Source organism: Lissotriton helveticus, chromosome 3_1, assembly GCF_964261635.1.
Source record: "Lissotriton helveticus chromosome 3_1, aLisHel1.1, whole genome shotgun sequence".
NCBI lineage: Eukaryota > Metazoa > Chordata > Amphibia > Caudata > Salamandridae > Lissotriton > Lissotriton helveticus.
In genome coordinates, this window is record NC_136061.1 from 1,653,690,758 (window position 1) to 1,654,638,499 (window position 947,742).

Here is a 947,742-nt window from a genome sequence, read left to right on the forward strand (position 1 = left end):
TGATATCTGACTTCAGATTACGTAAGGCCACCAGCCCTGCCCGGGTTCTCATTTTACAACATAAAGGTTTTAGCCATTTACGCCGGGGCGCTAGGTACGCCGGACAAACAAAAAATACATGACCAATTGTCTCTTTGTGATCAGTGCACCAAGGGCAAAACTCATTTGTCTGACCTCTCCAGTTACTAGTGAATGATCTAACTGGAAGCGACCCCACCCGAAACTGGTGATAAAGTTTCCTATCGCTACTCTTGGTGATGGTGTCCCAGTAATCTTCTAAAAAGGGGTCAAGTTTGTGTTCCAAAAACCTACCAGACAGGGATGTAATATCTGTCTTGACAATGAGTTGGTGTCTAACTGAAGCCCATTAGAGGTTTTTAAATTCCTTTTTGGATGGAAAAATGCTGGTATTTGGTTCAAACCACAAGTGAATTAGGCCCATACTGTCCAGCGTTGATCTTAATTTCCTAAACCAGGGAATATTCCCAGACCCCACTATTGATCTTAGATCCAATATTTCATTGGCAAAAGTTGCCAGTTCGGGGGTTGTCCATATTCTCCTCCATAGCGCTGCAGGTCTAAATCTGGCTACATCATCAATGGAATGGCACCCCAGGTCTAATAACAGAGGCTTCATGGGGGTAGATTGGGGAAGGCCAACAAGATTGCGGAGAAATTTATTTTGAACTCTAACCAGCAACGATAGGTCCGAGTGTGCCCATAAGTCCGCACCGTACAAAATCGCTGAACTTATTTTTGCATGATAGATTTTCAATGCTGGGCCTATCCTCTTGGTCAGAGCGGATCTCTGCTCTTTAATCAGGCATCCGGTCAGCTGGGCGAACTTTAGGGAGAATACATCGAGCTGGGGTTTCCAGCTAAGCCTGTTTTCCAGCACAACCCCCAGATAGGTCATGACTTTAACCTGCTCAAGCTCACATCCATTCATACTGACATGGCTCTGTATAAACTTATTTTTAGTTAGCACCATGAATTTTGTCTTGGTTACATTAACCTGTAAATCGTTGTTGTAACAAAATTCCTCAAACTTATTTAGAGCAGACTGGAGACCCATCCTGGTTTTAGATAGAATGAGGGTATCATCTGCAAAGATGAGGAGAGGGAACCTGGTACCACCTAAAACTGGGGCATCTGTTGGAAATGTATCAAAGTACTGCACTACTCTATTAATAAATAACAAGAACAACGTCCTTGCTAGCACACACCCCTGGCGTACGCCTCGGGAGACCGGGAACCTTTCTGTGACCTGCCCCTGTTTTCCCCATCTGACTTGTGCAAAGTTTTCCTCATGAAGTCTAATAACCACTTCTAGTATTTCCCGAGGCATCCCCATATTACCCAGAGCATCCCATAGCTTGGCTCTGGGAACCAAGTCAAAAGCAGACTTTAAGTCTACGAATGCTGCGTAAATGGTCCCACCGCCCAAAATAACAACCTTCCAATAAATTAAAATAAATCTAAACACCTGATCGATTGTGCTGACACAAGATCTAAAGCCTGCCTGAAGCGTGGATAGAGCATTTGCCTGGTCCATCCAGACCTGGATCTTGGCCAGCACCATCCTGGCTACAATTTTTTGGATGGCGTCTATTAAGCTAATTGGTCGGTAGTTCCCCGGGATTGACCGGTCACCTTTTTAGGTTTCGACCTGGCGAAAAGCTGCGCAAGCAGCGTTCGCGCAGGGCGAAAAACTTTTGTGAAGAGTATGTAGCTTGGTCACTGCCTCTCACTTCCATTTGCTAGCTCCATAAATGGAGGCTAGCCATTGGAAGTGAGATCTGTCCGTCACGGTCCGAGGCGATTCGTGGCCATTCCGGCGATCTTTTTCTCATCCTGCCCCTTTTCGCACGTCATGCGGCTGTGGGCGTGTTTTTTGTTTTTTTTCCCGGCATGTTTTGGCCATTTTGGACGTGTCTTTGGAAGGGGTGGGCTGCGCACTGAGGCCGCTGACCGATGTGAAACCCTAGGACACTGTGATGTGCGAGACCGAATCTCATGGTGAACCGTAAAAGAATATTTTTTATAAGAAATAGAGTGGGGTTCTGACTGTGTTATGAGTGTGTGTGTTGGGGGGAGGAGGGTTGATTTATTCGTATCCCCCTGCTTCGACGCAGCTGAGATTTAAGGCTTGTTTAATTGAGTTGTCAAAACAAAAGTTCTCCTCAGAGAGAAACAGTGATACACCGGTAGGTACCATTAGTATATTTTATAGCAGCAGAGCCGGCTTTTGGCATGTGCGAGCTGAGCCCGGGCACAGGGGCGCCAGTCTTCAGAGGGGTAGCGGAGCTGTCTGCATTAATGGCATGCAATCAGCAGCATCTGTCTGACTTGGCTGAGGCTCCAGTGATTCAGTTTGAAGTGTGTTTAATCATTTGCTAAACCTGTAGCAGGTGACCCCCCCTCCTCCTTTCCCCCCCCGCTTCCCTGTCCTTCCATCTCCCTTTCACATCCTGCCGCCACCCCCAGCAAACAGCTTGGTACCAGTGTGAAGAAAGCTGAGCTTTGGGTGATTTCGTGTGAACTCGAGGAGGTGCAGGGGTGTTTGTGTTTAGAGGCTAGAAACCACCGTGATCCCATCAGTTAGGAGCTAACCTGTGAATATTGCGAGGGTGACATAGGTCTTTCTGTATGGCCGGCTCTGCATAGCAGGCTAGGAAACCCCAGGTATTCCCATAACTGTGACTGCTCGAGCAAAACAGACAACCATGACCCACAGGAAACAAGAGCAAGCAGCAGGAGCTCTCTCTCTCACGCAAACAGCGTTCACTTGGGGTTGGACGGTATCTGCCGAGTGACTCCATCTTATGTGACATCATCAGCCAAACCTATCTTTTCAGCCAGATAGCTCAGTGAGCTAAGTGCTCACGGTTCACACCCTTTGTGACGTCCAGGTAGCAGGTTTGGATCACGGCAGGGCTGACTCAGCGTGTTATCCTTCAGAGGTAGAAAAGTGGGTAATATAGTACCTGTGATACACGAAACTGCAACATGGTGGATGGAATCCAGCACTATAAAAATAAGTTATTGGTATTTGTCCTTATTATTGGCATACTCTGCCTTTGTGCTCCTAAACAGATCTCATCCACCATCTCTCTCGAGACATAAAAAGGGAAATTTACAACAACACCTCCAGAAGTAAACACGTCCAGTCCAGCCGGGGGAGGAGGGGACTCCCGACCGAAGTTTGTTCGGAGCATGAACCGCGACCCCCGCGCCGCCGGCCGGGTGAGCTGCCCCGGGCACCCATGGGCGTTCCGCAGGGACCCCTGACTTCAGTTCGCAAAAGGCACAAGGGGGGGGGGGTCCTGGGGAGCCGACGGGTTGACCTTTTTAGCTCCCAGGTCGTCCTTGCTGTGGCCCACGGGGGCCTTTACCTCAGTCCCTCCTCGCCCTGGTCGTAGCCGATGAACCCAGCGTCAGTCCGCAGTCACCCGGGACCCGCTCCGGGGAAGGATCCGAGCTGCAACCGGGCCGTTGGGGGGCGGCTGGGACGAGGGCGCTGCGCTACACGTGTGTCTTCTCTGCAGTCCATAGATGCTAGCAGTAGCTTCAGTCCGCGGGGTGCCCTGGCTGTACTCCGCAGGGTGTTCCTGATGTCCTGACTACTCCGCAATGTACCGACATCACCCCTCAGGGTGTTACGACTGCTCACCGCAGGATGTCCCGACTTGCAATCTGTAATGTGACTGACTGCATAGCACTGAGTGGCTGCCTGGGGAATCATGTCTACTTTCTGTCTTTTGGGGGGTCCTGACTGCACTTTTCATGGGGTGCTGATTGCTGTCTGCTGGGGGCTCGCATTAACTGTACTCTACGGGGGAGGGGTCGACTGCACTAGACGAGGCGTCCTGACTACACTATGGGAATCTCGACTGCGCCCCAAGGGGGCTGACTGAACTCCGGGAGGGGGGCTACTAGCACTGCACCGCACACAGAGAGGCTTGCCACACTCCCGGGACTGACTGCAGCTCTCAGGGGGCCCTGACCTCAGTCCATGTGAGGGGGGCGGCGGTTGCCACAATCTACAGTGGTGTAGCCGCAGTCCAGAGTAGGCAGCCCTGCATTGGTGAAGCCAGTATGTGTCCGGGAGAGTAGGATGGAGGCAGGGGCGTAGCTTAGTCAAAGGTGTAGGGGGGTGCGAGTCTGAGATTTCTCAATTAGCAACATCCTGGACCCAACTGAAAAGAGTAGCAACCAGCTGAGGTCACTGAACGGCAATAATGGACAAGCTCAGGGGCATTACTCAGTAGCTTTAAGATATTTAGTAAAGCAAGCACATTCTTGGTAGCAATAATATAATCATAAACCACAACTTAATTAGCATAGAACTCAAAATGTCTATGTATTTGCAAACTGCAGTAAAATATAAATCATTTGTTTTAGTATGTGCTTAAAAGGCGCAATAGAACACTTATAATGGAACACCTATAGTTGGAAACAAACAGCTTTTTTTTTTCACAACCGTTGGAAACAAACGGCTTTTACCAGAAAAATTATTTTATTGATTCTTTTCCACGTGTCTGCAACTATCAAAACATTTGTACTCTGTTTATAAGCATTCAACTATATCATTCTATATTAGTTTGTGTCCATTGGAACTATTCAGTGGATCAGTTTCTCTTTACCATGATAAACCTTTAGGCCAGATAAACCCCAATTTACAAAAGAGCAGAGGAACAAAATCATAAAAGGTGGACTTTTACGAAAAAGAAAGCAAAATAAAGTTGGACCTTAAACTGAAACGTGTTTATCCTTTAAAATGATCCACTGTCAAGCAAATGATTTAAGCGCTCATCTATCATTGCGGATGTAAGGTAATTCTTTACCAGTTTGCACACTTGTTAATTGCAAAAGTATATAGAACGCACTTTAGCTCTGCCTCAGAGTAGTAATTCTCGCTTGGTTATTTTTCTGTGAACCACGTGTTAGCCTTCATTGACAGAGGCGTTGCTTGATTAGTAAGATTAGGGGGAGTGGGTGAGCTTCAGATTTCCCCATAATCACGCTGGCATATAATGTTAAAATATATTACATGATGGCAGGACTCAAAGAGGGGCATTAGGGGCAGTGGAAGGAGGGATGGATGCGGGTCTGTAGGAGGACTAAGTAAGGGGAAATAATATTTTGTAAAATAACCAAATCATTTTAGGGCTTTCAAAACTGAGATGAGAATTTGTGTTTTTGTCTGTGTATGCATGCAAAAATCCCAAGTGAAATCTGACAGACACCTTACCATAGCGGACTGAAAGCACCTGTACCCAACTGCTAGGGCGTGCTAGGGAGTGCTAGGGAGTGCAGAGTGACTGCAGAGTGCTAGGGAGTGCAGAGTGGCTAGGGAGTGCAGAGTGACCAGGGAGTGCTAGGGAGTGCAGAGTGACTAAGGAGTGCTAGGGAGTGCAGAGTGACTAGGGAGTGCAGAGAGACTAGGGACTGCTAGGGAGTGCAGAGTGCAAGGGAGTGCAGAGTGCAAGGGAGTGCAGACTGCAAGGGAGTGCAGAGTGCGAGGGAGTGCAGAGTGCGAGGGAGTGCAGAGTGCGGGGGAGTGCAGAGTGCAAGGGAGTGCAGAGTGCAAGGGAGTGCAGAGTGCAAGGGAGTGCGAGGGAGTACGAGGGAGTGCAGAGTGACTAGGGAGGGCTAGGGAGTGCTAGGGAGTGCAGAGTGACTAGGGAGGGCTAGGGAGTGCAGAGTGACTAGGGAGGGCTAGGGAGTGCTAGGGATTGCAGAGTGACTAGGGAGGGCTAGGGAGTGCTAGGGATTGCAGAGTGACTAGGGAGGGCTAGGGAGTGCTAGGGACTGCAGAGTGACTAGGGAGGGCTAGGGAGTGCTAGGGACTGCAGAGTGACTAGGGAGTGCTATGGAGTGCTAGGGACTGCAGAGTGACTGCAGAGATTAAGCTAATGGCAATGTAAATGACAATGCCATTTATTTATCTGTTTCAAAACCAACACATAAATACAAATTTTGTCATTTACAATGCCAATAGCTCTAACTTTTCCAAAGGCAAAACCATTGCATTGTAAATGCTTGTTTAAATATGGGGAGTATCTTGGCACCCCGCCAAGAGTCCGGGATGGGTGCGCCCTTCCCTATAGCAGTCGCTAGGAAGGTAATATAAGGCACCCAGTTATTAGAGTCAAATTTAAATAAGTCAGCAGGAATGCAATCCATGCCTGGTGCTTTACCACCTTGCACCGACATGAGAGCGGTCTCGGCGTCCCTACTAGTGAATACCAGGGGATTAGACTGGATCGATAACCTAAGTGCGGAATCGACACAAGCCGGAGCTGCATCAAATTCCAGACCCTGAAATTGCGACCCAAAATAGTCAACCCAGTGTCCAGCAGACACATGGTTTGCCGGAACTTGTGGATCCCCTGTATTTCCCCATTTGACTACCTGCCAAAATTTAGACTGATTACTTAGTTTACTGGCCTCAAATAAAGCCTGCCAATGCTGGTCATCCCAGTCCTTCTTGGCCAGTTTAAGGGTTTTCCTATAACCTAGCTTGCCTAACATCTTCAGTAATTCGAGTTTTAAGGGCTTTGACCAGGAACCCGTAGGCCAGCCTGCACGATTTATTATACCAGCGATTCCCTGGTTTATTAGGGGAGGGATTCCTGGGCTTACCACTCTTAAAAAAAAAGGATTTCAGGGCCCCAAAAAGCTGCTCATGTAGAGCACTAACAGATGCAATCTCATTGTCACTATCACCCAGAGCTTGAAGAGCACTCAATGTGTTCGAAACCTCCTGGGAGATCCTAACCAATATTGGAGGATCATCAATAACCCTATCCCAGCGAACCCTGCGCCTATCATTGGTGAGGAGGGCCTCAGTGGTACCAAACACCAGCGGACTGGCACTCACCGTACCTCCCTCTATACAGAGGCTAAGGATGAGCGGGTTGTGGTCGCTCTCCGGGCGGGAGGGTATTATCATATCCTCCATACTTGACCAAAGCTCCACCTTTAGTAGTATATAGTCAATACGACTAGAGTGAGTACCATTATCAAATGTCACCTGGCCAACTTTGTCGGAACTGGAACGGCCATTGACAGCTCTTAGGCCCCACTCAAGACACAGACCCAACCACTGGAGGACCTCCTCTGTCCACTTTTTTATGGGGTTTAGTTCGAGTTTGGGTATGTCCCATTGGGCGTCTTCTACTGCAAAAATGTCATCCCCCTCGAGACCTATAGGTTTGAAAGTGCAGTTCAGATCGCCTGCCACAATCACCATACCATCCGTCCCGGAAGAGTTGAAAATGAGATCCAGCTCATTAATTATGCCTGAGCTCCTCCCTCCTACCTGACCCCTGGCATAGATATTAATAATCGTAGTGATGTAATGTATGTATAGGCATTTATATAGCGCACTACTTACCCGTAGGGTCCCAAGGCGCTTCGACCGCTGCGAAACCCTTCCTGGCTTCCCTGAGAGATGGTCCCTTAATGGGTATCTCCAGGGTGAGACCAGGCATCCCCGGCGGTCTGGTGGGGCCGTTAGTGAAGATGAGGCAAGCTAATGCCCAGAGTTGCCGAGTGTGATCGCTGATCAGAGTGGGCACCGAGGCGAGAGAATTATCAAGTCCGCTGACCCTGGTCCAGAACCCTGCCGCGCCGGGAATCGAACCCTGGTCCCGGGCCGTCCTCTGCTCTCGGGTCTGCCGCCTCTAACCAGTGAGCCACACTACTTCACTAGTCACCAGTTGATTTGGACTGGTCAGCTTAATCACGAGTATATCTGGATTAACCATTATTACTTCGGACACCCTGTAACCGAGTGACTGCCTGACGCAGATGGTTAAACCACCCGATGGTCGACCTCTTATATTTCTCGTGGCAGGTTTGTAAAAGTTCAGGTATCCAAGGCGATGAATAGGGTCAGCGGCCCAACTTTCCTGAAAGATCAGAATATCCTGTTCCTCCACGAAAATGGACCACTCAGCTATATCGAGTTTATTCCTTAGCCCTGTGATATTCCACAAGACTATTTTCAGCAGGTTACCCCGGTTACTGAGCTTGCGCTGTTCTAATGCCAACTCATTAGGCCCAAGTGGGCTCCCATCCTCTATCAGCAGCCTTCTATCTGCAATATCTACTGCAGATGACCCAACCTTTCCAAAGTCTACAACCCGGCCACCCTTAGCAATCCCTGGGACAATCCCCCCATACGATGTTGAATCCATTCTAGGGGGAGCACAACCAGCTGAACCGCACCCATTGTCCCCCACTATATTTTCAACTGTTTGGCTAGGGGGGCTTACCTTAATCTCCCCTCCTATAGCCTGCAACCCAGTGCTGTCATGGGAGATGCTCGCGAGTCAGTCAACCCCTTCCAGACCCATTAGTGGCTCGTACCTATTGAACAGGGGGCAATGGTACTCATCCCTGAAGAACACACTAGGGCCCAAAGGTCTCCTCCTAAACGTATGTTTGGGGTGTTGGATTGGGCCAAGATTCATATTACTATAGAAGTAGTTAAGACACAGGGGTTGGATAGCGCCCTCTCCACCCGTCCTGGGCTCATTACAGATGTAATCTACCACCCACGGGTCTCTAAAATTAATGATAACACAGTCACCCACTATGTCTTTTGCTCTATGACCCACCCAACTCACCCGTCTCACATTCAAAATTTCCACTTTGGAAGAGGGGGGAAAAGATCTATTTGTATTCAACCAATGCATGACTTTATTTTTTAACTCCATGTACGATTCTGGTTTCTCCATACCAATCCTGGGAACTCCCGCCAGAACAACCGTATATGGAACAGATTCACGGGGAAGATTAATACAAGGCAACCTTTGGAATCTGTTTGCACCACCCTGTGATAAGGACCCATTGGGCTGACTACCCTCTGGCTGAACAGGTTGTGCGGGCTGTTGCCTTGACACCTCAGTTGTTCCCGACCCCTGTACCCTAGGAGGGCACAGAGGATTACTTCCTGCTGGGTACTTAGGAGCACTGGGCATAAGCTTCTGACTGGCGATCTTGGCCTTATCCACTTTCTGAGCTACCCTACCACTGTTAGCAACCCCAGTATTAATGGAAACAGGAGCATCAGCATATGTGTGCTTCAAACCCTTCACTAAAGTGTCTAGCGCGTCGGTATTCGCTCGCGCTATCTTTTCAAGTTGGTCAAGTTTACTATTCATCAATCTCGATCCCTCCAAGAGGGGTAGCATCAATGATTTAACTAGTATTTCGATTTTATCTAGCAATCCCTCATTACTACTGTCTCGGTCTAACTGTTGGTTAATAACCAGGGAAACTATAGACTCTCCAGGAGACGGGGGGGGTGAGGTGGAACCTGCTTAGACCCAAATAATTTTGAAATTTTTGCTAAGCCGCCCTTCTGTGGACCACCCCCTCTTTTCCTCTTACCTAAAAGAGGTTATCCTTAATGTTTTTTCTCCTCGCAGGTTCCGAATTATTAGGTTTGGGAGTAGTATTCGGGTCAGTAGTGGATTGGGAACCCTAAGCTGCGGGCTTCTTGAAATCGGGGACCCTCCTGATAGGCTTGTGGGTGAACAATCCACGGAGTTACCAGACCCCAGCAACAGAATGCTAGAGTTCGGGCTCTGCGCGGCTAGTTGCACACTTGGTACCAGGGGTTCGGGGGTCGATACAGACCAAATCGGGCATAACGATGAGCGTTTCCCTGTAATAAGATCCAGGGACAAATGCTTCTCGGTAAATGCGATTTCTTTTTCTAAGACCGCTGTTGCTCTAGTAATAAATTGGTCAAGAGTGCCAGTGGCCGCCCCCCCGGTGGTGGAAAGGGTCATCTTTCTACCCCTCCCTGAACGAAGAGCCGTAGAATAAAGCGTTTGGAACACAACCCCAGTGGAAAAACAGACTCTAAGAGCACAGGACAATAAAATAAGTTAAAATAACCTGCCGTGCTCTGGCTGGCAACAACTAACTTCCACACGTCCCCAGAACCAAGGGGGATAGCCCGGCCCGGCCTCAATCGACCTTGGACGGTCTCAGACGGGCCCGCCCTTGGCCCGGGCTTCGCCCGCGCGCGTCCTGCGAGACGCGTGAATGGGCGTAACTAAATAGAGGGAGGGGAGGTGATGGTAGGCGGGAAGAGGATCAGCTGCGCCCAATGTCGCGCACTGCCTACTGGTCCTCACAGTCCCGCGGCCTCCCGGTGGTGTAGACTAATTAGCCCCGGTCCGTGAGTCAAGCAATGGGGAGACAGAGTCACTTTCTCATGAAGCCCAGGTCAGCAGGTAAATGAAAAGGGGCCAAAGATGTTCCAAGCACGCAAAAAAGACACTCAGCACTTCCAGAAACGGCTGCGAGCGGCACCCCATATATATATATCCATAACAACTCCTTCCCCGAAGAGAAACAGCGGAGGCCTGAGGGGATTCCTGAAAGGCACTTTATTTCAAGAATGTACAAGTTAGTGGCGGCTTATGCGTTTCGGCATACTTCTTGCCTTCTTCAGCGCCCTGCACTAACATAAGTCCAGCAATTAATCCAACAGCTCTGCTTCACTGAATATAGTGCTGACGACACTGGGCTCCTCCCCAAGCAGAGTCTGCTCACCTGTTGGGGATCGTGGAAAATTAAAGGAACTCCAACTCCCAGCATGCATCTAGGTCATGCATCTGGGTCGGTGGTGAGGGGAGCAAAACCTTGATGGTACCGGCTACAGTGTCTCTGTACAGGCTGGGATGGCGTGACTCGTTCCCTCACACCCAGAAACCAAAGCGCCTCCTCGGGTCCCTTCGGACTGCTACAGCCGTGCAATGTGGTAGACCAATGTGCGGGGACACCCATGCAGCACACAACGTCCTAAAAAAAAAAAAAAATATATATATATATATATATATATATATATATATATATATATATATATATATATATATATATATATATATATATATATCGTTCACATCCTTTGAAAAAACCGGGACCCTCGTACTGCGGTGCACACCAGGGTCAAAGGCACCCTGTATGTATTGCGTTTCACCACACGCTCACAAGCGTGAAAATGCACTCGAAATCCAGAGTATATTCACCATTCAATTATACCATCCAGTAAAGTTCATGGGTGTAAATTCTTTATTCCAGCATGGAACACAGTTCATGGAACTAACCCCCTACTAACTGTGTTCCATGCTGGAATAAAGAATTTACACCCATGAACTTTACTGGATGGTATAATTGAATGGTGAATATACTCTGGATTTCGAGTGCATTTTCACGCTTGTGAGCGTGTGGTGAAACGCAATATATATATATATATATATATATATATATATATATATATATATATATATATATATATATATATATATATATATATATATATATATATATATATATATATATATATATATATATATATATATATATATATATATATATATATATATATATATATATATATATATATATACCCACAAGTCTGGAGAAAAGGTTTTGGAAAGGACTTACATTGAAGGAGAAGCAATTTTAGGCGGGGGCTTCTAAAATAAAGGAATGTATGGCTTACAAAATCGACAGTCTCCCGCCTGAATCGGGTCTGTTGGCATATGACCATTCCTGATACTCAAGACACAAGAGCTCCGCTATAAATCTCACTTTTCTTTGTCACATGTTGGCAAGCGTGCCTAATGGTTCCATAGTCGACAAAGACGCATGCATTTTTACATAAATTATACATAAAATATACGATGTAATGTCATACTCCACATCTTTGATAATATCTAGTAGCTGTGCTCTCTTTAGAATTCAACTTCCGTTGAAGTGACATAGCGTCCTTTGCTGGTTCACTTTCGCTTACTCCATAAACGGTTAGCATTCTAGTCTTTTGTATAATCGCTGGTCTCCACCCACTCCCTGCCCAGGATAGATTCAAGCTTTCCTTACGACCAATGAGGTCGTGATGACGTGCCTCCCACGGTCATCCCAGAGGCGAATGACGTTCTCTCCATGGAAACCGCCTCGGCGCCGCCGCAGAGCCGTCATGGCTGCCCGGCTTCTTGGCAGCCGCTTCTGGTCGTCTCCTGCTTGCTTCCTAGCCATGCTGGTAGCCCTGTTGTTCTTTCAGTGCCGCCAGGCCTATGGCACCTGCCGGCACCACGTGCCTAGCCCCGGGGAGGTAGGTCATCGCAGGGGAAGTGGTCTGCAAGAGAAGTTTTTAGTAGATACTGTACAGGTTTTGTGGTTGTGGAGCACGATTGGGGAGACAGTATGTGTAGAGAGAGGGCTTGTGTGGAAGGCACTCGTGCGGTCCTTTCTGTTGTCACCTGCGAAGTCTGATGCATCAAACTAGCGCATTTAGGGCAGTGTTTTTGAACGCTTTAGGCGTGACTGTCGGGTATCATAAACAAGAGTGTGTGGCACTTTGTCAGATTGTGTGTGGGAGGGTGTGAATTGGGCACATATTGGGGTAATAAATATGTATAGGGATGACACTGTTGAAATTTGACTGGGAGGTGACTAATGAAATAACGGTGTGGGCTGGAAATGATTTAAAAAACTAATCTCTGGGATCCCATACATTGATGGTCAGGGTGTGACTTTGCAAAAGGGGTGGAGTCACGAGGGCGGAGTCATAAAAATCAGTCTGATGGTTGTTATACATTTATGTTGTGTCAACAAGGATACATTTGACAGTAATTCTATTTTTGCTTAGTTAATTGGTCGCAAAGAACCAGGATTCTAGAATATCTTGTGGAGTTATTCTTCCTACGGCAAACATATTTGTGTGTTCAGCAGTTTTCAAGGGAGAATAATACGAACGATAATTAATACTCTTGCTGGAGAGATCTGTGTTTAGTCTTGTCAAAGTTTTGACTCGTAAAGTGGGATTGAGGGTTAACAGGCCTGCTGGAAAGCCCATTGCGTACGCAAATCACGGATTTGTATGTTTTGTCCACTGGTAAATGGATTATGGCTTTTGACACAGAGATCCTTTTGTTACTTAAAGTTCATTAGTTGCGATCCTTTTGAGCTACGAACCGCCAACAAGGAGCTGCGTGCAAACTGTAAGGCTTGGGTTTATAATATTACTGCTTTTTTCATCTGAATGTATCATTATCCCAATGTTGCTAAAAAAAAAAAAAGTTCCTTTTGGCAGTGATAGTTACATTTGAAATGCTGTCTTTGTGTTTCTCCTAACCAAGCACTCTTAGCATTTAATGCCTACCAGTACAGATTATATGTTTTGTAATTTCATTTATATAGCACTTAATATCCCTTATAAGGCGTCAAAGGGCTTTTTCGGCGAAGTGTGACTCCCACACCGTGTAACCTCCACATCGTGTAACCTTTTATTGACTTTTGTATTTCCTGTACATTCATTTATTTGACACACTTGTAAGATTTATTGTCTCTTTATAATGTGTGTGTGTTTGTGTGTTGTAACATTCTCTGACACCCTACATTTGAATGAGTTGCACTATAAAAGAAACAAGCATTGGAAATGCAATAGGTCTCGCATTAGAAAAGTTGGAGCTATTGGTCTTGTAAATGACAAATTTTTGATTTATGTTTTGTTTTTGAAAATAGCGAAATTAATAGCTTTGTCATTTACAATGCCAATAGTTATAACTTTCACAAATGTGATACCTATACCATTTGTAATGCAATATGTGTTGTATTTACGTGACTTACATGTATTGATATTACAAATGAAAATGGCTTTTAATTTTTTAAAATAATTAATACTTAAATAAAAGGTATTGTAATAATGGTAATAGCTTAAACTTTTGTAAATAACTTTTGTGAAGATTATGTTCAGTGTATTTTATTGTGACGAAAATACAAGAACAGAAGTGAAATATTAACATATTTGTTACATTTGCAATAAAGCTTGAAACATTGAGAGAACATATTTGAACCAGTTGTTGAATGGTTGCACAGATCGATGCTCTGGTGGCGCTGAGTGATGTTATGATGGCGAACGAGTGATGCTGTGGCGTTTAGTGATGCTGTGGTAGAGCATAGTGATGTTGTGGTGCCCCTGAGTGATGCTGTGGTGGTGGTGAGTGATGCTGTATGCTATGCTATGTTTTGTTTTGATATCCTATGTTTTGTTTTGCTATGCTACGTTTTGCTATCCTATGCTTTGATTTTTTATGCTATGCTGTTTTGTTATGCTATGTTATGCTATGATGCTATGTTTTGTTATGATAAGCTATGTTTTGTTGTGTTTTATTATGCTATGCTTTGTTTTGCTATGCTATGTTTTGGTATGCTATGCTATGTTTTGTTGTGTTTGGTATGCTTTGCTATGTTTTGCTATGCTATTATATGTTTTGTTTTGCTATGCTGTTTTGTTGTGTTTTGTAAAGCTCTGCTATGTTTTGTTGTGTTTTGCTATGTTTTGTTATGCTATGTATTTTTTAATGCTATGTTTTGTTATGTTATGCTGCTTTGTTATACTTTGCTATGTTTTGTTTTGCTATCCTATGCTTTGTTTTGCTATGCTACGTTTTGCTATCCTATGCTTTGATTTTTTTATGCTATGCTGTGTTTTGTTATGCTATGCTATGTTATGCTATGATGCTATGTTTTGTTGTGTTTGGTATGCTTTGCTATGTTTTGCTATGTTTTGGTATGCTATGCTATGTTTTGGTATGCTATGGTTTGTTGTGTTTGGTATGCTTTGCTATGTTTTGCTATGCTATTATATGTTTTGTTTTGCTATGCTGTTTTGTTGTGTTTTGTAAAGCTATGCTATGTTTTGTTGTGTTTTGCTATGTTTTGTTATGCTATGCTTTGTTTTGTTTTGTTTTGCTATGCTTTGTTATATTATGTTATGCTTTGTTTTGTTATGCTATGTTTTGTTATGCTATGCTATGTTTTGTTGTGTTTAGTTATGCTATGGTATGCTTTGTTGTGTTTTGCTATGCTGTTTTGTTTTGTTATGCTACGTTTTGTTTTGCTATCCTATGCTGTTTTGTTATGCTTTTGCTATGTTTTGCTATCCTATGCTTTTTTTTGTTATGCTATGCTGTGCTGTGCTGTGTTTTGTTATGCTATGTATTGTTATGCTATGCTGGTGAAGGTGTGAGGGTGTGTGTGAGGGTGTGTGTGAGGGTGAGTGAGTGAGGGTGAGTGTGTGAGGGTGAGGGGGTGTGAGGGGGTGAGGGTGAGTGAGGGTGTGTGAGTGTGAGGGTGTGTGAGGGTGAGGTGGTGTGAGGGTGAGGGGGTGTGAGGGTGAGGGGGTGTGTGAGGGTGAGTGAGGGTTGTGAGGGTGAGTGAGGGGGGAGGGGGGGGGAAAGAAAACAGAACTATCTCTCCGGAACCAAATCATTTTTACGAGACCAGACATAAGTAGCAAACATTTCGAAGCCCTCCCGCTCGTAGTTTGAATCATGAAATGAACATAGGGGCCAAAGTGAAAAGATAGAACAATAACACGTCCGTACTTGTGATTGAAGTTAAGGGACATGGACCCACGCTTCCCCCATTTAAACCCAAGGAACGGACGTTTTCAAAGATGGAGCAACACGTCCTTGGACCCCCACTAACAAAAGGAAGATATAAATGCGGCACGAATAAACAGGCCAGCGAAGATCCCATACCTTAACAACATCGCAATATCATCAAAAAGCCGATCCATCGCCGAGCAGTGATGCGTGGAAAACAGCAAACAAGGAAATACCTGGCGTGTATTAGAGCTGTTTTTTTTAATTAATATTATATATATACTTCCCGCGTTCGGCCCTGATCCAATCAGGGAGCAGGGCAGGATAGAGACTGCGGTAGGGAGAATCAAAATCCGAAATGGCACTAGGAGTCATCAGACCGGGTGCCTGACATCTCCGACAACTGGCGGCTCGGGCATTCAGACCCCTCCTGCCCCAGTTGTCAGCATTTGTCACATTTGTGCACTTTGCTGAGGATGAAAGTGTGCTGGTATCAAGTGACCCACAGTTTATACAGAGAGCAGTTGAAGAGGGACATTTATCTACTGAGCTAATTTTCGGACATATTGTGGGATCTACAGGTTTACACACACATCAGTATGTTCATTAACTGAAGAAGTTACTGTTTTGATAAAGGCCAATAATATGAAGGTTTGGATACAGGTCTCCCCAGTCAGCGTGTCGACCATTGAGCTATTTCAGAGCGAGTATAGCGGCTGTGCTGAGATACTAATGGAAATTGATACGATTGTTCCCGAATGAGTTATTAACAAAAATATTGTCACCATTAAGTAATTATTAGTATGAATTTTGCGGGAACGTCAATGAGATAAACGCGGAGAAAGCAAGGTGAAAGCAGCGGCAAAAATCAAGGAGAAGGCACTCAAATAATGAGAAAAAGCGAGGAGACACGGCCGGCCAGCCGTGAAAAAGCCTTTGATGCAGCAGGGGGTAATTAGGGGAGGAGAATGGCTGGGCTGAGGCAGAGCGCCAAGCCTTTGATGCAGCAGGGGGCGGAGCGGGAAGAGCTGCTGGCGGCACTAAGCTGACGATTTGATGCTGTGCACGCGCATTTTAACTAATTGCGCTTGCGCATTGAGTTAAAAGTGCACATGCACTTCATCAAATCGCCAGTGAATCGCCAGTGTAGGTAAGCTCTGTTTAAGCCCCCATAGTCTCGCTCTGCTCAATGCGCATGTGCATTGACAGGCGAGACCTAACAAAAAACGACTAAGTGCTAATGAAACTTATTTGTTTAAATACTCATACAGACAGATACATCAGTCGTTCTTACAGTGCAGACATCACTGATATACGGGGGTGGAACAAAGTAAAAAACCTGACTCCAAATCATAGTTTCTATTAACTACTTGCTAAGTCAGAACAAGCTGGGTGCTGTGGTTCTGAAATTCTGGACCCTACTGTTGTCCCGGTATCGAGGTCCGATACCCGTGTCCCGAAACATCAACGTACCATGACGAATTTGGTGTCGACGAACCGATAATGATTAGGACATCATTCCTATGCATTTGCGTCATGATCGAGACATGCTAACACCCCTGAATCGTAGTTTCCGTCCCGACCCCTCAGACTCCATTTTGTAAACGGTATCCATCTTGTGTCTTGCCCTCATGATAAGTCAATTAAAGGTCGAGCTTGATCTAAAAGGACACGTCCACCTTCCCTGACTCCCCCCTGACCTGTCCCAACTGACTCCCTTGCCTCCAGCCAAACCTGTTTGGGCAGCTCCTCGCCCAGTGGCCAAACACGATAGCATCAATGCACAACACACCACAAACCATTCACCGCGTACAGATCATGTTTTCTACACACATACACACCTGTCCACGCTCCCTGTTTATGGCCAGTTTTATGACTAGGAGGTGCCTTCTTTTATTGGGGCTTCACCGATATCTGATGGGAGTTCCGGGCCTGGCTAGGTAATCTATCACGACTTGGACATCTAAAATACGGGCTTGCCTACATGACTTCGCTCTTTTGTATTATTGTAGAAATATGTGTATACCCATATCATAAACTCAAGAATTCTTGCTTGCAGCTATTATTTCTGTATATAAGGAGAAGGCTGGTTCTGTAAAAACGAACAGTCTCCTGAGAACACATGACCCGTGTTTGTCGTGCTTCTAGGACACCTGTTATTTGGTAGCTATCAATAAAACTTGATCTCTGACTGTGACTAGAAGACTCCGTGTTTCTGTGGTCCGGAACAGGGAGAACTCAGAGGTCTTCGGGTGTTATCCCCTGGCACCAAACGGGTTCCTAAAAACCCGTTACCTCAGTGCCTTCCTTTCCTTTCCTTCCATTCCACGTCTAGGTGTTAGGCTCCAGAAGACTCCCAGCCAGGGAGGGGGTGGCGAGGGGGGGGGGGAGTTGTGGTAGGGGACCGTAGAGATGGGTCTATGGGAGGTAACAATAGTGGGAACTCTTTGTTTGTTGAGAAAGCTAATGGATGATAGTGTCTGTTTACAAGCGCTGTTTGGATGACACTCAGGGTTGGAGAAATGGTTGAGGTCATTCCTTAAGGGTTAAGCTGTTTGGTTGTATGTATGGACACAAAGTGTGTATGGGAGGTTCTTTTGGGAGGTGTTTATATGATATATATATTTGTTTTACATAGTCAAGCCAAACACAGTCAGATCTGCATATTTTCTGCTGCATATTGTAAGAAATTGGAATATTAGCTGAGGGGATGAAAACCGACATCAATTAATATATGGAGTCCTTGGGGTGAATCACCAAAGTCACTAAGTAAACCTGTAGCTTGGCACAAGGCAGTCGAGCTTGATTTAGAGGTAATGTGTAAAATATTTAAACAGCACTCACAGTAAGGAAGGGAGAACACAAGAAAGATCGTACAGCAATATCCAAAAATAGAGCACATTTTAATTCATGATATGACACCAAACAACAAAAATACAATAGATGGAATAGGAAGTATTTATTTTAAAAGTTTGAGTTAAAATAGTCGCAAAAAGCGCCAACCGTGAGTATCTGATTGTGCTAGACTGGGTAAAAAGCTAAGGCAGGTGGTGATGGAGCGCGGGTCATTTACAGGCACCAGGTTCGTCCCGGTGGGAAGTTTCCCTTCAGACTTAAAAACTTCTATGGCGAAAAAGTAGTAGTTGACAGGTCTTTGGCGGGGTAAGCTGCAAGTCGGATCTTAAGTGCGGCTTGGCAACGATGGGTTGCTGAAGCATTCGATCCCAGTGCAGTCATCGACTAAGGCTGGGCTGCTCAGAGAAGGCGAAGTCCAGAGTCTGTGCCCAGGAAGCCCTCGGCATCGGTCTGGTGAAGCCTTCTACTTTTAGACTTAACATTTTTTCTGGATGTCATATCTCCTACAGTTGGGCACACCAGCAAGCTGAGTCCCAGAGTGATTTAACCGTGACCCCCCCCCCCCCCCTCCCCCCGGTCTCCTTTGGTTCTGCAGGCATAAAGTTGGCAGATAGTTTTAAAGTCTCAGCTCTTACGGAACAGGGTAATGAGGCGTACAGTCTAACACCAGCCAAGGATCCAGGACCTGGTGGCACCACTTGAGGGGGTTAGGACTTACTCTAGCAGGGCCAGCAACAGGACCGACTGCAGTTCCAGTTGAAACAAATCTACTGGTCGGTTTCAGTGAGATAGGCCTCTGAAAGCTGGTTCTGTCCCAGTAGTTCAAACAGGTTAGTCAGCAGACGCTTGGAGTGTAAGAGCACTGCATCTCCTACACATTGGATCTTCCCTGAGACCCCACCTCAACATATTCAGAATGGCGTGGTTAATTCTGTGAAGATATCTAAAGTGAATGATTCTGCTTCACCGTCCCCCCCCCCCCCCTTTTCTATTTTGGACTGCTACTCAATGTTTATCCTGTCTTCTGGGGAGGTGGGGTTGGAGGTGGACATGCTTGATTATCCTGAATGTAGTATGGCCGCATACCTGACGCAGCTTATGAGCAGGCTTTATTGATAGTTCTCAGTCCATTATGCTCTGTTTATACATTGCTTATCCTTCCATTCTGTGCTGTAAGTCACCTGTTATTGTTTTCCGTTTTTCTTGTTTCTTCAATAAAAAGATTTATAAAAAAAATAAAGTGAATGATTCATTGTTTATTATTGGGCTAGAGAGCACTAGTTTGTGAACAGTATTTCCTTTCCTCTTCAGATACTTGGACCTGAAGCTCGGCATTCCATTTATCTCTGAAGTTGGGCATGAGAATTGCGGCTTCCTCTAGCACTGAGTTCTAACACATTTATTATTCAACAGTTGGCTGATTAGAAGCAAATATGAGCTCCAGAGTGTTAAAGCAAGAGTTCCTAAGAAATGAAGGAGCAGCCAATTTACTAGTTGATAATATAGAAAGACGTACAATGGCATGTACGTGTGTTTAGCAGTGATTGTTTTTAGTTCAGTGAAGCTGCCCTCACTGTACAGAATCACTCCATTTTGCAAGGTTACCATTTTCTTGCCAATCTTGGATAGGCATTGGTGGCCTTACAAGAGGAGGTCAGTAGATTGTAGCTTATCCCATGCTATCTCAGTGCATATTGTCATGTCTACTACATACGATAAGTGCAGAGGACATTGCAGACAAATGAATGCTGCCAGGGGAGTCAGATCCATGTTACCTTTTTGTACTGTGAATTAGGGCTTCTATTGCTGGGGGGTTGTGAGGCGTGGAACCAGTAACATGCATATTGTGCTTGCACACACAGATTCTGCAGTTGTAGACCTGGTGCCGAAAAGTCATGGTATGGGAGTGTTAATTTTTCCCTTTTACGATTTGGCTGTTTGCAAGCCTGTGCTAGTTTAATCATGAATGACCTCCGTGTCTGAGAGAAGATTTGCTAAATTGTACGGAGATGTTAACAAAATAATATAACTATTTCGGCAACACAGCCGTCTTTATCCGTGCAACAGGCCTTCCCATAGACAGTCCAAGCTTAATCCATCTTGTTATCTGATCTTCTAATTTGGAGATAGTAATCCATAGTTCTCTCTATTAATAGTGGCTATGTCTAGATTGATCCTTTTGGCCAGATATTTTGCAGATGTCTCATCATGCAAGGGGAAACACTGACACAAACCTTTTTATATTAGGAATGAGAGGGAATAGTGATGGGGCTTGTGTGAGGAAGACGCGATCCAGTCACCGCTAAGGGTTGGTGGCAGCACCCTGCTTTGCTTGCGGAGTCCGTCTGTACAGCTACTAAGAGCCTGACACGAGCGGAGAGCTCGCTATTATTTAGCACTGATTTTAAAACCAATTCAACATGTATTTTAAAAATTGAATGTGCGCATTTTAAACTGCGTTACTCTGTGTGACTAACGTTTTGGTTGTGCAGGTTCGCTTTCTCTGCCTCTCGTGGCCCACTCTCCCCGGCCATCAGGGTCTGGAGAGGGGAGTGCGAGGCGCCATCTTGGGTGGGTGTCTCCCGGGAGCCTGGACGCAGTCAGCGTTCTAGTGCTTCCCGAGGGAGATCATAAGAGGGCCAAGACGACGGGGCTCGCGGTGAAGCTAAGGGTTGGTGGCAGCACCCTGCTTTGCTTGCGGAGTCCGTCTGTACAGCTACTAAGAGCCTGACACGAGCGGAGAGCTCGCTATTATTTAGCACTGATTTTAAAACCAATTCAACATGTATTTTAAAAATTGAATGTGCGCATTTTAAACTGCGTTACTCTGTGTGACTAACGTTTTGGTTGTGCAGGTTCGCTTTTTCTGCCTCTCGTGGCCCACTCTCCCTGGCCATCAGGGTCTGGAGAGGGGAGTGCGAGGCGCCATCTTGGGTGGGTGTCTCCCGGGAGCCTGGATGCAGTCAGCGTTCTAGTGCTTCCCGAGGGAGATCATAAGAGGCAATGTGCCTCCGGGAGCGCAGCGGACGGGCGCAGCGGGCGCGACGGTGGCGCGCCGAAGGTGCGCCTAAGGTAAGCCCGTCTGTGCCTGTCCGTGACCGCACGGGACCCGGGCCATGTCACTCTGCCCGCTCTCCTATCTACACATACACTACCCAGGAACTACTATTCCTTAGACCTCCAGCGTCCCTTTGCCCCTCACTCCCCTGCTACACGCTTAAACGCCTGAGCGATCTTGGTATTTCCCAGGTCATTTTACCACCTGGACCGAATTATAAACGCAGTATGGTATCCATTAAACCCCCTATAAGCTCCAATCTACCTCTGCTCAATTTGGATTGTATTTACCTTAACACTAGATCTTTGGTGAAGCATCAACTGGACATTTTCCTGCTACTTACTTTGCAGAAGCCCGACCTATTACTACTCACTGAGACCTGGCTTACTGAGAATTCGCAGCCCGATATACTGGCCTCACTCCCATCAGACTACTATATATTGGCAGTAAATCGTGCCCCAGGTAAAGCTGGGGGGGGAGTGGCGGCCATTATTAATAAAAAACATAACTTTATCAGTCGCCCGTCCCTGCTGCTACCTGGCACTGAAAATCTAGTAATAAAAACTGATACTGAGAAAGGCGCCATAGCTCTGGTTTTACTTTACCGTCCCCCACAATCTATGCCTGCCTTTCCCTCAGGACTTGCCGAACAAATAGCGTCAATTACTATGAAATATCCCCATACTATCCTCATTGGAGATTTTAATCTGTGGTTCGACAGCCTGGACACTGATATCCAAGCGAGAGAATTGTTTGATTTACTTACTGACATCAACATGACCCAATTCATACAGTTCTCCACTCATGAGAAAGGCCACCATCTCGACCAACTATGGTCGCATAATCTCCCTCTGCTATCTATCTTGATTCAGCCCTGTATTTGGTCAGATCACCATTTTGTTTATTTTTCCCTTCAAGTAAGGAGACAACATCAGATTCCTTCTCAGCCTGGAGGGGAAACTCGCAAATGGGGGGCAATAGATCTTTCTGCTTTTCTGGACACTCTGGTTTCTACTCTGCCTCCACCTGACGACATGGGGGACGTAGATGATATCTATGGGGCGCTAGTCTCATGGATCCAAAGTGCTGCCAATATCCATGCACCTAATGTAAAATTCTCCCGCTCACGCGACAAAGAGGCTCATAAATGGTTCTCTGCGGACCTCAAACAACTCAAACTAGAGGTCAGGCAAAAAGAGAGAATCTGGCGCAGAAATTATCTCCCACAAGATAAAGAGGTCTACTGCCTGAGCCGTCGCCTCTACCAAAAAACCATCCTTAAGAGGAAGACTGACTATTTTTCAGGCATAATTCTGAAATCTCAGAATCAAACTAAAGACATCTTTAGAATAGTGAATGACCTCTGTAACGATGAGCGTACGTCCCTACCTATCGCACAATCTCAAGCTTTATGTGATGATTTGAATAATTTTTTTATTGAAAAAATCATCACAATTAAACAAAGTATACCATCACACCCTGCCAGTAACATCACTGAGGACACATACATGAATCCAGAGATCTTAGACCACATCCCCCCGATTGATTCCAAACAATTGTCGGAACTTCTTCAAAGGATCAAATCAGGGTCACCTAATGATATCTGTCCCCCTTCGATCTTTAGAGAAGTAGGCCTATCCCTTCCACAGGCATTCCTGCCTATCCTCAATGAATCCCTCAGACAAGGCAGAGTCCCCACAGATTTCAAAAAAGCTCTCCTTATACCTTTGGTAAAAAAACAAGGGAAGGATCCTTTGGATCTTACAAACTATAGACCTATCTCCCTGCTGCCCTACCTCTCAAAGGTGCTGGAGGCTCATGTCTCTAAGAGTGTCTCTAATTTCATCGAGACCACTAACTACTTGGAGCCTAATCAAGCGGGGTTTCGCCCGGGTCATTCAACAGAGGCGGTGATTCTGGCGGTTCAGGACAACCTTAGAGCCAATGCGGATATCGATACACACCAAGCCCTGGTGCTGCTTGACCTCTCAGCTGCGTTCGACACGGTTGACTATGACATCTTGCTCAACCGTGTCGAACAGGCCGGCCTTAGAGGACCAGCGTTGAGCTGGATTACATCCTTTATCGAGGGCCGGACTCAGGCAATTCAACTGGGCAGCTTTATAGGCACTAGGCACACGTCCACCTGTGGAGTTCCGCAGGGGTCGTCATTATCCCCCTTATTATTTAATCTTTATCTCCGCCCTCTTCTTTATTCCCTTAAGAAGTTTAATGTCACGGTGTTCAACTACGCGGACGATTTACAGCTAATATTTCATCTGAACATCCCTGATGCTGTGTCCGAATTTCAGAACACTATGAAACACATCCAATGCTGGATGAACGAAAATCATCTAAAACTCAACCCGGGCAAAACAGAACTACTTTTGCCCGGGAACAGTTTATCCAGCTGGAGTGATAACTTCTGGCCAGCAGACCTGGGCATTCCCCCTGTAAGGTCCACTGCTGTAAAGAGCTTAGGCATCACGCTCCACTCGGACCTGTCCTTAAAAACCCAGGTGGGCGCCGTGGTCTCAGCAAGCTTTTTCCAAATGAGGAAAATAAAAAAGATTGCTCATCTTCTCACCCAGTCTGCCTTAATCCAGGTTACTATTGCTCTGGTTATGTCCCGCCTGGACTATTCCAACAGCGTCTATTTGGGACTTCCAGTGGGCCTGTCGAAGAGACTTCAACTTGTCCAGAATCAGGCGGCGAGACTCATTCTACAACAGCCAAAATGGTCTTCTATTAAACCTGGATTAGAAAAGCTACACTGGCTTCCGATCTCCCAGCGCATAGCCTTTAAAGCAGGGTGTATCACCTTCAAGGTCATACAAGATAAAGGCCCTGCCTTTATTCGTTGCCTGATCTCTAAATATATACCCACCAGAAGCTTGCGCTCTGCGCAAAAATCCCTACTGGAGGTGTCTCGCTTCAAAAGGAAGCGACAGGGAGGCTGCTGTTTTCGCCATCTAGCAGCCTCACTTTGGAACTCTATCCCCTTACCGATTAGGCAGAGTAAGGATTTACTCACCTTTCGTAAGGGATTAAAAACTTGGTTGTTCTCTCAAGCCTACCATTAGCCATTGTTAGCTTAGTGTTATGTTGGACGGATTCTTCACTTTTCCTATAGCGCCATGAAGCCCACGGGCGTACGAGCGCTCTACAAATTGATTTTAACATAACATAACATAACATAACCGCGCCACTGATGCATGACGGGAGAATCTCGAGGATCGGCGATCATCTCTTTTCCAGCTGGTCTGCGGGAGAGCCGGCCACGGACACAAGAGCCGGAGCAGGGCTAACAAGTTTAGTCAAGATCGTTATCACTCTGGGGAAGAGAGTGAGAACGGGAGCAGGGGCCAGAAGAGCCGGCTTCCGAAAACGTACACAAAGATTAAATCAGTCGGCGTTTTCTGCTGTGTTTCGTCTGGCGGTGCACTCGGGGCTCATTGAGCGAGCACTTTGGCTGCTGTCAATCAAAGCGGACTTGTTTGCAGGAGTAAGGAAACGGCTGAAAAAAAGACCGGCACCGCCGCTTTTATTTACCTCGGAGAGCCGTCTGTGCACCCTGAAAATGACAACGAGGGGCCAGAAGATAAAGACGAAGGTACTCCCGGCCCAGACAGACGGCGATAAGGCAGGGGAAAGACCTGAGGCACCTACAAAAGGTAAAAGGGACTTGGGGGCTGTAAAAAAGAACATTGGTAAAATAAACACCACCCGGGAGGCAGCCTTAGTGAACCCTGGTGGTTCCCCCTCTATTAGTAAACACTTACCTGTCTTAAAATCAGGGGGGAAAACGGGCTCAGCAATTGCAATTGGCAATAATCTAAGCCCCAGCCTACATCCTAACTTTAGCCCCCAAGGGACCCCAACGAATGTAACGGAAGAGGCTGTAGTAGAGACGGAGGTAGCCGAGCAGAGCCAGCAGAGCCAGCAGGGTATAGACATAAACCCAGAGACCGGGTCAAACGAACTGAATGAGCTGACCGAGCAGACAGGCCAGGGTCAGAGCCAGAGCCAGAATGGGCAAAATGCAGCAGAAGGCCCTACGGTAGGCAATAGGGTGCCACAGACCCTTGGCAGCGCTGCTACGGTGGGGGAGCTAGCGGAACAGGAACAGGACACAAACCCACATGGGATCAACTCTCGCAGACCCTCGCGGCTACAATCTCCTGATCCCAACACCGAGAAATTTTACTCAGTCTCGGATGGTTCGTTGACAGGCTCCGGCTCAGGCTCAGGTACTGGAGAAGACCCTACTACATCAGAAGACTCTGGCTCAGCTGGGGAGCATAGTGAGGATGAACTTCCCCCCCCCAAGAAAACCGCCGGAACGGTTTTGAGGAAACGGAATCCTAGGCGGAGAAGGGGCCAACTGAAATGGGACTATTCAGATTCCCCAGGCTTACTTCTGCCCGGTGGACTGCCCTGTAATACACCTGGTGCACCTCAGCATGGAATCGGCTCACCAGCATCGGAAATGAACAGGTCTGCACCAGAAACTCCCTCTTTAGCGTCAATCTTTAATTCCATTAAACAGTTCCATGAAGAGGTACGTTCAGACAGTCTCTCTGCCAAAACAGCGGCAAAAAAACTGCAAAATGGAATGAGGAAGCTTAGTAAAGTCTGCACTGACATCGGAGATCGTGTGGTTATGGTAGAGGGTAGAACCGAGTCATTGGAAACAGAGGCAGCAAAAGTGAGAGAACAAGTGAGCTCACATGAGGGATGTCTAGTCGACTTAATGACAAAGATGGAGGAGCAAGAAAACAGGCAACGCCGTAATAACCTTCGTCTCTTGAGAATTCCAGAAGGAGTCGAAGGGGAGGATCCCAGAGGATATATTGTTAAACTACTGAGAACAGCTTTCCCTGCTGAGACTAACTGGAATTGGGACTTGGAAGTCCAAAGGGCCCATCGATTTCCCTTTAACATCAAACCTAGACGAGGAGAGGCTGATCCTAGTGGTAAACCCAGAGTCTTTTTGGTCTTCTTTGGAAACTTCCTATTGAGACATGATTTATGACAAAGCTAGACCAAAAACACAGAGGGAGGCGAATGGAGTCAAATTTTTCTCAAAACCTGACTTTTGCCATGCAACCGTCGAGCGCAGATGGCGGCTGCGTCAGCTAATCTCACCATTCCAACAGAGAGGGGCACAGGTTTTCTTGATGAACCCAGCCAAACTAAAGGTGCTGTACGAAGGGAAGACTCGAGTCTTCATATCCGAAGTTAAGGCCGGTGAATTTCTAAAAGAAATCACGGAACAAAGGCGATGAACACAATTAACTTTGGTCTGAACGGTTACATTTGAGACTCCCAAGATTCGGACACTTATTCACTGTTATTATAAAAGTGGCTCGATGGCTGGAACTCACACTTGACCACCATCATCCAAAGTCATCGTGACTGCTCAATAAGGGTGGGGGGTGGGCAGGGGGGGAACGGGGGCACCAAAAGGGGGCACTGACACAGGTACTTGGGGCACAAGGGGCACAAAGGGGCAGCTCGAACTCAATCACTGGAAAGAGAGGGGAAAAAGCGGAAGTAGGAGCTAAAGGTAAAAAAAAAAAATAGAGAAAAGGGGAAAAGAAGAAAAAAAAAAGAGAGGGAGAAGTTGGCAACCAGGGGAGGAAAATGTATTAATAAGGGATGTCTGACACAACTAAAATTAAAATATTGACTGTAAACATCTGTGGTCTCAACGATGTGGCAAAAAGACAGAAGATAGCACAAGGTCTGCGAACATTGAGCCCAGATTTGATTTGTCTGCAGGAGACACACGTGGCAGGGTGTCGGAAGCAAATCTTGAATTCACTTGGGTATAAGGTTATAGGGGCTACAACACAGGGGGCGAAAGTAAAAGGGGTAGGGGTGTTAGTTAATCACAGACTGGCCTAACAAATAGATAGTCAAATCTGACAACCTCGGCAGATGGGTGATAGTGGGGTGTTCATTGACAGCAAATAGTTCATTTACACTATGCTCCATATACGGGAGCAACCTGGATGATCCAGGAGTAATAGACTGGATCACAGGAGAGCTAGCACATTGGAAAACACCGATTATATTATGTGGGGATCTGAATTTGAACCTTCCTAGCAATTGGCGAACAGATAAAAACTGGAGATACACTGGAAGAAAACCAAAAGTGTTCTATGCTATGCTAAACCTAATTGAAACTCATGGGTTAGTTGACATCTGGGCCGAATTAAGACCTAAGGAAGACGGTTCTACGTTCTTTTCAGCACCACACAAATCACTGACCATAGCCCACTATCATTAACTATTAAAGGTATAGTGAAAAGAGAAACAAGTACAAGTTGGACATTTGAAAAGGCACTACTATTCGATGCTGAGTACATAAAGTATATGCAGAAGTGGATAGTAGAATTCCTTACAATAAACTTGGACTCTGCCCCACTCATGTTAGTATGGGACACGTTTAAAGCCGGTATCCGGGGTGAGACTCTTGGCTATTCTATCAGTAGAAACAAAAAGGAAAAGGAACAGGTACAGAAACTACAAAACAAATTGACAGCTGAAGAAGCCATTCTCACGCAAGCAAAAAAAACAGGGGGAGACATAGAGGCAATCAAGCATAAAATCGCAGCAACGAAGGCGGAGATAGGCTCGATATTCTCAGAAAGGATAGCTTCTAGATGGGCCGCAACACGAGGAAGAATTTATGAGTGTGGAGAACAGATAGGGCATCAGCTGGCACTTTCAATTAGACAACAGTCTACTATAAACACAATCACCGCAATTAACACCAATTCGGAAAAGCCCACTAAAGATCAGGAGAAGATACAGGAAGCCTTTGAAGGATTCTATAGGGAACTATATACTGAAGAGGATTTGAGACCAATTGAGGATAAAAAAAATAGACTGGGCAAACTATCTTGACCCTATACCCATGCCCGAACTCTCACAACAAGAGCAAGAACAGCTTGAGCACCTCCCAAATTGGGAGGAGATTTCGGGTGCAATCAAGGCCCTGCCGGATGGTAAAGCCACGGGCCTAGATGGCATACCAGCCAAATTCTATAAAGTATTTGAGCCACAGATTAAGGAAGTTTTCACTTTAGTTATCACTTCAATATTTGGCGGTACTGATCCTCCTCCTTCATGGTCACTGGCTAAGATTGTAATTTTTCCCAAAAAAGACAAATCTCCACTCGAAATGTCATCCTACAGGCCAATTACTCTTATAAATACAGATTCCAAGATTTTTTTCCAAAATCCTGGCCAATAGAATATCCCAAAAAATACAGAGCCTAGTTTCCCAATGGCAACACGGGTTCATCCCCAAAAAAAGGAACAACTGAGCATGTACGAAGAACGATCATGCTTCTCGATGCAGCAAAAGTAACAGGAGACCCGATAGCTCTAATTTTGCTGGATGCCGAAAAGGCTTTTGATCGGGTCTCCTGGTCCTTTCTCTGGGAAGTACTAAAACGGGCGGGATTCGGCTCCACCATGCTACAAGCAATTCAGGCACTGTATAAAACTCCAAGAGCCAAAATTATGGTGAACGGGAAGCTAACCGAATCTATAGAAATTTCCCGTGGAACCAGGCAGGGATGCCTATGCTCCCCCCTGCTGTTTGCCCTCTATATAAATCCTCTTATTACAAGAATAGAACTGAATCTTGAAATTCCCGCTGAAGTTAGACATGGCATAAGTACGAAAATTATGGCATATGCAGATGATTTGGCCATTATACCTCCTGACCCCAAAAGAGCCATAAACGCTTTGGAGTGGGAGGCCCAGGAGTTTGGGAAACTCTCAGGGTATGCTCTAAACAAAAATAAAACACAGATTGTTCTGAACAATAGTATAACCTGGGCAGACAGTCGAGTTACCATGAAAGCTAAATATTTAGGGGTAACCATCGGGGCCAACATTGACCTAATAGTGGAAGATAATCTGATTCCTTTGTCTATAGATACCAAGAAGGCACTTAGGAAAATTAATAATTTACATTTGACCATTGTAGGGCGGTGCAATGTAGTTAAAATGACATATTTTCCGAAGCTCCTATACTTTTTCAGAACGATCCCATTGGAATTTAATAGTAAAATACTCCATCTATTTGAACAAATCTGATGCCAATTTATTTGGTCTTATTCAAACACAAGAAGGTAATATAAACTGCTCTCGTTACCTAAAGAGAGAGGAGGATGGGCGCTGCCAAACCTTAAGTTATATTGCTGGGCTACATGGTTGCAGTATACCTCATTTTTACTTTTTGAGGATAGGGATCAAGACCAGGTAGGATTACCATCCCCCTACAAAGTCTTACTAGGAGAAAATAGCAAGGATTGCCTTTGGAGACAGCTTGAATATAGCTACTACAAGCGTGTCCGGCTAAGTCCTTAATAAATGCTTATCGTGTCTTCTCGAATTTGCGGAAACTCCTCGGCCTTGGTAGACTAAACTACTACACCCGACCAAGAATAATCCTCTACTACCTGCATTATTTGATAACACATACTTTCAGAAATGGCAGAATGCGGGGGTGGTGAAACTGGGGGACCTGGTAACCCCAAACGGGATTCGGCCCTTTTCGGAGCTTAAAAATCAATTCTTGCTTGAGGGAAATCAGGTTTTCAATTATATGGCAGTAAAAAGCTTCCTGGATCATAAAACTGGTGGCCTAGTGGGCTTTGACAAAATTGAACTGCTGGATAAAATCCAGGGAGTAAATCCTCTACGGATTGGGGCGATCTATACTACCCTGAACGATAAAACGCCCGACGATCTGGCAAAGATAGACACCAAATGGCAAACTAAGTTAAATACTGACCAAAATCTTTTTAGCAGGGCCTTGAATTCCGCTCACAAATATCTACTATCCACGAAGCTACAGGCTCAGTTTTATAAAACAGGTTTTTTTCTTTATATCACACCAGACAAAATAGCGAAGTGGGGCTCCGGTAATGGAACCCTTTGTCCTAGATGTCGGGAGTTTGCTGCAGACCAGATCCACATGTTTGCCACATGCCCAAATCTTGCACCACTGATAAACCAAATACAGATTTTTTTGGGTGTGATATTGGGAAAAAATATTCATTTAAACCCCTCACTAGTTCTACTAGGGCACGATGACACCACTCAGGCCGGGGGACCCCTAATATTTGTCGCTATGACTATATACCGGATCTGCATAGCCGCGCATTGGAAGTACCCAAACCCCCCGTCATTCTCACAATGACAGGCAAGATTATTGGCAACCTGTAAGTTGGAAATGGCGATTTATTCTAAAAAGGGGAAACGCGGCAAAAGAACGGGGTTGATAGTCTGGGAATCCCTGGGTAAATGGATAAATGGAGTATAGGAGTAACATATTACGTATTTAAGGCGGTCCTTCGTGTGGTGGCGGTCTCTACCACCTACCACACTGCTGCGATCGCGCTGCATTAGCGCTGTGTATTTTTAAGCTTCCCTCGTTTTGTATCTGGGTTACTTTTTTGTTTAAATTTACCCCTGCTTTTAACCTAGTTGTCTGCAGCTCGCGCCCCGCTCCCCACACCGCATTTAAAAAGTGCACCTTGTGCCTCTAAAGCACCACCATTCTGGTGGGTTCGGGTCCTAGGGGTCAACTTCGGGCGCCATCTTTGTTTGGGGCTTCTCATCCGGCGGCGGCCGCCATCTTGGAGCGGACTCGCGCGCCAAGGGCTCACTGGAGAGCCTATTTAAAGTCGCTCCCTACGCGCAGCGGGACGCGCAGGTGGACGCCTTCGCTTAGCCTGAGTCGTGCCGGAGTCCTGCCCGTCTGCGCCCGTCCGCGTTCCGGAGGCGGCGGGGCGGCGGAGAACGACGGTCCGGCCAGGCGTGGGTGACGATGATCCACTACACTTCGGCGACGCTACGCGCAATGCGTACTTCATCTTGCTCGTGTCGCTCAGTATTTCCGGGGCGCCACAAGGGCAAACGACGCTGTCCCGCCTGCGGCTGGTCGCCTACTGGGATTCCGGTCAGCGTCCATAGGCCAGCCGAGGCGCGTGTGAAACACCTTTGCCTGCTGCTCAATACGAGGTCAGTAGGATGCCATGCCCAGCACATTTACGACCTTCTTGTTAGGGAAAATCCTCTATGTCTTCTTTTGACCGAAACTTGGTTGGGAGAAGCGTCCAACCCGGACATCTTTACTGCCATCCCCTCTACATATAACATTTTTCGGCAGGATAGAGCTAAGGGAAGGGGGGGTGGAGTCGCTGTGGTGAAGAAGAACGTTTCTTGTTCAGTTCTTCCTGTGAATCCCATCGAGGGCTCTGAGTCCCTTGCCTTTCTGCTCAGACTATCTCCGGGTCAAGCGTTTAAGGGGCTGTTGGTTTACAGGCCACCCGGCCCGGTGGGTTCTTTTTGGGAGGACCTACAGACAGCCATTCTAGAGCTGGCGCTCTCTGCACAGCACTGCCTGCTGGCAGGCGGTTTTAATTTCCATCTTGATGACTCGGACAATCCGGATGTGATTAAATTGCTGGACATTACATCTCCGCTTGGCCTGACACCGTTTGTGTCAGGGCCTACACATGAGAAAGGGCATACCCTCGATCAAGTGTTCTCGTCAGTCCCAATTGCTGACATTGAAACGCTGCCGGTGCTCTGGACGGATCATAGTCTGATTAGATTTTCCGTGCTGGAGAATGGGCGGTTTGACAACTGCGCCCCCACGGTGCCTAGATCAGCCTCGAGAGCGTTGCACAGAGTGACGCCTGTTATGTTGGAACAGGCGCTCATGGAACATCCTTGTCATCTTTCGGGGGATCCGGAAAGAGACACTGAGGCTTTGCAGCGGTGGTTGACTGAGAGGCTGGACGATCTTGCCCCAAGGGCAACCCCCCGTTATACGGCAATCTGCGCCGTGGTTCACGGAGGCGCTGCGTGTGGCTCGCAGCCAATGTAAGGTTGCTGAGCGGGCCTGGCGCCTTCAATATGACGGGGAGGCTAAACATGCCTACAGGTCGGCTGTGAAGGCCTATCACCGTGACATTCTTGGTGCCAAGAGGGAATATCTTGCCAGGAGGATCGAGTTGTCGGCGAACTCCTGTAAGGAGATCTTCACGATCGTGAAGGAGTTCACGACCCCGAGCTCCTACTCACCCCCGCCAGTATCATCAGATGCGTGGGCGTGTGACCTTGCCACTTTTTTCGCCGACAAGATTAAGGCGATTCAGGCCTCCTTCTTGGAGAGCTCGGAGGAGGGTTGTTGCGGCCCCGGGGCAGGACATGGAACATCGTCCACGTCGACGGCAGTGCTGGCAGACTTTCCACCGGTCTCCAGTGATGCGTCCCGGGTGCTGCTGGCCAGTCTTAAATCTGGCTCGCCACTTGACCCTTGCCCTGCCAAATTTTTGGCTGGGATGGCGGCGGTGGTGAACCCTCTGGTCAACCCGATCCTCAATGCCTCCCTGAGGGAGGGGAGTGTCCCACGCACCTGGAAAAGGGCAATGGTGATCCCCTCCTGAAAAAGCCTGGCCTTGATGCCGAGGTTTTGGCCAATTACAGGCCAATTTCACTTCTCCCGGCTTTGGCTAAGATCACCGAGAAACATGTTCATGGCGTCTTGTCGAGCTTCCTAGAATCCAACAACTTGCTCCATCCATCCCAATCCGGTTTCCGTCCTAATTTTAGCACGGAAACGGCGTTGGTGGAGGTCTCAGAGATCATCAGGGAGACCTTGGATGTGGGTGGCAAGGCCATGTTAGTCATGCTGGACCTGTCGTCGGCCTTCGACACCGTCCCCCATGAGGCGCTCCTGGCCAGGCTTTATGACATCAGCCTAAGGGGGACGGTGCTCAAATGGTTTACATCTTTTTTGGATGGCCGCCGCCAGACGATCTGGGTTTCCCAGAGCTCCGCCGAGATGCCGCCATTGGGAGTCGGGGTTCCACAGGGTTCTGTGTTGAGCTCGTCGTTGTTTAACATCTTTATGTCCCCTCTGGCGGCTGCGGTGGAGGCTTACGGAGCCCAGATCGTGTCCTACGCCGACGACACGCAACTCCTCTTCACTTGTGGTAAAGATCAGTCATTTGATGGGGAGAGAATTTGGGACTGCCTGGGTATGGTTTTTGGATGGTTCCAGCGGAACAGTCTGAAGGCCAACTCCAGCAAGTCGGAGGTTTTATTCTTTGGCTGTGCCACCGATCCCGAGTGGCGGCAATGGTGGCCGGCCGCTATGTGTCCCCCGGCACAATCCTCTTTGGTTGCCAAGAACCTTGGCGTTAAGCTGGATAACAAGCTCTCATTGAGAGCGCACGTTCTCGGCCTGTCCGGCACCTGCTTTGGTATTATGAAGATGCTCCGCAAGTTTCTTCCTTTATTATCTGCGGAGCACAGGCGGATTACGGTGCAGGCGCTCATCGGATCCAGGTTAGATTATGCCAATGCCCTTTTCTTAGGCCTCCCGGATTACTTGGTCCAGCGCCTGCAGGTGGTACAAAACTCTGCAGCCCGTGCGATTTTTGGTCTGCATAGGCGAGCACGAGCCTCTGGGTTGCTGCAGACGCTCCACTGGTTGCCGATCCGGAAGCGGATTATGTTTAAATCCCTGACGCTGATGCACAAAGCATTGTTTGGCTCAGGTGCGGGATATTTGCAGAAGAGATTGGCTTTCTATCGCCCTGCCCGCTCACTGCGCTCTGAATCCCTCTTCACTGCTGTGGTTCCGCGTGTGAGGAAGGCCCGCATCGGGGGGCGTTCTTTTAGCCTCAAGGCCCCCCAGCTGTGGAATTCGCTTCCGTTGGCACTACGTAGTATCCCCAATCTGCTTCAATTCAGGAAAAATCTGAAGACCTGGCTTTTTAATCTTTCTGTTTAGTGGGTGTCTTTTTCTTTTGAGTCTGCTTTTTCTTGTTATGTTGTTCTACACTTGAGCTGCCTGTGGAAAGCGCCGGGACACTCTGTTAGAGTAGCCGAGCGCTATATAAACGCAATTTAACATAACATAACATAACATATTTCGGGGCTCGGAGTTAGGACAACCTCCAGGCAGGATATACTGACACGCTGGAAACAGCCAGTTGGCATCAATCAATCAATCAATCATAGCATTTGTATAGCGCACTACTCACCCGGAGGGTCTCAAGGCGCTTGGGGAGGGGGGGGGTCCGCTACTGCTCGAACAGCCAGGTCTTGAGCTGCTTCCTGAAGGCGAGGTGGTCTTGGGTCAGGCGGAGGTGGGTCGGGAGGGAGTTCCAATCTTGGCGGCCAGGTGGGAGAAGGATCTTCCTCCTGTTGTGGCTCTTCGGATGCGGGGGACGGCGGCGAGGGCGTGGCTGGTCGATCGAAGGTGGCGTGTGGGAGCGTAGAAGTTGAGGCGGCTGTTGAGGTAGCTCGGGCCTTGGTTGTGCAGGGCTTTGTGTGCGTGGGTGAGGAGGCGGAAGGTGATTCTCTTGTTGACCGGGAGCCAGTGCAGGTCTCTCAGGTGTCTGGAGATGTGGCTTCGTCTGGGGATGTCGAGGATGAGTCTTGCTGAGGCGTTCTGGATTCGCTGGAGTCTCTTCTGGAGCTTGGCGGTGGTTCCGGCGTAGAGGGCGTTGCCGTAGTCCAGACGGCTGGTGACGAGGGCCTGGGTGACCGTCTTCCTGGTCTCGGTGGGGATCCACCGGAAGATCTTACGTAGCATGCGCAGGATGTTGAAACAAGACGAGGAGACGGCGTTGACTTGTCTGGTCATGGAGAGGGAGGAGTCCAGGATGAAGCCCAGGTTGCGTGCGTGGTCTGTTGGTTTGGGTGCGGAGCCCAGGGCGGGTGGCCACCAGGAGTCGTCCCAGGCGGAGGGCGAGGAGCCCAGGATGAGAACTTCCGTCTTGTCTAAGTATGCATTTAATCTAAGTAGCTTATGTGGTATTTAAACGAAAATGTGTTGACATGTCTACTAGAACGGTCTTCCCTTCCTCTCTTCTCTTTTCTCTCATGTTTTATCAAGTTAGGTCTTTTTACTCTCCTCTCACGCTACACTCCGTCTATCTTTCTTCGTTTCTCTTATTCTCAAAATATCCTCGATTAGTATTGTATAAAGTCGTCGGAGTGGGGTAGACAGCTATGTGTATGTGTTTATGTATTTGTGTTTTCGACCTGAACAACAATGACTATTATTATTTTTAAGCAACCCTCTGCCTTACCTCAATTTCTAAATTAATGGTCGGTTTTTTGAGTTAATCCGATTCTTTTTCCGTATGGTGCCGGGGGGGCGGGGGGGGGGGGGCGCCGGTTAAAGTGGTCGTTGATTTGTATGGTGGTATATTGCATATTGGAAAACAAAATAAAAAAAATAAATAAATAAAAAAGGAATGAGAGGGAATATTATTGATTCACTCTACTTTATCATAATCCCTGAAAGAGAAAATATCAAATTTGTCTCCCTAAGTATCGGGAAAAGACTAATTAGCGACCTCCTCACCTAAAGCACACTTAGAATTCTTTGTGATATTTGTCTGAGGGCAAACCCTGAGTGATGATGTCTTAGTTTGGATGCTTGCGCTTCAAGAGCTCCTACAATTATTTGGGGGATAGTGGGCACACCTGCCGAGTACCTCCTAGAGATTACTCCATGAACTGTGACTTGTAAAAATCTGACCCAGTCTATAAATGACTGAGGAAATCATGCATTCTTAGTATGGGAAAGAGATATTTCCATTCAAGGCAGTCAGAACACTTTAGTAGCTTTAACGAAGATTGCAACAGCTTCTGTTTGTAGATGAAAGTAAACAACGTTAACAAATGATACCAAGTTGAGCACGCTGGAATAGACTCTGCCTGCTCTGATAGGACCAAGTCTTGGAGGATATGAATCAACTTATTTGCTATAATTTTAGGGAGTATTTTAGTGTTGCAGCTTATGAGCAACAGTGGTCTATACAAGTTGCAGTTATAATGTGATTTCCTTGTTTTGAATTGTGTAATTAGGAGTGTGTGGGAGCAGAGACTTCGTGCAAGCCTTTTCAAACATTGCCACTAAGTGTGGAGCCAGGATGTCAACCAACTCTTCATAAAATTCAGATGGGAGCCCGTATGAACATTAGACTTTACTAGCTGGCAACCCCTTTATTCCACAGTAAACAGTTGCTACAACTATTGACTATGAGCATCTCCTGCCCATGCCATAGAATGTCTTATACATTTTAGTTAATTTCGGCCTCTGTGTGACAGTATTTAGTGGCTTATAATTCAGAGTGTAGTAGCCTGTGAAACCAGCAATAATTTCGCTAGCTTCATAAAGAGGACCCACTTGGTGTTCTTGATGCGGAAAATATAATTTGCCACCTGTGGCTGTTTTAGCAAGGTAGCTAATGATTCGCCTTTGTATTCCCTATCTCCACATATTCATGCTGCGACAAGTTTTCCAAGACATTTGTCTACCCAGTCTGCAATTTCACCATACTTTTGAAACCTTGGTCCTAATATTTGCTAGTATCAAAATATCATTAGAGTTTGAGTTTTCAGCTCCTTCATTTTCTCTTTATAGTCTCCTCATGTGATCTCAAAAGTCTTTAGGCACTCTATTTTCTTTGGAATAGTCTGAGCCACAACGTTGAACACCTCCCATATAGCATGTTGTCTACTAAACCTATGTCCTTACTAAACTATTCTGTGATCTCATGCCTGTGCTTATCCCAGATTTCTCTATCCATGAGTGCGTGTGGTGGTGCCTCTGTTGCGGTTTGGTTCCAGGAACTGTATTCTGAGCAATACTGGGGTGTGGTCAGAGAGAGTCCTAGCTAATTGCTGTACATTCACCACACGGGAACATCCAACACCTAGGAATCATTTAGACAGTCGGTTATCTAGTCTTGAACATGTGGTATTCACAGATGGAGTGAATGCACCTTAACAAAAATCTTGTTGCATAACTCTGTCTCTTCCCCCCCCCCCCCCCCATATGATTATCTTAGGTGTCACAATGAAGTATTTGGCTCCACAGGTTGCTAAAAAGAAACGAGGGGCTTGCCTGTATTTGGGCCATAACTTTTTACAATAGTAATATGTTTACCTCTAGTGTACCCAGTACTAACATGACCTAGTTGATTATCTGACGATGTGTATAAGTGGCGAAAGAGGATTCTTTTTCTTATAAGAGTTGCTAGTCATCTACTACAGGAGGACTATGAAGACGTGCAACAATGCTCCTCCCACTTCTTAGCAAACTAATTTTACGATATGTTCGAAGTGTTTCTTGAAGGAGGGCGAATCAAAGTCTGTGTAATATACAATAACTTGACATACTCGCACTACTAATCATCCAGGTTATAAATGTAAAAGGGATTTCCTCTATGACAAAATATGAGTGATTTTAGGTCTGCAATACCAGGTATAAAGCAAAATGTTGCAACTTCTCAACTGATTTGACTAGTATGCCAAACCAATGTTAAGCCGGGCTTAACTATATGCAATCTCATAAGCCTAGCCCAACACTCAACTCCTATCCCTCCCACCACCTACACTGGCAACTCCAACCCACCAGCGAATAATGTACTCATTCACCACCCCAAGCTTTAAACGACCCCCCGCTTTGTAATTTTAACATTGCAGAGTGACATTCATGCCAGCCAGAACCCTCCACTGATGCCGGAGGTGACAAGAAGTAACTTCATCAGACGGGGTTGTGGATTTCCTATCTCCAGACGCCCTGGCCATATTGTTTGGAGTACAGGCCAGCAAGCTTTCACGTTTACTTTCAGATTAACAAGTAGGCCCAACTCCCTGAAGTGTAAATGAGGGTTTGTACTGTGCACTCCTTATTTTTAAAACCCCTATAATTCACAAGTATTCTTCGCTTGAACTGGGCGTGCTAGGAGGGAAGGGGGTAGCTAACCCCCACCAGCATCAAAAATGATGTGAACAAGTGACAGCCAATTGCAAAACTCTCTCGTTTTGCTCACTCTTATTTCTGAATTTTTGCTCCTTTGAATTTGCTTTGCATCCAATTAAACCTCTCTATTAAACAATAATTAATTGTAATCATTCATCATTTGTGTCATTTATTTTACATTTTTCAAAAATGCTCATATTTTCTTATACATAACTCAGGCTGTCAAAACAATAATCAATCATAACAATTTGTAACAATAATTCATTGTTAAAACAAAAATGATGACTTTAACGCTGTGTAGAGTCCCAATGCATTTCGGGATATGATCCCTTCAGGGAACTGTAAAATAGAGTAATATACATCACTTATAATCAAAATGTTCAAATACTAATGTACATCATGGGTGAATATCTGCAACAATCGCACTTATTTAATATTCAGGGTCAATTTCAACAAAAGGACACAGAAAATAACTTTCAAACCCGCATGACCTAACTTAGTCCACTGTCAGTGTGATTACTAAAAATAATCCCCTAGTTAAACCCCCCTGAAGCACAAACCCTTTGGTTTGCCAGTTTACATTACGGATCTGTGAAAGGATTCCCTGTCACCAAAGCAAGATTTACTTTTATCTGTCTAAATGGATCAAAATTGTTTATATGCAATTCATTAATGCAACACCTTTACTATTAGGGTCTGCTCTGTAAGTAAATGCAGTGAGCTGTGTGCTCAACTTTCATTACTGAAAGCGATTCTTGTACAAGAACATGTACATATGTTTTTAAAATGTAACAGTTTATGGCTGCTAATAATACTCCTTGATATGTATTATATACAGAAGTCTGGGCACAAGATTAGTGATTTTTGTTTATGCTTTAAAAATAAAACATATGCACAAAAAACTGCAACTTTAAAGAAGTGGTTTACTAAACTGTTGCAAAACATTAGATATACTTTCTCTGACGCTTCTTCTAGTAAAATGTGTTTGTTTGATGTATACCAATGTTTTTTTTAAATGAGGGAGAACCATTAAATGATATTGGTGCACAATTTTTAATTCAAGACACAAAAGTGCACCTACAGATATGTATTTGCATTGCTGCAAATTTACGACTTTCAGAATTTCGCAAAATGTAGATGCCTACAAAACTTGCACCTAGCAAAGTTTTGTAAATTCTGTTGTCGCATGACCAAATATATTTCAGGTGTGTAGATTTTTAAAAGGAATGTTTTTCAAATCGAAGCAATATACTGCTACATGTGCAATCATTGTTGGGGACACAGTTAGGGATTCTTGCACTTCTACTGTTCATGTCATTGACTTTCTGACTGTTAATGTAGCGTTGTAGATTTATTTATTTTATTTTATTTTATAGCACTTGTAAGGCGCACAGCTACCCACAAAGGGTTTCCCGGCGCCAGATTTCTTTTCAATCTACACAAGCTACAGCAAATTGCTTTGCCAATGCTTGTGTTGATATATTGCATGTCGTTGCCCTGCATTTTGAATCTAAAAGTATGTTGTTGTTTTACTTGTTACTTTTCTGGTGGCTCCTGTCCTGTCTGACAGTAATATGTCTTACTTATTGCAGTGCTGGGTCGCACACCACTTGTGCATCAAACGTATCTTTTTACCTCTGCTAGTCGAGTAAATACAACTTTGGTCATTTAAATATGTAACTCTTCTAAAGCCCCTTGTGCCGCGGTACTGGAGTGTGGGAAGGTCCTCAGGGAAAGTGTGTGTGTATGTGGAGAGGGGGGGGCGACATGTTAGCAGGGTCAAGCACTGCAGGCCTCGAGATCAGAGACTGCAACCAGGGTGTCACTGTGGATGGACAGAGGGTAAACCAGGCACCTGCGAGTTCACCACGAGACGTCTGCTTTGTGGCTTGGAATATACCCATAAATTACTGCCATTCCTTAATGACTGGTGTCCCAGGGTCACGAGAGCGCCTGGATCTGGCTGCAGCGTTTACTGCGGCGCGACATACTTAAAGCAAGTTGTAACGTGCAAAGAAGACTTCTCTGAGGTGGTATATTAAGCCATACGCGTCATGATTAGTTCTAAGATTTTCACCAGTCAGTGAGCGGGAAAATAAAGTAGCAGCGTGCAAATTGGTCCGATCACATCTCAGGCAATCCCGTTTCGCTGTAGTCGGGCTGGGGCAGAGTCAGTCAATTGCCAACAGGGCTGGACCTGACAAGGGAGGAGGTGGCGGCTGAAATGGGGCGAGTGAGTCACCATAGAGAGCACTGCAAGGAGGAATAGAACAGGTGACAGTCCGCCTTTGGTCTGGCAGTACGTATAGATTCATTTTACAAACACTGCCCCCTAAATAAATTGACAATAAGAAAAATGTGGTAGTAAAACTGTTCTGCTTTCCTTAATTTGTTAAAACCACATTTTAAGATTGCTTAGAGGGTTAAGGCACCTGCTGCAGGCATCTCTCGGCATCAGGCAAGTCGCATGATATGCCAGTAATACAGCTTAGGTGGTTAATACAGCTCAGGTGATTAATGCACTTGCTGGAGAGGTCTGTGTTCACTCTGATCATAGGTTTGAATTATAAAATAACTTAGAGGGTCAAAAGTACTTACTGCAGAATGTTGCATGTAAGTTGTAGGTCACTTATTTGAATTATCTGTAAGATTGCTCGGTGAGTTGTTGCATGTGTTCAGAGATGCATGTATAACCGGCAGATCAAGTGTTAAAGTAGCTGTATGAGGTATTCACCCACTGCAAAACCTTTAAGGCAACTGAAACTTTTATTATTTTAAGGTTGGTTAAAGTGGTTATTTTTGACAAGTATCAATCCTTATTATAAAGTGCCAAAAACCAATTCAGTGTGCAGTGGTACAATGAATGACTCAGTGAGATGAACACCTGCCGATTGAACCTTCCGTACCTTATAGCTCATGAGTGCAAATCTGAGTCTTCAAACTTCCACACACTTCAGTTGACAATTGGCTAAGTTGCTATAGATGATGTTTTGAACGCTCTGTGTGTTCATGCCATGTTTAGAGCACCTAGAGCGTGGCCATAGTCCTCCAAGCGCTGACTTGTTTACAGCCTAAGATGCCAATCCTAGGGAAAAGGGGATCCCATGTCCCAGACCTTTCCCTCCAGTGCCTGATCTTTCTACTGTTGCTCATTTAAAATTCCAGTCACAACCCGTGCTTTAATAAAGTTATTAAAGCAGTGGCAAAGCTATTACTAATTAAAGGGTTCAGTTTTTCAGGTGAGGAGGAAATTTAAAGAAAGGGCGCAAAACGAAGTGGCATGTCCAAGATCACACAGTTCTTGTCACCCAGGGGGGCGAAGGCTGAACGTTGGTTCCCTGGCTCTGCCGTCGTCGTTTTAGACCATTGTGTATATCAGGTACGACGATGAAGCACCGAGATACAATGCTATTTGTTGTTATGTGATGTAAAAGATTAATACCAGCAATAATACCATTCTCGTATGAAATTTACTGCTTCGATTTTAGACTCCCTGGTGTAAATTGTATTTTAACTGTGACAATTGTTCTTGCTGAGTCCAGCTACTGGCACATGGGTTCTGGGCTTACTAACAGATACCAAGAGCACCGCAGGCCATTTGTTGTGTCCCGGGTCACAAGCATTTGTCGTAGTGGGTAAATCACAGCAAGGGGAGATGTGTGGCTCGTCTACTCTCCAGGCTCCAAGTCCACTGCACGTGTGGCAAAGTCTTTTTATTCAACAGCACACTTCAGTAATGGACAATGAATGAAAAGGAAATACAAAGGTGTGTAGGTACTCGGTGACCAAGAGTGCCTTTGTGTTATTGAAAAGTGCTGGCACTCCCATCAAAGTATTGCACGTCCCTCACTCAGAGCAATCTCTCTTGGAAGCTGACTCATGTTTTCTACACATAGTGGGTAGCATGCTGCACATGGGGAAATGGTGATAGGCAGGGTGTATTGTTGGGATCTTGTGTGGGGGGAGTGTTTTTTTTTGTCGTTTGTGGCAAATCAGAGGGGCCTAAGGACGCGTCGCAGGACGTAGAGTGCCATGAAGGAGGTGGTTGAAGATGGAGTTCTGTGGGATATGGGTGCATTTTTGGCAGGTAGATATGGTTAGCAGCCGCTTAGTATGATAAGTTTATTTAAGTTTTCTGGAGAGGTGCATGAGTGCATAGGGAGAGGACGGAGACAAACAGATTATTATAAGGTCCCAAGTAGAGCAAGGGACAGAGCGATGGATACGAGATAAAGTTAAAGGCAAAAGTGAAACCGATAGGAGAAGGAAAGATACAGCGACTGATGCAGAAGGGGCACACGGAGCAAAGGATGAGATGATATGTAAGGACACGGACAAAGGAAAGACACACGAGTGATATGTAAGGGCACTGGGAGAGCAAAGACACAGAGGAGTGATATGTAAGGCACAGAGCAAATACACACATACTTAATAAGCAGCTACCTATGTTATATGACATCTCTTTATTAATGTAATAACTGCAATTTCACAATTGCTTTATTAACCTTCCTGCTTTCTCAAATTTGCTTGAAAATGCACCATTTGTCCACTCTTTTTTTCAAAAATGTCTCGGCGGGGGTGGGGGGGCGGTTTGGGGGGGGAATTCAACCCTCCGTAGGTTGTTCTGGCACGGTGCATTAGGACAATAATTTTACGCCTCACCACTTTCAAATGTCACCAGCCGCCCCGGCAGACAGTATGTCACAAATGTAGGTGGTAGGTTCACTTGGCCGCTGTAGTGTGGACGTCCCCGTGGCCTATTAAAGCTGCTTCCTCCCAACTGCTGCTGACCCACCGGCGCCCTGCCTACTTACACATACATATTCGGTGTGTGTGTCAGTCAGTCAGGCATGCAGTCATTGCACCCAGGTATATTTGATAGGTCCCGACCCATGAAATCGTGTATAAACATCCCATGCACGAGTGGGTATCGCCGGCTCCATTTGGTAAAGTCCCAGGGTGGGCGAGGTGTTCGAGAGTAACTCGACCCTTCACCCTTGTGGGACACACGCTTCCTTGCCTCAGACTCCAGGGAAGCGCCGGCCTGCACTAAAGTACTGCTCACTTGGCACTGTGTTTGTCTTAAGTCACTTTGTACTTGCCACGCTGTGTTTAATCCCACACATCAACCTTACAGTATAGATTGCTTTCTATGTATGGCGGTGGACACACAAGTATACGTGCATCTGTGCAGAGCGGCATGCAGCACTTGCATGCATGAGTGTATCATAAGTATGTATTCATTCTGCTATGGTGCACACAACTCCGGGGAACCAGCGCCTGTACATGGAACAACACAAGACATACATATGTACATATGTATACTAGTGTTTCTGAAGCTGCCACACACGCATCAGGGTTCTGCTTCGGGTTCATGGGTGAATACCTCATGTACTGATCTATCACAGCTAAATATTACATGCACACACCATGTGGGACAACATCTCATTAACCCAACCGATGGCCTTGATGTGGACTCTGACTCATAGCTCATAAAATGTCTTCAGACTTGTGTTCAAAAAGGGTTATGTGGTTTGCTGTGTCCTCACTAGATGATCAAAGTTAACTTCTATTGTCTTACGAGTGCATGTTCACTCTGTCAAATTATTGCTTCTGAAGGAGTCCATATTTATAACAAGCCACTCGGAATAAAGGCCATTGAATGAAATCACTTGTGACCAGACGAAAACAAGACTATAAAGAGTACTGTAAACTCAGGAGTGTGTTTTGGAATGTATGGACCGTGGGCACGTGGCAGAAAAAGTGAAAGCAGCTGCAGCGTCCCGCAAGTGGTGCGCGTGCACTCGTGTGAAATGTGCTATTTATTTATTCCCTTGATTAAATATTCATAAGACCATTGCGCGTCAGGGAGGGGGCAGAGCTGTGCGCGGACGGGGCTGGAGAAAGCTGCTGTAGTTGCTTCGGGTCGGGCAAGGGGGCGAACATGCCGGGGACACAAACGTAGAACCCCGCGACGGAGCTCTGCGAGTGCCAGGGTGAGGGCAGCGCCTCCTCGTCCTCCGAAAAGCTGTGCCCGGAGTCCGCTCTCAGAGGGGAGCTGTTCACCCTGTATGTGCAACTACATGGGGAGTCTGCCTGCCGTCTGCAGCCGCACAAGCAACCCCTGCACCTGCAGAGCCGCTACCTGCTGCGCCTGGGCGTCCGCCAGCGGAGCAGACTGCAGGACGAGGGACTGGAGCCCGACATCGCCTGCCTCATCCGCTTCTACGCAGGTACGTACTGGGTTGTAAGCTGGAGGAGGTGGGACTCTTAAGGTACGGTGTGGGAGTAATGCGAGAAGGGTAAAGGATTCTGTTGATGGCTCTTGCATACTCAAGTGTAGCTGAGAGGAGTTCAGCGTTCACCGTTGAAGGTGATGGGCCCTGAGTGAACATAAATAAGCCATGTACATAGTATGTTCTGAAATGCAATGCTTAATGCACTGGTGGAGTGTAAATTCTGTGGATGAGTTCGACATTGGACTCGACCTGTGTGTACTCTAAAGAATGCTGCAGGATATTGGTGGTGGCGAGGAGCATGCGACAGACGGAACAGCGAGAAGTCTACTGGGGTGCACACAGGTGCTGGAATGAATGGCGCCGTGCAATTGTTGGGCTTGGTTCCTTGTGGGAGGCTAAAAGTCACTTGTAGATGTGCATGCACAATGACTATAAAGAGTACTGTAAACTCAGGAGTGTGTTTTGGAAGTTATGGAGCACGGGCGTGTGGCGGCAAAAGTGAAAGCAGCTGCAGCGTCCCGCAATTGGTGCGCGCGCACTTGCACAGGCAAGAAGTCCAGAGCGAGACACTCAAAACAAGTGCGGACTCAAATGCAGCTGTAGCATCCAGCAAATGGTGTGCGTGCGCATTCGAGCCGCTGCTCGTAACTGCAAGCAATAGGCCGGAAGTCCAGCCAGAGCGATTCCAAGAGGTTTTTTTTCCTAGAGCAGAGCATGCGTAACTCGACCTAATAAAGCAGTTGTACAACACACAAACACAAAAAGACAAACCCACAAGTTATGCATACAATCTCATTCACAAAAAATGAATGCACTAGTCAATGACAATACAAACTAAATATTGGCCCTGATTACATCATAAATATAATTATCTGAGGAGAACTACATTCTGTAAGTGGGTAAAATTGTACTGGAAATGCTGTCTACTAGTTAAAGTGAGCACCTTGAACCAGGCTACATGACCCTTATGATGTATGAGGTCAAAGATAACCATTATTGAAAGCTATCCTAGTGGTAGCTATGGAGAGCAGCCTTCCTCCTTAATCTTGAAGGAATGTAAAGCAGCTTGTTTTACCAGAATATCACCTCCTAAATGACAAAATGAAAGGAGAACCACACAGTGTTTATATAAAATATGTATTTATTAATATAACACTCTCTAATAGTCTCTATTAGGGCATAAAGCACACAATACTGAATCAATAGCACAGTCGTAAATAGCACAATACACAGCAGGCTCCAGGGGGAGACCGAACCATATACTAAACAAATGGTATAACAACAACGACTTCAATAGACACAGTGCCTAGAGCACATAGAATCGCTGGGACCCCAAGGAACCACCCAGAGGAGTGACACAGGGAGCCCACGGAGGACGGGTGCAGTGAGTAAACACAGACGTGTGCTCCGTACAACTCTATGGGAAAGTCGCGGTTGGAAAATTACAAATTAAGGACACTTCTAAGAGGACTTTGAGCAAACCCTTTCGAACTTAGGAGGTTCTATAGCCAACCCACCAGTGAGTACTGAGGTACCTGTGTTGGGTATCCCAGAGGAGCCGGGTGCATAGGGGTCAAGTGGTATCGGAACCTTTGTCGTTTTCAGTGGAGAGCTGCCACGAAGTCCTGCTGCCAGGAGGGCGAAGAATGTCCGGTGGAATCCAAGCCTGGATTTGAGGTGAGAAGAACCTGAAAGCAGAGGGGACAGAATCTGGGTCACTTCAAGTGACATTGGGCTTGGTAGTATTATGCTCACCGATGTCGGGTGCTTCAGGGATGAAGAATGGTTGCTTGACTCTGTAGCCACGGGGACCAGGAGTCGTCGAGGATGACCAAAGTACGGGGATGAGTTGTCCCACAAAGGATGTCGAGAGCTGATGGGTTGATGTCTGGCTGGAGCACCAATAAGCCTTGGCAACTGCAACCCACGCGGTCAGAGGAAACAGGTTAAGGTGTGGACCAGCAAGGTCCAGGGGACTTTCCAAGCAATAGAGTATGACTGGAGCAATCAGGTAAGCCCGAGAATTAGCAAGGTGACCCTCGCCTGGACCCATAGGCCAGCGGACTAGTTATCGCGAGGAGACCTCAAGCAAGTCGCAAAGCCCCAGCCCACAAAACACTCGTGGAGTGGAGGCCGGAAATCTTCGGTGTAAATACTGCTCGGGGTCTGAACTACACGGGGTCCAAAGCACAGGCTCCGAAATCACTAATCACATGCACTTGCAAAAGTAGGCGGTGCACAGGGGTTCGGGTTGCACGGTCCCCACAATGGATACTGGTCTCAAAATCTCTGAAAGGGCAGATCGACCTCCAGGATCTTCGGGACCCTACCTCCTGTGTTGCTGAAATCTTTGGAGTCCTCAGGAGGTCTGGAGAAGCAAACCGGTCAGATGCGTTTAGGTGCCTACCTTTGCAGGGGAGTAACTCCTGTACTCCAAGGGCGATTCCTCATTCGTCCAGCGAATGCAGGCAGTCGAAGTACTTGGTTTCTTCTTAGCAGAATCTTGTCTAGGTAAAATCTAAAGTCATGGAGCCAGGTATCCCACTTTATACCCATGGGAAGCGGTTGGAAAGATTCTGTGGAGCCTCCTAGGGGAGGGGCAGGTTAGAGCGGTGGCTACACCCATGTCCTTTGTCCAGTTTCGCGCAGGAGCAAATGGCTCCCAGAACTGGTTTGAGCTGGACTATGCACATGGATGCCAAATGTGCCCCCAGTGCAGACTTTCTGGCACTCTCAAAGTGCACCCACCCAGCCCCAATACACTAAATCTTGTCCTGTGACAGGATGCCTATTTTCATGACTGCCCCCAGTGCGGGGCACCTCTCGGGAGGTAGCTGTGCGCTTTACAAATGCTGGTGTTTCATATTTCATGCCTTCCTCTGCGCAAGCTTGGCTCAGAAACAGGAGAGCAAAATAGTGTCTGTGGCTAGCAGCATCCATTTTGTGCTGCCCAGGTCGAGAAAGCTGGTACCGGGTATACCGGTGACCCACATATGCGGGTGGAATCATACCTCCCACGCCAGTTACTGGCGTTGGGGGTATGATTCCAAGGTGTTTGACACCAAATATGACATGTTTCTAAGCAGCCGTTTTAAAATTAGCATTTACCGCGAGGTTATAATACACTTAAACCTATATGTCTGGCTTCATCACAGACAACCCCGGAGAATGGTCTCCGAACGCTGCAGAGGGGCTCTGCTCATGCAGGGGCACCCTCTCACGTAAAACCCAGCACCCTGCCTTCAGGATTGTTAAGGCCTGCCATAGGGGTGACCGATAGGTATTTAAGTGTAGTGATTTAAATAGATATAGTGAACCTATATCTTAAGTAAGTGGTGCAAGCACCAGCGTATACAGTTTGCTGTAGCAGGCTGGTCATGTCAATTTGGATGGCCTCTCAGGGGTGGCACAATACATGCTTCAGCCCTTGGGAGGCCTCTGGGGTACAGATGTCCTGGGTACATGGTGTACCATATACTAAGGACTGATAAGGGTACCCCAGTGGAGAAGTGTGGCTCACTGGTTAGAGGAGGCAGACCTGGAAGCAGAGGTCAGCCCGGGACCAGGGTTCAATTCCCAGCTCGGCGGGGTCTTGAGTCCTAAAATGTCCATGGACTTGACAATTCTCGCTCCGGTGCCTACTCGATTCACGGGTTCACACTCTGCGACTCTGGGCAATAGCTTGCTTAATCTCCACAACGGCCCCTCGCGGCGGGATGCCTGGCTTTCACCTTGTGGATACCCTGCTGGGGTTATCTCACAGGGGAATACCAGGACGGGTTCCCTAAGCAAGCGCTTAGAAACCGCTTGGTGATTTGCGCTATATAAATTCCTGTACATTTACATTTACATTTACATTTACAGTGGAGTGTTCCTAAAGTACATGAATATCAATTTACAGGAGAAAGCAGAAAGACTGAGGTCCTGGAGAGCAGGATCACACTCGGACTAGGCCAAAAACAGTGTTACAACAGCAGAGAGTGGGGGTAACCAAAAGAAGCAGATACTACTTTCCTACAGTGATTGGCTCATTCAGAGACTGTAGATAGTGACACAGGAAACACTAGCAGACACTGGGGTACATGGACATGCTCTGGGGCAGGGAGAAACTGACAGCGGTGTTAGACAGGGACACCCTGAAATACGCACTCGGGTAGGGAGGATGGAGCAGGGACTCAGTGACAGCGCACAGTAATGGGAAGTACTGACATGAGCACTGGTATAGGGAACATGCTCGGTGACAGTTAAACACTGATGCACTTTGGGACTGAGTGTCAGGTTCTTCTGCCACAGGATATTCCAGTGCCATGGAGACACTAACGCACACTTAAGTAGAGGGCATTGAAATGCACGGAGAGCAGGCTGTAAGTGGGCCGGGTCTCACCGGTGCGGAGCACCGGCAGTTTATTAAAGGAGGCCTTGAAACAGGTCTCTGTCAGGCTCTGTATTGTGACCTGGCACCTGGGCCGTTTTTATCTGGACCGCAGTGACAGGAGGCACATTGATGTGCGCGTGCCCACACTGCTCACTTCTCACTCATGGAGAAGTTATGGCATGAGGTCATGCCAGGTGAGCGTTGTAGGGGAAGGGAAATCCTTTAACCCCTCCCACGCTTATGACGGAACCGCTCCGTCACGCCCCTCGGGTGGGCGGTGCTGGTGACGGAGAGGTTCCGTCATGGCCCGCTCGCCGCGCCTGCGCGGCGCGTTCTATTGAGCGGGCGGGGCCGGGATGGAACCGCTCCGTCACAAGCACAGCCCAACCGAGAGGCGTGACGGAGCGGTTCCGTCATAAGCGCCAGAGCTCCGCGCGGCCCCGCCCCCTAAGCGCTGCGGCGGAATTGCCGCCGCAGCGAAAGGGTTAAAGAGTAATTATCTATCTGGATTTCCCTTTTCTTTTTGAAACTCAGAAGCAGCAACATTGTCGTGGTGTCACCAGGACTTAAGTGGAAGCTTTCAATATTATATACAAGCCTCAATTGCTGCTTATTTATCTTATGCAACTAACAACCATTGACAAAGCCAATAGTCCTGACTTGTTGTGGGCATGATGTTACTTGTTGCATTATATATCTGGATGCAATGACAAAACAGAAAAATACAAGTCGGTGGGCACACTATGCTAAGCACAGATATTTAGCTTACGTGTTTTTGAGCCACATCCTCAATTACGTTGGCCACGCCCCTTTGAGAGGCATCCCCCCCCCACAGTTTTTTCATCCCACTTTAAGCCCTGACACAGAGACACAGAGACAGAGGGACCGGGACTGTGACGTGCAATGGCACAAGAAAGCATCTGTACGCGCACTGGAGAAAGGAGCCCCTTAAGTATACATTGACAGGGAGACACTGAAACAGGACTGACTGGGACAAGAGCCAGGCGTTCACAGCGGCAGGAATACACCTCTGCACACAGAGACAGGAGGTACTGAAACGCACACTGGGACAGGAGACACTGGCACTGCAATGTGATCAGGTAATATTAACACACACAGAGTTACACGAGACTAGGACACAGCATACAGCAATGGAGACACTGGGCAGGAGGTACTGGCAGGAAACTGTGTCAGGGAGTAACTGACCGCGCACTGTGACACATGCACACTGAGAAAGGACGCACTGACCGAGTACTCTGACAAAGACATGCAAACATGTTCACTGGAACAGGGTGGCACTGCAACATGCGGTGTACTGAGATTCCACTGATCACACTCAAACACGTTTGCAAGACCCAGTCCCATAAAGAATCTTCAGGATATCCAGCATGCAGTAGGCTGCTACCTACATCTCAGAAATACTCTGCTGCGCCCAACTGCCATGCAATAGGCAAATGCGGGGCTATAAATATTTGGTTAAGTAGAAGGGCTCACCATCTTTGCTCTGCTAAGACACGGAAGAAGACATTAGCTCCATACTAACACATATAAGAAGCTCAGAAGATGATGCTTTACTAAGGAATCTCTAAATCACCAGATTGGCCCGTGTGTAAAAACTTAGACAAACACATTTTGCATTTTACCTGCGTTCAGGTGCCTGATATTTGATCATTTTCGCTCTATGTTGCAAATGAAGCAGACCCAGCAACAGAAACGCTTTCTAACACATTGGTCTCTTGAAAATGTGAATATCTTTGGCTTCATAGGTTCGATGTGTGTCAAAAATTGGGAAGTCACACTTTTACCACATGTTAAACCATATTCAGACAAATATGGTTTCTGCTTAAAAAATAACACGGTTATGTAACTGTGTTTGGAACCAGAAAGGCAGACTCGCAGAGTTGAGGAAATGTGACAGGCACCAAGATTGAACAAGCATTGGCATAGCCAATAGGTCTTGCCGTTGGGACCTTATAAGTTTTAGCTATGCAGGATATTATCTTGGGTGCATGTTTTGCCAGGGATTGAAGAGCTATACAACAAATAAACACACGATGGACACATGCGTGCACTATTCAGAGCAAACAGATTGCCATTAGCACACGTAGGTAGACCGACATGCTTGCAAAGTTTCACAAACACAGGCAGAAAGAACATACACACACACACACACACACACACACACACACACACACATACCCATGATACACCTCCTCCCATGTACACACACACACACACACGCGCACGCACACACACACACACCGTTGGGACCTTCTAAGTCATCACAATTAAAATTGAAGCACTAGTATGATGGTGTTAAAATTCAATTTGGTAGCAAAGAGGGAGGCAAACTGGTCAGTGTGGAAAGGAACCTCTAAAGAGGTTAAGACAAGACAGCGTGCAGTGCAATGGAAGGGATTTCTAAGAGATTTGATTAAAGCCTGCATGTGAGATGGTATATTGTAACTTTTAGTCCCGTTTGCAGTTGTTAACTGCTTGTTAAATGTTTCCTTTTGTTAACTGAGCGTGTGCTCTGTGCTTACTGCACTCAGCAGATCATTAGTTTTCAAGTTCCGGGCTCTGCCGGAGGCACCGTGATCAGAGCTGCCTTAAAAACTTCCCAGAGGCAGACCGGCTGGCTGAGACACTCTTGGTTACACAGCGAGTCCCCTTCATTTTGCAACATTTGTTTTGTCAGCCTGATAATTCTTAAAGGCATTTATGAATTAACAGGCTGACAGAAGTAATGTTGCAAAATGAAACGGACACCCGAGTAACCAAGAGTGCCTCAGCCAGCCGGTCTGCCTCTGAAGCCTCTGGAAAGTTAATGAAGGGTTTAGCAAAGGAGATACAGAGACCCCGGCTCCACCTCTGCCCCCTCCTCCAATGGCCGCGCCACAGAGCCCGAGAGGCAGCAACAGAGGAGCAGAATATGTCTGCAGAGAAGTCTGGCCCTTAACCCCTTCCATGCTCATGACGGAACGGTTCCGTCATGAGCTACGGTTGAGCTGTGCTCATGACGGAACCGTTCCGTCATGACCACGCCCGTTTCTATTACGGCCCAGCACCGGAGGGGGAAACGCGGTCGCACGGAAAAGGTTAAACCTTTCACACAAACCACAAGTATTTGGCAGGGGAAAAACACGAAGGAGAGTGCAAGAAAACACAGCCCTACTAACTGCAATTGATCTTAAATAAAATAATCAGATGTTGCACAGTGTTGAAAAGGAAGAACATTTCTCTGCAAAATGACTGTGATAGACGCCCATACACCATACACATGAAAAATAAATTAAAGGAAATTCGTACTTAAAATAATATGAATTATTCAAGGTGTTAGAAATGGCGTAGCATGGTGCAGAGCGGGCGGGCCAAACTCCAGAGGACATGTGCAAAGCATCCGGACCACGCAGTACACACAGGCGACACACAAGGCGCACCACAAAAAGAGACCACACCAGGGTAGGTAAGAATAACGTTTGTATTGTGTCAAACATAGAGTAGTAATCCCAGTAATCTATACACTGCGCCAACTGGCGCCAAGGCAATATGTACAGGGGGATTATTTACACGGCTGGGCCAATCGAGCCGCTGCCAGAACCATTGCAAAGGACAAAGAAAAGAGAAAAAGAAGAAACCGGTAAGTCCAACAGTCTCAATCCCTCAATCAAAACATCAGGGTGTGAAGTTAAGCATTAGGCCGGAACACATGCAACGGAAACACCATTGCCTGGCAGTAATATTCGGCCTAGGAACCTGTGGCATCAACCACAGTGACATAACACATTAGGCAGAAACTCATTACCAGTGGGCATAACATTAGCATGGAAAGCATCATCCTAGGACATAATAATCCTGTCCTGCGACCTCAACGTGGGCCTTAGGCAGACTCCTCATTAGCATAAACCATGGGATAAACCAAATTAGCATGGGGCCCAAACATAGTAGGATTAGCATACCTTTTAGCGAGCCCAACAGTCGGGGGTATAACCTGTAGGCCTCAAATCATGAGCATGGGGTATCAACCTTGGGAAAAAAAACATTAGGCACAGGGTGCAGGAAACCAGCACTTGAAGCCTTGGGGAAGAGCATTGGGCACCATCAGGGGCATCAGGCGCATGGTACTTGGCATAGCACAGGGCCTAAAAACCTCATTAGCACAACGGCATTAGCAACAGCATCAGTGTTAGGCCTTAAACACACTAGGCGCGACTCCATCAGCGTACTGCACAATTACACTAGCACTGGGACCTAAACATAAGGCATCATCATTAGCATTAATCAACAAAGGAGGGAGGGTGATCAATTAGATCAGTAAGGCACTCATTACCACTACAAAGTGGAAGGTCCAATCTCAGCTGGTGCCCTAGACAAGCATAGGTAAACAAAGGGGGTTGCTGAAACGTTCCTTAGTGAGGGCATTGTGTGTATCTGGCGTGACCGAGGGTGTAGATGTGACACCTTAGGGCATCCATTTTGTTGGATGTGGTTGCCTCACACACCCAAATGGGTGTCATGCTTCATCATTGGCGTTTGCTCCTCGTCGGGGAGGCGGTGCAATCCCCGACGGGCTCACCTCTAGGAGGGGCTCTTTAGCGGAGATCTTTTCAATCTAACTGCCTTATGGTGAAGTGCGGGTGTGTGGGTAATAAGGCCGGTCGCCTAGGGGTGATTAAAATGTAGGGGGGGTACCGGAAACTACTTTATTCTGGGGGTCTCCCACTACAGTTAAAAGCGTGAATCTAACTCGCTAGGTGCCAACCAATTAGGTTTATTGGCCCTAGATGAGATTAGGAGAGGAATTGGTCAACATGTTTCTCGCATTGGGCTAATACCTGCGATTCATCAGGACCTATCAAGAAAAAATTAATAAAAATTGAAAAATGTTCATTAAACAGCATGCTAGTGTCATGTGTATCCTACCAATGGTATGGAAAGTATGTTACCTCTGTGGTGTTTTTCCTATGCCTCTAGGTCAGGAAAGGATTGCCACATGGGCGTTCGGCGGGTCACAGACAACGGGGATGGACCTCCAGATATGGCTCAAGCTTCCCGTGTCCTTGGCGATTCACCATTAGCATGCCCTTTAATCACAGTACCCCCCATGTGCTCTCTATAACGGCATGAGGCATTGATTCACATTAGGCATGACCACCATCATAAATACATCGGGCACAAACCTGCTAGCATGTTGCATGACACCTGCATTAGGCCTAGAGCCTCCCCCTGGGCTCAACACCAGTGGTAGCGGCCCAACCTTACAACTGCCCACTGTCCAGCGGGGCACTTGTGAACAGCACTGTTCAGTCTTGGTTACAATGGAGCCCCTCTTCGGGGACTTGGGTACTAGAAATATGCCCAAAGAGTCTGGCCTGTCGGAGTCTCCCCTGGGGGCTTGGAAGTTTCAGGGATGGCCAATCGTTGCAGCTGCCCGCCGCCGCGGTGCAGCTGGGATGCCAGAAACCAGTGGGCAAGTGGGGAGTCCTGCACTGGGACTCCAAAATGACAAATGCCTCAACACGTGGCAGCGACCCGCAACGGCGGCGCCGCTGTCGAAGGAGGCCAGAACTGGCACTGCTGGCTTCCCCCGGGGCCCTAGACACCGACAATGTGCCTCGGCCGGCCCCGACACTCACTCACACAGCCCCACTCACCAAGATCTTAGGGGGCTGATCCAGACTCCGGACGACGACTTCTCCTCCAGGCTGCAGGTCGCGGGGCTCTCTGAAGTGCATGAGAGCCCTGCCTGCAGCAGCGCTTCACCCGCCTTCACCCGGGCCCCCTCCTGGGACCCGGGCCGACAACGAAAGTCCCGCTTTCTCCCGGGGAAGCTCCTGCGGCACGGCAACCAATCCGGTCATGGCTTCCTCCGGCTTCCACCCCTGCAGGGCGGGACTTCTCTGGGCGCTCTCACCGGTACCAATCCCAGCGCGGCTCCCCGGCCGGACCTTGGCAAAGCTCCGCCCCCGTCCCGGCCGGGCTGCCTGACTTCCGCGCCGCGTCTGTGGCGCGGACTCTTCCCCGGGCCACAGCGGTGATCCTGGGAGTAGGGCGCGGGGTGGCACCCGCTCAGCTGAAATGCCGACGATTGTCCCGGGCCGCGGCGGTGACTCCAGGTGGCAATGAGGGGTAGGCTCCCTCTTACTCTGCAGTGGATGGCGGGGTGGGCACCCGCCGTAGATTTCACCAGCAGGCAGTCTCCACACGCGGGGGAGGCACCCGCGAAAGGGCATTAACATGCGGGGTAGGCACCCGCTTTCATTTAAATGAGCACAAGTGTGCAATCACGTGGGGTGGGCTACCACGGCGTTTTCAAATAAACAGTTCCTCCTGGCCACACAGCTCTGCTGGATCATGCAGTATAGCGCTTAACAGGCGCTAAGTAGCCTCGCCAACTTCAGGGGCAGAAGGCAGTGCTCCTCTTCTCCCGGCCACTCCGTACACAGCGCGTTGTGGCCACCATGCGGGGAGTAGAAATATAGCGCTTTCCCAGCCCAGTGCTGCAGAGTACAGACATTCCTCTTCTCCTGGCACTTTTAGATGTAGCGCTCGCGAGGCGCAAGGTCCCACCAGCAGCCTCAGGGACCTAAGATAGCACTCCTTCCTTGAGGGGCCAGGTAGCAGAGCAGCACGCACTACTGGGCAAGGTCAGCAGTCAGTGGGCACTCATCAGGACAGGGCGCTAGGTCTTAGAAACCATCCTCCTCTGTAGCTTGGCACTCCTCCTGTTACAGCCGCCTCTACTCCTGCAGTGGGGCTTTCACTAGTCCTGTGGACAGCAGAGGGGTTTCAGTTGGGTGCAGGGTCCAGCACACAGGCCTATGTGACGGTACCTCCTGGCAGCAGGTCCCCTCACGTTCATGTCCCTGCTCTGTTTGAGCACATGGTGGCACAGCCCCCTTATTTATATGCCCCTCACCCCACCTACCAGACAGTGCCAGAAGCTTCTAGAAGCGTCTGCGGAACTGGTTCTAACTGGCTCAGGGGGAGGAGTAGAGCACCCTGGGTGCCAGGCTTTCCCTCCAAAAGCTGGGATGGCTGGGAACCGAACATCTAGACTGCTAACCCACCACAGTCAGGTGGCACCACACACAGCCATGGCATCCATTTTAAAAGCGACATTTCACCACGGTGCATTCTTGCAATGGGGGAATTACAGGTGCGCACACCATTGCTTTACATTTAACATGGCATCTCACACCACACATGGCCTATACATTTCTCTACCATGGGGGAGACATCCTCAAGTAGGGGGGTGAAAAGCGAAACATTTCGGGGAAAAAGGGCCAAGTCCAACACAAGGTCATCAGGTCAAGACTGCGGAATGGAGCTGGCTCTAGCAGTCTCAACCCCCCTCCCCGGGAGACTGGGTCCCACTTTTCCCATGGCTTAAAACGTCTCTGCCAGGGTCATACATCTGAAGCCAGGCAGTGGCCTGTATAAGACCAGTCCACTCCCTCAGTGAGATGAAAGCAACTAGTGCCTTCCTCCCTGAAGTACATAACTCCGTAACAACCGTCTGTATAGCCCCCCAATGATTGATTCAATGAAAGGATTTGTAGAGTGCCTGGATACTACGAGTGTGTCCCGGCAATAGGCATAGCCAGGAGAGCGGGTAGGGGGCTTACCAGCAAACTTTTGGGAACTTTTGGGGATATTGACGCCAAACCTACCGGCTGCCAGCCTGTGTGGTTCCCCGCCGCCGCAGCTCAACGCGGCCGCCGAGTGGGAACTACACTACCCAGAATTCTCTGGGACGCCGCCTTCTTTCTTCCCCGGACTTCCGCGCCCGGAGGCGCTTAAATCCCCGCTGCCCCTCCGGTGGAGCGGGGCTTACCAGCAAACTTTTGGGAACTTTTGGGGATATTGACGCCAAACCTACCGGCTGCCAGCTTGTGTGGTTCCCCGCTGCCGCAGCTCAACGCGGCCGCCGAGTGGGAACTACACTACCCAGAATTCTCTGGGACGCCGCCTTCTTTCTTCCCCGGACTTCCGCGCCCGGAGGCGCTTAAATCCCATCTGCCCCTCCGGTGGAGCGGGGCTTACCAGCAAACTTTTGGGGATATTGACGCCAAACCTACCGGCTGCCAGCTTGTGTGGTTCCCCGCCGCCGCAGCTCAACCCGGCCGACGAGTGGGAACTACACTACCCAGAATTCTCTGGGACGCCGCCTTCTTTCTTCCCCGGACTTCCGCGCCCGGAGGCGCTTAAATCCCAGCTGCCCCTCCCGCGTCGCGGGGGCGCGCGGGGCCGCGCCGGGCTAAGCCCGGGCAAAGGGCGGGCCCTCTGTGGCCCTCAGAGGCACGAGGAGGACGGGGCCAATCCCTTAACACTTCCTCCTTAAGGTACTTGACTGCCACTAACTTATATGCCCGGGTAGTTATCCTGAGGATTATTGACAATATTGCTTTATATCTCTGCCGGGAGCACCAACATGCTGATATTTAGTCCTCTTGTTTTGTGTTTTGTGTGGTAACCCATTTCATTTCCCAGGCATTTGTTTTCCGCATTTGCTTTGCTCATTGCTCTGTCCAACAGTCTCCAGCTTACACTGTGATTTGTTCAGTATATGCTATTACCACTATGTCTCCATGGGGCAGCCGCAGTAAAACAGCTGCTGTGGGGGGTGGTCCAGTAACTGGCCCTATTGATAACTTTATAATTAAGGCTAATGATGCTATCAACCAGGGTATTTCTCTTTTAGAACGCAGGGTCTCACAAGATCTGGCCCATGCCAAACGTTCATCCCTTGGTCTTATTGCTTTAGCTACCACACCTACTCAGACAATGCCCAACAACATTATTAGACCTTTAGTAAATGTATGCGCCGACATTCACACCATCCCAAGTGAGGTAAATTTATCTGCCTCAATTCCTTTGATAGATTCGGAGACAGATATTAGCATGGATTTGGAGAAGACCCCAGACCTGCATATTAATCCCACTCCTAAAGTCTTATCAGTTGATAACACAAGGCAATTAAGAGCCAGACGTGATGGTGCTATTCAAAAACAAACACTATATGTATCGAAGTCCCGGTCTACAAAGGTCAGAAAACATGGTTCGACAAAAAGGAAAACTGGGAAAGGTACAAATTCTAATTCGAATCAAAATATGAGTAGGGCTACGGAGTCAATTCAGGAGGACGAAAGAGAGGAGGAGCAGCAGGGTGGGATATCAGACAAGGATGATATAATCAATGATAACACTGAGAATGGAAATGATCGCATGCTGGAAAGGTTGGGTGAACTATTAAGTATTTATTTGTCTCCCATTGAAAGCAGGCTTACTCGGATAGAAAAGCAAATAGCCGAATTGAGCATCCCCATTAAGAAGCTATACAAAGAAGGTGCTGTAAATGGTGCAACAAAGCCGAGTTCCACAAAACCACTATGCACCAATTCTAACACTTCTCAAGTACCAATTGCAAATACAAATAGTGTACATAAAGCCCCATTAGTTACACTAAAAGGTCCAACTATTAACCAGCCAATAGCTAACCCTAGTACTAATAATGTAGCCTTAGACAAAAGGAATGACCAGAATACCAAACAATTAAATGGGACTACCGCAGGACAACCCTTGAACCCCGCAAGCAGTTCCCTCACGGTCCAACCGCCACAAAAAACAACTAGGCAAGTCCCCTCTCGCATTAATCTTCCACCGGAATGCGGGGCGTATGTACTGGTCCTAGTAAATGTCTTCAAATTAAGGAAGGACCAGGACGAAACTCCCACATCTCTCAAAAACAAAACCCTACACTGGTTAATTGCAAATTGCAATTTTCCTATAGATGGTGCAAGGGAGATTATTAACACCCAGAGAGAGGGCTGGATAGGCCCACTCAGGAAAAAGTTTGAGGGTGATTGTGTTACAATAAATTTTAAAAACCCACAATGGGCAGAGAAAACACTAGCTAGCGCCCCACCACCCTCACCATGGGAATTCAATACTACACTCCTTCCACTTGGCTATTTTTATAGACATTTGATACCCCCCAAACAAGCTATGGCGAACTACCCTATAATTCCATATCAAGACTTGAATTTTGGAGCAAGGATCAAATCACCGCTTTTTATTCAGAACCAGGAGTCCAATTTTAATCACATGAACAGCCGCAATTGGCGAAATCAGGCCCCAATGTCAGTTCCCATCTCCCATCCCATGGACAATCCACAATTCTCAACCATGCACCAATATAATTATAGAGATAGGTCTTATCCAGTCCCCGACCCCTATCAGTTTACACCGATAACTGAAGCTAGGCAAACATTTAACATCCCTACTTACAATCGGTTTGAATACTTTTCCAATTTAGACTAACAGGACTGACTGGTTACATTGGCTAATAATGATATGCATAGCCAAGTAACAGTCCGCAAATCAGAGGGACAACCAGCACCAGTTGTAGTTTGTCAGGATCTGAATGGCCCTAATGAAATCATGTTTTCTAATAGCATTTTGCCCATTTTTGCCAATACAACCTATGACAAAATAGGGAATACTGGGAGTAGACCTGGCAAACGTTGCACTACTTATGGTTTATCAATTTTAAGCTGGAATGTTGCAGGACTGGAATCTAAGTTGTCGGACCCTGCATGGATTGAGATAATTAATAATGTGGATATTCTTATGTTTCAAGAAACATGGGCTGTAGGGAATCTATACATAGAGGGCTATCACTGTTTCAGCTTAACATCACCTAAACCCAGCTTCGGCCGAGCAGTGGGTGGCTTATTCATTGGGATTAGGATCCTGGCAGGTGGTACAATTAGAGACTTGCAGATTGATAACCTTGACAACCCCAATATCCAAATTCTTGAATACAAGTCAAAGTCAAAGACCACGATTTATTTAATCAATTTTTATAACAATGATTTTTATTGTGTACCGAACAAGAATTTTTTGGCATTATCTAAGGTTTTAAGCAAACTTGAATGGTCTTTATCAGTAGATACTGAGACTGGTATTCTAATAGGGGGTGACTTTAATGTGAAACTAACAGAGAATTATGGGTCTGAAGATCAGACCTACCTTGATTTAGTTGATCGCAGGGGTTCGGAACTATCTAAAATATTAACCGAATTTGACCTTGTTGACGCAATGAGAGTAGGGCATAATCCTAACTCCCCTTATGCCCCCACGTTTATCAGTAGGGACAGCAGTTCTACTATTGATTATGTATTTATGTCACCACTGTTAACAGATCGCATAGTAAAAACTTCTGTGGTACAAACATCCTTTAGTGATCATAATCCATTGATGGTAATTCTAAATTTTGCACCTAGCCAGATCTTTATGAATTTAAATGGTGCAAGGGATATTACACTGTCAATTGATGGCCTTCGATTAAAATGGAGGGGAATTGACTGTGGGGCCATTCTAGACAGTGTACAAATGTCACACTCACATTTGATTCTATCTTGTTTGTTCCCAAGTGGTAACCATGACAAATTAATTGCTGATTTTGAAGCATTGTGCTCAACCATTAAAACCCTCTTGTCAGTTCCACTACCCAAGGAATGCAAAGAGCCAAGGTGGTTTGATTCATCTTGCTCCTTGGCAAACAGAGAGTTAAGAAAGGCACTTTCTGCCAAACCTAGGTGCAAAGTTATTGTTCAAGCTGCCAGGAAAAATTATAAAGTAAAAATATTGGAAAGGAAGGCTAATCTACTCTCTGAACAGTGGGACTCTTTGGTTATTAGTGCAAATCTGGGTGGCAGTGGCCCATTTTGGTCCGCTGTAAGGAAAACGAGGGAAATGGGAAAGGAGCTCACCCAAATCAGTTGTAACATAACAAGTGCAGCATGGGAGACTCACTTTTCTAGAATTTATGCAGCCCCCTCTGATGAGCACTCTCTCTCAAATCTAGGTCAATTAAGCAGCCTAAAGATTTTGGACCATGAAGTTAAAATAGCCATAAATGAGAGTTCAGGAAATAAGGCGCCCGGACCCGATGGCCTCCCCATTGATATTATTAAATATAACGTCGATTTGTGGACACCAATACTTCTTAATATTTTTAATAGTCTCCCAAAAGTGGCCATGCCGGCTACATGTTGCTACCAGTATTATTGTCCCAATCTACAAAAAGGGAGATAGGTCGGATCCTGCGAATTATCGCCCTATCTCCCTTTTGGATAACACCCTTAAAGTTCTGGGCCGCATAATTTACAATAGAGTATTGGAATGGGCGGTTGACACTGACTTTTTAGACCCCTGTCAGATGGGGTTCCGGAGTGGGGTAGGAACAGTGGAGCAATGTTTAAATCTGAGATTAATAATTGATAAATATAGTGTTGCCCGATTATCTCCTACCTACTTTGCTTTTATGGATCTTTCATCCGCTTTTGACCTCGTGAATAGATCCAAACTCTGGTCAATTCTCTCATCCAACGGTCTTGATGATACTCTCGTAAGATTTTTAGCCTATCTCCATACTGACCTGAAAGCACGGGTACGTATTGGGATGGGTGGAGAGGTCTCAGGAGCCATTGAAATAGGGAGAGGGGTGAGACAGGGGTGCGTTTTAGCACCCCTGTTGTTCATCATTTACATCAATGGTTTATCCAACTGTTTGAAAAAAGTCACCTCAGATGTCCCTATGATTTTAGGTAAACCTTTACCGATGCGGTGCTTATTGCCCGCACTCCTAATGCTCTTCGTCTGCTTGCACATAGTTTTGTTAATTTTATGGAGGGTCTGGACTTGAGGGTAAATTTAAAAAAATCTTTTATCATGTCCTGTGGCCCGGGCAAAAGGAAACTCAATACTATCCAGATAGGTACAGATAAACTAGAATCTGTTCCTAAATTCCCATATTTAGGGTTGGTTTTCGCTGCGAACGGCTCGTGGAGTGGGCATTTGGCCCACGCCACGAGCAAGTTCTCGAAAGCCAACAACTCTGTTTTGAGCCTCCCTCGCCCAAAGAAAATTGGTGCCACTAAGGCTATTTTAAAGATTTTTAAATTGCAGTGCTCACCTGTTGCCACGTATGGAGCAGAGGTATGGGGGTCGGGAAGTAGTCTTTGTATACAAAGGGAGGAAAACCGCTTTTGTAGGAAAGTGTTGGGCACACCGATTTCCTCATCTGATTTTATCTGCCATAGTGAACTAAATCTTCCTTATATAAGTGATTTTATTAGAGTAAGACCAGTCCTCTTCTGGATTAGAATCTGGATGAATGATGCTGCTGTCCTTACACAAAATATTATTAAGGACTGCTTAAATTGTGAACATGGAATGAAGATTCCTTGGTTCACAGAAGTTTTTAAATCCCTTAACGAAGTTGACAGAGGTACTTTGTTCACTGATCCTACGACAATTGAATTAAAGGATAAAGTTGAGGTTCAAAATGCACTTTATGCACTTTACAGAAATGGTCGTACAGGAAGAGAATCCCAGAAATCAAGTGTTATGAAATATATAGGAAATGGACTGTGTAAACAAATCTTGCCGCCCTATCTTTCCCTCCCTATGTCCAGCTGGGAGCGATCATTGTTGTTTCGCTTAAGGGCAGGTACTGTAACATTTTTGCTGTCTTTTCATATGGGGTACCGACATAATGCTGATTTCACTCCATGCCCTTGTGATGGTGTGAGCACACAGGATGATCTGCACTTTTTATTTTTCTGTAAATTTTATCTGAGATTTATCAAATGGTTTTTAACTCCTTATTTTAAAAAATACAGACCTCTCATACTTAAAGAATCTTATATAATGTTGATTACCTTGGACACTGATGAATTGACTTTTCGCACCAGCACCTTTCTAAGATCGGCCATACGAGCGCGCAAGACGATGGAAAATCCCTGAACATAGAAACTGAATGTAGAAACTAGTCACCATGGTTTTATTAAGAAAATAATATAATGAAATGAAATTCATTGTACAGTTATTGTATGGAATTTAATGTTATTATGATATGTTTTTCTGTATAACATTCTTTCTATTTGTTTTATATTTAAATGAATTATTGCTGTAATCGGTACTTTTATGAATTTTAAGAAATTCGAATAAAGGTCTTTTGAACTTTAACTTGAGAGCGGGTAGGAGGCATCTAATCCCTTAGACAGGCGGCTTTTCAATTGTTTGAGGAATAATTTGTGATCCGGATTGTATCTGATGGCGAAGGGAAGCTCCTTCCAGAGTTTAGCTGCCATCGCGGAGCAGCAGACCCGCCCTTTTCTTTCTATTGGTGAATGGAATGGATAGGAAATGGGCCGACTGGGAGCATAGGGCTCTTTTGGGGAGGTTTGTGTTGGGGGGCGTCCTGTTCAGAAGGTAACTAGGGCTTGTCTTAGGCTGAGTGGGCAACTGTCAGTGCTTTAAAGGAGACTCGTGCCTTCACTGGCAGCCAGTGTAGCTGAATGAGTGTCACTGGCACCCCGGTGGCATGCTGGGACTGTGCTGCCAGACGGACTACTCAGCATCACAGCACTCACTGCTGCTGTGTGTATTTAGTCTCTAGGGTCTGTGGCAGGGATGTGAGCCACACACAGGCAGTGGGTACTGCAATTACGTGTCAGAGGGAGGATGGCACCAAACGAAGAAGGATGAAAGGCAGAAGGGGCCCTGCGGAGATGGGAACCTTCGATCTACAGAGAAAGATGCACACGCACATACACACACATACACATGAAATGAAATGAAAAGAAAATTTGTAAAGCGCGGTAGCTGCCCTGAGGCGTCCTAGGGCTGAGAAGAAAAAGAAAAGAAAAAGGTGCTTTCTGGTGAAGCTACTAGCCTAGAGAGTTTAGTGACACTTCTTAAAAAGAAAGGTTTTTAATTGTTTACGAAAGGAGAGTAGATTCGAGTCAGATCTCAGGGTAAGGGAGTTCCACAATTTGGCCGCATTGTCAGAAAATGAACGACCTCCAGATCTTGCCCTCTTAATTGTGGGAACTGTGGCAAGGAAAGCATGAGTAGAACGAAGCTGTTTAGTGGGGTGATAAGGAGTAATTAGGTAATGGTTAATGGCCGAGCCAGTTTTCCAGAAGGATTGGTGGGATATGCAAAGAGTTTTAAAATTGATTCTTTCCTTCACCGGAAGCCAATGCAGGCTTCTCAGGCCAGGTTTTGCCGAATGGCTACGGGGAAGCTGGAGCAACGTTCGGGCAGCACAGTTTTATATTATCTGGAGCTTCCGCAAAGTATATTCCGGGGCTCCCAGATAAAAGGAGTTGCCATAATCAAGGAGCGACTGGATCAAACCTTGGACCAAGATTTGTCTGGCTTCAAAGGGTAAGAGGGGAAGAATCTTCCGAAGAAGTCTAAGAAGGCCAAAACAGGTGGCTGATAGCTTGGTTGCCTGACTATTAAAGCTGAGAGAGATTTATCCAGCCAGACGCCGAGACTTTTTATAGTGTCTTTGGGCATTGGGGGAAGACCAAGACAAGGGGGCCAGATAGAGTTGATCGTGGGAGAGATGCACACATACACTCACGCAGACATGCACGCACAGATACGCAAACGCATACATACACTTCCTTTTGTTGCTCAACTCACTGAGATGCATCCTTGGCTTAGATATTAGAACAATATTACGATAAACAAACGTTTCTCAGTCACTCCCACCTTGGCCCAGTGCTAGGCGTGTTCACTGGCAACTCATACAGTTCCCCCCACCCCCTTCTGCACACTTTCCCATGCCCTTAAACATGGCCTGGGGGGCACGAGCCTGCTAACCCGGGAATGATGCAAAACACGCAATATGTCAGGTCTCGAAACAGAATTCAGGCTGTGGAGTTAGCCACGTGAATGAGGAATGGCATATATCACCCTGACCCCCACTGAGATACGAAAATATTACACAGATGTTCTGGGTGGTGCCAGAAACCCGTTTTTTTGGGGGTGAAAGTTCAGCCGCATTAACTCTGTGTTCTTTGGCGGGACTGTCCGTCCCCACACGATGCGGTGAGCAGTGAGGAGCCTCCTCTGATAAAGTCTTAAAGGACCAGCCGGGAATCCGTTTCGCCACCCAACTGCCGTTGCCGACCTATATAAAAAAAAAATCACCGGAAATATGCCGAATGTTAATTAAAGTATAGCGTCCTGTGAGTGGTGTGCATTCGCTTTAAGTGTGAGAAAAAAATGCGATCTGGGAGGGATGGTGGGGAGGGCAAACAAGGCACAGGAAACACGCCTAACTTAAATTAAAAAACAGCGTCCCGCTAGTGGTATGCAATGTGCGTGCTGTAAGGGAAACCAGACCCACTGTCTCGGTTACAGTCGTGCATTCTGGAGCTCCCACTGACGCCTCACACTTGCAAAAACACAGACACCAAAACGCACACCCCCAGCCGCGTGACGAGTGCTGCTTTTGCATCAGGTTGAAGACTCCCCGAGCAGCTGCTCGGCGAACTCTAAAATAGGGTAGTAAAGATGTAAGAGGAACAAAGAGAGGGACTTTCACAAAACCGCAACAAGCGGTCAGAAAAAGGCTGCTGGCGTGGGCTCTGGTGGTGCCGCGCTGCCACAACAAAGAGAACGCTAGCAGGTTTGCATTTGTGATTCTGCTGCAAACCACTCACGTTTATACAGTGTACCACCACAGATTCCCAGAAAAATCCATCCTAATGTAGGGGAAAACTGAGTGCTAGCTAGTCCAACGGCCATGCTCCTGCTGCGGGCGGGATGTCATATAACAAATAAACTAATCACAATCAAGTTTGAAGCAAATTGTGGCAGCTCCCGGGTCCCCTTTAACATCTTCCTTCCTCGGGGGAGGACAGTGCTAAAAAAAGATATGTGCGCTTCCAGGTGGAAGAAAACCGACTTCCGGTGGGGACTTCCTCCTGCTGGTCAGTTTGGTTCAGTCACTGCGGAGGTCCCGGCCGTAGCATGGATTTACATTCCTATATCACCCGGCCTTCGGTGAGGATAGAAGTTACCTACGACAACACAGCATTGGTAATAAAAACAAACAAGCTCAGCCTGACCCGAAACAGATGGTACACTGCTGCACACCGCAGCTAATTAAAAACACGTGGCCCCTGCGCGTTGCTGCTGGCTCCTGAGAGCAAAACGCTCTGGGAGTAACCATTTCCCAAGAAGGTGGGAAATCCTCACGCTTTTGGCCAATTGCATCCTAAAGCCAGACTCAAAGGCCAATGGCATGTGAGCACCACACGCACAAGCTTCTACAGAAGCTGAAGTCATTCCAAGAGGTCGATTTCCTATGCAACACATGCGCGCTGCCATAGGCTCGACCTAAAAAGGGAAGGATTATAGCAAAAAACAAAGTCCTATTACATTTGTTGATAGTTTAATTTCCAGAGGCCTGTGTTTAACTCTATTTCATTGCTTTAGGGCAGGTGTAAAACATATCAACCTATTACACAGCAAAGTAGATTGTCTGCTCATTCGGATGTGAGGGCCATCATGCTGTGTTGGGATGTGGTGAGAGTTCATGGGGGAAAGAGGCAAGGAGGCTACAGGAGACCGAGTAAGTGAAAAGCCATATATTTTAAACATTGCCCAAAGTTATATATAATTAAGCTGTCAATTCTGCACGAAGAACAAAGAAAATGAATAGCGGGGAACACGCTGCAATGGGGCGCTTGACAAAAGCGCCAAGAAAAAAAATAGTGCAGATAAGGAAAGAATATATACAGCAGGCAGATGGAGTGCAAGCCTGTTTTCAAAAATGTTGCAGAGCTCTGAGTGAGAATGATCTGCAGATGAAAAGGGAAGCTTTGCCTGACACGAGCAGGAAACTGAAAACAAATAGTGCCCCAAAACAAACAGATTAGCACCCAAGTGGAAAGATACCAGTTGTTAGGCATTGCACCGTGGGAGGAAACAAATGATAACAAGGAGGGATAAAGAGGAAAAATTAACTACTAGCATGGAAGTCTTTTTAAAGGATAATCATAATCACAAATAAAAAGGCATTAGGCAGGCTGTAAGCCCAAAAAGTGTATACAACCTGTCTCAAAGAGACCGTACAAGTGCTGCCTGAGCTCAACCTAAATATGGCTAAAGAAGCTTTGCAAACTGGCCATCAAGTAGATCAGTAGTTTAACAGTGGGTAACATAAAGAGCTATTTCAGATGTAGTTTAGAAATACTATTCTAGGCAAAACCCATCCACTCTTTTTTTTAAATAATACCTCATGACTACAAACTTTCTTGGATTTTTTTCCTTTGTGTATTTTTAGTAGGTCAGAACTGCCCTGTTATTCTAAAAATAAGATTCACCGCTCACACCATGCCAGGCTCGATTGCGTTCTAATTACTACTGTTATTGTCCTTCATAAGAAATTTATGGTGAAGGCTGGCTTTGAGTGGGCAGCCATTGGCTGAAGTTGAATTCATATAAAGCTGAAGTAATGAAGGATGACACTCTTGTATGCATCTGGGGCTCGGATTCTGACCAAAAATGTTTGTAAACTGGCGAATTCAGTTAAAAACTTGGGCTTTAAAACGGGCAACAGACGAAGTGGCATCATAGCTCTCTGCTATCGCCTCAACCTATTTTATTTAAAGTTGTTAAGATTTTGTGGGGCCTCGCTTTGAGGGAGACATTTTGGTGTCACTGTCATCATTGACTTGCGTATGTGGCAATGTGCTAGAACACACCGTTGATAAGGACAATTGTTGGTCCAGCAGGTGCTGTTAAACACTGCAGCTCCATTTGAGGTGGGTGTTTGCAAATGTGATCTTGGAACTCCTTTTGTGCACACACTCCACGACTTGCATTGTAGCTTAAATATGTGTTAATGAATTGCGGATTGCGCCAAAGGTTATTCAAAGTCAGACTAGAAGTTGTACCACCAGTCTATTACCAGGGGTATTGCTTGTTGTTGCATATTAAGAGTCCAAGGATGGGGTGGCATGTCTTTACTTTCCTGTCTGCAGTCCTGTTAAGTCTTCCTCCTCCGATTTAATTTTTTTTAATCATGTTATACATATACATCACATTGTATGAATGTTTCCGCAATTACATAACTGCTTGTACATTTGTAATTATCAATGCACATATTGCTAACATTCTATAATCCAAAACATGTTCCGTGACACTTGTAACACAACAACTAAATAACCCCCCTCCTTATGGAAGGTAAATAACTTGTACAAAAAATACAACATATTCGAAGTTTGGCCAAGCGGCAACTTCCTTGCATAGTAAATATCCCTTACATGTACAATTATCATGTCATGGACACCTCCTGCATAGTCTCAGTATATGATGGCAGGACCTGTAGCATCAAGAAGTCTGCTATATCTCCTTTACAATTCTTTCGCTATAAACTCTTCCAGTATCCTATAAACTCTTCCAGTACCGTGTTCCATTCTAGGGAGATAGGCTTTTTGCATAATCCTCTATTTTCTTCCCTTGTAAGCTCAGCGATCTCTGCTTTGCCCCATCTCACCACCTCACTATACCACTCCGCCACTAGCGGAGTCGTAGTGGCTTTCCAGCGTTTAGTTATTGTACGTTTGGTTAGAATTAGCGCTAGGTTGACAAATCTGTTGGTGGGATTGCAACTTTTGTGTTTTATACCCAATCCCAGTAGGGAATGCTCCGCTAATACACCCCTCCTCCCCGGGGCCATCTCCCGTAGGACTGCGTGCACTTGCACCCAGTAGTGTTGTAAGCGTATACCTGTCCAGAGCATATGCAGCAGGTCAACATTAGGGCTCTTGCATCTTGGGCATACATCTGACGTGTTCGGGAACATTGCGTGCAGCCTGCGGGGGGTCAAGTACGCTTTATGCACAATCATAAGTTGAATAAATTTAAACTTCGCATTGTGCGACAACTTTATCAGTAAATACCCTGTTTATGTCCGCAGACCACTTATCTCGGAGCGCCTGCAGTGGTACTTCCGCGTGTGACTGAATACCCAGGTATAGCCATCTAGTCAAATGGCTGCCATTCCCCATTAATTATTGTAAATGTACCATTGCATGTGTTGGGGGTTATTTACCAGTAGGAGCCCATGTGTTCCTGATATAGCGTGTTACGGTTGTGTGTAAGAGGAACAGGGTGTTCGGTACTCTTCTCTCTTCAACAAAGGTATCATAATTCATTAGCGTGTTGTCTACAAACAATATTCCAATAGTATCTACTCCCGTCTCTGCCCATACAGAAATCGGTTGGCTAAGATCCCCAAGATTCATCAAGCGAGAATTGAAGGCAGGTCTTTCTCCTATCTCGGCTCGGCTGCCTGGAATAAACTTCCTTTGGAGTTACGTACAACTGCTGAGACATCAATCTTCAAGAAAAAATGTAAAACCTGGATGTTCCAACAGGAATAGTGCCACTGTTTGCCTGTGCAGATAGCCTTGAAGCCAGCGCCGGGACACTTCTCTGAGTATCTGGGCACTTTATAAATCTCTAAATCAAATCGTAAATATACAAGGACATGTATCTACTTCAGTTGTCACTGAATCATAATTTTTTTGTAAAGATTCAGCACAATACCCTGAGACCTGTGCTGGAATGCTATCTGCAAGCTCTACAGATCCTTACAAGCACACCCACGCTACACTCTGGCCCAAGCCCGCTACCACCAAAACACTTAAACCGCAGGGGGTGCGGGGCGGGCCAGACGAGGGCCGAAGGGGTCTACCCATCCATACTTTGCACTATGATCCAACAGGAAGCCGAAATGTACCGCAGTGTGTGGAAGAGTCCCACGTCGCAAGAACAGTCTCTGGCATACAGTGTCCCCATGGGGTGCCCGAGAGGGTCCACTATGGTCGTGGCCCAGACAAGTCATAGACTCATGCCCTACAAGCAAAGTAGCGTCTGTAAGAGATCAGAGGCCCTGGCTGAGATCCACCATTTAGAGACAGCCACTAAGGGGCATACCAACGCCTGGAGTCTTGCTAACAACCATACACAAGCCGATCCGTGCGTCCCTGAGGACGTTTTGAATACCTAGTTGCCTCAGATAAAGAACACTCACCCCCCAAGTCATTGACCTCGGGGCATAGTGTAAAACCTGCTGTAGCTGGAGTACTAGCCCTCCCCTGTGTGCGTCAACAGAAGGGTTCGTCTCTTGGATAACCGCAGGAGTTGGGGGATACGGAACCCTCCAGGGCCTAGACCATGGCGGAGTCTAAGGGGAAAAAAGACCGATCAGTCAAAGACATGCTACTTAAAACAACCTGATCAAACAATGCAGAAACGCCGGAACCTGGGGACACAAGGCTCCACTTATCCGAAAATTCATTGAGACTCTATTCTCATCTCTGAGATAGGATCTTAGGCAAATGATGACCGGAGTAGCACTGGAGATTAGAGAGGTGAGGAAAGACTTGGATTCCTTGGGGCACAGAGTGGATACGCTGCAGACCCAAATCTTGAGTAGGGATGAAGAAATCAAACTTCTTCAGCAGGAGGTAATCCGCCTGAAGGACCAGCATGTAGACCTCCAAGCGCATGTGAAGGATCTAGAGAACCGCTCAAGGCGCAACAATAGTCCTACCCGTAACATTCTGCGGGGAGCAGAAGGTCAGAACATTGCAGTGTTTGTGGAGGGTTTCTTCCGATCGATCCTTGAAGCCCCTGAGGAAATGGAGATCAAATTGGACCGCATGCATAGGGTGTGCCCCAGGAGGCCCTCTCCAGCTCCTCCTCCAGAAATCCTTACCTGTGTGCATAGACTTGAAAGAGTGCATCCTCAAAGGGCCAGAGACAGTAACACAGTACAGTACCAGGGGCATGTGCCTCTCCTGTTACAAGACTTGGCAGCATCAACGCTACAGAAGAGGAGAGCTTTCCGGCCATCACGATGCAACTCCGGGATAGCAAAATCCCATACTCTTGGGGACACCCGCCTCATCTTCCGCCTCAACGGGAAAATTCAACAAGTTCACTCAGTTAGGGAGGCTCATCAACTGCTGAACATTCAGGAAGACTCTGCGGCAAGCCCGCCTTTGATTGCCGGGTCAGGTAGAGGGTGGGAAACGAGGAACTGGAAGACGACCAACACTGGTTCATCTAGACTGCCTCCTGACCCAGAGACTATAGCGAAAGAGGCAAGCTGTCCTAGCGTCCCTGGCAGAGGATTCCACTGGCCCGACATGTACCTTCCTGCGACAGCGCCTAAGTTTGTAAGCGCCCCTGTACAAGATGTCAAGACATACATTCATGTCTTTATACCCAGGTCGGGGAGCGGGGTGGGCAGAAGATCCCAAATTCTTCCACCCCAATCCTGTGGGAACGCACTCCCAGGACATTTTACATTCCGTTTTGTGTTATGTTGTTAAGTTTGTTGGGGGTATAATTAAGTATGGGGTCCCTCCCTCCAAAACATGTGTGCGACCCACCAACCTCCTATGTTACCCAGTCAAGGGCTAAACCAGACTGACAAAGAGATGCCGACAAACAGTTGCCACCCCAGGGATGCTTAACGCGACACATCAGCCTCCTTTAAGGATCATTGTAATGACCCAGACCCTTAAGATCCTGACCCTGAACGTTAAAAGTTTGAATAGCCCAATCAAACGCCGCACCATTCTGTCGTATTTAGAGCGCTCTGGAGCCCATACATGCCTGCTCCAAGAGACCCATCTTTTACCCGAGGACACACCGACTCCGATCTCAGGTGTTCCCAAATCGGCTCTTTTCCTCTCTTTCTACAAAGAAAGCAGGAGTAGCTATCCTCCTATCCAAGACTTTCCCTGGTAAGATAGGGCCTAAACTAGTGGAACTGAAAGGAAGGTTGCTGGCCTACTCCTTTTTTGCCGGCTCACAAACACTCACTATAGGGTCAATTGACGCTCCCATCGAAGTTCAAGAGGAATATCTATCGAAGGTAGTGCACAAAATTGGCACTACAAAATTGGGGCATGGCCGGCAGCCATGCTCCGTGAGATCTGGGTGCAGTGTATAGTCTGAACCCATGTTTATTATTACTTACGTTGCGAAAGCAATGAGCAAAGGGCAAAACCACTAGTAGCCCCACTTGCCACTGTGCTCTCTGAATGTGAAGACAGTTAAGAGATACTAGCCTTGATTTAGGTGAAAAACATTATTTCTATGTACTGTTATATACATTATCTAAAGTCCACTTCTTAGACATGCTCAAAATTGAACAATTGTCTGTTGTTTTTAAATAGTAGATTTCTCAAAACTCTAATTTGATTTTAGTCTGTTCCTCATTTTCATACCTGCTCATGCTTTTTTTATGGCCCTTCCAGATTGAAGGCTGATGTCACCACAATAGCAAGCCCACAATAACAAAAGAAGTGTAGCATAATTACTGTTATTACAACAATTACCTCCTATGCACAACTATCCCAATTTCCTCAAAATAGGTATCTCCGCAACGCCTCAAGACATTGTCATCCCACGGTATTTCCCTGCCCATAATCGTACACCATTGACTGCATGAGCTATATCAATGTCTGTCATTCCAACAAGAATGGCAAGCACTCTTGCGACAAGAGGGTCTCCATGTACTGGCATTGAAACAGTGCACATACTCACAGACCCATCCTAAAAGACTAGTTTGGGGTGTCCGAGAGCCAGCCTGCAAAATGGTTGGAGACTAGCAGGGCTCTGGCGGCAGGAAGCCATAAGACTGCAACATCTCTTTTTCTAGGCACATGGGATAATGCTGTAACGTGACCTAGATGCTTTAATGCAACAAAATGTCTGAGGTTGCTTTTGAGGTACCATAACTGGTGGCTGCTCTTGGTAACACTAAACTATACAAAAAGTGATGGATGGATTTTTTCTCAGCCACTGGTCATTACTTCAGCAGCATCCCAGTCCTTCGATTTTTTGCGCACCATCCACCTCAGCTTGGACCCAGCTATATGCGCATCGGTCTTGACCTTGCTCCAATGGGAATAGCCCAACCCTTGTAGTTCAAATGGCACATCATTCTCTGCCCCCCTAAGGCGCTCCCTAGTGCCCCTGCCAGGGCAATAATTGTTTTACAATTCAGGGACACAGTGCCTTGCTTTGCATGATAAAAGAGGAAGTTGAACTATAAAGGCAACAATACATCACTTTATTAGGAAAAAGACTAATGTAGCGTCCAGTGAAGAAATAACTGCAACAAGCTCGGATTAAGTATACTGTGCTCTACCCAGCATGCTTAAAAATAACTCCCCAAGGTAAACAGCATATTTTCTCCAACCCGCAACAACCTTTGTCATTTCTGAAAAACAGAAGCTCTCCAACACCGTCCTACTTAAGTGACATTGACCAACATGATTCCATTTGTTATGCATATTTATGATGCTATTGTGAAGTCATTCTGGTAGTGATTTCTACTATATTGGCTGAGACATGTACATCCAGATGATGATACATTATTAGGGGTCATTATTGTAAGTGGCCTTAGATACATAATTTGACTATCTGTTCTAAAATGGTGAATCTTATTGGGCTCGCTCTTTCTCTCTCTAAATGTAGAATTATACTCGAAATTTACAAACACTGGGGCAGGTTCAAACTGTAATCACAGCTCACATAATATCCTATACTGCTCCAGTACTGTAATCAATTAGATTATCAGGAAAAATAGTGCCTTTATCAGGTGATTAAAATTGTATCAAATATTTGCTTGTCCAAGGAACGCAATGCTTCAGAAATCTACCAGTCCTGTAAAAGACTCAAAAAAAATGTTGAAACACTTTATTTTCAAATAAAGAATATAATTCATAGCATCACAATCAGGCTTTTTTCAAACAGATAATGAAGCACCTGACAGTTCCATAACAGTAGTAGTTTTGGTAACAATCAATTATGCGGTTTCGTATGTTACTTCACCCCAACCCCCACCCATACTCCGCCCCTGATGCAAACCCCACTTTCATACTAATAGACATTACAACTAACTTTACATCACAAGGCGAGCTGCTCAAGTGTACATCCTCCTCAGTAGTGTATGTAAAAAAGGCTTCAGGGCCTAAGAACCGCCCCCTCAACCCACTCCCTCGAATGTCGGGAGCCTGCTGAGCGGCAGCTAAATAGTCCCTCAGTGGCACCCATATATCTCTGGGACGTGATGTCGATGGCATAAGACTGGCGTATCTCTCATCATTGATGTTGCAGTACACTAAACTGTTTAGCCAGTCTTGTAATTTAGGAGCGGTTTTCCTGCCCCAGTGGATAGCAATTTCTCTCTTAGGCAGAAGTAGCCCCAGCGATGCTAGCCTCCTGACTTTTTTGGGGATCTGTACCGTGTATCCTAACAATGCAATCTCTGGGAGAGGATCAAGTGGAAGGCCGATCATTTTCCCTAGCGTCCAGTGCACAGCTGACCAGTAGGCCTGTAAGCGGGGGCAGGACCACACCAAATGCAGAAAGTCGGCGTGCGGGGCAGTACATTTTAAATATGCATGAGGACTAGAGGCGTCTATCCTATGTGCCATGGCTGGTGTGAAGTAGGCGCTACGAAGAAATTTAAAATACAGCAGTTTGTGGCGGCTGTTAGGTGAAATTTCCTTAGTGGCTTCGCTACATTTTGCCCATTGATGGTCAGTTATAGGTCCGCCTATGTCTGCTTCCCAAGCTTGTCGGAGTTTAGCATCGTTCACAGGTTGCATATTGGCGCTAGTCTTGTACATTTTAGAAATGAGGCGCGCTCCTTTCGGGTTATCTATAACCAGAGTGAGCGGGGGAAAGAGTCTGGTTCGACGAATGTGGGGATCGCAGTCCGCAGCTCCGATCGCATGAGGGCCATAAGAAAACGGGTCATTAGGCTGCAGTCAGCGAACCTAGCGTCTTCGTCCAGTGAGAATATATGCCCACTGGAATCTCCTTTCAGTCTTTCCAAGACATATCTACAATGTGGTTGTGTACATAAAGAACAATCTGATGTTGAATAAAAACCTGTAAAACATGATATGCACAGTACACCACAAAGCCATTACAAATATGAGTTCTGCAGGTTTGCTCACTAGTGAGTCCGAATCAACGGGTATTCCATGAAGAACCTTCCACAGAGTCTACTTCATTATCCTTTTGGAACATGTGGAACAGAGCCTAATCCCATTTAGAATTGTTCTATCCGATGGGAGTTTAGACCAATGACTGCTAACTCATTCTAGCAAACGTAAAAATTGTCATTTTGAGGCACAGTAAATAAGGTGTCCTATTAGTAAACTCAAGTATTCATCTTTTTATCAACCTCTAAAGGATGAAATGCTGAGATACCCAATGCAGAGATACAATGTTGTTTCCAGCAGGTTACAGGTAGATCCCTGAAGAAGGCACAACACTGGCACATATACACATCCATATGAGCATTCATAATTTGAATGATTAATAGAATTTTTTTATTGAGCCAGATGGTAGGATAAAACATTTTTGTTAACTTCTAATTGAATTTGGTTTTCGTATATCACTACATGTTAAGAATGACCTTGAAGTACTAAGACAATAGAAAAAAAGCTTATATATGTTCTAATTTTATGCATATTTTTATTTACTTTTCTTAGTAAGCCAAAATAATTTTCAGGTTGTTTCTGTTACATTACTGTCTTTCTTTTTAATTATCTCATTATTGAAGCAATAACTCTTTTTAGCGTCTTTTTAGGTTTAGGCATAGACAGCTTTAAACTATCTGAGAGATCTCATGCCGTCCATTTCCCCAAAAAGTCAAACTGGATGCACAGATCGCGTGGGCTTATGGTTTTCTTTCTTTATCCATTGCCTTTCCTGTGTTTTCCATGATTTTCAATCGATTGCATGGGCTGTGGCATTTCGTGAATGGTTGCATTGTCCCATTTGTCTTCCCTTTGTGTTTTGGTGATGGGGCACAAGTAGTTCTTTTGTTAGTGGATTTGGCATGACATGTGGCTTGTAATTTCGTCTTCCCATTGCATGTTCATTTGTTTTACGTTTCTGTCATGATAAAATGTTGGGGTTTCAGCTCTTTTTGTTCACTAAGTAAAGATGTGCATGCACATCAGCTTTCTTAGAGATAACACGAAAATAATGGCCCTTTCTAATCAATATTTTGCAGTTTATGACTTAAGTTCACCTGTTATCATGGAGATGCCATCTTCTGGCTCCTTTTTTATCATTCCTTCCTTCGAGATACAACCTAACTCTGTTACTGCAGTTTGTTCAACCAAGGAGCCATAACTTCAGCTTGTATATTATGGTTGCCCAATATGTTGCTTTATGATGCCAACTAAGACAGCCAAGAGCAACACACACAAAGTTACCCAAATATTTCTCTAACAAAAAACAGGCCTATTAGCTTTGGCAATTCTTCTTTTGTCGTTGAAGTATTGGAGGATACCCCTGCTGTTCATTTGTTGATTGGTGAGGGATGTGTTCACATCAGCTTTTATCCCTGCTGACTACATTCTTATCCATAGTTCCAGCTCATGTGAAGTATTAAATGGCCCACTCTTTGAAACCAAATAATGTGTTCACATGACAATGCTTGAGGATAATTTTGTATGGAGGTAGGATAGCATTGTGATGAGGAAACTTTCAGGGTCCTGTCTCAATGCTATACAAAACAATGGTGAGATTGTAATGTTATCTAGTTTTCACATCAGTTTTTCTGGCGGAGAAATTCAGCGTCACCGTAAAATATTGGAAAACATTTTTTACTTCAATTTTTTTTTTCTTCAAGGCTAGTTTAAAGCGTCGTTGTAGTTGTGGGTGCGGATATTGGGGGTGCACAGAATTATTGGCTCTTTTTTGGCCTTTGAAATAGGCCCACTGTTCTTTCCACATGAGCAATATTCAGACATTAAGATTCACATAGAGGGGTATGAACATCTAAGGCAAATGATGAAGAATCTGCAGCAGCTATGCAATCTTGTTGTGTCCGGTGAATTTACAAATTTGGACTGCGAGAGGAATCCCCGTCCCATGTGGAAGAAGACAAGGTGGCAAGTGCAACCCAATGAGGCCCACTATCTCCAGTGAGAACGGTGCTAGTGGGAGGTCGATGGGCAGCACTACAAGGAACTGCATGGTACGTCTCCTCCAGATACCTTTCCGTGAACACCTGTTTCAGTTGGACCAGTCTTGAAACAGGTCCACCCACCTATGTGGGCGGGTAGTGATTAGCAGGGCAATACTTTACATCCAATAGATTTGATCTAATTGAAGCCAGGTTGTGTTTGACATGTCCGTAACTAGCAAGGAAGCACAGAGGTGAGAGTAGGAGCCCTACATGCCACAAACAGGGAGCAGGAGATACAATTAAGCGGACGATCACAGCGATACGATCTTTAGTGAATTGTGGGGACAGACCGCTATAAAGGGGACCCTGGACACTATTGTTAAAAAATAAACATGCTAAGGTTTAGTAGTCTGTCTCGGGGTAAAGTTGAGGTTGGGGATACAAGAAGCCCCGGTTGTTTATATGGAAGTTATGATGTTGGTGCTGGGACCTACACTAAAGGTGACAGTGGACCGTTTGGATGTGTCCTTCTGTTTCTTCAGGAAGTTTTCAAAGTTATTATCTTCGTGACTGAAGGCTGGAATTGTTAGAAAATAGAGAGGGTTCCGGTCCTTGATGCTGAGGGGAGTGTGACAATGGTGGTGTGCTTTTATTTTTCAACCCATCTGATTACTCTGGTGCATCGTTGGTATAGATGGCACATTTATTACCACGTACGGCTGTATAATCCTTTGGGTCCACAGAAGCTGTAACTATCTTGGTTGTCCTGCAGGGCCACAACTGGTGTTATCCCGTGCAATGAATGATGACTTAATTGAAGCAGGATTTAAAATAAGGAAACTAGATTCCTTCTTTTTCCTGTTGTTGGCACAGTAACTTAACAAAGAAGCAATAGATAATGTTTGTTATGGAGGTGCTCAGTCTCTAGGTCCAGTCATTTGTGTGATTTCTGGCCAAACTTAGTGTTATACAGTGGGAAACCCATATTTGTTCTCCACCGTCAAAGTAGTTTAGGCTTATGGGATAATATTGATCTTGGCATGTCTGATATGGAGGATGGAGGGTTCTGTTCTGATAGTTTAGGGGCTGTTAATTCTCTGCTGTGTTTACCCCTACTTGACCCTCTTGCCCTCCCCTCCATTTTTTTAAAAGCTCCCTATTTCCTGAATCCCCTATTATCTCTCTGTGGTGAAGCTTTTAGTGTCTGATGCTTATGGTACATCTTTTTGATAATGGATTGGAGATCTTTAATGGTAAATTTGGGAGGATCATTAAAGTTAGTGTTTTTTTATATACAGCTTGTGCTATTCTGCACCTTTCTACATGGTTTACTATATATTATGTAATACATCATTGAAGCTTATCTTTTCTAGTTGTGCTAGTTTTCAGGGCAAGTTTTGTTGCAGCCCACTCTAGAAAAGTTTGGAAATATGTGTTTGTTTCAAAGTAGAAAAATGGAATAATATACCTTCAAAAGCTTCCTCTATGATTTGTGTTTTGCGCAAATTATTTCAACAGGCGTAAGTTGCGAGGAATGGTGATTTTATTCATTGTTGAATCTTTGAGCAATCCTATAGTTTACATCTAGCGTACTCTCAATTTTGGAATACGGGCATGATGATTCTGTAGCAGGTTTCACAGTTCATTGCTGAAAGTATGTAACTGGGGTAAGTAGAGAAAGCATCCCTCTCCCCACATATATCGCTATTTTAAACTTGACAATTTGTAGTGACACAGGTGAAACAAATTGATTTTCTAAAATATTTCGTCAACAACACATTTCTTCTCTGTATGTCTTAAGTGCTTTTACATAAATGTATCTAGGAAATTTAATATAACGTTTTCTGTTGCTTTGATCCTTTCAACTGACAATTTCATGAGTGCTTCAACAAAGGCAGGGATTTTAAAAGGTAGCAAGTAAAGCTGATCCTGGTTACACGTTTTCGTTGGGCAAATGTTTAGATTATTATGCTGTAATTCAGCAGTGCAGATAATAGGAGTGTTTGATCTGGTGGTTCTCTATTCATTTAAGGAATTTCTCTTCTGGTGATGTAATGCAGGTCGAAATTGATGTGCCTCCGAAATGTTTGAGGGTCATTGGGTGGATGTAGAATTTGCTCTGTACTGCCTAACTTAGGTATCTGGTTGGCTGATAGGGCATCATTAGTTTGGTACTGGTGTGGGACTCCTACTCTTGTATTGTGTTTTAGACTAGACAAACTGTCTTGAGAGCAACCCATTCATTATTTGAGAACCACTGGACAACCATCAGATTTAGCTGTTCTTTTTCAAGTTCTATGATAAGTCAGGTCTTGAGTTTGTAAAAGTTAAGAAGTTGGTCTTTGTCATGAATTAATCCCTGTAGATGCCATTCTGTGGTAACCACTGTGAGGAAGAGTGATCCATTGCAGCAGGAGGAGTAGACACAGGGTCTCAATCTGAAGTTCGGTTGGTAAAACACATTCTTGATGAAGTTCTTGACTTTTGTGGCAAGAGACAAGTCTGCATCTAACCTGAGCCCCCAGGCTGCAGAATTTGTGGCAGGGACGTGTTGGGGTCAGGGGGGGTAAATGTGAGGCAGTGTGATGGGAATCATCTGTTACCAGCTGCTGTTTAATTCAATTTTGGAGTTTACTTTGGCAGTTGCAATTTCTAAGCGTCCAGTTTTGATATTTGCTAGGCTGTTCTTGAAGTGATGTTGGTTTGTTAAAAAGCATCTGACTACCGCCATCCTACACACTGAAGCTCAAATTGTGGCTGCTGTGCATGGTGCCAAAGTCATCAAAGATACACTGGGGTGAGTCTGACTCTGTACCAAGCCCTGGGAATCTCTCCAAGAGATAGGACTGCAGACATAACAGTGGGAAGCCAGTTTGACCTAGTGAGCTCTATCCGCCAGAAAGGAGGTGAGATGTTTTGGGGTTGTTCCACTAATTGGGCAGGCTGAAAAGAGCGGTTGACGAGTGTTGTGCGGTTTTGTTTCAAAGTTGCTGAGAGACAGAAAGGGTCAAATTGGAGCAGCTGCTCCTGGTTGTGAGATGCATGCAGCTCTTGCCTAATTAATGAGCTCTAACTGGAAGTTGCTTTGGCGGTGTTGTGCTGAAAAATGGAGAGTTGTGTGTTTACCACCATATACAATATGATTGCTAAGCCAGACGGGGCATGAAATGGCTGCTAATCAACATTGGTTAGGGGGTGGAAATTGATCAATCTACATTTGAGCTGTTGTGTGACATGCCCTTGATCAAGTGAATCACTGATTTTTTTAATGTTGTTTGAGGGCAAGTTGTCTCAATTTGATTATTTTAGCGCAGCAGATTGTATTTGTTGGGATTGTCTTTTAGTGAAATTACATCCTCCTTTGTTGGAATGGGGGTACGTTGTTCACAGGATGAACTACATCAGTGGTGGCACTTTTAGCATGTAGTGATTTTTGTCTCTAATGCAAGAAATTAGAAAATTACACAGTTGTTGGGTTAGACCCACCTTGGTAGATCAAGACATGACTGCTATGGTGTGGTGAAATCTATAGCGTTTTTAATAATTAGAAGCCTTTGCAATGGTCTGCAAATAAGCCTTTTTTTCTCAAAATGATTGGGATAGATAAGGTAGGTTGTGGCAGTCATATCGAGGTTGGTGAGATTTCTGGCTTAAAAGGTGATGGTCTTCCGAATTACGAAAATATCTTAGTTGTGAGCTTGTCCAGGATCGGAAGCTGATCATGCAAGAAGATCAGGCAAATGGGAATGCAAAGGTTGCAGCCTGCTAGACGATAAGGTCCAGGCTTTGATAAGAGTACGTTTGTTATCCAGTTGTATGAAGCTGTTGTTTTCCGTATTCCTCTGAATTGATTGATCCGCCATGAGCCCAGCTCTTCATGTTGTAATACAGGATGGTACACTTTAAGCGTTAAGTTAAACCTATCCTGGTGTCAGACTCTGTACAAATAGGAGGCATGCCGGTCCTGGGAATCCAGAGGTTTCAAGAGGCCAAACCAGTTGACAGGAATAAGGAGAATCCACCATGAAAGGAAATTTGGAATATGAGAGTGGACAGGGTCAGTTACCAGTTAAAACGATGGTCACTGTTAACTTCTGAAAAGATCTACACAAATCCCCATTAACGAAATGCTGTTTTACAGGAATACTTATTTTTTTGTTTTTCTCACGTGTTATTGTTTTTTCTCACAGTAATGTATTAACTTTCACTGATTACTACCTTCACCATAGGTAATGTGATATATTTATCTAAATTTAAGAGCAAAGCGAAAACATTTTTTTTTGGTTGTGCCATTGTATTACAAATAGTATATTTAGCTCTCAAGAAAATGACACTTCTCTGTCGGTGTATGCCATCATCAAAATGTCTTATACATGTTAACTCACTTCGTAGTTTTTTAAATGTTTCCGCCAATTATTTCCTTGTAGAATCTAGTCAGTTCTGCATAATAGATACACAAACATTGGCCCCTCACTCTGATTATAGCCAGATTCCAAAGTGTGCTTCACCGTGCACACAAAAAGGAAAGGTTGAGCCTTACCAGAACACAAGGAGTGAGCACATGTCGCCAATTCAACAAACACCTTTTCAAAGCCCCTGTACTGAGGACTTACCGATTCTACCAAAAGTCTTCTGATTCTCAAATGCGGCAGAAGAACAGGCCCACCAATATCCCAACCACTTGCCAGGAATTCCCAAAATTACAGGAAATTACTTGGTATTACACAAAATGAATGACTGGTGCCTCACCTCCAAAATGGATGTGAGGATGCATTTTTGCTTAAAAACTAGTGTGCAGTTGAGTGTAATGCGAATAACAGCCGCATTAGGATGTTTCCTTGAACATTATCTCATTTATGCAGTATGCTGTAATCTCTGGTATTAAGCATAACAATCGTACTAAGCGATCAGGACATTTCACCCAGTCTTATTTATAGCCTATCACATATCAGCTGATGCACTACAGACATCTTTGATGGTGTCTGCTACCTCTGGTTTGGGTAGATGGAAAGCTCCAGACAAAGCATCAGGTTGTGCATTGGACAGTGAAGCTTTCAGGACTGAGCACATATGAATTTCACTTCAAAAGGCAACCACATGAAGCACCCAGTGCAGAACCAAACGCAAACTCATAACTTCTCAGTGCATGTAAGGAAAGCCCTTTTCTTTTATGGCAGTGGCAAACAGCAGCTTCCAGAAACTTGTCACCCATACAGTATGAATGTACAATTGAGAAACTGCACTGATGTATGATCTCAAATAAAGAAAACTTTTTTTAGGATGTGCATGCATGACTGTCAAACACTGAACGACAGCTAATTTGTTTTTACTGCCAGATTTAAGTTTACATTGTGCTCTGTTTTTATGCTGGAGTCCTTGGTGCCTGCAAAGTTTTGTTGTATCTATGAACAAACAGTTTAAGTACATAGGGGAATATGCACACACAGCCGATCAAAAATATATATATATGTGCTGCAGTGAGAGGCCATGTACACAGAAATATATAATGCATAAGGTCTTTATCATGCTTTTTCAAGGGCCATTTTTGTATTCGTACTGTGCTCCACTAGTCTATAGCTTAGCATGTACCATACAAGTTGTTTTGCTATTTGCTTCACCCATATCCATATATCTTCCCAGCAATCGAAAATGCCATTGCTAATGTGAGGAAATTTACAAGGATAATGCTTTTAATCTTCTTTTGCTACACATAATAGGAGATAAAAAATCAAAAAACTGCAATACCTATAATGCCATGGCTTCAACTAGACATCACATGATGACAGTAAACCAGTCAACACATTATCTGTCCCCAAAAAAGACTCTTTGTCTTTCCATCCTATTTCTGTGCAGTGAGTACTATTGTTCCACCTTCCAATGGAAAAAAATAGAAAATTAGATGTCCTGAGCAAAGATTTAGATGAACCAATTAATGATGCATTTTTTAACAACCTCAAAATATGATATAACTAGTCATATTAACAGCCATAATATAACCACTCATATTAACAGCCAAGAAAATATAAAACATCATTAAGTAACACACGTTAGCAGACAGCCCTAACCAACTCATGGAATCAGTCATTCTCATCTGATAAAACAATGTGGAAGAGTTAATCCATGCCTCCGTGGCCTTAATAGAACTGTAACTGTTGGTATTTAGGAAATTCCCTCTCCACCCATCTACTGCAGCAGCTGGGCCAAGTTGATCAAATATCTTGTGGTTGCCCTAAACTTCCATGCCATTAGGGACAGAACTCTGTCTCAAATCTTAGGATGTAGGTCCCACATTGGGCCTAAAAGATGTTGGTTTCTGAGGTGGGCAATTGCATCAGACTTCTAGAATTACTGTGAACCATTTAGGTACCTGCATATCTAGACTTAATAGCATCTACTCTCCTCGTTGTCTACTTCTTACAGCCTTCACACAAGAAATTGTCAGAAATGCAATTGCATGAACATACCAGAAGTTCTGGGAACTATGCATGCCTTCACGCTGGGTGTACTAGAAGTGACTGCTCATTGTTTCCTGGTGTCAGCTACCACATGAGAATCTTCAGAAATAGGGTGGTGGGGGAGGTGGAGAAGGATGTTAATGCATAATTCAGACCCTCAATCCAACCCTTCAGGAATGCATCCACATGCGCTGCTTCTGGGCTCAGTCTCTAATTGAAGAAGAGTGGAATCTGCGTATTTAAGCTAGAAGCAAACAAGTCTGACTGAGAGAGGCTACATCTGGTGATCAGACATTTGAATACCAGAGAAGGCACACTCTAGTTCCTGGAATCCCAAAGGAAATGATGGTTTGAAATCTGCTTCTACATTTGTCCAATCTGGTAGGTGTTTATGTGACCAAAATAATTTTTTTAGGAAGTGTTAAAAATCTTTACCCAACCCTGATGACGTCCTAGATTTGGCACATTCTAGGCGGTTGACATGTCGGAATAGTGAGATATTGGCCATCCTCAGTCTGATATAACACCTTAACTTTCTCTCTCTACAGATCCTAAACAATCCTGCCAGCACCTCTAGACAATTGATAGGAATGTGTAATTCATCTTCTGTCCATCAACCTCCAGTAGAGATGTCCTTATAACGGTCTCTCCAGCCAAGCCATCTGTCGATTGACTCTATTACCAGTGTGGACCTAAAAATGTCTGACTGTTCCACACCTCTGGGTGGGCCAGCCACCTTGATATTTCCATCCTGGTGTCCTTTGAGATGTGCACTTTCTTTGGATAACCTAGACTTTTCTAAAAATGCTGAATCATTCATCTTTATGGGGTCCTATAATGCTGTGGCTCTGGGAAAATAGACTTAATTGACTGGTCAGCAAACCAGTGACTCTGAGGGTCACCTTGTTGGCCAACAAGACTTGCTTTAGTTGCTTCTTGATGGTCCTTGATTTATCCTTCTGTAGCTGCGACTTTGCAATCTCCAAGTTTATCATGAAACACAAGAATTCCATTTCCCCCTTGCCACTAGATCTGACTTCTCCAGGTTTAGCAGGGACCTCAAATCTTCCACTAGAATGATTCTCACCTACACGAATGACCTTCTCCTTAGCCATGATGATAATGTTGTCTAGGTAAATTATTAACCAGGCACCTCGAGCTCACAACCAGGTCACCACCTTATCATGCCGGTGATACACCATGATAGGAGTACCTTGAACTCCCACACATTTTCTTTCCAAAGGAATTGGAGGAGGTGCCACTGAATGCGGACAGGTATGCGTTCTTTAGGCCCAACTAGGTCATCCATTCAGTCTAACTCAGGATGCCCCACATTTTAAAGTTTTGAAGGGTAGAGAGTGTGTACTCCATGAGAAATCACAATTGTACTTGTTTGAATTAATATCCGTTCTTTCAAATCGTCATATAGAGGACAGAACTATTTCAGGTTGCAGTGTGACATCTTTATTATTTTATTATGAGACATAGAGAGCCGACACGTGTTTCGCCCCCTATTGGCGAATTGCGCCGGGGCTTTCTCAAGGCTAATTCCACATATATAGTATATATTATTACTGTTTCCAAATATAACAGGTTCCAATAGACCCGCAAATTTTAGAGCTGCGAGCAGGGACCGAACTGCTTTCGTCAGCCCTGAAAGCCTACAGAAGAATTTGCTTCTCGAGTGTTGAAATCATTGTCTTTTGGAACCTGTTATATTTGGAAACAGTAATAATATATACTATATATGTGGAATTAGCCTTGAGAAAGCCCCGGCGCAATTCGCCAATAGGGGGCGAAACACGGGTCGGCTGTCTATGTCTCATAATAAAATAATAAAGATGTCACACTGCAACCTGAAATAGTTCTGTCCTCTATATGACGATTTGAAAGAACGGATATTAATTCAAACAAGTACAATTGTGATTTCTCATGGAGTACACACTCTCTACCCTTCAAACCTATATTTCCCTATGAAGCTCAAGAGGTCCAGAGCTTCGAGTGTTCTCCATTCACCTACAAAAGTAGCTTATTCAAGCGTTGTTTAAAACCTTGGAATCCTTGGACCTTCCCTACTTGCTGGTAACCTACATTTTAAAGTGACTGCAAATAAGATACAGTTGAACTCCCTGAAGTTGATGACTGGTCTCAGGCCTTTCCCTTTCTTTGTGATGAGGAAACTCTACTGAGGAAAACTCGGGGTGTAGAAAGGACCTCTAGATCGTTCACTTCAACTCCAATTCCTTTATTTCTACAACCAATAATTCTGTCAGTTCCTGTGGGCAGGTGAGGGGATAGATCTCCGCCTTCGAGGCTGTGTGAAAGTGACCCTGGACTCTATACTGACATCACAGATACTGAAGAAAGCCAATAATTTGACATTGCTTTTCTTCACTTTTCAAGCCCTTGGATATACTGCTTCCCAGCCATAGTCGGTTGGAAGTTAGTGAGCTCACATGTATTGCTCACAGCCCCACTGCTGCCCCTTTCATTGAAGTATCTGCCTCTTGACCTGGGTAGACAGGAGGGGATGAAACCTATATGGTCTTGCCATTCCTGCTGCTTAATTGCTTGGATCTCTCGACGGCCAAGTAGTCACCCCCTGCTATGCCCAGCCCGTAGGAGAGAAAACATTTTTCACTGAATACTGCGCATTGTCTGGTGCTGTGAAGATCTTGACAAACTTGCCTAGATCTGGTACAAATGCCTCTCTGAATTGGGTTGCTATTGCCTTGGAACCCACCTCGAGGCTTATTCTGCCCAACTTCTGGTTTACTCTTAAAGGAAAGGATTGCTTGATCTCTCTAAATATTGTGCTTCTATAAAGCAAAATATTATCTGAGTCCACCTGACAAAGATTTCTGGTCAGTGTAGTCCTAAGTCTCTCTGGCTGTTTCAGCCATCTCCTGAATTTTCCGACAAGTGCCTCAGCAAATCCTACTGTTTGGCATGCAATGCAGGACCTGTCCATACCCATTTGGGAACTTTGCTATCCCTCCTAGAAAGGTTGCCATCTTGATATCTAACTCTAGATTGAATGCTACTCTATTAGTGGGGCATCAATTGTCTGTTTTTAGAGTTTACGTGCCTGACAGATCCTGGTCTGAGGGACGGTTCATCTGCTTACCCCCGAACTTATTTTTTTTGTTGTTGCTTTTTTTTGGTGCTCCTTGTTTGCATGTGTCTAATGTTGATTCATGACTCCAAGTGCACAGTTATCCATTAACTTTCCGGGGCTTACCATTTTTGGTGCTACCTCTTTGGTGTTATTTAAATAATCAAGAGACATTTCTGTTTAATACTATTCCTTCTGTTTATTGTGGTCAAGAAAATATGATAACTTTATGCTTCATTATGTTCTTTGGATGTTCCAATGTATTTCGAAGTATGCCCTTCATCGAGAGGCAAACTGTTGAAGAAATGTTAAATCATGAGCGTGTTTGCGCCTCAAAATGGAGAAAAAAAGACTTACAATTATAAATATTCAGCACACTTGTTTCATGAATATTACTGTACAGTTCAAATTCACTATTACAATTCATTTAGCACAAAACCAATTATTATTAAATAGTCTCATCTTACACAAGTTGGTCTTCGTGCCAAACTATATCTTTTTTAATGTGATCAATTTCCACAGGATAGGTAATTCATAATAAAGATACAACATAGTTGTTGGCAGCCTATTAAATAGGCTGTAACATGCGAGGAAGGCCCTGTTTTTCAGTTGACATACATGGAATGCAGAAGGAAAATGGTGGTTCCTCTTCATTAACAGGTGCTTATCAGTCATCATTTAAGTGCTCGGCTTTCTATGCAGTCGCAAATGCCAAAGGTCACACTTATTCTGTGGATCCGTGCTAGTGGTTGACTGTCACGAGAATGAGCTGCATCTAAAAACTTTTGAATATACTTCTCAGTGTACAGGGACTAGATTTCAGGCCTGGATAGATACGTCATGGCTTTTGTGTTGTGTTATGCAGATTTGTAGAGCACACTATCACCTAGGAGAGTATCCTGGTGCTGAGCAGGTGAGTCTAGCCCAACGTAGGACATAGTAGCACTATTTGAAAAAGGCAGGTCTTCAGCTTCTTGCGGAATTAATTAAAGGAATAAGGAGGAGGTTCTTATGTGTAGCAGCAGGTCATTCCAGGCATTGGGAGCAATGACGAAGGATCAACCACCTTATCTGGTTTTCTGTATGCATGGAATGTGTGCAAGGAGGAGTTCGGACGAGCACAGGTGTCTGGAAGCTTTGTGGAAGCAGATGCAATTGTTGAGGTCTGCTGGGCCAGTATTGTATTACCTTGAAAGTGTGGGTGAACAGTTTGAATTGTGCATGGGGAGCCAGTGGAGCTCTTTCATGTGTGGTGTGCTGTGATTGCAGCTGTTTATGAGCGTTGCTGCGCTCAGGGGCGTAACACAGGCTCCCGCATCCCTTGCGTTACGGTGGGGGGGAGAGGGGGTCCCTCGAGCTGCACGGGCCCCCTCATCACAGTACTCAGGCCTGAGAGCTCCGAATTAAATCCAGAACGGGGGCTCCTCTGTGTACCTTGCAGGGGGCCACTTTATTTTTTGTTACCCCACTGGCTGCACTTGCTTAAAATTACTGAGTGAAATCATTTTACAGAGGACAATTACAAAATGTAGCGTCTCCGCTTTAAATTGTTCATGTTGGTATACACAGTTGATTCTGGTAATGCTAAATTATTTCTTTATGGTTTATTCCTCTTAATTACGACATGCTCTTGTTCTCTGTAAGGTTTGAGTAATTGTACTGTTTTCCTTTTCACCAGGTAATCTACAAAGTTAATCTTAAAACAAATCGTATTACAAAGAGAAATGTTGATCAACAACTCAGAGTGAAGATTGTGTATGATCAGAGTGTTGAAGAGTGAGTATCTTCTTATGATTAGTTAAGAGTCATGTGCTTTAAAGTGGAGAAAAAAACATTTGTTTCTCTTTCTGTAGGTTACCCCAAGAAAGAAGAAATCTAGTGAAGGTATGTGTAGAATTTGCTTTATTTAATCTGATGAGCATACAAGTTAGCTAATATAATTTCAAAAAGTTTCATAATTTAGTATAAGTAATGCAGTGTGCCTCCCCTCTCTGCTTGCCAGGCATATTTGCTGTGTTTTATTTAAAGGACTATAATTAGTTTTCAGGCAAAATTAATTTAATCTGGATTCTCACTGGGTGAGTAGTTAGCAGAAACAAGAAGCCATTTTTGACTGAAAGAACAGTGCGCAGAGTTGGTGCTACTTCAGGAGACATACTTTCCTTATCTCAACAAAAGCTCTTAAGACCTAGTTAGGGGGAGAGGCAATGGCTGCCACACGAGATTGTAGTATTCAAGAGAATGTAAAATTAATAAGCAGTAGTAAGTAGCCTTATCCTCTACAAACAGGTTACATCGTAAAGGATGATTAGCTTGAGGGATCTTCTCACCACCTTTGCCAGATTTTATCGACCAGATACTGATGACCCTACTGCTTTATGTGAGGTTAGCCCTAGCCTGGGTGAACTACGCAGTCCCTGGTTGGTTGTTTGGGACTGGAATATGACCTTATTAGACTATGACATATCTGCAAGACAAGCAACCTAAGACTCTGGCTGCTTTGTGTCAAATACATTACTGGTTAGTGCCTGAGGATGTTTGTCAGAAGCAGCATTTGTTTTCTCTGGGTATCATTCTCAATCTCATTTAGATAAGTGTTTTGCCATTGGCATGTAACATGGAAGTGGTTGCTTGAGACCCTGATTCCAGAGTGCTTATGTTTGTTTCCAGCAACCACTCTTATTGGGAACGGAATCGATTTGAAAAAATAAACAAATGACCTGGGTCAGCAGAAGCTAGAATCATGTGGAACACAGGTACAACGTATATATTGGTGTGTATTTTCCGAGCTTAGCTTGAGAAGCTACACTGCCGAAAGACTCGGTCTCAGATGGCAAGAAACCTCGTAGCTCAGAGGGACTATGATTTCCAGTTGGTAGTCAAACCAAGATTAAGAAGTGACTTCTGATTAAAGTTCAGTCATGCCAGCTAAAGTTTTGGATTGTTGTTCATATCTCTCCTATGGGAATTGTAGTGGGTTGAGAGGGCCACCAGGACTGTCACTACTCTTTACTACATTTGCTTTTTTTTAAAAGTGATTTTGATTCATGATACATTGATGTAAATCTATGCCATCACTACCTGATTGATATGTGAATGCAGAAATGACAGCAAGCGCTCCTGTTCCTTACGTTTATTGTACTAAAATTGGTAAATAAAGTAAAAAAATAGTTCAGTCATGCCAGGGAGAGGTTTGTGCTGAATCAATAGGGAAAACTAATGTGTGTCTACATGCTAACCAAGTGAGGCTTAATGAATCCTTTGAGTGCTGTGGTCATATGATTGCCTTGCAGACAAACGGAATAGAGTCTAGAAATAGTATTATGAAATTCTGCATTGTCTGAGTTACAGTCTGTAGCAAGGAGCTACAAGTACAGTTTTTTCCCATATGTATATGAGGCTGTATGCAACAGAAATAACTATTTTTCAGCAGAGGTTTGTGGAGGTAAATGGAGATTCTTGATCTTCCATCATGGAAGAATTATCAGGTAAATTACAGGAGCAGAATTTAGAGTTACGGAGAGCGGAAAAATGGCTCACCCAGATGCTTTAACATATGATGTAAACCAAAAGAAGATAGTGGAGCCTTCCTGGTTATAGCACCTAACCTAAATAACTCAACATTATTACATTTCCCTAAGTATTAGTTTAAGGGATTTGTGTGCACACAGATTGGCACCCACCATCACAATGCTAGTTCAGAAAAGAACTTTTAAACAGTATATATGAACGCACAGGTGCACAACACAAGTTTAAACAATGAAAATATGGTTCAAAGTCCAATAACCACAGGAATAGTGTTCCTTAGTTTCGATTCCTTTTTATTCCAAAATACGTGAAGAAAAACGATTGTACAGCCGACGCGTTTTGTCCACTAGGGACTTCTTCAGGGCGATTTGTTCTAATATGCGTGGTCGTGAAGGTAGGTCCTAATTCTTGATGTGAACGTGTTTGGAAAGTGCCGGAACCAGGTGATGGATAGCTAGTGGTAGTATTTGATCAGAGGTCTTCACCAGGATAACCTGAAGAATATTAGCAGGTACGAGGCTCAGTGTAAGATGATGCTCTTCAATATCGATCCGGAATATAGGTCTTCCACAATATAGTGATCAAGGGTGGTCGTGCGGAGGTCAATGTCGATTAATCGATATGTGAAGCATGTGATAGTGGCCAATCTTAATACGAAAGGCAGAACAGGAAAAAGATATGGTTCAAAAGACTTATCAGCTTGAGGTGATTCTTGAGAAAGTGCATGTAATCTCATGCCAAGGAAAAAAATGAGCCCTCAAGTATTGAGGAGTGTTTAATGGCTCATAAAGAAGGACGGCACATTTCCCATCCACAAGAAACAAGGCAGTTTGTGATATGATCGTCACGGCCTGATATAACCTCCTCCGACACCGACCTGTGATCCCGGTCCCGTGCAGCACCAAGTGTTGTGCACCTGTGCGTTCATATATACTGCTTTAACATATGATGTTAGTATATTTTGGCCACTTTTTTTAAACCTTTATCTTTAATTCTGTTTGGGGGCCGGGAGAGACCCCTGAATATTGGTGAGCAGGCTATAATTCGTTTTCTCAAAAAGATGGATGAAGAGACCATGCACCCGGCTTAGTACTGTCCTATCTTCCTGTTGATACGCATTCCAAGATCTTTGTGAAGGTCTTGCCATCTAGGCTAAATACGATTTTGATAATCTAGTTCAACAAGGGGGTGAAAGATTTGGACAAAAATCTGACATTCATAGATATAGCCAAGGTTCATGGGACTCCAGTGATGTATTTGGTAGTCGACATGGAGAAAGGGCTAAGTTCTTATTTCTTAGGGAGTAAATTTCCTCTTTCTGATTTGCTATGTAACTGCTTCAACATTTAGAACTCCGCTTTCAGAGGCTGTTGTAGAATGCGTTACAATTGTCAAGTTTCAAGAATGTTAGCACTTGTATTATTTTGATTCAATGATCGGTTTTAAGCGGTAGGAACATCGTTTTCCTCTTGAGTTGGTGACTAATGCTTTGAACCATTGCTTTCATCTGTAGGGTAAAGCATACGTATGTTGCGGAGTATGATCACATGTCTATAGTGAAGAAAAAATAGGGGTAATTTTGTTTGTTGACCTCTATTTTAGTACTAATGAGGCACTTGCTGCTTTATTTATCCACTAGTGGATATGTTTCAAGCGTTTTTAGATTTTGTGATTCCCAGATCCTATCATCACTGTTGAGTGTGGGTCTGTTGCTTTTATACATCTGAAATTGTAGGTGATGTGGGTAGGCTAGAGGGCACAAGTATATATTGAAACAATTGTGCTCACTGTGCCTATCGCGTTTACTTGAGATTAAGGCCTGTGTGCTGTTCTAGACACCCCTGAACATTACAATTGCCAAATCAGCATAGCCTGGTAATTATTGAGTCCTTACAGTTTCCGGTCAGAACTGAACTTGGTCCCACGCTTCTTGTTTGAAGCTACATTAAATGAAGGGATTAATGTAAAAGCATTTCTAAAGGGTGGACAGCTGCTTTCAAGTAAGTGTTCCGGTGCCAAACGAACAGACATAAAACGGCAACCATTACACTCATTCAACCAAAAAAGCTCTTGCGATCTCTAAATAAAACCTTTTAAAAGTTCCTTAAACAACGGATTCTACTCCTACACCTCAAGCCTGATCAGACAGAGAGTTCCACAGGCGAGTGGCCTGAAAAGCAAAAGACCTTCCACTTGCTCTGGGCTTACGTATTCCAGGGACACAAAGAAGATTTTGATTTGCTTAGCGAAGTGCCTTGAGAGGTGTATATTTTTTTCCTGTCTCCTGGATATAGAGTTCACTTCTTTTATGTCTAGCCCGCTGGGTAATTATTAGTGTTTTAAACGTAATTCTTTGTTTGACTGGTAACCAGTGCAGTGACTCCAAACCTTTTCGGATAGACTGTCAATTGAATAATAAACAAGACCAGTGTAGCTGCTGTATTCTGCACTCTTTGCAATCTATGTAGTAGTTTTGTTGGTGCTCCCAGAAACAGTAAGTTTGCATAATCTAACCTGGATGTGTTATTAGGACATGTACAATGTTTTTTCAAGTAACAACGAGGAGAACTTTCTCAGTTTTTTGTTAGGGATTTTGGTAGGGCAAAACAAACCGCCGCAATAGACTGAACATGTGATTGTACCCCCACATTTCTGGCTACTGATGTTGGAGTAGGCGACTTCCCCAATTCCAGCCGACCATATTTCCTGTATGTCCAATGGTGATACATTCCCAAAGACTAAGCTTTCACATTTGTCTGGACTTAGCTGTAGTTTGCAATGGCTGAGAGTCATACCTGAAAATGTACAATTGAACTTTCATCCAGTTGTTGGAAGCCTAATATTAACTGAGTGTCATCTATATAGGAAGCTATATTAAAGCTCCAAGGCTGAACTTCTAGAACCTATGGAGATGATGTGAATTGCGTCGCTATTTTAGAACTGTGCGATGTAAAAGTATATGCTAAGATGGCTGCTACTGTTGTTGTTCAAACATAAGCTAGTGAAAAGTCAGTTTTTTATGTTGACATTTGCACTTGCACTTCAGCCTGGCCAAAAATCAGTTTTTTTTACCCGTTCTCAAGGCATGGACGCCGGAACGCGTTGGTCTAGTTTGGCCATAGAATAAAACCCAGTAAGAAACTTCGTTGAAGTTTGTAATTTCTTTCAGGACGGAGTGCGCGTTGCTCAGTGCTCTGCGACGCGCTGATTTATGAATTAATTGGGGTTTCCTCTAACTCTGGCACGCCCCGGCCTGCTGGTCGCCGGCTTTTTGAGGATGGTGAAATAGGTTATGAAAACCAATGGAGATATATATATACATTGAACAAGGTGGGGCTACGGGCCGACCCTTGAAGATGCCACATCTTATTTATCTGAAACTAGAGGTGTAGGGGCAAGAATAGAGCTTGTTGTCAATTTTCCGGAAAAAAAGAATCCAGTGCCAAGCTGTTTCCATAATACCCTCTTTGCAGTAAAATATTATGGGATGCCGTTTATAATGTGGCCTATAAATTAACGAAAATGACCTCTAATGTTTTTAATCTAGGTTACTTCTGATGAATTCTATAACCTCAAGAAGTGCTGATTCCGTACTAAATCCTGCTTGAAAACTTGATGGAGAGAAATGAAGGATACTCTTCTTTTAAAAATGCCTAGTAATCTGAGCGTTAACCAAAGTTCCCAGCATTTTTCCCATTGCTCGAAGTAACAAAATGTGTCTATAGTGGCTCAGGATTAACCGCTCCATATTAGCCTTTTTCAAAAGTGGTCAAACAAGTGTCTTTTTTTCCAGGCGGTTGGGCATTTTCCTTGGTTAAGGGACAGATTGAATAATGTTTTAATCAGCACATTAAGTAAAGAGGTTGCAAGCTTCAAGATTTAAGGAGACCCTGATTTGAGCTTTAAGATAATTTTTTCTGAGTCTACTAAAGATATTGGTTTAAACACTGTGAGGCAGGATCGAATGATATTAGTGGTGGTATCCAGAGTTGATACTGTTTGGGTGTTAATCCTCATTCCTTCCAAGCTTGAATAAATGTTTTTCAACTTGTCCTGGAAGAACAAAGAGTTGTTCTTGTGATGCAAAGATCTCTTGTTTAGCAGTCATTGGATTAAAAAAAAGATGTCACATCTGAAAGGTCGTTCTCGAGAAATTTTCTGCTTGTCCAATGTGTTTTGTAAACAAATCCGCTTTTGCTTTCTTGATATTTTTTCAAACTTTTATTTAGAGTCTGTGAGAACCAGGCTGATGGAGGGGAAATTCTCTTTCTAATGCCTTTATTAAAACCTTGAACAAGGGCTGAATTAAATGACTCAGCTGCTTCCTCAATTGCATCAGATGAATTAATATAAATATATGAACAAATTTGTTTTAGATTTGCATTAGTTTGTCTAGTAACCTTTCGCTGAATATCCAAGGTTGTCCATATAAAAGGAACTAAAAAGTGGTCCGACTAAGTTAATGAAAAGGTTTTTCCACAACGAAAGGGTGATTAGTAAGTATTAGATCAAGTTAAGGGTCACCTTTTGTGTGGGGCCTTCAACCATTTGTAGTTTGTTAAGGTCAGGCATGGCCTCCACTAATATTGCTGCAGCCTACAAATTGGGGCCGGTATTGTCTGGTTCTTTAGGATCAGTATAGTAGTGTTTATGCTTAATATGAAAGCTACTTGTTTTAGAGTTTGTCTGTGACTGAAGGTTGAAGTTGAGAAGGTGATAAGAAGTTTGGTGATGTCAGTAACGCTTAGTGGACTGAAAATAGTAAAGGAGGCTAGGGGCATAGGTGAGAGATTTTGCTGGAAAGCAAATGCTCTATTTGATGTTTACTTGAATCTTGGTGAAATTGGAGCTGAAATATGCTATGCCATGAGGTCTTAGCACTATTGGTTCAATGGTGGAAATATGTTCTTTATGATGCCTGGCAATTATGAACAGTATTTTAGTCTGTCCTTTTGACTTCAGAATTCTTCTAGGATATTGAGTCAATAGGTTTGTACTCTGGTTTCTTGTTAAGAGCATCTTGTTTGATGAGAATCGGACCTAGCCTTCTGGCACATGTGCTACTGCTGAGCCTTTTCAGAACTGTCTGTTCGCTGAATCTGAATCAGTTTTTTAAACTTTTGTTGGCCAGTTCAACTGTTTTGAGAGTCTTTTATGCTACGTGCAAACAGTATAACAGAATGGTAGGATGATTATGAGGCAGTGAAATGATCATAATAGTAGCCTACTTTCCAGGCTGCTTACCGACTGAAAGGTTTAAGTCCTGTGTGTGACCTGTGTTGTGCCTGAGCTTTGTTGTTTTGCGGTTCTGATGAATAAGGTTTAATATTCCTTTTTCTCCCTTGCGTTTTAATCTGTGCTTTTTGGTTTTCTCGTTTTCTTTGTTCTCTTCTTAGCGATGTTTCTTTCTACCAGTGTATCCCCGTTCAAATCTCTAAACCTAATAACATAGTTTTACTTATTTTTTCAAAACATGCGATCTCATTCTGAACTGGAAACTTTTAAATAGGAGAAAAGAAAAATGTGTTTACAGGGGAGACTGAGAGTGCTCTTGTGAAAAGAACATGCACTGTCTTCTATCTTTTTGATTGAATTATAAAAACTAAATGTATAACTGAAGCAACACATTTTTCTTTTAACTACCAGAATGAACTTTTTCCGCAAGCAATCTCTTATTTGGAGAAAACATTTCAAGTTCGTAAGCCAACTGGAGCTATATTGCTAAGCAGGTATGTTCACTATTTTTGTACGAATATTACTTCTGTTATGCATAGGTTTATTTGACTGACAAGGTATTTTAGATGTGCAGATGGAAAGGAAAGTATATGTTCTACTGTATATAGAAGACTTTGAGGATTGTTTCTGTTCATCTCGTCAAGTAGGTCTAAATCAATACCCATTTCTTGATATGAATACAACATTCTGTTGTAACTATTTTGATTTGTAGCTAAATCCAAATAGAAGCAATCCTATTTTTGCCAACCATCTGTTTTTATTATCTAATTTCTCTCTTGTGACTGAGTGAACCACTATACTACTTTCAACAGGATGTGCTTGCTTTTTACTGTCACTGAAATATTTGTGATATTAGAGGATTAACTCTGTAAAGACCAAAGTAATTGCTCAGGAAAAAGTCCCAGCTCTCTATTTTTAATGGGTGTGCTATCACTTGGGGCTAATTCAGAGGTGCATAAAAGGTGACTCAGGAGGAGGGACATGCCTCTAAAGTACTTTTAATGGATGCTACATATTTCTTCCTCCTGTCGTTTTTACTTTTACGTCATTTTTCATATACAGAAAATTGGACACTTCCCTGCTTTTTTATTTTTTTTTGTTTTACTGAATCTGATATCTGATAAATCTTAAATTGCCGAACATGGCACAGAGTCTTTCAGTTCTGTGCACTAAACGTAGAACATGGTTCTCTAACTATAGACTTTACTAATTTAAAGAGTTGGATCTGAAACAGCCTGGGCCAGTTAATCTATTCAAACACGAGGATGTACTTTGAGTTTGCAAAACAAAACTACGTTTTCAATTTAAAAAAAAAAGAAAAAATCAAAAGCCATCAACTTGTGTTATGATTGCTCCGTACTTCGCATTTTGCTGAGACTTGACTGTGTGTATCATACCGTGTTCAGAACTGCTTGTTGTTTAAAAAATACTGCAGATTTAAAATCTGAATAGGCCTCTTCTGTGCATCTCTTTAGAAACAAGCTTGTAATTTCTCCACTTTGTTGATCACATATTCTAGCTGCAAATCATTTGTTAGGTATTGCTGTGAAAGTGCATTAGCAAGTTTTTGGGCGATATGAGCAGGTTGGGTCGATCATTTTCCCCTCCAAATTTTCACTTTGCCTTTTGTAAAAGGAAACTGGGCATTCATTTATTGCCTCTGAAGTTCTCTGCATTTCTTCCAATCTTTTTTAACAAGAGCTACTTTTACTCAATTGAAATTATGCTGAGCTAGTGTGAAAATTTAACTATTCTGATCATGTGGATAGCTGTCGGAATTTGGGCTATTGTGAAATTGGGCCTGGGCTTGATGGGCAGCCAGGGAAATATAAAAAAAAAACCAGGCATTTATGAATGCTAGACAGCCAGGGAAGTCCAGAGTGCTATGACTTGCACGAATCCAGCTACTTTTTCTTGGACAGGATGTCATGCAAACATTAAACTTTTACTATATTCACATATTTTCCTCTAATTTCTTAGAGGAATTCCTACCACCCAGCATTCCCACACCTGTCCAAGTAAAATGGTACACCGCTTTTGCGGCTGGGCCTATTACCTGTGAAAGGAACCTGTCAAACCATGGACTATATGAAGGCAATGTGTTGTCAATGAAGTCTTCACATGGTTCTAGTTTTGTTAATTTTTGATAATGTGCGTTAGGTACACCCTCAAATGGAGAGCAGCATTTCAGTCGAGTGAACAGTGGAAATGCAAGGTGGCATGACTCTGGCCACTGCCTGGATGTGAGAAGAATGTGGAATACCTTTGTATGGCCTTTTTCGTTTGTTTTATTGACAAAACATTTGACATGAATTTAAAAGCAAACCTAAACACATTATTCTATTGTTGCAGTTCACGTGTCTGCCAGGCGTATGTTGTGTTTATTTAAAAGCTTTTAATGTCATGCTAAAATTCTTTATTCGTATAGTGGCATTTGCACTCTATGTAATACTGGCAGTGTTACAGCTGAACATTTGCAAATTGTTTCTTAAACATAACAAACACCACTAGTTATGTTGATTTGAGTATTTCTTGTTATGATTTTTGTCAGAGGTATTTCAGGTACGTTCCCCTATCAATTATATAGTTTGCAAGCAACACCCCTCTGGGTTACGGACTTGCTGGGAAGGTTGGAAAAAGTAAAGGTTTTGACAACTAGGACCTTATTGGGATTTCCAAGGTGGGAGAACTGTGGGTACCGAGAAAAATTATTACATTTACACAACTCCAAACGCAGTACAAAATGGCGTCAACAGAGCACTTCCGTTACCGGCAGATCAAACACGCTCTTGAAGCAGCAATTCCCCTTGACACCACCCTACTTGAGACCTTCCCACTAGAAGATAGGCTACTGACGCACCATATGGACAAAAAAGCAAGATCTCTGACATCGGAAAACTAATAATAACATGCCAGATCCGGTGAAGAAGCTAAAAGACAAATAGCAGGCAGACCTGGGAGAATTAGATAATACGGATTGGCAGGAGGCACTGGCGTCCCCTAGAGAGGTAGCGATCGCATCTATATTAAGTCTTGTACAACTCAAAATTTTCCATAGAATCTATTACACCAGAACTACTCTCTGTAAGATTGGGAAAGTGGACAACCTGCTCTGTCTGCAAAAATGTGGGGAGGTTGGCACATTTTTTCATACTATATGGACATGCCCTGCAATAGCGTCATACTGGGAATCCGTTATGTCCCTTATCACGATGGTAAGTGGGAACCTAGTCCCTACAGAGCCCAAATGCTGTTTACTCAATATTTGGAATGCGACAGATCAGAATTCAACATTACAGAATTGGGCTACCCTGAGTATTATGCTTTCTAAGAGGAATATTGCTAGACACTGGGGTGGGGCAACCGCCCCCACGCTCGCAGAATGGTGTAGGGCTATGGACTCAGCCATGGTGGCGGAAAAGTCTGTATATATTCACAGGGGATGTCCCAAAAAATGGATAAAAAAATGGGGGGGCTGGTACACACATAGAGGAGATATTTGCGATCTGCCCTTAATAGCTCAGAAATGCAAATAACCAAATGTAAATGACACTGAACGTTGCAACGCTGTGTATGTAACTGATCAAGTATAAATGTTCTTGTAATATACATAGAAGGTAACCAAGGATGTATACTATGTGGACTGTATAGGCTATATTGCTACCTGTAAATCAATAATGGCTATGCCTTCATTCTTATATAAATAAAAGTTTACATTTTTTAAAACATTTGTTTGAAGATTACCCCGCGAACAGACTTTGCACAGTTTCAGAATTTTGTACTGAAACTTTACATCAATGCTTGGATTTGTGAAGCTTTGTGAATGAGTTATAATTCTGGTTGTAAAGAACAGGTGGACATACCCATTACTTTTTTCAAGTTGATTGCCGTAACAGTAGTGACATTATAAATAAAGGTGGTGGCTTGCACTGAGTGGGCATTTGAAACTTGTTTTGTTGTGTTTGTGGAATAGACAGTGTGCCACAAATCAATACCTCAGGAAGAAAGATGACGCTCACAGATATTGTCGAGGAGCCTGTGCCGAATACACCCGTTGTGGCCCTGCCATTGTTCCTGAGGAACATCTTCAGGTAACTAACAATATATGCATCACTGACACTGTATTTACTTTTTCTTATTCATTTTTTTCTTTTCAGAAAACCTACGCCGACAGTTTTTGGTTTGTTTTAGTTTTTCTGTACACTTCTATCCTAGAGAGTTCAAAGCATTTATTAAAACATGTGCATTAGACCTGATCGGCTGCTGATATTTTTGCCTTGCTCTGAAACATCCCATGAGGGATTCCTGCCTTATGGTACCTAAACTCTCCAAAGTGCAGCAATGTGTATTTTAAAAAAAACTATACCCTGGCAAATGTTTGCTTTGTGCCATTTAAATAGTCTGCTGGGAAGCATTAATGAACTATTAGAGTTTTTGGGCAACATACTGACTTCATGGCCTGGGGAGGTGGTGAGAACGTATGCCATGTGGGTTTTGTGTTGAGTAATTCCCTTTAACCTCTTCTTCAACTCTCCTACCAAACGCTCACTGCATTATGGGGTAGATGACAAGTACGAACAAGAGAATGATACTCTGAGTCCTTAATGGGAAAAAAAGATGTTATTTTTTTTATTACAGTTTTGATCTATCTCGCCCATGTTTGATTGCTTTGTATTTGAAAGTGCAATATTTTGCTTCACCAAAACAAGTAAAAGTTAGTATGGGAAATTGTATTGTAGTGCATTTTTCGATGCAATTGCAGATTGCCAAGGAGGACATAAAAGAAAACTCCACAAAGAATGTTTGCCCCGCCATGGCTACCATATAACCCCTCCTCCTCCTACCAGAGCTGCTAGGCATTCCTGGACAATTGCCTTTTTATGTTTCGCCTGCACAGAGCTTGCTCTGTGCTTCTGAAATCTCTTGTATTTAATATATCTTAAGAGGGAGCTCTTATCAGTTCCCAGCTCCGATTTAGTGTTCATTTGCTTTTGTGTGGAACTTGTGTTTTGTTAACTTCCCCTGGCTGTAGGCATTTACAATATTTCTACAAAAGCTATTCGCACTGTTTAAGCCCCAGTCACTGTGAAGATAAGATATCTTCCCACGGAAAAGGCAGACCACTTCTAACGGTATGCTGGAATGCTTGCTTTTTATTACTTAGTTGTGTAAAGCAGATGCTTTGGCCTTAGAACATGTGTGGCATTTCCTTTTCATGCCTCTTAACTTTTCTTTGCACTTTGTAGGCATTATCAGATTGCTTTTTTTCAACTTAATCTATTTGGTCATTTTGATCAAATTCTAAATGTTGTAATAAACATTGCATGTTAAAAATAAAGTTAATGTACAAGATCGATGCTATATTTTTCTACTAAACAAGCAGCCACAAGTGCAGTTACCTTGCAGACATCAGGGATGTGATTTGAATGGCGCAGCAGGTGCCCAACATTTGTCAGAACTCCTGTAAACACCTAATGTTGCTATATTTTACTACAATACAGGCATTCACAATTGCAGTTACCTTGCAGTTAAATGGTGCAGTGGCACTGGGGCGGAAAGTTGTCATAACTCCACTAAACCCCAAATATTGCTACTACTATAAAAGCAGACACAATTGCAGTTATCCTGCAGTTAAAAGGGGCTTCATTGAATGGCGCAGCACAAAAGCTCTAGGGACCCCACTGCACGCAGAATATTGCTATATTTTAGTACTAAACAGGCTGTTACAAGTGCAGTTATCTAACAGGCAATAGGGTCCTGATTTTAATGGTGCAGCAGGTGCAATGGCACCATTGCCAAAAGTTGTCATTACTCCTCTAAGCACCAAATATTGCTATATTTTACGACTAAACAGGCAGTCACAAATGCAGTTGTCTTGCAGGCTCTAGGAGCATAATTTGAACGGTGCAGTGGCACCAGGCCCAAAAGTTATCAGAACGCCTCTAAACATATTATATTGCTACTACATCAATTAATTCTATTATTTCCCTCTTTCATTTAATTTTTCAAACTTTTACTATTACTAACCCGCACTATACCACTATAAACAGCACAAAATATTGTGCTTTTTGTACATAAGTGTGTAACAAAAAGGGGGAACCAGAACGGACAATATTTAAAGGGGTCCAGTGTACGTGTCCGAAAGATTAGCCACAATGTAAAGTACAAAGTTCCCCAGACTGGGTAGAGAGGAGGTAGAGTATGTACATAAGTCAGAACTATTTAACAGACTTTCTGTAACTTATATTGTACAACGACTCGTCAAGCTACAATTTACAACAAAAACCAGCTTATTATTAATTACATAAGTGAAACCTAATGCATTTACCAATGCTTGTTCAGTAGGTGAGCACACTTTCTTTTTCTTGAGACTTCAGAGACCGTGTTTTCTCATGCTTGGCAACTTGCTCAGTCACATTCCTGAGCTCTTGTCTAGTCCCCACTTTAATAGTCTTACACAATTCAATTCCTGCAGGCCTCAGTTTGCATTTAGTGGTAAGCTGCACCAGAGCTGGCAGCCTTTAATATCTAGCTGAGAAATTAACTACAGCTGATGTAGAGCACCACACCAGAACCCTGGACACCGCCAGAACAGCAACAAAAACAGCAACAAATGAATTGTAATTCAGAAAGGAGCTGAAGACACTGCTCTTCAGAGGATATTATTGACACACACTAGGGTTCAACACCCAAGAACATCCTGCTTCATTGTAAACGGTCCTGAATTATAACTCGAGGCTCACTCCCTTGTTCAGCGCTCCACTGCTGTCTAGCTAAGTTCACACTCTACAGAACACCTACACATGCATGTCTACAAACCTTGACCCTGTCTGATTTAATGTTTTCCCCTCCCAGTGCCTCGTATCTGCTCATCCCATCCATGCTTGTAGTGTTTTTCGGGAGTCCCTCACGGATTTTTAGAACTTTGTTGCAACAGAAAAAAGAAAGAAAGGAATACGTCAAGTAAATGTTACACGGAGCCCTATGGCCCTAGTTATTCTTTGTGTAATGCCACCCAGAAAGGACACACACGTATGGAGTTGTGAGACAGAGAACGACAAGTGCAGACTCCACCTTGGGTAACCCTGTGGTGCTGATTTGGCGTACCCTTACTGAGCTTCTCAGCTGATCCCGGTAGCATAAACGTGGTTGCCACTGAGTTATTTAGTGGCACCTGACACTAGACCGCATTTCAAGAAGTTCCTTATACATTAATTTGTTTCAGGTACTGCTTTTTACATCACCCTGGCTCATATTCGCCCTTCGCCCTTCTCGAGATGCTGCTGAACCTTGTAGGCCCATTGCCTCCAACCCAGTAGAGCATCCGAGCCAGTAACAATGTATACAGTGATGTGAAAAAGAAGGTATGTTTTTGCATATAAATACATATCTGACCCTCATCTAGTCTTTTTTAAATCCTGACAGCAGATAAACCTGATTTGACCAATAACAACCAGATCAATTTGACATTATGTATTAAACAAAAAATCATCTACCATTCAGTAATTTTGTGTAGAAATAGTACGGGCACTTATGATTAAGTAACATGTGGAGTTCCTTTTAGCAGCAATAACCTAAAGTAAACATTTCTGTAAGAGTTTATCAGCCGCTCGCATCGTCTGAGTAGTTGTGGACCGCTCCTCCTTACAAAACTGCTCAAGTTCATCGTCATTAATGTCAGTGGTGTTGGTACATCCCTGTGCAAACACCAGCTGAGAGCACAGACGGCTGAAAATGGACGGCCCCACTCGGGATTAACCTGAAAGAGTCGCTCAAAACCACTTAGCGCCTTTGTGTACCCGATAACAAAACATTTGGTTCCTGAAGTAACACAGCACCTACTGTTTCCAGGCCCCTTTAGACGGACATAAGTCCTGCTCTGGCCTCTTTAGGAGGATGGAATTGTTAATCAGCTTTAGAAATGGGAATACTTTACTAACCCACTTTGTATGTTCTGGATTATGAACTGGATGCAACTGCCTACAGTCCTTTCTCTGGAGTGCACCCTAAGAGATGTAGCTGTGGGTACAAGGCAATGAAGAAATACATTCACGAAGAAGTGATCAGAAAAATACATTATAAATAAAATGCATGGTATGTTGCAATATGTTGTAATTGGAACCCTAAAGAAACCATTATAAAGAATATCATAATGAAGGAATTCTGTGACGACAACCTTCACGTTTATGGATAATTATAAACATTATGGTACTCCCACCTGCATGATGTTGAGATCCCATAACATATCTAAGATATGTAAACCACATATCTACTTGGTGAAAGTCTGGTATTTTCAATAAATTTTCAATGGCCTTAACAAGGGAAACAATAAAACATAAAATACCCTCCTCACCTCACTTGCAACTATCACCCTGTTCGTTCTGTGCTTTAGCCCCCCGCCATTACTTTCTGCCTCATACAACTGCACGTGGCTGTTGCACTTCCCTGAATTTGAGTTGCCTTTCCTATCAAAGTCCATGCACACCTTACAACATTTAAAAGGTGTTGTGGCCAGGTGGTAGATATGTCAGGCAATATTTTATGGCGTTTTATGGAGTCTGCTCTCGCATAGTCTCTAGATGTGTTGAAAATCTGTTTTTTCGCATTTATTAATATAGTATACAACGTTGATAAGTATTTTCAGTTATCACTTCAATTTATCTCTTAGTATTCAGCCCACAATTTCAATGGTTTACGTTTTTTACAGTAAACAACTTCTGACATTGATTGTATACAAATGTTCCCCCTGAGGTGTGGTGCAGTGATTTCCATTGTAGGCAACGGGATTAATAATAGTGCCTGCATTTATGTCTTTGTCGTTGTCTGATCATGAAGGATATGTGTTCCTGTTCCTGCTGTGGCATGGCCGGGTGGGGAGCGTTGTAGTGTCTTGAAATGCTCTTATAATAGATTCTCAATAAACTGAGAACAGACAGTACAATTACTATCAAACGAAATAAGAAAAATCAGGGAGGGAAAAAAATAAACTCAAAAGGAAAAGTTTGAGACTAACAGCAGCCTAAGTTGGGGACAGTATGGGGGTCGCAGGGGTCAAGCAGATGCGAGGGGTCATTGCTCTGCTCAGATGCACCCGTTGCAAAGCGTGCCGAGCGCAGTCGCATGTTGACTTGTTGTTTCACCTTTTGGGGGGTTGAGGGGGGGGGTGTAGAGGTGGAATATCTATCAGTGCCTGGAGATTTCACGATCTTCGTCTGAGATGTTAACCTGGCTTGGGTGTTCCCAAATGTGTAGGGCGTCCTTCCAAAGATCTGCGATCGGGTGTTGACGCGGACTCCTCAACTCCTCTATTCAGGGCCCTACCTTCGTCCCCAGCCCATTTGGACACCTCCTGTACCCAAATATTGGTCTGTGGCCCCATAGGGTGTTTCCATGTCATTGCTATACGTCTCCATGCCAAGGCCAAGTCCAGGGGACGGAGGCACAGACCTAGTAAGCACGTTTCTGCTGTCCGTTCAATGGCCCGCCCCAGCACAACATTAATCTTTGTCGGTACTGCCTGCCAAAAGGCCTCCGTCCTCTCACAACTCCAGGTCATGTGCAGGAAGTCTACATCCAGCTGCCCACACCTCGGGCAACACCGCGGTCCCCCCCACACCCCCCACCCGAATGCACCAAAGAGTCTGTGTGGGGTCATATATGACATGTATAAAATTACATTTTGTATATTTAAGTCAGGTTTTGCGTGTGATTTTTTTGGGGAGATGCTAATACCCTATTCCACTCTGGGTCGGTAAAGTTTTTATCCAGTAGTCTGTCCCATCTATACCTTAAGTGCGAGAGTGGGGTCAAAGAAGCCTCCATCAGTGATCTATAAAACCATTTAATCTTGTTGTAGGAGAGTGGGGTCTGCAATCCTATGGTCACCCCAGATTTTTGCTTTTTGCTTCACTGGTTTACGACTTTCCCTGGCAGTGGGCCTGCTAATCAGACCCACAGCCTAGCTGTTCTCTCTCTAAATCGACATCCATGTACTTTAGGTGCATTTACCAATTGGTACGGGGCCACCTTATCAGTCCCTGTACAGTGTACCATAGGTACCCAGGGCATAGGTGTACCCAGGGCCTACCAGGGGCTGAAGCATGTATTATGCCACCACTGGCTGACCATCTAAACAGACACAACTGGCTGGTAAGACAGCTGGGGCAAGGCGGTGTAAACACCCTTTGCTATAGATATAGTATACCTATATCTAACCCTAAAATGGACACATATATTCCTATCAGTCACTCCTATGGCAGGCCTTATCAATCCTGAAGGCAGAGTGCTTGGAGTAATGTGAGATGGTGCTCTGGCATGAGCTGAGCCTGTATGCAGCTTGCGGAACCAAGTCCTTATAGCTGTTCCATGATAACGCTATACCATATACTCTTAAGTGCATTATAATCCTCGCGGTTAAATGCTAGTTTTGGTATAGCATTATCAAAACATGTCGAGTAAGGTGTCATACGAATTGGAATACTACCCCCTCGCCGATTCTGGCAGCGGGGGTAGCATTCCACCCTTCTAGAGGGACACGAAATGTATGCAACTGTGAACCCCGGTTAAAGTTAACTCGAGCCTCAGCATCACAAAATGGATGCTGCCACCACAGACACAAGTCTGACCTCCTGCTGCTGGGAGTCCTTCCAGCGAGGGAGGCTCAGACAAAGGGTTTCCTGCCTTGGGAGGTGCCAGCACCACCCCAGACAGGATTTTGTGTATTAGGTAGGCCAGGGCTGAAAGGAATGAGACATGCCTGGGGCACACAAGGTGCCCTGTGCATACACCGGTTCCAACCAGTTGCTGGGGCATCCCTGCCCCAGTTCTGGGGCGAAACCGGACAAAGGATAGGGGGTGTAACCACCCCCCCTTCCTGGTCCCACCCAGGGGAGGTAGGGACCTAGTCACCAGTACAGCCCCCTTTAGCAGGATAAAGGTAGGAGCTGGTCCCATTCCAAATTAGATTAATCCTGAACTACTCTACAAGAAGAAACTCTGGACTCCGACGTTCTGCTCCACAGAAGACTGAAGAAATCTCCCTTGTGGGCAAGGAGTGTCCACCCTGCAACTGCAGGCACCATCAAGCGTCCAGCGGCTTCACTTTGTCGTCTTCCCTCAAGGATCCAGACTTCAGAACCCGACGAGACCCGGATTCCCAGACCTCTCCGACCTCAACTCACATCTGCAGCACAGCTGAAACCCGTGGGTGCGACGAGACACGTGGGACCGGCCATCTTGAAAGAAACTGCACTTCGCTTCCAGCACGACTCCCGAGGTAAACTCGACCAAGTGCTTTGGGGATTGAGAAGCCCCAGCCCCGAGCAGCTCCTGCACCGAAGATCAGCTCTCCAGCTTCCACGAGATCTGCGTGGGGCCCTTCTGCCTGTTTGCTGCTCGACGCGTTGTCTGGTCACTTGCCGGCTGGCTAGTGGCCTCCTAGACGACTAACTTTGAAAACAACACTGCTGGTCTGGTTGCTCCAGACTGGCCCTTGCTCCCTTCCAAAAGAGGAGGACCCCGGACTCTCCTAGTCCGCACCAGACGCCTTTTCCACTCACCGCGTGGCTTGCCTTTGCCAAGGCCTGTTGACGCCGAATCCGGAACAGACACCGCCGACAGCGAGAGCCTACGTGGGACAGCTCGTGCCTCCATCCTGGTCGTCGAAGACACCTCCTGGTCCACGTGGCTCGGGAATCAAGCGTCCACTCTTCACCTGATCGCGACAACGACATCTGGTTCCTTCCTGGTTCCACTCCAGTCACTGGCTAGTGACTTTGAACATTGTCCCCTCTGCTTTCAGGTCTGCAGCATCTCTGATCCACCCTTGGATCACACCGGACATCTTCCTCCTGGTCGCCTGCAGCATCTTTTCTTCCAGGCTCCATAGACTTCAACGCAGAAACCCGACACGACTTCGCACCTATGCACCCGCAGCCCGTGGGTGAGGTAACGAGAGCATTTCGGTGCTCAAGGGTAGATTGACTCTCCTAGTGTCCAGATTCACAGTCGTTTTAGTCCTAACTAGTCAGGATTGTCCGTACTCACCTTTTTCTTGAACTGTACTGTCCATAGACATTGTTACGCATCTCGCGTGTGAGTTCACACTCTGCACACACGTCCCGTGGGCCTCCTATTACTTACCTAAAGTTAGGATAGTGTAGTCCCAGCGATCCTACAGCCTCTGGACAGCTCCATTCCCTCTATCGATTTCCTTATACCATTTACTTAGTATATGGTTTGCCGTGCCCCTAGGGCACCATTGTAATTTTGTGCAACTTATCGTATTTTTCCAAAGAGATTGTCATGTGCTTAGCCCTCTGACCTCATAAAGAGTACAGAGGTGTTTGTTATTAATAAATATATTGTTTATTTTCATAACAACCTATGTGGTGTCCTTTTATCTGGTATTCAAGGGGTTATATTGTGGTAAAACAGCTGGCTTCACATGCCAAAAGAGTTTAGCCTAAGACTGCTTTGTCCATGCTACCATTAGGATAGCTGGTCTATAAGGTTGACTTACAACCAATCACCATAAGGGTTGTTTGGACTGATACAAGGTGATCACTAGAACTAGTGAGCATCATATATCAGGCCAACTTCTCACACTTGTGTCCTGCCGTTCCGAGAGTGACCAATGAGTGCTGTACCGCGTGTGTCTCGCTCCTCCTGAGCCGCCCCCAACAGTTCCCAAATGCCTGAACCAGCACTTCATACAAAAGGAACTGCCCCGGCGGTAGTCCACTTCCCTCAACCAGCTCCGCAAAAGGGAGGAGGTTCCCATCTAGGTAACAGTCCCCCATGTTCTCGATCCCGGCCTCGGTCCTGGGCGCCATCTGTTCCTTTGTTAAAATCATCTGGGGGACTCTATGGGGTAGCCTGACCAGGGCAACGCCGTGAGTACCGCAGGGCGTCCGTGACTCTGGACATGCAGCGTTTCCAGCACTGCATGGCGGTTGTCTGTACGGTCGTGTTATATGGGACCTTGGTCGCCTGGCAGAGGAGCTTGCTAGCAGCAGGCGGGGGTGCTGCTCTGGCTCCATACGGAAGGTGTAGGAAACTAGTATCAGCTTCTTATGGTTACCCCCACTTTTTGTTTGGTGTTACACTGTTATTGACTAGTCTGACTGTGATCCTGCTAATCATGTCTATCTGCTTTCTCCTTTAAATTGGCATGAATGTACTTTGGTACACTCCAGATTGGATACTGGAGTACCCTTATAAGTCCCTAGTATATGGTACCCATGTACCCAGGGATTAGGTACCCCAGAGGCCTCCCCTGGACTGAAGCATGTATTATGCCACACAGAAGGGAACTACAGATCTGCTACTGCAACCTGTGTAAGCTGATGCTTACATCACTTACTTTAGATATAGGTACACTATATCTATAGGTCACTACACTTAAAACTTATGTCACCCCTACAACATGCCTTATCAATCCTGAAGGTAGGGTGCTGGGTTTTACGTGAGAGGGTACCCCTGGATGAGCAGTGCCCCTCTGCAGACATATAGGTAGAGTTACATTATGCCCTCTTGGTAAATGCTATCTCCAACGGCTGCATAGAAACATATTGTGTTTGGTATCAAACACTTTGAAATCATACCTCCACACCGGTAACCGGTGTGGGAGGTATGATTCCACCCTTCTGAAGCGAGCTTCGCGGGGTCACTGGTATAGCCGGTGCCAGCCTTCTCGACCGGGTCATCACAAAATCGATGCTGCCGACCATAGACACATTTCTGCCCTTCTGCTGCTGAGCCAAGCTTGAGCAGAAGAAGGCAGCACAATAGGCATCCTGTCACAGGGAGGAGTTACCACCTCCCAGACAGGATTTAGTGTATTGGGGCTGGTGTCCCTGTGCATAGTCCAGCTCAAACCACTTCTGGGAGCCATTGGTTCCTGATCTGGCGCGAAACTGGACAAAGGACATGGGTGAAACCACCCCTCTGTCCCTTAGGAGGGTACCCGGAATCTGTCCAACTCTCTCCAGTGGGTACAAAAGGGCTTACCTGGCTGTAAGACTTTAGATTTTATGAGGGCAAGATTCTACAGGAAGAAGCCACTGACCTTCGACCGCCTGGACACTCTGGACTTCGACTGGGACCGACTTCATCTCCCTCTCCGTCCAAAGCTTTGTCTGTGCTCTTGCTCCATACAGGCTCCGTGCTGGACCGGTGGTGCACTAAGGACAACTGAAGAATCTCTTTTGGGGTGAAGGAGTCACTACCCTGCATTCGCAAGCACCACAACGCAACTGACGGGTCTGCTGATCCTGAGTTCCTGCAGACTCAGAAGGCTCCAGCAACACAGGAGGTGGGTTCCGAAGGTACCTGTGGTTGATCTGCCCTCTCAGCAAGTTTGATGCCAGTATCCCTTGTGGGGACTGCATAACCCGAACCCCTGTGCACTGCGTCTGTTTGCAAGTGCATATGCTTGTTGGTGATTCCTGAGCTTGTACCCTAAATTCCATGTAGTCCTGACCCTGGGCAGTATTTCCACCAAAGAACTCCAGTTTCCTCGCACTGAGTGCTCCGTGGGCTGGCACTTTGTGATGTTGCTTGAGGTCCCCTCGTGACTCCTGGTTATTCGGCCTGTGGGTCCTCCTCAGGGTCATCTTGATTACTATTGGGCTTTCCTGGTTGCTCCAGATGTGCCCTGACTCTCCATTGCTTGTAGAGTGCCCAGGACCTTGCTGGTCCTCACTGTAACCTGCTTGACCTTCCTGCGTGGGTTGCTTTTGCCAAAGCTTGTTGGTGCTCCAGCCGGACACCGACCCCTCAGCACTCAACATCCTTCGTGGGACAGCTCACACCTGGCTCCTGGTCATCGTCGACCTCCCCTGGTCCTCGCGGCTGCAGAGTCCAGCATCCCTTCTTCGCACCTGAAGCACCCGACATCGGTGGGCATTCTTCTCCCGAGCCCCTGGTCACTCTGAAGTGACCCAGACTCTGTCCCCTCTGCTTTCAGATTCCCTTCTTCCAGAATCCCGGCTGGGATTCCATCGGACCCACTTAACCTTCATGGCAGCAGCACTTCTTCAAAGCCCTCTATTGAAAACAATAGCAGTTTCCGACACTACACCAGACCTATGCACCCGGCTCCTCTGGGCTAGGTAATTCGGGTACTATGATATCCACAAGTGCGGTGGCTCTCCAACCTCTTAAGTTCCAAAGGGTTTCCTCGAAGTCCTCCTAGAAGGGTCCTTAAACTGTAAAATTGCAACCGCGACTTCCCCATAGAATTGTCCGGAGCCCGCGGTCGTGTTAGCACACTGGACCCGTCCTTCGCGGGGTCCCTATCTACTCACCTTGGGTGGTTCTATGGGGTCCCAGCAATTCTGCGTGCTCCAGACCTTATCTTGACCTGAGTCGTGGCTGTTGTACCACTTTTTTAGAATATGGTTTGGTCTTCCCGTGGAGCTCACTGTGTATTGTGCTACTTACAACTGTTCTATTGGTCTAGTGCTTTGTGCTCTGTCCTCGGGTAGAGGATACTAGAGAGTGTTATAATAATAAATACATATTTTTATATAACTACTGCGTGGTTCTCCTTTCATTTAGTTAATATAGCAGGTGATATTCTTTAAAACAAGTTGCTTTACGTTGCTTCAAGATAAAGCCTGAAGGCTGCTCTCCACAGCTACCACTAGGATAGCTTTCTAAAGGTTATCTTTGACCTCATACATCATAAAGGTCGTTTGGACTGGTGCAAGGTGCCCGCTTTAATTAGTGGACAGCATATACCAGGCCAACTTCTCACAGAAGGCTCCCTCTGGATTTACGCCCTCCAGCCATTAGGCCACTCATTGCAACTGTGCAGCCAGCTGATATAGCTCGAAGTCTGGCACCCCCAGGCCCCCCTCACTCCTAGGGCACCGCAGAATTTGTAGCAACACCCTCCATCTCCAATCTCTCCAGTTAAGACCCCGCACCAATGCATTAAGTGGGCAAAACCAGGCCACAGGCATGAGTATTTATAAATTGGCAAATAAATAAAATAGGCAAGGCAGCATGACCATCTTGTTCAGCCTTATTCTAGCCATTATGGGAAGGCGCAATGTTCCCCAGAAGATCACATTGTACCGGAGCGCCCTCAATGTCGTTTCGAGGTTGCACTCTTTCAGGTCTTCCAGTGAATGATAGATTCCCAGATATTTAAACATGACCGGGGCCCAGTTAAGTTTCATAGGGAGGTCCCGTGGTCTGGGCAGTGGTCCCGCCATCAGGAACAAATGTATTTTGCGTTTTTTGACCTGCAGACGTGACAGGGTCCCAAAAGCCTCCAGAAGTTTACCAGCCTCCTCGGCTCCCCCTTGCGTTGTTTAAATAAATCAATAAATCATCCGCATATAGCGTGATAATGTGAGTCCTTCCGCCCACCGTCAGTCCAAGTCCATCTCCCCCTACGTGGAAGAGTGCTGCCCAGGTGTGGGGCCAGTTCTGTGCTATATTTGGCATAAAACTCCGTCGGGAGGCCCTCTGGGCCTGGCGTCTTGCCGTTGGCCAACAACGCGATAGCCTCTCGGACCACCTGGATGGTTATAGGGCCATCTAGCTCTTACACCAGCTGCTTGTCTTCAGTGTTGAGGGGCAGCGGGCCAGAAATTCAGAAATGTCTTCCTAGGAGGCCTCCTGCGGGGCTGAGTACAGTGAATCATAATAGCTCTGAAACATTTTTATTGATCCTGTCCGGGTCAAATTCGGATGTACCTGCGTCAGTCCGTATGGTTGTGATTGGGGCGCCCCTGATCTCTGGTCTAATTAACCATGCTAGCAGATGGGTTGCTTTCCCCTCTTCCACCTGCTCTCTATCCATGTATGCCCTGTAGTCATGCGATCGGAGTCTGTCAATTGCCTCGGTGTGCTGCTTAAGCGTAGGTAGCTAATAGATTTGTGTACACCTAGGCCCGGTCCCTTGCATATTGTCCAGTGTGCACAAATTTCCCTCAATGGTTAGGAGCTCTTGGTGTAGCTCCCTTTGGATACCGATTGTTTATCCAATACAGTGCCCTCTCACAACTACATTGAATGCCTCCCATTCTACTAGGGCTGACAAGGCTGTATGTGCATTTTCTGCAAAGTATGTATTCACAATTACCTTCAGGGATTCGCTGAACGGAACATTCTCCAGGGACGTGGGTGGGGGGGCAGGGGGGTCGGGATCAGGGGCCTTCGCATTTGGGGTTGGTTTGATATTAGAAAGGGGCTGTGGACCGAGAACGTACGACCTAAATATTCACGCATGCTCCGGGGGAGGGGTCTCGGTTCGGTATGCTTCGATCCATTCCCAGGCCTCCCCAGGGTCCTCACAGAAGTGAGTCTTGCCATCAAGAGTCACATGGAGATGTGCAGGAAACATGACGGAGTACTGCAGGCCCTACCCCCGTTGGGCCTTTTTAACTGCCAGGAACGAGGCCCCCTTCCTCTGCACCAAAGAGTATAGTCCGGGAACATCGAGACCCTGCTACTATTCACTGTGTAGGGGCCACTTGTGCGGGCCTTCTGTAGCAGGATGTCCCTGTCCTTGTAGTGCAGGAGGTGGACGACCACTGTCCGCACAGGCACGGCACTATCCAGATATTGTTACGCCAGCTACGGCCCTCTCCGTCCTTGGCGCTATATTCCAAGGTCTGAACCCTTTCGGTGAGGTCTGCCACCTGTTTGCTCAAGGCTGTCTGTGCGGGGGTCAGTTCCTTGAGGCCAGCCTCCACCACTTTCACCCTCTCGTTTAGCTTCTGGGGTTCTGCCCTGAGGAGTCCGAGGCCCACCGACACCGTGCTGATATCCTGGTGGAGTGTGGCCTTGGTGTCCGATACGGCCTCCAGGATCCTGGATAGATGCTGTTTGATGCGGTCTGCCTATAGATGAGCCTCCAGGCTGCTCTGCCCCTGGTTCTGCATAGGCTCATCCTGCTCCGTAGTCGCCCCGTCTGTTTCGTTTTTTAGTTTGCCCATCTCCGCAGGGGTACTAAGGCCTTCTGCACCCTCACGAGTTCTCCGGATCCCAGTCCGGGTCCCGAGAAATGCAATGCGCTGATCTGTGACCCTGACTCGACTTTGTTGTTCTTTTAGACCCCAGAGGGCCGGTTGGGCAGATCAAGTTGGTAATTTGCGCCCCTCACACCTCCGGGCTCCGGTCTGAGCCCCGACAAACCCGCTGCCCGAGGCAGGAGACCCAGCAACCCACCCGCCTCCACCGGGCCCCGTCCCAGGCCCGGAGAACCCTCCGGAGTGCTGGCTGGTGCTTCGTCAGGCTGCAAGGGCCTTCAGCATCCGGAGGTCTGTGCTCTGGATTTAGGCCCAGATCCTTGTACTGGGATGAATGTATGACATTGTTCTACGTTCTGTCCATCAACTGTGTTTTTTTTGCAATTTTCACCCCGAGTGGGCTGGGTATGCTCAGACGTGAGTCCCAGGCTCTCCACACCACTGGGGTCAAGCTATCCAGGCTGATGAAGGCTGATAGCCAGAAACCGGTCCTTGGATGCTTGATTCCGGTCTGGGTAAGACATGGCTTGGTAGTTCGGACTGGACTGTTCCCAGGAGGCACAGGGTCAGAGCTGATTTGCATATAGCCAGTGTCTAACCCAGGGTGGTGTGGAGTGCAAAACAACGATGGATTTAGGCCCAGATCCTTGTACTGGGGTGAATGTATGACATTGTTCTACATTCTGTCCATCAACTGTATTTTTTGCAATTTTCACCCCGAGTGGGCTGGGTATGCTCAGACGTGAGTCCCAGGCTCTCCACAGCACTGGAGTCAAGCTATCCAGGCTGATGAAGGCTGATAGCCAGAAACCGGTAGTTCGGACTGGACTGTTCCCATGAGGCACAGGGTCAGAGCTGATTTGCATATAGCCAGTGTCTAACCCAGGGTGGTGTGGAGTTCAAAAAACCAATGGATTTAGGCCCAGATCCTTGTACTGGGGTGAATGTATGGCATTTTTCTACATTCTGTCCATCAACTGTGTTTTTTGCAATTCTCTGCTCAGATCCTGCCTGTGCCCTGCTGGCGCGATGCCCGCCCTCTTCTCCTCTCAATCCCTGCTGGCTGAGTATCGCTGATTGCCATCTGCTTTCAGGGCTCCACGCCCCGGGGCCTGGTCTCAGGGTCGGCACCTCATGTAGGCCGCACCACCGCCCAAGACCCAGCCACCGCCCAAGCTCCTTCAGACAGTCGTTCCCATCTGGTTTGACCAGGCAGGGGCCCAGGAATTCACATTGCCACCTCAGGAGTCTCCGGGCCTCCAGGTACCAGCGGATGATCACCCCTCCGCCCGTAAGGGCAACGGCAGGCCAGCATTCCTCACACCAGTTCGGCTTTCACTTGGTCCCAATGCTGTCGGAGGCTGCCGATTGTAACCTCACTGCGTCCGCCCCTGTGGCCCCGACGGCCCCAGGAATCCGTCTCTGATATTGCCCGGGGGCAGGTAATCCATATCTGAAAGAGACACGTTAGTGGTAGATTCCTTACCTTAGAATATCCCCAGGCGTCAGACTGGATCGGGAACGTTTTTCGTCAGCAGTACCCCTGCGCGTCGGTAGGTGGCGTTGTGTGGCTCCGCGCCCGTCGCTGGCGTCATAAGCGCCGAGATAACGTCACGGAAACTACTTAGGCTCCACCCATGCGTGCTAACGTCAGTTGTTTCTTTTTCCATGCCAGCAAGCGCAGATCTGGTTAGAGCACGAAACCTAGTCACTTTTTGACTAACTTTTTTGAGACTTTTGTCTCTACTTCTTTTGAGTATTTGACTCCTGGTGCCACGTAGGGATGCCTGCGTTTAAATCCTCTGGGGCCTGTCTCCGTATGATGTTGGTGGCCGAGCCCCATGGCTTCTGTCTCTACTGTCTGGAACGCAACCATGACTCTCGGTCATGTTCTGACTGTCTGGCCGAAGGCTTTGCTGGAGCTGTCCCAAAAGCTGCTAGAGGCCAGGGGTTGCTCGAGGGACCGACCGTGGAGCCATCATCATCGCTCCTCGGGGTCGAAGTCTTTACCCTCGGAATCGGGTAAGAGACATCACAAGAAACAGTTGAAGAAGCGCGTTCGCTCTCTGACATCCCTGCGTCGGTCTCCGGACGAGGACAACGGTGCCAGGGGTCCTTCCCCTGCGGCTCCATTGGAGCCTGGGAGTCCCACGGCCTACCCACCTTAACCTGGCCCGTCGGCGACTCTGGCCCAGGTGCAAGAGTTTCTTGACGCCATGGACTGCCTGTTCAGACCTAAGGCTCCTGCCTCCGCGCCTTCGAGCCCGCGGTCCCTTTTGAGGGTCCTTGCTTGGCTCCGGCACCTCGGGGTCCTCCTCCGCCGGCGGCTCCGGTCCTGGCGCCGCCATGGGTTCCATTTGTGCCACCGCCGCCCTTGCCCGAATTTCCGGGCAATTTTGCTCTGGCTTGGGACCCTAATTGGGACATGGAGCCGGACCAGCGCTGGCCGGTGCCGTTGGAGCACATGTGTTCCTCTGTGCCTCCCCCACCTCTCCTGCCTGTACTACGGGCTGTGGAGGAGGGGGATGACTAGGAGGGGTCGGAAGACCCTCTTGCACGGCAGTGCGCGTCTGAACATTAGTGGGTGGATGACTCGGAGGACGCAGGTGGCCTTGACCTCTCCTCCGAGCCTGGGTTTATGTCTCCTCCTACCATTATGGAGGAAGGCGCCACGTATACCATGGTGCTCCGTAGAGCGGTTCAGGCTCTTTACCTTAATCTGCCTACTGTTACTCACAAGACCAACCTCCTTACTGAGGTTCTTCAGCCGGCGGCAAGTTCTGTGGAACCTCTGCTCTTATTTAATGAGGCCTTGACTGATGTGTTGATAGGCAACTGGGCTAGGCCAGCCACTGGGGTTCCTGTAGATAAAAACGTGACCAGGCGTCATCGCCCGGTGCCAGGTGACCCGACATTTTTGACAAATCATCCCACTCCGGTAGCCCTCCACGTCTCCGAGTACGTTCCCTACCGCCCCCCGGATAAGGAATCAAAAAAGCTGGAGCAGTTTGGTAAGAGGCTGTTTTCCTCTGCCAGCCTGGGGGTGCGGTCAGACAACACTGCATGCCTTTTGGGCCGCTACTCTCACGCTTTGTGGGACACAGTGGAGCAGACACTGCCCCAGTGTCCGGAAGAGGTTGGGCTGTACTTTTCCAAGCGGTGGCGGAGGAAGAGGATGCAACGAAGTTTGCCATTCAGTGTGACCGGGACACCGCGGCTTCTTTAGGGAGAGCACTATCCACAAAAGTGGCCCTACGTCTCCATTCCTAGCTGCGGTCCACTGGGTTTTCGCGTGATGTCCAGAGTTCTCTCACGGACATGCCTTTTGATGGTACTCACCGGTTTGGCAATAAGGCAGACTGTGCACTGGAGAGTTTCAAGGACTCTCGAGCTACCTTTGGTCTCTCCACCACACGCCCGGCCACGTCTACCTTTCGTTCTTTCGTGGCCATGGAAGGGGAGCCCCTGCCCGCTCATTCAGTCAGAAGCCTGCGCAGAACCAACCTCCGCATGGCCGTGGGTGTCGAGTCTGCTGTGGCGGTGCAGGGGGCCAGCGTGCGGGTCATTCCACCTCCGCTCCCGCAGCATCCGCCTCAAAGTCTTCCTAGTCCGAGCTTTGGGGTGCACCCCAAGCCAGTGGGCGGCAGTATTCGACATCAGCTCCCCCACTGGTGTTCTGTCACTTCCGACAGGTGGGTGCTGCAACTCATCCAGAGGGGTTACTCCCTCCCCTTCGAGTCTACCCCCCAGCCATGCCACCTCAGTTCCACTGCATGTCGGGGATCACTTTGCGTTTCTCCAACAGGAAGTCATGGCCCTCTTGGCCAAGAGGGCCATCAAGCAAATTCCTGGGCCAGAAGTAGGACATTGTTGTTATTCCCACTACTTTCTGGTCTCCAAAAAGGACAAAGGGGGCCTGCGCCACATCTTGGACCTCAGGAACGTCAATCGCTTCCTCCGGAAGGAGAAGTTCAAGATGTTGACTTTGGCTCAGGTCTTGGCTGCCCTCAACCCTGGAGACTGGATGGTAGCGTTGGACTTGCAGGACTCATATTTTCACATCCCTGTCCTGCCGGCCCACCGGCGTTACCTGCGGTTCACGGTAGGCCAGGAGCATTTTCAGTTTGCTCATTCTCCTTCCTCGCGGCCAAAGCCTGGAAAGCCCTTCCGCTCCACCTCAGACTGACAATATCGCTCCCCATCTTCGCAAGAAACCTCAAAATATCTTCGACAGACACCCTCCTTGATGGAATGGATCCTGCACCCCCTCCCAGCGCCTTGAGACCCTCACGGGTGAGTAGTCACGCTTAACAAACTCCTGATTGATTGATTGAATAAGGACTCCAATTGCTTCCTCTATAATTCAAGAGACCTACCACACAAAACCATCAATCAGTCCCTATTGTTGATCACTTTGGAATAAGGCTGACTCTGGGCAAACTGACCTCAACAGCAGATGCCAGTTTTACTTCTTCAGGAATGTGCTGCTGGGTTTGTGGGAAATGCATTTTAATCTCATGGTTAGGGCTCTTTGCTAATGATTTTCCTCCTCCACTTCCCCCTCCCCCAGACCCCTCCCCCTCCACTCCCCCTGAGACTGCTGAGCAAGATGAAAAGAGAGCCGTGCTGGCTGATTGCTGTTATGCCAGAATGTTCAAGGCAGTAGTGGTTCACAGATCTTCTTCACTATGCACATCTGACACCAACTCCAAGCCTTGTATATCACGGCAATAGCCAGATGTTACTTCTCAACCCAACATTTTTAAACATACACCATGACTTAGACATCCGTGAAGACTTTCGGTAGATCTTTTTTGTCAAACCAGGACACTGTATACAAATAATACTTTTTGAACAATGTGAAAGCGTTTTTGTGTGTGATGTGCTGATCTACTCTCTGCTGTACTGTGTAAAATCCTGCTGTACTTGCTGTATCTGAAAGAAACACATAGTGATGGATTCCTCACCTTAGAATTATCCCCAGGCGTCAGACTGAATCCGGAAAGTTTTCATCAGCAGTACCCCTGTGCGTCGGTAGGCGTTGTCGTGTGGCTCCGCATGCGTTGTTGGCATTGTTGGTGCTGGGATGACATCGCTGGAGCTACTTAGTCGCGCCCACGCGCGCTGACGTCAGTTCTCTCTTTTTTCGCGCCAGCAATCGCAGATCCGGGAAGAGTTAGTACCCCTAGTCACTTTTTGACTGAGTTTTTCGAGGTCTTTTGTCTCATTTTCTCGAGTCGATCGAGTCATGCTATCGTAGGGATGCCCGGCTTCAAGAACTGTGGGGACTGTCACCGCATGTTGTCGGTGACGGACCCACACCGCGTGGGTCTCTACTGCCTGGGGCGTTACCTTTGGGCCATGGGGCAAAGACTTTGTGTGAGCGTCGCGAAAGTTGCTGGAAGCCCGGCAGTCGGCTCCGCGCCGCTACAGAGCACGGTCCCGAGGGAGGTTGAGAGACTGGTCGTGGAGCCGTCACCATCATTCTTCTGGATCTCAGTCTTCGCACTCTGGGTCAGGTAATTTGAAGCATTCCAAAAAGAAGTCGAAGAAGCCTTGTCGCTCAATGACTTCCCCTCACCCGTCGCGGCTGAGGGTGCGGGTGGTGCCACCCCGCGGCTCCGGCGGAGCCTGCGACGTCGCCACCGGCCTACCCACCATTTCCGGGTCCGTCGGCGATGCCTGCTCGAGTGCAAGAGTTTCTTGCTGCCATGGCCTGACTCTTTGAGCCATCTGGCCCCTCGGGAATGCCTAAGGGCCCCGCGGGCCACACTCTGGGTCCTGTCTTTCCATTACCAGCGGCTCCGGCACCGGAGTCGCCTGTGGCTCCAGCTCCGCAGGACCCCCTGGTATCTGGGATCAGACCCCGGTCGACGTCGGTTGACATAATAACACCTCCACCGACGTCCACCTCCCCAGCACCACCACCAACATCACCCGCTCCTCGGGACGGCGCTGTCCCCCGGTTCAAACCTGAACCGGACACGGTGCCAGATCCGCGCCACCCGGCACCGATTCCGACGCTGATGGGGCCCTTTTTGCTGTATCTCCGTCCTCTGTATTTTCAGCCTGTTCCACAGACTTCGGAGGAAGGGGAGGACTAGGAGGGGTATGAGGACCCTCTTGCACAGGAGTGCACTTATGATCTGGACTTTGCAGAGGATTTGGGGGATGCCAGTGGTCTTGACACCTCACCTGACCTTGGCATGCTGTCTCCTCCTACCGTGGCTACAGAGGAGGGAGCCAGTTACGCAGAAGTGTTGCGTAGGGCAGCCGAGGCCCTCCATCTCGTACTTCCTATGGTGGCCATCAGGACTAACCTCCTGACAGTGCTCAAGCCGGCGTCAACCTCTTCAGAGCCCTTGCTGCCCTTTAATGAAGCACTGTCTGGTGTTTTTTTGGGCACCAGGCCTAACAACGTGGCCCGACGCCATCGCCCGGCTCCTGGCGACCCCCTCTTTCTCTCTCTCTCAACATCCCACCCCTGAGAGCTTGGTTGTCCAAGCCTCTACTTCCCAGAGCGCGTTCCCTTTCACCCCTCCGGATAGGGAATCCAAGAAGCTGGAGCAGCTTGGCAAGAAACTGTTTTCATCTGCCAGCTTAGGGCTGCGGTCGGTGAGCACAGCATGCCTCTTGGGCCGTTATTCCCACTCTCTGGGGGATACGGTTGCGCAGGTGCTGCCTAACTGTCTGTAGGAGGCCGAGCCAGTCCTCTCCCAAGCTATTGCAGCTGGGAGAGACGCAGCTAAGTTCACCATACGCTGTGGGCTAGACACTGCCGACTCACTAGGCAGATCCATTTCCACGACTGTGGCATGTAGGCACCACGCCTGGCTGAGGACCACTGGCTTCTCAGGATATGTCCAGAACACACTGATGGACATGCCCTTCGATGGCTTTCGCCTCTTTGGCAATAAAGCAGACAGTGCGTTGGAGCGCTTTAAAGACTCCTGGGCTACGGCCAAGGCCCTGGGCCTGTTTGCCACTCGGCCTCCTCTGCCTTCTGCTTTTTGCTCCTTTCGTGGCCACGGAACGGGTGCCTGCCACATTTGCAGAGCCACAGGCCACCACGACGACGACCGCCACCACTACTGCTGCCAACGCAACACCATCTCGGACAAGTGGGTGCTGCAAAATGTCCAAAGGGGCTACTTCCTCCCCTTCGAGACCACCTCTCCAGCCATGCCACCTCAGTACCATCGCATGTTGGGGGATCACTTGGCACTTCTCCAGCAGGAAATTGCGTCCCTCTTGGCAAAGGGGTCATCGAGCTCGTTCCGCCTCCAGAAGTAGGTTGTGGTTTCTACTCCCACTACTTTCAGGTTCCAAAGAAGGACAAGGGCCGGCGTCCTATCTTAGACCTTCGGAACATCAATCGCTTCCTCCGGAAGGAGATGTTCAAGATGCTCACACTTGCTCAGGTCTTGTCTGCCCTAGACCCGCAAGACTGGATGGTAGTGTTGGTCTTGCAGGATGCTTATTTTCATATCCCTGTCCTGCTGGCCCACCGGCGTTACCTGCGGTTCACCGTAGGCCACGAGCACTTTCAGTTCACTGTGCTCCCCTTTGGCCTTACTAGCGCCCCTCGGCTGTTCACGAAGGTGATGGCGATGGCCGCATCTCATCTGCGCATATCAGGGGTTTCGGTCTTCCACTATCTCGATGACTTATTGTTGTAGGCGAGCTCGCCCCAGATACTTGTCTCCCACCTCAACACTACGGCCGACCTCCTGCATTTGCAACGTGCCAAAGTCGCATCTGATTCCCTCACAGAAGCTCCTCTTCATCGGAGCGGTTCTGGACTCTGCACAGTTTCGGGTTTATACCCTGAACAGCGAGTCTGGGATATTTAGGCTATGATGCCGATCTTTCAGCCTCTATCCCGGGTTTCGGTCTGGATGACCCTCCGGCTACTGGGTCTGATAGCCTCCTGCATCCTGCTAGTGGATCATGCCATATGGCATATGCGGGCTCTGCAGTGGGACCTGAAGTTCCAGTGGGCACAGCATCAGGGCAACCTGTCCGATCACGTCCAGATCTCGGAGGGCACTGCATGACAATTGCAGTGGTGGCTTACGAATCGCGATTGGGTCAATGGCAGATCCCTCTCCCTTCCCTAACCGGAACACACAATTGTGACCTACGCGTCTCTTCTAGGATGGGGCGGTCACATGGGAGAGGTGTAGATCAGAGGCCTCTGGTCTCTGGCGGAGTCCCGGCTCCATATCAACCTTCTTGAGCTTCCGGCGATACGACTTGCACTGAAGGCATTCCTTCCCTCTGACATGGGGAGAGTAGTGCAGGTGTTCACAGACAACACCTCCGCCATGTGGTACTGCAACAAACAGGGCGGGTTGGGGTTGTGGACCCTATGTCAGGAGGCTCTGCACCTCTGGACTTGGCTGGAACATCAGGGCATGTCCCTGGTGGTTCAACACCTGGCAGGTTCTCTGAACACCAGGGTGTACGAACTCAGCCGTCGGTGCATGATGGATCAAGAATAGCGTCTGAACTCGGACGTGGCGCAAGGTCTCTTTCAGCAGTGGGGAGAGCCTAGGTTAGATCTATTTGCCACTGAAGAGAAAGCGCAATGTCATCAGTTCTGCTCTTTGGAATTTCCAAGTCTGCACTCGCTAGGCGATGCTTCTCGTCGCGAGTGGAGTTGCGGTCTATGTAGGAGAGTGGGTCTGCAATCCTATGGTCACCCCAGATTTTTGCTTTTTGCTTCACTGGTTTACGACTTTCCCTGGCTGTGGGCCTGCTAATCAGACCCACAGCCTAGCTGTTCTCTCTCTAAATTTACAACCATGTACTTTAGGTGCATTTACCAATTGGTACTGGGCCACCTTATCAGTCCCTGTACAGTATACATTAGGTATCCAGGGCATAGGTGTACCCAGGGCCTACCAGGGGCTGAAGCATGTATTATGCCACCCCTGGCTGGCCATCTAAAACTGACACAACTGGCTGCATGACAGCTGGGGCAAGGTGGTGTAATCACCCTTTGCTATAGATATAGTATACCTATATCTAACCCTAAAAATGGACACATATCCTCCTAAAAATGGACACATATCCTCCTATCAGTCACTCCTGTGGCAGGCCTTATCAATCCTGAAGGCAGAGTGCTTGGAATTATGTGAGATAGTGCTCTGGCATGAGCTGAGCCTGTCTACAGCTTTCGGAACCAAGTCCTTTAGCTGTTTCCATGATAACGCTATACCATATACTCTTAAGTGCATTATCAGCCTCGCGGTTAAATGCTAACTCTGGTATAACATTATCAAACCATGTCGAGTAAGGTGTCATACGAATTGGAATACTACCCCCTCACCAATTCTGGCGACGTGGGTAGCATTTCACCCTTCTAGAGGGACACAACATGTATGTAGCTGTAAACCCCGGTTAAAGTTAACTCGAGCCTTGGCATCACAAAATGGATGCTGCCACCACAGACACAAGTCTGACCTCCTGCTGCTGGGAGTCCTTCCAGCGAGGGAGGCTTGGACAAAGGGTTTCCTGCCTTGGGAGGTGCTAGCACCACCCCAGACAGGATTTTGTGTATTTGGTAGGACAGGCCTGAAAGGAATGAGACATGCCTGGGGCACACAAGGTGTCCTGTGCATACACCGGTTCAAACCAGTTGCTGGGGCATCCCTGCCCCAGTTCTGGGGCGAAACCGGACAAAGGATAGGGGGTGTAACCACCCCCCTTCCTGGTCCCGCCCAGGGGAGGGAACTAGTCAGTAGTGCAGCCCCCTTTAGCAGGATAAAGGTAGGAGCTGGTCCCATTCCAAATTAGATTATCCTGAACAATTCTACAAGAAGAAACTCTGGACTTCGACGTTCTGCTCCACAGAAGAATCTCCCTTGTGGACAAGGAGTGTCCACCCTGCAACTGCAGGCACCATCAAGCGTCCAGCAGCTTCACTTTGTCGTCTTCCCTCAAGGATCCAGACTTCAGAACCCGACGAGACCCGGATTCCCAGACCTCTCCGACCTCAACTCACCTCTACAGCAAAGCTGAGACCCGTGGGTGCGACGAGACACGTGGGACCGGCCATCTTGAACGAACCTGCACTTCGCTTCCAGCACGACTCCTGAGGTAAACTCTACCAAGTGCTTTGGGGATTGAGAAGCCCCAGCCCAGAGCAGCCCCTGCACCGAAGATCAGCCCTCCAGCTTCCACGAGATCTGCGTGGGGCCCTTCTGCTTGTTTGCTGCTAGACGCGTTGTCTGGTCACTTGCCGGCTGGCTAGTGGCCTCCTAGACTACGAACTTTGAAATCTTTGCTGCTGTTCTGGTTGCCCCAGACTGACCCTTGCTCCCTTCCAAAAGAGGGGCACCCGGACTCTCCTAGTCCGCACCAGACGTCTTTTCCCTTCACCGCGTGGGTTGCCTTTACCAAGGCCTGTTGACTCCAATTCCGGATCCGACACCGCCGACAGTGACGACAGCATCTGGTTCCTTCCTGGTTCCACACCGGTCACTGGCTAGTGACTTTGAACACTGTCCCCTCTGCTTTCAGGTCCTCTTCTTCACCGATCCACCCTTGGATCGCACCGGACATCTTCCTCCTGGTCGCCTGCAGCATCTTTTTTTTCAGGCTCCATAGACTCCAACGCGAGAACCCGACACACTTTGACACCTATGCACCCGCAGCCCGTGGGTGAGGTAACGAGAGCATTTCGGTGCTCAAGGGTAGTTTAACTGTCCTAGTGTCCAGCTCCACAGTCGTTTTAGTCCTACCTAGTCAGGATTGTCCGCACTTACCTTTAACTTGAACTGTACTGTCCATAGACGTTGTTACGCATCTCACGTGTGAGTTCACACTCTGCCCACGTGTTCCGTGGGCCTCCTATTACTTACCTAGAGTTAGTGTAGCGTGGTCCCATCGATCCTACAGCCTCTGGAGAGCTCCATTCCTTTTATCGACTTTCACATTCCCCTTACTTAGTATATGGTTTGTCGTGCCCCTAGGGCACCATTGTAATATTGTGCAACTTGCCGTATTTTTCGTAAGAGATTGTCATGTGCTTAGCCCTCTGACCTCATAAAGAGTTCAGAGGTGTTGTTATTAATAAATATACTGTTTATTTTCATAACAACCTGTGTGGTGTCCTTTCATCTGGTATTCAAGGGGTTATATTGTGGTAAAACAGCTGGCTTCACATGCCAAAAGAGTTTAGCCTAAGACTGCTTTGTCCATGCTACCATTAGGATAGCTGGTCTATAAGGTTGACTTACAACCAATCACCATAAGTGTTGTTTGGATTGATACAAGGTGATCACTAGAACTAGTGAGCATCATATATCAGGCCAATTTCTCACAGTCTACTATGCGCCTTTCCGCCTATACCACTTCTACCCAGAGTGCTGAAGAAGATTAAGCGCGACTGGGCCCAAGTTATTCTTGTTGCTCCAGACTGGGCTCGAAGAGTATGGTATCCCGAGCTACTCTGCATGGCGATCGATCCTCCGCTCCGCCTGCCTCTTCAGGAGGATTTTCTGTCGCAACAGCAGAGGAGGGTTCTCCACCCAACCCTGTCCAGGTTCCACCTCCTTGCGTGGAGATTGAGCGGCGGCAGTTGACTTCTTTCGACCTGCCGCCCGAAGTCTGTGATATTATCTTGGCATCCAGGCGTCCCTCCACTAAAACGGTATATGCCTGCAGGTGGAATACATTTGTGGCATGGTGCACAGCAAAGGCTGTGGATCCCCTTTCTGCCCCTCTTTCAGAGGTCCTTCCATTTCTTCTCTCTTCGGCCCAGCAGGGCTCTGCTCTGGGCACTATCAAGGGCTAACTCTCGGCCATTTCAGCCTTCTTAAGGCTTCCAGATCAGCCTTCCCTTTTCAAGTCCCCTGTTGTAAATAGATTATTTAAAGGCATTACTCATCTTTTCCCTCCTGCTCCTTTCGTAATGCTTCAGTGGGACTTGAACCTAGTTCTGATTTATCTGATGTGTTCTCCTTTTGAGCCACTTCACAACTGTCCTCTTCATCTTCTCACTTTAGAGACTGCTTCCCTGGTTGCCATCACTTCTGCTAGGCTCTTTCTTCTAAACCTCCTTTTCTCTCTGTCCATACAGACAAAGTTGTACTAAGAACAGGTTGTCACTGCCTTTCACATCGGGCAGACCATCACTTTGCCCACCTTCTTTCTGTCACCGCATCCCTCTAAAGAGGAAGAGAGGCTCTACTGTCTAGACCCAAAATGTGCTCTCTTCCTACCTTAACCGCACACAACAGTTCCGGGTGGATGACCAGCTATTTGTTGGCTACGTCAGCGCCAAGAAAGGTCGGGCCATGCAAAAGCGGACCATCTCTCCATGGGGCATTCTATGCATTAAGGCTTGTTATTCTTTGGCTACAAAGGAGCCTCCAGTTGGGCTGCGCGCCCATTCTACCAGGACGACGGCAGCCACTACTTCTTTGGGACGGGGAGTCCCCTTGCATGACGTCTGTCAGGCAGCTACGTGGGCCTCGCTGCATACGTTTACCAAGCATTACTGTCTGGACAGCCAAGTCCGGAGAGACTGCTTCTTTGGCCGTTCTGTTCTCCAGGACTTTCTGGTGTGATCTTGATTCGGAGACCCACCACCGGGGTTGGTATTGCTGGGGTATCTATTCTAAGGTAAGGATTCTATCACTACGTGTTTCTTTCAGATGCACAAGTTACTTACCTTTGGTAACAATATATCTGTAAGAAACATTAGTAGTGATGGATTCCTTACCGCCCCATCCATCCTCTCTGTTCTGCGAACTGATTTCAAGGGTTAAGATCATCCCTTCCAGAGCCCTGGTTTCATGGTACCAGTGGTCAGTTTCTTGCATGGCTTTGCATTCCTGGTGCGAAAAGTTGTGTACAGAACTGACGTCAGTGCTCGTGGGCGTGTCTAAGTAGCTCCAGCGACATCATCCCGGCGCCTACGACGCACGCCGAGCCTACCGACGCCGCCTACCGACGCACAGGGGTACTGCTGACAAAAATTTTCCGTATCCAGTCTGACGCCTGGGGGTAATTCTAAGGTAAGGAATCTATCACTACTGTTTCTTACAGATATATCATTACCGAAGGTAAGTAACTTGTGCATTTGGTGAGGTCTGTTCTGAAATATGCATATATAAAAGTACATTTAACAACTATTTCACTCTTTTTATTATTTGGCTTTTCCCTTTACTCTGTATTTAATTTGAACCGGTGGGTGCAGCTGGGCCCACCGGCACTCATTTTTGGGCATTGGCTCTTACTTTTCCACAACAGAATTTAATCCAGATCAAGGGAGGGGAAAACCACAAAAGGAAGAAGAGAAAGACGGAAAAACAGAAAGAACCTGCAAGAGGGTTATAAAGAGGAAGGGAATGTCTAAAGGTGGATTAAAGAGGCATGAGGTGGAATTAAGACAATGCAGCCTTGGTATTTGGCACCCCGATTTTCGTTTTCTGTTTGTCGTTTTTTGTTTGATAGCCTTGTCATATTGCAATAAAGGCAAGTTGATGGGTTTCCTATTAGCAGGTTTGTTCTAACTTCAGGTGGAGTCTGTGCATAAATGTAATTGGTGATACGTTTGAAGAATAGTTTTGTGATTGGTTCTTTCCAGGGCTGAGATGGTTCATGTAATTTGCTGGTAGAGATGTTTATGGGGCTGATCGCATGATCAGACCAAACAACTTCAAGTGGTTTATGAAAGGTTGTTTCAGCATTGTTAGTCAATAAGTTAATACCAGTTCTACTATTGCTTTAGACACACCTCTTACACATGATCACTATTCAATAACTGTGTGTAAAATAATTTGTCAAAGCCCTCTTTATGGTTTTCCCTCCACTGAGATATTCCCCATTCTCATAGCAACTAAAACGCTGTGTTCGCTTATTTGATAAGTTGCCTTGAGCCTATTTATAAAGCATACATAAAATATACTTCTTGGAAAGTTGTGCTGTTGTTGATGCTCAGGTTTGCAAGGAGATTCAGCAAAACTGAAGCTTTCTTCTTAAGAGCCTTATCTTCGATTTCACAATGACAGGGCCTGATTTAGATATCAGCGGATCGGTTACTCTGTCACAACAGTGTCAAATATCCCGTTCACCCAAATACAAATCCTATAGGATAGAATAGGATTTGTATTTCGGCAGATGGGATATCCAGCACCGTTGTGACGGACTAACCCACCCACCAAGATCTAAATCATGCCCATTGTCACTTTGCAGTCACTTCTTTCCCATGTACTGAGTAATTTTCCACCTACTAGGCCCTCTTTCTAGCCAGTAGTACCAACAAACATAGCTTATATAGGCAGGGATCTTGAGGATGCATGGATAAAGCCATCATGGGTTTGTGTCGACGATTAGGAGTGAACCCTATGATGAAGCTTGTCACCTTTTGTGAGTTTGCGCCCTTTAAATAAAAATAACCTACTCTGGTATTACTTACTGGTAATTCGAGATCTATTTCCACCACATCACGTCAAACGGTACAAAGATATCTATACATGGGAGGGCAACTCTGCACTCACTAAATAACCACATGTATCCTCTGTTTCCTGTGATTCACTAGGTCCTTTATAATAACATCTTCAATGACTCGACTTTGGTCAGAACAGGTCTAGCTGCAGCAACAGTCATGGGATCATTTCAGGGGTTCTCTTTGGCTAGTGATTTCACGCTTCTCTTTTGGCATGATACTTTTGTATTCTTTCGGCAATAAAGCAATGAAGTTCAAACCCTAACAGTCACTAGAGTGACTATTTTCAGTGCAGTTCTCAGATTTCCTCAGTCCTCTGCCTTGTCCACCGCTATATGCCAGGGCCATCCTTCACTATGCGGCAGTTTAAATTACCAGCAAAATGCTGGGCTCCGCTTCCCTCACCAATCTTGGTAGCATGTTTTCACAGTTCTCCTCAATCGCATCATTGTATCTGTTTGTGTGACGTACCCTCCAGGACTGGCTAAACTGGCCCAGTGTGCTCACTTTACCACTATCTACTCTCTAGTCAGACAGGTAGGGAATCCAAGCATGCAATGATATTTGGCCTCACACTGGGACACCGTTTTCAGAGGGCGTTCAACAGGAAGAAAGCTGCCTCTTTCAACCTAAATTCCTCACACTCTCACCCATATGTAGTAGCCCCAGAACGTCAGTGCAACCTCAGAGTGAATTGCGTTGGATCCCCAACAGGTTTTCCGCCATCTCTTTTTAAATAATTAATTGTCCGAGAGGTCTTTGTTGTAAAATAAAATGATCTTATTCTTTACAACCTTGGTGCTTGCATAAAGGAGTGCTGGTCAGGGTGAATAACACATGAGTGAAGGAGCCAGATATGATTGAATGAAGAGTAGATTACTTTTTAATTAGTTCAGTATTGTCAGTAGACTGCTAGCCCTCAAAAAAATACTTAATAACTGTTTGCTTTGGTTACTCATACCTACAAATTAATTGGTCATGAATGGCTAAATATGCACAGTAGGAAGTCTGCCTTTTCTGCGTTGTCCCTCTGGATTTGTTGTAATTTTGCTGGACCCTATATTTTTGCTGGCTTTAGGACTCTGTGCTCTTAACTGTTGCTAACTTGTAGTAAAGTTCCTCCTTAAACGTGGTTGAAATGGCATATTCCTAATTCTCATATTTCACTTGTCTATTTGTATGGTACAAAGTGTGCCTAGGGCAGTACAGTTAAATGCCACTAATGGATTTGAGCACCTACTATACCATCCACAACAGTGGCAGTGCAGGCATGGTTTCGGGCCTACCCTGTGTAGCCTGACAATAGATGTCTAAAAACTACAGTTCGACCCGTCAAAATAATCCCTTTGATAGATCAATGCCTCCCTTATAAATATTGTTGCTGTAGCCCAGAGGACAAAATGCATGGTAAAAGTAGGACATGTAGAAATGTAATGTTATCATGTCCTTAATGTGACTATCGCCCAAAAGCTATTTTTTACTGTACCAGGCCTATCTGTTATACAGAGAAAACTAGAATACAGATTAAAATCCTAATACTGGATCTCAGGAATGGGACTAGCTATAAAAATAATTAACTTATTTTAATAGTTATTGAAAATCCAATTCAATGGTGGTCATATTTTTAATAGATATTCAGGAAAAGTAACTTTTAGGACGTTATCTTTTTGCCAGCCAGAACTGTCTGAATGCTAATGAGCACAATCCTGTTCTAGCTCTGTCAGTAATTAGCCTTGAATGTGTGTGAATAGGTATGAAATGCCTCCCAAGACCAAACAGTAGGCTGACCTGAAGGGGCAGAGATGATTTTTGTGGACCTCCCAGAATACGCAGGGTTGGGGCTGTGGACCTCCTTTTGACAGCACAGTGTCAAATCCTGCTTGACAGGTGTGCTAAGCCACGTGTTACAAGCCACATATTACACTTAAAACAGATAGAATTGGATGTCAGGCTAAAACATTTTGTGTTCACTGTCTGGCTGCTGAAGAGTCCTGTTTTAATTCCTATGTTAGATGTCGGAGGACACTAGGATTACTATAGTAAACTATCCACACACACTCCTAGCACTCAAAACCTAAGTGTAGTGTAGCTAAAGATTTTTGCTTCAACGGAAAACCTGAAACAAAAACATTACAAATATTACCAATCCAATCTGATTGCTAAAATCAGTTTGTATAGAGCCACCATTTTGGAGAATGTCGGAAGGGTTGCTCTGAGGAGTTATTTTCTGTCTCTATAAGACTACTTGACCAACAAAACCTGTTTGACACCAAAATGAAGTTTGTAGGTCTCCTGGTTACTGAAATATGACATCATCACTGCAACACATCCGTCATTTTAAAAAATGTCGTCCAAAAAAATTCAGCCCAGATCGGCAAAGTCTACCTGAGCTCAGTTAATTCTCTAATGATCCAAAAACATATATATCAACAATGAAAATCTTTGAGCAACAATTTTTTTAAGGAAGTATATTGGGGCCAGGATTAAGTATGTAGAATGCATTTTGTGCCCCAGGCTAATTGTGATTGATCTCCTGTTTTTAATTGCCCTGTTTTAGCAATGTATGGTGTGCAGTGAAAACGAGTGGTCATGTGGACCTGCTGGTTTACCGGTCAGAGAAGGCATTCAAGATGCAGACTTTGTACTCTATGTCAGTGCACTAACTACTGAGAGGTGTGGCCAAGAAAATATTGTTGCTTATGCAGCATACTGCCAACTGGAAGCAGAAATGGACAGGTAAGATAAATTCAATTTTGCGTGCCTTCCTCGACTAAACCGGTTACGGTCCTACAATCAATTGTAATCATGTACTTAAATAGATGTAATTATTTTTGGGATTTTATTTCAAATTAAAATATAAATGTGTACATCAGATTTTCAGCAGAACATGTTATGACCAGTTTAACTATTTTTTTTATTAAACCTTTTATTTATGTTTTCAAACATAAGCAAGGAATCAACATATACAAAGTAATCTGTGTTATAGCAGATACATTTATAGCTCAGACATGTTGCCTCCTGATCCAGTAAAATACGGCTGGTCACTGCACTTCCAACCTCATGGCCTTGCACAAGGAAATGTGGACTCCGCTGCAAAATTCAGGCACTCTTCCCATACTGCCTCCAGCGGAACCAGATGTTCAATTGTTTTGCCAGGGAGCTTCTGGGCTTATATACAGAGTCTTCTGCCAGTGTACACCTGTAAATCCCCCACCACTCCTTTAGTGTGGAAGGGTCGAAGCACCCCACATTCCCTTGCAATATCTTGTTTTGTAACCTGGAAATCTATCTAACAAACAACCATGCCCTCCCCTTAGCCATCCATTATCTCCAGAAATACTATTTCATGGGCAAAGGAAAAATGTTGACCATCCTCCCTCTCCAAGCATCTGTGTACCGGTGTCCAGTACTGTGATATAATCGGACGGCTCCATGTAACATGTAGGACTGTATACCAGGCAATCTTGCACCTTAAATACATGGGGAAGGTAGCCTTACCCATCTGCCACAGTTTGAAGATGTGGTAATTAACTGTGCGGTGGGATTTCAATTGTATTAGTCTAAGGCGTGCTGAGATATCCAAGAGTCTAGGCACCCTTTTCCCTCAGGTCTATTCCTCCTCCTTGAGTTCTATCTCACACTTTGTCCTGAAGCTCAGGAAGGGGTCAGTGGTGTTGAGTAGCAATGACTCTTTCTGTCAAGTTGTTCCATAGTAATTGCTTACAGGAGATGAAATTCTGGGACCACCACAAGCATGTCTCCAAAACACTCTATGGCATGTCCAAATGGAAGGTAGCAGAATAATTGGGCATTGTGAAGGGCAAATTAGTCCACCAACTGCTAAATGATTTGACATGACTCATTGCCCACACATCTCCTAGCTTTAAGATACTAATGATGTCCGTGGGGTTAAACCCTTTTAGCCTGGTTACCTGAGCGAGGAGTGCCCTGTGCCACAAGGGAGTTACAGTGGATTCTTTAGCTTGCCATCTAATGTGTGTTAAGGCTGCTTTCCAACAGTCATTCAAGATTGTGTCATTTGGAGACCCCTTGTGAGGTACCAGGGCACTCTACAGCAGGGAGTACAGATGAAATAGCTTTAGTATGTCCAGATGAAGCAGCACTGCCATGTCTCCTCTGCCACAGAAGAGCTAGTCTTTAAGTGGACTCAGTTGGGACACCTAGTATTACAGATGAATATTGGGGAACCCCTATCCACCATCCATAGGGGCTTGCAAACACTTGGGGACAGATGTACGACTAAGCAATTTGCGACTTACAATTTGCGAGTCACAAATTGGGATGAGCGATTCCTAATGGGGTCGCAAATTGCATGCTTCATGCATATTACTGAAACACTCACAATTTGCGAACCCATTAGTAGTGGCTGGCCCTCCCAGGTATAGTGGCCAGCTGGGCTCATCAGACCGCCATGTCTGGGACTGCTTTTAAATAAAGCAGTTTTTGCTTGCCCTTACCTGTTGCTGCTGGTGTATTGCCGTAAGCCCTGCCACATCACCCTGAATTTACCGCCACTCTCGCCGCAAGAGACGGCCGCTTGAGGGGCATTGCAGGCGCCGAGAACTCCATCTCCCAGCACGCCATGTGCTGCGCTCCTTGAGGATGTCATTTTAAAGCGCCCAGAGGCGCTTGAATCAACGCTGCGCCTCCCGCGGCGTGGGACACATTGCTTTTGCTTGCCCTTACCTGTTGCTGCTGGGGTATTGCCGTAAGCCCTGCCACATCACCCTGAATTTACCGCCACTCTCGCCGCAAGAGACGGCCGCTTGAGGGGCATTGCAGGCGCCGAGAACTCCATCTCCCAGCACGCCCTATGCTGCGCTCATTGAGGACGTCATTGTAAAGCGCCCTGAGGCGCTTAAATCAACGCTGCGCTTCCGGCGGCGCGGGACGCCCGCTGGCGAAGCCCAGGCTCGTCCTTGCCCGTCTGTGACCGACTGAGGCTGAGCTGGGCCCCCCCCCCCCCAAAACTCTACGACTGGGAAGAGAATCCTAAGTAAGAACTCATCCTGCTGGTCATAATAACTGTTTAATATTTGTTTTATAACTGACTGGGACCTGATCTCTATAAAAATTACCTAATTTTATATAATCAGTATCGAATTTGCATGCCGGTTGAGCTGAGATATAAAGTTGTACTGTGACCAAACTGAATTTTGTGAAAAAAACAAGGGGGACCCTAAGGGTGGCCGTGGACCAAGGGTATAAGTCAATTTCTGGAAAACAATGGTCCAAAGCAATTTCAAAGGTATGCAATAATAACGAAACAAACCATAATCGGCTGCTCTATATTTGTCCAAGTCCAGCCGGACAAGGAGTTTATTATCATATTGATAGTTGAATTTAGTAAAATCTTAGTGCATAAGCAACATATCAAACATAAAGAACACAATCCTGTGTTTTAACTCGGAAAAGAAAACACTTAGGAGATAAAGGATAGTTTCGGAAAAAGAAAGGAAGATTTCAAGGCAGAGAAGAAGTGAGCAAGCTGGACACTTATTAAATTCAATTTTGCAAGTGTTTGCCAGAGTAGTACATACAGAACTTAATACAAATTGGCTTTACTGTATGGCTACTTAAAAGGTCGACGTTTCGATCCCGCGCTCTAAATTAGAATGGGATCATCATCAGGACTGTACAATTATGACTATGCCTGGTAAGAGCAATGGAGTGCCTGTATGAGGGAGGAACAGGAAAAGAGAAAAAAATATTTCGATTTTTAGAAAAAAGAAGATTTTTTGTTTTTACATTGAAAGAGAAAGACATCAGCGTGCCAGCCTTACAATTCCCTTCTGGGTCACAGTGAGTTTGGGCCAGTGAATAAGCTAAACACATTTAATACACATTTTCATCGGAATCGCAGTGTTTGTTTTGGCCAGTGATAACGAGGTCAGTGGGATCGGGATATCAACAGGTGGCAGTGGTGAGAATAGTGAGTAGTGAACGCCGAGTGCTCAGGCCGGACTTGCAGTGGAGTAAGGCAGAGTTGCACGACGTGGCGGGGGGGATGAAGAAACCGTAGGCGAGCGCTACATGCATTAAAAATGAACGGGTGGTGGAATATAACCAGTGCGGATCGGTCACGCCACCAACATTTATGTGGACATGACATGCATAAGAATAAAAAAGTAAGGATTAAAGCATTTACCCCGAGGTGCGAGTAAATCGTTCCTTAGGCGGGCGGAGTGCTTTTCAATCAAGGTTTGTTAGTTTTAGGATGGATGGAACTAATAGCACCGTCCGAGTAGAGCCGATGCTCCAGAGGCTCAGAACGTCAGGGTAATTACCGACGTCAAGATTTGGTGCGCTGGAGCTGAGGGAAAAAAAGGTAATCAGGAGGGATGCATTGGAGTGAGGGGTGAGCCAAGGGTAAAACGCTTAGATATGCAGGTACATACCAACGTATTTTCTGTAAAGGTTCAGCGCGTAAGAATAGTTACCGGCTTCCTTAGTAGGCGCGGTAGAGCTAAGGAAAAAAGGGGAAACCCGTAAACGGGAGGGAAACAGTGAAGTGAGCCAAGGGTGAAGCGCTTAAGAGCGTGGGTACATACCATTGTACTTCCATTGAATTGGCACATTAATTATTGTGCCCGGTGGGGAGGCGGTCCTTAAATAAGTTAATTCCGCTGTAAGGGAAGTATGGAAGACGGTAATTAGAGGAGAGCCATGGGGTAGTCGCTCTGGGCAGTGCGGCTGGGAGTGAGCTAAACTTACCGGCGGAACAGTGTCCAAGTAGTAGCTGACGACCTGATAGCCCGTGGTGTGCTGGCGAACGAGGGGGCCATGACAGTTAAGGCCCGTGGGGATTGGGACCATGTGACCGGAAGAGGGCGGGGAGAGTGAAGAGATGGAAGTGGTGCCCGGGGAGTCTCATTGCGGCGGCCATCTTAGAGTGGTAAAGGAAGCGAGCATATAAATTGTGGTTGTGTGTTTCAATAGTGAAAGTTGGTGACATGCAGTGCATCTTGGAGTGTAGTTGAAGCACAACATTGTAACACAATATTCTTAACACACGATGGGCACTCTGCATTATTTATATTTACATCCAGCAGGTGTGAGCTTAGTGTTCAGAATTCCAGTTTGTTGACAGTTCATTGTATGATGGATTCATAACAGAGTTGTCCAATCTTCGCTTCTGTTCAGCCCAGTACGTATGGTATCAAATTGAATTATACTTTTTAATTCCTCTCTGTTTAGTAACTGCGCTAGGTTGCCACCTCTTTGCGGTAGTTTGATCACTTTGAGAATAATCCATCTCAAATCATCTTCAGTGTGATTGGCTTCGGAGTAATGTTCCACCAGAGGCGCATTGGGGGTCCGGCATCTGATGCGACTCCGGTGTTGACAGATTCGTGTCTTGGCCTTTTGGGTAGTCTGACCAACATACATTTTGGAGCACGGACAGAGGATTGCATAAATAACATTGTTACTATTACAATTAGTGAGGAATTTCATGGAAACAGTAGTGCCATTATGAGTGAAATTACGTGCTTCAATAGTATACTCACAAACATTACAGGACCCACATTTTACGTGACCAATAACAGGTGGGAGGCCCCAATTTGATTCAATGGTAGATTTGGTGGGGGGGGGAAAGAGAGCAGCCCTGACCAAATGATCACTTAGATATTTGCTTTTGCGAAATGGCCAGTTGGGGGGTTGGGGGGTGGGGGGGAAGGCTCCTAGACCAGATGGCGTTCCAGTAGACCTCTTTAAACACAACCTGGACCTATGGACCCCTCTGCTGGCCAGGGTCATTCAAGCATCCTGTGCAGTGGGGCTCATTAAAATATGATCTGAGTTCATCCTGGTCCCGATTTTTAAAAAGGGTGATTGACAGTGCCCATCCTGCTACCGCCCAATATCTTTGCTAGACACTTTAGGCAAAAAAATGGGGTGGATTATTTTGGATCAATTACATCAATGGGCAGATGAAAACAATAAACTTTTCGACATCCAATTCGGGTTCAGACCAGGCCTGGGCACCACGGACCAAGCATTAAACCTGACTCTCCTAATCGGCAAATACGTTAATGCAAAGGGCGGGAACCTCCACATGGCATACTTAGACTTAACTGCAGCTTATGACTGCGTAATCCATTCTAAACTGTGGTCGATCTTATCAGTTATGGGAGTTGCTAAACTTTCTACGGGAACTTTATTCTAACGCTACAGCTAGGGTGAGATTCGGCACCAATGGTGATCTCACGGCCTCATTTGGAGTAGAGAGGGGGGTGAGGCAGGGATGTGTCCTGGCCCCCTTCCTGTTCACTCTTTACACTAATGGTTTGGAGTGCGCCATGTTAGAGGGGAGTCAGGACCTTCCTTCACGTAACAAACGCCAAATCCCTGCGCTACTCTACGCCGATGACGCCGTGATTTTAGCTAGAACCCCGTGAGAACTTCAACGCTCACTGATGAGATACCACAGCTTTATGGCAGATTTAGAACTCAGAATCAATATCAAGAAAACCTTTGTTATGCCAATAGGGCCCAGATCAAAGAAAACAAGGGAAATCTTTATTGAAAACATTAAAATAGAGATCACTAAAACCTATCCATACCTGGGCATCCTAATAGACGACAAATGCTCATGGAGGCAGGCTATTGAGGTCAGACAATTACTTTTTTATCAGAGCAACACTAGCATTAGTCAAGTTTGCCCAAAGGTAAGGAAAGAGACCGCCGGTGGAACTGATCAGTATTTATAGGGCAAAATGTTTAACCGTAGCAATCTATGGAGCTAGGGTATGGGGCTACAGCAGGGTGGACAACCTTCAAAAGGTAGAGAACAACTTTCTAAGATTCCTCCTTGCTGTACCTCAAAGTACCTCAACATATAGCTGCCACTTGGAACTTGGTGTCCCGTATATTACAGACGTAATCAAACTCCAACCAATCATGTTGTGGCACCGTATCTGGACGTCCACAAAATCCACTTTTTCCCAAGGAGTACTACAAGACAGTCTTTCCTTGGAAAACGGACACAGGATTGGCTGGTTAGTTTACATCAAAACATTTCTGAAAGACTTAGGGTTGACCAAGTATTACCATTCGTCCTTGTCAATTTCAGAGATTTCTAGAAAAGGGTTCAAAAAATGATGTATGACCCACTTGGAATATTTACGATTGCCATCCGAAGCAGCTAAAAGTACTGTCCAACATATGCTGACAATTCAAACCACCTTAAATATGCAGCCATATTTAGTTCTCGAAATGAGTGGTTCCGAAAAGTTTTTGTTAACCCGTTTTAGGTTGAACATATTCCACCGATTGATCTCTTTCCCGGAAATTAAGGACTGGTCAAGTAATTTGATACCTTACCCCTGCGATGAAGTTTCAAATCAATCAACGATTCACGCAGTTTTATTTTGTACGTTTTATAAGGAGCCGCACAATGAGATGGATAATTCCACTATTGAAAGCCCTGGGATTAAGAAGCTGTCGTCCCGCTTATCTTGTGCTGCAATTTTTGAAAGATCACCACCACGCAAAAAACGTTGCACAATTTCTGAAGTTCTGCGTGAGGCATAGATCAACACTTAGGTTTAGATATGCAATGTAGTCGTAGTATAATATCCTGCCTTTTAACTTTTAACTCTATTTATTTGTTTGTATTTTTTGTCTGTGTACTATTGTTCAGATTGCACTTTGGCACTTTATTGGTCCCGTCTGTTGTCGTGGAAACTTTTTATTGTTTTATGGGAATTGTATCTGTACTTTTATGGTGTTTCTAAATGATAAATACCGAATCAAGGACTATTTGATTTGATTTGAAATGCAACCTGTTTTCCTTAAAGCATTTAAAAAAAGAAAATTGAAACGTTTTTGTTTCATTTTTTAAGGGCAGATAGTGGTCCCTGGGTTGCCCGGGGGACATACCCTACTTACATAGGGATGCACTGATATTTACGTTTAAATACACTCTAGCTCAGAGAGTGATCCCTGGAGCACGGCACAGCTACACAACTATACCTACAACGTGGCAGTGCGCTCCCCCATTCCTCTGATTTTGCCATAAAAATATTTCCCCTTGCATTCACAAAGGGGAAGGGGTTCCCTGGGGACCCCTTGTTAGTTTGTGAGTGCTTTACCACACCTTCTGAGAAGGTTGGTGAACTCAGACAGTTTTGCGACCGCAATTGAGGTCGCAAAACAGTCTTACATAGGGCTCTGACTTGCTATTAGGAAGGGACGCCCGCTGAATTCCCCTTCCTAATGGCGAGTCGCAAATCCTATTTAGCGAGTTACAAAAGAATTGCGACTCACTAAACTTAGTGCATGGCCCATTTGTATTTTGCTTGTGCAAACGGATCGCAAATCTGTTCACGCATGCAAAATAGGGTCGTACATTTGGCCCTTAATGAAGAAAATCCTTGGGACTCCACCCTCCCAAAGAAGTTTCACACGCCATGATTGCATGGATTGGAAGAACTGTGGAGGAAGAGAAAACGGGTACTTCTGCATGATGTATAGGATTTGCAACAATGCAATACTCTTTAGGAGGGCATTCTGACCCATAACGGTAAATGGCAGTGTAACATATCCCTCCATTTATTAATACTAAGTGGTGGACGTAGTGGGGGCAGACGGTGTAGGAGGATCTGCGAGTCTCAAAAGTCTGAGGTATTTAGGGCAGGTGAGCTCCATGAATTCGGATGTCAGTAGTGCGAGGAAGGGCGCCCACAAATCATGAAAAGAAGCACTCCGGATTAGTCAAGGAAAGGTAAATATTCTCCATCCCCAAAATGGTCCATAGCCTATGAAGCCAGCCTAGTCGTGTAGGGACTGTCATGGTACCCCAGTGCGTCAGGACGTTTTGGACCGCTGCGCCCAAGGCCAATGCCAACTGTTTACCCTTCCTGGATGTAAGAGGGAAGGTGATGGCGTTGGGAAGGCCCAGAAGGACGTAGACCAGAAATCTAGGAATCTGGATATCAAAACGAGAGTCCACGTCGTCCAGTGTTTTGCTGTTTTTACTCGGGTTTCATGAGTTGGCGCCAAACTCAATGTGTGCTGTTAGTAAATCTGATGTTTTGGGTTCTATGTTCTGGAAACCATACTCATCTGTTACAAAACCTAGAGACTATATTTTTTTATTTAGGTTTCGTATAAAATGATGGTTGTCATCTTACAAGAACTTGAAAGTGTTTTGTAAAGAAATAAAGTAATATAACACAATATAAAGTCAATAGAGCGATATTATAGTGCAGCAAGATAAGGTGACAACCATCAACCTGCATTATTCAAGTGTGCTACTCGGTAGAGTGGATTCAGGCAAATTATTTATTGAAGAGTTCAATTTTAAGATCTTTTCTGAATAGGCGGTAACTTGGTTCTGCTTTCATTTGAGTGTGCAGTAAGTTCAACAGTTTGGGGCCTGAGATTCACCATTAACGTTCACTATGCCTCATGGAAGGGGCTTTGTGGATGGGTGTATTGTGGCTTGAGTGAAGGTTCCCAGTGGGAATAGGATGTATAGTTTAGTTTGTGTTGTTATATTGGGCTTTTATTCCATTAGGTATTATGGAAAATGTAGCGTTGCTTTAATTTAATCCTGGCCTATTCCAGGAGCCAGTAGAGTACTTACACGGTTGGCAAGGTATAATGTGCTTAATTTCAGGCACGTCTTGGTAGTTTCATTTAGGAGTATTTGAAGATTTCAGCACCAACAACTGTCATCACTTTTTTCAGGGTTATAATCTTCAAATGTTAGGTTAACTGATATTGTCTCATTCAAATTATTTAACCTAAACATAAAAAAAGAAAAGAAGAACAATACTAGCAGTTTACAGCATACCTTGGTTTGTTGGGCAGTGTGAATAAACAGTGGACATACTTTATAGTGCAACACAGTTTTATTTTCGTTGGGTATATATAATTTGGCAGATAGGGTGGAGCCATGGCGCATCAATTCTTATTCTTGTGGGTGTCGTAGTCTTCTAGGACTCAAGAAGAAGGTTACTTAGTTCCAGCTTCAGTCCTTTAGGAACCCATCAGAACAGATCCAGACCTCATTTCAACCATCAGGTACAACATGTTATAGGAAATGCCATTGTTAGTTGACCCGTCAAGTAGCAATGCATTCAGGCTCATGCTAGATCGTCTTGTGCCTTGAGCCCTAAGAAAACTGCACTTGCACCCGCAAACCTGCATACATCACCTTTCCGGTCTGTCACTATCAGAGCAGTGTTGGATTCCCAGAGCATGGCTATTCAACATTTAGAAAGCACTAAGCCCAGAGCTATAAACCTGCACTCCACTCGAGCTTTTTCTCTGTGCTCCATGATACCAAGCAAATCTCAGGACTATGCAAGCCCTGCTTCATCACCTTGGATATTTTTCGAGTTACTGTATGCCAAAAATTAGCTATTACCTGATGGCTCCGGACCATATGGTCGAAAATGTAGTTGATTCATGCCACTATTTAAAGAAAGTTAGTATTTTAAAATTAGTGTAAAATGGGCAATATGACAAGTAGGGGCTCTATTTTTAAAGAGAGTTACGAAAGTGCGCCCACTGGTTTCTGTCCTTGCATTGATAGGGATTTACAACTCTAAGTAATATATACGAGTTTACAGAAGCAAATGTGAAAACTGTATTCCTAGCAACTTGCGAATTAAATTTTTTGTGAGCAAATAAACACGGGTATATTTGCTCGTGAAAATCTGCTGAGCGATTGCAAATTCACTTGTTAAATATGTTTCCGTTTTTTTCTCCAGGAAGAAAATATTTTCTTCCACAAATAGACTACTTTTATCAAACAACCACCTTTTTCCCCACCCTACAAAAAGTTTAAGTCCTTCCCTTGCCAGGATTAAATGTTAAACTTTTCTAGGGTGGGAACAAATAGTATAGGAGTTGTGAATACCCTTAAGCTTGTAAATTTGTGGGTGTGCCTAAAGTCATGGGACATGCCAGCCCTGGACCTAACATTTCCAGGCTACTTCAAGCCCTTGTATGAAGATTTGCAATGAAATCATTAGATCCTTGTTTGAATCCAAACCATCCTGTAATACGAGCCTTTGCATTATCAGAGAGACTGTTATTAGAGCTCTGATATAATGAGATCGCTGACATAATTTCTCACATCACTGCTTGGCACCAGAAGGTACATGTGGATTTAGTTACAGGATAAGTAGATTTCTGAAGCATCCCGTTCATTGAACAAATAGATTCCCAGAATAATGTCGTATGTATGCCTAATATTCTCGGTTGTGAGGACAGAGCCATCCACAATCAAGTTCAGTTAGGACTCATGCGCCATACAAAATGAACTCATAAGTCTTTTGTCTCACTAATCTGAATGCTTGTGTCCCCCTCCCTTTAATACAATTCTTCTTCTCCATGAGTAAATCCCAGTGCGTACCAATCTGGTGAGTACTCGTGTTTTTTTGGCTTAAACCTCAGATGGGGACTGACAAAAAGGGTAGTGCTAGCGTCTTGTCTCCACCTGATCTCACTACTGTCGTCCTTAACCATCCACTATGCTGTCCCCTGCAATTGTGCTGACCGATAATGTTAGAAAGTCAGTAACTCCTACCCTGCCCTTGGAGAGTGACATTGTAAGCTTTCTAAAGCAGACACCTTTCTTTCCACCACTCCATATTCAATCTATCAGTGTACCTATGAATATCCGGAAGAAGCCCACGGGTGAGACTATGGTAAGATTAGGAAAATATTATGGCAATCATAGGAATACTTCCACCTTCAGGAGTGCTACACGTTCTGCTGTCAAGAGGGGCAGATACCTCAGAAGACTATGCATCTCAGCTGTGCTGATGTAGCTCTTCATAAATATGCTTCATAGATGTCCTCAATGGATTTATACATTTTAACATAGAAGTGTTTCATTTGATCCAGGGTTCAACTCATGTAGGCATTGGTAGGCAGGCAATGACACTGCTGAGTACCCTTTCTCAAAGGGCACCATGCACTATGTATTCTAGTTGACCTTAAGGCTTACAAGCTAGCAAAATCTTCAAATAAATTAATTGTTGGAGAAAAGTCTTGCAAGTATTCTTATGGATACTGGAGGACATCATCACATATACGAAAATAGTCTGTGACTGCCATGATGTGTCACACACTTCTGTCTGTTTTCACATTGTACTTGGCAAGTAAGGGGCTCTCTGTTCAGCAGGAGTATTAAGAGTGGCAGTGGTGATCCATGGCAGATGCCTAGATGCCTAGCTGGATCTGCCAGTGATCAGATGGTATTCAGCCTGTGCAGATTTTTATTATTGGTTTGGCATACTCTAATTTGAGCCACTGTAAAAACAGTGTCCCAAATTTCATGGCTTGCAATTCTAAAAAGTAATACAAGTTAGTTATTTTTCATTTCAATCTTTGTACCGCATGACCAGGCTTAATCAAGTGGGAATTTGAAGAAGAGTGATAATGCAGAGTTGCAAGTCAGCTTGTTAATTTTTGTTAATTTGTTAATTTTATTTTATATAGCGCGCGGCTACTCCAACGGAGTGTCCCGGCGCTTTGTAGTGGCAGCTCATGAAAAACATAACAAACACAGATATTCAGAAAACAACAAGACCGCACGACTAGAGAGTAAAAAGCCAGGTTTTTAAGCCTCTCCTAAAAGACAGCAGATTGGAGGTGCAACGTAAGGCCAATGGCAGAGTGTTCCAGAGCTGGGGCGCCCTCAAACCAAAGGAACGCCCACCCATCCGGGCCTTCCTGACTCGAGGCACCACCGCAAGAGACAAAGAGTTAGAGCGTAATGCTCTGGCAGGACAATAAAAAGCAAGCCTACGTTGGAGATATTTAGCTCCCAGACCAAAGAGCGCTTTATGGGCCAGGGTCAGTGCCTTAAAAATTATCCGCTTACGGATAGGCAGCCAATGGAGTGACTGTAAAAGGCCGGACGCTCTGGCCCGCCTGTGAAGGCCAAAAATGGCACGCGCCGCGGAATTCTGCACGACCTGTAGTCGCTGCAATAGATAATCCGGGAGACCCAGATAAAGCACGTTGGCATAATCCAATCTGGAACCAATCCGAGCTTGCACTTGGCCTTGATTACGAATAAGAAGTCTGAATAAAAGGGGAATCCCAGGTCTGTGGCGTTCGGGATTGTGAGAGGTGCAAACCCAAAACTAGCAGGCCACTTAAGGGAGTGGAAATGGGATAGTATTCTCCTAGGCCTAGAGTTTTGTTTGTTTCCCCGTTAAGACACTGGAAGCTTTTTCTCTTAGAGTTTGATATGGTTTAGGCAATTAGTGATGTGAGAAAATTAAACTATATTATTTTAGAGTGATATAAATATGAGTGTTAAGAGACCAAGTAACAGTTTAATAGTGAGAAAAATGCAGAACCTGTGATAAACGCATTTAAGTCAGCCAGAGGAGGATTCCAGGCGTACCTGTTGAGCTCTGTCATTGAGGAATAAACCGGTCCAATTAGAGTATTTGAGAAGTTGAGAAGAATCAAAGCAGCTTGCTGGCCCCTATCAAAGGTGATGAATTATTACCTAATGTCTTCCAAAGCTGACTTTATTACGTTAACATGCCCATACCATGATTGCAGGCCATCCAGGCACTGGTGTCATTTCACAGATTCTTATAATTGATATATGGTAGTTTTGTACAGATAAAAACGTTTGCTAGGCTATGAAAGACTGGAGATTGGATCGGAGTTTGCCACGACCTGGGAGGTTCTGCTGTGGGGTTCTTTAGATAAGGGAGGAAAATCACATGTATTAGTGATCTGTAGATTAAGCCTGATGATTAAGAGGGATTCATCATAGTGGCTACGTCAAAGATCAGGCAAGAGAAGACTTTTTCTATACAAGATGTGAAGCATGGTTCCAATGGCAGGTAGATTTTTGTTTATCCTTGAGGCTAGCTCAGATATTTCCTCTTCTGGAATTGGATTGAATTAGATGAGCAATGAATGTGGTGGATCAGTGTGCATTGGTGGGTGTGGAGATAGTTGACAATCATTTGCCACGGTGTCACAGATCTTCATGATTTTTTTTTAATTACAAAATATTAGCTGTGACTTTGATCTGCTGATGGATGGATATTCCGTTATGGATGTTCCTAGTTATATTTCATGTGACCCTCGGACACTTGCTAACAGCTAAAAAGAACAACTGGGACAAAAGGAATGAAAGATCCTCTGAGTGAGCCATCTGCAAGCAGGCTGCAAAAGAGATGTAAAAGAAGGACCTCATTTAACCCCTGCAGGCTTATTTTATACACAACACGTACAGTGAATGTTTGGGTGCCTCTTCACTATCCCCAGAACTGGATACACCTTGTATTATTTCTACCATTGGGATGCTGTGCGTCAGGCTGTCCTGTTGCTTTTTTCCTCCCTCTTCCAAAGACCTACCTTTCTTCTTCATCCAAGGAAGGCCTTAGCCAAATGCATCCTGCCCAGAACTCTGTCTTTTCCTTTTTCATCACTCTGTATTACTGTACCCTTCAGACCTCAGTCCCGCCTTTCTTTGTCTATAGCCCTACTGCAGGAATTCCAGACAGCCTTTTAAATTGGATGTCTCTTTCGAGTAGTATGTAGAACAAGCAAATCACATTGCTAAGTGGAAATTACTTTGTTCTCTGTATTGACGTCAGAGAGCTGTGCCAGCGGATCTACCTGCAAAGGAAAACCGTTGCGGGAGAATACCTTATGTTTTGTGGGTATCTTCGCTTCACAATGCATCATGTGGCACTTTTCACAATAAGTAGATTCTAGACCTGCTGCTGATATACATGTGTGTGTTTTAAACCTACTCCATGAAATGCTTCACAATTTTTTACTATTTGGTTTTTCATCTGTGGTAACTGAAAGCTACAAAAAAGTTTGTGAAAAACGAAGATATACAGCTGCTAGAGTGGTGCACTTATGTGCTGCATGTGACACTGGCATTATCACTGCCCTGCACTCATTGTTCTGTTGCTGGTAGGGTGAGGTCCTTGAACGAAGTCTCACCGCTGCCTTCTCCGCACTATTTACATCTGCCCTCTGTTGCAAGCCCTTGCTGTTCTTTAACTTCCTTTTTGTGTCCAAGTGCTGCAGGTGCAGGCATACATGTGTTTGAAAAATCAGTGGGAATAGGTAAAAACAGCTTTGACATTTTTTGACCAATGGGTTCCTATTGGGTATTATCAGATTTAAACTGAAATCCAGTACCCCTATATCCCACCCTCCAAAAGACATACATGATGTAGACCAGCTTGTTCAAAAAGTGTATTTTCAAAACAAGTTTATAGTAGAAAGAGTGCTCTGATCCCAAAAATGACAACGCTTTTTACACCTTTTACTTTGTTGAAAGAAAGAAGGTTCAAAAATAAGAAGTCGAAACCATTCTGAGCTTCTGAACCACAGAAAAATGGGTGTAGAAAAGTTCAGGGTGTTGGCTCTACATAAGATCTATTCACTCTGAAGTAAGTGGGATGGGTGTGCTTAATATACCTTCAAGGTTTACATCCCTACCTCAGTTAAACACATTACCTTCTTGAGTTTCACATAGAACAACTACAAAGACGATTTCAGCGGCAGGTTACCCTCGCTACAAATCTGCTTAACATAATATTGTTCTGTATTTTGGTGTAAAATTAATCTCCTCATCTTTTCCCCAAATGCATGGCAGTGATTGAGAATATTGAGATATTAATCTACCCATGCCTAGCTGGTTAGCTTCTAAATGTTAACTCTCTTCTGAAAGATTTGCTAAAATGTCAAGTGACAAATTGACATCCATGCCTGCACAGATCATCCAGTACTTTAGAGCAGTGTTGATGCAAGCACCACACATGTGTATCTCTTGGTGTATTCCCCATCAAACCATTCAATATTGTATAGCCAGACCAATCTCCCTTCTTCTGTGCATGTTTGCTTCCACAGTACCCTTATTGTACCTCCTATGTGATTCCACATGAGCAGTACATTAATGTATTGAAGATCCGTAGTGACAGACCACAGACAGGTCACTGAGAGGACAAGCTAAGTCTAACATAAAGAGCTCTACAAGCGGTACTATGATGGGTCCGGTGAAAGCATGAGTTGAAGGAGATGAACCTTTCAGAAGCAGTTACGCTCCAGCTAGTCTTAGCAGACTCTTTTTATGATATGAAGAGGTCACATAGATCACTTTACAAATCAAGGAGCAATTCACCGAGATTCTTATCACAGCAAGATATTTCAAGCCCTTCCTGATCTCAATGAAATCGAAAATTGACAAGGTTAGAATAGATACAGAGATTATTACTCTACTACTTCCACAGCAAGCAATGAGAATGAGAAAAGAGAACAAGGATTGTAAGGAAACCGGCGTTTTCTCAGATTCACCCCCACTTTTTGCCCCCATTTAGCCTACTACGCACTGGTGTATTGGCTCTGAAATGACCTGCACCCTGCTAATCAGGACTCGGTGCATGTGCTCTGTCCTTTAAAAAGTTTTCTATATCTGAAAGAAACAGGTTAGTATTAGATTCCTTACCTTAGAATATCCCCAGGCGTCAGACTGGATCCGGAAAATTTTGCGTAGCAGTACCCCTGCGCGTCGGTAGGCGTCGTCTGCGGCTCCGTGTCCGTCGTCGTTAGCGCCGGGATGACGTTGTCGGAGTACTTAGACGCCGCCCTCGCGCGCTGACGTCAGTTCTTCTTTTTTCTGTGCCAGCAAGCGCAGGTCTGGAGAAAGTGGTACCCTTTAGTCACTTTTTGACTAAGCTTTTTCGATCCTTTTTGGATCCGTTTCGAGTCTACGACTCCATCGGTGCCGGTAGGGATTCCTGGGTTCAAGCCCTGTGCCAACTGCAACCGACTGATGTCGGTTACCGACCCCTACCGCCGGTGCCTACATTGCCTGGGGCCCGACCACGATGACAAGTCGTGCCCCGACTGCCGGGCCTTGATGTCGAAGGCTAGGCGGGAGCGGTCCCGCAAGTTCCTCGAGCTCTGGCAGTCGGCCCCTCGCCGCTCGAGGTCCCGGTCCGGAAGGAGGTCGAGGGACCTGTCACGGGGCCGGAGTCATCACAGCTCGGCGAGTCAACACCACTCGTCGGGCTCCAAGTCCTCAGGTAAGAGGCAGAAGAAGTCGAAGAGGCGACATCGCTCTTCTGACTCCTCCCGACACTCCCGCAACACGGCCGGGGGTTCGGGTGACACCGCCCACGCGGCTCCGCCAGAGCCGCAGGCGTAGCGGCCTGCTCCATACCCGCTGGTCCCTGGGCAGAACGCGACGCCGGAGGAGATCGACGCCTTCCTCATGGCCATGAGGTCGCTCTGTCCTTCATCGTTTTCCGCGGTGCCTTTGGACCCAGCGGACCCGACTGGGAGCCCAAGCGGGCCGGGTGCTTCGGCCCCGGCGCCGTTGGGTGCTTCGGCCCCGGCGCCGTCGGCCCCACAGGATCTCGGTCGCCGCCGGTCGACCTTACGACCCCGCCGGCGTCGACCCCTAGGGTGTCACCCCCGGCGCCGTCCTCGGATGACGCCGTCCCTGGTCCGAACCTTGGTCCGGATCCGGCATCGGAGCGGCGTCGCTCTACGCCGCATTCGACGCCGGTCGAAGAGGAATTTTTCGAGCATCTGGGTCCATCCTTTATTCCTGAATTTCAGGACATGGACGACGAGGGTGACTGGGGGGGGTCTGAGGACCCCCTGGCAGGTGGGTGCCAGTCATATGAGGTCTGGACACAGGAACTAGGGGAAGCCAGTGGCCTGGATACCTCCCCAGACACTGGTTTTGTCTCCCCTCCTACCGTGGCTAAGGAGGAGGGGGCAGCTTATAGTGTGGTGCTGATGAGGGCAGCCAAGGCCTTGGCTCTTGAGCTCCCCGTCGCTACAGTGAGGTCCAACTTCCTCACAGAGGTCCTTAAACCGCAGGTAAGCTCACCAGAGCCTCTACTGCCGTTTAATGAGGCTCTCACGGACGTCCTGTTGGGCACTTGGTCCAGGCCCACTACAGGTCCGCCTGTAGATAGGAACGTCGCTAGGCGCCACCGCCCAGCTCCGGGCGACCCTAGTTTCTTGTCCACCCACCCCACTCCCGAGAGTCTGGTTATCCAGGCCTCTACCTCCCAATCCGCATTGCCGACGGCACCACCAGATCGGGAATCCAAGAGGTATGAACAGTTCGGAAAGAGGATGTTCTCCTCCCTTAGTTTGGGGTTGCGGTCAGTCAACACCGCGTGCCTCTTGGGCCGTTACAACCACTCTCTGTGGGATACGGTTGCGGCCGTGCTGCCTGAGTGCCCGGAGGGAGCCCGAGCAAAACTCGCTCAAGCTCTTGCGGAGGGAAGCCCTTGCGGAGGGAAGAGACGCAGCGCGGTACTCTATTAGATGTGGACTGGATACCACAGACTCACTAGGAAGAGCGATTTCCACGTCTGTGGCGGTTCGCTGCCACACCTGGCTGAGGTCCGCCAACTTTTCGTCCGATGTCCAAAACACCCTTAAGGACATGCCGTTCGATGGCAGCCACCTCTTCGGTGGCAAGGCAGACCATGCGATAGAACGCTTCAAGGACTCCAGGGCTACGGCCAAGTCCTTCGGCCTGTCGGCCCCGCGCCAGCAATCTTCTGCCCAGCGGTCCTTTCGTGGCCACGGAAGGGGTACTCCCACACGTCCTGCCAGCCACGGGCCGCAGACTAACATTCAGCACGGTGGCGGACGTGGTTACCGTCGCGGCGGTAACTGGGCACAACGGTGCTGCCAGTCCACATCCACCCCCGCAGCATCCGCCTCAAAGCCTTCTTAGTCAGAGCTTTCAGGCCCATTTGATGCCAGTGGGGGGCAGGGTTCGCCATCACCTCCATCACTTGGGACAGGTGGGTGCTGCTAATCGTCCGAAGGGGCTACTCCCTACCCTTCGAGGCGACCCCTCCAGCCATGCCACCGCAGTACCACTGCCTGTCGGGGATCACTTGCAACTTCTGCAAGAGGGAGTTACGGCCCTCTTGGCCAAGGGGTCCATCGAGCGCGTTCCTGGGCCAGAAGTAGGGTGTGGTTGTTACTTCCACTACTTTCTGGTTCCCAAGAAAGGCAAAGGGGGCCTACGCCCTATCTTGGACCTCCAGAACGTCAACGCCTTCCTCCGGAAGGAGAAGTTAAAGATGCTGTCTTTGGCTCAGGTCTTAGCTGCCCTAGACCCAGGAGACTGGATGGTAGCGTTGGACTTGCAGGACGTCTATGTCCACATCCCCGTCCTGCCGGCACAGCGGCGTTACCTGCGGTTCACGGTATGCCACGAGCACTTTCAGTTTACCGTGCTCACCTTTGGCCTTACCAGCGCCCCACGGGTGTTCACGAAAGTGATGGCGGTGGTCGCAGCTCATCTGTGCAGGTCGGAGGTGTCAGTCTTCCCCTAACTCGACGACTGGTTGTTAAAAGCAGGCTCGCCCCAGACAGTCGTCAGCCACCTCCAGACTACGGCCGACCTCCTGCACCTGCTGGGGTTCTCTATCAATGTGCCGAAGTCGCACCTGTGTCCCTCTCAGAAGCTCCTCTTCATCGGAGCGGTTCTAGACTCGGCACAGTTTCTGGTTTATCCTCCCGAACAGCGGGTTCGGGATATTCAGGCTCTGATTACTCCCACTACTTTCTGGTACCCAAGAAGGGCAAAGGGGGCCTATGCCCTATCAGACTACGGCCGACCTCCTGCACCTGCTGGGGTTCCCCATCAATGTGCCGAAGTCACACCTGTGTCCCTCTCAGAAGCTCCTCTTCATTGGAGCGGTTCTAGACTCGGCGCAGTTTAGGGTTTATCCTCCCGAATAGCGGTTTCGGGATATTCAGGCTCTGATTTCGATCTTTCAGCCTTTATCCCGAATCTCGGTCAGGTTGACGCTGCGGCTTCTGGGACTGATGGCCTCCTGCATCCTTCAGGTGCATCACGCCAGGTGGCGGATGCGGGCTCAGCAGTGGGACCTGAAGTTTCAGTGGGCCCAGCATCAGGGCAACTTGTCCGACCATGTCTTGATCTCGGAGGGCACTGCAAGACAGTTGCAGTGGTGGCTCACGGACCGCGATTGAGTCAGCGGCAGATCCCTCTCCCTACCCCACCCGGAGCACGTAGTTGTGACTGGCGCGTCCCTCCAGGGCTGGGGGGGGGGGCACATGGGAGAGGCGGAGATCAGAGGCCTCTGGTCTCCGGCGGAGTCCCGGCTCCACATAAACCTTCTGGAGCTACGGGCGATCCGGCTTGCACTGAAGGCATTCCTCCCCTCTGTCCGGGGGAGTTTAGTGCAGGTGTTCAAGGACAAAACCACCGCCATGTGGTACTGCAACAAACAGGGTGGGGTGGGGTCGTGGACCCTTTGCCAGGAGGCTCTGCGCCTCTGGCAGTGGCTGGAACATCAGGGCGTGACCCTGGTGGTTGAACACCTGGCAGGTTCCCTGAACGCCAGGGCGGACGAACTCAGCCGTCGGTGCATGATGGATCATGAAGGGCGTCTGAACTCGGACGTGGCGCAAGGCCTCTTTCAGCAGTGGGGAGAGCCTTGGTTAGATCTATTCGCCACAGAAGAGAACGTGCAATATCATCAGTTCTGCGTGTTGGAATTTCCAAGGCGGCACTCGCTCGGAGACGCTTTTCATCGCGGGCGGAGTTGCGGTTTGTTGTACGCCTTTCCGCCTATACCACTTTTGCCCAGAGTGCTGAAGAAGATCAGGCGCGACTGGGCCCAAGTCATCCTTGTGGCTCCGGACTGGGCTCGAAGATACTGGTATCCAGAGCTACTCAGCATGTCAGTCGATCCCCCGATTCGTCTGCCTCTTCAGGAGGACCTTCTGTCGCAGCAGTAGGGGACGGTCCTCCACCCGAACCTGTCCAGTCTCCACTTACATGCGTGGAGATTGAGCGGCGGCAGTTGAGGCCATTTGACTTGCCTCCTGAAGTCTGTAATGTGATTCTGGCAGCCAGGCGTCCCTCCACAAAATCGGTACACGCCTGCAGGTGGAACAAATTTGTGGTATGGTGCACAGCAAAGGCTGTGGATCCCCTTTTTGCCCCTCTTTCAGAGGTTCTCCTCTTTCTTCTTTCTCTTGCCCAGCAGGGCTCTGCTCTGGGCACTCTAAAGGGCTACCTCTCTGCCATTTCCGCCTTCTTAAGGCTCCCTGATCATCCCTCTTTGTTCAGGTCCCCGGTTGTAAATAGGTTTTTGAAGGGCAACACTCATATGTTTCCTCCTGTTCCTTTCGTGATGCCTCAGTGGGACTTAAACCTTGTTCTGACTTATCTGATGTGCGCTCCCTTCGAGCCACTTCATAACTGTCCTCTTCATCTCCTTACTCTCAAGACTGCATTCCTGGTTGCCATCACCTCTGCCAGGAGAGTGAGTGAGCTCCAGGCTCTTTCTTCTCAACCTCCCTTCCTTTCTGTCCATCGGGACAAAGTTGTGTTGCGAACGCGACCCTCTTTCCTGCCCAAGGTAGTCACAGCCTTCCACATCGGTCAGTCCATCCCCTTGCCCACCTTCTTTCCGCCACCGCATCCCTCGAAAGAGGAAGAGAGGCTCCACCGTCTGGACCCAAAACATGTGCTCTCATATTATCTGGATCGCACACGCCAGTTCCGGGTGAATGACCAACTCCTTTGTTGGTTACCTGGGCACTAAGAAGGGACGGGCGGTGCACAAACGGACCATTTCTCGATGGGTGGTCTTGTGCATCAAGGCTTGTTACTCTTTAGCTAAAAAGGAGCCTCCTGTGGGGCTACGTGCCCATTCCACTCGGGCCACGGCGGCTACTACTGCCCCGGGTTGGGGAGTCCCCTTGCAGGACATCTGTCAGGCAGCTACGTGGGCCTCACTGCACACGTTCGCAAGACACTACTGCCTGGACAGCCAAGTCCGGAGAGATGGCTTTTTCGTCCGTTCCGTTCTCCAGGACTTTCTGGTGTGATCATTGGTTCGCAGAACCACCACCGGGGTTGGTACTGCTGGGGTATCTATTCTAAGGTAAGCAATCTAATACTAACCCGTTTCTTTCAGATGCACAAGTTACTTACCTTCGGTAACAATATATCTGTAAGAAACAGTAGTTAGTATTAGATTCCTTACCGCCCCACCCATCCTCCCCGTTCTGCGAACCGATATCTAGGGTTAAGGTCATCCCCTTTCAGGGCCCTAGTTTTTATGGCACCAGTGTTGGTTTTTATCATGGCTCTGCGTTTCTGACGTCAGCGCGCGAGGGCAGCATCTAAGTACTACGATGACGTCATCCCAGCGACAACGGCGCCGAAGACGGACCCGGAGCCGCAGACGACGCCTACCGACGCGCAGGGGTACTGCTACGCAAAATTTTCCGGATCCAGTCTCACGCCTGGGGATATTCTAAGGTAAGGAATCTAATACTAACTACTGTTTCTTACAGATATATCCGTTACTGAAGGTAACTAACTTGTGCATTATGCAGTTTGTCCCGCAACAGAGGCTTACAAGAAAACACGTACTCTGAAATTCTGATGTGTGTTAGAGGCTAGGACAAATATAAAGACAAGTTCTGCATTCCCTGTCTGTACTATACAGTTGTACAGGGCAACTCTCCACAGACAACTGCCTTACCAGAGAGACTATTAAAGTAATTAGGAAATAAAATGCTAATCATCAGAGTACATCTGACTGACCCTGTGTTCCAGGCTAAGGCCTCTAGAGATGGCCCGAATGTCACTTGTTTATTATCTTTTACTCTGCTCTGTTTTTCAAGTTCTGCAGGGGTCTGTGTGGCCGTTTACACGGAAATGCCCTTGGCATTCTATTCCAGTTTTTGTAAGAATGATAGAGGCCTGTAATGGGGAAGGGAAGATTACCTGTGTGTATTCCTATCTCGTGGATGTGTACATTACATTAATAAACAAGCTGTAGGTCTCCCTAGTAATTTCAGAACAGTTAACAAGGGACTAGTACTTGAGGTTCTAACTCTGACATGACTGTGAAAATGGATGGCTGATTGACGCTACAGTAGTAGCGCTCTAGCAGCCTGGCGGGGCCAATTACTTCAGTGCGGGTACACGAGTCAGTGGCATTCAAATGCGTGACAATCGCATTTCAGTGCAGTGTTGCAATGCATTTCAGTGCAGTGTTGCGGAACACCACACTGAAATGCGTAAGTCACGCCTGATGCATGATACTTGGCAGGGCTGCAGTACATTGCGGAGTTCTGGAGCAGGGCTCCTGCCGTAAAGTGACACTTTGAGATTCCTCTGTACGGGCCTGCTAACTGTCGTTGTGTTTTCGTTCCTCTTTTGACACCATTTATTTTATATGAAACGGAAAATTGTGTCTTTAATAGGTATTTCCAATTTTTTAGGTTCTTTTTTTCAAAAACATTTTCCATAATCCCACAGATTTGCACAGCTTCAACAGAGTTTGATACCAATCATGGAGAATTGAGATTAAATGTAGGGTTTATTTTCTGATCTTAGTCATTGGTTGAATTAGGGCCTCGTCGGAGACAATACACCAAAAGTCTTAATTTCTGTGCTGACATAAACGAGGCCTGGGTGGTTGCTTATGCTAGTAGGGCTGTGACGCAGATTGAGAGATAGTTGGTCACATCAGATTTGCTTCATGGTGCAAAAGCAGCATAATGTGTGTGTGTATGGCAGTCTATTTTTGGAGGCCATTGGCACCTAAAAATAAACATCAGTAGCTGCTGCATTGTGTATCTCTGCTATAGAATTGTAAACCTCGCTCCTGAAAATCAGGTTTCACCTTCTTCAAGCGCTATATGTTAACTGTAACTTGGAGTTTCAAGTAATTTAATTTGTTGACTGCTGTTACCTTATGCTGTCTTTGCATTCGATGCTCCTCCCTTGGTATGGTTCTCTTACCATGAAAGTCTGTGTATAATTCCAACAAGGCTATTAAAGCTATTAAAAACGTGCTTACCCAAAATAATCTCTTTCCCGCATGAGTATCTTTCAAACTATCATTTTCCTTACATGATTTTGAGTGGTATGTCTTTTTCAAGCATTTCAATATCACAAAATAAAAAACACATTCTTCACACAGCAGCTGAAGAAGATGTAAGGTCTAGGGTGTAGAGAACATGTCCATACGCAATTGTAACAGGTAAGTAACATTTTGATACTTTTGCTTTGTCTCCGCATTAATGCAGATGTATTAAATGTGTAGGCTCCTTTGTGGCCAATGTTTTGAAATCAGTATTTATTTTTCTGTTTTTCAGACCAATAGCAGGATATGCTAATTTATGCCCAAACATGATCTCTACTCAACCTCAGGAGTTTGTCGGCATGTTGTCCACAGTGAAGCATGAAATTATTCATGCTTTGGTAAGTTTTCTGTTAAAAACGGTATTCCCTTTCTGTGCATCTCCTTTAATAATCACAAGCACCTTATTGTCCCACCCACGTGCAGGATCCCAGAGTACTTTATACAATAAGAATATCGTATTTTCTCTAGAAAAGCACTTTTCCCCCCTGTAAAGTTACACTAATTTAACAGCTTATTGAAGGCAATGTTGGTCTGTTGTTTATTTTTCTTTTAAAAAAAAAAAAAGCAAATTTAATTTAATATGTAATTGAATTAGGACTAGTGACAATAAGAACCCTCAGCATTTTTGTGAGCGCTAGATAGGATACAGTCTCAAGAGGCTAGAAAACCAATGCCGCACATACCACTAGTATCCCATCATGCCCTGTCAGTGACGGTTTCTCAAAAAAAAATTGTCTGCCTCTTGTTAACAAGATCTTGAAATACAGAGGCTTTTTTTGTAGAAAAATATTTCTAATCCTTTTGTTTTAGTTCTGCGCTTGACGTCTTTGGGCATCAGCAGTATTTATCTTCTGTTTTCTGGCAGTAAGTATTTTATTTTTCCAGAGAAATGTCATTTCGTGAGATAAGAAGGAGGTACACATTGAGCCATATAGCGTCCACATAGCCTGCATCTCTGATTACCATTGTCCGGACAAGTGTCCCCACCAAAGAGGACCCTCAAAGATGGAGGGGACTCATTAGGGAGGTCTGAAGGACATGGAGCGGGAACGATATCTAGCATAGTCCACTCTTTATTCTCTATGGATTTTCAGAGAGAGATCCAATTGAAAGTCCAGGTGTGGAAAACGCCATTGGTTTTGGATGAGTAAATACAAATGTTGTATTTGCAAATATCAAATGGTAAGTAACATTGCTAGCCAGGTGTTTACAAATCATAATTGTGAATCACAAATATTAGTATGAGACATTAATCAAGTAGCCATGTTCCGTCGGGGGTCATGGCAAATTCTTTCAAAGTTTTCCTTAATTTTAACTTATCCCGCGTCCACTCGAGTGACTTACCTTTACCAGCTGTGACCTTTTAATAGGCCCAGACTGGTGTTACGGAGCTACTCTGTGCTGTCCACCCCTTACACTATGTCATCTCTCTTTTTGGGGGTGACGCAGAGTGTGTATTTCAGGCTGACTTGTGTAGGAAAACCCCTTCAAATATTTTTTTGCTTCTCATTGTGTCAGAAACCTTGTAAGGAGACGCATGTTTCTTCTGGTCTTTGGGAGTGTTCCTTTTCTATTCTCTGTGGTTAGGGTTCCTTCTCTGTCTCTGAAATCAGTTAACCCTGAAAATGATGCAAGTCCCTTTCCTGACAGCTGGAGGAAGTTGGGCTTACTGTGTTCGTTTCTCAAAAGGGAACTTATTGTCAGGGATGGTCAGGTGGATTAAAGACTGGAGTTTCTGATGTCTAACTCAGTCTGTGGTGCTTGACTGACTTTGGATGGAAATTTGAGGCAGTTCGGCAGCTCTTTCACCGCACTAATGTCTACTGCAGACGTTTTAAACATTTTTCATCCAGGATTAGTGCTTTGGTTTCAAACCAGGTGTTCCCGACAGCCCTCTTGCTAGTGAATGCTGCTTAGTCTCCATCGTCTTTTCTTCTCTTGGCCTTCATACGACTTCAGGCCTGCCTTATATTAAAGAGGGCAGTTTCAAGCCAGCAGATTCAAACGAATATAAAAGTGCGTGGCCCCACTGGCATGATAACCACATAGCCACACTTAGGATTCAACTTGGGACTTTCTGACTGTTTCTGTAATTTTTTCACATTTCAGAGAGTACATACTTTGCCAAGTAGTTAAAAGGGTTAATTATGCAGTTACAAATGTTAGTTCTGCATGGCTATGAAAGCATTTCACATACTTTTCTGGTGAAACATATGAGGTATTCAATTTAAATTGTGTTTCTTGAGAGTAAAAAGCATGCCGTAACACTTTTCTAAATGCTTTCTTTTGAAGGGGTTTTCTGCAGGTCTTTTTGCTTTCTACTATGATGACAATGGAAACCCTTTGACAGCAAGACTTCCTAATGGATTGCCACCATTTAATGACAGGTATTTTAATTGAATGTACTGGCTACAGTGTTGTTCTGTTCCATTAGTTAGGAAAATGTATATTTGTTTTATTTCTGATGGATACTTCTACCTGCAGATTCCTCTCCTTTTGAATATTTCCAAGCAGAATACTGAGCCCGGAAACCTTTTACCGCACTCCTCCACAGGCAGGTGACACTGTCTCCATCTTGGGACCAGAAGCTGCGCCCCTCTCAAAGATCTGCCTAGGATGCTCTGGGGAAGCATCAACGTTGTGCAACAAATACGGCCGGGCCATTAAGGAGTGTAAGGCCAAACTTATTATGGCCCACTTATGCATCCATCATCTGGCTAGTTGCCAGGGCGAGGTTGGGATTGACCACGTAGATGGGTTTCTTGACGTCTTCTAAATTCTCTAAGGAAAAGAAGAGGAAACGCAAGAAGAGTAGGAAGGATAACTGCACCTCTCTACGTTGTTCGGGGTCTAGATGTAGGTCACTTTTGCACACTCAACCTCTGATGGAGTTCTCTTCTGAGCTGTTTGACATCATGCCGCCTGAACAGCGAACATCTCTGGTGCCCCCCACCAGGCCTGTGCCAGTCTTACATTCAACCTTTTCTTTTTTGATTCTAAATGATGCTGCTCAATTCCTCTACACCATGGTGACATTGGTTAGACAAACTATCGTCTCCTGAGGTGTGTCACTGGGCCAATTGGTCTTTTAGGGGCTCCGTGTGGATTATCACTGGTAGGTCTGCTCTCTGCATCATTTGACCCCAGGCTATCCCTCAAGAAATGCCTCTGGTGCCATCCTTATGACGAGGGCCTCACAGGTGGTGCCTCAGAGTGTACTGTTAATGTCGCTACTGCAGGCACAGATACCTTCTCAGGAATAGCCTTCAAAGACCAAAGTCATTCTTATGTGGTCTATGTGTGTGCCCCGAGAATACCGGAGGACAGTCGGTATAGAGAACAGGGGGCGTGGCCACAGAGGCGAGCGTGATGGCCGCTTCTGAGTGAAGCTCCTCCATGCGGGCGGCCTAAGGCGATCTCATCCATGTGACCCGTTGTCTCCCGACCCCACACTGCTGCCGCTCCGAATGTGTACATTGCCGTGACCAGCTGGGCGGCTCCATAGGCTGCGGGAGGGGCCCGCCGCGGTGCTACAGGCGGATGGGAATACGGGCCGATCGGGCCTTGCCGCCATCTTCCCTAACTGCGCAGGAGAGACGGGTAAGGGCGGCGCGGCGCTCGGCGGCCGAGCCTCCGTCCCGCCGCACGCGGGGTCAGGACGCACATGCTTGCCGCCGGTCCCTCGTGGGCTCTTGGGGGGGGGGGGGGGTGCCGGTCTCCGGGGCGTGGTTGTGGCGTTTGGGCCTGGCCGCGCGCTGGAGCCTGGGCCTCGATTTTCGGGCCTGCTGAGGGGCTAGGGTGGGGAGCGGGGCTGTCCGCCCGGTGGCGACTGGGGCTGGGGGTGGTGGCGGCTGGGACGCCGTGGCGCTCTGCCTCTCCCCATAGGCGGCCCCGCCTAGCACACGGGCGTGGCGGCCCGCGGCGTCCACCTGCTCTCCTACACTGCACTCGGAAGGGGGCACTTCCATACAGTTCTGGCCACAGCTTCCTTCACTGCGCAGCAAAACTTGGAACAGGAAGGCCCTGCTCTTTGATGAGACCGACGACTGGGGGGGGGGAGCTGATTTCACATGCGGCCACTCGAGTACTGCACCCCCCAGTCCATCGCGGTGCGCAGTGGTCGTGCCTTTATCTGAGGCCTGGTTCTGCCCTGGCACGTCCTACTGAGCCGTCTGCGCCTCCCCACTCTTATTTGGGCGCCGTCGCCGCACTAGCTGCCCTGACCATGGGGAAGAGAGACCCGAATCAACGCAAATTGAGCTTTGATAAAACGTCTCTCCTCGCCACGGATCCTCCGCCCGGCTCATCCAATGGGGCCTCTGGCTCTGCGGGCATGGGCGACACTGCCGCCATGGTTGCCACCATGATGAGCGAGATGCGCGCAGGCTTCAAGGCACTTGACACCCGCTTCGATGGCCTAGAAAAGAAAATTGCGGACATGGGCACCACAGTGCAGGCCCACGACAGGAGACTGGACTTGGCCGAATCCAGGATTTCTGATGGAGAGGACAGTGCCGCCAAAGCACTTAAACGTCTGGAAAGGGTAGAAAAAATTCTCAAAGATGTGGTCATAAAAAATGAGGACTTGGAAGCACGTGGTCGACGAAACAATCTACGAATTCTTGGTGTGGCGGAGACGACAGCGACGGGTCATTTTGACACTTTTGTTGAACACCTCCTTATAGAACTGTTCGGCAGAGACACCTTTACGTCTGGATTTGTCGTTGAGCGTGCACATCGGTCTTTAGGCCCTAAACCTCGCTCTGGTCAGCCTCCGCGACCTATAATCGCCAGAATCATGAATTTCCGGGATCGGGACGCTGCACTTCGCGCTGCCCGTGAAGCCGGCGAGGTGCGCTGGCAGGGTAGCGTCCTATCCTTCTAACCGGATTTCACACTTATGGTGCAAGAAGCCCGCCGCAAATATAATGGGGTCAAAGCAACACTGCGCAATCTTGGCTTGAAATATGGAATGTTGTATCCGGCCCGCTTGAAAGTTGAGGTGAACGGGAGATTCCGCATCTTTTACACCCCCACGGAGGCTCAAGAGTTCTGTCACGGTTACAAGCGGCAGGGCTCACCAACGGCTTCTGGATCCGCGACGCGTTCCCCGGCCCGGACTGATACGCAGTCCAGTGCAGATCTCTTTGCTGAGACTGGCCAGGGATGAACGATCTTTGTTGCTCGATCTTCACTGACCCATTGCTACGCCCGGCCCGGTGTCCTAGTGATTTGACATGGTTTCCTATTTCTCTGACGCCTGTTCAACTATACCTACGACTCTGGTCGCCTTGATTGGTGCGCCCGCATGGAGTGGTGTTGCCACCCCCTATGGCGTATGCCTTAATGTTTTCCTTCTTTGGGGTTTTGATCTGTGCTTTGCCTTATCGTTTGAGGTCATTGCTATTTCATGTTCGTTTTTGTACCTCGTGTCAGAGCTTGTTTGGGGTTTGCCTCTCTGGGGTCAGAGGGAGGCTGGGTGGTGGGTGGTGGGCGGGGATTGTGTTTTTTGTTTGGTCCTTTTTTATTGTGAATAATGATGGAGCTCCTGGGAGTGGATTGTTTGATGCTAGCGGGACTGCCTTTCTTTCAGATGCAGCGCTATGGCCAGGCTAGGTTTGCAGTCTGGCCCGTCTAGGCTCACGCTTATGTCATGGAATGTCCGTGGATTAAACAACACGCGTAAGCGCAAACAGGTATTGAACTATGCGGCACGTTACAAGGCGATGTGCTTTTTTTGCAAGAAACACATTTAGCGCAGACAGACGCCTCTTCGATGGCTCAGGGCTGGGGCAAGCATAGAATATTCTCGAATTACAGCAGCTATTCCAGGGGAGTTGCTGTCTTTGTGCACAAGCGTGTTCCCTTTGTGTTTACTAGTAGTGCGACAGATGCTGAAGGCCGCTATGTGCTGGTTTCTGGCGTGCTGTTTGGGTACAAGATTACGCTGGTTGGGGTATATGGTCCTAATGTGGATTCCCCCACTTTCTTCCATGACCTACAACTGCTGCTGCTTCACTCGGACATTGACCTGTTAGTGATGGGGGGTGATTTTAACTTTCTACTGACCCCGGGCAGAGACAGCACCTCCCCTTCCCCGGATTGCAAGAGTCAGGCCCGTTCAGTCCTCGCAGAGATTTGCACACACTTTTCCCTTATCGACATAGAAGCCCGACTGCATCCTGACGCCCCTGAGTATACACATCATTCTGGCTTCTACAATACTAGCACTAGAATTGATTAATGGCTTCTCTCCCCCGGTGTCGCTGGATGGGTGGAAGGTCTCTCCACTCTGCCGCGTATGCTGTCCGATCACTTTCCTGTCACTTTGACTCTGCTGATTCCTAGACTGGGTGGCTATGAAAGGCAGTGGCGGTTCCCGGGCAGAGCCCTGCAAGACCCAGTCTTTAAGGAAGAGATCCGCGGAGCCATTGACGAGTACTTTGACATCAACACGGGCTCTGTGAACTCCTGGGCTACACTCTGGGAGGGTTTCAAGGCCATCATTCGCGGGACATGCATTGCCAAACATGTGGGGGCCCTGCGGGATATACGTTCTACACTGTCCCGCATTGAGGGTGAGCTTTCTACAATAGAGAGAGACCTTATTGCTTCTCCATCGCAATCAAAAGAGGCCAGACGACTGACATTTCTGATGGAGTTCAGGGACGCTGCTGACAGGGAGCTGCAATTTTTGGGTAAACACTACACGGCACGTCAATATGGCGAGGGAGAGAGACCGGGCAGGCTACTTGCACAGATGCTCCGTCCTCCCCACCAAGCAGCCTATATCACAGAGATTGTGGACGCGCAGGGCACACGACACTACTCCACACCTGCTGTCTGAGACACTTTCTTGCATTACTACAAAACTTTATACACTTCCTAGTTGGCAGACGGACAGCGCGACCCCGGCCCTTACATAAATGAGATCGCCATGGTATACCTCGAAAAATATATGCAAGACTTTTTAGCCATGCCCATAACCCCTGACCGTATAGTCGAGGCCATTGATTCACTGCGCAGCTCCTCAGCCCCGGGTCTTGACGGATACTCGGCTGATTTCTATAAGGAATATAAAGAAGAGTTGGTGCCGAAACTGGTAGAGGTCTAAGCTGATGCCCTTGAATCTGGCGTTCTCCCTCCCACACTCAGGGAAGCGGTGATTGTTCTTCTTCCCAAGCCTGACCGCGACACCTCCCTATGCAGTTCCTACAGACCCTTATCTTTATTGAACTTAGACCACAAGATTTTAGCTAAAGTCCTGGCGATCCGACTGTCCCTACTGATGGGATCCATTATCTCCCCTGCCCAATCTGGTTTTGTTCCACACAGGTCCACCTCTCTAAATTTGCGCACACTGTACTCTGTTCTGCACAGAATTGACCCGGGCACCCCAGCTGCAGCGGTGTTCTCAGACACCAAAAAAGCATTCGACACTTTAGAATTGCCCTTCTTCTTATCGGTCATGCGTCGCATGGGCATGCCGGAACTGTTTGTGACAACGGTCGAACTGCTGTATACAGCACCGACTCCCCGGATCCGTTTAAACGGCACTATCACCGCGAACTTCTCTCTTTCCCGTGGCACCCGTCAGGGATGCCCATTGTCCCCTTTGTTGTTCATCCTGGCTATGGACCCTCTGGTGTGTCATCTTCAGGAGGAACACCTCCACAGAGTGCTCCAGGTTCGCACTGGCCCTCTCCTGGTCTCCCTGGAGACAACAACACGATATTGTATGTCCGTACTCCTCGAACGAATCTGGAGCCCTTATTGCTGGGAATAACCAGATTCGGCGAATTTTCGGGCCTTCGTGTCAACTGGCACAAGTCTGTAATTTTTCCGCTTACCCCAGCCACCTCACAGTGGTCGAGCACTTTTCCTCTTGAGTGGAACACAGACTCCGTGAAATACCTGGGAATCCATGTCCATTTAGACACGGTGTCCATTGTTCGTTTAAATTACGGCCGTGCACTAGACTTCCTGGAAGACAACACGGAGCGTTGGATCCGTCTTCCCTTGTCAATGGCTGGCCGGATTGCCATTCTTAAAATGATTGTCCTTCCTCGGTTTTTATATTTATATAACAATATCCCTATCCCACTCACGGGGGTCTTTTTTACTCAACTTCGATCTGCCTTACTACGCTTGGTGTGGGGCGGTAAAACCCCCCGGGTAGCTTGGCGTACATTGACGCTCCCTTATGAGCGCGGCGGATTCGGAGTGCCTGATTTCTTCCTTTATTATCTAGTTGCGCAATGCTCGTATGCCCATTCCTGGTTTCACCCGGACGCTAGAATTCATCTGCGGACAGAGGCAGACATGGCATTACCAGTGGCCCTTCAGTCTCTTCTTCCCCGTGGAATTCCCCGAGATCCTCAAGATATACAAACTGTCTCCACCACATGCTGGGCCTGGGAGAAGCTGAGACTGATGTTAAGTATCGATCAGTTGTATTCCCCTGCACTTCCGTTGCCTAACTCTCACTGGCTCCCCATCACTGGCGACCCGGTGGTTCGTCGCACCCTCTCCAAATTCCAACTGACCACAGTCGGGGATCTTTTCCCAGATGGCCATGCTTTCTCCTTGACTGAGGACCAGAGGTTCCAAGACCGAACTTTAATGGATTCTTTCACTTTGACTAGGATTAGATCCATGCTGCGTGCTGAGTTTCACACATTCCCGCTTCCCCCCGAGGACGCTGCCATGCTTACATACATAATCCAATCTGAGACGGGATCACATGTGGTCTCGAAACTCTACAAAATCTGCTTGGCCTCGCTTCCCACTTCGGATGCAGCGGTGCGAGCCGCGTGGGAAGGCGACCTTGGTACCCAGATTACTGATTATCAATGGGCGGCGTGCTGCGCTGCCACCAGAGAAGTGTCAATAAATAGCAGGCACAAACGCATACATTTTAAGTTTCTGAGACGGGTGTACCACACTCCGGCTCTTGCTCACAAAATTGATGCAAACAGACCACATTCCTGCCCCAAATGTAATGCTCTGCAGGCCGACTTTGCCCATCTGTCCTGAACCTGCCCACTTCTACAAGACTATTGGCTCCAGGTCCATAAGATCCTGGGAGACATTTTGGGATTGCCATTGGTGCCTACTCCAGAAATAGCGCTGCTTGGCTATGTGGTCAACTTTCGTCGCCCACTCCGTAAGCTTGCAGCCATTTGTTTTTTACTGGCCAAGCGGGAGATAGCATTGCACTGGTGTGCTAGACGACCCCCTACTGTGCATGCTTGGCTCCGCAGCCTGGCCCATTGCAATGTTAACAGTGCTGAATACTCTGGGCAGCTTCCCTCTGCATCCCGGCCATTGGACATTTGGGGACCATACCGCACATACATTGCGAAGCTAACTCAAGAGACACAGGCTCGATCGATTGCCTCCATTGTTCCGGAGGGTGTGGGCTAGGCTGCTCAGTGTTGGGTCGCTGTGCCCGCCTGCCTGGTCGCTCTCGGGTGCCCGATACTTGACCGCGTTTTTGGCTGGGCACGGGGGCGCTACGCTGGACCAGTCTGCGTGATGTATGTATGGATTTGATTAATGACCACTACACGCTTGAGGGCGACTCCCTCCTGAGTTGTTGCCTGCTGCGGCTGGTGCTGCTGCCATTTGCTATACTGATTGCCACCGCTTGCTCAATGTCCACTACGTTACATACTTCTTGTGCTTTTTGGTCCACCCCTCTGCTCTCACGTACTCACAATTACGATTTATTGTTTGATTTTAGGTTCTTTCAGAGATTTCATTTCCTCTCATGTCAAACTTATGTCTTCATTGCAAGCAATAAGGAAATTTTGTATTATGTCATGCTTCTTTGCCATTACCCTGTGTACGATTGTTGGTTTACTGATAACTGCTACAAATGGGACCTGTTAGGTGCCTATATCATTGCTCATTGTACACACGTGGATTGCTTCTTTTGCTCAATAAAGAGATTTAAAAAAAAAAAAAGTATAGAGAACAATGGAAAATTTCGTAGGTATCATAACGGAAAATGTTAATTCTATTATGGACAAGGAGGTGAGGATTGGGCTGTTCTCTCTTCACTTTTATTAACCACCAGCCATTACCCACATTGAAAAGTCAGACAACGACAACATCCAAACACTACAGTTCACATGACCCATAAGAAAATAGTCCATCAAATCCACGGCCAGAATTGCCCTTCAAGTTACCCTGCGGATGCTCCTTCTCCACAAGTGACCATAGCCAGAGGTTTAGGGAATCCATCTTGTTTACCAGAATCTGCCCCAAGAAAAGAAAAACGTCAGAGATCTACTATCTCAAATGCATTCATTTCCTACAAGAGAAAACGCAAGTCAGAAGATTGACAGATAACATGAAATATGTGAGAAGTTGGCCTAGCATATGATGTACACTAATTAAAGTGGGTACCTTGCAGCGGTCCAAACAACCCTTATGGTGATTTAAGAGGTCCAAGAAAACTATCCACATGGTAGCTAGGGAGAGCAGCCTTCAGGCTTCTTCTTGAAGGAATGTTAAGCAGCTTGTTTTACGAGAATGCAATCTTATTGTATTGGTTAAATGAAAGCAGGATCACACAGTAGTTATAAGAATATATATATTTTTTTAGAACACCTTACATACCTCGCAGTATCTGCTACACACAGATAAAGCCAAAGCACACAATACTGTAGAACAGAAACAATCGTAAGTAGCACTAATACACAGTGGGCTCCTGGGGAAGACCAAACCATATACTAAAATAGTAGTATAAGAACCACGACTCCAGTCAAGACAATGTTTAGAATGTGTAGAATCGCCAAGGTGAGTAACTAGGGACACCAAAGAGGATGGGTGCAGTGTGAAAACACGACCGCGCCATACGTACAATTTAATGGGAGAGTCGTGATTGCAAGTTTGAAGGTTAAGGACCCTTCCCAGTGGATTATGAGGAAACCATCTGGAACATAGAAGGTTGGAGAGCCACCCCACCCATGAATACCGAAGTACCAGAGTTACCGGTCCCCGAGGAGCCGGGTGCATAGGCCTGAAGTGGTGTTGGAAACCGCCGTCGTTCTCAATGGGAGTCTTCAAAGAAATGCCACTGCTGGAAAGAAGAAGTGTCCGGTGGAATTCACGGGTGGATTCTTGATGGAAGGAACCTGAAAGCAGAGAGTCTGGGTCACTCAGGAGTGACCAGGGGCTCGGTAGACAAATGCCCACTATGTCGGGTGCTTCAGGTGCGAAGAAGGAGACCTTGACTCTACAGCTGCAGGGACCAGAAGAAGATGAGGACAACCAGGAGCCGGATACGAGCTGTCCCACAAAGGATGTCGAGTGCTGAGGGGTCGTGTCCGGCGGCAGCACCAACAAGCCTTGGCAACAGCAACCCACGAAGGTGGTCAAGAAAGGTTACAGTCTGGCCCAGCAAGGACCAGAGGACTCACCACAGCAAGGGGAGTCAGAGCAGGCCTGGAGCAACCAGGGGAGCCCAAGAAAATCAGGACTGTCCCTCAAGTGGACCCACAGGCCGAAGGCACAGGAGTTGCGTGAGAACCTCTAGCAGTTTCACCAAACAACTGCTTGCAAGATACAGAGTGCGAGGAGGCCAAAGTCCTTGGTATGAAATCTGCGCAGGGGTTGGCCCAAACCACAAAGTTGGGGAACACCAACAAGCGTATGCACTTGCAAATCTACACTGTGCACAGGGATACTGGCCTCAAACTTGGTGAAAGGGCAGCTCAACCTCAAGGAACTTAGGAACCCACTTCCTGTGTTGCTGGAGACTTCGAAGTCCGCAGGAGCTCAGGATCAGGAGACCAGTCAGTTGCGTTACAGTGTCTGCGAATGCAGGGGAGTGACTCCTTCACCCCAAGGGAGATACTTCAGTTGTCCTTGATGCTCCACAGGTCCTGCATGGAGCCTGTATGGTGCACGGGCACAGACAATGCTTTGGACGGAGAGGGAGACTAAGTCAGGCCCAGTCGAAGTCCAGAGTGTCCAGACGGTCGAAGGTAAGTGGTTTCTTGTTCAGAATCTTGTCCACGTCGAATCTAGGGTCCTACAGCCAGGTAAGCCCTTTTGTCCTCACGGAAAAGGGTTGGACAGATTCAGGGCACCCTCTCAGGGGAGAGTCAGGACAGGGGGGTGGTTACACCCATGTCCTTTGTCCAGTTTCACACCAGTGCACGAGCCAACGGCTCCCGGAACTGGTTTGAGCTGGACTATGCACAGGGACACCAAATGTGCCCCTCGTGCAGACTTTAAGGCACTTTGGAAGTGCACCCACCCAGCTCAAATACACTAAATCCTGTCTTGGAGGTGGCCACACCTCCCTGTGACAGGATGCCGATTGTGCTGCCTTCCTCTGCTCGAGCTTGGCTCAGCAGCAGGAGGGCAGAAATGTGTCTCTAGTCAACAGCAACCATTTTGTGCTGTCCGGGTCGAGAAGACTGGTACCGGGAAGACCAGGGACCCCCACGAAGCTTGCTTCAGAAGGGTGGAATCCTACCTCCCACACCGGTTACCGGTGGGGATGTATGATTCCAAGGTGTTTGATATCAAACACAACATGTTTTGTTTCATTCGTTTTCTAGATGGCATTTACAGCGAGGATATAATGCAACTCTACCTAGATGTCTGGCTGTGTCACAGACAACCCCGGGAGAATGGTCTTCGAAGGCTGCAGAGGGGCTCTGCTCATGCGGGGGCACCCTCTCACGTAAAACCCAGAACCCTGCTTTCAGGATTGTTAAGGCCTGCTATAGGGGTGACTTATAATTTTTATGTGTAGTGACCTATAGATATAGTAGGGCTATATGTATTGTAAGTGGTACATGCATCAACTTACATAGGCTGCAATGGCAGACCTGCAGTTCCATTTTGCATGGCCTATCATGGGTGGCATAATACATGCTTGAGCCCATGGGAGGCCTCTGGGGTACTATGCCCTGGGTACATGTGTACCATATACTAGGGACTTCTAAGGGTACCCCAGTATCCAATCTGAAGTGAACTTAAGTACATTTAGGGAGAAATCAGATCGACTGGGGTCCTGATTGGCAGGATCCCAGTCAGACTAGTTAAAAACAGTGTAACATCATACAAAAAGTGGGGGTAACCATAAGAAGCAGATCCTACTGTTCCTACAAAATTTCATAATTACATGTCTTGTGAAATCTTTCTTTAAGAATGTACCAAACATCACCTAAAATTGGTTGGGTAGAAAAGATTACCAGAACCAGGGTGGGCTAATCCTCGCCTCCCTGTCTTTAATATAATTGAAGCTTTCTGATAGGATAGCTAGGAAATTTTTCATTCTGTCAGGACCCGGAGGTGAGGATTAGACTGGTTTAAAGCTTCTCCACCCCTAGAGATTCCAGGTTTTGGACTGGTTTGAAATACAACCTCTTAAATGTAGAATCTGAGGACAAGTCTCCTGCATTGAGCATATCCTCTAATTGGGCACCTAAAGAGAAAGCCCCAAACAATGCCCACCTGGCAATAGTAGGAGAGGAAACTGCTTTGTGAGGTTTAGTGAGGGCAATCAAAAGTTGCCTTTCGCCCGGAGGGCAGAGATCCTCCGTCATGGATTTGCACGCTTTTACAGCTCTGACAGCACAAATTTAGGTAATTGATATATCGGATTGTCGCTACATTGTCCATCCTGAGAAGGACACAACATTGAACTTTGACCTTAGTCCAGCATTCCACTGCAAAGGACCCTGTCATAAGCTCCAGGCAGTTTATATGGAGGGCTTGTTCAGTGGAGGACCATTTTCCTCCTGTGGAGAACTCCCCCAGTGGGCACCCCAGCCTGAACCTCTGGCATCGGATTTGATAACCAGATTTGGTTGGGAGCCAAACATGGCTTGCCTGTTCCAGGCATCAATGTGTGATAGCCACCATCGTAGTTTCTCTTTGGCCTCCCCCAAAAGGGGCACCGATTGAGAATTTGTGAGACCTTGTTGCAGGTGGAAGATCTTGAGGCGTTGAAGGGCCCAATAGTGTATGAGGCCAGGGAAGATGGCTTGTAACGATAAAGTTGAAACTACTTAACTGGAGGCTGCTCGAGCAGCGAAGAGAAAGGGAGCGTCCGCAGGGTAACTTGAAGGGCAATGCTGGCCGTGGATTGGATGGACTGTTTCTCTATGGTTCATGGGACCTGTCGTTTTTTAATGTTGTTGTTTTTTAATGTTGTTTTCTGATTTTACAATGATGTTAATGGCTGCTGGTTAATAAAAGTGAAGAGAGAACAGCCTAATCCTCGCCTCCGGGTCCTGCCATAGAATCTCAGCCAAAGCCTTCAAACAATGAAAGAAACAAAAGTTAACCCTTTCGGATAGTTACGAAAACATTATTTATTCTTTCTATACAAACCAACTGTAAGATACACAAACATTAAAAATTCTTCCATTATTTACCTTAAATTTATAATTTATGGACCACCTTTAAATATATATAACTTGCGCACCTCCATACAAGGTGTATTCAACTCGGTAGCCACACTACATTAACTATAACTCCCCACTCTACCATTTTTAAAAAAAAGATAGGATTTGCAAAGTGATAACTATTATTGTAAATAATATTATTTTTGATTGTATAAATTATATAATATAAAAGGGTATAAGCAGTGCATAGTGAAGTTGCAAGTTAGCCTTAATGCAGTGTGGTTTCCGAGGTGAAAACACTGTATGGAGGTGTGCACATGCTATATTAATTTGAAGGTTTTACTTAAATTCTGAATTAAAGTTATATGTATAAGTTTAGAAATGTAAAGTTTTGTATACTTTAACCTTTATTCGTTCGAGGCATGTGGGCTGCTGAATTCATATCTGTGCATAGATCGCCACCTAGTGTTGGGTCCGGATGATTGCACCTTGTTGTCCTGGAAGAGTCTTCGAAGTATCACGAGATAGGTGACTCCTCCCCTGGACTATAGTGCGCATGGGCATCTTCTCTATCTTCAGATTGTTTTTTTACCCCATTGGGTTCGGATGTTATTCCTATACTCCAACTTCGGAATCGAAACAAAACTTTTCTAGAGGCCAAAAGGCCTTCGACTTAGACGGTATTGTTCTCGCTCGGTACTTCTTGACTCGATCAAGCTTTCCATCTCGACTCGGTCGTCGACGCGGGCCGTTGGGCCTTTTCGACGCCACGTGGGCCTGCTGTCGATGGAAAGGAGCCCGTTCAAAAGGTGCCCACAATGCCACTCCAAGTTCCCGCATACTGACAGACACACAGTATGCAACAAGTGCCTATCACCAGACCACAAGGAAGAAACCTGCCCAGCCTGCGCCCAATTCCGTTAGAAGAAAACGATCCGGATTCGACGGGCCGCTAGGCAAGAGATGCAGCAACAGGCACCGGAACCAGACAACATCTTCGAGGATGAACAGGAACTTCTAGAAGGGGGAAGATTCGGATCTAGAGATCGTCACCGTCGAGGACCACTCTGACTCCGATGACGAAATCCCACCGGGGCAAACTGTGAGTACATTGCCCCCGACACCAATTACCCCGTTACCGAAGGCTCCGATCGAGGCATCGCCTAAAGGCCTTAGCCAAGATCCAAAACATCATTCGGCAGCCCCGCCATCCGGCTTCGAAAACAAAGACTAAGCCTTCAGACATCCCAGGTCCAAGTAACGTTACCCCAAAGAAGGTTCTAGAAACCTAAAAGGTCGTCGACCCAAAGGGCGTCGAGCCAAAGAAGGCCGTCTAGCCAAAGAAGGCCGCCGAACCGAATGGCGCCGACCCGAAGAAGGCCGTCGACCCAAAGAAGGCCGCTGCGCAAAAAGTCATCGAACTGAAGAAGGTCTCCGACACAGAGGGCGTCGTACCGAAGCCTGTGGCCCACCCGAAAAAGGTGATCGAGCCAAACAAAGGCACCGACCCAAAGACAAGTGCTCCTAAAAAAAGCGGTTCATCCGAGAAAAACCCTAGACTCTACAAAAGTCAGTCAACCTAAAAAACTGTCGAGCACAGAAAGCGCATCGTACCTGAAGATCCGGTCGATCCGCAATCAGTCGTCGAGCCGGACAAAGAGCCCGAGCCGAAGAAGAGCAATAAGGCATCGAAAGTCGTCGAACCAAAAAAGGTTGTCGACCCGAAGGCAACGGTAGATCCAAAAAAGACTGAGTTAAAAAAGTCAAAGACACAGCCACGGACAGTGGAAGAAGAACTCTTCCACCCAGAGCCATCAGAGGATCAGGCAAAAATATACATCAACCCTGAGACTGGTAAAGTCACTATTTTACACAGGAAAAAGAGGCCATTGGACACTGAGCCTCATTCCCCTATTCCTCTGAAGAAAAAGGACTTTGGGACTTCCCCCGCTAGACCCTTCATTCCTTTCTATCCCACTATGCCTACTACGCCTTTTGCTCCTTACTCTCCTACTCACTCTGGGGACAATGAGGGCGACACAGGGGAAGATCCTCAATATGATATTAACTGTCCAGAGGATACTAACGCTCAAAATGTACCATGGGTAGAGCCCACTGATCCATATGACACGCATCCCATCCCTGACACCTCCTCATACCCAACAAGGCCGTCACCTACTGACGACACCATTGTCTTCAACCAGCTAATAGATAGGGCAGCGCAGTACCACAACGTAGACGTGCACAATGAACCTATAGAAGAGGACTTCTTATTTGACACATTCCCTACTACTGAGAAAAATGTCAGAACACTTCCTATGCTGAAAGGGGTCCTAAAACACGCGCCAGACATATTTAAAGATACAGCCAGAGCACGTGTAATCAATCCCAGGATTGAAAAGAAATATAGAGCGGCCCCTACAGACCCTACTTATATCAGAGGTCAGTTGCCATTAGATTCACTAGTGGTGGCCAACGCACGCAAACGGGCCAACTCACAGACAACAGGAGAAGCTCCACCTCCTGATAAAGAGTCCAAAATACTAGAGGCCTCGGGTAAAATAGTAGCATCCCAGGCCTCCAATTCATGGAGAATTGCAAATGCACAAGCTCTACTAGCTCGTTACGACAGAGCACACTACGGCCAGCTTGAAAGTTTGATGCAACACCTGCCTGAGCCTTTCAAAGCACAAGCTACTAACCTCATACAGGAGGGAACATTTATTACAAACGCCTCCATTAAATGCCCGTTTGACGCAGCAGACACTGCAGCCAGGTCCATTAACACGAGCATCTTATTACGAAGACATGCATGGCTACGCATTTCTGGCTTTAAGAACTAGATGCAATCCACCATTCTTAACCAACCAGTCAATCAAGACTTCTTTTTCTGGCCTGCAGTCGACACCATTTTAGACAAAATGAAGAAGGATACGGAAACCACAAAATCTATGGGTGCATTGCCGTTTCAACAACACAGAGGTTCCTTTCGACGCTCCTCATACAGAGCAGCTACACGAGGCAATACTTCACAAACCTCATCTACATACAAAAGCAACACACAAGGTTCCTTTAACAAGAACTCCAACAGAGGAGGTTATAGGGGCAACAATAAGGGACGAGGACGTGAAGGCAATAACACCAGAGCCTCCACTGCCACAAAACAGTGACTTCATCACACTACCTCCAGACCATCTAACACCGGTCGGAGGCAGAATTCAACAGTTCCTACCTGTCTGGAACTCAATTACCACAGACAGGTGGGTGAGAAATTATCCAGTATGGCTATTGCCTAGAACTCACCTCTATTCCACCAAACATAACACCCAAGCACCGTCATATGTCCAAGGAACACATCACCCTGCTACAACAAGAGGTGAGATGCATGCTGGAAAAGGGGGCCATAGAGCCAGTCCCTTTCCAACACCAAGGGACAGGAGTATATTCACTATACTTCCTTATTCCCAAAAAGGACGGTTCACTCAGACCAGTATTGGACCTCAGACCCCTAAATCAATACATACTGTCGGAGCACTTCCATATGATCACACTACAGCAAGTGCTCCAGCAAGGAGACTTCCTAGCAACATTGGACCTCAAGGATGCATATTTTCACATACCCATCCATCCAGCTCACAGGAAATACCTCAGGTTCACAATAGAAGGTCAACACTTCCAATTCAAGGTTTTCCCCTTCGGGGTAACCGCGGCCCCAAGAGTGTTTACAAAACGCTTAGCGACAGTAGCTGCACATCTCAGGAGGCAACACATCCACGTGTTCCCATACCTAGACTATTGGCTAATACAAGCAAAATTGTACGAACAGTGTGCAAGAGACACGTCTCAAACACTTCAGCTGCTACACAGCCTAGGCTTTTCGATAAACTACCCAAAATCGCATCTACAACCATCCCACACACAACAATATCTGGGAGCTGCTATAGACACCTCAGTAGCAAAGGCATATCCAAACTCAGCACGGATAACCAGCATGCAGATGCTCATTCGCAAATTTCAGCCACAACACTCTTTGCCAGCTCAAGTCTTCATGCAGCTCATAGGCATGATGGCATCCTGCTTATTCATTGTCCCCCATGCCCGACTACAAATGCGTCCATTGCAAGAATGCCTAGCACGGCAATGGAACCAAGCTCAAGGACAACTAAAAGACCTAGTGTTGGTAGACAGTCGCGCTTACAACGCTCTGCAGTGGTGGAAACCACAAAACCTTTCCAAGGGGCGACTGTTCCAAGAGCAGGTTCCACAACTAGTACTAACAACGGACGCATCACTGATAGGTTGGGGAGCCCACCTACTTCAATACACAGTACAAGGGCTCTAGACAATCAAACAAAAGAAACTGCATATCAACCAACTAGAGTTGCTGGCAATATTCCTAGCTATAAAAGCATTCCAAAAATACCTGTACAGCAAGACTGTGTTGATCTGGACGGACAACATGTCAGCCTTGTACTATATCCAGAAGCAGGGAGAAACACACTCCCCACAGCTATCCCACTTAGCACAGAACATATGGAAGTGGGCAATTCCAAAAGACCTCTTTCTCCTGGCAGAACACCTCCCAGGGAAAGACAATCAAATAGCAGATCTGCTCAGCAGACACAGCCAACAACTTCACGAATGGGAGATTCACCCCCAAGTTCTCCAGCCATTCTTCGAACAGTGGGGGCACCCAGAAATAGACCTGTTTGCCACAAACAAAAACTCTAAATGCTGGTACTTTGCCGCCAGATTCCCACATCCGCTGTCACAGGGCAATGCGTTATGGATAAACTGGTCAGGCAGATTTGCGTACGCTTTTCCCCCAGCACCACTGATCCCCCTCACACTAATCCTAGTTACTCCCACATGGGCGAGACAGCCGTGGTACACAACGTTCTTGGAGCTTTCAGTAGTTCCTCATCAAAGGCTGCGCCTTGCACCCCATCTTCTAACTCAGAACCATGGAGAAATCAGACACCCAGATCCCAATCAGATGAACCTAGCGATCTGGCTCCTGAAGTCTTAGAATTTGGATACCTTAACTTGTCTCCAGACTGTATGAACATCATTAAGGAGGCAAGACGACCGACTACTAGAGCATTCTATGCAGCTAAATGGAAGAGATTTGTTATTTACTGCAACAATAACCAAATCATCCCATTAGATGCTTCCATTCAGAACATTATATGTTACCTACTGCATCTTCAAAGATGCAACCTAGCCTACTCTTCAATAAGACTACACCTTGCTGCTATAGCAGCATACCTTCAAAACAGGAAACACCTTTCACTGTTTAGAGTACCAGCAATCAAGGCTTTTATGGAGGGTCTTAAAAGGGTGATTCCTCCAAGGCACCCACCTTCCCCAGTCTGGAACCTAAATATAATACTAACCAAACTTATGGGGCCTCCTTTCGAACCTTTACACTCATGCGAATTGCAATTTCTAACATGGAAGGTGGCATTCTTTATTGCCATTACCTCACTCAGGTGAGTTAGTGAGCTGCAAGCATTAACAATTCAAGAACCATTCATGCAAATACACGCTAACAAGGTAGTTCTTAGAACAAACCCTAAATTTATGCCAAAAGTCGTTTCAACTTTCCATATTAATCAGTCAATAGAACTGCCAGTGTTCTTCCAAAATCCACAGTCAGTAGCGGAAAGAGCCCTACACACACACTGGACGTAAAGAGAGCTCTGCTTTATTATGTGGACAGAACGAAATCATTTAGGAAAACAAAGCAATTATGTGTTGCTTTTTCACCACAACATAAAGGGAATCCCATATCAAAGTCAGGAATAGCCAGATGGATAGTTAAATGCATTCAAATTTGTTATCAAAAAGCAAAACGCACTTTAACCGTACCCCCAAGAGCACACTCTACAAGAAAAATGGGGGCATCCATGGCTTTCCTAGGAAATATCCCTCTTGAGGACATATGTAGAGCAGCCACATGGACTACCATACACACTTTCACAAAACACTACTGTGTAGACGTGCAAGCAAAGCAGCAAGCTGCTGTAGGCCAGGCTGTCCTCAAAACTCTCTTTCAAACTGCTGCAGCTGGCACAGGTAACCACCGCTAGAGGAGATACTGCTATACAGTCTATGCACAGATATGAATTCAGCAGCCCACATGCCTCGAACGGAATATGCTACTTACCAGTATGCATCTGTTCTTGGCATGTAGGGCTGCTGACATTCATATCGCCCGCCCTCCTCCCCGGTGCCTGTCGCAGCTGCAGCATTATCTTTTGCATGGCCATCTCTTACTTTACTATCTCCATCTCTGCCACAATGGCGAAAAACAATCTGAAGATGGAGAAGATGCCCATGCGTACTATAGTCCAGGGGAGGAGTCACCTATCTCATGATACTTCGAAGACTCTTCCAGGACAACAAGGTGCAATCATCCGACCCAAGACTAGGCGGCGATCTATGCACAGATTTGAATGTCAGCAGCCTTTCATGTCAAGAACAGATGCATACTGGTAAGTAGCATATTCCTTTCTTTTTGTAACACATTTTATCATTTTGCATATGTTGAGTCCAGCATGGCAAACCTGGCCCATATAAATAACAATTCCTATGTGAAAATATACAGTAATCAAATAAGAAAATATTAAAGAACGAAAGAAAACTCGAAAGAAAAGACTATTCTGCCCAATCCGCTCACCCTCCTGCCCTAACATCAGTGACACATAGAGAAGCAAACTAAGTCTGCTGTAGCACAGGATGGATTTAGCATGCCCATCCCTAAACCTTTATTTATTCTCTGGTAACAAGCAAAGTTATATACATTTAAAGTTGGTCTATAAATTTAAGGTATAACTATACTGAAGAATTTCTAATGTTTGTGTATTTTAAGCTTGGTTTGTATTGAAAAATTAAGTTTTCTAACTGTAACACCGGTTTAAACTTTGCTTTTTTTCATTAAGTTTACATTTTTTATTTTTATTAACACTTTTTGGAATTAGTAGAGTTTTCTATCATCAAGTGGAATGTAATTAAGTGTAGTGTGGTACAGTATAGTAGAGGAGAGTGTTCTAATGTGTACTATCATAGGGTATAGTGTCATGGAGTAGAGTGGAATATGGTACAGTGGAGTGATGTACAGGGGAATAGCGTAGAGTGGAGTGGTGTAGATTTGAGTACAGTAGAATAGTGTACAGTGGAGTTGCATCAAGTGTAGTGCCGTAGAGTTGAGCGGCGTACAGTGGAGTGAGGGACAGTATTATCTTTAAGTACAGTAGTGTACAGTGTAGTGGCGTAGAGTGAAATAGAATACAGTGGAACTGTGTACAGTAAAATAGCATAGCGTGGAGTAGTGTAGAGGGTACTAGCATAAACAGGAGTAGGGTGGAGAGGCATAGAGTGGAGTGGGGTACTCTAGAGTGCAGTGGCGTACGGTGGAGTTGGTTAGAGTAGATTGGGGTGCAGTGGAATAGCGTACAGTGGAGGTGTGTATAGTGGAGTGTTCTAGAGTTGTCTGGTGTAGAGTGGAATGAGGCACAGTAGAATAGCGTAGAGTGGAATATCATGGAGTGGAGTGGCGTAGAGTTGCATACAGTTGTATAGTGTACACTGGAGTGGCTTTGAGTGTAGGGGTGTAGAGTGGAACAGCTTAGACTTGAATGGCATGGTGTGGCATACAGTGTTGTGCATAAAGTGAAATACTGTACTGTGGAGCGGGTTAGAGTGTAATGGGGTAGATTTTAGTGCCATACAATGTAATAGCTTGCTGTGGAGTGGCACAGAGTGGAGTGGTGCACTGTGGAATAACATTGAGTGGCATATAGTGGAATAGCATACACTAAAGTGGCGTACACCGGAGTGGAGTGGAGTGGAGTGTAGTAGGGTAGATTGAATTGGCGTTAGGTGTAGTTATTTACAATGAAGTTGAGTAGAGTGGCTTGATGTACAGTGTAATAGCATAAAGGGTGTTGATGTATAGGTGAGTGGCGCTCAGGGGAGTGATGTACAGTGGAGTTGCGTACAATGGAATAGCGTATACTAGAGTGGAATAGCATGGAGTAGAGTGTCGTACAGTGGAGTCGCGTATAGTGGAAAAGTGAAGAGTATTGGCATTTAGTGCAGTAGCTTATAGTGGAGTGTCGTAGACTGGAGTGTTATGCAGTTGAGCAGCATACAGTGAAAGCATACAGTGGATTGAGGTACAGTGTAGGCGCGTGGAGTGTTGTGGAGTCGGGTACAGTGTAGTGGGGTAGAGTACAGTGTAGTGGGGTTGACTAGTGGCATAGAGTGGAGTGGTGTAGAGTGGAATAACGTTGATTTACTGGTGTGTAGTGATATAGAGTGGACTGGCATAGAGAGGAGTGAGGTACAGTGTAGTGGGATACATTGGAGTAGCATACAATGGAGTGGGCAGAGTGGAGAGATGTAGAGTGCAATAGCGTAGAGTAGCGTACATTGGTGTAGAGTGAAGTAAGGTACAGTGTAGTGGTGTACAGGGGAATAGTGTAGACTGTATTACTTAAAAGGATCATCTGTGCACCATATTGCCAAATTTCATGTAAATCCGTTCAGTCTTTTTGCGCGATACGCAAGATATAAAATTCTATGGAGAATGCATTAGTGGAAAAACCTGTTTTGGGACTCCCTTTTGTGTTTGCACCCCCTTCATCAATCCATGAGTAACTTTGCATCATCTGCCAGTGCAGAAGTAAGAATAGGTCTGCAAAGTTTTGTGGAGATTCGTCAAACAAACACTAAGTTATTAGTGACCACATTTCCAAGGAATTCCTATACATGGAAATCCTAACTATAGTGTGGCTACCGCCACTCTATTAATAAATTATATATAATCCCCCCACCCCCTTTTACTGGCAATAAGTAGTTATAGTTAGGACCATGTTTCAATAGGAAAAGCGTTTTTTGACTTGCCTATATCTTTAGTGGCATTTGATTAATCTTTCCAAGATTTTTTTTTTTAAGTGCCCGGTGAATATTGCTGTGCATGGGAAGTTTCGGGGTGATCTGAAGTGGGGCTGAGAAAAAGGGCGGCTCAAAATGAGTATGTTCCCCATGTTAATTTCAATTAGTCGAACGAGCAGCCCGGAGCACTGGACGGAATTGCAACAAATTTGGCAGAAAGGTAGATGTGGTTACGCAGATTACTCTTTCAGTTATTTGGCGTAAATCTGTTCAGTAGTTGTTGAGAAATCTAAGAAAATAAAGATAATTACATCTGTGGCTCCTTTGCGACTATTTTGCGAATGTCGCGGTGACTTCACGAGTGTGCGTGTCAATAGGAATGCTGTGATTGACTGGCCGCAGCGTGAGCAGAAAGTTGCAGCCGCCATTTTAGGAAACGGGAAAATTCACCACAGAAGTAGTATAATGGGTCAAAGTAGAGGTACCCTGACCTCATGTTTGACATACAGGGGTGTTAATGAGACAAGCTACATGTCGAAATTGGATTAATTTTTTCGACATGCAATGATCGCAAAGTTATTGCGAGAGTCCGCATGGCCCTCGTGTAATGTCACAACAACTCCGTAAATAATAACAAACAAATAAAAAAAATACATTTATAGACTCTTTCAGACACTAATGCATTCACTCATACACTCAGAGACTCATGCAGACACTCAGACTCACTCAGAGACTCATACACCCATTCACAGACCCACACAGACTTGCACACCTACTCACAAGCGCAGTCAGAGACTGATGTCCCAATCACAGACCACTCAGACACTGATGCAGCTACTCACTCACTCACTCATATTTACATGCACTCACCCACACACCCACTTAGACACACATGCACCCATTCAGAGACCCACTCAGAGGCTCTTGCACCCAGTCACAGACCAATTCAGATGATCATGCACCCCATCACAGACCCATATATACTTATGCATCTACTCACAAACCCACTCAGAGATTCATGTCCTACTCACGGACCCTCATGCCCCACTTACAGACCCACTCAGACACTCATGCAGGCACTCACAGACTCACTCATAGTCACATACACCCACCCACAGACCCACTTAGAGAGCCGTACACCCACTCACATATTAACGCAGACACTCACACATGCTCGCATAGATGGAGTCAAACCTCACACACCCTCTGACTGAGGTTCTGAGGCAATTATGCACCCACTGACAGACCCAGTCAAACTGTCTTAGACACACTCACAGACACAGTTAGAAAGTCATACATGTGTTTATAGGATTATTTGGAAAGTGATATAGTTAGTGTGATGTACAGAATTCGTTTATGTAGTTATGAATTTGCAATGTACTGGTAGTAATTGAATGTCTGCTTTTTGTTTTGCATTTCCGTGACGTATTTGTGAATATTGTGATGTTATTGCGAATATTTTACAAAATTTGAAAAAGAGGTCTTTTATAAAGAAAAATCAATACAAGTTTTGGCAATAGGGTGTCTCTGTCAAAAGCCTTTGTATTCATTGTGAGTATGTGACATCTACACATAAGAGCGAATGCAGAGTTTCGGGTTTCTCATAAACACCCTGTTGCCTTTCTCCGTAAAGTGAACTCTGTCACTTCTATAAATTCCATGCACTCATTCAATCATCCATGCACCACTTTTGCACACATTCAATTATCCAATCACCACTCATGCACTCATTTTATTATCGATGCCCCACTCATGCACTCATCCAGCCACCTATGCATCACACATGCACTCAATCATCCATTCGCCACTCATGCACTCGTTCAATCATAAATGAACCACTCATTTATTCATCCATGCACCACTTTTGCACTAATTGTAACATCCATGCACCACTCATGCACTCATTCAGTCATCACATACATAATCATGCACTCATTCATTCATGCGTCTTATCTTTTTTTAATCATCAAAGGAGGTTCTGAAAAGAACCTTTTTTTAAACTGTGTTTCTAGTTTTGGGGGGATTTTTCAACATTTTACTTTTTTTAAAAATAAAATGGCAACTAGGATAACAAAATTGTGACGGAAAACACAGTGTGCTTTCTTACTGCTTCTAATATCTTATCAACACACTGCTCTCCAGCTGTAAACATTACATTACAGACCAGGCAGTAAGTGCCCACCTCCTTCAAGTCCGGATATGGTTCAGGCTTTTGCTTCTGAATGTCCACAGGAACTGGCTCTCCAAGCATAGATGGTGCAGCACTGGAGGCTGATGGTTTCTCCCCATCTGTCTCATGTTGCACTCTCTTTAACAGTTTTTTTTGTGGTATGTCTTTAGATGGTACAGCATAGATCTCCCTAGTTCCACAAGAAAATTTCTTACCACTCCCTCTAGAAAGAGTCTTAGTACACAAGGTGCACTTTACGAGCTTGGCTCCAGTTTTAGATTGGCCGGACGGGGTGGTAAAAGGTTTCTAAACAATACTCGCCTTTCTTGTTGGTAGCTCTTGGACTTCCCTCCTCCAGCTGCTTCCTCCTGCTCCTCATGCTGAAGATCCACCTCTTTACTTCTTCAGCAGTAGCCAATGCCATTTTAGGTTATAAAAAAGGCACAACAAACATGCCTTTATTATAAAGAACAGGACAGCTTCTGGAATACTGCTAAATGCAGCTAGAATATTTAAGAAGGAAGAAACGGGTGGAAACTTCCTTTGAAGTAAAATGAAGTGTCTCCTCCAATCACATCTCTTTGTTTCAAGTTCACATGATTTTCACGCACAGACAGACGTCATCGCAAACACCAACGTCATCGCGAACACTGACTTGGCGGCAAAAATGTAAAAACGGCATAAAAAGTGTTTTATAATATAATTACTTACAGAAATACAAGTTTCTATGGTATAATATTAAAATACTGACAATAGCTAATTAAAATACCTTCATACATGTGTATTATACTTGTTTTTTTTTATACCGTCATATGCACACTTAATCGGATCACTAGAAGCCATGGTTCACAGCGTTCAGCATAGTCGCAAACACAGGCGTCATCGCGGAGACAAAGGTTACAGGGACATTATAGTTAGGAAATAGAATTTTAAAGAACCTTAGACTTGCACACCTACTAACAACAGTTACAGGGACGTTATAGTTAGGCTCACATTTCACTTGTGCAAAACCAATGAAATTCAGCATTGCGGGAGCGCAAGTTATAGTTAGCTCATGTAACTATAACTGCTACATTCCACTGGTTTCGTGTGTGTGTATGTATATGTATGTATATATATATGTATGTATTTATGTGTATATATATATATATATATATATATAATATTATTTTAAGACTGCTGGCGTGAATGCATCTGTGGTTGCCATCTTTAAATGCCCTTTCAAAGACAGCAGCCATAGACTGGCTCGCATTCATGGCGGCCAACTTTCATTAAACAAAAGGCATCGGCCAAGCTAATAAACTTCACAGCCAAGACTTTTTAGCTTTGGCAATGATTGCAATTTTTATATTTTTATCCCTGGGACAAAAAAGTTAAGGCAAACTAACAAGCATTAACACGACGGATTTTGATGTGTCTTAAAGAAGCCATCCAGTGAATTGGAACGTTTCAGATCTCCTTTCTGAAGCCTGCATCAACAGAGAAGAAACTTCCAAATTTCTACAGGAGGGCAGTGCTGAAAGACTTCCTTTTAAACATATGACATAACCGTAAGTGACATCCATAGAAGTTCTTTTATATGTAGCACTGAGGAAGCCACTAGAACTTGAGAAAACAGGTGGTTGAAAACCTTGGGCATTACATCTCCTCAGCCATTCACAGTCAAAGTGACACAAAGGGGCCATTTCACAAAAGTATTTATGTGTTCTAAAGTGGTACTTTTGAAGTACTACTTCACATACTCACAAATGGCATTCACTTACCTTCTGACAGAGATCTCTGTCTGGAATTGGTAAGTGCCATCCAGTGTGAGATTTACACCTAGGTGTAGGTGGAAATCAACATGTGCAGAAATCTCCACACGTAGATTTCCCTTTGGGAATCTAGCTCAATGTCTTTTAGCTGAGCTAAGTGCTTAACTCATAGGAAGTGATCAGGAAGGCAGAAAACAAGCCCAATGGAATACTTTCATCCCTATCTACCTTCCCTGCCTGCTCGCTCTCAAAGCCTCTGCTTGCTCCTCCCCTCTGTCATTCCTTTCTTCTGTTTGCTTCCTTTTTCTTGCTTCCTTCTCTCACTCTTTGACCCACAAGCTTTATCACCATTTCCTGCTGATGTAGTTATCTGTCACATCCCCTATCCCCGGTCTTGCCGTTATTCTTTGCTTCTTTCTTTCCCTTCTTTTCGTTACAATGTTCTTTTCTTGTTCCCATACTCATGTACACTCTTTTCGTTGTGCCTCCATGTACTCCTATTCTTCAGTCTGCTACCCTCTTCCTGTACTAGAGCTCCACTTTAGATACAAATTGCCTTCATCTGTGCCACCTAGATAACCCAACTTAGTTACCATCGCATCTCCCGTGATCTGCAGGTCACATATCTGCATCATAGCAGCACCAATTTCCATCCTTCCCGGATAGGTTAAATGAGTACCATTACAATGGGTATTCAGAGCTTCTCTTATTTATAGCTAATGGAAATGTCAGCAGTACAGCACTAATCACTAAAGAAAAACAAGCTATGGTTTCTGGTGCTTAAATAAGACCGCAATGAGTACGTAGTAAAGCCAGGACAGGAATGGAGACAGTATGGCTATCAGCTTGGCCATCGCAGGGTTATTTAAACTCAAAGACATTTTATATATCAGAAAAATAAGAATAAATTGGGAAAGCAATTGCGTTTACCTAGCGCTAGAAACCTCAAAACCAATGCTTACATTTATATTTAGAGTTGCTGATTCTGTTCTCAGAATTTAGATGTTGCTTAAAGAGTAAAAGGTGCAACTGTGCTTTTGGACACAGCCCTTCTGTATTTAAAGCCTTACTAACATATATATTTTATTATTAAGAATAATGTTTTGCGAGTTTCCTCTTTCGATCACTGCAAATCCGGCTATAGGGGTCTCAATGGCCAGTTCGATTTCGAAAACCTAGTCATCCTACTTACAAATCCAGTGCTTCTGGGCTCTGTTATTTTCCATGGCCTGGGTGGTGAGGCAGGTAATTGTGCAGGAGCGTGAGAAAAAGTGTACATTATTTGTGTCAGTATGCAGACATTACAAATGAAGGGACAGATGCACAAAACACTGGTCGCAATTTGCGTCTAGTGAGATATTTTGTGAACTAGCCTATTTACTAATCAGTTGGTTCCCAAAATACCGAACTGTAGTGGGTCATAATTTTACCTACCTTATGTATATTAATGAAGTTGGTCACAAATTGCAACCCGCTACGATGTGTTGCCATCACTGGTATGGGGGCTTGGTAGGGTCAGCAGGCCACAATGTCTGTGATTGCTTTTAATGAAAGCAATCTGTCTTTTTTAATGTATATATTATTATTAAATGCAACCTGTTTTCCTTGAGGAAAACGGGATGCATTAAAAAGTGCTTGTAAATTCTTTTGAGTTTTTGTTTTAAACACTAGGCAGTAGTACATTGGATCGCTGCCTACTTTAAAAAATTGTTTGTGTCGACATTCAGAAAGCGGAAGAGGCGGCCCTTTTGAGTACCATTTCAGTTTACGAATGGGTTACCACTCCTTTTTTGTAGTTGCTAAAATTTTGGTAGCAAAACATTAATATGTCTCATTCCGGTTCACTATGTGGTAGAGACGACCTAAATACACCCCTTCCAAATACTTATCTGTATGTAGTTGCAAACCCAAATTGCGATTTAGTAACATTTGTGTATCGGAACATACTAAGAGGCCCTTTTGCGACTGCAGTAAGCTTTGGTAGATCTGGCATAAGTATTGTATGCTACAAGCATGCAGAAACCTAAGGACAGATCTGGACTACAGGACCCAACCAGACTATCGCTGGGGTGTCCAAGAACTTTTTCCCCGCATAAAGTCACGCCACTGTGCATCACCTAAAATCAGTAATTCTAAGGATTCCAAAAGGTCCTTTCATTTGAAGGCGTCTAGTTAGATTCTTAGACGTATTCTGACATCATTCTGCGACAAGAGTTTCCTCCGATTTGTTTTATGTTGTAGTTTTGCTAATCATTGTAGGCTTGAACTTGGATATGAGGACACATTCAACTCGATATACTCTTGCGGAAATTTCCCTCCCAATTTTTTGCAGCTTTGCTGTTGAGGCGATACTCTCGCTAGAGACTGTTTGATGTGTCTTGGTGGTTGTAAAAAGCTTTCTGAATCCAGTCTTTGACTGAATTAGTTCATAAAATGGTAAATCTGCAACAGGAGAGCCTTATCCACCAGAAAAAAGAAAATGTTGCTGAAGGTACATAATTAATCCTTTTTAAAGGTGGAAGTGCAGTTGTCAACTTGCAGCACATCCTACAAGGAATTGTTTGCATGTTTGTAATTCGAACCAACCCTTTTTTGAAGTCTCTTTCACCCACTGCTTAACACAGTTTGACATTCCTTTTTTTAAATTCCATATTGATCACTAATGCTGAAGGTTTTGCTGCTAGAGGTTCATTGGCTTGTGCTATTTTGTTGGCAGTGCAGTATTACTTAAACACTTCCGTTCAACTCTATATAATTGAGATTGTGTGTACCAAGTTTATGTTTTGTTTAATGTTGCAGCGCTTAATATATTACATTTTGTCCAGTGCATTTTGCGAAAATTCACGAAGGCCTGATCAATTTAAACCTTGCTTTCTTATTTACTCTCCCCCTAAAGCCTTGGCTTATACCAGTGGAGTGAAAAGGTTGTTCGCAGAGCAGTGAGGATGTGGGATGTGCGAGGTACTAAACTGCTACGCCATGAAGTGTTTCTTCTAGTCACCCCTCGAGTTGTGGTAAGTATTTCTTGAAGTCCCAGTATCTGTGTTTCTTTTGTATTCTTCAATTGCTCGGTAAAGGACGCATTTTCAGCTATCTGAGCAAATATGATCGAACCCTCAACCTCTGTAAAAAGCGGCTCTCAAAAAAGCCCTTGAGCAAAAAAGACCTAAACGGCTGTAAAAAGAATGAGTGTCCTTTTTCTGATGACCTGTTTTTCGAGTCTCCCTTTTGGAAGTTCCACTTAAATGGCTTGTCTAGCTTGACCATTTGTAGAACAGTTGATTTTAGCTTGGTGGGTGATACAGATTTCCAGAACACCAAGTCATTGGAAATGCATTTGACTTATGGTTCAAAGTGTCCGGAAATTGCTTTCTCAAATTGGGTATGAATTAAAGAGTTATTGAAGGTTGCTTTCCTTTTTGGTGCCGTAATGCTTTGTTATAATCACTAAGCTGATGTATTAATTCTGAACTGGAACTTAGGCGGATATCTGCTCAGCTCCTAGTTGCCCATGCCAGGTTGTTTGGGATCCAGTAGTAATATTCCTCTAGTAATCTGTCAGTTTTCAGAATTAGATAACTGGTGCCTAGCACTCAGTTATGGGTCCAGGAAAACCCCCAGGTATATAATGCCTCTTTTTCTAGATTTTGGCCTGCCTCTTCTGGTTTATGTGGAAAGATAAATAAGCCAGAGCTGGGCAATAGTATCACAATTAAAATGACAGAGTTTGGGAAGAATAAGAAGGCACCCGGCTGCAGTGGAGTCTTCTGCATCCACTGAAGGCTGGGGGAGCATGTGGTGCATTTTTTAGCTTTTGAACCCGACTTAAAAGTCTAGTGAATCCTCTAAATGAGTACTCCGTCCACTCCACTCTGACGAACACTATTTGATGCAAAGCATATATGGGGCTGTCTATTGTGGCACCCTTGTTGTCCATTGCCTGCATCTAGGGACTGGCAAGTAAGTATTAGCAGTATCTTGCATTATCCTGTCTTGTAATGCAGGGGCCTTGCAGGGGTGAATAAGTTTGACCATGCCTGCAGTCAAACTGAGTGCAGCCATGGTAGTGTCTGAGTGGTGAGGATTGCTGGAGGAGGAACGAGAAAATACTTGAAGTGGTGTTGGCTCCCACAACCAGTGGAAGCACTTGAAATCTGCCTCTCTCCAGTGCTCTCTCAAAACTCAGACCATGTTTGAGCTCACTGCATGGTCGCTTCCCCCATGTCCCCATGCCTGAGCCTGGGAGGTTGAAACCTACTTTTATTCACAGAGGACTGATGAGAGGTAGCAGGCTTTTTGTTCAGTAACTTACAGAGGGATTGGAACCAAGTTTAAAAAGGGATGTCATTTGTGGTCCAAACACCGGATTGTCCCAGGGGTATTGCAGATCCAGGTAGGGTGTTTAACTCCACGAATTGTACTTTCATTTGACATTATTTGTGCACGATGTGTCTGCGTGCGATTATAATGTGTACCGATGGCTTCATCGGTTCAGAAATAAAAACAAGTTGCCAAAAAAAAAAGTTTAAAAAGGGAAATGCAATGAGCACATTTTTTTTAAACCCACACACTCTGCTGTGAAAAATGGGTGCATGGTGCATGCTGACGATATGTAGGAGGAGTTTGAACTAATAATGTAACCAAGGATGTTACTGATTTTCCAATGAAAATGGGGTTTGTTGCCAACTGAAGATAAAGCTGGTCGGATTTAGTGAGCTCCATGGCCAATACCCATGTCACATTAAATGCAATATATAGTTCTCACCCCAGAAATACTGTGCATCTAAATCACATTGGAAGCAGCCCAACTACTGGTGACACACAAGGATTATTGGGGAAAAACGCCTCTTAGTGGTACTCAACCTGCTTGTTAAGATTGTTGCTGGTCTGGAAATGGACTGATGACCTCATTCTTCTGCCTATAACAGAGGACAGGAGGCTGGCCTATTATGCCCCTCTCCCCCAACTAACGCGTGTTCTCGGACAGCCATAGTTTGTGTGCACCAGAGGCTTATGCAACTGCTCTACAGATGGGCCTGAGTACATCACCCTAAACATAGAAACAAAATCCGGTCTTGGGACCTTGGGGCGAGAAGCAGGGGGCCAGGATTAAGAGAGGGTGCCAGTAGTGATGATCTTCTCCATGAAAGACTGCATCCGCCTTCTATAAGACAGCCATCCGATTTTCTGGAATGCATAGGTGGGCTTGAGCGCACAGCTTGCTGTAGACAGATAGGGTTGAGATGTCTCCTCCTCCACATAAGCTGTTGGAGCAGCCTGGGAATAGATAGAACTTCCAAACTATTTGAGCGTAGCAACATGGCGCCATCATGAGTACTTAATTAATTTAATTAGTGTGGCACTGAAAAGGTACCATCTACAGAATGAAAGCTGTGAAGTGGGTGAAAAGTTAATGTGTGCTCCCGCAGGGAGTTGGAACCCCTGGTGTCACTATGGAATTGCGTGACGCAAAGCGCATAAGAGAAGAGGCAACATGGTTAATTCCTAAAGTTCTCTGCATTCCGCTGTGTATGCTAGTAAACAGGAAAACCCGTAACATAGAAAAGTACCCCTTAGCTGTCAACCTATGCAAGGTGAAAGCTCCCACACTCAAAATGACAAATTAGACCCTATGTTATCATTAGATAGGAGAACCGAGAGAGGCCTTTGAGTGCAAACTGCGTACAGTCACACTGGACTTCAGCCATTTGAGGGCAGACCAGATTAAGTTATTAAGAGTATTCCAGAGTCCACACTATAATTGTTTCGGCCAACAATCAGAGCTTTAAGGTCCGATCACAGACCTGCAGGAGCATATCCAGTTACTAAAGGACAAGGCCAAATATCCTTAGGGGAGGGGAGTAATAACATTCAACTTATTGGCCTGTCAGAAAGAAAAAAGGGGCCAAGTATGGGACTGTAACGTAGAAGAATAGCTGCCAAACCAGGTAGCAACCAATGATCTGTGATAGTCCATATGCTAAATTGCAGAGTCCTAAACTGTTGACTTCAGATGGCGAGAAAGCACATCCCGTACACTGCGGATAACAAAATATTACTATTGTTCCCAAACTTCATAGCTGCAATCCAGCAGCAAAGGAGTAGTTTCTAGAAGTCAAACAAGTCCTGAGAGAGCTGAGGCTGAAATGCATGTTGCAGCACAACTGAGAATAACGGACGGATTAGACTGACCTTTCTTAGAGAACCCAAAGGTTGTGAGAAAATGGGCAGACGACTGGGCTGCAACCCATAAGAAAAGTGTTTGACTGGTATGGAATGGACAACACCTTATGAAGAAGCCCAGAAACAGAACTACGTCATCTAGGTCAGAATCCTTTATTCAAAAAGGAAAGGGTAGACCGGTTTCGTGCAGCTGGGACAAACTTGCTGTGAATCCTCAGGGAGTATGTTTGATTTGGCGGAATCGTGGGGAGTCCCTCCGATGTACTTGGCTGATCAAAGATTTTGTCCAGAGAGAACACCAAGGATTCTGATCAAGTAATATGAAAATCATGTGAAGGGCTGGAGTGATCCACCTGAACCATATCCAGTCTCCTAGAGGCGGGAGGCATGGCTAATTCCCAGTGCAGTTGAACGTCATTACATTTTGAGTATTAATGGGCAAAAAATTAGTTCCCACAGCCAAACTTCACATACAATTGGGAGGCACCATATTAGGCAACAGCTCTGAGGAGGGATAGCCAAAATGAGCAGCAGAAAGCCACAATCAGGCTCATTTTTTACTACCCCCATGGCCCCCGAAGAGACCCAGTGGTGATAGATTCCTGAGATTGGGTCTATTTCTGATTTGGATGTTGATCATTTGGAGCCACATCCTGGAGCGGGGGTGATTACTACTAATGGTAATATTGGAGTTAAAAGATGTTCTAAGTTGGTCACTAGGGTGCAAACGTGTACAGGAATTGTAGAACTATACACGGAGGTCCTTGTATGCATTCGCCTAGCAGGGGAAATAGTGCAAATGAAGGTAGTCATCCAAGAGTCAAACATAAGACACCACAGATCACAATGGAGACTACTATGCATGTGTGCCCATAACTATAACGTAATATCCTGGAATGAGGGAGGGACAACCAGCTAACCGATGCAAAGAAAATGGCTCCTTATGTTGACTGGGTGTAGATATGGCCTGCCTTTAAGAAACCCATTTAGCTAAATCAAAGTGGTCCAAGCTGCATAAAAATGAGAGCAACTCTTCTATACAACGTATTTCTTCTACGCTAGAGGAACAGTGATAAGGGTGAAACCTGGGGTGCCATATGTGGTGCAAAGTGTGCAAACAGATCCTGAAAGTAGATATGTGATGGTGAATGGGTTATTGGATGGGAAACCTATTGCCCTCATTTGCAGGTATGCACTGACTACAATCTAGATGGATTTTTCTGTACCTATTGGGTCATTTTCTTCAGCATTTACTGATCCTGTTGCTATTAGATTGGTTGACTTTGTGTGCACAGCACTTGGGCTCCAACTGTAGGGCTGGGGTCATTTTCCCCTGCTGATCTAGGGCCTTTCCTACTCAGGTTCTCAAAACTGGACAAGTACAATCTTTTCCGTATTTGACTCTTAGGGTCTCAAGGGCAAGTTCTCACAGACTTGACAGAAAGGTAATGTAGGATAGTGTATCTGGGTGCAGTTTGTCTTTGTGGCACTACGTTCTCCCTATGAATCCTTACCCGGATGGCCGCTATCTGCTTTGTCGCCCCTCTGGGATATTGGTACATAGCGTGACTCAAATGCAAATGCAGCCATTCCTTGCTTTCAGCCAAAGGCACACTCCATATTCAATTCTAAACACTTGGGGTACTAGGAGGAATTGTTCGGGTACCTCTGTCTTCCTGTATCGGCTTAGGCTGCACTTCAGTATGTCTACTGTGCGTGGAACAGTAAGCAATACGTTTGCTGGGCTACAGGTGGAAGTCGGGTGCAAGCTACATCCCTCTGCGCCTCATCCAGCCTCCGACCTTTGTTTCTAGCCCACAGGTGCAGACACAGCTGCAACAGTCTCTAATGGATGTGGGTAAAACAGCCCTGCCTGGGCCAAGGGCAGTCCCTGCCCGGATTGGGCCGTCAGTATTCAGGGCAGTTACGGTGCTGGTTAGACTGAAGGTAAGGTGAGAATCACAGCAGATGCAGCCCTCACAGGACCTTCGAAAATCACACAGTTGTAGCCTCCCTCCAGGCCTACGATGATCACCCCAGTTGCTACTTCTGCCAGGAACTGGTATACAATTCCTGGGGCCTCTGTACACATGGATATATTCCATCTTGCTCTTTTACGGTTAGCTCTCTCTGGATGACCGACAGCCACCTGCAACGTGCTGGGCCTCTCTTCTTTGGTCAGTCTGTCCTCATGCAGGACCAAGCAGCTTCTTTGCCTCTCTCAGGCAGGCCGGTTTCTGTATGCTTCAAGCATGCCCACAGCTCCTCCTGCCGAAAGTGTAGTTTTCAGGTGATGCCACCTCACCTCTGGGAGACTGGTTTTCAGGCAGACACCAACCCTGGCTGCACACCAGCCATTTGAGCACTCTGTGGAGCACTTCCTCCCATGGCCATAATTGACTTAGAACTGGAAGAAAGTGGAGTGGTTTGTGTTCCACTTTTATTCATAACTTCCAGACCAGGGGATATGGATCTACTGTCTCCAAGTGTAGAATAAGTTTGCAATGGTTCTCCAAGTGTCCTCATTGTTCTACCCAACAGACACAGCCATTGTGTAGAGAGATGCTTCTCACAGCATGCAGCACTGGGACTGTCTCCAATCGCGAACACCGACAACAGAGACACAAAGAGGTGTGTGCGTCTGATTATCAGCCCAACAGAAGGAGTAATCTGGAACAGACTCCCCACTCTATCCCTTCATAACCCTCGCCTCACGCCATATTATTCTATATGAATTCCACCATTGGGAACATACTGTTAACTTAGTCCCGCAAAATGGACAAAGTCTCACGGGCTCTGCGCTGTTCTGGGATCGAGTGGTCCTAGACAGCTCCCCATTTAATCTATCCACAGGTAACTGGGACCAGTCTGCGGTGTCCAGCCCAGGATCCTTGAGACAATCCACCCAAGGCTCCCAGCTTCGGGCTCTATCAATCAAATCATGCCCCTATTCACCTTTCAAAGTAATACTGCATTCTCAAATTCTGTCCACTTAACAAGGGCTTCCCTCCATTTAGCCAGACTTGGACCCCTAGTGGCCTTCCAATTCATTGTGATCTCCCAAAACGGATATCGGAGCCCGGTACGTTAAGCTAGTAGTAGTCTTACACTTACTTGGGCATGGGAACCCCCACAAACAGGCTGTAGGAGTACGAGGAATAATCTGTTCGGTAATCTCATTTATACAGTCCATCACTTCTTCCCAAAGCCCAGTCAGGGAGGGGCAGGCCTTCCCCGCAAGAAACATTTTACCTCCATGCCACCACATCTTCGACAGGGTGTCTCAGTCATGCAATAGAACCTATTTATTTTGCCAGATGTGAGAAGCTGTGTCTAAAAAATAGAAATGTATTAACTTGAACCTGGCATTTCTTGATACTGCACTGATGCTTTCAAGGATTTTTGCCCAGTCTGTGTCAGTAATCTGGAGTTCTAAATCTTTCTCCCACTACACCCATAGGTCCACTGGAGGGGTAATAATATTAGTCTGCAGGGCCCGATAGAGATACGTAGCCGCTTTAATGCGGGCAGTCGTGGTACAGAGCAGTTGGCAGCATTTATGGGTCGAGAGTTCAGTTGCTCCAGTCCCACAGTGACTTAAAATATTTGCAACTTCTGCCCAGTGAAACAAGACTTTCCCCCCCCACCCCCCCGGTAGCTCAAACTCACAGACTGGTCCTCAAACAGAAGAAGTTCTCCGTTTCTTGAAGAGATTCCCCACCCAAGTCACCCATAAACAGCCCACTCTGTGAGCACACACAAGACTCCGCCCGAGCCACCAGCCCCAGCCACTGCGACTGCAGGTCTGGTGAGTAAGGTGCTTGAGTCTGGGTGCGCTGAAAGCAGGGCTGCTATTGTTGATGGTACATTGGCTGGAGCAGTAGCAGTGGACCTCCCTATATGAGAGATCATCGCTGCTGGTGGAATCCTCTTTGTCAACAATTAAGGAAACTTAGGGCCTGATTTAGATCCCGGCAGACGATTTACCCTGTTACAACAGTGACGGATATCTCGTCTACTAAAATATAAATCCCATTCTATCCTATGGGATTTATATTTCGGTGGACGGATATCCATTACCGTTGTGATGGAGAAACCAGTCTGCCGAGATCTTCGACATTGGGACCTGTTTCTCAAGAGCTACATTTTTACAAACTTTTTCCCAGTGGCTAATCTTCATATTTTTTAATGTCTCTCTGAGGAGAATCTGACATGTCTTACGAGGAAATTGCTGCAGGAACTTGATTTAGTCAATTCTATCTCTGAAAGTACCAGATGCTTACGTTTTTGTGCCACCCTTATATAAGTTCCAGCTGGAGTGCTTTTTCTTAAGTTCTTTTTTTTAGTTTTTTAAACATTTCTTTGATTTGTTATTGCAAATATTTATAATTTTATGGATCACCTGTCATCTTTTCTCTGTTTAATCTATTAACCCCCCTCAATGCTTATGAGTTGACATTTATGTAGCATTATTCTATAATGTCCAGAAACCACAAAACTCAAACTTAACATCTTGGGAGGTCTGAACAGCAGCATTGCGTGTCTTTCCCGCTGGTTATAGTGAAAGGTACATGTCAAGTGTGTTAATTTGTTGGGCTTCCATCACAAGTGTAATTCCATTCGTAGACATACATTTGAACACACCCATAGCAATAAAGCTGCAAACAATATTGGGTGTTCACCACCCCAGTTCAATCATATCTGCTTCCTCTAAGTTACAAAATCATGCAGTATGTCATCCAATAGGGCTGGTGTTGGGCACTTTAATAATTTTTAGGCTTTTCCCCCCTTTAGCGCCACACTTTCCACTCGGGCCCCCTTCATAACTTAATTCGTTCATCTGGTAGTATAATGGACCTTCATCTTACTTCCAAGTAATTGCCATGACCCTATTAACCAGCACCGGGTGTTGAAACAGTGACACTAAAGAAGCCTTTGGTTTTGCAAATCCCTTCCTGCGTAAGGCAGGTTAAAGATGTAAGGTTACCCCCCTTCCGATAGCTAGAGGTTAAGGGACAGCTCGACAGAATAAAATAAAATCTGTGATTGGGGATTTGCATCAGCTGCACACCAGGGCTTCTAAGCCAGATATCTTATTTAATTTCTAGGTTAATTTATACTTTTGATGAAGATAATTAGACCAAGCATACTTAAATTGGATGTTCTAGAGACATTCCGTCTATACTGAACCTTTGTGCGCTCCTCATCTTCTAGTGGGAAACATCCATTAGAACACAGTCACTACATCGCACTGCTTTTACAACGCAACTGTTACATCGCAACTGTCTTTACATCGCAACTGTCTTTACATCGCAACTGCCTTTACATCGCAACTGCCTTTACATCGCAACTGCCTTTACATCGCAACTGCCTTTACATCGCAACTGTCTTTACATCACAACTGCCTTTACATCGCAACTGTCTTTACATCGCAACTGCCTTTACATCGCAACTGTCTTTACAACGCATGTCTTTACATCGCATGTCTTTGCAACGCATTATAAGGTAAGTAATTGAAATTTTTTGGTTTTAGGGCGGGTATGGGATTTGGGGTAGATGGGAATAGTAATTTTTACCCGTACACTATCCAACACTTACCCTACTGTTGCACTCACTGGAGTGGGAATAGTAATGTTTACCCGTACACTATCCAACACTTACCCTACTGTTGCACTCACTGGGTGAAAATAGTAATTTTAACCCCTACACCATCCAACACTTACCCTACTATTGCCGTAAAAGTAATATGCGTTGTGATGGTATGCGTTGTGATGGTATGCGTTGTGATGGTATGCGTTGTGATGGTATGCGGTGTGATGGTATGCGTTGTAATGGCATGCTTGTAATGGCATGCGTTGTAAAATCATGCGATGTAAAAACCGACTTGTAAAAGCATGGTTGTAACTGTTTGTGTTGTAACGTCATATATTCCTTCTAGTTCTCTTCCTACGTTTGTTCAGGTTTTTTCCATCATTTTATTTAAGGTTTTGTAAAGCCAAGTGGAAAGCTTGTTACCAGCTCCCACTGTGAATAAGCATTGTTCTAGTGCCCCATTTACTCTGTAAAGTGTATACCGATGCCCTACATGTTAAAAACTGACTAGAGGGCAACACATTTTCAGCCATCAGTTTCCAGGAGGCAGGAGTCTACCCAGTGATCAGTGAGCCTTTTTGATGACATAGCAGGAGAACCTGTCCTGCAGATTGAAGGTGCGAAGCCATTCATCAAGAAATGTCACCATGTCTGGGCCTTCAACCCCCTCGGGAATCCCACAAATCGAAGATTATTTAGGCGGGCCTGGTTTTCTGAGTCTAGCCTCCATATTATGTCCTGAGTGGAGGACTGGGTCTTCGCGACCTCCCTTCACAGAGAGGCAATGGTGTCCTCGAGTTCTGAGATCTGTGACTGCGCCATGGTTACTCGTTCTGCCACATTCCGGAGGTCCTGGTGCAGCCGGGTGATCTGACCCCACCTCACCCACCCTCTCCTTCAAGGCCACCCAGGAAGACTAAATGGCCAGGATTAGGGCTGCAATGTTGGGCATAGGCTGCACATCCTGTCTTGGGGTCGGGGAGTGGGCATTAACTACCCTTACGAAGTGTTCGAGCCTTCCTGCCGCTGGGGCATGGGGTCCTTATCCTCAGTCATTTCCTTAATGGTGGTGGGCTGCCAGAACCAGACCACTAGTTTGTGGGCACGCGCACCACTCTTTCACCAGCAGTGAGTCACCTGGGCTCTCTCAGTGCCCGATCCTCCCTTGTCACAACGATCCAGGGGGTCCCTCAGGAGGATAGGTCACCCACCAATCCCGAGGCTCAACAACACAATTAATTCCCCCTCACTGCACGGTCTGCGTAACCTCTACTGCCTCCGGGGCCAAAGCTTTCCCCACCCCATTTATTGGTACTGGAGGTTACTTGATCCAAGGGGGCAGTAGCCCACCACTCGAGACTCCGGTATTGTAGATTCAGATGTAGTTGACCAGGAGCAGCGAAGTGAGAGAGACAGGTCGAGGTCATCGAAGTCAAGCAGCAGGAAGTCAGAGGCCCCCCAATACCCAGGCGAGCCGCGCTTGCCTAATGGCAGCGGCTTCCGCCTGGTGTATGTGGGTGGTCCAGTGCCTAGTGTACCTGTGTCTCTGCTAGCAGTGCAATCCAAAAGACAGTCTGAGCCAGGTGCTGGCCCCCGCAAAGTCCATCTGTTCCCAGAGCACTACTTCCTGGTTTCACTAGGCAAGCCACGGGCCTGGGGTTCATGGTCTCAATGACATTCGCAGGAACGACCCAGTCAGCGGCACCAATATGATCACGATCTGCCGTCGCCACAAGGGGCCCGGGTGCCTGAACAAGCCCCTCGGAGCAACAGTCAGCAACAGTCAGCAAAGCTAAGCGCGCTTCTAAACTTGCTGGCTTAAACCACTGCTTAATCTCAGCATGAAGTCAGGAAAAAAAGGGTTCACATTGAGAACGAGCCAAAGACCAAGGCAAAAGCCAAAGCCAAGCAGAATGTTGTAGCAACTGCTAACACAAAGGGCAATGCAACTGGAGTCGGTGGTAGCTGGGATCTTTCCCTAGGAGAAAGTGATGCGGCTAGCGATCAAGTTCTACAGGACGCGAATCCTCGCCCCAACCTTCGGCAACCAAAAATCACATAAAAATTCTACTTTCTGAAAGATCCACTCTTCACTATCTTCTCGTCCAGTGGGAAAATCCTGGGTCTCCAGGACTCATTACTTCCACTATCTCCCTGTGAAGCTCAAAACGACCAATCCCCGGGCCAAGGAAGTGGTATTACGAACAGCTCTTCCACAGCTGGCGGTCAACCGGCATCGCGCTCATCTGTGGATGGGGAACCATGTCCCACAGGCAAAGACAATCTCACAGATACGGCCAACTGCAGCCCACCAGGCTCACGGTTGGACGATAGTGGGGTCACGTCTGACCCACAGTTATCTTCATCTCTTATGTGTATCAACTCCCGTCCGTCACCAACTACCTCACCTACACTAGGAACCAGTCAGAACTCAAACTATGTCCCGCACAACCTTACAACCTGTAGCGGTAAGGACTATTCCCAACGGCAAGAAGCCTTAAGCAGCAATAACCCACATAATCCAAACAATTCTCTGATCATCGACAAAAGTCTACTGGACCAACTGGTCCATCCGGACAGCTCAAAACCTCATTTAATGCCAAAGGAAGGCACTGGAAAAGATCAGATCTCGGAAGACCGCCTAAAAGAGGACAGGGGTAACTCAACAAATCCTGGGAGCGATGGCCCCGCTAACCTAACCTACCTGGGCTCTCCGGAGTGGGCCGAACTAGTTGCCTCATATATTCCGTCAACATTGGCGAACCCATCCTCGCCCACAGAGGATCCAATAAAAAAAAACAGTGAACAAAAAGGAGTCACGAATGTGGGGGCGTCCTCACGGATCTAACCACCTTACCGAATTCCTCTCTGTCGTCAACCCCCAACAAAAGGACAACCCAAAAAAGCCCTCTACCAAGGACTCAAGCATCAGATATGGAAAACACGTGGGACATTTTGCTAAACACCTTCCAACGAACCGTAGACACTCTTCATTTTCAATCCGATAAAATGGACTTGCAGCTGACCCTACTTGACACTTTGGCTGTTTTTGTTGGGCGAATAGATGAGAAACTTGTTCAACTCAATTCGCTAATCAGCAGAGCCCAGCAAGAGGCAAAGCTAGTGTGCAGCTGTGGGCCTATTATCGACAAACTGTCAGCCCTTCCCGAAATAGTATCATCTCTTATAGAAGGGTTGCCAAAAGGGCAAAATGCAAGGCCCCAGTAACATTAATCCCAGTGAAACTGCCTTCCCCGGACAATCAAACAGAGTGCCTATAGCAGCCAGTTCTGCCGACAAGGGGGCATTGACAGCGCCATCAGGTGACCAGGTTTCACCAGAGGGCCACCCGACAACAACTTTCACCCCTCCCCTAAAGAATAACACTGCCCCTGAACGCGAAAGGGCGACGGCAGCAAAGGAGGAAAGGCCGCAAAAAACTGACTACTACAAGCATGCCAGAAGTGTATCCGCTTTTTAAGCCAGGGAGAAAGCAGGAGCAGCAAGCCCCCGGCTCAACGCCAGGACCTGACACCAGCGGAAAACCTACCTCTACGGGGCATAGATCCTCCGTAAACTGACCACAGGCAGCAGCTCCCACCGGGGTTCCTTCACAGGAGGAGGGGCTGGCCCCGCCTGGCACCGACAAAGTCAACCAATGCACGCCGGAAAACCGCTGCCCGGACAATGAAAAAGATAATAGTCCCATCATACCACCTTTAACATCTAAAATTAGGGGGGTACAGTCTAAGCACAGCTCGGACTCGGCACAAGAAGGATCCCTCAGCACCTATCGTGAAGGACTCCGTGCTCAAGAACAGAGGACAACAGCACTCCCGTACCCCAAACTCAGCTATACTCCACCATAGCGAGTGCCCCTACAGCTCCATCTGCTCCCGTTTTTAAGAATTTTTCCTTTGGGGGTACTCGCCCAGGAAACTCACCTCAGCCTGACAATAGCGGATTAGGGACCCAAATCCTTCCCCACTTGCCAACTGTTCAGGTGAATGATCCAAGCAAGACCTCTACCATTGTTCTCTTCACCCCAGAGTACGATTCAAAAGGCTCATTTGATATTCTGAATAGAGGCAACCTATTATGATTACTTAGCACAATACCAGCATTAAATAACATATCCTCAGCCGACCTTCTTTCTATAGAATTTATCAAATCTGACAGACCACATGGTAAAGAAGCGACAAAAGCAACATGGATTTCATCCGAAATTGCTAGCAAAATCCTAGAAGAGCAAATTCTCCTCAAGAAATGGGGGATTAAATCTGCCTTTTATCACAACATCGGATACCCGCTGCCCCTGCTTGAGAGACCTAAGGAGGGAGTACTTACAACAACTTCGAAAACAAGGTCGGTGCTGAAAGGCACATTGGGTCGATCTCCAACAACCAGCCAGGCGTCAGGGACTAAAAACAGCTCATTGATGGTAAATCCCCACAGCACGGTAGAAGACCGACTTTTCAGAATATGCAATACATTATGTAACCGCCAATGACAAGGACACTTAACGGAGTCAGGCCTGTGCCCGGCTATACCACGTTTGGAGTTATGTTCATGGAACTTAAACGGCCTTAACAACAAAGCAGCGGACATTGACTTCTTACAATACGTGAAATCGTTTGACATCATTCTCCTCCAGGAGACATGGCTGGAGGAGCCGGTTCACCTAGAGGGCTATACCTGCCATCATTTCCCAGCCACAAGGAGAAGCAAGTTCGGTCGGTTGGCAGGTGGCCTAGCAACTTACATTAAAATCTCAACTGTTGGCAATGTACAGGCGCTCACTTCCAATTCTCCATCCATAAACACAGTTGGGATGGTATTAAACTTTGGGGGAAACAAGAAAGAGGTCCAGCTGATCAACACCTACATTAACCCAAAAAAGAAAAAAACAAGAGGCAAAGCGTTTAATGGACCATCATGTCTTGACAACGCAAACCTCACCCTACTTAATTCTTTCTGGTGACTTTAACCAATGTATTCTAGGGTCATCTTTGAACAGTGATATTCAGGCCCAATCTTACCATTGGAACATCCCAAATCAAACTTGGAGCTGCCAAGGTAAAACCGCCAAGTTGGCAAAGGACCTGTTGGAAGACTTGGAACATATGGGCTTGAGGGTCCTAAATGGAAGATTTCCTGAAGATTCTCCACCCATGGCCACGTTCAACTCAGGCAACGTAACCTCGACAATAGATTACACGTTGGTCTCTCTTCCTCTTTTTCACAACATCCGGGGCTTTAACCTAGGGGACAAGGGAGACAGTGACCATCGCCCTAAGGAAGTCTCTTTTTGCGCCCTCCCGGACCTAATACTTTTAAATCCAACAGGTCCTCATGCTAGCCACACCATAGACTTTAAACGTATCAAAACCTCAGTCGCTAACACGGCGGAGGTATTACAAGCAGCAAAACATCAATTAAACAGCTTAAACTATCCCTCAGGCAATCCAGTAGCAGGTTGGGAACAATTTACGGCTGATTTTGCAAATCAATACTCATCTATTGTACGGCACAGTCCATCTGCCGGCTCTGGTGCCCTAAGGAAGATCTCAAGCTCCCAGAAATCAGCCCTAAAAACCCACAAAAAAGGGATCAACAGACTGTTAAGACTGTTGAGAAAAAGCCCGGGGGACAGGGTCCTTCTTGCAAAACTTCAGAAGGATCGGACTGACCTAAAAAAACTGAAATGGACAGTTAAAAGATCCAATGAAGACGACCTCTGGGCAAAACTTCATTACGACTCAAAGGGTAACAGCGCCCAGTTTTGGTCTACAATAAACAAAATCATAAATCCAAAAAATAGCGGAATAATGTCTCACATTACAAAATCTTCTTGGGAATCTTTTTTAGACTCACACTTTAATCAGCAGGTCGCCACAATAAGTAAGCCCCAGGAAGCTCCAGAGGGCCAACTGTTACAAACAATAACAACTTGGTTAGAATTCGAACCTGGAATCTCCGCGGTTCTGCTTAAGAAACTCATTTCAAAGGGAAGGAAGGATGGTGCAGCAGGGCCAAACGGGATTCCGCTGGCCCTGTTCACACTTGAGCCAGAATACTGGGCAGAAACGCTGACTCCTCTTTACATGTCTGTGAGCCGATCCAGGATTCTTCCTGCCTCATGGAGGGGCTCAATTATTTCACCAATTTATAAGGCGGGGGACAGAACGCTGCCAAAAAATTACCGGCTAATAGCACTCCTAGACATTGAGGCTAAAACTTTGCGGGGCTCCTACTGACCCACCTGCGCGAATGGGCAACATACCACAACATAATTCCGCCGAGCCAAACTGGTTTCAGCAGAGAAACGGGAGCAACGTCAAACTTGCTGGCAATTTCGCTACTTATCGACAAAGCAAGGGTGACTAAACAGGCTCTCCACCTTTGCTTTGTCGACTTCAAGGCGGCGTTTGATAACGTCAACCGGGGCTACCTCTGGAGAAAATTGGCCTCCTGGGGGATCCCCGACCCCCTACTGCACCTTCTGATCGAACTGCACACCAACACGTGGGTCCAGGTAAAGCTCGGCAACGGCACACACCTTTCTAGGTGCATTCCGACCACCAACGGCCTAAAGCAAGGGTGCGTCTTAGCACCGACCCTTTTCAACCTATTTACAGCTGATTTACCACCTGCCCTAGAAACCTGTATCGCGCACGCTCCACGCCTGGGGGGCAAAGCGCTGCCTAGCATATCCTACGCAGACGACGTGGTCCTGGTCAGCCACACGAAAGTAGGTCTCCAAAATCTCATCAATGCACTGCATGGATATGCCGATGCGAACCTGCTAGAAATAAACATTGACAAGACCAAAGTTCTGTCTATAAATGGGAACAAAAAGCTGCACACTTGATTCCTTGGAACAAAGGTTGTCGCAAATTGCTTAGAATATAAATACCTCGGAATATTGTTCGATAAAGGAGGTCGCTTCTCGAACCAACTAGAGGCAATCAAGAGGAAAGTGATGCTGATAGCTACCACGCTTAAACAGCTAAAGTCTAATTTGAATGGTCCCACTCTTCTCCCACTGCTCCGTGTGGCACAAGTTAAGCTAGAGTCATCTATTACATATGGCAGTGAGGCTCTAAAAGGCATAGACGTGAAACTGCTGGACACAACCATTGCAAAGGCCTACCGACTTCTCTTTAACCTGCCAACCTACACCTCACAAGCCCAGATCCGGTTAGAGTTTGGACTGACCTGCCAAAAGCTTGCAAGAAGAGGATCATACATAAAGTGCTGGCAGAAAATAAAGAACTCGCCAGAAAATTCACTATACCATCTGCTATGGCTAGACTTAAGCAGCTCTCTTCAACTGCCGGCGAAAACTTTCTTAGAGGAATCCCTGACTGTCACAGGTCTAAAAGAACTATGGGAAACTACATTATCGCATGTGCAATTCAAGCGTGTTGTAAACAAGTGCATAAAAAGACAATCGCACTTGGAAGACAAAGCGACCTTTTCACAAAGGCGACACTCATGGATGACTTTGTCCACATATAAATCGCCTGGGTTACAAGCATACTTAGGTCTGGGGTATGGCAGGAAATCAAAAGAATCCTTCTTAAAACACAGGCTAGGAATTCTACCCTCTATTCCACATCTGCAACCATGGCTGAGAAGGGACTGTGGGACAAAATGCAGGCTGTGCGGGGCAGAGAATGAAGACTTCGAACACCTATTATGCACCTGCCCAAGACTGAAAGAGGAAAGAGTAGCCCTGTTAAAAACTGCCTTCAATGAACAAAAAATCCGCACACGCAGACAAGCAGTTCTTGCTTGTTTCGACCCAGGCCTTCCGCCATTAAATGGGAAGTTGGTTAAATTCCTGAAACTTCTGGAACTGAAACTAAAAAATCTGGAAGACGGCACCAGACCGGATTAGCTGAAAATTGGCCTAGACACCACACTACGATCACACACCCGTATCAAACTGTTTTTATCAAAGTCCTCTTGTTTTAAAAATAATATATTTTTCTTATAATCTTTTATCCGAAGATATGAGCTATCAATGTATTTTTGTAATGGTTTTAATTAACCTAAAACAATGAAAATTACTACTACTACTACACTGCTTTCTCCAGGCCTATAGAAAGCCTCTAGTGTGTAGGGTCACTACCCGAGAGTCCCTCAGTATGTAGATCTTTGAGTTCCAGCGCCCATGGCTCCAGCACAGGGAAAGGATTTGCTGAGGGCCGCGAGGTGCCTCTAATTGCAATGCCAGAGCACTGATTTGCCCCTCAGGAAGAGGACTGCTCCATAAATACCATACGGTCCCCCGCCAGTCTCATTCACACTAGCCGAGCTTCTGTGGAGGCCGCGGGTGAGTGCATATGTTTCACTGTGTTCACTCACCTCGCGGACCCTCCCCGCACCAATGTAGTCCCATCGGGCTGGGGCAATCGGGCCGATCCAGGCCTCTCACTCCTCGTCAGGCTCCGAATGCGTTGGGCCCCAGGCAGGCCGCTCTGTTGCACCAGATCAGCACCGCAGAGGGAAGGGAGATGCCCCACGGCAGACCGGCAGCTCATCCTGGACACAGCACTTCAGAGAGCGCCCGAGTTCAACGAGCAGATCCTCCGGGCGGGACTCCTCCCCTATTTCTCTCCATGGGTGGGAATCTGCGTCCCGGCGGTCGCTCCGTCTGCCTGGAGTCTAGCTCACAGTGGTGCAGAGGGTTGGGGTGGTAGGGCTGGTAGTCCGCTCCCACCAATGCTTCCAGCTCCAGCCGCCCACGGTTACTTATGTGCCCGGAGGGTGTTGGCTGTGATCCCCGCTCTGGCTGTCCTCCAGGTCATGGCCACACCAGGCTGCTGCTCTGCAGTTCGAATCGCCCTGGCAGGGCAAGGAAGGGCAAGCCCCCGGCGACCAGATAGTGCAGGGTAGAGGAAGAGTTACTCTCCAGCCTCAGGAGTTCCGCCATTTAGGACACAGGTAAGTGGTTTTCCCCCTCTAGTCCCTTCTTTTTGGATTGCCACCATGTTGTCTACGGAGCACCACTCCCTGTCAGGAAGATCTAGTCCTCTCATTGGCTGGCCACAGAGAAGCCAGCTTGCCAAGCCAATCCCCTACGCATCAGTGATGGGTCGCTGGCATTTATAGCAGTCAATATAGCCAGGGGGCACAGGATGGCTGCAGGCTTTCCGCGCCAGCCAGCACAGATCCAGAGAGAGCGGTACCTCCAGTCACGTTTTGACTGACTTTTTCGAGCGACTTTTGTCTATGTCTTTTTTTTGTCTGACTCCAGATGCACGAGGGATGCCCAGTTTCAAGGCATCCAGTTCCTATACCCGACTGATGTCCGTTATGGATCCGCACCGCGTGTGCCTCTTTTGCCTTGAGCGCGACCACGATCCGAAGTCGTGCTCCGACTGCTGGTCGATGGTGTTGAAGGCTTTGCGGGAGCGGTCCTGAAAGCTGCTTGAGCGCTGGTGGTCGGCTCCCCGCCGTTCGAGGTCGCGAGGGAGGTCGAGGGACCGGTCGCGGAGCCATCACCACTCGTCCAAGTCATCGAAGTCTTCGCACTCAGGGTCTGGTAAGTCGAAGTACAAAAAGAAGTCAGAGAAGCATCGTCGCTCTTCAACTTCTCCCCGTCAGTCGGCTGACGTGACAAGGGATGCTGACGTGCCCCTCCCGCGGCTCCACGCATGGAGCCCAAAGAGTCGACTCTGGGCTTCCCTCCCTTCCTGGGACTTGGAACTACTCCTACCCAACTTCGTACATTTTCGAGGTGATGCATGGTATCTTTGGGCAGCCGGGACCCACTGGCGCGCCTTCAGGCCCCGCAGACTCGATTGGGGGAGCCTAGGCCTTCTCAGCAGTCAGCTCCGGCCACAGCGCTGTAGGCCCCCCTTTGGATCCAGGCCTGGATCCGGAACGGCACCAGTTGACCTTATTACACCTCCACCGGCACCGCAACCAACACCAGTCGTGTCCCCGGCTGGCATCGGCCCCGGCCACCACCCCGATGTGGACCCGGAGTCGGACCGTTGTCCCCCAACGCCGGATTCGGTGCTGAATGGGGCTTTTATGTCCCTGTTCACTCCTGGGGTCCCTTTTCAACCTGAGGACGAGGAGGAGGACTGGGAGGGGTCAGGTGACCCTTTAATTGATCAGCTGGAATCTGAGCAGTACTGGAGAGAAGAAATGGGGGATGCTAGTGGTCTTGACTCCTCCCCTGACCTTGGATGTTGTCTCCTCCTACCGTGGCTACAGAGGAGGGAGCGTCGTATGCAATGGTGTTGCATAGGGCCGGCGAGACTCTCAACCTCGAGCTTCCTACGGTGGCGTTCAGGACTAACCCCTCCTGACTGGTGCTTCAACCGGCTGCGAGTTCTTTGGAGCCCTTGCTGCCGCTTAATGAGGCCTTCTGGGGAACATGGTCCAGGCCCGTGGACAGGATGATTGCCCGACGCCACCGCCTGGCTCCTGGTGACCCCACTTTCCTTACCGAACCCCCCCCCCATCCCCCGGAGAGCTTGGTGGTCCAAGCCTCCACTTCCAAAGGCGCATACCCTACCGCTCCACCGGAAAAGGAATCCAAGCAGCTGGACCACCTTGGAAAGAAAATGTTCTCTTCCGCCAGCTTGGGACTGCGGTCGGTAAACACTGCATGTCTATTGGGCCGTAATTCCCACTCTGTGTGGGATACGATTGAGTAGGTGCTGCCTCAGTGTCCGTAGGAGGCCCAGACAGTGTTCTCCCAGGCTGTTGCCGCTGGGAGGGATGCAGCAAAGTTTGCGATACATTATGGGCTGGGCACCGCCAACTCTCCGGGCAGAGCCATTTCAACGTCATTAGTGCTTCGTTGCTACGCCAGGATGAGGTCGACTGTTTTTTTAGGGGATGTCCAGAACACCTGGATGGACATGCCCTTTGATGGCCGTCACCTTTTTGGTGACTAAGCAGACAACGCTCTAGAGCATTTCAATGACTCACAGGCCATGGCCAAGTCCTTGGGCCTCTCCATCCGCCCTTAGCAGACTGCTTTTCGCCCCTTTCGTGGCTACGGAACGGGTGCCCAGCTACGTCCTGCCAAGAGCCACAGGCCGCAGCAGGTTACCCAGCCTTCGCACGGCCGGGGACGTGGAAACAACCATCATTGTTCCCTGGGCCAGCGGGCGGGCCAGTCCACCAACCCCCCCTCTGCAACAGCCTACAAACCCTCCAAGTCCGATCTTTCAGGCCCATCAAACGCCAGTGGGCGGCAGGACTGGCCATCACCTCCTGATTGGCGCATCATCATGTTGGACAGGTTGGTTTTGCAAATAGTCAGAAGGGGCTACTCCCTCCCCTTCGAGACTATCCCTCCAGCCATCCCACCAAGATTCCACCGCATGTCGGAGGATCAGCTGGCCCTTCTCCAGCAGGAAGTTACAGCTCTCTTGGCCAAGGGAGCCATCGAGCATGTGCCTGTCCCAGAAGTAGGTTTTGGTTGTTACTCCCACTACTTTCTGGTCCCCAAGAAGGAAAAGGGCCTGCGTCCTATCTTGGATCTATGGGACGTCAATCGCTTCCTCTGGAAGGAGAAGTTCAAGATGTTGACGCTTGCTCAGGTCTCGTCTGCCCTCGACCCGGAAGACTGGATGGTAGCGTTGGACTTGCAGGATGCTTATTTTCACATCCCCGTCCTGCCGACCCACCGGCGTTACCTACGGTTCACGGTAGGCCGCGAGCATTTTCAGTTCAACGTACTCCCCTTTGGCCTTACCAGCGCCCCTCGGTGTTCACGAAAGTGATAGCTGTGGTCGCAGCTCATCTGCGGAGATCAGGGGTTTCAGTCTTCCCCTATCTCGTCGACTGGCTGTTAAAGGCGGGCTCGCCCCAGGCAGCCGTCTCCCACCTTCAGACTACAGTCAACCTCCTGCATTCGCTGGGGTTCTCCATCAATGTACCGAAGTCACACCTAATTCCCTCTCAGAAACTCCTCTTCATCTGAGCGGTTCTGGACACAATGCGGTTTCAGATCTATCCTCCCGAAAAGCAAGTTCGGGATATTCGGGCTATGATTCTGATCTTTCAGCCTCTATCCCAGCTTTAAGTCCGAATGACCCTGAGGCTGCTGGGCCTCATGGCCTCCTGCATCCTGCTGGTCGATCATGGCAGGTGGCATTTGTGGGCTCTGCAGTGGGACCTGAAGTTCCAGTGGGCGCAGCATCAGGGGAATCTGTCTGATTGCGTCCAGATCTCAGAGGGCACTGCACGTCAATTGCAGTGGTAGATCACGAACCAGGATTGGGTCAACAACAGATCCCTCTCCCTTCCCCAACCAGACCACACAGTAGTGACCGATGCGTCCCTTCTGGGATGGGGCAGCCACAAGGGAGAGGCAGAGATCAGAGGCCTCTGGTCTCCGGCGGAGTCCGGGCTCCACATCAACCTTCTGGAGCTCCGAGCGATTTGTCTTGCACTGAAAGCATTCCTTTCTTCTGTCCGGGGGAAGAGTAGTGCGGGTGTTCACGCACATCACTGCCATGTGGTACTGCAACAAACAGGGCAGGGGGGTTGTGGACCCTATGTCAGAAGGCCCTCTGCCTCTGGACCGAGTTGGAACATCAGAGCATATCCCTGGTGGTTCAACACCTGGCAGGTTCCCTGAACGCCAGGGCGTACCAACTCAGCCGCAGGTGCATGATAGATCACGAATGGTGTCTTCACTCGGAGGTGATGCAAGGTCTCTTTCGACAATGGGGAGAGCCTTGGTTAGATCTATTCATCTCCGAAGAGAACGTGCAATGTCAGCAAATCTGCGGGTTGGAATTTCCAAGGCGGCACTCGCTCGGCGACGCTTTTCGTCACGAGTGAAGTTGCGGTCTTCTATACGTCTTTCTGCCTATACCACTTCTGCCTTGAGTGCTGAAAAAGATCATTGGGCACGAAGAGTCTGGTATCCCGAGCTGCTCAACATGGCCATCGATCCTCCGATCCAGCTACTTCTTCGGGAGGATCTTCTGTCGCAGCAACAGGGGATGGTCCTCCACCCAAATCTGCCCAGTCTCCACCTCCTTGCTTGGAGATTGAGCGGCGGCAGTTGACGTCTTTTGACCTGTCACCCGAAGTTTGTGACGTAATCTTGGCAGCCAGGCGTTCTTCCACAAAGACGGTATACGCCGGTATACGCCTGCTGGTGGAAGAAGTTTGTGGCATGGTGCACAGCAACGGCTGTGGATCCCCTTTCTGCCCCTCTTTCTGAGGTTCTCTTGTTTCTTCTCTCTTTGGCCCAGCAGGGCTCTGCTCTGGGCACTATCAGAGGCTATCTTTCGCCCATCTTTGCCTTCCTTTGGCTGCCAGATCAGCCTTCTCTATTCAAGTCCCTGGTAGTTAACCGTTTTTTGAAAGGCTTAACGCATCTCTTTCCTCCAATCCCCTTCGTGATGCCTCAGTGGGACTTGAACCTATTTAATGTGCGCTCCCTTTTAGCTGCTTTACAACTGCTCTTTAAGACTCTTGACTCTTAAAACTGCTTTCCTCATAGCCATCACTTGTGCTAGAAGGGTGAGTGAGCTCCAGGTTCTTTCCTCCAAACCTCCTTTCGTGTCTGTTCATCCGGACAAGGTGGTTCTCACGAACCGTGCATCCTTCCTTCATAAGGTGGTGACTGCCTTCCACATCGGGCAGACCATTACTTTGCCCTCCTTCTTGCCGCCTCCGCATCCTTCGAAAGAGGAAGAGCGGCTCCACCGTCTGGACCCAAAACATGCGCTTTCTTTCTGTCTGGGTTGCACAAAACAGTTCCGGGTGGATGACCAACTCTTTGTTGGCTAAGTGGGTGCCAAAAAAGGTTGGGCCGTACACAAGTGGACCATTTCCCGATGGGTCGTTTTGTGTACAAAGGCATGCTATTCTCTAGCTAAAAAGGAGCCCCCAGTGGGTCTACGTGACAATTCCACCAGGGCGATGGCAGCCACTAGTGACTTGGGAAGAGGAGTTTCTCTGAATAACATATGTCAGGCAACTACGTGGGCATCGCTGCACACGTTTACCAAACACTACTGCCTGGACAGTCCAGTCCGGAGAGACGGCTTCTTTGGCCTTTCTGTTCTCCAGGATTTTCTGGTGTGATCTTAGTTCGCAGAACCACCACCGGGTTGGAATTGCTGGGGTGTCGATTCGAAGGTTAGGAATCAATAACTAACGTGTTTCTTTCAGATGAACAAGTTACTTACCTTCGTCAGATGATTCCGAAAAGAACAGAGACTTGCCATCAGCCATCACTTTTAGCTTGGCAGGCAACAACAAAGAATAATGAAGTCTGACTTCTCACATGGCTTTCTTAACATTGTTGAATTATACCCTTTTAAATTGACGCTATATAGTCAAGGTGTTGTTGGCAGGGACCCTGTGCACCCTTTCTATGGCAGAGAACTTCGAGAGACCTAGTGGGGTGACCTTCATTCTCACCATGTCAGCCCCTTTAAGAGCTCTGTATTCAAGGAACTGGACTTTCTCCATGAGGTCTGATATTTGGTACGGAAGGTTATTGGTAGTGGGCAGATATAATTTCAGGCCTCTTCCATGTTTTTACCCCTGTTTGATAACTTGTGCTGGTCTTCACACAAGATGACAACTTCATCTGTCACCATGCCAGTGATGGTCTTCAGAGCTTTCTGGAAATTCGAAATTTCCCCTAGTATGTTGTCCAAATTATTTTGTTGCCCATTGTTTGGAGCAAGAAGCCCAACCTCTGAGGGAGCCGGGCTGCCCTTCCAAAGACCTGTGTTGCTAGGCCTCCCTGGGCGCTATGGTCCTAAGTTATTTTTGTTCTCCCCGTGCCAGCAGGACTTCTCACGAGGCAGACACTCACAGTAAATTAGGACCTTTTTTAACTCTTGCTATAGTGCTGTTGCTATCTAGCAGTAAATTCGACTTCACCTTATCTGCCCCTTTGGCGCTGTACCCTCACAAGCCAAACGCTGGGACTGTCTCACACCTCCTTTTTGGTGGAAGTTTGCTGCCATTCTGGTGGTCCAAGCTCCCGCACTGCAAAATGCCTCTTCCCTGGTCCCAGCCGTGAAGTCCATCCCGTTCCATCCCCACCTGTTACTGCAAATGCCTGGGATGGTAGTGCTCTGACATCAGCATGACAGACCCAGTGCACTCTGTCCCCCTTTATCAACAGCACGCTCTCTAGAATTCTTCCAGCTCTCATCACTTTTGCATGAGCCCAACTGGAAAGCTGAGGTGTCCCCTCTGGAGAATACCAACACCTGCACCTCCTATGGTCTCCTTTTTCCAGTACATCTAAGACCCTTGGGATGCTTTAGGAGAGATTTCCCCTCGCTCCACTGCTGGTTTCCCCCTGAAGTGCCTCAGCGCTTCATTGCCACAATCACTTGTGTGCCTCCACCAAGCCACCATTTTATAGCGTCTGACTCCTCGGCACGACTCGCCCTCTGCCACCTCTGTTCGGCTCCCAGATTTCCACCCTTCCACTCAGCACCTCAAATCTTCCACCTGCGGCTGGCCACACCGCTGCTGCCAATGTTTCCCGACCTGCCTCTCTCCAGGAGTGCCCCTACCCAGGCGTTGCCCATGTCCACCTGTCTCTATTTGGGAGGGGTCCTTTCTTGTCCTCAGAACCTAGCCAATTCCTTCTGCAATATCGCTGTCAAATTTCATCTCAATCAAAGACGCATGGACCCCTACATGACGTTGCTGCTCACTCCAGAACCGGGTGCCATTTGTGGGTCTCCAGATGTCCTGGATAACCAGGGGATTGAAAATTGTGACTGGTAACTCAGCACAAAACTGCTTACTCCATTAGCCGGCATCCGTGCCCCCTTTTTGGTGGAGTTCCCTGTCTGAACTTGCACCATCGTCAAGAAACCTCTTATCCGCCCACCTCATACAGATACGCGCATTCATTGATGCCGCATTGGAGGAAGTTTCTTCTCTCACCTCACCGCAAAACCCTGGAAATCTGCCCCTCCTCCCCCTCCAAACCGCACTTTCATTAACAGACTACAGGAAGTGACTCAAGACCTGGCTTTTCTACTTAAATCCCACAATACAGCGCCTGGATACCCTCACGGGTAATAAGCTGCACTATACATGAACTGTTTGATTGATTGATTGAGTGATACCAATGCAGGAAGCAATATGCCCGTTACCATGTTAAATAAATGTTTTGTTCCCGGAAAACGTCATAGAATCACAAAATTAATATTTTGAAAACCTGCTTTCATTTTCTCATACCACCTTCCTTTACACAGCTTATACTGAAGTTTAAAAATATCAGATAAACCAATTAATCTCGAGAGCAAATTTAACCAGCTGTAAAGATACCAGCTTCAGTTCAACATTTCCAAAGCACTGTATGTTTATTAACTTTCATTGTTGAATTTCTCGTGCATCATAGGATGTGTGTGTCTGTATCTTTATGACACCTCTACCACATGTTTCATACATAGGGGACCGTAGGCGGAACTAAACTATTCCGACAGTATTTATCCGTTGGTCCAAAGTGAGGGCAGCAGTACCAAGCCTACAGCCTCCTGTTCCAACCTAAAAGTACTCTAGACTCTTCCGCCATAGCATCATTTCACCAGAAATGCAAGGTTTTTAAGGCAAACCTGAGTGGTTAGGTTTTAAATTTGGGAACCACCATTTTGAGCCAGAGCAATAAGAAGCGAATGAATTGGGCAGTTTAGCCAACTATTCCACAAAATGTAAGATTTTGCAAGTTATTCATTTGTTTTATAGGCATGGCACACTACAAAATGGCAAAGACTTTTAGAGTTCTTGTTTAAAAGTGCATGCTGATGGACAGAATTAACGCTTTTAAAATTCATTAACTTCACTCATGTCTTACTAGTCCCAGTATCATCAAATATAACTAGTGTATTTGTATTGTGCACGTTCATAATAGGGGGTAACGTGGGACTTTTGGCTCGCAACAGATGTTTACTGTTGCCTATCTGGGTGGTACTCCATTTATTGATATCGGAAGGATGAAGGCTTAGTGGAGCTGATAGAGCGCGCAGGTCACCCGACTAATAATTTTACCATATGCACACTTGGGCCCATAAATTTTAATACACTATACAAAATATAATCGGGTAACCTACACACTACTACCAGCAACCCTGTTCCTTCCTATTTATTACCAATGTACCCGACTTACCAATCCTTGTCACGGGTACCTGTGATCACAATGGATCAGGGAGCTAGCTGTAAAAGATAAGCAGTCACAAAATACAATAACATTTATAATATTTGCACTCCTTATAATAACCACAGACTCCGGAAGTTTTGAAAAACCTTTATCTAGTCTTCATCAAACGTGGAAAGCAGGAAATTCACAATGAGCAAACTATCAATAACCAAGATCATGAAAATAGTGTAACTATGCAAGAACCAGATTAGGCCAACCATCTAGAACTGTAAAGGAAAGGTAAGAACAGGGAACATGCCAGTATGCAATTTAGACTTGATATGAAGTGACTAAAGGACGGGGAAAAATAAGGAACATACTAGAATGTCACAGTTTGAATACCCCGAGAAGGTGGGTAAGGCAAAAGAACTTTAATTTGTCTACAGGGAATTTGGAGGTAACATGTAGCTATAGGGAAGGTAAAAGTGGAACACGCTAATATTTCAGAGTAACCACATTAATTCAGCTAAAGGAGTGTAAAGAAAAGGAACATCTATATTTCATGTACTGTATGTCAGGATTTTCTTAAAGGATGAGGAAAAAGGGAACATGCTAGTAAACAAACTAAAATGTAGAACTTTATTATTGGTCAGCACAGGGAGGGTAAGAAAAGGACCAATTATGCACATAAGACTTTAGCAGTTTCAGAAAGCAAGAAAAGAACGTCAATGTATTTCCCTCACAGATTTATAGTTACCTAGAACGGTGTGGAGAGCAACCCTGGCCACGGGTCAGTTAAGGACAGGAGAAACCCCAAAGAAATGCAGTCGCCAGTAGGCCAGCAGGTGCAGAATGGAAACCCAGGACAGGAAAACCAGATTAGGATCATGACAGGACCACCAAGGTAAGACCAGCACCCGCAGTTCAGTTGCAACGCCTGCACTACACCCTCTCTGCAGCTATCAGTCAAAACCCCGATTGAGTTATCGAATTCCCAGCAAAGTGCTTCGCCAGCACTTAAGGTTCTCAAAACCCCGAATGGGTCTGTGAGTCGGTATGACAGAGTGCTCCGCAGCACCTCTGTTTCTCGTTCAGCTATTGAGTGCGATGGGTCAGTGACAGGTCAGCTATTCGAACAAGTCGGACAAATTCTCTAGCTACACTAGGCTAGTTATACTGTTTTCGGGTCAGTGTACCACCCCCCCAAATGTTGCAAGTGTAAGGATCCCCAATTTTGATTGGACAACAGAAAGGACAGGTTGTCACACCTCCCAGGATTTGACTTTCTCAAGCCCCTCATTTGAAGTCATGAGCAGAAAGGCAGTTCAATATGGAGTATTCCCGTCCCTCATGCCCAAGGTTTACGATACATGAAAAGTAAATAGAAACAGTTTTAAAACACAGAAAAATAAATGCACTGTATACTTATACTACTCCCATTACTTTATAATAACTATAGCATTAGGATTAATACAGAACGAGCAGCTTAGCAAAAGCAGCGATGCAAGCTTCAGGCATGTGAGAACATAAAGCAGCCATTTTAGCGCTAGTGCGCAAGTGCAAAAGGTTTCCCACCAGAACTGCGAGTACGTCACATCACATGGGTATAACCGACGCATGCGCAGAAGAAATTCCTGCGTAGCAGCAGCCATCTTAGTAGCAAGCGTATTAGGATTAGTAAACACATAAGCATGCATCACTGGGACACCCCAAATGTCAGACTAAAGGGTAAATTAGTAAGACAAACAGATTGATTTAGTTCATTAAGGTTATTCGAGGTTCATGATTACAAGCAAGTCGCTGTACGTGCGAATCCTTGCTCCATCAGAGCTGCTGGGATTTGAACCTGGGACCATACAATGGATGCTTCGTTCACCGAGGCACCATACCCAATGGGTATTGTGATTTCAGCAAGTCACCTTTTGACCTAGTGTGGTGTATTCATTCTCCTCATGGAGAGTGATTTTATTTTATTATACTAATATCTTTCATGTTGCTAGAGATGGCGGGTGGGAGGGACCCAGTGATTGCCAAGAGGGCACAGCATTCAGTATTCTGATTTTAGGGCTTGCCTTTGTAGGAACATTTAACTTCAGGACTTGCAGAGAATGTTCATAATGTTGGAGATAGTTCTCTGGGGCAAATTATCACACAGGACTGCTGGGTGGCATTAAAAAGGTTTAGCAATAGAGATCTTGTCCATTGTTATGGTTCAAGATAGTGGTATGTCTTCCCAAAAAATACTACAATTAATTGGTATTATGATGCCATTTCGGATGTAACTAGGTGAACAGTTTTGTGTTAATTGTCATAGGTTTGATAATGGGCATAGGGAGATAATTGTTAAATATTAGTAGAGAGAAATGTGGGGTCCCTAGTGTACAAAACTGTGGCAGGAAGAATAATTATTTGAGTGGCAAATTGCTCAATGATTCTAACAGGGTAGCACCTAATTATACAGGTGTTTATCAAATGTTACAATTGAGGTGTACCGCGTGTGGGTCCTTATCTGAATTATGTTTGATAATTCTACACTAATTTCTCTTTATTGTTAAAATACATTTTCAAAAATCCCTGCCCAAATAATAATAGTTTTTTTATAGGTACCTGCACAGTAGAATTATAGCCTTTCCCTGATTTTTTTTAACTTTCACTATTGACAAATTCAACCATCTCTTATATTTTGGATTACACATGCTTTTGCACACCTTTTCACACCAATTAATTACATATTTCGTATTCCTTTGTCCATGATGTCAAAATCTTAAACCGCTATGAGTGATTTCCCTACAGCTCCTTTGGTTTACCCACATATTGCCCGTTTAGAAGCATTAGCAAATTGTTTTTAGTACATTTCCATATACCAGTATTTCCATACACTTTATGTATTACCAGCTTCAGAACTGTGAACTATTGGCTAATTAGAATAATTGCAGATCTGTGGGCTATTTTGAAATTCATTTAACAGCGGTTTGTACTTTCAGGAAGAGGCCCGAAACCATTTTAATTGCCCAGTTCTTGAAGGAATGGAGCTTGAAAACCAGGGTGGTATGGGTACCGAGCTTAATCACTGGGAAAAAAGGTTATTGGAAGTAAGTATACTTTTAGTGTTATGCACCAATACGGTTAATGTCAATTTCATCTTGTAGTTGTTCATTAAAACGCAAAGTGCTTCCAATATTACTAAACCACAACTGTGTATTTTATCAGGAGAAATTATTTGCGAATCGCTAAGTAGGTTTTGAGACTCTCTATTAGGAAGGGGCGCTCCATTTCTAATAGCGACTGCAGAGCCATGTATGAATGTTTTGCAACTGCAATTGCGGTCACAAAACACTTGCAAATTATCCCTCTCTTAAAGAGGGTGGTAATGGAGTCGCAAATGGGAAGGGGTCCCCAGGGGACCCCTTCCCCTTTGAGATTGGCTCCAAAAATATTTTTTATGGGCAGGCAGTGGTCCGAGGGACCTCTGCCTGCCCTTAAAAAATTAAACAAAAGCGTTTCATTTTCTGTTTTTTTAAATGCAGCCCGTTTTCCTTTAAGGTAAACGGGCTGCATTTTTTAAAAATCTGCTTTATTTAAAAGCAGTCCCAGACATGGTGGTCTGCTGAGCCCAGCAGGCCACCATCCCTGGAAGGGCTGGTCATTCCCAGTGGGCTCGCAAATTGCGAGAGGTTCATTAATATTCATGAGCCTCGCAATTTGCAAATTCATTGGGAATCGCAAACCGTGTTAAACACACTGTTGTACATGCAAAAAAGCCCCTATTTCCTTCAATGGACTCTGTTTGTCAAGGTGTACTGTGAGAACTACTTTAAATGATGTCTGATATTTCACAGTATGCAAATGTTTATTTTTGACTGTTTGTTTTACACAGCTTTAACGTGCCACCTTGCAGCTTCAGAGAGCTAGGAGAGACTGTAGGAAAAGAGAAATGCCAAAGCATAATGGTATCCACAAAGGCACAGCAGAGGGACCCTCCTGCTGATCATAATATGAGAGAAAATGCTCTGTCCCTGGTGGGTCATCATCCATTCAGGTGTACGTCTACAGTCCATCCAGTCACCCTGCCCCACCCTTAAGCATCCAATCATTTCACATTCATGAACCATATTTAATCCATATCCAGTCATTTATATTGACTACCCATCCATTGATCGCACCAGGCACCATTTGAGACCCTTAAAACAATACTTCGGGTGAGCTCCAGACAAAACACTAGAGGTGATATCCAAAATTGGGCAAAATGGCTGACATTAATTTAACCCAATCTGGCACAAAGCTAGGAGCTTGCTTTTTAGGTCTTACCTAGCTACGCAGCGCATGCGCTTCTCGCCTTGGCGAGACCTATTGTTGTCGGTTTTGTGTCTGAAGGGAGACAGGAGATGTGCACTCCCGGACAGCAGATTGTGCACACGCACGTCGTCTTGCCGCGTCTCTTCCTCCTTGTTTCAGCTGTGACTGTGTGAAATCGGCAAGGCGCTTTGTGTCTTTTCCGGCAGCATGTCACTGTGATAAACGACCTCTTGAAGGCACCAGCTGCCTCGTGGGTCTCCTCCTCGAGCTGATACAAGCTTGCGTCCTAAAACAAATTTATCCAATGGAAATAATGCATTAACAATTGTCTGCTGCACGACGTTTAAGCAGTTTTTTCATCCCATTTAAATACCAAAACAGGTGACATCTTGGCAGGTCTCCTTGTGGTTGGTTTTATGGCTCCATTTATTGGCCTGAAGAATGTTCAAGAAAGATTCAAACATGTTTATGGTTGTTTTAAATAAAAATGATTTGTTTTAAATATTTTTGAAAAAATTATTTCTATTCAGCATCGCGTATTAAGACATGTATTGGATTGTGGTAGTTGATCAATTATTGTGGTGACTTTTTGACAAAGCCAATAGGTCTGCTTTATATATGTTGATGTGCTGACCCCTGATAAAATCAGTATGCCTGCCTTTTATATTTTGTTGTTCTGACCCTTTGACAAAGCCAGTGGGTCTGCCTTACTTAAATTGACCCCTTTTTATATTGTTACTTTTTTTTTTTAAACTCCGAAATTAACTGAAAAAACAAAGGTTAAAGTGAAGTCATACCTATGTCTGGTAATAATTTTTTACTTTACATTCAGAAAAACACATAAATTCAATGGAAAAGCACAGGTTAAAGTGATATCGTTAAAACATAACATTTTAAACTTAAAACATTCACTGATATTTACTAGTTATAGCGAACTGAAATAACTATAACTTGCTCCATCACCATGCACTGCTTATGACTGCACATATTGCATCACTCATGACTTTTTCTATAACCTCATTTATAGCATCAATGTGACATCTGACATAACATAATTGATGACCACACTGTGCTAGCCACAATGTGTTATAGTGTATTTTTACCTAAAATTGCCTTTGAGGGGTTCTAGTGACATCATAGATGTTTCCATTCCAGAATGCTGGAATGGTAATAAAAACCCACATAGCACATGTAATCAATTAAGTATTTTATGTGGGTTTTACAGGTGAATTTGGTCTGGATTGCTTGAAAAGGCGTTTTTATTTAAGAGGCACTAAATGGAATTTGAATGTTTAGGTTTACTATTCTTGAAAAAAATCATATTAAAACGATGGACAATGGGAAGGATCTGTGAATTTACCATATTTGACACATAATCTGCATAGTTTGCTGATTTCACATAAATATTTCTAGCTCAAAGGGATGAAAATAATTCCACCAGAGAATGTGCTGCGTAATTCGCTTTTTTCTGCATCATTTTGTTAACGTTGCTGCATAACCTTCCTGGCCCTGACAATGGCAAAGTTGTGCAGAGTGGTTTGGGGGCTTTCATCATAATGTTGTAATTCATATTTCACAAGAAACCGTAAAATATGGGATATGTTCTATGTAAGATAGATAGATAGGACAAGATTGATGTAAACAGACCAATATATCGAGATAGACAGATCGCGATGGATAGATAGGCAGATAGATATACATACATACAGGAGTTAAGATTGATATGAACAGAAATAGACATAGACATAGATATGTAGATAGATTATGAATATTTGAATAGCAAGGTAGAAATAGCAACATAAACCGATGTCTCTTCCTGTTTCTGTCTCCCAGGGTCCTGCCTTTCTCTCCCTGACTTCCTTTGTCCATATCTGTTTTTCTAACTCTTTTTATCTCACTTTCTGCGTCTTCCTCTCTTACTTTCTGCCTATTCATGTCTCACTCTCCCTGCCTATCCCGGTTTTCTCTCCATGTCTCTCTGCTTGCCGTTCTCTGTCTGTCTCTTTCTTTCTTTCGCGTGCCCCCTTTCTCCGGCTACACCTGTCTCTCGCCCTCTTTCTCCGTCTCTTTCTGTCTTCCTGACTTTTCTGCCTCTCACATATTAATCTCTCCCCGTGTGTGCATCTGCTTTGTCCTAGTCCCCATGTTGTAAGTAGAGAAGTTCACTCTGTGGGTTCATCTTTGTTGTGCTGTACAGGTTCAGCATTATAACTGAGGACATGCATAATGTCAGACAGTGTACCTCTGCTTTATAATCATTCATCCATTTGTTAGCTGGCCATTGCCCTAATGCAGCCACTCTCATGCATGTTTCCCTTCCTTTACACAGGTATTTGGGGAGGCTGCTCGAGACTGCTGCAACCTCGACAAATCAAATTGTCTTTCATGTTTCTGAGGATAATCATTTGACTTCATGTTATTATTGCTTTAGCCGAGGCCCTCAAAACAAATATTTCTGGCTACAGCCCCGTTTATGGTGATATATTTCAGTTCTGCTCAAGTTGAAGGACATGTACCGAGCAAACTTAATTTAAACATTTTTCTTTGTGACTTGGCACGACATCGTAATGTAATATGTAAAAGCTTTTCAGCGGTAGAAGTGAAGACTTAAATCCGCGCAAATGCCTCTTGGTGTATGCCTGTGTCCCAACAAATTCAGTTAATAAGCGTTGTTGGTATTCTCTCCTCCTGTTCATCTCTCAATAACTGAGTAAATCCAGCCAGCTACTCAGCACTCTCTATATTCCAAATCCCTGGAACACACTGTCCTGCTGGCTCCTAAACACCGAAGACAAAACAAGGTCCTCGGTGTCGAAACAGCCCTTCTTGCTTCTGTTGCTCAGATTCAACCCTTCCATAATGATGAAGACCCCTCTCCATCTTACTCTGGCATATAGGAGCCAAATAAATAGCCCGACAGGCGGTCAGGCCAAAAACACTTAACTACTTTACCTATTAAGTGCTGCACACATGCAGCAAAATACAGCAGCGAGTGGGGGTTTACAGCGAACAACTGCATTATGTGTACTCCATCCTATCCATTGGTCTTTACTTCTATTTCGTTAGTCTCTTAAAGTGCCTTATTTTGTCGTCTTTTTTCAGAATGAAGCTATGACAGGGTCTCATACACAGAATAGAGTGTTCTCTCGGATTACATTGGCATTAATGGAAGATACTGGGTAAGTTTTTGATGGACGAATTACTGGAGCATATGCGAAAATAATGGTATTACTTCGGAAAAATCATCGATATCTGTTTGCCTTGAGTGAAGGTGTCAGAAAGCACGCCTTTAAACTGATAAATAGACCATGGTCCTATGGATGAAAAGCCATACCATGACGTAGCAAGGATTCCATAGGCCCTAGTGCAAGCAAGATACATGTCCCTAAGCTCTGGTTGGGTAATAAAATACAGTGGGTCCCTCGAGGCTATTTTATGGAATAACGCATGCCTCAAAAATGCATGTCTTAACCACACGGTCTAAACCCCAACCGCGCCTTCACCAAGCGTGCCTTTACCACGCTTGCCTTTACCACGCAATTTCGTGGTAAAGCCAGGTTTGGTAAATGGGTATGTGTGGTAAAGATTACACTCCTGCCCCTCTGCCCTAAACCCTAAAAACACCCTGAACTGCCCCTATCTTGTCCCTGACCCTGAGTTCTACAACTCAGCCCCCTTAAAACTACTCCGACCCAGCCCCTTCCCTGAGCCCTAAAGCAAGCCCCACTACTAAAACCGAACCCCACCTACCCCCTCCCCAGACGCCCCCTCGGCCTTAAAACTGTCCCTTTCCTGTCTCCTGCCCCAAGCCCTAAAACTCCCAACACACCTAGCCCTGAAACCACCCGACCCCCACCCCCAAAACAACCCCTACCTAAATAATCTACCCCCACTTCCATTCCCTAAAACTCCAAGCTGCCCTGATCCTGTCCCCTGCCCTGATCCCTACAACTCAGCCCCCTACAAAGTACTCTGACCCCAGGCCCCCTCCCTGAGTCCTAAAACAAGCCCCACCCCTTATAACCTAACCCCGCCTACACCCGCCTCAGCCCAACTGCCCCCTCAGCCTTCAAACTGCCCCCTTCCTGTCCCCTGCCCTGAGCCCTAAAACTCCCGACCCTGCAGCCCTGAAAACGACTCCCCCCCTCCCAGCCCTGAAAACGACTCCACAACCCCTACAAACTAGCCCCCATCTCTTCAAAACCCGACTTACCTCTCCGCCTCTACCTGCTCTTCCGCCCAGCAGCAGCAGCAACTAGACCTTGCATATGCCTTAACCGCGCATATACGTAGTCCGGCCCGGCTCCAGGAATTTTTATTTGGGTTGGCCAAGGGTGCATTTGGGTGGGCCACTGGGACTCAATTTGTCACATATATTTCTGGGCAGGCCTGCTTCAGGGCCCTCATTTATCTCTTCTTACTCTTGCAAGGCCCAGTAAAACGCACTCTTTTCCAAATCTCTTTCTAAATGTTATTACTCTCAAAAAGTGCTTTTTCCTTGTAATGTTCCTTTGATGGGAAGAGGAGGTTTCTGAGGTGGGGGTATCAGGCAAATGACACTTCTCGGGCTCCCTCTGTGCGAGCCATCAGGGAGAATCCCTCTTCATTACTACCCCCATCTGACCCCAGACTCTGCAACACACTCCCTTACAGGCTTGAATATCCACTACTCCTCTCCAGTGCACCTTATGTCACAGCTGACCTTGGGCCCCAGCCCCATATCAGGCACCATCGGGCTCCACTTTCATTTTGCCCGGTAAAAACATTAGAAAAATCACTTTCAAACTTAAAACATTGAATATAGCAGTAAATGTAATTGGCACACACTTTAAAGTATGTTCCACAGTAGCCCTTATGACCCGACTGCTAATTAAATAAACAAAAACAGAAAGGCCATGACAGGGCCGGCTTTATCGCTGATGCGAAAGTCTTTTTTGGTGCCACACCAATAACCTCTTTCTCCGTAAATACCTTTACTACCACCTTCCAACAGTGCCCCTCATCCCTTCATGACCCCCCTATTGACCTCCTCCTCAGATTTTCTCTCTGCCTCACGCCACAAGTGCCCCTCATATCCCCATAGCCTCTCCCCCTCATGACCCCCTCCTTGGAGACCAGTACCCCTTATCTCTCTGTAGCCCCTCCCACTCAAGACCTCCTCGTCTGACTCCTTCACTACCACCCTACACCAGTGCCCCTCATCTCTCCCTAGCTCCCCCTCCACCCCATGACCTCTTCCTCGGATTCCCTCACTGTCATCCCCCACCAGTGCCCCTCATTGCTCCTTAGCCCCTCCCACTACCTCCTCCTCGGATTCCCTCACTGCAACCCTCCAACAGTGCCTCTCATCTTTACGTAGCCCCTCTCTCATATGCATTTCATTTGTTGTATAGCGCTACTCGTATCAATGTAGTGTGTGTCAGTACTTTACATCACACACACATTATACAGAGACCATGAATCATACGAGTATGTAAATCAGTCTATAGGGAATGTCACATAAGCCACTGAGGATTACAAGGTGTATGAATCACATGTCATCCATACTGGTGGGCAGTATATTTTAAAAGGGTTTGGTATAGGGAAACACAACCTTAGGATTTAAAGAGTATTCCATGGGGGTCAGCTTTACTGATAAAAATGTATATTTGTCCAAACATACTCATTTTAGCAACATTAGAATAATGAAAGACTGGGGAAGTTCTAACTATATCACAAAACGAAAAAAAGCGAAGTTCTAACTATACCATTCATGTTTGCAGGCAGCTCTTAGATGACAGTTCATAGGTCACTGTCCTACGATTGTAACTTCTGAACTCCAAGTAACACAAGGATCTCTGTGACAAAGGCAGTAACCCACTGAGCTATCCAGATACAATACAGTTCATCTGCATTTAAAAACTACTAACAAACAAATGATTGCTCTCCCGAAGGCTCATTAATCACCAGCGTTATCTGGGCATTTTGTATTGTCTTATTGCTGTCCTGCATCGGCCATGATAAAGATAAAAACTGTTTAAATGAAGCACACACGAAGTATGTGTCCTGCTGGGCCTGTGCAGATTTTAAAAAGAAAAAATGTAGTAACACATTCTCTTACCTACTCCATATGTCAAACTTTTTGTCACAGCCTGATGTGATAAGTGTTGAAATTGTAAATCTCCAGAGACCAGGTAAGTGAAACAGGTCTGTTTATTAATCATCCACTCTCCTCACTGGAGAACTTGTCAACATTCCATGGCAAGCTCTGGGCCGGCCATACCAACAGGGTACAGAAAGGAAGGGGTGATGGGACATACCAATGAGGGGAATAAATTACAACACATCTCCCTTCCTAGGGTGACACAGGATAAATTTAGTTCCACCGCGGTGGGATAGCAATATAATGTGAATAGGGGAAGGAAAAAGAGGGGAAGGAAAAAAATGAGTTAAGTACATTTACAAATCTTATCAAAACTCCACCATTGACCATTTTCAAGTTGAACCACATTCTTGAGCACCTTGGAAATTTTGCATGGCATGTAGTATTTACTTTGGGTGGCTCCCACCTTAGCGTTCTTTCTGACTTGTACCATGTCACCAATTTCCCACTTGGGATCCTTCACCCCGTGCTTATTATCGTACCACAGCTTGTACTTGTCTTGGTGGAGACGAACCTTCTCTGCCCTGGCTTGCTGATCCACTACTCTAGATTCACCCCCACTCAACCAATTGGGATTAAACTTGGTGCATGGTTCACGACCACGTAGTGCCACAAAAGGAGAGATGCCTGTGACCTTACTGGGGGAGGTGTGGTAGGCCCACAGACACTTCCTTATAGATTCTTCTACATCATGCCCATTGGTTGCGGCTAATTGGATGTGTTCCTTGATGATTCTGTTAGCTCGCTCTACCAGTCCATTGGCCTTAGGACAGTATAAAGCGGTGGCTTCATGTTTAATGTTCAAACTTTTGAGAAAAGTACACATTTCATCAGAGCAAAACTGAACACCATTATCCGTGACCAGGGTCACCGGTATGCCTTCTTCCACAAATACTCCTTTTAAAAACTCAATCACTGTCCTCGTGGTGACGGAGTGGACACATTTTTGTTTGATCCAATGGGTTGTGTAGTCAATTAAAACCAGCATGAATTTCCTCTTTTCTCCTAATTCAAGCATAGGGCCAATGATGTCCATAGCCAGCTTGCTCCATGGTTTACTTGGTACTTCTACTGGAGATAATGGAGCTTTTTGAATAGTTTTAGATTTATCACTTTTTGCACATGCTCCGCAATCTTTAACAGCTTGTTCGGTCATGGCATCCATCCTGGGAAACCAGTAGCTGGACCTAACTCTGGCTTTGGTAAGGCTACGCCCAAGATGGCCTTCATGCGCCAATTCAATGACCTTCTCCCTGAGGTTCTTGGGTGGAACCACTCTCTGGTTGCGATAGATTCTTCCCTTGATAAGGCTTAGTTCATTCCTCACTTCCCAATATCCCTCTACAATGGGTCGAAGTTCGCTCTTCCTGCTCGGCCATCCTTTCTCCATATATTCCCTCAGGGCATTTATTTCCTTGTCTTCTTTAGTCTCTATTTCCCACTCTTCTTTTGTGATGGCAGGCGTTTCCATCATAAGTACCGGACTGTCAAGAGCTTCTTCTTCCTCGCCCACTTCTGTTAGTGGTGATCTTGAAAGGAAATCGGCGATTTTATTTTCCTTCCCTGGCACATACTCCACCTTGAAATTATAGTGTTCCAGACCCAATATCCATCTACTGATGCGAGGAGTGCAATTTTCTAGTCCCTTCACAGAAAATATGAAGGTGAGGGGCTTATGATCTGTCCGGATGGTAAACCGTAAACCCCACAAAAAAAATCTGAAATGTCTGACTGCCCAGAAACAGGCCAGGGCCTCCCTTTTGATTACGGAGTAGTTCCTTTCTGGGTTAGTGAGACTCCTGGAGGCAAATGCGATGACTTTCTCCTCTTTTCCATCCTTTTGTATTAAAGTTGCTCCCAGGCCCTTGTTGGAAGCATCTGTTGCAAGGATGGTTTTCTTTGAGGCATCGAAAATTCCTAATGCTGGGGAGGTTAACAATTCCTCTTCAAACAATTTTACCGCAGCATCATGCTCCTTGTTCCACAGGAAATCCTTGTCCTTCTTCATCAACTCTCTCATAGGCTCACACTTAGCCGAAAAATTTTCCACATACTTTGACATATATTCCAAAAGCCCCAAAAAGGATTTAAGTTCTTCCTTGTTTTTTGGGGTGGGGTGCTTCCTTCACTGCACGGATTAAACTGCTTTTCGGCCTGAATCCTTCTTCTGTAATTTTGTGGCCCAAATACTCTACCTCCTTCACTTTTATTTTACACTTTTCTTTTTTTAGAGTCAGGCCTGCTTCCATAAGCCTGCTGAACACCTGTCTCACGACATCATCATGTTCTTCCTCAGTCTGGCCATATACTAGGATGTCGTCCTGGAAACACATGGTATTCCTCACTCCTTCTAGAATTTTCTGCATCGCCTTCTGGATAATAGCAGCTGCAGATGCCAGGCCAAAAGGCATCCGTTTGAACATGTACGCTCCTATTGGGGTGATGAATGCCGTGAGGGGCCGAGATTCTGGATGGAGTTCTATTTGGTGATATGCCATAGAGAGGTCGATCACACTGAAGTACTTAGCTGGACCCATGGTACTCAGCATTTCATTGATTACAGGCAAAGGATGTCTTTCTACCCATATACTGTCATTTAGGCTGCGCAAATCCACACAGAGACGAATACCCTCTCCGTTGGCCTTGGCCGCGATAACAATGGGAGCCAACCACTCTGTGCAGGTTACTGGTTGTATTATCTCTAACTCACACAGTTTGTGCAATTCCTCCTCTAGAGGGGTCTTCAACTTCAGGGGTACAGGGCGAAGTTTATGTACGACTGGTTTCGCATTATACTTCAATTTTATTCTATGCTGGAATATGTGCAAACACCCAAGCTCATCTCTGAATAGTTGTCCAAACTCCTCACAAATGTTACCACATCCCTGGTACTTGTCGGTAAGTAACACCTGTTCTGGACTGTTAGGATCTAGAATGATTCCCAGCTCTTTTTGGTGAACCCAACCCAACAAATTAGAACCTGATTCTACAACATACACAGGTCCAAAAGTTTCTCTATCTTTAAAACGTATTTGAACATTTTTCATGCCCACCAATGGTTTTTTTCCCTTGTTGTAACCTGAAGGAGAAATATCTGGCATATTCAATTGTTTCACATTGCAGTTTTCCATGCAGACAAAATCATCTTTGTTCTGTAACGTATAAGGAGAGCAAGAATCTGCATACATTTCTACGCATTGGCCATCAAGGAAAACATCACATTTTGGATAAATAGCATTTATAGTACCTTCTATATCTTTTACCTGCAAGATTATTTTCTCTGATCTTTGTCCAATGCACTTTACCTCTCTGGCTGTACCCTTCTCTGTACTCTTTCCCTCATTTCTAGAATATTGTTCGCCATCCCTACATACTCTTGCAAAATGCCCTCTTCTATTACATTTTTTGCATGTGACGGACCTGGCCGGGCACTGGTAAAAAGTTGCAAAATGATTACTACTACCGCACCTGTAGCACTTTGGTCCCCTCTCTTTGGTTTCTCCTCTAATGCTGTGATTATCTTTAGATTTTATTTTACATATTTCACTGCTCTCCTCTTCATCATTTATAGAAGCTACCTCCTCTCCATTGCTCTTCATCTCTCTAATACATCTGGCTGTGTGTTCTACAGACTTAGCTATTTCAATAGCTTCTTTTAAACCTGGATTCTTCGCTAGTAACTTCTCCTGGATACGAGGGTTATTGGTACATCTTACAAGTTGATCCCTAATAAGGGAATCTGTTAGACTGCCAAATTCACATAACTGCGTTAAACCCCACAAAGCAGCAATGAAATTCTGTACTGATTCCTGCTTCCCCCGACTCCTTTTGAAAAGCTTATGGCGTTCCAACACCACATTTACCTTGTCTCCAAAGTGTTCCTCTAACCTTTTTATGGTTTGCTCATACTCATCCACAACAGATTCATCCTGCCCTTCCTGGTCTAGCGTGGGTAGAGACTCATATACCTTGCGCCCATGCCTGCCCAAATTGTGTAGTAATATATGTTTTTCCTTTCAGATTTGTATTTTTCACCTCCTACTGCTATTAAGTAAGACTCGAAAAGCTTCACCCACTCCTTCCAACTTATTTCAGGTTCTCCTAACTCATTCAGGAAGGGCGGGGGTTGACTAATGCTCGCTGCTGCCATATTTATCCCTATGCACACCTAATACTTTGAGAAAAAAGGTTGAACTTTAGGGTAAATCACAACAGATTGAAAAGAAGAATAGCAGAATATGCTACATGCAATCCTTATGCAACCTAACACAAAACATGCCACTTTTTTTTTTTTTTTTTTTTAAGATTACTTCCAAAATATAGCCACTGTCTTGAAGTGTTTCGTAATTGTAACTGCCTTGTTTCCACAGGGTCTGCGTGTGGTGAAAACCTACCACACAACTAAGAGCAGTCACAGGGATCGTAAAATATTAGGAAGGAAAGAGTTAACCTTTTCTGAGAATTACCGGCTCTTAGCTGCATCCCAGCTATACAGATACCAGGAAATCCTGAGAAGCTGACAGGACTTCCAGATCACGCGGATATTTTGCTCCTAGTGCCTCAGGAAAACAGTCACGTACGGCTTGTAGCTACGAGGCGGCAGGCTGCTGGGGCTGAGACAACCGCTGTCAAGTTCCGACGAGGATCCCTCAGCACAGTACCTCACACGCACTTCAGCCATCCATCACCCGCTGGCATGATAAAACGAGGCAAAAATCACTTCAACGCAGCAAACAGCTCGGGGACAAAACGACTAGACAGATTCCTGGGTCGAGTCTTCAACGCCGCTCCTCTCACGCACTTGGAACCACAGCGCCCGGGATTACATAAATAGCACGGTGACTTGAGAGGGAACACAATCCTGCGCGACACCACACACACAATAAATTACAACAATAAGCCACTGCAGGGGTTAGGAAAGGTGACTAAGAATAAACAAACTTCTTTTTGCCTGAGCTGCATAGAAAAAGAAATGTCAACGCAGCAGGACAGTAGGCAAAGGTTACCAGTGTCAAAGAAAGGATTTGTCACCTTTCGCCATGCCGAGATGAAGGGGTGAAAAAAGAAAACAAATCCTCGTTAACATGTTAATGGTCTTTAAAGACCTGTGAAGCACTCGGGTGTGGGCTGCGATAATCTCTAAATCTGTCTGTGTGCGCGCGCCCGGGAAAGCTGTCTCGGCCCGCGCTGATACACACGACCGGCGCATTGGGCGCCTGCCTTCCAGCCCTCACTGCTGAGGGCCAAGGCTCCTGGTTGGGTGGGCCAGGCTCATGTTTGGGTGGGCCTGGCCCACCCGCTAGAACCGGGCCTGTGCGTAGGTAAGGCATATTCGTGGTTTAGACGTGCATTGTACCGCCTTTGCGGTTTAGCCCCGCATAGTTCACGCTGCATGGTTAAGGCTGTTTCCCATCCCTCGAGCCTTCTTGACCCAGTGCCACTACATCTGCAAAGCGCCATTGATAGGTACACCACTTACCTAAGTACTGTAAGTGTCCGCACCAACATTTTGTTAAGCAGAAAAATGATATGGTGAAGTGTATTGGGTATGGTTATCTACTCTTACAGGTCCTACTTCAGGCTGCAGCGCGGTTGTCAAGCAATCTATAGGAGCGCAGTTTGTGTGAACACACAGCAAATCCATAGTTACAAGGATATTTGTAGGCGCAAGTTTCACACATACAGTACAACCATGCACAAATCACACAACTTACACAGATCCACACTCGTCAAACATACACAAAATAGGCACAACACCCACCAGCCTCACTCCCCATCAAGAGGCTGCCTGTTTTCTGCTGACTACTAAGACATGAAACTTGTTTCACAGTTGCACAGTACATTTTATTCAATCTCTGCTTGTCATTCAGGCTGTTGATCAGATTTTCTTTTAGTGGGTTTTCTTTTTATCAAAGTTGTATTATCTTTCTTAATGTTGTGATCCTTTGCTGGACAGTTTCTGACTAATGTCTGTTTTAAGTTACTCTATGAATCGACTTTGGGCCTTCCATTTAGAGACTCGCAAAATTGAACTTTTAGTTGTGATGGCAAATCCCCCAATGCATTAAAGCATGCTTGCTTGTTCATAGAAAATAGATGGTAGATTAGACACTTCTAAAAGAGGTATATAAATGTACAAACTATTGTGCTTGTAATTTCTGTTGAATATCTGCACATATTTATGATATCATTAAGTAACAGTGAAGCAAATTTAACTTGCCCTTTGTTTTTTTCAGAAAAGTTAGATCTACTGTTGACATGCTTTTCTATTCCCTTGCTTTTTCTTTAATCACACTGCTCAGTCCTGTTACCTAGGCTGCCTTGTGCACTGCTGAAATATTCACTGTAAAGGTTGACTTACTATAGATACTCTGTATGTTAAGTGCCCTCCCGCCCCAAGAAAGGTGTCAACTTTTTTTGACAAATGTATTGATTTTGCAAAAAAGGACAATACATAACAAACAAAAATTAAAATTGGAAAAAAACAAGAAAAACAGTTAAGTGTACATACATGTTGTCCAGGTTAACATATCGGAAATCAGTATAAGGATCCGAAGGGTTATACATTCAGGGGAGCAATATGTTACTCCAGCAGAACATTAAATAACCCGTTCTAGACCAACTTTATTTCAAAATGCAAGGTATCTCATGGGAACGGCATAGTAGCAGTACTTCCAAGACTCTATTACCCTGAAAAAGCCCAGAGTGAAAACTGGGATGTGGTGCCTGAAATGCCCCGGCATCCTTCACAGTGCCCCTCCCCCCCCCCCCCCCCCCGGCCCCCACCCTACCCCCACAACAATGAGAAAGCGGAGTTTCAGAAAATATTCAATCTTTGCCAACCAGGTGGTTCTGATACAGGCTCCAAACATTTTTAGGGCGGCTCTGAGAGGGAAGCAGCTCACTGTATATTTCAGATTGCGAGCATATCGCTAGACCACTGTACTATCGTGGGAGGTGGCCCTCTGGCCCAGCGCCTAGCAACTTTGCGCTTAGCGATCAGCAAGCCTCATATCAACCAATCGTCGTATGTCTATCCGTACGTGTTTAGTATAGCCAAGGAGAGCTCGAAGGGGTCAGGCAACAGAGATTCTCCTGTAATATCGCCCATCTTTTGGAATATTAGTAACTAGCATTTAGCAATATCAGGACACCGCCAAGCTAAATGCATAAATCCTGCTTGTTACGCACTTCATCTCTCACATCTCATAGTGTCCCGAAGGCCGAATCTATGCGATAGAGTGGGAGTATAGTATACCCTATTGAGAAATTTAATATGAATAAGAATGCCGTCCATTTAGGGAGACATGCTGTGTGGCTTTGCATAAATAGTGCCATTTGTCATCTTCGAGTGTAACCTCCAAGTCAGCCTGCCACGCCAACATTGACTTAATAAAGAAATTCTTCCGGTAATCCTGCGCCATACCATATATCCTGGAGACCCTTTTACTGGGAGAGTCTACGTGCAACATCGAGGAGAAGGGGGCCACCACAGGAGGCTCCATAACCTCCTCACAGAGCATATCCCTTAGCGCATTTCTAACCCTATAGAAATGGAACATTGTGAGTCGGGTGATATCTTGCTTTTCTAAGATTATGTCCTCCCAATCTTTGACCTATTCCATCTTCAAATAGATCCCCTCTTTTAAGGATGTCTAGAGACGCCAGGGCTTGTAGAACTTCCAGATCATTAGTCACCGGCAACCAGTGACACCACTCCACCAGTGTAAGCGGGGAATACAGGATTGAGGCAGCTTGTCTTTTCATTAAATTTTGCCAAGCGGTGGCGTGTATGCAGTCCAAGAAACCCGCATACCCAGACGTCGCCTGGTGCAGGAAAGCAGCTAAGGGGGATGGCGCAGCCACAACCCTTTCTATATGCAAATGCGGAGGAGGGGATTGTTGGTGCATCCAGTAAAACGTGTGAGAACTTTTGCGCTACACTGTAATAGAGTTCTGAGTCCTGTTCTCCGACTCCACCCAGAGAGTAGGGTAAAGTCAAAATATCCCACTTGACACAAGGCCAGCCCACGCCAATCTGACCATTAAGGTCTTGATGCAGTTAAAAAAGTACCTGGGTAAGACCATAGGTATGTTTAAAACAGGAATCTGGGCATCACTACCATCTTCATTAAAGAAATATGGCCCAAGAGAGACCATGGCAACCGCACCCATCTGTTAACATCAAAAAATATACATACATTTATGTTGAGAATATTTGTATATATAGAGATGGTGATCATCATGGGTAGAGGATGAACATTGACAGTTGTAAGCCTCCATGATGTAACACTTTCAAAGTTAAGGCATGTTAAATGTTTAAAACCCCTGCACAGGAGAACCATGTCAGTATTGTATTGTATTGTATTGTATTGTATTGTATTTATTATTTATAACGCGCAACTATCACCCTACGGGTATCCTGGCGCCCAAACAGGAAAGTAGTCAGATGGAACAACAATACACTAGCTGTCATGTCATATAAAACAGCTGCCGGAACTATTAGATGGACTCAAGGGGATTAGACTTTGGTGAACAGCCATGTTTTCAGGCTCTTTCTGAATCCCAACAGGGTGTCAATTTGCCTGACTTTCTGGGGAAGCTCGTTCCACAGCCTAAATGCAGAAGTGCAGAAGGCTCTGCCTCCCATCCTCGATCTCCTGACCCTGGTAGTTACTGCCAAACCCAGGCTAGAGGAGCGCAGGGACCTGGTGGGCTTATACCAGGTGAGCCTTTCCTGTAAAGGAATATGTCCCGTGTTGTGCAGGGCTCTGTACACAATACATAGGGACTTAAAGGCAACTCTACTCCCGATTGGCAGCCAGTGTAGGTCTCTGAGCGCCAACGTAGTGGAGGAACTGCGAGGTCTTTTAAGTGCCAGCTTGGCCGCTATAGACTGGACCCTCTGGAGCCCTTGTAAGATGTATAAGGGTGCCCCTAAATATAGAGAGTTACAGTAGTCCAGTCTGGCCATGATCACACTCCTAACCACTAGCGGTCTAGATTCATCAGGCAGAAGGGGCAAAATCTGTCTGAGCGCTTTCAGCAGTCCAAAGCAGACACTGATGGTTTTATTGGTCTGAGAGGTCATTTGGAGATCCGCATCAAACAGTACCCCTAGATTGCGCACGGTCTTAACTGGGATGCAAGGATCAGCTCCCGGCGCAAGCCTGATCTCGTAGGAGGGTTGCTGACTCAGTTTAGCTGACGAGCAGTAGACTACCTCCGTCTTCCCCTCGTTAAATTGGAGGGAGTTTATTTTCAGCCACCTGGAGAGCCTGCTCATGCAGTTCTGAAAGGTCTCCATGGTCACCGCCTGTCTTCCTTCTAAGGAGAACACCAGTTGGGTGTTGTCGGCGTAATTTATCAAATCTATTCCATAGGATTTAATCATGGGGATCAGAGGCTGCAGATAAAGATTAAAAAGAATAGGGCAGATCGAGGAGCCCGAGGTACTCCATGACAGACCAGGGACTTGGGAGATGAAAAGGGTGCTAGGGTCACCACCTGTTGTCTGCCTGTCAGGTAGGATTGTATCCACCTCAGGGCCTTGCCCTTCACGGCCAGTTTTTCCAGCCTACTTAGCAGAACTGCATGGCAAACCGTGTCGAATGCGGCCGACATGTCCAACAGCACCAAGACTGAGGAGTTGCCATTGTCGGCTCGCATTCGAAGGGTGTCCAGCATGGTTGCCAATGCAGTTTCTGTTCCGTGGCCTGGGCGGAAGCCAAATTGGTCCCTGTCCAATAGGCAGTTGTCTTCCAGATATCCTGACAGGGACCTACTGACCACCTTTTCCACGATTTTTATCGGGTAGGGCAAGAGGGATATGAGCCTGAAGTGAGCCGGAATAGTAGGGTCCAGCGCAGGCTTTTTAAGCAGGGGGGTGACCACTGCCTGCTTCCATGCTTCCGGCACTATACCTTCCTCAAGGGATTGGCGCCAGATCTGATGCATCCAGGGAAACAGCTCTGGCCCATATTCCTTCCAGATCCTATGCGGAAGGGGGTCTAAAGGCGACCCTGTTGACACATTATGGGCCAGACTAAAAAAGAGCTCCTCTGTAAGAGGGGTGCATTTTTCCAATGATGACAGTATTGGTAGAGGTTCCTCTTCTTCTATCTGTGCCCCTGCATCTTTGCAGCTAGCCCTTTCCTCCTTCAGCCCCCCCACTATTTTAGCAATCTTTTCCTCAAAATAGATCGCAATCTCATCACATAGTTCTTGAGTTGCAACCACCTTATTACTCATACAGGTGAGAGATCCCTTATGATATTAAAAAGGGTTTTGGTACTGTTAGGGGACTGAAGAATAGTAGTGGCATAGAAGAGTGCCTTAGCTTTGGCAATAGCTCCTTAATATTTTGCCTGTTCCACTTTCAGCAGTTTATCCGGCTCTGAATAGCATCTACGCCATTTCCTTTCTGCCTGTCGGCATACATTGCGTAGGGATTTCAGCTCCTCATTAAACCAGGGAGCTGATGGTTTCCTCTTAATCTTTATTTTTTTCAAAGGGGCACATCTATCCAGGGTATTTATGATGTGATTGCAATACTTTTGATAGTTCAAGTCTACCGATTCCTCTGGATCATAAGATATGTTGCTTATAAAGATAGACTTTGTTTTATCCTTTGGTAATTTAGACCAAATCCGTCCCTTCCTATAAGTCACCGGGCACTCACTTCCATTCCCCTCCGTGAGTATGGAGATCTGGAAATGGATTAAAGAGTGGTCGGTCCAGCACTGAGGTAGGATATCAATCATCTTAGTCTCAGTCGGGTTGGCAAAAACCAGATCTAAGATATGTTCCCCTGAGTGAGTTGGTTTCTGTACCAGCTGATCAAAGCCCCAGTTTCCACAGATGTCCTTCAGATCCCTCAGATGGCTCCCCAGGGACCAATTGTCCCATAGATTAAAATCTCCCAGGATCAGCATTCTGGAGTGGGTCAGGGCAAGGGCAGCAATGGTGTCAAACAGCACCTGGTATTGTGTATCCGCACCAGGTGGTCTATAACATATCAATCCAGTCAGGATCCTGCCTTTTGGTTCTTGCAAGGAGAAGCCCAGTAGCTCCACCCCCACCATCCCATCAATCTGTAGGGGGGAAAAGTCCCACTTATCCTTATAAATCACTCCAAGCCCCCCTCCTCTTCCTAGTGGCCTAGGTTTATGGATTAGCTTATACCCTTCCGGGCACGAAAAACCCATCTCTACAGAGGTGTCCACACTAGTCCACGTCTCCGTGATGAATAGGGCATCTAGGTCCATGTCATTTAGCAAATCTGACACTTCCTGGTGATGTTTTACCAGGGATCTACTATTGATCAGCCCACAATCCAGCATTACAGAGGACTGTGGTAGAGCATTTTGAGATGTTCCCTCTACCCTCTTACCTATGGCTAATAGCTCGTCCTTGGAATACCTACAACCGACAGCGGTCTTGGCCCTAAGCCCGTCCGGGGCCCGGACGGGCACAGACGGGCTTTCCTCTGGCGCTCTACTAATCCTTAAATGAGGTGTGGCAGAGGGCACTTGCAAACACTAGAGCGCTAGCCCCTGGAGCGTTTCTAAGCCCACACCCAAAATGGCGGTCGGGAGTGAGGCGGTGCTAAATTCACCCGATTGGTGAGTACTGTAGGGTCTTTATTAATTTGTAGGCAATGCGAGCATAGGGGGAGCGTGGAATACAATTATGGATTACCACAGAATCAGTATTGTAAAATATATCACCACAACACAAACAATTTTTTAAAAAAACGAGCAAAGTACTCCTAAAAATATTATTGAGCAGCAGAAGTTCTAAAAGAGCAGCAACAGCGTGACAATCCTATTCGTTTAAACATTATGTTGGTGACAGATAGGCATCTCTTACCATGAAAATTGTGCAAAATCCCTGAAAAGTGTTGGAGGTAGGGCAAAGGCAGGGGTAGCGCAAAGCCCCCATACCCCAACTTTATTGTCTGTCTCCTCTGCTAGCTCTGTTTTCAACCAGACAAGTCCTATGAAATGAAAAAATGAAACCTATTTGGGCTTGGCATAAGCCCAGATTTTTATACCTGTAAGATGGTGTTCTTCCCAATTAAAGGCAGCCACCATAGAGAAGAGCCCAGAAAACACAATTTATCTCTAGAGGACTTCATGTCTGAGTACATTATCCTGTGGCCGTACTTTCTCTCGAGGTTGGAACAAACAGAAGAGAAAGGTGCTATGAGGAATGCTTGAAAGGTAAATATAACCCCCAGACCAAAATACTATTAAAGAGGAATAATAGAAAAGGATTCAGCAGCAATGCAAGCTTAATGTAATTTTTACATTTATTTCTATTTTCTCGTGGTTTTTTAAAAAGCATCACCTGATGTCAAAAGAAGTGCATTACAAACTAAGCATTTGAGCACAGCATAAAAAAACATTTCTAATGGATCCCTCGAACTGTAGATTCATCACCTTTTGAATACTCCCAAGGCATTAGATTGAGCTCAGAACTTTTCAGCAGGATTCTGGCATACTGACAGATGGCTAGTGCGCCTCTGCGCCAACATCATTCCACTTCAGAAGTAACGGTGAGGGTGGCATATAAGAGCCATCCATTTGCAGTGACATCATTTCCTTTATTTATGCGCCAACAGATGCAGATAGGGAGCCATCCCTAGTTTCTGCTTAAGACAATTCCTGATTTTAATGTCTTTTATTTATCACCAAAATGATACCAGGGTGAAAGGAAAATGCCAATAACTACAAATACAGGGTTTAAGTCGTGTAGGGACTGTCACAAGCAAATATCTGTGATAGATCCCCCTCAGGTATGTATTTGGTGCTTGGGGTCAGAACACACCTCCAAGGCCTGGGTAAATGAGCTCAGATCAACCTGAAGGCCAAACTAGGCCTAGAGTTGAAGCTTTACATAGCCAAATGTCAGAAGACTCCATGCTGTGACCACTCGACAAGACGGGGCTATTCCAGCTCCTGAAGTTGTTCTCATGGCAGATCATTGTCACGGTTGAAGTTATCGGTAAGCCAAAAAAGAAGCACAAGCCTTCCAAACAAGACTCGAGTCTTCCTCCCACTCTCCAACTCCTCCAAAGGCGTGGGGGCATGGACGTTCCTCTTAGTTTCATTCCCAGATTCAATCTTTTCAGAAATTATTCAGACTCTTGCCCGGAGGCAACTCGAATTTCTAAGGCCATTGGCAACACTGCAGCAGATGGAAGACTTTCGCTGGACCATTCTGCATCTCTTTGACAACCTACTGGCTTCCTCTGATGCACCTTCGGGCTCCAAGGAATTATGAGGACCGCCAACTGAAATGCCAGTGATGGATCTGCTGTTTGAGCCAGGTAGAACCTCTGAACCAGCTGCGGTTTCTGCAACATCTCTATTGTCAAATTATCTCCTGGTGCCACTCCCTGCTCTGGATCCCCATGCATCCCTGTCAGTCCAGGAGAAAGAGTGCTGGCTGACTCCGAGCTGAACTCACCTTGACCGAGGCTGGTAGCAGGCATTTGGCAACTCATCAGACTCTAATAAGTCACTTTTGCCTCAATGGAGAGCTCAGGTTCTCCACAACCGTTTTTTGGGCAGATTCAGGCAACAAACAATATGATGATGAAGATAATCTAGTAACTCACTATACTGACAATACCTGGTACAAGAAGCTAAATGATGCCAGTGGTTTGGACAGTTATCCATACACTGGCTTAGTTTCACCACCTGGGCCTGCCACTGAGGAAAGTGTCCCTCTTCTCTGTGGTGATGCGGAGAGCAGCAGATGCCCTTAACCTCCCAACTAATGACCATGTGGGTAAATACAAATGTTCGCCCCAAGGTCCTACAACCTAGGCAGACGCACACAAAGCCACTTCTGCCTTTTAATGAGGCTCTGAAGGATACTCAGCATGGGACATGTGCAATGCCATGTCCCAGGCCTCCAGTAAACAGACAAAGAGCCTAGTAACATTGCCCTACTATGGACGTCAGAGCCTTCTTGACACAACATACAACGCCTGAAAGTCTACTGGTTCTGGCATCCACAAGCAGTATAAACCCAAATGCTTTCCTTACCACTCCACAGGACCATGAATCCAAAAGTATTACAACCTTTATCAATCACATGTTCTCATCGGCTAGCCTGGGCCTGCACTCTGTCAACGCCAGTGCTTGCTTGGGAGCTACTGCCACGCGCTTAGGGACATGTTGCCCCTGTGTTACCTGCTGTTCCTGAATACTTATGCCCTTTTCTCACACAGGTCCTCCAAAACACCTGCAATGCAGCACAATATTAGTCATTAGAAGTAGTCTGGACACTGTTTAAGTTGAGCAATTGGTACCAGTGTGGCATTCAAATAACATGCCTGGAAAAGGTCTATGGGTTTCTCCGTAGATGTCCAATCGTGTCTCATAGACATGCCCTTCGATGGCGCTCGACTTTTCAGCGAAAAAGCATATTTAGACCTTGAGCGATTTAAAGATAGCAGGGCCACAGCTTGCTCTATGGGCCTGTCTGCTCCTGCATGACAATTCCAAAAACATTTTCGACACAACAGTGGCTGTCGCAGGGGCTACCAATTTGGTCAGCAAAGGCCTATGCAATCTGCTCAGCAGTCTCCACAGCGATTTTGTGTCCAAGGCTCTGGATCACACAGTCAGCATGGACAGCAGGGGCAGGGTGAAGCCCAGTCCCCCACCCTTCAGCTGTCACATCACTACTTCGGTGTGCCCTTCTACACAGACTGCCACCCTGTCGGAGGCAGGATCCAGCGTTTTCTTGCAGATTGGAAAACAATCACTTCAGCTTAATGGTTCCTGCTAATAGTCCATCAGGGCTAACCCCTACCATTTACTTGTATGCCCCTGCAACTTCCACCATCCTTAAGTTAGCTGCTAGAGGACCATCTCTCTGTTTTACAGCCGGAAGTACAGGCCTTGTTGGCCAAAAGAGCCAGAGAGAGGTTTCCTGCTTCAGAAATATTCACTGGCTGCTGTTTTGTGGTGCAGAAGGAGGGCTGAGGCATCTGTTATTTTTAAAATCTTGCCATCTTATTGCCTTCCTGTGAAAAGACAAATTCAGGATTCTCAAACTTGCCCAGGTCTTGTCAGCCCTTGATACTGGATGGTAGCACCGCCCTTGCAAGGTCTTGTCTGTCCTTGAACCTGGAGACTGGTTGACTAGCTTGATCGTTTCGCTACCACTCAGAACACGTAATGTCAGCAGTTTTGCTCATTGGAATTCTCAAGATAATTCTCTTTCTGAAGAGTGGAGCTCGGGATTCCTGTATGCCTTCCCGCTGCTACCTCTCCTGTCATGAGTTTTCAAGAAGATCAGGCACGACTGGGCCAAAATCATCCTAGTGGCACCAGTTTGGTCAGGAGAGTGTGATTCCCCCTTATCTCCTGGGCACCAGCATTTGTCCTCCAATCAGACTGCAGCACGGTGCAGTGGATTGAAATAGTTGGACGTGTACTTTTAACTTTTGCACGCCTTGGTGGTGAAAATCTCTAAGATTCGTTTTTTACCACTGCAAGGCTTACCTCTCCCCTAGGATAAGATTGGGTTAACTTATTACATTTAGTGATAACTTTCAATTGGGATTAGGTAGGAATGGAATTTAAAACCCTCGATTTGTAAAATTGGATTTTAAGTCATGATTCTGGAATACCACTTTTATTAAGTTGGCTTTTTCTTGTCCTAACCATTTGGTACAAGTAGCTTTTTTCCTGGGTCACATGACTAGGTGCAGCTGGCAGTTGGTCTTTGTGTGTTGCCACTGGACAGTAAGACAGAGGAGCATGTGTTGGCAGGAAGGGTCATTTCTGACTTGATGAGGGGGGAGCTGTCACCTACCACACTTGCACATCAAAAAGGGTTTGGCACCAGTCTCTTGTGACCCCAGCAAGTTGGGGTAGGGGCATAGAGGCAGGAAATTCCCCAAACTTCTGGGGTTAGAAACCTCCAGAACCTTCCCCTACTTCAAAGCGGGCACCAGAGATAAATATTGGGCCTTCATACCCAAAGCTTTAGTACACCTCTTGACCTGCAGAAGATGCGGAAGTACTGTTGTGCTGCTCTGCAAGAAGGACTCTGTTGACCTGCTGCCTGAGTGAAAGGACTGGACCGGTTTCTTGAACCCAGGCCGACCAAGGCTAGCCTCCTGATTGGGGCCTCAGGGACAGGAAAGGCTCTTCAACCACCTTGAACCCAGCAACTGGGCTCTGTCTGCTCAGAGTCCTACCCCCAAGTGATGCCATCCCAGCCCTGGACCCTTGGAAGTGGGCCTTAAGGTGCTCTGCCAGCCCAGCTGTGGTGCTGTGAAGCAGAACTAATGCGTGACGCATTTCCTCGACGCTGCATCGGAACAACAGCAGTGTGTCGCATCCCTGATCCTGGACCTCACATCACAGCTCGCATTCTCCCCGGAATCGCTGCTGCGTATCACATTAATAAGGCTTTGCAACCTTGCAGCATTTTGGAACCATTGTGTGCAACTCCCCTACAATGCAGGACTTCACATTGCAAGCCCCTCGTTGACACTATCCTCAAGAATGATGCAGGACTCCACATTGCAGCCCCTAGCTTCTCTGAACTGCCACTGTGCAATGCATTCTCTATGCAGGTTCTCGCAATGCTCCGCAAACCAGGATTTATCTAACTTCTCTTCAGCAGGCCTAACTTGCTTCCAGTTTCTGGACCACACTCCATCGCGGTCAGCCTGAACTTGTGACCTTATCCCTGTTTTGCGCGACCAGATAACCACAGTTGGCGCTTTGTGCTTTCAGGCAATATTTTTACTTAAAACTTTGAAATAGTAGATTCCTGTTTATACTGATAGAAATGTTTTGATTTTGGTGTCAAATAATGTATTAAATCTTAAGCTATTTTTTTTAGATTTGTGTGGGAATTTTCTTGCTTTGTGTTTTCACTTTTTTACTGTTTGAAATGTTCCATAAATACTTTACACATTGCCTCTAATTTAAGCCTGACTGCTTTTTGCCAAGCTACCAGAGAGTTTGAGCACATTTTAATTTGGGCTTTGCTTGTGTTTCACTCTGATGGGAGGGATGACAAGTCAGTAGTGTACCCCAATAAAGCCTCTGCTTTAATATGCCTAACATTTAGTTCCAGCTTTTAAGGAACTCTTGCCCAAGTTCACAGCCCTAACACAAGAATATACAAAATGGGGCAATCATGCTGGCTCTGATCTGAGTCACTTAATATCCTACGTGTAACTGTGTGTCAGGTACTTACCAGGTCTTCTAAATACCTCTTATTCCCTCCGAAATGGGCATAACATACGAAGCCTGTGTTTTGTTTTCCTGCTTTATTGCCACAGATATGGCCTGCCAGAATTGGTGTGGGGCAAACTGCGTGGGTATGGTTATTTATTGCAACCAGTAGTTTCTCTATGCAGAGAACAAGGCAGATTCAAAATTCCAATCACCCTGCAAACTGGTTTGCTCAAGGACCAATTTTGCCCATTATTCTTAATGGATGTCTAACTAGAGGATGAGGTAGAACTTGGGGAGAGGATGTAGCCTTATGTCTAGAGCAACGAACCTCGAAGCTGGGGAACCGGGTTCGAGTCTCGGCAGGGACGCTTAACATGCTGTGATTCTGGGCAAATCACTTAATATCCCCGTGCCTAACAAAAAACAAACTAATGAGTCCATCTGTAACGAAACTGGTGCTCATGTAAAGCTCTCTGATACCGGATATCTCCGGGTCAAGTTTGCGCTAGGCAAAACTCAAATATTAAAAAAAGAAATTTAAAAAAAAGATTTGACACAAACAGCAGACCTAAAGCAGGATAGGTTTTCAGTCTCCCAGTAGCAGATGTGTTGTAATGTAACCCATGTTTCTTGGAACATAACACTCAGTAAGGATTTCTAAACATGTGGCCATTTCTTGTTATGTCAACATTGCAGCAGGCAAAATGCATTTCATGCAGCAAATGTAACAGTTATCTGTTAGCAGCCTATTTGAAGAATGTGACACTGAAGAATCCATGCTTTAAGAGGAAATTGTGTTCTTTTAACTAGGTTTGTCTTGCTAGGGTATCTTTCATAACTGTGTGCAAAGGTTATGGCTTAAACCCTGGAGAAACACCTTTCCTTTGTGTATTTTCTAACTAAAATAGCACCTGAAAGCTACTACCTGCATCTAATCTTGGGCATGAGTGAAACCCAATCATGATGGTTGTCTCAAGATGTTCTTGTCACTCTCTAACTGTGGATTCTGTAGAGCATGTGTTGTAGGTAGTTATTTGCTCAGGGTGAATGTCTTATTTTAACTGTATTCAAGTAGCAATGTTTAAAAATATTGTTTCAGGTGGTACAAAGCCAATTATAGTATGGCGGAAAAACTTGATTGGGGAAGAGATAAGGGCTGTGACTTTGTGATGAAGAGCTGCAAATTCTGGATGGACAAACAGCGAGAGGGGTAAGGATTGTTTCATTCAATTCAAAAGCTAATGATTCTCATCCCTTGGAAAAGTGTCTTGGTGCTGGAAGCTAATATCTTTTTAGAACAATCACAAGAGAAATGATGGCAAACTGTTCTTATTGTGCTCTCCTTTTTCTTCTAGCCCGATTCCTAATGGCACATTTCTTAGTTAAACATTTGTCCATTTAAAGTACTGCAGATGTGAATTAGCACCCACAAACTTAGTATATAAAGATCAGTTGATAACAAACTTTAATCTTGTATTTCTTAGGAACATTTGCAGTCTGTAATGTAATCCATTTCAGAAGTTCAGAAGGGAAGGATAGTAGAACAGGATTTGAAGGAGTACAATTGTTGCTGAACAAGGTCAGCAAGGGCCCTGTCCTTACTAGAAATCATTAAGCCAATCTGTCTGGTTTGCACTTTGAGTTGCATTGTGAGTTATGAGCCTTTTTTTTTTTTACTTTGCCAATGCTTCTTAGAAGCGGTTCTGAAGAAGCTTGAGAAGGAGTGACCAGGATCACAAAACAGCAGCAGCTGCTCCCTGGGACACCGTAGGAAGAAGAATACATCCAGATAAACAAGAGCATATCAGTGAGACTAAATGCTCCTGTGAGCTGAGCCAAGATGGGATTGGCACTGTCTCAGGTCAGTGGCAGCCATTTAGGGCTGACTCAAAGTCATGCAGCCTCTGCTGAGGATTTGCTAAATCTCTAAGGAAATAAACATTTTGTTTCCTAACGTACAGTTCATCAGGAGCTGCTGGGTCTTCTCTCATTATTATATGGGTTTCCTGTCAAATTCCTTTTTTTTGTTGACATGTCCCTTCCCAAGCCTTCAGTCTTTCAGCCATGTAGAAAAATTGTCTGTATTGGTTATACATCCAGGTTACAGTTGTTGGTGATGCCTCCGATGAGGCCAAACTGGGGTGGTGTGGTGAGCAAAAGAACGATGGATTAAACCCAGATCCTTGTGACTGTGGGTGAATGTTTGCATTGTTCAGCATTCTGTCCATCATGTATTCCTTTTGCTTTTGTCACCCTAAGTGGAAAAGGTATGCCCAGATGTGCGCCACTGGGTTCAAGCTAGCGTGGCTGATGAGGGGTGATGCTCCGAAACCAGTCCTAGGATGCTTGTTTCCGCTCCAGGGAGGACCTGGCTTGGCAGTTCAGGGTGGACTGTTCCCATGGGGAACAGGGTCAAGACTGATTTGTGTACAGCTGGATCAAAACTGGGGTGGCGTGGTGAGAAAAAGAACGATGTATTAAACACAGATTCTTGTGACTGGGGGTGAATGTTTGCATTGGTCAGCATTCGTCCATCATGTGATCCTTTTGATTCAGATCAGACCACGTCATTAGCGGCTGCACTCAGTGCCCTTATTCTGGCAAAATACTTTCTGGTGTGGGACAGCATTGTTTCTGTCTTCTAAGGAAGAGTCTGGCTAAAATGCCACTCAAATAAGCACTTTGTTATTCTTGCTTCAGATCCGATCCCTCATAGTGAAGAAACTGAAGCTTGGCTGAACCTAAGCAAGCTACCTAGTTCTGCTGGGGCTTCAACAAAACAAATCCAGGCTTTCTGACAAGCCATACTGTCAGTCATTTCATCACACAGACCTGCTGCTGCCCCAATGGTGCAGCACTATCGAATTCGACCCCAAGCATGACTGTTCTGATAACTACAAGTTCGGCAGCACCCAGCTTAGTTATTAGAACACATTCAACACATGCAGCTCTTTTAGTAGCATGGTCCACTCAAAGTGTTTTTGGGAGGAGGGAAGACACTATCGGCATAGGTGTGGATCTCCAAGGACGCACCTGTTCTGACCTAATCTTAAAAACAGGAGGAAGAGGTAGGAAAAATTGAGATGTCAGAGATGAAGAAAGAAACAAAGCCACAGATGCACTCAAGGTTCATGTTTAGTGCTGACTCAAATGCCTTTGAAAGGAATTTCTTACTTCTAGCCCACCTGGAATGAGGATGACAACAATAAACTAAATAACTTACTGCTGCAGGAGCAGTCATAAGTAAGGCTCCTTGTTCATCACCATGAATCGGAGAGGACTTAATGCCTCCCCAGGGTGAGATTTTCCAGTTGCTTTGGGTCATATCACACAAGAACAAACTACTTTTTTGCTGTAATAAAAAGATCTGTGGAGCCTTAAGAGCTCTCTTTGTATTCTGAAAAGTAGAATTTTAATTTGTTCAATCAAATACTGACTTAGGAGCTTCAGAGGTAGTTATTTTATTCAGACAAGTGCTCCCTAACACAGCTTGGGAGAAATGTCAATCGATGCTTGCTGTGGCTTGACACGCTGAAAAGAAACCAGTCTGCATCCAGAGGTCTTGTGCTTCTTAGATATTCTAACAGCGAAAAAGCCTTGTTGGGTAGGCCTTTTCAGTAAAATTAAAGCAAAACACTGTGTCTTCTGTTCCTTAAGAGTGTGGGTGCTCTTGACAAAAAAGGTTGTTGAATCAGTACATTTGTCACTCTGCTTCCCACATCAAGCTCGGTCACACTGCTATCCCCTCCGACCAGCTCAAGGAAGAGGAGCTTCTTGTCCAACAGCATCCTCCTCCAAGACACCACCCCCAAAAAAATGAGCGGCTGCTTCCCCCTTCTCTGTTTCCCACACTGGTGGGGTGGGGGGAGGTGAGTATTGTCAAACACCTAGACAAGTGGGCAAGATGACAAGTGGGTCTTGTATATTCAAAATGGTTACTCACTCAGGATCAAATCCCCCCCCCCTCCTGCTGTCCCACCAAGGAAAGCATTCTGTCATCAACTAACCTTATTGCAAAAATAAAGTAGACACGCTGCTCCAAAAGGAAGACACAGAGGAGGTCCCATTCTCTATAAAAAAAAGGGGCTTGGAATATACTCCTGCTACTTCGTCGTCCAGAAAAAAGGCCCGAATGGAGAGTACAGGCCCATTTTAGACTTAAGGCTTCTGAACCCATTCATCTGCAACGGAAAATTCAGGATGCTTGCCCTTCACCAGATCTAACACCAACTCCATTAGGGGAACTGGATTGCACCATCGATCTTCAGGATGCCTACTTCCACATTCCGATCGGCAGGAAACATCTGACGTTTCTGCTCTTCAGAGCGGCATCCAAGCACTACCATTACAAATTACTGCCCTTAGTGCTCAAATCAACACCTCACACATTCTTGAAATGCATGACAGTAGTCACAGCATACCTGCGGAGGAAGACAATATTTGTCTACCCATACTTGGATAAATGGCTGATCAAAAGCTCCTCCCTATGGCTAATGCAGGAACATTTTCAGATCTGCCGCAAAACCCTACAAGATCTGGGCTTACAAGTCAACTTCAAAAAGTCTATGCAAGTACCGATTCAAAAGATACACTACCTGGGAGCGACTCTAAATACAAAAGACGCAAGAGTGTTTCCTTCGGAGGAGAGATTACCCTCAATAAATACGAAATGTTACACTCTCCTCCAATACCCTCATTCATTGACCAGACAAGTGGAGTCATTACTGGGGTCGATGGCCTTTTGCATCATCATAGTCCTCAATGCCAGGTTACACATAAGGTCACTACAGCAAGCTCAGGAAGATCAGTGGTCTCAGTTTTTGGACCTCTGGGAGGACAAACTGGTTCACATGGTGTCCCAGGGTGGCGAGGGTCGGAGAGGGAGGAGGGGAAGGTGTGGTAGAGATAGAGTCCGAGACTTTAAAGAAGGTTTTACGTGAAGGCTTTATTTTGATATAGGATTTTCTCCTTCTACTGGTAATTCTCTCTCGTGCAAAGGCTGCAGGATCGATGGCCGGTTTTCTTAAGGACTCCAGCTTGCTCTCTGGACAGGTATCTGCTCGTCCCGAAGAATCCCGATGTAGCCACCGTAATGAAAAGAGAAAGAGGACGGATTTAGTGGAAGGTTGTGGGATTCGTTAAAGTAAGGACCTGGAGTGAGGGTAACCTAGTGCACACAGTGAGTTTTTACACAGCCGTAGTGTAGGAGTGCTCGTGCAAGGTACAGGGGAGAGGGTATGAGGACTGTACACGGGGCTATACAATTTTACAGGCTACTCCGTAGGTTGGACCCGATGTCCCACCCAGCCCGCCACTCTGCCCCGTACCTGTTGTAGCCACGCTCCTCCCGTGGGAGCATGGCGGGGCGACTCGTGGGAACGGTGGCCTCCTGGCTTCTCCGACTTCCCTCTGGGCTTCAGGGCTTGGTCTGCACAGTCTTCCTCGTTCGTCCTCTCTTCTGCGATCTGGAATACTCCTTTCTCTTCCGGGAAAACGCAGTCCGTCGCTTCCGGGTCTCTCTCTCCTTTTGACGTCGGAACTCTTGTCCTGGGCAGGGCTTCAATCGTTGAATACTCCCACTTAAAGGGAACAGGTACCTCTAGCTTCTCTTCTTGCCACCAGTGGTCAGGGTCTCGGTCTGCCCACTCCTCCCGCGGGCTGGATTCGGGCTGCTGAATTGAGGGAAGGGAAGTAGGTAAAAGTGGGGTGGCTGACCACCAGTCCGTTTCCGGTGACTGTACCTCCACTGGGGGACCCGCCCCATCACACATGGGCTCTCTACAAACTCGAGGCCTGTGGTTGGACAGGGAGCATCTGTACCACAGCAACATGCTGGAGCTGAGGGCAGTCAATTTCGCCCTCAAGTCTTTTTACCCATCCATAGAAGACAAGCTCTCTCCTGATGCAAACAGACAACACAACCACAATGCATTACTGAACAAACAAGGAGAAACTCAGTACCGTCACCTATCACGGAAGCACAAGCCACCTACCTAGAAGTGACTAATTACAAGGATCCTCACAATCTCTGCCATCCACCTGCCAGGGACACTCAACATCTAAGCAGACTCTCTTAGTCGCAACTTCGCTGCATCTCACAACTAAATTCTAAAGGAAGTAGTTGCACAACACATCTTTCAGGAAAGGGGGCAACCGCAAATTGACCTGTTTGCAAATGAAAACAACAAAAAATACCAAGACTACGCATCCAGGGGCTCCTGACCAGGATTTAAGCGGAATGCCCTTTTGATAAACTAGCCAGAAAGATTTCTCTACGCGTTTCCTCCTATTCCATTGATTCCTTCATTGATCAACAAGCTCTACAGGTATCAGAAAGACCACCCAAGAGGTTGCCTTTAAAAGGTTGAAGGACCGATTTTCAATCCCAACCTGTCCTCGCTGAACTTGACAGCGTGGCTCCTGAGTTCCTCCAGTATGGACACATAGGCTTTATCACAGGACTGTATGGACATTTTGAGAGAGTCCAAGAGCCCTCGACCAGAAAATCATATGCATCCAAGTGGAAACTGTTCTATTTGAGGTGTGCCCAGAATGGTCATCGTCCGATTTTGGGCCAAGAAAGTGCAATCTTACATCATCTTCATCATTTAGCGAGGTGTGGCCTGCAGTTTCCATCTATAAAGGCAGTCCTTGCAGCTATTACTGTCTACAGAAAGTCTCCTTCTGTCAAAGAGCTCCTAGTGGGCCACCCTCTGGTAAGATCACCTTCCCCTCCATGGGAACTCAATTTGGTGCTCTCCAAACTAATGGATCCCTCGTTTGAATCGATACACAGAGCTTCCTTACAATACCTGACTAGGAAAGCACCTTTTCTAGTTGCTGTTACTTAATCACATGGAGCCAGTGAAATCCAGGCTCTATGTGGCTAAGAACCCTATCTGGTATTTAATGCAAATAGGGTGGTCATGAGAACACATCCAAGTTTTCTACCCAAGGTGATTTCCGATTTCCATGTTAATCAGACCAATTCTCTTCCAACATTTTTCCCTAACCCTTCCCCACCAGCGGAGAAGTCTTGCACTTGTTAGATCTTAGGAGAGTCTTTAAGTTTTATTTAGACAAATAAAAAGTTATCAGACAATCTGACCATCTGTTTATCAACTATGGTCCAATGAGAACTAGTATAGCTTCATCCAAGCAAACTATCTCTAGGTGGATAGTCTCTTGTGTAGTGCTTTCCTACCAGTTAGCCAATAAGCGCCTACCTTCTAGACCCAAAGCTCACTCTACGAGGGGTAAGGCAGCTACTGCTGCTCTGCTCAGAAATATACCCATCAAGGAAATTTGCAAGGTTGAAACATAGAGATGGTACATACTTTTACTAAGCATTATTGTCTTGACTCAGGCAGATGCTCAAGTAGGGCAGGCTTCTTTGCGAAACCTCTTTGAGTGATTTATTTTCTGCTGCTATTAAATGATTACATTCCGAAGGGGAGTGGGATGGGCTAGCTACTCAATTCAGTGCTTATGACTATTGATGAGTATTGCCTGAAAGAGAAGGATAGATTGCTTACCTGTAATCCTAGTTATCTTCCATGGGAATACTCATCGAAGTCTTAAGCAACCCTCCCTCCTCTCCCAATGAATATTTAAAGCAGCAGCGGTTATATTGTTAATACTCTAAAGAGACCTGACCTAACTGTCATTTGTGGGGCATAGTGGTCATTGTGGGCAGGAGGTCCTGTGGGGTCGTGAAGGCACATTGCCAGTTTCTTGTTATGTTTTTATTGCAGCCTAGCGGCTAACAATGCCTTCCAATCCATTGCTTGTTCCTTTCAAATAAAGGCTATGTTTTACACTTTAAAGTCTAATTTTTTGTATTACTCTAATGTTAAATTGTTTTTGGGCATTTTAAATGAACAACTGAGTGTAATTTGGGCATTTTTAGCCCTTTCTATAGGCTACGTGTGTTATATTTAATAAGTGCTCCAGGGTCCATGCGCATAGGTAGGCCTATTCAATGCTTATAACATTGATAAGTATTCCCCGGAAAGAGAACCACTAATAGTTGAATCTGTCTGATAGTGTATCACATGTTGCCTGTTGAAGTCAAGTCAAGTCAAGTCAAAGGATTTATATAGCGCACTACATACCCATAGGGTTTCAAGGCGCTTAGGAGGGGGAGGAGAATTACTTGTCAAAAATCCACGTTTTGAGTTGCTTTCTGAATGCTAGGTGGTTCTGGGTAAGGCGAAGGAAAGCGGGGAGAGAGTTCCAAGTTTTAGCAGCCAGGTATGAAAAGGATCTGCCTCCCATGGTGGTCTTGTTGATGCGAGGTACAGTGGCGAGGGCTTGGCTGGAGGAACGTAGTTGGCGGGAGGGGGTGTAGAAGGACAGTCGTGAGTTGAGGCAATCTGGGCCGATGTCGTAGAGTGATTTGTGTGCGTGGGTAAGCAGTCGGAAAGTGATTCTCTTATTGATGGGTAGCCAGTGGAGGTCTTTAAGGTGACCAGAGATGTGATCGTTGCGTGGGATGTCTAATATGAGTCTGGCTGAGGCGTTTTGGATTCGTTGGAGTTTCTTCTGGAGTTTTGCGGTAGTCCCTGCGTAGAGGGTGTTTCCGTAGTCCAGTCGGCTCGTGACCAGAGCGTGAGTGACTATTTTCCTTGTTTCGGAGGGGATCCAGCGAAATGTTTTTCTGAGCATGCGAAGAATGTTGAAGCAGGAAGAGGATACGGCGCTGACTTGTCTGTTCATTGAGAGTGAAGAGTCCAGGATGACGCCAAGGTTCCGTGCGTGGTCTGTCGGGGTGGGTGCTTTTCCGAGGGCTTCCGGCCACCAGGAGTCGTCCCATGCAGAGGGGGATGTACCTAAGATGAGGACTTCTGTTTTGTCTGAGTTCAGTTTCAGACGGCTTTGTTTCATCCATTCGGCAACTTCTTTCATTCCTTCGTGTAGGTTGGTTTTGGCGGTGCTGGGGTCATTGGTGAGGGAAAGGATCAGTTGAGTGTCATCCGCGTACGAGATGATGTTGAGGTTGTGATGGCGTGCGATGACCGCGAGGGGGCTCATGTATACGTTGAAGAGGGTAGGACTGAGTGAGGATCCTTGTGGTACGCCGCAGATGACTTCAGAGGCCTTGGATTTGAAGGGTGGAAGGCGGACTCTCTGGGTTCTTCCGGTGAGGAACGAGGTGATCCATTCAAGTGCTTTTCCTTGGATTCCGATGTTTCTGAGGCGCTGTAGAAGGGTGCTGTGGCAGACTGTGTCGAAGGCTGCGGAGAGGTCGAGGAGGATGAGGGCGACTGTGTCTCCATTGTCCAGTAGAGTTCGAATGTCGTCTGTTGCTGCGATGAGGGCGGTCTCGGTGCTGTGTTTTGCTCGGAAGCCAGATTGTGAGGGGTCGAGGGATTTGTTGGTTTCGAGGAAGGCGGCGAGCTGGTTGAAGGATTACTCTGAAGGATTACTCATGTTTGCCAGCATTTAAGAATTTCTCAGTGGGCGATATTTAAGTTTCCCAGTGATCTTTTTAGGATGAGTGGAGTCTTTATCATGGTACGTTAGAGTCATATAGCTTGTGGAACAGACAAGCAGCAATCGAAACGTAGAGAATATGGATTCTTGTTTTACAAAGATTTAGTTTTGGGGCCTAACAGGTAGAGTAGCAAATGGAGAAAATGCAAGGGAAAGGGGATTGCCTGACTGAGAGTATATGCAGCGTCTCACATATTATGGAGAACAAGTATTGTTATGCAGCCAAAGACCAATACTTCACATGCATGACCAGGTAAAGTGCTAGGCAGGAGAGAGTAGAGAAAGTAGTACAGTGATCAAAGGTTTTCTGATGAGAGAATAGGAAGGGGCTCTGGAAGGAAATTCAGTGTGAAAGGAATCCGGTCAAGAATGAGGTGAGGCAAGAAGGCAACAGATGTTAGTGTGAAGTGGGGGCAATGAGAAGCCAAAGAATGTTCCGCTGCATATACCATGCAATTGATGAAAAAGTAAAAGAAGCAGCCAATCAGGAGGACTCAATTTCCCATCATCCATGCTACACAGGAAGATAGATCACTGCAGTTCCCATCATCCATCCACACAGCACAGGAAGTGACGTCAATGGTTTTCCACCAAAACTGTCTTGAAAGTAAGAAGCCAAGCAAGAAGACTTAATTTTGCATCATCCATTTGCACACCACCCACCGCCTCATGTGCTACTACTCCCTCCCAGGACCTGATTAATGGCACGCTGCGCTAAAGGCAAGCCCATCTGCGCCTGTCTGGGCCTAGACCACACCCTGTGCTAGGAATGAAGGTCCTTCACCTACCTCCCTGCGACCTTGCCACGGTGCTGTGCGCTTTCAACCCTGGCCTCCATGCTCAGTGATGCAGCCACACCGTACCACACAACACAGAGGAAGCATTAACATGCACTCTCTGACAAATTCTAATGTACTCTCAGCAAGTTCTCTTGCACTCTAACTCACCACTCCCACACCAACAGCACCCCATTCACTCACTTCCACACAAAGCAGCCACCCACCAATGGTCACACAGACCATCAATGCAACACGCCAAATTCAAATGCATGCTTCTCAACACCTACTCAATTACCAAACATGCCACAGAGATATAAAGTCTACTGCACAACAGGGCTGCGAACCTACTGGTCCTCAAGGATACAAGGCTTAACCCAACCTCTTCACAGCCATCACTACAGTCCATCCGGGCTGGCTACAGGATTGCCAGGCAAGACCGCACAATTTCGGAGGCGATTTCGCTATCACATTAAAAGGCCACATTAATTACAGCACCTAATCGACACTCCTACAAGCTTCACAGAGTGCCTTATGTTCAAGATATGCAGCACAGCTAGCTTTTTCATGTGAGGAACCCTTGTATACAGACCAACAATGTCGCTGGTGACATCACTGACTTCATCCCTCATCTTCAATGGCAGCACCTTCATCCTTCTCCTAGAGTTTGTTTTACCTAGAAGATTGCACTGACCCAAACTAAATGGCTCTTCTAAAAAAAACTCAGTCTCTGTCTCACCCAGCATGTTACCGAAACCACTCACAACGCCAGACACCTTTTGGACAACATTTTCTCCTCAGTCAGCAACATCACAATCAACATGTCGGCAACTATGACCTGGACCGACCACGTTCTCTTCAGTTTCAGTACACACATCCAGCACTATCGGATCTGCCAGCAGCACACCAGCAACTTGCCAAAAGCCATCAAGAACCTCAACATCTGAATCACTGCATGCACCGACTCCCTGGCTCCTCTCAGTTGCAACCCAACTGCAAGAGTCCGACCACAGGCCAGCTGGTACACAGAAGAACGCAGGCAGACGAAACGCTACTTCAAGCAGCAGGAATGCACATGGAGAACAAGTCAAGACACCATGGATAAAGATGTCTTCAAATCTGCCCTAAGATGCTACAACTACCAGATATGGAACACCAAGCTCTTAGCTTTTGCAGATCATATCAACGCTGACACGAACACCAGCAAATAAATCTTCATCATCATCAAAGGTTTCACTGGGCATCCTGCCATCTCCGGTAACATTGCCCCCTCACAAGCCAGCTGTCACCACCATTGAAACTGCCGTTGGCATGAAGACCATCCACCAGGAGGGCTCCATCTCACCCTTGTCCCCACTAGGCTTCACCAAAGGACTCCTACCGATAAGCAAAGCACTAAATCCCATCCTCAATGCCCCCATCGACTCGCCCACGTACCTGGAAACATGCCACTGTCACGCCCCTGTTCAGGAAACCATCTGCTTAATCCGCCATGCTCTCCAACTACAGACTTCCCTCCTACCCTACCTAGCCAAAGTCCTGGAGAAACTAATCAACTGAGTCCTCATCGACCATAGCCACCACCCCACAGTCCGGATTACCCACAGTACAGAAACAACACTTGTCCCCGCCACAGGGGACATCTGCATGAATCTTGACAGAAAAGAAACCGGTCCAGGAGAATGAGGGAAGCTATCTGCAGCATTTGAAACTGTCTCTCACCCCATCCTCATTAGGCGGCTGCACAAGATTGTTATCCAAGGACCCACCCTCTGCTGGATCTGCTCATTCTTTACAGATAGAACACAAGCTGTCGGCATGACACCTTACTTCTCAGACAGAACACAAGCTGTCGGCATGACACCTTACTTCTCAGACGCTCATAAGCTCATCTATGGAGTATCTAATTTTTCATCGCTCGGCTCCATCCTCTTCAATGCAAACATGATCTTTCTGGCCAACGGCACCTGCTCATACAATATCAACATCCTCTCCTAGGCTGACAACACACAACTCATATTCTGCATGACCAGAGTCAGTAACTGGATGAAAGCAAACTGTGTCAAGCTCACTACCGACAAGACAGAAGTGTGGAAATGTTATCTTTTGCAAGAACATCTTGCCATTGGACTTAACTGTTGGCCAGCAGAACTTGGACCCGCCCCCAGCACCCACAAACCTTGGAATCATCATCAAATTGGACATGAACACACAAATTCAACGCCGTCCCTGCATCCTGCTTCCGCAGCCTGATGTGTTGGAGAGCTTCAAATGACTCCCAAGCAACACCAGAAAAACAGTCACTTACACCTTAGTCACCAGCAAGTTGGACTACAGGAGCACCCTCTACACCGGGATTACAAAGCAGTTCACTAGAAGTCTACAAACCATCGAGAACTCAGCAGCCAGACTCCTCCCAACCTCCAACCCAGAACTCTCATATCACTGCACCTCCAGAAGCTCATTGGCTCTCAATACACGAGCGTTCTCCTTTCAAACTCTTCACACACACGTTCAAGGCACCACACAACTCCGGCCCCACCTACCTGAACAGTTGCATTTCCTTTGACCAAACCAGCCGTTCACCTCCGCACCGCAGAATGTCTAGTCGCACACATACACAGAACCAGAACAGGAGGATGGGTGTTCTGGAATGACCTCTCATTCTTCATTAGAACCTCATCCTCTCTTCTTAAATTCCGCAAGAAGCTGAAGACCTGGCTTTTCAGATAACCTAACTACCCTAGGCATGGCTAGGCACACCAGCTCAGAGCCAGGAAAAATGTATGGGTGACAGTGCTCTTAACAACGACCCATAACATAAAATTCTCTGTGACTAGTAGTTCACTGGTAAGAATAAAGTGATGTAAACTGTTGAAAGAAATTGCCTCATCGTAAGCCAAAGACAGGAAAACAGCTTGGATTCTTTAAAAATCATTTACTGTAGACTTTTCGGTTAAAGCTAATATTATTTTGAAACCTCTTTCTTTACAGGAAGAAATTGGTGATTCCTTATTGTGACACATTGAGGAGCAATCCATTACAGTTAACTTGCAGACAGGACCAACGAGCAGTAGCTGTATGCAACTTGCAGAGGTTTTCCAAACATTTACCACAGGAATATCAGGTATTTAGATATGGTTGCTTGACAAAAATTTCTCCAAGTGGTTGTTTTTATTTTATTTTTCAAATGCCCAAGACCATACTTCTGAAATTAAAATGTTGAATATAAAATTTTGTTTGATTATTCTTCCACTAGCACAAAAAGTGCAGGAATATTATGTATATAAAAATGGTAAAACATATGTCGTGTGGTAGGTATTATACCCCATAGATTTCCCTAGCACTCTGAGGTGACTGCTAACTTTACGAAGAAAAGGAAAACTGGTTCCTTCCCATCTCCTTCTCTCAGTTGTATTTGCAGAAATTAAGGGATGCTTAGAGTCTTACAGACCTGTTAGATAATTAATGACTGTAAAATGGGTTCGTATAAATGGCCCTGACCTGGACGCCAGAGTCAGTACACAAACAGACATTGGTATTTTTTATAGTTATCATTGCTTATTATGTGCTAATATTATAAATCACATGAGAAAGATTTATCATAAATATGAATACCCTTGTGATAACTAATATTAGGGTGAATAAAAAATAAATAGCCCCAACATTGCTCATCTCACATTCCTAAACAATACGTTTAAATCTCCCTATTTGCCTTGTTGTATTACTTTATTTATAATTCCGTTTATTGCTGAGCCTTGCAATATACCTTCACATCTGCAGAACAGAAGGTCTTCATCGAGGTGCCCAACAGACCGTGTGCCTCACAGCAATCCGTTTCTTTCTCTGTCCCCTCACTATTTACGGAACTTTATACACATGCCTCTTCTTAGTAATTCAGTGGGGGAGGTAGGGACTTATTTGCTTGTAATTCTTTGTTTGCATCGTCATGCTGAAAGTATATTTTAATTTGAAATATTTTGTAAATATTTTTTCTTGTTACCTTTGCACCTCATTAGCAAGGAACGGAAGCCTAATTACAAGTGTATTTTAAAGCTAATGCTTCCCACATAGCCACAACGTCCATTCTCGTGCATAAATAAAGCAAGAAAACACCCATTTATTTTAATGCATGCTTTTCAGGCCTGGGGCTCTCATGCTAAGCGAACGCACTTAATACCGCATAATTTGCAGTAACGCATTCTATTGTATGCACGCCTTTAACGCATATTAACAACATGAAACAACATTTCTAGTGTTGCTGTAATTTATGTGGTCCTGTCAATTGCACTCTTGATTGTTCTAATGTAGTGTGCCTTTGTTTGAACTAATGAATTAGCATGAATTAGCAGCTGAGTCCAGAACTCTTCAAATGAGTGAACATATGCACTGACTCGTCAGTGTCCCTTTGTGTGCCGCTTTATAACCTCTGTGTTGTCAATATTCTGAAAAGTTATCTCTTGATCCCTCTATTAACTAAAACAATTGAACCTCTTTGATTTTATTGTTCAAATTCAGTTAATATATTTTCAATGTAGTATCAGTGAATCCCATTTTCAATTATCCGTTTAACGTACGTTTCCCATCCATGGTGCATTTTGGGATAAAATGGCACTTCATCAGGGGGCAGCTCTTGTTCTCGTAAATTTACGAAATGTATGAAAGAAAACATTTAAAATGTCTGTCCTTACAATTGCTACATTCCTTCTTGAAACAAATACTATGTTGGTGCTTAATAGATGATACATGAATCACTCAATGTGATCCCATACTTTAGTTTTCTAAGTTAGAGCATGAGCCAGTCCTTCACAACGGCTAAATGCGTTGTCATGGAGAGGTCCATTTTGGAAGTCCCTAAAAAAATTGAAGAACTAAATATTTTGTGAAGTCATTTTGTCTTTTCTATAAGTTGCTTCACTGCTTTTTGGCATACTTCATTAAAATAGTTTTTTCTTTTTCCTATGGTTGTCTGACATCTAAAGTGAGCGCAGCCTAATGGAGCCTGTGTCTAAATTCAAGAAAGACAGCTTAAGACTTGTCAGCAAAAGAAAATAGATAAACGAAAATAGAAAAAAAGTTGTCTGTAAGCATTAACAGGACATATAAAAAACCAGCAGTATGTGCTAACAAAACAAATCTGAAATTTATAGTGCCATTGATAGCCCAACAATAGGGTGAACGCCCAATAATAGCAGTTTAATGTGATCCTGATTCAAAAGTAGGAACATGTAATGATTCCAGGTGACACAGTGGCCAATCTGTTGATTGGCAGAACGAAATAGGCAAATATAAAAGGAGCATTGAATGATCTGCTCATCAACCAGAAAAGGTTTGGAGCTTAAAGAAAAATTGTATAGTCCACAACAATTGTTTTTTATACCCAGTTTTCCAGTGACTTCAGAAAAGTATTGCTTGAACCAGGGGTGCATTTTATATTTGCTGCATACCATTCTCTGATTTTATTTTGTGAATTAAGTGGATATGGCTATTTCTAATTAAGTTAGTTAATCAAAGTGGATAGATGACTGAAGACAGATTCTATTAATTGAATGTTGGAATGTGATTCTTGGCTTCTCTACAAAAGGTGTTGAATCGTCACGTGTTCAGGACAATTAGCCCTAAACATGTAAGTTGAACTTTTTAGTAGAAAGATTTGGGTACTAAGGGGTTGTATTCCCCTTTTGCTTCTCTACACCTTCAGTCTTATCCAACTGTAGTTAAACTTTCACAAAGTGATCAAAAAGCTAAATGTAATGGCAAGAAGAATGGAGGAGTTAAATGCACAGGAAAATACTTCCATTAGTTCATAAATAGATTAAGATATTCATTACAACAACTCGTAGTTCGTACCTTTATCGTGTCACACATTCAACCCATCACGATTAAGAAGGAATTTTCTGTAATTGACTTTATGTAATATAACAGTGAGTCTGGCAACAGACGTTTTATATGCATATTTTTACTGTAATTATTTTTCCAAATAAATATAATTTAGACATGAATATTATTTCTTCGATAGACGCAGATTTTATACAGTCCTATTTGTTATGCCCTGAATTGTATTCTTCTATGTTCATTTTTGAGAAGTGAATGAAAACATAGAAAGTTTGAGGCTATATTTGGATTGTCCATTTTCTTTAGTTAATTTGACCACAGTAGACATTAGTCTAAGTGAAATGCATTTTGAAAACTGATCAGTGCCTTTGTTGGGTTTTCATCAAGAATGGCATGGTACAATTCATCCCCTATAGCTTGTCCAGTTTTGGTGCCCCTAAAATGTAGTCATTCACAGTCTTTACCCTAAGGACACAATATCCCAAACTTCCTGTTAGAATGGAGATTATGTTCTACTTGGGAGTATGAGTATCTTCCGAACCTTGATATATTCTTTCTTGTTAGGGCTTTCATACTATCAGTCCAGTGGAGTAGCTCCTGGTTTCCCAAACCCTGGGTTATTCAGTTTCTAGCTTTCTTTTGCATGTGAAGAAATTATAGATGTTAATGCTTTAGTTATGTCTATTATGAATGGGTTACATATTCTGGGTGATGTGCTGTCTGTGATAGCTGCATTAGATGTCTAATATTCTTTCTTCAGTGCCGAAATTCCCCTTAATTTCATAGAGCTCGAAATTTGAAGTCATATTTACAACCTTACAGGACAGATGTTTAATGTGTGAACTTCTTATGGTGTGCAGAGTCAAGGAAGACCAAAAACATGTGAAGAAACGCAGGCAGTTACATGTGACGCAAATCAAAACTATACTCTTTGTCACAATGAGCATATAGCAGCAAATCAGCCCTATGCAGGATTATATGTACAGTACAGGGTCAGTGTGCAGGAGTCGATTAAATAAAAGTATCATTATCAGGACATTCAATATGCTAAATAATCATAATAGGGAAGTACCGGAGAGAAAGATGAAAAGAAAGAAATGGAGAGGATTAGTTGCAAACCAAATAATTGGTCATAATGCATTCAATAAGGGGCAAACATAACAGTTAAGGAGGGGAAGGCCTTGCAAGTAGGCATGTTTCAGAATACCACCTATAAGGTACAGGGCCATCGGGATGAATCTGTAAAGTACCGGGGGCAACAGTGTCTAGTAAGAGCCCAAAATATGCCTGTAAAAGAGATGACAAATGGGGCCATCTGGGAGATTGAGGTAACCAAAGTAATTCCAAAGTCCCAGGGGAATACACTGGGGCCAATCCCACCTAAAAGCAACGGCCAAAAATGAATAGGTGGAGATAATTGAACTAACCCAGGATATGATAACCCAAGTAGTTGTTGTGTTTGGAGGTGAAGGGTGGCTGTTGGTTGCTCTGAGTGCGTCCTGTAAGGAAGGAGGCAATCTGCTTGAGTGTGTTTTGTTGTATGCTGATGTTGTGGAGTCTGTTGTTGAGGGTGTGGTGGGAAACAGTGTTGAACTCAGCAGAAAGGTCAAGGAGGATCAGGGCCACGGTATCTCCGCAGTCCAGGTGGGTTCTGATGTGATCTGTGGCGGGGATCAGCACGGCCTCTGTGCTGTGGTTGGTACAGAATCCTGATTCGGAGAAGTCATTGTAGGTGTTTTTGTTCCAACTATTCAGAGAACGGATGGCCTTCTTGATTACCTTGGCCGGCTGTAGGGAGATCAGTTGATAATGTTTTAGTTCGCTGGGGTAGGAAGATGGATCCTCTAGGAAGGGACTGTCTTCTTCATGTTTCCAGCTGTCCGAGAAGTCCGCTGTGGAGATAGATGTATTGATGATGCTGGTGAGTTCCGTGCTGATTACGTTGCTTCCGAGGTTGAAGAGACGGTGGGGACAGGGGTTGGTGGGTGCCATGGAGTGGTCGGAAGACATGATGACTGAGGTTGTCTCCATGGTGCCTGGAGCCCGGGTGGTGATCGTTCCACTGGTGTGAGTTGGTTGAGGCTGTTGAGGTTGAGGGCAGTAGGTTGGAGGTCGAATGATGATGGGGGTCTTCCTGTAAGTAGTCTGAGAGATGTCGCAGAGTTCCCTGGAGGGCTGGATGGTGTTCTATGTGGCTTCTGGGTTGGAGAATTCCTTGCCTATCTTGATATCTGCATTCTTCGTGGCTCCATGCTTCTGGTGTGGAAGGTTGTGAGAAGAAAGTGGTGTTAGCACACTGGGGTTATGCCTTACAGGAGGCGCTGTAGCACGCATGCACTTTTTGCGCCAGCAGGCGCATATAATCGGATCCGGGAGCCCGCTAACGCTGTTTGCCGCCCTTCCCTGCCTGCCATCACCGGAGGACTTAATTCCCTAGACAGCCACACGCAAGGAGGCGCTGAAGCACGCATGCACTTTCCACGCCAGGAGGCGCATATAATCGGATCCGGGCCCCCGCAGTGCGGGAACCCGCTACCGCAGTTTGCCGACTTGGCTTGCCTGCCACCACTGGGGGACTTCATCCCCCAGACGGCTCGCGCCAGGAGGCGCTGAAGCATGCATGCACTTTTGTTGCCAGCAGGCTTATATAATCTGATCTGGGCCCCCGCAGCGCGGTAGCCCGCTAACGCAGTTTGCCGACTTTGCTTGCCTGCCACCACTCGGGGACTTCATCCCCAGACAGCCTCGTGCCAGGAGGTGCTGAAGCACGCATGCACTTTCCGCGCCAGGAGGCGCATATATTCGGATAAGGCCTCCTTCAGCGCTGGAGCCTGCTAATGCTGTTAGCCGCCCTTACCTGCCTGCCACCACCGGGGGACTTCATCCCCTAGACAGCCTCGCGCCAGGAGGCGCTGAAGCACACACACACTTTCCACGCCTGGAGGCAAATACAATCGGATCCAGGCCACCGCAGCATGGGACACGAGCGGGTGTGCCCGGGCAAGGGCGGGCCCGTCTGTGCCTGCCAGAGCCAGGAGGAGGCTTGGTTGGGCCACCCCCTAAGGCTGGTATTGCAGATCCTTGGAGTTAAGGTCAGAGTTTTTATTTCTTTTTATTTTTGTTTTGGTTCCAAAGAGCTCTGTTGTCATCGAAGTACCTATAAGCTCCTCCTGTCCCCTGGAAGTTACTCGCAATCCTGCCCAAGACCAGCTTTTTCACCTCTCCGATTTCTTTCTGGCTGAGGTTGGGCACTTAGGCCCACATGCATCAAGCATTTTTGGAGTCGCAAACGGTGCGATTCCTTAAAATCGGCCGTTTGCGTTTCCAAAAGTGCTTTTTGGCATGCATCATGATATTTTAGAAATCGTAACTTTTTTGCTATTTCTAAAATTGCGTTTGCTTTTAAGAAGTCGCAAATATGCGATTTCTTAAAAGCAATGCATGATTACTTTTAAAATTGCTAAATCGCAATTAGGGGGGCAAATTTACCGAGTGGTTGAACCACTCGGTAAATTTGCAAAAAGTGTTAAAACGCTGAAAATGCATTTTTTTCAACATTCATGTTACGGACACACATGTCCTTAGGACATGTGTGTGTGAAACATGATGCAAAAAATACATTTCAGGGGTGCAGGGGGGGGTCCTTTGAAATGCACCCATGAAATGCATTAACAAATTGCGATTTTCAAAGTGAAAATCGCAATTTGCTAATGCCTTCCCATTGCATCCTATGGGCCTTTTGGCCCATAGGAACCAATGGGAATAGCGAATTCGTAAATTGTATTTCGGTAATTTATGCGATTCGGTAAAAATTGCGATTTTTACCGAATTGCAAAAAAAATACGAAAATATTCATGCATAGGCTTTTGCGATTTCTAAATTGCGAATCGTTATTTTTCGCAATTTAGAAATCGCAAAAGCCGAGATTGATGCATGTGGGCCTTATAGTAGGGCCCAGTGAGTGGACCGATCATGGCTAAAAGTCTACAAGATTACTCAAAGTGCCACTTGTAAACATGGGAAAGCGCAACTGCGTAGGGAAAAATCAATCACAACCCCCACAAAATGCAATGCCCAGTCAGCAAACTTCAATTGATAGGATGCTTCAGAGGGCACTAGGAGTAGTGGCCACAGAAATTGAACTGACTGAAAGGCGCCTATCTCTGACCATAGATCTAGCGGTTCCCCTCCTTAGCCCGAATGCCCCAAGCTCCCCAGCTGTTTTGGCCACAGACTCGCCTATACCTCACCCAAGGACACACACATTGGATCACGAGTCACCCAGCATCAAGCAGCACCCTGAGGCTGCTCACCCTGGTCCAACTCGAAAACACAAACTAACAACAAACGCTAGGACCAAACGGAAGAAGTGTCTCGCAGAACATGTGGTGATTAATGACTGGAGAGTTTAAGACGGGAGCTTCCTCGGAAGGAAGCATTGAGCAACCAACTTGGATACATAAATTGTTGATGGATCTGCAGACCCAAGTGAGGGACATTGTAAAGGACGAACTTAATAACCTGATGGAGCGGGTAGACAAGCTTTCTTTATTGGTTTAAAGCAGGGTTGGAAAGACTGAGGCAATCTTAAGGGGGAATGAGTCTGCAAATCATTCGAAATCACAGACAGCCTCTTCCATCACCAGGCTGGAATCCGCAGTGGCAAGTAACACGCCCCCCAACTTAATTCAAAAACACAATAGCCAAGAGCTAATAAGTTATCGGCTGAGTAGCCTAGCTAGGCTAAGGATAGTTAAGAGTACTGACTGCCAGGGGCAAACTCAAGGGCCCGAGGCAGGGAGAAATCGTAGTTCACGCACAGCAAGGTCACCGGTTCGTGAATACTTCCCACTGGCGATTAGTCACAGAGGTGGTGCGAAATTTGCCCCGTGAGAAGACAGTAATGAAGATAGGCCAGTCTTACCATTCATCAATCTCCCATCGGCCTCAACACCATACGTAATCATTCTAACTGCTGTCCCAGAGCTAAATGAGGGTTCAAAGGAATCTCATTGGCACTCAAAAATAAATGCATATTTTGGTTGGCCAAGCACCGACAATTCTCCTATAAGAATGCAGACGAAATACTTATGACACGCAGGGTGGGATGGGTGGGCTGGAGACCGAAAGATGTCCCAGGGGACTGCGTTGTAATTAACTTCAGGACCCCAACGCTTGTACAAGCACTCCTAGACGGGAACCTTCGAAGGGTGGATGGGGGCATAGGGTCTCTCCCACTAGGCTATTTTTATCCCCAGGACTTAACCCATTTAATAGAAGACAGGCTGGCTAAGAGAGGGGAATGTTGAACCAGACTAAGCAACTCACTACTCTGGGACAGAACCGAGCCAGTCCACTACTCTGTAATCTACCACTCTCTAATAGATTCGACCCTTTAGAATCAGTAGATTGACTGGCATGTATGGGCCACCCATATGGGAGCTCTGACCTGCAAGGGGACTCCTTGGGTGGTTTAACACAATAGGGGAAGCCCACTCAGGGCATGGGTATCAAAATCAGAAAGGGGAAGAGGCTGTGGTCCAGGTGGTGGGAGAGAGTGGAGTAGAAGCCAGAGGATGGCATGGGGTCTCTGTCATCCAAATACTTCCCGACCAACCCTTGGAGAGCACACAGGCATCCAAACATCAAACGTGGGTGACTGCAAACCACCTAGCTAACATAGCTGGCCACCCGGTCGTCAGTAATGGCATACAGCCGGCAGGGTTGGAGGCGATTAACCCACTGACCCCAGGTTACACAGCGAGGCAGGGTGCCCAGCTCCTCATCCCAGAAATCTGCAGAGGTCCTCCCAGGCTACAGTTGCTTTCTTGGAACATAGCAGGATTCACCTCCAAACTGGACAACCCAGAATGGGGGTCGTTTATAGGACAACATGAGATCTGCATGTTCCAGGAAACCTGGGCCAGGGCGGAAAAACACATAGTGGGCTACGCCTCATTCAGTATAACAGCTACTAGTGTGGGTAGGGGGAGGGCCATCAGGGGGACCATGCACCTGGGTTGGTGCACATTTGGGTTGTGCCGTAAACCAGATAGAGACATCACGCGACATCCTTTGTATTTTTCTAAACTTCCCTATGAACATCAGAATTGCTCTGGTAAATGTCTATTCACGTCTGGTCCGCTATGGCCAAGAATCACCAACTGACCGCCCTTCTCCTAACAATCTGACAACTTCTAGGTAATTATAGGAGGGGACTTTAACTGCCAGTTTGAACCATTGAATGACCTGGTTACAGGTAACTCAAGTGATGAATTTGAGTTTAATTGTACAGTTAATTAAAACCTTTACAATCATGCATTTTATTTTTGGCATTTTGTAACAGAATAAAATGGATTGTCCTTAAAAAACAATAACATTTAGATAAAATATGACCCATGGATAAATTTGAACAGCAGGAAACAAAGTGCAGTGATATGCCGAGAAAAAGCAATGTGCAAGACCACCATATGACCTATGCAGAGATTGTGGTATGTACCATGCATGTTCCAAAGCATTCGTTGTAAACAAGCAATCACAAGAACTCCACCCTGTTCAGCAAGTCCTGGATGTGTTTATGCGACTGGTCCGCACGGGGTTGAAGTGTCTGTAGCGTGTCTTCCAAGGTGGTGGTGCGTTCCGCCAGCTTTTTGTGATCTGCTCTCAGGTGCGTGAGATCGATGACCACGCTGTCGATTTTGGTGGCCAAGGAGGTGCGGGTTAGGCTTAGCGACTCCTCAAGTCTTTCCATTGCTGCCAGCATAGTGTCCAGTTTGGCCGCCATCTGGTCCGGGTCGGTGTGCTTCCCGGTTTTGTCCATCTTGGCCTTCTGGTTAGCGTTGCTGGAGCCAGTTCTTGTTTTGGGCCCGTTAGACATCTGCGTCGCTCCCTCGGGCCTAGCCGAGCAGTCTACACGAACCAGCCTTCTGAGGGCGACGTGATCAGCAGTCCAACCGCCGGACAGGCTTGTGCAGTATAGTGTGTGCGGTCCCCGTGGTGGCACTTCCCCCGGTTGTGGTCTGTGGCGGCTTGTGCTTGGCGGGTCGGTATTATCTGGCCAGTGCGTGGTAGAGGGCAAGCGTGCGTCGCGTTGTGGAGGGTCAAACACCACTGCGGGTCATGGGGGATCTCAGCGGCACTCCCAAGGCGTATGTGGTCACGCAGTCGCTCCAGGGGTCGGGCCGGGGGTAATTTCACGGTCTTACCGGCACTCGCCGCCACGTGGGCGCGCCCCACAGAGCTCGTCGCTGGGTCGCCGTGGTTGTCCTGCCTCGTTGCCGGTGCCCACCCCACAGGGGAGCAAGGTGGCTGGGTTGCAGTGTGCCCCTGTGGCCGGTGAGTCGGGCCGCACCAGCCGCCGCTTGGTCGCGCGGGGCAAGGCGGCGTCGCTCTGCTCCGCGAGGCCGCACCGCCGGCGCGGTACCTTGGTGACTAACGGTCTGCTGGTATAGCCACTATGCAGATCAGGTCCGGTGTTGTAGGGCGATTTCACATCACACCCAGCGTCTCATGGCCTTCGCGCCTGCCGGGCCGACCTCTGGGCCTGCGTCCTCGACTGGAGCCCCGGTCTGTCCTGCGCGCCTCCCGAGTTCGGGAGCGAGGAAAGCGGCAGCAGTCCAACGAAACCTCCGGTGTGCCTCTGGTGTGTCGATTTTTGCCAAAGTTGGCCAGCAGGCCGGCGATGACGTCCGGTGGTGGCGCTGATGATTTTCGCCGTCCGCAGGCGGCGATTACACGGATAAATGCCCCGGGAAGGCAAGCCTGGCGCGGAGCTTCACTCCAAGGCGGCCATTCCCGTTGCGTGCGTAGCCACGCCCCCTTAATACACACCCACTCATGATGAATTGTGAGACTGCGACTTATTTCTGGGCACATAAATTCACAAAAAACACTCAATGGACTCTGTCACCAGGGAAGTATTTTAAAGTCTGTTCTGTTGACAGTGGTATTCCGGGCACCATCCCTCCTTTGCAGGGCCATTATTATTGAACCTACTCAGGCTAGACCAACTTTAAATCACTGGGGAAATTTATAAATTGAACATTCCTGTCATTTTCGGAACTGCACTCTGCATCTCAGTTGTTTCTCTAAGACACACCCTTCTTCCCCCCCTTTTGCTACTTTGAAGGTTCAGCCTGACAAAGTACATTGAGTGCATAGAACTGTTGCTCAAATGCTAGGCCTTGGGTGCAGTAACAGTGACTCTCATACAACAATATTGTTTTTTTCATATCGGTCTTTGCATCACTAAGATGCCACCGATTTAGGCGTCATCATGACTTCCATTTACACAATTTGTAAGAGATTCACATTGTTGGGAACTGGATATAGAGCTCAAGAATGAAGGATTACAGGTAAGTGTAAATACTTTATTACATTTTAGGTTCTGTTGGGGGATTCGTAATCCTTTTTTTGTTTGCTGCTTTTTTACAGTACTTTGACCATCTAAATGGAGTTGGGACTGAGGAGTTGGCATATTATGGCGGATCAGTAGAAATTGCTGACTATTGCCCTTTTAGTCAAGAGTTTAGTTGGCATTTAAGTGGAGAATTTCAACGTAGCTCAGACTGTAGAATACCAGAGAATCAACCAGGTGAGTTGGCTAGTTTTTTGTACTTTGACTTTTTATTCTGTTTTATTCTGTCACAATATATTAGTTTTTGAATAATCATACTTTTCTTTTTCTGCATTATACATAGTGAGTGTTCACTAAAAAACATCTTTACATACATGTGTTACTTATTTTAAATAATTCAAAATGTAAAACAGATTGTTTTAGAACTTTTCTGAATTTGAGAAATTGGATCTTGAGCATTCGGCACCATTTTAAATCTTTGCATTTTACAGATGAGTTCTTTGGTATTCCTTTTACTTTTCAGCATTTACCTGGCAGCCATGTCCGACTCAATTTCTTCTTATTGACCCTTTTTTTGTTTCTGCAGGTTACACCATGCATACTGGTGTAGCAATGTTTCACCACAGAGATTTATGCCTGGATGTCCTTTCAAACTAAAGCAAACAACTAAAGTTTCTGTAGCAGGAGCTTGTGTAGCATGGTCTTGGTATGTCTCTTACTGTGATGGGGTGGGGGGGAGGGGGGGACTCTAAAACAATGTGAGACTTTTGGTGAATAGTTAAGTACCAACAGGTGACAAATGTAAACTGTTCAGTTGTCATTGTCTGTTAATATAACGCATCTTTTGGTATTTCTTTAACACTGTCAAACAAGATTCTCTGACAAGATTTTATGAAAAACACTGTAAGAAATTATTGGGTATTTGTTAGGTTAGGTGCTCAGAACCTGAAGCATGCGCCACCTTGACAACTACTGTCAAGGTGGAATGTATAGTGTTGGTTAGCTTGTGACGGTTGCTGGTTGCTGCTTGCTCTGCTAGTAGTACCATTACTTCCTCTTCAATAAATTGTTAAAACTCACACTGTGAACTGTGGCCATTAAGGACTTTTTTAGTGGCGATGAGTGGAGACAAACCCGCTGACTTCCAGAGCAGGCATTTTTCAGCTGCCTGACAACCTCAGAAGCAAGTGTCCAGTATACAAGCTCCAGTGTCGAACTTCGTAAAGGAGCTACGCTTCACGTATCCGTGATACGCACTCCTCTTCAGGCCAACACTTATGCACAAGGTGCAAGTGTAGTCCTCGCAACGCTTGGCGTGTCAGTGAATGGCACACCTTTTTCAGGCCTGCATTTCTGCTCTGGCTGTGTCCGCAACAGTGCGCATCGGTGATATACACAACTTGGCATTGTTTGTACTTTTGGGCTTAATTGAAGTTTTTCTACCACTTCATAGCTGATACGAACAGTGCATATAGTTAATATAATGTTTTGCATATGGTGTGCACTTTTTGGTGACGTGCACACCTTTTAATGACTTGTTGTTTAAACCTTTGCTACTGGAGTGTTTTTATCATGCAGTTTGGGCTTCTTTTGGCCTAATGCAGTATCTAGAAAGTCATTTTCCCATCGCCACTTTTACTTTTGTCCTGTCTCATGTGATATTGCTATGAAATGCTGTACTGGTGATTGCATGTGTTAGTGTTACATGTTTTAATGTGCAATTTTAGTGTGCATTTAAGTTCAACATAGTATGACTGTCACTATAGTAAAAACATTCAGAAATGCAGCAATCTGTGCTACCACCTTCCGTATTTTCTCCCACTTCGGGTAACCCTCTAGTCAAATGGGAAGCCTTGGTTTTGAAGCATATTTGGAGGCCATAGAAGAAGTGTTAACCAAAAAGAAAATGTTGGCTCTGTTTCGCCATTATTTGGGAAATCAAAGGCAGAAAGGTTCTAAAGCACTTGACAGTAGCTGTGTTGATGGGTGAGTGGGATGCTGTTGACTATTATGCTTCAGCTATCAAAATGTTGGATTCTCAGGTTCAAGAAGAAGCGCAACATTATTACGGAAAGGCAATATGGGGGTTGGGAAGCACACTGCCTCACAGTCCCAGAGATCAGCACTATCTGCGCCACTTTAGCAATAATTTTAACGTCAGTATTCATAAGGGACAATGGTCTATACGACTCGCATTGATTACGTGGTTTGCCCGGCTTCGGTAGAGCCACCAGTAGAGCCTCCCTCATCGTGGCCGGCAATTGTCCCTGTTCTAAGGCCTCCTCAAGGACCAGTGCCAAATGTGGCAGCAGAAGGTCTACATACTCCTTATAAAACTCGGATTGCAATCCATCCGTACCTGCTGCTTTGCCATTTGGTAGAGCCGCGATGGCATCGCGGAGCTCCCCCTCTGTGATATGATGCATTAAAAAATCCTGCTGACCTTTCGATAGCCAGACCAGCGCTATGTCCTCCAAGTATTGTGCTGTCTCCTCCTCTCCAGCCGTCTCCCTATGCCCATACATTTGCTTATAATATTGCACAAAACAATCAAGGACACCGGTAGCAGTCGTCACATTCACGTCCCCATCCATGATCTCTTGTACACCAGTGTCTAGCCCATGGTTCCTTAATCCTATCTGCCAGCCCACGTCCTGGACGCCCTCCCTCACCATAATACCTTGCCCTAGTGCGTTTAGACAAAAATGTAACCTCCTGTTCTGCCAGATCATTGTACTCAGAAACCTTCAGCCGTATGTTAGCCAATAGTGAAGCCGCCGGCTGCACCTCATGCTGCCGTTCTAGGGAAAACAGTTTGCGCTCCAACTTGGTCATGGAGTCCCTCAGAGATTTAAGCACACCAGATTGCATACCGATACACACTCCTCGTACAGTCACCTTAAAGGCCTACCATACAGTTCCCATGTCATTCACAGATCCAACATTCTTAACAAAGAAGTCCTCAATAACTGTCCTTAGCTCCTCCCGGAGCACTAGATCTGATAAAGTACCAGGTGGGAGACGCCACGAGAATGGGGCAGGTGTATGAGATGGCAACGACATCTCCATCAGCACAGGGGCATGATCGGATAATGTTCGAGTGAGATGGCACACTTTCACCACCCATCCGCTAACATCCCTTGTCACCAACCAGTAGTCCAAACGCGACCAGGTATCATGTGCTGAAGTGTAATAGGTACCCTCACGTACTCCCGGATGGCCAAGCCTCCATACATCCACCAATCCAAGTCCATTCAAACCATCACACACTGCAATAGTTGCCCTTATAGCAGCATAGGGACGATCATCCTTCCTGTCCAGAGCATTATCCAGCGTCAAATTCAGATCCTCTCCACAGACAATTGCAGAGGGAGGTAAAGCATACACTTTGTTCCATAAGGTGATATAAAACTCTGGGTCATCAACATTCGGGCCATATATATTGACCATTGTGACCAGAGTGCCACACAATTTCCCATGCAATATAATATATCTACCCTCTTTGTCAATTTCCTCGTGTAACGAGACAAATGGCACATTTTTCTTAATCCAGATCATGACCCCACGAGCATATGAGGAGTAATTAGATGCCAGCCTAGTACCAGCCCATTGTCTAGCAACCGTTTCCGCCGCCCTCCCTTTAAGATGAGTCTCCTGAAGGAATACCACTTGCACTCCGTGTCTGTTTAAGTATGCCAATACCTGCCTTGTCTTTTGTGGTCTGTTCAATCCCCGCACATTCCATGTGATCCAAGTAATTCTGCCCCCCTTATCCATATGACCTGCCATGATGTAGCCTCGTAATTGGATCTGCTGCGCCCACTTCCCAGCACCAGTTGTTAAGCATAAAGTAACAAATCAGCCAATTGTCTGCAGGCTCCTTCTTAGAATGTAGATAGCATTGCAGCCAACCAATGCCTTTCCCATCCGCCAACCCTCCCGTCCACATACCCGCACCATCAATAGCCCCAACCATAGCATGGATTCTCTGGAACTCCCCCCCCCCCCACACTTCAGCTCCTCCAACCTGCCAAAGCCATTCCAGATGCCTGCCTGTCCCCCCTCCCACCTCTGCCCCCCAACCAGCCAATCAAACCCAACCTCCCTCCTCCCAACCAACTCGCAAACAGAATGTGGGGTATTCCCATATGTGGGGGCTAAGAGGCACAAAACTCCCGCCTTTAAGGAAAGCAGGAGGTGACTAAGCTGCCAGTATATGCAACCCAGCCCGTCGTCTCATGCCTATCCCGGCCATACCAACAGTAGCCAGTCCGTAAACCAAGAGATGGCTGATGCCCACCACCCAGCGATCAATAGGCGCCACTCCACAACTCTTCAGTCATACAACACAGTTTAGTCTACATAGATCACATCGGCGCTATGTTAGTGATAAGAGCCAGTGCTACAACTCAGTGTTACATGGCCTGGCGTATAAACTATAGGTCAGCATCTCAGATTGTCCATTGAACGGTCCCAAGTCCCATGACCTAGGAGAAGCACAATTATCCCAAACCACCTTGCCACATGCAACACTATTGTGCAATTTCCACAGAGCACATAGTTTTCTAACCTATGAAGAATTTGTAAAATTCGGAAACCAAGCAGCACGTGCAAGAGGAGAAGCCATTATTACAGAAAGAGCGAATCATTCTTAATAGGCACGTCACTAGAGGCCCGTTAGCAAACCGTTATGAACGCCCCAAATATAGGAGTGCAGTCATTGATCCTCAGGCATGTCGTCATCCCCATCTTGCGCCATGGCTGAGTCTTTCTTGCGCTTCTGCTGCTTCTTCGCATATTCCATGGCTACCTTCGGAGAGTTAAAGATTTTGTTATCAGAGGGTGCCCCTATACGTAGCCGCGCTGGGTACTTCTTAGCATATGGAATTTCCTCGGCCCGGAGAATCTGTTTTACTCCGGCAAATTCCTTACGCGCTGCCTGCACAGCCATAGTGAAGTCTGGGAAAAATTCCAATTTGTTACCCTGATAGTCTATGGTGCCTTTTTCCCTCGCCAATCGCAACAGCGTATCCCTGTCCCTGTAGTTCAAAATTCGAGCAATTATAGGACGTGGCGCTGCCCCCGGTACCGGACGCTTTGCCAAAGAGCGGTGTGCCCGCTCCACTTTAAACACTTTAGAGAGCTGGTCAGAACCAAATATCTCCACAAAGAGTCTCTCCATGAAATCTTCCATTTTGCCCACATTCGTTGATTCCGGCAGCCCCGTGACGCGGATGTTGTTGCGCCGGGACTGCCCTACCAACTCCTCATTCTTAGCCTGTATTACCGCCAACACTCTCTCCATACTGAAAACTTTATTAGTCACTGTCGTGAGGCCATCCTCCGTCGCAGACACCCTTTGCTCTACCTCACCCATCCGTTCATTTTGCCGCTCAAATTGCGTGGACATATGGTCCAATCGGTGATTAACTGCTTCCATAGTGCCTTCTATAGATTGCAGCGTTATCTGCATGGCTATTAGCGTGTCCTCCAAGTTCGGCGCACCCCCCGCGGCTCCTGACGGTTCAGTATCTGATAGACCCTGCGACAGGGGCACCCCAGTTCTACGTGTTTCAAAGTTTAGGTTGGGCTGATTTCTCTCAGGCCTGCCCATAGCGCCAGTTATAATTGTACACCCCTACCAGTAAGTCTCAAGACACTGATGAGCAACTTCGGTGCATCCCAAAATGGCGGCGCCAGCCCGGGTGGCGCACAAATGTCGCTAGGAGTTGGGCAATGACACAGCTATTCCCCAGCAGGTGTAAAGAAATGCAGTTTCCAGCAGAGTCAGGGCCAGCTTGATATCCAAAATACGCTCACTCAGACGCTATCCGCAACTCTAGCCCTGTCCTCCACCACGTTGTTCCCTAATTGTCGCTACAACACCACTGCCAAATCAGGCCGGTCAGCCGCTCCCGTGTGCACCGATCAGCAAGCAGCTGTCCACATGCAATCGAGGGTTCTCCACAGCCCAGCGCCTCCGGTCCCGATCAGCAGCCCACCCCCGCCAGTCACAGCTCGCGTGGCCAGACCCGGAGCTACCGAATCCCGCCTCTGGGGCAATCGTTGCCGCCAGGCCTCAGCCCCACTCACCGCAACCAGCGTAGGCAAGCGCTCAATTTCGCCACCGTCCACCAATTCCTCCACAGCATCAGGCAACTTCCTCCGTCGGATCTCTCGGCAGCAACGCCTCCGGGCCTCCCGGGCAGCGCCAGGTCCGATCTTCAGCTCCGTACGAGGCACAGGCCGCCAGCATCCAAGGCGCGCTCCGGTCTGACGGCGCCTGCACGGGGCTCCCGGAAGTCAGGACTCACTCCGCACTGACTCAGCCAACTACCGCACACAGGATTGCTATCCGCACCTCCCTCCAATCACTGCTACTCCGATCGGCAAGGCCCACCCCAGGTGCCGATGACGATCGGCTCCCAGCTCCAGCAGGCCTGTGTAAGTCAGGACTCACTCCGCACTGACTCAGCCAACTACCGCACACAGGATTGCTATCCGCACCTCCCTCCAATCACTGCTACTCCGATCGGCAAGGCCCACCCCAGGTGCCGATGACGATCGGCTCCCAGCTCCAGCAAGCCTGTGTACTCCCACGCGGCCGTGGCCGCGTCGGTTTCGTGAGGGCTGTAAGGATAGTCAAACCGGGGCCGCAGACCCCCGTACCAGGCTCAAACCACTCCACTGGTAGTCAGGCACAATATTCCGCCGGGGCAAAGAGCGACGGTATCTGGATTATGCGGATTACTAGCGGATATTCAGCTTAGTCTGGCAGAGCCTCACCGATGTGCGGCCATCTTGCCGTGCGCCCTCTAGCGCCCCCCCGACACAACTGCAAGTTACATGGATGAGATGGCATCGGAGGCACGTGTCCGTGCTGTATTTTTGACAATGCGGTGAAGAGGGGAGAGAAGAAAACGACTCTCAACAAAACAAAAAAACTTTTGAGTGTCAATGGTGTGGCAGCAAAAAACCTTTTAGGCAATGCTTCCTCATGTCCAGCTGTTGAAAAGACCCTTGCAAAATGTAAGAAGGGACACTTTGCAAAGGGTATGCAAATCTAAGGCAACAACTGTTAAACCAAAATCCAAACATGTCCTTTCTGCTGAGTGTACATCAGAAGGCAGTCCTGAGTCTGATATTGAAGAGGGAAATGTAATGCTGAAGTATAGGGACTTGAGCAAAACGAGGTGCTAAAGTTAGATACCATGCTTGCCAAGAGACCATTCTGTCAGATTGTTCATGCCGGTATTTTGGTTTCCATGATGGCAGATTCTGGGTCATTTTTTAGCTTCATTGGTCCTGAAGAGTGGCGCAAATTTTACAATATTATACTGAAGAAATCACAAGTTAAACCCATCACATATGGGGGTAAGCGAGTGTAAGTTCTGGGAGGATTTGATGGTGTCAAGAGTTTTAAAGGTCATAGTACACCTGCAACGGTCTACGTAGCAAAGGATGGATCTTGTTTAGTAGGGTTGTTCGAGCAAAGGAATTTAGGCATCATTCTAGACCCGAGCAGGTGTTGCTTAAGGGTGAGTGCAAATTGGTAGAGGTAAGGAGTTGGAAGGCATCCTTTCCTGAAGTTTTTAGCAAAAAGTCGGGTAGGATCAAGGGTTTTTTCTTCCCGCATAATTTTGAAGGAGGGGTCCAGCCTATAGTTAATAAACCCAGACGAGTACCTTTTTCTATGAGGAAGGAATTAAATCTGGAATCTTTGTCAACAAGGTTTCATTGAGCCTATTGAGAGTTCAGACTGGTTGTTTCCTGTGGTTTTGACCAGGGAAGCAAATGGCACTCTAATAATGTACACAATCTACTTGATCTCTGACTTTTGTACCACACGTTGTTATTTCAGCTTTCAGGATATGTAACCACCAAAAAGCTTATATTTGTTGGCCTATCACTCATTTTGTTCTGGAGCCCAAGAGCTATTTTCTTTGCACATAAATACATGCTCTTATCGGGAATGCCCTGCCGTGGGTCCCGTGCTCTCCATGCCACTGGAGACAAGCTATTCTGGCTGATGAGGGCTCAGAGCCCGAAACCGGTCCTAGGATGCTTTCTTCCAGTCCATGGAGGGCCTGGCCTGGCAGTTCGGGCTGGACTGTTCCCATTGGACGCAGGGTCAAGACGGAATTACATATTGCTGGGTCCAAACTGGAGTGGCACGGTGAGCAAAAAAACTATAGATTTAAGCCCAGATCTCTGTACTGGGGTGAATGTTTGACATTGTTCTGCTTTCTGTCCATCAACTGTTCTTTTTGCACTTACTGGGAAAGAGACCAAATATCTCAAAGAGTCCTTGGACAAAGACTATGCCAACGGTTCTATCGAACACGCACAGCCTCCTAAAGGATGATATGAGTGAGGATCACTTTCCACACCACATTTCAAGTTAAAACTGCACAGAAACATGACCATTAAAGACAAATGCTACTCACACCCTGCTCAGGGTGCATGTCACAGCAGCCTTATGATGGCCTACCGGGGGTGGAGGAAATGGAGATGAAACTGCGGACGATGGACCCCCTGCTCAGGACATGGGGCAAGCGGGGTGCCTGGATTTTCCTTGGTTCAAAGGAGCACAATCATCAGAGCAGCATTACTCTGTCCATGTTTTAACCGTTGGCTGTAGGCCCCAGATACTCTAGAACTCCAGGCCCTTGTAGGAGACGTCTGGGTTAAAGTGAAACCCACAGGAGAGTGTATTAATAGGTTGCAGGCCCGTGGCATCACTAAGGGGAGGTAAAGGCATTGTAGGTACAGACTATTGTAAGTGCCCCCCAAATGGGAGGTGGAGAGCGAGGATATGGGCCTATTTATGCCACTCGGAGTGAGGGACTGGCTTTATTGATGGTATTCTGTCAGATTAGTAGCCACACAGCCCTCCTTGTGCATAGGACCTGAGCTTTTCGAATCCATAAGGTTTATGTGCGTCAGTGCAGGCTTCAGATCCCATTGCCTAGTAGCACTGTGAAAACTGAAAGACAAGTGTTTGGTCTGCGACAACAGTGAAGTCGAGGACTAGTGGATGTGAGGGGAAATGTTTGCCTACTTTGTTGACCCCAGTGTGGGAAACGTAACAGTACAAAGAAGGCACTGCGACAGAGTAGCAGCAAGAGGCTAAACCACCCAGACCATATTAGAGTCTTCATTTTTACAGGCAATGGGGTCAAAGGGCTAAATGTTTAGAGCTGCAGTATGAGGAAGAGAACTGAGGTTTCAAGGCTGGATAAATGGTTGATGGGTTGACAGTGGCAGACACTCGAAGGACCCCTGGTCAAAGTGGGGGAGGTTGAAATTTAAGGTTGCCTCCCTCTCCTCCCTTTGATCTCCTCGCCTTTGTGTGTTTGAACATTGATCCCCAGAAAAGGTTAGGTCGATTTGAGACAGAGGTGTTGAAAAAGTATCATGGGTGGCAGTAGGAGTCCTAGGATTCCCCCAGTGGAAATTCATTATAATATCTTCAAGGCAATTTCTGTTTGGCAGTCCTGTGCAGGTCATTAACTCATGTTAAGTCACTTCCCAAACCCCCTCCCCACCCCATCCATGGAGCATCGTCCCAATCCATTCTCTCTCCCTCTTTAGGTATCCCTCAATGTCCCCACCTCCTTATTGACCCTCACCCATGTTTTCTTTGAAGTCCTTCCCTTTCCACGACTCCGTTGCACCCTTTCCTTCTAGTCTGGGTCACTCACAGTTCTCAGAATGGCATAAATATACTCCTCCCATATTGCGGAATGAGGGGGCACATGGGACTCAAGCCCCTCCAGTAAAAACTGAATAATTACAACTGTAGCGGCTACTACTGGATGGGGCTGGTGTGGCAGTGGGGAGGGGGTCGAGGGATAAAAAAGGACTTACCTGAAATGGCTGGCCGCCGCCTCTCCTTCGTCCTCTTTCTTCTTCCTGTCTCCAGTCCAAGCTGGCAGCAGGAAGCACTCTGGCACACTGGCTCCCCTCAGCCAATCACAGCACTGCAATGCAGCATTGTGATTGGTCTGAGTGCAGACAGGGACAGGCTATGAATGTTCCTCATCAAGCTGTGTAATGCAGCCTGGCTGGGAACATGAAAAGTGCGCATGACTGTTGCCAAACAGTCCTGCTCACTTAGGGAGTGCAAACCACTCTTCCCCTGCTCTGGCCAGCCCACCCGCCACTGACTAGAATAGGAAAAATAAAATGGTTATTATCATTTTATTTTTCCTTTTCAGCAGTGGAGCAACGCTACTCCACCTTAGCGAAAGAGCCACCACTCAGTTACAATGTGCGAACTGTACTGGACAAACTGAGAAAGCAGCCTGTTATTTCCTGCATTTGAGGTACATTTGAAAAGATAAGGGGCGCTACGATTTTTCTTATCAGAACAATGTGCTATTTTTTTGCCCTGGGATTTGTAAAAATGCTCATCTCAATATTTTAATGTGCTCAGGAAGGTACTTTGATATGCTAGAGCGACCCTTGTCTACTGTATTTTGTACAAATGGCAATAAAGATCAAATAAAACTGTGTGGACACTTATGGAATAAAATTGTTGCCTGCAAATATCTGAAAGAAACAGGTTAGTGTTAGATTCCTTACCTTAGAATATCCCCATGCGTCAGACTGGATCCGGAAAGTTTTTGTCAGCAGTACCCTTGTGCGTCACTAGGCGTCGTCTGCGGCTCCGCGTCCGTCGTCGGCGTCTTGATTGCCGGGATGACGTCGTCGGAGTACTTATACGACGCCCTCGCGCGCTGACGTCCGTTCTTCCTTTTTCCGCGCCAGCAAGTGCAGACCTGGGAAGAGCAGTACTCTAGTCAATTTTTGACTAACTTTTATGATCTCTTTTGAACACTTTTCGAGTTGACCTTCGACTCGCGGTGCCGATAGGGATGCCTGGTTTTAAACCTTGCGAGGCCTGTCACCGCCTGATCTCGGTGACCGACTCCCACCGTCGGTGCCTTTACTGCCTCGGGGCCGACCATGATGACCAGTCGTGCCCCGACTGCCGGGCCTTGACCTCGAAGGCTAGACTGGACGGTCCCGTAAGCTGCTCGAGCTCTGGCAGTCGGCTCTGTGTCGCTCGAGGTCCCGGTCGAGGAGGAAGTCGAGGGACTGGTCGTGGAGCCGCAGTCATCCCCGCTCGACGAGTCACCTCAACTCGTCGGGCTCCAAGTCCTCGGGTAAGTCGAGGCATTCGAAAAAGAAGTCGAAGAGGCGTCATCGCTCTTCTGACTCACCCCCCCCCCCGCTCGCGCGACGCGGCCGGGGGGGTTTGGGCGACACTGCCCACGCAGCTCCATACCCGCCGGTCCCTGGGCTGCACGAGACGCCGGAGGAGATCAGTGCTTTCCTCACAGCCATGGGGTCACACTTCCCTCCGTCGAAAACTGCAGGGGCACCTTTGGGCCCCGCGGGTACAAGTGGGAGCCCTAGCGGGCCGGCCCCGGCGCCGACTCTCGTCCCGACGCCGCAGGGCCCCAGGCCTGGATCCGGGTTGTCACCAGTCGACCTTACATCTCCTTCTCTGGGGCCAACCCCAAGGGTGTCGCTCCCGGCGCCGTCCCTGGACGACGTCGACCCCAGTACGGATCCGGCATCGGTCCGCGCCGTCTCTGGCGTCGATGGGTGAGGCCTACACCTACGACCCGGCTCCATCATTTTTGCCTGCTTATCAGGAGATGGATGACTAGGAGGATTGGGAGGGGTCTGAGGACACTCTGGCACACAGTTGAGCCAGGACTGGGCAGAAGAGCTGGGGGAGGCCAGTGGTCTGGACACTTCGCCTAACACTTGATTGGTCTCTCCTCCCTCCGTGGCTTCGGAGGAGGGGGCTGCTTACAGCGTGGTGTTGAACAGGACGGCCAAGGCCTTGACTCTTGAGTTCCCTGTTAAAGCCGTGAGGACTAACCTCGTCACTGAGGTGCTCAAACCGCAGGCAAGCTCCTGAGAGCCTCTACTGCCATTTAACAAAGCCCTCACCGACGTTCTGATGGGCACCTGGTCCAAGCCCTCCACAGGCCTCCCTATGGACGCCACCGCCCGGCTCCGGGCGACCCCTGCTTTCTGTCTGTTCACCCCACCCCCGAGATCCTGGTCATCCAGGCCTCTACGTCCCAGACCGCATTCCCCACCGCTCCTCTGCATCAGGAATCCAAAAGGTATGATCAGTTTGGGAAGAAACTGTTCTCCCTGAGTTTGCGGATGCAGTCTGTCAACGCCGCATGCCTTTTGGGCCGTTACACCCACTCTTGGTGGGATACGGTTGCGGAGGTGCTGCCACAGTGCCCTGAGGAGGCCCGAACCCTGGCGGAAGGGCGGGATGCAGCACGCTACTCGATCTGGTGTGGACTTGACACCACAGACTCGCTGGGTAGAGCGATTGCAACGACAGTGGCAGTTCGCCACCACGCCTGGCTTAGGTCCGCCAACTTTTATGGGGATGTCCAGGCCACGCTCATGGACATGCCCTTTGAAGGCCGTCGCCTCTTTGGCGACAAAGCGGACAGTGCTCTGGAGCGTTTCAAGGACTCCAGGGCTACTGCCAAGTCCTTGGACCTAGGCCAACGCCAGCAAACTTCCGCTTTTCCTCCTTTTCGTGGCCAAAGAAGGGGCGCCCCCACACGTCCAGCCAGCCACACTTTGCAGAACCAGTCTCAACGCGGTCGCGAACGTGGTTACGGCTGTGGCGGTGCTGGGGGACAGTGGCCGGGTCGGTCCACATCCACTCCCGCATCTGCCTCGAAGCCTTCCTACTCCGGCATTTCAGGCCCATTCGACGCCAGTGGGGGGCAGGGTTCGCCATCACCTCCTCCAATGGCGTACCATCACATCGGATAGGTGGGTGCTGCAAATCGTCCGAAGGAGCTACTCCCTCCCCTTCGAGGCGACCCCTCCAGCCATGCCACCGCAGTACCACCGCATGTCGGGGATCACTTGCAACTTCTGCAGGAGGAAGTTACGGGCCTCTTGGCCAAGGGGGCCTTTTAGCATGTTCCTGGGCCAGATGTAGGACGTAATAATAATAATAATAATAATAATAGGGGGTCTTGTAAAGCGCATGGTGACGCACAACGGCGTATCCCCGCGCTCCGATACGAGCGTGGTAAGAGGCGGTACTGAGGGGAGGCCGTTATTTCACATATAGGAGTGTTTTTAGCTTTGCTCTAAATATCGACTCTGTAGGTTCCAAACGCAGCGCAACCGGAAGTTTATTCCAGCTGGATGCGGCAAGATACCTGAAGGACCTGCCGCCCATCCTAGCTCTGGTCACTTTGGGAATGGTAAGGCGCCCTGATCCAGAGGATCTAAGTGCGCGTGTCGGCTCGTAATGAGTCAGGAGACCCTGAAGTGGAAAGGGTGCCCTGCCGTTAATAATCCGATGACAGGTGCAGAGGGCCTTGAATTCCACCCTGCTTCTGACCAGGAGCCAGTGTAAGGCCTGGAGAGCGGCTTTGGAGGCTGATCTTCTCGGCAGTTTGAGCACCAGCCGGGCAGCGGCATTTTGCAAAACCTGTAGACGGCTCAGGTTTTTCTCAAGGGTACCCAAATAGAGCAGGTTGCCGTAGTCCATTTTGGACGTGACTAAAGCGTGCACTAGTGTCCTGCGGGCTTCGGTGGGAAGGAGCTCCAATACCTTCCTGATGGTCTTAAGGATCCCGAAACAGGTGCCAACCACCCTGTTTACCTGGGGACCAAAGGTCAGATCGCAATCGAACCAAATACCTAAATTCCTCGTCTCCCGGCAGGGAGTAGGAGCTGGTCCCAAGCAAGGCGGCCACCACGCTGACGTCCACGCCGCCCGATCACCCCCTACCACCAGCACCTCAGTCTTGTCGCCGTTGAGTTTAAGGCAGTTGGCAGACATCCAGGCAGCAAGTTCTTGCATGCATGCTCTGAAGATGTCTGCCGCAAGACCGGGTGCGCGCGATAGGGAGATGACTAGCTGCGTGTCGTCAGCGTAGGACACCATGCGCAGGCCGTGTCTCTCAACTATGGAGGCGACCGGGGCGACATAAAGGTTAAAAAGCGTCGGGCTTAGGGACGAGCCCTGAGGTACCCCCTGGTCCAGTGCCACTCTCCTGGAGTAGCAGTCGCCCTGCCTGACTTGAAAACCTCGGCCCGACAGAAACGACTGAATCCATTTTAGCGCTGCGTTGCCTACCCCTGCTATGTTCAGACACTGTAGCAGGATGGAATGTGCTACAGTGTCGAACGCAGCGCTGAGATCCAGCAGGATCAGAGCCATGGTGTGGCCCTCGTCGGCCCCCTGTCGGATGGATTCAGATGCCATGAGGAGCGCCGACTCAGTCGAATGTCGAGGTCTGAATCCAAATTGGGTGGGGTGGAGGAGATTTGTCTCTTCCACAAACTGCATTAGCTGCAAATTTGCCACCTTCTCCGCCACTTTCGAAAAGTAGGGTAGGAGGGATATGGGTCGTAGATTTTCCAGCTTTTCGAAGCTGATGTTGGGCTTTTTACGGAGGGGGAGCACAACTGCCTGTTTCCACTCACGAGGCAGGGTGCTGGACCTGAAGGAGATGTCCAACAAATGCCTGATATATGGTTCTAGTGTCGTCAGGCTGTCGCCCAGCCGTTTAGGAGACGCTGGGTCCCGTGGGGAGCCTGACTTCACTGACCTGCATATTTTGATCAGGTCTTCTGCTGACGGGGTAGAAAAATTGAGCAGCAAGTTTTGTCCGTTCACCTCCCTATCAGGGGCTACGAACTCTCCTCCGACCATTGGTTGGACGGGAAAGGCGGAGTAAATTTTGGACACTTTGTCGGCGAAATACTCGGCAATGCGATTACAGGTGGCCGCAGAGCAGTCCTCTGGCCCCGCTGATGAGTTGGGGACAGCCAGAGACTTGTATACACTGAACAGTTCTTTCGCTGAGTTCTCGGCATCCATTATTCTACTGGTATAGTGGGCGGTTTTAATTCTCCTGATCAAATTGTGGTATACTCGTCTGTTGACGAGATATCTCTCTCTCGCCTGACTATCATAGGCTTCCCTCCACTGCCTTTCCGCTCGCTTGCACTCCCTCTTGGCACCGCGCAGCTCCTCATTGAACCATGGTGCCGATCTCTGTTTACGCCCGCCCTCCTTAGAATGACCCAGTGGGGCGGTGCGGTCCAATGCAGCCGTGATGCGGTCGTTGAGCAACTTATTTGCCGAATCCGCATCGTCGCCTCCAGGGGGGCCCTCAGCAGTGAGAGCTTCATGGAATTTCGGCAGGGAGAACCTAGCCCATTTGCGTCTAGGATAATTGAGAGGAGTGGGATCGGTCACCTTTTGCTTGGGGAGGTGGATGTCAAAAGGTACCAGAAAAAGATCAGTCCACGGGAGAGGCACTGGGGGCGCCACACTTACTTCCTCCCAGTTTGCGAATACTGGATCGAGTAGGTGGCCATGTTGGTGTGTAGGGAGTTGGCTTTTTAACTCTAATTGAAGTGATTGAAGATCCTGCAAGAACTCCCTCGCTCCTATGTCTGATAGATCTTCGAGATGCATGTTAAGATCTCCAAGTAGCAGAAACTTGTCTCTCCGCAGCGCTATCTCCGTGACACATTCTATGAGAGTGCCCTTAAACCTTGCCAGAGGGCCCGGCGGGCGATAAACTAAGTAACCCTTCACAGTGGTACCCCCATTAATTTTTATTGTGAACACCCCCACTTCACCTGCCGCCAGATGGACTGATTCCAGTTGACAGGCCAGGTGATGTTTAAATGCAAGCGCTATGCCTCCTCCTCTGCCCTCAGATCTATCCAATCTAACCATTCGATAATCTTCCGGCAGTGCTTGAATGATTTCCGGGTCGGAGTGCGCATCCAGCCATGTTTCTGTAAGGAACAGTAGGTCCAATTGTCTATCCATGAGTAAGTCATGGATGTCGAGCTTATGGCAGCGCAGCGATCTCACATTAAGTAGGCCACATGACAGGGAGGGGTTGTTCCCGATGTCTGAAATAGTAGTGCAGAACTGATATTGGCAGTGCTTGCAGTCTATGTCCACCCCTGTGTGCAAGATGTGAAGTCCAGGTCTGCATTTTGCGGAGGACAGATTTAAGAGCTCGTCCCTACTCCATATGATCCGATTCACAGGACCAGGGGTTGAGGCCCTGGGCCGTGTCCGGACGCGGACGGGCGCAGACGGGCTTGGCTTTGGCGCGGCTTCGGCGCGCGCCCGGCGCGCCCGCTGCGCTCGCCCGCTGCGCTCGTCCGCTGCGCTTCCTGGGCCAAGATGTCATTGTATGGAGTCAGGTGCGGGCGGGGCGGAGCACTAGAATGCTCGCTCAGCTCGTCCCCCTCACGCAAGATGGCGGGACCAGTGAGGTGGGAACGGGGGTTCGCGCCCTGCACTCTCCAATAAAGTTTAAAAACACATGGGCAGTCTTTATACACGCAATCTATATAAAAACAATAGCAGCAGTATTTTTAAAATATTAGCAGCAATTACAATTCATGAACAGTCCCGGCTTTCCGCCTCAGGACAGCGCTCTTTCCTCGTTAGCAATCAGCGAGGACGAGGGTTTTTGGGGCTTTTGTAGAGTCAGGGGCGGGCGGGGCAGAGCACTAGAATGCTCGCCCAGCTCGTCCCCCTCACGCAAGATGGCGGGACCAGTGAGGTGGGAACGGGGGTTCGCGCCCTGCACTCTCCAATAAAGTTTAAAAACACATGGGCAGTCTTTATACACGCAATCTATATAAAAACAATAGCTGCTGTATTTTTAAAATATTAGCAGCAATTACAATTCATGAACAGTCCCGGCTTTCCGCCTCAGGACAGCGCTCTCTCCTCGTTAGCAATCCGTGGTTGCTATTCCCACTACTTTCTGGTACCCAAGAAGGGCAATGGAAGCCTACGCCCTATCTTGGACCTACGGAGCGTCAACGGCTTCCTCCGGAAGGAGAAGTTCAAGATGCTGACTTTGGCTCAGTTCCTAACTGCCCTGGACCCAGGAGACTGGATGGTAGCGTTGGACTTGCAGGACACGTATTTCCACATCCCCGTCCTGCCCGCCCACCGGCGCTACCTGCGGTTCACGGTAGACCACAAGCACTTTCAGTTTTCCGTGCTCCCCTTCGGCCTTACCAGCGCCCCTCGGGTGTTCACAAAAGTGATGGCGGTGGTCGCAGCTCATCTGCGCAGATCAGGGGTTTCAGTCTTCCCCTATCTCGACGATTGTTTGTTGAAGGCGGGCTCGCCCCAAACAGTAGTCTCCCACCTCCAAACTACGGCCGACCTACACTCTCTGGGGTTCTCCATCAACGTGCCAAAGTCACACCTGTGCCCCTCTCAGAAGCTCCTTTTCATAGGAGCAGTTCTGGACTCTGTGCAGTTTCAGGGTTATTCCCCCGAGCGGCGGGTTCGGGATATTCAGGCTCTAATTCCGATTGTTCAGCCTTTATCCAGAGTCTCGGTCAGGTTGGCGCTGCGGCTCCTGGAGCTGATGGCCTCCCGCATCCTTCTGGTGCATCACGCAAGGCGGCGGATGCGGGCTCTGCTCTGGGACCTGAAGTTTCAGTGGGCACAGCATCAGGGCAACCTGTCCGACCACATCCTGATCTCAGAGGGCACTGCGAGTCAGTTGCAGTGGTGGCTCACGAACCGTGATTGGGTCAGCGGCAGATGTCCCTGCCTACCCCAACCGGAGCACGTAGTGGTGACGGATGCGTCCCTCCTGGGATGGGGGGCCACATGGGAGAGAGGGAGATCAGAGGCCTCTGGTCTCTGGCGGAGTCCCGGCTCCATTTCAACCTTCTGGAGCTGCGGGCGATCCGACTTGCACTGAAGGCATTCCTTCCCTCTGTCCAGGGAAGTGTAGTGCAGGTGTTTACGGACAACACCACTGCCATGTGGTACTGCAATAAACAGGGCTGGGTGAGGTCGTGGACCCTTTGCCTGGAGGCTCTGCACCTCTGGCAATGGCTGGAACCCCAGGGTGTCACCCTGGTGGTACAACACCTGGCAGGTTGCCTGAACACCAGGGCAGACAAACTCAGCTGCCGGTGCATGATGGATCACGAATGGCGTCTGAACTCTGACGTGGCGCAAGGTCTCTTTCAGCTGTGGGGAGAGCCTTGGTTAGATCTATTCGCCACCGAAGAGAACGCGCAATGTCATCAGTTCTGCGCCTTGGAAATTCCAAGGCGGCACTCGCTCGGCGACGTCTGTTGTACGCCTTTCCGCCTATACCACTTCTGCCCAGAGTGCTGAAGAAGATCAGGTGAGACCGGGCCCAAGTCATCCTTGTGGCTCCGGACTGGGCACGAAGATACTGGTATCCCGAGCTACTCAGCATGGCAGTCGATCCCCCAATTTGTCTGCCTCTTCAGGAGGACCCTCTGTCGCAGCAGGGGACGGTCCTTCACCCGAACCTGTCCAGTCTCCACCTACATGCGTGGAGATTGAGCGGCGGCATTTGAGGCCATTTGACTTGCCTCCTGAAGTTTGCGATGTGATTCTGGCAACCAGGTGTCCCTCCACAAAAATGGTATACGCCTGCAGGTGGAACAAATTTATGGCATTGTGCACAGCGAAGGCTGTGGATCCACTCTCTGCCCACCTTTCAGAGGTTCTCCTCTTCCTTCTTTCTCTTTCCCAGCAGGGCTCTGCTCTGGGCACTATAAAGGGCTACCTCGGGCCATTGCAGCCTTCTTAAGGCTTCCTGATCAGCCTTCTCTTTTCAAGTCCCCTGTTGTAAATAGATTCTTGAAAGGCATCACACACATGTTTCCTCCTGTTCCCTTCTTGATGCCTCAGTGGGACTTGAATCTTGTTCTAACGTATCTGATGTGCGCTCCTTTTGAGCCACTTCATAACTGTCCTCTTCGTCTTCTGACTCTTAAGACTGCATTCCTGGTTGCCATCACCTCTGCCAGGAGAGTGAGTGAGCTCCAGGCTCTATCTTCTAAACCTCCTTTCCTCTCTGTCCATCCGGACAAGGTTGTCCTAAGGACTCGTCCTTCTTTCCTGCCGAAGGTGGTCACATATCGGGCATTCCATCACCTTGCCCACCTTCAATCCCCCTCCAAATCCCTCGAAAGAGGAAGAGAGGCTCCACCGCCGCGAGCGTAGCGTAGTACTTCGCCCAGGGTTAACTTTTAGCAGTGGAGCAACTGTTATATCTACATCAAGCTGCATAAAGGAAGAACAAATGCTCCAAATGTTCTTTCTATTATTGTTCCTCAGTGTTAAGAATGGATCTTTTTTGTGAGACAATAAACAAAAACGTATTAAATGACATGGAATTCACAGACGTGCACACAAGAAGGTAAGGTCTGCTTGATTTGAAGTCCCACAACTGGAAGGCTTGTAGAGGGGGCCGGCTCTTTTCCCTCAATTTTCTTCCCTCCTTTTTTCATATTCGTGTTCTGTGAAACGTGTAAGTAAAAAGGAAGTAGACAAATGTGGAAGAATCATTGGGTGCTGGAATCCACTCAGAGTTTTTATTAACTACCTCCTATTGTCATATTACAACCTATACTTGTGTTTGTAGTTGCTACCTCACGACCTAGTTAGGACATAGTTCTAACAACATTTCAGTGATAGGCCCCTTTTATTCTTCACAAACATAAGATTGTAAAGGCATTGGGTAAAATTACCTCTCCCTCCATTTGTGTGCCTAAGACAATATTAGTGGTCTCCTGTTTTAGTTTATCACATAATGGTATCTGGATGAGTATGATAAAATTGCAAGCCATGCTTGACTGGCCTACAACAACTTCTGCTGGGAATATACTAGTTCTCATTAGATTCGTTCACTTTTATCAAAGTTTTTGGGGGGATTTTTACAAGGTGATTTTGCCAGTCACTATTTTGTAGAAGAATGGAATCCCGTTTCTCGAGCAAAGCAGGCATTCCAGAACTGAATACCACTCCTAACTTGCAACAACTAAACACAGAATATGTATTTCTCGTAGCTGGATGGAAGAAGTAGGAACCTAACCATCTGCATTTTTTAAAAGCATCCGATAATGGACTATAGGGAACCTTTCTTCAATACGGTTTGTGTGAACTGACAGTGACGGAAGTAATTACAAACTAGTAGATCAAGAGTTTTTTTTATCTTAAAGCAGTGTTTACCGAATGACATTATTATTTAATGGATACACAGCATACACAAATATTTACAGTTTCTAACATCTTCAGAGTGCTTACTTCCAGACAACTGAGGTGACCAATTGTATTGTTTGATTTAGATTTCATAATCACCTACTGCCGGCATCAACCAGAACAAGGTGGATGTCATTTTCCATATCCTGGATGACTTAAACAGAACACCTTCTGGTGATAGCATCCTCTCACTTAAAGTTTATTGATCATATTGATACACTGGAATTTGAGCTGTATGTGGTACGGCTGATCTCGCACCAGAAACTCAAATCACTAAAACAGAACGCAGTTCAATAGAAAAGAGACTGCTTGCCTTATGTTCATATTCAGGTTTTCCAGGAGACACAAATCGCAAAGAGACTGTCCTAATTTGATGTCACGATTTGAAAAGTGGTGGAGACATTGGATTTACATAATTGAATTTTGTTTGTGTGTCAGCAATGTCTACTGCAGGTACAAGCTCTCCTAAGAATGCGAAACGAGCTGAATAAAGGTTAACATCAAGCTCAAGTGCTCTTGGAGCCATTTCCCATCCCTTCACGGCTGTTGTACTTAGTGTGATTAAACTCATATCATTAGATGAGAAAGATAGGTGGATGCTGGATGGAGAAGTGACTGATGCTGTGGAGGCGAGATCTCTTGATCTTAACCCTGTCCACATCAGCACTGCCTTCTGGGGCCAGAGGATGATGGCAAGACCATGGATGGTCTTCTATAAGGGTGTCAGCCAGGTGAGTATGGTCAAATGGTGTCCTCTGCTTTAGTAAGTTTTACACAAAAAGTAGAATGGCTTTAAAAGGCATTGCTTTGGCGATCTACGTGCGCTCACTAGCCACATAATAGAGATGTCAGTGGCCCAAGGACATCAACCTATGATATTGTGTTGTTAATTAAATCAGTTTAGCCCAGTTTGCAGCCAGAGAAGCATTCTGTGAAGCCCAAGCCTTGACATTCACCCCTTGCTATCCTTCTCTCTCCTCCCTAGAGTCAGCTGCTTCCCATTCTCCTCACTGCAATAAGTAGCAGTCTGAGGCTGACATTTCTTGTGTTACTCAGAATGTAAATGTAAATGTGTTGGACTTGTAAAGCGCACAGCTGCCCGTAAGCGTCCCGGCGCTTGCTTAGGGAACCCGTCCTGGTATTCCCCTGTGAGAAACCCCGGCAGGGTGTCCACAAGGTGAAAGCCAGGCATCCCGCCGCGAGGGGCCGTAGTGGAGATTAAGCAAGCTATTGCCCAGAGTCGCAGAGTGTGACCCCGTGAGTTGAGTAGGCACCAGAGCGAGAATTGTCGAGTCCGTGGAATTTTGAGCCCGAGACCCGCCGAGCCGGGGAATCGAACCCTGGTCCACGGTCGATCTCAGCTTCCGGGTCTGCCACCTCTAACCACTGAGCCACGCTTCTCCACAGAATGCTTTTGAAACGCTTCAACACGGGAAGGTCACAGTTCACAGTACCCATTTCCTCTTGAATGAACATCCTGCTTCATACCCATTTACTCGGGATGGATTATTTGGCTACTTTAAACACAAAGTGATGACTCTTCACTTGCTGTGGCCCAGCCTCCAAAGCTAAGCTGTGCCTGGGCAGCTGCCTCTGCCAGCTTCCTCTAGATCCTTGTCCCAGGTAAGTGCAGCCTGGATTAGTGAGAAGAGGCAACAGAAATGCAGGTGTGAGCGATTGACCAGCTTCTCTTCCTTCAACTCCTTGTCCAGTAGTATGCTCTAAAGTCCCCAGTTCACTAAGTTTTGTGAGCACCTATGTGCATCCTTAAGTGTATTTGGGTGTATAAATAGGTATTTGTGAGTTCTAAATTTCATATTCTGGTTACATAGACTCTAGATAATCAGAATTTTAAGATGAGAAATTACCCTTCAACTGCTGAAAATGTAGAAGTGTGATGAATTCTCTGCTGTTGTACGTTTAGGGGTGGCGGCGGGTAAAGAGACGGGGTGTCAAAGGGGCAAAATGCAACTAACACCCATTGATACAATGGCGGCTCCTCCGCTAAGGCGGAGGTGCATCTGCCCACTGGTATTTGAGCAGCGCCAAAAAAGAAAAAGAAAATGATAATAAGAAGACGTTATTATCATTTTATTTTTCTGTGCGGGACTGGAGCCAGGTTGGGTGGGGCAGGGCTGAGCACAGTGATGAGTGGGTTGCACTCCCTAAGTGCGCATGAATGTTTGGCCGACCAAACATTCATTCATACTTACAATGTTCTCCACCTGGCTGTGTTGCACAGCTCGATGGAGAACATGCTGAAGGTTCCAAGGCACTGCATGAGCAGCCAAACAGGCCACTCAGACCATTCACAATGCTGCTCATGCAGCATCGGGATTGGCTGAGAGAGTCTGCTATCGGTGCTGCCAGTGCAGACGGAGGAGAGGAGTGCGGCGGCGGCGAGGGCAAGGTAAGTTATTTATTTCTTTTTATTCATTTCCCCCTCCCCCGTTCTGAGGCACCCGCTACTGCATAGATGTATAAGTTTGAGGGCATTCAGAAACATTCTAGATGGAGCTCCAGGAAAGACTTGTAAAATGAATCCCATTGGGGTTTGAGGGTAACCTTTTTTTTTTTTTTTTTTTTTTCTTTCTTTAAATAATTGGAACAGGACACCACAACATTTCAAGGTTGTAGAGTAAGGATGTTTTGCCACAGTGAGAAATTATTCAAAAGAAAAAAGAAACGTGCTCTTTTCCACAGTGCTAGTAAGCATTCCTCTTTAAGTGTAGGCGAGGAGGAGTAGTCCTTAACGTCCTGGATTTCCAGTACTCTTTGATTTGGATCAGTCTTATAAAAATGGTGCTGTCCCGGGGATGTTGAGAGGAGGGTTGTCACAGAGGGTTGCACGATTCTGATGCCGCTACTGCTGTGCGACTTGTGTGGGTTGCAGAGCTAAGAACATTGTTGGGTGTGCATTACGACCCTCTCTCTCTTCTAAGGTGTAAACTTGATTGCCGCAGTGGGCTCTACAATGGACTAAAAGTATTCCCTTGAGAGTGAATAATTAGGGAATGCCAAAGGGTCAAGGAAAAACAATAACACAATACGTATATATATAAAAAAAATTTTTTACAATTTATTGAAATGTACAAATGTTAAAAGAAAAGTGGTCCACAGTGGAACCCACTCAACAGAAATAAAACGATAAAAAAATATTTAGGACATTCAATTTCGGCCAGCAAGATTGAATCACGGGGACAGAAAGAGCTGTAAGACATGAAATTAGTGCAATACTTTTTGTATATTCGGACTCTATTGGGAACACCTAAGCTATATGTACTATACTACGATATATCAGCAAAGATGTCGAGATCCTGAATTATACTGGGTGAAGCGTCGACGCGTTTCGGTGGTTTTCCAGATTATTGTCCACCTTTATCAAGACACCTTTTAGTTTCTGTCGAGGTGTTGGGGTCAATGTGTTTGCCCTTAGAGTTCGTATATAGGAACTAAATTGGATTTTTATCTTATTCCATTGTTGAATGCCAGTTGTTAGAGCTGTATCTGTGGGTCGTGTTTCCGATGTGGTACTCCTGTTAATATAGGTACCTGGGCATGCAGTCAATTCTGAATTGTTGTGCCAGAAATGTATTGCTGGTCTTCTTATAATGTTAAAATCCAGAGGCGCCTAAGTCTTGTCCTTGCGGAGTTAGATTTTGTTTCTCTAATAATCCGCTAAGGACTGCTCCCTTCTCTGGTTGTGATAAATCTTTAAATAGTAGAACCTGAGGCATTAACGTTATATCATCATGTTATGTGGTTCTTTTTCTGTTTTTTCACGACGGACTGCCTGCTTCTCTGGTTCTGCGGGGCTCTACCACAGATCATTTTTATCAACTATGAAAAGAATACAACAAATTCAAAACTTTGCTGCAAGACTACTCCTACATGTAAAGCCACAAGCCCACATCCCCCTTGCCTTGAAGGCCCTACATTGGTTACTGGTTGCCAGAACACCCACCTTCAAGCTGCTTTATATCATCTACAAAAAATACATGGACCAGGACTTCATCAGAAATAAAATCGCCAAATACATACAACGAAGCAGCCTCCCTCCAGATTGGCACCTCGATTCAAAACCCCAGCATGCAAGAAAAAACCATGAGTGGTACATCTTTCTCTGTTCAAGCAGCCAAACTATGGACTTCATACATAAGATCCACAGATAACTACCTTATCTTTAGAAAACTACTCAAGATTTAGCTCTTTCCTACATGGCCACCTTTCTCAAAACACACATGTACAGCATATGTTTGTGCAAGTAAACATGTTTAATTTGATTATATGTATGTAATTGGATATGTACAGTTCTTTGTACAAATATGTATACTGCATATGGTTTACAAATATATATATATATTCTTATAGGTCTCCCTAACAAACATAGATATTACTTTTGGTTAAAATATATGTATTATTACACGTGTAACATGTATATAAGTCACTGCTGCATAGTTTACATATATACATTATTTGATTATATGTTAATGGATCTCTGTTTTATTTATTTTATCTATCGCAGTGTGTAAATATGATCATTAGAAATGTATCTATAGGTGCTTCACTATTGAAATATTGTAGAAAAATGAAAATAAATATAAATAAAACAAATGCATAGAAAAATTATTAAGAGTACATAAATACATCAGATTTATATACAGCAATTCCTGAAAGTAGGAGTTTCTCGGTTTCCATACATGTACACATGAGACTTTACCCGCTTCGTTGGCAGGCAATCCCATGGACCTCGCAAACCCCCCCCAACCCCATCCCCCCCCCCCCCCCCCCCCTGTGCCACGCCTTTTTTTGGCTAGTGGGGTATGTTTGCGCTTAGGCCCCGAAAACCTTTTGTCCACATAAGGTATCCATGCCAAATTTGCATCCTTTTTTCCAATATCCTAAGGATTGTACAGGTACCCAAGGTTTGTGATTCCCACAGAGGAGACCGAGGAATTAGCCAATGTACAGATACATTTTGGGTTTTCAGGGAAAAATTAGGAAAAAAAAGTCCTGCAGAATAAAGCGTCTTTTTTTCCCCCTTCAAATGGTATCAGCGAACGGTTCATGGTGCTAAAATCATCATCTTCACAGCTTTCAGGAACAGGCAGACTTTTGTCGGAAAACCAAAATGTTCTACACAGTTTTGGCATTTTACTGGGACATAGCTTATTTTTCCTATTTTTTGTGCTTTTACCCTCCTTCCGGTTAGTGGTAGAAATGGGTGTGAAACTAATAATGAGTCCCGGAAAGCTATAACATTTTTGAAAAGTAGGCAAAATTATGAACTCAGAAAGGGGTCATTTGTGTAGATCCTTCAAGGTTTCCCTATAGAAAGTATCAGTTGGAAGAAAAGAATATTGAAATTGAGTTGAAAAAAACAGCCATTTATTCCTACATTTTCACCTGCAACTTCTGCCATTGAGGCTAGAAGTTTGAAAGCAATATATAATTACGTCCACAGGACCCTTCTGATTGCGGGGATATATAGAGCTTGTAGGTTCACCAAAACCCAAGGTACCCAGAGCCAATAACTTAGTTGCACTTTGCAATGTTGTTTCATTGTGTACCGGGTATAGAGCATAACATTTGGTAAAATGCAAAAAGTGAAAAATGGGTATCAAGGAAACCTATGTATTTCTGAAATTTGAACAAGATATGGAGTTTAGAAGCAGTGGTTATTAGTGCATTTCTGAATTTGTGGGTAACCATATTAGCATGTGAATTAGAGGGTGTTTTTCAAAATGACTTCTTTTTTACACATTGTCTTACATTTGGAAGGCAGAAATGCAAAGAAAGATAAATGCTTATAACACTTGTGCTACTATACTGTGTTCCCCTAAGTCTCCCGATAAAAATGATTCCTCCCTTGTGTGAGTAGGCCTAGTGCCTGCGAGTGAAAACGGCTGAAAACGCAACGTGGACACATCACTTTTTTCCATTGAGAACTGACCCTTTTTTTCAGTTTGCTTTGCTGTGGATTTTGTGCCTTATCTCAGATGGCACCTAGAGAAACCAAGCGAACCTGTACATTTTTTTAAACTAGACACCCAAGAAAATCCTGGATGGTTGACTTATGTGGCTCTCACCAGGTTCTGTTACCCAGAATCCCTTGCAAATCTCAAACTTAGTCCAAAAATTAAATTTTCCTCACATTTCTGTGATGGAAGGGTCTGAAATCAGCATGGAGCCATAAACTTCCACCCACCCAGCATACCTCCAAGTCTCCCGATAAACATGGTACCTCACTGGTGTGGGTAGGCCTAGTGCAAGCAACAGGAAATGAGCCAAAATGCAACATGGACACATCACATTTTTAGTGAAAACTGACCCATTTTTGCAATGGGCCTAGCTGTGTATTTTGGGCCCTAGCTCAGCCGGCTCCTAGGGAAACCTGTACATTCGTGAAAACTAGACACCCATGGGAATCCAGGATGGGGTGACTTGTGTGACCCTCACCAGTTTCTGTTACCCAGAATCCTCTGCATACCTAAAAACTTTGTCAAAATAAAAACTAAATTTTCCTTATATTTCTGTGATGGAAAGTTATGGAATCTGTGGGAAGCCTCGAACTTCCACCCACCCAGCATTCACCCAAGTCTGCAGATAAAAATGGTACCTCACTTGTGTGGTAGGCCTAGTGCCCGCGACCGGAAACGACCCAAAACACAATGTGGACACATCAAATTTTTCTTGTGAAAACTGACCCTTTTATTGCAGTGTGCCTAGCTGTGCATTGTGGGCCCTAACTCAGCCGGCATTTAGGGAAACCTAGCAAACCTGTACATTTCTGAAAACTAGACCCCCAGGGGATTCAAGGGAGGTGTGACTTGCGTGGATCCCCCAATATTTTCTTGCTCGAATCCCCTGCAAATCTCATATTTTGCGAACAAAAAACAAATTTTCCTTACAGTTCTGTGATGGAAAGTTATGGGATCATTGGGCTGACACAAAGTTCCTACCACCCAGCATTCCCCCAGGTCTCCAGATACAAATGGTACCTCACTTTTGTGGGTGGGCCAAGTGCCTGTGATAGGAAAGGGCCCACAACCTATTGTGGAGACATCAAAATTAACTATCACAAAACGATCTGGTTTTGCAAGGGAGTAACCTGCGTTTTTGGTCCTGGGCTCGGCTGCCATCTAGTGAAACCTACCAAACCCAGACATTTCCGCAAACTAGACACCCGGGGCAGTCCAGGGAGGTGTGGCTTGTGTGGATCCCCCAATGTTTTCCTACCCAGAATCCCCTGTAAACCACAAATTTAGCTAAACACATCAAATTTTCCTTAAATGTTCCTTGCCTTTACCAAGTGTTAAGCAGCACAAGCGCAGTGGTTGGCATCATACCGTGTATTGATCACTAGGAGTGAACAGGCCCTTTTTACCTGCGTCACTAAAATGAGGCCCACAGGATCATTCATTTAAAGTTCCGCAGTGTAGTATTTAAAATTCTGGACCCGTGTTATAAACATAATCGTACAATGACGATTTTTATATCAGAAGACCGAGAATGACTAGTACACCATGTACAAGCATTTTCGTCATATTCAAGTGACGATTTCACCTTGAAATCGTAGTTTTCGTCCTGAACCCTTGGGTTCCATTTTGTGTACGGCAGCCATTTTGTGAGTTGCCCTCACATAGGCCAATGAACTAAGGCCAAACACTGTTCCTGAAGGACACGTACACCTTCTCTGACTTCTCTTTGACCTGGGCAAGCTGACTCCACTGCCCAATGCCAAACCTGTTCGGTCAGTTCCTCTCCCAGTAGCCGAACGAGATAGCATCAAGGCACAACATGCCATAAACCTTTCATCACACACAAACCACGCCTAATCTTGCACACACCTGTCCCTGTTTCCTACTTTATGACTTGCTTTACGAGGAGGAGGTGCCCGTTTTTATTGGGGGTCCACCGATATCTGATGAAAATGTTGGGCCTTGCCGGGTAATTTGTTGTGGGCTGGACGAACTGAAATATGGGCTTGTCATCATGACTCTGCTTTTTCTTTGTAGTGAAAATATGTGAATGGTCAACTGTAAACCTAAGAATGTTTGCCTGAAGCGTAATATTTTGTATAAAAAGAGAAGGCTGGCTTTGTAAGAGGGAGCAGTCTCCTGAGAATATACACCGTGTTGTACTTCTAGGATACCTTTTACTTGGTTGCAGCCAATAAACTCGATCTTTGACTTCACCTAGAAGACTCTGAGTTTCTGTGTCTGAATCAGGAAAGTACCCGAGGTCTTAGGGTGTACCCTAACACCGCTGGGTTACCGGTTCGGTACCGGTTCTGAAAAACCCAGTACTTCAGTTGGCGCCCAACGTGGGGCGATACCAGCGGTACCGGTCCAAGCCAGAGGTTCGTGAGGAGCTTCGTGTGAAAATTCTGGAGGAGGGCCGCCACTTCATCGACCCCTGCATGTCGACGTGGTCCGAAAGTCTTTGCTGCGAGGTTCCCCGCTTCCCGACGGCCACGAAGGACTGCTGCCCTGGCTATCGCCCTGATTTGGACCCTTGATGTTTGGTAGAGCGAAACGATAGACGAGTCTTCTGGTGACGTCATCGATACCTCAGTTAAGTATAAGTGGAGCGTCTCCCAGTCCTTAGTTTTGGGTATCCCCTTGGGATCTTTGATTTGGAACTTGCAAGTGCCAAAGCCGAAGGACTCGTGTATTCACGAGAATATCGTATTCGATAATCCTTTGAAGTTTGAAGCTAGACTAGTGAGCGAAGATGCCTCGCCTTAGCAGACTTGGAAATTTGTTTTGTCTTGGTTATAATAGGGATTCCCGATTGGAGGACTCGTGTCCGGTTCCTCCGATCGGAACTCCAACTTATGAACTGTATGTGAAACATGGCGTAGGCCCCATCACATATAATGAAGTATGGATTAAATACACCAGAAAAGATGGTGTTTTAAAATGGCCCCAATATGGTAGTTTTGACACAGAGATATTAGATAATCTAGAGGTTAGACTTTTCAAGAAGAAAGCCCGGCCGGCGATGTTTGACTCTTTCCGCCTATGGCGAAAGGAAGCCAAACAGAAAGAAATTAAATTAGCTAAAAAGAATAAAAGAGAAAAGGGTATTTCGATAATGCAAGCTGCTATGCAATATAAAGATGATGAGGAAGAACAAGCGAGTGAACAGTTGCAAAGGCAACGTAAAATGGCGATCGATAAATGCTATCCAGTTTTGCCGCCTCTTCAGCAGGATGCAGCAAAAGAACTTGAAAAAGATCCCCTAATGTTGCATTTATTGAGTTCGCCACCCCCTTATGCGCAGAATGCTACCGCACCTCCGCAACCTCTAGTCGTGCAACCCCAGATTGTTGTGCCTCAAGTTCTTCCACAGTCACCAGCTGCTCTTCAGTTGGCTCCTACTGTTCCGGTGCAGCCTCCTCAAGGGCCACCGGCTTTGACATCTGCTCTGCCTTTACTTCCTACAACTCTAACTACTATATCGACTCCCACTCCTGGTATTCCTTCTGACACTGCCTCTGCATCTGCCTTGCCTCCCCCTGCTTTTCCGCTTGTCGTTTCATCGAATTCTCCCTCTGTTCGACAAAGAGTGACTAGCGCGGTCATTAGTCTTCTATATCCCTTCTTTGGGGCAACAAGTACGACCCCTACCTCAGAGTGTACACAGTTGCGTAGTCAACTGCCTGATTCCAGGGAGAAGGAAACATTGAATTATTTGGCACATAAATGGATTACCGAACCGACGAGATACGAGCTAGAGTCTGTTATGGATGTCTTCCATCAGTGGGAAGCACCAAAACAGAGATACGTTTTTGATAAAATGTGTACTTTCCTGAGTGAGGATTTAGAGGAGAATGATTTGGAGCCCAATCCACCTGAGTTATGTCACATACGGTTCGAGTTTGGGAAAGGCGCAATTGTGGGTCAGATGTTAAGAAAGCAGTTGCAACGTTGTTGTCGTTGAGAAGTGAGGGTGTTTCTCGGTCATTGTTTGAGTCTGATTCCTCTGTTAAGAAGAAGGTGAGACAGTATCCGATGAGAGAAGTTCCTTCGGTATGGAAGGAAGCAGTGCAGGCTGATGCGGGTCGTAATATTGATGCTGTCCCAGCACATTTTCAGCGTGTCTGGGTACATGTTCCTTGGAAGCGAGCTGAAGTATTGGCCCTTAAGCAGACATTGCCTGATCCCCGTAAAAATCCTGCAGGGTATTACAAGGAATTGTCACAGACTGCAGGCTCTTGCATTATGAATTTAGCAGATATAGACATGTTGTTTGGAAATGTTGTTCCACAGCCTTTATGGGGAAAGATTCGTCATGCAGATCATGATCAAGAGTTAGGTGACTCATGGGCTAATATTGCTGCTACAGATGCCCGACAAGTTGGTGGTGCTAAACCAGAGTCTTTAGTAGCAGATCTCCCTGGTAGGATCATTACTTACATGAAGACTTTAATGCCTGCGATGCGAGTGAATTGGGACAAGTTGTCCGCGTGTAAGCACAAGAAAGATGAAACGGTGTCAGATTTCTTCACCAGGTTTGAGGAAACGTTTGTCGACCACAGTGGTCAAGATATGAGTACAGAAGGTGGTCAACGGTTGTTCGTTGACAAGTTTGTACATAATTTGCTTCCCGAATTGAGTAAGAAACTGAAAGATTCAGAAAGTTTGTGGGCTGTTTCCTCTTCAGCACAGATATTGGCTACTTCACAGTATTATGAAAATAGAGATAAAGATGAGAAAGATAGAGCAGACAAGAAAACGAAAGAATTAAAAACGAAGGTTCTTCTACAACAAGCGTATCCGCCACGTGGTGGTCAGAGTAACTATCAGCAACCTCAACAGGTTCAGAGAAACTCGCAAAGGTTCGAGTATCCCCAACAGCGTGTTCCTGTAGGCCCTAATCTGTGTTCATATTGTAAAGAAGATGGTCATTTTAAGTATAGTTGTCCTATTTTGTTACAGCGCATGAATGGTGCTTCTGGTGCAAGAGGTCGAGGTGTTTCACAAGCGCCTAGAGGTAGAGGACGTGGAAATTTCCCCCAGAGCGCGCGCTCATTTCCACCTCAAAATTCAATGAATAGGTTTGATCAGCAGAATAACGTGTCTAATAGGACAGCTCAGTACTATGCTGATGACTACTATACAGAAGATGAACATATGGAAGGTAATGATTGCTAGGACAGCCATAGACAAAGAGAGGGAGTTGTTTCAGTTCCGGTAGATCAGAGTGGACCTTATGTTGAGGTGATTACATCAGGTGTGTCAGAGCCTTTTCTGTTGGATACTGGTGCTACAAAGAGTTCTATCATGCACTCTAAACTCCCTGGCGCACCTTTGTCTGGCGAAATGAATGTTTCAGTAGGTTTTTCTGGCGCCCCAGTTAGGAACCCGATTTCTAGCCCTATGTCCCTTTCTGTTGGACCTTGTGAATTAGAAGCACCCCTTATTCTGACGACAGGTTGTGGTGAAAATTTGTTGGGATTGGACCTGTTAAAAAGATTGTATGCGACTCTGTATTGTTCTCCTTCGGGAGTACAACTTACACTAGGTAAAAAGGTGATCTCTCCAATGTATTTGTCGAAGGACAAACTTCCAACAGAATTGTCATTTCTTCCTGATATTCTTTGGGCTACTGGTCCTAATGATGTGGGTCTTCTGGAAATACCGCCATATGTTGTGACATTGAAAGCCAATGTTAAAATGCCACGAATTCCCCAATATAAGATTTCTAGTGAAGGTGAGAAAGCGTTGCTAGCGATCATTTATGATTTGATTGAAAAAGATGTAATTGAAGAGACAAGAGGCAACGTTTGCAATAGTCCTGTTCTGCCTATCTTGAAGCGTACTGATCCTTCCCAGCCACCTGTTTACAGATTCGTGATTTATCTTAGAGAGGTCAATAAAATAGTTGTGCCACAATTTCCAGTTGTTCCTGATATCACTGCCCTATTGACTATGATTCCAGCTTCCGCGACATGGTTTTCGGTGATTGACTTGAAGAATGCTTTCTTCAGCATCCCGATTGCCGAAGAGAGCAGGGATATTTTCGGCTTCTGTTTAGGAGGTCGAAGCTTCCGCTTTAAACGCGCTCCCCAGGGCTACTGTGAAAGTCCATCGATATATAGTCAAGCCTTAAAAACACAGCTTAATACGATTGTTTTACCTGATGGTGCTACCCTTGTCCAGTACCTCGACGATTTACTTGTCGCTGCAGATAATGAGGATATCTGTAAAGAAGCCACGTTGTCATTGTTGCGTCATTTGTGTGATTTGCATCACAAACTGTCTCTCTCAAAATTGCAATATTGTCGACAAGAAGTGACCTACTTAGGTCATCTCTTATCGAAGGAGGGAAGGAAACTGACCCCAGAAAGAATTCAGGCAATAGCGAAGTTGAGTGTGCCAAGAACGCAGAGAGAAGTGCGTGCTTTCCTAGGCATTACATCATATTGCAGGCAATGGATACCAAATTTTTCCTTGCTGGCCAAACCTTTGGTGGCATTAACTTGTAAAGATACACCGAATCCCCTCCCATGGTCTGAAGAGTGTCAGAAAAGCTTTTCCGAATTGCGTGATGCATTATGTTCGGCTCCTGTGTTGGGTACCCCCGACTACAGTAAGCCCTTTACATTGTATGTCCATGAGAAAGAAGGTTGTGCATTGTCAGTGTTGACACAGTTGTTCGGAGACAAGCAGCGTCCATGTGCGTATTTTTTGTCGACTTTGTACCCGGTAGCTAAAGCATTGCCAAGTTGTTTAAGAGCCACAGCAGCAGCAGCTGTTTCTATTCGACAGTCTGCTGGTTTAGTGATGAATAATACATTGATTGTGATGGTTCCACATGCAGTGGACACATTGTTAAACAGGACCAAGACACAGCACTTAACTAGTGCTCGATTGTCAGGTTATGAGTTGACACTGTTAGCGAGTCATGTACACATAAAAAGATGCAACACGCTTAATCCAGCTACGTTGTTGCCAATTGTAGCAGAGCTAGATGCTTCTGAAAAGCATGATTGTTTTCTCAGAACAGAAGAAGAAACGAAAGGGAGAATAGACCTCCAAGATACTCCTCTTGCAAAGTGTGATGGTACATTATGGGTGGATGGTTCGTGCTTCAAGCTTCCGAATGGAGATACGACTGCGGCATATGCTGTCACGACTTTGCATACGATTGTTGAAGCTGCACGTATGCAACATAATTCAGCTCAAGCAGCGGAGTTGATTGCACTTACACGAGCGTGTGTGTTGTCGAAAGGAATGAAAGTGACCATATATACCGACAGCCAGTATGCATTTGGTGTGGCTCACAGCTTTGGACAATTGTGGAAAGAACGTGGATTCCTGACTTTGCATGGAGCCAAGATTCAGCATGGTCAGTTGGTGAATGAGCTTCTTGAATCACTTACTTTGCCCTTGCAAGTTGCGATTGTGAAATGTAGCGCACACAAAAAGGTGACTGATGATGTTGGTCGTGGAAATGCATTTGCTGACGAAATCGCAAAAGAAACTGCAAGGGATGTGATGAGACGAATGTATGTTGCAGGCCCTGCAAAATGGATTGGTGATGTTGGAATGTGTGAAGACACGATAGAGAGTGTGAAGTCTATTCAAGCTGAAGCTACAGAGAAAGAATTAAGTGTGTGGAGAGAAAGTACGGGTAAATTGGATTCAAATGGTTGTTGGATTGAATTGTCAGAGCATCAGAGATGGTTGTTGCCTGATGCGTATGTGCTTGCAGTGGTTACAATGGCCCATGGAATGGCTCACATCAGTGTGAAAGGGATTTGTAAGATGTTGGCTCCAGTATGGCAAAATGCAGGAATTCCTAAGTGTGCGGAGAATGTGGTCAAGAATTGTATGGTGTGTCTGAAATACAACCTTGGTAGGGGAACCCCAACTCCAGCTGGTCATTTTGCGCCTCCAACGTATCCGTTCGAGGTTTTGCAGCTAGATTTCATCCACATGGAGAGGTGCAACAATTTAAAATACGTACTCGTTGTTGTTTGTGCCTTTTCAAGATGGGTGGAAGCATATCCCCTAAAGGACAACACTGCCTTATCCACAGCTAAAGCCCTTGTGAAAGAGTTTTTCCCTAGATTTGGAATGCCGAGAATGGTCTGGAGTGACAATGGAAGTGAATTTGTGGGACGAGTGATGAAGAAAGTATGTGAAGGGCTAGCCATCCAGCAGAAATTCCACGCTGCAAATCACCCCCAATCAGCTGGACTAGTAGAATGCTATAATGGCACGCTAAAGCTAAAACTGGCCAAAATTCAAGCGAGCTCTGGTCTTAAATGGCCTGACGCTCTGCCCTTAGCACTCCTATCAACAAGAATGACTGTGCATTCGCGAGTGGGACTTAGTCCATATGAGATAGTTTTCGGCCGCCCGGCCAACATATGGGGAGGGCCAAGGCCCACAAAATTTAGTGAAATCGAACACCCAGTTTTGCTTGACTATTTGTACGAATTGACGGCTAAATTGCGTGTTTTACACCAACAGGTTCACGATACTCTGCCTCAAGCCTCTGAAGCTCCAGGTCATCACATCGATCCTGGATCCTGGGTGCTGGTGAAAAATTTTCAGCGAACAAAGAATGACCAGCCCCGGTGGACCGGCCAATACCTAGTTCTTCTCTCAACGAGATCAGCCATTCGAGTGGAAGGGAAGAAGCACTGGATCCACGGCGTACATTGCAAGAGGGTGCCTTTGCCTCTACCGTACGACCGGTGGGTCCAGGAGGGTGTCGCTGACTCAGAGACTGCAACTGTGCCTCGTTTTTCACCTTTCAGTGATGCACGTATAAAAGGAACAATTTCCAAACAAGAAAGTGACAATCTCTTGCAAGCATCAGTGCCACCGTCAATTCGATTGGACACTACAGAACCTGAACTCCTTTTCCGGGACCAGACAATACCGGGAAAACAACAATATAATCTGAGGCCGAGAACCATGGACAAATAAAACAAATATTCCTTTTCTTTGCTATTTTTGAAAGTGCAGCTCTCATCTGAGAAACTTTTTTATTTTTGTTTTTCGAACCACCATCCGGGTTCCGCTGTAGGGTCGCGGTTGCCCAAAGTCTTTGGGGTGCAGCTGAAGACGTTAGGTTGACAGTTCTGGTTGGTCTAAGGGAGTTGCCCTGGACCGACAGAAGCATTCCTTAGCATAGAACACCCAACCATCGCGAGCAGCATATTAGAGAGGATGGAGTTTTTCGAGATGAAGAGACCTGCCAAGGAAATGAACCTTAAAAGCAGAATATATAAAATGATGACCAAGAAAAGCTTTTTGATATTGTGCATTTTAATGTTATTCAGTGTAATGATATTTTTAATAGGAAATGTTTTATCCTCTTTTCAAATGACATTTGCACCCACTACGTCGCCCATACCTCCTCCTCCTACTGTTTCCCCACACTCTTTTCAACCCCTTCCCGAACATGAATCCACTAGGAGATTAGAGTTTATTAATAACTCCTTCGTTCAGCTTTTGCACCAACACCAACTAGTAATGAACACGACTAACTGTTGGGTGTGTGGTCTTATGCCTCACACAACGGACAAAGGTATTCCCTATCTGGTCCTGCCATTCAGCCACAATGGTTCTGTGTGGGCATACAGAACGATGTTCATCTATGCACATGAAGTCTACCCCCTACGTTCTAAGAATAGTGCTCTAGTTAAGGGTATAGTAGACATGATTAAGGAAGATATCTCCTACGAGACTATCCCGAGAGATGAGACACTAGTATACATAGGATGGAACGTGACCGGATATGGGGCTACTCTGAGTGAGAAACAGCAAGCTAAGAGATCTTCCCCGATTTGGATTGTACCCCATCAGGGCCACCTGTGTCTGCAAGGTATTGGCAAGAATCCCAGAGCTCAGTTAGGGAAGAGTATCTGTACTGAAACGTATGTTTTTGCATCGCAGACTTCCCTTTCGTTTTTAGCAGCTAAGGGTACCTATTTCATCTGCCATGATAGAGCCTATACATGGTTGCCCCCTGACTTTTCGGGCACATGTTTTGTTTCGTTCCTGCTGCCTCCCACCTACACAGCTGCGGCAGATTACCATAAGACAAGGATAGTTAGAGGTGTCTTCAGTAAAGAGGACACTGCAGAACAAGAATTTGGAGACTTCGTGAGGGGTTTTCTGCCGTTCTGGGGACCCATGGTTAACAGCAGGAACATTAGGCAATTGACAAGGGTGGTTGAATCCACCGTAGTTGAAACTGCCGGTGCCCTTAGTAACTTGATTGCTGAGCTCCAGTCGGATCGTCTTATGACCCTTCAGAACAGGGTCGCGTTAGACGTCATACTTGCAGACCGAGGTGGGGTATGTAAATTGATCCAATCGAGTTGCTGTGTTTTTATTCCAGATAACGCTCCAACAGTGTACCAGGCCATCTCCAAACTGCATAAGATTTCCGAATCTATTCATGTGGATAAAGGAGATTGGTCATTGATGGGATGGTTCTGGGAACTGATATCCGCTTGGGGATGGAAAATTCTGATGGTCATTGGGATGATCTTAGCCATTCTTTTCCTGTTCTGTCTGTGCGTACAGTGTGCTCCTGCAATATGTGGCCTCTGTGCTACATCGTGTGTAAGGAAACCTGTATCAAGGGACGAGCTAAGTAATAGGATGATGCTACAGCAACATCTCAATGACTTTAGGAATATAGACCTGGACTCAGATTAGCATGAGTATAGGTTATTGCCTATATAAGGGCAAAAGGAGGGTTTGTAGTATTTAAAATTCTGGACCCGTGTTATAAACATAATCGTTCAGAAAAGGGGGTGGTGATGAACAGAGTGTCTGAATTAAGCAGACCACTCTTACCCAGTCCAAAGATCAGGGCTTGATCCATCACCGTTATTTAGCTCACTGCCCCATCCCAGCTCAGAACCTGGCTATATGCAAATTAGTCTGTCCCTGGCCCAGTGCATCATGGGAACAGGGCAGACCAAACTGCCAAGCCAATTCTTCACCAGAAAGGAGACAAGCTTCCGGGGACCGGTTTCTGGCATTTCAGCCGTCGTCGGCCCGGCTTGCTTGAATCCTGATGGAGCAGTGAGCAAGGGACTCATGTCTGAGTATACCCTGCCACACCTATAGTGGCCAAAAATGATTCAGAAAAGGGGATGGTGATGAACAGAGTGTCTGAATTAAGCAGACCACTCTTACCCAGTCCAAAGATCAGGGCTTGATCCATCACCGTTATTTAGCTCACTGCCCCATCCCAGCTCAGAACCTGGCTATATGCAAATTAGTCTGTCCCTGGCCCAGTGCATCATGGGAACAGGGCAGACCAAACTACCAAGCCAATTCTTCACCAGAAAGGAGACAAGCTTCCGGGGACCGGTTTCTGGCATTTCAGCCGTCGTCGGCCCGGCTTGCTTGAATCCTGATGGAGCAGTGAGCAAGGGACTCATGTCTGAGTATACCCTGCCACACCTATAGTGGCCAAAAATGATTCAGAAAAGGGGGTGGTGATGAACAGAGTGTCTGAATTAAGCAGACCACTCTTACCCAGTCCAAAGATCAGGGCTTGATCCATCACCGTTATTTAGCTCACTGCCCCATCCCAGTTCAGAACCTGGCTATATGCAAATTAGTCTGTCCCTGGCCCAGTGCATCATGGGAACAGGGCAGACCAAACTACCAAGCCAATTCTTCACCAGAAAGTAGACAAGCTTCCGGGGACCGGTTTCTGGCATTTCAGCCGTCGTCGGCCCGGCTTGCTTGAATCCTGATGGAGCAGTGAGCAAGGGACTCATGTCTGAGTATACCCTGCCACACCTATAATGGCCAAAAATGATTCAGAAAAGGGGGTGGTGATGAACAGAGTGTCTGAATTAAGCAGACCACTCTTACCCAGTCCAAAGATCAGGGCTTGATCCATCACCGTTATTTAGCTCACTGCCCCATCCCAGCTCAGAACCTGGCTATATGCAAATTAGTCTGTCCCTGGCCCAGTGCATCATGGGAACAGGGCAGACCAAACTACCAAGCCAATTCTTCCCCAGAAAGGAGACAAGCTTCCGGGGACCGGTTTCTGGCATTTCAGCCGTCGTCGGCCCGGCTTGCTTGAATCCTGATGGAGCAGTGAGCAAGGGACTCATGTCTGAGTATACCCTGCCACACCTATAGTGGCCAAAAATGATTCAGAAAAGGGGGTGGTGATGAACAGAGTGTCTGAATTAAGCAGACCACTCTTACCCAGTCCAAAGATCAGGGCTTGATCCATCACCGCAGAAACCGGTCCCCGGAAGCTTGTTTCCTTCCCAGTATAAGAATTGGCTTGGTAGTTTGGTTTGCCCTGTTCCCATCATGCACTGGGACAGGAACAGACTAATTTGCATATAGCCAAGTTCTGAGCTGGGATGGTGCAGTGAGCTAAAAAACGGTGATGGATCAAGCCCTGATCTTTGGACTGGGTAAGAGTGGTCTGCTTAATTCAGGCACTCTGTTCATCACCACCCCCTTTTCTGAATCATAAACATAATCGTACCATGACTATTTTTATATCAGAAGACCGAGAATGACTAGTACACCATGTGGAAGCATTTTCGTCATATTCAAGTGACGATTTCACCTTGAAATCGTAGTTTTCGTCCTGAACCCTTGGGTTCCATTTTGTGTACGGCAGCCATTTTGTGAGTTGCCCTCACATAGGCCAATGAACTAAGGCCAAACACTGTTCCTGAAGGACACGTACACCTTCTTTGACTTCTCTTTGACATGGGCAAGCTGACTCCACTGCCCAAGGTCAAACCTGTTCGGTCAGTTCCTCTCCCAGTGGCCGAACGAGATAGCATCAAGGCACAACATGCCATAAACCTTTCATCACACACAAACCACGCCTAATCTTGCACACACCTGTCCCTGTTTCCTACTTTATGACTTGCTTTACGAGGAGGAGGTGCCCGTTTTTATTGGGGGTCCACCGATATCTGATGAAAATGTTGGGCCTTGCCGGGTAATTTGTTGTGGGCTGGACGAACTGAAATATGGGCTTGTCATCATGACTCTGCTTTTTCTTTGTAGTGAAAATATGTGAATGGTCAACTGTAAACCTAAGAATGTTTGCCTGAAGCGTAATATTTTGTATAAAAAGAGAAGGCTGGCTTTGTAAGAGGGAGCAGTCTCCTGAGAATATACACCGTGTTGTACTTCTAGGATACCTGTTACTTGGTTGCAGCCAATAAACTCGATCTTTGACTTCACGTAGAAGACTCTGAGTTTCTATGTCTGAATCAGGAAAGTACCCGAGGTCTTAGGGTGTACCCTGACACCGCTGGGTTACCGGTTCGGTACTGGTTCTGAAAAACCCAGTACCTCAGTAGTTGTGTGCTTATCTCTCCTTTGGCCTTTGTGTGTAGTGCTGCACAGTGTATCTGTGGTACACATGTGCTTGGATGTATGTGTACCTGTGAATGGTATAATACAGGTATAATGCAGTGCTGTGCAGTATGTATAGTGTGTATAGTTTATGAATGTTCGGAGTGTATGTGTACCTGTGAATGGTAGAATACATAAAGAATGTATTGATGTGCATTGCATGTATGCTATGGACTTGTTCTGGGTGTATGTGTGCCTGTGAATGGTACAATACACAGAACATCGCTGCATTGGACCTGCTGATGATCATTTAGGGTGGAGACTTTAATGTGACTCTGGACAATGTACTTGATCCCAATATCTGCTCTTATCCAATGGCTGCACAACAACTACATGTGATTATGAAAAACAGAACCTCAGATCACTTCTGATGAACAAAAATTTCAACTCGCTCCACTGAACTTGCTACACCAACAAGGAACATTTGATACGGTCACCTCACCCAATGTAGCATTTTTAATCTATCATCAATACCCAAGATGGATAATATGTGTACTATGTGTTACTTTTTGATTTACTTATATAATGTTTCACTGTTTTCCCTTTTTTGTCCCTCTCCTTGCGGATTTATTATGTCAACCTTGAATCCGCCTATTACTTGTCTTGTAAAGCGTTCTGATATCTTCGGGTCTAGCTAGCGCTCCAGTTCAATAAGAGGATGACACGGCTGTAGTAGAATGAAGAACAAGGTATAGACTTTCAGTTGACCTGGCTTCCACAGTCAGTCCTCAGATCAGCCCTACTGTGTTGGACTAGTTAAATTAGATAAATGTTTGCCTCTTTGAGGCTAAGCCCACCGAGTTCTATGTGTCCTGCATGTTTAATGCGGTCAGAAACATCTGTGCTTTATTTGGTAGGCTCCAATCAATTTACCAGATCTCCCCACGACAAACTTCGTTCAGGATAAATTAAGATAATACAACTGTTGTTGTCTCAAAGAATAAAAGTAAATTGAGGTGGGTTTGAAACGGAAATTGACATCTCCTTATTAAGATCCCAGCCTTCTGGTCCTCCTTACCCATCTCTCTACAATCTGTTTCACCCACCACAGGAGGCTGGCATATTCTAACTTGTTTTCACTTTTGTTAGTTAATCTACTCAAGTACAAGTGCAATAATAAAACCCAACCTGTTTTCTAATCATTATTTATTTGTTTTAGCCCCATCTAGAAACTATGGTGCAGAAAAATATGGACCTAGTTCAGTGTGTCTCTTGCAGAAATCTGCTTTCATCATGGAACAGTGCACAAAGAAGTTGAGTTATCCTGATTGGGGCAGCGGATGTTATCAGGTAACTGGGGTAAATGTATTGTTTTATTGATTTGGACGTTTCTAATTGAGCTGGCAAGATTTTAGAGGCTAACCGAATTAAAGTGATAATTTTTTAAGCACCTATGTGTTTGTCATACAATCCTGTGTGCAAACAATTCTCTTTTCTTGCAGAGAATAGTCATTCCACTCCATTCTCTTTGTAACCTTGCCCATTCTCAAAAGGTATACTCTCTGTTCGCAAGATCTTTAAGCCCAGGGCTGGTAGTTGCAAATTTTCTTTGCCACAGTTGCATTATGAAACACTTTACCCCAGTTGCTCTGATGTTGATGAAATCCCCAAAGACGTGCTTATTTGCTAGCAAATCTTTAGGTTTAATTTGCGCTATTCCTTGTGGTTCCTGCTTAGTGCCAGGATGTCCGCGAGGGTAACAGTGTTTTACACAACCTATAAATAAATAAGGAAAAAGAGAAAGAAAGAAAAAAGGAAGGAAGGAAAGGAATATTTTATTACATTTCCTATAATCACACCCTTCTTTTCTGCCTTCTTCACTTGATGAAGGACTAATACAAGGTTGTTTTGTTTCTCTTAATGTCTTAGAGCTAATGATGACATTTTTAAATGCATGTTTTAACTATTTCTTGTAAGTATTTTAATTAAGGAAATAATTAACCTGTCCCTCTACAAAATTTTAAAGGCAGTTGACTATCTAGCTGTCCTTAGTGCAGTATGTCCGTATGTAAAATTTGTAAAAATATCGATTTGCTTTTTATGTTTTTCAAATACATGTGCATTTGAAAAGAAAATGTATTTGTGGCCATCGTAGATCTCAAGGCTGCTTTCAACATGGTCCCACTGGGTCTATTATGGAAGACACTAAGGAATATGCGAGGCCCACAGCACCTGGTATATATTCTGGATAGGCAGCTTAAACAGAAATATGCTCAGGTGCGTTGGATAGCCAATGACGATTTGACTGAGAGAATCCCAATTAAGGTAGTAGCCAGCCAAGGCGGTGTCCTAGCCTCGACGCTATTTTCAATATATATCAGCAATGTGATCTACTTTTTATTGGATTGTAAAAATGATTCTCCGGTCTTATTTGGTGATAGAATCCTGGTCCTTTTGTTTGCCAATGATTCTTTACTCCTATCTGAAACCCCTATGGGCCTCCAAACTCTCTTTAAAAAAAATCCTAGAATTTTGTATCCATGAGGCTTTGACTTGAACATATCAAGAACTAAATATATGGTGCTCAAAGCCTGCAAGAGCAGTGTAATTGAGGATGGTAATGTTCTCCAGTTTTGATTGCCTGGGTATTAGGGTAGCTTGGGGTCTGCAAGTAAAGTAGAGCAGTTTACCAAGACTATGGAAATTGTATGCATGTTTAAAGCTACAAGGTCAAGTTCGGTTTCATCTGATCTAGCTGTCTATAGGGCAAAAACACAAAATGTGGCACGTTATGAGGCTGATCTTTGGGGTTCATATGATACAAGTACATTAGGACTAGCAGAAAATAGATTTGCAAGATTGTTTCTCACGTCCAAAATAGTTTCCCACTCTTTCCTGTGGTCCTTGACATGGACCTAAAAAGAATATCCCATATTTCAGCCCTGAAGCCATTATTGTTCTGCCTCAGGGTTTGGTCTATTCCAGAATCGGAATATTATAGGAATGAACTTGGAGAACTGCTAGCCCTGGATGACACTTGTAAGACTCCCTGGCTCAAGAATGTGCACATGTTGCTTTGTAGATTGGATTTGAAAGTGATGTGGGACGACCCCGGTTATATTACTAGATGCATTGCAGCTCATTTGAAGATTGTATATTGGCATAGTGTTCACGATGGTTGTCAACTTCAAAAAGTGGGGAACTGACAAGGCAATTTTTGGACTTCAAGCCTGTACCGAGTTTCGAAGTATTTTAGATGCCATATACCCACCAACAGGAAGATGCCTGTACATTAAATTTAGGCTTGCAACCTTACATCTGAGGGGTTTCACGCAGAAGTGGGCCAAGGGTGGTTTGAGTACTGATCTTTGTCTAACTTGTCATGCTGCAACAAAATCAGAGGTACATTTCTTACTCTTTTGCGCAGTCTACTAAGGTGCCCAACAGAAGTGGCTGCGGCCACTGTGCAAGGCCCTGGGTATTCAACATTATTTAATTGCTTCTAGGATTTTTAAAATGGACACATCCACTTTTGTCGTCTTTGCAGTGAGTACATTTTTAAGTATTGCTTGGCGTGCACAGAAATCAAATGTGGATGCTGCACCTGGGATTTTAGATTAATGAACTGGACTTAAGTTCTATTTTCAACCTGGTATTTGAATGTATGTTTTGTTGGATGTATATATTACTTCTTTATCTTTATATACCTGACTGATGTTTTATTGAGTTATATCGGAAATAAACATTTATATGGAGTAAGGGTGAAAGAATAATTTGATTGTTAACTTGTTGAACTAAGGATCGAGAACTGTCAAAAACAGTTCACAATATTTACTTCAAAAACAGAGGTTAACAAGACATTAGGTCCGTTAAATTGCATTTGATTCTAGCTGCCAAGCCTGACAAGTGCATTGCCTAGGTTTCTAAGCCATTCTGTTAAAAAAAAGTAAGTTATGCATGTTAAAGGATTCGATTTTATCAAGGTCACTTATATATTTCTGTCTTGAAAAGGTCTCCTGTTCTGTGCATGGCTTGAAGGTTTGGGTCCAGAAAACTGCATATTTATGTAGCCGTGCAGGACAAGTGTTGGCCATCAGTATCCAGATGAATGGCTGGGTATATGGGGGGAACCTGATCTGTCCTTCCTGTCTGGACTTCTGTGAATCCTGCCCACCTGAACGGGATCCGCCTCCTATGAATGTAACAAAGAGCGTTCCAATTGGTAAGTCAAGTAAAGAACATTTATTTGCTGAACAGAATGATTTGTACTCTATCCTAATTACAAGTTGTGCGATTGATGATTACACGTGTTTTCTGGCGCTAACACAATTACAAATTTTACAGAGTGCAAAATTGCACCAGGCTATATCATATTCACTGACATTTCCCACCTGCTAAAAGTTACTGTCGATGTCATTAGCATTCAAACATATACACGGACAGTTGGGAAATGTCAGTGTCAGGGAAAGCTGCAGCACTGCAAAAGGGTTCAATTGAAGTTAAATATTGGTATCTACTCATGTTTTGTTTAATAAAAATTGTTTTGCTATTTTTTGTTAGACCAGTGACTCTTGGAAACAATTACAGGCACCATAATTTAAAAAACCACTGGCATAAAACATTTAATGTAATCTTTTACCTGGTTCTATAATGACATCATTTTTAATGCTGTCATTATAAATCTTCCTACTGCCCATGCCAGAGGAGGCTGCCAAACCATACAGGAAAGCACTAGCATCTACCTGTCCTCAAGACACTTTTCTTCAGAATTGGACACAATACACCTTCTCCATAAAGACAAATGCATTGTAATATTTCGATAAAAAAACATGGTCAAAATTATCTGCGCTTTTCAAGATACAAGTACACACGTTTGCACTTGCCTTTGAAGATTTCCAGTGAGGTTTAGTGTTTTTCAAAACTAAGTCCAAAAGCATCTTGACCAGTCAGGAACAAATTGTTGGGAGTGGGACGAATCTCCAATATTCAGATAAAGCCAAAGAGTTTTGCCTGACCACTGCTTATTTTTCTTTTAACATAATCTAACTATTCCATAAGATTAATTACTTTAGTTTTAGATTATTAATGACCAAATAGTCATTTATTATCACCAACGATTACGCACTTTTTGACTAGAAGTCAATTCTTTCCTTGACTACACTTTTTTTTGTAAACACATTTTATTGATATTTTCAGCTTGCATTATTAACCCCTTCGATGCTGGCCCGTTTCCGCCGCTGTGTGGTAAACAAACGAACTGGGCGGGGCCGTGACGAACCCCAGCCGTCATCCTCTCACGAGCACCGCGGAGCGTGATGGCTGGGGTTCGTCACCAGCATGCAAGGGGTTAATAAACAGTGATTCAGCATCTCAACGCTTATAATGGAACGAAGTGCTGCACTTTCCCACATCCCCGGATTGTTTACTTCGTACAGGTGTTAAAAAGAGCAGTACGCTGTGACGGATCAATTAATACAGTGATTTAGAGTTACAAAGGAGCAATGCCAAACCTACTATGAAAACATTCCCCATCCAAATGCTTGGTCCGGATAGTGTGTTGGTATTGTGGGTGTATCGCTATGATGTACTGTGCTCAGGTATGCCAATTTATGGGGAAAGAGCGAGGGAAGGCAGCCCATGATGTTGGTCGCTTTGCAGGTAGTCAGAACAGTCAAGTCAGAGGGCAGAAAGTGGTGGGTTAAGGTAAATGCGGCTCGTCCCGTCGGGGGGGTTGGTGGGGTTTAGTTGGTTGTCAAGTGGGCGTTCTCTGGACGGAGGTCATCCAGCAATGCATCCCAGGCCCGGGCCTCGTTTGGCGTCCCTAAATAGATTAGCACCTTTGCAATCCGCCTACTGCATCAACTCAATTTTCCATATGAAAACCTGCGGCCCAAAGTGTTTTTCCAATTGAGCGTGATTTGTTGCTTGGCCAGTATTCAGGAGCAGTCAGCAAATTTGTTAGTAACTCTACATTTAGCAGGTCTAGGGAACATCCCCAGTAGAAGGTGTACATTTCGGTCCGTAATAACGTTGATAAGGCAAACCACTTTGTCCCAGTACTCTGTGAGGTGCGGGCAGCTCCATACCATATGAAATAAATCGGCCCATATCACTCCACACCTTGGGCACTCTGAACAGGCGTTTGGGTACTATTTATTAATTCTTTTGGGAGTGAGGTACACCCTATCAATATAATTTAAATTGATTAGTTTAAAGCGAGCGTTCCTAAATATGCTGGGAATTACAGCCTGTATTTTTGACCAATCCACTGACACACACGGGTTCCCACATCTGCCGTCCATGTGTCCTTAATGTTATGGAGTGGGGTGAATGTGTGTACCCGAAATACAATATATATAGTCCCGCGATTGCCTTATGTTTGCCTTAGGAATATGGTATCCCTGTAATACTTTAGATTCGGCCTGCTAGTTGCGCCATTTCTGCCTCGGTGTTGCAGTCAACGGCCCAAAGAAGAGGAACTGACCTGCTTCCTTGACTACACTTGCCCACCTTAAACACCTGCCAATTCATTAATCAGTACAAGACTAAGTTGTATATTTTTCTTCCTTCTAATTCACAATATAATTTAACTATTGCCACTTCCATTATAATATTTGAGGCATGTGATACTAACTCTAATCTCATCTCTTCCATATTGGTACCCGAAGGCAATCCTAAAACTCGTTTCCAACACTTTCTTTCCAATTTTGTATATTTATACATTTTACGCAATCCTGGTACCAGGTACCATATAAAGCAATTGGATTCACTTTGCCAAGATAAGCTATTCTCAGCAGTTCAAAAGAGAGGCCACCATACTTTGAATTCCAGCTCTCATTGTGTTAAGTGCTGGGATTTTGGGACACATTCCAACCCATTGTGTTTTTTTTGCCTCTTGAGGCAATTCAATCACCACCTGAAAGGACACCATCTTTTAGATTTTTCCACACGTGTGTGAAGGTAGTCTCTTTGATCTCTGCTCAAATCCCCTTAGATAAGTTATTCTTTCAGATGTGTTCAGACTTATAATGAATCTTTTATCAGGGGGTTTTAGAAGCCCTTTTTCTTTAAAAAATACTACAGGATGTAGTTTGTGGCTCTTGTGGTAAAAAGAGGTTAAAATCAAATGACCTTAAAAAGGACTGTATTTATTGCCTTGTCCATCTCAAAAGCTTAAAGAGTGCATTATATGTAGACCGTTTTCCTATAAGACCGTAAAAGCTAGAGAAGCAAGACATATTCTATGACTTCAGAAATTAAAAGGGGACATTGCCTCTGAAAAAGACTCAAATTCAGCAGTAAAAGACCCACAAGGTTTCATTCAGTGGAATGAGCCTCTGTCACAATATAGTGACTTGTTCTTACGCCCCCTCGTCACTCAAACCACATCCTACATCAAGGACACTAAACATCTGCTGAACCTACTCAAAGAACTATAATCCCACAGTAGAAAGATACTGTGTCTCGACGTGGAGGCACTGCACACCAGCATCCCGCAGGAAGAGAGCTTACTTGTCAATACAGACCTACTTCTCTCGCAAGATTGGGAATAGGCTGCCCCTATCCATTGGCTAATGTAACTGGCTAAACTTACAGTTACAGAAAACGACTTCACCTTTAAGGATAACATCTACATGGGCGCCACAGAACATTGATGGGTAACTCATTTGTCCCAAGCATTGCCTGTCTCTATGTGCATTGGTTCGAGGAACAAAACATTTGCGCCAACAACCCCTTCACAGACGGAATTTGTCTTTGGCTTCACTACATTGATGACGTTTTGGTCATCTGGCATGGAGACGACATGACCATTGAGCATTTTTTTACGGATAAGAAGGAACTGTTCTGAGGTACAGAATTTTAAGAAGGAAGCAGAGACCCAGACACAAAACCTCCATTGCAAACAATACCCCAACAAGATCATCGCAAAGGCACGAAAAAGAGCACAGAACATTCTGAGACGCTCTTTTGGATTTCAACGGAAAGCAAAACACTGATATTCGCCAGTAATTATGACACCTCGTCAAATAATTTCAAAAAGATTGTTAACAAGCACTGGTGCATCCTTACATCTATTCAATTGACCCTTGCTAAACCCCTTTGCTCTTTCAGGAGGAACAAGAGTATTAGGGACCAGATTGTCCACACAATAATCATGGAAAAAGACTACAGAAAGACAGAATACACTATGGAATCTTCCTCAAGTGTCAGGCCACTTTCCCTGTGGCAACTGCTCTGTGCCCCCTAACAAGACACTCAAAAACACTGGACCTAGGTTTTCCTACTCCTTGGGAACAGAACGTGCACACCAAATGCAACAGTTGCAATGTGGCATATGTAATCAAATGCCCTTGTGGCCTTGGATATACTGGAATGACCTTGAGAAAAATCAAAGATAAGATAAGCAAACTCAGGAGCACCATTCGGTGCAAGAGAACGTCCACTAAACTTACCACATATTATTTAAAGAGGAATCACAGTGACAAAGATATGTGGTGGTCAGTAATGGAGAACCAACAGCACAAACAGGGGTTACTGACAGTCTCCTTGAGAAAGAACATAGATGGGTATACAGGCGTCAGACTAATAGGGCATGGCTCAATGATGGCATCCCATGGAACTAACTGAGCCTACGGTAACCACAGAAGCCCCACAATGTCATCCATCAGATATACAGAACGCTCATGTTCAACTAATTGTTGCGACTCTTTCAATATTACCTATCTCACTTCCTTGGTCTTACATGGAAGCGCATTCCCACCTCCTGGTCACACTCTCGAGGGGGAGGGGGGTTCAGGGCATTTATCAACAAGCGCTTTTTCAAGTATACTCTGCACTCACGATACATTTTATAAATATATGTGTCCGCGAATCACCTTAATTTCTTTACCATTAGGGGATGTCCTCAGTGTGCCCACTATTCGGTCCCTCTTCATAGGCCTCCTTAAGAATGGCGGTGATGACCACCTTACAGTTTATTATTCCATTTGGACATATACATTAACCCCCAGTTTATAGGGGGTGAACGTATTCCAAGTCGCTTCAGGGAGCACAACTAATTGACACCTTTTTGACACAGCACAATCAGCCACCATTTTACCATGTATAACAATTGTCATATCAGCAGAATCAGAAAAACAGCAGTGTATTCCAACTTTAAACCTCAGGAATTATGCCATTGATTATATTTGAAGCGCGCTTTCATCAGAGATAGGAGCATGGTAGGGAATTCATTTTCCAGTCCTGCACATTCATAGTTTTCAATAAAGGGGATTTTTCCACAGGATTGGGACACACTTATACATCCAACACGGGTGTCCAAGACCAAAAAGACTCCATTTCCCACCTACCCTGGGGCATGCCTTACATGCGCACGCTATGCATCACAAGCTTTCTTCACCACCTCTAACCCGTTCCAACTGAACTCTACATGGAGGATATAAACCCCTCCTCGGGCCGCACTCAGAGGTACCACAAGCCGGGCCTGAGCGGAGTCAAGTGGATAATAGATAGGGAGCGGATGAGGGATTTGTTATTTACACGTAGCTTCCCCCAGACACATTAATATACAAAGAGCTCCTTGGAATACAGTTAGGCCCATCCTGACCTTTAGGGGTCAGGGTGAACCCGATGATGAAGCATGCCACTACTAGACTGGGTGAGGCTTGCTTATAAAAAAGGATACATTTTCTTTTTTCCATCCTCATGCAAAGGTGGCGTCTAGTTGAGAAGTGCACCATTTCTCTCTTTAGGCAGGGGATACCCTTACACTATGGGTAATTTGAGTTCAGGGAGAACGTATCCTTTTCTTCCTTTGGTTCACATAAAGACCTCCCTTCCCTTCCGGGAGTTAGGGACTCTGACCTCCCTTACCATCGGTGTGCAGATAACACAAACATGCAAAAAAAAATTGAATGGGAAAAATTTTAAGTGCAGAAATATTTTCTGCAAAAATGTTTCAAATATGGAACATTTTTCTACACTTTAAATGTCTCCCACTTTAAAATATTGGCTGTATTGTTCATTAATAACTATGGGACTGTGTCTACCAGCCACAGGGAACAAGATGCCTGCTGTGCATGAATGCAACATTTTGAAATGGAGAATTAATATGGAGTTGACAATAACTTTTATGTACGAGTTAAATACCTCAATGCTTCTGTTCTTCACCTCCGTGCCCCAGTCTGGATCAAAAATCTTACTGAGCACTGCTCATTTTCAGGCACTGCTATCTGCAGCCTGATGATGATAATGAAAATTAAACACAGCCTTCCCTTAACTTTAATAAGAAAATGTGACCCAGAGTTTATTAAAACAAGAACTCAAGGTTGCTAGCTACTCTGAAGGTGTCTGCAAATCACTGGTAGCTTGCGATCAGCTGGTTAGGGACACCTGGTCTAGATGGGGCACTAGTAGTAGACATGGACCTGCTCTTTTGTAGGATTAAATGCCAAGTAATACAAAAAAAATAGTTAAACATGTTTATGACTCTTTCAAGGCACACAGCCCAACAACCCAAGTTAAATAGGCCACTGTATGGGTATATCCCCTTTCGTTTTCATTCTTCCGGGGTGGGGGGGGGGGGGGGCTGACTAGGCATCGTCAAGGCAAGTCCTCTTCCTCAGAATCCCTCAGTTGGCTGGCAGTAGGAGTCGCGCCCTTTGAGTCATGTTTCACGTTCTGTAAGTCAGTACATGGATGTCGCTTATCTGTATCAGTTGAGTCTGGGGAATAGGCCAGGCTCTCCCTCATTCTGTGGTTTCTTGATATGCCTCTGCCTCTCAGTTTGGGTCTGGTGCCCCCATTAGCAGTTGGTGTTTCCGTCCAGTAGGGTTTTGGTCTAGGAGACCTTTGTCCTTAAGCTTGTTCTTCTTTGCTACTCAGTCCCATGCATTCCCCAGAATCACAAGGAAGTGAGCTCGAGAGTTGTGGAGTACTTTGAGCTTGTCAGAAAAACTCAACATATGTTTGGGGTACATGGCCTGAGGTTCTGCTTAATGGCATCAAAGGACTTTGTTGTTATTGAACTAGTTTCAGATAATCCGGGAAGATCATGGTCCGAGTGGAAAGGAAAGTTAGGGTTGCGGCCCTTCTGCCATCCTAGAGAATCATATATCTGTTTCTGAAGTTGAGAATTTTTGCAATCATGAGGACTGGGGACACGCCAGAAAGTGGCTCCTGGTCTAGTGATCTGTGGGCCCTCTCCACCACAAACCATTGTGAGAGTGGTCATCTCGTCTTCTAATACTGGGACCCGACCTTCTGCACCCGATACCCTATCAGTCACATTTCTGAGATCTTGCTGGAGGGGGGTCACAACCACTTTCACTTTTCCTACTTCAGTTTCTAAGGCCATTCTGGAGGCTAGGATAGCCAAGTAGATGGCCGCAGTGTCTGTGGATTCAGTAGGTATCTGGCCCAAGGGTGCTTCAGAGGTTGAGCTGTAATGAAAGTCAGTGGAGTGGTAAACTTGTCAATCTTTGGGGGGAGGAAAAAGATGGACCCTGAGAGGATTACAGTATGTGCGTCAAATGAATATTGAGTTTGAATGGTATAGAGTGATTGTTGCTTTTTTTCAGAAAAGCAACAAGGAGAATGAAATGAATATTACAATATGGTATATTGAAACTGACATATTTCAATTAAATTCAGGTAATTCTGATATGAAATGTTTTTTGGTTTTCATTTAATGTCTAAGCAAAATTGTTCTCCATATAGTACTCTGTATAAATATACTCAGTTGGATAAAAAGAAAATTAGAGTCAAAATAAGTTATTATAGTAGCCAATGGCGATTTGTATTGTTTTCTTTACATACCTATAAGTAGATTGTATGGTGTGCCTTATTATTAATAGTTTTCAATGTGTACAAGAGAATGTCTTAAACATGCTGGAGACCCAGTGGGGGAGGGGCTCTGCTCTTCAAATGAGATGAACTTCCTAAACTCCTTACACTGCTAGAGAATGAGTACTGATGACCATAAAAAGTATCCTGAGGTATGTCATCCCAGAGACTTCAGGGGGCGTGGCTTGGCGCGCAATGGTGGAGGTCGCACCCGGGTAGAGCTCTGAGCCGAGCTCCCCTTCCCCGGGCCAATTCTCCGACATTTCTCATCAGAATCACCCGAAACCGTAGGCGGACCTGCAGATAACCGCTCTGGACACTCTGGCCGATTTTCGGATTGAAGGACCGAAGCTGCGACACCGGCCTCTCCTGAGACCTTCTGGCGGGGCTTGCTGCCATCCGGCCGGCAGGAACAGTTACGCGAGGCCGCGGCCCGGGCCTACCAACCAGGCCCGGACACACAGCCCGCGACTCGGCGGCCCCCACATCCATCGGGACAGCAACCGGAGGGCGGCCTGGACGGTCTGACCCCTGCTTCTCCCCCTCTGCACCGGGAGGATTGAGGAACCCTGCATAGGGGACTGAGGAGGCGCGGCCGATGTGCCCGAAACATTGAGCTGACGACGGCGCGGACCGAGGACGCAGCTGCGGGACTATCTACTCGCACGTATGTGGGCGACGGCATCCCGGGAAGCCTACAACTACCCGACCAGAGGAAAAACAACTGCGGCGAACCGAGGCTCTGGCCAACCGCCTGGGCCCCACAACGAGACCCAACGACCCGCCACGCGTGATCCCGACTTGAGACGAGACCGGGACCAGGAGACCGTCTGGGCGCGTCGGACATTACTCCTCTCCCCCACACCCCAGAGAGATAGTGGGGGACCAGGTCCAGGAATCGGAAGCGTCTCCAACGTGCCACAGCCTTGAAGTCGTGGATGCCGGACTATCCCAAAAGGTACGGCTGGCGTTTGCGGGCGGGACCGGGGGGTCGAGGTGAGTGGGCACCGCACCCCGATCATCGCGGAGAGGCTGCGACCTCCCCCCCCGCCGTGACGCCAATCTCCTGGCGGATGTGGTGAGGCGGGGAGAAGCTGTCGTCCACAGCACTACGACCCCGTCATCGCCTGATACCCGTCGCAGGACGAGTTCCACAGGAGGTGGCGACATCTATAACCGAACGCTGAGGCATCACTACCCCCCCCCCCCCCCGGGGCCCCACGAGGCGGACAGACCTGCGGGGCGTGGAGGCGGCTGCCACCTGCTATTCCCGGTGTGGATCTGACCCGTGGATACCGCGGGGGACACGGCGCAACAGTTACAGGCCATTAGTGGTGGGACAGCGCCGAGAACATACGAGGAGGCACTGCGACACGGATGCACATGCCTGCATAATCTCACCTTCCCAACACTTCCTGGGCACACGCAGCAGCTGAGAACTGGTTGCCCTGAGCCCTCCGGAGCCCACGCGGTGTAACCTGACACGCCCGGTCTACCCAGAGATGGGCTGGGACCCTTGCACCTATGTCTTGGCCGGGAGGAACGGACCACTACTGAAACCACAGAACCCCTAACATCGTGGTCTGCAATTTGCCAAGGCGCGCCACCACACAGACTTACCGCCAGCACGGAGGACACACAAGGGACCGACTAATCTGCCACGCGACGCCGAACATAGACGACAAAATACTGTGAGCCGCAGACGCTACCGGCACCGAGCGACGACTACCTCCTAGTCCCCCAGCCACACGAGACTACGCTACTGGCCAAGTCACCTTGCACATGTCCGGTGGGGTGAGAACCCGCACTGGAACTGGAGGGGCCCCGCCGAAGGGAAAATCTGACAAGTCTTTGCAAAAGATGGCTGCTGACCAAGTTACCGCGCGGCTGGACAGCGTGTTAGCCGCCATGGAACGAATGGAGCAGTCGCTCCAACTGACCAGGACTTCTCTAGAATCCAAAATAGACAGCGTTGCCATAGACCTCACCCACCTACGTGAGGATCACAAGAAGCTGGCTGATCGGACCAAGACACTGGAGGGTACAGTAGAGGAACTTGGCCCCAAAGTCACCCAAACGGATAAACAAGTACAGGATCTACTAAACAGAGTGGAGTTCCTAGAAGACCGCGCTGAGGATGCGGAAGGGAGAGCGAGACGCAACAACATCTGGCTCGTCGGGGTCCCGGAGAAATGGGAAGGCAACCGACCGACGCAACGAGTGGAGGACTGGCTGAGAGGTCTATTACCGGAAGGTACGCTATCACCATATTTTGTGGTGGAGAGAGCACACCGTGTGCCCACGAGGCCTCACACCACCGGCTCCAACCCGAGACCGCTCCTCTTCAAAGTCCTGAACTATCGAGACAGAGACACTATATTGAGGGAGACGAGACGGCTTGGGGAAATCCGCATTGACAATGCTGCTGTGATGTTTTTCCCGGACTACACCATTCAGGTGCAACGTCAAAGACACGATTTCTTGGAAGTGAAACGACGACTGCGTGAGGCTGGCCTGAAGTACTCCCTACTCTTTCCTGCAAAACTGAGAGTGGTGGCGCAGGACAAGACCTACTTCTTCAATGCTCCTGTGGAAGTAAGCGACTGGCTGGACAGCAGGACTGACACAGCACCTAGGCAACCACAATATCCTGAAGCGAGGCCGTGGGCCGCGACGCCGCAACAGAAACCGCAGGAACAGCCATCCGGAGGAGACAACGCGCCACTCCCCGTCGACGGACCAAATGATCCAAGAGCAACAAGAAGCGCTCCGGAGAGTCTCTCAGTTGAGCGCCTCACCGACCTCGGACAACGTTCAAGCCACCAGCCCACAGATACTTCCGAGTGATGATGAGGCTATTTATGGGATCCCAGACTCCCAACTTTCTGTGGAGCTGCCAGATGTCACACCGCAAACAGCCGATATGCCCCATTGAAGTACTACATACTTGATTATTGAATGCAACCAGGGCGGCGGAGGAAGGACCAGAACCCGGACAATAACTGAGATGCTGCGACTGGACACCTATGTCAGCGATGTCCCTCGCCGCCCTGGTGACAGAGGGAGTGGACTTAACGCAGTGAGTACTCAACTAGATGTATGGATGCTGTGCAGCTGATAAACTGGTAGAACCATACTGCGTGGTTTCTCCCCCCCCTCTCTCTGCCCCGTACCATCTGCCCCTGTCGCCCGGAAACATTCCCAACCCGGACACTTGGGGAGTGAACTCTGCCTCCCTCCCCTGCACGAGCGAGGTCCTACGCACGACCACATTACCAGAGTAGGCGCTGCCTACCTGACCACTGTCTCTGATTACGTGGTGTGTGTAACATATGGCCTGGGGAAGGGCCCCTAACCATCTTCTCTTAGTTGGTTTTGGAGATCTGCCAGAACCGCGCCTAGCTCTAGTTCCCCCTAATCTTAAATACTGCTCTTTGCCTTCTTGGCGCGTTTGGACGGCGACATGTTCCGTTGCCGACCTTTTGGTATTTCTTGCTGTTTAGCAATGTTAGCACACCCTGTTCCATTTCTCACCCTTACGTTCAGAGAGATGCCTATGTCCTTTATAGTTATGCTGTTGTCTGTGTCTGTAGTGGGTGGGGTGGGGGGACTGGGGGGCCGGTGGGGTTGTGCGCCTGGGAGGCGACTGGTGGGTGGAGTGGGTGCTCTTCACCATGACATTGAATATGGCTGAGATTAGGATATGCACGTGGAAATCTACTCTTACATACGACGACATAAGTTTCAAGTAGCATTGTTACAGGAAACCCACCTAAACAAAGCTGAGGTACACGCACGGCGCCGACGGTGGCGCGGACAGCTCTATGCCACGGAGTACTCCTATGCTCGAGGAGCGCTCATATGGGTACGACCGGGCACTCCCTGGGCGGTCATAGACACGCAGATAGATTCGGAGGGCCGATATGCGATGGTACGAGGCAGACTTGATGGACACCCTGTAATACTTGCCTCCCTATACTCCCCAAACACTGACCAAGGTGGCTTCTTTGAGTGCCTCTCCACGACACTGGCGCCTTGGCATGGGCTCCCATGGATCCTTGGAGGCGACTACAACTGTGTCTTGGATGTGAACTTAGACAGGTCTACCGCACCCCCAGCCGCTGCGCAGGTACACGTCACCACGAAAGCCCTCCTCAATTGGGCCCGACAATGGGACCTCTACGACGCATGGAGAACTCGCAACCCCATAACGCGCACATATTCCTACTGGTCGGGTGCGCACGCTTTACACGTACGCTTGGACAGATACATGGTTTCTTCTGATCTCCTTCCATTAATTCGGGACACACAATATATGGGCCGTACCCACTCAGATCATAATCCACACACGCTGGCCATCGCCTGGGACGATCCACATCCTCCCATACCCACCTGGCGCCTACAACCGGACCTATTACTTGACGCGACCTTCCGCGACTCCCTTCTTACACAGACGGCTCAATACTTTGATCTTAACACTGGCACAGCGTCCTCTTCCCAAACTGAATGGGATGCTTTCAAGGTAGTGATCCGGGGACTCTGCCTGGGAACACAGGGGCACATGCGACGCAAACTTGAGCAAGACCTGACACAACTAGAAACTGAATTACTGGATTTAGAACGCACCACAGGAGGAGAAGCGACAGCCCAACTGACTGAAGCCAAGGCGAAACACGGCCGCCTACTAGACCGGTTGCGAAACGTCAATTTCGCAGCACACTCCGCCCGGGTCCATAGACAGGGTGATAGACCAGGCAAACTATTGGCCTGGCTGATTGCACGAGAGGATCGCTCGGCCCCCATATCGGCCATACAGGCAAGAGACGGCGGAGTGCTCTACTCCCAACGCCAAATACAAGAGGCGTTCACGGGCCACTATTCGGGACTATATCGCTCCCGCTTACTCGTCCCGCTAGATGCCATTACTGAATACCTATCTGACATACAGCTGCCTACCCTGACGGCGGCGCAGCAGTATGACCTCGGAGCACCATTGGACTCTGAGGAACTTCGTGACACCATCTTTAACCTGTCAAATGGCAAATCTCGGGGGCCAGACGGCTTACCGGCCGAATTCTACAAGGCCGCCTCGGACATCTTAATCCCGCACCTGGCAAAGATGTACTCTGCGGCTATAGATGACTTTGCCCTGCCCCCAACGCTCAATGAGGCGACCCTCGTATCGTTACTCAAACCTGGCAGGGATGGCACACAGATGGGATCCTACCGCCCTCTAGCACTCCTCAACACTGATTACAAAATCCTCGCCTCCGCACTTGCTCGCCGACTAGCCCCTTTGGTTCCGGCACTGATACATCACGACCAAAACGGGTTCGTACCGACACGGCATACGTCCCACAACATCCGCCGCCTGTTCCGCTTGCAGGAATACGCCACGAGGCGGTGGCCACGAGCTGGGTGTCTGGTACTGGACCTGGAAAAGGCGTTCGATTCAGTGGAATGGCCCTACCTGAGAGCGGTCATGGAAAAATTCGAGCTGGGGGTCGACTACCAAACTATGGTCGGGCTATTGTACCGCGGACCCACAGTCTGAGTTCGTACAGGAACGTTGCTATCCAACCCTATTAATGTGCGGAGAGGCACCAGGCAGGGCTGCCCCCTATCTCCTCTGCTGTTCTCCTTAGCAGTGGAACCCCTGGCTGAGAAACTTCGGTCGCAAGGAATGGATTGGGGCATACCTATGGCGGATGGTCTACATGTGGTGTCCTTGTATGTAGATGACCTTCTCTTATACGTTAATGACCTAAGTAATGTCCCGGCGTCCCTCACTGCTATCTTTGGCGACTTTGAGGAAATGTCGGGATTGCGGGTGAACTGGGCCAAATCAGGGGTCTACTCCTTCAACCCGAATGTTCCGGAATGTGACATACGCATAGGGGGTGAGAGATTGCAGTGGTGCCCTACCACGTTCAGATACCTTGGGATACACATCTACAGAGACCCTACAGATATTTTGGAAGGAAATCTGCTGAGAGCAATTGCATCCATCCGGGCACAGGTTGGGTTCTGGAAGACACTGCCACTGAATGTCCCGAGCCGCATCGCCCTTGTAAAAATGATCGTCCTACCGAGACTGCTGTATTACTTTGCGAATATACCAACTTATGTCCCTGCCCGGGTGTTCAGAGACCTCGAAGTCCTGTTGCGTGACCTGATTTGGAATAAGGGTCGGCCACGGGTTGCTTTGACTAAACTCTACATGCCCACTGCAGAAGGCGGCCTAGCTGTTCCCAACATGGAACTATACTATTTAGCAGCACAAATGCAATGGGTGTCGGGCTGGCTTGGTGGTAAGAAACTGGGAGACACAGCCACGGACACCACAGTTTGGTCCCTATTACAAGTGCATGTATTGTTTCATCCACTGACACGGACTCCCCGACCATCACAGCTACTGCTCGCGGTAGCGCACAGATGCTTCCTCCGTTGCTTGCGCCTGACCCGAGCGATAACACCTTATGCGCCGATACTGCCATTACTGGGTACCCCGACAGCGGCAGGGACTCTGACCGCTGCACAGTTGGGTAACTGGACCACCGCAGAAGTGGAATCACTAGGTGACCTCTATTCTGATGGCGTCCTCCTATCCTTTGTGGATCTCGTAAGGGACACATCCCTCCCGGCTGGGCAGTTTCTATTACACGCCTCCCTCATTCACGCGATGGCTACTGCTTGGGGAGACATGTCTGACGAACCACCGACCCACCTCTTTATGCAATACCTTCATGTCATGAGCAACGGCACACACATAATACATTGGTTAGCGCAGGCGCTTCTCTTCCACACGCATCCGACAACTATACAACTGAGAGAGAAGTGGGCGGCAGACAGGGGGAGGGACTGGACGGACAAGGAGTGGGCTGTGATACTGGCTGGCCCGGTGAACATCCCCCGCAACCCACGCTTCAAAGTCATACAACTTTACATTTTACACCGCGCATATCTCACCCCGGCAAGATTAATAAGTATTTTTCGGTCGCAGATACCGCCTGCGGACGCTGCTCCCAAGTGGGCGCGGACCTCCTACACATGCTCTGGCTCTGTCCTGCCCTCCAACAGTATTGGGACGGGGTGACCATGATGCTCCGACATTGCACTCGGGAACAGGTGCCAAGCACGTGGGAGGCTTGCATACTGGGATTGTATAAGCGTACACGACTGAACAAAGTGCAGACCAGGTACTGGGATCTTGGACTAATCACGGCCAAGAGACTGCTAACCAAGCGGTGGAAGGCTGCCACACCCCCACACATCCGGCACTGGAGCCTGTCACTGACGAATTGGGCACGGGCGGAGAGCTCTGTACTGAGACGTGAGGAGACGGCAGGACTCAGAAGGTTTCCTATTGCACAACACTGGGATGGCATCCTACAGTCCTTTCTGCAGAAATGCATAGACCAAGGGATCACGTAAAGACCTGTATACTACGCCCCCCTCCACTCCCAATACCGGACCTACGAATCCCGCACACTGCACAAACTGTCTCACACTTGACCACTATGCCCTACTCACAATACGTCGCATACCTGGCTATGTCACACTGGCGATTGTCTAACCCCCCCAGTCATGCGCCGACACGCGAAGCACTGCAACATAGACCCGAATCCTGTGAGATCGCGCCGAACTAACGCGCCAGCAGACCCTACAAACCGCCCCTGTGCCCTTGTCACGCTTGGGACCTGACCCCCTCCGCCGTTCCCCCCCCCCCCCCGGTTTCCCACCTGCTCGCCTCATCGGACACGACTGACACACTAGCTCCGCACCTCCTCCTGCCGACAACATGGCTATCTCTGCCCCTATCCACCCCTACCTGCCTTTTATGTAATTTATGTTACTGTTTTATAGTTCATTAATGATCTAGTTATATTTTCTTTTAGACCTTGCCCATACCGATACCACTTTATATTTCACGCTTTATATGGCCTTCGGGCGTAACAGCTAGGGCCTAGGCGCATTATCTATGTGTCGCGATCAATGGCGGTCACTTTCGACAGGGTGGGCGAGCAAGGCGTCCACGAGCTCCCAACACGCTTGGATACTGTGCAGCCTGGTCACTCATCCATGTAAAACCCTACTCACTTGAAGGCCGACCCACATTGATGCCCTTCCAAATGACGCACGAAATATATGGTGGCATCACCCGTAACTGAAACAGTTGATGAGTGCCAGCCCAATATCACAAGTCTGACCTCATAGACTACATATGGAAAACTGAGTAGACCACACACTTTTGTAACACTGAATGGTTATATGAAAGCACAATGTCGTGAAATGTTAGCGTGCGCTGCCGAACCCCAGGGTTGTCGGCCTCAAAGCTGTGTTTACTTACCATTTCCAATGCAATGCTTCATTCCTCGCAGCTGGCCCGGCTGGGTTGTAAGCCAAATGCTGTGTACAATGTATGTTGGACAATGAAGGTCTATTTTAAAAATAAAAAATAAAAAATAAAATAAAAAAATCCCAGAGACTTCAGCCCTTGTAATCGTGGGTCTACGATGTATTGAGTTAGAAGCTGCGGGGAAAGTAGAATGGACCTGAAATCCCAATGACTGCTAACGTCCAAAATGGCAATTCCGAGATTGAGATTAGAATATAGTAACTATCTTTAGAAAACTTGTATCTACAAGTATGGGGAACCACGGCTATGGAGCAGGGGCATGGCTCAAATTAGTGGCAACATGGTGAAAACACTGAACTTTAGGAATCAATGATTATCTCCATTTGATTAAAGAGTCCAGTACTTGGTGTGGCCACACAGGAGTTCGAAGTAGTTAAGTGCTTGCTGGTGCTTTTGGTTGCCATGATAATATTTATTTTTTGTGTGGTTCAAATAGGTACTTTTGTTTTGGCATCCAAACGTTGCTGTTACAAAGCTTAAGCATCAAGCCCGTTTTGCTTTCATTTGTTGTATTAATACCTAAACAATATTTACAGGAAAAGCTGATTTTGAAAAAAACCTACACAATGGTGCTCCTTTATATACTTGATAACGGTGTGTAATATTGTCCTTTTTATTGTACAATTGATGATTTCTGTCATTCATTATGGTAATCGTGACTAACATTAAATATAGATATGATTAAAAAACGTAAGTAATTTGTGTTAATTCACAGACATGCCAGTTGCATATAAATCCATTACATATATTCACCCAAAAAATTAGAAAAAGGATTGCCATATTCCCTGAATACTGCCAATGTGACGACAAACTGATTCATTAACATGTTGCAATGATGTTGGCCCGTATGATTATTTGTGCAGAAGTCATGTTTGCACTGCATGATTAGTAGAGTGTGAGAGTAACTGTATGTTTTTAACCCTAGATCTATGCTCTCGCTCTTCAAGTCCTGTTGCAACTCTGTGGCTGCTCCTGGGGAACCTGCTACCTTTGCTTGCCGGATTTCTTCTTTGTGCACCCCGCTAAAGGAGAAGCAATGGTCTTGGGTAGTCTCCCTCCGCACACTCCATGAGCAGAAATGTACGTGGACGGCTGATGTGCTTGAACCTCTAGAGCCCTAATGTGGAGTTTTCAGCCTGTCATTTCACAGGGGAAAAAAGGATTTCTGACACAGAAGCCATGAAAATATACCAGCTCAGCAAATGCTGAAGGAAGCAACAACATTTTTAGATGAAGACGTGACTTGAGACGGTCAACAAAGTGCCAGTATTTTCTACATGATACCAGAGTTTCCATTAACAGTGGGGAAAGTTCAGCTCTCCTCTGGTATCTTCGAGTCTTCGACCGACTCGACTTTCGCAAAGACATACAATTGTGGGTCGCCACTGCCAGTAATGTATACTATGCGTATTTTCTTTGTGTACATCATATAAATGCAGTAAGAGATGGAAAGCTGGATGTACCCATTTAGAAGGAGCATACTTGATGCTCTGGTGACTCTGAGCAATCTTATGAGCCATGATTGAATCCTTCTCTGGATGCTTGGAACAGTGGCTTCTTATGGGAGTCCTTCATGCCCACAGGATGGAGATGGTCAGATCCGTTTTTGTCTTGACTGAACCCAGTTCTTCTTAAATTATTTGAGCTTTTATCATATTTTATTGACATACTTTAATGGGGCAGTCTTCCTTTGTGTGAGCTATAAATTTAGCTTTGTACACTACATTAATTTTGTAGGCAGGTCTTCTGGAGTGATATGGTGCTATTCTGCGCCATCCTCCCTGTTAAGTACACATTTAACCCATCCCCCTCGAAGTTGACCTGTGAAGAACTAACCTACTTTTCAATGAAGTCCTATTTTAGTATGTACAGGACGATTTCACAGTAATAGAGAAAGTTGACATGCCTTTGCCAGGCGAAGGCCAAGAATCTCGAAAGAAAAAGTGTGAGTGCACCATTTACAATGCTGCAATTTACACTTTTTAGCAAACTGCTTGGAGAAAAACTCCTGATATCCTAATAGTGTGTTCCATAGTTGATCTGGCTCAAAATCATAGAACTGAACTTGTTCATAAACACTAAGAAGTGAGAGCACTGAAAACATGTTGTGGTGATGCTTTTGACCTAGATGTCCTGTGTAGCTTTGGCAGTTCTGGGGAGATAATCTAATTGCCCCAACACTACCCAGGTATTGTCTGACTACAGACACATGTAGACAGGTGTGGGGCATACCAAGTGGAGAGCTCAACTTAACAACTACTTCATTGCAATATCCTTTCAAGTTCAAGTTGACTAATTTGCTACTTTTATTCAGTATTGAGAGCCTTCTCAACTATGCTCATAGATGGTACACCGTACCACCAAGGGATAGGTGGTCTGCATCCTTCCTGTCAAGGCCACCATTGATGCCTTTTAGGTTTCTAACCGGCTGCTAACCTGGCCTCTACCGAATCTATGGGTAATGGAAGGTGTCACTCCTGAAATGTGAAAAACAGGCTACTAGTACAATCCAGTGTGCAGATATGGAACTTGAACTAAAGGCATAACTCCTAACCTATGTGAAAGAAGTACAAGAGAGAAACAAAACTAAAATTGTCCGTTAACGGCTGTTAACCTTCTTTAGTCTTCACTATATTGTTACTGGATTGCATCCTCTCTGGAGACAGCACATCCGTCTTAGAAGGGATGATTGTATTTTGTGCACTTGCACGTCATCTGGCCACTGAACAGTTTTATACCATACCAGAGAGGGAACAGTGGTAGTTAAGTTCTTCAACGGGGAATATAAGATTTCCTAAAAGATTTACCAACCTGTGTTGGGCCTTTCCATTCGAGATGGCTGCATTTCTCCATTGCAATATCTTCCTTGGTTTTAATAAACCTAGAATATCTCAGCCCTTGTGCGTGATCATGTTTTTCCGAAAGAGAAATATCACTTTCCAAAACCCGTTTTAATTATTGTCTATATTTAAAAAAGCACACTGATTTGCATCACAAACTGTGTTTAAATATGTAAATGCGTTTGAAAGACTTGTTTATTTATCCTTGAAAACAAAAAGTGCAGGAAACAGATTTAACAGGACCTTTAAAGATGATTTTGACAATGGTATTCATTTTACACACTTCAAAAGAAAGTTTCCAGACCACCTAGTGTGACTTTTGACTTTGCATTACTTAAAACAAAATGTAAGTAGTCTTTTGGCTTCTTTGTACATCATTAGGTTTCTCTCCACAATCCTAAACATTTCTGTTGAAATAGCATGCAGTGATTTTAGCGTTTTCTTGCCTCAACCGTTTTCCTCAGCTGTATATTCTTTCACCATGCTGGGTCATTTTTGATGTATTCCTCCTGCGAAGTCAAAGTCATGAAATGATGAACGCACTTTATGTATTGTCTTATTAACATTCACCTTGTTGTGGATTGTAATATTTAATAGGTGCTTCACTTTAGAAGATTGAGGGACTGTTGAGAGGCTAAACTTGGCCTGCTAGAAAAGAGCATAAGTACTTCTGCCAGAAAATATGCTGCCTCCTTGAAATCTGGGTTCAACCCAGAAAGAGAGCCAAGTATCAATGCCTCCACCTTGGACGTAGTTGTAATCTATGGTCATGCTTCCAAGCAGTCCTCAGGGCCATGCAACCACCACTGCTTTTATATCACCTGGTTGACAATGAGATTTTTAGTGGTAATTTGCTTGCCAAGTACTGATATCGCCATTCAGTACTTGAACGATGAAGATTCACTCAACATTTAAAACAACCTCTGAAAGGCCAATCTGAAGAACAAGTGCCACATCTATCTAAGGAACCAGAAGAAAACCCAGGAATCTTGTGCACGTTTTATGTTCATTCCTAGTCTTTGCAGGTCAGAAACCAGTTCCGCCGAACCCTTGTGGTCACAACACGGAGATCTTCCATCAGAAGGAAAGCAAGTGCAAACCCAGACTTAGTTTGAGGCAGCTTTTCTCCAACATCTATAAGCTATTAATTTATGGATTTTGGCAGTTCTCTACAAAACAACCTTCAATAAAGTGGGGAGCTGAACTTCCAGGAGAGTGACCATTGAAGCAAAAGTGTTTGAGTGGCAAACATCTGTTGTGTTTGAAACTGTAGTTTTGAGCTCATTCTTACTTTTTGATGCACTTCTACAGGGGTCTTTAGGAACCATTCGTATTTTTTTCTTGCAACTGTTTCGGTGAAATCCTACAAACCGACAAGAGAAAAAAATATAGGACAGATGAGATGGATTCTCTATTCCAAAATATAACCACCATCCTACAAATTATATTATTGATTTGGCAGTTCAAAAGAGCTCCCTAGTATCTTTGACCTCTGTTGCTTCCTCTGCATGAAAAGAGCAAAAGGATGGATGCTGTGGGTAAGAAAGCTAGTAGAACTTCAGGGGCATCCGGAAGGGTAGTGAATACAAATGCCTGTCTAGGTTGATATGATATATCCCTTATGGGATTCAGTAGAATCACCGTTCTTCTGCTTAGTGGCTTAGGACCCGAGTTAATAAAGCCATGAAGGAGCAAATGATTGATGGAATAAATGATATTTCTGCCCAAATAGGTACCACAGATTAAACTGTTAAGTCATTCTGCCCACAGATAGTCCCACACAATCTCCATGAGACACATCCCATATCTCTGTCTTACGTTGTTGAAATCTGATGCCCAGCTGAAAGTCCTAATCCTATATTTTTCATGCTTTCTTGTTTTTACATCCCATGTTCATGTAGCGGTCCACAAAATGAAAGCTAGAATGGGTACATCATGATTATGCTAGTAATTGTGGCCACCCCTTTTACTTATATAGAAAAACGAATTGGTGTTAAAAACGTTAGCGGTTGATGAATAATTCGAACACAGATTCCTCACTATGTGAATATTCCCACAGGCTGCAGATCCGGAAACTCAAGAGCAGTACTCCTGCATGACTATAAGTTATGCTGAGCTGCTCCACACCGACATTGTCCACTCCATAAGTGATAACGATCATGACAAAATCAAAGACATAAGGAATAAAAAAACTGTTGTTCTAGTAGTCCGTTCCTCAAGGGGTAAATATAATGACTGCTGCCTTCATCGGAAACATTGCTAACAATGAAATTAACTGAGCATGCACTTGGAGATCAGTCTTTATTGACTTGTCAGACACACAAATTGGTCTGGTTTTTATTCAGAGATTTGTTTAGCTTGGTGTGTCAATTCCTTTTCAGTAAGTTTCTCTAGTCCCCTTTTCTGGGGATGACCGTGCTATTTTATACAGGATTAATGGATATTAATGATGATCCCACAATGAAAAAGGGAATGTTACATACTTGCAATCCTAATTAAGAAGGCAAATATTGTGACATGCAAGCAAATGAAGTTCACCAGAATGTGACCTTTCCTTTAAGCAAACAAACACATCAGCTTTATTAGAAACACTCAATGAGTTGGTACCCAATAAGCTGTTCCACAGACCTCCTGGCAATGGACCTTAATTGCCTTTTTGGTGGTTCATGATAGACCTGGTACAAGGCTCCCACTGCTCCTACAGGTCTGGCTGTAGGCATGTGATACAGTGTGCTCGAGGTCTGCTATGCAATTGATTTCCTGTTCTTCTGTGAAAAGCTTTGACCTTCCATATGCATTGTTTTTACGCAGTGCAAAACAGTTGCAATACCAAACCAAGTTATTATGATAAAACCTAGTTCCTTCATCAACATTCCGTTGTGGTTTGTGCTACTATTTTCTTTTCCAGATGTACTAGGGCTACCAGCAGTGCAGAAATGTGGTTCTGCACTGCTGGTAACCCTGGCACATCTGAAAAGCATTGCAGAGGAAGCCCATGAGATACCACTCAAAACGTGTGCTCTTGTAACTAGGGAATCCAAAATATCCAAGTGACATAGCAGAATCTTCTTTCATTGGTGAGCTTTAAATCAGTATCCTTTCTCTAGTTAGTACCAGGTTACCATTCTGAGATTATTGCTAATCCCTCATTTCACCTGCCATCATAAGACAAGCAGACTCCTCAGAACCTAACCTATCGATCTTCAAGCCATTGAGCTGCTCCCTTTGAAAGGAAGCGATCACAACGTATCCTTAAGGTGCTAAATTGTGGAAAAATGCACTGTAAGTTTTCACTTTCTTCTCCACTTTTTCAGGCTGACCAATATTTCCCTATTTTTAGGTTCAGGATGGTCACCCTGGCCTGGATTCCACCCTACATTCCGGATGAAGATAGACTGCACACACTAGACACTCTTTTCACCAAGGTGCTGGTAACATCGGCATCCTTTATAACGGACTAGCAGCCCGTCCCGACGTTGTCTGAGCATGAAAACAGAATGTCTTCAATGGTTCGGGTAGGTAATAATACTGTATTTCAAAACCTTAACACGCTCCAGAAGCGAACGTGTTTTTATATTAAAACCCTAACACGCTCCAGCGTGAATGTGTTAGTCCACTGTAGCCGACGCCACTGCAATATGTACCTTAACACGCTCCAGATGCGACCGTGTTTGTCCGCTGTAGCCGACGCCACTGCAATATGCGAACTGTGTCCGCTCCAGCCGCGAACGTTTTTTTCCGCTCCAGCCGATGCGTGTGTGTTCGTTCCATCCCCGAATGTGTTTGTCCGCTCCAGCCTACGCCACTTAGACGCACAACATCGCGTCAACGTCCAACGGACACAACAATGCTAAAGAACACGCCCACTCGTATTGGAACGCTAGTCCCACACAGAACGCTTCTCGCAAGCGGTATAATCCCGCAGTCTTTTGCCAAATGCCGCGCCCATCGCTTTACAGCACAATGCACACGCCCACAATGGACTACTTTGCACAAAACGTTCTTTTACCCTTCTAATGTATATTTTGGGCTGCTGTATAGCCTATGTCCATCTGCTGATACTGTCGTTTGCAATGCTGTATTGGGTGTTCCGATTGGCGCTGTGGTTCCGGGGTTTACCCGCCTCAAAGGTTTGGGCTCTCTCTCTATAATATTAGTATGGATGTATAAAATGCATCTTATGAAGTCTTTCATTGTTCAGAGATCTGGCCGTTTCTTGTCTTCTGCCACTCTATTTTGTCATTGTTGTAGTTTAAAGATCTGGCCACTGTAATGCTTAACAGGACAAAGAAGTTCTTTTTGTATTGATGTGTCCTTGCACCACCCATTATTTTTAGATATTACATATTAAAATTAGAAGCACAAGTATCAAATGTACTAGATCACACCATTCAAACAAATCTAGTGTTATATGTTGAGACCCTCATGGGTGAGTAGCAGCGTTGTACAGATACTGGTTGATTGATTGGCATCATTCTATTTGCCTGGCCAATGTTCGATGCTGCATTTCAACTTGATAACATTACAACATGGTTTACTCTTTCTTTTTATACTGCCTTTAAAACGTTGGACATAACTATTCGCTGCCCAACCCCCCAAAAGGCAGACTCCCACAGGTTAGGGGAACACCTAGAACTGTGTACCTTCAAACTTGTCCTAATTACAATCTCAAACAATTTAGGGGGAGTTCTTACAACTACATTCTTGCAATGAAAAACAGTAAACATGTGGCAAACAATGTGAATTTCAACAAGTGTTCTAGTGGGCATTATAGTCACAATGTACAATGTTTTCCAGGTATGATATTGTAATAAGCTCATAGGTCATCCTAAGGGCATTGTCAGAAGCATGTAAAATCCCCTATAAATATTAAGCTGGTATCCTCAGAGAATATTGATCTATTCAAAATTCAAATTTTAGTGAACTATTAATACAGGTATTCAATCGTTTCTTATTGAACAGCATTATGACAAAATAATTATGCCAGTAAATGTCTATTTACCTTATTTGAAGTACCTTCTTGCACTGTAGACCCCAAAATCACATCACCAGGTTAGCTGAAGGTGGACAGTACTTGAATTCCTATCTTTGAAGGACCTACCTCGATTTAAACTAAAACAGTAGGGGGCAGATTTACAAGCCCCTTGCGTAATTTTTGCACCGCTATTGCGTCACTTTTTGTGACGCAGCAGCGTAAAAAGGCGGCCCATTTACAACGTGACGCATCTAGGGAGATGTGTAACGTTGTACAGCCCTGCGTCACATTATACCTGCGTCAGATATAATGTATGCAGGGTGGGCGTTCCAACACAAAAAAGCCTCGTAAAAGTGACGCAGTGAAAACTACAAGATTTCACTGCGCCACTTCTAGGATGCCACTGCGTCAAACTCTTACGCCTGCTTGAAGCAGGTGTAAGGAGTGACACAGCACAATGAGGATAGGCCTCCCCCTGCATTGCTGGAGTTGCGTCGTATTGCGACACAACTCCAGCAATACGTGACTTTTGCATCAATAGATGCGTCAGAATTTCTGCGCATCTGTCAATCTTTGCGCCATGGTGCACCATATTGTAAATACGGCGCATCCATAGTGGCGCAAGGGTTTCTAATGGTGGCGCAGGGAAAGTGGTGCATCTATACAGATGCGTCACTTTCTTGTAAATCTGCCCACAGATTTTTAATTTGATTTGTCCCCAGGTTTTTATTCAAACAAACTAATTAGTAACAAAGAAATGTTTTTCTAAAATGTACTGTAGCATTTAATTTAAAAAATAATTTTAAAATGCATCTTCTAATTTACCTCTGAAGTTTTTAACAAATCTAAGAGCTTTTTTTGTTTTATGTGCCAAAGCCATGAACTATATGTGCTTGACTAGCAACCTAGATGTCGTGCCATCATTTCTGTGAACAGTTTCTTTGGGTAATAGATTTAGTGTGACCATTCTCCTACTTTTTGCTCAGCTGAGCAGTTGGAAGTGACCATTGCTGATAAGTGATACATTACACAATTCTGTACTAAGTAAAGGAAAGCTCAAAGTAGAGCATGAGCTAATGCTCAAAATCTTACTATGAAACATCCTGGAATATGATGCTGTAAATATTGTTAATGTGTTATAGTGCTTAATACTGTGATTTAAAGAACTTGGAATTGGATAGCAGCTGGAAAATGAGTTACCTATCAGTCATATAGGTTCTGATCATCCTTCAGATTAGTAGGCAAACTTGTCATGCTCAGTCTTGTTCTGTATCAGTCATTTCGTTTTGATTTAACTGTGCCATAGCTGCACATCCTATTATGTACAATGGGGGTAAAAACAAAAGGGTCCTAGTCTGCTTTACACACCTTTGGTACTGTGTAGGGCTGATCAAAACATTGTTTGGGTCTCTACACAGGAATCTTGGATACCAGTCAATTACTAAAAGAAGGTTACTTCTCAGGATAAGATGTGCTAAATGACAGCTAGCATGGCCCTATGAGTGTTTGTTTTGGGAATAATTTGTAAACAATAATTTAGTTATTGGATGCCTTCACTTGAAATTTCAGACTAGAATAGCCTTTCAGAACGTTACACTACATTATTAAAGATGCCTCTAATTTCGTGCTCTGTATAGGTGTTTTGGAAGAGTGTTCCATACTTTTTGCCTTTCGCCAAAAATAAAAAGCTGTTATGGTGCTATGATGCTTGCTAGTTGGTGTTTGTTATGGTATGTTAAAAGCTTGGACATATAGAAAATATTTATTTATTATTTACAAACCTAATGCCATCAGGGCACATGTATTTGTTGAGGGCATACTTCTGTATGTGCAGAGCAGTGGAAGCCTTAAACTGGATAAATACCTCAGCTAATAGCCATGGAAATTGTTAGGTGTCATCACTGGTAAAGCTGCCTTTTACATTTTACCTATTGCCATTTATTTCCACTGCAAACTAACATATGTATATGTATTTATACTACAAAAATTATTGGAGCTTATTTTGACCATGTTAGTTCCTTGGTAAAATAGACAGCATCTGTTAATGTCATGGTATTTGTTTATCGTACCTATGCATTCTTAATAAATGCACTGTCATTCTGTTTGTGTTTCTGTTACATTGCTTTTAACTTCACTGTTCCTGCTATCTTAGGGTCATGAAGCTTGTATTGTTAATCTTAAACCACAAGCCTGTCCCAATACAATGCCGCTCTATCACTTCTAGAGGTTTCATTCATGTATAGTGTTGGTTATCACTTCAAAAGAAGAAACCATTCTTTTTGTATGAGTTTATATACGAGTACACTTCAGGAAAATGCTGCATTTCAAGCGATTCATGGAACGGCTCATTACAGCTGCAGGAGCCACCATCATCATAACATCTTCCTCAGCATACAGGCAATCATGTCAGTCTCCAGTTGGGGAAATATATTGTACATAAAGGTCCTGTTCACGTTTGTTTGTTGTTAGTTTGGTCCATCTATCCTGTGCTGATGCCTTAGCTGGGTAAGTGTGAAAATACAGGATGCTGACTTCTCTTTTTGTCTTTCATAAATTTTAATATGCCACATATTCCCGACTCAAGCAGAATAGTTTTTTTCCTATTTTCATTTTTGTGTGCAGAAGGATCACTTTAATTTGGTTTTGATGAAATGTAAAACATTAAGAATGTTCATGCTGTCCCCTTTCTTACACTCTTTTCTAGCTTTAGATTGCTACCATCTGCAAGGCCAACTAAATCATGACTCAAGAAATATCATTAGTCATAAAAGTGCAACATTAATTTGAGGACAGCTGGTAGTGGGTGTCATGGGTGTTCGTTCTGATGTCCGTTTTACATTCAATTTGTTAGTGACTCTTTGATTTCTTCATTTACAATAATTAACTCTAATAAAGCTGAATAAATAGCCATATTGTTAGTCATATGGTATATTCTATTTCTCTACGTGATTTACAAAAAAAATGGATTAGTTGTTGTATCTACTGATGTCCTTAGTTATACTGCTGTATTCTAATCTAATAATATTGCCCCTTTGTTTTTAAGGTACTCTCATTAACAAATAATAATCAGTAGTTTGCAGTCAAAAATGTGAAATTATAATGGCTGATTGATACTAAAACATCTCAGTTGTAAATAACAAAGCAGCAAAAAGACTCTTAGGGGGAAAAACTTATCAGGCCAGCTGAACAAATTGCTGGCCCAAATCACCAAGCTTTATCTGTCAGTAGCTGTGACTTACTCCTGACTAATGTGCGATTTACGCCTACATTTCCATGAAGAAGACACATTTATTCAAGACAAAATAAGCTTTTTGAATAGGGCCCCTGGTCTGAGAAACAGATTGATTGTTTGACGAGCTTGAAATAAATAGTATCATGTTCTGATCCCTTTTTACTTGCAAATTAGGTAAAATTATATATTATATAAGCTATATGTTTGCACTCATGTTACCGATAATTGTCACATTGGTGTATGTGTAAATATGTGTGTGTGTGTGTCTGTGTGTGTGTGTGTATATATATATATCTATATATCTCAGAAGAGTTCTCGTGTTGGATACTAGCACCATAATTGTTCCAATCCAATTGTAAAACTCATTATTTACAAGAGTAAATCATATTTCCAAGTGTCCGCATCAGACCATCTACAATAAGATTTGTAGTAAATAATATCTTTGCATATGTCACGTATTCTAATATGAAATAGGTGTCATCGTGATCTGCACTGTGTTAAGAATTGTATCTCTCTGTACTAAAGTCTTCTATAACTGCCCATCAACTGGATTATAATAGGCTTGAGCCAAAATTTCCATTTACTTCCAAAATTAAAGGAAGCATCAACTAGCTACTATTTTAATACTGTTTGATTAGGGGATGGAGGGTATTTGTTTTCTCAATTAAAATGCATATTTATTGCATTACAGTACATTGTAAGTTTTCAATATCCGATTTCTGTCTCTTTACATGTAGGTATAACCTTCTTATATTTGACAATTGAAACAAAAATGGCTTTTGCCTGGTCATCAACTGATACCCATGATTATTTCAAGTTTTTATTAAAATAAAACATAGTTTTTTATACCAGTAGGCAGTACATATTTGTTGCTGAAATTATGTTGTGTGTTTCTTAATTCTTCATCACACTGAAAGATGAACGGGTATTTTCAGTCTACCTCAAAGATTTTTCCTACTTAATGTGTGAAAGAGCAATGTGTCTAATGAATAAAGTCTTAAAAGAAATGCTTCTCAGGTTTCATGGAGTACATTAATGTAGGTAGGATAAGCCATTTACAAACTTTCTACATAAAATTATAAGAAAAGTGACTTTTCAGGTGCTTTCAAATATTTCCCACATGTTGGTAACCTCTGCAGCACAGTTACAATTTATCTTGGGTTTTCACCCAATATACACTATAATCATGCAACATATTACATGTAATGTTGATTGATGCTGATATGCCAATTGCTAAATCTCACCTTCAGAGTAAAGTGTGGCTACATTTAGAAAATATAAAACCAACTGTACTACTTAGTTTTGTAAGCATGGAATACCACTTTTCTCGATTTGTTACTCTGAATTTTCTATCACCTTTTCATGTTTTGTTAGCACTAGATTTTGTGTATGTGTTTCAGACAGATAGTTTGGGTCACTTCAGTGTGCAAATGACAAGAGGCTGCTGGCAAAAGTTTTAGAGGCACAGGATATCTGCACCCTGTTTAATAAAGATCCAAATTAATCTGAATCGATGATTGCAGTGTATCTTTTCAACTGTGCCAGAACAGTTCATTTAGGCAAACATTGGTTTTTTTAAGGCATACAGTGTTGTTTGATATGAGAAAAAGATGCCCAAAGTACTCTAGATATATAGTGCTGCCTATAGCTATTGTCTAAAAGCTATTGATGACTGTTCATCATAGTTGTCTCATTACCATTTGTATATTTGCTAACATTTCTAAGACTAGCTAAATGCACAAGTATTTGTTTGTGTTTGGCTCAGTCCACGTGATCTACTGTGCAGGGTTTGTACTCACTCCAGGTCTGTTCAGTAGGTATTACTGTGAGCCAATTACCTGCCTATAAACTGAAAACAGATCTGTAAATGTGTAGGTGAAAGTATAAAATACAAAATGATTAGAAGTACCTGAGCAATGAATAAAAGTGTTTACTTCGCTCAAAAATGTACAGATATTTTATACAGGATAACATTTTGTGTTTATTGAACTGTTCTTTAAATAGTCTACTTGCATTATCTAACATTTAGAACCTTGCTTAATGAGTTTGGAGGAGTATATGTTCTTCAATAAAATTATTGAACAAAAATTCTTCCTTTTATTTTTCCCCAGATGACCACATTAAAGTAATCAAATACACAGGGCTGCATTGGTCCATGTTTATTTGTATGATGTTGTGATATACATCTGTTACATGACGTTAAAATACAAGCTTGTTCTTGCTGATTATTTATTAACAAAATAGTTAACTCTGCATGTTGTTCCCTTCAGTATAGCTTGATCTGTAAACGTAAGTCGTTATTAACCAGATGCCAAGCTTAACGCAGTTTAGAAAACAAAACATCATGAGTAAAGGTCACAATTTTCAATCAGAAATTGGCAAGTTGTATACTTTAACAATCTAATAATGTATCCCAAACTTGAAACAGCGCAATAACAGCGAAAAGTCTGCAGCCCGTTCATGTTTCACATGGTTTGATAGGAGCCATATAAACCACTCTCTAAACTTGAAGGACTGCCTCTTCTGCTCTGGGCTGCGGAACAGTAAAGACCAAGCACAAATACATTGGGATTTTGCTACTGCTATGAAATCAACATTCAGTTTCACTGTAAGTATTACTATACCTCAAGATTGTGAGATATAAATATAACATACAACAGTATTTAGTCTAGGTTATAATCTCTTGCATTAAATTGCTACATTTTCCCATGTACAAATGCACTAAAATACGGGGGAGGGGGGGGGGGGGGGGGGGTTAAGAGGAAAATTGGTTTATCACATTGTGTGTTTATTAATGTGAAATTGTTTCATTCTTTTGGGAGGAGAATAGCCTTATTGTGCGCAGTATATTCTATAAAGTGAAGATATTGCATAGGCACATGATTAGTGTTGTATCCTTCACTGAATCAACAACTGCTAAGGACCAGCAACTAATCCGTGAATATGGATTAGTTGCTGTTATGTAGCTATTTTGCACAAAGTGGGTTGTAAACGTATTTACTGCCCTCTGTTGAGTCACTCATTCATCTGCCTGATATTGTTTTTATAATAATAACAGCAGTTTCTGCTGCAATAGCAGCCACATATGATGAACAGATTCAAAATAAGAAAGTGGGCTTACAAAAATGTGCGTTTTCAGCAAGAGGTTTAAGTACCTGATTATAATTTATTTTTATTTAGTGAACAGTCTCCGTTTTAAGTTTCTTTCATATTACTATGTTTAAAACTGTGAATTTACCTCATTTCACAAGAAACAAAAAAAATTAAACTGTACAAAACTGCTAAAATGCCTACATCTTCAATGACTGGGATTTTCCAATGATCTTTTTTCCCATGTTAATTTCCAGATTAAATGTCAAACCAGTGGTGTTTGCCAAGTGAGAATGTTCTTTTCCTTTAATGCTTCTAGATCTTAGAAAAGTACTCGAATTAAAAATATGCACTATCAAAATATATTAACTGAATTGTTATAATGGTTTTATATTCATGCATTGGTAATTTAAATTAATGTAATGGTTTAGAGATTGCTTATTGGGAAAATCTAAATGTACCTGAGGTTAGTAATACAGTGGATTTGTGTTACTTCCCACTTAAGTGTTCCAGGTCTGATTGTTTACAGCAGCTACAGTGCGACGACACAGTTAACATACTGTTGGTTGACAGTCACCTAGCATATTGGAAAATGTTGAAAACCTTGCAGCCAAAATTAATCTCTCGACAGCCTAATAAATTCTCTATCGGATTCTCTGCACCCTGGCACTCGAGTGAAATATCACAAATGATTGGATCTGAAAATCAAACCAGGCCTTTACAATGTATGGATAGAACATAGCAGTTTGGCAAATCTATCCTTCTTGAAGGCCAGAACGTTTTAAATATTCTTGGAATGCCACGTATGATATAATGCTTTCTGAAAATTGAGAAACGGAGAAAAGTAGGTCTTGGTCCTTGTTACAAGTGTTCAGGATGGTTTTGTAGACAAGAGATGAATTCTTTGACTGGTGTTCCTTCATAGCAAATCTTGTATACTGCTATGAATAATGGAAACCTGAAAAGGGAAATTAATAATGAATTGTCAGCAGGGTTTAAATAAATGTCGATAATTATAGTTAAACAGTGACAGGTGACAACATATTTGATATGTGACTTGATCACTTCACATCAGGAGTGTGTAAAGCTGGGTCTATAACTTGAAAACAACTTAGCTGAAAATCACTGGTGCTATATTCTGAGTGGCTCCCTCAAACCAATAGGGAACTAAAGTGAACATTTGCATCCTAATTTTCACGTTTTAAAACGACAGCAAAGAGGAAAGGTTCAGTACATTTCTGTGTACATTTTCAAACTAAAAAGTATCTGGAGTATCCTTGATGCTCGCCACGTAGATGCTCTACTAACTGCTGTTACATTTTCTTTTTAACACCAGTAGAGGGCTAATTAACACTATATTCTTTATGTGAACCATTTTAGATAGCACCCATATGTTTTGTAAGTTCAGACTAAACATTCCTTATGATGACATTTTAACACAGCGATGTTTTTAATTTTTTTACCTGACACTAGATTAGGCGATGAGCAGTGTTACATGTTCTCTTCTGGAAGCCGCTCTGGCATTAGCCAGCACTTCTAACTTTATCATTTTGGGCGATTTCAACCTTCATTTTGATAACCCCAATGATATAGGAGCTTCAGAACTACAACTCGACCTCGCAGCCTACCAACTCCACCGTCTTAGCGACCAACCTACCCACAAAAAGGGCCACCTTCTTGACCCCCTATTCTCTAACATCCCCAATTTAAAATTGCAAAACCCCTTACCATGGACAGACCATTTCTTAATCTGCTTCCGTTGGCACCTGCCAGCCCCACTGGCCAAAACTACCCTCCCCCTTCTCGAACGTCGTTGGTCGAAATTGGATACAAAAGAATGGAGCCACCTCCTGGAATGCTCTGTGCCACCTCACGACCCCCTCACCCACGCAGCAGACATCAAGTTCTCTGCATGGATCGAAAACTCCCTTGATTCAATCCTCCCCAAGACCCCGGTCCAGATCTCCAGGGGTAAGCCGAAATCCCCATGGTTTAACCATGAGCTCCGCTTACTAAAAAAAACTCTGTAAAAAAAAAAAAAATGAGAGCCTGGAGGAAAGAATTCGCTCCCCAAAAAAAGAAAGACTACAGCTGCGCAACCCTCATCTACAAAAAAGCTCTCAAATCGGCTCAAGCAGCTTTCTTTGAGGAAAAAATTTGAACTTCCTCTAATCCGGCCAAAGAAACGTTTCGTATAATTAACAAACTTTTAAAAACACCAAACCACCCCCCCGCCTGTTGACCCTCTCAAGAACCGTTGCAATGAATTCGCAGAATTTTTCAACGTGAAAATTCAAAACTTTTTAAAATCTCTCTTCCCCCCTCACTGAAGACACTTCTCCCGATCCTCTGCCCCCCACTCAGTTGCAACCTGGCTTAGGTCTTAACGCTTTTTCCCTCGCTACGGAAGAAAACCTCCCTATTTTCTCATCCATCAAAAGTGGTTCTCCATGCGATCCAGCCCCTCCCCATATTTTCAAATCAGTCATACCAACTATCCTTCCACCTCTGGTCCAACTCATAAACCCTTCCCTTACCCAAGGCATTGTGCCACCAGGCTGGAAAAAGTCCATTGTGAAGCCCCTTCTGAAAAAGTCACATCTCGACCCAACAGACTTGGGCAACTACCGCCCCATCTCCCTTCTGCCTTTAGTGAGCAAAACGGCTGAAAAATTTGTTAACAAGCAGCTCTCAACCTATTTCGAACATAACAACCTCCTTCACCCTTCCCAAACTGGCTTCCGCCCAGGTCAGGGGACGGAGACCACCATAATGGCAGTCGTGGAAGAAGCGCGCAACATTTTAGACTCAGGAGGATCAGTGGCAGTGATCCTCCTGGATCTAAGCGCGGCGTTCGATACCGTCAACCACCACATTGTGATCCATAGGCTAAGGGCACTAGGTATCTCAGGGTCTGCTTTACCGTGGTTGGAATCCTTCCTCCACAACCGATCCTTCCAAATTTGGGAGGGATCCTCTAAATCACACTCCACTCCTTTACTCTGTGGCGTCCCTCAGGGCTCCTCTCTGAGCCCTACCCTTTTTAATGCCTATATGTCACCCTTCCGGGAAACAGTGTCCCCGTATGGACTCAAGCTAGTGACGTATGCCGACGACACACAGCTTGTAGTATCTCTCAGCCACCCTAACCGCTCCCCTGACAACCTCCATTCTTGCCTCTGTGACATCTCACGCTGGATGGACCGGTCCCATCTCAGGCTCAACGCCGAGAAAACGGAGATCATGTTACTAGGTAACCCAGCCCACTTTAAGTCAAACTCGCTGTGGCCTCCCTGCATGGGTGAAGCCCCGACCCCTAAATCCTCCATTAAGAGTTTGGTCATATGGCTGGACCAGGATCTTTCGTTCACAACCCAGGCTAGGAAATCAGCAGGCGCATGCTATGGCATCCTTAGGACTACCCGTAAAATCCTGCCTCTGCTTCCCCAAAACACTAGGAAACTCATCATCCAGAGCCTTTTAATATCCAGACTCGACTACGGTAATGCCTCGTATCTTGGCGCCTCTAAAAAAGTAATTGCCAAATTTCAGGGCGTACAAAACTCGGCAGCTAGGCTGTTAACAGGCACTACTCTGCAGGAGCTCGGCAAAACCAGCCCTTAGGCTACTTCATTGGCTCCCGGTGCAAGAACGGGTCAACTTTAAGACGCTCTGCCTGACCCATAAAATCCTCCACAACAACGGCCCTCCTATTCTTAAACACTGATCAGACATCATGAAACCAATAGAAATCTGCGCTCTGCTCATCTTCACCTGGCATATGTACCCAGGATCAAAGAGGCCCGCTCAGGAGGTCGCCATTTCTCCTTCATTGCTCCCAAACTGTGGAACTCTCTCCCCCTCACTCTGCGAGCGGAACCAAACCATCTCACTTTCCGCAAGAGTCTGAAAACCTGGCTCTTTCCCTGATCTTTTTTTTTTTCTTCCCCCTCTCTATTACCTGTCATCAGCGCTGGGACGCTCAAGGGCAGCCATGCGCTTTATAAATCACTTTTTCATTTCAATTTAAAGGCACTGTCCTCAGGAAAAAGCTCACATGGTCTTTCTCCATTCTCTTGAATTATTGTCTCCGGTCGACTCACTCACTAACTGTTCCCTGTAGACCCTAACTGAGCATACAAACAAGACCCTGATGTTATTGCACCTCTTAAGGTGAAGAAGGAGTCTCTGTATAAAAAACTGAGGATTTGTACTAAAGTTGCCACAAGTTATGCATCTATTGTGTAAATGGATGCTTCTCCCAGGAACCTGATCCTTCCTATATATCGATCATTAATTAACACAATGGTGCCGAAGCCTTGGTGTTCGCCTGTTAGGGCAGTACACAAACTTTCATCTGGAAGGGGTGGAGGCAGACATAGGCGGTCCAGCTTTCCCTTACCAGACCATAGCCTTTCAGGCTTTTTTCTTAATCCTCTATTTGCTTACAGCTGCTGGTAAAGTGAAGTAGAACATAAATGATGAAGGGGGAATGGCCAAGTCCCTATAAAGCCACCACCAATTGCTCCTCTCCTCTTGGTGTGCTTCTGTAATTCTGGAGGACCTTTAACTCTAGGCTCTATTCTGGATATTGAGGTGTTGGAATAGCTGTTACAGGTTCTGCTTTACCATCAGGATCTCTGTTTATATGTTAGCCAAGCTGACCATTTGTGCCCAGCTTTAGATTAATCAATTTAGAATCTTGCAGATCTTATTTGGGCACACCACTTTGCATAATGCAGAACACATTGTACACCAGGAAAGTATTACAAAATACATACTTGTTACTGAGAGATGCGAAAGTATTGCAAAATACATACATGTTACTGAGAGATGTTTCCTACTTCACAAACATTCACCCGTTTGGCCAGAGGGCTAAAGTTTTAACAAACTAATTTTGCTGTTTGATGAGAGCTTCAAACAACTGCTCCTACAGCTCAGAAGAAATCTGCTTTTGCCACATCATTTAGTCCTGCTTCTGAAAGCATGCTCAGATTAGCCCACGCACCATCCCAGACACTGTTGGCATCTCACAATTAACAGCAGTTTAGTTTACTTTCTTCTTCATGCTACACATAATTCAATAAATTGAATCTTTGTTTCAAGAAAATGTAAAATTGGGGCGTGGCCAGGCATCGAGGCAAGATGGCAGCGTAAAGCGTAGCTCCGCAACCGGCCCCGTTCACACGTCTATCCTGGAACAGATCCGGCCCATCCGACAGCAGTCCTACACATCAGAATAACAGCGGTCACGAACCCGCCTACCGCGGTCCGTCTCCGACATCGGAGACCGAAGATACAGCCTCTGTGAGGGAAATCTGCTTCTGCCACATCATTTGGTCCTGCTGCTGAAAGCATGCTCAGATTTGCCCACACACCATCCCAGACACTGATGGCATCTCACAATTAACAGCAGTGTAGTTTACTTTCTTCTTCATGCCACAAATAATTCAATTAATTGAATCTTTGTTTCAAGAAAATGTATAATTGGGGCATGGCCAGGTATCGAGGCAAGATGGCCGCGTAAAGTGTAGCTCCGCGACCGGCCCCGTTCACTCGTCTATCCTGGAACAGATCCGGCCTGTCCGACAGCAGTCCTACACATCAGAATATCAGCGGTCACGAACCCGCCTACCCCGGTCCGTCTCCAACATCGGAGACCGAAGATACAGCCTCTGCGAGGGTGGAGCCTACCCTCGGATCTCACGCCGGGTCCCACAGTGCGGCGAGCGGCCGGGGAGGAGATCCAAACGATCTAGCGTGTTCACGCGGTGGCGCTGCGTCTGGAGAGTGCCACCGCCGAGAGAGGAGGATCGCTGGTGTCTTGTGCTTTTCTGAAGCCATAACCTGACAGTCTCTTTCACTATTTTGATTCAATGGTACGAGGATCATAGTAAATAATGACTTTTCACCGAGAGTCCTTTTGAATTGAGTGATTTTATTCATTCTCCGCAGACATTTTGATCAGGAAATAGGACCCACTGAGGAATGCTACGTAAACTTTGCCCATGATGTAAGAGGCAGTGAAATCTCTGCATCGGGGAACTCGGGCTCGCCCGGCCCAACTGCGGATATTGCCTGCATAAAAGTGCCCAAGACGGTGCCAGGACCTGTGGCAAGCGCTCCATTGGCGCCTGGGGTACAACAATAGGCGCCATCACGCCGCTCAGTTCTGCCGTGCGCTGCCCTCCCCCGCGTTGCAGGCGGTGCTCAGCGGCCGCACTAGCTGAACGCGTCCTCCTGGGGACCCTCTGCTGCACTGGCACAGCGCCCTACAGTGCCCCGATATTTCGGAGGGTACAGGGGCGGGGCTGTAGACCCCCCACATTGCTATCAGAGGAGTGGAATGGCCCGCCGTAACAGAGGGGAAGAGGCCCACAACCTGGCACAGGAAACATTGCTAACACAGAGACCTGGAACAATCGTGGCAGTCCCCGGTCCACCGCAACAATCCATGCTGTTTGTTGTGGCGGGAGAAGAGAGCGCCTTCACTTCCTGGTTGTTCCACTGCGGGCGGCCATCTTTGTAGGGTGATGCTCTAGTCTCCACTCTTCCCCAATCTACTTAACCCCCAGCCCTCCCGCGCAGCGGTTCAGCGCAGCGGGAGCGCCGTAGATGTGCCGAAAAGGCGCCTAAGAGAAGCCAGTCTGCGCCAGTCCGCGTCCAGACGCGCCCAGATCCCTGTCTCTGCCTGGCACTATGGTAGGGACTCTCATTACATACAGTGTTTCCTCCCTGCATACATTAAGACCCACTGTCAACCCTTTATGTTTACACTCGGTCCTCCCTATAAAACCGACGGTACGTTGTAAAACGTGTAATTGGGATCTGCCCACCCTGAGTACAGAGAAACATCCCCCTACGTACAATTGGAGGATGTTCCTTCTTAACTGTCGGTCACTGCCGAAACATTGTGCTGAACTAGCCATGCTGATAGAGGAGCTCAATCCTGACGCCCTCTTTTTAACAGAGACATGGCTTCAGTTGGAAACTGATCCTACAATAGTATGGGCCACCCCCCAGGGCTACACTCTAAAGCGACTGGATCGCAAGTCACGTAGAGGCGGAGGGCTGGCCATCATACACAGAGACAACTATAGATGTCGCGTCACTCCCCCCGCCACACCAGCCTGCGAGAGTCTACATTTCACTCTCGAGTTCTCTCCCACCACTACTTTCTCAGGCATTCTAGTCTACCGACCGCCGGGTCCTCTTAGCGACTTTGTCACAAGGGTGACAGATGTCGCTGCCAATCTTGTGCTTACCTCGGCAAATCTTACTCTGTTGGGTGACCTGAATTTGCATCGGGACGATCCGCTGGATTCAGCAGCCAATAGTCTTCGACTGAATCTTCAAGCCATTTATCTGCTCCAGAAAGGTTTTCACCCGACGCACACTAAGGGGCATCTCCTAGACCACATTTTCAGCAATCTAGACAGCTTAAGGGTCGAAACACCTATACCACTGCCCTGGACCGACCACTACTTAGCACCCTTCATAATGGTCCACAAATACCCCCCCAATTTCACAAAACAATAACAGACATTGGGGAAGAAAATGGGCTTCGCTGCCCTTTTCCAAGTGGAAATTGGCTCTTACCGAACATCTACCTTCGAAGGTGACGAACCCCAGCATAGCCACCACCGATTTTGACAATTGGATTCTTAACACCCTTGATCAGGTTCTCCCGAAAGAATCCTTGCACTCCACAAACGACCTAAAGTAGCCCCGTGGTACTCCTCTGCCCTGAGAACTATGAAACAATCGTGCCGTAAACTGGAGAGAGCTTGGAGGCGAGAATACTCACAACCCAAGAAAGCAGAGTATAGAGCCGCTATCAAGTTATATAAAAATAAATTGAAAGCCGCACAAATCCAATTCTATGACTCTAAAATCAACCTAGCTGCAAACTCCCCCAAAGAAATTTTTAAAATTGCCAAGTCACTAATCTCTCCTCCCCCTGAGCGTCTGTCTTCGGTCGGTGCGCAGGCCCGATGTAACAACCTAGCCACCTTCTTCTCTCAGAAGATTCAGGCTATTTACTCCTCTTTTTCCACTGGTGGAAGCGATCTGGACACCACTGCCGTCATCAAGTTGGACCCCTTGGCTTCCTGTTCACTTGAGGAGTTCCCTCTCTTAGATTCCATCTCATTGGATAAAATAATCCCTAAAGTCATCTCGGGATCTCCCAATGACCCAGCACCCCCGCAGACCCTTTTCAAAGTCATTGATGCCATTCGCCCTGTCATCTTAGATGTTCTTAACTCCTCTATCACCTCCAGCTCTGTCCCAGCCCCGTGGAAATGTGCGATGGTTAAGGCCCTTTTAAAGAAGCCTACCTTAGACCAGAACAACTTGGCCAATTTTCGCCCAATCTCCTTACTCCCCTGGATGAGCAAGCTGTTGGAGAGGCACATTAACAACATCTTAGTAGATTATTTAGAATCTAACAATCTGCTATGTGCCTCCCAGACGGGATTCCGCCCTCAACACGGAACCGAAACTGCTTTACTAGCAGTAACGGAAGAAACAAGATCTGTGCTGGACCGGGGAGGGAAAGCAGCCATTATATTATTAGATCTCAGCGCCGCGTTCGACACGGTCAACCATGCCACATTATTACATCGTCTAAAGGGCATGGGCGTGTCGGGCGCGGCCCGGGAATGGCTGACCTCCTTCCTGGACGAGCGCTTCTTCCAGGTGTTTGAGGGCGAGGTAGTCTCCTCTAAGCAACCACTCAGCTGTGGGGTCCCTCAGGGCTCGGCCCTGAGCCCCACGCTCTTTAATGTCTACATGAGTCCTCTGGCAGGGATAGTCTATCCCTTTGGTGTGCGTATTGTCACCGACGCGGACGACACCCAACTGGTGGTCTCTTTGGACCACACGGAGGGATCATCGTCCAACACCTTGGGGCCCTGTCTAGAGGCTGTAGCCAAGTGGATGCAATCTTCTTGTCTCAGACTTAATGGGGAGAAGACAGAGATTATGCTGCTGGGCAACCTCGCACCGACCACTCTGGCTTCCATCTGGCCTGCCTGTCTTGGCTCTCCTCCTCCCCCTAAACCTCACATAAAGAGTCTTGGAGTCTGGCTCAACAAAGCATTAGACTTCTCTGTTCAGGCCACCAGAACGGCATCCACCTGTGTCGGACTAATGAGAATGCTCCAGAAGGTGCTCCCTCTGCTTCCTTTTCAGGCGAGGAGAATCCTGGTTCAGGCCTTGATACTCTCCCGCCTGGATTATGGAAATGCGTTATACCTAGGAGCCCCGGCAGCAGTGACCAACAGACTCCAAGTTACTCAAAACTGCGCTGCCCGACTACTGTTCAACATTCCTCGTTGGCAGTCAGCCAAGAAGGCCCTAAAAGAACTTAACTGGCTCCCAGTAGCTGCTAGAATACACTTTAAGGCTATGTGCATTGTACATAAAGCCTTTCATCGAACAGGTCCTGCCATCTTGCTCCCTTTGGTTGTACCCTATACTCCGAGAACCCTTCGCTCCAGTGCACTGCATCTAGCCACCACAACCAAAATCAATAAAGCTCGCTGGGGCGGCCGTTCATTCTCGCATATTGCGGCGAGAATGTGGAAGTCTCTTCCGCCGAATCTCAGGGAGAATAATAACCGGATGGCTTTCAGGAAAGCTTTGAAAACACACCTGTTTGCAAAAGCGTGTTAACCCACCCTGGCCCTCGCCATAGTAATCAGTTAAAGCGCTGCGAGGCCTCCGGGTAGGTACGCGCTATATAAATATAATTTTTCATTTCATTTCATCGCCCTTACATCCGGCGCGGAGGCTGATCACTCCCCAGCCGACAGTAGACCTGGAATGGACCCATTGAACACCCACAGGGGCGCATCGGCGTTCTCATGATCCAGCCAGTTCTCAACTTGCTATCGGTGACCGTGGCCACTCGGCCTGGGTGCCCTCGGACGAGCTGGTAGTGGACAGAGAGCGACGCGATGGAGTGCAATAAGGCCGCGGGGGCCCGTGGGTTGAAGGCCACGCAAAACAAACTGGACAGATATACTGTCTCTAAGCAACTGCAACAGCCCTGGTTGTCCAGAAACGCAATTTCAGGGGGCTTGGGTGAAGAGGAACAGGAAATCTCACTAAAAGATGTAATGGAAGCCATCACCTGTGTAAAGACCTCCCTGGACACAATGGCGATCGATGTTAGGGCTGACATGGCGAAACTGAACGAGAAGGTCAATCAAGTAGAACTTACCACCACTAGTCTCGTTGGTGATGTTGCCCAGCTTCAGGGGAAGATTCGCGACCTCCAGGACTTTCGCAAGCTTACTGACCTCAAGCTGGACAACTACGAGTGCCGCCTGCGACGCCTCTGCATCCTGGGTGTTCCGGAAAAATCGGAGGGGCAATCCCCTGATCTGTTTGTTGAGGACCTTATTCTGAAACATTTACAGCCCATAGGCCTCAGTAAGTTTTTTGTTATCGAACGTGCCCACAGGGTCTCGTGCGGTCGTCCCAAACTGGGATCGCCCCCGCGGCCCATGCTGGCTAGGGTCTTGAACTATTGTTATCCTTCAAAATTCCAGGGCGGAGATATTTCCTTTTCCCCAGATTTCACACAGAGGGTACAATGGCAGAGGAGGTCGTTCCTATTGGTCATACGTGACCTCAGAGAGCGGGGTCTGAAATATTCTATGTTCCCGGTACGTCTTCGGATTGAGGCGGAGGGGAGAGCATGGTTTCTCGAACATCCTGAAGCCGCAGCAGAATGGATCGAACGCCGAGGAGTAAGGAGTCCAATCGATCATGGCGGCGGGGGGAATGCGCACAGTCGACCAGCCTGAGGCGGTAACCTGTTTGGCAGTAGAGTTCGAACTGATTAAATGGGGCCTGTAATGGGGTGGGCCTGGGAGGGGGGTTTCTAGTTTTCTATTGTTGGGGTTCATGTACTCAATTGGACCTTAAGTATTTGCTCTCATATGGGTGTACATTTGACCTGCTCGGGGTCGTGAAATGGAGTGCTTTAACTCCCCCCCCGCACTCCCTCCTCCATTTCTCTTCTCTGTTCTATCATGAACCTTTTCTGGGGCGACAGGCACTCTGCAAGTTTTCGCTGGGCAGTTCTAGGCCCAGAGTGCAGGGCAGCGGGGTGGGGGGTTGTTGGGAGGGTGAGTTTTGTTATGATTTTGTGGCATTTATTACATCAGCGACTTCAATTGCAACTTTAGTTGGGGAAGTGGAAACATGTACTGCATGCTCCGCAACACATATGGAGAATTTTATAATTTACTATGGCAACATGTTGGGACGGAGGGATTAAACTGTTAAGTTGGAATGTCAATGGATTGAGGGACAAGATAAAACGTAGTGTGGTCCTTCAATATATAAAGCGCCAGGCCCCTGACGTTATCCTACTTCAGGAAACTCATCTAATTGGTAATGCATGTAAGGCACTGCACAGAGGAAGTTACGTGATGTTGGCCAACGCAGGATTCACCATGGTCTCCCGAGGGGTAGGCATACTGAAGAAGAATTCCTTCCCCCTTGTAGTGCATCAAACCTGGACAGACGACAGGGGGCAGTATGTTGGGGTCTCGGGCATCTGGAAGGGACATCCAATTACATGTTTATCAGTTTACGTGCCTATGGACCTCCAAGCCGTCACCTTTAGGGACCTGGGAACATTACTATTGAATATCCCAGAGGGTCTGTTACTGTTGGGGGAGATTTAAACTCAGTGGTCTCCGGCACACTAGATCGTCATCCTCCGCTTGAGATTGCTCGCTCATCAGGCTGGCTACCCGATTTCCTCGAGACTATGGGGTTGGTGGACGGTTGGCGGGCCTTTCACTCTGACACTGCAATACACCTTCCATTCCCGGGCACACGGGAGCCTATCCCGGATTGATTCTTTGTTGATTCCCGCATCTCAAATTGCCCATGTTCGGGAAATTAAACATCTCGCCAGAGGCATCTCTGATCATTCGCTGGTCTGGCTTCACGTGGCTTTTAATTACAAACATGTGGGACAGATGGCCCCCATTAACTCGTGGTATCTTCGGGATGCTCACATCCGTAGGGAACTCCTTGTAGCCCTAGACAACTACTTCATTGAGAATGAGAGCTCTGGGGAATCCCCGCAGACGCTGTGGTAGGCCTTCAATACGGTAATTCGGGGCCCGGCCCTCTCTTTGATTTCGGGGAAGAAGAAAGAGCACCGGAGGGAGATGGAGGCCATGGAGGCGGAAGTCAGGCATTTAGAACTAGACCTAGAATCAGATGTCACACCCGATAAACTCCACCTTCTCAAACTCAAACAGCAGGACTATCGGGCACTGGCGACTGACCAGGCTAAGGCCCTGGGGAGAGCAGCGCAAAGGCGGTTGTATGAGGTGGTTGACAAAGCTGGGAAACTACTAACAGGGTTGGACAAGCATTTGCAATGCAATAGTTCTCGTAGTAATTAAGTTTGAGCTTTTGGCATTGCTAAATATTGCAACACTAATTGCAACCCTGGCTGCCTGCTGGATTGGGAGGCTGGAGGACTTTTCCTTGCTCTCACAGCTGGTATTATTCACACAGCTCTACACAGCTCTGATGATGCAGCTCACGCACGGGGCTGACGCAGGTAATATTTACACAGCTCTGATGATGCACCTCAGGCACGGGCTCACAGCTGTTATTATTCACACAGCTCTGATGAAGCACCTCAGGCACGGTGGGCTGTGAGCCTCTCTGGGCTCTAAAATAACCAAATGCCACTACCACTTTAGCAGGAGGGGGGCGGGCACCGGCAATGTGCCCCGACGCACCCCCTCGTATAATGAGGGCCCCCGGAGCCCTCGTGGGCTAAAAAAGTGAACACAACTGCCCCCGTGATGCTGGAGTCCCGCTCGGGGGACTCAAAATGATAATGGCACCAGGAGCCCCTGGGGGGCTTTGAACCAATATGCCCCAAAGGTTGGAGTCCCCCTTCTGGGGACTCGAAATAACAGTGCCCGTAGAGCTGCTGGAATTAAAGCGGGGAGTGGCCCGCTGCCTTCCGGGGCCGCTCCAGGAGTATGCCCGGGGCCTCTAAAGAACACTGGGGCCTCCGCCTCGAGACGCCCGCACTCACCGGGCCTCTTGGGGACTTCACTCTGTCTCCGTGCTGCTCCGGGGCTCAGTCGGCGGCGTCTCCGCTCCCAGGGCAGCGGGACTCTGGCACCCGGTCCCGCTCCTGGGGGCTGGGCCTCCTTCGTGGGCAGCGGGCGGGGTAGAGAGTGTCGCCTGTGACGGGGCCGCATCCGGATCGGAAGAGGAGGCAGGCGGAGTAAATGCGTATCGCGGTCCGGGGCTCCTGTGAGCGGTGGAGAGCCCCGGGGCCGCCAGCAGGAGGTTGCGCAAGTGTTGCGGGGCTCCCTTGACCAAGAGGGAGCTACGGGAAAGGAGCTGGCAAGAGCCGCAGAGAGGGGGCACGAGGCACATGCCCGGTGCCTGCCCCTGCCGCGTGCTGAGAGCGGAGTCCCCCGAGATTGGCCTCGTAAGTTCAAAAGGGCTGGGGGGGGGTTCTCGGTGCACTTGTGTGTGTGCGTATGTGTGTGGGGGGGGTTGTCTGTATGTGCGTGCGTGGGCGCTCGTGTGTGTGTCTCTGTGTATGCGCATGCGTGTGTGGTGTTGGAGCTTCCCAGGAGACAGCAGCTGGCCACAGCGAGCGCGTGCGCGTGGCCCGCTCCGATCGCCTCCTCCGAGAGGAAATGCGCGCGGCCAGGTGCTGTCTCCTGGAAAGCTGTATCAGTAACAATAAATCTCTGGCGAGACAGCGCTGCACGCTGTAATCGCCACGAGACCTAATAAAAAGGATTGGGCAAGCAGACTAGTGCCGGAGCTCCATGGTCAAGGAGGTGGACCCATTATGGATCCACAAGACATAGTGGACCTGTTTCCGGCCCATTTTGATAGTCTACTCTTCGGTTGCTCCTTATTCTAAAGAAGATTCCCACCAAATGCTTGCTGACATAGTACTGCCCAGACTGTCGGTGGACGACCATGATTTCTAGGAGAGTAACATATCCAATGATGGAATATCAGCAGCGATAAGGTCCCTTACATCGGGCAAGGCCTAGGGCCCTAATGTGTTGCCGATTGAACTTTACAAACTCAAACCAGACAGACTGGCCCCATACCTAAAGGCTATGTATGAGGACTCTAGAGACTCAGGGCTCCTGCCCCTAGACCAAAGGACGGCCACCATTGTGACAATCCATAAGGAGGGGAAACCTAAAACCGATTGCAGATCATATAGACTGATTTCCCTACTAAACTCAGAACCCAAGATTCTGGCTAAACTTTTGGCCAACCGGCTTTTAATAGTGGTTGAGACCCTAGCTCATCCGGATCAGTCCAGTATTATTCCGCATCGCAACACTGCACTTAACTTGCGCAGGGTGCATGTTGTGTTGGGCAGAGCAGCCCCTATCCTGGAGCCAGCAGTAATAGTCTTCCAGAGGCCACCATGGCGTTTGACACCATTGAATGGCCATATCTGTGGGCAGTGTTGGAGAAAATGGGATTTGGCCCAAAATATATACAATGGGTGCAACTATTATATTCTAAACCTCTGGCCCAGGTTGTGGTCAACAATAAAAAATCGTCCACCTTTGAGCTGGAAACGGGGACCCAGCAGGGATGCCCCCATCCCCTCTTTTATTTGCCTTAGCATTGGAACTGTTGGCAGCTTGGGTACGCAGAGACCCGATGATTCGGGGCATGCACTGGTCACCGGAATGGGAAGACTGTATCTCCCTTTACGCTGACGATACCCTCCTTTATTTTACCTATCCAAGGCAATCCCTGATTGTGGTCTTAGATATCCTCACGATCTTTGGTAGATACTCCGCTTACTCCATAAACTTGAACTAGTCCCTCTTGTTTGTAGTGGCAGGAGAGCCGCCGATCCCACCAGGGGAGTGTCCTATACAAATATGCACAGATGTCTTTACATATCTGGGAATCTTTCTCTCCCTCCGCTATACTCATAACCTGCACTCAGGCTGCGTAAAGATATTGACAGATGGAAATCGCTCCCCCTTTCCCTGTTGGGGAAGGCGGCCCTTTTCAAAATGATGTCTCTACCCCGGTTTTAGTATGCCCTGCAGAACTCTTTAGACCAGATACCTTCGTTCTATTTTAGAGAAGTGGAAGGCCTCCAGCGAGATCTACTATGGAATGGCAAGCCGCGTATCGCTCTCAGTAAGCTTTCCTTGAACTGGTATGACGGAGGCATCAGCTTTCCCAATATCAAACCGTACTACTGGGCGGCCCACCTGTCCTCCATCAACCATTGCACTTATGCTCAACCAGGAGACCCGGGTTACAGTTTGGATAGATGGCTCCTTTCTGGGGGGGAACTTCAACAGAGCCCTCTATTCTAAGCCCCGGCGCTATACACTTACGAGCCCCACCAAAAATACTGTTCACTTCTGGCACACTGCCACTAAATGCCTTGGTTGGGGGCAGAGGCTTACACTTGCACACACCATTATGGGACTCTGAACAGCTGGGTAATTTGGGGAGGAGTAAAGGGTTCGACAAATGGGATCTCATAGGCATTTCCCATATAGGTGACCTGTGGGAAAAGTCAGACATTAAGTCGTTTACCGTATTGCAGCAACAATTCAAATTGGCCGACTCAGAACTCTTCTGTTATACACAGGTCAGATACGCATTACACACTTATTTGTAACCCGGGGCCACGCCACCTGAATCCTCCCCGCTAGAGGATAGAGTATTGGACAGCCATATCCCTGACAGCACCATTTCATTGATATACAAAAAACTGGTTAACAACTTGTCAGATCCTCTCCGGACCCTTCGAGAGAAGTGGTCTGGGGACGGGATTGAGATGGACGATGAGGAGTGGCAGAAGGATATTTCCTCGCCCAAAGTAGTGGCAATACCAGCTCGTCTCCGACTTGTCCAACTAAAATTCCTGCACAGGGTATATGTTACGGGGCCTGAATTGGTGCAGATGGGGAGGGCTGACGGGGGGGATCGGTGGGGGGGGGGGGGGTTTGTAGATGAGGATGTGGCCAGTTGGGTACTTTTATCCACATAAGTTTAAGTTTAAGTTTAAAATATTTGCAAAGCGCAACATACACCTAAACGGTTTCTTGGCGCTAAAGTGGCAAAAAACAGCCTAAGTGTCGGAATCAACAGCTCGGGCGTCAAACTGAGGCAGGGGGAAAGAGGATTTTAAGACAGAAAGGCCTGGGTGAACAAAAAAGTTTTAAGGGATTTGCGAAAGGTACAGTACTGAGTGAGGGATCTGAGGTGGAGGGGAAGGGAGTTCCAAAACGCCGGGGCAAGGGTGGAAAATTTAGAGACGCCCAGTTTTTTTTTCCTATAACGAGGGGCAACTAAGAGGTGTTGGGCGGAGGAACGGAGGTCTCTGCTGGGAACGTATATGTTTTGATGGCTGAAGATATGAAGAAGGGGGCAAGGCCGGATCTGGCCTGAAAAGCCATACAGCCTAGTTTGAACAAGGCGCGTTCCCGGACAGGGTGCCAGTGGAGGGTCTTCAGTAGGGGAGAGGTGTGGTGAAATTTAGGGAGACCAAAGGCAAGGCGAGCCGCCTGGTTCTGGACCAGTTGTAGCTTGCGCATGCAGTACTGGGGGATACCGTTGTACAGGGCGTTCCCATAATCCAGGCGGGACAGGACCAGTGCGGACACAATCAGTTTGAGTGCAGGAAAAGAAAAAAAGCGAGAAATAGAACGAATAGTGCGGAGAGTGAGAAAACAGGAAGAAACCACCGAGCCTATCTGGGAGTGAATGGTGAGTTTGTCGTTGAGCTTGATACCTAAGGTTTTAACAGAGGAGACTGGGGTGGGAGGAGAGCCAAAGGAAGGGGGCCAAAATAGGGAGTTCCAGGGACTGGAGCAACCACCCGTAAGCACAAGTTCCGTCTTATCGGGATTGAGCTTCAGGTGGTTGAAGTTCATCCAGTCCCTGATAAAAGATAGAATTGATTGAAAATTAGAGATAGAATCAGGTGAAGAGGACAGATTGAAAATGAGCTGGAGGTCATCGGCATAGTTGTATACCGTGACCTCCAGCTGCTGAAGTGCAAAGATGAGCGGAGAGATGTAGAGATTAAATAATAAAGGGGACAGAGAAGAACCCTGGGGCACCCCACACTGGACCTGACAGGGGGTAGCTGAAAACTCCCCAAGACTAACCGCCTGGGTCCGGTCCCTCAGGAAGGACGAGAGCCAGATGAGGGCCGAGCCTCCAATGCCCGCCGCCCTGACACGGGAGAGTAAGATGGAATGGTCCACCGTGTCAAAAGCGGCGGACAAATCAAGGAGGACCAGCGCCTGAGGTTGACCTATGTCCATACCTTCTCTAAGGGTGTCCGACACAGACACCACCACTGACTCTGTCGAGTGCCTAGGTCGAAACCCAGCCTGGCAAGGGGCCAACACCCCATTTTCCTCGACAAAGGAGCTGAGCGCAGAAGTGACGTGACGCTCCAGAACCTTGCCTAAGAAGGGTAACAGGGAAATGGGGCGATAGTTGGCCAAGGCAGAGGGGTCGGCTCCTGGTTTTTTTAAAATGGGAACGATAGAGGCAGCTTTCAGTGACGGAGTCACTACACCCCGGGCCAAGGAATCGTTGAGGAACCTAAGAGGAGGCAGAGTGCAGACAGAATAGATCTGCCGTAAGATATGTGCAGGGCAGATATCTGCTGGGGAGCCAGATTTGATTTTAGGGAGAAGGGAGAGGAAGATTTCCTCAGTAAGGAGCGGAAAAGAATTGAGAGAAGCTAGAACCGGGGGTAACTGGGGGTCTACGAAGAGGGGGGAAAGTGGGGGGGGATGTTAGTTTGGATTGTCGCGATTTTTTCCACGAAGTATGAATTCAATGAATCGCAAAGGTGCTGAGAGGGGAGAGGCTTCAATGAGGTCCTATCAGAGAAGGCCAGGTCATGGGTGATGGAAAAGATCTCCTTGGGTTGATTCTCTGCCGCCAGGATTTTGGCTGAGAAGTAAGCTTTCTTGGTCTCTATAATGTTTTTTTTATAAGTCCCTAAGAGAAGGACGTAGCGGGACTTGGAGGTGGGACAGTAGTCCAGTCTCCATCTACGTTCTGCTTGTCGGACCGTTAATTTCTGCTCTTTCAGTTCTTTGCTAAACCACCGATTGGCGTCTTTAGGGCGCCTGATCGAGGTGCGCCGAAGGGGAGCCAAGCTGTCGCTTCCGTTCTTAAGCCAGGAATCAATGGCCTTAGCTTGAGCTGCAGACGCCAAGCCCGACAGAGAAGGGGAGGAGGCCAGAAGTGAGGAGGTTAGGTCCGGCAGGTTGGCCTTGCCCCAGTTGCGAGCCCAAGAGTTTTTGGCATGGGCAGGTATCTTGGTCGGACGAAGATTAAGAGAGAAGGAGATTAAAAAGTGATCTGACCAAGTGCAAGGAGAGACCGTGAGTGAGGACAGGGGGCAGTTGAGAGACCAAACTTGGTCTAAGATGTGGCCGTGAATATGGGTAGGAGTGTGGACTAGGGAGGTAAAGTTAAGTGACAGAAGAATTTCAGAAAATTCCTTGGATGGGGCACATTCCTTAGGGTCCGAAGGCCAATAGTTGAAATCCCCAAGGACCAACACTGAAGCATAATTGACAGCCAGAGTGCCAAGTAAATCTTGAAAAGCGGGGAAAAAAGACGGGGTGGGTTGGGGTGGACGATAGACCAGCACAACGGCTAGGTGAGGGGAAAAAGAGGAGGAGCGAACCACGAGGTGGTCGATACCTCCCAAGGGGGGTGAGGGAAGAGTCTGAAACTGAAAATCAGTGCGGGCAATTAGAGCAACGCCGCCACCCGTTTTCCCAGCTGGACGGTCAGCCCGGATAGAATAATAGGTCGAAGGGAGGGCGGCCAGAAGAGACGGAAGAGAAGACTCACAGAACCAAGTCTCAGTTAAGAATAAAAGATCAGGTTTATCCGTGTCTAGAAGTATGAATAATTCCTGATGATGTCTGATGGCGGACCTTGTGTTTAATAAAAAGATAGACAGAGGAGGGAAGCGGATGTCAGGAGTGAGCGGTGAGTAAGAAGCTGGCGGGGAAGCAATAATAAGGGCACAGCCTTGAGGACAGGCCCTGCGAGGAGAATAACAGCCCATGTTAGTAATCCGTTGGATAGTGAGAGGGTCGAGGGGCCGATGACCTTGTAGGAGGGTGAGGTCAGCTGAAGAGTATCGGATGATAGGACCAGGGGTGGTAGCCCCTGGCCCCGGCCGGCCGCGGACGGGCGCAGACGGGCTTAACTCTGGCGCTACTCCGGCGCGCCACCGACGCGCCCGCTGCGCTCGTCCGCTGCGCTGACGCATGGGGGGACGTTTAAATAGGCTGATGACCAGGGTGGGCGGAGTCAGCAGGGCGGGTTGGGAGGGGTTTTTAAAAAAGAGAGTAGCGTCCAGCGCTCGTAATCAGCGGGACGGCGAGGCTGGGCTGGGCTGCTTGTAGTCAGCGAAGAAGTAAAGAAGGTATTTTAAAATTAGGAGTCAATTGCCACCCGCGAGCAAGTCCTCTGCCACAGGACTGCTCGAGTTTAGTGGCGAAAAAGGGGCGGAGCCTAAATAGGCTGATGACCAGGGTGGGCGGAGTCAGCAGGGCGGGTTGGGAGGGGTTTTTAAAAAAAGAGAGTAGCGTCCAGCGCTCGTAATCAGCGGGACGGCGAGGCTGGGCTGGGCTGCTTGTAGTCAGCGAAGAAGTAAAGAAGGTATTTTAAAATTAGGAGTCAATTGCCACCAGCGAGCAAGTCCTCTGCCACAGGACTGCTCGAGTTTAGTGGCGAAAAAGGGGCGGAGCCTAAATAGGCTGATGACCAGGGTGGGCGGAGTCAGCAGGGCGGGTTGGGAGGGATTTTTAAAAAAAGAGAGTAGCGTCCAGCGCTCGTAATCAGCGGGACGGCGAGGCTGGGCTGAGCTGCTTGTAGTCAGCGAAGAAGTAAAGAAGGTATTTTAAAATTAGGAGTCAATTGCCACCCGCGAGCAAGTCCTCTGCCACAGGACTGCTCGAGTTTGGGAATACGCACTGATACAACCATATTGGCGCAACATTCACAATATTATTAATACTGTTTTATCCGCACATCTCCGTATGGAAGCCCGCAGGTGTTTATTAAATATCTGGGAGCTAACAGATTTGAATGTCTGCTTGACATAGTGGGTCACTTTGGGACTAATGCTCGCCAAGAGAAACATTGCCCAGCGATGGGGAGCTCTGCTTCCTCCTGCGGTGTGGGACTGGGAAAAAGACTTGGATTGGGCAATGTTTTGGGAAAAAACGGTGTATGTGGCCCGTGGATGTCCCAAGAAATGGACCTGTGTTTGGGGCTTGTGGAATGCCTACCGAGGAGATATATGTCAACCTCCCCTTGTCCTCAGTAAAGAAGATCCCCCTTCACCCTAGACCTAAGGGTATCAAAGTATATTCTGTATAACGTGTATTACCTACTGTTCCCATGAAGCCTGATGTACTACTTCCTCTGAAATGTGATTGAAATGCTGATGTCTGTTTATCAATAAAAAGTTTTACAAAAAGAAAACGTATAATTTGCCATTGACCAAAAAAACTAGTAAGCTACCAAAAACGTAAAAATCATTTGTAATCCTCTCTATGCTTTGATAACTGCTTACTGGTTTTAAAATGCAGCTTGACACTATGCTATTAAAGACTGAGGTTGAAAGAGGCCTGAGATAATAGATAAATAGCTAAGTGAAGGCTTTTGGAGGATGGGTGTCAAAATGTGACATTCATTAGTCACTGGGTAGTATCCCTAGGCATTGCTCACTGTTGCAAAGCCCCCCCCTTTTGGGTGGTTAGCCCCCCCCCAGTTATGGGCGCCGCCATTCGGAGAACAATTTTGGATCAGTCCGCATATACTGCAAAGTTCCAGAGTTCTTACCCAAAAAGGACCACTTCGTAATATCCACATATCATCTTTACGCAGATATGCTCTACCAGGATACAAGATTCAAGTTTTTACAAAGCCACCGATAAGGTAATTTACAACCACGGAGAATGTATAATAAATAGAGATCCATCTTTAGAGAGAGGCGTTTTTCAGAGGATATAAATGGATACCTAGAACCACGATTCTGTATGCGAATATCAAAGCGCTATTTAAGTGACTTCTATCTACTAACTCTACACAGCCAACAAACAGAAATTGTACAGAATTTCCTGAGGAAGGCAATGCCGAAACGCGTTGATTTGGAAATATTTGGTTCTGTAAATAATCATGTTTAAATGTTAGCTCTGTATATAATATCTCACTATGGGTGTCTAATAGAACGTTCCATGTAAAATTGTACATAGATTATTATGTTGAATGAAAATATCAATGAATTCATTGTTTAAAGAAAACTAGATGTACAATTTTTGACTGTCATGGAGTAATAAATAACCGAAAAAAACATTAACTATATATTTAAAACAAATACATGAATAAAAATGTATACTTTTAATATGAAACACTGTTAGGTGGATTAATTAATAAGGATCAGCTGTCAGCTTTATGTTAATATTATGCACATAACCCGGTGCTTAGATTGTTTTTTCTAAAAATTACCCCCCCCCAGTTTTCCATTTATTTTGGGAGTCAATTGCTAGTTATCTTAAACGCCAACAATGGGTCACTATTATCCGGAGTATGTGCTCTGGCCCCTAAAACATTTCGAAATTGGCTTCAAAACTGATCTCTGTATTTAACTTTCCTGCAAGTATAATGGAAGAAGTACACCCATGGCATGGAAAGTTAAATGCTCCTTATTGTCGACAGCAATGTGCTATCAACCACTGTGGCAGTGAAAGTATGGCTTCAGACCTAAATTGTGAAGTCTGACAGCATCAGCTTGAATATGCTGATCGGACCTGTCACAGTCACCCTGTGGATAGGTAAGAAACCTTGTTAAATTTTAAATGTGTTACCCCAAAGCATACCCTGCTATCCACAAGGTAGGGTGCATAATATTTAATAATGGAACATGTGTAACAATGGAAATGACATATTCCCCCTGTGACTAGGCCCATAATAACATTGTCAGTGATCAGGCAGTATGTCACTGGTACATAGGAAAAGTCAAACTGTACACTTTAATCTATAACGTTTGAACGGAGTCTGTGGATAGTATAGATCAAAGACTTATTTCTCATTTAATCAAAACCAATCTAATGGTGAAGTCAGATTTATATTAAATATATAGGAAATTTAACTTTTAGCAAGTTATCTTTCCCCTTCCTTGAAGCTGTTGAGACTAACTTTCAAGCAACTGCCCAGCTGGTGCTTGGCCTGACTAAGGTGCGAAAACTGCTCACGGAGCAGAGACAATGGCTGGAAAGTGGGAAGGTGGTTTCTTTCCCTGACAGACCAGCAGTGGTGTGTCAAGGAACTTAATTTACTTCAAAGAGGCTTTCCTATTCACAAATAAATGTTCGGTGACACCTAGAAGGGGATCAGTTTTTGTCCCCCTAGTCAGACTAGTACGATACCTAGTGGGACGAGTGCTACCCCCAGAACTTGTTTTGAGTAGCCAGAGAGAAGCAGACTGCCCATTACCTTGACCACCCCTCCTCCCTGTTGTTGGGTCTCTTTCACATGTGCTCATGTGGTTGCTTGGAGACCAAGAAAAAGTGTGAAAACTTTTAAAAACATTGTTTCAGTGCAAAATTACACACCCCGCATCCTACTGATTTCCGAGTTGCCTCCTCTCAAAAGATCTAGCTTCTCTGGAAAAAAAGTAGTTGCTTTCTGTTTTGGGACGCAGAAACTTTTTCAAGTAAAACCTTAAAAGCTACAATTTCAGCTTTCTGCCGCAGGGAGACAACTTCTTTACACAAAAAAATACCAAAGTCCCTTTTTGGATTAGGACTTTGAAACATTTTAAAATGTTTTGCCTTCCAGACTTTTACCAAGACCAATCAACTTTGTGTATCTGATCATGGCTCCCTCGCTGTTCACCTCAAATTGCGCCTAGGTCCATGTCTATTGCTTTCATAGACTACTATTGGCACATGTTGCTTTTTAGAGCTATTTTCACTTAAATCTTCTGGAAAAAAAATCATATCTCTGGTTCCCTTTTTTAACTTTTGGGCATTTTGATCTGACTTTACTCATAAATCTTTTTGCTTTAATGTAAAATTGCTTCTGGAATGTTACTGTCTTGTGTGTTACCTTGTCAATTGTTTCCTCTGCTTAAATAGTTTACGCATTGCATTTGATTTAAGCCTAACTTCTTTTGTGTCATGTTACCAGAGATTGAGCCCAAGTTTATTTAATACATTTTTGTGACGTCTAGCAGGTAGTTACCTTGGACGTTTGTATATAATAATCTACTTTCCTACACTCCTCCTCAGAGCTGCCCGGTGCCAATACGATATCACTTCAGTTGGATAACTGAGTCGCTAAACATTTGGACCTACACTTGCTATTGGTAGCAAACACAAGCAGGTTAGTTTACTCTGATGTGCGGTAGGGGTTTAAATTTCATGTTTGAAAAGTTGCCTAAGCTGGTAACAAAAAATACTTGAAATTCATGGGGAAGAGAGCCGTAACAGTGCAGATTTTAGGTTCTGTTTAATCCCATAGTTGTTCTCAAATTGCATCCTAGCTTGGATGCTCATTTCTGGAGAAAAGGCTTGAAAATATACCCCCTTAATGGGCTTGCTCATAAAAACCCTCCCAGGGCATGATTTCATGAGGGATTGTGCCTCCCAGGAAGAGAATGAGGGTGTCCCTTCAGGGTTTTTCTATAACCTTCACCAGCCTTTTAGATGCTGCTCTTTGAAACATCACACTTTCAAGACAGAAAGTTTAGTTTTAGGACCTTCTGCGCTGATCCTGCTTTTCGTGAAGGTGTTTTTTTTATCTACTGGCTATTGTTTACGATATATTCCTCCTTCTATCTGGAAAAAGGCATCACCGAAGGACAAAGACAGGAAGGTTTACAAATCAGCTATTTGCAGGTGAGCAATCTAAGGAGACGCTATTCAGTTAATCACCCTGTTAATTGTGTTTTGCTTTTATATTGCTAGGAAGCCATTCTCTTAGAAATAGCACTACCACCATGCAGTTCGGGAGCTATATCCTAGTCTCCTCTCGTAAACAATCTTGAATTGAATCTCTGGATTCATGTACACTGTTCAGCACCCTGTTGCTCCCTTTTTAGGTTTGTGATGCATACATACTAATATGTACATATTGGGGTTTTCTTAATTAAAACCATGTACTCTCTTCAATGAACATATCCTTATAGTGGAAATGTGAGCTTCTCTAATTCCCTTCATAACTGTTATTAATACCAAGACTAATTCCAGTGGCTTAGCCACCCTTCGTAATCACATTATTGGGTGTTTTTGCCCCGCTGTTACTGCTGGAGCTGTAGCTTAATTTTCTGGTCAGAAGAGTAACAATGATCATGCTGAGCACAAATATACGAGATTGCATTTAACATAGGAAATAGTAAACATGAATTTCACCTGGTAGCATGCAGAGGCTTGATCTGCCAAAATTTGTTCCCAATCTTTACATCCTTAACATCAAGGCGTTGGTGTAATGAACAGGCATGGGAGCGCAGTGGTGTTTGCACATTTAGGGCCATATGTACAAGGAAGTGGCGGAGTGAGGCATTTACTGTCATGGCTTAACGCCTCAGTCTGCCAATTCAGAAATGCAGGGCTGTACCATATTTACAAGGATATGGTGCAGCCTTGCGTTTCCCCCTTTGCTGACGCTACACTTCGCAGTGAAGCACCAATGCAGGCACCCTTGCACCATAGTGCCAGGTTGTCTGTGTGCAGGGAAGGATTGTTTATGTGCAGGAGGGCGTCCCTTCCTACACAAACAATCCAAGGTATTTTGCTTTGCAGCACACATGGAAAAAGCAAAAACGAGGAGAAATAAAGCATTTCTACTCGTTTCGCCAAGTTAAGACCAGGTTTTCCTTGGTCTTAATTTTGTCTCTGCCTCCTATTTACGCTGCCCTGGTAAATAGGGGGCACTATGGCATGTCCCCCACAACACCTATTGCCCACCCCTTTCACTCTAAGCATAGTGTAAGGGGGCCTTATTTACAAGGCAGTGTTAAGCCACATTAAGTGGCTTAATGCTGCCTTGTAAATAAGGCGAGGCCCCTATTGCCACTACAAAGTCACTGAAAGTGTTGTTGTGATGGCAATAGGAGCTTGCACACATGCCCCTTGCTTTTCTCATATTCCCAATTTATTAAATGTTATTGTTTTTTGTGACAAAAGCAAGTCAGTACAATGCACACAGGGGTTTATAATAAATCCATCTAAGCTAACAACGGCAACATACATTCAAATTTTAACATCCAGTGTCCTCTAGCCCAGGCCATCATAAGACCCACATTCCCCCCAGATTGTGCCAGGCTTCTTAGGACATCCCTGTGCCAAGTAAATGTGCTCCTTCTGCTTCAAGCACCAGTCCATCCCTAATACTGTCCGGTTAGGGAGGGAGGACACATCCAGTTCCAGTGCCTAGCAATATTTCTTTTGGCAATCACAGCTCTAATCCCCTCTAGGGTGCAACTTCACGTGGGGCCCCGAGGTCCTCCAGGATCCCTAGTAGGGCGAGATGTGGTGAAGGGTCAATTTGACTCTTTGCCAGTACGTTAATATAATTGGGCAGCCCCACACCATATAAAAGAAATCCCTATTGACTCCCAGGCAGCGGAAACATTTAGGTTGAGGCTTGCCACAGCTGGTGGGGTGTGAGATATGTAAGATGGAGGTATATAAATTCAATGAAGGGCAGTCTTGCTGATATGACTAGCGTGCATGGGGGCCATACAGCCATCCCTCCAATCAGGATCATCCAACGTGCTCTAAGACCGGACATGAAATTGGGGAAATTAATAGCCAGTGATTTATAAATTTGGGATATCCCTTCTTTCCCAAATCAACAAGAGAGAAAGGGTTTGATGGGAGTATTCCCGATCCCCTTGAATCAATTGTACTAATCAAAAGAAGGAGTTATCCCAACATTTAGGCAAGGAATACGAAAGAACAGAAAAAGAGAAAGAAAAAAGATTTTTCTGTAAAAAGCACCCTCACTCACCAGCCTAGTTGGTGACATGCCCCATTTCTTTCACTATTGACACTTTTGTGGATGTCACAGGTCAATCTAACCTGTGAAGGCCTCCCCTTCCATTTTTAATCTTGTCTTATTGCTCCATTATAAAAATGTTAAGGAAAATTAAGACAATTTTATTAGCTTCTCTTTCACGCACTTACACTTTATCACCAAACATCAACCCTCTCCGCTGTAATCAGCCGTCGAAGCACACCAGAGTGGCATTCGGATGCTCGGGTGGGAACCCGATGATGAAGCATGTCACCAACTAGGTTGGTGAGTGAGGGTCCTTTTAAAAGAAAAATCTTTTTTCTTTCTCTTTTTCTCTTCTTTCGTATTCCTTGCCTAAATGTTGGGATAACTCCTTTTTTGATTAGTACAAATATCCTTTCTTTCCCCCAAGGACTAATAAGAAATTTAGTCTTGAGTGGACTATAATCTGAAAGAGAAAATGAGTTATAGTTTCCTTACCTTAGAATTAACCCCAGGCATCAGACCGGATCCGGAGAATTGTTTTCGTCGGCAATACCCCTGCGCTTCGATAGGTAGCTTTCGTCGTTGGCGTCATGGTCACCGTAATGATGTCGGCGTAACTACTTAGAAGCCGCCCTCTTGCGCTTTTGTCAGTTCTTTCTTTTTCCACCCCAGGCAGCGCAGATCCAGAGAGAGCGGTGCCTCCAGTCACTTTTTGACAGAATATTTTTGCAACTTTTGTCGACACATTTTTTTTTTTTTTGTCAATCTACTCGATTCCACCGGCACCATTTCAGCACCCGACACCAGTTGTGTCCCCTGCCAGCGTCAACTCTGGCCTCCACCCTGACTTGGACACGGACTGATGCCGGATCTGGCACCGAGCAGTACTTTTGTACCTCTGTTCTACCCTGGTGTTTCCCATAGGCCAGACTGGCAATCAGAGGAGAGTGAAGAGGACTGGGAGGGGTCTGTATACCCATTAGCTGACCAGTTGGATGAACAAGACTGGAGAGAGAAGCTGGGGGAAGCAAGTGGTCTGGATACCTCTCCAGACCTTGGCATGCTGTCTCCTCCTACCGTGGCTACGGAGGAGGGTGCTTCATACCCAGTGGTGTTGCGTAGGGCAGCAAAGGCCCTCAACCTCGAGCTACTACGGTGGCGGTCAGGATGAATCTCCTGACGGAGGTGCTTCAAGCGGCAGCGCCCTCTTTGGAGCCCCTGCTGCCTTTTAATGAAGCTCTTACTGACATCCTTTTGGGGACCTGGTCCAGGCCCAACACTGGCGCTCCTATGGATAGGATGATTGCCCGACGTCACTGCCCGGCTTTGGGTTACCCCCTTTCCTCTACCAATACCCCACCCCTGAGAGCTTGGTGGTCCAAGCGTCTATGTCCAAAGGTGCATTCCCTAACGCACCACCTGATAAGGAATCCAAAAAGCTAGACCATCTTGGGAAGAGCTTGGGACTGCGTCGGTAAACACTGCATGTCTGTTGGGCCGCTACACCCACTCTGTGTGGGCTACGGTAGCGCAGGTGCTGCCACAGTGCCCGGAGGAGGCCCAGGCCGTGCTCTACCATGCAGTCGCCGAGGGGAGAGACGCAGCCAAGTTTACCATAAGATGTGGACTGGACACTGCAGACTCGCTAGGCAGGACAATTTCAATGTTGGTAGCCCTTTAACGGTACGCGTGGCTGAGGTCGACTGGTTTTTTTCCAGGGATGTCCAGGCTACCTTGCTGGACATGCCTTATGATGGCGTCGCCTGTTCGGCGACAAAGCAGACAGCACGCTAGATCGCTTCAAGGACTCCTGGGCTACGACCAAGTTTTTGGGCCTCTCCATCCCCCACCCTGCGCAGTCTGCTTTTCACCCATTTCGTGGCTATGGATGGGGTGCCCCTGCCACAATCCACCCAGAGGCACAGGCCGGCGCAAGCTATCCAGCAACTGCACAGCCGGGGACGTGGGAACCACTGTTGTGGGTCTAGGGGCCAACGAGCGGGCCAGTCCACCAGCGCCCCCTCTGCAGCAGCCTCCAAACCCTCCTAGTCTGACCTTTCAGGGCCGCCAATCTCCAATGGGTGGCAGGATTCACCATCACGTGCCCCACTGGTGTACCATCACATCGGACAGGTGGATTTTGAAGAGAGTCCAAAGGGGCAACTCCCTCCCCTTCGAGACTACCCCTCCATCCATGCCACCTCAGCACCATCGCATGTCAGAGGATCATCTAGCCCTTCAAGAGCGAGTTCCTGCAGTTGTGTTTGCTATTTCCACTACTTTCTGGTGCCCAAGAAGGACAAAGGCCTGCGTCCTATCTTGGATCTCAGGCACGTCAACCGCTTCCTCCGGAAGGAGAAGTTTAAAATGTTGACACTAGCTCAGGTCCTGTCTGCCCTCGACCCTGGAGACAGGATGGTAGCGTTGGACTTGCAGGACGCTTACTTTCACATCCCCGTCCTGCCGGCCCACTGGCGTTATCTGCGGTTCACGGTAGGCCACAAGCACTCTGTTTACTGTGCTCCCCTTTGGCCTTACCAGCGCCCCTCAGGTGTTAATGAAAGTGATGGCAGCGTAGTGCAGGAAAGGACAACACCACCACCATGTGGTACTGCAACAAACTGGGTGGGGTTGTGGACTCTATTTCAAGAGGCTCTCTGTCTCTGGACATGGCTGGAACATCAGGTCATATCCCTGGTTGTTCAACACCTGGCAGGTTCTCTGAACACCAGCGCGTACAAACTCAGCCGCAGGTGCATGATGGATCACGAATGACGTCTTCACTCGGAGGTGGTGTAAAGGATCTTGAAGCATTGGGGAGACCCTTGGTTAGATCTATTCGCCACCGAAGAGAACGTGCAATGTAAGCATTGGAATTTCCAAGGCAACACTCGCTCGGCAACGCTTTTCTTTGCGAGTGGAGTTGCGGTCTTCTATATGCCTTGCCGCCTATACCGCTTCTGCCCAGAGTGCTGAAGAAGATCAAGCGCGAACGGGCCCAAGTCATTCTTGTGGCTCTGGATTGGGCAGGAAGAGTCTGGTATCCTGAGCAGTTGCACATGGCCATCGATCCTCCGAGCAGACTGCCTCTTCGAGAAGATCTTCCGTCACAGCAGCAGGGGACGGTCTTCCACCCGAACCGGTCTATTCTCCACCTCCTTGCGTGGAGATTGAGTGGTGATAGTTGACAGCCTTCGACCTTCCTCCCGAAGTCTGTGATGTTATCTGGGCAGCCAGGCGTCCCTCCACTAAGACGGTATACGCCTGTAGATGGAACAAATTTGTGGCATGGTGGACAGCAAAGGCTGTGGATCCCCTTTCTGACCCTCTTTCTGAGGTTCTCTTGTTCCTCCTTTCTTTGGCCTAGCAGGGCTCTGCTCTGGGCACTCTAAAGGGCTACCTCTCAGCCATTTCAGCCTTTCTTAGGCTTCCTGATCAGCCTTCCCTTTTCAAGTCCCCGGTTGTCAATTGCTTCCTTAAGGGTATTACTCCTCTTTTTCCTCCTGTTCCCTTAGTGATGCCACAGTGGGAATTAAACTTAGTTCTAACTTATTTTATGTGCGCTCCCTTTGAGCCGCTACATAACTGTCCTCTCAGACTTTTGACTTTAAAGACTGCCTTTCTGGTTTGTTGGCTACGTGGGTGCCAATAAAGGTCGGGCCGTGCACAAACGGACCATCTCTAGGTGGGTTGTTTTGTGCATAAAAGCTTGCTATTCTTTGGCAAAGAAGGAACGTTTAGTGGGACTGCGCGCCCATTCCACCAGGTCAATGGCAGCCACTACTGCTTTGGGACGTGGAGTCCCCCTCAAAGACATCTGTCAGGCAGCTACGTGGGCATCTCTGCTCACGTTCACAAAGCATTACTGCCTGGACAGCCCAGTCCGGAGAGACTGCTTCTTTGGCCATTCTGTTCTCCGGGAGTTTCTGGTGTAAACTTAGTTCGCAGACCCACCTCCGGCATTGGTATTGCTGGGGTATCTATTCTAAGGGAAGGGATCTATAACTAATTGTCTCTTTCAGATGAACAATTTACTTACCTTCGGTAATGATATAGCTGTAAGAAACATAGGGTAGTTATAGATTCATTACTGCCCCACCCATTCTCCCCGTTATGCGAACTGACTTCTAGGGTTACGGACTCCCTTACAGGGCCTTAGTTTTGTGCACCCAGTGGTCAGTGTCTTGCATGGCTCTGCGCTGCAGACGAAAAAATTCTCCGGATCCAATCTGACTCCTGGTGGTAATTCTAAGGTAAGGAATCTATAACTAATCTATGTCTCTTACAGATATATCGTTACAAAAAGGTAAGTAACTTGTACTTCAGGAACATCAGAGAGAGAGTCCTAGTGGCATGACAGGGCATTGTGTAGTTTTAGGTAGTAGTAGAACTGGGATTTATGTAAGTCAAATTTCACTTGTAGCTCAAGGAAATACTCCATATGTGCTATTCCCAACACATCCTCCAAACTTGTTATTCTGATAAAATCTCAACTATGAAGCCCCCCACCCATAAGTTGGTGTCAAGTGTAACCCTTAGGACGCAACCAGTCAACAAAAGCGCTGTGCTCCATGTCTGCAGGACCACCCTAGTAGCCTTTATAAGGGAGGTGTGCCATAAAAAAAGTCCTGTGTGTAATCCTGGCCAAGCAGTGCTACTTCCCCTCTTAACCAACAATTCAGCCAGTCATTAAGAACTAGGGTTTGCACTACCCAATAATAAAGGACATCTGCCATGGATAGCCCATCATCAAATGTAGAATGCACACATTTACAAAAGGCTGTGCAGCAGGAGTTTGTGCGACCACAAAAACTTTCATATTTTGGCCATCAGTTCGTGAAGCACCTATAGCATATGTGGGAGTACGATCATTTTGAACAGGATTATCCTGCGTAGAATGTTAAGAGGCCATTTATCTAGATAGTGGCAGATGGACGAGTCCGGAGCAAGAGTATATCATCCACATAGAGAGCAGATTATTCCTTCATTGCCATTTCCAGGTAGAAGCCCAAGACCTGGGCATCACAACATAACCATACTGCCAGTGGTTCGATGGCCAGAGTAAAGAGTGGTGAAAGAGGTTCACCTTGTCTAGTGCCTCTACAGATTGGAAACCTTGAACAGAGGGCCCCACTTACTCATACTTGAGCTTGACATATCCACCCACTGTCTTCACCACACCTCATCGCTCCACCCCATCAATCATGCTGCCCCAGGATATAGGTATCGCACGTCTCTCAAGCTGTGGTGGGGTTCGGTTTGTTTACTTCTATTTCTGCATTGAATCCCCTGTCAATGTTGGGTTTCATGGTTGCCCATAGATTGTGCAGCCAGAAAGGCTTGTAGGGGGTCCATATATCTTTTGGTCAGGAGGTTATCGGCAGCATCAATGTGTAGGTTTCTGTGGGGTCCTTGCAGATTGTGTGGTCTTTGATCCAGTCAAGTGCCTTAGGTGTACTGTAGTTACCCGAATAGATCGCAACCTGTGGCAAAAAGCTGAGCCAATACCGAGAAGAGTCTAACCTCTTGTGTATGTTGTTAACATACCCCAGCAGATGCAATAGGGGGTGGGGTGCTAGGTTGTGAGCAGTCATTCTAGCCAACCTTGTGATAATTTTCTTTCAGTAGGAATGGATCATAGGGCATTCCCATGCTAGGTGTAGGAAGCTTGCATGGTCCTCACCAAAGAACTTATAATTATAAGTGCGGGACAGGCCTATCCGGTGTTGCCGAGCTAGTCTTAATGTTATGTGTGTGTGTGCTACATTTCGGGGTAGTCGCCCCTGCAGCTCTTTATTTGCCGGCCTTTATCCCTTTCATGCGGTGTGCCTTTGACTTCTGTGCTTATACTGTGCTGCGATGTAGCATACTTGAGTACATTGGTCTCTTGGTGGGAGCTGGGGCATGGTTTGTCCGCAGATGTGCTCAACTCAATTGTACATGTATGCCATTGTGCCCATCTCTCCCCCCCATCCCCTCAGTCCCTGGTCTTTACTCACCCTGGTGCTGTTGTTTTCCGGTCATGTTGAGCAGAGTCTGATCCCCCAACTCCTGCCACCGTCTCCCCACTGATGACTGTGGACACCGTTTCCTCCATATTGTCCAGCTCCTCCTGTGGCGCTGGACTGCCACCTCCAGGCTGCATTCCTGCCTTCTGGTTGTTTGCGAGTGTCAGCTTAGTTTTGCGCGGAACATCATTGCAGGGCCTCTTGACCTCTTCCATTGTCCTCTTCCGCACTCCGACTGCATTCACCTTTTCAACGATGGACTGCCATAGTCCATTATTTGCTGCCAATGACACACTGGAGGTGACAAACTGTTGTTAATGGTGTTCTACATGCTCCGTTATCAGGATCCTGTTCTCCTGCAGACTGAGCCGCTTCTTCCTACTCTTCTTTTCCTTGGCCTTCCCTGGCCCAGAGGTCCCAGGCAGGTCCTCTGGGGGGCTTGTGGGGGGTTCTGGTTCTCCTACGTACTTGCTCCGGCAACATCCATTGTGCTTCCCTGTTGTTTGGCATTTGTTTGTATGTTTTATGGTGATTTTCCCCACCGGACGCGTGTGAATCGCAGGCCTGTGGCTGGTTTTCGCAGATGTTTGTTTTGTGATTGGCCTCATCGCAGCTTTTTTTGTGTTTGTGTTTCGCATTTTGCGGCATTGCGTTGGTTTTAAGTCGGTCATTTGACGCGTTATAATGAGACTATCGCATGGTACCGCCGTGTTGTAAATACTTAGTTAATCAACATATATAAGGGACCCCCTGTATTTTGGGCAGGGAAAAGAGAGGAACACAATACCATAACAAAGAATAATTCCCTCGTGGCCTAAATTTCTTTACCAATGTTATGTAATCTCTACTTTCAAAAATGTCCTTCAAAACATGGCAAACACACTTGTTTATTTCATATTTGTACTTTTTTTTAATTATTATTTATTCTTCTTTTACTTTTTTGCAAAATTACTTTTTATACTTTTTTTCTTTTCTTATATAAATTCATTATATTGGCATCTCATAAAAATTTGAATCAGCACATATATAATTAACAATGCATATGTGAACAATAAAAAAAATACACAAAATACCATACAGAGAACACATCTAAACAATCTCACAAATTTGTCATACATACACTATCATTCACCCAAAATACACTATTCTGTGTCTAAGGAGTCACAGGTCTTTATGTGAACTGTCACGCTAGGTTGACGCGTTTCGGTGGGCTCAGACCACCTTCCTCAGGACCTTTTGACAGAACAAAGCTCGTCACAACAGTTTGTGGACTCTGTATGGATATCTGTAATTACAAATAGAGTATAATGTATCTAAACCATTATCATTCAAGAAAAACAGACAGTTGCATAATGACTTAAAAGAACATCATTCATCTATGTCGGTATCACTTTATGAAGGACAACCAATTCTACATAGCACATTTCATTTACTTTTCTTCGTCATTGCAATGACGAAGAAAAAATAAATTAAAAATGAAATGTGCTATGTAGAATTGGTGTTCTTTTAAGTCATTATGTAACTGTTTAGATGTGTTCTCTGTATGGTATTTTGTGTATATTTTTTATTGTTCACATATGCATTGTTAATTATATATATGTGCTGATTCAAATTTTTATGAGATGCGAATATAATGAATTTATATATGAAAAGAAAAAAGTATAAAAAGTAATTTTGCAAAAAAGTAAAAGAAGAATAAATAATAAAAAAAGTACAAATATGAAATAAACAAGTGTGTTTGCCATGTTTTGAAGGACATTTTTGAAAGTAGAGATTACACAACATTGGTAAAGAAATTTAGGCCACGAGGGAATTATTCTTTGTTATGGTAAATACTTAGTTAACACTGCAAAATTTTCCAGACATAGACTGCGATGTTGAAAGTTGCTTTAAGCTAATTTTCCTATACTTATCACAGGTTCTTGAGAACATCCCCCGGAGAATAGTGAAAGGCGTATGAGAATGATATCGACGAGGGTACAGTGGATTGCGCACCAGGGGGAACCCGAAGGATGGTTTAGAACCGGAGTGCCGAAATTACCGTCTGAACCCGGTGGTGGAAAAAGTCTAACAATGGAGTCAATGCCCATGCGGAATATCACCGAAAGGAGGAGTCAACTTACCTCTTGACTGGAAAAGACTTCTTCGAAGAAAAACAACTTGCAAACATCTGGACCCATAACTAGATGGCAGGAGTATGCAAAGAATGTGTATCTACATCACACATGCCTCAAACTAAAATATTTAGGGGGATGGAAATATTTTAGAATAGGTAAAGGAACTTGGGTAGGACTACTATTTTGATCAGCGCCCCCCTGCCTGCCAAGTACAACGGAAGCTTAACTCATGTGGTCAGTTGACGCTGAAAAGTGTCTATGGCTGGGCCATAATTTAAATGAACTATAAACTCTACCTCTCTTTGGCTCACACTTGTAGCATTGGTAAGTATGAACTATTTGTCCCCATTAATGGTGACACCGGATTGTCTGCCAAACCTGATAGTTTCGCTAATCAGTGAGGACACAGTAACATCCGGGTGCCTTACAAAGAGCAGTATGTCATCCACTTACGTAGATAGCAAGTGTGCACCGTAGCAAAAACACAGTCCTCTCTGCATATGTCACTCTTGGAGAAGGCAGGCTGAAGGGTCCATGGCTGTTAGAATAAATAATAATGGAGACAGGAGTAACCCTGCTGCGTATCTGAAAGGGCACTGCTGGGAGGTCTTTGATTGTAACCTTGGCCGTAGGGTTAGCGTAAAGTAAACTGATAAGGACCTGAAAGCCTTTCGGGAGCCTGATATGCCAAAGCACCTCCATCAGGAATAGCCAGTCCAAGGAATCAAATCCCTTCTCAATATCCAATAATAATATGGCTACTTAAAGCTCAGTTTAAGTTGAGGTAAAACAGTAAACACTGCGTGTAGGTTAATGGAGGTGGTTCGATGCAGGACAAATCTGACCTGCACTGGAGATACCATCTTGTCAAGCATGAAAGATAACCTAATCGCTATTACTGTTGCAAAAATGTTATTATCGCAGTTTAAAAGTGAAAGGAGTCTATAGAAGGTGCAGCCAGCAGCATCCCGACCGGGTTTAAGAAGGACAGAGATGATGGCTTGGCGCAAGGCTGGGGTTAGGGTACTATCAATAAGCACTGCCATGCAGACTTCCACGGGGTACACTACTAATATATGTTTGAAAGCTTTGTAAAAATCAATAGACAAGCTGTCACTGTCCAGGGCTTTGCCTCCTGGAAAAGCATCTATGGCGGTAACTATTTACTCCACTGAGATCAATGGCTTAGAAATTGCTGCTGGCCCTGTTCTAATCAGATCAGGACTACCTCATCAAGGTAAGTTAGTATATCTGTATCGGTCAGTGAGTCACGTCACAGAGGCGCTCATAATCTGACACAAACTCGGCTAGGATTTTGTTGTCCACTAGCGACATGCCATTACTAGATGTAACAGTATGAATGTTCCCCCGTTGCAGTGTAGTAACCAAGACAATGTCTTACTGGGCCGCTCCTACTCGCCATATGGGGGGGGGGGGGGGGGGGGTTAATGGGGGTCCAGTGCATTTTTGCCCAAGAACATGAACCTCATGATCCGCTAGGTTTTTGAAGTCATGTAGCAACCAGTGCTGCAACTCCAAAGTGTCTTTAGTCGGGCAGATGTGGCCTGGGCCTCGATATCCTTGAGCTAATGCTCCAGCATGGTCAAATGTATTCATATGTCTTGGAGAATATGCTCATACTTTGCAATTGCTACCCTTCTAATGCAAGCCTTGAAAGCCTCCTAAAGCAGGGCATATTTCTCAACTCTGCTTTTATTGAGCTTAAAATATCCCAGAATGGCAGTACGCAATTCGTCCCGGAAGACCTGGTCTAAAAGTGAGTCTTTGGGTAAGCACCAGCGTGGACTAAACAGGCATGAGCACAGGAGAGACAGCTGTAATTTAACAGAAGAATGGTCAGAGAGAGTATGAGGTAGATATGCAATATCTGTGCCTGAAGCCCTCATGTCAGGTGTGGATAACCAATAGTATATTTAGGAAGAAGAATGGTGTGGATAAGACTGATGGGTATAGTCTCTATCAAAAGGGTGTAATTGACGCCACAGGTCCTAGAGTCAGTAGAGCTCAAAACCCAAAGCAAGGAGCTCAGGGGACGAGAGCATCGTACTCCTATACTATCCAGCTCTGTTTAGCATTATTCTCCTCCCCACAGTATGGTATCAATTTCGAGTGCCACAGAATAGCAAGGATTTCACACACAAAAAAAAAGAAATAAGGTGAATCAATATTCAATGCATATATATTGACAAGTGCCATCTTAATTTATCCAAGGGAACCTAACAGGACAAAAAAATTGACCCTCCGCATGTAAATGATGTAAGCGAAAGTCAACAAGTGGGCGAAACAAGATACAGACCCCTCTTGAGTATGAGCTATACAAAGAGAAAAAACGTTGAGAACCCCATTTGCAAGCAAAGTCATAATGGGTTGGAGGTGGGTGTCCTGTAGGAGTGCAGTGTCAAAAGAGTGACAATCTAGATAAGCGAGTATTTGGGGAGTCTTGTGTGATCATTCAGCCCCCAACGTTCCAAGATATAGAGACAAGTTCATTCTTTGGGACACCATCTTTGTGCATTGTGGCATTATTATGCAGCTTGTGTTTCTGATACGGTTGTCTAGTACTGCATTGCACCAACGGCTCATATACAATATACCTCAAAATATACAAAAATCCAGACTGAAAATATCCCAGTCACGATGACTACCAAACAGTCAGTTGCCCACCCCCACTACAACATAACCTTTATAGTCCTTAAGTAAGGTAAGCAACGAACCACTTCAGGAACATTGACGACAAGCTTTTGTGGCCCAACCGGTCATTTACAAGGGATCCGACAAACATGACCATCCTCCCCATGGTTGTGGACTCTGCTATACCAGCTATACGAAAATTATTTCTGTACAACCGGACCTCCCAATCCTAATTCTTCCCTGTCACGGCAAGGGTCCATTTCTCCTAAGGGCCACTTTGGATTTTGTTTCAGTAAGGTAGTCCTCTAGGTCGGAGATCCTCCTTTCTGCACCATCTGTCCTGGTTGGGTGGCGATCAATCCGATTCATCAGGCCATCTAATCGCTCTGGAAAGTTGTCAATCTTAGCATCACCTGATTTGAGGCTGGTCTTAAGTTCCTGGAGAAGCGCCATCGCGGAGTCAGCCCCCTCCATTTGTTCTGCCGTACCGGAGTGACCGCCATCCGCCGCCGAGTCTGTGCGGCAGGGTGTTCTCCTGGCATCAAACAAAACCTAGCCTGTCTGGCATCGGTTTTCCCCATCGCAGCAGAAAGTAGGGAGACAAGGCAATGTAGATGAGGTAACTAGGGGAGAGGACCAGCAGCGAGTCACCAGCAATCTAGAGGTAAGATAGTCTGTCAAGGGCCTCCGGTGATCTGGTGTGGGAGCAGTCATCTGGTATTGCAGGTGAAAAATTCCACTACGAATATGAAAGGAGCAGGGGAGATATGGTGGATCGATAGAATATAGGCCCCCATGGCCCCTGGAGGGCCATCATCAGCGGCAATATATCTACTCCCCGCTATCTGTAAGGGACTTTTAGGGAAACTTAACAGCAATGTGCCATAAAGCGTGGGGCCCCCAGCGATGCACAAACAATATTCAAGTTCCAAACCATGCAGAACAGCTCAGTGACAGCAGTTCTGAGCCCACAGTAGTCCACAGGCACCGCACTCACATCCTGCTCAGTCCTAGGGGCCTGTCCCCAGCAGCAGTGCAGGATCGGAGGACCTAGCTTGTGTCACCGCCACTCCTCAGTGCGAGCCCCAGGTGCAGAGGCCTCATAGCGAGGAATGGAGCACTGAGTTACGACTGCACAAGCCATCCACACATGTACCTGGGCCGGCTCCATCAGATAACCAGGGAGAAAAACCGGGAGGGGGAGACCCAGCAGGGCAGGGGGCCTCACGCCTAACAGAGGTCCCTGTCGCAGCTAGGCCTTTGAGGCTGCCCAACTCACAGCAGGTCACGCACCAATTACAGCGCTCACACCCCCTTCTGGCAGTACAAGCACTTACCCATGGCAGCAGCAGGCTCTAATATCATCGCCCGTGTCCTTCCAGGTATACTACAGCGGAGAGACATCACTGGCTGCAGTTTATCAGGTGCGGTCGCTGGAGATTTGTGCGAGGTGGCCATCTTGGCTGCTGGCGTGGCCATGCTCCCTCTCCCCCAAATGGACATTTAATCAGTAAGACAATCACTGTGAGCAAACTGAAACTGTGAAGAAACCAAACATTCATACAAACCCCTACACTCCCTGCTCCCCATATGTGTCTTTCACCCTAAAGAACTACACCTGAAAAAACTAGGCTGAAAGCCCAACACCACCCCTGCTCATCCTCAGATACTGAAGTCTGTGTGTCTTAAGCTTCCCCTCGCCTGTTTCAGGTCTTGCCACATCTGCAAGGCTTGCTAGATCTCTCATTTGGTCAGGTATACAATATACTGCCAGGTGAGGACCATCACAGAACCAGATAACGTTTAAGTGGACATTGTTCCATTAACCAGTCCCATGCTTCTTCAGGCGTATCGAAGAATTGATATTTGGAGTTGTGGATAATCCCCAGGTTCACTGGATATAGGAGCATATACTGGGGTTTTATGGCATGGAGCTTCTGTTTAACATGGTCGTCAGATTTCCGCTGTTGTTGTATCAAACGCGTATAGTCTGGAAAGACAATGATATAGCCTGAATGGTACGAGAGCTGCCCCCAGCTCTGGTTCCCATCTGGATAGCATCTCTACCCTTATAATTTAGCAGCTTGACCATCGTAGGGTGCTGTGAGGCGCCCAGTAGTGGCATCTGTTCAAGCTGTCTATGAACCCTTTCAGTTATAAAGCACAATGAGAGTTGGTCAACATCAATCTATGATCTAATGCACAGCGCCAGGAAAGTTTTGTGTGTCAGGCCCTGTTCTCCACATCTTCCACTCAATCAAGATCTTGGATATCGCCTGGCAACCTCAGATTAGAGCTCTCACACTGTGTCCTCCAGTTCCAAAATACAGCCCTCAGCCTCTGCCACCTTATCCACCGCATTTAAGAGGTTGAGCTGTAAAAGAGCAGAATTGCCCCCCCCCCCCCCCCCCCCCAAATTTAGATTCCAAATCCGACTTGGAATACTGAATGGCTTATTACCCCTTCTAGAGGGTGGGTTCCTTCCACCTGATGCTCCTTGCGGACCCATTTCAGGGACTGTGAATCTGTCTATTTTTGTTTGCGCCTAGGGAGCAGGGGTGGTTTTCTCGTCCCATGGTCCAAAGCCATCGCAATATCACCTGCAGAGGGCCAGCGAGCATCTTTGACAGCACTGGCTGCCCACCTTGGTCTACCTGTCTCCTGGTCTCCAAAAGGTACAGGAGCTGCCACAACAGTCAGTTCACATCCCAACCTGGTCCGAGCTGCTTGCTCCGCAGCTAATGGGTAGCACAAGCAGGTGTACCGGCTCTCAACCAGCTCCTCTAACAGGAGAGCAAAATGTATGGCACAATTGGCACCCCCTCACACCAGAATCTCCACTCTGGGGTCAACACTGCAGCAGAGGGGCCTGTCAATCGCTCCTAGGGTTGTCCCCACTGGCCCTCAGGTGCCACTCTGGAGTCAGTAACAAAGCAAAGTGCCTGTTGGAAGGACCAGCACCACCACAGGCTGGCTGACCCAGTACGTTCACACCACACCATTTATAACCCCAGTCACGGTCTCTCTCAGCTTTGCCTCAGGACCCTCAGATGCTGGCAGCAGTCCAGGCTCGAAGGCTGCTGAGTCAGTCGAGGCCCTGCCCTCTCTCCACCCCTGCCCTCCCACCCCCTTGGTGCCTGGGCAACACTCCTCCGTCAGCGAGAGATAGGGGGTGGCATATGGGCACCTCTGATGCTCCAGGGTATGTCCCACGAGGGACCTCAAGGCAATCTCTGCTAGGTACTCTCCAGCACCTCAGAATACAGTCAGTCCACCAAGACCCCTACTTCAGGTGGTGCTGCAGCACAGCCCCAGGACCGCACAACCCCTCCACCACCAGCATACGCAACCGGACCGCAGAGGACCCCTGAAGGTCAGCCCTGCTCTCTGGCTGTGCAATGAGGCCATCTGGTGTCGAGATGGCCACTGGTTCTCTCCTCACTGCATACCACTGGGCCAGGCGGCAGCTCATCCGGCCGGGAAATGGTCATCAGGCCACGGATGCCATCGTGGGGCTGCAGTGTGCCAGACACAAAACCTACAGCTGGATCAAATGCACCCAAATACAACAGCTAGCATCTCCAAAGTCTTCCATAACAGCTTGGGGAATTAGGGGTCGAGCAATTGGGTAAGCCAGCACCCAGGTGGATCGAAGAACTGGATGGTCTATCGGGAACTTAACTCTGAGCGTCTGCCATCTCTTATACTCACTTTTTAATGCTTGAATGGTGCTCTCCAGAGTGGGTAGGGTGAATGTGTGATACTGAAATGTTAAAGTGATGCCGATTACTAAGGACTTCCATTGTCTGTGCGTGACGCAAGACGTCGCAAGTCCTTAACTGGGACTTACTAACCCATGAAAAGCTACTTATGTGGTTCAGTAAATACAGAGTAGGGCAATGCAGAGCATAGTGCTGCCTTCCATTACTTTGCATTGGGTAGACGTTACATGGGTGGAGTATGGGTGTTCCCATGCATCCACAGATGTATTTTGAGAAAAACTATTGTGCACCTACCTGATAGTAGCATAACAAACAGATTATATTTATTTATCCATGTTAATTCCTCTTTCCATGTGTCCTGAATTTGCAGCACACAAAGAAAATATCCCTTCCTGCACAAAAATAATCCTACCTGTAAGGCAGATACTCTTGTACTATGGTGCAAGGATGCCTGCGTTGGCGCTAGGCAGCACACAGTGCACCAGCGCAAGGAGAGAGCAGAAATGCTCAATATGTTTGTAAATTTGGAGCATTTCTACACTCTTTCTTTAACGAAGCAAGTTACCTCAGTATATAGAACATTCTCAGACAACGTACCTTTAAAACGAAGCCAGAATCACGTTGTGCCTTTAACAGCACTGTCAATAGAACAAATGCAACCTTACCACGCATTTGTTTAGCACGTAAGTCGTTACGACGACTTGCTTTAGGGGGGGCGCATTGGTGGAGGGGTGATGGATTTTAAGTCCAACACCTTCCCTACTGTTGGGCAGAATAGAGTTAGAATAGTAAATGATACTGTTTCAAAGTCCAGCGCCCTCCTAAGGCAAGTCGTTGTAACGAATTGAGAGCAAAAGGAACGCGTCATAACGGCACTTTCGTTCTAATGCTGGCGGGATGAAGGCATGCGTATTAAAGGCATGCAGGATTCTGTCACACATTTGTTTCTGCAAACTCTTGCAAAAGGACATTTTGAGCTGCATCTGAGTAGTGCATCAGTAGCAGTGCAAAATAATGGCCTGGCCACCAAGCAATAAGTGAGCAAAAAACAACTGATTTGAGACAAGACCTTAGTACATCTGGCAGCAGGGGGCCTATGAAAACCGACCTCTCCAACGCTCGTCCTCATCACTCATTTAAAATAGGACACATTCACAAAGCAAACGTTTTAAAAACAGCTGACAGAATATAAATCATTCAAAAGTTAGAAAGGAAAATACTACTTACTTTTCAGACAGATTTTTCTGTTTTAGAATTTTATAGACTTCTGCCGAAGCTTGTGGACCTTGAAGCTTTTGTCCATTCAACATCTCTTTCTCTAGTTCCTCGATCGACTAAAATAAATGTTAAAAAATTGATTTATTCACACAAGTAGAAAAAAAAATTTTGGGGGGGTCTTATGCCACATCTCTGGCTATGAAATATACTCCACTGAACCTGCCTTTAGGTTACACGAAGGAGGTTGGTAAAGAGAGAAACATTCAATGGATTAGGATAAAGATACTTTTATGGAGACTCTGCTGCTCCGGGTGAGAAGACTCTTTCCAATTATCAACTTGTCGGTACCACACCATTTAATGGCATCACTAGACAATATTTCCAACGCTGTTAAACAGAGATCTGTGAGCTCAGCACCATCCATGTACTGGCTTGTGCCTTTCTTAAGAAGCCAATCGGTGTATGTTTTGGTTTCAGAGGGAGACTGGTAATAATGGGAACAGCCAATGGATCTGGAGCAAATTAGGCACGCTGAAGGTAACGTTTCCTATTCCTACATCCTGGCTCTGTCACATTCTCAACTTGTGGCTATATTAAACAGCATTGACCACAGAATACAGAGTAGAAAGCAACATGGGTCAGCAGTCTACATACACAAGTTAGGGAGAACTTCATGGCCAACTGATGCATTATTCTGGACGAAAGCCTTTAGAGCAGCGGTTCTTCACTTTTTGACTTCTCTGGACACCCACTGATTCATTGCAATCGAAAGACCCGTTTGAGGAATTATTGGTAGCTAGGGACCCCCAGCCTTCGCAATTTCTATGATTTGAACCTCAAAAAACTACACAAAAATATAAAAACAAGTACACCCCAAACAAAGTCAGAAAGTACTGAACAAACTAAAATGGAAATGATGTCACTCAGTTTCCATGTTGTAGCCCTTCAAAGTATTCCCTCATTACCATGCATTTCAGCACAAAGTTCACTCTGTACTAGCTTTCTGATGTCACATGACCCTCACTTAAATTAGTCAATCTAAAGAAGTACAGAACGTATTTTGGGAAGTGAGGTATGGTGTGCAGGGCGGGATGCATGCATTTGTTTATTTTGCATTATTGGTTCTTCTTAGCATGTCTTTGTACGTTGTTATAATCTGGGGCTGTGATTTTCTCCAAGGTATATTCCACAAGGTCGATGAGGATGAAAGAAGACAAGAGTGGTGATCACTGTGTCTTTTGGCAAAGCGACCACTGCAGCTGTTAGCAAGTAGCTGAAACCCTTTACTAGCAGTCAAGACGGTAACCTATTTCTTTTTTTCCCCGTGATTTTTTATTGGAAAAAGAAATATTTACATGGAGCATTACATAAACATGGGAACATGGGAAGAAGAAGAGAGAGGAAAGGAAGAAGAGAAGAAACTCCCGGAGGGCGGGGAACTGGGTGGGGGGGCGGGGGCGGGGGGGTTCCGGTGAGTTTTATTAGCCATAGTCCATGCGCCGTTCGTGCGCTCAGCTTCTCGTCGTTGACTCCTGGTAGTGTTCTCACGCCCCCTATTTTGCGTTGACTTCCTCTCGTTGGACCCTGCCCCGACCGTGGACAGAAAGGAGAGAGAGCAAGGAGAGAGGAGCAGCTCAGAATCGTTTTGCAGTTTGGGGCGGTAGCCTGCTTGGTGGAGGCATCTGTTGGGTTGAGTGCCTAGCTGTGCTTCTAAGGGGGTTTGTGCAAAGATAGGTAGTTGTCTAGAGACTCCCACATATTTGACTGTCTGTGCGTCTTGGGGATGTGTTTCGCCGTTATGATGTCCGCCCCTCTCAAGAAAGTGACCCAGTTGAGCCAAGCTCTGGACGTGGCTTTCCCTGTGTCCTTCCAATTGTTCAGCACTGTTTTGACTGCCGCTTTCAACAGCAGGTCGATCAGGTCACTGTCCTCTTTGGCTGTGATTGAGGGGGCCATGAACCCTAATGCTAGGCTGTGGAAGTCTAGTTGTAGAGCTGCCCCTGTCATTTCGTTTATCAATGTCTCAATTGTGTTCCAGAACTTCCTAACCTTGGTGTAGTGAAAGAGCAGGTGTGCTAGATCCCCCCTTTGTTTGTTGCAGTTCCAGCAGGAATTACTATCACGGATTCCTATGGATGCTAGGCGTGCGGGGGTCCAGTATGCCTTGTGTAGAAGCCAGAACTTGGTCTGGTCTAGAGTCGTTGTTACCTTTTTCCTTGATGTGGACTGCCAGAGGTCGGCTTTCTCTTCCTCGCTAAGCTCCCTCCCCACTAGTGATCCTCAGAAGGTCATGACTTTGTTGTTGTTGAGTTTGGTGGATTTGGGGCTCAGGGCCTTGTAGAGGTGTGCTACTTGGTGCCCTAGTTTGTTTAGGTTGTTGGCGTACTGCAGGATTGACGGTGTATGTTGGGTCAGGTCTGCCTTTCCTATTGCTACCTTGATCTTCAGGAAGTTGTACAGTTCTATGCTTTCCAGTTTGTGTTCTTCTTTGAGTGTGTCGAAGGTGGTATGCGCGCCTTGCTTTTGTAGGTCGCTTACTGTGGATATGCCGTGTTTGTACCATGAGTGCATATCCAGTGTTTTGTCTCTGTACTTGATTCTGGGGTTGTGCCATATGGATTCTAGCTGTGTTTTCTTTATGCTCGTCCCTAGTAGCCTATCTATACTTAGGAGGGCTGTCCTCGTGTTCCTTAAGATGGGGTTGTGTTTGTTTGCGGGGTGCCGGGTGGCGGTGAGTAGAGCGACGGGCTCCATCCCTCTGAGTAGCCCTCTTTCTAGTGTTAGCCAGGCTGGGGTGTAGTCTTGTTTGGGGGTAACCCAGTATAGCCCCTGTTTTGCTATGCATGCTGGTTGAAATGTCTTGAAATTTGTTATATTAAGGCCCCCTAGGTCTTTTGTCAGTCTGAGCTTCTGTAGGCTAAGTCTGGGTTTTTTCCCTTTCCACAGGAAGGCATTGAGCAGTTTGTCCAGTTGTTTGTGGAAGTCCTCCGTGTTAGTCAGCGGCAGCATGTTAAGCATGTAGTTCACCATTGGTGTAAGCATCATCTTGACCGTCTCCACCCTCCCCCACCATGTGGTGAATTTGGGAGACCATCCTTCCACTCTTTCTTTTATTTTGCGTAGTATGGCTTGCTCGTTCTGGTCTAGTGTGGACCTAAGGTCCCTCTCAAAAAGGAGGCCTAGGTACTTGATGTTTTTTTTTTGCCATGTCAGTCCTGAAGATCCAAGGACTGTCCTTGTGGTGTGGATGTTTAGGGGTTTGCACTCGGATTTGTCCCCGTTTAGTTTGTATCCCGAGACCTTGGCGTATTGTTCTATGGTGTCCATCAGGGCTCGGATTGATTTCTCTGGCCTTTCTGTGATGATTAGGACATCGTCCGCATAGGCCGCTAGTTTGAAAGTTTCCCCCTCCATTGGTATCCCTGCTATGTCGGTGTTTGTTCTGATCATGTTTAGCAGTGGTTCTATCGCTTGTAGGAACAGGGCTGGAGACAGCAGGCATCCTTGTTGGGTCCCCCGCTCCAAGTAGAGCAGGTCGGACATCCCGCCATTGACCACCACCCGTGCTCTCGGGTCGTTGTATAGGGCAAGGACCATCTTTCTGTAGTTGGGACCGAGCCCAAATTTCTGCATGCAGTTATCTAGGAATGGCCAGGATACCCTGTCAAAAGCTTTCTCAGCATCCAGGGCTATCATGACTGCTGCGTTGCTGCTCTTGGAACAATGGTTTATTATGTGGCATAGCAGTCTTGTATTGTCGTGGGACATGCGGTTTTTAAAATAGCCTACTTGCGAACAGTGTATGAGCTTGGGTAGGTGTGAGTTGAGCCTAGATGCGAGGATCTTTGCGTAGATCTTACAGTCTACGTTTATAAGTGAGATTGGTCTGTAGTTTTTGGCCTGCTGTGTGTCCTTTCCTTCTTTTGGTATTACTATTATGTTAGCCTCTGCCATGGACGGTGTCATGCGTCCCCCCTGGACGCAGGTCGTGAAGACTTCCGTTGGTGTTGGCTTGAGAATGTGCACGTATTGTTTGTAGAAACCGTCCGTGAAGCCGTCTGGTCCTGGTGCTTTATTATCTTTGAGGCTTGCTGTGGCTCTCCCTACCTCGTCCTCTGTGATTTTTTAAATCAAGTATCTCTCTCTCTTTGTCGCTTAGTGTTGGTGTCGATATTCGTTCTAGGAGTTCTTTGCCTCCGTCATCTAGTAGTGTGGTGTCCCTTGTGTAGAGTTGCTCATAGAACTCCTTGAATACTTTAAGTATCTCTTTGTTCACGGTCTGGGACTTGTTATTACTGTCTTTCATGGCCGCTATCGAGTGTTGTCTCTGCTTCCCCTTGAGGTAGGATGCCAGATTTTTCCCTGCTTTGTTCGCGGTACACAGGTTGATGGCCTTGTACTTGTTTATCCAAGTGCCCGCCCTTTCACTGAGGATTTTGTTCAGTTCGTATTTCCGTTTGGTTAGGGTCGCGAGGGTGTTCTTATCCTCTATGTTCGCTATGTGTCCGGTCGCTAGGTGTTTGATTTCCTTTTCTAGTTCTGCAATCTTCCTGTTCCTCTCCCTATTCAGCCTACCTTTGATGGCTAGGATTGTCTGCCTGATTGTGGCTTTCAGGGTGTCCCAGAGTAGGTTCCTGTCTGTTTCGGGTGTATCGTTAATTGCAAGATAGTCTATAATCGCGGTCTCTATCTCTGCCTTCGCTATCGTGTTATTAAGCAGTGTGTCGTCGAAGCTCCATCTGGGTGCTGGCTTCTCGTTGTGTTTCCCTGATAGCACTAGGCTTATATGTGAATGGTCTGAAATGCTTCGTGGTCCTATTTCAGCGCTATCTATGAGGTGGGTGTGTGTATCTGATATCAGGATGTGGTCTATTCTGCTGTAGGAGTTGTGTGGGTGTGAGTAAAAGGTGTACTCCCTGCCATCCGGGTTTTGTAGCCGCCATGGATCTTTTAGGCTTAGTTTGGCACACAGGTTCCCCAGGACATTGGCTCTTTGTGTTGTTTGGATTGTCTGTGCGGGTGTCTGTTGATGGCTGGGTCTAGGACCTGGTTCATATCTCCCGCCACTACTAGTAGTTCGCCTAGTGGTAGTGTTTTCAGTTGTTCTCCTACCTTGTCCCAGAATGGTCTGTCGTCAGTGTTGGGCCCGTAGATGTTAGCCACATGTATTGCTTCTTTTCCTCTTGTCAGGCTGGTAACTAGCTTTCTACCTTCTGTATCTGCCTGCAGGCCTCCCAGTACAAATTTTGATTTCTTACTTAGTATTGTTACAACACCGTTCTTTTTGTTTTGTGCGGGTGATCCTATTACTTCGCCTATCCAGCTAACTTTCAGACGCCCTATGTCTTCTGCCTATAGCCTAGTTTCCTGTAGTACATATATGTCACTTTTGAGCTTCCCTAGGTGTTCCAGGACTTTCCTTCTCTTCACAGGGTGGTTAAGGCCTTTAACGTTCAGGGACACTATCTTGATATCAGTGGTAATGTTGGTTAGGTTGTTGTGTGTCATTCTCTGTGTCGTGCATCTGGCGGATTGACTGGTTTCTCTCTGTGTGCCTCGCTGCACTGGCTCCTATGTACCACCCCTTCTTGTCGATGCCCTTTCTCCCTCCTGCGCTCGCCTCTCCTAAGGAACGATGTAGAAAAAGGAAAGATAGAAAGATAGAAGAGAAGAAGTATAGATACCCCATGTCCGTGCTTCCCGCTACCCTCTCCCCCCCATGCCCCCCTCCCCTCCCTCCCGCCTCCCCCCCTTACTTGCTGAGTGGGTGTGCGACGACAAAGTTCCCTCTGCTCCTTGTATTCCCAGAGATAGTGTTCTTGGTTGGAGTTATCAGGTAGGCTTCAGCGTGTCTGTCCCAATAGCGAGGTAGAATGTTGTCGTGCGCCCGGGTTCTCTTTGTGTCGATGTCCGTGTTTTGTCCATAGTTCCTGAGTGAGACTCCCGGGCGGCTCTTTATGTAGACTGTCTTGAGGTAGTGCTGTGTATTTTGGTTGTACGCTTCCTCCTGTGTACTCAGTCACATTTCGCAGCGTCATCAGGTGAAGCGCATCTTTTGGCCGCTCCAGGGCTTTTTGACTTTGTTTCCATCTCTTCTGCGGGAGGGCCCTGTAAGTACCGTCTCAGATCTTCCGGGTCCTCGAATATCATTGTCTTCCAGTTGTCTGAGACCTTAAAGCGTGCTGGGCCGGCGAAGCTGAAGTTGAGATTTCTTCTCCTTAGCGTGTCTCTTAGGGCCAGAAAGCCCTTTCTGATCTCTACCGTTGGTTTGGAGTAGTCTTGCGTCAGCACGATCTTGCTGCTTGCCCATGTGAGGTTTTGGTTCTTCCTCGCGAAGGCAAAAATGGCTTCGGTATGGCTCGTTCTCAGCGGGTTGCAGATTATCGGTCTTGGATTTTTCCCCGTTGCTGGCTTCCCTGCCGGTACTCGATATGCCTTTTGTACCTCGAACTGCCTATCAAATTTTAGGCTGGTGAGTTTAGGAATCATGTCCTCTAGCAAGGCCGTGCAAGAGCCCGCCTTGTCTTCTGCGCCCTCTGGAACGCCCAGAATCCTGACATTGCCTCTTCTGGCCCTGTCGTCCTGCTCCGCCAGTTGCCTTTGTATGGCTTTTGTGGCCCTTTGGCACTCTGTTATTGCTATTATATTATCTCTTGTTACATCCTCCACGCAGCTTATACGCCCCTCAGCGGCCTCCATTCGGGTGTTGGTGCTGTGCAGGTCAGCCCTTATTGCCGCAAGCTTCAGTTGCATGTTATCTATCGTTAGTTTCGTTTCTTTAGCTACTGCGTTGCCTTCATTAATTTTCCTGAGGATGGTTTCTAGAGTGATGGTCTCGTTTTTCTGTTTCATTGGTGATTCTGGGTTTTCTTTCCTCAGTTTCTTGAGGTCTGCGGGCGGTTTACCTTCGTTGCCTGACATGGTGCTGATGCCTCGTCTTATCAGGACACTGCCCAGTCGGCCCTCCTTCCGCACCGATGTCGCGTTCTTTGTTGGGCCCGTTTTCGTGGTCTGGGCACTTGTGTATGTTCTGTATCTGCTCGGCTCTCTGACGTTCCTGGTTCTGGTCTTGGCTTTTGGCCCCGCCAGCGCGTGCTTCATCTCGTTCACGACCAGGCTTGGCAGCTTGTTGCCTCGTGTACTGTGAGGTTGCCCGCCTTGTAGTTGCTCAAAGTGCAGACCGGTGTGGCACATACAGTCGCGACTGTGTGGACCCAGGGCACTCGTCTTTGGGCAGCTCTCCTTCAATCGGGCTGTGCGACCTGTACTGCCCCTTGTCAGCGTTGCCTCCTGGGTGCTTGCCTTGTTGGTCCGGGTAACGTTTCCCAGTCTTGGGTGGCCCCTTGCCCTTCCTCCAAGCGTGTCCAGGCTCTCTCGGCTCCCTTCCCTCTGCGCCCGTGTTCCGGTTTTGCTTCTGTTGTTTGTTGTGGCGACTTCCGGTAATGGCGGCGCCTGTGAGCACACTTACTTTCGCCTTGGCCGTTTCCCCTTCGGGGATCGCTGCCCGTTGTTTCCTGGCTTTTCCTGGCCCCTCTCGCAGCTCGCCCCCACCACGGTGTTCTCGCTCTCTCCCTGCCTCCCTTCTCGCAAGCTTGCGCTGTTCTGTCTGCGCTCGGTGTGCGCGTCTGCCGACAGGTCTGCGCCGGGGGGGCTCGCTTCTCTTGGGAGTGGTCGTGGATTGTGGGTCGCTGTGCTCACGCTGTTCTGTCCGCGCTCGGTGTGCGCGTCTGCCGACAGGTCTGCGCCGGGGGGGCTCGCCTGCCTCGGGAGTGGTCGGGGATTGTGGGTCGCTGTGCTCACCTCCTGAACTTCCTCTTGTCTGCCTGCCCTGTTTTCCTTTTACGGGCTTGAGGTACGAGGCTCCCCTTAGAGCTCTCTGGGCACCATTTTGTCCCTCGCTTGATAACGTTTCCCAGGGCGTGTGGGGAGCAAAGTCCAAAAAGCTCGGTGAGGCGCTGCTCTTTTCACACACTGCCGGGCTCCGATTGTCGTCTCGCTCTTCCCACGCTTGAATCTCGTTTCCGATGCAGGATCGGACCTGTTTGGCTGGTTTGTTTTCGCCTTAGTTGCCCTCAGGGATACGGAGCTGACGGACTCAGACGACCGTCCACATTGCCGTCCAAGCCACGCCCCGACGGTAACGTATTTCTAAATGATGGTTGGCATGTTCCTTTCCTCTTCTAATTTCCACACACGCTTAGGAAAGAAACAGTGCAGAAAGGGTGATTTAGCAATTTATCTATATAGATTTCTGTTTGAATAAAGATTTACTAAAAAATCGCACAAAGCAGTAGAAGAAATAAAGAAATAAAGTTGCTGTGGTGCACTGTGTGAGTAGGAAAGAACAGAACATTTCAAATCTACTAGGATGTGGAGCTGTTTTACTCCTGTGTAGTAAACTGTTGTCTGCCATGCTCCAATGCAGACTCCTTTATGCCATAGTGTAAGGGTGTCTGCATTGTAGTTGGTGTAGGTTTTGGACAGGAAGGGGTCCCTTGCAGTACAGAAACTATGCACTAAGGCGTTTCTGACTTTGCATGTGTGCTGTAGGATGCAACACACGTACAAAGAGGGAGAAATGAAAATATTTCTCCTCATTATGCCTGCTTGAAGGAAGCCCAGAATTTTGGCAAGAATTCCTGTTAACGAATCTCTGTAGATAGAGATTTGCATCAAAACCCATTGGTGGTTGCATGGAACTGTCCATGCACCATCCTTGGAACGCCCGATCAACACAAAGTAACGCAACAAAGTGCATTATGCAGCTCTGTGTTACTCTTGGTTACAATGCAGAACAAATTGTGACATGTTTTGGATTGTAAATTCCACCCAGATACTTAAAAAAAAGAACGCGAAGAGGTGGCTTACCAGGCGATGTGAGCAGACGTGCTCTGGTGGGGCTCCCACTGTCACCCGCCATCAATAGCAATTTAAGCGGAGCTGGGGGGCCCTGAAATCGCCCCCCGGGAATCACCGAGGGTGTCGGTGTGACAGGAGGCAGCGGACGAGTTGAAATCCCCTCGGGAGGCAGCTGGTCCACAAAGATCGGCGGAGCTGGGTGACAGGCCTGGTGCAGCGACCTGCCATCTTGGGAGCCCCTGGCGGAGCAGGACCCGCGCTTGGCGATCGGACGGCGAGACCTGGTGAGAGAGTGACAAGTGCGGGCCCCGGGGCGCATTAAGAAGATCTGGCTGTCGGGTGCCCGTGGATGCACCCTGGACCCCCCGAAGAGTCCCCGGTGAGCGGGGATTGCGGAGCCCGGTCGCGGGCCTGAGAAGGTGGCCCACCATTTTATACGCCTCGGAGGAGTGAGACCTGCAACGGAGGGCTGAGCGCCTGGGCCCTCCTATAACGGGAGCAGCGACCCTCTCTGAGGCAAGGCGAGGCAAGACAACGGCCCCGGATTGTGTGGCAGTGAGCCGACTGTGGCGAGACCAGCGGAGGAATCATTGCAGTGCCCTGCAATCCTCTACAGTGCAAAGCAGGGACCGCGACCTGCGGGCAGTTGGCGGGGGCGCTTGTAGTGCGTGCAGAATCCTCCTTTTAACGTGGAGAGGAGGGGGTTAAAATCCAGGGAAGCGACCCAGAACTTCGGAGAAGGCGACCCGGGCCTGGGACCCAGACACAGACGCGACCCGCCATTTTGAGGGCTAACGGGCGAGGAGCACGTGTGTCTGGGGGCACCCTATGGACAGGGGCCCTGAGGTGTGGCCCTGAAAGCGCGTGGTGGCTGGGCAGTCGGCCCCCTGCCACCGGGATACCTTGAGGCCTGGAATGCGGCGGGCCTCAAAGGGGCTGATGGTGCGGCCTGAAGGAGCTTTCTCTGGGCGGTGAGTGACTGGTCCGCCCCTGGGATATCGAAGGCCGCCTACAGGTCGCAGTGAAGAGACTCGGCGGCGCAACCAACGAAGCGGCCCTCGACAGGTCTGGGCCTGAGATTTGAGACGACAGGCATTGGCTGTGGGCGAAGCCCGGCTCTCCGGTGAGACACTGAAGCGGGGAACTGACTTGGGACAGCACCAGACACCAAGGTGAGCGGAACTGGTCCGGGGAGCAGGGCGGCAGTGGAAAGCGCAGCCCGCCATTTTTTGGATGTGAGGATTGCCTTGAGAGGCCCAGTGCCGTGAGCAACGGACCTTTGGGTGGGGAGGGTGTGGACAGCCTTTCACCCTTTATGTGGACTCCCTGCGCTTCGGGTGGCTAGCTGGACAGTAGGGTGCTTGGTGCGGTGTGGGGGCTTGCTGTAGGGGCCTGGAATACTTAGTCGGACAACTTCGCTTCTCCCAACATTTGAGATTTGCGCGCCAACAGTGGAGCTTGGCGTGACGGCTTGGGGAAATAGCGGCGTGGACTGCAGTTTGAAAGTAGGGGTGCGCTAACTGTCGACTGGGTGCCTTTGAAGGGGACACTGTTGGTGAAGCCAAGGAGGCCTTCTTTAGCAGTGTAGTGGCCGGTCTAAGCTCACACTTGCCCTTGAATACCCCTGGGTTAGACGGCAACAGGGAAGGGGAGTGTTCTTGTGCTCCAGGGCAGGCATTTACTTTCAGTGGATTAAAGCAGGGGGGATCCTGTTGCCCTGTTGTGTCCCTTGCCTTCATCGCCCCGGGTTGTGGAATCATCCGGGTGTTCTGTGCTATACCCCAGCCCCTGCCCTCACAGTGCTGATAGCCCGGGCTCCTGAAAGTGGGACTGGTGGTCCCAGCACGTAGCCTTGCGCCCCGAGGGTGGAGGGGAGGATCTGTTTGGGTACTATAGAGTGGAGGAACTAGGGAGCGAGTGCAGGCCTTCGCTTGGTTCTTTGACTGGCGTCCCGTGCCCTGGTCCACTCCCCGGGGTGTTGTGGAGACCACTCGTAACTCTTGGCTGGGAGTGACTGAAGCTGGCAATGACGCGCTCCAACAAAGCCGACCCGACTGCAGCTCCCAGGGACAATACTGTCGTGGCAATGTGGGGAAAGGCGGGGGCGCCTGCTGCCGGTGAAAGTTCATCCCAGACCGCTGGAGACTCCCCGCCGGTCACTCAGGCATTTATGACGACTTTCATGTCGGAACTGAAAATGGAAATAGGATCTCTGCGGACCGAGGTGCACACATGTGTGAAGGGACTGCGGAAGGAAGTCACGGACCTTGGGGACCGAGTGGACGTGCTGGAAAGGACGATGGACATGCGCACGGAGGACCAGGAACACCTATGGCAGCGTCTGGCGGCCCTTGAGGAGCAGAATATCGAGCTCCAAGTAAAGCAGGAGGACTTAGAGAACAGAAGCCGCCGCAATAACCTCCGTATCCGGGGGGTTCCTCTTGGAGAAGAAGGGGAGGACATCATGGGATATGTGGCACAGCTCCTGCACGAGGTTTGGGGAGATGAGAACGGCTCTCCGCCAGCTTTGGATCAGGCCCATCGTGTATCCGGACCCGCGGGTAGGCCGGGGCTCCTACCGGACATTCTGACTAGGGTCCATTTCTTCACTGAAAAGGAGGCAATCTGGAAAATAGCGCGAGATAACCCGGACCTGCAATACAAGGGGCACAAGATTCAGATTTTTCAAGATCTGGCGCCCAACACCCTGAAGAGGAGACGAGCGTTTCGGCCAGTGACCGAAAAACTGCGCAGTATGGGCATCGCCTACCAATGGGGTCATCCATTTGCGCTCATATTTCAGTGGGAATCCAAGCGCAGAATCATACAGTCCTATACGGAAGCGGCGCAACTCATCCACCTGTCAACAACACCGCCGGCGAGCCCATCTCAGCCCCCTAGGCAGGAAAGGATACCGGCTGGACCATCCTGGACTACAGTGCATCGGCAGCATCGTATATCTCCCAAGACTGAGCGTTCACCCTCTCAGACCAAACAGGACATCATAGCTCATATCCGATCCCTTGAAGGGGACAAAGAAGAGTCCGGCGGGCGATCCCCAACACCATGAAATGCGGGGTGTCTGCTTATTACCTCCTGGAGGGGAGGCTTCACACCTAAGCACACATGAACCTGTAGGAATGGACGCATTGCAGTTCCTCACACACTACCCTGGCTCCCGGATTGTGGGTTGGGGGGATAGCGGGGGCCCCTCAGTTGTTAGATCTTTAAGACCGCCACAAACCCTCTTTGGTCTGCCCCTGAGGGAGTGACATCCCAGAATGCGTTCAAACCTGCGGGTGCAGGATGCTCTGTAATCGGGACAGTGTACTATGGCCCTGTTGGCCGCTTTTGTTGTGCAAAGATGGGTGGCCCTATTGGCCTCTCTTTCTCTCTCTACTCCTTTCCTCCTTCTCTTGTTTCCTGCTATTCTACTTTCCCTTTCCTTTTCCTTCTCAGGGGAGTGCGTGCAGGGGGCACTGGGCAATGGATTGGTGTGGGACTGTGCGAGTGCATGCCTACTGTGAGTGTGGAGTGTGCGAGATGACTGTTAAGGGGGCGCGGATGACTCACGACAAGACCCTAGCATGGCAGTAAACACGCCTGGTCCTTTGAAGGTCCTAACGCTCAACGTGAAGGGCCTTAACTCACCCAATAAGCGTAAGCAGGCGTGGCACTATCTCCTTCGACAGAACCCAGACATCATATTCCTACAAGAGACGCATCTCTTGCAAGCTGACACCGCGCGCATGGCACACCCTAGGTACCCTCTTCAGTTCTGGGCTGCAGCAGACACAAAGACAGCAGGAGTGGCGATACTGTGTAGGGCTGGCATCAGGCGGGGAGGCGACAGGCCCTTTAGAGGTTGTGATGGGCGCTTCCTTAGAGTGGGTATGGAGGTTGGGCGCCGCCGCTTCACTCTGTGTAATATTTATGCCCCTAACCAGGTGCAAGACCGCTACCTTCGAGACCTTTTGAGGGAGCAGGTGCCGCAGGGAGACCCCTCGCTCATCCTAGGGGGTGACCTTAACCTGGTCTGGAGCCCTGAGATGGACCGGAGTGAGGGCTCCTTCAGTGGTGCGGGAGCAATGTCCTCGGCGCTGTGCCAGCAGATAACGGATATAGGGCTGTTTGATGCGTGGCGTTACTTCTCCCCAGACAGGAGGGAGTACTCGTTCTACTCACATGCACACCGATCCTATTCTCGCATCGATTATTTATTTATCTCTCATGATCTCTCCCGCGATGCCCTCTGGGTCACTATGTCCGATATCTCGCTCTCCGACCACGCCCATGTTGAGTTACTCCTGCAGGACCCGGCCGCTTGCCCTGCCCGGGAGCGGAGGTGGTGCCTGCCGCCGAGTATCCTTCGGGATGCGGCGGACGTGGAGGACATCAGGGGGGCCATTGTCTCCTATTTCCAGTGTAATGACCTGCCTGAGACGCCCTTTCCAGTGGTCTGGGACGCCTTCAAGGCCACGATACGGGGGCACATTACTTCCCTCTCGATCGCGCAGACACGCGAGGCACGAGCAATGGAGGACAAGCTGACGGGAGACATAAAGAAGGCGGAGCTGCAGGATCAGGGCTGTCCTACCCTGCGGTCGAGACGGCAGCTGGCTAATCTTAGAGGGCAGCTCCGGATGTTGCGCACAAATAGAGGGAGAAATCCCTCTTGACATTAAAGCAGAGGTACTTTGAGGGAGGGGAGAAGGTGGGGAGGCTACTGGCGAGGAGGCTGAGAGCCCGTGCCGCTAAAGGGCATATAGCCAATGTTCAATTGCCGAATGGGAATAGAGTCATGGCGGAGAAGGATAAATGTCAGGCTTTCAGGGACTATTATGCGGCACTGTATAAGGAGGAGAAACCGCCTCCGGAACTGCTGGAGGAAGTGTTAGGGAAGTATGGGGGGACGACGCTACATCCCCATTATGCGAGGCTAATGGATTAACCGATCACACAGGAGGAGGTAGCATCAGCCATCCGAGAGCTCCCCCTGGGGAAAACTCCGGGGCCTGATGGGCTCCCTCTATCCTTCTATCGCATGTTTCAGGCACAGCTCGGACCCCACCTTCTCCGGCTCTATAACTCCTTTACGGATGAGAAGGGACCGTCCCCTGATATGGGATTGGCGGAAATCGCCTTAATCCTGAAGCCTGGGAAAGACCCTACAATGTGCGCGTCGTACCGCCCGACTGACTTCAAAATATACACCAAGTTGCTGGCGAAACGATTGGATCCCCATATGCCGGGCTTGATAGACCCAGACCAGGTGGGTTTCATCCGCAACCGACAGGGGGCAGACAACGTGCGCAGGTTTGCACACCTTGTGGGGAAGGCTCACCACTGGAGGATCGGAGCCTGCCTTCTCTCGTTAGACGCGGAAAAGGCGTTCAACCGGGTGGACTGTTCCTTCCTAAGGGCGGTGCTACATAAGATAGGGCTCGGCCAGAAGATGATCACTAGGATCATGGCGCCGTACCTTGCGCCGCGGGCCAGGATCCGAGTCAACGGGCAGCTCACGGAGCCGTTCAACATCGGTAGGGGAACCAGACAGGGCTGCCTGCTCTCGCCTCTATTATTTGCCCTGGCAATAGAGCCTCTAGCGGATATGGTTCGCCGGACCCCTAACATCCATGGTATCCCTCTAGGCGGCCAAGACCACAAAGTAGCGCTCTTTGCGGATGACCTTATCCTTACACTCACAAAGCCACGAGAATCCCTGCCGGCAGTGCACTCAGCGCTGTGCCTCTTTGAGCGTGTCCCTGGCCTGAGAATCAACCACAATAAGTCCTGGGCCCTCAACCTTACCATCCCGAAGACAGAAATTCCTCATCTGGAGCAAATAGCCCCCTATCGGTGGACAGCCCAGCATATCCGATATCTTGGCCTCCAGCTAACCCCCTTGCTGGACGACTGGATGCAAGTCAACTGGAGGGAATACCGACGATCGGTCCTTGAAGATCTGCGGCGGTGGAAGCTGCTTGTGCCGTCATGGCTGGGCAGAATCAATGCAATTAAGATGTCCATTCTGCCCAAAATCTTATATTTATTCCAGTGTCTCCCCACTCCCATACCGCTGCATAACATAAGAGGTTTGCAGCGTGACCTTACCAACTTCATCTGGGGGGGGAGGAGGCCCCGCTTCTCCCAAGCTCTTCTATTGGCACCACGAGATCGGGGGGGACTGGCCTGTCCTAACCTGGTGGAGTACTATTGGGCAGCGCATCTTCGTTTTATAGTAGAATGGGGCGTAACTGAGAGCGAGAAGGGGTGGTTACACATGGACAGAGCTGTGACTGGGCGCACCATCTGGGATGTGGCGTGGAAATCTAAGACGGGGCGTTCTCCGAGTGCATACTTGGCGGTGCCCACGAAAACGGTGCTGGAGATCTGGGACAAAGTAGCTGTACGCAGGGGCCTCACGACCTTCCCCTCGCCACACACCCCAATTGAGGGGAATCCGAGCTTCCCTCCGGCCCATCGCACTAGGGCCTTCCATAAGTGGTCACAGGGCAACTGTAGAGTACTTACGGATTTATTTGATGGGGGCTCTCTTAAGACCTTCGCCCACTGCAGGGAGGAATTCCGAGTACCGCCCGAGGCTGGGATGTAATATGCTCAACTGAAGCATTGGGTGTTGGCAGATGACACATATCAGGCGGCCACGAGCGATTTCACTCCGTTCGAGCGGCTAGCTCGCTCCTTTACTGAATCGAAGGGCCTGATCTCAAAAATCTATCAGATCCTACAGCACCCTCACACGCCGCCCTCCCATCCGTACCAGCAGCGTTGGCACTCCATCTCAGACACAGACATCACCTCGGCACAGTTGTGCCGTCTGTGGCGAGACATACCCAAACTATATCATAGCATACCACAACAGGAGAATGCATATAAAATAATGACCCAGTGGTACTACACGCCACAGCGTCTACACAAAATGTTCCCGCCTCTTCCCCTGAGTGCTGGAGGTGTCGGTCTGCGACTGGAGATTTTCTACACATATGGTGGACCTGCTCTTCGCTGACCCTCTTCTGGAAGGAGGTCTTAAGCCACATCAGAGGGGTACTGAGGTTTCCTCTGCCTGAAGCCACTAGCACGCTACTACTGGGTGTCAAACCTGCTGACCTGAAGGCTCTAACCCGGAGCGACTGGACAGTGGCGCTTCAAATGCTAGGGGCAGCTAAGCAGCTCATTGCTTTATATTGGAAAAAGACGGAAGCGCCGCCCATTGCTGCGTGGTTTGTGCGACTCTGGTATGTCATAACAATAGAACTCTTCACAGCTAGATTACAGGCTCGTGACACGCGCTTTAAGGCGGTGTGGCAACCCCTGGTGAAATATTTATGTGCAGTAGAACATGCGCGACACATGCCTCCCAAGCTCCGGGCGCTACGGCTAGTAGAAGACGCTGTGAGCCCCCTGAACCAGGCAGGCTGCTACCATAGAAGCCCCAGTGTGTGAGGCCTAGAACAATGTAGGTGCTATAAGATGGCCTGCTGACCGGCGCGCTGGGCTCCCCCCTTCCCCCCACCCTCTTCGATGCACTCTGCGCCCCCTTTCTTTTCTAGTCTTATCTCCTTACTTATTCCTACTGTCTACTCTGATCTGCTGTCATCCCTTTTGACACTCTGTTGAAGTTCGGACCCCATTGGTCTACTTGTTCTAATCTTTCTGGTTTACTGGGTTTATTTGGTCCTAGGGACCGGGCTATCTCAGGCAGTACATTGGGTAACATATGACGCGGCCGGCCCGGTTGGGTTGTAGGCGAAACGCTGTGTACAATGTTGTTGAGTGCGAGAACTTTCAATGTTATTTATTGCATCATGTCCTGACGCGGCCGGCCCTGAGTGAGTTGTAGGCTTTACGCTGTGTAACAGTCAGTTTCTTGCTTACTTCCTGTTTCGGGGGTGAAATAAAAAAAAAGATTTGACTTTAAAAAAAAGAACGCAAACCAGACACAAAGGGGCGGATTTACAATAACTGGCGCACCCCTGCATATCAGCAGGGATGCGCCAGTTATTGTGCGTCACAGCTCCGCCACCATGGATGCTCCGCATTTACAATGCAAAAAACACAGTTGATGGACAGAATGTAGAACAATGTCATACATTCAACCCAGTACAAGGATCTGGGCCTAAATCCATCGTTTTTTTGCACTCCACACCACCCTGGGTTAGACACTGGCTATATGCAAATCAGCTCTGACCCTGTGCCTCATGGGAACAGTCCAGTCCGAACTACCAAGCCATGTCTTTCCCAGACCGGAATCAAGCATTCAAGGATCGGTTTCTGGCTATCAGCCTTCATTAGCCTGGATAGCTTGACTCCAGTGGTGTGGAGAGCCTGGGACTCACGTCTGAGCATCCCCAGCCCACTCTGGGTGAAAATTGCAAAAAACACAGTTGATGGACAGAATGTAGAACAATGTCATACATTCAACCCAGTACAAGGATCTGGGCCTAAATCCATCTTTTTTTGCACTCCACACCACCCTGGGTTAGACACCGGCTATATGCAAATCAGCTCTGACCCTGTGCCTCATGGGAACAGTCCAGTCCGAACTACCAAGCCATGTCTTTCCCAGACAATGCGGCGCACCATGGGGCAAAAACAGCACAGATGCGTGACGCATCGGTGCCATAAAGGTGACACAGCTCCAGCAATGCTCTAGGGTGCATCAATCCTTACGCCTGATTCAAGCAGGTTTTGACGCAGCATGTGCTCAAAAGTGACAGAGTGAAATCTTGTAGATTTCACTCAGCCACTTTTGGAATGCGTTCCTGTGCCAAAACGCCCCCCCCCTGCGCAGGAACGCCTACTTCTGGCGCAGGGCTTTACAACGTGACGCATCTCCCAGATGCGTCACGTTGTAAATACCCCGCAGCATGGTGCAAAAGTGACACAACGGTGGCGTAAAAGAGGTGCAAGGGGCTTGTAAATCTGCCCCAAAGTACCTGTAAATTTAAGCCACCTATTTTTATTGTCAAAAATTCATAACTTTACTCTAAGAGAAAAATAATGCTGCCTTGCTTCCGGACAAACTGTGTTACACTGGGTTTTTGGAATGCATATCCACGTCCCCCAACTCTCACCCACAATGCAGCTTCAATAGCCTGAACTAATGTGCATGTGGTAATGGACATCGGGCCTGCATCTGGTGGCTTTTGCACAGTCCCTGACCTTTGTCTTACACTGGTGAGCAGCTCCACGTCCACCAGATTTGTCCCTGCACCATGCTTTGTGACTACAAGAAATGTACATTTGCACTGTACTTTTTACATTTGTTTCCGCTCAATGAAACTAAAATACATGCACAATACTAACAATTTACACGTCATGAATACATAAATCAATTTTGTCAAATGTTGCTTTTTGCACAGGGTGGCTTGCAATTCTGTTCACAACCTGTTACCTACAGATGAAAACGATTTCTCACTTCCATCCACCTCAAGTAACCCCTAATGTAAGAAAACAAACAATATTCTTTGGAGAAGTGGGGGGACAGTTCTAAGATGCCAAGGCCCAGATTTACTCTGGTTTTGTGTTGGGCTGCATCACTTTGGTGGAACAGCCCGACACAACTTGATTTTTGGCATTAACAAAGCTGATTTATGTGGTTTAGTAAACACGAAGCAATGCAACGCAGCGCGCAGTGCTGCCATGCTTTGGGTAGACGTTGCCTGGGTGGAGTGTGGGCGTTCCCATGCATTCACACATGTATTTTGATGCAAACCCAGATTTACAAAGACTTGTACACCTGGGTATACACCAAAATGGTGTTCCAACCCAACAGACATAACGAGGAGAACTGTATTTATTTCTCCTTGTTATTTCCTCTTTCCATGTATGCTGCATTCTGCAACACACATTGAAAGAGGACTATGCCTCTCTGCATTTTTTTTTTTTAGGAAGATGTTTCTTTCTGCACAAAAACAATCCTGCCCATAAGTAAGGCACCCTTGCGCATGGTTCATGTGTGCACTAGGAAAGAGCAGGATTGCTCCATACATTTGTAAGTATGGAGTATTTCTGCTCTCTCTCTTTCACTCACACAGTGCAGCAAGTTCCCATTCTGGGACCCACATTGCTTGAAATAATAGTAAATAAACCCCCAAATGCATTGCTGTGCTAAATAGAGAACGACAGATTGCTAAAAAGGGCTGAGCACGTGGTGGGGTTGATTCACAAAGCTATTTGCACACCTATGTTTGCCTATGGGGCAGCATTTACAACAGCAAAATCTGTACTCACAAATAGATTTAAGTATACTTAAATTACAGCACTATTGCAGCACCTTCCAAATAACTCAATGTGCAACATGGGGTGGATTGTGGTTGTGCCTCTTAAAGGAGCTGAACATCAACACACTGTAGTTATTTACAAACTTTTGCAGTAAGTTTTCCACCCTGAAAATGGTCAGTCTACTGTGTAAGGCAGAAATAAAAACTGTTTTCATGGTGGAGAGGGAACTACCACAATATCAGAGGGTGTTAAGGGGAAAGGGTTTCTCCACTGGGAAAATACTTTCCCAGCAAGGAAAAACATTTTGCAAATGTAATAAACCATTACAATTACGCATACAGAAATGTAGACTAGCTGCATTAGTAAATAATTACACCCAACACTACGCCTGGAATTCTTTGTGAATTCCCAAAAGTTGGAAATACGCGTCAAATGTAGGTGTAAGCCTATGGCAACAATGTCTGACAGTCTGAGCATGCTTTTTGTCATGTGGACTATATGTATTTAAACTTTTCACCATCAACTGATTAGGCAGTACAGATCAAGAAGTGCTGATGTCTACTGCAAGTGACCTGCAATCACCATTTACCTTTCCAGTTTTTGCAAAGGCCTCTGCCACTTTTCTGTTACGTCCCCCGTAGCATGTGGTAATAAGGTCAGCAACTCCGCAGCTTTCCAGAAAGGTAGCAGTGGCGACTTCCCCTTTGCAGAAGAGTTTAGCGAAAGCCACCATCTCCATGAGGCCTAGCCGTATGACTGCCGCCTTAGTGTTGTCGCCGAATCCCAATCCGTCGCAGAAGCCGGCACCCACAGCGACAATATTCTGCAACCGAAGCAATGGAAGAGCGGACATTACCAAAACATGTCGGCAAAGTTCAAGGAACACAGACATAACTCACAACATTATAATATCACAATGCTGACACTTTATGAGGTGGTATATTTTATGTTTTTCTGTTTTCTGAAGTCTGCACCCAGTGGCTTAGCAGGGATGCCTTGTCCCATAATGCAAGCAGGGGAAATGTGTGTGAATCTGCACCTGTTAGCCATAATTCGGGTAAAGGGGGCACTTCACTTTCTGTGGCCCCAGTGCACTACACTTGCTACACTAAAGTCAGCGACACCCCTCTCTGCACTGCAACCTGTGCCCTGCAAATATGTCTTTTACACTCTCCATTTCAGCTTCTTGGGTACTATCACTGCTGATATAATCCGATAGGCAGCAGGTGAAAGCAACTACGGAAAAAACAGACTGCATGAAAATAGACTTAAAAACATCTACTGACGAAATACATTACCATATATAAATAGCTCCTAAAACAAGCACGGGCTAAGTCAATAGGTCTCACCTTTTTGACCTATTGGCTTTGCTGTGCAGCATCAGCAAAACAAATGAAAATGAACGCAAAATGTGTGATGACACAACTCATGCAAGAGTGACTGTGTGGTATGTGCTATCGCCAGCCGTAGCATTTAGTACGCATGCGCATACATGATTACGTATCCGTCACCACGCTTATGTGTGCCCACTGAATGATGCAGGCACAGTTTTCTTTTTTTTCCATTTACTAGCCCAAGATGGCAATGCCGCTTGCAGTAGTTAAAAAGAAAAAAAAAGAATTACAATGGTAGCTGCCGCCCCTCCCCAAGAAATGTTCATGGTTTTTGTGAAGGAGCGGATGAGGGTTGGAAGAATTAAAAAAACAGTTAAAAAGCAAGGAGGGGAAAGCAATACTCAGAGTGGGGATGGGTGGCAACAGAGCATGTGGGATAGTGGCAGATGTAGAATACAAAGTAGCACACAAGGGAGAGAGCAAGTGGGGAAGGAGGGAGCAACACAGAGGGCTCAAAATCAGGGGCGGCTCCTCCACTAAGGCAGAGCAGAGTCGCCCCACTTCTTTAGAGCAGTGCAAAGTAAAAATAAAATTATAAAAACCGCCGTCTATGATCATCTTTTTATTTTTACTATTGCAGTTGCACTGTAGAACATCCCCGTTGATAGGGTAGGGTGGGCTGGCCTCCCTAACGTCGAGGCCGGAGGAGGAGTGGTAGATGCACCTAAAGGGCGCATAAAGGTTTGGCCGGCCGTCTCGGGCAGGCAAAACCATTATGCGTACTGCACATGTTCTCCGCAGGCTGTATTATATAGCTTTAGTGAAGAACTTGCCCAGCCTCCAAGCCCCTGTCTGAGTGCCATACCACGGCGCTCAGTCACTGCACAAGGTGGTTATTTTGGGGATGTTGAAGAGGAGCAGAAGACGAGAAACAACAAGAAAACACTTGACCGTTCATGGCTTGCTTAAAGAAAAAGAAAAAAGTACCTCTCTCAATTTGAGCAGTAGACGAGTACAAGTCAGCCAGTCAAAACGATGGTAAACATGCTATGCTACAGGAGGAGGGATAAACATAAGTAGAGGAAGGCAAGCCATAAACAGAAAGCATGCAAATGAAAGTGACTAGAAAGTCAACCAATGGTTGGCACTGGGCAGGACTCTAAGCCTACTGTAAGTTTTTGGTATGGTCCTCAACAGATCTTTTGCAAATGGACAGCTAAAAGCTGATTGCAGGTGCGACCTAAAAATTAAAGAGGCACATACATACACAGGCATGACATCAACAATCATGCACTTCCACCAATATGGTAAGGCTGGAGTGAGAATAGCTAATGGCCCTAGTCGAACAACAAGTGAGATGTGAGTTTTACAAATGTAATGTAAGTCAATATTTTTGAAAGGGTGAGTTCCTTTCTGCTAGATATTTTGATAGTGGATGCTTCTGAATCTGTATTTTTGCACTGGGTGTTTTCACTCTATCTTTTGGCGATACCTGTCTGATGATTTAATAAGTCGGCAATTTGAGATAAGCATGTTTTCATATAAATGTATAATCCTTAAAAAATAATCTGGCAGTGTTTTGCAAACGCATTTTGCAATTTGTTGAGAAAGCACAGTTATCAGATCACCGCTGCTGCTTTAGATTCTAACAACTTTCAATTTTTTGCATAGGGGAGTGTGAGTCTTTTTCTGTGATTGAGTAATTGAGATAATTGTTTTTTATTACTCGCATGATGTGCCCTCGCTTACGACTCGTCATGACAGCTATGATGATGTGCTATAATGTCAAGATAATGCCCACTAGAAAATTCTTTAATGGAGCAGCAAGAGGTTATTAAACACTTCCTTTGATGCATGATGGGTATGATCATATTTTGGTTTGGAAATTGAGAATCTAGTCACATTAGCTAAATGCTTAATAACTCTTCCTATACCCTCCCAGTCTTTGGTATGGCCCCTTCCATGCTGCCCCTCCCACCTCTTCCTCAGAGAGGCATCCATCTCAAGTTGGACCTAGTATTTATGAATGTATACATTTGGACAAGAATGTAACAAAAAAGAAATAAACGACTCAGACCCCTGCACAATTAGCAGTTTAGTTCCAAAGTTTACATTTTATTTTATGGATCAAATCAACACTATTGTTTGGAATTGTTAAGGACTAGCAAGTATACTGCAGGGAAGTGGGATTTCGACTGCTCTCCCATTGTAAATTAGTCACTGAGCCCTGACTCCACACCCGGACTGCAATTTATTGACATTAAGATTATGGGCATGAAGAATCCATGTTAAAAATACTTCTAGTGTGGTACGTACAAGATCTTGAAAGTGAACATGATGATATTGGACAACACAACGGAGAAGTGTACATTTTTTAATGAATTATGAGATCTGTTATAATTTGACAATCAGCAAACTCCTGTGCCTTAAGAGAGGCCTACGACCCCTTTTTTTCATTTTCTTGTAGATTTTTTTTTCTCTTTCTCAGTGATCATACCCAGATTTAAGTCATCTGACCCTCATGTTTTAATATAGCTCAAAAGTGCTGTTAGATTTCTAACATACACAATCAGGGGCAGGGGTTTAGTGCAACTGGACTGCTGCGTACAGTGATGAGCCAGGTTAAAATGAGATGGACAGGTGAAATGTATGCATTTGACATTTTTGTACTGATGATGCGTTTTAGTGAATATGATCACTTGCACTCCTGGTCATTACTTCGGCTGTGATGGAGGTTGTGATGATACGTGTGGCTTCTTGTGTCACCTCCCTGCCTGAACATGCAGAGCTGATCAAGGATGCAGACTCTCTGCCAAAACGTTCACAGCTGTTGCTCATGAAGTGTTGAAGGCAATGCAGGGGGCACAGCAGAGAGAGAGTTGGGCTTGGGCCATCAAGCAGGTCCTAACAAACCAGCAAAACCAAGACTTCTGCTGCTGAGAATTCCAGCTACATCCATCCTGCCACAATGTGCTTGAGTAATCTGGACTAAGCCCCAGTAAAGGCAAAGGGGTTCTTGGCCACACCAGGGGGCTTGAAGCACAACACAGTTGCATTTCCTTATGGCATGTGGATGTTACAAGTTGTATCATTTGTTCAACTCTTGGGTTGGAGTATAAGTCATATGCAATGACAACCCTTTCTCTAGCACACCTGTGCTAAAAGGGGCATGGACCAAAAGGCATCTGGGCCCTTAAAGTTACCCTAAACCAACCAGAGAATGAGCATTTATGGAACCATTTGAAACGGGGAAAAGGGAAAGAAACAAAGAGGACAAAAGGGTATGGAAAGATGGCCATTATCAAGCAGATGGTAGCTCATGCTCCTACTAACTGCTCACTGGCAAACACAACACCATGCAGCCCAGATACCTGGGCCCATGAAAGAATTCTAGCAATATTTTTGAACCAGGTTCAGGTGGATATGAAATATGAACACCAGGGTATATGCCATCTAACTCTTTGCAATAGCCCCCCCCGTGTTCTCTAAACAGGAAGGTCTTTGGGGGTAACGGGCTGATAATTTAAGCACAATATAATCACCACAGAATACTGCTAATCCAAGTTCAATCCTTAATTGCTGATTCTCCTATCCCAAGGAGTCATAGCCAGCCCAAGAGACAATCAACGGCAAACACAATTACAATGGCAATATTTCTACCAAGATGGAAAGATTGTGAAGTACAAGGGAAAAAAGTCCACAACTTCAGACAACAAACTAAGAGAGGATCGAGGACAAAATGTCATCTTAAATATAGCCAAACATTCTCTCCAGAACCCTGCTTTTGAAAAACAAGGTAAATACCTTGTTACAGATCAAAATATGTCAATTCGCAATTGGATCTAAGGATTTCAAAATAACCCAAAGGTTCCAGCTAAAAAGAGACCTGCCCATAATCACAGCGTGCACTGTGGTGGATTGTGGGAAAGTAAATCTTACCATGGCACTCTTGAGGACGTTTGCCAATTTGAAGATTGTTTTTGACAGTCAATAAAAGAGACATCTGGCTACCACTAGTACAGTGGAAGTGCAGTTGAAGTCCCTAAAGGCCAACTGTACGGTGGTGACAAGTGCTCGATGAGACAATTCTAGCTCAAACTGGCATGTCCCATGAGTTGCAGAAGTCTAACTGGCATTCTGTACAAAAAGGACTGCAGTTTCAAAATTGGAAAAAAGTAACATTTTCTATGTTATTGAACCATGCCCTTTTTCATTCTCTTTTATGTTACGGTATGTCTTTTGTTGTTCTATGCCATGTTTTCCTTTTTCTTTGTCTGCCCTTTCCCATATATCGATCAAATATCTTCCCCTATGTTTTAATGTTGGCTTTGCTCTGAGCGGAAAGTGTTTAATTATAAACTTGGAAACTTGGATTAATCATGTACATGACCCTTACTTTATCGTACTGTGGTTGAATAATTTAACACGCAGGTGTTAATGTCACTTTTAGTAAGACAGAAAGAATACAGAACTTCTGCAGATAGAGAGTTGTGCCAATCACTCAGATGAGTAACGAAATGGACCCAGGTATTATTTCTGTGCCTAGATGGTTTGAAAGGAAATATGATCAGGGTATTGATGCTGTCACAGAAACAAGGGGCAAAGAAAAACATGATTCAGATATAACCACACAGTTACCACATAGGTCGTGCTAGTATATTCTTGACCAGCACATGCACAAGTGAGAATTGGCAAACCCAACAGGGCTGTCTTGCATCTTTGAGCCCTGAATAAAGCATACAAAACCCTGCTGCAGTGACAAAAAGAAATCATAACACAATTGTTTACAGTATACAAAGCATCTATGAGATAAATAATGTAACATGTGATGATTCGATGTACTGTTGGGGTGTAAAATAGTCCATCATGCATGTATTTCAAGCACACATTAGAAGTTAGAATGATAACCAAACATCCAATAACAAGTACCGTGAGAGAAATATTCCTCTGCATGAGCCCAAAGCCCACCCTACATATATTGTAAGGCATTGGTAACAACAGGTCAAGCCGGCAATACCGCTGTTAAGCCAGATCTGAAAACACAGATACACAGAAGATGGCCAGCACAGCAAAGGCACTTCTATAGAAGTCACAGAAGAAATCAGTGAAGTAAGGGGCATAAAAAATTTCAAATATGCTAGAAATTCACGGCAGAGGAGCTGGGTGACGCTCTGGGTCAGCTCAACACCGGGAAGGCACCCGGACCGAGCGGCTTCCCGAGTGAATTTTATAGGAAATTCCAGCTCCAGCTGGGATCCCACTATCGGAATGCATTGGAGAAGGCGCGTGCGCGGGGTAGTCTGCCCCCGACTGGCGACATGCTGAAGTGGTAGTTTTTCAGAAGCCGGGTAGACCTCCGGATCGCCATGATTCCTACCGACCGATCTCTCTGCTCAACATAGAGGCCAAATTACTAGCCAAGGCGTTGGCGAACCGCCTACTCCCGTACATATCGGATCTGGTGCACCCGGACCAGGCCGGCTTCATGCCACACAGGGCGACGAGACATAACATCCGACGGGCGCAGGCAGCAGTGGATGCTATGGGCGCCACGGGTAAACAGGCGGCTCTACTGCTAGCAGATATTGACAAAGCTTTCGACTCGGTTAGTTGGAACTACCTGTTCGCGCTTTTACCCCGCCTTAATCTGGGCCCAGTGTTTATATCCTACGTCAAGCTGCTTTACACTGATATCACTGCTTCGGTGCGGGTCTCCGGGGCAGTTTCGAAGGCGTTTTCGATTGGTCGGGGGACCAGACAGGGGTGTCCACTCTCCCCATACATTTTTGCGCTGGCTATGGAGCCTCTGGCCTCTTGGGTGCGCATTGATGCACAGATGCGAGGATTTGAGTGGGGTGGAAACCTCACAGACAGAATTGCGTCATACGCTGATGATGTCCAATTTTTCCTCACAGATTTGCATAGGTCGGGGCCCCGAGTATTGGACATCATGCGTATATTTGGGGAGGTGTCGGGTCTCTGTTTGAACCCTCGCAAGTCTACCCTGTGGATGTTAGGTGGTGGGGCTGCAGCGGGTCCCTGGGCATCGGCCTTACAGGTGGCAGTCGGGGGTATGAAATACCTGGGGGTGTTCCTCACGGACTCTGTAGATATCGCCTGGAAACGGAATATAGAGCCAATATGGGAGAGAGTCCAGATGGACGTGACAACGTGGTCACGGATGCCCCTGACGATCTTTGGCAGATCCGCAATATTCAAAATGGTTGCGTTCCCGCGCCTCCTTTATCAGCTGCAAAGCTACCCTTATTCAATCAACCCCCGGTGGTTTCGACAGGTCAACTCCGTGCTAGGCCGCTTTCTGTGGGCCGGAGGGGCGGCCAGAGTAGCACTGCGAACGTGCTTCCTATCTACGTACTGCGGTGGTTTAGCCACATCAGACCTATTATCCTATTATCAGGCCTCCCAGCTGTTGGTGCTCAATGACTGGTGGTATGGAAACAGGGATGACCCGGCATATGCCCTGGAGCGTTTGCTGATGGGGAATAACACCCTCCACACGATTCTGTACTCGGCTAGACTACGGCGGGCGCTACCGAGTGCTACGAGAGTTGTCTTTGTGGTTTGGAGACAGGCACTGCGCCGCATGGGTTGGTGGGGTAGATTAACGGCGGAGACGCCGTTATGGCACAATGGACGACTACCCGAGCTCGCAGCATTGTCAGGGTTTGATGGTTGGGACGCAATTGGTATCTCGTCGTTGGGCCATGTCATGACCGGGGTTACCCTCAAATCGTTCCAAGAGCTCAGTACAGAGTTCCACATGCCCAAGACCCAATTCTTCCGATACCTCCAATTGCGCCATGCATTGACACCCAGTCTCATGAACTTGGAGTCACTTCCCGACTTTAGCCCCATAGAAGCGAAGGTCTTCATGGGAGACTTGGGAGATAAGAAAGTATCCCGCATATATCAGACACTGGTTACTCACTGCTCAACCACCCTACTCTCACTTAAGGAGGTCTGGGAGACCGATGTTGGTCCCCTAGATGAGGATGACTGGAGGGAGGCCCTGGAGTCCCCGCGAGGGGCCGCCATTGCCATACGGCTCAGGCTTATTCAGTTCAAGTACTTGCACAGGGCATACTATACCCGTGAGAGGCTGTGGAAGGCGGGACTGATTGGATCTCCGGAATGTCTGCGCAGTGGGGCCGAGATGGGTAAGCTGCTGCATACAGTGTGGTCGTGTGCTAGATTGGTTAGATTTTGGAGAGGTGTTTGGAGCTGCTTGTCGGAGGTGTTGGGGTGGGATCTCCCTTGCACCCCTAGACTAGGGCTTCTCCATGTAATGGAGGGAGTCGGTGGAAATATATATAAATGTCATCTATTATTGTTAGGGCTTGTAGTTGCCAAAAGGGATCTAGCGCAAGCGTGGAAGGGAGAGCGCGCCCCCCCCCCCTGTGTGCGTGGAAGGTAGGTTTGGATTATTTCATGGGACTGGAACGCCCGGTGTTTGAGTCGAGAGGATGCCCCCGGAAGCACTTTAAGATCTGGAAGCGGTGGGCAGAATATAGGGGATTGACACTGGACCCCCCAAGGGAACAAGAGGAAGATTTATCGATGGCAGAGGCTGTGCAGGCCTAGGCAGAGCGTCATGCCTACCATAACACGACCGACTACGGATTGTCTGGTATATTCACGTGTAGGGGTTAGGGAGGGATAAGGGGTGGGTAGTGTTGGGGTTGGGTGGTTAAGGTTGGGGAGGGAGGGTTTCATCGTTCTTCTTTTCTTGTATGGAAAATGCATTGAAAAATGTGCCATGATATGTGGTGGTGATCTCCTGACTGTGGGGAGCCACGAATTTCTACTTTGCTTACCTGATCAATAAAAAGTCCGTTGTGAAAAAAAAAATATGCTAGAAATTCAAGAAATATCTGATTTGTCATTGCTAGATGAGAACCTTGTGACCAAAGCCAATGTTCCTGAATTGTTCCCTCATCTCTACTATGGACAGCACTCTGTTGCTTGCCACCTGTGTTTGTTCAATCTAAGTCCCAAGACACACACACACACACACACACACAGAAAAATTGTCTGTGCTTTTTCAGAATCTTAAGAAGAAGCACTGTAACACATTGATGAAGAGCACCGTAGAAGGATGGCAAGTGTTAAACCTATACTTTTGTTCCGAATTTAGGATAGAAATCGATGAGAATGGCCAAGAAGTGACAGACAAAGAAGCTAAATCGAATAGAGCACATACCAGACCATATGAATCTAATGAGGAGTTCCATCAAGAGTGGAAAGATACATTCAAATAGCTATCTTGGTGACACCTCTTCCCTGCACCACGTCAAGGAGCAAATTAGACCAACCCGGAGACAGTTAGGATACGGAACTAGAACTCGATGTAGGGTGGGCCGTAGTGCTTGCATTCCCTTCCAACGTTTTCAGACATACACGATTTGAATTAATACAATACAGTGTTTTGCAAAGAACTTACTTAACACCACATTGACTAAACAAAGTTAATCTAGATACTTAGGATACCTATCCAAGTTTTAAGGCATGGAATATTGGCCTCTTCCTCATGTTCTAGTTGTGCCAAAACATTACAACCTACTGGGCTGAGGCTCCTTCCATGAGCATGCTCATCAAAAAGCTCTGCCTAAAGGCTGCACTTATGTGTTAGTGCACTTTGTCTTGGTAACCTTGATTACAATTAGGGTTTAGGGTAATAATGAGTAACTGTTCACCATAAACCATTCTCTGAATGCATGATAACGCGCCTCCAAGCAAGTAAGTTCTATTTTTTCTCCAATTGTTTGTATTGTTATTTCCTGTTTTGGTCAACGTGGACGTGTGCCATTAGACAGAACACTTTATAACCATCACACAATGAGTCAACCAATAGTGTATCCTACTTATTTGTGAACTCACATCGCAAGATACACAATCACGTAGATGTTACATTTAGTTTAATTGGCAACAGAGCAATGTAGTAAGTTCTTTTTAAGGCCTATGCGAAATTGGTATCACATTTTCCCGACCACCACATGTATGGAGTTTTTCAATGCTTGTTGGAAACTAGAATGAAAAATGGCTTGTCTACCCTTCGCCTACGAGGGTCAATAATTAAACGTTTTAATTGGTATGCATGATTATAAGCAATTGAGAACACATTGTCGTAATATGCAGCAATGAGATTCATAGTATTTCATTAGGTGCGGTTAACACAGATGTCTATGATGCTATATGTGTAACTGCATTTTAGCTTTATATCTCTTGTATAGTAGATTACATTCCTTTCATAATTTTGTCATTGCCATTACCTGATGGGTTTTGGAAACCTGGGGCTGTATTACAGTAAAGGTGCATTTTCATTCTTTGGGCGGGCACCCCGCGCAAACAACGAAAATGTGCCGGATTACCATGAATTCACAATGCAGGCGGCATCCCGCCTGTACTGTGAAGGGAAATTAAAAATCCACTACCAGGAAGGTGCAGTCAGTGACTGCACCAGCTTGCAAGGGGATGTCTGGGGGGGTTTATAGGACCCTCTTTCCCCCCTCCAGAGGGCTGCTCTCAGGAGGTGCACTGACAGTGCGTCACATAAAGGGTGCGCACTGTCAGTGCGCCTCCTGAAAGTGTCTTTGACTCTGCGCCTGCATCTATAATATGGCGCAGGCACAAAGGCAAAGGTATCCCAATATTTGCATGGGCCACACCCCCATGCAAAGTAGGGAATGCTCTCTAAAGGTACCGCTGGCGCTTTAAGTGTGTCAGAGCTATCAGTATTACAGAAGGTGCAGTACAAGCGTCTGCGGCCCCTTCTGTAATACCAAAGTATACGGGAGTGCGAAAAAAGGGCGCAAAGGCTAGTTGCGCCCTCGGGACACTTTCATAATACGGCCCCAGCTGTCCTTGAGTTTATGATCAATGTGAATAGCAGCGCAGCGGGAACAAGAAAGTTTTCACATCATTTCACCTTAATTACCTATAAGCTTGTAATTGACATAAGTTGTAAATACCTTGCTGCTCATCACACCCACTCTCGTATAGACCTAGTCCTAATGCCCGCCATGGATTGCCAACTGGTGTCAGGGGAGGCTATCCTCCCTAGGGGAATCTCCGACCATTCCCACATCTCCCTCCGCATTGGGTCCCCTACGGTGGGCCCTCGGACGGTTTGGCGCCTGAACGCTTGGTTCCTGCAAGACTCCACACTGGTGGAGTCCCTGGGTCAGGAGCTGCGACATTATTTTTCCATCAACACAGGCTCGGTCCCCTCGCAGGGAACGCTCTGGGAGGCGGGTAAGGCGGTGGTTCGAGGGGTGGCCAGAGGACTGGTCCATGCCAAGCGCGCGGAACAGGTCGCCCAACTGGTGCACTTGGAATCCCGGGCTGTACAACTGGAGCGTGCCCAGCTGACTAACGACACTAGCGACACCTCCAGGCAACTGGCACTGGTCCAGGACGAGATTCGGCGGATCTCCTTGGAGTCGGCCAAAATGCTCTGGCGCTCCTCGGTGGCCCGTATCTACAGCTGGGGGGACAAAAATGGTAAACTCCTTCATAACCTGGTGTCCTACCCCAGAGCTAACCGGATTATCCCGGAGATTCCGACGGTCGCGGGGACCCGTCAGGTGATGTCGTCGGACATCGCACAAACCTTTGCACACTATTGTGCGACCTTATATGCCGCGCACCCTCCCGGTTTCTCCCTAGCTGGCCTGATGGAGGAATCCGGAACCCAACTGCCCTGTCTCTCCTGAGAGACCGCCGATGCTCTGGACGGCCCCCTCACCCCGGAAGAAATACACAGGGCCATCTCCCTGCTGCACTCTGGTAAGATGCCCTGTCCCGACGGGTTACCCGAAGAGTACTACGCAATTTTTCGGGACGACCTGGTTCCCCATTTGACGGAACTTTTCCGCCAGGTGGTTGAGGAGGGGTCCTTTCTGTCTGAATCCGATGTGGCTACTATCGTGGTCATTTCAAAAACACAGCTGCCCTCCTTGGAATGCTCAGACTACCGCCCGATATCATTGATTAACACTGAAATAAAAATCTATGCCACCGCGATAGCCCAACGACTTCGGCCTTTGCTGCAGGACCTGGTCCATTCCGACCAATGTGGCTTCATGCCTGCAGGAGCACTTGCCACTGCATTCGCCGCCTCCATCTGGCGCTGGCCCATCGTCACCGCCTGTCCCCATATCGGGCGTTGCTTCTCGTGGACTTCGAGAAAGCCTTTGACACGTTGGACTGGGGGTACCTGGGCGATGTCCTGCAGAGGATGGGATTCGGCCTTCCCTTCCGCCGCCTGATCAGGGTTCTTTATCATAGCCCTAGAGCCCGTGTACTCGTTAATGGTGAGCTGTCTGCACCATTCCCGATCCGAAGAGGCACCCGTCAGGGCTGCCCTCTTTCACCGCTCTTATTTGCTCTGGTGATGGAGCTCCTGGCGGCGTTGATCCGACAGACCTCCCTTATCCAAGGTTGGGCCTGGGATCTGAGCCAGGTGGATAAAATCGCTCTCTATGCGTACGACGTCCTGCTCTACCTGGCGGATCCAGAGCACTCCGGCACTAGAGCTCTAGAGGCCCTCGCGGCGTTTGAACAGGTCTCAGGGCTTCGCCTCAACCTGACGAAGTCCACCCTGGTCCCCCTGCACCCCTCCCGGGCGTGTTTTGACTGGCATCAGTTGATCCCCCTCCGGAGGCAATCCTTCTGTGGGTGACCCTCCTCCCGGAGCTGGAATGGGCCCTCAATATCACCCCCCTGGTCGCTTGGATGAAAACTGACTTCCGGAACTGCCAGTCCCTCCCCCTTAATATGCTGGGCAGGAGTGCCCTTTTTAAAATGATGGGCCTCCCCCGCTTCCTTTACATCCTGCAGAACACCATTGTTCACCTTTCCAGTCACTGGTTTTGGGAATTGGACAGCTCACTCACCCGATTCCTGCGGGGAGGTGGGCGGTCGCGACTGTCTCTGTCGCATTGCCGGGTCCCCCCCTTTGACGGAGGCATGGGGGTCACCAATCTCCACCTCTACTATTTGGCCACGAGGCTCATCGTGATCCACAACTGGTTTGCAGGCGGCTGGTCCGACCCTGCTTACCGGGTGGAACTCACCACCCTGGATTTTCAGCAGCTTCAGGGATTCCTTTAAGGCTCCCCGATGCCACAAGCCTTACCCCCAGTCACTAGGACGGTGCTCATGGCTTGGCGCGCGGCCCTTAGACTTGTGAGATGGGACCGGACGCTAACTCGGCAGACACTGCTGTGGCATGGAGCCTGGCTGAGGGAGGTCTTGTCCTTAGGAGGTTTCCGTCGCTGGGACCCGGTGGGGATTTCGCTCCTTGGGGATGTGTGGGTGGGGGATCATATGCGCTCCTTCTCAGACCTACAAAACAGACATGCCCTCTCCCGCTTCCAGTTCTACAAATACCTGCAACTCCATCACGCATTACACGTACATCTCCCAGCACCCACCACCCTCCCAGAACTCAGCCCTCTCGAGGCGCAGGTAATGATAGGGGACCTAGGGAGGGGGGGGTGTCCCGTATATACCGTGCCCTGGTAAACAATTGCCCTACATCCCTGGACCGGCTTCGGGAGCGCTGGGTGGAGTGGGTGGGTCCCTTGGATGATGCAGACTGGCGTGACGCCCTAATGGCCCCCAAAACCCTGACAACATTATCCAAGTTACGCCTGGTCCAACTTTATTACCTCCACACGGCCTACCTCACCCCGACACGTCTCTTCCGGGCTGGCTTGAGAACTTCTCCGGCTTGTGCGCGCTGCGACTCTGCCCCGGCAGATTTCTACCACATGGTGTGGCTGTGCCCGGCCCTGGAGCCGTTCTGGAGCGGGGTGGAACGTGAGCTGACGCATACTCTGGGGTGGGAGGTTCCCCACGGCCCGAGGCACCTGCTGCTGGGTATATTCGCTGGCTTAGATGGATCTAGGGCTGACAAGCGATTCCTGGGGACGGCCCTGGCAGTGGCGAAGTGGGACATAGCGGCCGCTTGGTCCCAAGCTGCATCCCCGACGCTGCGGAAATGGAGGAGGGGTGTGGACTGGTGTGGGGTGCAGGAGGAGTCCCTCTTTGAAGCCCAGGGCTGCCCGGAAATGTTCAGCAGGGTGTGGGGTAAATGGTTCGGCCTGTTGCCTCTATGAGGGTCCGAGCCTCATTATGCATGTATGTAATATGGAAGCTATTGTACCCACTCAGGAGGGTCTTATTATGTCAGTGTTGTCGCCATGGTGGGAAGGGTTTTTAATGCTGTACTATGATTTGCTGCCAATTAACTTGTTTGTTTCAGAAACTTCAATAAAAATTGATTATCAAAAGAAAAATACCTTGAGGATCGTGGTAAATGTGTATATCATTATTACACATTGGTTAGCCTGACAGTTTTTAATATTAAACTTTAGACAGGCTGCTACTGCATGATTGTTTTCTGGGTATGCTCACACCTTGTGGAAGTCATATCTATACTGGATAGCAGGATAGGGTGGATGGTTGAAGAGGGTTGGAGCGTCTAATGTGATTGTTTACTATTTACTTGCATGGCCTTTGTATTTTGATGCATATTTCAGTCTTCTGTATATTACTTTATATTTTGTCATCCCTGGGTGTCTTTGTGTTCTATTTCCATCTGCAACATTTTGTCCTGAGGAAGGGCGTATCTCCAAAATGCATTGGGGATTGTATTACCATTACATTTGGTTGTTAAGCTACAATGTTGAAAACTGATTATATGCTTGGCAGAAGAAAAAAAAATAAGATTGAAGAGATGCTTAATGGAATCAATTAGATCAATACAAATATGGTTTTATAACTGCTAAATGACTAATACAGTAGAGCAAACACAGTTTATTTTTCAGTGGTGCCCAGCATACCTTTTTTTCTGCACATTGCAACAGTACCCAGTCTATGGATGATCATGTGAAGGCTCACAAGACACTTTTCAACTTGCTATAAGTCTACTTATTAAATCACAACCTTCAGCAACTAATAAAATAGGGTATGCATGAAAAGAAGGTGGCCGTTTGTTTTGTGGTTGTAAAAAGAACATTTACGCAGATCTCTTTAGCTTATATCTCGAACAACAGAACTATCCCTCATGTTAGAGTAACATTATAGAAATCACACAGGGGAAGCCAACACATGTGGATTCAATCCTCAGACAGTGGAAAGCAAAGATAATATCATAAAACTATTGGAAAACATTGGATTATTATTTGGGGTGGTGACTACCCACATCAAGCAATAATCACAACGCTTTTCATGGTAAACTACTAAAGTCACTACATTAAGCTGAACTCCATTCCCAGGTAGCTATGGCACACAGCAACAGGCTTAATTTAGGAGAATATGGAAAGTAGTTATGCTGTACCAAAAGAGTAATAAAGACAAAATACAAAAACAACAAAAATCTCAAACCAAATCAGAAGTGAGTAAAATGTAATAAACAAAATGAAACCAAAATGACAAAAAATCCAATTAGGGCAAATGGAGATATGAATATTTAAAGTTGAAGTCGGAATAGAACCAAGAAGCAAAAAATGCTAATGATAGTCAATGGTCACAGTAGACCTAGACCTAGGCCAAATTTGAGACTGGTCACAATGGAGCGTGAGATTGATATGTCCTGGTCAAAGATTTTACTTTCTGATTTAGTCCTTTAACACCTTGGCTGCTTGACAGATCCTTCTGCTGTGCTGGGCCATAATGTTAATGGGTGTGGTCATGACGAGCTCAGCTCGTCATGAGCACCCTAGAGGTATACCTCATGACGAGCTGAGCTCGTCATGAGCATCGAAGGGGTTAACTCCCACTCCACCACAGGGGTACACTGTAACCTCCCGCCAGAACCTCAGAGGAGGCACTTAGAGACTCACATGGTGTCAGTCAGGCAGAGACTAACAGCACAGTTGAGGCCAGGTCCAGTTGGCACTGGTCAGTTGGGCAGGTGTTGGAAATGCCTCTTGCAGCTTGCTGTATTCCTTTAGCTTGAACAGGTCTGCCTTATGGCAATTGGAGTCCACTGCATTGTCCTGAGTACAAGAGGCAGCAGGTCCAGTCCTTCAGGCTTCCTTTCAGGTCACAGGTCCAGTCCCTTTCTGTTCTTCCTCATGTCTGCCAGGGTTCTGACGAGGGTGTTTGGAAGTGCTACACTTATGCCTGGCACTAGCTAGTGGGTGGGAATGACTCCTGGGCATGCCCTAACCAATCGGCTAAAAGTTCCTGGGGTCAGACCTACCCACTTTGGGTATTTTTAAGATGGTAAAAGTCTTCCATCACACTCAACTTTGAGTTGAGGCATGGGAGTAAGTGTGGGAGTTTACTTTGGTAATTAACCATAGTGTTCTACCAAATATAACACTACATCCAGTTTCAAACCTCCACTGTACCCACAAACAGCCCAGAGACAGAAGTCTGGTATGACAAAAGCTGGATTCTTCAGTAACAGTGATTGTGGATACGCAGGAATTTGGCATCCTGTTCCCTTCCTTTAAAGTACACCCCAAGTGTTAAGTGAGAATCCTGCAGATCTGTCAAGCAGGATTTGACCCCTAAGCCAGATTGGCAGTGTAATATCAAAAAGGATGCCCACAGCCCCCACCCTTCTACTGAACTCAAATAAGTCATCCCTGCTCTTTGAAGGTAACCTTTCAATCACAGTCACCTATTACAAAACTCCTGGTAGGAATTCCCAACCTCATTCATATCCTATTGAAGCTTGGGGGAAGCTGGAGAATTAATGCAAATAAGCCTCCAGGAGCTTCAGGGATGGAAAAGGTAACTTTTTAAAAGGTACTTTTCCTAAATATTTATTAAAGATCTGACTTCATTATAGAATTGAATTTTTAATAACTATTAAAAATTGTTGTTTAATTGTTTTTCTAGCTAGTCTCCTTCCCAAGCTGCAGTATTGGAATTTTAATAGGTACTCTGGTTGTCTAAATAGGACAGCTAGGCCTCCCACAGTGAAAAATAGTTTTTGGGTGCTAGTCATTATAAGGACATGTTAAGTTTACATTTCTACATGTCCTACTTTTAAATACCATGCACCATAACCATAAAGAAACCAGGTTTACAGTGACATTTTAGTTAAGTGTTGAAATGAGATAAGAAATAATGTTTAAAAACAAAACAAATACTGGAATTCATCAGTTATAGTTTAGTGAACTAACTATAACCTGCACCCGTCATGTCTTGCTCATACATAGTACATCATTCATGTCATGTTAAATGACATAATTGATCATTAGAAGATCAAGGGTAATCAGACATACGTAATGATGGCGGTGTTACGAACTGAAAGAACTACAGTCAACTTGTAGTCCTTCTCTGATGGCCATTGTGTATGGGGGGCGAAATCATCCATTTAAATACATGCATGATAATGATTGGCATCACTGGAAGCATTTGAAAAAGGCTTGGCAGCCGAAACGAGTCACGCTGGGTGAAGGAATTGCATTTTTAATAGTGCAAGGTGGAATAATTGCAGTTTTAATCCCGTAGACTGCTCCGGTTTGTTCCTGGTGGAAGGGACTTTGTTGGATAATTACTTCATGCAGGCCACATGCCCACCGGAGGCACCGGTCATTAAAGAATTCGGCAGGTATTGTGGCATTTGTTGGATTGTTGAAACAGAACCCGCTACAACCGCCGCAGCCCAATGAAAGAATGTGCCTGCTGATAGATAATCAGGACATGACTACATAGAAAGGTATCCGTAACTGAGACCGGCACCTTCAGGTACAGGATCGTGAAGGAACAACCGCTGATGAGGGGCGTATTATGTCATGTTACTTGCTCCCAATTTACAGTACATATTGCTATCAGCCTGTTAAGGGGATATGGAATAATCTTTCCCATATGTGAATGGATGGTAATGAAAACGGATTGTCATTATGGAGTTGGCACAGTATTAGAAGATCAAAGGTAACTAGACATACGTAATAATGGCGGTGTGTAAGGGGCGAAGTAATCCATTTAAATACATGCATGATAATGATTGGCGTAAGGCTTGGTAGCTGAAACGTGCCATGCTGAATAAATGCAGTTTTAACCCTCTGGAGTGCTCCGGTTTGTTCTCGGTAGAAGGGACTCTGCTGGTTGATTACTTTGTGCAGTCCACATGCACGCCGGAGGCACCCGTCATTAAAGAGTTCGGCAGCTATTGTGGCAATTGACCAAATAAAAAGTTTGAGAATCATTATTTTGGGACAACATGGTGTATTTTTCTTACACAAAGCCAAAACATCAAAAGAATGTATCGTAGCAAATATTCTTTTGTGTGATATTTGCATTCAGTTTTCCTTTACTACTTTTCTGGATCTCGTGACACTTCATTACCCTTATTCCTTTACTCAAACACATTTCGGTCATTTTCCAAAGGCGTTATTTTCTTCATGGTTTAACTGGTAGAGCTCTTTATTTCTACACCTATTGGTTTTAGATTATTTTTAAGCAAAGATGTGTTTCTTTTACAGTCCCTATCCAAGTGTGCAAGGTGTAAGTTAGGAACATTTTAATTTACTCTTTCAAATTTCAGTTGAAGGTCCATTGAAAAACAAACCAGGCCTACTCTCTTATTATTTTATTGCTCTACAGTATTACAGTTTCTGAATTATAGATGTTACAACATTTAAAAACAGTGACGGCAAAGAACGTTTACAAGTTGAACGCTGAATTTTTGCATGTGATTAGAGAAAGATATACCATATAACAAAACTATTCTAATATGTGCGTAAATGTTAGAAATATCAGTATAAAGTTTGCAAGAAATGTCCCAAGTATTCAAGTTTTTTTTACATTTGACAATGGACTAGCTTTGCAAGAAAGGAAGGGTACATCTTGTGAAGGAAGCTTACATGATATACAAAATTGCTTTGAAGATATCAGCTACATACGAAGGGTACCATCATGTAAAGGTGAACAATGGGTGGGGATGCTACCCAAAGCGATTTCTAGTGGTTAGACAAAATGCAAGCATTTCTCCCAACACTTTTTGAGTGTTGCAGGCGAAGAGCCATCACATGCATGCATGAAAATAGAGGAAATTACATCTCTTGGGGAAACAGATACATAACAAGCAGACAGAAGACACGTCCAATACATTGAAATGGAAGCTTGGCAGTTATCGAAAGTCAGTGGACAGTAAAATTCTATCTCAATTCATTTTAAAGTGTCCCATGGCAAATTGGTAGTATGAAATTCCACAACACTGGCAATGGTTATTAGAGCACTCTGGCTCTCTTCATGAATTTGGAGATTCAAGAATTGAAGGAGAAAAAACAACTGGAAATGTTATATATCAGAAACGGAATGAACATGAAAAAGTCACTTCCCTTTGGGAACAATATTTAAGAACATAAGATGGACCAGTGAAAAGGACCAACTTATCTGAGTAAAAAAAGGATAAACGAACCAAAAGGGCTAGTTTTACGGCCATACGAGCAGATGTAATATCCAACAACAGAACAGTAAGAAGTTGAACTGCATTATCTTGAATACAGATGCCATCTAAAAAGTCAAAATAAGGTTTACATCCCACTGAGGAACAATAAACAAAGAATGAGGCTACAAGTAAAGCAAATCTTTGATAAAATGTCCACTAGTGGCAATTTAAACAAGGATGGTTGTTCAGGAAGATGCATTAATTGAGATACAGTTTCCTGGTAGCCTCTAAATGAAGCCCAAGACCTGTGCAAAAAGAAAATGAAATGAAAACCCCAAGAGACTGAACAAAGGAGATGTAAAAGAATTACCCCCAGATGCATCAACAACCCATTTTGCGATTCCTTAATAGCGAAAAATACCGATTCGCTATTAACGAATAGCAAAGTGGAATGCATCAAGAAATCACTAAAAAAATAGCGATTTATTAGAATTCCTTAATTGTAACTCGCAAATAGCGAGTCGCAATTAAGGAATACCTCCCCATTCATTCCTATGGGCCTAGAGGCCCATAGGAATGAATGGGAAGACAATCTCAATTTGCGAATTGCAATTAGCGAATCGCAAATTGAGATTGCGATTTCAAGGGTGCAGGGGTGTCCAAAGGACACCCTGTTGCACCCCTGAAATTGATCTGTGCACATATGTTGCGCACACACATGCCCTTAGGGCATGTGTGTGCGCAACATGAAACTTTGAAAAATGCACTTTAGTGCATTTTTCAAAGTTTTTTGCAAATTACCATGAAGTTGTACTTCATGGTAATTTGCGTGCCCTATTAGCGAATTCGCTATTTTTCAGAAATCACTAAAAAAATAGCAATTTCTTAGAATTCCTTAATTGTAACTTGCAAATAGCGAGTCGCAATTAAGGAATACCTCCCCATCCATTCCTATGGGCCTAGAGGCCCATAGGAATGAATGGGAAGACAATCTCAATTTGCGAATTGCAATTAGCGAATCGCAAATTGAGATTGCGATTTCAAGGGTGCTGGGGTGTCCAAAGGACACCCTGTTGCACCCCTGAAATTGATCTGTGCACATATGTTGCACACACACATGCCCTCAGGGCATGTGTGTGCGCAACATGAAACTTTGAAAAATGCACTTTAGTGCATTTTTCAATGTTTTTGCAAATTACCATGAAGTTGTACTTCATGGTAATTTGCGTGCCCTATTAGCGAATTCGCTATTTTTTTAAACTTTAATGCATTGCATTTAAGGAATCCCAATTTGAGATTCCTTAAATGCAAATAATCGCAATTTAGCGATTTCTTAATTTGCGATTTTTGCATTTGGGGTGATGCATCCCAAATGCAAAAATACCGGTCGCAAAGGGGCAGATTCTGAGAATCTGCCCCTTTGCGAGCGGATTTTTGTTTGATGCATCTAGCTGTTAATGCCTTCCAAATCACAGAACTGCACAAATGTTATCCAGCAGCCTGCGTAAGATTGGGTGGCAGGTTTTTCTGGCCTCCATATTGTGTTTTAACCTCTGCTTCTACCGGACTAGGCATAGGCTGGATGAGATCAAGCCAAAATGACGCAGTGAAAAGCAGTGCTGGTTACGGACTGCTTTGCTGAACCATATCTAAGCACTGCATCATTCCTGATGGTTCCCACATCTACTGCCTTTGTTGGCCTAGGAAACAGGACATAGGGAATGAGCCGCTCCATATACGGGCTATGACACATGGAGGGTTGGACTAGGGTAGGATAGAAGAACTGAGGAAACCCCCAAACTGGGGCACTGAGTCCTCTACACCTGCAGCACTTCTATTTGTTTGAATAAACCCACTGAACGCGTTCGGAGTACGAACAGGCATTTAAAAACATTTTACTTTTGGTGTGTAAGTAATATTCACCATTATAAACAGAATTTAAGAAACATGGGTACTGATTTAGAGTTTAGAGGACAGAGTAGTGTCCATTAAGGCAACATGTTAAATTACTCAGTTGTCCTGATGGACATACCGTCCCCCAAATTTAGGGATGCCAAGCGGTCCAAAGGACACGTCTTAACATTGTCAGGAACCACTGTCACAGTTGTAAATGTTTGATGGACAGCGCCGTCAAACTTTTACAAAAGTTTAACTTTTTTGAGGTATTTTGTTTCCTGTCCCTCGCCGCCAAGTTTTAACTGGTGGTGACGAACAGCAAACCTGATTCATCAGACCACCCACTCTAAATTAAGCAGCTGGTTGGATGGCTTACCTCTGATGGCACACACTTGGTGGAGAAGTATATCGGAGATGGAGCTGCAGTGAGCTCTGTTGTCGGTATACTGTCAGCCCGTCAAACCTGTAAAGCGGGCGGGCTTACTGTGAATTCGGAAGAGAGAGTACTCCGTCGCTGTTGCAATGGAGTACCTTCTCCACCAAATAGTAAATCAGCCTCATAGACCTAAGGTAACTTCAAAACTATTTGGCCTCCTCATTGTTTAGTAAGGTGTCCATGATTCACATTCCAAGAAGCGCAGCTAGCATGGCGAAAGCTGGGGGGAGGCTAACATTGAACAAAATCCTAATGTTGTTTGGATTATGGAGGGACAGGGGGGGAAGGAGGAAACCGCCTAGATGACCTGGGAGTAAGCGAAAGGATAAACTGTGCATTAATGGCAGCCTGGAGGAACCAAAGGACTTTTACAACACTTAGGGCCCAACTGAGAAAGATTCTGCAGTACGTAGGTGTGGCTAACTCTTGAAATTCTGAACTAAGTTCATGAAAATTCAGGAGCATATATCAGGGGTACTACAAGAGAAAATCAAACGTCAGACTTTGCAAAGCAAGCTCCTCAGTGACCAATATTGCGTTTGTAAGCACCTGTGGCAGGGACATTTCACAAATTACACCAGCAGGAGGATTAAAACTCTGGCTAAGGAGAGAAAGAGTGAGAGAGAGAAAGAGAGAGAGAGAGAAAGAAAGAAAGAGAGAGAGAAAAAGAAAGAGAGAGAGAGAGAGAGAGAGAGAGAGAGAGAGAGAGGTGTCAGCTACATTTGCTACAGATCTAATCTAGCAATGATATAACATTTTTGAGTACGAAATAAATTATTTGATCACTACTTATTTATAACTGATCCTGTGTACGTCAAAAAGAACAGGGTCACCTAATACCATCTCTGTTGGGTATTACAGGTACAAAAAACTACCCCAGTACAAGTAGCATTTTGCTGGGGTCTGTTTTTGCACTCAGTTAACATATGTGCATAAACATATGGAGAATATAGTGTACAAATGGCAATTTCGCCATTGCACACGTTTGCATCGCCTTTTACCATCAGGTGAAATCTGTCCGTGACTGCTAATAAAAATATAGAATTATTGAAATTTCTCGTCAGATTCAAATTTGAATTGTTGCTGTAGCAAGCACATATACAATCTGTATCCGTTCTAACACTGACTTATGAGTCTAAATGGCCCTGCAAGTGATGTACCTATTATTACTAAATGACAGAATTTATTGTAGGACCAAGTGAGCTTTCATCACTGAACTATTTCTATCACTAGACAGAACATTGACCATTCTTCATCAACATTTCGCCTACACACACAGAAATGATAAACAGCTTTGATACAGCAGATCAATTATTATACACACCGCGCTTTATTAATACATCTTAATTAATCAAAATAGTAGAAAATAATAAAAGACCCATCTACCATGAAGAACAGCCTTGATTCAACCAACCTTTAAAGCCCCACAGAGCTCCACGGTGTCACAGTCTTCGACCACCGTGATCCTGAAGTTTGGGGTCTGCAGTAAATCCTTGAAGATGACACCATGCTGCTTATTTTTGCACCCTGTGAACAAAAAAAATTCGTCGGAATTCTAGTAAATTTTAATATGGTGTATAATGCAGATGCACACAAAGCCTTTTCATTCTTTTCCAATATGTATTGCTCCTTAAACCAACGTTGGGATCTAAAGGGGGGAGTTAATGAAATGATAGAAAACAACTTATCACTGATATGTGGTATAATGTTGCTAGTAATGCTGCATTAGTTTGAGGACCTTTCTTTCAATTTCACATTGTTGGTGTTTTTATTACAAACACTTACAAATTCAATAACATCATACAAATATATTGAAAAAGAGAGCATTCCAAGACGTTATTACATTCACCTGAGACTGAATGCTGGTTGCCTGTGACATGACATTGTCATTGAAGCTTTAATAAAAAAATAACTGGACTTGTTCGTGGAATCCACGAGTAAGCCAGGAGTACTGAAAAAGTAAGTCACACTAAAAGGTTTTTGCAAGTAGGGCCTTCAGAAACTGATTAAGTGCTGAAACTCTTCCAGACCAGACACTTTGTGTGGAGTAGGTCAAACGTGAAGATGGTCCTCTTGAATCAGCCTCCATCATTCTTAAGATCATGAGATTCTTTCCTGTGGAGCAGAAGAATATATGTAGCTATGATGCTAATGGAGAAAATATCTCCTGAATGACTGCTCTGTGGCCTAAGAAGTGAAGCTGCAGAGATTACTTTATTAATCTCCCTACCAATACCACAGTGTGCCCTCTGTAGCCCCTATGTATCCATGCTGTTGGATTTATTAAAATCAAACATTGTATGGACATTTAAATGAATGGAGGGTTATTGTGTGTATTTTTAAGTTCTAAGTCTCTGTGATGAAATGTTTTTTTACAGGTACAGTCCCATTTTTTGGCCCTGCGTTCGGACTATTCGGTACTGGTGTAATGACTCTGTAGTAGTGCACAGGGCCCTGCACACCAGGCACCAGTGCATGTCCCGTGAGCCTCAAAAAGTGTATGATGAATTGGCTTATTCTCAATTGGCAGACGTTACGTTACTTATAAGTCCCTAGTATATGGTACCACGGTTACCAAGGGCCGGTAATTTAAGTGTCCCTTGTGGACTGCAGCACTGGTTGTGCCACCATGAGTGTGACAAATGCAAAAACAACAGTTGATGGACAGAATGCAGAACAATGTCATACATTCACCCCAGTACAGAGATCTGGTCCTAAATCCATCGCTTTTTTGCTCACCCTGCCATTCCAGTTTAAACCCAGCCATATGCAAATCAGTCTTGACCATGTGCTCCATGGGAACAGTCCAGCCCGATCTGCCAAGCCAGGTCCTCCCTGGACTGTAAACAAGCATCCAAGGACCGGTTTCAGGCTTTCAGCCCTCATCAGCCTGGATAGCTTGATTCCAGTGGCATGGAGAGCACGGGACTCACGGCTGAGCATACCCATCCCACTCGGGTGACAAATGCAAAAACAACAGTTGATGGACAGAATGCAGAACAATGTCATACATTCACCCCAGTACAGAGATCTGGGCCTAAATCCATCGTTTTTTTGCTCACCATGCCATTCCAGTTTGAACCCAGCCATATGCAAATCAGTCTTGACCCTGTGCCCCATGGTAACAGTCCAGCCCAAACTGCCAAGCTAGGTCCTCCCTGGACTGGAAACAAGCATCCAAGGACCGGTTTCCGGCTTTCAGCCCTCATCAGCCTGGATAGGTTGATTCCAGTGGCATGGAGAGCACGGGACGGGTATGCTCAGACGAGAGTCTCCATGCCACTGGAATCAAGCTATCCAGGCTGATGAGGGCTGAAAGCCCGAAACCGGTCCTTGGATGCTTGTTTCCAGTCCAGGGAGGACTTGGCTTGGCAGTTCGGGCTGGACTCTTCCCATGGGGCACAGGGTCGAGACTGATTTGCATATGGCTGGATTCAAACTGGAATGTCATGGTGAGCAAAAAAACAATGTATTTAGGCCCAGAGTTCTGTACTGGGGTGAATGTATGACATTGTTCTGCAGTCTGTCCATCACCTGTTGTTTTTGCATTAACCATGAGTGTGACAGCATAAAGCATGTCTCCCAGCCTGCCACTGCGGAGAAGTAAAGCAGTTTTAAACTGCTACTCTACTTAGCCATTTAAAGTAACGCCAAATCCCAAACCTTTCTTTTGATACATCAGTCATCCCCAAGGCAGGCTTAACGACCTCTAACACTGGATGCTGTACACTGAAAAGTAGGGCATGAGTTTTTTGCAAGTCCTGACACAAAAATCCTGAATTGTCGTTTTACTGTGCAAGGCTAGTAGCACCATTGGTGAGTGCAGGGTTACACGCTGATACACTCAGCTGTGCTAACTCCTTAAAGGGGCTACTAATGTTGTACTTCAAGGAATCAAAAGAATCGTTTCATTAAACCAACTTGATGCTCAAGTCGAATTTAATGTAACTTTTTCACAAATGGCAACTTTAGAAAGTTGCCACTTTGTTACCCAAAGTTTTCCAGTGACTGTTAACGGTTGCACACAAGCTCGTGTCCTGAAGGCAGCTTTCTGCCCTTCTAGAGAGAGGTGTGAATAACTCTCAAGAAGAAACATCTCAGGAAGGAACATAAAGGCTCTCCCAAGGCAGGAGGTGTGATCTTCTCCTGTCAAAATGGCCAAACACATTGTGAGCCCAAAAGGCAAGCTTCAAAGAAGAAGCCAATGGCAAATGGTAGTTACAGGCAGGAGGAGCTGCTCTTTTGTTTTTTCACAGACAGGCTGCCAAGGGGGAAAGAGAGGGAGAAGCTGTTACCAAACAGTTTTATCAAGGGGTGTGTAGCCCCCAAGTAGGTGGTGCACCTCTTGCATGGGCTAGAGCGTTCCACACACCATGACAAGAGTTCTGTCATGTTGGGAATGGCTACTCTGGGTAGCTAGATGACACACTACGCAGGAATTTGTCATCAGGCGGGACGCACCTGGTAGCACGATTGACTAGTCAGCCAGTACATCCCCCTGAGATCGTAATGGGCATAAAAGTGGCACCTAGACCTCAGATTATGTCGGTACTGAAAAGAGGACCAAAGAAGGACTGCCCTCCTACTCCCTGGGCCCAGCAGACAGAGGCTGCGCCAAAGACTGTACTGCACCTGCTGCTCTTTGGGCTTGCAAAGAGAGGAGTGTGCCTGTGAATGCCCTGCCTGAGCAAAAGATATCCCCAAGCCTCAGAAAGAAGTGACTCCAAGAGTCTGTTGACGGACTTCCTATTACAGCTACAGGGCCGCATGGGCTGAAAAAGTCTACCTTGGCAAGTCGGTAACCAGGGGTAACTTGTTTTTGACTGGACTTCACCCAGACTTCACCCGGACTTCAAGGGCCATGAATCCTGCAGCAAAAGTGGCCCCACCATGTTCATGGACCAAGGAGTAACCCCAGGAAAACCCCTGTCAATGGATCAGTATCCTCAGCATTCCTCAGATTCCTGTTTCCCTTGCATCAGGATCACTTCACTGAAGTCGAAACACACAAACCACATGATGTGAGCGTTCTTGTCATCTCGCACATAGCCGGGTGCTCAGCTAGCATGCACCCTTACAGAGCAGTGCATGAGAGCGAATAAGCAGCAGTAAAAAAACAAAATAGTGCACTTTCACAAACCTACATGCACAAAAGAGCAAACCTACAAGAAATAGGGGCATACTCCATGCGAGGGATCGACATACAAACAGGAGGGACATATAACAAACATTGCTCACCGAGAAGCAAGCCTTTGCGAAAGACGCGCAAAGCAACCAAATAAAAGCGATGAGTGGGCTATAAGCCCACAGACCAGATACAGCATGTCTTGAAGAGACAGCGCATGCGCTGATGAGGCTTGACCTAAAAACAAACAAAGCGTTGTTAACCAGTTCACAAAGGCATGTAAATGGTCTTTTAAAGACCTGTGAAAAGCTGGGGTGAGGCTGAGATAAGAAGCCAGACACTGCCCAGCCCAGCCCAGCCCACAGCAGCTTAAGAACTTGAAGCTGCTGCAGCAGCCTGGGCTGAGATACACCGGGAAGAGAGGACTAAAGCCTAGGCTGGAGCCGGGAATAGGACAACTGGCACCTCAGGGATGTAACAGGTACAGAGAAGGACCTACTGCTGATTCCTAACAAGCTGCTCCTGTTAGGGCAGATTTAGGGGCATGGATAGGGGATTGAGGGGAAACGTGAGCATTGATGTGGCCTGTAAATGGGTGTAAGACATTACTTTGAGAACCTGCTGTCCTATAGTTCTCAGGAGAAACTGCTAAAATTGCAATCTGGGACTCTTAGGAATGTTGGGGGCTATGCTGATCCTCGGGATGAATTCTGATATAAGTGTTCAGCAGCCAAGACGTCAAAGCACTTGACTCAACAACTGACACTACCAACAGCACACACCCAGAATAGAAGCACTCCCACAATACTGACAGCAAGCTGCACTCTCAGAAACCTCACGCACTAACAGTCACACACTTCCAAAAGTAGTCGGGCACACCTTACAGAGCTGCAGCCGCACGCTGATGAGAGAACTCACTCACCTCACAGAGAAGCAATCATACACGACCTATAGCACTCTCACACCTCTTATACATCACCAACAGTACTCTTGCACTGCTAAAAAAGTAGTGGTCACATATAAAGGAACAGATGCAGATACATGTATAACTCTTGTATACTTGCAGTCTCATACCATTCCACAGGCAGCATTCTCACACCCTTCAAAGTAGCAGCTACAGAACCCCAATAGGATTCTTGTGCTTCTCACTGATTCGCAGTCACACACTGCTGACAGCACTTTTGCACCTCTCAAAAACAAGCAGCCCACACTAATGACAGAACTCTGACACTCTCACTGATTAGCAGTCTCACGCTAAAGGCAGCACTTGCACCCCTCACAGACTGGCAGTCTCACACTATCAGCAGCTTTCGCACTTCCCTTGCAGTACCAGTCTCATACTACCAAAACCACCCTCACTCCCATCACAGACTAGCAGTCTGATATGACCACAAGCACTTTCCTGTCCCCCGGAATGGCAATCTCACACTACTGCCAGCACTCACACCCCTCACGAAGCAGCAGCCGCAAGCTAATACAAGCTTGTACTACTCACAACTAGCAGTCTTGTACTATCAATAGCACTCAAACCCAGAGCCACATTGGCCATTTACCCCATCAGGCATTTCACAAGAAAGCTGGAGCGACTGGTGGAAATTTTTGAAGGGGGGAGGGCTGAGCTGCCGTCTCGGTCTACAGCTCCCTGGGGTTTATGACAGGAGGCAAAAAGAGAGAAAGTCTGCATGAGAGAGAGGATGAGTGGGTGAATGGAAGAATGAGTCAATAGGTGGCTAAAGAGACGCATGAGTGCAACAATGAGTGACTTATTCATTTATTTATTTATTTTTGTGTTTTATAGCGCTCGAACTTGACCTGTGAGGGTATTAGAGTGCTTTACACGGTATACAGTGTAGAACAAACAAAAAGTTTAAAGTGCAGAAGTATACACTTATGAAAGATTAGGTGCCTAAACAGATAGAGAGGGACTATATGGATGGGAAAATGGAGGCACTTCCAATTGTAAACCAGACCTTTTGGCTTTTTTCAAAGTGAGCACTCTACATCACAGCATGCACTTCCTCTCTCCACTGCTTGATGCCAGTCACTGTCTTTTTGTTGCAAAGTGCTACCACGCTGCTTGCTTCCTTTTTTGGGCAGGTGCATACTTGTTTTTCACTTTTTTTATTTTGATTTAAAGTTCTAACATGGCTATTGGCTATCTTAGAATGGTAAGTAAAAAATGTTTGTCATTTGTCACGACACATGCATACATGCACACATCAAAACACACCCATGCACATGTGTCACAGGTCACATGTGCCACGACCCAAGTGAGCACATAGGTCAGGATACATGTCAACAGCAATCTAGAAACAGGTGTTCGAAATAGAAAACCCACTGAAATATTGTCAACTGTCTTGACACATGCATTTGTATGCAAAGCCTAAAAAGAAATTACAAAAACAATAACTCTGCCATTCACAGCTGAGATTTCAGACTTTTGCAATGCTGCCTTTTATTTGTCTTTGACTCAGGTGGATTGCTAGTACCACACACAGTTCAGACCACCATACCCCCTACTGTGGCTCCACAGTTTTTTATCAAGTTGAACAAACAGCCTTTTAAGGATCCTGGCCAAATGGTATGTTATCTCAACTAACAACCCAGCAGTTTTGTATCAAGTTGAACAAACAGCTTGGATCCTGGCCAAATGCTATGTTAACTCAACTATCAACCAAGTAAATTGGCAAACCAAAAGGATACTTCATTTGGCTGACAGGTTGATGTTAGAATCGGAAAGAAGTATCTTGTAGTAGCTTTAGGACACATCTCAAGACTTATCTGTTTGCTTAAGATCATAGAAAGTCTGGTAGACCTCCCAGCACTGGGAAGCCCGTTGTGTAGCCACTCGCTTGATAAATTCCTTGAATTGAATAGTAATATATTTAAGCATTATGGCTCACTACTGAAGGCGTCAACTGTTGTTAATGTCCACCCCTCAATTATGGCCTGACCTGAAAGCGAAAATGTATAGTGAGAGGAAGAGTAATCAAAAAGCTTTTAATGTCTACCAGCATGAGAGCTATAAGAATAGTAGCGTCCATCCTCCTAATCTCAACCCAGACAGACAAACAGTGCTTGTTTCATGTCTCCTACTGATTCCTTTGCAGTGTCATTGAAACTGCAGCACAGGTACTCCGTGCCAGCCCTCTAAATATTCTGATTGGCTGAAACAATCCCAGCATTTCATAAATTTAGCTGGTACAAGATGCTGTCTATCCAATAATTCAAAGGGTTGGATGGTTGCGCTAGAGGTGATCCCATAAATTTAATCTATTTAGGATTTACACTGCCATAGGATAACAGAAGTTCCAATTCAACACCAATCACTCTCCCTGCTATTTTTCTTTTAACAAAACAGAAGACCTTCACGCACAAGAAAACAAGGCAAACATCTTGTTCGTGGCCGCGATGTTAGTCAATGAAAATATTAGAATTCTGAATGTATAATGGAAATCAGAATAAACAATTTTAAAGAAATGCACACATTTGTTGTGTGTGATTCAAGTCCAGTAAACCTGCTAGGTAGAGATGTATTGTGCAGTGTAAATAATCACTGATGTGTAGGAAGTGAAATGAGAGGGCATATTTGCCTTGTAATAATATGTTAATTACCGACTGTGGTTTCACAGAACTTTTCATCAGCCACTTCACTGGCTATGTTGGCACCCATCAGTACACTGACTTCAATGCCAAGTTTCTCTCGGATGATGTCTGATATGAGCTTCAAGCCGTCCGGACCTTCATCCACTCCCTGCAAGGACAGATGCAAACATTTGCATTCTTTCAAAGAGACATCTGGGACCGAAGAAGAAGGAGTGTTTAGTTCACAAGTGCCTAGCAGACCCAGTGCAGGTAGTGGGCGCTGGCAATCAATGTTGGCGACCGGGATTCAATTTTCATCACCAGTCTTAGACCCAGAGCGAGAGAGAGAGAAAGTAAGAAAAAAGGTGAACGAGAAACACAGGAATGAAGTGACAAAGGGAGAAAGCAGGGATGTGAAAGGAACTGCAAGAGTAGGATAAAAGGACAGGAAGTGCAGGGTGGGGCAAAAGGGAAGAATGAGGTGGAATCAAGATGAGAAAGCCTTGGTATTCAGGAGCCCCGGAGGTGGGCTGCTGAGAGACATTTTGGTTTACGAATTCTTTTATTTTATAATTTTTTTCATAAGTTACGCAATGAGGGTTCCAGTAGTAGGTGTAAATTATCCCACTAAAGTCTTAAAGGTAACACTTTGTTAATAAGAATTCAGAGATCATAACAATAAGAAGACGTATTTTAACAGGCTTATGGTCTAACTGCGCAATACCACATTTTACAATTATCCCAAGTAATGATCCTTAATTGACCTCACCTGAAAAACCTATTGAGTCGACTTGCAAGGATCTTAACAAGTGCATTACCACAGATACCTAACATATATTTGTGGAGAAGACTGATTACCCCTCTGAGGTGATTGCTACTACTACTACTACCACTACTACTACTACTACTAGAGTGCAATTGTGTGTGCTGTACATAATTAAAAGGGTCTATATTCCTGTACTCACTCCATAATTAACTTTTGCCTCTATTTAGCCCCTGTCCTCTGCTGGCCAGAAGTCCAGCTCATGAATGACGCCTTAACTCTGGAATACACAGTGGCGCACGGTGCAAACAAACCTCTCTTTCACTCCTTCAAAAGAGATCTCAAATCCTAGGCCGGTGAAAATCCATCCACCATGTAGGTAGGTGTGCGTAGGTGGCAGCACTCGCTTTCCAATCTTGTGGAACTGCCCAGGGTTTAGACAGGTCTGTATTGTGGAATGCCCCAACCAACTACACCCCTGGTACTCAATGGCGGTCCCTTAGTGCCATACCAGATTTTCAGCATAACCAATATATAGATGATTAACCTTTATGTCCTTCGTAATGCATCTACATTTATCTCATGTGGGTATCCTGGAGCTGTGCTGGGCAACCGTTCTCTGTCCCATGATGCACACTACTACAAGATGCGAAGCAACACTACTGTATGATTAACAGTCTCGCTTTTTTTTTCAACTATTGTGATGCTGTGTTGCACCCTTTGTAACTGTTTCCTTTGATATGTATTTGACGCCTCCCTAACCCTGACCATCCGTAATTGTGAAGCGCTCTGATATCCCTCTGGATCATGTTCGCGCTATATAAAACTTTATAAATAAATAAACAGTAGCACTGGTGCATGCAATGATCTATAGAAACTACAAACTTCGAATTACACCCACCCCACATGCAATAGCAACAAGACTAGACCCTTCTACAGACACACACACATTACGGGAAAAATCTGTCCTTTTCCCATTCTGAAATCAGGACGTGCTGGTTATTTACAAGATGCGTCATTACCTTAATGAGTGAGATCCCGAATGCTCCGCTTTTCACGTGGCCAACCAGCTGTCCACAAACACGGCCAATGAACTGATGCGGTAGGACAAAAACGAGGATATCTGCACCCGTGGCAGCTTCAACAACATCCGGTACAGCGACCTGAAGCGAAAAAAGACGAATTAAAGACAGGTGTTCACGTTTCACACAAAGCACCATATGAAGGAAAGCAATTCAGATGGCCTAGATCCAGGGCTTAATTTGTAAAAATTGTAAAAAAATAAATTAAGAAAAACTTCCCAGGCCCAACGCTTTACTGTAGAACTAATGGGCTGATGAATATCAAGGATTTCTAGTTTTGATTTCACATGCCTCATTCATTCACCAGCTCACCCTTCCAACTTCTTGCAGGTTCCTTTTCATCTCCTTCTCACTCTTTTCCTATATTTCTCTTCCTCCATCTTCATCCATCAGGTGCCTGCATTTCTCTTGCTCCGAAAAATAAGTCTCTGTCCCCAGAAATGACAGGCAGCGCCAACCACAGCCATCCGCCGGCACAATGAAAGCGATGCATAAGCCTTATTGTTTGATGGCTTTTCTGGACATACAAAGCTGTTCGTAGTTTGAGTTTTCAAAATTCTGTACCTAGAGGCTGACATGGCACAAGAAACCCTAAACGCTGTTCTCAAATCAATGATGGCCCACTCCACACTGGGTAGCCCTTCGTTTTAAAGTTAAGGCATCTAACTTGGTCCCATCTGCTGCCAGGAAACAAGTACCACTGTCAAATGCTTTCATGTCCACTATAAGACTTACTTCTTCTTTATGACCTTTCCTCAATTCTAGCTCTGCCTGCTGTGTTATTTTATGATGGTAATACATTGCTTTTGTTTTTTGTTGATTAATTGTAGGTTAGTTTAACATATGGGAACAGCTTATATATATATAGATTTTTCCCCATTTGCAGGGCCTGCAACCGCAGCATGTGCAAGGTGTGATCTGGTCTGGTGAAACGGATTATCTGCATGCTGCATGGGTGTCATAAGCCAGGAAACCCCACTAGTGCACTGAAAACCTTGATCAGAACTGTGCACACATAGGATTGGAGTCCCAAGGCAGTAAATGTTTGAAGACACGGGATAGGTGCAGTTACTCTTGGTACGCTGCCTTTGTTTTGGTTTTAGTACCTTGATCAAAATTGTACTAACAAACTTCCTTTGAGCACTTCGAGGGGCACTGCGATTTTCAGCACAAGAGTGCTATACAGAGTTAGGGATCTTTCTTCCCTAAATCACCCATCTTCTCCAGTTTCCCAATGCTTTCCTAATTTTACTCTAGTGGAAAATTCTGCAAGGTGAACAGACTCGTCCTCTTGAGTAAATTAATCCCTGCAAGGGAAGCCTGATGCTGTGAATCAGGTTTTCCCACTTAGAAGTAGAGGTGTTCCTTTCTTAAGTCTGCAAAAGCCAACTTCTTGTGTTCAGTACATAGAAAGTTGTCTTTGTTAGAGACCGCTTCAAACTGTTGACTTGCTTGTGTCTGCTCCTTACAGCTTTTGGCTTGTGACATTGACAATCACATCTTCGATCAGCCCTGAGGAGAATTTCAGTCCCACTCTCAAACTATTGAATGTTTAGGTGTGTCCTTCCACCTCCCAGGAAACGCTTCCATTAGAGTGCATGACAGATTATTTTACTAGTTTACAACTGGGACTTAAGGTAACCACCTCACTTGTGTAACATTCAATTCTTCTCGTACATAAAGTGCATCCAAAGAGCACTCCTTTTGTTGTTGTTGCTTAGTGTATGACAAATTGATTTTGGGACAGAGGTATACAAAAAAGTAATGGATGGAATAATTGAATTAATCTCAGCCACTGGTAATTGCTCGGGTCGGACCCCAGTCCATTGTTATTTTGCTCACAGTACCACCTCCGTTTGGGCCCAGCCATGTGCAAATCTGTCTTGACCCTGTTCCAATAAGAACAGTCCAGCCAGAACTGGCAGGCAGGTCTTCTCTAAACCAGAATACTAGCAACCCAAGACTGGTTTCACATTTATTAGTGCTCACCAGTAAGGTATAGCTTGGTGCCAGTGGTACAGTGTGCATAGACCCCACATCTGGGCATACGGCCCGCTTAGGACATCACTCTGAAGTATAAAAAAAGGTGACAGATGGAATGCTTAAATTAATCTCAATCACTGGTAAATTACTCAGGACTGCATTCCAATCCATTGTTATTTTGCACACCATGTCACTTCAGTTTGAACCCAACCATATACAAATTAGTATTGACCCTGCTCCAATAGAATCGGTCCAACCCGAACTCCCGGGTCAGGTCCTCCCTGGACCAGAACATAAGCAATGCAAGACTGGTTTTGTCCATCCAGGGGCTCAGCAGCTGAGAATATCATGTCGCACAGAGTGCACGGGCCCACGTCTGAGCATATGCATCTACTTAGGGCATTAAACTGAGTATGCAAAAAAGTGATGGATGGAATGCTTGAATTAATCTCATCCCAATGGTAATTACTCAGAGCTGCATCTGAGTCCGTTGTTATATTGCACACCATGACACTTCCGTTGAACCCAGCCATATGCAAATCAGTCTTGACCCTGCTCAAACAGGATCAGTCCAACCGGAACTGCCAGGTCAGGTCCTCACTGAACTGGAACATAAGAATCACAAGTCTGGTTTCATTATTCAGGTTCATCAGTCAGTTAGAGCTTGGTTAAAGCGGTATAGTGTGCTAGGGACCAACTTCTGGGCACCCCCATCCCACCTAGGGTGCCATCCTGAAGTAAAGAAAACTGTGATGGATGGGACCCATCCGTGCATAACGATGTTCTGGGATGCAGCCTGAGTAATTACTGGTTGCTGAGATTAATTTAAGGATTCCATCCATCACTTTCCCTGTGGAGAAATCACATTCCTACGAGCGTTTCTAGGTTAGGAAAACTATATAAGGATATTTGTGAGTCCTGCAAAGTTCGGATTTTGTGGGAGTTCTAAAATCATGGACTACCTCCGGACCCAGTGTCCCCCTTTCAGACCCCTTTGCAAAATCTGCCAGGTTCCAAAGGGAGGTGGAGGGGAACTTTAGATTTCGCCTTCAAAGTGTTTCAAAGATGTCAACATCCAAAAAATTGCCTTCAACAAAAAATTAAGAATTTCCCCACAAAAGTTCTGCTGAAAGTAGTTTTTTGCAAAAACGTTTTTCAGAAAAGCTTTACAACCTTCATAAATTTCAAGAAGCTTGCAAAGATTGCTTTGAAACTGACCACACTCAGAAAAAGGTTCCATCTACCTGAAGGAGAATATGAGTGTTTTGTATCTCAATAATGACAAAAGTTGGAAAAGAATTAGATTTAAAAACTCAAAGCAACATGCACGGACTCTTTAAATACAAGGTATCAAATAACAGGTCATGAGAAATCAAAGGGCAAATAAAAGAAGGAAAAAGAAAACAAGGACAATCGGAAAATATTGCAATAACGTCAATAACATGAGTAAATCATGGGCAATAAATATAACAATGATAATACAATAGGTATGCAAACAGTAAGATAGGAGTGTTTGAATACATGAAATTGATAAACAACAAGAAAGGAAATGCAAAGGGCATTCCTGGCGGTTGAAGGACTTCTTGCTGGGAGGGTTGTGGGCGGGGCAAACGGAGAGCGCAAGTATTTAGGTATAATGTGATAGGGAGCCATAATTCTTCGCGTTTCGCAGCCATGCGAATGGGGAAAACAAAAGCAGTATCCAACCTGTGGTTGTGACAAACATTGTACCACCAAGCTTTGAAGTAGATGTTAGTTGAAGCCTCCCAATTAATAGTGATCTGTTGAAATGCAATCGCCAACAGCAGGTCAACAATACGAACATCCAGGTCAGCATTTTCCCAACAAGGCGAGAGGCTACCCAAAAAGATGTGAGTACGAGAGAAAGGGAAGCGGGTCTTGAAAATTACGTTAATTTGTGCCCAAACTTGTATCCAAAAATCATGCACTGGTTTACAGAGGAACAACATATGGAGTAGGGTAGCTTGCGAGGAGGAACAGGACCAGCATATATCTGGGGTGGTGGAAAACCTCTTATTAAGGATAGCGGGCATATGGAGCAACCTATTATAAATGAAAAATAGAGACTGTGTTAGGGACGCCGCTCTAGAAGATTTACGGATCTTAATCCATATCTTATCCCACATGGATGTGGACCAAATAGTGTCAAGGTCATGCTCCCATTGTTCCTCAACCTTAAACTTGGCTCTAATAGAATCGTAAGCATGAAGATGTTTGTAGAGAGTAGAAGCCTTGGGAGAAGTGCGTAGGAGAGAGTGAAGTCGTGCAGAGGATGTGGGGGAAGAAGGAGGCCCCTGTGCGTGCAACAGACGAGCATAAACCGTCATCACCGCTGCCTCAAGTAAAATATATTTGGGGGCAAAGGATGTAGGTAAATCATTAGAAGAGCAGAGAGTCGAGAAGGACAAAAAGGTGGAGCCTGAAAATAACTGCGAAATCCAAATTAACCCCTTAAACATGCACGGACTCTTAAACATACACTTGTGTGTGAGTTTACTAATGTTTTGGCCTTCATGATGTGCGAGTTTCATTTTACTAATAGTAATTTTGCGATAGCAGAAACTCTATCCGTTCTCCGCCCCGACTGCGGAGTCTTTGCAGTTGTAACATTCCTATTAGTAAAATTAAACTTGCAGTTTGTGAATACCCAAAAAATGTCAAACACACAAAAGTGTACATTTTTCTGTGTGAATCAGGCCCTCTGTGTATATCTGATCAGTAATGGCCAATCTTCTGCCTTTTTTAAGGCTCCAAATTAAAAGTGGAGGGAGAGTTACCCAGGAATCCCCTGAAGTACCCTTGTGTTCACCAATACATCCCACTATCCTGAAATAATGTTTTACTATATTCACACACAACAGGGTGAACCCGGTGCACTCGCAAGACAACTTTCAGTGCCCCTGCTCCACACCATGCCTCCTAACTCTTCTCCCATCTGTCACTACCCATTACTAATGGTCATGTAATGCACATTTGTCTCTCAGACAAACCTGTGCTCAAAGCTGTCTCAGACTACCCATCTACAATGTTTTGTTATTTTTTATTAGATGTGACAACGGTTGTCTATGACTCAGCTGAATTATTTGTGTGGCCCAATCATTAAATCTTCAGCAAGTATTTTTTTCCCCCAAAATAATTTTGTAAATAAATGCATGTTCATGTACTGCTCTACTCACTTTTCTTTTTTAGCTTTTCACCCAATCCTAGATTCTAAAAAAACGAAATCTAAAAATATTAATTGGCGAAACCTATTTCAAACAGATCGTTTGAATGTTTTATCAGAGCGAGGCCAAAACAGATTTTGCAATATGAATCTGTGGCGAGCACATGTCTATGTCATCACTATATTGGTGTTCTGAATCATGTGCTGTGTTGAAAATACACTGTTGCCCAACTATTTTTTTTTAACTCTTCACACCAACTGCTCAAGCCTCTTGCCCCACTGGAAAAATGTGAAAGCTCAGCAGTTATCCGAGACGACAGTCACAATGGGCAGCAGAACATTTCCTCTTAAGCAAGAAGAAAGATGTTGAAACTAAACCAAAGGGTAGTTGTCATCATGGCTTCCGCTGGTAGCAACAGTTACTGGGGGAAAGTTACAAGCTGTCCTCAAAATATCATAAATATTACACAGTTTTTGCATTTTGCGCCTAACACGTGTGACAGTGATCACGGTGTTAGAAGTTCAGTTCCAGTGTGTGAATAAAGATGATCAACTAACTCAGTGTTCTCCAAAGTCAGTTCTGGAGGGCCTGATCCATGCCAGGTTTTTAGCATATCCCTATTTAGTTGCAGAACCCGGTGGCAGCTGGTTCACGGCTGCAGCGGTGCTCGTGGGCTCACTTTAATTTTAATTTGCTGAAATTTTAAAACTGTTATTCTTGTGTCGTTCTTACCTGGCTGCTGCTCCTCAAATTACATCTGCCGCTCCCCTAGCCCCGGTCCGGCATGGCTGAGTGCCGCTTGATCCGGAGGGCTGACGGGGTTGCGGCCGCCATCTTGAGGGGGCAGACCAGTCCCTAGGGTAGCGCTTCAGCTTCCGCGCTCCTAGGCTTCAAAAGCGTAGCCCCATGCGCACGCGCAGCGGACTTGCAGAACCCGGTGGCAGCTGGTTCACGGCTGCAGCGGTGCTCGTGGGCTCACTTTAATTTTAATTTGCTGAAATTTTAAAACTGTTATTCTTGTGTCGTTCTTACCTGGCTGCTGCTCCTCAAATTACATCTGCCACTCCCCTAGCCCCGGTCCGGCACGGCTGAGTGCCGCTTGATCCGGAGGGCTGACGGGGTTGCGGCCGCCATCTTGAGGGGGCAGACCAGTCCCTAGGGTAGCGCTTCAGCTTCCGCGCTCCTAGGCTTCAAAAGCATAGCCCCATGCGCACGCGCAGCGGACTTGCAGAACCCGGTGGCAGCTGGTTCACGGCTGCAGCGGTGCTCGTGGGCTCACTTTAATTTTAATTTGCTGAAATTTTAAAACTGTTATTCTTGTGTCGTTCTTACCTGGCTGCTGCTCCTCAAATTACATCTGCCGCTCCCCTAGCCCCGGTCCGGCACGGCTGAGTGCCGCTTGATCCGGAGGGCTGACGGGGTTGCGGCCGCCATCTTGAGGGGGCAGACCAGTCCCTAGGGTAGCGCTTCAGCTTCCGCGCTCCTAGGCTTCAAAAGCGTAGCCCCATGCGCACGCGCAGCGGACTTGCAGAACCCGGTGGCGGCTGGTTCACGGCTGCAGCGGTGCTCGTGGGCTCACTTTAATTTTAATTTGCTGAAATTTTAAAACTGTTATTCTTGTGTCGTTCTTACCTGGCTGCTGCTCCTCAAATTACATCTGCCGCTCCCCTAGCCCCGGTCCGGCACGGCTGAGTGCCGCTTGATCCGGAGGGCTGACGGGGTTGCGGCCGCCATCTTGAGGGGGCAGACCAGTCCCTAGGGTAGCGCTTCAGCTTCCGCGCTCCTAGGCTTCAAAAGCGTAGCCCCATGCGCACGCACAGCGGGCGCGCCGGTGGCGCGCCAAAGGCAAGCCCGTCTGCGCCCGTCCGCGGCCGGCCAGGGCTAGGGGCACCCTACTATGCCCAAATTTTATCATACTCCTCAGACGAGCTCCTCGCCCATCAAAATTACGGTGTCCTTAGTGCTACCTCTGTGTCCACCATATTTAACCTTGGCCTTGCTAGACCCCCACTCTCTCCCCCCTATGGTCTTAACCCGCCCTTCTATCCCTTCCCTGCCTAATCGTCCCCTAGAACCGGTCCAGACTTCTGGTTCAGGAGCCATCATTTCGGCTGCTCTATTAAACACCAGATCAGCAGTGAAGCACCAACTAGAACTCTTTGATTTCTTAGACTGCCATAAACCTGATTTGTTATTTCTAACGGAAACCTGGTTTTGTCCCGAGTCCCTCCCCAATATTCTTGCACTACTTCCCTCCACTTACTACGCACTACGGACGGATCGACCATCGGGCAGGGCAGGTGGAGGGGTCGCCTTGATCGACCGTTCGGACTTTCGTTTCCAACCCCTCTCCTGCCCGACCATTAAGGGAACCAAATGTTTAGTAATTCGGTCTGTGTCCTTCCAAACCCCTGTAACCTGTGTCCTTGTTTACCGCCCCCCCGGCTCCACCCCTCACTTTTTAGCTGAATTCGAGGAGCTGTTGGCCACATTAATAGTCAACAATTCTTCTGTATTAATTCTTGGTGACTTCAATTTTTGGCCCTTAGACCCGGCAGAAGACACAGCATCTAGGAACTTTACAGATTCCCTTCTTAGCCTAAATTTCACCCCCCATGTATCCGCACCCACTCATTGTAAGGGCCATATGTTAGATCAAATTTGGTCCCTGAACATCCCAGTGTCCCCCCTCACTATCACTCCTTGTTTGTGGTCAGACCACTTCCTAATTTGGTTTACCCTAAACCTGCACTGTCTCAAACGCCTAGCTCTTCCTAAGAACATCTGGGCTCGCAACTGGAGCAAGGCGGACATCCCTGCCTTGTGTTCCTCTTTACAAAACTCCAATCCAATTCTGGAGGAACTCTCTCCATCATCGCAGGTTGATGCGATTAACACCTGGCTATCCAGGTCCTGCAATCAGGTTGCCCCCTGAAACGCGTTGCTGTGAAGCGCGCCCACAATGTTAATCATTGGTTTTCTGCTTAACTTAAAGGTAAGAAGCTTGCTGCTCGCCAGGCCGAACGCGCATGGAGGCGCTCTTATTGTCCTACTTTAAAAACCCAGTACTCACTCTTACTTAATATATATAAAAAGGCTATTTTATCAGTCAAGACTGATTATTTCTCTGAGAAAATACTCTCAGCGGGAAATCAGTCTAGAGAAATTTTCTCTACTGTACATGAGCTGGCACTCTCAGACAGAACTACACTAAAACCTCTGCCCTCCCAAGCTCCCTGCGACTCTTTGAACAATTTCTTTGTGGAGAAAATTGTAGCCATTAAAGCCAACATACCTCCCCCCCTTCACTCGCCCCGGCCCCGGACCCCTGCCCCAACCGGTTTTATCTGGACCATATTCCTCTGCTGACCGAAGAATCACTGTCTTTTCTGGCAGCGAAAGTTAAATCCGATTCCCCCTCAGACATCTGCCCAGCACCCATTCTGAAAGAAATCTTCCGAGCCTGCCCGGCCCCCCCTTTGACATTCTTAAATGAGTCTTTGGTGATGGGTGTAGTTCCTAAACTTCACAAATCAGCCATAATCATCCCCCTCTTAAAAAAAAACGGTGCTGACCCTACCTCCCTAACGAACTACAGACCAATTTCCCTTCTCCCTTATCTGGGAAAAATCCTGGAGTGCCACGTTGCCACTGTCCTCAGCTCTTTTATGGAGGATAGTGGCTACCTGGCCCCTCGTCAGGCCGGATTCCGCCCCCGCCACTCCACTGAGAGGGTGGTGGTTTCAGTCCTGGATAGTTTAAGGGAAGGAATGGACAAAGGCCAACCTCAGGCTTTGGTCCTTCTTGATTTGTCCGCTGCTTTTGACACGGTTGACCACTCCATCCTTCTCTCCCGTGTCAGGGCATCGGGCGTCAGGGGGCCTCCCCTGACTTGGCTAAATTCCTTCTTGAGGGACCGAACCCAGGCCGTCCATCTTGATGAGTTTTCTTCTTCTCCACTAAAGATGCACTGCGGTGTTCCCCAGGGCTCCTCCCTATCCCCTCTTTTATTTAATCTCTATATTTTTCCTCTCATTTTTGCTCTTCAACAGATGGAGGTCACCGTTTTTAACTATGCGGATGACCTTCAGTTGATTTTCCATCTCTCTGACTCTCCCAAATCTATTTTCAACTTTCAGTTAGTTATGATTTTCATCAGGGACTGGATGAATTCTAACCATCTTAAACTCAACCCAGACAAGACCGAGTTGGTCTTGACTGGTGGAGCATCCAGTCCCTGGTCTCCCACGTTTTGGCCCCCTGTACTTGGTTCTCCCCCCTCACCCTCGTATTCTGTTAAAACACTTGGGATTACATTAAACTGTAATTTAACCCTGCACTCCCAGATCAGCACGGTGGTGTCTTCCTGTTTCTTTACTCTTCGCACTATTAGAAAAATGTCAAGATTCTTTTCAGTTCCCGCTCTTAAACTCATCATGATGGCCATGGTTTTGTCCCGGCTGGACTACGGTAACATCCTCTACAATGGCGTCCCAGCCTATGCTCTTCGACGCCTACAGCTGGTACAGAACCAAGCGGCACGCCTTATCTTTGGCCTCCCTAAATTCCATCATGCCACCGCCGTACTTAAGAACTTGCACTGGCTACCCATTAGGGAGAGGGCTCTTTTTAAATTGGGCTGCACTGTGTTTCAGGCTCGAGCAAGAACCGCCCCAGCCTTCATAAATTCGGCAATTTCCAGGTACACACCTGCCAGAGAGCTTCGCTTCTCTTCCCAATCCCTTCTCTCTGTCCCACGCTTCAGGAAAATGAGGATGGGGGGGGCGAAGTTCGCAGTTCTTGGTCCTACTTTCTGGAACTCTCTTCCCCCCAATGTTCGCTCCATCTTACTCTATCAAGATTTCCGTAAATCATTAAAAACTTATCTTTTCCTGCAAGCCTTCCCTGTTTAGTCCCTCCCAGTTGCCATACGAGGTTTTTAACAGTCCTAGCGCCATGAAACCGTTAGGTAAAAGTGCGCTTTATAAGTGTTTTTAAATTCAAATTCAAATAGTTGGTTAATGTGGTGATCTGAAAAATCTGGCATGGATCCGGCTCTCCAGGACTGACTTTGGAGAACCCTGAACTAACTCCATGTCATCATGGCCAGTCTTCCCAGTTCTCAACTATTCACCTACAAATCATTATCAGGAGAGATGCTCTAATAAGTTCAATACAAAACAAGGCCCCATTTCCCAAGATGCATTAGGTTTCCACTCAAAAACCTAGGGCTGGTAACGCTGTCCATAATGATATTGAGATGGTCACACTAGTGTGAACAGAGTTGCTCAGGGTTTGGGGTGCAGACTTCGCCTGATTTATCGCTTGACGGACAGGGTAGTGCCCGTTGGGATGACGGAGGACATTAAGTCTGCCGTCCCAAAGGTACTCATCTGTCAAGTTTAGAGATGACAGCAGCCTAGCGATCATCTCTGTACCTTGAAAGTTGCTACCGTACAGCGGTTTCCTTCAAGGCACAGAAATTTGGAGAACAGCCACCATCGGTTTAGGCATTCTTTCACCAAACTTTAAACTTTTTTTTTTCTTTTTCAGAAACAAACTCCCAAAGCAGGAATTTATTTCTGAGCAACAAAAAAGTAATGACCTCACACTGGGAGTGTGTTGACTTTACGCCTACATCTCCTACTCCGTCATACCCGCACATTAAACTTTCCGTTGACGGTGCCAACAGGTACTCTGCCGACAGAATTAAAGATTACAGTCTGCTCATCTCTAAATGAGAAGAGACTGACCGAGAGTTTGGGGGACCGGGTATTCTATTACATTCGTGATGAATTACCCTGTCCGACAAACTCTAAATCTGCCTCTTTGACTACTAGAATTGTTGATATTTCTTATTAGGAGTTATTTTGATTAGTAAAGACATTTTTACTGTCTTGTTTTTGAAGAATTGCAAGAATAAACAACGCCATGACAGACCTTCTAGTAGGGAGAAAACTTTTCAAGCATGCCTGCAATCTACTGGCCTTCTTATCAGTATGCTTTATGTTTTGTAAACTAAGTTCAAAATCAATATAGTACTCCTCTGTGCTGTCATGTCTAAACGGAGAATGGGGGGCGAAGGAGGAAAGTTATAATACTTCATTCAACCCTTGTGATATTTCTCGAAGAGTAAAACTCCACTTGAGCGCCACCCCTTGAGCTACACACCTGTAGCTTTTCAGGTCTGTACTAAAACACTCAAGTATGGCCGTTCGAGGGGGAAAAGGAAGTGGGGAACACTAAATTGGAATTATGTGTGCATGCAAGTGCCTATTGTGCGTGTACTAATAGTTGTTCTGTAAAATCAATTAAATATAATAAAAAAATAAACACTCAAGTAGTTCCCAGTCAACATATGTTTACCATATTAGTTTCTGAGGCCATTTGAGGTTTACCAATTGCATTCTTACAATCGCATTTACTAATGTTATCAATATTATGGAAGAATTAGGTATTCAGCGGTATATTCTGTCATGTTTCTGTGGAAAAGAAGGCTAGCGCCACTTCCACCTTGGAGAAAATCATAAACTGTTCCTCATGCACAACTTGAAGCTTTGTTAGCCGCAGTACCATTGCCTGCATTTCATTTTGTATAAGATGTTTTCGTGTCTTAGCAGGAAGCCAATACAATTTCCAACTTTGTGTATGGAGGCAGCATTCCTCTCATAGGAGTCCATTGCCCTGCCCTTCCCCCACCACCCTTCCTCCCATGACCTTGTTCTATCCAGGCAGTCGAACCACGTGATTCACTGAGAATGGATTTGCTGGCTTTATAAAGTGGTAAAAAGTATCCAAATGTCATACTCTGAGAATGGCGTTTGGTCCTAACACCACAATATTGTGTCAAACGCTGTTCTCATTGGTAGTACTGAGTCAAAACCATCTCGTCTTCCTGAAGGCTGTTCAAGGCAGGCCTTTCCTGGAGCAGCCTGTGTATTTCGCTGTCACTCTGCTGCCTGAACTTTACAGTTACTCCATTTCAAAGTGAAACAGTGGGTGTTACATCTCTTTTTCGTTACAAAGATGTATTGTGTGGAACCGCATTGTCTCCAGGTAAAAGTAAACATGCCAGTGAAAAAGTCTGCTGGCCAGCAGAGCTAAAATGATTCAGACTAAAGTGCACAGTGCAGTCCCTTGTTTTAGTTAGTGCTCTCTGGAAATGTGATGCGAAGAAAGAACATTAAACTAGGTGTCATTGTATTCTTTGTGTGGAAAATTTAAATCTTTAAAATGTTATATACTTGCTCTTTATTCAGTACAACTAGGGTGGCAAAAGTGCTCTGTACATGTCCGGTATCATGTGATTGGTTCTGAGCTTTCATTTAATAAGTCAGTACTTTCAGGGAGTTGTATAGTCTGTTTAATTCAGATGAACCACTGCCCCCTTGTTCATGAATAGGCCAGGACCGGATGCACGGTGTATATAGGCCGATGTGGCAATGCTGAGTGTGTCATGCTATTTTTTGAGAAATTAAGGCAGTGAAGTACTACATGTGTTTGATCATACCAAAGACGCCATGGATGGAATCTGCCTGCATGCAGAAAGCACTGTATTGTTACTTTCCAACGATCATTCCAGAGGGGTCAAACATTGGATGTGCAAGAAGTCTAAGTATTCCTTCATCCAAGTGTTTAAAAAAAAAGGGCAGACTTAGTATTAAATGGCCATTAATACCGCACTTTATTTCTCTACCTCAAATTTGATTTTATCCTCAGAAGGCTCGTGAACAGAAATCCAGCATTCATCCAGCTCTGTCTCAGTCTGTTTGTCTATGCGCACCTGCTTTTGCGTTGTCTAACTGTATGTTTGGTGTGTAGGACTCAGTGCTTAATTTGAGCCAGTGGTTTATGATGGTCAGCACCGGCACTTAATCATCAACACTGGCGCTTTTCATGAGCACCAGTTAAGGACACATTAATTTATTGGGAGATTAAGTGGTTTGCCCAGAATGACAGGATGTTGAGCAAACACTGACACTCGAGCCAGGTTCCCCAGGTACGAAGTCGGCAGCTCTGGCCATTACGCCACATCTTCTCCCCACTTTCTTGGTTAACAGTTAGCTCTTTTTTAGGCGGCGCTAACAGGAAAATTGGGCTGAAGCAAGCTGCCTCCTGATGAGAGCCCCGGCACTTTTTTTTTTTTACAAATAAACCACTGGTAGGATTGTTTCTGTAATTGTGATCATTTCTGTGTGCATGGGTATGTCTGCGTCAGGTGGGTGACGGAGAGTGGGGTCAGTGAGCATGAGATTTGTTTATCTCGGTGTATGTGTGTGCATAGGTGTCTGTATGTCTATTGGCTTGTACACAGGTGTTTGTACAGGTATTTATGTAACAGAAATCTAGCTGACAGCAAAAGAGAGAAGTACATTGAAGCATCAGGATGAAAACTTGAGGGGGACATGATTACAAAATCAAGCACTTAGCTAATGGATTCAGGGAAAGAAAGAATGTAATCATGTTTGGAACAAAGTGGGGTGATGGCATGGTTCATATATTTACCAGTGGCATACAATACAATATGACATTTTAACTGCCCCTGACTCTCTTTATTCTCTGTTTGTTGTTGTGCAGGATTGTACAACTGAATTACATCGTAAAAGTCAATTGAACATTTTTTTCACAATTAATCAACTGCCCGCTCTCTCTGACTTACCACATTTTTAGGCAGCTTGTGACCCGGAAGATACTTGACATTTTCGTGGTCTTCGTTTATGATCTCAGTCAGTTTCCTTCCGTTTATTAGTTCTTCAAAAACCCACAAGTTGACGATGGGATTGAACCTGTTGGATTTCCGTACATTACCACCAATGATCTTGGCAATGGCGGAACCCCTTAGGAAAGAAATGACAGAAAATGAAACCCAGGAAGACAATTGTACAGCAGACATAATCATCATAAGGTTGGACTAGATGCTGAAGGAGTCCTATCGTCTGCTGGTGCCACTAAAAGCTCTTACCAAGCCTTGGCAAATCCAAAGGTTTTGACAATTGCATAGGAAAGGGTTTTTCTTAAGCTGCACTAAGACACACCGAAGAGCATAGCATGAGCAGCAGTGGTGCAGGTTTCTCTTCTACAACACACAGAATGAGTGTAATCAGAGTTGCAGCAGTGTAATCGTTCTGATACGGTGCAAGTACAGCTTAAGTAGAAGCAATGCAAGCATACGTACACACACACACACATATATATATATATATATATATATCTCCCCCTTTTCCTACTTAGAGGATATTAACAAGTGGCAGGGAAGCAGTAAGCCCCTGTGTCAGCCTAGACCTTATATTCCCAAGTCTGTGGGACTGAAACTCCACTATCTGCAGATAGGGTGGCCAGAACAAAACTATGGCCCAACAGAATGCAGGGTGGCAGGGTGACATGGTGGGTCATTTAACTCTTGTGTGCCCCCAGGGAGACAGCAGAAATACGAGCAAAGCAGGATGGGCATCCTAATCTGGCCCCAGTGTAAAGGCCGTCACTTATGCCCTGGGGGTCTTGGAGGAGTCCACTCAGAGGGGGTTTACTGCTGATTGCCCTGTGGTTTCAAAGGGGTTTATCACTTAGAGGGAGACAGACACAATGCGGCCTGCTCCTCTTTCATTAAAGAGCAACAGGTAAAGTGAAAAGGGAAATCTTCATAAGATCCTGTGGTGCAGGGGAGCCCTCAACATTCAGGGGCCCATTAACCCTTCAGGGGGTTTCTATTTAGCCCAAGGCCATTGAATTTCTGTGAGATATGGGAGACATAGAGGTCCCTCTTCACATTTTGCAGGTGTGCCCCAACATTTTCCTTTACGTCACTGTCAGAATCTGTTCTTCCCTTGCCATGGGCTGCCCCACTCCCAAGGCGTCCCACCTAGGCACAATCCTGGAAGTGTAGAGGAAGTGTCTAATTATCAATCATAATTTATGCACAAGTCAGGCAGGAAGCACAAGGACATTACACCTCTCCTGAAACTCAGAGCAAAGACATACAATGCATCCAAATACTCGAGGTGAGGATGGATTCCTCTTCCAACTCTAGCCATGGAAGAATTGGCAAAAGTGTTTATGAAGCTTGAGGTAGTTTCAGCAATCGAGGAGAGTAAAAATACAACCCTACCATTGGGCCTGCTTGAAATGCTGTTGCACATGCATCAGAGACTGCGGGCAGCCACGGCCCGTGGAGGGAGTTCCGGTGGGACATTAAGGCGGGGCGGGGGAGGGGCAAGGTGGGGGGTGCTAAAAACCAGAATATGGATAATTGAAGGTAAGTAAACAATTTAATTAATTAAACGAATTTCGTAGCACGCACTGCATCGCATTTTGCGATGCAGGGCGCGCTACAAAATGTGTTTTATTTATTAAATTGTTTACTTACCTCTAATTATCCATATTCCAGTCCCACCCTGCCCGTGTCCCGCCCCGCCTTCCTGCCCCACCGTAACTCCCTCCACGGGCCGCGGCTGACTGAGGGTCACTAATAGAGAGCTTTAAAAGACAGAACACCAGCAGTGCAATGCTACAAAACATGTCCAGGATAAAAGCAGCTTTCACCTGGCCTTAACGCAGCTGTTTTATAGAGGTGCATTTTAGTTCTGGGTGAAATTGTAGGTTTTCAAGAATTAAACTACAATCAGTGAGCTCTGATGGGCAGGGCCGGTCTGTGATTTTGTCAGAACAGCCCCCGTGCTTTGCATAGCAAACGCAGTGAGCGAGCCTGACCACTGCAAGGGGGGCTTGGGGGGGGGGTCTCCCTCCACGAAAATGTGGGGAAAATGGTAGATTCAGCAACACATTTTACATCATATATTAAATTGTATTCGTTTTTAAAGCATGGTAAATGATGATCTTACAGTGCACCAGGATACAGCAATTTTTATTGGGGCTCTTCAATGATTCCCCCATTATCACCCTCCAGCACTGCCTTTTACTGCTCCATAGCCACTCACATGAATTTCATTTGTTTTATAGCGCCTCTTATACCAGTGTAGGGTGTTGGAGCATTTTACATCACACCCAAACACACAGACAATGAATTATACATGTGTTAATTAGCGTATAGAAAATGTTACGACGACAAAAGGGACTATAAGGTGTAGGATTCACATGTCATCCATACCGGTAAGCATTTTTTAAGAGTGCTTGGTCTGGGGAAGCACAGCCTCAGGATTCAGATTGTAACACAGTGGTTAGGGTTGACTTAACTAATAAGAATTTACTTCTACTTATTAGCAAAATTAGGATAATGAAATACTGGGACAAAAACATAACTTGCTAACCTAGATTACGATAGTAACTTATGAACTTCACAGTAACAAAAAGGGTCTATTTGACAAAAGTCGTAAACCACTGAGCTACGCACATAAGATACTGATCTGTGATCTGCATAGTACACACTGCAGCAGGCATGTTAACCCTCTGCGCTACCTTAGGTGAGTGAAAACTGCCACCAGACAAAACTCTGATCTCTCTCCAGCAGGTACATAAATTACCAGAGTTATCATGGCATTTTTATTGTTGCCTAAAAACTGTTGTATACAAGGAACTCTGCTGCACTACTACAAAAGCAGCCCCCCTACCCTTGCAACATCCAGGGGAAACACCCGATGCCTGATATGCCTTGCTAATGGGGACACATTACACCAGTTCCTCAGCACAAAAGAAAATTGAAAGAAAGGTGTTTAATGACAGGAATGAGTGCTGGCGCCTACCAGCTCTGCTCAGTATCTCGTGGCCGGTGCTATTAAATGCCGCCGCCCCAAATGCGTAGCCTTGAATCCATCTCATGCCTCTTTAATCCACTACCAGACACTTCCTGCCCCTTTATTTCACTTTTGCGGGTTCCTGCTTTCTCCCTTTGTGACAATTGTTCCGTCTTTCTCTTCCTTTCCCCAGTGTGCGTTTTTCCCACTCTTGTTATCGGTCAATGTCTGATAAGGAGAAAGAAGTGCCGGTCCCCAAAAATAGGTGCAGGTGAGAACCACAGGCTCAAATTAACCACTGCTTTAAGGTACAAGGAGATTAGGTGATCGTTCACTGTTACAAAAGTGCTGATGCTGGGATTATACCCCGTGTCTATAGGTTCAAAACTACAAATGTAGTCACATAACCCTATCACCTTTTTTGTCTTTTTTGTACAAAATTGATCCCGCACTCTTCAAATGTAAATACAAAATCAATGCAATTTCATGAGTCAATTTTTCTTCGTCAAAAAAGAATCTTTTATTCACAGATTCGAACCTGAAGACCAGACGTTTCTTTCACATGCCGACACTTTCTGAGGCCCCTACTCCTTATCAATTACTAAAGTCTGCGCTCTTTGCATTATGAACCATAACGTTCTCTTCGTTCCAAAAAATTACCTGAATTCCTTGTGTTAAAGACTGACAATACGTTCTATAAAGAACTTTGCCTAAGCCCTGAAGAAGTCCGGTTACGGACGAAACGCGTTGGCTATTGTTTTTTAAATCATCATCTGTGAATAAAAGATTCTTTTTTGACGAAGAAAAATTGACTCAGGAATTCTTGGGAGAACACCGATAAGAAGAATTGAATTTGATTATCATACACTGCTGAAATTGCATTGATTTTGTATTTACATTTGAAGAGTGCAGGATCAATTTTGTACAAATTTGTTTGGTAGGCCAAGCTGCTTGGCTCTCCTATATTGGGATTCAGGGGATTGTATCCCAGATCACCAGCACCTATACCATTATCAACTTATATGGACTTTCTTAACAGTGAGGGCATAGTAGCCTCAATTCCCTTCTTTGTAGTTTGAATACCTTTTTTGTCTTTCTTGTTTGCATTATGCTCTGAACAGGCCATATGGTGGCATGTTGACGTTATACAAACACTGAAATAAATATATTATGATTAGAAAGGAGATAGTACTAGCGTAAGTGTACTGGAGAAATAACTGTAATTTCTATTACTTTAAATATCAAGCAATGCCTTAAAGATATGTAAATTAACTTTCTTGTGCTTAAAAAATCTAAATATTTGCCATGTGCTTGAAAAAATATGTAATGCAAACTTTAATTGATGTACACAATTCTGAACTGTTTCTCAAAGCCCCTTCTTATTATAACAGGCAAGTCGGAATATTGAGTCAGCAGTATCTGGTGAGATCTGCTGGTCCCACCAAGGCCATATCAGTTTTCCATTGTTGCGCGGTCAGTGTCGAACATTTAATTGAAAGATTTATGAGTAACATTAAGTAGGAAAATCGTAGCAATACCCTTTATTGAGAGTGTTTAGAAATGGAAGAAAAACAAGTTATATTAATTATTATGATACTCAGCGCTGTGTTGCTCCAAACTAGGGGGCATATTTACGATCCCCTTGCGCCACCGTAGCGTTACTTTTAGTGACGTAACAGAGGCGCAAACCACAAAGTTATGTTCATGGGGCCACGCAAAGCGACCTTGTGTGGATTTGAGTGGCCACATAAATATTGGGGCCTATTTACAAGCCTCTTGCGGTGCTGGTACGCCACTTTTTCCCATATTAAAATTGCTGCCCAGGTGAAGCTAGGGGCTTGTAAATAAGCCCCATGGAGTAATGCAAGGCAGCATAAATCGCTGCATTGCCTTAATCTGCACTAGGAGGTGTTCCATGGGCTTTGCGATGGGTGTTCCCGTGCAACACCCATGGACTTTGACGCATGCCCAGATTTAGAGGACCATGTAAACCTGGGGATGCGCTAAAACGATACACCTCCGCAGGTGAGGCGCAACGGGGAGAACTTTATTTCTTCTCGTTTTTTCCTCTTTCTATTTGCAGCACACATAGAAAGAGGAAAAAGCCTCCCAGCATTGTTTTTGTGCAGGAAGGTGCCCCTTCCTGCACAAAAACAATCCTGCATGCAACGCAGGCCCCCTTGCACCCTGTGCATCTTTGCACCATGGTGCAAGTGTGCGTGCATTGGCGCTAGGTTGCCAAAACTGTGCCAGGCAGGAGGAAAGGACAGGAATGCCACATGCCATAGATATGAGGCATTTCTGCTCTTCCACGTTGATGCAGGGTAACTCGGCATAGTGACTTGCTGCGCTGCCCCACGCCAAATCCCCATAAATATGCCCCTAGGTTTGCGCCATATAAATACCAACACACATACAGATATATTTTACCCTCCTTCTTATACCATTCTTCAGAAGGTAGAAAGTGTTTGTGGCCCTGTATTCCTGATGAAATAAAAAAAAATGCTCATTTCCCCCCAAACAAAATGAAGATGTATAAAGACATTTGCCATTCACTCTAAAAAACAAAAGCTCACAAAATATCCAAGTGTTAATGTATAATTGTGGTTTTACACACACATTTCCATGAAACATCAATTTGCAAGATTTAGATATTTTTGAGAGCAGCTGAAAAAAAAACCATTTTCTGTGAGGGAAGCACGTGGAACTGGTTTGAATAGGTGTGGAAGATTAAAAGTTTATTAACCACAGAATGCGCACACGCCCAGGCATGTAAGGGTGCGGCTTTTTAATGTATGCATGCCTACAGGCTCTGGTCTAAGAAAGAGAATTAAATATGACTCACTGAAGCTGCTCTAGTCGGATCTAAGAAATGCCAAAAAGAGAATTAAATATGACTCACTGAAGCTGCGCTAGTCGACTACTTGGGCCGCACCAGGAGTGTCTGGTGTACCCCCAAAATACAGAATGCAGGAATCCAGCCCCTGGTATTCACAATGCCAGGGCTTCCGTAAACCAGGTAGCAGTCCTACTGAGGGATTATGACCTATACTATAGAGGCCCGTTTGAAAGAGGGCATAACATATGGAAATCAGCGCTAGAGAACCTATTTCATCTTTTGAACCTGAACTCTTTTCTGCATCACCCCACTCTATGCCTCTCTAATCTACATCACTCTACTCTATGCCAATGCTCTCTACCCACACTACTATGCACCACTACACTCTTAGCCACTGCACTGTACACCACTCCACGCCCCTCCACTCTATGCCACCCTACTCTACAACACTGCACTCTTTGCCACTGCACTCTAGGCTAATGCACTCTACACCATTTTACGCAATCTACTCAGCACCAAATCACTCTATGTCACTAGACTCTAAGCCACTGCACTCTATGCTACTCTAGTCTACTCTGTACCACTGTACTCTGCGCCACTTCCCCATACGCCACTCAAATCTGCGCCACTGCACTATACGCCAATGCACTCCACGCCACTTTACAATACACCAGAGCACTCTATGACAGCATACTCTGCAACACTGCACTCTCTGCCACTTTACTTCATACCACACTACGCCACTAAACGTTAAGCCACTGAACTCTACTGAACTTAATGCAATGCCACTTCACTCTAAGCCAACCCCCTCCAAGACCTTCTAATCTACTTTGCACCACTACAATCTTCGACACTCTACTCTATACAACTGCACTCTACACACTTCACTCTACTCTGAAACAATCTACTCTGCCACTGCAGTCTACGCCAATTTATCGCATTTTGCACCACTCCACACCACTGTGGCCCCACAAGACTGAAATTCTCACAGTTTCATTTTCTACACCAAACATACCTCTGACCTAAGAAAATCAGGGACATCTTTGGAGGTGACCCTTGATTGTGTCCGAGATGTTTATCACAACCAGCAGACTTTTTCCATATGGTATGGAATTGCCTAGTGATCAAGAGCTACTGGGTGCATATTATTAGATATTTAGGTGAGTCCCTTGACAGTGAAACTAAGGTGTCACTTGAGATCGGTTTGTTAGGAGGGTTTAACCGACCAACGCGCAAAAGAGTGGGAAATAAACTGATAGACCTGGGCCTTTTTTTTTCTTTCAAAACCTTTATTGAAAAAAGATAGACCTGGCCCTTGCAGATAGCTAGGACCTGGAAGACAAATTCAGGTCCTACATATACTTGATGGAAAACAGAGGTGTCATACTGGGCTACAGAGGAAGAAGAGCCACATTTAAGGGAAGAGCAGTATGGGCAACACAGAAGGCCGCTCTCTGATATGTGGATGGAAGTAGCCCAAAGCTTTATAGAATATTCTAACCCTCTAAGGGTTCACTGTGAGTCTTCCACTAAGGCCATACAAAGTTTCCAAGCTGTTGAAGAAGGAATCCCAACCTGAAGAGACATGGGTGGGCTGGAGCTCCCTTGGGCCCCTGCTACTCTACCTGGCCAGTTAATCACTGTCATTACTCTCCCGGCACTCAACCCTTGAAACAGTCAGACTGTCAGAACAATAAAAGCATGTGAATGTGATTGTTTATTTTCACAAATGTGTGTATGTAATACAAGAACCTCGACTCCATAATGTAGATGTGTGTAGATCGATTGCAAATGTATAACATATGCATAAATATACTACTATTCATGCATACCATATGATTTCATGGCAATAAAAAGAGGTTTAAAAAAACATACTCACGGCGCTCCTGGTCAAAAAGCCCCCTATGGTTTTCTAGAGATATGCACTACACAGAACCAACAACCGAGGCATTACCAGTAATCTTTTTTCGCTACCAAACTGGCTGAAGTATTGAATACATTTTACATCTAGAAAAGCTAGACATTTCTGAAAAGGGCGAAATCTTTCTGGTTCTGTGAAGACCCTCCGCCTTCTTCTCAAAAGCATCGATATACATAGGTTACACGTGTGACTCTATGCAGATTGGTAAAATAATGTACTTCTCTTCACTTACACACTGAAAGGAACCTCCACAAATCTCGGGGATCAGTGCTTGAAATGGAAAAATAGAAGTGCCAGTACTCTGTACTAGAGTACCTGATTGTTCCTGAGATGTGACGGTACTCTCCAATTAGAAGTACTAAATTTGCTCATGAGAAGTGCTGGTACATTAATTCTCACAATAAAAAAGTGCTGGTGCTCAGTACCGGACAGTACCGGCCCAGTTAAAGCACTGTCAGAGGTGTAGAGCCCCCCTCTTTCACATCCCCACATATACACTACAGAGCTACACATAAGTTGGGCCAGACTAGTCAACAAGCAGAACCCGCGGAGCGATGGCTTGTGAAGACATGCACAGAAATGCAAATGGCAGCTTTGCCCAGGTTGCTTTGGATTCAGTTAAATTAGTCCAGAAACACCACTGGTATGCAGTGGTGCACTGATAGCAGCACCTGTTGATTGGTTCCCTAAAGGCAGATTTTCCAGTACAACCTTTGGTGACACGCCTTGTTGCGTTTAGGTGTTCCCAGGCAGGATAGCAGAGCAAACATTCTGCGGTGAAAGTGTGATAAATCAAGACTAACTTCAAGACTGTTGCAGATTCAATAAAGTGGAAGTACAATCCTAAATTGTTGTGTTTCACAATATCATAGTTCTAAATCTATCGGGCACAATATCATGTCCAGGATATCAACTACCAACATATCATGACAGCAAATATTTATTAGGAACTATAGATTTCATATTCTCAACTCCACATCTACTTACCTTGGCAATATGTTGGTTGTCAATATAAGGGATGCAGTATTTTGGCACGTCTACATTATTACCACTACATTGTGGTAGAACATTCTCACCACCAAATTAGTTAGCACTCATGACAATCTTATCCTGATAGTAAACAATGCAGTGTCAACCGGTAGAAATGACTTACAGTTCATTAAATCTCAACGTTGAAGTAATGCCAAGTTTAAAAGCACTTTAAAAGTGCTTAGCTCGGTCATATTCTGATCCATTGGGTCAAATAGCAACGTTATATGTGTTTCTGAGATTGGATTCTACATCCATAGAAAAAACATGGGCTGGGATAGGCTACGGTCACAGGGAAAAAGCCCAGACAAGAAGTTACCACGGTATGGAACAGTGAGGAGTGAGCGGCACCACAAATGGGTGGGCCACGAAGGTGGCAGAAGATGTAAGACATAACAAGGAGCAGGAGAAGAAGGAAGCAGGTCCAGAACGGCATGTCAACATAAACTCAAAACTGACAACAAGTTTTGGTATTCTGAACTGCACATTGCACAACTGCAGATGGGTAATAACTTACACAATTGAAATCGGATCCACTACCCTGTAAAGACTTAGACCTGATTGTGTTCACTGAAACCTGGATTACTAGACGCTCCCAACCACTGTCAGATCTTTTGTTACCTCCAGGGTATGGCATCCTTAGAATTGATAGTGCAGACAGAAAAGTAGCTCTTATTTTTATAGAAATCCTTAAATGAAAAATTATTCCGGAACCAAACTTTCAGTACTTCAAATGCCTTCTAAAGAAAAGCAAGCTTACACCACAAAATCCAATATTTGCTAAATTATGTATAATAGTCTTGGCCACAATAACCTCTTTCTGGAAAAAGTCACAGAATTTATCCGCTCTAAGATTCTTGCAAAAATTGACTATTCCAATAACAATCTACCTGTAGTTTCCAGCATTCACTCGGGTGCCAGTGTCAACAATACGGCAACCATCTGCTGCAGTTCCATAACTCCAAACACCACATAACAGAGGCGTTTCATTAGACCTCATTACAGCCAAAGAGGGCCATTTAAATGTTAAGGTGATGATTATTTATGAATTGTCAGATCCTCGTCAAATTCCTATTGAGATTTCAATGCCCAAAACAGTACTGAAAGGACAGCCCCTGCACTGGTTATACTAATGATTATCAACTCCAACAATATTTTAAGAATATTGACGACAGAATATTGAGGGACAAAATATCAAAAGGTAAGTGCATAAAGGGAAGTATAGATTTGCTACTTCGAAATCACATCTACATACCTTGAAGATATATGTACCGCACAGGTGCATATTTGTGGAGTTAGGTATAGAAAATTCAGACTTACACACCTGTTGGTGATTGTTTTTATATTTTGTCCTCGATATTCTGTCCCATCGATATTGCGGGTTTGATATCCAGGATGCACACCCTTTGCACCAGCTTAATATATGCAGAAACATGAAAGATATTGATACAGCAGCACTTGGCCCAATGCTTCTAACATTGATGTGTCTAGCAGTGATGTAGCTCAACTAACAACTGATTACAATACTATAGCAGCTATCGCATTGGAGGGAGTGGGCTATTTTCATCTTAAAGGTAAAATCAAAGCAGTGAGAACATTGGTTGTCCAAAGATTTGACTTAGGAAAGAAAATTAATTAGAGCACTGGACACCAAATTGGATAAAATCAAACCCAGTTGTAGGATTAACACTCTAAAGACAGCAAGTAATGTATGTGAAAATCTTCAAAGCCAAATCTGCCTTATTTCACACTTGGCTTAATGGGAGAAAACAGTGCAAAGAAACTATTCCATTCACTCAACAAGAAAACCAAAGCATTGCAGACCCCTATCAAAGTCAGCTCAAATAACAAATGGAACAGTTTGTCATCTTTTGACAAAAAACTAAATGTGAGAGAGGAAATACTGACAAATGAGGATATTATCCCTGCACAAGAAGCAAAAAGGAAAGACTCTAAGAAGTGGGAAACATCTGATTCTATATCAGAAGGATCCCTAATAAAAACCAATGTGAAATCCACGCCTGCCTTCACACAAAGAAAAACGATACCCTTCTCGCTAACAAAATCAATAGTGATACATCAAAAGCACCCTCTTGGTTGTAGACTATTAACGGATCTCTCCAGCCTGGATCATTCCCAGAGTGAAAGAAAGACAAGCCAAGCCGCTGCTAAGCAAACCACCAGCAGACATTGATCAACTCAATTCAATAATAACTTTATTTGGAGGCAAGTAGCCATCCCTAAAAGCAGTATATAATACAATTCAGTTATAAAAAGCATAAAAGATACAAAATACAATTCATAGGACCAGCTCAGAGTATATGCCTATTTATACAATAAAAGCACAGTAGTAAAAGGAAGTTTAAAATCAAATCACTATTCTACAGTATATCAATAATAAAAGGGCAGGCATGAAACAGTTCAAAAATAGAAAAAAGATGTACAATCATATCTAGGAGAGTTATTTCGCCGCAATAATGCATACCTCCTGTAGCATAATTGGCTGAAATACCACGGAACTAGAGCGGAGAAGAAAACAAAAACCTCATATTTGCCATGTACTCCTCACCTACCCTAGCAGACATGCTTACATCTTTTTAATTATAGGAGTATAAGAATACAGTAAATAATATCGTACATTACAACCCAGCATAACACCATGAAAAATGTCACACTGTCTCTTTATTCTAGAAGAGCTAAAGAAATGTTCTGTTATAGAGAACAGCCCACAAGAAAGATGACATACTGTGGTAGATCTCCAAGGAAGGCAGAGATTGTAGGTATAAATATGCAGGTCGAGACTGCGTAAAGTGTACACGTCTTAAAATTGGTACAATGTAGTGCTTCATCTGATAATAGAATTTACAGAAAATACCACGTTTATGGTGTTTTGTGCCAACGCATCATTACAAGGACAGTTAGTTAAAATTGTAGACCAGTCGTTCATTTTTGGAACACTGACCAATTAGTGAAAGGTGCCCAATCTTAAATGAGTCAAGACAAACCTATGTCTTGCGTTTACAACTGCTTTAAGATAGGGTTGCGAATCAAAAGTGGTTAAAATCATTTGACTTTCAAAACACTAAACATTTCGGATGTAAGTATAAGATTCTCCAGATGTGTCATGGCTTTATTTTTTTAAAGAATCCCTACCGGTGCGGTCTAGTGATTCAGGCTTAGCAAAATACTCAGGGTGGCCCAAATCATACTCAGGGTGGCCCACTGATCAACTCAACAACTACAGACTGGATACACTCTTCGCCTTCATGGGCAAAATGTTAGAAAATATTGCTCAATTGGAAGAACATATCAAAAGAAATAACCTCCTTGACTTAAACTAATCAGGTTTTGGGGGCGGTTGTATCACTGAAAAAGCCATACTAACTGTGCTTGCCAATGCTCTGAAAGTCATGAACAAGATAGAAGCCTACATCTTAGTTCTTCTAGATCTTACTGCAGCTTTTGATGCAGTGGACTACATTACAATTCTACATACGCTTCAAAACAAGATGTAGATTCAACTCTATGTTTAACCACTAATCAAAGACTTGAGGGATATTAGTCTGACTGTCCCCCAAACACTCAGATGTATCTGAAAATAAAGCACTAACCTGGGCCATATGAAGACGCAAGCGTGGTTCTCAAATCTCTTTCTAAAATTAAGCCTGAGCAAAACAAAGTTCCTGAACGTGGCTCCTATAAAAATGGTTTTATGCTCATAACCTGGTATATCAGAGTTTCCTTTTGGAGGGGTTGGCAAGGGCCATGATGATCTTATCGAAGGTGATACTCAACATGATTGCCGAATGGAGGTGAGACTTCAGAGTCAGAAGACGTAGTCACATGTAGGATTTGAGAAAGACTGAGGTACATCATCTGAGTAGAAGCATTACATGAGAAGATCAGCTGAGCTGTTTCACTGGGGTGGTAATATTTATTTGAGGTTTATACATATGCATGTTAACAGAGCTTTATATAGAGCAAAAGTGCCCTTAGTGGGGCTTTTGAGAGTAGTCATTATGGAGCGATGGCCTTTTCTTTTCTCCTCCTTCACCTTCCTACGGTCTTCCTTCCAACGGGAATTCTTCAGACCTTAAGGTTCAGACATGTGATATAGAATATACGGTTTGCAAGTGTTAGTGTTGAATTTGATTGACGATATTATTTTTGTGATATGTGACTTCTGATCTATGCAACATAAAAATCAATACAAATAACCATCTATTATGATTTTATGGGAAGGATGACTAATGCAAAGATGTGTGCAACCGCAAAAGATGGCCCTATGAAAAACACAGGAGAGAATATTTCTTTGCACTGTATTAAACTTTGTCTACTTTGGCTTGCTCAGACAAGAGTCATTGTTTGGATGGTGTTGCCAATCAAATGCCATGGGTATCTTAGAAACATGAGGCCATATTCAAAGTTGTGGCAACGCATCAGTCTACTCTTCGGTTGCTCATGTTGACCAACCCCTCATCAGTCTTCACTCGTGTATCTTCTTATTTAGTTAACAGTATCATGCTACACCAGAAATGTTGACAACATGCACTACAACAAAAGTTAATTGAGATGACAGTGACATTTGCACAAACATCTATGGGCGTTATAGACATAGATAGAATGAACAACAAGGAGAGAGATGTACATTTACACTCAGAAGCCGTACAACAGTATGGCACAAAGAAAATCTATATATTTGAAGAAAACAGCAACTAACCATTTGTGATCAGTAACCGTAAGGCAGGTAAAAGACGGTGGGAATAAGGATGAAGGTGTAGTTAACACATGAAGGTGACTTTGGGGTCACTTGATAGCCTGGGAAGATCTAAAGCCACGACATTTTAAGCACAGTTAAGCACAGTAGCAGTGCAAATAAAAATGTTTATACAATGATATTTCTATCATTAGCAGGGTACATGTATTGCCAAAGCAAAGTGACTAGCTAGGGTAGATTTAGTACAAGATCTTTTGGTTTGCATTTGAGAAGGTAAACTTGAGAAGCAAGCCTTTTTATCGGTGGGAAGGGTCCCTGAAAAGTGGAGTTTGAGGTTGGCCTTTTTGTTTTTGCTTCTTGGGTCCTGGTGTTATCAGACAATTCTAGTTTTTGTGTGAAGTACACAGGGAAACGTAGGTACATGACTTTGTAGATAACACAAGCTATCTTACAAGTGGCGCGAGATTCAAGTTTTAGCCTTTTAAGGGAGCCTAGAATGAGTGTGATTCTGTCCAAGTTTTTTGTAAGTGAAATCCAAATTACTGCAGAATGGATTATACATCTGAGTAGGCGACAATTAGACTTTAAGTTCAAACAGCGTCACCAGTTTGAAGTCATATTTGGAGATGAAAAATTGATTTTAGTCAGCATCTTACGTATAAGCCTGCCTCACAGAGAAAATAATCCCCGTGCACCAGGGACATTTTTCTTTTGCTTTTCACGGATGCACTTTCATCACCCACCAGTTAAGTAGAGACCTCTTGATATGGCTGGAGACCAAGAGAGTAGAGGCAAGAGCCTTTGCCTAACTGGTAGGCAAGCAGGCCCTCTGGGAGGGTCCAAAAGACTTCTTATAACTTTTGAGGGTTACATTGAAATTCATCAGAGTCATCCATGAGCTTACGTTGAATAGGAGTTGGGCTGTTGTGTCAATCTATATTCTTACAGCTACTTTTGGATATAAAACATGCCTTTATGCCCTGAATATGCTAAAAAAAAATGCTGTGTGTTGTCATAATATCTGACACCAATGTCAAAAGCCTAGAATTCCAAATCAATGGCCAAATGACATGAGAGCAAAGATACATAAATATTCATGCAGTGCAGGGTGAAAATCAGCAGCACTGCTAACCCCAAATGGCAAAACATTTTGTAGAGCAGCACTAAATAACAGTTACATGTCCATCATGTTTTCGGCCATGCTGAAAAAGCTGTATTACTGTCAAAATGAAGATGTCCCATGGCGCAAGGGTACGCCACGTTAAAAATTGAAATTTCACTTAATGACTATATTTTGGCTGACAACTGTTTGAACATATTTTAATCTGGTGTTATGATTTCACTAAATGTTTGGTCAGGTTATTTAATATCTGGTTTGTGTGCAAACCTAAAAGTGTTTGGTCTGATCTTGTCCCTTTAATTGCCCTTTGCTTTCATCAAAGGAAGGATGGTGCTCCACAATGCAAAACCATTTTGAGCTGCACAAATCGACTTTATACCCCTCAGTGTATTTTATGTCAGAAACGTGACTGACGCTATCAGTTGTACCGGAGCATCATGAAAGCGCCCACGTAAACAAGCAGTAAATCGTAGCCTAGATTTGGAAACGCTACTGTCTTTCCATAACTGACATTTCAAAAAAGACAAGCCTACCTGGGACCGTATTATGCATTTTGATTGTTTGTGCCGTGCACACCTATTAAAAGGTGCACCCGGTGCAAACAATGAAATGAAAGTACGCCCTATTACGGTGAAGACAGGCCATTCATGTGAAAACACAGAGCGGCTGCTTGTAGTCTCTCCGTGTGTTCACAGTGCAGAGGAAGTATTATGCATTTTCATTAGAAGGTGCGCCCGGTACAAACAATGAATGTGTGCCCTATTACTGGGAATGTGCTGCCCCCAGGGCAGCTGCGATCTCACGCTGCCACATGTGAAAACACAGAGCCGCTCCTTTGTGTTTTCACAGTGCAGGTGGCACCCGTCTGCAGTTTTACAGGGGATTAGAGATCCCCTTGCAAGCAGGTGCAGTAAGTGTACTGTGCTGGGAGGTGAGGCAGTGTGCACCCATCCCCTTCTGTTTGAAAAGGCTCCCTTGAGCCACTGAGCTGACAAGCTTTTGGAGATGCACCTGTGTGCCAGAGAGAGGTTCTGAGACCTGTGAGACTGTGGTAGCCTTTCCAGCAACCTCGGAAGGAATTTCGTTTTTTATCTCTACCAATGGAGGATAATATCCAGAGAACACAGCACTAACTTGCACCAACTTTGGTGAACCGCTATAGCTACAATTCAAGTAAGCAATCACTGTGAACTGCATTTAGCACAATGCTAAGGGGTGAACTGTGTTGGGAGGTGAGGCAGTGTGCTCCCATCCCCCTTCTCCAGGTGCAGTAAGTGACTGCACCCGCTTGCAAGAGGATATATGGGGGTCCACAGGATCCCCTCTAAACCCTTCAGAAGGTGGCCCACTGTGAGTGCGTCCCCTGAGGGCTTCTTTTCCTCTGCGCCCGCATCTGTAATATGGTGCGGGAGCTGAATAATTTCCTCATTTGCATAGGGCATGCCCCTTTAGGAAAAAAAGTTGTAAACTCAACTTTTACCGCAGAGTTCTGACTGAATCAATCTTTTTTCACTAATCCAAAAGTAGCGTCAGACCTTGGCCACAGTTATTCCCCACAATGTTCTTCCCATATATTCAATATATTATTTGTTGTTGGTCCAGGGCCGGCCTTAGGCATGTGCAAGCTGTGCACCTGCACAGGGACGCCAAACCCCAGGGGCCGCCACGCCAATATATATCCTTAATATAATAATCCTCTGAGGATGGATACATATTTGCGTGGCGGCCCCTGGCAGTTATTTGGCGGTCTCCGGCTCTGTTCCACTTCCAAACACCCTGACCCCCCCCTTCTTCACTGGCCTCCGCGCCTGAGTTCCTCCGGGGGCCTCCTACCTATGCTCTCTGCCCAGAGCCCGCTCCTGGTTGGTCCTATGTCAAGCACCATCATACCCCTTGGAGTGTAGGTGCACCATATTAAACAGATACAACATAAACAAGAATCACAACACATTGGTTTTGCTAGAAGAGCACGTTATGTACAAAATGCGTGGTACAGTGGATTACTATCATATATCTATTACCTTTGACCCCTGCACCCTGGTAGCATAACATGAGATATGATTTCATTGTTCTTAATGAAATAATTAATGGTTCGTGATGTTTTATGGTCGCACAAATTATACATTTGTGTGTGAGTGAATGCTAATATGTATTTAGCAGCAATATGTAACGGCCTATATTATGACCTGCAACTTGCAAATCATATGCAATGTTGTCACTGTCTGACTTTCATATATTGCTCAATCTGTTCTTATTCGGTGAAGGTCTATTGAATCACATGCTCTTGCTGTGAGATAAAGTGGACTTTTCTATGCTAGCAGGCTCTCTAAGGTACAAGCGACATGACTATGGAGGTGGATGGCGGACAAACAAAAAAGCTGTGCTGGTTCCTGACAACCTATAAGTATGCAGGGATCTGGGCACATTTCTACAATCTGGTAAAGAACACAATGCAGGATTCTGTTACCCCTTTTCTATAATCTTTATTAGTTTCCTGTGAGTTAATGTGTTAATGATCAGCATGATAATTCTAATTTTTGTTTACACTCTATGTTCATTTATAATAAAGATGTATAACTCTACACCACTGTTGTATCCCTTGATTTCTCAGAACCAAGATAGGGTGTGGGAGGCCACCATATACAAATGACCCTGTTAGAGTCTCTGGCAGGTCTTGAGCTGCCCCTGTGATGCAGCCCGTGGACGGGACAGTCCGGCCCCTGTTTTTACAGCTCTGCAGGCCTAAAGGCTCTCTGCACTGGCCCGAGGGTTACGGAAAATCTACTTGCATCACCTAAATCCTTAGGCTTGCAACACTGGGGTTCAAGCCTTAGTCCTGTGGCAGATCTTGCACACAATCGGCCGCTTTGTCATATTGTATTTGGGGAACACTGACATAAGAATTGCCAAAGTGTGCCACTATGGCATGTATTACAGCGGAGACTGTGAAGACCCTTCGGAAATACCAAGCCACCATATTGGAGGAGATCATGTATATTCAGGCCGGGGAGGTGCCTCATTTGTGTGGGTTGTTTCCTTACACAAGATGGAATCTTTGGTTGCCCCTGAACGCGGCCAATTACAGAACATGCACCAGGGCAGCACATCTCCCCGAATGAGCAGGTTTTGTGCTGGTTTCCAAAGGCAGACCCTTGGAGAGGTGCAAGGATGGTCCAATACTGGTCCAAGGCCTCTTCTAAGGTATGGCCACTTCAGGCATCTACATTACAGCCATAACAGAGTGCCAGAATGTTACAAATGGCTGCAAAATGGCCCTGCTGTTTCGGGAAGGCAGGGTTCAAATGACAAAATATTATATTGCAGGAACTGCAAAAATCCTTGTGCTGGACCTGGCATGATCCCACACATTTGCTGAGATCCCAGGCTGCAAGCTGCAGTTATGGACTGCCAAGTCCCGAGCGTTGGATCGCCATGTATAGACTCTGGACTAGGACCCCTCTAGACCAGTTTGGAGAATGTGAGGATCCATGTTGCCCCTTATCAAAGGCAGGGGTGTCAGGCACACAATCAGATAGTTTTGGCTGACACCCCTCCTCGGAAGCTGCGCTTGGGCTGAGCGCAGATGCACAAAGATACACACCTGATCCGAGTGCCCACACGTAATCAAATGCATGGTGGATGTTTCGCCAGGAGAAGAGGTAGGTTGGTTTGGTAGCTTGAGTGGTGCCCTCAGGGCAAAAGCGAAACCAAACATGAGCACCCCCACCTGCAAACTACATGGAGGGGCCCCCTTACAGACTCTGTCAGGTGCTCTCACTGTGCTGAGGGGGGCCTCCTGTAGCTCGCCCCACCCCCCCTCCCGCACCGTGGGGCCTATGTTATGCCACCGCCTCAGGTTGCAACATGGGTCAGTGCAATACTACCATTTTAAACCCTTACTTAAAATACTTGGGGAGTTTTTAACTTTGCCCAGATAGTGACGGACTTAAATTAGAATCGAAAACCAGTCTCTTAAACTATTTAGGAGAAAGTTTAACTTTCACATATGTTAAAATAGTACATTTGACCTCCCAGTGTCCACCACGACCACTGCTGCCCTGAGACAGCAGCTCGAGACAAGAAGTAGAAGATGCGGCCTTTCACTCTCAATGCCATTTGCAAGTTTGCCAAGAAGCCAGCAAGTACAGAAGGGAACCATCTCAAACAAGTAGAGATGTATGAGCGCCCACACTTGAAATCTTGTGCACGCACCGAAAGCCCCGCAGTCACTGCTAGAGCCGCAGCACAGAGAAATGCATTGTTTGTGCCACAAATATGAAATGAAACGTGCAGCCAAGTCGTGAGTCAAGAGGGCCCGGCCAAGAAGGAAGGGAGTACATGACAAAACCTGTCCGACCAGCTGGAGCTTGAATTCGGCTGCTGCAGCGGGTGATGTGCGCCAGATTCTGACATCAGTGACTAAAGGATACTTTTGTTTTCTCCTCCTGTGGAGCAAAAACAATTGAACACATCTTCAAATCTGAGCTGGGATGAAGCTCAAGACACTGGGCGTGGTCCAGCAGAAATAATATTTCTGAGGGTCACATCAGGAAACTAGCCATTCAAATAAAATACAAGATATTTTGACTAAACAAGGTCAGACCATCCTGATGAATGTGCAGTGTCAACCCTAATTTTAGTGTTGGCAGCGGTAACTATAATGGGGTGTTTACGTTAGTCCAGATTTGACCTGGCGTTTTCCCACTCCTCCGAATAAAAATGCACCCGTTTTCTTAAACCTCTCATTGCACAGGAACCTGCAACACAGTTAGATATGTTCAAATGGTATAACATACACACACTCGTCTCTTAGGCAGAACCTGCCTCTTTCTCTCAGTAAGGTTGCTGAGTAAATGTTATATTAAAAATGAACGCCATCTATTTCATATACTTTATTGGATACAGATCACTGTTAACAGGTTACCAGAAATGAAGAGGGAAAGACTGGCTTGATTTGGTGTCAGACCCATTTGCTGACTATGTTGGTGGACTGAGGGGGATGCCATTCCAGGTGGTGTGGTGAGCATGGATTTCAGCATGTTTTTTCTTTACCCAGAATGCCTTGAAAACGTCAAAGTACAGTTAAAAAAAAGCAGTATCCCCATATCTGTGCAACAGAGTCTCAGTAACTTCTAGCCTATATCAAAAGTCATAGCATCCTGCATTTTCGCATTTCTTTCGCATTAAAATGGTACCCCCAATTTTTTGGGTTGGGCTAGGTAGGACTAAAACTGTAACCTCATGTAGATTAGATCACACTGAACTAACAGGCCGAGTTTGACCCACTGTTGTCCAGTGCGATAAAGCCACACACAAATGTCGGGCATGTTTTCATCGGGAGAAGTGTGTTAATGCTGGAGAGCAGGACCTTTGCTGCAGATTCCAGAACAGTCTGTCACAAATATGAAGAAATTGATTTTCACCCATGCTTAGACATTTAGAGGACATTGTGGTTAAGAAAAAGCTGTTGGATCCATTCAGGTCACACCATCCTGGCCTGTCCAGGGTGTCTAATTTACAGAAATGTCTGGGATTGGCAAGTTTCCTTAGGTGATTATTAACCTTGGGCCCAATACTGCAGCGATACCTCAAGGTAAGTGTCAGTACATTATGTTTTTAGGCATAGATATGACGTTTGCATGTATCCACGTAAGCCACACCACCCTAGATTCCCCTTGGTCTCTAGCTTTCAGAAATGTCTGGAGTTGTTAGGTTTTCTTGGGAGCTGGCCGACCCTGGCCCCAAATACTGCAGCTAGCCACATCCCAAGAATCTATGCACGTTCTAAGCAACATTTTTGACAATGTCCACAGTGTGCTTCTGTACATTTCTTGTGTGAGGCAACAGGCCCAACCACAGAAACAGATTATTGTTTTTAATGAAAGACATTCGGCAACATTGGGAGGTAGGACCTTTGTTGTTCCCTACAGATTCCAGAATTTCCCCACACAGAAATGTGAGAAAATTCTACAATTTCAACCAAAGTCTGAAGTTTGGCGTGCAGTCTGGATAAGAAGTAGTGAGATCCACAAAGACCACACTACTCTGGACTGATCGTGGTGTCTTAGGTGTCCATGGGTACTGGCTAACTCCAGGCCCAAAAAGGACAGCTACCCACTTCCCAAGAATGACGGGAATTGAAAGCTACAACCTTTATGTTTCCACAGTGCGTTTGGGGGCTTTCAAGCCCCAGGCAATAGGGCCACTCACAAAAATGGGGTACTGTTTTTTTCACATGCGTGGGAACGCTGGGTAGTAAGACACAGAAGCACTAACAAATTCTGCGATTTCACCCAAAGTTTGACATTTGCTATATAAGTAAGTGTTCTACAGTATAGGTTTTCACGTGCTTTTAATCTGGGCTGAACAGTTTGGCTAATGGTGCTATGCGTTTGTGCTGTGGAGAGAGTCACAGGAAGCATGCATTTCAATCACTCGCTGGCCTCCAGATCAGACTGATAGCGCCTGCAAGGTCCCAGGGGAGTACAATCCGTGTCTACACAGCGTCCCAAGGTCGTCTCGCTTTAATACCTTTAACAAGGAATTAAATCTCCCCAGCTGCCCGGGAGGCAGGCAGGGAAAGGTGCAATGCAGCACAGTGATCATTGTAAACAGGGGCTTTGGATAATAGTAAGGCCCGGCGTCCTGCCAAGCCCCACGGGTCTGCTGTGCCACTGATCTGTCTAAGCGGTACAAAAGGGGTGGTGATGGACGGAGCATCTGAACCAATCAAACACTCACATCCGTCCATCACCAGCCCCTTTTGTACCGCTTTGTTCACCATAAGTGTGGCAGGGTATGCTCAGACGTGAGTCCCTTGCTCACTTTGCCACTGGATTCAAGCAAGCTGGGCTGAAGACGGCTGTAATGCCAGAAACCGGTCCTTGGAAGCTTGTTTCCGGTCCAGGGAAGGCATGGCTTGGCAGTTCGGGCTGGACTGTTCCCATGAGGCACAGGGTCAGACTGATTTGTATATGGCCATGTCTGAACTGGGGTGGCAGAGTGGGCTAAAGAACGGTGATGGATTAAACCCAGATCTGTTGACTGGGTGTGAGTGTTTGATTGGTTCAGATGCTCCGTCCATCACCACCCCCTTTTGTACCGCACTGATCTGTCTAGGCACAGGGCACCACAGGGGCAGGAAGAGCTCAGGCTGCTGTGAGGCATGAACACCCCTGCCATTAAGCTTACATCAGACAGTGTGCAGTACCCCTGGCGCAGGACCGGTACATATCACTGAGCCCTACGTGCTGCAGAGACGCAGACGGTTGTGTTTGTCCTGTCCCTGCGTTGGCAGCCTTTTATCTTGTTAAAAAAAAACCTTCTCTCTGTCGACGTTCCGGGCACATTGCTTGCATACTGTTTTTTATCGATTTTCTCGATATATAAATGCAACAGTTTCGTCTCAGCTGTGATTTCAGGTTTCATTATGTAAAGCGCTTTGGTGAAAGCGCTACATCTCAACAAATAAGCAAATGTTACCGTGTTGCTGCTTTCGGAAGCGGAGAATGTTCTGAGAATAGATGGCATGTTGTTAGGTGGGTCGGCGTGTCGCAGCTGCAGTGGTACCGGGGCTTAGGAGTTCGAGAGGCTCACTACACCTTTATTATGCAAATATGTCAACCCTGCCAAGTGATAAGTAGCCATGTGCCTGCCTCCTGGAATTAGGGCAAGTGAGATTACACCCTTGCTACGCCACTGCCTTATCTGTCACCAACCCCTTCTTGCTACTGTGCCAAAGGCAGAAACCTAGCGCTCCCCTGACTTTTCTGTGTATAGGCTGTGATTCGAAGCACTACACTGTCCTACGCATGACGATGCAAAATTGTCACGACACAGGAACCCAGTGTGCTCCAGGCAGCGACATCTCTCCACAGTCTAATCTTCACTTCAGCACACTTTACACTATGCGCACACACCTCTCCACGCCTCGGGCTCTAAGAAGGTGGGACGGACTACTTTTGGGGGTGATCGAATTGAAGTAAATGAAGGTGAAGTATTATTTGAAGGAGGGGGAAGTTTATCTGGGCAGGTGTTAACTGAAGCCAAGTCAATGGCAGGCATTTTTATTTTCCACAAACCGGGTGACACCCCTCAAATGAAGGTGGGGTGAGAGGTAAGGAATATGTAAAGGGAGCCTGCACCCACTTCACCAGCTACCAGACTTAATGAGTTCAAGGACCTGCCGGTGGTACGTACAAGAACATGCACTAAGAGGTCTGTGCAGAGGATAGCAGAATGCAAAAAAACCCAATATTTTGCAAAAATGTAGGTTCCAACATTTCGACTGCCAAACTCTCGACCCTTAAATAGTCCCATACACAAATACCGTCTTGTATTTTAACCCCATACATCCAGTGAAGTTCACATCCTAAACGTTTCGGGATGGAGTTGATTCTACGTTCTAGCTCCTGTCCCGGTCTTTTCAGGAGGTCCCACACGCGTGACGTCCACTGCCTGGAAACATAAGGGGCGTGCGGCTGCTAAACACGTCGAATGACTTCACTGTTGGTAAACAGGCTTCATATTTTTACCAGTCGCGTGTCTTAGACAACTGAACACATACAACATGTGTCACTGCTGACTGTAAGTGAGTGAAGGAACGTGAACATAAAGAAACTGCCTGCACCACCGCTGTGCTGCATGCCAACAGTAGAGTAACATACGGAAAGGCTCACTGCCAGTCCGCGAGCCGGCCACAACGCAGGACACATGTTATATGACACGCCGCGGGCACACGTCGATGCCACCTACCAGTTTCCCGAGCCGACGATGCAGACCTTGAGAGGCGGCATGTTTCTTCTCTCCCTGGCGGTGAGCACTGAGTGACTTTCCCTCGGTGCCAGCAGCAGTAGAGTGAGTCAGCCGCTCCCGCCTCGCCTGCCTGCGCCTCTCCTTTCCCACTTCACCCAGTGTGCCTGCTCCCGGCCTTGGCATGCAGCGATAACCATCAGCACTTCCTGGCAGCGCCCTGAGGGAGGCGTCCTCCTTTGACCCTGCTTGAGCCGGAGGCGGGGCACTGAGAGCAGCAGCCCTCACTCCCGTGCAGGCAGGAGGGAAGCTGTGCAGTGACAGGGTGTCTGTGCAGGACAGGAAGGGGGGCCGAGGTTGGGAATTTATTCTGCGGTGCATGGAAAAGCAGAGCAAAGAGGGACTGGAAATAGTGTGCATTAGAGAGGTGCATGTCAAACAGGTGAAGGGTCGGACGATAACAAGAGGGCGGGGCCCTGGGGGGGGCACATTAAAAGCTGACTGCGAAGGAGAGAGTCTTTCTTCTTCCTGGCGCTCAGTCAGTTCGTTTGTGGCAGATAAAGGCACAGAGGCATAGGGAGAGGCAGGAATGAACCCAGGATCTGGAGGCTTACCTAGCAATGGCGCCACACTGATGTAAACAACAAGCATTTGCAATGCAATAGGTCTCGCATTAGGAAAGTTTGAGCTATTGGTCTTGTAAATGACAATTTTTTTATTTGTGTTGGTTTTGAAAATAGCTAAATTAATAGCTTTGTCATTTACAATGCCAATAGTTATGACTTTCGCAAATGTCACACCTATAACCTGGGGCTGCGCTGAGTGATGCTGTGGTGGTGCTGAGGGGGTCTGTGGTGGTGCTGAGTGGTGCTGTGGTGGTGCTGAGTGATGCTGTGGTAGTGCTGAGTGGTGCTGTGGTGGTGCTGAGTGGTGCTGTGGTGGTGCTGAGTGGTGGTGCTGAGTGGTGCTGAGTGATAATGTGGTGGTGCTGAGTGATAATGTGGTGGTGCTGAGTGATGCTGGGGTAGCGCTGAGTGGTGCTGTGGTGTTGCCGAGTGATGCTGGGGTGGCGCTGAGTGATGCTGTAATGGTGCTGAGTGGTGCTCTGGTGGTGCTGAGTGGTGCTGTGGTGGTGCTGAGTGATGCTGGGGTGGTGCTGAGTGGTGCTGTGGTGGTGCTGAGTGATGCTGTGGTGGTGCTGAGTGGTGCTGTGGTGGTGCTGAGTGGTGCTGTGGTGGTGCTGAGTGATAATGTGGTGGTGCTGTGGTGGTGCTGAGTGGGGCTGTGTTGGCGCTGAGTGGTGCTGTGGTGGTGCTGAGTGGTGCTGTGGTTGTGCTGAGTGATAATGTGGTGGTGTTGAGTGATAATGTGGTGGTGCTGAGTGCTGAGTGATGCTGGGGTAGCGCTGAGTGGTGCTCTAGTGGTGCTGAGTGATGCTGGGGTGGCGCTGAGTGATGCTGTGGTGGTGCTGAGTGGTGCTGTGGTGGTGCTGAGTGGTGATGTGGTGGTGCTGAGTGATGCTGGGGTGGCGCTGAGTGATGCTGTGGTGGTGCTGAGTGGTGCTGTGGTGGTGCTGAGTGATGCTGTGGTGGTGCTGAGTGGTGCTGTGGTGGTGCTGAGTGATGCTGTGGAGGTGCTGAGTGATGCTGGGGTGGCGCTGAGTGATGCTAGGGTGGTGCTGAGTGATGCTGTGGTGGCGCTGAGTGATGCTGTGGTGGCGCTGAGTGATGCTGGGGTGGCGCTGAGGGATGCTGGGGTGGCGCTGGGTGGTGCTGTGGTGGTGCTGAGTGATGCTGTGGTGGTGCTGAGTGGTGCTGTGGTGGTGCTGGGTGATACTGTGGTGGTGCTGAGTGGTGCTGAGTGGTGCTGTGGTGGTGCTGAGTGGTGATGTGGTGGTGCTGTGGTGGTGCTGTGGTGGTGCTGAGTGGGCTGTGGTGGTGCTGAGTGGTTCTGAGGGATAATGTGGTGGTGCTGAGTGATAATGTGGTGGTGCTGAGTGATAATGTGGTGGTGCTGAGTGGTGCTGTGGTGGTGCTGAGTGGTGCTGTGGTGGTGCTGAATGATGCTGGGGTAGCGCGGAGTCATGATGTGGTGATGCAGGGTGCAGAAAGGCACAAAAAATGAGTCTAACAGAGGGCATAAGGCAGAAAAACAAGGGAAAAACCAACAGAGGGCAGAAGGGCACAAAAAACGAGTCTAACAGGGGGCAGAAAGGCACAAAAAACTAGTCTAACAGAGGGCAGAAAGGCACAAAAATGCCCCCAATACCGCAAGCAGCTGCCCACAGACACGTGGTTCAGTGAGTATTAAAATATTTCACACATTTACGTTCATGTTCGAGTTTTCTCTCTACAAATAAAGAAATTTATTGAAGGTGTTCATGTAAAAGATATTGTCATAGCAATACATTTATTGAAGGTATTCATTTAAAATTTGGAGCCTTCATTTGTTTTAAACGGTGTGGCACCGGTACAAATAAAGCCCCTGAATAACTGTGTGAGCGCTGGCAGGAAAACAAAGTTAGGCCACACACATAGTGAAGTTAAGGGGCTAGCCACACTGCACACTTCCCTCGTACATTTTTTTGGTTAAAAAAATCCTGAACGTGGCAGTCACTGAGCGGCTGGTACATGTGGCTGCAGGCAAGGGGAAAGCAGTGACAGTTGATCCAGTGAATTCTTGCATCCTTTCCTCCACTTTAATATGTAAATGTAGGTGGCGCCACTTGGAATCGCTCTGCAGGAATCGCGACGTGTGTTTAAGACTTTGTCTGCAGTTTAAGGTGTGGGTGTGGGGTGTTAGCAGTAAAAGCAATGCTAAATAGCTAAAGGAGGAGGCAACAGGGGGAGGGGAGACAGGAGGTGTGATAACACGACCTATGTTTAAGATAAGGTATGTTGTTGATGTGGGGAGTTAGCAGTAACAATAATGCAAATTTAAATGTTTGGTGTTATATTTCTGAGGTTGAAATGCTATGTTATAAATATTAATGTAATCCATGTTTGAAACGTTTATTCAACTCAAAACATAAAGCGCTTTCTTAACGTTCTTTCAACTCAAAATATAAAGCGCTTTGTTATGGTTGTTTCACCTTTTTTACTTCCAACAGTGTGGCACCGGTACAAAGCAAGGACCGGAATAACTGTACCCATTAAAAAAAAAAAACGTGCACGCTAAAAACTGTAAAAACTTCACACACTTTTGCTTTGTTTCACCGCCATGAAAGAAAAAAAAAACAAACGCACATGCGAGCAAATACCTTTATTGAAGATATTCCTGTTAAAATTGCGTTTTGGTAGTCTTTATTATGGTCAGTTTATACAAATGGACAGAACGAAAGACTGCAATAGTTGGAAAAGGAAACCTTAGTAAAAAAATATAAATCTAGATGTGTAGCGAAAGGGAAAATGGAAACGAAGGGGTCTGCATGGGAACGTCTGCCAAGTAGTATAGCGTCAAGGGGGGTTGTTGTGGGGACAATTGTGCAACAGTCGTAGTGGCACCAAGGCCCCCAACAGAGGTAACGGTCCAATGATGTACTCTGCAGCTTCACTAGTGGACGGGCTCACTGCCTGCACCAGGACAATTGACTTAACGCCCTATACACCGCGACTACAGCCTATTAGTGCAGCAGGTGCAGTAGCACCGGGCGTATAGAGCCGATAAGGGGCGACTGGACAGCGACAATGCTGTACTCTACTAGATTTACAGCATTGAATGGGGCCATTCACCCTGCCTGCACCGGGACTCACGGGCACCCTTGCTACGCTATTGTACATAGCATGGTGTTCTATTTGGTGCACTCAAACGCGAGACCCGCCCGTCAGGTTTTTACATAAAAATACACTTGTTGCCTTTCAGATCCTCCCACAGTTCCAGAAAACCGAGCTGACCCTTGCACGCTGATGAGATGTTATTATGCACCGAGAAAGAGTGAATATTTTAAAATCTCCCGCGCAAACGGAAACCTTCCCTCCACAGCAAAAATGCAAATAAAACAGGCAACGTCCTTTTTATGAAGCAATATTTTACCCCGCAGAAGCAAATATCAGCCCGTGTTTGCAGCTTTGCCTTCGATCCACTAATTGTCCAAAATGAAAATAAACATGTTGTACAAACGGCAATAAAAAGATACAAGTAAAAACTGGCTGACAGGCAATCACTCTTCTAAAACTTTAATAGTCTAGCGAGGGAGAGAGTGAGAAGCATTGAATCATGTTTAAATAAATAACCGCAAAAACGATGCGTGTTGAAGCGCCAGCCTGACCGCAGTGTAAGAATTGTAATAATATACAGGGAGAGAGTGACAAGCAACATGGCAAGAAAGAGAGGAGTACAGAGTGGGGCAGAGTGTGAGAGATGCGCATAGCAGAGAGACAAGGAGAGGGGGGGGCAATGTGGGGCAAAGGGAGAAAGAGGAAGGTGAAGTGCCGTAATCCTGACATCTGAGATGCCTGTCGCGAGTGGCCCTGGTGGGGGTCTCATTGGCTGCAGGGGTGCAGGCATAGGTGTCCCGCGGGCCTGAGGCATAGAAGTGTTTGCCAGACAGAGAAAGGGCCGCAGTGACCCTACGTGGTTTTATATGCATAGAAATCCGGGTGAAAAAAGCTGCAGCTATTGAACTGAATGATGCGTGTTCATGCGCCAGCCCGCCCGCAGTGTAAAAATGGTAATGATATACAGAGGGAGAGAGTGGAAAGCATTTAATCACGTCGAAATTAGCAACAATAAAAATGAAGCGCCAGCCCGACCGCAGTGGCCCAACGTGCTTTTATTTGCAGACAGATCCAGGTGAAAGAAGCTGCAACTATTAAACTGTCTGGATATTTCGTGCTTTATTTCCACTGGCGTGGAGCATGCAATGTTAGACGAAGTATTCTGAAAATAACTGTATTCTGTGTCTAAATAGTAAAAACAAATCATTGTGTTAATGGTAAATAGAATACAAATGACGCACTGGCACAATAGGTATATTTAATAAGTTAAGATGTACTTCCACAAAAAAAGAAAACTGGAAACAGCACGTGTTGCACAGGATATGTCTCTTTGAGCATTGATATGTCTCTGGGCGCATGAAAGAGAAACTGTTTTGAACAGTGACTTGTGTTGACTTTAAATAAGGAAAATGCGTGACACGGCCTGGCGGCCGTGAAAGTGAAAGTACCACCGGCCGTGGGCAGCAACAGCAGGGGTGAATAATTAGGGGGGAGGAGAAATGCCTGATGTCGAGCGCACGCTGGGGGAAGCTTCAGATGCCTGTGGGAGGGAGGCTGATGGCTTTGATGTGGACGCGCGTTCCGCCCCAGTGCCCCAGTGCACCACACGAACTGTAGGAAATCCGCTATGGTTTCAGACCTTGGTTTGGCCTCTATACTCTCGTCCTATTATCCCTTGCGGGATTAATAGGACGAGACCTAAAAACAGAGCCCGATAGAGACCCGTTTTGAGGACCCCTTTAAAAAACTGCCTGTGCTCAGCACTGGTGAGACCTGGCCCACTTAAAGCCCTGCGAAACATAGAAACATTTATGCACCTGTGGCAGGCATAGGTGCACAGAAAAGAAGTGCAGAAATTCCACCCAGGAAATCGGTTTTATGCAGACTTGAGCTTCGTAAAATGAAGAGACAATGGAACTCTCCGCGTGGTTAACCACTGGGAATGTTTGAAGTGAGTACAACGTACTGTTTTGTAAGTATTCTCAAATATTCTGTGTTATTACCCTTACTTCAAAAACAGAGCAGTGTTTCTTTTTGTAAAATCCAGAATTGAGGTAGCATAAACAATAGCGCGCCTGCCAATTTCAGGTTTTTGTTGATTTTTGTGGCCACATCTTTTGATTCTTGTGAATCCCCAAAAAGAGTACATTTTAAAGAACATAGGAGTAAGCCTGTATATTGTTGTGTCACTCATAATTTGTGAGTTGGGCACAGACATTTAAGTAGCTTGGAAATGTTGTATAAACATTGTGGACCGAACGACAAAGCTGTTTGGTACTTCACACGAGTGCTGAATTTGTAAATACAAAAAGAAGAAGAAAATAAGTGCAGACACCTAAAGTTTGTATGTAGAAGTCTTCCTCTTGCAGTGCTAAATGTTGGGGATGCCAAATCACAAGGTTGCCTAGTTTTGCCTTTTGCTTTCACCTCCCTCCACTTTCATGGCTTTATCTCACTCTTGCAGGTTCTTTTTCATCCCTGCTTTCTTTCTTTTTGACTCTTTTCCTATCTTTCTCTTCTCCCTATTTCCCTTTTTGCCTTTCTCTCGTTTACACTGGGTTAAGGTCTAATGATGAAAAATAAATCCAGGACTTCAAAAAATGAGTGCTGGTACCCAACACCTGCAACTACTGGCACAAATGAAGCACTGCTTGTCCTGGCCAAAAACATAAACCACTCTTCGCAAATTAACTCTCAGAGATCAAAATACAGAATGGGAGCACACATGGATTTTGTAAAAGCACCTACGAGTCTAAATAGTTTCCCTGGGAAAATAGAAAATAAAATTATTTTAAAAACTGAAGTATCACAAAAAATAACCATCCCTTCTGGAGTGAAAAGGGTCACTGTTGGAAAAAGTGTCTAATGGTTTCTTCCTTTCCGGGTTCCCCCTCCCTAATCCTCACCGTGGAACTTTCCCTTCTTCCAACTGTCATACCTTACATTCTCTGCAGAGTACTGGCACTGCTGACTGGAATTGTGATGGTATGTGATGAGAGTTAATAAAGCTGCCTTTTCATACAACGCTTCGTGGAATTATTCTTCACAACAGTCACTTAATGCACTCGGAAATGAAGGGGGCGCTGGTAAAACCTGCTCAAAACACCAAATAGATAATTGGCTACGAAAGATCACTATGTGTGTGTGTATCAATGCATGTGGCACTTATTTGGTGCAAACATAACCAAAATACAGAAGAGTGCTGTGCAGGTTCAGAGGCGGAGATACAATTAAAGAGTTCTCTGGCCAAGTGGGGCTGGGTTCTGAGAGGGGGGCTGCACTATCCGGCAGTGGCGGCTCCTCCGCAATGGCGGAGGAGCGTCGGTCCGCTGCCTGGCCGAGAGCCAGCAAATGTAAAATAAAATTACGCTCTTGCATTGTTTTATTTTGCATTTGCCGGCTCTTAGCCATCGGTGTTGAGAGAGGCGGGGTGCTGCGTGCACTCCACTCCCTAAGTGCGCATATGTGTTTTGGCCGCCCGTCTCAGGCCGACCAAAACACTCATGCGCACTTAGATTTTCTCCAGATCGGCTGCATTGAGGAGCTGGGCTAGAGAAACTGTGCAGACTCCCTGGTCTGAGCAGGGAGTTTTTCCTGCCTGCTCAGACCAATCCCCACGCTGCTCTGCAGCAGCACGGGGATTGTATGGGAGTCTGAGTGCCAAGGGCTGCTGGGACCCAGGAAGAGGAGAGGCGGCGGCTGATGGCTTAGTAGCTGATGCAGCTGGTCTTGGTCTTGAAAGTGGTGCAGGTCAGCAAGGGCAGCCAGTGTAGCTAATTAAGGGTGAAGGCAATGTGGTCATATTTCGTTTAGGCCCTTAATGAGGCATGCAGCCGCATTTAGGTTCTACATGCAGGGCAGTGACGTGGGGAGGGGGGCAGGGTGGGGGGTAGTATTTATTTATTTATTTATGCGATTTTATTTAGCGCGAACTTTACCCGAAGGTGTCAGAGCGCTTTACATAAGAACCAGTTGCAAAACATAAGGATTTAGGATTACATGCGTTACAAAAAGGATACAAACATAACAAAATTGCAAATGTACAAGATGTAAAGTCACACAAGTAATCTATGGACTACGGAGGATTACAGGTAAGTAAACATATAAAGATATAAAACTAATTTCGTTGCGTGCACTGCAACGCATTTGGGAATGCAGTGCGCACAATGAAATTTGTTTTATTTATTTATGTTTACTTACTTGTAATCCTCCGTATTCTATAGATTCCATTCCCCCACCGTGCCGCGCCCCCTCCCCACGTCACAGCCCGGTAGCTACTCCCACTACCCACCGCTACTGATGTAGAATGCCCTTAAGGGGCCATTATTGAGTCATGGATGTTGTTGGTCAGGGCATTGCCACCATCCAGCTACAAAAAGTACGAGGGCCTGTGCGGCAGCTCTTAAATTGCTTTTCTGAGAGGAATATGTTCAATTTTATTATAAGAGAGAGATTTTATCATGGTCTTGCTTTATAATGTGTAACTTAAGGATGAGATGTCACTGAAGTCTGAGCAGGTATCAGAATTATGAATTTTGCTTTAATGTCATACCCCATAATTTTCTGCTGATACATTTCAACACGTCAAACTTTCCAAAATGTATCTGTTAAGATGTGCAGAAAGCTCGAATACAAGCAGAAAGGGGTGCGATAAGAACGTATTACTGCATGTAATTCCTGATTCCCCATTTTGCTTTGGAAAGTGCCTAATTAAAAGTACTTATTGCACCTGGCAAGTAGCTCATCTGCGGGTATCTGTACTTGCCAGGTGTGTTAAATAAACTTTTACTTCCGCCCCACTCGGCATTAGAGCCTATGATTCATGCACTTAGACCATGATTATTAATAATGATCTAAAAGCTTATTGTGTAGGGTCGGCACAAATGTGTCCATGGCCTCGCTACCAATCTTGCATTGGTAGGCATATTGGCAGTACCATGGGCAATCTGAAAAGTATCGCAAAAAACAGGGGTGTGCGAAATTCACATAACTTTTTTTGTGTAATTACATGAAATTGAGGGAGAAATATGCAACTTTGCACTCAGTAAAATCGATATTTAGCGTTTTATTGTTTAGCAAAATATGTTCTCACGTACAAAGGCATTTTCGCTAAACAAAAAGAGCACAAAAAACACAAGTAAAGCAACGTTCTGGTCATTTCGTTATACCCGCGCTGAGTACACAGCGTAATTACATTTCATGATGTAATGGCGTAATTTCGCTAAGGCGAATTAAGGAAAGATTGTGCCGGGGCAATGGGAATTTTCCCCCAGGTCCAACCACGTGCTGCATTATTTTTACAATTAAAACACAGCCTGGAGTGGGATGCCTGAGAAGCAATGATTGTGTGACGTGGGTGGCATCTGGAAGGATGGAATGCTCGTCACGGAATAACTATGTCACCTCAATGTCGTTTTAAACCGCATTTCCCATTGATTCTTGTAAACTCGTCACAAAAAACGGTATCTGATGATAAAGTATTTAACTCATGGGATCCTCTTTGAAACCGCACGGCTCCGCGAACCTGGCCGCGCTTATCGTTGGACAGAAGGGGTCCTCTGTAGTGCAGCCAGGAACACTTAAGCCTGTCAAGAACCCCATTGAGTAATCGAGAACCCATTCATCTCTATTGGAAAGCTCTTAACTAATTAGTTCCAGTTTGACACTGGAATTCAGCAATCATCTAAAGAAATGTTACCAGGTTACCTTCTTATTTGTTCCCGGCCCGGCACTGGATCCGAGAGAGCGAGACAGGGACGTAACCCTGCCGGGCACCCACAAAGCAGCTATGCTGCGCCGGGGGCGGGGCCAAGACCGGAGCCACCATCGCAGAGGCCTGCTGATGTCGTCACGACCGTTCTGCGAGTGATACAGACACCCCTGACTATGATGACAATGTCCACGGAAGTTAGAGCAAGCCTACAAGTAAGAGGGAAAAATCGAGGGGGGCGTCGGGGCACATTGACGGTGCCCGCCCCCCCCCCCAGTGATGGAAGCCCTGCGTGTGCCCGGTGAGTGGGGTTGGGAGGGTGTGTGTGCGTTTGTGTGTGTATGTAAGCCATGCGTGTGCGGGGGGGGGGCGAGTGTGTGCGCGTGGGAATGTGTGTGCGCATGCGTGACTGTGGCTGTGTGTGTGTGCGCGTGAATGAGAGAGGCTGCTGAATGTTGAACAGGAGATGTGCACGTGCGCGCCCACGAGGTGAAATACGCCGAGGGAAAGCGCGTGCATATCTCCTGTCCACATTCCCGCAAACGGGGGACATAAGGTCTTTCGCTGACGCGAGACCTAAAAAGGGATCAATGTTGCAGCAGGTGCAGTGGCCCCTGGGCTGTCTTAAGGCATGAGAGAGCAGGGGCCTACGCCCAGCGCGCATTGCTTAAGAGTGATTAACTGAATTTACCTCCCAATGGCTTTTAATCATTTTAGGTCGCAGCTATCTGGTTTACTAAAGACTTCTTCTGGACATTCGAAAAGTTGTCTTAGGAATGCATTCAGCCCGTTGCTTACTATTGGCTTTGTGGTTTGTTACTCACATTATCTAGCTTTCTACTTGCTAACTTTATTTGCTTTAAGCTGTCCATCTAGCTCAAGTTCATCCCTCCATTGCACAAACTTGTTTTCTGTATTCTTCCACAAACTCACTTAATGTAAAAAGGCCTTTAAATCTTATTCTTATCTTGTCACTTTTGCTGTGCATTCAAAGACGGAAGTCAAATGCCAGGCTCTGTTTTCCAGGGAGCGTGGTGTTTATTTTTCTTTCTCTGACTTCAAAGTGAGAGTGTTTATGTGACAATCATGCTGGCTACTGGAGTCTGCTTGAGGAAAGCTGTACAATGTTACTTATATTTTTTCGAGATCACAACAAAATTTGAATATTTGTAAATGAACTGTGGTGAGGATCAAATTAATACATTGGGTGATGACATTTCAAATACATTATTGTTTGTGCGCTGTATACTTTGATCAGTAAAACTGTATGTGAGTGCATATGTAATGGTCATTTCAATTGAAGATGTGTTGTCTGTAATAGCAGTTTGCTACCACACCATGCGTACTCCACATAACCCCACTCTACTCTGCACCACTCCACGCCACTGCACTCTACTCTACACCACTTCACACTCCACTCTGCGTCACTGCAATCTTATCTGCACCACTCCACTCTTTGCCTCTCAACTCTACACCACTCCACACCGATGCACTCTACCCTGCACTACTCTACTATTCATCACTGCATTCTGTAGCACTCCATGCAACACCACTCTATGCCACCCTACTTTTCAACACTGCACGCACTGCCATTGCACTCTACGCCACTGCAATCGACTATGTACCACGCCACTGCATACCAGTGCACTCTATGTCAATCCCCTCTGTGCCACGTTAATCTATCTGGCACCACTGTACTCTGCTCTGGAATAATCTACTCTGCGCCACTCCACTCTACTCTGCAACATTCTACGCACCTGCACTCTACGTGAATGCACTCTATACCACTTTACTCAAAACCAATGCACTCTACGCCAATCTACTCTGCACCACTGCACTGGTCGCTACAATAATCTACGCCATTGCACTCTGCACCACCCTATTCTACCCTTTATCATTGTACTCTAAGCCACTCTACTCTGTACCACTTCATTGTACGCCACTATACTCCACGCCACATTGCACTCTGTCACTTTACTCTGCACTGCTCTAAGGCACTGCAGTCTACGTCACTCTAGTCTATATGACTGCACTCTACAGCACTCTACTCTGCAGCACTGCACTCTCTACCAGTGAACTCTATGACACTTCACTCTGCTCTGCACCACTCTACTACACTCCAGGCCAGTGCACTCTACGCCACTACAATCTATGTCACTCTAATCTGCTGTGCACCACTGCACTCTAGGATGCTGTACTCTAAAAACACTTCACTCTATGCCTACTCTACTCTGCACCACTCTATGCCATGCCGGTCCACTCTGCTATGCCCCACTGCACTCTACGCCAAAACCTATATACCCTATGCTACTGCACTCTGCTGTGCAGCACTCTACGCCACCACACTTTCAGCCACTCTAATCTTCTGTGCACCACTGCACTCTATGACACTGTACTCTACACCACTTCACTCTATGCCTACTCTACTCTGTACCACGCAACTTTATGCCAGTCCACTCTACTATGCCCCACTGCACTCTACATCACTTCACTCTATGCCTACTCTACTCTGAACCACTCTACTCTATGCCAGTCCACTCTACTATGCCCGCTGCACTTTACGCCACTTCACTATATGCCTACTCTACTCTGAACCACACTTCTCTATGCCAGTCCACTCTACTATGCCCCACTGCACTCTACACCACTTCACTCTATGCCTACTCTACTCTGCACCACTGTATTTTATGCCAGTTCAATCTACTATGCCCCACTGCACTCTACGTCACTTCACTCTATGCCTACTCTACTCTGAACCACTCTACTCTGTGCCAGTCCACTCTACTATGCCCCACTGTACTCTATGCCACTACTCTATACCACTCCATTTTTCCCTGCAACACTCCACTCTGCCTGCACCACTACACTCTACGCTACATTGCTCTACTCTGAAACAATACACTCTAAGCCTCTGCACTCTACGCCCAGCATTTTATACCACTCTACTCCACTCTGCAACATTTCACTCCATGCCACTACTCAATACCACTGCAATATAACATGCACCACTCCCCTCTACTCTGAAACAATCTACTCTATGCCATTGCATTCTACGCCACTGCACTCTATGTTGCGCCACTCTATGCCCCTACAGTCTATGCTATGTCACTGTACTCTAAACCACTGCACTCTGGACCAATGCCCTCTATACCACTTTACTCAAAACCAATGTACCTACGCTAACTAGTTTGCACCACTGCACTTTACGCCACTGTATTCTACAACATTCTACTCTATGCCACTGCATGCAATGTCACTCTACCTCATTGTACTCTACATCACAGCACTCTTCGCTATTCTACTCTGCACCACTGTATTCTTTGTCACTGCTCTCTACACCACTCTACTCTGCACCACTCTATGCCCATGCACTCTACGCCCTTGCACTCTACTCTGTACTACTCTATTCTAAGCCACTCTACTGCACTCTACGCCACTACACTCTGCATCACTCCACTCTACGCCACTGCACTCTACTTTAAGCTACTCTTCTCTATACCTCCGCACTCTACCCTGCCCAACTCCACTCTGCCCTGCACCACTCCCCTCTATTCCATACTACTTCACTCTGTGCCACTCTACTCTTGGCCACTGCAATCTACTCTGCATCGCTCTACTCTATGCCACTGCACTCTACGTCATTGTACTCTATGATAATGCACTCCACACCATTCAAAACCAATGTACTCGACGCCAGTCTGCTCTGCACCACTGTACCTTACGTCACTTCACTCTAAGTCACAATACTCCACTCTACTATAGTCCAGTTTACCACACTCCACTCTACGATGCTCTACTCCATTCAACTCTGCTCCACTGACACTCTACTCCACACGCTGCCACTCCACTCTACAGCACTCTACTCCACTCTATGCCATTCTATGAAACTACTCCACTCTACAACGCTCTATGCAACTCCATGCACTTTACTCCACTCTATTCTATGACATACTACTCCACTCTGACACTCTGTTCTACTCCGCTCTATGCCCCCCAATTGACGCCACTCAGGTCTATAACACTCCACTCCAAGCCACTCCATTCTCTGACAACTACTCCGCTCTATGCCACTCCACTCTACAACACTCTACTTAATACCCTCCACGCCACTCCACTGCTCTACACCACTTCATGACACTCTATGCTACTCCACTCTACTCAACTCTGACACTGTATTCCACTTTACTTCACTCAACTCTATGCCCTTCCATTCGATGACACTCTACTCCCTTCATAACACTCCACAACACTGTACGCTACTTCAAAATACTCCAGGTCCCGCCTCTCCTCCCCTCTCCATGCCACTCAACTCTACTCTATGCCACTTCATGCCACTCCACTCTACTTTACGACATTCCACTCTACTCTACCACACCAACATTTAGCCATGTGGAACAGCACCCACTCTGGTGTACAACATTGCTCAAACATATTGGCAAAACCAATAGCTTCTGCATAGGGGAGACCGATTGGCTTGGCAAATGCTTGTTTTTTGTTGCAGACTATCAGCGCCTTTTCAAGATTTTGATTTGATTTAGTTCTCTACTGAGAACTACACAGTTTGTGAAAATACATTTGTTTTAAAACATTAATAAGATAATCATTTCAAAACAGTTTTAAAAATGTAAATAGGTTACGACATACAAATTCATCAAGCGGCAATTTAAAAAGCAAGATAAGGCCTTGAACTGAAGCTATATTATACCTGGTTCGAATAAGGTCTAAATGCCGGCGTCTGGCCTCGACTAGTGTCGGATTTGGGCATTCAAACAGGACATGCGGTAAGTCTTGCACTCCTCTGTCACATAAATCACAGAACTGGTGGCGTTTTCAGTGATGTTTAAAGGTAAAATCCCAAGCCGTAATAAAATGATACAACGACAGACTCCATGCCCTAAGGTGAAACAAATGTAATATTGCTGGTGTTTGTATTCTATTTATTATGCATACTATTCGTAATGTTTTAATTGAGAGCAATGCTTAATGTCGAGACCATAACTTATTCTCGATGTCAGATGTTTTAGAAAAAGCTTCAAGTGAACAGGAGTCCAAGATTTGAAAGGTGCTATTGTACAGTTCGATAAGTTAAAAGCTTTAATTAAATTCTGTCTAAAAGTGTGTTGCGATGATTGGTTCCTAAAAGTCACCGTTTTTAATATGAATCTTAAGGTTCCCTTGTTCAACGTGCATAAGATTTTAAGCCCATCTTATGATGTTAGTGTTGGCTCTGGCATACGAGCTAACTAGAGAAAGCACGAGGCGCAGAGCTCCTGTTCATTATCTTCTGGTTGCGCCATAAAACCTCCCCTTCCCTTCATTTTTACCTGTTTACATTTCTTCTTCTCTTCATGCTTTCTCCCTGAATCACCCGCCCCATGCAGTTTGGCCCAGGATAATGGAGGGCACAAATGTTCTTTTCACCCAAAATTCTAAATGAGCAAAGGCCAGCCCTGAGTGGCCCTCGCTCAAATCATCCACCGTCGACTCACTTTCCATAGGTCCATGAATGCCTCCTCTGTTGTCTCGTTGCTCTTCTTCTTCTGCTGCCTCCTCGCTCTTGACCCGCTCTTCTCGATTGGTGGTCTTACTCAGTAGCTTGTTAATGGCTGAATTTGGTTTACATAATGTGAGAGCAGCTAAAATGCCATCATGATCCTTATGTATGAGGTCAGTGTTTGCTTCTTTTTTTATCAGGTGCTATTAGCTTTGTGCTACTTTCAATAATTGTCATTCATTCATCAGTCTTCTTAGGTAGGTGTGAACATCGCATGGAGGCACCAGAGCTGTTCAACAATCCACAAGAAAATCATTAGGACATCAATAAAAGAGTACAACAACCGTGGGATCAATCATGTGAACTGTTGATTAACAATATCACTTTGATAGCTTTTAAAGGCTAATAAACAAATGTTTAAATATACACACTGCTCTATGAAGGGTCTGCTTTAGAACTAGGTGGGAATGGACAGTACACCCATTCCTAGAGGAAGTGCTAAATTTAGACAAGAATCCACTGGTGGAATCTCCTCCAGTATTAGGGCTTAACAGACCTACTGAGGCATGTGAAGGGATGAGTCTTCAGTCTTTTCTTGATTTCAACAAGGTGGGGGCTTGTTTCAAAGATCATGTGAAATATTTTTCCACACCACTGATTCCATGCCAGAAAAGGATTTCTTCCATGTTTAATTTTTTGTGCCTAAAATATCCAGGAGTTGATTGTTCTTGCTCCTAGAAAGATTTCAGATATCAAACCTACCTTTCTCCTCTGATTTAGCTGGAGTTTGCATGTGAACAGCCCATGGCGCTCTCTTGAGATCCAGAGTGACCTGGCCACATTTCATCATGCCTGGCATTAGTCCTGCGGCAACACGTAGTGCATCTCTTAGAGGTGCACAAAAATATTCAGGAGAGGATGTCAAACGTAAACCTCGTAAGTGCTGGGTCCATTCTAGATTCTCAGGTTACTACAGTCACCTAAATTAGTTCTGTTTGGATCCACTTTATGTACATTTAGCTTCTGCGGGTATCCTAAAGATCTCATATGAATCCACCATCTCTGATTTAGGTAGTCCGGGGAGGACCAGTACCTGTACCATACTTTGAAGTCAGTTCTAAGCGGAACGGATGTCCTTTTCCTGGATGGCTAAATTGATGGTCACGGAAATTTGTTTGTGTTGAGTTTAGGGTGAAATGTGTGGATTTCTCTGAGGGTGAAAGTGAAGCTGGAACTCCATGAACGTATAGCTCCTGTAAACAGCGATAAATGGAATGTCTTTCTTCTTCATGACAGAAACAGCTGTTCTCATCTGTCTGAGGGGTTTGAAATAAGAAGATACACTGGTCCTCAAGGCCCTAACACCCCCCAGGCCCTGCACACACTCCAGCTGTCTGATGTTCTCTATGATAGAGATTCTAAATTATACATGGGTGTCATTCGCATGATGGTGCACCAGGTGAGTGATCCATGAAAAGGTTAGAAAAACAAAAAAAAGTGATCTAGTGATGGATGGCATGCTTGAATTATTCTGAGCCACTGGTAATTTCTGTACCCTCATTCAAGTCCATGTTTTTTATCTTTCTGCTGTTCTAGACAGAAACTGTATAAAGGTTAAACAAAAAGTGTGCTACAAAGGAACCCTGGAGAACCCAAAATTCTGTAGGGATTAGTTCTGACTCACTCTCCTCAACTCCAACCTCTTAAGAAGGATTGGTCAGGAAAGAGGACCAGTTCCCTGCTCCGCGGTTACTCTTGTTTTCACAGGTTGGAATCATATATAGTTCTCATCAGCACAGTAATTGTTTTACTGTACAGTAATAATAAAACCTGTTTTTTTAATGCAGCCATCAATACCACAGTTTTTGCGTTTTTCGAGTGCTTTAAGTAACAGGTGTAAACTATTACCCAATGTAATAATACTCAATTATTCGTCCTTAGAAGGATGAAATGCTGATAAGGCTTAACTAGGAATTTATTATTCTCATTTTTCAGTTTTGGAGTATTTGGAGAAAGTATATTTTTGAACGGCCCTTGCTGTAGATTGAAAATAAAATAATGTGTGCACGTGTGCAAAGAGTCCACATACTCACTATATGTAAGAGCTTTGAAATACAGATGTGCTTCGACATGAAACTCCAGCATCGCGTTTCCATCTGTGTGCATATCTTGTGCAGTGGGGGCTCGGGAGGCAGCTGACAAGGGCAAGGTCTGCACCGTGATTATCAGAGGAATGGTGCAGTCTAGACGACTGTAACATTTTTGAGCTATGTCCTGTTAAAAGATGCGTTAAATCCATCGTTCTTTTGCCCACTACACCACCCCAGTTTGGACCCAGCCATATGCAAATCAGTCTTGACCTTGCGCCCCATGGAAACAGTCCAGACCGAACTACCAGGCCAGGTCCTCCCTGGACCGGAAACAAGCATCCTGGGACCGGTTCCCATGAGGCATAGGGTCAAGACTTATTTGCATATGGCTGGGTTCAAACTGGAATGGCATGGTGAGCAAAAAAACGATGGATTTAGGCCCAGATCTCTGTACTGGGGTGAATGTATGACATTGTTCTGCATTCTGTCCATCAACTGTTGTTTTTGCATTTGTCACCCAGGTGGGATGGGTATGCCCAGACGTGGGTCCTGTGCTCTACATGCCACTGGAATCAAGCTAAGCTGGCTGATGAAGGCTGAAAGCCCAAAACCGGTCCTAGGATGCTTGTTTCCAGTCCAGGGAAGACCTGGCTTGGCAGTTCGGGCTGGACTGTTCCCATGATGCACAGGGTCAAGACTGATTTGCATATGGCTGGGTTCAGACTGGAATGGCATGGTGAGCAAAAAAAAAAAATGATGGATTTAGGCCCAGATCTCTGTACTAGGGTGAATGTATGACATAGTCCTGCATTCTGTCCATCAACTGTTGTTTTTGCATTTGCCTGCCCCAGTATCTGGCAGCAGCGCTGAAATAATCAAAAGCGAAAGCACAGCGCGTTGCGTGTCACATAACCCACCAGGATTGCAACTGACACCACTGTGCGCCGCTGCTCGCTCCTGAGAACCAAACGCCATGGGAGGGAACCTTTATAGAAAAGGTGGGACATGCACTCGCGTTTGGCCATTTGTGTGCTTTTATTACTGAAAGACACACGCAAAGGCCCATGAGATGTGTGGGAGTGAGTCTGACCCACACAGAGAAGTTTGTACTGATTACATGAAGCCTCCTATAGAGTAGCCCATGTGCGCTGCGCTAGGCTCGACCTAAAAAGCATTATGATGCGGCCAGCGATGACCATGTTGTAGCCCTTTTTTTAAACTTTCAGCCGTGCTGCTCTACATTTTGAGAAAGTCATTAACTTGCATAGGCGAGACCAAGAGCCTTTGTCAATGCTTTTGTTTCCGTTTTGTAATATCTAAGAAAAGCACCAGGGTTGAGAAGAGCAGCCAGTTTAAGTATTGACAAATGGGACAGGCCTGGCTCTATTTCTCTCAAAAAGCTTGTGGTGGCTATGTATTTTGCATTATTGCACACTATTTAGTTAAAGATCACCTAAAAAAACAATACTAATTGATGAAAATCATTGATGGGTCCATATGGATGAGCTGTATGCAGTCTCCAAGGTTCCGTTTTCTCCTTTGGAAGTATCCCACTCTATTTTTAAAGCTACGAGTTGGAAAGACTTCTCAACTGACGAAATTATTAAGGTAATCAATGAGTTGATTTTTTTTAAAGTAGTAGGCTGAGATGGTATTGGGGTTGCAGTATTAAAACCATATCCCCAAACATGGGAGACTTACCTTAAAACCTTAAGTGGTTATTGGATTTTTATTTAGAGTCTGGGTCCATCCCCTACTCTTGGAAAGGGAGTAATATAATTCTCCTCTTTAAGAAAGGTAATCAGAATGACCCGAAAAGTTATAGTCTGATAGCTGTTTTGGATGTGACTAGTAAAATCTTTGCAAAATGCCTTTTAACAATGGTGGTAGCCTGGGTTCAGTCAAAGGACCTCCTCCTCCTCATCAAACAATGTGAAGTTAGGGAGGGTTCTTCAACGGTGCACAACATGCTAGCCGTAATGATGATCACAGAGAATTAAGGGGCTGATTAGGATGGCGGCACCCTATTGAGAACGGGACCGCCCGACTTTAATTTGAAAGCCTATGCTCAATTTGTACATTACTTATATAAGCTGTTTTTAAGCCCTTCTTGTTCAACATATGAAGAGGCTTTTTACCTTATGTTGAATCCTCCCTCAGTGACTATATGCTACAGGTTATAATATTTAAATTTTAGTGCAAAAACTCTTGGGTCATAGTGATATTACTTAGGGATGCATGTTGTCACTTTGTCAAATTATTAAATCAGCAAGAATTCTTGGGTGAATTTAGGCTTTTTTTTATCACAATGTTTACTGATGAGATAATGTTTTCTTTTTGAATACCTGTGTTATTACTTTTGCTTTAACATGTCATATTCATAAAATATTTCCAGAGTTTAATGTGTTGTAAAATCATTGTTGTATCTCACTTTTTAAGGACTTCACTTGAGTTGTTATAATGTCTTCTTATTGTAATAATCAAACATAACATTGCAATGACAGAAAATATCATTGTTCATTGTATTGAGACACATTACAACCGTGGGCGAGCACCACTGATTGCTAGGACATTCCTGGTACCCCGACCTCTCCAACATTCCAACATTTTTCAGCCCTTCATGTAAAATTAAGCCAGCTCCACAGGACCAACTTGATTCACAGGTGTGCAGAGCATCCCTCTATATTTATTCCTCTTCCCCCAAAATTCCAGCCATTTTTTTGGGTAACCTCTGACCTTATATAGCACCCTCTCAGCCTGCATACCCCAGTCCATGTCTGCCTTCCATTTCCTCAAAGTTGGGGTGGATGTAGCCCTCCACATCTTAGCTATGTTGCGCTTGGCCACCATTAAACCCAGTGTCACTCAAAGATGATTCTTGCTGGTCAGGTCTGTTGCCTCCCATATATTTAATAGGCACCACTTTGTCGATATCGTCATTGCCCCCCCCCCCATCACACAGTTATGATACAGGATGTCACCGCCTCCCAGTAATCCCGGAGTGCCGAGCAGTCCCACAGCACATGGAAGAATGTGCCCTGACGACCACCCTTCCCTAGGGCACACTGCTGATTCAGCCCTGCCCGTCTTAACCAGCGTTGTGGAGGCATGATAGGACCTAAGCAAGATCTTAAGTTGTATGAGATGAAAACGGGAGCATATAGCCACCTCTCTAGGGGATGCCTTTTGCTACTAGAATAGTGGTATTATACTAGGTTGGTGGCGCCACAGGGAGGTGTACACTTTTCTTGTATACAAGTAAACGATTGCAGTTATTCTTACGGTGCTAGAAGGAGAAGAGAACCACTTCCCTCTTCTGTTTAGGCAATGCCACAAAATGTTTATTACTCCTTAGCACACGTTTCGTTATTAAATGAAAATGTTAAATACACGTGTTTCCACAATACAGATCATCCATCAACAAAATAACATGTCTTAATCCTTTTGTTCAGGGTTTGTTGCTGTTTATTGAAGAAGACGTCACAGCCAACACGTGTTTCGTCGTACTGGGGAATGTAACCCCCGACTTTTTCAAGGCTGTTCAAAGAAAATGGTAATGTTGTAGCACATTACTTTAGGTCAAAACATTTGGTCTGTTATTTAAACATAACATTTAGGTGGTTCTTTACTTTTTTACAATTTAGGTGGTAGTGCCGTTTTCCATTTGCATTCTTGGTAAGCATGCTTGTACTGTGACATTATCCGTTCCCACTTTTAATACAAGCTTCATGATATTTGATAACGGTTTATTTGCAGTGTGATTGTTCTTAACAACCTAGAAATTATGAGCCCATTATACGGTATGGAGAGACCGGTGATGGTGTTCTTATCACTATTTTGGGGGTGACATGCAAGGTTCTCTTAATTGTGATTGTTTTTTGTGAAGTAAAAATGTGGGTTCATGCGTAACTAGGAACCATGCATTTTTGTACCTATCTTCTGTTGCTGTTTCACGTTCTGTGTGAGGAAATACGGAGGCATAATGTAAATCCTGTTTGGGACTTCTAGTACCATACCAGTGCTATTTATTAGGGGATTTTGAACTTTTACTCACGTTAGTTGAGGTGATAATTCCAACCCTCAAGGGGTTCTGGTGTGGATATCGTGGGTGTTATTCCAGCTTTGATGAAATGAAGACCAAAATAATGGTTCTCTATCTGTAAATTATAATTCATATATCAGAATTATGCCTGTCCGGCTTAAATCGACTTAGTTTAATCTCACGCTGTCTTTTGGTAGTAATATCTTTTCGCCCTTTATGTGTTGGGTTGGCCCATTGTTTGGCAAACGGTGTTCCCAGTCTGTTATCAAGTCTCCCACTTATATAGGTAATATATACCGTGTAATACTCTCCATTAGGAGGTATTTTGTTAACATTGCCATGTTATTTTACCAGTGCGTGGTGCTTTGCCACTCGCGGATGTGCTCCCCGTCTCGTGCCCCGATCTGCACGTCGCTGCATAGTTTTCGTATTTTCTTTTTCTCCATGGTGCTCCCCACATATCCTTCCCCATGTCCTTATTTAAACCCAATGTCAGTATATTCGGCTTCCTTTCCCATTCGTTAGTTATTCTAACCTGCCCCCGCGTTTCACCCGGGTCTCACACACTAGCGTGAGGACCCGCCCTAGTTAGTCTAAACATTCGCGCTCTCCACTCTTACCTGCGCGTTGTTGTAATCCGGGAGTAAATCCGTCCCGCCTGCCTCGTATAAGATGCAGCGTCTGTGTTGAGAGACTGGCGCCGCATATTTAACTTGGAAGCGCTGCCCCATTACTGGCAGGCGTCACTTCCTGGTTGCTTCTCTCAGAAGCTTGTTGCCGGTATTGCTATTTTTAGCTGCAGATACGGCAGCCATTTTAGACTTCCTAATGCTTTAATGGAGTTAGTGCATATTGTGGTCTACCCACGGTCTCCCTCTTTCTGGGTACTAATATATATTAAATATATTTACTATTTTCCTAAACATGGGATATATTCAATTTGTAATTCCCGCTCAATAAGTATGTCGCAATCTGTTAGTTTTTTCAATGTTTCACCGCTGTCCTTGTTTTAATCTAGCTAGATGGATATCTCCCTTCACACAAATAATAGTTGACGAGCATTCAGTGTTACCGGTAATATTCCAATTTCCATTGTGCCCCCATCTACTAGTTCCTGTATTTCACACGTGAGGGCATCAAATCGGAGGTGGCTAAATCCCCCCTCCCGTGATTTCACTCGTGCTTAGGTGTTGTGATATTTTTACTGTTCCTTATAGGTTTTGCATTGGGCCAGTCACTATTAATATCGTATTCTCCATCCAAAATGGGCTCAGAACATTTATACATGCCATCAGATGGCCTCATTCTCGTTACGTGGTACAGGCATTACATACATTTGTTATTGTTTTACATAAAGTAGATTATAGCACAGAGTTACATTACATAATATACACAGTTGCATTACTGATGTTCGTCACTCTATGCTTATTGTTTCCTAGGTTCTTCCTATCTTTACTACCGTCTATCTTATGCATGGTTATGTTATGCTTATGTGCCTAGAAAATAATGTAGCTCCTGGTCAATGTTGAGGCCCAGTTCTACACTTTTCAGAGTCATAATCCAGATTGCCTCTCTCTTACGTAGGGCTAGTTCCCTATTGCCCCCTCTGGGGTGGGTAGGTACATGTTCTATCCCAAAGTATTGGAATGAGTGGTTTGATGTTTGTGCAGGGCAGATTGACATGTGAGCTGCCACTGGGTAGCGCATGTCACCTTGTTTGACTGCTCTGATATGTTCGTTGATCCTGTCTCTTAGCATTCTTTTAGTGCTCCCCACATATCTTTTGCCACATTTGCAGTCTAGGGCATAAACCACAAATTTACTGCAACAATTGATAGTTGTCTGAATTCTGTATTCCTCGTTATGTGGTCCTTTGAAGCTTTTCATCTTTTTGTAGGCCCACTTGCATGCCGCGCACATCCCACAGCCATAAAAGCCTGGGTCTGTTAGCCAACAGCTCTTAGTTGTTCTTTGAGGATAACTCGGGCTCAGTATATTTCTCAATGTTGTCCCTTTTCTGTATGTTAGTGTTGGCTTTTCTGTTAAGTGTTTCTTCAGTATGGTGTCCCTAGCGAGTAGGTGCCAGTGTTTATTTAGGCTCCTACGTAAAACAGGGGCCCAGTTGTTATAACATGTCACCATTCTAATGGTTTCTTTATTGTTTACTTGTTTGGGCTTCTCTGTTAGTGTGTCTATTCTGGCTAGTTTGTTTACTCTACTTTCGGCTTTCTGTAATACCTTCTGTTTGTAGCCTCTGTTCCTGAATCTTTTGATTGTGCCCTGTTTTTGTGTTTCAAATTCCGAGTCCAAGCTGCAATTGCGGCGTGTTCTGACTAATTCCCCATAAGGGATTGCATTCTTTTGATGTTCTGGGTGGGAGCTAGTCGCGTGTAGCAGGGAATTGCAGGCTGTGCTTTTCCTATATAGTCTGCTTTGTATCGTCTTATTCTCAATGAAGAATTCTACATCTAGGAATGGTAATTTTACATTGCTATATTCCATAGTGAATCTGATATTTTGATCATTGTCATTTAGGTATGTGTGGAATCCTAGTAATTTTTCTGGTGTACCTGTCCAAATCATGAAGCAATCATCAATATATCTTCCCCAATACAGTATATCTTGGTTCCACTCTGAGGCTGATGGGCCCCAGATTCTCGTTTCCTCAAACCTCCCCATTACTAGGTTGGCATATGAGGGCGAAAATCTGGAGCCCATCGCCACTCCTTGCTTTTGTCTGTACCACTGATCCTTAAAGAGAAATATGTTGTTATCCAAGATTGTTTCTATCATTTCTAAAATCATCTCCGTATGTGACCAAGCACTGGCTGGTCTTTTGTTGAGCATGTGTTTCACAGCTGTCAGTCCCGTGTCTCTTTTGATGCACGTGTATAAAGAGACCACGTCTAATGTGACCATTGTCATGTTATCATCCCACGGCAGGTCGGCCATGGTTCCCAGGATGTGTTTCGTATCCCTTATGTACGATGGGAGGTTTTGTACTAGCGGTTTCAGGAATACGTCCACATACTCTGAGAGTCTCTCAGTAGGTCCCCCGATACCGGATATGATTGGTCTGCCCGGAGGGAACGTGTGAGGTTTGTGTACCTTCGGTACTGTATAGATGCAAGGATATCTTGGTCTGTCTATCCTTAAATACGTATATTCATTTTCATCAATGAGACTTTTCCCATGCCATTGTTTTAATAGTGTGTTAATGTATTCTGTCAGTCTCCACATTGGGTTGGTTCCTAATTGTTCATAGCAATCTGCATTGTTTAACTGGGTGAGTATTTCATGGTCATAGTCTTTACTTTGCATTACTACCATGTTTCCCCCTTTGTCCGCTTCTCTGATTGTTATTTCTCTATTAGTGCTAAGCTCTTTGAGTGCTTTCCTCTCTTCTTTCGTTAAGTTGTCTCTGTGTGTGTGTTCCGCTGTTTTTTTCATGATGTGTTTGTCTAAATCTGCTGTCACTGCTTTGTAGAACTGGTCAATATTGTTGCCTGCAGTTAGTGATGGTGTCCATTTTGATTTGTCTTTCAACCCACTTGTTATGTTGTAATCAAGGTTTATGTCAAGATCCCTCATGACCCTTTCTGTGAGTATAGCCTCATCTTCACATTCCGTGATTGACAATAGTAATCTGGTGTCTAAAATATCCTGAATACAATAATTGCCATTAGCCATCATACCCAAATTTTGTTGCAATTCTTTATTTGTTGGACTGGTCATTTCAAAGTGTTTTTTTAATTTCAAACGTCTAGTAAATTTAAACAAATCAATTTTTGTATTACATACATCACCAACATTGTTCGGGCAAAAACTCATACCTTTCTCAAGAACAGATATCATGTTATTCGTGAGTTCCAATTCACTCAAATTCATAACAGTAACATTATTTATTTCCTCGGATTCACATTCTGGTTCCAGGACCTGGTTCTCATTCCTGCTCTGCCCTGCCCTTGTGCCTGCTCTTTTGCCTCTCCTTGTTTTCCTTGGGGGCCTGGTTTCTTGCTTTCTCTGTTCCCTTTCTTGATTCTGTTGATTTCTAATAAAAAACTATTATTAGGATCAACTGCACTCATCGCTCCCATTACTTCTATGCTGGCTTCGCTTGAGTTAATGGTATCTATAGAAGTTGTACTTGAGCCAACCGAGACAGTTTCACTTGGAGTTTGAGTGGGATTTTTGGGGATTAGGTGGTCATACTTTTTAGCGAATGTAAATACCCTTCCTCCCAGGTAATCCCGCTCATCCCTTTTAAGTTTCTTACTTTTTTTCTGCTTAATGTCCATGACATGTCGTTGCACTATGTCGTCCAAGATCTGGTAGTTTTTAGAGGTCACATCAGGGAGATTACATTCTTTGATTTCCTGCTCTAGTTTGTCTATCTCAACCTGTAATTTAGCCACTTTCCTTTCGCAATTTTCTATTAGAATCATTATCAGATTGTTAGAATTGTTGGTCAATTCCTTCTCCCAGGCTAGTAACAGATCCGGTTCCAGGTCTTCATACGTTGGCATGATCTGTGACCTGAGACCTCTTGGGATCCTTTTAACCTTTACATATTGTTTTAGAGTAGCTGCATCCCACCACCTAGATGACTCCGTGATTTTTAGCTTCTCTAACCTCGTAAATTTCTCTTTGAGACCCTCTGGTCTAGAAGGTTGTCCTCCATGTCCTGCCGAGGTACCGGGTAGTTGTCCACCTATATTGTTAAATAGGTCCTCTGCTTCCTTGTCTCTATCTGCTCTATTGAACGTGAAACAGCAACAGAAGATAGGTACAAAAATGCATGGTTCCTAGTTACGCATGAACCCACATTTTTACTTCACAAAAAACAATCACAATTAAGAGAACCTTGCATGTCACCCCCAAAATAGTGATAAGAACACCATCACCGGTCTCTCCATACCGTATAATGGGCTCATAATTTCTAGGTTGTTAAGAACAATCACACTGCAAATAAACCGTTATCAAATATCATGAAGCTTGTATTAAAAGTGGGAACGGATAATGTCACAGTACAAGCATGCTTACCAAGAATGCAAATGGAAAACGGCACTACCACCTAAATTGTAAAAAAGTAAAGAACCACCTAAATGTTATGTTTAAATAACAGACCAAATGTTTTGACCTAAAGTAATGTGCTACAACATTACCATTTTCTTTGAACAGCCTTGAAAAAGTCGGGGGTTACATTCCCCAGTACGACGAAACACGTGTTGGCTGTGACGTCTTCTTCAATAAACAGCAACAAACCCTGAACAAAAGGATTAAGACATGTTATTTTGTTGATGGATGATCTGTATTGTGGAAACACGTGTCTCTAGGGGATGCCATTGCCTCCTGCCACTAATCATCTTCCAACTGCCCCACATCATCTGCCCAGCTTTCTCGAAGACACGTCAAGAGTTCAGGGGAGTTATTTAGGAGTTTACGATAAGTTAGGGAAATTTCTCTTTTCTCCATATATTCATCAAGCAGTCTGTCTTCCAGCAGAGAGGACTCAGGAAGCTCTTCTCCCTTTGGTAGTGCCCTACATAGAGTATACTGATCTGGACGTAGCGATATGTCTCAGTGTGTGCTAGTTGGTGATCCATTTGTAAATACACAAAGGATATCACTTCCTCACATGTTCACAGATCTCCTACTCTTGACAGGCCTATTAGGTCCCATTTATGAAAGCCCTGTTGCTCTGCCAGTACACCCAGCTTCACTGTGTTCCATAACGGGGAAGCACGAGTGATGCTACCCCGCCATCCCAATGCCGCCAGTGTAACATACCATATTTGAATTGTGACTGAATAGGGAATGATTTACAGCATTTCTCTCCATAAATGGCTAAAAGATAGCCTCCCGGATTCATATTTTGCCGGTTCATTCTATAAGCAGGTTCATATTAAGAAGGTAAACCCAATAATTAACGGATGTGAGCTGGGCTGCCCAGTAGTATTTTTGAAGGGCCGGGAGTACTATTCCATTGTCATACCAGCGATGTTGTCAGTTTCGTGAGGGATATCCTAAGGGCTCCACATCCCAGAGGAGAATACGAACAGCAGAGTCCACCGCACTGAAGTATGAGGAGGGCGGAACCACGTACAGTGTGTGGTGGAGAATATAGAGAAGCAGGACGGGGCCATCATTTTAACAAGTGATGCTTTTCCCAATAGAGACAGTGGCAGGGCTCTCCAGTGCTGGACAACACTTCGCAAATGTGCAAGTGGGCTCAAGGTTGTGTTCTTAAAAGACATCAGGTTATCTGGTGATAAAAATCCCAAAGTAGCAGAACCTTTCCATCACCACCTGTGCTGTACAGTCACTGGGGAGGCATGTTGTATCGCCATGGAGTACATAAATTAATGATTTATCTCTATTTATAGTATACTCGAGTATTTACAATACAAGTCAAATATGTGTAATATTCTTTGTAGTGTGGTGTTCAGGTCATCTATATAAAACAGGATATTTTCTGCATAGAGGGAAATTTTGTTTTTCCAATCTGCAGACCATTTCAGCACCCTAATTATTGGGTCACCCCTTGTCCAGACCTCTATCAGCTCCAGCACAAAGGAAAAAAATCAATGGGGAAAGCAGGCAGCCCTGCCTTGTGCCTCACCACATCGGGAAGGTATTCGATTTGCCCCCGTTCACTGTCACTTGATCCAGTGGATCTGAATATTGAAGCTGAATTCAGGTTAGGAAACATAGTCTAAATCCCTGTTTCTCCAAAACAGTATACATAAAGGGCCCCTCCACCGTATCAAAGACCATCTGTGCATCCAGTGACACCACCATGGCATTCTCCTGAATATCGGCAGCCCAGAAAAACACCCCCGGCAAGCGTCTCAAATTAATTGCAGTATTTCTACCTGCATAAAGCCAGACTGGTCCAGGAGGACCAGCATCCGAAAGACCTGGGTCAATCGGGTCACCAGTAGTTTTGCTAAAAATTTTACTTTTGCGTTCAGCAGCAAGATTGGCCTCTAAGAGGCACAGACATCAGGTGGTCTACCGTCTTTATCAATCCAAAAAGCTTTATTCGACAGATATGTCATCAAAGCACAACACCTAAATAAAATATTCCATAAGTCACATATATAAGCACAGTTAAAAACCCTTTTTTCTTTTCTAAAAACATATTAAAAAACTCCTCCAACAAAATAAAATACAGTTATTAAAATTTAAAAGGATTGGAAATATTAAAACTTGTAAAACCTTTCATGTACTATACAATTCATTGTGTTACATAATACTGGGGCGCTAGAATTACATCACTAGCAGTTAGCACATAGTTGGACATACCAGGACAATACCACAGTGCCTAGTGTGCAAGTGTCCAGCTCCATATACCCATATACTGAAGAACAGGACAGCTACAGGCTTTCAGTTTGTGGTGATTGCCTGTGATCTAATAGCATAAGACCATGCCAAAAATGTTGCCATTGCAATGACAATGGGGGTTGTTGTACCCAAGCGAAATAATCTTAGCGCAACGCTGTTCCTTCTGGTGCCCAAGGATCTACAAATTGGTATCGCCCAAGCTCGGCGTGGGGCAGCGTATGCCGGGCAGACAAACAATAAATGGGCCAATGACTCCAATTGGGCATGACAAATGGGACATCATTAGTCACCTATGTTACCACATCTAGCTGTAAATGATCTTACTTGTAGTGAGCCTACCCTGAATTGAAAGTACAACTTCTGGTCATGCGGCTTGGTTATTTAATCCCAATACTGTTACAAACTTGGGACTGGTTTAACTTCTAGGAATCTTCCCGTGAGTGAAGAAGTGTCACTATTCCTCAAAGTATTTTGGGTCACCCATTCCCAATACTTTACTTTTAGGATCGACTTAGAAGGCAATGGGGTACCTGCTGGATTCCCCCATAGTGATGCCAAACCGATACTTGTTAGGGAGACTCTTACCTCCTGCAGCCATTTTATTTTATGAAAGCGGTCTGCTCTAATTAGGTCGTTAAGGCCTGCAGCATAGGTTGCCAATTCAGGTGTATACCAAATTCTCTGCCAATACAGTAAGGGACTCAGTCTGAACACTTTCATGTTGTATATTTGAAGCACCGGACTAACCGGTTTCGTGAGAGAAGTGTTAAACTCAGTTTAAACTCAGTTTGCAAAACTCCAGCTGGTTGTCGGTGGTTCAACTAGGCCATATCAAGCTGCAGTTTCCACCCGAGGTCCTTCTGCAAAATGACCACCACATAGGTAAAGTCGGTAACTTGTTCCAGGAGCCATTTGTTCAATGCTATGCCTCCTCTAAATGCTCTATGCGGGTTAAAAGACATACATTTTGTTTTTGACACGTTAATGTTCAAACCCCGTAATCAACAGAACTTCTCAAATAATTGCAAAGCTCGTTGGAGGCCACTCGGCAATAATTAACTTGTCATCCGCGAACACTAAAATGGGGATTTTTATACCTGATAGGGCTGGGGCATCAGGAGGAGTAGGAGTAGACTCCAAAAATTTAGCAATCCCGTTAATAAACAGAGAAAAGAGTGTGGGTGCCATTACGCAACCTTGACACACTCCTTTCTCTATGGGAAAAGGACTTGTAACGTTACCCTGTGCACCCCTACAAATTTGGGCATAATTGCCGACATGAAGTCTAACAATAAGGGTTAACAGTTCGGGGGATATCGCCATCTCTTGCAGTACAGTCCATAATTTTCTACGGGGGACGAGGTCGAATGCTGATTTAAGGTCCACAGAATACAACCTGCCCTTGTCCAGGACCACTGTCTTCCAGTATAACAAAATGAATCTAAACACCTGGTCCATAGTAATGGTGTGTGCCCAAAACCGCCTATAGTGAGGAAAGGATGCCCTGCTCATCTATCCAATCCTGTACCTTGTTTAGGACTAACGAGTGAGGTCACATTCCTCATTGGCAAGAGGCTCAAAGGCCACATTAAAGTCACACACTATTAGGACTTTGGAATACCGAGAGTACAGATCTAGTAGATCGTCGAGATAAGCTAAAACCTCTGACTTTTTACCCTTTGACCCTTTGATCCTCTTGCATAGACATTATAGATGTCAATGACACTTGCTGTCCCCACTTTAGCCTGATTGCAAGAATGTCTGGAGTACCTGGATATCAAAGCCAATTGCTTGGCGAGCCCATAAATTCAGACCCAATGAAGGACGACCTTTTCCCCCACTGGTAGCTGGAATATGACAGTTTAAGTATCCTATACAGTAGATGGGATCCAGCTGCCAGGTTTCCTGGAAGAAACAAATGTCAAACTGCTCAATAAAAGTGTGCCGGACTGGAGATGTATCCTTTGACCTCACCCCAGCTATATTCCAAGATATCACAATAATTTTTGTTGAACTTTGGGGAGCAGGTTCTTGCCCATTGGGTATATTAGATGGTTCACCACTAGGAGCCCGCATCCTTACAGGTGAATGAGATGTTGTCAGTATGTTGCTAGGCGCCTGTTCAGAGACTATTACCTGGGGCTCGGTACTAGAAGGAGACATTAAAAATGGTAACCCTGCTATTTGGGGAAGCGGTATGAGATCCCAGGGGTTTTTGAGTTTTACTCTGCAGTAAGTCGTTAGCCTCCAGAGAGGAACATCCTGTTAGGGGAATAGATGATTGCCTAGCGGGTCGCTGACATTGGCTACTAAGTAGATTCCCCCTAAACTGAATGGAAGAAGCTTCTGGGGGGCATGTGTGGAATTCTAGAGCTAGGAGACTTTCTGTGAGATCAGCCCCCTTCAACGTAAGCTCTATACTGTCTAGCGGTTAAACTCAGGAGGTGAGTCTATGTGCCCTGATGATATCTTCCAGAATAACTGAGCGGCAGCCCCTAACATGACGAAACCAGTGGATAACTTTATTAGTCAGGGAGTCCGTGGTTTCAACGCCATTCCTATTAACGTACTTAAGTACGTTGACCATAAATATTTTGGGAGTCTGGGGCAAATTGGAGCTAGTCAAATCAGCTGGTCGATTTTGTAAGCTCTACGTGGAATAATGTACCGATGGTAAGGAAGTGCGTCTAATACAGGTTGGGTGCGCCTGCACAGATGCTGCCCTACTGTGGGCAGTATTATGTTGGCTTTTGCTAGAGTCAATTGGGCGCTTAATACTCTGGAGAGCTGGTGCTAACATGTGACGCATGGCAGCATGGGCGGGCTGGGTAGGGCCATTTCGACAGGAGCCCTTATTGATGGTTTCTGTCTCACTTACTACAAGATTAATCTCACAGGATTGGGGTGGGTGTCTTGTTTTAGGGTTAATATTCTCAGAACAGGAGAAATCCTTGGAAGTAAGGGATTAACCATGGAAGTAAGGCCCTCAATCATTGTTCTCATGGTCCCTACTTCTAGTCTAAGAGTGTTAATAAGACCGTGTACTTCCTGGGATTCAATATTAGGAGTTGGGCCAGGCTCTATACTAGGAGTCTGAGAGGGCAGAGAAGACAGAGAGGGAGGGGGGCATTGCGGTCTGTCTTCCCTGCCCCCCTCGAGCTGATCTGCCAAGGGTAAAAACCTGTTGGAGCAGGCGATAACAGGTCCCAACTGCTGGTGATTATTACCTGGGGGCTTGTTGGGGGACTGACAAGCCCTCGCTGTATCAACCCTGTTTGACGCGGGACCCTCTTTTTTGGCTGGTTTATGAAACATGGCTTGGATAGCAAGGATGGTAGGCTGACGGCTTGGGCTAAGAATAGTGGTCGATGGGTCGATCGGGAGATTTTACAATACCAGGCTGTGTAGTTGGTTCGCCCTCTAGTATAGCCTCACATTCACTAATGAGGGTATCTATCCGATTCAAAACACAGTTACTGACTGCATGTTTTTTTGTGTCTACCCAGCCTTCTTTCTCTTGTCGGCCCTCCCATTTGCACCACCACCACCCCCTCCTCCGCTACCCTCCATGGATTTCCTTTTTTCCATCCTTCTGAGGTTCAAATTATTATCGACCAGGACTAGACCAATCGTACCCAAGTATATACAAGTACTCCGCTCTATCAGTTATCAAATAGCAACAGACTGCCCTTGTGCGCAAGTACGCAGTGGATTCAACCAAGTACAAGACAGAAGGACATGGGATCCCAGCTAAACATGGCAACAACAAGTATGCAGTACCTGTACAATATCGCAAAAGCCAATGTGTGTCCTTGCTGGTTCGTGGTAAGTCCTATGACCAGGAGCCAGATGAAAGGGGGGTGGCCCTTCCCTGCCACTTCCTGTCAGTGACGGGCAAGGACGGGCCCTCCCTTGGCTCGGGCACGTCCCGTGCCATGGAGAGGCTGTCATGCTTAAGAGCGCGTCTGAAGGCCCCTTCCTCCTGGGAGAAGCAAGGATTTGTAGAATTTATAGTCCCCGATGCAGTCCCCGGTACAGTGGCAGCAGCAGTGAAAGCCGTGTGAGCGTCCCGCGCCGTGGAGAGGCTGTGGCACTTAAGAGCGCGTCTGGAGGCCTCTCCCTCCTGGGAGAAGCAAGGCTTTGTGGACTTTAGAGTCCACGATGCAGTCCCTGGTACAGTGGCAGCAGCAGTGAAAAATGTGTCGGTGTCCCGTGCCGTGGAGAGGCTGTGGTGCTTAAGAGCGTATCTGGAGGCCCCTCCCTCCTCAGAGAAGAAAGGCTTTGTGGACTTTAGAGTCCCCAATGCATTCCTAGGTACAGTGGCAGCAGTGGTAAAAACCTCGTCGGTGTCCCGCACCAAGGAGAGGCTGTGGCGCTTAATAGCTCATCTGGAGGTCCCTCCCTCTTGGGAGAAGCAAGGTTTTGTGGACTTTAGAGTCCCCAATGTAGTCCTAGGTACAGTGGCAGCAGCCGTGAAAACCGCGTCGGCGTCCCCGTCTTTATGGATTACCACTATATTAGCTATGCTCTGATCTGCTGGTAGCGTTCCGGCTTCTTGACTTTCTTGAAACATTCGCAGAAGGAAGGGGGCAATTATGGCCGCTGTGAGATGGTATAGTTAAATAGCAGGCCATTTGAGCCTCCAGTCTTCTGAGTATAATGCCCATATGGCCTGCAAAACTTCACTATCGGTGAGCTCCTGTTCGAAGAGTTCTCTTTCAGTCGATGTAAGATGTGTATCTATGTTTGTTAATGTTATCTGGTTGGGACTTTGGTTGATTTATTGGGGTTCCCCTTCCAACGGGCTACATCGGACCAACGCTGCATACACCTAGTAGTCTATCATGAGGCTTTCCCGACAGACAGGCCTCTGTGTCTCTCCCAGCTTGTCCTGTGAGTTACATGCCCACTATTATTTAGCCTCCTCCTTTCTCTTGACCCTGGAGATTAAGAAACTTAGCCTCAATCAACGAGGCTCCAACAATTCCATCAAGAGGGCTGCAGTTCTCTCTCTGGTAGAACACTCACAGGGAGACATAAGCTTGACCCAGGAAACACACTTGCTCCCCAAAGATACACACACAATGCAAACCAAGAGATTCTCACAGCAATTCTGGTCATCATGGAAAGGGAAAAAGAGGGGTTCTGGGCTCATTTCTTGAGATCATAGGATGCCTATTAGCACTCAGTATTCAACTTGGTGCATTCCATCTCACTGTAGCTTTGATGTACACCCCAATTATATGAGCATTATTCAGCGCAACTGCCCTTCAAAGTCTTCCACTCTAGCCTCTAGGATAATTCGTACTGGCAATTTCTTGAATTGGGCGTGTAGTGTCTTCATTTCAGTCTTTAGTGTGCTATTGAATCTTAAGCATCTTTGATACGTAAACCCATATTTAGCAGGTCGCCGTGCATCAGCACAACTTCGGTAGTTACTGAGTCTATTTTGCCCTTAAGGGATATTTTAATGCCCTGGAACACTGCCATAATATCTTGAAAAGGTGGGGCATCCTTAGCCACAGAGGCCGCCCGGACGATGGCTGCTGACCCGCCATTGCCAAAGCACGTGTTTCAGTTTTGAGTTGTGCATATTTATCGATTTTGGTCTGATGAGCCATACAAGGCCCCTTGCTTCCAGTCATTACTATCTTTAGAGCTCAGACTATCACTTATCGAACTTCACTGCAATTGTGGTACCAAAGGATGAGTCGGGGTGGGTCTTGGTACTCACCGTAGCCTACCAGAGAGCAGACAAGGACGCCTCTGTGGCCTGTCGAGTTTCCATTTGACACCCCTCAAATGATTGGTTAATGGTGCCCACTTCTGCTCTGTACCTGGTGTTACCTGAATTGTAACAGTCAATGAGGCATATATTAGCACCCCCTCTCAGCAACAGAGGTGAAATATTGAGGGCAATGGCAAGCTGTCACCTCTTATAAGTGATGCAGGGATGCTAATTACCACCCCATCTCTCTCCTCCCCTTCTGGGCCAAGATCCTAGAGGCCCACGTTGCCAGGTACCTTTCCAATTTCATTGAACAGTCAGAACACCTAGAGCCACACCAAGCTGGCTTTCGGCCCGCTCACTCAACTGAGTCAGTAATCCTTGTGGTACTGGACACTCTGAGAGCAAATGTGGACAAGGGCGTCCCACAGGCCTTGGTGCTCTTGGACCTCTCGGCAGCGTTCGACCCGGTTGATCATAAAATTCTGATGGACTGTGTCGAACAGGCCGGTATATTGGGCCCCGCATACAACTGGACTAAATCCTTCCTTGAAGGTAGAACACAGGCAGTACGACTGGGCCCTTTTACTGCCCTTAAGCTCGCCACCACATACGGGGTACCACAGGGCTCGTCACTATTCCCATACTTATTCAGTCTCTACCTCATGCCCCTGATTCACTCATTAAAAAACAGCAAGATCACTACCTTCAATTACGCTGACGATCTCCAGCTCGTCTTCACCTTGGATTCCCCTGACTCTGTCCTTGAATTCCAAGCCACTATGCTTCACATTCAGTGCTGGATGGACCTTAACCATCTTAAACTCAACCCGGGCAAGACGGAACTAGTGTTGCCTGGGAAGAGTGAGATCTCCTGGGGCCCACACTACTTGCCGACAGAATTAGAATCCCCCCCACTCCCTCTCCCTCCGTGAAAAGCCTTGGGGTCACTATAAACGCAGATCTCTCGCTTAGAGGGCAAGTGGGGGCAGTGGTCTCCACCTATTTCTCCAATTGCGTAAAATCAGGAAGCTCGCCCATTTGCTGACCCATTCAGCTCTCATACAGGTTGTGATAGCTCTGGTTCTCTCGCATCTTGACTTTTCAAATTCTATTTACCTCGGCCTGCCTCTGTTCCTACTCAAATGCCTACAAATAGTACAGATCCAGGCTGCGAGATTAATTTACAAACAACCTAAATGGCAATCTGCCAGACAATGGTTATCCAAACTTCACTAGCTACCTATTGCCCAACGTGCAGCTTTTAAGACAAGGTGCTTAATCTTTAAGGCCTTGCACTGCAGGAGCCCCAAATTCATCAGCTGCATGATTGTAAAGCACGCCCCACTTCACAACCTACGGTCAACTCATCATCAATTACTGACTACCTCTGCCATTACACTCAAACGTCAGGGAGGGTGTAGGTTCTCCTACCTTTCCCTTAAATTCTGGAACTCGTTACCACTAGCAATCAGGATGCACGACAACCTGCTGGGGTTCAGAAAGGCACTTAAGACCTGGTTGTTTGAGCAAGCCTACGCACAGTCCGTTGCACAGTGACACTACCCAAGATTAGCGCCATGAAACCTTCTGGTGACCGTGCGTGCTAGAAGTTCCTGCTAACATAACATAACATAACATAACTCCACCTGTGACTGAGGGGCAGCCTCCACTGTCCAGCCACACTCCAGAGCTGAACACACATAGTCGGAGCCAAATCGACCTGGGTCCAGGAGCGAGCAACGACCTCCCAGGCATCTTCAGGGCCTCCCAGCAGGGAGGCGCCCTCGCCGAACCACGGCACTCGCTGCCTGAAAACAAATTAGCTCCGTGAGCTCTCGAGCCCTGCGCTGGGGCATGTGGCACTTTTCTAGCCCCCGTGGCTCACTTACTGGTATTTTATCGGGCCGTCAGGGGCCTCCATGAGTCATGGAGTGTAGGGCTGCTTCGCGCCTCACACACCTCTCACCAACCGACTCAGCAGAAATCTGCGACCACTCCATCGCTGCCCCACACAGCTTGCTCTGGGTGGTGTTGTCGTCACTCACTCCTGTAGAGACGTCCGCCTGAAGCTGGTGGAGTTTTATTAAACCGATTTACTCTTCACGGTGCGCCATCGGGTCCACCGTCCCCTCTCTGCCACAGTATAACGCCATTCCAGGGCCGCACCTTATCTCATAGGCCCACTGGCCGGTTTAGCTGCTGAGCTCCAAAATATCCTCACCAAAGTGTTGTGCACTTCTTCCTAGCCTTTTCCTCAACGGCATATGGAAATTTGAGCAATATAAAAGGATTACTGCGGTGGGTGGCAGGAGCCCCGTCAAGAAGTGGCCATCTTGATCGGCGGTTGACCACGCCCCCCTTATTTTGTCATTTTAGGTATGTTTGTAATGAAGGATATTTAATTGTGTTAATGTAGCAGTATGTCCGTGGATCCCCTGCCATGTTCACTGGAAATAAATAAATGTTATAACAATGAATGACTTTTGTGCCCAGTTATGTAAGACTGTGTGTACAAGCAATTGCAGTGCATTTGGTGAGGCCTGCATTTTGGTGAAGAAGGGCTGTGGTGCACATAGGTTTTAAGTGTGATCTTTGTTTTGTGGTCACTGTTAACACACTTGATATGCATGTTTAATTAGGCTTTCCATTTTGCTCCATTGCAGAACCTTCCTCATTGACAGCTCTGTAATTTCATTTAAGCAAGCAATGCTTTCCGGACGCTCTAGTGTTTGTTTCCGTTAAACCATGTGGACTCAAATATCCAAAATAATGATTTTAAAAACAAAATATCAGGTCTGGAAAAGTGGCGTTCTCTGGACCTGGAGCAATTTGGCAACCACAGCCCTATTTGAAAATTGGTAGTGTGCCTTTAATAAGGGTGACACTTTCTGGTGAGGAACTGTGCCACCCTCACCTATTATGTGATGTTGGTTTTCAAAAAGCAGAATTGTATACTTGACATGAGTGTGATATTTGTTTAGTGAAGAAGGGTTGTGCAATTGCTGTAACAGTAATGTTTGTTTGGACATGGGCATTACACCATTTGTGTGGCAGCTCTTTCCTCCATGTCTTTCATATAAGAAGACGCACCCCTTTCCTAGGCAATTCTAAAGGGTGTAGATTTGTACAAGAGCGTACTACCTGTTGAAGTCTGCTTCCGACTTACCTAATTATATAAGACAAGGAAAGGATTGAAATCCAAGGATACTGAGAGCAACTGGGTAAAAGCACAGAATTGGCTTAGCATATCAAATATGACATGGGTCCACTTAGCAGCCAGGAAGTACCCATAATGACCAAGTAACTTGTAGACACTTAGGGTCTCATTACGATGAGACTCGAAAAGCCTCCGACCTCAGGTTGGAGGCTTTCTGAGTCTCACCGTGGGTTTCACTTTCAACCGCCACATTAGGGTGCAGGCGGTCAAAAGTGAAACCGGCTGGTCATTCTGGCTGAATTCCGACCGGCTCAAGGAGCCCATCGTCCAGTCGGAGACCTTACCATAATCCCAATGGATGGCTTTTCAGTTGTCGGGATTACAATGTCGGTGTCCAAGAGGCTTTCCATGTTGGGCATTCTGACATGGAAAACTTGTCGGAAAGTGACTTTTGGGGCCCCTAGTAGGGCCCCCTTCTTCCTGCGGCCTCTGGTTGGGGTCCGAGTGGTCACCTAAGGTACCGCCCTGTTGCTCCCTGCACCGTGCGACTGGCACCTGCCATGCAAATATCTCGCTCGCCCTTTCAGATAATGCAGAATCCCCCACACGGTGGCTCAAACACGGCGTAGCAAAACTGTAAGCGGGACTGATGAACTCACAGATACCGGTATTGGTTTTAAAGTCGCCTTTATTGGCTGCAACAGTTTTTTTCTTCTGGGGCTTTGTCTATAAAAGGGTAATGCAGCTTTGGAGTCTTTGTCTGAGGTCGCCTGTCCTTTTAGAGAGGATCTTCCCTTCTTCCTCCACTCCAGGGTTCCTCCCGAGTCAGCCTCCGGTCCGGAAAGCAAAGAAAATAAAAGAAACAAGGACTTGGATTCAGTCTGGGGTTTTGACCTATTGCTACGAGGGAAGGGGAGTGAGGGAGCACACGGTGCACAAAACGACTTCAAGCAGGTGAAATACGAGCAACCGATAACAGCTGTCGCGTGCCGAGAAGTGCTCAGGGAAAGGGATGGTAAGGGGAGTTGCCGGAGTGAGAATTACGGGAGTTTGAATCCCTTCCTCCCTGCCCACCCCGAGACTCGCGCCCGTACCTGGGTGAGCCACGCGTCTCCTGATGAGTGGCTGGGCGAAGAGTGGAAACGTTGGCCTCCTGGCTCTGCCGTCTGTTGCAGGGCCCCGTCTCTTCTCAGTCCGACCTTCTTCGGCTCGTTCCACAGCTTCTTCCCTCTCTCCTACTCTCGCTCGCGTCGGGTCTCTCTCCTCCTCCGTTCTTCCTGGGTTTTCAGCCTCACCCACCGTGACGTCCCAGGGGGCGGGGTCTTCCGCGAACTCAGCCCAGTTAAAGTAACACGGTCCCGATTCCTCTGGCTGTCGGAAGAGGGTTGCTCCTGCCGTGTTCCAGGTTTCGGGTTGCTGTGAGGGGAGAGGTAAGACCGGCATAGTCCCATCAATACAGTCATTGTTTTCCAATGTCCCGGACTGGATGCCCACGGGACATACCACCCCCTCTGGATTCTCCCGATTGGGGAGAGGAAACCGAGAAAGGTAGGCGGCATTGGCATTACTCGTTCCCTTCCGATGGAACACAGTGAATGAAAAACGTTGCAATGATAAGAACCATCTCATGACCCGAGGGTTCTGGGAGATGTTCTGGCTCATCCACTTTAGGGGAGCGTGGTCTGTGTAGAGCGTAAAGGGATGTCCTTCCAAATAATACCTTAGCTTATCCACTGCCCATTTTATCGCGAGACACTCTTTCTCAATGGTGGGGTATTTTAACTCCCGTGGAAATAACTTCCTACTTACGTAAAGTATATGGTGCTCCACCCCCTCAGGTGTTAACTGGGAAAGGACTGCCCCCACCCCATACTCTGATGCATCCGTGTGTAGAAGGAAGGGACGTGTAAAGTCTGGCGGTGTTAATACCGGATTGGTGGTGATGGCTCGTTTTAAATTATTGAAAACATTCCACATGGCCGGGTAGGGGAGTGGTAGCAGGTATTTTTGGACTCCTTTTTCAGGGTGTCTGTTAGAGGGGCTGCTACTTCTGAGAAAGCCGGAATGAATCGGCGATAATAGCCGATTAGACCCTGGAAGGCTCTAATTTCCTTCATGTTCTGGGGGAAGGGATTTTCAGCAATCGCTCGTACCTTCTCTATTTGGGGTTCAATGACGCCATGGCCCAGAATATACCCTAGATATTTCACCTTCTGATAGCCAATACGCGATTTTTTTGAGTTGATGTGTAGGCCTGCTTTTTCCAGGGAATCGAGGATGGTTTGGATGTGCTTCATATGGCTCTCCCAGGTTGGACTAAAGATTATGATGTCATCTATATAGGCGGAACTAAACGATTGATGTTCCCGTAGTACCTCGTTCATAAGGCGCTGAAACGTTGCAGGCGCTCCATGCAGGCCGAAGGGGAGTACGTTGAACTCATAGAGCCAGTCAGGTGTTACAAAGGCTGTCTTTTTCCTGTCCTCTTCTCTTAATGACACTTGCCAGTAGCCTTTCGTCAAATCTAATGTGCTGATATATCTGGCTTCTCCAAGTTTTTCTATGAGCTCATCGATGCGGGGTATCGGGTAGGCATCAAAAGAGGAGATATGGTTCAGTGCCCTAAAGTCCATACAAAACCTGTTGCTACCATCGGGTTTAGGAACCATCACTATTGGCGATGACCATTCGCTCCTGGATGGTCGGATCACGCCCAGACGCAACATCTCTTGTACCTCTCTACGCACATCCGATCTCTTGGCAGCTGGTATCCGATATGGCTTTTGTTTTACCACAGCCCCCGCCGGTGTTTCTATGCGATGCTCCACTACGGTGGTTTTCCCGGGTAGATCGGAGAATACGGGGGCAAAAGGGCGCAGGGTGGTCTGGATATCTTCCTGTTCTTCTTTTCTTAGTTCGTCATTTATCACCAACATCTCCAGAGTCGACGTAGAGGAAGATTTCGTGGGTACGACGAGATGGGAACTCTTGCGTACCGGACCTATCCACTTTTTCAAGGAGTTGATGTGATAAATCTGTGTTTTCTGTGTGGAGAGCTGGATTTTATAGTTCGTTCTTCCCACTGTCCCAGTCACTTTGTAGGGTCCCATCCATTCTGATTGGAATTTTTTTGTACTGGAGGGAAGTAAAACTAGAGTCCAATCCCCTACTTCTAGTCTCCTCCATCGTTTCCCTTTGTCATATATTTTATTTTGTTTCTCTTGGTTTTTCACCAGGCTGGAGTATGCCAGTTCTCCTATCTTGGTTAGTTATTTTTTTAAGGACTGGCTGTATTCCAAGACCGTGCAATCTTCTCCGGCTTCTTCGGTTTCCCAGGCCTCCTTAGTCATTTCAAGAAGTGTTCTTGGTTGTCGGCCATACAATAATTCAAATGAAGAACACCCAAGACTACTTTGCGTTTGTCCCCTGATGACATAAAGGGCCAAGGGTAGAATGCGATCCCACTCCGTCCCGTTTACTGACAGCATATTCTTGAGGATGGACTTGAGAGTGCCATTGTACCGCTCCACAAGTCCATCTGTTTGCGGGTGGTAGGCTGATGTTTTAATGTGACGAAGATCGAGCATTTTGCACATTTCCCGCATCAACCGGGAGATGAAGGGTGTTCCCTGGTCGGTTAGAATTTCCCGCGGGAACCCTACCCGGGAGAATAGTTCGATCAGTTTCTCCGCTATGGCTCGGGCATTGTGGCTTTCAGGGGGAAGGCTTCGGGGAACCGGGTGGCGTAATCTACAATGACTAATGCGTATAGGTTCCCCCTCCGGGTTCTAGGAAGAGGCCCTATCAAGTCCATCTCCACCCTCTCAAATGGGGTGCCTATGATCGGAAGGGGTTGCAGGGGCACGGCAGGTGGACGATGTGCATGTCTTTGACAGACCTCACAGGTTTGACAATGGATCTTGATGTCGTTGTAAATTCCAGGCCAGTAGAAATGCTTCAATATATTCTGTGTTGTTTCTTCGCTCCCTATATGTCCGGCCAATAAATGCGTATGTGCATAAAACATGATCTGTTCTCTAAAACATACAGGGATAAGAAGCTGATGCGGGGCCTCTTTATCCCCTTGCCTGTATAGGAGCCCTTCTTTAATAAGGAAACTGGGAAATCTGGGGTCCGGGGTATCTTGTGTCACATGAGCCTGTTCCCAAGCATTAAAAAGGGAGGTGTCGTGGAGGAATGGGAACGGGACCTGGATTGGTGCCAAAAGGCGGAGAAGGTTATTTATAGCAGTCGGGGCTGCCCCAAGAAATGGGAGAAGATATGACTGGCATGGAGACGATACAGGGGGGAATGGTTAAACACCCCAGATGGATCGGAACTGGGATAAGAGATGTCTGTTAACGGGAGATCCCCACTAGCTGGTATGGTCTGTGTAACATTCAGTTAGTCGCGCGCGCTGTGAGACCAACCACCCGCTGATGTAAGAGACGCTGATCACGATGCAAGGGGGGGAGGACACAGGGGAAGGGGGGGACCACGAGGGGGGTGGGGGGCCTAGACAGGGGGGTTATGGGTGCCTATATACAGGAAGCTAAGTTCCATAGGGGATGTGCTGAGGGGGTAGGCCAGAATGGATTACTCCGAAGTGTCTTATGTGATTGTAATGTGAACTTTGCCAATGAACTTCCCTTGCTCTCCGATGTGCTTTGTGATGGAGCTGTTATGTTCTAATAAAAAGATTTATAAAAAAAAAAAGGGGAGATGTCATTAGCCTGCGCAAACTTAAAGCTTTGATCAGTGGCCCAGGGTTCAGGGGAAAGTAGAGCTGGCACAGAGGGGGCGGTAGGGGTTTTCTTTTGGTTTTGGTGCGCGGTTAATTGGAGAGCGTGCGTGAACAATTCTAGAAAATTGGGGTTGTCTGTCCCTATTATTATCTCTTCTGGGAGAGTCTCAAGCACCCCCACCTTCACGGTATAGGCCTTACCCCCAGTCAATTCTAATGTTATGTGGGCTACGGGATACTCCTTTATATCCCCATGGACACACTTAATATACACCCATGTATTGGGGACGACCTGGTTTGCCTTGACGAATACCCCTTTTTATGACAGATTGTTTGCAGCCTGAATCCAGCAGCACCCTAACCTCTTCCCCGTTTACCCTTACGCTCACATGATATGCTCCTCCCAATTCCGCCGAATATAGAACAGTCCTGGGGAGATATCCCACTTCCATGGGTTCCTCCAGCGTCTTTCTTTTAGGGCACAGACGGGCGATGTGGCCCCAGGTTCCACATTCGAAACATTGTGGCCCCCTGAAGCTGGGTATCTCTGGTTTGTTAGGTTGAGGCTGATACGGTTTCTTGTCCGTTCTCGTTGCTACCCCTTTGGTAGGTTTCTCTGGTTCCCACGGAGGAAAACGTGGTTGAGCTCTCGCGAACGTTACCGCCATCTCTACTGCTTGGTCTGTGGTGAGACCGGGATGCTGCCGCAGCCATTTCTGGGTGTTATATGGTAGTGCCTCCAAGAATTGCTCCAAATAAATTTTGTCCATGATCTCTTCCTTGGAGGACACTGTCGGGGTGAGCCATTTGTTAGCTGCCATTTTCAAACGAAAAAAACGAGTCTTTGGGTTTTTCCCTGGGGCTGCTCGCTCTTTCCTAAACCTTACTCGATAAGCCTCCGAATCGAGACCAAGATGGTTTAGGATAATGGTGTTGATAGTGGCGTAGGGGACGTTCCCCGCTGCGTTAGCTACCTGATATGTCGCCTGAGCATCAGCAGATAATAGGGGTGCAAGAAAAAACGGCCACTTCGCCAGGGGCCAGCCGCACGCATGGGCAGCCCTCCCAAAGTTCAACAAAAATGCGTCGGGGTCCTCTCCAGGTATGTATTTTTGGAGCGATACTCCCAAGGGACTAGGAGGGGGACCTTGAGGTTCCCGGTAAGCACTGGTCGGGGCCTCTCCTATCATTTTCTGCAACCCTTCAATTTGTGCGGCAATTGTAGTTTTAAATGTCTCTCTGTCAGCTTGGGCGGAGTTTAACTGGTGCTCGACAGTCCACCCTAACTGCTCTTGACCTTTCACTATGTGCTGCAGTATGTCTTCCATCTTTTGGGGACAGATGGTTGTTTCTATGCCCGCGTTCTCCACCAGTGAAAGTGGGACTGATGAACTCACAGATACCGGTATTGGTTTTAAAGTCGCCTTTATTGGCTTCAACAGTTTTTTTCTTCTAGGGCTTTGTCTATAATAGGGTAATGCAGCTTCGGAGTTTTTGTCTGAGGTCGCCTGTCCTTTTAGAGAGGATCTTCCCTTCTTCCTCCACTCCATGGTTCCTCGCAAGTCAGCCTCCGGTCCGGAAAGCAAAGAAAATAAAAGAAACAAGGACTTGGATTCAGTCTGGGGTTTTGCGCTATTGCTACGAGGGAAGGGGAGTGAGGGTGCACAAAACGATTTCAAGCAGGTGAAATACGAGCAACCAATAACAGCTGTCGCGTGCCGAGAAGTGCTCAGGGAAAGGGGTGGTGAGGGGAGTTGCCGGTGTGAGAATTAGAGGAGTTTGAATCGCTTCCTCCCTGCCCACCCCGAGACTCACGCCCGTACCTGGGTGCGCCACGCGTCTCCTGACGAGTGGCTGGGCGAAGAGTGGAAACGTTGGACTCCTGGCTCTCCCGTCTGTTGCAGGGTCCCATCTCTTCTGGGGTCCTCAGTCCGACCTTCTTCAGCTCGTTCCACAGCTTCTTCTCTCTCTCCTACTGTCGCTCGCATCGGGCCTCTCTCCTCCTCCGTTCTTCCTGGGTTTTCAGTCTCAACCACCGTGACGTCCCAGGGGGCGGGGTCTTCCGCGAACTCAGCCCAGTTAAAGTAACACGGTCCCGATTCCTCTGGCTGTCGGAAGAGGGTTGCTCCTGCCATGTTCCAGGTTTCGGGTTGCTGTGAGGGGAGAGGTAAGACCGGCATAGTCCCATCAATACAGTCATTGTTTTCCAATGTCCCGGACTGGATGCCCCCGGGACAAAAACGTAAAACACAACAATATCTTGAAAAGGGTTTTATTTTACAAAATGCAAAGACTCTCTTAAATGCAACAGTTAAATGCATGAATACTACTAATGAATAAACAAGCAGCAAATAATATGAGATAAAACTCAAACAAATATGCTGGACGCCCTGCAAGAGATAAGAAAGATATATATTTCACTGAATACTTCAAATAATTACTTTGGATGTGCACTCTGACTCATCTACACATCACAAAGAAAACACCTCATACGATCAAAGCCACTGGCCACACATCACATTGGCAATAATCAAAACTCAAACACCTCAAATGACCACAGCCAATGGACTGGGGGCCCGTTCACAGCTGGGGTTGGACTCTCGATCGGGACTCAGGTTCCATTTGTCTAAAGGCAGTACGTCTACTCTGTAAGTGAGCGCCCCACCTTGGCTGTCAACAACCCTCAGCTTTATAGTCTCAAAACAAACACTGGAAGGTTTGAGAGTCTTCCTCTCAGCTCCAAGGAAACTTACTGGAACTGGTTAGCATCCAAACAATCATTCCATGGCAGGAAGGAGTTCCCACGTTCCCTCTACATTCTTGCATGTTTCAGCCTTTACCTTGACGAAGCTCATGAAAGCCTTCCAGGGTACATAAAACAATCACTCACAAAACAATCCTTGAACATGATTAACCCAAACAACTTGCAGGTGTGTCTGTGAGCACAGAGAAGCTGAAGCAAGGTAGAGTCAGAATTCAGGATGACATGAGGCCATGTGAAAGCCAATAGTAAGAAATGAATAATACTTGCCAATGTACAACACAATGCACATTTGTGCACCACTGCTTATAGCATCACATACTTCATCTCTCAATGTACAACACAGTGCACATTTGTGCACCACTGCTCATACCACTGCACCAAAAAGTACATTCCACACCTTTCTTTCTCTCATGCTTTGAAATGCACATCCCACACATTCTGTTCCTGGCAAGGATGGCTACTCCGTGACAGCTCCCACTGAAAGACTGCAAGATTACAAGAAAGAAACCTTTAAGAGAAACAAGGCATATGCAGGACGGTGTACATTCAGGCTCGATTAAAATAACACACAAAGGCAATTAAAATGATGATAGTCAAAGGTCATCACAGAGTGTCATACCACAAGAGTGCCTCTAGCACTACATTCCACCCCATGACCTTTGACTATCATAACATACATATATCAAAAACTGAACTTCTTATCTGAAAGCACAAATATAATTGAACATTACACTAAAACAGTGAAATCATAAAAGCATGTAACAAGCATGTAAACTAGAATCAAGCAATTGAACTCATTAATGTTCCTAATGTCACCAATGGCTAATTCTGGAACTCTATAATTGAAGCAGCCAAACCTATATATTTTGTGCTAAAAAATAAAGGCAACATCATCATCTTCAAACTGAAAAGTATCTTCTTCCATTTCAATTTCACAATATATTTCTTTTTTGTTCTTTTTCAAAACTGCATTTCTGGTAACTTTCTAGACTGAATGAAAACATCCTCCTGTGTGAAAAGTCAACACTCTCTATGTTTGAACTTATTTTTAAACATTTTGCTTCATTTTCACGCAGTCTATTATCAGTGGCTCGGTAAGTTCATCTGGTTTGTTCGGCCAAAGGATGTCAGCTAGCATTGTCCAGTGATCACTGCAGGGGTGGGGGGAGAGGTCCCACACCCTCACAGGCCCACTCAGACAAAGGAATCATCTGAGAATTCTACCCACACTATGGCCTCTGAATTCTTGGTATTGGAGTGAAACTCTCCTGTTCCCTGCACAGCAAGAAGGACTGGGACCGTCTCCTTCCTGAGTATTTCTCCACACACTCCTGAATACGTGCACCCTTGATCATTTGGCATGAGCCCAAGGCAATCCATCTACTCTATCTGCTCTGGTAATTTTCCTTTCTTCAACTGGCCCCTCACCATCTGTGGGACTGGTCTGCGCTGTGCATACTGACGAATAGGAATCACAGTTCTAAGTAAATCTAGGGGGATATGTATCCCTTCATTTTCTGTCCACCTGTTAGTATGGTCTTTCTCTCCTAGGTGCTCGCACTTAGTCATGCCCACCACATCAGAATTGTGTGTCACCACCTCGGTCGCCAAGATTTTAGCCTTTTCATCTGTAAGGGAATTAAAGGTTCTGTCTAGTGAATGTATAGGACCATGAAAATACACGGTAGCTGCGCTTTGAAGTAAAATTTGCCACTTCACTGGGGAATCCTGTGCCTCAGGCACCTCAGGCACCACCCCTGGACTTTCTATTGGGACCTGCACCAACTGTTCATGCAAAACTGCAGTTTCTGTCTGTATGTACCATTTGATTACATTTGCTTCTTAGCCATTGCATTTGAGAAAATTCAAAAGTCAAAATCACATAATGCCTTATTGTCATCTGCCCAGTGTCTGTCTGTGTGCAAAAGCACACAAGCATATGTATCTGTCCTATGTCTGTCACAGCACAAAAACACACAGATACTTGTGTCTGTATAGTGCCTGTCAGAACATAACTCAAAATCAACAGTGTGTGTCCTATATCTATTAGAGCACAAGTCAAAATCATCTGTGTTTGCCCTGTATCTATCACAGTATAAGCAAAACATTCTCCAGCATTTGAAAATGTTTCAGTCCAAAAGTCTAAAAGCACACTCTCCTTTCCTTGTTTTTTCGCACATACTCAAAGTGGCACACTGCCCCTGAACTGTCACATGAAATTCAAAGTATTTTTTCTGTATTGGCCACACGTTTAAAACACATTGCATAATCTCTTTTGCAGATTCAAAAGCACATTGCTGTTTCTCTTCAAAATCAAACTCAGAGTCAAGTTTAAAAATCACATTTTCTGTCATTTCTATTTTCAAAATTGCATTTCTCCATGTAAAGCAAGGTTTGTCATTCACTGACATGTCTGGTTTATAACTGCTACCAACCATCGCTAGTTCTAACTGTTTGGTTTCTTTATCTTTTTGCACGTTTACATTTTCACGGTTCAACGTTACTTCGGAAGCTTCAAATTCAACCAAGATAACATTCATTTCTGCCTGAGGAACATCCTCAAAAGAATTCATTAAAACCTCCTGTAAAACCTTCACAAATGAATCACTCTGGCTATCTGAACAGCTTGGCATAATAAATGGCTTCGGAGCTTGGTACATGTTCAACTCTTTTTTCAAAGATTTATTTTCAAACTGAGCGTCAGCTAATTCTCTTTGCAGCTCATTACGTTCTTTTTCCAACTGTTCACATTTTTAATACGCGCTAAGCAATGCATTCAAAATGATACCACTATTTCTGTATGAAATATCAAGTTGTTTTCCCTCTTTAAGAGAAAAATCTTGTATACTTTTAAATATCTGTGTTTGACTCTCATCTGTGAAACATACATTAGAGGCAATCTCCCACTCAAATAACTCAGTTGGCATCTAGGAATCTGCAACTGAAAACATTGGCATTTTAGAGAGCATATTCCCCTTTTAAAATTGCACTTTTTCGAATCCAGTTTGTGACACCAAATGTCTTGCTCTGCCTTTAAGATATTACAGAATCTCCCACATGGTGGCTCAAACACCGCGAAGCAAAACGTAAAACACAACAACACCTTGAAAAGGGTTTTATTTTACAAAATGCAAAGAGTATCTTTTTAGAATAAGGCTTGGGGTTTTATTTTACAATGCTCTCTAACAGAAAGGCTTTCCCAGATGCCAAATGCACCACATTCAAATACACATATTTATATGCAAGCAATAATAACACACTTGGTAAATGCAACGGTTAAATGCATGAATAATACTAATGAATAAACAAGCAGCAAATAATATGAGATATAACTCAAGCAAATATACTTGACGTCCTGCAAGAGATAAGAAAGATATATATACACTGAATACTTCAAACAATTACTTTGGGTGTGCACTCTGACTCAATCACACATTACAACGAAAACACCTCAAATGATCAAAGCCACTGGCCACACATCACATTGGCAATAATCAAAACTCAAACACCTCAAATTACCACAGCCACTTGAACCACGCATCACAATGGCACTAGTCAGAAACAAGTCACCTTACCCGATCGTTCACTCGACATCCTTGACAATTCAAGCTGGGCTTGGACTCTCGACCAGGATTCAGGTTCCATTTGTCTTACAGCAGTATGTCTACTCTGTAAGTGAGCTCCCCATCTTGACTCCCAACAACCCTCAGCTTTATAGTCTCAAAACACACACACTAGAAGGTTAGAGAGGCTTGCCCTCTGCTTCAAGGAAACGTACTGGAATGGCCAGCTTCCAGGCAAACATTCCACAGAAAGAAGGAGTTCCCACGTTCCCTCTACATTCTCGCATGTTCCAGCCTTTATCTTGACGAAGGTCACAGAAGCCTTCCAAGGTACAGTAAACAATCTATCACAAAACAATCTGTCAGAAGTCGGAGAGTCTGGACCAGCTTCTTCCTCCATCTTCCCCCTTTGACCCCCCTTTTTTGTCTCCTCAACCCTCTGCAGCAGACAGCCCACGAGCCGACCTCGAGTGGCCTTCGGGATACTGGCCCTTTAATTGGGAACAGGAACCAGTTCTCGATTCGGCCTTGGAGGCGGGGCCCAGCGAGACGACAGCCAATGAAGAGGGGCGCGAGGAGAAACAGGAAGCAGCAGCGGTTGTGGATCCGGACGCCGAGGCCGCAGGACCCGAGCCGTACTGCAGGACGCCGGAGACGGAAGACGCCCTCGAGAGACCACCGGAGCCTGGAGGCCAACATCGCTTCTCGCCCCGCCACGCCCACGAAGGAACGTGGTTCCAACAGGTGTGTTTACGACTCCTGGGCCCAGTGAAGAGGGAGGATCGTCTGCGGATGGGTGGAGAAGGCGGGGATTCCTAGAGGTAGCTCGTTCCTCGTTATTTACGGTTTCGGCCTTCCCTCCCCTCCACACGCCATAGGCCCTGGGTGATCCCTCACAAACCCTTCCCGAGTCTAAAAACCTTGTGCCTGAGACTAAAGGTCTCTCTTCTTTTGTTTCTCTTTATACGCCCCAATACCCCTTGGACCGGAGACGCCGAAGGACAAGCGGGTTGCTGTGATCCATAACGCCAGCCGCTACCTCCCACAGACAGCCAGGGTTAGGAGAAGGAAGATCCTTGACCACCTCCCCAAGGAGAGACTTTGTTTTGATTCATATCCCTGTAGGACTGTGAAAGTAACAGACCAGAACTCCCTTATCTCCAATAAAAATACTTGCATTTCACAGTTGCTGTCTACGTCCTCCTCCTTGCCCCGTAACACAATCCTTGAATGTGATTAACCCAAACAACTTGCAAGCGTGTCTGTGCACACAGAGAAGCTGAAGCTAAGCCGTGTCAGAATTCAGGATGACATGAGGCCATGTCAAAGCCAATAGTAAGACATTAATAATACTGGCCAATGTACAACACAATGCACATTTCTGCACCATTGCTTATAGCATCACATACTTCATCTCTCAATGTACAACACAGTGCACATTTGTGCACCACTGCTCATATCACTGCACTTTGAGACCAAAAAGTACATTTCACACCTCTCTCTCATGCTTTCAAATGCACATCCCCTACATTCTGTTCTTGGCAAGGCTGTTCTACTCCTTGACAGCTCCCACTGTAAGACTGCAAGACTACAAGAAACAAACCTTTAAGAGAAACAAGGCATATGCAGGATGTTGTATATTCAGGCTAGAGTAAAAGAACACACCAAAGTCAATTAAAATGATGATAGTCAAAGGTCATCACAGGGTGTCAGACCACAAGAGTACCTCTAGCACTACAGCGGTGCAGGGAAAAACAGATTCTCCCATTTGTCTATGGGAGCTTATGCTATGGCCCATTTATGGCCGCTGCACAAGCTCCCATTGAGGAATGGGAGTATGCGACCGCACCATGTACGGTCGCATTGCAATGCTCTAGTCGGACGTCCGACTGGAGGTCGGGCGGTAGTAATTATGGAACGATGTCCTTCTGACATCGTAATAAGGCCCTTATTCTCTCTCAGTTTCAAGAGGATATAAGGTTACTCAGTTGATTTTGACTGGATTCCTGGAATTCCTTCATTTTGAATTCCCGATTCTATCAGACACTGATGAGTCAGAAGTCGGTTACCCAGTAGGTTTATTTCCCTACTATTTTTGCTGGGTGGACACCCATCTCTGTACTGTCTTTGATGGATAAAATTGTTAGCCTGCTCTTTTCTCTGTTGGGGCTTTGGGTGTCTTATTGTCTCAGTTGGAAGCCATGACAACCCTGACATATTTGATTGAAGACAATATTCCTGGCATTGTTTGTGCACGTGGATTGCAGCTCTCCCGAATAAGAATATTGAACTGACATACTTCCCTTTGCCTAGGCACCAGGGCCAGTTGAAGCTCAGTGGGACACAGTGCGTTGGGTTGGCTCAGCTGGGCCATCTATGCTGCCAAAGGATTCAGCAAAGGAAGAAATATTTACACTTCTAAAGATGCAAACAATGTGTACCTAGAATGACATGCAGGCATTTGAAGTACATGTAATATATTTTCTTAGAGCCTAAAATAAAAAACACCAACATTTAGAGGCCCAGAAAAAACCCGCTGAGCTCTGGCTGCATTTACATTGGTTCAAAGCGTACGGACAGCTGCACACAATCCGAACCTGGCTTATATAGTGGGTTTTTGTAGTATAACCATACATGCCAACATTTCAACTTTGAGAAGAGGGAGATATATGCGTGGGTGGAAAGACCTGAATAACGTGTAACTCTGTCTTGCTTTCGCCTCTCAGATAATACAGCTCCCATATGATGGCTCAACACTCGGCGAAGCAAAAGACTATAACTCAAAACAAACAACACCTTTAGAAAAGGGTTTTATTTTTCAAAATGCAAGGGCTCTCTCTTTTAGAATGAGGCTTGGGGTTTTATTTTACACAATGCTCTCTAACAGAAAGGCTTTCCCAGATGCCTAATGCAGAAGATTCAAATATATAAAGAGATATATATGTTTATATGCAAGGAATAATAACACACTTGGTAAATATAATGCATGAATAATACTGATGAATAAACAAGCAGCAAATAATATGAAGTAAGACTCAAGCAAATATATTAGGACGTCCTGCAAGAGATCAGAAAGATATATATATATACATCAAATGATTACTTTGAATGTGCACCTCAACCCACTCACACATCACAAAGAAAACGCCTCAAATGATCAAAGCGATACCAAAGGGGATGATGGACAGAGCGTTTGAGCAAATCAAACACTCACCCACAGTCAACTGATCTGGGTTTAATCCATCATCATTCTTTAGCTCACTCCACCAACCTAGTTCAGACATGGCCATATGCAAATCAGTCTGAACCTGGGCCTCATGGGAACAGTCCAGCCCGAACTGCCAAGCCATGTCTTCCCTGGACCAGAAACAAGCATCCTGGGACCGGTTTTGGGTTCATAACCCTCATCAGCCAGGCTTTCTTGAATCCAGTGGCAAAGTGAGCAAGGGACCCACGTCTGGGCATACCTGCCAATTTAGGGCGAACAAAGCGAATTAAGCTATCCTGGCTGATGAGGGCTGAAAGCCCGAAACCGGTCCTAGGATGCTTGTTTCCAGCCCAGGGACGACCTGGCTTGGCAGTTCGGGCTGGACTGTTCCCATGGGGCACAGGGTCAAGACTGATTTGCATATGGCTGGGTTCAAACTGGAATGGCATGGGGAGCAAAAAAACAATGAATTTAGGCCCAGATATCTGTACTGGGGTGAATGTATGACATTGTTCTGCATTCTGTCCATCAATTGTTGTTTTTGCCTTTGTAATCCCGAGTGGGACGGGTGTGCTCAGACGTGAGTCCCATGCTCTCCATGCCACTGGAATCAAGCTATCCTGGCTGATGAAGGCTGAAAGCCAGAAACTGGTCCCAGGATGCTTGTTTCCAGTCCAGGGACGACCTAGCTTGGCAGTTCGGGCTGGACTGTTAACATGGGGCACAGGGTCAAGACTGATTTGCATATGGCTGGGTTTATACTGGAATGGCATGGTGAGCAAAAAAACGATGGATTTAGGCCCAGATCTCTGTACTGGGGTGAATGTATGTCATTGTTCTGCATTCTGTCCATCAATTGTTGTTTTTGCATTTGTCACCCCGAGTGGGACGGGTATGCTCAGACGTGAGTCCCGTGCTCTCCATGCCATTGAAATCAAGCTATCCTGGCTGATGAGGGCGGAAAGCCCGAAACCGGTCCTAGGATGCTTGTTTCCAGTCCAGGGAGAACCTGGCTTGGCAGTTCGGACTGGACTGTTCCCCTGGGGCACAGGGTCAAGACTGATTTGCATATGGCTCGGTTCAAACTGGAATGGCATGGTGAGAAAAAAAACGATGGATTTAGGCCCAGATCTCTGTAGTGGGGTGAATGTATGACTTTGTTCTGCATTCTGTCCATCAATTTTTGTTTTTGCATTTGTCCCCCCGAGTGGGACGGGTATGCTCAGACATGAGTCCTGTGCTCTCCATGCCACTGGAATCAAGCTATCCTGGTTGATGAGGGCTGAAGGCCCGAAACCGGTCCTAGGATGCTTGTTTCCAGTCCAGGGAGGACCAGGCTTGGCAGTTCGGGCTGGACTGTTCCCATGGGGCACAGGGTCAAGACTGATTTGCATATGGCTGGGTTCAAACTGGAATGGCATGGTGAGCAAATAAACGATGGATTTAGGCCCAGATCTCTGTACTGGGGTGAATGTATAACATTGTTCTGCATTCTGTCCATCAATTGTTGTTTTTTCAAATGATCAAAGCCACTGGCCAAACAACACAATGGCAATAACCAAAACTCAATATTTCACCTGGTGGAAACACTGCATCTCAACCCACTCCTGACTGGGGAAGTTAAACAGCCGTGATTGAGAGCCTTAGCAAACAGGGTTCCACGCTCCGAACTGGACGGGTCAGTTCCCGTTCGGATTCCAAAGTCCCGGTTTCTACGTCAACAACCCTCAGCTTTATAATCTCAAAACACACTAGAAGGTTCGGGAGAGACCTCCCCCGTGCCAGAGGAATCTTACCAGAACTGGCCAGGTTCCAAGCAAGCATTCCCATGGCAGGAAGGAGTTCCCACGTCACCTTCTCCAAATCTCGCATGTTCCAGCCTTTATCTTGATGAAGCTCACAAAGCCTTCAGGGTACATTAAACAATCTCTCACAAAAACAATCCTTGAACGTGATTAACCCAAACAACTTGCAAGCGTTGCTGGGCACGCAGATAAAGCTCAAGCAAGGCAGAGTGAGAAAAAAGGATGACATGAGGCCATGTCAAAGCCAATAGTAAGAACTTCATCATTCTTATCAATGTATGACACAATGCACAATTGTGCACAGCTGCTTATAGATTCACATACTTTATCTCTCAATGTACAACACCGAGCACATGTGTGCATCGCTGCCCACAGCACTGCACTTTGGGACCAAAAAGTACATTCCATACCTCTCTCTCCCTCTCATGCTTTCAAATGCACATCCCACACGTTCTGTTCTCGGCAAGGCTGTCCTACTTCATGAGAGCTCCCACTGAAAGACTGCGAGATTACAAGAAAGAAACTTTTAAGACAAACAGGCATATGCAGGACATTGTACATTCAGGCTAGTGTTAAATAAACACATCAAAGTCAGTTAAAATAATGGTAGTTAAAGGTCATCACAGGGTGTCAGACCACAAGAGTGCCTCTAGCATTACAACCATGAAATGGGTCAGGCTTAACACAAAATGGATCACAGGCAGTGGTGGCTGGTGACATTTGAAAGTGGTGGGGGTTTAACTTTTAGTTGTAGTGCACCGTGCCGAGCAAGCGCAGCGAGCAAGCCTGGACATCTTTGGAGGGGGTCGGGGGTTCACTCCCTGAGAAAATTTTGAAAAACGAATGGGTAAAAGGTGCATTTTCAAGCAAATTTGAGAAGCAAGAAGGTTAATAAAGCAATTGTGAAAGTGCAGTTATTACATTAATAAAGGGATGTCAAATAACAACATGTAGATAGAAATGTTTCTGAAGCTAGGCTGCCAGTGCCACGCCCCTCTGAGCAGCAGGGCCTAGCATCAGAAACATTTCTTTTGTTATGTTTTTGAAGCTAGGCTTAGTGCTGGCACTCAGTGTGTATGCTTCTCAGAGGTGCATCACGCGTGGCAGGGCCTGTAGCTTCAGTGTGAGAAACATTTTCTGCACTAGTCTGCGTTCTCATTCTAAAAACACTAACACTCTTTGAAGTGCAGAGTCACTCTGCACTTCAAAGAGTGTCAGTGTTTAGAGTGGGAACACGACCAGAAGGTAATTCAGAACTGCTTTTGATGAAGGCGCACATTTGCTTTGTGTGACTGTCCTTAATTGTTCCAATTGCCTCTGAAGGTCAATGATAACATTTCAATTTCGATAAGAGGGAGAAATATGCGTGTGTGCAACGACTTGAATAACGTGTAACGCAAAACGGGTCAGGCATAACACTAAATGGGTCGCAGGAGTAACTGGAAGAAATTTATGTTGCCCTCTTCAAGAAATAACTTCTGCTTCATAAAAATAGATCATACATACACCTGTAATTAGAATGTAGCATGCTCACTTCCAGGAAGAGAGTCATATGTATTTGTTTAACAAATGCATGACAAGTCAACACAATGGGTGAAAACGTATAAGCCAATACACCTAGAAGAAACAACAGTGACAAATACAAGGGGTAATGAAGAAGGCAACAAATTACAAAGAGGTGTTTTTGCCCACAGAGTACATTAGTTGTGTTCTTGTTGTAATCTGAGTCAATACCTGCAACAGTCTGTAGCACTCAAGTACAAATCTGTAGACCTCGAAGATGAGCTGGTGATGAAGATAAGATGGAGCGAGCACATTAGTGCAGATACTCCTGTTTGCACAGTGCACTGTATATTTGAGTTACATTTTTGTGAAAATCTGGTGCCACAGCATGTACTAGTTTGTGTGTACACTTGGGGGGGTGAGCTGGTAACAAAGATGGAGGGTGGTAAAGACGAGAGTTGGATAATAAATTGCAGTAGAGACAATATTGTTCTCACAAAGCAGATGGGTTATTTGTGTCACTGGTTTCAGCTTTAGTGACATTTAGGAATATGAACTGATAGGAAGCATATTGGTCCAGGGACATTAAGAGCCTGCAGGACAGAGTCCTCTCAAGTCCACAGACAGGACAGTGGACACTATACATGTGTGGGGATGGGGAAAAACTGGTAGCATGGGTAACAAGGGAATTCCACTGCAGGATAAACACAAGACAGCTTGGGTGGAGACAAGCTCCCCCAAATGTAGAAGAACAAATGGGATGGAGATTAATCTATATAATAAAAGGAGTAGGTGTACCACACTTCTGGCTCGGTTTCTTCTTCTGTCATCAAAATTAAGGATATGAAAGCAACAATTTGTTTGCAATAGCATTTTATTAAGGTTTCAGAAATTAACATATTCAAGCAACAATGTGTTTCAAACTCTTAGAGCACTAAGCAGAGTGATATTCCTCAGTGTATCATATTTTACATAAAATACACTTCCTTAGGAACTATTTTGATAGAGTTCTAAGACCTACTAGCGAGGCCTCTGTATGTGGCTTTTTTGCTGCCTGCAAGAGAGGTTTTGGTGGTTGCCACTGATAGCACGCAGCTTTTTGTGACTTGAAGACATTCAGTTTTGAGACTAGTATTCCAATTAAGGTGTTTCTCGTTCCTGTCAGTTCAGCGTAATCAGAGGTCGAAGCATGACCCCCTTTGATGTCCTTCCCTGGATTGCCTCTAATGCATGTATTAAATATGAGCTGCAAGGACAGATATTAAAATGTGTACATGTTTTTCTCTTAAAGAGGGAAAACAATTTCATATTTCAGACAGAAATAGTGGAGTCATTTTGAATGCATTGCTTAGCATGTATCAAAAGTGTGGACAGTTGGAAAAAGAACGTAATGAGCTGAAAAGAGAGTTAGCTTATGCTCAGTTTGAAAATAAATCTTTGAAAAGAGAGTTGAAAATGAACCAAGCCCCAAAGCTGTTTAGTTTACCAGGCTGTTTAGATAGAATAAATGTATACAAATTTCAGAAAAACATTATAATTTATTACATATTAGGAAAAATATATACGAAAAAGAACAATTACGCTCAAGACAGAATGTTGGTATACAGAAAACAAACAAATCATGGACCAAACAAGTGGCTCAACAAAAAACATTACATGTAAAAAGAAAAAGCACAAACAGAGAATAGTGTGCCCTTCAAACAAATTACGGCCACAAAAGAGCGTTGACGGCGTTTCGACCGCTGTATTAATGTACAGTCATCATCAGGACTTGAAGTTGCTTGAGCGTTACACAGCTGTTAATTAAAATCAGAGGACCAACCAACAATGATGGATAGCTGTTAAGTCAATTCCAACTTAGCGATAAAATGCAAATTGGTTACCACGCATCCCTGGGTTGTGGTCAGATAATTAATGGATACTCAAAATCCACTCGGTTCTGCGCCCAATAAATCTGTCTTCGTGGCGTGGACTGGAGTAATACTGCCCATCTGAAGACGTCAATATCGCCAATTTATTGGGCGCAGAACCGAGTGGATTTTGAGTATCCAGTTCAGGGTCAGTGTGCCACTTTGAGTATGTGCGAAAAACAAGGAAAGAAGAGGGTGCTTTTAGACTTTGGACTGAAACATTTTCAAATGCTGGAGAATGTTTTGCTTGCACTGAGACAGACACAGGGCAGACACAGTTGTGTGCGTGTTTTTGTGCTCTGATAGATACAGAACAGACACTGTTGATTTGGAGTTGTGTTCTGACAGACACCATGCAGGCACAATTGTGTATGTGGTTTTGTGCTGTGACAGACACAGGTGCTTTTGTGTTTTTGCATGCTGACAGACACTGGGTAGATGACAAAAAGATATAATGTCATTTTGACTCTTGAAATTTCTAAAATGCAATGGCTGATGCCTTTTCTTGAGTTATAAAGAAACATACAGACGGAAAATGCAGTTTTGCATGAACAGTTGGTGCAGGTCCCAATAGAAAGTCCGGGGATGGTGTTTGAGGTGCCTGAGACACATGATTGCCCAGTGAAGTGGTAAATTTTACTGCAAAGCGCAGCTACTGTGTATCTTGTAGATGCTTATTGTCCAATACATTCACTAGACAGACGCTTTAATTCCCTTACAGATGAAAAGGCTAAAAACTTGGAGACAGAGGTGGTGACACATGATTCTAATTTGGTGTGCATGACTAAGTGCGAGCACCTAGGAGAGAAAGAAACTACCAACAGGTGGGCAGAGAATGAAGGGATGCATATCCCCTAGACTTACTTAGAACTGTGATTTTTATATATCAGTTTGCATAGTGCAGACCAGTCTAACAGAAGCTGAGGGGCCAGTTGAAGAAAGGAAAATTACCACGGCAGATAGGGCAGATGTATTGCCCTGGATTTTTGCCAAATGATCAAGGGTGCATTTGTTCAGCAGTGTGTGTTGGGATAGTCAAGAAGGGAACTGCCCCAGCCCTTCGTATTGTGCAGGAGGAAGGAGAGTTTCACTCTACCAAGAATTCAGAGGCCATAGTGTGGGTAGAATTCTCAGATAATTCCCAGAGCCAGCAGAGAACCGTGCAGACAGGAATGATAATATTGTGCCATCAAACCCAAAACAGAAAAAGGAGAATGTGTGCTTTTTGACAAATATTTTTGGCAAGAAGAGTGATGCTTTTTCTTTTTCAGATCATACTGCGACGTGTTGGTGTACCTGATGTCCCTGTCCTGCATGTGGGTGCCTTTGAGTGGGCCCGTGCGGGTGTGGGACCCCCCCAATCCTGGAGTGATCACCGGACGGCGCAAACCAACATTGTTGCTGACATCCTTTGGCTGAACAAACCAGACAAACCTCCCTGGCCAGTGATCATGAACTGATGTTATGGACATGAAGTAAAAGGGGCATGGCTTGGACGCCGATGGGAGAGGCAGCGTGAGCCGGTAGCTCCGCGCCCGATCCCAAATAATCTCCTGTAAACTCTCCTGGACGTCACCTGCGGCACGGAACCTGAGGTCGGAGTGCCTAGGGCAGCTGTTGCGGCCCATATTGAAGCACCGGAGGGCTCTGCTGGGCGGTGAAAGCCGGCGGAGCTGGCCGAAGAGCTCTGGGGTGACGGCAAAATGGCGGCGACCTCCGGGTGCACAGTGGGTCTGTAGCCGGAAGGTCCTCGGTGGGCCCGGTCAGGGAAGTGGCACCGGAACGTGGCGTATGCCCAAATCACTGTATGCCCGCTCTCTGGAAGCGTGAACTGGCGGACTGGTAGTGGGGCCCCTTGCTGGCAGCGCCGCTGCGGAGGTTCCGACCTGCCCCGGAGGTCTAAAATAGCGGCCAGCGGGACGACGCCCCGGGAAGTGTGCCGCGCCTAGATCGGCGACTGCGGGAATCTTTGGCAGGCAAGGGGGGCCCCCGGATACTGGGCATAGAGGTGCGGCCCCGGAGCGGAAACCGGCATTCAGAAGCCCGCATTCGTCGGGGGAGCCGAGGCGGGGCCACGAATGGTGCTGGAGGTGCGGTACTGGCCTGGACCGGGAGGGATCCTGATGCGCTGAGGAAGACGGCGGCCCACGGAGACCCCGGGAGAGCGTCCGCTGGTGGAGGACTGTGAGGAGGCGCGGCGTCCTTGGAACCTCCGGTGAGTGCTGCGCTGTGGGTCTGCGCCCGGTATTGGAGGTCGGAGCTGGGGCGGGTCTGCGGCGTGGCACGGATGAGGAGAGCTGTGGAGCGGTTGTACGGCCTGGGTTGCGGCTGTGGTGACGGGGGCCTCCTGCTGGGCCCTGTGATTAGGGGAACCACCCAATGACTGTATTTCCCTGGGTGCAGATGCTGTTGGGGACACTCGTTTGGCCCTGAGGGCCCCCAAACGGACTGTGATGCCCGAGGTGCACTGCTTGGACCCTGAGAGGTGCCGTCTGGGCTTGAGTGGCAGTTTGATGTGGAGGAACTTGTAAATACCGCTGGCCCCTGCAGGGGGGTGACGGCGGCGAACGGAGGCAAAACCCCTGATGAAAAGAGCCCAACAAGTGTGATAGGGGGTTCGATCCCCTGGGCTTGCGCCTGGCTACCTGGATGTGAGCAACCGGGAGGGTCGCGTCCCTGGACGGCCGTTGGTATGGTTCCTGCGGCCGGGAAGAGTGCTGACAGAATAGAGGCCTACTAGACCACTTCTGTGCAAGCAGGGAGAGGCGAACAGACGGAGGCCCCTGTCGGAGGGGAGGTGGCGGAGAGAATTTGAGCCGGACTGTGGTCGGCAGATCCACCTCCCAAACGGCCAGGTCTCAGTAACGGAGTAGATCACCTCGAAGTGCCCAGGGTGTCGGCCTGCCTTTGTTGCTACGACGCAGAGTGTCCATTGGAGACACGGAGTACGCGCCCGAAGCATCTCCCACGGAGGTGGTGATCTGGGGGGTGCGGGCGGCCGCCCTAGCCGGTGTGATGAAACCGAAATCGAAGACTGAGAGTGAGATGGGGCGAGACGACAGCCAGGAGGCTCATGTGCACCCTGAAGAATCAGCACAGGAACAACGGCTTAATTAGCGTCTCGACGGTATCCTGGACGCAATAGCAGCGACAAAAGAATCATTGCACCAGGATATAGCGCAAGTGGCAACGGGGCTGGGGCTCCTGAGGGCGGACCATGGTAAACTGGTGGACAGGGTAAAAAAAACCGAGCTGGTACTTTAAGACCTGAAACCGGCGGTGGTCACAGCGGAACATAAGCTGAATGACGTGCTGAGCCACCTGGCGGTCCTGGAAAAGAGTGCCGAGGACTCCGAAAGCCGCATCCGGCGCAATAACGTCCGAGTGGTGGGTCTGCCGGAAAAATCTGAAGGGGAGGATATGGTTGCGTTTCTGGAGAACTGGTTCAGGACTGTGGTTGCCCCGGAGGGCCTCGCCTCCTTCTTCACCCTGGAGAGGGCTCATAGGGTCCCGGCTAAGCCGCCTGTGCAGGGTCGTACTCCTCGGCCGGTGGTGGCCAGGGTGCTACATTTTAAAGATAGAGATGTGCTGATTCAGAGGGCTCGTTCGGCGGGGCCTTTCCAAGTGGGGAATAGTACGGCCACAATCTTCCCGGATTACGCTCAGGACGTCCAGAGGCGCAGGGCCTCGTATTTATCGGTGAAGAAGGATTTAGAGATGAGGGGATCCAATATTCTCTGCTCTTCCCAGACAAATTGAGGGTCATCATGGACGGATCTACACACTTTTTCCTGACGCCTGAGGAGGCCTGGTATGGCTTGAATCATATCGAGCTGGCACGGACCACAGAGGTAGGGGAGAGTGGGGTAAGCCGAAGCCGTTGCAGGTGCGCAAATCGCAGCGCCTCCGCAGGCGGAACAGAGCTCAGCTGAAGAAACAATCTGACCACATGGCCGCCGAAAAGCGGGGAGCCCTGGCGGCGACGGCGGTGATCACAGGTTTGCAGAAAAGTGGATCAGCAATGGGGTCGTAATCTGAGGAGGCGGAGGAGAAATCGGGCACGGAGCTCTCCGATGTGGACAGTACCAGAGGCCCTGTGGTCACACCCCAAACAGCGGACGAAATCACAGGTGACTAACCCCTTCGGGCCGTGCCTCCTGAGAACTGGCCCTGGCGGAACGGATATCACAGGTACACAATGGGACTGGACTTCAGGTGGCGCACTTTCACATGGGATCTAGGGCTAGGGGTGTTGGCGCAGCTTGCCGCCCGTTGGCCCAGACCCGCCCTCCTATTGCCCTTAAGGATTTCTGTGGTGGCTACCACAGATTAGAATTGTGTGCATTGTTATGGGAGTTTGGACGGGGACTGATAATTTGTTATTGGGTCCTGTTCTGGGGGGGTGGGATAGGGGAGTTGTGCGGGGTGTTGTGCTTGGGGGTCAGTGTTCAAGTTCAAGTTCAAAGACTTTATTCGAATTGAATTCACAATTCATAAAAGTATACACATAAAAATCACAATTAAAATTCCATCTTTTGATTCAGATTTAGACATTACTAAAATTAGATCTTTCTAAAATTAATAAAAATGGTTAAAAAGGATAAAACAATACAATCAATTTGATTTCATAAGAGTTAAAAATACATGATTTGCTCTTGCTATCCCATGACGATGGTCCTTCTCACTCTTAAAATTGTATTCAAATAAAAGCTCACTATGCTGATGGTGAAAGAATCTTCTAAGGACCTAAGTTTATTATAGGCGTCTCTTGCTTTCCTTAGGCCCCAGATTAACAGGAGGGGTTTTAAGATTTGTCGTCTGGAATGGCTATATAAAGTGCAAAAAAGAGTGCAGTGTATATTTGATTGGAATGAATTGTCATCACAGGGACACCGCCTTTTTACTCTCGTCCAGTCATTGCAATTCGGGAATGATACAAGTCTATAGAAGGTTTCCAGGCGGAAGTATGTCAGGAGCCTACGATGCTGTAAAGAGTGGTCTATTACAAGGTACAACTGAGGGCCCCTTTGAGGTGTCACTTCATCGTGGCTCATGACAGATTTTTTATTCCTTTCGCCCTTCCACCTTTGCAATTCCAAGTGTTCCAGCAAGATCTTTTTCAGCATGGATCGCGAGAGCTGTTCCAGTGAGGCTGGGTCGGTAAAGTATTCAGGATGACCAATCTCACTGACAAAGTTCTTAATGTAGCTAAGCCATTTAATATTTTTCATCCCATCACAGCTTAAACAGTCCTCAATAATGGATCTATTCAGATCTGTGGCATGGTTAGTCCAGACATTATGCCATAGTAAAACAGGGGCTAATTTTATATAGTTCCTAATGTAAATGAGAGCAACTTCGGCATGTAAGACATATATGGGAGTACTCCCGGGTGTAGCAGTTATAAATCGAAGGAACCTATTCTCGATTCGCTGTATCGCCTCCACTTGCTGGCAGCCCCAAATGCCCGCCCCATAGGTCCCAATAGTCACACATTTCGATTTATATATTTGGAGGAGCTCCCTGACTGGCCTATTTCCTATTTTTTTAGCAAAGCTCATAAGAGCACCAATTGCTCTATTAAATGCCATGGCCCTTGCATTCACAGCAGACTTCCACGTGCCCTGCCTATCAAAATGAACGCCCAAATAACAAAAGATGTCAGCTAACTCCACCTTTCTTTCGTCTAAAGTAATTGGACATGGTGATCTTTGTTTGTTTGGGCCGCACGACATGGTAAACGTCTTCGAGACATTTACGGGCAACCCTCTGGTATTCATAAAGTTAGTGAAGGTCTGTACGGCTTTCTGGAGACCAACCTTTGTCTGCGAGAGGATAGCCGCATCGTCAGCATAAAGTAAAATAGGGATGGGTTTGCCTTTGATTACTGGATAATCGTAATACTGTTGTGTTAAGCAAGAACCCACTCCATTAATATAGAGGTTGAATAGCAGGGGGGCCAATATACAGCCCTGCCTTACCCCTCTATTAATCTTGAAGAGCTCAGTGCATTCCCCCCTCTGGCCATATCTTACTCTTGCACCCGCCTCAGCATAGAGTTCTCTAATATAATCTATTATTTTGTTGTCCAGCCTAATGTCCCTCAAAGTCTGCCAGAGATTGTCGTGCAAAACGCAATCGAATGCAGAGCTGAGGTCCACAAATGTCACGTATAGGTTGGATTTCCTTGCGTGTATGTATTTGGAGATGGTTAGGGAGAGATTTAGCCCCTGCTCAATTGTCCCCCACCCCCCCTAAATCCATACTGGAAAGGTGATAGCACTTCCTGTCCCTCCAACCAGTCCTGAATGCGAGCAAGAATGACCCTTCCCGCCATCTTCATGAAGCCATCTAACAAAGAGATGGGCCGATAGCAGGAAGGATCATTCCTGTTCCCTTTTTTATAAATCGGGACCAAAATTGCCTCCTTCCATGTTGGAATAATACCTCCTTTACCCATGCAATTCAGGACTCTAGTAAGTAAAGGAGCCCACAGATCAGGATACGCTTTGAACACATCAATAGGGACAGAGTCTGGTCCTGGGGCTTTAGAGGCTGAGCTTTCCCTTAAGGCTTTGTAAACCTCCTCCAGTTTAAATTGAATGTCAAAAGGGGACAGAGAATCTACAACTTCCGTACTTATTGCTATTTCGGGGGAAAGTACAGGCAAAACCGGAGTGCCATAAAGGGCTTGGAAGTGACACACCCACTCCTGAGCTGTAATGGCGTTATCTAAGCGAGGGCCATGATCATCTTGGTAAAAGGGAGCGTTCACAGCCTTCCAGAAGGCAACAGTGGCCTTCTGTGTTGCTGCTACATGGAGGGCTTCCCAAGCTTCAGCTTTTATATCTTTCTTTCTTCTGGCCATGGCGGCACGGTAGTTACGACTTGCCATTTGTACCTGGGCTCTGTCTAGCGGGGTGACATGCAATGCTTCTTTAAGTTCCCTCAGTGCCCTGGAGCAGTTAAAGTCAAACCACCCAGGGGTTCTCTTGACTATATTGCGAGGGATTCTGGTCAGGAGGTGTTTAATTGAACAGCAAATTTTATTAAAGGAGTCCAAAACTTGTTCTTCGTCCTCCTCTAGGGTCAAGCACGTATTGATTTCCTTTTGGGAAATGGTCACTAGCTTTTTTAGGAAACTCTCTGGGATTACCTTCTCCCATTTAATGCAAAATCCGTTACGTTGACCAAGAATTGGATTAAGTTCATAATTGCTTTGAATATTAAATGGTGGCGTGACCAGATTTAGCTTAAAGGTAAATGAGATGGGGTAATGATCACTGATGCCACTTACGAGGGTCTCCCATTTAATAACTAGTAGAGCATAACGTGAGGAAAGTAGGGCGAAATCAATAATTGATTTTTCCCCTCTAGCGTTAAAGGTAGGTGTAAATAATTTGGGCACGGAACAAGCCTCATTAATAAATGCCATAGAATGGTCCACCAATAAGTTAAGTATGTCCCCTAGTTTTGTATGGACAAAATGGCTTGACACCCCTAAGTTTTCATCTTCCCAGCCACACACGCCCTGTAAACTCCTTGGACATAAGGGACAATTAAAGTCCCCTACCCACATAAGGGCCAAATCCCCAGGACAGCTATCTACGATCGTCTTGAGGGTGTCTGACAAATTCTTAATTGTGGTTTCCACTTGTGCTATCGGAATGTTATTATAGAAATTGATTATAGCTAAATTTTTCAGAGATCCCCATGTTACCTTTAATATTTGATAATATGGACAATCCAAGAAGCTCCCAAGGACAGTAGGACCTGAATAGATAGACAAATATATTGACAAACCTCCCTTATGTCTACCCATTTTGCTAGGAACTGCCGGGGTAAAAAAGGTTTTGTATCCCAACAAGTGGGCTGGCTCACTGGCCTATGTTTCCTGGAGAGCTATGATGGAATGGGTCATGGTTATTAAACGCCAATCTGCGTCATTAATTTTTGAAGCAAGACCCGCTATGTTCCACGAAATTGTACTTCCTGGAATTTCATTACTAATTGGAGATGTTACATCCATAGGTGTCACAGGGGCCAGTTCCAGTAGAACACTAGGAATTGTCCCTGACAAATTAGCCAGTTGGGGAAGTGATGTTGTTTCTTCCTCAAGAGCTTGTATTTCAGGCTGAGGGGCTATCACAGGGAGGGTTCCTGTGTACTAATAATCTGTACAGGTGCCAAAATGTGTTTTTGGGAACTCAAAATATCTTTTTTGTCTTTTATCTGGTAAATTGGGAGCGTATTACCAGGGGGCCCCAACCGTCATTCACAGTCGTCCAAGCCTGAGAAGGCTTCAAATCTATTAGAGACTTCAAGGGGGGTAAATGGCAACAAATGATCCATTCCCCTAATTCCTTGCGGGTAGTCTAACCCCCTGAAGTTATTCCCATGTCCCCTGTAAGGTACAGTGTTCCACCCTGTACATTTTTTGGCATAATAGAATTGGGAGCGTGCCACATGTACTGATTATTAAATGTTACAGGAGGGACCCCTAAACGCGTTGTAGGAATCACCTGGGATCTTGGGTAGAAATAGGTTAGGTCACAAGGAACGATGGTTGTGCCAGTAGTCCTTGGCATCCAATTTAGGATGTGTCCAACTGCGCCTGGATCTCTAAAATTTATGATTATTAGATCACCCACTATCTCTTTCACTGTGCTCCCCAACCAGGATAGCCGCCGCACATGGACAATCTCGCCATTGACGTTGCCTGGGAGCGGTCTGTGCTGGCTAAGCCAGTGCATGATTTTATTTTTTAATTGACTAAAGCCTTCCCTCCTGCCGTCTTCTAGGGTGGGGACACCCGTGAGTACAACCACATAGGGGACCGCGTCTGGTGGTAATTCAACTTGGCGGCCCCTTTGATTTCCTACTCTATCTGGATGCACCCTCCCCCGTACCTCCTGATTTTTTCTAATGGCAGTTGTGTTAACCCTCTTTGGGATTTCCTTAGAGGTATGTGGGCCGGGTTGTTGAGCTGCTTTAGGTGGCTTTACCCCTTGATGACCACAGCTCAGGGAGTTGCTAGATGGAATTAGGTCCTTTTGGATTACAGGGGCCGGGGTTGGTGCTGTGGCTGGGTTTGCAGTATCTATCGATAGAACTGCTTTGTTGGTAATGACCATTTCCAAGTCCCCCAGCCGTTGCGCCAACCTCTTCAGCCTCTCTAATATGGGAGACATAAATGACCTGAATAAATGTTCGATGTTTTCAAAAGAGACAGCAGACGATCGTTCTTTGGGCGTGCAATTTCCAGTAGCTATTGAACCGGGATTAAGTGCAGTCAATATAGGGGTATTTATAGATGATATGATTTCGTGCGGTATGTCCTGACCTGAATTGGTGATTAGAGTGGTGTTTGTAGGAGGTACAGCTGTTACAATAGCCTTTTTGCCCTTTCCAAAGTCAGAGTGGCTAGTCTTAGCTTTTTGTAAAACACCACCCCTCCTCCGTTTCTTATTTGGTGGCGGTCCAAAAACTTTAGGGACCTCCCGCTTCCCAGCTTTCTTTTTAGAATTCCCCACTACTGCCCGAGGTGTATCAGATATGACTTCTATGCCTGTATTAATGTCGCTAGGGGTTAATATGTTATTTTTACCCACACTATTAAGGGCAGCCGATGAGGAAGACGTTTCTCGCAGAAGCATTGGAATACCCTGCGTAGATAACGGGTCCTCGTTTCCTGTTGTCAAACCTACACCCACTGGATTAATCTGAGATGGTACAACCATAGGGGATCTGGTTTTAATGGATTCAATGGAGCGACGACGCTCTGCCCTACGTTCAGCCAGTGCACAGTCCTTTTCCATATCAAGGGAAGGTTTTCTGAAATAATTATCCAGGGTGCCTTTGCTATTTCCCGCTTACGTCAGCCAATACAATTTTTTCGGGAGTAGCTGCCATGGAAGGTCAACAGGTAGGTATGAGGGTTATGTAGCAAGGCTAATAGTATTTTAATTACTTAGCTTTCCAGAAAGTCGGCCAAAGCTGGTGACAATACAGACCCCTGAAAAAATAACCCTCCAGCGCCGTTACTCAACAGATAGCTATAATACAAAAGGCAACCAGGGGGAAGCCCTATCAATGTCAGCTGGGAGTAATAGACTTTGTAAAGTGTGGCAGTATAGGAACAGGTCCTAATAGTAGGTGAAATAAAACACGTAACATAGATAGACACTGTCAAATGCACGACAATCTTACTATTAGGGCTGGGGGGCAGGCGAGGACGTAAGTAGATGTAAAAGAATGGGCCCGGCCAGGCCTCCCTCGGCCCCCGAACGGCCACAAAACGGCCCGCCCTTTGCCCGGGCTTCGCCCGGCGCCCTGCGAGACAGGGGTGACGATCTTTTTAAGCGCCTCCTGGCACGAAAAGTTGTCTCTGGGTGCCGCTAGGGCTGCTGGGGGTTGTAGTCTTTAGGTCCGCCCACGCTCCACTCAGCGGCCCGACTCCACGATGTTGCAAGAAGTAGGGCGGCGGGAGGCGGCCTGGCAGATCCCCAATGCGCAGTTCTCCATGGGCACAATCGGATAGCAGGCAAAGCACAAAACTGAAAGCACCAAGTTCAACAAGAAGCCCCCACTCGACCGGGGTGACGATCTTTTTAAGCGCCTCCTGGCGCGAAAAGTTGTCTCTGGGTGCCGCTAGGGCTGCTGGGGGTTGTAGTCTTTAGGTCCGCCCACGCTCCACTCAGCGGCCCGACTCCACGATGTTGCAAGGAGTAGGGCGGCGGGATGCGGCCTGGCAGATCTCCAATGCGCAGTTCTCCTTGGGCACAATCGGATAGCAGGCAAAGCACAAAACTGAAAGCACCAAGTTCAACAAGAAGCCCCTACTCGACCGGGGTGATGATCTTTTTAAGCGCCTCCTGGCGCGAAAAGTTGTCTCTGGGTGCCGCTAGGGCTGCTAGGGGTTGTAGTCTTTAGGTCCGCCCACGCTCCACTCAGCGGCCCGACTCCACGATGTTGCAAGGAGTAGGGCGGCGGGAGGCGGCCTGGCAGATCCCCAATGCGCAGTTCTCCTTGGGCACAATCGGATAGCAGGCAAAGCACAAAACTGAAAGCACCAAGTTCAACAAGAAGCCCCCACTCGACCGGGGTGACGATCTTTTTAAGCGCCTCCTGGCGCGAAAAGTTGTCTCTGGGTGCCGCTAGGGCTGCTGGGGGTTGTAGTCTTTAGGTCCGCCCACGCTCCACTCAGCGGCCCGACTCCACGATGTTGCAAGGAGTAGGGCGGCGGGAGGCGGCCTGGCAGATCCCCAATGCGCAATTCTCCTTGGGCACAATCGGATAGCAGGCAAAGCACAAAACTGAAAGCACCAAGTTCAACAAGAAGCCTCCTTGGGGGTCAGTGCTGTTTTGGTGTGGGCGGACTGAATGGGGAGATGGAAGAGCTGAGGGGCGGTTACAATGGGGACGTTACTTGATTTGAAGTGCCTCACATGGAACGTGCGTGGTTTGCAAACTATGTTGAGACGCCATAAGGTGCATGCATACCTGGTGAGGCGTGGAATCCAGATAGCGCTGCTTCAGGAGACCCATCTTACCAAGCTGGAATGCACTGCCTTGCAGAGGAGATGGCGTGGCCAGGTGTTTGGCACGACATACTCTGCGTTTGCCAGGGGGGTCTTGGTGTGGGTGCGGGCAGGGGTCCCCTTCCAGGTCACGAACCAGGTTATAGATCCGGAGGGTAGATATGTGGCGGTGGAGGGGAGGTTGTATGGCCGGGATGTAGTACTTTGCAGTATTTATGCCCCAAATTCGGATCAGGCCCGTTTTTTTGAAAAACTGTCGGGATCTCTGGCACATTTCCTGGCGGGACAGGTCCTGATGGGGGGAGATTTTAACTCAATTACGGACCCACTGCTGGATAGGTCGCATCCACCGTTGCATACTTCCCCGGTTCGTAGGCTAGCTATACAGAGGACAGCATGGCAGGACCAGTGGGGCCTTATCGGAGTATGGCGGGGGCAGCACCCTACTGATAGGGACTACTCCTTCTTTTCTGCACTCCACGAGTTGCATGTTCGGATTGACACAATCCTATGTAGTGATGCGATAGCAGCCCTGATGACACACTCAGAGTATTTGACTAGGACCATATCAGATCATAACCCCCAGCTGGTGCGTATCAAGTGGCAGCGTGAGAGGACGGCGGTTCCCACGTGGCGGCTGCGACCGGAGACTCTGGAAGATCAGGGTTTTAGTGCTGACCTCCGTACAGGCATTGAAGGTTATTTACTGAGAATGACGGAACGGCTACCACTAGGGCTATAGAATGGGACGCGTTCAAGGTGGTGGTAAGAGGGCTATGTATAGGAAAGTACTCCGGTGTGCGAATGGCACTCATTGCTGATGTAGACAGGGCGGAAGGGGCACTGCGGGACTTGGAGCGGCGGCGGCCGGAACAACCGACTCTGCACACACGGTTACTGGAGGCAAGGGAACTGGTGGCAGCAGAGACGGAAAGACTGAGAAGTTATGATTACCGACTGTACACGACAAAAGTGCATGCAGAGGGGGACAAGGTGGGAACGATGTTGGCGAAACTGGCCAACCCGTTACCCAGGGGCTGCCCGATCCGGAGCGTGCGCGAAGCGACGGGAGAGATGGTTTACTCCCAGACTGCTGTCCTCTCACGCTTCTTGGGTTATTACACAACCCTTTACAGAAGTCAACTGGAGGCTGCGACCCCCGACATAGAGGGTTACTTGGCAGAGATTCAGCTCCCTCAGTTGGATGAGGATAGCGTTGAGGATCTGGGTCGCGCGATAACACTTCCCGAGATAAGAGGGGCAATCAAGCAGATGGCTCGGAACAAAACACCGGGTGTAGATGGCCTGCCGGTAGAATTTTACGCTAAATATATTGATGTTTTGGCACCTCGGCTGCTTGTGGTCGATGCCGAGGTAATGGAGCTGGGACACCTACCTCAGTCAATGAGGGAAGCGCTGATCGTTCCACTTTTGAAGCCGGGAAAGGAGAGTAGCGATGTGACCTCCTACAGGCCGTTGTCCATGCTAACGGTGGAATATAAAATTCTGAGTCGTATTCTGGCTACCAGACTCTTGCCTCACATGACCGCACTGGTCCATGACGATCAGGCCAGGTTGATCCCGACCAGGAATACGTCGACCAATATCCGCCGCCTTGTCAGGCCTTAGGATGAATTGGAGTAAGACCTGCCTTTTCCCGTTGCGGGCAGCCATGCCCAGGCCGCGGCTGACCGGGGACATCATCTGGGAGCACTCATGCTGCACCTATTTAGGGGTCCGCATCTACCACGGGGCTGGTAATATGCTAGAAGGGAACATAGGGCGTTGCATACGGGCCCTGAGGGGCTGCATGGCTTTCTGGGCAACCCTTCCCCTCTCGGTACAGGGCAGGGCGGCGTTGCTAAAAATGGTGGCTTTGCCTCGGCTGCTCTACTATTTTCGCACGCTGCCACTGTTGATCCCACAGAGGATCTTCAAAGAGTTACGCACCCTAAAGACGGATTTTTTGATGGGCCACGGGAGGCGCCGGGTGGCCCTGGATACGTTACAGAGGCCGAAAGCAGAGGGGGGATTAGCGGTTCCTAATTTTGAATTATATTATTTGGCGGCGCAGCTACAGATCCTCACACAGAATGTAGCGAAGGAGTTTAGAGGCCCTGTCCAGACCAGAGTGGGGGCATACAGAGACACATCCTATCCTATATTATTATGCAGCAGAAACTCGAGTTACACGGTTTAACGTTGGAAGAAAGGACCCTGCGTTTGTGTTGGAACAGAAGTCAGAAGCGGGCAGGGGTAGCTCACCCATATGCTCCCGAAATCCCACTAGGTATGCTGACGGCGCTGACGCATGGAGGGGACTGGTCCCCGCTCATGGACTGGGAGGATCTGGGACTCCATGTGGTGGGCGACCTATATGCTGATGGTGAATTACTACCATTCCGGACGGTGCAGGACCTTTTTGGCCTCCCGGACGGTGGTTTCCTCCTGCATGCGGCCGTGACAACGGCAATACGCAAACACTGGAAAACTGGACAGGCAGAGCCCAGCACGACCATGGCCTGCCAATACGTGGTAATGGCGGCGGGCACATTCAGGGCAGTCACCTGCCTCCATTCCCGAATGTTGAACGAGGGCTTAGAACCACTTACAGTATTGAAGCTGAAGTGGGAGGAGAGCATTGGAAAACCCATACCGGATGCGACTTGGGGCCACATACTAAGAAGAACTTGGAAGGGGGGCAGAAATGCTCGGTTTCAGCTGGTACATTTTTTTGTAGTGCATAGAGCCTACCTTACCCCGGGGAAGATTAAGAGGCACTTCCAGGTTCAAGGGGCTGCATGCCCTAGATGCCTGGCACCTGATGTGGAGCTAGACCACATGTTGTGGAACTGTCCGATACTGGGGACCTACTAGTTGGAGGTGGGGGAGCTCCTTAAGGTAGTCACTGATCGACAAGTGGAATATGACATGGCGACATGTTTGCTGCTTTGGTTTCCCCACACGGCGAAAACGAAAATCACTAGTAAATTCATTGACCTGGGCCTCATTTTAGCACAGAGGGAAATCACTTGGCACTGGAAGTCAAGAGAGGGCCCGTCCAGTAGGAGGTGGACGAGTGAACTACAGAAATGGGCCCGTAGCGAAAGTACGATTAGGTTTCAGCAGGCCACTCGGGCGGCCAATGAGAAGATTATGGAGATGGCAAGGGCGTGGGAGGGACTAGTGCAAGCGCTGAAGGATTATCTGCTGGCGGATGAAGAGAGAGATGAGGGATCATTGTAGAAAAGTTCCGTGAGGCACACTTGGGAATATCGACCCCCGGATCTCTTCGGAATAGAGATATATATTCTTATGATGAGGCCCACACCAACAGCGACACAGAGGGAGGGAGGTGGGAGGGGGAATTGGGGATTCTTTTAGAAGTGCAACTGTAGAGAAGGATGACTGTGGGGATACAGAAAAGCAGATAATGGATCATTCTACTGCCTAACAATGATGGTTTTCTTACATGGTTTCTTTCTTCCTATCTTTCTTCTGTCCCTGGCATTTTATAGCTGACGCCGCCCGACCTCCGGGTTGTGGGCTGAATGGCTGTGTGATATTTCAAGTATGCTCTGTCGACAGCAGCTGCCAGAAGCCAATGTATCGAAATGATTGCCTGTGTACCCCACGAATCTGCAATAAAAACATAGTTTACAAAAAAAAAAATGGACATGAAGTAAAATGTTTAAAAATTTCAAAGTAAGAGAGTGTTGACTTTTCACGCAAGAGGATATTTTCATTCAGTCCAGAAAGTTACCAGAGAAGATGCTGTTCAGTTTAAAGAAGAAGATCATTTTGAACTTCCTTTATTTTTAAGAAAAATATATACGCTTGGTTGCTTCAATAGTAGATGTTCCAGAATTAGCCATTTGTGACATTAGGAGCATTAATGAGTTCATATGCTTGATTCTATTTTTGCAATGTTTTAATATGTGCTCCAATTATAGTTGTGCTTTCAGTTAAGTGCATGCGTTTATAATGTCACTGTTCTAATATGTGCTTCAATTATATTTGTGATTTCAGTTAAGACAAACAGTTTTTGATATATGTATGTTATGATATCAAAGGTCACGGGGTGGAATGCAGCGCCAGAGGCACGCTTATGGTTTGACGCCATGTGATGACCTTTGACTACCATCATTTTATTGTATTTTGGTGTTTCATTTTACCCTAGCATGAATGTACGTCCTGCATATGCCTTGTTTCTCTTGAAGGTTTCTTTCTTCCTATCTTTCTTCTGTCCCTGGCATTTTATAGCTGACGCCGCCCGACCTCCGGGTTGTGGGCTGAATGGCTGTGTGATATTTCCAGTATGCTCTGTCGACAGCAGCTGCCAGAAGCCAATGTATCGAAATGATTGCCTGTATACCCCACGAATCTGCAATAAAAACATAGTTTACAAAAAAAAAAATGGACATGAAGTAAAATGTTTAAAAATGTCAAAGTAAGAGAGTGTTGACTTTTCACACAGGAGGATATTTTCATTCAGTCCAGAAAGTTACCAGAGAAGATGCTGTTCAGTTTAAAGAAGAAGATCATTTTGAACTTCCTTTATTTTTAAGAAAAATATATACGCTTGGTTGCTTCAATAGTAGATGTTCCAGAATTAGCCATTTGTGACATTAGGAGCATTAATGAGTTCATATGCTTGATTCTATTTTTGCACTGTTTTAATGTGTGCTCCAATTATAGTTGTGCTTTCAGTTAAGTGCATGCGTTTATAATGTCACTGCTCTAATATGTGCTTCAATTATATTTGTGATTTCAGTTAAGACAAACAGTTTTTGATATATGTATGTTATGATATCAAAGGTCATGGGGTGGAATGCAGCGCCAGAGGCATGCTTATGGTTTGACGCCATGTGATGACCTTTGACTACCATCATTTTATTGTATTTTGGTGTTTCATTTTACCCTAGCATGAATGTACGTCCTGCATATGCCTTGTTTCTTTTGAAGGTTTCTTTCTTCCTATCTTTCTTCTGTTCCTGGCATTTTATAGCTGACGCCGCCCGACCTCCGGGTTGTGGGCTGAATGGCTGTGTGATATTTCAAGTATGCTCTGTCGACAGCAGCTGCCAGAAGCCAATGTATCGAAATGCTTGCCTGTATACCCCACTAATCTGCAATAAAAACATAGTTTACAAAAAAAAAAAATGGACATGAAGTAAAATGTTTAAAAATGTCAAAGTAAGAGAGTGTTGACTTTTCACACAGGAGGATATTTTCATTCAGTCCAGAAAGTTACCAGAGAAGATGCTGTTCAGTTTAAAGAAGAAGATCATTTTGAACTTCCTTTATTTTTAAGAAAAATATATTCGCTTGGTTGCTTCAATAGTAGATGTTCCAGAATTAGCCATTTGTGACATTAGGAGCATTAATGAGTTCCTATGCTTGATTCTATTTTTGCACTGTTTTAATGTGTGCTCCAATTATAGTTGTGCTTTCAGTTAAGCACATGCGTTTATAATGTCACTGTTCTAATATGTGCTTCAATTATATTTGTGATTTCAGTTAAGACAAACAGTTTTTGATATATGTATGTTATGATATCAAAGGTCATGGGGTGGAATGCAGCGCCAGAGGCACGCTTATGGTTTGACGCCATGTGATGACCTTTGACTACCATCATTTTATTGTATTTTGGTGTTTCATTTTACCCTAGCATGAATGTACGTCCTGCATATGCCTTGTTTCTCTTGAAGGTTTCTTTCTTGTAATCTTTCAGTCTTACAGTGGGAGTTGTCACAGGGTAAAACAGCCTTGCCAAGAACAGAACGTGTGGGATGTGCATTTGAAAGCATGAGAGAGGAGTGTGGAATGTACGTTTTAGTCTCAAAGTGCAGTGTTCTGAGCAGTGGTGCACAAATGTGCACTCTGTGTTGTAAATTGAGAGATGAAGTATGTGATGCTATAGGCAGTGTGCACAAATGTGCATTATGTTTTACATTGCAAAGTATTATGAAGTTCTTACTATTGACTTTGACATGGCCTCATGCCATCCTGAATTCTGACTCTGCCTTGCTTGAGCTTTTCTGAGTGCACAGACAGACCTCCTGAGTGTTTGGGTTAATAACGTTCAAGGTTTGTTTTGTGAGAGATTGTTTAATGTACCCTGGTAGCTTTTGTAAGCTTCGTTAAGATAAAGGCTGGAACATGTGAGAATGTAGAGGGAACGTGGGAACTCCTTCTGCCTGGGAATGGTTGCATGGAAACTGGCCAGTTCCATTAAGTTTCCTTGGCACCGAGGGAAGGAATCTCTAAACTTCTAGTGTGTTTTGAGACTATAAAGCAGAGGTTTGTTGACTTAGAAACTGGGATTTTGGAATCCGAATGGGGATGGACGCATCTACTTAGGTACAGCGGAACCCTGGTTTCTAAGGCTCTTTTCCCCGGCTCTTAAATCCCCCGGTCTGGGGTGGGCCAATATGCAGTGTTTGCACCAGGTGAAGTGTTTGAGTTTTGATTTTTGCCATTGTGAGGTGTGGCCAGTGGCAATGATTATTTGAGGTGTTTTCTTTGTGATGTTTGAGTGAGTCAGAGTGCACATCCAAAAACAAATCATTTGATGTTAGTGTATATATCTTACTGATTTCTTGCAGGATGTCCAGTATTATTTGCTGCTTATTTATTCATTATTATTATTCATGCATTTAAGTGTTGCATTTACCAAGTGTTTTATTATTGCTTGCATATAAATATATATTTCTATATACATTTGAATGTTGTTCATTTGATATCTGGGAAAGCCTTTCTGTTAGAGAGCATTGCATAAATAAACCCCCAAGCTTTATTCTAAAAGGAGAGTCTTTGCACTTTGCAAAGTAAACCCTTTTCTAGGTGTTGTTGTGTTTTATGTCTTCTGCCTCGTCGTGTTTGGGCCATCGTGTGGGGGTGGTAGTATTTTAAGCAGGTGAGGCAAGTCAAGACAGCATATAAAAAGCTTTTTACAGAACTGCTTGATCACACCCTTAAAATTTGCATCATATGTAGCACAATGTGCAAAGTGCAAGCAGTACAGGGAACAATTTTATAAAACCTTAAGAAATAGCAGCATACAGACACAGACTTGGAATATACCCGTATCATATGTCAGAAAATAGCAAGAGAAGCACTAATAAATATTGGAAAAAGATTTTAAAAATTCATAAATAACAAGTAATTTCATTTGGAGGGGACAAAACAAACTTCCGGGCCTCCAATGCAGAGTGTATGTTATATACATGGGCTTTGAAAAATACTGACAAGCATTCTGCAACACAGGGCACACAAATAACACATGGTTAAGATCCTGGATGTATAACTGGCATAGCTCGCATCTTTATCCTTTTTAGTGATTTTGGGCCCCATTATGGACTCATCGCCATCAAACCCTTCAGGACCGCCTGCTGCATTACGATGGCGGGTGGATGTAGGGATGGCGGAGAGACCGACCGCCATGCACCCAAAGGGCTCCTTGAGACCGTCGGACTGTTGGAGGGACTGCAATCCCTACAACAGTGGTGGTGCCTGCTCAGGCACAGCCGTAGGGATTACAATGTCCCTTTCCGCGGGCCGTTTCGTGGCAGTTAACCCGCCATAAAAAGGCAGGCGGAAAGGGACTTTGGGGGCCCCTAGCAGGCCCCCTTCTCCCCTGGACCTCCAGAATGGGATCTGGTGGGCACCCCCCTAAACATCCCTGCACCGTGGTGCAGGGTTGTTCAGAAACATGCCTCTTGGCAGTGAAGGATGCGCTGCAGCCCTTTTTCAGGCTGCAGCACAAGTCTCAATGTTTCCAACTGGCGGTCAGATCCTAATTCCCCTGGCTGGATCGCCGACTCCCTGTCGGCTGGTCCTGTTCCTGACAGGATGGTGGTTGCACACTCATTCAACCACCATCATAATAAGGCCCTTTGTTACAAATGCCAGTAATCACACAAAGAGGGAGCAAATCCAATCTCAGAAATAGGTTTAAGCTTCTAACCCCATGGGGTGGTATTTCAGACAAATATTGACTCAGTTATCTCGACGGACACAATTATCGAGTTGGAAATATCATGACACAGAAATATTGTGAGCAAGAATATTGAGGACAAGAATTTCGATGTTAAAAATATTGTTGTTAATAATATCAATTTTTTATTATTTTGTGTATTTTAATATATATATGTTAATTGTATATGTTTTTAAATGGTTGTTTAAATATTGTTAGTTTTCTTAATATGGTTTCTAAATTGATAGTAGTTTTTAAATTTAATGTAATAGTTTTTTGTTATTTTAGTACCGTAGCGGGTTGTGCCATTTGTAGGGGAATAGGGTGGGAAGTAAATTATTAAAAATAATTAATACAAATTGTAAATTATTAATAATTGTTTAATTAATATTTTTTGTTTTTAAGTTTTAGGTGCAGGTTGTGGATTTTGTAGGGAAAAGGGTGGCAATTTTAATTATTATTTAAATTACAATTGTTTATGTAAATAGTATAATTTTTTAAGTTTGAGTTGTGGGTTCTGTTTTGTAGAGGTATAGAGTGGGAAGTTATTTTTTAATTATTTATAATTATTTAATTGATAATTATTTATGTTAATTGTATAATTTTTCTAAATTTGAATTTAACATGCGGGTTGTAGGTTTTCTATGGGTATAGGGAGGGAAGTAAATAACTAAAATAATTTTTAAATTATTTAATTATTTAATTGATAATTAATTATGTAAATTGTGTGATTGTGTCACTGTGCAGACTAATAACATAATAACACGTATATATAGCCAAATGCAGAATGCAGCCCCACTGGTAGAACCAAAGGCACTCCAGGCATGGAATGAAGAGCTACACACCCCAATTGAGGAGGAACAGTGGGCTTATTGCTGTAATCAGCTCACTGCCCTCTCTCCAAATTATAAACTCTGTTTAATTCACTTTAAGTATATACACAGGTTTTACAGGACTCCCATCCAACTGTACCGTATGAGACTAAGGGAGGATGATAGATGTTGGAGATGCGGGTGTGCGCAGGCCTCATTCCTACATGTGGCATGGAGCTGTTCACAACTGTCCTCGTATTGGACTCACATATTCACCACGATACAGAAGATAATACACACAATTGAGGAACCCAACCCTATGCAAGGTCTACTGGTATTATGTTAATGATACACCCGCCAAAAAGAGGAAACTACACGCTATGCTTCTCCTGTTTGCTAGGCGCCGGGTAGCTATGCATTGGTGAGAAAGGGAGCTCCATCCATGAAAGAGTGGATCACAGATGTTACATTTGGCCATACACAACTGTCCACGTTTTGGGAGCTGATGCCGACTGCATCTAGGCATAGGGATATATGGGAGCCTTTCTTGATGTGGGCACGAGCGCAACAGGAGGAGGAAGGGGTATTGCCAAATGCATCTGTAGCAGAGTAGATACACTCTGGTAAGCCGGGGAGTTTGGGGGGTATGCAATAATGTACTGTGATAATGCATATAGGTCATGGAATAAAATCTGTGTCGGGCGGAGCAGGAGGGTACTGTTGGTCTGGTAGCTGGATGATGTGGGGGGTACTCTTGACCACAAAGTGGCAGAAGATGCAGCTGGCCCTGAGGAGTATAATCCACGTTATTGTATAACTGTACAAATGTGCGCAAATGGCTTGTTTAATGTTTACAAATCTAATGGTATCATAGGCACAGACAACAAGTGGAACTGGCATGTTAGTGTTATGTTTGTAACATTGTTTGAAAATGCTAATAAACACACACAAAAAATATATATGTAAATTGTGTAATATATATTTTTGTTTGGGGGTGTTTTGTGGTTTTTATATGGGTAAAGAATATGTACAAAAATATAATCATTAATAAATACTGTTAATTTTTAATAACTGTATAAATGATCCTTAATTATGTAACGATGGGGCATATTTACAAGGGCTTTATCTCCACTTTTTTGGCTAAAAAAGCCAAAAAAGCAGAGATAAAACTATCGCCCTATTTACAAGAGGGTGCTAACATGCATAATTGCATGTTAGCACCCTTTCTCCCAAAGCCTTCCTTTGCATCTCAAATGAAATGCAAAGTGGGCGTCACTAAATTTGTTGAGGCCCACTAGCACGGTATTTTTAATCACTCACACCCACTCTATCACTATCTCACCTACACCACACTAAGGGGCCGATTAGGATGGCGGACGGACTTGCGTCCGTCCGCCATCCCAGAGGTGGAGGGACCGTCCGCATGGGCTGCGGCGGTCCCTCCGTGCAAATTAGGATGTGACTGCCACCCTGGCGGTCACATCCTGGATATTTAACATTGCGGCGGGTGCTGCTTCAAGCAGCACCCGCCGCAATGTTAAAAGTGCATGTTTTACATTTACATGCACAAAGCGGCAGGCACCGCGCGGTGCCTGCCGCTTTGTGCATGTAAATACTGGGGGGTACCATAGGTACCCCCCATGTGCACCCCCCACCCGCCTACACCCTGGGGGCCCGCAACAGGCCCCCAAAATCAAAAGTACACATGCTTTTCCACGGCGGAAAAACCGCCGCGGAAAAGCATGTTTACTAATGCATCCTAATTTGGCTGGCGGTGTCTGATAGACACTGCCAGCCAAATGAGAGCTTTTCCGCCGCGGTTGTAATCCGACCGTGGCGGAAAGGCAGCGGACAGAAACCAAGACCCACCAGCCATCGTAATGTGGCGGTGGGTCTTTGGTGACTCCGCAGAGGATTTTCCGCCTCCTCTGGGCCGGCGGTGGCTTCCGCCGGCCCGGAGGAGGCGGAAAATCCTCCATCCTAATCGGCCCCATAGTCTTTCACAATTAAGTGCTCCTGCGTAGTTCGCTAGTCGCTGCACGCCCCTTTTCGTAGAGAACTGGGATGGCCCCAATGATGAGGATTTCACCGTGGGGAAACCCCGGTGAGTGAGGGGACACTAGAAAGAAATCTTTCTTTCATTTCTTTCTCATTGGGTTGTACTGACATAATCTGATCAGTGACCATCACACAAGCTAGGTCTCTGAATCCAGTACATTGGATTCCTACTGTTCTTGCTAGATGATTTGGAGGCCGACCTAGCCTTGTTAATCCTCCTTCTCCCTCATTTTTTGCATTTGTACATAGCAGCTACACGGCTGCGGGAGATTAAACGAAACTCAAGAGGGTTTACCGGATCGGCTGATCCTAGGTAACCTAGTGATCGGACTTAAGACACACAAAAACAAACACTAACCAATTATGGCAGAAACTACAGGTCTATCGTTTTCAGAAGAGGAAGTGGACAGAGTAATCGCTTCCATGCTGCCACATACAGGGGCACCCAATAGAGACAACAGCGATGCGACTCAATGCTGGGATGAATTAACAGAGCTAAAGAGAACACAGATCAAAACGTTGATACACGGAGTAATGATGGCAGAATACCTACAAGCAAATACAGCACCAAGAGGTTTGATAGTTAGAAATGAACCTTTCATATTCCAACATGACAAACAATTTAAAAAAGACTGGTCACTAATCTCGTGGCACTGTACCCGAGATTGGTTAGTCCTAATAATCAAAACAGCGTCACGCCTAGTTGATTCTCTTAAGGAAGAAATTCACTCCATGGAGGTCCGTCTCAAGTCCTACCAGAACCCCACTGAACTTAAAAAAAGACTGGAAGAAAATTTTACAAAAAAAAAAAAAAAAAGACTGGAAGAGTTGAACAAAAGTATGTCGGATTTTGAAATAAGCCTTAAAGATTCAAAATATATCAAACTATGTAAGGATAAGAAATCTTTCTCCCACGAAAAGGTGTACCCATACATTAGGGACGACTACAAACTCAGCAACAGAAACCCAGGATATAACACTGACAGTGATGGATCAGACTCAGGGTCTGATAGTTCAGGAACCTCTGGTAATTACAACACCACCCCCAATAGAAGACCTAGAGGAGGGAGAGGAAATGCGGGGAGACAGCGAGGAAATCAAGCCCCTATGTGGCCAGTATATCAAGATCCATATACTCATGGCCCACCACCACCTCCCTTCTACTATGGTCCTCCCATGTATCATCAACAAAATTTCCAAAATTGGAGCGACAACCAAGGAAATCAAGGCAAGCCTTTTTTAGGCAGGGGCCGACCCACACAAGGAACAAGAAACAAACCCAACCAGAATGTACAATGGGCCGAACCAGTGGTGACAGCGGGATGCCACACACGCAGCAAGGGTCCCCCGGAACCAACAACGAGCAGCAATCAAATCTAGTGGTTAATTTGTCCTCATTAAATCTTTCGGAAATACAGACACTAGTACTCAATAAAGGTCTGGGTTTCGTACCACCCCCAATACAGACAAATTCAAACTCTGTTGCGAGTTGAAGGAATTCCTCAGAAAGTTGAAACTTCAAATCTTTTTCCAAGACAAAGAACTGGGCGAACAAATTAGGAGTGACACAGGATTAAAGAAGAAATCAACCTTCATCCCACCATCAAACAACTTACCAGTTGAACTTCTGGCCATCGAGAAAGCAATAATGAAGGAGGTGAAAGATCTGGATCCATGTACAGTGAAGGTTTTTCAGAACACAAGTAAGGTGGATCTAGCAGCAATACAAGAACTATCCAAAAATGACAACATCACAATCAAACCAGCCAACAAAGGTGGGGCGATTGTTCTACAGAATACTACTGATTACAGGAAGGAATGCTTACGCCTTCTCGCAGACACTAGAAACTATACCATCATAGGGGAAGATCCAACGGAACGTATAAGGGTTTCTATAGCATACCTCATTGAGGAATATCTTGCCAATGACTGGCTAAGTAAAATGGAAGCGGACTTTATGGTGAACAAGAAACCAACAATCCCCTACTTTTATACGATCCCTAAAATTCATAAACGACTTGACAGTCCTCCTGGCAGACCAATAGTCTCGGAGATTGGATCAATCCTAGAACCGCTATCAAAATATGCGGATGCTTTCTTGAGACCACTAGTACAAAGCACAGACACATACCTAAAAGATACCAAAGATGTTCTCTGCCTACTAAAGGAACTTAGTTTTGACCCCACATCCAGCATTCTCAGTAGTCTGGATGTGGAAAGTCTGAACACCAGCCTCCCCCATAGGGAGACCCTAGAAATACTGGAGGGAGTCCTTTTCGAGGATGATTGGAAATATCATACTCCTCGACATGTGGTGATGGAGTGTTGCCAGTTGGCACTCACTGAGAATTTTTTTAGGTTTGAGGAAACACTATACCAGCAACAACACGGGACCAGCAGGGGCAGCACTTTTGCGCCGAGAATAGCCGGTCTGTATGTCCATCATCTGGAGAAGAACAAAATCTTGAACAATATCAATCCACACAGGCACCATATACAATTATGGAAGCGCTACATAGATGATATCCTCCTGATTTGGCAAGGGACAAAAGAGGAAGCAGAATCTTTCTTGACCTGGCTCAACGAGCAGGATAGATTTTTGAAATTCACTAGCTCTATGAGCAGATCCCACCTAGTGTTTTTGGACTTAAACATCTGGGCTGACTCAGGCGCCCTTACCACAACGACGCACTTCAAAGAAACAGCTCGTAACTGTCTATTGACTTATGACAGTTTTCATCTGCGACACCTAAGACAAAACCTCCCCTTCGGCCAGTTTTTAAGGCTACGAAGGAATTGTAGCAACAAACATGACTACTTTGCGCAAGCAGAAGACCTTAGCAAAAAACTACAATCCAGGAAATACCCTAAAAAACTAATAAAAGATGCGAAAAAGAGGGCGAGCAACAATGATAGGGATGCCCTGTTAGAACCAAAAGTGCAAACCCAAACAGAAAACAAGAGACCGATCTGTATCACGACCTTCAACCAAGTATCAGACACTATAACTAAGATAGTTAAGAAACATTGGCCCATGATTAACAGTGGTGGACTAAACATACCAACACCTATGTTTAGTCACCGCCGGGGAAAAAACCTAAAAGACTACTTGGTACATACCCGACCGCCACCTACCGTTTCTACTCTAAGATCACAACCATTACCGAGTTGACACTATCCCTGCAATAATTGCAGTGTCTGCCATTTAACATCGGTGACAAAATCTGTCAACTTTAACAACAGTACAAGATGGGAGTTAAGAAACTTCTCCAGTTGCAATACCTGCGGGGTAATCTATTTGATCACCTGCATTTGCAATCTACACTATGTGGGGATGACCACCAGAAAGGTGAGCACCCGCATAGTGGAACACAGGAGTACCATCCGCTGTAAACGTGCTACCACCAGGATGACAAATCATTTCATCGAGAAAAACCACACACCAATGATCTGACATGGGTAGTGTTGGAAAGTGTTAAAAACAAAGAAAACCTGGAAAGGATACTGCATGAACGAGAACAGAGATGGGTTTTCAAATAACACACTGACACACAGGGACTGAACGACGACATCCCTTGGGGTGCTTTCGGGAATTAACTTCAAAAGAGCACAACAAGTGATCTATGACATTCTTACTGACATCTCATCAGAAGCCCATGATTCAGGATACTCTCACCGTTTTGAACAACACAATGAACTTTTCCAAAACCAAGTTACCTTTTATCTCAATAATAACTGGGCTTAATGAACCTAAATATTAACATCAAACGATGTTATTAAAACAATAACAATACCGTCAATTTGTATGCATAGGCGCATAAAACATCAGAGGGAGTGCCCTTACTATACAATAGGAGGGTCCTATAATACTGAACAAATGAATTGATAACCCGATATAGCAGACTCTGATTAGGAACACCCTCAGGGTGATAAAAAGCAGCATCCTCTACCTGGGTCCACTTGAGACTCAACAAAATCTCCGTATATAAATAACATCTAAAACATAAAGAAAATCCCTTTATAGAAAGGTTTCTACACAAACAGATCCTTGTTTTCATGTACCAACAGACTTCTCCCGGTAAATGTGTGAACAAATAAAATAATATGGTCACTCGCGTTCCTTAAAAACAATGTAAAATACAAAAGAAATAGGGACATACGTTTTAATATAATGAAGATGTTCTGTTGAGATCAAATGAACAAAATACCCACAAACGATAGCAAGGAACGCTGAATTTGTCAACATCTTTATTGTACATTGAAATCACATCCCCCCAAGATGGCCGCTACCGACACACAGTCTAGTGCTCCAACAACGGACCCGGAAATGTAATTACTTAAAACATTCCCCGTCGAACCAGCTTCAAGATGCGGTCCGGAGGGGTAACAACTAGGTAATTCGGTGCGGTTTCGCCGTGCAGGAAGTGAGTACTTTGCACTTTTTCATGGCGAAAAGATCCCGAATCTCTAAATACGAGCATCACTTTGATATGGGAACAAAGCTGACACATACTGATCGCGGTTCCCGTTTCTTCTTTTCAAAATCGGCAGCAATGTTTCCATAAGGCGATCCTGCCCCCTACCAGAGACCATGCAGTGCTAATAGGCACTAATACATGTAAATATCCTGTTCTGCCATAATGACATTTATGTTGTGTGTGTTTGTCCTTAGTCACATTAAGTAATGTGTTATTTATGTGTGTGAATTCACAAACCACTTTTTCCACCTTTATATTTATGTATGCACTGGACCTGAAAGCCTGCACGCGCCGATATGGTGCAAAATGGACACCATACACTCGAATATGGAGCGTGATAAATGTGTGAAACCCTTCCTTCTAAGAAAGGGTTACCTTGCCACTAACCATGTGTCATTCTTTTTACAGAAAAACTAAACAGTACAAACGTATGTATAACACGCATGTTTTTAGATTTAACAGCGTTGAATGATCTTGATTGAACTTGCACATCCTAAATAAGGATTTATATGAGTGGTAAATACAGGGCTGGTCCCTGTATGGTCCTGATGAAAAGCCTGGGGAGCTTGAAACATGTTGACCGCACACTGATTTAGCCCTCATTAAAGGTTAAATTGCAGTGGCAAACCCCTTTTAATATACCTATCTAGGAGCTAAATAAATTTGTTGAGGCCCACTAGCACGGTATTTTTAATCACTCACACCCACTCTATCACTATCTCACCTACACCACACATAGTCTTTCACAGTTAAGTGCTCCTGCGTAGTTCGCTAGTCGCAGCACGCCCCTTTTCGTAGAGAACTGGGATGGCCCCAATGATGAAGCATGTCACCGTGGGGAAACCCCGGTGAGTGAGGGGACACTAGAAAGAAATTTTTCTTTCTCATTGGGTTGTACTGGCATAATCTGATCAGTGACCATCACACAAGCTAGGTCTCTGAATCCAGTACATTGGATTCCTACTGTTCCCGTCACTGGGCGTACCCTGGATGGACAACCTTGCAAATATCGCTGATGTTCACACAGCAATATTTACAAGGCTCCCCCAGCATTTTAGCACACGTTAGTAGTTTTTGGAGAAAACAGCTGTTTTCTCTAAAAACTAACGTCTGCTAAAATGCAGACTTACCTATCCCCAACAAGTTTATTGCCGTTTTGCAGGGAACATCGCTGGAAAACCAGCGATGTTCCCTGCAAAAGGGCGATAACCTCGCTATCTCTGGAATTGTTATCGCCCTGGAGTAATGCGTTGTTAATAACGAGCTACCGGGGCGAGAAATTCCAGAGATAGCCTGCGATAATAAAATTATCGCTAAGCACGGCCAGCGATAATTATCACTGGCCGTCGTTAATATGCCCCTATGTAATTAAAATATTGTTTAGGTTAGTAATATTAATTGTTTAATTGATTATGTAAATCCTTCAATACATTTTTTTATTTACATCTATATATTAGGTGTGGGTTGTTTGTTTTGTAGACATCAAGGGTGGTGTCTTGCTTCACGCTTCCAGATAATACAGAATACCACACAGTGGCTCAAACACAACAAAGGAATAGACACAACACCAAATTTCCTGGAGAGGGAATTCACTTTATAAAATAAAGCACATCAAATACTGGTTTTCAGAATATGGCTCAGGGTTTTATTCATGCAATGCCCTCTAACAGAAAGGCTTTCCCAGATGTCAAATGAACAACATTCAAATGTATATGTGTGTGTGTATATATATATATACATATGCTTGGATATGCAGTTCACCTGACTATCAAGGTACTGTGAATGGTGGAAACTTTTTCATCAGGGTGGGCGGAGCAATCTACATTTACTTCAGCTGTTGCACCTTCAACAACTTAGTGGCACTTGACTTTTCCTCCTGTATCACGCTGGGCGCTGAAGAGGCTACACAGCCGAAATGCATACGCCCGTTGTGCTTTATTTTGCATCAAATAAACCTTCAAATTGTTCCCCTATCGTGACCTCTGCCTTTTCTTTGGAGGATTACTTGGACATTTTCACATGCCAGCCAGTGGCATGTTACAGAGGCCCCTGCACGCAAGCTGACCGGATCATCACTGGCTCTTGTTTTTGCCTCGGCGGAAACCTACCTTGCTTTCAAGTTATTGAATGGATCTGGCCCACCATTGTTAATAGGATGAAACAAAGCGGTGTTGGAGTTACATAACTCCGCGCTGGGAAAGACGCATTGCCGGACTGACCCCCGTTAAGAAGAATCCTATAAGCGAAGGTTGTGCAGTTGGGGACTCAAGAAGGTTGTTTGTTCATGTGGGCACGGCCACAATGAGAGTTATGGTCCTGTGTCTCCCTGTAGTTTGCGCTACCAATTGGCCGCCCTATCTCGGCAGTTTGCTGCATGCTGGGATATGCAGTTCACCTGACTATCAAGGTACTGTGAATGGTGGAAACTTTTTCATCAGGGTGGGCGGAGCAATCTACATTTACTTCAGCTGTTGCACCTTCAACAACTTAGTGGCACTTGACTATTCCTCCTGTATCACGCTGGGCGCTGAAGAGGCTACACAGCCGAAATGCATATGCCCGTTGTGCTTTATTTTGCATCAAATAAACCTTCAAGTTGTTACCCTATCGTGACCTCTGCCTTTTCTTTGGAGGATTACTTGGACATATATATATATATATATATATATTACCTACTGGCGGTCGCCAGTAGGTATATATAGTTAGGATTTTTTCTCTATGGGTTTTTTGAAAATTCTATGTCTAATAACTTTGGCGTTTGTGGACGGAATTGGCTGAAATTTTCAGGAAAATTGCACATTTTGTTTCTGAGCAGCCCCTGAAAATTTTGGGGGGGTTCGTCAAGGGGGGGCCGAGAAAAAAGGGGGGTCCCAAAACGCGTTTTTCCCATGTTAATTTCCATAGGGCGGTTGGCCTCACTTTTAGCCCGAACGGCTGAATGGATTTGCACGAAACTTGGCAAAATTGTAGGGACTGGTAGCCCGATGTGCCTTTTGTAGGTCTCAATATATGTGCTTCAGTGGATTTTGAGAAATTAATGTTCAAAAAAAGATATATATCTGTAACAGCGGACTGGGCAGCGCTCCGCTACGCGTACTTTTCGCGCAACGGAGCTTTGTGAAGCGAAGCTGATTGGTTCTCCGGCGTCTGTCAACATTCCAAACAGTCCGTAGCGGCCGCCATCTTGTCTCTCGGTAGGATCGAGAGACAAGAGGAGGCCAAAGCGAAGGGGCAAATGACCATAAGGGGGCATAGTACATTGTCGCTCACCCCCTAGGTTTGATGTGGAGGTTTTAAAAGGGCCCCGCGGGGCAAAAAAAAATAAAAATAATAATAATCGAACAGCTGAATGGATTTGCACGAAACTTGGCAAAATTGTAGGGACTGGTAGCCCGATGTGCCTTTGCTAGATCTCAATATATGTGCTCCAGTGGATTTTGAGAAATTAACGTTCAAAAAAAGGTATATATCTGTAACAGCGCACCGCTTCGCGTACTTTTCGCGTTACGGAGCTTTGCGAAGCGAAGCTGATTGGCTCTCCGGTGTCTGTAAACATTCCAAACAGTCCGTAGCGGCCGCCATCTTGTCTCTCGGTAGGATCGAACAGCTGAATGGATTTGCACGAAACTTGGCAAAATTGTAGGGACTGGTAGCCCGATGTGCCTTTGCTAGGTCTCAATATATGTGCTTCAGTGCATTTTGAGAAATTAACGTTCAGAAACAAGATATATATCTGTAACAGCGCTCCGCTTCGCGGAGATAAAATTATATGTGTATTACCTAGCTGTTGCTAACACCAGTTAGCGACGGCTAGTAGAAGATAGCGACCATCTTGGGCCCCACTTTGCATGTGAGTGATATTTATCACTAATGACATGCAAAGTGGGCATGCCAAGATGTTAGCGACTGGAAACAGTCGCTAACATCGCTATCTCCTATTATCAACTTTTGGAAATATTCGAGATAAGGGCGAATATCTCCAAAAGCTACCACCTGCCCTGAGCAGTTCTTAGCCATGTTATCCAATGGGAGGTGGATAACATGGCTAAGAGCATTAGCTCGGTAATGCATGAATATCGCTGAGTTTTCAGCGATATTAATGCATTGCGGTCGTTTTTTATCGTATTTCCGATAAACCTTGATAATAGCAAGGTTTATCTGCGATAATTTCTGACGGTAAAAAAATCGTTGCTAAGCATCGTTAGGGATAAATATCGCTTAACTTTGGTAATATGCCCCAACGTCTGTTAACGTTCGATTCGAAGGAAATCAGGAAGTGTTGAAAAACATTGTCTGCGCCATCTTGTCTTTTTTCAAATGCCACACTTTTGTCGTGCACGGCAGCCATTTTAGATGCCTTGACCAGACCCACTCTGTGCACGCTGTCGATCCTTAGCATGGCTCCCCACCCTCGCAAGCATCTCCCCCAGGCAGTGGTCACCCCCGCTCTCTGTCTTATGCATGGGTAATAAACCTCCCCCATCTGCGCTGCTGTTCCCTGAGAATCACACCCTGTGCCAGCCCGACACCTCCCTGTCGCCCTATTCACTACCGCACCCTCTGACACTCCTTTTCCTCTGTGTCCGATTGTCCAGGCTGGTCCTAGGGTATCAGCTAGCCCTGCAGATGTAGTTTATGGCCACAGCTGTAAAGAATCACCCCTCTTCAAAGGAGTTATAGTAGATCAAGGCCCACACTCGATGAGATCCGTCACAGCAGAAGCGTTGCTATTATCTGAAAACCATCCTGTATTGTGATTGGGGAGGGGACCGAGCCTGAAGCGGAAGATTCCAGGGATGACTGTTTGTACATCAAAGTTTTTACAATAATGTGTCACATTAAAAATATATAGCACTCCGACAAAGTAGTAAGATTATAAAACTTTAATAATTTATAAATATATACAAGAAAACAAAAATAGTAATAACATATAAACATTTTTAGGGAAAAACAACGAAGTAGCGGTCGGCTGTGCGAATAGTCCCAACGCAGCACAACGTCCAGATTTCCGGCGTGGGGCGTCGCGGGGGGTGGGTCATCAGTAGCAAACTGTTGTGCGAATAGTTCCAAGGCAGCAGAACGCGCCGAAATCTAGATGACACGAAAGTGATGTCTAGTAAGTTGCCACCCAGCAAATAACGGCATGGGGCGTCGCGGGGGGTGGGTCATCAGTAGCAAACTGTTGCGCGAATAGTTCCAAGGCAGCAGAACGATGGCACCAAGGTGATGTCCAGTAAGTTGCCGCACTGGTTTTGGTATCCTACAATGCTGCTCCGAATAACGGCGTGGAGCGCCCCGGGGGAGGCGGCGTGAACGGGCCTCTCCAGGTGGAGTGTCATCTGTTGTAGTGGGGCGCCCCTTTACCGTTTCAGTTGCCATTCCGTCCGTTTTTGGTCCACTGTGTCAAAAGCCGCAATTCAGCTGAGTTGCGCCCACTCTTGCGGTGCAGCGATAGGCGGCTGTCACAGGACTCTCAAAATGGCGGCAGGCTGTTTCCTTTTTGGGCCTGGTCCACTGAAATGGCCCTGGGACACCTTGGAAATCGGACGCTTGTCTGCTAGGTCTTGGACCCCATTCTCGAAAGCGTCCCCTCCGCCTTGAGAATTCATCAAAAGTTTTGGGGGCTCCGACTACTGCAGGCTTCTGGTGGGGAGCGGCTGCCATGATTGCTCGCGGAATGACCACGACTGAGCTACGAGATGGTGGTGCTTTCATGCTGACGCCAGCTTCAGTCTGAAACATCCAGAAACAAGGTGGGGCTTTCATCGTTTGGGAAAAAAAAAAAGTTTTCATCCTATGAAAAGTGTTGTTTTTAGGTCACATGATCATGCCTTCCATCATTAGGAAACCAAAAGTAAAATGAACCAATGAAAAGTTTTATAAACAAGTCACATGACCTGTTATGCGGCATAGGGTGTAAAATGCGGAGAAAATACGTTGGCACGTGAGGCGGCGTCAGTAGCGGACCGATGTGCGAATAGGCCGAAGGCAACACAACGCGCCAAGATCCGGATGGCACCGAGGTGGTGTCCAGCAAGTTGCAGCACTGGTGTGGCCATCCTACAATGCTGAAAGTCGGCGTGGGGCGCCCCGTTGGCCTGTGAGTTTGCGTCAGTAGCGGACCGATGTGCGAATAGGCCGAAGGCAGCACAACGCGCCAAGATCCGGATGGCACCGAGGTGGTGTCTAGTAAGTTGCCGCACTGGTGTGGCTATCCAACAATGCTGAAAGTCGGCGTGGGGCGCCCCGTTGGCCTGTGAGTTTGCGTCAGTAGCGGACCGATGTGCGAATAGGCCGAAGGCAGCACAACGCGCCAAGATCCGGATGGCACCGAGGTGGTGTCTAGTAAGTTGCCGCACTGGTGTGGCCATCCAACAATGCTGAAAGTCGGCGTGGGGCGCCCCGTTGGCCTGTGAGTTTGCGTCAGTAGCGGACCGATGTGCGAATAGGCCGAAGGCAGCACAACGCGCCAAGATCCGGATGGCACCGAGGTGGTGTCTAGTAAGTTGCCGCACTGGTGTGGCCATCCTACAATGCTGAAAGTCGGCGTGGGGCGCCCCGTTGGCCTGTGAGTTTGCGTCAGTAGCGGACCGATGTGCGAATAGGCCGAAGGCAGCACAACGCGCCAAGATCCGGATGGCACCGAGGTGGTGTCTAGTAAGTTGCCGCACTGGTGTGGCCATCCTACAATGCTGAAAGTCGGCGTGGGGCGCCCCGTTGGCCTGTGAGATGGCGTCAGTAGCGGACCGATGTGCGAATGGGGCCAAAGGCAGCGCAACAATATTTTCTGATTTGAAGACACCACAAGGCGCTGAGATGCCAAGATCCGGATGGCACCGAGGTGGTGTCTAGCAAGTTGTGGCACTGGTGTGGCCATCGTACAATGGTAAAAGTCGGCGTGGGGCGCCCTGTTGGCCTGTGAGATGGTGTCAGTAGCGGACTGATGTGTGAATGGGGCCAAAGGCAGCGCAACAATATTTTCTACTATATTTTCGGAGTAGAAGACACCACAAGGCGCTGAGATGCCAAGATCCGGATGGCACCGAGGTGATGTGTAAGTTGCGGACCGATGTGCGAATGGGGCCAAAGGCAGCTCAACAATATTTTCTGAAGAGAATACACCACAAGGCGCTGAGATGCCAAGATCCGGATGGCACCGAGGTGATGTCTAAGTTGCGGACCGATGTGCGAATGGGGCCAAAGGTAGCGTAACAAGATTTTCTGTATGGAAGATACCACTAGGCGTTGAGATGCCAAGATTCGGATGGCACCGAGGTGATGTCTAGCAAGTTGTGCCACTGGTGTGGCCATCGTACAATGGTAAAAGTCGCCGTGGGGCGCCCTATTGGCCTGTGAGATGGTGTCAGTAGCGGACTGATGTGCGAATGGGGCCAAAGGCAGCGCAACAATATTTTCTGACTGACACCACAAGGCGCTGAGATGCCAAGATCCGGATGGCATCGAGGTGATGTCTAAGTTGCGGACTGATGTGCGAATGGGGCCAAAGGCAGCGTAACAATATTTTCTGTATGGAAGATACCACTAGGCGTTGAGATGCCAAGATTCGGATGGCACCGAGGTGATGTCTAGCAAGTTGGTGTGGTCATCCTACAATGCTGAAACTCGGCGTGGGTCACCCCATTAGCCTGTGAGATGGCGTCAGTAGCGGACCGATGTGCGAATAGGCCGAAGGCAGCACAACGCGCCAAGATCCGGATGTCACCGTGGTGGTTTCATAGTTGAGAGGCACTTCATCTGCAGTGGGGCGCCGAGATCCGGATGGCACCGAGGTGATGTCTAGCAAGTTGCTGTACTTGTGTGGTCATCCTACAATGCTGAAACTCGGCGTGGGTCGCCCCATTAGCCTGTGAGATGGCTGTTCTTTGGATTTGGGCCTGGTCCACTAAAATGGCCCTGGGACACCTTAGAACTCGGACGCTCGATTTTTTTTTCCTTTCCTGTACATGCAAAAAAAGGTAAATGCCCGGTATGTTACACGCTTCATCTGCCACGATGAACTCTCCAGAGGAACCGAAAAAAAATATAGTTGTGGTAACTATACCATGCATCGTCATATGGAGAGGTGGCACCAATTAATTATAGTGCTGCATAAAAGAGAGATTTGGAGGAGAACCCCTGACCTGCTAGTACATTCATCAAAGAAGTGGCACTGAGAGCTTCAGAGGCAAGGGAAACGGTCCCAAATATTTAGAAGAACTTTGGAAAGATTAAAATGACATGTTTAGATTGTGGTAAATTAATTTCATGTGGGCAGATGAGTGTTACTCTAATAAATACAGCATATGAACATCATCATAGTCGATGGTTGGTAGAGACATTTTGACTATATCCTGGACCTGCCCGTCCTCGCCCAAAATGGCGCCGGAATAAATGGGACTCGTAACTCCTTGTTGTGTACTGGTTGCAGAACCTTGAAATCACGAGATACGTATGCAGTTTTGAAGCACATGGCGGGCGGGGACGAGAATTGATTGAATATTTCGACATCCCTATTGATATTAAGTTCTGATGTGTTATTGATTACTGTACTGTTGAAAATTCGAATTAACGTCACCCATGGTACTTGCCCGCAAATGTATATCTAGATAATTTTATTGTAACTGGCCCTGTCGTATTTTAATTATAAAATGTACGTCCACCGATTCCGTAACTGTTAGACACCTTAGTTTTTGCAACCTAATGGCCCGCCCGTTACGTTCCTCTACAGTGTAAATGTCTATTCATCATATACGATTACAGTTTGCTCCGTGGCAGGCCCACGTGGTTATAGGCTCGTATTTGTATAATGAAATTTTCACAATAAAGGTTTTTAAAAGAAAACATGGTAGTAGTGTATACATTGGTAAAGTTTTTAATAATAGTCACTGTTTTAGAATCATTAAAAGGCAAGTGAAATAAAGCAGACCAATTACATGAAGGGTAAAAGGTATAATACGAAGGAACGCAGTAAAGATAAATGGTCAAGGGCTGTTGTGTTTTCTATTCCTGCAACATAAAGTGATCGATAAGAATCTCATATTCAGGCGTATCGGCGACTAAGACAGCAGGTCGACCCTCTTTTGCTCAACGGCTCCGTCATGGGACGAAGAAACGCTCTTTTTCTCGAAAAAAGAATATATTTTACTTGCAGGACAGTTGTAAAATTTCCGGGAAAGTACATTAGCCTGGAACATTATAACATATATTTAAGAGAAAATAATGTTCGGAAGTAATTAAAAGCGTAATTTTTAGGTGATATGACCAAGGCTTTCATCATTAGAATAAGAAAAGTAAAATGAACCAATGAAAAGTTTTATTAACAAGTCACATGACTTGTTATGCTTACGTTACGCGCTGCGCGCCCCGGATGACTTCCGGATGCGCTAACGCGGCGTGTCATATGACGCATTACGCGACAACGCAGGTCCAGAATATAGTCAAAATGTCTCCACCAACCAGCGGTCGAAACACAACCCCTTTCAGCAGGCTAAATAGTTCTGTTAAATGACAACAGAAGGGACAGGCAACAAGAACCATCAGTCAAAGAGGGGAGGGCTAGTTCTTCTCTACCGGGTTACATTGGGGCGCTACCGGAACTGATCGAATTGGTAGTCTACAGTGTTTCTGGATGTTTCAGACCGAAGCTGGGGTTAGCATGAGAGCAGCACCATTTCGTAGCTCCGTTGTGGCCATTCCGCAACCAATCATGGCAGCCGCTCTTTATCGTTATTTTGGGCGGGGTGGGTGGCGGAGCCGAGCTGTTTTGCAGCCATCATTGTGTGGAGTTCAGTTCATCTCACTAGTTTTGTATTTGTCATGAGGGGTTGTTCCTAATGTTTCTATTTTAGCGAGGTCAAAAAGAGATCCCATTAGTGGCCTACTGATTTTGCTCGATTCCTTTTCTTTTTTTTTACACGATTTTTCGTTATCTGCAAAGACTAAACAGAGTATTGCGACTCTGTGTTTGTTTGTAAATAGAGAATGAACCAAAGAGAACTAATTCTAAAACAGTAAATACTTGGATAACAATCAATCAAATGGAGAGAGAAGCAGGCACGACGGATTACAACGGGGGCAAAGGCCTGCGTTAACTACCTTTCACTATCTGCAAAGAGAGAGTACTCCTAATAGAAATGAGGGGGGGGGGGGCACCATTCAAAGCAGATCAGTGTGCATAAACACGAAAATGTTTTCACTTACCACGTACTTGACATTCGACAGCTTATGATATTTGCTATTAAAAAACCATTGAAATTCACTGAAAAAACCATAGGTTATAGACCATATATAGTTAGGAATTAGCATTTACAAAACCTTGAAAATTCACTGAAAAAACCATAGGTTATAGACCATATATAGTTAGGAATTAGCATTTAAAAAACCTTATTTTACTCACACAAAACCATTGAAATTCCATATATAGTTAGTTGCACTAACTATATATTGCGCACCCGCAATCCACTGCTGATCATGTCACATATTACATCATTCATGACATGGTCAGTGACATCACTGATGACATCACTGATGACATCTCAAATGACATCACTGATGACATCACTGATGACATCTCATTTGACATCAATGACCACATCACTGATGATATCATTCATGTGACAATACAATGCATCTCCTCACATTTTAATATAACCTCTGTTTCACCCAGTGTTAAATACAGAGTATAATTTTTGAAACCATTGACACACCAATACTAGTTACTACATACGTACTCACTGATTCCTACGTCTACACACACATTCACTCATTCACCCATACAATCATTCATACATACAATCACTCATCTTTACAACACTATCATATGCACTCATACACCTATACAGACACTCACACTCTGCCACTCATCCATGGAGTTACTCACACACCTAGTCAGTCCTGTAAAGAATCAATCACACTTCCATTTTCTTGTCTATACAGTTAAACATAGAGCACCTTACATTTTCAAACATATAGTAACACATACTTACTTTCTTATACAATCATTGATACAAGTACACATTGATCTGCACAGAGTCACACACCTCCCAGCCAGCCACACACACACTCAGTCTCCCATACAAATACTTGGACAATCAATCAATAACCCATATAGTTAATCATATAGCTACTGATCAACACATGCAGTAGTTTACAGAACAACAGACATAATGATGCACAAATTAAGACAGTTTAGTCACTAACCCATGCACTCAGTGAGACACATTTAATCACTCACTCATACATTCAGTCATGCACCTACTAAATCCTTCGTCCAGACAGTTATACATCTACTCATTCTTCAATATCTAAAACATATTTAAACTTTACAGAAACACACAGTCACTGGATGATATCATCAGTGATGTCATCAGTGATGTCATTTGAGATGTCATCAGTGATGTCATCAGTGATGTCACTGACCATGTCATGAATGATGTAATATGTGACATGATCAGCAGTGGATTGCGGGTGCGCAATATATAGTTAGTGCAACTAACTATATATGGAATTTCAATGGTTTTGTGTGAGTAAAATAAGGTTTTTTAAATGCTAATTCCTAACTATATATGGTCTATAACCTATGGTTTTTTCAGTGAATATATATATATATATACATATATGTATAAATATATATTGAAACCAATGTGCCGGTGCACTGGAGGTCACGCAACATTGCCTTTAATGAAATGCAGCCTGTTTCCTTAGTTCATATTTAATCTTTTAGATGCCGACGCGTTTCAGGATAACAATCCCTTCTTCCTGGGCAGCAGGTAAGTGATTGAAGAGGCGCACCACTTGTCAATTTGCACATTTTTACTCCTCATTGGTATGCACGCCCAGAGGGCATGGTTTGATTGCCTTCTGGGACCTGGAGTTTCCGTGGTGCGCTTGCAGTATTAACTTTTGTAAGGTCTCTCATCTTGCCTGCAAAATAAAGTTCATTGGTCACCTTAGTAAGTAATGAATCCAAGGTCATAGACTTTATTAGCATGGCGCTGTACTTTTCAAGTTTGGTAAGTTCCAAACCGCAGTCTCGCAGGCTGGTTTACCTTCTCCCCAACCTGCGATGGTGCTCCTCCCCACGGCTGGCTGCCTTGAATAATCTTGAAACCAATGTGCCGGCGCACGGGAGGTCACGCAACATTGCCTTCAATGAAATGCACCTGTTTCCTTAGTTCATATTTAATCTTTTAGATGCCGACGCGTTTCAGGATAACAATCCCTTCTTCATGGGCAGCAGGTAAGTGATTGAAGAGGTGCACCACTTGTCAATTTGCACGTTTTTATTTCTCATTGGTATGCACGCCCAGAGGGCGTGGTTTGATTGCCTTCTGGGACCTGGAGTTTCCGTGGTGCGCTTGCAGTATTACCTTTTGTAAGGTCTCTCATCTTGCCTGCAAAATAAAGTTCATTGGTCACCTTAGTAAGTAATGAATCCAAGGTCATAGACTTTATTAGCATGGCGCTGTACTTTTCCAGTTTGGTAAGTTCCAAACCGCAGTCTCGCAGGCTGGTTTACCTTCTCCCCAGCCTGCGATGGTGCTCCTCCCCACGGCTGGCTGCCGTGAATAATCTTGAAACCAATGTGCCGGCGCACGGGAGGTCACGCAACATTGCCTTCAATGAAATGCAGCCTGTTTCCTTAGTTCATATTTAATCTTTGAAAACTTGAAAAGTACAGCGCCATCCCAATAAAATGAGGAATAAAAACGTGCAAATTGACAAGTGGTGCGCCTCTTCAATCACTTACCTGCTGCCCATGAAGAAGGGATTGTTATCCTGAAACGCGTCGGCATCTAAAAGATTAAATATGAACTAAGGAAACAGGCTGAGAAAAAATAGGCACAGGAACCAAAATATATACGACCCCCTTCAGCGAATCTGATTGCTATAAAGCGTGCCCATATCAGCAAATTATAGCAGTTTTGAAGGTGTAAAGACACACTATGTAGGTGTTTTGCACTAAACACAAGTCTTCCAACCTAGATTGCCATTGGTGGAAAACTGGCACCTGAACTAATTGCATGTAAGTAAGAGGTGACACAAAAAACCATGGGGTACTAATCTGCGATAATGCTTACACTGACAGTTTGACAGTTAGTCATTAGTCTGCCCTACGTGCTAATTATCTTATATTATCTGATACCTCCGGGTCTAGCGCTTTATAAAACTTTTCAAATAAATAAATAAAATAAATCAAAGTTGGAAAAACAAGCTCATCCATCTCACTAGGATTTTTAAGGTAAATTTCGGACTCTGCTGTTTTACCTGTTCATTGAAAAGATATTATTATACAGAAGTTTTTGAACTATTGTGTGGTTGAAAAAAGTTGCATGGAAACATATTTGCGTATTAATCTTGTATCGTTTCACACTTAACAAGTTTTTATTAAACAATTGTTATCTTATTTTGTTACAAATATGATTATTATACCTTCATTGCATCCCAATTAATTTAAGGAAGACAACAGGAGGTCCCGAGGCCGGGCTTACATCCTCCTCAAAATGGTGGGGAGCCACGGCCAACTGCCATTTAGGTCAAGGGAGCCACGGGTCAAAAAAGTTTGGGAACCACTGACCTACACTATTGATGGCCGAGATGATTGGCCTACCTGGAACAGGCATAGTTCCTTTATGTATTTTAGGTATTAAATATAGGACAGATAATACAGGAAACTCTTTGTACATGAATTTATACTCATCACTTGATAGGAGACCTTCCCTTCTCCATTGTGCCAATAGCTTTTGCAACACTCCTTTGGCCTTATCATATTCCTCAGAGGTAGATTTTACATAACATCTTTCATCATTCAATTGTCTATAGACTTCTGCCAAATATTCTTTTTTGGGCCATAAAACTAGGTTACCACCCTTATCTGATTTTTTTATAACAAAATTAATTTATAGCGATCCTCCAATGGTCAGAGTCATGGACGCCCGCGTATAGTCGGGAATTGAATGCGGGTGCTGCCTCTTCTACACGCTGCTGGTTTACACTTGAATTTTAAAACACTATCACATTTGCACGCACTTTCTTTACCCTCCTTTACCCACTCCCCACACACCCTCATGCACCATCCGGCAATCCTCTAAAAAGATCTCAGATAAATTGACCCTTCGGAGGACCCGTAGGGAATTGCAGCGCCGGCCCTACGAGGAGCAAACGCCCGATGATGAAGCATGACACCCCTTGGGGTGTGTGAGGGCAGCAGAGGATGTAGAATGACTTTCCCTATCATATTTGGGTCTTTTATACCTATGTTTACTTTTTCTCCTACCTCTCCTCTCTATGTTTTATTGCACGGGTGACTTTTTGCACCCTGATACATGGGTGACTTTTTGCACCCTAGTATAGGAACTTTGTCCTCCTGTTGATTGTTATACGAATATGCCCCTCACATGAACGGCATGAGTCAAGGTATAACGGCTGATCCACTAGGCTCCAATAACCTCCAAATGGAGATATAAGTGATCCCATTCGAAACAAAGGGCATCCACCAAATGGTGAGTCACCCAGTTGATTGGGGTTTCTAGACGATGACAAATGCCTGCCTAGTTTAAGCTGATCAAAGGTCCATTCCTTTGCAGGATTGTCGGACATGAGCATGCCAAATCATGATCATATCAGCTGAATACCCCAGTTACCAGTAAGGGGCCTTCGTGGCTGCCACTAGTGGTGGTCCTCCAATCACGGACCATCAATCGCCACTGGAGAATCTGTCATTCTTTCTCCTATACCTTGATGTTGGAAATCTAGTCACTCATTGTGCAGAGCTACCTTGCTAAAAAGAATCATCCAAAATGAAAACAATTATGTGATGTTCACACAAACACATACATTTGTACATTACACTTTAAAAGGACAAATGGTCCATAAATACAGAGACAACTGGTTGACGGTAGAAAATACATAATGCAGTCAATGGGGCAGTTTGTTCATAACCAAATATGTGTGTTTAATTCCTCCTCTTTATTCAAATTGTTAAATGCATAGGTAATAATAAACACAAGCAAGAATACAACACAAGAATAAAGGTTATACTAGACGTCCTGCAAGAAATCAGAAAGATATATACACTAAATACATCAGATGATTACCTTGGATGTGCACACACACTTTCACACATCACTTAGTCAATACTCAAAGAAAACACCTCAGATGATTATACCCACTGGAAACTGAAGGTGCACACTGACAGTCACGCATCACAATGCCTGTTATAACCACTAGAAACTGAATATGCGCACAAACAACCCATAAAAATGGCAACAATCTAAAATCAAACACTTCAACTGGTGCAATCTTCATCCTGGCCCGCTCCAGACTGGGGGATTAAAACAGCCGAAGTCAGAAGACTCAGCAACCTATACCTGCACTGATGATGCGTCGACCATTTAAGCTTGAACAATCCTGGTTTCTAAGTCAATAAACCACAGCTTTATAATCTCAAAACACACTAGAAGGTTCCAAGAGGCATTCCCTCTGCGCGAAGGAAATTTACTGGAATTGGCCACCTTCCATGCAAGTATTCCAGGGCAAAGGTATAGTCACGTTCCTTCTGCATTTGGACATGTTACAGCCTTTATCTTAAAGAAGCTACGAAAGTCTCTGATGGTACATTCAACAATCTCCTCTCCAAAAACAAAGCAACATTGAACGTGAATAACCCAAACAAATTGAGCAATCTGGGTGCCTGTCTGTGCACGTAAAAAGCTCAAGTAAGACAGTCAGAATTTAAGATGACATGAGGGCATGTCAAAGCCAATAGTAAGAACTTCATAATACTTCTCAATGTACAACACAATGCACATTTGTGCACCACTGCCTTTAGCATCACATACTTCATCTCTCAATGTACAACATAATGCACATTTGAGCACCACTGCTCATAACACTACTCTTCGGGACCAAAAAGTACATTCCACACCTCTCTCTCTCTCTCTCTCTCTCTCTCATGCTCTCAAATGCACATCCCACACGTTCTATTCTTGGTAAGCTGTTCTACTCTACTCTGTGACAGCTCCCACTTTAAAACTACAAGAGATACGACGAAATCTTCAAGGGAAACATGCACATGCGGGGCGTAAATTCAGGCTAGGGTAAAATAAAACACTAAAAGTCAATTAAAATCATGGTAGTCAATGGTCATCACGTGGTTTCAAACCATAAGAGTGCCTCTAGCACTACAGGTGGGAGGGTAATTACATGTATTTGTTTTATTAGTAGTTAATTGGTATTAATATTTAATATAATTTTGATTATGTAAAATGTGTAAATATTATACATTTAAATATACATTTTAGATGTGTAGTGTGTAGCTTTTAGAAATTTATGTCATGAATAAAATTATAAAGAGTAACATTTTGTTTGTAATGTATTACTGTATGTGTTAATTGTGTTATGCTTTTTAAGTGTAAATAATATTGTATTTATTGGTTGTTATTATTTTGATAATAGATGTTGGTATTTTGATAAAAATCATATTTGTATTAATTTATAATATGACTGGAGGGGAATAGTAAAATGTACCCCTCCGCAATCCGACACTTTCCCTACTGTTGCACTGACTGGAGTGGGAATAGTAACTTTTTCATCTCCACAATCCAACACTTTCCCTACTGTTGCACTCATTGGTGTGGGAATAGTAAATGTAAACCTTTCGACATCCAACACTTGACCTACTGTTGCACTGATTGTAGTAGAATTTGTAAATTTTACACCTCCTGAGTTTGAAACTATTCATAAGTTGTAGTGGGTATAGTAAATGTATTTATGGTAAAAAATGGTAGTTTACTTTATATTGTTTCAACTTATATAAATATGTTTTGGTTAATTAAATTATCATATTTATAATTAAAGTTTTTAATATTTTATTTTTAGCAAATTCAACATTTTTATTTTGTTTGAGTTTTTCATGTGTAATTAAAATGATCTGCTTTTTAAATATTTTATGTTACTGGATATATGTATTTATATGTTCTTAGATTTAAAAAAGTATAAACAAATGATATAAATTAAAAATATTCATGTAGTCATTATATTAGTATTAATATTTCATTCACCGTTTATTATTTAAATTTATATATATTTAATTATATATATATATATATATATATATATATATATATACATATATATATTACCTACTGGCGGTCGCCAGTAGGTATATATAGTTAGGATTTTTTCTCTATGGGTTTTTGGAAAATTCTATGTCTAATAACTTTGGCGTTTGTGGACGGAATTGGCTGAAATTTTCAGGAAAATGGCACATTTTGTTTCTGAGCAGCCCTTGAAAATTTGGGGGGGGTTCGTCAAGGGGGGGCCGAGAAAAAAGGGGGGTCCCAAAACGTGTTTTTAACATTGAGTTTTCCATAGGGCGGTTGGCCTCACTTTTAGCCCGAACGGCTGAATGGATTTGCACGAAACTTGGCAAAATTGTAGGGACTGGTAGCCCGATGTGCCTTTTGTAGGTCTCAATATATGTGCTCCAGTGGATTTTGAGAAATTAACGTTTAAAAAAAGATATATATCTGTAACAGCGGACCTGGCAGCGTCCCAGGACGCGTACTTTACGCGCAACGGAGCTTTGTGAAGCGAAGCTGATTGGTTCTCCGGCGTCTGTCAACATTCCAAACAGTCCGTAGCGGCCGCCATCTTGTCTCTCGGTAGGATCGAGAGACAAGAGGAGGCCAAAGCGAAGGGGCAAATGACCATAAGGGGGCATAGTACATTGTCGCTCACCCCCTAGGTTTGATGTGGAGGTTTTAAAAGGGCCCCGCGGGGCAAAAAAAAATAAGAATAATAATAATCGAACAGCTGAATGGATTTGCACGAAACTTGGCAAAATTGTAGGGACTGGTAGCCCGATGTGCCTTTGCTAGATCTCAATATATGTGCTCCAGTGGATTTTGAGAAATTAACGTTCAAAAAAAGATATATATCTGTAACAGCGCACCGCTTCGCGTACTTTTCGCGTTACGGAGCTTTGCGAAGCGAAGCTGATTGGCTCTCCGGTGTCTGTAAACATTCCAAACAGTCCGTAGCGGCCGCCATCTTGTCTCTCGGTAGGATCGAACAGCTGAATGGATTTGCACGAAACTTGGCAAAATTGTAGGGACTGGTAGCCCGATGTGCCTTTGCTAGGTCTCAATATATGTGCTTCAGTGCATTTTGAGAAATTAACGTTCAGAAACAAGATATATATCTGTAACAGCGCTCCGCTTCGCGGAGATAAAATTATATGTGTATTACCTAGCTGTTGCTAACACCAGTTAGCGACGGCTAGTAGAATATAGCGACCATCTTGGGCCCCACTTTGCATGTGAGTGATATTTATCACTAATGACATGCAAAGTGGGCATGCCAAGATGTTAGCGACTGGAAACAGTCGCTAACATCGCTATCTCCTATTATCAACTTTTGGAAATATTCGAGATAAGCGCGAATATCTCCAAAAGCTACCACCTGCCCTGAGCAGTTCTTAGCCATGTTATCCAATGGGAGGTGGATAACATGGCTAAGAGCATTAGCTCGGTAATGCATGAATATCGCTGAGTTTTCAGCGATATTAATGCATTGCGGTCGTTTTTTATCGTATTTCCGATAAACCTTGATAATAGCAAGGTTTATCTGCGATAATTTCTGACGGTAAAAAAATCATTGCTAAGCATCGTTAGGGATAAATATCGCTTAACTTTGGTAATATGCCCCAACGTCTGTTAACGTTCGATTCGAAGGAAATCAGGAAGTGTTGAAAAACATTGTCTGCGCCATCTTGTCTTTTTTCAAATGCCACACTTTTGTCGTGCACGGCAGCCATTTTAGATGCCTTGACCAGACCCACTCTGTGCACGCTGTCGATCCTTAGCATGGCTCCCCACCCTCGCAAGCATCTCCCCCAGGCAGTGGTCACCCCCGCTCTCTGTCTTATGCATGGGTAATAAACCTCCCCCCATCTGCGCTGCTCTTCCCTGAGAATCACACCCTGTGCCCGCCCGACACCTCCCTTTCGCCCTATTCACTACCGCACCCTCTGACACTCCTTTTCCTCTGTGTCCGATTGTCCAGGCTGGTCCTAGGGTATCAGCTAGCCCTGCAGATGTAGTTTATGGCCACAGCTGTAAAGAATCACCCCTCTTCAAAGGAGTTATAGTAGATCAAGGCCCACACTCGATGAGATCCGTCACAGCAGAAGCGTTGCTATTATCTGAAAACCATCCTGTATTGTGATTGGGGAGGGGACCGAGCCTGAAGCGGAAGATTCCAGGGATGACTCTTTGTACATCAAAGTTTTTACAATTATGTGTCACATTAAAAATATATAGCACTCCGACAAAGTAGTAAGATTATAAAACTTTAATAATTTATAAATATATACAAGAAAACAAAAATAGTAATAACATATAAACATTTTTAGGGAAAAACAACGAAGTAGCGGTCGGCTGTGCGAATAGTCCCAACGCAGCACAACGTCCAGATTTCCGGCGTGGGGCGTCGCGGGGGGTGGGTCATCAGTAGCAAACTGTTGTGCGAATAGTTCCAAGGCAGCAGAACGCGCTGAAATCTAGATGACACTAAAGTGATGTCTAGTAAGTTGCCACCCAGCAAATAACGGCATGGGGCGTCGCGGGGGGTGGGTCATCAGTAGCAAACTGTTGCGCGAATAGTTCCAAGGCAGCAGAACGATGGCACCAAGGTGATGTCCAGTAAGTTGCTGCACTGGTTTTGGTATCCTACAATGCTGCTCCGAATAACGGCGCGGGGTGCCCCGGGGGAGGCGGTGTGAACGGGCCTCTCCAGGTGGAGTGTCATCTGTTGTAGTGGGGCGCCCCTTTACCGTTTCAGTTGCCATTCCGTCCGTTTTTGGTCCACTGTGTCAAAAGCCGCAATTCAGCTGAGTTGCGCCCACTCTTGCGGTGCAGCGATAGGCGGCTGTCACAGGACTCTCAAAATGGCGGCAGGCTGTTTCCTTTTTGGGCCTGGTCCACTGAAATGGCCCTGGGACACCTTGGAAATCGGACGCTTGTCTGCTAGGTCTTGGACCCCATTCTCGAAAGCGTCCCCTCCGCCTTGAGAATTCATCAAAAGTTTTGGGGGCTCCGACTCCTGCAGGCTTCTGGTGGGGAGCGGCTGCCATGATTGCTCGCGGAATGACCACGACTGAGCTACGAGATGGTGGTGCTCTCATGCTGACGCCAGCTTCAGTCTGAAACATCCAGAAACAAGGTGGGGCTTTCATCGTTTGGGAAAAAAAAAAAGTTTTCATCCAATGAAAAGTGTTGTTTTTAGGTCACATGATCAAGCCTTCCATCATTAGGAAACCAAAAGTAAAATGAACCAATGAAAAGTTTTATAAACAAGTCACATGACCTGTTATGCGGCATAGGGTGTAAAATGCGGAGAAAATACGTTGGCACGTGAGGCGGCGTCAGTAGCGGACCGATGTGCGAATAGGCCGAAGGCAACACAACGCGCCAAGATCCGGATGGCACCGAGGTGGTGTCCAGCAAGTTGCAGCACTGGTGTGGCCATCCTACAATGCTGAAAGTCGGCGTGGGGCGCCCCGTTGGCACGTGAGGCGGCGTCAGTAGCGGACCGATGTGCGAATAGGCCGAAGGCAACACAACGCGCCAAGATCCGGATGGCACCGAGGTGGTGTCCAGCAAGTTGCAGCACTGGTGTGGCCATCCTACAATGCTGAAAGTCGGCGTGGGGCGCCCCGTTGGCACGTGAGGTGGCGTCAGTAGCGGACCGATGTGCGAATAGGCCGAAGGCAACACAACGCGCCAAGATCCGGATGGCACCGAGGTGGTGTCCAGCAAGTTGCAGCACTGGTGTGGCCATCCTACAATGCTGAAAGTCGGCGTGGGGCGCCCCGTTGGCACGTGAGGCGGCGTCAGTAGCGGACCGATGTGCGAATAGGCCGAAGGCAACACAATGCGCCAAGATCCGGATGGCAAAGAGGTGGTGTCCAGCAAGTTGCAGCACTGGTGTGGCCATCCTACAATGCTGAAAGTCGGCGTGGGGCGCCCCTTTGGACTGTGAGATGGCGTCAGTAGCGGACCGATGTGTGAATGGGGCCGAAGGCAGCGCAACAATATTTTCGGAATAGAAGACACCACTAGGCGCTGAGATTCCAAGATCCGGATGGCACCGAGGTGGTGTGTAGCAAGTTGCCGCACTGGTGTGGCCATCCTACAATGCTGAAAGTCGGCGTGGGGCGCCCCGTTGGCCTGTGAGTTTGCGTCAGTAGCGGACCGATGTGCGAATAGGCCGAAGGCAGCACAACGCGCCAAGATCCGGATGGCACCGAGGTGGTGTCTAGTAAGTTGTCGCACTTCTGTGGCCATCCTACAATGTTGAAAGTCGGCGTGGGGCGCCCCGTTGGCCTGTGAGATGGCGTCAGTAGCGGACCGATGTGCGAATGGGGCCAAAGGCAGCGCAACAATATTTTCTGATTTGAAGACACCACAAGGCGCTGAGATGCCAAGATCCGGATGGCACCGAGGTGGTGTCTAGCAAGTTGTGGCACTGGTGTGGCCATCGTACAATGGTAAAAGTCGGCGTGGGTGCCCTGTTGGCCTGTGAGATGGTGTCAGTAGCGGACTGATGTGTGAATGGGGCCAAAGGCAGCGCAACAATATTTTCTACAATATTTTCGGAGTAGAAGACACCACAAGGCGCTGAGATGCCAAGATCCGGATGGCACCGAGGTGATGTCTAAGTTGCGGACCGATGTGCGAATGGGGCCAAAGGTAGCGTAACAAGATTTTCTGTATGGAAGATACCACTAGGCGTTGAGATGCCAAGATTCGGATGGCACCGAGGTGATGTCTAGCAAGTTGTGCCACTGGTGTGGCCATCGTACAATGGTAAAAGTCGGCGTGGGGCGCCCTATTGGCCTGTGAGATGGTGTCAGTAGCGGACTGATGTGCGAATGGGGCCAAAGGCAGCGCAACAATATTTTCTGACTGACACCACAAGGCGCTGAGATGCCAAGATCCGGATGGCACCGAGGTGATGTCTAAGTTGCGGACTGATGTGCGAATGGGGCCAAAGGCAGCGTAACAATATTTTCTGTATGGAAGATACCACTAGGCGTTGAGATGCCAAGATGCGGATGGCACCGAGGTGATGTCTAGCAAGTTGGTGTGGTCATCCTACAATGCTGAAACTCGGCGTGGGTCACCCCATTAGCCTGTGAGATGGCGTCAGTAGCGGACCGATGTGCGAATAGGCCGAAGGCAGCACAACGCGCCAAGATCCGGATGTCACCGTGGTGGTTTCATAGTTGAGAGGCACTTCATCTGCAGTGGGGCGCCGAGATCCGGATGGCACCGAGGTGATGTCTAGCAAGTTGCTGTACTGGTGTGGTCATCCTACAATGCTGAAATGTAGTGGGGCGCCCATTTACCGTTTCAGTTGCCATTCAGCTGAGTTTCGGCTGCTCTTGATGCTACAGCGACAGGCGGCTGCAAGAGGACTCTCAAAATGGCGGCCTGTTCTTTGGATTTGGGCCTGGTCCACTAAAATGGCCCTGGGACACCTTAGAACTTGGACGCTCGATTTTTTTTTCCTTTCCTGTACATGCAAAAAAAGGTAAATGCCCGGTACGTTACACGCTTCATCTGCCACGATGAACTCTCCAGAGGAACCGAAAAAATATATAGTTGTGGTAACTATACCATGCATCGTCATATGGAGAGGTGGCACCAATTAATTATAGTGCTGCATAAAAGAGAGATTTGGAGGAGAACCCCTGACCTGCTAGTACATTCATCAAAGAAGTAGCACTGAGAGCTTCAGAGGCAAGGGAAACGGTCCCAAATATTTAGAAGAACTTTGGAAAGATTAAAATGACATGTTTAGATTGTGGTAAATTAATTTCATGTGGACAGATGAGTGTTACTCTAATAAATACAGCATATGAACATCATCATAGTCGATGGTTGGTAGAGACATTTTGACTATATCCTGGACCTGCCCGTCCTCGCCCAAAATGGCGCCGGAATAAATGGGACTCGTAACTCCTTGTTGTGTACTGGTTGCAGAACCTTGAAATCACGAGATACGTATGCAGTTTTGAAGCACATGGCGGGCGGGGACGAGAATTGATTGAATATTTCGACATCCCTATTGATATTAAGTTCTGATGTGTTATTGATTACTGTACTGTTGAAAGTTCGAATTAACGTCACCCATGGTACTTGCCCGCAAATGTATATCTAGATAATTTTATTGTAACTGGCCCTGTCGTATTTTAATTATAAAATGTACGTCCACTGATTCCGTAACTGTTAGACACCTTAGTTCTTGCAACCTAATGGCCCGCCCGTTACGTTCCTCTACAGTGTAAATGTCTATTCATCATATACGATTACAGTTTGCTCCGTGGCAGGCCCACGTGGTTATAGGCTCGTATGTGTATAATGACATTTTCACAATAAAGGTTTTTAAAAGAAAACATGGTAGTAGTATATACATTGGTAAAGTTTTTAATAATAGTCACTGTTTTAGAATCATTAAAAGGCAAGTGAAATAAAGCAGACCAATTACATGAAGGGTAAAAGGTATAATACGAAGGAACGCAGTAAAGATAAATGGTCAAGGGCTGTTGTGTTTTCTATTCCTGCAACATAAAGTGATCGATAAGAATCTCATATTCAGGCGTATCGGCGACTAAGACAGCAGGTCGACCCTCTTTTGCTCAACGGCTCCGTCATGGGACGAAGAAACGCTCTTTTTCTCGAAAAAAGAATATATTTTACTTGCAGGACAGTTGTAAAATTTCCGGGAAAGTACATTAGCCTGGAACATTATAACATATATTTAAGAAAAAATAATGTTCGGAAGTAATTAAAAGCGTAATTTTTAGGTGATATGACCAAGGCTTTCATCATTAGAATAAGAAAAGTAAAATGAACCAATGAAAAGTTTTATTAACAAGTCACATGACTTGTTATGCTTACGTTACGCGCTGCGCGCCCCGGATGACTTCCGGATGCGCTAACGCGGCGCGTCATATGACGCATTACGCGACAACGCAGGTCCAGAATATAGTCAAAATGTCTCCACCAACCAGCGGTCGAAACACAACCCCTTTCAGCAGGCTAAATAGTTCTGTTAAATGACAACAGAAGGGACAGGCAACAAGAACCATCAGTCAAAGAGGGGAGGGCTAGTTCTTCTCTACCGGGTTAAATTGGGGCGCTACCGGAACTGATCGAATTGGTAGTCTACAGTGTTTCTGGATGTTTCAGACTGAAGCTGGGGTTAGCATGAGAGCAGCACCATTTCGTAGCTCCGTCATGGCCATTCCGCAACCAATCATGGCAGCCGCTCTTTATCGTTATTTTGGGCGGGGTGGGTGGCGGAGCCGAGCTGTTTTGCAGCCATCATTGTGTGGAGTTCAGTTCATCTCACTAGTTTTGTATTTGTCATGAGGGGTTGTTCCTAATGTTTCTATTTTAGCGAGGTCAAAAAGAGATCCCATTAGTGGCCTACTGATTTTGCTCGATTCCTTTTCTTTTTTTTTTACACGATTTTTCGTTATCTGCAAAGACTAAACAGAGTATTGCGACTCTGTGTTTGTTTGTAAATAGAGAATGAACCAAAGAGAACTAATTCTAAAATAGTAAATACTTGGATAACAATCAATCAAATGGAGAGAGAAGCAGGCACGACGGATTACAACGGGGGCAAAGGCCTGCGTTAACTACCTTTCACTATCTGCAAAGAGAGAGTACTCCTAATAGAAATGAGGGGGGGGGCACCATTCAAAGCAGATCAGTGTGCATAAACACGAAAATGTTTTCACTTACCACGTACTTGACATTCGACAGCTTATGATATTTGCTATTAAAAAACCATTGAAATTCACTGAAAAAACCATAGGTTATAGACCATATATAGTTAGGAATTAGCATTTACAAAACCTTGAAAATTCACTGAAAAAACCATAGGTTATAGACCATATATAGTTAGGAATTAGCATTTAAAAAACCTTATTTTACTCACACAAAACCATTGAAATTCCATATATAGTTAGTTGCACTAACTATATATCGCGCACCCGCAATCCACTGCTGATCATGTCACATATTACATCATTCATGACATGGTCAGTGACATCACTGATGACATCACTGATGACATCTCAAATGACATCACTGATGACATCACTGATGACATCTCATTTGACATCATTCTTGTGCTAATACGATAAACCTCTTCAGACTCTAATATAACCTTAGATACACTCAGTGTATACAGACACTCACACACTGCCACTCATCCATGGAGTTACTCACACACCCAGTCAGTCATGCAAAGAAACAATCTCACCTCCATTTCTTCAACTATACAGTTAAACACACCTTACTTATTGAAACATATACTAACACATATTTACTCTCTTATACAATCCCTGATACAAGTTCACAATGATCGATACAACCACTCACTCATTCAGTGGCTCTCATGCACAGTTATTTATATATGCCAACTCTCACATGTACTGTGTTTAACATATGTACTTACTATGACATGTAGCATTGAGATATCCATTCACTCATCAATACACTCATGCACACAGTCAACTGCCCATGTAGCTGTTTCCACATGCAGTCTTGAACTCATACACCTAGTGAATAAACTGCTCACACATCTATGCATAGAGTCACACACCTTCCAGCCACCCCCACACAAACTCAATCTGCCATAGAAATACTTGGGCAACCAATTAATAACACATATAGCCTCTCGTATAGCTAATGATCAACACATGCAGCAGTTTACAGAACAACAGACATAATGATGCACAAATTAAGACAGTTTAGTCACTAACCCATGCACTCAGTGAGACACATTTAATCACTCACTCATACATTCAGTCATGCACCTACTAAATCCTTCGTCCAGACACTTATACATCTACTCATTCTTCAATATGTAAAACATATTTAAACTTTACAGAAACACACAGTCACTGGATGACGTCATCAGTGATCTCATCAGTGATGTCATTTGAGATGTCATCAGTGATGTCATCAGTGATGTCACTGACCATGTCATGAATGATGTAATATGTGACATGATCAGCAGTGGATTGCGGGTGCGCGATATATAGTTAGTGCAACTAACTATATATGGAATTTCAATGGTTTTGTGTGAGTAAAATAAGGTTTTTTAAATGCTAATTCCTAACTATATATGGTCTATAACCTATGGTTTTTTCAGTGAATTTTCAAGGTTTTGTAAATGCTAATTCCTAACTATATATGGTCTATAACCTATGGTTTTTTCAGTGAATATATATATATATAAAATCTATATTTTAGACAACTATATTAGTGAAAACGATCAGGTTTTTTCAATATTTTTGTCATTGTAATTATCAGTATAGTGAGTCGATATTTTTGAATTCAATATATTTGGTGCACTATTTTTGTATGTAGATGCTTTGTGGCTCGATGTTTTGTCAGTGAACCCAATGGGGTAAATTCCAAACAAGATAAGACTGAGGTTGATTTCCTAGAATGCTTTTCCACATCACATGATTACAAAGATTTGACTGCATAGCACAAAGAGGGTGGGATTTTGGCCTTATAAACAGACAAGACATGCCCACAATTACGCCTCCCACATATCTTTATAAAATCTATACATAGCATTAGTTTGAGAAAGGGTTCTACTCACATAAAGCTTAATGTGGTCAACATACTGCCCATTTTTGGAAAAAAAACATCCGGAGATAAATTATTATTTTTGTTTTTAATTTAAAGAGTTTTATATAGCGCAAATATGACCCATTGGTATCAGAGCGCTTCACAATACATGAGGTAGGTTAGAGATAAATCTTGTAAAGTATAACGAGACACAATGATACGAGGTCGGTTAGTATACGGCCATAAAGAGTTAACAAAAAATATATACAGTGACATGAGGTAGCTTTAGGATACAACTAGATTTAAGGTGTACTGGGAATTCCAGTATGCAATAGTTCTTAAATGTCTTTTTCCTGTGCATTCTACATTCCTGGGTCAGGAGTAGTATAGTACCGACAGAGGTTATCCCCAGTAAAGCTGGTGACTTTCTTTCATTGTTGTTCTGTTTTGGTAACATCTATGTCACGGTGCTAGTGATGGACTGTCTTGCCTATGGAAGGAACTTACTCATTAGGAAATTCTTAGCTTCCCTCTTAATTGTTGCTGTGTGAATTTTCCTAATGTTTGGAGGGAGTGAGTTCCAGATTCTGGGGCTGCTCCTGAGAAAGCTCTATCATATGTTTTCTTCTTCCGGAAGATGGGTGGTCTCAGCAACAGCTCCTTGACACTCATGGCTGGTCTGCTTCCTCCCGATAATTAAATTTTCTGGGCAAGGTATCTTGGAGTATTGTAGTGGAGCGCTTTGTGGGTAATACATGTAATTTTTAGCTGAATTCTGGCTTCGTAAGGGAGCCAGTTTAATGCTTTCAGGTGTGGAGAGATATGGTTGAATTTCCTCGATCCGGTGATGAGTCTTGCAGCTGCATTGAGGCATGCTTTTAGTGGTGCTGTGGAAATTTTTGGTAGACCTGCTAAGGTTGTACATCCATATTCAATCCTCGAGATAACTAATGATTGGTATGCTAGTTTGAGATCCGCCTTAGAAATAAATGGTTTCACTTTTCTAATGTATTTCAAATAGAAACGGGCACTTTTTGCCAATGATTTGATGCGGGCTTTAATGTCTAGGTTCTCACCCAGCTTGATTCCTAGTGATTTTGCTGAGTCAAGTAGGGTAGGGGTGCAATTTAACGCTGTGACCATTTTGGACTATTCCTTCAATTCTGTGTGGTTCTTTGGTGGTGAAATTAGTAGGAATTCTGTTTTTTGTGCATTTAGCTTCATATGGTTGCTACTTAACCATTGTAATGACATTTTTAAGGCCTCATTCATTAACTTGATGTCTTCCAGAGATGCGATCTTGATGTATACCTGCGTGTCATCCGCGTACATGTGATAGGATATCTTTGAGTTTCGGAGAATTTCTGTAAGAGGGTCAACATACAGGTTAAACAGTGATGGAGATAATGTAGATCCTTGAGGGACTCCAATTGAGTTAGGGCATGATGGTGAAAGTGATTGGTTGACCAGAAATCTTTGCGTTCTATTCTGAAGGAAGGATTCAAACCATTTCAGCACATTTCCAGACATTCCCATCCTGTCATGGAGCCTGGTCAGTAATTTTTCATTATTTACCATGTCAAATGCAGATGACAGGTCAAGGAGGATTAGTAGACATGTTTGATTGTGTTCTAGGGCCTGTAGTGCATCATCGACAATATGTAGGATTGCTGTTTCCGTGCTGTGTCCTGTTCTGAATCCTGACTGGCAGTCGTCCAGTAACGAGAAATTGGCGATGTGCTGGCTCAGTTGATTTTGCACACATTTCTCTATTAGTTTGGCAAGTAAAGGAATATTGGTCACTGGGTGAAAGTTATTAGGATCTGCCGGGTCCGCTGTAGGTTTTTGATGATGGGGACGACTTGACCTGTTTTTAGGCATTCTGGAAGGATCCCTTGGGATAGAGAGGCACTTAATATTTTCGTCCATATTGGAATCACGATATGGCTGATTTCTTTCAGGCATTTTGAGGGGAGTGGGTCATTATAGTGGTTATTAGGTTTGATAACTGAGAGCGTTTTGGTGATGGTATTCTGGTCATATAGTTTGAAGGTATTGATCGTTGAGGGTGTTTGGTTGGGAAGGTTGTCAGCTGCTCTCCTGAGCTCTCTTTCAAGCGTGTTGGCCTTGTCGGTGAAGACTGTTGAGAATTCTTCACACCTTAGTTGCATTTTTGTAGTTTCTTGGGCAGATTTGACAACTTATTCGATTGTTGCTTTAAGATCTCGAATAGTTTCCGTGGTCTGTTTTTGGCGTTATCCAGTTCTGATCTAATAAATTCCTTTTTGGAATTGAGGACCTTTTTGTTGTATTTGTTTCTGATTTTTCTGAGGGATTTCAGTTCGGGGGATGATGGGTATTGTCTCCATTTTCTTTTAGCAAGTCTCAGTTTCCACTTGTCTTCATTCAGTGTCCCATTGAACCATGGATTTTTAACCTTCTCTATGACTCTTTTCAGTTTTAGTGGCATGGTGGCGTTGACTACATTCGTTACTGATGTAGTGTAGTGATCCGTTAGATCATTCACATTCTGCAAGTTGTTAGGTGGATTTAGGTCCTTCTCACAGCTTTCTACTAGTAGTTCAATATTCGAGTCTTTAGTGTCCCGAGTCCACTTTATGAGTTTGATAGGTTGCGTGGTCTTGTTCTTTTTCAATGTGGGTATCAGGAAGGTTATGGCATGGTGATCTGACCAGTCGCTCTGAACAATTGAGAGGATTGAAGTATTATTGTTTCTCGATATTATCCAGTCTAACGTAGCTCCTTTCGAGTGTATTGGCTGTGTGCATGCTTGGGTGATGTTTAGCTCCGCTAAAAAGTCTTTGAGAGTGTTGAACTGTTTGTCATTGCTGTCGTCCCAGTGTAGATTAAATTCACCTAGGAATATGTTATTAGCGTCAGTGTTAGAGTTAGCCATTATGATCTCCATTAACTGGTCTATGAAAGTAGCGTTATTTCCTGGTGGGTGGTAAAGCGCATGCAGGTTGCAGCTTTGATTGTCTGCCGATCTTATATTGAGACCTAGGTATTCACAGGATTCGAGTGGGTCGGATTGTATTTGGCTGACCTCTATATCCGATCAGTGAATGCAAGCTATACCACCCCCTATCTTTTTTAGTCTATCTAGTCTCACAATGTTATACTGAGGGGGCACTAGGAGATCCATGAATGGAGATGGGGATTCCGAAAGCCATGTTTCTGTAAGGATTGTCATGTCAATTTCCTGGCTAATGATGAGGTCAGCTATGTCTGATGCATGTTTTGCTGCGACCGACAGTTGAGCAGTAGGCATATCAGAGGTTTCCCAGAGCTACTTGAGTTCAGTTTTTGCGAATCGGTGATTAGCTGGACATGTTGTTAGTTGTTAAGGTTGGGTTTCCTTACATCCTGTCTGGATGTTCTATTAGCATCGATCGGGACTGTTCTAATTTCCTCCCCTCTACTGCGTTCCGTATGCTCATACTCCCGGAGTAAGGATAGGGTTTCCTCTTCTGATAAGTAATTACGATTCCTATCTGGTCAATTATGCCTATTTGATAATGGCATGGCCGTCTCATTGCTCTTTCTTTGAGAGTTATGTACTAGTTCTTGGATGTGCTCGACTTTGGAGTGAGTGCTTACCGTGATTTCAAGTAACTTTTCCATCGCTTGCAGAGTGCTTAGTATGTCTTGTGACATGTTGCCTATTTGTGTTTGAAGCTCTTTGATTTCTCTCTGAGTCTGGGGTGACGTATTAGGAGTGCTCACCTGCTTATTTGGGGATTCACGTTTTGCATTCCCGTGTTTTAGATCTGTTCTCTTTACCAAGGTCCTTTTCTTTTCATCATTAGTACGGTTGTCTGCTCCACCTCTATTTGCAATGTGGGATGCGCCATCTATGTCTTGTGCTCCTAATACCATGTTTGGGGATATACATTTTGTATGGTTCTAGATGTCATTTGTGCTGTAGTAGAGTGGTGTATGGAAGGGGTGATATCTTCCAAATCAGTTATTTCCAGGTTCTCATTGAGTGGCCTACTTGTAGGAGATGTCCCGTCATTGGGAAGAGGCGTCGATTCTTCCCTCTGAAACTGCTCCTGGTCGTTATTTGCATATTGTGTAGACATTTCTGTTCTTTCTGTATCATTCCCAAACAACGTGCCTCCTGTTCCAATTGTGTCTCCTAGTTGCGTAGAATGTTGTGGTTCCTGAGGGCCTCTAGTTAGTATGATGTCTGTGGTGGTAGTGTTGTTTGTGTCTAGAGTGTCTTGTGGGGTCTGGTGTTGTTGAAATCTTGAGTTCTCTACACGGTCTTTTAAGGTTGAGAACATGTTGTCGAATTTTTCTAATTCGTTGTTGGCTGCTTGTATAAGCACTATTCCGTTCTTGTAAATAGTTATGCATAGGTCCGCTCTGCATCTTGGTGAAGATATGATCATAAGTTTTGTGCCATGTGGTATATTGTTTATCGTTTTTATGTTGAGCAATGTTTAGCCGTTCTTCTGGTGAAGAATATCAGGTCATTCAAGATAATGCCTTTGTCTGTGTTAAAAGAGGGGACAGAGATCAGCGTGTCCGGGTTTTTCCTCAGTAGATTGTGCTTGAATTTTTTGGCTGCATTCTTGGATAATTTGGTTGGATATTTTATGACATGAGCGTTCATGCCTACTGGCTCTAAGTAGTTGTCGGCCATATTTGCTGATTGGAGTAGCATACTATTTGATGTGCCCTCTCTTATATGTCACTATCTGTCTCCGGTTGCTAACAGGTCTAATGAAAATCTTGTGGTGTCTTTTCTCCACTTAGTTGCTAAAAGTTGCCAATTGTTAATTAGTCTTGTCTACTTAGTTGCCAATTGCCCAGTTTGATGTTTGATGTGTTCCCTTGCTCCCCTGTCTGCATGTGGTTTCTGCTATTGACTTTGTTCTCTTCTTGTACCTAGTGTGATGAACGTTTATGTATTCTCTCTGTCTTGAATACATTAGTTTAATTCTGTAAAATTCGGCTTAAGATGTATTGCCAGCTTAATGTTCAGAGTTCTTTCTTTGTTAAAAGTTATTTCAAGATGGCCGCCTTCGTAGTTGCCAAGCTCATCTGAGAGCTGGATGCCCTTATCTCTTTCTATTGATTGTCCTCTTTCACTTGCCCTTTCCTGTTACTGCCATTTTGGAGATGATGCCTTAATAAGGAGCCAACCTCCACTCAAGATGGCCGGGGCCCAAGGCAGTAGAGTTTCTTCAACAACGTGTGCAGTTAGAAATTGAATTGAAAGTGAAGAGGAGACTGATGTGTCTGGTCACTGATCTGAAGGTCAGCGTCGGCTGCCATTTTAAGGTCAGGCAGACCGGGCTCTGACTCCCCAGTTTTCTTTTTTGCCCGGACCGATTGTGCTTCAACCCTACCTTTAGAGCTCCTAGAGGCCTGGAATAATCCCTCCCAGCAGCAGGGGCCCGAGGTGGCCCGCGCGGGGATGTCGCGTGTGTTACAGGTCTGACTATTGGGAAATTAAAGGCCCAGGGTGCTCTGCGCCACTGTCCCGGCAAAGCTGCAGTGCCTTGCGATCCCGTGAGCCCAGGGAGCACCTTTGGCGGTCCGGTGATACGCCACCTAGCCTTCGGATTCTCGGGCTCTAATCACCCGTGCTCTGTATCTCACCCGAAGTCAGTCTATGGGGACAGAATATGGCTCACGCCGGGTCCGGTGCCAAGTCGTTTTGTCTCCAGTTCATGGGCTCCGAGCATCCGCTCTCCACCCCTCGCCTGATGCTCCTGAAATAGCTCAGTCTATGGGGGCAAGAAAAGCGCAGACTATTGGGGGCACTGATAGCCTGAGGGCGACACGGGCAGAGGATCCGGATCCTCACCTCTGTCCCGTGTCCTCGGGTGAGCTTCGATGAGAAGATCCAAACGATGCGGTCAGAGGATCCTATGGGGGGCCATGGCAGCGCTGTCCAGGGGGCACGGAGCAGATTTCGGGCAGCTTTCAGGCTCAGATTTCTTTTGATGGGAAACGCTCAGTGCCTGTTTCAATCCCTGAAGCAGCGAGTCTGGCTGGTCGGGAGCTGGCGAGGAGAAGTCGTGCTGGTCTGGTGCTGGCGAGGAGAAGTCGTGCTGGTCTGGTGCTGGCGAGGAGAAGTTGTGCTGGTCGGGTGTCAATCCTCCCTGGGTAAGCTAATTTTTACTTCTATTTGTTCCTAGCTGTTCCGGTAGTCGGTGGACGGTGGGTGGATGGCAGGGTTTTACCAGGGATTTAACTGCTTTGGTTATCCCGAACCCAGTGGCTCTTGGATAGAGCTCCTACTTGGCGGCCATCTTATGATCTACAAGATAAGGATACGAGTCCACTATTTCCAGTTCATTTGAACCTAAATACCATTAAAAGCTCCTCCTTAATCTTAACCCATTCTAACAAAAGATCAAAACGTTGTTTTTAGAAATACTGATCTTCTGAAAATGGGTTCAGCATACTCTGACAGAGCTTCCAGACGATGTTGCAAACCAATGGGCGGTAAGTCCAAAATAGCCGGATCAAGCGTACAGTAGGGAGCCATTGGACATCTGGCCAATTCTGAGCAAGTCACCCCTCACTTGGTTCAAAGTTTCTGGAAGGTCCGAAATTTATAAAGAAAACAAAAGGGGAGCAAACAAACAGGCTTGCTTAAGAGCGTTGTGGGTTTTAACCTTACAGGCTGGACCCTGCGTCCCTCCCATTATTTGGCACAAGTATCCATGTGTAGCCCTATAAGACCCACAAGGATATGCGGAACCCCCAGAAGGAGAAACTTCCTATGAGGAAGAGACAGGTAACCCACAGAGAATAGCCCCTGACTCACCTTCTTCATCGCGGTTTCCAAGCTCCTCCTTTGATCGTTGACATCGCCACTCCTGGAAGAAAAAGAAAGAGTTAATGGACTCTACCTATTCTGCACAAAAGTAAGCGGATCTAAAAGGAGTCAGAGCCAATCCAGAAGCGGGAACAGGAGTGGAAAAGACGCCACCCAACAACAGGAGGTTGATGAAAGCAGAAGACGGAGTCAAGGAAACACAGAAGACTCCGAGAGTATTGAGTCCGGAGCAGCACGATTGAACGTCGAAGCGGAGAAAACTGAAGGATCCTGCCAGAGAGGTGAGGAGATTGAAGACGACACGGCCCCAGAGAGTTGGAGTGAGGAGTAGTAGACACCCACGGGGAGGCTTACATACCGCAGCAACTCAGGAGAGTTGCGGCAAACACAGTACATGCTCCAAGCGTGAAAGCAAATTAAAGGTACAGGTTGGGTTGTACGAGAGCTGGGTTAAACATTTGCAGAACAATAGAGAGATGTGTATCGCCCTCTGTGTTGCTATACCTAAGAGGCTCTTCGTTTCCGTCATTGAGTGCTGCATTATTTGCTTAATATCCTCTGTACCTTCCACCCAGAGAGTGAGAGACAGAGAGAAAAGGGGTAAAGAGAGAGAGAAAGAATAAAAAACTAATCCTGACTGGTGAATGAAAATAAGTAGGACACGGCCTCGGACACTGTGCATGGTATGTCCTTAGTAAGCCTTGAATCAAGGCCTGGTTGCTAAAAAATTAAATTAATTCTGTTTTATTAAACCCCAAGAGAGGGACATTTATGTGGAATTGTTTCTACTTTTCTTCCTTTCTTAAGTATATTTTGGCTTCCTTTTGGAGACCAATAAATTTTCCTTTTCTCTCGTATTTGTTTTATCTTTGCGACTCAGAGGCAAAACAACAGGTCTGAAAAGATAGACCTGTTAAACTACAATAACCAGAATCACCCACATTAAACCTAGGCTTTTCAATCCCACTTGGCTGTGGTGACATTACCATTTACAAATACTTACCGCCACCTTCTTCTTTTCCCGAGCCTCCAGGGTAACACTCTCCTGGACGAAGGAGAAGATGACCTAGAGGAAGAGAAGAAGGAAAGAATTGAACACCTGAGGAAGAAGAGTTTAGTTCTCTTTAACAGTTATTATCTACACTCAATATTAAGAATCAAATTCAGCCTTCTCACTTCTTTTTCCGCCCATCCTTCCCACACTTTCTCCACAGTTTTTGACGGTCCACTCTATCAAAACGCCATGGAAAAAAATCTGTGAACACCGTATATACTGGCATGCCTCGAAAGGGGGCATATTTTTCCACAACATTCTGCAGGACCGCAATATTGTCCAGTGTACTGTGATTCCTCCTAAATCTGGCTTGTTCCGGGAGAATGATATTCTGATCTAGATCCCACTGCTGTAAATGACTTAGTATGCTTTTGGCAAATATTTTGCCATAGGCATCTAACAGGGCTATCGGCTTAAAACTTGCCGGGAAGGTTTTAGGGCCCTTCAAGTACAGCGGGACAATAACACTCCCCTTGTATGACTGGTGGATTTTCCCAGAACGATAACAATGATTAAACAGTGGGATGAGGAAACATCCCAAGGCTAGAGCCTCCTTTTTAATAACCGCCATGGGAACCTGATCAGGCCCCAAGACGCCAGATGTGCTAGCATTCCTTATATATGCCACAATCCCATCCACAGATGGGGCATCATACGCCAAGGATAATATTTCATTCACACAAAAGGTCCCGGTAGGTCTGACTTGGTATTACTCGCATAAAACTGGGAAATATAGTCCACCCATGCATTTTCCGGGATCTGGATTGCCTATGCCTTTACCCCAGAGCTGCAGTATTCGTTGACGAAACGCCAATACTTTCCTGGTGTCTTTTAGTTGTAAAGGCATGTATGTTAAAGGCATATGCAGGGTAAAGGTTTTCCCTATCCCCTGCCCTAAACCGGTCCCCAGTACCACCCAACCCTTTTGAAAAATACCTGAGCCCTAAAATTAGACCCCAGCGTGACCCCCTCCAGCCCTTGTTAAAAATACCCACACCTGCCCTGAGTCCTAAATCTAGACCCCCAGCGCAACTCCCCTCTGGCCCTCAGGCCTTTTTCAAAATACCCGACCCCTGCCCTTAGCCCTAAAACTAAACCCCAGCGCCACTCCCTCCTGGCCCCCAGGCCATTTTAGAAATACTCTACCCCTGCCATGGATCCTGTGTGCATCACCCCTCCTTACCCCTAGCCTTAAGACTTTTTTTCACCCCCTTCCCCAGGCACAATTCTCCTTGCCTCACCACGAGGACGAGGCAGCTCTCAGGGACGGTGCAGGCCATAAAAAGGAAGCCGAAAGATCTCTTTGTTTCTTCTAACGACGCTGACAGCCTTTACCATGCCGGTGCCTTTGTCACTACACATATGCCCTTACCATTCATACCTTTACAAAGTTATTTTGTTGTAAAGGCATGTGTGGTAAAGGCACCGTGGTAACAACCAATTTGTAATAGTTATTTTCCATCTTCTAAGGGTCTCATGATCATGTTCTGATTTTATTAGGGAACAAAACCACCGGTATGGACTATATTTATTCTTTGTTACATTTTCTAAGGGGGGGGGGAGCGGAATTGGCCACTTTGGCATTTAGGTATCCCATGATTATAACCTGGGGACAAGCTTCCCTGATGGCAATCTCAGAAAAAAAGGAGAAGAACGAGCTCATCAAATGATCAAGAGGTTTCCCAGGTGGAATATATATGTTCCTGAATAAAAAAGAAGGATGGACAACCATTCTCTCCCAGGCAAACCAACTTCAAACATAAACACAGGTTTGAGGTATGCACATAGACCACGTGATACCAATTAATTATGTTTTTGAGCAGAAATACCACCCCTTTCACCCCACCCCTTTCGGTATGTCTTGCCTTATAGGAAGATACAAAATAACCACTGCAATCAAACTCTGAATATGACCAGGTTTCCTGTAGGCACATAATTAGGGATTTAAAGTTTTCAAAAGATTAAATTTCTCTTCATTTTGTCCCAACCCAGACATATACCATATGAAAAATACCACAAACAGGCTACCTCAATGGTTCATTGGCCCTGGGTACAAGATGAGTGTTATTTAAAGCACCCACCTCCCAACTCCACTAGTCAGGATCGGCCTTCAAATCGGTAATCCGGGAAAAGGTTACTGGACCTGCAACCATGTTAATTATACAGCGTCCTTGCCCTAGTGAAAGGACTATGGGCTTATTACGATGTTGGTCGGAGATGCCTCAGACTGACACCGTTGTGGTCTTGGGACCGACTGAGCTCTGGTCGACAGTTCCGACCACCTGATTACGATGCCACTGAACACTGTTCGGTTGCATACTCCCATTTCTCTATGGGAGCTTGTGTTATGGCCGTAAACCGGCCATATACAGGCTCCCAAAGAGAAATGGGTGTGTGTGTGTGTAAAACCTTGTACCCTGTGGCAGGCACCCAGTGGTGCCTGCCACACAGTGCAGAGATTTACAGGGGGGCTCCCTAGATACCCCCTCGGCCACCAACCGTAGGCCGCTGACGCAAGGGGGCCTGCTAGGGGCCACAAAGTCGCTTTCCGACAGGAAACAATGTTTGCTGCGCAACTTGTACAACGCAGTACTTTACAACGCGGTCATTACAACGACCGCGTTGTTACTACATGTGTCATTAAAACGCAAGTCGTTTCAATGACTTGCTCTAGAGAGCGTGCAACACCAGGGAATTTGTTGGATTTTAAATCCAACACCTTCCCTGCTGTTGCGCAAACTGGAGTTGGAATAGTAGTTAATACTATTCCTAAGTCCAGCGAACCCCCTAGAGCAAGTCGTTGAAACGACTTGCATTGTAACGAAACACGTGGTAACAACGCGGTTGTTGAAACAACCACGTTGTAAAGTACTGTGTTGTAAAAGCACATGTTATAACGTACTATATTTCTTTCTGTGTCAGAAAGGCCGGCACGGAAAGGCTTGTCGGAAACAGACATCGTAATCCTGATGGCGGGAACGCCATCCATAGGGGATTATGGTGCGGGTTCGACCGGGCGGAAGACTCCGAGAGCCGGTCGGAATGACTGGTCGGTTTACATTCCGACCGCCGATATCATAATTCAGAGGTGGGAACGCAAACCGACTGTGTCGGTCGGAAAGCCTCCGACCGTGGTGGGAAAGCTTCCAACTAGTGGTCGGAGGCTTTCCGATCGACAACTTAATCGTCCCCAAAGTTTTTAGGATTCCCATGTATATAATCAGAATCTGGCCCCCTTACATCAATCCGTATTGACTTAAATACACTCGGATCATTCGGTTTTTGAATCGAAGACTGTTGAAATGAGGATTCCCAATGAACAACAACCAGGACAAGATCAATCCCTCGCTTAAGAAAGTACTCAAAATCCTGAAAGACAAATTTTGGAATAACCAGGGAGACAACGGTGACTCTAGAGGAAGTGGAAGGACCAAACAAATGAATCATTACGTTACTAATATCACAGTTTTTGACCAGCTTTAAGGCCTCAATCTCTGTGAAGGCATTAAGGATAGAGCTTCTGTTAACTGGAGGAGAATCGTTGTCAAATAGCCAGATAATACCCACAATTGAAGACACAAAATTCTGTGCCTCATAGGTTCATTGTGGAAGTCCTATTGGGGGAATTCATAGATGTTTCCTATTCCATAGCAAAAGGTTTCTGCCCCGTGGCTAAGCCAAGAACAAGGCTTTTGTGGTGCCAAACATCTGTATTACTCACATTCGGAGGGATAGACTCCTTATAGCCCTTATTTGTGCCTCCTAGATGAGGACTTTCCACTCGGGTTCAGTCATCCGGATTGATAACTTCCCTGTACCTGAACTCCAACGAGGGCAGAGGGACCCCACTTCCAGCTCCTTCTCCCGCTCCAGGGGGCAAAGACAAAGCACTGGATAAGAGAATGGAGATACCTGTAAAGTCAGGGATGACAGAGTAGGTATGGTAAACACTGCACTAGTGCTCACCTCCACCCCGGTAGGAACCGAATTCTAGTGGTTCTGAGAAGGGGAGGCAATCATAACGCAACCTTCAGCGCAGAACTTCGACAAGCCCCCCTACCCTCGGGCTTCGCATCTCAATATGTAGGTAGTATGCAATCTTTTCACTTATGTTTAGGAAATCTTCTAATTCTTTTGTTTTTTCTTTTCTTGGTCATTCTTTTCTGACTCCTTGTGGGGTACTCCACATTACCCTCCTTCACAGCCCTGCTCAACGCCCCATTTAAGACAGGCACAGTGTGGAACGAAGCAGTCGAATTACTAGTGATTGCCAGCTCCCCTTTCCCAACACCCTGCCTGATTACAAGACTGGTCCATTTCCTTTCCCAAGCTTTTTTAGTGCCTTTTTTATTCCCTTTTTGAACAATGGAAAAATCTCTAACTTCGCTTTCCCCAAAGAGGAACACTGGTCTGAGTCCCAAAACAACATATTTAAGCAAAGCTCTTCATTTTCACGATTGCAAACATTTTTAGGGGCAGGCATTTGACATAATGGTATAACAGCTTGTGAGGAAACATCTCTAAACCCACCAGAGGACATCAACGTTTTGGACTTCTGTTTCACAGGATTACCCTTAGAGGGATTCACTGCTGATTTTGACCTGGGGTGACAAAACTTATTGACAATCTACCCTTCAAACAAAATATACATTTCCAATACATGGTCAGAACTTAGCATAGTTTTTTCCAGTAGAGACAAAATTGAAAATTTGATATTTTCGAAGCAAAATAAAATATCTGCTGGAGCGCCCTCCCCTCCGTTGACAGATTTCAACCTGCTTGGCAAGAAGACTTAACAGACTAGCTCAGAAAGAGAACCCTTCAAGGGTGTTGAACTGCAATCTAATGGAGGCAGAGAACGCTGCATAGAGCTGGAGGGGGAAGTTAGATTAAGTAAGCTCCCTTTGTCTGACATTTTCAGCAAGGGGCAACAATCAAGAGAACCCCCTTTCCCCTCCTTATGAACATCAATGTCAATGTTGAGGGGAGGTAAATCTTCCCAAATCCTCACCTCTGTGTAGGCCACTGATGCCACATCAACACTGATTTAACTTCTCAGGGGTTCATCAGGAACTGGAGCAGCACTTAGCCCACCATGGACGCCTACCTCCAAAGATGAACTTGGAGAACAACAGTCATTCAAACTCCTGTCAGAGAGATTGCGGGGCGATGACTGAGCAGCAGATGAGGATTCCATTGCAGTTACTGGATGAGTAGTAGAGGCCTGAAGGGCCAGATCCTCCTGAGCATCTACAACCTTCAAAACCCAAGCGACAACATAGTCCATCTTAAGACTTTCGAGGCATATGGGGAAGGACAAAGCTAAAACAGGTAAAGATGGTGAAATAGCAGAACCATGCATGGAGTCTGTCTGCCACCACTTCAGAGGCAATTTTGGGCCTTTTCAGAAAACAACAAGAGATAGAGGGATTGGATTTAAAGTGTTGCTGCTGAGAGCTTCTGGCACTGCAAGTTGATTTCCTTGCCGTTCGAATTTGCCTTGGGGATGAAGGAACAACTCGCCCAGAGCGCAATTTCTTCAGGGTCATCGTATCATGTGCAACTTCCACTTGCCCCCTCTGGAGCCCGAGTTCAGGCTCCCAATAGGCTTCCAAAGGAAAACCAATGAAGAGCGGTAATCTAGTGATTTTTAAAATGATGTACAAGGAGCAGGCTCTCCTCCAGGGGTACAAGCTGCACCATCCAAATGCCGGCCACCTCCGAACCACCAAGGAAGACTAAGCCTGCAAACCTAGGCCTCTGCTGCACTCTATAATGCTACTACAACACTAGATGCTAGATCATAGCCCAGTTCGTCAGTTCACCAGTGCCTCCTGCGTTATCAACTCCAACACACCAATGAAGCTATTTGTACTTCTCCTGACTTCAGCCTCAACCCGCTGCTCTGCCTTCCAGGTGGGGGGAGAAAAATTCTGCAACTGGCTGAAGAGGGAGGCAGAGTACACCGCTCCACTGAAGACTCTCCTTCAGAATATCAAACGGAGGAACCGTGTACAGGCGCAGGCTGACAAGCTAGCAGGAAGGATCTTGGCTCGTAGCCCACAGTCTCTTCTTCTAGGGGCTGGAAAGACTTTGGTACGTCAAATAACTATAACTGGCCCTGGCACCCCACTGGAACTCCTCCGGACTAGTCAAAATGCAGGAGGAATGCTGGTGTGGACTAGCGCCCGCCAGTAGATCGCAGAGCGTGGGGGTGAGACAGCGTGTAGCACCCACCAGTCTTCCTGTGCTTGAACGACTCTGCCCTGCTCAAAGTCTTTGTCCGGGGACCCAGAACACAGAAATCAAAGAGACCAGCAGCTCAAAAAAGCCCCTTGAATGGGGGGACTAGGAGCTCGCAGCACTCACCAGCACTCTCTTGTCAAGAACGGTGTCTGTCATCAGGAGGCGTGGCCCTCGAAACACCACCAGAAACCTGTTCATGTCGATTCAGTGGTAGCAAGCCTTGTCGGATATTCTTCCATGACAGAGAAGAATATTTTAAGGGACCGCTCTGACAAGAAAGTTGCCGCTGCCTTGAATTATTTTTTTTTCAGAGACCCATGTGGCAATGTGGGGCAGCATTTATGGGGCTTATACAGCCAAATCCCTGATTTTAGACTTCAAGAACCTATTGTGGGCTATTCAATCTGAATCTGAGTGTTTACCATTATTAGAGGATATAGAACGTCAGTCAGATAGAGTTTTTGTCAGACATTTATTTTGATGTGGTGAGATCAACTGCCCTTGCAGGAGGAACTTGTATCTTAGGGGCTAGAACACTGATGCTGCTCAAAGGTCAGCAGTTCTGAAGATGCCACTCTAGGGAGCTATGCGGTTTGGTGTTGAATTGGAAGATAAGCACCATTGCATATTTGAAGAGAGAAAGCATTCATCTTCGTTTGACCACTATTCATCAAAATCATCTGGTGCTTTGTTATGTTATGTTAAGGGGGTGCTTCTATAGCGCACGGCTAATCCGAGGAGTGTCCCGGCGCTGTGAGAGCCTCAGCAAGTCCAAAAGAAAGACAGACGGATGAGTGACAGAAGCATAGCTCCGCTTGCGGTGTTATTGCAGAAAGAGGAAGGTCTTCAGGTCTTTCCTGAAGGCCAGAAGATTAGGGCTGGATCTCAGAGAGAAAGGGAGATCATTCCATAGCTGCGGGGCGAGAAATTTAAAGGAGCGCCCACCACAGCGGGCACGGCGGATCATGGGAATAACTGCTTTGGCTTGAGAGGAAGAACGCAAGGATCTGGCAGGAGAGTAGAAGCAGACCCATTTCTGAAGATAGCGGGCACCCGTACCATGCAAAGCTTTAAATGCAATGGTTAGGGCCTCAAAGATGATACGCTTCTTCATGGGGAGCCAGTGAAGAGTCTTGAGAAGCTCACTGGCCCTTGCTCTCCTGGGGAGGCCAAAAATGGTACGAGCCGCAGAGTTCTGTACCACCTGAAGACGCGATAGGAGGTAGTCAGGCAGCCCAAGATAGAGAACATTAGAATAATCCAGCCTGACAATGAAATCCTCCTTTAGTCAGCCATTAAGACATCAGCAGACTCAGGACTCTTTTGGTAGATCCGGGGAAGATTGTCTCCTTTTAAATTCTACAGGAAGCAGAAATTGGATCAAGGGTCAGCATTCTCGACTAAGGCAGGACTCTAGGTTCTTCTTTAAAGGTTGAATGTGGCAGCTCTTTACACAATATGAGCTGATAACAAAATGTTTTGGGAGCAGACACAGATATTCTTATCCAGTCTTGGTCTACTTTTGAATATTCCAAAATGCCTGCTTTCTCCCTCCAAGGACCTCGTATTCATTGGAGCCCAATTCAGAACAGGCCCTGGGAAGGATTTTCTCCCAGAAAAGAGGATTCTCCTTTTCAATAATCAATTAAGGATCTTCTTTACAGGAATCACGCTCCTGCAAAGCTGTGGTTGCAACAGCAGGGGCAAATGGTGACAACTGTCCATACAGTTCAATAGGCAAGATTCCATCTTCGACCTCTTTTCAGCCATTTGAACAGTCATTGGTCCTTAGTGGTGGACTCATTGGACAAGTTAGTTCCTTTCTCTGTGGAAGTCAGACACAACCTTCAGAAGTGGTTAGATGCCCAGAATCTCTTCAAAGGAGTGAAAATGTACCTGGACTGTCCATTAGTCCTAACTACAGATACAAGGAGTCTGGGTTGGGGTGCTAGTCTGATGGAAAGAACATGTCAATGCAGGTGGTTGTTTTTGGAGAGTCGCAAGTCCCTGACCCGGAGGGGGCTGACGGCAGTCTTCTGAGTCTTAAAGTTTTTTGATCAGCCTCTTTTGGGTAAAGAATGTCTTAGTCAAAACACAGTGGTAGTATCCTACACAAATAATCAAGGAAGCACCCGTTCCAGGACTCTCTATGAAATAGTAGTGCCGCTGGGTTTTTGGGCAGAGCAGAACCTGGCTCACCTGTTGGCGGTTCACATCAATGGATTGGACAATGTGCTAGCCGAACTGTCTCAGCAGGAGGTTTCTATCCTCACTGGAATTGACATTGTGCTGAATCACCTTTTAGAAGAATTACTCGAGATTTGGCGTTTTATATGTGGATCTGTTTGCAACCAAGACCAATGCTCATCTGCATCGATTCTGCTCTAGGGTCCCAGAGGAGGGAGCCTGGGAGTAGACGCATTGCTTTTAAAATAGCTGAATTATCTTATGTATACTTTTCCTCCCTTCCCATTAATACTGAAGGTTCTTGATAAAATCAAAGATGATGATAGATTTTCGTTTGGGAAATTGTATTTGCCAACTGTCATCTCCAAGTCACTTCACAACAATGCCTGCATTCTGACCCCAACATTCAAGGGCAGATGCCCAGGCATACGATTGTAGATAAAACACGGGGGTAACAAGGGAAATCAAGGATGAGGAAATACCAAAGGGGATGGAAAGAAATAAAGTATATAGGCCTATACTATTATAACAGAAAGACCTACTATATGTAAATACATTTTAGAATACAACCGTTCTCTTCAAGTTTTAAGATGAAAAGGGTGACTTCATTCTGGTGGTGCCTTACTGACAACAGAGATCAAGGTTTTCACGGCTGAAATCCCTGGTTCTTCTTCCACCATGGGTGCTTCCAAGATCTCCATCTCCTCTCAAGCTGTGTCCTCTCTCTCTACGGCTCCAACTCACTATATCGGTTTGGAGGTTTAAAAGTTCCTGCTCTTAGTAAAAGGTCTATCCTCTCCTTTAGTGGAGATTCTCCCGCATTCTGGACTGCCTTCCACCCTGAAATCCTATTCAAAGCATTAGAGGTCTTTTGACACTTGTTTGTTGCATAATTGTGTTGCCCCCACTTGTGCCTTTACTGATGTTCTACATTTTCTGTTGATGACCTTCAATTAAATCTGTCTCTTTCTACTCTCAGATTGCAATGTTTCACTATTAAGGATTTCAGATAATTTTCTGAACCCTCTAGAGATGTGGACTCTTTAATCTCAACTTTACTTTAAGGTTTTATTTCTGGTAGGCATCACTTTTGCCAGGAGGACTGGTGAGTTGGGAGCCTTAAGATTTACCCCTCCATTCATTTGGTTTATAGATAATGGGGTCATTCAGAGACAGGATTCTACTTTTGTTCCAAAAGCGAATTCTGTGTTTAGTAGATCTCAAGACCTTCTTCCTTCTCTCTCTAATGCAGAAAAGCAATTGTTAAACACTTTGGATGCTAAGAGAGCCCTTTTCATTTATGTCAACAGGTTACAGCAATACAGGCAGTGTGATTCCTTGTATTTTATTTCAGACGGGTGGGACAGGGAAAGAAGGCAACTAACTTGCCTCTGAGTTGATAGATTAAGTCTACCATCTTGCTGGCATTAAGAGATACCCCTGAAGATCCTCCAGTCCAAGAGAGTTCTATTCGAAGAGTGGGTGCCTCCTGGGTGGAATTCCTGGGGAGTATCAATCCATGGAATTAGTAGGGCATCAGCGTAGTCCTCTGATCACAAAGTCGTTAAGCATTACCATCTGAACAATATTTCTGAAGCTATTTTGTGATTGGGAATAGGTGTCTTGAAATCTGAAGTGTAATTGGATGGGTATAGCACTGTTTTTTATGTGAGGAATTCTGTAAAGTTGGTATGATTGCATTCTGAAATGATATTACCTTGTTAGGTCTCGCCTAAGCCAGTGCATGCTCTGCACTGACAAGACATTTAGTGAGTGGGCATTTGAAAATGCTACCACATGCTTTTGCTTGTGGCCTCGAGTGTGCTTTTACGCGTGCAGGCGCGCTCTTACGAGCACCGGCGCATCTCGCGGGCACCCTTACAGCCCGCGATCTTGCAAGTGCGCGTGCACCACTCGCACTCAGCATTCCCCCTGGGGCACAACCAGGCATCCACTTCGGCCTGCTGCTCGTAAGCGCGCGCACCACTCGTTTTTTTTGGCGCAAGAAATTCAGTCTTTACAGGCTGTGCGTTTGTGCTGTTGGTGACATGCGACATAAAGTGCTGCTTTGTGGAAATCAAAGGTGCTCTGTTTCTGGTTCCGTGCGAATATTGGCTTTGGGTTTTATTGAACTTTGTTATTTCTAGTTCCTAGGTTGGTTTGATGAAATATTTAGTTATATTCTGTTGCTCAAAATCCCCTCATACAGGTCAACGTTGCCGTTATCTTTATGATGTAACGAAAGGTACATGTGTGTATCTGCAGAGTAAGTTAATCCAACTCTTTAGTTATAAAAACTCTTTCAGAATTGTAACGGTCTAGTTTTGCTAAATGACAATTCTCCAAGTACGTGAAAAAACAGAATTTAAAAATAAAAAGCTGAGCTTATCTGTTTTACAAAGTCTGAGTAGCCTCTGAAGAAAGAAGTTCGTTATTGTGTATCCTCCTTTGATATCTTCTTTTTTTTTTAATTATTTATTTCAAGCAAGTAGATTTAGCCCCAACGGCTAGCAGACCAATATTAATCTCCTCATGTAAACCTGAACAGAGTGTTGAATGTAACTAAACGCTATTCCTGTTCAATGATAGAAATATGTGAGAACCATTTACAGGCCTATAAACCTTCACCAGTTGCTACATTCCAGACCCATTTAGTCTGTAAGACTGTTTTCTATTGTGTTATATATTTAGTCTTTCTCAGTGTCTTAAAATTCATGTAATCTGAATAATAGGCTGCCCACTTCCCTTGCTCCCACTCTCAGACTTAACATGCAAATGATTAGGTGAATGTGTGAACTTGAATGACTTGTGGTTGAATGTTCTGGATAATTAATTTGTGATATTGGAGAGCTTTATATATATTAGAGAGCAGTTCCAAACGTATTGCTTGTATTCTAGGATGGCATGCATGACCATTGTATGGTCGATGTATGGCAGAAGTATGTGTGTAAGGCTTTTTGACTTAAACTACAGAATCAGTCAAGGGGCTCAGTAACGCGTGACTAGCAGGACGAGAGTATGGTTAATGCATTTGCTTTTTGCCTGCTTCGTTCATTTGCACAAACGCATTCTTTAGCAAAGCAGTCAAGACAAACGAAGCAAAAAACATTTGTTATAATATGCAGACCCAAAACACACGCCTTTCTGAACAAGCATTGGCATAGCCAATAGGTCTTGCCTTTGGGACCTTATAAGTGCTTAGCCATAAAACAGTTGTTGTTACACCAAGCATATTGTGCTGCATAACTAAATACTTATAAGGTCCCAAAAGCGAGACCTATTGACTAGGTCAATGCTTGTTTTTTTCTTGAGCTTATGTTTGTCAAAGGACTTTAGCTATGATATTTCTCACTTTGTAATGAATGGGACGAGGATGAGGGGCATAGGGGCAATCATGAAGATTACTGGTAAGTAACCGAGGGATTGTAGCTATAGCTAGCTTTACCTGTGCATGAGACATCACGTTACCATCACTTAAAAATAACAAGCATTTAAAATGCAACGGTCTCGCCTTTGCAAAAGTTAGAGCTATTGGCATTGTAAATGACAACATTTTTATTTATGTGTTGGTTTTGAAAACAGATAAATAAATGGCATTGTCATTTACAATGTCAATAGCCCTATAACTTGTAATTACATTACACATACAGAGGGTCACACGCACACATACAATCTTACTACCACACACAATTTCTCTCACACACAGTCTCTCTCTCTCCCACACAATCTGTCTGTCTCTATCGTGCACACACACTTACAATATCACACAAACGCTCACACATAATCTCTCGACCACACACACAATAATTATCACTTTCTCACATACACACTCTCACACACAATCTTTCTGACGCAAACACTTGCAATTATTTCCACACACACAAATGATCTCTCTCACGCACACATAATCTGTCTGTCCCATCGGTGCACCCAACAATAACTGGAAATGTGTCAGCGCTGTACAGGAGACCTCTAGCGTGATTTTTTTTAAATTATTTTTTTACATACAGACACCGCCTTCCAAATATTGCATTTAAAGAGAATAAAAAAATGGAGAGCATTCTATGAACCTTTGTATCCCTGTTTCTTTGTATCTAGTTTCTTTCAATGCGCAGTATATTAAGCCTTTTCTCGAACAATAAAACTCTGTGGAGGGAAAAATGCTGGAGGCCTCTCTATACTAAAATAATTGAAAACAAAGGGGCCGGAAAACGATGACAACATTTGGAAATCACCCGTTAAATGTAAATAGATATGCGGTACCCCAAAATGAAATATTCACAGCTTATAAGGGAGGCAGGCCCTTGTACACTCGCAGTACTGTTCATTTACATCTAAGCACAGCAACATGAGGCCCGCGCCATGTTCTAAGTTTTGGCTTTTATTAATAGTAAGAGGTAGCAAACAGTGTGTAACAGTGTGTAAATAAGTCCCCTTTACCTTTGGTGAAGTGACTTATATACGCTGTATGTATGTATGATGAAGCAAAGCTTTGCATATTTTGCGGACTTGCGTACTCAAGAACCTCGTTTATGTGTAACAAGATAATAAGTATACGTCTTACTAACATTTATATTAAGTTTGAGTAAAGTTTATGAAGCTTGCTTACGTGTATTTCTAATGCATTTAATCCGTGTACTTAAAAATGGCCGCCGCTTGTATTTTAGTTACTGCGCATGCGTCAGCCACACTCACGTGTCCTGACGCGTCTGCAGAAGTGGAGGGAAATTTATGCGCATGCGTAATACATAGCTGTGCCCATCATGTGGTACTGCTCGTGCCACTGCTCTTGTGATTGTTTCCATGTAGCTAACATATAGATTGCATAAGTATATTTCTTGATGATAAGTTAGAAGTACAAACCCTGTGATGTGTTTTCATGATGACATTATTATGTATTAATTTGTTTTCGCTTACTTTTCATGTACCGCGGGGAATGGGGGTCTGAGAGAGAGGAGAGCCATATTGGAGGTCCCTTCTGCGCCTGCGCAACTCTCTGCGGCACAGTGGACCTTGACTGATGGAACACAGCCAGTTGGCAGTGATGGGCAAGATGTTCCTGAGAAAGTCACCTCTGCCCTGCGAGAACAGCGAATGTGGCTCCTTATATGTTACAATGTAATATTGTGCTACTGTTTGCCGTGTAGCTTCTCATGGGAACCCCAATCTCTCTAGGCGGTACCCAAGTATGCAAATACAGGCTTGAAATATTGTATTGTGATTGGTGTGTTACCCAAATCCTACCTTAGGACCAATCCGAATTGAGGGATTCTGACACTTTGCAACATTGGGGGGTGGTACACTGCCCCAAAACGTATATCTACCCTGGGTTCACCTAGGGAATCGTCCGACTTGTCTGGTTTAGCTGACCTGTCACTGACCCATCGCACTCAATAGGTGGCTGAAGATACAGAGAGCTGCGGAGCACTCTGTCCGAATTTGACCATAGACTAAGGTTTTACTGAACCTTAAAGTGCTGGCGAAGTACTTTTGCTGGGAGTTCGCTGACCCAATCGGGGTCTTGATCGATAGCTGCAGAGCGGGTGGAGCGCAGGCGTTGCTTCCGAGCTGTGGGTTCCGGTCCTGTCCGGAGCGGTCCTGTCCTGAGGGTTTGCTGTCCTGTCCTGAGGTCCTATCCTGATTCCTAATCCGAGGGTATCCTGTCCTGTCCGGGGTGTCCATTCTGCACCTGTTGTCCTTTGAGGGGTATCCTTCCTTGAGGGTTTCCTGTCCTTAAACTGACCCGTGGCCAGGGTTTGGTTTCCACACCAGTCTAGGTAAATACTGTTCTAAGTTCTTTAAACTTGCACCTTTCTATATTTCTACCTTTTGCTTTAATAAAGCGATACCTTGGCATATGTTATTTTTCCATGTCTTTCCGCAACTATTGAAAGTCATTTGCATTTTTCTCATAAATTTGTTCTTATGTCTTCTCACTTGCTAGAAATTATATTTTGCATTGCAGTTTGTCATTTTCTGATATGGTCTAGAACCTCCTTACCTAGACTGTTCAAAGGCCCGTTCACTTTAAGTTTAGCGTGTTACTCTTTATAGGCCTTCCTATAGTTACCCATGCATAGTCTGTCCATGCTTGAAGATTTTGAGATTGTGTAGTATTCTTCATTTATATTCAATAGCAATTTTCAATGATTACCCTGTCATTATTTCTTTATAGTTATATCATTTACATTTTACTAGTCATTGAATGTCTCATTCTCGTGCATTTGATGCAAGAAAACAATGAACTTTAGATAAACATTTTAAAACTTCCCGTTGTCCGTGGTCATTTCAACAGTATTGAATGTTATTGGTTGGGTTTGTAATTTGCTGCCTTTCCTTTTACAGCTAGCTCCCTGATTCATTGTGGTCATTAGGTACCCGCATCGGTGGATGGTAAGTCGGGTGCACTGAGAAACAAATAGTAGGGAACACACACAAATTGGTAGAGCTCGTGAAGTCACCTGGTCAATGTATATGGTGATTTGAAAGTATATGGGCCCTGAAGCCGGAAACGGCGAAAATTATTGGTCGGGTGGCCTCGCGCGCTCTATCAGTTTTTCTGGTAAGCAGAGGATGGTTAGGGACTAGTTAAAGGTTAGGCAGGATTAGTTAGACTAGTTAAGTCGGAAGCTGCTAGTATATTAATGCTGCTAGAAGAGCGGCTGTTCTAAGAGACCTGATCATTCTCTTGTGAATACGCTGTTTTGGAATTCATGAATTGTTGTATTGCCATTATTCTTGTTCTTATATTGTTATATGTATTAATCCATGCGTTAGTAAATCGTATTGTTTCGTGTTGTCCGAACTCCCCGGGGAATTGAAAGGGCAAGTGGTGAATAGAATCCATTGTCCTGAGGTCACAGGCTCGAGGAAAGTTAGGTGCAGGTTAAGATAACCGGGAAGCACTAACTAGGGTTTTCTGAATACATGTGTGAATAAATGTCAGTAACGGGGTTCATTGGCAAAATTCCCATAGTGGCGTAACCTAGTAAGGGTCACATCGGAAAAGTAGCAGGTTCCTCGGAGCTAGGGTGAAAGCAGAGGGGTCCGCTGAGAAACCTTAAACTCGGAATATATCCCGGAAAGAAGTGGATGAGTTTAGGGGAATAACAGGTTCACTGATGCTAGAGTGAAGGGTAGGCGGAAGAGATCTGCCCGCAGCGCGTGAAAAGTAAATGGAAGTAGTTTACTTGCAGTAAAATAATCCTTTCTCTGTCTAGACACTTGAGCACTGTGGCGAATGTGTATTCGTTGTAAAATAACCAAGCACTGAGCACTTTAAAAGAAAGAAAGTTTCCGTTACCTTGTGAAGGGAGCGAGTCAGTCGCGAAGCGCCTCTGACGTCACTCTGTGCCGCGCTGGGATTGGTGGAAGCAGCGGGCGGGTAGCGGAGCTGGAATTGTAAAGGAGGGGTGAGCGCCGGAGCGTGGGAACTGTCTCACGAAGGGGCCGCGCACCCATTGGCGGAGATTATTTAGAGTCGCGCACCCATTGGTTGCACGGATTTCTGAAGCGCGTTCTGATTGGAGGTAGTTTGTAAACAAAGTTTAGCGTAGAAGTCGTATGTGGCACTCGCAGACTACAGGCACTCGACCTGATCCAAGGCACCTAGGGTTTGAAAGGGATCAGTGGAAGACTAATAGATACGATATTATGTACGGAATAAAGAGAAAAATGTCCCTTGTAAGTAAGGTGAAAAATTATTTCAAAACGGACAAACCGATTAAATCTAGAGAAGGTGTTCTTGTCCCACCACCAAATACTCCTGCCTCATTCATGATGTTTGACAGAGGGTACAACACCTGTGTGTGGTTGGAGAATTGGGTAAAGTACACAAAAGATGACGGAGTATTGGCTTTTCCGTTAGAAGGCACTTTCAATGGTAGGATCTTATTTAATTTAAGAACCCGAATGAATGAACTACATCCCAGACCGAGGCTAACGCAGTATGAAGCATTAGAGGAATGGGAAATTGAGGCTTTTGAAAGAGAAAGACCCCGAATGGACAAGGGTTTAACCAAGTGGTACCCCAGGCTGAAACAGGAGTCCAGGGATAAAAGGATGAAGCAGTGGAGGCAGAGCATGATTGTTGAGGGTCTGTTTCCCATGATGCCGGCATGTCATAATCCTGCAGCGGGTGAGAAAAGTACCGAAAAGTGTAAGCATTGGGGGGCCCTTGGGGAGTCAGATGATGAATTGTTAGATGATATCTGTACCAGAAGTCCGCCACCTTATAATGAGGGGGCCCGTCCTTCCAGTGTAGGAGATGCTCCCCGTCGCCATTTCCTAAAGGAAGAAGACCGATCCCTAGGACTGGGAGGGGGTGGTCAGGTATTGCCCTATTTTGAGAAACCCGAACCGGCGGAAACAAGGGATATATATCCCAAAGTGCCCGCAAGCCAGGAAGAAAAATATTCACGTACGAAAGTTTTCTTTCCCAAGCCCCTGTATGAAAGCGAAGAGAAACCATCGAGTTCAGGACTGCCTTTTGTTCAACCTCCATATGAGGAAGAGCGCAGGTCCTTTAACACCGGAACCTTGTTCCCAAAACCGAATTATGGTGGGGGACCAAGTGAAACGCATCCTACTGCCCCGAGTTTTACTCCTCCATTGACCCCACAGATATTACATGACACGACTTTAAGAAGGATACTAGTGGAAAAGGAGCAAGAGGCTCTAGCTAGGCAAAGGACAGAAATAATTCAGAAAATCTCCCAGTTAAATACCAGTCCTGAGGCGTTGACCATTCCAGTAACTATTGGACCAGTGGTTCCGTTATACGGAAATGGTCAGGGAAATCCGATTACTCCAGTTATGACCCCAGTCATGGCACCCCCGAGACAGGAACCGATAATCATAGATGATCAGTCCAGTGAATGCGAGTCTGAAGTTGCGTTCTTGGACTTGCCAAACAAACAGACCGGAAAGGGAATACAGCAGAGGCATAACCCTTTTAATGCGAAAGAAATTAAATTAGAGTCAGCAACAGGTACTAGGAGTGTCTCTCTGGTAACTCCGGATGAAATTGAAAGTTGGAGTCGCGAATTAGAGAAACAGACTCCGCAAACGAAACCTTTAGACCTCTACAAGCTGAGGGTAGAAATAGAAGAATTAATGGCAGGAAATGTGGGGTTGGATCGATTGAATACCTACTCTGAAGAAGAATTGTCGTTTATGTGTAAAAGCTTTACAAGAAACACCAGAGTGCTCCACGAAAAACTGACAGACACCGCAGCCAGTATGGGGGTAGATATTTCAAAATCCAAGCCCTTGCAGAAACCGTACAGAGCAGACTTCTCAGACAAAGATATAGAGCACCTGAATGTAGCGGGAAAAAAGTTGCAGATTAAAGAATTATTGGGGGTACTGCAAAAATGGGGAGATGTGGAAAGATGGAGAAGCAGGTGGGCGAGAAAGAAAGAAGAGGCTCGCTCCCGACAAACGACTCCTGAGTTTGCTTTGAGGGAGGTAGAAAAACCTGAGCAGTTATGCCCCATGCGCGAAGTACCCGGAGGGAAGTATGTGCATGTCCCTTGGTCCAGACAGGATATTGTGTCCTTTACGAATGATTTTCCAAAATTACGAGAGAAACCAGTAGACTGGTACAGGCAGGTGGAAAGGTTCGTAAAGGTACAGAAATGTCTGTGGAAAGACCTGGATGGGTTTTTCGACATTGTGGTTCCTGTAGATTTATGGACCCAGTGTAAAATAGCCATAGACTGGCCTAGTGAAGAGTACCCAAGGAATAAAGAAACAGGGGAGCCATCGAAGGATGTCATGCGAAAATATGAGCAGGTAATTCAGCATTTGAAAGAAAAAGTACCCGCAAAGGAAACTGATTGGACCAAGATAGATAGGACAACACAGGAAAGGGACGAGACAGTGCACTCCTTCTATGAGAGGTTATTGCAGGTGTTCAAAACATACAGTGGTATTGATAACATCGAGATGAAAGACATGACGCATTTTATTTACAGGTTTGTAAATGGTTTAAGACCCGAAATTTGTCAGTGGATAAAAGATAATAAAATCTGTTGGCATACAAAAAAGATGGATGAGGTCCTGCGGTATGCAAAGTACTGCGAGGACGAGATGGCAGAAAAGAAAAAGGCCCTTAAGGAGAAAGTGATGTGGGCTCAAGTGAAGCTCGCAGAACAGCAGGAAAAACAGTTGAGTAACATGGTTAAAAATGCTGAGAACAAAAGTCCTGGAGGTGGGGGTGGAGGAAAGCCCCGGCCCAAATTTAGCAGGGAAGAGGCTATGAAGAAATTTCCCTGCCATCAGTGCGGCGAAATTGGACACTGGCGTAACGAATGCCCCTATCTAATAGATGATAACGCCAAAACACCTGATTTAACTCCACAGACGCAGAAAGAAAGACCAAGAAAGACTCAACCACAGGTAAAAACAGTTCAGGTGCCTCGAGCACCAAAGCAGGTGTACAGGGGAAAACAGGGCGAGGGTGAGGAGATAGAAGTTTGGGAAAGCGGTGAGAACAGAAATACAGCAACTTCGCAGTATCTGCTGAATGATACCTTCCTTTGTAATGATCAGTACTGACGGGGCCTGAGAGGGGAGGACGAGGAGTGCGTACTTGGCGCTTCCTTGCCGGTAGACCAGTCTGGACCATACATTGAAGGAAAGGTTGACGGAAATGATGTCACCTTTCTGTTGGACACTGGTGCTACCCGTTCTACTGTAAGAACAGTGGACGTCCCAAACCTACCCCTCTCGGGAGAAAATATCCAAGTAGTGGGTGTATCTAATCAATTGATTAGTACTCCTGTTACCGAACCCATGGAGATTTCAATTGGAAATTTTAAACAAATGCATAGGTTTGTCGTCTGTGATACCAGTCCAGTGAATCTACTGGGTCGTGATTTGCTGTGCAAAATGAACTGTACCATCTTTTGCACACCAAAAGGTGTTGAAATTCAGACCCCGGATGAAGATGGCATTTATAAACTATTGTTGCTCAGACCTGACTCAGAAATTAAACGATTGACCCTGCAAGACTTGCCCAAAGAACTCCAAGAAGCAGTAAAGCCAGAAGTGTGGGACTTCACTGGAAAAGATGTAGGATTAATGAAGGATGTAGACCCCATACAGATAGCCATCAAGGACAATGCAGTATACCCTAACACTAAGCCCTACCGAATGAATGCTGAAGTGAAAGCCGGTGTCACTCTGGAAATACAAAAATTACTAGAAGGAAACATCATACAGGAAGTGATGAGTAGCCCATGCAACTCACCGATTATGGGTATCAAGAAGCCTAGTGGCAAGTACAGGGTAGTGCAAGACCTGAGAAAGGTAAACAAAATTGTAGTTCCCTGTTGCCCTATTGTCCCGAACCCAGCAGTGATATTGTACCAGATTCCTTGGGATGCTGAGTGGTTCACTGTGATTGATTTGTGTCATGCATTCTTTTCGATACCCCTGCACCCCGACAGCAAATTTCTTTTCTCATTTGCCTTCGAAGGTCACGTGTATTGCTGGAACCGGGTCCCTCAAGGGTATACAGAGAGCCCCTCTATCTTTAATCAGATCTTGAAAAAATGTCTAGAGACTTTGATCTTACCTGGGAACTCTGTCCTAGTGCAGTACATAGACGACCTCCTGCTGGCGTCTAAAAGTCATAGGGACTGTGTAGTTGACACCATTGCCCTACTAAATCATCTGTGTGAGAAAGGGCATAAAGTGGCCCCTGACAAACTACAGTTCTGTGCTAAATCAGTGAAATATCTAGGACACCAGATAGAAAAGGGTGTCAGAAAAGTCACATCAGAAAGAGTGAGAATAATTCAAAAGATGCAGTTGCCCCGTACTCAAAAAGACATCAGAATGTTCCTGGGTGTACTAGGATACTGCAGGCAGTGGATTCTGGGATTTGCAGTCTTAGCCAGGCCTTTGATAAAAATGACCAAGAGAGGAATGCCAGATATTGTAGAATGGGACGATGAAAGCCTAATGGCCTTCACAAGACTGAAAAACTGTCTGTGTACAGCCCCTGCGTTGGGAATGCCAGATTATTCCAAAGAGTTTGCCCTATTCTGTGACACTCGCGATAATTGCGCATTGTCAGTCCTAACTCAAGAACATGGCACGACCAGAAGGCCTGTGGCCTATTTTTCTGCCACCTTGGACCCAGTAGCTGCTGGATTACCAGGCTGTCTGAAAGCAGTAGCGGCTACCTGCGCAAGTTTAGAACAGAGTGAGTCCATTGTCATGGGACATCCTGTGACTGTGTATGTTTCACATGGAGTGGTAATTCTATTGACCAGAACCAAAACGCAGTATCTCACCCCTAGTCGGCTGACTAAATACGAGAGGATTCTTGTGGGTGCAGCAAATGTAAGCATTGTTAGGTGCGGTATTCTGAACCCTGCCACTTTACTCCCAGACCCCCTGGAAATGGAAGGTGGGGATGATGATGAACATGACTGCATTGATCTGACAGAATTCAGCACCAAACCACGCCCAGACATAAAAGAAACGCCATTGCCTGAGCATGATAAAGAACTGTTTGTAGATGGTTCCTGTCTAAGACATGAACTAGGAGGCCTGAGTGCTGCCTATGCAGTAGTCTCCTTAACCAAAATTGAAGAAGCAGGTTATCTATATAACATAAAGTCTGCACAAGTAGCCGAATTGATTGCTATGATAAAAGCTTGCAAAATTGGGAAAAACATACGCATAACAGTGTACACTGACAGTCAGTACTGTTATGGTGTTGTGCATGACTTTGGCCAATTGTGGCTACAGAGGGAATTCCTGACTTCCTCAGGTACTCCCATTCGAAATGGAAAGGTTGTTCATGACCTTTTAGAGGCCATCCAGTTACCGAAGGAACTGGCAGTGGTAAAGTGCGTTGCTCATAAGAAGAGCATGGACAAAGTATCACTGGGAAACGATTATGCTGATCGAGTGGCCCAATGGTGCGCCAGAGATCGGTATATCGTAAATCCAAAACGAGGGGGGCCAGGAACCAGCTGCCAACTTCAGGTGTTTGAAGAAGTGCCTACATGGGATGAAGTGAGAGAGTGGCAGGAGGCGGCCCCTTGGCAAGAAAGAGAGAAATGGAAGGAGGATGGGTGTAGACCGAGACGTGTGGATGGTGTCATCTTAGGCCCAACTGGTATGCCTGTATTACCCCGACACTTGCTTGGCACAATGGCAAGATTAATACACGAGGGATCACACATTGGTAGGGATGCCATGATTCTGGTATTTCAACAGACTTGGTACAGTAAGAAGTTCAGGAAAGTAGCAGAGTCCCTCTGCCAGAGGTGCCTGTCATGTCAACAAATGAACCCAGGCAAGAGGACAATGGTTGAACTGAGCAAAATTGGGAGATCAGGGGGTCCCTTTGTAAGGATACAGATTGATTTCATCACCATGCCCCGTTGTGAAGGGAAGCGATATGTCCTTGTCATTGTTTGCGTATTTTCAAAGTGGGTAGAAGCTTACCCTACTCCCCAAAGTGACGCGCTGACAGTAGCGAAGTGTTTACTAAAAGAACTGATACCTAGATTCGGGGTGCCATTCATTATTGAATCAGATAAGGGTGGACATTTTCAGAATGAAATACTGGCTGAACTCTGTAAGGCCTTTGGAATAAGGCAGAAACTTCATTGTGCATACCACCCAGAGGCTTCTGGAATAGTGGAGCAAATAAATGGAACTATCAAAAACAGACTAGCAAAGCTGACTGATGCAACTGGCATGACCTGGGTGAAGGCCCTGCCCCTGGTCCTGATGGGACTGAGAAGTGTTCCTGACCGCAAGACAGGCCTAAGTCCTCATGAAATCATTATGGGAAGAGTGATGAGACAAGCATGGGTGCCAGGAAGCAAACTGTTGAGTATTACTGATGATTTGGTGCTTGAATACTGCAGAAGATTGGGTGACCAAGTGCGTTCTATCTCTCGCCAGATTGGAGACGACGGCATCCTCAATCCAACGACTCCTCTCCACAACTTGGTTCCAGGAGACTGGGTCAAAATAAAGAAGCACACTCGGTCAAGCTGTCTGGCACCAAGGTGGGGAAAGAAACGCCAAATAATCCTGGTAACAACCACTGCAGTGAAGTGTGCAGGCATTCCCCAGTGGATCCACGCTGGCCACACCCAGAAGGTATTACCAGACGAGGAACCTGAAGAAGAAGGGCGTCCAGCAGAGGACTCTGCAGGAGCCAGACCAGAAGTAGCTGACAACGAACAGCCCAGCACCAGTCAAGCTGTAGGAACAGCAGACGTTGGCCCAGGAGTAGTTGACTACGAACTGCCAAGAATCCAGCCTGCTGAAGAGGTCCAGGAAACTGAGCCAGGAGTAGCTGATGACGAGCTGCCAAGCATATGGCCAGAAGAATGGATACCATTGATTGATCTGACCGAAGATCCCATCCGAACAAGAGAGCGACTTTGTGAAGGTAGAGAGTGGACTAGTCAGGAAAAGCAAGGCACAGGCGAAGAACCTCAGCCGCTTGAGATTCACATCAAAACTGAGGAAGGAGAAGGTCAGACAGGGACAGAACAGGTGTTCGATACACCTCCACTCACTCCTGATGTGGATAAGGGACAGCTTAGACATAGAATAATAGTTCGAGCAGAAGAAAATCAAGAGATCGAAGTGCTTGAACAGGATCAGATAGAGTTAGAAGAACGGGTTCAGGAAACAGAAACAGAAACAGAAACAGAGACAATCGAAAGCCAAAAACAAAATATTCCTGAACAAGGCCAGATTAGTAACCAGGCAGAAGAACTAGATGCTAGCCCTGGAACTAGCCAGATAGGGGAAGAAGAAGAAAGTGAAGCAGAATTGCCACAAGCTAAAGAGAACAAGAGGATAAGAGAGGAAAGCGAAGTCCAAGTACCAACTAAGAGACTCAAGAAAAGAAACAACCTTGAGCCTAGGTTCGTAAAGAAATTGAGGCTAAGGATAAAGACGGTGGAAGAAAAACGTGCAGAAGCAAGGAGAAGTGCACGGATAGCAGAGCAAGAAGAAAACTCTTCCAAAAGAAGGAGTGAACGAATAAAAAGACAAAACAAAAAGTACAAGTCACCTGAATGGACACTCGTTTTGGAAGAACTTGAAGATCTTGATATAACTGACGTAAGCGACGGAGAGCCCGTCCCTGAGTACTCTGCTGAAGAAGAAGACGAACCACCGTGAATTTGCACAAAGTAAGCTAGTTGTGTAAAGACACAAAGAGGGGTCGAGAAACTTCTTCTGAGCCGAAATGTCTGATTCAACCGTGAATGGTAGACCTAGTTGCAGTCGTTTCAAGACGTGCTGCAAGGTGTGTATATGTAGTATAGTAGTACTGATAGTCATCTGGATAGGACTAACAATTTTCATTCCCTTTGCTGTAAGTAAAGATACTAACATTGTCCCTACTGAAATTGTAAATACTGACAGTGAGGAGTTGACAACACAGAGTGTAGCGAGACATGAGAGAGCACTGAGGCAAACAAAACAAGACTTAGAAGCATCAGATGAGGGAGGACTACATTATCATGGAATTAAGAACAGGACACACTTAAATGTTTTTGCAAACTTGTTAATACACTATGTAGAGACTATGGAAATTGAAGATTGTTATGTCTGCATGAAGCTACCTACCTCTGTAGCTGAAGGCGTGACATACCATCACTTGCCATTGACATATGGAATCTCCTGTAGCATTTTAGCTAGTTTATTTTACAAAAGAGGACCGTTACAGTACTATTACTCTAACAATGACGTGATCTTTTCTGAACTTCCTATACGTGGGAACTTGAATCCTGTACATACCAAAAGCGACACCATAAGATATATGGGAGACTACTTTTTGACTATAGGTAACATTGACATAGCTGATGCACACAGAGATAACTTGACTTGTTCTTTGCGTGAACAGGAAAAGATGTTCCTGAACATGGCAGAGAAAAGGAGGATTAAAATACAAAAGAAGGCTAATGACGAAAGTCAGAAAAAGCCAAAGTGGGCTGAGAACATGGAAGGCACCTCAAATGGTGGGGCGGGACCTGCACTGTTGCTGGATTTTGAAAAGAAAGGCAAGCTATGTCTTCACCGCGAGAAGACTAGCTATTATAATAATGTTTTCATTGGTTCCAGTGAATGCGAACATAATTACAAGGTAATTGGAGGTTGGGGTTTCAAAAATGGGTCAGAGCCTGTGTTTCCTGGAATTTATTATATTTGTGGGGACAAGGCTTATTTCAAATTGCCGGATCACTGGTATGGAAGCTGCTATTTTGGCATTGTCTTCCCGAAAATATACCATGTGAATGGAAAAGCTGGAAGCAATGAAGATACTAATGGCTTAGTGCGTAGTAAAAGAGAAAGTATAGGTGAAATTATGGGTAGTATTTTCAGTGCACTGATACCTGGAGTGGGAGTGGTTCTGAACACTCACAGAATTTGCAAATTATCTACTATAGTGGATGTCTTGTCTACTGAGACAGCTCATGGATTTCTGCTGGTCAATACCGAAATGGTTGCGATCAGATCAATGGTTTTGCAGAATCGACTTGCTCTTGACACCTTATTAGCAAAAGAGGGCGGAGTCTGCCGGATGTTGAAGGCGCAACATTGTTGCACTTCTATTCCGGACAAAAGTGTACAGATCAAAAGATATGTGAAAAACATTACTAATTTGACAAAGGAACTCAAACCACTCGAGGTTGATAGTGCCTGGAAGAGACTGGTAGATGGTCTCTCAAATGTAGGTCATTGGCTTGCTAGCGTAGGTAAAAGCTTATTGTTCAAGATACTGATGCCAATTGGAATTATAGGTCTTATCATATTTCTCATTTTTATCTGTTGTAAATGCCGCAAGCGCACCAAAAAGCACGAGGTAAATGCAAGAGGGTTGAAACGGAGTGTAGATGAGATTGAATTGGAGGAAGTGAATGATCAGATATACAAGAAGGTGAAGACTTCTCACCCTACCAGAACTGAAAGAGAGAAGTTGGAGCGATTGTTGGAAGAGATAGAGGTGTATAAAGTGTGAAAGAAAGTTGGCATCTGGTTCCATTTAGTTTGTGATGATAGTAAATATCATCAAAGAGGGGATTGATGAAGCAAAGCTTTGCATATTTTGCGGACTTGCTGTACTCAAGAACCTCGTTTATGTGTAACAAGATAATAAGTATACGTCTTACTAACATTTATATTAAGTTTGAGTAAAGTTTATGAAGCTTGCTTACGGTTATTTCTAATGCATTTAATCCGTGTACTTAAAAATGGCCGCCGCTTGTATTTTAGTTACTGCGCATGCGTCAGCCACACTCACGTGTCCTGACGCGTCTGCAGAAGTGGAGGGAAATTTATGCGCATGCGTAATACATAGCTGTGCCCATCATGTGGTACTGCTCGTGCCACTGCTCTTGTGATTGTTTCCATGTAGCTAACATATAGATTGCATAAGTATATTTCTTGATGATAAGTTAGAAGTACAAACCCTGTGATGTGTTTTCATGATGACATTATTATGTATTAATTTGTTTTCGCTTACTTTTCATGTACCGCGGGGAATGGGGGTCTGAGAGAGAGGAGAGCCATATTGGAGGTCCCTTCTGCGCCTGCGCAACTCTCTGCGGCACAGTGGACCTTGACTGATGGAACACAGCCAGTTGGCAGTGATGGGCAAGATGTTCCTGAGAAAGTCACCTCTGCCCTGCGAGAACAGCGAATGTGGCTCCTTATATGTTACAATGTAATATTGTGCTACTGTTTGCCGTGTAGCTTCTCATGTGAACCCCAATCTCTCTAGGCGGTACCCAAGTATGCAAATACAGGCTTGAAATATTGTATTGTGATTGGTGTGTTACCCAAATCCTACCTTAGGACCAATCCGAATTGAGGGATTCTGACACTTTGCAACATTGGGGGGTGGTACACTGCCCCAAAACGTATATCTACCCTGGGTTCACCTAGGGAATCGTCCGACTTGTCTGGTTTAGCTGACCTGTCACTGACCCATCGCACTCAATAGGTGGCTGAAGATACAGAGAGCTGCGGAGCACTCTGTCCGAATTTGACCATAGACTAAGGTTTTACTGAACCTTAAAGTGCTGGCGAAGCACTTTGGCTGGGAGTTCGCTGACCCAATCGGGGTCTTGATCGATAGCTGCAGAGCGGGTGGAGCGCAGGCGTTGCTTCCGAGCTGTGGGTTCCGGTCCTGTCCGGAGCGGTCCTGTCCTGAGGGTTTGCTGTCCTGTCCTGAGGTCCTATCCTGATTCCTAATCCGAGGGTATCCTGTCCTGTCCGGGGTGTCCATTCTGCACCTGTTGTCCTTTGAGGGGTATCCTTCCTTGAGGGTTTCCTGTCCTTAAACTGACCCGTGGCCAGGGTTTGGTTTCCACACCAGTCTAGGTAAATACTGTTCTAAGTTCTTTAAACTTGCACCTTTCTATATTTCTACCTTTTGCTTTAATAAAGCGATACCTTGGCATATGTTATTTTTCCATGTCTTTCCGCAACTATTGAAAGTCATTTGCATTTTTCTCATAAATTTGTTCTTATGTCTTCTCACTTGCTAGAAATTATATTTTGCATTGCAGTTTGTCATTTTCTGATATGGTCTAGAACCTCCTTACCTAGACTGTTCAAAGGCCCGTTCACTTTAAGTTTAGCGTGTTACTCTTTATAGGCCTTCCTATAGTTACCCATGCATAGTCTGTCCATGCTTGAAGATTTTGAGATTGTGTAGTATTCTTCATTTATATTCAATAGCAATTTTCAATGATTACCCTGTCATTATTTCTTTATAGTTATATCATTTACATTTTACTAGTCATTGAATGTCTCATTCTCGTGTATTTGATGCAAGAAAACAATGAACTTTAGATAAACATTTTAAAACTTCCCGTTGTCCGTGGTCATTTCAACAGTATTGAATGTTATTGGTTGGGTTTGTAATTTGCTGCCTTTCCTTTTACAGCTAGCTCCCTGATTCATTGTGGTCATTAGGTACCCGCATCGGTGGATGGTAAGTCGGGTGGACTGAGAAACAAATAGTAGGGAACACACACAAATTGGTAGAGCTCGTGAAGTCACCTGGTCAATGTATATGGTGATTTGAAAGTATATGGGCCCTGAAGCCGGAAACGGCGAAAATTATTGGTCGGGTGGCCTCGCGCGCTCTATCATGTACACTGTAGTAATGTTAATTGACTAAACAAAAGATTATAAATAAATTGAACTTTATAAGGGCTTCATCACAACATACATTAAGTAATGCACAAAAAGCAACATCCATCAAAGTTGGAAGTCTGGCGAAAATCCAAATAACTTGGTTTTGCTCTGAAATCTAAGCCCAATCACAGCCCAAGCAGCAATTCAATGGACTATCTCAGCAAAAAGGAAACGGAGGTCGTGAGTGGGTTTTTTACGTCAATCTATGTTTGCAACTTGTGCGGACCAGCAATCATTTCACAGTGACAAGAAAATCCAGCTTAAGTTAAAGAACATGGATCAACATATCGGAGTACAATGCGAGCTTCCAATACACCCCAACCACTGATTTAATTAAATTGAACTTAACCTCTCTGTTCATCCAACTTCCTCATTTTTCAGAATATGTAATCATCAAGCACCAGCCTCCATGTTATCATCAAAGCGGTAAGCAGGACTGGCATTAATATGTGCACTGCAAGAAATTCACTGAGACGCGGCCGCAGAAACGATTTCTGGCAGATCCGTTAAACCAATAAATCATCACAAACAATTGCAGGGTAACTCTCACTCGTGATTAGCCAGGGACCTTCAAAACATCCGAGATGGGGCTGTGGCAACAGAACACATCTCTCTGACCACACATACCATCATTCAAGAATCAAAACTACTCACTGCAGTGGGAATGCCTCGCTACGTATTTATGACACGAAGAATTCTGTGAACCAAAGAGGGAAAAACAACATGCCATGGAGCCGAGATGGCGCGTTTTCATGTCCGTGGTCAGGAAAAGCATTTTACACCATGGCGTTACAAAGCTGCTGGACCAAAATGTACTTGTCTTGCACTTTTAAAGCGACACTGGCTTTTCTCAAAACAACAAAAACAAGCATCCGCGAACTTGAAAAACAAGAGCCTCACCGGAAGTCAGGCAAAGTCGCCTGTGACGGGGGCGGCCCTGCGTCTGGACCGGAAGAGAAGGCGGAGTGAAAGCTTCTAGCGACGCCAGAAGGAGAGCGGAGTCCCTCAGAATTCACCTGGTAAGTTGAAAAGGGCTGGGGGGGCCTCGGTTCCCTCGTTGTGTGTGTGTGTGTGTGTGTGTATGTGTGTATGCATGTGTGCGACGGCAGGGGAGAGGGGGGGTGCACTCGTGTGTGTGTGCGCGCGTGTGTGTATGTGAGCGAGGGGGGTGGGTGTCTGTATGTATGTGCGTGGGCGCTTGTGTGTGTGTATGCGCATGCATGTGTGCTTCCCAGGAGACGGCGCCTGACCACAGCGCTCGTTCGCGTGCGCGTGTCAGTTTGGACTCGCCTCCAAGGCGATGCGCGCGGCCAGGATTGTCTCCTGGGAAGCACACATGCCGACAAAAGAGCCTCGGCGGAGACGCGCTTCCGCGCGTTCAGCCGAGCCCTAAAAAACACATCGGAGCAGAGAGATTAGCCTTTGGCTCAGCCTGTTTTTAGCTGAAGTCTTCGTTTTTCTAGTTTCCTATTTTAGGATGTTATCAAGCACATAGCTTTTCTATTAACGACTGGTGTTCGGGACTGGCAGGACTGACTCCAGTTAAAGCTCTGGTTTCATGCCATAACACTAAAAGGTGTATCTTTTACCACCAATGTTGAATCTTCTATGAAAGATAAAACGTCCGCTATTTTTTCTACCTTTTCCATTACCTCCGAATATCGAGCTCACTAACTCAAAATGAAATCATGTTTTGAAGCGGCTATGATTTTGAAATACAATCGAAACTGTTACGGTAAAAAATAAAAATCCCCGACTAATTCAACGTTGGAAGCCACTTTCTTAACCCCTTCGCTGCTAGGCCTTTTCCCCTCCTGTGCTAAGCCTTTTTTTGGCGATTTGGGGTAGTGCGCGCTTAGGCCCCTGTAACTTTTTGACCACATAAGGTATCCACGCCAAATTTGCGTCCTTTTCTTCCAACATGATGTGGATTCTAAAGGTGCCGAGGGTTTGTGGATTCCCTTGGAGGGGTCCCAGAAATTAAGCAAAATACAGTAAAATATTTGATTTTTTCAGAAAAATGGGAAAAACGGGCTACAAATGAAAGCCTCTTGGTTTTTCCCTGCAAATGTTATCAAAAAAGGGTTTGTGGGGCTGAAATCTCAATTATCTCAGCTTTTAGGGAAGGACAGTCTTTTGTCTGAGAACCAACATTTTTCACACAGGTTTGGCATTTTTCTGGGACATAGCGTATTTTTGCTATTTTTAGAGCTTTCAACCTCCTTCCAGTTAATGGTAGAAATGAGTTTGAAAGCAATAATGGATCCTGGAAAGCTATACATTTTCGAAAAGTAGACGAAATTCTGAATTCAGAAAGGGGTCATTTGTCTAAATCCATGAAGGTTTCTTTATAGAAACTAACAGTTAAATATTGGAATATTTGAAAATTAGTTAAAAAAACAGCCTTTTGTCTCAACGTTTTCACCTGTAACTTCTTGTAATTTTGACAGCTGTTTGAAAGCAATATACCGTTACATCCGTTTGACCTTCCTGGTTGGGGGGATATATAGGACTTGTAGTTTCACCAAGAACCCGACGAACCCAGAGCCAAAAATTGAGCAGCAACTTGCAATGGTATTTTATTATTTATCGGGTATAGAGCACTTATTCTTGGAAAATGTATACATGGAGAAATCGGTATGAAAGACACCTATGTATTTCTGAATTGGGTACAAATTATAGAGTTTAGAAACAGTATATATTTGCACATTTTCAAAATTGGGAATAGTCATACTAGCATGAGAATTATTGGTCATTTTTCAAAATGATTTTTTTTTTTTACAGAATGTCTTTCATTGGGAAGGGAGAAATGCACAAAACCTCAATAGGTAATAACAGTTGATTTTCAAATCTGAATTACCCTAAGTCTCCCGATAAAAACGGTAGCTCACTTGTGTGGGTCGGCCTTGTGCCTGCGACAGGAAACGGCGCAAAATGCAACGTGGTCACACCTCAATTTTGCAGTTAAAAATGGACCCTTTTATGGCAAAGTGCCTAGCTGTAGTTTTTGTACCCTAGCTCTGCCGGCACCTAGGGAAACGTAGCAAACCTATACATTTTTAAAAACTAGACACCCAGGAGAATTCAGGATGGGGTGACTCGACTGCCTCCCACCAGGTTCTGTTCCCCAGAATCCCTTGCAAACCTAAAAAATTGGAAATAAATGCATTTTCCTCATATTTCTGTGGTGGAAAGTTCTGGAATCTGTGTGGATCAACAAATTTCCACCCACCCCGCGTTCCCCAAAGTCTCATGAGAAAAATGGTACCTCACTTGCCTGGGTCTGCCTAGTGCCTGCGACAGGAAACGGCGCAAACCGCAACGTGGTTGCACCTCAATTTCGCAGTCAAAACTGGCCCTTTTTTTGCAAAGTGCCTACCTGTAGTTTTTTAACCCTAGCTCTGCCGGCACCTAGGGAAACCTAGCAAACCTATACGTTTGTGAAAACTAGACACCCAGGGGAATTCAGGATGGGGTGACTCAACTGCCTCCCATCAGGTTCTGTTACCCAGAATCCCTTGCAAAGCTAAACAATTGACAAACAAAACGCATTTTGCTCACGTTTCTGTGGTGGAAAGCTCTGGAATCTGCGTGGATCAACAAATTTCCACCCACCCCGCGTTCCCCCAGGTCTCCCAAAAAACATGGTACCTCACTTGCCTGGGTCTGCCTAGTGCCTGCGACAGGAAACAGCGCAAAACGCAACGTGGTCGCACCTCAATTTCGTTTATGAACCCTAGCTCTGCCGGCACCTAGGGAAACCTAGTAAACCTATACATTTTTGAAAACTAGACACCCAGGGGAATTCAGGATGGGATGACTCAACTGCCTCCCTCCAGGTTTTGTTACCCAGAATACCTTGCAAAGCTAAAGAATTGACCAAGGGGGGACCTTTGTGCGTTTGGAGCCTTACCTGCTGCCACCTCTCCACCCTGCAAGCAGCTTTCTGCCTCCCTCCCGCTGCCGCTACTTCCCGCCAGCGGCCACAGAGAGGAGGGGGCTCAGAGGGCACCAGGGACTACATTTCCCAGACGCCCCGCAGCGGAAGCCGCACCCACCGCTATCTGCCGCACCAGGAGGCGCATTAAAAGGAGGTCAGCCCCGGTGGACCGGGGGGGACCTTTGTGCGTTTTGGAGCCTTACCTGCTGCCACCTCTCCACCCTGCAAGCAGCTTTCTGCCTCCCTCCCGCTGCCGCTACTTCCCGCCAGCGGCCGCAGAGAGGAGGGGGCTCAGAGGGCACCAGGGACTACATTTCCCAGACGCCCCGCAGCGGAAGCCGCACCCACCGCTATCTGCCGCGCCAGGAGGCGCATTAAAAGGAGGTCAGCCCCGGTGGAGATGGGGGGACCTTTGTGCGTTTGGAGCCTTACCTGCTGCCACCTCTCCACCCTGCAAGCAGCTTTCAGCCTCCCTCCCGCCGCCGCTACTTCCCGCCAGCGGCCGCAGAGAGGAGGGGGCTCAGAGGGCACCAGGGACTACATTTCCCAAACGCCCCGCAGCGGAAGCCGCACCCACCGCTATCTGCCGCGCCAGGAGGCGCATTAAAAGGAGGTCAGCCCTGGTGGAGCGGGGGGACCTTTGTGCGTTTGGAGCCTTACCTGCTGCCATCTCTCCACCCTGCAAGCAGCTTTCTGCCTCCCTCCCGCCGCCGCTACTTCCTGCCAGCGGCCGCAGAGAGGAGGGGGCTCAGAGGGCACCAGGGACTACATTTCCCAGACGCCCCACAGCGGAAGCCGCACCCACCGCTATCTGCCGCGCCAGGAGGCGCATTAAAAGGAGGTCAGCCCCGGTGGAGCGGGGGGGACCTTTGTGCGTTTGGAGCCTTACCTGCTGCCACCTCTCCACCCTGCAAGCAGCTTTCTGCCTCCCTCCCGCCGCCGCTACTTCCCGCCAGCGGCCGCAGAGAGGAGGGGGCTTAGAGGGCACCAGGGACTACATTTCCCAGATGCCCCGCAGCGGAAGCCGCACCCACCGCTATCTGCCGCGCCAGGAGGCGCATTAAAAGGAGGTCAGCCCCGGTGGAGCGGGGGGGACCTTTGTGCGTTTGGAGCCTTACTTGCTGCCACCTCTCCACCCTGCAAGCAGCTTTCTGCCTCCCTCCCGCCGCCGCTACTTCCCGCCAGCGGCCGCAGAGAGGAGGGGGCTCAGCGGGCACCGGGGCCTACATTTCCCAGACGCCCTGCAGCGGAAGCCGCACCCACCGCTATCTGCCGCGCCAGGAGGCGCATTAAAAGGAGGTCAGCCCCCGCGTCGCGGGACCGCGCGCGGTACTGCGCCGGGCGAAGCCCGGGCAAAGGACGGGCCCTCTGTGGCCCTCAGTGGCCAGAAGAGGCCAGGCTATGGACCTTGGCTCTGTTTTATGAACATTACATTCACGTGAGACTTTGTATTTTTATTGAGTTTAATAAGTATTTTTTACTAAATCTGATCCACTGGCATAAAGTGCTGTAACTGCTGGTAGTCTGTGTTACTAACTCATATTGCTAACTTAGATGAGTATAGATCCTTGTGCTATGTCCAGAGCGAAGCTAGATAGGTCAACTTCTGGGTTGGTTACCATGGACAATTTTCTGGTCAAAAAGGTGAATCAAATTAATAATGAACGTAGGGACTCTTTAGGCCTCAGTAACCCTCCTCTATTACCTGAAAACATGCCTATCTTAGTGACAGATGTAACAGAGGCAGCAACAGAAGATAACCCAAATTCAAGTAATGAGGATGTGTTTGTTACTGTGGCACAGGTCCACGCAGAAACGCATGTAGATTTACCTAATATCTCTACGGAAGAAATAGTTCAGGCTCCATCGACACCGAGACCAGTAAGAATGTGCAGAAAGACACAGGTTAAAGGGGGTGGGGGGGGGTGGGGGGGGGGGATCTAGTAAAAATAGAGCAAAAACCACACAGTCGAATGTCAACAGCTCTGCTATAGGTGAAGGTAACTCCGAGGGCATTAATGAGGGAGGCCAAATCTTAAACATTAAGCAATTTGAGCTACTGATTAGCACTATAGTGAGTAAGATGGAGGAGAAAATGACAGAATTAGTTAATCCTCTCCTAACCAGATTGGACGCAGTGGCCTCTGAAGTAGATCAGCTGGGTGGACTGTTGTCGGTTCATCTGGCCTCTGCCTCTGCCCCGGCTACTAACTCCAATAATACTGAAAAGGGTAAGGGAGGCAGAGTTGTGAATGCACAGCAACCTTGTCGTCAAGGCTCTGCTGGTGTTAATACTGTCTCTAAACCTCCACCAGTAATTCAACATAAAAAACAACTTCCAGTATCACCAGTAATTCAACAGAATAAACAGCTTCCTGCAGCATTTGGCTGCAGGTCTGCCTCTAATCCACCAAGTAAAAATAGGCTTCTTACTCTTCCCCCTGACTGCGTACCTTATGTGGCAGTTCTGACGAATGTGCCACCTTTTTCAGAGCATTCCACTCTACCTTATGGGGAGTCTCAAGAATCATTAAAAAATAAAACAGTGGCTTGGTTGAACAAAAACTGCGGATTCCCTTTTCAATATTATGACCAGATTATTTTGACAGAAAGGGTTGACTGGGTTGGTCCATCACGTAAGAGAACGAATGGGGATTGTGTTGTTATTAATTTCAAACATCCCCAGCACGTTGCAACAGTCCTATTAAGAGCATCCTCGCTAGTGTACAATGCTAACAGTGTGTGTGTGCGCCCACTAGGTTATTTTTATGCACCTGTGTTAAATGTCTCCCAAGACCCCAGAAGATTCAGACTAGGGTCCCAAACTCAGGCACCTGTATTAGCTGCCCCATGCATGTATAACACTGCCAGTCATGGCATGAAAGGTCTCCATACGGATGCTCTGAATAGCTATGCGGTGAGCAAGGGGTTGAATGGGTTTAATGTCCCAACACAGAATAGATATGAAGCGTTCTCGGGCTTGGAGGTGTGTGATTGACGTGAGGAGTCCGGGGGCCTGAGTAATTTATGCACACCTGTGGTGGGCCATACAGAGGTAACCCAGCCCAAAACATTCAAAAACAATGTCATTTGTTGGAACATCGCGGGTCTGGCTACCAAGATGTCGGATGGTAACTGGATTGAGTACAATAAACAATTCCAGATCATTTGTCTACAAGAGACTTGGCTAGTGGAGTGCGATCTTTTTATTGAAGGGTACAAGGCTTTTTATGTACCTGCAATAGCAGCCAGCAGGGGCAGACCAAAGGGGGGTATGGTCACATTTATTTCTGTAGCCTTGTCTTGTACAATACGCAGAGTTGTAACAGGTAACTCTGGCATTCTAGGTTTAGTCTTAGCTGGAGATAACTGTTTAGCTGGTTTGGTTAATTTTTATAATTTTGCAAATGTATGCACAGCTCCAAGTCAACTTAAAGTTTTAAATGAGTTTATTAGTATTTCCATGAAGGAATGCTTACATAATTTAATGATCATGGGTGATTTCAACGTTCACCCCTGTGGCGACCCTTTGTTGAAAAATTTGTTGGAAATGCATTGTGATCGGTATGAGGGCCTGCACTTGGAACACACAGTGGAGGGAGAACTTTTCAATGATTTGTTAAGTGATCATGATCTAACCTTGACAATGGCTCTGTATGATCCAAAAAAGCGTTTTGTAATTCCTACTTTTAAGGGCCATGGGAAAGGAACGTTTATTGATTATGTACTGCTTACTTTGCCTATGCATGCTTTTTTGGATTCCTTTGTTATCGAAAACAGTGAATTCAGCGATCACAACCCGCTCACTGTCCATCTCAGGGGACCTTGGGTAGCTAAAGAAAGTTGTAATTTTAGTGTGTGTACGGTACGTGCAACGGACTGGAGACGTCGCCTCAAATGGTCCATGTGTACCCCTGATCTCTTATATAAAAACATCAAAGACACCTGTAGTGACGAAATTAAGAGCTGTACTGATGAGGGCTCTGATCCAATCCAGGTCCTAACCGCCTTTCAATGCCTATCAGACAAAGTTTCTAATCTGTTGACAGCACCAGTTAAGAAGAGTGGGAGAGGAGGACCTAGGTGGTTCAACCAGGACTGTTCCAAAGCTGCGCGCAATTTGAGGATTGCCTTGGCAGCTAGACCTAGAATTAAGGAGACAGTCCAAGGGTGTCGCAAAGAGTATAAACTAATCACTGCCACCCGCAAAGACTTTCTAAGAAATGAGGCCTGGAATGAGATTCTGGACCCTCATACGTTAAGCAATAGTTCCAGATTTTGGGCAGTAGTCAAAAAACCTTTCTTGGTCCAGGACCCTGGAGATGGGCTGGAGAGCGTAATAACAAAGGAGGAGTGGGAAGCTCACTTCAAGCAACTATATCCCTGTACGCTGAATAACACTATGAATCCCCTCCCCGACAACGGGGTTGGATCCATAAGGTTTGACAGAGGTGAGGTTACTGTTGGGATAGAGGGGCTTACAGCTGGGAAAGCGCCCGGACCTGATGGGATTCCCCCTGACTTATACAAATCTGACCCGAACTTTTGGGCACCGATCCTTGAGGCGGTTATTAATGCTGCTGCTACAGCTGGCTGCCCTCCATCTTGGGGGGTCTCTACCATCGTCCCGGTTTTTAAGAAGGGGGACAGGGATAGTCCACTCTGCTATAGGCCCATCTCTTTAATCGATTCCATGGTTAAAATAGTGGGGAGAATTATACTACAGAGGCTTTCAGAATGGGTATTGGACAATAACATCATGTCCATCTCTCAGTATGGTTTCTGTAGTGGTAGATCAACTATAACTCAGTGCATTAATCTCTTTTTAATCCTTAACAAATACACCATTGCCCAAAAAGGTACTGTCCATCTTGCCTTCATGGACTTATCCTCTGCTTTTGACTGCGTGAACAGAGGAAAGCTCTGGCAGTCCATGAGGGAGAAGGGTGTAGACAGTGGGATTGTTAATTTTTTGATGGATCTACATAGTAGCACTAGTGCCAATGTAAGGTATTCCCAAGATTTGTGCACAACTGATAATTTTACTATAGGTAGGGGAGTCCGCCAAGGTTGTATCTTGGCCTCCTTTCTTTTTAATTTTTATATAAATGAATTAGACAGCGTTTTGCAGGATGTGATGGCTGACTGCCCCAGAGTCGGCAGGCGGAGTATTCCTGTACTTTTATACGCAGATGATGCGGTTTTAATCTCTAGAACTGAGTTAGGTCTCCAAGCTTTGCTTAACGCTTTTAAATTGTTTATGACAGACAGAGACCTACTGGTCAATAATTCTAAATCATTTATCATGCAAGTGGGCAATCGTCCAAAAAGGAATTACACATTTAAACTAGATAATGTAGTGATTCCAATGACAAATACATTTTCATATTTAGGCATTCTTTTTGACTCCAAACTAACTTGGGGACCCCAACTTGCTAAGAAGAGATGTGATGTGACCAGGGTCAATGCCTCTATTTTTAACTTCGCTTCAAAACAGGGGAAAAACCCCACTTATGCCATGATGAAACTTTACGATGCAAAATCAGTGGCAACTGCAGCCTATGGCAGTGAATTATGGGGGTATGTGGCTGGCGAACAACTCCAGATCGCAGAAAATGCCTTTATGAAGCGCCTCCTGTGTGTCCCGGTCGGCACGTCTAACTTTGCAGTTCATGAGGAGTTGGGGGCGGAATATTTGAGCGATATCTTCTCCTTACGCCCGCTGACCTGCTGGTTAAAACTGTGGCTGAATCAAGATATTCCGTTGACACACTTGATTGTAAATGATTTTCTGTCTCAAGATAATGCAATGGGCACTCCCTGGTTAAAATATTTGAAATCATGCTTTTCTGGGTTGGGCCGCCCAGATTTATTCGAATACCCAAACAGAATTGTTAAGGGAGATGTTGAGCTAATTAAACAAGCTTTCCTCCTGGACAGGAAGACCCAGAGGGAAGGGGTAGAGTTACAGAAAACAAGGGTAAGAAAATACGTCAAGGTTAAAACTTGTCTAACAATGGAGCCCTACTTACTTGGCACATTGAGTTCTCACGACAAGTTCCTGTTAACAAGGTTTAGGTTAAACCTGTTTCAGCATCTGCTAATCAGACCAAAGAAAGATTCTTTTAGTAAAACCCCAGCACCCTGTGGCTGCGACGGAAAGTCTCCACAGGATATGCTGCATTTTATGTTTTTATGTGGCTTTTAGGAATACCCGCGAAAACGCTACCTGATTGTCCTTTTAAAGAAACTTAATTTTAAACAGATCCGTCCAGCCTTGTTATACTTACAATTATTGCATACTAACAGTATTCTTCAAGTGACTGAATTTTTAAAATTGTCTCTTAGACTGCGAAATTGCCTGGATCAATGAATGTTACTGTAATGTACCAGACCACTATGAATTAATGTATACAGGGTATTATACTACTGCACTTGCACTTTACCAATGATGATTATGCCTTTTTTTAACAAATTAATTTTATGATTTGTGTACTTTTATGGTCTAATCAAACCGAAATAAAGTCTCTATTGAATTGAATTGAAAAAAACTAATTCTTCTCACATTTCTGTGGTGGAAAGTTCTGGAATCTGCGTGGATCAACAAATTTCCACCCACCCCGCGTTCCCCCAGGTCTCCCGAAAACAATGGTACCTCACTTGCCTGGGTCTGCCTAGTGCCTGCGACAGGAAACAGCGCAAAACGCAACGCGGTCGCACCTCAATTTCGCAGTCAAAACGGGCCCTTTTTTGGCAAAGTGCCTACTTTTAGTTTTTGAACCCTAGCTCCGCCGGAACCTAGGGAAACCTAGCAAACCTATACATTTTTGAAACCTAGACACCCAGGGGAATTCAGGATGGGGTGACTCAACTGCCTCCCACCAGGTTCTGTTACCCAGAATCCCTTGCAAAACTAAACAATTGACCAAAACAACGCATTTTCATCACATTTCTGTGGTGGAAAATTCTGGAATCTGCGTGGATCAACAAATTTCCACCCACCCCGCGTTCCCCCAGGGCTCCCGAAAAAATGGTACCTCACTTGCCTGGGTCTGCCTAGTGCCTGCGACAGGAAACAGCGCAAAACGCAACGTGGTCGCACCTCAATTTCGCAGTCAAAACGGGCCCTTTTTTGGCAAAGTGCCTACCTTTCGTTTATGAACCCTAGCTCTGCCGGCACCTAGGGAAACCTAGTAAACCTATACATTTTTGAAACCTAGACACCCAGGGAAATTCAGGATGGGGTGACTCAACTGCCTCCCACCAGGTTCTGTTACCCAGAATCCCTTGCAAAGCTAAAAAATTGACCAAACAAACGCATTTTCATCACATTTCTGTGGTGGAAAATTCTGGAATCTGCGTGGATCAACAAATTTTCACCCACCCCGCGTTCCCCCAGGGCTCCCGAAAAAAATGGTACCTCACTTGTCTGGGTCTAACTAGTGCCTGCGACAGGAAACAGCGCAAAACGCAACATGGTCGCACCTCAATTTCGCAGTCAAAACGGGCCCTTTTTTGGCAAAGTGCCTAACTTTCGTTTATGAACCCTAGCTCTGCCGGCACCTAGGGAAACCTAGTAAACCTATACATTTTTGAAAACTAGACACCCAGGGGAATTTGGGATGGGGTGACTCAACTGCCTCCCACCAGGTTCTGTTACCCAGAATCCCTTGCAAACCTAAAAAATTGACCAAAAAACGCATTTTCCTCACATTTCTGTGGTGGAAAGTTCTGGAATCTGCGTGGATCAACAAATTTCCACCCACCCCGCGTTCCCCCAGGTCTCCCGAAAAAATGGTACCTCACTTGCCTGGGTCTGCCTAGTGCCTGCGACAGGAAACAGCGCAAAACGCAACGTGGTCGCACCTCAATTTCGCAGTCAAAACGGGCCCTTTTTTGGCAAAGTGCCTACTTTTCGTTTTTGAACCCTAGCTCCGCCGGCACCTAGGGAAACCTAGTAAACCTATACATTTTTTTAAACCTAGACACTCAAGGGAAATCAGGATGGGGTGACTCAACTGCCTCCCACCAGGTTCTGTTACCCAGAATCCTTTGCAAAGCTAAAAAATTGACCAAAAAACGCATTTTCATCACATTTCTGTGGTGGAAAGTTCTGGAATCTGCGTGGATCAACAAATTTCCACCCACCCCGCGTTCCCCCAGGGCTCCCGAAAAAAATGGTACCTCACTTGTCTGGGTCTGCCTAGTGCCTGCGACAGGAAACAGCGCAAAACGCAACGTGGTCGCACCTCAATTTCGCAGTCAAAACGGGCCCTTTTTTGGCAAAGTGCCTACTTTTCGTTTTTGAGCCCTAGCTCCGCCGGCACATAGGGAAACCTAGTAAACCTATACATTTTCAAAACCTAGACACCCAGGGGATCTCAGGATGGGGTGACTCAACTGCCTCCCACTAGGTTCTGTTACCCAGAATACCTTGCAAAGCTAAAGGATTGACCAAACAAACGCATTTTTCTCACATTTCTGTGGTGGAAAGTTCTGGAATCTGCGTGGATCAACAAATTTCCACAAACCCCGCTTTCCCCCAGGTCTCCCGAAAAAAATGGTACCTCACTTGCCTGGGTCTGCCTAGTGCCTGCGACAGAAAACAGCGCAAAACGCAACGTGGTCGCACCTCAATTTCGCAGTCAAAACGGGCCCTTTTGTAGCAAAGTGCCTACCTTTCGTTTATGAACCCTAGCTCTGCCGGCACCTAGAGAAACCTAGTAAACCTATACATTTTTGAAAACTAGACACCCAGGGGAATTCAGGATGGGGTGACTCAACTGCCTCCCACCAGGTTCTGTTACCCAGAATCCCTTGCAAAGCTAAAGGATTGACCAAAAAAACGCATTTTTCTCACATTTCTGTGGTGGAAAGATCTGGAATCTGCGTGGATCAACAAATTTCCACACACCCCGCTTTTCCCCAGGTCTCCCGAAAAAAATGGTACCTCACTTGCCTGGGTCTGCCTAGTGCCTGCGACAGAAAACAGCGCAAAACGCAACGTGGTCGCACCTCAATTTCGCAGTCAAAACTGGCCCTTTTTTAGCAAAGTGCCTACCTTTCGTTTATGAACCCTAGCTCTGCCGGCACCTAGGGAAACCTAGTAAACCTATACATTTTTGAAAACTAGACACCCAAGGGAATTTAGGATGGGGTGACTCAACTGCCTCCCACCAGGTTCTGTTACCCAGAATCCCTTGCAAAGCTAAACAATTGACCAAAAAACACATTTTCCTCACATTTCTGTGGTGGAAAGTTCTGGAATCTGCGTGGATCAACAAATTTCCACCCACCCCGCGTTCCCCCAGGTCTCCCGATAAAATGGTACCTCACTTGCTTGGGTCTGCCTAGTGCCTGCGACAGGAAACAGCGCAAAACGCAACGTGGTCGCACCTGAATTTCTCAGTCAAAACGGGCCCTTTTTTGGCAAAGTGCCTACCTTTCGTTTAAGAACCCGAGCTCTGCCGGCACCTAGGGAAACCTAGTAAACCTATACATTTTTGAAAACTAGACACCCAGGGAAATTCAGGATGGGGTGACTTAACTGCCTCCCACCAGGTTCTGTTACCCAGAATACCTTGCAAAGCTAAAGTATTGACCAAAAAACGAATTTTTCTCACATTTCTGTGGTGGAAAGTTCTGAAATCTGCGTGGATCAACAAATTTCCATCACCCCGCGTTCCCCCAGGTCTCCTGAAAAAAATGGTACCTCACTTGCCTGGGTCTGCCTAGTGCCTGCGACAGGAAACAGCACAAAACGCAACATGGTCGCACCTCAATTTCGCAGTCAAAACGGGCCCTTTTTTGGCAAAGTGCCTACTTTTCGTTTTTGAACCCTAGCTCCGCCGGCACCTAGGGAAACCTAGTAAACCTATACTATTTTGAAACCTAGACACCCAGGGGAATTTAGGATGGGGTGACTCAACTGCCTCCCACCAGGTTCTGTTACCCATAATCACTTGCAAAGCTAAACAATTTACCAAAAAACACATTTTCCTCACATTTCTGTGGTGGAAAGTTCTGGAATCTGCGTGGATCAACAAATTTCCACCCACCCCGCGTTCCCCCAGGTCTCCCGATAAAATGGTACCTCACTTGCTTGGGTCTGCCTAGTGCCTGCGACAGGAAACAGTGCAAAACGCAACGTGGTCGCACCTCAATTTCGCAGTCAAAACGGGCCCTTTTTTGGCAAAGTGCCTACTTTTCGTTTTTGAACCCTAGCTCCGCCGGCACCTAGGGAAACCTAGTAAACCTATACATTTTCAAAACCTAGACACCCAGGGGAATTCAGGATGGGGTGACTCAACTGCCTCCCACCAGGTTCTGTTACCCAGAATCCCTTGCAAAGCTAAAAATTGACCAAAAAAACGCATTTTCATCACATTTCTGTGGTGGAAAATTCTGGAATCTGCGTGGATCAACAAATATCCACCCACCCCACGTTCCCCCAGGGCTCCCGAAAAAAATGGTACCTCACTTGTCTGGGTCTGCCTAGTGCCTGCGACAGGAAACAGCGCAAAACGCAATGTGGTCGCACCTCAATTTTGCAGTCAAAACGGGCCCTTTTTTGGCAAAGTGCCTACCTTTCGTTTAAGAACCCTAGCTCTGCCGGCACCTAGGGAAACCTAGTGAACCTATACATTTTATTAAACTAGACACCCAGGGGAATTCAGGATGGGGTGACTCAACTGCCTCCCACCAGGTTCTGTTACCCAGAATACCTTGCAAAGCTAAAGGATTGACCAAAAAAACGAATTTTTCTCACATTTCTGTGGTGGAAAGTTCTGGAATCTGCGTGGATCAACAAATTTCCACACACCCCGCTTTCCCCCAGGTCTCCCGAAAAAAATGGTACCTCACTTGCCTGGGTCTGGCTAGTGCCTGCGACAGAAAACAGCGCAAAACGCAACGTGGTCGCACCTCAATTTCGCAGTCAAAACTCACCCTTTTTTAGAAAAGTGCCTACCTTTCGTTTATGAACCCTAGCTCTGCCGGCACCTAGGGAAACCTAGTAAACCTATACATTTTTGAAAACTAGACACCCAGGGGTATTTAGGATGGGGTGACTCAACTGCCTCCCACCAGGTTCTGTTACCCAGAATCCCTTGCAAAGCTAAACAATTGACCCAAAAACACATTTTCCTTACATTTCTGTGGTGGAAAGTTCTGGAATCTGCGTGGATCAACAAATTTCCACCCACCCCGCGTTCCCCCAGGTCTCCCGATAAAATGGTACCTCCCTTTCTTGGGTCTGCCTAGTGCCTGCGACAGGAAACAGCGCAAAACGCAACGTGGTCGCACCTCAATTTCGCTGTCAAAACGGGCCCTTTTTTGGCAAAGTGCCTACTTTTCGTTTTTGAACCCGAGCTCCGCCGGCACCTAGGGAAACCTAGTAAACCTATACATTTTTGAAAGCTAGACACCCAGGGGAATTCAGGATGGGGTGATTCAACTGCCTCCCACCAGGTTCTGTTACCCAGAATCCCTTGCAAAGCTAAAATATTGACCAAAAAAATGCATTTTCATCACATTTCTGTGGTGGAAAATTCTGGAATCTGCTTGGATCAACAAATTTCCACCCACCCCGCGTTCCCCTAGGGCTACCGAAAAAAATGGTACCTCACTTGTCTGGGTCTGCCTAGTGCCTGCGACAGGAAACAGCACAAAACGCAACGTGGTCGCACCTCAATTTCGCAGTCAAAACGGGCCCTTTTTTGGCAAAGTGCCTACTTTTCGTTTTTGAACCCTAGCTCCGCCGGCACCTAGGGAAACCTAGTAAACCTATACATTTTTGAAAGCTAGACACCCAGGGGAATTCAGGATGGGGTGACTCAACTGCCTCCCACCAGGTTCTGTTACCCAGAATGCCTTGCAAAACTAAAACATTTACCCAAAAACGCATTTTCATCACATTTCTGTGGTGGAAAATTCTGGAATCTGCGTGGATCAACAAATTTCCACCCACCCCGCGTTCTCCCAGGGCTCCCAAAAAAAATGGTACCTCACTTGTCTGGGTCTGCGACAGGAAACAGCGCAAAACGCTACGTGGTCGCACCTCAATTTCGCAGTCAAAACGGGCCCTTTTTTGGCAAATTGCCTACCTTTCGTTTATGAACCCTAGCTCTGCCGGCACCTAGGGAAACCTAGTAAACCTATACATTTTTGAAAACTAGACACCAGGGGAATTTAGGATGGGGTTACTCAACTGCCTCCCACCAGGTTCTGTTACCCAGAATCCCTTGCAAAGCTAAAAAATTGACCAAAAACCGCATTTTCCTCACATTTCTGTGGTGGAAAGTTCTGGAATCTGCGTGGATCAACAAATTTCCACGCACCCCGCGATCCCCCAGGTCTCCCGAAAAAAATGGTACCTCACTTGCCTGGGTCTGCGACAGGAAACAGCGCAAAACGCAATGTGGTCGCACCTCAATTTCGCAGTCAAAACGGGCCCTTTTCTGGCAAAGTGCCTACCTTTCGTTTTTGAACCCTCGCTCTGCCGGCACCTAGGGAAACCTAGTAAACCTATACTTTTTTGAAAACTAAACACCCAGGGAAATTCAGGATGGGGTGACTCAACTGCCTCCCACCAGGTTCTGTTACCCAGAATCCCTTGCAAAGCTAACAAATTGACAAAAAAACCACATTTTCCTCACATTTCTGTGGTGGAAAGTTCTGGAATCTGCGTGGATCAACAATTTTTCACCCACTCAGCGTTCCCCCAGGTCTCCCGATAAAAATGGTACCTCACTTTCGTGGGTAGGCATAGTGGCTGCAACAGGAAAAGGCCCAAATCGTACGGTGGAGACTTTAAAAAAACCTATAGTAAAACTACCTTATTTTTTGGTGGGGGGCACCTGAGTTTTTGGCCTGGGGCTCGGCCGCAAACTTGGGAAACTACCAAACCCAAACAGTTCTAAAAACTAGACACCCGGGGGAGTCCAGGGAGGTATGGCATGCGTGGGTCCCCCATCGTATTCCTACCCAGAATTCCCCGCAAACCTTAAAATTAGCTAAAAAAAACACTTTTCCATACATTTTTGCGTGGGATCTCTGTGCCGGCAAAAATGTCCTACCACCCAGCGTTCCCTTTGTTCTCCCGAGTAAAATGATACCTCACTTGTGTGGGTGGGCCAAAGCAGAACAGGCCAAAAATTTATTTTTAAGAAATTGGAGCGTTCTGGATTGACAAATTAAGCACAGAGAATTCTACAGTTTTGGGGTCATCCTAGTCACAGGCCTTTGGCCCACCCACACAAGTGAGGTATCATTTTACTCGGGAGAACAAGGGGAACGATGGGTGTTAGGACATTTGTGCCGGCACGGAGATCCTACGCAAAAATGTATGGAAAACTGTTTTTTTTAACCTAATTTTAAGGTTTGCAGGGAATACTGGGTAGGAAAACGTTGGGGGACCCACGCATGCCATACCTCCCTGGACTCCCCCGGGTTTCTAGTTTTCAGAACTGTTTGGGTTTGGAAGATTCCAAAGATGGCCGCCGAGCCCCGGGCCAAAAACTCATGGGAACCCCCTTGCAAAACCAAATTGTTTTGACTGAATTAAGTTTTCAATTTGAGAGCGTGAGATTCTTGGGACAATATTGCATGGAAATTGTGACAGACATTTTCAAGTTTGCAGGACATTGTGGATAAAAAAACAATAGAATTCACAAAAAAGACATGACCATATACTCCCATGGTTTAACAATAATATCTACATTTAGTAAGGTATTTATAGCTGTAATGTACACCTTAACAGAGTTACTCAAAAGTCAAACATTCCAGCACGGCTATCTATTCCTCAAAGACACACACATACAGGTTGGATGTGGCACGAGGGCGAGTGATGGTTCAGTACATAAAATTTTATTAACAAGATATTTCAACGAAATCAACGAAATGAAATGCTCTGTCAACAAATAAATGCATAAAAACCGAACCAGTGACTCGCAACTCGTGAGCTGTAAAGCCACGACAAGGCACCAACCGTTTTACTGGCCATTCACGCACCTTTCAAACCTGATACACACCAGACCATTGACACCATCCGGAAGGAAAAGCAACACATTATAACATTCACAAAAAGTGACAAGGTACACCCTACTTCAGAAAGAGAAAAAAGTCAAATATTACTGCACAGCTATCTAATCCGCAAGCACACACACATACTGGTTGGATTTGGCACGAGGGTGAGTGATGATTCAGTACATACAATTGTATTCGCAAGTAATTTCACAAAAATGAAATGCACTGCGAATAATTGAAAGTATGAGAAACTGAACCACTGACTCACAGCTCGTGAGCTGTAAAGCCACGTCAAGGCACCAACCTCTTTACAGGCCATTCATACACCTTTCGTACGTGTGACACATACAAAACATTCACACCGCCAGCCTCGGACCTATCACATTACAACACTCACACCAGCAGACAGCGCCATTCAAGGGCCCATCACTTTCACAGCCCACATTCCTGACACTGCAACTACACAAAATGATGGACTGCGTGGAGTGTCACTCAACTAGCAGTGTGTGTAGTGACCAACAGAAAGTAACTACTCACACACCGCCAGCCGAGCGCCAGTCCACCCACACCACCATCCAAGCACCAGACCATGCACACCGCCAGCCAAACACCACTCCGCGCACACCGACAGCCAAGTACCACTCCACGCACACCACCAGCCAAGCGCCACTCCACGCACACCGCCAGCCAAGCGCCACTGCACACACACTGCCAGCCAAGCACCATTCCGCGCACAGACAGCCAAGTACCTCTCCACGCACACCACCAGCCACTCCACACACACCACCAGCCAAGCACCACTCCACGCACACCGACAGCCAAGCACCACTCCACGCACACCTTCAGCCAAAAGCCACTCCACGCACACTGACAGCCAAGTACCACTCTACGCACACCACCAGCCAAGCGCCACTCCACGCACACCACCAGCCAAGCACCACTCCACGCACACCGCCAGCCAAGCATCACTCCACACACACCGCCAGCCAAGCACCATTCTGCACACAGACAGCCAAGTACCACTCCACGCACACCACCAGACACTCCACACACACCACCAGCCAAGCGCCACTCCACGCACACCACCAGCCAAGCACCACTCCATGCACACCGCCAGCCAAGCGCCACTCCACACACACCGCCAGCCAAATACCACTCCACGCACACCTCCAGCCAAATACCACTCCACGCACACCGCCAGCCAAACACCACTCCACGCACACCGCCAGCCAAGCGTCACTCCACGCACACCGCCAGCCAAGCACCACTCCACGCACACCTCCAGTGAAGCACCACTCCACGCACACCGACAGTCAAGCACCACTCCACGCACACCTCCAGCCAAAAGCCACTCCACGCACACCGCCAGCCAAGCGCCACGCAGACCGCCAGCCAAGCACCACTCCGCCCACACCGCCAGCCTACGCACACCGCCATCACATTTTGAATTTTTTTTAACAAAACAAACAAAATAATTGCAAATAGATAAAAATCTAGTAACACAAAATCTGTAACTAAAAACATTGCACAAATGCCAACCTTAAAAAAGAATACAAATTATTTAAAAACCACAGACCAGGCAGTACATTTTACCACTCATGGATACTCCCAAAAATTATTTTGTGTGTGGTAAGCTCTATAACAAGCAGGCATACACAGCCAGGGTTAGAAGGACACCCAGGGCAGTAAAGACGAGTCTCCTTCCGCAAACCTCTTCGCCAACAGACTCTACATCTCCTAGTGGGAAAGTCTTTTGTAGATGTGGGAGGAATGTAATCAGGAAAGTGGCGATCTTTCAATCGAGCCACATCCTCCACCACTCCAAATCTAGGAACACTTACTTGCTCCACAACAACAAGGCTAGATATCACAGAGTGCTGAAACTGAAGAAAGGTCAACTTTGACCCAGGAGAACACGCCTTGAACACAATAAAAGCATTGAAAGTTGCTAAGTTGAAAAAATGGATGGCCAACTTCTTATACCAAACATAAGCCTTCCGAATAGCAGTGTAAGGTTCCAACCTCTGATCTACTCTGTCAACACCACCCATGTGCTTATTGTAGTCCAGAATGCACACAGGTTTGTGCACTTCAGCAACCTGACCCCAAACTGGCAGAGGTGAAGTACTCTCATCATGGATGGTACTCAGCATGTACACATCCCTCCTGTCCACAAATTTCACAGCTAGTAGTTCGCCACAACGTAAGGAACTGCACTGACCCCTCTGAAGTTTCTTGCAAACAAGCTCCTTTGGAAAACCTTTGCGGTTAGAGCGGATTGTGCCACATGCAAAAGTGTCCACTTTAAACAATTCCTTAAACAATTGCACAGCAGTGTAGAAGTTATCAAGGTACAAATGGTGACCTCTGTTGAACAGTCTTCTAGCAAGATCCCACACAATTTTCTCTGACACTCCAAAAGTGGACGGACAACCAGAGGGGTCAATAGTGGAATCTCTACCAGTGTACACACGAAAATTAAAAACATACCCTGTCTTACTCTCAGACAACATATACAGTTTAATTCCATAGCGTGCCCTCTTGCTAGGGATGTGCTGCCTAAAAACCAAACGACCCTTGAACAAAACCAAAGACTCATCAATAGAAATTTCTTTTCCAGGAATGTAAATCTCTGAAAAACGATCAACAAAGTGATCAAGAACAGGCCGAATCTTAAAAAGACGGTCACAGTCAGGGTGACTACGTGGCAACGCCTCAGAATTATCTACAAAATGCAACATGCGTAGCAAAAGTAAATACCGACCACGAGTCATAACAGCTGGAAATATGGCTGTTGCAATCAAAGGACTGGTAGACCAATATGAAGCCAGGTTCGGCTTCTTTAACAAACCCATCAATAAAGTCAATCCCAAAAACTTCTTCAGCTCTTCCAGATTTGTGGGAGTCCACCAGGTAGCTCTAGAGTGGGGCCTAAGTTTGTCACTGTTGACCCTCAAAAACTGTTCAGCATACACATTAGTTTGCTCAACAATCTCACCCAAAAACACATCATCCATAAATAACTGAAAATACTGTATAGGCAAAAAGTTTTCACAATCCACTCTACATCCTGCATCACCGCTAAATGCAGGCAACACCGGCTGCACCACGTTAGGATCAACCCAGAGTCCAACACTTCCAGTAGGAAGACTAGCAGCCTCAGGCTGCAATCCAGCTGCCTCTTGCACCATCGGCACAGCAGTGTCCTCCTCTAACACAGGCCCTTCATCTGCACTGAGAGTACCTTCATCATCCGATGATTCCATGTGGAGAGAAAACTCACTGCCAGAATCTTCCCCTCCCTCCTCTCCCTCAGACGCACTGTCAGTGTCATAATCCAGCTCAGAGGAAGATTCAAGAAGCATACCTACCACCAGCTGAGTAGTCATTCTACGGCTAGCCTTAATGATTACTAACAAAGGTAACTTGACACATAAGTCAACAACTACAATCACTACGTGAAATAAGCAATGAACAAAATTCACCTTCATCAAAAATAACTACACGGTGCAAAATAATACCACTCACTTGCCAGAAGCAACTAAACTCACCACCACGTAGTCTGCACTGACACAGTATGGATCAACAATATCCCACTAAAAAAGAAAGAGAGAAAAAATAGACATAAGACAATGCAAAACACATCACAAAAATGTTCATGCTCAAAACACTAACTAAATGCCACTAAGACACCACTTACAAAAAAAAAATCCAAACATTGCAATATTACTCATTTGGAGTACATACAACAAAAATAATTTTCTTACCTACAAAAATGCAAATACACAAAACTGCGGAACAACCACTGTCGAAACCGCAAACAGGAATCAAAAGCTTTAGACTAGATTTAAAAAGAAGAAAAACAAGCATTTGCAATGCAATAGGTCTCGTATTAGTAAAGTTTGAGCTATTGGTATTGTAAATGACACATTTTTTATTTATGTTTTGTTTTTGAAAATAGCGAAATTAATAGCTTTGTCATTTACAATGCCACTAGTTATAACTTTCGCAAATGTGACACCTATGCATTTGTAATGCAATATATGTGTTGTACTTACGTGACTTACATGTATTGATATTACAAATAACAATGGCTTTTAATTTTTTTAAATAAGTAATACTTAAATAAAAGTTAATGTAATTTAAGAATGGCAATAGTTTAAACTTTTGTAAATAACTTTTGTGAAGATTATTTTCAGTGTATTTTATTGTGACGAAAATCCAAGAACAGAAGTGAAATATTAACATCTTTTTGTTACATTTGTAAACAAGCACAGTGCTGTTGTGGTGCTGAGTGATGATGTGGTTGGGCTGAGTGATGTGGTGGTGTCCCCGAGTGATGTGGTGGTGTCCCAGAGTGATGTGGTGGTGTCCCAGAGTGATGCGGTGATGTCCCAGAGTGATGCGGTGGTGTCCCAGAGTGATGCGGTGGTGTCCCAGAGTGATGCGGTGGTGTCCCAGAGTGATGCGGTGGTGTCCCAGAGTGATGCGGTGGTGTCCCAGAGTGATGCGGTGGTGTCCCAGAGTGATGCGGTGGTGTCCCAGAGTGATGCGGTGGTGTCCCAGAGTGAAGTGGTGCAGCAGTGTGAGGCTTGCACCAGTGTGTGGCGTGCAGTAGTGTGAGAGAGGTAGCGAGAGAGAGGTAGCGAGAGAGAGGTAGCGAGAGAGAGGTAGCGAGAGAGAGAGGTATCGAGAGAGAGAGGTAGCGAGAGAGAGGTAGCGAGAGAGAGGTAGCGAGAGAGAGGTAGCGAGAGAGAGGGGTAGCGAGAGAGAGCGGTAGCGAGAGAGAGCGGTAGCGAGAGAGCGGTAGAGAGAGAGAGCGGTAGAGAGAGCGGTAGAGAGAGAGCGGTAGAGAGAGAGCGGTAGAGAGGGAGGTAGAGAAAGGGGTAGCGAGAGAGAGGTAGCGAGAGAGAGGTAGAGAGAGAGGGGTAGAGAGAGAGGTAGAGAGAGAGGTAGAGAGGTAGAGAGAGAGGTAGAGAGAGCTAGAGAGAGAGAGAGTGAGAGGTAGAGAGAGGGAGAGGTAGAGAGAAAGAGAGGTAGAGAGAGAGAGAGGTAGAGAGAGAGAGAGGTAGAGAGAGAGAGGTAGAGAGAGAGAGATAGAGAGAGAGAGGTAGAGATAGAGGTAGAGAGAGAGAGGTAGAGAGAGAGAGGTAGAGAGAGAGGTAGAGAGTGGTAGGGAGAGAGAGAGAGGTAGAGGCAAGTGAAAAAGGATCAGGTGGGCTCAATTGTTCGGAGCCACACTTTTAGCAGAGGCGGCAGATTTACTTAATATTTTAGGATGAACCCAGGTCACTGAATGAAGGCCCAGGAATGGAGAGTGGAGCGTTTCCTGCTGCTACGGCTGCCTGCGCTGAGTGCGAGGAGGAGCCAGTGTGGGGGAAGTTAATTAAGGCAATTACAGCTGGAGGGGCAATCAGAATCTCAAGGGCCGTGACATATCATAGCACTGCTCTGCCCACACTGACGAGGAAGGGATCTAGGGCAGAGGTAGCAGCGCCAGCACAATGGTAAGAGAGTGACCCTCATGGGTATTACCCCAACAGACAGGAATGCCCCAGCAGTTCGCAGAAGGTGAGGAAATGTCCAGAAAGATGGACACTGATGGCCAAGAGTTGAGTGGAGCGGAGCATGAACACAAATTGCGCGTGGGTTCTCCAAGGAAATCCACACAGGATATCACACAGATCCTGCGCCAGGTCCACTCACATGGATGGTACGTCCCAGCCATCTGACTGCAGTGCAGAGCCGAACTACCTGTCATGAGCAGTGAGTAGCTGCGAGCAGTCAGAAAATAGGATGTGGATCGCTGCTGAAGATTGCCAGCCAGCCAGCCAGATGTTTATTATTTCTTCTATTATTTCTTCAATTGTATTTGAAGCAGTCTTAGATGAAGTTGAATTAAAGCCAGTAGATGGCGCTGTTGCTACACAGTCGACAAGGTTACAGTTGAACAATGTGCAATAGCACATCGCAACCAGTCAGTGGTGTGCAATTAGAATGACAAAAAACACGAAAGAGTGGAACAGGTCAGGATAGTGGTGTGTGACTGTAACAGTAACTGGGGTCAAGTAGGCTGCATATGCGAACCAGTGCTCGTTGGGAAACAAAAAGAGCTAGTACCAATCCCATCAGACCACCCCTTCGGTGGAATATACGTCATATGGGAATTGCTGATCAATCCATATCTTGGCCGGCCATGTAGTGCCAGTCTTTGAACTGGATGTCAGAAGACTAGTCATGATGTTTGCCATACTGTGGACTGGATAGTGTGCAGTGCTAGAGTGAAAGTGATAAATAAAATTGACTACACTGGCTCTGAAAGGGCATGTATACAAAAGTCCGTGTGTCAAGGGATAAAAACTGCGCTAGGTAGTGTGACTACCCTCTGCCGTATTGCACTAGCGCCAGAGGGTAGTCACACTACCTAGCGCAGTTTTTATCCCTTTTTATCCACGTCATATGACGTATATTCCACCGAAGGGGTGGTCTGATGGGATTGGTACTAGCTCTTTTTGTTTCCCAACGAGCACTGGTTCGCATATGCAGCCTACTTGACCCCAGTTACTGTTACAGTCACACACCACTATCCTGACCTGTTCCACTCTTTCGTGTTTTTTGTCTGTTAATTGGGGAGCGAGTGGACAGGTCGTTAAATATTCCCTCTGACCCTCCACACATCCTGTTTTTTGTTGTTAGTGCAATTAGAATGGACAAAACGGAGATTGAAGAGAAAGGAATTCCTGTGTAGTCCGATCCACAGAAAGAATTTGCCAATGAAGAACTTCTTCCAGGTGATTTGAATAACATAACTGTAGACGAGACGATCTCTTATGATGCTCTTTGCTGAAAATTACCAGCTTGCTGTGCAGACACGTGAATAATACTCACAAGGATGACGCGCACCAGCAGCCCAACTACCCTGCGGTGCCAAATCACTAGACCAAATGCTGTGCAGGGACATGACTGTCACCAACATGCATCACTGAGGCACCATAAAGATGAGACTAGAGCGGGTGGCTGCCTGAAGGGCACGAGTCCCATCAAGAGTAGCACAACACCAACACAGCCGATGACAGACAACGGTATTACCGCAGGAAAGCTTTCTTAAGGCGAGGGGAAACAGCAACTTCAGTTAAAAAACCAGGATCTCTGTTGATCAGAGTACAGAACAGATTTGGTTCTAGAAGCATTCTTAATACTCCATTCAGAGCGTCTCTGTAATGGCGAGGATCCGGAACTACAGGGGTGAAGCCACATAACTGCCTGCACCGGTATCAAAAAGAACATCGCCGAACGAAGCTTGGATGGACAGGAGGGGGGGAGGAGGTGAGGAAGAGAGGAGAGAGGGAGGCGGCCGGGAGAGATTGGGAAGGAGGATATTTGGAACGAGAGGATGAGAGCCCGGAGCTGCTGGAAGTGTATGAGCGGACGGCAGCATGCTGATCGGGGCTCTGAGAAATAAGGTGCCTGGGCCGGTGGGTGCTAGGGGAGGGGAGAGGAGGGGCGAGGGCTGCCATGGAAGACCAGGAGAGGAGGGATAGGATTAATTCCCCCACAGATGGCAAGCTGCCATTCACGAGTCTCTAGCACACAGTTGTGCACCTAAAAAAGCCTTTGATGCAGCAGGGGCTGAGAGCAGGGGGCGGAGCGGGAAGAGCTGCTGGCGTGGGAGGGTGATTGATGGGCGGGGCAGTGCTGGTGAACCCTTTGAAGTGGCCTGACGGCCTTAGAGAAATGCTGCTGGCAGTGGGAAGGCTGGGCTGGGCATGCTCGTCCACGAGGAGTCACGTGACTCTCTCGTGCACTGTCCAAAATCCGCCTGTTAGGAAAGGAATTTTTTGGATTGACAACATTAGGTTCGAGTAAACTCGACCTAAAAACCATTAGATTCACATACACAAAAAATACACTAGTCCAACATGCCAAGTTAAGGGGTAGGTGGGCCTAACAGTATAACATCAATAGGGGGAGCAACCCTTGCCCTTGAGGCCACCCCCAAAAAGACAACATTTTTTTAAATTCTGGTGTCTGCTGGCTTCTGCCCCCCTTGGGAACAGATGGGACTGCTACTCTGCCACTCAAAGAGGGCAGAAAAGGCCACAATCATCCTCCCATAAAAGAAGGGGAACGACCCATGACCATGGGGCGGATCACCAAAGTAAAAATAAACCCTGGTGCCCTAGTGGCCCTAAAAAAAAAAAAAATGCAGAACTGCCCTTCCAGGTGATACCAAAGGGGATGACGGACGGAGCGCATGCGCAAATCTAACACTCACCCCCAGGCAACTGATCTTGATTTAATCCATCATCATTGTTTAGCTCACTTCACCAACCCAGTTCAGACATGGCCATATGCAAATCAGGCTGACCCTGTGCCCTTTGATTGCCCTAAGTTGGCAGACGTGGGTACCTTGCTCACTTTGGCACTGCACTCAAGCTAACCTGGCTGATAATGGCTGATTAGCCAGTAACCGGTCCCATTATGGTTATTTTTCTAAAAATTTGACCCCCCTTCCCCCGGGGGCAGCCAAAGGCTTACAACATGCCCCTTAAAGGGGAGTGACCCTTGTCCAAGGGGTTGCTCCCCAAAACAAAATAAAATTAAGGCTACTCAATGAAAGTGACCCTTGCCCAAGGGGCCACTCCCCTGCTCTTTGCCCCAAAGCATGGTTTATATTAAAAAAATATTTAAATAATGCCTCCCCGGGGGGCAGACAAAGCAAATGTAATTTCCCCTAAAGGGGAGCAACCCTTGTCCAAGGGGTTGCTCCCCAAAACAAACAAAAAACATTAGGGCTACTCAAAATGGCCTCCAAAAGGAGAGTGACCCTTGCTCAAGGGGCCACTCCCCTGCGCTTTGCCCCAGTGCATAGAAACATTTGTATGCTTCTGCCCCAGAAAGGGGAGCGACCCTTGTCCAAGGGGTCGCTCCCAAAAACTAAAAAAAACAATAGGGCCACACAAGATAGCCCACAAAAAAAGAGTGGCCCTTGCCCAAGGGGCCACTCCACTGTTATTTGCCCCAGTAAAAAAAAAATATATATATTATTAATGCCCCCCAAATACAGGAGCGTCCCTTGTCCAAGGGGACGCTCCCCAAACCAAAAATAAACAAAAGGGCAGCACAAAATGGCCCCCATTTTGAGAGTGACCCTTGCCCAAGGGGCCACTCCCGAACGCACAAACAATGCACCAAAATGCGGCTTTTTAAAAAAAAAAATTAGGCAAATTCTGCCCCCCCGGGGGCCAGACAAAGCGAAACATATTGCCCCCAAATGTGGGAGCGACCCTTGCCCAAGGGGCCGCTCCCCGAACGCACACACAGCCAATATAACAACACAAAAAAACTGGTGTCTAGTGGGCATTCCTGCTGCACGATCGCACGATCGTGCAGCAGGAATGCTCTAAAGAGGCATCGAGGGAAAGGAAAACCCTTTCCTTTCCCCCGATGCCTCTTTAGTTTAAATCCCACCCGCCCCAGGCCCCAAACTTACCTCTTTCTCCTCCGACGCGCAGGAAGCAAATGGCTTCCCTGCGCGTCGGAGGAGAAAGGGAACCTCCATTGACGCGGGCGGGGGGAGGCAGGGGAAGGTCTTCCCCTGCCTTCCCCGCAGAAACTTAGAAAATCGGGCACCCGCGGGGGGAGCGCTGGCGCTCCCCCCGCGGGTGGGGCTCATGACGAGCTGAGCTCATCATGAGCACCTGAGCACTGTATGCAATGACGAGCTCAGCTTGTCATGAGCATACAAGGGGTTAATAGAGGCGTCTCTCAATAAGTAGAACTATAACGAGACAGTGAGATGGGTAGGCCTTTGTTAAAGGGACAGTGTATCTTTTTCCACCAATAGTGGAGTTTGTGCATAACTCATGTTCACCGCACAAAACCAAGACAAAACCCATGTGATCATAAATCTAGCGACATTTACGCAATTCCAATATAGCAGCATCTATATTCGGCTAGCGTCTGATTTTGAATCCGTGGATTTGTTTTAAAAAATCATGGTACATTTATCAAAAATTAAATATTGTATTTTTACATATTTCAGATAAAGTCCAAATAGCGTTATTGATAGGCAATTAGCATAAACCTTTTAGTTTTCTTTCACTTGTTATACATCACTTTTCTTGTTATTTAGTAGTTTAAAGAATGAGAAATTATACCTGTTTAAGATGGCAGCAACTTTTTAGGTGATGACAGTTTTCGAGCTAATTGTGAATGTTGCTAAGCCTCTTTTTTGCTGTCATTACTTGAGTCAACGAATAGCAAACCCTTTTCGGAGTGAGCGGTCCTTTGCGCACTGCAGGCGGTCGCCTTCTGACTGTTTTTTAGGAAGATTGTCAGTAAATGTTCCTGCGTGAATAACAAAAAAGCGGCCATCTTTAAATGGAGACCGCATGACGTTCCTGGGACTTTTAACATATGAATAACAATAGATGTTTGTCATCATACGTATTAGGTTTGTACTATATTCATTTTAAATCGTATATATTTGTTTACAAATCTAGGAGATTGATTTAGGATAGATACAAAATAATATCAAGAAATGCGTACGCTCACTTTGTCGCATTCGTATCTTCCATTACAGTATGCGTTTTCTTCGATTTTCATTAGTTTACTCTTAAAGAAGGTGTTTTTCAAGTTTAGTTTCTGATCTTCCCGTTGAACCGTGACGTTCTAGTATTTTTTGGTTCTATTGTTCATGTATTGCTCCTTAACCAAAATGGCGCTATTTTGACTTCAGAAGGGTATCCCAGCGTCTGTTCTGCAGGGCCCCGGAAGCGTAGTGGCTGAGGTGTCATTACTTGTCCCGCCTCCTGCTTTCCCTGTGTCTCCCTGGGAGGCGGGTGTAGGGTTCGCCAAGCCGGGGCGGACTTTGGAAAGGAGGCAATATCCTACCTCTGGGACCCTTCTCTGAGCTGCTGTACTGTGGAGGCCCTGGGAATGAAGAGGACGAGGAGGAGACCGCAGGGAGCGGACCACGGGAGGCTGTAGCTCCCGGGGGTGGGGGCTGCAGTGTGGTCAGCGTCCACGGAGTCGCCATGCAGGGGGAGACCACCCCGGTCAGGGTCTGCGACACCGAGAACAAGCTGGAGGTTCTGGGGCTGCCGAACAAGAGCGCCCCCGGGCCTCGAGGGCCAGGGGGTACTGGCTGTAGCGGCGGAAAAGGCTGGCAGTACAGGTACATTTACCCCTCCTTCTGCGAACTGTCACACTGTATTGTAGTTAGTCATCCTCCAAATGCAAAAAAAGAAACGTTTAATGTACACAGCCTCAAGTATACCTATCACATTTTTTACACCCCTGACAAAGAGCTGCAGTCCATCGACTCCCAGGCTTAGCGCGCAGTACCAAGAGCTGAACGTGTGATGTTTTGCCCAGACATCATTCTGGCATAGCTTTCATCCTAATGGCCAGACAAACATGCGCGGTTCATAAGACCTAAGGAGATGAACTCTCACAGAGGCAGCCAGTAAAGTTAGAATAAAATTACGGTACATTTCGCAAATGCTGGCACACAGGTCTACCCTATGCCCTCTATGTGCAGCATTCGATCACTGTACTTTTTTCAGAGGATGAAGACATGCTACCACGCCTGGTACCGTCAGCAAGTAATTGAATGTAATCCCTTTACTTTAGAAGAATCAGCGGACTCCTTTGCCAGAAACTTTGTCCATTCCCTTGTGTGCATGACATAGATGCACATCTAAAGTTCTTAGTTACACATTGTATGGCAAGTGATTGTCAGTTAGCCAAATTGATAGGCTAAACTAGCAGAACTTCGACTTCTAATAGTTGTATTTTCTTTTCACAAATATGCAACGTGCAATCGGTTTGTATAAGCGTTAAGTGTAAAAGTGGTGATTTGGCAGCTGTGTCAGCACACGTACTGTATCTAGTATCCTGTCACAGTACTACTCTCAGTAGCTAGCAGTACACGTGGTGAATGCTGGCTTAATATAGTAGCCTCTACAAGCTATGATAATCCTACATTTTCTGGATACCATTCTTATTTTCATGATATCTCCAGGCCTCGAACAATCCTAAAAATGTTACTAGACCTGCAGGTCTAGTGACTTAAATAATCTACTCGACCTAATTATAATGATCTTGACCCATAAACTGGTTTCAAATGATGTGATCCTGGGCAAGTATTTTAATTAACTGAAATAACATTTTCTTCTTGATCACATATGAGAGCACCTTCAAATACACAAGTTCAGTTTGTCTGCTGTACAGAAAACTGTTGTTTGATTTAATAAAATAAACATTAGTTCTATATATAAGACAAATCTAGCCACAAAGAATACACATGACTGCTGACTTGCCTCTTTGTTCATTAACTTCATGTCATCAGGGCGGGGCAGAAATGTTTCTCAAATCATGCTTAAAAACTATCACTTTTCTTAAATATATAACTAAAGCATAAAGTAGCTGAACACTCATTTGCAATGGGCAGATTTTACAATGAACTGGACACAGAATTTGTCACTGACATGTGGTTTTAAAACTATTTAGTGTACAATGTTCGGAAATAAAGTGCCTGCAAATAGTGGTCATTTGCACATCACCAAAGTAAAGTATTCTGATTTACTTTGCTCCTATTTAAATCTGTGTTTGCATCACACTTCTGAATTACAAACAAAGACATTTCATAATTCCTGTTATATTTTGAAATACATGTACCATTCATTTACTAGCAGTTTAAATGTTGTTGGAGAAAAAAAATAAAATTTTACATCCTTTCATTTTACAATTCTTGTCAGCTCACTTGACAAAAACCATTAACTCTAATAACTGAAAGAAAAATAAAAACCATTTTCCAGAAACAGATGGGCAAGAATTAGTAGTAAGTCAATCTGACATTTGACCGCTGACTGAAGCAGTCAACAAATTTGTCTAGACAAAAACAAGATTTAAAGGCGTCTTAATTACTCATTCACTTTCTGAATGAGCAGAACACCTATTTTTTCCAGCTTAAGGTTATTCACCAGTGTCTTGATCTGCTTTGTTTCTGAAGCTTATTCTTTTGCTAATAAAGAGATATATTTTTTTTAAGTTTACTCGCCAGCAAGGACGAGTAAGTGCTAAAAATAGCTCGACCTGATAAAATCTCACTCGCAATTGCGAGTAGGCGAGTTGATTTTTCGAGGCCTGATCTCAGACGTTTTCTGGATACCTTCCTTAATTTTCATTCTCTCTTACCATGCCATTCTATGCGTAAGGGCCGGCAGTACACGTTTACTGAATATTAACTTGTCGTAGCATTTTACCATATACATGATCAGAAAGTGTGACGGTGGAGGCATTTCCATGTACCCTAATGTCAATGTAGTCTTCCATCTAGGTACCCTATGCTTTAGAAATATGGGGTAAAACTGCATATCGAGTATAGTGCATACATACCTCATTGGCATGCTTCTGAGGATAGATGGGTGAACTTATAAAACATACCATCCTCTGATCCCATACCTTTTAGGACCCACAAGTAAAATGCCTATCATCCTTATATACAATCCAGTCTTCCAATTTTTAGAACTCCAGTGCTCTATATCCAGTCTCGGGCGTATAAGTTGGCAATAAAGGTACAGAGTTTCCCTTACACATGCTCCACTTTATTTCTCCTCTAGTATGCCTTGCATGACTGCAGGCACAGTTGATCCCCATGCACTGCTACCCTTTAAAGTTCTTCCCCATCTCTCAATTCTGCTCCATAGCAGCCAGTACAGACTATCCCTTCCTTACTAGATTTCTCATAACAGTTGTTCCTCACCCTTACCAGACACCACAATTACCTGCAACAGAGTCATATTTTGGGCCGTCTGGCAGCACATGTAAATCCATGCCAAAGGTGTAGCGCACAGGTGCTGTCAGATGAGTGATACCGCGTCCCATTTATTGTTACCCTAACAAAGTGAAATGGACAATGTGAATCAGTAGCTCTCTCCCTTCGCAGTGTATTTATTTATCCTATTACACTGCTGGCTTTGTTCCATAAAATCCCAGAGAGAGCATCATTAATAGAAGATAAATGCCTACTCTCCACCAGAGGTATTTTTAACATTCCTGTATCAAATGACAGTTCTCCTACTTCTTCTGTATTATCTTCACTTCAATCATGTGCCTTTCTAGAGTGTATTCTTTTGGTTTTACTTAACGTTTTTAGCTTCCTTTTGAGATTGTGGTTCGCTCAGTTATTTGCCATCACTGGATATTTTCAGCACAGATCGTGGAATGTGCTTCACAGTGATCAATAGTGCTTAGTCTCTTATCAAGGGACTTCTTTGACTCCCTTTCCTCTACAAGGTTGTGGTTTCCATGGTTCTGGCCTCTGCTTCTCTAATTGTCAACCATGCACCCTTAGTATGTATGTATGTGTGTGTGTGTATGTATGCGTACATATATAGTCTCCTTTAGAGTTTTCCAACTCTACATTGAAAGTAAGACTATTGTCTCTCAGCAATATGAGTCCCAGTGATTTAACTTTTCCAGAGTAGCTGAGCCTTACTCCTCGATTTCGTCTGTATATTCAGAAGTAACACACACAACCTAAAACTTCTAGACTAGGATGGGATCTGCCTTAATCTGCTTGCTTGAAAGAGGCATTTTATGCTGTTTTGCAGTGCTGCCTCTCCTTTTACCGACACCCCCATCTGCCCCTTTCCATATTTCTAATTTTATTTCGGAGTTGCAGAGTAACTCCTCATTTCTGTGCTCACATGCCAGGTTAGACCACAGCAGCATTATAACATCGGGTGAATTTATGTATTAATCAGTTTCTATTTTGAAGCAGGTCATCCAGACTATATTTTCCACCTGGACTACTATTCTCGTTCCTTTACCTCGCCACTCTATTGTCCATTATCTTCAAAAGTATTTCCCCATTCGGTATTGGGTTTCTTGTTCAGCTTCATTAGTCACCTCACACTTTGCGCCTGGCTTTTCTCTGCAACTCCTTCTTATCTCTCATGTCCAGTGCTACTTACTAGCTTTGGTATTTAAATCTATTCCTAGCATTACACTTTATTCGAGTTGTTTATCTGTTGGCATGTACTTTTCAACCCCTGCTTGTTCTTGTCCTAATCCCTCTACATGCTATGTCCTTCAGGAATCATTATTTCTTTAGTTACCTTTTCAAGTTTTCTCCTTAGAATTTACCCATTTTCCCTACTCTAATTCTTACATCTTGTCTCACGATATACTCTCTTTATGAAATCAAAGACTTCAATTGGGGTAGCACCTGTTACTGCTTGCTTCCCATTTCATGCCACTGTCGCTACCCTTGCTTACATTTTTGATCTCAGCGATCAAGGGAGAAGCGATAAGAACAGAATGGAAATGCTCCGTTAGGAGCCATGCTTACTTTCTGTAGTTTCCACCCCATGCTATTCTCTTAGCCGTTATGAAGTGAATAGGAGGCCGTTGCGGAACAGGGTGTTAACCTAGTTCTGTCATTATTACTTTGTCATTGAATCAACGTCCATGTTTGAATATCATTAATTAAAACGTCCCTATTAACAGCGTAGTTCATTTATTCAACAAATAGCCCAAGTGCTACTCGTACAGGTACTATACAGTGAGCTGAACAAGATCTTGCATATTTCTTCCCATCATCCCTGTCGTTGACGGCATATGCCAACATCAGTCTGCCACAATAGCTTGCTGTCTTGAATCATTTTCATTGTATCCAAAGCATTCCAATCATATTTCCTATCTGCCCTTCAGAATGCGTCCTTTCTAAAAATACAGCACTGCATTTTTTTTAAAGGCTATGGGTTTATCTTCTTGTAGTTTTGCTGGGACCTTAAAAGCTTTCCATTCACTCCTCAGAACTCCTTCGCTCTAGCAGTTTCTGGTTTCTCACTTGCTAAATGAAATGTCAGCCCCTCCCCTTTGCTCCTGACTCTCACTTATCATTAGCCCCTCTCACTCCCCTTTAGCACTATTACTCTTTTAGTCTCAGCACTCTGTAGCATCCATTGGTCGCATGAATGTGTTATAGAAACTCCAAATAAAAAACTTTTTGATTACAGTGAACCGTTTCTCCATATTTCTTTGCAAACACCCACCATTGAATGGATTTTTCCTTGACGTTTGCCTTAGCAAATAACTATTCAGTCCATTGTCTAAGGTTTACAAAGTATTGCTCAGTGGAGGATTCCATTTCTAATGGTTTACCAACATTGGGACGGACAGTGGCACCATATTTTGAAGCATACTCACTTTGCCAGTTGTGAACCGTGGCTGCATTTGAGGCTTGACCAACATCATGCTCATCAGTAAGTTGAGAAAATCACAGAAGTTTAGGTTGGATGACAACGAATATTTAAATAAGGAATGCAACTAGAATTAGAGGTAAAGTCCTTTTTGTTTGTACTGCTTTATTCCCCAAAATTAGCTGGATTCGAGCTTTTGCCAAGGGTGGTGGTTGAAGTTAGAAAGCAAAGCAGGATCAGAACAGGATAATTACCTGCAGTTTAAGCCTCAAACAGGCATAACATTAATCAGATCATTATTCATTTGAAGAGCTTCTGTAGAGCTTAAGCACTTTAATCTTGTTCCAATAGACTGCTGGGCTACAGGCAAGATTAATCTTTTTTTAAACCAATGATTTTCATATCAATGTAGACCTTTTCTTATTGGATGATTGTGCAAATGTGTAGTCGTGTTTTTTGTTGTTTTGTTGAAGTGTTTTTATTGAATATTTCAGACATTACAACCAGGCATATAGTTGAGCAAGATAGTGATTTAACCTGGCGAAAGCCAGCATGCACCAACATGTTGAATAGAGACGTCTCATTACAAACCACATCAAACAAAGAACTAATCCGAAGGAGTATAGTCTTCATATCAAACAAATAGAAAGAGCAATAGTAAATAGAAAGCAGCAGTCTCGTGAAGCACAATCAAGTCAATATTAAATGTGTAGTCTGTTTTAAGCGTGCCTGTTAAGTCATTTCTGGTACTTAAAACACAAATTTGTTTGTTACTCCTCAGTGCGTCATAACTACAGTTGCTGGATAGACAAAAGAGCATGCACTCACAGTTTACAACTATGTGTTTTGTTAATCAAAGTGAAAGGTTCTATTGCTCTTCCAGTTCAGTGGGTGGAATGCAGATGGATTGTAATTATCATATATGAGTCATACGTAACTAGTTGCGTGACTGACAGTCTGAAAATTACAGTGGATTGATCTGTTAGATCAATAATAAGCAACTCTGCGTGGGCTATTCTTCAGCATATTCACACCTAGACTTAATGAGTGGACATTTTCAACATAGAAAGAGGTGGTCGAAAATTACATACATTTTAAATTGGAAGGTTTCAGGAGACATTTGAGTGAAGGGGCCGGTAGGGTCTGATTTAGATGCTAATGACATTTCATGGTTGTTGATGTTGTGGCTCTCGGAAAGCCAATTGTTAAACACTGGTTTAAGCTGGTCTTCACCTTATTATAATTAATACACTTTATAGCATATTTTTTAACTTGACTATTGTGGCTTTAGCTCAGGTGTTTCACACAGTGCAAAATTAAAAAAAAACAAAAAAAAACACAGTAAAATGCTACATCATGAAAAGTTTAAAAACATGATTCTATCCGGTCCATGCTAAATTACACTTCTTAGCCCCTAATTTGGACCAATAAGTTAGTATATACTGGGGACAAAAGTAAGCTAATGCAGTGATTAGAACAGAGCTATTGTGACTGGAAACTCCACACAAATGATCTCCCGGATTTTAATAATTATATTCGTATCTGGTAGGCATCGAAACAAACAGTGGTTGTCACAAAGAGGGTCTCAAGTCAGTTTGTCATTTGTAGTTGCTTGATATAATGTCATGCTAGAATCTTCAGGTCTGATCACCAGGACTTGTAATCTCTTGTTAGCAAAGTGGAAACACTCCAAAGTAAAGCAGTTTGTGGATACTCTGCCTGCCATTTTCTGTAGAGATTGGGGTTTCATGTTTGGTGGAAATGTTAGTTTTACGGCTAATCTCCTGAAATGAATCAGACTCACCTTTGAGCAGTGGAGGACAACATTACATCTCCAAAAACGTGCCTCTACATCCAGTATCCAGTGGATTATACCAGATGACCTATTATTGCCTTTATTATACTTGTGCAAACCAGTTTCGGAGTTTCATGTTGCTAGTCCTTTTTTCTCTCTCGAATTGTAGAACACAGATTTCTGCTTTTGAGTGTCTGTTTTAAACACTTTACTTTAATTGACCCAACTCCAGCAAATGCTATTTTGGGTTGCTAGTAGGTGTATGGAACATCCACCAGCTTGTTCCTTGCCATTACTTAATTAGCAAGCTTAATCAACGAGGGTTACATGTCAGTTCTTCTGTGGCATGTGCTCTCTCCTTCTTGAACCTCAAGCTGAGAATTATACTGAACTACTTAGTTAGGAATAGTTTACAAAAATCCACGGTGGACTTTGAATTGTTTACATGGTTACGTTTTACCGCTGAATTTTGTTTAAAATTTAAAAGAGGTTTTGGGGAACAGCAACAGTCCAAGCTTTAATGCATGTTCTGGATTCCATGTTTAAATATTCTCTATTACTACCACATTTTAGGTCTTATCTAAAACAGTCTTTATCTGTCTGTTGTGAACATCTAATGTGGATAATAGCAATTCTTACTGTGGACTTTAGATCAGCTCATTGCTTACCAATAGTTGCTTCTTATTTAATTTTTCTTTCCCCCTGTGGGAGGGAAACTCCATGTAGCATAGCTCTGTATCATTCTTTTTATTGGATGACTTTCATCCTCCCAGTGCTTACATTCAAGAAATGTTTTTTTCCTATCGGCTGTCCATGGGAGTGTACAAGTTGACTTGTTCTCGTCCCCCTGTCAGCTCTCCCCTCAAATATACGCCTGCTGCTGACTCTGTGTTGCTGTCTAGCCACCCACTTGTTTATTGCTTCCCCCTCCTTTTCCTCCTGACTATTTCTGCTTTTTTAAAAATTTCCAATCCCTGCCTCGGTGCCCAAGGCTCCTTGTGTTCCTCCTACCACTTAGTGGTGATGGCATGCCCCTTGATTGCTCCCCTCCCTTTTTTCTTTCACCTTTTTGTTTTTCTCTTCGTGTAAATTGAATTTGGTTGTCTGTTCATGAATGGCCCGGAAGCTGAAATTTGCTATCAGGCCACTCCTTTGACTTCAACTCGCTTTTGTGCATATTTATTTCGCTACATCAGTTGCGACTTGATCCCATTTGACTCACCTATTATCATTGGAGAGGCAGATCTCCCTAGTTATAAGGGAATACTTGAAACAGTGGGGGTTGTGTCCCAAAGTGGAGACCTGGTGAGCTCAAGGGGATTGTGGTCACTGTCGATAGTAGTTCCAACCACCATATCGGTCACCCCCGACCACAAATTTAACGTCTAGTAGGATATAGTAAATCTGACTCATGTTAGCTGTTCTATAGTATGTATTTGCCCCCATCCTGTCAGACTTAGTACGTCCGTTTACTGCCCTAAGCCCATATTCAAGGGTTAGTGCGTGGAGCTGCAGTGCTGTGCATGTCCATTTTTAGGTCTCGCCTGAGCCAGCACATGTGCTGCTCGGAGAGACATTTAGTAGGGGCTTTAGAAAGTGCTACCTCAAGCTTCTTTGGCTGGCATAGTGCTTACGTTCACGCGCGCGTTACCGCCTGCTTTCAGCGCCCGAGGCGCCATCTGGAGCGCGATTACTTTAGCTATTGCCGCACCACTCGGACCCCTGCTTTCACTTTTGCCGTCCCGCGACTGGTCGCTCAGATCCTCCACTCATTTCCCAACTAGACTGAAACCCCTTCCTAAAGGATACCTGTTTCCTCCATAAGCTCGTCTCCCCCCACAACAACCGCCTTCTCCCATTGTCTCACACTTGTGTTTCTTCATCATAGGTGAGTACTTCGCCTTCTGATCCTCGCTCAGGTTGTAGTACCGCTCATCCATGACTCCACACCTCGTTGCCGTTGTTTATATTTGTTGTGTAATAGCCTTTCTACAAACATTCCTTGTGCCAGATGAGGTCTAGTCATTGCTCCAAGATACACCTCGCAGGCAGGGATCCCCGAGTGTGTCACGTGCCGCATACACGGTCTCTGCACCAAGCCAGTTAACTGGCTTCAGAAGGACAATGAAAATGCACCTTACTAACCTGCCGCTTCCTCGGCGTGGAAGCGCCCAGAAGCAATTCAGTCTGTGCTGCGGTGCATTACAGGTGCCTTCATTGATTCATTCGTCTTCGCTTCTGACACAATTGAAAGCAGCAGCCGCTCAGAAAAGCAACAGCCACTAAAAGTGATGGTTCATTAATTAATTCGGTCTTTGCTTCTGACACCATCAGAGAAGCAGAAGCCACAAAGAGAGAGAGTTCATTAATTCTTTCAGTCTTTGCTTCTGGCACCATCCGACAATCAGCAGCCACCAAGTGACGTACAACAGGTGTTGGATTAGAAGAGTGCAGAGTGAGTAAATCCTCCTCTAGGGGTGTAAAGTGCACACCCACAAAATGCTGAGTTAGTGGGTAGTCACTAACATATTTCAGTCCCATTATTATCGTGAAAATGGTCTAAGATTTACTTATGTGAATGGTGGGAGTAAATAATATTCCAGCCAGGGATGAAAAGGAACTTAAAAATCCTAGCACTCTGGGCAGCAGGGACGTTTATAAGAAAAAGTGCTAGCGTACACCTGTAGAGATTTACCGATGGGCATATATGTACACTACTTACAATCATGGCGCAGAATTGCCTCCACAATGTTGGAAATTACAGAAAACCCAAAAAGCAGGCATGCCTTTGGAAGAGTTTGTGGATCCGTACCCATGCAAATTCGTAAAATGCCAGTCCATTTTCACATTTTTTTTCTGATTTGGGCCCACAGTCTGTCAATAGATTAGGGACATTGATTTACATAATTTACACATACAATCGCGGCCCATCACGATTCCCAACTAATTCAAACAAGCATTGGCATAGTCAATAGGTCTCACTTTTGGGACTTATAAGTATTTAGTTATGCAGCATAATATCCTTGGTGCAACAACATAAACTGTTGCATGGCTAAACACTTATAAGGTCCCAAAAGCAAGACCTATTGGCTGTGCCTATTGGCTTGTTTTTTAATGGGTGATACCACAGGGGATGATGGACCGAGCATTGGAGCAAATCAAACACTCACCCACAGTCAACTGATCTGGGTTTAATCCATAATGAATCTTTAGCTCACTCCACCACCCCAGTTCAGACATGGCCATGTGCAAATCAGTCTGACCTTGTGCCTCATGGGAACGGTCCAGCCCGAACTGCCAAGCCATGTCTTCCCTGGACCGGAAACAAGCATCCTGGGACCGGTTTCTGACTAATTAGCCATCATCAGCCAGGCTAGCTTGAATCCAGTAGCAAAGTGAGCAAGGTACTCACGTCTGGGCATACTCTGCCAACTTAGGGCGAACAAAGCGACACCAAAGGGGATGTTGGACGGAGCGTTGGAGCAAATCAAACACTCACCCCCAGTCAACTGCTCTGGGTTTAATCCATCATGATTCTTTAGCTCACTCCACCACCCCAGTTCAGACATGGCCATATGCAAATCAGTATGACCTTGTGCCTCATGGGAACGGTCTAGCCCGAACTGCCAAGCCATGTCTTCCCTGGACCGGAAACAAGCATCCTGGGACCGGTTTCTGGCTAATCAGTCTTCATCAGCCAGGCTAGCTTGAATCCAGTGGCAAAGTGAGCAAGGGACCCACGTCTGGGCATTCCCTGCCAACTTAGGCAGTTTCCAGTCCAGGGAGGACCTGGCCTGGCAGTTCGGGCTGGACTGTTCCCATTGGGCGCAGGCTCAAGAATGATTTGCATATGGCTGGGTCCAAACTGGAATGGCATGGTGAGCAAAAAATGATGGATTTAGGCCCAGATCTCTGTACTGGGGTGAATGTATGACATTGTTCTGCATTCTGTCCATCAATTGTTCTTTTTGTATTTGTCACCCTGAGTGGGACGGGTATGCTCAGACGTGAGTACCGTGCTCTCCATGCCACTGGAATCAAGCTATCCTGGCTGATGAGGGCTGAAAGCCCGAAACCGGTCCTAGGATGCTTGTTTCCAGTCCAGGGAGGACCTGGCTTTGCAGTGCGGGCTGGACTGTTCCCATTGGGCGCAGGGTCAAGACTGAGTTGCATATGGCTGGGTCCAAACTGGACCGGCATGGTGAGCAAAATAACGATGGGTTTTGGCCCAGATGTCTGTACTGGGGTGAATGTATGACATTGTTCTGCATTCTGTCCATCAATTGTTCTTTTTGGTTTTTAATGGGTGGGAAATTAAATGGGGACATGCCAAAACTCGTTGTGCTGCCTGCTGTCAGTTATGTCCTCTACGTCTAAGGGTTCATAGGTGACGTTAAAGTCTCCTGCTATTATTAATGGTGCTACGGACTCCCTCCCCTCAAGACAGTCTTCTAGCATTTGGATGGTAGATGACCTACAGCCAGCCTTGGTGCCTCGTGTATAGACATTAAAAAAATATAATCTTGCACGGTTCCTGCCCCTAATAGAGGTAGCTAAAATATCTGGGTTGTTGGTCTTAATTTCACGTATAGTACAATGGAGCTCAATTTTGACCCAGATCAACAGCACCCCGGCAGGCCGACCCTATTTTTTAGTAAGTGCTGGGTGACAAAAGGTCACATACCCAGGAATAAAAACTGGGGTAGTGGACCAGGTTTCCAGCAAAATACATACCTCCTATTGCTCTATGTATTGAACCCAGTGTTCAGGTGCCACCTGGGCCTCACTCTGACTACATACCATGATAGTATACTAAACTTTGATGCCAGACCTCCTGCCGATAGACATGAAGGGTAGGTCCCATCCATGACGCGGTTTGACCACGGTTATACGGTTGCCTCACATAATATTGGTAAGCCCCCTTCGAGAGTACCAGTTAGTCTGTGTGTGGTCTTGGATGGCCATCTTTTGTGCATTTTGGGAGTGGTGTTTTATGGGCAATAAATGGCTTAGGCTTTTTTTGCGTGCCAGTCAATCGACAGTGGCAAGTGATGAATCAGACCCCTGTAAAGTGCCACTTCGATTAGTGGTTTGAGACTGTGGTAAGGAGAAGGGTCTGTATTTTAATTGAATACCATATTTATTTAATTGATGATTGTGGTCACAACTCTCGAAAGGTAAATTCACTGTTAAAAAAAGATAATGGCCACCTCATCATAATGCATGCATGCTTGGTGATGCACATATACACCACAATGCTACAGCAGTTTAATTATTTTTGTTTGTACACAGATGCTGTTCTGCTTTGGCAAATATCAAATACCTCATAGTTCGTCTCGCTTATTTCCATTACACAGTGAGCCCCTGTGCCACGTAGACACACCCCCATCCCATATAAAATGTTCACATCTCCTGTTATTTTATGTCTTCACTCACTGAAGGGTGAGTGTGGCGCGCTCGCTCCAGCAAGTGTTGATTTAGTGGGTGTGATCGTACCGGCCCATCTTTTTTGGCGGTATTTCACACAGCATGTATCGTAAATTAAGGGTTTCTGCACTACCTCATTCCTTGTGCTGAGAGTGATTTTGTTATGGCGGAGGCTGTGGAAGTGGCACCGTTTCTTCAAAGTTCGGTCTGTACACGACAGAGCGGGACTCTGGTTCAATATGAGAAAAATAATTTTGGGAAACAGTTGAGCTGGGAAGCCTGAATACGGAGGAATCATTGGACTGCTGAAATCCCTGTGGTTGTCTGGTCACTTCAGAGCTGTGCTCTTCCTATCGCTCTGACAGGATGGGCGCAGAGGCAGCATGGGGTCGCTGGCTTTCAGCCTTTCCATTGTGCATGATTATGGGTGTACTGTGCCTCTCGGAGGATGAAGTGTGTGACAGCCTGTTGGGATGTGGTGCTCCTTACTACTGACAAATTAGTCACTAATGGGTGGACAAGATTTTTTTTATAATATGTGTACCTGTGCTGTACTACTTTGATCTGTTGTTTCCTGACCAATGACCTGTTCAGGTTCTCTTTTGTTGTTGGTTTTCCTCTGTGGTTTTCTGATTGGTTTTCAGTGACCAAATCAGGGCTTAGACAATATTAAAGCTATCAGGGTGCTGGGTTTTGAGTATCATTTGTTGGTGACCATGGAATGCAACTGTGCAGAGAAGACGGATTGAGTCTGATTCGGAGAGTGACCAGGAGGTTGAGCCTGCTATCCAGTACCATGGTGGCGCTCGCTTACTTTCTGCCATGGAGATGCAGGCTATGATCGATGATGCAGTTGCGAAGGTGTTGACAGATAAGAAAAAGTCTAAATGAAAGCATTTGTACAAGCCTGGAGATTATTACTCGGGATCTGATCCCTTCACCTATGACTAAGGCTGCTCATGGGAAGTATATTTCCCGTGGGAAGTTGTCTCTTGTATTGGATCACATAAGAGCGATTCTTGGTTTGGAGCCATCTGCAGTTCCTGGGCAGGGAGAGATGTTTCACCAGTATTCCAATCCTGCTGGGGTGGCTTTCCCTCTTCACCCTCTGATTAAGGAGTCTGTATTTGGTGGGGTGGGATTTTCCACATTTGTTGAAGGTGGATACTATCCTGGCTCTGCTTGTTGGGTGGTCTTCCTTGAGTGCGGAAAACTGCTCCCCGTGTGTTAAAGTAGACCGGAAGATTGATAGGGGCTTGAAGAAATCTTTTGCAGCTGCTAATTTGGCCTTGAGAGCAGCATTTTATGCAGCCCTGACTTCTCAGTCTTTGGTCAAGGATTTTGAGATTTTTTCTTATACACCCCAGGAGGGCTTGGACATTTCTGATCACTTGTTTGAGCATGGAGCTCGAGGCGAAGCTGTTGTCCAATATTTCAGCAGATGTGATTAAAGCGGCATCAGTGGCATCCAGTGCTGCGATCATAGCTCAGAGGCCTTTATGGTTGCGGAATTGGAAAGCTGATTTCGCTGACAAGAGTGCTTTTCTAAGTTGCCGTTTGAAGGGTTTGGTGACCAACTGGATGAAATAATTAAAAAGGCCCATTAAAAATAAGAAGCATGCTTGGTCCTTTAAATCCTCTGCTTCTAAATCTTATGGTTCCTGTAGTAAGAACGCATTGGATAGTAAGGAGGAATCAAAATTCTATGTGTCAAAAGAGAGGAAATACCAACCGAGGAAGGGGAAAGGTCGGCTTTTCCTACCAAAGCTGGATCTTCAAACCGATGGTCCTGACTATGCTGTGGGTGGTTGGATTATGCACTTTTCCCAGCTCTGGGCGAGTGCCATTTCAGATCTCTGTGTAGTGATCGCTGTGCAGAACGGTTATTGTATAGAATGAAGTTCTTGGCCTCCAGACTTGGATTGCATCCGTACACACGTCCCTCGGAGGCAGGGAAAAAGTAAGGCTCTCTTGACAGTTTCTCAACATTACTTTTCAAAAGGGCAATTGTCTCGGCTCCTCCTTGAGGGGAGGGCAAGGGGTATATTCTATCCTGTTTCTAGCCTAGAAACCTTCAAGGGATTATCTACTAGTGCTGGACTTGAAGAAACTCCATGGATGGGTCAAGACCATTAATTTCAGGATGCTGTCCCCTCAACTGCTGAATCTGCGGGTTGCTGCAGGGGATTTCATCGCAACTATAGACTTACAGAATGCATACCTGCATGTCCTGTTGCACAAGAATATTCAGACGTTACTCTGATTTGCAGTAGGGGATCAACACAGTTCCAGTTGCTTCCATTTGGACTGAAATCGGCTCTTCAAGTGTTTACTAAGGTGCTGCCACCCTTGTTTGACCTTCTTCATCTCTGAGGAATAGCAGTTCTGCCTTATCTGTACGATTGGATTGTGGTAGCTTCATGCTTTTGGCAAACAGAGACTCATGTTCAGATGGTTCTGCAGTTATTACTGGATCCTGGGTTTCTGATCAATTGGGAAAAGTCCAATCTTGTACCTTCCCAGGATCGGACATTCATTGGAGCACGTTTCTGGACTGCTGAGGGGAAAGTGTTAACTCTTCAGTCCGATATCTTGCAGTTAATGTCACATCCTCCTCTTTCCTTCTGGATGAGGGTTCAAGGGGATTTGGCTGCTTCTCTGTTTGTGGTTGCTTTTGCAAGGTGGCATTTAAATATCCTGATGTGTTTTCTCTTAGCTCATTGGAATCCGCAATCTCAAGATCTGACTTAGATGGTTCCCATGACTGAAGTCATTCGTCAAGAGCTGGGATGGTGGCTAAGTCATGTCAACCCGGAGAAGGGGATCACTGTTTCAGATGGATCCAATGGTCATCACTTCCGATGCCAGCGAGACGGGTTGGGGAGCTTGGTTCGGGTCACACCTGGTCATGGGGTTCTGGTCTCCAGTCCAAGCTTGCCTGCCACTCCTTCAACTGGAGGGAGCTTCAGGCGGTTTGGTTGGCTCTTCTGCATTTTTCAGAGGTTCCAAACTTTTTGAATTGATCTTTTTCATACTGGGAGAATGCCCTGCTCCCCACATTATGCCATCTGGTTGCATTCCTTCTTTAGGGATATGGCACAGGAGAGGGTGAATATGTAAGCTTTAGGATGGTTCTCAGAGGTAGCATCTTATGGTATTCTTACCATTGCAGAATTTTGAGAAATGGTGTACATCTAAGAGTTTGAATCCAGCAACAGTTTTTTTTTTTGAGAGATGGATTTTTGTTCGATCTGGCATGTCCCTACTTTATGTTCTCAGTGGGTAGCAAAATGAGCCTTTAGAGGACCTCTGATAGAGTCCATTTCTGTCCTAGCTGCTATGTTGTTGAGAAGTTTCTTTTTTTGTAAACCAGTTAATCATTGTCCAGGTCAATCCTTGGGTTTACCCACTGGTTATTCAGGTTTTGCCGCCCACACCATTTTAGCCTCTATCTAACTTCAGTAGACATTGGGTTCCTCTTGTATAACATTTCTTGGGTTTAACTTTGGGGAGAATAATTGGAGAGATGGGTGCTCTTTTGAGCTGCTAACCTTTCTGGATATTTATTTTGAGACAAGGGAGTGCTGCGCCATAGTTCTGATTTCATTCTTCTTTACATTGCACTTAGGATTTTGTATTCTCCATAATTTTTCCTCTTCTCCAGCAGAAGAAAATCTGCGTTCAGTTATAGTGCATAGCCCTCTTTCTATATTCTTGTTTAGGATGGTTTATTTAGGAAAGTTGTTTTTTTTTTTGTTGGTTACTTTTAGCCGATCAGGGACAGGCATGCAAGTGTCGTCTGCAGCGTAAGTAGATATTTAGATATTTAAAGCAGACAATGATAATTTCCTATGAGAAGTAAAGAAAGATACAAGGAAGATCAACAAGGTCAGTTTAAGCATTTTGGGCACCATCCAAAGGACGTTCAGTTACTCATTTGTAATGGTCCTACATAGCTGGCCTCTCATCGTATTGACCCTCTGTTTACTTAAAATGGGGTAAGGAGGAGGAGGTTCATCCAGTTTTGGATCATTGTGTGAGAACGCTTTGAACAGTAAGAAAAGAATGCTAAATTTAGTTGTGTTTAAGTTAACCTGAGTAGTCCATGACCAGCCTTCGTTAACATAATTTCACATTTGCAAAAACAAAGTGCACTTTTATTTTACGCAAGCAAGCATTCTCCGCATGCATGTGCTTCTCTGCGTGCTTTTCCATTTCTGAAAATCAAAAAAATAGAAGCCTTGTTCGTGGTGGTGTTTACTTCATTAATAAATTGTATTAATGCGCCTTCCTCATGTGAAAGCTGTGTTTAGGATGTTCATCTTTTTAACATTCAAGGACCCTTCATTAGTTGAACGGTCTTCTGTATTTCTGTATTATATAAATGTCCTCTTCTTTTCATATATTTATCTCTTTATTAATGTGCAGCGAAGTTGGTGTTTGCTAGATGTATCTTATTTGATGTATCTTGTGTATTTGAATGATGATTGGTTTATGTGAAAGTATCTTTAGTAATGCAACCTTTATTATGTCGTTACACACTGAGTGTGTGGTTTCTTTTCCTAAAACCCTATACAATGCCAGACTTTCTTGCCTTCCTAACTGTACAGCCTCTGTCAGCCTGTTTGTTGATTTATACTACGACTTTCTCTGCCTTTTTAACTGAGCAGACTCTGCACTAGTTTGTCATTCCCTTTATACTTGGACCTTTTGCACTTGCTTTGGAGGCAGACTAGATGTTGTTCCTCTTACCAAACTATACTTTGATTCTGGCTTTTGTTAATTCTCTTGCATTTTTTTATATTGACTTATAATTGCTGATTTTCTATAATTTGGCTACTTTTTGCCCTCTGTAATGTTCCTAATTTTGAAAAACCTCTTATGGTTTTGGCTTGGATTCTTGTCTTGTGGAGGTTTCATTTATTGGTTTCGGACCTAGTCTTATGAAAACTTAGACAATCCCGATCCAACGCCTCAACCCTCTAGTTTTAATTAGAGCGTTGACGCATGTTTTGGATTCAATTATGAGCACTGATTCTAGTTAAATAAATCGCATGTTGTGAAGTTTTTCTTGAAAAGCGTTGTTGCCTACTTAGATTTATTTTCACTGAATACCTTCTGCTTGGGTGTACATTATTTAGCAAGGATTGGGACAAGGAAGATGGATGAGAAGGTAATGGCCTGGTTAGTTACTGGTAATCTTCATTACACTCAGTCCTGGTTTTCATTGTCATTTTCGTGTCATCACAGGAAGCTCCTTTTCTAGGTTAAGGGAGATATCTGGTTACATCGGAAGCCATATTCAAAGGGTGTGACATACTTGTGATGTTTTTTCATTCAGAATGTTTTCTTTGAAACCTCAGGACTCTTTGGTTCAGTTGAGAGAAGCTGTCTGTGGGCAAGATACTATATCCTTATAGCCCGCCGTAGTGGGCTATAGTGGCCCTTAAAGGCCAGCTCCATCTTTAAAAGGACCGAGCTCAAGGCTACGGAGGGCTATGAGGCTATTAGAACATGACGCCACTAGAGGGAAGAATGTTCTGGCAAAGAAAACAAAGGCCTCCATGGAGCCCGAGGGAATTACATCTCCTCGGGCTCTGTGACGCCTTTGTTCACAACCACAGCAGTGAAGGACAAAATTGGAATGTTGGAGCTCCGGGCACCTACCGGCCATTAGAAGCCCGGAGTACTCCATTGTTTTACATGAATCTCCCAACATTCCAATGTTCTAATAACAATAAAGGCTCATTTCGTTTCACCCTACAATCTTGTTTTTTTTACAAAAGGGCAGTATGGTTTTTGGTTTTGACTTGGTTAGTCAGATAAAATCTGTACTTGGATATCGAAGTTTATTACGAAGGATGAATGAGGAAGATAAGAAGTAATAAGATGAAAAGTACAGAACTGGGCCATGAACATGTTGTCATTCTCTGGAGACACTGGCACTCTAAATAACAATGGAGGCAAATCGGAAACAGTTGACTGAAAATTTCTAAATATGAAGCCCATAATATGAACTCACAATTTAGAACATCTGAGCCTGCCCTCATAAACAAAGCAACAGATGCCTGCGACGTTTCATAGAAAACATAATCATTTGGTGAGGAGCAACAATTGCTCCAATACAAAACAAAGATTGACAAAGCCGATAGCTCTCACCTTTTTGATGCAAGTGCCAAGCTGTTGACTGCGCTAATGTTTGTCTGTAAAGTATTGTTTAAAAAGTAAAAGCAAAACACAATGCAAAATAATGGAGGAAAAGCAAATACATATCTTATTCTATCTCAAAACTTTACATTGAATTTGTTTTCAGTTCATACTCTGAACAGAATTGACAAGAATAAGGAAGTATCAGAATGTGAAGGAAAACTGTTGCTAAGACCTAATTTACTTTTCATGTATTCAGTCCTTTGTTGTTATGCAGGAGCCATGGGTGCAGATTCATGGACCTCTAGGAGAAGTTTCATGCCATGTACACCTCAGATGTCTGTTGAGTAAGTTCAGTGTACAGCCGTTCCCCCAGCGCCAAACAAGCCTTTGTGTGCCAAATTCATGTGCTTTCATGCTCGGTGTGGAATTGAGAACATAAAACAGAAACAACCCTTAAAGTCCTCTCTAAACCTTTTCCTCTGTAAAAATATTCCTGTTCTTTGCTTTTCTAGACAAGGTGGGCGGGATGGGGAGCAACACCACGCAGGCGGTGGTGGGGTGGATGTTTGAGGGGGAGAAGCAGCACATGAGGGAGAGAGCTAGAAAACTTATACACTCTCATTAACTGACAAATGAAAAGCTGAAAAATAATTGCTTAAATTTGTGCAGTGGAATTATTCAAGTCAGCCAACCAAAAGGATTCTAAAGAAGCTATACTCCAAGGAAGGGTCAAACGCAGGACGAGGAAGGTAAGCTATCAAAAATATAAGTAAGCAAAAGAGAGAGGCAATAAAGCTACTAAATGTTAAGCAGTGGGCTGGCTGTAAGTTTACAAAATGTCTTTCGCACAGCGCTAGCTTGCACTCACTGGTAGTCGAGCCCTAAAAAGTAGCGATTACTGAACGAAGCAATAATGCTTTTTATTTAGCACTAGTCCGTCTGCTAAAGTTCTTGCAAAACTAATATATTGAGTTACAACTAATAAGATCTTTCCTGTGACACCGACAGTGTAAAGAAAGTCCGTTCTTCGCTTTCTGACGGTAGCCTTTTTGGCCAGCGGTCACAAAAAATGATGATTGCTTTCCCTTACTTCATTGTGTGTTTGGGGATTTAATTAAGTCCCTTGACGTTATAGATTGAACTTTATCAATGACAAAAATGTTGAATCGAGATGTTTCCAGAAACCTTTGATAACCTAATTTCAGAACTGTACACTGATACGTGGCTCTTGTCTTCTCTGCAAACAACATACAGTAGCAAATTTAAGATCTGTTATTAATCACAGGAGACTAGTGGTATTGGTCATAGGGAAGGCGCCACTGGAAATATTCACTAATTTCTACTTTCCTGGAAAAATGTAATACGGTGCTACAGGCAGACCCCCCAGGATATAGCGGCATGGATTCGTAAATTTAGCGGCACAAACATGGAAATTTAGCGGCACAAATATGGAAATTTAGCAGCACTTTATTTTACTCACTAGCAGCCCGCCCCAGCGTTGCCTGGGGCAGAAAGGGGCTGGGGGCAGTACACCCGCTCCCGCCCCGACCCCCTCCCGCACCGACTCCCTCCCTCCCCGACTCACTCGCGCCCCCCTCCCGCCCCGACTCACTCGCGCCCCCCTCCCGCCCCGACTCACTCGCGCTCCGATATCTTCATTTACTGCTGCCTCCTTCTTGCCTCCCCCTGCATCACACAGTCTCACTTTCCCTTTCCTTACCTGTGCCGCCGCTCCTCACTGCACAGCCGCTCGTCACTGCACCGCCCTCCTCCGTCGTCGTCATCACGCACGTCGCGTCGCGGCCAGCGCTAGGTCCCGGCCGGCGCTACTTTCAGGGGACTACTTTGTTTACAAACGTAATTTTTTTTAATTTACTTTTTTTAAAATTTATATTGCCTATGTCCATCTACACACCCTGCCATTTTCATAGATGTATCGGGTGTGTAGATTGGCGCTGTGGTTCCCGAGTTTACCTGGCCAAAAGGTGCAAGTTCTCTCTTTATAATAGTAGTATAGATAATTAGGGCTCCCGGTTTCATGGTATTTTTTTTTTTTTGCCATTTCCGTCTGTATATGTCCATATTTATTTTTTGGACATTTTTTCTGTATTTATCCACATTTATTTTTGCCACAAGCAAAATACGACGCTACAGCTAGTATTTTTCCACATTTATTTAAAGTGACACTGCACACATGCGCTCGGTTGTTATTGGTCAACACTATACATTCATCTGAAAACTTTGCCATTTGCAGAATGTCCCAAATGTGCTTAAAAGTGCTATCACAAGCCATTTGTCTCCGAGCCTTGCAGTTTCTTTCATCTGTAGATTGCTACATCCTCTCCCCCATAACATGAAGTTAGTTCTCATGTAGGGCTCCCAGCTGCTAAAGATAATGAGTATATTTAAAAGACTCAGGTCAGCAGAACACGTGCCAAGTCCTGGAGAGTTATTTTACTAGTCATTCTTTTCATTTGAGTTATTTCGACTCTGTCAGTTAGAATGAACGAAGACCCTCTCCTCGAGGACTGGAAGCACGGTGTCCTGTTTACACGGCGAGATCTTGAAACTTAAAAAAAAAATGTATCCCAAACAGTTTCTATTCACACACAAATGCAGCCTTTTCTTTACTCCCAAAAGAAAGTTCCAAGAAGGCCTTATTTGAGCCCCAAAAGAAGAACGTTAAGGAGGGTCTAAGAAGAACTTAACTGCAAAAGGGTCCTGGCTGGTGGGTTCCCTGATCCCCCATAAGAAGATTAAAATTCGGGGTTTACCTCAAAATCATACACAGCTTAACATATCCTCTGCTGAACCCTAAGAGAAGTACAATTGTATCCCTTAAAACAATATTCAAATGCTATCAGCAATCTAATAGCGCATTTCTGATACTAATGTTGCTTCTTAGCACTGTAGACCTTGTGGAAAGTTCTGGGCTTTTTTACCGATCAAGTCAGGATCACTGTGCAGACCCCCCAGGATATAGCGGCATGGATTAGCTTTTGTGAAAATGCAGCGATTTCTACAAAAGTGCCGATTTCGCGGGCACTTTTGTAAAAATCACGGCATTTTTACAAAAGTGACGATTTCGCTGCAAATCGCGAAATCCTGGAGGGTCTGTACAGGGAGGAGAGAACCACCCACCTCTCCTGAATACTGTGGCCTAGGCTGCAACTAAGTTATTACAAAAATTCCTTAGCACACGTCAATATCAAGTTGATAACAAAAGGAACCACAGTAGCAAAGTAAATCACAACGACCATATGTCCACACAACACAAAGCATGTTTCTTAGAATCTTTTGTCTTTAATTCTCATGTTGATTCTTCTCATCATGTCAAATACTGGGACTGGTCGGTAGCCTAAAACCGCTGGGGGAAGCGTAACTAGTTAGGGTTCCCGTGGGAAACCTCACCTGGCTCAGACACGGAAAGGATTGACAGATTGATATCTCTTTCTCGATTCTGTGGGTGGTGGTTCATGGCCGTTCCTAGTTGGTGGAGCGATTTGTCTGATAAATTCCGATAACGAACGAATCTCCTCCATGCTAACTAGTTACGCGACACCCAGCATCTTTGGGCTACCGACCAGTCACAGTATTTGACATGATGAGAAGAATCAACATGAGAATTAAAGACAAAAGATTCTAAGAAACATGCTTTGTGTTGTGTGGACATATGGTCGTTGTGATTTACTTTGTTACTGTAGTTGCTTTTGTTATCAACTTGATATTGACATGTGCTAGGGAATTTTTGTAAATAAGATCTGTTATTATACCAAAGGTCACCAAACATGCGTTTTAGCTCCATATTTAGTATGCATCTTTCTTAGCTTCTTATACATTTCTGGCACAAATCCCCCAGAATTAACCAAAAACAGGCAGGAGAAGTGTGGCTCAATGGTTAGAGCGGCAGACCCTGATGCAGAGGTCTAGCCCGGGACCAGGGTTCAATTCCCCGCCTCGGCGGGTCTTGGGCTCAAAATTCCACAGACTTGATAATTCTCGTCTCGGTGCCTATTCCAATCATGAAGTCCCACTCTGCAACTCTGGGCAATAGCTTGCTTAATCTCCACAACGGCCCCCACAACGCTAAGGATGCCTGGCCTCCACCTTGGGGGTGCCCAGGAGTGGACACCTCACAGGGAAAGCCAGGATGGGTTCCACAGCGGTATTCGTACAAGCGCCTTGAGACCCTTGCGGGTGAGTAGTGCGCTATACAAGTATCAAATTACAAATTACTAATTTTGCTATCTTTTACTCGGATGATGTGCACAAGCTCGAACAGAGGGCAATGGGCCAATTGAGTGATCGCCATATATGCAGCGTCTGCGTAGACGGTGATGATTCGAATTCAAATAAACTTTATTCTGTTTCACGTCGGAAAACCATAAAAGTTACAAAGGTTACAGGTACATAAAAACAATAATAGTTGCAAAAAAAATGATTACAAAAATTAGACCCTATACACAATTTTTGGATAAAACCCAATATCCAACCTCCCCATTTGAGCAGAACCTTAAAAGTGCAATGTGCCCGGAAACCATAACTTACTTATTGGCGTATGGTAGCCCTAATAGATCCTACATAGATCATCCATTGTTTGAACATCCATGCAGGCCCTGGATTTCACGGGAGCTTTTAAAAACCCCACTATAAAATTAATACAGTCCTCTTTCAGCAATTGCAGATACATTAATGCAGGACGTGCCTGAATAAAATTCATTCTTTTTAAAATGGGAACCAAAAAATACCTTTGAGGGGTTTCATAGAACTTACATAAAAACATAAAATGCGGCAAATCCTGTGGAGACTGTCTGTCGCAGCCAGAGGGAGCTAGCACTTGACCACTACTGTATACCTTAGGCCTGGCTAGCAAGAGATGAAAAAGGTTTATCCGAAACCTAGTTAATAAGAACCTCTTGTGTATTGATAGAAACCCCATTAGATAAGGTTCCGTTGTCGGAATTGCTTTGAACATTAAAAACTTACAAACACTGGGTTTCAGCATCTCCTGCGCCTCCCTGTCCAATTTCCTTGAGGTTAAGAAGGCTACACTAATTAATTCCACATCCTTCTTAACAATGGATTCAGGATTACAAAATTGATCAGCGAGCTCTAGCCCTTCCAGGCTGGTTTCAATGTAGTTAAGCCAGGGAATTCAAGATGCATTATCGAGGGACAAACACTCTCTTAAAATTAAATGGTTAAGCGTTAACTCTTTGTTTAACCAGCACCTCAACCAAAACACCAGAGGGCGCAGCGCAAGAACATCACTTGGATAGGGACCCCCAATTCCTCGTGGACTGCTAGGTAAGATATTCCGCACGGAACACACAATATGCGCTTCAAAAAGTCATGATGATTCAAAGTTGAACTCGGACTGGACCCAAATTACAGTGGAGGTACAGCCTACATGGACGGGGCTTAGGTTCTAAATTAGCACGTCAAGCAAAAATTGCTTGTGGTCAAAATTACCCTTGAAAATCTTTTAAATCTCTCATAAACTACAGTACATGTGTAATTGTTCTATGTGTATTGAAGTAATATGTTCATATAAAATGTATAATGCATTGAGTAATTGTAGTATGCTGTTTCTGTGTGCCCACATTCCCTGTATGTCTGCCCAGGTGACTGGAATGCCGAATGTGAATGACGTAATTGAAGGTCTGTGTGGTGTTGAGTGGGATTTAGGAGAGGGAACTATTGAAAGGAGAAAGGGAAAGTTAGACCCCACACAGAGGCCTGGTGTGTATACTATGTATAATAAAAAATATATACAAAAATATCAATAAAAAATATATACAAAAAACATTTTACGCATTTTTAATTACATAAGAACTGTAAACATTTGAGAATAATAAACAATGAGAGTATGAAGTTGATTGAGTAGACTTGTTTTCTACTGATTTTTTTTGTTGTTGTTTTTTAAACCTGATCTGCAATTGTTATGGTTGAGCTGTTTAAACATTTCTTGGTACTGTCTAAAATCATCTTTAATGCTACGTGTGATTCTGAGGCTTTGTTCCTTAGAGGCATCATATTCAGAAATTAAATCATTCAAGTGTTTTGCTGCTCTGCACATTTACCCACATTTATGAGGATTCCGCTCTTCCTGTTTGTCATTATCTTCTTTGTCTTCCTTAGACTATTTTGTGAGTTCCTTTAACTCTTTGTTAGTGTTCTCTTTGAACCTGAGTTAATTCTTCAATTTCTTCCTTGAGGATGTCGACTAAGCCATCACCTCCCTTATAGTAGGTGCTACATGTAAACTGTTTTTCTCTTTATAGAAATTCATAGATCTAGTTTACTTTATTCTTTGCAGCCATTTAGATTCAAAAAAATCATACTGCTTTTTGTTTCTCATGATATTTTACCTCTATAAACACTCCTTATTGACATTCAGCAAAGTGCATCACTAGTGGCAAGGTTTTTTTTTTTATGTCCTTCTCACCGGAAAAATCATTTTTGCTACCTGGTCAATAATAAAGAAACCCTTAAAACCATTCATTCGTTCTTTCTGTAGATGTTTCCATCATGCATTGACTATTTCATGCTTGACTTTATCCATTGCCTGCTTAATACAAGTGATGTAATCAGCTATGTTCAAGGGCTTCCAACACTTATTTAGATTCCATTCAGCATCTGTCTCCCTATGTATCCGTTTGGTAGAATGCTTCTGTAACTGGCCTTGAAACTGTGAATCACACCTTGGCTAAGGGGTTGGAGGATGGAGGTGGTAGGGGGGGGGAGAAGTAATGTGACGTCAGCGTCCTTATGTGCAAGTCAGAGTGCCTCCGTATGGATAGGAACATTATCTATGATCAGCAACACTTTAAAGTCAAATCCTTTCTCATCAAGGTTCCTCTTGATCTCTGAAATGAAACCCTTGTGGAACTAATCTAGAAATAATGCTGCTGTTGCCTTTTTATTTGGCAGAACATAGGCAGAATATTTTTGTTTTGGTCTTTTAGGACATGGGGATTTGCAGCTATGTAAAGCAAGCCTGGCTATATTAAATACCCATCCACATTGCACACAACAACAATGCAGTCACACAGTCTTTAGCTGATTTAAAGTCAGGTTCTTCTTTTGTTGATTTTGAAATGTAAATGCGGTTAGGCATTTTTTCCTAGAAGAGCCCAGTTTCTTTCAAATTAAAAAATCAGTTTCAAAAGATATCCCTTTTCTTATATGATTTTTTGATTTTCTTTAATTTTTGGGGTGGACTTTTGCAGCCCCTTCATCGGCAGGAGCAGCTTCACTAGTAGTATAAATGTTTTGGAGGTTGAGGCAGTTCTTAAAACCGATAAGCCAATTTTGTCTGGCCTTGAAATCCTACTCATGAGAAGGCTGTCCGGTGGGAGGTTTGAACTGTGAGTAAAGTGTGAGGGCCTTCTCTTGCAACACATTTACCGGTCCTTTCTTCTGACTTATTCCTAGAGAAGTAGATGTACAGAGGATCACACAATGGCTCGTTTTGTCTTTCTACTCCCATATAGTAGGTGCTACATGTAAACAGTTTTTATCTTTATAAAAATTCATAGATATAGTTTACTTTATTCTTGACACCGATATTTGCAGCCATTTAGATTCTAAAAATCATACTGCTTTTTGTTTCTCATGACATTAACTCTATAAAGGTCAGAATTTGTTTAGTGAGGCAAAACTTGCATTCAAAATTATCTAAATGACATTCAGCAAAGTGCATCGCTATGGCAAGTTTTTTTTTTTTTATCACCATCTGATAGCCTGCAATCCATTTCTTTAGTTTCCTGACTGTAAAGCCTTCATGAGCTGTCTGGCACAATCATTGGTTTATATAAACGGCAAAAATCTTATTACATTTAATAGAAGCTTAAATGCTGGAGCTGTTTGATTGCTCTTCTGAAACCTTTTACACCTTAGTAGTAATGTAGATCACGAACCGACACATTCTTATCAACTCTGTGAACTGCATTGGTTAGTTAGTGTCTTGCTTACGATAATACAGAATCTCCCACACGGTGGCTCAAATACTGCAAAGCAACACCAAAAACACAACCCCTAGAAAAGGGGTTTTATTTTACAAAATGCAAAGACTCTCTTTTTAGAATAAGGCATGGGCTTTTATTTTAGACAATGCTCTCTAACAAAAAGGCTTTCCCAGATGCCAAAATGAACAACATTCAAATACACATAGATATATGTTTATTTGCATGCAATAAGAACACACTTGGTAAATGCAACAGTGAAATGCATAAATAATAATAATGAATATTCAAGCAGCAAATAATATCAAATAAGACCCAAGGAAATATAATGGACATCCTGCAAGAGATCAGAAAGATATATACACTGAATCATAAAGAAAACACCTCAAATGATCAAAGCCACTGGCCACACATCATAATGGCAATAATCAAAACTCAACACTTCACCTAGTGTAAACACTGCATCTTAGCCCACTCCTGACCGGGGGGGATTAAACAACATCAGCAACCAAAGTTCCCCTGTACCAAAGTAGACGCGTCCGTCCCCATTTGGATTCCAAAATCCTGGTTTCTAAGTCAACAACCCTCAGCTTTATAATCTCAAAACACACTAGAAGATTCGAGAGTCTTCCTCCCAGCACAAGGAAACTGGCCAGCTTCCAAGCAAGCATTCCAGGGGAGAAAGGAGTTCCCATGTTACTTCTACATTCTCGCATGTTCCAGCCTTTATCTCAACAAAGCTCACAAAAGCCTTCCAGGGTACAATAAACAATCTCTCAAAAAAACAATCCTTGAACATGATTAACCCAAACAACTTGCAAGCGTGTCTGTACGTGCAGAAAAAGCTCAAGCCAGGCAGAGTCAGAATTGAGGATGACATGAGGCCATGTCAAAGCCAATAGCAAGAAATTGATAATTCTTCCCAGGGTACAACACAGTGCACATTTGTTCACCGCTGCATATAGCATCACATACTTTATCTCTCAATGTACAACATAGTAATTTGTGCACCACAGCTCATAACACCGCACTTCGAGACCAAAAGGTACATTCCACCTCTGTGTGTGTGTGTGTGTCTCTCTCTCTCTCTCTCTCTGTCTCTCTCTGTCTCTCTCTGTCTCTCTCTGTCTCTCTCTCTGCCTCTCTCTCTGCCTCTGTCTGCCTCTGTCTGCCTCTGTCTGCCTCTGTCTGCCTCTGTCTGCCTCTGTCTGCCTCTGTCTGCCTCTGTCTCTCCCTCTGTCTCTCCCTCTGTCTCTCCCTCTGTCTCTCCCTCTGTCTCTCCCTCTGTCTCTCCCTCTGTCTCTCCCTCTGTCTCTCCCTCTGTCTCTCCCTCTGTCTCTCCCTCTGTCTCTCCCTCTGTCTCTCCCTCTGTCTCTCCCTCTGTCTCTCCCTCTGTCTCTCCCTCTGTCTCTCCCTCTGTCTCTCCCTCTGTCTCTCCCTCTGTCTCTCCCTCCCTCTCTCTCTCCCTCTGTCTCTCCCTCTGTCTCTCCCTCTGTCTCTCCCTCTGTCTCTCCCTCTGTCTCTCCCTCTGTCTCTCCCTCTGTCTCTCCCTCTGTCTCTCCCTCTGTCTCTCCCTCTGTCTCTCCCTCTGTCTCTCCCTCTGTCTCTCCCTCTGTCTCTCCCTCTGTCTCTCCCTCTGTCTCTCCCTCTGTCTCTCCCTCTGTCTCTCCCTCTGTCTCTCCCTCTGTCTCTCCCTCTCTCTCTCCCTCTCTCTCTCCCTCTGTCTCTCCCTCCCTCTCTCTCTCCCTCTGTCTCTCCCTCCCTCTCTCTCTCCCTCTGTCTCTCCCTCCCTCTCTCTCTCCCTCTGTCTCTCCCTCCCTCTCTCTCTCCCTCTGTCTCTCCCTCTGTCTCTCCCTCTGTCTCTCCCTCTGTCTCTCCCTCTGTCTCTCCCTCTGTCTCTCCCTCTGTCTCTCCCTCTGTCTCTCCCTCCCTCTCTCTCTCCCTCTGTCTCTCCCTCCCTCTCTCTCTCCCTCTGTCTCTCCCTCCCTCTCTCTCTCCCTCTGTCTCTCCCTCCCTCTCTCTCTCCCTCTGTCTCTCCCTCCCTCTCTCTCTCTCTGTGTCTCTCTCTCTCTCTCTGTCTCTCTCTCTCTCTCTCTCTCTCTGTCTCTCTCTCTCTCTCTCTCTGTCTCTCTCTCTCTCTCTCTCTGTCTCTCTCTCTCTCTCTGTCTCTCTCTCTGTCTCTCTCTCTCTCTCTCTGTCTCTCTCTCTTTCTCTCTCTCTCTCTTTTTTTTTCTTCAAATGCACATCCCACACGTTCTGTTTTTGGTGAGGCTGTTCTACTCCGTAACTGCTCCCACTGAATGACTACAAGAAAGAAACCTTTAGAGAGTAACAAAGCATATGCAGGACGTTGTACATTCAGGCTAGGATAAAATAACATGCAAAAGTCAATTAAAATAATGGTAGTCAAAGGTAATCACATGTTGTCAGACCACAAGAGTGCCTCTAGCACTAGTTAGTCATTTAGAAATGGACACCAAAATAAAAGTGCTCATAAGATCATTAACTTTTTGCCAGGGCCAAGAATGCCATATGTGTAGCCAGTCTGAGTTCCACATTTAATTTTCATATCTTTGAAGTTTTGCCACTCATCCCTCTGACTTTCATTCAGTCTAATAATGCAGGGTTACTTGCTCAGAATGTGGCTGAGATTATGCCTGTGGGCACAGACCTGTAGGAGCAGGAGAGTGTGGATGCAATCTTCACTAGTAGTGTAAAGTAGCCCAACTGCAGTGCTTAGTATGAGAGTGACACCATTGTGCTAATGTATTTTTCTAGAAGCTTCTCAGCTTGATGTCGCAAGATATTCAGTTGCATATTAAATGTATAAACTATACCAATGCCAAAATATTATATTTACAGGTAAGGTATAAGTAGCAATTTGTGCTAAAAGTCTGTTAGACCCTGTGCCTTTTGACAAACCTCCTTTGGTGAAGGAGAGAAAGACTGAGGTATGGGTATAGGTGGGCGTCGGAAGTCGACCAGGGGCTGCACTGCACATGCACTCTGCTCGTTTCCTGTGGTCTATACAGTGCTTAAATTGTAAAACAATACGTTCCAGGGCCCGCATCAGAATGCTACCGCAGCCAGTGCGGCAAAGGACAGTACTAACACAACTTCTAACAATCGCACTCCTGCAAGTATAACAATTCACACTTCTAGGCTCCAAAGCTAAAGGAATACCTTGAACGCAACGTATTAATCATTTGTTATGTATTTTGTATTAATAAACAACTGTTGCTCTAATCTCAAAAATCTGACAACAGCGCTAACATGTGGCAGACATAAGTGGCGGTGTTGACAATTAAGTGCCCGTGCTGAGCACCGAAAACTACCGGCACAAACACAGCAATGGTATATGAGGGGTGTTTGTGTGTCACATCACGAGGAGGGATACCACTTGTGCCTTGAACACAGGCGTGTTATGGGCTACCACAAAAGTAGTAACTACAATAAGTAAATATTCCCAGATCCGCTCTGGCACCACAACAAGTCTTCCCTTACTTTCATGTCCTTTTGGCTACATTTACTTAACGCTCAGCAGATGTTTCTGCTTGCTTAGATTTCTGGTGTCATTATCTGTCGTGTTGGGTACCTAGAGGCGATTGTCTTAACAATGTTTACTGTACAAATGCCATAAATACATTAAAACACGTTGCATGGGTGAATGAGTAAAATTAAATACCTTTTAGAAATGCAGAATGCCGCTCCTCTGAGGAGCGCAATACATCTCAGAAAAACAAGTTGCCTGTTGATGTTTTGGTTGGTTCTAAAAATACATCCTGGCACTACTTATGCTTTGATGTCAGAGCCGCAAACCTGCTGGAGGGGAAGTAAACCCTGCTGTTCCAGGAAATGTTTAGCTTTGGTTGGCGGTATGTTTATATCTGCAGCATCAGCAGGAATGGCCCGCTGCAATTCTTTATGTCCAGTGGGGTGAGGTCTTATGCAAAGACTGTAGACAGGTGTCCTACCACACCCATATATATATTGTTAGGTACTCTTAAACTAAAGGTTGATTTTCTTACTTGTGGGTTGTGTTGTGCTACTCACATCTGTCTCTGAATTACATTAGATTGAACGGCAACCATTTGAAAAAATTATTTTCTCCAATAGGTAATGTCATAAAAAAAAATGTAGTCACACTGGGTGGCAAAGGCGTGACTCGTGTTGGGAGGGCTTGCATTAGAAATGTCATTGTAATGCAAGGAGTAAAGCCTTCTAGAGTCAAATAGGTTTGAGTTCAGATTAGAACTTTGCTGTCACTAGAAACTATTCCTGAGTTGACCCGAAACAACATCGTCAAGTAAATGTTAGGCTCCTTTTCAAGTACTTCTACAATGGCTTTGTGCCAGCAATAAAGTAAACAGACACCACTTCATCGGCATATTGACTGCCTATTGTGATTCCTGTAAGATGTTAAATAGGGGACCAAGATGTATATTAAAAACAGGACAGTGACCGCTCTGTGGCTCGGCAAGAAAAATGAAGGTCCAGAGAAAAAGACCTTGTGACACCTCGGGAATGATACTGTAACACTCTCTTAAAGCAGTGAGATCAGCTTGAGCTAAGCGGCGAGATCAGCATGAGCTAAGCGGTTAGTATCCTCAACAAGAGGAGAGTGGTCCACAGTATTGATACTGGAGGACTGATCCAGCTTGACCGGTAAGTGAACTGCTTCTTCGTTGGTGTATCTTAGTGCATCCTCCCTGAAACTGAGAAGAGCACTTTCTCTCCTGTGTCTGGGTCTGAAATTTGTCTGCAGCTGCATCTAGATCAGTTTTTTCCAAACTTTTCAGAACCACAACCCACTTTTTAGCATGACAAACATTTGCCACCCACCTAGCTGTAATAGGCCCGAAGCAGGCGATTTTTTAAAGTAACTAAACCCTCGTGTGGTAGTGCACTGTCATTTAAGCACATTTTCCATTTAACTGGGCACTAACTTTGCACAGACATACAATTTTACTGATAAACCTATATCACTCACAAGTGATAATGTGTGGAAGTCGGATTTCAGTGAATGTTTATCATGTGCGCCTTGCCAAGAAAAAGTGTCTCAATTTGTTTTGATCCTATTAAAATCCTTGCTTCTGCACACTTCAAAATGACAAAAAAATGCTTCATTTTCGGTTTCCGAACTGATGAATGTGTACAGTTAATTTATAGGTATTTCATTTTTTTTGTATGTTACAAAAAAAGACACCCTACAGTGTTTCTTTTTACGCTTTCTATACCACAGCAGGATTGTCACATTCACTTTGCTTTAATTTCTCTGACTGCAAAGGGAGTTTGTAAGCACCAATGTCCATGTACATAAAAAAATAAGCAGCACTTTGTCTGACGACCTATCCTGACATTTGACCTCTGTCATTGGGTGCAGCAAATGGGACATGGTAAATACAGAATTTAAAGTCATCTTTATGTATTGCTTGTACTTTCACTACCCACCAAAAATAAGATTGCCACCCACAGTTTTGGAAACTGATCTATATCCTTCTCTTATGGCAAACAGCCCTTCTTTTCCTGAGCACTTTGACTTAGACTAGCCGGATGTAGCTAGCCAGGGTGGTTAGCTTTAAATTAGAGCAGGTGGTATATGGACGAAGCATTGATGGGAGCAAACGGCTCGGAAGGGGATGCTGGTGTTGGACCACCAATTATGTTTGTTAGGTCCCACGAGAACAGAATGGATACTTCTTCATCAGCAGATGTGGGCTTCTGTATGAAGAAGGAGGGATCCGATGGGTGGTTCTAAAACGAGGAGCACTGTTTAACAATCACTACCATCTCTTATCATATTTTATAAACCTTCTCAAGGAAAACGAGAGTTGAGATCCGCAAAAAGTTTGAGAGATGGTTGAACTTCAAGTGGATAGGAGGAGATGTGGTGTCAATGTTGACCAATTTAAAGAGACTTCTGGACTGGCACTCAGTTACATCATTAGATTCAGCCAAACGATGTTTGTTTGCTTTCTTGATAGATACTTTGTAAGTAGATTAATCAAACATAGGTCTCAATATTGGCTTCCATCTGGTGTTCCTTCAGTGATACACCTTCATTTGCTGCTGTTTCATCTTTTCAAGCTCAGTTTTGAACCAGGGGACTCTATGATTTTATATATGTTGGGAAATGTTGGTAGAGACAAGATGTCATTAATGTAAGTTAAGTACATCTCAAATCCTGTGTTGTTGGATCCTTAGAATTTGGCTAAGTGGTGATAGCAGCTTAATGTTGACCCACAGGTAGTCCGACCAGGTGCATTCGCTGATATTCTGGAAGGATCTGTATGTATATTTTGCAAAGATTGTGTCTAGAGTGTGCCCTGTACAGTGAGTAAGAATGTTAACCAACTGGTAAAATCCAATTTCCCTCAAAGAGGAGGAGGAGAAGGAGGCCATGTTATGATTGGTGACTTCTAATCAGTTTCCTAGTATGTTAATGGAGGTATGTCTAATGCCCTGATAACCAATCACTGGCATGCCTACAAGAAGAATAGGTTTTCTCACAGACGGTAGTTTAGAAGCCACACAGGGATATGTTTTGGTGAAGGCATTCGCATTCTGCCGTGTGTCAGAAAGAGGGATGACCAAGGTTGATAAACAATAAATAATGTATGGACCTCCACCTCGTGCTCCGGCTCTCTAGATGTATTATTTGGTGATCAGAAGGAGCAAAATTAGCTAGTGACACCCCCATTATCTATAATCCGGATTAGCTATGTCTCAGCGAAGTAACTGATGTTGCTTTTCTCAGAGGCAAAGAAGTCCTAAAATACCTCTTGGTATTAATTTTTAATAATCTACGGATTTAGGGCTATTTTTAAATTATTATATATGTAGGACGCACCCTGCAGCAAACAGCAGTTGCTGGCTTGTCCTTGGCCATTGAAGTGTCAGGTGCTGCTTATTGTCTGCACACCCATGATGCCTGCTGAAGTTCCATGTAGGAGCTCCACCTAGTCTTTCTTATATTGGCCCTCTTTGTATTTCTGCGCTTCTCTGAATCTGGGTGGTTATTGAGCTCAAGAAGTCATTTCTTTTCTTTGCCTCTTACTGTTTGGTTTCTTTAGCAGGCATCTTACCTGGCATGTGCAATATCTATTCCGTTTCACTGCAATTTGGAATCCGGGTGCACGGTCATGAAACAATGTGTCTGACTAGTGGCAGGTAAGCATACCACTTTACCCAGGTCTGCACTGCTTACAAGAACCTTGATACCACTTGCACGTTGTCATCTTAGGAGAGTTACACTTGGAATACAGTTCTCCTAGAAGGTAGAGGTGGTGATCTGTGTCTAACCCCAAAGCTGCACTGCTGCTTCAGAAAGCAGTAACCATCTTGGAGCCCATTATGCAGCACCAACTGCAGTCCTTAGAGCGTCAAAAAGCCAACAGAGGAAGAGTAAACTGGCAACCTTCAGCCTATATGTGCAGTGCCCCCAAACTTTAAAACCGTAACCCGACTTGCATCTAGCGCCCGGTGCAGAGGGAGGGTATCCACATATCTTCTGGCATAGAAGAGGATACATAAAGACAATTGTTTCTTCTTTCGCTATAGTTCGCATTCTCGCCTTTTGGAACCTCCTGTGTAAATGATTTGATGTTCTTGCACTAAGTATTGGTAGCCTCACTTTCGGCTTTCTAGAATAAAATTGCATTCTCCCCAAATCTTACTCTAACTAAGATTTAATTTGATTCATTTCCAACTGGGAAATTATCTATCCTGGGCTAAGCCAGAGTCATCCCCCCCCTTGCTCCTGTGACAACCACTCACTTCAGGACACCACTCATTTTGTCTTGTTTTGTTCAGTGTTCTCAGTGCCCCGAAAGAAATACCTGCTTCCAATTTTGAGGGAGGCGGGCTATAAACAAGTTAAACCGGCACTCCTTTATCTACAGTCTGAGTACCACCCGCATAATATTCTGTATGGGAAGTTTTTTGGCCGCAGCAGCGCGCATTAAAAATAAGCAGGCACTTATCGACAGTACCTAATGATTTCCCTGTACTGTAGATTACATTGATATTTTGCACAGCCCTCTGCTCTTGCAGATATTTCCTATTTAATTGTTTTTCAAGGATGTATTGTGATACTTTGGATATGTATTTTAAACTTTTTAAATATGACTGCAGTTGAAATAATTTGTAAAATGTATTTAGGCTTTTTATGTATGGAATGTCTTTTTATGATTTTCTTTTAAAATCGAATAAAGTATTTTGACTGACTGACTAGTCTTGCAGTTATTGGCTAAGGGAACCTCTTGGCACATATTGAGCACTTTGAACAAATAGGAGTTTTAAATGTTAGCAGGAATGAGAGGATTTCTCAATAGCTGTTCTACAGTTCCTTGTATGACCTCTCACTGTTGCCATGGGCGCTCACAATCTGAATATTCTTGTGCTGGGAATGACAAGACTCCGCCTCCTTTCAGGCAGCATTGACCACGGGATCATTCAGCAGCTCTCTAATGATCTTTTCTTCCAAATCACTCTGTCTTCCAGAAAGCTCTCCGTGTTTGTGACTGAGAACTTGGTGAATTCAGTATTGCTCCTCATAAAATCCAGTCTTCTTCGACATTTTGTCAGTGTTACCCATGTCAAATGCAGCGTAGATTCACCTTTCTTCCCAGGTCCTTTGGTAGGGTGGGTGCTGTGGAAAGGAAGTTTAGATTTTCACATTGTTCAAGAGGGACAAAAGGGCTAAACAAGGACACATGACCCCAGTAAAAGCACATAACACGACCAATGGGGTTGGCACAATTTGCTTATGTTTTCTCCTCTGTAAAAAAACAGTCTGCCCTATTAGTTTTAATCAATAAAAAAAATATCTCCCTCTGGTATGCTGTTTTTCAAATTTGTGTTAAGTAGGTTGATGTGTTGTAAGAAAAAGTGTGTATATATGTGTGTGTGTGTATGTATATGTATATATATATATATATATATATATATATTATTTTTATTTAGAACTGCTAAGCGACATTTACATTTGTATGCATGTGAGATATGAACCAGTTTGACATATCCAAGATTTACCAAGATTGATTACATCTTCAATGCCCGACAATTGGAATTACATTCTTAAGGTGTACATGGAACAGAAGGAGAGGGGACAATTTGTTGGACACATGTTATCCCTGTACTCATTCCATTTGCCCCATACCTGTGAACATTTCTTGGGGCAGCCTCTTGCATAATACAGTTTTTTCTCGTACTGTACACCAGTCCATATCTGTCTTCCTCCTTTCTACTGTAGGAGCTGTATTAGCCCTCCCATAGCCTGGCTACATTTCGCTTAGCCGCCATCTGGCCCAATGTCACCCATATTTTATCCTTGCCTAAACAGCAGGTAGGTTCCCAAATATTTAGGAGACTTCTCTTGATCTTGATGTCTATGCGTACCCCAAAGACTTCCCTGAAACATTGGTGGATGTCCGCCCAGAATTTCTGAACCTGCGTACATTCCCACAGTATATGCATAAATGTGCCTTCCTGGCCACATTCCCTCCTACACTCCCAATCGTCTGTTCTACCCATCTTAGCCAGTGTTGAGCCCGTAACATACACTCTATGAAGGATCTTAATTTGCACCAGTCGCAATCGAGCAGAGATCACCACCCCTTTTGGAGCGGCCAATGCCTCCTGCCACTCATCCTCGTCCAACTCCGAAACGTTCACCTCCCAGCGCTGCCAAAGCGGCGTGAGGGAGCCTGTGGCATTATTGACCAGTTTTTTTATAGAGAAAAAGGAAATTAATGTCCAAACTCTGTCATTTATCTCTGTAGATATTAGGCTGGAAATGGATTTCAGTTCTGATCTGAAATTATTCGCTTAGCCACTTGAAATCTAAAGTACAGCTTATGAATTTTCTTTGGATGGGACATTCTATCCTGCACACTCACTCATGTTGTAATTTGATGGGTTGCTTGAATGCAATAACTTGATTAGTAGTGGCTGCAGTCTCCTTTTCCAATTACAGCCACTAGGGTCTGAGCTTATTTCTGACCATACTGCTTCATCCCTGCTCTTTGTGATAGTGCTACTTGCCACCTTGCTTCTTTACTTCAATTTTGTGTATCAAGAATTGGAGTCCAGATTCTATGTGTCCTATTATGTTCTCCCTTCCCCACATGTGAGCACATTGCTAACTTCTAGCACATACACAGGTGCCATAATGTCACACTATCACAAGGTTTCTGTTGCTACTTTCAGCAGAAATATTTTGGCAACTGCAGACATGGGTCCTGTGCTTGCTGTCCCATTGCACTTGAGTTGTACCGCAATGATGCGGGACCAAGTAGACACAAACCGGTATGGGCTTGCTTGTGTTCCTCTCTTAAGCAGGTTCTCGGCTAAGCACTTCCCATTGGAGCACAACAAAGGTTGATTCGTATATGACTGGTCCGTATCTGTAATGGCACAATGGGCAAGAGAAACAGAAACTGGAATGTGACCCAGGATTATTAATTGTAGCAGAGATTAATTAAGCATTTCACCCATCAGTTTTGGGGTTTTCTTAGTGGTTACAATTCTTGCTGCGGCCATGATTTCTGCTTTTTGGACTGCTGGTGTTACTGCTGTAGGGACTTAAGTAGTTGCTGGTTTGGCCCCTTCTGATGTTATAATTTTGATTGTTGGTGTGGGCCACACTGATGCAGCTGTTCTCATTGCTATATCCTTATTATGATGACAGCTGTTGTTACTGCTCTTGTGGCCACTGTGATGAAAACTGTTGTCGCTGCCTTTCCCCGCTGTGTTAAGTTTTGGTCTTTGCTGTAGTGGCAACTCTGGTCTTTGCTCTGGTTGCATCTGTTGTCATTGCTGTGGTTACAACTGTGGAGGAAGCTGTTGAGACAGCTTTGGTCCCTGGTGTGCTTGCAACGATTTTTGTGGTGTTGGGTGTGGTCACAGCTGTTGTCGCTCCTGTTGTCCTTGCTGTGTTTACAGTTGTGGTCGCTGCTCTGGTCTGCACAATGATGGGAACTGTGGTCCCTGCTGCGTGTGTAGGTTTTTGCAGCTGCTGCTTTGACGGTGAAATTGTGATATCTGTTGTTGCTTCTATGGTCCGAGCTGTTGTGGCAGTTGTGGTTTCGGCTGTGGTGCTAGATGTCTTTGTAGTTTCATTTGCGATTACTGCTGTGGTCCCTACTGCTATGGCTGTTTGTGTCGTGCTGTGGTGAGAGATGTGGTCTTTGCTACATTCTCCACTGTATTTACAGCTGTGCTTTCTGTTGTGGACCCTGCTGTTGTGACCGCTATTGCCCCTACTGTGGGGCATCCGTGTTCTTTGCCGTTGTACAGTTGTCATAGATGCTGTGGTACCTTTGGTGCTGTCAGTTGTTGTTGTGCTGGCCATGGTGGCAGCTAGTGTAATTTTTGTATTCCTGGCTATAATTGCTACAGTAGCCGCTGTCCTGACAGCTGTTGTTTCTATTGTAGTACCTGCTTCACTAAAAGTGAAGCACTGCTGTGATTCCTACAGTGCTTTTTAGGTCGAGCCTGGGCAGCGCATGCGTTGCTCTGCGATTCATGCGGGACTCGGGTATGGACTTGGAGCTCCACCCATTCTCCGCCAATCTTTTCAATTGGCTCCTGTTACTGTCCTTTCTAAATGGTTGCGTCCGATTAATTAATAGGCTTGTTACCTCCTTAGTACCACCATGTCTGCATTCGTAATGTCCCATAAGGGTTGGACCTTTTAATTGTGTGGTTATACGGTATGTTTATTTAGTCTGTGAGAACTATTTTCTTTCATTATTTTGTCCTACTCCAAACACGAAGTGCTTTCCTGCAACTGCCGTGCGCCTTTCTTTCTTTATTTTTCCAGTGCGGTCCGCTTTGACTAGAGCGGCTGTGCTCCTTTCTTGATTTATTAAATGCTTTATTTGATTTTTTTAAGCGCCCCATAAGGTGCTTTCACTTAAATATAAGCCAGGTACCCTTCCTTACACGAGCCACGTCTACAGAAAGGGGCATGCAGAGATTAAAGTAAAAGTGCGGCATGGGGCACTTAAATATTTTTTTTTAATTGTTTCTCACCTTGACAACAAAAATATTGTTTCTCAACTTGACAAATGCTTTTTTTTGTCTGTTGTAAAAGCGCCCCATGACGTGCTTTCACTTTAATGTCGGCCACACCAATTTGTTTAGACACGGCTCGTCTAAGAAAAGGGGCGCCGCCAACATTAAAGTGAAAGCGCCGCATGGGCACTTTGATAAACCAGCATTTGCAATGCAATAGGTCTCGCATTTATATGAGTTTAATAAATGCGAGACCTATTGCATTGCAAATAATTGTTAACTATTGACATGGCTTTTGTTGCTACTGTCTGTAGATGCAATAGGTGTGGCTAGTGTTGTGGCTGCCATTGTTGCTGATGTGGTCCATGCTATGGTAGAAGCCATTGCTGGTGCTTTTTTACTGCTATGGTGGCAGCTGAGGGTGATTCTGTGGTCCCTGCTTTGATTACAGCTATGATCGTTGCTCGAGTTTCTGCAATGGCTGGAAACTGGCTGCTGCTGTGGTCTGTGTGCACATGTTTCTGTCTGCATTTGTGGCAGTTTTGCTGCAGATATTGTGCAGTGGCTGTCGATGGAGTAGTCTGTACAGTGGGGACAGCTCTGGTCTCTTCTGTGTTTGCTATGGTGGCAGTTGCATTCACTGCTGTAAATTCTGTCACCACAGTGCAGCAACTGATTTGCTTTTGGGTTGTTGCTACAGTTGGGGGAGAACACGGGGCTGAGCCCAAGCCCTTTCCGTAGATTTCTTTTGTGATATTCACTTAAGCTCTGGCATATAGCTAATACTGCAAGACCTAAAACAGTGCCTTTCTACCTAGGCGACTGTATATTGTTTCTTGGCACCCAAATGGTCAGCTGCCATAAAGAACCTAAATCACTTTACAAGGCCTCTTTCTGTATACTTTTTATTACGATATATATTCCGTGCCCGCTTCTTGTGAAGTTTGACATTATCGGGATTACATTTTGAGATAGATATTTATTTATTTATTTATTTTACGAGCCCTGGCTAAAATTCTCTTTAGCCACACGTAAAAAGTGTGTTTGCTAAAGAGTTGTTGATTTATGAAGTTCAGTGGCTTTGCAACAAGTGCAGTAGCCGAGCAGCGGATGGTAGATGTAGGTAACTGGCCTTACGCTTCACTACAGAACTAATATGTCTAACTATGTGACGTGACTACCCCCTGCCCGCCGAAGCAATTTACGGCATAACATAAGTCTTTTTGCTTTTCACAATAAATGCTCCCAAAATGTTTTGGGACTGAGCATCTTACCTTTGGCGACACTGCCATTTGGTACACGAGGATTTAGGATAGGGTGCGCCTTTTAGGGGGTGCATACCGTCCATCTCCTTGTTTATGGTCCTGATGAATACCGGGTAATCCCAACTTATGGTAGAAACATGTTGACCAATACACATATAGAGATACTTTGGCCGTAACTCCCCTCTCAGTATCTCCCTTACTTTTAATATTGTCCAGTTGCTTTTTAATAAAAATCACATTTTCTATAAGCTAAACCAGGACAATTTTTAACATCTTTTTTTGCACTTACACCCACAACCTGCTCCACTGTACCTCAGGTGTTGAAGCACACCCTGGTGACGCTAGGCCACCAGGGTGGACCCCGATGATGAAGCATGTCACCACTAGGCTGGTGAGTGAGTTTTTTTTTTACAAAAGGATGAACCCTTTCCTTTTGCCAGTCAGAATACCCAATTAGGAAACTCTTCTTCTGGGGGTACTCCTCTGTTTGTTTAAATTTGCAACAAGTTCACCTTTTTTTCTCCAGTTTGGGTGAGGTTAAAGCTGTATCAGTTCTGTGCATTCATTAGTTATAATATTCTATTTTTCTGTTTTTAAACAGTGATCATATGGAAAATGTATGCGGCTATTTGATGAAATACACAAACTTGGTGACTGGATGGCAGTACAGGTGAGTTCATTTTTGTTCGAAATACTTGTTCAGGGGCAGAAGGTTGAAATTTTAATGTGAAATGTTAACCTTGTCTTCTTGCATGTGTTCTTTGACTGCAATGTGCTTTAAACTGATTAAAACAACCACTTAAACATTAACCTAAAGGGTAAAAAAGAAACATACCTTGCGGGTGGGTATTTCAAGCATAACCTGTTTCAAGACAAAACATAATTTATTAACTCTACAGTTGATCTCCCTGGGTGAGCCTTGCACCGGAAAGCCATATTTAAGTACCGAATTCTGTTTTAGCTTTACTACTTATCGTATTGAAGAATGTCACAGACAGTAGTGGAAGCAGCAAGGCTCAATTTTCATGGACAGTTTAAATCAGCACCACTCTTTGCAGATAGATATCAAACTATCTGTTCTCACTTGGCTTGTTACTTAATCACACTTTCGGAAAGGATGTGGCCTTACGGCTAGATCTGCCAACCTCAAAGCTGGGAAACTGGGTTCTAGTCAGGGCCGGGATGCTCAACATACTGTGATTCTAGGCAAATCACTTAATCTTCCTGTGCCTAACAAAAAAACCGAATGTGTCAGTTTGTAACACAACTGATGCTCATGTAAAGCGCTCTGATACCTTCGGGTCTAGTTTGCGCTATATAAAACAAAAACAAAAATGAGGGAATAGGCACACATGACAGAACTAATAGGAACGCAGAGAACCAAGACTTCCTGTACTAACCATTTTGTGCAATTTGCCACATGCCTCCTATTTAAGATGTCTCTGTATTACTCAGAGGCGTTTTAAGACCTGCACAAAGTGGACTCTGGCCCAGGGCCCCACCCTTTCAGGGGCCCCCTGATAGAGCCAGCTCTGTTATTCAGAGAGTCCGTTTTAGCAACGTCCATACAAAAAGTTCTTTTAGATCAAAACAGGAACTCACATATGAGAAACTGGAGGGTGTCACAGATATTACTTGCAGTATTATTAGTGAGCTGTTGCAATATTGAAAACCCACATCACTGTCCCTGAAAATTAAATGTAAATAGAATGTGGACGAGTGTGCCTTCGCACTGTCAGTGACCTGGCCAAAGAAGACATGAAAGAGCTGAAATTGGATCATAAATTCAAAGTTGTTCGAACAGGGGCCCCCACAATCCTTAAGATGTCCCTGATAATACTGTAAAATGATGAGAACTCAACCGTATAAGATGTAGGCTAATCTGAATAATTGTCTTGAATGTAAAATTTAAAAAAGTTATCCCCACGCATTGGACACTGTCTAGGTTAAGGTGCAGAAATATGAGCAGGAGTTACCATTAGCTTAGTAACCAGGCATGTAAAATCCACAAAAAAAAACGTGAACTATGGTATTGAACTGCACAGGTGCATTCGTGTTTCTTAAAGCAAGGAGCCACATCAAGCTAGTAGGTTTTACAGTTTTTTTCTTTGAATTATTAATATTTAATTATCGGTGGTACTCTTCGTATATTTGGTGGGGATAGACCACTTGATTATGGTGTAACAAAGACTAGGATGATAGCAAATCCCTATATGCAGGTGTATGTAGCTGCTGCGGGGACCTATATACATATAATTTTGATATTTAAGGGTATACATCACAAACTCCAGTTTGAAGGTCAACTGGAACAAAGCTTGAGTATAGACGATTGCATTCTCATGTTTTATAAAAAATTGCAACTGCTGTTTCCAGGTAACAAGAAACAAGGTCAGTTACTTTGACATCATGATCGCTAGAGACTTGGGGGGTATTTGATGACAGCAGTTTGGAGAGTTTGCAATGCAGCTTCAGGTAGAAAGTACAACATTAGAGACCTCGTGATGTCTCTGCTAGATCAGTTTATGATGATAATACTTCTGTAGTTTGCCTGTGTTCTGCAGAATACTCCTTTCTGGTTTGCTTGATGACATGCTGCAAATGCTAAGTTGGGGTGTGAGTCCATATGGATATCGATAGAGATGTTACACAAGACACTCTGAGTACAGCATAACCATCCACAGTTATTTTAGGGTTTCTCAGTTGACTGTAGCCAGAGCTGTAGGCAAATCTTCATCTGGATCAATAGACATGCAATGGATGAAAGGGTCTATCTTCATGTACTTTGCGCTGATAGCGGGCTTCAAGCACTTGGTCCTGTCGGAAAGACATTGAGTCTAACCTTGAATCATGATCAGGAGGCAGTTGTTGCAGCGCTGAGGTGATTACTATGGCAGTGACTCCATTAATTTGGGATGAGCTTAGCCAGTTGGTGGACTAATGAAAGGGGGCTTATCGATGACTCATTAACTCATTGCAAATCCCCCAAATGTGAGCCCTCATGTTCAATCTGAAGACTGATTTTGTACATTGCGGCACAATTTATAGCCCCAGTCTTATTGCATATAGAGTCCTAATAGGTAAAAAAAGAAGATGGAAGAGAGTAAAGACAAACACTGAGAGTAGCACCGAGTTAGTCAGTTTGCAATATCAAGTTTCTTTGTTTATTAGCCTTTAGAAATGGCAGTAAGCCTACCTCTTTATTGTCATCGGTACAGTTGCTTCAGCCAGACACTTCATACATTTCAGGGGCGTAATTTAATGGAAGCATGGGGGTGCAGTTGCAATTTTAATGTGCCCCCTAGCTAACACTATGCTTGCCCAGGAGATCTTGGTTGCACAGTCAGGGGTTAAGGCATCTAGGCTGCCAGAGAGCTGGAATGGCTCTTTCTGGTCCTATTCATAGCTTTGCAGAGCAGTACCCACAGTTTGCTTCTTGTTCTGCCCTGTTTTCTCCAGGCATCCTCCTACTGCGTCCACTTAAGCTGTTGGTGAGGCATGGGAGGGACGTGCTCAGGCTCCACTGCTCTAAGAAGTGCCGCTCCTCCTCTCACTGTGAACTTGCTATGGGATATGAACTACTAGCCCCACAGGACTTAAGAATTTTCACCCAAGGTTGATTTCCTTCCCAGTCCTGAGGCGGAAAGCCGGGAGCTGGTGGTACGAGTACTCATTTGTTCACTTGATTTTAAAAATACTGCTTTTTAAACATTAGTGTGGTGTCACTTACTTTGTGTTTTGTATCTAAGCGCCACTGCTAAACTCCTCTTCAGCGCACAGCTGACCTGAACGCTGTTCGCGCTTTGCATTTCTTGAGCGGCCGCCATCAGCCCAGGCGTGCGCGCTCACCACGCCCCTTCTAGGCCACGCCCCCAAACCTTCCTACATAAGCGCTGAACACTAGCGCTTGTCAGATTTCCTTCCCAGTCCTGAGGCGGAAAGCCGGGAGCTGGTGGTACGAGGACTCATTTGTTCACTTGATTTTAAAAATACTGCTTTTTAATCATTAGTGTGGTCACTTACTTTGTGTTTTGTATCTAAGCGCCACTGCTAAACTCCTCTTCAGCGCACAGCTGACCTGAACGCTGTTCGCGCTTTGCATTTCTTGAGCGGCCGCCATCAGCCCAGGCGTGCGCGCTGACCACGCCCCCTCTAGGCCACGCCCCCCAAACCTTCCTACATAAGCGCTGAACAATAGCGCTTGTCAGATTTCCTTCCCAGTCCTGAGGCGGAAAGCCGGGAGCTGGTGGTACGAGGACTCATTTGTTCACTTGATTTTAAAAATACTGCTTTTTAATCATTAGTGTGGTGTCACTTACTTTGTGTTTTGTATCTAAGCGCCACTGCTAAACTCCTCTTCAGCGCACAGCTGACCTGAACGCTGTTCGCGCTTTGCATTTCTCGAGCGGCCGCCATCAGCCCAGGCGTGCGCGCTGACCACGCCCCCTCTAGGCCACGCCCCCCAAACCTTCCTACATAAGCGCTGAACACTAGCGCTTGTCAGATTTCCTTCCCAGTCCTGAGGCGGAAAGCCGGGAGCTGGTGGTACAAGGACTCATTTGTTCACTTGATTTTAAAAATACTGCTTTTTAATCATTAGTGTGGTGTCACTTACTTTGTGTTTTGTATCTAAGCGCCACTGCTAAACTCCTCTTCAGCGCACAGCTGACCTGAACGCTGTTCGCGCTTTGCATTTCTTGAGCGGCCGCCATCAGCCCAGGCGTGCGCGCTGACCTCGCCCCTCTAGGCCACGCCCCCTTCTCTGTTACAAATGTGCATGCATAGGAAGCGCAGCGGACGAGCGCCGTCTGCGCGCCGTCTGCGCGCCGTCTGCGTGCCGTCTGCGCGCCAAAGGCGCGCCTAAGGCAAGCCCGTCTGCGCCCGTCCGCGCCAAGACCGCGACAGGTGCAGGAAACTCTGCCCAATCCACCACGCACATCAGGTACCCTCCCAGCGCCCTCCACCTACTGCGGGGTGAGAACTACTGCTCATGCAAAATTGACTTGTCCATTGTCTCCGGCTCGAGCAGCTGCAAGTACTGCCACTGGTCCTTCACTTCTAACTCAGCTCACTCCTCCACCCCCCCACCCCTTCCCAAAGTTTCCCTGCCGCCCTTTACAGGCGGTTTGATAAACGCTCGGTCTATGTGTAAGCATAGTCAAGACATTCACGACCTCATCGTAGACTCTGATCTTGACTGTCTTCTGATCACCGAAACCTGGCTAACGGATGACTGCAACCCAGATATAGCCAACACCCTACCCCAGGGTTACTCCTTTTTTAGACAAGATAGACCGAAAGGAAGAGGGGGAGGCGTCGCAATCATACTGAAAAATACCTACACCTGTCATACGTTTAACTTAGACCCCTTAACCAACACTGAAGGTTTGGGTTTTTCTATTAAACTCAGTCAATCCTCCTCTTTCTCAGGTGGTTTGATCTACCGTCCTCCCGGAAACGCTTCCAAGTTTCTAGACTCCCTGAGCGACTCTCTGGGCCACTTCCTACTTCGTTACCCACATTTCACTCTTCTTGGGGATTTTAATTTACACCTTGAGTCCCTATCTGACTCTCAAACCAATAGCTTCTTACAGACCCTGGAAATCTTTAATCTTCAACAAAGTGTCACTTTGCCAACCCATTTACTAGGACACACCCTCGATGGGGTATGCACTAATTTCCCTTCACTCATCACCTTACCTCCTCTCCCCCAGATATGGACAGACCACAGTTTGATCCCTTTCCACATCACTAAGGTAAACCCTCAAACCATCAACAGAGCAAAACCACATCGCGTTAATTCCGTTAACTGGAAAACAGTACAAGAAAACCTTACTCTTAACCCCATCCTTCAATCTCAGGCCCCCGTCTTATCTGGTAACATCGAACTGGACGCAAAACTCTTCAATCATTGGATTTCGCAAGAAGTCAAAATACGGGACCCCACCAATCGCCCCTGTAGAACTCATAAAATAACAAAAACCAACGCCCCTTGGTTTACCCCTGCTCTAGCCACCGCCCACCTACTCTGCAGGAAAGCTGAGCGTAAATGGCGCAGAACTTACGACAACGATGACCGCCTTTCTTTTATCCAACAAAGGAAAAACTACCTCTCCAACATTAAATCGGCTAAAAAAATCTTCTACGTCAATGCCATTAACAAAGCTAGTCAGAAACAAAAAACTTTGTTCTCAATAGTTAAATCATTCACCCAGCCCAAAGCACTTCAACCTGAAATCCCCCCTTCCCAAGATTTTTGCGACAAAATATCAGATTACTTTGACGAAAAAATCGCCTCCATCCAAAATAACTTCCCCCCCCTCCACATACGTCTCCAGGGCCTTCTATCCCTGACCAACTAGATTCCTCAGTTGGCGGACTTAAAAACTTCACCCCTGTCACTCTTGCTCAAACCAGAGAAGCTATCCTATTATGTAAGTCCGGTTCCCCCGCCGACCCCTGCCCCCCCAAGATTCTCCACCAACTCATAGACGTGGTGAATCCTACCATTAATGACCTAGTCAACTCGTCACTTATTACCGGATCTGTCCCTCACATATGGAAAATGGGATTAGTCAAACCTCTCATGAAGAAGGCTAATAAATCCCCGATGGACCTGACCAATCTCCGTCCAATCACTCTTCTCCCGGCTTTGGGGAAAATAACAGAACAGTTGGTCCATAGAGAACTCAAAACCTATCTGGAAGCTCATAATATACTCCACCCGCAACAATCGGGTTTTCGTCCCAAACACTCGACCGAAACAGCTCTGATTGAATTATCAGATACAATTAAACTGCTGCAAGACCAGAGGAAGAAGGCTATTCTTATTCTTCTCGACCTCACAGCAGCATTCGACACCATATCCCACTCAATCCTGATCAACAGACTGACGGACATAGGGATTTCAGATACTGCCATAGCATGGATTAAATCATTCCTTACTGTCGCTCTTGGCCCCTTTCAATCCAAAGAGAAAAAGGTCCCCTCAGGAGTACCCCAAGGCTCCATCTTGAGTCCCCTTCTCTTCAATATCTACCTCATCCCTCTCCTATCCCTGATTGAATCATTCGGCATACCGGTCACCTCGTATGCCGATGATACACAGCTGATTGTACCCCTACAGGACAACTCAACCAAAGCTGAGCTCAATCTCAAAAACTGTTTAACAGCGGTCTTCCACTGGAGATCCTCCCCATCGGAAAGAACACCTCTTTCTGCCCAGCCCTCTGGTGGCCGGATAACTCTGTCGCCCCTCCCCAGACCGTAACAACAGCTAGAAACCTTGGCGTACTTTTTGACTCAGATCTTTCATTCGACCAGCATGCCAGGAATGTCGCCGGCAGATGCTTTGGTATAATAAAATCTCTAAGAAAGTTTTTCGACTTTCTTCCACTGGACGCCAGGAAAACAGTAACAGTAGCCCTCATAATCTCACGCCTAGATTACTGCAACGGTCTCCTGGCAGGGACAAAAAAGTCTACTCTGACCAAACTTCCAAGCGTTCTTCACACTGCTGCCCGATTGGTTTTAAAATTACCCCGTAAATCATCTGCCTCTACAGCCCTAAGATCCCTACATTGGCTTCCCCTCCATAAAAGAATACTTTTCAAAATTCTTACCATCGCCTTCCGGGCGTTTAACATCACTGGCCCGAAATATCTTATCAGACGCTTCCCCCACTACATTCCGACTCGTCTCCTCCGTTCTGCCCATGACAACCTCATGTCCCCTGCCAGGTACAACTTGAAGATGAAAGGTGGAAAAACTTTGTTTCCTGGCCATTAAAGCATGGAATAGCATGCCCAAACACCTGAGACAACAAACCCTTGAGAAACCTTTCAGACATCTCTTAAAGACCTGGATTTTTAACCTCCCCGATGACTGGACTAAAGCTGCCATCTAGCCTCCGTTAACCTCCAACACTGGGCTTTCAGGAATCATAGCGCCATGATGCTCCCTTCGGAGCGAACGCTGCGCTTTAGAAATACCCCATCAAATATCAAATATCAAGGTTGGAGGGCAGGGAGAGGAGAAACCACAGCACTTTGATTTTCCCCGAGCACTCCTAGCATATTATTCACAACCCTAGCTTGAGGTGTGACCCCTTGATATTACCAACCTCGCCATAGAATATATCCGTAACAATATTTCCGAAACAAAAAATGTCATGGCAACACTTTCGCGGCCCTGTCTCTTGATGACAGATTTGATATGTTTGCATAGAGTGGGAATAATGTAGGCGTTGTTCTCAGTCTGCAAGATCTAGGTTTTGAAATTGATATTAACCTGGGATTAGAGGCTTGCACCTGCTCCACTGCGGTAGGGTGTTCCAGCAGCCTAAGTTCCTTAAGAATTGGAAATGTTAGGTATAACAATGAGTCTTGTGGATGTTGTTGGATAACTGAGTATGATGTTCGTTCTCACCAGTACGTAGCGATTAACGGTAGCAACAATTTAGAGGTGAGCAGTGTGTACGCATAGGGGCAATGGATGGCTTGAAGATTAGAATGAGGATTTTATACTTCTCTCTTAGATTAGCAGATTGCCGGACAACGTGATGCGAGGGAGGGTGGCCTCAATGGTGATTAAAGACAATAATGCATGGTAACGTTAATTAACAGGAGAGCAGTAGTAGAGCGGAAAGTCCACTGGCTTTGTCAGTAATCTACTTTGACCCTCATTAGAGCCTTAATGAGGGATTCTGCAATTTGAAATGGGATAAGAGAGTGTGTTTTGTTGTTTGGCAATTGGAAGTTTGCTGCAGTGATCATTTTGGAGTGAAGAGATTCCAGTTGCATGCTAAAGTTTAACAGAGATCTTGGCTCACACTACCTAGTTGAAAGTGTTTATTTGCTGCACTCTGATTAGTCGAGTGTCTAATTTGTAAAAAAATCATGTCCGTACATGAGTGTGGGGTGCATTTGGGATCGAATGCTCCTTTCGTATAACACGCTAGATTTACACTATTTCGGATTATTAGGAAGAAGCCAGTTGACTATAACAAGCATTTACAATGCAACTGTCTCGCCTTTGCAAAAGTTAGAGCTATTGGCATTGTAAATGACACATTTTTTATTTATGTGTTGGTTTTGAAAACAGATAAATAAATGGCATTGTCATTTACAATGCCAATAGCTTAATCTCTGGCAAATGCGAGACCTATTGCATTTGCACACACGCACAGAGAGCCACACACACACATAGACACACACAGAGCCACACACACACATAGACACACACAGAGCCACACACACACAGAGCCACACACACACAGAGCCACACACACACACAGAGCCACACACACACACAGAGCCACACACAGAGCCACACACACACACACAGAGCCACACACACACACAGAGCCACACACACACACAGAGCCACACACACACACACAGAGCCACACACACACACACACACACACACACACACACACACACACACACACACACACACACACACACACACACACACACCCCACACACACCCCCACACACACCCCCACACACACCCCCACACACACCCCACACACACCCCCACACACACACCCACACACACACCCCCACACACACCCACACACACACCCCCACACACACACCCCCACACACACACCCACACACACACAGCCACACCCCCACACACAGCCACACACACAGAGCCACACACACAGAGCCACACACATACACAGAGCCACACACAGCCACACACAGCCACACACAGCCACACAGCCACACAGCCACACAGCCACACAGCCACACAGCCACACAGCCACACACATACACACAGCCACACACATACACACAGCCACACACATACACACAGCCACACACAGCCACACACAGCCACACACAGCCACACACATACACACAGCCACACACATACACACACATACACACAGCCACACACATACACACAGCCACACACATACACACAGCCACACACATACACACAGCCACACACATACACACAGCCACACACATACACACAGCCACACACATACACACAGCCACACACAGCACACACAGCCACACACACAGAGCCAGGTGCAATGGAAAGACACCCGTCTGCACACTTATTCGGTTTTAATGGCCTTAATACTTGTCATCAGCCTGTTTCGCGTGTTTCTAATGTTATCATATGAAAGGTTGAGGGGAGAGTAAATGATCTGGCAAGGATCACACATTCTGGACAGTTCACCATGTTCCACAGTCGCCTCCTGAACTATCAGGAACAGTCTCCTTTTCTCAGTAAATTGCTTAACCGTTTGAATGACAGCCATGCTACGAAACTATCAAAATAAAAGTTTCATTCTGCGACGCCTGCTGCTGAACACTGCCTCAGAGAGCACACAGGTGCAATCGTAAAATAACACTAAACATAGTAGTTTTAATAAAGCGCGCCCACACAGTCACCCAAACGTATCTAACGGATTAAATACGATTATGAAAAATGTAAACATTCAAGCGGAAAGGAAGGACTACAAACAGTCTACAGGTAACCCCACAAGTGTCGCCTCACAGTAAGAGCCTCGAATTAAAATGGGTTGAAATCTGTAAAACTCCAGAACTGTGGTTGAAGCCATTTTATTTGTAAACTAAATCCTTGCCATGGCAACACTTGACCTACAGGAGAGCACGGGCCCTCGAGCTGCAGGGGTCCCGTGCAAGGTACAAGCCAAGAGGTGACGTCACGCTCCTCTCTCGGGCGCACCCCTCGGTTGAACTAACAGGCAAGGGGGGGGGAGAATTGAAGCCAGAACTGGCCGGCCAAGGAAGGGGCTATTGTGGAGCCGAAACTGACTGACTCGGACTATTTTGGGTAATTGCATGGGTACTGCTGATACAGCTGAGACCCCGCCCCCACGGTCACGACTGGCACGTGTCAGCGCCGGCCTCCTATCTCTGGTTCACGTGGCCCAACAGATGTCAGGCCACATAAAGGCTTACCAAGAAAGAACATGCTGGCGCTAGCCGAGCCCGCCCCAGACTGGGGTTGAAGTTCGCAACATTAATGCTAACTCCGGCAAAAAGAGGAGGGGAGAAATCCTTGGAAACCGCCCCAGGCCTGGGAAGAACACGGAACCCCTCCCAGAACAGCACCAGGGGTGGTGCATGTGACTGTGCCTGCATGACCTCCCGTGGAAAGATACAATCGGTGAAGCCAGACAGCTGCATCTCCGACGCGCCGCTAGCAGAGGGCGCATTACAGCGACAACATGCAAATAGTTCCAATGACAACGATCCTTTTTCCGAAAAGCTCTAAATACCCCCATAACCGAATATGAGAATATGAGTGGGACCTAAGCTGCTCCAAAATACATTTATTACAGATTCTAAAATGATGATCTACAGTTGGGGACACCCCCCCGCCAATCCGAGAGCACCAACAGCACTGTCATCGTCTTCCTAGCTGCTTGCCATGTGGATCTGTGACTTCTTAGGTTAGTATGCCTGCTGCAGACGGATGCAACCTTTTTATCCACTTAATGTGTGTACATAACAGTGAAAGTGCGTGTACAAGCGACCTTATCTTTTGCCATTTAAGAAGAATTTTTTTTATGTAACATCACCTGCCGATTTATCACTCGTTTTTACAAATTATCAAACTGAACACATGGCAATGTCATCAACCACGGAAGAATGGGGGACAGCCTCCACCATAGTAACGTGAATGTGCAACTTTCCACAACACCCTGCTCTCGGTGACTTAGAAACGTCGGTGTTGTGTAAGATGCACAAGTGTAAACGTTGTGCTTTCTTTGATTTGGGGTTAGCGTGACCAGATTCGACGCATTTCAGACACAATGGTGACGTTGGAGAGAAACGTTGACACTAACATTGGGGGAGAGGAGGCACGTATGTATGGAAATAAGCCTCCTTATGAGCTTCAGAACTCGCCGAGTTAGGACATGAAAGTTTGTGGCACTGGAGAGGTAGGCTGGTTCTCGTAGGCTGTCTTCCTCTTTGTGGGAGAGGCGGGTGGTGGGAGCTGTGGTTTGCTTTTAGCCCTGTCCCTTTCAGACTGGGCGCCCTGACTTACTGCTGAAGTAAAAGGTTCCTTATCTTCTTTATGGGGCCATCTGGACCCATAAAGAAGATAAGAAACCTTTTACTTCAGCAGTAAGTCAAGGAACCCAATCTGAAAAGGACGGGGCTTAAAGAGAAAGAAGAACGTTACTAGGACCTCTTCTCCAATGGCTGGCCACCGTTTAGGAGGCCAGCCAATGGAGAAGAGGGGCAGGGCTTAACCCTCACTAGTGAAGTTCCTCTGAAACATAAAATCTCGCAAGCTCGACTGCGCATGTGCACAGTACGCCACGCGAGACCTAAAAACGTCCCTGGCTGGGAGTTGAGTTTTGAGTCGAAAAAGCTGGTTGCCCAGAGTATGGAAATCTATATCTTACATTGTCCTCGTTCTTCCAGCCACCCTGCTCTGCATAGGTACATATGCTTCACTCGGATCCCCTTATGGTGCACGTCACTTTTGTGCTCTTGTGTTTTTTTAAAAGTTTTTTTTAAGTACAAGTGATCGTGATAGTAACTCATTTTAAATTGATTTGGTCAAAGCACCTGTAACATTCTTGGAAGAAGGGGGCGTGGCTTGAGGCTTGGCAAAATGGCTGCACTGTAGTGTAGCTCCGCCAGCCACCGTCGGACATCATTCATTTATCCTTCATCAGCCATGCGGAACCATTAATTCACTGGCAGGACCGCATTGCTGACCCCAAGAGCTACCTGCCGATATCCGACGAAGCCTGCACAGTGACGAAGATCAAGCCGCTGGAGACCGCGTGGCCGCCACGTCCCATCTGATAATGGCAGCCCGTGTCTAACGGCTGCCTTGCACGGACTCTGTGCCCATCACTGCCGGACAGCGAACTAAGAGGCATCACCCCCCGAGGCACGAGGCGGACGGACCTTCGCCCCACCAAGGTGCAGGCGGAGGGTGTAGCGGCGACAGAGAGCTGGGGGCGGAGGCTGCGATAGCTGTGTGAGCGCGCCGGGCGAGGTGGATCACGACAGTGCCCGGCGCAGGGGTGAGGAACAGGCCGCGACACAACGCGAAACCGCCCGGCCGCTCGCGGCTGCATCCTTCTGCTCCCTCACTACCCGGTCCCGCAGCATCAACCCAGGAGGTTAAAATTGCAGGCGCTGCCCCCCGGAGCACAGCGGAATGTTTCCGGACTCGTATGGGAAAGTCTAGCCACAGGCCGGCGGCGCGCTGACCGCATTTGTTTAAAAGACGTGTCACACACCGGGGCACCTCCTGTGGGACCTGTGCCAACTGCCCACACCGGCCGGTTGTACTTGACGGGCCAGAACTGAGCGCTAGCACTGCATTGCCATCTCTCCCCCCCCCCCTCCGCCGACATCATTAAGACTGACAGTGGTTCAGGCGCCATCCTGCTTCGCCTGGGAACCAGGGGACGCCTGCTGGTGTCACCACGATAGGGCGGCCAGGGAGACCGAGTCGGCTGGGTGAGCGAACCGGGAGATCCGACCCACGCCGGTGCCAGGAGCCGAGGGGAGGGGAGAGGAGAGCTGCACAGCATAGCGGTGTCGCCTGGTCAACAGCGACTTAGCCTGCCACTGCATCGCCACCTGGCCCAGTCATATCCTTCCAGGGGGCAGCGACTGCAAACACCACCTTCGCGGATCGTAGCGGGCTACTTACAGACTCTCTTCCAGGGAAATGGGCACGGACTGACGATGCACCAAATACGGCACTGACAGGATTACATAGCGCCCCCAGAGCCCGTCTGCGGAGCCCGTGCTGTTGTTAACTGCACAGACCTAGTAGGCCCTAATCACATGACTGCACTGTGCTGTGGCCTCTCCCTCTTCAGTGACCCCGCGGCCTGGACGCCATTTTGTGAGCGTCGCGGCAACTATCTCCTTATAAACTTGACAACGTGGCTGGAGTTCACGTGCGACCAAGGCACTTTCGCAACAGGGGCGCAAGGTGCTGTATACTGCGGCCTGTGCTCATCCTCCAGAAATATGGGCAAGCCTGAGAAGAACCAGCCCCGGCTGACATTCGAACTGCGAAAAGGGTCCAAACCTGGCCACACCACGACTTCGGATTCAGAACAGGACGCGCCAATACATCCCCCCACTGAAGTTGAGAAGTCGCTAGCAGCCATCCAGGCGAGTCTGCAAGCTATAGATGGCAAGATCGAGGCACTAAACTGCAGAATGGATCAATTCTCGACTAAACTCGATAAACAAGCGACGTGAATCGGGGAGTCTGAACAACGAATCTCTGACGCGGAAGAAGGGCTCCTACAGGTGGCAGAGAAGACCTCTGACATCACCAAACTGCTGGCAGTTATACAGTCCAAAAACGAGGACATTGAAGCGCGCTCGCACCGAAATAACGTACGCATTTTAGGCCTGCCAGAATCGACAAACGTGGGGCGCCTAGAGGAATATGTCGAGGGGATGCTACAGGAAATCTGCGGGAAGGAAGAACTTTCTCCTCTATTTGCAATCGAAAGAGTGCATCGATCACTTGCGGCGCGCCCGCCACCAGGGACACCTCCAAGGCCTAGAATAGCTCGCCTGCTTAACTTTAGAGATAGAGACACAGTCCTCCGCATTACTAGACTCAAAGGATCAATAACCTACCAAGGTAATGCACTATCCTTTTACCCGGATTTTACAGCAAGCGTGCAGGCAGCTCGCAAGGAATTTCAGGCCGTCAAGAAGCTGTTACAGAAGGAACAGATCCCTTATGCAATGCTGTACCCAGCGCGTTTGCGAGTTGGCACCATGGAAAATGGAAAGATCTACGCCAACCCTAAACATGTAATGGACCATGCGCGGACTCTGCCGCGCCAGAACCAGCGCCCGCCTGCCTCTCAGACATCCGACGTTGATGAATGAACAGTAAGGGGGACACAGCGAGGCTTTTTAGAGGGCCTGCGATACTGATGTCAAGTGCGGGTGGACGGGTGGCAATGACCTAAATGTTATACATCTGAATCATTTGATGCAGTCCTGCACATAGTGATAAAGGTCTTCTACACACAGCAGTAGAACAGATTGCCCCACTTAAAATCTTTAAAAGCCGTCCTGCAAAAAACCCAGGAAGTTTGGTTTTCCGAAGAGCTGCGGCTCCTTAAGCGAACCGCCAGGAAATTTGAGAAAGTCTGGAGAAAGTCGCACCTGGAGGTGGATAAATCTAGCTACCAGATGGCAATAAGCACCTACCACAAAGCCATCCGAGCTGCATGTAAGACCTACGTTACCTCGCAACTGGAGGCGGCAGGTAATGCTCCTAAAGTGCTATACCAAATCTTAAACACCTTTCTAAAACCGTTGGCTTGTGAAAGTACGGATATGTCGTCTCAACAACTATGTGACGACATTTCAGGTTTTTTCACTGATAAGATTGACACTATCTATGGAAAAATTAAGACATCTATCCTACCTATAAGTAATCATGGTATTCACACACCGGAGAAAGTAGGTGCTAATCCTGGCGTAGTTCTTGAATTTCCAAATATCACCCTGTTAGAAGTAGAGATGTTGATCGATAACTCAAAAAGTGGGAGCCCTTCAGATCAACTACCAGCGAGAACAATGGGAGTGGTGGGTAGTACACTTAGTCCTGAAATTCAGAGCCTTGTGAACCTCTCACTGAACACGGGACGTGTACCACGAGAGTGGAAAAAGGCTCTAGTTAGACCTATCCGGAAGAACATCTCCGTTCCATGGACCAATCTGTCCAATCTTAGACCTATCTCCCTGCTGCCTTTTTTGGGTAAAATCATCGAAAAGCATACTAATAAGCATCTGTCTAACTTCCTGGAACAATCTGGAAGCCTTGATCCCTCACAGTCCGGTTTTAGGCCGAAATATAGTACTGAAACGGCCTTGCTGTCGATAACTGATGATCTCCGTATGTACCAGGACAGGGGTATTTCTGTTGTCCTGGTACTACTGGATTTATCGGCAGCGTTCGATACCATTTCTCATGAGATCTTGATCGAACGACTGACTGAGAATGGACTGGGCGGCAAGGCACTGGCTTGGCTAAAGAGCTTTCTCTCCGACCGCACTCAATGTGTCACCATGGGTGAATTCCGGTCGGATGAGGTTAAGATCACCAAGGGGGTGCCACAGGGCTCCTGTTTGAGCCCAACTCTTTTTAACACCTATGTGGCCCCCCAGGCAAATATTACGAGAGCTTTTGGCTTTTGCCCAGTGTCCTATGCTGATGATACCCAGCTGCTTTTTCCATTTAAATCATTGACCCCGGAGGTTAAACAATCTTTCTCCGATGGGATGAAAGCAGTATCCAAGTGGATGTCTTCCAACTTCCTTCAGTGTAACGTTGGTAAGACTGAGGTTATGCTTTTCGGTGAGGCCAAGATATTATGGTCCCCTGATTGGTGGCCACTAGACCTGGGGCCAGTTCACGAACCAAAACCAGTAATCAAGAACCTTGGGGTTCGCCTGGAGCCGGAGTTGACCTTGAAACAACATAGAAATAATACGGTGGGGTCCTGTTTTCATGTGATAGGACTCCTCCGTAAGGTATTCCCGCTCCTTCCGGACGCCATTAGAAAGACTTTGGTCCAGGCTCTAGTGATCAGCCGGCTTGATTACTGTAACGGCCTCTTGGTGTCTGCTAATGAGGAGGTGTTGGACCGACTGCAGGTGATACAAAAGACCGCAGCCAGGCTGGTCCTCAATGCTTTCCCCAGGTCTCCATCTAAACCTCTACTGGAGAAACTTCACTGGTTATCTGTTCGCCAAAGAGTGAAATTTAAGACATGCTGTATAGTACATAAAGGGCTACATGATCTAGGATCTTCCTATTTGGGGAAAATATTTGTTCCCTATGTTCCCACACGTACTCTCAGGTCAAGCGATCAGTTGCTTCTAAGGGTACCCAAGATTAGCAGGACAAGACAGGGTGGTAAGGCTCTGTCAGTGATGGGTCCTATTCTGTGGAATAATCTTCCCTTCCAACTTAGGCAGTGTTCAGATCACCTTGCCTTTAGGAAAAAACTGAAATTCTTTGTTTCAGGTTTAAACTAGTTAGATCATGAGGTAACCACATATGATTCTTTGTCCTGTATTATTATCACCCTGGTTTTTGCTTCTGTTGTCTCTGGAGCGCGGAGATACTCCTTCGGGAGTTTATTCAAGCGCTTTATAAACCCGCAAATAAAATAAATATGTAAATATGCATACAGCACTGATATGTGGGCTGGTGGGAGATATCGAATCATCAGTGGCACCCCTCCCTTTTTCATTTGGGAGTGGTCGTAGCCGCCACGACCCGATGGGTGATCCCCAATGGGACTTGAGTTTAATACTGTTGGGGGTTTCTGTGTGAGTTTAGCAGGTTGGGAATGCTGAAGTGGGAGGAGGGTGGGGGGGAAAGTTTTGTTTATTGTATGCCAAAGTCCCTCACTGCTCAGATCATTACACTACACTGTCCTCACTGTCGGGGGCACTGTCCTGTTGCAAAGCCAAACGATGGCGCAAAATTTAAGTACACTACACATGATTGGGACCATCTATAACTGTACAACCTGGAACGTCCGGGGGCTCAACACACCGCAAAAAATTAGGCAAGTGCTGGCGCAGCTAGACAGACACCAGGTACACCTCGTGCTACTGCAGGAAACGCACTTAACCAGGGCATCGGAGGACAGGGTGGCCAAACGCTGGGCATCGTACCACCTGGCATGGCCTTCACAGCTCTCCACACTAGCACTGATCGTGAGGGCCGATGGGCGATGGTGATGGGGAAATTGGGCAATGTACTAGTAACAATTGTAAACATATACGGTCCGGTAGTTGATGATACGTCGACCTACCTGAATATGTTTAGAGCACTTCGAGACTGGCCTGAAACGGAAATATTAATTGGCGGCGACCTTAACACATATCTAGATCCCACGACTGACAAATCCAACTTACAGAGCACCAGGTTGGTAAAGGTTGCTAACTGTGTGAAAGATGGCATGCTGGAGTTTGGGCTGGTGGATGCATGGCGGCATAGAAATGCCGGAGTGCTGGCAGGGACGCACATCACACCCGCGACCAGGGGCAGGTCCCGACTGGACTACTGGCTACTGAGTGATGGAGCACATAACTGGGTCACAGATGTACGTAACCTCCCCAGAACGCTCTTGGATCATAACCCGGTGTTCCTATCATTACATATCCCGCATAACCCACATAAACCATTCACTTGGCGATTCAGGGCGGAATCACTCCTTGATCCGATATACGCCAACACCATTAAATCGGCCATAGTGCAATATTTTGAGAATAATGTGGGGTCAGTGGATAGTCAGGAAACATTTTGGGAGGCCTTTAAGGTCACAATACGGGGCACATGCATTAGCACATCCGCGGGGATACTGAGGGACATCAGGGGGCAGCTTACTGCCATAGAGAAGAAGCTGCGAGAGCTGGAAACACAGTATGACGACGCACCTTCGACAGCCATCCTTGCTGACATACACGAACACATAGACGAATACAACACGCTCGCAGAAACGGAGGTGAAGTACCTCTCCAAGCGCCATGTAGCTCGGCGTTATGGTGAAGGGGGGCGACCGGGCAAAATATTGGCGGGCCGACTGCAGAGCAGGTCCTGCCAACCTCCCATAGACCACATTGTAGACACGGATGGACAATCTCACTATACACCCACTGCCATAGTGGAACAATTCCGTCACTTCTGTGCCACGCTATACACGTCCATGGGAGGGATGGACGAGACAGCCATGAATGAATACCTAGAAGACATTGCCTGTGCGTGGCTGTCGGACGTGCACCGCAAGTATCTAAGCCTTCCGATAGATACAGAGGATGTAGTAGATGCCATCAAGACACTTCCGAACGGAAAAGCCCCCGGTCCCGATGGGCTAACAGCTGAATTTTATAAGGCACATGCTGACATTCTGGCTCCCCACCTCTTAGGAATGTATGCTGAAGCACATGACTCTGGTCGCTTACCCCCCTCACTGCGCCAAGCGATGATCATCACCCTGTTAAAGAAGGACAAACCCCTAAACGATGTGAATCGTACTGCCCCTTATCCCTTATTAATTTAGATGCCAAAATTCTAGCTAAAATCCTTGCCACCAAGCTACAACCCCTCATGCAGCTGCTTGTACTGCCCGACCAGGCCGGGTTTATCCCTGACCGCTCTACTTCACTGAACCTGCGCACTATTTTCACCATAAGCCATGTCCTGAATCCCGATATGCCCGCTGTAGCAGTCCTATTGGATGCCGCAAAAGCATTCGATTCTATAGAGTGGAGATACATGATGCACATACTACGTAGAATGGGCTTTCCCCCGGTTTTTATACAATGGATCCGGATACTATGTACGGAGCCTACTGCGAGAGTCCGAGTTGGGGGAGACACGTCTGAACAGTTTACTGTGGGTAGAGGCACCCGTCAGGGGTGCCTCCTCTCTCCACTCCTATTTGCCATAGTGCTGGAGCCGTTGGCTTGTAAAATTAGGCAGATACACAGAGCGGCAGCTCTGAACTTTAATAATAGACCTGTGGGGATTTCGATGTACGCGGACAACATGGTCCTATATCTCAGAGAGCCGCATAAATACCTACCCGTGTTGTGCGAATACGTAAAATCTGGCTTGTTTTCGGGCCTACATATAAACTGGGATAAGTCAGTCATCATCCCCCTGACGGAAACAACTACCCCCCTACAGTTGAATACCCGTTGGTCTGGTCTGCAGACCCTGTCAAGTACTTAGGAGTGTGGGTACATAGGGACCCCCAGATGGTTATCACTGAAAATTATGGTGCTGCATACAAGGCCCTAGTTGCGCAGATAGACAGATGGCAGTGTCTCCCCCTGTTCCTAACAGGCCGCATCTCCATCATAAAAATGGTGGTGTTGCCTACATTTTTATACTTGTTCTGCAATGTGCCGATCCCACTTACCCAACTTTTTTTAAAACACTACAGACTCAGTTGCTGAGACTTGTTTGGGGCACCAAGTAGCCGAGGATAAGCTGAAGAACCTTGACACTGGCATACGACAGAGGGGGATTCAACGCGCCGGATTTTTATGTATACTATCTGTGCTGTCCGGCTCATTACGCGTACTACAGGTACAAGCCCCACGACTTCATACTACACGTCGCGGTTGAGGAGGGAGATGCGCACCCTATTCCCTTGCGCAGTATTATCACGCACACACACCGTCATGCTCCCAGAGCAGAGATCAACACACTAGACGCCACGGTGGCGGCATGGCAGGCGATTGGTCGGCGAACACATACGCTCCCTTTATATGCGCCCGCTATGCCAATAGAGGGACACGCAGCATTATCAGTTGCGAACGACCAGGGGTCTGTCAAAGCGCTTAGGGAAGCGGGTATTACACTAATGAGCGACCTATTCCCAGAGGGTACTTACATTACGGGGTATGACCTAGCCTACATCCACAGCCCTACACTATTGTTCCAGTTCACATGCTACAGATTGCGGCGCGCCATGAAAGAACATTACACGAGTTTCCCATATGAACCCGAGACTCTGTCTGCACTACAACTGACCCTCATCACACCCACGAAATGTAAGCTGGTCACTAAACTATACAGGGCCGTACAGAAAGACACACCATATATCTTCCTCATGCCTGACAAGATGGAATGCGGACATTGACCCCCACATCACTGAGGAGGAGTGGATGACGATCTGCTCGATAACGGGACGCCTAACGTCCAACAGTAATCTACGTATCATACACCTTAAATTCCTGCATCAAACATACCATACTCCTCTGCGGCTGTGGAGAATAGGGCTAAGGGCAACAGCTGACTGCAAGAGGTGCGGGATTGGGGAGGCGGGTTTTCTGCACATGGTGTGGCAATGCCGGCGGGTCTTTCAATACTGGGAGAAGGTACTCGCTCTTATTACTGACATGACGGGAATGCCTTTAAATAACACTCCAGCGCTGTGCCTACTAGGTCATGGCCCGGAAATGCGGGGGGGCTACTGGGAAATTTGTCCAACTGGCTTTGCTATTGGCGAAGAGACGCACCAAGTTCACATGGGACAGTCGATTGTTTCCTAAAGCAGACAAATGGCTCGAGGACATGGTGTATTGTAGAGATCAGCTGGAGACCTACGCTGAAGAATTGCCACGGTCCTCACGGCCCAGGGACATATGGGCTCCTCTGCGAGAATACCTGTTTTCTCAAGCTGAGCTAGACTCGGACTGACATTGCCCATTATAATAACTTTTGGCTACACGATAATCCTCTGACCGCGGGTAAAGCGGTAGCACCTTAGCACAAGGACAGGTGTACCCCCCAACAGGACATATTGGTACATTTTTTATCGGCTTTGAATGGGATTGTGTCAAAGCGACGCGATGTGACGTGATCTTTGGCACTGTTTATATTGTTTCTGTCTTCCTCTAGGTTGTACGTTGAAGAGCATGGCATTGCTGTATTATGACAAACAAGGATACACGCCTATTGCATGAATACTATATGCTCAATAACATTTTTTGTTAAACAACAAAAAAAACATTCTTGGAAGAACTAACTTTCAGCGGGCTCCTTTTTCATAAAGCTTTAACTTGGCAATCATATCCAGTTGAACACATTATGTTAGAATGTGTGGGGTAAAACGGTAGCCGTGTGAGTGAGCGAATGTACAGCCCTCCAACATACCACAGAGGTGGCTTCAAGGTCTGAGTCCAAGCCGTAAGCATTAATGTTGAGTCAGCCATTTCAAGGCTAGGCCTTTTAATTAGCACGCACGCACACCGACTCTGTGCAAAGATATTTGAATAGGACACTAATCACTAGAAGATGTTAAAATTCACATCATTACTGCAGGAATGTTACAGGATGGTACCAACGAAGTGAAGGCAACGATTGCATAAAAGTCAGTTTGCGGAAGGTGGAGGATAAAATTGCAACTATAAAATAAATAAAATGCAAACGTAGTCGTCTTGATGTACGTGTAATGAAAAGTTTAGTAAAAGGCACAGAGCAGGCATAGTACAGGCAACAGCAGTACACATCTACATACAGAAAAGCTATATTATATATATATATATTACTAGCAGCCCGCCCCGGCGTTGCCCGGGGCAGAAGGGGGCTGGGGGCAGCATTTTAGGCTTCTGTGCACTCCCGCCCGGGCCCCCGCCCGCCCCGACATTGCCCAGACCGCCTCCCTCTCTCCTTTGCCTTACCTGAGGCTCCGCTCCTCCGCCACTCCTCTTTTAGGCTTCTGTGCACTCCCGCCCGGGCCCCCGCCCGCCCCGACATTGCCCAGACCGCCACCCGCCTCCCTCCCGCCTCACCTGAGCCGCCGCTCCTCCCCGCGCTCCGGACTTCTCCGCCACTCCTCGCCGCTCGTCACCGCTCCACCCCGCCTGTCGTCATCACGCACGTCTAGGTCGCGGTCAGCACTACGTCGCTGCCGGCGCTAGTTTTAGGGGACTACTTTGTTTTGAAATTTGAATTTTTTAATTTACGTTTTATTTTTATTTTATGTCGCCTATGTCCATCTACACACCCTGAGGATTCCAACAATGTATTGGGTGTATGGATTGGCGCTGTGGTTTCCGAGTTTACCTTGCCAAAAGGTTTCTGTTCTCTCTTTATAATAGTAGTATAGATATTGGCATTCAGCAGCCGCTTGCATGCTTCACCCATTTCCCTTATCCCTCCACACCCCCCAACATCGCAGTGTATGTATTGTTATTCACTGTGTGAAGTAACATTGTAGTTGTTCACACTATTTTACACGGGCACGTAAAAGTGATCTCAAGCGCCCCACATTATGGCAGAAAAACATTGTGCAATGTCAAAGGTAAAAAAATATGTATATATTTATAAATGAGTGGCATACGCTAATCGGTTGCACATACTAAGATTGCGCTTGTTATACCTCAGTGCCAGAATTAATTTTTCGGGATAATGGTGCAGTAGCTGTGCATACAATAAATGCCATATCAGGACAAGGTATTATTAGTAAATACCGGGAGTCCAGTGGCTACCGATATTTACGGATTATTCAGAATGAGCTCTGTGTACTTAGGAAAATAAGCAGTGATTCAATTAAAAACGAATTACTAGGGATTAGTCGTTATGAATGTAAATTCACATTCGTATCTGGTGCCTTCAGTTTGTCTTTTGATAGCTTAAAAGATAACTCGAAACATCCAATAAACGTAAATTCTTGTTACATAATAGCAGTGTGAGCATGTGCCATTCAATTTAAGAATTGTTTATACATGCTGTTATTCTATTGAAATTTATTAGGAATGAAAATTGCTGGTGCCTCAGATTCCTTTATGATTTCCCATCTGTTTTATCTGACCCTACAGAGGTCTGGGGATTCTAACATTAGTTTGAAAGGTGTTTAAAGTTCCTTAAAGCCTGTTTAAACTGTCATTGTCACTGGGATTGTATAAGGATAAATATCCTTTCAACCTTGCAGATGTAAAATGACTGTGTCATATTAAAACAATTCTGTTACAGTGCTGAATGATGAATCTTTTTAGCCCGGCATCACTTTATTATTAGGTTCAGCTTTGCTATAAAGTAATTCTTAGGCCAGTCATTTTGTTTTTATTTTATTTTTATTTCCTTATTACAAGTTATAAGTATTGCTGCACATATTTCTCCATGGCGGGAAAGGCTTTGTATACTGTACAGTTACACCCAGCAATGAAACTGCTGGGAGCATCTGGGCCTCCAAGTAGACTGCTGTGACATAACACACCTCACTTAAGTCTCACTCTGAGTCAAAAGCGTGGACCTCGTCCTGCTTTAAAGATCGTTCCTGTGACCTATCTTTCTCCTGGTTGAAGTCGTCCAGTAAGTCAAAGAAGCAGCATAAGGAGTCAAAGCAGGACTCGACTCAATCACGCCTCTCGGAAGTCAGGGGCAGGGCCAGACGGGCCGTAGCGGGCATCGGGCGTTTGCCTGGGAGGCTGGAAGGGTGGGGCCAGTTTTGGGGTGGTGGGGACTGATTTTGTCACTGAGGGCCATTTTTGAAGCAATAAACAAAACCGGCCACCAGTAACAAAAGCAGCAGGGCTGGATTTTGTTAAGCAGCAGGGCTTCATGCTTGCACCCCTCTCACCCCCTGCCCCCGGGTGGGGGCCCGTCCGACAAAATTGCCAGGGCTACTTTTGGTTCCCAGTCTGGTTATGGTCAGGGGATTTCAAGGTACCAATCTATTTTGTTCCAGTTCTCTGATCGAAAAGTTGATTCCACAACTGGTCCTGATGCCACCGCAGATTGAGGCCTTTTAGGGGGCTATGCTGTGCATTTCTGACACTCTTCTGGCTCCATCTGGCTTGTATTTGGGCTCCAAGAATCAGAAGGGCCTCCAGTCGGGTTACCCCCATTGGATCCATTCTCTGTGCCCCAAGAACACTCTTCGGATTATGCACCAACTCCGGTGCAGAGTGCCATTCTGGCTCCAAGGCCTGCGCTAGGCCATTGTTCATCGATGCCAGTCCTCTATTCGCCAGAAGATCAGCCCCTGCAAACTCCAGTGTGGTAGTTCATCACATCTGACAGATGGGTCCTCTAGATCGTCCAGCAGGATTATGTCCTCCCATTTCTTTTCAACCCACAACAGCTTCTTCCCACAAGAGTGACCTTCAGAGAAAGACCTTTCCATCTTGTTGCACGAGGTACATGCTGGACTGAGAAAAGGGGCTATTGAGAGGGTCCGATGTTGGCAGTAGGGATGGGTTGTTACTCCCGCTATTTCCTCGTGCCGAAGAAGGGCAAATACTTTTGTCCTATTTTAGATCTTTTACATCTAAATTCCTTCCTACGGAAGGACAAATTCTGAATGTTCACACTGGCCCAATGAATGGTTGCCTTGGACTAGAAGGATGCATTCTTTTAGGTGCTCATCATGCAGTACACAGATGTAACCTGCAGTTTAAGGTCAGCCAGGAGCATTTTCAGTTTGCTGTGCTCCCCTTTGGCCTTACCAGCACCGTAGTGGTTCCATCCATCTTCCAAAGTTGGGGATATCAGTTTTCCCCTTCCTTGACAACCGACTGTTAAAGGGGGGCTCTGCAAACCTTCTGACATCATTGTCTGTTTTCGATCAATGAGCTGAAGTCATGACTGACTCCTTCGCAGAGGCTTCATTTTTATAAGAGCTGTTCTGGACACTGTGCAGGTCCAGAGCCTTTTCTCCGTTGCAACAAGTTAAGGGCATTTCGCCTCTAAGCTGATGTTTCAGCTTTGGTCCTGGATCTCAGCGAGAGCTGCTCTGAGATTTCTTGGCCTGCTGACCTCCTGCATTCTGCTCATCCACTTAGCAAGTGGCATATGCGGGCTCTGCAGTGGGATCTGAAGTCTCTGTGAACTCCGTACCAAGGAAACCTGTTGGGTGCCATCCAGGTTTTAGATCGGCAGTGGTGGATGCTCAACCATAACGTGACCAGAGGAGGACTCCTGTCTCCCCCCCCCATTACCCTCACTCAGCACACCTCCCGTCTCCAAGAGATGATGTGACTGATGGGTTCCTGCTGTGCTGGGGAGGTCATCTGGTAAAAGTGAAGATCGGAGGACTCTGGCGGAAACATGGCTTCACATAAATCTGTTGCGCGGGCCGTGCGACTGGTGTTGAAGGCCTTCCTGCAGTCACTCAATGAAGGCTGGTGCAGGTTCTCATGGACAACACCACCACCTTTTGGTCTTGCAAAAAGCAGGGCGGAGTGGGGTCTTGTGCCATAAGGGATGCTCTTTATTTCTTGAGTTGGCTGGAGTGACTGGGCCTATCCCTGATCGTGAACCACCTGGTGGGACCATTAGACACCAGGAAAGAAGAGCTCAGTTGAATGATGGTTGCATCTCAAGGTGGCGCAAAGCATCTTCCTACTGTTAGGGGATCAAGGCTTTTTTCTACAGTGGGGGGGGCCTAAAATGTGTATAAGGTTGGATCTTTTCACTATCGTTAAATGCACAAAAAATAGTGTCAAAACATCTGCACATTGGGGTTCCCAAGAATGCTGTCGCTAGGATACGGGAGAACAAGACTCCTGTACGCCTCTGTCTTTCCTGTCCAAAATCTGAAAAAGGCCAGGAACCTCCAGACCCAGGTTATTCCTTCTAGTGGCTCTGAATTGATCCTGGAGAGTATGTTAGCCGGAACTTCTGGGCATGAGCCTTTGTCCTCCGTTCAGGCTAGTGCTTTGAGAAGATCTTCTGTCACAGCAGCAGAGCAGGGTTCTGGACCAGATCCTACGCACTCTACACCTTCAAGCGTAAAGACTGAGCTGCACCAATTGACAATGTTCAGTTTACCACTGGTGGTGTGGATACCATTGACGTTGCCCTCTTCAAAATCCACTTATGCCAGATGCTGGGGCATATTTGACATTGCGTGGTGTCTTCATCCCAGCCCCCTTACAAACCATGCTATTGGATGTTTTTTTTTATCTTGTGCCCACCAAGGCCTTGTAGTGGGCACTATGAAAGGTTATTTTGGCCTTTTTGCATTTTCAGGACCAACCATCCTTGTTTAAATCACCTTTTGTCGATAAGATTTATGATGCCACAGCGGGATCTTAACCTGGTCCTGATGTTCCTCATGTGTTATGTTATGTTATATCCATTTGTAGCGCGCTCGGATACTCTTGAGTGTCCAGGCACGGTGCACCCCTTTCGAGCCAAGTCACAGCTGCTTGTTGTGTCTTCTCACTCTGAAACCTGTCTTCCTCATTGTGATCACCTTAACTCGTAGCATGATTGAGCCCCAGGCTCTCTTGGTACAGCAGCCCTATACCAACTTTTTCCCATGCAGCCTAGTGTTGAGTATGAGAGTGGACTTTTTGCCCAAAGTTGCGACTCCTTTTAACATTGGACAGTCAGTCACACCCCCCCATGCTTTTCTCTCCTTGCCTCAAGAAGAGGAGAGACTTGTCAATTGGACCCCAAAAGAGCTTTGAGCTTCTACACCCATCACACCAAGGACCATCAGATGGATGATCAGCTTTTAGTAGGGGTTCTGGGACCAAAGAAATGTAAAGTGGTGCAGAAACTGACTGATCAGGGTGGATAATCCTCTGCATTAAGATCAGCTACGCATTGGGTAAGAAACTACCTCTTTAAGAGCAGAGGACTCATTCCACCAGGGCCAAAGTTGCTACCACTGCGTTGGCATACAGCTGTTCTTGACATCTGTCAGGCCATAATGTGGACGCCTGTGTACACGTTCACAAAGCACTACTGCCTTCACAACCGGGTCTGGAGTGAAGGACATTTCATTCTTTCGGTCCTGCACAACTTTTTATTTTCTGAGCCCACCTCACTGAGCCTCTACCTTTGGGAAGTACTGCATTAGTATCTATTCTGAAAGGTGAGGAGTCTGTGGTTAGAAATATCCATAGGAAGAACAAGTTACTTATCTTTGTTAACACTCTTTCTGGTGAATACTCTATTAAACCACAGACTCCTAACCACCCTCCCACCTCCCCATTCTGTGGAGTGACCTCTTTTACCATCCAAAAAGGTCCCAAATTGAGATGTGCACACGGGTACCTCCAATTCTTCGTGCTCTATGTCTGAGGGAGCAGAAAAGTCTAGCAAAAAAACGGACGTCAAAGGGCAATCGTGGCACTTATGTGGAACTATGCTCCATCACTTCTGGGGCAGAACAAGGCCAAAGCAGAGATGCACGGTGCCAGCTCAGGGCGTGCTGGAGCACTGCTCTGAAAACGTCCAGATCCAGTCTGGCTCCTTTTGAATATTCTAAAGGATCGAAATTTGCAGTTAGATAGACTATCCATCAGAAAGAGCTTTACCACTGGTGAGAAACTTGGTACATTAGCTATTCCATATAATACATTTCTTCTGAAACCCTCCTAGCGTTTGCTTTAGGTTAAATACAGTACAAAAAAGATTTCTCCCTGTCTGGTAACGTTTGTTGTTTACACCAGTGAGGTTAGTACAGTGCTTTGTCAGTTTATCTATCTCTGTATTCTCTGCCTTTTCCTTCTGTCACCTCTATGCTCGCTTCCTCTCAGTCCATCTGTCTCCCACTGTACTCTTGTTTCTATTTTTTTGTGTCCTCTTATTTTTTTCCATTTCTGCTCTTCTCTGCATGTCTGCTTCTGCTCTCTTCTCTCTATTCTTTTAATCTCACTTCTTGCTATGGTCATCTCAATGTGTCTGTTCTCTCTCTGACATTCTCTTTCATACCTCTCTGCTCTCTTGCATGTCTATTCTTCTGCCTGGGTGCTTCCTGACTCCTTTCTGTTCATCTAACTAACTGCATCTTATTTTTGTATCTGTCCATCTTTGCTTTTTCTTTCCTCTCTTCACTTCTCTCTACATATTTCTGTCTCAATGTCACTCTGTAGAGGCCAGGAGGCACCTTACAAAGCACTACTTTAGAAATTTAATTTTCACTTAGCTAGAGAATGATCTAGACAGCTGGGCGCCTGCACTTTGGAAGGTTTTAGCACTAACCCTTATGCCTTTGGTTAAACCATAGCCTATTTAATGTTGTTTAAGAGGAGGCTAATTAAAACGTTTTATTCATTTAAAAAAACATATTTGAATCCTTTTTATATAACCCCCAAATTTGTGTGTGCAGGTTCTTTGTCTTGAACAATGAGGCTGGACTGCTGGAGTACTTTGTCAGCGAGCAGTTAAGGAATCAGAAGCCCAGGGGCACCCTGCAGCTTGCTGGAGCGGTCATTTCACCCAGTGATGAAGACTCCCATACCTTCACAGTGAACGCTGCAATAGGAGAACAGTATAAACTTAGAGGTAGGGTCTATGCTCACACCTTTGTCTCCTATCGTACACTGGTACAACGTGAAATAAATTGGCACTTTATTCTCATTTGTTTTCAAAATACTGTGTTTGCCATTTTCTGGCATGTGTCGCTGAAAAATGATTAGATTGTGAAAGCCTGGTAGGCATCTGTTTGTATCTGCCTGAGGCAGATTTAAAGGATGGATTAAAAACTGCTCCCCGTTCACAGTGCAGGAGATGTAAGCTGTCAAAATACACAAAAGAAACAAAGTAGGCATGGCAACCGGGAGCACAACTTTGCAACAATGTCCTCATCAACACACACAATACATACTATAGGAAATGCTTTTCTAATAGTAACATATGCAGTATATGCATGTAAACAAGGAGGGACAAGAAATACTCCCAGAGAAATTACTAAACCCCCCGAGAAAGGCAAGAAGTAAAACATGATGGCTCCAAGGATAATGTGAGGACTATACCAGTTGTAATCGTGAATGAAGCTGTATCGATATATTAAAATCTAGCCTCTTTTTACAGCCTGTCTTGACATCAACTTAACCAAGGTTTAGAATAGAGACAAACTCCTACTACATAAACTGTTAAAATTGATACATCTTGAATACATTCTTAAGTGCGATTTAAAAAAAACATATATCTTAAATTAAAAATCACACAATACATTTGATGTAAAAAATGAATTGGTTGCTTCCTTGTGCTTTTTAGACATTCAGAACTGGGTGTCTTGAGGTAAGATAATGTTGGTAGACTACATTACTGGTGATTTCCACCCTATGTTTAATAGATACATTTCACAAGACACTAAAGGATCACTCAGGCAGACCCATCTTGTCCAGTATAGGCTGTCTCGCTAAAAATCATGTTTCTCTTGTTAACAAATGTTTCATTACTACTGAATTAATTAATGTCGCATGTACAGAATACAGAACTTCTTAGCAGGTTGAGTGGATTGCCCTTGCAGTCTGAACATATATTGCTTATTCTTGACATGTAATTTTTCTTCTCAATATTAGTGAAAGGGTTGGTTTATATGCAGTTAACGTTTTAGTGCAAGATAAACCAGAATCATTCTTTCAAATCTTTGAGGGGCGGCTGGATTTTATTCTGCACCATCAGTACTTTCTTTTTAATGAAACCTTTTTGTCAAGCCCAGGGGATTTCTAAGGGCTCTTATGTGGCCCTGGAGTATGCCAATCATCTAAAGGGATTCTGGGAGAGAACTATGGCATGGAGTACAGCATACGAACGGTGGCACAGACATCCTTTTTTGACTCCCCTAAAGTAATGATTTAACTGTGGGTCGGGGCTGGAGAGATTGGATCACAAAATTGCATTACTGACCTCAATGCGAATGATCAGAATCCTGGCTTCACATATGAATAAAAGAGAAATACATTTTGTTTTTAAATATAAAGTTCTGCACCTGTAATGTTGAGCTAATTACCAACTGTGGTTTAGGAGTCCTCGACCAAATCAGTCCTTCATGACCACAGCTGACACCCTACAAATTCAATTCAGCGTATGCCATTTGGTGAGCTTTTCTGGACCCAAAAGAATTGCACAAGAGATTCTGATGTTAAGATGGAGGCCTCAAAGATGCTTTATAAGGTTTCATGCTAGACAAAACATGGAGAAAGTAATTTCTTCATCAATATATAAGGCACAGAATTGGAAGACACCTCACCTGCCGTGTGACCATTAAGGCAAGTAATGAAATTTCTCGTACCACGTATATTACAACACTTTTAAAGAGAAGAAAGCAGTTGCTTGGATTGTCAAACAAGCATTGGATAATCTTGAAACTTGATCCTTATCTTAAAAAGTGTACTTTTTAGATCATCTAACATATATGCAAAATCACACTCACTTGCTAATTTAGTCACCAAGAGACATTTGTCGAATAATAAATAAAATATATGTAATAAGTGCGGAATGTGCTTTTTAGTGTACACGTTCATACACGGTTTTTGTATTAATGTCATATCATCTGTGTAACTTTGTTGTCTGTGCACTTACCCACCTTGCCGCTAATCTTTTTTTATATTGGACTCCCCATGAACCTATTAATTAAATATATTTTAGAATGTATACAATGAGTACACTAAGATTAAAAAAATAAATTCTGAAAATATATTTTTTAAATGACTTACACATTTTTTGTTTTAATTTTTAAAAACCAGTAAAAATAATCTGGTGATAATAACATTATTACAAATATAAAATGTAATTAATAAACTGCTAGAATATATAAAGAGTTCCTTTAGTAATACAATAATAACAAAGGATAGTTGGGCAGGGGTTTCTCCTCTAGGATGCCTTTAAAGAAGTTTTTTTATTAGCTTAACTTGCATATAAAGTAATTTAAGAACCACTTCATTAAAAAATACAGTTAAAATAAAAAATAATTGAAAGAATTAAATGTTGTCAAATGTCAAATGTCAAAAACTTTTATATAGTGCAACAAATCACCAAAAAGGTCTCAGGGCGCTTGGCAGAGAAACGGCAGTTAACCATTGCAAGCGGCAGAAAGTGGGTGAGAGGGAGATTACTTAGGAAAGAGCCAGGTTTTGAAGCTCCTGCGGAACGCTAGATGGTTGGAGAGAGACAGCAAATGGGAAGGCAATTTATTCCATAGCTGTGTTGCCAGAAAGGAAAAGGCCCTGCATCCATTCCTGGAGGTACGCGCCTTAGGTTGAACAAGAAAGGACTTCGTGCTTGAACGTAAAGTTCTGTGCGGTTTATACCACGCTAATTTCTTTGCAAGGTAGGTGGGGCCTGTACCCTAGAGGAGTTTGTGGGTGAGACTTAGGATTTTAAACTGACATCTTTGCCGCACTGGGAGCCAGTGTAGTTTTTTTAGGCTAGGTACAGAGGCAGACCTGGGTGGTAATCCCAGTACCAATCGGGCTGCCGCATTCTGCAATATTTGGAGTTTAGTAAGCACACCTTCATTGATTGACATAAACATGGCATTGCCATAATCTAGACGGCTGATAATAAGCCCCTGAACCAGAGGTTTTCTTGCCTCTAGAGGAAGCCATTTAAAGATTTTTCGCAGTTGTTTAAGTATACCATAACATATGCCTGATATTTGATTCACATGTGCTTTCATTGAAAGAGAGCTGTCTAGCATAATGCCCAAGTCACGTACCACTTCTTTTGGCTCTGGACAGGGACCAAGTTCGTGAGGCCACCACTCCTGGGACCAAATAGTTTTGGCTGAGCCAAATAGCAAGATTTCGGTTTTGCTATAATTAAGCTGGAGCTTGTTATCACTCATCCATCTGCTAATATGAACCATGCACTGCTTGAACCTTAGACATGTGTCCGGACACCGAGAATTGCAGGTGATTAATACCTGCGTATCATCGGCATAGGATACTGTGGAGAAGCCATAGGATTTTATGATATTGGCCAGTGGGGTCACATATAGATTGAACAAAAGGGGGCTAAGAATCGACCCCTGAGGTACCCCCACAGTGAGAGGCCTATTTCCAGACACATGGGTGTCCATTTTGAGATAGGTATAGCGGCCGGTGAGATAATCTTCAAACCAGGCTAAGGCATTGCCCCTGACACCAATCTCCCACAGACGATGTTTCAAAATGCTGTGGGAGATGGTGTCAAAGGCCGCTGATAGATCCAACAGGATCAGAATTGCTGACTCACCTCTATCCAGGGAGAGCCGAATGTTGTCCACTATCTCAATGACTGCGGTCTCTGTACCATGTGCGGCGCGAAACCCTGACTGTGAAGGATCAAACAAAGCATGTGTCTCAATATAGGTGGTGAGACGTTTGTTCACCAGATGTTCCAGTACTTTCCCAAAGAATGGTAAAAGGGATATAGGCCTATAATTGGATAGAGTGGAAGGGTCACTGTTGGGCTTTTTGAGAATAGGCTTGACCTGAGCTAACTTCCAGCTGCTAGGAATGGTGGCACTTTCAAAGGAACGGTTATAGATGTTAGTCAACGTGCCAGCCAAAAGCGGGAATATCCCACTACATCTAAGGGGAGGCAATAAATCGGTAGGAGAACCTGATTTAATTCTTTTTAGGGCTTCTAATACTTCGTCCGAAGTGGTAGGCTCAAAGTCAGTTAGGGTCGGAAGGTGAGCAATGTCAGTAAAAGCCATGTTCTCTTGAAATACTGTGCCTGACATAGGCCTATCCTGATTATCTACTGGGAAAGAAGAGTAGATTGACTTGATTTTGTTGTCGAAATAACAAGATAGTGAGTTTACCCACTCTGAGGTGGGACTGAAAGTGGAACGCTCCACTAGGGGGGCAGTGAACTCCTTCAAGATTTTATACAGTTCTTTGTTTGACTGGGCCGCTTTATTTATTCTTTGAGAAAGGTAGTGTGTTTTTGCTTTCTTTATGTTTTTTAGATATTTAGAATGAATGAGTTTATATTTATCGCGGTCTTCTTGCGTTCGGTTCTTCCGCCAGCGTCTTTCAGCTGTTCTACAGGTCACTTTCTCACATTTCAGGTCCTCAGTGAACCAGGGTGAAGCAGTGCTCTTAGCCTTAACAGAGGTTTCTGGGATGATTTCATCTAGAGTGTTTTTTATAGATGTTTCCAATTGGGTTACCATAAGTTCGATGTTCTCATGGTTGTTATTGGGAGGTATGAAGTGAGACGAGAATGCCTCAAGAGTTAGTTTGTGCCAAGGACGGATAACTACTGTTTCTTTCTGTGTGATAGTCCTTGACCCTAATGGTGTAGGAAATTTAAAATGTATTAAAAAGTGATCAGTCCAGGTCATAGGCATGGGTAATTCACAAGTAAAATTGGCGAAGTTAGTAAAAATTAGATCTAGGGAGTGGCCAGCTTGGTGAGTGGGGCCGGTTACCCTTTGTATAAGACCCAATGTATCCAAAGAGGCTATGAGATTACAGGAATCTGTATCATGCAGTTGTTCTGCGTGATGATTAAAATCACTGAGCAGAATAAAATTATCAGTCGCCAGTACATGCGATGCTAAGAGATCTAAAAGGGTGTTGGCGAATTGTGATTTATCTCCCGGTGGTCTATATACCAAAGCAGCCCTACCAAAGGAGTTAGAGTTGAGTTTTATATTGATTATTAGAATTTCTATCCATTCGTTAGAGAGTGACTCGAGTTTAATGATTTCGATAGGAGCTTTTGCCGCTACGGCAATACCTCCCCCTCTCTTACGTGTCCTGTCGTGTCTAATGATCTGGTACTCATCAGGAAAAGCGATCGCTACATCCGGTGAAGCCAAGTCATGTAACCACGTTTCAGTGAAGAAACAGATATCAGGTTTTTTATTATCCAATAAACTCCAAAGCTCAAGGGCATGTTTAGGGATGGATCTGGTATTGAGGCACAGAGCTGAGAAGGTATTGCTGTCTCCTTTCCTACTGGTGTTAATAGTTACTTGGGTATTGGCAAACGCTCTCGTATGCGAAGCTCTAGATGTTACAGTGGCCTCTACCCCAAATGACTTGGTGGTGACATTGATTGCCTTAGTACAACCTAGAGTAATCACCAATTCACTATGCGGATTTAAAGATAGAAGTTCCTGCCGACTGTAACAAATCATTGTAGTAGTACAGACAACACCTCAGCAAAGATATAAAGAAAGGAAAGGAATTACCAGGGGTTTAGGCGGGAGGCGGTGTCCAGGCGCGGACGGGCGCAGACGAGCTTGCCTTTGGCGCGCCGCTGCGCGCGTCCACGCTAGTGGCGGGAATATGTAGGGAGGAGGGCGGGGCAGCTCTGATGACGCTGCAAGGGTGCCACTGCTAATTGTCCCTCCGCACAAACGGCACAAGCCGCGGCGGAACGGGGACCAGCAGGGAAAGGCAGTAGGATGCAGGTGAGACTATTTTAAGCGCTGTATTAATCACCGCACACAATTTAAAACAAAGATGACAGATGTAATGTTAAAAAGTTACAGGCAATTAAAAATGAACAGCCTTCGTTTTCATTTCGCCGCCAAACAGACTTCGAATAGTATTCCAAACTGTTTCTTTTCAGTATAAATTTTATTTATATATTTATAAAATTTATCTCCCGGTGGTCTATATACCAAAGCAGCCCTACCAAAGGAGTTAGAGTTGAGTTTTATATTGATTATTAGAATTTCTATCCATTCGTTAGAGAGTGACTCGAGTTTAATGATTTCGATAGGAGCTTTTGCCGCTATGGCAATACCTCCCCCTCTCTTACGTGTCCTGTCGTGTCTAAGATAAATACCTTGATTTATCCCAATGTCTGCGAGAGCTCCTACTTACACTGAAAGTTAAAGAGATACCTCACGGTGAGCATTTTTACGCAGCGCTACGGCACTGTGCCTCTTTACGTCTATATTCAGGTTTTGCAGAAAGCTAAGAGTAGGAAATGCCATTAATGTTCAGCAATCAATCTGGGTCGTGTATTTCATTTTTATTTTACAACTCCAACCGCTGTTCCTGGGATTTTCCTTTTCGCATATCACGGTCGCGTACTTGCCAAGGTAGATAACGCGGTTTTAAGCTGCCCATCTTCGTCAATAAACAATCATTACTTATAATTAAAAGTACGGAATAGTGTAAGATGTTATTTTAGGGGCAAAAAAGGGTTAATCTAATATACTATAATAAAAAAATCAACAACAAACTAAATATTCATATAGTGTGGCAAGGCATAGAGGGAGTTTTGGACTAGTTTGGTTGTTTGTGTGATGGTCCATGTTTTCAATATATCTTTTGTTCAGCCAAATAATATTTTTAATTGCTGAAATGTTATTTATTATGATGACTATTCTTTAAGAAGAATAAAGTGTAGTAATTACTAATTGTTATGAAATACATAAGTTTGTATGTGCACTGATTCTTTGGGGGAGGGCGGCACCTTTATCCTTCCCTAGTAAATGAAAGTGACTGATAGGTTGCTCCTTTAAGTTCAACTCAGAAGTAGAGGTGAAAACACCCATCATTTTTCCTTTCCTCCGCAATGATCACTGTTTCATTGGGTGATTAGAGGAATCTACCCATATGTGACGCCACCCTCCAATATATTTGGGTTCTCACAACACCTGGTAGTGGCTGGTATGTCAGGCAACCAGTATCTCCCTGACCTGTAAACATTTGATCTGAGATCAGGGCAGAGATGCAGTTATATTGAGAATTGTTGCCTGGGCATAAGTGATGGCTTACTGATTAGAAATTGCTTTTTTCAGACCTTCCCTTAATCTACTTAAATGCTCTCTCATCTCTTCTGCAGTGCTCTTGCTATCTCCTTTAGAGAAACCATGGAAGATATTTAGTGGCACCCTTAAGACAAAACTTAACTTTATAGAGTACTCTATCTGGACTCCTAACTCAGACATCCTGGTGATCCATCAATTTCAACAAGTCTAGGGTTTCTGGAAATGTTAAGGACTTCCAAAGTTTGTGTCATTACATTGCCTATATTTGCTGTATCGGCCTCTAAAAGTTGTATTTGTATTTTTAGCCACAGACGCGAAAGAAAGACAACACTGGGTCAGCAGACTTCAGATATGCACACAGCATCACACAGAAGCCATCGGAAAGGTATTTTGAGTAGTGTTTTATCTTCATAATTGATAATTGTAGGGCTTTGGTTTTATAGCACTCTCTAATATATACATGTAAAGAGGCAAAGATCTATCGCTTGAGGAACCTGTATATAGATAAATATTTCAAAAAGAGTGTGCTTGTGGAAATTATTGATACAGTTACTGTATGGCTACCCACAAAGGTCACACCTGAGTCCTCAATAATTAACATTATAATTAAAAAACAAATTAACATAGAGACCTTGAGTATATATATTGTTGGAATAATTGTAATAAAGAAGGATTGATGCACCGGAGATTTTATTAATTGTTGAGTGCATTAGTTGTTTTGACAAATATTGTGTATAATGTTGTTGCCCAAAAAAAGTTTGCTAACACTGATAGATTTTAGTGCAAGTTTGTATTTTGGTATTCACATAAAGCATATATTTTAAAATATAAAAGTACTTTAATATTTATACATGAGCACAAATGCAGTAGCTAAATTAAAAAAGAAAAGTGATGGAATGTGCACTCTTCTTTGTTGTACGAAAAGATCTGTCAATGTAGTTGTTTCCAGTTTTTAAAGTTGAGGTTTTGGCCCCATGATAATAAATGTGATTGGGCTTTCCTCAGGAAAGTTTAAAATAGAGCAATCATTTGTTATTATGTAGTTTTGGCATTGGATAAACCTTAAATGTAGCGGTTAGATGATAGTATTACCATAATCAGCAGAGTAAGAGTGGAGACAAAATACTTAGTCGAAGAAGTGATTTCAAGGTAAGAGCTCAAGACCTAACACAAGACTTAATCTGGAGACTGAGTTAGTGACAACTCCAATTGAAGGTCCATAAATAAATATCTGGAAACTTGGGTCTCTGGTCCCGTTCTTGCCATTAGGTTTAAATGCTTTTCTTCTTTACATTTTTTGCTGTGTTCAACTATCCCATGGGTACATCAAGCTCTGAAGTGAACAAGCAACCCCCAAACAATTCCCCCTCCTAAAAGTTTCCTCCCCTCCTCACCCGTCCCACTGCTCCAGTATCAAAATCAGGTTTCTGCAGCGTTAGAGTTTTCATCTTCTTGAGCGCCATTCGTGTCTGTGTCTGGTCTCTATCTGCCGTCACAATGTTGACAGCAGAATAGTAATTGAGCTGAGAGCGGCCTAAGAGTTTTAGTGCTCTGAGGTGCTTTGGGCACGGCAGTTTGTTAAAGTCTCCGCTAAAGAAGTCCAGTAGGCGGCCAGTGAAAGCTTTCGCCTCACCCAGCGCCAGTTTCAACAGTTTCTCCATACTTAGAATCAACCATAGTCTTTCGATCCATTTATGTTCGAATGGCAGAGTTTGCTGTCCCCAGAGACCCAGGTTGGCTTGTTTGGCTGCAAGTAGGAGGTGGAATATCTGTTTGCCTAGCATACCCTGAAGCGGATAGATATCGGGTATGGGTCGTCCCAATAGAATTATCTTGGCGCCTATGTCAGGTCTGACCCAGTGATGTGGTTAATAGTGGTCAGTATTGAGGACCAGAAGGAGTGCATTTTGGGACAGACCCTAAGTATGTGGTAAAGGATCCCTCCTCTCTGCACCCCCTCCAACGGAGAGGACTACCCCTTTCTTCATTTATACTAGGCATGTTGGGCTGTAGTGCCAAAGGTATAATTTCGTAAGGAGAGTCTATCCCTCCAGAGTGAGAGGTATAGTTATTAGCGCAGATCAGGATTTCCTCCTATTCATCCTGATCTAGTGTGATGTCTAGCTCATTCTCCCATGGGAATGCATGTTTGGTGAGTCCCCATGTGGTATGATGGAAATGGCACATTTGTCATCTGTGCAGTGTAGAAGGTATTTTCCAAAGGGCGTAAGGGCTCTCATTTCCCCACCCTGTTTAATTCTAGGGTGTGATGGCCAATTGCATAACTGCAAGTATTGGTATCATTCTGCCTCTGGGAGGTTGTACTATTTTAGTTGCCATAAGGATCTGGCAGAGCCCTGTATAAATGTGTATGTATGTATATGTGCATATATGTATATGTGTGTGTATATATATATATGTATATATATCTCCTTTTGCATCGCCTCCAGCCATTTACCATATGAGGTTCTGGTCAGGGCTGGTGTGAATTTGTGGTTTCCCCAAAGGGGTACGAACAGGGAGAGGAATGTAAAGAGACCACGCTTAACCCCCACTTTGTTGCAGACCTCTAGTGTCGCCCTCGGGATTTCGGAGATGAACAGCATTTTCGTCTGGTCGAAGTTGTCAGAGGATTTACCAAAGGGTCTTGCTGACATTGTCTGATTGCTCATGCACCATCCTTTGTCAGTTTCTTGTTGTGTCCATTGGGAAAGGTATTGAAAAACTCCAAAACTGCGGCTGACCCTTAGTTCAGCACCTCAATCCCTGTTTGATAAATGTAAGAGTCCTGTGAAATACTTCCGAAGTCCGCCGCAGTAGGGCTCCACTGGAATCCAGACAGGAAGTTCAAAGATAATGGAGGTTGCAGCAGGGAAAAAAGTCCAAACGCTAAATAGGGAGTCCTTTACGTTTCTTTTATTCTTTATAGTAAAGCATGCAGTCAGACCTCAGCCAACGCGTTTCGTTCTTTACAAAAGAACTTCTTCAGGGCAATGCAAATGATTTGCAGGGGTCCTGACGATGTCAAAACTTAGGGAGTCCCATCTGGAGGCTCCACAATAAGAGTTCCAGTTCGTCAATTCCAGACCCAAACGTTTGAAAGGTCCAGGGAATTCGGATGGCGGGTACAACTCTCGCAAGGCGTATATATATGTATTGAAACACATCCTGCAATGATCTGTTTACATGACTGATTAAGATTGTTGTGAATGCTCCCTATGTACTGGAACTCTTATTAAGGAGTTTTCAGGAGGGACTTGACTTATTGACCTCTGTATTTTGACATTGTCCGGACCCCTGCCATTGGGAAAGGTAGCGAAGGTGTTTTGCGGCATAGTAATGGGCCAGGTTAGATATTCCCAAGCCCCTTAGTCGTGGACATAGCGTACCCTGTGTCGGACAAACCCTCTCCGCCTTGCCCTGCCATATAAAGGTAGTGCACATCGACTGAAGATCGGTTGGGTATTGTCCTTTGTATATGAACAGTGAGGGTCTGAAAAAGTATAGTACTTTAGGTAATCTAGTCAATTTGCACGCTGCTTTCTACCGAGGGGAGAGACACTTATATTTCCAACTGCAAAGCTCGCACCGGATGCCTCATTTCAAGTGCTAGAGGTTGATCTCTCTAGTTTTTGCTAGTGTGGGGGCCAGAGCTAGGTCCGTAGTCTGTATGTGAGGGGGCCCATTGCAGTGAAGTGAGCAAGTGCACCTGTTGCATAATTCTCTTGGGGGTGGAGATATTTAAGATTTCGGATCTGTTGATGTTGATCCTGAACCTCGTTACTCCATGGTAGAGATTAATCTGATCCAGCACCTTGGGGAGAGAGGATTTGGGGTCCATTAAAGACAAGAAGATATCATCACCATAGTCAGTGCAATAGCTGGTTCTGCCAGACTGACTTGCAGGCATCATCCCTGGCAGCTTCCAGACCACTAGGCCCCCTCTCTACACATGCCAATGACTACCAACGTTCTGAAAACTTAAAACAATCTAAGAATGTTGTTTCTATATTAATATTATGGATTACATTCCCTCATTCAGTAATTGTTAATCAACACTGAGAGTACTTTTTTACGCAAGAACAACAAATACATTTATTGTGGCTCAGTGCAAACTGACCGTGAAGTAAGTCTCCAACTAGGTTCTAGGAGTCTGGCGGGCCATCCATTGTAATGAAGATACAGCCATTTAATTAGATGCATAAATACAGTAACTTATCTTTTGTAAATAAAGTCTCTTTTGTGGGATTATAATTTAATCTGGAGAGTTTCATGTGCTCTTCTCATTGTGCATGGATCATGTGCAAGCAACTTTGTGCCCAGCCTACCTCTTACACATTATGCTTCTCAGTAGAACGCTGAACCTGATTCTGTACTGTTGTTCCAGGCATTGATATCCAGTGATAGCACCAAGAAAACGCTGGTGAACGTGCGCTTTATAAATTATTTTTAACATAACATAACTTTTCTGTCAATGAAGAGTCCCTTGACGTTGTACTCTAATTAGATAGTCATGGTTGATAATACAGCAATGTGTGCCTAGCTTTCGAAGTGTCACCATTAGCACTCCTTGAAAGGTAGGTGGATTCAAGGAGCATGTACTGTAAGAGTCTCATTGGATTTGCAGGTTGCAAAGGCTTTCTGAAATGGTGAATGAACAAGGGGAACCTCCTTGTGAGAGTTGTTCCGAACTTTGGTTCGTGTTACTACATGTTCTGCGAGTGGTACAAAACATGTGGGCAAACTTTACAGTGTATGTTATCTGGAAGAGCACATGCAGAGTTAAAATCATGTTGAAAGTTGTCTAGGTGGTAATGCCACTATTGCAAATGAAAATGTCACCAAGACCCCTATACAGATGAGCACTTGTAAACACCCAATAACCCGCTCTGCTGACATTTTTTCATAACTGAAAAACACACACTTCCTCTTCGATTATGGACGTGGCATCATTGAACAAAAATCAGCTAAAAAGATGTGTATTCCCACATGGAAAGTACTTGGATATAAATTTGTTTGGCACACACCAAATGAATGCATGTTCTCAAAGTGCCAATTTTTCTCTCAGAACAATCCTCCTCTGAAATCTCGCAGCTTCTCCATTGCATCCCAAGGAAGCGGCAACTCCCCCGCTTTGCAGAGAAGACCGAGCCAAAGTGCTGCTTCCTTCTTCAGTGTTGGGCTTCACAAGGTGCCGCCGACCGGCAAAAGATCTCAGATTCTGCCGCCGGATCACCTAGTGGATGTCAGAGAGGTAAGTTGTGTACGTTTGAAGTTAAATTCAGTATATTGTGAGTTGTCCTTGCTTTCTATGTAATTTTGACATGTTTGGAAATGAATAACTAAGCGATAATTGATCATGTTTTCTGTATTTAAATGGCATTACCCTGTTGTAAGCCTAACCCTAAATTAGATGTACAGCGCTGAGGTTCGTTATTATGCTATTGAATTAGCTTGGTAGTTGATACAGCATCAAAGTATTGTAAGATTGTAGTAAAAATGTGATCGCTTAAAACCTCAAGGGCCGTTTAATCAAGGTGCTATCCTCTCCAGACACATCTTGTATAGACATGGGTCATCATTTTTGGGCAATTCTTTTTCCTCCTTTTCTGTTCCTAATCATTGTTAATAGCTGTCATGTTTGATATAAATGGTGTAATGAAGTGAATCTGGTTTAAAGCAAAGAACTTGGTTAGTTTCTGGGATTTTTAGGTCTCGCTTCAAACAAAACCTATTGTTTCCAAAATGCAACATATACTTGTGGTGGGTTTTTGTTCAGCCCCATGCTTACGATTGAAAGGCTTTGTTGTCTGTTTCTCTTCCTCTTTCTTTATTTAATGCCTTTTTCCCCATACCTTGTTTTTTGCCCCGCTTAAGACGATTTCAGTCTCCGTGTTAAGGAAGCTAGACAAGAGCCTCTCTGTGTTCCAGTAGGGCGTCCCTTAGTTGCAAATATTGGTAAAATAGGTAGCTATCCAGGGAGAAGCCAGTTTGAAGTTCCTGAAAGGATTTTATATGGGTACCTTCCCACATATCTTCCATTCTAGATATGTCTATCCGGTCCCAGCTGTGAAACTCCAATAGTCGCACCATCTGGTCCAGCTAACGGCCTGCCCAAAGGGGGGAGATCTCCAGGGTTACTCTCCAAGTAGCCCCAGTCCATCGCAGCGTAGCCCTCTATGACTGGAACACCACTTTGGTCACCTCCGGGAGCGACCCCAGGATAGGCGCGTCATACAGCAGATCCGTTATTTTATCCAAACTGATTAGTGCTATTTCACCCCATCCTCCATTTCGTCACATCCCCCATGTATCAAATCATTCACCACCAGGGATTGTGCCTAATCAAATCTTTTAACGAGTGCTCAAGTTACTTTGTTGCTACCTTCAGCTTTTTTTGTTTAATTCTGGAAATATTTGAGATCCTTGGCTTCGACTGCAGTAATTTTGCCTGTTCCCGTTCTTTCACTTGAGTAATGTGTGGTTTTCTGATGAAGAATATAGATTTGGGGTCACAACAGAGTGGTTGCATTGCCTTGCAGCAGCATGTAGGGACACTAGCACCACAGAAGGCAATGTCATGCATATTTTTAGAATGCTTTTATTGCAGGTGGTTCATTTCAGCATAGCGGAGGTACCCTCTTATGGAGAGAGCTATTGTAACTGGGCAGGTAGCCAGTTATTTATGTCAATGTTTATTTGTTGTCTTCCTGGAACCCAAGATCTCTTTAAGTAGGTTTAACTTTACCTTGTTTATTAACAACCTTCTTGCCATGAAGTAATTCCTACTGCACTTCTGTTTCTGAGCCGTGTAAATAACCGGTGTTAATCTTGCACAATGTGATATTACTTTATTTACCAACTTCAAAAAGATAAAAGACTTTGTCTGGATGCGAACGTCTGCCTTTCAGATCGTGGAGTATTTCAGCAGTGGCTGTTCAATTCACTGAGCCGTCCTGTTGGCTTATGACAGATACAACAGGGTTTCATATTAGGGATTTTAAATGGAGAGTGATATTTTTAGTATGTTTTTTCAAACTTCATTCCCAGGGTCTTGTCCTGACACTTATTCTGTTTTGAATGCTGGTTAAACTACTGCAAATCCAATTACTATGGACTCATTTTGTCTACATGCCACTTAAAATACTCTGAACGTTTATGCTTGCACTGAGCATCTGATCCTAAAATTCAGAGTCTGGTCTAACAGGGATCTAAAAGGAGTCCTGGTAAAAAAATTATTGAGTGAGGTCTACATTGCACCATGAGAGTGAAAGTGGTATCCAGGGGCGGCTGGTAACCTTTGAAAGTGGTGAGGTGAGCAAAGTGCCCCACTGATTCCTCAAAAACAAAATTAAACAACCTCTTCCTCCAAAAGCCAAAAATAAAACATAAACACATAACTAAATCACTACACTGACATGTATTACACATTTGTAATAAATACAGAAAATTAAATGCTGCCTGTGGTCGGACGAGCTTCCCCTACCAACGTTGCTCTCATACTGTTCATCAACATGTGAGAAGGGCCAGGATTGGATGGAGCGGGTTGATTGGACGCTCCTTCAGGCCCTGGAAGCCCAGCTGTCTAAGAAAGCTCGGGTTGGAGAGTGTTAAAGTGCCCATGTGTAAGAAAGTGGTGCTGTATATACTGCACCAAAGTAAGGTTCAGTGTGCACAAAGTCCACAGTCCCCAGAGGTTTGGCAGAGGCTAAAGTTAGATATAACCTTACTCTCTAAAGTGGTAGCTTGGTCAAGCAGTAAGGCAGTATCAGAGGACAGTGTAAAGCATTTGCTGTACACACTCAGTCAGCAAATGATCTCAAACACTCAAGAACTGAACTTTAGGCCAATTGTTTTGCATATAAAAATATATTTATTTTAGAACCACAAGTAGGTATCATAAATACTTTCTCAGAATGAGATGTTGGAATTGAATACTTTCAAATAGCAATAGACTTCAGAATGCAATAGATACAGTTGTTGCAATATGCAACATAACTTACTTAACACAATAATAACATTGAGCTTTATGGGAAGTTTTAAGTAAATGCAATAAAGTCACTTTACGAATGTTTTTCTTACTCGGGACTGGATCCTGGATTCAGCCCTGGTGCATTTCCTATAAACAGTTGAAAGAAATCTTTTTTTGTTACACAGGCGATTTTAAAGGAATATTTGTATGTTTTGAAAATCGACATTTGGAAATTTTGTTGAAAACCAAGCAATGTAATCCTATGGAGGAAAATAGTTAACGGTAAGTCACAGTTATAATTACTTTTTAGGGTCAGGGCTGGGCACCAAGATCCAGCACTGGGATCTTTCCTGATAACAGGCGAGTAATTTCATTTTCGTTGATCGGATGATTTTTTGTGAATATTTTAAAGTTGCAAAACTTGACACTTGAAAGAAATTAAGTGAAACCCAGCCAATGTTACCCTATGGAGAAAATCAAGTTATCGGTTTTGGAGTAAGTACTCTGCGCAGAGTTAAGGTTCTGGGGGTAGACTCGGGGGTCTCCCGGGGTCAGGTAGGTACAGTTGTTACACCCTCAGTGGCACAGGGGCAGCCGGGTGCAGAGTGAGTAGGCCCAATGTTAGCCTATGGTGGGTAGGGGGCCTTTGGTTGGTGACTGCTAGCAGGCACGCCACGCGGCTGTGGGAGCTGAGCTCCTGGTCACTTACACAGGGCAAGTGGGGAAGTAGGATAGGACAGATGCTGCACTTCCAGTGGCACTCGGGCGGCTGGGTGCAGGGTGCTTTTGGGCCGTCGGGTGCCCAATGTATTTCAATGGGAATGCTGCAAGACGAACAAAGGCTACAAACTCTGGGACGGAGATTCTTCAGGTGTGATCACCACTTCGAGAGGTAAGTTGGGAAGCTGTAAGTTAGGTAGCCACCCAGGAGTTGGGCACAGGGGGCCGTGGGGCACCGGGTGCAGGGGTGTCTTTTGGTGTTGGGAAATCTTACCCTCAGCTGGTCGCGGTTGGAGGGGTCCCTTGTTGTGAGGCTGCAGGCATCATAAGGAGCGTCGAGGAGGGTCCTTGAGTGCTGGATTCGTGGTCACAGTCACCGGGGGGACGTCCTCGTGGTCTTTGTTCACTCAGGCACAGGCCGGGCTCGGCAGAGTGTGCAGGATTTGCGGTTCCTGGCTGGCACCAGGGGTTGTTGCTGTTTGAGCAGAACCACTGCCTGTGGGAGTCCCAGTCTTTAGATGAGAAAGGCAGTCAGGTCTTCCGGGGTTTTCGAGATTGCTGACCACAGGAGACGCCGGGGTTTAGCAGGAGCAGGTTCGAGGGTCGACAGGCCTGTTCGGCTGAGGCCAAGTCAGTTGGTGTAGTCCTCTTGTTAGCAGCTGCACAGCAGGTCCTATTTCTTCTTGTTCTTCTTGTTTCAAAATCGGGATCTGAGGAAGGAAGTTTCAGGGTGCCCCTAAATTCTAAATTTAGGGATGTTACTGGTGGGGCAAGGGCAGGGACCAATGGGTCCCTGTTCTGGAGTGAGTACACCCTCTATCATGCCACTCTCCAGTGGGAGGGGGGCAGGAGCCTAGCTCTGATTTGGTAGGGCTCCCCATTCTCAAAATGGCGAGAGCCTGGAGTTGTGCTTTACCTTGCCTCCCCCACCTGAGGGGTGGGGTTGGCAGAGGCTGGCACACTCCCTTTCCTTCCTTTGTTTTTTCCGCCTGTCTTCCCACCAGAGTGGGGGTCAGAACCGGCTGAGGACAGTTGCTGAGTACAGGAAGTGGCCTGGAGAAGCTCACAAAGGCAGCATGCCTTTGAAGCTTCCCCTACCCATCCTGGGGGAGGAGACCTAGCACCTCGTCCCCGGAGGTGCATTGTTGCAGGTCCAGGAAAGCGGATGGCTCTCTACCCAGGGGTCCAGCAACATGGCTGCTGTGTGGCAGCCTAGGCAGCCTCTCATTCAGGACGCTGGTTGTGGGTTAGGTTCAGGGGGCAACTCTAAGTTGCCCTCTATCGTGCATTTTACATTAAATCCTACACTGGCATCAGTGTGGATTTCATGTGCTGAGAAGTTTGATACCAAACTTCTCAGTCTTCATTGTAGCCATTATGGTGCTGTGTAGTTCGTAATGAAAACCTCCCAGCACCATATACTCTTAATGGCCTCAATGCACTTACAGTGCCCAGGAATTGCCCTGGTTACTGTAGGGGTACAGGGATCATGCACCTGTGCCCACACCCCTGGCGCAGTGCACCCAGCTGGAAGGGTGACTGAGGTGTGCCAGGGCAGTGTGTTTTGTGGGCATGGCCCACAAGGATGTGTGCCATGTCGACTCTCTGTTTAGTTCTGCACCAAGACATTCAGCCTGCAAAGGCAGTGTGTGTGTGCCAGGGTACAGGGCCTCTAAGGGTGGCACAATAAGTGCTGCAGCCCTTAGGGGCCTTCTCTGGTCACAGTGCGCTGGGTACCTAGGGTAACATTTACCAGGGGCATAGCTGTGGCCGCAGATGCCAATTGGGTTTAGGTTTCAATACAGTTTTAGGGGAGGAACACAGGCCCTGGGTACCTGATTGGCAGCAGCCCAGGGCACACTCAGTCAAAGTACATCCGCAATTCAGCAAAAAGTGGGGGCATACCATGCAAGAAAGATAGCACTTTCTCACACCATGTCAGGCTGGCCATCGTAAGACAGCCGGCCAAACTGACATGCGCACTTTGGAGTGCCTGGCCAGGCACTACTCCAGTCCTCCATGCTGCCAATCGGCAGAGCGGACACGCCCCGCATTTTTCATGACTCGGGGGAAGGCTGGCGGTGGTGCACCTCAGTGAAAAATAAACTGGCAATGAAATAATTTCATTGCCATTTTATGTTTCACTTTAATGCACGGCTCGCAGCAGGCGGTGGGGTCAATGCTCCCCCGTCCTCCTGAAGAAACCACTGCTGGTGATATCCCTATTGACCATCGAGGGAGATGGAAGTCTATATTTATGAGGAAAATCCCATTAAAGAGAGTGTAGAATAAACCATTTTAGGGGGATGATACAGATTTGAAAATTGTGACCCTCTAAAAGTCTATTCCGGTATTTATCTTGTAAGCAGTGAACATGATCCAAAAGAGTGCAACGCCCTCAAAATGAGGAGGAGTTTATGCGTGTAGCGTGACAAACGAGCACAACTCTGTTCAGTGGGTTTTCGGACTGGTTGTGGTGAGTGGGGTTCTACCCCTTACCCATAAAAAAAAATCTTCAATGGTTTCAGACCGTGCAAATTACAGCACATTGTTAAAAATATTGCCTTAGCCCATTCAACTGTAAATGGACCTACCTAGCTCGCTGCTGCGTGGGAAACATCAATATGCACGAATGTCCATCCCCGCTGTGAGAAAGTGACCGAAATGAGTACAGTGTAAAGCTCTGAGGACTTTACTAGGACAGTTCGAGCAGTGCTGGACAAGACCCGATGCGTGTGGGAAGCAGACTGCAATGAACCTGCTGAGTCCTTTGTATGTGCAGAACGCTGAGTCAGCCCAGCGTGACTCGACACGCATCATGCAGTCAGGCTTCCCCTTCCGCCCTGGACCAGGCGCAAATTGATTTGCTTTGCTTGGCACAATAAATGCAGCCTTCCGACTGTTTTGTGCTGGCGAATATTTGACTTTCTATCTAGGTGTCATTTTTGGTACTCTGTTGTACCACTTGGTCTTTGCTTTGACACCCGTCCAGTCGAGAAAAAAAAGGCAGTAATAAATTAGTCCTCCCTTTCTATGAAATATTCCCTAGTGATTTATTGATTAGCAATAGATCAGTTTGATTTTTTTCGCGCCATCTGTTATTCTTTGATCTTGCATTCATGAATCTAATTTCTTCAAGTAGGAGACAGCAAATGCTCACCTAAGAGACTATATATCCTTGGGCAGTAGTAAAGCTCTGCAGTGCGTAGGTATACAACCAGTTCACAGATTTACAGTTTATTAAAGAATATTGATCCTGCCCGATATCAGTCCTTTTGCAGAGCATGTTTTGCAAATTAGCTGTGCACAATCTGAATTAAATGTTGCTAGTGCTCACAGTTTCCCCACGGAGGGTGGGGGAGTTCAAAAGCGGTGTGTGCCCATTTTCTGAACCACTGTTGTATTACAGGAAGGGCCACAGATGATTTGAATCCCCTTCTGTAATACTGATAGCGCTGCACTATATGCGTGCCAGCACTATCATAAAAGGGCATTCCTTCATTTTCCTGGGGGCGTGGCCCATCCAGTTGAGGGAAATAATTGTCTCTGTGCAAAAATGTGGACACAAGCGCAAAGGTAAAGGGTCTGTCAGGAGACAAACTGACAGTGGCACCAAAAAAAGGTGGCACACGGCCAGTGCACTCCCAGAAGCCAGCTCTCTGAAGGAGTAAAGGGTGTCACAATTACCCCCAGGAGGTAGATACTCAGTGCACCTGCCTGCTGTTGGATCTCTACCACTCCCTTTGAAGTGCAGGCTGTTACTGCCGCTCAGTATAAGATGGAGCTTCCCCTCAGAGCATCCGCTCGGTCTTTCGTTCAAGAGCTGCCCCCAGGACAGAAGCGAGTTTGTGGCTGCCCTAGTGGCATCACATCGATAGGTATATGGTGAATTGCCCCTGCTGCAGGTGGGGCATTGTGCCCTTTCCATATTCTGGCCACTTGAATGCAGTTTGTACCATTTGTATTTAGTTGTGTGCCAGCAGGGCTAGTACGATTAACAGCTGGTATGAGTGCTTGGCATTATCAGCATTGCAAGTGTTGCCCTCCTATTCTGTCAGTAGCAAGTTATCCTGCACCCCTAAAGACAACCAGCCACCTACAAGGCAGTCTCCTGCTTCTCCCTCATGTTGCTCCATCTCATTCCATTCTTTTGACTTTGGTGACATTGAGACTATGGGAGTACTAGATAACTGGATTTACATCTAGAGGCGTTTTACAGATTACCTTCTCTTGCACCTGTGAGATGGTACTCAATTGGTAGGATACGAATACTTTGACGACTCAAATCGACAATTTTTTTCAGGCAGTGAAAGGGCATGTGGAGATCCAGGTGTCACACAAAGTGAAGATAATACTGTCCTGAAAAAAATAGTCGGAGCTCAAGACCTACATTTTTCATACCAACAAAACAGAAGCCTTCTTTGGTACTCGATTAGCCGAAAACATGAACTCCTCATTATTCGAATTCGCCCCTTCCATAAACCAGGTAGAAAACTGAATCACCCTACCCCACTCAAGTTGGCCTATTATCATCACTAATACCTTACCAGCAAAGTTACAACCACTAACCTAAAACTGCTAGCCAATCATCAACTTGCATCCAAGCGACCCCACTAGCCAGTGTAACTCCAGCCTTCACGACAATCACTCGACTGGCAGCTGAAACCGTAAGCAGCAAGATGTTGGGCTTCATTCGTGACCGTGCCCTGTCCAGGCAGTTGCATCTAGGACCAGCTAAAGTTTCTTGCCTGTATAAGCTAAAATAGTAATGGTTTTCTAAATCAAGGCAATTCCCCAAACCTCCTTAAAGAGATACCAATAACCTCATGCCTGAAAATGCATGCACCTATACCATTTCCAACTGCTCTTACATTTCTGATATCCTGAGCATGGCTATAGCCTTGGAAAGGACAGCTTTTCTAGCCGCCCTTCGCTGCTCATTGCTGCCTGGCTTTGACTGACAGTCTGGATTCAAGCTGCCAATAGGAGCTGTATTACCTTGAAGGGTATCTGGGGGGGATCTGTTAAGAACATTCAGATTAAAGCCTGCCACTCTCTCAGTGACACATGACAACACTAACCCATCGTTCTACTATGGTGCCTTCAACATACAATGTCTATTTCAAACAACAAGGGGACCCCAATTAGTATCAGCGAGGGACCTCGGGGAGCTAAGTTATATGGAAAACAACAATGGTCCCTGGCAGCAAGACAAAATAATTGCAAATGAATATAGACTCAGTCAGTTCTATATTATGGAAGACATGCCCAGCCGGGCAGAGGTCCTAAAAATTTATATTTAAATCAAAGTTTTACAAAACACAATAACACCTTCAACAATTCACGTGCGTGGGGCACAACCTGTACCCAGCCACAACAATACACGAACAACATACATAGAAGGGCTTGTAAGGCAAAATCAACAAACTCTGAAAAGTTCAAATTTAGACAGAGAATTTCTTATAGGTACCATTACACATTTTTTGTAACAAGTAATATCACAGGTATATGGTACACACTGGGTCGACGACGTTTCGGACCCCTTACTAAATGATGGGGTCCATCATCAGGACAAAACAATGGTTGCCTTTTTAGTTTAAAAGCCTCTTTTGCCTAAAAAGAAGAAAGAGGGACAGAAAAAATACATTAAGTTCTCACGCACATAATGATAGTGACTATCAGGCCGATTTACCAGCATCCAGGTGGAGACAGCGAGTGACATCGATAATAGTGTCCCCAGGTTTGTGGCTAAGTGAGGAGGCACATTCTCTGGCGCATAGTAAGGTGAATAGGAGCGAGTGAGTGATATTAAGACTAAAGCTCCGAGTGGCAAGCAGATCAAATAACATAAGGCGCGGTGATACCAAGGAACATCAAGGAAGAAGTGCAACAATATATTTTTATATTTGTAGAACATGTCAGCAAAAAAGTAAAGAAGTAAAAAACGGCGCAGTGATACGAGGTGAGTTGTGAAGATGTGGCTACAACAGGGTAGAAGTAAAAGGCTCACCAGAGGGGTAAAGGTACTGGAGCTCAATTAGACGCGGGATCACTTCAAGTATAATTGGTAATCTGCTAGAACTGGTATGTCTAGATGAAGGGAGGGATTAGCGTTTTAGGGCTGGGACCAACCATCTATCAAGGTAATTTACCGTAAAATGGAGGCGTCTTACCAATGATGCAGATTATATATTATTATTTTGGAATCCAGGGCAATTGAATTAAGAGCTCGCAGGACGAGCGCGCAGACAAGGCCCAAACAGGGAGGTATTATCCACTTGGTCGGATCATCTAGAAGAAGAGGGGGTACACACGCTTATGGAAGGGGACAGGCGGACGCAATTTAATTAGGCGGTCATAAGGATCTTTAAACGGCGGCTTACCAGTGGATCAAGGATGCTAAGTCGAGGGTCCGGAAGTTGAGGAGTATAATCTTGCATCCACATGTACCTATGTACAATTAATGTTATAAGTGTGGATCAAATCAAAGGTAGACTAGACAGGCGAGCAGTCTAGGCAATTACTCGTGAAACGAGCAGTGCTTACCTTGTGCGCCGGGTAATACCGGAAGCGCCGCGTCGCGCTGGGATCCTGGAACCAGGGGGCCTGCCGGTAAAGGGAAGGGATTAGCGGACAAGGGAATACAAAGGGGCCCGGTGTAGCGCGGGACTATCAAGACGTCCAGGCGGCATGTCCTATGCTTACCGGATCAGTCGGCAACCTCGATTTCCTGGACGCTCCATGTGAGCCCAACAGTTTTATCATATCCAGCCATTGGCTGAATAGTGGGCATGAAAATAAAGAAAGGACCAGGGCTTGGAGGCCATCTTAGGAAGGGGAGTGAAAGCCATAGATAGGTAGGAACAGTGTGCAGGGGAAGATAGTGCAACGTGGTGACATCTGTGTGAGAGAATACCAATTGTGACAATTACAGTAACATTAAAATTAGAGTACATTATTTACAATCTCTGCACGGCCAGAAAGTTTCACTTTTCTCTTCTCAATTAGAGATCATAATCAGATTAATGTGGTCCAGTCCTCTTGCTGGTTAAGACCAGAGTTCAGGCTATCTGTCCTTATGATCCATTTTAACTCCTCTTTATTGAGCAGGAGATCTAGGTCGCCTCCTCTCGGTGGTAATGTCACTTGGTTTATGACCGTCCAGCGGATATCATTTTCCGTGTGCTCCTTAGAAGTGAAATGTTCGACCAAAGGGGCGTTGGGTGTCTTACAACGTATTCTGCTCCGATGTTGGGAAATCCGTAACTTGACTTTCTGCTTGGTTTGTCCAACATAAATAAGATCACATGGACATAAGATTGCATATACAACGTTAGAACTATTGCAGTTTGTAAACGTCTTCAACACATTCTTGGTTTCCTTGTAAACAAATTCTTTAGTCTCAACAGTGAAATCACATACCACACATGTTCCACATTTCGCATGACCCCTAAGTGGTGTCATGGCCCAGTGATCATTAATCGTTCTTTTAAGTGGGGTAGGTGATGGTAAAGCTGCCCTCACTAAATGATCTTTGATATTTTTGCTTTTTCTAAATGCAAACAATGGGCGTTCCCAGTTCAGTTGCCCCGAGTTTAGAATGTGCCAATTTTTCTTGATGGATTTTGTGACTTTATGGGAAATGCTGGAAAAGGTGGTGACACACACCAATTTGTCTGTAGTAGGTTTGGGTTTGTTGACCAGGAGGCACTCGCGTGGGCAATACCATGCACGCTTCATAGAGGTTTTTATGAGGCGGCGCGGGTAGCCTCTATGTCTCAACTTAGTTGCTAAGAGACTAGCTTCATGGAAGTAGTCTTCTTTGTGGAAATTGTTCCTTCTCAACCGGAGGAACTGCGAATAAGGTAAACTATCTTTTAGGGCCCTAGGGTGGCAACTATTATAGCTTAAGAGCGTGTTTTTCTCTGTAGGTTTGTGGTATAAGGAGGTGTAAAGTAGGCCATTCTCATGCTGGATGTTTAAGTCCAAGAAAGGAATAGAAGTTTTGCTATGAGTAAGTGTAAAGGTGAGTCCACTGCAGTTATTGTTAAGCCAATGTAGTAGGGCTGGGAAGGCTTCGATGTCATTACCCCATATCATGAAGACATCATCTATATAACGTCTCCATGTAAGGATGCCTTGGTGAAATGGGTTACTGTCTACTAGAATTGTGTTGCATTCCAACCAGTCCATATACAGAATGGCTAACGTTGGAGCAAAAATAGCTCCCATGCTGGTTCCACGGACCTGTTGGAAATACTGGTTATCATATGTGAAGAAATTTTGCGTGAGACAAATTTCAAGGAGCTGAATTATGAAAAGTGTAGGAACCCTGTGGGGACGAGTTCTCTGATCAAGGATGGTCTCCATTACCAATAAAGATTCTCTCTGGGGGATGTTCGTATATAATGATTCAACATCGAGGGTACAGAGGGTCTCAATATTCTGGTTAAATGGATAATTCTCAACAAGGTTAATCATGTGAGTGCTGTCTTTTATATAGCATCTGGTCGTAGGGACAAAGTCCTTTAGGAAAAAATTCACGTAGTGGCCCAAAGGTTCCAAAACCGAGCCACAACCCGATACAATCGGGCGGCCTGGAGGCTGGTCTGGGCTCTTATGTACTTTAGGCAAAGTGTAAATTACCGGTGTTCTTGGATTGGGGGTGTTAAGGAAACTACTGTAGGCTCCCTACAAACCCCACCAAAGAAATCCAAGGCCTAATCAGAGTGATCACTACTGAAGCTCGTGATAATGGATACTTGAGTAAACATGAGTATGATTTCCTTAACACCCCCAATCCAAGAACACCGGTAATTTACACTTTGCCACTTTGCTATATAAAAGACAGCACTCACATGATTAACCTTGTTGAGAATTATCCATTTAACCAGAATATTGAGACCCTCTGTACCCTCGATGTTGAATCATTATATACGAACATCCCCCAGAGAGTATCTTTATTGGTAATGGAGACCATCCTTGATCAGAGAACTCGTCCCCACAGGGTTCCTACACTTTTCATAATTCAGCTCCTTGAAATTTGTCTCACGCAAAATTTCTTCACATATGATAACCAGTATTTCCAACAGGTCCGTGGAACCAGCATGGGAGCTATTTTTGCTCCAACGTTAGCCATTCTGTATATGGACTGGTTGGAATGCAACACAATTCTAGTAGACAGTAACCCATTTCACCAAGGCATCCTTGCATGGAGACGTTATATAGATGATGTCTTCATGATATGGGGTAATGACATCGAAGCCTTCCCAGCCCTACTACATTGGCTTAACAATAACTGCAGTGGACTCACCTTTACACTTACTCATAGCAAAACTTCTATTCCTTTCTTGGACTTAAACATCCAGCATGAGAATGGCCTACTTTACACCTCCTTATACCACAAACCTACAGAGAAAAACACGCTCTTAAGCTATAATAGTTGCCACCCTAGGGCCCTAAAAGATAGTTTACCTTATTCGCAGTTCCTCCGGTTGAGAAGGAACAATTTCCACAAAGAAGACTACTTCCATGAAGCTAGTCTCTTAGCAACTAAGTTGAGACATAGAGGCTACCCGCGCCGCCTCATAAAAACCTCTATGAAGCGTGCATGGTATTGCCCACGCGAGTGCCTCCTGGTCAACAAACCCAAACCTACTACAGACAAATTGGTGTGTGTCACCACCTTTTCCAGCATTTCCCATAAAGTCACAAAATCCATCAAGAAAAATTGGCACATTCTAAACTCGGGGCAACTGAACTGGGAACGCCCATTGTTTGCATTTAGAAAAAGCAAAAATATCAAAGATCATTTAGTGAGGGCAGCTTTACCATCACCTACCCCACTTAAAAGAACGATTAATGATCACTGGGCCATGACACCACTTAGGGGTCATGCGAAATGTGGAACATGTGTGGTATGTGATTTCACTGTTGAGACTAAAGAATTTGTTTACAAGGAAACCAAGAATGTGTTGAAGACGTTTACAAACTGCAATAGTTCTAACGTTGTATATGCAATCTTATGTCCATGTGATCTTATTTATGTTGGACAAACCAAGCAGAAAGTCAAGTTACGGATTTCCCAACATCGGAGCAGAATACGTTGTAAGACACCCAACGCCCCTTTGGTCGAACATTTCACTTCTAAGGAGCACACGGAAAATGATATCCGCTGGACGGTCATAAACCAAGTGACATTACCACCGAGAGGAGGCGACCTAGATCTCCTGCTCAATAAAGAGGAGTTAAAATGGATCATAAGGACAGATAGCCTGAACTCTGGTCTTAACCAGCAAGAGGACTGGACCACATTAATCTGATTATGATCTCTAATTGAGAAGAGAAAAGTGAAACTTTCTGGCCGTGCAGAGATTGTAAATAATGTACTCTAATTTTAATGTTACTGTAATTGTCACAATTGGTATTCTCTCACACAGATGTCACCACGTTGCACTATCTTCCCCTGCACACTGTTCCTACCTATCTATGGCTTTCACTCCCCTTCCTAAGATGGCCTCCAAGCCCTGGTCCTTTCTTTATTTTCGTGCCCACTATTCAGCCAATGGCTGGATATGATAAAACTGTTGGGCTCACATGACCCGCCCAACCAGGAAATCGAGGTTGCCGACTGATCCGGTAAGCATAGGACATGCCGCCTGGACGTCTTGATAGTCCCGCGCTACACCGGGCCCCTTTGTATTCCCTTGTCCGCTAATCCCTTCCCTTTACCGGCAGGCCCCCTGGTTCCAGGATCCCAGCGCGACGCGGCGCTTCCGGTATTACCCGGCGCACAAGGTAAGCACTGCTCGTTTCACGAGTAATTGCCTAGACTGCTCGCCTGCCTAGTCTACCTTTGATTTGATCCACACTTATAACATTAATTGTACATAGGTACATGTGGATGCAAGATTATACTCCTCAACTTCCGGACCCTCGACTTAGCATCCTTGATCCACTGGTAAGCCGCCGTTTAAAGATCCTTTTGACCGCCTAATTAAATTGCGTCCGCCTGTCCCCTTCCATAAGCGTGTGTACCCCCTCTTCTTCTAGATGATCCGACCAAGTGGATAATACCTCCCTGTTTGGGCCTTGTCTGCGCGCTCGTCCTGCGAGCTCTTAATTCAATTGCCCTGGATTCCAAAATAATAATATATAATCTGCATCATTGGTAAGACGCCTCCATTTTACGGTAAATTACCTTGATAGATGGTTGGTCCCAGCCCTAAAACGCTAATCCCTCCCTTCATCTAGACATACCAGTTCTAGCGGATTACCAATTATACTTGAAGTGATCCCGCGTCTAATTGAGCTCCAGTACCTTTACCCCTCTGGTGAGCCTTTTACTTCTACCCTGTTGTAGCCACATCTTCACAACTCACCTCGTATCACTGCGCCGTTTTTTACTTCTTTACTTTTTTGCTGACATGTTCTACAAATATAAAAATATATTGTTGCACTTCTTCCTTGATGTTCCTTGGTATCACCGCGCCTTATGTTATTTGATCTGCTTGCCACTCGGAGCTTTAGTCTTAATATCACTCACTCGCTCCTATTCACCTTACTATGCGCCAGAGAATGTGCCTCCTCACTTAGCCACAAACCTGGGGACACTATTATCGATGTCACTCGCTGTCTCCACCTGGATGCTGGTAAATCGGCCTGATAGTCACTATCATTATGTGCGTGAGAACTTAATGTATTTTTTCTGTCCCTCTTTCTTCTTTTTAGGCAAAAGAGGCTTTTAAACTAAAAAGGCAACCATTGTTTTGTCCTGATGATGGACCCCATCATTTAGTAAGGGGTCCGAAACGTCGTCGACCCAGTGTGTACCATATACCTGTGATATTACTTGTTACAAAAAATGTGTAATGGTACCTATAAGAAATTCTCTGTCTAAATTTGAACTTTTCAGAGTTTGTTGATTTTGCCTTACAAGCCCTTCTATGTATGTTGTTCGTGTATTGTTGTGGCTGGGTACAGGTTGTGCCCCACGCACGTGAATTGTTGAAGGTGTTATTGTGTTTTGTAAAACTTTGATTTAAATATAAATTTTGAGGACCTCTGCCCGGCTGGGCATGTCTTCCATAATATAGAACTGACTGAGTCTATATTCATTTGCAATTATTTTGTCTTGCTGCCAGGGACCATTGTTGTTTTCCATTCAACATACAATGGCCATGAAGTGGTTACACTCTGATGGTGACCTCATTCCTGCAGGGACTCGTGTGACAAGTAAAGGAAATGCCATTTTTTTCAAACCCACGAAATGCATTGTGGGATTCTCCTAAAATCAAACCTCACTGTGGCTTTTTAAAGCACACTTGCAATACTTAGCTATGGTTATCGACCTAAACAAGGTACCATATCGGACATATGCGGGTACTGCCTACATTGTGTTCCTTCTGCGAGGCTTACTCATTCCATGGTCAGGATTTGATGAGAAAAAAGAGCCCGTGCCTTAACTGATCACAGGGTCAAGGGCTACTGTTGATAATATGAGCCCACGGCAGGTACAGTTCTAATGTCCATTGGCACCAGGCGACCCCTGCACACAGACATTTAGTGGTAGGGGTTTGATCAGACATCTTTCACCTAACCAGTAAATACGGTAGGCAAGATGGTGTGCCTTCTGCAGTGCGCTCAACCAAGTCACATCCTGCTAGCCTTCTGTCATTGGGTGGACCTAAGAGACTTTGTTTTTTCTCATGGCCTTCTGCAGTACGCTCAGTGTCATCCCTTCAACGTGCATGAGAAAATCTCAGCTATTGAAAAACTGGCCCGCAAGACTAGTTCTAGTGATGAAAAGGTGACACTGCAGAAAGCTGTTCTTGAAGCCCTTGCACTGGATGCCAGAGGAAAGTGAATCCTCTTCAAGATCCTGTACTTGACCCACGAAAAGACTAGCTGGCTAGGATCAGCGACTCGTAATAGGACCAAGACAGTGCTATTCAGCAGGAAAAGGGCTGAGATGCAAACATTCAGGGTGCAATGATTAACAGGCTGGAACACACTGAACTTGGCAGTGGCACAACACCTAGACAGCTACAGGTCCGGATGGACACTGGACACCGCTCCTCTCTCAGCCCTTCCAGCTGCAGATGCGAACTTGTATGAATCCTCACCAGATGATGCCGAGCAGACACATATTCAGGCGGCCTGGCATTGACTTGAGCTTCACAGATGTTACTTACAGCCACTCAGTCATGTGACACTCTGGGAAGAGGCCAGGCCCGCCTCTCTACGGGACTTGGCCCGTCTCTGGAACTGAACGTGCTGTACTCGGGAAGTACCGGCCTTGTTTCTCTCTGTGCTGTGATATATCCCCTCTCACGGTAATGGGAAGTCAGAAATTACGGAAATAAACAGAGCATGTGCTGGCCATCTGCCATGTCTCGTTACCCTTCAAACAATGAACGCCTTGGGGATTATTTCGATTTTTTCATGACCATTTGTTCAAAATACAGAATGCGAGTGCTAAAGCTGTTCGTTTGTAGCACAACCTACTCTCTGCTGGAAACGGTGGATTCATTTTGAAGAAGTACAGCTGAAACCCTGTGAACACTCAGTGGCTGTACATATTTTGATCTCTTAGCAAAGAACACGGCTTACTGTTAAAAGAAGAGGTTTCAAAAACAAATTTTGTGTGACCTGCTTCAGGGTCTGTGATATCAGCCAAATAATGTATATAATAGCACTCAATCCTGGACAGCACACATTCTAACCTATATCTAAACAATATATATGGAATAAAGTACCCCCTGCCATACATTATAAAGCTATTGCAAGTCATTGAGGAGTTCACTTTTCATATAGAGGAATGAGACCAAAGGCAGAATTCCTTTATAAGGTTATGGAACTCCGAGGAGAATTGCAATATCCTTATCATGTATGCCAGACGGTACGTTATCCATATAATACATGGTCACTCCATCACCTTTCCCACAAACCACTTAAAACCTTGGTGCATAGCTGTTTCATATGAAAGAGCAAGCATGTTTGCAAACATGAGGAATAAAAATAAATCCTCTAGTGCAAAATTAACCGCATCAAAACCCTGTTCGATATTTGTTGCAAGCAGATCTTAGAAACAGTTCAATACAAGTCAGTTAAAAAAACAAAAAAACGTTAGTAGTTCGGAATGTGTAGAAACATGCAGAAAGATTCTAGATTTTCTCTAACTAAGGAGTGCGGGAAAAAAAACTTTCTCTCTGCTTGTTATTTTAAGCTAGAAAAATATAGCTGAAGAAAGAAAACCAGCGTTCCATTTCCGTTGATTTAAAGAGCTGCTTCACTTATGCTCTGTGACCTGACCTGCCTTTCACTTCGGCTGCTGGCTCTGGAAACAGGCATTGTGATGTCAAAACTTGACTGTAATAACTTATAATAGTCAAATTCTGATGTCCTTTCTTTATAATCGGCAACTGGGCGAATCACACGTCGCCGATTTATAAAGATATTAGAGGCCATTGAATATACAGGGATTACAGAATCTTGTGTATTATAATATAATAATGCGTACGGTAGGGTCCCATTTCTGCCATCCATCTGGATATTTATGTTTATCAGGATATTCCACTCAATCTTTATCCTTTGGTACAAATCTCAAAGTGTTTTTAGGTCTCGCCTAGACGAAAGCAAAGCGAAGCTTTGCTGTCTAGGGCGAGACGACTTATGTTGTTACTTCTGGGGGAATGAGGACAGCAATGTTGCACGCGCTTTCTCTTTCCGAGATTGTACCTCGTGAGCGCGCACGTCGTCACTCACGCATGCGCACAAAGAAAGCCATACACACTGCATATACACACACGCACCCCCCCTTAATCAGACACACAGCGCACACAGACAGACGCACGCACAAACACACTCAAACAGACACACGCGCATACACCCCACCCCCACTCACCCCTCCTCTCACTCAACACACTCACCTGTTCTGGCGGTGCTCGGCGGTGGATCTGCATCTCGGGCGGCGGTAGCGCTTTGCGGGGCTCTCTCACCACATGAGAGCCCCGCCTTCCCCATGCGCCCGGCCGCTCTTCACCCGGTCCCCCATCTCGGGACCGGGACTCAATGCGGAGCCTTCGTGGCTCCTCGGGCAGGTTTGGACAGGAGGGATGAACCGAAGGCTTTTGTTTGTGAGATGATAGCTGAGAGATGATGTCAGGGCATCTGGCCATATACCTTTATATCATATTTTTTTCTGTAACTTTTGGTTTCTCTAGATGCAAGTGTTTGATTTGTATTGCAAACAACCTTCGTGAGAAAACTCTACACTGTGACGTGCAGTGCTTAGCATGTTTACAAAAGATACATTCATATTCAGTAAACAATTCAATTTTAAGTTCAGTTTTATTTATTTCAGAAGGGCTCTCAAAAGCGCCCAAACCCCTGGCTCAAGCAATACAACAAAAGTGACTTTTTATCCCTCAACACTGAACCAGGAAACTGCAACACATAATTATTAAATTATTCTCCCATATCTCCCACTTAACAATTGGTTCCCGTGGGAGGGGCTTAAAATACACATAATACCCCCCCCCCCCCCCACCCCACCCCCACCCAATCACAGGAACGAGTCAGAGTTTACCTTTATATTATTTCCATGGCCTTTGTGACCCACTTATGGCACAAACTGAGGTTGGGGGGGTACGTGCTACTATAAATGGTTTTGTATTGTGAAAGGTTGGTATTCAGAGTGAGACACATAGAACAAGAACAACACGGGCAAGTTGTACTTAATGTGTGCCTGTGGTTGTCATTGGTGGGAACTACCCTAGTTTTGAAGGCGGATGTATTTTTCAGCATCAGATTTTGACTTTGAGCACTAGAGACAAAAACGTTTATTTATGTTTAAAAAGGAAAAATAAAAGGCATTGTCATTTGCAATGTCAATAGCTCAAACTCGCGTAAATGCGAGACCTATTGCATTGCAAATGCTTGTTATTATTTGTACTCAACAGAGCAATGTTAGAGGTGGCACTACTTTATAATCAATTTTAGGCCTCTTCTAACTTATAAGGCCTAGCACTATCCCTGAAATTAATTAATAGCATTGGAAGTAAAGATCCTCGTTTTCTTGCATTAACAAGACAAAAGATCAAACATTGAATCATTCAACGAATGAAAATTTGAATGTTACGTTAAAGATGTAAAGTATATTTTTGCAAACCTCACAACAGCACATATTTTGAAAGATATGCCCCAGGTAAGAAATATACTAACATTGTAAATGTAGTTAATGAAATGCCAAAAGTTAATTCAGAAACTGCCTTGTCTCAAATATCTTTGAATCTTTTAATGTTTATTTTTATTTTTTATTTTTTTTTAAAACCTTTATTTACGCAAAAGTGTACACCGCTATTTAGCCGAACATCCCGGGGGCACGGCAGCATATTGAAGACATAATATCACGGCATACATCGATCATATTTCCGATAGATGAGGTTTAATTTTACTTTTAAATCAGGATGAAGTCAAGAACGTAAAAAGCTCCAATATAACGTAAAGAAATGTGGGAATCAGGTGCCTAACCGTGAAACATAGTCATATAATGGGCGAGCCAAACAATAAGTCCTGCATAATGGAGACGATCACAAATAAGACATGGGCACCGCATCAGAGATGCAGGATATACATGCATACAATTACTACGAGCACCAATTAGGCGCCCGCCCAATTACACCAATAATGCAACAACAGCTAGGGCACAGATTACGACAAATCAATGAAAGCTCAGGGAATAATCCAACAGACTGATCCCAAACCCAGAAAAAGAAGAAAGTGAAAGGAAAACCAAAAGAGCGAAGAAAAAGGCCATAGAAACAAATTAGGAAAAAACCAAGAAAACCCCTCCCCCAACCTCCCACCCCGCACACCTGTAGATGGCTACGGCCTACCCCCCCTAGCAGCGTGCCTGTCGCCCAGTTTCTAAACCCGAAATATAGAAGAGAGAAGAAATAGAAAAGAGAGGAGAGATATAAAAAGAAAAACATTGAGGGGTCCCCAGTGCAGGCCCCTGGCCCCCCCCCCCCCACCGCCGCGCAGCATTTCAAACATCTCAGCACCGCTACCAAAATGTCAAAGGCAACAATGTAAATCAGGATAGTAGTCATCACTCCAGCTCCACAAGTTACTGAACCATGACAAAAGCCCCCCCGAGCAGCAACCGAAAAAACAGATCTCCATCATTCAACCCAGACCCACCCAGCCACAATATAAACAGATCTCAGTCCAGTTAGTGGAGGGTCTAACAATCAAGATACCAAAAATAATGCAAGCAGGTAAGTCCGGAGGAAGGCAGGGAATCTTGCAATACACCAGGACACGACACACTCGAAAGCCATCCACAGCCCACTCGGCGGGTCCAAATCAGGAGAACAGAGTCTGGTCCAAAAAATCAGTCATTTCGTTGAGTCAGGAGTGCATGACGACAGCATCCACCGGAGAAAGAACACGGTGTAAGACTCCGAGATAAGCACACCCGATGAAGTCTCCGATATTCCATGTACCCATGGAACCAGGTGTCAATGTGATAATCCGCCTTGGAACAAACAGGGAGACCCCCAAATACGAACTCCCGCTACTTAGCCACAATTAAAGTCGCAGCAACTCTCCACAGCAGTGACCCCACCAATACCTGCAGAGGGGATCACACAAGCGCTGTCTCCAAGGAGTATACCGGTAACAGACTTTTCCTCCATTCCAGACGTACCAGGGTTTGAGCACAGTGGCTATCGAATCCGGATTATGGACCACCAGCACATCGGGGGGCATCCGATTCCCACTCTCCGATCTTCAGCGCGTGCCACCATCGCCACGGACAGGCACGGCTCAATGAAGGCGACCGCACAAGCCGGGACCCCCAGCATAAGTGCCGCGGGGTGCACACCAGAGCAACCATCCCGAGACTCAAAAAAGGGGGGGGTTGAGTACCAACGCCACCATGCTGCACATCGTGTGGGCGTTCAACTCCATTTCCCGGCAATAGGTTACATATTCGCCCCCTGGATCTCAAAGGCGCCGTCAAAACTGTTATGGAGCAACCGGTTCCGATCACCTGGAGTGCGGGATACAATCAGGCGCACGCGGGTCACACAAAGTCATGTTAGGGAGACAAGGAGCTGCAGCGTGTCGTCCTGTTCCACAAAGCAGCAAGCGGAGGGGGGGGCCGCAACAGGCATAGATCGATGGCATAATGCGTAGATACACCAGGCTCGACAGAACGAGTGTTGGGTGTGTAGTCAGAGATGGGTGGGTCTCCATAGCAGTTGACCGACACCTTCCGGGTCCGTGTGGCCGCTGTTGTTCTATTCGCGGCCGGCAGCCGCATCACGCAGGGTCGCGGCTCCGGGACTCACGCAGGCCGCAATGCACGGGAGGGCATATCTTCGTCCTCAGGGCTCGGAGATCAGCCAGAGTCTCACACGGAGGGGCAGCGCACTCTCCGACGTTCGGGAGCCTGGCAGCAGCGCAGGAAGGATAGCGGAATCCGGCGGCAGGGGAAGAAGGTCGACGGAGCCGGGAGCCCGGGCGACCATCTTGGTCGCCGGTCTGGCTCCGCCCCCCCCTTTAATGTTTATTAATCACTAACTCAAACAAGAAATAATGAAACCAACTGCCCATACATATGTCAAATACAAGAGTTTACGGTGTACTTTTACAACGAAAGGAATACAGTGAGTAGAATTCCAAAGTTCTAAAGGAATGTGCTGTCTGGATGGGGCCGAGGTTATCAAATACTGGTTCAGTGTCACTTAATTGGACTTGTATTTACTCTCATATCATTTTCTGATGTTGGTTTGTGCTTACGTTCTCCTTTCTATAATTGCTCTATGTTGTGATGTAGTTAAATTAACATTTGGTGTTTGACAGCAATTTTCACACAGCTGTTCAGACCCATTCTTTGCATTCTGCCAATAAAAAATAATTGCTATTACATAGAAATTACCTGGCCTCCAATTCACAAAACTGCTTATTTATTCAGCAGATTTTGGATACAACACATTCAGTTATTGTACCTTACTTTAACAATTGTAATTCATTGCAATCACCTTTCAAGCAGTTGTACATATTTGATGCATTCAAGAGTCCCACTCAAAACGACTCCCTCGTAGACGGCAAAGGAAAAAAGCCGACGCGTTTCCAATCCCCCTCTGAGTTTGGGGATTATCGTCACGGCTGGACCACGGTGTAATCTGTATATTTTAAATACACAAAAGGGGGAGGGGGGGTAAAACGCATCACCATAAATTGAAGCTCTATTTCTGCCCTTCTTCTCTTTATGTAATGAATTTAGAAAGATGGATTCTGTACCTGTTGTTCGTTAACTTAACTCATTCTTGTAGTACACATTCTTTCTCCTTTTCACGTGTACCTAAACATATTGAAATAAATGATGTAAGTGAATCTTTGAGTCTGGAGTTTCGTTTGGTCATTGTCATGTCAAATTTGTTTGAAACTTACTTGGTGATTCTTATGCGTGTTTCATTCCTTTCTTTCGGTGATTGTTTCTTTGTATTTTTAATAAAGGCTTGCACTCCGCCCTACAAAATATGTGTTATATTCCATTATCTCCTTTGTTTGAACAACAATCTTTTAATCAGGCCAAAACATCAATGGACACTCCTCTTACTTGGAAGTGGCTTCCTCTCTTCTCTACTCAGTCACTATATGCTGACGCAACGTACAATTGGTTTAAGCCATCAGTTGAATTAACATAAATTTGTCGTTTCCTGCCTAAACAATTAAAGGGCTCTTAAATGCGAATTTACATTATGACCACTGTTTCAGATATCAATGTGTGTCATGCACTTTTTTGGATAGTGTGCTGCTCACTGGATTGTCTTAAAGCAGTTTCCCACTGCTCGTTGTTAACACGCGGCTATGCGCTCTTTGGTTCTTAAGTGGTTTTGCCAGTTAGTGTTTGTTATTCTAAAGACCGTAGCATATAAAGTCTCATAGGAGCAGTTTACTTAACACATTGCTCGGCGTAATGCTTACTTGTATGTATGTAAGCACTTACATTAAACAGGAATTCACTTCTCCTTCGATTTTCAACCTTACAGCTGGGCAAACACGCATCAATCTTTGCTTGTGCTGTCTCTTCCTTTATGAGGTTCGATTTCATTGGAGGACTATGAAAGCATTATGGGACTTGAAGTCCTGGTCCATTACATCAGCGCTTGGTTTAGTTCAGACATTTCATTTAAACCTTTTGTTGTGCAGTGGAATTTCAGAACTAGATACGCCTCTCTTTGATAGGAGGCTTTCCAAGTTCCCTCCACGTGGGGGCAATCTCACGTCAGATAGAACAGTCAATTCGAACTCCTTTTCAGAGTGATTGTGCTCAATAAAGTGTTGTACCATTGGTGCCGTTATTGTCCGATTTTTAATGCGTGAACGATGCTGGACTATGCGCTGGTTGATTTGCTGTGTCGTTTTACCAATATATATTTTGGAGCAGGGGCATTTGATTGCATAAACAATGTTTTTAGTTTTGCAATTGGTGAATTCCATATGGGTCCACTTGATGGAATCGTGTACAAATTCATGACCTTCAATCAGTCATGCTACCTACAGAACAATTGCTGCACTTGTGGTGACCTTGGACAAGTGGTAGGTTCCATTGTGCTCTTAGATCCATTGTTTTTACGGCTGTTGGGCCCATGTCTGCCCGAATTATTCTCTGTCCAATGCTTTTGTTTTTACGCATGGCGAATAATGGTTTTTCCATTGGGCATTCCAATTCAGTTAGGAGGTGCCAGTTTTTTCGAATTATTTTGCGATACTTGTTGGTATGAGGCCCAAACGTAGACACGCACACTAATTTGTTCAAGGGTGCTGTTTCTTTTTTAGTCAATACGGTTTCGCATGGTGTGTACCAAGCTCTTTTGACTGCGTGTTTTAACAATTTCCGAGGATAACCTCTGTCTCTTAATTGGTCACAACAAATTGTCTCATTTATCATGAAATCTTCTTTCCGTGCGCAGTTGCGTCTTATTCTCAACAACTGCCCATAGGGCAAGTTGTTTTTTAGGCTGCTGGGGTGGATGATTTGATATTGTAATATGGTATTCCTATCAGTTGGTTTATGGTGTAGAGTTGTTGTAAGTTTATCATCCTCAACAAATACTTCTACATCCAGGAATGTAAGAGCTGACCTGCTTTTTGTCATTGTAAACTTAAATGTCTGGATGCTTTGTGTTCAACCATTCGTGGAACTGTTCGAGTTGGCCTTCTGTTCCACACCATATGCACCAGATGTCATCAATAAATCTGTACCATTGTATAATTGATTCACTGAAGGGATTGTCATTGCTAATGAATCTTTTCTCAAATAATGCCATGAACAAAATAGCCATTTCAGGGGCAAAAGGACACCCCATGGCTGAGCCTTTAACTTGCATGTAGAATGTATTCTCAAATCTGAAACCAATCCGTTTGAGTGCAATACGAGCCAATTCCAATATAAACTCTGTTGGTACTCTTTGGGATCTTGTCTGCATCTCTAAATAGAATTCCATTGATTCCAACCCTTCATCTTGCGGAATTTGGGTGTACAAAGATGTTACATCAAATGACACCAACCATTGTTTGTTTGCATCAAATATCTGTCCTTCAATTTTGTTAAAAAAAATCGGTGGTGTTTCGAAGGTAGGATGGTACGGAGTTGACAAAGGGTTTAAAAAAAAATGTCAACGCACTTTGCGATTGGCTCCAACACGGATTCACACCTGGAGACAATTGGTCTCCCGGGTGGTTCTGCCAGATTTGTATGAATTTTCAGTAGAAAATAGATTACTGGGGTCCTGGGGTTTGATTTATTCAGGAAATCAAATTCCTTGGGGCCAAGGATCCCTTCTTCTAGTCCCCCGCTTAAGCTTGTCTTTGATTTCCCCATCGATTTGGCGTGTGGGATCTTCATTCAATCGGCGATACCATTCTTCATTAAGGATTTGTTTTTTGGCTTCAGTAACATACAGGTTTTTTGCCCATACCACAAGGGCACTGCCCTTGTCAGCCGGTTTTATAATGACAGAGTCTTCTTTTTGTAAATTCCTTATGGCTTCCTGCTGTTTTGTAATATTCATTTTGGAGAATTGTTTTTGTTTCTCTAGTTGGCCGATCGAGGACAAAACCGCTTGTTCAAATGCAATAACCTGTTTTGGCATCATATGGGACGGTGGAATTAAGTTGGACTTTTTGGTTAGACCAGATGGTTCAATATTTCCTCGTAAAAATAATGGCTGCCTCGCATTGGTTGACAAGTTGCAGATTATTGATAGATTTTCAGGATATTTACTGCCATCAAATGACACCCACTTAGATTTATTGTATGTAAATCTATAACGGATGGATGGTCTGAACGTCTAGCGTTTATGTAGCCTCATGGGCCAAATTTAGTCATTCATCAGTGAATTCAGTGGTTTTTAGTAACACAAAACGTCTAGTTAATGTGCAGGCGATCACTCTTTCAGAAACTGTACATGTGATCTACCCTTATACAATACATACATTTTACTATAGTTGGCTGAATGACAAAGTTCCGTTTTGCTGGGTTTGTTCACTTGAAATAAATGAAAGAGTTCTCTTCAGATTTTGTGCATACAGTATAAATACATTTTTTTGCTTAACTGTATTTTTCTTTTTACATTTTAAGTCCTATCCTTCCCTCTGCACAAATATTTGTTGTGAGGCAATGTCCCAAAGGGGCATGAAAATTCACGATATACTACAGGGGTCCTGCATGATTGATCAAAACCTGTGGTAAGGGATTTGTATATGGTGCATTCAGAACTTTAATGTGTAACTCTGTCCTTCCTTTTGAGATTAAATCTGGAATACTGTCCCTTTCAGGAGGTTGTATTTCCTCAAAGTTAGATTAGAGTTTAATGCAATAAATTAGTAGTGTGAATCATTAATACCATAAAAAGGTCAATGACCTCAATATATTTTCCCCAGGAAAAAGACCAGAATAAAATAAACTGAATAAATAAGATTCTAAACGCAATACAAAATAATTTTCTGGAGAACCATTTCAAATGCCTAATGTCGTATTGCGGTACCTGATGCTGAGAGTGGGGAGGAAACAGATCAAAAAGCTTGGCAAACATTTTTTTCCTTCGGATTGGTGGTATAGGCTTAGGACATATGCTCAATATGAATAGCTCGGTGAATAAGTATTCTTCATCAGCAAAAAAGGAAACCATTCTAGTTTGCCTATTCAAGAAAAAGAAAACTCAACGGAAAAGGGCAGGTGAGCACCGAATAGGAGGTGGGATGGTGGAAGTAAACACTGGGTTGGGCGAAAATAACAGATGAGGAGTGTGGAGCGGCTTGAAAATAAATTGGAAAAAAATGTGCTTTGTGTAGGATTGAGGCAAACACTGGCTGAGCTTAGGCGAGGGGAAGAGGGAGCAACATGGAAGAGTTTTGAGTCAAGAAGCTGCACACGAGTGTGTGAGAAAGAACCCTTGAATAGAAGCAGATGAAGAGGGCTGACCCTAAACCCCTCTGTGTGTGTGTGTGTGTGTGTGTGTATATATATATATATATATATATATATATATATATATATATATATATATAGATATAGATATATATATCTATGCATATCTTTTTAATAGATTGAAAAAGTTAGGTTGCCATAATTTCTAAAGATATGTATAGGTCGCAGTAAAAATGTCCCCTTTGGGCTAGTTTGATAGTGAAAGTTATTTGCCATGCTTTGAGAATCTCTGTGCGTCTTCGGGCTCGAAGGACCATCTCAACATTGGCATACAGAAGAAAATGTGAACTTTTTCTTTCCGATTGATGCTTCCAGGCTTCAATTTTATTTTTTTATTTTGTGAAAATGCAGCCTGTTTTAATTCAAAATCGGTCTGTTTGTAAGTGCTCTTTGAATTGAATGTCATTCCGTTCTACACATTTACGTCCCCCTCTGGTAATCCTACACAATGAATGTTTGGAGAATGCCTGGAAGAGTGCACTTGAAATCAATCCGGTGCACTTCTGACTGATTAACCACGATGCCGAAGAATAGTCTTCATCAGCGAGCAGCTCTTAAAGGCTGGGGGACCACTGCAGCCCTAAAGCTTTCAAGAAGTATATTCCTGTCAATCCGAATATATATCTCCCGGTGATTATTTGACTGAGCACTTGCTTTATCCAATTTCCTAAACAAATATGAAAAGCAAATCATTGTTATGATATGCGCAACCGAATGGGTGAACAAAAAATGCTAAATTAGCAAGTCCTTTTCAACATACTATATATTTATAATTTACCCAGTAAGTGCATTAGAAGTTTACAGAATCGAAACAGAAGTCTAAAATGTGCGTAATGTTAATGCAAAAATATAAAATAGAAGTATTTGCAAGTCTGACAAGGAATTGCAACCTTGTCTCTCTTTATGTGCGATAATTGAATTCAAAGATATTGAAACATTTTCCTTTATGGCAATGTTCCTGTGTTGAAAGCCTGCTTCTCTCTGGAAGTACTCTCTCCAGAATCAGATGTTGCTTCCACAGCGAGGTAGTATTTTGCCTTCCTCCGTGTAGGCCCGTTGTTAAGTTGGCGTTAAAAACAAACCGAAAAGGCTATGTTAGAATTGCTTGCAAATAGTCCATACCACTCACTGTGGGTTGCTTTCTAAACCATCATTTTTTCCCCATTGTGCCACTCAAGTCAAGAGGCTCGCCTTATACAAATCAGAGCTGACCCTCCTCATGCGAACTGTCCAGCCTGAACCCATAGACATGGCCTCTTCCAGAAAGCAACACAAGCAACCCTAGACCGGTTAAGCCCTTGTTAGGCCTTGTCAGTGAATTATGGCTTGGATCCTGTGGCACTGCAAGCAAGGGACCCACATCTGGGCATACCCTCTACAACCTCTATTGTTACATCAAGCACACAAAAGGCAGGCCCTTAGGAGTGGAAAACGACTGCCAGTGGTTTAGACCATCTGTAAGCATTCCTTTCATCATCATTTGTGTGTTTGAAGCACTAAAGTGCCCCAGATTTAAGCAAAGTGAGATCTGCACAACTAGTGTTTTGGGCGTGAGGTCTTCATGTTCTTCTACTATTATTTTACAAAATGAAAGGGTGAAGTGAATAACCCTGTGGAATTTCAGTAGAACATAATATTCTAGTATGTACAGAATGTGTCGGACTATATGTTAATTTGTTTAGGAAACCTTTGTCTCTCACATGCCCTCTCACACTCGTGGTCTCGCTCTCATATGGCCTCCGCATACTTCCTCTCACAAATGTTAAATTCATCAGTAGATGTCTTTATGTAATCTTAAATCCAGCTATGATGTTGGAATAGTGGGCATGCCACTCCCCCCCTGCCCTCGAGCAGGACCGCCCACTCTCCCTGTTCTCTATACACAGAGAAAATGACCCGGGTAGGGCGCGGCCTCACCAATCACAACGCTGCCATTGCAGAGTTGTGATTGGTGGAGGGAAGGGAGGCTGCCTTCCTGATGACGAGCGCTGCAGCCAGGAATTCAACGCAGGGAGGCGGGAGTTGGGAGTCTCGGGAATTAACAAAAAGCGGGACGGTAAGTTTTACCTTTTTTTTATATCTTTTTTTCCCAATAAACACCTCCCACCCCCCCGCAACCCATCCCCTCTGCGGAACGACGACCCCATTCCCCCCCCTTCCCTCCCTCCCTCCCCCCCACCCCGCCCCTCTTGCTTGTAATGCCGGCCGCGACTGCCAATCTGGGATCGGCAATGGCTGTAACCTTGTAGATTTTTTTCCGTTAACCTTGCTGATTTTTTTTTCCGATTAGAAATCACTTCACTGTTTCAGAGCACGAAATATCGAATATTTATGCAAAATCTTCTGTACAAGAGTGATGCTTTCAAGCCCCCATCCATTTTAGGCACAGCGTTAACGAAATAAATCCTGACAGCAGCGTAGCATCTTAAGAACTGTTGAATGTGATTCAAATGTCAAGATTTTACAAGAGGCTCTGACCGCCATTTTAAAAGAGGCTCCTGGGATGGCGTTATCCATCTAATGGATGCTTATGAGGAGCAGCTAAATGAATGTTTTGGCCCAATTCCATTTGGCTGACAAATACATTAACAAACGCAAACTCATTAGGGGTTAGTGACAAAAACGGTCAGTACACTAGCTCATGAAAGGCTTGCGAGTGGAAAACAAAAAGGTGGTGGTAATTACACTTGTCGACATCAACTGTGACCTGTGAAGCGGTTGTATCACAATCCCGAACACAAAGCTTCAGTTCTGCAGACACTAGCATGCCATAACTAGACTACAAAAACTACGGGTTGCTGCGGAAGGCGAGTTATGTAGCGAATGGCAGTGCAATCAAAGGCCCCCAAGATTTCTTTCCTTGAATGCACCAGAATTTTGTCATGCCATTACTGGTCCAAGAAAATAAACAGACACAGGAAACTGGGCGCAAGTGAGATGTTTACGTCACCAGTGCACTTTTCACTGCGAGATGGTGCCGCTACCACAGATCTATTTGTGAAACAAATAGAGAGCAGGCAGATACATAACTGGCGCAAGTCGGCTTTCTATCATGAGGAGAGACAGGATGACTTCCTTTATCGGATAAGGGCTTACAATTGTTCCCCTTGTTGGCAAGATAACCATTTTAATCACAGCAATGCGTACTGCTAGGGACAGCGGTAGAGGGCACCATCTATCCAGCTGGTGCTCAAGCACGGTGTAGGCCTTTCCATAATTTTCTCTTATAACAATCTCCGGGTCACGATGCACCCACACCCCTAGATATTTAACTGGTTCAGTTGACCGTACAAGCGGATATTACATAGGTGGCGGGCAGTATTCGCGGTCCAGGGGATTATCACCGACTTATCCCAGTTGATCGTGAGACCAGAAAACAGGCCAAAACAAATATATTCCTATATATATATATATAAGTAAGCGCACGTTTCTAATATGTTTAATTTCACAATGCTTGTGGGTATACAATATGTTTTTGTGACTATTGTCTGCATGCGTCCCTTGTAGTTGTTGCACAGCAAGCAAATCGATAGTCTGTTGGGCCTTTCGATTAAAAACATGCACATATTGTACATGTGCGTATTCGAATCCAACGTTGTGTATATATAAACACGCGCTAATGTTGCAAAGTGAACCAACTCCTCCCCCTCCATCCACCCACTTCCCGGTCTGCCATCCTGACACCAACTGTCCATCCTAATATTTGTAGACTATGCCATCCTGACACCAACTGTCCATCCTAATATATGTAGACTATTGTCTCTATGCGTCCCTTGTAGTTGTTGCGCAGCAACCAAATCGATAGTGTCTGTTCGGCCTTTCGATTAAAACACGCATGTATTGGACACGCACGTATTCGAATCCAACGTTGTGTATATATAAACACGCGCTTAATCGAATCCAACGTTGTGTCAACATTTCAAAGCAATTGGTGAATAACTTTCGGAGATCTAAGATTTTTAACAAATATATATATATATATGTGTATATAGTGGTTGCTCAGTATAACGTCCAAGCCTTGACCATTCTTCTCTGTATTAAGTATTATTTCCTGAATGTATTTCTTAGTAGCTCAAAAGATATTTTGAAAACTAAAATAAAAGTTTATCTAAACTGAAGCAGTTTAAGTTTGTCTAATTTTCTGTTCCCTTTAAACGTCTGTCATTTTAACAGATGATGTCTCAGGCGGAAATGCAGCAAAGAGACCTAATAAAAGGTATTGAATGCCTTCCAACTGGGGGTCACCTCACTTCTTTGGATCAAGATCTTTTAATGCTAAAAGCCACTTCCATGGCCACCCTGAACTGCTTAAACGACTGCTTCCACATCTTACAGTTGCAACATGCGTCCCAGCAGAAGCGCGCCTTTACGTCAGGTAAGCAGTTGTGTCACCATAGAGGGTGTCAATGGTTTATACCGACGCCGGAGTAAATATATGCCTGTGCATGTAAAGTATTGTTTACTTATATTTGTTTTGTTACAGGTTATAATATTTAGCTTATCCCTTTTGTCTCGAGCCTTACCTTAAAAAAATATGGTTTGCAATATTCAGAATATTCAAAATAAAGACACACATTTCAGTATTTTATTTAGCCTGTTTATAACCAGGAGCATCATATCAATTCACATAAAAAAAATAGAATACAGGAATATAAAATGTAGTAATAAAATGCTGTGTATAATAGTGACCACGTTGTAGGCTAAAAGAATAATAATAACCCATATAAACACTAGAAAAAAAACATTAATAGCATGTATATGCCCAATTCAGGATGGAGGAAATAACAAAGAAAGATGTAAATCATGCTGTTGGTGGGGACACTTAAGGATTTTGGGGTGACTTTGGCCAAAGCTAATATGGTGGCCCTATTTCCAACAACTTTGGATTTATGATCAATTTTAAGCTAAATCAGGTCTTTAAAGTGAGTCTTTTTAAAATTGGTAATCATAACTACTGTTACAGTGCATAGCAATAAAATAGAATAAACCTTGAACAATAAGCAAGAAGTTGAACGTTTAGCTAAAAACGATATTAAGTTTCAAGTAAATAATACATTGTTTGCTAAAATTGCCTACTCTGAAAGATGTCAATAATTGTAATAAATGAATGGCAAGAATAATACAGTATGAACAGTCTCCAATGTTTAATATGTAAAACAATGAATACATAATCAGAGGCGCTACTGTCTCTTAAAATCAGGGGTCTAAAATCGTGAAGCACTTTACAAAATAATCCATCAAACACTGCAGTTTTTTAATAATCTTGTATGCAGTGTCAACCAAAGGGGGTCAAGTGTCAAATACATATATGTGACACCAGAGAAGAGAACGGAGAGAGAAAAGCATATGAGGAAGGGTTGTAGGAGAGAGGAGGGCTAGGTAAAAGGTGGATGGTGAGGAAATGTCACTTCCACAGATGATTCGATACAGAAACCAGGGTTGAAGGCAAGATTGAAGCCAAGACTGTTTCTGTGGGACACGAGGTTTTCAGTTGCAAGAAGGCAATTAAATGCCTGAGGGGACTGCTGCAATACTTGGATTTGTATAGTGCGATTAATCAATCAACAAGGGTTTTGTATAGTGCAGCTGCTCACCCGTGAGGGTCTCAAGGCGCTGGGGGGGGAGAGGAAGGGGGGGAGATGGGTCTGCTGATCCGTCTGAGTTCAGTCGAAAAGCCAGGTCTTGAGATCCCTTCTTGAATTGGGTCAACAACGGGAATTGCCTGAGGTGGAGGGGGAAGGGTGTATAGATCTTGGTGGCAAGGTAGGAGAAGGATCTTCCTCCAGTTCCTGTGTCTTGGATCCGAGGGATGGAGGCAAGGGCTATTTGGCGGAGCACAGGTGTCTGTCTGAACGTAGAATGCGAGGCGGTGGTTGAGGTATGCTGGTCCAGCGTCGTGGAGGGCTTTGTAGGCATGAGTGAGGAGCTTGTAGGTAATTCTTTTGTTGACTGGGAGCCAGTGAAGTTCATAAAGGTGTTTGATGATATGGCTTTGGCAGGGGATGTTGAGGACCAGTCTTACTTTGGCGTTTCGAGCGTTCTGTAGTTCCTTGAGGAGTTTCTGGGTGATGCCGGTGTAGAGTGCATTGCTGTGTGGGTTGGCACGGTGACTAGCTGCTTCAGTCCGATGTTGGTGAGGTTCTCTAGAAGGGAAGCAGTGTTCTGGTCGTGGGGGTTTTCCAGGTGGAAGTTGAGGTCACCGAGTAGGATGTAGTTGGTGGATGTGAGGGCCTGGGGTGCAATAAAGTTGACAATTTCGTCAGTGAAAGGCGGGTGGGGACCAGGGGGCCCATAGATGAGGGTTCCAAGAAGAGTTGTGTTTGGGTTGGTCTGGACCTGGAATTGGAAATGTTCCATCGTGTTATTTGGGTTGTCCGAGTGGGAGGTCAGGCGGAGGGAGTCCTTGTGGACGATGGCGATGCCTCCTCTCTCCTGGTCTGTCGGCACTGACCCGTGAGGGTTTCTACGCACTGTCCATAGGCACGATCGAATCACCAGTACTGCCACATAGCTGAATGTGTGCTGCAAGGATCCATTATTCCTGATTTTAGTATTACCTACCCTGCTTGTCACACTCCTAAGTTCTAGCTCACAATAATGATGGTCAGAATTCAAATACATCAAATAATTATGCTCGTGAATGTAGGACTTGCTTAGTTTATTATATAAAACATGGACTTACTTATACTGTTGATTTTTACTGCTCAATAAGTAAAGCTTGAGTAAATACATACATCAAGAAACTACGCCGAGCTTAGTTGCCTTCGTTAAAAATGAATTCCAGTTTAAAACAAATGTTATGCAAGCAGACAGATGCCTGCATTCGAAAGGTCAAGAAAGAAGGGAAAGGTTGCGTGACAGGGATGCTGCATGCTGAACACCTGCTGCATTGATAAAAAAAAGCAAGCATTGTCTCGGAAGCGGACTAGAGATGCTTGGGTATTTCCGTGGTGCTCGTGCTTTGACAAAAGTGTGACTAAAAGACAGCACTACTCTCTAGAACCGCATGACCCTTAAACTCAGAATTCTGGAAAATTCCCAAGGACCGAAGACCGACGAGAGCCTTAGGTCTCATGAATGTGCATGGTGTTCATGTATAGAAAAGCAGAGATACATTTAGCAAGACTTGACAAAGGCCCCAGACCCGAACGGGCACCTAGCAGGGGCTGTAACATGCTGGCACAAATATAGCAGGTTTAATTGAACAATTACATTCAATAATAAACCTCAAAACCTTTTATCCATACCGCAGGTGCCCTATGAATAAAGGAAATCTTTCGGTATACCTGTAGGTATTTTTAACCATATACCTTTCTTTTGGATCCCTGCTTATCCACTTTGATTTATCTAAGAACTCCCAATCTATCTTTGGTTGAGTCCGCACTCGTGGTCTCATCCTACCAGCGTGTGGATAGGCATTGTTGATGAAGCATGTCACCATAAAGTGAGTGAAGTGTCTAATCGAATATCTTTGGATACCCATGAGGCATAAGGAAGGAACACCCCCTTCTGATGATAAGATCTATTTTTCTTTGTTCCTCTTGTTGAAACATCCCAGTTGCTTTTTTGCGTTAGATTGTCTCAGCAATAAGTCTGTGCTACTGATGTTGCCAGTGCTCGTCTCCATTGGCTTTAATTAATGGGAAAAACTCTGCCAGTAAATCACATATGCATTGATGTTTTTCGTGTTAAAGTAATGCCATTCAAAGATGGCTGCCAGGGCGTGCACATGTATGAGTGTACACTGGTGACCACTGTATTTTTAATTGAATGTTCCACCATGGTCGAATGTACGGTTTAGGGATGGCAAACCACTGCATAAGTAGGGGAGGAGAGGGTAAATAAATAGAGGGGTTGCAGGAATCCTGGATAGTAAAAAAAATAACATAGAACAGGAAAGCATTTGGGGCTTGAGTAGTTTGCTAAAAAACAGAACCTAAGTTGGGGGCAGGCATGAAGTGGATGAGTGTAAGAATGTATGAATGATGAATGAATACAAGGGGTTAGCCCCTCCATGCCACAACAAAGTCACTGCTCTGTAACCAGTGTTTAAAGAAGATATCAACCAAAGATGGATGTAAGGTTAGGAAACATGATCACATTTATGAAGTTGAGCGCGCACAAGAGGTACACACTGCTAATTTGCTTATGTAATTGTATTATGTTTTTGGCATTTGCCTACCTCTCATCACTTAGGAAAGCTTCTCGATACAATTTGGAGAAGTACTCTGTGCAGTGCAGAGAGTTGTGAATAGCTAAATTTGACTTTTCTTTCCTTAGGTTGAAATTCAGACTTTGAGTGGTTGTATTATGTATTTCTTTCATTTGTAAATTTAGTGTTTCTTCTTTGATAATAAATACCCTGGGATCCGAAAAATAGCATTGCTACTTGCATCAGTTTTCTCGGGGGATCCCCTTATAAGGCAGCTTCATTTGACTCTTCAAGATGAAGGGCTCAATGTCAAAACTAAGTGATAAAGACATGATTGTCATCCATCCAGTATACTGTACAGGGTGCCTCTGCCTCACACACTTGTAAAAATATTAAGCCATAGTTGAAAATGATAAATCAAAGTGCTTGCTATTCAGAAGCACAATTGCAAGCTCTAGAATGAGAAGAAAATATGCACTTTTTAAAAAACATTGTGAGCTTAAGTTTGGCTAGTGTACAATGATTTTTCAGAAAATTGATTCATCCTTAGTTCCACAGGGCTAAAACATACTTTACCTGAACTGGAGGCACATTCAGGAGGCAGTGACATAATAAAAGTAGTAAACTGGGTAATCGCATACACTCTCAGGCAAGACTGATGATGAATTGGAAGCAGTGGTCTTAGCATAAGCAACTGCAATATTATGCTAAGATATTCTACAACACAAACCATCAATCTTTTCTGGATTATTCAAGGAAAAATATTAAGAAAAATCTATCCCTTCTACACTTCTCACTCTAATATGTATGAAAATGTGGAGCTGAAGATTGCAAAGTGAGGTACATTTGAATACAGCCAAGTATTATCCTAGCACTACGAACCTCTCTTAATAACCTAAAGGAGCAGCATCAGTCATCTAAGGGTTGAAGTGTTCATTGAAGCCCAAGAGACAAAATGAGCATTCTTTTTAGGCTGTCAACCCCACTCAATCCAAATGCAACACGTGCAGAGAGGGCACATTCCTTGGAACTGGAATTTCTCTCTTCTGCCAAACATCCTGATTATAAAAACCAATCATAGAGGTGAAGTCCTCGAAATAAGGAAACGTTCATCCAAGAACGCGATGGAATAGCATACAAGCTAATATTTAGTCTCTCCAGTTGCAGTTAGCTTATTGGATTGCTCTGCTCCAAAGCTCTCTTACCTTGAATATGCTCCACGCGAATGGGTAGGTGAAGAGACCGACTCGTATACTTTGTTCATTCATGTTTCTGTACCGCTTGAAAAGAGAGTTCCAATGATGCATGCAAGTTGGTCTGCTTTGCACTCTGGTCAGATTAAGGAGAACCCACCCGTACCAACCAGGACATCTGTTCTACTTCCATTAATTCGATAAGATTCCATGCCAGTTGACTTGCCACATCATTCAATGACTGGTACTGGTAATGCAGTACATGTTTGGAATCCAGGACCAATATACAAGGTTACACCACTCTGCAAACTTATGAAAGAAATACATCGGAGTTGACCTGATACTTTTTGATATTATTGCATTCTTTTTATACCTGATTGTTTCCACTGCAAGATAGTATTCCTGAAGTGTTTAGGAGGCTTATTAGGCCACAGTGGCTGGAGTGTGGCTCTTGAACAAGCATAGATAGCATCTTCGGGACAACAGACTTTCTTGAAGGCCGACCATGTTAAGAAGACTTTACAAGCACATCACATAACAGAAATGGGCCTGAACAAGCTTGCAACAGTAAGGTAATCAATGGTGCACAAAGCTTCCTTTTTTTACCTTTAACGTTGTAAAAGTAGTAGATATATTTTTTTAATAGAATTTATTGATTGGCTCTAAACAACAACCAGGGAAGAGAATAAATGAGGGGGAAGGTGGGTGGAAGGGTGGGTCATGCCTTACATACAAAGCAGTACCACTCAATCACAACGAAAGATAGATACACATGGTAACTCCAGAAGGTAAAGTGCACACAGCGGCAATTGATGATCTGGTGCCACAGACATGGTTCTGGTCAGGGGGGGATGAGGGGGCTGCGCCCATAGAAACGGGTGCCCGCAGCAAGGAGGTGCCTTACAGGTCTGCTGAAGTGAGGCCCTGAGGGTAAGAAAGGCCACTCAGAGGGTCCCAAATAACTACTGGACAGCAGCGTGTGGCAGGAGTTCCCAGTAGGCAGCAAGCTGTTCCTGGCAGTACGTCTCATCCGAAGCCAGTCTGCAATTTTTGGAGCAGGGCATTGTCCCCAGTGAATGGGCATTCTTCGTTTAGCCAGAAGGAGCAACATCGCCGTAAGCTGTCAAACTTTGGAAGGGAGCTCCTTCACGTAACCCAAGAGGGCCACCTGTGGTGTGTGCTGTGGAGAATGACTGGTTATCTGGGCTGCGGTTGTATAGAAATGAGTCCAAAAAGACGCCAGGGCAGTCCCAGGCAAGATGAAGAAAAGTGTCTGAGGGAGCAGCGCCTCTCCGGCATCGCAGTGTAACAGGTATACAATACATTCTATGCAGGAATTTTAAGTGTATAAGTCTGTCTTTAGTGTGGAGAGAGGGCGCTGGATTGGGCACAGCAGTAGTTCCATTGTACCTCAGAGATGGGGAAATTGGGGTCATACCTGCCTCCCAAGCAACCCGGGCCCTGGGCGGGGGGTATCCACAGGGGCTTTCTCCTGCATAATAGCACATAGGTCGGTAATGAGCTTAGCGGGAGATGGGCTGACTAGTATGTGCTCTAGAGCATGAAATGTAGGAGGAGATTTCAGGAACATGGTATGCAAAGTATGTAAGGTGGCCCAGAGTTGGTGGTATAATAGGCGATTGAGAGCTGCAAGCTAAGGATTCTCTTATATCTATGTGATTGTATGAAATGCTAGTCAGGATGTAGGTCTGGAAGCATGGTGAGCCCCAGCCATGAGGACTGCTGCCCTGATTGGCCATCACTCGAAGCATTGGATTTTTGGCTAGCAGCATGATGGCTGTGTAGAGGCAAATGATACAGGCCCTCCAGTGCAGGCCGTCCCACGCCCACATAGTGCATGTCACAGTGTCTATCTCATCGCAACGAGGCCTAACCGACTTGTACAACTCATTGGCCAGAGGCCACACTGTCTGCCTCTACTGCCCAATGCAGATGGAATAGCGTAGGATGCAGCCAAATATGTGCAAATTGAACCTTAGCACAGTAATAATAAAGATGCATGTCGGGGTGTTAGGGCCGTCATGTGGGATTAGTAAAGTCTGAATTTCCCATGTCACCCATGTTTGTCTGCCTGCCCACGCCAGTGTCACCAGTTTGGAGCACAGCTGTTTTAGGAAGTGTTCCCTGAGCGTAACAAGAATGCTGAGGAACAAATAAAGGCACTTGGGGAGTATTATCATTTTGTCGATCCTGCCTGCCATGGACCGGGGCAGCCTGGACCACATTGCTATGCGTTCTTCTAGCCAGGTCATGGCTCAACCATAATTTGCCCTCCAGAGTTAATTGATTTTCTGCTCACCCAAATTCCCAGTGAGTGGGGTTGGCTAAGTCACTCACTGAAGCGTGCATTCAGCTACAAACTGGTGTGTGACCCAAATGAGAGGGAACAGAATGGATTTCGACCAATTGATGGAGATCGCGGCATGCCTGCCAAAGCGGATCAAAACGTCAGTTATTGGGGAGAGATTAATCTGGTGGTCACGGACATACAATGTAATATCTGCATATATTGATATTAGCACCCCCCTGGCAGTAAAGCTAAGGTGCGTGGTGTTGGCACAAGCGGGCTACTTAGGCCTCCATTGCTATCGTAGAAAGGATCGCTGCGTGGCTACAGCCCTGCCTCGTGCCCCAAGTCACAGAGAATGGAGTGGTAAACATCCTGTTAATACTCAGTCTGGTCACCAGGGAATGCTGATCCCTAGGTGGGGCAGGAACCTTACCTTAAGACTAAGTCAGCGTTGAAGCCAAACTGACATCCTTTCTGAGGAAGACTGGTGGAACTCTCAAGGAAAAACACCCTCCGTTTGAGTTTTGGAATTTTTAACTTGCCATACAACTGGAAACATTCACTTCAGATAGAGCTGTACATGAGCTTGATTTTAGTCTGTACATACACTATTAATGTAACATCCAGTAGCTGTTCCCTGCCCTTGCTCACTGTAAATATGCATAATACTTTTCTGTTCACCTGAGGGTCGTACAATCAGTCCCTAAAAAGCAGCTATATATATATATATATATATATATATATATATATATATATATATATATATATATATATATATATATATATATATATATATATATATATATATATTCACTGAAAAAACCATAGGTTATAGACCATATATAGTTAGGAAATAGCATTTACAAAACCTTATTTTACTCACACAAAACCATTGAAATTCCATATATAGTTAGTTGCACTAACTATATATCGCGCACCCGCAATCCACTGCTGATGATGTCACATATTACATCATTCATGACATGGTCAGTGACATCACTGATGACATCACTGATGACATCTCAAATGACATCACTGATAACATCTCAAATGACATCACTGATGACATCACTGATGACATCTCAAATGACATCACTGATGACATCACTGATGACATCATCCAGTGACTGTGTGTTTCTGTAAAGTTAAAATGTGTCTTACATATTGAAGAATGAGTGGAAGTATAAGTGTCTGGACAAAGGATTTAGTAGGTGCATGACTGAATGTATGAGTGAGTGATTAAATGTGTCTCACTGAGTGCATGGGTTAGTGACTAAACTATCTTAATTTGAGCATCATTATGTCTGTTGTTCTGTAAACTGCTGCATGTGTTGATCAGTAGCTATATGATTAACTATATGGGTTACTGATTGATTGTCCAAGTATTTGTATGGGAGACTGAGTGTGTGTGTGTGTGGCTGGCTGGGAGGTGTGTGACTCTGTGCAGATCAATGTGTACTTGTATCAATGATTCTATAAGAAGGTAAGTATGTGTTAGTATATGTTTGAAAATGTAAGCTGCTCTATGTTTAACTGTATAGACAAGAAAATGGAAGTGTCATTGATTCTTTAACAGGACTGACTACGTGTGTGAGTAACTCCATGGATGAGTGGCAGACTGTGAGTGTCTGTATAGGTGTATGAGTGCATATGATAGTGTTGTAAAGATGAGTGATTGTATGTATGAATGATTGTATGGGTGAATGAGTGAATGTGTGTGTAGACATAGGAATCAGTGAGTGCGTATGTAGTAACTAGTATTGGTGTGTCAATGGTTTCAAAAATTATACTCTGTATTTAACACTGGGTGAAACAGAGGTTATATTAAAATGTGAGGAGATGCATTGTATTGTCACATGAATGATATCATCAGTGATGTGGTCATTGATGTCAAATCAGATGTCATCAGTGATGTCATCAGTGATGTCATTTGAGATGTCATCAGTGATGTCATCAGTGATGTCACTGACCATGTCATGAATGATGTAATATGTGACATCATCAGTAGTGGATTGCGGGTGCGCGATATATAGTTAGTGCAACTAACTATATATGGAATTTCAATGGTTTTGTGTGAGTAAAATAAGGTTTTGTAAATGCTATTTCCTAACTATATATGGTCTATAACCTATGGTTTTTTCAGTGAATTTTCAAGGTTTTGTAAATGCTAATTCCTAACTATATATGGTCTATAACCTATGGTTTTTTCAGTGAATTTCATTGGTTTTTTAACAGCTAATATCTGTAGCTGTAAAATGTATTCTTCTTTAAATCCAAAAATATATTTTATATGTTTATGAATAATTTTTTTTTTAAATATTTTTTTTTCTTCGTTCCCGCTTCGCGAATCGGGAAGCTTCCCGTTAGCTGACCTTGATGCCGCGAAATAGACCGCGAGCCGGTAAACGTTTCTTTACCGCAACTGCCGCGTTAGAAAACAACATCGTGACGCCTCCCGTCCGCATGACGTTTCACGTTGTTGCGTGATACGTCATATGACGTGCTACGTTAGCGAACTGGTACGCGAAGCGAGTCGCAAAGCGCAGGTTTCTGGAAGCAAACCGGGAGGCCCTGCAAAGCGCTTAACGTAAACACAGCAGGTCATGTGACTTGGTAATAACACTTTTCATTGGTTCATTTCACTTTTGGTTTCCTAATGATGTAAGACTAGGTCATATAATCTAAAATGAACACTTTTCATTGGTTGAGAACTCTTGTTTTTCCCAAATGATGAAAATCCCTCCTTCTTTCCTCACTCTGACTTTCATCATTGTGAGAGAAAGACCCTTTGTGATCACTGAGCAATGGCTTCTTTAGTAGCTTCAGCTGGTGCTTCCCCACCACCTCCACCACATCCAAGGAAGAGTGGACCACCTGCTCAAGTTATAATTCAACAAGAAGAGGAAGAAGAGGAACAGGACGACGAGCACGAAGAGAGGCAGTTTTTGCCTGAGGAGCCCAGGACGTCTCACCGGAAAGAAAACTTCATTTGGCAATTTTTTAAAATTCCCAAAGGTCAGAAAAAAGTAAATGCAAGATACGTAACTTGCCTTATATGTCAAGATAGACTGTCCAGAGGGACCGAGAAAAAATACAGTTTCGGAAACTACACAATGCATCGCCATATGACTAGGTGGCATCCTAACAACTACAGTGCTGCACAGTTTCGGAACGACCTAGATAATCTCCCTATTATGGCCAGAAGATCTGTTGTACCGGAAGTAACGGGACCAGAGGGCAGGGAGATAGTGCCAAATATACAAATGAGATTTGGTGAAGTAAAACACGTCTGCGTACATTGCGATGGATTCATTTGCTACGGAGAAAGAAGCATCACTCTGATCAACAGAGCTATTGACTATCATATGCAAGTTTGTACGAAACGCCCAAAATAATAAATACATTTTTTTTGTTTTGTTGCTCCTGTTGAGCCCTTTACAATGAATCGTTTTCATTGCCACCTCCAAGAAAAACCCCAAAAAATATAAAACTGTTCAGAAAAATTCAAAAAAAGTAAAAAAATGTTCAGAAAAAAAATAAAAAAAATATAAAACAACAAAAACAATAAAAAAAAGTTCTTTTCAGAACTACCTCCCCGTTATTAAAAAATTGGTACAATATTTGGAACTGTGCCAACCTCTATTTCTCTTAGTTCGCTTCCCAGTTCGCTCGCCGGTACGCGAACCGGAAGCGAACCAAAAACAGTAAGTATAAGGGAAGGAAACAGACACTTATGTTAAAAGAAAGACAGCTATAGGGGAGTAAACTAGAGATACTATTACCCGTAATCCACTGCTGATGATGTCACATATTACATCATTCATGACATGCTCAGTGACATCATCAGCAGAGGATTGCGGGTTTTTTGGCAACGTGCCTTATCCACGGTTTAATAACGCTGCCTTTTGCTTTATATAAGTTTTCAAATTGTATGAAATATATACCAATAGGTCGTTATGAACCTTTAGGTAGTGCTTTTCTTCATGAGGTCTGGTCGCTTCCATACACATACAGATGTTTCAAAGATGATCAAGAAGTTTATCTGAATGGAGAGGAATGCACTGAGACGCCAGATCATTCACTAATGTGTAGGCACATACAGTTACACGGTTCATGCAACAAACACCGACCAAATATGGCTTGCGTGTTGCAAGGCACGCCAGTTCCTGCTATCATCCCCACGTTCAAGTTGTTGGAAAATGGTAGTTATTTGATGCTCAATAATGAAGATTGTTCTGGGTTAATTAAAAGTATTCCTTTTATCGTAACAGTAAGTGAACGGGTTATTTGCTGCAGAAATGTTCTATTTCCTCCCACACATGAACATAGGGAGTTTTCAATCTCGCCACAAATACCAACCTTGGGAGCAGATTTCAACGGCATGGCAAGAATAAGAGCTCTTTTGTCTCAGAGAGAGGTGGCCTTGAGTTCGGCCCGTGAAACTTTCGTGCTTCACATAGCGAACACCCGTACAGAGGTGCAGACCCTTTTAAATACTGATTCGCCTTTGCATTTCAGCGACATGGTTCGGACTATCTTTAACGCATCCTCCACAAAGGCCCTGGCGCACTTTTTTAAAGTTGTTACCAGTGGTCTCGTGACTTCATTTGAGAAAATCTTTGGAGTCATCCCTGCTTTCTTTCATTCTATTTTTTCCACTCTGCTTCGTGGATTGCCATTTTTACTTGCATTACCAGTGGACGCTCTTGTGCTTTTTTACATTTTAAAATATGGATGTCCCTCCTGTGCAACCTCCCGCCCTGCAGCTGCTGACACTGTTCCGCAATCGCATGCTAGAATATTATGGCACAATGCCGTTGGCGATATTAAGCACGGCATATGGATTATCTTTTCGATTCTCCTACTTCACCTGTGTCCAGCCTGTATTTCACTGCCTGACCTGTGATTTCGATTGGGCCATTGATTTGTGTCTCTGCGGACCGGTTTCTCCTGACGTCGAATTTAATCAGCTGATGACTCCTATCATTACTCACGAGTTGGTTTGTCCTGGCGAAAGGATTATGGCTGTGGCATTGATGCATGGACTAATTGGTCCCTGGAATTTACTGGCGGCAACACAGTCTTTCTTGGAACAGAGCTTTCTTGAAAACCCACCGAGCTGTCCTCTGATGGTGATAGAGGATCCGGTGCTGGGAGAGCACGTATGTTCTTTTCCGCTTTTAAATTGGATGGCTGAACTCTTTTCGGATGAAGACGGTGACTTCCTATTGGAGGCTGTTGCAGCTTATTTTGCATACACAGTTATGTCATAGACCTTTTTCATTTTTGATATGCTGAGTACTAGCATTTCATTGACAATTCATTGACTTATTTGTCAAGTTTTTATTATTTAGCTTGCCTATTGGCTTAAGACTCGATAAAGTACTTGGCTGTTTTATTTTTCTTTAGCATTAAATTTTCCTAGTTTTTAATATTTTACCTTGCGGACCGTCCACATATAAAGTTGCAATCTGCTCTCATGAGATGGCACTTCTATTATCTTATTCAGTTCGTTTCCGGATCATGGGGAGGTGTCATCTAGGTCCTGGATATCTTTACACCGTGTTAAGTTAGCATGGGCTCATTACCGGTTTAAACGCCATTTTTCCTTTTTTGCAACTTCTGCACACGACACTTAGTTGTTGCTTTAGCTTTCAACCTAATAGTTCATCGTGATTTACATGAGAATAATATGTTATTGCTCTACTATCTGCTTTACTTGTTAAACTATATCTGTACAGCGAGTGCTGAAGTTTCAAGAACAACACGATACAGAATTGTTATGAGGTCTGATCTCCACGACTTCATACTCATAACATAAGTGCAGCTTCTGCCAATCCTGGGCATGAGGCGGGTTTTATATTGCTTTGCCGAACACACATACACAACACTTAATGCGGTTCACATGAAGAGAGAGCTGGTGTATGCTGATGTGATTCCTTCAAATCTAAGACACTAAAGTATGGGCACGCCCTAAACCAACACAAAGAGACCTTCTTAGCAAATAATATAATATGTGTATTAGGGAGGGTGAGATATAAGCAGCCGCGGGCCGTGGAGTGAGTTACGATGGGGCAGGGAGGCGGGGAGGGGGAGGGGCAGGGTGGAGCCCTCTCCACCCTGCCCCTCCCCGCCTCCCTGCCCCACCGTAACTCCCTCCACGGCCCGTGGCTGCTTATAAGTGTTGATAACTCTTATTCATTTACAGCATGTTAACATACTGTCACCATTCGCTTTTTATGTACTAGTAACTATGCTGGTAATTTTGCTACTGATAATATGTGTACTTGTATTATCTAAGATACTACGCCTGAGAAGACGGCATTAGTAAATCAACATTTCAAATACACATGTGTTCTTCTTAACTCCATGTTCTGGTTTCTAAGAAATATATAACGACCGACTGTTCATGAGTTCCACGTATCCTGAGGTACTATAAGTTCATATTCTGGATTGTCTAAACATTGAGAGTTTGTTATATCCAATGTGACACTGTACCTAGCTTGCTAAGGGGTTTTTGAGTACTAAGGTGAGTTTTGGGGCACCCTAATTCGCCGAGGTTCCAATCCTCTGTCCACAGTTCTGTGTGAGAACAGAAACCCTGCGACAGGGGCACCCCCGACCCTTCCTGGAGCTTCATCACACTTGCGATACAACTCCAGCAATGCGCCACCTTTACGGCACAGTTACATCACGCATCTGTGCTGTTTTTGCCCCATGATGCGCCGCATTGTAAATGCAGCACACCATAGGTGACGGAACAGCGGCACAGAATGACTAACACATCCCTGGTGATGCGCCAGTCATCATAAATCTATCCCTATGCTTCTTATCTTGTTCGAGATGAACCGCCATATGTATCATCAAAGTTTTTTGCATTTCCTAAATAGCGAACTTTAAGGAATAAATAGCGATTCTTTACCATTCCTAGTTTGCGATTAGCTATTTGCTAATTACAAATTACCCATTCATTTCCTTCATTTCCATAGGGCGGTTGGACTCACTTTTAGCTCGAACGGCTGAATGGATTTCCACGAAACTTGGCAAAATTGTAGGGACTGGTAGCCCGATGTGCCTTTGCTATGTCTCAAGATATATGCTCCAGTGGTTTTTACGAAAATTAACTTTGAAAAATATATATTGGGCTACATTGGCCTATATATATGTTGGAGCCCAAATGTAGCCCAATGTAGCCCAATGTAGCCCAATGAAGCCCAATGAAGCCCAATGTAGCCCAATGTAGCCCAAAGATGGCCGCCAGAGACAAAAAAAACAAATGTAGCCCAAATATCAGCCAGATGTAGCCCAACTATAGCCCAGTGACAGAATGACCAATCAGCTTCGCAAACCTCCGTTACGCGAAGCGGAGCGCTGTTACAGATATATATCTTTTTTTGAACGTTAATTTCTCAAAATCCACTAGAGCACATATATTGAGACCTAGCAAAGGCACATCGGGCTACCAGTCCCTAATATTTTACCAAGTTTCGTGCAAATCCATTCAGCCGTTCGATTATTATTATTATTTTTTTTTTGCCCCGCGGGGCCCTTTTAAAACCTCCACATCAAACCTAGGGGGTCAGCGAGGATCTACTATTCCCCCTTATGGTCATTTGCCCCTTCGCTTTGGCCTCCTCTTGTCTCTCGATCCTACCGAGAGACAAGATGGCGGCCGCTACGGACTGTTTGGAATGTTGACAGACGCCGGAGAACCAATCAGCTTCGCTTCACAAAGCTCCGTTGCGCGAAAAGTACGCGTCCTGGAGCGCTGCCCGGTCCGCTGTTACAGATATATATCTTTTTTTAAACGTTAATTTCTCAAAATCCACTGTAGCACATATATTGAGACCTACAAAAGGCACATCGGGCTACCAGTCCCTACAATTTTGCCAAGTTTCGTGCAAATCCATTCAGCCGTTCGGGCTAAAAGTGAGGCCAACCGCCCTATGGAAAACTCAATGTTAAAAACACGTTTTGGGACCCCCCTTTTTTCTCGGCCCCCCCTTGACGAACCCCCCCCAAATTTTCAAGGGCTGCTCAGAAACAAAATGTGCCATTTTCCTGAAAATTTCAGCCAATTCCGTCCACAATCTCCAAAGTTATTAGACATAGAATTTTCAAAAATCCCATAGAGAAAAAATCCTAACTATATATACCTACTGGCGACCGCCAGTAGGTAATATATATATATATATATATATATATATATATATATATATATTTTTTTTTTTTTATTAATCTTTTTATTAAATGTGCTCAAGGTCTCATACAATTCACAGCAGTGATCAGAAGACATATAGAAAATCAACAGTAAATTTACTTGAAAGGACACACCGATAGTGGCATGGGCAATTAATACACGCCTCCTTATCCCACCTCTGCCCGCTCGGCCCGGTATCTGCGCCAGGGGCCCCACACTTTTTTCCATTTCTTCACACAGCCTCTAGACTTATAGATAGTCTCCTCCGCCCTCTGACACCTGTCCAGGTCTCTCATCCACTGATCCCACTGAGGGGGCGCCTGTGCCGCCCAGCTACTGGCAATGTTACGTTTCGCCACCCCCCCCCCCCCGCTGTTGCTAACCAAATCTCGTTGTATCTGGACCAGTCAGTGGCCCCTTTAATCATTAGCAATAGCCACCTCGGCTCCACCGGTACCAGCTATCCCACTACAGATGCCATCGTATGTGCTACTTTCGTCCAGCAGGGCACTATGTACACACAGCTCCACAGTATGTGAAAAAGGTCCCCTCCTCCTCACAGCCCCGCGCACACAAAGGAGACAGGCACCTCCCCCAGGAGAACAAGTGGGTACACGGGTACTAAACCCGATGCAGAATTTTCAATTGCACCAGGCGGAACCTGATCCTAATTGCTATTTCGCGTGGACTTTGCAGGGCATCCTGCCAATCCTCATACTCAAGGCTACCAATGTCACCCTCCCATCATTCCCGCAGGGTGGTCAGGGGGTCCGGCATATTGTTGATGAGCTTGCAGTAGATGGTAGATGTGGGTTTCTCCGGGATTGGATCTAGGAGTCTGTCCTCTAGGGGAGAGTATTCTGGGAGCGAGGAGTCCGCGTGCATGTGTGTCCGTAGGGCATGTGTGAGGCGCAGGTAATGATAGTGTTGGGAGTCGCGCAGTTGGTATTCTTTCTGGAGATAGGCAAAGGACCTGGGAGAGTTCCCCTACCACACGTCGCCCAGGTAGTCAATCCCGATGAGCCTCCAGCCCTTGAAGCCAGTTAAACTGGAGACCTCGGCCAGCTGGTCCCCGAACCAGAGCGGAGTCCTGCCCGTTAGAGTGCCCGCCCAACCCAAGAATTTGTTAGTGTCCCTCCAGCACTGCAGCACTACTCCTTTATGCGACGGAAGATCTCTGCGTCGCCTACGCTCGTACGTACAAAAGAGGATCACAGCTGCCCCCCAGCATGACATGCCTATCGACCTTGTAGGCTGGCTCCGACCGCGTGGCGTAGTCCCAGTCATTAACCACCTGCAACTGTGAGGCCCAGTAGTACAATTGCACGTCCGGGAGGGCCAGCCCCCGTCATACACCCCCTTCGTGAGCTTTCGCATCGCTATTCCCGGGTTCCCCCCTCCCAGAGCAGGGTCTGCAGTGATGAGGCGATGCGCTTGAACACCCCTGACGGGATCGGATAGGGCGAGTTTTGCATTATATAAAGCAGGCGTGGCAGTGCCAGCATCTTAATAGGCGCGGCACGCCCCATCAGGGATAGTCAAGGTTCGCCAATGGGTGACATCCGATGCCAATCGCGCCAGATGGGGCTCCAGATTCCTGCTGATGAACTCCGCCCTGTCCCTGGTAACATACACCCCCAAGTATTTAAACCCCTCTGTGACTATCGAAGCCGGGCATTGGGATGGGATCCTCGGGGGAGGGCCGGAGAGGGGGTAGATCAACGATTTGGTCCAATTAATTGTGTACCCCGAGTAGCTGCCAAAAAGTTCAAAAAGATGGAGCGCCTGTGCCATCGAGTTATATGGCTGAGCCATGTAGAGGACAATATCATCGGCGTATAATGATATACTTTCCTCCCACTCATCGGTGAGAGCCAGGCCCCAAAACGACCTGTCCCTTCGGATTCAGTGGGCCAACGGCTCCAGGGCCAGAGCAAAAAGAAGAGGGGACAGTGGACATCCCTGCCTGGTGCCTCTGCGCAGGGGGAATGCCCGAGACGTCGCTCCGTTCACCCGCACTCTAGCCACTGGCTGTTCGTATAAGAGGTGCACCCAACTGCAAAACACCGGTCCGAAGCCAAGGCGCTGCAAAACCTTAAACAAATAAGGCCATTCGATACTGTCAAAGGCCATTGAGGCGTCCAGCGCCATCAATGCCGTTGGAATTTGATCCTCCCCCTCTGTCATGTATAGGACCCCGTATAGGCGACGCAGATTCAGTGTAGTGCTCCTGTGCGGCATGAACCCTGACTGATCCACATGCACCAAATCTGGCAGCACCGCAAGTAGTCTCATCCAAGGCTTTGGCCAAAACCTTGGCCTCCACATTAAGGAGTGATATAGGCCGATATGACGAGCATTGGTCAGGCGGCTTCCCGGCTTTGTGGATGACCACAATGGTGGCTTCCCGCTGATCCCGCGGGAGCCTTCCCACCCTCTGAGCTTCGAGGAACATCTGCCTCATGGGGTCTATTACAATGTTGGCTTGCCTCTTGTAGATTTCGACTGGTAGCCAGTTAGGCCCTTGAGCTTTCCCGATCTGAAGGGAATTAAGGGCATCTACCCGTTCCAGCCTCGTGAGTTCAGCCTCCAAGATGTCGGCTTGTTCGCTAGTCATGGTCGGCAAGGCAAAATCCCGCAGAAACTCCACACAGTCCGATTCCGTCCTGACACATACCGGGGTGTAGACCCCTTCTTAGTATGATGCAAGGGCCTCTACTAAGGCCACGCTAGTAGTTGCCAAGACCCTGTACTTATCCTTCACCTCAGCCACCCAAGACCGCTCCCTGTCACGCCGTTCCAGCCACGCCAGGAGCTTCATACACTTGTCTCCTGCATCATAAATCCTATGCTGCGTGGCAAGGGAGTAGGCACGCGCCTCGCCCTCCGCCAACGCCCGGAATTCCTTCTGCTTAAGGGCTAGCTCGTGGCATCTCCCCGAGGAGGATCCGCTAATGTCTTCTCTAGGGATTCAATTGCACTCTCCAGTTGTTTAATTTGGAGCGCTTCCTCTTTTTTTTGGGTGCCAATTAATGCCTGAGCCTGGCCCCGCAATACCGTTTTATAGGCTTCCCTCAGGATGATTGGGAAATCGACCGAGCCCTTATTCTCCCTCAGTTTATCAGCGATGGAGTCTTCTCTGAGACACCAAGGGTAAATCCTAGGAAAGGCCGGCCTATCTGTCATTGGTCCCTTGAGAGTGACACCCACCGGTGAATGGTCCAAAATACCCCTGACCATGATACAGGAGTCCGTGAAATCACCTATCTGATTCACTCGCACGAAGAGGTGATCTATTCTAGAAAAGGACCCATGCCTAGCAGAATATAAGGTATACTGTCTGTGGGAGGGGTTGTGTGTGCGCCATATGTCCATAAGCCCCATCGCTGCTGCAAACCCCTGCAGACCCAGTTCCCCTCTATTGCCCAGCCTCTCCCCGGAGCGGTCCAGGTCCGCATCCATGACTGCGTTTATGCCACCCGCAAGCACTCAGAGGAAGGTCTGTCAGATGGGCCCCCAGTTTCGCATACGTCTGGGTATGTAGACCGGGCGGAATGTAGCATGCGCTAAATACTATCATGGGCCCCTCCCACCTGGCCGCCACCGCTGCCATACACCCGGAGTCTTCCGTCCACGTTCCCGTGACAGTGAGAGGAAGGGCATTACGGACTAGTATTTCCACCCCCCTAGAGCCAGATGTAAACCCGGAGTGGGCCACCATCCTAGACCCGAACAGATCCAAAGCCCTACATTTGTTTCCTCGTAGGTGGGTCTCCTGAAGGAGCACTACGTCGGGGGAATGTCGTTTCAAGTGTTGCAGGACCAGTGTGCGCTTCATTTTATTGCCCAAACCATTGACATTCCACGCCCATATCTTTAAGTGCGTCTGGTCACCCATTCGAGTACAGGAGCCTGGGCTGTTTTGAATCTTTTCCTGGCCACTGCTTAAATCCAATATGTACCACTTGAGCTTGTGCATCTGAGACTGTGAGTTGAACAAAAACTTCCCCGGAACTCCCTCACAAGACGTATAATGATATACTTTCCTCCCACTCAAGGACACAAGTGAAGAGCTATTGCTTGTAAATACTAAAGAGGATATGGATGTCACTGTTGATTCTTTAAAGTCAATAAAAAGAACTTCAACAAAATAATGTGAAAAGCCGATAAATGATATGTCATTGTTGTTGTAAAGCTTTTATTCGACACTTTGTCATAAAGCCAACACACAATATAATACATACAAACATCGACATGATTAAAAATTTGTTACAATTAGCAAAACATTCATAATATACAAAAGTGCAATAATAGTAGGTCCCGGAACATTCCAATTTGTTTATAATTTTAAACTACTTCATTTACTCATTTGCTAATAGAGTACCTACAATCAAGCCATCATACAAGACCAATATTAAAAACTATTTAATACAATTATAAATAGTTAAAAAATGCCAGCGATAAAAACACTTTAAATCTTATATTGTCATTCCTAATCTCTTTCTAGTTAAACAGACACCAAGAAGATACCTGCTCACACCAAATGTTATCAACCTAATGGTTGAGGATCTAAGTAATCGCTCTGCCTCTTTATACGAACGTGTGCCCAGGTTTTTACAAAGAGGTATGATCCATTTCTTACGTTGCAATTCGTATGATGGGCAAGAAAAGAGGATGTGCGCCTCGTCCTCTCTTTGTTTTAAATCACACAATTTACAATTAGGATCATCATTTGCTCCTCCCCACCGACAAGTATTCGCATTGATCTGTAAAACCCCATATCTATATTGGAGGAAAACAGTTTTAGCCAAGGGTGGCTCAATTTCATCCATAAAATGTTCAAATGTAGGGTAGTCCTTAAATTGCAAAAACTTATGCGTTAATGAGCCAGTAGCGCGTTCGTAAACATTGGTATTCACATAGTTCCAGTAGGCAGATTTTACTTGTTCTTTGCAAATATTTAACGAAGTGATTGACATTGCTGGTGTTTTCCAGAAGTGTGAAAGGCCTATTTTTGTGAGCCAATGGGATACATGTCTCAGCCACTTGATCGAGTTAAGAGTCCAGCTCCCTGATTTCCAATACTCCTGCTCTATAATCAGCGAGTTCCGGGGTAGACCATAACCTTACCCAATAGAGCAATGGCCTCAACCAGCACAAATAGTCTGTCCGTTTTAAGTTAATATCGAGATAGACTGGTACTAGGGGCGTTCTTCCTGGTAGTCTTAGCAGACGTCTAAAGAACACATTTTCCTCTATATCGAATGTTTTTTTAGTATAAGGCCCCCAGATCTCGGCCCCATACAGGGCGGCAGATTGTGCTTTGGCTTTAAAAACTTCAATCGCAGGGGTTATAGCTTTTGAAGTACTCCCACCATGAATTTTTAAAATGGGGAGGGAGTTTTGCTTAAGTGTTACCCTGCTTTTTTCTAATTGATTTATCCAAGACATTCTACTATCCAACCTAATACCGAGATAATCAAAAAAGTCCACGTACTCAAGTTTAGTGTTGTTTAGGGCCAAGTTCTTCCTAAAAGATTTAGGGGGATTAATGGCCATATACTTGGTTTTGGATGAGTTAATTTCTAACCCCTTTAGGTCGCAATAATTATTAAATTTATTTATCAAGTTTTGCAAGCCTTTTGGTGTTTGGGATATTAAAATAGTGTCATCCGCGAATAACAATGCTGTGACTACTTCATTGCATAATTTAGGGGAATCATGATTACATTCTGCTAGGTAGGAGGGGATATCATTTACAAATAGGGAGAAAAGGGTTGGGGCCAACACACACCCTTTGTTTCCAGCAAATACACATGAATCTATACACCTGGTCAACAGTACTTGTCTTAATCCTAAATCCTGCTTGGTATTTAGAAAGGATTTCGGATTCCTCTATCCAGATTAAAAGTCTATTTAAAATATGTCTGGCAAAAATCTTCTGTAAAATATCAATTAAACTGATTGGTCTGTAATTGCCTGGGTTGTAGCGGTCCCCCTTTATGTGTAATTGACTAATGCAAAGACCCTATGAGCCTTTCATGCACTAATGGGTATTGACGCCACATCATAGTTTTCAATAAGAGGCAAAAAGCCTATTGAACAAATTAGAATAAGTACCCAGAAGTCATATCGACCTTTTGTACCCTTTCCAGCTTAACTTCATTAGACCAGACTGTAGCAGTTATGGCTACTGTTGGAAGGTGTGTTGTCCTTCTGTATGACAAAACAATTGTGAACAAGGTCACACTTGTGTTGGTTGAACACACAACAAGAATTTCGATAACTCTGGATGCCATTCAAAACGTGCTTAGAATTGCCTGCCAAGCAGGACCTTTGAAACTCATCATAGTTCCCTTAGTGAATGCCTTTGGTTGAACTCAAGAACGGTTGTCTTCTCCTTGGCAGCCACGATGGCTTGCTCAACCTCCTGCAAGTGCGGAGTCACAAGAATTGGTCAGGTGCAAATGTATTAAAAAGTGAATGTGCTGCTTCATGCATATGTATAGAGGCTGATTTACATTGTAATGCTCTTTATTTATGATGTGGTTATGAGCATAACGATTTTTTATTTCATGGACATACCTTTTACATTTCTTTAAAGCAAGTCCTCTTTAAGTTAGTACAATGTTTTTAAAACTAATCAATTGGTTACTTTCTACAAAATTCACGTTTTACCGAGAAAGTTAAAAAAGGAAAATAAATTTTTATTTTAATGTTAACTTAATTTTCATTTTGTGACATTATTACAAAATGTAATTTTCTTTGATACATTGCTAACATTAAGACATTTCTTTGATATTTGAACTTACGTTTTCATTACAACCCCTAATTCTGTCGTTTGATTTGGTAACATTAAGATAATGAGCTTTTTATATGAAATACCAATGATTTTTCATTTGTATTAAGAATTTAAGGGATGAATATTGAGCCTGCAATAAAAAAAATCTTACCTTTTTTGAAGATATTTGAATAAAAATGAAATGTGTTGATCCCTTCAGGAGTTGTAGGTTGAAAAAATATTTTTGCAGACATTTTCCAATATGGCTGCTCATGGTGCTTGTTGCAAATGCCTACAATGCTTAAAATTGCAAGTTTCCTATAAGCAATACTTCCCCCTCCCCCACCAAGTTAATGTTTTTACCTAATAAATACACAGTTCAGTCTAAAATGGGGACATATCATGTGGACTAGCATTTAGTCAGTGTGCCTATTTCTTTCACATTGTCTGCCAGTGATTTGTTTGGAAGAGAAGAACTGACTTCTTGTTGCTTCTTTTTATAAATTTTTTCAAAAGATCACTCAAATTGCTTTATATCAATGAAATGAACCCAGTAATAGCACTGTCAGTGTGCATCTATGTGTTTATTTGTTTGCGTTTGTGCCTTCAGACGAAATTTGGATAGAACAGTACCATGCTTTTCATACAATCCCAATTGTTGGAATCGTAGGCTTTACAATGGATTGGCTGATACACTGTAACGGCAACAAGAATTTTGAAAATTCCCGTGACATGGTGGCTACCTCCGATAAGGGGTTTCCCCATATAATTCAGTGAGATTTTTTAAGAGTGCAGCATAATTATTTCTTTTTTGGGTCCAGAGTATCAGCATGAACCGAGACAGCATGAGGCAGAGAGAGCAAATAAAAGCATGCGGTCCCATGGAGTGCTGAAGCAAATATAATAAAAAAAACGGAGATTTCCCCACTATGCAGTAGAAGGATGAAACTAATCCAGTTGGATGATTGTCCAACTGCAGTGCTCCTGGTCAAAAGGAGCAAGAATAGAGAGTAAAGCTAATAGATCCAAGCCATCCAAATCATGATGTGTTGACCCAAACCCGACTCTTAAGGGTATTTTAAATATTAGAAGCAATAGTTTGTGAACAGACAGGTAAAATGGTCTGTAACAGATACCTAAAAAAGGATTGCCTTCAGTAAACAACACGTGTATCAGATAAAGAGTTCAATGTGTGATGAGACAGTGCACGTTGAGATGTAAAAGTGTCCTTTATTCTTTGCACTGCACGCACTTCTACGTCAAACAGCCAGGAGCACGAGATGAGAGAGAAATACTCCTCTGGGTGGAGACAAAGACCTCTGTATGTTTTAAAAATATGGTAACAGTAGGTCTTGCAGACTGCTGGGCTGTCAACCTCCACCTGAAAAACATAACATCCAAGCACTCGGGTAGGGCATTGGTCGTACAGGGACCCAAACTTTGGAAAGCCCCTAACCCTAACTTGAGATTTGAATACAAATACATGCGATTGAGGAATATTTGGAAAACCAAGCTATTCAGACTTGCCTTCAAATGAGCGCAGCAAGAACAGGTATTGAGATTGAGAAATATCAAACATAATATCAAACATTACCTGATTGGACTCACTACTCAGTCAATAAACTGTATTTCATCAGTCTTCAGCACTATAAAATAAATGAAAGGCGACATGTCATGCTGTACAAAACTGCAAAAAAAAACGAAATAAAAATCTGTTATTATTTATGTTGACATTCATCACCAACATGTAGTTGTAAATTTAATGGTTTAAATAAAGAGCAAGTAATGACGAGGAGTACGGTTAAGGCACCAATGTGATCAATAACCCTTTTGGCATAGTAGAAAAAAAAATTATGAATTGATTTATAGTTTTTAAAGCACTTTGTACCACCTAGCACGTTATGATGCTACATAAAGAGAGGATGGATGCCGAGAAAGACAGTATAGGGGTTTGAGATGAAAATTGATTGATTTCAACCATGATAGCTTAGAGGTGTGGCTTACAGGTTGTAGAAGTTGATCTTTGTAGTGTTGCAAAATTAAGTTTGTGATGGTTTCGTTTTGAGGTGGGAAAACACGATACATACTGGACTTAGTGATTTGTGTGGGGATTAGTTCTGGTTTTATCGAGCAGGCCGTATTTAAATACCAAGAATAGGCAGGATACAGCTCAAGTTCTTGAGGGAAAAAAGACGGAACTGTGCTTCTAAAAATCATTCAAAAAGTAAAAGAGGCCCCCTATTATTTAAGGTCTGGGACCAGGGAGAAAGTAAGCAGAAATATGTGGCAAGGTCCCTACATGAGTCACAGGAGTGATCTCTACTAGCGCTGCGTACCTTGTTGTTCTAAACAATACCAATCACACAGATTTTATGACCTACGTTGGTCTGATGAACATTTTTAACGATTGTGTTTTTTGATGTTTTTATAAAGTGTTATATGAATGTACTTATATTAAGTGATATGTTAACCAGTGATAATAACCGAAATCAATAATATGTCTAAATAAATTTTGTACCAATTTGCACAGCATATCTCCCATTTTCTTTTTCTTATTATTCACGTATCAATTATTTTTATTGTGGTGTGTATTAATTTTTATTGTTTCTATGTATTAATATGTATATGACATATATAGCTAGTTGACAATATTGAGTGTTTCTATTCTGGTGAAATTTTAATTCTTATATACACCAACGTAGGTCATAAAATCTGTGTGATTGGTATTGTTTAGAACAACAAGGTACGCAGCGCTAGTAGAGATCACTCCTGTGACTCATGTAGGGACCTTGCCACATATTTCTGCTTCTAAAAATCATTGCCATACGAAAAGGAAATACTGACTTTAGAATCCTCGTAAGCCTTGTTAGATTGCGCCTAATTGAAACCCTCTCTGCAACCATGGAAGTCTTGCCTCTGCTGCCATCAGTGTGGTACGCGTGGGACTGCCACTTCAATGAAATGCTTGTTTCAGCAGAACTGTACATTATGGGAGTGCATTCTGGAAAGTGCAATCCACCTAGACCTCTGTTTTATTTTATGGGCATCTCAAAAGTGTCTCCACAATTATGACATTTACGCTCTTTAAGTGGTGCCAAATGTGATCAGTCTGTTTGGCACTCTCAGATGCTCCTAATATTAGAGCCTAGATAGCTCAGCCATGGACCCAATGGGTACCAAAATACACAGTTTCTAATTCAGTTCCGTTGCTGGCATTTCCGGTTCCTTTTAGTACCAAGTAAGCCTGTGATGTGCCATTGCACTCTTCAACGGCAGAACAAAGGTCTGAAATATTATTCATTGATTCAGTCTAAGTGCCTTCACCATGATCAAGCCTGGCCCTATATTCATATTGAGCGGCGACCCTATAGTTTCCCCTTAGTATCTGAACTGAACTCTTCATGCATTCTTTTATCAGTTTCAGTTTAAAATGCTTTATTCGGTTTATAAGACATAACCATATAAGCAAAACAGGTACATAAACATTTCAATGAATTAATTATTTAAAAAGTCATCGATTTTATCAAGTCATGCCTCAAGTGAAGCACAATGTGTGTATGGAGTCCTGGAACCTCTGCTTCCAAACTTGGCAACAGTTGGTTTGAACAGTTTGTAATCACAAACCCACTGAATATATTCTCTTGAACCCATCTGTTGTTTAACAAGGGCCTCGCAGATGAACATCAGTGCTGTATTTAAATCTCTATTTTTCTCCTCCCATCTGTTGTCATTGAAAAAAGATGATCGAAGTAGTACCAAAATGGCATCCTTCTGTGCTTAATCATCTGCCATTTCCTATTGTTTTTCTTCCACAAAAGATCATTTCATTTTTTTCTATTTTTTTTTTTTTTTACATTTTGTTGTTTGTAGATTTTTTTGGCTGCTTCATTGTAACTGTTAACCCTGCTTTTAATAGAAAGTACATCTCTAGGGTGATGGCCACATGGCACAGCAGTCGTAAGAGCATACGTTATCCATATTGCTGACCAAATTGCTCTGTGTTATTGTAGTTGTGCTTGTGATGCGGCTAATCTTAGGGAAGGATTTTCATTTGTTTAATAATGCTTGGGTAACATAAGGTCTACGTTTTATACTGGTGGAAAATAAACCCAAATAATAGGACAACCCTGGCTTTTCTGTTGCATTGCCTCCCTTTATGTGCTTCAGGATTATTTTGCCACCTATATCGGCCTTTGAAACAGGATGGAATATTTTAATGATTCATGAATGAAATGCATCCTCTTTGACAAGCAAGCTAGAAGTAACCAGAGCCGTGTTAATCATTAGTTGGGCAGGTGACAGCTTTTCAAACGCTTGCTTCTGCCTTTCTTTCAAACTGTTACTATTTATTTAGTGGAGCATAGTCTGTTTCTTTTAATTGTGAATAGATGGAACTATTTTCTTTGCATACTTTAAAAAAAGAAATAGCAGATTCTATGGAGCAATACAAAGTTTGCAAGTAGTCTGGCTTTTACGTAGACGGGACTGCCTGCCAGAGAGGTGACGGAACCTTCCTGACAAAGCTGGTTTCGTTATCCAGTGTCTGCTTACACCTTTCACATCTCATGTTCTCGTGAACAAGTTACATTTATTGGAGAAAGCTATCCAATCGACGTGCTCATGCTAATGATTTATAGAAGGTGTTGTCAAAGGCTGCCACCTTTTCATGTGACGGGTTTGGCCGCCTGTGGTTGCAGAGCGTTGGCATCACTGATTTTAATGAAAGATCCCTTTCCTGTTCTCTGGATTATGAGCAAGTTTCAGTGCAAACTTCCTTTTGCTTCAGGGACGACGATCAATTGGTTGGAACCAAAGATAACCCTGTCCAACCACCTTAAGAATGGTGCGGATCCGAACTTCCCGGACCAACAGAACACAGAAGTGGTGGTCTCTGAAGAGCTTTCCGTTTCTGAGAACTTCCAACAACAGGTAAGCTGTCCCAAAAATGCACGCTTAATGACTGTGACATGGTGGCACTTTTTACTGGAAGGTACACTTGAGTACCAGGTTTTAGTTTAAAATGTTTTGTTCACTTGAAGTAGCATGCTAAAAGGTGGATGTGGATGAGGCGGACTGGTCAAGCCTAAGATAAATTTTAGAAAGTTGGATCTGCAAAGTTTGGAATCCTGATTTAAATGGATAGTGTAAGGCAACTTGTATTGAGTGACCAGGTAATGTTTAGCAGTCCATTGTGGTACATTTCTGCTTTTTAGACTAAAATGTTGACCAAAACCTGACTTAGTTTAAGGAACGATTTGTTTTAAGAATGAGTCCTCATTTCTGTGGTTGCAACTGAAGGGGATGTGAGATGCGAGACTAGCTTGTCATATTATAAACTTCTTCAAAGTGTGCTTGTTTCTTTTTTTACGTTTGCAATCTGCTTACATGAACAAAATGTAAACTTTATTTGTGTTAGAGGAGTAATAGTCACAAGCACCTGTTACTTTTGTCTGCTATCGTAAGAGAAACCAAGAACGTGGATTGACCCTGTCAATAAAAATATTCCAATGATGCCTCCTTTAAGCCACATGTAGACATGATGTACTTTATTATGCCAAATGCTTGTGATTTTGATCCATTATCGTTTTCCTTTTATAGTTTTGATTTTTGCAAGCGCCTAATCCATTTCCTTGTGCTTCCTTTTTGAAAATGACTGTATTTTATAGTGACATATGCCTGTGATAGTATTTTCCGTTAGTTATAGTTTTTTTTACATATAAATAGGTTTTTCTTTTTACATGAAGGAAGCTTTAAGCAATAGATTTATATAGACTGGATTCGAAGGTATTCATCTTCTGTCTTGATGCTTTGAAAAATGATAATTTTGACATGGAAAAAATAAAGAAAAGAGCAACATTTGTCTATGTCCATTGCCCTTTTTCTGAATTTTGGAATGACAGACAATAGTAATAGTTGGTTTGTTTGGCGGAACACATTTAGGTATTTATCAACTAATGTCTCTACTGGGTAAGAAGTCTACTAATTCCTGCACTAGATGTAGAACAACTCATCCTGTTTGCCTTTTAGCATTCCCAATCCTGACAGCTTCGTGCCCACACTAAAACACAGAGTATTTATTGTGTGCCATCATTAATTTGCCTAGACTTCAAAAGGTGCTCTTGACCGGCATTGTTAAATGTTTGTTTGGAGTTGTCTTAAGGAGAAAATCTGATCTTCAAAAGTCATTTTAAAAATGCCCAAGTCCTATTTGAAAACGTTTGGTTTAATTTTTGTAAAGGTGCGATTATTCTTTGTACATATCACTTTTCATTATACTTTTGATCAGTATTTGTCCTTTAGAGAGCAGTTCAAAATACCTGAAAGGCCAATAGTTACGAGGATTCTTGTTCTAATAGTCTAGGACTTCGTGTCATGCTGTACTGACATTGTCAGACCTGGGTAAATATCAGGGTATCTCTGGGTAGATGTGTGCATCACCATTTGTGCTTAGTAACTGACTCGATGGAGGAAGGTCACCCAACGATGTCTGTTTTACTTCTGAGGAAAAAGATGGTACCCCACTAAACTTGTGAGAAGACCTCTTATTGGTAGTTCCTTGCCAAAAGATAACCAAATCTCCAAACATCTTAAAACCTTTTATCTCACTATAATATTGTGAAACCATTCGCTTAACCATCTCACATCTCCACCTTAACTGTAACTAGCTTGAAGAATATGCTCTAGTACACCACCTGTTTTGCACGTACAACCAGATGATTTATTTATTTATAAAGTTTTATATAGCGCAAACTTGATCCCGAAGGATATCAGAGCGCTTTACAATTTGAGGCAAAGCAGATTGGTGGAGATCTCCACCACCACTACGGAGATCGCCCTGTAGGAACATTTTCTTACAGTTATGTGTGTTTTATATTAGTATGTGTATCAAGAGAGAGAGAGAGGATTAGATAGCTAGTCCGTATCCCCAGAGATTTATATGTTATCGACCAGGACCAGCCAAGTGTGACCATCCATAGGGACCTGAACTGCACCGTCAGCAGGCACCCGCTGGGTATTTTCATGAAGCCCTCTCCCACCAACCTGGTTGGTGGCATGCTTCATCATCGGGCCCACCCAGTGACACCTAGTGTGTCCCGGGTGTGCTTCAACGCCTGATTACAGCGGAGCAGGTATGTTACTGAGAGTGCAGTGTGGTGGGTTGTGAAGTGAAGTTAAAACGGCTTAACAGTGGTCCCAGTACCCGAGGGTAAATTACATTTTAACAACTGGGTGCCCGTCAGCGGCCAAAAACAAGGCAAGTGGATGTTATTCCCATGATGTAAACGCTAGGACCCGAGATGGAGTTACAATGTACAGCTCCGTTAACTGTGACAACACCAACATTTCTAGGCATTGTTAGTATATGGCAAAAAACTATTTAGAATGGCCAAACCAATATCTGTTTTTCCTGTTGACTGGATTCTTCTACTCTTGGCTGTCATAGCATTTGGATCTCCTCTTACATGTGCAGTTAGTAACTTGCCAATGCATAACCAGACTGCATAGCAAACTTTCTTCTTTTGACACAATACGTTCACTTGATACTCAAGGTGCTATTAATCTATGCAATGAAGAAACAACACTGGGTGTGGGCTTCCCACAGTAAGGCCAAGCCTCATGAAAGTAACAAAACAACCAGAAAGCCAATACTGTAACCTCTATTCAGCTAAACTGACCTACGCGCAAAGAATTAAACTAAGTGCGGGACAGTGAAACTAATCACAGATTTAATCTTTTATTTTTAGAATTCTAGGAAAAATGGGTTGGTTCAAAGTTCACCAAGAATTTTTTCACAATTGAGAACACAAACAATACAGGGAACAATATTCATAAAAATGACATTTTCTTAAAACAGACATTGATATCACAACAATTAGTGAAAATACCTACTATCATACTAAGTTGATCAACATATGCAAGCATAACTCACTCTCTCATACACATCATACACTCCAAACTCACTATACAGGCGTAATGTCACAAACCGGTTAATTAAATAGGAATGAATAAAGAACAAAACGGGGGAACACCATAGAAAAAAGCTCTTGAAACAGTAAATCGGCTTCTTTTGGAAAATCACACAAGAAGTAAATTATTTTTTGCAGTCTTATGGTGTTGTAGAATGGTCTACGCGTTTCGAACCCTTAATAATTGGATAGGGTTCCCATCAGGACCTCATAACTGAAAGAGAAAGATATAAAACTCAATCAGAATTCAAATGGGGAGGATGGTTTTGATTCTAACTGCCTAAGCATGCCCTTGCATCCTACCTTGTATGAGCGCTCAACATGTGACCGATCCACCCGGACGATGGCCAGCTGAAAGACAAATTAATTGGAATAATGGGTAAGCCTACCGCCAGACAACCAAGACGTAGTCAGCCTGTGTACTACCTGAATTTTACTTACATCCACATGGAGGAATGGAGAGTTTTGGCCGAAGATTTCTGTGGGGACACAAAAGTTTTGGCTATATAAGCTTACAGGATGTATCTGAGGCGAGGGCAATTATTTTAAATATGCGGTGCCGGGCTTACTTGTTTGAAGTATTTCGATGTTTCCTTCCGAGGGGACCCTTGTCACACGCACCAAAGTTCGGTAATGAATCACGGGTTTAGGGCTGTAAAAGGAGGGAATGCATGTTATTCTCGTGTTGCCTGCGGTGCAAACGGCGAGTGCAGCTTGTCTGACACACTAACTGCGGGTCTCACATACCTTCAACTTGCAGCACTGGCCATTCCTCTGTATTGGAGTCAGCGAGACACCGTCTGTGTGTTCCGGGGATGGGCGGGTTGATTATTTCACGTATACTTCCCGGTCCTCAAACTTCTGGGAAATGTAGCTCCACTGATTTAGCGCTAGAGAATTAAAAAGCTAGAACACTCGCTTTGTCGAGATAGTTTGTGGTGATATTCTGCCCCCATTGTTCTATTCCGTCCATACTAATTCGCCTCGCTGTCGCTCCATGACATATTTGACGAAGCAATTTGTCGTGAAGTTGTGCATGTGTGGAATAATCGTGATGGTCCGCATTACCAGCGCCACGTGTCTTGTTCCAAAAGTTGAACGAACTCGTGGAATACTAGTGTCTAACAAAGTCTCTCATCTTGCCATGCGTTATTGCCTTACTTGTTAACGGAGTGTAGTGCTGTCTGCTGTCAGGGGCAAATGGGCATCCGATCGCCACTCCGCTTATTTGGTAGTAAAAATCGCCATCAAACTTAAAGTAGTTTTTCTTAAGTGCAAAACTTGCTAATTTTCCGTGTTGAAAAACTGAGCCTTCTTCTGTGGATGAGCAGCATACGCATGTCCCGCATTTTTTGTGTCCCACTACTGGGGGAAGCCCTATGTAACTTCTAACTGAGACAGCCTCTTTTTGGGGGAGGGCTGCTCTAACTAGATGGTTACCTATGGATCGATTTTTCCTTTTATGGCTGATGTAAAATCCTTCCTTAAGGATACCACGGACTTCATAAATAAGACTAGTCAGATCAAATTTGAGGCAAATAGTCACTTTTTAATGACAATGGATGTGGTGTCCCTGTACACCCAAATAACCCAAGAGGAAGGCCTTCATGTCTTGAAATACTTTTTAGAGTCTAGAACAAGACCACACAAAGTTCCAACTGACTTCATTCTTAAATTAGCAAGTTTTGCACTTAAGAAAAACTACTTTAAGTTTGATGGCGATTTTTACTACCAAATCAGCGGAGTGGCGATGGGATGCCCATTTGCCCCTGAGTTGGCAGTACTGTTTATGGCAGTCTACGAAGAAATGTTCATCTACAAAAACAACCCATTTCTCCAATATATCGGTTATTGGAATAGATATATAGATGATGTCTTCTTTGTATGGACAGGACAGGAGGAAGAACTTAAAAAATTCCATCAATGGCTCAATAATCGGACGGAGGAGATCCAATTCAGTTTGAACTATTCTAAAGAAAAAATACCCTTCCTGGATGTAGAAGTGTACCCGGCAAATGGAGGACTTGTTACCACCTTATACAAAAAAGAGACCGACGGGAACAAATCGCTCCATTATAAAAGCAATCATCCAAAGAGTATGAAGGACAATCTACCCTTTGGGCAATATCTACGAATTCGGCGGAACTGCCACTCTAAAGAGGAATTCATGGATAATGCAGCGAAGTTGACAGATAACCTCATGAACAGGGGATATCCAAAAAAACTCCTCAAGAGATCAGTTAAACGCGCATGGTGGACACCACGCGAGAGCCTATTAGAGAGGAAAACTAAAAAAGAAACGGACAGAATAGTCTTCGTCTCTACCTTCTGCCCCAACTCCAACTCACTAAAGAAAGTGGTTGCAAGAAATTGGCATCTAATCAAAAATCTAGATGCTTCTTTCAATGCCAAACCTTTATTCGCCTTCAAGAAAAATCGATCCATAGGTAACCATCTAGTTAGAGCAGCCCTCCCCAAAAAGAGGCTGTCTCAGTTAGAAGTTACACAGGGCTTCCCCCAGTAGTGGGACACAAAAAAATGCGGGACATGCGTATGCTTCTCGTCCACAGAAGAAGGCTCAATTTTTCAACACGGAAAAATCTTCTGGAAACATACTGCCTTCACAAATTGCAAATCGTGTAATGTGATATACGGGAATAAGTGTCCTTGCAACTTGTTATACATCGGCAAAACCAACCAGGAAGTAAGATCGCGCATAATGCAGCATAAATCCCGAATAAGATTGAAAGTCTTGACAGCTCCATTGGTCAACCACTGGATAATGATGGACCACAAGGAAGTCGATTTAAAATGGACAGTGATCCTTAAAGTCGACAAAGACCAAAGAGGGGGGCGACTTGGACGAAAAATTGATGCAAAGAGAAGCAATGCTAATTCTGAAATTTGACACGGTAACCAAAGGTCTGAATGAAATGTCTGAATTACATAAATTGAACTGATTGTGATGGGCAACCCCTTGCCACACTCGGTCCACGCCGGACAAATCACACACTGACCCTTAACCAGCCACTGACAGACATGGGACATTCGTGACCAATTAGAGGCAAACTATCCGGGAGACTCCAGAACCACCTAGCCCAGACCGCAGACAGCACTACACTCCATTAACAAGTAAGGCAATAATGCACGGCAAGATGAGACTTTGTTAGACACTAGTATTCCACGAGTTCGTTCTTCAACTTTTGGAACAAGACACGTGACGCTGGTAATGCGGACCATCACGATTATTCCACACATGCACAACTTCACGACAAATTGCTTCGTCAAGTATGTCATGGAGGGACAGCGAGGCGTATTAGTATGGACGGAATAGAACAATGGGGGCAGAATATCACCACAAACTATCTCGACAAAGCGAGTGTTCTAGCTTTTTAATTCTCTAGCGCTAAATCAGTGGAACTACATTTCCCAGAAGTCTGAGGACCGGGAAGTATACGTGAAATAATCAACCCGCCCATCCCCGGAACACACAGACGGTGTCTCGCTGACCCCAATACAGAGGAATGGCCGGTGCTGCAAGTTGAATGTATGTGAGACCCGCAGTTAGTGTGTCAGACAAGCTGCACTCGCCGTTTGCACCGCAGGCAACACGAGAATAACGTGCATTCCCTCCTTTTACAGCCCTAAACCCGTGATTCATTACCGAACTTTGGTGCGTGTGACAAGGGTTCCCTCGGAAGGAAACATCGAAATACTTCCAACAAGTAAGCCCGGCGCCGCATATTTAAAATAATTGCCCTCGCCTCAGATACATCCTGTATGCTTATATAGCCAAAACTTTTGTGTCCCCCCAGAAATCTTCGGCCAAAACTCTCCCTTCCTCCATGTGGATGTAAGTAAAATTCAGGTAGTACACAGGCTGACTACGTCTTGGTTGTCTGGCGGTAGGCTTACCCATTATTCCAATTAATTTGTCTTTCAGCTGGCCATCGTCCGGGTGGATCGGTCACATGTTGAGCTCTCATACAAGGTAGGATGCAAGGGCATGCTTAGGCAGTTAGAATCAAAACCATCCCCCTCATTTGAATTCTGATTGAGTTTTATATCTTTCTCTTTCAGTTATGAGGTCCTGATGAGATCCCTATCCAATTATTAAGGGTTCGAAATGCGTAGACCATTCTACAACACCATAAGACTGCAAAAAATAATTTACTTCTTGTGTGATTTTCCAAAAGAAGCTGATTTACTGTTTCAAGAGCTTTTTTCTATGGTTCTATGGTTTTGTTCTTTATTCATTCCTATTTAATTAACCTGTTTGTGACATTACGCCTGTATAGTGAGTTTGGAGTGTATGATGTGTATGAGAGAGTGAGTTATGCTTGCATATGTTGATCAACTTATTATGATAGTAGGTATTTTCACTAATTGTTGTGATATCAATGTCTGTTTTAAGAAAATGTCATTTATATGAATATTGTTCCCTGTATTGTTTGTGTTCTCAATTGTGAAAAAATTCTTGGTGAACTTTGAACCAACCCATTTTTCCTAAAATTCTAAAAATAAAAGATTAAATCTGTGATTAGTTTCACTGTCCCGCACTTAGTTTAATTCTTTGCGCGTAGGTCAGTTTAGCTGAATAGAGGTTACAGTATTGGCTTTCTGGTTGTTTTGTTATGAATCTATGCAAGGAATACGTTGTAGACTGTGTTATTGCTGGCAGTAACCTCAGATTATAAGATAAGAGCACTTCAGGCCCGAGCAGTTTGTCTACCTTTCACAGTTCTTTACCCAGATAAGTTGGTTCTTTGTACCTGCTCATCCCTGCTGCTTTAGGTGGTTTCTGCATTTTATTTAGGTCAGTCTATTACATTTTAATCTTTCTTTCTCCTCAGTACCCAGCCAAGCAGGAGTGACTGAATAGGGTGAACCCCAGATGGGTAGTGTCATTCTACATGGACTGCCCATCTTGGGACAGAATGGTCAATTCTTTATAGGCTTAGCTGGAGATCAGAAGTGCAAATCGATGTCCTAGTGCACAGTTCCTCATTGGGTCTTCCTCCGTATCAAAATGTGCTGTGCTTTGGCCCAAAAACTATTTGGAAGAGTTTTGGTCTCATTCCACTAGTGCCATGGTTTTTCAGAGGCATTGCGGTTGTCGACATTGCTGGGTAGTTATATCGTCACCTTTGCACACTTATGCATTGCAAAAATGCTTCACATCTCAGTCTAGCTGTGGTGAGCATGTTGCCGGAGCTGTGTTGCATGACTACATTAGTTAAATGGCATTGCTCCATCACACCTCTTAAGTAGGTGTTTGCTAGGGACCAATTCTAAAAGTGAGGAATCTGTGTGAAGACGTATTGATTTGTGTATTTATTTTTTAGTGCTTTGTATAGTGCATACAAGTCTCTGGAGCAACTAGGCAGTTTATAGAGGAGATATTACATACTGCCATGCACTTTATCATCCACAGGGGTAACCAAATGTGTCTTACGATGAGAGACTAACATACATACAAAACTCAAAAAGAAAACATCGTATGTATAGAACATCAAAGATCAAGGATATTCAGATATATGCAGCAAGGGGGTCAGAAGTAGCAGAGTCTGGATAACTGTCCGACCAGCCAGATCTCTAGATTCAAATTGCAGATTTGGAGACTCTCATCAAGGCAAATCCCAGTTTTATAGTAGAACTAGAGATAAATATTGACCAAGAAGAAATCATTTAAGAGATCATTGTCCTTTGGGATTGCAGAATAGCATTCTAAAATCTGCAACGGAGGCTTTGAGTGAGGCAAAATGGAGTTTAGTAATCCCTGTAAGAATAGCATTCACCTAAACAACACTGGTTAGGACCAGCACCTGGGACACTTCTTTGAGATTCTATTGGAGGAGTAAAGGTTTGATTCCCTGATTCAATCCAAACTAATTGTTGGCTCAACTACCAGTATAATTTATATGTTTGAGGTTGAGACAATAATTTAAGCTGAAGGCCATTGATTTCATGTTGTCAATAATAGAAAGAGTGTGGTCAAGGAAATTAGAAGAATCAAGCCATTCAGGAGATGCAGTTGCATTCCATCCATTCATATAAAGTACAGATGAGGATAATTTAATTAAGTGTCAAGGGTAACAGAAAGGTACAGTAGTACCAGCAGACAAGACTCTCCTTTGTAGATAAACAAATGGATTCAGTTGCTTTTTTGCACAACTTTCCTGTATAGGAGGGAGGATACTTGACTCATGTTTGAACAATCAGGACATACTTATTCAATAGTGGTAGATTAATCAAGTTCTCTGAATAAGATGCAAGACTACAGTACACCATCGACATGGTGAGATGTACAGGGTAAGGCCCATGAGTGGAAGCTTTAAGTTTAGCATTGATGCAGAGTAGCTCTGCCTGTGTGAATTATTGGATACAAGGTAAACTGTTACTACAAAGAATGGGAGGAGTTCAGAGAGAGAGAGAGAGCGAGAGAGCGAGAGAGAGAAGACACTTTCAATAATTTGAAGCCTAGAGTTGTAAAACAAAAACATCTTCATTTCTTTTCGACCTCATAAACAGCAGCAGAAGATTTGCGACAGAGTTGCCAATGCCAAAGAGATTTTTTGACTGATTCGATTTGTTATTTGAAGGACTAAGATTTGACTTGGAAAATGTGGTTTTGTAGCACAGAGAAGTTCATGACTAGAGCTTATGGGGTCGAGGTGCCAAGTGTCTGTCATTTGAGTATTTCATTGACCATTTGAGAGAGAACATCGTTCAATAGATGGCTAACATAATTCACACCATGCTTCCCACAGAACTAGGGTAGGTGTGTTGTGAATTTCAAGGAAATGTCACTGCTGTTTATCCCTCACATCTCAGACCAACCATTTCCCATTTTTGAATTTTCACACAGTGATAGTTCTAAAGAAAGACCTTGAGAAAGTAAACTTATAATATGTCCAGTCAGCTATAGTCAGTATTTCAATTGGAATCCTCTTTTGTGACGATTAAATCAAGAGTATACCCTTCAATATGCATACGTTTCACACATTGTGTCCTACCCAAGTGAAAATGTCATGAATCAGCAAAGAGAATGGTCTGTCATTGGAATTATCCAAGTGATGGCCGATGTCTTCAATATGTGTGGTTTTTATTGTATAACATCATTTGTGATGTCATATGATCCATGATGAAATCAACTTCATTGTCCCCTCGTGGATCGCAGATAATGCGAATGTTGGTTGATTTAGTGGTATTGTTGAAACCCAAACCATGCCATCCCTGTCGAGATGTAAGATTGAGTAGGCAGCCGTAGTAAATCCTTTACCAGTTGAGATACTTCACTAAGCCAAGTTCCTGTTTAGAACCATGTGCATCTCAACTATGGAGTTTGCTGGGTATTCTTTTTTTACTCCTGAATAGCAGTTATGGAGCATACAGCTTAAAGTGGAAGAATGGCTCATATGGAGAGAAAATGAGCGGGATCTCAATAAGATGTTTGGTTTAGCCCTTCTTTAGGGCGGATGTCTGAGGTAAGCCAACCAACATAGGAATGTGGTTGACTTAGATTTAACGTTTCTCGGAAGAACAAGCAATTACAGCATTTTTTCCACTATGTTTAATTGCCAAGCCTGCATATTTGAGTTATTGTCATCTAACAATGTCGTCCTCTGTCTAGGGAGAACTGAAGTCATAGTTCTGTGTGGTATCAGAGATTTATTGGATCTGGGACAGGCAAGCAAATTGTCCTTGGTAAAAAGAACTTGGTGAGGATCTTTAGCTCATGTGACTTTGGTACCTGAAGATTCAGGTTTAAAACTGAAGGAGAAGCTTGTAGTCAGGAGGTTTCTTTTTTTAGGGAAGGAATATACTTTTACTTAGCAAGGATATCAAACGTACACAGGCACATAGAGAAACTGAGTTTCCAAGTAGGATCATGGAGAGAGAATGTGTTGACCTCAGTGTGCATAGTTATTAACTGTGCTCATACATTCATCATTTAGGGTATTGGAACAGTGGGCACTGGAGCAAGGTGTTTTCTGGTATGCCAAAGGATTCCCATTGCATCATTGTCATCACACTCAAGTGGCCAAGAGAACAAGGTGAGAGTTTGACGGAGATAAGAGAAGTGTTAGCAAAGTAAGTGGCGTGGAACGTTTAAGGATGTTTGAAATAGTTTCAAAGGAGGGAAGTAAGAGTGCAGCATTTGATGCACTGGAGAATGTGGGGACAGTTGGAGGGTTTTTCATTCAAGCCGCTGGGGTGAGGAAATGAGTCGGTCATTTTCAGGTTTAGGACATCAAAGAAGCAGTTGTTGAATGAGGATTGTTAGGAGCTGGAGATGTCTGCTGCAAAGTGAGCAACAAACATTTAGAGAAATCAAAATGGGGCACGTCCAGGGCATTCACTTCAGTAGCAATGGAAAGAGACGAGTCAGTAGGGACTTAATAGCATGGGACAGAGAGTAAGAGTGAGGCCTCTCTTGGAGTGGTGTAAGTCTGTTTTAAAACCTTACTAAGGATTTCATCTGACGACTGGACTGTGATTTTCCCATTATTAAAGATAGTAATAGAAATATGCGTTTTATTAAGAATTGGCAGAGTCGTGGATAATTTCTCATCACATGGTATTTTTGTTTTCCGAGAGAGATTCGAGACTGTCAAAAAGATTGTTCCACAGGGAGCTGTTGTGAGATTGTTTTACTATTTCCGTCCCTTGGTCTCTTCGATTAGTCTGCAACCAGGGGTTCACGATGATCCATGTCTCAATGTATGTTTGAAATTCTTGATTGTATTTTTGTACATTGTTGGTGGATATTAGATCAAATGAGTTTGAACAAGATTTAGTCAGTCAGTAGGTTATGTTGGAAGCCCCTTATTGAACCAAACACAAGAAAAAGGGTTCACAAGTATATAGTAGCTCCAGTACTTAATCACCAGAACACCTGATCAGGAAGCATGAGACGGGTTGTGCCGATAATGTACTTCAAGGATATGAAATGCATATACTAGGGAAATCTTTCTTGACAAACTATTTATCTGTATGAGGTAATACTTGGCTCTGATATACTCGCGCAAGTGACTGAGATGTTTTTCAGAGGTTAGCCTCTTATATGGTCCCCACAACCTTCCATTAAATGTGAAGCACCTGGAAGGCCCACTTTACAATGAATTGGGTGTAGATTAGATTATGTGAAAAGCTGGGGGAGCAGAAAAACCCTGGTGGAAAAGCATAAATTCAAGATTTCTATATACGAATCTTCCTTTTCATTTAAGCGTGAGGTTAGGCTGGTCACATTTATTTTTTCCATGACATCGAGACCTCTTCTATGCTAAAAGTGGGCTTGTCTTGATGTTCCTCTTGTTAACAATTGACGAAAGATATTATTCCTCTGAAAATGTCAGCCTCCATTACGGCCCATACAGAGTTCCAGCACATTAGGACCATCAAGGAGCGTCATTTAGAGAGACTAAAATGGGGACTCTATGTTTTTACCAGTTTGACAGCAGATAACATGCCTTCCCCTCTAGTGGTTTTATGGCCCTTTGTTGTGAGTTGAGAAGATGATAGCTCACCAAGGACTTTCGCAGCGCAGGAGTAGTACTCACCCAGGAGATCGTCAGGAGCAATAAAATATCACACTGTCCTCTTGAGACGGGAAAGACACCACAGACAGGCAGAGGGGCCCCAAATCTGCCAGCTCACTTCTGCAGCCACAGACAGTTGCAGATACAGTGTGTGCCCCACAAGGAGACTGCTGAGCTCGGCTCCACCCAAGGCAAATCAGCAGTGTGGCCAGCATTACACTGTCATGCGTGGAACTGATCCTCACAACTTTGTCAACAACGGCCTGATTGACATAACTCTAGTTGACCTGCCCGACCTCCATTCTAGCAGAGTGCTGCCGTCCATTCATTAAAACAAAGGTTGTTAACCTTTTGGCTTCTGTGGTGGACTCCCACAAAATCTATGCTTTTAGCAGTGGAGCCTCACCTAAACAATTTCTGCGACTTGAACTTGAAACAGTTAATAAAAAACACACGCACCACACCGCTCACACGCGCACACACACGCACCACACCAACCACGCACCACACACACACACACGCACCACACCACATCTCAACACCCCCCCCCCCCCCCGTGACTGTGAATCCATCTGAGACTTAAGTTAGCTATATTGGAAGAGTTTAGAGAGCAAGGGAGAAATTGCGTGCCTGTCATAGGTCAAGATGTACTAAGGAAAATGTGTTTTCATAATCGCTGTGCAAAATAACATAGAACTTCACCTCCAAACACAGCGACTTTCTTCTGAAATATACTAAATTTCATATACAATGCAGCAAATAGTGTAATATTGGCCGTTGAACAACTGTGCAAAATAGCTTTTCAGAAGTTAATACAAATGATTCTCGCTACAGTACATGCCTTCTCCTCTACTACATGGGATTGTAACAGTTAATTGTTGAAAGATATATATTGGTGTATGTTTGATAATTGAAAGTGCTGATATTTGGTGACAGATTAAATAATATGTCATTAAATAACGTTTTCTTTCTAAAAAGACACCAGCCAGGTTATTCGTTGAATAGCAGACATTCATAGAAGTACCCGCAGTGGTCTCATTCTCAATAAGAGCACGTCACTGGAGTGATCTTTTCTATTACACTTTTTAAAGAGGTTGGAAGGCATGTTGCTCTACTCAGTCACTGCTCCTGTTTGACTTAGTGTTGTACAAACCAATAAGTGTTAATAAGTAGTGGTATCCAATGTATTCACCCAGTCCTGATTTATCAGCCAATTAGCAGTACCTGTGACTTACAATCTTCAATTATATGATAGCAAAAGTGAAAATTGAAGACCAAGGAGGCAAAGACTAGTTTTTTGAAAAATTGTTTGTGGTTGAAAGCATTAGACACAACACATTGCAGCTGTTGACCAGCTATGAACATACGTCCACTACTTGAGATAGGGGTTGCTTGCATAGAGATTGCTCTTCCACTAACCATGTACTATATCACATCCTATATGCAATGTACTGAGAACTGGATGTTCCTAGGTCTTGATAATGCACACTAGCTGAACCCCACCAAGAGAGCTTATCTACTTTCCTGCAGTACCTGCAAATAAGATACATGAATGGCTTTCGAAAGATCAATTGAGATAGCGTTCCTCCACATTTTCGAGCCAGCACCAAGTCTGTGAGCCACACAACCAATATTAACCTCCGCTGCAGGTCCCCCATCACCAACAAAATGACTCAAATTGACTTGCTCTACTAAGACAAGCCCTTCTATCTTAGTTCTTTCTCATAACATCTCGGGGGGAGGTAAAAACACGCTGCTGACCAAGAGACCCACCTGAGGCCAATGCAAAGCAGCCAACATGCAGTTGCTTATCTCATCAAAAGTCTTCAAAGGTATAACAGAATCACACTGATTCTCATAGCTCTGGGCCCTGCAGTCTGAACGCATCACAATAATGACCTGCTGTTACATGTGCAAAGCTTTCAACTTCAACATCACGCCACAGCTGGTGACCAATATCAAGACCTATGGTGCAGCAGTGTTATTGTCAGATTGAAAATAAAAAAAATACAGAAAGGAAAGATGAGAAGCCGAGTATTCTCTTGCTATGCTTCCAAATTGTGGAACTTCATCACTGCCTTTTTTTGCTAAAATGACTCCTTCACTTCTCCACATCCATAATGAATGTCGTTCCCATCTCTTAATGTTCTACTTTGTCCCAGTATAACAAAACTGATGCTTAACACAGTTATCCAATACCCCCTACTCATGTCTTCCTGAATCTTTGCAGTCTCCCACCCAATCCCCCCCCCTCCCCAATCCCTGGCTTCCCCTTTTATGTACAATTGTATATAAACACCCCATGGCAACCTATATTTAAATTAACCACTTCAGCGCTACCGCGTTTTCCCGCTGTGCGCTGAAGAAGTAGAAAACGGCTTGTTCATGACAAAGCCAGCTCGTCATGAGCGCAGCATTGGTAAAGCCCATGACGAGCTGGCTTTGTCATTAGCGTGGAAGTGACAATGTAGTGTAAAGATAAAGGTCAGAAGAACATGTGAAAGAAAATAGCTTCTTTATTTAGTCTTACACATAAATATCGAAATAAATTTATTCTGATCAATGGGATACAAAAACCTCCTGAGCAAGAAATGGCATCATGTCTAATAGTGCATAAATAATGCTTGAGAAATATGAAAACAATCATAATGGCAGGTTACACACACCACTTAATACACAAAATGAAATCCAAACCGTGACAAGACACACAACATTCCTAACAATTGCAAATATTCAGTATATACAATAAAAAACTGGCATGTTGATTACTCTATACATAATAGTAATTCAAAATCAATCTAATGGTAATATCTATGGATAGAGATTGCTTGCCATATTTGGTAAAAATATTGTTGCAGACTATATCAGTGGCTATAATAATGACATTTTCAAATTTTCTACGCACGTTTCGGCAAACTGGAACGCCTTCTTCAGGAAGTGCAACAATTTGAAATTAAAACCTGCAATATTTCACATGTTCAAGAAGGGTCACTAATGTACAAAACATTATTTGTTATATATAAACTGAGTCTGAGCTCAAAAGAAACAGATAAGAGGAGAACAGAAGGTGGTCAGGAGAGTAAGATACAACTATGGAGATCCCATCTTGAAACCAAATGTGGGATTGCTAGACAAGGTGTCTAAATTATGTTTTTTCTTAGACATAGTGCTCATACCAATTACTTTGAAACCACATCTGAGGGATATCTTATATAGATATTATATGTCTATGCAGAGAGAATAAAGGAGAATAAAGGAGAATAAACTCTCCAAGAATCATATACTTACCTAGGGTGTTCAGATATTCTAGATGCTGGAATAAGTAGTATTGCAATTCAGATATAGTCGACAAGAAAGGCGATAAAAACAACAATGTATAAGATTCAAAGGATAACTTAAATGGGATTGTATGACTCTTTACCAAACTTCAATGTTAATGATCAAAATACCCACTAAGAAAGCGTCTAGAAATATAATGTATAGTGTTGCTCTCTATGCAACACAATAAAGGGAGACCGGGAGCTAAACTCAGGGTCTTCCATCCATGAAGAAATTGTTGTATATAAACTGCAGGGATCATAAGGGAATGCAAATATAAACAAAGTTACCATTTACTGTTGATATAGTTTATTGCATATTAGATGAAACATGCAAAAACAAGACGAATCAATGACAAAAGATGTGACAAAGGTGAAATGGACCACTGATGGAAATGTCCTGTGTGCTAATGATCAGCATGCATCTTAAAACGATACCTCAAAAAGTGCAGATAGAAAATAGAAAGTGAAATGAAGTTTGGGAAATTAATTAAAAACATGTATATTTCATGGGTATGTTAGGGTTCTACTGGATGCAAATAGAGACTTAAAAAATGCTGACAGGCTTATCGACATAGAACGAAGAAATACCTGCAATAGTGTGCACAAATATTCTATAGTATGGTCTGTCCTCTTCAATAGGTAATAAGAATATAGCTGAGCAGTTTTCACAAGGCTAGAAATTATGAGAGACTCTAATGGATATAAGAATGCTGCAAAGCCGATTACATGTAAAACTTGATTATAGTGTATGTATGTACAAAAACTTGATATTTTTTAGAAATGTAAAGTGTAGTCTTAAACCAACAACGTTGTTGACCAAGAAAATAAACTGACCTGCTTCCACTCAACGATTATGGCTGCAGATGCAACTGCTGGCCCGATATGGAACACTTCAGGAAATTGACGTGCAGTTGGCGTCTGCCTTCTATTGGGCAAGGCGATACAGATTTGTCTGACAGCCTTGTGCTAACAACTGAAGGACTGTTTATGTCTACACTTAGATAGGCTATGATAGTCGAAAGAGGACTATATTAAACCGCTGGTACATATATAGCTTCTGATGGCAAAGGAAAAAATAAAGCAGTAAATATGGAAACTTGATACATATAATATTTCGTAATAGTTTCCATATAGTCAAGAGGTCTGAGAACAGATGATATAAATGTTGGTGTTACTATTATGTCTAGGTATTGTAACGAATAGCGTTTTCCGATAGTAATTCATTATTTAAGCCCTGTTTAAATGATTCAGGGTAAAAGTCCAGAACACTTCTCTTCTCTTTCTAATTTAAGTACTAATGATTGCCTGGGAGTTGTCTATTTACTCCAGAATAAACCATTTGATCTCTTATGGTTTATCTAGGAAATCTTAGAAATGTTCCATCAAAGAAGCTGACAGTTTTGAGGTTAAACAGGTGGCCATGGATGTAGATCTTTCTCCTACGTATCCTAGACCACTCGGACACAAAAGAAGATAAACCACATTCCTGGTCTTACAATTGGTTAATCTTTTTGCTCTCACAGAAAATGTAGATTTACCACAGCCTTGGGGGGCTGAACATCTGGATTTTATTAAGGACCCCAAGGTTAATATTATACATAAATCCATTATTGCACCACTCAGCAGCATGTTAAAAGCTTCTTAGAATAGAGAATATAGAACTTTGAACACCATTCCAACTCAATAAAAAACCCCAGCAACCAGTCCTCTTCCTTCTTTTTTGGCTGCGAAATGAAGTAAAAATGTTGAACTTTAGAAAAACAAACTTTAGGTCTCTTATTCAATGAAGTATTTATGAAAAGTGACTTCATGCTTCGTTAGTCTTGATGATGACATGCTGAAAAAATCCAACAAGCTACAATCAGTTTAAGCTTGACCTGTATTGACAAGAAAACAGATACCATCAGGGTTGGCTAAATACATAGGAGGGATAATATTAGCCTTCGTGCCTTTAATAAAATCCAGATTCTCAGCACACCGAGGCTGTGGAAATCAACATTTTATGTCAAGACCCGGAGGCCAAAATTATGCAAGTTCAAAGCATATTAGCCAAACATCTTGCTGCACTATCAATAGGTTTGAAGTAAAACCTCTAAACAAAGAGTCTGAAGAGCAATGAGCACTACATAGAATGTCTTGCAGGCTTCTACCCATGACGCATGCTTTAGAAGCAGCTGCACCCCGAACTGAATGTGCATCGAACATACTAATATCAATAGCTGATTTCCTCATCCATTCTTTCACCCACCTCGCCAAAGTGGGGGAAGAAACAGCCTTATAGGGATATCTAAATGAAATGAGTAATTCCACCCCAGGAGTTCTTAGTAACATCGTTCTATGTTTATATTCTTTGTGTAATATAGAAACAGATACCCTCCTGTGTAAAACAACTACAAGAGATCTCTAAAGCGCGAACATCACAAACTCTAGGGAAAGAAAGAAGGCACAGCATCATCATAAGTTTGAAAGACAAATCCTTTAAACTTAATCTCATATTATCATTCCAAGATTCAAGAAATAGAGAGAACATGTGAAATGTCCCAATGAGCAGTATATCTAGCACTTGGTGGTTTAGCCAATCTGATGCTCCTGAGCAATCTTCTCACTATAATATCTTGACCAACTGTAAGGCCATTCACCAGAACGTGACCCGCTGAAATATCAGATTTATGCAAATTCACTGACCTATAAGCTAAACCCTTTGAAAACAAATCAGTTAAAAAATTCAACACCTGAACTACATTTGCTGATACGGGATCCAAGTCCCTTTCCACACGCCAACCATTCCATTTAATCCAGGCCGATCTGGAGGCCTTCCTAGTTCCAGGTGCCCAGGATTCCTCAATGAGTTTTGAAACCTCTGATGAAAGTCCAGGCTTTCTCCAGACTCTTCTGAAAGTCTCCAAGCCACAGGTTGGAGCTGAACTGTTTCTAAAAGACCATGTCTCTCTCCTAGTGGACCCCGTAAGATCCCAGGAAACATTGGAAGAAGTACATCCACACATCTCTAACCGCATAGGGTACCATGCTTGAGAACTCCAAAATGGGGTGATCACCACTACCGTCTCTCTTCATTTTCGGTTCATCGGTTCATTCGGTTCATTCGGTTCATCCCTGTTACTCTGCTGATAATTGCACATACACATACCTTTGTCCTTCTTTTCTACCAGAAAGATGTTGCTTACAAAACCATTCACTTGATCTCTTTCTTACAGTTGAACCTTTCTTTATTAATTCTTGAACCTCTATATCTATCAGATTCATCTGATCTTTTGGGAAAATAACATTTCTGAATTGGATGAGCAATACACTATGCGAAACCCCTGTACTGTCTCAAAAACCCAAGTGTCCCTTGTAATTGAAAACCATACATGATAAAACTGGGCAAGTCTGCCGCCCAAGTTTAAGGGGATAACAGAAGGTGACATTCTGGTGACAGGGGGAGCTTGATCATTAATGGATCAAACATGTTTGGCCAAGTGAATCTAAAAGAGAGTCGCTCTCCTTGTTTAACGTGCCTTCTTTCTGCAACTTCTTATTGTATGATGTATCTTCTTCAGAATCAAAAACGGATAAACAACTAAGTTCTACCTCCACACTCCCGGAGGATTCATCACAAATCACAGCTGTGTGTCTGCGCGCTCTCTTTGCCACATCATTATGCAGACCTTTTGCCTGCCCATCTTTGATGCCCGAGGCATCATCATCTTACCTGTCAACACAGCAGATATTCTCGACCAAACTAGATCTCTTCTTCTTACCCAGTGGAATACTGGTAGACACATGCTTCCTCTTGTGAGAAGCTTTCCTGTTTGAACCATGTGCAGCCTCTGTCTCAGGTGCAGACCAAAACCTCTCCTCATCCTGCCTGGATGATTTTGATGCTAACAATTCCATACACACATAAATAGATACATACACTTTAAAAACCGCAGCCAAGCTAAATTGTGCTTGAACCTACAATAAAAAATATAAACAAAATCCTGCAGAAATATGTTCATAAAGGCAAAATCCTTTGGAATAACCCAACAAAACCTGTCCAATGTATCAAATTTGGCACAAACCAAGACTAAAACAAGCTAACACACTCACAGACTCAAAGCTTAACGAACGCTTCTCTCCGATCTCTAAAATTCTGAGGTGATTGAAAAACTCCTGTCAGAATCCAACGTTCCAAATAGACAGCCGCTACGGAAACAATGCTTCGCCTGAAATAAAATTGTCAAAAGGTTTGTCAGAACTCTAGAATCTTGTGTTTACGTATGCTCACACGTGACGTCAGGCGCACGGAACTCCGACTAGGAGATATCATTTTACACTTTCTGCAACGCCATGTAACCGGGATCGTCACAGTGCTCACTATGAATGGCGCATGAGGTAAGAAGTATAAACCCTCACTGCCACATCCATGGCAACAGCTTCGTGAGGCATAACCAAGGAAAAAACCTTGGTTAGCTCCAAAACTGAAAGGCGACTAGGCCCCAAACGCCAAAAATCTAAAGTTTAAGGAAAATACGAAATACGAAAAGGTTGATTAAATCCACGCTCCTAAGTCAGAGTGAAATTAAATTAAAGCTCAACGAGCTAGTGAAGATATAAAACTGTGTAGAGATAGAAGATATACGTATGCCCACAATATAGCATACTAAAATAACTCATCCAGACCACACATAAACTCCAACAATCAAGAGATATATAATTTTAAAACAAGGACATAAAATTGTACTTGCCTCATTGAGCAGCAGCAATAAAAGAAGGAAGAGGACTGGTTGCTGGGGTTTTTTATTGAGTTGGAATGTTGTTCAAAGTTCTATATTCTCTATTCTAAGTAGCTTTTAACATGCTGCTGAGTGGTGGCAATAAAGGATTTATGCATAATATTGGCCTCCGTATCTTGACATAAAATCCATTATGTGTAATGGTTTCAGCCAGTATTGCTGAATCACAAGCTATACATTGGTTGCAACTGTAAGTTCCAACCACGGCTGTTTTCCATCAATTGTCTTTTGAAACAACGGTAGGCTTGTTTTAAAGCACGATCTCACTACAATATCTTTAATATTTTTATTACGTCGATGTGCAAACATCAGCTTCAGAAGTTTCAAATTCGCATCTGCCTCACTATTTAAAATGTGCCAGTTGGAGTTCACAATTTGCCTGTTTTTTTTTGTTCAGGTTAGAGTCCCGTGTCTCGCAGACCAAACATGATGTCCCGTGGACTTGTTGTTTCTCAGTAGGTGGTCCCTATGATAAAAACGTGTGCTTTTGTAAGATTCCCTGACTAAGTGTCTAGGATAACCTCTGATGATGATCTTCTCCCCTCATAGTGACCGACTGAGAATCATAGTTAGCCTGGTTGGTTCAATTTCTGCACAAATGCAGGAATTGTCCAAAAGGGTTGCTTTGTTTTTGCACCCTAGGATGGTAACTTTCAAAATGCTGTAAAGTGTTTCTCGCTGAAGGTTTAACATATATATCTACTTCAAGCAAACTATTGTTCTGTCTTATCAAGATGTCCAGTTAAAGTTACTAGCTAAAGTTACTAGTGAATTGAATATTAGTCGCATGAATTAAGCCATAGTAGAAATTCAAGTAATGCTTTTTCTGAGTCAGTCCAGAAAAAGAATATATTGTCCATATAACGAGACTAATGGCAAATGGACTCAAAAAATGGGGCTATCTCTTTATGTATACTAGTTTTTTCAAAGTTTGCCATGTAGATGTTAGCCACAGTGAGCACCATGTAAGCCTCCATGGATACTCCTTTGATTTGTTTGAATAAGTTCTCTCTGAATTAAAACATGTTCTCAGATAGTACACCTTTTAGACAATTTAATAAAAATTGTATTGGACACTCCATGTGCTGTTCTTCAATGAACCATTGTACTGATTCTAACGCACCATCTTGTGCGAATGTATTATAGAGGGACTTCATAACCATAGTAACTAAGATCTGAGTATTAAGATTGAAAGATATGTTTTCCCCTTTGTTAATCATGTCACAGGTGTCTTTGATCTAAGTCTTAATGGCTGGCACATGTGATCTTAAGATACAGTCATTGTATTTGGATAGCGGTTCAGTAATAGAGCCATGGTGGTCACAATGGACCGAAAGGGTGGGTCTATCTCATTTTTGTGTATTTTTGGTATCACATATATACTAGCCATTCAGGGATTTCTGTTGTTTAGATACTCGTATTCTTTGGCACGAATCTCCCCATGTTGAAGAGCCGTTTTCTTAATCTTTTCAATATTTTTCACTACTTTTTCAGTAGGGTGTGAGCGCATCTTATATCGAAGGAGGAATCATCAAGTAGGGACTTCATTTTAGATTTGTAATGTTTGGTGTCTAAAATCACAATGCCTCCTCCTTTGTCGCAACTCTTAATAGTAAGCACAGAGAATGGATGGCTTGATATTGGTCTTGGTCTAGATACAATTTGAGACAGGGTACAAACTTTACAATCTGATCGATACGTTTTAATATTGATTGTTCAAAAACGGACCTACTTGATCCAGGGAAGGTGTGAAGGTTAATGGTGGAGACAGACCTGAATGGTTGGTTTTTTGATCAACATTACAATCAATTTCTGCAAATAATTTCTTAAAAGGTATCTTTTGAAAAGAAGCAAGAATTACCTGATATAATTAAAAAATATTGATATTGGTGTGCGTAATATAAGATAGTAAAGAATAAATCAATGGATCAATATCTGGATGAGAAAAATTGAAAATAGGTATTCGTTCCCCTGTGTCCAATATGGAGTGTTCCTGGTTTCCAACATTTGATAATTGTTGAGTTGGTAATTTGTTTGTTGGTCATTGCCCTTGTTGGTTTGATAGCAAGTTTTCTGTCTGCCCCTTTGTACTCCTCGCCTCGATATAAAAAGCTGTGCTCTCATTTGATTGGTATTCAAGGGGTAACGATTAAACGTTTTTCCAAAATGGTGAGAACCTTCGTTATCTGAATCGGAGGTATCTGAGAAAGTGAGTGTTCTTTTTTTGTTTGGGATTGGTTCCTAAAATATCTTCATTGCGATAATTTCCTTGGCTATAATATTGTTCAGATATGTATGGATAGGTCCTTTCAAGAGTGTTGTTGCAAATTGTTTTTTCATTTTGTCTATTTTGCGCTTAATCAGGTAACCACTGAATGAGGACAATTCCATATCTTCCTCTTCCAATTTTTTTTTTTGCATCTTCTTATGCGTTGGTCCTTTTAATTGTTTCTTCTAAATCTGTCAATTCAGTCTTGAATGTTTGAATCAGATCCTTCTCTGTATCTACTATTAACATCATAACGTCCCTTGAACACCTATTGGCTATCATGGACCGTTTTTCCAACAATTGTCTTATGTGAACAAAAAGGCTTGGAATATTGCTTTCTCTGAGGTCTCCTCCTTCTCCTCTCTCATGTGCATCTTTGCCAGTTTCCTGTTGTATCCTCCACTATCATCTTTTTGACATTCAACCTGGAACCCCATCTCCCCTATCGCAACACTGCTCACCTATGTCGAGTCTTTCATGCCTCGCATTCTCCCAAATATCACCTACCCAAACTGTGCTCTACTTCTGCCTCTCTCGTGCCATCATAAACTCCCTCTTTTGTGAAGCGCTCGGTCTGTTGCTTTGCTGCTGGTTTTTGCGCTGTGTAAAACTAGTACATACTTAGTGAATTCAATATTGGATTGCTTTTCATTTTTTGTTTTAAAGAGGGTTTATAATTCTATTTAAACACATTGTTAAAATATTAAAAAGCACAGACTACGGTTTAGTCAAATTCGTATACTTTAGTTCCATGAACATCTGCAAACCTAGAAGAGAATAGCCATTTATAAAACAATTAAATGTTTGTGCTCATAGTAAGTCATTCAAAGCACGACCAGAAATTGTATGGTGTCTGAGAGCTTAGAAGCTTTAAAAAAAAAAATAGGCGATTAGTTTTACAGTATAAGAATCTGACTCTAAATTAATTGACATTTTGCTTCTATGTCTGAGATGCATCTCAGAAATATCATTGGGGCATACAACTTGTGTAGTGCTTTCTTTATAAAAAATGTCTCGTTCTGCCCCTTTCTTTTTCACATGAATAGATAATCATAATTAGGGCTCCCGGTTTTATGGTATTTATTTTTATGCCATTTCCGTCTGTATTTATCCATATTTATTTTTGGGGCATTTTTTCTGTATTTATCCACATTTATTTTTGCCACAAGCAAAAGACGACGCTACAGCTAGTATTTTTATACATTTATTTAAATGACCAATGCCAGTGTCCACCTGAACTCATCTAGAACAGGTAGCAAGTGCACTTTCAGTGAAGACCTAAAACCCTCAGTGTTACCGAAGCGTGTCTAGAGTAGACAACAGAGAGCACATTCTGTGTCCAATACCCGCCACTGCCACTGTGCACCTGCGCTTCTAGGAACAATGATGTTACCTAAGCTCTTCAGGTAAAGGCGGCAGCAAGTACATTTATTGACCAATGTCCTCCACCTCCAGTGTCCATCTGAGGATATCTTGAGCGTTTTCAGTGACCAAGAAAATGTGGACTCGTCTAAATTATGTGATCCTATGCAACAGGTGTTTCACCTTTCCTCATCATCACGTTAGAGCAATTTGAAGTACAGGAGTTCAGGATGTGCGTTGTACACAAACTAGGAGTGGGCACAAATGTATTGCACATCTCATGAAGGAATACAAAGATTCAGGGATTTATAAAATATGTAGCACACAAACAGCTTATGGCTGTCCATCAATAAGCAATTAAATTCTATGTAATAACTCCCTACTTCTCCAGGATGCTGTCTTAAAGAACACCCACCGATTCCAGTATTGCAGTGTGCGGGACGGTGTTAGGACTCCTACCCTGTGCCCAGAGAATAAACCAATTCTAAATAAGGATGAAACATTTTTTCATACTCACTACTTGGTTTCAATGATTCGGAAGACACTTTGCCTAGAACAGTGCCGCTCGATTTCACATTAACTGTTTCACAGACTTGTGTGCTGATTCTGCTGAAGTTGTCCTTCGATATTCCGACTAATAACGGAGGATGAACCAATAGGAGTTACTTCACCATTCTCGAAGTGCAAAAGAAGTTGTTCCTTAGGTTACAGTGCCAGGGGCTCTTTCAATGGGCTGATAAAGTAAACGATAAGGCAGAGTAGGCCAAGTAAAACATATTGGCAATAGCAAGGTACCAAAAGGTCCTCGTGGCAGTAAATCTGATGACATCGGAGAGCCAGAGCAGTTGCAAATCTAACCTAAAATAACAATAAAATACCCAGATGGCGTACAACATCTCCGCACGTGTGCTTAACTATGTTTGGTACTGTATAGCAGCTAAAGTACTACTGGACGGACTACAAATAGGCAGTAAAACTCAATTATGAGCCGCATTCACAGTTTTAAGGGGAAGTGAACTGCCATTTTATATATGGAAGGGTACTTCAAAAGGCGGAAAGTATGCAAGTTAGTGATCAAACAGATGCAGCTTGAAAAAAACCAGAACGCAGATAGCGGACCCTTTGCTTATCAGACTGCAATGATCTAAAGAACGTATATGTTACTGTGGGGGGGGGGGGGGCAGCATAGTGACTTTGCTACACCATTTGATTAGGAATGGAAAGGCATTGATAAGGGACCCACTGCTTCCAACTTACCACCGTTAGGCTGCGGATCTCATCCATCACTCGGGGCCAGAAGGCCTGTAGTGTCCGCTGGGCATCGCCATTGCCGCCAACGCAGAACCCGTCATACAGTGAGTGCAACTCCCAAGCAGTCATAGATGCTACTCACTCACACGCATGCAGCAGTGAGCGCATTCGGCTGAAGGCCGGTGCTGTGGGGGCCCCCTGGAACTTGGAGGCCACCCCTACCCTGCGGGGGCTGTGAGGGCCTGTGTTACGCCCTGATTATGTTGTATGAATCATTGAATAGCACTTTAGGAAATGGTCCTTTTGTAACGCACTCTGACACCTTCGTGTTAAGTTCACACATTGCATTACATAAATAGCAGACGGGAACCCGGGAAGGCATGCAGCAGGCATCCTCTGAAGCCATGTGGGTGCACAAGTGCAGAATTATCCTTCAACCACAGATATTAGTTTGAGAATAGCGTGGTACGGCTGATTTCATTGGTGTGTGGCGGCCGGGCTGAGACAGCTTCCCGGGCGCACACACAGCCGCACCCGAGTATTTCACAGGTCTTTAAAAGACCATTTGCTTGTTAAGCACCCATCCCAAAGTTAAAAGAACACCACAAGACCCCCCCCCCCACCCACATGAGGAAGGAGGACAGAGGATCCGATTTCGGACTCTGGTGCTGCCAGTTCAAACCGGAGGGAAGAGGAGTTAAAGGCTGCAGCGGGACAGACTTTGTCAAAAGCAGCTTTCTCGGTGGCTTTTATCTGAAGCCGCCATTCATCTGTTCCCTGAAGGCACATACACAGGGGAAATACACGTACCTTTGTGGTTGCATGCGGCATAATTTGCTAGTATTTTGCCATTTTTACATATAAATACAGACAAAGGAAATATAGATTTCCGTCTGTATTTATATGTAAAAATCCGTTTAAACGGAAAACCGGGAGCCCTAATCATAATGCATTGATTAATGTCCCTTTCCTATTTGCACCTGGGTTCCCCTTCCCATATGTATCCAAATTACATTTTTTGCTAAAATGTACAATTCTAGTACATAACTTTTAGCGACTTTTACAGTTTTTGTTTCACAATTTAGATGTTATTTACTATGAAACCAATTTGGTGTGCAGCTTTTTCTCTCTTATCAAAAAAATTCCAGTCTTTTGATATGTGCCAACATTTTCCCTCTTAGACCAGATTCCCTCTTGTGCAGTTGATGACCAGATTCATAGTGCTGTTTGTGCTTCTCAGAGGTTTCCTAAGTTGACCTGCAATGTCTCCAGTACCTGGGCCCTAGACACCACTGGACTGTATTCTCTCTCTGAACCTTGCTGTGCTGTCTTTCCCGCCTTTTCACAGGCTCTTTCAGAGGTTTTCCATTTTTGGCTAGCTGCTCACCCGGTTCTTAGGAATTTCTGAGCTCAGATGAGTTAAGAAACTGAACATTCAGTCGCAGCTTCCCGGTATGGGACATCGGACCTTCAGCTTCAAATAACAAATATCAGCCGTCCATCTCACAGTTTACAGCAACATCTAGTTTGACTGCAAAAGGAGTATTATCAGGGCGCATGAGCCGGAGTTAAAAAAAACTCTGTGATATGCCCTCTTTCCGGAATGCGGGCTTGTGGTAATATTATTATAATAATGTAACCCTGGGGGTAGAGGTTGGTGACTGGTACAGTTAAAACATGGTTTGAGTTAGTTCCTGGACCTAGACTTCTTCCTGTGATGAGCTCTACTACTTTTAATGTGTATTTGCTGTGTACTTGTCTGTCAGTGTGCAGTTTGGGCTTTAGCTGGATAAAAGCCACTAACCGCCACCCATACAACATAGTGACCATTCTTAATTGCCTACTTACGTAACCCATTTTAATAACCACTGATGTTAGGGAAGCAATGGGCAAAGGGTTATCTGCAATGATTGTCTGGACCGGAGGATGACAAGGTCCATGATTATGCTAGGTTTTAAAGGAATTACAAAGTCTGTAAAATGTATTACCCTGTGTGCCCTCCAACCCCAGCAGAAAGCTGCTGGGATTCTACTGAAATGTGGCAGGTGTCTGTGGCGTTATGCCCCTTTTGTATGTGCTATAGTAAGAATATCAGGATTGCAGACCCCCCCCCCCACAATAATTCCCAAGGCAGGCAGTATTAAATAATAACTCTGAATGTAAAAGACATTATATCAATAAGGAAATGAGATACAGGAAATCACTAATGTACACAAATAACACATGAAAACTTCAATCTGGTTTTAAAAGAAATATTGTGGGCTTACCAAAAACATTACAGGAACTTGCATCCCACCAATTGCTTACCTTTGGTTGGCTTTACCATCACTCTTATTTGTTTGCTTTCTCTTCAAAGGCTTTCCTTGTTTCAGCCTGTCCGTTTTGTGTTCGGTTCTGCCTTGGACCATAGTCTTTTTACCATCTCTTTAAATGGTGGTCTTCTTTGTTTCCTCTGCTCTCTTTTATGGAACTACTTTTTCTTTTAGTTTAAGATCTTCTTGAGAGTGCTTGTGTTTTCCAGCTGTCTTCCTTGTTGCTCTCTCTCGTACCCACGTGCTTCTTTCCTTGGTCTCCGCGATTTTCTTTTTCCCACTGTTGTCCCCCGTCCACAGTTTTCCTTCACCTCAGCCAACCATGTTGTTTTACCCCCCTACTACTTCTACAACCAGCTTATTCATGTAATTTTTTTTTTAATTGGTCTCTTTCACACTACATTTTGAAAGAGAACTGTTTTGTAACTTTTTTTTTTCAATGTAATTTACCAATCCATCCTAGATCGGTAAATTAAAAATAGAAAGGTGTGCTACGCACGCCTTCATAATAAGGTGGCAGTTGGGTCATCGTGTCTTAAAAAAAAAAGTTATACCGTGCTGCATAATAGCCACAGGGCTGTACAGCATGGCCAAAATATTAGCAAATAGTTCTTATAAGCAAACAGGACTCTTTCAATCCCTACAATTTTGTTTGCCTTTGTGTAATGCATCAGAACATTGTAACTGGTTCAGGTGTTTATTTTAAGAAATCAGTGCATTGTGGAACTTGTTAGTGTATTTCCTTTCAGGTGAATCAATTGAAATTACACATCTGACAGCAGTCATTTGCAAAATGAATACCCAGAACTGGACATGTGGGTTAATACAGACATGGAGTGATATAGCACACTCGTATGTTGTAATTTTACAACCGCATTTACATTTTGAGGCACCTGCTATTTATCTTTGACTTGGAAAGCGAACCATTATATTAAAAAAAAAAGAGGCAAATCGTTTAAGTCCAATCTTATTCAAATCCATTGTTTGCCAACTATAAATAGCTGCTTTTACTTCTTGTTCTGTATTGAAAAAGTGCAAATGCGCCCCCCGACCCCCTTTACCACCCCCCGAAGAGCCTTCAGACGAGCAGGTTCTTGTAAAAATACTTGTGCTCCAGTAGATTTTAACAGATTGATCACCTGCCTTAATTTCCATTGTCTATCCATTGTCAATTTACAGAAGTCCGATCATACGAAAAAAGGAAAAGAATCAACTGTGACCGAGGAGCTAGGACGAGCTTTCAGAAAAACAGCTTGCAGAAGGAAACCATTTCCCCCAAAAATCAAAAATGGTCTAGGATACCGAGATCCCTGTCTCTGTTGTACTGATGGGAGTCTATGGGCCCTTTGCACCTATTAATCCCAATCCCCCAGATCTGGAAAGGCCTCCTAAAGAGGTTAAACAATAAAGGCAAAACTGCTTTAGATTATGGCACCGTGAGCGATTTTCTAAATCTTCCAGCTTCGCGTGCATAATTATTTTATCCTTGTGTAATTGGAGCGAGCATGTAGCTTTAGTATTAATCTCCTCAGTACTTGTAACTCTCTGGTGTAAATCCAAAACATCAGCAGCTAATGTCCAAACCTTGAGTGACACCTCCTCCAGTGACTGTTGAATATTATGATTATCTGCCCTAGCTTGGGCATAGTGCTCTTCTGCCTCTAATCTCTGGTCTCTTAGAGCTTGAAGAATCGCAGACCGGGTCGGGCCTCTTGATTCTGTGGCTCTCCCAATTGCTGTTCTGCTACGATCTGTTGCGGGCCTTGAGATGTCAACATTTTAATAATGTTTGACTTATTTGTGTGGGGTGAGGGTTTGACTCTGGAGCCTCCGAATGTGCACTTTCTCCAAAAATCTGCCAATTTAGCAGCAGCTGTGGAAAGGGGATGATTCCTCCTTCAAGATGTAAGGAGGTGGTGGGAGGGTTCCGGGAGGGACAAAGGGACGGGGAAAAAAAGTCAACAATGGGTTATATGGAAATATGTAAAAAATATATGATGAAAGAAAGGAGCCAAGGAACAGAGGATTGTGTTAAGGCTGATAGCACTAAACCGGTGGAGACATTTTTTAGTTATGGATTGAATTAAGAGTCTTTCCTGGAATGTTGCAGGTCTTAATATTAAAATTAAGCGCCAACTTGTCTGTGAAGAGCTGAAAATGTATAACCCACAATTAGTCTGGTTAACGGAGACGCATCTCTCATATAAAGATCGCGATCTTCTTAAACAGTTGGGATATGAAATTATAGTTTTTACTACACAAGAGCGGTCAATAAGGGGAACGGCTATACTGAAACAAACGTTTTTTCTTGTGTGATATAAAAAACACTAGCTGATCAGGGAGGAAGATGGGTGATTGCACAGATTGGAATTAGGTGTATATTTTTTGTTCACTATATGGTCCTAATACTGATGATCCCATAGTTATTGATAAGTTGAATATGGAAATGTTAAATTGGGAGGGGGAGCGGGTGGTAATGGGGGATTTGAATTGTGTAATGAATTACAGTATAGATACTATCAGACAAAATGCTACCCACAGAATGCAGAAGATTAAAGGAGCTATTTTAGAACTCGGGGAGCTTCAATCTATTAGAGATGTTTGGAGATGTATAAAACCAAATCTCCCAGGGTATACGTATTATTCTGCCCCATGTAAGTTATATTCTAGAATAGAAATGGCATGGGTGTCTGATTGTATTATGATATCAGCAGTTATAGAAGTGTATCCACGGGTTACTTCTGATCATATCCCTATACTATTATCATTTTACTTAGAAAGTGAATATAAGTTACCAAAATCTTTTTCATTTCCTAGATACTTGCTTGATGATAATGATTATCTGGATAATATTAGGAAACAGCTCGAACTATTTCTTAGGGAGAATATAGACACGGCTTCTTTAATTTATTTTGAAGGTTTTATATAGCGCGAACAAGACTCTTGCGAGTATCAGAGTGCTTTACAAGTCTAAGTAGAATGTGGGATACACAACAGGATGTGGGAGCACACGGCTGACCTCTCAGGCAAGGTTCGCCCCTGGCATTCTGGTAAATGCAGTCTCTTGTAGCTCGCTCCGATATTTTTGAGTATTTCGCCATGGTTGGCGCAGATAGTGCTGATCTCTAGACACGTGTTTTTGGTTTATTAACCGTCATCAGTAGAGAATACAGTCTTCATTTTGGGGTTTGCTGAGTAGGCTGCCAAACATTATATCCGGTCCAGTACCTCTCATTGGCGCGCAGGTGCTTCATCCACGAGCTCGTCAGCTCAATGACTCACAGGAGTACTTTAAATACACAACAGTATGTGGGAGCACACCGCTGACCTCTCAGGCAAGGTTTGCTCTTGGCATTCTGGGAAATGCAGACTCTTGTAGCTAGCTCCGATATTTTCGAGTGTTTCACCAAGGTTGGCGCAGATCGTGCTGATCTCTAGACACGTGTTTCTGGTTTATTAACCGTCATCAGTAGAGAATACAACCTCTCACTGGCACGCAGGTGCTTCATCCACGAGCTCGTCCGCTCAATTAAGATTATTGAAGATGAAGCAATCAAGTTTGGCTCCATATCTGGGTATAAATGAAATGTTAAGAAGACACAAATGCTACTTAATTTCAAACCGAGAGCACCAATTAATGGTGTTTGCTCTGAGGTTACTTATTTGGGAGAAAGATTATCTGCACAGATAGAAAATATATTTTCATTAAATTATGAATTTTTATTGCAGGATACAGTAAAATCGCTTAAGCAATGGCATAAACTTCCTATAGGTATTATTGGCCATCCTAATATTATAAAGATGAAAATGTTGCCAAGATTTTTGTATTTGTTTAGATCAATCCCTTTACGGGTTCCAAATATATTTTTTAAGAAGTTAGAGGGCGTACTGAGTAGTTTTATATGGGGGATATAGGAAAGCTCGGAGAGCTATTGAGGTGTTAAAGCTTCCATATGATCAGGGGGGCTTAGAATTTCCGGATTTTAAAAAGTATTTTGGGGCTGCTTTTATTGAATGGTTTTGGAGCCTTTTAAATCCGCAGTATAAAATCTTTTTTCATAATTTTCTAATGGGAGAAGATAGCAATATGTACTTATATAAAACTAAACACCCAAATTATTTTAAAAGGGTAAAATGTAAGACCATCAGGGATAAAGCGATACCAAAGGGGATGATGGACGAAGCGTTTGAGCAAATCAAACACTCACCCCCAGTCAACTGATCTGGGTTTAATCCATCAGCATTCTTTAGCTCACTCCACCACCCCAGTTCAGACATGGCCATATGCAAATCAGTCTGACCCTGTGCCTCATGGGAACAGTCCAGCCCGAACTGCCAAGCCAGGTCTTCCCCGGACCGGAAACAAGCATCCTGGGACTGGTTTCGGATTCATAAGCCTGGCTGATGAGGATATCTTGAATCCAGTGGTAGAGTGAGCAAGGGACCCATGTCTGGGCATACCCTGCCAATTTAGGGCGAACAAAGCGATACCAAAGGGGATGATGGACGGAGCGTTTGAGCAAATCAAACACTCACCCCCAGTCAAATTATCTGGGTTTAATCCAACCCCATTCTTTAGCTCACTTCACCACCCCCAGTTCAGACCTAAAGGGATAGCATTAGTGTAAGGCGTGCTATATCAATAAGATGTAATCTGTCATTTTACCATGATAAATTACCCTTATGGGGGTAATCCGATATTCCCGGAAATATTTCAGGATGCTGCCAGTAAGCGATGAGCCAGGTTTGGGATTGCTCATCTAGGAGATCTCTATGATTATAATGGTTTTGCTTCTTTTAAGAATTTACAGAGGCAATATGAGTTGCCGGACGGTATGTTTCTAAAATACTTACAGATTAGGTACTATCTGGTGAAGCATCTGGAATTGGAAATACCATCTAGTTTAGAAATATGGGCCTATCTTTATAGCGAGAAGACAAAATCTATGATTAGTCGTATGTATAAATGTATTCAAATATCTAAGCAAATCGATTTGGAAAAACTGGCGGCTCGTTGGCAGGTGACGTTGGGGACAGAGGTCACATCTAATACTATTCTACAAGCACTAAGTATTTTAAATGAGTCAGTGCATTCAGTTAATCTTCGCTTGCAGCAATTTCGTACTATTTGTTTGCTTTATTATACGCCTGATAACATTTCTAAATGGGCTGGGGTTAGCTTAGATGGGGATTGGACGAAATGCCCTAGATGTGATTTATATGCGGCTAATATCACACACATGTTCGTAACCTGTCCAGATTTGCATATGTACTGGCAGAAGATTAATCAAGTATTTTCCCAGAGACTGGGCTCAGGAACACCATTAACAATTTTAGAAATCATGATGGGTCTTAAATTAGTGGATCATCGACTTACCCGTCTTGTCTCAATATTATTGGTCACTGCTAGATTGGCAATTGCTCGGGTATGGATTGCCTCAAAACCGCCTACCATAAACGAGTGGTGGTTAATGAGACATATGAGATGAAAAAAGCCTTAGCTCAGGCTAGGGGTACTCGGTCCTTACAAATACTAGATGCAGTATGGGGGCTTTTATTTTAAGTATATTCGCTCGCTCAATGTTTTTTTTATTTTTATTCGTTCTCCTTTTTTTGTGAATAGAGATTATTTTCATGAAATCTTGCATTGTAATTTAACTGTGCTCTGTTGCTTTCATTTTGTTTGTCATATATTGTTAATTTGTATCCCATTTGTTGACAATTTTTTTTAATTTTTTTTTTAAAGCAAAGATGAAAGGCTTTGCCAGTATTCAAACCTGTTCGTACTGGTTGCACACTACAGCACTGTTTAACTCAGTAGCCCATACACAGTACCTGTCTGTTTTGCTAGGCTTGAGATATAAATACAGATTAAATGTGCATCTCAGTAGAACACATGGGAAGCCCTTGACTTTATTTCCCTATGCATTTATTGTATGATATGTATGCAGCCTTTTAACAAAAGCAAGTATTGTAGTTGGGATACTTGTGATCTGTTCTTTTTACTTGTGGCAATCATTCATGAATTAGTTTAAATGATAATGGCTAGGAAATTCAAAATACTGCAGAAAAGGAAACCCGAACAGGAGAGATGTAAATGTAGGAGTATGCTTCTAATAGAGTTTTAAGAAAATGGAATATGAAAATGTGACATCCTTGGGCAGTCCTGCTGATTGAAAGGGTGCATTCGCCACTAGTTATCTTAAGGTTCCTAGCAGAGAAAACGAGAGCAGGAATGAGATGGAGAAGCGGTGGTATAGTTCTTTGGCTTGAATTTGAAAGGATTAAGCTAAAGGTGGTATGTGCCAATCAACCTGATAACGTCTGCAGATTTTTTTTTACAGGGAAGAAGATTGGATGGATAAGTTTAAGAAGTAAAGGAAGACCTTTAGAGGATTGTTCACAAAAAGCTGTTTAGATCCATATGATGTGGCAGAGGCAAATGCATTGTGAAGAATAAGAATTGGAGAGGGGCCCAAGGCCAAACTGTGGCAAAAAAGGCAGTAGTGTGCATACTATCCTAAATCTCATTTTAGTATCTTGCGTATTATGTAGGGATCATTTGAATTGAAAGAAACCCATGTAAAGGGATTTGCTTAGATTTAGAAAAAGAGCGGCATTTAGCAGTTTTTAAAGATAGCTGAAATAATGTTGGCTATCAAACTATGTTTCTAGTGACGGACTAAAAAGATTTGTGTGTTGAGGTCTACACAAGATTTGGAACAATATCTGAAGATGGAGTTTTTTTCTCCCGTTTTAGTGTACACATTTCTGTAAACTCAGTCTTGTTCATGTGTCATACAAAGATCTATTTTTGTTTTACAGCAGGAGCCAGAAGATATACATTCAGATGAGGAGGTGGAAGACACATGTGATACCAAAGAGGAAGACCTGGGTGCTGTGGAGGAACAGCGAAGTATTATCCTACACTTGTTATCGCAGCTCAAACTTGGAATGGATTTGACAAGAGTAAGTACAAAAAAGGGACTATCCCTTGTAAACAGCTATTTATTTAATGAATGTTTGAGCCGGTTATGTAGCCCATAATGTACTCCTTACTTTCCATTGATGCATCATATCTGCTGTAGTGAAAGTTGGTGGAACTCTATATAAATAAATAAATAAACCTACTCAGAAAAAAGATAGTATTTATGGAGTATATTAGAAAGGTTAGAAGATCAATTTGTTGTTGAATTTCAAGGGTGCACTTTACATTCCTTCTCTGTAAGATGGCATGAACATAACCTACAGTTGGTCAGTGGAGACTAAAGGGCAGCACAAACTTAGATCATTCATGTCTGTGCTTGGCTGTATATGTATGCATGCATGTATGAATGTATAAAACAGGGTGCCTGAATAGACCCCATCTGGTACAGATAACTAGAGGGCACTGTGCACTAAAGATACCTTGTCTCAATTCTGAACTTCATATGATGTTGCATATGAGGCTTTTCTAATCAGGTCTCCTATAACTGTTATGTAGTTGGGTTTTTTGCAGAGGGGATTAATATGTTGGGAAAGATTGTATTTCAGTAAGGAGCTGACCTCGTCACCAGGATGAAGTTGTGTTGACAGTCCACGAGCACAATTTGTTTGTAAAATATCTTGTAGTGGTGGAGTAAGAGTGTGGTTAAACTGTCACAAGTTGAAGGAGGGGTTTGAAGGAGGTGCAGGTAGGGTGTTCTTGAGCAGGCAACCTGCCCATTCCCCAGGGAATTTTTTTTTGTCTATGGCAACATTTTGTTTCTACTCAAAATGTGATGCCTTTATGTACATTGCATAGGTCAACGGTACACATACTGTGTACTACATTGGCACATTCTTTGTGTATGAGTGCTAGGGAGTTAAACAATTTGTCGACTTTAAATACAGGACCAATAATAACTGGTGATTCTATTTTAGTTAAATTGTTATATGAAATTCAATGTAAAACATGCCTGTTGAAGTAAAACCAAGTATCCATTTCACATGGTGCTTAAATGGGATTATTCTCATACACTATACAATGACATAACTGGTCTTTATTGCTCTGTACTCTGGAAGAAGGTACAAGTATGTTGTCCATAATGATACAAAAAATGTTACCAACTGCTTGCTAAGAACTAAAGTATTATCAGTCCAAAACAAAAAAATCTGTGACAACGTACTTGTCCAAATTTGGTTTTGAGAATTAAACTTTATTAAACATCTTCCAGATGGTGTTGGACTGCTAGATCAATGGTCGTTACGCCCAGGTGCAATAGTGAAATGTTACAGGGCGTCAAAGGGGCTCAAATGGGTACACTCGGGCATAGTAATCATGCAGAAACTGATGAAGTGCCCTGTAGTTCAAGCTGCAATTGATGAAGGCCAACCTCAGTTTTTTGCAACTATATGACAAGGCATTACAAGCTGAATAGGGTGAATATCTGTTGAATAGGTTAGTTTCTTAGGCATGGATAAATTGTGTTATACATTGAAATTTAATGAATTTAAAGCCATTTAAAATAAGCATCTCCTTAAATCAGCATGCAGTTTCAGGGAATTATGCTTCCATCAATCTATTAATTATTTGCTTTTGGCATGTGTAGCTGTAGATAAACATGCTATGCATACTCCTGCCATCCAATGTTTGGCTTGGACATGTTCAGCTTGTTTTTCTTTGAGTCAAGAGGTACAGTGACTCCACCTATCGCTGGTGATGCGCATGGGCATCAGCTCCATTTTTAGATTGTTTTTTTACAGCTGTCTGGTTAACACATGTTTGTACAGAGCTCGGGGTTGTCTCCTTTCGGTGTTGGTCATTGGTCGCACTCAAACTTCTCCATACCCCTAGGAAAAAAAATACCATTGCCTGCATACCCATCAGCATGGCTGTGACCCCCTTGGGGCTCGACGTCCGGGTTCTTCTCGACTCTCTTTGAGGGGCTTGGCCTTCAGGGCTTTAATTCTCTATTTTCGATCCTTGAGAATACGGTCATGCTAATGGAAAAGACCCTTTTAAGTACTGTCCACAGTTTAGGGAAAAGTACCCCAGAACAGATCTCCATTAGGTTTGCAACCTCGGTCTGTCCATGGAGCATGACCAGGCCTCCTGCATGGCTTGTCTCTCCTTACTCTTCAAAAAACCCTTCAGGTACCAACGAGAACGGCATTTCGCTCCATGCACCAAGGGAACAATTCCCCACCCTCTTGAGAGACTGCAATATTGAGGAGGAAGAACAACCAGTACCCTCTGCTGAGCTAGCCGCCCGCTCCAGCCCAGAGCCAAGCTCTGGGATAGAGGAGCTTCAGGCCAAACCCACAACCCCCACAAATTCTCACAATATTTTGTTGTGTTTTTGGAATGGTAGAGCTAGACTAATCACCCAAAGGGTATCCAGGCACTGCAGCAGGTGTGTAGGTCGTCTGCTGGGGGTTAGTTGAAGAGCCAGGTCTTCAGTCTCTTGAGGAGTTCTAGAAGCGAGGAGGAGGCCCTGATGTGTGGAGGGAGGTTGTTCTGTGTTTTGGTTGCGATGTAGGAGAAGGGTAGGCCCCCAGTTCTGCTTTTGTGGATATGGGATGTGTTAGAGAGAGAGTGAGGTTGAGTGTTGGTGTCGGTGTCTGGTTGGTTGGGGGAAATGAAGGTGGCAATGGAGGTATGCTGGTCCTAAGCTGTGCAGTGCCCTGTATGCAAGTGTTCGGAGTTTAAATTGGCAGTATTTGTGTATCAGCAACCAGTGAAGCCTTAGTAGTAATAACCTACAACATGAGCTCAACAAACATTTTTTTTTTTGTTTTTTTGCAGAGTTTTATATAGCGCGAACTAGAACCGAACCGAATCAGTTATCAGAGCGCTTTACATAGCACCAGTTACGTTACATGAGGACACACTTTCATTTTAGGCACGGGGAGATTAAGTGATTTTCCCAGAATCACAGGGGGTTTTTGGCGTCGTTACCGAGACTCGAACCGAGTTCCCCAGGTCCGAGGTCGAGCGCCTTAGCCGTTCTTCAGATTCACTTTGAAATCCAATCTAAATACTCAGCGTGCCTTACTGCACATTCTCTCACAATGAAAGCACTGGTCACTCTTTTAAAATAGTGCACGTCCATTATCTTCAAGAAATCAATTGATTTCTGATTCAGATTATCAACTTGGGAAATATATTTTATGTTGTAATTATGAGGCAGTTGTATCCGTTTTTCATGATGAAAGTCACTCAAATAAACACATGCTTTTTCACAATGTAAAATGTCAATAGTCTTTCTGGTTTTAATATGAAATGATTAATAGTTGTTAAAGCTAGCCAAGATGTGGCCCCTATGTATTTTAGAGTCTTAAAGAATCTGAGGAAAGATCCCTACATCGGATGCTAGATGTAAGTTATTACAATTAACCTGGTTCAAAAGGAGTTATCTATGTGTTTTCGGAACAGCGTCATCACTCCTTGGTCCAGTGAACTGCATTGTATGCGATCTGTTTACCAAGGATCGATCTCATTGGGTTGTGTGAGACAATTTAAACGCTACCTGTGTTCATAGTTAACTTCATCTTTACCTTTCTGCACTGTTCTCGGTGCACAGTGCATCTAGTTATAAATTCCACATGCACTCCAGCTAAAGGCCTTGGTTGACTTTTAAGCCAAGTCCTCTGCCGGGTTTTCAACAGTAGATCCCACAAAAAAGCAGAACTGATTGTTTCTCTTTGACTGCACATCCACAAATGATTAGGACCTGAAACAGGAGGCAGCAAATGGACTGTCGGGCTGCATTTGGAGTAATGTGCCCCCCCCCCCTTTCCATCAGGAGTATTTTACTTCTGCCACTCTTGCTAGAATACCACGTACAACATTTTGATCTCTTTGCCAGGCTTTTGGAGTCTCTTTCGTAGACGGGCAGGTTACTCCGCTCTGTTTGTGATGAAGTACTCTGCCGAACTCTAGATCATGCCCTCAGTCTCAACAGCTTAAACATGGAAAGCTACAGCGATCTAGGAATACTGGAGTGCAGTTCTGTCCTGCATGATCACTTTGAGTGGAAAAAATGTATAAGCCTTGCCTCAATGGTGTTTACTGAATATCTGGGGGAACAGCAGACTTATCAGAGGGAGAGCGGCTGTGGTTCACACTGGGCCTCATGGTGGCTAAACGTTGTATAGCAAGGCGATGGAGGGCGACTTCAGGCCCCCCACTGAGTGAATGGAAAATCAATATGAATTGGTGTATGCAAGCGGAGAAAGTAGCCTATGAGGATAGAGGTTGTCCACACAAGTGGATGAAGATCTGGCTGCTCTGAAATGAGAGTACAGGGAATGCTTTATTTGCCTGTGAATGAGACTTCCCAGTTGTGAGGAGAACTAGGCCGACAATGGTTTATCCCCACCACCGGGCCCTAAGAGCAGGGAATAGGATATGTTGATCGGTAATGTAAAACAAACTGTCCTGGTATTTATACTGTCATGTATTTTAATATTTGTTGCCCGCTGCGCTGGATATCACTGTCATATGTTTTGTACTGCAATCAAAATATTTATTTTAAAAAAATGGAAAGCTAATAGGACTATTTCTATCCTCTGCTCACTTATGCCATTAATTGGAATAATCTATTCTTTGGTTCTGTTTTACTTTATGAACGTCTTCTTTGCTGGCTAATCATGTACGCTGTCTTTCGATGAACAGTTACTATTTCATTCAAAAACTAATTGGCTCAGTCAAAATAATAACCTCTTTGGCTGTCTCATCAAGTCTTTTCAGTCCCGCATCTTCTAACCCTCCGAGTCTCTCGAAGCAGTCTCCCAGACTAGAACTCCAGCTGCCCTTGCTAAATCTAACCAACCTGCTAGTAGCTCAGCCTCTTAGCTCCTGCTTAACCCATTATTTTTCTTACTTTAGACTGTGCTGTCATATGTTAGGTCCCAGTCTTCCAATCGTGTGTTCTCTTCCCAAGAGAAATTATTCCAAATCCTTTTAGGATAGCTCGTTGTTACAGTGCTAAATTTGGAAGTGAAAAAAATAAGTGCCAGGGCCCTCGTCAGGAGGCAACTGTAGCTTGCAACACCTATTGCCCCAGCCAGCACTGCCAGTGACAGTACCAACATAACTATTAACCATCCCATTCCTACAGGTGTGGCAATTGAGACTATTCCAAGCCCCCAATGCTATAAGAATGGCTTGAGCGGCAGGTATTAGTAATTTTTTACTGTATCGTTAACAAATAAACTGTTGTTGTCCTCCTCTCCAAATTAGATATACAGCGCCACCATGTGGCAGACTGTCATGAGTCCAGGTGTTGACAGTCAAGTGCCAGTGCTTGCCCCGGAAACTACCCCCTCAAATTAAGCACTGTATGTCTGCAGATGTTCCTCCTTTTAGTCTGAGTCCGCATTGTGCTCTCATCGACAGCGGCTTGGTTTTTATGCCTCAACCACCTGCCTCGTGAGTGAATCAGATTAGTTAAAAATATATATTTTTGAAACGCTCTCATTCTACTATTTTTGCCTAATATCCGCGTTTCTTATCTCAGATTGTTGTGGTAGCATTTTTCCCTGGGGGACAGAGAAGTTTAAGAATCAAGGAGAAATAAATCTCAAACTGATATAACCTGACTAAAATCAGAATCATGTGTAGTTTTTTAGGTCGAGCGTAGCGAAAGACCTATTGTGAGCCGTATTTGGGAATGTGGACACGAGAGGGTGCACGAGCGCCGAGCGCAGATTTCATCTCGTGGGCGCGCACGGCGCCCTGCCCCTCTCGTGCCTCATTCCCATGCGCAAACACTGCCACACTCACGTATGCGCACACACATTCCCACGCGCACACACGCATCCCCCTCCTCCCCTCCCCACACACGCGGGGCTTACATACACACACAAACGCGCACACACACACCCTCCCAACCCCACTCACCGGGCACACGCAGGGCTTCCATCATTGTTAGAGATGGCGGGGGGGCTGTGCATAGCTGCGGGTGGATGGCGGCACGTCTCAAAGCAGAGCGTCGGTCTGACGTATTAGGCTCTCACCCAATTGTCACTCTGGGTTTGTTGCCTAGGTCATTGCCGGCATGCCTTGCTCGTTTCTGACTGCCATGCGCCGGAAGTTTCAGTTTTGTTAGCGCTCGCTGGATCCCTGTTAAGCGAGTGTGTGTCATCGCTGGAGCTGGGAGGGGTGCGGGGGATTTCAGGAGGCACGCCCGTGGGCTGGGAGCTGCGGTGTGAGGAGCGCCACAAACACCCAGAGCTTCACCGGAGACACCTGAATGTGGACAGCAGACTGACACGCGCTTCTCCTGCCGGAGATTTGACCTCGTGGGCGCGCTTTGGCGCCTTGGCTGCTTGTTGCGCTTTCATTCATGTGTAACGTGCGCGTGTCAGTTTCGCTTTCATTTATGTGTCATCAAAGGGGCTGGCGTCAACAACGCGGAAAAGGCTTGAAGAAAACGTGCTCGCACTCTACAGCCCCCGAAGCCACACCGCATGTGAGGATTCGGGTGCACAAGGCATTCTGTGAAGAATCGGGACTGGTGCATGACACACATCAGGTATCACAGAAAATGAAGCGACACAACCCACAGGCTCTTGTTTTTTAATCTCGTGCCTCTCCCGGCCGTGTGAAAGTTGTGCGTTTGAGGCGCGCGACCCGTGGCATTTGCCTTCAAAGGCTTCAAGTTAATTTGCTTTCTCGCCCCCGGTGTTTCTGACTTTTGTCTGCTCTGCCCTGTCGCCCCTCCCCGGTGTTTCTGGCTATCGTCTGCTGTTCCCTTAGGCTCTTTACACCCCCTTCCTCTGTTTCAGTGCGCTTACTGCGTATTTTAAATGCCTATGGCCCAGCTGGACGTAAAAAAAAAAAGCTGCTTTACTGCCTGCAGGTTGCTGCTTAGAGCAAAAAGCCGACCATGTATAGGCACTGCTGAATGTATGTAGTTCCTACGTGCCAGGCTTGGCGCAGCCCATACATAGCTGCTAGACCCCTTCATTTCCGGCACTGACTGATGAGCGGACGCCTGACCGAAATTAAACGTCTCTGTGATGGTGAGGGGCTATCGCAACCTTCAGCTTGTAAATTCCATTCACGGCAAAGTGAGCAGCATATTTGCAGGTAGCGTGTGTTCATTCGGAGAGAGTGCCTTTCTTGATCGGGTCAGGAGTCGTGCCCCCTGCCACTGGGTGTGGAAAGATACAGAGGTGAATGTGTGACCTACAACTCAACTGAGAAGGCAGGGCGTGTTAATTTACACTAGGTTATTGGGTAAAATTGTCTTGTACATTTTAATGCAGTGTGTTGCAGCGCCTGCCTTTTCAGCTCTGGTTACGGAGCATCTGTATAAATAAATAGGGTATCTGGTTTGAGAGCAGAGCCAGTGGCTTACTTTTAATCCCCCCATATCGCTGGTGGTACTGTCCGTGAACAGTCCACGCCCTGGTGTCAGTTGGCTTTTCTCGGGCACCGTGTTGACTGGCTCGATGGGTGGGACTGTGCAGCCCCCAGGTTAGTCTGTAGCTTTATTGAAGAACACAATCCGCTTCAAGCATGAGGTAAAGCGCGTCGGTGCTGTGCTCTACAGGGAAGGCACCTACCAGCAGATGGAGAGCAGCTTTTCACCTCAGTGGCAAACCTAGTTGTCAGAAAAGAAGCGTGACCACGACAAGATCACACATGCATATTCGATGCATACACCCATCAACTTGATGCTGAAACCTCGCCTTTTTACGAAGAAATCTCTTCAAGGTCAAACTGGTTCTTTCAACCACTCTTAATTGCAGTCTCCAGGGCATTTACACCCGTGAGAGAAGAGTTGAGAATTACTTTTGTTGTAGATATCTGTATGATAAAAAACAGAATAACATGGCTTGCATCACAGATGCTCTCCTCAAACTGCAGTTATTTGAGCTTTACAGTCACACTAGAGGAGTCATAAGTATCAGAAACTTACGTAACGAATATGAACTTTAATATCCTTTCCCTTTCACAAAATTAAGTTCCCTGGTTGTTTGCGCTCTAGCAGAGACTTCACAGAGCGAACATCCACTAAATTATAGTACAGCATTATTAAAGACGAAAGGGGGCAACTCGGGCACCATTAGCATTCAGGCATTTAAATTTGCAGCCTTCTATACCCTAATATATTGCTGAGGGTGAGCACTTACAAGCCACATCCCTAAACAAACTCATTAGAATTCTAATTGGCAGGAGATGCATGTGTCTTTTAGCAGATGTATGAACGGGGCCTCGCGCAGCCAGCTGGGATTTCGCCATGTTTTCACCCGTGGCCTCTAATCCCCCTCCTTTTCATCATGTCACACACTCCAAATACCACTCAGCGCCACATAATTACACATCACATAATTACACAGCACTCAATGTAACATACACTCCAAATACCACTCAGTGCCACATAATTACACTGCACTCAATGCAACACATACTCCAAATCCCACTCAGTGCCACATAATTACACGCCACATAATTACACTGCACTCAATGCAACACACACTCCAAATACCACTCAGTGCCACATAATTACATGCCACATAATTACACAGCACTCAATGCAACATACACTCCAAATACCACATAATTACACGCCACATAATTACACTGCACTCAATGCAACATACACTCAAAATACCACTCAGTGCCACATAATTACATGCCACATAATTACACTGAAACATACACTCCAAACAATAACACTTTATTTAAGTATTAATTATTTACAAAATTAAAAGACATTGTTATTTGTAATATCAATACATCTAAGTCACGTAAATACAACACATAGTGCATTACAAATGCTATAGGTGTCACATTTGCGAAAGTTAAAACTATTGGCATTGTAAATGACAAAGCTATTAATTACACTATTTTCAAAACCAACACGTAAATAAAAAATCTGTCATTTACAATAGCAATAGCTCAAACTTTCCTAATGCGAGACCTATTGCATTGCAAATGCTTGTTAAATTATTGTGCCTTGCAAAACACTGTTGCACATTGCACCAATTCTGTTTAAACGTTAATACCTTAGTTCTGTTGTACAAGTGTGCCAATGCACAGTATTTCACTACTTAACATATATTTGAGCCTAGCCTACACACTAAGTCTATATATTCAGTAAAATTCCTATGTTATGTGAAAATACGTGCTTCTTGCTTCACTCTGTTCAGGGATGTGGAATTTAATAAAATATCTACTTGTCCATGGGGCAGGTTGCTTCATAATCTACTCATCCTGTAACAAAATCCACTCTCGCCTGTCCCCCCTGGCCAAGGTCTACGGGAAACTCGCAACTATGATAGGGAGTTCTTACTCGCCCTGAACCCTGGCAAGACCTGTGATGGGCTACCAGGTTACCTTGGACAGACATGCTTACAATGTAAGTCGTGTGATTTTGCTGCACCCCGACCTTGCCTGCCTGGACACAGGTTAGGCTTGCCTAAACAAGTCCCTCTTACTGTTCTCCAACTTAATGTAAGGTCCCTCGCAAAACATTACTTAGAGGTAAACACACTCATCCTTGATGAGTCTCCGGATGTTCTTTTTTTATGTGAAACGTGGCTTCGCGATGACATGGCCAGTCTACCGAATCTTACGCTGCCAGACGGCTATTGGATTAGGACTTTAAACAGGGACGCTAGGGGTGGCGGCATAGCAGTTATCTATATAAATCAATACACGTGCTCCTTCACCAAGGAAGATATTTGGGGCTGTGAAGGCGCTCGATTTAAGATCGCTATAGGCCCACATTTTGTATTGTCAGGGCTTTATATCTATAGACCCCCTGGACCTGCCTCTAAGTTCATTGAATCTCTTCTTGAGGTGGCCAACTCCTTGGTTGTGGGCTCGGCCAACTTTACAATATTAGGGGACCTAAATCTCCATTTTGATTCGACTCATGACCCTACTATCAAAAACCTCCTGGCGGATCTAGCGGCCCTACAACTAGATTCCTTAATCCAGACTGCTACGCACTCGGCTGGGCATGTATTAGACCCTGTCTTTACCAACATCCCGGAGGCGAGGACGGATGCGCCCAAACCTATGGGATGGACAGATCACTACCTAATCAAAATCTCCATGATGGTCAGGGAAACATACAATAAGGATGAGCCGACTCGGCTCTTCAAGAGGCCCTGGCATAAACTTAAAACAAAAGACCTCCACACTACTCTAGGAGTGTTCCATTGTGAGGATAATATGGACATTGACACGACATACGCAGCCTTCCACGAATGGATTACCAGAGGATTAGATGCCCTTATTCCAGCTAAATGGACTAAGGGGCGCAGATCCCCCTCCAACCCATGGTACAATGACACCCTGAGATCCATGCGGAAAGAATGTAAGAAGGCCGAGCGAATTTGGAGAAAAGATTATAAAGATAGGGACAAAGTACTATACCGGGCTAAACAAAAACTGTATCACAAAGTAATTTGCTCCACGCGTGCCTCTTTCTACGCAGAAGAAATCAACTCTAGCCCTAATCCCACCAAATGCATCTTCAAACTGGTGCAAGAACTCCAGAGTAATAGAACCCCTGTCTCCAGCATCATCTCCGCGCAGCAGTGCGAGGACCTTGCCATTTTCTTTGTAGAAAAAGTGCAAAATATATATAGATCATTCCCGCAGCACTCTTTGGATCCACTCAACCCCACTAATTCCAACACTGGTGGCACTGCGCTGGCGCTCATACCAGAAATTTCATACGATGACTTGACTAAACTCTGCAGGAAAGTAAAGTCCGGCTCTCCGGCAGACCCCATGAGACCAGCGCAATTTACTGAGTCTCTAGCGCTCTTCCTGCCACCCCTGGCCTCTATACTCAATCTATCCTTCTCTTCGGCCAGTGTTCCTACCGCCTGGAAACAGGCACGTGTTTCTCCCATCATTAAAAAGCCTACCCTGGACCCTTCCAAACTAGAAAACTTCAGGCCTATCTCTCTGCTCTCATGGGTGTCTAAACTTGCGGAGGCCCACGTAAACAGCGTGCTGTCCCAATATTTGCACCAAAACCACATCCTGGACCCATCACAAAACGGGTTCAGACCTGGCCACAGCACTGAGTCTGCCCTACTGTCCACAACCGAACACCTCCGGACGATTCTTATTGCCGGTCAGAGTGCTGCGCTGATTCTGTTAGACCTCAGCGCGTCCTTTGATACGGTATCACATGACATTCTGTTACATCCACCCCTCTCAAATCTTATTTAATTTCTTTGGACAACCTCTCCTGTTATATATTTGTTTTTCTGCTAACAAACAACAGTCCATATTCTCCTTCCATCTTGTGAGGTGTAGTCTCCTCTCCCCAAATTCTGGCTATGTTTTGGTTTGCCACCACCTATACAAGGGTCACCCACATCTTTGAGCTTTTAGGCATCTCATTGTCCCTATACGTTCAGTATACATCGTTTGGCAGATGACTCGATTAAACCTCCCAACACTTGACACATACCTTCCTATTCCTTCCACTCTGCACGACCAAGGAATGTTGAAAAAGGAGCCCTGCTGTAAGCATCCTCTAAGGCTATCGGCTCTGGCCGTTCTCCCCGTTTTCAGATGCATTGTTCTGGAATAATATTCTCTTTGTTGCACGTGTAACTGTATTTGTCGGAAGCTCGATCGTGTTGCCACTTCACCTTCAACTCCAATCATCTCCACCAATTCCTCTCCCTCCATAGTACCGACATCTACCTCCCATTTGTTTTTCTTTATGCTCTGAGTTGTTAACTGTTTTTCTTTATGTTAGGGAGACTACTTTCGTTTGTAAGGGGATAATTAGACAGTTGGCCTGTCCTCCAGAAGGGATGATTCCTCTAACTGGTTGCCCCTCTTAATGTGGGTGGGATGCCAACACTTGTCTGACCTGTAAATACCTATAATATTCACTTTCTGACATGTGGTATTCTTAAGGCAGTGTATCGAAGGGCCTCATCTCATCTCATCTCCTGACAATATATCCCTAGTTTGCTTATGCCAGTAGTACTGTGAGTCCTTGAAGAACACCCAGCTCTGATAACACATGGCTGTCCCACAGGGAAGTGGCCCTGGTAAGAGTCCCTTCTTATCCCTAATACCTCGTGCTTCTCTCCATGCTGCAATGACTAGTTGGGTGCTGGAGAGGAGGGGGGGGCGCGACTGTGCCAATAGAATGTTACTTGGTATCCCCTTTCTTCCATTGCATTCCCATCTACTTGGACTGTCAGTTCATCCTGGGACACAAACACCCACTGATAAATAATAGCTGAGATGCCCATTATTCCTAATGTCTGGAAATGAAATAGCCACACCATACAGCACTCCTGTAAATTTGTTCAGTGCTATACGTGAGGCCTCCCAGTTCTACAGACAAAACTGGAAGGCAGCATCCATTTTCTTTAAAAAAAAAAAAAAAAAAGTGTCCCGGAATTCTAATTGTTTGCAACACTTGAAGAAACAGGGCAGGAAGATCAACATGGCCACTGTTCCCATCAACCGGAGTGGCAGGGACTGCAAATGCTCCACATCTTCCCATATCTTTACCAAAAGGATGTATATATTTTTTTCCAGAAGGTCGTTCTGTCTCTTGTGCCTAATATTCCCAAGTGGGCAATGCATCTGTAGTGATGTCAGCCTGTACGTCCAGGGGGATACGTGGTATTCCATTATTAATTTAGCATATGGAGTAATTCCCAAAGTTCCTAAACACTTGTAATAACTTGGTGATAGTGTGCTTAGGATCTGCCATGTAATGCATTGTATTAACTGGAGGGGCTTTGACAATACTCTGTTAGCCCTTACCATGGCCAATATATGTCTATAAAAAAGCTCAATCCACTGTCTGCCTGGGAATGAACCCCAGCTTATCCCACACCGTGAACGTATATGTCCACTCTACTTCTGTGGAATTATTAAAAACCAACTTCAGCAGCACCTTGTCCCTGATATACTAGACCAAGAATGTTATCATGCTATTTCAATGATCATTTTTATTCAACCAGTAAACCTTTTTTAGGTCAGAATTATGATTAATAAAGATATTTTTACTGGATGTGCACTAAGCAATGGATAAAACTACGCATAGTGCTCTGGCTTCAACAATGAGTAAATGCAGGCTTTAAATCACCTCTCCCCCAGCGCGCGCTGCTGCGCCGAGGTACCGACGGATAGACGGATAGAGCGGGGCTTCACATACACACACTCGAGTGGGGTGTCGAGAGAGGTTAGGCTCATTTACAAACAAGCTATGATGTGAACAAAACCATCACACTTGTTACAATGAAGTTACAACTGAATATCAAGTATGTAATACAGTTGTAGATATTAATGCAGTGACATTCAAAATATAAGGTCCTGACGAAAGCCAGAGGAATATCCTCACTCTATGGCTGAAACATGTTGACCATAACCATGTGGACAGTCAAAAGGTCATAACTGTCCTTCACTTTGGTTTTTACTTCGGGAGACTCTATCAATCTAGTATTGCATAGCTGCTCTGGAGTCTATCTGATTTTATCCACACTTCTTTCACTATTTGCACTGCTCTCTTCAGATATAAAACTCAAAAATATCTTCTTTCCATCTTGCTTCTTTCTTTGCACATACCACAAAAGGATACAACTAAATATAGTGTCTTTCTCGATCAATCTAGAGCGAGCACTACTTAGTTGTTTTTGGTAATACCCAGATGATGACACTGGGCACGATTCTATGTGCAATGATGGGATACCAAAAGAACCTAGAATAGGTATGATTCTTTCTTCTTTTTCTTTTTTGAAAATATGTTTATTTGCGTTTTTAAAACAGTGCGATACATTGTCACGTTTAAACAAAAGATAATTGAGGCATAGTAGTACATCAACAGAAACCAGCAGAGTTACAGCATTCACATGGGAGCACCTTTGTGTATCAATCAGAACATGGGTCGCTAACAGATAATGTGGTTCTAGAGTCTCATTCCGAATCCGAGCTAGAGCTATCAGTATCAGAAGGCGGGTCGCAGAGGTCCCCCCTGTACTTATTCCATGCCCCCCAAATCCTTTTCCATTTCCTGGGACAACCTCTATTTCGGAACACAGCCCTTTCTGCAATCATCGCTGCATCCATATCTTGCTTCCAAGCCGATATCGTTGGTGACATTCCCCCACCCCACCTCTGCGCTATATTTCTCTTCGCTACCATCATGCCTAGTGTCATCCAGCTCTGCCCGTATTGAGTGAGATCATTGGGTTCCCATATGTCTAAAAGGCAACGCTTGGGGTCTGGCAGTATGGAGAGTCCCTCTGATTGAGACATGGTGAGCATCACCTGAACCCAGTAGTGTGCAATTCGGGGGCAGTCCCAGATCGTGTGATAGAAAGTCCCTATGTCCCCGCAGCCCCGCAGGCAGTATGGGTGTGAGATTCTCTTCATCTTATGCAGTGCGTCCCTAGTGTAATATGATCTGTGCAGTATGTGTAGTTGCACCAAGCGGAGACGTGATGAGATTCCCACTTCTTTTGGAGACGCTGTCGCCTCCTGCCACTCTGAGTCATCAATGTCTCCACAGTCGTGCACCCACTTCTCCCGCAGGGTCTCCAGAGGGTCAGGTAAATTGTTAACGAGTTTCCGATATGTCAGAGATGTCGCCTTGGATGGCATAAAGTCAGTAAGTAGCCTGTCCTCAAGCGGGGATGCTTCCGGGACAGGCTTATCAGACGTTAACGCTACCGTTAATGCGTGGCGTATCTGTATGTATCTGAAACGTTCAGTGTGCGCCAAATCATATTGCTGTTGGAGCGTTTCAAATGATAGCACCTGCCCCTTCTGCCATAGATCGCCAATGGTCGAGATGCCTATAGCATCCCATCGGTCGAAGCCTTTGGAGTGTCTGAGTTTCCCCAGCTGTCTTACATCCCATAACGGGGTTAGCTGTGTTAGTACACCCTGCCATTTCAACCTGCTCAGTGCCGCATGCCACACAGTGAGCGTGTGACGAAGAGGGCCGAACTTTGTGGCGATAAGCGATTTATTATATAGGGGGGCCAGCATTCCGGTGAGTCCCAACTGCGCCCTGTCCGCCTTTAGGGCCGGCTCAGACTGGGGGAGATGAAGCCATTGGTTAATGATCTTCAACTGCGATGCCCAATAGTAAAGGTTAACGTCTGGAAGCGCTATGCCTCCATCGTACCAGCTACGCGTTAGCTTGGCCTGCGCTATTCGTGCAGGCTTAGGACCCCAAAGCAGCATCGAGACTTGCGCCGCGATGGTTTTGAAGTATGCGGGAGAGACAGGATAGGGCGTATTTTCCAAAATGTTGAGGAAACGGGGAAGGGCCATCATTTTGAAGAGGGCTTCCTTTCCAAGCAGTGTCAGCGGAAGCGATTCCCAGTGTCGTATGTCGCGTTTGAGGCGATCTAGAGGAGGCTGCAGGTTATGTGTATAGGAGTCGGTAGGGTCAGCCGTGATGTACATCCCTAAGTATTTGAACCCGGTAGCAGAAATCCGCAACGGGCAGGCGTCCGGCAAGCGTGGAGCGGGACCGCGTAGCACGTACATGGTGGATTTGGACCAGTTGATTGAGTAGCCAGAAGCTCGGCCGTAGGCCGTGCAGACATCTAGCAGAGTGTTAATCGATCGCTTGGGAGAGGTGAGATATAACAGAACATCGTCAGCGTATAGCGATATTCTGTCTTCCCACTCATCCGTCCAGCGGATACCACTAATAGTGGGCTCCCATCTTATCCACGCGGCTAATGGTTCAAGAACCAAGGCAAACAGCAATGGGGACAGCGGGCAACCCAGTCGCGTGCCCCTAGACAGTGGGAAGTCCGCCGAAATGTGGCCATTGGCTGCAACATGCGCCATAGGTTTCGCGTAGAGTAGGCGGATCCAGGAGCAGAACTTCGGGCCAAAACCAAAGTGGCGTAGCACCGCGAATAAGAAGGGCCAGTGGACCGTGTCAAACGCCATATGGGCGTCTAGAGAGAGGATCACCGCAGGTTCTAGCAGATATGTTGCGCGCGCCATTACACCATGTCCTCTGCGCAGATTGAGCGCTGTATTTCTGCCGGGCATAAAGCCCGATTGGTCTTCGTGTACGAGTTTGGGTAAATGGGACGTGAGGCACATCGCCAACAGTTTTGCGAGAATTTTAGCCTCAGCGTTGATGAGGGAAATCGGGCGGTAGGACGCACATTGGTCAGCTGGTTTTCCTGGTTTCAATATAGCCACATTAGTGGCCGTGCGCTGATCAAATGGAAGTTCCCCCACCTCCAAACTTTCAGTAAACATGCGCAGCAAATGCGGTGCTAGCATGCCCGCTCGTTGCTTATAAAAGTCAACTGGTATGCCGTTTGGTCCCAGTGCCTTACCCGTCTGTAGGGCCTTGATTGCCAATTGTACCTCGTCGGTTGTTAGGTCTGCGTCTAAGGCCTGTGCCTCCCCTTCGGTCAATGCGGGCATTTTAAGATTTTTGACGTAGGTGTATGCCTCATCCTCCGAGATCGTGGAAGTCGATGAATACACCGTTTCATAGTGTCGGGCTAGTATGTGTACTATGGCGTTAGGGTCGCTAATGGGGTCCCCTCCCTCCAACGTCAATTGTGCTATCCACCTGTCCCGTTTGTCACGTCTGTCCAGCCAGGCCAGTAATTTGCCCGCTTTGTCGCCCACCTCGTAAATTTTGTGTCTCGTGTTCGATATTTGCAGCTTGACTTCCTCTGTCAGGTGTGTTTTGTGTCAATGTTGTGCCACCTGTAGATCGTGCGCCGTAGCGGTGTTTGGGTCAGTTGCGTGCTGTGTCTCTGCCTCTGCTACCGCCGTCTCAAGCGCTAACAGTTCCGCTCATCCCTCTCGCCTAAGCGCTGTAATGGAGACTATTGCATGCCCTCTAACCACTGTCTTATAGGCCTCCCACAGAGTGATACAGGAGGACACTGAATCAACGTTTTCCCGGAAATATTGTTTAGTTCGTACCCTCAGCTCTTTCTTGATCTTAGGATTAAGGAGGTAAGCAGCGCGGATTGGGTAGGTCCGACGCCGTGTGGGTTGGTGGTGCCTGTAGGTGATTAACAATGGGGAGTGATCTGAGATGCCCCGTGGTCTGATCTCCACCTTGAGCACGGAGCCCGGGCCACACGCTGAGCCAAGAAAATAGTCAAGTCTAGTAAGACTATTATGGACGCTCGAGTGGTAAGTAAACTGGCGTTCTAGGGGGTTGTATTTCCTCCAGAGGTCCTCAAGTCCCATAGCTGTCAGGAAGCCCCCCAGTCGTGTTGTACCAACTGGAGCTAATTTCGGGGGAACTCTATCCATCAAGCTGTCAGCCACTAAGTTAAAATCTCCCCCTAGAAGTAGGTCACCTTCAGGGAGCCCTAGCAGGAAGGCACTAAGATCTGATAGGGCCGTCGCCTGTAGGGCTGGTGGAATGTAGACTGAGACAATATTTATGGGCTTTCCCTCCCACTGTGCATGGATCGCGGCAAACCTACCCACTGCATCAGACCTAGCTGACTGTACCAGTAGGGGGAACTGTTTCTTCACTAGAACGCCAACCCCCCTGGACCCAGAGGTGAATTCGGAGTGGGCTACCATGCGAAAACCCTACTGTCCATTGCTTTCGTGGCCGCGCCAGTGAGGTGCGTCTCCTGTAGGAGTATCACCGCTGCCCCTTCCCTTTTAATGCACTTCAAGACCAGACCTCTCTTGATTTTGTCACCAAGGCCTCTGACGTTCCATGTGAGTACAGACAGGGATGGAGTTACCCCAGCCGTGCCGTCCCGTGAAACGGTGCGTTTATCAGCCCCAGTCATCATGGATCAGTGTGTTAATAGAGAATCACCAGTTTCCGTGATCAAAAACACCATGCCATACGGATTAGATCGCTGTATCGCAATAACATAGAACTGAACAGACAACTAGAAACATACCCCCCTTCCCTCCCCCCTCCCTGCCTCCCTGCCGTACGTACTCCAAACTGCCCGCCACCCCAACTCAGCAGAGTGCTCACGATCCCTGTAAAAAAACAACGTTGCTTACACGAGCATAGGGGGTGAAAGTCCAAGGAGGACCAGAAGACCCCACCAGTTCCAGCATCCCAGCTAAATTATGAGCGTCACAGTAGCCAGAAAGGAAGGTGAACCTCAATCACGAAAGTTCGGGTTCACCGGCCCTAGTCCAGAAATGAAAGGGAGAAGCACTTCTCGAGGCATCAGGAGTCATTCTCCAGAGTCTGCGGTCGGGTCGGTCTCGTTCTTCTCCTCCTGTCCGGTCAATTCCGACTCCCCGGCCTCTCCTTGTCGTCTGCGCCTACTGTTCTGTCTGCCCGAGCCCTCCGCCGGGCGCCAACCCTCGAGCCAGTCGTGTGCCTCCTCCGGTGTATCAAAGAACCAGGTCTTTTTATCCGCTACTACCCTGAGGCGTGCCGGAAACAGCATGGAGTATGGCAATTCACGGGACCTCAACGCCTTTTTCACCTCAATGAAGCTTCTCCGCCGCGCCGCCACCGCCGTCGTGTAATCCGGGAAGATTGATATTTCTGCATTTTGAAACCGCAGGGGCGGCGCGACCCTCGCCGTTTGCAGAATGGCGTCACGATCTCTGAAATTGAATATGCGCGCTATCACAGGCCTCGGTCGCTCCCCAAGGCGAGGGCGCCCCCCCGGGACCCTGTGTGCTCGCTCCACCGAAAAAAACTTTGAGAGGCCTTTTGGTTGCAGTACGTTTTTCACGAGGTCCTCTATGTAAAGGTCCATGGCAGGCCCCCCCCTCCGATTCCGGAAGACCTATAAGGCGAATATTATTGCGCCTAGAGCGTCCTTCCTGTTCGTCCATTTTGTCTACCAGGAATTTGTTGTCGTCTTCCAATCGCGCCACTCTTTTCAGTAGCGACGCAGTGTCCGATGTAAGGGTTGTAGTGACCTGCTCCACCGCAGTGACCCTGGATGACATTTTTTGAAGATCTGCCCTTAAAAGTGTGACATCCGTCGATATTGACCCCACCGTGGTCTGCACCTGCTTCAGAGCCGCCATGATATCTTCCAGCGTTATGGCAGGAGCAGCGCCGCCCTCTGCACCCTTTGCATTGGACCCCTTTTGCTCCGTCAGTGGGGGAAAGTCTTTGGCATAGGCAAATTTGTCGAGCCTGTTCTGCTGGGTCCCCCGGGTACCCTTGCCGCTCATCGTGGGGTGTCGTGGAGTGTTGCCTCAGGACGCACTGTAGAAAGCCGGTGGGCGTGCTGTTGGAGGGTCCGCGCCTCAAGTCGGGGAAGCCAGGCCAGAAGGAATGGATTGCAGGCGATCGTCTCCCTAGGCGTGCCACCTATCGCCCCCCTTACCGCACAGGCCGATGATGCGCTGCGTGGGGATACCAGTAGCAGGCAGCACGCTGCTATCACCCAGGCGCTAAGTTCGCTGCCCCAGGAGGCGGCCCAAACTGCAGGAGTGCGCCCCAGAAGGTAGTAGGGGGATGGAGCGTGTCCAGTGTACGTGCGACCCAGAGGGGCGCAGGGGCGCAGGTCCGGGTCGCGTCAGTTTGCAGCGCCGGCGGCTGTTCCACCGGCCCTCCGCCAGAGCCGGCCTGAAGTTTGTCGGGAAGGCAGCAGTTATTCCGCCTGTGCTCTCGCTGAATGTGAGGGCCGGGCCGAAGGGGGGGGGGGGGCGCCACACCACTCACCCGCTTCCGGTCGTCCGAGCTCCGCTCCGCGATGACACCAGGCGGTGATCAGCGGTCCCTCAGCGGCGGCTGTCCCAAATCGAGGCCGGGGCTTACACTGCAGCTGCAGCCGTCAACTCGCGCTCGATGCAGCTCCGGGCTCCGGTGTCACAGAGAGCTCGGAGCAGGATCAAAGATCGCCGGATCACCTCCGCCACAGAGTTCAGCTGCTTGGGCTATGCTGGATCAGGATAGTTGGCCGGATTAGTAAGGGGTATCGGTCTCACCCTCGGAGCCTCACTAGGTCGCGGCCATCTTGGTCGATCGCCGGCCACGCCCCTCCGATTCTTTCTTCTTTTCATGCCTTATCTTTTTTCCTATTTGATAGTTGCTTTTGTTAACTACAGTGCCTTTGATTCTACGTTCTCACAATTGTCCAGAGAGATGGAGGGCGTACATAGCGGTATAAAGATTATACTGTCCTTTTGTTTGATAAAGACCACGACATTTTTTTAGTTTATTGATTATTAAGTTTATGGGGATTGAAACGTGGGAGTTCTATAAATATTTTTCCCTTGGGCCCTCTTTTTGTGGATTTGAGAAAATTACTTGGGCAAAGCTTCCGAATGGGTATGCCAGGCAAGGCATTGTGTTTTTTAACAGCCTTAAGTGAGGTTTCCGGTGATTTGGGAAGGACAGCTATTGTGGCATTTCTACAGTGTTTGTAAATAGTTTCTCTTATGACATTTATAAAGCACAATGTAAGTTTCATGGCCCTAGGATTAGCATATTCTCTTAGGTGAGCTGAAAGTAGATATTGGTCAAGGAGCCATGGTTTCAGTTTTCTGCTGAAAACTTGCGTTCAGATTTAAAATCCACGTTTGACACAGCTTGAATGCCTTTGAGCATGACCCTAAATATTTTGGTTTAACAACCAGATACCAAGGATTCTCCTTTCTACAGTTCGATTTGAGCAAGCCGCTTTTGTCTTTCATACATTTGGAGAATTTGTGGGTGATCCTTGTGTCATCAGCATGCAGGTAGAACATTAAAACCATAAGACTGAATTACTCTTGTCAGTTGTTCTGTATTGATGCAAAGGATAATTGGGGACACAGATGAACCAATGCATGGTGTGCACTTTTTAGAAGAATTGGGGAAGATAAAGTTTGGGGTACCCTCTCAGGGAAGGATCCAAAGGGCCCTCATCTACCGCATAACAGATGCCAAAATTGTGAAGTCATTGTTGGAAAGTACAAATCGTACTGTGCCAAGGTGATATTAGTTAAGCCTTGTAGAAAAATGAGATCTGAATTGAGAATGTTTTCCTGGAGTATCAAACATAAGGCTATGTAGAAAGGCTGTGCCTTGTACTTTGTATCTAACCTTGCTCTACAACAACCAAAGTAAAGCCAGGTTTTCAGGTTAACCACTGACTGCATACATGTTTCCCATTCATATTCATTGTATGGAAAGTGATTCCATGTGAATTTATTGAAAACATTCCTTTGCACGCCAACTCTGGTCATACCTGGTGTAGGAGGTGTCTGAGAGAATGTTCCTCTTCTGACAAAGGTAGACTTGTGTCATCATGTGTAAGTTCAGATACCCAGAAAATGTGAGAATGGACACACAGTGCAACACTCCCAAGAGATTCTGTGCTTGGAATTGCTTAAGACTTAGAAAAATGATCAGCAGTTGAGTGTTTGTCAGGCATTCTCACCGGTGTTGTTGCTCAAGCATCATGAGACATTCAGGATCAACTTCCATAGTCAACTTGCTGTTGGAAAGAAACTCCATTTTGTGAATGTATGTCGACCATTCTGTGTATGTATTGAGTAATGGAGGTAGCACTAAAGACCCCTACTGGAACCTAACCTGAGAGTGGGAGGTATACCAGTTAAAAGCTGTTAACACATTTGTATTCCTGTGGTGAAGTGGCTCTTTATTAAAGCTATTTCAGTCTAAGTGTCTTTATTGGAAAGATCATCCACTCTGGATAGCTGGTGTGTTAAATTGCGAATCCTCATTAAACTGTTCTATTGATACGTTTTCAATATGTTTCTCTGTATATATCGTCCGATTGTTAGTCATCAGGTTAACTGGAATTTTCAAGGAGTGATGAAACCTATATAGCTACAGACATCTGGATGACTTTGTCTGGAACTCCATTTTAGATGTTAATCCCAACCCCTTGGGATTAACATCTAAAGTGGAGTTCCAGACAAAGTTTTGTGAGTGGTGTTGCCTCAGAATAGTTTAGAGTCCGCAAACAGAGCTTTAATTTTGGGTGCTAAAGTGTTGGCAAATCTATTGATCTTGGAAAGGAAGAAATTGTCACCAATGCAAAGGTTTTACGGCCCCACTTGCTAGGAACTGGGAATTGGCATTAGGCTACATTTAAATTGGAGAGGTACCTGGGATGGTGCAAGTGTTAAGGACGCAGAGAAATTTAGTGGTTTTTCTCCGCATTGTCGGCTGTGGTGTCATGTCAGATGTTGACTGCCTCACATCAACACGCTTTCTGAATGTATAATTTATTGTTATTTTACTTAGTAATTCGTCTGCTGATGGATTTACTTTTCACAAAATATAGCAAAAACCATTTTCAGCCGGTGGGTGGGGTTGAATTTCTCGGGTGTGAAAGGTATTTGGTTTACAGTAATTAGCAGTGGCTAATTACTATACCTTTATTGAGGAGAGTTAGAGGTTTCGTCAGCTCTCATATGTAAGATATCAACGCTTGAAGAGTAAAGTAGTTTTGATAGGGTCGCAGAGGCCAATTTTAGGAAAGTTTAGGTGGAGACCTGTATTGACTTGGGTCTGAGTGAACTTGCTGATCCGCTTTAGCGCATTGCTGGGAACAGAAGTAGGCTGCACGTCGAATGAAGATGTCGAAGGTTGGTTGTAAAAACAGTACTGTTTTTGCAGTTGCACTCTTTAGGTTGTCGATTCAGATTCTGCTTCACTGATGTGGAAATCAGTTACTGAAAGTGTAATTCTCCCTTTATGTAATCACAGGTGCAGCCTAAGAGTTTTAACCACAGTAGTGCTGTAGAAATAAAAATCGGGTTTGTATTGGCCTCCCATAAATAGTTCTTTGAATTATGCTGTTAAATATTGCTGGTACAGTGGTCTTATTTGTATCGTCTTTTTCTTCTCGGTACATTGAAAATAATTATTGCCCTCCGCCTGAGACGCTTTTTTTAGGTTTCGCCTGCGTAGGCTCCGCATGCGCAGTCTCACTGGCGAGATCTTATGATCTTGAGGGAGATTCACTAGTGGGTTTTAAGCTCCGCCCCTCTTAAACGGTGGCCGGCCATTTGGAAAGAGCTCTGTGTGACATACTCTTTTCTCTCTTTCTGCCGTCCCACTTGGACGGACTGCCCTGACTTACTGCTGGCATAAAAGGTTTGTTATCTTTATGGAGCGAAACAAATGGCCCCATAAAGAAGTTAAGCCTTTTATGCCAGCAGCAAGTCAGGCCAAGTCCATCCAAGTGGGACGGCAGAAACAGAAAAGTCTACGCGAGCGCTTGTTTTTCTTAATTCTAACTTTTTTCTCCTCACTTCCTGCTGATGTAGTGTTTTCTGTTTGTTAAACGTTCTTGCGAAAAGTGTGGGCCAATAAAAGATATCACCAGGGTTCGAAACCCCCCACCGCCTTGCCATCAAAATGAAGTACTCACGTTTTATATTAAATCTATAGCAGTTATGCCACCATCGGCCCTCTTCAAGGCGCGGATTTAATACAAAGGGTGCAGAAGGCAGGGGTCGTGCCCGAATGTCGGGGCCCACAGCAAGGGCCTAGACCCGAACCCGGGCCAAAGATGACATCAAGAAAGTGATGGCGGTGCTCGAGAAGGTTAGGCGATGGTAAGTGCACGGAGAGGACTAACCCCCTAAAGAACCTACAGAGGGCGAGGATTGAATGCACGCGCAGAGCTGTGTTGGGCTCTCAGATCAGGCTAGAGGTGCATTGATAGAGCGTTGGGTGCAGGCTCCGGGTAGAAAACAGTAGAGAAGTGCTGTGGACAGGGTTGAGATGCTGAGAGGGTTGTAGGTGTGTCCCAGCGCTGTCGAACCTGGCCGGATAGTAGTATTGTAGCAGCGCTCTGTGTGTCTGGTTGCCAGTACTGGAAGAGCAGGAAGTACTGCAGTGTATGATACAGTGCGTAGGTAGAGCTGCGCGTGGGGTCCAGTAACAGAAAAGCTGGTGGTGCTTCAAGATAGGATTGCAGTGCACTAGCTGCGCTGCACGAGGTTTCACTCACTGGAGAGTGCGGCTGCTGCTTGTGGTCTGGTCTAGCTTAAGGTGCATTGACAAGGGTGTGTGTGTGTGTGTGTGTGTGTGTGTGTGTGTGTGTGTGTGTGTTTTTTCCAGCTGCATGTACTGCAGGTTAGGAAAGATGTGCATTGTTCGAGTTGTGTGCAGTTTCCAGTAAGAATACTTGCAGTGCTTCATGACAGGACGGGAATGCACTGGCAGAGCGTCGCGTGGTTCACAGTACCGTTGCACGTGACCTGCAGTTCGGAGTTGACGTTCTTTGGCTGCGCTGTGTGTGGACCTCTGTAGTGGAATGGACGGGGTGTCGCCTGGCTGGATGCATTACGCCTGCTTTGCGTCTACCCTGCCTCTTGTTCGCTCTGCAGAGAGAAGCGCTGGGTGACAGTGGGCGACACCTCCCTGCGCGTCTACAAATGGGTCCCAATCATCGATCCCCGAGAAGAGGTGAGTGAGCGTATTCCTCCGTAAATTTCTGTCTTTGGCTGGTCGGCCATTCCCTGTTAACAATACTCCCATTTTGAAAGTACTTATATCATTAAAGCGGCGCTCTTGCAAAATGATAGAGTCCGACTCAGTCCCATCCCTACGAGCCTCTCTAGACATCTCTTTTCACTGTAGAGCTGCAGCCATCTGCATGAATCCTTTCCCTAAGGCTTAGTAACCCCAAGTGACTGAACTGCATTTAGTCAGCTCAGTGGGTTGAACTGCCTCTGCAGATGTGTGTGTTGTTACCTGCTTGGTGCTGGTCATTCCAGTAAGCAAGCTTGGGTGGTTAATGCACTCCCTGCAGAGGTCTACATTTTATATATGTAGTTCTGGGTCCCGGACATTTAGGGAGGTAGCTTGGGGGCAAAAAAAAGTGATCCAGGGTCACATATCCCCTAGGGACTCCAAAGGCAAGGGGGTGCCACAGCTGATAAATTAGGACAACATACTGCGTGTGAATTATGTTACTTCCTCCATAATATATATGGCCCAATCCTGACGCAAGCAGGTGTTTGCGCTGGAAATGGGATTAAAACTCCGGTGTAAATTGCGCACCTGGGGCTTTTGCCCCTATGATTTTGCTCGGGAAAACATGGGGGCAATCCTAAGGCAAATAGTGCCTAAAATGAGGTTGGTTTACCTCCGAACAGGGGGTAACATAATCAGTTTGGCGTTATCCATCGTTTCAAGTTCTCAACTCTGAATCAGGTGCAAATCTACACCTGTTAAGAACCCCACTCCATGCAATCAGTATTTATCGGATGAGCATTTGCACTCCAGAGTGAGCCCATTTTGTAATCTGGGTGGAATACGGTAATTTAATGGATGTTAATGTCGCAGAAAGCATTTGTACAATAATGTATTTGTTTTTTCTGTAGCGTACTCATGCGCCAATAATTCGTACTGAAGTGTCACAATGTTTGATCTGCAACAAATAATTATATTCATATGGTGTCTCTGATGTCAATTTGAGTTCCAAATATAGATTACATTTTCGAGCATGCATTGCTTCTTAAGAAATCTTTGCTTTTTTAATGGCATGGCAGATATGTATGTTTTTACAATATGTGTAAATAATGAATGTTTATAAATGCATGCAATGTTGGTTTGTGTCTTGCCAAAAGCCATTCAGACAAGTAGAAACGTGCATATGTAGTTTAAATGTGAATACACCAATTCGAAATATAGTCTTAAGATTCATATATCCTACATAGCAAAACATGTATCTCCTATCTGTCTGTAAACACAGAGACCCAGTCCCTTTAAAGTGAAGAATATGGTTGGAATGGGGGCATCCCTTTCTGTGACATGATTACCCAGAATTTCATTTCACATATCCTCACTTCCCAATCCTAAATGTAAAGCGCTCTGATACCCTCTTGGGTCATGTTCGCGGTATAGAAAACTTTATTAATAAATAAAATAAAATTAGTCCCTCTTCTGTTTTGTTAGTGTATGTGCGCATGGGACAGTCTAAGAGGGAATGCATCATAAGAAGATGAACGGGCTAGTAAGGGGGATAAGTGATGGGCAAGCTCTGAGCTGTGGTAAGGCAATAGAGGTCAAGCATCCCATAATCTGTCCCTGGTTCTAAGTTTATTGGATTGAAGATGTTTTTGTATCACACCTGATAAATATGGCACCTCAGGGATCGGAATGTATTTGGTGCATTAGATAATAATAATAATCCACATTTGTAAAGCGCGAACAGTCACCCGTAAGGGTCACTAGGCACTGGGGGCCGTTGGGAAGATTAAGCAAGCTATTGCCCAGTGTCACATGGTGCTGGGCTAATCTGCCGCCGGGGATCAAACCGTGAGCCCCCGTGTTCCGGAGTCAGTCACCCTGGCCGCTGCACCACACCTCTTCCACAATAGCATCTATTCTCATCCAGGGGATCCTCATCAATAGTCATAAGCATTAGAATATTCCCGCCCATGTGCGGGACCCCGGAAACACTATATTATATGTGCCCCACATATATATATATATATATATACACTCATATATAATATATATATATATATATAAAAACATGCAATAGCAGCCAAATAAAGAACAGAGCTGAAATATGCTGTAAAGAATTTCCACCATACATGACTAATAAGCATTATAAACATGAGAAAACAACACAAGGTTTGTTTCAGAAACTGTTTTAATGCTCAGAAAGCAGTAGAAATTCTCATAACTCACTGGAAGCATAGAAAGCTCCCAGGCTGCATTGCAAACACACAGTCTAAAAAGACTGAAAAGCTAACCTGTAGCTGCATAGCAATAAACTGACATCGTGCCTTTAAGGCACCCATGACCCCCAGTATCCCATCATGCCTCAGGGGTGACAGTTAGGTCAGTTGTTCTTTCCGGCTCCTTCAGAGAAGGACCCTGGTTACACAGCTCCACTATTTTTTCTGTTTTTTGACAGAAAAACTCTTCACTTTTAACAATTTTTTGTTCTTACTTGACATTTAACATCTAGTCAAGAAAGATACTGTCTTTTTCAGTCAGATTGGTGAACATTTTCTCCTGAGAATGCCTTCACTCTTTGACAAATGTACTTCTTGTGGCAACAAGAAGGCCAAATCAGACAACCACGACGTCTGTATCCTGTGTCTGCCTGAAGATCATGATCCAGGCACCTGTCCTCATTGTGAACACCTGTCAGGAAGAACTCTAAAGGACAGGGAGAGGATTCGCATTTATGGCCTAGCTCATAGGTCATCAAGAGGAAGATCTCCGGTGAAGAAGGGCTCCAAGAAGACTCATACCTCTTCCAGAAAGAAGTCTTCACACCCTTCACCTTCAGCGTCGGGCTCGGCGCTGAGAAAAGAACCACCGGTGGATCATTCATCGTCTAAACTACCGTCGACGGCGGGCTCGCCGTCTAAGAGAAGACCAGGTACGTCGACGACGTCGAAGGATCCAGTTCCATCGTCGAAATCCCCTCCGCCTGCGTCAACCGGGCGACGTCCGATGTCGAGGAAGGGAACTCCGCCGCCGTCAACCGGGCGACGGTCGGCTTCGAGATCCAAAACCCCTCCGCCGTCGTCAACCAGGCGACGACCGGCTTTGAGGGAGGTCACCCCTCCGCCGACGTCATCCAGACGACGACCGGCTTCGAGAAGTGTGACTCCTCCGCCGTCGTCAAAGAAACGGCGTTCGGCGTCGAGGACCAAGACCCCTCCGCCGTCGACAGGGAAAAGTCGATCGGCGTCGAGGAGGCAGTCTCCGTCGGTGTCTCGTCCGCTCTCGGCGTCGAGGGTGCCCAATACCCCTCCGCCGTCGTCGCACAGACATTCGACGTCGAGGCAGAAAACTCCGTCGACGGCTGATCACCACCGTTCGACGTCGAGAGAAAGACCTCCGTCGACGACTGGACATCGTCACTCGACGTCGAGGCACAGAGCTCCGTCGACGACTGGACATCGTCTTCGACGCCGAGAGAAAGACTTCCGTCGACGACTGGACATCGTCGTTCGACGTCGAGAAAAGGACTTATGTCGACGACTGGGCATCGTCGTTCGACGTCGAGAGAGAGGGCTCCGTCGACGGCCGGTACTCGCCGTTCGACGTCGAGACAGGGAACTCCGTCGGCGGCTGATCATCGCCGCTCGACGTCGAGAGACCATACATCCTCGCATAGACAATCAAAGACAAGATTGTTTAATCCGCCGACTCCCCGAAAGCACTCGACGACGAGGGAAGATCGCTCGACGTCGAGGTGTTCAGATGTGGTTATGGTAACGGAGTCAGCTTCCCGTCATTCCACTTCAAGGTCCTCTGGCTCCTCAACTGCATCTTCAAAGTCCAGAAGTCCTGTGCGCAAATCTCCTGAGCGTCGGACAGACCCTTGGGCGGATAAAGTCAGACTGTCACCTAGATGGTACAGATCTTTGGACCATTGGAGAGATTCTGGGGCTGCAAAACGTATGCAGGACTATGCCAGCTCACAGCACAGGTCTCCTCTTCAGGATCTGGTAGAGTAGATGGACAAGCATAGTCCTCCCAGGCGCAAATCTCCTGTGAGAACACCACCCAGATCTCCCAGAAGGCCCCGATCTCCCAGAAAAGAACCAGAGGATCGAGTCAGGTCTCGCTCTCCTAGACGGGAAGAGCGCTCGAAAAGATCAAAAGAGAGGAGGCACAGTGTTCACCGTAGACGTCGACGAACTCCGTCTACTTCATCTACCTCTTCTACCAAGTCTTCCAAGAGGGACTACTCCCCTACGTTGACAGACAGTCCTACGTCCAGATCCTCCCCAGTGGATGACATTGGCACATATCTGGATGTCTTGCAAAGAGGAGCTCAGAAGCTGAGCATTGAAATGTCTGTTCCTCAGGTTACAACGACAGTCATTTTTGAGACTTTACACAAAAAAGCGATCTCCCGTCCTCTACTGCCATTAGTCCCGGGGATTATGGATCCTGTCAATGAGGTATTCCTAACTCCGGCGGCTATCAGAGCGGTGCCAGCCCGCATTCAGAAGAAATACAAACCGGCCTCTTTTGACCCGGTTTTTGTAAGATCTGACCCTCCAGCAGACTCTGTAATTGTGGCAGCAGCGAGGAAGACACACGCAGTTGCCGGTTCTTCTTCAGTCCCACCAGACAAGGACAGCAAGACTCAAGACTCCTGGGGTCGCAAAGTTTGCAACTCAGCTGCTTCGACTCTTAAGGTTTCTAGTGCGGTTGCGCTTCTGGGTCGATACGACAGAGCCTTATGGGACTCTATGGAAAGGTTCAAAGCCAAGCTGCCAAAAGAAGACCAGCAGGATTTTGAAGAGACCGTGACTGAAGGATGTCTGGTGGCGAATCAGATAAGCACGGCTGCGGATGGTGCTGTCCGTGCGGCGCATTCCTATTCACATGGGGTTTGTGCCAGGAGGTCGGCATGGTTGCGCCTTACAGGCCTGAAGCCGGATGCGCAGCATCGCATCCTTAATCTCCCCTTTTCGGGTTCCGCTCTCTTCGGGGAGCATGCTGACAAGGAAATGACCCGAATGAAGACGGAGCTGGACACAGTGAAAGCGGTGGGCTTGGAAAAGAAGAAAGAATTCAAGCGCCGCTTCAAGACCAACAGGGGGAGAGGGGCTCAACAGAGGGTTCAAACCCCTCAGTGGTCCCAAAATAAGAACCAAGGTAAACCCCAGTTTCGAGGTAAACCTGGCAGAGGTAGAGGAGGTCATTAACAATCCTCTAACACCACAAGAGGAGGAAAAGCCTGAGCAGTGGCTTCCTCTGGCGCCGTTACCCACTCCAGTGGGAGGAAGTGCTTCACAACACCTGGCAGAGTGGGTCAGCATCACAAAGGATCAGTGGGTGCTGAATATACTGCGCAATGGATACAAACTACGTTTCCGTGCGCCTCCAAAGAACATCCCTCCAAAGAGCGCTTACCCTCACCAACTAAGCTTGCTCCGAAGAGAGATAAAAGTGCTACTACAAAAAAGAGCGATAGAGGAGGTTCCTCTCGCTCAAAGAGGAAAGGGAGTTTACTCCAGGTACTTTCTTGTCCCCAAAAAAGATCGGGAGGACAAGTTCAGACCAATACTCTATCTACGACTTCTAAACAAGGTCGTCATCAGAGAAAAGTTCCGCATGTTGGTGCTTCACCAAATATGCCCACATCTTCAAGTCGGGGATTGGATGTGTTCGGTGGACCTGCAAGATGCGTACTTTCACATCCCTATTGCTCTACAACATCGCAAGTACTTGAGGTTTGTCGTAGGTAACAAACACTATCAGTACACAGTGCTACCCTTCGGTCTCAAGTCCGCACCACGAGTCTTCACCAAATGCATGGCAGTGGTGGCGGCTTTTCTTCACAAGAAGGGGCTCTTCATCTACCCATACCTGGACGACTGGCTCCTAAAAGGTCCATCTCCAGTGCAGGTGAAACACGATCTACATCTGTGTCTACTCCAGTTGCACAGGCTCGGCCTCCATGTGAATCTGGAGAAGTCAGTCCAGCGGCCTACACAGTCAATTCACTACCTAGGCTCCGTTCTGGACACAAAAGTGGGAAAAGCGTTTTCTTCGGAGGAGAGACTTTTTTCCATGAACCAGAAATGTGGAATCCTGCTAGAATCTCGGCTTCCAACAGCCCGACAAGTGGCATCCCTGCTGGGTTCCATGGCATCCTGCATCTTTCTCATCCCAAACGCCAGGCTGAGAATGCGTCCTCTACAGCAGGCTCTGGAGGATCAATGGGACCAGGCGACAGGTCTTTGGGAGGATCGCATCAAGCTCTCCCAAGCAAAGAAAGATGCCATCAAATGGTGGACACGGAGAAAGAATTTGCTGGTGGGGGTTCGGTTTCACCAGCCTCTTCCAACCCAGTCGATAGTGACGGATGCCTCTCTGCAAGGTTGGGGAGCGCACATGGGTCCGCTTCAAATTCAAGGCCAGTGGTCTGCGCAGGAGCAGACATACCACATCAATATGCTGGAACTCAGAGCGGTATTCCTGGCTCTCAAAGCTTTTTTCCCAGCGATAGAGTCCAACTCAGTCCTAGTTCAGACAGACAATACGACCACCATGTTCTATCTGAACAAACAAGGAGGCACAAGGTCTCGCCCTCTGTCTCGAGAGGCTCAGGCAATCTGGCTTTGGCTCCTCTCTCGAGGCCTTACGGTAGTGGCAGTACACCTTCCAGGCGAGTTGAACGTAAAAGCAGACGCACTCAGCAGGCACTTCGAAGATCAGCCAGACTGGGTGCTAAACGACGAAGTAGTAGAAGAGCTTTTTCGTTGCTGTGGTCGTCCAACCATAGATTTGTTTGCAGACGACGAAAACTCCAAATGCCACGCCTTCGCGTCCAGGTTCCACCGGCCAGGGACTCAGGGGAATGCTCTACTGATGGATTGGTCAGGGACATTCGCTTACGCGTTTCCTCCCCTGGCTCTGATTCCGAGAGTAGTTTCCAAGCTCTGCAGGTCGAACATGGAAATGATCCTGATAGCTCCGGATTGGCCGCGGCAGTGGTGGTACCCGGATCTTCTACATCTGTCTGTGTCCACACAGACGACTCCCTTGCAGGCCGGACCTGTTGAGCAAGATGAACGGGAGGATAATGTATCCCAACCTCCCTTCACTGAACCTAACAGCATGGCTCCTGAGGTCCTGCAATACGGACATTTGAACTTGCCTCCTGAGTGCATGAACATTTTAAAAGAGGCTAAGAGACCTTCCACGAGAGCGTCCTATGCGTTCAAGTGGAAGAGGTTTTTCTTATGGTGTAGGGATCATCACCTTGATCCGACTAAAGGACAGGAGGACATCATCTTGCCATACCTCCTTTCCCTAGCGACTGCTGGTTTAAAATACGCTTCTATTAGGGTGCATTTGTCAGCCATAGTAGCATACAGAAAATCACCTGATCAGGTTTCTTTCTTTCAGGTTCCAGTGGTTAAGGACTTCCTCCAGGGGTTGAAAAAAGTGTATCCCCCTGTGCGAAATCCTTCTCCTCCATGGGAATTGAACCTGGTTCTATCCAGGTTAATGTCACCGCCTTTTGAGCCCATCCACAAGGCCTCTTTGCAACATCTCTCTTGGAAGGCGGCCTTTTTGGTGGCTATTACCTCTGCTCGCAGAGTCAGCGAGATTCAAGCTCTCTGTGCGAAAGAACCTTATACTGTCTTTCATCACAATAGGGTAGTCCTGAGGGCTCATCCAGCTTTCTTGCCTAAAGTCATTTCTGATTTTCATATAAATCAGTCCATTTCCCTCCCTTCGTTTTTTCCAAATCCTACGACCCCAGCCGAGCGGTCACTTCACTCCTTAGATCTTAAGAGAGTGCTCAAGTTCTATTTGGAAATGACCAAAGGGATTAGGAAAACGGATCAACTGTTTGTGAACTATGGTTCAATGCGAACAGGTTTTCCAGCGGCCAAGAGGTCCATCGCGAGATGGATTGTCTCCTGCATTAAGCTGGCTTATGAGCTTGCAGGCAAGCCTTTGTTGCAGTCACCCAAAGCGCATTCCACTAGAGGGAAGGCCGCTACAGTAGCCTTCTTGCACGGCATTCCAATGTCGGAGATTTGCAATGCTGCGACTTGGAAATCAGTTCATACCTTTACGAGACATTACTGTCTCGAGTCTGATTCCAGGGCCGATACTCAAGTAGGACAAGCCTCTTTGAGGAATCTATTTGGGTAGCCTACGGCCTGTACAAGCTTAGTAGTTACTAGGCTTAATATGGTTATTACTGTATGATTCCAGGGCCGATACTCAAGTAGGACAAGCCTCTTTGAGGAATCTATTTGGGTAGCCTACGGCCTGTACAAGCTTAGTAGTTACTAGGCTTAATATGGTTATTACTGTATTGTTACTCCTTTGCCCGCAGGGAGATGAGGTGAGGCTCGCTATTCTATTCTAATGCTTATGACTATTGATGAGGATCCCCTGGAAGAGAAGGATTAGTTACTTACCTGTAATCCTAGTTCTCTTCCAGGGGTATCCTCATCAAAGTCATAAGCAACCCTCCCGCCTCCCCGGGCAAAGGACATTCTTTAATAAGGAGATATTGTTAACCTATTTGTTACTGGGTTTATTTTCAGTCTCCGAAAAGAACAACTGACCTAACTGTCACCCCTGAGGCATGATGGGATACTGGGGGTCATGGGTGCCTTAAAGGCACGGTGTCAGTTTATTGCTATGCAGCTACAGGTTAGCTTTTCAGTCTTTTTAGACTGTGTGTTTGCAATGCAGCCTGGGAGCTTTCTATGCTTCCAGTGAGTTATGAGAATTTCTACTGCTTTCTGAGCATTAAAACAGTTTCTGAAACAAACCTTGTGTTGTTTTCTCATGTTTATAATGCTTATTAGTCATGTATGGTGGAAATTCTTTACAGCACATTTCAGCTCTGTTCTTTATTTGGCTGCTATTGCATGTTTATATATATATATATATATATATATATATATATATATATATATATATATGTATATATATATATATGTATATATGTATATATGTGTATATGTGTATATATATATATATATATATATATATATATATATTATATATATATATATATGTGTATATATATTATATATGAGTGTATATATATATATGTGGGGCACATATAATATAGTGTTTCCGGGGTCCCGCACATGGGCGGGAATATTCTAATGCTTATGACTTTGATGAGGATACCCCTGGAAGAGAACTAGGATTACAGGTAAGTAACTAATCCTTCTGAGTTAGATGGGGTTTAACAAGCAGACTGTGGTGCCCACATCTCAGTAAATACCATGCCGCTTTTCTCTGCTAGATTTCTGCGGTTTTGATCAGCTGTGATTTCCTGAAAGGTGACTTATTTAATACACCCCATAATTACCGGGGCTCGAAATACCACCAACTAAAAATTCAGGCCCCCAGCGTACAGAGCTTTACACAAGGGTTAAAAAATTCTGACAAACTCTGAATCAGAGCCTAAGTAGTAGTATGGAAATCAGTGGTCGTTAAGGTAGATCACTGAAATGGGGGGAAGCAGCATAATTACAGCTATCTAGACATTCTGATACAGGCTTCTAGTGCGGATGCCTCGGCTCTTGAATATTCCCCAGTTGTTAGGATGCCTTCACGCAAGTTATGAAACTACTCTACTGCACACACTACTGCACACTCTACTACACACACTCTACTACTGCACACTCTACTACACACACTCTACTACACACACTCTACTACACACACTCTACTACACACACTCTACTACACACACTCTACTACACACACTCTACTACACACACTCTACTACACACACTCAACTACACACACTCAACTACACACACTCAACTACACACACTCAACTACACACACTCAACTACACACACTCAACTACACACACTCAACTACACACACTCAACTACACACACTCAACTACACACACTCAACTACACACACTCTACTGCACACTCTACTGCACACTCTACTGCACACTCTACTGCACACTCTACTGCACACTCTACTGCACACTCTACTGCACACTCTACTGCACACTCTACTGCACACTCTACTACACACACTCAACTACACACACTCAACTACACACACTCAACTACACACACTCAACTACACACACTCAACTACACACACTCAACTACACACACTCAACGACACACACTCAACTACACACACTCTACAACTCACTCTCTACAACTCACTCTCTACAACTCACTCTCTACAACTCACTCTACTACTGACTCTACCACATTCTCTACTACTCTACTACACACTCTACTACACACTCACTACTCTACTACACACTCACTACTACTCTACTATTCTCTACTACTCACTCTCTGCTACTCACTCTCTGCTACTCACTCTCTGCTACTCACTCTCTGCTACTCACTCTACTACTCAGTCTACTACTCTCTACTACTCTCTACTACTCTCTACTACTCTCTACTACTCTCTACTACTCTCTACTACTCTCTACTACTCTCTACTACTCTCTACTACTCTCTACTACTCTCTACTACTCTCTACTACTCTCTACTACTCTCTACTACACTCTACTACTCTCTACTACACACTCACTACTCTACTTCACACTCTACTAATCTCTACTACTCACTATGCTACACACTAACTACTGAACACTCACAACTCTACTACACACTCGCTACTATTCTCTACTACACACTATACTACACCCTCTCTCCAACACACTCTCTCTACCACTGTCTACTACACTCTCTACTACTCACTCTCTACTACTCACTCTCTACTACTCACTCTCTACTACTCACTCTCTACTACTCACTCTCTACTACTCACTCTCTACTACTCACTCTCTACTACTCACTCTCTACTACTCACTCGCTACTACACACTCTCTACTACACACTCTCTACTACTCACTCTCTACTCTACTTCACACTCTACTACTCTCTATGCTACACACTCTCTACTACACACTCACTACTCTCTACTACACACACTACTACACACTCTCTCCTACACACTCTCTCCTACACACTCTCTCCTACACACTCTCTCCCACACACACTCTCCTACACTCTCCTACACACTCTACTACTCACTCTCTACTACTCTACTCACTCTACTACTCTCTCTACTACTCTCTCTACTACTCTCTCTACTACTCTCTCTACTACTCTCTCTCTACTACTCTCTCTACTACTCTCTCTACTACTCTCTCTCTACTACTCTCTCTCTACTACTCTCTCTCTACTACTCTCTCTCTACTACTCTCTCTCTACTACTCACTCTCTACTACTCACTCTACTACACACTCTACTACTCTCTACTACAAGGCATTCACTACTCTCTACTATTCTCTACTACACACTCACTATTCTCTACTACTCACTCCATACTACACACTCACTACTCTCTACTACTCTCTACTACTCTCTACTACTCACTCTCTACCACACTCTCTACTACTCACTCTCTACTACTCTACCACACTCTCTACCATACTACTCTACTACACACTCTCTACTACTCTCTACTACACACTCCACTACACTCTCAATACTATACACTCACTGCTCTCGCTCTCTACTACTCTCTCTCTACTACTCTCTTCTACTATCTCTACTACTCACTCTCTACTACACGCTCTACTACACGCTCTACTACACGCTCTACTACACGCTCTACTACACGCTCTACTACACGCTCTACTACACGCTCTACTACACGCTCTACTACACGCTCTACTACACGCTCTACTACACGCTCTACTACACACGCTCTACTACACACGCTCTACTACACACGCTCTACTACACACGCTCTACTACACACGCTCTACTACACACGCTCTACTACACACGCTCTACTACACACGCTCTACTACACACGCTCTACTACACACGCTCTACTACACACGCTCTACTACACACGCTCTACAACACACGCTCTACAACACACGCTCTCCTACACATGCTCTACTCCACACTCTACTACTCACTCTCTACTCTCTACTACTCTCTACTACTCTCTCTACTCTCTACCCCTCAACCCCTACCCCTCAACCCCTACCCCTCAACCCCTACCCCTCAACCCCTACCGCTCTACCCCTACCGCTCTACCCCTACCGCTCTACCCCTACCCCTCTACCCCTACCCCTCTACCCCTGCACATATGCACATATATATATGAATATATACATGCATATGCATTTATATAGATGTGTGTGTGTGTGTGAGTATATATATATATGTATATATGTATATATATATATATATATATATATATATATATATATATATATACACATACATACATACATACATACACATAAAAATAGTGGAACTTAAGTCTCGAGCATCATATGGAATAAAGTTTTGAGATTTTGAATTAAATCAAATCTCTAATTAAGAGACTTTAAAAATCGAAGGGGGATTACAAATATGCAAATCATGTTCTGTTATAAAGCAGTAAATTGTGTAGTAAGACGTAATCTAAGACTGTGGGAAACTTTTGTTTAATTATACACTGTCCCAACATGGCGACTGAAAGATACGAGAAAAATGGGTGAAACAAACTTCGTAGTCCTCTTTCTATTGTATTGCACTATATCACGAAACATGCCGTAATGACAGCTGACCCTTGACCAAGGAACCGGCTGGTTCTGAAACGCATCGGGTGTTGTTTACCACTGCTTTTTGAAGAATAAATTGCTTCACTGAAAATTGGGGCTCGGCGTCTTTCTTATTAAATTATAAGGATACTGTGCTGGATACGAAGGTTCGCAACCTAGCCGGAAGCCCACCGTCGCAAGGAGGCAGGGTTAAACTTTGTGAAGGAGATTTGGTTAATTAAAAAGGAAAATCTCTGCCCGCTAACTTTCAGCCCCGCTTGTCCGTGTGGAGAGGGTCAACTCGCCAGGATACGAGACGCACTCCAAGACTTCCCAGGGTTGGGGATCTCTGGGATACGAGTGTGGAGTCTCGGTGAGGGAACCTGATTTCTCTGTCGGAGCGGTGTGAATTTGATTGGAAGCTGACGGAAGCAGTGTGACGGGCTCGTCACGAACTGCGAAGCAACCGATAATTTAGGAAGATCTTGGGAACCCGGGAGTGGGGCTCCCACAATTGTAAAAGCAAGAATGTTGGCAAATAGAGGAGCAACACGGCGAGAAGCAGCGGAGGTGCTATTTGTATCAAACACAGGCAATCAAGGTACAGCCAATATCACAACGGGCTCAGGCACAGAGGAGTCACAAAGTAAAAGGCAATTATGGGAGAAGCTTTGGAAGGCAACAAAAACAGAACAGGCAAAATGGTGGGAGGCAACGGCCCTACAGAAGTATATAGACTGTGGCAGAGTTCCCAGGGGGCTTAGGATCTTTATAACTCCCACCTTTCAGAATCCAGATTTATTTTATTTATTTATTTATTTATTTATTTATTTATATGCTTCTATAGTGCCTGAATAGACCCCCGAAGGGGTATCTCTGCGCTTTGTCATCCAGGGGAAACCTGCTGCTGTACCCGGACAGTACTAATAGATAGTGGGGGAATGAAATTAAATGCTAGAAAAGAGGTAGGTTTTTAGGGTTTTTCGGAAAGACAGGTGGTCAGAACTGAGCTTTAGTGAGAGGGGAAGGGTGTTCCACAGAACAGGCCCTGTGTAGGCCAAAGCCCTGCCTCCTTGACGGGCTTTTTTAATTTTGGGAACCTTGAGGAGCTGGAGATTGCTCGATCGTAGTGAGCGGCCAGGCACATAGTGTGAAGGCTGTGCTGAGAAATTTCGGGCCTATCCCCATCAGGCATTTGTGAATTATACGCAAGATTTTAAATTTGGTCCGCAGTCGCACTGGCAGCCAGTGCAGTTCCTTCAGCAGTGGCTGGGAGGGAGTCCTAGGTGGAGCATTCCTGACTAACCTCGCGGCCGTATTCTGGACCACCTGTAGTTTGTTAAAATGGCCTTCATTGGATGACAAAAGAAGGCCATTACAGTAGTCCAGTCTACTGACGACCAGAGCCTGGACCAAGGTCTTTCTGTGGTGATCTGGGAGAAAAGGAAACACCCTTCTCAACAGAGAGATAACCCCGAAACAGGTACCAGCAACCTGGTTGACATGATCTTTAAAAGTCAGTGAGTGATCAAATAACACTCCCAGATTTCTTATGGTCTGTTTGGGGATGGGGGCGGGTCCCAGTTCACAAGGCCACCAATCGCTGGACCATAATGTTGCTGCTTCCCCGTAAAGTACAACCTCTGTCTTGGTCACGTTGCACTGTAAGCAGTTGTTGGCCATCCATTTGGAAACTGCCCTCATTCCTTCTGCAAATGTTCTTTGTAAAGCAGGAGAGAAGGTCTTAAAGGGGAACAGAAGTTGGGTGTCGTCGGCGTAGGACACCGGTATAAACCCAAACGATCTCACTAAGTCAGCCAGGGGGGCCACGTATACATTAAACAATGTAGGGCTCAAGCATGAGCCCTGTGGCACACCCCTGGTGAGCTCCCTGGCGGTGGATTTGTGGGAGCCCAATCTGACTTCTTGAGAACGACCCAAAAGAAAGCTCTCCATCCAGGACAGGGCCGCGCCTCCCAACCCCATCTCTCTCAGATGGCAGAGAAGCAAATCGTGAGACACCGTATCGAAGGCAGCGGATAAGTCCAATAGCACCAGAATCATCGACCCTCCACTGTCAAGCGTCATCCTGATGTTATTGGTGACAGCCAGTAGGGCGGATTCGGTGCTATGGTTGGGCCTAAAACTAGATTGTGAGGGATCTAGGCCATCCGCTGTCTCGATATAGTTGGAAAAGTGGGTGTTCACGTGCTTCTCTGTTAGCTTGCCGATGTAAGGCAGGAGAGAGATAGGTCGGAGGTTAGTTAGATCCGTCCAGGGTAGGGTCGCCTTCTTCCTGATTGGGTTTACTACCGCAGTCTTCCATTCCATGGGGACTTGGCCTTTGGCCAGGGAGGTGTTGATAACTGCCTGGATCGAGGGGCCTAAGATGGAAATAAGAGGGGCCACCATTTTAGCCGGAAGGAGGTCGTTGGGGGAGCCTGTTTTCATATGGCCGATAAGGGTTGCCAGGTTTTGATCTGAGACGGGGGGAATGACAAACAGGGAGTTAGTGGTCTGAGTGCTGGATTTAGCTACGGGAATGGATGTGGGAGCCCCAGCTTTAGAGGTTAAAATTTTATCATAAATCAAATACATTTTTTCCTCGAAGAATTCAGAAATTTCGTCACAGATCCGGAACTGATTGAAGAGTGGACACAGAATAATCATGAGTGTTCCACTATAATGCTAAAATTACTGGTGAAATACGCTGTGAGACACAGAACGACTTGCGGTGGAAATAGAAAAATTGTCTGAATTATTAAAGGACAAATGTACCCCAATAGAGTTTGATACCGAAATGGGAAAATTGAAAACCCGTTTGGACAAAGCAGAGGATGAAATCAAACTCAAAAAAACAACGCAAATTTCAGCGAGACGAAATAGATTACAACTTGGGGCAGATTTTGACCTTCGGGGAAAAAGTTCGACCATTTGAGAGACAAAATGGGAATTAACACAATGCAAAAGACCACTGCAGAAATAAACATGGAGGCAACAGTGGAAGAAAATGCCTCAACTTCAAGCTCTACGGAAGCAAGTATTTCGAAAGAGGGGTCAAGTAAAACACCGGAAGGAGTAAAAGCCAGCATTTTAAGGGGATACGATATTATTGCAAAGGGACGCCAGGAAGCAGCGAGCCCTCAAGCAGCAAGAGGTCGTGGTCGCGGCGGCAGAGGAGGCAAGCAGGTCGGAAAGCCGCGCGGAAATATTCAAAGCCTAATGGGAATGACGACAAGAGGCAAATCGGCGTCAAAATGAAGAACAAACTTACGGTACTGAATCTTTCTGATATTATTTTGACAAAAGAACAGAACTAAATAATAATGGTCTAAACCTTGCATTCACAAGTACCATGAATAAAGAATGTATAGAGTTTCTTGATATAGTGGTAAGAGTAAAAGACCAGCATCTAGAGAGCGAATTATTCAGAAAGAATACTGCAGGAAACAGTATTTTAAGTGCTGCTAGTTGTCACCCAAAAAACCTAATCAATAGTATCCCGTACGGGGAACTATTGAGAGCCAGAAGAAATTGTAGCTCAAATTCAACTTTCTTAAAGGAGGTTGAAGTGATGCAGGAAAGATTCAGAGAGCCGGGCTACTCGCAAAAAACAGTAAAAGCAGCATATGAAAAAGTGAACAAAATCAACAGGGACGATCTGCTTGTTGAGAAGGAGGTAATTGAGAAAAGTGAGCCCATAAGATTCATCACCACCTTCAACAATCAGGCTAAAGAGGTCAGAACATGTCTGAGTAAGTTTTGGCATGTGCTAGGAAACGGATACAACTCTAAAAAAGTGTATTGAGTTATATCCTAGTATTACTTATAGGCGATGTCCAGCTTTGAAGGACATACTATGTAAAAGTAGTCTACCAATGGAGAAAAAGAAAACTTCTATTCAAGGTTTCTTCAAATGCTTTTCCCGTAAGGCATGCAAGTTAAGCAGTAATTGTAAACAGGTAAAACTTTCGTGTAATCGAAAACCCTTTGTCATCTCGAAACACTTAAGCTGAATTTTGTGTTTATGCCCTAAAATGCCCTTGTAAATTAGTGTATATTGGAAGTACCATTAAACCAGTGAAGCTACGCATACTGGAGCACATGCGAGCCATTACAAATGACGACAAACAGTATCCGATCGCTCGCCATTTCCAGAAATATCATAAAGGAAATACAAATCTTTTACAATATTGTGCTCTGGATACAATCCCAAACTCTGAAAGAGGGGGAAATAGAGAACAGGAACTGCGTAGACTGGAATCAAGATTAATCATAAAGTACGAAACTATGCAGCCGAGAGGGATTAATAAAGATGAGGAATTGGCAGTCCACCTAGGCTGATAATTGCACTGTGTTAGTTATATAGAATTGTATGAAGAAGGGAAATTTATGCCGTTGTGTTGCTCTTTGAAGTATGTTATTATATGTTTTTAATAGGTATTTGACCTTTTTAATTGATATGCACATTCATTCACTTGTAGGATACGGAGTATTTTGCCCTGTATGAAGAATTCCTGAGTTGTGTGAAGGAACGCTAAAGGAAATTATGGGTTTCAGCCCACATGGGCAGAATTGTATAATACGTAGTATTAATTTTCCAAGAAAACAGTCAGTATTGTTTTGAAACTACGCCCTGACCACAATTCCCTAATGCCCACTAGGGCGTAAAAATAGTGGAACTTAAGTCTCGAGCATCATATGGAATAAAGTTTTGAGATTTTGAATTAAATCAAATCTCTAATTAAGAGACTTTAAAAATCGAAGGGGATTACAAATATGCAAATCATGTTCTGTTATAAAGCAGGAAATTGTGTAGTAAGACGTAATCTAAGACTGTGGGAAACTTTTGTTTAATTATACACTGTTCCAACATGGCGACTCTGAAAGATACGAGAAAAATGGGTGAAACAACCTCGTAGTCCTCTTTCTATTGTATTGCACTATATCACGAAGCATGCCGTAATGACAGCTGACCCGTGACCAAGGAACCGGCTGGTTCTGAAACGCGTCGGGTGTTTGCCACTGCTTTTTGAAGAATAAATTGCTTCACTGAAAATTGGGGCTCGGCGTCTTTCTTATGAAATTAGAAGGATACTGTGCTGGATACATATATATATATATATATATATATATATCTGCATATCTATATAAATATATCTGCATATCTATATAAATATATACATATATATGCATACCTATGCATGTTTTGTACATGGAAGTTTGAAAAACACTAATAAATGCAAAGCTAAAGCTAAAAAAAAACTAATTACAAACAGAATTGCTTTAACTTAAACGAGGGCGAAGCGAATTGCATTTTCAATGCTTGTTTAAGTCTTTCTTTAAATGTTGTTGTTATTTGTGACATTAAATTAGCTTGCTTCTTGCTTGAGAGTTGAAATTACTCCATTACATGGTGTAATTGAAATAATTGTAGTCGCAGAGCAAGGATATGGTGAAGTTTTAATTTCTACCTTGTCTCGGTTTCAATATTGTTTACATTTCAGTTCAGCAACATGCAAAATTTTGTAAAGGTGAAAACTGAAAATGCATGATATTTACACAACCCATAGTCTTTTGCTGGTATATTTTACTGCGCTGTACTTAATAAAGTGTTGCAGCTGCATCGAAATCGGACTGGTCATTTTCCAGTTTTAATATTTGTTGTTCCTAAACTTGTAAGTTATTTATTTATTTTTTTCCTTCAGGTTGTTCTCCCCACATTTATTCTGGAGAAGCGTTCACTTTTGGAAATGTATGCAGACTTTATGTCCCACCCAGATCTCTTCATTGCAATCACCAATGGCGCAAGCCCCGAAGAGAGGATGATACGTTTTGTGGAATATTACCTTACCGCATTCCATGAAGGTCGCAAAGGAGCCATAGCAAAGAAACCATACAACCCAATAATTGGTGAGACCTTTCACTGCGGCTGGCGGATACCCAAGGAGAAGGTGCAATCGCCAAACTCAAGCAACTCTATATCCCAATCCATCTTGCCGCCTGAAATCCACTCTGAGGAGTCGGATAGTAAGGCTAAGTCAGACTGCTACTCTGTGCGATTTGTGGCAGAGCAAGTGTCCCATCACCCCCCTGTCTCAGGGTTCTATGCAGAATGTCCAGAAAGGAAGATGTGTGTTAATGCCCATGTATGGACAAAAAGTAAATTCATGGGAATGTCAATAGGAGTCACAATGATTGGAGAAGGTGAGCAAAATGTAAATTCAAACGTAAAAGGTGTGTTTAATGGACTCATCTCTTAACAGCATATAGGTTTGATTCCATCAGAGAAATATATCATTCTTGGGTGAATTCCACCGTTCTGTCTGACCAAATTTGAAGCTATTATAGATACTAGACATACTCCTTTGATTACAAGGAGATCTCATTCATTACACAAATGGCTTTCCATTTAATGAATACTTTATGATGTGTCTGTTGATGCATCTGGGAATGTTTAGCATTTTACCAGAGGGAAATCATTAGAACCCCTATCATGACATATGCAGTTATTTTTCTGTTCTGATGGGATTGCTGCCCACTTCACCTTCAACACGGTATTATTGATGCCACCTGTGAGGGGACTTTAACAAGCTTCTCATTACTAGTATCCCACGCGTGCGTATGTGGCTACAGTGAGAGGTTAAGTGTCTTTTAAAGTGTGATTGCTCAGCCTTGCAGGCACACAGCCGTAACCAGTCTTTCCACATACATCTTTTGCCAACTCTGAATGTTTTTGTCATAAGCATTGATCGCCTTGAGCTCCTTAAAATTGATGTCTGAAGTCTGCTAATGGTACCTACAGCCTTTCAAAGCAAGACATTAGGATGCTGGAACATGCTTTGAATTCCTCTATTAAGAGATTGCTTGAAAACATGTCTTCTGTGATACTGTCCTTGGTAAATGTGTGCATTTGCTGATTGGGTGAGGCATCTTCTCTTTGTTGTAATCTATATATTTAAGTTGATCCTTGGCATATTTAGATTTGTCGGTGTTTCTGATATGTGTAACCTTGTTTCACTGTTCACAGACTTGGTTTAACGTTTTAGCCTCTTAATGAATTGTTCTCCTGCACTGATTTTTTGATAGGTTTGTATGCTTCACCTCCTGTCGTCAGGGTGGAAATACTCTACAGTCACTTCTTATATAACAGTCTGCACATACAGTCAGTTAACAAAAAAAGTCATAGGCTATGTGTAGTCAACCAACCTAATTATGTGACCAAACTGTGACCTCAGAGGCACCTACTGCTAGATGTGTTTTATTGCACTAGAAATGATGGGGCTCATTTCCCATGTTATGTTTTATAGTTAGTTTTATGTGTAAAATAGGAAAGTCCGAAATAGAAAGAAGAAAGGAGTGAAAGAAAGCATTAACAACAAATTACCAAAAGAAAAACAAAGAAGGATGGCATAATTCAGGTAATACTAATACTATGGTTATATATTTGCGGAGTGGATCAGAAAGAAAAAAACTAATGCTCCTGTCATAAGTTTCCATGACAAATATGCCCATGGCTTTCAAAGGGAGTTTATCTTCTGTAGTAGGGGATCTCTGTGTATAGTCATAATCTAGTGAATAGTCCCGCCCATGTGCGTGGACAAAAATAATCTCTTAAGTTGTCAGCAATTTTGCAGAACTGCAAAGTCACTTAAGAGAAAATTTAAAGACAAATAATGCAGCCTATATCCATAGGCTACACTGTCCAGTACTTCAACTAGAAATTCCACCAAAAAAATCCACATACAGCAAAGCCTGTCCAGATTTCCCTTGTTTTCACTGCAAAACCCCTCAGAAATGATAGAGAGGAAGGCCTGGACAGACAAGCCCCATAGGCTGCCATTATGTGGCTTAAATAGGATACTGTGCCTTTAAGAGAACCTTCCAGAACCTTCTCTCAGTATCCCAGAATGCCTAGCAGGTCCAACTTACTTCAGTTCTTTTTTCCGGCTCCTGCTTACAGGACCCTGTGCATTGAGCTCTCCCTTTTTCAAGGGTTTATTGGAGGTTTTTTTGACACTTTTTGGTTTTAAAAGTGTTTTGCTTGATTCTTGGTGTTTCCTGTTCCCTTCTGTGTGTTTGTTCAGGCTTTTAGGGATCTAAAATGCCTGCCTTATTCGACAAATGCCCAGCATGTGGAAGGAAGAAGGCCAAGACTGATCCACACGACGTCTGCATTATTTGCCTCCCTGATGAGCATGTCCCTGAAGGTTGTGACATCTGCCAGGCCTTTTCTACAAGGACCCTGAGGGAAAGACAGAAGATCAGGCTCCAAGGCCGGGAGGAGAGGCGTCTGCAGGCTGCAGGTGGGTCTGGGCAGGCTGGGAAGGCTCCCTCTGCCCCTGCTGAGGCCTCTGGGGGGCTTCCCAGAGGCAGGAAGACCAGCAAAAGGTCCCGGTCTCCGTCGACGTCGATAGCATCGACGACGACGTCGAGAGGGATGACGGCGGTGTGTTCCCCTTCTCCCCGGGGCTCCGGGTCGAGACAGCGTGGGGGTTCGACGTCGAGAGACCTGACCAGGCCGCCGTCGAAGTCACAGCCGACGACGTCGAGGCATCGCCGTCGACGAAGACACCGGCGCTCGCCGTCGAAGCGACACCGCCGGTCGCCGTCGACCAGTTCGACGTCGAGGGGATCCTCGGCGTCGAAGACCGCGAGGAAGCGGTCTTCGAGGAGAAAGAGTCGACGGTCGCCGTCGAGGTCTGACCGCTCGTCGTCGAGGGGGCGACGATCAGCGTCGAGGAAGAAACACTCGACGTCGAGGAGACGCCGTTCGACGCCAGAGTCGAGAGATGGCCGTTCCAAGCATGGAAAACGCTCGACGTCGAGCAGGAAGAGATCAGCGTCACCTGGGATCTCAACCTCCTCTAAGAGGCGCAAGAGGGATTCTGGCGCCAAAAGTCACGCTGGATCTGGTGACGGACGTAGGAGGCGTCGCTCACGCTCGGGAGAGTCTGGATCACAGGGCCCTCCCTCGAAGAAGTCATCGGGCACGAGGTACTCGGTGGTCTATACGCCGCCAAGGCCTGTAACTCCTCCTCCTCCTCTACCGAAAGAGGCTCCACCGGCTAAGCCGCCGCTCCCCTCCCTGCCTCCTCCGTCTCCGGAGAAGCGGCCTCTGCCTCCAGTCCCTCCTCATAGGCCACCGAGGTCGGTGTCCCTGCCTCTACTTCCGACACCTCCTAAGGGTACGCCTACCCCGAAGCCCCAGGACAAACCACGGATGACGCCTCCACGGAAACCGGTGGAGCGCCCACGTGCTGGGAGGTCGCGCTCCCGCTCCAGGAGGAGGGAACGTTCGCGTCATAGGTCTTCCACACGATCTAGAAGGTGCCACAGGAGACACAGGTCTCGTTCAAGGACCAGGTCGTCTGGGACCCGGGACTACTCCCCGACCTTGTCAGATTCGCCGGACACGCGGGTCTCGCCGGTCGACGATCTGGTGTCCTTCCAGGACGTGCTGTTACGGGGTGCAGCGAAATTGGGCATTACTTTGACAGTGCCCACTCCGAAGACCTCGGTCATCTTTGAGACGCTCCATCACAAGCACTTGTCTCGGCCGTTACTGCCACTGGTGCCTGGCCTGGAAGAACCGGCCCTGGATCTTTTCCTTACTCCTGCGGTGACTAAGGCGGCACCTTCCAGACTGCAGAAGAAGTACCGGGCTCCTGACTCGGACCCGGCCTTTCTGAGCCTGGAGCCCCCTCCAGACTCGGTGATTGTGACGGCGGCGCGCAAACAGCATGCCACCACGCCTTCCTCCACAGTTCCGCCAGACAAGGAATCTAGGTGGTTGGATTCCTCTGGGAGACGAGTTTGTGGGACTTCGGCGACCTCAATGAAGGCGGCTAGTGCCACGGCCTTGTTGGGTCGGTATGACAGATCCCTTTGGGAAACTCTTCAACAATTTGGGGAACTCCTTCCGCGGGACAAGCGGGAAGACTTCCAGGAGGTGCTTAACGAAGGGATGTTGGTGGCGAATCAAGTCATCAGCGCTGCAGCCGACTCCTCTCTTCTGGCGGCGCATGGTTTCTGCCACGGAATTAACCAGCGACGGCATGCCTGGCTCCGCCTTACGTCTCTGAAACCGGACGCTCAGCAGAGGGTGGCCAATCTGCCATTCTCTGGCGACACCCTGTTCGGGAAGCACGCTGACGACGAAATGGCCCGCATGAAGGCGGAAGCGGAAACGCTCACAGCGGTGGGTTTGGAAAAGCCCAAGGAGACCAAGAAGACGTACCGTCCGTTCCAACGCCGGTTCGGTGGTCAAGGCAGAGGGCGTGGCCAGTCTTCTGGACAACAGCAGCAACAACAACAGCAGCAGTTCAGAAGGCCGTTCCAGAAGCGCCAGAGGGGCAGAGGCAGCCATCAGTCGGCACCGGCGACTAAGGGCCAGGCCGGGTCTAGGCCCTGAGCACTTACTTCCCCGTCAACTGTTACCCGCTCCGGTGGGGGGAAGCATTCAATCTTTTCTAGCAGAGTGGAGAAAAATTACTCAGGACAAGTGGGTGCTGAATATTGTTTGCAATGGATACAGTCTTCGGTTCACCAGCCCTCCTCCATCGATCCCTCCGGTCGGCTCGCAGTATCAGCTACGCGAGCTCCAGGCGGAGGCCGATATCCTGTTAAGGAAAAGGGCGATCGAAGTCGTACCTCTGTCTCAAAGGGGAAGAGGTCTGTACTCCCGGTTCTTTCTGGTTCGAAAGAAGGACAAGAACGAGTTCAGGCCCATTCTGGATTTGCGACAAGCAAACCAGTGGATTCGCAGAGAAAAGTTTCGCATGCTGTCGTTGCATCAGATTTATCCTCCGCTGCAACGGGGAGACTGGCTGTGTGCCATCGACCTCCAGGATGCTTACTTCCATGTGCCCATTGCACACAAACACAGGAAGTTCCTGCGGTTCCAAGTCGGCGCCAATCACTATCAATACACAGTACTGCCATTCGGACTGAAGTCTGCGCCGAGAACATTCTCAAAGTGCATGGCGGTGTAGCAGCACACCTAAGGAAGAGCAAGGTGTTTGTCTACCCATACCTGGACGACTGGTTGATCAAGGCCTCCTCCTTCGCGGTGGCGCAAGCGCACTTCCAGAAGACGTGCGTTCTCTTGAACAAGCTGGGGTTGCACATCAACATGTCCAAGTCGGTTCCGACTCCAGTCCAGTGCATTCAGTACTTGGGAGCCTCCATCGATACGCTGTCAGCAAGCGTGTCTCCTTCGGAGGAGCGACGATTATCACTGCTTCGGAAGGCTCGGGCTCTCATGACCGCTCCATCCACGACAGTGAGGACGGTGTCTTCTCTACTGGGATCGATGGCCTCCTGTATCTTTCTGACGCCACATGCACGGCTGCACATGAGACCGTTGCAAGAGTGCTTGGAGGATCAGTGGAACCAGAGGAGAGGATCTTGGGACGACAAGATACGTCTCTCTCTGCATGCTCTTCAGTCTCTGAAGTGGTGGTGTTCAGCGGAGAATCTCCTCAGAGGGGTTCCCTTCCACAAGGATATTCCCACTCAGGTTATCGTGACGGATGCTTCTCTTCAGGGCTGGGGAGCGCATTCCGGAGACCTGCAGATTCAAGGGACGTGGTCCCCGACGGAGTCCACGTACCACATCAATTTCCTGGAACTCAGAGCTGTTCATTTGGCACTGAAGGCCTTTCATCCGTCCTTTCAGACCAACTCTCTGCTTGTTCAGACGGACAACACGACAACGATGTATTATCTCAACAAGCAGGGGGGCTCGAGATCACGCACTCTGTCACAGGAGGCGCAGGCGATCTGGCACTGGCTTCTGGCTCGAGGACTGTCGATAACGGCCACGCATCTGCCAGGTGTACAGAATGTTCAGGCAGACGAACTGAGCAGACTGATTCAGGAAAACCACGAATGGGTCATGAACGACGAAGTACTAGGAGAAGTCTTCGCAAGGTGGGGAACGCCAGACGTAGATCTGTTCGCCACCGCCGAAAACAGCAAATGCCGAGACTTCGCCTCCAGGTACTACCAGCCAGGGACGCTGGGGAATGCGTTATGGATCGACTGGTCGAACAGCTTTCTGTGCGCTTTTCCTCCCATTCCCCTGATTCCGACGGTTCTCATCAAGCTGTCCCGATCCAGGGCGCGGATGATACTGATCGCCCCGGAATGGCCCAGACAGTGGTGGTTCACGGACCTGCTTCACCGGTCTCTCCTTCCTCACATGAAGCTGCCGTGCAGGCCGGACCTTCTCACGAAGTTCGGGGGGCGGATGGTGCACCCCAACCTCTCGTCTTTGAGTTTGGCGGCATGGCTCCTGAAATAGTGCAATATGGCCATCTGAATCTCCCTGAGGATTGTATGGACATACTGAAGGAGGCTAAGCGACCTTCCACTAGGACTTCTTATGCTTACAAGTGGAAGAGGTTTTGCATCTGGTGCAAGTCTAAGAACTATGACCAGACTACATGCAGGGAGGATGTCATCCTTCCATATCTGCTGCATCTGGCGCAGTCTGGCCTTAATGTTCATTCCATTAAGGTTCATCTGGCTGCTTTGACTGCCTACAGGAAATGCACTTCACAGACTTCTTTCTTCCAGATCCCTGTGATCAAAGATTTTTTGGAAGGCTTGAAGAAAGTGTTCCCTCCTGTCAGGCTTCCTTCGCCTTCATGGGAATTGAATGTGGTGCTGTCCAGACTGATGAAGGAACCTTTTGAACCTATTCATAAGGCTTCGTTGCAGCGCCTGTCCTGGAAGGCGGCGTTCCTCGTGGCCATTACATCGGCCCGCAGGGTGAGTGAAATTCAGGCGTTGTGTTGCCAGGAACCTTATACTGTATTTCATGCTGCTAAGGTTGTTATGCGTACTCACCCTAAATTTCTTCCCAAGGTTATTTCTGATTTTCATGTCAACCAGACCATAACTTTGCCTACGTTTTTTCAGAATCCTTCATCTCCAGCGGAAAGGTCATTACATTCCCTGGATGTTAGGAGGGTGTTGAAGTTTTATCTGGATAAGACCAAAGATATTCGTAGGTCTGACCAATTGTTTATCAATTATGGATCTGTCAGGACGGGTCTTGCGACCTCTAAGCAGTCTATCTCTAGGTGGATTGTGTCCTGCATACAGCTATGTTACCAAAAAGCTAATAAGACCTTAGGAGGTAAGCCTAAGGCTCATTCCACCAGGGGCAAAGCTGCCACGACAGCTTTGCTCCGTAATGTTCGGATTGCAGAAATCTGCAAGGCGGCCACTTGGAAGTCGGTTCATACCTTTGCTCAGCATTACTGCCTGGACACTGATGCCAGGGCAGACGCTCAGGTTGGGCAGGCTTCGCTGCGAAATCTGTTCGCACAATAGTGGCGTTAATTCTCTTTTCTCCACCGCCGCTTTGGTGTGGGGATGGGCTTGCCATTCTATTCACTAGATTATGACTATACACAGAGATCCCCTACTACAGAAGGAGTAGTTTCTGTCCTGTAACTCCAGTTATGTAGTAGGGGTATCTCTGTTATAGTCATAAGCGCCCTCCCGCCTCCCCGGTGGAGAGAAGTGTTTCTTTAAGGAATGCGACAGGTCTGGCGTTTTACGCCTTCAAAAAGAACTGAAGTAAGTTGGACCTGCTAGGCATTCTGGGATACTGAGAGAAGGTTCTGGAAGGTTCTCTTAAAGGCAGAGTATCCTATTTAAGCCACATAATGGCAGCCTATGGGGCTTGTCTGTCCAGGCCTTCCTCTCTATCATTTCTGAGGGGTTTTGCAGTGAAAACAAGTGAAATCTGGACAGGCTTTGCTGTATGTGGATTTTTTTGGTGGAATTTCTAGTTGAAGTACTGGACAGTGTAGCCTATGGATATAGGCTGCATTATTTGTCTTTAAATTTTCTCTTAAGTGTCTTTGCAGTTCTGCAAAATTGCTGACAATTTAAGAGATTATTTTTGATTGCCGGGGTCCACGCACATGGGCGGGACTATTCACTAGATTATGACTATAACAGAGATACCCCTACTACAGAACTGGAGTTACAGGACAGAAACTACTCCTTCTGCATGTAAGTGTCAAATGTGTAATATTCACAATATGAACCAGATCTGGGGCCAGATGTAGGTAAAACTTATTTACCGATTCTTAATTACCGAATTTTACCGATTCGGTAATTAAGAATCGGTAAATAAGAAGTGGGGGTATGTAGGAACATCCAGATGTTCCAGTTACCGAATCGTTAAGAATCGGTATTTACCGATTCGGTAAATACCGACCGGTAATGCTCCATTCATTCCTATGGGCTTTGAAGCCCATAGGAATGAATGGGGCATTACCGGTCGGTATTTACCGATTCGGTAAATACCGATTTTGACAAGGGTGCAGGGGGTGTCACTTTGACACCCTCTAGCACCCCCACAAAAGGTTCGGGGGCCATATGGCAGGCATACCTGCCCTAAGGGCAGGTCTGCCTGCCATATGGCACAGGTGTGCATGCACACATGTGCATGCACACCTGAATCGGTATTTTAACATCAAATACAATTTGATGGTAAAATACCGATTTTGTAGGCCTTGTGGGACTCAGAAGAGTCCCACCTACATATCAATTTTACCGATTCTGTAAATATACCGGTCGGTAAATTTACCGACCGGTATATTTACCGAATCGGTAAAATTACCGATTTTCCCTGTTTACCTGCCCCTACATATCAAATGCCAAATACCGGTCGGTAACGGCCGAATTCGGCCGTTACCGACCGGTGAAACCCTACCTACATCTGGCCCCTGGTCTTGAAGAATAATTTCAGGGTAAACTCATCGCATCTTCACACATGAATGACCCATTCCCAACAGGTTTGTGAGGTTATATTTCTCCCATCTTTCTAGCAGCAAACCACAGATCTAGACGCACAACTAATAAAAGATCAAACAGTAGTTTATCCAAGGTATTCAGCATAAAATTACAGTTGTTGAAATGGACATATAAACATAGTGAAAGAGGTTCAAACCTCAATCAACACAATTTGAGACCGTGAATTTGGCCAAAAGAGGCCCATCTACCATGTCCCTAAGTGTCCCCTCCCCATCTTTGCAGATGCCAGACTGTGCCCCAATACCGCCACTTTGTCAGGTTTCAATGGTAGACCTCTTGTTAAGAAATATCTAGTTGGCATAAATGAAGAAAATATTTCTTTCCTCCTTTGATCCATGGTCCTTCATTAATACCCATAGAGAAGTTATCTAAGAGCAATGCGTTCAATTGATTTTAACAATGCGGGACTACGGCAGTCCAGAATTTGATAAAATCTAGGCTAGATGTAACTTGAGTAGATGTTTTGAAAACATATTTGCAGTAGCTGGATTTTATTTAAGATCCCCTTTATTTCAGAAAAGGGGAAATATATTAGAAAGTTTGAATCTGCGAAAAAGATATTTAACCATTTATATTCATTGTCATTAATTTGGACAGTGCCTGTCTTTTCCCATCCAATCCAGTCTAGATTTTCTTTATCGATTTTTTATTAAATTGTGCCGATAAAGAGTAAGGGATTTCGTATCCAAGATATTAATATTTGATTTACTCTCCATGGACCATGGTTATTTGGATGTTTATTCCAGCTACATAATTTCTGGGAACCAACAATGATTGTAAAGATCCTGTCACCATTCGATCTTTCAGTCAGAAACAGGGTGGTAACTGTTTTCACCATGAACGGGACTTAGTATGAAATCTACATCTGATGTTTTCCTAATACTTCACAGGATCAGGAAATGTATTTATTTATTTCGGATTTATACTGCGCATGGCTGCCTCAGCAACGAGGCGTCCCAGCACAACCAGAAACCAGAAGATGAGAGCCTGAAATGAGTGTTTCCCTGGCGCTGTAGAAGGAGAAATGTCGTCCTTCAGTTGCTGCTACGCAAAAGAAGAAAAAAGGAAAAAAAAACATTTCCTTTTAACTCCAAAACCAAATCCTTAGCGTTGGAGTCAAAAGTGGCTAAAGAAACCTTCAAGCAAGATTTAGACTTCTTGTCAGCCAATTTGGTCTGCTTCTAAATCTTCCTCTCTCTCCAGTGTTACCCTCTTCTTCAGCTGCTGTCTGAGTCACCATGCAAACTCACTTTCAGAATGAAATCCAAAGGGTTATTGCTACCCGACATCAATATGCATCTCAAAAGGAAGAAACGTCAGCAGTCATCTGGCTTGTCCAGTTTGAAAACTGTCAGGTTTTTAAATTATTAACTGCTGCATCCTCTTTCAGCCTTCAGTATGCTGCTGTAGACATTTCCATTACAGGTAAGGGGTGACCCAATACAAGTTTGTAGACCTGGGTAAAGTTCAATATAGAAAAAATAATGGTCCTCGAACCATTCAATCCTAATCGCAAAATCAATTTACAAATTCTAAGTTATGAGCTAAAGTGAATTCACGCTCTTCATAGAATTTTTTTTTCAACATAGGAGTTTTTATAATAAAAAAAGTGGATGTGCAGAAACTGAACTTCATATGAAACTAAATTAATTTATTTTCATTGATAGAGCTTTATCACTGGACGTTTGTAAAGGTTGCTCTAAAGGGGAACGTGCAAAGAAAAAGTGCTCAAAAGTAGGTGAGTGGGGAAATAGTCCCAGAGTGCAGAAAAATAGAAAAGTTCAATGTGGGATTGATCAAACGTATCAATCTTAGTGTCCTGACCCAACAGTGTTTTACATGGCCTATTTACATCAATTTTTTAAATCACAGATTGTAATCATCTGTGGCACGTAATAGGAAAGGGCTGGGTGGGTCCAGGTACATGGGTATATGATCGTCGACGTTTCGACTCGACTTGTGGCATGTTGGACGGTTGAACCTTTGCCTGCGAGTCTTCCTCAGGACGGGATTGGTGGGGATAGGAGGCAACCAACACGTGGTCTTAACACCTCATCCGCACGTGAACTATTGCGGGAGAGTATAGCCTTATCACTGGCAAGAAATCAAGTCCATCGGATGCCCCTGCAGGGTCAGTCCGTCCGGTTGGCAACACAATTGCACAGTTTCCGATGATCGCCGTGCGTCCACGCGGTAATGGAGGACATTTCAGCACTGCAGAAATCTGACATGTTGGTTGTGCCCCCGTAAGCTGCTGATCTGAATCCAGCTTATTGTCTCTTCTTCTATTCCTACCGTGTTGCCTGCCACTCTGCCATGCATTACCCCGTCATTTGCTTCACCATCAGTTCTTCCAATGGCTGTTCAATTGTGTGCTGCTCCACTGTTTTTGTTAGGTTTTCCAGTATTCTACAGTCATTCTCCACCTCACCGTTTGCAAGTCAGCTGTGTAAATGTATATGAAGGCGAATAGTGCAAATGATAGACAGGCACAGTCGTGGAGACTGTTTATTGCAAGTTTGAACTGAGAGAAGTGAAGCCAGGTGCTCCGAACAAGCTCTGCTGGATGCAACCAGCTCACATTATTTATAATGTATTGCAAAACATTTCAAGGTGTGGAATTTACCATTATACATACATAGCGTGTTCGAAAGTGCCGTCAGCACACAGGAGGTTGTCGCCAGCTCATATTCACATAAACCTGCGGTTATAAATGTTCCTCTTCCCTTGACAGGTGCAGATGTGTCATACCAGCTGTAACACAAAGATAGGCAACAGTTCTCTGTACACCCAGTTTCTCACGTCTCAGAAAGGGGAGCTGAAGCAAAATTCATTACACAAAGGGCAAGACAAAAATAAAATGTCTACAAAAGATGCAAAATGGTTGTACAACTGTTCACAGCGGTGTCCCTTTCTGTCCGCTTTTTCAATTAGTTTAATTATTTTGAATGATTTCCCCTTTAGCTCTTACTGCACAGTGCTTGTTAGTCTCGTATCACCCCTGCTTTGCTTTTCCACAAATCAAGATAATTGCACCAGCTTCATGTTTAGCTTCTAATTTCTGAATTCTTTTCATAGAATGTTTTAAAACTTTCCATGTTGCTATTTTATGTATTTACACTTTATTAAACAGCTAATATGATTTAATTAAGAACAGACGTACTCCCTAAATAGGCATCACAGACCCCTAGGGAACCTCAGGCCACGTGTTAAGACCCACTGGACTAGTCCTTTGATAGAGATCATGTGTTTTGCAAACAGATTGATGAGGCTCTCCAAACTATAATAAAAAAACAACTCCACCAGATTCATGGACTTAGCGTGGACCCCAGGGTTATTCTGTATTTAGGTGGCAAGCTCAGCAAAGTGGCTATTCACTAAAAGAGGGACTTTTAGCTCCTTTCAACTTTATGAACACTGCTATTACAGATCCTGCTTACAGGGACAGTTCCAGAGGGAATAAAGAAATCAGGGGAAGAGGTTAGTCTTTCTGCCCACAAAACCAAATCTAGCTTTCTTTCAGTCCTCTCTTGCTGGTCTTTAGGAGGCAGAGGAGGGTGTCAAGGTTCATTGATGTAGTCACATTTGGCAGTTGGTAAAAATGGAAAGATGGCTGTAACACATTATTCAGCGCAGCCGCATCTTGGCATTTATGGAAAACCCTTTATCATATCTCCCAAGTAAGGAAGTTCACAAGCACCTAAGGTCATAGAAGAACAAGATCCCCAAATTACTTCTGAAAAGCACCAACTGAGCAGAGTGTATGATAACAGTAGAGTCTGGGATTTTATTCCAGATTGTTTTTTGTGTTGAAAAAAATTGGGAGTTGGCCTCCCGTACTAGAAAGGCACAGATTTATCAAATACCTTAAGAAGCAGGATTTCTGCATGGTCACTATTCAGGAAATCCTTATGTAAGTCTATGGGACTTGTATGCATCAATCAGTCTAAAGGATGCTTACTTTCTTTCCCAATCCTTCCACGCCACTGGAGGTATCCGTGCTGCACGATATATCAGCATCACTACCTGTGTGAGAACCTACAAATTTACCTCAGATCAACACTCCGATCAGATGGAAGCCCGTTTGCTGAGACAGGCTGACTGTGTACTTGTATTTAGATAATCTTATCAGCGCACCTTTGTTGGTTCAACTTCAACATTTAGATACACCATGCAAGTATTGTCTGCCTTAGGACATGCTCTCAACAAAAATAAAACTCAGGCTTCGTTCTATGATGGGCATTGATTTTCTGAGTGGCATGATTGTCATTACAGAAGGAAAGATCTACCCTTCCATGGAAATAGTTAACAAGCTTATGGCATTTCTTTGTCACATTTGATCCCAAAGCTGCTCCAGTGAGCAAGTCTTTATGCACCCAGTTTCTGACAGCATTGCCTGCATATGAGGCCTATTCAGAAATAGCTGAACTTGAAACAGCCTTAAGGAGACCGCCTGGGGCGACTGCATTATGAGCCCTCTGCATTTGAAAAAGGGCACGTCATTGGTAGTAAAGCGACCATATCGATTTGCCTCCATTCGCTTCCTAGCCGTTTCTTATGATAGGACGTTCTTTTTACATGTTAGCGAGCTTATCCTACTGAGTTACACATTAGTGGCTTGGGGTTCACAGCCAAGACTAGCTTACCCGTTGCTTGCTTGTTAGCTAAGCATGTGCCCCTGGTATACAATGTTTGCGCAGATGTCCTCAATAGGCAACAGACCTTCATTCACAAGTGGAAGTGGAACAATAGGCTACTGTCCATGAAAATCAAGTTTGGAAAATTCTGCAGTGGGGCCATTTCCCAACCAGTCAAAGCACCTAGTTTCTCATTTTCATCAGCAGATGTTGTCTGTGGTCTTGAGGGGAGGCCTTTTCAACAAACTGGTTCAGTGTGTTTCTCTTTGCTCTTCAAAAATTCATTTAATTCCCAGGATCCTGTGCAAGATGAAGATACATTTCCACAACAATTTATATAGTGCCAGCCAGACCCCAGAATTGCTGGTTTGTGGAACTGAGAAATATCAATAGCACCACTAATTCAGTCCAAGCTAGAGGAGTGAAGTAGCTGTGTTTGACTGATGTTCCGCCTAGCCCTATTAAAAGACCAAATTTGTGTGCATTCCCCTGTCCTCAAGCTCATGGGGTGGCTCAGATGGAGGCAGGGAGTCTCCTCCAAGGAGTCAGAGGAGGCTCACACATTGAGGAAAGTTGGCAACATTGTATGATGGAAGTATGCACAGTTGGGGTTTTGTAGAGTGTGAAGCTTGTGCCTACACAGGTAGCTTACCCTCACCAGGACTAACTCATTGATCTGCTGGGCCCTCGAAACACAGAGCATCCAGACTGAGCAGATGAAGGCCAGATCTATGGACCAGCCTACCTTTAGTGAGAGCGCACAAGTGGAGGCTGTGTTGTCTGCTGTGACAGCATTGTTGTGCCCTGAACAGTAGACCTGTTAGAAGGGGGACAAGTGGTGAGAGTATGTAGATTTTAGAGTGGGCTGTGAGATTCGCCTAAAGAAGACGTGATGTGTCTCTGCCGATGACAATTGCAGTAGTATGGAGGGTAGGACTTAACTGTTCTCCTTTTGATGAGTAGGAGTACCAAAATTGGACGCTGTGATCACAAGTCTGATTAGCAGTGCTCCCTGGGTTTGTGTTCCAGACCTGCCATCAAGGAAGTCTCCTGGATGCACAACCAGCATAAAAAAAGTTTACTCCTATTCTTTGGCAGGTTTATCTCAAGTTTTTCCACGGTTTATAAGAGTGGTGGGCACTCACTAGCACCATAGTTGCATCCATTAGAGGTAGGGAGGAACTGTCCATCAAGGAACTACTCCATAAAGTGACGTCAGCAACCCTGCATGAAAAGCAAACTGTGAAAGTGAAAGGGTGGCCATTACCCTGCACTTAATGCAGCAGTTTCTTGTGGCCATTAAGAATGAGGCGAGCAGTACACTGACTGATTTCAAATAACGCTTCCTGGAACACAATAGTGACCTTTGTGTGTTAGGCCTAGGAGGTAATTTGCAGCAAACAAAGGTTGATGATTGATCTGAGGTGTGACACCCTATGTGTGGAGTCATACAAACCCTGCAGGGACAATGTGAATCTGCAACTGAAGCAAGAGGTTCTAGAAAACAGGTTGTAATGAAACAGCATATGAATTTGAGAACCTTTAGGGGCCTTATTAGGGAACTCCTGGGTTACATCCGGGATTGAGCGGAAGCCTCACCCCTGTGGCTAGATTGGATAAGAAGGGCTGGATTCAGAAACCTTCGGGGTGACTCCTAGCCAGATATCCTTACAATGGTTCACTTCTTAGAAGAGAAAACAAACTGCTTATATAGACCCAGGAATAAGATGAGGTAACATTTCCAGGGCACAAGGTGCATTTTTACCAAGACATGGTGCCTTCCATGCTGCATAGACATGGAAAATGTAGGTCAATCATTGAATGTGTGTCCAGCAGACTTCCCTATCATTGGGGGCAATCTGTAATCCTTGATCTTTCTGTGGAAGCAGATGATGATGATGGCCTAGTACTTAGACAAAGATAGTAAGTTTCTTGGCCTTACTGAGAAGGAGGAGATGCCACAGAACTGATGCCTTCTGATGAGAAGTTTACTGTGGCAGAAGATTAAGGGATGTAATCTGCAGCAGCATTCCCGAGAGGACATTACAGCAGCTAAAGCCATATGCTGCAGCGTTTCAGAGCAGTAAGTTGCTATAATGGGGATCCATGAGACACAACAGACTCTGCCACTGGCTTGCCAGAAGACTGACACTCATTGCATTTCCTTAGTATGTCTGTGTGCTGTTCCTGTGATTCTGAGGGATATGAGGAGGAAGCATGTAGTGAAGGCGTGCACGTGGTGGAGGTGTGAAGGAAAAGAATTATGATGCCATTGCTCATAGGGTCATATCTCTTATTGCATCTAATCCTGCACAGGGAAAACCATAAGTGTTAATGAAACTACTTCACTTGAACTCTTATTGCTCATGCCAGAAGTCTTCAGTGATAAATATGGTACAGAATATGGAGTGATATTTGTCTTATTCATGAGACACACCAGTTAAAAAGGGTTGACTTGGCATTACATCCGAGTGTTTTCCTCAGCACTTTTTATTTCTCTGGCTGTTGCAAGGATCAAGCTCATACACGGAACTGTGCACAGAGACCTAGGACATCAGTGAATTGTGGTGTACCAGAAACTCACCTCAGTACCTAGAAAAACCCCAACCAGCTAGCATCAGTGTCACATTAGCTCTTTGTCCATAGCAAAGTAACCAATGATTAGACAACCTAGAACATGCGACTTAGTACAAACTCAGGAATGGTGGGAAGTGAGAACACTCTTTCGTTATACTCTCATACCAGTCCTCAACAGGAGTAAATAAGAGACACGGTAAGGTTAAAATATTTATTTCAACGATGTGATCTCAGGTGCAGTATCTTAGCCAACATAAGCAGACATATGATTAGAAATAATATGGTCAGCATTGTTACAATTCCATAAAATACAAAAGGAGAAATCATATTACAATGATGGTGAAAACAGGTCTTATAGCGCCTAGTTTTAACACCCTCCCTATATAGGAACTATGTATTATAAACTTAAAGAAGGTCTCTTAGGCTTGTTTGGGGGACCCTATTACCTTTCCGCTCAGTAAGAGTAAATCACATCAGAGTCCGCTAAATCTCTCTGCATCCCTGGAAACTGAAAATCTTCCAAGTGTGTGAAATCATGGCAACTGTGTAATAATAAGGGCGCCAGAATCTCAGTTGGTTCACAGCTGCCAAATTGTTCTGTCTAAAAAGCGTTACTCGATCATGTCGAACAACAGCTACCATGGTATGAAAACCTTGACTGCTTCAGCACTCACTGTGCAGACTAGGGGCACGATGTAAGTCTAGAGATGTCGAAAACAAACCCTTTCCCATGTGCAGACCTTCACAAAGTCTAACTTACAAAAACAGCTATATGCAGTGTTGTGTGCAAAAGCAGCAAAAGGCAAAATGGCGTTTAAACATCTAATAAGCCATGCTAACATAACATGCGTGCAAAGCAGGCCTTAGACCACACTACAGGCTTTATTAAAACAGGGTAGTAGTGACCTTAATAGCTCAGGATGCCTGTGTAAGATTTAAAAAGAACTTTTGAAACGTGCTGGACCCGCCGGGGCACTTGTAGCCAGGATGGAGTATAGCCCATAAATGATTCATAACATATACATGCCAATCATAGGTCAGAAGAAGTTTCTTAAAACTACTGTAGTGAATATACTTAATATTCTGTACTGTTTCCACAAATCCTGAGGAATTAGGGTTGTCAAGTTCAGTGGTTGACAGAAACCATTCAACTATGGATTGGTAGGAACTACACAACATGTCATGTACTTCCTACCAATCCGTAGGACCTGCGCATTGTGCGGACAACACAAACTAAGGGCTTGGTGTCAAGACTGATTCCCAGACATTCTCGCTGGGTAGGCTGGCCGATAATCCAGCTAGCTCACAGTGCCATCATAGGTTCCCCATACCTAACATGGAGCGAATGGTTTCTAGCAACTACTGAACATGACACCCCTGATTCCCCAGGAATCGTGAAAACAGTACAGACCCTTTCGCTCAGTTACTTGTGCTCAATTATTCTCAGAGAAATATACAGAGAATACACAGTGGGACGTTTTCAATAATATTTATTAAGCCAAAGCTATTCTTGCATAAAATATGTGTGCCTACAGGGATGAAATCCAAAGCTGTGTAGCCATTCTGCTCATGGATTCTTTCTGTGGCAGTGTGAGCATGCATTTTGACCAGTGGTATGTACGGGCTATCCAGCCTCTGCCCCCTATGAGAATTGTGAACTTTCAAATAGGTAATCCTCCAAGCGAAAATTTGCAGAAGGTTTGTTGCTCTTTTCATGCATTGCCATTATTACCCTCCTTCTTTCTACCAAAATTTGTTGTTTTTCCCTTTAGTTGCCCTTCGCTAATTATTTCTTGCCCACAGCCTGATTGTATTGAACTAGAAGAATGAAGAATTACGTTTTCCTCCTGCATTCGTTTAGCAAGAAGTCACCTTGTATATTTTGCAGTTGTTAAATTTGTCTACATTCAAAATTATTTCACTGGCTGTTTTTTTTATTCATATGTTAGGCTCATAATTCATATAGCAGGGCTACTTGCTTATTCTTTCTGTTGAAGGAGGGGTTTCAGGGACTGGTAAAGAATTTTGCCTCATTTATCCAGTATCCTGTTTTTAAGTTCAATAGCTGTCTTCATATTAGGTCTTCCTGTTTCCGCAATTGTGTTGAACACAGACTTTTATGCATATTACTTTTAAATGGTACTTGTTTAACTCACCATATTTTTAAAATTGTATTTGCCAAAGCCTCTAAGCCGCACTTACTCATGTGTGTGTGTCCTGGTGTCCCCCTGGTCCGTCGCGGCGTGTGCTGATTGTACGGAGGGGCTAAACACCATCTTGGATGCCAAAAATACTCACTTCCTTGCGTGGAACGCAAGGTCAGCGCTCCACACATTGCTGCTGCGGTCCCGCCTACTCCCTGCCTAAAAGCGAGTGCGCTGAGCGAATGCGCGCAGTAGATGAAACTCAGCCCAGAGAAACATCAGGCAGCACTGACTCTGTCAGGTTTTTAGAAATATCGCCACTTACTTTTTAATGGTACTTGTTTAACTCACCATATTTTTTTAATTGTATTTGCCAAAGCCTCTAAGCCGCACTTACTCACGTGTGTCCTCGTGTCCCCCTGGTCCGTCGCGGCGGGTGCCAATTGTATGGAGGGGCTAAACACCATCTTGGACACCAAAAATACTCACTTCCTTGTGTGGAACGCAAGGTCAGCGCTCCACACATTGCTGCTGTGGTTCCGCCCACTCCCTGCTTAAAAGTAAGTGCGCCGAGCAGACGTGCGCAGCGGCACGCCAAAGGCAAGCCTGTCTGCGCCCGTCCACGCCTGACTGACGCCAGGCACCCTGCCTAATCTTACCTAGACTCCTCATCCCACTGACCACAAATGGCCATTCTTAAATATACAAGCCAGGAGCTCCACTCCCTAAATACAGCTCCCCACCACCCACCCGGCAACTCCCCTCCCCTACCTACTGATGGCCACACAAAACAAGAATCCCACTAATTAGTCGACAACCTATAAAAGCTTCCACCAGCATCAATTGTACAATAAACGAGCCCATCCCCCAAACATTTAAACATCTAACCTGTACTGTACTGTAACGCTCGGTCCATTCCTAAGCACGCATTAGACAGACAACAATACAAAGAAGCACATAGGCTCTACATGAATGATATAGACTAAGCAAAAAAAGTCTATCTGGGGAACAGGATAAACCAGGCAGCAAATTCACACAGAGAGCTATACAAAATAGTTAAAGAATTCACGAATCCCCCAGCCTGTCAGCCTCCACCCACTGAGTCCCAAGAATGGGTTAATTATCTTTCATTTTTTTTAATGACAACATCAACAAACAATTCCCCCACCCTACTGACACGATCTTAACCAACTTATCGTCCGAGCAGATAACTAATCAGCCTTCTTTTCCCCACGTCACTGTTCTTAAAGAATTTCACACATTCACAGAGGACGAAGTAGCCGTCACAATTATCAGAATTAAGTCAGGATCCCCAGCCTCTTCTCAAACTCTATCTAAAATTGCGCCGGGTCTGCTTCCCGACCTGACTAAAATCCTTAACCTCTCATTGTCTCACTGTATTGTACCTTCTCACTGGAAAGAGGCCATAATCAGACAGATAAAAAAAAAAAAAACACTGACGACCCTAAACAGCTACTCAATTATCTCCCAATCTCCCTTCTGCCATTGTTCGGAAAGGTCGTGGAATCCTTAATAAACAAACAATTATACAAACATTTTGAAGAAAACAAGCTGCTAGATCCATTCCAATCTGGATTCAGAGCATTTCACAGCACTGAAACTGCCTTATTTCATATCATAGACAATATAAGGCTGGCCCTTGATGCAAGACAATCCGCAATACTGATCTTACTCGACCTCTCGGCTGCCTTTGACACCATCTCACACAGCATTCTCTTAGAACGCCTAGCTGAGGTTGGTGTCGAGGGCTCAGCCTTACTCTGGATCAAGAGCGACCTGAGTGGACGGCGCTCAAAGGTCCAAATAGGACCATTCTCCTCAAATAACCAGGAAATCGACAAGGGTGTCCCCCAGGGATCAATACTGAGTCCAACACTTTTTAATTTATATGTATCCCCACTGGCAAAGGTAATTAGAGCACACAGCTTTGAAACCATGTCTTACGCAGACGTCACACAGCTGCTAATTATCCTAGGTTCTGACCCCACTGACACCAAATTAAGATTTCAACAATGCATGCTGTCAATAAAGGCCTAGATGACCAACAACTATTTGTTGCTCAATGCCGGCAAAACAGAGATACTGCCCTTTGGAAATGCACACAAATACTGGACAGATGAATGGTGGCTGCCGGCCTTGGGACCCTGCCCCTCACCTAAGTCCACAGCCCGGACCTTGGGGATTACAATAGACAACAAACTCTCCATGACTGACCATATTAACAAGGTAGTGTACACCAGTTTCGGACTGATGCACAGCCTTAAGAAAATCTTCAAATGGATCCCCCTTCCATCCCGCATGCCCCTAGTACAGGGTTTAATCATGAGCTGTCTGGATTATGGCAATGCGCTGTTCGCCTTCATTAACAAGAGCCTTTTGACAAAACTCCAGGTCTTGCAAAACACAGCGGCCGGGATGGTTCTTAATCTCCCCCCTCCTCCCCCCGCAACCCCTCTGTACTCTGTCTTAGGACATTACACTGGCTTCCCATTAGAAAACGAATCAACTTTAAACTGTGTTGTATAGTCCACAAGACCCTTAACGGTCAGGGCCCAAAATACCTTGCGAAAAAACTTACGAACCATCGCCTGGCCACAGAATCCTCCAATCCACCAGCAAGCATCTCCTAACTATCCCCAAAGTCCGCACAGTTCGGAATAGCGATAGACCCTTCTCTAAAATAGCCCCAGAAACCTGGAATACTCTGCCTCTATACATCAGGACAGAACCCAATCACCAGAAGTTCAGAAGAAATTTAAAAACCTGGCTTTTCTAGCTCAGCCTGGCTCCTGTCCACCTCCCCTGAGTATCTGCTAGCGCTATGAGACCTACGGGTGATTTATGCGCTCTACAAATACCAAATACATACATACATACATACATACATACATACATTCATTCATACATACATATTTATTTGTGACATGATATTTCAATTGTGTTTTTTCAGGTGCTAGCATGTCACTCGCGCTTACTTCAGGGTACTGTTACTCTTAAACTCTTAATTTGCTGGGGATTTAGTATTTTTAGTAATGCCCAACGAGAGCCGAAATAGGAGTGAAAAGAAAGGGCCTCCATGTTAAAACCCAGAGCAAGGACCAGGGTTTCTGAAGCCAGTGTTAAGCGTTTCTTGTCTACATCTACACAGGAGACTACAGGACGGATTTAGCTTTCATTAGCACACATCAGTGGGAGATACTGTTTACTGGATTTTCTCGGGGCCATTTTCTCCTATGACATTTTCTTCCCATGTGTGTTTGAGGATTTAGAGGATTTCCCTGTGTGTTTCCTCTGAAGGGAGCATAGTCATGCTATTGTGGTTACCTCCTCTCCCCAATGTAGACAGTATGTCTCCGCAAATCGATGGGGCAGGGCATTACTGTGGTATTGATTCTGATTAGGAGCTTGTCACTGGGGTTTTGAGTTGCTATGGCTCAGGGTGTGTTTGTGTACGCAGTCATTATTGCTGGACACACACAGCCATGACAATATTTTTATGTTAATCTAATAATTATATAGCTCACCATGCATCCTAAAGACAGTTGATTGGAATCCTAAATAGGCAAACATTCCAAGAACAAGTCGTAACGAAGAGTAATCGAGCTGATTGAGAACGCCATGGACAGGATTACCTTTGGATGTAATATTTAGTGAGCGCTTGTCTAAACAGATCCAAAGTGTTGACACCAATGTGGTATCCAAAGGGCAATCTTGACACTGAAATTGGAATTTTTGTGAAATGTTTTCTACGGCGATAGTGATACTGTGCAATGGTAACAATAGAAGTGTCATTCTGATTGTATCTGTGATACAGCTTCAATTGACTTGGCGTCTTTCCCATATGTTATTTGTGCCAATTATGGCGGGGTTCACTGAAATGCTGCAGTTGATACTGGGGTCGAAGTAAGGTGACTGTGATGATACTGCATTGGCTTGAAGATGAAGACCTAACTCCTGAGATGAGCGGAGAAAGAAATAAGATAAGCAATGGCAATAGGTCTGTGGTTTAGAGGAAGTGTCCACATGGCATGCTGCACACTGCAGAATAAATTAGAAGCAAGCACTGACCCATTAGCACACCAGAGAGCTGGAGCGTCCTTTTAAGAAGCATTAAAATAAAAAGAGAAGGAAAAGAAATGAAAGGGGAACTATAAAAGGAGAAAATTGAAACTACAGGATTGACCAGCCAGCCCTGAACCTGAAACGCACTCTTTCATATGGATCTCCTCGTCCTCCAAAAATACTGTCATTCAAAGGGCAAAAGAGCCAATACTGATGTGGACTGAGCCATTACCCCATACACTACGCTGTCCTGGATAGAATCAGATGACACATGACACAAAGACAGGACGATGAAAGAAGAATATTGACCCAAAGGCCCTCTGTGGATTAATATGAATATATATATGGATGTAAGTTACTTAAGTTTTTTTGTTACAAGATCCTGGGAGACCTCTAAAAAGAGTTTCTAGTAAGACTTATTGCAGTGCAAATCTTCTCCCCCTAGGGTTTGTCGGGGCCGTACCCAACCTCATAATCATTCCTTACAGAGTTACTCTGTGACATTTCATGTAACAAGTAAACTGTCTGAAAAAGAACCCACCCTTAAATGGCTATTGACCGTAACATGTACTTTTCAGAATCAATGTGGCAGGCCTACTGCGTTTCTAATAACTTCGTCATAAAAAGATCAGACCCATGAAATCTAAAATATTTTTTCCTGGTGAATCCATCCGGCCTCTACTTGCTATCATTGTCACCGTAACTAATGGAGGCCTCATATACTGAGTTTAAGCATTACCACAAGGCAACCAGCAGGCGTACAGTCCACAAATGACGTAATATATCAAAGTACAATTGGCAAAGCAAAATACTATCCCTCCTCAGAGGGTGTAACAAGGATTCTGAGAGTGCAAATCTTCTCTACCCATGGTTTGCCCACACCAAAACTAGTCCCTACTACAATAATCTACGAGATTTCATGTAACTGAATACTGACCTGTCCGCAATAAAATAGAGTAATAACAATCTGCCCATAATTGCCTATTGACTTTTACTTATTGTTTCGCAATAAACATTTAACTTCACTTTTCATTATAAGGAATCCGGTGTGTAACCTTTATCATTGGCTTATCACCATAACAAACTCAGAACTACTGTCAGTTATAAGCCTTCCCACAAGGCAACTATTAGGTAGGCTGGAATAAAATTACAAATATGTACAAATTACAGTTGTCAAAACAATATAAAATCCTTACTAATGTAGCCTATTAAGGACCACTATAGTGCAAATCATCTATTTCCATTGTTTGTGTTGACCACCATACATAAACACTTGCTTTCTACAGTAATCTTCGCAATTCCTGGTGCTGAGGGGTGGGCGTGAGCAGCTCCGTTGGGGTCATTCGAAAAGCCAGGTCTTGAGGTCCATCCTGAATTGGTGCAGTGTCTGGCTTCGCCGGAGGTGAAGGGGGAGATCGTTTCAGGTCTTGGCTGCGAGGTAGGAGAAGGTCCTTCCACCTACTCTGGTCCTGTAGAAGCGTGGGGCGGTGGTTAGGGAGAGGTCGGCTGAACGGCGATTTCTCTTGGGGGGCATTGAAGGAGATACGGTTGTTAAGGTATTTGGTTCTGGCGTTGTAGAGGACCTTGCAGGCGTGTGTGAGTAGCTTGAAAGTTATTCTTCTTTCGACGGGGAGCCAGTGGAGGTCGCGGAGGTGTTGGGTGATGTGGTTGTGCCGTGAAATATCGAGGCTACGGCGTTCTAGACGGTCTGGAGGTTGCTGAGTTTTTTATTGATTTTGGCATAGAGGGCGTTGCTGTAGTCCAGTTTCCTGGTGGCAAGTGCGTAGGTGACCATTATCCTAGAGTTGGGGGAATCCACTTAAATGTCTTCCGTAGTATGCGGAGGATGTTGAAGCATGTGGAGGAGATGCGTTGATCTGGCGATACATGGATGAGTGATGAGTCTAGTATAATGCAGAGGTCACATGCGTGGTCTGTTGGGGTTGGTGGGTTTCCGAGGGCTTGGGGCCATCAGGTGTAGTCCCATGCGGAGGGTGTGGAGCTGAGGATGAGGACTTCTGTGTTCTCCGAGTTGAGTTTCAGGCAGCTGTTCCTCATCCAGGTTGCAACAGCTTTCATCCCTTCTTGGAAATTGTGCTTGGTTATGTCTGGTTCCTTGGTGGGAGAGAGGATGAGCTGGGTTTCATCGGCATAGGAGACGATGTTGAGCCCGTGTTTTCTGACGATGGTTGCAAGGGGAGCCATGTCAACATTGAAGAGGGTTGGTCTGAGGGAGGATCCTTGGGGTACTCAACATCTGATCTCTGTTGGTTCAAGTGGAAGGGCGAAAGTCTATACTCTGTGTTCTGCCTGTGAGGAATGATCGTAGGCCAGTCTTGGGCCTTTCCTTGGATGCCAGCGTCATGGAGTCTGGTGGCTAGTGTGCAGTGGGAGACCGTGAGACTGTGTTGAAGGCTGCTGATAGGTCCAGGAGGATGAGGGCTGCTGTTTGGCCTTGCTGGAGGAGGGCCCAGATGTGGTCTGTGGCGGTGAGGAGGGCAGTATCGTGCAATGGCTGCAGTGGAATCCAGAATGAGGTGTCTTGGATGTTATTGGTTTTGATGAAGTGTGCTAGCTGGATGTTGGTGGCCTTTTCAATGACCTTTGCTGCGAAGGGAGTAGTAAGATGTGCCTGAAGTTCTTGAGGTCCGTCGGGTCTGCGGAGGGCTTCTTTAGTAGGGGGTCGACTTTGGCGTGCTTCCAGTTGTCGGGGAATGTGGTGGTCTCGAGGAAGCAGTTGATGGTACGGCGTAGCTCGGGTGCGATGGCAGTCGTGGCCCTGTGGAAGATGTGCAGCAGGCAGGGTTCAGAAGATTCTCATCTGTTGTGAGTGGGGTCTAGGTAAGAAGGGTCTGTTTGGTGGCGTCGCTTGGGGGGCATTGGGGCGGTGCAGAGGTCTGAGTTGTCAAAGTTGTCGTAGAGCTTCTTGATCTTGAGGTGAAAGAAGGAGCCGAGTCTGTTGCAGAGGTCTTGAGAGGGAGGGTCGCCAGTTTTTGCGCTGTTGGGTTTGGCAAATTCCTCTATGAAGGCGAAGAGTTCCTTGGAGTTGTGGGAGAGGATTATGTCTTTGTGGAAGTTTTTCTTTGTTGATTTAATAAGTTGCTGGTGTGTCATGGTGGCTGTTTTGTAGACGGAGCGTGCTTCTTGAGTTTTGCTGTTTCTCGATGTCTTTTCCAGTCATTGGCTGGAGCATTTGGATTCTTGGATTTCCGTGGTGAACTAGTTACCTTTTCACAATAAGTAAGTCCTACTTGCTTTTGCATAACTTTTATTTAGAAACCTATGGAATCTGATGTAACCTGCCCCAGTGAATCGAAAAGGCTTCCTGCCTTTGACACTATACACAACACAGGCCTGCTGAAGGGCACATAACCTGGCAGCCACGAGCATTCAATTATAAAATTAAAGGTATGTACAAAATTACAGTTGGCTAAACAGCATACAAACTATCTCAGTAGGGATTACATGGCATCATCATTGTGAAACTCTGTCAGGGTTTGTAAGGGTGGGTGACCAAAACCTACTCTGGTAATCTGTGAGATTGCATGTAACCAAATATCTTTCTAGAGGCAGTAACATTATCTGATAGCAATCCACAGTCAGAGGCCTTTTGGCTTTACCGTATCCTTTTCATAATAAATAGACCAGACCTACTGCTTCTGTGATAACTTTTCATAATAATCAGGCTAGACCTATGGAAACTGGCATAACATTTCCCTGCACACCAATCCAACCCAAAGCTTTTATCATTGGCTTGTCACCATTACCGACTCAGTCATACTGTACTGAGTAAGCTTTCCCACAAGGGAACCATGGGGCATGCATTTATAAAATTGCAAGTGTATACACAATTACAGTTGGCAAAGCAAACTATTTCTCCTAAGAGGGCTTAACTATCATTCTCACAGTTCAAATTGTTTGAACTCCTGGTTTGTCAGAGGATAGAACCAATACCAAGGGAGGTAGGATCCTTCAAGCATGGTTACCCCCACTTTTTGCCTGGTCTCAGTGTGTTTTTGGCTAGTCTGACTGGGATCCTGCTAATCAGGACCTCAGTCTCTGTGCTTCTTCATTGAATTGGACATAGTGAGTACTTGGGTACACCCCAAATTGGCTACTGGTGTACACTTATAAGTCCTTAGTATATGGTACTAAGGTACCCAGGGCATAGGTACACTAGGGGTCTCCCATGGGCTGAAGCATGTATTATGCCACCCATGGGTGACCACTCAAATTGTGACTATAGGTCTGCCATTGCAGCCTTTCTAAGCTGGTGCTAGCACCACTTACCACCGATCTAAGTTTCCTTATATCTGAGGTCACTGCACTTAAAACCAATCAGTCACCCCTAGGGCAGGCCTTTTAATCCTGAAGGCAGGGTGCTCAGTTATAAGTGTGAGGGTGCCCCTGCAAGGTGTAAGTGCATCCGCCATTACAATACATAGAGTGGTCATGTGTCATTATGCGATGTCTAACTCAAAACTGCCTGTAACGAACCCTGTCATGTTTGTATCAAGCATGTTGGAATCATACCCCGAACTCTGTATACGGTCTTTGGGTATGATTCCATGCACTGTAAATCTCCTCTGGGAGGCCCTCAGAGTTCCTGGTAACAGTCTTCTAGACTCTAACAGCAAACTGGCTGCTGGTGACCAGAGACACAATTCTGCCCTACTGCTGCTGAGCCAAGCTCGAGCAGGGGAAGGCAGTACAATAGGCTTCCTGTCACAGGGAGGTGTGACCACCTCTCAGACAGGGTTTAGTGTATTGGGACAGGATGGGGGCTCTTGCCAGCACCACTTTTGAAGGGCACATTTGGTGCCCTCCTTGCATACTCCAGTTGGAACCAGTTCAGGGAGCTGTTGGCTCTCGCTCTAGCACGAAACTTGACAAAGGACATGAGGTTATCTACCCCACTGTCCAGCCCCTCCTGTGGGAGGGACCCCTGAATCGTCCCAACGCTTTCCTTAGGGGCTTACCTGGTGGGTGGTTCCTTCGATTCGTTGTGGGACAAGATTCAGATCCGAAACGACGTCATCTTCAACCGTCTAGTTACTTTGGACTTTGTTGGACTAAGCTTTGGGAACGAAGACTGCAACTGGGAAGACTCCTGCTGCTCTTGCTGTTCTGCCGGTCTTCTGCGACTTTTGTGCCTGTGCTCCATACAGGTTCTTCACAAGGCCTGTGGAATTCCAAGACAACTTTATGAATTTCTCTTGAAGTGAAGGAGTCACTTCTCTGCATCTGTAGGCACCTCAACGAAGCTGACCGGTCTACTGTTCCTGAGCTCCTCTGGACTCTGAAAGGTTCAGTAACACAGGTGCTGGTTCTACAGCTCCCTAGAGGCCTGCACTGATTTTTCACAGAAGGTTTGAAGCCAGTATCCTGCGTCGGACCCGCTGCAGCAGTCCCCCAAAGCTTGTTGGTGCTCCGACGAACTCCGCCCCCCTGGTTCTTGACATCCGACATAGGACAGTTCGTGAACAGCTCCTGGTCTTCCACAGCATCGCCTGGTCCGGACAGCTGCAGCTCCAAGGGCACCGGCAACTCTCCTGTATCTCTGAAATCGGTGGACATTCATCTCCCGTGCCTCCTGGTCACTCCTGCGTGGCATAGACTCTGTACCCTCTGCTTGCAGGTACCTCTTATCTTGAATCCTCCTTTGCGTTCCACCAGACTTTCATCTTCGCCAGTGGCATCTTCACTGAAGTCCTCAATTGTTGTCTACGGCGGTTTCCAACTTCACTTTGCACCTGGCTTCCCTGGTGTAGGTATCCTGGTTCCGGGGGTATCCACGGGTGAGGTGACTTCGAATCGTCCATCTTCACGGGGCTTCTTCATGGTCCTCTGGGAAGGGTCCTTCTTCAAAACTGCAATCGCTACTTACCCATTGTCTTGTATTGTGTTCCCACTCTGCACACAGCCTCCCTGGGGTTCCTGGGTACTTATCTTGGGTGGTTCCTTGGGTCCTTGTATGTCTTCTGGGTCCAGTCTCGAATTATGTCGTGGTTCGCATTCCACTTTCTTAGTAAATGGTTTGTCTTTCCCTGGAGACCACTGTGACTTTGTGCTACTTATGTGTTCTATTACTAAAGTATTGTGTGTATTGTGATTATATCTCCGGGTAGGAGATATTGAAATGTGTTAGTGAGTGTTTATAATAAATGCAAATTTTTATAACTACACTGTGTTGTTCTTTTTCAGTTAACCTACACTATATGATTAGTGCTGGTAAAACCAGCTGCTTTACACTACTTATAATGGGGTGGAAGCAGTCATAAATAGTAGCTACATCAAAACCCCACAGTTTATCCACCTTTTATTCCAACAACAGCACCAAAAAAGGAAGAGTAGTCGTCTTACTTCGAAACACTCTACTCCACAAATTTATTAAAATCTAAGCGGGACCCTGAAGGTCAGCCAAGACGTGCCATCATGGCCAAATCAAAAAATGACTTTACAGCTAGGTCCAATCTCAATGTACAGATCCAAGGCAGAAGATAACAAGCATTGGCATAGCCAATAGGTCTCGCTTGTGGGACCTTATAAGTATTTAGTTACAAGGATATTGTGCTGCAAAACAAAATACTTATAAGGTCCCACAAGCGAGACCTATTGGCTATGCCAATGCTTGTTTTAATTTGCAAGAGTTTATCATATTTTATGTGGTTTGTGTTGTACAGTGTGCATGCGGCTTGTGCAGGGGCTCTTAGACTTCGGGCAGACCCTCATCATGGCATTTGCTGGTAATCTGTTGTTCACTGGGGTGAAGAAAGCTGAGTTCCATGCACGAGACCTTGTGTAGACCTTTATTAAGTCTGTTGAAGAGCGCAGCAGTACTTACTTCATGCTGCAAACACGAGGGCAGCAACTCAACGTTAGGGCAGATACGTACGCCTTGGCCGGACAGGTTTTTAGCAATGCATCTGAGGTGAAACAGCATGGAGGGGATGTGTGGTTGCGCGAAGAAATCAGGGGCCCAATTAGAAGTGTGTGTTGTAATTATGAAAGCGGGCGCGTGTTAAACATATAGCACAGCGCCCATGTACGTCAAAGCTATGTGCAGCAGCCTATGAAGCGACTGCTGTGGCTAGTCATTACGAGCTGCTCTCGAAGAAGGCTTTGGAACAGATGGTAATTTAAGTAAAAAAAAAAGACTTTGATGCAGCAGGGGGCGGGCAGCAGGGGGCGGAGAGCAGGGGGTCGGAGCGGGAAGAGCTGCTGGCGTGGGAGGGTGATTGATGGGCGGGGCAGCGCTGGGGAAGCCTGGGATGCCATTGATGTGGGGAGGGAGGAGAGCCTTGTGCAGGAGAAATGAACAGATGTCCGTGAGGTGTGGGAGGAATGCCTGATGCGCGTGCTTGTGTTTCACGTGAACTGAAAGAAAACGCCGGCTGAAAGCCCTTTGGTTTGACGAGGATTTTGCCGACTTGAATTCTCGTTCCTCAATGCGCTTGCGCGCATTTAAGGTCACGAGACCTAAAAATAACAGCTGCGCCCCAATAAAGTTATGTTCTCTGAATGCTCCCTTTCCAGATGCAGGAATCATGGCTTACTCAACTCGACTCTAATAATAATTCTTACATCCGGGGCAGAAGAAATACCATACTGGAACCTCAGAAGTTGATAGTAGGCACCATATCTGGAGTCCTCCGTCTTCCCGGCATGTCGACATATCACTTAGTGTATCCTCTGTTGCAAGTGGCCTACTTCTTGCCATGCGCCCTTGATCCGCTCCATTTCCTCAGATGTTCAAAGACTGTCCTCTCAATGTATACATGTAGTTGATTTGGCCTTGGACAGCAATCGCTCAGTCCTTTGGTCACTGGATGCTGCCTTGAAGGTGGCACATGAAAGTTTGAAGATATACCTACTGGTGCATTGTTCTTTACCTATCTTGCACTGTACAGAAATATAAGTGGGCGGGATGCTTCTCAATTGAATTATGTAATTTAAGAATTGGATACTAACTGTTATGTTATCCTATTTGCAAAGCGCAATGGTTACTGCAACAGAGTGTCCCCGTGCTATAAATTCCACACTACACCGGAGGAACAGAGTCCGCTCCTAATGAACGAGAGATATTAAAATTGTCTGAAAAACTACGTTTTTAACTTTTTCTGAAAGATAGTTTGGAACCGTTCGCTTCTTAGCGCAGCATGAAGAGAGTGACAGTTTTATGGCTTGATAGCCAAAGCAGCGACCTCTCATGCGTGCTCTGGTTATTCTGGTAACTGTAACCAGTGCGACACCTGCCGTCCTCTGATGACGAGCAGGATTGTAAGGTTTAATCCGGGGATTTAGGTAACAGGGGCCCCTTGAGTTCATTATCCTGTGCCAAAAGCAAAGCGATTTTAAAAGAGATTCTTTCCCTCATCAGGAGCCAATGAAGATGTCTCAGGGCAGAGCCTAGGGACATTAAGCAGCATTCTAGCCGCAGCATTCTGAATGGTTTGACGATTTCTCATGCGGACTTAGTAAGCCCCCACGAATATTACATTAAGTTATCCAGCTAGGTAACTAATAAAGCTTGTACCACTGTCTTTTTTTGGCCACGTCCAGGAGTAATCCCATGATTTTATGAAGCATCTTTAAGTTGCCAAGACAACTGCAAACAAACCTGTGGAGCAGTTGTTCAATGACAACTCGTTCAAATCCTTTCCACATCTCTGATCAGAGTTTGTTCTGCAGAGCTCCTCTTAATGGTATTCTCGTCTGCTTTCTCATTGCCTGAGGTGTCTCTTTTGTCCACAATCGGGTACAGTGTCCAGCATACATGTAGTGCATACGTCTTCTGAGAATGCCATCCGCCTCTTCTGGCAAACACTATTAGGCAAGGATTGTTCTCCGGAAGATTGGCCCTCCCTTCTTTTGGACAATGACAAAGTTGTGAGAGAATTAACATTAAAATGTCTATAGTATAAAATATTTCACTACTGCCACTGGATCCTGTTGGATTTGCAAAGAGTATCACTGTTAGCCCATTCTGACTGCTGAAGGTGTGAGCGAAGAGACTGTAGCCTATTATATGTGTTCCAGGAATGCCCGAAATTGCAACCGTGCTGGTCGCTGATATGGGATAGACGGCCACGAATTAGTGATGTCAGACTCTCGCTCTTGGCACATCTGACGATACTGCAGAGTTTCAATGATGTGGAGGAGTTGTCATTCTCAAAACATTGTTTGGTAGCCCCTTTACTTGCAGCAGCAAAAATATGTATCCTAAGGCCTTGGAATCAAGTGTCTTCACCCACACTAGACGAGTGGCTGTTAAAACTTCACCCTTTGAGATACATCCTACATGCCAAGAGAAAGCAGTCATTCTACACCATCTCACAGTCCACACTGTTGACACTGCAATGTCTAGATCTTACTTATGGGGATACGTCTGCTCGTCCTTTCACGGGTCACATTCCTCTTATTCCTCCCAGGCTCAGTGGACCATTCTCACGAAAGGAGCATGCGCACTGCTGCCCACTACATCCAACTCTCCATGACTTGCGTTTAACATATTATGCACTCTAGTATTCAGGACCACACATGCCATCGTCAGACACGGTTTCCATTACAGAAGTATGGGAACCCCAAGGGAAGCCCTGCCAGTGTGGGCATGTGTTTGCAAAGTGTCTGAAGATCTAAAAACATATTTTACACAGACCTACATACCGTGAACACTCAACAACCCTCCATCCTTAGGAGTTGGACAGTGATATCCCCATAACTGGAGAGGTGGTAATGTTCCTCTCTCAACTCACTGGTATGAACACCTCGACTGGATAATAATCTTTAACCTGATGCGTGCGGGCGGAATTCCGCCCGTACGCTGGGAATCTGTAAAGTGCATGTGTCATGACGAGCTGGGCTCGTCATGAGCGTGCGAGGAGGCTACCTCATGACGAGCCCAGCTCGTCATGAGCGTCGAAGGGGTTAACCTCCCACCACTCATCTACATCCACTAACCTATAGAAAAGAGGACCCAAGAGCCTTACCGTATGACTATTAATAGCATCTGCCAAACAATCTGAGGATCATGCACACGAGTGGGGCTCGGGTGGGAGTCCGTCTTTATAAAATAATCTCTTGTCTGAATCATTTAAGCGACGTAAATTGGGCAGCACCAGTAGTCACTTCATTACCCTGTAGCAAAAAAGTGCATTGAGGGCTTTTAGCTCATGCTGAGATCTAAGTGGTTTCTTGGAACCCTTGATGGGCTCTCTAATGGACTTTCACCAGTAGCTATTCTGATTGGAACGGGCAGTCCACTCTTGGTCTTTAGGGATTTTATGCTCTATTTCATTTTCATTTCTTTGTCCTTCTAGTTTTCCGCTGTCCAACAACCACTGTAAATTCTTTAGACTTAGTTTTTAGCTCACCTTCATTCTATGACCTGGGACTACATGTATTACATTTACGTAAGCTGCGTGCCAGTCATGACTGTGGATCTGTTGTTTAAATGAAAATTTTAAACCTCAAAAATAAAATTTGTAAAAACAGAAAACGTCAAGATGTGTGTCCGCATTATATCCACAGTGAAAGGTAGGTGTTGCAAATTATATCAGAAGTACACAGCATTGTTCCACTTTGTATCCTAAGTACAGTGTATGGGTTGCAAATTGTGAGACTCAAGTGTGTCAGTGTTGCAAATTATGTCCGATTGGTAGTGTGAAAAGTTGAGGATGTGTCTTGCACATTGTAAACGTTGTGTGGCGTGGGTTACGCAAATTGAAGGAGTGTGGTTGCACATCTAATATGCAGGGGGCATTTTTTTGGCATTATAAGGCCTGCCACTGTCAAGCGCATGCTGCTTCTCATTAATGTACAGAGCAGTAACCCACTGTGATACACCTACTGTGTTCATTGTTGGTTTAACATAATGTAAGCATGCTCGAGTTCTTGCACTTTGCACTAATTAAATCTGATGTTCTGTCTTCTGATTTATACCCGTAGCTTCTTAATCCAGGGACTCGTGCGTCCTATTTAGCTGCGTAATTTGATAATTAATAAATAGTGAAATGCATCATAGCAGGAAAGCTGTTGGGTTTGGATTGCCGCCGAGATTTTCTAGTCCCTCGTTGTCTTTTTTCCCCCCCTTTTAATTGTCTCTGCTATTCTTTCCTCCCCCAGGGCTCTTGTGCCTGCTGGAACACGGAGAAGAGTACACCTTTTCTCTTCCCTGCGCGTACGCCCGCTCAATCTTGACTGTTCCGTGGGTGGAGTTGGGAGGAAAAGTCAACGTGAATTGTGCGAAGACCGGTTATTCTGCAGCCATTACGTTTCACACCAAGCCTTTCTATGGAGGCAAGCTCCACAGGTAAGTGCCACCATGATCATTTTCTGGCGGAGTTTATGAATCAAGGAGTCCTGTATTAGGTAAAACTACAGGGGTGTCTCTAGGCTAATGGCGGCCCTGGGCAGGGAGCGTAGGTAGGGGGCCCCGGAGGAACACAGGCGCGAAGGACAGTGAAGAGGGGGGATTCAGGGTGTTTGGAAGTGAAACAGAGTCGGAGGCTGCCAAATCCCTGCCAGGGGCCGCCATGCAAATATGTATCCATCCTCAGAGGATTATTATATTAAGGATATAGGCGTGGCGACCCCTGGGGTTTGGCGGCCCTGTGCAGGTGCACAGCTTGCACATGCCTAAGGCCGCCCCTGAAAACTATTACGTAGATCGGATTATATTGCTATTAAGTTCAGTTTGTGACGAATATTAACTCAACAAGTGTATGAAATGCTTGTATGCAGGATCGCCATCTTTAAGCTTTTTACATTGTGGAGTTTTGTATGGAAACTAGATGTTTATTTAGGATAACCATTATTTCATGAAAGCAACTAGTTTGAGTACTTCCGTCAGTTGTCGAAGACGGAAGTGGGGACACGTGACAGCACAATTTGTAGATCGGTTTAATACGTGTGAAGCAGTCCAGTATGTTACTTGTTTCCTCCTCTGGTCTCAAGGTGGGCATTAACTGGTGTTTTGGGTGAATCAGGAGGATTTTGAGTCCGAGAAGGTGATACTTGAATATCCTTTAGAGGTCAGGGATAGAGGCAAAGGTTTTCTACTCATTTCATACACTGAACCCAAGTAGCAGGAAGGCTAACCCAGCTCATATGGAAAGCTACATAGAATTATCCCCTTAGCTATTGAGGCTTTTCCAGTGGCGGCTGGCATCTATGGGTAGGAGTGGGCACGCACACATTTATATATACATTTTTAAAATGTACCTGAACCGATCTCTGCTCCGGACCACTTTTGAACCGTGCCTCTTCTGAACCGGATACTGAAGTGCAGGCACCGGTCCTGGCGCTACTTTCATGCTGAGAGAGCAGCTCCCTGATTGGCCGGAGCAGCCTCAGTGGGCGCTCCCCAGCGCCCTGGAGGCCTGCACTTACTCTAACACAGCTGTCTTATGACTGCTGCTTAAGAGGTTTTAAAGTGTGCATGTCTGATTGGCCATTGCACGACAGCTGGCCAAAGGGACATGCACGCTTTGAAAAGTGCACAAATGTAGAGAAAACCAAATGTTCTATTCTTTTGTAATCCCAGAGTACTATTGACAAAAACTCCTATCGCCCACATCAGGAAATACCCCAAAATGCAATATGGAGACATCAAAATCTTTGCCTTACAAGTGAACCCAGTTTTAGTGATTTTGGTAGCTTTAGTATTTGGGCCAGGGTTTGTGTGCCACCCAAGAAAAACTTCTAAACCTAGACATTTCTCAACATTAGACCAGCGTGTTCTGATTTGCAACCATCCCTCAATGTCTTGTCATAAAGAATGCCCTGGAAAATGTAAACTTTGATTAAAATCATACATTTTCCTTACAATTCTTTGAGAGAAAATTCTGAAATCAAAGTGGATCCACGAAATTCTTACCACTTCTTCTATTAAAAAAAGAGCACCACACCCGTACAATAATGAAATGTTGGAATGTGGGAGCCTTGGACTAGTGTTTTTGTTTTTTAAAATATAAACTACATTTTATTGTTTTGGAACAAATGGCACGATATTACACTGCATATACGTAATGATGGTAAAACTCATACAAGAACATCACACACTTTGAATTTAATGATTTGTTATGCCTGATTAAGCTTGAGATTTTGCAGAACTGTCTGGTGTGGAATCATGGCAAGAGTTTTTCACCTTGGTTTGGGAGGAGAGAGGTGAAAGCAGAGAAGAAATACAATTTGTAAAATTTGCTAAAACATTTAGGAGAACATGTAGAGGAAATAGCTCTAGGTTCTGTTGTGTATGCCAAGTGTAGATATTTGCAACTATAATGCAAACTCGGCCCGAAGGTATTGGAGCGTTTTACCTGAGCACTAGTTACATTTCACAAGGACCTATTCATTTTTACGTCTGGCCTGAGCCAGCGTGCATGCCCATCTCTACGAGACATTTAGTAAGGGCTTTAAACTTTGGAACACACGCTCATGCGCGTGCTTTTGTTTTCTTCACCCGCTATTGGCCTTTGCATGCGTCTTTCCAAGAAAGACAGCACGCAAATGGCCAAAAGCGGGTGCATGTCCCGCCTTCTCTCTACCCTGGCCTAGGGTCCGTGGGAGCGAGCGCGGCTTTCTTCCCTGGTCATGGCTCATTAAGCACAGCGTGCACTTTCAGCTCCAAACACAGTCGCTTTTACTTTCGCGTACTGCGCTCGGTTTATTTATTTATTTACTATAGTGCCGTAATGCCTTTCTGCACAGAACACACCTCCCAGACATTGAACAGAGCGATGCTGTGGCTTGTTTCTAATATTCGGCCTCTTTCTGCTCTCCCATGTGCCCACTTCGAGATCCTCCTCTCCTTCCTCATTTTGCCAGCTCCCTCCTAGCAAATAGTTGTCCACCACGTCAACCACGTTCACCACCACGTCAACCACGTCCACCACCACCACGTCCACCACCATGTCCACATCCACCACCATGTCCACATCCACCACCATGTCCACATCCACCACCACGTCCACCACTACCACGTCCACCACCACCACGTCCACCACCACCACGTCCACCTTCATCACCATGGCCACCACCACGTACGCCACCACCACATACGCCACTACCACGTACACCACCACCATGTCCACCACCACCCCGCGTCCATCACCAGGTCCACTGCCACGTCCACCACCACGTCCTCCACCACCATGTCCTCCACCATGTCCTCCACCACCACGTCCTCCACCACCACGGCCACCACCTCATCCACCATCAGCACGTCCACCACCACGTCCACGACACCCACCACCACGTCCCCGACACCCACCACCACGTCCCCGACACCCACCACCACGTCCACCACTCCCACCACCACGTCCTCCACCACCACGTCCACCACCACCACGTCCACCGCCACGTCCACCACCTCCACCACAACCACGTCCTCCACCACCACGTCCACCACCACCCCGTCCACCACCACCCCGTCCACCACCACCCCGTCCACCACCACCCCGTCCACCACCACCCCGTCCACCACCACCACGTCCACCACCACCACGTCCACCACCACGTCCACCACCACCACGTCCACCACCACCACGTCCACCACCACCACGTCCACCACCACCACGTCCACGACCACCACCACTAATATTCGGCCTCTTTCTGCTCTCCTATGTGCCCACTTCGAGATCCTCCTCTCCTTCCTCATTTTGCCAGCTCCCTCCTAGCAAATAGTTGTCCACCACGTCAACCACGTCCACCACCACGTCAACCACGTCCACCACCACCACGTCCACCACCATGTCCACATCCACCACCATGTCCACATCCACCACCACGTCCACCACTACCACGTCCACCACTACCACGTCCACCACCACCACGTCCACCACGTCCACCACCACCACGTCCACCTTCATCACCATGTCCACCACCACGTACGCCACCACCACGTACGCCACCACCACATACGCCACTACCACGTACACCACCACCATGTCCACCACCACCCCGCGTCCATCACCAGGTCCACTGCCTTGTCCACCACCATGTCCTCCACCACCATGTCCTCCACCACCACGTCCACCACCACCACGGCCACCACCACATCCACCATCAGCACGTCCACCACCACGTCCACGACACCCACCACCACGTCCCCGACACCCACCACCACGTCCCCGACACCCACCACCACGTCCCCGACACCCACCACCACGTCCCCGACACCCACCACCACGTCCCCGACACCCACCACCACGTCCCCGACACCCACCACCACGTCCCCGACACCCACCACCACGTCCCCGACACCCACCACCACGTCCCCGACACCCACCACCACGTCCCCGACACCCACCACCACGTCCCCGACACCCACCACCACGTCCACCACTCCCACCACCACGTCCACCACTCCCACCACCACGTCCTCCACCACCACGTCCTCCACCACCACGTCCTCCACCACCACGTCCTCCACCACCACGTCCTCCACCACCACGTCCTCCACCACCACGTCCTCCACCACCACGTCCTCCACCACCACGTCCACCACCACCACGTCCACCACCACCACGTCCACCACCACCACCACAACCACCTCCACCACAACCACGTCCTCCACCACCACGTCCTCCACCACCACGTCCTCCACCACCACGTCCTCCACCACCACGTCCTCCACCACCACGTCCACCACGTCCACCACGTCCACCACCACCCCGTCCACCACCACCCCGTCCACCACCACCCCGTCCACCACCACCCCGTCCACCACCTCCACGTCCTCCACCACCACGTCCTCCACCACCACGTCCTCCACCACCACGTCCTCCACCACCACGTCCACCACCACCACGTCCACCACCACCACGTCCACCACCACCACGTCCACCACATCCACCACCACCACCACGTCCACGTCCACCACCACCACCACGTCCACCACCACCACCACGTCCATCACCACCACGTCCACCACCACCACATCCACCACCACCACGTCCACCACCACGTCCACCACCACCACGTCCACCACATCCACCACCACCCCGTCCACCACATCCACCACCACGTCCACCACCACCCCGTCCACCACCACCCCGTCCACCACCACCCCGTCCACCACCACCCCGTCCACCACCACCCCGTCCACCACCACTCCGTCCACCACCACGTCCACCACCACAACCACCACAATCACATCCACCACCACCACGTCCACCACCCCGTCCACATCCACCACCACCACCCCTTCCACGTCCACCACCACCACCCCATCCACATCCACCACCACGTCCACATCCACCAACTGCACTCTCCACATCCACCACCACCACGTCCACATCCACCAAGTCCACCACCACCAAGTCCACCACCACCACGTCCACCACGTCCACCACCACCACGTCCACCACCACCACCACCATGTCCACCACTACACCACGTCCCCCCCACCTCCAGTGGCGAATTCTGTTTCATTTCTTGTACAATCCCGAAACAAGTTGGAATATTAACACTCTGCAATTTAGGGCATATTATAAGTGTCAATTTTCCAAAAATACCGTAATAAAGCTTCATAGACAAGACTGCAAAGAAAAAAAAGAGCAAGAACGGGGATAGCAAAAAAGCTGCATGGTAAGTACCTACCATGGTTTGTAACTTCATTGTGTCACTTGATCATGGCCGCCTCTTAATATGAAGCTCTAAAAGTGTAAATAAATTACAGTAAAGGGATCTCTTTTTGTGAACGAATGTAATTTCTTCGTGTAAGGAACACACAATTATATCTCATTCATACTTTGTACCTACCTATCCTCATACTGCCTTTGATTACATTTGCCAAGTACTAGCAAGTTCAGTAGTGCAAGATCTGTTTTGGTTTCAGAAAGAATCTACTCCATTTTTCTGAAATCAACATATAGCATCATGCTCTACTATTCTGGTTAACCATAATCTCTCAGCAGTATTCTATTATTTGTATGCTCTGAGTGAACAATTTCAGTAGGCGTTTCAGGTAATAATTCTGTGCCCATTTTGGGTAACCATACACAGGTATCCAGATCTTCTTTCTGACTGAAATGTTGCGGAGGTAAATCTTCTTTCTTGGAGATTACTATTATTTATGGAGATAGTATCCATTTCCTAACATTAGAAACAAATATTTTTTTGTACACATGGCTGTAGCATTTCCTCTTACTTGTATTTGCCCAACACAAGCTTGATGTCGCATTTTGTGTTGCTGTGGTGCTAACGATTCCAAAATAAGCAGAACTGCATTAAAAGCACTTTGAAAGCCAGACACCAAGGGCCATATTACATAGGGTGCCCCGGGGGCTCAACAGGCGTTTGCGCCCGCTTTGCGTGCCCACAGTGCACATTGGTATTATAGGAGGGGGCACAGACGCTTGTGCGTCCCCTTCTATGATACGATATTGCTGGCACACTTGAAGCGCCAGCGCTATCAACAGAGGGCGTTCCTTCATTTACATAGGGGCGTGCCCTATGCAAATGAGAGAATTCCTTTGAGTCTGCGCCCGCTCCATATTAGACGTGGGCGCAGAGTCAAAGAAGCCCTCAGAAGGCGCATTGACAGTGCGCCATTTAAAAGGTGGCGCACTATCAGCACGCCCCCTGAGAGCAGCCCTCTGCAGGGGGGAAAGGGAGTCCCATGGACCCCCCTGACATCCTCTTGCACGCGGGTGCATTCGCTGACTGCACCCGCCTGCAAGGGGATCATTAATCCGCATCCGCCTGCACTGTGAAAACACAGAACGGCTGCTCCGTGTTTTCACACGAATGCGCTGCCTCCAAGGCAGCGCAAGTTTACGGCTGCCCCCAGGGCTGCGCATTCACCATAATGGTGGCACGTTGGCATTGTTTGCGCCCAGCGCACCTTTTCAAAGGTGCGCTGGGCGCAAACAATGCCAATACGTAATACAGCCCCAGTATGTCAACCTTTTTTTCACACTGAAGGAGTTTCATGTTGCCGAGCATTTATCAGTAAAAAGAACAAAGAGGCCTGGCGCAGCCTAGAGAAAGATGATACAGTACAAAATTATATTTAGTGGTACAAAAGGGGGTGGCGATGGACGGAGCATCTGAACCAATCAAACACTCACACCCAGTCAACAGATCTGGGTTCAATCCATCACCGTTCTTTAGCCCACTCTGCCACCCCAGTTCAGACATGGCCATATGCAAATCAGTCTGACCCTGTGCCTCATGGGAACAGTCCAGCCCGAACTGCCAAGCCATGCCTTTCCTGGACCGGAAACAAGCTTCCGAGGACCAGTTTCTGGCATTTCAGCCGTCTTCAGCCCGGCTTGCTTGAATCCAGTGGCAAAGTGAGCAAGGGACTCACGTCTGAGCATACCCTGCCAACTTATGGCGAACAAAGTGGTACAAAAGGGGGTGGCGATGGACGGAGCATTTGACCCAATCAAACACTGAGTGTTTGATTGGTTCAGATGCTCCATCCATCATACCCTACCATGAGTTGGCAGGGTATGTTCAGACGTGAGTCCCTTGCTCACTTTGCCACTGGCTTCAAGCAAGCCGTGCTGAAGACGGCTGAAATGCCAGAAACCGGTCCTTGGAAGCTTGTTTCCAGGGAAGGCGTGGCCTGGGAGTTTGGGTTGCTCTGTTCCCATGAGGCACAGGGTCAGACTGATTTGACTGGGTGTGAGCGTTTGATTGGTTCAGATGCTCCGTCCATCACCACCCCCTTTGTACCACTTTGTTCGCCATAAGTTGGCAGGGTATGCTCAGACGTGAGTCCCTTGCTCACTTTGCCACTGGATTCAAGCAAGCCGGGCTGAAGACAGCTAAAATGCCAGAAACCGGTCCTCGGAAGCTTGTTTCCGGTCCAGGGAAGGTGTGGCTTGTCAGTTCGGACTGGACTGTTCCCATGAGGCACAGGGTCAGACTGATTTGCATATGGCCATGTCTGAACTGGGGTGGCAGAGTGGGCTAAAGAACGGTGATGGATTAACCCCAGATCTGTTGACTGGGTGTGCGTGTTGGATTGGTTCAGATGCTCCGTCCATCACCACCCCCTTTTGTACCAAAATTATATGAAGACTGTTTTTTATACCGATAGCGTCGTTGTTTATTCCCGAATTATTTTTTCTGATTTATAGTATGATAATTAGTTCATGAAATGTTACTTTATCCATAAATGTTTGAGATGGCCCCAGCTAACGGCTATTACAGTTTTGGTGTCTTGTGCTGCTGCAGCGTACACTTCACACAGCTTCTCTATAGACCAATGTGATGTAGCGTTGTGATTGCTACTGTGAGTAACATATTAGTGTACAGTTTTAGAAAGATTCACATCAGTGGAACAGTCCTGCAAGGTTTGGCATTTATTGTATTTGTATTGTGCACACTACAGAACAATTGCTTGTAGGCACTGAGCAATTAAATAGTTACATGTTATGGCCTGACCCGGACTGTACAGTGCCATAACTGGGCGGTCATTACATTTCCTGTTATCTAGCCGTTTTTAGATCTTATCCAAAAAAGGTATGCTTAGAATTTCTGCTATGAGATCTCTCATTTGAACTCCACACAATGGGATGAATCTAGAACAGCAACTCGTCTCTCAACCTTGTATTTCTTCATAACTTTAGTAGTCTATTTTCACACATTTAATTACCTTTTCTTGCTGTTTCTACTAACGGCTTGGCAGGGTTATTTTAAGTTTTCGATGATTGCACACCTAACTAATTAAGTAACACCTAAAGCAGTCTATTGGTAAAGTGGTATATACACTGCAATTTCTTTAGTGATATAAACTCAACATCACAGCCTTTATCTTGGTCTGATAACTTTGCTGTGCCACCTCTGTATCTTCCTAGGTAGGCAGGGACATTGACGACTCAAACTACCTTCCACCTTCCTTGGAGAAACAGAAAAACATCAAACTTTCTTTTGGAAGGTGTTTTGAACGTAGCCATAGCGATTAGCGTGTTAATGAAACCACCTCCATGTTAACTCAACAATACTACATCATTGTGAACCTAAGAACACCTCTGTGTGGACTTTCATAATAACTGCTTATCTGATTTATAAATAAAGCTGTCACGTGTTTATGTTGTCTTTTTGTGAAAGATCTGAAATTGTGGTTTGATGCCCTGGAAGGTTTTATTAGTGATAGGGCAGGTTTTATGATTCTTTAGTCCAGAACATTAGTAGTTCTCACATACATCCATTTTTATCTAAAACTCTGGAGAAGTACCAGAGAATTTCAGGACAGTGCAGTGATGTTGGCAAAGCAAATTACTTGAGGGTGTTGGAACACTCACTCTAATCACACTTTTGAGGAACGGTTATAATAAATTAGTCACTGTACTGGTGTAAAAGAACCCTAAAAGGTAGAAGAGAAATGATGTTAAAATATGCAAATCTTTAGATATTATTTTTAAAAGTTTGACTAAATGGAGCACCAGTGGTTGAGTTAAAAGTAAGTCACATAACACCATTCTGCTAGTACATGTTTTGGACATAATCTACTTGATTCCCCAACATCTCTGAGCCAATCACTTCATTTTTATGGTCTACCTTGACCGCTCAACTGTTGCCAGCCAATTATTGGAGAACCACCAAGAGAGGAGCTTTGTTTCCGCCCACATGTTGGGAGCCAGTAGTATATGTTTGATTGGGCAAAAGTGCTTACCCTCTTCAAAACTATGACAATTTAGTTTATTTATCCAGCTGCCTAAGCTGAAACTTTCAGAGGCACGCATGTGACATATTAAAGATTCTTGGCTAACTAGACAATTTATGATGTGTTCTCTGGGGGCAGCACAGATTAGAGGATAACAGTTATTAGCCTACATGGATATTTCGGGCTGGTTTGACAATTAAATTGTCACCTGACCTTTTAACCTACACCAATATTCTACAGTTCTTTGCTTCCACACAAATACATACCCATTGCCATGCTACCTACTTGTAATGCTTCACATTACCATACAACATGCCTTAAAAAACAGACCTATTGGCATTGCCATTGCTTGTGTGCAATCTGGGTAATCGTACTGTTTAACAACAATGTTAATAAGAATGAATCTACCACTCTAGTCTACATCCCTGTCTCTAAGACCCCTTGTTAAAAAGCTAACTTTCCCAGTAATCCCCCCCTCCCCCCCCATGACTTACATACATCCTTTGCAGAAACCACTGTCCTAGCGCCTAGTTCTGTTAACCCGCAGGTGCATCCTGCCTTTTTGCTCCCCGAGAAGCATTCTCCCTAAAATTAACCATCAACTTTTGTGCCTAGTCCTAGTTTTCACCATGATCCCAAATATAAGCTTTCTATGTATTACAGCCCGGGTCTGTGGAGGACAAGTGCAAAGTGACGTTCACTAGTGTACTAGAATATGCTACAGTGATACTCTGGCTAAAAGCAACTTAAGTTGCACATAAATAGTCAGTATTATGATGATGATGATGATATCATCCCTCCACTCCTTTTTCAGGCACCACTGTAATGAAACAGTTGAAACTGAGTATTTCCCAGCCAAAAGGCCTCCACTCTCATGAAAGAAGTATGTGAAAGACCATATATGATGCAAATATTTTTTTAATAAAGCTGAATGTCTAGCAGTAAGTTAAACCGTTTTTATACATCCTCTTCTTGAAACTAAACTTAAATACCTGAACCTACTATTTTCTGTTCTACAACTGTTACGCTGTTGTGTGAACAGATGTAAATGTTTCCTCTCAGAAAAGCAGTTTACACTTCAACTGTAAGCATGAATTTTAAAATATGACAATCAATGCAATGTGACCCTGTGCAGTTGTTTAAAATATGCTACGAGACATGGCAATGACTTGGTCCAGAATGTTGATCATTAGTGCATATTTGTTGTCAAGATGCTTGTTGCCCCTACAATGCCCAAGAAACTCTGTTAAAAGGTAGATACGTTTTACTGTGTTTTTAAGGTATGAGCCTGCGAGCGCATGCGCTCGCTTGCAATACTATTGTGTTCAGTAAAGGACTTGCATCCCGCCCATTGCTTACCATTTGTTGGCTCCAGTTTCAGTCATCTTTGCTGCCTCCTAAATGGTCAGCGCAGTGTAAATGTCGGTTCGGTTCTGTTAGCCTCGGTGGAGCAGGGACCAAGCACAGATTATTCAAACTTAAATCAGTGCCTGTGTGCTGCTCGCGACGTGATGGAGGTACTATTTCTCCTATCCTCCGCCCTCACCACTCTCCCCTCTCCCTCTCGCCAAAGAGCAAAGCACCGCTGGGGAGAAATGTGGTGTCATCGATAAGGTGCAACCATGGTGCTGGGAACCAGGTTCAATTATCTGCATCGGTTCAAAATCCTGTGATTGTGGACAAATCCCTTCATATCCTAAGACTTCATGACAGTACATTTGGGACGAGTTTGCGCTATTTAAAACTGCACATGAATATTGATTTTATTGTGATGCAGAAACTCTGCTGATGAAATAATGGAACAGCTATAAACTTACTTTGGCTGTCCTCATAGCCTCCCTGTGAGAAGTGAAGAGAATAGAGCTCCTAAAGAGAAGTTCCATAAAGCCAACTGCAACACATTTTTATTAAAGCCATGAAAAACTAGAGCTGTTAAAAAATACACTGGACAGCCACCATTAATATTTGTTGTGGTATTCACATTTATTAGTCTGCCTGGCTCCTTTTGTTTTCTCCCCACACCGAGCTGACTGTTATTCAAGCTGTTCGCCATTAGCTCACCCCCTCCTCCGTGCCTGGGCCCAGCTCCAGCTCACCTACGCTTAAATAGACACTCGAGCTCTGACAGATACACCGCTCAATAGAGGCCAATCATTCAATACAGAATGACTGTACTGGGGCCGCTACTGAAACCACCAAACAGTAAATATCATCTGAAGCCAATTTCATGTAGGTCTGTGAAGCCTGAGCATTCAGTGAATCGTAATCGTATAATTCAGAGTTGGGCCTGTCTCAGACATCGTTTTTTTAGGTCTCATCTGAGATGGACTGTACAATGACATCCCATTCTGTACCTTACAGTGACATCCTGTACCATACCATACAATGACCTCCCCCACCATACCATACAATGACATCCCCCACCATACCATAAAGAGACAGGCCATACCATACCATACAATGACCAGTTATACCATACTAAACTCTACAATAACAGGCCACACCATACCATGACGGGTCATACCATACTATACTATACAATGACAGGCCATACCATATAATGACAGACCATACCATACATAGACTGCCCATATCCATTGTTCTTTTGCACACTACGCCACCCCAGATTGGACCCAGCCGTATTCCAACCAATCTTGACCTTGTGCCTCATGAGAACAGTCCAGACCGAACTGCCAGGTCAGGTCCTCCTTGGACCAGAAACAAGCATCCTGGGTCTGGTTTCAGGGTAAGTCGCCCTTCTTCAGCCAGGCTAGCTTGAATGCAGTGGCACACTAAGCAAGGGACCCGTCTGGGCATACCCAAACTGGGGTGGCGTAGTGGGCAAAAGAACAATGGATTTAACCCAGATCTTTTGACTGGGGGAGAATGTTTGCATTGTCAGGATTCCGTCCATCATTTGTTTGCTGTAACACTTTTCGCCCTAAGTGGGATGGGTATGCCCAGGCGTGGGTACTTTGCTTGCTGTGCCACTGGATTGAAGCTAGCCTGGCTGAAGAAGGGTGACATACCCTGAAACCGGTCCCAGGATGCTTGTATCAGGTCCAGGGAGGACCTGGCCTGGCAATTTGGTCTGGACTGTTCCTGTGGGGCACAGGGTCTAGACTGATTTGCATATGGCTGGGTCCAAACTGGGGTGGCGTAGTGGGCAAAAGAACGATGGATTTAACCCAGATCTTTTGACTGGAGGAGAATGTTTGAATTGTCAGCATTCCGTCCATTTGTTTGCTGTAACAAATATTTGTCATTCGGGCAGGCGGAGAGGGGATAAATTCCAATTTCACCACCCTTGCTATGTTGAATGGCTGCACTATTTGGTCTCTTATATGCCTTGTATCCCAATGGACCGTGGGCATTTCTGCAATCCAGGAAAATCCAGCGTGCTGCCGGTTTCATGGATCCCACTTCGATTTCTTACCCAGAGTGCCCTTCAAACGTTGGCTAAAACTATGCATTTTCTTCACATTTCTAAGAGAAAAAGTTCTGGAATTTTCAGCTATCCTCAAATTTCCTACCACCCACATTCCGAAAAATCACATACTAGTATGGGTAACCCCAAATGTAATTACTCTGTTTAAATAAAGGTGAGTAGTTCGGACTAGCACATAAAGGTGTCTGTCCAGTAAACTAGATGTTGGTGATGAAGCAATTTACCTCTAGCAGTGCATGTATTGAAACCAAGTGACTGTCGTAACCATGATGATGGAGCATATGCTTGCTGACACTGCAGGACTTCGGTGCCTGAACAAAAATTGCATTGATGGAGCATAAAGAAACGTCATACAGATACGGTGTTTACAAAAAAATGGAGGTAACTCAACGAAAGTAACGTCAAACTGATGGGTAATATTCTCAGTGAAATAATGAATGTCCGCTCCTATGCCAACATTTTTCAAGGGTTAGCTAGCCTTTTGATTGTGTAGCAGACCACATCAATATTTCCATACAGCATGGCCTAGAATAAATTCCTTTTTTTGCACAGCTCTGTGGTAATTTTGTACACGGTCTTGTGTTTTTGCTTTATATTCAGAGTTACAGCGGAAGTGAAGCATAATGCTTCAAACACAGTTTGCTGCAGGATTCAAGGAGAATGGAACAGCGTCCTCGAATTCACCTACAGCAACGGAGAAACAAAGTGTGTAGATTTGACTACACTGCCTGTTACAAGAAAGAGAGTCCGGCCTATTGAACAGCAGGGGGCCTTCGAGTCCAGGCAAGTAAATGCAATCAAAACTATAGCTCACAATTGCACTTCTCTGAAATCTTTTTTTAGGCAGTTCCTCTCTAATATGACCAGCACAATGTTTTTGTAAGTTTTTAGGTCTGTTAAAAGATAAAAAAGGATACCGTACGGGAACATCTTTCATATGACTCTGAAATCAGGTTTTCAACTTGACGCTAGCATGGAACGTTTCCATTAGCGTTATCGTAATCTCTCACACCTGTTCCCAGAGATAAGAAAGTTTAGTTCCATATTGCAGGAAAAGTTTTTTTCCACTGAATAATAGTGCACTTGCTTCTGAGTGTAAATGTTTTCAATAGGATAGAAATGGTGAATCAGTAATTGAGACAAATAACACAATGGCGCATTGTCTACACCTGTGTCCAAAAGAATGTTGTGATTAAACTTTAATCAGTCAGTAATATGGAAAAAAACTTACTTTTACTTTATTCCGATCATAAAACCATAAAAGTACATTAAAACATAAAAAATGTAAAGCAGGAATGTTTTAAAAGCATAATTTAATGCGATAAAATAATTAAAACGTTTGGAAACACATTTCATCTGTCATGATTTAAGAGCAGAACAATGCAACCAAAAGAGCTAGAAAGACTTGAGCAGTAAAATCATTGGTGCAAAGTACAGACAGAAATTTTAACAAACTCAGCAGCTGTTTTATTTGAAGCAATTATGCAGCGTGGATACAATCACAAAAATCTTTTTCGAGTACACCAAACAGAAAAAAGGTATCTGGAGGCAGCGAAGACCATAGGTTGGTAAATAACCGACTTCAAGACTCTATGCGCCTCTACACAATGCGGTGTTCCTAAATTCCTACACAGTGTAACTAACCATCTGGACCAAGCTTTCTTATAAACTGGGCAAAACAAAAGAGCATGGGCCTCCTTTTCCTCGGCTATGCCACAGGACCGACAATTCTACTCCAATCACGACCCCCAGAACTCCTATTTTTGGTAAATGAGCGCAAAGGAAGGGTTCCATGCCTAAACTGCACATAGAGCTTCCTTGCTAGTGCAGGTTAGATTTCGTCCATGAATCCTTCCAGTCTATTGTTATCCTTTTGACCTATACATCTAGGGGTCAATGATTCCAGGGAAGAATTCATTAGGAGGGATGCCAGCTTGTGATCTTTGCAGCATTTGGCACATTCCACTTTAGAAATTGTGGAACAAGTCTCAACGGGATTGTCCCACAGACTAGCTCTACCAATGCTTCTTCGGGTTTCCCTAATGTGACAGAGCCACAGCAATCTCTTGGCTCCCATCGACCCTAGGATCTCCTCGAGAGCTAATTTAGAATAGATTAATTCAGGTGTTGCCCAAAGTCTTCTCCAGCAGAGGAGAGGCCTAAGGCAAATTCCCTCTGAAATAGGCCTAATCCCATGATCAAATCTGAGGGTAACCAACAGAGTACTGGGGAGGAGATTCAACAAATGCCTAAGAAAGCTATTCTCTGTCTGTGTAATAGGGCTAACAGGGTTGTGGTCCCATACATAGAGGCCCCCAAGGCTTGAGGCTTATAGATCTCAATAGAAGGGCTGGTTGGCTTATGAAAAGTCCACCTATACTCCCTTGAGAGCCCAACAGTGTGTTGTGGCAGTTTGAGTCTTTGCTTGGCAATATGGAACAACCAATGCATTCGTTCGCTAAGCTTGATCCCATGGTAATCAAAAGTTGAAACCCTCTCTATCGGGCCCCATTTAAACCTGGGCTTGGATGAGTGGGTTGGGATGGATTAAAGACCATAAATGTGGTTTTGCTAATGTTAATTTCTCACCCCTTTGATTTGCAAAAGATGTTAAAATTGTCAGGTACCCTATGGATATCCATCGGTATCTTAGAAAGGAGAAGAGTATCATCAGCAAACATTAACACAGACTCCTTTTCAGATGCCAGCCTTTGGGCATTATTATTAATGGTGTTCAGGTAGTCGACAATGCTGTTGATGAACAAAGTAAATTATGTAGGCGCCAAAACACACAGCCTTGCCTGACTCCCTTATCAACGGGAAAGGCTTCAGTGACGTCCCTCAATCTGCTGCAACGGACCTGTGCAAAGTTCCTCTCATGAAGCCTTCATTTGACAACACAGATAGGATGGGACCCCCTATATCGGCCAAGACGTGCCAAAGTAAATTCCTAGTGCCGACTTTAAATCCACAAAGATGAAATAAAGTCTGCCACCCTCTAGAACCAATGATTTCCAGTATAGGAGTTGGAGTCTAAAGACTTGGTCTATGGTGGAGGTGTGTTGCTGAAACTCTCCTTGAAAGGGATTAAGAACCTTGCTATCCTTCATTCGTTCCTGGAGTCTTTCTAATAAAACTTTTTGATAGTGTCAAACAAACTGATAGTTCTATTGTTTCCAGGTAACACTGGGGAGGCTTTTTTATAAATTGGGATAATTTACGCCCCAGCCCATGATTGAGGAATGGGCATCCCCTCCATTATAGCAATAACATAATTAAAAGGTAGGGGCCCCATATGTCTGGTTCTGAGAGGTAAAGATCCCCTAGTATTTTATCGATGCCAGGGGCCTTATGAGGGGCAGTCTTAATTATAGCCCAATGGACTTCATCAAGGATGAGAGGTGGGTATTCCTTTGGAGCATCGATAGACTCCCTGCCTGGCCTAGCATTGGCAATGGTACCAACAGGGAGATCACCAGGTCCCTTCAACACACCATACAGTCTGGTAGTACTCCTTCCACATGTCAGCTCTAATATTATGCTTCATACTGACAATGCCCTCAGAATTCCCTGTCGAGACTATGCTCCAAAAAGCCTTGTGATCATTTCGCTTGGTAGCCCAGAGTAGAGATTCCCACTCTTTTTTTAGCAGAGTAAAAAGTATTTTTGTATAAGATCTCGTGGTTTGGATCAGATTTCTGTTTTTAGATTTAATTGCCTCTAATAGGTCGGTTTTGGCAGGTCTACACTGTTGGCCAAATCATGAGTGCGAATATCTTTTGCTTCCTTGAACCTGGCTTCTACGTAAAAGAGATCTTTGAGTACTCCAGACAAGGCACTAAGGTGCACCCAACCGTTAGGAATTATATGTAAGAAAGAATGTTATGTATTGACAATACATAACATTCTTTCTTACAGGTATTGACCCCAGCCACCTGCTGCCTGGGTCTCGACCGGCCTTAAGCTAGGAATATTTTGGGAAAAAAATTTCAAAAGAATTTTTCACATATAATTCCTCACGGTTGGGTGCACCTTAGTGCGTGCACACCGCCGGAGGATCACCGTCCTTTGGTCCTGATGAAAGCTGAGTGACTTGGGCTCATCAAGCAGAAACATGTCGACCACCTCTTCACTCAGTGGACTAGGTGTCTTTAATCATTGAGACTTATCCTATGTTTCCACTTTAAATGTTTTAACCAATGCTGGTTGGACTTTGAATAAAATAGTTGACTGTCACAACTACGCATTTTTTAATTAACTGCACTCACTTATCGCCATTCAGTTTTCTTGTTTGCACCCTCAACACCCACAATTATCCAGCTCCGCTGTAAATCAGGCGTTGTAGCACACTGTAAGGACGCTAGGTCCTTACAGTGGGAACCCAGTGATGAAGCATGTCACCACTAGGTGGTGAGTGAGGGTTCTTATTCAATTTATCTTGGGTTTTCCTTCACCCTTTTGTTTTGTTTCGTTTTGTTTTGCCTTCACCACTTCAATTTTTTTGTTGTATGTGGTGGTTGGTTATGTCACTCTTCAGTTGTTTATGTAATTATTTCTTTGGGGTAAAAGAGTGATCTGTTGTACCCTTACTCTCCTTTTGTTTATCAGTGATTTGTAATTATTCAGACTCCATACAAAAGCACTAAAATAATGCTGTATAAAAAGGTGGGGGATTGGTAAGACACACCATCTTTTCACATATATTCTCCAAAGCAAATATCACTCAGTTGCTTCAGCATTTTACTTAGTGAGCTTTATGTAACATACATTCTAAAATGCTAAATACCCAGATCTTACCATTTCAGGCGATTGTGGAAGCATGTAACTGAGGCTTTGGGAGAAGGTGACATTGATAAAGCAACAGAGCACAAGCGATCTCTCGAGGAACGCCAGCGAACTGAAGAGCGACATCGGACTGAAGCGGAAACCTCTTGGCACACAAAATACTTTTCTAAAGAGGTAAGTCTCCAGTTCTCTGGGTGTTCTAGTACATTAGTCTCTTTAATATTTTTGCAATAGAAGGTCTTTTGGAATTAGCTCTTATATTCTGCCTGATAGCTTCTCAGAGAACACGCTTAATGTGGTCAGGGTTGAGGTTATCTGTGTCTTCTTTACACTCCACGCTGCATACTTGGAACAGCAGAAGGCAGATCCTTGTGTCCAGGTGTTTAGTAGCCAGGGCAACCGTGGCCCCTGGAGCTCCGTAGGCTGCTCCAAATGTGTCGCGATATTAGCTACCGAAAGATGTTTCTTTCCCTTTGATGGAAGCAGTGGGGCAAGACCGCCTCAATCGCTCTCAGCACAATGTTGTCCCCAATTCCCCCAACCCCCTCTTCCCTCCAAAAGCGCAAAGCAGAGATGGAAACTAGGGATCGGCATTCATGACTGGGATTGGGTCATTAATACCAGTAAGAAAAAAACTTCAGTATTTGTAATAAGTGCCTCTCACTGAAACAGGCAGTGGGAGGATTTCTGCTTCCGGTGAAGAATTGACCCGGCCCTCAGGTCATGCAATGATATCGCAAGAGCAGCATCACTCCCCCGGCCGGGAAACCTCGTTTCGTGCCCAGAAAACGGAGGCGAGTGGTGGGCTTATGCCACAAGGACACGGGTGACACACATTGGCAAGATCTACTTAATCAACTTACCTTCTGTTGGAAACCGGCTATTTCTGGTAGGCTAAGGCTGATGCCAAAGCCAGGCAGAAACCACCATTCCAGTCAGGGCAAGGAAGTCACACGCCAAGATAACCCCTGCTCGCCCTCTAGGTAGCATGGCGCGGGCAGTCTAGGCTAAACTCGGAGGCGATGTGTAAAGCATTTGCGTCAGCGCACGACAGCAACAACATTCTAGGCACACCACAAAAGAGACTCCACACAAGGTTATATTAAAATAACTTTTGTATTGTCAAAACATATCAGATAGAAACCACACATGTACCTTGTGCCAACTGGCACGGCAATATTCACAAGGGATTATTTACAAGACAGGGCCACATGGGCCACTGTCTGAATCAACACTTTGCAGATATAGAAATACTTGTCAGCAATTAGAATAAAAGTATATAAACTTCACTGTAACACAAAGTAACAGTTATAGATCACATCCAGTAACTACTGGGAACAGGTAAGTACCACCTACGCAACCCTAAACTCCTTGGGAGACTGTCACGCAGGGGACCAGGACCTCACTAGGACCACCTGTACTAAAAAGAACAACCACCTAAGTATCACACAGCATTTAGGGGTCTAAGAAATAACACAGTACCCATGATGCATAAAGATACATTCAGAGGAGTAATAAAGAGAAACACATAATGTATAAACCTACACATTCAGCGGTGTTAAGAATAAAGCACATGATGCAATAAAATTACATTCAGAGGTACCAGAATAATACAGTAGCGCAAAAGTCACATGATGTCTAAAACATTCAGAGGTGCAGGAATAAAACATGATGCAAGGAAATACATTCAGAGGTGCAATAACCATACAATTGCGCAAAACCTACATAAGCCACCACCTGTGGCAGTCCCTAGGCCAACTGGCCTTGTTGGGGCTAGAACGCCCTGAGTCTCAATGTCAGGGGCCTAAACGATGCAGGGGCCCACTACTTGCTGGGCCCCTGGGAACACTCACAAGGGCCTAAACGTAGCAGCTGGCACTAAGTGCTGCGCAGCTGGGTAGGCCTGGCACCACGGTGCCCTCGCTGTCCCACACAGGGACTCTCTCTCCAACTTGCGCCTAAACGGTGCAGCTGCCCACTAATTGCTGGACAGCTTGGAGAATCATCAAAACTGCGCCAGGGCCCTCACTGGCCCTCAGGCGCAAACTGCGCCAAACTGTAGGAGCCACACAGGCTCTGGGCAACACTACACAGACGTTGGAGCCACACAGGCTCTGGGCATCACATGCCCAATGTTGGAGCCTTCTGGGGCTCTTAAACAACCATGGTGCTCTCACTGGCACCAGAACTACACAAGCCCAGGAGGGGACGGGCATCGACAATATGCCCCGAGGTGTCCCAGGAGCCATCTAGACTCCTTAAACAAATATGGCTTGCGTTGGAGCCTCTCAGGGCTCGTAGGGGCGTCACCCACTCCGTTGGAGTCCCACTCGGGGGACTCAGGATTACGACATGCCCCCTGCGCCTCCCGGCGCTCTCAAAATGAACAGGAGCTTTGGGGCCTCAGGCTCTGTCGACCTGGGGGCGGCCCACTGTCAGCTGGGGCCGCCCTACCTCCACTCCCGCCCAGGTGCCGCTCTCCGGCACCAACAGCAGCTGCACGGAGCCCTCCCGACTCACCGGGCTTTCTTGGGCGGGCTCCTCCGGACGGCGGCTTCTCTGCTGGGCGGCGGCTCACTCTCGCCGCCTCCTAGCAAAGTCCGGTCTCCCTCTCTGCAGGGCTCCCTCGGCACACGGGAGCCCTGTCAACCAGCCGCCTCTTCTTCTCGGGGCTCCCTCAGCCGAGAGGAGCCCCGCGAACGGCCGCCATCTCCCGCGCCTTCTCCTTTCTTCCCGGGGCCGCCTCGACCAGCCAATCCCGTCGCGGCCCCGATGACGAGTCTCCTCTCCTCCTCCAATCACGGCCCGACAGGGGCCATGACGCTGCGCCGCACAGGCCTATCCCGTCGCGGCGTTGGTGAGGGGGCTCGGCTCTCTCAGCCAATGAGAGCGCGCCGCCTTCGGTTCCGCCGGCGCTTCCAAGGCCGGGCGGCGGCGGTGACGGGGAGGCAAATGCCGGGGGGGCACCGGCCAAAGCCCACCAAGCGCCCCCCAGCGCTAGAACACAATAAAGCGCTCCTAAGCGCTATGGCCAAGGATAAAGCGCTCCTACGCGCTAGGGGGAAATCAAGCGCTCCGTAGCGCTAGCAAACAGGCAGAGCGCTCAGGGGGAAGCTCAGCGCCTCCAGGCGCTAGAAATACGGTTCCAGCGCTATCCACAGAAAAATGCAGCTCCTTCATGCTGCCAAAGCCCCAGAGCTTCCCAGGGGGGCAAAGCTAAGTCTCCCCATCAGCCCAGGCACGGCTGAGGGGTCCCCCAGGAATCCAGGAAAGTCCATCAGGAGTCCAGGGGCTGGGCAGGACTCAGGGATTCCCTGAGCCCAAGCATCAGCATGCCCCTGGCAGATTCAAGTCAGAAAACAAGAACATTTTGGAAGGGGCAGAGCCCCTTCTTATACACAGAAAAAGCTTTGAAGCCCTTTGAAGTCGTTGTGTAAGCGAGCCCTAAGCTCTGGGTGTATCTGGTTTCCCTCTCCTGTCAGCCTCAGGTCAGAGGTGACAGGGGGCCATCGGGAGGGAGAGTCATCCAGGGTGGGCCGACAGACACAGCCTGGCACCACCAGAGCTCTTTCCACTCCTCCCTAACAGCAGATGGGGGGCCTTTCATCTACGGCTTGACTCAGACCCCCTCCTCCAGACAGTCCATCTACCAACAGGCCCAGGCATGCCTGGGCCAGGCCCATCAGCCAATCACGTGCTAGCAGACTCACTACACAATTATGCCAACTTCTAAAAGTGGCGCTTCTGGACTAGATACAGCCATGCCGCATACACCATTCTGCAGCATTCATTCTCACGAGTTCATACATATCAAACTCGCCCCTGCACTCCCCACGCATCAGGAATCTACCATGGGCATACATATTTCCCATTCATTCCTATGGGAGGGCAGGGCGCTCACCATCCATACACAGAAAGCACACGCACTTTACACTGTACCACAGTGAAAAAGTGCGCAGAGGCCTACAATCACCAATCCAGGTTCCAAAAACAGGCTAGGAAAAAGCAAAAAGTCACGGGGTAAACCTGCCCAAAGGACCGGGTCCAACACATCCCCCTTCCAGCCAAAACGCAGGGTAGACCAATCACTACACTGATGGTCTTCAATGCTTTGGGCGACAAAACCACGGAGACGGGCCTGCAGGGCAGGGCCACCTTACAGTTTTTCGCCACTCTGAACCCACAGGGATTTCCCTCACAAAAGCTCTCTGACACAACTAGGATACCCCACTGGTACACACTAGTCATCCACAGCCAGGACCAGGCCCTAGGCCACCCAACGTTCACAGGTCCTAACCAATCCACAGAGTGGGGGCAGAAGCCCCTGGCACACAATAGCCAATCTCCACTCTCTCTCTCCCAGGGTAGCTACACTACCACTGATCCTACACCCTAGGGACCACACCCTCAGGCTGACTAGAGGTCACAGCAAGAATGCCCGATCCGACCTCTACTCCTCCAATGTTAGAACTGGGGGTCTCTAGTTGGCAGAGGTAAGTACCTTAGACCAAGTAGGGACCCTTGCTTCCAGTCAGGGTGACGGAATAACCCTCACATGGAAGCTCTCACCAGAACACAACTCTCCTACCAGATCAGGACCTCACTCCGTCACTGGTCTACCACCTGGAAACGATTCCACTTCTGAGGTACAAAGCACACAGCACAGTCCCTCTTCAAGCAGGTGGGGGGACACAGCACACAGCAAAGCCCCCTTTCCTCTACCTTAGTGGAAACAACAAACTGCAGGTGGGCCCCAGAACACACAGCAAGGGCCGCCTCCTCAGTCTCTTCAGTTGATCCACCTTAGTAGAGACTCCTCTTGACCTAGAAGTTTCCTAATCTCCCAACCTAGGATTTACACCCTTAAGTTGCACCGGGGTCAGAAGTACACCGTCCTTCTGCACCCCCTTCCAGTTCCACTATCACAGGCACAGTATGTCTCAGGCTAGACAGAGCACACGCCAGCGGCGTAGCAGCGACACACTCTCCTCCCACCGGGGTCAGAAGTAAGGACACCCTCCCTCTGCACCCCCCTCCAGAGTTCTGCACCCTCCCACCTTGGAGCGGTACCCCTGGAAGCCAACAACCGGTCAGGACACTGACTACAGATGCCCTTCCTTCCAGGTCAGGCTGAACCTGAACCTGGCCTCCCCCCTCCTCGGGGAATGACCTCCAGAGGCCCCAAAAAAAAACAAATGGTCAAGCACTCTAGACTGTCAAATGCTCAGCGAGCCAGGACTTCTGCACCCTCCACTTAGAAGCGGTACTGCCCAACACTAGGACCGCCGGAGTTCTGATTACAGACACTCCCCGTCCTCTTGACACAGGAAGATCCTCCTCAAATGACTTAGAAGTACAGCCTAGGCCCCTGACCTGGCGCTCCCTTAGGGAACCCTCCAGGCCCCGAGACAGGGTTTCGGGCTAACGTGGGACACACCGTCCCACACTCACTCCACCTCCACTGAGACAGGACGTGAGCCCCTACCCCCTATCATCCTAATGGGACATAGCTGGGCTACACATGAACCTCTTCACCTACACAGGATCATCAGATACACAAGCCACTACTTTTAGAATCACTCCCTAATGCGTCCGTAAGACATCTAGCACACCGCCAGACATCCACCTCACGTGCAAGCTCCTTAAAAAAAACTCACACACTCCTCCAGTTCAACACAGCACTCATCCACACACTCCCCCTCCAGACTGGTGAGACAGCTCCTCACTGCCTCTGACTCTCAACCTGTCACCCTCTTACAGAGCACCAGGCACCATACTCTGGGAACTGGGAATGGGAATTCACGCACTGGACACATTTAAGCTGCCACCACTGGATCCTACCATACTGGGGAATCCAGACACACACACACTACACTCAGGGAATAACCACCCTCCTGAGCAAGCAATTTCTCCTCCCCCCTCCCTCTCTTCCATCTACCCACACAGGGATAGGGATTGGACACTGGACCCAGCAAGGGATTCCTAACCTATGGGAACCTCCCCTATCTACTGGCGTCCCGCCCTGTCATTTTCTCTCATCTGCCACTAAACATAAAGCGCAGGAACACCATCTGAAAATGACACTTTTGAGGAAAAACAAAATCAAAAACAATAATCCCAAATATGTGACTATCTGAAAAACGCAGAGTTTTTGTAATGTAGCCAGTTGTCGCTATGGCACTGAGCAAACGCAAGTCCAAATCCGCACCGCTGACCCACCAATGTTGGAAACCGGCTATTTCTGGTAGGCTAAGGCTGATGCCAAAGCCAGGCAGAAACCACCATTCCAGTCAGGGCAAGGAAGTCACACGCCAAGATAACCCCTGCTCGCCCTCTAGGTAGCATGGCGCGGGCAGTCTAGGCTAAACTCGGAGGCGATGTGTAAAGCATTTGCGTCAGCGCACGACAGCAACAACATTCTAGGCACACCACAAAAGAGACTCCACACAAGGTTATATTAAAATAACTTTTGTATTGTCAAAACATATCAGATAGAAACCACACATGTACCTTGTGCCAACTGGCACGGCAATATTCACAAGGGATTATTTACAAGACAGGGCCACATGGGCCACTGTCTGAATCAACACTTTGCAGATATAGAAATACTTGTCAGCAATTAGAATAAAAGTATATAAACTTCACTGTAACACAAAGTAACAGTTATAGATCACATCCAGTAACTACTGGGAACAGGTAAGTACCACCTACGCAACCCTAAACTCCTTGGGAGACTGTCACGCAGGGGACCAGGACCTCACTAGGACCACCTGTACTAAAAAGAACAACCACCTAAGTATCACACAGCATTTAGGGGTCTAAGAAAGAACACAGTACCCATGATGCATAAAGATACATTCAGAGGAGTAATAAAGAGAAACACATAATGTATAAACCTACACATTCAGCGGTGTTAAGAATAAAGCACATGATGCAATAAAATTACATTCAGAGGTACCAGAATAATACAGTAGCGCAAAAGTCACATGATGTCTAAAACATTCAGAGGTGCAGGAATAAAACATGATGCAAGGAAATACATTCAGAGGTGCAATAACCATACAATTGCGCAAAACCTACATAAGCCACCACCTGTGGCAGTCTCTAGGCCAACTGGCCTTGTTGGGGCTAGAACGCCCTGAGTCTCAATGTCAGGGGCCTAAACGATGCAGGGGCCCACTACTTGCTGGGCCCCTGGGAACACTCACAAGGGCCTAAACGTAGCAGCTGGCACTAAGTGCTGCGCAGCTGGGTAGGCCTGGCACCACGGTGCCCTCGCTGTCCCACACAGGGACTCTCTCTCCAACTTGCGCCTAAACGGTGCAGCTGCCCACTAATTGCTGGACAGCTTGGAGAATCATCAAAACTGCGCCAGGGCCCTCACTGGCCCTCAGGCGCAAACTGTGCCAAACTGTAGGAGCCACACAGGCTCTGGGCAACACTACACAGACGTTGGAGCCACACAGGCTCTGGGCATCACATGCCCAATGTTGGAGCCTTCTGGGGCTCTTAAACAACCATGGTGCTCTCACTGGCACCAGAACTACACAAGCCCAGGAGGGGACGGGCATCGACAATATGCCCCGAGGTGTCCCAGGAGCCATCTAGACTCCTTAAACAAATATGGCTTGCGTTGGAGCCTCTCAGGGCTCGTAGGGGCGTCACCCACTCCGTTGGAGTCCCACTCGGGGGACTCAGGATTACGACATGCCCCCTGCGCCTCCCGGCGCTCTCAAAATGAACAGGAGCTTTGGGGCCTCAGGCTCCGTCGACCTGGGGGCGGCCCACTGTCAGCTGGGGCCGCCCTACCTCCACTCCCGCCCCTCCCGCCCAGGTGCCGCTCTCCGGCACCAACAGCAGCTGCACGGAGCCCTCCCCAGCCCTTCCGACTCACCGGGCTTTCTTGGGCGGGCTCCTCCGGACGGCGGCTTCTCTGCTGGGCGGCGGCTCACTCTCGCCGCCTCCTAGCAAGTCCGGTCTCCCTCTCTGCAGGGCTCCCTTGGCACACGGGAGCCCTGTCAACCAGCCGCCTCTTCTCCTCGGGGCTCCCTCAGCCGAGAGGAGCCCCGCGAACGGCCGCCATCTCCCGCGCCTTCTCCTTTCTTCCCGGGGCCGCCTCGACCAGCCAATCCCGTCGCGGCCCCGATGACGAGTCTCCTCTCCTCCTCCAATCACGGCCCGACAGGGGCCATGACGCTGCGCCGCACGGGCCTATCCCGTCGCGGCGTTGGTGAGGGGGCTCGGCTCTCTCAGCCAATGAGAGCGCGGCGCCTTCGGTTCCGCCGGCGCTTCCAAGGCCGGGCGGCGGCGGTGACGGGGAGGCAAATGCCGGGGGGGCACCGGCCAAAGCCCACCAAGCGCCCCCCAGCGCTAGAACACAATAAAGCGCTCCTAAGCGCTATGGCCAAGGATAAAGCGCTCCTACGCGCTAGGGGGAAATCAAGCGCTCCGTAGCGCTAGCAAACAGGCAGAGCGCTCAGGGGGAAGCTCAGCGCCTCCAGGCGCTAGAAATACGGTTCCAGCGCTATCCACAGAAAAATGCAGCTCCTTCATGCTGCCAAAGCCCCAGAGCTTCCCAGGGGGGCAAAGCTAAGTCTCCCCATCAGCCCAGGCACGGCTGAGGGGTCCCCCAGGAATCCAGGAAAGTCCATCAGGAGTCCAGGGGCTGGGCAGGACTCAGGGATTCCCTGAGCCCAAGCATCAGCATGCCCCTGGCAGATTCAAGTCAGAAAACAAGAACATTTTGGAAGGGGCAGAGCCCCTTCTTATACACAGAAAAAGCTTTGAAGCCCTTTGAAGTCGTTGTGTAAGCGAGCCCTAAGCTCTGGGTGTATCTGGTTTCCCTCTCCTGTCAGCCTCAGGTCAGAGGTGACAGGGGGCCATCGGGAGGGAGAGTCATCCAGGGTGGGCCGACAGACACAGCCTGGCACCACCAGAGCTCTTTCCACTCCTCCCTAACAGCAGATGGGGGGCCTTTCATCTACGGCTTGACTCAGACCCCCTCCTCCAGACAGTCCATCTACCAACAGGCCCAGGCATGCCTGGGCCAGGCCCATCAGCCAATCACGTGCTAGCAGACTCACTACACAATTATGCCAACTTCTAAAAGTGGCGCTTCTGGACTAGATACAGCCATGCCGCATACACCATTCTGCAGCATTCATTCTCACGAGTTCATACATATCAAACTCGCCCCTGCACTCCCCACGCATCAGGAATCTACCATGGGCATACATATTTCCCATTCATTCCTATGGGAGGGCAGGGCGCTCACCATCCATACACAGAAAGCACACGCACTTTACACTGTACCACAGTGAAAAAGTGCGCAGAGGCCTACAATCACCAATCCAGGTTCCAAAAACAGGCTAGGAAAAAGCAAAAAGTCACGGGGTAAACCTGCCCAAAGGACCGGGTCCAACACCTTCCATTCAAAGTCTCTCTTCGACAGTTGGCGCTGTGAAGGTGGAAGGCTATTGAACATTTCAGAGTAGGAAAGTCACAGAAGCAGATGCCCAGGGGACCCTAAGGTCCAACATTGAAATTCCTTAGAGCAGTGCCTTCTCCCAGAGAGTACTTAACATTTTTAGTTTTTTGTTTTAAAGGCTCCAAAAGTGTGCAAAGGGGCCAACTGATAAGGAGGGTGCACTAAGGGGTTGCTGAGAGGAGAGATTGCCATTTTAGACTCAATGGAAAAAATGCTTGAGAGGTTTGATGAAGTGGACAAGGCAAATGGCGGAAAATTGACTGATCTTGAACGAGGTAATTTGTGTTGACAACAATCAAACAAATGCAGAAATTACAATAAACAGGTTGAAACCATCACTGTTCAGGACAGTGTAGAAAATTGCACACTACTTGTGATGGCATGCCTACAGGAAAAAGTGGAATACTTGGAGTATGCAAGGCATGCTTGGCACCTACAGGTCCTGGGGTGGCCAGTGCTAGCTGAAACTTAGAGGCTTTATAGAGATCTTTCTACATGAAGGTCCCAGCTTGTGGAGAGTGTGACAGAGTTACCCTCAAGGGATGGTAAGGGCAGTCGTTGTACTTTGAAAAAGGGCATGAAAGAGGATCTGTTCAGGATAACAGTTATAAAAGAAGGGTTTTCCTTTGAAAGGCAGAAAAGACGCCATATGGGAAGAAACTTCTATTCGTAGCATGTGTTGGCGGTAGATACATATGCATACATATGCTTAGCATTATCCAGATAGCTAGTGTTGGGCTCAGACGATTACAAGTTGTTTTCTTTCGAAGAAGTCTTCAAGCCACGAGGTATAGTGACTTTCTATTGGTGTGCTTTACGCATGTTGCTTGGCTCCTCTGCTTGATTGTTTTTTTCTGCCATCTGGTTCGGACATCGATATCGCAGCTCCTCCAGATCCGTAGCTTAATTTCTCACAGAGGCCTTTACGGCGTTTGGTTTTTCTCTCCAATCCAACACGAGCGACTGGTGTTATTGGTTATTTCACGCCTCCCGTCCGGCATGGGCCCAGCTTTCCAAAATTCTTCGCCTCCATCCTACAGGACAATGTCCAAGAGCGGTGGAAAACACGCCCTTCAGCTTTTGCCCCAAGTGCCATGCAAGTATTCCTAGCAAGACCAACACAAAGTGTGCGATCTATGTTTGTCACCAGAGCACAAGTAGACTTCCTGTGAGGCGTGCTTGGTGTTCCGGTCGAAAAAAACACTTTGGCAGCGAAGGGAGCGTTGTTGGGCCCACATCAACATGCAGCCATGCACAGAAGACTGGGTATCTTTGAGGAACTGTCCCCAGAACCCGAACAAGAAACAGAAGATACGGAGGCGCAGGCAGCCCTACCAGATTTGCAGACACTGCTGGCTAGCTGTGAGGACAGCTCAGACTCCAACCCCGATTCCACACAGGGGCATGTGAGTGGAGTTCAGTCGCCTCTGAGCCAAAGTTTTCTAACTGTTGATGCTTCAGGCTCTGTTTTGACAGGTTGAATTGGGTGCATTTGCCTCTAGGGATTTTTATTTACGTCAGCCTAGTGGTCGCTTGGCTCAGAGGGCTCTCAGATGGTGCTATTCTTTGATAGTGTCTAGTGAAGGCTATGTTGGAGGATAGAACTTCCTCTTGGTTTAAGGCATACATTCCTTAGCATACCTGAACTTCTCCTTTTACAGGTGGATACTTTGTGTTTTTAGTTATGTTCTCTGTGAATACATCTCTGGCTGCGTGGCTTGAAGTAGTAACATTGTGTCTGTATGCTTTCTCTTTAGGTATTCCTCTCAATAGCATGGCTGGTTTTTCAAGCTAATACCTTTCTCGGGAAGCTCCATAGATTTGTGCAGATTTACCCAGCATTAGGTTTGACAGTGCTGGGGAGATCTCTTGAAAACAAGGGTAGAACATTCCACAATTTAAATTAACTGCATCGGTTTGGAGAGTCTCAAAGTCTGTATTTGATGTGATGTCTGTAATGCTAGTAAAAGAGTGCAAATGGAGAGGGAATTGCCATTGTTATGTAAATCAATCAGGGAGTTTAAAGTACGCTACTCACCCGTGAGGGTCTCTGGGCCGGATGGGGGGCGGCTGCGCAACTCCAGTTCTGCCAAAGAGACATGCCTTGGGGCTCTATCTGATGGTGTGCAGAGGGGGGGGGGGGGGGAGGGGGGGGAGGAGAAACTGATGTTGACTGGGAGCTGGTTCCAGGCTTTGGCTACGATATAGGAGAAGACTTGCACCAGCTCTGGTTCTGCGTATGTGCGGAGTTTCTGCTAGGGCAAGGTCGGCGAAGCAGAGGTTCCTTTTGGGTACATGGAAGGAGACTTTCGTTGAGGTATTTGGGTATGCTGTTGTGGAGGGATTTGTAGGCATGGGTGAGTAGCTTGAAGGTTACTTTAAGGTTACTTTCTTCTCAACGGAGAGCCATTGGAGGGCTTGCATGTGTTGGGTGATGTGCTCATGCCGAGGGATGGTCTGGAGTTTGTATAGCAGGGATTTGTTGATTCCAGCGTAGAGGGCGATTCCGTAGTCCAGTCTGCTAGTTATGAGTGCGTGTGTGACGGTCTTTCTGGCTTTAGGGGGGATCCACTTGAAGGTCTTGCGGAGGATGTAGAAGCAGGTGGAAGTGACGGCGTTAATCTGTAGGGTCATCGTGAGGGAGGAGTCGAGTATGATGCTGAGGTTTCGGGCGTGGTCTGTGGGGGTGTCCCATGCAGAGGGGGAAGGTCCAAGGACTAGGACTTCTCCGAGTTGAGTTTCAGACAGCTGCTGCTCATCCAAGCTACAAAGTCTTTCATTGCTTCTTGGTAGCTGAGTCTGGTGGTTTTGGGTGTTAGCTGGTTTCAGGTGTTAGCTGTCATGTGAGCAACCTCTTTCACCAACTGGGTTGATGTTGTTTCTACAGTGAATAGTGTCTTTTTTGGTACTAGCTTATCAAAATAAATCCCTTACTATACTTCTGCATTGTATTTTTGATCAAGCCATTAATTCCCTTAGTCTATTTTTATTATTGATATTCGCCAAATTAGCCAGGGCAAAATTAATTTCTGCTACTGATAGTTTTCTAGCTTCCCCCTGCCCTGAGAATAAGTGCTGTTTTTCATTTTGAATCAATGCTGACAACTTAGACAGCTTCCCCTAGGTTTCTGCGTTTTAATTGTCTGTGGTCATCAGAGATTCCATCTTATTTCCACTCCCCACTGCAGTCCCCTTCTTCTTCCCCCTCCAGTGATTTATAGACAGTCACACGTGGGGCTATAGGCTAGTTACCCCCCTTCCACCCTCTTGGACTACTAAAATGAAAACATACGTTCCTGTACACCACTGATGACTCCCCGCTGTCAACCAGCTCAGCCAACCTTTGTGTGACAAGTCCAGCACTAGTCCTGTAGTGGCTACAACAGTAGGCCGAGTGTGCCTCACGGGTACCCTGCAAAGTAGTTGATAGTCCCCCAACAGACACAGACTGTGGAGGCTAGCTCGGCATATGCTCTATCCTCCAGAGCAGGCATGCAGGCAGAGTACAGGGGTGTAGACAGAGAGCCAGTGGAAACAGTACATCAGATCGGCAGTAGCAGCACAGGCAATTTGGAAGGTTCATTCCTTTAAAGTGGGTGTGGCCGGGGTGGTTCACGCTGCAAGATGGAACTGAAAGCAAGGAGCAGAGAACGAAGAATGGGTGACAAGTATTGAGGTAAAGGGCACTTAGGCAGAATTCTTCAGTTCGGCCATCTTGGGGATTGTGGGTGGGGGGTAATGTTCGTTCTCGGAGGGTCTAATAAAACCGAGTCTGAATGCATCATGCTCTGTGAGAGCTTAAGCAGCAAGTTGACCAAACACACAACAAATCTAAAGCCAACTGAATTGCCCCAAAAATAATTCATAGCTCAAGAAAACCGTCCTCTAGTACAGTGCAGGAAAAGTAGTTTTAGGCAGAGAGCTGTAATATTTTCCTACATAACTCCATGTGACGGCATTGTCAACTCATTCAAAATTTAAGTATTTTTGTGTTTCTTTTGTCATAGTAGACAAATCAAGCAGGCACGTTCTCTAGCTTTACTTTATTAAAAGGATTGTAGGTGGGTGGCAGGACACCAGATATCTTTTTTCAGTTTATACGGCGGGGCAGTTGTGGTGAGGATGTGCAGCAGTGGACCAAGCTTTTTTACTTAAAAAAAAACCAAGAAACTCCTGTCATTTATGGCTGCCGAAAGTTAAACTCCCAATACATCTTTGTTGAAAGAGGGGCAGATGATTTGGGGCGTCCGTATACAACCTAAAAATTACAAATGGAGTAATAGAATAAGAGGGATGATATTTATGACATCATAGACAACTTGAACTTTGTCACTCAGTATCGATCAGTGAATGAAATTCCTATTATTCATAGTTATCCATCTATAATTCTATATTGGTTGTTCACAACAATTTTTTGAGAGCCTAATCTAAGACATTATTGATGACTGTGTCCAAGGCTGAATTAATTGCCATTGGGGACCAGATCCAGAAACTAGTCGTCTGGTGCGATGTTTTCCCCAATATGCATGTGTCAGTCCAGTAAAACAATGCATATGTGCTTTAAAGAGTATACTGTTCAAGTCAAAATAACTTTATTCGGTTGCAAGAACCATAAAAGTTTGACACGAATGCATTGCAAGGTTAAAATTAATCTATCAAAGTTACAGAAACATAGATAAAAACAAATAACGTTAACAATCAATAAAAAGTACATACATATTAAAAAAGTATATGAGCCATGATGTCAAATACTTTAGACATCCAACTCTAGTATCACCCATACAGTATGAACTGTGTAACTATTGTAGACAATGATTACTCTGAATTTCATCAACTATAATAGTTCATAACATTTTCTTATAGGCATTGCAACTCTAAAAAAATGTATGACAGCGATGCAGATAGTTGATGTAGACAAAGGCAGTAGGAAATTAAAACCGCCAATAAAAGTACTAGGCCTTATTTCCATTAGTAATGGGGTTAAACATTGCCCCCTTGGCTCCCTATAGATTGGACAGAATAGAATAAAGTGCAACGTGTTTTGTGCTGTTAAATTGTCACACCGACAGGGTCGTAAACTATGAGCCCAGCCTGATGGTTTATGAAATACCACTAAATAGTGCAATGTATTTAATCGAAACCTAGTCAGGTACAATTTTACTTGAACAATAGTGGTAAAAGTTAAATAAAATTATTATTCTCTAAGGGATGAACCTAAGGGATTAGGTGCATCCAGTTGTGCACGACGCAGATGGGCCCTGGGATAAAATGCCTCTTTTATCACATCTTTCGCATTTGTTAATGGTTGAAGGTTTATCGTAAACATGCGCCAAACCTAACTCATCTAAATGTACCTTCCCAAAGCGAAGTCGGGGGATGGACAGTGCGCTATCTAGGTTGGTACAATCGAAGATAACGTCACGTGAGAACATTAAGTCCTCAGATAACCAGATCTTGGCCCATAAAAGCAATGGGGCAATGGCAATTCGATCTTCAGGGTAGTCCAGCCCTAGCACCTGGTGGCAAAAATATGTGGGGATGCCATTAGAAGTCAGTAATAGTCTCTTTATAAATTTGTTTTCAAGGATCTGCAGCCGTTGAGTATTATAGTAGCTCCAGACTCCTGCCCCATATGATGCCACCGACAAACATTTAGCTTTGTAGAGGATAACTAGTTCTGTCACTGGTTTTACGGCCTAGCTTGCTAGCAAATCGAAATAGTCCTTCCACAACCCGGCTCGTCTGCAGTGCCCTAGCAATGAGATGATCCCAAGTCATAGTTTCATTCAAAATATTCCCTAAGAATATAAAAAAATTTAGTTTGTCAATGGTCTTGCCGCTAACCTCACATTTTGTTGTTGTAGTGCCTTTGGGGCCACTGACCATGACATAAGATTTAATAAAATTAACTTTTGAGTCCAATGATGCCATAAAATCAATAAAAGCGTTAAGTGACTTTTGGAGGCTATTGGCTGTCAAAGCTATTAGAACGGTATCATCCGCATACGATAACAATGGGATCGGATTGCCTCTAATTCTTGGAAAATCAAGTTCCTTCTCTGTTAAAAAAGCCTCTAGAGCGTTTTTGTACAGTAAACAAAGGAATGGGGCTAAAATACAGCCATGACAAACTCCTTCTGTAGAAACAATGGGGCCCGTCTTCTCACCCCTAGAACCGTAAAGTAATGCAACCGTTGTGGAGGTGTGAAGCTGTGTAGAAAGGATGTAAAGGCTTCTTCGAAACCCATTTGCCCCATCAACCCCCACAATTTCTCCCGGTTGACAGTATAAAGAGCACTGGACAAGTCCATGATAAGGAACCAGTTTAGACACTGTTCGGTGGTGCCCATCCTCCTTCTAAAACCATATTGTAATCTTGACACAATCCCATGTCCCATTCGCCCAGGTCTCAAGTCGCACAAGGATAACCCTCCCCAGTACTTTAGCAGTAGCGTCAATTAATGAAATTGGCTTGTAGCAGTCGGGGCCTTTCCGACTACCTTTCTTGTATACTGGGACAACAATTGCCTCCTTCCAGGTTATTGGTATGGGACTGATCTCTACAGCTTTAAAAACGTTAGTAAGTATGGGTGCCCATAATTTAGGATTGTTTTAAAATAAATCTAGAGGGACGCCATTGGGGAGCTTTCATACGAATTCCCCTTGTCAGTGCGTACTCTTCCTCTATTACTGTAAGCGATTAACTCAATTGTGAGGCCAAGCTTAAGTCAAATACAGGTGCACCTTTCACTTCATCTATTGAGTCATTTTTTGGGTTAAATATAACTGAGACATGAGATTCCCGGACAGACCCCAAAATCAGCGAGTCCACAAGTTTAGGTGCGTCCTTAAATAAAGGACGATTAATTATATCCCAAAAACTCTTTTAATTTTTCAGGGCACTTGCTCTCTCTAGGTCCTCCCACGCCAAACTCCTCAATTCATCTTGTCTTTGTTTAATGGTGTGTTTATAAATCTGCCTTTATAGTTTTAATTTGCATTCTATCCACGTGGGGTGGTGTGAAGGGCCGTTTTTAGATTCCTATGTGCTCTAGAACACTCTGCGTTAAACCATCGCACCTCCTGGTGTTCCCTTCAAACCGATCTGGTCAGCTCTTTTGCTACAGCTATAAAGATCAGCTCGAAGTCGCAAACCACCTCATTTGGTCAGGTGTCATCAAGTAGACAATTCATAAGAAGATTCATGTTTGCCTTGAGAATCTTTGCTTCAAATTGGGTGGGAACATCTATACCCCAATTTAGCCTCATTCCCTTGTTTTGATTAAAATAATAATAATAATAATGAATTTTTATACAGCGCATGGTTACGCCATCTCGGCGTGTCCCCACACTGTGGTGAGAGAGGAGGAGGCATCCCAACCTGCATTGCACGACGTCTGCGGGATTAACTAGCAAATAAGTAGGTTTTAAGTCCCTTTCTGAACTTAGCTTCAGAAGTCTCCATCTGGAGTTTTAGCGGGAGTTTATTCCAATTCTGAGCTGCCAGGACCCAGAAGGATCTACCCCCCATTCTGACTTTATTTACCCTCGGTACTGTTAACAGACCGGTCCCACTTGATCTCAAGGATCTCCCTGGTACATAGCTAGTAACGTGATCCCTCAAGTAGGCGGGACCAGATCCCTTGGTAATGCGATGGCAGGTGCAAAGAGTTTTAAACATTACTCTTTTCCTTACTGGGAGCCAGTGCAGGGTGTTGAGGGCTCCTTTAGAGGCAGCCCTCCTTGGCTGCATGAGAACAAGTCGTGCAGCAGCATTCTGCATAACCTGCAGTCTACTAAAACATTTCGCAGTGGCACCCATATAGTGTTACGAGATGTTATAAGGGCATGTACCAGCGTCTTTCGTGCCTCTATCGGCAGGAGATCCATTGTTTTGCGCAGGCTTTTGAGGACTCCAAAACATTTCCCTACTACGCGCCTGGTGTGCACTTCATAGGAGAGAGTATGGTTGAGCCACACCCCTGGATTTTTTGCCTGGGTGCATGGTATAGGTGTTGGGCCCAGACTGCAAGGCCACCACGCCGACGTCCAACCCGCCGTATCACCCCCTATCACAAGCACCTCAGTCTTGCTGCTATTTAGTTTCAGGCAGTTCTTAGCCATCCAGGAGGCAAGCTCCTGCATGCATGCCCTGAAGTTAGAGGCAGCCACGTCAGGTGTCCGCGACAGGGAGATCACCAGCTGGGTGTCGTCAGCGTAAGAGACTACTTCCACACCAAAACCCTGCGCTATTTCCCCCAGCGGTGTTACGTACAGGTTGACCACTTGAGGATCCTTCACCTTTCCTTATCCTGGCTGTTATCTTTAAAAATACGGTTAGTGGATTATGGTTGCTTGCAGCATTTTGTGCTACCTCAATAAGAGGGGGAATACTTCCTGTTTATGAACAAAATAAATCGATTGTACTTCCTCTACCGCCTCCAACATATGTGGGACACTGAGGTAGAGGATTACAATCCAAACAATTAGTATTAATGAGGCCTAAATCGTTGTTCATAATAATAGAATTCAATGCCTCACCCTGCACAGTATGAGTAAACTGTGGCTGCCAGTCTGTGTCTAGCAGCCCGCAAACTCCTGAATTACTCAACAGACAAATGGTACAATTAAAATCCCCTACCCACAGAACGCATAAGGGCTGCCACTTTCCAGCAATGTTATTAATCTGCACCTGTAGGTCCTCAATCACATGAGTACTGTTCTGGTCAAAGATATTATAATACCAGCTTATTAGCAGTAACTTAACCCGAGTTTAGTTGGAAATGAGGATTAACTGGTACCAGGGAGTGTTTTTTACAACATGGGTTTGTATATGCCCATATTTGACTTAGATTAAAATCACGAGCTCTCCTTTCGCCCTTCCAGCCACTGAAGGTGGTGCGTTGCGGAAACAATACCTATCCATCATAATATCAGCTTGGTACCATGTCTCTTGTACACAAATATCAAAATCCTTAATATAATTCACCCAATCCTCGGTTATTTTTGCGCGTATTCTTGCGACATTCCATGAGATGATTCGGCACAGGGCAGGGTCCTGACTTGCCATACCCACCCTAGTCGGGTATGTTAAAGTTACACCTGACCCCTCTCCCCCGTTATTCACATTGGCAACAGTAATTAAGTCCCCAATGAGAGATTTAGGTGTCTTTAGATCGTTACTGTGGGTGTTGATGTTTAGCAGCAAGGGACCAGCTAAATCTGTTAGTTGTCTACTCCCACTTTCATCTTTTTCTAAGTTTATCCCTGAAACAGGGCACCACGGCCGTGTCCTTTTCAGATCTACTAGACCACCTGATTGGACAGGCAGTCACTCAATATCTGTCGGGCCCGAGAGAACATCAAAGCGATTCGAGTGAAGGATGATGAGGAGGAGGGTGTCTTTTCGGCCCATACCCCAAGGGATATTACTACCTACTTGACTCCTGTTGAGAGGGGTCGGGAGAGGGGTAGAAAAAACCCAGAGGACAGACCTTTATTGGGTCATTTAATGAAACTGTAGTGTGCTTCAAGGCAAAGGACGCGCACCTTACGTCGTTGAAATTAAGTAAACGCAATCCCCTTCTAGGCATTTGGTTGTAGGGCCTAACCAGCCCACCCTCCTGGCCATAATAATAACATTGGGCCAATTAAAGGGAAATAGAATTCTCTTTGTGCAGCAATGTGCTGCCTTATTTATGAGGCTCGAGCAACTTTCTTGTTGCTGGGAGGGGGAGGTGAAGCTGGGGGGGACACCTGTCAAAATTACTATATAAGGATCTAGTTAACTCACATGCACCAAGGTTAGGTCCACTAACGGTATCCCATTTAGCATACGCTGATGACCTTGTACTGCTGAGTCATACTGAAATCGGACTTCAAAGATTGATCAAAGAAACAGCGGCGTACACAAAACTTAGCAAATTAGAAATAAACATTGCTAAAACAAAATCCATGCTTATTGGGAACAATCCCTGTGTTTCTTTAAAGATCAAGCTGGATAATCTAACCATAGAAGAAGTCAGTACCTATAAGTACTTGGGTTTCACTTTTGATAAAAATTTTAATTTTCGTGCCCATCAGCAGTATATGGTTAGGAAGAACAATGCTTTAATACATGCATTCAGCTTGCTTGCAAAAAAACTAGATGGTCCCTCCTACCAACCACTTCTCTCTGTAATTATGGCAAAATTGCTTCCTTCTCTAACTTATACAAATATAGTGATGCATGGTAGGGATTCCAAAATGTTAGATTACAAATCAAAACATATAAACAAGTATTTCATTTGCCCTGTAATGCCTCCCCAGCCCAAATTCGTTTGGAATTTGGACTGACACAGCAAAACACAGCAAGGTACCAGTTCATTAAAACCATGCACAAAATACGAAATAATCAATCTAGCCCTCTAGTCAATGCTTTATGGGAAGCCTTGGTCAACGATGACAATTCAAACGTATGTCACATTGCAACCAGCAATTTACCTTCAGCTAACCTATCCAGTGCATCTTAAGAAAAAACTATTGGCCGTGCGCCTAGGTGATCTACCGTCTTTGTCAGACAAACCACTTTGGCGATATAAAGGATAGAAAATGTGGAGATTATGTGATGCCCCAGATGAGGACTTTGTGCATTTGGTTTGTATATCTCTTAAACTGAACAATTCACGTCGAGTACTTTTAAAGCACTTATTTAATGAGCGAGGGATTTGGACGTATAGAACAGCCATCATGAGAAGTCTGAATTCCACAGACCCTCAGCTAAATTATAACCTTTTGAAGTTTTTACAATCTCATGATAAAGCAGTAAAACAGGATTGTAAGTAGTACTCAACATCCTAAGGACCCTGTTCAGTTGCAAGACTATATGACATTGATATGAATAATCTGGTGAAGTATCTCAGCAATTATGAATTGAATGTATTTCTATAATGTTCTATTTTAACTAATCCATGATATTATTTTGTGTTGCACCAATATTTATCAATGTTTGAAGGAAAATTGATTATTTTTTAACATGTATTTAATTTTGTATTGTGAAGGGTTTTATTAACTAATAACAATAAACAATAATCCACAAATAAAAAAATAAATACTATATAAGGAGTACAGTCAGAGAGGGTAGGGTTAAGGTATTTCCAGCCCCATGCCCAACTAGTCCTCTATGCCCTGTGTCCGAGTCACTTCTTGTTTCTTGAATGTTTCTCACCCCCTGAACGTAGCAGTTCCTGGGTCATCTTGCTCATTTCCCCCCTCCTCCTCGTCCACTCCTGCTGGATGATCCAACCGACCCAATATCCCTTCCTTCCATGCCAATTAGCTTTTTCTAGTACTGGGCATCAAAGTCCGGCTATCTGTGATATTACCTTGTTACTTTTCTCCCTGAGTAAAGGGTTCGCTGCATTTTCATCTTGAGGTACTAAATGTTCCCTTTGATCCAGCCGGAATAACACAAGTTGCTCTTTAATCCTGGCCAGGCGAGAGAGGATGGGTTCCAGGGCATCTTTAACAACATTACTGATGTTTTCCATCAATTTGTCCTGATCAGCCTGTGTATTTTCTCTCCCCCATTGCGAGTTCTACATGCAGCATTTGGGAGGTGAGATTGTTTTTTGCGCTTGACCCTTGGTGACTGTCCTTTCACTTTCGATTCGGCCCTTTCCACTTCAATTCGCTTCCCTTTTCCTACTATCACACTCGGGGGCACAGTTTTATCCTTGTTTTATTGTGAAACAGTCTCTTCTCCCTCATGTATTGCACTTGAATTTCCCTCTCACAATAATAATAGAGGGCGATAATGGACGTGGTGCTCTTAGATCAGTGTTTCATCCATTATCAACCTTATGCACATTATCTGTGGCGATAGATGTGATCGATTAAATCAGGGGTGGGCACTAAAACAATTGCTGTTCTGCCAAATCAATTTCCTTATTTATTTATTTTTTTTGCAGAGTTTTATATAGCGCGAACTAGAACCGAACCGAATCAGTTATCAGAGCGCTTTACATAGCACCAGTTACGTTACATGAGGACACACTTTCATTTTAGGCACGGGGAGATTAAGTGATTTGCCCAGAATCACAGGGGGTTTTTGGCGTCGTTACCGAGACTCGAACCCAGATTCCGAGGTCGAGCGCCTTAGCCGTTAGGCCAACCCCTCTCCCCACCACTTTTTGTAGGAAACCATCCTAAGTGGTGTCACTTGTTTTTGGCGCAGAGGCAGGTTTCGTTTCCCCATTATAAGCAAAATGATTTTAGGCAAAGTTTATCTTAGATTGTATGCCAAAATATGAGAATAAAACACCTCTACCTTAGTGCTGCTTTACAGGAATAGAGATTGATGCCTGAGTTCCAAACTGAAGGAACCAATACGCCAAGAGGGTAGGCCCAGCCCAGCCTCCTCTGGGCTCTGACGGGCACAGCCCGGGCATGACCCCGCATGTTCCGCGCTGCGGGATCCCAAGAGTGCCTTTATGCGCCTCTGGCGCGTTGACTCAGCTGTGTGCGCCTCCTGGCGCAAAGGTTGATGGGCAATGCAGTTCCTGGCCGCCCCCGGTCCCAGAAAGTGCTGTGTGCCTTTGTGCAAAAAGAGTATACTAACCATACCATATTTGTTTGTTGTTAAATAAATTTAGTATTTACTTAAAGATGACATTTCATTTAAACATAAATTTGGATACCTGGTCGGGGAGATACCTACCAAAAGGGCTTGTAGGGGCCATATAACCCCAGTTAGAGAGGAGGAAGATGTTTTTTGTAGACTAGGAACTAAATGACGTGTTAACTAGAGGGAATGAGTTATGAAAATAAGGATTAAACACATTCCGACATGAGTGTTTTCACTATGTATCCTGTACTTTTTCATGTTTTAGGTTTACTGCAATTAATTGATTGTGACTTAATGAGAGAATGTGCTTGCCTGTTTAATGCCAACTCATGATACTCAGCAATGAAATATTCATTTTGTTCTCGTAATCTGCATAACGTCATTATCATATTTTTATATAATATTGTTCCAAGTTTTGCTTTTTATCTGTGTCTGTTAAATGGTTATGTTAGGCTAAAAGAGGAAACATCCAAACCTTGTTAACCGCTACCATGCTCATGACGGAGCCGCTCCGTCATGAGCCTCGGTTGAGCTGTGCTCATGACGTAGCGGTTCCGTCATGGCCCGCTCGGCGCGCCTGCGCTGGGCGTTCCATTGAGCGGGCGGGGCCATGACGGAACCGCTCCGTCATGAGCACAGCTCAACCGCGGCTCGTGACGGAGCGGCTCCGTCACGAGCATGCGAGCGCCGCTCGGCCCCCCCTGCCCCCTAGCGCTGCGGCGGAATTGCCGCCGCAGCGAAGGGGTTAAAGAGATCTCTTATTAAAGAGAACTGAGTCAAACAGTGTGAAACTGTTGATAAAGATTATTGCGCAAAAAGCTTAGCATTTCTAAAACTATTCTGTCCCCATCGGAAGGAATATTCTTGTTTTTGCACCAGATGGCTCACTTCAGTCTCTTGAGATCTATTTTGGGTGTACCTTTTGAGGTCACGAAGATGGCCTCCGCATTTAAGTAGGCTACTAGCACAACTTCGATGCAGCCATGTTTGCTGACGTATATGCCCTCTATCGTCCTTCGCAACATTAGCTCAGATGGAGGAAGCCCTTTAATGATGGCAGATGATCACTGGGGCTGGGTGGGGGAGCAAAAGCACTCTATGGAGAATTGCTGTGCCATCAGGGTCCTTATTCCACTTTGGGTCACTTCAAAGAAGGAGTTACTTAGTGTTGGTTAGTGGGATTGTTATTTTTATTGTTTTGATTGCCCCGTTCAACATCTTGGCCACTTCAAATCATAATAAAGTAGACCCTGGTTACCATATATTGACGGTTAATTTCGATCAATGCCCACTGTGTGGCAAACTGGAATATCCTCTTTGAGATTTCTAATACACTTTCAAATGTATGTTCTTCATCCTGTAATTTTTAACATCTTCTGGACCGGAACGCATAGTGACTGAACCCTGTTAAATAGTTATTTGAATAGAAGCAGCTAGTCTGCTGATAGCAGCTCTTCAAAATTGTGGATTCTAATATTAAGCTGTTTGTGCTAGAATTTCACATTAAGTAAAAAACATCTTTCCACTTCTAATTATATGTAATTGATGATTTGTTATTTGTAACCACAAATATTGTGAGGTGTTTTAATGCTAGTCTCTATAAATATTAATATTAAATATTAATTAGTCCATATGTTTATATTTGTATTTCAGGGTGATGGCTGGGTATATAATAAACCACTATGGAAGTGTTCAGAAGACATCTCTTAACTTGCAATCCAAGGTGCAAGTTACCAACTGGATAAGAGTTTGCTAAGACACTTGTTTACTTTAATGAACTCTAACTGTTTCAAACTCTCTCAAAATGCAGTAAACCTATCAGGCACATTAGTCTTTTATTATGAAGAAGGCACAAATCCTAAAGAGCCTGAAAGCTAGAAACAAGTTGGGCTCTTGAACATAAAAACACAAACTTTTACGGACATGGTTTTGGTTGTGAATTTTGCATCATCCTGAAAGGTTTACTCTTTAAAGTTGCTAGCCCGATGGTCCCAATTATCTGCAGATGACAATGTGCTTCTTCAGATGGCTGCTTATTGATAAGACTCTGAAGCGATGGCTGTTTTAGGATCTTGGTTAGTGTTACATCGTGAAAATTAAGGTCCACACTCTTATTCCACAAGGTGACCAATTTTTTGCAAAATCAAACCGGATGAGAAGACAAAGCTATAATCTCACTTCTCATACCATATGGCGAACCTTTTAGTGATATCCCGAGGACTCCGAAATCGTGCCTGGAAATCAGTGTTGTTTAGCATCAAATGGACCGTGAAAAATAAAGGACTTTTCATCTCAGTAAAATTGTGTGCATGTATTCAAGGACAGCGTGATCTTAAGTAGAAGCTGCCTACTTTTATTTTCCTTCTTTAAAGAAAACAATCTAAACATTGTTGAGTATTACCACTTCTGATATATTTTAATTATACATGCAGAAGGGACTTGAACTTAGTCAATTGTTTCAAAAAGGGTAATATTGCAAAACTTAAATTGTATTCCTTGTTGAATATTCTTAAAATGTATTCCTCGTGAGTGTAATGAGATTTTCGTAAAACCTTAAAGAAAAAACAATTTAGGTATTCCTAATTTGACTAATTGATTATCTGAGAAAAGACTTGACTATTGTCTCTTGTTGTCCCATGGGCAGATATGATATTTTGCTTATTTCATATTTTTATGGGCTGAAAATTGGGTGGACGTGAACTCAAAATGTATACGTTTTCAGGATGTGCTCAATGTTTCCGTTCGGCACATGTTCGTATATTGACCTGCTTGGTTGTGTTGAATGCACATTCGTTGACCAGTTTTGATCATGGCTCTTCCTGATGTTTTTCCATTTCGTGTCAATGTAAACTACCATAGTTATTAATCACAACTTACAATTATATACGAGAAAAAGTGAAAACCCCATATTTTTTTGTTAAACACTTTTGTTGAAATTCAATAATTTCTGTAATTAATATCATAGTATTCTGCTTCGCTCTGTTTATGCTACTTTCATTTTCAATGAGTGGTGCCTTATTATGTGGATATAGTCTTCCATTTGGTGTGCATAAAAACACCTACGTGTAACACACAAACACATAAGCCTTGTCACACACACCCTTTGTACTTTTGAAACATGAGCTGCTCCATCGCCGTCAAACTCTGTAGGTACACCCTTGTTAGATGTGGGTGTTTGATGGGGATTATGGGCGGTGGTGAAGTTGATGAAGAGCTATTCATTACAACTGAATGCATGACAGGATGTTTAAGAATCAAAATAATTTTTCAAAAAAAGTAAACGTACAATTGGTGTTTGGTTTTTGCACAGCTACTTGGTTGCTGGTTCCCATGTAGCTGTTGCTTTGAAATGCACTGAGATCTAAAGATCTGAATGTGAGCTCTTAGTATGCGTGGGGAAAATGAAAAAATAAAACTATAACATGACTAATGTGTCTTCATTTTTTGTGTATTATTTTACTGATTATTTACTGATGTCGATTTCATGTGAACACCAGTGCTACAATTCAAGCAATTCCAAAAGCAGAACAAGCGTTCGTGGTTCTGGAGGACCGTCACTTTCTCATGTGTGACTCATTGCTTTCAACCAGTTGTGTTGGGAAGGTCTCAGATCAGTTCTCTGAGGTCTGTTGGGATCAAAGGCGATTAGGTAGTGCTTTGCACAAGTATTGCTCTTCTGTTTGGAATTACATCGCTCAAGCTATTAAGGAAAGCTCTTTAAATTGTTACGTGCCACCAATTTGGGTTTTGACTTATAATGAGTAGCTTGATCGAACAGTAAAGAACTCTTGGAGAGTTGTATTGGGGGTTGTGGGCGTCTAGTTTAGCTTGCACCGTTATCACTCTTAATAAATATTTTTGTTTAAATTGTTTTATTATTTTTATTTAAGAAATGAAACTGTAATTACATGAAGGAAGTGTGCTTAGTTAAGGATCTCATGGTATAAATAACTATCATTAGGTAAGTATTGTAGTTACTTCGATGGTTTCGGAGGCTTCACGTTCACGGTAGATATACAACTACAACAGGTAGCTAATGCCTACATGCAGAGTCCTGTGACTATTTCATCCTAGCTTGGTCATTCAGTCCAAAAGCTCACTTAGTCCTGTTGGTAGAGCATACTGAGCCTTTTGCAGTTTCATGTATGGGGAAAGACCGCAAGCGTGAAGCACTGCTGCTTTTCTTACTAGGGGCGATATTGCAGCACTGCTGCAAAACTGGCCCCCAGTAACAAAACCGACCCACCAGCCTCCCGGGAAAATGGCGGGCATAGCCAGTATGGCCCTGGTGCTGGCAGCTGTCTGTTAGTCTTCTGCCATGGGTCCCGGAAGTCAGCAGTTGCAGATTGGAACAGCAGTGGTCAGAAAAGGATGAGGGATGGCTATGAAGATCAGAGGTGCGTGCTTCCACATAACAGGAGCCAGCACCACAATTAGGTGGGTGACTGGTGTTGAGTACACACAGGCCATCCTTCAACAAAATGGCTTATTTCCGTAAAAGTTTCTTATCTAAGATAACACTTGTTCTTCAGCCTCATTGAGCCTGACCTCGGTTTCCTGCCTCCTTTGTGGGTTTGAACAGTTTGGATTCTCGCTTGGCTATTTGTTTGCTCCGTTACTTGGGACATCCCACCACCTCTTTTTTTTCTTCATCTTTGCTGCTTTTGTAAAGGCAGCTAGGGATATGTTGCTTGGTTGATCTTATTACGTCCTTACATTTTTTTTGTGGTCGTTGACTAGCAGACCTTAACTGGCATGTGACCCTTTTGAGAACCACATCTGGTCTTATGGGCCTTTTGTTGATTTTTCTTTAACTTTGTATTATCCTGTCTCGGCTCTTTCGAGGATGTCTCTTACAGCAGTGAGTTTGTTTCCTTCCCAATTCGGCGTGTGGGAGCCAGTAATGTGGTTGTCATTTTTCACGCTTTTATGACAATTATTCTGTTGATCATGCTTGAGTATTTCATTTTACCTCTTCCTTTTAGGATTTCGGAATCTAGGGCCTAATCAAACTTGCTGTAATCTTGAAGGCAGTGTCATGTCTGTGTTCTGGGTCCACATGCTGGTGTCTTGCAGTTTGCTTTACAGGGTTACCTTATATAAGTGCATCCCCTGATTTAGCACTCCGGTTTAGATCAGATCATCACATTAAGATGTCATATGAGTGATTACGGAAGCCCTGAACACCCGTAAGATTCACTTTAACAGAATAGGAGCAGGAGGTTTATTTCAGGTTTTGTTTCTGGCTGTCGTCCAGCCATGTCCTTTTTTAGGTTCTGTGATAATTTTTTGTACCAAAAAAAGGCACACAATTATACAAACCTTCAAACTTTGAGTGATCAATCCCTGCACTCACCTGAACGGATGAGTAAGACTTTTATTCCAGGCAGTGTTTCTGGTTGCCATCACTTACACATACAATTGTATAAACTTTCAATCCAACCCCTGCAGAAACAAGCATACCAAAGGGAGAACCATAAATAGATTGGCGGTCCGCATGCAACTTGTGAGCTAAAACCATAAAGGGGGAATTGTATGTCCGATGTCCGTCAGCACAAGTGTACACCACCTTATAGACCAAAATCTCACAGGCTGATAAAACTCACCCCAGTGTTAACAGACGTCACGATGTCCTATTAAATTCATAGAGATATCAATTCGAGGGGAAGCCCCTAAGTGAAGACACCTCTAACTGTCCAGTGGGCGAAGTTTGCGTGAATACCCTCCAACAAGGCCCACTGCTCCATTGCCGATGAGAAGAAACCAGTCTTTTTCCCCTAATGCCACCCTCAGCCTGAGTGAGAAGCCTTAGCGACTCGGAGTTTCCTGACATCTCTCTTGCATTCACCTAGCAAGATCTAGGAACAACAAACCACTGTTCCCTTGAAAAATAACTCTCTCTGCATCCTGACCCTCAAAAGTGCAACCTTTTCTATAACATTGCGCAGGTCATCCAGGAGTGTGCTCCTCATATTTGGATGTCTCAGCAGGGCCTTCTTCATGCAGTCTCAATACTCACCACTGCTGGGTTATCCCCGAGAAACTCAGATTACCATAAGGTAGTCATAATTTCCAAATGATCTTCTCCTTCCGGAAGCACAGGGAACCCTCCAAAGTGCTGCATCCTTTAGTCTGTCCATCCTCCCCTCCAGCTGAACAATAGACAAAGCAGCATGAGCTTTCATCTCCAAGAGGAAATCCTGACCTACTTTCACATCTTGTGTATGCAAGGGCACTTCACTTATTTTCTGGAAAAACCTGCATCTCGCTCTCATTGATCTGAAGACATAGCTGCTGTGCTTCATGCCTGACCTCCATTGATGTTACTGTAGCTTCCACACTTTGGTAGTGGTGTGGATGGCTTCTACCACTGCCATGAGAAGGGATTCTTCATGGGAAAGGCCTGACAGAGCCACTACAATCCCACTCCTGATAGAGGCCCTGCTAGCTTAGAACGTGGCGTTATCCCTTTGGGATTAATCTTTTCATCTTATCCCATTTTCAGCCTTCCAAAGGAAAACAATATTCAAATGAAACTCCAGAAAATTCTGGAGAATGTCACCGTTCAGGTTCTAAAAGTCCCCTTGTGGAAGCAGTCATTGAAAAACCAACCCAAAAATTTAGTGGTGACCTCCAAAATATCAAATATCCAGTTTTACTTTGGCTTTGGATGCTTGTTACTTCACCAGTAATGTTAATGTTAATGTTAAATGAACTTGTAACGCGCACGGCTGCCCCAGCCAAGGGGCGTCCCGGCGCTTGCTGTGGAAAGGTGTACCAGTAGTGAATGTTTGTTCTGTCACAGTGAGGCAATTGTACTTTAACCGAAGAGATGGGTTTTTATCGCTTTCCTGAAGGGTAGTAGTTCCTTGATTCTTCGAATATGAATAGGTAGTCCATTCCAGAGTCTTGCGGCAAGATGTCTAAATGACCGACCGCCCATTCTTGCTAGTTTAAAACGGGGCACTACTGCCAAGTTCTGTCCTTCAGAACGAAGCGCACGTCGGGGGACGTACGATGTGAGAAGAAGACATAGCATGGAGGGGGCGGCAGTTTTAAGGATCTTAAATGCAAGACAAAGGGTTTTGTAGTGGATCCTTTTTTCCACGGGGAGCCAATGGAGTTTCGTGAGGGCAGTGGATACTGACTTATAGCGTGGGAGACCGGTTAACACTCTAGCTGCGGCATTCTGGACTCGCTGGAGTCTAGCTTTCTCTGCTACATTTGCCTCTAGCAAGAGAGAGCTGGCGTAGTCCAGTCTTGACAAAATTGCTGACTGCACCACAATTTGGTGGGTTTGGTTGTCAAAAATTTCTAAAATCGGTCTACGATTGCGTAAGTTACCAAAACAGGTAGCTGCCACCTTTTTGGTATGGTGGGTAAGAGACAGATCGGTGTCCACCCAGACTCCCAGGTTTCTCACATGGTCTTTGCATACGGGAGGATGGCCAAGTGTCTCTGGCCACCAGTTGTTTCCCCAGGTCGTTGTTTCTTTTCCCACTAGCAACACTTCCGTTTTACCGGCGTTCAGCTGGAGGCAGTTTGTTGTCATCCAGCTGGTGATGTCGATAAGCGTCTGCTTGAAATTTTGTGCACTAAGACCGCTTTCGTTGTCCAGTGCCACCACCAGCTGGGTGTCGTCGGCATATGTCACTAGTGAGAGACCATGTTTCCTGGCTATTTCTGCTAAGGGTTGGACATAAACATTGAACAGGGAAGGGCTCAGAGCTGACCCTTGGGGCACACCCTGTTCAATGGGGTGTTCTTTAGATAAGAAAGGACGGGTGGAAACTCTAAAGGATCTGCCCGAAAGGAAAGCTTTGAATCATTTAAGGGCATGCCCTGTTATTCCTATCCCCTCCAGCCTCGACAGCAAAATCTCATGTGACACCGTATCGAAGGCAGCACTGAGATCTAAAAGAATCAGTGCTGCCGTCCCCCCAGACTCTAATATGGTGCAGAGATGTTCAGTCACACTAAGAACAGCTGTCTCAGTGCTGTGACCAGCGCGGAAGCCGTGTTGGGACCTATCCAGGATGTTATTGGATATCAGATGATTGGTCAAGATGGTATTGACATGGGCTTCTGCTACTTTTGCCGGCCAGGGGAGTAGAGATATGGGCCTAAAGTTTTCGGGTAAGGCCGGGTTTAACTCGGGTTTTTTATGATGGGAGTCACCCAGGCTTGCTTCCATCTCATGGGAACAGTTGCGGTCGAAAAGGATAGATTTATCATATCTCTAAGAGGGCCTAGGACTGTCCAGTCTGAATTTCTGAATAGTTCCGGTTTCAGGGGGTCAGCAGGTGAGCCTGACTTAATTTTATTACATAATTTAAGAAAGTCATCTTGGCTGAGTGATGGAATATCGGAAAGATTGGGCCTGTTCTGGTCAGCTTGAGGAGTGAGGTGAATAGTTGTTGGGGAAAGTGCTATAGATTTTCTTAATTTTATCAATGAAAAAAGACGCCATGTTGTCACAGAATGCAGAGGATATATTGGTGTTGTTTATCGATTTTTTTGCACTGAGCTCTTTCAATATCCTAAAGATAGTCTGCGAAGCATTATCACTATTTTTAATTTCAGAGGTGTAGTACTCCGTTTGAGTCCTGCAAATATTGCGATGGTAGCTTTTTTGTACTTGAATATAGAGGGTTTTAAGTGTGGGATCATATTCTCTCCTCCATCTTCGTTCGGCTTTTTTGCATTCTTTCTTTTGCAGGGAAAGTGCTTCATTAAACCAGGGACTGGATTCATGGGTACGAGCCTTGATCCATTTGGCTCGTATCAGGGAATCTAAGGCTTTGCTGATCCATTCACAAAACTGGTCATAGTTTTGATCAGGGTCCTCACTAGGTTGAGGGGGATTCATTATAAGGAGTGCATGGAAGACTTCGAGCCGAAGCTTCCTCCAAGGTCTTTTCAGGACTTGCTGAGTGGGCTTTGAATTAGTGTCTTGATCAAGAGAAATAGCCATTATCACCAAACAGTGATCAGACCACACTATAGGAATAGGGGGTTCAGCACTCTCGTTGCTTAAGTTTGAAAAGATGGGGTCCAAAAGGTGCCCACCATTGTGTGTTGAGCCACTCACTAGCTGGCGGAGCTGGAGGGCATCCAGATCAGCTAGCAAGGTGTTGATCTTGATATCAGAAGTGAGATCAAAATGAATGTTTAAGTCGCCTATGATGGTGAAATTAGCGGTGTCTGTGATCAATGAGCATAAATGCTCTAGGAGCGAGATAGTGAAATTCGTGCATGCTCCCGGGGGCCTGTATATCAGAAGACCTATAAGACTAAGTTGAGAGTTTATCTTGATGGTGAATCGTGCACATTCGCTATCCTTGATTTTTAATCTCGATATGTGGCAGATAAAATCAGAGTTAGCCATTATTGCTATCCCCCCTCCCCTGGAGTGTCTATTCAGCGTATGTGTGGTATATCCCACGGGGGCGGCAAGATTGATGACAGAGTTCATATCGTCTTGGAGCCAAGTCTCGGTCAGGAATAGTATATCTAGTGAATAATTAGAAAAGTAGCTCGTGAATTTCCACACAGTTTCTGCATAGATCTGACATTTAGCTGGCCTATTCTGATTCGATGGGGCGTGACTTTATACAGAGACGGTAGTCGTAAGAGACTCAGGAGAGAGAAGCCGCAAGGGCATGAAAAATGACTTTGTCTATAAGAGGGGTTTACTTTGGCGCACTCACTGGGCGGGCCTTTTAGTGCTAGCATAGCTTGCCTAGAGTAAGATATTACTTCCTCTCTTGTGCTGCCATAATTGCTGGCGAAAGGCGACGTGCAGGCGCGGACGGGCGCAGATGGGCAGGACTCTGGCACGACGTGGAATTCCTGGCCGGGACCAACTCGACAGCGTCAACGCTCTGCTGCGAGTGGCCCGGGCAGCAGGGAGGTGAAGGAAGGGAAATAAAGGCTTTTCCGATCAAGCCTAAGCCCTTAGAGTTGTGCTGTGCGAGTTTGCCAAAAGTTTGTATTTGGAAGTCTTATTGAAAGAGTTTCCCTAAAGGTCAGTAATGTCTCTTACTTTCTAAGTAAGAAAGCAGTCTTACTGTTGGCCATTGCAGTCGGTCAGCACTTTTGCATTAACCAAGGCACTGGGCCTTCAGTTTGACTTATGCTGTCTCGCTTGCTTCATGGAGCCAGAACAGAATGTATCCAGTATGGATCGCTTTGGGCATAGTCTATTCTCCTGCTTCGCATCCAGGCCTGTCGCAGTCGTTCTTTCTGCTACCTGCGCTTGTTCCTCACACACCCAGCCTCCCTCTAGAGGGCCCACCCAGATGGCCCCTGCTTTCCCCCAACTCTTGGAGCTTAAACCCTTCCCTGCGGTAAAGCAGGAGATCTCTGTTCCTTGCAATTTAATGTGAGCTTGTGGTGAGAGAACAGCTTTTTCCTGGCGGCCTGACCCTACTATCTAAAGACCCACTAGCTCCAATGCACCTCCTGCCCACACTGAACCACTGGGTATATTCATGTCCTGGCAGTTTTGCTGCACAGTGCAACTCATCTGAACCCTTAATTGAAGGTAGCCCTGCCTGTGCTGTGGCAGATTTGCTGCATTAATGTGCCTTCTTTGCGTTGGGCTAAATTCGTTTTGGGCATATGTGAGCCATTCATGTTGCATCTGGAGGCATCCATTTTGCCTGTAGCTCACAGCACACATCCAGAATGATTGAGGCAGGCCTCCTTTTCAGTCACAAAAGCCACAGAAGCTCCCATAGACCGATAGGTTTTTCTTCACTCTCTGGAGTTGCTGCACCTTATGCTTACTTGTGTTTACACTCTGTGGAGTATGGTTCGAATCCTGTATTTTTAGCGGGTTTTGATCATACTTAGTGGAGCTGTTGGGCTCATGTGTTCATCGTGGTTGGTCGTTGGCTATGACAACTCATCAACTGAAATTCAAGTCCTAGTGTGACTGCTCCTTATCTGTATATGAGTTAAAATAGTTCTTTCTTGCCTACGGCTGCCAATGATTGTATCTATTGGTTTTATTGCTAGTTCTTCTCTTGAAGTTTGGGTCAAATTGTTCTCTTTAGATCTGACCCCTTGTCACCAATTTCTCAACATATACATACTGTGGCCTCTTGCCTTGTTCCAAATGAGTTTTACTCTCGCCTTTTGCTTTTGGTGTTTGGAAATCCTTTCACCTTAAAAGGAGTGCATGCATTGTAATGGAAGAGGGACTATTCAATGCCCAAAAAGTACACTTTATCATCACACTTTGTTCTTTGTTGTACATGCACTCTACAGGCTTTTGTATTATTTCAGTAACAGCCTTTGTGTGATTGCGATTTGTTTATTTTACTGCCTTCCCCTTTACATGGTTCACCAAAGGCATTTTTTGCTTCACGGAAATAATTATTGCAAGAACTCCTCCAGCACCACTCAGATCAGTTCCTAGTGTCATTAATATCCTCTGTTCATTCTTTCTTTTGATTAAATTAAAAATTCTCTTACCCCGTCTAGTCCATTATAAGTCACTGTTCAGATGATGAATTATTATAGTTTGAAAGCTCAAACAGCTTTTTAAAGCATATGAAAACAAGCTAAAATACAGACCACATTTAAATAACGAAAACTGCATAAGAAAATCAGTTATGGTATATTTTGAGCTAGTAAAAAATAATGGTCCCTTAAACACTTCGTCGCTTAGCTTCGGGCGACCCCATGGTGCTCTCGATCCCGGTTGCAGGGAAAGTTCCGGGTCTGCCCGTGGAGCTGCTTTCGACAGTTGTCGAGCAAGCCACACAAAATTAAGTCAAAGTGCTCTTTGACTTCTCCGCACCAGTCCAAGTCTTCAGGACCAGGCACAGGAACATTGTCATTCTAGACTCCATGGTGGAGCCTGTTCCTGCTCTACACCTCCAAGAGTTTTCCAGAGCCAAATCGACCAGCACCCAAATTAAGTTTTATGAGGCTATACACCTCATATTTGGGCAGCTTGATCCTTCTGGGGTGTGTTTTGCCCCCACAGTTGCAAGAGGGACTCCCTACTTGTTCACTGCCGGCGGGTTTGCCCTCGGCATCAGTCGATCCACTTGGATCTGGTGCTAGAACCAGAGTTGTGCCATCTGTGAGATCGCAATCCACTACAGTGCTGTCGCCAATGATGCACAGCGGTCAGGTCAGAGCACCATCATTATATACGACTCGGACACAGAGCTGGATCTGCGTCGCCTTATTCGGGCCCTCTGAGTCATAGCCTTTTATTTTTGGCAATCCTGGAGAGGCTGCGGAGTGGGAGGGGTCCGAGGATCCTTATGGTTACATCACCCCCTGGATGATACAGAGGGCAATTGATATGAGTAACTGGTGGATACTAGCGGTTTGGACACCTCACCAGCCACTGGCCTGGTCTCTCCTTGTACTGTGGATATGGAGGAGGGTACCCCATTCAAAATGGTGGTGCGGAGGGCAGCTGAGGTCCTGGACCTTCAGCTGCCCACAGTAGCAGTCAAGACTAATGTCTTTGCAGAGTTGTTCAGCCGGAACTTGTCCCTTCTAAACCTTTACTCCCCTTCAATGAATCCCTTAAAGATGTCCTCCTTGGGGCCGAGTCCAAGCCCTGCACAGTGGCTCCTCTGTATAGGACAATTGCCTGCCACCTGTGCCCTGTATTTGGGGGCCCCAATATCCTCACCCAGCACCCCACCATGGAGATCTTGGTTGTCAAAGCCTCCTCTACTAAAATCAATCCCAGGGCATTTCCTACCACTCCACCAGATAAAGAATCCACAGTGGTGGATACCTCTGGTAAGAGGTATTTCTCTTCTGCCAGTCTAGCACCACAGTCTGTGAACATTGCATGCCTTTTAGGCTGATACAGCACACTGTGTAGGATTCAGTTGCACAAGTGCTGCCCATGGTCTTAGAGGAGCCCCGAGCCTTACTCTCTCAAGCAGTTGCTGATGGGCGAGATGCAGCAAGTTCACTATCAGTGGTGGGCTTGATATAACTGACTCACTGCGCAGATCAATTTAACCATCAGTAACACTGACATGCCACGCCTGGGGATGTCCAAGCCTCATGGACATGCCCTTTGATGATTTCGCGTCTTTGGTGAGAAGGCAGATAGCAGAGCTACGGCCAAGTCTGTGGGCCTATCCATGGCCCCACACCAACCCGAGCCATCTTCTCACCCCTTTCGTGACTGCTGTAGGGGCTATCAACCATGGCCTTTCCTGCCCATCCACTTAGGCCAACAGGTTTTTCAGCCCTTTCGTGGCAGTGGGCGTGGATCCACAAGCCAGAAGTTGTCAGTCCACCACTCCCCTGGCAACTGCAGCCTCCAAGCCCCTTAGTTAGTCCTCCTACCACCATGGACACCCAGTGGGGGGCAGAATCCGCCATCACCGGCCCCACTAGAAGTCGATAACATCTGACAATTGGGTTTTGCAAATCATCTAAAAGGGCCACTATATCCCTTTTCTGTAAACCCCGGCAGCCATGCCACCCACTTACAACCGGCTGATGGATTACCATCTCTCCTTGCTCTGCCAGGAAGTGTTGGCTCTTTTGTCCAAAGGAGCCATGGAGAGTGTGCCGGCATCAAAAGTAGGTTGTTGTTGCTATTCCCACTACTTTCTGGAGCCTAAAAAGGACATAGGCCTTCGTCTATCCTAGACTTGCACCATCTCAATTTCTTTTTGAAGAAGGAGAAGCTCAAGATGCCCCCCTTAGCTCAGGTCCTGTCTGCCCTGGAAACTTGATGTTGGTGATTGGCTTGCAGGATGCATACTTCTACATTCCAGTCCTGCCAGTCCACAGGCACTATCTGCGGTTCACGTGGGCCAAAAACTCTTTGTCTCCTGTGCTCCCCTTTGGTCTCAATAACAGGCTTTGGGTGATGGTGGTGGTTGCAGCACATCTGCGGAGGTCAGGGGCTCAGTCTTCCCCCTAACTCAATGATAGGCTGGACACTCCAGGCAGTCGTCTCTCACCTGCAGATTAAGGAGGACCATCTGCATTTGCTGAGGTTCACTATCAATGTGCCAAAGTCACATCTGCTTCTGCCTCAGACACTCTCTTACATCAGAGCTGTTCGGAACACAGCGCAGTTTTGGGCCTGTCTTGCCCTCCCAAAAGCAAGTCCAGGATATTCAGGCTGTGATACCCATGTTTCAGCCTGGATCATAGATTTTGGTGAGACTGACTCAGAGGCTGTTAGGCCTCATGCATCCTTGTAACACATGCCCATTGGAATAGGAGGGCTCTGCAGTGGGACCGTAGGTTCTGTGGGCACAGCCTCTGGGGAATCTCTCCGACTTGGCCTAAATGTCAGAGGGAACTGCAAAAGACCTGCAGTGGAATAACGATTGGGCCAGCAACAGACCCCTCTCCCTTCCCCAACCAGAGCTGAGTGTAGTGACAGATGCATCACTCCTGGGCTGGGGTGGCTATCTGGGAGATGTAGAGATCAGAGGACTCTGGTCTCTGGCTGAGTACAGCCTTCACATCAGCTTGCTGAAGCTCTAGGCGATCCAGTTGGCATTTAAAGCCTTTCTTCCTTCGATCAAGGAGAGGCTAGTATAGGTGTTTACTGACAACACCACCACCACCACCATGTGGTACTGCAACAAACAGTGCTAGATAGGATCGTGGACACTTTGTCAAGAGGCCCTTTGTCTCTGGTCATAATGGGAAATGTCAGGAATTTTTCCTGATGGTTCACCACCTGGCAGGCTCTCTGAACACCAGTGCAGACTAACTCAGCTGTCGATGCTTAGCAGTCTGCACTTGGAGGTGGTGTAACATCTCTTTCAAGTGTGGGGCGAGCCTTGGATAGATCTGCTCACCACCGCGGGGAACGCGCAATGTCAGCAGTTTTGCTTACTGGGGTTTCCAAGGCAGTTCTCGATTGGAGAGGCTTTTCGTCTCTGGTGAACTTCTGGCCACCGGTATCCCTTTCCTCTGACAACACTCCTACCCTAATATCTCAAGAATATTGGAAACAACCCAGCCCAAGTCATTCTTGTGGCTCCGGTTAGGGCTTGGAGAGTCTGGTATCCAAGCTTCTGGGCATAAGCATTGGCCCACTAATCAGGCTGCCCCTTCGGAAGGATCTTCCTTCGCAGCAGCAAGAGAGGATTCTGCACCCAAACCTACGTGCCCTCAGTTTTAATGCATAGAGGTTGAGAGGCGATAGTTGACAGCTTTCAACCTCACTCCCGAAGTCTGTGACTTTATTATGGCAGCCCAGCATCCCTCCACCAAGACAGTATATGCCTGTAGTTGGGAAAAATTTGTGCCATGGTTAACTTGCCGACCCTCTCATCCTCCCTACTCTGCGAACTGATTCCTTAGGGTCACCCTTCCGATGGCCTTAGTAATGCATACCAGTATGTCTGCATTCTTCGTGGCTCTGTGCTTCTGGCGTGGAATGTCGCGAAAAGAAACAGACTTCAGTGTGCTTGGCTAGCCCCTATATAGGCCCCGTGCACCTCACTTTCGGCGCGGGCAACAATGCAAATGCAGAGTCGAACTATGTCTTCTGCTGGCGCGCAGGGGTTCTGTTAGAAAATGTCGGATTCAGTCTGATGCCTGGGGAATATTCTAAGGTAAGGAATCACTGGCTAGTTAGTTTACACCAGATAAGGCATCACCGAAGGCAAGAAACGTGTTCAAAAGGAATTTTAGGAACCGATCTACAAGAAAGCTTGGCATAAATCTCAGTATCTGTTCAAACTAGCCTAATTGACTCTAAATTCAATATAAGCAAGTACTAACATTAATACTATGGAGGACCTGTACACCAGAGGCCAGATCACCACATTGGAAGAACACATAGATTTCTTTTCCTTGAGTACAGGACAATACCTCTATATATAAACATTTCAGTGACTGCCCATATGGTGTGGCCGACCTTTACCGGGGGCACTGCCTCGATCCAACACCCTGATGACGCTATTAGGTATGGCCCAGGGCCGTTGTTTAATTTCCCACATATACAGGGCACTCCGTGAGGACCTACCGTCACGGACACTCCCCATACAGACTAGTTGGGAGGAAATAATGGGTGACCCCTTCACGGCAAAAGTGGCTAACATTGCTTGCTACTGCAATATAAGTTTATACATCAGACATATCTCACTCAGCACACCCTTCACATTCTATACCCAACCCGATCCGCTTTCTGACCGCAATGCGGGTCCCTGATGGTGGATTTCGTACATATGGTGTGGTCTTACCCCCGCTGTCTCCTTATTTGCAGGCAATATTGCAGAATCTGAATAGCGCCTCGGGATGAGCAGTGCC

At 45.4% G+C, this 947,742-nt stretch overlaps 3 protein-coding genes and 1 long non-coding RNA gene across 6 annotated transcripts; 2 read left to right on the forward strand and 2 right to left on the reverse strand.

Moving 5' to 3' along the window:
* The first annotated feature begins 11,925 nt into the window (after positions 1 to 11,925).
* Positions 11,926 to 331,162, forward strand: LMLN (leishmanolysin like peptidase). The gene is made up of 17 exons (XM_078682424.1): positions 11,926 to 12,142; positions 87,865 to 87,962; positions 88,040 to 88,070; positions 95,361 to 95,443; positions 98,923 to 99,040; positions 129,955 to 130,133; positions 153,567 to 153,672; positions 155,627 to 155,721; positions 183,431 to 183,548; positions 212,404 to 212,511; positions 216,818 to 216,894; positions 238,176 to 238,286; positions 250,342 to 250,474; positions 261,616 to 261,775; positions 302,202 to 302,332; positions 304,994 to 305,204; positions 322,171 to 331,162. Exons 1-17 carry the CDS (start codon positions 11,927 to 11,929, stop codon positions 322,269 to 322,271), a joined length of 2,076 nt encoding a protein of 691 aa, XP_078538550.1. The 5' UTR covers position 11,926; the 3' UTR covers positions 322,272 to 331,162.
* A 3,274-nt stretch (positions 331,163 to 334,436) lies between these two features.
* On the reverse strand, positions 334,437 to 519,992 carry LOC144823691 (glycerol-3-phosphate dehydrogenase 1-like protein). 2 transcript variants are annotated; one of them, XM_078682426.1, is made up of 8 exons: positions 519,899 to 519,992; positions 442,713 to 442,890; positions 428,826 to 428,966; positions 427,071 to 427,209; positions 419,745 to 419,857; positions 396,875 to 397,108; positions 377,188 to 377,294; positions 334,437 to 336,340 (listed from the first exon to the last, which is right to left on the reverse strand). In XM_078682426.1, exons 1-8 carry the CDS (start codon positions 519,913 to 519,915, stop codon positions 336,244 to 336,246), a joined length of 1,026 nt encoding a protein of 341 aa, XP_078538552.1. In that variant the 5' UTR covers positions 519,916 to 519,992; the 3' UTR covers positions 334,437 to 336,243. The 2 variants fall into 2 exon arrangements, with proteins under 2 accessions (XP_078538552.1, XP_078538551.1); XM_078682425.1 differs by lacking the exon at positions 519,899 to 519,992 and adding an exon at positions 466,121 to 466,537.
* An 18,245-nt stretch (positions 519,993 to 538,237) lies between these two features.
* On the reverse strand, positions 538,238 to 634,218 carry LOC144823692 (uncharacterized). The gene is made up of 4 exons (XR_013608830.1): positions 633,460 to 634,218; positions 584,257 to 584,319; positions 583,242 to 583,293; positions 538,238 to 538,825 (listed from the first exon to the last, which is right to left on the reverse strand). It is a non-coding gene; the product is annotated as an uncharacterized LOC144823692 (long non-coding RNA).
* Positions 634,219 to 640,691: 6,473 nt separating this feature from the next.
* OSBPL11 (oxysterol binding protein like 11) lies at positions 640,692 to 934,890 on the forward strand. Of its 2 annotated transcripts, none has more exons than XM_078682428.1 (13): positions 640,692 to 641,087; positions 681,346 to 681,414; positions 709,348 to 709,523; positions 716,997 to 717,076; positions 721,760 to 721,945; positions 753,066 to 753,267; positions 780,316 to 780,458; positions 815,156 to 815,299; positions 857,944 to 858,442; positions 891,642 to 891,828; positions 905,189 to 905,371; positions 909,394 to 909,547; positions 933,118 to 934,890. In XM_078682428.1, exons 1-13 carry the CDS (start codon positions 640,948 to 640,950, stop codon positions 933,172 to 933,174), a joined length of 2,220 nt encoding a protein of 739 aa, XP_078538554.1. In that variant the 5' UTR covers positions 640,692 to 640,947; the 3' UTR covers positions 933,175 to 934,890. The 2 variants fall into 2 exon arrangements, with proteins under 2 accessions (XP_078538554.1, XP_078538555.1); XM_078682429.1 differs by having other exon boundaries at positions 640,725 to 641,087; positions 815,159 to 815,299.
* The last annotated feature ends 12,852 nt before the right edge of the window (positions 934,891 to 947,742 follow it).

Bases quoted from the DNA above. Each gene is read 5' to 3' on its own strand.
- LMLN (XM_078682424.1), top strand. From the start codon at position 11,927: ATGACGTGCCTCCCACGGTCATCCCAGAGGCGAATGACGTTCTCTCCA. The intron at 87,963-88,039 runs GTGAGTATCTTC...CTCTTTCTGTAG, and splicing joins TATGATCAGAGTGTTGAAGA to GTTACCCCAAGAAAGAAGAA. The intron at 155,722-183,430 runs GTATTTTAATTG...CTCCCCCTAAAG, and splicing joins TTGCCACCATTTAATGACAG to CCTTGGCTTATACCAGTGGA.
- LOC144823691 (XM_078682425.1), bottom strand. From the start codon at position 466,161: ATGCCGCCTCTCAAGGTCTGCATCGTCGGCTCGGGAAACTG. The intron at 377,295-396,874 runs GTAAATGGTGAT...CATTTATTTTAG, and splicing joins CCTTTGCAAAAACTGGAAAG to TCGATCGAGGAACTAGAGAA. The intron at 336,341-377,187 runs GTAAGTAGTATT...TTCCCTTTTCAG, and splicing joins CAGAAAAATCTGTCTGAAAA to GTTTCCATTATTCATAGCAG.
- OSBPL11 (XM_078682428.1), top strand. From the start codon at position 640,948: ATGCAGGGGGAGACCACCCCGGTCAGGGTCTGCGACACCGAGAACAAG. The intron at 717,077-721,759 runs GTATTTTGAGTA...TTTTTCTCTCAG, and splicing joins ACACAGAAGCCATCGGAAAG to AACAATCCTCCTCTGAAATC. The intron at 753,268-780,315 runs GTAAGCAGTTGT...CTTTTGCTTCAG, and splicing joins GAAGCGCGCCTTTACGTCAG to GGACGACGATCAATTGGTTG.